A 1123298-nucleotide genomic window follows, 5' to 3' on the forward strand; every position below is an offset into this window, starting at 1 on the left:
GAGTTTTAACAAAGGTAAATTCTTACCATAAAACTCGTTTTCTGCTGCGGGGTACACTGGGCTCCACAAGGATAGTCATAGGGGATGTCCTAAAGCAGTTCCTTATGGGAGGGGACGCACTGTAGCGGGCACAAGAACCCTGCATCCAAAGGAAGCATCCTGGGAAGTGGCAGTATTGAAGGCATAGAACCTTATGAACGTGTTCACAGATGATCACATAGCCACCTTGCACAATTGTTCAAGGGTCGCACCACGGCGGGCCGCCCAAGAAGGCCCCACAGACTGAGTAGAATGGGCCGTAATGTGAGCAGGAGCCGAGAGGCCAGCCCTCACATAAGCATGTGCAATCACCATTCTAATCCATCTGGCCAAAGTTTGCTTGTGAGCAGGCCAGCCCCGTTTGTGAAATCCAAACAGCACAAAGAGAGAATCAGATTTCCTAATAGAAGCAGTTCTCTTCACATACATACGGAGAGCCCGTACCACATCCAAAGACCTCTCTTTGGAAGACAGATCAGGAGAAACAAGTGCCGGAACCTCAATCTCCTGGTTAAGTTGGAACAAAGAAACCACCTTAGGTAAGTATCCGGGACGAGTCCTAAGAACCACCCAGTCACAGTGAAATATCAGATATGGGGAACTACAGGACAAGGCACCCAAATCCGACACTCTTCTAGCTGAGGCAATAGCCAGCAGAAACACCACTTTAAGGGAAAGCCACTTAAGATCAGCTGAACCAAGAGGTTCAAACGGAGACTCTTGTAACGCCTCCAAAACCACCGACAAGTCTCAAGGAGCCACAGGTGGGACAAAGGGAGGCTGGATACGCAACACACCCTGAGTAAAGGTATGCACATCAGGTAAGGTCGCAATTTTTCTCTGAAACCACACCGACAAGGCAGATATTTGAACCTTGAGGGAGGCCAGACGCAGGGCTAAGTCCAGGTCCTGCTGAAGAAAAGCCAACAACTTGGCTATACTAAACTTGGAAGCGTCATAATCGTTAGATGCGCATCAAACAAAGTAAGAATCCCAGACCCTATAGTAAATCCGAGCTGAAGCCGGATTCCGGGCCCGCAACATAGTTTGAATGACCGCCTCAGAAAACCCTTTAGCCCTTAAGACGGAAGCTTCAAGAGCCACGCCATCAAAGACAGCTGGGCTAGGTCCTGGTAGACACAGGGGCCCTGAACGAGGAGGTCTGGGCATTGTGGAAGTAGAATTGGACGCTCTGACGATAGGCCTTTCAGGTCTGAGAACCAGTGCCGTCTGGGCCACACTGGAGCTATGAGAAGCAGAATTCCTTTTTCTTGCTTGAACTTCCGAATTACCCTGGGCAGGAGTGACACCGGAGGGAACACGTACGGCAGCCGAAACCTCCACGGCACCGCCAGCGCATCCACGAATGCTGCTTGAGGATCCCTTGTCATTGCTCCGAAGACCGCAACCTTGTGATTGTGTCGAGAGGCCATCAGATCTACGTCTGGAAGGCCCCACTTTTCCACTAGGAGTTGAAACATTTCAGGATGGACGCCCCACTCGCCGGCATGTATGTCCTGACGACTGAGAATGTCCACTTCCCAATTCAGGACTCCCAGAATGAATATTGCCGATATGGCCGGTAGATGGCGTTCCGCCCAATGTTGAATCCGTGAGACTTCCTTCATTGCCAAACGGCTTTGAGTGCCGCCTTGATGATTTATGTAAGCCACTGTGTTGGTGTTGTCCGACTGTACTTGAACAGGACGGTTCTGAATTAAATGCTGGGCCAGGTTCAATGCATTGAAGACCGCCCGCAATTCCAGAATGTTGATTGAGAGGAGGGACTCCTCCTTGGTCCACCGACCCTGAAGGGAGTGTTGCTCCAGCACCGTGCCCCAACCTCTTAGACTGGCATCCGTCGTCAACAAGACCCAGTTGGATATCCAGAAGGGACGGCCCCTGCACAATTGTTGGTCCTGGAGCCACCAGAGCAGCGACAGACGAACCTCCGGAGTCAATGAGATCATGTGAGACCTGATCCGGTGAGGCAGGCCGTCCCACTTGGCTAGAATTAGCCTCTGGAGGGGGCGAGAATGGAATTGAGCATACTCCACCATGTCGAATGCTGAGACCATTAGGCCCAGCACCTGCATCGTCGAATGTATTGACACTTGCGGACGAGAAAGGAAGCAACGAATCCTGTCCTGAAGCTTCAGGACTTTCTCCTGAGACAAGAACAACCTCTGGTTGTGGGTGTCCAATAGCGCTCCCAGGTGCACCATGCTCTGAGCAGGGACCAGGGAGGATTTCTTCCAGTTGATGAGCCACCCGTGGGCTTGTAGAAACCGGACCGTCATATCCAGGTGACGTAGGAGAATTTCTGGGGAATTTGCCAGGATTAACAAGTCGTCCAGATACGGCAGTCTCCTGACCCCATGACGGCGGAGTACCACCGTCATCACCGCCATGACTTTGGTGAAGACTCGCGGAGCCATAGTTAAACCAAAAGGTAACGCCCGAAACTGGTAATGGAGGTTGCCAATTGCAATCCTCAGGTATTGCTGATGTGACACTGCTATAGGAATATGCAGGTAAGCATCCTGTATATCCAGGAAGACCATGTAGTCCCCAGGTTCCAAGGCCAGAACTATAGAGCGAAGGGTTTCCATACGGAACTTGGAAACCTTCACAAACCTGTTCAATGCCTTGAGGTTGAGAATGGGCCGGGAGGACCCATTCGGTTTCGGGACTAGAAACAGCGGAGAATAGTACCCCCGGGCCCCTCTGCGCAAGAGGCACCTGTACTACGACTCCTGTATCCAGGAGGGTCTGTACCACCGAATGTAGTGTGTTTGCCTTTGTCTGGTCCAACGGGACGTCTGTCCAGCAAAATCGATGAGGGGGTCGGTTTATGAAGGCTATGGCGTAACCTCGAGTGCCGACTTCCCGTACCCAGGCATCTGAAGTGGTCTTCAACCATTCCTGGGTATACCCTAGAAGCCGGCCCTTCACCCTGGGATCCCCCAGGGGGAGGCCCGCCCCATCATGTGGCAGGCTCATCGGTCTTGGAAGCTGGCTGACGGGCTGCCCAGGCTCCTTTTGGGACGTTGGTTTACCAGGTTTGGAAGTGCGGGTCTGCTTGTTGTACGCCTGACCTTTTGTTTTACCTGAAGGACGAAAGGGGCGAAAGAAAGTACCTTTAGCCTTCGACACAGAAGGAGTGGTACTTGGCAGACAGGCAGTTTTGGCAGTAGCCAAGTCAGCCACTATCTTATTTAAGTCCTCCCCAAACAGAATATCTCCCTTGAAAGAGAGTACCTCCAGGGTTTTTTTAGAGTCCAGATCCACAGACCAGGATCTCAGCCACAACATCCGGCGAGCCAGGAATGATGTAGTAGAGGCCTTGGCTGCTAGGATACCGACATCAGAAGCCGCCTCTTTAATATAGCGAGAAGCTGTGACAATATATGACAAGCATTGTCTAGCATGGTCAGAAGAGATTTCAGCTTCTAACTCCAAGGCCCATGCTTCAATAGCCTCTGCAGCCCATGTTGCTGCAATAGTGGGCCTTTGTGCAGCACCGGTAATGGTGTAAATCGCTTTCAGACAACCCTCCACACGTTTATCCGTAGGCTCCTTTAGAGACATGACGGTAGTGACAGGTAGAGCTGAGGAAACCACCATCCTAGCCACATGTGAGTCTACTGGAGGAGGCGTTTCCCAGTTTTTAGACAGCTCTGGTGCGAGGGGATAGCGAGCCAGCATCTTCTTTTGAGGCACAAACTTCTTACCCGGGTTTTCCCAGGGTTCCTGACGTATATCCACTAGGTGGTCAGAGTGAGGTAAAACTTGTTTAACCACCTTCTGACGCTTGAACCTATCTGGTTTCTTAGGAGGGACGTATTGCTTGGGATCATCCGTAATCTGCAAAATCAACTTAATAGCCTCCAAAAGATCAGGAACATCCACATGTGAACTACCCTCCCGATCAGCAGTATCTGTGTCAGAATCTGTGGGGTCAGTGTAAGTGCCGTCTTCATCAGACGAGGTGTCAGTGACAGCAGTGGATTGTGAGGAGATAAGAGCTCGCTTAGAGGACCCCTTGGGCTTGGGCGAGCGAGGGTCAGACTTTTTAGTAGTGAGGGACTGGTTCAACTTCTTCAATTGAGCAGATAAATCGTCCGACCACAGCGGGTTAGCTGCAGGAACACATCCGGTTGTACCAGCATAGGGGGTCCCATAGGGGGTGTTAGTTTATTAACTAGCGTATGTAGAAGCGTGGAAAAAGCGGCCCACGGTGGGTCATTATGTACCTCCGTTGCCACAGTCCCACTGGGGGGCAAGGAGCCCCGAGAACCAGAGCCCACAGCTGCTATATTCTCCTCATAGGGATCTGTGGCTTCAGCAACATCGGCAGTGTGTTCAGCCCCAGAACCGTTACCCTCAGAAGCAGAGATGATATAACTTGCAGTATCAGGTAACACAGTACAATTGGCAGCAGCACAATACCTCTTACCCAAACCCCTGCGCAGTGTAGTCAGCACTAGCAGAGATAAAGGAGAGATATGGTGACTAAAATCACAGAGAAAAATACGTATTAAAGTATATCTTTGTGAAAATCCTATATAAATATAAAACCTGACGCACCAAGCCCCCTCAGGTTATAGAATATAGGGATAGTAAGTTGAGTGAAAGACACGAAATGGACACCACTCTGCTAGCTAATGCACACAGAGATAGTCACAGTTTGTACAATGCAGAGGTTATTACTAACAATAATACTGCACTGGACTAGCTTATATATATAGCTATGTAGTCAATAGATATAACACTGCACAGTAAGAACTGGATGTATATCACAGGGTAATTGTACTAGAAAACCCTGACTAAATGCACTCTTTCTTAACTAACACTGTCTAAAAGGCAGGTAGAATACTTAAGTGTCATGTAAAGTCACAGCACTGACAACCAGGCGGCTTTACACAGGAGGATTTGCCCAAGCAGTCCCAGGAACAGTGAAGCTGAGAGAAATGGCGCCCAGACCCTGATAGGGAGTGAGGGAGAGACAGATATGCAGCTTCAGGGCGGTAACATTTGCGGGAAATGGCGCCCTGGGGCTGGGGGAGGGGCTTCAGGTCTAAGCCTTATCCCCCTGCTGGCAAAACCAACGGGTACTGTGGGCTCTTATTAAACTGGTTTAGAGAGAAAACCTGACCTGCGCCCATGCCCTGGTGATCTAGTGGGATCGCCTGTACTGCCACAGTTTCCACTGCGCGCGGGCCTCCTCCCACTGACCGCGCCGGATCGCGATAAAGTACGGGTCCCTCAAGCGGGACCCACTCACCACCTTCTGAAGCACGGCCACGCGATCCCGGAGAGCCCCCGTCGTGTGTGCCTGACCATGAAGAAAACCGGAGCCTCCTGCTGTAGTTACCCGGCAACCAGGGCTCGGGAGTGTACAGCGCCACTGGGAAGAGCTGGAGCTGCAGCAGTGAATGTCTCTGACATTTACACACCGCTGCTGCCCTTGTAGTCTTCACTTTTTCTTCAAAAAAGCTCTTCTTAGGGCTGCCTGGAGCAGTGCCTCTGTTATGTGCCTGCTATCTGCGGCACCAACTACAAAACTGGGTTCCTGTGTAGGGAGGCGGGGTTATAGAGGAGGCGGCGCTGTGCATTCTGGGAACAGTCAAAGCTTTTCAGCCTGTTGGTGCCTCGGATCAAGATCCTACTCTACACCCCCATGTCTATCCTTGTGGAGCCCAGTGTACCCCGCAGCAGAAATCGGCATTTCTGCGCATGCGTATGAACCGCAATGCGCAGGCACGTCGTACGGGTACAATGAGCATCGTGGGTTTGCACAGAGTCTAACGAACATTCCAGTCGCACGGCCGAACACAGGAAGATTGACATGAAGTGGGCGTCTCTGGGTGTTAACTGTCCGTTTTCAGGGAGTGCTTAGAAAAACGCAGGCGTGGCAGAAAAAACACAGGCGTGGCTGGGCGTTCGCTGGGCGGGTGTGTGACGTCAAAAGCCGTCCCCCCATCGTTAGAATCAACACACACGAAGAGTAACTACAGGGCTGGTCTTGTTTTGCACAAAAATATTTTGCAGGCGCTCTGCTGCACAAGCGTTCGCACTTCTGCAAAGCAAAAATACACTCCCCAGTGGGCGGTGACAATGCGTTTGCACGGCTGCTAAACACTGCTAGCGAGCGATCAACTCGCAATGACCCCCTATGTGCAGGGAGGGGGGAGACTATGTACTGGGAAGGGAGATGACTATATGCAGGGAGGGGGGAGACTCTGTGCTGGGAGGGGAGAGGACTATATGAAGGGGGGGAGACTCTGCTGGGAGGTGAGACGACTGTATGCAGGGAGAGGGGAGACTATGTGCTGGGAGCGGAGATGACTATACGCAGGGAGGGAGGAGACTATGTGCTGGGAGCGGAGATGACTATATGCAGGGAGGGGAGAGACTATGTACTGGGAGGGGAGATGACTATATGCACTGAGGGGGAGACTATGTGCTGGGACGGGAGAGGACTATATGCAGGGGGGAGACTATGTACTGGGAGGGGAGCGGACTATATGCAGGGGGTGGACTTTGTGTTTAGAGGGGAGAAGACTATATTCAGTGGGGGGAGACTATGTACTGGGAGGGGAGAACACTATATGCGGGGGGGAACTGTGTGCTGGGAGGTGAGATGACTGTGTGCAGGGAGGGGGAGACTATGTGCTGAGAGCGGAGATTACTATATGCAGGGAGGGGGGAGACTATGTGCTGGGAGTGGAGATGACTATATGCAGGGAGGGGGGAGACTATGTACTGGGAGGGGAGATGACTATATGCAGCAAGGGGGGAGACTCTGCTGGGAGGGAAAGGACTGTATGCAGGGGGGAGACTATATACTGGGAGGGGAGAGGACTATATGCAGGGGGTGGACTTTGTGCTGGGAGGGGAGAGGACTATATTAAGTGGGGGAGACTATGTACTGGGAGGGGAGATGACTATATGCACTGAGGGGGAGACTATGTGCTGGGACGGGAGAGGACTATATGCAGGGGGGAGACTATGTACTGGGAGGGGAGAGGACTATATGCAGGGGGTGGACTTTGTGTTGGGAGGGGAGAAGACTATATTCAGTGGGGGGAGACTATGTACTGGGAGGGGAGAAGACTATATGTGGGGGGGAACTGTGTGCTGGGAGGTGAGATGACTGTGTGCAGGGAGGGGGAGACTATGTGCTGAGAGCGGAGATGACTATATGCAGGGAGGGGGGAGACTATGTGCTGGGAGTGGAGATGACTATATGCAGGGAGGGGGGAGACTATGTACTGGGAGGGGAGATGACTATATGCAGCAAGGGGGGAGACTCTGCTGGGAGGGAAAGGACTGTATGCAGGGGGGAGACTATATACTGGGAGGGGAGAGGACTATATGCAGGGGGTGGACTTTGTGCTGGGAGGGGAGAGGACTATATTAAGTGGGGGAGACTATGTACTGGGAGGGGAGAAGACTATATGCGGGGGGGATGACTGTGAGCTGGGAGGGGAGATGACTATGTGCAGGGAGGGGGTGACTCTGTGCTGGGAGGGGAGAGGAATATATGCAGGGAGGGGGAGACTCTGTGCTGGGAGCGGAGATGACTATATGCAGGGGGGAGACTATGTACTGGGAGGGGAGATTACTATATGCAGCGAGGGGGGAGACTCTGTGCTGGGAGGGGAGAGGACTATATGCAGGGGGGGAGACTATGTACTGGGAGGGGAGAGGACTATATGCAGGGGGTCGACTTTGTGCTGGGAGGGGAGAGGACTATATTCAGTGGGGGGAGACTATGTACTGGGAGGGGAGAAGACTATATGCGGGGGGGGACTGTGTGCTGGGAGGGGAGATGACTATGTGCAGGGAGGGGGGAGACTCTGTGCTGGGAAAGGAGAGGACTATATGCAGGGAGGGGGGAGACTCTGTGCTGGGAGGGGAGAGAAATATATGCAGGGAGGAGGGAGACTCTGTGCTGGGAGGGGAGAAGACTATATGCAGGGAGGGGGGAGACCATGGCTATGTGCTGGGAGTGGGGGAGACAACTCTATGTGCTGGGAGGGTGATGGGGGCCACGGCTATGTGCTGGGAGGGGAATGGAGATTACAGTTATGTGCTGAGAGGGGAATGGAGATTATGGCTATGTGCTAGGAGGGGGTGGGGACTACGGATATGTGCTGTGAGCTGGATGGAGGCTACGTCTATGTGCTGGGAGGAGGAGGGGGACTACAATTATGTGCTGGGAGCGGGATGGAGACTATGGCTGTGTGCTGGGGACAAGAGGTTATCTACCCATTGGCCAGGATGACACTCAGCAGGTGCATTGGCCGAGGAGGGGGCGCTGCCTGGTGCTGCCACCCTTGGCCGGGGAGTGGAATCACTTAGTAGTGGCAGTGCCTGGGCTGGTGGTTCGCACAGCAGCCAAGAGCTGGCACCGGTGTTCGGCACTGCAATGCACCACAGTGAAGAAACTCAAAATAAACTACTAGAATGCTATTCTTAATATATCACTATATCACCACTACTAGGTTGTGCAGAGATTCCTTTTCACTGCCATTAATACCAATAGGTAATAGATCGGGCGCTGAAGGTTGCCGCAACTCTAATGCTGCTGCTAATTGAAATGGGGTAGTCACACCCAATAAATAACAAAAACACAGATAGACAGTAGCAGCGCTAATAAAATTGCTAACACATAGGATTGAGTGAAATAATATTTCTATTTAATATAATGGCAAACTAAGCCTGTTAAAACAAATGTGCACAACTCATATACTGGAATATTGATAATAAAATGGGTCTCATTTATACATTGCCTCAAATAAGCAGTCCGTTCCTATTTGATGAACTGGATAAGCAGATGAACAATTGTAAGAAAAGACTGACTGCGCAGTCTAACCATCCAACTTTACCCGTGCCGCTAGAGGTGAAGTCCCTTGGGAATTGTTGATGTGATAACACGTCCAAACGGGTTTCCTCAGTATAATGCGGTGTCCTTTCACTTTAGGCGGTGAATTGTGGGATGTTGGGAAATTGGTTCCTCAATGTATCTGCAACAATGAATGTCCAGTTCTGGTCCGGATATAGGCAGTATGATGGCAAATGATGACCCAAGAAGTAGCTCCTGACGCGTTTCGCTGTACAACCTACAGCTTTTTCAGAGGATAATTTTGTGGCTGAACTGGTCTGATATTTATACCAGTATTGATGATCTAACTATCTGCACCTGTTCACTCAATCCTTTTAATATACAGATATAATGTTCAAAACGTATACATACTTTGACAATTATGCTCTATTTAAAATTCATGGACAGACTCACCTAATTTAAACATATTATTTCTATTATATCTAATATATTTTAAAAAATTCATAGTGTCATATGTTGATTACTTCCGGGTAAAAACGTCATGTGACATATATTTCATAATAATACACTGGTTATTTCTTCATTATTTTTATTATAATATATGAGGATCTTTATCTGTACATACCTATACGGACAGACATGCTCAGTTCAGAATATACCAAAACATCTTAAGTCATTAATCTAGTTGCGCTCATTATCTTGATGGTCACTTCCGTACATTAACATAATACACTTCCGCCTCGTGGAACGCATCAAGGCGATATAATTTCCCTATCCGCCCACCGAGGCGTCATGCAACTATCCACGGCTCTCTGCTCCCGGTCACCTGACTCATTGGGTCCGATCATGTGACCCGATTACGGAGTCCCGTGGGGAAATCTAAAAGCCTAGACAAGCTGGTTATTTCATCATTATTTTTATTTTAATATATGGAGATCTTTATCTGTACATACCTATACGGACAGAAATGCTCAATTCAGAATTTACTAAAACAACTTAAATCGTTAATCTAGTTGCGCTCATTGTCTTAATGATCACTTCCGTACATTACCATAATGCACTTCCGCCTCGTGGAACGCATCAAGACGATGTCATTTCCCTATCCGCCCACCGAGGCGTCATGTAACTATCCACGGCTCTCTGCTCACGGTCACCAGTTCATCAAATAGGAACGGACTGCTTATTTGAGGCAATGTATAAATGAGACCCATTTTATTATCAATATTCCAGTATATGAGTTGTGCACATTTGTTTTAACAGGCTTAGTTTGCCATTATATTAAATAGAAATATTATTTCACTCAATCCTATGTGTTAGCAATTTTATTAGCGCTGCTACTGTCTATCTGTGTTTTCACTGCCATTAATATTTGATTATACACCTTGACTGTGGGTGGTATCACTGGGCAGTGCCCCTCCTTGGCCACGCCAGGCACTGCTGATTTCTCCACAGTGTGACATGGATTACTGTGTGAGCATGATGTGTAAGGGGCACTAGTGTGTGACATAATGTGTATAAGGGATACTACTGTGTAACGTGATTTGAATTGAGAGTACTATTGTGTGGTCATGCCCCTTTCCCACAAGATCATGCCCCTTTTTTGCACATGCACCTTCCCTCAAATATGGAGCGGGGGCACCAGTCCCTTACTATGCCACTTTGCCAGGGGCACCCGGTCCCCTAGATACACCTCTAGTAGAGGGGTTTAAAACTCCCAAACACCCACTGATTCCTGCTAGAGGCCAGTTAGTAGACCGAAATCTCCATAGAAAACCTGACTACCGAGTCTTTGGGGGGGTAATTCAGACCTGATCGCTAGGCATCGATGTTTGCAATCCTGCGATCAGATAGTTGCTGCCCACTGTGGGAGTGTATTTTAGCTTTGCAAGTGTGCAAACGCATGTGTAGCAGAGCTGCACAAACTGATTTTGTGCAGTCTCTGCGCAGCCCAGGACTTACTTAGCCGCTGCGATCACTTCAGCCTGTCCAGGACAAGAACTGACGTCAGACACCCTCCCTTCCAACGCTTAGACACGCCTGCATTTTTACAGACACTCCCTGAAAATGGTTCAGTTTCCACCCACATCGATCCCTGTTGCTGCGCATTGCGGTGCATATGCATGTGCAGTTTGGACCTGATTGCAGGCTGTGAGAAAACACAGCCTAGCGATCAGGTCTGAATTACCCGCTATATTTCCAGTACCTGTTTTACATGGAACATAGGAACATAGTTTGTGAGGTTGAAAGGAGGCAAAATGCCCATCGGGTTCAACCTATATTCTGTATTAAGCTGAGCTCATTATCATGTCCCTGCTGAAGTAAAGTTTTTCGGATTAATTAACAACTATAATTCATATACCTCCTAGATTATAAATATCATTATTTTAAATGCTATAACCTTGGATATCTTTTTTTAGTTTGAAGTTTATCCAATCCGATTTTGAATGTATTTACCGAGTCCGCCATTACCATCATCTCTGGCAGTGAGTTCCAAATCTTTATTGCCCTAACTGTGAAGAACCCTTTCCTATGTTGTGTACATAATTTTCTCTCTCGCCTCAGTGAGTGCCCACGTGTTCTATACAGAGTTTTATTAATAAACAAATCCCAGGATATCTCCTTGTATTTTCCCTTTAAATATATGAAGATATTAATAATGTCTCCTCTTAGACGCCTCTTTTCTAGAGTATACATATTCAACCTAGTAAGCCATTCTTCGCAATCTAGTGCCACTAGCCCTTTAATCAATTTAGTAGCTCGTCTTTGAACTCTTTCAGTTTCCATTATATCTTTTTTATAATGTGGTGCTCAAAATTTAACACAATATTCCAGGTGCGGACGTACCAATGATTTGTACAGTGGCAGGAGTACGCTCTCGTCCCTTGTCTCAATTCCCTATTTTATGCACGCTAGAACCTTACTTCTTTGCTGCACTTTGACATTGTGTGCTGTTATTAAGCTTATTATCTATGAGTACCCCTAAATCTTTGTCCACTAATGTTACCCCCAGATTTTAATGTGTAGGATACAAGTTTGTTTTTTGTCCCAAAATGCATAACTTTGCATTTTTCTATAGTAAACCTCATTCTCCACTTTGATGCCCAGATTTCAAGTTTAAATAAATCATTCTGTAGAGATTCCACATCGATTTCCTAATTAATTACCCTACACAGTTTCGTATCATCAGCAAAGATTGACACTGTGCTTTCCAGGCCTGTTCCTAGGTCATTAATAAATTTATTGAACAATAGTGGCCCTAGTACAGACCCTTGTGGTGTTCCGCTGACTACTGGTGCCCAGCTGGAGAACATCCAATTGACCACTGCTAACTGTTCCCTGTTATCCAGCCAATTACTTATCCATGCACAAAAGGAGATTTATGGTAAGAACGTACCGTTGTTAAATCTCTTTCTGCGAGGCACGCTCGGTTCCACAGGAATAAAATCGGGGTGTAGAGTAGGATCTTAATCCGAGGCACCGACAGGCTAAAACTTTGACTGTTCCCAAGATGCTCAGCGCCGCCTCCTTTATAACCCCGCCTCCGTGCACAGGAGCTCAGTTTCGTTAACCGGTCCAATGCAGTAGCAGGCAAAAAAGAGGTGACAACCGTTAGTAGCCACGTATACCACATTCTCACGACAGGAGAAGGTATCAGTGGCTAATGCCATACAAACCCAAAGAAGCTAAGTGCGTCAGGGTGGGCGCCCTGTGGAACCCAGTGTACCTCGCAGAAAGAGATTTTAACAACGGTAAGTTCTTACCATAAATCTCCTTTTCTGCAGGGGTACACTGGGTTCCACAGGGATAACATTGGGGATGTCCTAAAGCAGTTCCTCATGGGAGGGGATGCACTGTAGTGGGAATAAGAACCCGGCGTCCAAAGGAAGCATCCTGGGATGCGGAAGTATCAAAGGCATAGAACCTTATAAACGTGTTAACTGAGGACCATGTAGCCGCCTTGCACAATTGTTCAAGGGTCGCACCACGGCGGGCTGCCCAAGAAGGTCCGAAAGACCAAGTAGAATGGGCTTTGAGTTGGAAGGCCAGCCTGTACATAAGCATGTGCAATCACCATTCTAATAGATCTGGCCAAGGTCTGCTTATTCGCAGGCCAGCCACGTTTGTGAAAACCAAAAAGGACAAAGAGAGAATCAGACTTCTGAATGGAAGCTGTCCTCTTCACATAGATACGGAGAGCCCGTACCACATCCAAAGATCGCTCTTTGGATGACAATTCAGGAGAGATAAAGGCCGGAACCACAATCTCCTGGTTAAGGTCGAAAGAAGACTCCACCTTAGGTAGATAACCAGGGCGTGTCCGAAGAACCGCCCGGTCACGGTGAAAAATCAGAAAGGGAGACCGACAGGATAAGGCACTCAGATCTGAAACCCGTCTAGCAGAGGCAATAGCCAGCAGAAATAAAACCTTAAGAGTAAGCCACTTAAGGTCCGCAGACTCAAGAGGTTCAAACGGAGACTCTTGCAAGGCCTCCAGAACCACCGACAAATCCCAAGGAGCCACAGGTGGGGACATAGGGAGGTTGAAACCGCAATACACCCTGAGTGAATGTATGAACATCAGGCAGAGCAGCAATTTTTCTTTGAAACCAAACTGACAAGGCAGAAATATGAACCTTGAGGGAGGCCAGATGAAGGCCCAAATCCAGGCCCTGTTGCAGGAAGGCCAAAAGTTTGGCCGTACTAAACTTGTAAGCGTCATGATTATTAGATGCGCACCAAGCAAAGTAAGACTTCCAGACCCTATGATAAATCCGAACAGAAGCCAGTTTCCAGGTTTTCAACATGGTTTGAATGACCGCCTCAGAAAATCCTTTGGCCCTCAGAACTGAAGCTTCAACAGCCACATCGTCAAAGCCAGCCGGGCCAAATCCTGGTATACACAAGGGCCCTGAACGAGGAGGTCTGGGGGTTGCGGAAGTAGAAGGGGACGCTCTATCAAGAGACCCTGCAGGTCTGAGAACCAATGCCTTCTGGGCCACGCTGGAGCGATGAGAAGTAGAATTCCTCATTCTTGCTTTAACTTCCTTATCACCATGGGAAGAAGTGACACCGGAGGGAACACGTGTGGCAGCCGAAAGTTTCATGGAATTGCCAGTGTGTCCTTGAACGCTGCTTGAGGATCCCTTGTCCTTGCTCTGAAGACCGGAACCTTGTGATTGTGTTGAGACGCCATCAGGTCCACGTCTGGTAGGCCCCACTTGTCCACTAGGAGTTGAAATACTTCTGGATGGAGGCTCCACTCTCCGGTGTGTACGTCCTGACGACTGAGGAAGTCTGCTTCCCAGTTTAGGACCCCCGGAATGAACACTGCTGATATGGCTGGCAGATGGTGTTCCGCCCACTGAAGAATCTTTGACACTTCCCTCATTGTCATGCGGCTTCGAATGCCGCCTTTATGATTTATGTACACCACTGTGGTGGCGTTGTCCGACTGTACCTGAACAGGCCTGTTCTGTATCAGATGCTGGACTAGGTTCAGAGCATTGAACACCGCCCGCAATTCCAGAATGTTTATTGGGAGGAGAGACTCCTCCTTGGTCCACCGACCCTGAAGGTAGTGTTGCTCCAACACCGCGCCCCAACCACTCAGACTGGCATCCGTCTTCAGAAGGACCCAGTTGGAGATCGAGAAGGGACGACCCCTGCTCAATCGTTGGTCCTGCAGCCACCAGGTCAGTGACAGACGGACCTCCGGAGACAAGGAGATCATTTGAGACCTGATATGGTGAGGCAGGCCGTCCCACTTGGCAAGAATCAGTTTCTGCAGAGGGCGGGAATGAAATTGAGCATACTCCACCATGTCGAAAGCCGACACCATGAGGCCTAGTACTTGATACGAGTGTATCGACACACGCGGACGAGTGAGGAAGCAACATATCTTGCCCTGAAGCTTCAGGACTTTCTCCTGTGACAAAAACAACCTCTGGTTGTGTGTGTCCAACAACACTCCCAGATGCACCACGCTCTGGGCAGGTCCAGGGATGATTTTTTCCAGTTGATGAGCCACCCGTGGGCTTGCAGAAATTACGGAGGAGAACTTCTGGGGAATTGGCCAGGATCAGCAGGTCGTCCAGATACGGCATGATCCTGATGACCCGACGGCTGAGTGAAGCCGTCATAACTGCCATGACCTTGGTGAAAATTCGCATAGCCGTGGTCAGACCAAACGGTAAGGCCCGGAATTGGTAATGGAGATTGCCAATAGCAAACCGCAGGTGTTGCTGATGTGACATGGCAATAAGGATATGCAGGTAAGCATCCTGTATATCCAGGGATACCATATAGTCCCCTGGTTCCAAAGCCAGGACAATAGATCGAAGGGTCTCCATACGAAACTTGGAGACCCTCACAAACTTGTTCAAAGATTTGAGGTTGAACATGGGCCGAAAGGAACCATTCTGTTTGGGGACTAGGAACAGCATTGAATAGTACCCCCCTGAGCCAGAGGCACCGGCACTACCACTCCGGTGTCCAGGAGGGATTGTACCACTAAACGGAGAGTTGTTGCCTTCACCTGATCCGAAGGGATGTCCGTCAGGCAACAGCGAGGAGTGGGACGTGTCTTGAAGGATATAGCGTATCCGTGAGTGACGACTTCTCGTACCCAAGCGTCTGAAGTGGTCTTCAACCATACCTGGGTGAACTGTAGAAATCGGCCTCCTACCCTGGGATCCCCCAGGGGAAAGCCCGCGCCGTCATGCCGCAGGCTTGTCAGATTTGGAAGCCGGCTGACGGGGAAGCCCAGGCACGTTTAGGCTTGGGCTTGGTGGTTTTGGAAGTGCTAGACTGTTTCGGGTATGCCTGACCCTTTGCTTTACCTGGAGGGTGAAAGGAATGAAAGGAAATACTCTTAGCCTTCGGGGCCGAAGGAGTAGTGCTAGGTAGACATGCAGTCTTAGCAGACGCCAAGTCAGCAACAATCTTGTTGAGATCCTCACCAAAGAGGATGTTTCCTTTAAACGGGAGCACCTCCAGGGTTTTCTTAGAGTCCAAGTCCAACGACCAGGACTGCAACCAGAGAATACGGCGAGCCAAAATGGATATCGTAGCAGCCTTGGCCGCCATAACACCTGCATCCGAAGCTGCTTCTTTAATGTAATGAGATGCCGTGACAATATAAGAGAGACATTGTCTGGCATGTTCAGAAAAATTGGACGGAAACTCAGCCTCTATTTCCTTAACCCACGCCTCAATAGCTTCTGCAGCCCAAGTAGCCGCAATTATGGGCCTATGTGCAACCCCTGCAAGGGTATAGATAGTGTTTAAGCAGCCCTCCACACGCTTATCCGTTGGCTCCTTGAGAGAAATTAAGGTAGTGACAGGCAGAGCAGATGACACCAGAAGACGAGCGATTTGTGAATCCACCGGCAGTGGCGTTTCCCAATTTTTACTCAATTCTGCCACAAGGGGATAGCGGGATAGCACCTTCTTCTGCGGGGTGAATTTCTTTCCTGGGTTCTCCCAGGATTCCTGACGTATGTCAACCAAGTGGTCAGAATGAGGTAAAACCAATTTAGTAACCTTCTGACGTTTGAACCTGTCCGGTTTCTTAGATGTAGTAGCAGGCTCAGGATCATCATCAATCTGAAGAATGAGCCTGATAGCCTCTAATAGATCAGGAACATCCACCTGTGAAACAGATTCCCCATCAGAAATGTCATGATCAGCGTCTGTGGGGTCAGTATACACGCGATCTTCATCGGCAGAGGTATCCGGAACATGCGTGGATTGAGATGAAGTAACAGACCGCTTAGAGAACTGCTTAGGTTTAGCCTTAGGCGGGCGAGGGTCAGGAATACGTTTATCCAAAGAGTTATTCAAGTGCTGTAACTGAGTGGACAGAGCCTCTGTCCATGGCGGATAACCAGCAGGGACCATATAAGGCTGATAATGCACAGGAGGTAAATTAGAAAAGGCAGACCAAGGCAGGCCCTGATGTGCCCTCGTTGTTACAAACTGACTGGGGGGTACAGAACACCCAAAACCTGAACCCTCCGCAGCCATGTTGTCCTGAAATGCATCTGGGACATCATAACCGCGCACAGCGAAATCAGCCCCAGACCCATCGCCCCCTGTAGCTGACATGCTAAGAAAGCGTAAACCACGGGTGACACAGTACAATGGCCCTCATTCCGAATTGTTGTTCGCTCGTTATTTTCCTTCGCATCGGTGCGATTTTCCGCTAACTGCACATGCGCAATGTTCGCACTGCGGCTGCGTCAAGTAAATTTGCTAAGAAGTTTGGTATTTTACTCACGGCATTACGAGGTTTTTTCTTCGTTCTGGTGATCGGAGTGTGATTGACAGGAAGTGGGTGTTTCTGGGCGGAAACTGGCCGTTTTATGGGTGTGTGTGTGAAAAAACGCTGCCGTTTCTGGGAAAAATGCGGGAGTGGCTGGAGAAACGGGGGAGTGGCTGGGTGAACGCTGGGTGTGTTTGTGACGTCAAACCAGGAACGAAACTGACTGAACTTATCGCAATGGCAGAGTAAGTCTCGAGCTACTCAGAAACTGCTAAGAAATTTCTATTCGCAATTTTGCGAATCTTTCGTTCGCAATTCTGCTAAGCTAAGATTCACTCCCAGAGGGCGGCGGCTTAGCGTGTGCACTGCTGCGAAAAGCGGCTAGCGAGCGAACAACTCGGAATGAGGGCCAATATCAGCAGATATAATACCCAACACAAACCCCCCTTGCAGTGTGACAGCACAAACAGAGGATTTCTGAGGTAAAATGTGACTGAAAAACACAGAGAAAAATACAAAATACGTATATCCTGCAAAATACCCATATTATCTAATAACCCTGACGCATGGAGCCCCCTCAGGTTACAGAATATAGGGATAGCAGTAGGAGTGAGATACAGCTATATGCACACACACACACACACAGTCACATGTACAATGCAGGAATTATGACAAACAATAAAACTGCACTGGACTAGCAATACTATTACTGAGTAAAGCTATGTATATAAACAGATATATCAATGCACAGTAAAAACTGGATGAATATAACAGGGTACTTGTACTAAATATCCCTGTAGTAATGCACTTGTTCTTAACTAACACTGTCTAAACGACATGTAGAATACTTACGTGTCCTGTAAATGCACAGCGCTGATTATGCAGGCGGCTTTACAGAGGAGGCATCACGCAGCAGTCCCAGAATCAGCACAGCTGTGTGTAATGGCGCCCAAACGCTGACAGGGATTGAGGGAGACAGAGAGATGCAGCTCCAGGGCGGGAACATTCATTCTAAATGGCGCCCAGGGGCTTGGGGAGGGGCTACAGGCTTGAGCCTTATCCCCTTGCTGAACTTCACCACCAGGTGCTGCGGGCTAAAAAAAAATGGATTATAGCCTAATCCAACCTGTACCCTTGCCCTGGTGGTCTATTGGGGTCCCTGTACTGCTACAGTGTCCACGCCAGCGCACGCGGCCTGTCTCCTAATGGCCACAGCAGATCGCGATTTCCAGTGGGGACCGCCTGGAGGACCCTCTTACCTTCTCCCTGAATGCGGCCACGTGATCCTGGAGAACTTCGGTTAGTGTGTGTGCCCTGGGTGAAGAAACGGAGCCTCTGCTGTAAGTACTTGGCAACCAGGGACACGGGAGTATACAGGGATGTGGGAGGTGATGGAGCTGCAGCAGGAGATATCAGAATGATATCTAGCGCTAGAGTGCCTCTGATGCAGCCCTTGAAGTCTTCTATCTTCTTTAAAATAGCTCTTCTTAGGGCTGCTGGAGCAGCCCTGCCTGTTAGCTGCCTGCACTTCTGGCATCAACTTCCAAACTGAGCTCCTGTGCACGGAGGCAGGGTTATAGAGGAGGTGGCGCTGAGCATCTTGGGAACAGTCAAAGCTTTAGCCTGTTGGTGCCTCGGATCAAGATCCTACTCTACACCCTGATGTTATCCCTGTGGAACCCAGTGTACCCCGCTGCAGAAATAGTTTTTCCTCGACCAAGTTTCATTAATTTGACAATTAATCTTCTGTGCAGCACTGTATCGAAGGCTTTTGCACAATTTAAATAGACCACATCGACAGCCTTCCCCTAGTCCAGATTGTTGCTCACCACCAGGGCCGGCGATGACCGCTCAGCAAGGTCCTGCAAAGCAGGGAGGCACTCTCTTCGCTCTGCGACCTTACTGATGTGCACTATTGCTGCCGGCTGCCAGCGCCTGTCACTCTGACAGGCAGTAGTGGCGCCGGCAGCAGGAAGAGCGGCTCCCCCTCCCTTCCTCCTCACTGACGAAGGGTCACTGTCCTCCCTGTTGCTGCCACTGCTGCCAGCACCTATCACACTTACAACAGGCAGCAGCGGCACCAGCAGCATGAAGAGATGTGCTGCGGAAACGTAATTAGCATGCGCCTGCCCGCCCAGAGAGACAACACTAGCACAGTGCGCCCCCCCACCCCCAGCCCCCGTCACTACCTTGTCACTTGGTCCTATCTGTTGGCCCCGCCTCCTTTTCCGCCTTCTCTATGTCATTATGTGCGCTGCGCCTGTCCTTCCCTGTCTCTTTGTGCCTCCGAGGAGCAGACAGAGTACAGAGGCAGGGCAAAAGAGTGAACAGGGCTCATTTCCTGGACGCTGAGGCAGGGGGGGAGCGCTGACTGCTGCAGATCTATGGGATCATGATGACCCTCTTCTCCCATCACACAGTGCAGCTGAGATGTGCTGGCAGAGGGAGTCCACCAGCCACAGCCAGCCTCTAAACACGACAGGAGCTAGGACCCAGCGACTGCAGCACAGGAGATTGGACCAATGCCCTCCGAAGTTCATTTCATAGTGGGGAAAACTGAAAACCATGGCTTCAGCAGGAGGAGGACCTCCATCCCTAACAGTAGGCTAACAGTAGCAACAAGAGGTAGGAATCCTGCTAGTATTAAAAGGGATCTGGGTGCTTAGAGGAATAAAGAACATTTTCCCTGGAGCTGTGTGAGGTGGTCAGCCTCACTAGTGAACAGCAAGTGTCTAAACACTGGTGTCTCCCTCCCTCACTCACTGCCCCTGGTCTCTGTGTCTCTCTGGTCTGTCTTTCTATTTCTCCCTGGTGTCTCCCTCTCTCTCTGTCCCTGAGATGTGTCTCTCTGTGCCCCAGGTGTTTCCCTGCAGCATCCTTACCCTCACTCTCCCTGTAACTACCCCCTCCGCATCCCAGCCCTAACCCTCCCTGTAACTCCCCCGTTAGTGTCCCAGCACTCCCCCTCCCTGTAACTCCCCTCTCAGTGCCCCTGTCCTCACCCTCCCTGTTAGTCCCCCCCTCAGTACCCCTGTCCTAACCCTCCCTGTAGCTCCCCCCTCAGTGCCCCTGCCCTCACCCCACCTGTAGCTCCCCCCTCAGTGTGCCCTCACCCTCCCCGTAGCTCCCCCCTCAGTGTCCTTATGCTCACCCTTCCTGTAACTCCCCCTTCACTGCCCCTGCCCTCTCCCTCCCACCTCAGTGTGCCCTCACCCTTCTGCTAACTCCCCCCTCGGCATCACTACCCTCACCCTCCCTGTAACTACCCCATCAGCGTCCCAGCCCTTACCCTCCATCTAACTCCCCCGTCAGTGTCCCTACCCTCACCCTCCCTGTAACTCTCCCCTCAGTACCCTTGCCCTCACCCTCCCTGTAACTTCCCCCTCAGTGCTCCTCACAGTTCACACTCCTTCTAACTCCCTGTCAGCATCCCTGCCCTCACCCTCCCTGTAACTCCCCCTCAGGGTCCCTGCCCTCGCACTCCCTGTATCTCCCAAGTTAGTGGGATTAGGAAGGGGAAAGAGGGGATGGAAAATAGATGGGGGAAAGGGGTTGCCAAGAGAGTGGAGGAAAACGTTAGAAGAAAAAAATAATAGCTTTAAAAAAAAACATAAGTATATGGGACACTACTATGTTGTGTAATATGAATCATCGGGACTATGTGCAGTATAAATCGAATAAGATTGTGCTACAGTGTGGCATAATTTGAATTGGAGGTACTATTGTGAGGTGCTATTGTGTGTCTGCACCCCTTCCATGTGAGACCACACCCCTCTTTTGTGACGCACACTGACCCTCTATGAGTTAAGGGAGGAAGGGAGCAATTTTATAGTTTGCAGGAGGGCGCCGAACACCCTAGCCCCGGCCCTGCTCACCACCTCATAGAAACTAATTAAATTAGTTTGACATGATCTGTCCCTCACAAATCCATGCTGGTTTATGCTAATAATCTTAGCAGCATGCAGATAATCATCTATGCTATCTCTTTCCAATATTTTCCCCACTATGGATGTCAAACTAACCGGTCTGAAGTTACCAGGGTGATTTTTAGTTCCCTTTTTAAATAATGGCACTACATCAGCTATACGCCAATCTTTTGGTACCATGCCTGACCTAATTGAACTATATAAGATCAAGTATAGGTGTCTTGCTAGTTGTCACTTAAGCTCCATAAGAACCCTCGGATGAAGTCCATCTGGACCAGGGTATTTATTAATCTTAATTTTGCTTAGTCTCTCCCTGACTACATCCTCACTTAAGCAAGTATCTAGCCATGTGTCATTATCGTCGCTGTCTTTATTAACTACTCCCATCGCCTGTTCTTCCCTGGTGAATACTGATGAAAAAAATGTATTCAGTATTTGTGCTTTTATTCTGTCATCATTAATCAAGACTCACAATTTATCTTTTATTGGACCTACGTTCTCTGTTTTTTAACCTTTTACTGTTTATGTATTTAAAAAACTTTTTATGATTGGTTTTACTCTCTATAGTGATTTACTTTTCGTTTTCTATTTTTGCTGCCCTTATTATTTCTTTGCATCTTTTATTGCATTCCTTGTAGTATTGGAAAGATTCCACCGTTCCATTTGATTTAAATGTTTTAAATGCATGCCTTTTTTAACCATTTCTTCCTTTACCTTCTTATTAAGCCACGTCGGTTTGAGTTTAGTACTCCTGCATTTACTGCTCATGGGAATGAATTTGCGAATGTTGAAAACGAGCAAACCTTTTAGAGCTTCCCACATTTCAGTAGTATTTTTACCATGAAACAAAACTTCCCAGTCACTGTCCTTTAGTGCACGTCTTAGCTTACTGAAGTTAAACTTTCTAAAATTAAATGTTTTGGTTGATCCCCTATAGCTATTTTTCTTTAAACTGATGTCAAACGTGATCATATAGTGATCACTGTTTCCCAAGGTCCCCCCAACTATAGTGTTAGACATAATGTCCACATTATTGGTAATTACTAGATCCAGAATAGTATTACCTCTAGTCAGGTCCTCGACTAATTGAGACAGATAGTGATCCTATAACATATTCAAGAACCTGTTACCCCTAGCTTTTACACATGAATCATTACTCCAATTTATATCTGGATAATTTAAATCCCCAATCACTAGGATGTCCCCTAATTCCGCAGCTTTTTCAATTTGCTGCAATAGTTGTTCTTCCTCTTGTATGCTAATGTCCGGTTGTTTGTAGCACGTGCCTATCACAAAATATGTTTTGCATCAGTACCTTCACTTGAGATTTCAACCCATGGTGACTCCACGTTATCTCCTCTCCCTTCATAAATCACCTCCTTTAAGTTACGGTAGGTTTTAGAGATGGTTTAGCATAGAGACAAACACCTCCTCCCCTTTTGTTACCTCTGTCCCTCCTGAAAAGTGAATATCCCTCCAAGTTTGCAACCCAGTCATGAGAGTCGTCCCACCATGTTTCGGTTATACCTATAATATCATACTGCTCATTTAATGCAAGTAATTCCAATTCCCCCATTTTACTAGTGTACTATTTCCCTTGTCCTTTTGCTTTTTTAATGAAATCCTATCATTATTTATAGATTCCTTCTCGTGCTTAGTCTTACCGACAGTTATTCCCCTTCCTCCCTCCCTCCCTCCCTCTTCAACACCATCATAATTAATACAACTCTTCCTCCTAATTTCACTGATTGATCCATTAAGTCCTACGGAACCCTCCCCCCCCAACATAAGTGTTTTCACTTGTGATATGGACATCATTTTCTTTATGCCTTAGTGCTGACCAGGGACGTGCAGTCAGGGGAGGCAGGGGAGGCAGAGCCTCACCTGTCATATTCAGATCTAATGTTTAGAATAATACAAAGTAGATATTTATAACACAGATTCTGTGTTATAATATCTTCCTTGCATACATCATTTTCATTGTAAAAACTTACTAATTCGATATGAGAGGCAGCGACGAGCTTTGCCTCTCCTTTGACAATCTGAGACTGTCTGGAGCACGGGGCGGGGCCACGGCGCCGGCTGCAATACTGCGCTGGGAAAAAGGATCAGTGGAGGCAGCTATCACATGTGCCTCACTGAGGGGGCCGTGCCTAGAGCTGATTGTGAGGGAGGTGTTGGGGAGGGGAGAGGTGTAACACACGGCTGCCTGCCCCTCCTGATTGGATGCCTGACTACGGCACATTGTGTATAGGAGTGGAAGTAACTTTGTCCACCTCTGCTGCCTGTATGACACAAGCGGCCTCCTGCTGCTGTGTACTGTATGCTGAGTTGGGCTCTGGTGACTGGGAGCCGGCGGTCATCCTCCATGGAGGATTCCGATGGCCGCTGGTCTCTCTGTGACTGTACCCATGTCTGCTGCTCAGTGGACCTGCGTGGCTGAGCGGCTCCGCTGCACCCTGCCTGCCGTAGCGGATCCCACAGAAAAGCATTAGGTAAGCAGGTGTTAATTATTGGAAATCCAAGGGGACCGAGAAAGCTGCCGAAGGGAACATTGTCCCTGTTTCCAGCACTGCAGCGCACATGTCATTTGCTATCGCTATCCGGGTGCTATGCAGGGACGTGCAGTCAGGGGAGGCAGGGGAGGCAGAGCCTCACCTGTCATATTCAGATCTAATGTTTAGAATAATACAAAGTAGATATTTATAACACAGATTCTGTGTTATAATATCTTCCTTGCATACATCATTTTCATTGTAAAAACTTACTAATTCGATATGAGAGGCAGCGACGAGCTTTGCCTCTCCTTTGACAATCGGAGACTGTCTGGAGCACGGGGCGGGGCCACGGCGCCGGCTGCAATACTGCGCTGGGAAAAAGGATCAGTGGAGGCAGCTATCACATGTGCCTCACTGAGGGGGCCGTGCCTAGAGCTGATTGTGAGGGAGGTGTTGGGGAGGGGAGAGGTGTAACACACGGCTGCCTGCCCCTCCTGATTGGATGCCTGACTACGTCACATTGTGTATAGGAGTGGAAGTAACTTTGTCCACCTCTGCTGCCTGTATGACACAAGCGGCCTCCTGCTGCTGTGTACTGTATGCTGAGTTGGGCTCTGGTGACTGGGAGCCGGCGGTCATCCTCCATGGAGGATTCCGATGGCCGCTGGTCTCTCTGTGACTGTACCCATGTCTGCTGCTCAGTGGACCTGCGTGGCTGAGCGGCTCCGCTGCACCCTGCCTGCCGTAGCGGATTCCACAGAAAAGCATTAGGTAAGCAGGTGTTAATTATTGGAAATCCAAGGGGACCGAGAAAGCTGCCGAAGGGAACATTGTCCCTGTTTCCAGCACTGCAGCGCACATGTCATTTGCTATCGCTATCCGGGTGCTATGCTACTCACCAGCAGGAGCAGTCTGGTGTCTCTCTCCTCTTCCCCCATTTCTTGCACAGAGCACTGCAGTCTTGTGCCCCCCCCCCCCCCACACACCACCACCCCCAAAGTCCCCTCTTCCTCTCCTATCTCTCCTGCTTGGCCACCACCGGTCTATCCCTTCCCCTGCGTTCACCTGAACTCCAAGAAGTCAGCCAGCCTCTACCTATATGGCAAAGGACTGACAGCAGCAGTACGGAGACTGGTTCCGGGGAAGGAAAGCCCACCTCGCCTGAGTCGCGTTCCACACTGCAATGCTGCAGGGAAAGGAAGGCCAACAGGTACAGGAAGATGCTGCCACTGCCAGGGACTGCAGTATATGCGTTATACCCTCGCTCCTGGGATCTGCTGTTGATCTCTGCATGGCAAGGTAAGGAGGACACTAATCTGTCCAGGATCTACTGTACTTTGTGTATTTGTATCACATGTGAATCACTCCAAACCCAGCTTTTAAAATTTACTGTGTGGGTCACCTGGAATCAGTACGAAATCCCGCTGGACGGGATCCTGGCGGTCGAAATACCGACACCGGAATCCCGACCAGCACAATCCCGACAGGGGTGGCGAGCGGAACGCAGCCCCTTGCAGACTCGCTGCGCTCACCACGCTACAGGCACAGTGCCTCGCTACGCTCGGCACACTAATTTATTCTTCCTCTATGGGTGTCGTGGACACCCACGGAGGGAGAATATGTCGGGATTGTGCCGGTCGGGATTCCGGTGTCGGTATTTTGACCGCCGGGATTCCGTCCGGCGGGATCTTGACCGCATCCCGGTCACCTGGCTGCCTCAGGACCCCCCCTTCCTTCTCTCTTGTGCACTCTCTCTCCTGTTCTCTCTCATTCTATCTTACACCTCTCTTCATGTTTCTCTCTCTATCCCCCTACTCTTTTCTCTTCTCTCTCTCTCTCTCTCTCTCTCTCTCTGAGTGAGATGCAGGATGCTTAAATATGGGGCCAAACCTCTGAAAACTAGTGTCCGGAGGTTTGGCCGCATACCACATATGCACCCGGGGCTTGGATGCGGTGGGCAACCCCATCTTCAGATAGTGTTGCCCAGTAGAAGCCTTTGAACTTCTATTCCACTGCTCCTTCTGAGAGGGATTCAACCGGATCCCTCCCAGCACCCCCCTGCGGCGTGCATCTCTCGAGGCATGAGCAGATTGGACTCCGGAAGTCCTATCATCGCAAAGGACAGCTCTTATAGCAACAGCTGTCCTTCATGATTTTCTACATGCTTACAGCATTGGTAAATGCAGATAAGCATGCAGAGAGTGGCAGGATGCATCACAAGCAAAATGCAATGCTTGCTGCACCCCGCCCTCTACCGCCCTTCTTTCTCTCTCTATCCCCTTTCTCTCTTCTGTTCTTTCTCTCTCCCCTTTCTCTCTTCTGTTCTCTCTCATTCTCTCACCCCTCTCTTCCTGTTCTCTCTCTCTCTGTTCTCTCAATTGGCGGAATTCAAATGTTTGAAAAGTCGGTTGGGTGTCTGTGTTTTCCTGTCTATTAGATAGGAAAAAAGACACCCAACTGACTTTTCAACCAATTGAATACCCCCCTATATATCTTCCTTCTCTCTTCTGTTCTCTCTCCTCCTCTCCCTCACCCACACCCCCTTTCTCTCTCTATCCCCATTCTCTCTCCTGTTTTCTCTCTCTCTTTTCTATTCTCTCTCTCTGAGCCAGTGGGTGGCCCTCAGTAGTGCAGGTAACCGTCTGTATGTCACAGTGGCGCAGCTTGGGGGGACAGATACATGTGAGTGGGATAGGCAGGGATAATATGATGGGGGCAACAATTCCTTACTTTGCCAGGGGCGTACGGACCCCTAGATATACCCCTGCTGCAGATACCAGCTGCCTTCAGTCTCTGGTCGCCCCTCCAGTATATGAAACACAATACCAGAAAGGTACTTCTGATTAGGTGTGGTGAGAAAACTGGGAAGACTATAAGTACTGTAGATTTTTTTTATTTTTTAAACAGAAGTTGTTATAGTTACTACAGCAAATATGTACAGTAGTTTAAACAATGGAGAAAAGTACTGGGATGATCCATATAGGGCACTTTTGGTAGTAAAGTTCTATAATATAGTAAATGGGTAGCATGATGGGCTGGGCAGACAGTGGAGGTCCACGATCATCCTTTGCCCCAAGGGCCCAGTAAGCCACCTCTTACACTACAAAATTACAGGATTTATTCATTTCTGCTTGTGTTTAGATATTTCAATGATTTTCAATGATTGCAATGTGCTGTGAGAACCATCTTCACTATCACCCATACTAGATACCATAACGTCACATTTATTTTAACATATCCAAGTATCTTGCAACTCTGACAGATGTATTAAGCCTTGAAAAGTGATAAAGTGGAGAGTGATAAACTACCAACCAACCAGCTTCTAACTGTCATTTTTCAAACACAGCCTGTAACATGACAGTCTTATCACTTTTCAAGGCTTAGTACATCTGTCCCTTTGTGTTACAATAAATCTGCATACTAGATGTAGGCCACAATTACAGCTCCAAGCCCTTGCCATAAGGACACACTCTGTTAAATATTTGTTAGGGTCTCCTGCCCTGTGCTGCCACGTCGTCATGGCAACCGGGAGACAAGTGCTAGTGGAGTAACCTGAGCGCAGCTGATACTCCGGTTCGGGTCTTTTGCTGTGCAGTGGTTATAGGCTCTGTGCACGGCAGGGGATCCGGTGCTGGTTTTTGTGCTCACAGTCTGTGAGGTCTGAGTGGGGCGTGGACAGCACCTGCTTTATAAGGCCTCTTTTCAGGGTAAGCAGATGCTGCTGAATCTCTGTTGGTTAGTCAGTTCATGAAAGTTAGCCAGTACTGTGTAGCTTTGTATTTGTTTGTTGCTTACTGCAAATAGGCCTGGGGATTTGGTATTACACTCTGCCAATCCAGACCTAGCAGTAAGACTGGAGTCAGTCGTTTAGCTTGCTGGGGTTCTGTTATTACTCTGTGAACTTAGCAAGTTTGCGGCTGTATTCTAACACTTGCCTGTCTAATCCTGTCTCACTGTGCTAGGTGTCAGGGGTCAGTTTAGTGGCAGTAAGCTTAAACCTGTGCACTGCAAGTGAGAATCAGGATTGTGGAGGCTCTCCTTGTGTCTATCATTCCATCTCTGACCAAGGAGTTTACTGCCACACCCATTGGTAACCCTTTAGGGTTTTGCTGTTGCCCTTAGCAACAGCATTTCGGGTTCTCTACGTATTAAAACACAACATCTTGCTTTTTACATCTGAGCAGTTCTAATACAAGGGAGATACCCAGTTCCTTAGCCTCTGGGCTTCTCTGTTCACTGTGTGTGTATTTTGTTACCCTATCACCTTCTGTGTACGTTATGTCATATTCCCCAGTTTGTCTGTGAGTCCATTTGTTTTGCATAACAGTTCAAACACCAGTACATTCCTGCAGGCACTGGTGTGCATAACATATTCAGCAGCCTAATACTCCTGTTGAAATTTTGTGGGAATATGGAGCATACCCCTCAAAATACGTTGCAACAGGTGGTCGATCAGGTGCAGGTCCTGACTCGACAATTTAATGATTTGTCCATTAAAATGCACACCTCCCAGGCTGCTGGCGGAGCTCCCGCAGCAGCAGCACCTGCAGGGGTTAAGGAGCCGAAAGTAAATCTCCCGGATCGTTTTTCTGGAGATCGCTCGCAGTTCTTTTGTTTCAAGGAGAGCTGCAAGCTATACTTCCGGCTTAGGCCTCAGTCTTCTGGGTCGGAGATTCAGCGGGTGGGCATAGTGATTTCCTTGCTACAAGGAGACCCACAGGTCTGGGCATATGGGTTGCAGCCTGACTGTCCGTCGCTTAAAAGTGTTGATGCTTTTTTTACGGCACTGGGCATGTTGTATGATGACCCTGACAAGACGGCCTCAGCCGAGGCTCAGATTTCGATCCTTAAGCAAGGGCGAAGGCCAGTTGAGGTTTACTGTACGGAGTTTCGGAGGTTGGCCCATGATACCCAGTGGAATGACCCAGCCCTGAGACACCAGTACCGAAGAGGTCTTTCTAACCAGATAAAGGACCAACTGGTACAATATCCCTTGCCTGATAGCTTGGATCAGCTCATGCAGTTATCCATCCGGGTGGATAGACGGCTGAGAGAGCGTAGGCTTGAAAGGGAGACTGAGATTTCCTTCCTTCCCAAGGAGCCTATGCAGATTGGGGCTACCCGCCTCTCCTCGCGTGAGAAGACGCGGAGGAGACAGCAGGGGTTGTGTTTGTACTGTGGGAATAAAGGTCATGTGGTAGTATCATGCCCAGAAAAGCCGGAAAACTTCAGGGCCTGAGGGTGATGGGAAATATCCTGTCAGGCCAGAAGTCAGAATTTCCCAAGAAGACTTTTATCATTCCGGTGACCTTGAAGATCCTCGGTCAAACTGTCAAGACTGAGGCCTTTGTGGACAGTGGGGCCGACGGGGTTTTTATGGACCGCCAATTCGCCCTACAACACTCTGTTCCCTTAGTACCCTTGGCATCGGAAATTGAGATTTGTGGGTTAAACGGGGAACCATTATCCCAAGGTAAAATTACCTCTTGCACTAGCCAGATTTCTTTGTTTATTGGAGCCACACACTCTGAAAAATTGTCCTTTTATGTGACTGTCTGTACTTTTGCCCCATTGGTGTTGGGGTTACCCTGGTTAAGGGCCCACAATCCTCAATTTGACTGGGTCTCTGGGGAGATTCTTAGTTGGGGTACTGATTGTTTCAGGAGTTGCTTGAGCCTTCCAGTCAGGCTCTCGCAGCTAAGTTTGCCAGGATTGCCAGGGTGTTATGCAGATTTTGCGGACGTGTTCTCCAAAAAAGTTGCAGAGGTACTACCTCCCCATCGCCCCTATGACTGTGCCATTGATTTGTTGCCAAATGCTAAGCTTCCCAAGAGCAGGTTGTACTCCCTGTCACGTCCTGAGACTCAGGCTATGGCAGAGTACATTCAGGAGAACTTGGCTAAGGGATTTATCAGACCTTCACAGTCTCCAGTTGGGTCGGGGTTCTTCTTCGTGGGTAAAAAGGACGGTTCGTTGCGACCCTGCATCGACTTCAGGGAATTGAACCGTATCACGATTAAAAACTCATACCCACTGCCTCTCATTTCGGTCTTGTTTGACCAGCTTCGTACTGCCACCATTTTTTCTAAGATTGACCTACGCGGTGCGTACAATCTAATCCGAATAAGAGAGGGGGATGAATGGAAGACTGCCTTTAATACCCACTCAGGGCATTATGAATATTTGGTGATGCCTTTTGGGCTCTGTAATGCCCCGGCAGTCTTCCAGGATTTCATGAATGATGTGCTCAGGGAATATTTGGATAGATTCTTAGTTGTATACTTAGATGACATCCTAATCTTCTCCCATTCCCTGGAGGAACATCGGAAGCATGTACGCTTAGTCCTCCAGAAACTCAGAGACCACCGGCTTGGGGCGAAGCTGGAGAAGTGCGAATTTGAAGTTCAGCAAATCGCATTTCTAGGATATATTATCTCCCCAGAAGGTTTCCAAATGGAGGGTTCCAAGGTACAGGCAGTCCTGGATTGGGTGCAGCCCACTAGTTTGAAGGCGCTTCAGCGTTTCCTGGGCTTTGCGAATTTTTATAGACGATTTATCGCTGGATTTTCGTCTATAGTGGCGCCCTTGGTGGCACTCACTAAGAAAGGGGCGGATGTTGCTCACTGGTCTTGTGAGGCTAAAGCGGCTTTTGCCCGTCTCAAAAGGGCATTTGTTTCGGCCAAGGTGCTGCGACACCCAGATCCAGAGCGTCCTTTTGTGGTGGAGGTGGATGCCTCTGAGATGGGTATTGGGGCAGTGCTTTCTCAGATGGGAGTGTCTGATAATCGCCTTCATCCCTGTGCTTACTTTTCCCGTAAATTTTCGCCTGCCGAGATGAATTATGACGTGGGTAACCGGGAATTGTTGGCTATTAAGGATGCACTCGAGGAGTGGAGACACTGGCTTGAGGGGGCTAAGTTTGTGGTCTCAATTCTCACTGACCATAAGAATCTGGCATATTTAGAGTCAGCGAAGCGTCTCAATGCCAGGCAGGCACGATGGGCTTTGTTTTTTGCTCGCTTTAATTTTTTGATAACATATCGCCCTGGGTCAAAAAACATCAAGGCTGATGCGCTCTCGCGGAGTTTTGCTCCAATCCAGGAGACCACCGAGGAGCCGTTGCCCATTGTTTCCCCATCATGTATTAAAGTGGGCATTACCCAGGACCTCTTATCATTAGTCCTTAGAGCACAGGAGCAGGCTCCTCCAGACCTTCCGGTAGGTCTTTTGTTTGTGCCTCCTAGGTTAAGACAGCGAGTGTTCCTGGAATTCCATGCCAAGAAGTCGGCAGGTCACCCGGGTATTGCCAGAACTCGGGAGTTGCTATCTAGGGCGGTGTGGTGGCCCTCGGTGGCTAAGGATGTGGATCAGTGGGTTCGGGCATGTGACATCTGTGCCCGAAATAAGACTCCTAGAGGGGTTCCTGTTGGCCCATTACATCCACTCTCTATCCCATCTAAGCCATGGACCCACATTTCAATGGATTTTGTGGTGGACTTGCCCAAATCCTCGGGGATGACAGCCATCTGGGTTGTCGTTGACAGGTTTTCGAAGATGGCGCACTTCGTTCCACTGGTTGGGCTGCCATCAGCCAGACGCCTGTCTGAATTATTTATGCTGCATGTTGTGCGTCTCCACGGGTTGCCACTTGATGTGGTCTCTGACCGCGGATCCCAGTTTGTGGCCAAATTCTGGAGGGCATTTTGTTCCGATCTCCAGATTTCTGTCAGCTTGTCGTCAGGCTACCATCCGCAGTCTAATGGGCAGACTGAAAGGGTGAACCAGTCCTTGGAGCAGTTCCTCAGGTGTTATGTCTCCAAGTGTCAGACTGACTGGGTTGCTCATCTGTCCATGGCGGAGTTTGCCTATAACAACGCGGCTCACTCTGCTACAGGGATCTCTCCCTTCCTTTGTGTGTATGGGCATCATCCTAAGGCCAATTCTTTTGACCCCCTGGACTCCACGCCTGGTGGTTCCTCTGTGGTTTCGGTCCTTAGAGGTATTTGGCGGAAAGTGAAGAAAGCCCTTGTGTCTGTGTCATTAGTGACCAAAAGGGTTTTTGATAAGCGGAAAAGACCCTGCAGCTTCAAATTAGGAGACTTCGTCTGGTTGTCTACCAAGAATTTGAAGTTGAGACAGCCATCTCATAAGTTAGGGCCCCGGTTCATCGGCCCTTATAAGATCACCAGGGTTATCAATCCGGTGGCATTTCAGTTAGATCTGCCCCGTTCTTTGGGTATCAATAAAACATTTCATTGTTCCCTTTTAAAACGGGCGATTAGTAATCCTTCTTCCAGTGGAAGACCTTCCCCTCTTCTGATACGTGGCCAGAGGGAGTTTGTTGTTGAAAGGATTCTTGACTCCAAGGTGGTTCGGGGTCGGCTGTCATTTTTGGTGCACTGGAAGGGGTATGGCCCGGAGGAGCGGTCGTGGGTGCGCAGTTGTGATCTTCATGCCCCCAGACTGATACGCTCTTTCTTCTCGCAGTTCCCCGATAAACCCGGTGGTAGGGGTTCTTTGACCCCTCGTCAGAGGGGGGGTACTGTTAGGGTCTCCTGCCCTGTGCTGCCACGTCGTCATGGCAACCGGGAGACAAGTGCTAGTGGAGTAACCTGAGCGCAGCTGATACTCCGGTTCGGGTCTTTTGCTGTGCAGTGGTTATAGGCTCTGTGCACGGCAGGGGATCCGGTGCTGGTTTTTGTGCTCACAGTCTGTGAGGTCTGAGTGGGGCGTGGACAGCACCTGCTTTATAAGGCCTCTTTTCAGGGTAAGCAGATGCTGCTGAATCTCTGTTGGTTAGTCAGTTCATGAAAGTTAGCCAGTACTGTGTAGCTTTGTATTTGTTTGTTGCTTACTGCAAATAGGCCTGGGGATTTGGTATTACACTCTGCCAATCCAGACCTAGCAGTAAGACTGGAGTCAGTCGTTTAGCTTGCTGGGGTTCTGTTATTACTCTGTGAACTTAGCAAGTTTGCGGCTGTATTCTAACACTTGCCTGTCTAATCCTGTCTCACTGTGCTAGGTGTCAGGGGTCAGTTTAGTGGCAGTAAGCTTAAACCTGTGCACTGCAAGTGAGAATCAGGATTGTGGAGGCTCTCCTTGTGTCTATCATTCCATCTCTGACCAAGGAGTTTACTGCCACACCCATTGGTAACCCTTTAGGGTTTTGCTGTTGCCCTTAGCAACAGCATTTCGGGTTCTCTACGTATTAAAACACAACATCTTGCTTTTTACATCTGAGCAGTTCTAATACAAGGGAGATACCCAGTTCCTTAGCCTCTGGGCTTCTCTGTTCACTGTGTGTGTATTTTGTTACCCTATCACCTTCTGTGTACGTTATGTCATATTCCCCAGTTTGTCTGTGAGTCCATTTGTTTTGCATAACAGTTCAAACACCAGTACATTCCTGCAGGCACTGGTGTGCATAACATATTCAGCAGCCTAATACTCCTGTTGAAATTTTGTGGGAATATGGAGCATACCCCTCAAAATACGTTGCAACAGGTGGTCGATCAGGTGCAGGTCCTGACTCGACAATTTAATGATTTGTCCATTAAAATGCACACCTCCCAGGCTGCTGGCGGAGCTCCCGCAGCAGCAGCACCTGCAGGGGTTAAGGAGCCGAAAGTAAATCTCCCGGATCGTTTTTCTGGAGATCGCTCGCAGTTCTTTTGTTTCAAGGAGAGCTGCAAGCTATACTTCCGGCTTAGGCCTCAGTCTTCTGGGTCGGAGATTCAGCGGGTGGGCATAGTGATTTCCTTGCTACAAGGAGACCCACAGGTCTGGGCATATGGGTTGCAGCCTGACTGTCCGTCGCTTAAAAGTGTTGATGCTTTTTTTACGGCACTGGGCATGTTGTATGATGACCCTGACAAGACGGCCTCAGCCGAGGCTCAGATTTCGATCCTTAAGCAAGGGCGAAGGCCAGTTGAGGTTTACTGTACGGAGTTTCGGAGGTTGGCCCATGATACCCAGTGGAATGACCCAGCCCTGAGACACCAGTACCGAAGAGGTCTTTCTAACCAGATAAAGGACCAACTGGTACAATATCCCTTGCCTGATAGCTTGGATCAGCTCATGCAGTTATCCATCCGGGTGGATAGACGGCTGAGAGAGCGTAGGCTTGAAAGGGAGACTGAGATTTCCTTCCTTCCCAAGGAGCCTATGCAGATTGGGGCTACCCGCCTCTCCTCGCGTGAGAAGACGCGGAGGAGACAGCAGGGGTTGTGTTTGTACTGTGGGAATAAAGGTCATGTGGTAGTATCATGCCCAGAAAAGCCGGAAAACTTCAGGGCCTGAGGGTGATGGGAAATATCCTGTCAGGCCAGAAGTCAGAATTTCCCAAGAAGACTTTTATCATTCCGGTGACCTTGAAGATCCTCGGTCAAACTGTCAAGACTGAGGCCTTTGTGGACAGTGGGGCCGACGGGGTTTTTATGGACCGCCAATTCGCCCTAAAACACTCTGTTCCCTTAGTACCCTTGGCATCGGAAATTGAGATTTGTGGGTTAAACGGGGAACCATTATCCCAAGGTAAAATTACCTCTTGCACTAGCCAGATTTCTTTGTTTATTGGAGCCACACACTCTGAAAAATTGTCCTTTTATGTGACTGTCTGTACTTTTGCCCCATTGGTGTTGGGGTTACCCTGGTTAAGGGCCCACAATCCTCAATTTGACTGGGTCTCTGGGGAGATTCTTAGTTGGGGTACTGATTGTTTCAGGAGTTGCTTGAGCCTTCCAGTCAGGCTCTCGCAGCTAAGTTTGCCAGGATTGCCAGGGTGTTATGCAGATTTTGCGGACGTGTTCTCCAAAAAAGTTGCAGAGGTACTACCTCCCCATCGCCCCTATGACTGTGCCATTGATTTGTTGCCAAATGCTAAGCTTCCCAAGAGCAGGTTGTACTCCCTGTCACGTCCTGAGACTCAGGCTATGGCAGAGTACATTCAGGAGAACTTGGCTAAGGGATTTATCAGACCTTCACAGTCTCCAGTTGGGTCGGGGTTCTTCTTCGTGGGTAAAAAGGACGGTTCGTTGCGACCCTGCATCGACTTCAGGGAATTGAACCGTATCACGATTAAAAACTCATACCCACTGCCTCTCATTTCGGTCTTGTTTGACCAGCTTCGTACTGCCACCATTTTTTCTAAGATTGACCTACGCGGTGCGTACAATCTAATCCGAATAAGAGAGGGGGATGAATGGAAGACTGCCTTTAATACCCACTCAGGGCATTATGAATATTTGGTGATGCCTTTTGGGCTCTGTAATGCCCCGGCAGTCTTCCAGGATTTCATGAATGATGTGCTCAGGGAATATTTGGATAGATTCTTAGTTGTATACTTAGATGACATCCTAATCTTCTCCCATTCCCTGGAGGAACATCGGAAGCATGTACGCTTAGTCCTCCAGAAACTCAGAGACCACCGGCTTGGGGCGAAGCTGGAGAAGTGCGAATTTGAAGTTCAGCAAATCGCATTTCTAGGATATATTATCTCCCCAGAAGGTTTCCAAATGGAGGGTTCCAAGGTACAGGCAGTCCTGGATTGGGTGCAGCCCACTAGTTTGAAGGCGCTTCAGCGTTTCCTGGGCTTTGCGAATTTTTATAGACGATTTATCGCTGGATTTTCGTCTATAGTGGCGCCCTTGGTGGCACTCACTAAGAAAGGGGCGGATGTTGCTCACTGGTCTTGTGAGGCTAAAGCGGCTTTTGCCCGTCTCAAAAGGGCATTTGTTTCGGCCAAGGTGCTGCGACACCCAGATCCAGAGCGTCCTTTTGTGGTGGAGGTGGATGCCTCTGAGATGGGTATTGGGGCAGTGCTTTCTCAGATGGGAGTGTCTGATAATCGCCTTCATCCCTGTGCTTACTTTTCCCGTAAATTTTCGCCTGCCGAGATGAATTATGACGTGGGTAACCGGGAATTGTTGGCTATTAAGGATGCACTCGAGGAGTGGAGACACTGGCTTGAGGGGGCTAAGTTTGTGGTCTCAATTCTCACTGACCATAAGAATCTGGCATATTTAGAGTCAGCGAAGCGTCTCAATGCCAGGCAGGCACGATGGGCTTTGTTTTTTGCTCGCTTTAATTTTTTGATAACATATCGCCCTGGGTCAAAAAACATCAAGGCTGATGCGCTCTCGCGGAGTTTTGCTCCAATCCAGGAGACCACCGAGGAGCCGTTGCCCATTGTTTCCCCATCATGTATTAAAGTGGGCATTACCCAGGACCTCTTATCATTAGTCCTTAGAGCACAGGAGCAGGCTCCTCCAGACCTTCCGGTAGGTCTTTTGTTTGTGCCTCCTAGGTTAAGACAGCGAGTGTTCCTGGAATTCCATGCCAAGAAGTCGGCAGGTCACCCGGGTATTGCCAGAACTCGGGAGTTGCTATCTAGGGCGGTGTGGTGGCCCTCGGTGGCTAAGGATGTGGATCAGTGGGTTCGGGCATGTGACATCTGTGCCCGAAATAAGACTCCTAGAGGGGTTCCTGTTGGCCCATTACATCCACTCTCTATCCCATCTAAGCCATGGACCCACATTTCAATGGATTTTGTGGTGGACTTGCCCAAATCCTCGGGGATGACAGCCATCTGGGTTGTCGTTGACAGGTTTTCGAAGATGGCGCACTTCGTTCCACTGGTTGGGCTGCCATCAGCCAGACGCCTGTCTGAATTATTTATGCTGCATGTTGTGCGTCTCCACGGGTTGCCACTTGATGTGGTCTCTGACCGCGGATCCCAGTTTGTGGCCAAATTCTGGAGGGCATTTTGTTCCGATCTCCAGATTTCTGTCAGCTTGTCGTCAGGCTACCATCCGCAGTCTAATGGGCAGACTGAAAGGGTGAACCAGTCCTTGGAGCAGTTCCTCAGGTGTTATGTCTCCAAGTGTCAGACTGACTGGGTTGCTCATCTGTCCATGGCGGAGTTTGCCTATAACAACGCGGCTCACTCTGCTACAGGGATCTCTCCCTTCCTTTGTGTGTATGGACATCATCCTAAGGCCAATTCTTTTGACCCCCTGGACTCCACGCCTGGTGGTTCCTCTGTGGTTTCGGTCCTTAGAGGTATTTGGCGGAAAGTGAAGAAAGCCCTTGTGTCTGTGTCATTAGTGACCAAAAGGGTTTTTGATAAGCGGAAAAGACCCTGCAGCTTCAAATTAGGAGACTTCGTCTGGTTGTCTACCAAGAATTTGAAGTTGAGACAGCCATCTCATAAGTTAGGGCCCCGGTTCATCGGCCCTTATAAGATCACCAGGGTTATCAATCCGGTGGCATTTCAGTTAGATCTGCCCCGTTCTTTGGGTATCAATAAAACATTTCATTGTTCCCTTTTAAAACGGGCGATTAGTAATCCTTCTTCCAGTGGAAGACCTTCCCCTCTTCTGATACGTGGCCAGAGGGAGTTTGTTGTTGAAAGGATTCTTGACTCCAAGGTGGTTCGGGGTCGGCTGTCATTTTTGGTGCACTGGAAGGGGTATGGCCCGGAGGAGCGGTCGTGGGTGCGCAGTTGTGATCTTCATGCCCCCAGACTGATACGCTCTTTCTTCTCGCAGTTCCCCGATAAACCCGGTGGTAGGGGTTCTTTGACCCCTCGTCAGAGGGGGGGTACTGTTAGGGTCTCCTGCCCTGTGCTGCCACGTCGTCATGGCAACCGGGAGACAAGTGCTAGTGGAGTAACCTGAGCGCAGCTGATACTCCGGTTCGGGTCTTTTGCTGTGCAGTGGTTATAGGCTCTGTGCACGGCAGGGGATCCGGTGCTGGTTTTTGTGCTCACAGTCTGTGAGGTCTGAGTGGGGCGTGGACAGCACCTGCTTTATAAGGCCTCTTTTCAGGGTAAGCAGATGCTGCTGAATCTCTGTTGGTTAGTCAGTTCATGAAAGTTAGCCAGTACTGTGTAGCTTTGTATTTGTTTGTTGCTTACTGCAAATAGGCCTGGGGATTTGGTATTACACTCTGCCAATCCAGACCTAGCAGTAAGACTGGAGTCAGTCGTTTAGCTTGCTGGGGTTCTGTTATTACTCTGTGAACTTAGCAAGTTTGCGGCTGTATTCTAACACTTGCCTGTCTAATCCTGTCTCACTGTGCTAGGTGTCAGGGGTCAGTTTAGTGGCAGTAAGCTTAAACCTGTGCACTGCAAGTGAGAATCAGGATTGTGGAGGCTCTCCTTGTGTCTATCATTCCATCTCTGACCAAGGAGTTTACTGCCACACCCGTTGGTAACCCTTTAGGGTTTTGCTGTTGCCCTTAGCAACAGCATTTCGGGTTCTCTACGTATTAAAACACAACATCTTGCTTTTTACATCTGAGCAGTTCTAATACAAGGGAGATACCCAGTTCCTTAGCCTCTGGGCTTCTCTGTTCACTGTGTGTGTATTTTGTTACCCTATCACCTTCTGTGTACGTTATGTCATATTCCCCAGTTTGTCTGTGAGTCCATTTGTTTTGCATAACAGTTCAAACACCAGTACATTCCTGCAGGCACTGGTGTGCATAACAATATTGCTCTTGTAAAGTGGTTTGTGTGCAACTGATTCAAGGTGGCCGCTGTAAGTCAAGCGTGGCTCACTGCATCATCTGACCCACCCCCTTGGGCGGGACAATACTAATCAGTGCCTCCCCAGGCACTGACCTCACTGCACGTCACTGGTGCTGACCCACATTTGTTGTCAGTTAAACATCATGGCAATACCTTTACCTTTGGTACTACCCTTGTTGGAACCCATGTTAATATCCTTACTGTCTGCTCTTTCCCTCCCCCCTTCTCCATCTCCATTTAGTTTGCTACCACCATCCTTACTATTCTCACTGCATGACCCATAGGTTCTAGCTAAACCCTCCCCCCAGGGAGCTTAGCGTAGCTCCATTATAACCAATGGTGAGAACTTTGCGGTCTGCGGTGTAAACATGGAACCCCTTTAGTAGCGTGGACCGGGTTTTTTTTTTTTTTTTTTTAAACAAGTATGTGGATTACAAACTTAAAGAAGAGGACAGAACGACGCTGGATTGTTTGTAAGTATAATTTTTATTTACAGGTACCCCGTGGATTCTACTGGACAAGGGGACCGAGGTGCTCCATGTCAACATAGGTAAGTGTGTGTGTGTGTGTGTGTGTGTGTGTGTGTGTGTGTGTGTGTGTGTGTGTGTGTAAATGTGCATGTATGTCAATTAAAGTTGTACTATCACGGTGTGTGTTGTGTATTTTTTGGGGTATTTTTTTTTGTAGTAGAACTACAGGTACCAGAGGGCCCGTTATTTTCCAGCATGCTGGTACTTGTGGTTCTCCAAGTACCCGCTTGCTGGGGAGGGTTGCTGGGACTTGTAGTTCTTCTACAAAAAACAATATTCCTTAATTTTAGACAATGGCTATCAGCCTCCCATCCACCGCCCATGGATGGGGGAAACAGCCTTGGGCTTCACCCCTGGCCCTTGGGTGGCTGAAGGGGGGGTACTCCTTGATTTAAGGGGTCCCCACTCCTCCAGGGTACCGCGGCCAGGGGTGACTAGTTGGGGGGGTAATGCCACGGCCGCAGGGACCAGTATAAAAGTGTCCCTTGGCTGTGGCATTATCTCTCTGGCTAGTAAAGCCCGGTGCTGGTTTAAAAAATACGGGGGACCCCTACGTGTTTTGTCCGCCGTATTTTTTGAACCAGGACCGGACGCAGAGCCCGGTGCTGGTTGTTTAAATAATAGGATTTTAATACCTACCGGTAAATCCTTTTTTCTTAGTCCGTAGAGGATGCTGGGGTCACATCAAGAACCATGGGGTATAGACGGGATCCGCAAGAGACATGGGCACTTTAAGACTTTGAATGGGTGTGAACTGGCTCCTCCCTCTATGCCCCTCCTCCAGACTCCAGTTATAGGAACTGTGCCCAGGGAGACGGACATTTCAAGGAAAGGATTTATTGTTAAACCACGGTGAGCATCTTACCAGCTCACACCTCAAGCACGCCGCTGAACGTGGTACTCCACAGAATACAAGCCAACGGCATGAACAATTGCAGCACCTGGCTGACAAGAAATGTAACACAACATGTGTGTAACCACAAATAATCACTGCAGATATAGTACGCACTGGGACGGGCGCCCAGCATCCTCTACAGACTAAGAGAAAAGGATTTACCAGTAGGTATTAAAGTCCTATTTTCTCATACTTCCTAGAGGATGCTGGGGTAACATCAAGAACCATAGGGTTATACCAAAGCTTTAGAATGGGCGGGAGAGTGCGGACGACTCCGCAGTACCGAATGACCAAACGTGAGGTCAACCTTGGCCAAGGTATTAAACTGTATTAATTAGCCAAATTGTTTGCTAAAGCTGCTCGGCAAAGTTGCAACATAAATTTTCAGAACTCTGACCACATGCAGAGACTTCGACTCAGCGAAGGCGTCGGTAGTCACAGGCACCACAAAAGGTTGGTACATGTGGAAAGAATAAACCTCCCTCGGTAGAAATTGTAGACGAGTTTCCAATTCTGCTCTATCTTCATGGAAGATCAAATAAGGTCTCCTGTGAGACCAGGCCACTAACTCAGACACTCGCCTTGCGTATTCCAAGGCCAACCTGACGACCACTTTCCAAGTGAGGAAATTCACTCCTCCTTACTTAAAGGTTCAAACCAAAGTGATTGAAGGAACTGCAACACCCCATTAAGATCTCATGGTGCCACTGGGCACAAATGGAGGTTGGATGTGCACCACACCCTTCACGACAGTTTGAACTTTTGGAAAGGAGTCCAATTTATTCTGAAAGAAACCCGCTAAGGCCGATTTTAATTGAGCCCAAGTTTAGGCCCGCATCCACACCTGCTTGTAGAAAATGGAGAAAACGTCCTAGCTGAAAACTCTGCCGTAGGAGTCTTCTTGGATTCACACCAAGAAACTTATTTTCTCTAAATACGGCAGTAATGTTTATACGTTACCCCTTTTCTAGCCCGAATAAGTGTGGAGAACTAATTCCGCAGGAATACCCTTATGGACTAAGATTTGGCGGTCAACCGCCATGTTGTCAAACGTAGCCGCGGTAAGTCCTAATACACGCACGGCCCCTGTCACAACAGGTCCTCGCGCAAAGGAAAAAGCCAGGGATCTCCTATGAGTAATTCCTGAGATCTGGATACCAAGCTCTCCTTGGCCAGTCTGGGACCATGAGGCTCGCTCGAATTTCCTTTTTTATGATCCCAGAACTTTTGGAACGAGAGAAAACGTAGGGAATACATATACCGACTGAAAACACCCACGGTGTCACCAGTGTATTCACTGTTCCTGTTTTAGGGTCCCTTGACCTGGAACTCTGAAGCTTTTTGTTGAGACGAGATGCCATCATTCCTACTTGAGGAAATCCCAAGGACATGTCACCTCTTCGAAGACCACTTGAAGGAGGTCTCCCCTCTCCTGGATGGAGATCGTGCCTGCTGAGGAAGTCTGCCTCTCAGTTGTCCACTCTTGGAACGAACATCGCCGACAGATCGTATGTATGTTTCTCCGCCCAGTGGAAAATCCTTGTGGTTTCTGCCATTGCTGTTCTGCTCTTCATTTGTAGAAAACCGTGCGCAGCCACCACAGGAGTGAGATTCTGGTCTTGGAAGACAGGATTATCCTCCGGTGTATGTGTCTGTGGGAACCGGACCACTTGTCCAGCAGGTCCCACTGGAACACCCTGGCATGGAACAAAGCCGCAGTACGGGATAATTGTGATTCCTTACTAGCGACGGAGAACCATCATTACCGCCATCACCCTGGTGAAAATCCTTAGAGCCGTGGACAGACCAAATGGCAACCTCTGAAATTGGTATTGACAACCCTGAATTGCAAACCGTGGTAAGCCTTATGAGGAGGAGAATGTAGTTAGGCCTCCGTTATGTCTACTGAGACCATGAAAAAAACTCCTTTTTCCAAATTGGAAATCACTGCCCTGAGAGATTCCATCTTGGATTTGAATTTCTTTAAGTAGAAATTGAGGGATTTCAGATTTAGGATTGGTCTGACTGAGCCGCCTGGCTTCGGGACCACGAAGAGGCTTGTATAAAAGCCTTCTCCCTGTTGTGACAGGGGAAACCAGGCCAATGACCTGATCCTGATACAACCCTTGTATTGCGTCGCATACTACCTCCCCGTCCGGTGGAGAATCGGTAATTTGAAAAATTGGTGAGGAGAAACGTCTGGAAAACTCCAGTATGAACCTTTGGGACACTATTCGTAAAAGCCCCCGGTCCAGGTCCGTTCCAGGACTGACTGAAGAGTTTTAGACGTGGTCCCACCAGTGTGGGCTCCCGCAAGAGAGTCCCAGCGTCATGCGATGGATGTGGCAGAAAACAGAGGATGATCTCTTCTCCTGTGATCTTGAAGAGGTTGCAGACCTGTTCCCTTTTCTCCTTCCTCTACCTGCAAAGAAAGAAGAATCTGTATCTATTGGGCCGAAATGACTGCATCCGACAATGGTGTGTCATCATCCCTAGTGAGGGAACATAGGGCAAGAAGGCGGACTTAGCAGCGGCAGCTGTCGAGATCAAATTAACTAGGCTGTCACCCAACCAGGCTTCACCTTCATAGGGAAGAGACCCCCCCCCCCCTTCTTTTCGGAGTCAGCATCAGCATTGCATTGGTGAATCCACAACGCCCTCCTAGCCGAGACCACCATGGAATTGGCTCGTGAACCCAAGAGTCCTATATCCCTTGCAGTCGCATGAAAGTATGCTGCCGTGTCCTTGATATGACCCAACATAAGGAGTATTCCCCAGGGTATCTACACTGGATGACAAGGTACCCGACCATATTTGAATACTACTACTCCCCCATACGCATGTAATGGCAGGAGTAACTAACGTAGTCGTGGTCACATATCTAGAATATAACGTAGCTTCCTGCATACAATCCGCTGGATTTGTGACAGGGCCCCGTGCAGAACAGGGGGCGACTCCCACTTTATTCTGTCGTCCGCGGCGGGAAAAGAAATAAACAATCAGAATCCTCATGAGGATTTGAAACCATCTTGTCAGGGCTGACCCAGACTTTCTCACACAGAGCTCTCAGCACATGAGAAGGAGGAACGATACCTCAGCTTTCATTATAACTTATATATATATATATATATATATATATATATATATACACACACATATCCACACATAGATCCCTCTGTCAGGAACAGCCAGAGTCCTCAGTGACGTCTCTAATGTGCACTACTCATGTACTGAATGCTCTCTTTTTTTGGGGGGGGATCTAATTAGGAAACATTATGGTCGACATAGAAAACAGTATCCGTGTCGATATCAGGGAGTAGTAACTGGGCAAAATAAAAATTTTGCGACCCCGAGGGGTCTGAAGGAAATGTAGCTATGAACAGACATCCTCCATAGATATTTCTACATCTGTGTTTGGGACACAGAGTTATGCAACCTGACTATATATATATATATACACATATATATACCCTTTCTGATATACAAATTTTTACCCAGTCAGATATTGGTGGTGCCTACATGGCCACCCACACACGTTTGTGTCCCTAATATCGTTTTCTCTTGGGAAAACATTCAGCCACACATGTCAACACACATGTACCAAATACCATCAGGAGCCGGCGGTGCCGACAGGGTCACCTCCTCAGCCGTTCGTGGGAGGAGCACTCAGCCTCAGACATGCCGACACATGTGTACCAAAACCCACAGACACACCGGGCATATAGGGGACAGACCCACAGTAAAGTCTGTCAGAGAGACACAGAGGAAGATTGCCAGCCCACAACCCAGCGCCTAATCACCAGTTCTGAAACACTAAGGAATGGATGTACAGTTATTTTCAGGTTGTTTCCCCATATATTTTACGTTGGTAAGAATTAAAAGCTACGTTTTAAAGTATATAAACCATATCTTTATCAAATTTCAAACAATATTTCACTAAAAGAGTGCTCCAAAAAGGAATTTCCTATGGGGTTAGTCCCCAAACAAAAGTATTCACACTAAGGAATGCCCCAGACCTGCAGCGCTTTTATATTAAATATATATATATATATATATATATATATATTGCACCAATATTTCTGTGCCCCCCCCCCCCCCATTTTGCACCCTGATATTTATTCAGAAGTGTGAGGAAGGACCAGCGTGTCTGCATAGAAAATGGCGCTGAGCTGTGTGAGCTGAGATAACGAAGCCCCGCCCCCTCTATGGCGCGCTTCAGTCCCGCTTTTCAACTAAATCTTTATACTGGCGGGGGTTAGGACAGTGCCTAGGCACCTATGGCCCCTCTTGCCAGTCTTATTTTTGAGCATATCATGAAGGTAGTGTCTTCTTCTGCTGTCTGAATGCATGTCATGAAGTGTGTGTGTCTCAGTAGGTGCTGTTCTGTTAGTGTGTGTTTCAGTAAGGGGGGTCTTGGTCAATAAGTGGTGTCTGTCAGTAAGTGGCACCTGTGTCAGTAGGTGTGTTTGTGTTGTGTGTGTCAGTAAGGGGTATCGGCATCAAGTAAGTTGTGTCTGTGTCAGTAAGGGATGTCTGTCAGCAAATATGTATGGTAATGTGCCAATAAGTGGTGTCAGTAAGTAGTATCTGTCAGTAAGTGAGTTAGTAAGGGATGTCTGTATCAGTAAGGGGTGTCTGTCAGTAAGTGTGTTGGTGTCATGTGTGTCAGTAACAGGTATTTGTGTCAGTAAGGGATGTCTGTCAGCAAGTATGTATTTGTGAATGTGCTGTCTGTGTTCATAAGGGCTTTGTGTCAGTAAGTGGTGTCTGTGTAGGCATTTGTGTCAGTAAGGGGTGTATGTCAGTGTTTGTGTCATTAAGAGGTGTCTGTGTCAGTAATGTGCATCAGTAAGTGTGTCTGTGTCAGTAAGATAGTGTCTGAGTCAGTAAGGGGAGTCTGTATCAGTAAGGCAGTGTGTGTTTATGTGTGCAGCTATGGGGGCAGTGTGTGTGCGTGCGTGTGCGTGTGTGTGTGTGTGTGTGTGTGTGTGTGTGTGTGTGTGTGTGTGTGTGTGTGTGTGTGAAATTGCATGCAGTTGAGGAAGGGGTCCCCAAACAGATTTCTTGCTTAAGATCCCAATGAGGTTTAAATCAAGCTCTGTATGTGGGTACAGGGAATTGCTGTTGCAGGAGGAGGAGTACACACACAGGGGCATAACCAGGAGGGCCCCCTGTCTTTAATGCCCCGGGCCCCTCAAAGGCTTAATCCGGCCCTGCGGACGGCTCTGGGAATGAGCCCCTAGGCGTACCTAGTGATCCAACCCTCAGGAGCTAATGGTGTCCTGTAGCCAAAGAAGCAGAGCCTTGAAACTCACAGAAGTCTGACTTCTCTCCCCTAAGTCCCACGAAGCAGGGTGACTGTTGCCAGCAGTTCTCCCTGAAAATAATAAACTTAACATAAGTCTTTTCAGAGAAACTCAGTAGAGCTCCTCAGAGTGCATCCAGTCTCCCTGGGCACAATTCTAAACTGGAGTCTGGAGGAGGGGCATAGAGGGAGGAGCCAGTTCACACCCATTCAAAGTCTTAAAGTGCCCATGTCTCCTGCGGATCCCGTCTATACCCCATGGTTCTTGATGTGACCCCAGTATCCTCTAGGACGCATGAGAAATGGGGGACCCCAGTCATTTTCCCCCCTGTATTTTTACAACCAGGACCAGCTCAAAGAGCCCGAGGCTAATTACACATAGGAGGGGGGCCCCAACCAATTTTTTTTCCGATTTTTAACACATTCACACCCCTTCCCACTGATAAGCATGCACGGATCTCACTGATCCGTGCATGCCTATCAGAATACGGATTAAAAAAAGCTGGTCTATTTGAAAACTGATAATTTTTTTTAACGAATTCTAACATTTCCCAGCAGTGTTTGGCTATTGCCAGCAGTGATTGTGAATAAGAATTCTTAGTAAATTACCGAGTTGTATAAAATAACAGGCGTGTTTGACCGATGGTGTATTTGTTCGTATTTGTGAACTCTGCCGTTAAGACAAATACAAATACCCTCATCACTGTCGAGATTTCTGCTTAGTAAATTCCCGAGATGACACTTTGAGAAAAACAACAAATCAAACAAAATCGGGAGCTTAGTAAATATGCCCCCTTGGGACCATCCTTCCACCCAGCACCGCAGCCCCCTCCTTATTTAGGTGCAATCCATCGTGACAAAAAAGAAGGCGCCTGACTGAGAAGTCTGCCCAATGTTCCAAGAACACAAACCCCTCTTTCCTACACAAGTCTCTAAGCACACATTTACCTCCCTAAGCTCACTCTGACTCCCTGGGCTAGCGCGTGGCACAGGTAATATTTCAGAGAATATTACTTTAGATGTCCTTGCCTTTAGTTTCTGGCCTAAATCCCTATAATCCTACTTAAGGACATCCCACCTACCACTAACTTTGTCGTTGGTGCCAATGTGCACTAAGACCGCCGGGTCTTTCCAATCCCCTCCCAACAATCTCTCTACCCGGTCCACGATGTGCCGTATCCGAGCACCTTGGAGACAACAGATTGTACGGCGATCGCGGTCCCGGTAGCAGATTGTCCTCTGTCTTCCTGATAATAGAATCCCCTACCATTACGATCTGACTAGGTATCTCGCTCACTTTTTTCCCATCTGAGCCGGAGGGACCACTCCTCTGGTTGCTAGAGGGAACGGTCTTCTCCATCACCGTCATTTCCTCACTATCACCCACCGAACACCAAATCTTCGTCCAGACGGGCAAACTTATTCGGGTTTTATAGTTCAGAGATGTCGTTCCTACCCCTCTCACCCATTTTTTTCTTCTTTCTAACTGTGACCCAGCAGGCTACCTGGTTGTCCTCATCTACCGGTGTGGCCCCCTGCAACTCCTCCACCGTTCTATCTAAGCTCTGCTTGAGATTGTTAGTATCTCTCAGTCTTGTAATGGGCTGCTCTAGATCAGTTAGCTAGGCTTCTAGGGCAGCCATTCGCACACATCCAGCACAGATGTATTCACACTGGGACTGTTGCTCAAGGTGCGCATACATCTTACACGACATGCACTGAGTGAAATCCTCAATCGCGGCCCCACCCATTTTGTTAGAACTCTAACTCCCTGTTTCTTACTGAAACACAATACAAAAACAATAAAAATTATGCAATATGGTAATATAGCCTAGCTGTGAAGAGAAGCAATAAACAGTAAAACAGTCAATATAGTAACGTTAATGATACTTGCGTGTCCGCTGGGAATCTGGCCCTTTTCTGTACCTTCAGCAACACGCTTTCACAGCAACACAGCCACCCACACACTTGTGAGGCTTAGTTGGTCTCCAGCCCACACACACACACACACACACACACACACACACACACACACTTACTCATGGGTCAGGTGTGTGATAGGCCCCCTGTGTGTGAGAGTGCAATCGTACCTGCTTTCTTCAATCGACGCCTGCGGTTCTGGGACTTCTCCCGTTTTCTTCTTTAGGAGCCTGTGGCAGAAGAATGATCACCCCAAGGAGGACCCCACCGATAAAAGGAAAAGCAAATGGGCGGTGACAACACGTTTATTTAACCAAGAAGGACAACCACCTTTTAATGACCTCGCGTGTCGTTTAGCGAGTCAATCATGCTTCAGAAGGCACACTGCGGTGCGTCACATAACATTTGCATCATAGCATACACGTGATCACACATCATTTGCATAATCAAGATAACCTTTATCGCATATCAGTTGCATAATTAGCATAAACGCTCTCTAAAGCTCAGAAGAAATCCCAAATGTCCTTTTAACTAGGAGGGTGCAGGAATGTCCAGACCGTATATTAACACACCACTAGATGGCGATAGAACCTTGAATAAAAGAAAGTCTTTAACTTGAAACACAATCCGGAGAGATCTATTAAGCGTCTCTGTTTAGGCGGACTACAAGAGTCTTGTGATGTGAATGACCCGACTGCAGGGGGACCAGCGTAGTGAGATTGTACCAGCCTTAAGATAACTTTAGTGTAGGTTTCCTCTCAGGGGGTGAGGCATGAGATATGAAGTGCCTCAGTAATAGTTAGGGCACTAATACTGGCTTTATCCTTGAGGGTAATACAAATAGGCCCTTCTGCATGGGCTACTATGGGGCAGGCCAGAAGTTTTCAGTCTTATCAGGGCCCATGGGTGAGGAATGAGGGCTTAGCTAGCTTGAGTGTCAGTAGGTGGGGTACTCCCCTGGCTTACCCCAAGTCTCAGGCAGGCAGGTGGCTCCACACTTATGGCTGCAGCGTCCGACCGGGCAGGGCTCTCCCTTCAGTGTAGCTCTCCCCCTTGGCGGGTCCCGGCCCGCGGGTAATGTCTGTGGCTGGTGAGCGGGCGACGGCTGACAAGCGGAGTTGATCCGCGGGTCTCAGCTGCGGCTGGCGGCTCTGCTTCCTCCTCCTCTCGGCTCCCGGCAGCGTGACCTCCCCAGCTCCCGGCGGCCACGTGACGTCGGCGGCTCTCTCCAGCAACAGAGAGGCTGGCGGCTGTAGTCGGGTCCCGGCTCTCTCTCTCCAGCCGCTGTCAGCGCGGCGGTGCGCAGCGTCAGGTCCTTCCTCCCCGCCAGCGGCTTTCCTCACTCACTGCTGCAGCGGTCAGCGGCGCTGGGCTCCTTCTCTTCCTGGCGGCTCCCTCCGATCCCCTCTGCACGCAGGTCAGTCCAGCCCTCCTGGCAGCGCGGCAACGCTGCTCTTTTTAAATGGGTCCTCCCCTCTCTGCTTCCGCGCCAAAAGCGGACAATCCTGCAGGATTCCAGGGTTTCCCGCTTTCTGGCATCCGGCGGCCGGCCCTGGGTCCTAATGTCCCATCTATTACAGGCACCAGGGAAGGGGTTTTAACCCTAAAAGTGCCTGCCACGTAAAAGTCCCTCAGGCAGTCCTGGCTGCCATTAGGGCTGCATGACATGCTGCAGGGATACCCCCACAGGGTATCACATGTTCCCCTAGTGGAAGGATGCGTGTCCTCACATATTTTCTTTAAGTAACTCAACAGTCCTGAGTAACAGTCCTTGACCAGAACTTCAACAATTAAAAGGTGAACAACGTAGTCATGAACATATTTACATGTAGTACATCACATACTCTATTCTCGGTAGCGCAAGGGCGGAACGCCTTTTGTGTTGCGTTCCGACCTCCTGACACCGATTACATTAGCTTCGCTTTCAGCGTCAGAAACACCCGAAGGAGAACATTGGGCGTTACTGGTGAGACCGTCATTAGACGACTCTGGAGCCGTGCTCCGGGCAATGGGGTAGGGGATGGCGCTCCCCATAAACATTAGCAACTTAATGGGGTCATCAAGTGGTATCCCTCCCTGAGGCTCCCATCCCTCCGCCACAGGACTCCTCTCCCTCTGCGGTACAGGGTCTTCGGAAGTGCACAACTTCAGGTCACGAGGAACAGTACTGAGTCGACCATCTTCTCCCTCGATCTGGTAAGTATACCTGTCATCAGTCAGGACTCTTGTGATGGTGTAAGGTGCAGCCTCCCACATGGTGTCGAGTTTACTGGTTCGGCGGTTCTTCTTTCTCCACACTCTGTCGCCTATCTGTAGAGGCACCGGCCGTGCGTTAGCATTAAAGTCTCTCTCTTGCCGTGCGTATACGACTTCCAGTCACTTTTCAACAACTTGTCTGGCGGTCTCGATGCGGTGTTGGTGCTCTTGCACCCAACCGTTTTGCGGAATACTGGATTCGTCCATCTCTGGAGTCAACTCCAGATCCTTGGGGAGTTTGCCTTGCCTTCCAAACATCAGATAAAATGGCGTGAATCCTGTTAAACAGTGTTCCGTGTTGTTGTATAGGTACGCCATTTCTGGTAGGAGAGTGGGCCACCGGGCCCTAGCTTCTGCTGAGAGGCTTCGGAGCATCTCTATGACGGTCTGGTTGGCTCTCTCGCAGAGACCGTTTCCCTGCGGGTGATAGGCTGTGGTCCTCAATTTTCGGCATCCATACATGGAGCATAGCTGATAGAACAATTGAGACTCAAAGGCAGGGCCCTGATCCGTCAGGACCCGATCAGGATATCCGTAAGGCCGGACTAAATGCTTCATGAAGAGTTCGGCCGTCGTCTTTGCAGTTAGATCGCGTGCTGGGACTACCACCAAGAAGCGGCTATAGTGATCCATGATCGTGAGGGCGTATTGGACACCGGTAGAGCTTGGTTCCAACTTTACATGGTCTAACACCACTAATTCAGCCGGACGGCTACTGGGAATTGGGTGAAGGGGGTCTTTCTGGGTGGCTTCGGTCGGGCGCTTCAGGTTGCAACTCGCACAGTCGTGGCACCATCTTTCTACATCAGCCCGCATTCCAATCCAGAAGTACTGCCTCCTCAGAGTTGCCTCAGTTTTCTGTGTCCCGAAGTGGCCGGACTGGTCGTGATAAGCGGTGAGCAAGGAGCGGACTTGTTCTCTTGGTACCACGATCTGATGGATGGGCTGATGGGTCCCAGGGTCAAGACTTGTTCGAATGACGAGTCCCCATCGAAGACTCAAGCGATCACAGTGTCTCAATAGTTTGACTAACTCTTGATCTGCATTAGTTCTCTGTAATCTGGTCAGCCGACCATTCCGGCGGAGAAGTGCTTTAAGGTTTCGAATCACCGAACTTTATTCCTGGATTGACTCCCAATCGAATCCTCTCTTGTCTTGTAGACTTGGTTCAGGCGAGGGGTCTGTGGTGACAACAACAGGGTCGGAGGTGACCAGGCGTCTCTGTGTTTTGGGAACCTTGAAGACCGGAGTCTCGACGTCCTCATCCCCATCTCATTCTTCCTCCTCAACATCCGCTGTGGGCAGACTGGACAGGGCGTCCGCATTTCCATTGGATTTCCCGCTGCGATATGTCACGGTGTAGCGGAAGTTGGCCAAGCATGACAACCATCTCTGCTCCATCGCGCCCAGCCGGGATGTGGATAGGTGGGCCAAGGGGTTATTGTCAGTGACAATCACGAAAGGGGTGGCAGCCAAGTAATTTTTGAACTTCTCCGTCACGGCTCAGATCAGGGCGAGCAGTTCCAGTTTAAAGGTGCTGTAGTTTTCGTTATTGCGTTCTGTCTTTCTGAGGCCCCAACTGGCGTAGGCAATTACTCTTTCCCGACCATTCTGTATTTGCGACAGCACAGCTGTGGCTGGCATCAGTATAGACCTGAAAGGGTTGCTCGTAGTCAGGGTAGGCTAGGAGGGGTGCTTCGACAAGTGACCGCTTTAGCTGTTCAAAAGATGCTTGGTGGTCTTCGGTCCATGTGACCACTGTTGTACTTCGCCTTTCCTGGCCCGATTTCCCACGCAGGAGCTCATGCAGAGGGGAGGCTACTTTAGCAAAATTTTCAATGAAGCGTCTGTAGTATCCAACGAACCCTAGAAAGCTGCGTACGTCTTTGACGGTCTTTGGTACTTGCCAGTCGCGCACCACGCAAATCTTTTCTGGGTCTGGCTTTACCCCTTTAGCACTCACAATGTGTCCGAGGTACTGCACTTTCGGTTTCAGGAGGTGGCATTTGGACGGCTTCAACTTCAGGCCACAGCGAGTCAGTTGTCCAAACACTTCCTCCAAGTGTTTCAGGTGGTCCTCGTACGTTTTCGAAAAGATGATCACGTCATCAAGATACAGGAGGACCATTTCGAAGTTGCGATGGCCCAAGCAGTGTTCCATGACCCTCTGGAAGGTGGCAGGGGCGTTGCAGAGTCCGAATGGCATTCTATCAAATTCGAAGAGGCCCATGGGGGTGGTGAAAGCCGTTTTCTCCCGTTCTTCTGGGGCCATCGGGATCTGCCAATACCCGCTGGTCAAATCCAAGGTCGAGAAATAGACAGCGGTCTTCAGGGCAGTCAGGGACTCCTCAATTCGTGGTAATGGGTATGCGTCCTTGTGGGTGATTGCATTCAACCTCCTGTAGTCGACGCAGAAACGAAGGCTGCCGTCCTTCTTCTTGACAATGACCAGCGGGGCGGCCCACGGACTGTGGCTCTCCTTAATCACGCTGGCCTCTTGCATCTCGCTGATCATGGTTCGTACTGGTTGGTACATGGCCGGTGGGAGCGGTCTGTGTCTCTCTTTGATTGGCGGACTCACTCCGGTGGGAATGTGGTGTTGCACCCCTTCTGCTCTACCGAAGTCAGCTGGGTGTTGGCTGAAAGCCCCGGCATTCCTGCACACGACTTGGATAACACCCTCTCGTTGGTCCTCTGGTGTATTCGCATCTCCGATTTGGATCTCGTTCCACCATGGGGTGTCCGCGGTGATTAGGCTGGATTGGCTGGTCACAGTCCTCTGTTGGGTTCCGGGCACGGTTTCTCCCAACACGTCTTGGAAGTCAACCCACATTACGCTGGCTACGGGGCAGTTTCGAAACAGTCGGATTGGATAATTGTGCGGATTGAGTACCCGGACTGGAACTCTTCCACATTCCACTCTCGCCAGCGTCCTGGCCACCACGAATGGCCGCTGCCCATCGGGGTCACAGGCGTCGATGACTGCTTCATAATCCCGCCCACCTGGGCCGATTCTGGCTTTACACCATATCACGTGTTCAGCATTGGGTTGAAGTATAATGGGTCGGCGGTCCGTGATTCTGGCTTTGCCCACCTCTCCTTTGGGGTTAGCGAACCGTTTGTGCCCTTTAAGCAGGCGCATCGTCTGCTGCATCGCCTTCCGTTCCCTCGGGGCTGCGGACTTCATCTCCATCCTGAGGGCCTCCACCAACTCGTCGGGACAATTTTTCAACACGTTCATCCCCAAAATGACAGGCGGTAGGTGGTCATTGCAGGAAGTCGTGATCAAACAGCCTTGATGTTCTAGCCGGGCTTCACCAATAGATACATCGGCCTCCCAGTAGCCACTAAACTGAATTGGTTGACTATTACTGGCCAGTAAACTGAGCCAGGTGGTAGGTGGTGCAACGATCTCACTCTCCTTCCAGTGTCTCCGGAACTCGGTGAGCTGAATGGTCGTTACTTGGGATCCGGTATCTAAGAGAGCTGCCATTTCTATTTCGTTGACTCTAATCTTCAAGTGGGGACACTTGCCCACGTATTGTGCCACCATTCTGGTGCCGATGGACCTATTTGCGAGGTTCTTCCCGAAGGTCGGTCCCTCGCCTCGGGGTCACGTCGTTTAAAGGCTCGACTTCACATTCGCGCTCAACATGTCCACTCAACTTGCAGCGCCGACAGATGGGTCTCCCCTGTGCATCGAACTGATCGGTGGGACGCCGTCCTGAGCCTCGCAGGACTTCCCATTGTCGTCTGCTTCGTCGACCCGAATCGCGCCGCCAGCCTCCGTGTTTATTCTCGGCCTGTTCCAAGCGTATGTCTCGGATTTCTTTCATCATCTCTGTGACGGCACTAGTGAGAGCTCCAATCGGATCTTGGCTGGCTTGGACTTGCTGAGTGGTGATACGTTTGGGCTTGCTGGGTTCGGGCATCGGATACAGTTGTGCCTCGTCGCCCTCTTCATCCACAGTGAGTTCCGAGGTCGCCTCATATTCTGCGTATGTGTTCTGATTCAACACCAGTATGTCCATGGAGGTTTCCTTAAATTCGGGGAATGGGCAATTGGGCTTCTGCTTTCTCCACAGTCTCAGCTGGGCCCTTGTTGTTTCACCCTGGGCTCCTTCAATAAACAGGTCCGTCAATGTTTCGTCGACATGTTCCACTTCCCTTGGAGCTCTAGCTTGGATCGCCCGCATCGCTTCTTGTAACCCCAGAGCAAAGTCTCGCAATGATTCTTGTGGTCGTTGTTTTCGGGCGTATAATCGCCCCTTCAGTTCTGCGATGGATTAGGAGTTATAGATGCTGGCCAGTTTCTTTAGGATTCCTTCGGCCGTCTTTCGGTCTGCGTCCGACCACGATTGTGCCTCCCGTAGCGCAGACCCTTTTAGCTGGCCGATGACGATCTCTGCTCGGTATTCCTCGCTCAGCATGTATAACCGGAACATGGAGTGTAACTTCTCCTTGAATTGCCTGAGAGAACTGGTCCCGCATACGCGGTTGTCGCCCAAGTACGTGGGAAGCCAGGGTGCCCCGAAGTAGTATGGCATGGTGATTGGTGCCGTCGGCACTGGTGCTGTCGTTATTTGTGCTGTCGGGATCTCTGCCACTAGAGGTGCTGGGTTGGGTGCATCAGGCGCTCTTCTGCGGCTCGGGGTAGAATCCGCCGACTGCGGTTGGTCTCCCATGTCTGGTGCGTCTTGCGACTGCGACATCTCGCCGTTCACAGGGGTATCTGTAATCCTGTTCGTAGACGCCAAGTTGTGATAGGCCCCCTGTGTGTGAGAGTGCAATCGTACCTGATTTCTTCAATCGACGCCTGCGGTTCTGGGACTTCTCCCGTATTCTTCTTTAGGAGCCTGTGGCAGAAAAATGATCACCCCAAGGAGGACCCCACCGATAAAAGGAAAAGCAAATGGGCGGTGACAACACGTTTATTTAACCAAGAAGGACAACCACCTATTAATGACCTCGCGTGTCGTTTAGCGAGTCAATCATGCTTCAGAAGGCACACTGCGGTGCGTCACATAACATTTGCATCATAGCATACACGTGATCACATATCATTTGCATAATCAAGATAACCTTTATCACATATCAGTTGCATAATTAGCATAAACGCTCTCTAAAGCTCAGAAGAAATCCCAAATGTCCTTTTAACTAGGAGGGTGCAGGAATGACCAGACCGTATATTAACACACCACTAGATGGCGATAGAACCTTGAATAAAATAAAGTCTTTAACTTGAAACACAGTCCGGAGAGATCTATTAAGCGTCTCTGTTTAGGCGGACTACAAGAGTCTTGTGATGTGAATGACCCGACTGCAGGGGGACCAGCGTGGTGAGATTGTACCAGCCTTAAGATAACTTTAGTGTAGGTTTCCTCTCAGGGGGTGAGGCATGAGATATGAAGTGCCTCAGTAATAGTTAGGGCACTAATACTGGCTTTATCCTTGAGGGTAATACAAATAGGCCCTTCTGCATGGGCTACTATGGGGCAGGCCAGAAGTTTTTAGTCTTATCAGGGCCCATGGGTGAGGAATGAGGGCTTAGCTAGCTTGAGTGTCAGTAGGTGGGGTACTCCCCTGGCTTACCCCAAGTCTCAGGCAGGCAGGTGGCTCCACACTTACGGCTGCAGCGTCCGACCGGGCAGGGCTCTCCCTTCAGTGTAGCTCTCCCCCTTGGCGGGTCCCGGCCCGCGGGTAATGTCTGCGGCTGGTGAGCGGGCGACGGCTGACAAGCGGAGTTGATCCGCGGGTCTCAGCTGCGCCTGGCGGCTCTGCTTCCTCCTCCTCTCGGCTCCCGGCAGCGTGACCTCCCCGGCTCCCGGCGGCCACGTGACGTCGGCGGCTCTCTCCAGCAACAGAGAGGCTGGCGGCTGTAGTCGGGTCCTGGCTCTCTCTCTCCAGCCGCTGTCAGCGCGGCGGTGCGCAGCTTCAGGTCCTGCCTCCCCGCCAGCGGCTCTCCTCACTCACTGCTGCAGCGGTCAGCGGCGCTGGGCTCCTTCTCTTCCTGGCGGCTCCCTCCGATCCCGTCCGCACGCAGGTCAGTCCAGCCCTCCTGGCAGCGCGGCAACACTGCTCTTTTTAAATGGGTGCTCCCCTCTCTGCTTCCGCGCCAAAAGCGGCCAATCCTGCAGGATTCCAGGGTTTCCCGCTTTCTGGCATCCGGCGGCCGGCCCTGGGTCCTAATGTCCCATCTATTACAGGCACCAGGGAAGGGGTTTTAACCCTAAAAGTGCCTGCCACGTAAAAGTCCCTCAGGCAGTCCTGGCTGCCATTAGGGCTGCATGACATGCTGCAGGGATACCCCCACAGGGTATCACAGATGCTTTTGGTGCTCACTCTTTCAGTTTTCAGTTCAGCTTGTCCAGTTTGTCACTCACACACTCCCAGTGCTTACTCCTTGCACCTCGTTATCTACACACTGCAACCTCAGAGCAGAACAGCAGTGGTAACAGCGCTCACTTGTTACCTGCTACTGCTTCTTTCAACGGCACCCACACACTCCCCTGCTGGTCACTGCTGCCACTTCACTCTGCACCTGCACCCGCTCTGGCACCCTGTCCATGGAATTATTTTAAATGTATCAATAAAACTTTGGTTTCTATAAAAAGTGTCTTTTATATAATTCCGTAAATTTTATACTATATTGTATATTGGTACAAGAGTCAATTACTGATAATTATTGTCTGTGTTCTACAAGCACTCTGGTTGCACATTATTTTGTTTCTTCTTTAGGAATACTAGTCCTCTCAATTTGGAGGGTCTGTTGAATCCAGTTAAATCTTATAATTACAATATAATAATCACATCCCAGCTTTGCATGATACATATGATATGACGGCAGACGGGATGCCGGCTGTCACTATACCAGCAGCGGCATTCCATCTGCTGTAATCCTGGCTGCGAGGCAGGGAGTCCCCTCGCTGGCTCACTGCGCTCGCCACACATCGGGCCCGGTGGCTCACTTTGCTCGCCACAAGTTCTATTCCCACTTAATTGGTGGTGTGGACCCACCAACCAAGTGGGAAAACTCTGCGTGTTGTTGGGATGCCAGGTATCGGGATTCTGGCGTCAGTCTCCTGAACGCCGGGATCCCGTCAGCCAGTATATTGACTGCATCACAGCTTTCCACCTGGTTCATTTGAAGTTTTTAGTTTTTTTTAGTGCCTCTTTCAGCACATCTTTCTGCAGTGCTCAGGCACCAACACAGCCAAAGACCGTTATGCCCCCTTGATCCTCAACCTGCTAGTAAGCCAACTGCTGATGGGACATCATATCAATTGGCTAAGTAAATTGGGATCCCCTGTTAATGCCATGGAGGTTTGAGTGGTACCAGGTATCCAGGTACCCACCATGTGTGTGATGGATATGGGTGTCTTGCGGAATTTGACCACTGGAAACTTTTGTGGAAGTACAGATGGAGCCGCACTCATCTAGTGCAGCTCCATCACAAAAGTGCACTCCCGGCAGGACTAGGCGATCTGGCGCCTAGCTCCGCTACGAGAGTGCACAGAGACGCTCCCATTGTAGTGGCACAGACGGAGCCACAATTAGCGTGGCTCCATATGTATGATGAAAAAATTTTGTCAGGAGAATACGCAAGCCTTTCACAGAACTTCATCTAGGGTCCTTGAAGTTGTCCCCGGTACAGCATGGACGGTGTAATCGTTAGCATTACTGACTCAGAGCACTGAGGTCATAGGTTCAAGTCCCACCACAGCTATAAATGGGTGGAGTTTGTATATTCTTCCCATGCTTGCGTGCGTTTCCTCTGAGTACTACGGTTTCCTCCCACATTCCAAAATTTACTGGTAGGTTAATTGACTCTCAACAAAAATCACCCTTAATGTCCGCATGTGTTTAGGGCAGAGTGGTTCTTATCTGCCGTCAAATTTCTATGATTCTATGACAGGGCCAGCAACACAAATCTCAGGTCTGGTACATTCACAGAAGTCTCTCCCCCCTCCTCCACCACCGATGGGGCGCATTTTCTGCAGGATGCTTGATAGGGTGACAGCTGAAGTCATATGTCCCCCCTACCAGTCCATTCATCCACCCTTGGGGTGGGGGCAGTGGCGAATTTCCCATTAGGCACTTGAGGCGCGTGCCTAGGGGTGGCACTTTATGCTTGTCTTACTGTCAGCCCAAAAAGTACCAGTAACTGCAAAATATTTCCACTGTACTGTACCATATGCCATCTTGAATGGAGTGTAAATGGTTGGACATGCACATACTGCATAAGCTGTCCTTATATATATATATTGTCCAATTTTCAAATTTATATATATATATATATATATATATATATAGAAAAAAATTGTATAGACTCGTGCGCTTCTTTAGGAATCGACAATACAAAGATATATTTATCAGAACAATATAATAAATTTTGCTAATGTAATAGCCACAACTGGCTGATATCACAGTTTTGTAAGCTTCAATAAGTCTTTGTCAGCACCTTCCACTCTTCAGGGCGGCAGCTCGGTTCCTCAGTGTACCAAAGGTATATGGCATAAATTCTGTAGCAAAAGAGGATGGGGAAGAACAAGCGCCTATGGTGCAGTAAGTTCTTTAAAGTGTTATAGTGACACTTGAGAGAATATAAATGCGTACCAGATGAAATCTTTAAACCACGTATAATAGTAAGATTCCAGTCAGGATGTTTCTCACCAACAACACCATCTATAAATCAGAGAAGACGGAATCGCCGCATAGCGTAATACTTCTGGATAAAGAATAATGTCCCCACAAACACCCAATTATGCGTACCAGATTTAAATGAAGAGTCAGCATAGACATCTAGTGGTCTCGTATCCAAAAATCTCTCATCACATCCAGTACACGGGATTGTTGTAGTATCAGACAAACGACTAGAAAATTTATTCAAAGTATAGGCTATAAAACATCATCCAAGTGAACAATAAGATAAGTTAAAAAATAATCAGTATAGCTTAGCTTAGCAGCCGGGTAAGATTCTGCTCAGGTCTCAACGCGTTTCGCCAATCAAGGCTTCCTCAGGAGATCAGAGTACAGTCCAAATCAAAGTCTATTTAAAGGTAGCTGAGTCAATTTGGCCCTCTACTTCCGGTTCACGGAACTTCCGGAACCGGAAGTGATGTAATAAGCATCAAAAACGAAAGTGAAACTTAATGTAGGTGAACATAGAAAACTGTCATATAATAGTGATAATAGGGCTATGGTAAGTCTTTAAATAATTTTAAATAATTTAAAAAGGACAAAGGCATTGAAACAATTATAAGCTCTACGTATATACAATGTTTATTAAAACCGGAAGTGACGTCACTTCCTGTCGACGTGTTTTTTTGTTAAGAACTTAGAATGTTTTTCTGAACATTTGGAGGCATCAATGGATGTCCAGGGAACAATTCATGTGGATTGTATAGACGGCTTATCATAAATACCGTCTGTGCAACAAACCCGGTATGAAACGTAGCTCCGAAACCGGAAGTGATGTCACTTCCGGTCTACGAGTATTTTTTTAAAATAATTAATTGAGAGTATTGTTGCAACATTGGTGGCATCGTGGATGCCATGGAAAACTCATTTGAGTATGTTGCACAGCCGGCTATCTAAAGCCGCCGTTTATGCACAAACGGCGGCTTTAGATAGCCGGCTGTGCAACATACTCAAATGAGTTTTCCATGGCATCCACGATGCCACCAATGTTGCAACAATACTCTCAATTAATTATTTTTAAAAAATACTCGTAGACCGGAAGTGACATCACTTCCGGTTTCGGAGCTACGTTTCATACCGGGTTTGTTGCACAGACGGTATTTATGATAAGCCGTCTATACAATCCACATGAATTGTTCCCTGGACATCCATTGATGCCTCCAAATGTTCAGAAAAACATTCTAAGTTCTTAACAAAAAAACACGTCGACAGGAAGTGACGTCACTTCCGGTTTTAATAAACATTGTATATACGTAGAGCTTATAATTGTTTCAATGCCTTTGTCCTTTTTAAATTATTTAAAATTATTTAAAGACTTACCATAGCCCTATTATCACTATTATATGACAGTTTTCTATGTTCACCTACATTAAGTTTCACTTTCGTTTTTGATGCTTATTACATCACTTCCGGTTCCGGAAGTTCCGTGAACCGGAAGTAGAGGGCCAAATTGACTCAGCTACCTTTAAATAGACTTTGATTTGGACTGTACTCTGATCTCCTGAGGAAGCCTTGATTGGCGAAACGCGTTGAGACCTGAGCAGAATCTTACCCGGCTGCTAAGCTAAGCTATACTGATTATTTTTTAACTTATCTTATTGTTCACTTGGATGATGTTTTATAGCCTATACTTTGAATAAATTTTGTAGTCGTTTGACTGATACTACAACAATCCCGTGTACTGGATGTGATGAGAGATTTTTGGATACGAGACCACTAGATGTCTATGCTGACTCTTCATTTAAATCTGGTACGCATAATTGGGTGTTTGTGGGGACATTATTCTTTATCCAGAAGTATTACGCTATGACGCGATTCCGTCTTCTCTGATTTATAGATGGTGTTGTTGGTGAGAAACATCCTGACTGGAATCTTACTATTATACGTGGTTTAAAGATTTCATCTGGTACGCATTTATATTCTCTCAAGCGTCACTATAACACTTTAAAGAACTTACTGCACCATAGGCGCTTGTTCTTCCCCATCCTCTTTTGCTATATATATATATATATATATATATATATATATATAGAAGCTGTGTAGTACGGCACTCAGACGCTGGTGAATGAATTAAGTCCAAGCCCTGGATAGCTGACGACAGCTATCCAGGGCTTGGACTTAATTCATTCACCAGCGTCTGAGTGCCGTACTACACAGCTTCTATTCACATCCCCCTGCATGCGGAGGAACAGTAAGGGCACCGGACCAAACAGCCAGCCATACCAGTGAGTGCCAGATCATCACATAGAATATATATATATATATATATATATATATTTATTTGAGATGAGCGGGTTCAGTTCCTCGGGATCCGAACGCCCTCGAACTTCACCCATTTTACATGGTTCTGAGGCAGACTCGAATCTTCCCGCCTTGCTCGGTTAACCAGAACGCACCCGAACGTCATCATCCCGCTGTCGGATTCTCGCGAGATTAGTATTCTATATAAGGAGCCGCGCGTCGCCACCATTTTCACTTGTGCATTGGAGATTGAACGGAGAGGACGTGGCAGCGTTCTCTCCCTGAAAAGCTCCGTAATCTGTGCTCAGTGTGCTGCAAATATCTGTGCTCAGTGTGCTGCAAATAATCTGTGCTCAGTGTGCTGAAAATATCTACGCTCTCTGCCTGAAAACGCTCCATATCTGTGCTCAGTGTGCTGCAAATATCTGATCAGTGTGCTGCATTGTGGTGACTGGGGACCACCAGTATAAGTATATACATGATGTAGCCATTCACTGGTACCTGGTGACAGAACGTATACTGGATTCCCTCACAATGTAACTTTATATCTGTCACCTATATACATGATGTGGTCATTCACTGGTTCCTGGTGACAGAACGTATACTGGATTCCCCCACAATGTAACTTTATATCTGTCACCTATATACATGATGTGGTCATTCACTGGTACCTGGTGACAGAACGTATACTAGATTCCCCCACAATGTAACTTTATATCTGTCACCTATATACATGATGTGGCCATTCACTGGTACCTGGTGACAGAACGTATACTGGATTCCCCCACAATGTAACTTTATATCTGTCATCTATATACATGATGTGGTCATTCACTGGTAACTGGTGACAAAACGTATACTGGATTCCCTCACAATGTAACTTTATATCTGTCACCTATATACATGATGTGGTCATTCACTGGTACCTGGTGACAGAACGTATACTGGATTCCCCCACAATGTAACTTTATATCTGTCACCTATATACATGATGTGGTCATTCACTGGTACCTGGTGACAGAACGTATTCTGGATTCCCCAACAATGTAACTTTATATCTGTCACCTATATACATGATGTGGTCATTCACTGGTACCTGGTGACAGAACGTATACTGGATTCCCTCACAATGTAACTTTATATCTGTCACCCATATACATGATGTGGTCATTCACTGGTACCTGGTGACAGAACGTATACTGGATTCCCCCACAATGTAACTTTATATCTGTCTCCTATATACATGATGTGGCCATTCACTGGTACCTGGTGACAGAACGTATACTGGATTCCCCCACAATGTAACTTTATATCTGTCATCTATATAATAATTATAGTAGTACAGTACAGTAGGCCATTGCTGTATCTTGCAGCTCTGTGTCACTGCAAGTATCCATTCCATATCTGTGCGGCATTTTTGTGAGCAGTATATATAGTATTACAGTGCAGCATTTTGGTGACTAACAGTATATAGTTGTACAGTAGGCCATTGCTGTATCTTGCAGCTCTGTGTCACTGCAAGTATCCATTCCATATCTGTGCGGCATTTTTGTGAGCAGTATATATAGTATTACAGTGCAGCATTTTGGTGATTAACAGTATATAGTTGTACAGTAGGCCATTGCTGTATCTTGCAGCTCTGTGTCACTGAAAGTATCCATTCCATATCTGTGCAGCATTTTTGTGAGCAGTATATATAGTATTACAGTGCAGCATTTTGGTGACTAACAGTATATAGTTGTACAGTAGGCCATTGCTGTATCTTGCAGCTCTGTGTCACTGCAAGTATCCATTCCATATCTGTGCGGGCATTTTTGTGAGCAGTATATATAGTATTACAGTGCAGCATTTTGGTGACCAACAGTATATAAGCACATGAATGAAGAGGGCCCTGCTCGTGAGAGCTTACAATCTAAAAGGGAGGGGTAGACAGACATGGGTGACACAGATGGGGTACAAAGAGAACGTATACTGGATTCCCCCACAATGTAACTTTATATCTGTCACCTATATACATGATGTGGTCATTCACTGGTACCTGGTGACAGAACGTATACTAGATTCCCCCACAATGTAACTTTATATCTGTCACCTATATACATGATGTGGCCATTCACTGGTACCTGGTGACAGAACGTATACTGGATTCCCCCACAATGTAACTTTATATCTGTCACCTATATACATGATGTGGTCATTCACTGGTACCTGGTGACAGAACGTATTCTGGATTCCCCCACAATGTAACTTTATATCTGTCACCTATATACATGATGTGGTCATTCACTGGTACCTGGTGACAGAACGTATACTGGATTCCCTCACAATGTAACTTTATATCTGTCACCTATATACATGATGTGGTCATTCACTGGTACCTGGTGACAGAACGTATACTGGATTCCCCCACAATGTAACTTTATATCTGTCTCCTATATACATGATGTGGCCATTCACTGGTACCTGGTGACAGAACGTATACTGGATTCCCCCACAATGTAACTTTATATCTGTCATCTATATAATAATTATAGTAGTACAGTACAGTAGGCCATTGCTGTATCTTGCAGCTCTGTGTCACTGCAAGTATCCATTCCATATCTGTGCGGCATTTTTGTGAGCAGTATATATAGTATTACAGTGCAGCATTTTGGTGACTAACAGTATATAGTTGTACAGTAGGCCATTGCTGTATCTTGCAGCTCTGTGTCACTGCAAGTATCCATTCCATATCTGTGCAGCATTTTTGTGAGCAGTATATATAGTATTACAGTGCAGCATTTTGGTGATTAACAGTATATAGTTGTACAGTAGGCCATTGCTGTATCTTGCAGCTCTGTGTCACTGAAAGTATCCATTCCATATTTGTGCGGCATTTTTGTGAGCAGTATATATAGTATTACAGTGCAGCATTTTGGTGACTAACAGTATATAGTTGTACAGTAGGCCATTGCTGTATCTTGCAGCTCTGTGTCACTGCAAGTATCCATTCCATATCTGTGCAGCATTTTTGTGAGCAGTATATATAGTATTACAGTGCAGCATTTTGGTGACTAACAGTATATAGTTGTACAGTAGGCCATTGCTGTATCTTGCAGCTCTGTGTCACTGCAAGTATCCATTCCATATCTGTGCGGGCATTTTTGTGAGCAGTATATATAGTATTACAGTGCAGCATTTTGGTGACCAACAGTATATAAGCACATGAATGAAGAGGGCCCTGCTCGTGAGAGCTTACAATCTAAAAGGGAGGGGTAGACAGACATGGGTGACACAGATGGGGTACAAAGAGAACGTGGAACAGAGGGTTAGAAATCAGGATGAGATTTGGCTGGGTTTGGTGAAGAAGTGGACCCCCAGAAGGCACAAATCAATACTTAACATTGCAAAATTTTACTGGGCTATGCAGGAGAAAATTAAAAATAGGGGAAAAAAAAAAAAAAAGAATCGATAACTTCTACCGCTTTCAAAAAGGTCAATGGAAGCTGAAATAATGGACAACTACCTCATGGAAGCCAGATACAGTATACCAAACAGTACTTAGCAGAGTTAGGAATGAGTGCTTATGAAATACAGTAACATTTTGTCATAATATTTCAGAAACTGCATGGCTGGTCTCTTGCACTCTTTTGCACCACCTGCTTTAGGATTTATATTCAAAAACATTATGTCTCCATAATCCCAAAAACGTCAGTCTTCTTGGAAAGTGGTTTGTTCCTTTGTAAGGGAAAGAGAACAAACGTTCTCAAACAACGGTTTCTCAATTTCTTTTTCCTCTGGGAAGGGATTGTGGATTCGCAGGAATATCTGAGCATTTCTGTAATCAGAAAGCAGCGACTTTCTACAAATGTTTACAAATAATTACAGTGATTTGGACCAATAATACCATTGATTAGAACGAATAATTCCAGTGATTTTGTAATTTTCTTCCAGTGATTTGGACCAATAATACCATTGAGTAGAACGAATAATTCCAGTGATTTTGTCATTTTCTTCCAGTGATTTTGACCAATAATACCATTGATTAGAACGAATAATTCCAGTGATTTTGTCATTTTCTTCCAGTGATTTGGACCAATAATACCATTGATTAGAATGAATAATTACAGTGATTTTGTCATTTTCTTCCAGTGATTTGGACCAATAATACCATTGATTAGAACGAATAATTCCAGTGATATTGAGGTGTTTGTGTCGCTTAGCTTAGCCGTCCAGCAACCACAGTGCACCTCTTTTTCTCTTTTCTTTGCATCATGTGCTGTTTGGGGCCAATTTTTTTAAGTGCCATCCTGTCTGACACTGCAGTGCCACTCCTAGATGGGCCAGGTGTTTGTGCCGCCCTCTTGGGTCGCTTTGCTTAGTCATCCAGCGACCTCGGTGCAAATTTTAGGACTAAAAATAGTATTGTGAGGTGTTCAGAATAGACTGGAAATGAGTGGAAATTGTGGTTATTAAGGTTAATAATACTATAGGATCAAAATTACCCCCAAATTCAAGATTTAAGCTGTTTTTTAGGGGTTTTTGAAAAAAACACCCGAATCCAAAACACACCCGAATCCACCCAAAAAATTTCAGGGAGGTTTTGCCAAAACGTGTCCGAATCCAAAACACGACCGCGGAACCGAATCCAAAACCAAAACACAAAACCCGAAAAATGTCCAGTGCACATCTCTAAATATATATATATATATATATTAGAAAATTGGACATTTTAATAATGTTGTCGCACTTGCAAGCCTGTGCAAGCGAGTGTAACCCAATGTGTATTGTCACAACTGAGGGCCTGAGCTGACGGGAGGCAGCCTCAGTTGTAGGGGCTGAGATGTAACGGAACCTGGGAGGTTGTATCAGACCCCTAGACATGTAAGTAACATGTAGAATAACTGCCCGAAGGCGTGACCACGACAACCAGGATAAAAGTCAATGATGTTTATTATGACAAACTCCGTAACACAGCAGCAGTAAAAGGAAACATAAAAGTCAACAGAGGATAAATACAATTCCTGGGTACTACAGGGTGGCAAGGGCCACAGGCACTGGTAGTGTGAGACAGTTCTTATAATCTTCTAGTTGGAAAGTCCTTACCAGGCCTGACTGTAGCAATGGAGAGAACCCAGGATCGTACCAGCTGATGTTCCAGGAAAGGCTGGGCTGCTGAAGGTAAAACGGCTGCTGTGGATGCTGGCTGGAACCAGACTGTTGTTGGTACGGAGTGGATACTGGCTGGAACCAGTTAAATAATAAACGAACTTGAGAGCGATGAAATAATAATGAAGTTTGGAGTTTGAGAGCGGTGAAATAATAATACCGGTGGAGAGTGGTAAACTGCAGAAAAGGACACCGGCCCATTAAGAGAAGCTATACACTGCTGGAAGCTGGGCTGGAAGCAGGTGATTGTTTGAGAGCGGTGAAATAATAATAAAGTTTGGAGTTTGAGAGCGGTGAAATAATAATACCGGTGGAGAGTGGTAAACTGCAGAAAGGACACCGGCCCTTTAAGAGAAGCTGTACACTGCTGGAAGCTGGGCTGGAAGCAGGTGATTGTTGTAGCTGGAAACAGGTGAGTCCAGAATGGATCGGAGAGTCAGGCTACACCGCAGATGGAATGCTGGTGCGGGTCTCTATAGCAGAAGTCTGGAGACAGGAGCTGGAACCTGGAAGACAACCACAGGAGAGAGACAAACTGGAACTAGGTTAGACAACCAAAGCACTGACGCCTTCCTTGCTCAGGCACAGCATACTTATACCTGCAGCAAGGAAGGGGTTGGCTAGGCAATTATGCAAATCAACAATACAGACAGCAGATTGGTGGAAATAATCAGATGACAAAATCCAAGATGGCTGCGCCCATGCAGACACTTGGAGGGAAGTTTGGTTTGTAATCCATGTGAGAATTGAAACAGTAATGGCGACGCCGGCCACAGGAGACAGGAGACGCCAGACTGACAAGCGCACATTTAACCACGCGGGCACAGCGGAGGCCGCGGCTGATGAAATCACCACTCTGACATTCTGCATGTGGAAACTCAGGAACAGCGGGATCCGGTCCTGGAACGCTGAGCCAGCCTTAGGAGGCATCTGAAGGGTAAGTAATGGCATCCAGATACCCGGATCGTGACAGCACCCCCCCCTTTAGGAGTGGCCCCAGGACACTTCTTAGGCTTTAAAGGAAACTTTGCGTGGAAATTTCGGACCAAGGCAGGAGCATGGACGTCTGAGGCATTGGTCCAAGAGCGTTCTTCAGGACCATAGCCCTTCCAGTCAATGAGGTATTGTAACTGACCGTAACGGAAACGTGAGTCCAAAATCTTGGCCACCTCGTACTCGACTCCCCGTTGAGTCTGAACTTTGGGAGCTGGAGGAAGTGCGGAATGAAACCGATTCAGGATCAGCGGTTTCAACAAAGAAACATGAAATGTCCTGGGTATTTTCAAGAAGGATGGTAACTGTAACCTGTAGGCAACAGGATTGATGACTTGTTCAATCTTGAAGGGTCCGATGTAGCGAGGTGCAAATTTCATGCTGGGAACTCTCAACCTCAAATTCTTCGTGGACAGCCACACACGATCACCCACCTTGAGAGCAGGAACCGCTCTACGCTTCCTATCGGCAAACTTCTTATACCTGAATGAGGCTTTAAGCAGGGCTGCGCAGACGTTCCTCCAGTTATTTGAAAACTGACGCAAGGTGACATCCACTGCTGGAACAGAAGTTGCGGGAAGCGGTTGGAATTCTGGGACTTTAGGGTGGAATCCATAATTAATGAAGAATGGTGTAGAAGAAGATGAGGAATGGTATTGATTGTTGTGGCTGAACTCGGCCCAAGGAAGGAGTTGAACCCAGTCATCTTGAGAGGAAGACACATATATACGGAGGAAGGCCTCCAAGTCCTGATTTACCCTCTCGGTTTGACCATTGGTCTGAGGATGGTAAGCCGTGGAAAACTTTAACTTGACTTGGAGGGCTTGACACAAACTTCGCCAAAATTTGGCTACAAATTGTACTCCACGATCTGAGATGATCTCTTCAGGAAGACCGTGAAGTCGGAAGATCTCTTGTATAAACACTTGAGCCAACTTGGAAGCTGACGGAAGACCGGTGAGAGGGATGAAATGTGCCATCTTGGTGAACCGGTCAACTACCACCCAGATGGTATTAAACTTGTTGCAGATAGGTAGATCGGAAACAAAGTCCATCGACAAATGGGTCCAAGGTCGACGGGGAACAGATAATGGAACCAGTTGCCCCGCAGGCGACTGGCGGGAGACTTTGTGTTGGGCACACTTTGGACAGGAGGCAATAAATTCCATAACGTCCTTCTTCAGAGTTGGCCACCAATAGGCCCTAGAAATAAATTCAAGGGTTTTCTGAATGCCTGTATGTCCAGCAAAACGGGAAGCATGGGCCCAATGCATGAGCTTCTTCCTTAGAACTGGCTTAACAAAACTTTTCCCTGGTGGAGGCGTAGAGTCCATCCCTACCGTGGAGAATGCCAACGGATTAATAATAGGATGCTTGTCTGCAGACTCGGACTCATTTTCTTGCTCCCATGAGCGGGAAAGGGCATCGGCCTTACGATTCTGAGAACCCGGACAGAACTGGAGTTTAAAGTCAAACCTAGAGAAGAAAAGTGCCCATCTGGCCTGACGAGGATTCAGACATTGTGCGCCTTTGAGATATAAAAGATTTTTGTGGTCGGTAAGTATGGTGATTGAGTGGGAAGCTCCCTCCAACAGGTATCTCCACTCCTCCAGAGCGAGCTTGATGGCTAGCAACTCCTGATCGCCAATGGCATAGTTGCGCTCAGCTGGGGAGAACTTCCGGGAGAAGAAACTGCAAGGATGTAGATGTCCATCTTTGGCCCTCTGGGATAACACTGCTCCTACTCCAACGGAGGAGGCATCTACCTCTAAGATAAAAGGAGAGTCGGTGTCGGGCTGTTTCAGAACTGGTGCAGAGATGAACCGTTGCTTCAGAAGGTGAAAGGCCTGTGTAGCTTCCTCGGACCACTTGGACGGATTAGCACCTTTCTTGGTTAATGCAGTGATAGGCGCCACGATGGTGGAAAAGTCTCGTATAAATTTTCTATAATAATTGGCGAACCCTAAGAACCTCTGGACCCCTTTGAGGCTTAAGGGTATAGGCCAATTCTGGATTGCTTGGAGTTTCTCAGGATCCATCTCTAGTCCGGAACCGGACACAATGTAACCTAGAAACGGAATGGTTTTAACTTCAAACACACACTTCTCCAATTTACAATAGAGGTGATTGACACGGAGACGGGAAAGAACCTCTTTTACCCAGAAACGATGATCTTCGAGATTATTAGCAAAGATGAGGATGTCGTCTAGATAAACCACGACATGGCGGTACAAGATGTCCCTGAAAATCTCATTCACGAAGTGCTGGAAGACTGCTGGAGCGTTGCTCAATCCGAAGGGCATGACGAGGTACTCATAATGTCCGTCACGGGTGTTAAAGGCGGTCTTCCACTCGTCACCCTCACGGATTCGGATGAGATTGTAGGCACCCCTCAAGTCCAGCTTTGTGAAAATAGTTGCACCACTAACTCTATCAAAGAGCTCGGTAATCAGGGGTAAAGGGTATCGGTTCTTGACGGTAATGTCGTTCAGACCTCTGTAGTCGATGCACGGACGCAGACCACCGTCTTTCTTCTTAACGAAGAAGAAGCCTGCGCCGGCTGGAGAAGAAGATGGTCGGATGAAACCCTTCGCCAGGTTCTCTTTGATGTACTCTTCCATGGAGTGTGTCTCAGGCAGAGACAACGGATAAGTTCGGCCTCGCGGTGGAACCTTCCCTGGAATGAGGTCGATTGGGCAGTCCCATTCTCTATGAGGAGGAAGGATATCAGCAGAGGCTTTACTGAACACGTCCGTGAAGTCTTGATATGGAGGAGGCGGAACATCAGATGACCTGGGGAAGGAAGAACAAACAGGAAGAACTTTGGCTAAACAAGTCTCAGCACAGGAGGGACCCCATGCCAGTATTTGCGTAGTCGTCCAGTCAATTGATGGGTTGTGGAGACGGAGCCATGGAAGGCCTAAAACCACTGGATGTGTGGCTCTTGGAATCACTAAAAAAGAAATATACTCAGAATGAAGAACTCCCACTCTCAGACGAACTGGAAGAGTCCTTAAGGAAATGACTGCGTCAAAAATCTTGCTGCCATCCACGGCAGTCAAAGAGATGGACGAGGACAGTCTCTCGGTGGGTAGGGACCACCGTTTAACATAAGCTTCGGTTATGAAATTCCCAGCTGCTCCGGAATCAAGGAGGGCAATGACGTTCCTGTAACGTTGAGCAATTTGGAGCGACACTGGGAGGTTACAGTCATGAGGAGATGGAGAGGAGATCATTACTCCTAGCCGGCCCTCTCCTTGGCGAGCTAGGATCTGGAGTTTCCCGGACGTTTGGGACAGGCATTGATAGTGTGCGACGGAGCTGCACAGTAGAGACAGAGAGACTCAGAGAGACGTCTTCGGCGCTCAGCGGGAGATAGACGGGAACGACTAATTTGCATAGGCTCATCCTTGGATGGAGATGGTTGACGAGGAGGAGGAGCAGAAGATTTAGGAGTAGATGATCTTCCTCGCTCGGTTGCTCTCTCTCTGAAACGTAGATCAACTTTCGTGCAAAGAGAAATTAGCTCATCCAACTTAGAGGGCAAGTCTCTGGTAGCTAACTCATCCTTGATGCGTTCTGATAAGCCATGCCAGAATGCAGCATACAGGGCCTCATCGTTCCATGCCAGTTCGGATGCCAGGATTTTAAACTGTATAAGATACTGTCCCACAGGACGTGTTCCCTGGCGTAAACGGAGAATCTCAGATGAAGCAGATGTTATCCGGCCTGGCTCGTCGAAGATGCGCCTGAATGTAGCTACAAAGTCAGTATAGGAGGATAGCAGGAAATCAGACTTCTCCCATAAAGGTGATGCCCAGTCAAGGGCTGAGCCACTGAGAAGGGAGATGATATAGGCAATTTTGGTACGGTCACGGAAGAAATTGCCAGGTAGAAGCTCAAAGTGGATTTCACATTGATTGAGAAATCCCCTGCAGAACCTTGGAGATCCATCAAATTTTGCTGGCGTTGGAAGATGAAGATGTGGACTGGAAATGGGTAAGGTGGGTGGGGTTACAGCTGGTGTTACTGTAGTGGACGCACCGGACGTGCCAGGTCCACGGAGGGTCGTTTGAATCCCATCCAGCCGTGTAGAGAGATCCTGGAGACAGCGGATGATGTGGCCCTGTGCAGCCTCCTGATGTTCAAGTCGGGCTGCCAGTTCTTGCATCGGCCTGGCCGCTTGATCCTGGTCTCCGGCTGGATTCATTAGGTCAGTGCTTACTGTCACAACTGAGGGCCTGAGCTGACGGGAGGCAGCCTCAGTTGTAGGGGCTGAGATGTAACGGAACCTGGGAGGTTGTATCAGACCCCTAGACATGTAAGTAACATGTAGAATAACTGCCCGAAGGCGTGACCACGACAACCAGGATAAAAGTCAATGATGTTTATTATGACAAACTCCGTAACACAGCAGCAGTAAAAGGAAACATAAAAGTCAACAGAGGATAAATACAATTCCTGGGTACTACAGGGTGGCAAGGGCCACAGGCACTGGTAGTGTGAGACAGTTCTTATAATCTTCTAGTTGGAAAGTCCTTACCAGGCCTGACTGTAGCAATGGAGAGAACCCAGGATCGTACCAGCTGATGTTCCAGGAAAGGCTGGGCTGCTGAAGGTAAAACGGCTGCTGTGGATGCTGGCTGGAACCAGACTGTTGTTGGTACGGAGTGGATACTGGCTGGAACCAGTTAAATAATAAACGAACTTGAGAGCGATGAAATAATAATGAAGTTTGGAGTTTGAGAGCGGTGAAATAATAATACCGGTGGAGAGTGGTAAACTGCAGAAAAGGACACCGGCCCTTTAAGAGAAGCTATACACTGCTGGAAGCTGGGCTGGAAGCAGGTGATTGTTTGAGAGCGGTGAAATAATAATAAAGTTTGGAGTTTGAGAGCGGTGAAATAATAATACCGGTGGAGAGTGGTAAACTGCAGAAAGGACACCGGCCCTTTAAGAGAAGCTGTACACTGCTGGAAGCTGGGCTGGAAGCAGGTGATTGTTGTAGCTGGAAACAGGTGAGTCCAGAATGGATCGGAGAGTCAGGCTACACCGCAGATGGAATGCTGGTGCGGGTCTCTATAGCAGAAGTCTGGAGACAGGAGCTGGAACCTGGAAGACAACCACAGGAGAGAGACAAACTGGAACTAGGTTAGACAACCAAAGCACTGACGCCTTCCTTGCTCAGGCACAGCATACTTATACCTGCAGCAAGGAAGGGGTTGGCTAGGCAATTATGCAAATCAACAATACAGACAGCAGATTGGTGGAAATAATCAGATGACAAAATCCAAGATGGCTGCGCCCATGCAGACACTTGGAGGGAAGTTTGGTTTGTAATCCATGTGAGAATTGAAACAGTAATGGCGACGCCGGCCACAGGAGACAGGAGACGCCAGACTGACAAGCGCACATTTAACCACGCGGGCACAGCGGAGGCCGCGGCTGATGAAATCACCACTCTGACATTCTGCATGTGGAAACTCAGGAACAGCGGGATCCGGTCCTGGAACGCTGAGCCAGCCTTAGGAGGCATCTGAAGGGTAAGTAATGGCGTCCAGATACCTGGATCGTGACATGTATGGTGCAAGCCTCAGATATCACAGCACCGGCACACACAGGCAGGACCGTCTTGACAGCAGTGTAGGCCCCTGGGCGGAGGTGCTATCAGCGGCAGCTTTGATGTCCCGCGGGCAGTATCTTCCACTCAGCACGTAGGACCTGGAGCAGTCATTTCTGCTAATGACTCCTTTACTGCGCAAATTGTGGAAGATGGCGCGACAGGGAGAACAGTAAACTGTAGAAAGGGGCACTGAGCTGAATGAAGGGGCCCTGGTGCATGAATACCAGGGTAATAGGGGGTGTTTAATACGTAGGGGAGGGTGTATAGTGGAGTGGGCTAAATACTCATCATTTTCAGGTGGGAGGACAGCTTGCTTGACTGCAGATATCTCAAGTTCTGGGAAATAGATTTCTTAGCATTCATAGGGAAAAAACTAGAGTGCTCCACCTTTCAGGAGGGTCTGGGGACTTGGGGATCAGAGCTCAGGAGCCAGAGCAATCCACTGCCGAAAATATCAAACTGCATACCAGGCATGTGGAGCTGGAGCAGGGACCAGCTGCTGGAAGGCTGATATCTCTGGTTCTTGTCATAGTAGAGACAGGCTGCCAGTGTCCACCGAAAGGGGAGAGTCCCAGCTTTTGAAATCAAGCATAAGAAAAACTCTAGGTGATATCTGGCTGGGACGAGCAATTGACAGGTTTGGAGGGGACCACTGCTTTGTAGTCTGATATCTCCGGTTCCCCAGGACTATCTTTTAAAAATCTGGTATCCCTGGAAAAAGAGGACCCTCAGCTATAAGCCTAGGACCCTTATACTTTTGGGGCTCTTGTATGAGGGTACAGTATAGATATATGAGGCAATCTTCCTTCTTCCCCCCCACACACACCAGCAGGCAGCACACTCTACACCCAGCCCCCCACAGGCCAGTCCCCCCTCCCCCATGCCTCCACCATACAGCAGCTGATGGTACGCTACATTCTCCCTGTCTCCCTTCCCCCCACCTCCAGTTCAGAGGCACAGGCGACTCACACTCCCCTTCCCTTCCAGCACACTGCAGCTGCGGGAGGAAGGAGCAGTGCAGAAGGACAGCAACCAGTTTTATCATTCACATTGAGTTTTATCACTCGTTGATACACAGACTAGAGATGAGCGGGTTCGGTTCCTCTGAATCCGAACCCGCCCGAACTTCAGGTTTTTTACACGGGTCCGAGCAGGCTCGGATCTTCCCGCCTTGCTCGGCTAACCCGAACGCGCCCGAACGTCATCATCACGCTGTCGGATTCTCGCGAGGCTCGGATTCTATCGCGAGACTCGGATTCTATATAAGGAGCCGCGCGTCGCCGCCATTTTCACACGTGCATTGAGAGTCATAGGGAGAGGACGTGGCTGGCGTCCTCTCCGTTTAGAGAAGAGAGAGACACAGTATTTTCGGGGAGCATTATTAGGAGGAGTACTACTGTATACTACTATACTACTTGCTGAAGTGATATTTATAGATTAGATAGTGTGACTGTAAGTGTATTATCTGACTTGTGGGGGAGACACTGACAGTGGGGAGCAGTTAGAGTCTGAGAGCAGGACTCAGGAGTACATATAACGTACAGTGCACACTTTTGCTGCCAGAGTCAGTGCCACACTGCCATTGTTGTGAACACACTGACCACCAGTATAATAATATATTTTGTGATTGTCTGCTTAGGCCTCGGAGTACTAGTTGCAAGTTGCAACGTGACCTGTCCTGAAGTGACCACCAGTTTAATAATCAATCACCACCAGTTTAATATATATATATATATATATAATTGTATATAATATATATATATATTAGAGATGAGCGGGTTCGGTTTCTCTGAATCCGAACCCGCCCGAACTTCATGTTTTTTTTCACGGGTCCGAGCGACTCGGATCTTCCCGCCTTGCTCGGTTAACCCGAGCGCGCCCGAACGTCATCATGACGCTGTCGGATTCTCGCGAGGCTCGGATTCTATCGCGAGACTCGGATTCTATATAAGGAGCCGCGCGTCGCCGCCATTTTCACACGTGCATTGAGATTGATAGGGAGAGGACGTGGCTGGCGTCCTCTCCATTTAGATTAGGGTTGAGAGAGAGAGAGAGAGATTGACCTGAGGCTGTGATACTGTAGAAGAGAGTGCAGAGTTTAGTGACTGACGACCACAGTGACCACCAGACAGTGCAGTTGTTTGTTTTATTTAATATATCCGTTCTCTGCCTGAAAAAAACGATACACACAGTGACTCAGTCACATACCATATCTGTGTGCACTGCTCAGCCCAGTGTGCTGCATCAATGTATATATATATCTGACTGTGCTCAGCTCACACAGCTTATAATTGTGGGGGAGACTGGGGAGCACTGCAGTGCCAGTTATAGGTTATAGCAGGAGCCAGGAGTACATAATATTATATTAAAATTAAACAGTGCACACTTTTGCTGCAGGAGTGCCACTGCCAGTGTGACTAGTGACCAGTGACCTGACCACCAGTATATATAATATTAGTAGTATACTATCTCTTTATCAACCAGTCTATATTAGCAGCAGACACAGTACAGTGCGGTAGTTCACGGCTGTGGCTACCTCTGTGTCGGCACTCGGCAGCCCGTCCATAATTGTATATACCACCTAACCGTGGTTTTTTTTTCTTTCTTTATAGTCATACTAGTTACGAGTATACTATCTCTTTATCAACCAGTCTATATTAGCAGCAGACACAGTACAGTGCGGTAGTTCACGGCTGTGGCTACCTCTGTGTCGGCACTCGGCAGCCCGTCCATAATTGTATATACCACCTAACCGTGGTTTTTTTTTCTTTCTTTATACATACATACTAGTTACGAGTATACTATCTCTTTATCAACCAGTCTATATTAGCAGCAGACACAGTACAGTGCGGTAGTTCACGGCTGTGGCTACCTCTGTGTCGGCACTCGGCAGCCCGTCCATAATTGTATATACCACCTAACCGTGGTTTTTTTTTCTTTCTTTATACATACATACTAGTTACGAGTATACTATCTCTTTATCAACCAGTCTATATGTTAGCAGCAGACACAGTACAGTGCGGTAGTTCACGGCTGTGGCTACCTCTGTGTCGGCACTCGGCAGCCCGTCCATAATTGTATATACCACCTAACCGTGGTTTTTTTTTCTTTCTTTATACATACATACTAGTTACGAGTATACTATCTCTTTATCAACCAGTCTATATATTAGCAGCAGACACAGTACAGTGCGGTAGTTCACGGCTGTGGCTACCTCTGTGTCGGCACTCGGCAGCCCGTCCATAATTGTATATACCACCTAACCGTGGTTTTTTTTTCTTTCTTTATACATACATACTAGTTACGAGTATACTATCTCTTTATCAACCAGTCTATATTAGCAGCAGACACAGTACAGTGCGGTAGTTCACGGCTGTGGCTACCTCTGTGTCGGCACTCGGCAGCCCGTCCATAATTGTATATACCACCTAACCGTGTTTTTTTTTTCTTTCTTTATACATACATACTAGTTACGAGTATACTATCTCTTTATCAACCAGTCTATATTAGCAGCAGACACAGTACAGTGCGGTAGTTCACGGCTGTGGCTACCTCTGTGTCGGCACTCGGCAGCCCGTCCATAATTGTATATACCACCTAACCGTGGTTTTTTTTTCTTTCTTTATACATACATACTAGTTACGAGTATACTATCTCTTTATCAACCAGTCTATATATTAGCAGCAGACACAGTACAGTGCGGTAGTTCACGGCTGTGGCTACCTCTGTGTCGGCACTCGGCAGCCCGTCCATAATTGTATATACCACCTAACCGTGGTTTTTTTTTCTTCTTTATACATACATACTACTACGACATCTCTTTATCAACCAGTCTATATTAGCAGCAGACACAGTACAGTACGGTAGTTCACGGCTGTGGCTACCTCTGTGTCTGCACTCGGCAGGCAGTCCATAATTGTATACTAGTATCCATCTCCATTGTTTACCTGAGGTGCCTTTTAGTTGTGCCTATTAAAATATGGAGAACAAAAATGTTGAGGTTCCAAAATTAGGGAAAGATCAAGATCCACTTCCACCTCGTGCTGAAGCTGCTGCCACTAGTCATGGCCGAGACGATGAAATGCCAGCAACGTCGTCTGCCAAGGCCGATGCCCAATGTCATAGTACAGAGCATGTCAAATCCAAAACACCAAATATCAGAAAAAAAAGGACTCCAAAACCTAAAATAAAATTGTCGGAGGAGAAGCGTAAACTTGCCAATATGCCATTTACGACACGGAGTGGCAAGGAACGGCTGAGGCTCTGGCCTATGTTCATGGCTAGTGGTTCAGCTTCACATGAGGATGGAAGCACTCAGCCTCTCGCTAGAAAAATGAAAAGACTCAAGCTGGCAAAAGCAGCACAGCAAAGAACTGTGCATTCTTCGAAATCCCAAATCCACAAGGAGAGTCCAATTGTGTCGGTTGCGATGCCTGACCTTCCCAACACTGGACGTGAAGAGCATGCGCCTTCCACCATTTGCACGCCCCCTGCAAGTGCTGGAAGGAGCACCCGCAGTCCAGTTCCTGATAGTCAGATTGAAGATGTCAGTGTTGAAGTACACCAGGATGAGGAGGATATGGGTGTTGCTGGCGCTGGGGAGGAAATTGACCAGGAGGATTCTGATGGTGAGGTGGTTTGTTTAAGTCAGGCACCCGGGGAGACACCTGTTGTCCGTGGGAGGAATATGGCCGTTGACATGCCAGGTGAAAATACCAAAAAAATCAGCTCTTCGGTGTGGAGGTATTTCACCAGAAATGCGGACAACAGGTGTCAAGCCGTGTGTTCCCTTTGTCAAGCTGTAATAAGTAGGGGTAAGGACGTTAACCACCTCGGAACATCCTCCCTTATACGTCACCTGCAGCGCATTCATAATAAGTCAGTGACAAGTTCAAAAACTTTGGGTGACAGCGGAAGCAGTCCACTGACCAGTAAATCCCTTCCTCTTGTAACCAAGCTCACGCAAACCACCCCACCAACTCCCTCAGTGTCAATTTCCTCCTTCCCCAGGAATGCCAATAGTCCTGCAGGCCATGTCACTGGCAATTCTGACGAGTCCTCTCCTGCCTGGGATTCCTCCGATGCATCCTTGCGTGTAACGCCTACTGCTGCTGGCGCTGCTGTTGTTGCCGCTGGGAGTCGATGGTCATCCCAGAGGGGAAGTCGTAAGCCCACTTGTACTACTTCCAGTAAGCAATTGACTGTTCAACAGTCCTTTGCGAGGAAGATGAAATATCACAGCAGTCATCCTACTGCAAAGCGGATAACTGAGGCCTTGGCATCCTGGGTGGTGAGAAATGTGGTTCCGGTATCCATCATTACTGCAGAGCCAACTAGAGACTTGTTGGAGGTACTGTGTCCCCGGTACCAAATACCATCTAGGTTCCATTTCTCTAGGCAGGCGATACCGAAAATGTACACAGACCTCAGAAAAAGAGTCACCAGTGTCCTAAAAAATGCAGCTGTACCCAATGTCCACTTAACCACGGACATGTGGACAAGTGGAGCAGGGCAGGGTCAGGACTATATGACTGTGACAGCCCACTGGGTAGATGTATGGACTCCCGCCGCAAGAACAGCAGCGGCGGCACCAGTAGCAGCATCTCGCAAACGCCAACTCTTTCCTAGGCAGGCTACGCTTTGTATCACCGGTTTCCAGAATACGCACACAGCTGAAAACCTCTTACGGCAACTGAGGAAGATCATCGCGGAATGGCTTACCCCAATTGGACTCTCCTGTGGATTTGTGGCATCGGACAACGCCAGCAATATTGTGTGTGCATTAAATATGGGCAAATTCCAGCACGTCCCATGTTTTGCACATACCTTGAATTTGGTGGTGCAGAATTTTTTAAAAAACGACAGGGGCGTGCAAGAGATGCTGTCGGTGGCCAGAAGAATTGCGGGACACTTTCGGCGTACAGGCACCACGTACAGAAGACTGGAGCACCACCAAAAACTACTGAACCTGCCCTGCCATCATCTGAAGCAAGAAGTGGTAACGAGGTGGAATTCAACCCTCTATATGCTTCAGAGGTTGGAGGAGCAGCAAAAGGCCATTCAAGCCTATACAATTGAGCACGATATAGTAGGTGGAATGCACCTGTCTCAGGCGCAGTGGAGAATGATTTCAACGTTGTGCAAGGTTCTGATGCCCTTTGAACTTGCCACACGTGAAGTCAGTTCAGACACTGCCAGCCTGAGTCAGGTCATTCCCCTCATCAGGCTTTTGCAGAAGAAGCTGGAGACATTGAAGGAGGAGCTAACACGGAGCGATTCCGCTAGGCATGTGGGACTTGTGGATGGAGCCCTTAATTCGCTTAACAAGGATTCACGGGTGGTCAATCTGTTGAAATCAGAGCACTACATTTTGGCCACCGTGCTCGATCCTAGATTTAAAGCCTACCTTGGATCTCTCTTTCCGGCAGACACAAGTCTGCTGGGGTTGAAAGACCTGCTGGTGACAAAATTGTCAAGTCAAGCGGAACGCGACCTGTCATCATCTCCTCCTTCACATTCTCCCGCAACTGGGGGTGCGAGGAAAAGGCTCAGAATTCCGAGCCCACCCGCTGGCGGTGATGCAGGGCAGTCTGGAGCGACTGCTGATGCTGACATCTGGTCCGGACTGAAGGACCTGACAACGATTACGGACATGTCGTCTACTGTCACTGCATATGATTCTCTCAACATTGATAGAATGGTGGAGGATTATATGAGTGACCGCATCCAAGTAGGCACGTCACACAGTCCGTACTTATACTGGCAGGAAAAAGAGGCAATTTGGAGGCCCTTGCACAAACTGGCTTTATTCTACCTAAGTTGCCCTCCCACAAGTGTGTACTCCGAAAGAGTGTTTAGTGCCGCCGCTCACCTTGTCAGCAATCGGCGTACGAGGTTACATCCAGAAAATGTGGAGAAGATGATGTTCATTAAAATGAATTATAATCAATTCCTCCGCGGAGACATTGACCAGCAGCAATTGCCTCCACAAAGTACACAGGGAGCTGAGATGGTGGATTCCAGTGGGGACGAATTGATAATCTGTGAGGAGGGGGATGTACACGGTGATATATCGGAGGGTGATGATGAGGTGGACATCTTGCCTCTGTAGAGCCAGTTTGTGCAAGGAGAGATTAATTGCTTCTTTTTTGGGGGGGGTCCAAACCAACCCGTCATATCAGTCACAGTCGTGTGGCAGACCCTGTCACTGAAATGATGGGTTGGTTAAAGTGTGCATGTCCTGTTTTGTTTATACAACATAAGGGTGGGTGGGAGGGCCCAAGGACAATTCCATCTTGCACCTCTTTTTTCTTTTCTTTTTCTTTGCATCATGTGCTGATTGGGGAGGGTTTTTTGGAAGGGACATCCTGCGTGACACTGCAGTGCCACTCCTAAATGGGCCCGGTGTTTGTGTCGGCCACTAGGGTCGCTAATCTTACTCACACAGTCAGCTACCTCATTGCGCCTCTTTTTTTCTTTGCGTCATGTGCTGTTTGGGGAGGGTTTTTTGGAAGGGACATCCTGCGTGACACTGCAGTGCCACTCCTAGATGGGCCCGGTGTTTGTGTCGGCCACTAGGGTCGCTAATCTTACTCACACAGCTACCTCATTGCGCCTCTTTTTTTCTTTGCGTCATGTGCTGTTTGGGGAGGGTTTTTTGGAAGGGACATCCTGCGTGACACTGCAGTGCCACTCCTAGATGGGCCCGGTGTTTGTGTCGGCCACTAGGGTCGCTAATCTTACTCACACAGCTACCTCATTGCGCCTCTTTTTTTCTTTGCGTCATGTGCTGTTTGGGGAGGGTTTTTTGGAAGGGACATCCTGCGTGACACTGCAGTGCCACTCCTAGATGGGCCCGGTGTTTGTGTCGGCCACTAGGGTCGCTTATCTTACTCACACAGCGACCTCGGTGCAAATTTTAGGACTAAAAATAATATTGTGAGGTGTGAGGTATTCAGAATAGACTGAAAATGAGTGTAAATTATGGTTTTTGAGGTTAATAATACTTTGGGATCAAAATGACCCCCAAATTCTATGATTTAAGCTGTTTTTTAGTGTTTTTTGAAAAAAACACCCGAATCCAAAACACACCCGAATCCGACAAAAAAAATTCGGTGAGGTTTTGCCAAAACGCGTTCGAACCCAAAACACGGCCGCGGAACCGAACCCAAAACCAAAACACAAAACCCGAAAAATTTCAGGCGCTCATCTCTAATATATATATAATATTGTATACCACCTACCCGTGGTTTTTTTTTTTTCATTCTTCTTTATACATACTACTATAGTAGCTTACTGTAGCAGTCTGCGGTGCTGTGCTGACCTGACAGTGTCCAGCAGGTCCGTCATCAGTCATTACATAATAAATATATATAGTACCTGTCCGGCTGCAGTACTAGTGATATTATATTGATTTCATCTCATTATCAATAATTTATCATCCAGTCTAGACTCTATATTAGCAGCAGACACAGTACGTTAGTCCACGGCTGTAGCTACCTCTGTGTCGGCACTCGGCAGTCCATCCATAATTGTATACCACCTACCCGTGGTTTTTTTTTTTTCTTTCTTCTTTGTACATACTACTATAGAGTATAGTAGCTTACTGTAGCAGTCTGCGGTGCTGCTGAGCTGACAGTGTCCAGCAGGTCCGTCATCAGTCATCATTACCTAATAAATATATTATCTACCTGTCCGGCTGCAGTACTAGTGATATTATATATACATACATATATATATTGATTTCATCTCATTATCAATCATCCAGTCTATATTAGCAGCAGACACAGTACGTTAGTCCACGGCTGTAGCTACCTCTGTGTCGGCACTCAGCAGTCCATCCATAATTGTATACCACCTACCCGTGGTTTTTTTTTTTCGTTCTTCTTTGTACATACTACTATAGTATAGTAGCTTACTGTAGCAGTCTGCGGTGCTGCTGAGCTGACAGTGTCCAGCAGGTCCGTCATCAGTCATCATTACCTAATAAATATATTATCTACCTGTCCGGCTGCAGTACTAGTGATATTATATATACATACATATATATATTGATTTCATCTCATTATCAATCATCCAGTCTATATTAGCAGCAGACACAGTACGTTAGTCCACGGCTGTAGCTACCTCTGTGTCGGCACTCGGCAGTCCATCCATAATTGTATACCACCTAACCGTGTTTTTTTTTTTTCTTTCTTCTGTGTACATACTACTATAGAGTATAGTAGCTTACTGTAGCAGTCTGCGGAGCTGCTGAGCTGACAGTGTCCAGCAGGTCCGTCATCAGTCATCATTACCTAATAAATATATTATCTACCTGTCCGGCTGCAGTACTAGTGATATTATATATACATACATATATATATTGATTTCATCTCATTATCAATCATCCAGTCTATATTAGCAGCAGACACAGTATGTTAGTCCACGGCTGTAGCTACCTCTGTGTCGGCACTCAGCAGTCCATCCATAATTGTATACCACCTACCCGTGTTTTTTTTTTTTTCTTTCTTCTTTGTACATACTACTATAGTATAGTAGCTTACTGTAGCAGTCTGCGGTGCTGCTGAGCTGACAGTGTCCAGCAGGTCCGTCATCAGTCATCATTACCTAATAAATATATTATCTACCTGTCCGGCTGCAGTACTAGTGATATTATATATACATACATATATATATTGATTTCATCTCATTATCAATCATCCAGTCTATATTAGCAGCAGACACAGTACGTTAGTCCACGGCTGTAGCTACCTCTGTGTCGGCACTCGGCAGTCCATCCATAATTGTATACCACCTACCCGTGTTTTTTTTTTCCTTTCTTCTTTGTACATACTACTATAGAGTATAGTAGCTTACTGTAGCAGTCTGCGGTGCTGCTGAGCTGACAGTGTCCAGCAGGTCCGTCATCAGTCATCATTACCTAATAAATATATTATCTACCTGTCCGGCTGCAGTACTAGTGATATTATATATACATACATATATATATATTGATTTCATCTCATTATCAATCATCCAGTCTATATTAGCAGCAGACACAGTACGTTAGTCCACGGCTGTAGCTACCTCTGTGTCGGCACTCGGCAGTCCATCCATAATTGTATACCACCTACCCGTGGTTTTTTTTTTTTCTTTCTTCTTTGTACATACTACTATAGTATAGTAGCTTACTGTAGCAGTCTGCGGTGCTGCTGAGCTGACAGTGTCCAGCAGGTCCGTCATCAGTCATCATTACCTAATAAATATATTATCTACCTGTCCGGCTGCAGTACTAGTGATATTATATATACATACATATATATATTGATTTCATCTCATTATCAATCATCCAGTCTATATTAGCAGCAGACACAGTACGTTAGTCCACGGCTGTAGCTACCTCTGTGTCGGCACTCGGCAGTCCATCCATAATTGTATACCACCTACCTGTGGTTTTTTTTTTTCTTTCTTCTTTGTACATACTACTATAGAGTATAGTAGCTTACTGTAGCAGTCTGCGGTGCTGCTGAGCTGACAGTGTCCAGCAGGTCCGTCATCAGTCATCATTACCTAATAAATATATTATCTACCTGTCCGGCTGCAGTACTAGTGATATTATATATACATACATATATATATTGATTTCATCTCATTATCAATCATCCAGTCTATATTAGCAGCAGACACAGTACGTTAGTCCACGGCTGTAGCTACCTCTGTGTCGGCACTCGGCAGTCCATCCATAAGTATACTAGTATCCATCCATCTCCATTGTTTACCTGAGGTGCCTTTTAGTTGTGCCTATTAAAATATGGAGAACAAAAATGTTGAGGTTCCAAAATTAGGGAAAGATCAAGATCCACTTCCACCTCGTGCTGAAGCTGCTGCCACTAGTCATGGCCGAGACGATGAAATGCCAGCAACGTCGTCTGCCAAGGCCGATGCCCAATGTCATAGTACAGAGCATGTCAAATCCAAAACACCAAATATCAGTAAAAAAAGGACTCCAAAACCTAAAATAAAATTGTCGGAGGAGAAGCGTAAACTTGCCAATATGCCATTTACCACACGGAGTGGCAAGGAACGGCTGAGGCCCTGGCCTATGTTCATGGCTAGTGGTTCAGCTTCACATGAGGATGGAAGCACTCAGCCTCTCGCTAGAAAACTGAAAAGACTCAAGCTGGCAAAAGCACTGCAAAGAACTGTGCGTTCTTCGAAATCCCAAATCCACAAGGAGAGTCCAATTGTGTCGGTTGCGATGCCTGACCTTCCCAACACTGGACGTGAAGAGCATGCGCCTTCCACCATTTGCACGCCCCCTGCAAGTGCTGGAAGGAGCACCCGCAGTCCAGTTCCTGATAGTCAGATTGAAGATGTCAGTGTTGAAGTACACCAGGATGAGGAGGATATGGGTGTTGCTGGCGCTGGGGAGGAAATTGACCAGGAGGATTCTGATGGTGAGGTGGTTTGTTTAAGTCAGGCACCCGGGGAGACACCTGTTGTCCGTGGGAGGAATATGGCCACTGACATGCCTGGTGAAAATACCAAAAAAATCAGCTCTTCGGTGTGGAAGTATTTCAACAGAAATGCGGACAACAGGTGTCAAGCCGTGTGTTGCCTTTGTCAAGCTGTAATAAGTAGGGGTAAGGACGTTAACCACCTCGGAACATCCTCCCTTATACGTCACCTGCAGCGCATTCATAATAAGTCAGTGACAAGTTCAAAAACTTTGGGTGACAGCGGAAGCAGTCCACTGACCAGTAAATCCCTTCCTCTTGTAACCAAGCTCACGCAAACCACCCCACCAACTCCCTCAGTGTCAATTTCCTCCTTCCCCAGGAATGCCAATAGTCCTGCAGGCCATGTCACTGGCAATTCTGACGATTCCTCTCCTGCCTGGGATTCCTCCGATGCATCCTTGCGTGTAACGCCTACTGCTGCTGGCGCTGCTGTTGTTGCTGCTGGGAGTCGATGGTCATCCCAGAGGGGAAGTCGTAAGACCACCTTTACTACTTCCACCAAGCAATTGACTGTCCAACAGTCCTTTGCGAGGAAGATGAAATATCACAGCAGTCATCCTACTGCAAAGCGGATAACTGAGGCCTTGGCATCCTGGGTGGTGAGAAACGTGGTTCCGGTATCCATCATTACTGCAGAGCCAACTAGAGACTTGTTGGAGGTACTGTGTCCCCGGTACCAAATACCATCTAGGTTCCATTTCTCTAGGCAGGCGATACCGAAAATGTACACAGACCTCAGAAAAAGAGTCACCAGTGTCCTAAAAAATGCAGCTGTACCCAATGTCCACTTAACCACGGACATGTGGACAAGTGGAGCAGGGCAGGGTCAGGACTATATGACTGTGACAGCCCACTGGGTAGATGTATGGACTCCCGCCGCAAGAACAGCAGCGGCGGCACCAGTAGCAGCATCTCGCAAACGCCAACTCTTTCCTAGGCAGGCTACGCTTTGTATCACCGGTTTCCAGAATACGCACACAGCTGAAAACCTCTTACGGCAACTGAGGAAGATCATCGCGGAATGGCTTACCCCAATTGGACTCTCCTGTGGATTTGTGGCATCGGACAACGCCAGCAATATTGTGTGTGCATTAAATATGGGCAAATTCCAGCACGTCCCATGTTTTGCACATACCTTGAATTTGGTGGTGCAGAATTATTTAAAAAACGACAGGGGCGTGCAAGAGATGCTGTCGGTGGCCAGAAGAATTGCGGGACACTTTCGGCGTACAGGCACCACGTACAGAAGACTGGAGCACCACCAAAAACTACTGAACCTGCCCTGCCATCATCTGAAGCAAGAAGTGGTAACGAGGTGGAATTCAACCCTCTATATGCTTCAGAGGTTGGAGGAGCAGCAAAAGGCCATTCAAGCCTATACAATTGAGCACGATATAGGAGGTGGAATGCACCTGTCTCAAGCGCAGTGGAGAATGATTTCAACGTTGTGCAAGGTTCTGATGCCCTTTGAACTTGCCACACGTGAAGTTAGTTCAGACACTGCCAGCCTAAGTCAGGTCATTCCCCTCATCAGGCTTTTGCAGAAGAAGCTGGAGACATTGAAGGAGGAGCTAACACGGAGCGATTCCGCTAGGCATGTGGGACTTGTGGATGGAGCCCTTAATTCGCTTAACAAGGATTCACGGGTGGTCAATCTGTTGAAATCAGAGCACTACATTTTGGCCACCGTGCTCGATCCTAGATTTAAAGCCTACCTTGGATCTCTCTTTCCGGCAGACACAAGTCTGCTGGGGTTGAAAGACCTGCTGGTGAGAAAATTGTCAAGTCAAGCGGAACGCGACCTGTCAACATCTCCTCCTTCACATTCTCCCGCAACTGGGGGTGCGAGGAAAAGGCTCAGAACTCCGAGCCCACCCGCTGGCGGTGATGCAGGGCAGTCTGGAGCGACTGCTGATGCTGACATCTGGTCCGGACTGAAGGACCTGACAACGATTACGGACATGTCGTCTACTGTCACTGCATATGATTCTCTCAACATTGAAAGAATGGTGGAGGATTATATGAGTGACCGCATCCAAGTAGGCACGTCACACAGTCCGTACTTATACTGGCAGGAAAAAGAGGCAATTTGGAGGCCCTTGCACAAACTGGCTTTATTCTACCTAAGTTGCCCTCCCACAAGTGTGTACTCCGAAAGAGTGTTTAGTGCCGCCGCTCACCTTGTCAGCAATCGGCGTACGAGGTTACATCCAGAAAATGTGGAGAAGATGATGTTCATTAAAATGAATTATAATCAATTCCTCCGTGGAGACATTGACCAGCAGCAATTGCCTCCACAAAGTACACAGGGAGCTGAGATGGTGGATTCCAGTGGGGACGAATTGATAATCTGTGAGGAGGGGGATGTACACGGTGATATATCGGAGGATGATGATGAGGTGGACATCTTGCCTCTGTAGAGCCAGTTTGTGCAAGGAGAGATTAATTGCTTCTTTTTTGGTGGGGGTCCAAACCAACCCGTCATTTCAGTCACAGTCGTGTGGCAGACCCTGTCACTGAAATGATGGGTTGGTTAAAGTGTGCATGTCCTGTTTATACAACATAAGGGTGGGTGGGAGGGCCCAAGGACAATTCCATCTTGCACCTCTTTTTTCTTTAATTTTTCTTTGCGTCATGTGCTGTTTGGGGAGGGTTTTTTGGAAGGGACATCCTGCGTGACACTGCAGTGCCACTCCTAGATGGGCCCGGTGTTTGTGTCGGCCACTAGGGTCGCTTATCTTACTCACACAGCTACCTCATTGCGCCTCTTTTTTTCTTTGCGTCATGTGCTGTTTGGGGAGGGTTTTTTGGAAGGGACATCCTGCGTGACACTGCAGTGCCACTCCTACATGGGCCCGGTGTTTGTGTCGGCCACTAGGGTCGCTTATCTTACTCACACAGCTACCTCATTGCGCCTCTTTTTTTCTTTGCGTCATGTGCTGTTTGGGGAGGGTTTTTTGGAAGGGACATCCTGCGTGACACTGCAGTGCCACTCCTAGATGGGCCCGGTGTTTGTGTCGGCCACTAGGGTCGCTTATCTTACTCACACAGCTACCTCATTGCGCCTCTTTTTTTCTTTGCGTCATGTGCTGTTTGGGGAGGGTTTTTTGGAAGGGACATCCTGCGTGACACTGCAGTGCCACTCCTAGATGGGCCCGGTGTTTGTGTCGGCCACTAGGGTCGCTTATCTTACTCACACAGCTACCTCATTGCGCCTCTTTTTTTCTTTGCGTCATGTGCTGTTTGGGGAGGGTTTTTTGGAAGGGACATCCTGCGTGACACTGCAGTGCCACTCCTAGATGGGCCCGGTGTTTGTGTCGGCCACTAGGGTCGCTTATCTTACTCACACAGCTACCTCATTGCGCCTCTTTTTTTCTTTGCGTCATGTGCTGTTTGGGGAGGGTTTTTTGGAAGGGACATCCTGCGTGACACTGCAGTGCCACTCCTAGATGGGCCCGGTGTTTGTGTCGGCCACTAGGGTCGCTTATCTTACTCACACAGCTACCTCATTGCGCCTCTTTTTTTCTTTGCGTCATGTGCTGTTTGGGGAGGGTTTTTTGGAAGGGACATCCTGCGTGACACTGCAGTGACACTCCTAGATGGGCCCGGTGTTTGTGTCGGCCACTAGGGTCGCTTATCTTACTCACACAGCTACCTCATTGCGCCTCTTTTTTTCTTTGCGTCATGTGCTGTTTGGGGAGGGTTTTTTGGAAGGGACATCCTGCGTGACACTGCAGTGACACTCCTAGATGGGCCCGGTGTTTGTGTCGGCCACTAGGGTCGCTTATCTTACTCACACAGCTACCTCATTGCGCCTCTTTTTTTCTTTGCGTCATGTGCTGTTTGGGGAGGGTTTTTTGGAAGGGACATCCTGCGTGACACTGCAGTGACACTCCTAGATGGGCCCGGTGTTTGTGTCGGCCACTAGGGTCGCTTATCTTACTCACACAGCTACCTCATTGCGCCTCTTTTTTTCTTTGCGTCATGTGCTGTTTGGGGAGGGTTTTTTGGAAGGGACATCCTGCGTGACACTTCAGTGACACTCCTAGATGGGCCCGGTGTTTGTGTCGGCCACTAGGGTCGCTTATCTTACTCACACAGCTACCTCATTGCGCCTCTTTTTTTCTTTGCGTCATGTGCTGTTTGGGGAGGGTTTTTTGGAAGGGACATCCTGCGTGACACTGCAGTGACACTCCTAGATGGGCCCGGTGTTTGTGTCGGCCACTAGGGTCGCTTATCTTACTCACACAGCTACCTCATTGCGCCTCTTTTTTTCTTTGCGTCATGTGCTGTTTGGGGAGGGTTTTTTGGAAGGGACATCCTGCGTGACACTGCAGTGACACTCCTAGATGGGCCCGGTGTTTGTGTCGGCCACTAGGGTCGCTTATCTTACTCACACAGCTACCTCATTGCGCCTCTTTTTTTCTTTGCGTCATGTGCTGTTTGGGGAGGGTTTTTTGGAAGGGACATCCTGCGTGACATTGCAGTGACACTCCTAGATGGGCCCGGTGTTTGTGTCGGCCACTAGGGTCGCTTATCTTACTCACACAGCTACCTCATTGCGCCTCTTTTTTTCTTTGCGTCATGTGCTGTTTGGGGAGGGTTTTTTGGAAGGGACATCCTGCGTGACACTGCAGTGACACTCCTAGATGGGCCCGGTGTTTGTGTCGGCCACTAGGGTCGCTTATCTTACTCACACAGCTACCTCATTGCGCCTCTTTTTTTCTTTGCGTCATGTGCTGTTTGGGGAGGGTTTTTTGGAAGGGACATCCTGCGTGACACTGCAGTGACACTCCTAGATGGGCCCGGTGTTTGTGTCGGCCACTAGGGTCGCTTATCTTACTCACACAGCTACCTCATTGCGCCTCTTTTTTTCTTTGCGTCATGTGCTGTTTGGGGAGGGTTTTTTGGAAGGGACATCCTGCGTGACACTGCAGTGACACTCCTAGATGGGCCCGGTGTTTGTGTCGGCCACTAGGGTCGCTTATCTTACTCACACAGCTACCTCATTGCGCCTCTTTTTTTCTTTGCGTCATGTGCTGTTTGGGGAGGGTTTTTTGGAAGGGACATCCTGCGTGACACTGCAGTGACACTCCTAGATGGGCCCGGTGTTTGTGTCGGCCACTAGGGTCGCTTATCTTACTCACACAGCTACCTCATTGCGCCTCTTTTTTTCTTTGCGTCATGTGCTGTTTGGGGAGGGTTTTTTGGAAGGGACATCCTGTGTGACACTGCAGTGACACTCCTAGATGGGCCCGGTGTTTGTGTCGGCCACTAGGGTCGCTTATCTTACTCACACAGCTACCTCATTGCGCCTCTTTTTTTCTTTGCGTCATGTGCTGTTTGGGGAGGGTTTTTTGGAAGGGACATCCTGCGTGACACTGCAGTGACACTCCTAGATGGGCCCGGTGTTTGTGTCGGCCACTAGGGTCGCTTAGCTTAGTCATCCAGCGACCTAGGTGCAAATTTTAGGACTAAAAATATTATTGTGAGGTGTGAGGTATTCAGAATAGACTGAAAATGAGTGTAAATTATGGTTTTTGAGGTTAATAATACTTTGGGATCAAAATGACCCCCAAATTCTATGATTTAAGCTGTTTTTTAGTGTTTTTTGAAAAAAACACCCGAATCCAAAACACACCCGAATCCGACAAAAAAAATTCGGTGAGGTTTTGCCAAAACGCGGTCGAACCCAAAACACGGCCGCGGAACCGAACCCAAAACCAAAACACAAAATCCGAAAAATTTCCGGCGCTCATCTCTAACACAGACTCCTAATTTCATTCACTTTACTGAATAGAACCCTAAGGATTAGTACAGAGACCCCATTATCTTAAAAAAACATGTTTTAAAGGTATAAAGCCAGCACTGTTAAAATGCTTAATTGCATTAACATGTCATAATGCTAGGATCGGCCTCACGGTGTCCCTGTTCTTAACATATAACGCTCTAATACCCCTTTCACACCGCAGCTATAACCCGGTAAATTGCAGTTTTTTAAGCCTTCCAAAACGGTTCTAGCTGCGGTGTGAAAGGGCCACTTTGAATTTACTGGTTACAGATTACTGGTATTTTAAAACGGTTAAAAAGCAGGGTCCTACACGGTTCAGACCAGTTTCATTGTGCAATGTGAAAGGCTCTGAAACGGTATTTCCAAACCACAGAAAGTGATAGGCTGTCTCCATGCGTGATGTCACCAAGCAGAAGCAGGAAATAAACTGGAGGAAACACATGAGAGTGAAGAAGCATTTTTTTTATACAGAATACAGTTTAAAATGGCAAATTGGAGTGATGAGGAGGTTAGGGAGCTGCTTAGGATCAGAGGGGATGAAGAAATTGCTAGACAAATCACTGGGACAGTGAAGGATGCAGTAATCTACAAAAACATGGTAAAGATGCTTGAAGCTGCTGGGTTCCATCGTACGACAAATTAGTAATAATTAATTAATAATTATTAATAATGTGTGAGCCAGAAAAGTCCATTTAAAATGACAACCACTGTTTTCTATGGGAGAAACGGGTTCTGTGTGAAAGGTACCAAAACGGTAATGAAACGGTAATATACCAGTTACAACATGCGATGTGAAGGGGGTTTAACTGCTCAGACTCGTTTTAAGAACCGTTTCAAGAACCGTTTCAAGAACCGTTTCAAGAACCGTTTCAAAAGCAGGTTTTGCGATGTGAAAGCAGCATAACTCACCAGTATATCGCCTTGAAAGTAGCAGAATAATATAAGGCGCCCATAATTTTATTCCGATTGACAAACACTTCTTTAAGCTAGCTTATCACTAAAATAACGACACACTAAAATAACGACACGGACACGGTTAGCTGTAGTTAAAGGTCAGATGATATTTATTGATCGCTGACCTGTTCTTTAAACTATAATTGTAATTGAATTGATTTTATATTGGAGGATGGCAAAGGACAAGTCGCTACCAGACACCAGCTCCAGTCTTTAGATTGAAACACAAAAACTGAGGAGGGGACTAAACCACAACTCCGCCTCCTCCCTGCATAACCCGCATTGTGCAGGACCACTCTTTTCTCTGGCAAACGTTCGGTTCCCGCAGGGGAACGTCTAAATGTCCAACCGCAAGGTAAGGAAACACCTGCCGTCCTTCTAAAGAGGGTGCCCCACAATGACCACTTATGCCCATCTGACCGCTGGTTGGTAGCGACTTCCCGCCAATCTGGCTGTCAAGAGCCCACCGAGAAAGTAAGATGCAGGAAAAAATATAATCAGGGCGGGCGGGACGGCATTCCAAAATGGCAAGAGGAAGTCTGAGGCACTTGACTATGGCTTATATATTATTCCAAGACCAACCCCTAAACCCTTGATGGACAGCCCTATAATCCTATAGGAAAAATACCCAAGAAAACACTGATCTGCCTAGCAACTGCTTAGTCATAAACAACCAATCACAAAAAATTGGGCTCTTATATGGCCTCAGGCTTATGCAGCCTTCAGCTTATCTAAGGCGCCCATAATTTTATTGCGATTGACATAAACACTTCTTTAAGCTAGCTTATCACTAAAATAACGACACACTAAAATAACGACACGGACACGGTTAGCTGTAGTTAAAGGTCAGGCGATATTTATTGATCGCTAACCTGTTCTTTAAACTATAATTGTAATTGAATTGATTTTATATTGGAGGATGGCAAAGGACAAGTCGCTACCAGACACCAGCTCCAGTCATTTAGATTGAAACACAAAAACTGAGGAGGGGACTAAACCACAACTCTGCCTCCTCCCTGCATAACCCGCATTGTGCAGGACTCACCACTCTTTTCTCTGGCAAACGTTCGGTTCCCGCAGGGGAACGTCTAAATGTCCAACCGCAAGGTAAGGACACACCTGCCGTCCTTCTAAAGAGGGTGCCCCACACAGGGCCGGCCCTAACCAATATGATGCCCTAGGCAAGATTTTGGCTGGTGCCCCCTAGCACCACCACTGGTTGCACCTCTTTCCCAGCACCATCACCCCTCACCCAAAGCAGTCCTTATTTTAGTGTTTGTACCCCCTATATTTTAAATAGGAACAGTTCGCACATTTGGCGCACAGCCCAAAAAGGGTGTGTTTTTGCTGGCAAGGGGCATGGCCACACAATAGTACCCCCAATTCCAATTACGCCTCACAGTAGTGCAACTTTTTTCACATTTGATCATGCAATAGTGTCCATAATTCATATTACATCCCACAGTAGTATTACTTTACCTTATAAACATTACTCCTCTCAGTAGAGCCCCTTATTCACATAACATCACATTGAATTGCTCCTTATTCACATTACACCACACCCTATTGCTCTTTATTCATATTAGATGACACAGTAGTGCCCTTTCTATACGCAACGCCACATAGTAGAGCACCCTATACACATAATGCCACACATTAGTAATGCATTTATACACATAATTCCACACAGTAATGCCCCTTACACATTATTAATGTCCTTATAAACATAATGTGCCTTACACATTATGACAACCTTTATTAATGCCCTTTTACCATAATGTCCCTTACATATATGCCGCACATTATTAATGCCCTTATACACATAATGACACATAGTGCCCCCTACACATTTGCTGCACATTATTAGTGCCCCTATACACATAATGACACACATACAGTAGTACCCTGTTACACATATGCCACACATTATTAATGCCCTTATACACATAATGACACACATAGTGCCCCTTACATAGTGCCCCTTACACATGTGTTGCACATTATTAATGCATTTTTACATGACACACATAATGCTCCTTACACATATTCTGAACACTACTGCACAACCAACCCACTCACATGCACACAGCACTCACACTTCCACTAACACTGTGACCTCTGCCTCTGCTTGGATACAGATGTGTCCTCATAAATCTTGCCTCAATGCTAACGTCGGGCACCTTTTTTTATGAAAATGCATCTTATTTGCATTGCTATGTGGCTAGGGTGCACAAGCAGATTCTGCTGATTAAAATGATATGCAGCATGTCTATATACTGTGTGAGAGTGTGGCTGTATCTGCATATGAAATGCTATACAGAATATAGGCATGCCGCATATCATTTTAATCAGCAGAAGCTGCAGATGCCCCTAGGCATATCAAATGCCCTAGGCAATTGCCTAGTTTGCCTATAGCTATGGCCGGCTCTGGCCCCACAATGACCACTTATGCCCTTCTGACCGCTGGTTGGTAGCGACTTCCCGCCACAAAGGTTTAACAAACCGCCCCGCCATCCGAACCAATAAAAACCAGGAAAAACCAGATAGCTAACTGAAAGGACCCAAACCCCAGCTAAGAAAAACCTGCAAACTCCAGCCGGAGAAAGACAAACCCCATCCTCCTTGTCGAACTGCTGCTGACGCAGTACAAGCAGAGGATGTCTACAACCATTCCCCTTAGAAGCTGTAACAAACAACGAAACAGCAGCATTACCATCTTGCGGGCTGTCTCAATAGCTGAGAAACGCACCACCCCCTTCCCATGAAAAAACGCTGGACTAATTGACCACCCAAAACGGATCTCCGGCCAGTGACAACGTGGCCCACGAAATAGCCTAACGAACAAATTGAGGTAGATGCCGTAGACGCGACCCCTATCAGCGCCGGCCAAATGCAGGACAATACTACCAGGACGATCCCCACTATGCTCACGGTGGCAAAGGAGCTGTATAAATACCCCTCAGTATCCCTTACCATGGACCCCAACCAACAAACCACCCTGGAACCAAAACATCAGCTGTCCTACTCACCAAGGGATGCCCCGCCGCCCAAAAATTGTAAGAGCGGCCAACCAGCCACGCTTGTTCAAACCATCGACGGCTGCAAAAGAAAACACCCTAACATCATCACACTAACATAAATCACATAGGAAAACCAAGTGACAGAGAACAGAAATAACCCAAGTGAAGGAGAAAACTCAAAAACCTCCCGTGGACCTTTGATGAGCCAATTGTAATTAGGCCCCCGCGGAGGAAAATTTAAAAATTCGCTTCACACCCTCGATTCCTGAACGCTACCCGTTCAAAAACCGACGGGTAAACCAAGTTTTTGGGTTAGCGCAACAGGCGCCACTAAACATTATCCACAAGCATACCTCCAACGGACCACCACCGGAATAGCTGCCGTGGAGGACCCTGCGGCTGCCACACGGTAGCCACCCCCGTCCGCAAGGAATAGGACCTAAGAAGTATACCTTCAACGGACCACCTCCTGCATAGTAGCCGTGGAGGACCCCGTGGCTGCCGCATGGTAGCCACCCCCATCCGCAAGGAATAGGACCTAAGAAATATACCTCCAAACGGACTACCTCCTGAATAGCTGCCGTGGAGGACCCTGTGGCTGCCGCCTGGCTGCCGCCTGGTAACCACCCCCATCCGCAAGGAATAGGATCTAAGAAGTATACCTCCAACGCCCAGCTCCCGAACAGCTGCCGTGGAGGACCCTGTGGCTGCCGCATGGCAGCCTCCCCAATCCGCAAGGAACAGGATCTACGAAGTATACCTCCAATGGACCCGCTCCCGAATAGCTGACATGGCGGACCCTGTAGCTGCTGCATGGCCAGCCGCCCCAGTCCGCAAGGAATAGGACCCATCAGAAGCATACCCCCAACAGCCCCGAGGAATAGGACCCATCAGAAGCATACCCCCAACAGCTGCCGAGGAGGACCCTGTGGCTGCCGCATGGCAGCCACCCCAATTCGCAAGGAATAGGCCCTAAGAAGTATACCGCCAACGGGCCAGCTCCTGAACAGCAGCCGTGGCGGACCCTGTGGCTGCCGCATGGTCAGCCGCCCCATTCCGCAAGGAATGTGTACCGAACCCAAACACCGCAGCAAAACTGTACATTAGTGAGAGGACCAGCGAGCGCCTGCATCAGCAACTGGTCGCCCCCCCGGAGGCCCATCCATACTCATGCGCCAGGCGCAGCGGGCAGACACCCACCACCTCCTGGGCCTCCAAGGACACCAAGCAACCCCCAGCTGCTTGATCCGATTTGGAGCACACCATCCTGCAGAGCCACCGACCATCCTGTAACCCGCGTCACAGAAAAAGGCCCCGGAATCCCGAAATGCCTGCTGCTCGCCCCTACTCGCTTACCCGCAAAACCCAGAAGAAAGCTAAAGCAAAGGCTAATCCAAAACAGGGGCCACCACCAACACCGACTCGGCGACAGGAGGCAGCCCACCCAGCAATTACGCCAAAAGTTGCCACGTAGCAGGCCTACGGGTATCCGCAGGCGCGGGCGCACCCTAGCCCAACCCTTAAGCGCTCATGAAAGGGGGCGAAAGACCAGGCGGGATCCACCAGCTCGCGCAGCCCAGAACAGTAGGAAATGCCCGCAAGGGCAGGATACCTGGCTGCCTTGGACCTACCTCCCAGAGAATGCTCGAACACAAAAACCATCAACCGTCTACCAGGGACACACCCGCTGTAGCCAACCTACTGACAAAACACCCGGACGCAGCCGACACCCCAAACGAGGAAGGAGCCACGCGTGCCTAGTCCGAGTAGCCACCCGTACAATCCGCCCGACAGAAGACGGGCATGAGAAAACCTATGTCGCCCCCCCGGAAACCACTCACGGCACTTATCAAACTGAAATGAGTTAAAGCATCCGCAAACCCATTCCGACTCCGGGCGCGCAATGGTAAAACTGTACCGCCATCAGACACACAGATGTCGCAACAGTCGCAAAGCCTGGGGGGACTGGAGGGAACAAGGAGGAGGAGGCCCGAAAAACCTCCCCGTAACAAGACTATAGGAATGAAGACCACAACCATGAAAACATCTCTGATCTCGCGGGAAGGGAAACTGCGTGAGGCTACCTGGCCAACCCCGCAGCGGCCTGCAGGTTTACAGCAAACTATGCCACCCATGGGTATAAACCTGCTCGCAAAAAGGGGAGGAGCTGAACGACTACCACAACCGCTAAAACCAAACTTTGCGTCGCCCCAAGCAGTGGTTAATAAAAACCAAAAAGCAACGGTAACCTGACAGCGGGGAGGCGACAGCAACCCCCATTGTGCCCAGTGCCAACCCCTGAAAACTCAGGCAACCGGTAGGGCCCTAGCGGCGCACCGGGGCAACGGGAACACCCAGGACCCTGAACCAGACCTGGCAACCTACCGAAGGATAGCTGCAAACCGAAATGCCTCCCCGACCCATGAAGAGAAAATAGTCCCGCTAGCGAGCAACACCAAGGGGGGGGGGGGGGGGGGGGGGGCGGAGACGGAAAGAATGCACCAACGCAAGAAAGTACCGCTCTTCTCAAAGAGGCCCATGAGACAGAAAACCCAGGGACACGCACCCGTCCGCAGAAGGAGAAAAACACGACCCCATGTAGAAGTTAGCCAAAAGGAGCTACCCTGCCCATATTCACGACACAAAACGCAGAGTCCCTAAAGAACTAATACTCGCCCCGTGCACGTCCTAGGAAACGGGGCATGAAAAGAAAACCCACGAGGATAAGACAAATGCAGGAAAAGGCGAAACTGGCCCAGGGTCCTCGGGCACCAACCCCACAGGGAAGACAAGTCGGGAAGAGAGGAAAAAACGGCATAAAGCCCAAATGAGCCCCAAGCCGGTCCTGCGTCCCCCTACCGCCGGACCTGATGCGGGACAGCGTGAGCTGACCTAAAACGCCGGCGCGCCACCACGGGCAGGTTACCCGCTCGTGGCTGGGGCACCGTCACTGGACGGGTGACCGGCCTCACCAATTTGCATGAGTGACGAAAAAACGGGCGTGGACGCCTGTGGCGTACTTGTCCCTGCCAAAAGCGAAAAAACCCCACCCCTACCAAGGAGCGCAAAACAGAAGCGCCAACTGCGAGGGGCCTGCGACCTGGGATCCTACTGTGCGGTCCGGGCTGCCGGGTGACCCCCAACCACAACCCAAGGAAAAAACGACGTTCCCACCCCGAACACGATGGACTCCACGTCGTAATTTCCGCAAGCGGAAACCTAGGATTAAAATTGCGAGCGCTGACACAAAACTGCACCAAGTGGGGATACGCGGCAGGTCGCGGCCCGGTGTAACAAGCCGTAAAATCCAAAAACCGTAACCACAGATGAAAAGTACGTAAAGCCGTCTCCCAATCCCCCCTACCGTCCGCCGTCTCCGCAAACCGCAGTGCGCGGAGGGAACCCTAGCCGCCGGTGCCCTGCCTTTCCGAGATGCCTAACGCCACGCGCCGCGCAATGAGCCTAGCCAACTAGCGCGGGCGCCCAGGAGAACTAGTAAAACACTACAAGAAGGTACAAGAACTGTAAAGAATGATAAACAACAGCATGCTCACCGGTGTCTGGAGGACGTGGAATACCATCCGCCGGCTCCACCGCCACTGACCTCACCGTTGCGCCATCCACTGTCGTCGCAGCCGCATCCCTACTCGGTCATTGATCCCTCCGCGATGAATCCACCGACTCCCCCGGACTTGCAGACACCTGCGCAGACGAAACAGAGGGGACAACAAGCGCAGGAAGCGCCCGCGCATAAACACAGAAACAGGAGGCACAAGCGGGGACACAACAAATGCCGCAACCCTGGGACAGCGGGTTGAGGCGAGGGAAACACCCGGATGGGAGGGAGGAACGCGCGGCAGGAGGGGAAGCACGGCTAAAAGGGATGACCCAATGGTGTAGGCCGGAAGCCAGGAGGGCCAAAAACCGGGCCAGCGGGGCCGCAGCCGCCGGGGAATTACCGAGATATGCACCCGACAAGGACGGGTGGGGGGGGGGGGGGAGATCCGAGGCCCCCTGAAGTAACACGCGGGAAAGGACCCCGGACGCAGAAACCGCTGCACATGGCGCAAATTGTGGGAAGGAGGCAACAGACAGACCCGGTTGCCGTGCCCCGGGGGACACCAGTGAACTGTACCACGTGGGGGACAATAAACTAAGCAGCCCCAGTGAGCAGGGGCCCGCAGGCGAGCCCCCGGCTTGAGACCCGCGGCAGGCGCCCCGAAGAGACGTCAACACCACGCGGCCCTGGAGGAAAAAACGTGGACCCCCGTCCACCAACCCCAGAGCGTCCGGCTCCCTGTACCCACCCTCAGCCCACGTGGGCACCGGAGCCGTTAGCGGTGAGGAGAGAGAGGCGCACTCGTAAACGCGGAGCGGGGAGAGGGGAATCCGCAGCGTCGCGGGTGCCGGGGAAACCACCCGCGCCAGCACCACGCAAGTGGCAGCCGCGACCGGGGCGCCCAACCCGCCTACAGACCGGCCACACGGAGAGGAGGCGCGGACCGCGGCATCGTGACCCCGCCGGGGACCCGCTGTCAAGGCGGGACACAGGGGCAGGGGAGACCACAGCCGAGAGCGCGGCCGCCGAAAGCGGCGGCTTCGGCCCTAACACTGGAGGAGGGGGGGAAGCAGGCCCGGAGGGACGCAGCATGGGCGAGGGGATCACAGCACTAAAGGGAAACCATGGGGAGACATGAAAAAACAGCACAGCATAAAATAAACACAGCACAGTATAAAATAAAAACAGCACAGTATAAAATAAAAACAACACCGTATAAAAGCCACATGAAAAACAGCACAGCATAAAATAAACACAGCACAGTATAAAATAAAAACAGCACAGTATAAAATAAAAACAGCACCGTATAAAAGCCACATGAAAAACAGCACAGTATTAACTACAGCATGTGTACTCAGCCTTCCATCATTCCAAAATGGCAAGAGGAAGTCTGAGGCACATGACTATGGCTTATATATTATTCCAAGACCAACCCCTAAACCCTTGATGGACAGCCCTATAATCCTATAGGAAAAATACCCAAGAAAACACTGATCTGCCTAGCAACTGCTTAGTCATAAACAACCAATCACAAAAAATTGGGCTCTTATATGGCCTCAGGCTTATGCAGCCTTCAGCTTATTTTATAATGTAGGGATGAGTGTTGTTACAATGATATTTAGCATACAGATATGTCCTCTGTCAGCTTGCGTGTGCATCGCGGCATTGAATACCTACAGCATGTCGCGACCTGCAAACACTCCATGCTTCCCTATGGAAGTGGGTGCATACGCACGTGCCCGTGGACATTCACGGCAAATCAGTCACATTTACCATCATTTGCAAGCTGACAGAGGACGCAACTGTAAATTATATTTTTTCAATAAGAACATATTTCGCGTAGATGCGAAGTGACACATCTTTCAGGGTTGGCCAATTTATAGTCGATGAATAGAATGAATAACAAATCCATCTGTAACATTTTCTCCATTGTGTGTCCAAGGGCCTGATTCCGACCCGTGCACACTGGCAATTCGATCATGATGTTGACAGCATAGGTTACTGAATAAGCCGAAGCAGTACGGATGGTGTTATGATTAGCATTACTGTCTCACAGCACTTAAGTCACGGGTTTGATTTCCAGCTCCGCCCACCCCCAAACACCAGCAGCCTGTCAATCAGGCTGCGACTTAAGGGGTATTGCATGCGAGGAAGCAGGACCCATGTGCGGACATGTGCGGAATGGGTTCTGTCAGGGCCATCTTAACAGCACTTTAGGCCCTGGGAAAATCAATGTACTGGGGTCCCTATCCACAAATTTATGGGAATAAAGAAAATATAAAAAAATTTTAATTACCCCTCCTGCAGACCCGCTCTGTCTCTCCACATGTTTCCATACAGTGAATGGATGTCAGCACTTTGATTTGTGAATAGCTCCAGCCAGTGGTGGCTCCAAAATGAAATAGGGGAGCCACACCAAACGCTGCCACACATCGCCAGCTGGGACTCACTGGCAGTTGATGTGACTCCCCCATTTGAATTTTGGACTGCACTGCAGCCCCGCCTCTGGAGCCGCCACTGACTCCAGTCATCCACCAGTCAACATTCTGACAGCCATTCACTGTCTGTCTGCAAGCCGGGAGGAAGGTAGAGAATGCTGACTGGCTGCTCTAATCACGTGTAATCAGTGGCCGAGAGAGAGAGGGGGGAGGGTACAAATTACTTGGGCCCAGGTCTGTTGAAGGGGCCCAGTGGGGGCCCAGGTCCACGCCTCCTGTGATTAGACCATGTCCCCTGAAAAGTACCTAGGTCCAGCAAGGCTCTTTACTGTCCTTGCTGGGTGGCATGCCATGTTCCTGTGAGTGGGTGCTTCTCATATGCAAAGAGGTGTGACCATGCCCACAGCATGCTGTGGTCACACCCCCTCCAGGGGGGGCAGGGGGGCCCAGGAAGTTGTTATACCGGGGCCGAGGATTTCTCTTTCTGCATGTAATTCACAATCAGAGCAGCTGGGCAGCATTCTCTACCTGCCTGCCAAGAAGCTCCGGAGGCACCAGTCCCGGAGGCGGATGCCCCTTGACCTGGCCTGCCCCTGCTTGAAAGCCCCTAGAATCGTGGGCCCTGAGCTGTTTCCCAGTGTGCTTATATGTTAAGATGGCCCTGGGTCCTGCGAATATATAGTCCACCCACCATCAGAGATACCCGAAAACCATTTCATTTGCATACATCTCTCAATCAAGCCCTTAGTCAATATCCATGGTGGAACTTTAGAAAATTAAAATATTAATATTAAATTAATATTAGAAAATTAATATATTTATTGGGCATGTTTGGAGAAAACACCTTGTGGCCTCTACAGTATAGGTCAGATGCAGCACCACACACTTCAGTCATCAGCAGGTGTAGATCTTGCAAATGAGTGTAAAGGTGTGTACACACGGTGCGATATGCATTTAACTTTCCTTACCATTTTGACTATATAGTCAAAATTGTAAGGAAAGTTAGTGCATATTGCACCGTTGCGATGCCGATGTGCGGTCCCGTGGGATCGTCATCGCAAGAAAAAATAGACTGCACAGGCAGCCCAGCATTGACTATATCAGCGGGAATAGTCAGTGTCGGGCAAACAGCTATGATTTCAAAAAATGTATGTGAGCATTTTATATCACCTGCTTGTTCTTTCCATGTGAAATGTTTGTGTTTATTGAAGTGAAATCAGTTAACAATACCACTGACTTTTTGTTTTTTGCCTGTTTACTTTTGTTTCAGGTATTTGTGGTTCTATTTAATTGAGGTCAGGGGTTTTTGAACTACAGGTAACGTTGGATTCTGGAAAGTTTGCCCAATGTTTTAAATTAGCAATCACTTGTTTCAGAACCCATGGGACACCCCCCTGAATGACTAATTAGGCACTTAGATGTTTTTTAAAAAAATTAATTGCCCAATAATGACATGTAATTTTTGGGGTAAAAAAATGCAAAGTGATAGAAATTGGGATACAAGGTATGGGACAGGTATATTTGAGTGCTTTAAGAGTGGGGCAATTGTTTTTAGACTTGCAGGTGGGAGTAATGTTTCCACTTTTTTAAAAGTCCCCTAAAATGATCCAAAAATATACTTATGCCCATTTTTATGCACCCCAAAGTTAATTAGAGCTTGAACAAGTTTATATATCTCCTTCCACTAACCATGTTGCACTAGCACATGTAGTATAACTTGAGATATAAGAAGCTTTCTAGCTCAGCAATCAAGAGCGTAGCTACCATAGGTGCAGGGAGTGCAGCTGCTATGGGTCCCAGAGCTGATGAGGGCCCACCTCCCCTGACACAGTTACATGTGTTATATACATTTTTCACCATTAGGTGGTACATAGGGGCCCTTACAAACTTTTGCCTTGGGGCCTACAATATATCTAGTTATGCCCCTGGACCTGCTTGTTGTAATGTGGTATAAAATTAACTGGGGTGCATTATAATGTTGCATAACATGAATTGGAGCACTGTAATGTGGCACAATATGAAGTGGAGGCCCTATAGTTTAGCATAATAGGGCCTGGGTAGACTATACTGTGGCATAATATAAACTGGGGGCACTGTAATTTGGCATAATATGAACTGGTGATTCACTATGTGAAAATGTGAATTGGGGGTACTGAGTTATAATATGATTTGGCAGCCCTACTATGTGACATATTATGAACTAGAGAACTACTACTAATGTTCATAAAATAAACTAGTACACTACTATAGGGAAAACATTATCTAAGGCACTACTATGGATTAGAAAATGAACAACTGTAGGTCATTATTATGGGGCATAACATTAACAACTGAGGTGTCTCTCTTGAACCATTTGGACAGGGGCCCCTTCAAAATGTTGCTATGGGGCCCACAAAGTTCTGGCTAGCCCCTGACTGATACAAAATAGGCAGGAAATCAACCTGTGGGTGAAACTGTCTTAGACACACAGAAAAGCATCACAGACTCTGATTACGCCACAGGACATACAGTGTCATTGCCTCCTTGCTAGGCACCAATAACATATAGTTACCTACTGCATTCAGTGAAGACAGTTTCTTTGCACCACTGAGCATGGTGCCTGCTATTGTCCGGCTTCCAAGACTCTCACCTTATAAGCAGTGAGCATATCAGTAGGCCCTGCACCTCCACTTCTACTGGATACACAGCTGCTGGCTGCAAACAGCCCCTACACCTCCAGAGCTCACCTGTTATTGGTCATTGCTGAGAGCGGCGGACCCTGTGAGAGGTTTGTGGGTGGTGAGCCCAGGTGTTTAAATATGCTTTGGGCCCCCCTACTCTGCCCAAAGTTTATAATATGCCACGTGACTGCCAAACAGTATAGAGAGCAATTAGATACCATATTTTCTGTAGGCAAGTAGAGGTTGTCATAGCCAGCGAAGTTGAGAAAGTAATAACATAAAATTCTGTTATTAGAGAGAAAATAAGATTTTACTTACCGGTAAATCTATTTCTCGTAGTCCGTAGAGGATGCTGGGGACTCCGTAAGGACCATGGGGAGAGACGGGCTCCGCAGGAGACATGGGCACTTTAAGAAAGAATTTAGTTCCTGGTGTGCACTGGCTCCTCCCTCTCTGCCCCTCCTCCAGACCTCAGTTAGAGAACTGTGCCCAGAGGAGATGGACAGTACGAGGAAAGGATTTTTGTTAATCCAAGGGCAAGATTCATACCAGCCACACCAATCACACCGTATAACTTGTGATAACAACCCAGTAAACAGTATGACAATAACATAGCATCAGTTCACGCCCGATGCAACAATAACGTAACCCTTATTGAAGCAATAACTATATACAAGTATTGCAGAAGAAGTCCGCACTTGGGACGGGCGCCCAGCATCCTCTACGGACTAGAGAAATAGATTTACCGGTAAGTAAAATCTTATTTTCTCTAACGTCCTAGAGGATGCTGGGGACTCCGTAAGGACCATGGGGATTATACCAAAGCTCCCAAACGGACGGGAGAGTGCGGATGACTCTGCAGCACCGATTGAGCAAACATGAGGTCCTCCTCAGCCAGGGTATCAAACTTATAGAATTTTGCAAAGGTGTTTGTACCCGACCAAGTAGCAGCTCGACACAGCTGTAGTGCCGAGACCCCTCGGGCAGCCACCCAAGAAGAGCCCACTTTCCTAGTGGAATGGGCCTTGACCGATTTTGGTAACGGCAAACCAGCCGTAGAATGCGCTTGCTGAATCGTGTTACAGATCCAGCGAGCCAGAGTCTGCTTTGAAGCAGGGCCGCCAAGCTTGTTGGCTGCATACAGAACAAACAGTGCTTCTGTTTTTCGGACTCTAGCCGTCCTGGCTACATAAATCTTCAAAGCCCTGACCACATCAAGGGACTCGGAATCCTCTAAGTCCCGTGTAGCCACAGGCACCACAATAGGTTGGTTCATATGAAAGGATGAAACCACTTTTGGCAGGAACTGAGGACGTGTCCGCAATTCCGCTCTATCCATATGGAAAACCAGATAGGGGCTTTTATGTGATAAAGCCGCTAATTCCGACACTCGCCTAGCCGAAGCTAGGGCTAATAACATGACCACCTTCCAAGTGAGATATTTCAACTCCACCGTTTTCAGTGGTTCAAACCAGTGTGACTTTAGGAAGTCCAAGACCACATTAAGGTCCCAAGGCGCCAACGGAGGCACAAATGGAGGCTGAATATGCAGTACTCCCTTAACAAAAGTCTGAACTTCTGGGAGAGAAGCCAATTCTTTTTGAAAGAAAATGGATAGGGCCGAAATCTGGACCTTAATGGAGCCTAATTTAAGGCCCAAATCCACTCCAGTTTGTAGGAAGTGAAGGAAACGGCCCAGATGGAATTCTTCCGTAGGAGCATCCCTGGCCTCACACCAAGAAACATATCTTCGCCATATACGGTGATAATGTTTTGCTGTTACTTCCTTCCTAGCCTTTATCAGCGTAGGGATAACCTCCACCGGAATACCTTTTTCCGCTAGGATCCGGCGTTCAACCGCCATGCCGTCAAACGCAGCCGCGGTAAGTCTTGGAACAGACAGGGTCCCTGTTGCAACAGGTCCTGCCTTAGAGGAAGAGGCCACGGATCTTCCGTGAGTATTTCCTGCAGATCTGGATACCAGGTCCGTCGTGGCCAATCTGGAGCAACGAGGATTGTTCTCACTCCTTTTCTTCTTACTATTCTCAACACCTTGGGTATGAGAGGAAGAGGAGGAAATACATAGACGGACCGGAACACCCACGGTGTCATAAGGGCGTCTACCGCTACTGCCTGAGGGTTTCTGGACCTGGCGCAATACCTCTGTAGCTTTTTGTTGAGGCGGGACGCCATCATGTCTATCTGTGGCAGTTCCCACCGACTCACAATCTGTGCGAAGACTTCTGGATGAAGTCCCCACTCTCCCGGGTGTAGGTCGTGTCTGCTGAGGAAGTCTGCTTCCCAGTTGTCCACTACCGGAATGAACACTGCTGACAGTGCGCTTACATGATTCTCCGCCCAGCGAAGAATCCTGGTAGCTTCCGCCATTGCCGCTCTGCTCCTTGTGCCACCTTGGCGGTTTACATGAGCCACTGCGGTGATGTTGTCTGACTGGATCAGAACTGGTTGGTCGCGAAGTAAGGCCTCCGCTTGACGTAGGGCGTTGTATATGGCCCTTACTTCCAGGATGTTGATGTGCAGACAAGTCTCTTGACTTGACCAAAGACCCTGGAAATTTCTTCCCTGTGTTACTGCTCCCCAACCTCGGAGGCTTGCGTCCGCGGTCACCAGGATCCAATCCTGAACGCCGAATCTGCGGCCCTCGAGAAGGTGAGCACTCTGCAGCCACCACAGGAGTGACGCCCTGGGGGACAGGGTGATCAACCGATGCATCTGTAGATGTGATCCGGACCACTTGTCCAACAGATCCCATTGGAAAGTCCTCGCATGGAACCTGCCAAAGGGAATGGCCTCGTATGAGGCCACCATCTTTCCCAGGACTCGAGTGCAATGATGCACGGACACCTGTCTTGATTTCAAAAGGTTCCTGACCAGAGTCATAAGTTCCTGGGCTTTTTCTATCGGAAGATAAAACACTTTTCTGGGTCGTGTCCAGAATCATGCCCAAGAAAGACAGACGAGTCGTAGGAACCAACTGCGACTTTGGGATATTGAGAATCCATCCGTGTTGTTGTAACACTTTCAGTGAAAGAGATACGCTGTTCAGCAACTACTCTCTTGATCTCACTTTTATGAGGAGATAGTCCAAGTACGGGATAATTGTGACACCCTGCTTGCGCAGGAGCACCATCATTTCCGCCATTACCTTGGTGAAAATCCTCGGAACCGTTGAGAGACCAAATGGCAACGTCTGAAATTGGTAATGACAGTCCTGTACCGCAAATCTTAGGTACGCCTGATGAGGTGGATAAATGGGGACATGAAGGTATGCATCCTTTATGTTCAGTGACACCATAAAATCCCCCCCTTCCAGGCTGGCGATGACCGCTCTTAGTGATTCCATCTTGAACTTGAACCTCTTCAAGTATAGGTTCAGAGATTTTAAATTCAATATGGGTCTGACCGAACCGTCCGGTTTCGGAACCACAAACATGTTCGAATAATAACCCCTTCCCTGTTGAAGGAGGGGAACCTCGACCACCACCTGCTGAAGATACAATTTTTGTATTGCATTTAACACTATCTCCCTCTCTAGGGGGGAAGACGGTAGGGCCGATTTGAAAAACCGGCGAGGAGGCACCTCTTCGAATTCCAGCTTGTAACCCTGAGACACAATTTCTATTGCCCAGGGATCCACCTGGGAGTGAACCCACATGTGGCTGAAATTCCGAAGACGCGCCCCCACTGGCCCCGACTCCGCCAGTGGAGCCCCAGCGTCATGCGGTGGATTTTGCAGAGGCCGGGGAGGACTTCTGTTCCTGGGAACTAGCTGTATTGTGCAGCTTCTTTCCTCTGCCCCTCCCTCTGGCAAGAAAGGATGCACCTCGGACTTTCTTGTTTCTTTGTGAACGAAAGGACTGCATTTGATAATGCGGTTCTCTCTTAGGCTGTGAGGGAACATAAGGCAAAAAATTTGACTTTCCAGCCGTAGCTGTGGAGACCAGGTCCGAGAGACCTTGACCGAACAATTCCTCACCCCTGTAAGGTAAAACCTCCATATGTCATTTAGAGTCGGCATCACCTGTCCATTGCCGAGTCCACAGGACCCTTCTGGCAGAAATCGACATAGCGTTTATTCTAGAACCCAGCAGACTAATGTCTCTTTGAGCATCTCTCATATAAAGGACAGCGTCTTTAATATGCCCCAGGGTCAATAAAACAGTATCCCTATCTAGGGTATCAAACTCCTCTGATAAGGTATCAGTCCATGCCGCTACTGCACTACACACCCAGGCCGACGCGATTGCCGGTCTGAGCAAGGTACCTGAATGTGTATAAATGGACTTCAGGGTACCCTTCTGTTTGCGATCAGCAGCATCCTTGAGGGTAGCCGTATCCTGGGACGGCAGGGCTACCTTTTTGGATAAGCGTGTTAAAGCTTTGTCCACACTAGGGGAGGATTCCCATCGTAACCTGTCCGTTGGCGGGAAAGGATACGCCATAAGAATCTAAAGATGAGCGGGTTCGGTTCCTCGGAATCCGAACCCGCCCGAACTTCATGTTTTTTTTCACGGGTCCGAGCGACTCGGATCTTCCCGCCTTGCTCGGTTAACCCGAGCGCGCCCGAACGTCATCATGACGCTGTCGGATTCTCGCGAGACTCGGATTCTATATAAGGAGCCGCGCGTCGCCGCCATTTTCACACGTGCATTGAGATTGATAGGGAGAGGACGTGGCTGGCGTCCTCTCCATTTAGATTAGAAGAGAGAGAGTGAGATTGATTTGAGACAGAGACACTTGATTTACTGGAGCTTAGGAGTACTGTAGAGAGTGCAGAGTTTAGTAGTGACTGACCACAGTGACCACCAGACAGTGCAGTTTTATTTAATATAATCCGTTCTCTGCCTGAAAAAAACGATACACAGTGACTCAGTCACATACCATATCTGTGTGCACTGCTCAGCCCAGTGTGCTGCATCATCTATGTATATATCTGACTGTGCTCACACAGCTTATAATTGTGGGGGAGACTGGGGAGCAGTGCCAGTTATAGGTTATAGCAGGAGCCAGGAGTACATATTATTAAAATTAAACAGTGCACACTTTTGCTGCAGGAGTGCCACTGCCAGTGTGACTGACCAGTGACCTGACCACACTGACCACCAGTATAGTTAGTAGTATACTATATTGTGATTGCCTGAAAAAGTTAAACACTCGTCGTGTGACTTGTGTGTTTTTTTTTTTCTTCTATAAAAAACTCATTCTGCTGACAGACAGTGTCCAGCAGGTCCGTCATTATATAATATATACCTGTCCGGCTGCAGTAGTGATATATATATATTTTTTATATCATTATTTATCATCCAGTCGCAGCAGACACAGTACGGTAGTTCACGGCTGTAGCTACCTCTGTGTCGGCACTCGGCAGTCCATCCATAATTGTATACCACCTACCCGTGGTTTTTTTTTTTTTCTTCTTTATACATACATACTACATCTCTTTATCAACCAGTCTATATTAGCAGCAGACACAGTACAGTAGTCCACGGCTGTAGCTACCTCTGTGTCGGCACTCGGCAGTCCATCCATAATTGTATACCACCTACCCGTGGTTTTTTTTTCTTTCTTCTTTATACATACATACTACATCTCTTTATCAACCAGTCTATATTAGCAGCAGACACAGTACAGTACGGTAGTCCACGGCTGTAGCTACCTCTGTGTCGGCACTCGGCAGTCCGTCCATAATTGTATACCACCTACCCGTGGTTTTTTTTTTCTTTCTTCTTTATACATACATACTACATCTCTTTATCAACCAGTCTATATTAGCAGCAGACACAGTACAGTAGTCCACGGCTGTAGCTACCTCTGTGTCGGCACTCGGCAGTCCATCCATAATTGTATACCACCTACCCGTGTTTTTTTTTTCTTTCTTCTTTATACATACATACTACATCTCTTTATCAACCAGTCTATATTAGCAGCAGACACAGTACAGTACAGTAGTCCACGGCTGTAGCTACCTCTGTGTCGGCACTCGGCAGTCCGTCCATAATTGTATACCACCTACCCGTGGTTTTTTTTTCTTTCTTCTTTATACATACATACTACATCTCTTTATCAACCAGTCTATATTAGCAGCAGACACAGTACAGTAGTCCACGGCTGTAGCTACCTCTGTGTCGGCACTCGGCAGTCCATCCATAATTGTATACCACCTACCCGTGGTTTTTTTTTCTTTCTTCTTTATACATACATACTACATCTCTTTATCAACCAGTCTATATTAGCAGCAGACACAGTACAGTACGGTAGTCCACGGCTGTAGCTACCTCTGTGTCGGCACTCGGCAGTCCGTCCATAATTGTATACCACCTACCCGTGGTTTTTTTTTTCTTTCTTATTTATACATACATATTACATCTCTTTATCAACCAGTCTATATTAGCAGCAGACACAGTACAGTAGTCCACGGCTGTAGCTACCTCTGTGTCGGCACTCGGCAGTCCATCCATAATTGTATACCACCTACCCGTGGTTTTTTTTTTTCTTTCTTCTTTATACATACTACATTTCATTATCAACCAGTCTATATTAGCAGCAGACACAGTACGGTAGTCCACGGCTGTAGCTACCTCTGTGTCGGCACTCGGCAGTCCGTCCATAATTGTATACCACCTACCCGTGGTTTTTTTTTCTTTCTTCTTTATATATACTACATCTCATTATCAACCAGTCTATATTAGCAGCAGACACAGTACGGTAGTCCACGGCTGTAGCTACCTCTGTGTCGGCACTCGGCAGTCCATCCATAATTGTATACCACCTACCCGTGGTTTTTTTTCTTTCTTCTTTATACATACTACATCTCATTATCATCCAGTCTATATTAGCAGCAGACACAGTACAGTACGGTAGTCCACGGCTGTAGCTACCTCTGTGTCGGCACTCGGCAGTCCGTCCATAATTGTATACCACCTACCCGTGGTTTTTTTTTTCTTTCTTCTTTATACATACTACATCTCATTATCAACCAGTCTATATTAGCAGCAGACACAGTACGGTAGTCCACGGCTGTAGCTACCTCTGTGTCGGCACTCGGCAGTCCATCCATAATTGTATACCACCTACCCGTGGTTTTTTTTTCTTTCTTCTTTATACATACATACTACATCTCTTTATCAACCAGTCTATATTAGCAGCAGACACAGTACAGTAGTCCACGGCTGTAGCTACCTCTGTGTCGGCACTCGGCAGTCCATCCATAATTGTATACCACCTACCCGTGGTTTTTTTTTCTTTCTTCTTTATACATACATACTACATCTCATTATCATCCAGTCTATATTAGCAGCAGACACAGTACAGTACAATAGTCCACGGCTGTAGCTACCTCTGTGTCGGCACTCGGCAGTCCATCCATAATTGTATACTAGTATCCATCCATCTCCATTGTTTACCTGAGGTGCCTTTTAGTTGTGCCTATTAAAATATGGAGAACAAAAATGTTGAGGTTCCAAAATTAGGGAAAGATCAAGATCCACTTCCACCTCGTGCTGAAGCTGCTGCCACTAGTCATGGCCGAGACGATGAAATGCCAGCAACGTCGTGTGCCAAGGCCGATGCCCAATGTCATAGTACAGAGCATGTCAAATCCAAAACACCAAATATCAGTAAAAAAAGGACTCCAAAACCTAAAATAAAATTGTCGGAGAAGCGTAAACTTGCCAATATGCCATTTACCACACGGAGTGGCAAGGAACGGCTGAGGCCCTGGCCTATGTTCATGGCTAGTGGTTCAGCTTCACATGAGGATGGAAGCACTCAGCCTCTCGCTAGAAAACTGAAAAGACTCAAGCTGGCAAAAGCACCGCAAAGAACTGTGCGTTCTTCGAAATCCCAAATCCACAAGGAGAGTCCAATTGTGTCGGTTGCGATGCCTGACCTTCCCAACACTGGACGTGAAGAGCATGCGCCTTCCACCATTTGCACGCCCCCTGCAAGTGCTGGAAGGAGCACCCGCAGTCCAGTTCCTGATAGTCAGATTGAAGATGTCAGTGTTGAAGTACACCAGGATGAGGAGGATATGGGTGTTGCTGGCGCTGGGGAGGAAATTGACCAGGAGGATTCTGATGGTGAGGTGGTTTGTTTAAGTCAGGCACCCGGGGAGACACCTGTTGTCCGTGGGAGGAATATGGCCGTTGACATGCCTGGTGAAAATACCAAAAAAATCAGCTCTTCGGTGTGGAAGTATTTCACCAGAAATGCGGACAACATTTGTCAAGCCGTGTGTTCCCTTTGTCAAGCTGTAATAAGTAGGGGTAAGGACGTTAACCACCTCGGAACATCCTCCCTTATACGTCACCTGCAGCGCATTCATAATAAGTCAGTGACAAGTTCAAAAACTTTGGGCGACAGCGGAAGCAGTCCACTGACCAGTAAATCCCTTCCTCTTGTAACCAAGCTCACGCAAACCACCCCACCAACTCCCTCAGTGTCAATTTCCTCCTTCCCCAGGAATGCCAATAGTCCTGCAGGCCATGTCACTGGCAATTCTGACGAGTCCTCTCCTGCCTGGGATTCCTCCGATGCATCCTTGCGTGTAACGCCTACTGCTGCTGGCGCTGCTGTTGTTGCTGCTGGGAGTCGATGGTCATCCCAGAGGGGAAGTCGTAAGCCCACTTGTACTACTTCCAGTAAGCAATTGACTGTCCAACAGTCCTTTGCGAGGAAGATGAAATATCACATCAGTCATCCTGCTGCAAAGCGGATAACTGAGGCCTTGACAACTATGTTGGTGTTAGACGTGCGTCCGGTATCCGCCGTTAGTTCACAGGGAACTAGACAATTTATTGAGGCAGTGTGCCCCCGTTACCAAATACCATCTAGGTTCCACTTCTGTAGGCAGGCGATACCGAGAATGTACACGGACGTCAGAAAAAGACTCACCAGTGTCCTAAAAAATGCAGTTGTACCCAATGTCCACTTAACCACGGACATGTGGACAAGTGGAGCAGGGCAGGGTCAGGACTATATGACTGTGACAGCCCACTGGGTAGATGTATGGACTTCCGCCGCAAGAACAGCAGCGGCGGCACCAGTAGCAGCATCTCGCAAACGCCAACTCTTTCCTAGGCAGGCTACGCTTTGTATCACCGCTTTCCAGAATACGCACACAGCTAAAAACCTCTTACGGCAACTGAGGAAGATCATCGCAGAATGGCTTACCCCAATTGGACTCTCCTGTGGATTTGTGGCATCGGACAACGCCAGCAATATTGTGTGTGCATTAAATATGGGCAAATTCCAGCACGTCCCATGTTTTGCACATACCTTGAATTTGGTGGTGCAGAATTTTTAAAAAAACGACAGGGGCGTGCAAGAGATGCTGTCGGTGGCCAGAAGAATTGCGGGACACTTTCGGCGTACAGGCACCACGTACAGAAGACTGGAGCACCACCAAAAACTACTGAACCTGCCCTGCCATCATCTGAAGCAAGAAGTGGTAACGAGGTGGAATTCAACCCTCTATATGCTTCAGAGGTTGGAGGAGCAGCAAAAGGCCATTCAAGCCTATACAATTGAGCACGATATAGGAGGTGGAATGCACCTGTCTCAAGTGCAGTGGAGAATGATTTCAACGTTGTGCAAGGTTCTGATGCCCTTTGAACTTGCCACACGTGAAGTCAGTTCAGACACTGCCAGCCTGAGTCAGGTCATTCCCCTCATCAGGCTTTTGCAGAAGAAGCTGGAGACATTGAAGGAGGAGCTAACACGGAGCGATTCCGCTAGGCATGTGGGACTTGTGGATGGAGCCCTTAATTCGCTTAACAAGGATTCACGGGTGGTCAATCTGTTGAAATCAGAGCACTACATTTTGGCCACCGTGCTCGATCCTAGATTTAAAACCTACCTTGGATCTCTCTTTCCGGCAGACACAAGTCTGCTGGGGTTGAAAGACCTGCTGGTGAGAAAATTGTCAAGTCAAGCGGAACGCGACCTGTCAACATCTCCTCCTTCACATTCTCCCGCAACTGGGGGTACGAGGAAAAGGCTCAGAATTCCGAGCCCACCCGCTGGCGGTGATGCAGGGCAGTCTGGAGCGACTGCTGATGCTGACATCTGGTCCGGACTGAAGGACCTGACAACGATTACGGACATGTCGTCTACTGTCACTGCATATGATTCTCTCAACATTGAAAGAATGGTGGAGGATTATATGAGTGACCGCATCCAAGTAGGCACGTCACACAGTCCGTACTTATACTGGCAGGAAAAAGAGGCAATTTGGAGGCCCTTGCACAAACTGGCTTTATTCTACCTAAGTTGCCCTCCCACAAGTGTGTACTCCGAAAGAGTGTTTAGTGCCGCCGCTCACCTTGTCAGCAATCGGCGTACGAGGTTACATCCAGAAAATGTGGAGAAGATGATGTTCATTAAAATGAATTATAATCAATTCCTCCGCGGAGACATTGACCAGCAGCAATTGCCTCCACAAAGTACACAGGGAGCTGAGATGGTGGATTCCAGTGGGGACGAATTGATAATCTGTGAGGAGGGGGATGTACACGGTGATATATCGGAGGATGATGATGAGGTGGACATCTTGCCTCTGTAGAGCCAGTTTGTGCAAGGAGAGATTAATTGCTTCTTTTTTGGGGGGGGGTCCAAACCAACCCGTCATATCAGTCACAGTCGTGTGGCAGACCCTGTCACTGAAATGATGGGTTGGTTAAAGTGTGCATGTCCTGTTTATACAACATAAGGGTGGGTGGGAGGGCCCAAGGACAATTCCATCTTGCACCTCTTTTTTCTTTTATTTTTCTTTGCGTCATGTGCTGTTTGGGGAGGGTTTTTTGGAAGGGCCATCCTGCGTGACACTGCAGTGCCACTCCTAGATGGGCCCGGTGTTTGTGTCGGCCACTAGGGTCGCTTATCTTACTCACACAGTCAGCTACCTCATTGCGCCTCTTTTTTTCTTTGCGTCATGTGCTGTTTGGGGAGGGTTTTTTGGAAGGGCCATCCTGCGTGACACTGCAGTGCCACTCCTAGATGGGCCCGGTGTTTGTGTCGGCCACTAGGGTCGCTTATCTTACTCACACAGTCAGCTACCTCATTGCGCCTCTTTTTTTCTTTGCGTCATGTGCTGTTTGGGGAGGGTTTTTTGGAAGGGCCATCCTGCGTGACACTGCAGTGCCACTCCTAGATGGGCCCGGTGTTTGTGTCGGCCACTAGGGTCGCTTATCTTACTCACACAGTCAGCTACCTCATTGCGCCTCTTTTTTTCTTTGCGTCATGTGCTGTTTGGGGAGGGTTTTTTGGAAGGGCCATCCTGCGTGACACTGCAGTGCCACTCCTAGATGGGCCCGGTGTTTGTGTCGGCCACTAGGGTCGCTTATCTTACTCACACAGTCAGCTACCTCATTGCGCCTCTTTTTTTCTTTGCGTCATGTGCTGTTTGGGGAGGGTTTTTTGGAAGGGACATCCTGCGTGACACTGCAGTGCCACTCCTAGATGGGCCCGGTGTTTGTGTCGGCCACTAGGGTCGCTTATCTTACTCACACAGCTACCTCATTGCGCCTCTTTTTTTCTTTGCGTCATGTGCTGTTTGGGGAGGGTTTTTTGGAAGGGACATCCTGCGTGACACTGCAGTGACACTCCTAGATGGGCCCGGTGTTTGTGTCGGCCACTAGGGTCGCTTATCTTACTCACACAGCGACCTCGGTGCAAATTTTAGGACTAAAAATAATATTGTGAGGTGTGAGGTATTCAGAATAGACTGAAAATGAGTGTAAATTATGGTTTTTGAGGTTAATAATACTTTGGGATCAAAATGACCCCCAAATTCTATGATTTAAGCTGTTTTTTAGGGTTTTTTGAAAAAAACACCCGAATCCAAAACACACCCGAATCCGACAAAAAAAATTCGGTGAGGTTTTGCCAAAACGCGGTCGAACCCAAAACACGGCCGCGGAACCGAACCCAAAACCAAAACACAAAACCCGAAAAATTTCCGGCGCTCATCTCTATAAGAATCCGTTTGGAAATCTGCAGTTTTTTATCTGGAGATTCCTAAGCTTTTTCACATAACTCATTCAGTTCGTGTGAGGGTGGAAAAGTTACCTCAGGTTTCTTTCCCTTATACATATAAACCCTTGTGTCAGGGACAGGGGTTTCCTCTGTGATGTGCAAAACTTCCTTAATTGCTATAATCATATATCGGAGTGATTTAGCCAACTTTGGCTGTAACTTTGCATCATCGTAATCGACACTGGAGTCAGAATCCATGTCGGTATCTGTGTCAACAATTTGGGATAGTGCACGCTTATGAGACCCCGACGGTCCCTGCGACATAGGATCAGGCAAGGGTTGAGACCCTGCCTGTCCCAATGCATCAGCCTTGTCTAATCTTTTATGCAAGGAATTTACATTATCATTTAAAACCTTCCACATATCCATCCAATCAGGTGTCGGTGCCGTCGGCGGAGACACCACATTCATTTGCTCCCGCTCCTCTCCCACATAGCCTTCCACATCAGACATGTCGACACAAGCGTACCGACACACCACACACACAGGGAATGTCCTTTCTGAAGACAGTTCCCCCACGAGGCCCTTTGGAGAGACAGAGAGAGAGTATGCCAGCACACACCCCAGCGCTATATAACCCAGGAATAACACAGTAACTTAATGTTAACCCAGTAGCTGCTGTTTATATACTTTTTTGCGTCTAATTATGTGCTCCCCCTCTCTTTTCAACCCTCTTCTACCGTGTATCAGCAGGGGAGAGCCTGGGGAGCTTCCTCTCAGCGTGCTGTGGAGAAAAAATGGCGCTGGTGAGTGCTGAGGGAGAAGCCCCGCCCCCTCGGCGGCGGGCTTCTGTCCCGCTTAAATTTTATTTCTTTGGCGGGGGCTCCTACATATATACAGTGCCCAGCTGTATATATGTGTTCATTTGCCAGAATGAGGTCCCAAATGCTGCCCAGGGCGCCCCCCCCCCCCCCCCCTGCGCCCTGCACCCTAACAGTGACCGGAGTATGTGTAGGTGTGTGGAGCAATGGCGCACACCTGAAGTGCTGTGCGTTACCTCCAGTGAAGATCATGAAGTCTTCTGCCGCCTGTGAAGTCTTCTTGCTTCTCATACTCACCCGGCTTCAGTCTTCCGGCTCTGCGAGGGGGGCGGCGGCGCGGCTCTGGGACGGACGGCGAGGGTGAGATCCTGCGTACCGATCCCTCTGGAGCTAATGGTGTCCAGTAGCCTAAGAAGCAGGACCTAGCTTCAGAGAGTAGGGCTGCTTCTCTCCCCTCAGTCCCACGATGCAGGGAGTCTGTTGCCAGCAGAGCTCCCTGAAAATAAAAAACCTGACAAAAAAACTTTCTATCAGCAAACTCAGGAGAGCTCACTGAAAAGCAACCAGCTCCTCTGGGCACAGAATCAAACTGAGGTCTGGAGGAGGGGCAGAGAGGGAGGAGCCAGTGCACACCAGGAACTAAATTCTTTCTTAAAGTGCCCATGTCTCCTGCGGAGCCAGTCTCTCCCCATGGTCCTTACGGAGTCCCCAGCATCCTCTAGGACGTTAGAGAAATGACTATGAAGGAGGAGTCTGGATTTGTAACCCCAAGCTGTGGCCCTGCAGTCTACAGACATCCTGTACAGGAAATGGCAGCCACCGAGAGGTCAGCAGCAAGTGCAGGTAAACTCACTGGTATCTGATGTTAGCAGTGATGTTTCCTAGGCTTCACATATGGGGCGAGGTAGAGGGTAACGGGAAGTGGTAGTGGGTGACAGGGTGAGGTTAGAGTTATCACTTTTCTCTTTCCGGACAGGGGACATGATAAGGGGCGTGGTCAAAACTACCGTAGGATGTCAACTATTTTATTTCTCAGTTTTCATGATCCAAACATGTCCCTTTATATGCTACAGTATCTGCTCCACATACCCCTCATATGCCTCAGAGCCCCCTCATGCCAGCTTATATGCCTTATAGCACCCACTTCATTCCTCTCCAGATTACATCACTGACCCTTCTATACACTACTCAATCACTACACTGCCTCCCCACACGACATCACTTCACTACATTCACAGGCATTTGCAGGAGCTGAGACAGGGGTCCCGTTATGGGACTTGCCCCCCTTCCCCTCCGCCGTGTAATGGACTACTCCACCCCCTTCAGAACGTAGACTACTCACTAGTTCAACAAAGGTGACTGCAATCATAAATTAAGAGGAAAGTCCAGGAACAGTGCACACAGTGTCTCTTCACGGCTACAGCAGCGAGTGACAGGAGCCTCCCAACTGCCCCCCCTTACGACGGGACACTGTGGCCCACGGTTGGGACAGTTCCAATAGAAACGGGACTGTCCCGCAAAAATTGGGACAGTTGGGAGGTAAGGATATAGCAATGTTTTGGGCTTTATTTGACTGTCTTCATGTGCTGCCTGAAGACAAGCAAATAAAGCCCAAAATGTTGCTATATCACTTTTTTTGTAACTAGCCTTTTTGGGTATTTCTATAGTGTACAACATGATTCATACTGCCTGCACCCAGAAATGAGTTATCCCCTGGCATCCCCCACAGACCATTTTGAGCAAAGTCGGATGAATGGCCCAGTACAGAGAGCAGGGTAGGCCCCACTGCCTCTCCCTGTCACCCTCTGCCTCCCTTTGCCTTCCGCTGTCACCTTCTGCTGTTATCCTCTGCCTTCCCCTGTCACCCATTGTCAGGAGGGGGGCCCAAATTATATTTTTGCACCTGGGCCCATCACTCACATGTTCCGCCACTGACAGTGAGGGTAGATATACAGTCAGTGCCATAACTAGACATTTTAGAGCTATGTGCAAGAAACAGCATTGCCCCCCCGCCCATACTTAAAATAGGGACTGGGCGCGCCGAAGCAGCACACAAATTTTTTATGGGTGTGGCTTCATGGGGAAGCGGCGTGTCCACATAATAGTACCAATTCACAATACACCACAAAGTAGTGCAACTTGTACACATTGTGCCAGGTAGAGCCCCTTATACACATTACGTCAGGTAGGGCCTCTTACACATATTACGCCAGATAAGGCCTCTTACACACATTACGCCAGGTAGAGCCTCTTACACACATTACGCCAGATAGAGCCCATTATACACATTACGCCAGGTAGAGCCCATTATACACATTACGCCAGGTAGAGCACATTATACACATTACACCAGGTAGAGCCCATTATACACATTATGTCAGGTAGAGCACATTATACACATTACGCCAGGTAGAGCACATTATGCACATTACGCCAGGTAGAGCAATTTGTACACATTACGCCAGGTAGATTCCATTATACACATTACTCCAGGTAGAGACCATAATACACATTATGCCAAGTAGAGCACCTTATACATATTACGCCAGGTAGAGCCCATTATACACATTACGCCAGGTAGAGCCTATTACACACATTACGCCAGGTAGAGCCCATCATACACATACCAGGTTGAGCCCATTATACACATTACGCCAGGTAGAGCTCATTATACACATTACGCCAGGTAGAGCCTATTATACATATTACGCCTGTTAGAGCCCATAATACACATTACTCCAGGTAGAGACCATAATACACATTACGCCAGGTAGAGCCCATTATGCACATTACACCAGGTAGAGCCCATTATACACATTACGCCAGGTATATCCAATATACACATTACACCAGTTAGAGCCTATAATACACATTACGCCAGGTAGAGCCCATAACACACATTATGCCAGGTAGAGCCCAAAATACACATTACGCTAGGTAGAGCCCATAATACACATTACCCCAGGTAGAGCCCCTTACATCCTCCCTCTTATGTTTCGGATGTAGTGTACTGTAGTGTAGTGTAGTGTACTGTAGTGTGTGTGTGTGTGTGTAGATACTTACATTATTTTCCCCTTCTGCACTGCAGCCAGCTCGTGACCTGGAACTCCCTCTGTACACTTTCTGCAGGACTAAGTATCTACACATTTACTGTATATAATAGCTTTTACCTCAACAAACTAGTACGGTGGCTATCTCTTTAACGGGTCACTATAAAGTACTGAAATACTGTATGTCATATGTGTACCTCATGTCCTCATATTCATATTCATAAGACAACATAGGATCTAGCAATCAACAAGCAAACCTGGGCACCATACATTCCATAGAAGTACAGGTTAAATGTAATACTATCGGGTCTATTCAATGCCTGTCGGAATTGCCGTCAAGTCGGAAATACAGCAGTTTACGACTTTTTTAGGTCGAATCAGGATTCGACTTATTCAAATGGTTTGCTGTTTTTCCGACTTGTCGTCAAACACGTGGATCGGCCAATTCCAACAGGTTTTTGGCCCGTTTTCGACAATGCTGATCAGACTTCAAAAAAAGTCGGATCAGCATTGTCAAAAACGGGCAAAACCTGTCGGAAATGCCCACTAATTGAATACTAACCTGTCGGAATCCTCTCTGTGGGAGAGGAGCCGACAGGCATTGAATAGGCCCCTATGAGTATGTTCATTTTCATAGAGCACAAAAATTAACAGTGAATACAGTAGCTAATATGGGGGAGAGATATTATAGCGGCACTTCCTGCTTCACTTCATTGCCGAGGCGAAGCAGGAAGGAACATTGACAAGATGTATTAACATCTTGTCTGCCAAAGCGGGGGAGTGAAAACTCCCCCTTCCGGCACTGCTGAGGGGCATTATTTGTGTATCTGGCACTACGCGGGGGGGGAGCATTACTTGTAGTTTTGAGGCCACACCCACTTTTGTAGGAACGCACGCTCATTGGGGGGAGGGGGTAGCTCCTTCAGAGGTTTTATTTTCCGAAAGTAGCTCACACCCCAATTAAGGTTGGATACCACTGTCCTAGAGTATCAGATTTTTTTCACGGCACCCCTAGGCCAAAGAATTCCTATTGAAAAAAGTCAGAAAAATATTAAATTAAGGTCAATTATGTTAATATGACATCCTTTGGGTCAGTTATGTGGTGAGGGACAGGATTTGCTTCTGTCTGCCTACATATTTTATAATTGCCAGCCACAAGCACTGGTTTTGTCTATTACACTGACCGTAAATAATTTGAATTCGTCCTAGACCACCAACCCAGGACACCCCTGCATGTGCCCCGAGGCACCCCAGGGAGCCACGGTGCAAAGTTGGAGAAACACTGGCATAGGCCATGCTGTGATAGATCAGCTATATGTTTTCTTGTTCTTATTTAGGGTGTGTTTAGAGAAAATTAGGTAAGATACAACACACAGACACCTGTTTAAATAAGTTGATATTTTATTGCCCCTTCCCAAAAATAAATTTTCTGACATTACCAAAACAGTGCATGTGAATCAGATAAGAGGTGAAACAGAAGACTCGAGTACAGTTAAAAAAGGTGTAAAAGTGACCCAGTTTTCTAAAATAGATACAGGACTACATACAGAGAGCACTGGATTCCAGACCATCTGTGAAGAATGAAGACTTTTAAATATAATTACAATCACATTAGAGAAAATGGAAATCATGCTTTACCATAGAAAGTACTGAAAAACTACTATTACAATCCGTGAAGAGACCATTCAGCAAACGTGTTGTTTCATACATGTATATATATGCATATAAATATAAATTATAATCTCTGTGCAATATATTCAATGTGATCCTATACACAACATACATTTCAAGATGCTGAGATAAACAGGATTTCATTTTAACTCTGTCCTCAGCTATTTTACGCATTTTCTTATTCCATAACCTAGTGTTAGACCACTTTTGTTACTGTCGGATAAAACATGACATGGCTTACTGTAAAATAAATTAATCAAAGAAGCGCAAACCGGATTTAATTTACAGTAAATGCAATAAAGTACATATAACAGGTGAAAAGCATTAACACTTCTAACGTGGATTTATGCAAATGTGATACCTCATTAGACAACAAATAATTTTTTTTTACCTGTCGCTACTTTATTATAAGAGTGCACGTCGGATTTATGGTGACTTTAGTTAAAAGTTCAGATTCTGCATTTTTCCATGATAAAAAAAATTGAATTACTTGGCAGCAGAACACAGTATTTTCTCAAAATAGGAAATCTGCAACATCTACAGTATTTATCTAACATCCCACTTCAACAGAAACTTTACTAAAGGTTTCCCAGGGATACCTTATATTCATGGTGTCCATCAATTAGCTTTACACATTTACTGTATATAATAGCTTTTACCTCAACAAACTAGTACGGTGGCTATCTCTTTAACGGGTCACTATAAAGTACTGAAATACTGTATGTCATATGTGTACCTCATGTCCTCATATTCATAAGACAACATAGGATCTAGCAATCAACAAGCAAACCTGGGCACCATACATTCCATAGAAGTACAGGTTAAATGTAATACTATCGGGTCTATTCAATGCCTGTCGGAATTGCCGTCAAGTCGGAAATACAGCAGTTTCCGACTTTTTTAGGTCGAATCAGGATTCGACTTATTCAAATGGTTTGCTGTTTTTCCGACTTGTCGGCAAACACGTGGATCGGCCAATTCCAACAGGTTTTTTGGCCCGTTTTCGACAATGCTGATCAGACTTCAAAAAAAGTCGGATCAGCATTGTCAAAAACGGGCAAAACCTGTTGGAAATGCCCACTAATTGAATACTAACCTGTCGGAATCCTCTCTGTGGGAGAGGAGCCGACAGGCATTGAATAGGCCCCTATGAGTATGTTCATTTTCATAGAGCACAAAAATTAACAGTGAATACAGTAGCTAATATGGGGGAGAGATATTATAGCGGCACTTCCTGCTTCACTTCATTGCCGAGGCGAAGCAGGAAGGAACATTGACAAGATGTATTAACATCTTGTCTGCCAAAGCGGGGGAGTGAAAACTCCCCCTTCCGGCGATGCCCTCCTGAGCACACAGCGCATCAGCTTACTGCTCCGCAGGCAGGGGTCAACCTCAGTTTGAGCTTTTTGCAATGCCACTGCAATTGAATTGCGATCGGACTGCGGCGCCATACATGCTGGGTGGCCCACAACATGTGATTTTAGTGGTTGCAGATTTTGCTAAAATAGCAAAATCTGCGACCAACTCTGAATATGTGTGCTTACATTACAAACTACTATTGTAAGAAACATAAAGGACACCTAGAAATGGACAATACCAGAACATCTTGTAACGAGAGCTATTTCATGAAATATTGTACTGTAGTTCCTGAATAGGTGCCTCTGAAAATGATGGGCTCTGAACATATCTTTTAACTTTTCTGGTAACTAGTCTTATACAGGTTGTAAGAAAATACAAAATGGGATGAAGCAAAATGTCCAACTATAGGAGTACTCACTATGGTAGATCTCCATTCAAACAAATATGCCAGTGAATGCATATAAATCAAATGGAACCTTATAGTTTCATAGAAGACATTGCATAAAAGCAATTTTTTTCAGAAGTGTTCTGTGGAATATTCTCTTCCTTCTGCAACTAGTTCTACTAATGTAATTTGATCTTAAGTGTCCTGACTAGAATAATTTTAGATCCCCCCAGAATTTTCAGAGCTATAGGAATTCAAGAATATCTCCATAAAAAAGCACTCACCTACACACTACAAACCAATGAAACCGAATATTCAAAACCGGGAGTCCCTGTGATTACGCTTTCACATGTTTGCCACTTGTGATTGGCTGCCGGTAAAAGGCTGTCCTTGGAACAATTAGGACTGCTCATTTTGCCTCGATCATTTGTAGGGCCTGATTCAAAGCCACATGGAATGACGATGCTCATGTACAATAGATGAGCAATATTTCTGCAGCGGGGTACACTGGTATTCCACAGGGAATAACATTGGGGTGTAGAGTTGGATCTTGATCCGAGGCTCCAACAGGCTAAAGCTTTGACTGTTCCCAAGATGCACTGCACTGCCTCCTCTATAGCCCCGCCTCCAGGCACTGGAGCTCAGTTTGTAAGTTGGTGTCTGCAGTGCAGGCAGCTAACAGGATGGGCTGCTCTAAGCAGCCCTAAAAAGAGCTTTTCTGAGAAGGAAGAAGACTTCAAGGCCGCAGCACAGGCACTAGTTGCTATATGTCATGCTGACATATCGTGCTGTGGCTCCCTCACCTCCCCCAGCGGCGCTGTATACGCCCGAGCCCTGGTTGCCAGGTACTTACAGCGGAGGAGCTTCGGTTTCATCAGGCACACATACCGCCGCTGCTCTCCTGGATCGCGTGGCCGCGCATCTAGGGAGGAGGTACGTGGGTCCCCCAGGCGGGACCCGCCGAAAAGGCGATCCGGACGCGGTCTCCGGAGACGGACCGCGCTGCTGGCGTGGACACTGTGACCATGCAGGGACCACACTAAATCCACCAGGGCTAGGAGCACAGGTCGGATTTACTAAAACCCGTTTCACATAGTACCTGGTGGTGAAGTCCAGCAGAGGGGATAAGGTTCTGACCTGTAGCCCCTCCCCCAACGCCAGGAACCATCTACAGCAGATGTTCCCGCTCTGGAACTGCATTTCTCTCTCTCCCTCACTCCATGTCAGCGTTTGGGCACCATTACACAGAGCTGCGCTGATTCTGGGACTGTTGGGCACTGTCTCCTCTGTAAAGCCGCCTGTCTCATCAGCGCTGTGCTTTTACAGGACACTTAAGTATTCTATATGTCGTTTAGACAGTGTTAGTTAAGAACAAGTGCATAACTACAGGAATATTTAGAACAAGTATTCTGTGATATACATCCAGTGTTTACTCTGCATTGTTATATCTGTATACATACATAGCTTTACGTAGTATTGATAGTCCAGTGCAGTTTTATTGTTGTATGTAATAATTTCTGCATTGTACATGTGACTGTGTGCCAATAGCTGCTGTGTGGTTTCCATTCAGTGTATCTCACACGTATTGCTATCCCTATATTCTGTACCCTGAGGGGGTCTACGTGCGTCAGGGTCATATATATAGTGTTTCACAGGATATACTATTTTGTATTTTTCTCTGTGTATTTTCAGTCACCCTATACCGCTTACATCCTCTGTTTTGTGCTCTGCATTTGCAGTCACATTACACAGGTTTTTTTTTGTCCGGTACTGTGTTTGTCTGGCTATATTGTACTACTACGCTCTAAGGCTACGTTTCCAAATAATGTCTGCTACACAGGGCGGGAATTCCATGGAAGCTCCTGCCTCATGCAGTGCTGATGCCACGGTTTTATCTGAGGAAAATATTTCAGCTGAGGGTCCATGTACTGGGTGGTCTGCACCCCCTAGTCAGCCTCCAGCAGCAGTGGCACACCACGACCCACCTTGGGCTGCTTTCTCTAATATGCTAACTACCAGGGCTGTTTCTAGCCAATTTGGCTCCCAGTGCGAGATTTTAAAAATGCGCCCCCCCATGACATAAAAAAATTCCCCCCACACACACCTAGATGAAAAAACAACAACTTGCGCGCGCACCTGGCAAGGGGGCGTGGTCTCATCTAAATGGGTGTGGCCTCATCTGAAAAGACTACCTCACAATCCAATTTTTGACCCTGTTCCAAGAGATCACGACCACCACAGGAAAAAAAAATTCTACCATATTAAGCCCCACACAGTAATGCCCCCTGCACCATATTATGCCACACACCGCAATGCCCTTGATACATTAAATCCCCACACTACGGCAGGCAAGAGTCCCCATTTCACACATTACGGCAGGTGTCCCCATTTTACACATTGAGAGAGAGAGAGAGAGAGAGAGAGAATACTTACAGAGGCGATTACCGCTCTTCGGCCCGCCTCACCAGTCGCTCCTCGCGCCGGCCTTTCCCTCTTCCTAACTTGGATCCCCCTCTGTACTCCGCTCGGGGGGGGGGTAGTTTCGCGGAGTGACGTGGATGAGTCGTGACGTAACGACGCAACTGCGTCATTCCGTGAAACTCCGCCCCCCGAGCGGGTTACTCGGGAAGAAATAGGAGGGGGAAGCAGGGAGCCACAGTTAGTGCAGCGACGGGCGCCCAGTGCGGTTGCACTGCTCGCCTGCCCCAAGAAACGGCCCTGCTAACTACGCTGGTAACAAGACTTACGCCCCCTGTGGGACCTCCTGTGCCATTGCAGCTACATATTGTCCCTGTAGTTAATCCGCCATGGGCGGATACTCTGTCAACTCAGATACAGCAATTAAATCAGTCCTTGGTTACACAAACACCTAACCCTTGCCTTCCTAGGACCAAAAGGTCATCTAAGCGGGCCATTTCTTCCTCACAATCCACTCATGTTTTGGAATCCGATGAAGATGGGGAATATACTGATACATCAGACACTGATACAGCTGCTTTTGATGGGGAAGCTACAACACAGGTTGATGTACCTGACCTAGTGGAGGCTATCCCACTGATTCTTCAGATTGATGATGAGTCTGACCCTCCAGATACGTCTAAGAAACCTGATAAGTTCAAATGTCAGAAGGTTACTAAATTAGTCTTACCACATTCTGACCATTGAATTGACATACTTCAGAAATCCTGGGAGTCTCCAGGAAAGAAAATGTCCCTGTCTAAAAAGATGCTAGCTCGTTATCCTATCGCTGCAGAGTTAAGTAACAAGTGGGAAACCCCACCATCAGTGGACTCACATGTAGCCCGTCTTGTGGTGTCATCTACTCTGCCTGTCACCACCGTCACCTCTCTGAAGGAACCGACAGATATGCGTGTGGAGGGCTGCTTGAAGTCTATTTACACTCTCGCAGGTGCTGCACATAGACCCACTATGGCAGCCTTTTGGGCTGCAAGAGGGATTGAAGCCTGGGTTCAAGCAGTTGAGGCAGAGCTACCTCTGAATTTTCCTGATAATGCCAGACAGTGTTTATCATATATTACCACAGCCTCCCATTACATTCAGGAGGCGGCCTCTGATGCTGGTGTTATGGAGGCCAAAGCATCTACAACGTCCATTCTGGCTCGCCGGATTCTGTAGTTGCGGTCCTGGTCGGTGGACCTGGACTATAAAAGACCTTGGAGGTGCTCCCTTGTAAGGGAGATATACTATTTGTGGAAGATCTGAACAAGATTGTGACTGACTTGGCGTCTGCCAACACTGCATGTCTCCCAAGTACTAATCCTTCGGCTCCGAAGGCTAAGAGTACCAGCTTTCGTTCCTTTCGACCTCCAGGTAAAGCAAAGGGTCAGGCATACTCGAGACAAGCTTGCACTTCCAAAACCTCTAAGCCCAAACCTAAACGTTCTTGGGCCACCCGTCAGCCTGCTTCCAAAGCAGACAAGCCTGCTGCATGACGGGGCGGGCCTCCCTCTGGGGGACCCCAGGGTAGGAGGCCGACTTCTGCAGTTCGCCAAGGTATGGTTATAGACCACTTCAGACGCCTGGGTGTGGATAGTCGTCTCTCAAGTTTACGCCATCTCTTTCAAGACACGTCCCCCTCGACAGTTGTGCTCGATGGTTATTTCTTCAGATCCGTTAAAAGCACAAAATCTACATTTGGTTGTACAATCCCTTCTGGACACAGGAGCGATAGTGCCGGTGCCTCAGTCTCAGAGAGGCAGGGGGCACTATTCAACGCTGTTCCTGGTTCCAAAAAGCCGAATGGATCCTCCCGGCCCATTCTCAACCTCAAATCTTTGAAAAAATTTGTGAAGGTATCCAAATTATGCATGGAAACTCTTCGCTCTATTGTTCTAGCTTTGGAGCCCAAGGACTATATGGTATCCCTGGACATAGAGGATGCTTACCTACGCATACCTCTTGCCATGTCGCATCAGCAATATCTGCGGTTTGCTATTGGAAACCTACACTATCAATTCCAAGCCTTGCCTTTTGGACTGACTACAGCTCCTCGGATCTTCACCAATGTCATGGCAGTCATGACCGCCATTCTCCGTCATCAAGATCCTGCTGTATCGGGACAACTTGCTGATCCTGGTGAATTCCCCAGAGGTTCTCATCTATCATCTGGAACTGACGGTCCAATTCCTACAAGCCCAAGGGTGGCTGATCAATTGGAAGAAATCCTCGCCGGTCCCTGCTCAGAGCATGGTACACCTGGGGGCATTACTGGACACACACAACCAACGTTTGTTCTGGTCTCCAGAGACGGTCCTAAAACTTTAGGACAGAATGCGATGCTTCCTCTCTCGCCAAAGAGTGTCGATACACTCGGCGATGCAAGTACTAGGACTCATGGTGTCAGCTTTTGACATGGTAGAGTAGGCTCAATTTCATTCCTGCCCTCTTCAGAGGTTAATCCTTTCCAAGTGGGATGGCCTTCCTCACCGGATCAGGACTCAACTGATCTCCTTGACTCCGGAGGTTCGTCTGTCACTAAGCTGGTGGCTACAGGACAAACAGTTGAGCAGGGGCTGTCCCTTCTGGATCTCCGATTGAGTCCTCCTGACAATGGACACCAGTCTGAGAGGTTGGGGTGCATTGTTGGAGCAACACTCTCTCCAGGGTCAGAGGACCAGGGAGGAATCTCTCCTCCCGATAAACATTCTGGAGTTGCGGGCAGTGTTCAATGCTCTGAAGCTTGCCCTGCCTCTGGTACAGAACAGGCCTGTTCAAGTACAGTCGGACAACGCCACCACAGTGGCGTACATAACTCATCAAGGCAGCACTCGAAGCCGCATGGCAATGTTGGAAGCATCAAAGATTCATCTGCAAGCCATATCGGAAGTGTTTATTCCGGGGGTCCTCAACTGGGAAGCGGACTTCCTCAATCGTCAGGATGTACATGTCGGACAGTGGAGCCTTCATCCAGAAGTCTTTCAACTCCTAGTGGACAAGTGCGGCCTACCAGATGTAGACCTGATGGAGTCTCGATACAATCACAAGATTCCGGTCTTCAGAGCAAGGACAAGGGATCATCAATCAGCGTTCGTGGACGCACTGGCAATTCCATGGAACTTTTGGCTGCCGTACGTGTTCCCTCCGGTTTCACTCCTGCCCAGGGTAATAAGGAAGTTTAAGCAAGAAGGAGGAATACTACTTCTAATCGCTCCAGCGTGGCCCAGACGGCATTGGTTCTCAGACCTACAGGGTCTCCCGATAGAGCGTCCTCTTCTACTTCTTCAACGCCCAGACCTCTTCGTTCAGGGCCCTTGTGTATACCAGGATCTGGCCCGACTGGCTTTGACGGCGTGGCTCTTGAAGCTTCACTCCTGAGGGCCAAAGGATTTTCTGAGGCGGTCATTCAAACTATGTTGAAAGCCCGTAAACCAGCTTCGGCTCGGATTTATTATAGGGTCTGGAATTCTTACTTCACATGGTGTGCGGCTAAGAATCATGATGCATACAAGTTCAGTACTGCCAAACCTTTGGCTTTTCTGCAACAGGGCCTGGACTTAGGCCTTCGTTTGGCCTTCCTCATGCTTCATATTTCAGCCTTGTCGGTGTGGTTTCAGAGAAAAATTGCGACTCTGCCTGACGTTCATACTTTCACTCAGGGTGTTTTACGGATTCAGCCTTCCTATGTCCCTCCTGTGGCTCCTTGGGATTTGTCCGTTGTTCTAAATGCCCTACAAGAGTCTCCATGTGAACCTCTTGAGTCTGTGGACGCTTAAGGTCTTGTTTTTGCTGGCTATTGCCTCTGCTCAATGGGTTTCAGGCTTGCCTTATCCTGTCGGTCACCCTTTCTGATTTTTCACCGTGACCAGGTGGTTCTTCGGACACGCCCTGGTTATCTACCTAAGGTGGTGTCTTCTTTCCCCCTTAACCAAGAGATTGTGGTTCCGGCCTTTATCTCTCCTGGGTTGTCTTCCAAAGAGCAGTCTTTGGATGTGGTACGGGCTCCCAGTAACTATGTGAAGAGAACCGCTACTCTTAGGACATCTGAGTCTCTCTTTGTCCTTTTTGGTTTTCACAAGCGTGGCTGGCCTGTGAATAAGCAAACTTTGGGCAGATGGATTAGAATGGTGATTGCACAAGCTTATGCGCAGGCTGGACTTCCAGCTCCTGCTGCTATCAAGGCCCATTCTACTCTGTCTGTTGGACCTTCTTGGGCAGCCTGCCGTGGCACGTCCCTAGAACAATTGTGCCAGGCACTATGTGGTCCTCAGTGAACACGTTCATTAGGTTCTATGGCTTTGATACTTCCACCTCCCAGGATGCTTCCTATGGACACCGGGTTCTTGTGCCCACTACAGTGCGTCTCCTCCCATGAGGAACTGCTTTAGGACATCCCCGATGTTATTCCTTATGAAATACCAGTGTACCCAGCTGCAGAAAAGGAGATTTATGGTAAGACTTACCATTGTTAAATCTCTTTCTGCGAGGTACACTGGATTCCACAGGGCGCCCACCCTGACGCACTTAGCTTCTTTGGGTTTGTATGATATTAGCTGCTGGTACCTTCTTCTGTGAGAATGTGGTTCTCTGTGGCTACTAACTACTATCGTCTCTTTTACCTGCTACTGCATTGGACTGGTTAAGAAACTGAGCTCCAGTGCCTGGAGGCGGGGCTATAGAGGAGGCGGTGCAGTGCATCTTGAGAACAGTCAAAGCTTTAGACTGTTGGTGCCTCGGATCAAGATCCAACTCTACACCCCGAGGTCCTTCCGGCTACAGGGAGGAGGAGCCCAGGACTGACTGCTGACATCACCTTCCGGGGATGGGAGGTGACATACACCCCCCACACACCTTCTCACAGCTGTCAACGCATATACTAACATATGCGATTAGCACCGCTGCGGTGGGCGGTGAGGGGCGGCGATTTATTTCAATACATCCCGCCCTCTAGGCACTAGGGCCACTAGGAGACCTTAGCGCTGTCCCATAGTCTAGTGCACATACATTGCATAGAGTATACATACAAAGGCTCTGTTGTGAGGACAGACAAAATAAGAAATTAAGTGGAAAAGTGATGGATGTTCCTGGGCTATGACTGGGAGCTAGCTAGAAATGCGCACAAAAATGTGCTATGGGTGTGCCATGGGCATGTCAGTGTAAGCTGTTGCGTTCCGAGACACACAGATGCAAGCATAGGAGGCCATAGACAGGCAACACATCCCATAGGGCTGGTGCAAGTCTTGATGATGCGACCTAGGGTGGCAAATAAGGACACTAAAAGTGGGCCCCTCAGTCCTTCCACACTCAGCCACAGGGATATGCACAAGGCTGAAGTTTGTAGCGGCAGATTGGCGACAGCACATAGACGCTGCTGCATGCCACTGAGGCCCAAAGTGTGCGAGTGAGTAATTTTTTTATTAAGATAGTCTTATTTTTTTTTATCCTTTGAGTACAATGGCAGAACACTAAAGATTAAAATATACAGTATATTTATATTTAAAAAAGTGTTTCGAGTATTATAGTCTGAAATTGTGTGTGTTCTTTTAGTATAATACAAAGAAATGCCAAGATGGGCATGCTATCTGGGTTACATTTTATTTTAGTGTGATTAGTACAGAGTGGAGACTGGAGAAGAAAAATATACCTCCTACATGTCCCGATATCGTCCTGATGCGAGGACAGTGGGATGGCATACTCTGCTCGCAGGTGCACCGTCAGTGCCACACTTACTGTACCAAAGGCCGATGCAGGAACGCAACACATGCCCCACTTGCCAAAATGGTACATCAAAGTTCCTGTACATAATTTCCCGGTACACTGAGAGTTCTGATATCATTACTTAACAATCCTTAAGTTCAGTTAGAAAACGTGTATTATAAAGGTACCGTATACTGTACCTCCCAACTATCTTGAATTAAGCAGAACAGCCCCAATTTGAAGGAACCATCCTGCCGCTCAGATTACAGGAGTTTGGGGTCTATTTACTAAGCCCTGGATGGAGATAAAGTCACTGGAGATAAAGTACCAGGCAATTGGCTCTTAACTGTAATTTTTCAAACACAGCCTGTGGCATAGCAGATAGGAGCCGATTGGCTGGTATTTTATCTCCAGCGACTTTATCTCCATCCAAGGCTTAGTAAATAGACCCCTTTGTCCTGATTTGGGTAATGAAGAAAGGTATGTCTGCCTGTGTGATTTCTTGGTGAAGAGGTGTTTTCAGGGGAGAGTACAGGAGGTTAGGACGGGTGGTATTCATGTGACCGACGGTCGGGAGACCGACGGTCACATGACCTCTTCCAGCATCCCGACCCCCACTATCCCGATGGTCGGCATGCCGACCAACAGGGACTATTTCCACTCGTGGGTGTCCATGACACCCATAGAGTGGGAATAGAACCCGTGGCGACCGTAGGTCGCAACTGAGCCCGCAGCATGGCGAGCGCAGCGAGCCCGCAAGGGGCTTGCTGCACTCGCCCTTCCCCGGCGTCGGTATGCTGCCGGGATCCCGGCGCCGGTCAGCCATACTACACCCGTTAGGACTGCTAGTCATACCCTGTGGGGGTTTGAAGACACCTACTGTGATGTCATTCTCCTCAAATGCGACATGACCGTGGCTCCTTTTACACTGTTGAGAGGTATGATAATGCACCACCTACTGTATGTTATTAGCGATATAAGAAATCACTATTATGGTTTTAAGAATGCCATGGTTTACAGTAGAGAAAGCACTGACTTATGAAGTTTCTAACTGCATAAAGAAGAGCAAAATATTAACTGCCGTTAAACTCTTGTTTGATACCCAGATAGTAATTTCAAAACACAAGATATGCAGAATACACATACACATATGCACAGATGTGTCCACATACATCTTTGCTATATTCCGCCATGTATGGCATGGTTTTGCATGCCATAGACTCAGAGATTGATTTAGCCATGCCTTGTGATTTTTCTTAAATCGCTTCTTTAATTTGTTGCTTTATACATATTCTACTATGGCAAACAAAAATTTTAAAATTCATCCACTCGCTACTCGTGAAAAACAGCTTAGCCGCGATTTGTATGTTGCGCCAAATTGAGTAAAATAGCAAAGATGTAATATATATATATATATATATATATATATATATACATACATACTGTACACACACACACACATACAGTGTATCTGGAAATTATGCACAGCACTTCACTTTTTCCACATTTTGTTATGTTACAGTCTTATTTCAAAATGGAATAAATTCATTTTTTCCCTCGACATTCTAAACACAATGGGGGTCATTCCGAGTTGGTCGCTCGCTGTCAGTTTTTAGCAGTCATGCAAACGCTAAGCCACCGCCCTCTGGGAGTGTATTTTAGATTAGCAAAAGTGCGAACGAAAGGATCGCAGAGCGGCTACAAAAAAAAATTGTGCAGTTTCAGAGTAGTTTCAGACCTACTCCTAGCTTGCGATCAATTCAGACCATTCCGGTTTTGACGTCACAAACTCGCCCTGCGTTCGCCCAGCCACGCCTGCGTTTTTCCTGGCATGCCTGCGTTTTTTCGAACACTCCCTGAAAACGGTCAGTTGACACCCAGAAACGCCCACTTCATGTCAATCACTCTGCGGCCAGCTGTGCGACTGACAAGCTTCGCAAGACCTTGTGTGAAACTGCATCGGCCGTTGTGAAAGTACGTCGTGTGTGCACATTGCGCCACATACGCATGCGCAGAAGTGACGTTTTTTTGCTTCATCACTGCGCAGCGAACATTTTCAGCTAGCGATCAACTCGGAATGACCCCCAATACTCCATAATGACAACGTGAAAAAAGTTTTTTTGAGATTTTTGCAAATGTATTAAAAATAAAAAACGAAGAAATCACATGTATATAAGTATTCACAGCCTTTGCCATGAAGCTTAAAATTGAGCTCAGGTGCATCCTGTTTCCACTGATCATCCTTGAGACGTTCCTACAGCTTAAATAGAGTTCACCTGTGCTAAATTCAATTCATTGGACATGATTTGGAAAGGCACACACCTGCCTATATAAGGTCCCACACTTCACAGTGCATGTCTGGACACAAACCAAGCATGAAGTCAAATAATTGTCTGTAGCCCTCTGAGACAGGATTGTCTCGTGGCACAAATCTGGGGAAGGGTACAGAAAAATGTCTGCTGCTTTGAAGGTCCCAATGAGCACAGTGGCCTCCATCATCCGTAAATGGAAAAAGTTCAGAACCACCAGGACTCTTCCTAGAGCTGGCTGGCCGTATAAACTGAGCGATCAGGGGAGAAGGTCCCTAGTCAGGGAGGTGACCAAGAACCCGATGGTCACTCTGTCAGAGCTACAGCATTCCTCTGTGGAGAGAGGAGAACCTTCCAGAAGGACAACCATCACTGCAGCAATCCACCAATCAGGCCTGTATAGTTCAGTGGCCAGACGGAAGCCCCTCCTTAGTAAAAAGCATATGACAGCCTGCCTGGAGTTTGCCAAAATGCACCTGAAGGACTCTCAGACCATGAGAAACAAAATTATCTGGTCTGATGAGACAAAGATTTAACTTTTTGGCGTGAAAGCCAGGCGTCATGTTTGTAGGAAACCAGGCACCGCTCATCACCAGGCCAATACCATCCCTGCAGTGAAGCATGGTGGTGGCCGCATCATGCTGTGGGGATGTTTTTCAGTGGCAGGAACTGGGAGATTAGTCAGGGTAGAGGGAAAGCTGTATGTACAGAGACATCCTGGATGAAAACCTGCTTCAGAGTGCTCTTGACCTCAGACTGGGGCGACGGTTCATCTTTCAGCAGGACAACGACCCTACGCACATAGCCAAGATAGCAAAGGAGTGGCTTCAGGACAACTCTGTGAATTTACTTGAGTGTCACAGCCAGAGCCCAGACTTGAATCCAATTGAACATCTCTGGAGAGATCTGAAAATGGCTGTGCACTGACGCTTCTGATGGAGCTTGAGAGATGTTGCATAGAGGAATGGGCGAAACTACCCAAAGATAGGTGTGCCAAGCTTGTGGCATCATATTCAAAATTACTTGAGGCTGTAATTGCTGCCAAAGGTGAATCAACAAAGTACTGAGCAAAGGCTGTAAACACTTATGTACGTGTGATTTCTTAGTATTTTAATTTTAATACATTTGCAAAAACTACAAAAAAACTTTTTTCACGTTGTCATTATAGGTGTATTGTGTGTAGAATTTGGAGGGAAAAAATGAATTTATTCCATTTTGGAATAAGGCTGTAGCATAACAAAATGTGGACAAAGAGAAGCGCTGTGAATACTTTCCGGATGCACTGCACATACGAATATCAACAGATATTAGATCTAACATTCGGGATGTTTGGACCACTATGTTTAAGACAGAGCCTTAGCCTTCAGCTGGGTACACTCTATAAACCAGGCCGTTTACAGACATATCAGATGTATATACCCGCTGAACGGTACCAAAATACCGTTCATCAATAAAAACTATATATCATTCTAGTGTGTACCAAGCCTAAGAGTCTATTTTCAAATATAACATTTATCAGATTTATAAAAGTTTCCCATACACACCCTCTCCTGTTATGAAGTGGCCAACTCCACCACATACCAATTAGAATTTATGACATAATCGCATTATACATGAGTAGCACAAACACATTTCTACACGTCTGTTCAGATCCAGTGATGTCAGCAAGATGATGATACAAAGTGGCCAGCTGTATAGAGCCCCCACCCCAAGTTTTGCAGAAACATCATACACATACAGTATATACATTCTACTAAAGAATGGTGATAGAAAGGGGTTGTATTTGTGTATGTTATTTTATATATAACTCCTTTGGATTGGCAGTGCACCTGACGGTGAGAGGTGTAGGAGAAGGTGCTTGGTATGCAGGTCTGTGTATGAGCACCAGCAGATTAGCAGTGCACCTGATGGTGAGAGGTGTAGGAGAAGGTGCTTGGTATGCAGGTCTGTGTATGAGCACCAGCAGATTAGCAGTGCACCTGATGGTGAGAGGTGTAGGAGAAGGTGCTTGGTATGCAGGTCTGTGTATGAGCACCAGCAGATTAACAGTGCACCTGATGGTGAGAGGTGTAGGAGAAGGTGCTTGGTATGCAGGTCTGTGTATGAGCACCAGCAGATTAACAGTGCACCTGATGGTGAGAGGTGTAGGAGAAGGTGCTTGGTGTGCAGGTCTGTATATGAGCACCAGCAGATTAACAGTGCACCTGATGGTGAGAGGTGTAGGAGGAGGTGCTTGGTATGCAGGTCTGTTTATGAGCACCAGCAGATTAACAGTGCACCTGATGGTGAGAGGTGTAGGAGAAGGTGCTTGGCGTGCAGGTCTGTGTATGAGCACCAGCAGATTAACAGTGCACCTGATGGTGAGAGGTGTAGGAGAAGGTGCTTGGTATGCAGGTCTGTGTATGAGCACCAGCAGATTAACAGTGCACCTGATGGTGAGAGGTGTAGGAGAAGGTGCTTGGTGTGCAGGTCTGTATATGAGCACCAGCAGATTAACAGTGCACCTGATGGTGAGAGGTGTAGGAGGAGGTGCTTGGTATGCAGGTCTGTATATGAGCACCAGCAGATTAACAGTGCACCTGATGGTGAGAGGTGTAGGAGAAGGTGCTTGGTATGCAGGTCTGTGTATGAGCACCAGCAGATTAGCAGTGCATCTGACAGTGAGAGATGTAGGAGGTGGCGCTTGGTGTGCAGGTCTGTGTATGAGCACCAGCAGATTAGCAGTGCATCTGACAGTGAGAGATGTAGGAGGAGGCGCTTGGTGTGCAGGTTTCTGTATGAGCACCAGCAGATTAGCAGTGCACCTGACAGCGAGAGGTGTAGGAGGAGGCGCTTGGTGTGCAGGTCTGTGTATGAGCACCAGCAGTTATTCTCTTTCTTATATTTCTGGTTCCTGGAACATTCTACATAATGGGCTGGTTACAAATTCTGTGCTGGTATATGTATTACACACCAACATGCATCCAAGGTGCTGACTCTCAGGATAACCGATAAGCTATGTCTTTTATTGAAATAAATTGTAGTTCTAATAATAATTTTCATGTATATGTGTGTGTATGTATGTGTATAGAAATCTATGCATAGAAATCTATACATGTATACAATATGCAAGGATGTATTTACTGTTCCTGTTGAACTGAGTAATCTGGAAATGAAAGTGTTAAAAGTTGAACCTAATCCTTGCTGTTTAGTGCAACCCTGCACGATTGATATCTGATACATTTTTTTACTCTAGAATTTCCTGAGTGCTCAGCTTAGGGAAATCAGTGGGTGTAGCCAAGTATCAGTGCGATAGAGAACTGTACAGCTATTTATAACATTAAATCATCCACTATAAAGACAAATTCAGTATAAAAGTTATATATTTATAAAAAGAAATACTTCTTGGTAACAGCTTTCCCTGAAGTTTTACCACATACTGTATGATGGATTCATAAATATGCTATTCACTGCAGCATGATGGCTAAAGTTTTTCTTGGCAGAGGGAATAGTATTGCTCCAGTCATTTCACGTAGCTTTAGTGGTTGCCTCAGGACACACTCTCCTGTGCTAGTCAGCCTGATAAAGGGATAAACATCAACAAGCCTCCGGAAAATCTGGAGAAGATTTTTTTTCTTCCACATATGGAAGATACAAGAGCAGAGCCAATTAGCTAGCGAATGTGTGTCAGGTGACTGGACCGGCACATGTAGCTCATTGATTTTTTTGGACCCAGTCCCAACTTTCTTCATATTCTTTACGATTCTTTTCTGCTTCAATGATCTCTTTGTACCTCCTGCGGAAAAATCCCATCTGTAAAAGTAAAAAAGTCAAAAGATTGTTATCAATAAAAGGCAAGCAGCAATAATTATATTATAATAAATCTATTGATTTATATACAAATACAAGTGTATATACTCCATACCAGTGGACTAGTAAAAAGACTCCATCACACAGGGCCTGTGTGATGGATTCTTTTTACTAGTTCGCTGGAGTGACGCAGTTGTTGTCGTCTGGTATCCTTTGGTGCGTACACCGCGGCCCGAGGACATTTAGTTATGTGACTGCCGGCTCTTTGGATTGAGATATATATAAATATAAAATGTTGCTGAATAGGTGTATAAATAACGTTATATAATGTCCATAGGAGGTATACTTACGTTTCCTGTGTCTCTTTATTATGTTCTGCTAGACTGCTCAAACTACACACTTGCCTTTTTCTCTCAAACTGATGGTAATTTTGGACCTACTGTACTACAAACCTCTGTACAAGTCCCCATGCTGCAGTGCTGGATACTAATCCAATGGTTTGGAGACAAAATTGCTATCAATCTGCAGCAGTTCTATTAAACATCAAATAATAATATAGCTTACAATATGATTGGCAATACAGAAAAACAGTGAAGTGTGATAGGTCACTGTCAGCTTTTAATGCGTTTCAGTTACTTTCCGACAGAAAAGTCAGAATAAAATTGAAAAGAGCAAATAGTAAGATGTGTAATACAACCACTTCTATTCACCCACTTATACGTGTAATACGTTTCTATTAGGACGACACTGCATAACTAATTTAAAGATACATTTTTTTCTTTATACTGCCTTTTACATTTATTCCCCGGAAGCAGCTCTGGCATGCTTATATATACTATGGACGTAATCTATTAAAATATCAGCCAGGCTTTCTGAGTAATCTGATGAAATGTGGAGCACGTTGGCATACAACCTATGATAAACCAAAGCATTGTATTCCCAAAGCCATATTTGCAAGTAGAACATGCCGCCAGATGAAATAAGTGTACCATTCACTTTTGGCAGCTGTAAAAAAAAAAAATCACTGGTAATAGGGCTTCCTTGTATTCCTTTAGCTGTTAATAGAGGCCCAAGTAACAAAATAATTGATATGAATAACTTAATGGAAATACAGATACGTCGACATTTATAAGGAAAACAGCAGTGTACAATTTCTTGTAGTATATATAAATGTATGGGCAGCACCATTTTGGTGGTGTTATTAGTATCCTACAAAAGCCTCTCAACACCTGCCAGTGGGATGCTTCTCAATAGTCTGACTTTGGTACATTCAAGTAAACCAAGAGTCTTATTATATGTTGTGTGGTATTTTCAATGTGTGCTATGTGCGCACATATATATGTGTGTATGTTTGTAACTATATATAGATATATATATATATATAATAGATATATATATATATATATATATACTGTATATGTGTATAATTCCACTATATAACTCTCAGTGTATGGGTTTGTGCTACCTCCATTCCCCTCCTCGCATCATGTCCAGAGCCGGATTAAGGGGGGGGCCCTGGGGGTAAGTACCCCAGGCCCCCCTTTCCAAAAGGGCCCCCCTGCGCCCGCACACAGCGTCTGATCTGCGGCGCCGCACTTCCGACGGCTCTCCATAGGTTGCCATGGCAACCTAACAGCCGCGGCGCCGGCGCCGCATAGAAGTGCAGGACAGCTGAGCGACGGCTCAGCTGTCCAATGGAGTGAAACTAAAGGTGCAGCCTGCGGCTCAGTCATTGGCTGGGCGCGCAGGCTGCAGTGCAAGGAAGAAGTGTGGACTGTGTGGAGCCGCCAGTGGAGGGTGCGTGAGTGAAAGAAGGAGCTCTCACTCTCCTGTCACATTCAGCCTGCCAGCAGCAGAGAAAACAGTAAGCTGGCTGTATTGGGGTTTTTTTCCATTTTTTTTTTTGTTAAATTGGAATGTATGGTTTGGTTTTGTGATGGTTTGGTGTGTATGTGTAATGTGTGTTTGTGTGCATGTTTATACATATATGTACACACACACACACACACACACACACACACACACACACACACAGTATGTACGTGTGTGTGTGTGTGTGTGTGTGTGTGTGTGTGTGTGTGTGTAGATGTAAACATATACTGTATATGATTAGGCATGTGTATGTTTGTGTATAAGATATATATATATATATATATATACTGGATGCGGGCAGCACATCCGTTAACTAGAAGTAAAGTCCCGATACCCTCTGGAGGATGAGCCCATATTACTACACCCATGGACGGCGGCACTTGGTAAAAAATCCACAAACTGCAGAATACTGCAACGTTTCGATGTCGTCAGGCACATGTGCCTGACGACGATGTATTTAATAGCGGCACTCAGAAACATAGTAAAAAAATCAACAGTGTGTTTAATACATCACTTCAATCAATACAACGTTTCGGGACCCGGCGGACCCTTTGTCAAGGTGATGTATTAAACACACTGTTGATTTTTTTGACTACATTTCCAAGGGGTGTAGTACGGTATGCCGGCGGCCGGGCTCCCGGCGAGCAGCATACCGGCGCCGGGAACCTGACCACCGGCATACTGACAGTGTGGCGAGCGCAAAGGAGCCCCTTGCGGGCTCGCTGCGGGCACGGTGGCGCGCTATGCGCGCCACGCTATTTATTCTCCCTCCAGGGGGGTCGTGGACCCCACGAGGGAGAATAGCTGTCGGTATGCCGGGTGTCGGGATCCCGGCGCCGGTATACTGTGCACCGGGATCCCGACATTCGGCATACTGAAGACCACCCTTTCCAAGTGCCGCTGCTTGTCTGATGTTTTGACTACAAATTCCACCTGATGGCACTGAAACAGATATACCTGCAGTAAGGGTGAGTACCGATTCAATCTGATATATATATATATATATATATATATATATATATATTCACCTGCTTCCTTGTTAGGTGTTAGGGCCATGCTGTTTGAAGTGCCCCGGGGCCCCCATAGCCTTAATCCGGCTCTGATCATGTCACTGTCCTTGTCACATGCAGCCCTGTCATCACTGATATATAATGCATGTCCTGATATAGTCTGTGCTGCTGGCCCACCCTTGGGGGTGCTAGTGGTGTGTTACCCTCACAGTGTTTGTTCCCAGAGTGTAAGTAATATGTGTGGCAAGTTTTATATAAATTGCTCCAGGCATTCCAGAGTTATGCTGTCTGATGTGCTGCCTCAACCCTAGGGGTGCTAGGGGTGTCTTACCCCCACAGTGTTTGTTCCCAGCTTGTAAGTCATACGTGTACCAAGTCTGTTGTAAATAGCTCCAGGCCTTCCACAGCTATGCTGTCTGCTGACATACTCTGTGCTGCTGTCGCACCCCCTAGGGGTGCTAGGGGTGTCTGACCCCCACAGTGTTTGTTTCCCGAGTGTAAATCATATGTGTACCAAGTTTGTTGTAAATTGGTCTGACTCTAGCCATTCAGGAGTTATGCTGTCTCCTGAAATACTCTGTGCCGCTGTCCCACCCCTAGGGGTGCTAGGTGTGTCTAAACCCCACAGAGTTTGTTCCCAGATAGTAAGTCAGATGTGTACCAAGTTTGTTGTAAATTGCTCCAGGCCTTCCACAGTTTTGCTGTCTCCTGAAATACTCTGTGCTGCTGTCCTTAAAAATGCATCTTATTCACATACCTATGCAAATAAGTCGCACATGTAGTTTATGCTGATTAATTAATGATATGTGGCATGCCTTTATTCTGTGTGGGCCTGCGGCTGTATCTGCATATGAAATGCTACGTTACAGTGTTTTCCTGGAAAAAAGATAAAGCTGCAATCTAGATGGACATTCGTAACAGTTATGCATGCCAGCCTCACCCTCCTTATACAATATATGCCTTTAAAGATGACTGAATATATGCCTTTAAAGATGACTGAATGTAAAATGCAAGTTATATATATGATGAATAATTTATACAGCTGTCAACGAGCAAAGATTTTTAAACTGTCCCTATGATTTTTCACCTCATTCTGCATTTGCTAGCATAATCTTTCTTGGTTAGCTCGTGGAATGTGATTTAAGGGCATACTGCTCCCAAACTGATTATTCCCAGGAGGTCGTGAAACGGGTGTAGGTCCACACAAACCACCAAACACGATAAGCTATATTGTATTATTTGCCTCCCTCTCATTACAAACTGTACACCACGGGAGAAAGTACATGACATCCCAGTCCTTTTATTTCACCTGCTATCATTTGAGAAAGACAATACTATAACAACAGATAAGCAATAATCTATTATATCTCTGGAATGCATATATATGACAATGTTATATATTAAAAAAAAAATCTAAAAACACTGTCCTTTCATTTCTTTCTTAGCAAGACATACCATCTGGCTTATTAAAGTACAGCTGATACCTAAATAGTATAGGGTAGTGTCGAAGTCGGAAAAAGAAGCCAATACAAACCACACACAGATTGGCGCTTCTCGGTGGTAGCGTAAAGACGCAATTGACGTATATGGATGCACCATGCTTCTTTACCGTACATCATGCATAGAGTCGCATGGCGTGCGTGTTGCAGCGTGGTGGGTGTGTATATGGTAAACGGCACAATCACTGAGAAACGCCATAAAGACGCACACAGACACATATTTCATACAACACATAAATTACACATAGACAAAACATGTCTAGCACCAGACTTGTATTATATGGTATTTATATAATAGAGTGTTACCAGATATATATGTATTATTGGGATGGAACAAGTGAATTATATCATGCTTAGTGTCAAAATGGTCAGGAGAATGTGTGGATTAATTTGATAGCTATGGGTAAATTGTAGCACATTGCAACGATTAGTTATGACCAAATGTATAAATATAAAGTCACATTCTAAGAGAACAAAGGATTTACTGAGAAACCAGTGGTTAATCCCTGTACCTGCATCTTCAAACTGGACATTGCTTACATATGAACTGACCAATAACACACAATGAATGAGAAACCTTCCTCTCCTGGGCCAATGGAAGGAGACCGAAACCAACAACCTGTTAATTCCCACTGTTTGATATATGCAGTTTTCTGGGGGATAGTTAGTCAGTTGCTGAGGGAAAGAGATGCAGAGTCTATCTAGAAAGGAGTGTCCTGTGGGATGGGGTGATGTATACTGGCTGCAACTGTTTCTTATGTAACTAATTCTGTACCACTTACCTAGGCTTATACATGTTATACTGTATGATATACTGTACATATGTTATTTTGTATGCATAACTTTTAATATCACATACATATATATATCTCTGAGCGTTGGACCTCAGTAAACCATGTGTGTGAGTACTTGCTTTCTCTTAAAGGACATAGTGCTGCAATGTTCAGTGCACTATTATCGTATATGGTAATAAGATGCACCTTGCGTCAGCAGTATATATTAACGCTGATATTTAAATTATAAAACAAAAGGTAACCCTTCTTTTTGCGCTGTACCACTTGTCTCTAACCAACAAGAAATACCCTCTGTCAGATAAGGTATCTAGAATAGGTATGGGATAGGAAAAAGATCTTGTGGGAGCCAATCAGCCTTCAGGATAACAATATTATAAAAATAATTTTTTATTTATACACAAACAAAAGGTATTTATAACCTAAAAGTTTGTCCTAGGTACAAATATCTAAAAATTCAATAAAACAATTAAACAATCTTATACATAGTTGTGAGGAATTTACAGTCAGGTGATCAGTCAGAACTTGTAGGAGACGGGCATCCAACCAGGTGCTTGTATTATAGCTTTGTTAGCTCAATAGTATAAAAGTTTATACTATTGAGCTAACAAAGCTATAATACAAGCACCTGGTTGGATGCCCGTCTCCTACAAGTTCTGACTGATCACCTGACTGTAAATTCCTCACAACTATGTATAAGATTGTTTAATTGTTTTATTGAATTTTTAGATATTTGTACCTAGGACAAACTTTTAGGTTATAAATACCTTTTGTTTGTGTATAAATAAAAAATTATTTTTATAATATTGTTATCCTGAAGGCTGATTGGCTGATATTTAAATGGTTATTTTAAATACTGGAAATTCACAGTAGTATAGGGAGTGCTAACAATATTCCTGCAGCGGAGTACACTGTATTCCACAGGGAATAACATCGGGGTGTAGAGTAGGATCTTGATCCGAGGCACAAACATGCTAAAAGCTTTAACTGTTCCCAAGATGCTCAGCGCCGCCTCCTCTATAACCCGGCCTCTGTGCACAGGAGCTCAGTTTGTAAGTTGGTGCCTGCAGTGCAGACAGCTAACAGGCAGGGCTGCTCCAGCAGCCCTAAGAAGAGCTATTTTAAAGAAGATAGAAGACTTCAAGGGCTGCAGCAGCGGCACTCTAGTGCTAGAAATCATTCTGATATCTCCTGCTGCAGCTCCATCACCTCCCCAAGCGGCACTATATACTCCCGCGTCCCTGGTTGCCGGGTACTTACAGCGGTTGCTCCAGTTCTTCACCCAGGGCACACACACTAACTGAAGTTCTCCAGGATCGCGTGGCCGCACTCAGGAAGGAGGTAAGAGGGTCCCTCAGGCGGGACCCGCTGGAAATCGCGATCTGCCGCGGCCATTAGGAGGTGGCAGCACGCACTGGCGTGGACACTGTGGCAGTCTAGGGACACCACTAGATCACCAGGGCAAGGTCACAGGTCGGACTATGCTATAATCCATTTTATTAAGACCCGCAGCACCCGGTGGTGAAATCCAGCAAGGTGCTAAGGCTCTGGCCTGTAGCCCCTCCCCCAGCCCCTGGGCGCCATTTAGAGTAAATGTTCCCGCCCTGGAGCTGCATCTCTCTGTCTCCCTCACTCCCTGTCAGTGTTTGGGCGCCATTACACAGTGCTGCGCTGATTCTGGGACTGCTGGGTGATGCCTCCTCTGTAAAGCCGTCTGCATTATCAGCGCTGTGCATTTACAGGACACTTGTATTCTACATGTCGTTTAGACAGTGTTAGTTAAGAACAAGTGCATACTTCAGGGTTATTTAGTACAAGTACCCTGTGATATTCCACCAGTTTTTACTGTGCATTGATATATCTGTTTATATACACATAGCTTTACTCAGTAATAGAGGAGAAAAAATGTGTATACAGGTGCGCTATCAACAGCTGCTGGTATTGGGGTGGTCAGGAATCCCCCGAGAAAATACAAATAAATAGAAAGGTATACCAGCGCTGACTGTTTAAGCTAATAAACGACAATTTAGGCTTGTATTAATATTGTTTAACATATAATAGAAACATTAAAAACAATAAAAATCACATATATGTTATGTAGTGCCAGTGATATTGATTAGGCCACTGATAGCAATTGTTCCACTTAGATTTATATTGAGGCCCACAATCTAGCAGAAATAAATAGGATCTGTATTCTTTTTACCAGAATAGTTGGTGGGAAAGGCAGTCCCTTGTTTTCATCAGCTGGGATGTCCTTTAAATGCTGAGCATAAGTCCAACTCCTGGAGAAAACAAGATCTTTGGGAGATAGCACTCTCCTGGTGAAATCAGCTGGGATGTCCTTCATATGCTGATGGAAATTTTTAAATGCTGCAGAAATATTGAAGGTGGGTCTCAAATAAAGTCCTGGTTCTCAGGATGGCTTGAAAGCGTGGATTCCAGACAATTGCTGCATCAGTGGCGTGCAAACTGAACGAGTTTCACTGGTGTATAATATATGTCCAGCTTTATCATCTGGTTGCGGTCCTAGTCGGTGGACTTGGACTCTAAGAAATCCTTGGAGATGCTCCCGTTTAAAGGAAACATCCTCTTTGGTGAGGATCTCAACAAGATTGTCGCTTGTCAGGCTGTCAGGATTCTGATCTAGTCTGTTCCCGGAGGGGGCACTAGTGGGTCAGTGTTGGAATGACGTATGAAACGTGGAGACTGAATAAAGTCCTGCGCATATGCGCTGATGTTTAATAAACACAAAAGTCACAGAACAATAATATAATAATAGATGATACGTAGCATTGGTAGTAGCAGAAATGAAATGAAAAACGGTAACTGAATCCAAGGTACTGATAATTATTGAAACAAAGCAAAACTCCGGTAACGTGGAATAACTTGAGAAATGTAAATGGTTTAGAAAACAGAACTCTGGTAATACTTGCAAAGCACATAGTCTCTGATAACTAAACGTGGAATGACTTGGTAAATAAATGTAAATGGTTTAGAAAACAGAACTCCGGTAATACTTGCAAAAGCACACAGTCTCTGTAACATAAAAGTTCTTTAGCCAAGCAAGGCCCAGGCAGGAGACAGTCCTAACTCAGCATGCTTGTTAAGTGCTGGATGCAATGCACAGAATGGAATGCTGGTAATAAGGTGCACAAGTTAGGCAATGAATAACACCTGAGGAGAGTCTCTTACTGGTGATGAACTGTGGCAGGCTGTGGCTGGAGTCTGGAACAAGCAGGAGAAATGCAGGATTATGAATGGAATGAAATGATGAGAGGAACCACGGGGAACCACTGGAGACAGGAACACGGGGAACCACTGGAGACTGGAACACGGGGAACCACTGGAGACTTGACACACCAAATGTGACTCGTTGTCCAAGGCGATGAGAATGAGCCAGGAACTGGAGTTTATACCCCTTGCTCTGTGATGATTGGATGAATCTCTGTGAGAACACACCCTCCAGGGTTGGGTGCCCAGATCAGCTGAGAGTTAACTGGAGCTGGTGATTAACCAGAAGAATAATTCTGTAGACAGTTAATGCAATGCACTGCTGGTTGCTGGCTGGGATCAGTAGTGCACCGGGAGTTAATGCTGTTTATCTAGAAGCACTGTGTACTCCAGGCTGCTGGCTGAAACCAGTGGTTACCAAAAGATAGAACTGGTTAGGTGGAGCACAGTGAGCTGTGGGCTGCAGGAGACTGAAGACTGGAACTGCTGGGACCTGTAGTTCCACAGGTCCAATTCACAGGGAATACTCTGAAAACAGAGGACTGAAGCCAGGAGACGCCTGTTCACTGGAAGTGATGCAATGGAGAATGCGGATTCCTGACATCGCTGACTTGGCGTCTGCTAAGACTGCATGTCTACCTAGTACTACTCCTTCGGCCCCGAAGGCTAAGAGTACTTCCTTTTGTTCCTTTTCGCCCTCTGGGTAAAGCAGAGGGTCAGGCGTACCCGAAACAGTCTCGCAATTCCAAAATCACCAAGCCCAAGCCTAAACGTGCCTGGGCTGCCCCGTCAGCCGGCTTCAAAATCTGACAAGCTTGTGGCATGACGGGGTGGGCCTCCCCCTGGGGGATCCCAGGGTGGGAGGCCGACTTCTACAGTTCACCCAGGTATGGTTGAAGACCACTTCAGACGCTTGGGTACGGGAAGTCGTCACTCACGGATACGCATTATCCTGCAAGACACGTCCCCCTCCTCGCTGTTGCCTGACCGACATCCCTTCGGATCAGGCGAAGGCAACAACTCTCCGTTTAGTGGTACAATCCCTCCTGGACACCGGAGTGGTAGTGCCGGTGCCTCTGGCTCAGAGGGGAAGAGGGTACTATTCAACGCTGTTCCTAGTCCCCAAACTGAATAGTTCCTCCCGGCCCATTCTCAACCTCAAATCTTTGAACAAGTTTGTGAGGGTCTACAAATTTCATATGGAGGCCCTTCGCTCTATTGTCCTGGCTTTGGAACCAGGGGACTATATAAGGTCTCAAATGATCTCCTTGTCTCCGGATGTCTGTCACTGACCTGGTGGCTGCAGGACCAACGATTGCGCAGGGGTCGTCCCTTCTGGATCTCCAACTGGGTCCTTCTGATGATGGATGCAAGTCTGAGGGGTATGGGCGCGGTGTTGGAGCAACACTCTCTTCAGGGTCGGTGGACCAGGGAGGAGTCTCTCCTCCCGATAAACATTCTGGAATTGCGGGCAGTGTTCAATGCTCTGAAACTGGCCCGGCATCTGGTACTGAACAGGCTTGTTCAAGTACAGTCAGACAACGCCACCACGGGGGCGTACATAAATCATCAAGGCAGCACTCGAAGCCGCATGGCAAAGATGGAAGTGTCAAAGATACTTCAATGGGCGGAACACCTTCTGCCAGCCATATTGGCAGTGTTCATTCCAGGGGTCCTCAACTGGGAAGTGGACTTCCTCAGTCGTCAGGACGTACATGCCGGAGAGTGGAGCCTTCATCCAGAAGTCTTTCAACTCCTAGTGGACAAGTGGGGCCTACCAGATGTAGACCTGATGGCGTTTCGACACAATCACAAGGTTCCGGTATTCGGAGCAAGAACAAGGGATCCTCAAGCGGCGTTCGTGGACGCACTGGCAATTCCATGGAACTTTCGGCTACCGTACGTGTTCCTTCCGATGTCACTCCTGCCTAGAGTAGTGAGGAAGTTCAACAAGAAGGAGAAATCCTTCTAATAGCTCCAGCGTGGCCCAGACGGCATTGGTTCTCAGACCTGCAGGGTCTCTCGCTAGAGCGTACTCTTCTGCTTCCGCAATGGCCAGACCTCCTCGTTCAGGGCCCTTGTGTTTACCAGGATTCTACCTGACTGGCTTTGATGGCGTGGCTCTTGAAGATTCCGTACTGAGGGCCTAAGGATATTCTGAGGTGATCATTCAAACTATGTTGAAGGCCCGTAAGCCGGCTTCTGTTCAGATTTACCATAGGGTCTGGAATTCTTACTTTGCTTGGTGTGCATCTAACAATCATGACGTTTACAAGTTTAGTACAGCCAAACTTTTGGCCTTCCTACAACAGGACCTGGACTTGGGCCTTGGGCTGGCCTCCCTCAATGTTCATATTTCTGCCTTGTTGGTATGACGGATGTTCATACAGTCACTCAGGGTGTTTTACGGATTCAACCTCCCTATGTCCCACCTGTGGCTCCTCGGGATTTGTCGGTGGTTCTGGAGGCTTTGCAAGAGTCTCCATTTGAACCTCTTGAATCTGCGGACCTTAAGTGGCTTTCCCTCAAGGTCTTGTTTCTGCTGGCTATTGCCTCTGCCAGACGTGTATCAGATTTGGGTGCCTTGTCTTGTAGGTCCCCTTGTCTGATTTCTCACCATGACCGGGCGGTTCTTTGAACGCGCCCTGGTTATCTACCTAAGGTGGTGTCTTCTTTCCACCTTAACCAGGAGATTGTGGTTCCGGCCTTTGTCTCTCCGGATTTATCCTCCAAAGAGCGGTCTTTGGATGTGGTACGGGCTCTCCGTATCTCTGTGAAGATGACAACCTCCGTTAGGAAGTCTGATTCTCTCTTTGTACTGTTTGGTTATCATAAACATGGCTGGTCTGCTAACAAGCAGACCTTGGCCAGATGGATTAAAATGGTGATTGCACATGCTTATGTACAGGCTGGCCTTCCAGCTCCTGCTACCATCAAAGCCCATTCTACTCGGTCAGTTGGACCTTCTTGGGTGGCCCGCCGTGGTGTGACCCTTGAACAATTGTGCAAGGCGGCTACGTGGTCCTCAGTGAACACATTCATAAGGTCCTATGCCTTCGATACTTCCGCCTCCCAGGATGCTTCCTTTGGACGCCGGGTTCTTGTGCCCGCTACAGTGCATCCCCTCCCATAAGGAACTGCTTTAGGACATCCCCGATGTTATTCCCTGTGGAATACCAGTGTACCCCGCTGCAGAAAAGGAGATTTATGGTAAGAACTTACCCTTGTTAATCTCTTTCTGCGAGGTACACTGGGTTTCACAGGGCGCCCACCCTGATGCACTTAGCTATTTTGGGTTGGTATGGCATTAGCCGCTGATACCTTCTCCTGTCGTGAGAATGTGGTGTCTGTGGCTACTAACTGCTGTCGTCTCTATCACCTGCTACTGCATTGGACTGGTTGAAAAAACTGAGCTCCTGTGCACGGAGGCGGGGTTATAGAGGAGGCGTCGCTGAGCATCTTGGGAACAGTCAAAGCTTTTACCCTGTTGGTGCCTCGGATCAAGATCCTACTCTACACCCCGATGTTATTCCGTGTGGAATCCAGTGTACCTTGCAGAAAGAGATTTAACAAGGGTAAGTTCTTACCATAAATCTCCTTTTTTGTTTCTTAAACATTTGTAAAAACCAATTTAATATTTTATAGGATGTTAATATATTATATCGCCATCACTAAAGACCTTCGCTGTAGTATTATTATATACTGGATTAGAGCAATGCCACTCCCATTCCTCATTACATAAATCCTTTCCTGTTCTATTTTACCTCTTCTTGCTCATTTTAATCATACTTGCCTAGATTTTGCACCTCTTGAGGGATAACTGAAGGGACATGATGATGATTTAATAGATGTAAAATTGTGATTAGTTGGCTATTTACAGCACAAAACTGCTTTTAATAATACAATCTTAGCTTGCAAAAACCAAAATATATTGATATATGTTAACTCTGAGACATGGTGATACATTTCATTTACAGTATTAGTCGAAAGGGAACCTTAATATGGAATAAGTAATGGTTATGGTATGCTCCAGCAATTCACTTTGAAAACCCCATCTGGCGTTCTGAGACCAGCAATGCCCGGGCGAGGAGCACATGCACAGTTAAACTGCTACATTGTGCATATTTTGACCCCCCCCCCCCCCCCCGCACACACACACCCTGGGCCCAGGGGCGGATTTAGGGGAGAGGACGCCCCTAGGCACAACGTCTGTGGGGGGGGCAAACATTTTTTTACTGTTCGCACTGGGAGCCAAATAGTCTAGAAACAGCCCTGGGTTCACCACTTGCTGGCCCCATTTCACAAGCAATCTCCTGACCAATTACCTTCCAATGAGTCACACCATCACCAGCGCTTACTACTACAACCTTCTGCAGATATTGCAAGATGCCGAGAAAGAAAAATACAGTAGTATGATCAGCAAAGGCATCCGTCTCCTAGCCGCCAATTCTGCCCAAGCATCTGCTGTGTTAGCTGACAGGTGTGGCTATGAAATTTTGTCCCATCCTCCCTATGCACCTGATGTTGCACCCAGCGACTTCTTTCTCTTCCCTAAGATGAAGAATCTAGTTCAGAGTAGGCAATTTGACGACACAAATTATGTCATTCAGGAAATGGAACAGTGTTTCTTTAGGCAATCACAGGACTTCTATAATGATGGATTGCAGAAGGTCAAGTAACACTGGCAGAAATGTGTGGCTCTGCAGTGTCTCTAGGTGGAGACTTGACTTAAGTTCAACATACCACATTAAGGAGTCTATTCATGAAGCAGTGAAAAGAGTGGAGAAGTGAGCGGGAGGAGAAATTGGCCATGGCAACCCATCAGTATTGAGGAAACAGTTATAAAATGTATTCTATTAAATTATACATAGCAGCTGATTGGCTGCCATGGGCAAATTCTCCACTTGCTCACTTCTCCACACTTTTCACTACTTCATGAATAGACCTCTTAACTTTCTATCTCATTTTGTTCATGGTGATAATTGAAACGTTATGATACCCCCTCATAATGTTACAAGACAATCCCAAATGACAGAAAACTCACCCCAATGCTGTTGGGGCTAGTATAATTAAATATCCAGTACGTTTCTCATTTTCCACTTACTGTATATCAATACAGGTTGAGTATCCCTTATCCAAATATTCCGAAATATGGAATATTCCGAAATATAGACTTTTTTGAGTGAGAGTGAGATAGTGAAACCTTTGTTTTTTGATGGCTCAATGTACACAAACTTTGTTTAATACACAAAGTTATTAAATATATTGTATTATATGATCTTCAGGCTGTGTGTATAAGGTGTATATGAAACATAAATGAATTGTGTGAATATACACACACTTTGTTTAATGTACAAAGTTATTAAAAATATTGGCTAAAATGACCTTCAAGCTGTGTATATAAGGTGTATATGAAACATAAATGCATTCTGTGCTTAGACTTGGGTCCTATCGCCATAATATCTCATTATGGTATGCAATTATTCCAAAATACAGAAAAAAATCCGATATCCAAAATACTTCTGGTCCCAAGCATTTTGGATAAGGGATACTCAACCTGTACATATTGTGGTAATAAACCAAGTCCTACTGTCCTATAAGCGATTACATTAGAGTAGAAACATATAAATGTAGTGTTGTTGAAAATGAGCAGTGGAAGAAGAAAAGTGTGGTCACCAATATATGAATATGGGAGCGAGTTATTAAACTTCTTAATATACAGCCTCCTTCATGCTTGCAGCTGAAAATTGCATTTATTAAAAATTGAACACAAACAATGAAAGTTCATCCATACCTTTAGAACAAAACAGACCAGAAGACCTATTACTAAAATTCTAGTTTTTCCTCTATTAAGTGCGTACACAAAATATGCATAAAATCCCTGGCTACCTCATTAAAGCAATCTGGCGGGGTTGTTATTCATTATTGCTAATAATTACTTCCAGGTACCAAATGGGGGAAATGAGTGTCACAATAAAATAAGCAAGCGGATATCCACAAAAGCTAAATAATGGAATGCATCTTGGAATTCTCTTCATGCAGAGAAATCAGCTAGTGGAATTCATGAGTATGCCAGAGGAAATAGCAGAAGCGACTGAGTTACGGGGTTCTTAGATCAGCTTGGATAAGTTCCTTGATGAAAAGCACATTGTAAATCTTTAGCCATATACACTATAAGACGTGTTCCCAGCACTGTAATGCTAAAATGTCCTATTTCCCTACTACAAGGATTCTATGCACTTTCATAAAATTAATCCTTAGCTTTTAACACCTAATCTCCGTGTTTGTATTCCAAGTATTTCCGCAATTTCCTACCACAGGCTTTAACCTAAAAGAATTTTCAGAGTTTCTGACCACCACTGAAACACGTAACACCCCCAATCCAGATTACTATCTCTTATGTACAATTATTATCGTCCCCTCCCTTCTTATGTGACTTCATACTTGGGGAGCTGCTACTACTGAACATTAAAACCAATTCCTAACACAAAAAAAGCAAAGAAAGTTATTTACGTAGTGCACTAACGGACCAGAATAATAGTATTAAATTAAAATTAGCAGCATTATTTTTTATAACTGCAACCAATAATCATCACGTCAAGAGGTCCATTTTAAAATCAGTAAAATATATTTAAAAGATAGTGTATAGAAAAGTGTATTAAAAACTCTCAGATGTGTACTTGTATTTTACATTCAGTATTCTTGAAAGTCATATATTGTTCTTCCCCACAAGGAGGGGAGGCTGACATGTATATTTGTATGTACTGTAGTTCCTCTATATGTATATGTATGTAATTGTATCATTAGTTCATCCGGCACTCCTATTACAAAAGTATCCAGTGACCTGGGTGCTTGTGCTATATTGACATAATCCCACTGTTGCTAAACTAGCAAACCGCACGTCACTCCAAAGTACTGAAGAAAAAGGAATTTAATTTGTAAAAATTTCCATAGTCACAACATGGTTATATGTGCAGCATGACATTGTATGTAATGATATCAGGTAGAGTATATTGAATTGTTGGGATTGATTCTTTCTTGCATTTGATAAATTCATATGTCACGCCTCATAGGACATTTATCAGTCTCATTCCTAACTTATACCTCTTTTACACCCCTGAATAACCCAGGTTATTGCCGACTCGGTGTAAAAGGTCCCCGAAAAATAACCTGGGTCCACTGACCAGGGAATCCAACACAGGTAGCGAGCAGGGTTGGACCCGGGCAGGGTAAATGGGTAACCCGGATTATCCAACCCTGGTCCCGTTACAAGCCTATAGAGAGCCAGGGTTTCAAACCGCTGTGACATGGCTTGAAACCCATATTCAGTGACATGGGCTGGAGCTGGGTTTTTGGTGTAAAAGGGATATTAGAGACTCTGATACTCTATGACTAATTTTTAGATGTTCAGAGTTGTGGCAAATTGTGTTTTTGGGAGGCGTACAGCAGAAACGATGTTACTGATTTTTAAACCCGATGGTCTGCGTACATCTACTATGGTTACTGATATGTGCATGCCAGGATCAGCACTGTACATGTGCAGATCAGTGGATGCTACAACAGTTGCAGTGCCACCCAAACTAAGCGTGATTAACATGTTGTGTCTGATCAGGGGCGGCAGCTGTGTTTTACAAGACGTGGGGGTGTCGTTTTGTAGGCATGCCGAGGACACGATCTCTGTCTTCCGATGCAGATTTCTTGGCCTCTGCTGCGTGATTACACTGTCTATCCTTCGTAACCTGAGTGTTACTCAGATGTCTGTTGTTCTCGCAGATGATCCAGAGATGTGGGCTTTAGATGCAGCAGCAGATCAGAGAAGCCTGCTGGAGGCGTCTTGTTACACAGGACGCCTCCCGCAGCATTAGCATCAAAAGACGAACTGCACTTATCTCTGAATCAGGCCTTACATACATTTGAATTATGCTCAGGGAAAATAACAATAAAATATTAATAAAAACAAGAATAACAATAAACTGAATACTGCTTCCATTTGTATCATTTACCTCTTGAAAGTGAGCTAAATTATATTAATCATACATGTAAGCAGTGTCTGTTATTCTCTTCCATGCATTGGTGACTGTGCAGAGCAATAGCTCTTGTTCTGTGGGAGGGAGGTGATTTGCAAATACTGTATACTGTAATTTAATGTGTCTAGGGAAGATGCACAACGTGTTTATTTTCTGCATCTGTTGATCATGTATACTCAGTTTTGCATTTTGGTATGTGTTGACCATATCTCATACTATATTTACATAGTAACATAGTAACATAGTATCTGAGGTTGAAAAAAGACAATTGTCCATCGAGTTCAACCTATTTGTGGTCTCCTATGCATGATGATTTGACAAAAATTTCTGACTGATGCTGCTGTCAGCCGTTGCATTTTATCCCTATTTATAGTAACTATAATGCATGACTATGCACCATACCCCTGGATATCCTTATCCATTAGGAATTTATCTAACCCATTCTTAAAGGTGTTGACAGATTCCGCCATTACAACTCCCTCGGGCAGGGAATTCCAAACACGTATTGTCCTTACCGTGAAAAAGCCTTTACGCCGTATTGTGCGGAATCTCCTCTCCTCTAACCTGAGCGAGTGTCCACGAGTCCTCTGTGTTGAACCAAAAACAGGTCCCGCGCAAGCTCTGTGTATTGTCCCCTTATATATTTGTAGATGTTGATCATATCCCCTCTTAGTCTCCGCTTTTCCAATGTAAACATGCCTAGTCTTTCAAGCCTTTCCTTGTATTCCATCGTCTCCATGCCCTTAATTAGTTTGGTCGCCCTCCTCTGTACCTTTTCAAGCTCCAGGATATCCTTTTTGTAGTACGGTGCCCAGAATTGTACACAGTATTCAAGGTGTGGCCTCACTAGTGATTTATATAACGGGAGTATAATACTCTCGTCCCTAGCATCAATACCCCGTTTTATGCATGCTAATATCTTATTAGCCTTCTTTGCTGCAGTCCTACTTTGGGTACTACTGCTTAGCTTGCTATCTATGAGGACACCTAAGTCCTTTTCCAGTACAGAATCCCCTAATTTTACCCTATTTAGTAGGTAGGTGTAATTTTTGTTCTTGTTACCACAGTGCATTACCTTACACTTGTCTGTGTTGAAGCGCATTCTCCATTTGGCTGCCCATGCTTCTAATTTAACTAAGTCGTTCTGAAGAGACTCGGCATCCTCCTCTGTATTTATAGCCTTACACAATTTGGTATCATCTGCAAAAATTGACACCATGCTCTCTAGACCTTCTGTTAGGTCGTTAATGAAAATATTGAACAATAGCGGTCCTAATACTGAGCCTTGCGGCACACCACTTAGCACTTCAGTCCAAGTTGAAAAAGATCCATTAACCACAACGCGCTGCTCCCTATTATCTAACCAGTTTTTGACCCAAGTGCATATTGTGCTTCCTAGCCCTGATTCTTGTAGCTTGTAGATAAGTCTCATGTGTGGTACAGTATCGAACGCTTTGGCAAAGTCTAAAAAGATTACATCCACGTCTTTACCCTGATCTAGGTTTGCGCTTACTGTTTCATAAAAGCCAAGTAAGTTGGTTTGACAGGATCTGTCCTTTTGTTCTTCCATTATGTTTTTCAAAATAAATATGGTGTTGCATAATGAAAAAATTGGACAGACTTGCTATGTTTACGTACAATAAATACGTCAACAGCAATTTCATATCTATGTTAAAATAACCTAAAATAAGAATGCCCAATATATTTGAATTAAGCATATAGGGGTATATTCAATTAGGGTCTGATCCATTCCGACATGCATTTGTCGGAACGGATCCGACAACCCCTATTCAATCTCATCTCAATTCGACTTTAAAAAAGTTGAATTGAGATGAGGGACCGGAGAGGGAGGAGACCAGCGGGGACAGCCGCGGACAGACGGAGGAGAGCTGCGCTGCAGAAGGATGTCTCACCGCCGCCAGACCTCACGGCAGTGTCCACCCGGCTCCAGCAAGCGTGACCTCACTTGCTGGAGCCGGGTGGACGCAGCCGTGAGCGGCGCGGCTGTGAGACATCCTGCTGCAGCGCTGTGCTGTAGCGCTGCTCGCCCCTGTATGCCCGCGGCTGTCCCCCGTCTCCCCGTGGTCCCCCCCCCTCTCTCCTCCTTTGGGTCCCACATCTCAGTTCGACATTTTTTTATGTCGGACTGAGATGGTCGGAAACGAGGCCAAGTCCTGTTGAATTTGGACCCGTTTTACTCAAAAGTACGTGAATCGGTAGCTATAGCGCCGATTCACGTACTATTCGACAAGTCGAATTCCACGACTTGTCGAATTAAAACTGCTGGGACTGAATAGGTCGAATCACGATTCGACCTTAAAAAGTCGAAAATTGCCGTCTTTTCGACAGATGGCAGTTTTCGACCCTAATAGAATATACCCCATAATCTCTATAATTAAAGTTCATCTATTCCACGCAGTCTACAGCACAAACTTTTTATCAGAATGTTGCCAAATATTCAGTACGTCTTAATGAGGCCATGGGAAGGAAATTCACGGCACAAAAAAAAAAGAGTTATTTCAATTACCTAAATCTCCGCAAAGCTTGTGGTGTTGAATTTGCTCTTTGGTAAAATAAATTCAACAGAAATGTATATTCTCGTAAATTTAATGTCATTTTGACTTTAAAACAAAATGAAAATGTAAAAGGTTGTGAGGATGTTGTTTACTGTTAATAGTGGTATTAGGGATAATGTGCTAAATTAATTTGCATATCTGATATCTTACGAGTGTAAAAACGCCCCCTGGTGGTGATTTATTTTTTATGAATTTTTTTTATTGCTGTGAATTTCCTTCCCATGGCTTCATTAAGACATACTGAAAATATGGTGAAATTATAATAAGTAATTTTTGCTGTACACTGCTTCCCCTACCTGTTCCCCTACCAGTGCATCTGTATTATCACTACCATTGTTGCCTGAGTGTCCCGCTGCAGATACCTTGATAAAGGTCCTGGATTGGGACCGAAACGTCTGTCTTTTTTGGACATGGTATGTGCTGTCAAAAATTATATTTTTTTTCTTCATTTCTTAATACATTTTTTCATTCTATTTGATCTTTAAAGATATCAGTCAGTGTGGTGAGTGCTATAATTTCATCTTTTGGGAAACTCTACATATATACATAGAGAGAGAGAGATAGACAGATATAGATAGATAGATAGATAGATAGATAGATAGATAGATAGATAGATAGATAGATATAGATAGTGATTGCTACCCTTAGGTTTACTTAATGTAGCTTACCTTCCATAGCAGCACAGCCAGCAACAAAAATATGAGCATCCCAACGAGTAAGCTGATGGCAATGATCCACCCGACCACATAACCACGTGGTTCTAGATTGTGCAAGGCTTCAAAGACCGCCTGGAGAGACATTACATCAAGAGCTTAAACACTATTACACCACACACATAAATTTCCACATTTAAAATAAGGAGAGAAGTATTTCATGTAATGAACAAATGCTGCCATTGAAGATACATGTGAAGAGCAGAGATTGCCTAAACAGTAGACTGAATCCATTTCCATGGAGCTGCAAAAGGACTAGCAGTATTACTATATAAATAAAAGGAACAGAGTGAATTGGTACAACTGGACAGGGAAAAAATATGTTGCTGACATTCTATAATCTGGTATGGTAATAAAGGAAATACTTGTTGTGAAAAATATGAATAGATAGCAAACTTTTATTAAAAGGCTCCCATAGGGCCTGTGCTTTTGCGGAACACAAAAAGGTGGACTGACATGTTATCAGTATTCAGACCGTGAGTCTTGAGAAAAACTGCTCTTAATTAGATATCATACGGAGTCCCCCTGTTTAAGTACCTCGGGACCACAATGTCTTAATCCAGCTCTGGTCAGCATTAGTATGGACACCTGCACCAGACCTATGCTAGGAGGAAGAGAGCCCTCCCTTTACTGTAAGCACAGCTCAGAAATGTGCAGAGCTTTAAATACACTCCCACAAGTCAGGGCGGTTCTGTGCCCTTGCATTGTCACCGCCTAATTGCCACCCAAAAACACCCAATTTCATGGAAAGACAGATCTGGTTAAATTCTGTCTGACTTGTGCAAAAATGTGTATGCCAAAACTGGCGCCCATGCACACAGACCTGTTTGACTTTAAATCAGCCCCTGTGACACCATATTGTGAAGGCATACTGCCGTGGTGCACCACAGCACAGACTCATGTCACACACACACGCAATGATAAAAATACGTCTGCCTCTCTTATATATCCGTTATTAGGAAGCCATCGGATCTCACTATAGTCTGTTAGGAAGTTGAACTCCTATTGGCCGAAATTGACTGAAGAAACTATAAGCTTTGTGCTCTAATCATCCACAATGTTACTATAGCTTCCTATTAGCAGCAGTGCCTACCAGGGATGTGGTTAATTTAATGGCTGTCAGGATCCCAGCGTTTAGGATACCGACACCGGGATCCTGACAGCTGGGGAAATGCCAGCGGTTGGAATCCCGAATCAAGCTCGGTGTTCCCACTTAGACGGTGGTCCACACCACCACCCATTGGGGAATATAATAGTGTGGAGAGCAAAGCTCGCCACCGGGCCCAATGCGTGGCGAGCGCAGCGAGCCCACAAGGGGACTCTCTGCGCTCGTTACCAGTATTTTGACTTTCGGACATCGGTCTTCTGACCGCCGGTTAATCATACCGAACCTGCCTATCAGTGTGATTTTGCTGTTCCATAGACAGTAGAAGGTCATTGTTACTGGGTGACTTTACAACGCAGTTACTAATTATGTGTTAATGTACAGTATATTAGCAGGTTTAACACAAATTAGTATGTTTTGCTCTTGCATAATTGAACATATGTACATACAGTACCCAAACACAAGGAAAGTCAAGTTTGTATAGAACACCCAGAGCAGACACTACTTTTATTTTCCACCCAGTAGCAAATTTATGTTGGCAATTTCAGGATCACTTTTACTAGTACATAATAAATTAAAAAATACTGGTATGAGACATGGGCACAAGCTTATAGGAAATAGCACATTAATTTAGAACTGGATACAGTCATAAAGAATTAGGTTTTAAAAAATAAAAGGATATTAGAGCAAATACAAGGATTGCAGCAACTGTCACCCATTTATGGTTATGCAAGAATAATTGTGGCTTATAATATATTTCCAACTACATTCCCCTAGAAGACACATTCAAAGATGAAAGTAGTGTAAAAAGAAAACTAACCAAACCACATATTGTTGTCTTCTCGGTGAACACAACCCATAGAGAAAGAAATACCATTTCAAGATTATTCAAGATCACATATGTTAAAGTGATAAAAAGAAGGTGGGGTTCCCTTAAGGGGACAATGTAGAGGACAAGTTGGATGTAACCAAATCTCTGCATTCCTATGAATAAAGGTTTCAGAATACTTGGTGCTTTTAGACCTGCAGGTACTGTACGCCAGCATATAGAATGACTTTTATAGCTCCAACAGGCTACCCAATTTCACTTTTCAATGTGTTAAAACATTCCGTTCATATAACCCAGCTTTCTGAACACAGTGTATAGTTTTATTGACATTCCTATGAATCTCAGTAGGTTAAATGGAAATGCACTTTGCAAGTGTATGCATACAAATATACTGTATGGTTATTATATACAAACCTCTACTTCCATACTGGATTATATATTATCTTTTAGGACAATGGAGATTTCTCTGTGTAGCACATAACAATGTATGCCTTTTTTATTGTCATTTTATAGGAAAAAAATGCACTTAACTTTGAATTTGCCTAATATTGTTAAGCCACCAGTACAAAATTTCATAATTATAAAATGAAAGATATCTGCATACATGTATATGTATCTGACATTTGGCCTTCCTATGTGAGACACAATATACAGTGGATATTGCAGATTTTTGTGCTGCAAAGTCTGAAATCAAGATAAATCACCTCAGATCTTTTTCCACCTTTAATATTATGTTGCAGTGAACAATATGATAGCGAAAAGCAAATAGAAAACATGTGAAAAAAGTTATGGAAGACTATTTTACTTTTATTATAGCAGTAAGACTTATTGAATAAGTATATGCACACCTTGACTTTGAAATTTTTTACCACTGTTCCCTGCAAACATGTTCAAGGTCCATGAAACTGAGGGGTTCTCATGAACACAGCCATGTTTAAGTCATTCCATAGGTTTTTAAGGGTATTGATGCCTGGGTTCTGATTGGACGGTTCCAAGTTTGGCTCTTCCGAATTGGATCTACCTTTTCTGAAGCCATTTCTTTGTGGACCTGGATGTGTGCTATGTCTCTGTATAATTTTGGAAGGTGAAATCCCTCTTTCTGATAGAGAACAGGTTATGTGCCAAAATATTTGTGATTTTTGAAATTATTCATTATGTCCCTGACTGCAGCCCCATAGAAGCTGAAGAGAAGCAGCCACAAAGCATGAACCTGCCACCACCATGCTTTATAGTATTGTAGGTATGGCAAACTCTGCGCCAAACATATCTTTTAGACCAAAAACCTTTGTCTCATAGGCAAAGGATTTTCTGAATTGTTTTGGGTGATTTAAAGTAATTATTTAGTAAAATTTAGGCTTGCATGTCTTTTTTGTTTGAAAACTGCCTTCTGTATTGCCACCCTACACAATAGCCTAGAAATAAACAGTATACATGATACTGACGGAGCAACCTGGTCCTCACAGAACTTGCCTTAGATCCTCTCTTTTGAATGCAAGCTCTCTTTAGACTGTAAGCTTGAGCAAGGCTCTCTTCTCTCAGGTGCTTTTTTTCCTTCCCTTACTTATATCATCTCCATCCCACTGCCAACAGCAGAACCAAACCTTTGGGTTCTGCGCCCCTGCTGCTTATTTCAGTCTTATGACTGTTGATGCAGCAATGTTAATAAGCCTTGTCCATGTTTATGTATTTATTTAATAACCGTTTCTTAGCGCAGCAAATGCCGTTGCGCTTTACAATTGGACACAATGATACAACAAAACTGGGTAATAAACAGTCAGAGGTAGGAAGGCCCTGCTCGCAAGCTTACAATCTATAGGGAAATAGGTATTGATACACAAGGAAAGGCATTATCTATTGCATATTTGTCCATCGGATTGCAATGATGAACCCTGGTCCATGTTTATGTATTTATTTAATAACAGTTTCTTAGCGCAGCAAATGCCGTTGCACTTTACAATTGGACACAATGATACAACAAAACTGGGTAATAAATAGTCAGAGGTAGGAAGGCCCTGCTCGCAAGCTTACAATCTATAGGGAAATAGGCATTGATACACAAGGAAAGGTATTATCTATTGCATATTTGTCCATCGGATTGCAATGATGAACCCTGGTCAGAAAGAAGGGAAAGTTAAGAAAGAGAAAATATGTGGAGGATATGTGCGGACTGTACAGTGGGGATATAATCGGATAGGAAAGCTTATAAAGGTTGAGTGAGCGGTTCTGGAATGTGATAAGCTAGCCTAAAGAGGTGAGTTTTCAGGGAACGATTGAAGGTTTGGAGACTAGGGGAGAGTCTTGCATGGTAGGGCATTCCACAGAGTGGGTGCAGTCCGAAGGAAGTTCTGCAATCGTGCATGGGAGCAAGTAATGAGTGTGGATGAGAGACGCAGATCTTATGAAGATCGGAGAGGTCGGGTTGGGAGATATTTTGAGATGAGCCAAGAGATGTACATTGGTATAGTATGATTAGTGGCCTTATGTGTGAATAAAAGTATCTTATATTGAATACAGTAGAATACAGGTAACCAATGGAGGGACTGACAGAGTGGATCTGCAGACGATGAACGTCTAGCAAGGAAGATTAGCCTCGCAGGTGCATTCAGAATGGATTGTAGTGGTGCGAGTCTCATTTTGGTAAGACTAGTAAAAATACTAATGCAATAATCAATGTGGGAGATAATGAGAGCATGGATTAGAGTTTTTGCAGTGTCTTGTGTAAGGTATGGTCGTATTTTGGATATGTTTTTTAGATGCATGTAACAAGATCTTGAGACAGATTGAATGTGGGGAGCAAAGGACAGTTCTGAGTCAAGTATGACACCTAGGCAGCGAGCTTGTGATGTAGGATTGATTGTTGAGTTCTCAACAGTGTTAGAGATATCAGGTTGGTACCTACTATTGGCCGGTGGAAATATAAGCAGCTCTGTTTTGGAAATATTAAGTTTGAGGTGGCGAGATGACATCCAAGATGTCCTGAATGTTATGTACTGTAAGACACTTTTTTCATGTTTTGTTCATGCTGTTTCTGTACTTTTTAAAGCGTTGTGGACCCCACGTGGTGCCATATAAATAAAGGATAATAATAATAATAATAATGATGATGTTGTCATATGCCTCTTAGTAACATGCCTGATCATCAACTTTTGAGGGAAGTCCAGATCTTGGCAACGTTAATGACATTTTTTTCTCCATGTATTTATGATACACGTAATGCACTTCAAATTCTTTTATAGCTTGTGATTGCTATAGTCAACAATGAGATCCTATAGAGGTTTTGAAATCTTATATACCATGGTTAGCCCAGTAGGATACAACCAATGAAGCAGCAAGGAAATCCTACAGGAACAGCTGTTCTATATTTGGGGTTGATCACTATCACTTTCTTTGAAAATGATTTTGATGTGTTTGGTCAACTCTGCACACAGCTACTGTACACACTACAAAATGGTGTGCAATTTTTGCAACCTGGCTATTGCAGGTTTTTGTATTTAACATTTTTCTTTAACAAATTATTTTGCACTTGTATTTTGCTGGTTGCACATTAATGGTGAAAAAGGTTCTGACAATTTACAGCACAAAAATCTGCAATATGGGTGTATTATATTGATTGTAGTTTTTAAATAATTTTAGCTCCATTGGAGGGAAAATTACATGTATTTTTTTACATTAGTATATTTTCCCAAGCATTAATACTAGAACTTAAAGTCTTTCAATTCACTTTAGGATATACATACAGCATGGTAGTGTTCTGATACTGTAAGTGTGGGCCAATCTTCCCACTTTGATTCCAACAATAAAAATGAAAGGGTATTTTTTTTCAGAACCCATATTATGCCGTTATGGCTTATTTTTGCAAATGCCCCCCAGACCCTATTTATTTTTTAACTTATACATTATTAGTAAAAAATAAAATAAAAAAAAATTAAGCACCAGCTACATACTGATTTATAGGCTTAAGCCGGGTACACAATAGAATGATGTTTGACCGAGTGACAGTATGGCGTGATGTAATGATACATTGTGCCTACATACACACTGCACAATCCGGTGTACGATGGCGCGACGAGTCGTTACAGCATGTTTGTTACTGCATGCCATCGTTCACTAAAATTTTCCATCTGACGTGCAGCACATTAGATAGGAAGATGAGATGAGCGACCGCCGTGAACGTGCAATTACACAAAAAAAAGAAGGATTGTTGATCCTGCACCGACCAAGATTCGAAACTACATGGTAATATATGAAGGCCAGAAATGGACAATAATACTAGATATTAGCAATAACTATGCGTCCGTGTGGTGGTGCGCCCAGAGTCAAAAAAACGGGGGGGATATACGTACAAAAAGAGAAAAGTATGACTCTTGTTTGGGCGCACTCTTGTAAAAAACTAGATGTTAATCAACAGATGATATGTCTGAGAATTAATGAAGTCTTTATTGTCTACTCTCTAAAATGCAAGGGGACTAAACGCAACAGATTAAACAAAACACATCCGTAGATATGTCAACTGGAGAAATAGGTCTCCCAAAATAAAGGAATGTCCAGATCTTAATTATACCTGGATAAGTGCATATTGGAAGGTAGCCACATATCAAGCTGCTTCCATCTGCCCAAGATCTGTGCAAACTGTGTTTGAATTGATGTGGCCCTGAATTGGGTTACACACGTGAGTGGGAGAACCCACACACTGGGTAACAATTCTAGCAATTCTAGCAATTAGCCACTGTAATTGATAAGAGGATTAACGATTAGAAGTAAATGGGTAAGAGGATGTAGTATAAGTGGTGATACTGCTGTTGGTGTGGTTTCCACGGGGAAGAGAGTCTCACTACTTCACTGGGTATTCCCTAGAGGTCACCCATCTAGGTACTGACCCAGCCCACCTCCGTTTAGCTTCCAAGATCGGACGAGATTGGGCGTGAACGTAGGGGTATGGTCGTAGGAAGGTTTGACCCTGTAGCACCAATGAGAGTGCACCGAAATGGGAGGATGAATTCCTCCACGGAAATGAAATGCTAAGATTGCGACAAGAAAAAAATAGTGGTAGATAAATGAGTGTGAATCTGCTGTCCACGTTAAACTGAAGAGACGTGTCTCCTAGGGGGACACGCTCCCCTGAATCGTGGATGAGAGTTCACAGAAGGAAGAACAGCAGGAGGAAAAATGAGAAAAAATATATATGGATAAAGGAAGGTGATGAGATTGGATGGTTGTAAAGAATTACAGTGGATCCCTTAAAATCTTCCCTTATTTGGATTCTATTAGAACCTGATTCAAAACATATATAAATATATCACTGTGACAGGTATCAAAAACAAATTCCAAAGTAAGTCATGATAATCATGATCAAATATGTATCGGTACTTGTGTATAACAGATTCCAATGGCATTTGATACTAAATTTATGCTGTGCACCAAACCTTAATGTCACTCGCGATATTAACAGTAAATACTTGATCAGAACAAATATTAGTGACTGACATAGAACAATATATGAGGAAAACAGGGAAGGGAAGGAAAATTGACACCCATACAGTTTTCTCTTAGGTGAATGCCCTCAGAGGGACAGAAACATAAAGTACACAGTTGTGGAGTACCTCAGGCAGAGTACATGTAGAGTCACACAGCATCTGTCCTTAATTATACTTGGACGTGAGGAAAAGAGTTTTTTATATTGCACAATATACTTAGGCAAAACAAGGATATACCATGCTCTTTCACTGAAAACACCAACAATAGTAACGACAGAGATTCTCTCTGTAAAAAGACAACAGGCTTAAGCGAATAGAGCAGATGAGTATTGAGTGTCACTCATTCAATTGGTAGGCAGACGGGGTACCTGCAAAAGATGCAGGGCCACCAATGCCTGCCCCTATCGCAAGGTTATGCAAAAAGGTACCTAAATGAGATAGTACACAAATATGTTATGCAAATAGGCTGGAAACTCCAGCAATATTAATGATTTTTACAAAGGCAAAAAAATGTGCTGCTTATGCATAGGTTCGGTGCATTAAAATAAATGAACTTGAATAAGTATCAAATATCACCACTCCAAGTTGTTCTGCTCAGAATGGAAGTGAAGAAGCCCGTGACCGGGTGAAACACGTTTTCCTTGCGGGCACCTCATCTGTCTGATACTTGGAGTGGTGATATTTGATACTTATTCAAGTTCATTTATTTTAATGCACCGAACTCATGCATAAGCATTAAATTTTTTTGCCTTTGTAAAAATCATTAATATTGCTGGAGTTTCCAGCCTATTTGCATAACATATTTGTGTACTATCTCATTTAGGTACCTTTTTGCATCACCTTGCGATAGGGGCAGGCATTGGTGGCCCTGCATCTTTTGCAGGTACCCCGTCTGCCTACCAATTGAATGAGTGACACTCAATACTCATCTGCTCTATTCGCTTAAGCCTGTTGTCTTTTTACAGAGAGAATCTCTGTCGTTACTATTGTTGGGTGTTTTCAGTGAAAGAGCATGGTATATCCTTGTTTTGCCTAAGTATATTGTGCAATATAAAAAACTCTTTTCCTCACGTCCAAGTATAATTAAGGACAGATGCTGTGTGACTCTACATGTACTCTGCCTGAGGTACTCCAAAACTCTGTACTTTATGTTTCTGTCCCTCTGAGGGCATTCACCTAAGAGAAAACTGTATGGGTGTCAATTTTCCTTCCCTTCCCTGTTTTCCTCATATATTGTTCTATGTCAGTCAATAATATTTGTTCTGATCAAGTATTTACTGTTAATATCGCGAGTGACATTAAGGTTTGGTGCACAGCATAAATTTAGTATCAAATGCCATTGGAATCTGTTATACACAAGTAGCGATACATATTTGATCATGATTATCATGACTTACTTTGGAATTTGTTTTTGATACCTGTCACAGTGATATATTTATATATGTTTTGAATCAGGTTCTAATAGAATCCAAATAAGGGAAGATTTTAAGGGATCCACTGTAATTCTTTACAACCATCCAATCTCATCACCTTCCTTTATCCATATATATTTTTTCTCATTTTTCCTCCTGCTGTTCTTCCTTCTGTGAACTCTCATCCACGATTCAGGGGAGCGTGTCCCCCTAGGAGACACGTCTCTTCAGTCTAACGTGGACAGCAGATTCACACTCATTTATCTACCACTATTCTTTTCTTGTCGCAATCTTAGCATTTCATTTCCGTGGAGGAATTCATCCTCCCATTTCGGTGCACTCTCATTGGTGCTACAGGGTCAAACCTTCCTACGACCATACCCCTACGTTCACGCCCAATCTCGTCCGATCTTGGAAGCTGAACGGAGGTGGACTGGGTCAGTACCTAGATGGGTGACCTCTAGGGAATACCCAGTGAAGTAGGGAGACTCTCTTCCCCGTGGAAACCACACCAACAGCAGTATCACCACTTATACTTCATCCTCTTACCCATTTACTTCTAATCGTTACTCCTCTTATCAATTACAGTGGCTAATTGCTAGAATTGCTAGAATTGTTACCCAGTGTGTGGGTTCTCCCACTCACGAGTGTAACCCAATTCAGGGCCACATCAATTCAAACACAGTTTGCACAGATCTTGGGCAGATGGAAGCAGCTTGATATGTGGCTACCTTCCAATATGCACTTATCCAGGTATAATTATGATCTGGACATTCCTTTATTTTGGGAGACCTATTTCTCCAGTTGACATATCTACGGATGTGTTTTGTTTAATCTGTTGCGTTTAGTCCCCTTGCATTTTAGAGAGTAGACAATAAAGACTTCATTAATTCTCAGACATATCACCTGTTGATTAACATCTAGTTTTTTACAAGAGTGCGCCCAAACAAGAGTCATACTTTTCTCTTTTTGTACGTATATCCCCCGTGAACGTGCAATTGCAGGCACATACTATGAGATGCATGCAATGTTTTGTTCTAATCTACGTCGGAAAGCTATAGTGTGCGATATATCACTTATTGTGTACCCAGATTTACAATCTGGTTCAGTCATGAAAAAGCTTTAGTAGAACCCCCTGTTCTAGTAGCTTGTATTACAAACAACCAGAAACTGCTCTTTCCATGTTACGGATAAACACATGTATATACAGTATCTAGGACTCGGAGGGAGGGGAATTTAAAATAGTATATTTTAAAGATCCCTTAGGGAAAACCATTTCAAATTTGAATTTCCCAAAGAGCTACAAATAAAGCATTGATTTTGCATCACATTTCATATTGAAGCTTATAGCTAATCTTCTTGATTTTTGTTAATGTTTTTCTTTTTAGTGAAAACATTTTAGCTGGCAAGAGTCAAAAGGCAAAGCACAATGCAGGCTAGTTGTTGCAAATATTTGGGGGGATAATTTCAGATACGCATTGGTTTTTGAACTTTAATCAAAATACAATCTCCTTGGTGCATTTGACAAAACAATGAGCTGCAGGTTTCCTAAGCTTTGCAGATTTGACCTGTGAGTGAAAAGAAAACTTCATTTACAGTAAAGTAGCTGTGTTGTGTGCTGTTTCAGTCTACCTGTGCCAAAAGAGTGGAATGAATATGCCAAACAGCAGTGTCAGGGGAAAACGTATAATATTGTTGACCTTTTCTTACAAAAACATATTTTAGTTTCTCAGTGCTGCGGGGGTGGTATGTAAAAAGAAGCCATTACAAGAATTCAACTGCTAGATCCTCTGCCAAGTGGAAAGGCAATCCAGAGTCGCATTTGTTTTTGCGGTTCTATTCAATAAGCTGCATTAATACGTGAGCGCTGCGTATTCAACATTTCCTATCAAACTTCAGATGTAATGTCATGTATAGTTGAGTACCAATGTTTGGGCACCTTTGGTTAAGTTGCATGATTCAATGAAACTCTAAGTCAAAACTTCTGAAGGGAAGAAACTAAAACATGCGCATTTTAATGCACAATTAAAATATATTTGTTGAATTTAACAGCTTAAAAAATGTATGTTGCATGTGAAAATGTTTGGTCACCATGTTTCTCAGTTTTACGAAATTAGAGTTTCTGAAAAGTTCATGTAGCCAATTTTTTCATCTTTCCAATGCAGTCATTTTCTAACTCAGAAATATACTTAGGAGTCTATTTAATAAACTAAAAAAACCTTTGCTCCAGCACTGTAGCTAAAGAAAGCCAAATCTTTGTTTTCTCTGTATATAATTACTTGAAAAGTTCATAGAATCATAGATTTCTGTCTTAATTTCTGCATTCTTATCCTGCAGCCCACATAGGCTTTAGAGCAGGAACGGAATTTATATAGAGGAAGCGAAACAATATGACACTTTTAGCTGGTGTTATGTCTATCCTGCTGAAATGGAGAAAAGCAGGGATTTTTTGCACAGGTTTTTTGCGCTTCCCCCGTATAACTCTCTGGACAGCGTGTGACTCTGAGGTCACCAATGCTGACCAGTGCATGCAGACATCTTTATCAGATGCGAAAGATGCAGCAGCCAAAGAAATTAAATACGGTAATAATTTGAAAGTGAAAAATTGCATTATTTTTTGCAATATTTTTATACCACTTTTGGCTTTCCTTTTTAAATAAACCCCTTACATCTTTTGCATGCACTACAGATTTCATACCACTCCATATATTTTCACATATATTCAAGTCTTGGGACCATAATGGTCATTAAAAAAATGAATGCTGGGCACACACGGTTTGACAAAATGCCTGTCAGACTGACAGGCATTTTATCTGACCCTGGCAATATCCAGGACATACATCATACACCTACATCTCTCACAGTGAATAATGAATATCCTAGCCATTACAGAAATCTGGGTTTCCACCTCTGACACCACTTCTCCTGCTGCTCTGTCTGCTGGGGGCCTCACAGTTACACACACAATGTGCTGGGTAGTGTTGGGATCCTTCTATCATTCAGTTACTCCTACCAAATCATACCCCCTGTAACCTACATTCTCTACATTTGATGTCCATGCTATATGCCTCTTCCAACCTGTTCACCTTCGAGTAGCTGTCATTTACCACTCCCCTGGCATTGCCATTAAATTCCTCCATCCCTTCGCTTCCCTGCTCTCTCACATTAACATCCCCAAAGAATCCTGTGCCTCTAAACTAAAGCGGACTTCCTCCGTTTCAAATTATGTTCTCATCCTACAGTGCTGCCCTTTCAATCTCTAAACAGTCATACTTCAAGAAAACTCCTTTGCCCACCCTACCTCGACTCCCTTCTGCACTCTCTGCCCTTGACTTTGCCACCTACTTCACATCCAAAATTTGCTCCAAACGTCAGGACATCATATTCCAACAGACCATCAACAACTTGCCCCTCCTTTCCCTGACCATTGATTGCCATCCATCTCACCAACTGTCACTTCTTTATCCCCTGTATCTGGAGATAAAGTAATGGCCCTCATCCGGTCCTCTTTATCACCACCTCCCCACGAGACCCCACTTCTTCCCACCTCCTTCTTTCTCTCTCTCTCGTTTTGTCTGTTCCCATCTTGCCCACCTCCTCATCAGGCACTGTCCGCTCTGCCTTCAAACTTGCGCTTGTCTACTCCATTCTTAAAAATCTGATCCTAACACTCTCTACAACTACTGACCCATCTCTCTCCCCACTTTTACCTCCAAACTCCTTGAGTGTATTGTCTACAGCCACCTTACTACCTTTCTTTCCTCCCACTCACTGCTTGACCCATTTCAGTCTGGCTTCCGTCCTCTCCACTCCACTGAAACTGCCCTCATGAAAGTCTGCAATGACCTCCATGCTGCCAAATCTAAGGACCGCTACTCTCTGCTTATTCTCCTTGGCCTCTCTGCTGCTTTTGACACTGTGGACCACCCTCTCCTCCTGCAAATCCTTCCATACACTGGTCTGTGTGATACTTCCTGGTTGTCCTCCTACCTCTCTTACCACTCCTTCTCTGTCTCCTCTCATGACTACACCTCTCCTCTACTTCCCCTAACAGTACAGTAGGTGTTCCCCAAGGTTGTTCTTGGTCCTCTCCTTTTTCTCACTCTATACATCCTCTTTAGTTGAGCTCATTCACTCTTTCGACTTCCAATATTAACTTTATGCTGATGACACTCAATATACCTTTCCTCCCCTGACCTCTCCCCCTCTCTCCTCAGTCGTTTCTCCAGCTGTCTCTCTGCTATCTCTTCTTCAATGTCCCAGGGCTGTCTTAAACTTAACATGTCTAAGACTGAGCTGATATTCCCATCCTCCCGCATAATCTGACGTCCCACAATTTCACTACTTATTGATGGCACAACTATCTCCTCTAGCCCCCAAGTACACTCTCTTGGAGTTATCCTTGATTACTCCCTCTTCTTCAAACCACACATTCCGTACCTTTCGCAGTACTGCCATTTCTAACTCAAAAATATTTCCAGGATTAGATCCTTTCTCACCCTAGATGCTACTAAAAGGCCTGCCACACTGGACGACATGAACGATGAACGATATCGTTCATTATTTTCCCTTGAACTTACCGAATTCCAAGATGAACAATAATGACGAGATAGAGCGGCCACACTGAGCGATTTCATGAACGACTGAATTATATGCCTTAATCGTTTGACTCTAGGGTTTTGGCGCCTTTATTTAAATGTTTGTTCTGCATTTACATGTCATCGCTCATCATTCATCATTCGCACCTGCCACACTGAGCGGTATTTTAAACAATATCGCTCAGAAGGGTGAAAATATGAGCAATATCGTTAAAAATATCATCCAGTGTGGCAGGCCCTTAAGACCCTCATCCACTCACTGGTCATCTCCAGATTGGACTACTGGAATCTCCTATCTGGCCTCCCTGACACATGCCTCTCTCCACTCCAATCTATCCTCAATGCTGCTGCCTGACTCATTTTTCTCTCCAAGCGTACTATGGTAAGGAGGTAATTCAGAGTTGATCACGGCAGCAAATTTGTTAGCAGCAGGGCAAAACCATGTGCACTGCAGGTGTAGCAGACATAACATTTGCAGAGAGAGCTTTTGCAGGTCGACCTTTTGAATGTGGACCATATGTGGTCAACTTATTGACTGTCTATCCTTTTACTTAAGATCTATTGATCCACACTCCTATGGTCTACCCTTATTTATTGGTGATGCAATGACAATGATTGCATGCAAACATTGAATACTACAAATAGAAAAAGAGGGTCCACTGGGCACTTGCTGAAAGCTTTCTTGTTGCTTCTGTAGTAGTATGGGTGTGCACGTCCCAGGTAAGTGTGTTTCTTCTGTGTACTTAGCATAACTGAATAAGGGCATGTATATGAGTTTGCATAATGAGTAGTTATTTCACTTACTCCAAGGCAGATCATCCCACTGTAACAAAACAATTGCATACTTTATCCAGCATGTGAATGTCATTAGAAAAAGTGAAAGGGTCAGATACTGTATCATTCCTAGACATCATGCGGAGTTTATGTCAGTTACACTAAATGCAGCAGTAAGGCTTGGAACTTGGCCAGGTTCTGGAGTAAATATTAAAAACCTTCACTTTGGTTACACAGACATTGAGAGAATTCACTGAATGCTAAGGAATTCATACTGCCAAGTCACAGAGGTTACACATACTGCCTAGTAACTATTCATCAGTTTTGGTGTTGAGCAGCAGCTAATTCTGCCGGTCTGTAATGTCCTTCTTGGCCTGTTTTGTTTGATTCTCCTGGGACTTCCTTCATGCTCTGGTCACTATAGTCATAGACTCCAAATCTTTCCTGGCATTATCATGAATTCATATATTGCATAATTTGAAACTCTGATGGTGCATTTTCTTGTTTTGATTTCTTACTGTGGGATCCGATGGGTGGGGCTTCCGATGCTAAATAGCACCCAGACGATAGCTGGGGCTGATGGGTTTAGCTAGTGTCAGGAAGCTGTGGAGTGTTTTCAGATGTTGTATCACCATGCATTTGTGACGGAATAAAGGAGCCATCTGACTAAGCAGACCGGAGTGGGGAGTCATTTGTAAGCAGGACTCTACAACTGTTAAAATTAACGATCTAGCCATTCATGGTAACAATGCTGACTAGCTCTTTAAATGGGATCAGTATGATATCTCTGCTGACAGGATCCCGGCGATCAGGAGACCGATGCCAGGATCCTGACAGTCGGGATACCAGCGGTGAGCGTAGTGTGTCCCCTTGCGTGCTTGCTGCGCTCGCCGCGCGGTTATGTTCCCCTCGGGTGGTGGCGTGGACCACCACCCAAGTGGGGATTCCGACTGCTGGTATTTCACCGGGTGTCGGGATTCCGGTGTCGGCATCCTGACAGCCAGTAAATTGACTGCCTCCCCTTTAAATCATAAGAATACTTTTTATAAAATGCTCTGTTTATATCTATCCATTAAAATATTAATTGGATGCAAATGGTTTAAGCATATTAAGTTACAGTATACTTACTGTTGCATCGTGGGAATTCCCATGTGGTACTTCTATTGCCCATAATTTTAAATCTACTGTCAAGTGGGCTCTGGTTACAAATTGGATTACTGACGAACTGTCCTGTGGAATACAGTATATAACACATTTAAACAGAGGCAGCATAGTCGAATCATCTTGGCAATATAGTCTTACATGTATAATAGAGATCCTTACTTAAAAAATAGTACTGAATAAAATCAACACATTTTTGTTTTGTTCTACCACTTACTATAAAATGCAAATTACATAAGATTTAATGTATATATATATATATATATATATATATATATAGAAACACACACACACACACACACACACACACACACACACACACACACACACGGTGATTCGAAAGTCACACTACACTCTTTTGTTTCAAAAACTGTGCAGGAAATGGGAAAACTGAGTACTCCAGTAAGGTATGGGTGCGGTGGGCTATCTTTTAGGGTATGTACCAAACATGTGCGCCATCTTCAATCTAAGTCAGTTTTCACATTTTCTGCACAGTTTTTGAAACAAAAGGGCGTACTGTGACTTTTGGAACACTATATATATATATATATATATATATATATATACACACACACACACACTATATATAATTTATGTTACAGATGGCAATAATGTAGCTTAAACAGAGTTGCATGCCAGTCTGTTTTCCGGATGGATTGGGCATATTTTTGCACTGTGTATGCGTTATAGACAAGCGCATATAACTAAGGGCAATTCAAAGTCGCTTGCAACTCAGTCACATGTTAACCTGCAGCTTAATTGGTGTAACTGGCTGGCTTTTGCACTAGTTGTGGTCATGTTGGGTTCTGCGTATGCAGAGATCCACCTGTTTGCAGGCAGATCCTTTGCACCAATGAAAGGTCTGTTACACATCTGTAGAGTGTAAAAATACTAGGTGAATAAAGATATATCCGTACAGGTACAGGTTGAGTATCCCATATCTAAATATTCCGAAATACGGACTTTTTTGAGCGAGAGTGAGATAGTGAAACCTTTGTTTTTTGATGGCTCAATGTACACAAACTTTGTTTAATACACAAATGTATTAAAATATTGTATTAAGTGACCTTCAGGCTGTGTGTATAAGGTGTATATGAAACATAAATGAATTGTGTGAATGTAGACACACTTTGTTTAATGCACAAAGTTATAAAAAATATTGGCTAAAATTACCTTCAGGCTGTGTGTATAAGGTGTATATGTAACATAAATGCATTCTGTGCTTAGACTTGGGTCCCATCACCATGATATCTCATTATGGTATGCAATTATTCCAAAATACGGAAAAATCCCATATCCAAAATACCTCTGGTCCCAAGCATTTTGGATAAGGGAGACTCAACCTGTATATCTAAAAGAGCTAATTATATAAAAAATAGCTATATATATTGCATATTATTACAATTAAATATAATATTTCTCTCCAGGCCTGTAAATAGTAATATTTAAAACAAAAAAACAACAAAAAAAGAATGCAAGCTATAAACTGGCTATAAACTAGCTCATCTGCTTAATGTGCATGTGCATTAAAATGCCATATTCATTAAGGACTTTGAGAAAATAATTTGAACTGTTTACTGCAGACACTGTGTACTGTATATCTTATTAGCATATTGCACACATAAATTATTATAAACAGCAATGCAGCTAGCTAATCACTGCTAAAGTAATAGTAATGTAAAGTGAACTTTGCAATGATGTTACCAAACCGTACTGCTGTGTAATTGTCACAGGCTTCTGTATCTACAGAACAGAAACCAGAAAAGGGTGCATAGATTGGCAAGTGAAATGGGAGAAGGGCTGATGGGAAATGGGTGGCAACTGGCAACATAGTGTATTGGGTGCCAGTGCCCAGGGGCTATTAACAACGTCATCTGTTCTTGGTCAGTCTTATAAACCCTTACTGTAAGCACACAATACAGGTTGAGTATCCCTTATCCAAAATGCTTGGGACCATAAATATTTTGGATATCGGATTTTTCTGTATTTTGGAATAATTGCATACCATAATGAGATATCATGGCTATGGGACCCAAGTCTAAGCACAGAATGCATTTATGTTTCATATACACCTTATACACACAGCCTGAAGGTCATTTTAGACAATATTTTTTATAACTTTGTGCATTAAACAAAGTTTGAGTACATGCACACAATTAATTTATGTTTCATATACACCTTATATACACAGCCTGAAGGTCATTTTAGCCAATATTTTTTTATAACTTTGTGCATTAAACAAAGTTTGAGTACATGCACACAATTCATTTATGTTTCATATACACCTTATACACACAGCCTGAACTTCATTTAATACAATATTTTTAATAACTTTGGCATGTTAACCAAAGTTTGTGTACATTGAGGCATCAGAAAACAAAGGTTTCAGTATTTCAGTCTCACTCAAAAAATCCCGTATTTCTGAATATTTGGATATGGGATACTCAACCTGTACTAATATATATATATATATATATATATATATATGCATATGTATATATAGACATGTATAGTCTTACCTTTTTCAATATTTCTGTATTTAGTAGCATAAAAACATCAATGTTTCGAGTCTCTTCTTTCGCTAATAATGTTAAATTACATTCCAGCTCTAAACAATTTGATCTGCTACAATCCTAAAAAACATTAAGGATTATATAATTAGTTTATGTTACCTATTCTAGCAGCAGTTGATTATGGAATCTATTAAAACAAATTCTTACAGTAGGTTTATTTTCAAATACTTGTTATTTGAATAATTAATGTGTCTTCCCTCATGACCTAATGCTTGCAATATATTCACCCCATTTTGTTTCATAATATTAAAGTGTAGATTTGGAGTAATCTACACTTTACACCAGTGCATCCAAAAGCGGTCCTCAAGGCACCCCAACAGTCCAGGTTTTAGGGATATCCCTACTTGTGCTCAGATAGTATAATCAAACTGACTGAGTACTAATTAAGTCACCTGTGCTAAGAATGGATGTCCTTAATAACTGGACTGTTGGGGTGCCTTGAGGACCGCATTTGGGAACCACTGCTTTACACCAAACACAAATTGACTACTATTGTTCTTTCATCTTTAAGACAAATTTCACTTTCTGTGTTCTGCTGATTTACTTCAGTAACATACAGTATGCCATCTGCAAATATGGGACTGAAGGAACAGACCACCTCATCAGTCCCTCAGTGTTGCTGATTATAATCAGTTCAACCACTTTGTGATAATGATTACATTTGTTGTTGTTTAGCTTGCAGTAGCACGCAGACATCTCTGGAAAAATCATCCATCATTGCTATCATATACGGTACTGGCTGCATGACAAATATATACATAACATAATGCAACAAACTACAACTATAATTATGAGGTACAAATATAACTATGCTGTACATTCATTTATGTATTTATAGATGAGTAACAGTTTTACAGTACAGCAATGTAAACATTTTAGCATTCAGTTATTCTTGTGTTAAGTAGCATTTTAGTATAGACCAGAGGTTCTTAAATGTGGTCCACAAGGCACCCCAACGGTTCTGGTTTTAGGTATATCAATGGCTTAGCACAGATGGTTAAATCAAATTGACTGAGGTGCTAATTAAGTCACCTGTTTTCAAGCATGGATATACTTAAAACTTGGACTGTTGGGGTGCCTTGAGGACCACATTTGAGAACCTCTGGTATAGACAATTGTTGTAGGTTTAAATACCTGTTTTCCTTTTTATGAGATCAGGTAAAGGTTTCAGCACTATGCACTGACAGGTGTCATCCCCACTTTCCCATCTCTGCCACTCCATCTATTTCTCATCTCTGTCCCTCCTTTCTCTCATACATCTGCTTGTCTCCCTCTTTCATCTCTGCCATCTTTCACCCCTCTCTCCTTCATCTCTGTCACCCCTCTCTTTTATCTCTGTCCCCTTAACCCCTTCTCTCTGTTTCAACTCTGAGAAGAGCAGGAGGAAAAATGAGGCTGTGACTGTGTCTAGCAGACAGCCAGTAAGAGCTTAGGCAGGGGGGGCTCTCTCTGGAATCTGTGCTAGACACATACTGTAGAGACAGAGGGCCAGATGCATCATCGCTTGGAAAGTGATAAAATGGAGAGTGAAAAGGTACCAGCCAGTCAGCTCCTAACTGCCATTTTTCAAACACGGCCTGTGACATGGCAGTTAGGACTTGATTGGCTGGTACTTTTTCACTCTCCATTTTATCACTTTTCAAGCGATGATGCATCCAGCCCAGACAATGTCAGGGAACCAGGCTCTGCCAACGCGCCAAGCTGAAAATCTCGAATAAACCACAACACAGTATATCACCGCTATTGTGTAAGGATATTGTTCATAACTACCTTTACCAAACTCTGTGCACTTGTGACTAGGGAGTTTACTGTGAAAAGACCCTTAGAATGCCAGGGGGGGTGCAGACCCCCTCCTGCAAGCCCGGGCCCAGGTAATTTAGTGCCCTCCTCCCTCTCGATGCCTCTAACCGGTCGAGTCACATTTGTATGACCACGTCCTACATTTAACGTCAGTAGCGTGTAGCCCATGAAGTATATCACGTGTCGTGTGCAGGCTTGGTGAGTATACAAGGGGGTAAATTTACTAAGGTGGGAGCTTTTTAGAACTGGTGATGTTGCCTATAGCAACCAATCAGATTCTACCTATTGTCTTCTAGAAGCAGCTAGATAAATGTTAAGCAGAATCTGATTGGTTGCTATGAGCAACATCACCAGTTCTAAAAAAAACTCCCACCTTTGTAAATTTACCCGAAGGTGTGCGATAGGCCGTCTGCACATACATGACTCGTATTTCTGAAACAGCGCAGTTTGTGAACTGTTCGCATGCTGCAGTGGTGAAGGTGTATCATGACTGGACAGATGGCACCATTAAGAATAACCGACGTGGAAACTGCAGAGCACCACGTGCCATTGATGTGAGAGGTGAATGGGACAGATGTATTAACCTGGAGAAGGCATAAGGAAGTGATAAACCAGTGATAAGTGCAAGGTGATAACCGCACCAGCCAATCAGCTCCTGTCAGTTTGCATGTTGGAGCTGATTGGCTGGTGCGTTTATCACCATGCACTTATTGCTGGCTTACAGAGCCGTAACTAGACATTTTGGTGCCCTGTGCCAGAAAGGTAAATGGTAACCCCCCCCCACACACACACATACCTAAAATAGGGCTGTGGGCTGAGCACACTTGGCACAAACCTAGTTACGGCCCTGCTGACACACACTGCTACCATCATGAACTAAATGATGCAGTGCAGCACCAAAACACTACAGTACATTTGCCACACATATAGTGCAGCTTGTTCCAGAAGCCTTACCGGGGGACTGAAGAAGATGCATTGCGGGACAGCTCTCAGAGCCCCAGGGGAAGTGGCCACACGCCAGGGGTGTTTCAACAGAGGAGGAGTCCGTAGGCCCCCTCCTCTGTACGGCGCTGGAGTCTACTGCGCATGTGCAGATCTCCATAAAGATGGCACCCGCCATGATCCGGAGACTAATTTGGCTACTGCGCATGCACAGTGGCCATTTTGCCGGTGATTTACGCTGTGACCGCATCTCCCGACACTGGACTCCGGAAAGGTAAGTATTACAGTGGGTGCGGTGTCTGTCTGTGAACAATTTTTGTTTAATAAACAGTTGTATTTTTTCAAATACATGTTATTAGTATGTCTTGTAGAAGCATAGATAAAATCATTATTAGTATGACAGAAATAGGTACTGTATGAAGTGATTAATTATCAGATATTAAATACATACTACTTAAAATGTAATGTTATAGGAATGCTATAGGAATGAAGGTTTACAGTAAATGAAGGAATACATATTTAAAGATTATTTTTAAGCATATTATGTAAAAAAATATTACATGTTTTGATAGAATACACGTTGTTAATTAACGGGAAAAGTTAAAAAAAATTTAACAAGATGGTGTTTACATGCAGTTCTCTAAGAGAAACATTGCAGATAGTAAATGCCCACAACTTCACTCCCCCCGTCACTGCCCCCCCCCGCCGCCGGGTCACCCGTCTGCCGTATCGGCGGTCAGACAGCTCGGCGGTGGATCGCTGTGTCTGTAGGGCCCTTAAGGTGGCACTCACGGGACCTTCACTTCAGTGAACTTCCCATGAGTGCCGCCTTACAGTTTCATATATGCTGGTATTGAATGTACCCAGGATGCCACCAGGACAGGATGTATTTGGAATATGTGGAGTGCCAGTGATCTATGTTCTACATACTGTATATAGTAAAAAATATTAAGCCACTCACCGGGCATTTTTCAGATAGTACAAGAATTATGTTATCAGTCAGGAAAACAAAACAAAAATAAATAAATACCTGTATATAAAGGCTTACCATACTATCCTTTTAAACTGGGATGCTCATGAATTACACAGGATCTGTGTCTGACTAAAACCAGGTGGAATGCCGGCTTGAAGTCAGTCAGCCACAGAACCTGTATAATTCATGAGTGCCCCGGTTTAATGTGATAGTATGGGATATAGATAGATAGATATATATATTTATATATATATATATATATATATATATATACACGCACACACACACAATCCGATATCAGCTGGCGCTCTATTAGAAAGTCAAAGTCAATGTACCTGTGTGTGCCCCTGCTGAACTAACAAGGCACGGTTGTGACAACTAAGCATGGCACTACAGGATTTGAAAAAAGATTTTATGTGCAAAAAAGAAAACAGGCAGAGTAATCCATTACACTGTGTGAGTCAATGCGGCATTTTGGAGCCACGCAGGGCTCCTTCTTCAGGACCTCTGTGTAACAAATGTGTTGCTGTATGTTACACTGAGGTCCTGAAGAAGGAGCCCTGTGTGGCTTCAAAATGCCGCATTGACTCACACAGTGTAATGGATTACTCTGCCTGTTTTTTTTTTTGCACATAAATTTTTTTTTTCAAATCCTGTAGTGCAATGCTTAGTTGTCACAACCGTGGATGTCAACTATATTGGATGCCATATATATATATATATATATATATCTCATACCTCCCAACTTTGATGAAGCATGAAGCGGGACTCCTGTGCGGCAAAGCCGTGACCCCTTGGAAAGGGGGCTTGGCTTCAGAGAAGAGGGGTGTGGATTCACGGTAATGCCGCAATCGTGAGCCACGCCCCTGTTTTCCGTCACTGTAGGGGAATGGCCAGCTCTCTGTGAGATGCTGGCATGACCCAGTCCCTCTGTCTCCGTGAATAGACGCTCAATGCGCATGAAAGGATCTTCCCAACTCCCCCCCCCCCCCCACCCCCACACATGTGGGACACTGTGGCTCGCGGGTGGGACAGTCCCCAAAAAACGGGGCTGCCCCGCAAAAATCGGGACAGTTGGGAGGTATGTGTATATATATATATGTATATATATTTATGAAAGATTAACCCGGCACTCCTGTATAGGGTCTGCGTGCCCCGGTGCCATCAGTGAAAACTGGATACTGGAAAAAAATGCTGCGGCACTCAGGGTCTTGTAAAGCAATCAAATATGTATTGGCATCACAAAATAAAACACCAACGTTTCGGGGTGTCTAACCCCGTTGTCAAGATGTGAGAGTGAAAATGAAAAAGAAACTACTTACCCTTGTAGAGACAGAACCCGCCAAACCGGAGAGGAAGCCGCCTACGGTCCCGTCGTGTGCGCTGCGTGTCGCTGAATGATGACGCGTGTACGCGTCATGGGGCGCATCTGTGTTGTCACGTTGCCAAGCAACGGGCTAAGCACGGAAGTCCTGGAACAGTGCGGCTGTGAAACCCGAGAAGCAGAGTGTAAGCACCACATAGTGAACTGTGCACATGCATACTACACTAGCGGGACAGACTGCTGTGACCACTGCAGGGCTGATAGGGACTGTGTGAGCCAGGGATGCCCCATGAAAATTACTGTATACATTATAGTGAATAAGGGGCCATTCGGCACGTAATGGATCAGCCTGCTGCACAATAAAACACTACATCGACATGGAAGAAGAGAGCGAGGAAGTAAAACAAGGGTGAGCAGAGGTGAAAAGTGCAGGCACCTAGTATAGTGCAGATACAGTAATTACATAAATGCAATGATTTGGTCTGGGATACCAGGTGGGTGTTCCCAATGTCACGTCCGCCATAGGGACCTGCACTCAATCTGTTACAAATACTGCATAGAAGCCTGTTGGCCACATATGCTGCAATGTGCCAGAGAGCGGGGTCCCGATTGCATATTGGGAACGGTATTATTTGAAATAGGTGAACATGATAGATTCCTCCATTGGGAACTACCCGAAGATGCTCCATGTTATCCTCTCATTAAGACCAGTCGGGTGTATGCTATTGAGTTTGAATATCCAGGACGCCTCCTTGCGTAGGAGCAGGCCCTCCCGGTCTCCTCCACGTAGGGATCTGGGTACATGGTCTATGATGATATGTTTGAGGTCAGAGAGCCGATGTCGGAATTCCTGGAAATGCCTGGCTACTGGCTGGTCAGAGGGGTTGCCAGAGATGGCCGCTTTGATTGCCGAGCGGTGCAGGGCACAGTTCACTATGTGGTGCTTACACTCTGCTTCTCGGGTTTCACAGCCGCACTGTTCCAGGACTTCCGTGCTTAGCCCGTTGCTTGGCAACGTGACAACACAGATGCGCCCCATGACGCGTACACGCGTCATCATTCAGCGACACGCAGCGCACACGACGGGACCGTAGGCGGCTTCCTCTCCGGTTTGGCGGGTTCTGTCTCTACAAGGGTAAGTAGTTTCTTTTTCATTTTCACTCTCACATCTTGACAACGGGGTTAGACACCCCGAAACGTTGGTGTTTTATTTTGTGATGCCAATACATATTTGATTGCTTTACAAGACCCTGAGTGCCGCAGCATTTTTTTCCAGTATCCAGTTTTCACTGATGGCACCGGGGCACGCAGACCCTATACAGGAGTGCCGGGTTAATCTTTCATAAATATCAATTCAGGAGTCATTAGTGTGGCTCACTGCCGGAACCAAGGCACCCCAGCATTTTTATCGACTATCATCATCTTCCCTGCAGCAGGATGACAGAGTAGCTGCCTCACGCAGTTGCGGAGGAGCCCTTCCCTACCAGTATCTTCACGGGTTGGTGCACTGGAAGCACTTAATTTTATGGCACAAGGCACTTTCATATTGCAATAGGCATTTTACAGCACGCTTTCTGCACTTTACTGGACACTGCTTGCTGCAGGCCTTGTGTCTGCAGCCCTGCATAAACTAACAGCACCTTAGAGCACACCATGGAGGATGTTCGTGGATTCAAACACCTGGATATCAAGAAAGGAGACGTCTATAGCTTCACGGACGAGGACGCAGACCGGCTACGTTTCAAGGAACAACTCTCTTCCACTGACCAACAGCAGGGCCCTGATGAACTGTACCAACAACTATTTAAATTAAAACGGAGAGAGATAGACTTCCTGCTGCACGGCATCTCTCTGTCCGATTACCACAGAGAATGTATGATCCCCAGGGGTTTTAGGGTTAGAAACTCACCCACCATTGGGAGATATAACCCCGACTTCTGCAAAAAGTGGATCGGTATCACCAACAAATGCAGCCTGGACCTTATGCTGTTGGTGATAGAGGAGGCCGGCAGGGAACTCAGGGTGGTCAAAGAAAAAATCACCGCCTTTGAAGTGGATCACTTGTCTACCCTGCAGCAAGACGAATCACACGACTGGCTCCTGAAATTACGTTCTCAATGCGACAACTATCGCAGAGACCTTGTCAAATTCAAGAAGAACAAGTTGAGCACGGTCCAAGACGACTATGAAAACAACAGAGTCTACAGGTGGCTGATGGGGAATGGCACCGATAATTCCCAAACATCTCGTCCCAGACCTAGACAGGGATGGCGTCGCCGTAGGGAGAATGTATCTAAACCAACAGCATCGTCAAACAGCGACAGCGAGTTCGCTGTAGCAGACTCAGACGGGTCGCAGGGAGCACAGGCTGCCCCTTTAGGTCAAGCAGTCGCAACAGGTTCCAAAACCAAAGGGCGCCCACCCGTCGGGGTGGGCAGAACACGAGACTCAATAGAACGAGCTGCAAAAAACAAAACTTAATTTTCAACCTTTCCAAACGTACCCTTACTCCTGTTGAAGTCGATGTGTTGAATTACGGTCTCTCGTTTGTCCCCACTAACCAGCATAAAGAACTTGACTGGAAAATTGATCTCTACCAATTTGCAAGGAGATTACGGAGACAGGAATATTTTGCTCTCCATCCGACACAAGCTTCTATACTCAACCCTGTTTTCCAACCTTTTCTAAACAAACGCAGTCAGTCTTCCTTCGACCCTCCATCCACCAACCCATCCATCAAATCTTACATCCGTTTGGTCGACGAAGCTGCAAGCAAATATACCAAAGCCAAACCACAAGTCCATCGTAACCTTTCCAAAAAAGAGTGGACAGCTCTCAAGAATTTAGGAGCATATACTGACATCGTTATCCGCCCCGCCGACAAAGGGGGTGGGGTAGTGGTTCTGGACATGGAATACTACCGATCAGAGACCCTATCCCAACTGGCAGATACCAACACGTACAGTCTTTTGGAAAATGACCCCACCTCAGCATACAAGCAGGAACTTGATGCTATTCTGACCACAGCTCTGTCACAAGATTTAATTTCTGACAAGCTACACAAGGCACTCACGCAGAAATTTCCACTGGTTCCCGTACTGTTCACAGTGCCCAAAATACATAAGAACTCACAAACACCTCCCGGACGCCCGATTATTTCAGCTTGCCAGTCACTATACCAACCAGTTTCCCAGTTTTTGGACTGTATATTACAACCCTTAGTGTTAAAACAGCGCACGTGCTTGAAGGATACTACCTCCTTTTTGAAGCTGTTGGATGGATTTGGCACGGTACCGGAAGGTGCGATCTTATGCACGGTTGATATATGTAGTCTCTACACCAGCATCCCGCATATGGGTGGTCTGGAGGCAATGAAGGCTTTCCTGACCAAAGAAAAGATGTCGGATGTGGATCTGGACCTCTTCTTAACCCTACTGGAGCTAACTTTAACAAGAAACTACTTCCTATTCGACGGCCGGTTCTATCAGCAGAGAACCGGATGTGCGATGGGAAGTAATGTAGCTCCTTCCTACGCCAATATTTATATGCTTCAAGAGGAGACACAGATGTTCTTCCAAGATCGCAATACGGCTAGGCATATAGCCCTTTTCACAAGATATATTGACGATCTGTTCATAATCTGGACCGGAGGAGAATCAACTCTACAAGCATTATTGGAGTCCATCAACTCCAGGTCCTCTCCAATTAAGATCACCTTCCAATGGTCCTCCACAACTATCCACTATCTGGATGTTCAAGTTACCATCTGCAATGGAAAACTGCAAACAGGAGTGTACAGTAAACCCACTGACAGAAATACCCTTTTACGGGCTAATAGTCATCATCCACGCTCATTGAAACTCGGACTTCCCAAGTCCCAGATGATTAGGGTTGCCAGGATCAATAGTCAGTCGGAATGCCTAGAGAGCGAATTAGACAAGATGGTGTCCAAGTTCACAGCTAGAGGATACGACTGCACCACTTTAAATACCATCAAGAACGAGGTGCTCCAGATGTCACGCAGTGATCTAATGCAGACAAAAGCAAGATCCACCGATAATAGAATTATTTGGAATACGACCTTCGATACCTCCAGTCCGGTACTCAGCAGGGCTAACAGGGCCCTTTGGCCCATTGTTTCTTCGGATATCCACCTTCCTTTTAAGCAAAAGACCCCGATGATGTGCTACAGGAGGGGACGTAACATCAAGGACATGGTTGTCCATGCAGATATAACCAACATTGCCAGGACACCTCTCCAAACGCAGTCCGATTCATTCTTAAGAAAAAACCTGGTTGCTACCGTTGTCTTGGTTGCACTACGTGCAGCCATATGATCACGGGAGCCGTATTTAATGTACCTCTAACCGGCAAGAAGATTAATATCCGCTACACACTAACCTGCACGTCCTCGTACATCATCTATGTCATCGTCTGTCCCTGTGGCTTATGCTACGTGGGAAAAACTATTCGAACGCTACGGGAGCGTATGGCCCTGCACCGCTCGGCAATCAAAGCGGCCATCTCTGGCAACCCCTCTGACCAGCCAGTAGCCAGGCATTTCCAGGAATTCCGACATCGGCTCTCTGACCTCAAACATATCATCATAGACCATGTACCCAGATCCCTACGTGGAGGAGACCGGGAGGGCCTGCTCCTACGCAAGGAGGCGTCCTGGATATTCAAACTCAATAGCATACACCCGACTGGTCTTAATGAGAGGATAACATGGAGCATCTTCGGGTAGTTCCCAATGGAGGAATCTATCATGTTCACCTATTTCAAATAATACCGTTCCCAATATGCAATCGGGACCCCGCTCTCTGGCACATTACAGCATATGTGGCCAACAGGCTTCTATGCAGTATTTGTAACAGATTGAGTGCAGGTCCCTATGGCGGACGTGACATTGGGAACACCCACCTGGTATCCCAGACCAAATCATTGCATTTATGTAATTACTGTATCTGCACTATACTAGGTGCCTGCACTTTTCACCTCTGCTCACCCTTGTTTTACTTCCTCGCTCTCTTCTTCCATGTCGATGTAGTGTTTTATTGTGCAGCAGGCTGATCCATTACGTGCCGAATGGCCCCTTATTCACTATAATGTATACAGTAATTTTCATGGGGCATCCCTGGCTCACACAGTCCCTATCTGCCCTGCAGTGGTCACAGCAGTCTGTCCCGCTAGTGTAGTATGCATGTGCACAGTTCACTATGTGGTGCTTACACTCTGCTTCTCGGGTTTCACAGCCGCACTGTTCCAGGACTTCCGTGCTTAGCCCGTTGCTTGGCAACGTGACAACACAGATGCGCCCCATGACGCGTACACGCGTCATCATTCAGCGACACGCAGCGCACACGACGGGACCGTAGGCGGCTTCCTCTCCGGTTTGGCGGGTTCTGTCTCTACAAGGGTAAGTAGTTTCTTTTTCATTTTCACTCTCACATCTTGACAACGGGGTTAGACACCCCGAAACGTTGGTGTTTTATTTTGTGATGCCAATACATATTTGATTGCTTTACAAGACCCTGAGTGCCGCAGCATTTTTTTCCAGTATATGTATATATATATATATATATATATATGACCCCCTGGAATTGGACCCCTGTTTTGGCCATCTGGGGAATCATATATACATGCAGGCACTATCATCCATTAATTGAGCCCCTTAATTAATCTGGATGGAGTCTCATTCCCTGGCTAGTTTGGTGACCCCAAGGAGGGTTGGTGGCTCACCTTGACTTGGACCCGGCGACGTCAGCAGCACCACGAACCGAACATGGGAGGCACTAGGACCCTGGAGCTTACCTGTCACGGAGAGGAGAGCGGGAAGGCTGACAGAACGTGGATTGGATTAGTGATGGGAAATAGACGTTATGGTAAGAACTTACCATTGATAACGTGATTTCTCATATGTCCACAGGTATCCACAGGATAACATTGGGATATGGTTGAGCGACAGCGGAAATGGCACCAACACGGTCACGAGCTTTCTGGCCTCCCAGGATGCATCGGGGCCTCCCCATATAGTCCCGCTCACTGACTCAGTCAAATCAGTTCTTTCCACAGTGATTTAGGCAGGAGCATCAGGTAGAGACCTATTTAGGCGAGAAGAACACACATGCACACCCTTCCATACAAGAGGGAAGAGGTTTAGTGATTGTCAAGATCCTCAAATCAGGTGCGTCAGGGTGGGATCCCTGTGGATACCTGTGGACATAAGAGAAATCACGTTATCAACGGTAAGTTCTTACCATAACGTCTATTTCTCTGGCTGGGTCCACAGGATTATCCACAGGATAACATTGGAATTCCCAAAGCTAATTTTAGTGGTGGGGACGCTCCTGATTACAAAGGAGGACCTTTCGCGCGAAGTCTGCGTCATGAGAGGCAAAAGTATCCAAGGCATAATGTCTAATGAATGTGTTTATTGAAGACCATGTGGCTGCCTTACAAATCTGTTCTGCTGAAGCACCCTGTTGTGCTGCCCATGAAGGACCTACCTTACGTGTAGAGTGAGCAGAGACATTAGCCGGAATAGGGAGATCTGCATGAGAATAAGCTTCTGATATTACCATTCGGAGCCATCTCGCCAGCGTCTGTTTACTAGCAGGCCATCCTCTTCTATGGAATCCATAGAGGATGAAGAGGGAATCTGTTTTCCTGATGGCACTAGTACGATCTATGTGGATTCTTAAAGCTCGGACTACGTCCAGCGATGCTTCTCCCGCAGATAGTCCCGATACCTGAAAAGCTGGGACTACAATCTCTTCATTCAGGTGAAACTTTGACACCACCTTTGGAAGATAACCAGATCTCGTTCTGAGAACTGCTCTGTCTGGAAAAAACTTAGGAAAGGAGACTTACACGATAACGCTCCTAAATCTGACACTCTTCTGACTGACGCCATTGCCAGTAGAAAAAGCACTTTAGCCATTAACCATTTAAGATCTGCTCTCTTAAGTGGTTCAAACGGAGAACCCTGGAGGAATTTAAGAACTAAATCCAAATCCCAGGGAGCTGCAGGAGGAACAAATGGAGGTTGAACATGTACAACTCCCTGAAAGAAAGTACGTACATCCTGTAAATCAGCAATCTTTTGCTGAAACCATACAGTTAATGCTGATACCTGAACTCTCAAGGAAGCAACTTTCAAACCTTTTTCCAATCCTGCTTGAAGGAAATCCAAAACCCTGGATACTTTGAAAGATCTTGAATTCAAACTTTTTTCAGTACACCAATGAATATAGGCTTGCCATATTCTATGATACACACGAGCTGAAGAAGGTTTTCTTGCTCTGAGCATAGTTTAGATTACTTGTTTTGAAAATCCCCTAGCTTCTAAGATAGAGGATTCAACAGCCACACTGTCAAAGACAGGCGATCCAGATGGCTGTGACAACAAGGACCCTGCATTGGCAGATCTGGACGTTGAGGGAGCAGTATCTGTGCTTCCACGGACATTCTTAGCAGATCTGTGTACCAATGCCTTCTTGGCCAAGCTGGAGCTATTAGAATTATTGCTCCCTTTGCTTGCTTTATTTTTTCTCACTACTCTGGGTAACAGAGATATTGGAGGGAACAGATATGCCAGATGAAATTTCCATTCTACTGACAGTGCGTCTACAAGGACTGCTCCTGGGTCCCTTGTTCTCGATCCGTACCTGGGAACTTTGTTGTTTAGATGAGACACCATGAGGTCTATCTCTGGTAGACCCCATCTGTTTACTAGTGTCTGAAACACTTCTGGGTGTAACGCCCATTCGGTTTCCTGAATGGTGTGTCGACTGAGAAAATCCGCTTCCCAGTTCAGAACACCTAGGACAAACACTGCTGACAATGCTGGGAGATGGAGCTCTGCCCATCTTAGAATGGGAGTTACCTCCTCCATCAATCTTTTGCTGTGAGTTCCTCCTTGATGATTGAGGTACGCTACTGCTGTCGCATTGTATGAGAGAATCTGGACCGGTCTCCCTTGCAGACTGTCCTTTGCCTGAACTAGAGCCAAGTAAATGGCCCTTATTTCCAACAGATTTATAGGCAGGAGACTTTCCCATGCGGTCCATTTTCCCTGGAACCAAAGGACTGTTGTCAGACTTGCCATTCTTTTATCCAAAAGGGTCTCCCCTTGTTTAAATGGTCTGTCTGTAGCCACCACGCTAGAAACCTTTTTACGTTTAATGGAAACTTTATCATCTGCTTTTTTATCGTCTGATGATTTCCGTTCCATTTGGTCAGAATAAGGTGCTGCAATGGTCTGGAGTGGGATTGCGCATATTCCACCATGTCGAAGGTTGATACCATCAGACCCAACAGTCGCATTGCTGCATGGACTGACATTGTCTGGGCGAGCAACGCTTCCTGAGCCATGACCTGCACCTTGACTATCTTATTCTCTGATAAGAGAACTTTCTGTAAGTCTGAATCCAATATGGCCCCCAAATGAACCATCTGCTGTGACGGATTCAGAGACGACTTTTCCCAATTTATGAGCCACCCGTGTCTCTGTAAACAAACTATTGTCTGTTGAAGATGGCTCAAAAGTAAATCTTGCGAATGTGCTAAGATTAACAGGTCGTCGAGGTATGGGAATATTCTTATCCCCTGTTTGCGCAGACAAGATGCCATAACCACCATAATTTCGGTAAACACCCTGGGTGCTGTTGCTAGCCCGAAGGGCAAAGCTTGGAACTGAAAATGTTCCTGGAGGATGGCAAACCTGAGGAAACACTGATGAGACAGTGCTGTAGGCACATGTAGGTAAGCATCCCGTACATCCAGAGATACCATGTAATCTCCCGGTTTACATAGCCAACCTTATGGAACGTAATGTCTCCATGTGGAACTTCGAGATCCAAATGTATTTGTTTAACATTTTCAGATTGAGAATTGGTCGATATGACCCATTTGGCTTCTGGATCAGAAATAGATTGGAGTAAAACCCCTGTCCCCTTTGTGATGGAGGTACTGGGACAATCACACCTGACTGCAGTAATTTTTGGACTGCTTCTTGCAGGGCATTGGCCTTCGACTCTATACGAGACGGGCTGGTGCAAAAAAATCTTTGAGGAGGCTGCCTCCTGAATGGGAACCCATACCCCTGAGATACCACCTTCTGCACCCAAGCATCTGTTGTTGACTGCTGCCATATGTGTGCAAAATGAAGGAGTCGGCCCCCAACCCTGGAATCCTCCAGGCGGAGGCCCGTCTCTTCAGGCTGATGGTTTCTGTTCAGGCTTGGAAGCTGGCTTTTTGCTAGCCCACTGCTTCCTACCCCTGGTTTTGAACTGGGGTTGCTTAGACTCCTCTTTAGCTTTCGCTTTACTTTGCCAACGAAATGAGCGAAACTTTGAACCCTTAGACTTAGGGTTATAAGTAGCCGGAAATCTGACATTCTTTGATTCAGCCTCTGATTCTAGAATATTAGATAATGATTTCCCAAACAATATATTAGCAATGAAAGGCAATGCTTCCAATTCTTTCTTGGATTCCGCATCTGCTTTCCAGGTACGTAGCCAAACTGCTCTGCGAGCAGCTACTCTCAAGGCTGAAGCTTTAGAAGCAACTGTACCCATATCAATTGCTGCTTCTTCCAAGTATTGGGCAGATTGTCTTAAACGGCTTAAATTATACTCTTGCTCTCTATTAGGAGAAGAGATGTCATTCTCAAGTTCCTCTATCCATTCGCTCATCGCCTTTGCTACCCAGGCCGAAGCCATAGCAGGTCTTACCACTGCTCCTAATAGAGAAAATACATTTTTCAAGAAGCTATCTACCCTTCTGTCTGTGACATCATTTAGCGAGGTAGATGACAGTGGTAAAGCAGATTTATGCACAAGTCGCAGTACATGTGCATCTACTTTTGGAGGAACTTCACTTTTCTAACAATCCGCAGCTGTAAATGGATAATAAGAATTCCATCTTTTCGGAATCTTATATTTTTTACTGGGCGTCGCCCAAGACTCATCCATCATTTCCGTCAGCTCATCTGACGCTGGGAATTCAGTTCTCACTGATTTTGTTCATTTAAACACAGGTGCTTTAGATTTTAACACTGTCTTGGCTGTCTCTTCCAAAGAGAGAACAGCCTTTACAGCATCAATAAGTTCAGCTACATCCTCTGAACTAAAATTCTGCGACTGATCATCATACGGAGTATTTGAATATACTGTATCATCATCTGTTGTATCATCTTGTGTAGTCTGCCACATAGACATATCCGTCTTAGTCTTACCTGTCCCTTGGTTGCTTGTAGAGGCTACTGGAACCAAGCCATAGGAAGGGAGCTGCATGTATGGGTTAATAGTGTAACCTAACCCTTGAGGTGGTGCTACCGGAGTTAACCTGTCCGCTATTGAAGATAGAGTCTTTGCGAACATATCCCATGGTGGCTCTGTTGGTGGTTGAACCAACTCCTGTTTTTTACTTTGCTGAAAAGCAAAACAGTTCGCACACAACCCCTCATAAGTGACCAATTGGTCCATACCAATTAACCCTGTCTTACAAGATAAGCATGTTAGGGATGTAGGAGTGCTCGATAAATTCTCCTCGTCACTTTTGCCGCTCACAGACATGGTAATAATCTGTTAATGACTATACAATTTTGTGACTGACAATCACCTATATATGAGTATATAGAAGTGAGATCAATCTGACCACAGCCGTGCACCTGAATTGAGGGTCAGAACAGGACTGACGTTACATAGAAAAGTCAGCACATATACTAGCAGTCAGTCAAATGTTAAGGCATTAGACATTGTCATATGAGAATACAACCCCCATAACAACTTACAAGTAAGTAGGAAAATTGTACTTCTGTTTTTACCTGGTTCTTTTTCCAACATAACATGCAGAAAACACAGTAATATACAGATCTCATATGCAATATGTACTAAAAATTAACAATTCATACTAACAAGTAGAGAGAATTTTTAGTACTGTATACCCTTCCTCTGTAGAGTGGGATACAGGGAGACTCACCACACTTCCATATCCAAGCAAATGCGCTCATAAGACGCTGAGTGGATTCAGACGCTACTGATGTACACTACCGCTCCTGATAACTGATAACGGACACAGTCGCTCACTGACGGACACGGACGCTCAGCGACTTCCACGTGTATGCAGACGCTAAGGCCTGCGACTCGGTCTAGGCGGGATCTCTAGTGTACACAACCGCAGCGTCTAAGCTGCGACCGAGTACCCTCGTGGTAGCGTCTGAGACGGAAGTGAGGTCATTTAGCTCATGGACGGGAGACGCACGGAAACTGGTCATGAACTCGGAGGAGGGGCGGCCAGGAGAGCATCTGAATCCCCCTGTTGACTTAAACTCTAAGGATCGCGGCCTCTACCTAGTCCTGGCGCCTATGATCGCTAGAGCGTAGCGCTGTCGCACTCGAGATGTTCGGCGCATCAACACACTGCTTGCAGTCTCCACCAATACAGTGTAGCTGTGTCCGGACCCCTCTAGTAAGAGGAAATCCATAGACTTACCGTTCCCCCATGCTCCGGCCACAGCCTGGTTACGTCTGCTGGACCTGCTAGAACATCCGACACAGACGCCTGTCGAGGCAGCACTATTACCGCGAAGGTAAGCGTTGTTGCGACCCGGTGGGGAGTTGTTGGAGCGACTCTTTTTAGTATGCGTTTAAGACGCTGTTAAGAAAAGTCGCTCAAAAAATATAGTAAGTCTATAAAAATAACATAATAAAAGCTTCAGGCTGCTTTATTCACAGCAGCCCTGTGACCATGCGGCTTCCTGCCGCACCAAGCAAAAAACTGATTTGACTGAGTCAGTGGGTGGGACTATATGGGCATCCTGGGAGGCCAGAAAGCTTGTGACCATTTTGGTGCCACTTCCGCTGTTGCTCAACCATATCCCAGTGTTATCCTGTGGATAATCCTGTGGACCCAGCCAGAGAAATCTAGTTCACTTTGGTGATTAGTTCATTATGATCTAGTCACTCGAAAGATTAGTTCAGAAGATTAGTTCATGTAGTTCATTTAGTTCATCATTTCACTCACTGACTGAGACTGAAAGGAGTGATTAGATTTAGAACTAGTCTAGACTATTACACATAGAGTAGGTATTTCTAATACTAGCTCATTGTAGGAGTTATAATCTTTTTCAAATGATCAGATATGTTTAAAATGTCAGATTTTTTTTATTTTTAAGAAAAGCAATAACTTATATAGCAACCTTATAGTGACATATGTATCTCTGCAATATTAATCCCATTGTTGGTACTCCTTTTTACTTCATAATATGCAAGTGAAAGACACAAATTCAGAGTAATGTCATGTCACTTTTTTCTGCTTTTAAAATACAATAATTAAAAGAAAAAAAGTCCCTTTGCCCCCAATGTAACAGACCTTAGAGAGAGATACAGTGGAGATGTTGCAAAGTAACCAATCAGCTTCTGTCATTTATCTTCAACAGTATATAAAGTGACAGAAGCTGATTGGTTGCTAGGGGCAACTGCTCTACTTTATGTCACTTGAAGGTTCATAGTACATATCCTCCTGTGTCTTGTGTGGAGTAATCAGACCCTACAGGATAGCATGCAGCACTCAGCACTGTGGGGGTAATTCCAAGTTGATCGCAGCAGGAATTTTTTTTAGCAGTTGGGCAAAACCATGTGCACTGCAGGGGAGGCAGATATAACATTTGCAGGGAGAGTTAGATTTGGGTGGGCTATTTTGTTTCTGTGCAGGGTAAATACTGGCTGCTTTATTTTTACACTGCAATTTAGATTGCAGAATGAACTCACCACACCCAAATCTAACTCTCTCTGCAAATGTTATATCTGCCCCCCCTGCAGTGCACATGGGCCCTCATTCCGAGTTGATCGTTCGCAAGGCGATTTTAGCAGAGTTGCTCACGCTAAGCCGCCGCCTACTGGGAGTGTATGTTAGCATCTTAAAATTGCGAACGATGTATTCGCAATATTGCGATTACAAACTACTTAGCAGTTTCAGAGTAGCTCCACACTTACTCGGCATCTGCGATCAGTTCAGTGCTTGTCGTTCCTGGTTTGACGTCACAAACACACCCAGCGTTCGCCCAGACACTCCTCCGTTTCCCCGGCCACTCCTGCGTTTTTTCCGGAAACGGTAGCGTTTTTTCCCGCACGCCCATAAAACGGCCTGTTTCCGCCCAGTAACACCCATTTCCTGTCAATCACACTACGATCGCCGGAGCGATGAAAAAGCAGTGAGTAAAAATACTATCTCCATTGTAAAATTACTTGGCGCAGTCGCAGTGCGAATATTGCGCATGCGTACTAAGCGGAATTTCACTGCGATGCGATGAAAAATACCGAGCGAACGACTCGGAATGAGGGCCATGGTTTTGCCCAACTGCTAAAAAAATTCCTGCTGCGATCAACTTGGAATTACCCCCAGTGTCTTTAGCTGATAGGGAGTGTAGCTTGTCACCTAATATACTGGGGGAATGAATCATGGCTATATGCAGTTCAGTATCAGCTCCATACAATGCATATGCCTGAGCACAGCAGTGCCACACATGGTAGCTTAGAGGTACTGTACTGACTGGTATGGCTGTATGAGTCATTAAGTCAGTGAGCTGATCAGTGATCTGTAATGAATCACTGAACTACTGAACTACTTGCAAGGAGAATGACTCATGAGTCGTCAGGACAATGCAGTTCAATCAGCTGCACAGAGTCCACTGACTTTATGAGCACAGCAGTGACCCCTGTGGCAACTGAAGTAAACTGATTTATGAGTATTCAGTATTCACTCTCACTCTCACTCTCTCTCTCTCTCACACACACACACACACACACACACACACACACACACACACACACACACACTGATTGGTTGCTATGGGCAACATCTCCACTTCTATAGAACTACCTAAGTATATGTACCATCATATTTTTAATTATTTCAAGACTGAAGGTTCATCAGACAGACATACATATCCCCTATGTCTTGTGTAGACCCTACAGGATAGCATGCAGCACTCAGAACTGTATCTTTGGCTGATTGGGAGTGACAGTGTACCTTGTGACCACCTAATATGCTAGGTGAATTAATGATGGCTATATGCAGTTCAGGATCAGCTCCATAGCATATGCCTGTGCACAGCAGTGCCACACATGGTAGCTTAGAGGTACTGTACTGACTCGTATGGCTGTATGAGTCATTGAGTCAGAGATCTGATCAGTGAACTGTAATGAATCACTGAACTACTTGCAAGGAGAATGACTCATAAGTCGTCAGGACAATGTAACTCAATCAGCTCCACAGAGTGAGTCCACTCCATGTCTGAGCACAGCAGTGGCCCCTGTGGCAGCAGAGATGTACTGGCTCATGAGTGTTGCTGAGTGAGAGTTGAATAACAACAGTGCTGCAACAGCACCTACACAACACCCAGCAGAAGATTAAGCACAGCAGAATGCTCAGGAGCCAGTAGTACCAGAAGCAGCAGCAGGTGTTTGGACATCTGGACTAATAGGACAGTGATTGTATCACAGAAAGGTGAGCAGCATGACCACACATGCTCACTCACAGACACACATAGACTTTGGCTAGGAAGTGCAGATGATATATTTTTTTTAATTACATCTGTATTGCTGGGCTGTGTTGTACTTTTAACTTTCATTTCACAGCATCAGATTCAGGAGGTAAAAATCCAGTGAATGAGACAGTGACTAGCCTAATGCTGGCTCTATTCTGTCTGAGTCTAACTCCTCCTTCCTGATGAACTAATCTTTTCCAGAGCTGTGAACTGAACGAACTAGTTCACTTTGAATATTAGTTCATTTTGAACTAATCATTCATGAACTACCCATCACTAGATTGGATGAAGTAGAGCGGGAATACAGGAGGCGGTGTGCGCATGGGGGTGAAGAGAAGAAGCCGCCGTTGAAGAGACTGTGGAGGAGAGCGCTCTTATATAGCAGTGGAGCCCTGGTGAGGGGATCGTGCACCGGCGAGCAGGAGACAGCGTGAATCACTACCGCCGGAGGTCCGTCCGAGAGCTGTGAGCTGCCCCCCGCTACGAGACTACGGCTGGAGATCCGGTACTACTGACGCGCAGTGGAAAGCTGGGCAGCACACTCAGAGGAGCTAGCCGCAGCCAGATCGCCGGTGGCAGGGAGAGGTGAGAGAGAGAGTGGGAGCAGAGTTATGCTGGTCCGCCCAAGTACAAGACAGCCATAGGAGAAATATGCTGCCAGGTACCTACATGCCCCAAACCTCCTTACCCTATCTGTTACACAGTCAGAGAACTGTCGCCTTAATCAGCCCCAGTCACTAAATAGCCTGTCGCATCTGGGACTGTCAGCCTCTAGAATGCCTCCACCACCTACGGCAAACCCTGTGCCACTTGCTAGAAAGAGAGAGAGAGAGACATTGGAGCTTTGTTTGCCAAATACCAGAAAGTGACAGAGAGAGGGAGTTATTGTCCCTGGTCAGGGGACTTGTTTAAAAGAGGCACAAGAACAATCATCAGGGACTTCGGCCAGTGTTAGGCATCACCTTAATGCAGTAGAGACAGGGGCGGAACTCTGGGAGGCAGTGGAGTCGGCTGCCGCCGGGCTCCTGGCCTCAAGGGGGCGCATCTCCTCCACTGTCCCCAGTGCCGCTCACCGCGCTGCTGCTGCTGTCTGTGAGGGGAGGGGATCGCAGCGTGCGCCTCCCCTGCCCCTCACTCTCCGGCGGCGGCGCGCTTCAATTCAGCGCCGGTTCGTGAGCCAATCAGAGCTCGCGGACCGGCAGCTCCACGAGCTTTGATTGGCTCATGGACCGGTGCATAATTGAAGAGGGACACAGCCGCCGGAGAGTGAGGGGCAGGAGAGGCGCACGCTGCACTCTCCTCCCCTCACAGACAGCAGCAGCAGCGCGGTGAGCAGCACAAGGGATGGGGGGGGAGGGTCATCTATATGTGGCACTGGGGGCATTGCTGGCACTGTGGGGACCTGTATACCTGGCACTGGGGGTCATATCTGGCACTGTGGGGACACTGGCATTGGGGGCATAGCTGGCACTGTGGGGACCTGTATACCTGGCACTGGGGGTCATATCTGGCACTGTGGGGACACTGGCATTGGGGGCATAGCTGACACTGTGGGGACCTGTATACCTGGCACTGGGGGTCATATCTGGCACTGTGGGGACACTGGCATTGGGGGCATAGCTGGCACTGTGGGGACCTGTATACCTGGCACTGGGGGTCATATCTGGCACTGTGGGGACACTGGCATTGGGGGCATAGCTGGCACTGTGGGGACCTGTATACCTGGCACTGGGGGTCATATCTGGCACTGTGGGGACACTGGCATTGGGGGCATAGCTGGCACTGTGGGGACCTGTATACCTGGCACTGGGGGTCATATCTGGCACTGTGGGGACACTGGCATTGGGGGCATAGCTGGCACTGTGGGGACCTGTATACCTGGCACTGGGGGTCATATCTGGCACTGTGGGGACACTGGCATTGGGGGCATAGCTGGCACTGTGGGGACCTGTATACCTGGCACTGGGGGTCATATCTGGCACTGTGGGGACACTGGCATTGGGGGCATAGCTGACACTGTGGGGACCTGTATACCTTGCACTGGGGGTCATATCTGGCACTGTGGGGACACTGGCATTGGGGGCATAGCTGGCACTGTGGGGACCTGTATACTTGGCACTGGGGATCATATCTGGCACTGTGGGGACACTGGCATTGGGGGCATAGCTGGCACTGTGGGGACATATATATCTGGCACTGGGGTCATATCTGGCACGGTGGGGACACTGGCAATAGGGGCATAGCTTGCACTGTGGGGACATATATATCTGGCACAGGGGGGCATATCTGACACTGGGAACACTGACATTGGGGGCAGAGCTGGCACTGGGGGGACACGTATATCTGGCACTGGGGGCAAAGCTGGCACTGTGTGGGGACATGTATATCTGGCACTGGGGCATATCTGGCACTGTGGGGACACTGGCATTAGGGGCATAGCTTGCACTGTGGGGACATATATATCTGGCACTGGGGCAGAGCTGGCACTGTGTGGGGACATGTATATCTGGCACTGGGGGGCATATATGGCACTGTGGGGACACTGCATTGGGGGCATAGCTGGCACTTTGGGGACATATATATCTGGTACTAGGGGCATAGCTGGCACCGGAGGCATATCTGGCACAGGAGCATAGCTGGCACTGGGGGGACACGTATATCTGACACTGGGTGCAGAGCTGGCACTATGTGGAGACGTATATCTGGCACTGTGGGGACACTGCATTGGGGGCATAGCTGGCACTTTGGGGACATATATATCTGGCACTAGGGGCATAGCTGGCACTTTTGGGACACTGGCATTGGGGGCATATCTGGCACTGGGGGGACAAGTATATCTGGCACTGGGGGTCATGTGTATCTGGCACTGTGAGGCATATATGTATCTGGCACTGTGGGGACATATGTTTCTGGCAGTGTGGAGGCACCCATTTTTTGACATTTTTATATGTATGTGGCACTGTACAGGGGCATTATAGGTGGTCTTCAGTTGCCAACTGTCGGGATCCCGGCGCACAGTATACCGTCGCCGGAATCCCGACAGCCGGCATACCGACAGTTTTTCTCCCTCGTGGGGGTCCACGACCCCCCCTGGAGGGAGAATAAATAGCGTGGCGCGCGTAGCGAGCCCGCAAGGGGCTCATTTGCGCTCACCACGCTGTCGTTATGCCGGCGATATGTAGGGGGGGCACCAACATTTATCATGCCTCCGGGCGACTGGGGCGAACTTACGCCACTGAGTAGAGAGCCTTTAGTTTGGGATATAATACCAAGTAACTTGACAGCCATCTCAGGAGAGAGTTGCATCAGTGACCGTAGGGGGTGAAGTGCAGTTTTAGGTGGGAATTACAAGAGTCCGTGTGCCAGTTAATAGAGCATCATTGGTACATGAAGAAAACGTTCCAACACTTATATCTGCTGGTTCTGCTTAAATCTTTCTGTTGCTTGAAACTACCTTTCTATCGCTGCTTCCGTAGTTTACCCTGCTGCCTGCATGACTCCAAGCTTGGTATAAAGGTGATTTTAGTTGCACATGTCAAACTAAGGAAACCCATTTCAGTGCTTCAATTACTCCGCTACTGTGCTTGCATGAACTGTGCTAAATTATACTATTGACTTTCGCTTGTCCTCCTTTCTGCTACCTTTAGACTGTGGATTATAACGGGTTGATAACCCTTGTAGTTAAATTGACTTCCTTGCTGCCCAGGTTTAGTTACTATGCTAGGCACATAACTCTACCACTAACAGCTTATAGCGACAACGGAGGTTGTACTGCCACCAGGAGGGCGCATTATAATATTGTAGGTTACTAATACGTTAATGCTTCTATAAATGGTATCCTGATTTGTGTGATTATATACAGTGATATCTTGTTATTATATGTAACAGTATTGTATCTTTTGATGTGCATTATTTCCCTTATATGTAAAATGTTATTTGCTCTTTAATCCAATCATCTTGCAGCAGTGACCGGTTTGTTACCGAAAAATAAATCTTTATATCACCGTCCTAACGTGTGGTGACTAGTTTCCTTTTGGGTCCTCTGGGGCTGGAGTTCTTTGTCCCTCTGCCTAGGGTTCCAGCAGTGATATCCGGTTGAAGCAGTGATCCCGGGTGAAGAATCCAGGTACGTCTGCCGACATCTACATATATATATATATATATATATATATATATATATACTAGGTGAATACCCGTGGTTCGCTAAGAATTTCAAGTATTTCTGTGCATGTAACTTTAATTTTGGAGGACTTCCTGGTAAACTAATTACACTTACAACAGGACATGCTCCGCCCACCACTGCCAATCTTTGTCAGGCCGCACCTCCGGGTGGATTGATGCTGTCAAAAGGCTGGTGCTGAAGATATTAATCCGCCTCCTTATCTGCCCCGTCCCGCCTCGGATGCTGCCCTGCTTAGTGCTGTAAATGCCGGGATGACAGGCTAAGCTCCGCCCGCTGTATGTTAAATATATAAGGTTTGCAGGTACAGGCTGACTCTATTCCAAAGGGCCCTATGTCTCCTTGCTTAGCTTCTCAATCACTGCCACTTGTCTCCCGCCTGCCTGAACTGCCGCCACTGAAGGGACTCTGAGCGCCGCAATCCCCCAGCACTGCCGCGATCTCAGGTCTCTGAGTCCCACCGGCGTCTGTCTCCCGCCACCGCCGCCTCTGCAGGGGACTCGGGAGCGCTGCCGTCAGCTCCCAGGCCTCTGCCTCTCTCTGCCTTGACACTCAGCTTGCCTGGAATCTGCCCTGGATGCCGGATCACTCCTCCCCCACACACACAATTCTGGAGACACGCGATGACGGCAGATGTCTCTCCCTATCCCGGCTTACTCGGTCTCCCACACTGCCCTGACCCCGCCCAGCGCTGCGAGGAGCTGCTAGCTTTGAGAGGAGGACACTTGGGCAGGCTGCACAGTTTTCCATCCCGTTTGACTTTGTGAGTAAGCAACACTGCAGTGCCACATATGTATATAGACATTTTATGTTTCACTCCTTCCCACCCCCCATGCTGATGGGGGCTGAACTTGGACTGAAATGGCATCGGTAGTGTCACTATGCATCTCGGTGACCCTGAAAACTATGGATTTTTACATGTCACCCCCTTCCCAGTGCTAGGGGTCTCTTACCCCCACAGTATTTTTTTTCCAGATTGTTAGTGATATGTGTACCAAGTTTGGTGTAAATTGCTCCAGGCATTCCAGAGTTACAGTATGCTGGAACATACACACATACATCCATTTATATAATTATATATATATATATATATATATATATACACACACACACACACACACAAAAGTGGTGATTTAGCCTAGAAATTCCTGTCAGTTATATTTTCCCTTTACTTAAATATTGAGGCACAACATTGCCTTTTAGTTAATATTTACACTAGTCTCATTTATTTTTTAAACTAGAAATTCATGTAAACCCAGTTATAGTTGATGTATAAAATGTATATGTAAGATAGCTGTAACTCGGTAGCTTTGCTGCTGGTTACTGTAACATCACACAACTAGCGTGTGACATCACTAGCCTTTGACATCACAATGCTTTACTCTGTAACATTCTATCTACAGCAGCTGACGTTTCCGGTTTCCATGCAGGAAGACAGGTAGGAGGAGGCGAGTCCTACATAGCAGGGTATGATGGAGAGGGGTAAGGAAGACAGAGTGCAGTATCGTCAGCTGAAAGGCAAGACAAGATAGACAGAAGAGGGAATATAGGTACAAGGACACATAATTAGTAGAAGCTCAGGAATGACATATTTAGGAATAAAAATGTAGCGTTACAGAAATAAAGAGGGCAGTATGGAGGATAAGCACACATACAGGGGATGCAGATAAGTCTCTATGAGGCAGGATCTTGCTTTGGGATGAAAAAGTAAATAAAATAGATACATGGCAAATTGATAAATTCTAAAGTGTGTTTGGTTTAAGGAAAATTAGAAAAGTGGTTGACTCATGGACATTTTATTGTACTTCAACTTCTATTGTACTTGAACTAGTACTATGCTTAAGGATAGTCTATTGTGTTTTTTCATCATCTGGCAAAGAGATTTGCAGAGTGTCGGGTGACCGGCAAAGAGATCTTCAAAGTGTCAGTTGAAGACAATGGGTGGGATCGCAGAGGCAGCAAGGACTGGAGGATAACATGCAGGAGGTAAGTTACCATACTTGTGTAATTGTGTATGTGGAGGGGGTATATAAAGCACACTACAAAACAGAGACTACAGAATGATGGGGGAGAGCGGACAATACAAAACATGCAGAAGGGGGCAGCTCAGCATAGGACATACAGATGGTGTGCGACGGGCAGGGGCGGTGCTAGGGTGTTCGGCGCCCCCTTGCAAACTATAAATTTGAGCCCTCCCATATTTTGTAAAGTGACAGCAAGCTACCTGAAAAATGAATGTGGTCTCACAAAGAAGGGGTATGGCCACACAATAGCACTCCCAATTCAAATGACACCACACAAAAGCACAATCTTATTACGCCGCACGTAGTGCCCCTGATTCATAGTACGCCACATAGTAGTGTCCCTTATTCACATTACGTCACACAGTAGCGCCCCCGTCACGTTATGCTACACAGTTATGCCCATTATACACATAATGCCCACAGTAGTAGTGGCTCTTATACACCTTATGCCACACACTAGTGCCCTTTATACATAATGCTTTATACATAATGCACATAGTAGTGCCCCTTGTACTGTACATAATGCCCACAGTAGTAGTGCCCCTTATACATATAATGCCCACAGTAGTAGTGCCCTTTACACATAATGCCCACAGTAGTAGTGCCCCTTACACATAATGCCCACAGTAGTATTGTCCCTTATATATAATGGCCACAGTAGTAGTGCCTCTTATACACATAATGCCCACAATAGTAGTGCCCTTAACACATAAGCCGATCGCAGTAGTGCCCCTTATACACATAATGCCCACAGTAGTAGTGCTCCTTTTACACATAATGTAATCTCTAATATAAAGTATAGTTACAGTAGCTCTATCATTATGACTGTAACCTGCACTCTGTGGGTATTGTATGATACTAACATGGTCCCAGCACTAGGGAAGATAAAACCAGGAGCAGGTAACTTGGGTCTCTATGAGGCAGGATCTTGGTTTTGGATGAAAAAGTAAATAAAATAGATAAATTGCAAATGAATAAAATTGGAAGTATGTAACAAAATGTAGTAGTACAATTATACACATAGTATATCTGACCAAGAAATTCTGGTTGTTTAGATCATCATCTGGCAAAGTTCTGGCAAAGAGATTTGTAGAGTGTAGGGTGACCGGCAAAGAGATTTGCAAAGTGTCAGTTGAAGACGACGGGAGGGGCCGCAGAGGCAACAAGGACAGGAGGATAACATGCAGGAGGTAAGTTACCATACTTGCGTAATTGTGTGTTTGGTTGGGGGTATTGAGAGCACAGTACAAAACAGAGACTACAGTATGGTGAGGGAGAGTGGACAATACAAAACATGCAGAAGGGGGCAGCTCAGCATAAGACATACAGATGGTGTGCGACGGGCAGGGGCGGTGCTAGGGTGTTCGGCGCCCCCTTACAAACTATAAATTTGAGCCCTCTCATACTTTGTAAAGTGACAGCAAGCTGCCGAAAAAGGAGTGTGGTCTCACAAAGAAGGGGCGTGGCCACACAATAGTACTCCCAATTCAAATTACGCCACACAAAAGCGTGTGTATTCACATTACACCACACGTAGTTACCCTGATTCATAGTACGCCACATAGTAGTGTTCCTTTTTCACATTACGTCACAAAGTAGTGCCCCCTAGTCATGTTACGCTACACAGTAGTGCCCATTATACACATAATGCCCACGGTAGCAATGCCCCTTACAAATAATGCCCATAGTAGTAGTGCTACTTATACACATTATGCCCACAGTAGTGCCCCTTATATGCATAATGTCAACAGTAGTAATGCACCTTATACACATGATGCGCACAGTAGTGGGGCCACTTATACAAATAATGCCCACAGTAGTAGTGGGGAGCCTATTTTTTCCTGTTCGTTTCCCCTAATGTCAAAACTGGATAAGCCGCTCCTCTGGAGATAGTGAAATGGCTGACCTTTCTTATCAATGAACTGGGGGCAGATATACTAAGCCTGGAAGAGTGATAAAGTGGAGAAAGAATAACTAACAAGCAATCAGTTACTATCTGTCATTTTTCAAACACCGCCTGTAACATCGCAGTTAGAAGCTGATTGGCTGGTACTTTATCTCTCTCCACTTTAGCACTCTGCAGGGCTTAATACATCTCCCCCATAGAAAAACCAAATAATAAAATGGAACAAAATGGTATAAATTATGTAAAATAGAGCTGTAACAAGTGACTATTTCCCTATCTATGCATATAATAAAGGCGACATAATCAATTTTCCTAGAGTTTTTTTCCTTACCGCTCAGGTGGCCTGATTCAGATGCGGATGCAAAGCTGCTGTTGCATGCAAGTGGATGAATGCTTTTACATTGCGCATGTGTGTAAGCTGCACTGAGCACAAGATGCGATCAAGCTGACATAGAGGATCCCATCGCAAAATGACTGACAGGAAGTCAGCATTTGGGTTGGTAACGGGGGTGGCTAACTGTACACAGGCGTGTCAGTTCTGTTCAAATACCTTTCCATGCACTCATTTAGGGTGGACTGCGATGCAATTGCGAATGGCAAAAGTTTGCAGCAATGATTGCTTTAACAAGCACAACTGAATCAGGCCCACAATAACACCATTATATTTCTCTAACGTCCTAGTGGATGCTGGGGACTCCGTAAGGACCATGGGGAATAGACGGGCTCCGCAGGAGACTGGGCACTCTAAGAAATATTTAGTACTACTGGTGTGCACTGGCTCCTCCCTCTATGCCCCTCCTCCAGACCTCAGTTAGAATCTGTGCCCGGACAGAGCTGGGTGCATTTTAGTGAGCTCTCCTGAGCTTGCTAATAAGAAAGTATTTTAGTTAGGTTTTTTATTTTCAGAGAGCTTCTCCTGGCAACAGACTCTCTGCTACGTGGGACTGAGGGGAGAGAAGCAAACCTACTAACTGCGGCTAGGTTGCGCTTCTTAGGCTACTGGGCACCATTAGCTCCAGAGGGATCAAACACAGGAACCTAACCTTGGTCGTCCGTTCCCGGAGCCGCGCCGCCGTCCCCCTCGCAGAGCCAGAAGACAGAAGCCGGCGGGTTGAAGCAAGAAGACGTCAAAATCGGCGGCAGAAGACTCCTGTCTTCATATGAGGTAGCGCACAGCACTGCAGCTGTGCGCCATTGCACCCACACTAACCCACACACTCCGGTCACTGTAGGGTGCAGGGCGCAGGGGGGGGGGCGCCCTGGGCAGCAATTGATTACCTCCTGGCAAAAAGCAGCACATATACAGCTGGGCACTGTAATATGCATGAGCCCCCGCCATTAATTTTACACAAAATCGCGGGACAGAAGCCCGCCGCTGAGGGGGCGGGGCCTTCTTCCTCAGCACTCACCAGCGCCATTTTCTCTCCACAGCTCCGCTGAGAGGAAGCTCCCCAGGCTCTCCCCTGCAGAAGCACGATAGAGAGGGTGAAAAAGAGAGGGGGGGCACATAAATTTGGCGTAAAAACAATATATACAGCAGCTACTGGGTTAACACTAAGTTACTGTGTGATTCCTGGGTCATATAGCGGTGGGGTATGTGCTGGCATACTCTCTCTCTGTCTCTCCAAAGGGCCTTGTGGGGGAACTGTCTTCAAATAGAGCATCCCCTGTGTGTGTGTGTGTGTGTGTGTGGTGTGTCGGTACGTGGGTGTCGACATGTCTGAGAAAAGGCTCCCCTAAGGAGGAGATAGAGCTAATATGTGTGTGAGAGGGTGTCTCCGTCGACAACGCCGACACCTGTTTGGATATGTGTAAGTGCTAAGGTGAATTTATTGCACAAAAGATTAGAGAACAGACAGGAAATCTACCCATGTTTTGTCCCTATGACGCAGAGACCTTCAGAGTCTCACAATGCTCACTATCCAAGATAATAAACACTGATATGGACACGGAGTTTGACTCCAGTGTCGACTACGATAATGCAAAGTTACAGCCAAAATGGCAGAAAAGTATTCAATATATGATTATTGTAATAAAAGATGATTTGCATATCACTGATGACTCATTTGTCCCTGACACAAGGGTACACATGTTTAAGGGGAAGAAAGCTGAGGTAAATTTCCCTCCTCTCATGAGGAAAAAGAGCGGGAATCTCCAGACAAGAGACTGCAGCTTCCCACAAAGAATTCTCAGGCAGTATCCTTTCCCCACTAGGGCCAGGATGTGATGGGAATCTTCCCCTAGGGTGTCACGTTTGCCCAGAAGGTAGCCCTAGCTATTCTCAGGGATCCTGCAGATAGCGTGCACATTCTGGTACACTACTCAGACCGGCGATTGTGTCGGCATGGGTTTATAGCGCTGGGGCGGCGTGGACAGGTACCTTAGCAGAAATTGAGACCCTAGTATGTATATATATATATATACAGATAGAGGGTCCGCACTCACGTTAGAGCAGTAATATGCTGGGGTGACATCCAATGAGGGAAAAGAATTCCAACTCCAATGTAATTCCAAATAAGGGGAGCACTCACCAGTCTTCAAGAAGGTATAAGTTTTATTCAGGTCATCAATGACAAGCAGGTTAGATCTAACCTGCTTGTCATTGATGACCTGAATAAAACTTATACCTTCTTGAAGACTGGTGAGTGCTCCCCTTATTTGGAATTATATATATATATATATATATATATATATATATGTATGTATATACAGGGTAACAAAAATAGGCGGCACTCCAAGTCACACTGTTCACCTTGACAAAGGGGCGCTTGGACCCCGAAACGTTGGAATAAGTTTTGTGTGTAATACACTTGAAATTTACTACAGACTTGGAGTGCCGCCTATTTTTGTTACCCTGTATCCTACTCGCTAGGAGGGCACCCAAGCATTGAACCTGGGAGGAGGAGTGCCGGTCCTTTCTTTTTGCTTATGTATGTATATATGTATATAGAGATATGTATATATATATTAAAGATGCAGTCTTAAGAGATATATATAATCAAACATGCCCAAAGAGACATGAGTATACTGGGTCCTAGAGTCAAAGCTATGTCGATTTCTGCTTGACGTGTCCTGTAGAATATGCAATGGACAGATGATGCCAACTTAAGTGGCATATGGAAGGCTGAGGATTGTGTGGAGAAGGGTTCTCGGACCTGGTCTCCACGGCTATAGCTGGTAATTCTGATCTTTTGCCTTATATTCCTGCACAGCCTAGGAAAGCATGACATTATCAAATGCAGCCTTTCAAATAAAGAAACAAGAAAGTCCGAGGTGCGTCCTTTCTTGCCAGAGGCATACCTTCATGTCCCCATTTATCCACCTCATCAGGCATACCTCAGATTTGCGGTACGGGATTGTCATTACCAATTTCAGAGGAAATGTTGGTGCTCCTGCGGAAGCAAGGTGTCACTATTATCACGTACTTGGACGATCTCCTCATAAAAGCGAGATCAAGAGAGCAGTGGCTGAACAGCGTATCACTTTCTCTGGAAGTGTAACGGCAACACGGCTGGATTCTATATATTCCAAAGTCGCAGTTGGTTCCTACAGCTCATCTGCCTCTCCTAGGCATGATCCTAGACACAGACCAGAAAAGAGTTTATCTCCCGATAGAGAGAGCTCAGGAGCTCGTGACACTGGTCAGGAATCTATTAAAACCAAAACAGGTGTCAGTGCATCACTGCACTCGAGTCCTGGGAAGGATGGTGCCATTCCTTTCGGCAGGTTCCATGAGAGGACCTTCTAATGGGACTTACTGGACAAAGTGGTCCGGATCACATCTTTAGATGCATCGGTTAATCACCCTATCCCCCGGGGCCAGGGTGTCTCTCCTGTGGTGGCTGCAGAGTACTGACCTTCTCGAGGGGCGCAGGTTCGGCATTTAGGACTGGGTCCTGGTGACCACGGATGCAAGCCTCCGAGGGTGGGGGGCAGTCACTCAGGGAAAAAGTTTCCAAGGGCTGTGGTCAAGTCAGGAGACTTGCCTTCACATCAATATCCTGGAACTAAGGGCCATATACAACGCCCTAAGTCAAGCGGAGACCCTGCTTCGCAACCAATCGGTGCTGATTCAATCACACAACATCACCGCAGTGGCTCATGTAAACCGCCAAGGCGGCACAAGGAGCAGGGTGGCGATGGCGGAAGCCACCAGAATTCTTCGATGGGCGGAGAATCACGTACGAGCACTGTCAGCAATGTTCATTCCGGGAGTGGACAACTGGGAAGCAGACTTCCTCAGCAGGCACGACCTCCACCCGCGAGAGGGGGGACTTCATCAAGAAGTCTTCGCGCAGATTGTAGGTCGGTGGGAACTGCCACAGGTGGACATGATAGCATCCCGCCTTAACAAAAAGCTACAGAGGTATTGCGCCAGGTCAAGAGACTTTCAGGCGATAGCTGTAGACGCACTGGTGACACCGTGGATGTTCCAGTCGGTTTATGTGTTTCCTCCTCTTCCTCTCTTACCCAAGGTGCTGAGAATCATAAGGAAAAGAGGAGTGAGAACAATACTCATTGTTCCGGATTGGCCAAGAAGGACTTGGTATCCAGAGCTGCAAGAAATGCTCACAGAGGACCCATGGCCTCTGCCTCTAGGGCAGGATCTGTTGCAGCAGGGACCTTGTCTGTTCCAAGACTAACCGCAGCTGCGTTTGACGGCATGGCGGTTGAATGCCGGATCCTAGTAAAAAAAAAAAGGGATTCCAGATGAGGTTATTCCTACGCTGATAAAGGCTAGGAAGGACGTGACGGCTAAACATTATCACCGTATACGGCAAAAATATGTTGCTTGGTGTGAGGCCAGGAATGCCTCTACAGAGGAATTCCAGCTGGGCCGTTTCCTTCACTTCCTACAGTCGGGAGTGACTTTGGGCCTAAAATTGGGGTCCATTAAGGTCCAGATTTCGGCCCTATCCATTTTCTTTCATAAAAAACTAGCTTCTCTACCTGAAGTTCAGACGTTTGTAAAGGGAGTGCTGCATATTCAGCCCCCTTTTGTGCCACCAGTGGCACCTTGGGATCTTAACGTGGTGTTAAGTTTCCTGAAATCTCACTGGTTTGAGCCACTTAAGACCGTGGAGTTAAAATATCTCGCGTGGAAAGTGGTCATGCTATTGGCCTTAGCTTCGGCTAGGCGTGTGTCAGAATTGGCGGCTTTGTCATGTAAAAGCCCCTATCTGGTTTTCCATATGGACAGGGCAGAATTACGGACTCGTCCGCAATTTCTGCCAAAGGTGGTGTCATCTTTTCATTTGAACCAACCTATTGTGGTGCCTGCGGCTACTCGTGACTTGGAGGATTCCAAGTTACTAGATGTAGTCGGGGCTTTGAAGATTTGTGTAGCCAGAACGGCTGGAGTCAGGAAAACTGACTCGCTGTTTATCCTGTATGCATCCAACAAGCTGGGTGCTCCTGCTTCAAAGCAGACTATTGCTCGCTGGATCTGTAACACGATTCAGCTGGCTCATTCTGCGGCTGGCTTGCCGCCTCCAAAATCAGTAAAAGCCCATTCCACAAGGAAGGTGGGCTCTTCTTGGGCGGCTGCCCGAGGGGTCTCGGCATTACAGCTTTGCCGAGCAGCTACTTGGTCGGGTTCAAACACTTTTGCAAAGTTCTACAAGTTTGATACCCTGGCTGAGGAGGACCTTGTGTTTGCTCATTCGGTGCTGCAGAGTCATCCGCACTCTCCCGCCCGTTTGGGAGCTTTGGTATAATCCCCATGGTCCTTACGGAGTCCCCAGCATCCACTAGGACGTTAGAGAAAATAAGATTTTACTCACCGGTAAATCTATTTCTCATAGTCCGTAGTGGATGCTGGGCGCCCGTCCCAAGTGCGGACTTCTTCTGCAATACTTGTATATAGTTATTGCTTAAATAAGGGTTATGTTATGGTTGCATCAGGTTTGTCTGATGCTCTGTTGTTGTTCATACTGTTGACTGGGTATGTTATCAAAAGTTATACGGTGTGATTGCTGTGGCTGGTATGAGTCTTACCCTGGATTCCAAAATCCTTTCCTTGTAATGTCAGCTTTTCCAGGCACAGTTTCCTTAGCTGAGGTCTGGAGGAGGGGCATAGAGGGAGGAGCCAGTGCACACCAGTAGTACTAAATCTTTCTTAGAGTGCCCAGTCTCCTGCGGAGCCCGTCTATTCCCCATGGTCCTTACGGAGTCCCCAGCATCCACTACGGACTACGAGAAATAGATTTACCGGTGAGTAAAATCTTATTTTTACTATTTTATCGCATTTAACAGCTAAGGGGTCCATTTAATTAGGTGCAAGTTTGGTTTACAACAGTCGCACTTTCCGGCAGACCAAACTCACTCAAAAGTGCCCGCAGCCCTATTTGGCCACAAAGGGTGCGAGTTTGGATGCCGTTGCAAGTGTTAAAACGTCGCAGCAATGGCAAATCGTACCTAATTGGATTGACCCCTAAATGTTATCAATTTATAGCTTTTATTATTGACTGGTGAATTTTCTTTTCTGAATGTACCCACTAATTACTATAAGAAAGAACTTATCCACCCAATGTTTGTATTGTATAAAAACAATAGGCCCTTTGAGTTAACTGTCCTTATTTTAGGCATTTTCCATGCCCTTAATAGTTACATAGAGAGATTTTTCTCTATACACAACCACACCACTGTTTGCAGTTGGTCTCTCTACCTGTTCATCCACTAACAATTTTTTTTTTTTACTTTTCCTCTTAGTCTGCACAGCAGTTGATTTTTGGCAAGTATAGGCAGGTATAGGTAAGTATTGTACCCCTCCCACTACCTATAGCTCCTGGGGGGGGGGGGGTTTAGATTTACGCTGTGGATGGGGAGAGGTTAGGGTTAGGCTGCAGAGGTAGGCACCCCGGGGGTCAGGATGCAGGGGAGTGAGAGTTAGGTTTTGGCAGCAGGGACGGAGGTTAGGATTAGGCACCTCTGCGGGATGGTTAGCGTTAGGCACAAAGGGGGGAAGTTAGTGTTAGGCTGCAGACAGGGAGGGATAAGGGTGTGGGGAGTAGGGAAAACACCCCTTTACTCACCCCTGTCGGGTTTTTTTTTAATCTGGATCCCGGCGTCAGTATTACGATCACCAGGATCCTGTGCGCCTGGATATCATGCTGATCCCCTATTTAGTACACCTCTTAATGCCCAGAGGGAAGGGTGATCCTGAGGCCATGGTTCCCCAGAGGTTTCCCCCCAAGGGGGTTTTTCCTCTCCTGAGTGCTGAAGGATGACTCTTCGTGAGTTTAGAGGTGTAACTTTTATGCCATTATGAGTACTAGTCTCATGCCCGTCCCTGCAATGTATAAGAAGTAAAATAATCGCTAATGCAATTACTATACTTCTGGGTTTAGACACCGGCTGCGCTACTTCACATGTGCATTCAGGGCCGGTGCTAGGGTGTTCGGCGCCCCCCTGCAAACTATAAATTTGTGCCCTCCCATATTCCTTTGGCGCACGCCGGGAAAAGGGGTGTGGTCTCACAAGTAAGCGGCATGGCCACACAATAGTACCCCCATTTAAAATTATGCCACAATGTAGCACAATCTTATTCATCTTATACGTAATGCCCCACCCGTAGTAGTAGCGTCCTTATATATAATGCACCCCAGTAGTAGTAGCATCCTTATACATAATGCACCCCAGTAGTAGTAGCATCCTTATACATAATGCCCCCCCAGTAGTAGTAGCATCCTTATACATAATGCCCCCCCAGTAGTAGTAGCATCCTTATACATAATGCACCCACAGTAGTAGTAGAGTCCTTATACATAGTGCACCCCCAGTAGTAGACACGTCCTTATAAGTAATGCCCCCCCAGTAGTAGTAGCATTCTTATATGTAATGCGCCCCCAGTAGTAGTCCCGTCCTTATACATAATGCCCCCCCAGTAGTAGTAGCTTCCTTATACGTAATGCCCCCCAGTAGTAGCATCCTTATACGTAATGCCCCCCCAGTAGTAGTAGCATTGTTATATGTAATGCCCCCCCAGTAATAGTAGCGTCCTTGTACATAATGCCCCCAGTAGTAGTAGCGTCCTTATATGTAATGCCCCCCCAGTAGTAGTAGCGTCCTTATACGTATTGCCCCCCCAGTAGTGGCGTCCTTATACGTAATGCCCCCACAGTAGCAGTAGCATCGTTATATGTAATGCCCCCCCAGTAATAGTAGCGTCCTTATACGTAATGCCCCCAGTAGTAGCATCCTTATACGTAATGCCCCCCCAGTAACAGTATCGTCCTTATACATAATGCCCCCCAGTATTAGTAGCGTCCTTATACGTAATGCCCCCTCCCCCCCCGTAGTAGTAGTGTCCTTACATGTAATGGCCCCCCAGTTGTAGCATCCATAAAGCGCGCGCACACAGACATACCTCACACACACACGCGCACACACACGCGCACATATATACACACACATACACACCCACCATATACACACATACACACCCCCACCATACACACACACCATACACACCCCTACCAACCACTAGAGATGAGCGGGTTCGGTTCCTCGGAATCCGAACCCCCCCGAACTTCAGCCTTTTTACACGGGTCCGAGGCAGACTCGGATCTTCCCGCCTTGCTCGGCTAACCCGAGCGCGCCCGAACGTCATCATCCCGCTGTCGGATTCTCGCGAGGCTCGTATTCTATCGCGAGACTCGGATTCTATATAAGGAGCCGCGCGTCGCCGCCATTTTCACACGTGCATTGAGATTGATAGGGAGAGGACGTGGCTAGCGTCCTCTCCGTTTAGATAGAGAGTGAGACACTTGATTTACTAGTAATTTAATTTTAGTAATTTTGGGGAGCAATAGGAGTACTCAGAGAGTGCAGAGTTTTGCTGATAGTTATACTAGTGACCACCAGTTTTATTTATTATTTAAAATCCGTTCTCTGCCTGAAAAAAAAACGATACACAGTCACATACCATATCTGTGCTCAGCCTCAGTGTGCTGCATGATAATATCATCTATGTATATCTGACTGTGCTGAGTGCTCACTGCTCACACAGCTTAATTGTGGGGGAGACTGGGGTGCAGTTACAGCAGGAGTACGTAACAGTGCACACTTTTGCTGCCAGTGTGACTGACCAGTGACCACCAGTATATTGTCTGCCTGAAAAAGTTAAACACTCGTGTGGTGTTTTTTTTTTTTATTCTATAAACGCATTCTGCTGACAGTGTCCAGCAGGTCCGTCATTCATTATATTATAATATATACCTGCAGTAGTGATATATATATATTTTTTATATCATTATCATCCAGTCTATACTAGCAGACGCAGTACGGTAGTCCACGGCTGTAGCTACCTCTGTGTCGGCAGTGCTCGTCCATAATTGTATACCTACCTGTGGTGGGTTTTTTTTTTTCTATCTTCTTCATACTAGTAGTTTAGGAGTCTGCTGCTGACAGTGTCCAGCAGGTCCGTCATTATATAATATATACCTGTCCTGCAGTAGTGATATATATATATTTTTTATATCATTATCATCCAGTCTATACTAGCAGACACAGTACGGTAGTCCACGGCTGTAGCTACCTCTGTGTCGGCAGTGCTCGTCCATAATTGTATACCTACCTGTGGTGGGTTTTTTTTTTTTCTATCTTCTTCATACTAGTAGTTTAGGAGTCTGCTGCTGACAGTGTCCAGCAGGTCCGTCATTATATAATATATACCTGTCCTGCAGTAGTGATATATATATATTTTTTATATCATTATCATCCAGTCTATACTAGCAGACGTAGTACGGTAGTCCACGGCTGTAGCTACCTCTGTGTCGGCAGTGCTCGTCCATAATTGTATACCTACCTGTGGTGGGTTTTTTTTTTCTATCTTCTTCATACTAGTAGTTTAGGAGTCTGCTGCTGACAGTGTCCAGCAGGTCCGTCATTATATAATATATACCTGTCCTGCAGTAGTGATATATATATATTTTTTATATCATTATCATCCAGTCTATACTAGCAGACGCAGTACGGTAGTCCACGGCTGTAGCTACCTCTGTGTCGGCAGTCACTCGTCATCCATAAGTATACTAGTATCCATCCATCTCCATTGTTTACCTGAGGTGCCTTTTAGTTGTGCCTATTAAAATATGGAGAACAAAAATGTTGAGGTTCCAAAAATAGGGAAAGATCAAGATCCACTTCCACCTCGTGCTGAAGCTGCTGCCACTAGTCATGGCCGAGACGATGAAATGCCATCAACGTCGTCTGCCAAGGCCGATGCCCAATGTCATAGTACAGAGCATGTAAAATCCAAAACACCAAATATCAGTAAAAAAAGGACTCAAAAATCTAAAATAAAATCGTCGGAGAAGCGTAAACTTGCCAATATGCCATTTACCACACGGAGTGGCAAGGAACGGCTGAGGCCCTGGCCTATGTTCATGGCTAGTGGTTCAGCTTCACATGAGGATGGAAGCACTCAGCCTCTCGCTAGAAAAATGAAAAGACTTAAGCTGGCAAAAGCACAGCAAAGAACTGTGCGTTCTTCGAAATCACAAATCCACAAGGAGAGTCCAATTGTGTCGGTTGCGATGCCTGACCTTCCCAACACTGGACGTGAAGAGCATGCGCCTTCCACCATTTGCACGCCCCCTGCAAGTGCTGGAAGGAGCACCCACAGTCCAGTTCCTGATAGTCAGATTGAAGATGTCAGTGTTGAAGTACACCAGGATGAGGAGGATATGGGTGTTGCTGGCACTGGGGAGGAAATTGACCAGGAGGATTCTGATGGTGAGGTGGTTTGTTTAAGTGAGGCACCCGGGGAGACACCTGTTGTCCGTGGGAGGAATAGGGCCATTGACATGCCTGGTGAAAATACCAAAAAAATCAGCTCTTCGGTGTGGAAGTATTTCAACAGAAATGCGGACAACATTTGTCAAGCCGTGTGTTGCCTTTGTCAAGCCCCCCGAACTTCACCCATTTTACACGGTTCCGAGGCAGCCTCGGATCTTCCCGCCTTGCTCGGTTAACCAGAACGCGCCCGAACGTCATCATCCTGCTGTCGTATTCTCGCAAAATTCGTATTCTATATAAGGAGCCGCGCGTCGCCGCCATTTTCACTTGTGCATTGGAGATGATAGCGAGAGGATACCTGTGCTGCATTGTAGTTGTGCGCAGTATATAGTAACAGGACAGTGCAGAATTTTGCTGATCACCAGTATATATATAGCAGTACGGTACAGTAGTCCATTGCTCTACCTCTGTGTCGTTAAGTATACTATCCATCCATACCTGTGCTGCATTGTAGTTGTGCGCAGTATATAGTAGGAGGACAGTGCAGAATTTTTCTGACCACCAGTATATATATAGCAATACGGTACAGTAGTCCATTGCTCTACCTCTGTGTCGTCAAGTATACTATCCATCCATACCTGTGCTGCATTGTAGTTGTGTGCAGTATATAGTAGGAGGACAGTGCAGAATTTTGCTGATCACCAGTATATATATAGCAGTACGGTACAGTAGTCCATTGCTCTACCTTTGTGTCGTCAAGTATACTAGCCATCCATATCTGTGCTGCATTGTAGTTGTGCGCAGTATATAGTAGGAGGACAGTGCAGAATTTTGCTGACCACCAGTACATATATACCAGTACGGTACAGTAGTCCATTGCTCTACCTCTGTGTCGTCAAGTATACTATCCATCCATACCAGTGCTGCATTGTAGTTGTGCGCAGTATATAGTAGGAGGACAGTGCAGAATTTTGCTGACCACCAGTATAAATATACAGCAGTACGGTACAGTAGTCCATTGCTCTACCTCTGTGTTGTCAAGTATACTATCCATCCATACCTGTGCTGCATTGTAGTTGTGCGCAGTATATAGGAGGACAGTGCAGAATTTTGCTGACCACCAGTATATATATAGCAGTACGGTACAGTAGTCCATTGCTCTACCTCTGTGTCGTCAAGTATACTATCCATCTATACCTGTGCTGCATAGTAGTTGTGCGCAGTATATAGTAGGAGGACAGTGCAGAATTTTGCTGACCACCAGTATATATATAGCAGTACGGTACAGTAGGCCATTGCTATTGATATATTACTGGCATATAATTCCACACATTAAAAAATGGAGAACAAAAATGTGGAGGGTAAAATAGAGAAAGATCAAGATCCTCTTCCACCTCATGCTGAAGCTGCTGCCACTAGTCATGGCCGAGACGATGAAATGCCATCAACGTCGTCTGCCAAGGCCGATGCCCAATGTCATAGTAGAGAGCATGTAAAATCCAAAAAACAAAAGTTCAGTAAAATGACCCAAAAATCAAAATTAAAAGCGTCCGATGAGAAGCGTAAACTTGCCAATATGCCATTTACGACACGGAGTGGCAAGGAACGGCTGAGGCCCTGGCCTATGTTCATGGCTAGTGGTTCAGCTTCACATGAGGATGGAAGCACTCATCTTCCCGCTAGAAAAATGAAAAGACTTAAGCTGGCAAAAGCACAGCAAAGAACTGTACGTTCTTCTAAATCACAAATCCCCAAGAAGAGTCCAATTGTGTCGGTTGCGATGCCTGACCTTCCCAACACTGGACGGGAATAGGTGGCGCCTTCCACCATTTGCACGCCCCCTGCAAGTGCTGGAAGGAGCACCCGCAGTCCAGTTCCTGATAGTCAAATTGAAGATGTCACTGTTGAAGTACACCAGGATGAGGATATGGGTGTTGCTGGCGCTGAGGAGGAAATTGACAAGGAGGATTCTGATGGTGAGGTGGTTTGTTTAAGTCAGGCACCCGGGGAGACACCTGTTGTCCGTGGGACGGATATGGCCATTGACATGACTGGTCAAATTAAAAAAAAAATCACCTCTTCGGTGTGGAATTATTTTAACAGAAATGCGGACAACAGGTGTCAAACCGAGTGTTGCCTTTGTCAAGCTGTAATAAGTAGGGGTAAGGACGTTAACCACCTAGGAACATCCTCGCTTATACGTCACCTGGAGTGCATTCATCAGAAGTCATTGACAAGTTCAAAAACTTTGGGTGACAGCGGAAGCAGTCCACTGACAACTAAATCCCTTCCTCTTGTAACCAAGCTCCTGCAAACCACACCACCAACTCCCTCAGTGTCAATTTCCTCCTTAGACAGGAACGCCAATAGTCCTGCAGGCCATGTCACTGGCAAGTCTGACGAGTCCTCTCCTGCCTGGGATTCCTCTGATGGATCCTTGAGTGTAACGCCTACTGCTGCTGGCGCTGCTGTTGTTGCTGCTGGGAGTCAATCGTCATCCCAGAGGGGAAGTTGGAAGACCACTTGTACTAATTCCAGTAAGCAATTGACTGTCCAACAGTCCTTTGCGAGGAAGACGAAATATCGCAGCAGTCATCTGCTGCAAAGCGGATTACTCAGGTCTTGGCAGCTGCGGTGGTGTTAAACGTGTGTCCGGTATCCACCGTTAATTCACAGGGAATTAGAGAATTGATTGAGGTACTGTGTCCCCGGTACCAAATACCATCTAGGTTCCATTTCTCTAGGCAGGCGATACTGAGAATGTACACAGACGTCAGAAAAAGAGTCACCAGTGTCCTAAAAAATGCAGTTGTACCAAATGTCCACTTAACCACGGACATGTGGACAAGTGGAGCAGGGCAGACTCAGGACTATATGACTGTGACAGCCCACTGGGTAGATGTATTGCTTCCCACAGCAAGAACAGCAGCAACGGCACCAGTAGCAGCATCTCGCAAACGCCAACTCGTTCCTAGGCAGGCTACGCTTTGTATCACCACTTTCCATAAGAGGCACACAGCTGACAACCTCTTACGGAAACGGAGGAACATCATCGCAGAATGGCTTACCCCAATTGGACTCTCCTGGGGATTTGTGATATCGGACAACGCCACCAATATTGTGCATGCATTACATGTGGGCAAATTCCAGCACGTCCCATGTTTTGCACATACATTGAATTTGGTGGTGCAGAATTTTTTTTTAAACGACAGGGGCGTGCAAGAGATGCTGTCGGTGGCCCGAAGAATTGCGGGCCACTTTCGGCATTCAGCCACCGCTTGCCGAAGTCTGGAGCACCAGCAAACACTCCTGAACCTGCCCCGCCATCATCTGAAGCAAGAGGTGGTAACGAGGTGGAATTCAACCCTCTATATGCTTCAGAGGATGGAGGAGCAGCAAAAGGCCATTCAAGCCTATACATCTGCCTACGATATAGGCAAAGGAAGGGGAATGCACCTGACTCAAGCGCAGTGGAGAATGATTTCAACGTTGTGCAAGGTTCTGCAACCCTTTGAACTTGCCACACGTGAAGTCAGTTCAGACACTGCCAGCCTGAGTCAGGTCATTCCCCTCATCAGGCTTTTGCAGAAGCAGCTGGAGAGATTGAAGGAGGAGCTAAAATGGAGCGATTCCGCCAGGCATGTGGGACTTGTGGTTGGAGCCCTTAATTCGCTTAACTAGGATTCACGGGTGGTCAATCTGTTGAAATCAGAGCACTACATTTTGACCACCGTGCTCGATCCTAGGTTTAAAGCCTACGTTGTATCTCTCTTTCCGGCAGACACAGAGGTGCAAAGACCTGCTGGTGAGACACTTGTCAAGTCAAGCGGAACGTGACCCGTCAACAGCTCCTCCTTCACATTCTCCAGCAACTGGGGCTGCGAGGAAAAGGCTAAGAATTCCGAGCCCACCCGCTGGCGGTGATGCAGGGCAGTCTGGAGCGAGTGCTGACATCTGGTCCGGACTGAAGGACCTGCCAATGATTACTGACATGTCGTCTACTGTCACTGCATATGATTCTGTCACCCTTGAAAGAATGGTGGAGGATTATATGAGTGACCGCATCCAAGTAGGCACATCAGACAGTCCATACGTATACTGGCAGGAAAAAGAGGCAATTTGGAGACCCTGCACAAACTGGTTTTATTTTACCTAAGTTGCCCCCCCCCTCCAGTGTATACTCCGAAAGAGTGTTTAGTGCAGCCGCTCACCTTGTCAGCAATCGAGGTTACTTCCAGAAAATGTGGAGAAGATGATGTTCATCAAAATGAATTATAATCAATTCCTCCGTGGAGACATTCACCAGCAATTGTCTCCAGAAAGTACACAGGGACCTGAGATGGTGGATTCCAGTGGGGACGAATTAATAATCTGTGAGGAGGGGGATGTACACAGTGAAAGGGGTGAGCAATCGGACGATGAGGAGGAGGTGGACATCTTGCCTCTGTAGAGCCAGTTTGTACAAGGAGAGATTGATTTCTTCTTTTTTTGGTGGGGGCCCAATCCAACCAGTCATTTCAGTCACAGTCATGTAGCAGACCCTGTTGCTGAAATGATGGGTTTGTTAAATTGTGCATGTCCTGTTTATACAACATAAGGGTGGGTGGGAGGGCTCAAAGACAATTCCATCTTGCACCTCTTTTTTCTTTAATTTATCTTTGCATCATGTGATGTTTGGGGCCAATTTTTTTTTTAAGTGCCATCCTGTCTAACACTGCAGTGCCATTCCTAGATGGGCCAGGTGTTTGTGTCGGCCACTTGGGTCGCTTAGCTTAGCCATCCAGCGACCTTGGTGCACCTCTTTATTTCTTTGCATCATGTGCTGTTTGGGGACTATTTTTTTAAGTGCCATCCTGTCTGACACTGCAGTGCCACTCCTAGATGGGCCAGGTGTTTGTGTTGGCCACTTGGGTCGCTTAGCTTAGCCATCCAGCGACGCTGGTGCACCTCTATTTTTCTTTGCATCATGTGCTGTTTGGAGACTTTTTTTGAAGTGCCATCCTGTCTGACACTGCAGTGCCACTCCTAGATGGGCCAGGTGTTTGTGCCGGCCACTTGGGTCGCTTAGCTTAGTCATCCAGCGACCTCGGTGCACCTCTTTTTTTCTTTGCATCATGTGCTGTCTTGGGACTATTTTTTTAAGTGCCATCCTGTCTGACACTGCAGTGCCACTCCTAGATGGGCCAGGTGTTTGTGCCGGCCACTTGGGTCGCTTAGCTTAGCCATCCAGCAAATTTAATCTTTCTATGTATAATGGAGAGAGATAAAAGCTTAGGCAAGTTTAATCTTTCTATGTATAATGGAGAGAGATAAAAGCTCCTCAGTAAGTACCTGGATGCCAAATCACCGTCCTTAGTATCTCTGTACAGTATGTTCTACTAGTGTACTAATTAGCATGAACAGCTTTTAACTGGATGCCAAATCACCGTACTTAGTATCTCTGCACACTATGTTCTACTAGTGTACTAATTAGCACGAACAGCTTGTAACGTACAGTGGCAAGTTTAATCTTTCTATATATAATATAGAGAGATAAAAGCTCCTCCCTAAGTTCCTGGTTGCCAAATCACCGTCCTTAGTATCTCTGTATAGTATTTTCTATTAGGGTACTAATTAGCACAAACAGCTAATTAGTACCCTAATAGAACATACTGTACAGAGATACTAAGTACGGTGATTTGGTATCCAGGAACTTACTGAGGAGCTTTTATCTCTCTCCATTATACATAGAAAGATTAAACTTGCCGCTGTATGTTACAAGCTGTTCGTGCTAATTAGTACCCTAATAGAACATACTGTACAGAGATACTAAGTACGGTGATTTGGCATCCAGTTAAAATATGTTCATGCTAATTAGTACACTAGTAGAACATACTGTACAGAGATACTAAGGATGGTGATTTAGCATCTAGGAACTTAGGGAGGAGCTTTTATCTCTCCATTATACATAGAAAGATTAAACTTGCCACTGTACATTACAAGCTGTTCGTGCTAATTAGTACACTAGCAGAACATACTGGGGACTCGGACTCATACAGTACTTGCATTTCAAAAGCACGGTATTTTCCACCGCCTGCCGCTAGCCCATCGCCCTTCCCCCCTGGGAGCCTGCACAGGTCATGCAGTAGACAGGGAGGGAGTTATTCACATAAACCAGGGCAAAGCTGCAGGAGCGGTTGTACTGTTAAGGTTCTATGCACCATACGGTACACATACAATTCTGTAGCAGGGCAGACTCAATTGAAATGGCTACCGCCTGTGACTCCTTGCCCCATGGAGGCCCTCGGCTATGGAGCAAGTAACAGCACAGATTTTGTAGGTCACGGGGCAATGCTGAAGGAGCGTCAGAATCCCCTAGCTAAAATACACAGGGTCGATAGGGATAAGCGAGGTCTATGCACTTAACGATACCCCAGACCCCATTGCATCACAAAGTGACAAAATGTCCAAGGCACATGAACATCCACTTTGTGTCAGCACTCAGCTATGGAGCGGGTGACGGCATAGGTTTTGCAGGCTTCGGGGCAGTGCTGAAGGAGCGTCGGAATCCCCTAGCTAAAATACACAGGGGCGATAGGGTTAAGCGAGGTCTATGCACATAATTCTACAAAACGGGGGTTCATGTGCCTCGGACATTTTGTCACTTTGTGATGCGATGGGGTCTGGTGTATCGTTATGTGCATAGACCTCGCTTATCCCTATCGACCCTGTGTATTTTAGCTAGGGGATTCTGACGCTCCTTCAGCATTGGCCCATTCTTTGAACACAGTATTTTCCACTGCCTGGCCTTCCCCCATCACACTTTCCCCTTTTCCCCTGGGAGCCTGCACAGTTCATGCAGTAGACAGGTAGGGAGTTACGATCAGGTTACAAGACAAGATTTATGTGAAACCTGTGTGCACCCTTCCATTGAATGTATAACAAAGAAAAAAAATTATAATAAAGTGAATGTCACAGGAACTCGGACGCTCATACTGTACATGTATTTCAAAAGCACGGTGTTTATGCATTGTACATACTTCCTTTTACACAATTACTTGCGTCTCCATACACAATCTTGCGTCTGCATACACAAGTGTTTTAACATGTTCGTTTGTGTCTGTATAAACTATTTATTTATGTTGAGAACTGTCACCGTCTGACCATTGGTCACCATCTATTAATATTATAGTCGTCCCTGACCATTTGCCAGAGCTGTAGATCAATCCGCCGCTATATGATCGAAAGTACTGGATTAGTGGAGCATTAGCCACCCAGTGGTGGAGATGTGTAATGCATGCTGAGTATCTAGAATCGCCTGCCTGTGATTAAACTCAGCAAGCTAAGCTATCGCCTTAGCGTGACTAAACGTCCGTCTAGGCGGAGAATCGGTCAAGATAAAGGTGGCTACATCTGTAACTCTGCTAAGTACTGTTTGGTATACTGTATCTGGCTTCCAAGAGGTAGTTGTCCATTATTTCAGCTTCCATTGACCTTTTTGAAAGCGGTAGAAGTTATCGATTCTTTTTTTTTATTTTTATTTTCCCCTATTTTTAATTTTCTCCTGCATAGCCCAGTAAAATGTTGCAATGTTAAGTATTGACTTGTGCCTTCTGGAGGTCCACTTCTTCACCAAACCCAGCCAAATCTCATTCTAACCCTCTGTTCCACATTCTCTATGTACCCCATCTGTGTCACCCATGTCTGTCTACCCCTCCCCTTTAGATTGTAAGCTCTCACGAGCATTTTGTCACTTTGTGATGCGATGGGGTCTGGTGTATCGTTATGTGCATAGACCTCGCTTATCCATAATAAATATTAATATATACTGTACTATTGAGCTTCTCAGTAACCAATCCTAATAGGATCCAAGAAAACCAATCAAGTATACTCTTAATTTCAGCCGTATCAATAAACATTTATCACAGGTTTTACATTTAGATTTCACTTGCGTGTGCATGGCTCATTTGAAGTAACCTATTTAAATCCATGGCAAGAAAACACATCCATGGCAAGAAAACACATGATTTAAACAAATCACGGTTTCTCTTTATAGTACGGTAACATGATAAGCTAAAGTATTCTCAACAGTTTTATTTGGCCCATTTCTCTGCAAATATGCCCAATTATGGCAAAGCTAATCTGCACTATAGATAAACTATATATAGCACACATGTAAGTCATATAATGTAGTTATCACTTTGTAATATCTATTACTGTACAGACATAACATTACTCCTACCAGACACAGCCGGCAGGCAAGTACTGAGACGTAATAAAGCAATGTACTGTTCAGTTAAGTGGACTATTAACACTCCGCACAGAGATAAGATAAGTAGCTGAGCATCCCCAGAGCTCTTACCTGTCCCTATATGAGCATAGAGGAAATATAATTCATTCAGCACAAATGATTAAAATAAAAATGTCTTCTGCTGACCACACACATTGTAACCGGATCATTTAATAGGATAGTTGTCAGCAATCTGGCTAGTCCTCAAATGAGAGGAACGCAATAAGAAACTGTCTGTACATGTACTAGTACCTTACTTGAGGGTCAAAACTGGCATTATTATTTCACAAGTATGCCCTGGTAAACTTTATGGCTATATCATTGGCTTAAGAGTATATTAATAGCTAAGTTTCTGTCCTGGCATCAAATGAATGAACAGATTTTTTGTCCGCCCACCGCTGTCCTAGGGAAATAAATGATCCTTTTTTAGAATGAGGAGAGTCTCCACTTTCCCTAAATATGTTTTTCTCTGTCTGGTACCATTCACTTAAGTAAACAAAGTACAGTCTACATTTGGGATACAGTTGCAAGACACCTCTTGGGTTTTGCAGTATAGGGGTCCGATAATATAGCCTTCACACTGGAGTCATAATGTAGGTATAAAATATGCAGTTCAGTTATCCATGCCAGATGAGTCACTCTCTATTATGCTTAAGGTATCGCCATGCTTTGTGATAATTTATATGGTAGCATACTAGGGTGTTACAGTAAGAGGCAAGAGTTTTTCCTCTATCGTAGAACAGGCAAACAAGAACGTTATTTTTACAGCTTTTGTTTCCGAAGTACTGTAGATGTTGTTGACGGATTTAAGATTTTTCTGATATGTTTCCCTTTTATGTGTGAAAAGTGCTAATTTAACAAAAAAAACTGGGCACAAGAACTTCAAAATAAGCACATATATTATCTTTAAAAGACATTTTTATAATCTCTCTCTGACTTGTTAGATCTGAACCCTAACCTCATAAAAAATAACTATAAAAGACTTGAATACATTGCACACCAATGATATAATTAAATACTTATTTAACATTTACAATTCCCAAAATAGTCATTTATAGCCTGTCCATTACTGAAATGTAAAACCACTGTTAGAATGGTGCACAATCCAGTAGGCAGATGTCAAATTCGGACTTCGGATCCCTGCATTTTTACAAAGAAACATGTTGTTCGGATGGGCTGTAGCACTACAGATTGGTCAATGTGAAACAATATAACACCTGTATCACATACTGTAGCTGAATGCCGCTTGTACCGTATTAATGCTGCATGCAGCATGAGTAATCCCCGACACATGCGGAGAACAATCATTTCCCTTTCTATAATACTGTATATAGCTTCTAAGATCCTTAGATTGCATTTCAGAAAGTGACATAAGACGGATAGCCTTCCTTTACACCTCACCTCGTTCCACACAATGTTACAGTAACATTAATACATACCAACCAATACAGTAGTTCTAATTTATGCTTAACTTCTGATGTTAGTATACACAATTTTGTGGTGGAGCATCATAATTTAGGGGCATGGTTTTGGTGTAATATGGCATGACGAAAATATCCTGATTTACACATGCGGAATGCTGAGGGATGATAACATATGTTCCATACAGATGCGTCCTCATACGCTAGCCTTAATACGCCATACAGCGGGAGATGCCCGGTGTGACTGAGCCGACAGGTCCCGTATAAGTCCGCTTGCGTCAGGCATCTTTTCTTTCCAAAAATGCACCTTAATCACAACGCAATGCGACTAGGACACGAGACAACTCTGCTGATTAATTTAATATACCACACTTGTATATTGGGTGTGAATGAGTCTGTATATGAAGCACAAAGGAACCTGACAAAGGAGCCATGGCACTTTATATGCCGATTCAGACTCGGAAGCACACAAGTGCAGCATATCAAATTGATCAGAAGAGTCTCCTCGTGTGTCCTAGCTACATCTCGTTGCGAAGCATTCTGGTAAAAAAGATGCATGCTAAGAGGGTCTGTTTGGCGAAACTGCAGCAAAGATTTATGAGTACATATCTGTACTTAACGGTGTAGTCGGGATTTGGTCTTTTGTAAACATATGCACAAACTGTTATGGGGGGGGGGGTAGATTTTCTATGCCACAGTTTTACAAAACCAGCGTCTTTGACTGTTGTATAAAACAAGACTGGTTTAGCACTTATTTCTGTTGTCGTTTTAAAATTATGGCCCAGATTTATCAAGCCTTGGAGAGTGATAAATTGCACGGTGATATAGTACCAGCCAATCAGCTCCTAACTATCATGTTACAAGCTGTGTTTGAAAAATGACAGAAGCTGATTGGTTGGTACTTTATCACTGTGCAATTTATCACTCTCCAAGGCTTGATAGAAATGGGCCTTTAAGTCAGACCTGCCACTCAGTCATATCATAGTAAATCATTGGGTTTAAGGGAAAAATAACAGGGCGATATACTTTATGTTTTCCAGTTCTAAGCAGCAGAAGGAACCTCTAAGTTGGTGATAGGCATACTTATTTACCAAAATGGAAATGCTCAATTCACCAAGGCGGCAATTTTTAAAATATTTGACACACTATTTTCTGATTAGATGAAAATATTGATCATTCTCTTACTTTGAATATTATATATTTAACCCTGGTTGCATACATTTGGAAGCCCTTTAATAGTGGGACTTTAGATATGTTCAGACCAATTGCATATAAAATCATGTTCAGACCAATTAAAAAAAATATATTTGGCACCAAAACAACGAAGCCTATCGCCCAAAGACCACTGTACAGGATGCGTTTAATTTACCGGCTGTCAGGGTCCACGACACCCATAGAGTGGGAACAGGTCCTGTGGCGAGCACAGCGAGCCACCGAGCCCGCAGAGTGGCGAGCGCAGGGGACTCTTAGCGCTCACTGCGCTGCCGGCATTCTGGTGGGCGGGAGGCCGCTGTCGGGAAATTGACAGCCAGCATCCTGTCCGCCGGTCATCCATACTGAGCCCCACTGCACCTACTGTGATGCAAGCTGGTGGCAGCATCATACTCATACTCCTCAGCTGGAAAAGGGCCTTTAATAAGGATAAGGGATACAATGAATAGATCCAAATTTCATAATACTTTGGCACAAAACCTGCTGGTCTGTGTTATAAAGCTGAAGAGAAATTTATCTGCCAAAATGGAAATAATCCAAAGCACACTTCTAAGTGAACCAATATCCAGGAAAGGATAGTGAAGTCTTGGAATGACCCAGTCAGATCCCAGACCACAATCCCATTGGAAATCTGTGGAATGACCTAAAGAGACCTACAGGCAGGAGATCCCCTTTCATGTGACCGGCATTGAACATGCTTGCAGGACAGAGTGATAGAATTGCAAAGTCCAGGTGTGCAAGGCTGTTGGGAGACTTATTCAAAAAGACAACCCGTGTAATAAGAACAAAATGTGCTTCCACAAAGTATTAGCTTTGGGGTGTGCACACTAACACAATAAGGGTATCGTACTTTTTGTATTTCACTTATTTTTCTTAAACATTATCTATTTATGCTTCACTTGCATTTTGTTTGTTGGAAGCTCACATTACTTACCAGGCATATTTCTCAAAATTATTTTACTAAAATAATGTGAAAACATGGTTTTCACACTCTTTTCACATTGTTTTAGTATCACCTGAATGTGTAGATTTGTGCTCATACATCTAGCCTCAATGGGGGTCATTCCGACCCGTTCGCTCGCTGCGTTTTATCGCAGCAGAGCGAACGGGTCCCTACTGCGCATGCGCCAGCGCCGTAATGCGCCTGCGCATGCCGGACGGCCGAAGGCCGTAGCAGGACAGCAGTCGCCTCTGCCTGATTGACAGGCAGAGGCGATGGATGGGTGGGAAGGGGCGAAACGGCGGCGTTTGGCCGCCGTTATGTAGGCGTGGTCCGGCCAATGCAGGCGTGGCCGGACCGAACGGGGGGCGGGCCGCAGCGGCTGCGTGACATCATACGCAGCCGCTGTGGGCTGGGAGCGAGGAGTAACTCCCAGCCAGCTTGCTAAAGCTGCGCTGGTCGGGAGCTACTCCTGAAGTGCAAAGGTATTGCCGCAGTGCGATGCTTTTGCACTTCTGCAAGGGGGGGCCGGACTGACATGCGGGGCGGGCTAGCCCTGTGCAGGGCGTCCCCCCGCATGTCAGGGAACATGATCGTAGCTGTGCTAAACTTAGCACAGCTACGATCAACTCAGAATGACCCCCAATATGCCATGCACAACGAGAAGCCTGGCGTTAGTGAGCCAGAATTTCCTGAGTATATCTGCTAACGCTGGACAGAGAAACACTAACATTGGGCCCGATTCAGACCTGATTGCTGTTGTGCGAAATCGCACAGCGGACGATTATCGAATGACTGCGCATGAGTATGCACCGCAATGCGCAGGCATGTCGCCAAACAGCGACAGGATGGTGCTAAAATTTCGATCGCATGGGCGTTCGCAAGGTGATTGACAGAAAGAGGTGTTTGTGGGTGGAAACTGGACGTTTTCTGGGAGTGTCAGGGATAATGCAGGCATTCCCAAGCGTTTTCAGGGTGTGTGTGTGACGTCAGCTCCGGACCCAAACAGCCTGTTTGTATCACACTGTAGGAGTAAGTCCTGGGCTACACACAGGATGGAAAAATCATTTGATGGTGAGTGAGTTGCGAACGGATTTGCAGATGTCCGCTGTCTGGCAGAATTTTTGCACGCCGTACACATGCATTCAGACAGTTGCACAGGGCGGGTTTTCACTCTCTATGGGCGGCGGCTATCTGATTGCAGGCTGCTGCAAAAACGCACAGCAGCGATCAGGTCTGAATTAGGACCATAGTATTTTGTATGCAGATATAGCCGCAGTCACACACATATAATTTTAATCAGCAATTTATTCCCAAAAAGATCTGTTAGTAAACGCACTCATGACTAGGCGCGGCAAGAAGGGCTATTTAACGTGACTGCAGCAACGATAAGACACATCCGTATTAATGGGCTTATGGAGCAGTTTTTGTGAAAAACTACTCCAAGGGCCTAATTCAGACCTGATTGCTAGCAAGCGTTTTTTGCACTGCTGCGATTAGATAGTCACTGCCTACAGAGGGAGTGTATTTTAGCTATGCAAGTGTGCGAACGCATGTGTAGCAGAGCTTTACATACAGCCTGTCCGGGTCCGGAATTGACATCAGGAGCCCTCCCTGCAAACGCATGGACACGCCTGCGTTCTTCCAGACACTCCCCGAAAATGATCCGTTGACACCCACAAACGCACTCTTCCTGTCAATCTCTTTGCGATCGCCTGTGCAAATGAACCCATCGCTGAGCGGCGATCCGCTTTGTACCCGTGCGATGCACCTGTGCATTGCTGTGCAGATGCATGCGCAGTTTGGACCTGATCGCCCGCTGTCCGAAAACGCACAGCAGCGATCAGGTCTGAAGTACCCCCAAGTCCTTTAATTAAGTAAGAAGAAATGCTATCTGGACGAATTTACTATGGGGAATTGTTTAAAAACAACAGGAGGGGGGAGACCTGCAATAACAACGCTATCTGGAGATGGCATTAACCACTTAACAGACAAAAAAAAATTTCAAAAACAGCACAGAAATTGTCAGGATTTTTATGAGTGAATTAGGTGAAGAACATGTATTTAATCTTATACAAAAATGATTTTATTTAAAAAGAAAAAATATACAATATATATTTTTTTACATTCGTTAAAAAAATAATAGTTTCCCCAAAAACATCGAAACATTGGATGGAACCATCAGGAACATCGGAAACATCGCGACTTTCGTTTTAACAACCGGGACAGCCGCGAGGTACACAGGGCGGGATTGGGGGGGTTAATTTACACTTTCCCAGCAGCTGCTATTGTCTGCAGCTGCTAGGAGGGGGGTCCTGCCAGGCTGACCAATCAGCAGTGATCAGCAGCACGGCATACACTGAGGGTGCATACGGAGAGGCAGAGGGACCTTCCGGTCCCTCTGAGAGCGGAAGCAGATGGAAATTTCTCTTTCCTGCAGCTTAACACGCTGTCTATCTCACTGGTCGATTCCTGTGCAAACAGGTCAGATAAAGCACTTGCTGGTGTGACTATGCCAGGCAAGTGATTAAGTAGGCTCCCCCTTCCTGTTTCCCCCTGCTCCTGCTGTGCTCTGAGCAGAGATGGGAGCCGGCACCTGTGATCAGCTTTGTTGTCTAAATAGACCACAAGCTGATCACTGTAACAAAAAAAAAAAGTTCCTGCAAAACTGATTGACCAAACAGAAGGTCCTCAGAGGTCAAAGTATCGAACTTGTAAAACTTTGCAAACGAGTTCGAACCCGACCAAGTAGCTGCTTGGCAGAGCTGTAAAGCCGAGACACCACGGGCAGCCGCCCAAAAAGAACCCACCGACCTAGCAGAGTGGGCCTGTACAGATTTTGGAACCGGCAATCCGGAATAGTGAGCCTGATCTAGCGTACAACAGACTGCTTTGAAGCAGGACACACAATTTTATTGGGATCATAGAGAACGAACAGCGAGTCGGATTTCCTGTGACGAGCTGTTCTCTTTACATGCACCTTCAAAGCCCTCACAACATCCAAAGACTTTGAAGTAGCAGAGGTGTCCGTAACAGCCGGAACCACAATAGGTTGGTTGATGTGAAACGCGGACACCACCTTAGGAAGAAATTGCTGACGAGTTCTGAGTTCAGCTCTGTCCTCATGGAAAATTAAGTAGGGACTCTTGTGAGACAATGCCCCTAGCTCCGACACACGCCTTTCTGAAGCCAAGGCCAACAGTGTGAGTCTTTCACGTAAGGTACTTTACGTCAACCTCCTGTAACGGTTAAAACCAGTCCGATTGGAGGATCTGCAGCACCAAATTGAGATCCCAAGGTGCTGTGAGAGGCACAAAGGGAGGCTGGATGTGCAGAACACCTTTCAAGAACGTCTGGACCTCAGGGAGAGAAGCCTATTGTTGCTGAAAGTAAATAGACAAGGCCGAAATCTAGACTTTAATGGAGCCTAGGCGTAGGCCCACATTCACTCCCAACTGCAGAAAAAGCAGGAAATGTCCCAGATGAAATTACACCGCAGAATATTGTCTGCTCTCACACCAAGAGACATACTTTTTCCATATACGGTGGTAATGTTTAGACGTTACCTTCATTCTGGCTTGGATCATAGTCGGGATAACCGTATCAGGAATCCCTCTTCTTGCTAGAATCAGCCATTCAACTTCCATGCCGTTAAATGTAGCCGTTCTAAGTCTTGATAGACGAACAGGCCCTGTTGCAGTAGATCCTCGCAAAGAGATAGAGGACACAGATCTTCGATCAGCATCTCAAGAAGATCCGCATACCAGGCCCTTTGAGGCCAGTCTGAACAATGAGGATTGCTTGAACCTTTTACCTTTTTATTCTCTTCAGAATTCTTGGGATCAGAGGAAGTGGAGGAAACACGTACGCCACCTGGTAGACCCACGGAGTTGTCAGAGCGTCTACTGCCACTGCTTGTGGGTCTCCCAACCTGGAACAATACCGCTTGAGCTTGTTGTTGAGTCGAGAAGCCATCATGTCGATCTGTGGACATCCCCACCGACGTGTCACCCACCGGAACACCTCCGGGTGGAAGCCCCACTCCACTGGGTGCAGGTCGTGTCTGCTGAGGAAGTCTGCTTCCCAGTTGTCTACTCTAAGAATGAAGACCGTCGACAACGCCATGGTGTGTTTTTCCACCAGGAGGAGAATTCTTGACACCTCTGACATTGCTGCTCTGCTTTTTGTTCAGCCCTGTCGGTTTATGTACGTTACTGCCGTTACTGTTATGATTCCAGTACTCCTGACCGGAGGAGATCTCATGGCAATGGTCAGAGTACTGGAAGGGAATGCTGGTTATGGGAGCGGGAATAGAAAATAGCCCCTGGCGCCCTAACTCCGTTGTCTCGCCCGTGCTGTCAGAAATCCCCTGCGAGACTATGGTTGCTTGAGCCCATGGCAGCCGCGTTTGAAGGGCGGATTAAGTCTGCCCAACTCCGATGCCCCCTCAGGTCTTAATGGGAGACAAAGGGAAATCCGAGACAGGGTGATAACAAGGGGCCCTCTGACTAAACAACCAGGCCAGGGGCTACAAGCTAACTGACAAAACCTAAAGTATGTGCGGAAACCCGCCAGGGAAAAGGACAACCAAAATCCACTTGTCCAATACTCCTACCCGGCACCGCCGGATACCAGAGTGGACCTGTGGAAGCGGAACCCTCCGCAAAATGCACCAAAACATAAATAATAAATAATAAAGCGGACAAGCCGCAACACACGGCAAGGCCGTGACTCACGAACACCACTGGATGTTATAAGGTGATTAGTCAGGACTCCAGGAATTAGATGACAAACTTCCGAGTTCAGAGCTTCCAATACTGGAATGACCGGATACAGCAAGACTGGAACAGACTCTCAGCAAACAAAGACAGCATGCAGGAAGCTATTACCGGCGTCTGTGAGAAGCCCTGGGAGTGTATTTAACAAGGAGTCCTCCAATCAGCTGCCAAAAGGCTGATTAGAATAAATGCCGTGCAGCTGCCTTGCTGCCCGGCCAGAGAGCAGGAGAAAACATTAACCCTTAAAGCCTAGCAACGGGGAACACAGTCCGCCAGTGGCGTCCCCGTTGCTAGGGTCCGTGCGGCTCAGCGCGCCCGGCGTCCAGCGTTGCCAGGGAGCCGGCGGCTGTTCGCGTACGGCGTCCCTGGTTGCTAGGCGCCGGGCCGCACCGACGAGCGGACCCCGGCGCCTAACAGTACCCCCCCCTTGAGGAGGGGTCAAGGAACCCCTAAAGCCAGGCTTCCAAGGAAACTCCCGAAAAAATGCCCTCTTGAGCCTTGGGGCATGAAGATCCTTATCCAGGACCCAGGACCTTTCCTCTGGACCATAACCTCTCCAGTGAACCAGAAAATAGAGCCGGCCCCTGGACAACTTGGAATCGAGAACCTTCTCCACCAGGAACTCCTGTTGCCCCTGTACATCCACTGGAGATCTTCCCTGAGAGATCTTCCGAGGAAATTTATTGGAAGAAATGTATGGCTTCAACAGGGAGCAATGAAACGTATTACCAATCCGAAGAGATTTTGGTAAACGTAACCGGAAAGCAACTGGGTTAACTTTTTTAATGATATGAAATGGTCCAATAAATTTGGGTCCCAACCTAGCTGAAGATTGTCGAAGTCTAATGTTACGAGTCGACAACCATACCCTATCTCCCACCTTAAAACTGCAAGGACGTCGGAGCCGGTCAGAAAAATTTTTCTCTCGAAAGGCCGCTTTTCTGAGAGCAAGGTGCACTTTTTTCCAAATGGCTCTGAGATGGGAGGTTAAGGTTAGCGAGGAAACTGAGGAATGTTGAAAAAAAGAATTAGCTCTGGGGTGAAAACCAAAAACTGAAAAGAATGGAGACACGTTGGTGGAGGAATGACAAGAATTATTGTAAGCAAACTCCGCCAATGGAAGAAACTCGGACCAATCATTCTGGAGTTTAGCTGAATACAAACGCAAATACTGTTTCAATGATTGGTTAACTCGCTCGGTTTGCCCGTTGGACTGTGGGTGGTAACCAGATGTTAATGATAATCTCATCTTTAATGAAGCACAGAAACACTTCCAGAATTGTGCAATGAATTGTGGACCCCGATCAGAAACAATATCAGTGGGCAACCCATGAAGTCTGAAAACATGGCGGAGAAACAACACTGCCAATCCTTGGGCAGATGGCAGTCGGGGAAGGGCAATGAAATGAGCCATCTTGCTAAAACGGTCTACTACCACCCAAATGACTCTGCACCCAGCTGAAAGGGGAAGGTCCACCACAAAATCCATGGAAATATGAGACCATGGCCTGAGAGGGACATTCAAGGGCATAAGTTGCCCGATAGGCAAGGAACGGGGAACCTTATGCTGTGCACAAACCTGCCATGAAGAAACAAACTCCTTAACGTCTTTAGAAAGACCAGGCCACCATACTGAGCGGGAGACTAACTCCAATGTCTTAGAGATCCCCGGATGCCCGGAAACTTTGTTATCATGGAACTCAGTCAAAACAGTAGCTCTCAAGAACTCAGGGACGTAAAGACGACCAGCAGGAGTATTTCCAGGAGCTTGGTGTTGAAGCTGTTTTAACTGGGTAAATAAATCTTGTGTGAGGCCTGCCCAAATGACTGAAGATGGAAGTATGGGAGTAACAGGACTGTTATCATGAACCGGAAGAAAACTGCGTGACAGAGCATCTGCCTTGGTATTCTTGGAACCTGGCCTGAAAGTTATAATAAATTTGAAACGAGTAAAGAACAAAGCCCAACGAGCCTGCCGGGCATTCAGCCGCTTAGCTGATTCGATGTATTGCAGATTCTTATGGTCAGTCAATACTGAAATGGTATGTGTTGCTCCCTCAAGCCAATGTCTCCACTCCTCGAAAGCCCATTTAATAGCCAGTAACTCCCGGTTACCAACATCGTAGTTGGATTCAGCGGATGAGAATTTCCTGGACATAAAGGCACAAGGATGTAGTTCCAGAGTGTCCGGATCCTTCTGAGATAGGATAGCCCCCACTCCAACCTCCGAGGCATCAACCTCAACAATGAAGGGCAATTCTGGGTTGGGATGTCTGAGGACTGGAGCTGAGACAAAAGCTTGTTTCAAGGCCTGAAAGGATATCGGCTTCATGTGACCAGTTGGTAGGATCCGCTCCCTTCTTAGTCAGTGCAACAATGGGAGCAACCAGGTCGGAAAAAGAATGAATAAATCTTCTATAATAATTCGCAAACCCTAAAAAGCGCTGAATTGCTTTTAAGTTGGTGGGTTGCGCCCAGCTAAGGATGGCTTGGAGCTTCTTAGGTTTCATGCTGAATCCCCGAGGGGAAATAATGTACCCTAAAAAGGATACCTTCGTGACATGAAACTCGCACTTCTCCAGCTTGGCATATAGATGATTTTCACGTAATTTTTGAAGAACCTGACGCACCTGGGTAACATGTTGTTCAATTGATTCAGAATAGATCAGGATGTCGTCTAAGTAAACGACCACGAATCTTCCTAGAAAATCACGGAGCACATCGTTAATGAGATCCTGGAATACTGCCGGAGCGTTAGACAAGCCGAACGGCATCACCAGATACTCGTAGTGACCCGACTGAGTACTGAAAGCCGTCTTCCACTCATCTCCCGACTTGATTCGGATGAGGTTATACGCTCCCCTCAGGTCAATTTTAGAAAAAATCACAGCCGAACGCAGCTGATCAAAGAGGACAGAAATCAGCGGCAGAGGGTAAGTATTTTTAACTGAGATCTTATTCAGGGCTCTAAAGTCAATGCAAGGTCTGAGTGATCCGTCTTTTTTCTCCACAAAGAAGAAGCCTGCACTTAAAGGGGATTTAGATGGCCTGATAAATCCTTTCCCTAGGCTCTCCTTAACATACTCATTCATGGCCGCAGTTTCTGGCCCGGATAATGCATATAACCTTCCCTTTGGCAATGTGGCACCAGGAATTAGCTCAATAGCACAATCATAAGGCCGATGGGGAGGCAGAATGTCTGCATTGCCCTTGGAAAACACATCAACAAAGTCCTGGTATTCCACGGGAATGAGTTCGGGAATGGCAGCAGCTATTCTGACGGGAAACGTAATACATTCCTTATTACAGATGGTACCCCATTGTGAAATCTCCCCCGACTGCCAATCAATGGTGGGATTATGAAAGGCCAGCCAAGGGTGACCCAGAACCACAGGAACTGCTGGGCAATGGGTAAGGAAAAACTCGATCTTTTCGGAATGAAGAGCTCCTACCGTAAGTAGTACAGGTGGTGTACAGAGGGAAATAACCCCATTGGACAAGGGACTCCCATCTAAACCATGCATGGTGATACACCTACCCAAGGCTAACTGAGGAATACCTAAGGCCTTGGCCCACGTTAAGTCCATAAAGTTCCCTGCAGCTCCACTGTCAACAAAAGCCGACACCGAGGAACAGAGGCTGCCAAAGGAAACTTTAGCTGGGACTAAAAGGGAGTTCTTTGAGGAGATAAGCTGCAGACCAAAGTGAACCCCCTCACAATTCACTTGGTCGAGGCGTTTTCCTGACTTGATCGGACAATTACGGGCAAAATGTCCCTTACCCCCACAGTACAAACAAAGACCAGAGTTTTGCCTTCTGGCTCTTTCTTCTGGAGACAGCCGGGAGAGACCCATCTGCATGGGCTTCTCTACGTCCTCAGGAATGGAAAATACACATGGAGTAGACCTGACAGGTGCTCCTTTTTCAGCCCTCCGCTCTCTGAGACGACGATCAATCTTAATAGAAAGCTCCATGAGTTTATCGAGAGTCTCAGGAGCGGGATACTGAAGGAGACTGTCTTTTATAGACTCTGATAAGCCGAGGCGAAACTGACTGCGCAGGGCTGGGTCATTCCAGCCACAGTCGTTCGACCAACGGCGAAACTCTGTACAAAAAACTTCTGCAGGATTTCTACCCTGTCTGAGAGTGCGTAACTGACTCTCAGCGGATGCCTCTCTATCAGGGTCATCATACAAAAGCCCTAAAGACCCAAAAAAGGCGTCTACTGATGACAACGCCGGATCCTCTACTTTTAAACCGAATGCCCAGGTCTGAGGATCTCGCTGGAGCAAAGAAATAATAATTCCGACCCGCTGAGATTCAGTACCTGAGGAGATCGGTCTTAAACGAAAAGTTTACAGGATTCTTTAAAATTAAAAAAACTCCTTCCTATCACCAGAAAAACGGTCAGGCAAGTGCATTTTTGGTTCAGGGACTACCCTCGGGGAAGTTCGTAAAAGATCTTCCTGCGACTTCACCCGAAGGGAAAGATCCTGAAACATCTGAGTAAGTTCTTGAATCTGGCTGACTAGGAGCTGACCAGGATTTGGCCCTAAACCTGTGGGATTCATGAGGCCGATAACTCTTACAAAACTGAATAAGGAAAAAATTAAACCCAGTTTAATTTTAGGTTTTGGTATGGCCGGTAATAATGTTATGATTCCAGTACTCCTGACCGGAGGAGATCTCATGGCAATGGTCAGAGTACTGGAAGGGAATGCTGGTTATGGGAGCGGGAATAGAAAATAGCCCCTGGCGCCCTAACTCCGTTGTCTCGCCCGTGCTGTTAGAAATCCCCTGCGAGACTATGGTTGCTTGAGCCCATGGCAGCCGCGTTTGAAGGGCGGATTAAGTCTGCCCAACTCCGATGCCCCCTCAGGTCTTAATGGGAGACAAAGGGAAATCCGAGACAGGGTGATAACAAGGGGCCCTCTGACTAAACAACCAGGCCAGGGGCTACAAGCTAACTGACAAAACCTAAAGTATGTGCGGAAACCCGCCAGGGAAAAGGACAACCAAAATCCACTTGTCCAATACTCCTACCCGGCACCGCCGGATACCAGAGTGGACCTGTGGAAGCGGAACCCTCCGCAAAATGCACCAAAACATAAATAATAAATAATAAAGCGGACAAGCCGCAACACACGGCAAGGCCGTGACTCACGAACACCACTGGATGTTATAAGGTGATTAGTCAGGACTCCAGGAATTAGATGACAAACTTCCGAGTTCAGAGCTTCCAATACTGGAATGACCGGATACAGCAAGACTGGAACAGACTCTCAGCAAACAAAGACAGCATGCAGGAAGCTATTACCGGCGTCTGTGAGAAGCCCTGGGAGTGTATTTAACAAGGAGTCCTCCAATCAGCTGCCAAAAGGCTGATTAGAATAAATGCCGTGCAGCTGCCTTGCTGCCCGGCCAGAGAGCAGGAGAAAACATTAACCCTTAAAGCCTAGCAACAGGGAACACGGTCCGCCAGTGGCGTCCCCGTTGCTAGGGTCCGTGCGGCTCAGCGCGCCCGGCGTCCAGCGTTGCCAGGGAGCCGGCGGCTGTTCGCGTACGGCGTCCCTGGTTGCTAGGCGCCGGGCCGCACCGACGAGCGGACCCCGGCGCCTAACAGTTACATTGTCCGACTGGATTTGAATGGCCTGATTCTGAAGTAGATATGAGGCCTGCAGAAGGGCATTGTAGACTGCCCTGAGTTCCAAGATTTTTATTGAAAGGACGACCTCACGACTTGACCATCTTCCTTGCGTCTTTGGTTAGCAGAATAACACTACTAACAAGTTGGAATAATACCCCTTGTTTTGCAGATGAGGTGGAACTGGAACAATGACCTGTGTCTGTACCAGTTTTTGAATGGTGTCCTGTAAAGTTATACTTGGCTCTTGTGAAACTGGTAAGCTTGATTTGAAGAATCTGTGAGGTGGGAGCTCCTGAAACTCCAGTCTGTAGCCCTGGGAAATAAGATCTATGATCCAGGGATCCTGGCATGAACCTGTCCAGATGTGACGGAAAAATTTTAGTCGGGGCTCCCACCCGCCAGTCTTCCAAGCTTCGTGGTCCACCGTCATGCTGAAGGCTTTGAGGAACCAGAGCCTGAGCTCTGTTCCTGAGAACCGGCAGTTGCTGGTTTGCGTGGTTTACCTCTAGCGCCTCTGGTGGCTGTAGAAGAACCTCTGGTTTTGCCCTTAAACTTGGCCATCCGAAAGGACTGTAAATTTGAACCTGAGTAAGTCTTCCTGGCTGGGGGAGCTGCAGAAGGAAGATATGTGGACTTACCAGCAGTAGCTTTGGAGATCCATTTGTCTAGTTCATCTCCAAATAAGGCCTCTCCTGTGAAGGGTAGGCCTTCCACGCCTTTCCTGGAGTCTGCATCAGCATTCCACTGGTGCAGCCATAAGCCTCTGCGTGCTGACACTGCCATAGCAGTGGTGTGTGCATTAAGCAAGCCTATTTATTTTATGGCTTCCACCATAAAGTTTGCAGAGTCCTGTATATGTTGCAGGAGTAAAATAATCTCCCCTTGAGGCAAGGTATCTAACCCCTCAATTAGGTTACCCGACCATTTGGAAATGGCCTTAGTAATACACCCACATGCTATAGTGGGTCTCTGAAGCACCCCCTGCAGCTGTATACAAGGATTTGAGTGTAGTCTCAATTCTACGATCAGCTGTGTCTTTTAGGTAGGCTGCACCCGGGACAGGCAATACAATTTTTCGTGACTGCATGGATACTGATGCATCCACTATCTGTGGATTTTCCCATTTTTTCCTATCCTCAGGAGGAAAACGAAAAGATGATAGCAACCTTTTAGGGATTTGACATTTCCTATCAGGATTAACTCACGGTTCTTCAAACAGGGTATTTAATTCCTTTGACACAGGAAAAGTGGCTGAGGATTTATTTTTTATATTAAAATTAGAATCCTCATTCTCCTCTGTCACCTTATCAGGGATATGCAGAACTTCTCTGATAGCCTCTATGTGAGCCTCTATTCCCTGTGACAGAGCAGCCTCCCCAACCTCTGAGTCCACCTCTCCCTCCCCCATGTCTGACCCTTCATCATCAGAGTTAGCGTGCATGATATGGGCCAAAGAACGTTTTTGCGGATGCTGGTTTGGGTACTGAGTCTCTTTTCATAAACTCAGTCATCGATTGTCTAAAGTATTGCATCTCTTTCTCATTGCGTCACAATTTAGTAGAAATATTGGAAATCATTCCCTTAATGGAGTCCAGTCATGCTAGCTCTGTCCCGCTAGCCTAGGAAGGTACACTACACTGAGTACACAGTAGTGAACCCCCTGGAGAAGAGGAACACTGTGCCTTACATGAAACACATTATTTGCCTGACATACTGTGACAGTGACAGCACACACACAGGAAAAGGTTAAATGCACAATTAACCCACAAAGAGCCCTTCCAGGGAGACACAGAGATAGTATGGAACCAGCACACAGCGCCCTTACCGCTAATGCCAATCTTAGCCGGGTCGCAGACTAAGTACCTAGATTAGGTACTCAGTACACTAATAATCGTTCCCCCACTGCTATGACCACCTGATACCGCTGAGGTAATCTAGAGTCTCTCCGGAGGAGCTACGCGTCCCTGTCAGTCAGCATCTGTGTCCACTGCATAGGGAAAATGGCGCTGGTGAGCTGCTGGATACACTCATAGTGAAGCCCCGCCCCTTCAATGGCACGCGATCTTCCTGCTCTTTTTTATACTGGCTGAGGTCATTTTGTGCCTAAAATGGAGTCAGCCCCCTTTTAAGTCTGTAATCCAAGTCTGGGTACTGTGTACACATATAGTGTACTGAGACTCAGTTTGCCCCCTCAGAAGCTGTGCGTCTGCACTGTGTACTGAGTCTGGAGACCTAGTCCCCCATGTAGAAACCATAATGGTTGGCGACCCGCTAATCTGGATGCCGGCTTAGTACTCACCACTCTTCTTTCTTTTGGCTCTGTTAGGGGTGGCGGCGTGCTGCGGGAATGCACGCTCGCCGTGGTGGGGCTTGCAAACAGTTCCCTCAGGAGCTAGAATCCTGTCAGCGGGGAACAGGACCATTAACCCTTCAAGAGGTTGGTCCGTTCCCCCCACGAAGCAGGCAGGCTGGTGCAAACCAGTCCTGCCTGAAAATAACAAACAGATAAAATAAATGCAGAAAACTCCTTAGGAGCTTCTAGCGACGTAACCGGCTCCTCCAGGCACATTTTCTAAACTGAGTCTGGCAGGAGGGGCATAGAGGGACGAGCCAGCGCACACTATCAAATTCTTAAAGTGCCCAAGGCTCCTAGTGTACCCGTCTAAACCCCATGGTACTAAATGGATTCCCAGTATCCACAAGGACGTAAGAGAAAAATAAATACTCCTCTGCACCCAGGAGTCAAGTGATCGATGATCGCTAAGTCTCTCCTCCGGTCAGCTGGTTGCGGGACTCCTGCTCTATGACCCCAGTCAGCTCTGCTGTAAGCCGGCATCTCACTTTACAGCAGGCATGTCCAAACTGCGGCCCTCCAGCTGTTGTGAAACTACATATCCCAGCATGCCCTGACACAGTTTTGCTGTCAGAGAATGCTAAAGCTGTGTCAGGGCATGCTGGGATGTGTAGTTTCTCAACAGCTGGAGGGCAGCAGTTTAGACATGCCTGCTTTACAGCATATGAGATGCTGGTTTACGGCACAGCTGACCAGGGTCACAGACCAGAAACCCGGTGACCAGCCGAACAGAGGACAAACTTACCGATCACCGACTGGCCTGGCATGAAAAATGCCCTGAGAATTGCAGACAGCGGATTTGCCGGAAACATCGCTTTCTCACAAGCTCTATTCCTGCATGCGATAAATGATACATACTGTACATGCGATGTATTAAATTACTGCATTGCAGATTTGGGCAAATTTATCACATCCCACCCGCAACTTGATTTTAGGATTTACATCACAAAAGTGTCTTAGTTCAGAAAGGATATTGTAGTCACTTACATCCTTCACGTACTGTATGTATGTATGTTATGTTATGATGAGGTTACATAATCATACAATATCAAACAGTGACTTTGAAAGTACTCTACTTACCAATACTTTTCGACCTGATTTTTTAAAGAATGAAAATATTGTGTGAAAAATATTTTCCTTATCCTGTGGGATCACACATGGAGCTGGATTCCTATGGAATGTACACTGAGCTTTGTCTTGACCAATCTAAAGAGACAAACATACGATACATTACTCAGGTTGTTTTGTAATTGAATTGACTGTTTCTAAAGTGTAAAGGATAATGGTTACAGTTACATCACATTTTATCTACAGCAAGAAATGATCGCTGTGACAGCAGAACTAATAGAACAAAGCATAACAAACAATATAAGTTTACATTTCCCTGGAAATCAAGGGGTGTGATTTTACAGTATATCGTAGGAGTAACATGTTAATCTCTAGAAAACACCATATAAAATGCATAGATATTAAAAATTTGTGTTCATATTGTTCATTCACTTTAAAAAGTTGATGTTGGGTTTGTTAAATTTTATGCTAAAATATGTTATGTGGACAAACCACTAATCCTCTGAACCTGGGAGCCTGGTTTTCCATGTTCGTTCACCCTTATGTCAATAACTCACTACGCCTCTGGCATCTCTGTATGAGAGCACCAGTTTGCTCCTGTAAGATTATACAGTACCCCCAGTATTTACACTGGTCATCAACAGAGCCTCCAAATGGAGAGCCTCCAAATGGGGTGTTGTATAGAAGAGCTGTAATGTCTAGGTTGACAGTCATTTGGTCGGCCCCATATAGTCAACACGCATTATGTCAATTTGGACAAAATGTCGGCCTATGAAAGGTCGGCACTGTAAAAGGTCAACATGGACAAAATGTTGACAGGGTGAAAAGTACAACATGGCAATGGCTGACGCAAAAATGTCCAACGCAGTTTTTTTTTTTGCATTGTTGGGGTTAGTGTGGATAGTTTTTCCATCTGGGGCCACCATATGTAGAAATGCGTCCCATCGCGGGCTCGCTTTGCTCACCACGCTTCGGGCACGGCCTCTCGCTCCACTCAACACAAGGTTACTATGGGTTATGATTTGTGACAAGTCAAGGATGGAAAAAGTCAAAAAATATACAGAAAAAATACATGTGTTTATCATACGTGCATCGACCATTGCCATGTCGACAATTTGAATCTGTCGGCCTTTTGTCCATGTCAACCTTTCACGGCTCTACCTTCTGTCAATGTCAACCTAATGCATGTCCACCATATGGTGTTGAGCTATTGACTGTTGACCTCCTAGACATTGCAGATCTATAGTCCTGATCCCCTCCAAATGAGTCTACCAGCTGTGCGAATACATACTGCATAATCAATCATACCAGAAAAGTACAAAAGCTTGAGAACACTAACTTCCCCACACAAGTATAATGGCATCATCTTACACACATATACCAGCCTGCTCCAGCAGTACATACACAGTTATACCAGAAAAGCCTGAGGGCAGAAATGTGTGCACACAAGGAGAACACCATCCTCACAAGTGTACCAGCTTGCCCCACCATGAGTAGTGCACTGCATACATTCTCAGTGAGCCCTATTGCTGGTGAAGATTGAATAATAAACTAACCCAAATACTGCAGCCAAAAAATATTAGTTATGCGAGTCTTGAACTTCAGCTTTCACTGACTTCCTTCAAAAACGAGTCTCATCTATGATAGTGTTTACACCCAGTAATGCCACAGAATGTGAAAATTGGTTAGGTCTGTTACTTTATAAATAGTTTTACTTCGGAATAAGGATAATTAAAGACATGAAACACCCATAGCTGCTTACAGAATACCCAAATTAGTGTCAGGCTTTCTCTGCATACCAGCACGCACACTTTTATTATGAGTAAAAGTAAAGCATAGATTTCTGGCTGAAGTGGAATAAACTGACTAAAGCCAAGAGAGGCTTAGAACTTGGAATTAGGAATCAATTCTACTAAAAACAATTTGCAGGTGGATATTTTTACACTCCACCTCCAATTCCAAATCTAGCAGAGGAAATTTCTCCTATGACTTTCACAGAACAGATTTATCAGACATTTGTGCAGAGGTATTTATGGCCAAATTTCCGGAACTCCTTAAATGTATTTAGAACCCTACACTTGCAGAATGTCACAGATGATGAAACATACGAAATGACACCCAAAAAAATGTATAAAAACGGGTGTCAACCTTTTTTGTGTCGACCATTTCCACGTTGACCTTTTGACCCTGTTGACCTTTTCTAATGTCTGCCTTTTCCATGCCAACCTTTTGACCCTGTTGACCTAATGCAGCTCAACCTAATGACTGTCAATTTAATTACTGTAGAACTTATATACCAGACCCAGCTGAGTGTTAGGAAAGATAATTGCCAGAAACTTGATCCCATAGGGGTCTATTCAATGCTTGTCGGACCCTTTCCAATGGAAAGGATCCGACAATGCAGTATTCAATTTGCAGCCAAATCTGTCAGGATTTGGTTCCCGACAATGTCAATCCGACTTTAAAAAAAGTCGGATTGACATTGTCGGGAACAACCAAATCCTGACAGATTTGGCTGCAAATTGAATATTGACATTGTTGAAAACGGGGCTAAAAGCTGTCGCATTTGGCCGCAAAGCCAACAAACACGTAGATCCGCGACTAATCCGCCAATCCACATGTTTTCTGACAAGTCGGAATTGCCGGCCTGTCGGAAAAACGGCAGCCCAATTGAATAGGTCGGAACACTAGTCGACCTAAAAAAGTCGAAAACTGACGTCTTTTCGACAAGACGACAGTTCCGACTTGAATTGAATACACCCCATAAAGTTAAAGCTTGAGATATGGAGGAGACATATTGGTCAGTTGTTACTCAATACAGTGTAGAATGGATGTTATTCTAGTAATTGGAAGTTAATGGGCAAATAGGTCAATTTATATCCCATAGTCTCAGTAATTTGGCCACCAGCCTACTAGGAAACATCCTACAAAAGTATATGGACAATCAGCCCCTGCCTATTCACTCAACCTAATTAAGCCAAGGGACATACAATAAGGACATATTTGTTATTGAGATACTTGGTCACAGTAATTATAATTTTTTATTGATGATTATCGTGGCAATAAGAAATTAAAGATAGCTGAAATATACCATAGGTTACATACATCGACAGGGGCTTTGATAGAGCCAATCCCTGCGATGTGTCAAAGTGAAATGATCATTAATGCTATCACTTTACCACCACATTCAGAACTGAATGGGCTACGGCACATGTGCGGTCTGCTGACTGCCCATGTGCAAGCAAAGAATGGCATGTAACTTTTGCAGAATGTAGATAGGCTACAATGACTAACAGGTCTTTGTAAAAATTTAGCAGCCCCCATAGGAATCTATGGGGGCTGCTTTTGCAATCCAAACTGGAGGATTGCAGCAGATACCGCTGATATCTAGAGCACTCCCCCATGCATACAACCAAAGAAAAAAAAAATAAATATATATATATATATATATATATATATATATATATATATATATAAATTACCCAGCGCCAGCTGATAATTTAAATACCTGCTGCTTCTTTAGTGGGTATACTCTTCCCACTTGACGTGACACTAGAAACAGAAATTCTCCACAAGTGAAGAAAAAAGAAGTGCTGGTATTTAAATACTATTAGTTTTAATAATTACAATGCATAATACATGAATATAAAAACAATCAATATTTTTATAATGCACTGAAGTAGATTACCGGCCAGTAAATAAAATTAACCCCACTTAGAAAAGCACATTTGGGGAGTTCACAATAGACCTAAAATATAAGTGTTACTTTTTAGAGCTTGGAGTGCCCAAATGCAGATGATTGGTGTCACCTAGATAGAATCCTTAATGCCCAAGCACAGTCTTATAAATATAAAAAGTCCTCCCGGCCGCTGGTAGCTAATCCTTTAAATGCGGACATATCCAGAGGAATAATAAGAATGCCTTGCTATAATTGGTATTAAAATTGCTGTGACTCACCGATGATATTCATTAGCATTTCGCTACTATTCAGCACATCACAGCAGGCATATAGAGTAGAGGACACTCTCCTCTCCACAGTCTCGGGCTTTTTACTGGCGGTCTTGTACACGGGAGCACGATTAGCTTAAAAACACTCCTGTGTGCAGACCAGCCTTATTATGTTCTGAGGAAGCCGCCGACTTGACCATAAGGCGGGGAAACGCGTTAACTACCCGTACAATATCAGCCGGCTTTTATTGATTCCCCCACACTAAGGAGCAGAACGGGACGATTGTGCCTTGCGCCTGTTGCGGTGCTCGAGGCGGGAGCGGTGTTTGTGGCGTGAACCGTGTGCGGCGTGCAGCCTGACACGGAGAGCAGGAGAGTGCTCACCGTTCTACTCGTTCTACACCTGTGACAGTGTTTAAAGCAGGAGCAACGCTCTTTCACACAAGACCGCCAGCAAACAGCCCGAGACTGTGGAGAGGAGAGTGTCCTTTATATATGCTGTGATGTGCTGAATAGTAGGGAAAAGTAACACTTATATTTTAGTTCTATTGTGAACTCCCCAAATGTGCTTTTCTAAGTGGGGTTAATTTTATTTACCGGCCAGTAATCTACTTAATTGCATTATAAAAATATTGATTGTTTTTATTTTCATGCATTATAATTATTAAAACTAATAGTATTTAAATGCCAGAGCTTCTTTTTCCTTCACTTGTGGAGAATTTCTCTTTCTAATACAACCAAAGAATCCTAAATATTTCCAGGTAGCCCCTAAAAATGAGGAGGGGGGATTATCCCCCAAATATTGCTCAGAAATAGATGTAGATCATTGCATCCACAGCAAGATCTGCGCCCATCTCCTCACATTCTGGGTACTGCTCAGCACAGGGCAAGGCCACCCAGCATGTGTGACGCCGCCTCACAATGTGTCCTCAATTTAATTGTGGATGCATCAATTTAGGGTCGACCCCTTCCTGCACAGCCTAGCTGTGTCTGCCGCCATTTCTTTTTATCGGATTGGCTGCGTGTGATGTCACGCAGTCTACCCCAAAAATGCTCCTAACACGCACCCAGTTTTGGCCACCATGCCCCCACAACACCGACCCCTGAATGCCCACTCTGTAAATCACTTTGCGACCACATCCACCACAAGTTGAAGGGTCGCACACGTGCACTGTGGCTGGTGCATCTGCACAGACCAGATGGATGTGGCCACTGCATACAGACGCGCGGCTGCGTTCATCTATGAATCTCCCTCTTATGCTGGTATCGCTATATGAAGATGGAGTAAAACACTTTCTCTGGCGCAGCATAACACCAATCCCATTTCATAAAATGGAAATAGTGTGATAATGAGTTGTCTAATTGGTGCCCAAAGTGAGCTAATGTCTGCAGTAATGGCAGCAACTTCGGTATGCTTCATATGTACCTGGCATTAAGATCAGAATCACTGTGAATATACCCAAATGCATTTGCATTACTTGAGACAAACGTATATTGCATTTAGCCCCAGGGTTGCAAGTAAGGCACAAATGGGCGTCTGTGAAGGAAGTACTTTGTACAGTTTTTTCTTCATTTGAATCGGGAGGGATACAATTGTTTTATAGCACCCTTTTTCATCAGATCTCCTGTCTGATGTGATGGGGCAATATTAAATTGTTTGTGCCAGCGGGTGCAAGTAACTGGGTGCCCATTACTTATCATGCATCTAAAGTACTGGGCGCACTACGATTGGCAGGCCACAAGCCCGTCTTTTGGCTGTTTTCTGCTCAACACCTCTGGAGGATGCAAGCAGAAATAATGGGTGCCCACGCCACTGTACATCGGCAGAAACAACTGAATAGCTCCTGTCAGGCTCTTGATAATCCGGGGACTTGTGGATGATTATACAAGTAGGTTATATACTGTGTCTGTCTGATTTACTAACAGAGCCATCTTCATAGTTTGTGGCAGTTAAATGAAGCCAAACACTCCCGGGCCCTATACTTTGTTTTCACGGCCGGTAACAGCTGCACCATCCTCCTCCCTGGTCTCCCGTTACTTGCATTACAATCCCAGCAAAAAAAGAACGTCCCATACTACAGCCGCAGCTCCGCCTCTACTAAGGCAGTAACTTGCCATGGAGCTTGGAGCTGATGGACTTCTCTTCACTCCAGACCTTATCAGTCCTGACTCCTCAAGGCTGCAGCCCACAGCAGATATTACACCGACTGCTCCCCCCCAAAGAACAACCACTGCTGTCTGCATGCGCCCCTCCCCCAAAAGAACAACTGCTGCTGTCGCCGGTTGTACATACAACCCCTCCGATGGCCAAACAGGGCCACCAAAAGCACACCTCCCCATGCCCACCCCACTCGGACAGAAGAGCCGCCACTGCTGACAGCACACACCCCACCCCCTCCTCAGACAGAATAGCCTCCAGGTGTAGGGGCCTCAGAGCATCACAGCATTGCTTAGCCCAGGGGCCTTCACTGATGTTAAGACAGCCCTATTTAATAAAGCTTATGAACGTCAATAATATTTATCAAATATATATCTCTGCTTCACTTAACTACTTAGTAGTCCAATTAGTTCAGCACAACCTCTTTACCCTATTGGGTTAAACAGACGTTTAACTGTGTTCTTCTAAACACTCCAAGCTGTTTTAATCAATACAGATACACTCAGATTCTTTTCATACATACAGTATAAGACATTGGCTTTTGTCCCATAGCTAATCCCTTGTTAAGAGATTTCCCAAGGCTTTTTATAATTCCTAAAAAAAAAGTGACCAATGATGCATAAGAGCTGTACCTGCTTCCAACATGAGAATATTTATTACTAATTTAAAGTTTTTTGTTTATTTGCAATACAACTGTCATATTTATCAGGAAAACATGCGTCAAGAAACTGCAGGTAAGTTACATACCGTACAGGGAGATGATGGTGTTGAAAGACATCGCTCACAGAGCACATGCTAGTTTAATAAAGAACATTATAAATAAGACAAGTCATAATATATTACTGTTTTTTTAAAGTGAAGATAGAACTCTAGTAGAGAAGGATTTGAAAAATCACTAGTAAGATTGCTATTTTTAGCGCTTTACATATCAATTTTTGAAATAGCTGAATATTAAAGCTGAGTATTAAAGGGATCTAATCAGTTTTTTTAAACCCTACCCCCAAAAAAATAATTAATTGGTTGCAGATATACAAAGTGACTTCAAAAACAGTGACAAAAGTGAAATGAAAAGAATTACTTTTTATGCTTATACAGATGTTATCCATTTCAATGGGATTTCTACATGCATGAAAAAAGCAGCAGTGAGAAAAAAACTCAAAATTATCACATAGACCTTGCCAACCACTATGATCAATTTACAGTTACAGTTTTCTTGATTCAGAAAGATAAACAGCTTTACTACATTAGAATGTTGGTCAATGAATTACCAATATGAATACAGTGAAGTATGGTGCTTATGAATGACTTTAACTGGTAAACAAATATATATATGCGAGTGTATATATATATATATATATATATATATATATATAATACCAGTCAAAAGTTTGGACACACCTTCTCATTCAATGCTTTTTATTTATTTTAATTATTTTCTATATTGTAGATTAATACTGAAGACATCAAAACTATTAAATAACACATAAGGAATTATGGGGGTCATTCCGAATTGTTCGCTCGTTGCCGATTTTCGCTATACTGCGATTAGTCGCTTACTGCGCATGCGCAAGGTTCGCAGAGCGCATGCGCTTAGTTATTTTACACAAATGTTAGGTATTTTACTCACGGCATAACAAAGCTTTTTCATCGCTGTGCTGATCGTAGTGTGATTGACAGGAAGTGGGTGTTTCTGGGCGGAAACTGGCTGTTTTATGGGAGTGTGCGGAAAAACGCAGGCGTTCAAATTGCAAAACGCAGGAGTGGCTGGAGAAACGGGGGAGTGGATGGGCGAACGCTGGGTGTGTTTGTGACGTCAAACCAGGAACGAAAAGGACTGAGCTGGTCGCAATGGCTGAGTAAGTCTGGAGTTACTCAGAAACTGCGGGGTAATCGTTACGAGAAAATTAGCGAAGCTTTCGTTAGCAATTCTGCTATGCTAAGATACACTCCCAGTAGGCGGCGGCTTAGCGTGTGCAATGCTGCTAAAAGCAGCTAGCAAGCGAACAACTCGGAATCACCCCCCATGTTGTAAACAAAAAAGTGTTAAACAAATCAAAATATGTTTTATATTTTAGATTCCTCAAAGTAGCCCCCTTTTGCTTTGGTGACAGCTTTGCACACTCTTGGCATTCTCTCAATCAGCTTCATGAGGTAGTATTCTGGAATGGTTTTCCAACAGTCTTGAAGGAGTTCCCAGAGGTGCTGAGCACTTGTTGGCTGCTTTTCCTTCACTCTGCGGTCCATCTCATCCCAAACCATCTCAATTGGGTTTAGGTCGGGTGATTGTGGAGGCCAGGTCATCTGACGCAGCACTCCAGCACTTTCCTTCTTAGTCAAGTAGCCCTTACATAGCCTGGAGGTGTGTTTGGAGTCATTGTCTTGTTGAAAAACAAATGATGGTCCCAGTAAGTGCAAACCAGTTGGGATGGCATGGCGCTGCAGAATGCTGTGGTAGCCATGCTGGTTAAGTGTGCCTTGAATTTTGAATAAATCACCAACAGTGTCACCAGCAAAGCATCCCCACACCATCACACCTCCTCCTCCATGCTTCACAGTGGGAACCACACATGCAGAAACCACCCGCTCACCTTCTCTGCATCTCACAAAGACACGGCGGTTGGAACCAAAAATCTCAAATTTGGACTCATCAGACCAAAGTACAGATTTCCACTGGTCTAATGTCCATTCCTTGTGTTTCTTGGCCCAAACAATTCTCTTCTTGTTGTTGTTCATCCTCAGTAGTGGCTTCTTCGCAGCAATTCTACCATGAAGGCCTGATTCACGCAGTCTCCTCTGAACAGTTGATGTTGAGATTTGTCTGCTACTTGAACTCTGTGAAGAATGTATGTGGGCTTTAATCTGAGGTGCTGTTAAGCAGCGGTTTCTGAGGCTGGTAACTCTAATAAACTTATCCTCTGCAGCAGAGGTTACTCTTGGTCTTTCTTTCTTGGGGCGGTCCTCATGAGAGCCAGTTTCATCATAGCGTTTGATGGTTTTTGCATCTGTACTTTTGACTAGTACTATATTCTGCAGTGCTTTACAGAGAATATTTGGCCATTCACATCAGAGATAGATGGATAGATAGATAGATAGATAGATAGATAGATAGATAGATATAGATAGATAAAAAGATAGATTGCAAATATTATATATATTTTGCCACTTTACTGTCCATTCAAACACCAGGCTTGGGTGTAACATACTGGCTACACTCTGGCATTATCTTGAAAGCTAAGCAGTTGTTGGTTTGGCTCCATTGTGGATGGGAGTCCCATTTAAAATTAGCAGCTTTTGCCAAACCTTGCTGAGTTCTATGCTTTTTCTTCCATTGTTTTCATTTATTGCCATTGTGTCTACAGGGTGTTATGATGACTATCGATCTGCATGTGTGCCAAACATATATTATATAGTACATGTTATATCCTGGTATGTCACATGATCATCGCCAGCGGTTGTGATGGTCACCATTAACAGTTTTTTTATGTTTGTGTCAACAGGTACTTTTCACCTTGTTAAAACTGATCTGACACCAATTCTGCCCTATGTTTATGCTCTCTAATGCATACTTACCCCATTCATTGTTCTATTTCTTATTGCGGTATATATACCCATATGTGTCCTTTTTGTCTTTTTTATTTTAGTTTATGACTGTTACATTGTTTAATTTACCCTTGTATGTATATACTGTACACTGTTATTTCATTTTGCTCACTGATGTCAGCACGGACGCTGTTCCGCAATGCTGGTTACATACAGCGCGGCTTGTAGTTACTACCAGAGCCGTCGGGATTTGGCAAGCCGGGTTTGTTTACATTTGATAACGGCGCCCACTCACGGAGGACACCAATGAGCATTCTGTAAGCCCACTATGCCACAACGTGGGTTTGGTTTTGTCACGATCCGGGTATCTGGACGCCATTACTTACCCTTCAGATGCCTCCTGAGGCTGGCTCAGCGTTCCAGGACCGGATCCCATCTGTTATACTGATGTCCACATTCCTGCCTCCTCTCCTGTCACTCTGAGACGTGGTCACCGCAACGCCTGTTACATCCGGAATGGCGTCTCCCGCGGCCTCCGCCGCTGTTCCTGAGTTTCTACATGCAGAATGTCAGAGTGGTGATTACATCAGCCGCGGCCTCCGCTGTGCACGCGTGGTTAAATGTGCGCTTGTCAGTCTGGCGTCTCCTGTCTCCTGTGGCCGGCGCCGCCATTACTGTTTTGATTCTCACATGGATTACAAACCAAACTTCCCTCCAAGAGTCTGCATGGGCGCAGCCATCTTGGATTCTGTCATCTGTTCATTTCCACCAATCTGCTGTCTGCATTGTTAATCTGCATAATTGCCTAGCCAATCCCTTCCTTGCTGCAGGTATAAGTAATCTGTGCCTGAGCAAGGAAGGCGTCAGTGCTTTGGTTGTCAAACCTAGTTCCAGTTTGTCTCTCTCCTGTGGTTGTTTTCCAGGTTCCAGCTCCTATCTCCACACTTCCACTAAAGAGACCCGCACCAGCATTTCCACCTGCGGTGTAGCCTGACTCTCCTATCCATTTGGATTCATCTGCTTCCAGCTACAGATCCACCTGCTTTCAGCATCCAGCTTCCAGCAGAGGTCAGCTCTTCTTAAAGTGCCGGTACCCTTTTCTGCAGATTATCATTTATCACCGGCATTATTATTTCACCGCTCTCAAGCTCCAAACATCACTTCATATTTCATCGCTCTCAAGCTACATTTATTATTTAACTGGTTCCAGCCAGTATCCACTCCGTGCCAACATCAGTCTGGTTTCAGCCAGAACCCACAGCAGCCGTTTTATCCACAGCAGCCCAGCTTTTCCTGGAACACCAGCTGGTACGATCCTGGGCTATCTCCATTGCTACAGTCGGGCCTGGTAAGGACTTTCCAACTAGAAGATTATAAGAACTATCTCACACTACCAGAGCCCTGTGGCCCTTGCCATCCTGTAGTACCCAGGAACTGTATTTATCCTCTGCTGATTTTTATGTTTTCTTTTTACTGCTGCTGTGTTACGGAGTATGTCATAATAAACATCACTGACTTTTATCCTGGTTGTCGTGGTCACGCCTTCGGGCAGTTATTCTACATGTTACTTACATGTCTAGGGGTCTGATACAACCTCCCAGGTTCCGTTACATCTCAGCCCCTACAACTGAGGCTGCCTCCCGTAAGCTCAGGCCCTCAGTTGTGACAGTAAGCACTGACCATATGAATCCAGCCGGAGACCAGGATCAAGCGGCCAGGCAGATGCAAGAACTGGCAGCCCGACTTGAACATCAGGAGGCTGCACAGGGCCACATCGTCCGCTGTCTCCAGGATCTCTCTACTCGGCTGGATGGGATTCAGACAACCCTCTGTGGATCAGGCGCGTCCAGTGCGTCAACCACAGTGACTCCAGCTATAACCCCACCCACCTTACCTATTTCTGCTCCCCGTCTTCATCTTCCAACGCCAGCAAAATTTGACGGATCTCCAAGATACTGCAGGGGATTTCTCAACCAGTGTGAAATTCATTTTGAGCTACAACCTGGCAATTTTCCCAGTGACCGTACTAAAATTGCCTACATTATCTCTCTTCTCAGTGGCTCAGCCCTTGATTGGGCATCACCGTTATGGGAGAGGTCCGACACCCTGCTATCCTCCTACACTGCATTCGTGTCAACATTCAGGCGTATCTTCGACGAGCCAGGCCGGGTAACTTCAGCTTCATCTGAGATTCTCCGTTTACGCCAGGGATCATGTACTGTAGGACAATATCTTATACAGTTCCAGATCCTGGCATCCGAACTGGCATGGAACGACGAGGCCCTGTATGCTGCATTTTGGCATGGCTTATCTGAGCGTATTAAAGATGAGTTAGCTAGCAGAGACTTACCTTCCAAGTTAGATGAGCTAATCTCACTCTGCACGAAAGTTGATTTACGTTTCAGAGAGAGAGCAACTGAGCGTGGAAGATCATCTGCTCCAAAATCTCCTGCTCCTCCTCCTCGCCAACTGTCACCATCTAAAGACGAGCCCATGCAAATTGGCCGTTCCCGTTTAACTCCTGCTGAGCGCCGAAGACGTCTCTCTGAGTCTCTTTGTCTTTATTGTGCAGCTCCGTCTCACACCATTAATGCCTGTCCCAAACGTCCGGGAAACTCCAAATCCTAGCTCGCCAAGGAGAGGGCCGGCTAGGAGTAATGATCTCCTCTCCATCTCCTCATGATTGTAATCTCCCAGTCTCGCTTCAAGTTGCTCAACATTATCGGAACGTCATTGCCCTCCTTGATTCCGGAGCAGCTGGGAACTTTATTACCGAAGCCTATGTTAAACGGTGGTCCCTACCCACCGAGAGACTTCCTTCGTCCATCTCCTTAACTGCCGTGGATGGCAGCAAGATTTTTGATGCAGTTATTTCCCTAAGGACTCTACCAGTTCGTCTGAGAGTGGGAGTTCTTCATTCCGAATTTATTTCTTTTTTAGTGATTCCAAGAGCCACACATCCTGTGGTCCTGGGCCTTCCATGGCTCCGTCTTCACAATCCATCTATTGATTGGACGACTACGCAGATTCTGGCATGGGGTCCCTCCTGTGCTGAGACATGTTTGTTTAAAGTATTGCCTGTCTGTTCTTCCTCCCCCAGGTCGTCTGATGTTCCACCTCCTCCATATCAAGATTTCACGGATGTGTTCAGTAAAGCTTCTACTGATATCCTTCCTCCTCATAGAGAATGGGACTGCCCGATTGATCTCGTTCCAGGGAAGGTTCCACCTCGAGGCCGAACTTACCCGTTGTCTCTGCCTGAGACGCATTCTATGGAGGAATACAGTAAAGAGAACCTAGCAAAGGGGTTCATTCGACCTTCCTCTTCTCCAGCCGGCGCAGGCTTCTTTTTCGTAAAGAAAAAAGATGGTGGTCTGCGGCCGTGCATCGACTACAGAGGTCTGAACGACATTACCATCAAGAACCGCTATCCATTACCACTGATTACTGAGCTCTTTGATAGAGTTAGCGGAGCTACCATCTTCACAAAGCTGGACTTGAGAGGTGCATACAATCTCATCCGGATCCGTGAGGGTGACGAGTGGAAGACCGCCTTTAACACCCGTGACGGACATTATGAGTACCTCGTCATGCCCTTCGGATTGAGCAATGCTCCAGCTGTCTTCCAGCATTTTGTCAATGAGATCTTCAGAGACATTTTATACCGTCATGTCGTGGTCTATCTAGATGATATCCTCATTTTTGCCAACAATTTAGAGGAACATCGTTTTTGGGTAAAAGAGGTTCTGTCCCGTCTCCGTGTCAATCATCTCTATTGCAAATTGGAGAAATGCGTCTTTGAAGTCAAGTCCATTCCGTTTCTAGGTTACATTGTGTCCGGTTCCGGACTAGAGATGGATCCTGAGAAACTACAAGCAATCCAGAATTGGCCGATACCCTTAACCCTCAAAGGGGTCCAGAGGTTCTTAGGGTTCGCCAATTATTACAGAAAGTTTATACGAGACTTTTCCACCATTGTGGCGCCCACTACTGCTTTAACTAAGAAGGGTGCTAACCCGTCCAAGTGGTCTGAAGAAGCTACGCAAGCTTTTCATCTCTTAAAACAACGGTTCATCTCTGCACCAGTTCTGAAACAGCCCGACATCGACTCTCCTTTCATCTTAGAGGTGGATGCCTCCTCCGTTGGAGTAGGAGCGGTGTTATCTCAGAGGGCTAAAGATGGCCACTTACATCCTTGCAGTTTCTTCTCCCGGAAGTTCTCCCCAGCGGAGCGCAACTATGCCATTGGCGATCAGGAGTTGCTAGCCATCAAGCTCGCTCTAGAGGAGTGGAGATATCTGTTGGAGGGAGCTTCTCATTCAATCACCATACTTACAGACCACAAGAACCTTTTATATCTGAAAGGCGCACAATGTCTCAACCCTCGTCAGGCCAGATGGGTACTTTTCTTTTCCAGGTTCGACTTTAAACTCCAGTTCTGTCCGGGCTCTCAGAATCGCAAGGCCGATGCCCTTTCCCGCTCATGGGAGCAAGAAAATGAGTCAGAGTCTTCAGACAAGCATCCTATTATCAATCCGTTGGCATTCTCCACGGTAGGGATGGACTCTACGCCCCCACTAGGGAAAAGTTTTGTGAAGCCGGTACTGAGGAAGAAGCTCATGCATTGGGCCCATGCTTCCCGTTTTGCCGGACATACAGGTATCCAAAAAACCCTGGAGTTTATCTCTAGGTCCTATTGGTGGCCAACTCTGAAAAAGGACGTCACTGAGTTTATTGCATCTTGCCCAAAGTGTGCCCAACATAAAGTATCCCGCCAGTCGCCTGCGGGGCAACTGGTTCCACTATCCGTTCCCCGTCGACCATGGACCCATCTGTCGATGGATTTCATTTCAGACTTACCCATGTGCAACAAGTTCAATACCATCTGGGTGGTAGTTGACCGGTTCACCAAGATGGCACACTTCAATCCTCTCACCGGTCTTCCGTCAGCTTCCAAGTTGGCTCAAGTGTTCATACAAGAGATCTTCCGACTCCACGGTCTGCCTGAAGAAATTATCTCAGATCGAGGAGTTCAATTCACAGCCAAATTCTGGCGAAGTTTATGTCAAGTCCTCCAAGTCAAACTAAAGTTTTCCACGGCTTACCATCCTCAGACCAATGGTCAAACTGAGAGGGTGAATCAGGACTTGGAGGCCTTCCTCCGCATCTATGTGTCTTCCTCTCAAGATGACTGGGTTCAATTACTTCCCTGGGCCGAGTTCTGTCATAACAACCAGTATCATTCCTCATCTTCTTCAACACCATTCTTCACTAACTTTGGATTCCACCCTAAAGTCCCTGAATTCCAACCGCTCCCAGCAACTTCTGTTCCAGCAGTGGATATCACCTTGCATCAGTTTGCAAACAACTGGAAGAGTGTACGAGCAGCTCTGCTCAAGGCATCGTTCAGGTATAAGAAGTTTGCGGACAAGAAGCGTAGAGCGGTTCCTGCTCTCAAGGTGGGTGATCGGGTATGGTTATCCACGAAGAATTTGAGGTTAAGAGTTCCCAGTATGAAGTTTGCACCTCGCTACATTGGTCCTTTCAAAATTGAGCAAGTCATCAATCCTGTTGCTTACAGACTTCAGTTACCTCCCTTCTTAAAAATACCCAGGACATTCCATGTTTCCCTGTTGAAACCGCTGATCCTGAATCGGTTTCATTCCTCACTTCCTCCAACTCCGAAAGTCCAAACTCAATGAGGCGTTGAGTATGAAGTGGCCAAGATCCTGGACTCACGTCACCGTTACGGTCAACTACAGTATCTTATTGACTGGAAGGGTTACGGCCCTGAGGAACGCTCATGGACCAATGCTTCTGATGTCCATGCTCCTGCCTTGGTCCGGAAATTCCATTCCAAGTTTCCTCAAAAGCCAAAGAAGTGTCCTGGGGCCACTCCTAAAGGGGGGGGGTGCTGTCACGATCCGGGTATCTGGACGCCATTACTTACCCTTCAGATGCCTCCTGAGGCTGGCTCAGCATTCCAGGACCGGATCCCATCTGTTATACTGATGTCCACATTCCTGCCTCCTCTCCTGTCACTCTGAGACGTGGTCACCGCAACGCCTGTTACATCCGGAATGGCGTCTCCCGCGGCCTCCGCCGCTGTTCCTGAGTTTCTACATGCAGAATGTCAGAGTGGTGATTACATCAGCCGCGGCCTCCGCTGTGCACGCGTGGTTAAATGTGCGCTTGTCAGTCTGGCGTCTCCTGTCTCCTGTGGCCGGCGCCGCCATTACTGTTTTGATTCTCACATGGATTACAAACCAAACTTCCCTCCAAGTGTCTGCATGGGCGCAGCCATCTTGGATTCTGTCATCTGTTCATTTCCACCAATCTGCTGTCTGAATTGTTAATCTGCATAATTGCCTAGCCAATCCCTTCCTTGCTGCAGGTATAAGTAATCTGTGCCTGAGCAAGGAAGGCGTCAGTGCTTTGGTTGTCAAACCTAGTTCCAGTTTGTCTCTCTCCTGTGGTTGTTTTCCAGGTTCCAGCTCCTATCTCCACACTTCCACTAAAGAGACCCGCACCAGCATTTCCACCTGCGGTGTAGCCTGACTCTCCTATCCATTTGGATTCATCTGCTTCCAGCTACAGATCCACCTGCTTTCAGCATCCAGCTTCCAGCAGAGGTCAGCTCTTCTTAAAGTGCCGGTACCCTTTTCTGCAGATTATCATTTATCACCGGCATTATTATTTCACCGCTCTCAAGCTCCAAACATCACTTCATATTTCATCGCTCTCAAGCTACATTTATTATTTAACTGGTTCCAGCCAGTATCCACTCCGTGCCAACATCAGTCTGGTTTCAGCCAGAACCCACAGCAGCCGTTTTATCCACAGCAGCCCAGCTTTTCCTGGAACACCAGCTGGTACGATCCTGGGCTATCTCCATTGCTACAGTCGGGCCTGGTAAGGACTTTCCAACTAGAAGATTATAAGAACTATCTCACACTACCAGAGCCCTGTGGCCCTTGCCATCCTGTAGTACCCAGGAACTGTATTTATCCTCTGCTGATTTTTATGTTTTCTTTTTACTGCTGCTGTGTTACGGAGTATGTCATAATAAACATCATTGACTTTTATCCTGGTTGTCGTGGTCACGCCTTCGGGCAGTTATTCTACATGTTACTTACATGTCTAGGGGTCTGATACAACCTCCCAGGTTCCGTTACATCTCAGCCCCTACAACTGAGGCTGCCTCCCGTCAGCTCAGGCCCTCAGTTGTGACAGGTTTGTCTCAATTTGGCGCAGTTTTTAACTATTTAACCGTTCCTGGATTAAGTGTCAGTATCCCCTGAGGAAAACCACACTTTGTTGAAACAGCTGTCAGGCTGTGGCTGTATTATTATCCAACATGTTATTCCTGTGAGGAATAAACCTTTAATTTTTTCTGCATATAAAACTTGAGTGCTGGTACTTTTCTTTTTCTATATCCTGGGAAAAGTGAGTGTGTTTATAAATATATATATAATATTGGGAAATTTATTTTAAATACACTACACTATGTCAGATACTTACTGTACATTACAGGTTCTAAAGCACAAGTAAAACTATCATCCGGAAACCTTGCTGTTCCCATCACTGACTACAATGTATCGGTTTCCACAATACCATACCATAGGGTGCTCCTATTTACAATGACAGAAGACTCGTGGATCCCAGGATTCGCATAGAGGAGGTATATGTGTTAACACATGCATTTCCTCACATCTGGCATGGAGCGGGTCTGGTGTTTCCTTTCTTTAACTACTTGGATGCCTGCTTGGAATGAAGAGGAACTGATCTATACCATGAATAGGTGAGTATGTATTTTTTTTTTTTTTACAGCAAACAGGGATGCCTACCTGGACAAGTGGACGGGAATGGCTACAGGAAGTGTAGTTAAGTTTGTGTAAGTGCATACCCTCCAACTGTACCTTTTTAATAGGTACAGTACCTTTTTTTTATGGTCTGTAACGATTTTTAGCTCTTCAAGCTCCCATTGAAAGTATAGGGAAAGAGGTGTGGCCACGCCCTTTTACCTGTGACCACGCCTCCTTTTTACTACTTTGTACTGATTTTTATGTGTAAAATGTTGGAGGGTATGTAAGTGTGTTTATTAAAGTTTTACTCCCATGGTGTGGGGGAGGACTGCTGGGACCTTTAGTCCCTCCTGTAAAAGACAATATTATTTTTAAACTTAAACTCACTGAATGGACTATCAACTCGGCACCCACAGCCCTGGCCTTGGGAGCCCTGGATGGGGAACCCCTTTATTGGTGTGTCCCTACCCCCCTAGGAAACCCTGGCCAGGGTTGACTAGTTAGAGCAGGTTAATATTACAGCCACAAGGACCAATATAAGCGTGGCCCCTGGCTGTGGCAATACCTCCCTGTTAGTGGAGCCCAGTGCTGGTTTCAAAAATACGGGGTACCCCCTACTTTTTTTCTTCTGTATTTTTTAAACCAAGATAGGTCCAAGAACCTGGTGCTCGTTCTTAAAATACAGGGGAACCCTACACAATTTTTCCTGTCTTTTTGGATCCAGGACTGTCTCAAAGAGCCCAGGGCTGGTTATGCTTGTGGTGAAGAAACACAGACCATTTGTTTTTGTGTTTTTTAACCATTTATTGACAATTACCCAAAGAAGCATTGCATAGATCTTACTAATCTGTGCAGGCTTTATGGTCGGGAGTGTTTGGCTGCCGGCAAACACGGCAGCCAAACATGAATGCATGTAACATCAGAAAACATGTTTGCCTAAAACACCTGTGTCCGATCAATCACACTTGTGTTTAACATCGGGCAAACACGTGTGAGACACGGGGGAATATTTATATTTACTAAGAGTTGACTTTTGGTCTATTTAAAATTGACCAGAATAGAACCAGCATCCCCACAAAGTAAACTATAGTGTTTCTATTCCAAATAGCTAATTTATTAAAAGTTACATGTTACATGTTAAAATAGCTGGGTAATGTGAGTTGTATTTGAAGTTGTAAATGTGTTCTATTCACAAATAATTTACCAAAAATCAATAAAAATCGACCCAAAATTATACAAAAGTATTCCTACTGGCTAAAACAGGACCTGTGCTAATTTACATATCCACGATTTTTTTTTAAATCATTGACATGGCTTTTAATGCCATGATTTATGCACCCAGAGTGCCCCACATGCTTCTCTCCCATGTGTTTTCCATCATATTGAGGATTCAGACAATTCCACATGACTATAAATCAAACAGAACTGTTTCTGATGGTTTTATTGAAAATTGTGATTTTGGGTAGATTTTTGGTTCTATTTTCAAATCGACTGTTAGTAAATGAGCTTTTCTACTGATGTCTATAGGGAAGTACCGATAGTCTATTTGAAGTTCTATTTGTGTGTGAAGTCGAATTTCTGGTGATTTTTAGTCAGTTTTGCCTTTAGTAAATACCTGATTGTCAAATACACTGCCAAATCACCTCAAAATTACCTCAAAATGGACTGAAACTGAAAATCGACCTTTACTAAATATACCCCACGGAGCTTAGTAAAGTTAACCCTATATGTATGAGGACACATCTGTATACATAGACTTACTTAAAAGTATCAGTTTTTTCAAAACAGTATAAAATGTTGATATTTAAAAAGAAAAAGAAAAAAAACTGCACGCATTCTTTGTGTATTAAGGATAATTACAATTTTATTTTAATAAAGACTATTTACGAACCGCAACAACTGTGCAAGTGAGGATGCACTTGCTCGACAAGAGGGAGCGCTGATATGTAACTATGCATGCTTCAATAAAAAATAAATTGTTTAAAAATAAGAATTTACTCACCGGTAATTCTATTTCTCGTAGTCCGTAGTGGATGCTGGGGACTCCGTAAGGACCATGGAGAATAGACGGGCTCCGCAAGAGACTGGGCACTCTAAAGAAAGATTCAGTACTATCTGGTGTGCACTGGCTCCTCCCTCTATGCCCCTCCTCCAGACCTCAGTTAAGGAAACTGTGCCCGGAAGAGCTGACATTACAAGGAAAGGATTTTGGAATCCAGGGTAAGACTCATACCAGCCACACCAATCACACTGTACAACTTGTGATAAACTTACCCAGTTAACAGTATGAACAACAACTGAGCATCACTCAACCGATACTACATAACCATAACCCTTTGTTAAGCAATAACTATATACACGTATTGCAGAAAGTCCGCACTTGGGACAGGCGCACAGCATCCACTACGGACTACGAGAAATAGAATTACCGGTGAGTAAATTCTTATTTTCTCTAACGTCCTAGTGGATGCTGGGGACTCCGTAAGGACCATGGGGATTATACCAAAGCTCCCAAACGGGCGGGAGAGTGTGGATGACTCTGCAGCACCAAATGGGCAAACACCAGGTCCTCCTCAGCCAGGGTATCAAACTTGTAGAATTTTGCAAATGTGTTTGAACCCGACCAAGTAGCAGCTCGGCAAAGCTGTAATGCCGAGACCCCTCGGGCAGCCGCCCAAGAAGAGCCCACCTTCCTTGTGGAATGGGCTTTCACTGATTTTGGATGCGGCAATCCAGCCGCAGAATGAGCCTGCTGAATCGTGTTACAGATCCAGCGAGCAATGGTTTGCTTTGAAGCAGGAGCACCCAGCTTGTTGGATGCATACAGGATAAACAGCGAGTCAGTTTTCCTGACTCCAGCCGTCCTGGCAACATAGATCTTCAAAGCCCTGACTACATCAAGCAACTTGGAATCCTCCAAGTCACGAGTAGCCGCAGGCACCACAATGGGTTGGTTCAAATGAAAAGATGACACCAACTTTGGCAGAAACTGCGGACGAGTCCGCAATTCTGCCCTATCCATATGGAAAACCAGATAGGGACTTTTACATGACAAAGCCGCCAATTCTGACACACGCCTAGCTGAGGCTAAGGCCAACAGCATGACCACTTTCCACGTGAGATACTTTAGCTCCACTGTCTTAAGTGGCTCAAACCAGAGGGATTTCAGGAAACCCAAGACCACGTTAAGATCCCAAGGTGCCACTGGTGGCACAAAAGGAGGCTGAATATGCAGCACTCCCTTAACAAACGTCTGAACCTCAGGCAGTGAAGCCAGTTCTTTTTGAAAGAAAATGGATAGGGCCGAAATCTGGACCTTTATGGACCCTAATTTTAGGCCCATAGTCACACCTGACTGTAGGAAGTGCAGGAATCGACCCAGCTGGAATTCCTCTGTAGGGGCCTTCCTGGCCTCACACCAAGCAACATATTTTCGCCATATACGGTGATAATGTTTTGCTGTCACGTCCTTCCTAGCCTTTATCAGCGTAGGAATAACTGCATCCGGAATGCCCTTTTCTGCTAGAATCCGGCGTTCAACCGCCATGCCGTCAAACGCAGCCGTGGTAAGTCTTGGAACAGACAGGGCCCCTGTTGCAACAGGTCCTGTCTGAGAGGCAGAGGCCATGGGTCCTCTGTGAGCATTTCTTGCAGTTCCGGGTACCAAGTCCTTCTTGGCCAATCCGGAACAATGAGTATTGTTCTCACTCCTCTTTTTCCTACGATTCTCAGTACCCTGGGTATGAGAGGAAGAAGAGGAAACACATAGACCGACTGGAATACCCACGGTGTCACCAGTGCGTCCACAGCTATCGCCTGAGGGTCCCTTGACCTGGCGCAATACCTCTTTATTTTTTTGTTGAGGCGGGACGCCATCATGTCCACCTGTGGCAGTTCCCATCGATTTACAATCTGCGTGAAGACTTCTTGATGAAGTCCCCACTCTGCCGGGTGGAGGTCGTGTCTGCTGAGGAAGTCTGCTTCCCAGTTGTCCACTCCCGGAATGAACACTGCTGACAGTGCTTGCACGTGATTCTCCGCCCAATGAAGAATCCTGGTCGCTTCCGCCATTGCCACCCTGCTTCTTGTGCCGCCCTGGCGGTTTACATGAGCGACTGCCGTGATGTTGTCTGACTGAATCAGCACTGGTTGGTCTCGAAGCAGAGGCTCCGCTTGACTCAGGGCGTTGTATATGGCCCGTAGCTCCAGGATATTTATGTGCAGACAAGTCTCCTGACTTGACCACAGCCCTTGGAAGTTTCTTCCTTGAGTGACTGCCCCCCACCCTCGGAGGCTTGCATCCGTGGTCACCAGGACCCAGTCCTGTATGCCGAATCTGCGGCCCTCGAGGAGGTGAGCACCTTGTAGCCACCACAGAAGAGACACCCTGGCCCTGGGGGACAGGGTGATCAACCGATGCATCTGAAGATGCGATCCGGACCACTTGTCCAGCAGATCCCACTGAAAGATCCTCGCATGGAACCTGCCGAAGGGAATGGCTTCGTATGACGCCACCATCTTTCCCAGGACTCGTGTGCAGTGATGCACCGACACCTGTTTTGGCTTTAGTAGGTCTCTGACCAGAGTCACGAGCTCCTGAGCCTTCTCCTCCGGGAGAAACACCTTCTTCTGGACTGTGTCCAGAATCATGCCCAGGAAGGGCAGACGCGTCGCAGGAATCAGCTGCGACTTTGGAATGTTCAGAATCCAGCCGTGCTGACGCAACACTTCCTGAGAGTGTGCTACGCTGATCAGCAACTGCTCCCTGGACCTCGCCTTTATGAGGAGATCGTCCAAGTATGGGATAATTGTAACCCCTTGCTTCCGAAGGAGCACCATCATTTCCGCCATTACCTTGGTAAAAACTCTCGGTGCCGTGGACAGGCCAAACGGCAACGTCTGGAATTGGTAATGACAGTCCCGTACCACAAACCTGAGGTACTCCTGATGAGGCGGATAAATGGGGACATGCAAGTAAGCATCCTTGATGTCCAGAGACACCATAAAATCCCCCTCTTCCAGGCTTGCAATGACCGCTCTGAGCGATTCCATTTTGAACTTGAATTTCTTCAGATAAATGTTCAGGGATTTTAAATTTTAAATGGGTCTGACCGAACCGTCCGGTTTCGGTACCACAAACATAGTGGAATAGTAGCCCCTTCCCCGTTGAAGGGGGGGAACCTCTACCACCACCTGCTGGAGAAAAAGTTTGTGAATTGCCGCCAACACTATCTCCCTTTCCATGGGGGAAGTTGGTAAGGCCGATTTTAGGTAACGGCGAGGGGGCGTCACCTCGAATTCCAGCTTGTAACCCTGAGACACAATTTGTATAGCCCAAGGATCCACCTGTGAGCGAACCCACTGGTGGCTGAAATGTCGGAGATGCGCCCCCACGGCTCCTGGCTCCGCCTGTGGAGCCCCAGCGTCATGCGGTGGATTTAGTGGAAGCCGGGGAAGACTTTTGTTCCTGGGAACTAGCTGCATGGTGCAGCTTTTTTCCTCTACCCCTGCCTCTGGCAAGAAAGGACGCACCTCTGACCTTCTTGCTCTTCTGAGAACGAAAGGACTGCATTTGGTAATACGGTGCTTTCTTAGGCTGTGGAGGGACATAAGGCAAGAAATTTGACTTCCCAGCCGTAGCTGTGGAAACAAGGTCCGAGAGACCCTCCCCAAACAATTCCTCACCCTTATAAGGTAAAACCTCCATGTGTTTTTTAGAGTCGGTATCCCCGTCCATTGCCGAGTCCATAAGACCCTTCTGGCAGAAATGGACATTGCGTTTACTCTAGAGCCCAGCAGGCAAATGTCCCTCTGGGCATCCCGCATATATAGGACCGCGTCCTTGATATGTGCCAGGGTCAGTAGAACAGTGTCCCTGTCCAGGGTATCTATCTCCTCAGACAGAGTATCCGTCCATGCAGCTACCGCACTACACATCCAGGCCGAAGCAATTGCTGGCCTCAGCAGTGTGCCAGAATGTGTATAAACAGACTTCAGGATAGCTTCCTGCTTTCTATCCGCAGGATCCTTTAGGGCGGCCGTATCCTGAGACGGCAGGGCCACCTTCTTAGACAGGTGTGTCAACGCCTTGTCTACCCTAGGGGAGGATTCCCAGCGTAACCTGTCCGTTGGCGGGAAAGGATACGCCATAAGTAATCTCTTGGAAATTATCACCTTCCTGTCAGGGGAATCCCACGCTTTTTCACATAATTCATTTAATTCATGTGAAGGGGGAAAAGTCACTTCATGCTTTTTCTCCCCATACATATAAATCCTCTTGTCAGGGACAGGATTTTCCTCAGAAATGTGTAATACATCCTTCATTGCTACAATCATGTAGCGGATGGCTTTAGTCATTTTAGGTTGCAACTTTGCCTCATCGTCATCGACACTGGAGTCAGATTCCGTGTCGACGTCTGTGTCAACTATCTGGGATAGTGTGCGCTTTTGAGACCCTGACGGCCTCTGCGCTGTAGGATCAGGCATGGGTTGAGACCCTGACTGTCCCAAGGTTACAGTTTTATCCAATCTGTTATGCAAGGAGTTTACATTATCATTTAACACCTTCCACATATCCATCCAATCAGGTGTCGGCACCGTCGGCGGCGACACCACACTCAGCTGCACTTGTTCTGCCTCCACGTATCCTTCCTCATCAAACATGTCGACACAGGCGTACCGACACACAGCACACACACAGGGAATGCTCTGACTGACAGGACAGGACTCCACAAAGGCTATTGGGGAGACAGAGAGAGAGTATGCCAGCACACACCCCAGCGCTATATAACCCAGGGATTACACTGTACCTTAGTGTTTACCCCGTAGCTGCTGTTAAATATATATCTGTGCCTAAATTTATGTGCCCCCCCTCTCTTTTTAACCCTCTATTGCACCTATATACTGCAGGGGAGAGCCTGGGGAGCGTCCTTCCAGCGGAGCTGTGAAGAGAAAATGGCGCTGGTGTGCTGAGGAAGAAGGCCCCGCCCCCTCAGCGGCGGGCTTCTGTCCCGCTCTAATGTGTAAAAAATGGCGGGGGCTCGGGCATATATACAGTCCCAGACTGTATATATGTCTATTTTTGCCAAAAAGGTAATTAATTGCTGCCCAGGGTGCCCCCCCCTGCGCCCTGCACCCTACAGTGACCGGAGTGTGTGGGTAGTGTGGGCGCAATGGCGCACAGCTGCAGTGCTGTGCGCTACCTTAAGTGAAGACAGGAGTCTTCAGCCGCCGATTTCGATGTCTTCATGCTTCTGCTGCTTCTGTACTTCTGGCTCTGCAAGGGGGACGGCGGCGCGGCTCCGGGAACGGACGATCAAGGTTAGGTACCTGTGTTCGATCCCTCTGGAGCTAATGGTGTCCAGTAGCCTAAGAAGCGCTACCTAGCTGCCGTGAGTAGGTTTGCTTCTCTCCCCTCAGTCCCTCGTAGCAGAGAGTCTGTTACCAGCAGAATCTCTCTGAAAATAAAAAACCTGACAAAATACTTTCTTTTCTAGCAAGCTCAGGAGAGCCCACTAGGAGCACTCAGCTCTGGCCGGGCACAGATTCTAACTGAGGTCTGGAGGAGGGGCATAGAGGGAGGAGCCAGTGCACACCAGATAGTACTGAATCTTTCTTTAGAGTGCCCAGTCTCCTGCGGAGACCGTCTATTCCCCATGGTCCTTACAGAGTGCCCAGCATCCACTAGGACAATAGGAAAAATAAAATAAAAAAATTCTAAATTGGTGACAGGGATGGTTCTACACCTTCTGGAGCGCAGGGCGAAAGTTTCTTTTGGGCACCCCCATGTTTAAAATAGGGACAGCTTGCGCAGCAGGTGCACAACAAAAATATAGGGGTGTGAGTTCATAGGGAAGGGGAGTGTCCGCAGAATAGTACCAATTCAGATTACATCGCACAGTACTGTCTGTTATTCCTGTTACACCACACAGTAGTGTCGATTATTCACATTACACCACACAGCAGTACCCCTTGTACACTTAACTCCACACAATAGAGCCCCTTATAGATGTTATGCCACACAGTTGAGACCCTTATACATGTTATACCACAGTAGAGCCGCTAATACATGTTACTCTGCAGCTTCTAATGCAGAGAGAGGTGCTGCAGCAGAGAGGTTCTGGGACAAAGAGAGGTGCTGCAGCATCAATGAAGAGAGAGGTGCTGTAGCAGCCGAGGCAGAGAGGGGTGCTTCAACAGCCGTGGCAGAGAGAAGTGCTGCAGCAGCCGAAGCAGAAAGAGGTGCTGCAGCAGCTGGGACAGAGAGAGGTGCTGCAGCGGCCAGGGCAGAAAGAGGTGCTGCAACAGCCGGGGAAGAGAGTGATGTAGCAAGTCAGAAGTAAACCTGCTGCACAGCTATAAAGCAGATAGTGAGTCAAATAAAGAGGGCGGGCAGAGCTCCGGCATGTGCTTTCTATCAGTGTCTCCTGCTGTCTCCTCTGGCCTGCCCTGTTCCATACATAGTCTCCAAGTCCAAGTCAGTGTGCATCCCTCTGCTTCTCCTCCTCCTGCTCTGTGGCTGCCTGTACAGTGATCTGCGGTATAGCAGGTGGAGGGAGTGTGGGGTCAGGCGGCGGTGCACCCTCTAACATTTCCAGCACCCGGAGCTCGTGTTCCATCGGCGCCACCCTCACTACACCCATGCCCCTATATCATTCCATAAAAGATTTTGATATGCTTTTCGAAAAAGGTCAGACACAAAGGGGGGTATTCAATTGTTTGAAAAGTCAGTTGGATGTCTGTTTTTTCCTATCTAATAGACAGGAAAAAACAGACTATAATACAAAGGTAAGCGATCTTTTTTCTCCGGCGCTCATAAAGACTTGGTTTCTATGATTTGAATAGTCTCTTTTAGTTTATTCAGCTCATGTCTATTTATTTACGCATGGTTTTATGAATCTTATAAATTGTATTGAATAAGTTTTATTTATGATGATACTTTATTTATTCTATGTCTATGATTGATGGATTTTATGTATGAATTGATTGCGCAATAACTCTACGTATAGTACAGCCAATTATGAAATATGGACATTGGGGCTTGATCATATGTGATCCTAATAATATTCGATCAATTATGGTTCCGGTATGAAAGATAGATAGTGTCTAGTTAGACAGTCAATAGACACCATATGTTAGACAGACATTAGGTCGACAGGGTCAAAAGGTCGACAGGGTCAAAAGGTCGACAGGGTCAAAAGGTCGACAGGGTCAAAAGGTCGACATGAAAAAGGTAGACACCATGTTTTTTGCATTTTTGTAGTTTGTGTGGAAAGTTTTGTCATCTGGGACCCCCAATTGTAGAAAGGCATACGCTCGCCACACTTCGGGCACGGTGGCTCGATGCGCTCGCCACAAGGTTTATAACCAACTCTATGCCGACATGGATAGAGAAAGTATGAAATAATCCAAAAACATGTTACATAAAAAAAAAAAATTGTCTATCTTTTATATGGCGACCATTTTCATGTCGACCTTTTGACCATGTCGACCTTCTGACCTGTCGACTTTTTGACCTGTCAACCTTTTCCATGTCGACCTTTTGACCCTGTCGACCCTTTGACCCTGTCGACCTAATGTCAGTCTAATATATGGTGTCTATCTATTGACTGTCTAACTAGACACTGTCTATCAAATGGATAGGGTTTTAGAACGCCGCACCCGGAAGTGCGGCTGGTGCGGGTTGTTATGCGTTGCTAGGAGACCAGCGTCACATGACCGCGTCGAGGTTCAGCTGGCCCTGACGCGGCGGTGACGTACTTTCAATGCGCACCCGGAAGAGCGGCCGGGATACTTGTATACGGCTAGCTAGGAGATGATAGTCACATGACCGCATCTTAGGTCAGCTGGCAGAGAGGCGGAGGCTATGATTGGCTGACTCATATGCTCAGCTGTAAGCAATCTTCCTTATTTAGATTCAGCTAGTGATTGAATGTAAGACGTTTTTAAGGACTAGGAGGCTTGCCAGACACTCAGGAACCTTGAGAAAGATCCTAGAAGGGATTGAAACTGGTCGGTATAGACAGGGGACACAGAGACTGTGGAGCGGGCAACTCCGGAAAGGAGCTGTAGACCAGGAGTCTAACCCGGGAGACCACCTGAGGATTCAACCTCTTATGCGCCAAAGGAACTGCATAAACACCAGTTCCATGCCAATCCGGTAATTGTCCTACCAACACACCCCCTACAACCCTGATCCAAATCTGAGTGTTGTTACATATTTTGTGTGTTATAATAATTTGTGTGTGTTACTAAAAGAACGTACTATGCCATGGTCCTTTCTCTCTTGCTTTTTTTCATATATACTGGAGGAAATTGCATGAGAACGGACCAACGTGTATGTTTACACACACACAGTCAAGCATAGACTGAATTCTGGAACTTTTGGTCCTAGTGAATATCCCATAAAGAACGAAAGGACATTCTATCTATAAAGGAGAAATAAGATTTGGTCTTTGTGAGCGCCGGAGAAAAAAGATAGCTTACCTTTGTATTATAATCTATACCCTTAGGGGTTTTTGAGGATCCCCTTTAAGTGCTTATTCTGGCTGCCACTCAGGTAGCGCTTTTTTAATTGCCTATTGTATTTTCACAGGAAAAAACAGACACCCATCCGAATTGAATTCCGCACAAAGACACCTTTACATATAGGAGACGCAGAGCAAAAGGTCACAATAGTAAAGAAGATTTTGCATAGCACAATGGAATGACTAGACAGATCATGGACAGGTCTCTTCTGTAAGATAGATACAATGACATGAAAATGCACAATACTTATAACTGTAATTTCATTTTGCATGATTAGAAACAGATGTAGCATGCGTTACAATTAGATCAGCATCCGGTGACTTTATTATTCTTTCTTTAAGAAAACACTTTGCCTCGTGTCAAATAAGTTTCTAGAAGTAAAACACTGAAATACCTGCCATACAGTACATTTCTCTGCCACCTGATGACACTTTGGGTCTTATTCAGAGTCAGACTGAAATACGATTTGAGACTTTTTTCAGTCACAAATTGGGATTCTTGTTTTTTGTCTCAAGTGAAACTTGGGCTCACTGCAACCAGGGGGCTGAGACTGAGCCTGGAATTGTGGCAACTGACTTTGAATGCAGCACAGGCATACAGTTACAACTAAATAATAATAATACATTTATTTATGAAGCGCTCTTTCTCCAATAGGACTCAAAGTACTTACCAGATAAAATGAACATAATACAGTACAGAAACACTGAACTACAGAAAAGCTTTTCATAACATACAGAGAGCATGGAGACACTAAATGGACATTAAGGAAACGCTGAGTAAGGGGTGTATTCAATAACGGTCGGAAGCTGCTGTCTTGTCGGAAAGACGGCAGCTTCCAACCGAAATAGGTCGGAAGGGGTTCCGGCCTATTCAATAGGGGCTGATTTTTTTCCGACAAGTTGGGAATTCCCGACTTGTCGGAAAACACGTGGATCGGTGGAATAGCCGCCGATCCACATGCTTCTGTCGGAAATGGGTCCAAATCCGACAGGTTTTGGCCCCCTTTCCGACAAACTCAATCCGACTTGAAAACAAGTCGGATTGAGGTGAGGAGACGAGCGGTGTTGTGGGCGGCTGGGGGAGCTGAGATAGACGGCCGGCGGGGGGAGCTGGCTGTGGGGGGACATGTCTGCGGTGGCGGGGGCTGCAGGGAGAGAGGTGCCTGGCCCCCCACAGCCAGCTCCCCCCGCCAATCTCTGCTCCCCCCATGATCCGCAGGCATCTCTTTCCCTGCAGTGCCTCCCCCCACCACCCCAGACATGTCCCCCCGCAGCCAGCTCCGGCCACCGATCACTGCTCCCCCTGCTGCCTATCTTACCCCCGCTGCCGTCCCGCTCACGGCCACCGCCATCTGCACACCTGGCCGCTGCTGTCAGCGCATACACAGCCGCTGAGAGCAGCAGCAGGACAGGACCCTGTGTACGGCCAAATCCGACAGTTGGATTTGGCCGTCCACTGAATAGGGGTTGTCGGATCCATTCCGACAACTGCATGTCGGAATGGATCCGACTCTTATTGAATATACCCCTAAATAGGAAAGTCTTGAGTCTATTTCTGAAAGAATCTAGAGTGTGGGCATCTCAAACTGAGCGGGTAAGCCGCATAGAGTTGGAGCCACATGGCTAAAAGTTCGACCCCAGATGAATCCCGGGAGATTCTAGGTTCTGCTAATAGTCCTTCATCTACAGATCACAGTAATCGAGCGGGGCAGTATGGAATCAGAAGCTGCTTCAGGTACCTTGGGCCCTGGTCATGTAAGGCTTTGAAAGTCAGTAAACCAATCTTGAAACAGATGTAGCATCTTACAGGCAGCCAGTGAAGGGAGTAGAGAATGGGGTTACAGTATGTTGCTGGAACAGGGCTGGATTTTGTACCAGCTGTAAGCGGGGCAATTATTATACTGGGAGACCAAGGAATGTCGCACTGTAACCTGCACTGTATCCGATCCATATTGCATGCTACCCACACTGTATCTGATCCACACTGTATCCGACCCACACTGTATCTGACCCTCACTGTAACCTGCACTGTATCTGACCCGCACTGTATCTGACCCACACAGTATCCCACACAGTATCTGTTGAGGATATTTTGGGTAGCTGCTGGGTGAGGGAGACACCGGTTCCCCAGCTGGGACAAGCAGCTGACACTGACCACCTGGCTATGGGGAGCATGATGCACAGGACACACTACACTTTCTATAGAACGGGGTGTAGAAAGTGTATTTTACACCTAGGGATCCCATGTTGGCATAACCTTAACAGATGACGTTATGAGCTATAAAGATATGACGATGTAGGATTAGGAAGGTGTATGCAAGAAAATGCAAGAGGGTGTATCATCTGTATACTGCAGAAAGCATAGAAGATAGTATAGAACCCTGTGGGACACCACGTGGCAGTGGCACTGGTGACAATAAATGTACTCCAGACAAAAATTATTTGAATCAGCTAAGGACTGTTCTATGCAGTCCACAGACATTTTTCAGGTGCTCAGAATCCCAAATGGTGTTCTCTGGCCATGTAGTCTCAAACTAAAGCAAACATTGTAGCTGAAAAGTCTCAATCGCAGCTTTGCGGAGGGGTCTGAGTTGCATCTGTTTCGATCCTGGTGTAAGTGTACTAAAAATGGATAGTGATGAGTGCAAAGCTACTAATGACACAGACCCATTTCTTCAAATTTAATCAAACAGGAGAAGCAGTTTTAAAAAGTCATTTACACAGCAAGCAACCTTTGTTCTCAGAAATAAATACTGATTCATACACAATTGGCTAAAGGGAAGCCTGCACATATATTTATAGGGATTGGAAAAAAATTATAATGGACCTTATTCAGTAAGGATCGCAAATTTTCATCAACCAGCAATAGCAGGAATCTCCAAATCCTTAACCAGTTCCAATGCCAGAACTGCCTAATTAGGGGGGGTGGTATCCTCCCGCTATAGTGAAAATAGTGAAACTTAGCCCAGGCTGATTAATGCAGGGCTATTGCCTTTATTGGAGAATGGGCATGTTTGGAAAATATAGCATTCCCCTCTTTCTCAGCAGCTGCCAGTCCTGTACAATAGCAAGGACTTTGGATTATTTTTAAATGTTGCATTTAATGTATTTATACGAGAGTAAGGGCAGGATTATATTTCCCAGAATCCATTATGCTAGCATTTCATAGTTTTTTCTTGTAAGTATGCACCAGAAAACACTGAAAAAAGTCCATCAGTTTAAATGCACCTACCATAATGTCCTGGATGAGAAACATTTCAGCTCCAGAAGCAGAGAGGTGATTCGGGAATAACATTTTGATAGATGATCCAGGCAGTGTACTCGGTCCAGCATTGTAAACCTGAAAATAATGAGCACACATCATTTTAAAGGATCTTTATCCATGCATTTATGTCAATAAAAACAGAAAGTATACGAGGATATTGAGGTTGGGTTTTTTTCTGGCCAGAAAGCATTAATACTTTAATACCATACTGTTATTACTGATGTCAGTAGGTGTGTAAAGCTTGAGGTAAGTGGGTAAAGCCTGGGCTACTACAGTACCGCTATTATGAATTGTTTCCCAAGTTAATGCATTTTTTACACCAAGTACATGATTTTTGTATGTGACGTTACTACTGAGGAAACATTAGTATCCTTTAAAAGTTATGTGGGAACCAGTGCTTGTGATTGATCTGTTTCATTTAAAAAAAAACACAAAAAATATTCAGTCAATTGTGATCTTCATGTTTACTGCCTGGAAAGGAGCATACTGCACATATGGTTTTCAATAAGATGATGTAAAACATATCAGAATGCTTGGCATACCAATCTAACATAACATCCCAGAGTCTGCAGTCAATCACACAAAACAGCTCTAATGAAATTGCTAATAATTCATCCAGCCCCCTTCCTATCAAACTATTTGTCATATGGCAATGGAAATGAATTTCACTGTTTTAATCAGAAAGGAGGGTCAAGTGAAAGGGTTAAACGTGTACTCCAATGGCTACATCCACGTTTTGGGCCTGACTTTTTTTTTGCAATATATGTTTATTGAGAACAAACAATGAACAAAACTGACAAGCTATCACAGTTACAGATACTATAAATATATAGATGACAGAAAATACAATAGGTTATCAAGACGTCATCAGCAGTTGTTTGGACTGTATTAGGTTTTGAACCAGACAGTATAGAAAACAAATAGAAACAGACAACAACATACAGGGAGTGGGAGGGATGGAAGGGGGAACATAAAACACATTTGTCAAGGGTGAGTTAGTGAAACAGACAATTAAAGGTAGGAAAAAACCTACAACTTAAGTCCTGTGACGCACTCATAGAGCCGAACATCAAAGGCCAGGATCACCCCATCACAACCCCCGCATGTTGGAGCAATTCTGACAACATGCCCACAACAATCCCGTGTCACTCCCATGTAATATGTAATGATAAATATCTGTCAAAGTGGACAACACCTTCTTAGCAAACAACCGCTCTACATATATCAAATAGGGGGCTCCATGTTGGTTCTCCGTAATGGTAGGCTAGTTAGAACACCCCCTATATTCTATATATAGGGGACAAGGATTTATTAGGAAATTGTTGCTTAGAAGTGAATGCTCTCCAGCTACTTTTATTATATTATTTTTATTTTAACTTTCTATATTCCTTCTACGTTTTTAAGACACAGCTTTTTTTTTTATATAAAGAGGAAGATTTGTTTCTTTAATGAAAATGAAATACTACAGAAAGTTGATGCACACAATTGTAGATAATTATGCTGTACCCTAGGGCAACACTGTCACTGTCTGGTGGTAGAATTACAAAGCACAGGAGGTAGCCAGAAACATAAAGCAAAGTCCAAATCACAGTCATTTGAAGCAGGACGATCCCGTTAAGATTTCTGCAATGGTTAGCAAGCAAATGAACCTTACATAATATAAGTACTGTGTCACGATTCGGGTATCTGGACGCCATTACCTGCCTTTCAGATGTCTCCTGAGGCTCGCTCAGCGTTCCAAGGCCGGATCTCATCTGTGTCCACATACTGCACATCCCTCCTGTCACGCTGAGATCCTGTCACAGCGGTGCCATGTTTGAATCCTGCATGGCGTCTCCCGTCCTCCGCCGCCGCTCCTGTGTTATAGGTGCAGGTTGTCAGTGTGGTGTTCCATGCCTGCCGCGGCCTCCGTTGTCTTCCACGAGTATCAGCATACATTTCTCAGTCTGGCGTCTCCTGTCCTCTGCGGCCGGCGCCGCCATTGCAGTTATGTTTCCACATGGTTTCCTAAGCCAGTTTTCCCTCCAAGTTCTGGCATGGGCGCAGCCATGTTGGATTCAATCACATGTTTCAGTTCCTCCAATCCACTGCCTGGAAATCTGCATAATTGCCCAGCCAATACCTGCATTGCTGCAGGTATAAGTATCCTGTGCCTGGGCCAGCAAATGGTCATTGCTTTGTTTGTCATACCTTGTTCCAGTCTCTCTCCTGTGGTTGTGTTTCCAGGTTCCAGCTCCTGTCTCCAGCATCCACTAAAGAGACCCACACCTGCCTACCATCCTGCGGTGCAGCCTGACTCTGCAGTCCTCCGTGGCTGATCCAGTTTTCAGCTTCCAGCTATTTCATCTGCTTCCAGCAGTATCCACTACCACCGGTAATCATCCTTCAACTCCTCTGTTTCCACGCTCCCTAGCATCTTACTATATTCACTCCGTGTTTCATCACCTGGCTGGTTCCACCCAGCATTCATTCAGTGACTTTATCATCTGGCTGATTCCATTCCACATCCACTCCGTGTCTTACCACCTGGCTGGTTCCATCCAGCAATTACAACAGCTGATTCAAGTTACCAGCTTCATCTGTTCCATCTACTGGCATGTTCCTTGGATATCTTCACTACTACAGCCAGGCCTGGTAAGGTTATTCCATCTAAGGACTTTAACAACCACTACCAGTGTCCTGTGAAACCATTTCATGGTCAGAGTGCTCCAGGAATCATATTATTTATCATTGCCATTTTTATTATTTGCTGTCTGTTGTTACACGGAGTTTGTCAATAAACTTTTAATTTACTTTTACCTGGTTGTCATGGTCACACCTTCGGGTTTCCTTTTAACACTTACATGTCCAGGGGTCTGATTAAACCTCCCCGGTTTAAGTTCCTCTCAGCCCCTACAACTGAGGCTTCCTCCTGTCAGCTAAAACCCTCAGTTGTGACAGTAAGCACTGACCATATGAATCCAACCGGAGACCAGGATCAAGCGGCCAGGCCGATGCAAGAACTGGCAGCCCGACTTGAACATCAGGAGGCTGCACAAGGCCACATCATCCGCTGTCTCCAGGATCTCTCTACGCGGCTGGACGGGATTCAAACGACCCTCCGTGGACCTGGCACGTCCGGTGCATCCACAACAGTGACACCAGCTGTAACCCCACCCACCTTACCCATTTCCATTCCACGTCTTCATCTCCCAACGCCAGCAAAATTTGACGGATCTCCAAGGTTCTGCAGGGGATTTCTTAACCAATGCGAAATCCACTTTGAGCTTCAGCCTGGCAATTTCCCCAGTGACCGTCCTAAAATTGCCTATATCATTTCCCTTCTCAGCGGCTCAGCCCTGGACTGGGCATCACCTTTATGGGAGAAGTCTGATCCCCTGCTGTCCTCCTATATGGACTTTGTGGCAACATTCAGGCGCATCTTCGACGAGCCAGGCCGGGTAACCTCTGCTTCATCTGAGATTCTCCGTTTACGCCAGGGAACACGTACTGTGGGACAGTATCTCATACAGTTCAAAATCCTGGCATCCGAACTGGCATGGAACGACGAGGCCCTGTATGCTGCATTCTGGCATGGCTTATCAGAACGCATCAAGGATGAGTTAGCTACCAGAGACTTGCCCTCTAAGTTGGATGAGCTAATTTCTCTTTGCACGAAGGTTGATCTACGTTTCAGAGAGAGAGCAACCGAGCGAGGAAGATCGTCTGCTCCAAAATCTTCTGCTCCTCCTCTTCGTCAACCGTCTCCATCCAAGGATGAGCCCATGCAAATTGGCCATTCCCGTCTATCTCCCGCTGAGCGCCGAAGACATCTCTCTGAGTCTCTCTGTCTCTATTGTGCAGCTCCGTCTCACATTATCAATGCCTGTCCCAAACGCCCGGGAAACTCCAAATCCTAGCTCGCCAAGGAGAGGGCCGGCTAGGAGTAATGATCTCCTCTCCATCTCCTCATGATTGTAATCTCCCAGTCTCGCTCCAAATTGCTCAACGTTACAGGAACGTCATTGCCCTCCTTGATTCCGGAGCAGCTGGGAATTTCATAACCGAAGCTTATGTTAAACAGTGGTCCCTACCCACCGAGAGACTTCCTTCGTCCATCTCCTTAACTGCAGTAGATGGCAGCAAGATTTTTGACGCAGTTATTTCTCTAAGGACTCTACCAGTTCGTCTGAGAGTGGGAGTTCTTCATGCAGAATTTATTTCCTTCCTAGTGATTCCAAGAGCCACACATCCAGTGGTTTTGGGCCTTCCATGGCTCCGTCTCCACAATCCGTCGATTGACTGGACGACTACGCAAATACTAGCATGGGGTCCCTCCTGTGCAAATACTTGTTTGTCCAAAGTGCTTCCTGTTTGTTCTTCTTTCCCCAGGTCGTCTGATGTTCCACCTCCTCCATATCAAGACTACACGGACGTGTTCAGTAAAGCTTCTGCTGATATCCTTCCTCCTCATAGAGAATGGGACTGCCCAATTGATCTCATTCCAGGGAAGGTTCCACCTCGAGGCCGAACTTACCCGTTGTCTCTGCCTGAGACGTACTCCATGGAGGAGTACATCAAAGAGAACCTGGCGAAAGGTTTTATCCGACCTTCTTCTTCTCCAGCTGGTGCAGGCTTCTTCTTCGTTAAGAAGAAAGACGGTGGTCTGCGACCGTGCATCGATTACAGAGGTCTGAACGACATTACCGTCAAGAACCGGTATCCTTTACCTTTGATTACAGAGCTCTTCGATAGAGTCAGCGGAGCAACCATCTTTACAAAGTTGGATTTGAGGGGTGCCTACAATCTCATCCGGATCCGTGAGGGTGACGAGTGGAAGACCGCCTTTAACACCCGTGATGGATATTATGAGTACCTCGTCATGCCCTTCGGATTGAGCAATGCTCCAGCTGTCTTCCATCATTTCGTGAATGAGATCTTCAGAGACATCTTATACCGCCATGTCGTGGTTTATTTAGATGATATCCTCATCTTTGCCAATAATCTAGAGGAACATCGTTTCTGGGTAAAGGAGGTTCTGTCCCATCTCCGTGTCAATCTTCTCTATTGCAAATTGGAGAAATGTGTCTTTGAAGTTAAATCCATTCCGTTTCTAGGTTACATTGTGTCCAGTTCCGGACTAGAGATGGATCCTGAGAAACTACAAGCAATCCAGAATTGGCCGATACCCTTAACCCTCAAAGGGGTCCAGAGGGTCTTAGGGTTCGCCAATTATTACAGAAAGTTCATACGAGACTTTTCCACCATTGTGGCGCCTATCACTGCATAAACCAAGAAGGGTGCTAACCCGTCCAAGTGGTCTGAAGAAGCTACGCAAGCTTTTCATCTTCTAAAACAAAGTTTCATCTCTGCACCAGTTCTGAAACAGCCCGACACCGACTCTCCTTTCATCTTAGAGGTGGATGCCTCCTCCGTTGGAGTAGGAGCGGTGTTATCCCAGAGGGCTAAAGATGGCCATCTACATCCTTGCAGTTTCTTCTCCCGGAAGTTCTCCCCAGCTGAGCGCAACTATGCCATTGGCGACCAGGAGTTGCTAGCCATCAAGCTCGCTCTAGTGGAGTGGAGATATCTGTTGGAGGGAGCTTCTCATTCAATCACGATACTTACCGACCACAAGAATCTTTTATATCTGAAAGGCACACAATGTCTTAACCCTCGTCAGGCCAGATGGGCACTTTTCTTTTCCAGGTTCGACTTTAAACTCCAGTTCTGTCCGGGCTCTCAGAATCGCAAGGCTGATGCCCTTTCCCGCTCTTGGGAGCAAGAAAACGAGTCAGAGTCTTCAGACAAGCATCCTATTATTAATCCGTTGGCATTCTCCACGGTAGGGATGGACTCTACGCCCCCACCAGGGAAAAGTTTTGTGAAGCCGGTGTTAAGGAAGAAGCTCATGCATTGGGCCCATGCTTCCCGTTTTGCCGGATATACAGGCGTTCAGAAAACCCTCAAGTTTATCTCTAGGTCCTACTGGTGGCCAACTCTGAAGAAGGACGTCAAGGAGTTTATTGCCTCTTGCCCAAAGTGTGCCCAACACAAAGTTCCCCGCCAGTCTCCTGCGGGGCAACTGGTTCCATTATCTGTTCCCAGTCGACCGTGGACCCATTTGTCGATGGACTTTGTTACAGATCTGCCTATATGCAACAAGTTTAATACCATCTGGGTGGTAGTTGACCGGTTCACCAAGATGGCACATTTCATACCCCTCACCGGTCTTCCGTCAGCTTCCAAGTTGGCTCAAGTGTTTATCCAAGAAATTTTCCAACTTCACTGTCTTCCTGAAGAGATCATCTCCGATCGTGGAGTACAATTTGTAGCCAAATTTTGGAGAAGTTTGTGTCAAGCCCTCCAAGTCAAGTTAAAGTTTTCTACGGCTTACCATCCTCAGACCAATGGTCAAACCGAGAGGGTGAATCAGGACTTGGAGGCCTTCCTCCGCATTTACGTGTCTTCCTCCCAAGATGACTGGGTTCAACTCCTTCCTTGGGCCGAGTTTAGCCACAACAATCAATACCATTCCTCATCCTCCTCAACACCATTCTTCATCAACTATGGATTTCACCCTAAGGTTCCAGAATTCCAACCGCTTCCAGCAACTTCTGTTCCAGCAGTGGATGTCACCTTGCGTCAGTTTTCAAACAACTGGAAGAATGTCCGCGCAGCCCTGCTTAAAGCCTCATTTAGGTACAAGAAGTTTGCCGATAGGAAGCGTAGAGCGGTTCCTGCTCTCAAGGTGGGTGATCGAGTATGGTTGTCCACGAAGAATTTGAGGTTGAGAGTTCCCAGCATGAAATTTGCTCCTCGTTACATCGGTCCTTTTAAAATTGAACAAGTCGTCAATCCTGTTGCTTACAGACTCCAGTTACCTCCCTTCTTGAAAATACCCAGGACATTCCATGTTTCCCTGTTCAAACCGCTGATCCTGAATCGGTTTCATTCTGCACTTCCTCCAACTCCTAAAGTTCAGACTCAACGGGGAATCGAGTATGAGGTGGCCAAGATTCTGGACTCACGTTTCCGTTACGGTCAATTGCAGTATCTTATTAACTGGAAGGGCTATGGTCCTGAAGAACGCTCTTGGACCAATGCGTCTGATGTCCATGCTCCTGCCTTGGTCCGGAATTTCCACTCGAAGTTTCCTCTAAAGCCTAAGAAGCGTCCTGGGGCCACTCCTAAAGGAAGGGGTGCTGTCACGATTCGGGTATCTGGACGCCATTACCTGCCTTTCAGATGTCTCCTGAGGCTCGCTCAGCGTTCCAAGGCCGGATCTCATCTGTGTCCACATACTGCACATCCCTCCTGTCACGCTGAGATGCTGTCACAACGGCGCCATGTTTGAATCCTGCATGGCGTCTCCCGTCCTCCGCTCCTGTGTTATAGGTGCAGGTTGTCAGTGTGGTGTTCCATGCCTGCCGCGGCCTCCGTTGTCTTCCACGAGTATCAGCATACATTTCTCAGTCTGGCGTCTCCTGTCCTCTGCGGCCGGCGCCGCCATTGCAGTTATGTTTCCACATGGTTTCCTAAGCCAGTTTTCCCTCCAAGTTCTGGCATGGGCGCAGCCATGTTGGATTCAATCACATGTTTCAGTTTCTCCAATCCACTGCCTGGAAATCTGCATAATTGCCCAGCCAATACCTGCATTGCTGCAGGTATAAGTATCCTGTGCCTGGGCCAGCAAATGGTCAGTGCTTTGTTTGTCATACCTTGTTCCAGTCTCTCTCCTGTGGTTGTGTTTCCAGGTTCCAGCTCCTGTCTCCAGCATCCACTAAAGAGACCCGCACCTGCCTACCATCCTGCGGTGCAGCCTGACTCTGCAGTCCTCCATGGCTGATCCAGTTTCCAGCTTCCAGCTATTTTATCTGCTTCCAGCAGTATCCACTACCACCGGTAATCATCCTTCAACTCCTCTGTTTCCACGCTCCCTAGCATCTTACTATATTCACTCCGTGTTTCATCACCTGGCTGGTTCCACCCAGCATTCATTCAGTGACTTTATCATCTGGCTGATTCCATTCCGCATCCACTCCGTGTCTTACCACCTGGCTGGTTCCATCCAGCAATTACAACAGCTGATTCAAGTTACCAGCTTCATCTGTTCCATCTACTGGCATGTTCCTTGGATATCTTCACTACTACACCCAGGCATGGTAATTTTATTCCATCTAAGGACTTTAACAACTGTTCTGAACCTACCAGTGTCCTGTGAAACCATTTCATGGTCAGAGTGCTCCAGGAATCATATTATTTATCATTGCCATTTTTATTATTTGCTGTCTGTTGTTACACGGAGTTTGTCAATAAACTTTTAATTTACTTTTACCTGGTTGTCATGGTCACACCTTCGGGTTTCCTTTTAACACTTACATGTCCAGGGGTCTGATTAAACCTCCCCGGTTTAAGTTCCTCTCAGCCCCTACAACTGAGGCTTCCTCCTGTCAGCTAAAACCCTCAGTTGTGATATACTGTATGAATGCCTACATGAAGGGGCGCCACAATCTTTCGGTTGGGGGGAGCAAGATATAATTTAATTTTAGCACCACCTAATCGTTGAATGGTGCCCCCCTCAGGGGCAGCTGGATTTACCCGCCATACCACCTATGCACACATTTATGTAAAAAAGAGCATAGAGGACACTATGGGGAATGCAGATAAGTGTATTAGAAGAAAACTACAACACTAAAGGGCCCATTTACCGTATATTGAGGTTTAGACTCGATAAATACAATTTCTTATTGCCACTATGCAGGCAATAAGAGATTGATTTCCATTCAGATGTATTAAAAATCACATCAAGGGACAGGTTCTCTGGTAGGAGCCCATCCAAGCAGTGTGTACAGTGATTGCATCAGGGATAACAGTACTTTATGCTGCGGACCTACAGTACTGCGCACCAGTGGCTGTTACCAGGGAGGGATCTGGACAATCCCTCTCCCACTAAAATTGTGCGATATGTAGCCCATAGACTACAATGGCTAACACCATAGTTACTGCGATGGGAAACAGGAAAGTGCAGCGGATATCTGCAGAATCCCTGGAATACTTTCAGGGGATGCTTACATTTTAAGGGTATCCGTATTTTTCGGTTGAATTCTCACAAAATGTATATAATAAATATGTCCCAAAAACATAAATGTAACATGTGAGTGATTTTATGTAGAAGACAAAAGAGACATGATCCACTCATAGCTTACATCCCACCTGAGGCTGTGCATGGAAAGTAATGAGACTTTACAAGGTATATTTTCAACTGATCCAGAATGGAAATGGGAGGGGGGGATGGAGTCTGGGGATGGAGGACAAAGGGGAGCTGAGGGGGAAGAGGTGAGGGACATATGAAATGGGGGGTGAGAAGGGCACAGGACTGGCTCCAGAGGAGGGGCCAGCCCACAGTAACTAGCCACATACTGTAGGGATTGGAGCTGGAGGCAGGGGTGAGTGGGGCCCTGGAGGAAATTGGAGATGGGCTGTGGGGAGGGAGGGGGTGGAGCAGCTGGAAAGAGGATTATCTCCATCCTGACACTGACCATATTAACTGTAGATGGCGGCCGCACTGCGCCCCACGAGCCAGTAGTTGGACTGGCACCTATCAATTTTTTGGGGAGGATAAGCCGCTTCATTGCCCCAGTTCCAGCACCCATGCCATGCCTACATTGTTTTTCATAGTTGTGCTGGCAATCTGTATGTCAACTTATCGCAGGGATACAAGGTAGTAATTGGGTCACACTCTAACATACCAGGGCTCCTATTGAGGTCCTTTGAAAATTCAGCTCCTCTGCAAAGGTTTTCTCTCCGTTGCCTGCAGCCTGCCAGCAAAACGTTATAAAATGTACAAGCACATTACCCAGCTTCGCTGGTCCCCCATTGCTGGTTATAGGTATATCCATTTGAAGACTCTGTACCAAGCAACGAAAAGCTAAGCTTGATACAGCATGTTTCGTAGTCCCCATACGGCATTGAAAATAGATGGCCCTCTTGTTGAACTGGGAGAAGAGTTGATTTTTCTGGCCAAGCTGTAGAAAGGGGTTATCACTGCTTGGTGACAATTCTTTTCTTTAAGGAAACAACTTTTATTCCCTTACTGTATTCATCATGGAAACGAGTCCTACACTGTTTGGGTTAGCTATATACAGTACTACCTTGCACATCAGCCATACTAAAACCAAAGTTCTGTGCTATGTCATTCCAACATCTCTTTCCAAGTTAAAATAACCCACCCACTCCACACCTAAATCTACTGGTTTATATATTCTATAGGACAACTATACCCAGCTGGTATTTCTTCATGTAAGCAGTAACTTCAGTAACTAGAGACTCGTAAACATGCGCTCTGCATCTCTCCAAGTCATCTCTCTGTGAGCAGGCCATCAAAGAATAGGATGATATTGGGAATGGAAAGGAAGGGAACTAATTCCATTATCCTAGTAGATTCTGAGTTCTGACGCATCTGTGGACGATTTTCTGTCCAGCCGCTGCATCCTGCTTACTACTGCATGCTAATGTGAGCACCCGCTTGTGTATGCCGAATATCCGTACATCTGCCTGTAAAAGCCAGGTCCACCCACTGTTTTTCCATCATTAGTACAGGGATGTGCACACAGTACATGCTAGTGCCAAAGATCCATCTACATGGGCGCCGCCTGGAAACGCGCATTCCACAGCAAGAGTGCTGCATTGATAAACAGAGTAATCCATGTGCACATGCATTATATGGAGCATCAAGACCATGCACGGAAGAAGAAGAAGAAACAACCTGAGTCTTTTTTTGTTACACAGATTTTGATAACATGTTTTGACACAAAATGCAGCCAACTCTACACCAGCTCCTTAGGGGTAAATTTACTAAAGCTTCAAAAAGTGACAAGTGGTGGTGTTTCTCATAGCAACCAATTAGATTCTACAGTACCTATCATTCCTCTATTGCATCCTAAAAAAATATACACAGAATCTGATTGGTTGCTATAGGCAACAGCACCATTCTTCGCTATTAGAAGCTTTAGTAAGGAAACCACTTAGTGTTCAATAGCACCTGGAAAACAACACTGCTCTATCATGGTGTGTGCCAATAGTGCCAGTAGACCAAATAGCTGTGCAAACCTGAAATGTGAAGTTGAGAGGCTGGAAGTGACATTCTTGATCCTGGAGCTGAATAAAGTTGGAGGCATCCACTGTATCCCCGTAGACAAAGGAGGAAGGAGACACAGTCCTGTAAGAATAAATGGCAAACATTCACTTCTACAGCACAATTTCAAACATGTTTTTCTAATACTCTTGATACAGACTGTGGTGGTCATCCCGAGTTGATCGCTAGCTGCATTTGTTCGCAGCGCAGCGATCAGGCTTAAAACCGGCAGTTCTTCGCATGCGTATGCGGCGCAATGTGCATGCGCAACGTACGGGCACAACGAACAATGCAGTTTTGCACAGGGTCTAGCGATGCATTTCAGTCGCACTGGTTGCCGCAGAGTGATTGACATGAAGTGGGCGTTTCTGGGTGGCAACTGACCGTTTTCAGGGAGTGTTCGGAAAGACGCAGGCATGCCAGGAAAAACGCAGGCGTGGCTGGGCGAACGCTGGGTGGGTGTGTGACGTCAAATCCAGAACTGAATAGTCTGAAGTGATCACAAGCGCTGAGTAGTTTTTGAGCTACTTTGAAATGACACCAAAAATTATTGCCGCCGCTCTGCGATAAAAATGTTTGCACTTCTGCTAAGCTAAAATACACACCCGGCATAGCGTTTGCACGGCTGCTAAAAACTGCTAGCGAGCGATCAAGTCGGAATGACCCCCAGTGTTATAAATATGATTAATATAGGCACAAAGGGTCATTTCCCAACTGGAGCCACAGTGTTTGTATCATGCAAATGAAGTTGTGATACTGTATATCAAAAGTCTATACATAGGATGTGCATCAACTTGTCAAAACTGAATATTAATGCTGAGAAATGCAGTGCAAATCCTTTTTTTTTTTTTTTCAGGACCAGGAACATGATTTAGTTACAGTATAGAATGGGTACAATGATCTGTGGTAAATTAGGCAAAAAACTGAAGGATTAGAGGAACGAACCACAATCTTTTTTTCTGACAGGTGAAACTATCCAGAGAACATCCGATTTCCTGCATATACACTACACCATTGTTATTCCTATATGAGCGATACTGTTCTTGAGGTGATATTTCTACATGCAGCTTGTCATATGATGTCTGTACACATTGCATTTGCTGCATGACATTGACTTGTCAGGCTCGACATATACATTATACAGCACTATTGATGCTGGGAGACGATCTGACAGGTTTGTAAACAACCATCGGCTGTGGCTGCTATGTACACACAGAGCCGGAATAAGAAGGGGCCCGAGGAGTACGTACCCCGGGCCCCCCTTTCCAAAAGGGCTCCCTGCCACACCACAGATCGGATCTCTCTTCCGATCCGATCGGTGGTGCTGTGGTCCCCGCCGGCTCCCGTCCCCACTGCAGTGGCGGCTGCACAGACAGTACAGCTGAGCTGAGCGATAGCTCAGCTGTCCAATAATGTATGAATGAAGCAGCCTGCGTGCCCAGCCAATGACTGAGCGGCAGGCTGCTTCATCCATACATTACTGGACAGCTGAGCCGTCGCTCACCTCAGCTGTACTGTCTGTGTGGCCGCTGCTGCAGTGCAGACCGGAGTGAAGGGCAGGAGCAGCGGTGCAAGTGGGTGGGTACTCACGGGTTAGGCGTACCCTGTACCCACTGCCGCCGGGCCGCCGCTCCCTCCCTCCGCTGCAGCTCACCTACTGCTCCTGTGGCTGTACTGTAGCGCTGCCGCCGCTGGGGGGTTGGATCAGTGCTGCTGGGCACCACTCCATAGATCACCTGCTGCTCTCGCGGCTGTACTTCTGTAGTGCGGTCACCGCGGGGGGAACAGTGACGGTTGGTTCTATATTGGAGTGGGAGAAGGAACATTCTGACGTATCTAGGGGAGGAGACCCATCACCAGGGGGGGGAGCAAGGTACACGAACAAGGTACCCGAAAAGTACCCTCGCGGGCTCGCTTCGCTCGTCACGCTTCGGGCACGGTGGCTCGCTTCGCTCGCCACCTAATTAATAAAGGTAATAGTTGGTGGTGTGGATACTAGACCAACTGTACCGCTGGCCTAGCTCCTCCCCCTTGTGTCGTGGCTCCTCCCCCTGACGGAAAAGGTCCCTTAGGCCACTTGGATCTAGCCTCTACCGAACAGTGACGCCGGCCTGCGTCCGCCACCACTCCGCAGACCCAGCCACCGCCAGTGTCTGCGATCAGCTACTACTGCTGCCGCCGCTTGCACAAACAGACAGCTATCCGGGAGGGGACTTCCTACGCAGCAGGACAGCACCGCGGTTCATGTAGGGGCAGTCAGCGGTGGAAGGGGATACCAACAACAATTGCCATGGTGTGCTCGTGGTTGTTCCTGTCTAGATAGGGGGCAACATAGGCTATTAAGCCTATATCACAGTATTGACTATTATATATGAGGACGTGTACCTGGACTGGGGGCATATCTGGCACTGCGGGGACATGTGTATCTGGCACTGGGGTCATTTCTGTATCTGGCACGGGGGCATCTCTGGCACTGCGGGGACATGTGTATCTGGCACTGGGGTCATTTCTGTATCTGGCACGGGGGCATCTCTATCTGGCACTGGGAGAATATCTGGCACTGTGGGGGCATATCTGTATCTATCAGTGTGGGCATTTCTGTATCTGGCACTGGGGGCATATCTAGCACTGGGGGCATATCTGGCACTGTGGGGACATGTGTATCTGGCACTGGGGGCATTTCTGTATCTGCCACTGGGGGCATTTCTGTATCTGGCACTGGGGGCATATCTGGCACTGTGGGGGCATTTCTGTATCTGGCACTGGGGGGCAGTGCCGTAACTAGGCATTTTAGCGCTGTGTGCAAGAAACGACATTGGCACCCCCCCCCCCCAATGTAAGATAGGGGCAGTGTGCGCCGTAGGCGCGTGAAAAATATATAGGGGCGTGGCTTCATGGGGAAGGGGCGTGGCCACAAAATAATAGCAATTCATACTACGGTGCACAGTAGTCTACATTATTCAAGTTACGCTGCACAGTAGCGCCACTACACCAGGTAGAGCCCCTTTTATACATAACAGCAGACAGCGTCCCCCTTTTTACACATTACAGCAGACAGTCTCCCTTTTAACACATTGCGGCAGCCAGTCCCCCTTTTTACACATTGCGGCAGACAGCGTCCCCTTTTTTACACATTACAGCAGACAGCGTCCCCTTTTTTAACATTACGGCAGACAGCGTCCCCTTTTTACACATTACAGCAGACAGCGTCCCCATTTTTACACATTACGGCAGACGGTGTCCCCCTTTATACACATTGCGGCAGCCAGTCCCCCTTTTTACACATTACGGCAGCCAGTCCTCCTTTTTACACATTGCGGCAGCCAGTCCCCCCTTTTACACATTATGGCAGACGGTGTCCCCCTGAGAGAGAGAGAGAAAGAGAGATACATACTTACCATCTCCCCGCTGGCAGTCAGGCTCCTCGTGCAGCTCCCTCGGTGCAGGCAGGTGAGAAGGAGGAGGAGGGATGGGGACTGGAGCCGCAGCAGCGCTATTTCATTGGTAGTAAGCGCCGCTGCAGCATCCCCCTCTCCTTCCGTATTGGCTGCCCGGCGCTGCTGTGGATGCTGGGATGCGGTTCCTCCATCCCAGCATCCACAGCAGCGCCGGGCAGTGGCGGATTTAGCGGGGGGCGATTAGGGCGAACGCCCCCCCTACACATACCGGCACCGGGATGGAGGCTGGGTCCCGCCGCGGTGTTGGGAACGAGGTGGAGAGCGGTGCAGCGCGGCGGGGGAAGGGTAGAGAGAGCGTCCTGACGCGCATACAGCGGCTGAGCGGCCTCTATTCTGACCACGCCCCCTCCTTCCTGTACGCGCGTCAGGACGCTCTCTCTCTCTCCCCGTCCCCCGCCGCGCTGCACCACTCTCCACCTCGTTCCCAATGCCGCGGCGGCACCCGGCCTCCATCCGACTCCTCATGCTGCTGGCTGCAGCAGGTGTCACTGTCAGTGTATGCCATGTCTCCTACCCTCCAAACTAAAGTAAGTGTGTGTGTGTGCCCCCTCTGTGTTCCATGTCTCCCCCCTCTTCTCCTAACTAAAGTGTATATGTCCCTGCATTATTTTGGCTCATTCAGTGTACTGTAATGTGAATTTCGGCTCATTCTACATGCTGTAATGTGAATTTCGGCTCATTCTACATGCTGTAATGTGAATTTCGGCTCATACATTGTGCTATGATGTGAATTTCGGCTCATTCTGTGTGCTATAACGTGAATTTTGGCGCATTCTGCGTGCTATAATGTGAATTTCGGCTCATTCTACATGCTGTAATGTGAATTTCGGCTCATACATTGTGCTATGATGTCAATTTCGGCTCATTCTGTGTGCTATAACGTGAATTTTGGCTCATTCTGCATGCTATAATGTGCATTTCGGCTCATTCTGCATGCTATGATGTGCATTTCGGCTCATTCAGTGTGCTATGATGTACATTTCGGCTCATTCTGCGTGCTATGATGTGCATTTCGGCTCATTCAGTGTGCTATAATGTGCATTTCGGCTCATTCTGCGTGCTATGATGTGCATTTCGGCTCATTCTGCGTGCTATGATGTGCATTTCGGCTCATTCAGTGTGCTATGATGTGCATTTCGGCTCATTCAGTGTGCTATGATGTGAATTTCGGCTCATTCTGCGTGCTATAACGTGAATTTTGGCTCATTCTGCGTGCTATAATGTGAATTTTGGCTCCTTCTGCGTGCTATAATGTGAATTTTGGCTCATACAGTGTGCTATAATGTGAATTTTGGCTCATACAGTGTGCTATAATGTGAATTTTGGATCATACTGTGTGCTACAATGTGAATTTCGGCTCATTCAGTGTGCTATAATGTGAATTTTGGATCATACTGTGTGCTACAATGTGAATTTCAGCTCATACAGTGTGCTATAATGTGAATTTCGGCTCATTCTGTGTGCTGTAGAAACAGAATTTGTCGGCAGATAAGAACCACTTGGCCCATCTAGTCTGCCCCTTTTTTTTTTTTACATTATTTTTTATCTCTAACCTTATCTGATCCTTATTTCTTTGTAAGAATATCCTTATGTCTATCCCATGCATGTTTAAATTGCCCTACTGTCTTAGCCTCTACCACCCCTGATGGAAGGAATGGCGATTCGCCAGTCTGTATCACCAGTGTGCAGGGTTCTCTCCACTAACTGGCAACATTTTATTAGTAATGGCAACAATAGGAAATTTAGAAGCGAACGGGAAGGGCATTACTAAGTGGGAGGGGCTATGATTAGGGGGAGGAGTCATAATTCTTAAACCGCCCCCCCTAAAAGAAGTCTAGATCCGCCACTGGCGCCGGGCAGCCAATACGGAAGGAGAGGGGGATGCTGCAGCGGCGCTTACTACCAATGAAATAGCGCTGCTGCGGCTCCCTGCTCCCCCTCCCTCCTTCTCACCTGCCCGGCGCTGTAGCTCTCCTCCACAGCGCGGCGGCGCACGGCGCAGACTTCAGAGGCATGTAATGAGTCAATTTGACTCATTACATGTCGCTGGCCGTGCGCCCTCAGGGCAACTGCGCTGTGTGCCAAGCCCACTTGGCACACACGTAGTTACGGCCCTGCTGGGGGGCAATGTATATCTGACAACGTGGGGGCATTTGTGTATCTGGCACTGTGGGGCAATGTGTATCTGGCACTGTGAGGCAATGTATATCTGGCACTCTGGGGGTATTTGTGTATCTGGCACTGTGGGGCAATGTGTATCTGGCACTGTGAGGCAATGTGTATCTGGCACTGTGAGGCAATGTGTATCTGGCACTCTGGGGGCATTTTTGTATCTAGTGTCAAAGTCAGAAAAATATCTCTATGCACACTACCATATTTGCACCTCACACAGGTCCGTGCTGCGCATGCGTACGCTCTCCCGTGCGTGCGCATACTCACAGTCGCGGGCACCCGCAGGCGCACGGTATGCGTATTTACGGTAGAGTTTATGTGATCGTAGCGTGCGACTCAATCGTTACATATTTTCAGTAATAATGTATTTTGTAGATCATGGTCCCTTTGATAGATTCGGAAAGTTTAGTTAACATAGCATGTTCCTGAACAGAGAGATCCCTCTTTGTATTGTACGAAGGGTCTAACAGGGGTCATACAGTGGTGTTTGGTACCCATCGGAAGAGTATTTAAATAGCAATATTCCGGTGTTGGTTTGGAGCAGATTAATCGCTCGTGCGAATAGTTATGGACATAAGGAGTTTATGTCCATTTACTATTATTTGTTCTTATTTAGTCATGCGGCGGGAAACTCAGTATCCCACCCACCTGAACAGTTGGAAACAGTCACAACCCACCTGTATGAATCAACCTATGACCTTTTGTTATAATGCGAAGCCGAATTCCTGTGTCCAATGAACAATGAGATTGTAGGGACCATTGAATTGCATTGTGTGTGGGGCATAAATAGGCAGGCCGACCATGTCCAGTTCACTCTCTTCAACGGTTCTCATTGCTGATAATCGGGAGCTGGATATCGAGGCGCATGCGATCGTTTCCCCTTGTGCGTAAGTGTTTCTCCGCAACTATATTGATCTTCTTGTTATTGTGGGCCAATCTCTCTCATTCTCTCTCTCTCTCCCTCCTTCCCTTTCTCTCTCATTTTCCTTTAAATTGTATTGTATTGTATTTCCTGTGTAGTTATCTGGTTAGGTAGTCTATGTTATATTGTAGTGTATGACTTGTATTGTGTTTAACTCTTTTGCAAGTATAGCATTCATAATATATATTTTAGGCGTTGGACCCTGAGTACGGTATCTGTGTGTTTCTTATAGTATTAAGTATTCTCAGAGCGTCGGTGACGCTCAAACAGCTTTTAAGGTAATAAGGTTATACTGTGTTGCATTTACTCTCTAACATTACACTAAGGTTTTACTGCACAATACACTGTTTATGGTTTAGATACAAAGGTTTAATATAGTGAGCGTCAGCGCCGCTGGTGATCTCCTCGTGGTCCCGAGCGTTCGCTACGCTATAGCGAATCATTACGTTAGTTAACAGCCAATAACGTGCCAGCCTGTGATCTCTTGGCCGTGAGTGAACGTGACGCTTGAGCGTCTCGATCACGGCAAAGCGATTGTTACGCAACTAGCGTACCCTTACGGTACTTCATACATAAATAGCGTACAGTGTTCTTAGACCTCATAAAGGGTATTATATACGATAAATATTTAGCTTTATCAATTGGCGGCTCGCCCGTCCTTCACATATCTACACTAGGTAATTTCAGCAGACATTATCCAGCAGCAAAGGGCGGGAGATCATATTCCTCGTAGTGCTGTTTGGATAAGCGTCTGCTTCTCTTAGTAAAGGGTGCTGAAGGAATCCGGGAACCGGAGGTAAGAACAAAACAATAGTGTCATTTTAAAACTGTTTATTTTTCTGTCTTGCGTACACACGCACGCACACATATATATCTGCATTTCCTTTTCATTGGTGTATTTTCGTATGTCACTCTCCTGTTTGCCAGTTCTATAGTTGATAAACGTATAAATTGTGTTACGGTGGATCTTTGCTTTGCGTACACGTGTCTCTAACAAAAGACTGAGACTTGCGTACGCAATCCAAGGGCCGACGCACGCAGCGTATATTACGCAACGGAGCGTACGGGTACGCCCACGTAACTCAAATCACAAGTTTTTTTTCTCTCCTCTCAACGCGATAAGTAGCGCCACGCGGTAAATAACGCCAGGCGATAAATCGCGCAAATTTTTTTTTAATTCCAAATTTAAATTAATAGACCCTTCTCCTAATTTGTAACACATCTGGTCTAAAGAGAAATTTCTGCGCAGAAATAGAAATAGAAACAAAAGTGTACATGTGGTGAGTGAGTGTGTTGTATACAATTTTACAGGTTGAACCACAAGAAAAGTCGAGTTCTCGTGAGGTACATGCGTGTAAGTGACGTACATGGTGGCTAGGGAGGCATCCCTGGTTAAATATACAATTTGAGCATTAGAGTGTAGCAGACCAGGAGGTCATACTGTAACAGACCAGGAGGTCATAGCAGACCAACAGGTTCAGGTACAGCAGACAACGAAGTCCGCTATACAGTCCACAGGCACAACACCAAGAAAGGGTTGGTGCAACACCCATATAGGCCATATAAGCTCTGGCTGAAGGAATTCGCAGCCGAAATTTTCGATTCTACTGGTCGCTCAGTACATAAGATTAGTTGCTTGTGTACTAAACGATTGTACCGCACGTAATTGTGTGCATTAGTAAACCTGACCGGTACTATTTGTGTATGAAGGTCATAAACGCTATTTGTACATTCTAACGTGATTTGTGTAACTTTTTTTTATTTTAAGGGAAGTTCGCTGCTCACTCAGGAACTATCCAGCAACCAATAGTTACTGGAAAGAGTAAGTGTTCTTCGGATCACCCTCACAGGTTCCAGTAAATAGAGGTTCAGGTCGCAGGGGCCCTAGGTCGAGTACGCCAGCACCATATCGGTGTGATCAGGTCGTATTGGTCGGCGAGGGCGAGTGAGTGGGGTACTCGGTAAACCGCCACCGTCAGCCTATTTTGGACATTTGGTTTGCGTAAGGGTTGGTTAAATAAAGCAACACCTTCGAACTATGGGGGCCACTTGTTCAGGTAGGGGGCGATCAACCTCGGTTCGGGTTGATTCAGTGAACCGACCAATTGGGTCGGCAAGGTATGTAATGTGTGAGAAATACGGAAGTCACACAGAAGCTTTATGTGATGAATGGGAGAGAATGACAGTACATGACGGGGAGAAATTCCCAAGAGTAGGTAGCTTCAGCACAGAAGTGTTAACGAATTTAAGGAGAAGGATATGTCTCATTAAATCAACAAAGAGACGAATCAAACATTACGATTATTTGCAGTTGTGGCAACAGGAAGGTGACATACAGAGAGGATTGGCTCAGGCGGCGGGATCTGGCTCAATCAGAAAACTGATAGCCACGGCCCCACCGCCACCATACATATCAGGAGAGAAATTGGTTGCGGAGAATGACGCACTAAGGTGTAACACACAAACACTTAGCAACTGTATAAATGTTAAAGATAATGTTAACCAATTAACCAACGCAAGTATTAACCCGTGCAAGTTGTACCCTGTTTTGAACTTTCCTCAGGAGTGTGATCAAGAAGACGAATCGGCAACAATTTCAGCGCTCTCTCTAGCAGCCACCATAGCAGAGACCACAGTAGGCACAGCTCCACCCACGAGATTAGTAACAAAGGCCCCTAGCGGAGGGATAGGTGAGGTCGTATCTACAGGTAAGTACGGCACCATACACTATGCTGAAGCCATTTCACCACAGGCTGTAGAACCCACACAGAGTGATGTTGTTAGAGTTACTCCTGTTAGGGTAATAGCTGTTCCAAATGGGAAAACTGACACATCAGGGGTCACCCCTGTGAGGAACATTGCCATGTATAGCCCATTTTCCAGAATGGAATTAAGGACCATAGTGTCTGAATTCCCTGACCCTAGAAAAGATTTAGTTGCCAGTCAAAAATACATCAGAGACTTAGGTAACACTGTAGAGCCCAACAATAAAGACTGGCAGATATTGCTGAGAGCATGTTTACCCTCCAATGTTGACGCAACTCAATTTTTAGCTGATTGCGGATTAGATCAGGATGTACCTCTTACAGATGTGTACAACAAAGACAATGTAAAAAGAATAAACTTACAGTTAAAAATAAGAATTTACTTACCGATAATTCTATTTCTCGGAGTCCGTAGTGGATGCTGGGGTTCCTGAAAGGACCATGGGGAATAGCGGCTCCGCAGGAGACAGGGCACAAAAGTAAAGCTTTCCGATCAGGTGGTGTGCACTGGCTCCTCCCCCTATGACCCTCCTCCAAGCCAGTTAGGTACTGTGCCCGGACGAGCGTACACAATAAGGGAGGAATTTTGAATCCCGGGTAAGACTCATACCAGCCACACCAATCACACCGTACAACTTGTGATCTAAACCCAGTTAACAGTATGATAACAGCGGAGCCTCTGAAAAGATGGCTCACAACAATAATAACCCGATTTTTGTAACTATGTACAAGTATTGCAGATAATCCGCACTTGGGATGGGCGCCCAGCATCCACTACGGACTCCGAGAAATAGAATTATCGGTAAGTAAATTCTTATTTTCTCTATCGTCCTAGTGGATGCTGGGGTTCCTGAAAGGACCATGGGGATTATACCAAAGCTCCCAAACGGGCGGGAGAGTGCGGATGACTCTGCAGCACCGAATGAGAGAACTCCAGGTCCTCCTTAGCCAGGGTATCAAATTTGTAGAATTTAGCAAACGTGTTTGCCCCTGACCAAGTAGCTGCTCGGCAAAGTTGTAAAGCCGAGACCCCTCGGGCAGCCGCCCAAGATGAGCCCACCTTCCTTGTGGAATGGGCATTTACATATTTTGGCTGTGGCAGGCCTGCCACAGAATGTGCAAGCTGAATTGTATTACACATCCAACTAGCAATAGTCTGCTTAGAAGCAAGAGCACCCAGTTTGTTGGGTGCATACAGGATAACAGCAAGTCAGTTTTCCTGACTCCAGCCGTCCTGGAACATATTTTCAGGGCCCTGACAACATCTAGCAACTTGGAGTCCTCCAAGTCCCTAGTAGGTGCAAGGCACCACAATAAGCTGGTTCAGGTGAAACACTGACACCACCTTAGGGAGAGAACTGGGGACGAGTCCGCAGCTCTGCCCTGTCCGAATGGACAAACAGATATGGGCTTTTTTTGAGAAAAAACCACCAATTTGACACTCGCCTGGTCCAGGCCAGGGCCAAGAGCATGGTCACTTTTCATGTGAGATGCTTCAAATCCACAGATTTGACTGGTTTTAAACCAATGTGATTTGAGGAATCCCAGAACTACGTTGAGATCCCACAGTGCCACTGGAGGCACAAAAGGGGGTTGTATATGCAATACTCCCTTGACAAACTTCTGGACTTCAGGAACTGAAGCCAATTCTTTCTGGAAGAAAATCGACAGGGCCGAAATTTGAACCTTAATGGACCCCAATTTGAGGCCCATAGACACTCCTGTTTGCAGGAAATGCAGGAAACGACCGAGTTGAAATTTCTTTGTGGGGCCTTCCTGGCCTCACACCACGCAACATATTTTCGCCACATGTGGTGATAATGTTGTGCGGTCACCTCCTTTCTGGCTTTGACCAGGGTAGGAATGACCTCTTCCGGAATGCCTTTTTCCCTTAGGATCCGGCTTTCCACCGCCATGCCGACAAACGCAGCTGCGGTAAGTCTTGGAACAGACATGGTACTTGCTGAAGCAAGTCCCTTCTTAGCGGCAGAGGCCATAAGACCTCTGTAAGCATCTCTTGAAGTTCCGGGTACCAAGTCCTTCTTGGCCAATCCGGAGCCATGAGTATAGTTCTTACTCCTCTACGTCTTATAATTCTCAGCACCTTAGGTATGAGAAGCAGAGGAGGGAACACATACACCGACTGGTACACCCACGGTGTTACCAGAACGTCCACAGCTATTGCCTGAGGGTCTCTTGACCTGGCGCAATACCTGTCCCGTTTTTTGTTCAGACGGGACGCCATCATGTCCACCTTTGGTATTTCCCAACGGTTTACAATCATGTGGAAAAAACTTCCCGATGAAGTTTCCACTCTCCCGGGTGGAGGTCGTGCCTGCTGAGGAAGTCTGCTTCCCAGTTTCCATTCCCGGGATGAAACACTGCTGACAGTGCTATCACATGATTTTCCGCCCAGCGAAAAGTCCTTGCAGTTTTTGCCATTGCCCTCCTGCTTCTTGTGTCGCCCTGTCTGTTTACGTGGGCGACTGCCGTGATGTTTTTCCCACTGGATCAATACCGGCTGACCTTGAAGCAGAGGTCTTGCTAAGCTTAGAGCATTATAAATTTACCCTTAGCTCCAGTATATTTATGTGGAGAAAAGTCTCCAGACTTGATCACACTCCCTGGAAATTTTTTCCTTGTGTGACTGCTCCCCAGCCTCTCGGGCTGGGCTCCGTGGTCACCAGCATCCAAACCTGAATGCCGAATCTGCGGCCCTCTAGAAGATGAGCACTCTATAACCACCACAGGAGAGACACCCTTGTCCTTGGATATAGGGTTATCCGCTGATGCATCTGAAGATGCGATCCGGACCATTTGTCCAGCAGATCCCACTGAAAAGTTCTTGCGTGAAATCTGCCGAATGGAATTGCTTCGTAGGAAGCCACCATTTTTACCAGGACCCTTGTGCAATGATGCACTGTTTTTAGGAGGTTCCTGACTAGCTCGGATAACTCCCTGGCTTTCTCTTCCGGGAGAAACACCTTTTTCTGGACTGTGTCCAGAATCATCCCTAGGCACAGCAGACGTGTCGTCGGGATCAGCTGCGATTTTGGAATATTTAGAATCCACCCGTGCTGTTGTAGCAGTATCCGAGATAGTGCTACTCCGACCTCCAACTGTTCCCTGGACTATGCCCTTATCAGGAGATCGTCCAAGTAAGGGATAATTAAGACGCCTTTTCTTCGAAGAAGAATCATCATTTCGGCCATTACCTTGGTAAAGACCCGGGGTGCCGTGGACAATCCAAACGGCAGCGTCTGAAACTGATAGTGACAGTTCTGCACCACGAACCTGAGGTACCCTTAGTGAGAAGGGCAAATTTGGGACATAGAGGTAAGCATCCCTGATGTCCCGGGACACTATATAGTCCCCTTCTTCCTGGTTCGTTATCACTGCTCTGAGTGACTCCATCTTGATTTGAACCTTTGTAAGTGTTCAAAAAATTTTTTAGAATAAGTCTCACCTAGCCTTCTGGCTTCAGTACCACAATATAGTGTGGAATAATACCCCTTTTCTTGTAGTAGGAGGGGTAATTTAATTATCACCTGCTGGGAATACAGCTTGTGAATTTTTTCCCATACTGCCTCCTTGTCGGAGGGAGACCTTGGTAAAGCAGACTTCAGGAGCCTGCGAAGGGGAAACGTCTCGACATTCCAATCTGTACCCCTGGGATACTACTTGTAGGATCCAGGGGTCCTGTACGGTCTCAGCGCCATGCTGAGAACTTGTCAGAAGCGGTGGAACGCTTCTGTTCCTGGGAATGGGCTGCCTGCTGCAGTCTTCTTCCCTTTCCTCTATCCCTGGGCAGATATGATCTTATAGGGACGAAAGGACTGAGGCTGAAAAGACGGTGTCTTTTTCTGCAGAGATGTGACTTAGGGTAAAAACGGCGGATTTTCCAGCAGTTGCCGTGGCCACCAGGTCCGATGGACCGACCCCAAATAACTCCTCTTCCTTTATACGGCAATACACCTTTGTGCCGTTTGGAATCTGCATCACCTGACCACTGTCGTGTCCATAACATCTTCTGGCAGATATGGACATCGCATTTACTCTTGATGCCAGAGTGCAAATATCCCTCTGTGCATCTCGCATATATAGAAATGCATCCTTTAAATGCTCTATAGTCAATAAAATACTGTCCCTGTCAAGGGTATCAATATTTTTAGTCAGGGAATCCGACCAAGCCACCCCAGCTCTGCACATCCAGGCTGAGGCGATCGCTGGTCGCAGTATAACACCAGTATGTGTGTATATACTTTTTATGATATTTTCCAGCCTCCTGTCAGCTGGTCCTTGAGGACGGCCCTATCTATAGACGGTACCGCCACTTGTTTTGATAAGCGTGTGAGCGCCTTATCCACCCTAAGGGGTGTTTCCCAACGCGCCCTAACTTCTGGCGGGAAAGGGTATACCGCCCATAATTTTCTATCGGGGGGAACCCACGCATCATCACACACTTTATTTAATTTATCTGATTCAGGAAAAACTACGGTAGTTTTTTCACATCCCACATAATACCCTCTTTTGTGGTACTTGTAGTATCAGAAATATGAAACACCTCCTTCATTGCCTTTAACGTGTGGCCCTAATAAGGAATACGTTTGTTTATTCACCGTCGACACTGGATTCAGTGTCCCTGTCTGTGTCTGTGTCGACCGACTAAAGTAAACGGGCGTTTTAAAACCCCTGACGGTGTTTTTGAGACGTCTGGACCGGTACTAATTGTTTGTCGGCCGTCTCATGTCGTCAACCGACCTTGCAGCGTGTTGACATTATCACGTAATTCCCTAAATAAGCCATCCATTCCGGTGTCGACTCCCTAGAGAGTGACATCACCATTACAGGCAATTGCTCCGCCTCCTCACCAACATCGTCCTCATACATGTCGACACACACGTACCGACACACAGCACACACACAGGGAATGCTCTGATAGAGGACAGGACCCACTAGCCCTTTGGAGAGACAGAGGGAGAGTTTACCAGCACACACCAAAAACGCTATAATTTTATATAGGGACAACCTTATATAAGTGTTTTCCCTTATAGCATCTTTTTTATATATTTCTAACGCCAATTTAGTGCCCCCCCTCTCTGTTTTAACCCTGTTTCTGTAGTGCAGTGCAGGGGAGAGCCTGGGAGCCTTCCCTCCAGCCTTTCTGTGAGGGAAAATGGCGCTGTGTGCTGAGGAGATAGGCCCCGCCCCTTTTTCGGCGGCCTCGTCTCCCGCTCTTAACGGATTCTGGCAGGGGTTAAATATCTCCATATAGCCTCCGGAGGCTATATGTGAGGTATTTTTAGCCAAAATAGGTATTCATTTGCCTCCCAGGGCGCCCCCCTCCCAGCGCCCTGCACCCTCAGTGACTGCCGTGTGAAGTGTGCTGAGAGGAAAATGGCGCACAGCTGCAGTGCTGTGCGCTACCTTTAGAAGACTGAGGAGTCTTCTGCCGCCGATTCTGGACCTCTTCTTACTTCAGCATCTGCAAGGGGGCCGGCGGCAAGGCTCCGGTGACCATCCAGGCTGTACCTGTGATCGTCCCTCTGGAGCTGATGTCCAGTAGCCAAGAAGCCAATCCATCCTGCACGCAGGTGAGTTCACTTCTTCTCCCCTAAGTCCCTCGTTGCAGTGATCCTGTTGCCAGCAGGACTCACTGTAAAATAAAAAACCTAAGCTAAACTTTTCTAAGCAGCTCTTTAGGAGAGCCACCTAGATTGCACCCTTCTCGGCCGGGCACAAAAATCTAACTGGCTTGGAGGAGGGTCATAGGGGGAGGAGCCAGTGCACACCACCTGATCGGAAAGCTTTACTTTTGTGCCCTGTCTCCTGCGGAGCCGCTATTCCCCATGGTCCTTTCAGGAACCCCAGCATCCACTAGGACGATAGAGAAAGAGTATTTCCCAGCGGTAGTCAGATGGAACAAGATATTCTCCATTAAACAGAAGGAGTCAGAGACAGCTGCAGAGTATTTTCACAGAGCATTATCAGAAATGGCAAAATACACAGGCATAGAGGACATTAAAACAAACATAAACCATCGAGAAGTAGCAGTATCGGTACTGATGGATGGTTTAAAAGAATCATTAAAGACTAGGGTACAGACCACACAACCATGTTGGCGAGGTCTGTCTGTGGCTACTTTGAGAGAGGCTGCTATTGATCACGATAGGAACATCACCAGACACAGGGAACAACAAAGTGATAAGTTAATGGCCGTAAGTATACAGGCCCTGACCACAAGGCAGCCTTTGTTTGTATCACCAAACCCTGTGGGTAAGTCAAGTGTGGTTACTTGTTATTCTTGTCATAAACAGGGACACATGGCACGAGATTGTAGAGTAAAGAATGTACGAAACTCATACCAACCCCCTAGACAACGACACGACACACGACATTGGGAGCAAGGTCCGCAGAAACGGAGTCATGAGCCACATGCAGGGGAAACAAAAAGATACCCCCCAAACAGAGAGTGGCAAACCTCTGGTAGTTCCCAGCTAACTCCCTCACAAGTAGTTGCTGCCAGCGGGATTCAGGGAGGTCACCATACCCAATAGGGGTGTGGCCATACCTGTAATCTGCAGCCAGTAAAATTGATTGCAAGTCTTGGAAATGAACCAGAAATTGCAATCAATGTAGCTGGTAAATCATTAAACTTTCTTGTAGACACAGGGGCGGCCAAATCAGTGATAAATTCGACAGTGGGCATGAGGACCACTGGTAGGACAATTCCAGCCGTGGGAGTAACAGGAGTAGTCCAGCATTACCCTGTTAGCAAACCAGCAGAGATTACAATAGGGCCTTTACATACCAAGCATTCCTTTTTGCTGGCTGCATCGGCACCGACCAATCTCCTGGGAAGAGACTTACTGTGTAAAATGGGGTGCGTCATTTATTGTACTCCTGAAGGTGTATTCTTGGACATACCTGAGAATCACGCTCAGGAAGTACGAGACATGTTAGACTCCCCGTCAAAATTAATGTCGCATACCACTATGACAAATAGGACTCCCTCCCAAGTAGAAGAAATGACATCTCAGATACCAGAGTCACTTTGGACTAAAGATGGACAGGACACTGGATTAATGGCAAACGTAGCTCCGGTAGTTGTACAAGTAAAAGATGGTAGGATAGCTCCAAAAATCCCACAGTACCCTCTGAAGCCAGAGGTGGAGTTAGGAGTTTACCCAGTAATAGAGCGCTTGCTACAACAGGGCATTCTGGTAAGAACGTCCAGCACTGCTAATAGTCCCATCTTCCCTGTGAAAAAGAGTGGGGGGAGGGGTTACCGGCTAGTGCAGGATCTAAGGGGGATTAACAAAATAGTTGAGAGTCAGTTCCCCGTAGTGCCAAATCCAGCTGTCATCCTAATGCAAATCCCTCCCACTGCGAAATTTTTCACTGTTATTGACCTCTGCTCCGCTTTCTTTTCGGTACCTCTGCACCCTGACAGTCAATATTTGTTTGCATTTACATACAGAGGAGTCCAATACACATGGACTCGATTACCACAAGGATTCATAGATAGCCCAAGTATATTTTCTCAGGCTTTGCATGATTGTTTACAGTCTTTCCAACCAGTGAGTGGATCAGTATTAATACAGTACGTGGATGATCTACTACTGTGTTCTGATTCATTGGAGGCATCCCTGAAGGATACGAAACAGCTCCTGTTTCATCTTTCAGACACAGGACACAAGGTTTCCAAAGACAAGTTGCAATTATGCCAAACTAAGGTAAAATATTTGGGACACTGTTTAACACAAGGACTGAGACACCTGACCGCTGATAGAATTCAAGCAATTAGAGACATGACTCTGCCACAAACCCAGCAACAGATCAGAACATTTTTAGGAATGTGTGGGTATTGCCGTAATTGGATCCCAGGGTTTTCCATTTTAGCGTTACCTTTGCAGGAAATGGTCTCCTCAAACAAACCTGATCGGATTTCGCATACAGACGAGTCTGAGGCAGCATTTGAGAGACTTAAACAGTGCCTAACGCAGGCACCAGCATTAGGTATGCCGGACTATGGGAAACCCTTTGAACTATACGGAACAGAAAGTGCTGGTTGCGCGGCAGGCGTACTAACCCAAAAGCACGGTGATGCCAGCAGGCCAGTAGCATATTACAGCGCTCAGCTAGACACGGTAGCGCGATCCCTTCCCACATGCTTGCGAAGCGTTGCTGCGATAGCATTGCTAGTAACGAAAAGCGAAGACGTCGTGCTAGGTCACAACCTCACAATTCATACACCACATGCAGTGTCAGCCTTGTTAAATTCTGCCCAAACCAGGCACGTCTCATCAGCGCGGTTTACAAGATGGGAATTGGCACTAATGGCCCCCGTAAACATCACCATAAGGAGATGCAGTGCATTAAATCCTGCAACATATCTCCCAAGTGTGTCTGAACAGACCCAAAGGGTGGAGGATGAGAGTACTGGGGAAGGAGGATTTAATACAAAGGAAGATACTCATGATTGTATGGAATATTTGACCCAAAATTTTACCGCAAGGCCTGACATCAGTGACAACCCACTGGAAGATGCAGAACTTACGTTCTACACGGACGGTAGTTGTCATAGACAGACAGACTCGGGAGACTTGTGTACTGGATACGCAGTCGTAGATGACCAAGGCACCATAGAAGCGGAACCGCTAGGCCCACCTCACTCAGCCCAGGTTGCTGAACTGGTCGCCCTAACCAGAGCATGTGAATTGGCTAAGGGCAAATCAGCCAATATCTACACCGATTCTAGATACGCATTCGGGGTAGTCCATGATTTCGGAGCCCTATGGCGCCTCAGAAATTTCATGACGGCAGCTGGTACACCGGTAGCGCATGCAGCTCACATAAAAAGGCTTCTAACAGCGATACAGGAACCCGACAGAGTGGCTGTTATCAAATGTAAAGCACATACATATAGCCAAGACCCAGTATCGCTTGGTAACAGCCGAGCAGACGAAGCAGCTAAGTTAGCAGCTGCTACCCCCAGACAGACAGACACCACACAACTGATGGTATTTAATACCATCAACACACAGAAGTTGTGTGAGATGCAAAATTTGTGTTCCACACAGGAAAAGGCAGTCTGGAAGGCAAAGGGATATGGCCAGGAGTCCTCAGGACTCTGGACGGATGGACATGGTAAACCAGTGGCCCCCAGAGCATATCTTCCATGTTTGGCTGAAGCAGCTCACGGGCTGACTCATCTAGGCAAGGAAGGGATGTGCAAGTTGGTAAGAGCATATTGGTGCGCCCCAGGATTCTCCTCTCATGCGAGTAAAAGAGCCATGTCATGCCTTACCTGTTTGAGAAAGAATATTGGAAAGGCAATACCTACAGAACCATCCCATATCCCACCTGCCGGCGGCCCTTTCCAGGTAATACAGATTGACTTCATTCAATTACCCCCTTGTCGAAATTTGAAATATGTACTTGTTTGTATAGATGTTTTCTCAAATTGGGTTGAAGCATTTCCGGCGGCCACAAATACCGCTATGTTTACTGCTAAGAAAATTGTGCAGGAATTTGTATGTAGATATGGTATCCCTAGAATTATCGAAAGTGATAGGGGTACCCATTTTACAGGTGATGTCTTTCAAGGAATGTGTAAATTGATGGGAATTGATAGCAAGCTGCATACTCCATACCGTCCACAGGCGAGTGCGAAAGTGGAAAGAGTGAACAGCACTATTAAAAATAAACTGAGTAAAGTGATGGCAGAGACAGGATTGACATGGCCAGAAGCTTTACCCATTGTACTGTACAGCATCAGAACCACTCCCAGGTCCCCTCTTAATCTGTCTCCCTTTGAAATCTTGTTTGGTCGACAACCGCATGTTATGATTAACCCTCAGGATGATTTGAAGTGTAACAATGAAGTGACTGTAAAATACTTGATTAACATGAGTAAACAGTTAAGGAATCAAAATGATAATCTGAAGTTAGTGATTCCTGATTTACCAGATAGTAATTGTCATGACATTGAACCTGGGGATTATGTAATGATACGGAATTTTCTACGCTCAGGTTGCCTTATTGACAGATGGGAAGGACCATACCAGGTCTTATTGACTAGCACTACAGCATTGAAGGTTGCTGAGAGAGAGACTTGGGTTCATTCGTCCCACTGTAAGAAGGTTGCTGATCCAGAGAGGTCCCGTGATAAGGAACAGACGGTAGAGGTTGTATCACTGGAGTGTCTGTTCCAGGAAGATTGAGGCGGCACCTGAGCATTGAAAATCACAAGACCAAAAGCAGTTGTCGATCCCCTGTTCCCTTTTATTGTTTTTCTCCAACTTCCCATCCCATCTCCCTCAATTATTTTTTTCCCCCTCTCATTCTTCTTCGTCTCCTCCTATAAGATGGACTTGCCCCAAGAGACTGTGATCCGGATTTTCCTGTTGACCATGATGTTGACCAGAGCAGTCTGTTCCGGCGAGAGTACCATGGAGGTCGAGAGAGGTTCTGGAATGGGTTCTGATGATAAAGATGGAGGCGTAGTTTTCCGAGAACAACATAATCAACAAGCAAAGGCGAGTATCAGAAAACGATCCGATAGCATTGACCATAGAAGGAATTGTGAAGGATTGTTAGCTGAAGAAAACTGTATCTGTAGGCTCTGTAACAATGTCATTGAGGATGGGTGCATTAAGAAATGCCAATCCAGTTTTAATATCCATATGGACCGGCATCCATTGAGTGACTATCACTCCTTAGTGGGTAATGTGTTAAACAAAACAGATTGTTGGGTATGCTCTCAAGTACCTCAGGGTCATAGCAAATCAGGGCTAGTACCATTTCCTTTAACGATAGAGGAGGTACTTGAGTTAAATGGTGGGAGACCGGTGGACCGGAGGTTTAATATCTCCAGCCCTCCTAGTTTGAAGCTCCACCAATACCATGTGGATAGGTCCCTATTATGTTTCAACATCTCCAATCCCCGAAAACCGGGAAATTGGGAAGTGTCATGGAGTAATCACACCATGACCTTTTCGCATAGAGCAGATAGAATGCCTACAGATACAGAGCTTGTACGCCACATAGCCAGTAGAGGAAAATCTTTCCGGTATAGGTACACCTTAGGAAATAGGATTACTAAAGTTGGAGAGGTATCACCAGGATACTGTGCACATATCGTACAACCTGATACGTGTACTAAGCAGATGGAAGAATTAGGGTTAGGAGAGTTCACATGGAAGGTGTGTAATATGGTTATGTCCTACTCCGTCCCATATGTTCTCCCCGATGATGCATATTTCATATGCGGGAGAAAGGCGTACAAGTGGCTTGCCCCAAACTCTGAAGGATTGTGTTATATTGGAAAAGTACTGCCTGAAGTAATGACTGTATCACATGACAAAATGAAAGACATACACCGTGGTGCCCAAGCTCCTTATACTCACACCCATTACGAGCACGTTGTTAAAAGGCACCTGATAGAGAAGACAGAGCATCCGGCCTCTGATCTGATAAGTGAATCCACCGGGATTCAATTCTTAATCGCGTTAGATTTCACCCGCACCGCTAGAGGAGTGCTGAATTATAAATACATTTCTGCGCTCGCCAATTTGTTAGATAATATCACTGAAATGTATGATGACACGTTTAGGTATACTGGAAGAGAACTTCAGGCTTACAAAACAGAACTGGTACAGCATAGAATGGTTCTCAATTACCTCACAGCAGTGACAGGCGGATATTGTGTCACACTGGCAACACAATACGGCGTGAAATGTTGCACATATATTACAAATAGCACCGAGGATCCGGTCGAGGTCATAGACCAAAAGATGGACGATATTCTCCAATTGAAGTGGGAATTTCGCAGGAGACACAATCTCACTCTTGCCGCTGTAGGTAATGAGCTGACTGGTTGGGTGTCATGGTTGAACCCGCGAAATTGGTTTTCTGGTTTAGGAGACTGGGCTCAAGGAGTCATAATGGATGTTGGGAAGTTTCTCCTATGTATCTTAGGTGTTGTCATATCGATTGGATTGATATTTAGATGCGGTCAGGCTTTAATGAAGTGCAATCATCGTACTAGGGTAATGAGTTTAAGGAGTGAGGAAACTATAATTAACCTGGACTTGATTTATGACCCAAATGTAGAAACAATGATGTGATGAAAATGCGATTTCTACGGTCCGTTTCTTTCACCTGTTTTTCCGTTTCCTCCAAGGTAACAAGACCCACTTGGACGAGGAATTTGATGAGCCGATATACAGACAACAGAGGGATTAAAGAAGAAGTTTGACAACCTGATACACAGATTTTTTGATGAACTATGCCATGGATCCCCAGTTTCCCTAGAAATTTTAAAATTACGCTAGCCCAACACTTTTGTAAATCTATGGACATTGACAGCTTTTGCTCGCACCTTATGGGCAAAAGCACAAAGAAGACTGCATTCAACAGACACCAAACAAGACCTCAATCGACGACTGTACATTTACCTGACATAGAATACCACCGCATTTACCGTAATTATGTCTTTTCTTCATTTCTACAACCCTCAGGTAATGACACACATGGTCGATAGGGAATACAGGCACAGATATCAGCAATCACATATCTCCCCCATTCATGTATCATCAACTAAAATTTGCTCCCCCATTTTGTTACAACCAAAGCCGAAAAGAGCTCGGTAAAGTTTGACAGCCCATCCACAGACCCGTACCACGGGATAAGAAGGAATTCACATGTATACTTCGCAATACCTCGAAGCTTGATTTAAAATACGTACGGCACGATGATACATGACCCCCAAGCACGGATTCATACACACATGCTTCTGCTATCTCACTAGGTCATACCCTTTTCCTACCATCTCCTCTCCTCCCTTACCCAACCATGTAAATGTATTAACCCCTAACATATATTTTTCTCTTTTTGAAAATGTTTTCAGGAAGTGGCAGTTATTATTGACTGCCAAAGGGTGGACTGTCAAAGTCAGAAAAATATCTCTATGCACACTACCATATTTGCACCTCACACAGGTCCGTGCTGCGCATGCGTACGCTCTCCCGTGCGTGCGCATACTCACAGTCGCGGGCACCCGCAGGCGCACGGTATGCGTATTTACGGTAGAGTTTATGTGATCGTAGCGTGCGACTCAATCGTTACATATTTTCAGTAATAATGTATTTTGTAGATCATGGTCCCTTTGATAGATTCGGAAAGTTTAGTTAACATAGCATGTTCCTGAACAGAGAGATCCCTCTTTGTATTGTACGAAGGGTCTAACAGGGGTCATACAGTGGTGTTTGGTACCCATCGGAAGAGTATTTAAATAGCAATATTCCGGTGTTGGTTTGGAGCAGATTAATCGCTCGTGCGAATAGTTATGGACATAAGGAGTTTATGTCCATTTACTATTATTTGTTCTTATTTAGTCATGCAGCGGGAAACTCAGTATCCCACCCACCTGAACAGTTGGAAACAGTCACAACCCACCTGTATGAATCAACCTATGACCTTTTGTTATAATGCGAAGCCGAATTCCTGTGTCCAATGAACAATGAGATTGTAGGGACCATTGAATTGCATTGTGTGTGGGGCATAAATAGGCAGGCCGACCATGTCCAGTTCACTCTCTTCAACGGTTCTCATTGCTGATAATCGGGAGCTGGATATCGAGGTGCATGCGATCGTTTCCCCTTGTGCGTAAGTGTTTCTCCGCAACTATATTGATCTTCTTGTTATTGTGGGCCAATCTCTCTCATTCTCTCTCTCTCTCCCTCCTTCCCTTTCTCTCTCATTTTCCTTTAAATTGTATTGTATTGTATTTCCTGTGTAGTTATCTGGTTAGGTAGTCTATGTTATATTGTAGTGTATGACTTGTATTGTGTTTAACTCTTTTGCAAGTATAGCATTCATAATATATATTTTAGGCGTTGGACCCCGAGTACGGTATCTGTGTGTTTCTTATAGTATTAAGTATTCTCAGAGCGTCGGTGACGCTCAAACAGCTTTTAAGGTAATAAGGTTATACTGTGTTGCATTTACTCTCTAACATTACACTAAGGTTTTACTGCACAATACACTGTTTATGGTTTAGATACAAAGGTTTAATATAGTGAGCGTCAGCGCCGCTGGTGATCTCCTCGTGGTCCCGAGCGTTCGCTACGCTATAGCGAATCATTACGTTAACAGCCAATAACGTGCCTGCCTGTGATCTCTTGGCCGTGAGTGAACGTGACGCTTGAGCGTCTCGATCACGGCAAAGCGATTGTTACGCAACTAGCGTACCCTTACGGTACTTCATACATAAATAGCGTACAGTGTTCTTAGACCTCATAAAGGGTATTATATACGATAAATATTTAGCTTTATCACTAGCACAGTGAGGCAATGTGTATCTGGCACTATTGGGGTCATATGTGTATCTACCATCCTCCCCCAATATGTGTATCACACCCCCATTTTCATTGGCGACGCCCCATGTGACATTTGGCCACACCCATTTACACAGTACCTATAAGACATTTTTTCTACTTGCACCACTGGGCAGGAGGTCAGCGTGTGCTGCTTGGGGAGGCAAGTTTTACTAAGCTGCCGCATACATATATAAATATATATATTCATCTGCCTTCTCTTTATTAGGGGCCCCACTGTCTTAAGTGCCCCGGGCCCCCCATGGTCTTAATCCGGCTCTGTGTACACACTGTGGGTCGATTAGATCCTGAAAGATCTGCAACATCATGTGCAAAGTGCCGATGTTCGGTACTTTTCACATGTGCAGGACCCGTTCTGCATGTGCACGTATGCTCCAGTTTGGATCAGTAATGCAGCAGAAGACGTGACCGAATTACCATATTAGTGCTATCGCTGCTGCTTTTATGTAAGCAGCACCGATAGCAACTCTAACCACATCTGAATAAGTCCCACTGTGCAATAATTAAACTACCAGCCAAGAATTGGGTGATTGCCCCGATAATTGCACAGTGCGTACCTAGCATTACTTGTGCAAAGTCTACAAAACAAGATTACAATATTTGGAATTATACATGCGAATAAACTAGAAGGAATGAGGGAGTCTCTGATTTTACATGGCACTGTATATAATGTACAATAGGCAAAGCACAATGACCAGTAAGATACACTTAGAAATGTATTTGAAAACAGGTCGGTATAGAGGAAATTGTGCTTTTATTCATGACATATAACCTAAATATGATAATACGTACTCACAAATGGAAACATAATGAAAGAACACACATAGATTGGGTAATATAAATGCACCCTTAGTGAGTCTCTGCACCCTTAGTGAGTCTCTGCAAACTGATGATGTGAAATCCCCCTTTAGAATCCAAATAGAGAAAACATCCCTTTAAAATCCAGATAGAGAGACCATCGCCAAGCAAATTCCCTATAGATATTGGCCCTCATTCCGAGTTGTTTGCTTGGTAATTTTCTTCGCATCGCAGCGATTTACTGCTAATTGCGCATGCGCAATGTTCGCACTGCGACTGCGCCAAGTAAATTTGCTATGCAGTTAGGTATTTTACTCACGGCATTACAAGGTTTTTTCTTCGTTCTGCTGATCGTAGTGTGATTGACAGGAAGTGGGTGTTTCTGGGCGGAAACTGGCCGTTTTATGGGTGTGTGTGAAAAAACGCTGCCGTTTCTGGGAAAAATGCGGGAGTGTCTGAAGAAACGGAGGAGTGTCTGGCCGAACGCTGGGTGTGTTTGTGACGTCAAACCAGGAACGAAACTGACTGAACTGATCGCAGTTGCCGAGTAAGTCTGGAGCTACTCAGAAACTGCTAAGAAGTGTCTATTCGCAATTCTGCTAATCTTTCTTTCGCAATTTTACTATGCTAAGATTCACTCCCAGTAGGCGGCGGCTTAGCGTGTGCAAAGCTGCTAAAAGCAGCTTGCGAGCGAACAACTCGGAATGACCACCATTATGCTTACAGAAAGTTTGTGTGTAATATGCTAAAAGCAGTTCCTTCTTAAGTAGTATTCCCTCTGTACCATAATAAATGGGGAGATAAAGGAATAAATAATGTATATCTGTGGATTCTATATAATATGCAGAATTTTAATTAAGATATGCTGGCAGATTGAAAACATAAGCATAGCATCAAGAATACAATATTCCACCACAGAATATTGTACCAGATGTCCACAATAACAGGCTTTCAATAAAGTAAAGGTGATAGTCACGGGCACCCCTCATTATTTTCCTGCAGATGTCACTTAAAACATTAGGTTCATGGAGCTGAATTCCTGCGCCCCCCCATACGACTTCAGCTCCAGGAACCTAATGTTCTAAGTGACTATCTATGGGAAAATAACAAGGAGTGCACGTGACTTTCACCATGGCCCTCATTCCGAGTTGTTCGCTCGTTCTTTTTCATCGCATCGCAGTGAAAATCCGCTTAGTACGCATGCGCAAAGTTCGCACTGCGACTGCGCCAAGTAACTTTACTATGAAGAAAGTATTTTTACTCACGGCTTTTTCTTCGCTCCGGCGAACGTAATGTGATTGACAGGAAATGGGTGTTACTGGGCGGAAACACGGCGTTTTAGGGGCGTGTGGCTGAAAACGCTACCGTTTCCGGAAAAAACGCAGGAGTGGCTGGAGAAACGGTGGGAGTGCCTGGGCGAACGCTGGGTGTGTTTGTGACGTCAACCAGGAACGACAAGCACTGAACTGATCGCACAGGCAGAGTAAGTCTGGAGCTACTCTGAAACTGCGAAGTAGTTTGTAATAGCAATATTGCGAATACATCGGTCGCAATTTTAAGAAGCTAAGATTCACTCCCAGTAGGCGGCGGCTTAGCGTGAGCAACTCTGCTAAATTCGCCTTGCGACCGACCAACTCGGAATGAGGGCCCATATACAAAGCGTTTTGAGACCACAGTCTTTTTAAAGTATGAATGAGACTGTGGTCTCGAAACGCACTGTCATATAATAGACATCTGGTAGGATGCTGGGATTTACACTCAGTGGTGGAATATTGTTTTCTTCATGCTACAGTATGTACATTTTTAATTTGTGAGTGCACCTTAATTAAAATTGTGTAGATCTACGGATATACACAATTTTCTCTAATGTCCTAGTGGATGCTGGGGACTCCGTAAGGACCATGGAGAATAGACGGGCTCCGCAAGAGACAGGGCACTTTAAGAAAGAATTTGGATACTGGTGTGCTCTGGCTCCTCCCTCTATGTCCCTCCTCCAGACCTCAGTTTGAATCTGTGCCCGGACGAGCTGGGTGCTACTTAGTGAGCTCTCCTGAGCTTGCTAAAAAGAAAGTATTTTGTTAGGTTTTTTATTTTCAGAGAGATCTGCTGGCAACAGGCTCTCTGCTACGTGGGACTGAGGGGAGAGAAGCAGCCCTACTCACTGAAGATAGGTCCTGCTTCTTAGGCTACTGGACACCATTAGCTCCAGATGGATCGTACACAGGATCGCACCCTTGGTCGTCCGATCCCGGAGCCGCGCCGCCGTCCCCCTCGCAGAGCCAGAAGACAGAAGCCGGTGACAGAAGCAAGAAGACTTCGAAATCGGCGGCAGAAGACTCCAGTGTTCATATGAGGTAGCGCACAGCACTGCAGCTGTGCGCCATTGCTCCCACACTAAACCCACATACTCCGGTCACTGTAGGGTGCAGGGCGCAGGGGAGGGGGGGGGGGGGCCCTGGGCAGCAATTAGAGACCTCTTTGGCAAAAGTTGCATAATATACAGTTGGGCACTGTATATATGTATGAGCCCCCGCCACAATTGTACATGAAAGCGGGACCGAATCCCACCGTCGAGGGGGCGGGGCTTCTTCCTCAGCACTCACCAGCGGCATGTTTTTTCTCCACAGTATCGCTGAGAGGAAGCTCCCCAGTCTCTCCCCTGCAGTTACACGGTAGAAGAGGGTAAAAAGAGAGGGGGGGCACATAATTAGGCGCAAAAATCAATATAAACAGCAGCTACTGGGTTAACATTAAGTTACTGTGTTATTCCTGGGTTAATAGCGCTGGGGTGTGTGCTGGCATACTCTCTCTCTGTCTCTCCAAAGGGCCTTATGGGGGAATTGTCTTCAGATGAGCATTCCCTGAGTGTGTGGTGTGTCGGTACGTGTGTGTCGACATGTCTGAGGTAAAAGGCTCCCCTAAGGAGGAGATGGAGCAAATGTGTGTGTGAGGGGTGTCTCCGTCGACAACGCCGACACCTGATTGGATATGTGAAATAAAGTGCTGAGGTAAATTTATTGCACAAAAGATTATAGAACAGACAGGGAATCTACCCATGTCTGTCCCTATGTCGCAGAGACCTTCAGAGTCTCTCAATGCTCACTATCCAAAATAATAGACACTGATAAAGACACGGAGGTTGACTCCAGTGTCGACTACGATAATGCAAAGTTACAGCCAAAATGGCAGAAAAGTATTCAATATATGATTATTGTAATAAAAGATGATTTGCATATCACTGATGACTCATCTGTCCCTGACACAAGGGTACACGTTTAAGGGGAAGAAAGCTGAGGTAAATTTCCCTCCTCTCATGAAAAAAAAAGAGCGGGAATCTCCAGACAAGAGACTGCAGTTTCCCACAAAAAATTCTCAGGCAGTATCCTTTCCCCACTAGGGCCAGGATATGATGGGAATCTTCCCCTAGGGTGTCACGTTTGCCCAAAAGGTAGCCCTGACGTAACAGCTATTCTCAGGGATCCTGCAGATAGCGTGCACATTCTGGTACACTACTCAGACCGGCGATTGTGTCGGCATGGGTTTATAGCGCTGTGGCAGCGTGGACAGGTACCTTATCAGCAGAGATTGAGACCCTAGTATGTATATAGATATACATATGTATATAGAGATATATATATATATATATATATATATATATATATAAAAGATGCTGTCTTAAGATATATGTATATATAAAACATGCCCAAAGAGGCATGAGTTTACTGGGTCCTAGAGTCAAAGCTATGTCGATTTCTGCTTGACGTGTCCTGTAAAATATGCAATGGACAGATGATGCCGACTTAAGAGGCATATGGAAGGCTGAGGATTGTGTGGAGAAGGGTTCTCGGACCTGGTCTCCACAGCTATAGCTGGTAATTCTGATATTTTGCCTTATATTCCTGCACAGCCTAGGAAAGCATGACATTATCAAATGCAGCCTTTCAAATAAAGAAACAAGAAAGTCCGAGGTGCGTCCTTTCTTGCCAGAGACGGGGGCAGAGGAAAGAAGCTGCACAACACAGCTAGCTCCCAGGAACAGAAGTCCTCCCCGGCCTCTACAAAAATCCACCGCATGTCGCTGGGGCTCCACAGGCGGAGCTAGGCCCGGTGGGGGCACGTCTTCGTAAGTTCAGCCACAAGTGGGTTCACTCCCTGTTAGATCCCTGGGCAATAGATATTGTGTCTCAGGTATACAAGCTGGATTTTGAGAAGATGCCCTCTCACCGACGGCCCTGCCGGCTTCCCCCCACGAAAGGGAAACAGTGTTAACTGCAATTCACAAATTGTATCTTCAACAGGTGGTGGTCAAGGTTCCCCCTCCTTCAACAAGGAGGGGGTTATTATTCGACCATGTTGTAGTCCCGAAACCAGACGGTTCGGTCAGACCCATATTGAATTTAAAATCCCTGAACATATACCTGAAAAGGTTCAAGTTCAAGATGGAATCGCTAAGAGCGGTCATTGCAAGCCTGAAAGGGGGAGATTTTATGGTGACTCGGGACATAAAGGATGCATACCTTCATGTCCCCATTTATCCACCTCATCAGGCGTACCTCAGAATTGCGGTACGGGATTGTCATTACCAATTTCAGACGTTGCCGTTTGGTCTCTCCACGGCTTTGAGAATATTCACCAAGGTAATGGCGGAAATGATGGTGCTCCTGCGAAAGCAAGGTGTCACTATTATCACGTACTTGGACTATCTCCTCATAAAAGCGAGATCAAGAGAGCAGTTGCTGAACAGCGTATCACTTTCTCTGGAAGTGTAACGGCAACACGGCTGGATTCTATATATTCCAAAGTCGCAGTTGGTTCCTACAGCTCATCTGCCTCTCCTAGGAATAATCCTAGACACAGACCAGAAAAGGGTTTATCTCCCGATAGAAAGAGCTCAGGAGCTCGTGACACTGGTCAGGAATCTATTAAAACCAAAACAGGTGTCAGTGCATCACTGCACTCGAGTCCTGGGAAGGAGGGTGGCATCATACGAGGCCATTCCCTTCGGCAGGTTCCATGCGAGGACCTTCCAATGGGACTTACTGGACAAGTGGTCCGGATCACATCTTCAGATTAATCACCCTATCCCCCAGGGCCAGGGTGTCTCTCCTGTGGTGGCTGCATAGTGCTCACCTTCTCGAAGGTCGCAGATTCAGCATTCAGGACTGGGTCCTGGTGACCACGGATGCAAGCCTCCGAGGGTGGGGGGCAGTCACACAGGGAAGAAATTTCCAAGGGCTGTGGTCAAGGCAGGAGACTTGCCTTCACATCAGTATCCTGGAACTAAGGGCCATATACAACGCCCTAAGTCAAGCGGAGACCCTGCTTCTCGACCAACCGGTTCTGATTCAGTCAGACAATATCACCGCAGTGGCTCATGTAAACCGCCAAGGCGGCACAAGGAGCAGGGTGGCGATGGTAAAAGCCACCAGAATTCTTCGCTGAGCGGAGAATCACGAAAGCGCACTGTCAGCAGTGTTCATTCCGGGAGTGGACGGACAACTGGGAAGCAGACTTCCTCAGTAGGCACGACCTCCACCCGGGAGAGTGGGGACTTCATCAAGAAGTCTTCATGCAGATTGCAAGTCGGTGGGAACTGCCACAGGTGGACATGATGGCATCCCGCCTCAAAAAAAAGCTGCAGAGATATTGCGTCAGGTCAAGAGACCCTCAGGCGATAGCTGTGGACTCACTGGTGACACCGTGGGTATTCCCGTCGGTCTATGTATTTCCTCCTCTTCCTCTCATACCCAAGGTGCTGAGAATCATAAGGAAAAGAGGAGTGAGAACAATACTCTTTGTTCCGGATTGGCCAAGAAGGACTTGGTATCCAGATCTGCAAGAAATGCTCACAGAGAACCCGTGGCCTCTGCCTCTAAGACAGGACTTGTGCAACAGGGGCCCTGTCTGTTCCTAGACTTACCGCGGCTGCGACGGCATGGCGGTTGAACGCCAGATCCTAGCAGAAAAAGGCATTCCGGATGAGGTCATTCCTACGCTGATAGAGGCTAGGAAGGATGTGAGGGCTCAACATTATCACCGTATATGGCGAAAATATGTTGCTTGGGGTGAGGCCAGGAATGCCCCTACGGAGGAATTCCAGCTGGGCCGTTTTCCTTCACTTCCTACAGTCGGGAGTGACTTTGGGCCTGAAATTGGGTTCCATTAAGGTCCAGATTTCGGCCCTATCCATTTTCTTTCAAAAAGAACTGGCTTCTCTTCCTGAAGTTCAGACGTTGTAAAGGGAGTGCTGCATATTCAGCCCCCTTTTGTGCCTCCAGTGGCAACTTGGGATTTTAACTTGGTGTTGAGTTTCCTGAAGTCACACTGGTTTGAGCCACTCAAAACCGTGGAGTTATAATTTCTCACGTGGAAGGTGGTCATGCTATTAGCCTTGGCTTCAGCTAGGCGTGTGTCAGAATTAGCGGCTTTGTCACATAAAAGCCCCTATCTGGTTTTCCATATGGACAGGGCAGAATTGCGGACCCGTCCACAATTTCTGCCAAAAGTGGTGTCATCTTTTCATATGAACCAACCTATTGTGGTGCCTGTGGCTACTCGTGACTTGGAGGATTCCGAGTTGCTGGATGTGGTCAGGGCTTTGAAGGTTTATGTAGCCAGAACGGCTAGAGTCAGGAAAACTGAGTCGCTGTTTTTCCTGTATGCATCCAACAAGCTGGGTGCTCCTGCTTCAAAGCAAACTATTGCTCGCTGGATCTGTAACACGATTCAGCAGGCTCATTCTGCGGCTGGTTTGTCGCTTCCAAAATCAGTAAAAGCCCACTCCACAAGGAAGGTGGGCTCTTCTTGGGCAGCTGCCCGAGGGGTCTCGGCATTACAGCTTTGCCGAGCAGCTACTTGGTCAGGTTCAAACACACTTGCAAAGTTTTACAAGTTTGATACCCTGGCTGAGGAGGACCTTGTGTTTGCTCATTCGGTGCTGCAGAGTCATCCGCACTCTCCCGCCCGTTTGGGAGCTTTGGTATAATCCCCATGGTCCTTACGGAGTCCCCAGCATCCACTAGGACGTTAGAGAAAATAAGATTTTACTTACCGGTAAATCTATTTCTCGTAGTCCGTAGTGGATGCTGGGCGCCCGTCCCAAGTGCGGACTTCTTCTGCAATACTTGTATATAGTTATTGCTTAAATAAGGGTTATGTTGTGGTTGCATCAGGGTTGATCTGATGCTCTGTTGTTGTTCATGCTGTTAACTGGGTAAGTTTATCACAAGTTATACGGTGTGATTGGTGTGACTGGTATGAGTCTTGCCCTGGATTCCAAAATCCTTTCCTTGTACTGTCAGCTCTTCCGGGCACAGTTTCTCTAACTGAGGTCTGGAGGAGGGACATAGAGGGAGGAGCCAGAGCACACCAGTATCCAAATTCTTTCTTAAAGTGCCCTGTCTCCTGCGGAGCCCGTCTATTCCCCATGGTCCTTACGGAGTCCCCAGCATCCACTACGGACTACGAGAAATAGATTTACCGGTAAGTAAAATCTTATTTTTTCCTTTATCTCCTTGGCTTTTATGGTAGAGGGAATACTACATACGAAGGGGATCCTCAGCTTAAAAAAACTGCTTTTAGTGTATTGTCTACAAGCATCCTGTAAGCATATAATCCAAAGGGAACCTACTGTGTTGTATACAGTGATGGTGTATTTAGTCTAAAGAATTTAATTCCAATGCCTTTACTATAGGCTTCCTGTAACCATAATATCTAAAGAGAATCTGCATCATGATGGTCTCTCTACTGTATCTGGAATTTAAAGGGATGTTTTCTGTACTTGGATTCTAACGGGAGATTTCACATCATCAGTGTGCAGTGACTCACTAAAGGGTGTATTCACATTACCCAAACAATATAATACTATGTGTTCTTTTATTGTTTCTGTTTGTAATATGACATTTAGGTGTGTATGACATACATTTATTGTGGCGTTAGATGAGGCTTCTTCTCTGGTTAGAGGAGTGCAGCATTTTTGTTCTCTTCTATTCCACAAGGTAAATCACCAATACATTTAAACCATTTATACCGTACAGTACACTTAGAAATGTTAACGTTATTGAACAAATAGACCCAGAAGATTTTCTAAAAAATCTTTTTCAAGCCTATTTAACAAAAAACTATTGCCACAACTGGATGTCTGGTCTTGGGCTCCAGTAGCAGATTCAACTGAAATAAATGAATAAATAAAAATAGAAAAATAATGCTTTAATTTAGTAATTATTTTCTTTTCCTTTTCCAGCTACCGCTGTCACCATGCTGATATTTAATTCTCATATAGGCAGGGGCGGATTGGGAACAAAAAGCGGCCCTGGAAAAATTTGTACTAGTGGCCCCACATGGGCAGCACCAGAGGTGTAAGGTCTAGCCATGGGCCATGGCAGCAGCACCCTCCCCCCAAAACTTTCCAGATAGTGGGCATGTCCAGCATCAAGGGGGAAGTTAAAAAGAAATAAAATTAAATATTATGAGCACATTGTATGATACACCTTCAGAATTTAGGAAACTATATCATTCTTTAGAAAGATATATTTTCTTGCTTATTACACCAACCGTATCCCAATCACTATTCACTCAATCTTATATGTCAGCCAAGCAGGCAGACAGCATACACTAGATCATCTGCAATCACAGGCTAAGTGGCAAAGTCATTTTCATATATGCAAATTATTTTGCATCTTATTCATTATGTCTATAAAAAGGACCACATGTCCTCAAACAAAACAGGCCCCACGGGTGCGTCGGCCCACCGGGAATCTTCCCTGTAAACCCTATGGCCAGTCCGCCTCTGCATATAGGTGATAGCTACTGTAGTTTCCAAATGCACAGTCCCTGCCAGAGTTGGCCTTTATTATACAGCAAGCAACCCTAAACACATACTACCCGACTCTACAGATCCAGGATTTGAAACACTTTGGGCCAAATGTAATAGAGTAAGAGTTTCAGAAAGTGAGAGATTTGGTAAGGTTTTGCAGGTTTTTTTTTACAGTGGCAATCATTTACACAGCAAGATCAACCTGGTTTTGCAGTGTAAATGATTGCCACTTTAAGAAAACCCTGAAAAACCTTATTACATTTGGCCCTTTGTGCATTCGAAAAAGGGGAAGAGCCTGGCAACAATGGGACAGAGCCTCGCACCTCCTTACTTACATCACTATGGGGGAGATGTTAGACTGCCCCCATGCTCTCCCTGCAGCACTGTGTATAAATGCCGTGCACATGCGCACGCGCCATCTATGCACCTGCTGCTGTGCTATGTGTGTAAGGTATATAAACAGCCAGATTCACTGGAGACTGAGGGCCCGATTCAGAGGTGGATGCAAATCCCATTGCCACTGAGAGCCTGGGCCAGATGTAAACCGTTCGAGTTCGTCCAACGTGCAGATTGCCGTCCAAACTTGGATGCTTTTTTAAAGGGGTTGTCATCTACAAGACATGCCTTGTAAATAGCTGCCCCTTTCAGGGCCGGTGCAAGGTTGCTAGGCACCCTAGGCAAAGCTACAGAATACTGCCCCTGCATAAATGTACTAATGCGGGATGAGAATGTGCCATGAGAGGTGCGAGATCCAGTGCCGCTGCCGGCATTTCAACGCCACTACAACAGCAACTTGCACCCTTCACCTTTAATTGGATTCCCCCTTAAAGTATACAACATTCTCGGGGGGAGGGGGTACATTACCTTAATACTTGCTGTCAAATCCTATCTTCACTGCTTTCTTCAGTCAGGTTAGCTCTGCTGGTTACTCACTGATCTGCCTGAGCTGTCACCTATAGGAGGAGCCATAGTGCAGCAGCATTCCACTAGGTGATGGACCTCTGCCATTTAGATAAAAAGCAGCGCCAGTGACCGGAATAATGGGGCCAAGTATACTGTTGTCTCCGAGGTCCCCTATCTCAACCCAGCACTCCCACCCATGCACGCCTTCCCCAGAGCACCTATAGATGATGTGCTGATGTGTGGCAGCTGGCAATCATCTGGCAGTGCAGCGGTGGTTGCTCAGCTACTTCTAGGCGGCCGCAGCTGGATCCCAAGAGGCAGGGACAGAGAAGCGCCAGAGCTGCACGTCAGCATGCCCTTTATACTGTATATTTGTGTCTATTTAATGGTGCATCAGGTGTCACTGCAGCTGTGAAACACGGTCCTGGCTGCAGTGCTCAGCTTGCTGTGTCTACTCAATGCTGCCTTCCCTGGTATCCCAGAGCTACTGGTTCCCATTATACAGCCCACATCCTCTGGACCCGACATTTCACAGTGCACCAAGCGCCAATTGGTGCAATTAAACTTTTTGCCACCGCACTGTATTGTAACAATGGTAGCTGGCTATACTGGTCTCAGCAGTATGTGGCGACTCAATTTCTCTCGTTCAGCGCACTGGGGTAAACCTGATTGTCTGCCTGCAGTGCTGTCGAATCGCTGCGTTGGGAGGCGGTGGTCCTGGGCCCCTTGCAGGCAGCTCTGCTCTCACACATAGCACTGCAGTTCAGGGGCTAAGTCCCGGCTGCAGCGGCCTCCTACAAACCGCCCGCTAGTGCAGCTTGCAAGGCGTTAACACATACATCACCACAGCCACCAGAGATGGTGTGGGGCTGTGGCACAGCGAAAAACATTTAAATAAACATTTTTACACACCTGGCGCTGGTAATACATGTTGACACTGGCACCTAGCGACCCCTAAGCATTTTGGAACTATCCAAGACTCAGGGTCCCTTGGTACCTTGTTGCCGGGGCTGACAAAGGGGAGGGGTGTGCAGAATGCAATATGGAGAGAAACATGGAGAGGGGAGGAAATAGGAAGGATGGACAAATGTATTATCTGCTGCATAGGGCTGCTGTCATGGGTCCCAACTCCTCAGGGAGTGGGGGACCTGCCACTATTAATTACAAAACAAAGGGTGCAGCACACAGCAATCATTACAAAATATAGGTCCCCCATTGGTGTACATTGTTGGTAGAGATAGCGACTGGACCCCTTTCTCCCTGTCTGTGAGGTTTCACTAATGCTGGGAGTGAGGGAGAGTCTGCAACTACTTGTCAATATACAAGTGTCTTTAAAAGTGTTTGAATACACTTATAAAGTGGCAAGTACTTTGCAGCCTGTCCCTCACTCCCAGCATGCGATCTGCAAACAGGGAGAGATCAGGTTACTCACTCACTGAAGCAGCCGACCCACCCGAAGGGCAGCAGTAGCTCCTGTCCTGATAAAATATATACAGTACAGCAGAGCCAGTCTCATGTCATGATCTCCATCCTGTAGTAGCCTCACCATGTCTCCGTACATGTGCTCCCCCCCTCCCCCTTGCACTGCCACTGAGGTCACTTGCCCAGCCTGACCCATCAACATTACGCCTCCGGCGGCAGGTACTCTACCCAGGGTGTGTGCAGCAGAGGCGACCCCTTGTGCAGGTGCCTCACAGTGATTGCCGTGTATACATGTTGCGACCATGAAGGGTGGAAAAGGCGGGGGGGGGGGGGGGATTTATGCGGATGCTATCGCAGGGAGAGAGGGGTGGAGGGGGGGATTGCAGAGAGAGGATCAGACAGTGGTGTAATTCAACTGTACAGAGAACTTGCTTATCACCACCATGCTGCTTACTTTATGTGCATAAAACCGATGGGTTACACTTACTGTGCTAGCTGGTTACAGTTAAACGGCCGTGACATCCCTGCTCCTCGTCTCTTAAGGAAGAGGAGCCGCTCAGCTAATGAAATAAAGGAAGCATTCATCGGTAGCGTGCAGCGACGCCCTCCAGTGGCAGCCGCCCATAGGCAGCTGCCTAAAGCAACCCGCACGTTGGGAGAACTCGGACGGCTTTACATCCGTCCCCAGGTATGCAGTGGTTTTGCAAAAATATGCTAATGCCGCAGCTGCTGGCATTTGTACAGAGATGCCCACTGGCTGCATCTCTAATTCGCCACTTTTGTATAAAAGACGCACCATCATCAAAATCGGTTGCCCTATGGCTGCTCCTAATGTCCGTCAGAACTAAAACATCGGGGCCAGTAGAATTGCGAACGTAGATGCAGTTGCTGGCTGAGGCACCACCAGAAGATGCTCGAGACAGTCCTACATCTGACAAGCCACCCTCGCTACCTACCATAAATTATCCCTGACTGTCAATCACTCTGTGTCCAAATCCTGTCTATGACCGCCATCAGTAATCAATCGCGATTATGGTGCATGCGGAGTAAAAGAAAAATGCTCAAATTTGCAAATTTCTCTAAATCAGTCCCTGAGCTTCATAAACAGGCTGCGTAACCTGATATATCTCTCTTTACCCACCAAACCTTTACAGTGTTGTGAAGGAACCTGTGAACTAGGCGCCAAATAAAAAATAATAATCAGCACAATGCATGATCTCTTTCAATAGGGCTTTGGGTCATGTCCATTCACTCAGCAAGTTACTGCAGAGATAAGCCTTCTTCACAGATTTCCCACTTGTAAGTTGATCTATTGATGTCACAGGAAGTGTCAGGAAGATAACTGTGCAATCTTATCTTGCTGTCTATTAACACCTAGAATTGTTTTAGAAATATATATTACCAAAGAACTATTAGACATTTTGCCTTCATCTTATGCTCACATGCACATACTAAGGTTCTGCGCTTATCTCCGACAGATGTGATGGTTCTTTCGACTTAACTCCCGTTCAGGATTCCCATACCACAGTGCCGATACGCACATACATATCTATATCATCATATCTGCTACCTTTGGTTCTTTGCAGCCGAAATACAGAGAAGAAAAAACAATTGCACAAGCATACACACAATTCCAGGAAGCAATCACAGCAAGTGCTCGTAAATTTCCATAATGGGTAGGGAGGGAAGAGGGCATGATTATGGTGACCAGCGGTAGCTTCTACTTGGATTGAGAAGGGAGGCTGCCGCTGGTCGTGCTGCCTGGTCCCTACCACCTGCTCCCGCCGCCAGACAGGTCCCGGCACCTGTACAATGTAGCTGACAGGTGCTGGGACCAGCGCAGTAATGGTACTGCGCATGCACAAAACCCTGGTTTCTATGGACTGCATTGGCTGAGCCCATAACAGCTGGCTAGGGCTGAAAGGCAGGGAGTGGCTTCCAATAGGAACCCAGTTTTCTGATAATCGCAGCCCGGTCTGGCAGTCCCAGAGGAAGGAAACACCTCACAATGGGGCTGCCTGTCCTGTGGGTTTACTGGCAGGTAGGACTTCCAAAAGGAAGTCACTGCCAGTCACAGTGTAGCCTGAGGTGGAGGATTTTACTAGGGGGGGGGGCTGCCGTCCTGCAGCCCATAGGTAAAATCTGCCACTAATGGTGAACAAAACAAGCTTCCCAGTTATGCCTCGCCATTTTCCTGTACAAGTGGTGAGAATTGAGTACGTTCGTTCATTTCAAGTTTGAGCATCAAAAAAAAGGAAAGCTCGTGCTTGCATTCTTGCTGCTTTAGTAAGAATGCTGCAAGATACTAGGAGGAAAAACGGTAAACAACATGCAGTTGCTGGAATAAGGATTGGCTGCTTATACGAGACCAATAGGGAAAGACTTGTATGGGCACAAGAAAATGTGCCAAACAAGCGAAAACAGGACGAAAGTTTACATGATGGAGCGCATGTCGTAGCTTGCTTCTCAAGCTGACTTTAATTATGCACGCCCACAAAGGCAGCACTGATTTCGCGCACACTCGTAGGAACAGTTGCAAGAATGGTTCGAATGTGCATTTGCACAGCACTATCGCTTCAACCGGACAAAGTCAAATGGGATGAAAATGAAACCGTTCATAGATGCTATCTTTGGATAGCTTCCATCAAAACACGATCGAAAGTGCATACACACTCAAACAATATTGAAAGAATGGGATGAAATCAAAAGATTATTGTATGCCTGTGTACCCCAAATAAGGAGGACCTTTAGGAACAATTCATCATAAAATCCAAATAAGAGTAGCACAACGCACATAAGCATAAATTAATACATAGGGAAGATGCTCTGATGGGTGTAACAATATAATTCTGGGCAAAAGTTTGTAAGATGGTCAACACATATACAGTCAGGGCTATCACAGGTATAAACTGGCCCACCCCCACCGCCAGCTGCGGGTCACTTACATCCTGGCTACTACCGTAGTTACACCTTCAGATGCTTCTATACATTAGGTATCAAACTGTATGCAAGATAATAAGAATTTACTTACCGATAATTCTATTTCTCGGAGTCCGTAGTGGATGCTGGGGTTCCTGAAAGGACCATGGGGAATAGCGGCTCCGCAGGAGACAGGGCACAAAAAGTAAAGCTTTAGGATCAGGTGGTGTGCACTGGCTCCTCCCCCTATGACCCTCCTCCAAGCCTCAGTTAGGTACTGTGCCCGGACGAGCGTACACAATAAGGAAGGATTTATGAATCCCGGGTAAGACTCATACCAGCCACACCAATCACACTGTACAACCTGTGATCTGAACCCAGTTAACAGTATGATAACAGCGGAGCCTCTGAAAAGATGGCTCACAACAATAATAACCCGATTTTTGTAACTATGTACAAGTAATGCAGATAATCCGCACTTGGGATGGGCGCCCAGCATCCACTACGGACTCCGAGAAATAGAATTATCGGTAAGTAAATTCTTATTTTCTCTATCGTCCTAGTGGATGCTGGGGTTCCTGAAAGGACCATGGGGATTATACCAAAGCTCCCAAACGGGCGGGAGAGTGCGGATGACTCTGCAGCACCGAATGAGAGAACTCCAGGTCCTCCTTAGCCAGGGTATCAAATTTGTAGGATTTTACAAACGTGTTTGCCCCTGACTAAATAACCGCTCGGCAAAGTTGTAAAGCCGAGACCCCTCGGGCAGCCGCCCAAGATGAGCCCACCTTCCTTGTGGAATGGGCATTTACATATTTTGGCTGTGGCAGGCCTGCCACAGAATGTGCAAGCTGAATTGTATTACACATCCAACTAGCAAAAGTCTGCTTAAAAGCAAGAGCACCCAGTTTGTTGGGTGCATACAGGATAACAGCAAGTCAGTTTTCCTGACTCCAGCCGTCCTGGAACCTATATTTTCAGGGCCCTGACCACATCTAGCAACTTGGAGTCCTCCAAGTCCCTAGTAGGCGCAAGACACCACAATAAGCTGGTTTAGGTGAAACACTGACACCACCTTAGGGAGAGAACTGGGGACGAGTCCGCAGCTCTGCCCTGTCCGAATGGACAAACAGATATGGGCTTTTTTTGAGAAAAAAAACCACCAATTTGACACTCGCCTGGTCCAGGCCAGGTCCAAGAGCATGTTCACTTTTCATGTGAGATGCTTCAAATCCACAGATTTGACTGGTTTTAAACCAATGTGTTTTGAGGAATCCCAGAACTACGTTGAGATTCCACAGTGCCACTGGAGGCACAAAAGGGGGTTGTATATGCAATACTCCCTTGACAAACTTCTGGACTTCAGGAACTGAAGCCACTTCTTTCTGGAAGAAAAATCGACAGGGCCGAAATTTGAACCTTAATGGACCCCAATTTGAGGCTCATAGACACTCCTGTTTGCAAGAAATGCAGGAATCGACCGAGTTGAAATTTCTTCGTGGGGCCTTCCTGGCCTCACACCACGCAACATATTTTCGCCACATGTGGTGATAATGTTGTGCGGTCACCTCCTTTCTGGCTTTGACCAGGGTAGGAATGACCTCTTCCTGAATGCCTTTTCCCTTAGGATCCGGCGTTCCACCGCCATGCCGTCAAACGCAGCTGCGGTAAGTCATGGAACAGACATGGTACTTGCTGAAACAAGTCCCTTCTTAGCGGCAGAGGCCATAAGTCCTCTGTGAGCATCTCTTGAAGTTCCGGGTACCAAGTCCTTCTTGGCCAATCCGGAGCCATGAGTATAGTTCTTACTCCTCTACGTCTTATAATTCTCAGTACCTTAGGTATGAAAAGCAGAGGATGGAACACATACACCGACTGGTACACCCACGGTGTTACCAGAACGTCCACAGCTATTGCCTGAGGGTCTCTTAACCTGGCGCAATACCTGTCCCGTTTTTTGTTCAGACGGGACGCCATCATGTCCACCTTTGGTAATTCCCAACGGTTTACAATTATGTGGAAAACTTCCCCATGAAGTTCCCACTCTGCCGGGTGGAGGTCGTGCCTACTGAGGAAGTCTGCTTCCCAGTTTCCATTCCCGGAATGAAACACTGCTGACAGTGCTATCACATGATTTTCCGCCCAGCGAAAAGTCCTTGCAGTTTTTGCCACTGCCCTCCTGCTTCTTGTGCCGCCCTGTCTATTTACGTGGGCGACTGCCGTGATGTTTTATCCCACTGGATCAATACCGGCTGACCTTGAAGCAGAGGTCTTGCTAAGCTTAGAGCATTATAAATTTACCCTTAGCTATATTTATGTGGAGAAAAATCTCCAGACTTGATCACACTCCCTGGAAATTTTTTCCTTGTGTGACTGCTCCCCAGCCTCTCGGGCTGGCCTCCGTGGTCACCAACATCCAAAACTGAATGCCGAATCTGCGGCCCTCTAGAAGATGAGCACTCTGTAACCACCACAGGAGAGACACCCTTGTCCTTGGATATAGGGTTATCCGCTGATGCATCTGAAGATGCGATCCGGACCATTTGTCCAGCAGATCCCACTGAAAAGTTCTTACATGAAATCTGCCGACTGGAATTGCTTCGAAGGAAGTCACCATTTTTTTACCATGGCCCTTGTGCAATGAAGCACTGATTTTAGGAGGTTCCTGACTAGCTCGGATAACTCCCTGGCTTTCTCTTCCGGGAGAAACACCTTTTTCTGGACTGTGTCCAGAATCAACCCTAAGCACAGGAGACTTGTTGTCGGGATCAGCTGCGATTTTGGAATCTTTAGAATCCACCCCTGCTGTTGTAACAGTATCCGAGATAGTGCTACTCCGACCTCCAACTGTTCCCTGGACTTTGCCCTTATCAGGAGATCGTCCAAGTAAGGGATAATTAAGACGCCTTTTCTTCGAAGAAGAACCATCATTTCGGCCATTACCTTGGTAAAGACCCGGGGTGCCGTAGACAATCCAAACGGCAGCGTCTGAAACTGATAGTGACAGTTCTGTACCACGAACCTGAGGTACCCTTAGTGATAAGGGCAAATTTGGGACATGGAGGTAAGCATCCCTGATGTCTCGGGACACCAGATAGTCCCCTTCTTCCCGGTTCGTTATCACTGCTCTGAGTGACTCCATCTTGATTTGAACCTTTGTAAGTGTTCAAATTTTTTTAGATTTAGAATAGGTCTCACCTAGCCTTCTGGCTTCAGTACCACAATATAGTGTGGAATAATACCCCTTTTCTTGTTGTAGGAGGGGTAATTTAATTATCACCTGCTGGGAATACAGCTCGTGAATTTTTTTTTTTTTTTCCATACTGCCTCCTTGTCGGAGGGAGACCTTGGTAAAGCAGCCTTCAGGAGCCTGCGCAGGGGAAACGTCTCGACATTCCAAACTGTACCCCTGGGATACTACTTGTAGGATCCAGGGGTCCTGTACGGTCTCAGCGTCATGCTGAGAGCTTGTCAGAAGGGTTGGAACGCTTCTGTTCCTGGGAATGGGCTGCCTGCTGCAGTCTTCTTCCCTTTCCTCTATCCCTGGGCAGATATGACTCTTATAGGGACGAAAGGACTGAAGCTGAAAAGACGGTGTCTTTTTCTGCAGAGATGTGACTTAGGGTAAAAACGGTGGATTTTCCAGCAGTTGCCGTGGCCACCAGGTCCGATGGACCGACCCCAAATAACTCCTCTTCCTTTATACGGCAATACACCTTTGTGCCGTTTGGAATCTGCATCACCTGACCACTGTCGTGTCCATAAACATCTTCTGGCAGATATGGACATCGCACTTACTCTTGATGCCAGAGTGCAAATATCCCTCTGTGCATCTCGCATATATAGAAATACATCCTTTAAATGCTCTATAGTCAATAAAATACTGTCCCTGTCAAGGGTATCAATATTTTTAGTCAGGGAATCCGACCAAGCCACCCCAGCTCTGCACATCCAGGCTGAGGCGATCGCTGGTCGCAGTATAACACCAGTATGTGTGTATATACTTTTTATGATATTTTTCCAGCCTCCTGTCAGCTGGCTCCTTGAGGACGGCCCTATCTATAGACGGTACCGCCACTTGTTCTGATAAGCGTGTGAGCGCCTTATCCACCCTAAGGGGTGTTTCCCAACGCGCCCTAACTTCTGGCGGGAAAGGGTATACCGCCCATATTTTCTATCGGGGGGAACCCACGCATCATCACACACTTCATTTAATTGATCTGATTCAGGAAAAACTACGGTAGTTTTTTCACATCCCACATAATACCCTCTTTTGTGGTACTTGTAGTATCAGAAATATGTAACACCTCCTTCATTGCCCTTAACGTGTGGCCCTAATAAGGAATACGTTTTTTAAAACCCCTGACGGTGTTTTTGAGACGTCTGGACCGGTACTAATTGTTTGTCGGCCGTCTCATGTCGTCAACCGACCTTGGCGCGTGTTGACATTATCACGTAATTCCCTAAATAAGCCATCCATTCCGGTGTCGACTCCCTAGAGAGTGACATCACCATTACAGGCAATTGCTCTGCCTCCTCACCAACATCGTCCTCATACATGTCGACACACACGTACCGACACACAGCACACACACAGGGAATGCTCTGATAGAGGACAGGACCTACTAGCCCTTTGGAGAGACAGAGGGAGAGTTTGCCAGCACACACCAAAAACGCTATAATTATATAGGGACAACCTTATATAAGTGTTTTCCCTTATAGCATCTTTTTTATATAATTCTAACGCCAAATTAGTGCCCCCCCTCTCTGTTTTAACCCTGTTTCTGTAGTGCAGTGCAGGGGAGAGCCTGGGAGCCTTCCCTCCAGCCTTTCTGTGAGGGAAAATGGCGCTGTGTGCTGAGGAGATAGGCCCCGCCCCTTTTTCGGCGGCCTCGTCTCCCGCTCTTAACGGATTCTGGCAGGGGTTAAATATCTCCATATAGCCCCCGGAGGCTATATGTGAGGTATTTTTAGCCAAAAAAGGTTTTCATTTGCCTCCCAGGGCGCCCCCCTCCCAGCGCCCTGCACCCTCAGTGACTGCCGTGTGAAGTGTGCTGAGAGGAAAATGGCGCACAGCTGCAGTGCTGTGCGCTACCTTAAGAAGACTGAGGAGTCTTCTGCCGCCGATTCTGGACCTCTTCTCGTTTCAGCATCTGCAAGGGGGCCGGCGGCGAGGCTCCGGTGACCATCCAGGCTGTACCTGTGATCGTCCCTCTGGAGCTAATGTCCAGTAGCCAAGAAGCCAATCCATCCTGCACGCAGGTGAGTTCACTTCTTCTCCCCTAAGTCCCTCGTTGCAGTGATCCTGTTGCCAGCAGGACTCACTGTAAAATAAAAAACCTAAGCTAAACTTTTCTAAGCAGCTCTTTAGGAGAGCCACCTAGATTGCACCCTTCTCGGCCGGGCACAAAAATCTAACTGAGGCTTGGAGGAGGGTCATAGGGGGAGGAGCCAGTGCACACCACCTGATCCTAAAGCTTTACTTTTTGTGCCCTGTCTCCTGCGGAGCCGCTATTCCCCATGGTCCTTTCAGGAACCCCAGCATCCACTAGGACGATAGAGAAAATGAAATACTTCATCATACTAATTTACAGAATACATTACATACAGTATAAAGCAGTGATCATTTGAAAGGAAATAAAGTAAAAAAAATAAAATAATCCAATCCAAAGGTGTGTGCGGGAAGGGAGGTGGTGGTGGGAAGGGAGTGCATCTGTATAAGAATACCTTGCACTCATCCTCCAAAAACAACCAACATGAAAAAGAAGCGGCTTAAAGTGGTGGCACACTTGTCAGCATGGTCAATGGAAAGCTATACATCAGGTCTTTCCTTTGTTACTAGTTGTGTTGAATTACAGCAGTACAAAAACAGAGGTTAACATCGATAGAAATTTTAAATACAACAAAATACTGTGGATGTCTTTTATTCTTGTAGGAAAAAGGAAACACAGCACTGGAGATAAAAGCAGTATATCCTGTTTTTATAGCCTGAGAACCAGAGACTAGATGAAAGCTTGTGCCGGAAAGGATCATATAAAAACATAAAAAGAATGTGATTTTCCATTGGGAGGAAAATGGTACAGTTCCTCCTATTTCTGTATGACAGCAATTGGTCGCTTACCCTGTTACTGATGAGTCCACTTCATGCTTTAGAGGCACAGCCAGAGTGAGGGTGTTGTCATGCAAAGACTCTGCCCGCTCAATGTTTCCGCTGTGGGGGAAAATATAATGAAAGAGCCATTAAATATCTTTCAGCAGCTTTTCCATATCAAGTACACCCACTAGAAGTATAAATAGAGCTGGAATACATTCAGAGCAAATGATTATCCTATGTAATAGGGACCTACACAATACTCAGACACATGTAAAAGACTGCACATACACAGGGCATGCTCTTTGGGGGTTATTCAGGTTTGTTAACAAACCGAAAAAATAATCCTAATGGGCAAAACCATGTGCACTGCAGGTGGGGCAGATGTAACATGTGCAGAGAGAGATTAGATTTGGGTGGGGTGTGTTCAAACTGAAATCTAAATAGCAGTTTAAAAATAAAGCAGCCAGCATTTACCCTGCATAGAAACAAAATAATCCACCCAAATCTAACTCTCTCTGCACATGTTACATCTGTCCCACCTGCAGTGCACATGGGCCCTCATTCCGAGTTGTTCGCTCGCTAGCTGCTTTTAGCAGCATTGCACACGCTAGGCCGCCGCCCTCTGGGAGTGTATCTTAGCTTAGCAGAATAGCGAACGCAAAATTAGAAAAACTGCTACTAAATAATTCTTAGCCGTTTCTGAGTAGCTCCGGACCTACTCACAGATTGCGATCAGCTCAATCCGTTTAGTTCCTGGTTTGACATCACAAACACACCCTGCGTTCGGCCAGCCACTCCCACGTTTCTCCAGACACTCCTGCGTTTTTCCCTGACACATCTGCATTTTTTTGCAAACGCCGGGAAAACGCTGAGTTGCCGCCCAGAAACGCCCCTTTCCTGTCAATCATTTACCGAACAGCAGTGCAACTGAAAAGTGCCGTAGGATCCACAGCAAAGTTTTGTGTTAAATAACTAAGCGCATGCGCCCTGCGTGCCTTGCACATGCGCAATTTGCAACAAATCGCAGCATAGCAAAAATTGGCAACGAGCGAACAACTCGGAATGACCCCCATGGTTTTGCCCAATTGCTAACTTTTATGGTTTGCTAACAACTCTGAATAACCCGCTAAGTCCACAGTTTCAGATCTCCATTTGCAAAGGTAACGTGACCTGCTCTCACAGCAAAACAGGGTTAGAAGTGTGACTAGTGTACATTTATGTATGTGCAGATACATTTTGCAAAACGCAATATTGCACAAACACCTATGGGTTAATTCAATTAGGAGTGAGTTTGTAAAAGGGAGTTTGCTTCATGAAACCCGCATACATCGCAGCAATGTGTGCACCTGAGAAATGCAAGATTAAATTAGAGATGCCAATTGCGTGACTTATCTCCAAAAATCAAACTGAGAAAAGTGAATGAAAAAGTGGGGAAACCATTCTGTACGCCAAAAAGGAACAACTGATATAACAGGACCATACAGAAGGGCTGTTAATGGGGTGAGGAAAGTACCGGAGGTTCTTAAAAGGTGACAAACGACTGATGTTTACACTTGTTTATATGGTGAAAAAATGATAGCAAGTGTTTTTCAACAAGTAAAAGTCTTTCCAGCAATTTGGAGTACAGAAAAATGTCTGTAAAGTGAGTTTTCAGTGTTTTAATACCTCTTTATAAAAAACTGGAATAAACACTTTTCATTTGCGAGTTCAAAAACCTGTCTCCCATCAACACAACACCTCCACGTACCTGTCCCACATCATTTAACCCATTATTAAGCTTTTTAGAGAAATTCACCTGGAAACTGACACATCTTTAGTGGTCAAATTGTGTTATTCCAAACCCTCCAATTGCATTCATTAGAAGCATAGATGCCGACTGGTGGTTTGTGGACGTGGCTTAATATAAGGGGCGATTGTGGGATAGTGGCATTGTAGCCTCTGCCATGCTGATATTACTGGCGTTGTAAAGTGGGGGCTGGGCTATGATGACCCAATTCAATGCGAATCGTGCCATTGGCTCCCCTGGACAGCCCACTTTTGCGGAGGCTAGAGGGGGGTACTGGGGTTGCAGGCGGTGGAGGCCAGATCCGGGAGACTTGCCCTCTCTTCCGGGGGGGCTGGGAGCGTCACCCAATTTTCGGGATTCTCTCTGCCTTTCCAGGAGTATAATTAAAAGGGACTAGAGGTTCTGAACTGTGTCCTAACATATTTACCTTATAATAAAGATTTTCCTCAACTTTTCGCCTGTTTACGGAGTTGTGAACAAAAAAAATGTTTCTTCTGAAAAGCAATGTGAGTTTGGAATTGAATTGCAAATTAAATTTGTGGTGCGAGTTGTTAGAACGGCTAGCAGGACCCAGCTCGCACCTACAGTAACTGATTTGACCCTCTAGATACAATTCTTAAGAGTATAGAATCCTCACAATAGTCCTTATAAATAAAAAATATATTATAAATGTTATTGCAAATGGATTGAAAATTATTTTGCACACAGAATATTCTAAGATACAACATACTTAAGCTCCTAGCATGACATAACTTACTACATTTCACAACTCAAAAGCTGTAATGGATTTTATTACCATACTAGACTAATACAAAAAGATAAATGGTTTATGAGTTACATTATTCATAGACAGGGTCATGTGCTATAAATATAAATATGCATTCAAGAGTAATGAAATTAAATATGTGAAGTACATGGCTGCAGAGGAAAGCTTCCAGGTTTATGACAAATGAATATATTCAGTCAGCACTATGTTTAGTACAATTATTATGGAAACTCAATAGCATGAGGGAATGGTAATTAGAAGGTGGACATCTCATTAAACTCTTCCTAGAATTCATACTGTACTTCAGATGTCTTTGTATTAGTCCCTGAAAGGTGGCAATAGATGGGAGTTTGAAACTGATATAAGGGCAGAGTCACACAATCACTTGGTTTGTGACTGTGGAACCCTTAGTTCAGGTGCAGTCACCATAGGTGGAGCGTAAAGGGGGGTACTCACGGAGCGATCGCTGCTTAAAATCTAAGCAATCTGACTAGACTGCTTAGATTATAAGCAGCGATCACTCTGTGTGTGTACCCCTCACAGCGGTAGCAATGCGCGGCCCCGTGCATCGCTATCGCTGGTGCTAGATTGGTCTTCACGGCACGATTTGGGGAGAGATGTGTGTTGATCGAACCGCTCAGCACACATCTCCCCCCCCCCCCCCCCTCTCAGCACAATGCGATGTGTGCTGAGTGTGCCGGGGGAGACGGGTGGCCGCTCGTTTCACCCAGCGGGAGGCCAATCTAGTACCAGCGACAGCGATGCGCGGGGCTGCGCATCGCTATCGCTGTGGGGGTACACACGGAGTGATCGCTGCTTAAAATCTAAGCAATCTAGTCAGAATGCTTCGATTTTAAGCAGCGGTCGCTCCGTGAATACCCCCCTTTACACTCCACCTATGGTGACACATTGCCATAGCTTGCTGCACCAACAACCCATCAATGTAGGTCATTTTCAGTATGTGCTGACCTTGTGTTTATTATAGATGAATAATGGCAATTTTTACAGCACTCAAGATGCAGTGATCTCAACTTGAACTGATCATAACATATCCACCAACAAGCTCTTTTGTGATTCTTTGCTCATGGCTAAAAGCCATGCTCCCCAGAAGCATGTTCCTTACAATGTAATACCGTGTCTAGTGTTGACTATATTTCTAACAATCACTTGGTGAGTATTTAAGACTTGAACTTAACCCCCCCCCCCTTGCTATTTTTAGTTAGTAGATTGACCTGAAGACAGCATTGCATCTCAATGAAAAGGAGCTATGACATACAGGAGCATATCTCTACGGCGAGATGTGGTCAATGCCCCTAATTCAGACCTGATCGTAGCAGCAACTTTGTTAGCAGGTGGGCAAAACCATGTGCACTGTAGTGGGGGTAGATATAACATGTGCAGAGAGAGTTACATTTGGGTGGGTTATATTGTTTCTGTCCAGGGTAAATAGTGGCAGCTTTATTTACACACTGCAATTTAGACTTCAGTTTGAACACCCCACACCCAAATGTGACTCTCTCTACACATGTTATATCACCCCCCCCCCCCCTTCCCCCTGCACTGCACATGATTTTGCCCATCTGCTAACAAAGTTGCTGCTACGATCAGATCTGAATTAGGCCCAATATACCTAGAAACAAATTCCCAACAGATTAAAATACCGACAACCATTGACCGACGGTCAAAATCCCGATATGGTCAAAATCCCAACATGGTCAAAATACAGACATTTATAATACCGACAAGGGCAAAATACAGACATTCAAAATGTCACCAGGTCAAAAAGTCGACATGAGTTTTTCGTGATTTTTTTCACTGAAACCGACTTGTTCATACCTTACCGTCCCAGTGGACCTGGATGGGGACTATAATAGTGTCCAGAGCGCAGCAAGCCACCGTGCCCGAAGCCGCAAGCCATGCAAGGGGACACGGTACACTTATACGGTGTCCATGTTGACCTATGTCAACATACACACACAAAAAAAGAAAAACGTGTGTCGACTATATGACCTGTCGACATTTTAAATGTCGGTATTTTGACCTTGTCTGTATTTTAAATGTCGGTATTTTCACCATATCTGGATTTTGACCCTGTCGGGATTTTGACCGTCAGTCAATTGTTGTCGGTATTTTGACCTTCGGGATTTTGATTGTAGGTATTTCATACTAAACCAGTCTACGGCTGTTGAAGTTAATATTACATAATGTCATATTTGGGATTACTCTGCTGCTGACTTCATTAAATATAATATTTTACCTCACTTCAAACTCATTTCATTAAGAATAATTAATTGTTACAAGAGTTATGTACAGTACCATTTATATATGATGCAATTAACAAATACAAACGGTTACTTAACAGCTAGTTTGATATGGTTATTATGATCATGGTGATTGATATTCCACTAATTTAAATTGAAAACAAAAAACACATCTTATGATTGATTCTGACCTGACTGGTCATTCGGTTTGTAAGCATTGTTACAAACTAATTTATCCACATCTATTTGGTTTTCTGAACAAAACAACTGCTTAGAACAGTCAAAATAATCCCAATAATGCTACTATATAATCCACATAATTCTATAATGCCATTATTTTAAGTACAAAGAGTTTTCAGTCAAACGTACAGTAAGTCATTTGTTCACCAAATGGAAAAAAAATAACTGGTTTCTTATTACATAGAAAATACTGTTTCATTTTCTTAGATAAGGGATAATACCAGTAATCACAAAGAGTAGAATGCAGCAAACGGGTAGTTTGTAATTAGAAAAGAACATGACAACCAGAGATGATGAGTAGATATGTATATACCTTTGTGCAGTGACCAAGAACTGGAGAACATCATCATCTCCGGACAAGTGGCTTGTATCAAAAATCACACTGAATTCATACTGTTGTGAGATAGAGAATAGATGGAGACCTAAAGATTAATTTCAGATTTTTACAGATGTGAATAGTAATAATTATGTTTAGTTCATTCATAGGATAAACAACTGCATGCAATACAGAGCCACTTTCCATCTCAAAAAGCTCTTTAACATATTTAAAACAATCTCCCCATTACACACCTACACATATGTTGTACATCATTTACCAACTCTTCGTCCTTGGAAAAAAGCAACATAGCTTCCGAAAAACTTACGAATGGCTCCAGACATTTTATGGTTTCATTTAGAGGCAGGGGATGTGTTACATATTATTGCCATTAAAACAGCCCAAGAAATCCTTTGCTGTTACATTCCGCTTTTATTTTTATGGGGAAAAAACACGTGTGTTTACATTCTTTTACCAAATTGGAAATGTTGACATGTTAAAGCTCCTGGGCTTAAGTTCACAGTAATAAGTCATTAAAAAGAACTTAAGTGCAATGCATATATCTACTGTCACAGGCATGTTTAATATACAGACCACAAAAAAGACACAGAGCACCACTACACTGTAGTAATAGTACAATAAAATCAGTCAGGACTCAAGTGCTGTCTGTGATCCCAAACCTAACTTACTGTAAGTAACTGCAAATTCCTAACATATAGTTCATGCAGCTGGCTTCCAGTGTATAGATAGTGTCTAGATAATCAATAAGTCGACACCATATGGTCGGCATGCATTAGGGCAACAGGGTCAAAAGGTCAACAGGTAAAAGGTCAACAGACACAGAGGTTGGCAGGTTCAAAGGGTCGACATGAAAATGGTCGACACACATATGGATGACACAAGGTTTTTTTTTTCTTCACATACTGTACTTTTAAACTTTTAGATGATGTACCATGCATGTGAACTACGAGTGGGAATAGTAACCTGTGCTGAGCACAGCAGTAGCAGAGTGAGGCACCTTGTTTGAAGGGTGGCGAGCAAAGCAAGGGTATACATTTGCAATAATTGTGGTCACATATGATGAAACAGGGAAAATTACATTCAAAAAGCTTTAAAAATTTGTGTAGACCTTTTTTTGTGTCGACAATTTCCATGTCAACCTTTTGTACCGGTCGACCTTTTCTTCTATCTACATTTCCCATGCCAACATTTAATCCTGTCGACCCTTTGACCGTGTGAGAGGGGTATATTCAATACCTGTTGGATCCTACAGGTCAGTATTCAATGTCCCGACAACGGTAATCCGACTTTTTTAAAGTCGGATTGACATTGTCGGAAACGGGGCTATAACCTGTTGGGTTTGGCTGCGCTTCAGACAATATATGTGGATTGGCGGCTTCAGCATTCCGACAGCTTTCAGACAAGAGTGGAATTCCCGATTTGTCGGGGAAAAAAGGCCCCCTATTGAATAGGTCGGAACCCCTTCTGACCTAAACCTGTCGGAAGCTGCCGTCTTTACTACAAGATGGCAGCTTCCGACAATTTTTGAATACACCCCAGTAATTATTGTAAATTTTCTATACAACATCACATGCAGCTGACCTCATGGAAAGCTTCAGCAGTGTTTGGATGAGTGATAGAGGTACAAGCTACAGCAGTATATATATATATATATATGTCATAGGTTTATTATCACACACATATATATATAGTATAGCGCTACAATGTTATGCAGCACTGTACATAGACTATTCACAGCAATCCCTGCTGTATTGTAGTTTCTAGTCTGAGCTCCCTACCTCATACACACATACAGTTACACTCACACTAGGGTCCATTTTTGACAAAGCCATTAAAGCTACAAGTATGTTACTGGAGTATGGGAGGAAAGCAGAGCACCCAGAGGAAGTCCCTGAAATGGGATGTGGTTATGTGTCCAGCGGTCTCACAATAATGACGCCGGGATCCCGCACAGTGAACAGCTCGACGGTTGGCATGCCGACCAACAGGGACTATTCCCACAAGGGGCTTGTTCCAGTCACCCCCTTGCTGGCCATCTCACAGCCCGTATCCCCGCATCCGTCACACAAACCCAACCCACTGAAACATACATCTGCACAGACAGAACACTAGCTGGAATCAAATCCATGTGTCCAGAGCAGTGACACATCATTGCTTACTACCTTTCCATGGTGTCATCTACATATATCAATATCCAAATTAAAATTCCCAGAAAGAATAGAAGTTTAGTACAAAATCAAATAATGTGGAAGTATGACAACAAAAGGGCTTTGCATCTCTAAAGCGCCATACACGCTAGGTCAGTGGTTCCCAAACTTTTTGAAATCACGGCGCCCTAGAGTATCAGAATTTTTTTTCACGGCACCCCAAGGCCAAGAGTTTGTTATTGAGAAATTCAGAAAATAATATTTAATTAAGTAAATTGTGTTTATATGTCATTGTTAACTTCAGTTAGGTGGTGAGGGACAGAATTTGGTTCTGTTTGTACATATATTTTATGGTTTTAAGCCTCAAGCACTGATTTTGTCTATCACATTGCCTGAAAATAATTTGAATTTGTCCTGGACCACCAACCCAGGGCACTCCTGCAAGTACCCCGAGGCACCCCACGCTGCCTTGACACACAGTTTGAGAACCACTGCACTAGGCGATTTAAAGATATTGCTCATTTTCATCCTTTTAGGCAACATAATTTATAATCTTGCCTAGTGTTGTACACACTATGGGGGTCATTCCGAGTTGATCGCTCGCTAGATAATTTTAGCAGCCATGCAAACACTATGCCGCCTCCCACTGGGAGTGTATTTTAGCTTAGCAGAAGTGCGAACGGTTGTATCGCAGAGCGCCAGCAAACATTTTTTGTGTAGTTTCAGAGTAGCTCAAAACCTACTCAGCGCTTGCGATCACTTCAGACTATTCAGTTCCGGATTTGACGTCACAAACCCGCCCAGCGTTCGACCAGCCATGCCTGCGTTTTTACGCACACTCCCTGAAAACGGTCAGTTGCCACCCAGAAACGCACACTTCATGTCAATCACTCTGCGGCAAGCAGTGCGACTGAAATGCATCGCTAGACCCTGTGCAAAACTACATCATTCGTTGTTCCCGTACGTCACACGTGCACACTGCGCCGCATGCGCAGCACTGCCGTTTCTTTGCCTGATCGCTGCTCTGCGAACAAATTCAGCTAGCGATCAACTCGGAATGACCCCCTATATCGTAAACGGGTCGTCAACAAGCATGTTCGGAGCTGGGCCGGGTAACGTCACTGGACAATATCGTTAGCGATATTATTTAGTGTGTATGAACTATATAATTTGTCCGGGAGCTGTCGAGGAGTTCAAGGGAAAAAGCGGATGATGTTGGTGTGTAAGTAAAGTAAGAAAGCCAAACCGGAGTATGTTTGACATAAAATATATTTTTTTTCTGTATGGGTATTGAATGTCTGCTCGTTACTGCTATTGTTCTATATTGTTCTGCTATTGTTTTAAGGGGGTTATTCAGAGTTGGTTGCAGATTTTGCTATCGCAGCAAAATCTGAGACCATGCTACTCACATGCAGGGGGCCACCCAACATATGCGGTTCCGCCCCACGATGCGATCACGCATTGATAAGAGGTAGACCACTGCCTATGCAGCATGGTTGTATATGCATTACACGCTTGCATTTCCTGCTCCCCCTCACCCAACACCGCGTCGCCTTCCCTGGACATCCATCGCCTGTCATTTACCATGCAATCTCATTCTTCCGGGATGTAATTGCATGGTAAAGGGTCACGCACTGTAGCTGCTGCGTGTGTGCAAGCACTATGAATGCAGACACTGCGTGCGGACGCAGCGGCTGTGTTCAGGTCTGAATAAGGTCTTAAATGTCTTTACAGCTAAATAAATGTTCTTAGCATCCACCTCAATTAAGAATAGATCTGAAGCGCCAATTATTCTGCATTCTTAATCACTTTCTACTTACACTGTGTATGGTTCCCCCAGCATACCAGTCACAGTATACAGAAAATATTTATAGAAAATCTTCAAATAACACATAGAAAATCTTCAAATAGTTTCAAAACAAGAAATATTATAACTTTTTTGGGGACCTCTTTATGAAGCCTTTCGGAAACTTCAATAAAATAATAATGAATGAACACCATGAGTTTCCATTTGTGTTGATTAATAGTGTGCCACTGTAAATAGAAAGGGCGCTCCAGATATGTGTTAGCACACTAGCAATTAAAAATAAGCATACTATAGCACATCATTAATTAAACCACTAGTGTTCTTACTTAAAAAGTGGTTGTTTGGGATAACAATTTACTGAGAATTATTTGTAATGTAAATGTACCAGCAAAGAAATGTATGCGAGTGAGGGTAGAATGAACCCAGGCAGAAGATTACCGGTAACTGGAATACAAAAAAGTCATTTTTGAAAAAATGATATGAACTGAGTTTATGATACTGCAATGTAGAGGACTTAGGTGGACATTTCTCACAGCTTGGAGAGAGATAAAGTACCACCAAACCAGCTCCTGACATTTTTCACAGCCTGTGAACCACCAGGAGCTGATTGGTTGGTACTTTATCTCACTCCAAGTTTGATAAATCTGGCACATAATGTTGAAATAAATTATTTAAAAACAAGCAAACATTTGGCTTTATTCAAAGCAAATAAATAGCTACCAATCCCAGTATAGCTGTCATTTCTCTACTGCAGCTTCAGATGTGTGGGATGGAGAATGTGGGCAGTATCCAATTACCAGAACTAATTTCCCGCATGGTAAAAATGGTCTTTTTAACCTGACAGTATTATCGGACTATTATAAGCCATTTTTACCATGCAGTAAATGACCCGTTTTCAGACAATAACAAATGGGATCTGGGATAAGTTCCTGGACCGATGTGTTATCACTGAAAAATAGGTCTCTGAGGGCTGCTAATTGGGTTTTCTGCTTTGCATACCTGAGGCTTGTGAATCCTAATCCCTGATAAGTTCCGGTTAGGACTAATTCCATAGCCCCCAGGGGATCCATTAGCTGTGGTAATTTACTGCAACTAATAGGATATCCCCTAAATCCGTGATTGGCTGTGATATGAGCAGTGTGCCTAAATGTGAGGCAAGTATTAAACAACTAATTATTTCTTGCTGGATAATCTAATTTTGCCGCTGACTTATTAGAAGACAATATTTTATGTTGGAAAGTCAAGATAAGATCACATGTATAAATAAAAGCAAATATGTTTGAACTAAGTATAAGGTTTTTCATTCAGAGAAATATTTGTTTCCTGAACTGAACACATGGGCCTGTTTTGGGAGGAAAGAGCAAAAGAATAAGTAACTGTGGAGCAGATGTATGAAGCCTGGAGAAGTGATAAAGCAGTGATAAGTGCAAGGTGATAACGCACCAGCCAATCAGCTCCTAACTGAAAATTTACATATTGGAGCTGATTGGCTGGTGCGTTATCACATTGCACTTATCACTGCTTTATCACTTCTCCAGGCTTCATACATCTACCCCTGTGTACCTGGACAAACCATACTGCAATGTATGGGGTGCAAACACAGTTATATTTTATTGCACGCAGGGTAAATACTGGCTGCTTTTGCATGTAGTCCACAAATGCTGTTTTAACACTGCAATGTACTGTACATTTGTGCTTGGACACATCCCTCTCACATCCAAATCTCTCTGCATTTACATCTGCCCACCTGTTGTGTGACATGGTTTTTACCAAGGTGCACAGTTACTTGCTCTTTCTTCCTTTACTCTCACCTCAGATTCAGGCCCTTTATTTTATGTGTAAATGTTCCATCTTAGACCAGTCTCTCTGGCTGCATAGATTAAAGTCTCCTTTCAGAACTCTGCTTCTGGTATTAAAAAATATTACTTGATAACACACCACAAGTATTATATGGTATTGGGAAAGTCTAGTGGTGGGATGTGATACAGTCCGAGATCGCCGGAGGTGCGGCTTGCAGGGCGATCTCGGGCATTTTTTTAAAAAGACAATCACTTGCAAGGCATGGTTTTGCCTTGTAAGTGATTGTCCCTTTAAAAAAAAGTCAGAGATCAGCCGGCAACTCGCACTTCCGGTGTTCTAGGACTAACTTACATCCTGCAGTAGAAGTCTTTTCATTGTGACATGCATTTCACTGGGGTTTCATATTCATTTTAGCTTTTTCTCTCTTGCGTGCCATGGGAAGAGACCAATCCAGTGGTTCCCAAACTGTTTTGAATCACCGCGCCCCAGAGTATCAGAATTCTTTTCACAGTACCTCTAGGCCAAAAGTTTCTTATTGAGAAATTTAGAAAGAAATATAAAATGAAGTAAATTGTGTTTATATGTCATCCTTAGGTTCAGTTATGTGGTGAGGGACAGGATTTGCTTCTGTTTGTCAATATATGCTATGATTGACAGCCACCAGCACTGGTTTTGCCTATTACATTGACCAGAAATAATTTGAAATGGCGCTGGATCCCCAACCAGAGGCCACCCTGTAAGTCCTGACGCACCCCAGGGTGCCACGGCACACAGTTTGAGAATTACTGGACCAATCTACTGCCCAAGGTAGGACATATCCTAGAAAGCAGGTAGGCAATGGCGCAGTGCAACAACTAAAACTTTCTTTTCAAAGCCATATTTAGTGACTGAAAGTAACATTACATGGCTACTATCCATAATCAATGCATAGACTACATTAACTGGTCAAATTATTATGACCACCAGGTTAATACATTGCAGGGACCTGTGGTGAGGTAAATGGCTCAGGAGGCACTGGCTAGTAACAGAGCCAAATTTAAACACAGTATATGACCTAAAGGGTTTATGTGGGCATTATACACAGGTGCAGCAGTACTGTATATGCTGTTGGAAATTTGGTGAGTTTGATCAGAGAAGTGCGGAAAAGATAGGCAGGGGAGACTTTTTACTCCAGAGTTTTGACTATAAAAAAAATTATTAGAATAATGCAAAGAAGATATTTTTAACATATTCTTTGTATTTTTCATATACTTTATATAGTCAAAACTCTGGCATATACGTTAGTATGACAGGAAAGGCTCTGCCTCACCGCACCGCACGTCACTGATGCATTGTTGAGCCAACTTTTACCTTTAATACGGCTTGAATTGTAGGCATGGATTCTACTACTGTAACTATCCACAGGAATCAAAGGACACAGACACTCCCATGAATCCATGGCCCATACCATAATGTTGCCTCTGCCAGCCTAAGGAGACGTGACGATGAAGAATGATCCATGCTTTGGTGTTGTTGTCTCTGTATCCACACCCTACCATCTGTATGGTAAAAACATAATTCCACACCACATGACCCATTTCCAATCATTCACTGTCCAATTCCTGTGTGCCTGAGCTAACTGGGGGCGTTTCAACCTATTGGAAGCAGATAGCAATGGTGTATGTACAGGCCTTCTGCTGCTGTAGCCCATACAATGAAATGCTCAGCATACTGTCCGGTGAGAGGACATCTGCATTGGTCCCGGATTCAGATTATCCGCATTTGATGCACTGTTGCCCGCCTGTAGGACTGAATAAAACTGTCCACTCTCTTGCTTGAGTATCCTGTAGCCATCTATGACCACAGGCCTTGCGCTCTGACCCAGTTTTTTGTCTGCTCGCCCGATCTTTGTACACTTTACCAACTGCGGCTCTTTAACAATTCAACAGTGTGTCCGTTTTGCTACTGCTTCAACGCCAACAATAATTCCACATTTAAAATCCTTCAGAACGAGCTGTTTACCAGTTATTTCCATTCTTATACAGATTCAGACATCCTACTGCAGCATTAACTGCAGAATAGCTACTTGCACTGGATGGTCATGATAAATTGGCCACCCAGTTTATATTAAAAATCACATGAACATATTATATGTGTGACACATGCCTCTATATGACACAAAGGGGCTGATTCAGACCCGATTGGTGATGTGCATTTTCGCACAGCAGCGTTCAGGTCTGTATTGCGCATATGCCGGTGCCGCAGTGTGCCGGCGCATGCCAGACAGCCGACAGTAGTCGTAGCCCAGCGATCGCCTCTGCTTGATTGACCGGCAGAGGCGGTCGCTGGGTGGGAGGGGGCGGGCTGTTGCCATTTAGCCGCAGTTTTGGGGGCGCGGTCCGGGCAATGCAGGCGTGCTCGGACCGTTGGGGGGGCGGGCCACGGTGGCTGCATGACAAAACACGCAGCCGCTGCTACTCGGGCAGCGATGAGTAGCTCACTGCTAGCACATGAGCTGCACTGGCTGAGAGCTACTCCTGAAGTACAAAAGCACCGCCGCTGTGCGATGCTTTTGTACTTGTGCGACGGGGCAGGGACTGACATGCGGGGCAGGCTGCCCCTGTGCTGGGCGTCCCCCCGCATGTCAGTGTGACTGATCGTAGATGTGCTAAATTTAGCACATCTACGATCAGGTCTGAATTACCCCCAAAGTCCATTTATACAAAGTATAAGGTATTAATGACTATTGAAACAAATATCTCACATCTCTGAAACCATACAAATGTCACCCTATTAATGTAACTATTACCATCTGGACTTCTGGAAATGATCTCATACAGTTACTAGACAGTATCAAATGTTTAAGAGCAATATCTTCCTATCTCCTACCATCTGATATATGCACCTTACCTTAGACTTGGACCTCATGAATGGGAAGCTCACACTACACTTGAGATAGTCATCCAGTAATTCACAGGAAATGCCTTGTTCTTCCTATAGAGGAAAATCAAATAATTAATTGAATAAACTATTTTTGCTGGTTTTGGCAAAATACATGAAAAACATTATTAGTGCTGTAAATCCCATATATATGTATGCAAAAATAGGAGCTATACATAGGCCCTCATTCCGAGTTGATCGGTCGCAAGGCGAATTTAGCAGAGTTACACACGCTAAGCCGCCGCCTACTGGGAGTGAATCTTAGCTTCTTAAAATTGCGACCGATGTATTCGCAATATTGCGATTACTAACTACTTAGCAGTTTCAGAGTAGCTCCAGACTTACTCTGCCTGTGCGATCAGTTCAGTGCTTGTCGTTCCTGGTTGACGTCACAAACACACCCAGCGTTCGCCCAGGCACTCCCACCGTTTCTCCAGCCACTCCTGCGTTTTTTCCGGAAACGGTAGCGTTTTCAGCCACACGCCCATAAAACGCCGTGTTTCCGCCCAGTAACACCCATTTCCTGTCAATCACATTACGTTCGCCGGAGCGATGAAAAAGCCGTGAGTAAAAATACTTTCTACATAGCAAAGTTACTTGGCGCAGTCGCAGTGCGAACATTGCGCATGCGTACTAAGCGGATTTTCATTGCGATGCGATGAAAAATACCGAGCGAACAACTCGGAATGAGGGCCATAGACATGAAGCTTTAACCACCTGGCTGGAGCTGCCAGATCTTTATCCAATGTTGCACCAAAAATGCGTGTTGGGAAATAGATGGAGCCTTCAGCTTACTAAGCCCATCTACACTGCCAGCCGAACACCGTACAGTGTTAGATTACAATAATGGTATAGCCTCATTTTCTTCAAATATGAATTAATAGTTGATAACTAATTAATATTAATTATACTGTGTGAGCACGGATAAAGCAAAATTTCGCATTTCACCTCTATGTGGTCTTTTATTTTTTGAGTTGAATTGTCCTGATATACAGTTTATTATAAAACAGTCGGTAACTTTAGTCACTACAATGCATACTGATCATACAGAGTCCAGAGAGCGTAGACCAGTCTTTTCTGATCTGCCCACTTTTCCAAAGAAGTGTGTGATCCAGGCACCATTTGTGGGTAATCACATCATTATGGATTGCCCTGGCCGGCCAAGGCAGTGGCATTCTACAGCAAGGACGAGGCAGAGATTACAAAAAAGACAGTATCACACCCTTCCACCTGGGCATCTACCCGTGTGGGAATATAAGTAATTTTGTGCAATACTTGACTAATTAATATATATATATATAGACACACACACATTCTTCCTTCATGCATGGTCGCCGAGGTGGGTGGGAGCAGGTAATGACTACTGAATACCAGGACCTTTTGAGGGAGACAAGTGTACCTTTGTTTTTCTAGAGGGGGCTTGGCCATGCTCCCATCTGTACCCCCATGGCTCAACAGGGTTGTTGGTCACAATAGCCCTGCCTCTATGCAAATACTTTAAATTATGACTTGTAGGATGGTGAGTTCATGTGGGAATTCTGAGAAAAAGTAAAAATGTCACTTCAAAGTCCAGCTTACTCTTGGGGTTATCGCCTTTAATTAACTGCAAAATTTTTATCCTAAAATATAGTTCCCTAGAGACTCTCATGCAGGGACGGATTGGGAACAAAAAGCAGCCCTGGAAAAATTTGTACTAGTGGCCCCACATGGGCAGCACCAGAGGTGTAAGGTCTAGACATGGGCCATGGCAGCAGCACCCTCCCCCCAAGACTTTCCAGATAGTGGGGATGTCCAGCATCAAGGGGGGGGAAGTTAAAAGGAAATAAAATTAAATGTTATAAGCCCATTATATGATACACCGTCAGAATTTAGGAAACTATATCATTCTTTAGAAAGATATATTTTCTTGCTTATTACACCAACCGTATCCCAATCACTATTCACTCAATCTTATATGTCAGCCAAGCAGGCAGACAGAGCATACACTAGATCATCTGCAATCACAGGCTAAGTGGCAAAGTAATTTTCATATATGCAAATTATTTTGCATCTTATTCATTATGTCTATAAAAAAAAGCACATGTCCTCAAACAAAACAGGCCCCACGGGTGCGCCCGGCCCACCGGGAATCTTCCCTGAAAACCCTATGGCCAACCCGCCTCTGCTCTCATGTTACATTATATGAGTAAAGCATGTCGGGTTGTTTCAGTTCATGCCATTGCTTTAGTACAAAAAACAAAACCCAACCAATGCATCTTCCCATATAAAGTGCCCAGAGACAAGTAGAAGAAATAATACGTCATGTTACCACTGCATGCAAACAATTCAAACAACATTTCTCGAATAGAATATATTTGACAGCACTGATATATAAGATCAGTTTACCTTAGTTGTTGGAAGCAAAGTAATTAGAACAGTCTTCATAATTAATTAATCAATCAATCAATCAATCAATCAAATAAAGCCAGTTCTTATTAAAGTCATTTGAGCTACTTCACATAATTGTTTTAAAAAGGAGCCTGCCTTCATGAATTGGCATTTTATTTATTCAGCAGAAAAACATCAATGCATCTATCATACTAATATTTGTTCCAGATATGCTGTATGTACTGTAATGTGCAAAGAGTAAGCCCAGATTGTGTTTAATATATGGGTACAGAGGGAAACATTCAGAGGGGAGAGCTACATAGGAATTGTTCCTAAACTATTAAATTTTTTCCATATCACAATTGCTAGGACCTGACCCATGGATACTTTTCAACACTATGCAATGTAAATTGCTGCATGGTGTTTTCCAATCAATACAGAGTATGCAGAGTGTACTTCGCGTATACTTAAATATATTCTGGAATCTGACTTCTGTCCCACATAGGGGTATATATTCAATAAGAGTCGGATCCATTTCGACATGAATTTGTCGGAATGGATCCGACAAGCCCTATTCATTAGGGTGGCCAAATCCGACTGTCGCATTTGAGCCAAATCCAACTGTCGGATTTGGCCATTCCCTCCCGTCTGTGCTGCTGCTGTCAGCAGTTCCCCATGTGTGAGATCACAGGGAGCTGCTGGAGACAGCCACACAGCCGCATTCAGTGACGGCCGGGGAGTGCTGCCGGGAGAGAGGTGCCTGGCCAGGGGGACGTCAGATAGGAGCCGCGTCTTCCAGCGTCTGCGGCTCCAGCTGCCCCCGCCGGTAAGCACTTTCTCTCCCTCCTTCGCCACGCTACCCCGTCTCCTCACCTCATTCCGACTTTTAAAAAGTCGGATTGAGGTTGTCGGAAACGGTGCCAAATCCTGTCGGATTTGGCCTTGTTTCCGACAAAAGCACGTGGATCCGCGCCTATTCCGCCAATCCACGTGTTTTCCGGCAAGTCGAGAATTTCCAACTTCTCGGAAAAAAGCCTCTAATGAGTAGGTCAGAACCCCTTCTGACCTAAATATGTCGGACGCTGCTGTCTTTCCGACAAGACGGCAGCTTCCGACACTTATTGAATATACTCCTTATGGTCAATGTATTTTTTTTTCAAGCATAATAAGGCATACCAGCCTAGAGCCATGACTTGCCAAGTACAACTAGAGGAAAGAAGCTTTTTGTTCAAATGTGTCTACGAAGCGGCTATTGTACACAAATCAGTCAATGTTTTCTTGCTGCACAAGCGTCTGAGCCGCAATGCGCACATACATCAATTGAATTGCAATGGCAGTTGCACCAAGTAATTGAGTGACAGGTAGACAGCATTTGGGGATGGGAATGAGGAGTGCTCAGATGAACGCAGGCGTGCCATGGTTTTCTGGGCGTACATAAATGAGCAGTTGCGATATTACTTTCTACAGGAGAGCCCTCTGCGTTCCAGGGGAGCAGTTCAGCCTGCACATATTCAGAGGTACTCAGACTCTGCGACATGACCCAATTTGCGACGATCGCACCAATGTATCAGCAGTTTGAAGCACAGAAATGAAGCCACAGAATTGGGCGTCCATATACTCAGGTTACCTTCTGCCCACATTAGCATATAGTCACATCTGAATTAGGCCCAACCTGGGGATATAATTCTGGGTTAGGCAATGTGTGGCACTCCAATTGCAGGGTAACTATACATCCCAAGATGCCCTGTGCCAATTTTGTAGTTATTGCATTCTGAAACTACAGTATGGTAGTGTATGCTGGGATTTGATGTTCCACAACAGCTGAAGGGCCGCATATTATGGCTAATTCAGATGTGGTTGATGTTGCTATCACTGCTGCTTCCTTGTATGGTGATGCAGCAGGAGGTGTCTATTACAAGCAGACACCTCCTGATGCAGTAGCGATCCGAGGTATCGGATCACTCACTCATCATTGGGCAGCTTGCGGCACCCATGGGGGCATGCAAGCGGGCCATCACAGAGACCAGGACATTTCCTTGCAACCACGGAGATCCCTGGCTCTCACCCCGTAAACGGTGGCGACACACCTCCATTTTGGGAAACAGAGGCTGTCTCTGCTCCCTCCCCGTCCCTCAAACTGCACCGGACCATTAATCACTGTCTGCTGACTTCCTGCTTCCTACATCACAGGACCCATTTGCGCATGCACAGAACAGGTCCTGCGCATGCACATAGTATCAAAGATCGGTATGCACATGATGTTACAGATCCTACGGGATCTGAATGACCCTCATTCCCTACTCCAGTTATATACCTAATAAGGTGACAATATCATCCCTCCCAACTGTCCCAATTCCAGCGGGACAGACCCGCTACTCAGACACTATCCCGCTGTCCCAACTGCAGGTAGCAGTGTCCTGCGGGTGGGGAGGCAGATGGCAGAGCCTTTGATCACCCGCTCCTCTGCAAAGCAACATGACTAAAATTAAAATGTGGATAGAGGAAAAAATGGCCAGGGATATAATACTTAATAGAGTATATCTGAAGGTATTTAAAAGCTAATATAAATCTTTTTGATATGCAAAACGTACTTTTGTCCTCCACTTTGTCACCAATTTTGTTACCTAGGTCTATGCCTGAAGCCTAATATTGCCTTAGGGGTCTATCTACCACTGCGTGTGACCCACATTGCGGTGCCAATTGTGCCTAGTTGGGAACATAAAGACAGGGAGCTTACTGGTGCAAGTGTGCATATGCGTACCTCCCAACTGTTCCGATTTTGGTGGGACAGTCCCGTTTTTCACGGTCTGTGTCCGGACCTCCCCCCGCCCTGCCCCTAAAACCCTGCCACGACGCCCTCTCCCGCCATGTGAATGCCTCTGTCTGTCAATCACATGTGCGGCTTCTGCGCAAATGCACACTGAAGAGGGCTTCAGCATACGAATGCTGTCGGATCTGCCAACCGCCGAACCACCGCCAGAATGGCAGATTTGGAAAGTATACACACTTACCAATCGGCCACTTGATATGTCTGGTCAGAAATCACAACTGGACGGGTATTTAAATTTGCCCGCCCAGTTAAGGTCATTGTCAGTGGCTCTTGCAGTCAGCATATGGGACAGTCAGCGGATCAGGTGTAAGGACAGCCAAACATGCTGATATATCTGCAAGGCATATCGGCATCGGCTGTGCTGCAGGGCAGACCTGGTATGTCTATGAACAATGTCGTTTACACAGACACATTCGGTGTACACACCGTCCGATGAACTACCAATATATCATTCATCAGTAGAATGAACAATATGTTTTTCAAGAGCAAAAAAAAGTAACAGATACAAATACACAAATGTCCGGTTTTATTACTGGAAACTTTAAAGCCTCAGTTTCTGGACAAACACAATAACCTCATGCTGGTTTTTTATTCCTCTTTTGTATTATATCTCAAGAAAATGGCAACTTCAATTACAGTATGTACCACAATCTCACCCTTTCATCTCTCTGAACATACCATACTATTTAGATTCAAAGAAACGTACCTATTGTCAATACTACAGTTCATATAGTAGCGCAGCGTCTTCATATCTGTCATGATGGCAAACTGATTCTGTAAATTAGGTTACAGTATGTGAGGTTCTGCAATCCAGATTCTGGTACAGTCACATTTTAAGCTCTGCCAAGGATAATTCTAAATCAAAATTATTTTGCTATCAATATTCTTAGTGCTTAAAGTGTGCACCTGCATTTCTTTTTACCTGCATGGTACTACAAGTCTCAGCATGGTCGCACCTCTTATGTTTAAAATTAGGGTGTGCAGTCTGAGCCCCTTACCACAAATAACACTAATATTGCAGGATTCCTTTAAAGCTTATAGTTTGAAATGCACAACAAGTTCCTAACACCATGCATTATTATAGCTAATACTGATGCTTGGTAAAGACATGCACCAATGATGGTTCAGTTTCTGACTACTGTTACTGACTTGCAGGGCTGTACTGGCCATTGTCCCTTCTGGAAAATGCCAGAAGGGCTAATGGCCAGATGGGCCGGTCTGGCCGTCTGCAGGCCTGCCCAAGCAGCACTGCCTCCCGACACTGGGGGTCATTCCGAGTTGTTCGCTCGTTGCCGATTTTCGCAACGGAGCGATTAAGGCAAAAATGTGCATGCGCATGGTATGCAGTGCGCATGCGCTAAGTATTTTAGCACAAAACTTAGTAGATTTACTCAAGTCCGAACGAAGAATTTTCATTGTTGAAGTGATCGGAGTGTGATTAACAGGAAGTGGGTGTTTCTGGGCGGAAACTGACCGTTTTCAGGGAGTGTGCGGAAAAACGCAGGCGTGCCAGGATAAAACGCGGGAGTGTCTGGAGAAACGGAGGAGTGGCTGGCCAAACGCAGGGCGTGTTTGTGACGTCAAACCAGGAACGAAACTGACTGAACTGATCGCAGTGTAGGAGTAAGTCTCGAGCTACTCAGAAACTGATAAGAATTTTCTATTCGCAATTCTGCTAATCTTTCGTTCGCAATTCTGCTAAACTAAGATACACTCCCAGAGGGCGGTGGCCTAGCGTGTGCAATGCTGCTAAAAGCAGCTAGCGAGCGAACAACTCGGAATGACCCCCTATGTTCAGTGCAGTAGCCAATGGTAAGTGCGGGATGGTGGCGGAGGAAGCCCTGTACTCCATTTCGTCCGGAGAGGCTAGTGGAGTGCCTACTGCAGCAATACAGGGGCTTGGCCGGGGGGGCACTCCAGAGGGACCCACTGCCGAGGGGCATAATATTGGGTATAAAGGGCACTACTACTTCATGGGGCATAATGGGGGTAATTCAGAGTTGATCGCAGCAGCAAATTTGTTAGCAGTTGGGCAAAACCATGTGCACTGCAGGGGAGGCAGATATAACGTGCAGAGAGAGTTAGATTTGGGTGGGTTATTTTGTTTCTGTGCAGAGTAAATACTGGCTGCTTTATTTTTACACTGCAATTTAGATTTCTCCTGCGTTTTCCCGGACACTCCTAACGTAAGGTGTAACATGAATTAGGGGCAGTGTAATGTGACTAAGGGGCACTACTGTTGAACTGGAGGTACTGTTGTGTGATCATGCCCCTATCCAGCAAGACCACACCCTTTTATTCAGCACGCGCTCTCCCTATTTGAGGTGTAGAAGGGGCACCATTGCTCTTTATGTACACAGGGCACCAACATGTGTAGTTACAGCTCTGCTTTGGTGTGCACAGATGTGTCCTCCCTTGTGCTCAGCACACCAAACTAAAAAATTCCTACAGTGAGCACTATCTAATCCTCAACAACTGCTAAGCCAGGGCTTGGTTAATTTGGGAAATGTCTTTTCCTTTTCTTTGTGTGTGACCTACACCAATGAAGTGCCAGCTTAACCTACGAACAGAGGCGTAGCTAGGGTTTTGGAGCCCAGGGCAAGATGGAAAATGGCGCCCCCCCCCCCCCACCACCAAAAAAAACACACACCAAAAGATGCAAATGGAAGTGGCCACACACCAGAAGGGGTGTGGCAACGCACCAGAAGGGGTGTGGCCACTGAAAATGGCCCACAGTGCCAGTTACATTGCCCCACAGTGCCGGATACAATGCCCCACAGTGTCGGATACATACCCCACAGTGTCAGATACATGCCCCACAGTGCCAGATACATTGCCCCACAGTGCCAGTTACATTGCCCCACAGTGCCAGTTACATTGCCCCACAGTGCCAGATACATTGCCCCACTGTGCCAGATACATTGCCCCACTGTGCCAGATACATGCCTCACTGTGCCAGATACATGCCCCACTGTGCCAGATACATGCCCCACAGTGCCAGTTACATTGCCCCACTGTGCCAGATACATTGCCCCACTGTGCCAGATACATTGCCCCACTGTGCCAGATACATGCCCCACTGTGCCAGATACATGCCCCACTGTGCCAGTTATATGCCCCACTGTGCCAGATACATGCCCCACTTATTATTATTATTATTTATTACCAGTTATTTATATAGCGCACACATATTCCGCAGCACTTTACAGAGAATAGTTGGCCATTCACATCAGTCCCTGCCCCAGTGGAGCTTACAATCTATATTCCCTATCACATGCACACACATACACACACACACATTCACGCCAGGGTTAATTTTTGTTGGTAGCCAATTAACCTACCAGTATATTTTTGGATTGTAGGAGGAAACCGGAGTACCCGGGGAAAACACACGCAAGTACGGGGATAATATACAAACTCCACACAGTTAGGGCCATGGTGGGAATCGAACCCATGACCTCTGTGCTGTGAGGCAGTAATGCTAACCATTAGACCATCCGTACTGCCCCTGCCACTGTGCCAGATACATGCCCCACTGTGCCAGATACATGCCCCACAGTGCCAGTTACATTGCCCACAGTGCCAGATACATTGCCCCACAGTGCCAGATACATTGCCCCACTGTGCCAGATACATTGACCCACAGTGCCAGTTACATTGCCCCACATTGCCAATTACATTGCCCCACATTGCCAATTACATTGCCCCACTGTGCCAAATACATGCCCCACAGTGCCAGATACATTGCCCCACAGTGCCAGATACATTGCCCCACTGTGCCAGATACATGCCCCACTGTGCCAGTTACATGCCCCACTGTGCCAGTTACATGCCCCACTGTGCCAGATACATGCCCCACTGTGCCAGATACATGCCCCACTGTGCCAGATACATGCCCCACTGTGCCAGATACATGCCCCACTGTCAGGGCCGGTGCAAGGTTTTTCAGCACCCTAGGCAAATCGTCAGCCCACCCCCCCACTCCCGCCAAAATATTGAGCCCCTTAGAAGAAAAAGTGCAGACATGGCATATTATATGTTCCACAGCCACCGCCTGATAAGGTTAGGCACTGGGGGGGAGGTTGAGGATAGGCTGTGGGAGGGGAGGCTAGGGTAAGGCTGTGGGAGGGGAGGTAAGGGTTAGGTACTGGGGGAGGAGGTTAGGGTTACGCTGCATGGAGGGGAGGTTAGGGTTAAGCTGCATGGAGGGGAGGTTAGGGTTACGCTGCATGGAGGGGAGGTTAGGGTTACGCTGCGTGGAGGGGAGGTTAGGGTTACGCTGCGTGGAGGGGAGGTTAGGGTTACGCTGTGTGGAGGGGAGGTTAAGGTTAAGCTGCGTGGAGGGGAGGTTAGGGTTAAGCTGCGTGGAGGGGAGGTTAGGGTTACGCTGCGGGGAGGTTAGGGTTACGCTGCGGGGAGGTTAGGGTTACGCTGCGGGGAGGGGAGGTTAGGGTTACGCTGCAGGGAGGGGAGGTTAGGGTTACGCTGTGGGAAGGGGAGGTTAGGGTTACGCTGCGTGTAGGGGAGGGTTACGCTGCGGGGAGGGGAGGTTAGGATTACGCTGCGGGGAGGTTAGGGTTACGCTGCGGGGAGGTTAGGGTTACGCTGTGGGGAGGGGAGGTTAGGATTAAGTTGGGGATAGGCTGTGGGAAGGGAGGTTAGGGTTAAGCTGCAGGAGTGGAGGGAAGGGCTAGGCTGGTGGTACCTATAATTATGGGACACACACAGTCACACACTGACTGGGGAGGTCTATGGACACCTTGCACAGGGCAGCATAAAGTTGCTGGGTGCATTCTGCACCCCACAGTTTTATCAAACAGCCACAGTGTGAGGAGCCAGTGCCAGGAGAACCATTGGTGACTGGGGAGCGCTCTCAAACCTGGACCTACGTCAAGACAGGGAGAGATCAGAGCTGGGCACAGGGGAAGACTCCTAGTGGAAGAGCCAGCCTCCCCCTCCCCTTCTGCTCTCCTGTCTCCCCGCTCACTCACCTCAGTCTGTTTCCTGGTGCCGGCGTCAGGGCTTGGTAAAGCAGGCAGAGGTGCTCTTGATCGGCCAACATGTCCGCAGCTACAAGCACCGCGCAGGGAGAGAGCAGCCTGCTGCGGGGAGGGGAGGTTTCACAGCCTAATCGGCCCACATTGCCTCCGCCCGTCCGCCGCCACCAGACATGACGCGCCGGGGATACGTCAGCCAGTGTGTTGGGGGAAGCGCCTTCTGCAGTACTGCCCGGAGTGTAAAGGTGCCGCTCCCGGTCATGGGGGGGGGAGCGAGCGACGCAGCAGGGGGGATGAGGGAATAGCTCCTGCGGGTGGATAGAGACTCAAGAGCAGGTGCCTCACTTTTTTTTTTGGTGCACGCAGAGCGGCCCTTCATGTGCCGACGCCCATAGACAGCTGCCTAAAGCTGCCTAATAGAAGCGCCGGCCTTGCCCACTGTGCTGGCAGCGGCGGTGAGGGGAGGGAGAGACGCTGCGCAATCCTCCCCTCACATTTCGGCGTGACGGGGGCGAGTGGGGCATGATGCCCTGGCCGCCGGCGGCACCCCCCTCTCCTGGGCCTGCCAAGGCGCCCAGGGCACGTGCCCCACTCGCCCTACCCTAGTTACGCCTCTACCTACGAAATACCAAATGTCTGACTATGGCACATGTTTAAATCCATTGCAGGATAGCTCTGTTGTGTGTATTTTAATACAGAGTATGATGCAAACTTGAATGGTGTTCTAATATTAATTATATTGTAACAGCATAGACTAAGAAGTAGGAGGAGTCAGCAATAGTAAGGGGAGGAGTCTATGCCAGGAGCCAGATGCTGACGCCGATGTGGGCCTGTGTGCTTTAAATGCCAGGGCCTATTTTTAGTCCCAGTTGGGCCCTGTTGTCTCGCCCACTAAAGGTGCTTTAAGCACAGGCACTAAGGACGGCTGTATACAGCACACTTGCTTTGTTCAGTCACAAGCAAGGAATAGGCAGATCATTTATGAAAGGCGGTTCAGCATCTCGATTGTTTAATTTGTCTGTGAGGATGTGCATGATTTACATTGCCTTTCATCTCATCTTCAGCATGAAAAGGAAGGGACAGCCTCCTGGGAGGAAAGAGATAACTTCTAGTGAAAGCCTCCTATTCTCTCATCTGGCATATCAAGAGCTATTATTTAGGTAATAATTACCAAGGCCAGAGTGATTAAGTCATTTATGTTCTTTCCTGTAACTGACTGATACAGACAAAGGATACACTATCCAAATATATGTCACGTGTTCACTACTAGAGATTATACTGTACACTGTGTTTAAAATAATGATCAGAAGGGTGTGCATTTGATTAATTATCATGTGACTGATTATCGCATAATGACAAAAATTTAAAATGGCAATGTCTACTAAGGAAAAACTAGATTGGTTTTGCCTATAACTGCTTTCAATTTATCTGAAAATTATAAAAAATATCAGGTCATTCACAATACCTACTACATTTGGCAAATAGCATTAGAGGATACTGTAAGTTTCCTAGAACAGGGGAATGCATATGTTATAAATAATGTTATCTTTCACTAGTATTACAAGCTTGGGAACGCGTTACAGGCTGCCGGTTTTTTGCCCGTTACCCCATTTTACATACGTGCTGTCATTGTGGCTCCAGCTGTTTAAAGCCGTAATTTGCTGTATTTTACAGTGGGGGCAGGGACATGATGACACCAATCAATGTGAATCACATCACCAAACCCTCAGACTATCCACCTCATGTGGGATACTAGCCCTCTCATTCAGCAGCCAGAGAGAGCACCCACATTGCATGCGTGGAAATAAACACCCACACTTAAACCCATAAACACTTACTCTACATGCGAATACCTAATTGCCACCCAGTCACGCCCACTCAGCCATTAGTGGAGATGCAAGTGAGATGTATGCGAATTGGCCACAGCTGCTCAATGTTGTGTATGCAGGCTCCAACACATAGGCTGATACTAAATACTGTGAGGTGCAACACTGACTCAGGACTAAAATTGTCATGTACATGGCTAGGCTATTGTGAGCTGTTCTGTAATAGGGTCAGATATGAACATTATATATATACAGTATGGTATCAACCTGGCACTGTAATACAGGTCTCACTAATTGAGCACAAGAATTTACCAAAATACAAAATCATACACACAAATGGATAAATCCGATACTTATTCTTATAGTATAAATACTTAAGTATAAGTACATCTGTTTCCACTTTTTACATATAATAGATGACTCCCAAATTTTACCATCTAACGTATTATCATTTTTTAAATGGTGACACACTTACAAAATCTAGGTAAATCTCAGCATCAAATAAAATGATAATAACAGCTTCAAGATAGTGGCACAATCAATAAATAAAGCCTCCTACCAGATGGATCTAAACAAAGCGCAAATCACAGTCTATAGAGGTGAGCTCTGGACAGCTGTGGTGATGTCAGAGATGGAACGTCCTCTTCTGTTTGTCGACTAGACCTCCTACCAGGTTCATCCCAGTCACCCGGAGGAAAGTTGGAGTTGTGGGTGACTACTGTGGGTGACCTCAATTAAGCTTGCGATCTACCGCAGACCACAAAGTTCCCATCATTGGCCCTCATTCCGAGATGTTCGCTCGCAAGCTGCTTTTAGCAGCATTGCACACGCTAAGCCGCCGTCTACTGGGAGGGAATCTTAGCTTAGCAGAATTGCGAACGAAGTATTCGCAATATTGCGAAAAGATTTTTCTGTGCAGTTTCTGAGTAGCTCAAGACTTACTCTTCCAGTGCGATCAGTTCAGTGCTTGTCGTTCCTGGTTTGACGTCACAAACACACCCAGCGTTCGCCCAGACACTCCCCCGTTTCTCCAGCCACTCCCGTGTTTTTCCCAGAAACGGCAGCGTTTTTTCACACACTCCCATAAAACGGCCAGTTTCCGCCCAGAAACACCCACTTCCTGTCAATCACACTACGATCAGCAGAACGAAGAAAAAACCTCGTAATGCCGTGAGTAAAATACCAAACTTCTTAGCAAATTTACTTGGCGCAGCCGCAGTGCGAACATTGCGCATGCGCAGTTAGCGGAAAATCGCACCGATGCGAAGGAAAAGAACGAGCGAACAACTCGGAATGAGGGCCATTGACTATAATGGAGGATCGTGATCCTCCATTATAGCCTATGCGCTCCGCCTGATTGACAGGCCAGGAGCGCACAGCCAATCAGGAGAGCGCTATGATGTGGCACTCCCTGATTGGCTGGTGGGTCCTCTAGTGACAGGAGTCACGAGGAGTCCTGGCAGTCGGGGAAAGGGGATCCATGTGTAAACATGAATCCCCTTTAGTTTCGTGGTTCGGGATTTTTCATATTAGTGCCGATATTCAAAAAGGGAAGTAAAGCTGAACCGGGTAGACCAGTTAGTCTTATATCTATAGTGGGGAAAGTACTAGAAGGTATTCTAAGGGATAGTATACAAAAGTTAATTGAAGCCAATAAGGTTATTAATAGGAACCAACATGGATTTGTGAAGAATAGATCATGTTAAACAAACTTACTAGGCTTTTATGAAACAGTTAGTGTGAACCTTGATCAAGGTAAGGAGGTGGATGTAATCTTTTTTAGACTTTGCTAAAGCGTTCAACACAGTACCGCACATGAGACTTATCTACAGTAAAAGTTAGAAGAACTAGGGCTAGAAAGCACAACATGCACTTGGGTCAGAAATTGGTTAGATAATAGGGAGCAGCGCATTGTGGTAAATCGGACTTTTTCAAATTGGACTGAAGTGCTAAGTGGTGTGCCACAAGGGTCTGTACTAGGACCACTATTGTCCACATTTTCATTAATGATCTAGCAGTAGATCTAGAGAGCATGGTGTCCATTTTTGTAGACAATACCAAATTGTATAAGGTTATAAATACGGAGGGGGATACTGAGTCTCTTCAGAACGACTTAGTTAAACTGGAAGCTTGGGCAGCAAAATGGAGAATGAGCTTCAATACAGACAAGTGTAATGTAATGCACTTTGGTATCAAGAACAAAAATAATCCAATCATACTAAATGGGGTAAAATTAGGGGATTCTGTACTAGAAAAAGACTTAGATGTCCACATACATAGCAAACTAAGCAGCAGTACCCAAAGTGGGATTGCAGCAAAGAAGGCTAACAAGGTAATAGCATGCATAAAGCTGGGAATTGATGCAAGGGATGAGAGTGTTATACTCCCGTTATATAAATCACTAGTGAGGCCACATCTTGAATACGGTGCACAATTTTGGGCACCATACTACAAAAAGGATACCTTGGAACTAGAAAAGGTTCAGAGGCGGGCGACCAAAGTAATTAAGGGGATGGAGACGCTGGAATATGAGGAAAGGCTTGCAAGGCTAGGCATGATTACACTGGAAAAGAGGAGTCTATGAGGGGACATGATCAACATTTACAAATATATAAGAGGACAACATACAGAGCTTGCGGGGGATCTGTATTTGTTAAGATCAACACAGAGGACACGTGGAAACCCGCTTAGGTTAGAGGAGAGGAGATTTCGCACACAGAGGCAAAACTTTTTTTCATGGTTAGGACACTACGTGTTTGGAATTCCCTGCCTGAGAGAGTAGTAATGGCGGACTCGGTCAACACTTGTGGTTCTCCAAGTGCCAGCATGCGGGGGAGGCTTGCAGGGACCTGTGGTTCCACAGCAAAATACAATATGTATTTATTCTTTTTTTTTACACTATTAGGGCTATCAGCTCACCATTCACAGCCCATGGGTGGGGGGGGGGGGGGGCAGCCTTGGGCTTCATCCCTGGTCCTTGGGTGCCTGGAAGGGGGGTGGTCCAGGGGAAGCAGGGTGGTCCAGCCTGGCTACCTGATCTTCAGCAATTGGACCTAATGAAGAACTGTGACTGCTTATTCATCTGACATCGACCTGTGGTAATACTTGGGAGCCAGAGCAGGGTGAAGTCTGGACCACCCTGCTTTTCATAAACACCTGCGGCTCCTAAATTGCCCTACCGGTACGTTTTCAGCCTTTTGACTAGCATTCTACAAGTATTATCATCTATCCGGGGACATTGATCCATAGATAAGCTTAGGGGCCAGAGCAGGGTGAAGATTTCGACCACCCTGCCCTATTATAACACCTGCGGCTCCTAGCTTACCGTATTGGTACGCTTTCAGTGTTTTATGTAATTGTGTATTAAACTATGTGTTAATTTTATTATTATCCTGTACATTATTCAGTTCTGCAAAATCGTACCCATACAAATATTTGCATAGTGAGGTGACCATTGCTTTGGTCCTGCTAGAAGTCCACCAAAAGGTTAGGCGCCCAAGGTACACCACCATTCTTAGAAAAAGAGATTACTCTGCGCCAAATAACACTTTGTGAAACCAGTGTGCAGTCTGTCATGTATAATGATTGACTCAGTACAACTTCAATTACAAATAACCACTTTTATATTTGGTCTGTTAAAATTAGCAACATGAAACACATATATACATAAACTTTATAGCAATGAATTGCTCTCTATGCAAACAGTGTAAACAATATACAATGTATTTAAAAGTAACTTATTGGCTCTGTTTGGTTAAGGTTAGATTACTAGACACTGGCGTCCCAGTATCAAAATAAATGAAAAAAAAAGTCCCGCAAATATGATAATGCAGTCTCTTAATGAGTAATTTGTAAGAATTGCAATGAATAGTTACCAATGTGCTGGTTCCTGAAATGATTAGATGCAGGGTCCGTTTTATAATAAATTGCACATGTGTAGGTAATTAGTATAGAATAGAGTTACCATTCCAATCGCCAAGAGCTCACCCTGATTAGTGACTTTGTCAGGAGGCTTCTATGATTGATTCCACACCACGGGCAATAGACCCCACTGCGGAGGACAATAGCAGGCACCCGGTATGAACAGGTGGAATATTGAGTATAATTGAAGCCGCTGCGGGCAGCCGTAAGCGGTAATTAGCTGGTACTCGCCGGTTTTGAAGACAATGGTGAGTCTTTGACAATGAATATTGCAGAGTACCGCCGGCTATGAACACCAGTCTGCAGCCTCTCGGGATGTAATCAGCGGCTAGTTGTCGGCTGGAGCGCCCGGCGTGCAGCGTGCAGAAAGATGCTGTGGCTGTGTGAAGCAGTAGGTCCGTACCACGGACAGATTAGGCCAAACAGAAACCAATGTGGAGTGGGCGTCAACGCGTTTCGTCTCCTAGGCAACCGGAGACTTCCTCATACCGGGTGCCTGCTATTGTCCTCCGCAGTGGGGTCTATTGCCCGTGGTGTGGAATCAATCATAGAAGCCTCCTGACAAAGTCACTAATCAGGGTGAGCTCTTGGCGATTGGAATGGTAACTCTATTCTATACTAATTACCTACACATGTGCAATTTATTATAAACGGACCCTGCATCTAATCATTTCAGGAACCAGCACATTGGTAACTATTCATTGCAATTCTTACAAATTACTCATTAAGAGACTGCATTATCATATTTGCAGGACTTTTTTTTCATTTATTTTGATACTGGGACTCCAGTGTCTAGTAATCTAACCTTAACCAAACAGAGCCAATAAGTTACTTTTAAATACATTGTATATTGTTTACACTGTTTGCATAGAGAGCAATTCATTGCTATAAAGTTTATGTATATATGTGTTTCATGTTGCTAATTTTAACAGACCAAATATAAAAGTGGTTATTTATAACTGAAGTTGTACTGAGTCAATCATTATACATGACAGACTGCACACTGGTTTCACAAAGTGTTATTTGGCGCAGAGTAATCTCTTTTTCTATTTAGTTGTCTAACATTCAGTCAAACAGAAAAATATTCACTTAATACAGTTAAAACAGAAAAGTGTAGTTGTACAGGGTATGCAGTTAAAATGCCGGCTGTCGGGATGCCGGCGTTCAGGAGACCAACGCCGGAGTACCTGGGGACGCCAGTTCTGCTCTAACTATATATGACCTCTATTTGGTATTGTAGCTGTCAGTCAAACAGTAAGTGGCAGGAAACAGGCTATGATTGACACTTCAACTAACACAAAAGATTTTAAAACTTATCAGATACATATGCAGCATATTTTAACAAATGTTACTGCATATAAAAATTGGGCAGACCATAGCTAAAATAAAAAACAACAAAAAAGCATAACTGCTGTGTCCCATTTCCCCTGATATAGTGCAGAGCTAAGACTTCTACTCTATTTGAAGTGAGATTGTTTTAATGGGAAGAAAAGGTGAGGAGGGCGCATTTTCAGGGGCACTGCTTGCAGAGGGGCACATGACATTTGCATTCCACAAAAAGCACTAATTTCAGAAACCAGATCCAGGCTGGTATACGTCAGGTCCATGCCTATATTTTTAATAAAACAAACAGCATTCTAGCTCCTCCCCCATGCATCATCAACCAAACCCTAAGCTTGCTCTCCCACTTACAGTGAAATTAAGAACCACTTCCTATAGGAAAAATAACAATTGTATAATAGTTTGCCTTTCTGCCAAAACATAAAACAGAATACATCTTAACTAGAAAATAGCGTTTGTTGTATTCAAGGCATGTTCTTATGCCATTGAGGATGTTATGTTATTTCTACCAATAGAAGTAGTTGATATAGATAGTCTGTCAACATACTCACCAGCTGTGTAGATTTTAGATGACCAAAAGTAGACAATCAATTTGGGGACATGGGTGGGTATACCATGATATGACACACGCAGACCGGAAGTATGGTAAGTCTTGTTGTAAAGTGTTTTCAGTTACTATGTAACTTGTCCGAAAAACACGTATGTTGGCAAAAACAAGGACTTTCCCATTCCATGTAATGAACCATACAGATAAGCAATTTCCACAGTCAAACATTTGAAGTAGATTGGGTCATATTGAACAGCTTAGTGACTGACAACATGGCACTATTATCTGTCATATTGGACGCCACCTTTTCAATAAGTCACTTTGTCAAATTAACTTCTAGGAGTGAAAACTGCTCAGAATGGGACCACCAGATGCTGAAGCACATCCTTGGTTGCAGCATAAACTACAAAGTTCATTCAAATTGCTTATAGTCCACACCTCTCTCCGTTTATTTGAACAGTTAGGCATAACTGGGTGCATCTCCGAGTTCTCCAGAGATCCATTCAGGGGGTGGTTTTGTACCCCTCATTTTAAACACTACTATCTCTCTGCGCAGTACACTCTGGGCATATTATGGAATAGCCCGGGTTCTTCTGGAGTATGGGTTCCTCTTGAGGCTGATGGTCTAGGACTGTTTTCTCCTGCTTCCCTCCTCTGGTTCCCACAGGCTCACCGCCCAAAAAAGGGTCTAGAAGATGTCAATATGGGACTCTGCTACATTCTGGCTTTTTCCACCTCCCTCCCCTATCATTCCGCTATTCAGTTCTCCACAATTCCCCCCTGGCCTGTCCCATCAGCTTTCTCCCCTTGGCTGAAAGGTGGTATTAAGTACCTTAATCGCAGACTCATGACTCCTCCTTTCTCCCATTCCCTGACATCCATTACACCGTTCATATTCCCACTAAACATTTCTACTAATACTTACAAAAACTACGTTTCCACAGCAGAGTTAAGAACCATTTTACTCTCCCCCTGACATCTGTTGAAATAAAATGTTTACATGAGTCTTCGACTGCTGGACTGATTTCTACATTATACACTGTACTTACCCTTGCTGCCGCTAGACCTGCACGATTTGGCCTGGGAGCGGGATTTAGCAGAGTTTCTCGATTCTGATGCTTGGGCCGAGATTTGAGAGGCTCCGGCTCCCATCTCAATTTGTGTGGGGATTAAAGAGAATGTGTACAAAAGCCTGAACAGGTGGTACTATGTCCCAACATCACTTAAAAAAGATGCTCACTGATGCCTCTGATAAAAGTTGGTCTGGTTGCTCATTAGAAGGAACGTCTCTAATTGGTGGAGCTGTCCTAAACTTACTGGTTTGGTTTCTGGATGAATATTAAGAATCTGATATTTTTGATTCTGCAACACATGATTCCATTAGAACCTACATTTTTTCGTTTACCCTTTGCCATCCCTGGAGCCATGCACCACCAAAATAAACGTATTAGACACATTCTCTCAGCAGCTACCTGTCAGATTGTGGCTGATTGGAAACAGCAGCCCCACCCACCCCCTCAACACTCTTCATTCACTAATCAGTAGGGTCTGGCAAGTACTGCAAATGGAATTTATGATCAGCATTCTTAAGAACTCCTCCAAGTCTTTTGAGGAGGTCTGGGACCCTTGACTTTCCTTTTTTAATGCTAGTTCCCCCTTCACTTAATTCTCTCTTCCTTTCTTTACCCCCTCTCTCAGACGCTTCTAGCCACACTACAGTATTTTCTTTCCCTTCCCTTTTCTCCTATCTTTTCCCTACAAAACCCCCAAAATCGGTATTATAGGATTACTTAAGTCACTGTCCACCTACACTTGTTATTTGTTTATTTGCTTTAGAGTCTCTGATGTATGCTTGCTTATTGTAATTTGGTTGTTGTATACTTTTCTGAAATGTAATAAATATTTACAAAAAAAAGAAAAAACTACAGAGTTCAAACTGTCTCTGAAAGCAATGTCAATACAAAAACTGTCTGTCGGGAGCTAGATGAATTATTGTCCATGACCCATATCACCATGCTCAATACTACAGGCAGGCTAGAGTGGTGAACAGCAGACTGCCATTAACTCTGAAGCAGTGTCAAGCCATTCTCTGGACTAACAAATCATGCTTCACCATCTGGAGGACTGTCGGATGTGTACTACTGACAATTGCAAAGTCTGGTAGAGGAGAAATAATGGCTTGGGGCTATGTTTCATGGTTTGGACTGGGCCATTTACTCCCAGTGAGCTAAAATCTTAATGCTTCAAAATACAATGATATTCTAAAGAACTGTGTGCATCAATCTTTGTGGTAACTGTTTCGGGAAGGCCCATTCGTTTTTCAGCATGACATTGTCTCCATGTAAAAAGCGAGGTCCATCAAAATAGTTTTCCGAGTTTGGTGTGCAAGAACTAGACTGGCTGCACAGGACCCTGACCTCAACCCAATCAAATACCTTTGGGATGAACTGGAATGCAGACCATGAGCCAGGCCTTATTACTCCCCATCAGTGCCTGACCTTACTACTGTTCATGATGAATGGATGCAAACTCCTGCAACCATGTTCCAAAATGTATTTAAAGCCTTTTCAGAAAAGTGGAGACTGTTATGGCAGCAAAGGAATGAGTGGCTCCTTTTCAGTGGCCCTGATTTTGGAATGAGACATATGGTTGCCCCCTTCCTGCTGTATGGTTACCCCTTCCCTGCGCAGAGTGGACCTCTGTCCTGTTGCTGTTGCAGTGGGAGCCGTTGGAGGGAGAACACGCGCTACTGCGCATGTTGGATAAGGGAAAGACCTTAGAGGAGTCTAATATATATTAATATATCTATAGATTGTAAGCTTGTGAGCAGGGCCTTCCTACCTCTGTCTGTCTGTTTTTGCCCAGTTTTGTTCTATTACTGTTGTTCTAATTGTATAGTGCAAAGGAATATGCTGCGCTATATAAGAAACTGAGTGAGTGAATTAATTAATAAATAAATATATATGTGTGTGTGCGTATAGCTGTTATGTATAGCTGTTAAACCTTTAAAGAACAAAGCACAACCCCCTGTAATTAAGAAACATATCCATCCTGTCCAGCAACGGTGGAGTTAAGTGAATTCTCACTACAGGGAATGGACAAACACATAGCAATGTCGTAATAAAGACCAGAATCTGGCCTTCTGCACTGCATTAACACATGGAATTTATTTCATAAGTATATTGTCTCTGGGGGATTCTCTATGATATCATAGTAATGCCTCTGTTTTGTGCTTCTTCCTCATAAAAGATGTCCTTTTGTAAAAAATGTTTTGCTCTGTAGTTAAGTATCCCTGTAGGGGGAGATCCATGTGAGAGTAAAACAAATCTGCCCCCAGCAAAGTTGTAGTGCTCATGCCATGCCAGACAATTTAGTTTATGGGAAGACAGCTCATGAGTCCAGGAAAAAGTATTCATGATCCAGGACACATGCTTTGTGATGGGGGTGTGTATATAATTCTGAGGCAACTAAACATAAAACCAGTCTAAGAAATGTATGCTCCATCAGTGATCAATGCATATAAGGGGAATTTTCCTACTAAAAAGAGGAATTTCATTTCACTCTAAATTCCATATTAATTGAGTAAAAGAATAAGAACCTTTTTTTCTGAACATTTGTATGTACTCAATGACAACTAAAGTGTTTATTAACAGTCTTCTCCCCCCAAAAAATAAGAATATACTCACCGGTAATTCTATTTCTCGTAGTCCGTAGTGGATGCTGGGGACTCCGTAAGGACCATGGGGAATAGACAGGCTCCGCAGGAGACTGGGCACTCTAAAGAAAGATTCAGTACTATCTGGTGTGCACTGGCTCCTCCCTCTATGCCCCTCCTCCAGACCTCAGTTAAGGAAACTGTGCCCGGAAGAGCTGACATTACAAGGAAAGGATTTTGGAATCCAGGGTAAGACTCATACCAGCCACACCAATCACACTGTACAACTTGTGATAAACATACCCAGTTAACAGTATGAACAACAACTGAGCATCACTCAACCGATGCCACATAAACATAACCCTTTGTTAAGCAATAACTACATACACGTATTGCAGAGAGTCCGCACTTGGGACGGGCGCCCAGCATCCACTACGGACTACGAGAAATAGAATTACCGGTGAGTAAATAAATAAATATAATCTCCCTATCACTAACAGTAGGTTGCTGTATAGGACTTTGCTAGGATTCCCAGCTGCAGTATCACTGTTCCCCTTTTCTGAGAAGCTGTCTCCTTGCACTAGTCACTAGTCAGGTGCATGTTAAGAGAAGAGAGGGTGGTGTGGCATGCTGGGGTGCCTCAGGCCATTGGCGTTTCTATAATGGGTGCAATGTGTGCTGGGTCCGGGAAGGGGGGGGGGGGGGGGCACTCCGCACCCATTTTTAAATACATACATTTCCAGAGTCCAACATCGGCACTGCAGCCACGACAAAAAGAGCAGCTACAAAGGCCGTCGCTCATGCACAGTAGTGAAATTAGTCTCCTGAACATGGCAGGGGACCATATTTCTAGAGACCCGACACAACGCCGGAGTCTACTGCACTGTGGAGAGGAGGGAGCCCACCAGAGTCTTCACATGGGCCCCCTGCTCTGTTGAACCGCCCTTGCTCAGGGCACTTGCAGGGGTGCACTGAGTTGGTGTCCCAGGACCAATTCAAATTATTTATGGTCATTGTAACTTTATGAATGTTCGAGGAGGGACATCTTCGCACGCCGGAGGTGTGCTCCCAAAATTAGGGGACATGAACAGCTCTCTGTGAGCTGCTGGCCATGCCATGCCTCCTGTCACTCTCTGCTAGTGAATAGATGCTGTGCGTATGTGCACAGCGTCTATTCATTGCTGCTCTGGCGTGAGAGAGGGTCTCCCAACTGCCCCCCCCCACCACCACCACCACAACCACCACCACAGGACACTAATATGCAAAACCAGAGCTGGTGGCTTCCAATCATAAAACATGTGGACAAACAGAAGCGAATCCAGATCATCACCATATAACTGAACCTAAGGATGACATAAAAACACAATTTACTTCCATTTCTGAACTTCTCAGTTTGGACTAGTGGTGCCATGAAAAAAATCTGATTCTCTAGGATGCTGTGATTCCAAAAAGTTTGTGAAACACCGGCCTACAGCATGAAAGTCGAATCAAAATAGTACAAAAATTGTGTGAAATTTATTGCAGGGCACGTGACAGAATAAATAACCACATATTCAAATGGGGTAGTGCTAAATTATAATTATTATTGGAGCATCAAATAAAAATGATAACGTTAATTACCAAATGAAATACAATACATATGAATTGAGATGGTAGGGTTTTGTAGCTAAACAAATGGTGTCCTCTTGCTACACTAAACTAAAGAGCAACAATTGGGTGTACACCTTAGTGCTGCTAGTATAATTGCTACTAGAAGCAATTAAAAAAGGAATACTGTACTGATAAGTCTGTTGTAGTAAGTGCTTTTAAGGCTTCTCTCCAGGGCATCTTCATTTCTTGGGTGGCACAGATCTTTTATAAGAAGTGGAAGTTGGAGCAGAGAAGCCGGGACCTGGACCGCCAACTGAATTGAATGGCTCATAGTTCCTAGAGACTGGACTCATTTTCCAGGCATTAGCTTAACTTTTCAGCCCATAATCATTATATACAGGCTCATACAACTAGTAATGTTTTGGCCTATATGGCTCGCGATGGGGTTACCTTTCCTACTGTGCACAGTGGTTTGAGTCTGAGGTAATGAGTCTCTGTAAAGCGCTGCAGAATATGTGTGCGCTATATAAATAACTGGTAATAAATAAATAATAATGGGTTTGTCACTGAGGGCGATATCCAATTAGCCGCAGTAATTTACAGTGGCTGACTCGCCCCGGCCTATCCTATTAGCCCGGATGCTGCAGCTTATCAGTGATTTAACCAAAACACAGATACGTGACCATTTTTTTTTAGAGACAGGTGCCTCTAAAGTACATAGGTCCACGGCTTTTCGTCTACCCTATGTGTTTTCGTGTGATACAGGGTAATTTGCCATACAAAACAAACAGGCTCTATCTAATTGGATAGACTGAATTGACCATTGGGTTTTTATTGCGTTAAAAGCCAGTTTGTTTTGGAAGCCACATTACCGCAGTTAATAGGATACCCCACTGACTCTTTTTCATTAAGCCGCAGTACTCATCAGGGCTGTCCCCATCCTTGTATGCTCTTAGCATAGAGCCACTGGTTTGTGTGATATGTATTTTACAACTATTTCTGGCCTTAAGGTTTTGGGCTCCAAGGAGAAAATTGCCTTGTATGCGGTCAACATGTTACTGCTCCCTTGGCAATAGTAGAAGTATTTAGTGTTCGTATATATGTAACAAAATCTGTCATTTTTCCTATACTTTCCACTTCAACCCAGCCAGTCGATTATAGTCTCCCCTTACCTTGGTACTTCAATTTAAATATTTGGGTGTCCTTAGTTCTCATTAATTAACTAAGTGTGTGCCTTTCAATATTCAAACCCAGATTGGAGTATGTTAAGCATAAAGCACATGTTTGGTAAAAGCTCCCATTAGGATCAGCTTTGTAAAAGAGTTTAATCAACCCAAACAATTCCAGCAATCTCTAGTTCCTTTATCTTTGTTTTCTACTGTAGTTAGATAATTACCTCTTCTGTTTGGAAGTAGAGTCTCCCCGCATTACTTAGAAAACTCTATGACGGGATAACTGTTATGTAGCTGCACAATTGATGCTAATTTGTGAGCATGTGGTTGTTCTGGAGTGTGGCACTTGGGCACTGCATCAGCAGGCTGGTCTGGCTTTTACACCTCTGCAGATTTACTGGCGGAGTTTTCTCTTGTGGAGTGTCCCCCCATTCTGGTGCAGGCATGCAAGGTTTGGATGGCTGCTTATAAGCTTACGGCTGCTGATGGATTGATTCCTTCTCCACTTTGCCACTTTTTCAGAATTTAGGGGGACATTTACTAAGCAGTGAGAAGAGCAGAGAAGTGAGCCAGTGGAAAAGTGCCCATGGCAACCAATCAACACTGAAGTAACATCTATAATTTGCATACTACAGGTTGAGTATCCCATATCCAAATATTCCGAAATACGGAATATTCCGAAATACGGACTTTTTTAAGTGAGAGTGAGATAGTGAAAACTTTGTTTTTTGATGGCTCAATGTACACAAACTTTGTTTAATACACAAAGTTATTAAAAAGATTGTATTAAATGACCTTCAGGCTGTGTGTATAAGGTGTATATGGAACATAAATGAATTGTGTGAATGTAGACACACTTTGTTTAATGCACAAACTTATAAAAAATAATGGCTAAAATGACCTTCAGGCTGTGTGTATAAGGTGTATATGTAACAAATGCATTCTGTGCTTAGACTAGGGTCCTATCGCCATGATATCTCATTATGGTATGCAATTATTCCAAAATACGGAAAAATCCCATATCCAAAATACCTCTGGTCCCAAGCATTTTGGATAAGGGATACTCAACCTGTATAAGATTATACAGGGCTGCTGATTGATGGGGAAACTTCTCCACTGGCTCACTTCTCCGCTCTTATCACTGCTTAGTAAATGTCCCCCTTAATTCTTTACCTTATGTGGTATCCACATTACGCCACCTACTGTATATAGGATGCGAGTCCTGTGCTCCTTTCCACAACATATCTGAGAGGTTGATCTCCCCAAGATTCTGAAGTTTTGGGAGAAAACTATGCGTTTTATTAAATCCATTTTGCAGCTCCGTTTGCACTGTAACCCACTGGTCATGTTGTGCACCAATTTTTCAGAATGGGACATGGGCACCGAATCCAAATCTTATTTCCCTCTGCTTGCTATTATAGTTGCAGTGGTGAAAAAAAATTATATTATGTAACTGGACGTCTCCAGACCCTCCCTTTTTGGAAGCTGTTAAAGCTATGCTGTTACAAATCGTATATTTTGATAGACAAGCTGTTCTTCCGGCTACAGGAGCTGGAGTTAAGCAATTTTACAACAAATCCGGCGTCTACATTGAGACTTTGGACCACAATGAATCCAAGATTCTACAGATTCGACACCACCTCTTGGTTTTTGTATCGTCAGGATACTTGAACTGTATTAAGCATTTCTATGCTGGATAGGGGTGCCTGTTCTTGGCTTCCTATATGGGCTTGTGTTTTTGGGTTGCTAAGAGGTTTCCTTGCTATTATTCCCACCCCCCCACCTCCTTTTTAACCCTTACTTCTTTTTTTACTTTCCTCTATTTTTTCTCTCTTTTCTATCTAATCAGATGATTTTGGGCATATTGTTGGCAATGTATCACTCTTTATTTTTATTATTATACACCCAAGCTGCTGTGTATCTGTGCCAGTGTTCTCTTTCAGATATGAATGTTTTTCTTCCTGGCTCATCATGTTTGGATATTCTATGCAGACTTTTTCATGTGTTTTGATGACGTTAATTTCTGTGTACAAGCAGCTTCGGTACTCTTTGCCCTGTATGCTTTTCTTATTTTTGCTATGTTTTTGTTTTTCCTTCTGTTGTTGTGAAAAAATAACAATACTTAATAAACAAATGTGAAAAAAAAAGAAAAAAAGTAGGAGCCGGAGGCCAGAAGGATGTAGGCATCCCGGTCACCTGGCAATGACTGGCCGCTGCCAGAGACACGGGCCGTGGCTCAAAACATCGCGGCCCGTGACAGAGGCTTTGCAAATGTTACGGGCTAAGTGGGAGGTTGAGCTGAGTCCCTTGTCTGACGAGGACTGGAGCATTGCTTTGGGTTCTCCTCCGGTGGTCATGGCATATACCTCACTTCAGCAAAGTCAGGTTTCTATTCACCACAGAGTTTACTGGATGCCAGTGCAATTGAGAAAACGTGGGAGGCTGGCTTCCACATCCTGTCCTAAATGTGGTGAATTACCAGACATTCCTAAGTGAAATTTGAAAGAGGCTGGTCTCTTTGATTTGGATTCCTCCTGGGCCTAATCCCTACTTTGTTCTCCTTTGTATGTAATTGCCACCTTGCTACTATACCCTTCTCTATGGTCATGAGGGAGGGTAGTGTTTTATAGCCAACCCTCACTGGAATTATGACATAATTATCTGGGTTTTTTATTTTTTTATTTGCTATTTTGATTTTATGTTGTTATTTATATAATTTTTATGGTACTACCATCACTATATTTATTTTGTGTGCTGATCATTTTCTTTTTTATAATTGTATGTTTGATTATTGCACATGTATAATTTTTTTTTTTTAAATAAATAAACTTGATGTTATTAAAAAAAAAAAAAAGGATTTACTGGGGCATGGAACTTAGCAAACAAGAATTAGTTTTTTTTTATTAACCTACGGTTCTAAAAGCCGGTGATTCTGGTCTAAAACGCTGTTACATCCTGCCCATAGTCTGTTGTGTATATAATACAGCAGTGCCTTGTTCCAATCAGCAATGTTTGCTGGGGTTACTAGCTCAACAGTTCCATATTTGTATTCAAGGACAGCACACACACATTTTCTTTAAGTTCACTTTTTAGCCTATTGCTCTGTGATGGCTTTTTTCTCTCATGTTATTATAAAAAATAAACCACAAACAACACTGAAATATGATGACCCTAGGGTGTGAGGATATTCAACTTTGTATAATTGCTAACATTAATACTCTGTATTAGATAAATAAATATGTAGGCTCTATGAACTTCATTTTGTGTAAATGTTATATACATCGGTTTGACAGTAGCCACAAATCACTATTCCGTGTTGCTAGGGAATCTGCAACTTCCACTTTGTCTTGGCCTGTGACTTCTCAATTGCCTCTGGTTTTCTTCTCATCAATGACACAGCACACGGCACATGCAGCCCTGACCTCACATTATTGACTGGCAAGTCACAGCCTTCCACAAGATGACCTCACTTATCTCCTGCTACTTTCAGCATCCTGAAGGTCCGATTGGCTACAGATTGTAATTTCCTCATCCATTTAAAAAAAAAATGAGGAAATCTTGGATGAACACCATACAAAAAGGAATATACAGTAGCTATTGCTAACCTAATAATTCCTGAAAAATATCTAATAAATATTTTTGGCAAAAATACATCAACTATGCAAAGCCTGTCATATAATAATAACACAATTTTTCAAACTGCAGTTGATGTTTTAGGTCCAATGTACTACACTAACTACAACAGTACTAATTTTACTATAAACCTAGCTAGTCAGAATCTCCCCTACAGTGCTAGAAGAAAGCAAATTACACAAATGACGTTTTCTCTGGCACGAGGCTGACTTTTCCTGTCATATTCCATGATCTCATTAGCAATATAACATACACACCCTGTTTTCACTAGACTTGGTGATACTTGCTACACACTCCCACTTAAGCTGCAGATTTTGACAGATTACTATATACATAAATATGCTATTTATGGACTGGGAACATCTCATATTCATTGACATAAAAGATGCAAACTTATGCAATAACATCACATGATTAGACCAAGAAAACGTAAAATACAATCCCGTCATACAAAGTGCATGGAAAGATCGGTTTTATTCCAGAAAGTCTGTAGAACATTTTCGATCATTGTACAAAACAAATGTCTATTCCAACCAAACTAGACTGACCCTGCTCCTAAAATAATACATCCCTTCTTTCCCCCTCCAGATAGATTGACTACACCCAGACTCTTTTAGTCAGGACGTGTGTGTCAGGCTGTACATATCCTATGTGCTCTCAACCCTGTCAGTGACACATGCCAAAATGCTTTTTTATTCTTCGCAAACAAATTACTCTCTCTCCATAAAATATACAAATGTGTTGATTTGCTGCACAGTATATAATCTATTGGGAATTGAAACACAATGAATTGCGTTTTGACTTCTCAACTCACTGCATCTGTATACACAGTACAGTATATATGCAGAAATATATCTAAATCCCTATCTCCCTAACAAAGATGGTTATTAATGGACATAGGGGGCTATCCTATTAGCCTCAATGCTTTTCCAGAAAAAACGGGCTGATAACGCGAAAAATTGACTGATACTGGGCTATCCAATTAATTACCCTTTTTTATTGTTCTGTTTTCAGAAACTATTTCATTTGGACACTGCTTGTCATGGTTATCTGTGTTGACTATTTTTGTGATGATAACATTTACATAATGACAAACTGCTTTAGAAGACATTGTGAAGAAACGCTGCACCATATTTGTATATATGCCCGTTTGGAAAGCTAACAAACTTTTGATTCTGCAAGGCTTGGACAAAAGAAGACTGCACACGCCCTTCACCAACACAGGGGAGCACTTTCTCACACAACATATACATACAATTGTAATGAGTATGTGACCTATATACAGGGCTGTCAAAAGGTGGGGAGTGGATAGATAACCCATGCATGTTGGTGGGGCACGGGTCAGCTGCTGGGGGGACAAATGTTCCCCAGATGGGGCATGGCCACACTTCATAGTACCTGGGCACTGCTCAGATCTCAGCGTCTCTGGGATACAATGTGTATAAAGTGTGTCCTGAGTCACCACTTGGGTTCACATGTAAACTTTTCACTACTTGTGTCCAATTTGTAAATATCATTGGTAGATGTGTTATGACTAAAGCACAGTTAGCCAAAATGTGCATCAATGAATAGCATTTAGATAACGTCATTTTCTCAAAAATAGGCCAGAAGATGTCTGTCCTAGATACTCTTATTCTTTGCACAGATCAAAAAACGTCCTTTTGATCTGTGTTTTTGTATTCTGCAGACAACCAGTGAATGTTACAGTGGGCTGCTATTAATAGGACATAAGTTTTTGGGTATGAGAGAAAGTGTTTGCTGATGTCCAAGCAATAGCTTTGGAGGGGGTGAGATCTGCTCTCTTTGCTTACGGTAACATGCAATTAATTGCTAGGAAACATGAAATATTATCAACAACTAAATGGCAACATACCAAACTCAAGCCAAATAAGGAAAAGTCTGAAATCCAAAGGAAGATTCAGGCATAGAGTTAACATTTCCTATGAGAAAATGAATGCTAGGACTTAGCGAGGGGAAAAAAGCATCCAACCACTGTGTGCATTATACAGAATATTTGCAAAGGTACTGGGGTCTAATTATGAAGCAGTGAAAAGTGTGGGGAAGTGTGCCAGCGGAGAAGTTGCCCATGGCAACAAATCAGCATTGAAGTAACATTTATAATTTGCATACTATACAATTGTATGGAGCAGCTGATTGGTTGACATGGGCAACTTCTCCCCTGGATCACTTCTCCAGTCGTTTCACTGCTTCATGAATAGACCCCAATGTATGCTCCGCATTATTATTATTATTATTATTATTATTATTATTAGCAGTAGTGGTGGTAGTATTACTATTATTTTTATCCTTTATTTATTATTTATCATTTATTTACTACCTGACCTGTCTGCCAATAACTGATTATAAGGACTTCTACACTGTTGCATGGGCAATTAATGCAAGTAAATAAATAAATTATAGTACTTAGGGGCCTATTTATCACAATTCACATTTTAAATGCAAGAAGAGAGTATTGACTGCATAGGAGAGAAAAGAGTTAAACATCTGGGGAGGGGTGGACCTAGCTGTGAGGAAAGTACAGCCTTCTTTAAGGGTAGGGCTTGATATATATAGGGAAGGTGAAGCCATCTTAAGTCTCTTGGTGATCTGGTTTTGGTGAGTGCTGCAGTGACAGCAAATCTTGTTATTGTGGTACGCTTGCTGTGTCACTAGGATATACTGCCCCCTCTCTTTGGTACTCTCCTCTCCAGTATCCCAGGGGTCCCTTACTATTTTAATTATAAATAAAGTATTTGTGGCTGCTGGTATGGCCGCTCGCCCCCAGCGCGTGCTAAGGGCCCCGGCTCGGTTCCGTGGGTCGGACGGCCGAGCGGGCCCTGAGGCGTCGGTGGGCGGTGTGGGGGACGGGGCTCCGTCCCCTAGGGCCTCATCAGATGCGCCCACAGGCAGCGCTGGCGGGGCCCGGGCGGACTCGCCGCCGGGTGCCGAGTCGGGCACTCCGGCCAGACGAGGGCGGCGTGGGGGACCAGGGGTCCCTGCAGGCCGCTCGAGTGTCGGCGGGCGGCGGCAGTCCCCGCCGGGAGCCGCCGAGCCCGGGTTCATGGCGGGCGCCCGCGGGCGCGCGCGTGCGCGCCGCGGGGGACGCCAGTGTGCAGCAGGCACAGTCTCTCCTTCCCCGCCGCGGTCGGCTGTTCGGGCCGGGCGGGGGGAGAGGATGTTGCAGGGAGCTGGCGGTCGCCGCGCGGGGACTATTCAGGAGCCTCGCGCGGCGGCCGAACAGGAGGAGCAGTCCGGGAGGCCGTTGGCGGGTGGACGTGGGGCGCGCGCTCGAGGTGCGCCCACGCTCGCTCCGGGCGCCGCTGGCCGCGCACGTGCGCGCGCAGCGGCGTCAGCATTGCAGGATCAACGGGGGCAGAGATCAACCTCTTCTTCCCCCCGGATGCCGGAGTTCGGCAGGGGGAGAGACAGGTTGAGGGGGGTGCAGCGTGTGCCTCAAGGAGGCAGCGCTGGGAGCATGGTCAGCAATATAAATGACGGGGGCACAGCAGGACCGGCAAGGGGTGGCAGCCAGCAGCATGCGGGTGCACCCTCCGCTGGTCAGGTGACACGCGGGGGAGCACGCGCGGGGGGGCAGCAGGTCCCTGGCACCGTCGCAGGACGCAGCGGGGCCCGCGGCAGGAGGGGTGACAGAGAATGGGTCAGCGGCCGCAGGGCCGCGGCCCGGGCCGATGCGCGCGTCAGCAGGTCCTCCCCAGGATCAGGGGATTCTTCTCCTTCCCTGGATAGGGAAGGGGAAGGATCGGAGAGGGAGAGCCACTGGGCTGGCCGGGGGGCTCTTGCCTTCGGGTTGGAGCATGAAGGGCGGGACCCCCGGGGCGCGTCGGGCGGTCAGGGGGCGCGGGCTCGCGCCCAACCAAGGACCGGTCGTCCTTTGGGCGGCGCTTCCGGGGGTCGTGCCGCATGGGATCCTCCTGGGGCCATAGCGTCGGCGCTGGCCACGGTGGTGCAGGCTCTTGGGCCATTGGCTGCAGTGGCCTCCCCCAGGGCAACGGCGGATTCCGGCCAAGCTGCGGGACGCAGGGGGTCAGGCAATGTCAGGGCATCAGCGGCGCAGCGAGTGGTACGAGCCTGCCGAGAGCTGGGGGCTGCCGCGGCGGAGCTGGAGCTAGGATCAGACCGTGAGCGGCAGGGAGGCTCGGCCACTGCGCATTCCACACGGGGTGCCCGGCGTGCGCCGCATGCGCGGGCCGGGCCCTCTTTTGTTTTGTCTTCCACAGAGGAACAAGGTGAAAGGGACTCGGCAGACTTCGCGGTGGACGATGATTGGAATGAAGACGACGAACAATCCGAGTCGGAGAGGTCGACGGCATCCGGTGAGTTGGTGCAGTCTTTATCAAATTCCACCGCGAGCTCGAGTTCGCGTAGCTCTTCGTCCTCCTCCTCATCCTCCTCTTTCGCGTCGCAAGCGTCCGACGCTGATAGTACTGCTAGGGCGAGGAAGGAGGCCGAGAAACTTGCCAAAAGGGCGGCAAAGCAGCAGAAGAGGCGTAAGCGGCGCAGGCGAATTAGTGAAGAGGAGCGTAGGGCTAAGAAGAGGCGAGATCTTCCGGGGGTAGTGCGCTGCGAGTACACCGCAGTGATGCGGGGCCTGCGAGATAGCTGCCGCAAAAAGATACGTAGGGGTGACTTTGTAGACTTATTTGGTTTGACTAAGGCCATGAAGAAGGATTACAAAGCGGCGGCCGCTACGAAGGGCATGGGGGCGGAAGCTTTCAGGTCTTTTGATAACTGGCTGGCCGGATTTTGGGTGTTTGCGGCTTGCTATTTGGAGGACAGGCCGGAAGAGCACATGAATATCATCCGGTACCTTCATCTCGTGCACGACATGCAGCGCACATCCTCGGGTTCGGAATGGCGGCGATATGACCAGGAGTTTCGGGAGAAGCAGGACGGGTTACGGGTCATGGACTTTGGGTTCAAAGACGTGGAGGTCTGGCTCAAAGTGACCCGGGCATCCCAGCGGGAGGATGAGACCCTGAAACAGGGAACGGGGGGGCGCCGCGGGGGGTCGTCAGCGCAGGGAACGGGCGCGGACGGGGGATTCGCCAAGACAGGCGGATTGGCCGTTCGCATGGGCGGGCGGTCTGCCCCTCGGGGGAAATGCTTCGCTTTTAACAGCGGAACATGTTCATTTGGCAAACAGTGCCGTTTTCGCCACTCTTGCCAGCAGTGCGGTGGAACCCACCCAGCCTCCTCTTGTTTCAAATGGGGACGACAAGGCAATCGGGGGAAACAACCCTACCCTAAGCAGGCCGCGAGCGGGACCGCTCAGCAGGGCACCAACGCCAGTTAAGTTGGAAACTATGGGTAAATGGTTGGGTCTTTATCCTAATAAAAGGGATGCAAAGTTTTTGTTAGACGGTTTTAAGTTCGGTTTCCGCTTGCCTGTTGCAAGCGAAGTGTCCGTGCGTGCGCACAAGAACCTTCAATCCGCCCGAGCCTTGCCGACTGTGTTACGGGAAAAAGTAGATAAGGAGGTCAGGTTGGGCAGGATGGAGGGGCCGTTTAAGTCACCCCCGGTGGATGACTTGGTCATCTCCCCGGTTGGGGTGGTACCAAAGAAGACTCCGGGCGCCTTCCGGCTCATTCAGCATCTTTCTTACCCGCCAGGGGCATCGGTCAACGACGCAATACCACCGGCTCATTGCTCGGTGGTGTATCAGTCATTTGACGAGGCGCTAGGGATGGTCCGCAGCTACGGGAGCGGGGCCCTCATGGCTAAGATTGATGTTGAGTCAGCTTTTAGATTACTGCCATTGCATCCGGACTCATTTCGTTTTATGGGTTTCCGGATTGGGGCGGAGTATTTCATCGACAAATGTCTGCCGATGGGATGTTCCGTTTCATGCTCGTTTTTCGAGCGCTTCAGCACTTTTCTTCATTGGTGCGTGGAGTCTGCGTCAGGCGGCCACGGGGTTGCGCATTACCTCGATGATTTCCTGTGCGCGGGGCCGGCTACTGGCACAAGATGCGGCGACTTGCTGTTTAGCACACGAGCCCTTTTTTACCACTTCGGTGTTCCGGTAGCCAGGGATAAAACGGAGGGTCCGGCCTCCTGTCTATCAATTTTGGGGATTGAAATTGACACCGTGGCGGGAGAGTGTCGCCTGCCCCAGGACAAAGTGTCAAAGCTCCGCGAAACTATTTGCCGTTTCAACGGCTCGCGTAAAGTCACGCTGCGGCAGGCTCAGTCCTTGCTGGGCATGCTGAACTTTGCTTGTCGGGTGATACCGATGGGCAGGGTTTTCTGCCGGAAGCTCGAAAGGGCAACAGCGGGGTGTGCCAGGCCGCATCATTTCGTTCGATTGTCCTCTGAGTTAAAAAGGGATTTGGCCGTCTGGGCTTCATTCCTGGAGGATTTCAACGGGGTGAGCATATGGCAAGCGCCAGCCGTTGACAGCGAGAGTTTGCAGCTTTTTACCGATGCTGCAGGTTCCTCTGGATTCGGCTGTTTTCTGGAGGGATCGTGGTGTGCGGCATCTTGGCCGGCGAGTTGGCATAGCGAGGGTCTTACAAGGGATCTGGTGCTGCTGGAGCTTTTTCCCATTATGGTAGCGCTGGAAGTTTGGGGCGATCGGTTGGCTAACCGCAGCATAGTGTTCAGGTGCGATAATCTGGGCGTGGTACATGCGATTAATAACCAAAGGGCGAAATCGCTGGTGGTACTACGGGTTCTTGGACAATTGCTTTTGACTTGCTTGCGTAGGAACCTATGGTTCCGGGCGCAGCACGTGCCCGGGTTGGAAAACGAAATCGCAGACGCGTTGTCGCGTGGACAGTGGGAGAGATTTTGGGGTTTGGCACCTGAGGCCGAAGAACAAGGTTTTCACTGTCCCGGTTATGTTTGGCAGGTGATCGGACCGGACTGGAGGGTTTAGCGTTGCGGTCAATCGCGCCGGCCACGCTCAAGGCGTACGGACAAGCTTGGAGTGAATGGGAGGAGTTTGTCCGGGGGCGTCGGCATCAAGGTAAGAGCAGGCATCGGCTGATGCTTTCTTTTATGTGGCAGCTTTACGTCTCCGGTAGGTCACGAGCAGTGGTTTCGCGGTATTTAGCAGGCATTTCGTTTTTCTGCAAGCTGCGAGGCGTCCCTGACGTAACAAAAAGCGATGTTCTGCGGAAAGCAATGAAAGGGTGGGCGCGAGTTGCGCCGTCGCCACCAGATAGGAGGCGGCCCATCGATGCGGCGTTGTTGCCGGCCGTCATCGAGGCAGTAGGGCGAGTCGCGTCGTCCAGGTTTGAGACGCTTTTGTTTAGTTTGGCGTTCTCAATGGCTTTCCACGGAGCCTTTCGGGTTTCTGAGTTGGTAGCGCCTTCCAAGAGAGCAGATTCGCGTATGCTGGTCGAGGACGTGGTAGTGGGTGAGAGGTCCTTGCTGTGCAGGTTACGACGCTCCAAAACGGATCAAGTGGGGAGAGGGCGCTGGGTTACAATGGTTACAGCGCTGGAGGAGAGCGTTTGCCCGGTGAGGCTGGCAATGCAATACATGGTGGTGCGACCCGTTAAGGAGGGGTCTTGGCTGTTGCATTATGATGGGCTGCCAGTCACGAAATACCAGTTTCGATGGATGCTGAGTCGCTGTTTGGCGGGCCTGGGCCTCCCACCCACTGCTTTCGGTACCCATTCCTTTCGCATAGGCGCAGCGACGTCGGCTGCTGCGGCGGGTTGCTCCAGAACTGAAATACAGGCGGTGGGGCGATGGAAATCAGCAAGTTATAGACGATATATTCGCCCTGTCACATGAGAGGTCGGTTTGCGCTTGGTGCTTTGTTTAGATTGCAATATATCATGTTGTTACAGTTCTGTGAATTTATGGTGTTGTGCGTCTGTTGGTGTTACCCCCTTTTTTCTCCTACTCAGGGATTAGCTACTCGCCGTTGCTGGCATGAGCCGGCAGCGGGGGTCTGGAGTTATTTGCGATTTTTTGCCTGACTTGACGGACTGAATTCTAATCCATAATTCGGCTAATTTGGTCTAATCAGAGTCCCTCAGCAGGTCTTTACGTTTCACCTCCAGCTGAGTTATTACATGTGTTTCCCATTTTATACCCCCCCCCCCCCCCCGTTTTTATTTCGTTTAATTTTATTTGATCTTCCCCCTTTGTGTCTTTAATTGCACTTCTAAATTGGCGACGAAACATGGTGCAGTCGGCTAGGCCGTGACTGCTGCAATAGCGAGTCCTAAAGTTTTCTTTTTTGGCAGATCCTTCAGTGTAAACAATTAATAAGCCTCTTAGTAATCAATTCTACCCCTCTTTTTCCCTTCAGGATGGTTTGAAGACAATTTGACCATTTGGGTGGTTGGCCACTCTTACATTTACTGGGCGGCCAGGTTTGTGGCCTCGGAAGGGTCTCAGGCATTGTTTGGAAAACAAGGTGTCAGATGGCTTGGCTGGCGCGGAATGATGTGGGGTGAGCTGAGGAGTAGGTTAGTGAGTCAGGCCAGCAAGCATGGAGTCCCTAAGGTTTTGGTTGTCCATCTAGGTGGCAACGACCTGGGGAAGAGGACATCCTTGGATCTGCGGTGGGCCATGATACAGGATCTGGCAAGTGTGACCGCGGCATGGACCGATTGTGTGTTGGTTTTTTCCATGATGGTGCCAAGATTGTGTTGGAGGGGTGTGGCGGATGGTCGCCAGATTGATGAGGCCCGGAAAAAGGTGAACGGAGCGGTGGCAAAGTGGGTGCTGTCCCACGGTGGGAGGGTGGTTCGCCACCCGAGGATACGGTTCAGAGACAGCCACCTTTTCCGGCGCGATGGAGTACATCTATCCGATGAGGGGATGATGTTTTTTCTGGAGGATCTAGGTTTCGCTTTGCAGGAGTTAGGGTAGGTTTATGGTGGCGGTGCGAAAGACTGTGAGGATGAGTCTTTCGCTGTTGGCGGAAAAGAACGGCAGTTTCGTATTGTAGAGAAAACTGTAGTGTTTTACAGTTTGTTGTGGTTTAGGTGCACTCACCTCCATCGACTTATGGCCGCTTGACCACCCGTCCGGGAAGGCAGCGGCAGGGCACCCAGGAGCGGTGGGTAGTCACTGTGGGGGTTGAGTTGTCACCTATTACCGGTTTATGGTAAGTTTTTAGTAAATTTATAGGGTTGAGTTATTTAAGTTTAATTTAGATTAAGTGAGCCGTTCTTTTGGGCCGCCACCATATGCCAGCTGGAGCGGCATATTAAATTAATCTCTTTATTACAGGTTTCCCAATGGTTAGGGACAAATAAATAGCTAGCAATTTTCTGCCAAAATTCAAGTCTCAGTGTCGTTATTTCTGGTTATGGTTATGAATGCTTTACTTTCAAAGAAAGGGGTCCACCAAATATCACTAAGATGTTTAGAAGAGAGTATTGACTGCATAGGAGAGAAAAGAGTTAAACATCTGGGGAGGGGTGGACCTAGCTGTGAGGAAAGTACAGCCTTCTTTAAGGGTAGGGCTTGATATATATAGGGAAGGTGAAGCCATCTTAAGTCTCTTGGTGATCTGGTTTCCCACCCTCCCGCCCTGGTAGTTGGAAATTGTGGCACGTGGTGCTTTGGCTCTAAATTGTTGGCTGTTTTCGTTGGCTATTTATTGGCGGAAAAGAACGGCAGTTTCGTATTGTAGAGAAAACTGTAGTGTTTTACAGTTTGTTGTGGTTTAGGTGCACTCACCTCCATCGACTTATGGCCGCTTGACCACCCGTCCGGGAAGGCAGCGGCAGGGCACCCAGGAGCGGTGGGTAGTCACTGTGGGGGTTGAGTTGTCACCTATTACCGGTTTATGGTAAGTTTTTAGTAAATTTATAGGGTTGAGTTATTTAAGTTTAATTTAGATTAAGTGAGCCGTTCTTTTGGGCCGCCACCATATGCCAGCTGGAGCGGCATATTAAATTAATCTCTTTATTACAGGTTTCCCAATGGTTAGGGACAAATAAATAGCTAGCAATTTTCTGCCAAAATTCAAGTCTCAGTGTCGTTATTTCTGGTTATGGTTATGAATGCTTTACTTTCAAAGAAAGGGGTCCACCAAATATCACTAAGATGTTTATAATTTTGATTAAGATCACATTGTGATATTCAATATTATCACAGGGATGTATCATCATTTGACGTGTTGGGACCGGATGTGTCCGCATCGGGCTTTCGCAATAATACAAGCCTTCCCTGCTGTCGCACGCTCTGCACATGCCCAGTAAGGCAGATGGAGCATGCAGCCTGTGTCTGACATGCCAAATGCAGAAAGAAAATGTTTATAACAGAAAATAAGTAGAGGAAACTTTGATCAATCGGCTGTGTCTGTAACCAGATCAGATGAGCAGAGTGGTCAGCTACAACTACTATACTAGTGAGCGCTTCTAAATGGCACCTGAAAAAAGCTGTCTTTGTGAGGTATGCTGCAAAACATGAAGATGAATATACAAACACCACTGCATTATCTGCCAACACTAAAGGGTTTGAAGACTACAAAGCGAATCGCTATTAAAGCTGTAGAAATGACACCTAGGGGTTTATTTACTAATATTCGTGTTTGTGCCGATTTGTAGGGAGTTTGATCTCGATTTTTATTGGACGTATTTTACTGCAACTTTTTTAATCCCTCTACGGTAATTTACTAAACTGCCGAGTTTTCTATTTTCGTATTTTCCAATGTCGATGTGATTCGTATTGTTGGGCAGTGTTTTACGGGAGTGATAACACAATGAAGTCCGGCCGGATCAGTGAGATCCGTGCAGGGCTTCAGTGTGTACATTATGAGAAGTGTTTAAATAGTTAAAAATCAAAGAAAAAAATAGCGTGGGATCCCCCCTCCTATGTATAACCAGCCTTGGGCTCTTTGAGCTGGTCCTGGTTGTGAAAATACAGGGGAAAAATTGCGTAGGGTCCCCCCATATTTATGCAACCAGCACCGGGCTCTGCGTCCAGTCCAGGTTAAAAAAATACGGGGGACAAAAGATGTAGGGGTCCCTCGTATTTTTTAGACCAGCACCGGGTTCCACTAGCCAGAGAGATAATGCCACAGCCGGGGGGACGCTTTTATATAGGTCCCTGCAACCGTGGCATTACCCCCCCCCCCCCCCAACTAGTCACCCCTGGCCGGGGTTCCCTGGAGGAGTGGGGACCTCTTAATTCTAGGGGTCAGGGATGAAACTCGAGGCTGGTTTCCCCCCATCCGTGGGCGGTGGATGAGAGACTGATAGCCTTTGTGTAAAAAAAAAGAATATCGTTTTTTGTGGTAGAACTACAAGTCCCCAGCAAGCCTCCCCTGCAAGCTGGTACTTGGAGAACCACAAGTACCAGCATGTGGGGAAATAACGGGCCCACTGGTACCTGTAGTTACCACAAAAAACATACCCCCAAAAAAACACTGCAGACACACCGTGAAAGTAAAGCTTTATATAAAAATACATGCAACTAATCTCATGTAATAGATGTTACCTGCTTTAGTCTGCCATGCCTTGTAGACATATGCTTGATTTTTCTGAATAAAAATTACTTTTGGCTAACCATTAGCATAGAAAATATCACGCCTGATGAGTACTATCCAGATGAACCCACCAGCATATGGAGTTACAAACACACTCACAAGCCGATTAGGTACAATTCTAAAACAGTTTAAACAATCTGAATCACATTAAATATTTAAAAATGTTTCTTTTTATTTTAAATGTACTTTTATTTTATTTAGTATGATATTTACTGTTATTACTTTTCTTAAACATTGGCAATTAAGGGTCTGATTCTCAGTTGGGAGCAAAACAATAAATGCAAGTACTGTAACTATATCTGGAACAAAACCACCTTGCAATGTAGGGGGGAATACATAAAAAACATTTTTTGGCATTAAGGATAAATAATGGCTGCTTTTGCATGGAGCCCACAAATGCTGGGCAGATTTTGTTTTTACACTGCAATGTACAGTAGTTGTGAGTATGGACACACCCCATTTCAAATCCAAATCTCTGCACATTCTAAATCTGCCCCACCTGCAGTGCAAAATGGTTGCAAAGTTGCTGTTTGCTGTGCTCCCAACATTTAATCAACTCCTTAAGGGCATATTCATTTACCCACAATGGTTACCTAGCGAGAAAAGCTGCAGGTTTAATGACCTTAGCTATTTAATTATTCTAATTTCCGCTGCAGTGTAATCATACTTGCCTACCCTGCTGGATTGGTCAGGAGGCTCCCAAAAATCATGTGGTGCTCCCGGCCCCCGGAAACGTAGGTAATTTCCCGGAGCCGGCCTTACCCCCTACAGCTTCCCGCACCTTTCTGCATCTATTGAAAGTGTGTGGTCCAGGGATGAATCGATTAGTGCTAAATCGTGTCATCGTAGCATGTACGATGCAAAGAAAATAACTTCAAGAAAACTTCTTTTTTTGGTTATGAGGGGTCATCACAAGAGACTATCCGTAGCAGGCAACTAGTTCCTATGCTTAAACCAACTTGGTGAGTAATCCTAATTCTAACAAGATAGCTCCCTGTTCTGTATTGTGGCCAGGTGAGGTAGGTTTACCACAGTATTGGCAGAAAATGTAGGCAGTGGGACAGATCCCATGTTATTACGCTCCTCTTGTCAAAGTGTTCATCCTGCCACAACATAAACACATTACTGTTCTGTACAGATGACTTGGATTACTACACAATTATCTAAATCAGCCACTCCCAGCTAGGACTAGGTCAGGTAGCAACCTCATTAATAAAGGGAATAGAAGGGTTAGATTCTAAGGCCTTAAGGGTGTCCTAATTACTATGAATAAATATATTTCGAGCCAATACAAAAATCTTATCAAGGACAATGGGTCATCAATCATTAAGAAAAATATTCTCATCAGCAGCATAGAAAATTTTTCCTTACAGTAAGCAAACAACAGGAGTCATTCCTTCTGGACCTATGAAAATGGTAACTGTTGGATATTTTAAGGATGTGTAAAGTTACTGTAAACTCCAGAACTTCAACGGGGTCTTTACTATACTTTTTATTTTACAGTAAAGGTACATCTGTCTTTCTAATAAATTGTTGGTTGTCGTCACACCTAACTGAAGCTATGCATTTCACCACACATCACTTACAGCAAATTATATGGATAGCGCCAAATGTAATGAATTAAATCACTGCACAAAATATAGGGATGAAAGTTAACAGTATGTGGATGTTTGTTTATATGTATATATAAAACAGCTGTATACTGGCAACTGTGAACCAGTAAGACAAAAGGGACAGGGTGTTCATTCCACAAGCTTTACATACTCAACACTGAATAAATGTGCAATTTCTTTTAAAAGACCATTCTGCGGCATCTAATTAACACAATTTTAAGAAAAACAATAAATATGACAAATAGTACAAAAAGTTCTGGCATGGTGCAACCTCTTTATCCCACTAATAACATGAGGTATATTGTATATAAATTGTCACGGATGTGTCCTTACTTACAGGGGATGTAGTTACGAGTCCGGTGGCTGGGATTCCGGCAGTCAGCATATCGACGCCAGGATCCCGACCACTAGAATACCTACAGGGGGCCGACGGCTATTCCCACTCGTGGGTGTTCACGACACACATGGAGTGGGAATGGAACCTGTGGCGAGCGCAGCCAGCCACCGAGCCCACAAGGTGCTTTGTTGCGCTCGCCCCCCTGTCGGCATTCTGGCGGTCGGGATCCCGGCATCGGCATGCTGATCACTGGGATCCCAACCGCCGATCACGCATACCCAACGAACTTACAGATGTGTGCTCATGCACCTGGCCTCAATACGCCATATGGTGTGAAACGCCTGGCATGACTGAGACACCCCAGGAGGTGTAGCATACTGTCTTTTTCTTGAAATTGTGCATCTTATTCACATCACAGATGCAGCCAAACACCACTCAAAGTGTCCTACAGATGCTGGAATTAGTCTTACGCATGTACAAAGTTGCAAATGAAGCACAACAGAACTTGAGTTGAGAAAAAGCCGCAGCTGCTGCATCATAGCACTTTGTACACAGATTCAGGCACAGTCGCACACAGATGTACAAATGTTGCACATCAACTTGAAAAGTGTAATCTAGCACACTAGTTGTGTCGCATTCCATTTTTTATATATAATTTTTTTTTGTTACTTATAAGCAAATATTGGCAGGGAAAAACTGTCCAGTTCATTTGCATGTTTCTCCCAAACTAAATACACTAGAAAGAAAATTTGAAAGCATTCTGTTAGGCCTTAATCTACAATGCATAGCCATTTTGAGCAAAAAAGACACTTGTCCGTCCAAGTAACCTGTAGCCTGGCTCGCCTAGAGGGGCTGTTCGGTGTGACTGAAGCCACAGTGTATGAGGACACATATGTAGCTTTATCACCAAAATATCTTCAGGCGCTGATGTAAATCATGTGGGGTACTTCTCAATGATCTACCTGACCATCAGTAAATTGACCCTCAAACAGAAAGAATAAAAAATACAATAGTGTAATACTGATATTAATATATGAATTGTCCTTCTCTATGTAGGTAGAATCCGTACCGTAGGGAAATGTCTAACTGGTAGACAATTTGCATGTGTGGGAGAGAGGATACGATCCTATTGAGATTCCAAGTATATCATCTGTCCGTCACTCCAGTTCCAGTGTATCTCACAAATAGATAAAAGCAAACATAGTGTAATACTGATACCAATAAATAGTATTTCTCTATGTAGGTAGAATCCGTACCTTAAGCTAGTGTCTAACTAATAGACAATATGCGTGTGTGGGGGAGAGGATACAATCCTGATGGGATTCCAAATGTATCGTCAGTCCGTCATTCCATATCCAATATATATCACAAAAAGATAAAAGCAAACATAGTGCAGTAATGCTTTTATTATTAGAACAAAAAGTTTAAGAAAGCCAATCAGAATGACTGGACTCTCACCATATGGAAGAAAATACAAGGCAGATGTAATTATGACCAGGCGTCCCCAGCTCCTCGCCCTTCTTCCCACGGGTAGATTCCAGATTCCAACAGACCACTGGCCAACGCGTTTCAATACTCTTCAGTATCTTTTTCAAGGCATATGTCCTCTGTTCCTCAGGATGTTATATTTATACCCCTCTTACTGATGACCTCATAGTTCAAAATCTTTATTGATGCCGTTTGGGGTTAATGTGTTATAATTATAAATAGTGCTCATTTCACATTTAGCTAATTTAGCTGCAATATCGCCCCCTCTGGCATCTGAACAGATCTTTTTAAGAACATATGCCATTGAATGCTTATGCGGAAAATTTTATATAGGTAGGACGAGTAGGGCTTTTAAGGTTAGAATGGGGGAACACATTAGGAATATCCGGAAGGGTTTAGACACACATGCACTTTCCAAACATTTCAAAGAAACCCACAATTCTGACATTAAATATTTGAAAAAAATTTATGTTCTTAAAAAGATCTGTTCAGATGCCAGAGGGGGCGATATTGCAGCTAAATTAGCTAAATGTGAAATGAGCACTATTTATAATTATAACACATTAACCCCAAACGGCATCAATAAAGATTTTGAACTGAAATGGTTTTTATAAGGTTCTTCATAATGTTTTTAAGGTATTTGGTGAATATGTTTTTATCACTGGTTATAACTTATATATTTATTTTTCATGTTATGGATCCTACAAAAATATCTGCTTGAGGAACATTTAAGAGAAAGGAGGACTTTATGAATATAAAACTCCAAACGAATGAATATGGTGAGAATAGAGAATTGGTGTAGGACTACAGTCATAATATATCCTGAAATAAACATATGGAACGCAAAATACTGCCATGACCGGAAGTGACGTTTATGTTTCTTATTACGGACTCCGTTCAAATATCTCCTAAAATATCTCCTTGAACAACGAATTTATAAAAAAGGAGGATTATATGGAGAAAATAAAGAACTTCTAAAGGACAAAGTTATGTTACACCTTGGGATAAACACGTGGAACGCAAAACACCGTCGCGACCGGAAGTGATGCGGATAGAGCGATGTCACTTCCGGCGAGTACTAGTGGAGCGCATGTGCGTTCCGCCACAACCGGAAGTGATGCGGATGGAGAAACGTCACTTCCGGCAAATGAAGGTGATCGTGACTGTGACTGCGGAACTCCAGGTGTCTTAAGGAAGAGAATAAGCGACACCTGTGGGGTTTCATGGAATAATAGAACTGGACAAACGGACGGGTTTTTATGGTGAATGTTACACATAGAACATAGAAGTTAGCTGATCCATGTCTGGAAATAGGTATTACACATAGGATATGAGGTCATCAGTAAGAGGGGTATAAATATAACATCCTGAGGAACAGAGGACATATGCCTTGAAAAAGATACTGAAGAGTATTGAAACGCGTTGGCCAGTGGTCTGTTGGAATCTGAAATCTACCCGTGGGAAGAAGGGCGAGGAGCTGGGGACGCCTGGTCATAATTACATCTGCCTTGTATTTTCTTCCATATGGTGAGAGTCCAGTCATTCTGATTGGCTTTTTTAAACTTTTTGTTCTAATAATAAAAGCATTACTGCACTATGTTTGCTTTTATCTTTTTGTGATATATATTGGATATGGAATGACGGACTGACGATACATTTGGAATCCCATCAGGATTGTATCCTCTCCCCCACACACGCATATTGTCTATTAGTTAGACACTAGCTTAAGGTACGGATTCTACCTACATAGAGAAATACTATTTATTGGTATCAGTATTACACTATGTTTGCTTTTATCTATTTGTGAGATACACTGGAACTGGAGTGACGGACAGATGATATACTTGGAATCTCAATAGGATCGTATCCTCTCTCCCACACATGCAAATTGTCTACCAGTTAGACATTTCCCTACGGTACGGATTCTACCTACATAGAGAAGGACAATTCATATATTAATATCAGTATTACACTATTGTATTTTTTATTCTTTCTGTTTGAGGGTCAATTTACTGATGGTCAGGTAGATCATTGAGAAGTACCCCACATGATTTACATCAGCGCCTGAAGATATTTTGGTGATATTTCTTTTTTACGTTTTGTATTGGGGTGTGCGGTGACACCTGGTTTCACTGAAAAGTCATTAGGCAGCTATAGCGCACCATAAAATCTTCATATTTTTGATAGTAGACATATGTAGCTTTGCTCTTAGCTTTGCTCTTAGCATGGCACATATTGTATACAATAGAGTTGTGCAAGATGGTGTGATCCATTATTGACACTACCTCACATTAAGGTTTCGTAAGTGTATTTTCACACCTCTGCTACTACAGCTCTATACTTAACCTAGCACTTTCAATTGCAAATAATTCACATAAAAGTAGCAATAATTAAAGTACATTAGCAAAAAAGTAGTAGAACAGTAGCAAAAAAGCAGCAAAGGACATAGGGGGTTAATTCAGACCTGATCGCTCGCTAGCGTTTTTTGCAGCGCTTCGATCAGGTCAGAACTGCGCATGCATATGCACCGCAATGCGCAAGTGCGTCGCACTGGTACAAAGCGGATCATTGCTGTGCAATGGATTTTACGAAGAATCCATTCGCACAGCCGATCGCAAGGAGATTGACAGGAAGAAGGCATTTGTGGGTGTCAACTGATCATTTTCAGGGAGTGGTTGGAATAACGCAGGCGTTCCCAAGCGTTTGCAGGGTGAGTGTCTGACGTCAATTCCGGCCCTGGACAGGCTAAAGTGATCGCTGCGGCTGAGTAAGTCCTGGGTAACTCAGAAACTGCACAAAGTTTTTTTGTACCGCTTGGCTGCACATGCGATCGCACACTTGCACAGATAAAATACACTCCATGGTGGGCGGCGACTATGCGAACGCAGGACTGCAAAAAACAGCTTGCGAGTGGTCAGGTCTGAATTAGCCCCATAGGGCAGAGGTTCTCAAATGCAGTCCTCAAGGCACCCCAATAGTCCAAATTTTAAATATATCCATGCTTGGCCACAGGTGACTTAATTAGTACCTTAATTAGTACCATCTGTGATGAGACTTGGATATACTTAAAAAACTAAAATACAAATTTGCACATGGCGCTGTCACTTACCCAAAGTGAAAAGCAGCTACCCTCTGTTTTACACACTGACGAAGCCGCTGAAACGGACCCGGAGGCGGAGAAACGCGTTTGTGGGCATACCAGAGGAGTTGTGAGTCAGGAGAGTACTCTCCATTACCTGCTACAATCATTTGTGTGGCTCATAAACCCTCATTACCGGCTGGTGAACTGTTTTCTCCCAACCCCAGTGCACAGGGGAAGGAGTGTATATATTTTTTTCTAATCAGGCTGGCATTTGTAACAGCCATCAAGGATAAAAGTTGCAAGTGAGTGCTTCTGCCAAATGCACTCTAGTCCTTGTGGAAACGGATCACAGCATAATGATTCACCTAATTATATGTGCCTCACCTAATTAATCAAACTAACTGTGTGAGAAGTGGATGGCGAGAGGTTGTGGCTCAATAGAGAGCATTTGCCTAATGTATTTCTTTCTGGACTGAATTTAACACTTCTGACTAACTCTGATTTATACCTCCCACAAAAAGGAAAGTGGTTGGAGGTTTTGGTTCCGTATGAAAAGAAGTAACTTTCTTGCACACTGCCTCTAACTAACAAATATATGCATAAGGGACTTACTGGGTACAAATTAACCCATTGTGCAGCTGGAACTGGAAACATACTAACCCATTCTTCAGTCTTTTTATGGAATGCATGCATGCCTAACCTACTAATTATTGATTAATCTATTGTGAAATCTATCTGGATTTTCTTATTTTTCTAATTGTCTGATGAGAGTTACAGACTAGGTCTTGTACATCAAGATAAAAGCATAATATCAATATATAAGAAAATATATCCAGTGTAAGCAATAATAGATTCATTAATTAAGGGTGATAAATAGAAATGTATTATTGTGTGATTTAGGAATCATGTATTAATTGTTTTATAAGTTTTATACTGGCCGGTATATGCTTGTATTTATAGCATTGTGTTTTTTATATTAGTAAAGAAAATATTTTACCAAAGTGAACAGCGCTTTCTCGTTTTTGTTTGTTATACTTAAAAAACGTTGACTGTTGGGGTGCCTTGAAAACCGCGTTTGAGAACCTCTGACAAAGGACCTACTTCATGTTTGTACGCAATGGCTGATGTTCAAGCAACTGAGTGGTTATAGGCAGACTGCGCATGTTCTGCAATCATAATGCACATGCACCAAGATCGGTTGTGATCCAGTTTGCAATGAGGTTTTCATGGAAAAGTGATGGACAGGAAATTACTGCTTGGAGGGAAATTACTGCTTGGGAGTGGTTGCAAAAACGAAGGCGAGTAATTTAAATTTTCGGGGAGAGTATCTGCTGTCAGTTGCGAGCTCGTACATGCAAAAACATGGAGCCTGCATCGCTATTACCGTGCCCAGTCTGCATAGCCGTAGGCCTACCCTTAGCCTCGATTTTCCTCGTTATTGCGTTTTAGCTGTGAATGTGTACACAATTGCGAATGGAGTTTGCGATGACTCCGGTGGGTGTCTCTTTTCATTTCTGGGCGGCAGCTTCACTTGCTAACATTAGCAGCTCCGTCGCCTAGAAAATCGCAATTACAAGTGAATTTCAATACAAACATGAATTGGGTCCATTATGGGATATGGGGGGTAACTCAGATCTGATCGCAGCAGCAAATGTGTTAGCTAATGGGCAAAACCATGGGGGTAAATCTGAGTTGATCGCAGCAGGAACTTTGTTAGCAGTTGGGAAAAACCATGTGCACTGCAGGGGAGGCAGATATAACGTGCAGAGAGAGTTAGATTTGGGTGGGTTATTTTGTTTCTGTGCAGGGTAAATACTGGCTGCTTTATTTTTACACTGCAATTTAGACTGCAGATTGAACACACCACACCCAAATCTAACTCTCTCTGCACATGTTATATTTGCCTCCCCTGCAGTGCACATGGTTTTGCCCAACTGCTAACAAAGTTCCTGCTGAGATAAACTCGGAATTACCCCCCATGTGCACTGCAGGTGGGGCAAATATAAAACTTTTCAGAGAGAGTTAGTTTTGGGTGGGTTATATTGTTTCTGTGCAGGGTAAATACTGGCTGCTTTATTTTTACACTGCAAATTAGATTGCAGATTGAACACACCCCACCCAAATCTAACTCTCTCTGCACATGTTATATCTGCCCCACCTGCAGTGCACATGGTTTTGCCCATTAGCTAACAAATTTTCTGCAGCGATCAGGTCTGACTTAGGCCCCGACAGTCAGAATACCGACAGGAAGATCACGACGGATCCCAGAGGTAAGTAGTGGCCATGCGTTTAGGGTTAGGCACTAGGGGGTTAAGGTTGGTCTGCAGAAGGGAATGATTCAAGTTAGGCTGCGGTAGGGAAACTTTATAGTTAGGTTGTGGGAGCGGTGGGTTAGGGGTAGGGCAAAAATACTTACCATGATCCATCAGGATCCTGCTGTCGGTATTCTGATTGTTGGGATCGTGACTGCGGAGATTTCGCACCCAACCCACAATTATGACTAACTAAAGACTGACAATGTGGCTAAAAGTGAAAATCATTTAGTCGTACACTCTTGTTCTTCCAAACAGCCCCTCACGGTGAGCCATACCCAGTGAGATTCTGCCAGCATCTGTCATCTTTTTTGCAGAAATAAGTCTTAGTTGCAATGCAATGTGACTAGGACGCACCAGGAGACTATGCTGATTAATTTGATATGCGTCACTTGTATATCTGTGTGCAATTGATTCACTGAATTTGTATACATAGTGCTATGATGCAGCGGCTGCAGCATTTATCACACCTTATAAGTAGAGATGAGCGGGTTCGGTTCGTCGAGATCCGAACCCCCCCCCCGAACTTCACGTGTTTTACACGGGTCCGAGGCAGCCTCGGATCTTCCCGCCTTGCTCGGTTAACCCGAACGAGGCCGTACAGTGCAGCATTTTGGTGACCACGAGTATAGTAGTACAGTACAGTAGGCCATTGCTGTATCTTGCAGCTCTGTCACTTCAAGTATCCATATCTGTGCTGCATTGTTGTGAGCAGTATATAGTAGTACAGTGCAGCATTTTGGTGACTACCAGTATATAGTTGTACAGTACAATAGGCCATTGCTGTATCTTGCAGCTCCGTGTCACTTCAAGTATCCATATCTGTGCTGCATTGTTGTGAGCAGTATATAGTAGTACAGTGCAGCATTTTGGTGACCACCAGTATATAGTAGTACAGTACAGTAGGCCATTGCTGTATCTTGCAGCTCCGTGTCAGACGCAGAAAACAGAAAATATAGGCAGCGCTACTGATGAAGTGATTGGAATGGAACAATATTAAATGATATAACAATTTATTATAATAAAACCAATAAAACTACTAAAATTAGCGATTACTCTCCTCACAATTGTATAAAATGAATTACATACACCACATTCAGTTGATAATTCTGTATAGAATGGGATCACTCGGTGTCTGTTCCTGTATAATGTGCCCAGATAAGTCCACTAATTCCATAGAGGTTTGGTTAGATTAGCACAGTTCGGTTATTTGGATATTTACCGGTCACCACTTTAGAGGTGGAAAGGCTTCCATACATGAGAGTCCATGTTAGACTAAGAATGTCCTCATTTGTCCTTTGTTCGCCAAAGCTGAGATGGTGTAAGACAGGGGGGTTTCGCTGCTCCCCAATAAATTTAGCAGCTTTATCAAACATCTCAGCTTTGGCGATCACCAGTGTGTGTCTGAAACAGTCCCGGATCCACTACCAGCTTGCCGTGCAGCAACAAGAGGATATCCCCAGCACTCACCAATACAAATGAGGACATTCTAAGTCTAACATGGACTCTCATGTATGGAAGCCTTTCCACCTCTAAAGTGGTGACCGGTAAATATCCAAATAACCGAACTGTGCTAATCTAACCAAACCTCTATGGAATTAGTGGACTTATCTGGGCACATTATACAGACACCGAGTGATCCCATTCTATACAGAAATATCAACTGAATGTGGTGTATGTAATTCATTTTATACAATTGTGAGGAGAGTAATCGCTAATTTTAGTAGTTTTATTGGTTTTATTATAATAAATTGTTATATCATTTAATATTGTTCCATTCCAATCACTTCATCAGTAGTGCTGCCTATATTTTCTGTTTTCTGTGTTTTCACGGGAGTGACTCTCCTGTTTATGTGGTAGCTGCTTGGTGCAGCAATCTCATAAGAAGCGCCTGTTCTTCTTACTAAGGAGCTCTTTACCGTGTCAGACTCAGTTATATTCTCCGGATCAGTGCTCAATATCTTTGCTGCATTGTGGGGACCAGTATAATACAGTACAATAGTCCAGTGCTGTTCTCGCTGCTCAGTGTCAGTTCTCCGTAGTATCATCAGTGATCAGTATAATCAGTTCTCAGTATAATCAGTGCGCTGTTAGACGTGCGCCAGTTTTCCAGCATTAGTGCATTGGGATTTAGACAATTGATGAGGTTATTGTGTCCCCGGTACAAAATCCCATCAAGATTCCACTTCACTAGGCAGGTGATAGCGAGATTTTACCAATTAATATCAGTGATTTATAATTATTAATTACAGTGATCTTGCCAAATAATTCCAGTGATTTTGTCATTTTCTTCCAGTGATTTGGACCAATAATACCATTGATTAGAACGAATAATTCCTATGAGTTTGTCATTTTCTTCCAGTGATTTGGATTAATAATACCATTGATTAGAACGAATAATTCCTGTGATTTTGTCATTTTCTTCCAGTGATTTGGACCAATAATACCATTGATTAGAACGAATAATTCCTGTGATTTTGTCATTTTCTTCCAGTGATTTGGACCAATAATACCATTGATTAGAACGAATAATTCCTATGATTTTGTCATTTTCTTCCAGTGATTTGGATCAATAATACCATTGATTAGAACGAATAATTCCTGTGATTTTGTCATTTTCTTCCAGTGATTTGGACCAATAATACCATTGATTAGAACAAATAATTCCTGTGATATTGAGGTGTTTGTGTCGCTTAGCTTAGCCATCCAGCGACCACAGTGCACCTCTTTTTCTCTTTTCTTTGCATCATGTGCTGTTTGGGGACTATTTGTTTAAGTGCCATCCTGTCCGACACTTCCGTATATGTCCAGTGGTACTGCCATTTGATATAATTCCCGACATTACTGCCATTTAATTCCAGTGATTTTGTCATTTTCTTCCAGTGATTTGGACCATTAATACCATTGATTAGAACGAATAATTCCTGTGATTTTGTCATTTTCTTCCAGTGATTTGGACCAATAATACCACCGATTAGAACGAATAATTCCTGTGATTTTGTCATTTTCTTCCAGTGATTTTGACCAATAATACCATTGATTAGAACGAATAATTCCAGTGATTTTGTCATTTTCTTCCAGTGATTTGGACCAATAATACCATTGATTAGAACAAATAATTCCTGTGATATTGAGGTGTTTGTGTCGCTTAGCTTAGCCATCCAGCCACCACAGTGCACCTCTTTTTCTCTTTTCTTTGCATCATGTGCTGTTTGGGGCCAATTTTTTTAAGTGCCATCCTGTCTGACACTGCAGTGCTACTCCTAGATGGGCCAGGTGTTTGTGTCGCCCTCTTGGGTCGCTTAGCTTAGTCATCCAGCGACCTTGGTGCAAATTTTAGTACTAAAAATAATATTGTGAGGTGTTCAGAATAGACTGGAAATGAGTGGAAATTATGGTTATTGAGGTTAATAATACTATAGGATCAAAATGACCCTCAAATTCTATGATTTAAGCTGTTTTTGAGGGGTTTTTGAAAAAAAACACCCGAATGCAAAACACACCCGAATCCGACAAAAAATTTTAAGGGAGGTTTTGCCAAAACGCGTCCGAATCCAAAACACGGCCTCGGAACCAAATCCAAAACCAAAACACAAAACCCGAAAAATTTCCGGTGCACATCTCTACTTATAAGTATTTCGGAGGACACCTGAAAGAATTATGTTCTTCTACTGTTTAAAGATGGACTTATAACCCCACAAAGGCCACTTAGGGGGATTTTCCAGAATGAAAGCATGCTGTGGGCATGTTCTTTGTAACATGTGAGGTAATATTAGGCACATACGCACATATACAGTAAGGATGAATTGCACACCCATATATTTTGCAATTATTAACTACATTCTCCATGGAATCAGCATCCCCAGGAATAAGTTTGTGAGAAAATTTGTAGTAAGTGACAAGTATCCTGTAACAAATAAGTCTACTGTTTGTGCAATACCGTCTCTGATAACTAATGGAAAATGTATTCTTAGGGTTATATTCAATTTTGGGTCGAAAACTGGCGTCTGTCGAAAAGACGGCAGTTTTTTCGACTTTTTAAGGTCGAATAGTGATACGACCTATTCAGTCCCATTAGTTTTTATTCGACAAGTCGCGGAATTCGACTTGCCGAATAGTACGTGAATCGGCGGTATAGCTGCCGATACACGTACTTTTGAATGAAACGGGGCCAAATTCGACAGGATTTAGCCCAGTTTCCGACCATCTCAGGCCGACATAGAAAAAATGTCTGACTGAGATGTGGGACCCAGAGGAGGAGGGGGGGGAGCCGTGGGGAGATGGGGGACAGCCGCGGGCATACACGGGCATACAGGGGAGAGAAGCGCTACAACACAGCGCTGTAGCAGGATGTCTCACAGCCGCGCCACTCACGGCAGCGTCCACCCGGCTCCAGCAAGTGAGGTCACGCTTACTGGAGCCGGGTGGACACTGCCGTGAGGTCTGGCGGCTGTGAGACATCCTTCTGCAGCGCTGCTGTAGAGCTTCTCTCCCCTGTATGCCCTGCGGCTGTCCCCGCTGGTCTCCCCGCGGCTCCCCCCCTCTCCTCCTCTGGGTCCCTCATCTCAATTTGACTTTTTAAAAGTCGAATTGAGATAAGATTGAATAGGGGATGTCGGATCCATTCCGACAAATGCATGTCGGAATGGATCCGACCCTAATTGAATATACCCCTTAAGCTCAAATGTATTATAAGGTCAGTATCGTTTTTTCTATAGAGTATATTATGCACACAATCACAGTCCAACTAACACACATCTAATATGATCCCAGAGCAACACAGAAGCAATATTTGTCAAAATAAATTTCCATAATTAATAAGAAGCAAATTAAACAAGCATGTACTTTAAGTCAAAGAAAAAAAATATATTAAATGCCTGCATACATTTGACACTAACATTCCTTTTCCAAGTTGTAATACAAATATACAGAACATACCAAGGAGGCCACAAATGAAAAGAGGGTAACTGTATTTTTAAGACATAAAACCTCAATAGTTGTGTCCAAAAATAACATGGTTCCTGTAGCTGTTGTTGAACTTTGCATACAGGCACACACTTTAATCAGAACATTTATTTGTGTTTGGAAAGGGAAACATGAGGCTTGTCTGAAGGTGTTGCTGTAAGCGCAAAGATCATGAACACATATAACACTAAGTATATAAATTCTCTTTACTGTGGAGCGGCAGAAGTCAGGGGAGAAAAATAATATACAGTGACTTGATTTAGCAAGCCTCAAATTGTCTTTTAACACTGCACAAGTGTACTGCAATCCAGTAGACCATGTAGTATGATTTCTCCGCGTGTAATGTAGACACTTAATGCCAAGGTAGGAATGTAATAGGTTGCGACTTTTCAGCAAGTTTAAATTCACCGTAAATCGCTGCAAAATTTTGGCGAATTTCCACTTTCAGAAAATGGTTCTGGCCAGAGAGATTGCTCAAATGACATGCAGTCTGAGCTATCTGTGCGTGCAGGACATAATAAAGAGCCATATTAAACATTTATATTACATCGACACTTCTTTTATACTCAATTAAGGACCCTAAAAAAAAAAAAAAAAATCTTGATGAGCCATATAAATATTTGAAGATTTTATTATTGGGGGCAATACTGTTTTTAAATAATAAAACATTTAAAATTGTGTAAACAATCATATTTGAATTATTATAAAGTAGTGGCGAAGTACTACATATGTTTAATGTGGCTCTTATTGGGTTCTGCCCGGGCTTATAGCATAAATATATGCAAATTGAGCATTTTCACCAGACGCACCTCTTTTAGTTTTTCTGGAGAGTCTCTGGCGGGTCGCAGGCTATTACATCTGTCGACTGTATGTTTGCCATTACAAAAATTGGGACGGCGTCTATACAGTGGAGAGATATTCTGGCAGATTTCTAGTGACTTCGCCTCTAGTCTCTATCACATATAGCACTTTGAAAATTTGCGGGTGTGGTATGGAAGGTAGAAAGTAGCTAGGTCGCCAGTGTCTAGGTCAACACTATTGGTCGACAGTAACTAGGTTGACAGGGATGCTAGGTCGACAGGGTCTCTAGGTCGACATGTTCTAGGTTGACAGGTCAAAAGGTCAACATGAGTTTATGTGTTTTTTGTGTCGTTTTCTTCGTAGAGTGACCGGGAACCCCAATTAGTGCACTGTGTCCCCTCGCATGCTTCATGCAAAGTGCCTCACTCCACTACCGCTGTGCTTGGCACAGGTTACTATTCCTAATCGTAGTCCGTGTGGATCGTTAAGTATGAAAAGGTTCAAAAAAAGAAAAAAATTGTGAAAAACTCATGTCGACCTTTTGACCTGTCAACCTAGAACTTGTCGACCTAGAAACCCTGTTGACCTAGTTACAGTCGACCAATAGTGGTCGACCTAGATAGTGTAGACCTAGTTACTGTCGACCTAGAGACTGGATCCCAAAATTTGCCCCAAAATTATTAAGAAGTTTTACTTGCAGTACTGTGGCTAGCCACATGGCTTGCTGTTACACCACTGTAGGTGAGTAGTCATGTGAACCTCAGTTTACAATAAATGAGAAATGATAACAATAATAAATAAATAAAAATGTAATTTCAACTTAAATTAATGAATGAACAGGCGCAGGATCTCCGTACATCGCCACAAATGGCCGCCAAGTCTGGACAGGCTGAGCCGTGTGGAATATCGGAATGCAAGCCCCTGATCCCCCGCTAACCACAGGCGGAAACCGCAATGGAACTGCCCCAATTATTAGCGGTATTCACCCAATTTTTGATGCCGGCTGGAGGGTAAGAGTACTGTGTATGTAACAGCTGTGTGCTAAATGCTCCCAGACAAACATTAAACCATCTGCCTAAAATATCTGGATCAATGGCACTAAATCATCTGCTGTGTGGAAACATTTTAATAATCAGTATTATGCCTAACTGGTGTAGTGAACAATATATAGGGGTATATGCAGTTACGGTCGAATTCCGCTGGGATTCGACCGTTTTTGGATTCGACACAATTCGACAGTCGAATCCCGGCTGCCGGGACCCGAATTCGACATATTCAATAAAAAACGGATTCGACAGTCCCGCTGTCGAAAAACGGACCAATTGACGATAGTGTGCGTCCTGGATTCGACTTCATGGACGGCACAAAAGTGTTCAAAAAATCGTGAAAAAAATTGCGTGGGGTCCCCCCCTCCTAAGCACAACCAGCCTCGGGCTCTTTGAGCCGGTCCTAGTTGTAAAAATACATATAGGTCAATGTGGACCTTGGCATTAAATCACTAACTAGTCACCCCTGGCCGGGGTACACTGGAGGAGTGGGGACCCCTTAAATCAAGGGCCCCCCCCTCCAGCCACCCAAGGGCAGGGGTGAAGCCCGAGGCTGTCCCCCGCATCCAAGGGCGGCGGATGGGAGGTTGATAGCCATGTGTCAGAAAAAAGAATATTGTTTTTTTGTAGCAGAACTCCAAGTCCCAGCAAGCCTCACCCGCAAGCTGGTACTTGGAGGACCACAAGTACCAGCATGCGGGGGGGGGGGGGGGGGGGAAACGGGCCCGCTGGTACCTGTAGTTCTACTACAAAATAAAATACCCAAATAAAAACAGTACACACACACCGTGACAGTATAACTTTATTACATACATGCACACCGACATACACACATACTTGCCTATGTTGACAAGAAGTGGTTTCTGTTTTTTTATTTTGCCAAGTACGTGGATTACAAACTAAGAAGAGGACCGATCTACCCCGGATTGTTGTGAGTATAATCTTATTTACAGGTACCCCGTGGATTCTACGTGGAAAAGGGGACGAACATTTCGTGTCAACATAGGTAAGTATGTGTGTATGTCAGTGTGCATGTATGTAATAAAGTTATACTGTCACGGTGTGTGTGTACTGTTTTTATTTGGGTATTTTTTTGTAGTAGAACTACAGGTACCAGCGGGCCCGGTTTCCCCCCGCATGCTGGTACTTGTGGTTCTCCAAGTACCAGCTTGCGGGGGAGGCATGCTGGGACTTGGAGTTCTGCTACAAAAAAACAATATTCTTGGCTATCAGCCCCCCATCCGCCGCCCTTGGGTCGGGGGGACAGCCTCGGGCTTCACCCCTGGCCCTTGGGTGGCTGGAGGGGGGAACCCCTTGATTTAAGGGGTCCCCACTCCTCCAGTGTACCCCGGCAAGGGGTGACTAGTTAGTGATTTCATGTCAGGGCCGCAAGGACCTATATAAAAGTGTCCTCTGGCTGTGGCATTATCTCTCTGACTAGTGGAGCCCGGTGCTGGTGTGAAATATACGGCGGACCCCTACATGTTTTGTCCCCCGTATTTTTGGCACCAGGACCGGACGCACAGCCCGGTGCTGGTTGTTAAAATACGGGAGATCCTATGTAATTCCCCCCCCCCCCCCCCCCGTATTTTTACAACCAGGACCGGCTCAAAGAGCCAGAGGCTGGTTATGCTTAGGAGGGGGGACCCCACGCATTTTTTTTCTGAAATTTTAACCCATTCCTACCCCTTCCCACTGAGAAATATGCTCTGATCTCTCCATATTATTTTAGTCAGTAAAAAAAAAAAATATTCTTTTAAAAAATATATTAAATAATACTTGTGGCTCCTAAATAGACAAACCAAGTAGATAATCCCTTCTAATATAAATAGATATGCTATTAGCAATCAAAATAACACAAAAAAAACATGTTTTAAATTTTTTTTATTAGATCACGACAGCAAAATGAGGCGGAATGAAATTGACGAAATGACTGTCGAAAAGCACTGTTGTCGAATCGACATTCTTCAATTGAATATACTTTTGTCGAAAAGCCGCATTTTTACCATTGCAGACATGTCGAATTTGACAAATGTCGTATTGCAAAAAGTAAAATCTGAAACGGCATTTTTTTGTCGAAAAGTACTGTATTGCATTGTCGAATCCAATTCGACAGGGTTTTTTTGTCGAAAATGCCCCGTTTTTCAACATTTGCAGCAATTCGATCGCAATTGCATATACCCCATAATATTGGAACTTTTTCAAACACAGCCTGTAACATAGCAGTTAGGAGCTGATTGGCTGGTACTTTCTCTCTCTTTGCTTTATCTCTCTAAGCGTTGATTCATACAGCTATGTGTTAGGGTCTCCTGCCCTGTGCTGCCACGTCGTCATGGCAACCGGGAGACAAGTGCTAGCGGAGTAACCTGAGCGCAGCTGATACTCCGGTTCGGGTCTTTTGCTGTGCAGTGGTTACAGGCTCTGTGCACGGCAGGGGATCCGGTGCTGGTTTTTGTGCCCACAGTCTGTGAGGTCTGAGTGGGGCGTGGACAGCACCTGCTTTATAAGGCCTCTTCTCAGGTTAAGCAGATGCTGCTGAATCTTTGTTGGTTAGTTAGTTCCTGAAAGTTAGCCAGTACTGTGTAGCTTTGTATTTGTTGTTGCTTACTGCAAATAGGCCTGGGGATTTGGTACTACACTCTGCCAATCCAGACCTAGCAGTAAGACTGGAGTCAGTCGTTTAGCTTGCTGGGGTTCTTTTACTACTCTGTGAACTTAGCAAGTTTGCGGCTGTATTCTAAGACTTGCCTGCCTAAATCCTGTCTCACTGTGCAAGGTGTCAGGTGTCAGTTTAGTGGCAGTAAGCTGAACCTGTGCACTGCAAGTGAGAATTAGGATTGTGGAGACTCTCCTTGTGTCTATCATTCCATCTCTGACCAAGGAGTTTACTGCCACACCCGTTGGTAACCCTTTAGGGTTTTGCTGTTGCCCTTAGCAACAGCATTTCGGGTTCTCTACGTATTAAAACACAACATCTTGCTTTTCCCATCTGAGCATTACTAATACTAGGGAGACACCCAGTTCCTTAGCCTCTGGGCTTCTCTGTTCACTTTGTGTGTATTTTGTTACCCTATCACCTTCTGTGTCTGTCTGTGAGTTCATTTGCTTTGCATACCTATCCGTTCAGACACCAGTACATTCCTGCAGGCACTGGTGTGCATAACAGTTCAAACACCAGTACATTCCTGCAGGCACTGGAGTGCATAACAGTTCTGACACCAGTACATTCCTGCAGGCACTGGTGTGCATAACATATTCAGCAGCCTAATACTCCTGTTGAAATTTTGTGGGAATATGGAGCATACCCCTCAAAATACGTTGCAACAGGTGGTCGATCAGGTGCAGGTCCTGACTCGACAATTTAATGATTTGTCCATTAAAATGCACACCTCCCAGGCCGCTGGCGGAGCTCCCGCAGCAGCAGCACCTTCAGGGGTTAAGGAGCCGAAAGTAAATCTCCCGGATCGTTTTTCTGGAGATCGCTCGCAGTTCTTTTGTTTCAAGGAGAGCTGCAAGCTATACTTCCGGCTTAGGCCTCAGTCTTCTAGGTCGGAGATTCAGCGGGTGGGCATAGTGATTTCCTTGCTACAAGGAGACCCACAGGTCTGGGCATATGGGTTGCAGACTGACTGTCCGTCGCTTAAAAGTGTTGATGCTTTTTTTACGGCACTGGGCATGTTGTATGATGACCCTGACAAGACGGCCTCAGCCGAGGCTCAGATTTCGATCCTTAAGCAAGGGCGAAGGCCAGTTGAGGTTTACTGTACAGAGTTTCGGAGGTTGGCCTATGATACCCAGTGGAATGACCCAGCCCTGAGACACCAGTACCGAAGAGGTCTTTCTAACCAGATAAAGGACCAACTGGTACAATATCCCTTGCCTGATAGCTTGGATCAGCTCATGCAGTTATCCATCCGGGTGGATAGACGGCTGAGAGAGCGTAGGCTTGAAAGGGAGACTGAGGTTTCCTTCTTTCCCAAGGGAACCTCAGACTCTGAGGAATTTTCCGAGGAGCCTATGCAGATTGGGGCTACCCGCCTCTCCTCGCGTGAGAAGACGCGGAGGAGACAGCAGGGGTTGTGTTTGTACTGTGGGAATAAAGGTCATGTGGTAGTATCATGCCCAGAAAAGCAGGAAAACTTCAGGGCCTGAGGGTGATGGGAAATATCCTGTCAGGCCAGAAGTCAGAATTTCCCAAGAAGACTTTTATCATTCCGGTGACCTTGAAGATCCACGGTCAAACTGTCAAGACTGAGGCCTTTGTGGACAGTGGGGCCGACGGGGTTTTTATGGACCGCCAATTCGCCCTGAAACACTCTGTTCCCTTAGTACCCTTGGCATCGGAAATTGAGATTTGTGGGTTAAACGGGGAACCATTATCCCAAGGTAAAATTACCTCTTGCACTAGCCAGATTTCTTTGTTTATTGGAGCCACACACTCTGAAAAATTGTCCTTTTATGTGACTGTCTGTATTTTTGCCCCATTGGTGTTGGGGTTACCCTGGTTAAGGGCCCACAATCCTCAATTTGACTGGGTCTCTGGGGAGAATCTTAGTTGGGGTACTGATTGTTTCAGGAGTTGCTTGAGCCTTCCAGTCAGGCTCTCGCAGCTAAGTTTGCCAGGATTGCCAGGGTGTTATGCAGATTTTGCGGACGTGTTCTCCAAAAAAGTTGCAGAGGTACTACCTCCCCATCGCCCCTATGACTGTGCCATTGATTTGTTGCCAAATGCTAAGCTGCAAGAGCAGGTTGTACTCCCTGTCACGTCCTGAGACTCAGGCTATGGCAGAGTACATTCAGGAGAACTTGGCTAAGGAATTTATCAGACCTTCACAGTCTCCAGTTGGGTCGGGGTTCTTCTTCGTGGGTAAAAAGGACGGTTCGTTGCGACCCTGCATCGACTTCAGGGAATTGAACCGTATCACGATTAAAAACTCATACCCACTGCCTCTCATTTCGGTCTTGTTTGATCAGCTTCGTACTGCCACCATTTTTTCTAAGATTGACCTACGCGGTGCGTACAATCTAATCCGAATAAGAGAGGGGGATGAATGGAAGACTGCCTTTAATACCCACTCAGGGCATTATGAATATTTGGTGATGCCTTTTGGGCACTGTAATGCCCCGGCAGTCTTCCAGGATTTCATGAATGATGTGCTCAGGGAATATTTGGATAGATTCTTAGTTGTATACTTAGATGACATCCTAATCTTCTCCCATTCCCTGGAGGAACATCGGAAGCATGTACGCTTAGTCCTCCAGAAACTCAGAGACCACCGGCTTGGGGCGAAGCTGGAGAAGTGCGAATTTGAAGTTCAGCAAATCGCATTTCTAGGATATATGATCTCCCCAGAAGGTTTCCAAATGGAGGGTTCCAAGGTACAGGCAGTCCTGGATTGGGTGCAGCCCACTAGTTTGAAGGCGCTTCAGCGTTTCCTGGGCTTTGCGAATTTTTATAGACGATTTATCGCTGGATTTTCGTCTATAGTGGCGCCTTTGGTGGCACTCACTAAGAAAGGGGCGGATGTTGCTCACTGGTCTTGTGAGGCTAAAGCGGCTTTTGCCCGTCTCAAAAGGGCATTTGTATCAGCCAAGGTGCTGCGACACCCAGATCCAGAGCGTCCTTTTGTGGTGGAGGTGGATGCCTCTGAGATGGGTATTGGGGCAGTGCTTTCTCAGATGGGAGTGTCTGATAATCGCCTTCATCCCTGTGCTTACTTTTCCCGTAAATTTTCGCCTGCCGAGATGAATTATGACGTGGGTAACCGGGAATTGTTGGCTATTAAGGATGCACTCGAGGAGTGGAGACACTGGCTTGAGGGGGCTAAGTTTGTGGTCTCAATTCTCACCGACCATAAGAATCTGGCATATTTAGAGTCAGCGAAGCGTCTCAATGCCAGGCAGGCACGATGGGCTTTGTTTTTTGCTCGCTTTAATTTTTTGATAACATATCGCCCTGCGTCAAAAAACATCAAGGCTGATGCGCTCTCGCAGAGTTTTGCTCCAATCCAGGAGACCACCGAGGAGCCGTTGCCCATTGTGTCCCCATCATGTATTAAAGTGGGCATTACCCAGGACCTCTTATCATTAGTCCTTAGAGCACAGGAGCAGGCTCCTCCAGACCTTCCGGTAGGTCTTTTGTTTGTGCCTCCTAGGTTAAGACAGCGAGTGTTCCTGGAATTCCATGCCAAGAAGTCGGCAGGTCACCCGGGTATTGCCAGAACTCGGGAGTTGCTATCTAGGGCGGTGTGGTGGCCCTCGGTGGCTAAGGATGTGGATCAGTGGGTTCGGTCATGTGACATCTGTGCCCGAAATAAGACTCCTAGAGGGGTTCCTGTTGGCCCATTACATCCACTCTCTATCCCATCTAAGCCATGGACCCACATTTCAATGGATTTTGTGGTGGACTTGCCCAAATCCTCGGGGATGACAGCCATCTGGGTTGTCGTTGACAGGTTTTCGAAGATGGCGCACTTCGTTCCACTGGTTGGGCTGCCATCGGCCAGACGCCTGTCTGAATTATTTATGCTGCATGTTGTGCGTCTCCACGGGTTGCCACTTGATGTGGTCTCTGACCGCGGATCCCAGTTTGTGGCCAAATTCTGGAGGGCATTTTGTTCCGATCTCCAGATTTCTGTCAGCTTGTCGTCAGGCTACCATCCGCAGTCTAATGGGCAGACTGAAAGGGTGAACCAGTCCTTGGAGCAGTTCCTCAGGTGTTATGTCTCCAAGTGTCAGACTGACTGGGTTGCTCATCTGTCCATGGCGGAGTTTGCCTATAACAACGCGGCTCACTCTGCTACAGGGATCTCTCCCTTCCTTTGTGTGTATGGGCATCATCCTAAGGCCAATTCTTTTGACCCCCTCGACTCCACGCCTGGTGGTTCCTCTGTGGTTTCGGTCCTTAGAGGTATTTGGCGGAAAGTGAAGAAAGCCCTTGTGTCTGTGTCATTAGTGACCAAAAGGGTTTTTGATAAGCGGAAAAGACCCTGCAGCTTCAAATTAGGAGACTTCGTCTGGTTGTCTACCAAGAATTTGAAGTTGAGACAGCCATCTCATAAGTTAGGCCCCCGGTTCATCGGCCCTTATAAGATCACCAGGGTTATCAATCCGGTGGCATTTCAGTTAGATCTGCCCCGTTCTTTGGGTATCAATAAAACATTTCATTGTTCCCTTTTAAAACGGGCGATTAGTAATCCTTCTTCCAGTGGAAGACCTTCCCCTCTTCTGATACGTGGCCAGAGGGAGTTTGTTGTTGAAAGGATTCTTGACTCCAAGATGGTTCGGGGTCGGCTGTCATTTTTGGTGCACTGGAAGGGGTATGGCCCGGAGGAGCGGTCGTGGGTGCGCAGTTATGATCTTCATGCCCCCAGACTGATACACTCTTTCTTCTCGCAGTTCCCCGATAAACCCGGTGGTAGGGGTTCTTTGACCCCTCGTCAGAGGGGGGGTACTGTTAGGGTCTCCTGCCCTGTGCTGCCACATCGTCATGGCAACCGGGAGACAAGTGCTAGCGGAGTAACCTGAGCGCAGCTGATACTCCGGTTCGGGTCTTTTGCTGTGCAGTGGTTACAGGCTCTGTGCACGGCAGGGGATCCGGTGCTGGTTTTTGTGCCCACAGTCTGTGAGGTCTGAGTGGGGCGTGGACAGCACCTGCTTTATAAGGCCTCTTCTCAGGTTAAGCAGATGCTGCTGAATCTTTGTTGGTTAGTCAGTTCCTGAAAGTTAGCCAGTACTGTGTAGCTTTGTATTTGTTGTTGCTTACTGCAAATAGGCCTGGGGATTTGGTACTACACTCTGCCAATCCAGACCTAGCAGTAAGACTGGAGTCAGTCGTTTAGCTTGCTGGGGTTCTTTTACTACTCTGTGAACTTAGCAAGTTTGCGGCTGTATTCTAAGACTTGCCTGCCTAAATCCTGTCTCACTGTGCAAGGTGTCAGGTGTCAGTTTAGTGGCAGTAAGCTGAACCATGTGCACTGCAAGTGAGAATTAGGATTGTGGAGACTCTCCTTGTGTCTATCATTCCATCTCTGACCAAGGAGTTTACTGCCACACCCGTTGGTAACCCTTTAGGGTTTTGCTGTTGCCCTTAGCAACAGCATTTCGGGTTCTCTACGTATTAAAACACAAATTCTTGCTTTTCCCATCTGAGCATTACTAATACAAGGGAGACACCCAGTTCCTTAGCCTCTGGGCTTCTCTGTTCACTTTGTGTGTATTTTGTTACCCTATCACCTTCTGTGTCTGTCTGTGAGTTCATTTGCTTTGCATACCTATCCGTTCAGACACCAGTACATTCCTGCAGGCACTGGTGTGCATAACAGTTCAAACACCAGTACATTCCTGCAGGCACTGGAGTGCATAACAGTTCTGACACCAGTACATTCCTGCAGGCACTGGTGTGCATAACACTATGTCCTCATACATCTTTGCTGCAGTCATGCGAAACAGCCCCTCTTGGAACGCCAGGTTACCTGAGAATCGTTTAGCATTGGGCATCTTTTATGCTTCTTTCTTTGCATAAAATGCGTCTTAGTTGCAACGGCTAAGACATACCAGGAGACTGCACTGATTAATTTGATGTATGACTGATTCATTTGATGTATGACACATCTGTGTGTGACTGAGGGGGACATTTACTAAGCAGTGATAAGAGCGGAGAAGTGAGCCAGCAGAGAAGTTGCCCATGGCAACCAATCAGCACTGAAGTAACATCTATAATTTGCATACTATAAAATGATACAGAGCTGCTGATTGGTTGATGCGGCAACTTCTCCACTGGCTCACTTCTCCGCTCTTATCACAGCTTAGTAAATGTCCCCCTGAGTCTCTGAATCTGTACATGAAGTGCTACAGTGTAGCAGCTGCTGCTTTTTTTCCCAATACAAGTCCCGTTGTGCTCCATATACAGGGCCCAATTCAGACCTAATCGCTGGGCTGCTAAATATGTTGTCCTGCGATCAGATAGTCGCCGCCCAAGGGGAGTGTATATCCGCCTGCGCAACTGTGCGATCGCATGTGTACGCCGTGCTACAAATGTCCCTCAGTCAGCGGACAGCTGCAAATCCGTTTGCACCTCCATCACCATAGAATGTTTTTTCCACTGTGCGCAGTCTGTGTGCAGCCCAGGACTTACTCCTACAGTGTGATGAGAACAGGCTGATCGGGGACGGAGCTGACGTCACACACCCTCCCTAAAAACGCTTTGGAACGCCTGCGTTTTCCCTGATACTCCCAGAAAACAGTCAGTCACCACCCACAAACGGCCTCTTCCTGTCAACAGCATGCAAATGTCCAGTGATGCCTGTTGTTGTTTGGCGACGCGCATGTGCATTGCGTTGCATACGCATGCGCAGTCTATCAATAAGCAGTGATCAAGTCTGAATCGGGCCCACAGTCTCCCCCACGCACAATATACAAGTGTTATATATCAAATTAAGCTTCCTCATGCGTCCTCTTTGTGTACATATCAAATGAAGTCTTCTCATGCGTCCACATTGTGATGCAAATAAGAAGCATTTTCGGTAAAATAGATGCCCGACGTTAGCACGAGTTGCATGGGACCTGGCGGATCACTCACACCAAGCATCTAGCTCTGCATGAGCTTAATAACAACACACTTCAGTGTAGAAAGAAATAACCAAGATTTTCTTAATGTACTTATCAGAGAACACCCTCTCACTTGCTTGGGGAAAGGGAATATGTTACACTTCCGAACGGAGGACTTTAACTAATGCAGCAAACTTCTTGCTTTATGTTACAAGATAAATAATCCTTTGGCTGCTACTTTGTGCTGTAAAGAATAAGCTATTGAGAGGCTGCAATAACTGGCTGCCGCTCAATGGTCTGTCTATGTAGGCAATGATGAATATTCAGCCTGTGTCTGTAATTCCAGTTGGAAACACTGTAAAGTATTGACTAGGTGTATATGTATAGCGTGTGTGTGTGTGTGTGTGTGTGTGTGTGTGTGTGTGTGTGTGTGTGTGTGTGTGTGTGTGTGTGTGTGTGTGTGTGCGTGCGTACACATAGTATATACTCCACAGGATAGACAGACAGACGGACTGATAGACTATTTCACACGGCTTTTTGTGGAGCTTTTCACATGATGGTAAATGCATGAATCAGCAAGAGACAACTGTGCCATTTCCAACACTGTAAAGGGTACATTCAAATATAAATAAAAAAAATTTAGGCCCTCATTCCGAGTCGTTCGCTCGGTAATTTTCATCGCATCGCAGTGAAATTCCGCTTAGTACGCATGCGCAATAATCGCACTGCGACTGCGCCAAGTAATTTTACAATGAAGATAGTATTTTTACTCACGGCTTTTTCTTCGCTCCGGCGATCGTAGTGTGATTGACAGGAAATGGGTGTTACTGGGCGGAAACACGGCGTTTTAGGGGCGTGTGGATAAAAACGCTACCGTTTCCGGAAAAAACGCAGGAGTGGCCGGAGAAAAGGGGGAGTGTCTGGGCGAACGCTGGGTGTGTTTATGACGTCAAACCAGGAACGACAAGCACTGAACTGATCGCAGATACCGAGTAAGTCTGAAGCTACTCTGAAACTGCTAAGTAGTTTGTAATCGCAATATTGCGAATACATCGGTAGCAAATTTAAGAAGCTAAGATACACTCCCAGTAGGCGTAGGCTTAGCGTGAGCAACTCTGCTAAATTCGCCTTGCGAGCGATCAACTCGGAATGAGGGCCTTAGTACGTATCACAGCCTATTTCTTGTGCATGCTTGTGAACATCCATTATAATAGATTGTAGGGATTAAAGTGTAACACCTGAAAAATGCATTCAATGCACCAGTATAAAGTGTCTAAAGAGAACATTAGTTTTCATATGATTTCAGACGTTCTTCCAAAGCAAATGAGAGAGAAAGCCTTTCTTATTTCTTCATTAATGGATGTCCAATAAAAAAAAGTCAAAAGAAAATAATTTATTGACATAATTTACTAAGAGGACACCAATAAAAAAAAAAGTAATCACAGTACGGCATGCAGCGGGAGATGACTGTTATGAGTGAGCTGACAGGTTGGGTGCAACTCTGCTAGTGTCAGGTGTCTATTTTTTTTTGCCTGAAAATGCATCTTAAGGTACAGTAGGTACACACTAGGTGATTTCTGCCTAGAAAATAAACGATAACAACATTTATGTCGTTATCGTTTATTTTTAGCCTGAAATCGTCCAGTGTGTATGGGGGTGATATTGATGAACGATGCACGCTCCTGCACGTCGTTCAGCATTCACCAATATTGAGCTGACATGCAGCTCAACCCGTCAATGTCAGGCTGAGCTGCATGTTCGGGAATGCCGGCAGTGACGTCACTGAACGTTACCGTTGAACGATGACGTTCAGTGTGTACGCACTCTATCGTTGAACGCAATATCGTTCAACGATATAGTCGTTCACTGCCAGCATTTAAACATTGGGTAGTGTGTACCCACCTTTAGACACAATGCGATGCAGTTAGCACGCACCAGGAGACTGTGCTGATTATGTGACACTTGGATATCTGTATGCAGCAAAGTCTGTATATGTAGCACAACAGAACTTGGTATATAATAAAGCTGCACCGTAGCACTTCGTATGCAGATTCGGGGACTCAGTCGCACACAGATATACAAGTGACACATATTGAATTCATCACCACAGTCTCCTGGTGCATCCTAGCCACATCGTGTTGCATCTAAGATACATTTTCAACAAAAAAGATGCCCGATGCAAGCAGTCTTGATGGATATGGCGTGCCAAGAGGGCCTGTTTGGCGTGACTGCAGCAAAGATGTGGACACATCTGTAGCTAAACCTGACTATAGTCTTCTGGCTGCAACATCCTTAGTGCATGAGACAGCAGTCCAATCCCACTGGTCTCCCACAGTACTAGCATGATGTTAGAATTAAAAATGAATGATTAGGTCAGAGTTTCCCAAACAGAACTACAGTCCAGGTTTTAAGAATATCCAGCTTCAGCAAAGGTGACTTAATCTTAATTAGTACCTTGGTCAATTTGGTTTAGCCAACTGGACTCAAGCATGGATATCCTTAAAACATGGACTGTAATGGTGGAGTGTAGGAAACTCTGGAATAGGTAATACCATTACTGCTTGAATTAAACATCAGTCAACAGCAGAATGTCATTCATTTACTTCTGGTGTTCACATTAGCATTGCAGCCTTTGTACCTAAAAAAAATAGGCATACTCCTATCTCTTACCTCTTGCCACATTTTAATGAAGTACAGCTCCTTTGAAAAGTTGAAGAACACATTTGTGTCAAAAGCATCATCACCTCTGTTGGAGATAGAGATGTTAAGTGAAATGTTCTTTACAGCTCCCAATGCCAGATACTCTGTTTTGGCGTCAAAGCTGCAAAATACAAATAGGAGAAACCTGTTAAAGTCCTGGTATCATTCAGTCAGAGAAAGCTGTATATCTGGCAACACATGCCTTATTTACTGCTGTGGATGTTTATAGTCAGGGCCTGACTGACAGAAGGGCCGATGATTTCATAGGCCGGTTTAGTCACACAGAGATACCCGGGATGGTCGAGCAGCACAGCCTCCCGGCGCTCTGGTCGCCCGCATACAGATACCCTTGATACAAATAAATCTAGGCTGGACGAGCAGTACGACAACCCGACGCTCTGCTCAGACGCCTACATACAAATACCCTGGACACAGAGAAATCTGGCCTGGACAAACAGCGCAGCCACCGAAAGCTCTGCTCAGCTGCCCGCATACAGAGAGACAAGGGGGAGTGCCGTGAGGCCAGGCTCCCTTGACTCAAGACACATACCTTGAAGACGTGAACCTGCAGCGTGCACGTGAAGTACACTGCCTGGGCTGATTAAGAGCTCCAGTCCATCCCTGTTTATAGCAATTTGCTATTATTACGTAAAGAGTGAGGAAAACCATTCTTTCACATTGTTTTATATCACACTAGCTGTTCTACCCGTTCTTCGGGCAGGAGTTTTGGATTTTCACGGTTGTAAATATAAAGGAGTGTTAAAAATTTGGCAAATCTATAGAGATGTAAATTTGAGACATCTAAATGTAATTAAATTTTAATCATTGGTTCTTGTCGTTACCGGAGGAGCACCCATAGCAGATACAGTAAACAGTGATGGGACCATTTTTGCAGTTTATTACATTCTACACACTGGAGGTACAACCCACAATTTGATCCGATTGTCCGTTTGGGTGTTATCGTTCACGCAATGCAAGCCACGCATCGGTGATGATGTCATTACGTCCACCCCCTGTTCATCTGCTTAAAGAAGGTTTATTCAAATTCTAATTCCTATTTCCCACCTGAAGAATACCTATGTTAAATTTCAGCTTCCTAACATCGGGAAATAAGAGACTTAGGGATGAGTCAGTGTGTTTCTGAGATCGAGTAATATACATTAAGTATATTTTGCTTCTCTTACAGAGCACAAATGAATGTCTGGATTGAACAGAAAAATGTAATGCACAAACCTCAAAGCTAGAGAGTGTAATACTGCATATTTATATTTATGTAAATGTATGATCCTAATTGGCTATGGGGGGGATACAATTAAGCACGATAATTATTCGGCCATGAAAAAATTTACTTTTCCACAAATATTTATTGTTATGCGATTCAATTAGTGCCTTTTTTGTGGAGGAAAAATGATCTATTTTTGGGCGAAAACACACAGAATCCGTGATAAGTTTGCAGCTAATTGAATTTCCCCCTACAGTATACAGTATCTCTTATAACAAGGAGCACTCACGGTGCAACTTTATTCCTTTTTATAAACCTATCTTTATAATAACCATGCATAATGTAAAATTGTAGTGAAAGGGTGTATACATTGTGGCATGAGATGGTTTAGGGTATGGTGCAAACAAGTAACTCTATCCGATAAACCTTTCATGACGGTGATGGGGACCAGCTGCATAATGTGCCAGTGAGGGATTTGGTAGCTTTCAAGCATAACAGGATTTGTATATAGGGGTAATTCCAAGTTGATCGCAGCAGGAGTTTTGTTAGCAATTGGGCAAAACCATGTGCACTGCAGGGGAGGCAGATATAACATGTGCAGAGAGAGTTAGATTTGGGTGGGGTGTGTTCAATCTGCAATCTAATTTGCAGTGTAAAAATAAAGCAGCCAGTATTTACCCTGCACAGAAATAAAATAACCCACCCAAATCTAACTCTTTCTGGACATGTTATATCTGCCTCCCCTGCAGTGCACATGGTTTTGCCCAATTGCTTTCAAAAATCCTGCTGCGATCAACTTGGAATTACCCCCTTAGTTCTGGCAGCTGTGTCAGATTGGTAGAACTGTAATTAGTATGTAGAAGTGTTGGGATTTTTGTCATGCAGTCGATTTTGGTTGATGGATATGTTTTTAAAGGCAAGTGTAAAGCTGAGAAGGTGGCCCCAGTAATTTCTAGTTATGTTAATAAGTAGGTGAATTTCTGTAATTCTATCAGGAAATGACTAATGTATTATGATTAGCTGCTAGTAAGCCTAAAGTTCTAGTCATGACCTTACACCTACACACATCACTTGCCTTTTCTATTTTTTTTTTTTTTAAACATGGCTGAAAGTTATTATATTTTGTTTCTTTTTTTGCCTTTTTAAATGATTTATATTTTTCAATGTGTTCTTTAGCTTGTATTGCAATTTTAGCAGTCCATTAGCATACCTCCCAACTGTCCCGATTTTCGCGGGACAGTCCCGTTTTTTGGGGACTGTCCCGCTGTTCCACCCGCGGGCCGCAGTGTCCCTCGGTGAGGGGGGCAGTTGGGAGTCTCTGTGTCTCGCTGCCCTGCTTAGCAGAGCAGCGGTGAATAGACGCTGTGCGCATGCGCACAGTTTCTATTCACTGGATTCAGAGGGAGAGGGGGCATGCCAGCGGCTCACAGAGCGCTGGGCATGCACCCTCAGTGACGAAAACGGGGCGTGGCTCACGATCGCGGGTTCTCCCGCGAAGCCACGCCCCCTTTTCTTAGGCCACGACCCTCTTTAGGGAACTGTCAAGTTGGGAGGTATGCATTAGTTACTGTCATGGTGCGTTGGTGTTTATAAACACTTAATTTTTGTATTCTACAACTATCTATGCGACATAAACGTAACACTTGCATATATTTGTTATTCATCTGCTTCCTGTTAGAAATTGATTATAATAGAGCAAAGTAAAATAAGAATTTACTCACCGGTAATTCTATTTCTCGTAGTCCGTAGTGGATGCTGGGACTCCGTAAGGACCATGGGGAATAGCGGCTCCGCAGGAGACTGGGCACAACTAAAAGAAAGCTTTAGACTACTGGTGTGCACTGGCTCCTCCCACTATGACCCTCCTCCAGACTTCAGTTAGGATACTGTGCCCGGAAGAGCTGACACAATAAGGAAGGATTTTGAATCCCGGGTAAGACTCATACCAGCCACACCAATCACACCGTATAACTCGTGATACAAATACCCAGTTAACAGTATGATAACAACTGAGCCTCTCAACAGATGGCTCAACAATAACCCTTTAGTTAAACAATAACTATATACAAGTATTGCAGACAATCCGCACTTGGGATGGGCGCCCAGCATCCACTACGGACTACGAGAAATAGAATTACCGGTGAGTAAATTCCTATTTTCTCTGACGTCCTAAGTGGAGGCTGGGACTCCGTAAGGACCATGGGGATTATACCAAAGCTCCCAAAGGGGCGGGAGAGTGCGGATGACTCTGCAGCACCGAATGGGCAAACTCAAGGTCCTCCTCAGCCAGGGTGTCAAACTTGTAGAATTTAGCAAATGTGTTTGACCCCGACCAAGTTGCTGCTCGGCAAAGTTGTAGAGCCGAGACCCCTCGGGCAGCCGCCCAAGAAGAGCCCACCTTCCTCGTGGAATGGGCTTTCACTGATTTAGGATGCGGCAGTCCCGCCGCAGAATGTGCAAGCTGAATCGTACTACAGATCCAGCAAGCAATAGTCTGCTTTGAAGCAGGTGCACCCAACTTGTTGGGCGCATAGAGGATAAATAGCGAGTCAGTCTTTCTGACTCCAGCTGTCCTGGAAACATAAATTTTCAGGGCCCTGACTACGTCCAACAACTTGGAAGCCTCCAAGTCTGTAGTAGCCGCAGGCACCATGATAGGTTGGTTCAGATGAAAGGCTGATACCACCTTAGGGAGAAATTGGGGACGAGTCCTCAATTCTGCCCTATCCATATGGAAAATCAGATAAGGGCTTTTACATGACAAAGCCGCCAATTCTGATACACGCCTGGCCGAAGCCAAGGCCAACAACATGACCACTTTCCACGTGAGATATATCAATTCCACGGTTTTAAGTGGCTCAAACCAATGTGACTTTAGGAAATCCAACACCACGTTGAGATCCCAAGGTGCCACTGGAGGCACAAAAGGGGGCTGAATATGCAGCACTCCCTTAATAAAAGTCTGAACTTCAGGCACTGAAGCCAGTTCTCTCTGGAAGAAAATCGATAGAGCCGAAATCTGGACCTTAACGGAACCCAATTTTAGGCCCATAGTCACCCCTGACTGTAGAAAGTGCAGGAAACGGCCCAGCTGAAATTCTTCCGTTGGGGCCTTCCTGGCCTCACACCACGCAACATATTTACGCCATATGCGGTGATAATGGTTTGCGGTTACTTCTTTCCTAGCTTTAATCAGCGTAGGAATGACTTCCTCCGGAATGCCCTTTTCATTCAGGATCCGGTGTTCAACCGCCATGCCGTCAAACGCAGCCGCGGTAAGTCTTGGAACAGACAGGGCCCCTGCTGCAGCAGGTCCTGTCTGAGTGGCAGAGGCCATGGGTCCTCTGATATCATTTCTTGAAGTTCCGGGTACCAAGCTCTTCTTGGCCAATCCGGAACAATGAGTATAGTTCTTACTCCTCTTCTCCTTATTATCCTCAGTACCTTTGGTATGAGAGGAAGAGGAGGGAACACATAAACCGACCGGTACACCCACGGTGTCACTAGAGCGTCCACAGCTATCGCCTGCAGGTCTCTTGACCTGGCGCAATACTTTTCTAGTTTTTTGTTGAGGCGGGACACCATCATGTCCACCTGTGGCCTTTCCCAACGGTTTACAATCATTTGGAAGACTTCTGGATGAAGTCCCCACTCTCCCGGGTGGAGGTCGTGCCTGCTGAGGAAGTCTGCTTCCCAGTTGTCCACTCCCGGAATGAACACTGCTGACAGTGCTAACACGTGATTTTCCGCCCATCGGAGAATCCTTGTGGCTTCTGCCATCGCCGTCCTGCTTCTCGTGCCGGCCTGTCGGTTTACATGGGCGACCGCCGTGATGTTGTCTGACTGGATCAGTACCGGCTGGTTTTGAAGCAGGGGTTTTGCCTGACTTAGGGCACTGTAAATGGCCCTTAGTTCCAGAATATTTATGTGCAGGGAAGTCTCCTGACTTGACCATAGTCCTTGGAAGTTTCTTCCCTGTGTGACTGCCCCCCAGCCTCGAAGGCTGGCATCCGTGGTCACCAGGACCCAGTCCTGTATGCCGAACCTGCGGCCCTCTTGAAGATGAGCACTCTGCAGCCACCACAGCAGAGACACCCTTGTCCTTGGAGACAGGGCTATCAGCCGATGCATCTGAAGATGCGATCCGGACCACTTGTCCAACAGGTCCCACTGAAAAGTTCTTGCATGGAACCTGCCGAATGGAATTGCTTCGTAGGAAGCTACCATCTTTCCCAGGACCTGCGTGCAGTGATGCACCGACACCTGTTTTGGTTTTAGGAGGCCTCTGACTAGAGATGACAGCTCCTTGGCCTTCTCCTCCGGGAGAAACACTTTTTTCTGTTCTGTGTCCAGAACCATTCCCAGGAACAGTAGACGTGTCGTAGGAACCAGCTGTGACTTTGGAATATTTAGAATCCAGCCGTGCTGTTGTAGCACCTCCCGAGATAGTGCTACCCCGACCAACAACTGCTCCCTGGACCTCGCCTTTATCAGGAGATCGTCCAAGTACGGGATAATTAAAACTCCCTTCTTTCGAAGGAGTATCATCATTTCGGCCATTACCTTGGTAAAGACCCTCGGAGCCATGGATAGACCGAACGGCAACGTCTGGAATTGGTAATGACAATCCTGTACCACAAATCTGAGGTACTCCTGGTGAGGATGGTAAATGGGGACATGCAGGTAAGCATCCGTGATGTCCAGTGATACCATGTAATTTCCCTTGTCCAGGCTTGCAATAACCGCCCTGAGCGATTCCATCTTGAACTTGAATTTCTTTATATACGTGTTCAAGGATTTCAAATTTAAAATAGGTCTCACCGAACCGTCCGGTTTCGGTACCACAAACATTGTGGAATAGTAACCCCGTCCTTGTTGAAGTAGGGGCACCTTTACTATCACCTGTTGTGAATACAGCTTGTGAATTGCCTGTAACACTGCCTCCCTGCCTGAGGGAGCGGTTGGTAAGGCAGATTTGAGGAAACGGCGGGGGGAGACGTCTCGAATTCCAGCTTGTACCCCTGAGATACTACTTGAAATATCCAGGGATCCACCCGTGAGCGAGCCCACTGATTGCTGAAATATTTGAGACGGGCCCCCACCGTACCTGGCTCCGCCTGTGGAGCCCCAGCGTCATGCTGTGCACTTAGAGGAAGCGGGGGAGGACTTTTGTTCCTGGGAACTGGCTGTATGCTGCAGCTTTTTCCCTCTACCTCTGCCTCTGGGCAGAAAGGACGCGCCCTTAACCCGCTTGACCCTATTGGGCCGAAAGGACTGTACCTGATAATACGGTGCTTTCTTTGGCTGTGAGGGAACATGGGGTAAAAATGTAGACTTCCCAGCTGTTGCTGTGGAAACGAGGTCCGAGAGACCATCCCCGAACAACTCCTCACCCTTATAAGGCAGAACTTCCATATGCCTTTTAGAATCTGCATCTCCTGTCCACTGCCGAGTCCATAACCCTCTCCTGGCAGAAATGGACATTGCACTAATTTTAGATGCCAGCCGGCAAATATCCCTCTGTGCATCCCTCATATATAAAAGTGCGTCTTTAATATGCTCTACGGTTAGCAATATAGTGTCCCTGTCTGGGGTATCAATATTTTCCGACAGGGAATCTGACCACGCAGCTGCAGCACTGCACATCCATGCTGAAGCAATAGCTGGTCTCAGTATAACACCTGTGTGTGTATATATAGACTTCAGGATAGCCTCCTGCTTTCTATCAGCAGATTCCTTCAGGGCGGCCGTATCCGGAGACGGTAGTGCCACCTTCTTTGACAAGCGTGTGAGCGCTTTATCCACCCTAGGGGATGTTTCCCAACGTGACCTATCCTCTGGCGGGAAAGGGTACGCCATTAGTAACCTCTTAGAAATTACCAGTTTCTTATCAGGGGAAGCCCACGCTTCTTTACACACTTCATTTAACTCCTCAGATGGAGGAAAAGCTACTGGTAGTTTTTTCTCTCCAAACATAATACCCTTTTTTGTGGTACCTGGGGTAACATCAGAAATGTGCAACACATTTTTCATTGCCTCAATCATGTAACGTGTGGCCCTACTGGAAGTTACATTAGTCTCATCGTCGTCGACACTGGAGTCAGTATCCGCGTCGACATCTGTGTCTGCCATCTGAGGTAGCGGGCGTTTTAGAGCCCCTGATGGCTTTTGAGACGCCTGGGCAGGCACAGGCTGAGAAGCCGGCTGTCCCACATTTGGTATGTCGTCAAACCTTTTATGCAAGGAGTCGATACTGTCGCGTAATTCCTTCCACAGCACCATCCACTCAGGTGTCGACCCCGCAGGGGGTGACATCACATTTATCGGCATCTGCTCCGCCTCCACATAAGCCTCCTCATCAAACATGTCGACACAGCCGTACCGACACACCGCATACACACAGGGAATGCTCTGACAGAGGACAGGACCCCACAAAGCCCTTTGGGGAGACAGAGAGAGAGTATGCCAGCACACACCAGAGCGCTATATAACACAGGGATCCCACTATAAATGAGTGTTTTCCCTTATAGCTGCTTATTTTATATATACTGCGCCTAAATTTTGTGCCCCCCCCTCTCTTTTTTACCCTTCTGTAGCTTGAGGACTGCAGGGGAGTGCCAGGGAGCTTCCTTGCAGCGGAGCTGTGAGGGAAAAATGGCGCCAGTGTGCTGAGGGAGATGGCCCCGCCCCTTTTCCGGCGGACTTCTCCTGCTTTTTCTGGAATTCTGGCAGGGGTATTTTTACACCTATATAGCCTCTGGGACTATATATGGTGTAGATTTGCCAGCCAAGGTGTCTTATATTGCCCTCAGGGCGCCCCCCCCCCCAGCGCCCTGCACCCATCAATGACCGGAGTGTGAGGTGTGCATGAGGAGCAATGGCGCACAGCTGCAGTGCTGTGCGCTACCTTGTTGAAGACAGAAGTCTTCTGCCGCCGATTTTCAGGAACACTTCTTGCTTCTGGCTCTGTAAGGGGGCCGGCGGCGCGGCTCCGGGACCGAACAGCGAGGTCGGGTCCTGTGGTCAATCCCTCTGGAGCTAATGGTGTCCAGTAGCCTAAGAAGCCCAAGCTACCACAAGTTAGGTAGGATCGCTTCTTCTCCCCTTAGTCCCTCGCTGCAGTGAGTCTGTTGCCAGCAGATCTCACTGTAAAATAAAAAACCTAAATATACTTTCTTTCTAGGAGCTCAGGAGAGCCCCTAGTGTGCATCCAGCTCAGCCGGGCACAAGATTCTAACTGAAGTCTGGAGGAGGGTCATAGTGGGAGGAGCCAGTGCACACCAGTAATCTAAAGCTTTCTTTTAGTTGTGCCCAGTCTCCTGCGGAGCCGCTATTCCCCATGGTCCTTACGGAGTCCCAGCATCCACTTAGGACGTCAGAGAAATATGAATTGCCAGCTCCTGCATGAATACACAAGGCAATATTGAGTGGCAGATGTATTAACCTGGAGAAGGCATAAGAAAGTGATAAACCAGTGATATGTGCAAGGTGATAAAGGCACCAGCCAATCAGCTCCTAACTGTTAATTTACATATTGGAGCTGATTGGCTGGTGCGTTTACCAACTTGCACTTATCACTGGTTTATCACTTCCTTATGCCTTCTCCAGGTTAATACATCTGCCCCTGAGTCTTTTGGAGCATAAAAAGCATTGCTTATGATTATGACATTTCCTATGTGTAACCTGACCTTGGAGGATCAGCAACTTCTGGGGGATGCGGTCAAGATCCTGCAAGACGGAATCCCGGAGGTCGGAATACCGACACCGGAATCCCGACCGGCACAATCCCGACATATTCTCCCTCCGTGGGTGTCCACGACACCCATAGAGGGAGAATAAATTAGTGTGCCGAGCGTAGCGAGGCACCGTGCCCGCAGCGCGGTGAGTGCAGCGAGCCCGCAAGGGTCTGCGTTCCGCTCGCCACCCCTGTCGGGATTGTGCTGGTCGGGATTCCGGTGTCGGTATTCCGACTGCCGGGATCCCGTCTAGCGGGATTTCGTACTGATCCCACTTCTGGGGCCCATTAAGAGTTACACTCAAGTATGGTGTCTGGGATCTCTGCACATGCACAAATAAGCATAGCCCTCAATTCCATCTAGAATTCATACCCTCACTCAACTTAGCAAGTCTGCTGCCTGAGTTTTTATGATGGCAATTTGCACATATTTCAGAATGTCATGAAGAGTGATCAGATGAATTGCAATTAATTGCAAAGTCATTCGTTGCCATGACAATGAGCTTAATCCCAAAAAACATCATTTCCATTGCATTTCAGCCCTGTTACAAAAGGAGCAGCTGACATCATGTCAGTGATTCTCTCGTTAACACAGGTGAGAGTGTTGACAAGGACAAGGCTGAAGATCACTCTGTCATGCTGATTAAGTTAGAATAACAGAATTGAAGCTTTAAAAGGAGGGTGGTGCTTGAAATCATTGTTCTTCCTCTGTTAACCATGGTTACCTGCAAGGAAATACGTGCGTGGTTCAATAGTTGTGAAGAAGACTTTTAGAACATCCAGCAAGCGCCAGGACCGTCTTCTAAATTTGATTCAGCTGCAGGATCGGGGCACCACCAGTCCAGAGCTTGCTCAGGAATGGCAGCAGGCAGGTGTGAGTGCATCTGCACGCACAGTGAGGGGAAGACTTTTGGAGAATGGCCTGGTTTCATGAAGGGCAGCAAAGAAGCCACTTCTCTTCAGGAAAAACATCAGGGACAGACTGATATTCTGCAACAGGTACAGGGATTGGACTGCTGAGGACTGCAGTAAAGTCATTTTCTGGAAAAACGCCTGTCCGGAGAAGGAAAGGTGAGCGCTACCATCAGTCCTGTGTCATGCCAACAGTAAAGCATCCTGAGACCATTTATGTGTAAGGTTGCTTCTCAGCCACTCACAATTTTGCCTAAGAACACAGGGGGGTCATTCCGAGTTGATCGCTAGCTGCCGTTGTTCGCAGCGCAGTGATCTGGCTAAAAATCGTCATTTCTGCGCATGCACCGCAATGCACAGGCGCGTCGTACGGGTACAATGAGCATTGTGGGTTTGCACAGAGTGTAACGAACATTCCAGTCGCACGGCCGAATGCAGGAAGATTGACATGAAGTGGGCATTTCTGGGTAACAAAGAAAAAAGAGTTTGAAACTCGCGCTGTAGCGGAACTTTATATGCAAGATCCTGAGTATAAAATAAAACATAGACACCACTGGAAGAGAGGAGTGTGTGCAATCTTCCTCAAAAGCTGTAGTGCTCGTGTTCTTTTCTCATTAGATTGGAACTTACATTCCGTTTCTTTCACGAGTGCGCATAAAGGTATCTTTCACACTGTCCTCTCTTCTAAGCTTGAAAATACAGCAGGCAAAATGACACACCAGATAAAACTTACATTAAGTTTCTGTCACGCATACACGTAAACAGTATCTTTTTGGGTCCTCTGGTCACAAAGACATGGATCTCCTTCAGTTTTTCCAATGATAAAAAGTGTGGAACTAATTATGTGGAACTTTTTATCATTAAAATCGTTTGGAAGCGTCACTGGTACAGGAGGCGTTACGTGTGTAAGCGTAACTGGTACGGGGGGTGTTGCGCGTGAAAGCGTCACTGGTACAGGGGGTGTTACGTGTGTAAGCGTCACTGGTACAGGGGGCATTACGAGTGTAAGCGTCACTGGTACAGGGGGCATTACGTGTGTAAGCGTCACTGGTACAGGGGGCATTACGAGTGTAAGCGTCACTGGTACAGGGGGCATTACGTGTGTAAGCGTAACTGGTACAGGGGGCATTACGAGTGTAAGCGTCACTGGTACAGGGGGCATTACGTGTGTAAGCATCACTGGTACAGGGGGCATCACGTGTGTAAGCATCACTATTGCAGGGGGCGTTACATGTGTAAGTGCCACTACTGCAGGGGGGCGTTACGTGTGTAAGTGTCACTACTACAGGGGGCGTTAAGTATAAGTGGCACTACCACAGGGGGCGTTACGTGTGTAAGCGGCACTACTGCAGGGAGCATTATGTGTATAAGCATTATGTGCGCTGTCCCTTTGTAAAGTATGGGAGGGCGCAAATTTATAGTTTGCAGGGGGGCGCCGAACACCCTAGCACCAGCCCTGATCGGGTGGTATAATATGTCATAGGGTCAACTGGGGGCACTGTGTTGCATAATGTGTACTGGCAACCCTACAATGTGACGTAATACTAACTATTTGCGCAAAATAAATAAGTTGACTTTGAAACTAAGTATAACTGATCAGGTAATGTGCCAGGTGTTAGCACCCCACTTGTATTGGAACAACATGATTGAAAACATGGGAGTATAGAAGTAAATTGTGTCCATTAGACTTCAGTGGCATTTCTCAGTATGAGATTGTATCACAGACACTCACAGAACAATGTATGGGAATACCCTGTAAAGTGCACTATAGATAAAAAGATAACATACATAGTAACATAGTAACTAAGGTTGAAAAAAGACAATTGTCCATCCAGTTCAACCTATTTGTGGTCTCCTATGCAGTCTTATAATAAGACAAGTTATTTTTATGTTAGGACTAGTTATATTAACTATAATGCGTGCCTACGCACCATGGGGGTCATTCCGAGTTGATCGTAGCTGTGCTAAGTTTAGCACAGCTACGATCATGTACCCTGACATGCGGGGGGACGCCCAGCACAAGGCTAGTCCGCCCCACATGTCAGTGCCGGCCCCCCCGCACAAATACAAAAGCATCGCACAGCGTCGATGCCTTTGTATTTGAGGAGTAACTCCCGGCCAGCGCAGCTCCTGCGGCTGGCCGGGAGTTAATTGTCGCTGTCGCTGGCCGCCGCGGCCCGCCCCCCCCAACGGTCCGGCCACGCCTGTGTTGGCCGGACCGCTCCCCCTAAACGGCGGCTTAACGCCGCCATTCAGCCCCCTCCCGCCCAGCGACCGCCTCTGTCTCAGAGGCGATCGCTAGGCAACGAAAGCTGCCATGCGCCGACGCACTGCGGCGCCGGCGCAGTTCCACCCTGATCGCTGCGCTGCGACAAACTGCAGCGAGCGATCGGGTCGGAATGACCACCAATAACCCTGAATATCTTTATCCAATAGGAATTTATCTAACCCATTCTTAAAGGTGTTGACTGAGTCCGCTGTTACTACTCTCTCAGGCAGGGAATTTCAAACACGTATTGTCCTTACTGTGAAAAAAACTTTTTCGCCTCAATGTGTGGAAACTCCTCTCCTCTAACCTAAGCGAGTGACCACGTGTTCTCTGTGCTGATCTTATAGAAAACAGGTCCCTCCCAAGCTCTGTGTATTGACCCCTTATATATTTGTAGATGTTGATTATATCCCCTCTTATTCTCCTCTTTTCCAATGTAAACATGCCTAGCCTTGCAAGCCTTTCCTCGTATTCCAGCGTCTCCATGCCCTTGATTAGTTTGGTCACCCGCCTCTGAACCTTTTCTAGCTCCAGGATATCCTTTTTTGTAATATGGTGCCCAAAATTGCACACAGTATTTAAGATGCGGCCTCACTAGTGATTTATATAATGGGAGTATAATACTCTCGTCCCTTGCATCAATTCCCCATTTTATGCATGCTAATATCTTATTAGCCTTCTTTGCTGCACTCCTACTTTGGGTACTGCTGCTTTTTGCAGCATGATAAACTCAGCTATGGTCAAACATTCAAATCCGATATTGGTTGCAATACATAAGAGGAATTGGTCCGCTGAGTGAGACAGAGGACACCTGGGAGCAGTCACTCATCCATACAATGGGAGGGAAAGGGCACTGGCACTGCTGTGAAGCATGCTGATATTCCTTTCCATTTTCAGGACTAACATTGAGGAAGACTGAAGTGTAGAAGAGGATAGCTGTTATGTATACTATAGGTCCTGCTGTAAATGCAGAACATGCCATACAGCTCTAGCATCTGCTATACATCTATCATGGTGACTGCTATGTAATAAAGTAGTCTTTGGTCAATGTAAAAAACATCCATTCTAAAATGGAATTGATTGCACACACATCTATAATACAAGACACATAAACATCTATGTTGTACTTGCTTACTCGTCTTGTTAAACTCCTTTTTTGGGGGAGCTGTCCTAGTAGCCCTAAGAGTAAGTTACAATAGGCTTCCAAGTCCTCTTCCTTCCCTAGTGAAGTGGATGGTCTGGGAGCATGATTCGGGGTGAAACTTGTCATCATGGCACCACCCCCGCCCTCAGATGATTGCACAGATCGCGGATTTGCGCAGCAGAGGAGGGGCTGTGATGATACCATCAACCACACTATGCATCTGACCTCTAGATGGCATTTGCAAAATGTTGACTGCTACAGTATGACTTATTTGTAGGTTAATAGCTTGCAATTGGCATGGTGCACTGGATTGGCAGGAAAATGGGGCAGGACATACTGCATTATAGAACAGATTATTATGTGTATCCAAATCCTATAGTGAACAGCTGCTGTATTAGCATAGGCATACTAGGGTTAGGGTACAGGCATACTGGAGTTCAGGTATAGCCATGCTAGGGTTAGGGCTTAGACCTACTAGGGTTAGGGTTTAGACATACTAGGGTTAGGGTACAGGCCTACTACAGATATGGTTTAGGCTTAAAACTGTATGTCAACAGTTTTCAAATTTCGACATGTTGTCTGTTTTTATTTTGTTCCCATCTACAGTACCTGCAAAACTCTTGCCAGTCTATTATAGAAATAGAAACACTTTGTAATGCAAGCAGAACAAAGCAGTGCACGGTAACTAGCAATGTGGAACGAGCAGCGGGATATAAACCAAACTTCTCTAGTCACAGAGCAAACAGAAGTGCACAGACTATAAAATGGCTGCTTGTTTATATATCCCCCCTATAGGCCAGCCCTCTATTTAAATTTTTCTTAATCTGGCAGATAAATCTGGTGTGCTTTTGGGCAGCATGAGATGCGCTGGAATTCGATCATCCGATACCACCGGATTTCCGGTCGTAAGGGACATGAGATAAATTGCAGGATTGTATGGCCATCGAATGCACTAAAAATGCACTTTCGATGCGATTTGTCTCAAGGTGATCTTCAAGGGAAATCGGGGCTGATATCGCGTCGAAGGCAATCGCACAAGTGTATAGGTACCATTAGACTGACAATTAGATAAATCTAGACAAGACTATGGCAAAAAAATCTTTCTTTAAGTTATTTATATGAAACTACAATTGCGTTCGGTAATAAAATGGTGTTTTCTGCATAATCACTACCCCATAATCACTACCCCATTATGATGCGGCCATGCCCCTAGAGTACTGCAGCCCTTGTTCCAATCCCAGCTCTACTAATGTTGGGTTATACATTTAATAACGCCTTTCATATAATTTTAGGGACTAGTGATGGCAGGACAATGATTAATAGAAAGAAACGATGGTTGTTTTATGTTTAAGCTTAGCGGGGGTCATTTAGATTTGTTATCAATGCTTCTTCCTTGGAAGCCCCAGCGATAGCGTTGTATGTAAATACAGCAGGAGGCGTCAATTACATGAAGACGCCTCCTGCTGCACTAGTGATATGAGCTGCATCCGAGGACGCAGCATCGGATCAAAGCACCCACCATCGAGTGGCATATGGCACCCATGGTGCCGCGCAAGCTGCCCGTCACAAAGCTAGGAAATCTCTGTCTTACTACAGAGATCCCTGTCCTTTTCCCACTCCCTAAATGGCGATGACACACCATTTTTCTAAATGGGGCCCATCATCGCCCCTTCCCTGCCCTCGAAACGGCATCAGACTGTAAATCAATGACGGTCTAATGCCGCCCCACGTCCTATGCCGCATGACCCATTCGCGCACGTGCAGAATGGGTCCTGCGTATGTACAAAGTATCGAAAATCAGTATTTTGGTCTCCCTGAATGACCCCCAGTGTGTCAGCAGTTGGACTACTTATCATTTGATTTGGGGAGTCATTCCTAGAAGTGGGAATTCAAATTTCCATTACTTCCAACATAATTGGGACAAAATAAGGCCTGCTCTGTATCTACTCACCCAATCCTGACCATCCAGAAATTATCAATGGGTGAAACTTTGTCACTTTTAATATTCACAAATCAGGGCTGTTGTGTCGTAATTACACACTTGAGCAAGCATAACTAATAACACACAGGCACTCCACACAATAAATTATACATTTTGTTAAAACTGAGCCCCTGAACCAGTGAAACGAACAGAAATAGAATTGGGAGAATTATTTAGCACTCTGCCGTAATCGGAGACTTAGAGTTCATGTGAACTTGATTTCCTACTTCCTGAGCCGTCAGGTCTCATGCCGCTCTGCTTGGGCCAAGCTCCTTTTTCGCCCAATAAGGTGTTTTAGTCGCTCTGTGATGCACAAAGAGACTGTGCTGATTAAACTGACACTTGTATATCTGAGGGCGACTGAGTCTGTATACATAGCACAACGGAACTTGTGTCGTATACAGATTCAGAGACTCAGTCGCACACAGATACACAAGTGTCACATATCAAATGAATCAGCGCAGTCCCCTGGTGCGTCCTTGTCGCATTGCATATTCAGAACATATTTAACGGACTTATTTTCGTTTAAGATTTAACGTGACACAGATATTAATATTCTTTGACTTATTGCTGCCTATTCACTCTGAGCTTACATCAAGTCCTTATTAACAAAGAAAATAATACATTTCAAATAGTGTTGATATTCACTGGGGAGATGATAAGCTTCAATCAATGACTCTTATATTTGTCTACTTCATCAAAAAACAAACAGCTTTCTACTGTATGCAGCACTCTATTACATCGTCATGTATAAATGATGTTCCTTTGTAATAGAGCTTAATGATAAATGCTTTTTGACAAACGTAGTGATTTATTTATTTATTTTGATAAGCAATCTGCTTTGTAATGACAATCTTAATGTTAAGTAGTACATTAAAATAAATACAAGTACTACAAGAGTAAAAATATTAAACATGATGGGGCTCATTTAGAGTTGGACACATGTCCTTTTTAAAAGTGTATAATACACTTTATGTTCTAGGTATGCGCACAAAAATGTGTATTCTTGCATTTTTGTGGTTCCCTGACTTGTAACTCCTTATATCTGGGGAGGCGGAATGGGGAAGTCGAGCTAGCCAGGTACAGTACAGATGCGTTCACATCATTTTCTCTCTACACAGACGTGGTCCATTTTCTCTGTGTAGAGAGAAAATGAATACCACCCGATCCACATACAGTATATGTCATTTAAGAGGTACAGTATAGCTTTATGGCTGCCCCTATTTAAACTTCATAATAAATAAAAAGAAATGTAAAAAAATGCAGGAAGATGACACCACATCAAGTTTAGAAGTTCTACTTACTACCACTTCAGTTCAGCACTGCATATCAAGTGCATGCAAAAATACGCACAATACGTTTTCACATGCAATTTGCACGTCTTTGATGAAATCACAACACCAGCAATTGGCATGGATGAATACGCTGGTATAGAAGACTTGTAAATATAACTTCTTTCCATGTTAAAATTAAAATGATTAAATATTGAAAGTTTTTTTCACATAAAAAATTGTATATGCTACTTAATGGTGTATATATTTTGTGTTTTGTATTATTTATAACCCCTTTTTCACTACTGTTTGCCTTTCCATCTGTTTTGCTTGCTCATTGTAGGCATGTGTATATATATAGCATAACAATGTCATCATCACTGAAACTGCTAGCTAATGCTTTGCTGGAGTGTCAAAAAACCCTACGCATTCCACCATGAAATACTACAGAACCCTATGCAATCACAAGGGGTTACATATAAGAAACTCGCGATCATGATACTACTTGGCTGATCCTACTTTTCTCATTCTGTACAGAGATCGGCAGCTTTCCCGACACAGTGGCACTTCAACGTATAACTTCAAAGCAGTCTAGAGGCCCGTTCCCCAATGATAATATATGATTTCTTCCTGTCATTATTTGGCTTATTGTGGAGGAAATTATATTTACACAATCAACTTACAAACAGGGCAAATAAAATTGCCACATCCTCTTTTAAATCAGTAATACTCCAATGACTATGTCTAACTTTTTCATAAATGTTGGGATTCTCTCCCCTGGGTTGGATGCACCTTGCCTAGCTCTGTGCCTTTTGCTCCATATCCTGTAGTATGACATAGTTGAGTCCTAACGGCACCTAGGCATTGTGCAGGGTAGACAAGGGAGTGGTTGCACTCAGGGGAATTTAGCAGGTGCCATGTTCACTCGTTTGATTCAAATAGAACATTATGAGAAGATTGAAAATAAGCACACACTCACCTTGATAGCAGCAGCTTTCCCTTTAGATGCAAGTCTGCAGGACAATCTTCAGAGCGGCAATTTCTTTCAAAGTAAGTCTAAAATAAATGTATAAAAATAAAATTATTTGAAATTGACATCATCAATAACATTACTGTTCTTGTTATAACAAGTTTGCTTAAGTGTAATGAGCACAATGTTTAGGAAAGCAAAGGTCATAGAAGCCAAGTAGTGCACAGACTAAAACTCGTCGGGATCCTGGCTGTCACAATACTAAAGCCAGGATCCCAACGGGGGCACCATACCGCCACCGGTATACCGGTGAGGTAGGTGATTCCACCTCTATGGATGCCCATGACAACCATAGCAGGAGAACAGAACCAGTGCCACCGAGCCCACAGCGTGGTGAGCGCAGCATGGTGAGTACAGCGAGCCCAAAAGGGGCTTCGTTGTGCTCGCCCCCCTGCCGGAATTCCACTGCTCGGGATGCCGATGTCGGTATACTGACAATCGGCATCCCGTGCGGCGGTATATCATACCAAACCCGTACTCAGAATACATAAGAACGTATCTTCCCTCCCTTCCCCACCTCTGCAGATGCATAAATAACAGGTCATACAAATCGGCGTGGCTATATGTGCCTATGATCTCTTTTCTGAGTATGCGCAGAGTGATTTTACGTATTTTATAATCTGCAAAACTGTAGGATATATCCACAAGTTCATTGCTAACCTCTAGTTTTCACTTCCAATTGATCTGAACTACTGCTAGTCTTCTTCTCTATCACATAAGATGATGAATGTTATAAAATGTTAGGGTCTCCTGCCCTGTGCTGCCACGTCGTCATGGCAACCGGGAGACAAGTGCTAGTGGTGTAACCTGAGCGCAGCTGATACTCCGGTTCGGGTCTTTTGCTGTGCAGTGGTTATAGGCTCTGTGCACGGCAGGGGATCCGGTGCTGGTTTTTGTGCTCACAGTCTGTGAGGTCTGAGTGGGGCGTGGACAGCACCTGCTTTATAAGGCCTCTTTTCAGGGTAAGCAGATGCTGCTGAATCTTTGTTGGTTAGTCAGTTCATGAAAGTTAGCCAGTACTGTGTAGCTTTGTATTTGTTTGTTGCTTACTGCAAATAGGCCTGGGGATTTGGTATTACACTCTGCCAATCCAGACCTAGCAGTAAGACTGGAGTCAGTCGTTTAGCTTGCTGGGGTTCTTAGCAAGTTTGCGGCTGTATTCTAAGACTTGCCTGTCTAATCCTGTCTCACTGTGCTAGGTGTCAGGGGTCAGTTTAGTGGCAGTAAGCTAAAACCTGTGCACTGCAAGTGAGAATTAGGATTGTGGAGATTCTCCTTGTGTCTATCATTCCATCTCTGACCAAGGAGTTTACTGCCACACCCGTTGGTAACCCTTTAGGGTTTTGCTGTTGCCCTTAGCAACAGCATTTCGGGTTCTCTACATATTAAAACACAACATCTTGCTTTTCCATCTGAGCAGTTCTAATACAAGGGAGATACCCAGTTCCTTAGCCTCTGGGCTTCTCTGTTCACTTTGTGTGTATTTTGTTACCCTATCACCTTCTGTGTACATTATGTCATATCCCCCAGTTTGTCTGTGAGTCCATCTGTTTTGCATAACAGTTCAAACACCAGTACATTCCTGCAGACACTGGAGTGCATAACAGTTCTGACACCAGTACTTTCCTGCAGGCACTGGTGTGCATAACATATTCAGCAGCCTAATACTCCTGTTGAAATTTTGTGGGAATATGGAGCATACCCCTCAAAATACGTTGCAACAGGTGGTCGATCAGGTGCAGGTCCTGACTCGACAATTTAATGATTTGTCCATTAAAATGCACACCTCCCAGGCTGCTGGCGGAGCTCCCGCAGCAGCAGCACCTGCAGGGGTTAAGGAGCCGAAAGTAAATCTCCCGGATCGTTTTTCTGGAGATCGCTCGCAGTTCTTTTGTTTCAAGGAGAGCTGCAAGCTATACTTCCGGCTTAGGCCTCAGTCTTCTGGGTCAGAGATTCAGCGGGTGGGCATAGTGATTTCCTTGCTACAAGGAGACCCACAGGTCTGGGCATATGGGTTGCAGCCTGACTGTCCGTCGCTTAAAAGTGTTGATGCTTTTTTTACGGCACTGGGCATGTTGTATGATGACCCTGACAAGACGGCCTCAGCCGAGGCTCAGATTTCGATCCTTAAGCAAGGGCGAAGGCCAGTTGAGGTTTACTGTACGGAGTTTCGGAGGTTGGCCCATGATACCCAGTGGAATGACCCAGCCCTGAGACACCAGTACCGAAGAGGTCTTTCTAACCAGATAAAGGACCAACTGGTACAATATCCCTTGCCTGATAGCTTGGATCAGCTCATGCAGTTATCCATCCGGGTGGATAGACGGCTGAGAGAGCGTAGGCTTGAAAGGGAGACTGAGATTTCCTTCCTTCCCAAGGGAACCTCAGACTCTGAGGAATTTTCTGAGGAGCCTATGCAGATTGGGGCTACCCGCCTCTCCTCGCGTGAGAAGACGCGGAGGAGACAGCAGGGGTTGTGTTTGTACTGTGGGAATAAAGGTCATGTGGTAGTATCATGCCCAGAAAAGCCGGAAAACTTCAGGGCCTGAGGGTGATGGGAAATATCCTGTCAGGCCAGAAGTCAGAATTTCCCAAGAAGACTTTTATCATTCCGGTGACCTTGAAGATCCTCGGTCAAACTGTCAAGACTGAGGCCTTTGTGGACAGTGGGGCTGACGGGGTTTTTATGGACCGCCAATTCGCCCTGAAACACTCTGTTCCCTTAGTACCCTTGGCATCGGAAATTGAGATTTGTGGGTTAAACGGGGAACCATTATCCCAAGGTAAAATTACCTCTTGCACTAGCCAGATTTCTTTGTTTATTGGAGCCACACACTCTGAAAAATTGTCCTTTTATGTGACTGTCTGTACTTTTGCCCCATTGGTGTTGGGGTTACCCTGGTTAAGGGCCCACAATCCTCAATTTGACTGGGTCTCTGGGGAGATTCTTAATTGGGGTACTGATTGTTTCAGGAGTTGCTTGAGCCTTCCAGTCAGGCTCTCGCAGCTAAGTTTGCCAGGATTGCCAGGGTGTTATGTAGATTTTGCGGACGTGTTCTCCAAAAAAGTTGCAGAGGTACTACCTCCCCATCGCCCCTATGACTGTGCCATTGATTTGTTGCCAAATGCTAAGCTTCCCAAGAGCAGGTTGTACTCCCTGTCACGTCCTGAGACTCAGGCTATGGCAGAGTACATTCAGGAGAACTTGGCTAAGGGATTTATCAGACCTTCACAGTCTCCAGTTGGGTCGGGGTTCTTCTTCGTGGGTAAAAAGGACGGTTCGTTGCGACCCTGCATCGACTTCAGGGAATTGAACCGTATCACGATTAAAAACTCATACCCACTGCCTCTCATTTCGGTCTTGTTTGACCAGCTTCGTACTGCCACCATTTTTTCTAAGATTGACCTACGCGGTGCGTACAATCTAATCCGAATAAGAGAGGGGGATGAATGGAAGACTGCCTTTAATACCCACTCAGGGCATTATGAATATTTGGTGATGCCTTTTGGGCTCTGTAATGCCCCGGCAGTCTTCCAGGATTTCATGAATGATGTGCTCAGGGAATATTTGGATAGATTCTTAGTTGTATACTTAGATGACATCCTAATCTTCTCCCATTCCCTGGAGGAACATCGGAAGCATGTACGCTTAGTCCTCCAGAAACTCAGAGACCACCGGCTTGGGGCGAAGCTGGAGAAGTGCGAATTTGAAGTTCAGCAAATCGCATTTCTAGGATATATTATCTCCCCAGAAGGTTTCCAAATGGAGGGTTCCAAGGTACAGGCAGTCCTGGATTGGGTGCAGCCCACTAGTTTGAAGGCGCTTCAGCGTTTCCTGGGCTTTGCGAATTTTTATAGACGATTTATCGCTGGATTTTCGTCTATAGTGGCGCCCTTGGTGGCACTCACTAAGAAAGGGGCGGATGTTGCTCACTGGTCTTGTGAGGCTAAAGCGGCTTTTGCCCGTCTCAAAAGGGCATTTGTTTCGGCCAAGGTGCTGCGACACCCAGATCCAGAGCGTCCTTTTGTGGTGGAGGTGGATGCCTCTGAGATGGGTATTGGGGCAGTGCTTTCTCAGATGGGAGTGTCTGATAATCGCCTTCATCCCTGTGCTTACTTTTCCCGTAAATTTTCGCCTGCCGAGATGAATTATGACGTGGGTAACCGGGAATTGTTGGCTATTAAGGATGCACTCGAGGAGTGGAGACACTGGCTTGAGGGGGCTAAGTTTGTGGTCTCAATTCTCACTGACCATAAGAATCTGGCATATTTAGAGTCAGCGAAGCGTCTCAATGCCAGGCAGGCACGATGGGCTTTGTTTTTTGCTCGCTTTAATTTTTTGATAACATATCGCCCTGGGTCAAAAAACATCAAGGCTGATGCGCTCTCGCGGAGTTTTGCTCCAATCCAGGAGACCACCGAGGAGCCGTTGCCCATTGTTTCCCCATCATGTATTAAAGTGGGCATTACCCAGGACCTCTTATCATTAGTCCTTAGAGCACAGGAGCAGGCTCCTCCAGACCTTCCGGTAGGTCTTTTGTTTGTGCCTCCTAGGTTAAGACAGCGAGTGTTCCTGGAATTCCATGCCAAGAAGTCGGCAGGTCACCCGGGTATTGCCAGAACTCGGGAGTTGCTATCTAGGGCGGTGTGGTGGCCCTCGGTGGCTAAGGATGTGGATCAGTGGGTTCGGGCATGTGACATCTGTGCCCGAAATAAGACTCCTAGAGGGGTTCCTGTTGGCCCATTACATCCACTCTCTATCCCATCTAAGCCATGGACCCACATTTCAATGGATTTTGTGGTGGACTTGCCCAAATCCTCGGGGATGACAGCCATCTGGGTTGTCGTTGACAGGTTTTCGAAGATGGCGCACTTCGTTCCACTGGTTGGGCTGCCATCAGCCAGACGCCTGTCTGAATTATTTATGCTGCATGTTGTGCGTCTCCACGGGTTGCCACTTGATGTGGTCTCTGACCGCGGATCCCAGTTTGTGGCCAAATTCTGGAGGGCATTTTGTTCCGATCTCCAGATTTCTGTCAGCTTGTCGTCAGGCTACCATCCGCAGTCTAATGGGCAGACTGAAAGGGTGAACCAGTCCTTGGAGCAGTTCCTCAGGTGTTATGTCTCCAAGTGTCAGACTGACTGGGTTGCTCATCTGTCCATGGCGGAGTTTGCCTATAACAACGCGGCTCACTCTGCTACAGGGATCTCTCCCTTCCTTTGTGTGTATGGGCATCATCCTAAGGCCAATTCTTTTGACCCCCTGGACTCCACGCCTGGTGGTTCCTCTGTGGTTTCGGTCCTTAGAGGTATTTGGCGGAAAGTGAAGAAAGCCCTTGTGTCTGTGTCATTAGTGACCAAAAGGGTTTTTGATAAGCGGAAAAGACCCTGCAGCTTCAAATTAGGAGACTTCGTCTGGTTGTCTACCAAGAATTTGAAGTTGAGACAGCCATCTCATAAGTTAGGGCCCCGGTTCATCGGCCCTTATAAGATCACCAGGGTTATCAATCCGGTGGCATTTCAGTTAGATCTGCCCCGTTCTTTGGGTATCAATAAAACATTTCATTGTTCCCTTTTAAAACGGGCGATTAGTAATCCTTCTTCCAGTGGAAGACCTTCCCCTCTTCTGATACGTGGCCAGAGGGAGTTTGTTGTTGAAAGGATTCTTGACTCCAAGGTGGTTCGGGGTCGGCTGTCATTTTTGGTGCACTGGAAGGGGTATGGCCCGGAGGAGCGGTCGTGGGTGCGCAGTTGTGATCTTCATGCCCCCAGACTGATACGCTCTTTCTTCTCGCAGTTCCCTGATAAACCCGGTGGTAGGGGTTCTTTGACCCCTCGTCAGAGGGGGGGTACTGTTAGGGTCTCCTGCCCTGTGCTGCCACGTCGTCATGGCAACCGGGAGACAAGTGCTAGTGGTGTAACGTGAGCGCAGCTGATACTCCGGTTCGGGTCTTTTGCTGTGCAGTGGTTATAGGCTCTGTGCACGGCAGGGGATCCGGTGCTGGTTTTTGTGCTCACAGTCTGTGAGGTCTGAGTGGGGCGTGGACAGCACCTGCTTTATAAGGCCTCTTTTCAGGGTAAGCAGATGCTGCTGAATCTTTGTTGGTTAGTCAGTTCATGAAAGTTAGCCAGTACTGTGTAGCTTTGTATTTGTTTGTTGCTTACTGCAAATAGGCCTGGGGATTTGGTATTACACTCTGCCAATCCAGACCTAGCAGTAAGACTGGAGTCAGTCGTTTAGCTTGCTGGGGTTCTGTTACTACTCTGTGAACTTAGCAAGTTTGCGGCTGTATTCTAAGACTTGCCTGTCTAATCCTGTCTCACTGTGCTAGGTGTCAGGGGTCAGTTTAGTGGCAGTAAGCTAAAACCTGTGCACTGCAAGTGAGAATTAGGATTGTGGAGATTCTCCTTGTGTCTATCATTCCATCTCTGACCAAGGAGTTTACTGCCACACCCGTTGGTAACCCTTTAGGGTTTTGCTGTTGCCCTTAGCAACAGCATTTCGGGTTCTCTACGTATTAAAACACAACATCTTGCTTTTCCATCTGAGCAGTTCTAATACAAGGGAGATACCCAGTTCCTTAGCCTCTGGGCTTCTCTGTTCACTTTGTGTGTATTTTGTTACCCTATCACCTTCTGTGTACATTATGTCATATCCCCCAGTTTGTCTGTGAGTCCATCTGTTTTGCATAACAGTTCAAACACCAGTACATTCCTGCAGACACTGGAGTGCATAGCAGTTCTGACACCAGTACTTTCCTGCAGGCACTGGAGTGCATAACAGTTCTGACACCAGTACTTTCCTGCAGGCACTAGTGTGCATAACATAAAATGATATAACCTGGACATGATGCAGCAAAACATGATTGATCAGTTTTGATGGCGAGTCCCCTTCTAGCTTTCTTGGGTATGTTAGAATGTTAGATTAGATTACATTGCTAGTAGTAGTAATAGTATTTTCACTATGGAATCAGAACGCTTCTTGTTTACTGTATTCAGATGTAATCATTTATCCATCTCATCTCTCTGGCAGCTACTTTTGCTGAGATAAGCTAATTTAGCAATCTGAAAGAATCTGCTGATTTGCTGAGCTGAGACACACAATTGTCTGGCTGCCAACTCCATCGTACATAGGACTGGCAGCTTTCCCTGAATGTCGCTCTGCTGCTTGCTGCATACAAAAGCATTTGCCTAAAAGTATCAAGAATAAGAGGCAATCTACACCCCAACTGTTTTTAGCTACTATACGTATATGCCCTAATTTATTGTAACATATTGTTATTATAGACTACAAAATCTATGACTTGTCTTTTATACAGTTACTTGTGTAGCATGTAACTGCTTGTGTTCAGGGACCTCTGCTCTGTGCTACTTGCACCTGTACGCATTGGCAAGTGCATGCAAAATTTTCTGCACACACTGTATCAACAGCAGGAACACAACACATGAGTGCAATATAAAAGTTAGGGTGTGTACACACGGTGAGATAAATCTGTAAAATTTTGACTATATAGTCAAAATCTTAAGGAAAGTTAGTGCATATCTCAAGGTGTTAGGCAGCTTGCGATACCGATTCGATCCCAATGCGCACTCCCACGGGGTCGGTATCACAAGGCTAGATAGACTGTGCAGGCAAGTCAATCTTGACTATCTAGTGTACTATCTAGTACAAAGTATAGTCAAGATTGGCACTTAGTCAAAATCGTACATAGACAAAATAGAAAGTACAGAAAATCTGTGCTATCTGGGCTCTGGGGGAGTTAAAGGGAAATCGCATAGTCAAAATCGGGCATAGCAAGGATCTCACCGTGTGTATGCACCAGTGTGAAGGAATAGTTGAGGGATAATTAGCGAGCAATGTATAGAAAATAAGTAAACACCACATACCAAATCTAATTGTAAAGTATATTTTATATCTCTGAGCCAAACTATAAAGCCTATACAGGGCCGGTATCCGGACTCCAGGTCGACAACAAAAAGGTCGACACACCTTAGGTCAACGCCAATTGGTCAACACACCTTAGGTCGACATGGACAAAGGGTCGACATGGACAAAAGGTCGACAGGAACAAGGTCGACATGAAAAGGTCGACATGAGTTTTTCACAATTTTTTTCTTTTTTGGAACCATTTCATACTGAACGATCCACGTGGACCACGATTGGAATGGTAATCTGTGCCGAGCGAAGCGGAGCGAAGGCACCATGCCCGAAGCATGGCGAGCGAAGCGAGCCATGCGAGGGGACGCGGTGCCCTAATTGGGGTTCCCGGTCACTCTACGAAGAAAACGACACCAATAAAATATAAAAAACTCATGTCGACCTTTTTCCATGTCGACCTTGTTCCTGTCGACCTTTTGTCCATGTCGACCTAAGGTGTGTCGACCAATTGGTGTCGACCTAAGGTGTGTCGACCTGGAGTCCCAGACCCACAGGGCCATAGCTACCTATCAGGGACGTGCAGTCAGGGGAGGCAGTGCCTCACCTGTCAATGTTTAATATAATACAAAGAAGATATTTACACATGTTCTGTGTCTTAAATATCTTCTCTGTATTTTTCCAATCCTACTTGATGTGAAAAAAAAGAGCCAAATGTGAGTGGGAGGCAGCGAGAACACCTGCCTCACAATGTCAATGGTAAAGTGTTTAAGTCTGGAGATGGACAGGGGGCGGGGCCAAGCTGCGGGCAGAAAAAGCCCATCCAAAAACTCATGAGAGGCGGCACCAGCACATCTGCCTCATTGACAGGGACGTGCCTTCAACCCACATGAAAGCACCTGACTGATTGGACAGCACTAATCTGTCTGTCAGTGCTGAGCACCAGCTAATTTCCTGCCCAGCTTCACTGATACCCGACTCCCCCTCCCGCAGGAGCCTGCAGCCGCCGGGTGCTGGTGTCTGATCCCCCCCCCTCCCCAATCACAATGGATATTGCAGCCGCGGGTACTGATACCCGACACCCCCTCCCGCAGGAGCTTGCAGCCGCCGGGTGCTGGTGCCTGATTCCCCCCTCCGCCCCATCACAATAGAGTTTACTACCGCGGGTACTGATACCCGCGCCCCCCTCCCGCAGGAGCTTGCAGCCGCCAGGTGCTGGTGCCTGATCCCCCCCCCATGGTGTTTGTAGCCGCGAGCAGCAGGGATCACTGATATTTCTTCCTCCTTCCCCGAAACTTACAGCCGCAGACTGGGAGTCAGTGCCGGAGGGATCATTGGGGTAAGTGAGTGCTAGAGGTGCTGCTGTGCTGTCAGTAAGTGCTGGAGGGGTTTGGAAGTGCAAGTGCATAACCCCCCCTCCTCCCCTTTACACCCCCAAGTGTGGCTCTCCAGCCACAGGCATCACCTCACGTCACTGCTACCTATACAGTTCCAAACAGTATAAGATCTGTGTAAAATATTATAATCTCATACCACCTGACAACCACAAGTCACCGTATGAGTTACAGAGACTTGGGATAAAGAAATGCTGATTTGAGATTGTGAGGAGCACCAATTCTCCTTAATCCAATCTGGCTGCAATCCACCTAAAATGTCATCTTGCTTTTGGGGGTTATTCAGAGTTGTCAGCAAACAAAAAAAGTTAGCAACTGGGCAAAACCATGTTGCACTGCAGGTGGGGCAGATGTAACATGTGCAGAGAGATTTAAATTTGGGTGGGTTACATTGTTTCTGTGACTAGTCAATACCGGCTGCTTTATTTTTACACTGCAATTTAACTCTCTGTGCAGGTTACATCTGCCCCACCTGCAGTGCAGCATGGTTTTGCCCACCTGCTGACTTTTTTTGGTTTGCTAACAATTGAATAACCCCCTTTAACAGGCAGAGTCAGTGGGATGTATATATGAGCACAGACTTTTAGTTCATGTTCCTAAGGTTCCATCTTTGCTAACAACATTTTAGTGGAAGCCAGTATTGTGAACGTCTCTTTACCAGGACCCCAGGGAAAATCATTTAAAAAACCACCAGTTCCCACAGACACCCTGCAAATATCCCCAGGGATATCGGAATGATAGGTTGAGTCAATAGGTCGACACCAAATGGTCGACATGCATATGGTTGACATGGTCAAAAGGTCAACAGGTTCAAATTGTCAATATGATAATGGTCGACAGAATAAGGTCGACATGCGGTTTGTTTTTATTATTATTATTATACCATAACCATCCCCAGGATCTGCTTATAATTTGAGGTGTGGTCAAAACCCTGTGCCATATGTGGCTACGCTATGTCCATTACAGCCATGTAATATAGAAAATGATACCAATAGAGACAGATATACAGAAGAAACTGTGCAATCTCTACAGTTGGTGATTTAATTGTTGAAGCATAGATGGATACCCAGAAACTTGCTGAACTGGTCAGAATGTGGACAAGTTTCTGAAGACAATGGGCCTCAGAGTTGCATGCAATGTCTTCCCTGAGGATGAATCTCTCAATTTTTTTTTAACAACTACATATGTGTTGGAGCCAGGGCCAGATTAAGGCTTGGGGATGGGGGGAGAGGGGGGGGGGGGAGGGGGGAACCCAGGGCACTTAAGACAGGGGGGCCCAGGGGAAGAGGGGGTGTATATTAGATTGTGCATACCTCCCAATTAGGGGGGCCAATCCCGGGATCTGTGGGGTTCCCAGGATTTTCACCTAAAACTGCTAGGATTTGAATCCCAGGACTGGGACCTCCAATCCAGGGACTTGCGGGATGCGGTTGCGCATGTGCAGTTTGTTTATTTTTTGCAAGGCAGAGCTGAGCAATAGCAGCACTTGGCTCAGACACCGCCCAGCTGTGCAGTGTGACTTTAGAGAGGTCACGCTGTACAGCCCCATGCCAGCCCACCCTTTCAGCCATGGCAGATGGCAGATGACTGCAGTGCCGAGCATCCGTGTGGTGTGAGTGTCAGTATCACACTTTGCAGCTCAGCCAGTGCCTGCCCTGCAGCCAGAGCAGAGAGGAGCTCAAGGGCTCATCATCACCGCTGGTAGGAGTCGGGACTAGCTGGGACTGGATTAACAGGACAGGAGTGCACCCACTGCTGCAGACCTGTGTGTACTGCTCTTTTTGGAGTGGAATCTCTGGACTGGAGGAGACTGAGTTACTGTGAGCCCTGGGCTGGGCTGGTTGGTGGAGAATGAAGTTATTTATTCCTTTGGGGGGGAGGATGGGGCATGAAATAATATACATATTTTTTTTACCAACTCAATCCCGGGAATCTCAGGATTGAGAGTTTTTCAATCCCGATTCTCGGGATTGGCCTACCTACTCACAACATGGTCCATTCCAGGAAGAACAAAATACTCTCTACCCGGACTTCCCACTTAATATATGATTGGCGTCACCTGTGTTGAACTATTTCATTTATAAGAAAGATATATCAACAGAGGTTATTGCAGACATAAATTAAGAGAGAATTCCAGGTAGAGAGCATTTTGTCCTTCCTGGAATGGGTCATGTAGGGAGGTATGGATTGTGTATATTAACCCAATGGTGTATATTATATTTAAACTAATATCTTAATAATGCCTTGGTACTGTTTATAGCGCCACCTAATTGAGAGACAATTATTTTATAACGTTTTCTTGTAGTGGAACAAAGACAACTAAAACAGCCTTAAAATACACATAGAAAAATAAAATGTATAATGTTGTCACATGCAAGAGCAGCAGCAGCCTCTGTATTACCTACACACTGGGACAGAACTCAGGAGGACTCTCTAGAACCGAACACTCTCATAAGAGAATAGGTTACACAGGATCCAGACACAAAGTCTGGGAGGAGAATCTGGAATCCTTGGGTCACTAACAGCTCCCCCCCCCTATCTCTCCTCTGGATGGGAAGCTACGTCGGTAGCTCATGAAACCTGATACTACTGTGTCTCTGCCTGCACTGCATATTGGGGAAGATGTATTAACCTGGAGAAGGCATAAGGAAGTGATAAACCAGTGATAAGTACAAGGTGATAAACGCACCAGCCAATTAGCTCCAATGTGTAAATTAACAGTTAGGAGCTGATTGGTTGGTGCATTTATCACCTTGCACTTATCACTGGTTTATCACTTCCTTATGCCATCTCCAGGCTTAATACATCGGCCCCATTGTCCTGTTCGCATTCTGGCTGCCTGGTTCTGCTGCTGCATAAGAGAGAGAACTAGTGATGTCATTGTGCTTCAGCCAGGATGCCCCTTGACAGCGGGGGGGCCTGGGTTTCAGTATCCCCTGTGCCTCCCCCCCATCCCCCCTTCATCTGGCTATGGTTGGAGCCTGCATACCCAACTTGTAAGAACTACGGGGTGATTCAGACACATAATCATCGCAGCCGTAGCTTAACTTGCAACTTATTGAGTATAACTTGCCAGCTTCTAATCATATACACCAAGGATTAGTGTGCCATAGGCATGTAGTGGGCATGTATGCAGAGGGCAGTTTCTGTATCATGGGCTTTATAGTGTAAAGCTTCACCAGAAAAACTGTGTAAACATGTGCTCTCCCTTTGATACATAACGCATTACAAGTTTCACTTCCAACCTACTACAGCTACTGTATCTTTGTTTATGGTTTTGTAAACAAAGTGTTTTTGTCAGTGTGCAAATAGTATAGTATGCACTGTCCCTCCAATGTTTTTTGTGGGGTATTTGGTAGTTTTCCTTTGATTACAGATCTTTTAGTGTATTATCTGAGATGGGTAGTGCCCTAGCTATACGACAATTACACAGCAATCTTTGCTTCATGCACGGATCAGTGGAATTCCCAACCAAATAAAATGTTATCATGTTTTATTTGGGATCTGCTAATTGGGACAATCATGACAAAATCACAACTATTGGGAGATATAAATGGTATTTATATGGTAGTGAGTAAGGTACATCTAGTCCTACAGTACGTTCAGTCCTGCGCACTGCTCTGCTCAATTTCCATGTTTTTTTTTTACTATTTGTTATATCTCCATTTTGTTAATTCTGTTATTTTTTGTTTCACTATTTGTGGTAAGAAATCTTCATTTTTGGCCTGATATACCATACATCCTCCCGCTCAGTCCCATCCTGCCCCCTCTGTCTGCTCCAACCATGCCCCTGCTGTTTATCCCTACACCCTCTCCAGCTGCTTTGCCCCATCCGACTACTCATTCTGCACCACTCCACTTCATTTCAACCCCTGCTCAGTCCCGTACTGCCCACTCTCTGATCGCTACTCAGACCTGCTCTATGACCGCTGTTGTCCCGCCCTTTCTCTCCTGCAGCTGCATACTTATCTGTTCCCAGTGGGTCCGCCTTCTCCTTTATGGCTAGGGTTTGTCCCATTGTTCTATACCTTAGAGGATTATTATATAGATGTCTAAATATTAAACCTTATTCCCTCAAGATTAGCTCATGTGAGCTGGGTTTAGGGTGAGTCTGGCCCACTAAGCCTATGGGCTCCATAGCAGCGACAACCCTTTATAGTTACGCCATTGATCAACTTTATTTATAAATCAAAGATTATTACAACCACAGATACAAAGACCAAACAGAAAGGATCATCCAGTATTGCTTGTTAACCACCTAAATTAGGTGAGGAAATTTAAAGTGCATGTAACTAATGTATTTGTAAATGTTTGTCTTATCCTCATCTTGCTGAAACGGACTTAGGGAGACCCGCTATTTCCATTCTGGCTACAACTTGATTTTGATTTGGGAAAGCTAGTAATTACCCTGAACACTACGCATGTCTACAGTGCACCACTCTGCCCCTTCCATTATCTTTCCTTCCTATCTGTTATTTTTCGCCTTCTGTTTCTAGTATGTTATCTTGTCTTAATAGTACTTTCCTAATTTTCTGAGCACAGATCCTTTAAGTTGAGGAGGGGACCTCCATGCAGGGCCGGCAACAGAAATCTTGGGGCCCCGTACAGTGATATCTCTGTGGCCCCCTCAGATGATATATATAATTATTAAAGCGCAACAGAATTTGCGCTACATAAGAAACTGTTAATATATATATTTATATTAATTTATACAAATAAATATGTATATCTCTCCTTCCTCCCCCACACACTAGTCTGCGTCTCCCTCTCTCCTTCCTCCCACACACCCCACAGTCTGTCTCTCCCCAATGACTCCATGCTGCATTCCCAGTTACTCCAGCCCATCCCAGAGCCCTGTATCCCCTCACCAATCCACTCTTACCCTGGGAGAGACTCACCAGTGCTGCACTCCTCAGACCCGAACACTGCACAGCAGACCCTACCAGAAGAGGCCAGTGCAGGGCACGGGAATTCTGGCCAGCGGAGCTCCTGCCATATCCCGTAACTGCCTGCAACAGAGCAGAACCGGAAGAGCAGATGCACACTCGCTCTGCACAGTCACTGTGAGAGGCTCCTGTCATTCTGAGGCTGTGACCACACTGCCTACAGCTCGCTGCCCTATTTGGACAAGACAGCTCACATCCCTGCCGGGTACTTATCAGCATATATTTGGGGCCCCTCTGATCCTTGGGGCCTGGGTACAGTTGTACCGTTTATACTAGAGATGTGAACTTGAAATTTTTCGGGTTTTGGTTTTGGGTTCGGTTCCGCGGCCGTGTTTTGGGTTCGACCGCGTTTTGGCAAAACCTCACCGATTTTTTTTTGTCGGATTCGGGTGTGTTTTGGATTCGGGTGTTTTTTTCAAAAAACCCTAAAAAACAGCTTAAATCATAGAATTTGGGGGTCATTTTGATCTCAAAGTATTATTAACCTCAAAAACCATAATTTCCACTCATTTTCAGTCTATTCTGAACACCTCACACCTCACAATATTATTTTTAGTCCTAAAATTTGCACCGAGGTCGCTGGATGACTAAGCTAAGCGACCCTAGTGGCCGACACAAACACCTGGCCCATCTAGGAGTGGCACTGCAGTGTCACGCAGGATGGCCCGTCCAAAAAACACTCCCCAAACAGCACATGACGCAAAGAAAAAAAGAGGCGCAATGAGGTAGCTGTGTGAGTAAGCTAAGCGACCCTAGTGGCCGACACAAACACCTGGCCCATCTAGGAGTGGCACTGCAGTGTCACGCAGGATGGCCCTTCCAAAAAACACTCCCCAAATAGCACATGACGCAAAGAAGAAAAAAAGAGGCGCAATGAGGTTGCTGTGTGAGTAAGCTAAGCGACCCTAGTGGCCGACACAAACACCTGGCCCATCTAGGAGTGGCACTGCAGTGTCACGCAGGATGGCCCTTCCAAAAAACACTCCCCAAACAGCACATGACGCAAAGAAAAAAAGAGGCGCAATGAGGTAGCTGTGTGAGTAAGCTAAGCGACCCTAGTGGCCGACACAAACACCTGGCCCATCTAGGAGTGGCACTGCAGTGTCACGCAGGATGGACCTTCCAAAAAATACTCCCCAAACAGCTCATGACGCAAAGAAGAAAAAAAAGAGGCGCAATGAGGTAGCTGTGTGAGTAAGCTAAGCGACCCTAGTGGCCGACACAAACACCTGGCCCATCTAGGAGTGGCACTGCAGTGTCACGCAGGATGGCCCTTCCAAAAAACACTCCCCAAACAGCACATGACGCAAAGAAGAAAAAAAAGAGGCGCACCGAGGTAGCTGTGTGAGTAAGCTAAGCGACCCTAGTGGCCGACACAAACACCTGGCCCATCTAGGAGTGGCACTGCAGTGTCACGCAGGATGGCCCTTCCAAAAAACACTCCCCAAACAGCACATGACGCAAAGAAGAAAAAAAAGAGGCGCACCGAGGTAGCTGTGTGAGTAAGCTAAGCGACCCTAGTGGCCGACACAAACACCTGGCCCATCTAGGAGTGGCACTGCAGTGTCACGCAGGATGGCCCTTCCAAAAAATACTCCCCAAACAGCACATGACGCAAAGAAGAAAAAAAAGAGGCGCACCGAGGTAGCTGTGTGAGTAAGCTAAGCGACCCTAGTGGCCGACACAAACACCTGGCCCATCTAGGAGTGGCACTGCAGTGTCACGCAGGATGGCCCTTCCAAAAAACACTCCCCAAACAGCACATGACGCAAAGAAAAAAAGAGGCGCAATGAGGTAGCTGTGTGAGTAAGATAAGCGACCCTAGTGGCCGATACAAACACCTGGCCCATCTAGGAGTGGCACTGCAGTGTCACGCAGGATGGCCCTTCCAAAAAACACTCCCCAAACAGCACATGACGCAAAGAAAAATTAAAGAAAAAAGAGGTGCAAGATGGAATTGTCCTTGGGCCCTCCCACCCACCCTTATGTTGTATAAACAGGACATGCACACTTTAACCAACCCATCATTTCAGTGACAGGGTCTGCCACACGACTGTGACTGAAATGACGGGTTGGTTTGGACCCCCACCAAAAAAGAAGCAATTAATCTCTCCTTGCACAAACTGGCTCTACAGAGGCAAGATGTCCACCTCATCATCATCCTCCGATATATCACCGTGTACATCCCCCTCCTCACAGATTATCAATTCGTCCCCACTGGAATCCACCATCTCAGCTCCCTGTGTACTTTGTGGAGGCAATTGCTGCTGGTCAATGTCTCCACGGAGGAATTGATTATAATTCATTTTAATGAACATCATCTTCTCCACATTTTCTGGAAGTAACCTCGTACGCCGATTGCTGACAAGGTGAGCGGCGGCACTAAACACTCTTTCGGAGTACACACTTGTGGGAGGGCAACTTAGGTAGAATAAAGCCAGTTTGTGCAAGGGCCTCCAAATTGCCTCTTTTTCCTGCCAGTATAAGTACGGACTGTCTGACGTGCCTACTTGGATGCGGTCACTCATATAATCCTCCACCATTCTTTCAATGGGGAGAGAATCATATGCAGTGACAGTAGACGACATGTCCGTAATCGTTGTCAGGTCCTTCAGTCCGGACCAGATGTCAGCATCAGCAGTCGCTCCAGACTGCCCTACATCACCGCCAGCGGGTGGGCTCGGAATTCTGAGCCTTTTCCTCGCACCCCCAGTTGCGGGAGAATGTGAAGGAGGAGATGTTGACAGGTCGCGTTCCGCTTGACTTGACAATTTTCTCACCAGCAGGTCTTTGAACCCCAGCAGACCTGTGTCTGCCGGAAAGAGAGATCCAAGGTAGGTTTTAAATCTAGGATCGAGCACGGTGGCCAAAATGTAGTGATCTGATTTCAACAGATTGACCACCCGTGAATCCTTGTTAAGCGAATTAAGGGCTCCATCCACAAGTCCCACATGCCTAGCGGAATCGCTCCGTGTTAGCTCCTCCTTCAATGTCTCCAGCTTCTTCTGCAAAAGCCTGATGAGGGGAATGACCTGACTCAGGCTGGCAGTGTCTGAACTGACTTCACGTGTGGCAAGTTCAAAGGGCAGCAGAACCTTGCACAACGTTGAAATCATTCTCCACTGCGCTTGAGACAGGTGCATTCCACCTCCTATATCGTGCTGAATTGTATAGGCTTGAATGGCCTTTTGCTGCTCCTCCAACCTCTGAAGCATATATAGGGTTGAATTCCACCTCGTTACCACTTCTTGCTTCAGATGATGGCAGGGCAGGTTCAGGCGTTTTTGGTGTTGCTCCAGTCTTCTGTACGTGGTGCCTGTACGCCGAAAGTGTCCCGCAATTCTTCTGGCCACCGACAGCATCTCTTGCACGCCCCTGTCGTTTTTTAAAAAATTCTGCACCACCAAATTCAAGGTATGTGCAAAACATGGGACGTGCTGGAATTTGCCCATATTTAATGCATACACAATATTGCTGGCGTTGTCTGATGCCACAAATCAACAGGAGAGTCCAATTGGGGTAAGCCATTCCGCGATGATCTTCCTCAGTTGCCGTAAGAGGTTTTCAGCTGTGTGCATATTCTGGAAACCGGTGATACAAAGCGTAGACTGCCTAGGAAAGAGTTGGCGTTTGCGAGATGCTGCTACTGGTGCCGCCGCTGCTGTTCTTGCGGCGGGAGTCCATACATCTACCCAGTGGGCTGTCACAGTCATATAGTCCTGACCCTGCCCTGCTCCACTTGTCCACATGTCCGTGGTTAAGTGGACATTGGGTACAACTGCATTTTTTAGGACACTGGTGAGTCTTTTTCTGACGTCCGTGTACATTCTCGGTATCGCCTGCCTAGAGAAGTGGAACCTAGATGGTATTTGGTAACGGGGGCACACTACCTCAAGAATTTGTCTAGATCCCTGTGAACTAACGGCGGATACCGGACGCACGTCTAACACCAACATAGTTGTCAAGGCCTCAGTTATCCGCTTTGCAACAGGATGACTGCTGTGATATTTCATCTTCCTCGCAAAGGACTGTTGGACAGTCAATTGCTTGGTGGAAGTAGTAAAAGTGGGCTTACGACTTCCCCTCTGGGATGACCATCGACTCCCAGCAGCAACAACAGCAGCGCCAGCAGCAGTAGGCGTTACACGCAAGGATGCATCGGAGGAATCCCAGGCAGGAGAGGACTCGTCAGAATTGCCAGTGACATGGCCTGCAGGACTATTGGCATTCCTGGGGAAGGAGGAAATTGACACTGAGGGAGTTGGTGGGGTGGTTTGCGTGAGCTTGGTTACAAGAGGAAGGGATTTACTGGTCAGTGGACTGCTTCCGCTGTCGCCCAAAGTTTTTGAACTTGTCACTGACTTATTATGAATGCGCTGCAGGTGACGTATAAGGGAGGATGTTCCGAGGTGGTTAACGTCCTTACCCCTACTTATTACAGCTTGACAAAGGCAACACACGGCTTGACAAATGTTGTCCGCATTTCTGTTGAAATACTTCCACACCGAAGAGCTGATTTTTTTGGTATTTTCACCAGGCATGTCAACGGCCATATTCCTCCCACGGACAACAGGTGTCTCCCCGGGTGCCTGACTTAAACAAACCACCTCACCATCAGAATCCTCCTTGTCAATTTCCTCCCCAGCGCCAGCAACACCCATATCCTCCTCATCCTGGTGTACTTCAACACTGACATCTTCAATCTGACTATCAGGAACTGGACTGCGGGTGCTCCTTCCAGCACTTGCAGGGGGCGTGCAAATGGTGGAAGGCGCATGCTCTTCACGTCCAGTGTTGGGAAGGTCAGGCATCGCAACCGACACAATTGGACTCTCCTTGTGGATTTGGGATTTCGAAGAACGCACAGTTCTTTGCGGTGCTTTTGCCAGCTTGAGTCTTTTCATTTTTCTAGCGAGAGGCTGAGTGCTTCCATCCTCATGTGAAGCTGAACCACTAGCCATGAACATAGGCCAGGGCCTCAGCCGTTCCTTGCCACTCCGTGTGGTAAATGGCATATTGGCAAGTTTACGCTTCTCCTCCGACAATTTTATTTTAGATTTTTGAGTCCTTTTTTTACTGATATTTGGTGTTTTGGATTTTACATGCTCTGTACTATGACATTGGGCATCGGCCTTGGCAGACGACGTTGCTGGCATTTCATCGTCTCGGCCATGACTAGTGGCAGCAGCTTCAGCACGAGGTGGAAGTCGATCTTGATCTTTCCCTAATTTTGGAACCTCAACATTTTTGTTCTCCATATTTTAATAAGCACAACTAAAAGGCACCTCAGGTAAACAATGGAGATGGATGGATACTAGTATACTTATGGATGGACGAGCAACTGCCGACACAGAGGTAGCTACAGCCGTGGACCTGCTGGACACTGTCTGTCAGCACTGCAGACTCCTAAAGTAAGCTACTAGTATCAAGAAGATAGAAAAAAAAAATAAACCACGGGTAGGTGGTATACAATTATGGATGGACGAGCGACTGCCGAGTCCCGACACAGAGGTAGCTACAGCCGTGGACTACCGTACTGTGTCTGCTGCTAATATAGACTGGATGATAATGAGATAAAATTAAAATATATATATATATATATATATATATATATATATATCACACTAGTACTGCAGCCGGACAGGTATATATTATGTAATGACGGACCTGCTGGACACTGTCTGTCAGCACTGCAGACTCCTAAAGTAAGCTACTAGTATCAAGAAGATAGAAAAAAATAAACCACGGGTAGGTGGTATACAATTATGGATGGACGAGCGACTGCCGAGTCCCGACACAGAGGTAGCTACAGCCGTGGACTACCGTACTGTGTCTGCTGCTAATATAGACTGGATGATAATGAGATAAAATTAAAATATATATATATATATATCACACTAGTACTGCAGCCGGACAGGTATATATTATGTAATGACGGACCTGCTGGACACTGTCTGTCAGCACTGCAGACTCCTAAAGTAAGCTACTAGTATCAAGAAGATAGAAAAAAAAATAAACCACGGGTAGGTGGTATACAATTATGGATGGACGAGCGACTGCCGACACAGAGGTAGCTACAGCCGTGGACTACCGTACTGTGTCTGCTGCTAATATAGACTGGATGATAATGAGATAAAATTAAAATATATATATATATATATATATATATATATCACACTAGTACTGCAGCCGGACAGGTATATATTATGTAATGACGGACCTGCTGGACACTGTCTGTCAGCACTGCAGATTCCTAAAGTAAGCTACTAGTATCAAGAAGATAGAAAAAAAAAATAAACCACGGGTAGGTGGTATACAATTATGGATGGACGAGCGACTGCCGACACAGAGGTAGCTACAGCCGTGGACTACCGTACTGTGTCTGCTGCTAATATAGACTGGATGATAATGAGATAAAATTAAAATATATATATATACAGGTTGAGTATCCCATATCCAAATATTCCGAAATACGGAATATTCCGAAATACGGACTTTTTTGAGTGAGAGTGAGATAGTGAAAACTTTGTTTTTTGATGGCTCAATGTACACAAACTTTGTTTAATACACAAAGTTATTAAAAATATTGTATTAAATGACCTTCAGGCTGTGTGTATAAGGTCTATATGAAACATAAATGAATTGTGTGAATGTACACACACTTTGTTTAGTGCACAAAGTTATAAAAAATATTGTATTAAATGACCTTCAGGCTGTGTGTATAAGGTGTATATGAAACATAAATGCATTCTGTGCTTAGATTTAGGTCCCATCACCATGATATCTCATTATGGTATGCAATTATTCCAAAATACGGAAAAATCCCATATCCAAAATACCTCTGGTCCCGAGCATTTTGGATAAGGGAGACTCAACCTGTATATATCACACTAGTACTGCAGCCGGACAGGTATATATTATGTAATGACGGACCTGCTGGACACTGTCTGTCAGCACTGCAGACTCCTAAAGTAAGCTACTAGTATCAAGAAGATAGAAAAAAATAAACCACGGGTAGGTGGTATACAATTATGGATGGACGAGCGACTGCCGAGTCCCGACACAGAGGTAGCTACAGCCGTGGACTACCGTACTGTGTCTGCTGCTAATATAGACTGGATGATAATGAGATAAAATATATATATATATATCACACTAGTACTGCAGCCGGACAGGTATATATTATGTAATGACGGACCTGCTGGACACTGTCTGTCAGCACTGCAGACTCCTAAAGTAAGCTACTAGTATCAAGAAGATAGAAAAAATAAATAAACCACGGGTAGGTGGTATACAATTATGGATGGACGAGCGACTGCTGACACAGAGGTAGCTACAGCCGTGGACTACCGTACTGTGTCTGCTGCTAATATAGACTGGATGATAATGAGATAAAATTAAAATATATATATATATATATATCACACTAGTACTGCAGCCGGACAGGTAAATATTATGTAATGACGGACCTGCTGGACACTGTCTGTCAGCACTGCAGACTCCTAAAGTAAGCTACTAGTATCAAGAAGATAGAAAAAAAAAAAAAACTACGGGTAGGTGGTATACAATTATGGATGGACGAGCGACTGCCGACACAGAGGTAGCTACAGCCGTGGACTACCGTACTGTGTCTGCTGCTAATATAGACTGGATGATAATGAGATAAAATTAAAATATATATATATATATATATATATCACACTAGTACTGCAGCCGGACAGGTATATATTATGTAATGACGGACCTGCTGGACACTGTCTGTCAGCACTGCAGACTCCTAAAGTAAGCTACTAGTATCAAGAAGATCGAAAAAAAAAATAAACCACGGGTAGGTGGTATACAATTATGGATGGACAAGCGACTGCCGACACAGAGGTAGCTACAGCCGTGGACTACCGTACTGTGTCTGCTGCTAATATAGACTGGATGATAATGAGATAAAATTAAAATATATATATATATATATCACACTAGTACTGCAGCCGGACAGGTATATATTATGTAATGACGGACCTGCTGGACACTGTCTGTCAGCACTGCAGACTCCTAAAGTAAGCTACTAGTATCAAGAAGATAGAAAAAATAAATAAACCACGGGTAGGTGGTATACAATTATGGATGGACGAGCGACTGCCGAGTCCCGACACAGAGGTAGCTACAGCCGTGGACTACCGTACTGTGTCTGCTGCTAATATAGACTGGATGATAATGAGATAAAATTAAAATATATATATATATATATCACACTAGTACTGCAGCCGGACAGGTATATATTATGTAATGACGGACCTGCTGGACACTGTCTGTCAGCACTGCAGACTCCTAAAGTAAGCTACTAGTATCAAGAAGATAGAAAAAAAAAATAAACCACGGGTAGGTGGTATACAATTATGGATGGACGAGCGACTGCCGACACAGAGGTAGCTACAGCCGTGGACTACCGTACTGTGTCTGCTGCTAATATAGACTGGATGATAATGAGATAAAATTAAAATATATATATATATATATATATCACACTAGTACTGCAGCCGGACAGGTATATATTATGTAATGACGGACCTGCTGGACACTGTCTGCAGAATGCGTTTATAAAAACACCACACGACGAGTGTTTAACTTTTTCAGGCAGACAATCACAATATACTGGTGGTCAGCAGACAATCACAATACTGGTGGTCAGTGGTCACTGGTCAGTCACACTGGCAGTGGCACTCTGGCAGCAAAAGTGTGCACTGTACTTAAAATATGTACTCCTGCTATAACTGCTCCCCAGTCTCCCCCACAATTAAGCTGTGTGAGCACTGCAGTGAGCACTCAGCAGTCAGATAATGATATACAGTATCTGATGCAGCACACTGGGCTGAGCACAGATATGGTATGTGTGACTGTGTCACACTGTGTATCGTTTTTTTTCAGGCAGAGAACGGATTCATTAAACTGGTGGCACTGGTCACTGCCACTGGTCACACTATCAGCAGCAAGTAGTACTCCTCCTATATTATGCTCCCCAAAATTTGTGTGTCTCTCTCTCTAGTACTATTAGTCACTCTAAACGGAGAGGACGCCAGCCACGTCCTCTCCCTATCAATCTCAATGCACGTGTGAAAAATGGCGGCGACGCGCGGCTCTTTATATAGAATCCGAGTCTCGCGATAGAATCCGAGCCTCGCGAGAATCCGACAGCGGGATGATGACGTTCGGGCGCGCTCGGGTTAACCGAGCAAGGCGGGAGGATCCGAGCCTGCTCGGCCCCGTGTAAAAAAAAGCTGAAGTTCGGCGGGTTCGGATTCAGAGAAACCGAACCCGCTCATCTCTAGTTTATACCCCCTATCGCCGGCCCTGCTTCTATGATGTCAGTTCAACTGGGACCCAGTGATCCACATTATCATTCTGTCCCCTTGCTGTGTGATGATGTGAAGCACAGAATCACACCATGGTGGCCACAGCATGTTGACACAAATTGCATTGTTATGCTATGTTTCGATCATCATCTCTCTATCTAATTAGATAGCTGGGTGATTGCCACTCTCAGGAGCCTTCCAGACATCCCTGTAAAGAGGGCAATTGTACCACTCTATTCACACCCAGACAGTCAGCACCCTTTTGAACATACTTCCCTACTGCTTCTCTCAGTGGCTGTCAGCTACTCAACTACATGAGAAGTACCAGCACACCATGACATAAAAGACCGCCTGCACATAAATAGTAGCTTCTTTTTCAGTAAACCATATTCAAGTAATGCTCTCCAACTTACACAAAAAATTCACCACATCAATATTTACTTAAAGTTTAAAAGATATCTTTAATAATATATTAAAATATTTAAAAAAAAAAGATGTTCTCTGTATGGTACAAATGTGTCATAGCCTCAATATGCCATGCAGTGCAAGAGGCCTGGCGCAAGTGAGCTGACAAGTCCCACGCAACTTTGCTAACTTTGGGTGTCTTTTTACCTGGAAATGCACCTTAGTCGCAACGCAATGTAACTAGGACGCACCAGGAGACTGTGCTGATTCATTTTATATGTGACACTTGTGTATCTGTGTGCGACTGAGTCTGTATACGAAGCACAAAGGAACTTGGCATGGAAATAAAACCACTGCATTTTAGCACTTTGTACTTATATATACACTGTAGATTCAGTCGCACGCAGATATATGTGTCGCATATCAAAATAATCAGCACAGTCTCCTGGTGCGTCCAAGTTGCATTGTGACTACGATGCATTTTGGGCAAAACAGATGCAAAAAAAAAAAAAGAACACCTGGTGCTAGCAGAGTCTCAATGGACCTGTCTGTTGGGAGCAACTGCAGCAATCATATATTAGGGCACATCTGTACGTCCAGTGCCTAAAAATATATATATGTCTAAAAGAAAAAAAGTGTCTCTTTAAATCTTGTGGCAAAACCGCCAATTGCTAAATAAAACATCATGTATATTTTACTGTAGAAAACACGCACTTTTACAGCCGGAATCTGGATTAATAGTTGTATTTGCTAGGTATATACATACTGTAAATTTGCAACCACCTCCTCCTCAAAGAAACATACAACCACCCCCTTCACTCCTTGTTTCCATACTGCATTGCCTTCTCTCAGCTTGTACAGATGGGATCAGTCTGGGATCCCGGCGTACGGGATGCCAGCTGTCACTATACCAACAGTAGCATCCCGTCCGCCAGAATGCAGACAGCAGGGCGAGCGCATCGAGGCCCCTTGCGGGCATGGTGGCTTGTTTCTCTCGACACAGGTTCTATTCTCCTTCTATGGGTGTCGTGGACACCCACAGGGGGAGTATCACCTACCTTGCCGGTATTTCAAATACATACCATACAGATCACAGGCTGCAGAGAGTTCTTAGCTAAGAAGCAAACAGCACTTTCAATGTAAAGACTTTGTGAATTTCCAGAACTGGAAATGATGAAGTGTAAAACCAAACATATGTCATGCTGTCAACAGGTAAACACTCCGTTTGGTAGATTTCTTCCTTTTACCGGAAGCAGACACACAAGTACTCCATTAGATATATGTCACCATTTCCCTGTATTATTCTTTTGAAGGAAGACTATAATTAGACGTGGGCTAACTTTTAAAGCCAAGTGAAAAAAAGCATATGACCAAATATATATTGTAATGTTATGTTCCTCTGTTCTTAATAGATTGAACATCTGTTTTTTTTTTGTAGATTATATGAAACACTACAGAGTACTCTGATGGACACAATCACCTGATAGACCAGAACAAATATACCAAATAAAGATACCTATTTAAAAAATACTATGGGGGTAATTCAGAACTGGTCGCACGCAGACTACTTTTAGCACTGCTGCAACCAGGTAATCGTTGCCCACAGGGGAGGGGGATTCGCTGTGCAGGGCTGCAAATGCTTGTGCAGAGAGCTGCACAAACTTCTCTGCACAGCTCAGGACTTACTCACCCGCTGCGATGATCCTTCCAGGAGCTGACGTCAGGATCCCTCCCTGGAAACGGCCGGGCACGGCTGTGTTTTCCTCGACACTCCCAGAAGATGGGATCTTCTTGCGTTCACCACTGCGAATGCTTTCTTAGTTGTTTTTGTCGCTGCCCGGCAACGGCAGCAGCAACGCGCCTGCGTATTGTGGCCCCCACGCATGTGCTGTTCAGACCTGATCGCACGGCTGCAAATATCTGCAGCGTGCGATCAGGTCTGAATGACCCCCTATGTGTCTAAGAATGTGAGCAAATAATTGTTGAAACTTGATTTATCAATTTTATAGATAAGGAAATGGATTTATTCAGTTCTGCAAAATAGGAATAAACACCTCAATCATTCCTGATATGTTACATGTTATACCCACCAACATTGTAAGTGGAATATAATGAGATATTAGGCAGAAAATCATGAGATATTAGGCCATACCCCTTCCACTAAAACTATTACCATTTCAGAGAAAGCCAAACCCATTGTTGGGTAAAGAAAATCCTGATGGGTTTGTAGACCAGTTTGGTGACAGAGTTCTGGTGCTCAAACATTTTTCAGGTACGACCCCATGTGTCAATTTGCCATTGTGTGTAGGCAATAAGATGGACTCAAAAACAGATTTTTTAACCCCCACCTTTGGGGTCCCACCATACAGCTTATACATAGGTGTTGTAGAGTAAGGTGAATTAGCTGTATGGTTCCTAGGATGTCTGAGCATCTCTAGTTACTAAGAATCTCGCATAGAAGTTGTTCAGTGGACAGTTTGAAAAGCCCAGGGTCGGACTGGCCCACAGGGGAAACCACCGGTGGGCCCCACTTCCTGTGGGCTCTCCTCTTCCTCTAGGGATCAGGTTCCAGACTTTATCCAGGTGCACTTGAATTATGCATTATACATATGTTACATTATACTTCACAAGAATATGGTTTATTATAGAGATGAGCTGGTTCGGATGTAACGCCAGAATTAACGCCAGTTCGGTTTTATCCAGATTTTTTCTATTGGCTATCCAAAACATGTGACATCCGTGAGCCAATAAGATGCCGTTTTGAGAACCGAGTAAAACCGAACCCGCTCATCTCTAGTTTATTATATATTTACCATTGGGCACAGCTAATGTACACTTTATGGTTAGCCAAACCTCTGTGGTGGCTGGCCACACCCCCACTTGAGCCTGGCCACAGCCTTAAACATGGGCCTCTACAACCGCATTCCCTTGGTGGGCCCTTCATGCCCCAGTCCGACACTGGAAAAGCCTGTGCTACATCTGTAGTCACTGACTTGGATCAATAACTAAACTACTGTCTTAACAGTAATATATGCAGAAACTGACTTGTTAACCTCCTTAACCTGTATGAAGCTTTAACCCATACGCTGCTGAGCTTTTTCTCACTCCCGTGTAAAGTCTCCACATTTCAGCATCAATATTAGTAATCTCACACAAATCATACTTCATTTTGCTTTTCTTTTTTTTCAGAATAAAATTCCATTAGTCTTTAAGCTCCTTCTTACACATCAAATAAAACGTACCCAAAATGATCTAAAAAGGGTTGTTATTGAAGAATTACTTTGTGGCTCTTGCTTTGTAATTAATCTTCCTTTCCAAAACACCAAAAAGCTAAATTCTATAGATTTACATAATAAAATCTGCTCTTGAAACTTAAAGGGGGAGAGATCCGTGCTTAAATTCTAAGCAATTTGACTAGATTGCTTAGAATTTAAGCACCGATCTCTCTGTGTGTATGCCCCACAGCGATAGCGATGCGCTGTCCCACGCGTCACTATTGCCGGTGCTAGACTGGCCTGGCCTGGCTCAATCTAGCACAATGCTCATATCACCGCTGGGTGAAATGAGCGCCCCCCCCCATCTCCCCCCCTCGCTCAGCATACATCACGCTGTGCTGAGGGGAGGGGGAATGTGTCCTGAGCGGTCTGTGCTAGATTGCTAAGCACACATCTACCCCATGTGTACGGCCCTGTATGATGTATTGTTTTTGCTAGTTTTCTCTGTCTTAATCTAAACATATTTAAAATGTGTAAAGGTGTGTACACATGGTGAGATTTGTACTTGCGATTTTGGCTTCGTTGCGCTCGCCCTTTCCCCCGTCAGCCATCTAACAGCCGGAATCCCGCCATCGGTATAGTGACCGGCGGTCTCCCAATTGCCGGTCACCCGAACCCAACCCAATAAATCGCATACAATCAAACAACACCCTAAATCTTTCCGTCACTTGAGGGAATGCACAGTTTGTACGCTCATTATCGTTATTTCTGGGATGACAGGAAATTGGAACGACCATTGCACCATTTTGGCATCGTTCTGATGTGTACCCAGACTTAGCTGACAAAAGTCAGGTTTTTTGGCAGGTACAGTATGTACCAGATATAATACCTGAGTCACAGTTGCCTGCAAGTCATCTGCATTGTATGCTTGGAAATAAATGCAGAACTTTGCTTGTATTGAGTTTCTGTACCTATCCATAACCTTGTGAAAGTAGCTGTCATAACTATTAGTACACATGTCCGCCAGCCCTATCCTTGGTGTAAGACATCCTTCTGAATTACACTATGTATATAAAAGTGATTGCCCACACCCCTCCCCCGTGTAAGCAGAATGGTGTGCTCCTGCAGCAGACACATGTTTGTCAAGGTATAAGACAGGTAGAGGGGCACTGATTAGAACATTTGCTAAGTAAATGGTTTGCTGCAAGGAGCTAGTCGAGTTTGAAAAGGAGATCATCATAGGCTGTGCAATGTCATGTTTCCAGGGCGACGCTGGACTGGTATACAGAAAATTTGATTACCTGATGGACTGGTCAGCTCCAGTCCAGAACTTAAACACATTGAGAACCTCTGGGACAAACTGGAGTGACAGGTGCGTTCTAGACTGACTTGATCTTCTTCAGTGTCACAGTTGGTCACTATATGTAAGGTGGAATGGCAAACCGCCTGCTGTTGTCAAAGAACTTGTGGACAGTTTGCCAAGAATGATGTCTGCAAAATTCACTGCACGTGGTGGACCTACAAAGTACTGACGTCAATAAAATCTTGTTGATCTATTTGCTGTTATTGTTCAATCAATTTTTTCTACATAGTGTAGATGGACCTCTACGTATGCTCTACTCTGTTTAGCTCACAAGTCCGCCTACAAGCTCACAACATACCCCTGGAACACTCAGACTATTTGTGAATGCCCAACTGGAGTCCAGGTATATCCATTCCTCTGCCAGTGGAGATGCTGCTGAGATGCGTATGTTTCCGAATTGCAGACATTGCTTACAATTGTGTAAGCCAGACTCCAACGCATGCACATTTGCTAAACATTGCAAGAGCCAAGCAGACATCCATACACTGTGAATAAATATGCATTCCATTATATGTAACCGTCACAATGAGATCAGTTGTGGCATGTGCTTTATGCTAGTGCTATAAAGTGTGAGCACTGTAGTTATTTTATATAGGACTACTTGCATTTTAGGTTTAAAGGTTCTGTAAACATAAAACATAGACAAAGATAATAGGAAAACTGGAAACATAAATTGTCTTTTATAATGACATAACTCAGCTTTGGTCTTTTCCTAGATGAATGATATCTTCCGTTTTGGAAACGAAGTATGAAAGAGGTCACTACCTGCTACATATATATTTTTTGACCCTTGACCTGAAGCGACATATGACACGGATACAATTTCCTATTTATTGTAAGTCTTATTTATATACTTTCCACATATTCAGGGACAGTTTTAGACTACATGGGTTCTATGGAAAAGTTTACGGATGGCGTCCACTACTTTTAGTAAATGCCCAGAATATATAGTCACACATACAGAAATGAATAGGTTTTGTCCATCCCCATGTAAATTACTACGCTATGGAGTGACTTCTGCTCAGTGTCAATCTGCGCCTGTTGCTGTCATTATCAGCTATTAGACAGCCCCAGGCACTCTAATTGATTAATTGTGCTAAGATGTTTATGCAGTGGATTTCTTTACAGGGCAGAATGCCTTCTGTCAGTTGATAAAGACTTGAATGAAATAAAACAATTGCATCAACTCATTTTAAGTTTATTTACCGATAGACTTGTTTTTTTTAGTCTAGTTTTCCCCATATCTGGCTGTTGATGCTGATTTGGATGTACACAAATTGCATAAAATACAAAATTGATTCTACGTGCGCCCAGAAAACAAGCATCACGCATGTGTGCATATATGCTCATTTGTCTGCTTGCAACTGGGGAGAGGACGGGAGTGTGAAGAGGGATCCCAATGTAGACAGAGTACGGTAAGGATGCACTTGTGTCACTGCGCACATATGCAGACCTGCATACTGTACGTAACATTTTACATCTCTTATTTTACACTCATTTAGTTCAAACGCTGCCCCTTAGTACAGTATCTGCATTTTTTTGTGGTTTCTTTTGCACATAAACAAGACATAAAATTTTGCCCTCCTTGTTATTCATTGCAAATTAGGTACATCCAACATTAGGCTGAATACCATAAACAGAAATCCACTTGTTTATTAACTATTGCTGTATAGTGTGTATGTTGTTTGAGTAACTGTGTACGTACACAGAGCCTAATTCAGAATTGTACATAAACCTGATGGTTTATATACAGTACAAATCTGATGTTTAGGGGTCTGCACATGTGCAGAACGGATCTCGCGATATCCCTCATATGGAGTCATTCCGAGTTGATCGCTCGCTAGCTACTTTTAGCAGCCGTGCAAACGCATAGTCGCCGCCCACGGGGGAGTGTATTTTCGCTTTGCAAGTGTGCGTACGCCTTTGCAGCCGAGCGCAGCAAAAACATTTTGTGCAGTTTCAGAGTAGTTCTGGATTTACTCAGCCCTTGCGATCACGTTAGTCTTTTTGGTGTCGGAATCGACGTCAGACACCCACCCTGCAAACGCCTGAACACGCCTGTGTTTTCCCAAACACTACTAGAAAATGGTCAATTGACACCCATAAACGCCCTCTTTCTGTCAATCACCTTGCGTTCGGCTGTGTAAATGGAAATCCATCGCCCAGCATCGATCCTCTTTGTACCCGTACGACGCGCCTGCGCATCGCGGTGCATTTGCATGCGCAGTTTTGCCGTTTTTTACATGATCGCTGTGCTGCGAAAATCGGCAGAGAGCGATCAACTCGGAATGACCCCCAAAGTCCCCTGTCAACCGTAGCATGATTGTTATGCTGCGGCGTTTGAGGGGAGGAGCGGAGGGTGGCAATCAACACCAATTGTCAACCGACTGTTGGCATGCTGTGGCATTTGGCGCATGATAGGTACTGCAACCTCCCCATTTCCTCAGCACACTGAGTCCAGGGTCTGCATTGTTGGATGCAGGCTTCCTGGACATGGGTGTCCGGATCCTATGGCCAGTGTGAGTACATTTCAGCTTACACAGACTAACCGCTGCCTGCAAAAATCGTGAAATATAGGACAGCTATTTGTTTACACTGCACTTTAGACGCAGCACTCAAATCTCACAAATGCATGCAGGAGGCACCTATCTCTGACAGACGCTTCTTGCTTGGGTCTTACTTGGGTCAAACCCTGCTGCATTGCAGGTGGGGCAGATGTACAGGAAGATTTAGATTTTGGAGGGGTTTGTCAAACTCAGATCTAAATTGCAGTGTATAAATAAGCTGTCCAGTATTTTTAAATTACATGCAGAAGCAGCCAGTTTATACCCTGCATGTAAAAAAATATATTTGCACCCCTTGCATCGCAACTCTGTTTGTTCCAGATGTAAAGTTAGCTACTGTACTTTTTTTGTTTTAATCAGCCACTGGAACAATTTCTTAGGTTTCTCAGTGTCTTTAATTCATAAGATAGTGGAAGTATCATAAAATGTCTGCAAATTACTCCGTCACAACCAAAATTGAATGTTATAATAATATACTGTATGGAATAATGTACTCCCTACTATAGATCATAAGAGTTATGCAGGTTGCCTATGTGCAGACTCTGGGTAGGACCCCTCCTCTCCACGGCGCAGTAGGCTCCGGCATTGTGATCTCCGTAAACGTGGCGTCCGCCATGTTCTGGAAACTAATTTCCCTACTGCACATGCGTTGCAGCTATTTTGTCTGTGATTTTCGCTGCTGCTGCAGTGCCTGATGCAGGACTTCAGAAAGATAAGTATTAAAACATGGGTGCAGTGTGTACAGTGGGGGCCTAGGGCCCTCTGTGTATCGCACACACTGCACCCATTATAGAACCACCAATACCCCTCTTCCACCAAGCCTTTATCATGGGTTATTACAGGGGCAACCCTGGTCGAGGTTTGGTGGTATAGAGTGTTAAAGTCGAAAAATATCGTAATGCATATGCCTTGTACTAACCCCATGCACATGCCCGCTGCGCGTGCACTCAGTCTGCCGTGCGTGCACATATCCGCAATTTGCGTAAAGTAGCTCCCCACGGTCATGCGCCTTAGCGCGTGGTATGCGCATTTACGGTAGAGTTTGTGAACGCATAGAGGGTTCTTAGAACATTACACATTTAACCCAAATAGTGCATTTTGTACCCATAACTCCCCTACACCACATCAGCGAGTATTAATAGTTTAAACAGTTCCTGGACTAAGAGATTCGCCTTTGCATGATAAGAAGGGTCAGATAAAGGTTGGAAGGTGATGTCTAGTATCCAGCTGTAGGGTATTTTGAGGGTAACATTCCGGTGTTGGTTAGAGAAAGATCGCATGTTATGACCTCTTCTGTAATGTAAAGACACATCCCTGTGTCCAATGGACAATGAGATTACAGTGACCATTGTATTGTGTATGCATGTTGTGTATAAAAAGCCCATTGTTGCCTGGCCGGTCAGAAGACTCTGAACGCTTTCTATCTGACTAGCGGAGGACCGGCCGGGTTGCGCTTGCGAACATTCTCACGTATGTACATTCTCTGTAGCCATTATTCTGTTTAGATTTATCTTGTTAGCCTGTAGTGTATGGTTTGTATTGTTTTACCTTTTGGAATTAATCCACTGTGGCCTTAGAACCCTGTGGTTGCAACTACAAATCGGTGTTGTGTCTTCACTTTCCTGCAAGGGCTTTACTGTGTATTTATCTGTATAAGGTGCATAAGCATTGATAAGGTGTACGCACTGCGGGTACTTTATACCGTCAGCGCTACTTAAGGTTTAAAGATATAACATCGTTGCAGTACTTTGTTGCTAAGGGTTTAAAGTGTAATCATATCATTGCATTGTATCATTAACAAGGTTTAAAGGTTATTAATTGTGTGTGCGCACGCTGTGTGTACTCTGTACACTCAGCGCGGCGTGTGTACGCCAAGTACGTACCACGTGCGGGACTCTGTACGCAAATAGCGTACAAAGTACGTAGCACATGTTTTCAGTCTAGCGGCCATAGCGGCTCCACGGTAAAAGTGTATTTAGAGGTATAGCTTTACGGTCTAAGATAATATCGACATTATCAATAGGGTCAAATGCGTTACCCGGAATCCGACTCTGGTCAAACCCAGCATCCGACTCTGACCCAGCATCCATAATCCAACTCTGTTCAAACCCAGCATCGACCCGAGTAACAATGCAGTGTAAACTAGAGATGAGCGCCTGAAATTTTTCGGGTTTTGTGTTTTGGTTTTGGGTTCGGTTCCGCGGCCGTGTTTTGGGTTCGAACGCGTTTTGGCAAAACCTCACCGAATTTTTTTTGTCGGATTCGGGTGTGTTTTGGATTCGGGTGTTTTTTTCAAAAAACACTAAAAAACAGCTTAAATCATAGAATTTGGGGGTCATTTTGATCCCAAAGTATTATTAACCTCAAAAACCATAATTTACACTCATTTTCAGTCTATTCTGAATACCTCACACCTCACAATATTATTTTTAGTCCTAAAATTTGCACCGAGGTCGCTGTGTGAGTAAGATAAGCGACCCTAGTGGCCGACACAAACACCGGGCCCATCTAGGAGTGGCACTGCAGTGTCACGCAGGATGTCCCTTCCAAAAAACCCTCCCCAAACAGCACATGACGCAAAGAAAAAAAGAGGCGCAATGAGGTAGCTGTGTGAGTAAGATTAGCGACCCTAGTGGCCGACACAAACACCTGGCCCATCTAGGAGTGGCACTGCAGTGTCACGCAGGATGGCCCTTCCAAAAAACCCTCCCCAAACAGCACATGACGCAAAGAAAAAAAGAGGCGCAATGAGGTAGCTGTGTGAGTAAGATTAGCGACCCTAGTGGCCGACACAAACACCGGGCCCATCTAGGAGTGGCACTGCAGTGTCACGCAGGATGTCCCTTCCAAAAAACCCTCCCCAAACAGCACATGACGCAAAGAAAAAAAGAGGCGCAATGAGGTAGCTGTGTGAGTAAGATTAGCGACCCTAGTGGCCGACACAAACACCGGGCCCATCTAGGAGTGGCACTGCAGTGTCACGCAGGATGTCCCTTCCAAAAAACCCTCCCCAATCAGCACATGATGCAAAGAAAAAGAAAAGAAAAAAGAGGTGCAAGATGGAATTGTCCTTGGGCCCTCCCACCCACCCTTATGTTGTATAAACAAAACAGGACATGCACACTTTAACCAACCCATCATTTCAGTGACAGGGTCTGCCACACGACTGTGACTGATATGACGGGTTGGTTTGGACCCCCCCCAAAAAAGAAGCAATTAATCTCTCCTTGCACAAACTGGCTCTACAGAGGCAAGATGTCCACCTCATCTTCACCCTCCGATATATCACCGTGTACATCCCCCTCCTCACAGATTATCAATTCGTCCCCACTGGAATCCACCATCTCAGCTCCCTGTGTACTTTGTGGAGGCAATTGCTGCTGGTCAATGTCTCCGCGGAGGAATTGATTATAATTCATTTTAATGAACATCATCTTCTCCACATTTTCTGGATGTAACCTCGTACGCCGATTGCTGACAAGGTGAGCGGCGGCACTAAACACTCTTTCGGAGTACACACTTGTGGGAGGGCAACTTAGGTAGAATAAAGCCAGTTTGTGCAAGGGCCTCCAAATTGCCTCTTTTTCCTGCCAGTATAAGTACGGACTGTGTGACGTGCCTACTTGGATGCGGTCACTCATATAATCCTCCACCATTCTATCAATGTTGAGAGAATCATATGCAGTGACAGTAGACGACATGTCCGTAATCGTTGTCAGGTCCTTCAGTCCGGACCAGATGTCAGCATCAGCAGTCGCTCCAGACTGCCCTGCATCACCGCCAGCGGGTGGGCTCGGAATTCTGAGCCTTTTCCTCGCACCCCCAGTTGCGGGAGAATGTGAAGGAGGAGATGTTGACAGGTCGCGTTCCGCTTGACTTGACAATTTTGTCACCAGCAGGTCTTTCAACCCCAGCAGACCTGTGTCTGCCGGAAAGAGAGATCCAAGGTAGGCTTTAAATCTAGGATCGAGCACGGTGGCCAAAATGTAGTGCTCTGATTTCAACAGATTGACCACCCGTGAATCCTTGTTAAGCGAATTAAGGGCTGCATCCACAAGTCCCACATGCCTAGCGGAATCGCTCCCTTTTAGCTCCTTCTTCAATGCCTCCAGCTTCTTCTGCAAAAGCCTGATGAGGGGAATGACCTGACTCAGGCTGGCAGTGTCTGAACTGACTTCACGTGTGGCAAGTTCAAAGGGCATCAGAACCTTGCACAACGTTGAAATCATTCTCCACTGCACTTGAGACAGGTGCATTCCACCTCCTATATCGTGCTCAATTGTATAGGCTTGAATGGCCTTTTGCTGCTCCTCCAACCTCTGAAGCATATAGAGGGTTGAATTCCACCTCGTTACCACTTCTTGCTTCAGATGATGGCAGGGCAGGTTCAGTAGTTTTTGGTGGTGCTCCAGTCTTCTGTACGTGGTGCCTGTACGCCGAAAGTGTCCCGCAATTTTTCTGGCCACCGACAGCATCTCTTGCACGCCCCTGTCGTTTTTTAAAAAATTCTGCACCACCAAATTCAAGGTATGTGCAAAACATGGGACGTGCTGGAATTTGCCCATATTTAATGCACACACAATATTGCTGGCGTTGTCCGATGCCACAAATCCACAGGAGAGTCCAATTGGGGTAAGCCATTCCGCGATGATCTTCCTCAGTTGCCGTAAGAGGTTTTCAGCTGTGTGCGTATTCTGGAAAGCGGTGATACAAAGCGTAGCCTGCCTAGGAAAGAGTTGGCGTTTGCGAGATGCTGCTACTGGTGCCGCCGCTGCTGTTCTTGCGGCGGGAGTCCATACATCTACCCAGTGGGCTGTCACAGTCATATAGTCCTGACCCTGGCCTGCTCCACTTGTCCGCATGTCCGTGGTTAAGTGGACATTGGGTACAACTGCATTTTTTAGGACACTGGTGAGTCCTTTTTCTGACGTCCGTGTACATTCTCGGTATCGCCTGCCTAGAGAAGTGGAACCTAGATGGTATTTGGTAACGGGGGCACACTGCCTCAATAAATTGTCTAGTTCCCTGTGAACTAACGGCGGATACCGGACGCACGTCTAACACCAACATAGTTGTCAAGGACTCAGTTATCCGCTTTGCAGTAGGATGACTGCTGTGATATTTCATCTTCCTCGCAAAGGACTGTTGAACAGTCAATTGCTTACTGGAAGTAGTACAAGTGGGCTTACGACTTCCCCTCTGGGATGACCATCGACTCCCAGCGGCAACAACAGCAGCGCCAGCAGCAGTAGGCGTTACACGCAAGGATGCATCGGAGGAATCCCAGGCAGGAGAGGACTCGTCAGAATTGCCAGTGACATGGCCTGCAGGACTATTGGCATTCCTGGGGAAGGAGGAAATTGACACTGAGGGAGTTGGTGGGGTGGTTTGCGTGAGCTTGGTTACAAGAGGAAGGGATTTACTGGTCAGTGGACTGCTTCCGCTGTCACCCAAAGTTTTTGAACTTGTCACTGACTTATTATGAATGCGCTGCAGGTGACGTATAAGGGAGGATGTTCCGAGGTGGTTAACGTCCTTACCCCTACTTATTACAGCTTGACAAAGGGAACACACGGCTTGACACCTGTTGTCCGCATTTCTGGTGAAATACCTCCACACCGAAGAGCTGATTTTTTTGGTATTTTCACCTGGCATGTCAACGGCCATATTCCTCCCACGGACAACAGGTGTCTCCCCGGGTGCCTGACTTAAACAAACCACCTCACCATCAGAATCCTCCTGGTCAATTTCCTCCCCAGCGCCAGCAACACCCATATCCTCCTCATCCTGGTGTACTTCAACACTGACATCTTCAATCTGACTATCAGGAACTGGACTGCGGGTGCTCCTTCCAGCACTTGCAGGGGGCGTGCAAATGGTGGAAGGCGCATGCTCTTCACGTCCAGTGTTGGGAAGGTCAGGCATCGCAACCGACACAATTGGACTCTCCTTGTGGATTTGGGATTTCGAAGAATGCACAGTTCTTTGCTGTGCTGCTTTTGCCAGCTTGAGTCTTTTCATTTTTCTAGCGAGAGGCTGAGTGCTTCCATCCTCATGTGAAGCTGAACCACTAGCCATGAACATAGGCCAGGGCCTCAGCCGTTCCTTGCCACTCCGTGTGGTAAATGGCATATTGGCAAGTTTACGCTTCTCCTCCGACAATTTTATTTTAGGTTTTGGAGTCCTTTTTTTACTGATATTTGGTGTTTTGGATTTGACATGCTCTGTACTATGACATTGGGCATCGGCCTTGGCAGACGACGTTGCTGGCATTTCATCGTCTCGGCCATGACTAGTGGCAGCAGCTTCAGCACGAGGTGGAAGTGGATCTTGATCTTTCCCTAATTTTGGAACCTCAACATTTTTGTTCTCCATATTTTAATAGGCACAACTAAAAGGCACCTCAGGTAAACAATGGAGATGGATGGATTGGATACTAGTATACAATTATGGACGGGCTGCCGAGTGCCGACACAGAGGTAGCCACAGCCGTGAACTACCGCACTGTACTGTGTCTGCTGCTAATATATAGACTGGTTGATAAAGAGATAGTATACTCGTAACTAGTATGTATGTATAAAGAAAGAAAAAAAAACCACGGTTAGGTGGTATATACAATTATGGACGGGCTGCCGAGTGCCGACACAGAGGTAGCCACAGCCGTGAACTACCGCACTGTACTGTGTCTGCTGCTAATATAGACTGGTTGATAAAGAGATAGTATACTCGTAACTAGTATGTATGTATAAAGAAAGAAAAAAAAACCACGGTTAGGTGGTATATACAATTATGGACGGGCTGCCGAGTGCCGACACAGAGGTAGCCACAGCCATGAACTACCGCACTGTACTGTGTCTGCTGCTAATATATAGACTGGTTGATAAAGAGATAGTATACTCGTAACTAGTATGTATGTATAAAGAAAGAAAAGAAAAACACGGTTAGGTGGTATATACAATTATGGACGGGCTGCCGAGTGCCGACACAGAGGTAGCCACAGCCGTGAACTACCGCACTGTACTGTGTCTGCTGCTAATATATAGACTGGTTGATAAAGAGATAGTATACTCGTAACTAGTATGTATGTATAAAGAAAGAAAAAAAAACCACGGTTAGGTGGTATATACAATTATGGACGGGCTGCCGAGTGCCGACACAGAGGTAGCCACAGCCGTGAACTACCGCACTGTACTGTGTCTGCTGCTAATATAGACTGGTTGATAAAGAGATAGTATACTCGTAACTAGTATGTATGTATAAAGAAAGAAAAAAAAACCACGGTTAGGTGGTATATACAATTATGGACGGGCTGCCGAGTGCCGACACAGAGGTAGCCACAGCCGTGAACTACCGCACTGTACTGTGTCTGCTGCTAATATATAGACTGGTTGATAAAGAGATAGTATACTCGTAACTAGTATGTATGTATAAAGAAAGAAAAAAAACCCACGGTTAGGTGGTATATACAATTATGGACGGGCTGCCGAGTGCCGACACAGAGGTAGCCACAGCCGTGAACTACCGCACTGTACTGTGTCTGCTGCTAATATATAGACTGGTTGATAAAGAGATAGTATACTCGTAACTAGTATGTATGTATAAAGAAAGAAAAAAAAACCACGGTTAGGTGGTATATACAATTATGGACGGGCTGCCGAGTGCCGACACAGAGGTAGCCACAGCCGTGAACTACCGCACTGTACTGTGTCTGCTGCTAATATAGACTGGTTGATAAAGAGATAGTATACTCGTAACTAGTATGTATGTATAAAGAAAGAAAAAAAAACCACGGTTAGGTGGTATATACAATTATGGACGGGCTGCCGAGTGCCGACACAGAGGTAGCCACAGCCGTGAACTACCGCACTGTACTGTGTCTGCTGCTAATATATAGACTGGTTGATAAAGAGATAGTATACTCGTAACTAGTATGTATGTATAAAGAAAGAAAAAAAAACCACGGTTAGGTGGTATATACAATTATGGACGGGCTGCCGAGTGCCGACACAGAGGTAGCCACAGCCGTGAACTACCGCACTGTACTGTGTCTGCTGCTAATATATAGACTGGTTGATAAAGAGATAGTATACTCGTAACTAGTATGTATGTATAAAGAAAGAAAAAAAAACCACGGTTAGGTGGTATATACAATTATGGACGGGCTGCCGAGTGCCGACACAGAGGTAGCCACAGCCGTGAACTACCGCACTGTACTGTGTCTGCTGCTAATATATAGACTGGTTGATAAAGAGATAGTATACTCGTAACTAGTATGTATGTATAAAGAAAGAAAAAAAAAACCACGGTTAGGTGGTATATACAATTATGGACGGGCTGCCGAGTGCCGACACAGAGGTAGCCACAGCCGTGAACTACCGCACTGTACTGTGTCTGCTGCTAATATATAGACTGGTTGATAAAGAGATAGTATACTCGTAACTAGTATGTATGTATAAAGAAAGAAAAAAAAACCACGGTTAGGTGGTATATACAATTATGGACTGGCTGCCGAGTGCCGACACAGAGGTAGCCACAGCCGTGAACTACCGCACTGTACTGTGTCTGCTGCTAATATAGACTGGTTGATAAAGAGATAGTATACTCGTAACTAGTATGTATGTATAAAGAAAGAAAAAAAAACCACGGTTAGGTGGTATATACAATTATGGACGGGCTGCCGAGTGCCGACACAGAGGTAGCCACAGCCGTGAACTACCGCACTGTACTGTGTCTGCTGCTAATATAGACTGGTTGTTGATAAAGAGATAGTATACTACTAATATTATATATACTGGTGGTCAGGTCACTGGTCACTAGTCACACTGGCAGTGGCACTCCTGCAGCAAAAGTGTGCACTGTTTAATTTTAATATAATATTATGTACTCCTGGCTCCTGCTATAACCTATAACTGGCACTGCAGTAGTGCTCCCCAGTCTCCCCCACAATTATAAGCTGTGTGAGCTGAGCAGTCAGACAGATATATAATATATATAGATGATGCAGCACACTGGCCTGAGCCTGAGCAGTGCACACAGATATGGTATGTGACTGACTGAGTCACTGTGTGTATCGCTTTTTTCAGGCAGAGAACGGATATATTAAATAAACTGCACTGTGTGTCTGGTGGTCACTCACTATATAATATATTATGTACTCCTGGCTCCTGCTATAACCTATAACTGGCACTGCAGTAGTGCTCCCCAGTCTCCCCCACAATTATAAGCTGTGTGAGCTGAGCAGTCAGACAGATATATATAATATTATATATAGATAATAGATGATGCAGCACACTGGCCTGAGCCTGAGCAGTGCACACAGATATGGTATGTGACTGAGTCACTGTGTGCTGTGTATCGCTTTTTTCAGGCAGAGAACGGATTATAAAGTAAACTGCACTGTCCTCACTAGTAAACTCTCTCCACTCAGTCTCTACACTTCTACAGTAACAGTACTCCTCCTAGTCAGCTCCAGTAAATCTCTCTCAGTCTCTTATAATCTAAATGGAGAGGACGCCAGCCACGTCCTCTCCCTATCAATCTCAATGCACGTGTGAAAATGGCGGCGACGCGCGGCTCCTTATATAGAATCCAAGTCTCGCGATAGAATCCGAGCCTCGCGAGAATCCGACAGCGTCATGATGACGTTCGGGCGCGCTCGGGTTAACCGAGCAAGGCGGGAAGATCCGAGTCGCTCGGACCCGTGAAAAAAAACATGAAGTTCTGGCGGGTTCGGATTCAGAGAAACCGAACCCGCTCATCTCTAGTGTAAACGGCACGATCTGGGTCACAGGCTAAAAATATACAGGAAGCCAGATCACTGGCACACTACTCACGGGTACAGTCTGAAAGGGGTCTCTCCGCGAATATGCCGGGTCCAGCCTGCAGTGTGAATAGGGCAAGACCCGGCTGTGACCCGTGTTGGAACAGTGTTTGAAAACCCAGGATGGACCTGGTATTTTGGTGGAAAAGGGGTATAAGTAAAACAATGGGTTTCAAATAAAAACCTCAACTACCCATGATATTAGGATGTCTGTGGAAACATGTGAGATAATCACTGGCACAGCATAATAGGGTAACTCACCTGTGCATTCAGAAAACTCAACCTATTGGGGATACTTAAGGATTGGACTTAATAACACTGAAGTAAACGCATGACGTTGTAAGAAGAGTGCTCTTATACAGATCATAGAAATATGAGGGGACTTCCAAATAACTTCCAATGGTGGTATTATTCCTTATACTGTAATAAAAAACATTTTCATAATGAATACTGAAGTAATGACACCAGAACTTGTGGCTAATAAAGACATTATTTATAGGAGTTTACTCATATATTAACATCATGTGCTTTATTATTATTATTATTATTATTATTATTATTATCATTCAGTAATTAAGAGTTGGGTTTGATTGGTTGACAGTTGTCATGTCGACATTCATTATGTCGATAAGAGAATGCTGACAAGGCCGAACTGATGAAACACTGCATGTCGGTAGTGACCATGTTGATATTCATGTCTACATGGATATGTCAACATGATGAACTGTAGACAAATGACCCTTGGTGGTCTATCAGTGTCTTAGCTTGTTCCAGTTGTTGCAGCAGCTCCAGCATCTTCTTCCGGCTCTGAGTGGTCACATGAGGATCAGTTTGTTGTCCAAGCAGTGATGTTCCGGTGATTATATTCCCCACTACCCCTAATCCTAATAGCTACCCCTCCCCCTAATAACCCTAATCCCCCCACTGCCACCGTGATATCCTCAGACTGTCAACATTTCACATGGTGACAGTTCATATGGACATTGTGAACATGCCTGTCGAAAGTCTGAACCATGGTGTCCACATTCAGTTACTGTCAACCTTCTGACTGGATACCATAATAATAATAATAATAATAATAATAATAATAATAATAATAATTCGCTCATTGATGGCACACTAGGACTGTGCCCTGACACTGGTGTGGCCACTTCTGGAGTGCTAGGCCTCCACTCCAACTACAAAAACTCCATCTTTCTGCAAACATATGAAGCATCTGTTTCCACTACATATGGCAGCAGAATATCTTACAACACTATTGATCATGGTATGATGAGAGAGTCCCCCTCAAATCAGGACAATCCCTCATAATCAAGACAGTTGGGAGGTATGGGCTATAGGTGGCAAGTATATTTATCAATAATAAGATTTTAGACCTGATAATTGTCACCGCTATTCACGACAATAGGAAATTATAATTTGCCCAATTTAACAATATACACAAGCAGGGACAGGGGCTTCTAAGGAGCCAGTCACTGCGATGTATAATAAGTGAAGTGATCCCACTAGGGTCCTCTGCAGCTGTCTGGTGGCCATTGCCTGATAGGGTTCCTACAAATCCCTCGCCTTGCAATTTGTGCGGCGTATAACCCATAGGCTACAGCAACTAACGCCATCTGAAAACAGCGTTGGCTGCTAGGGCCATGCTCCAGGACTGCTTCACTGTCCGGAGCTTGGTACATCTGACAGCTTAGCACCACCATATAAACCTATGGGAGCTGCTTGTGTTGTTGTAAAAGGAGGGACCGCGGGCCGCGGCAGATATTGGAGATACGTGCTGTGGTCCCTCCATGGTACATCCAGGCGATGCTTAATATTTTTGGGTACTCCCAGAAAATGGAGGTTTTCAAGCAAATACTATTTTAAAAATATGCTCCTTTGTTCTGCACATGCATTACTCCCTAGCATCGGGTGTTTCTAAATAATATTATCTGCAATTCCAAGCTCTTAAACAGATGAAAACAATATACGTTAGCTTTATGATGATAAAGTCAGTGAAGACATCTGAGTATTATTAATTAAGCATGTTAGTAAGAAGGTCCTTCAAGGCAATGCTGTTCCGAAAGACACTTGACTGATAACATCTGTGTCTGTTTCCAGCTGTGCCTGTATTTGTATGTCAGCATGCTAACGTCTGCATAAGAACACCTTTACCGAGTATCCCAGCAGTCAGCGAGAGGTTTAAACATGTATACTATTACAGGACTTAGATTTCCAAAACTGTGGGAAGGAGCTTATGCTGCTCAATTTTTCTTTTTAATAATGGTCATCATTCTTCTCTGCAATGTATTTTGTTACAGTATCCGTCTCGGAAAAAGCTGATTCAATTTTCTGTGGATTTGGTAATTGCATTTTACTCTCTTTGTATTCCAAATAAATTTGCACAGATACAATTCATCAAGTATGCACATGACTACTTGTAGAGAATATAAAACAGAAAGCAATCCACTATTGCCTGTAGGGATTCACTCCAATCACATTAAATGAAAGAAATAAAATTGCTTTATTCAAATGAAACCAGAGCACAAGTCCACAATAGACGGTCATAGGTTCCAGGTGATGTTCACCAATATAGACCACAGATGTACTGTCCCTAGCCTGCGCCCTGTCCTGAAAATAGGACTGTAAGCTTAACACATGTCTACAATAGTATTAAATGTAAAGTCAGGCACTTAGGCCTAGTAGTTGTGCCTTGTTTCTTTGCTGGCTTCGCTAACACTTGCAAAGTGTATACAAAGAATAATAATAAAAAATTACTATGGGCCTGATTCACATCCGCCTGAGGGTGATGGGCCTGATTTGTACCTGCCTGAGGACGAAAGACGTCCACTGCCAGCATTGCAGATCTGAGTTCTATAGCATCAGATCACCATCGCAACCATCATTTGCGGCATCGGCCATCTGTATGAGCATAAGGCTACTCAGAATGGCCGTCTCAGTGAGTCTGCATCGGAAGATGCAGACATTGGTTTCGCCACTTCCAGAAAACAGGGACGACCCCCCCTTTTTCATCAATGCTGGTCACTGCCGCCCATTACCCACCCCTAATGGCCGCAGTCTGTCATTCAGGCTGCAGATTAGAGGGAACTGTGTTTGTGATGATGCACGACCCAATCTGCACATGGCCATTACAGTACAGAAGTGTGTAGTAAATACAGTATTTCTGAGTCAGGCCCTATGTTTACTCTAAAGTGACAAGTCCCATGGTGATCACGGTTGGAAGTATAATTTGGTTCCCACATGAAAACTAATTCTGCAGCAGTGGACAATGGAAATCCTAAGAGTATTGGTAGTTATAAAGTAATATATTGTAAGATGTGCAATAAGGAGATTTATGGTAGACTTACCATAGTTAAATCTCTTTCTGCGAGGTACACTGGATTCCACAGGGAATACATCGGGGTGTAGAGTTGGATTTTGATCCGAGGCACCTACAGGCTTAAGATTTGACTGTTCCCAGGATGCACTGCACCGCCTCCTCTATAACCCCGCCTCCGGGCACTGGAGTTCAGTATCGTTAACCAGTCCAATGCAGTAGCAGGTAAAAGAGATGGCAGATGTTAGTCACATAGAACCACATTCTCACGACAGGAGAAGGGACCAGCGGCTAATGCCATACAAACCCAAGAAAGCTAAGTGCATCAGGGTGGGCGCCCTGTGTAATCCAGTGTACCTCGAAGAAAGAGATTTAACTATGGTAAATCTACCATAAATCTCCTTTTCTGCTGTGGGGTACAGTCGGATCCCACAGGAAATACATCGGGGATGTCCTAAAGCAGTTCCTCATGGGATGGGAAGTATCAAAGGCAAAGAACCTAATGAACGTGTTCATGGAGGAACACGTAGCTGCCTTGTACAATTGTTCAGCGGACGCGCCATGGCAGGCCGCCCAAGAAGGTCCAACAGACCGAGTAGATTGGCTTTGATAACAGCAGGAGCTGGAAGGCCAGCCTGCGCATAAACTTGTGCAATCATCATTCTAATCCATCTGGCTAAGGTTTGCTTATTCGCAGGCCAGCCACGTTTGTGAAAACCAAAAAGTACAAAAAGGGTATCCGACCTCCGGATAGAGGCAGTCCTCTCCACGTAGATACAGCGAGCCCGTACCACATCCAAAGACCGTTCTTTGGAAGACAAACCAGAAGATATAAAAGCCGGAACCACAATCTCTTGGTTAAGATGGAAAGAAGATACCACTTTAGGTAGATTACCAGGGCGAGTTCGAAGAACTGCCCGGTCACGGTGAACAATCTAAAAGGATAGACAACAGGACAAAGCGCCTAAGTCCGACACCCTCCTAGCAGAGGCAATAGCCAGCAGAAACACGACCTTAAGCGTAAGACATTTAAGGTCCACAGACTCAAGAAGTTCAAATGGAGACTCTTGCAGGGCACTTAAGACAACAGACAGATCCCACGGAGCCACAGGAGGGACATAGGGAGGCTGAATCCGTAAAACACCCTGAGTGAAAGTATGAACATCAGGAATAGACGCAATTTTTCTCTGAAACCACAACAACAAGGTAGCTATATGAACCTTGAGGGAGGCCAGACGAAGGCCTAAATCGAGGCCTTGTTGCAGAAAAGCCAAAAGCCTGGAAGTTCTGAACGAATAGGCATCATAATTCTTAGCAGCACACCATGTGAAGTAAGAGTTCCAGACTCTGCATTAAATCCGCGCAGAAGCCAGTTTGCGGGCCTTCAACATAGTTTGAATAACCGCCTCGGAGAATTGTTTGGCCCTCAGGAGTGAAGCTTCAAGAGCCACGCCGTCAAAGCCAGTCTGGCCAGGTCCGGATAGACACAAGGGCCCTGAACGAGGAGGTCTAAGCATTGAGGAAGTAGAAGTGGACAATCTAGCAATAGACCTTGCAGGTCTGAGAACCAATGCCATCTGGGCCACGCTGGAGTGACTAGAAGTAGTATTCCTCTTTCTTGCTTGAACTTCCATAGTACCCTGGACAGGAGTGGAACTGGAGGGAACACGTATGGCAGCCGAAAGTTCCATGGAAATACCAGTGCGTCCATGAACGCTGCTTGAGGATCCCTTGTCCTTGATCCGAAGACCGGAACCTTGTGATTGTGTCGAGACGCCATCAGGTCTACATCTGGTAGGCCCCACTTGTCCACTAGAAGTTGAAAGACTTCCAGATGAAGACTCTCCAGTGTGAATGTCCTGACAACTGAGGAAATCCGCTTCCCAGTTGAGGACTCCGGGAATGAACACTGCCGATATTGCTGGCAGATGGCATTCCGCCCAACGCAGGATTTTTGATACTTCGAACATTGCCATGCAGCTTTGAGTGCCGCCTTGATGATTTATGTATGCCACCATGGTGGCGTTGTCTGATTGTACTTGAACAGGCCTGTTCTGTACCAGAGGCAGGGCCAGCGTCAATGCCTTCAACACTGCCCGCAATTCCAGAATGTTTATCGGGAGGATAGATTCCTCCCTGGTCCACCGACCCTGGAGAGAGTGTTGCTCCAACACTGCGCCCCAACCCCGCAGACTGGCATCCGTTGTCAGGAGGACCCAGTTGGAGATCCAGAAGGGACGGCTCCTGCTCAACTGTTGGTCCTGTAGCCACCAGCTCAGTGTCAGACGAACCTCCGGAGTCAAGGAGATCATTTTAAACCTGATCCGATGGGGTAGGCCGTCCCACTTGGAAAGGATTAACCTCTGCAGAGGGCAAGAATGAAATTGGGCGTACACTACCATGTCGAAAGCCACCTCATGAGGCCTAGTACTTGCATCGCCGAGTGTATCAACACTCTTGGGCGAGAGAGGAAGTAACTGATCCTGTCCTGAAGCTTCAGGACTTTACCTGGAAACAGGAACAATCTCTGGCTGTGTGTATCCAGCAGTGCCCCCAGGTGCACCATGCTCCGAGCAGGGACCAGCGAGGACTTTTTCCAGTTGATGAGCCACCCGCAGGCCTGTAGGAATTGGACCGTCAGTTCCAGATGACTGAGGAGGACATCTTGGGAGTTCGTCAGGATCAGCAAGTCATCCAGATACGGCAGGATCCTGATTAACTGATGGCGGAGAAGGGCCGTCATCACGGCCATGTCCTTGGTGAAGATCCAAGGGGCCGTGGCCAGTCCAAATGGCAGAGCCTGGAACTGATAATGTAGGTTGCCAATAGCAAACTGCAGATATTGTTGATGCGAGACGGCAATAGGTAAATGCAGGTATATACCATATAGTCGTCGGGTTCCATGGCCATTACAATAGAGCACAGAGTTTCCATACGGAATTTGGACACTCTCACAAATTTGATCAATGCTTTGAGGTTGAGTATAGGCCGGAAGGACCCATTTGGCTTCGGAACTAGAAACAGGGTCGAATAGTATCCCCTGCCTCTTTGAGATAGAGGTACCGGCACTACCACTCCTGTGTCCAGGAGGGATTGCACAACCAAGTGTAGAGCTTGCGCTATCAATGGACACGAAGTAATAACTGTCGAGCAGAAATGGCGAGGGGGACGTCTCTTAAAAGAGATTGCGTACCTGTGAGAGACAACTTCCCGCACCCAGGCATCCGAAGTGGTCTTTAACCAGGCCTGGGCGAACTGCAGCAGTGGGCCTCCCACCCTGGGGTCCCCAAGGGGGAGGCCCACCCTGCATGCAGTAGGCTTGTCTTGTTTGGAAGCAGGCTGACGGGCGGCCCAGGATTGTTTAGGTTTGGGCTTGGTGGATTTGGAAGTACGAGCCTGTCTCGGGTACGCCTGGCCCTTTGACTTCCCTGGAGGTCGAAAGGAATGAAAAGTGGTACTCTTTGTCTTCAGTGCAGAAGGGTTAGTACTTGGGAGAAACGCAGTCTTAACAGTTGCCAAGTCAGTCACAATCTTATTCAGATCCTCCCCAAAAAGGATGTCTCCCCTAAAAGGACGCACCTCCAAGGTCTTTTTGGAGTCTAGGTCCACCTTCCAGGACCTCAACCACAGAATTCGGCGAGCCAGTATAGACGTAGTAGACGCCTTGGCTGCCATTACACCTGCCTCAGGGGCCGCCTCCTGAATACAGTGGGAGGCTGTGGTAATATGAGACAGATATTGTCTGGCAGTGTCAGAAATATCCTGAGGCAGCTCATCCGCAATTGCCTGAACACATGCTTCAATTCCTTTCGCGGCCCAGGAGGCTGCTATAGTGGGTCTATGTACAGCACTGGTAAGAGAGTAAATAGACTTCAGGCATCCCTCCACACGCTTATCCGTCATTTCCTTCAGTGAGGTGACAGTGGTAACAGGCAGAGTAGATGACACGACAAGACGGGCGACTTAAGAGTCCACCGGCGGTGGCGTTTCCCACTTGTTACTCAACTCCGCTGGGATAGGATAACAAGCTAGCATCTTTTTAGACAGGGAAAAGTTCTTTCCTGGAGACGACCAGGATTCCTGACGTATGTCAATTAAGTGGTCAGAATGTGGTAAGAGTACCTTAGCAACCTTCTGACATTTGAACTTATCAGGTTTCTAAGATGCAGTAGTAGGCTCAATGTCATCATCTATTTTAAGAATTAACGTAATAGCCTCCACCAGGTCAGGAACATCAACCAGGGTTGTAGATTCCTCATCAGAAGCGACTGTATCAGTGCGACCGATCAGTATATTCCCCATCCTCATCAGAAGAATTATCCGAAATATTAGTGGATTGTGAGGATGAAATGGCCTGCTTAGATGACCCTTTGATCCCAGAGGGGTGTGGGGTAAACTTTTGTTTAACCAAAGATTTAATTGTTGTAACTGGGTAGACAGAGTGTCCGCTCAGGGCGTATGAACTACAGGGACAATATGTGGCTGCAATGGCACAGGAGGTCCCACAGGGGGCTTAAGATGTGTCACAAGCGTATTCAGCATACTTGAGAATGCTGCCCAAGGTGGTTCCTGATGGCCACAGATGCCGCAAGCTGACTAGGAGATGTATGGCACCCAGTGCCTGATCCATCAGATAAAACTTCCCCCTCAGGTAAATCCGTGGTGCCAGCACTGCATGATGCAGAAGCATCTGTGGAATTCCCACCCTGTGTGGCAGACATTATAGGGAATGTAACCATAGAGCGTAATAGTACAATATACTGTAGCCAGACAAATACAATACCTGCAAATAACCCCCTGATTTATGTGACAGTTAATACAGGGCACAAACAGAGGATTAAAGTGATATGAGGTGACTGAAATACACAGTAAAAAAACCCAAACAGTATATACTGTGTAGCACTATATATATATATATATATATATATATATATATATATACTGCTCAAAAAAATAAAGGGAACACTAAAATAACACATCCTGGATCTGAATGAATTAAATATTCTTATTAAATACTTTGTTCTTTACATAGTTGAATGTGCTGACAACAAAATCACACAAAAATTATCAATGGAAATCAACTTTATTAACCCGTGGAGGTCTGGATTTGGAGTCACACTCAAAATTAAAGTGGAAAAACACACTACAGGCTGATCCAACTTTGATGTAATGTCCTTAAAACAAGTCAAAATGAGGCTCAGTAGTGTGTGTGGCCTCCACGTGCCTGTATGACCTCCCTACAATGCCTGGGCATGCTCCTGATGAGGTGGCGGATGGTCTCCTGAGGGATCTCCTTCCAGACCTGGACTAAAGCATCCGCCAACTCCTGGACAGTCTGTGGTGCAATGTGGCGTTGGTGGATGGAGCGAGACATGATGTCCCAGATGTGCTCAATTGGATTCAGGTCTGGGGAACGGGCGGGCCAGTCCATAGCATCAATGCCTTCATCTTGCAGACACACTCCAGCCACATGAGGTCTAGCATTGTCTTGCATTAGGAGGAACCCAGGGCCAACCGCACCAGCATATGGTCTCACAAGGGGTCTGAGGATCTCATCTTGGTACCTAATGGCAGTCAGGCTACCTCTGGCGAGCACATGGAGGGCTCTGCGGCCCCTCAAAGAAATGCCACCCCACACCATTACTGACCCACTGCCAAACCGGTCATGCAGGAGGATGTTGCAGGCAACAGAACGTTCTCCTTGGCGTCTCCAGACTCTGTCACGTCTGCGCAGTGAGAACCTGCTTTCATCTGTGAAGAGCACTGGGCGCCAGTGGCGAATTTGCCAATCTTGGTGTTCTCTGGCAAATGCCAAACATCCTGCACGGTGTTGGGCTGTAAGCACAACCCCCACCTGTGGACGTCGGGCCCTCATACCACCCTCATGGAGTCTGTTTCTGATCGTTTGAGTAGACCAGGGATGGGGAACCTTCGGCCTTCCAGCTGCTGTTGAACTACACATCCCAGCATGCCTTGCAACAGTTTTAGCATGGCCAAATAGCAAAACTGTAGCAAGGCATGCTGGTATGTGTAGTTCAACAACAGCTGGAGGACCGAAGGTTCCCCATCCCTGGAGTAGACACATGCACATTTGTGGCTTGCTGGAGGTAATTTTGCAGGGCTCTGGCAGTGCTCCTCCTGTTCCTCCTTGCACAAAGGCGGAGGTAGCGGTCCTGCTGCTGGGTTGTTGCCCTCCTACGGCCTCCTCCACGTCTCCTGATGTACTGGCCTGTCTCCTGGTAGCGCCTCCATGCTCTGGACACTACGCTGACAGACACAGCAAACCTTCTTGCCACAGCTCGCATTGATGTGCCATCCTGTATGGGCTGCACTACCTGAGCCACTTGTGTGGGTTATAGACTCCGTCTCATGCCACCACTAGAGTGAAAGCACCGCCAGCTTTCAAAAGTGACCAAAACATCAGCCAGAAAGCATAGGAGCTGAGAAGTGGTCTGTGGTCACCACCTGTAGAACAACTCCTTTATTGTTGGGGGTGTCTTGCTAATTGCCTATAATTCCCACCTGTTGTCTATTCCATTTGCACAACAGCATGTGAAATTGATTGTCAATCAGTGTTGCTTCCTAAGTGGACAATTTGATTTCACAGAAGTGTGATTGACTTGAAGCTACATTGTGTTGTTTAAGTGTTCCCTTTACTTTTTTGAGCAGTGTATATATATATATATATATATATATATATACATATACACACACACAAGACCCTGACGCACCTAGCCCCCCAGGGTACAGAATATAGTGATAGCAAGACATGTGATACACGAGAATGTAATCCACACAGCAGCTACAGGCACACTCAGTCACAGGTACAATGCAGAAGTTATTACAGATAAACAATAAAACTGCACTGGACTAGTAAAATTACATATAGATATATATGTATATAGATATAACAATGCACAGTAGATACTGGATGTATATCACAGAATACGTGTACTAAATATTCAGGTACCAGTACACTTGTTCTTAACTAACACTGTCTAAAATGACATGTAGAATACTTAAGTGCCTGTAAATGCACAGCACTGATGAGACAGGTGACTTTACAGACGAGACAGTGCCCTACAGTCCTGGAGATCAGCCCGGCTACTTGTGTAAAGATGGTGCCCAAATCTCTGTCAGGGAGTGAGGGAGAGTAAAATGCAGCTCCAGGGTGGGAACACCAGCAGTAGATGGCGCCCGGAGCTGGAGGAGGGGCTACAGGTCAGCGCCTTAGCCCTTATGCTGGTCCTCACCATCGGGTACTGTGGATCCTATGTAAAACGGATTTTAGTAAATCCGACCTGTGCTACCTGCTCTGGTGGATATAGTGGGGTCCCTGTGCAGTACAGTGTCCACGACAGTGGTGCGGTCCGTCTCCTGGGACCATGACCGGACCGTGATTTACCGGCAGGTCCCACCTGGGGGACCCTCTTACCTCCTCCCTGATGTGCAGCCATGCGATCCAGGAGAGCGTCAGCAGTGGTGTGCCTGAAGACCGGTGCGCCTCCGCTGCAAGTACCCAAGAACCCGGCCGTGGGAGTATGCAGCGCTGCTGGGGAGGTGATGCAGCCGCAGCACAAAATGTCAGAATGACAAACAGTTCTGCGGCCCTTGAATTTTCTTAAAAAGATCTTTTCAGGGCTGCCTAGCGCAGACCCCTGTGTAAGTGACCTGTTTTGCAGGTACCAACTTACAAACTGCGCTCCAGTGCCCGGAGGCGGGGTTATAGAGGAGGCGGTGCAGTGCATCCTGGGAACAGTCAAAGCTTTAGCTTGTTGGTGCCTCGGATCAAGATCCAACTCTACACCCCGATGTATTCCCTGTGGAATCCCAGTGTACCCTGCTGCAGAAATATAATTATATACAGTATGACCGTTAATATAGCAGGTGTAAAAAACATGATCATATATTTTTTAATTTGTGAAACGGGTATAAGATTTCATATTGGGAGGACAAGCCTTAGTTTTACTGCAGGAAATGTAAGCACCGCTGATCAAATTTCTTCACTTCCCACCTGCTATAATATTTATGCTGTAGTTTTACCCCAAAGCAAATACAACAATTCTCTATGCAGCTTAGACATGGCTTTCTTTTCCTGATCCCCGCACTATTGCGTACCAAGTCCGAGACATGATGTAGATCTATTGTCAATTCTTTTGTAAATATAACTACCCCTCTCTCTGCTACAGCATGGTAAAAAGGAAATTATTTCAAACAAGTTATAATTACTATTATAACTCATTATAATCTGAGTAACAATACAAGACCATTGCAAAGACATTGAACATCCATTAGATGTGCAGTCCATTGTACAAGGCTAAAATGTAATTTATTATCCTGATTGTTAGTATCATATGTTGGTGATACCCGCAAGCAGAAAGGACTAGCAATACTGTCACAATCCATGGGAAGATTAATGATTCACAATACATAGAGATACCAGATAAAAGCCTCTTAGGCTGCATACACACTATGAGATATTGCATAGAATATAGCTGATACTGTATGATTGCATACAATATCGCAACGATTTATCATATGATGCGCAGCCTTGCGGGAGGCATTTGACATCCAACATCTCACCTGCATGCAGTCTCGATGGTACAATGGGGGTCATTCCGAGTTGATCGCTAGTGAAAAATGTTTGCAGCGCAGCGATTAAGTGAAAAAGCGGCACTTCTGTGCATGCGTATGCGGCGCAGTAGCATGCACGACGTACTTTCACAACGGCTGATGTACTTTTACACAAGGTCTAGCAACGCTTTTCAGTCGCAATGCCAGCCGCAGAGTGATTGACAGGAAAGAGGCGTTTCTGGGTGTCAACTGACCGTTTTCAGGGAGTGTTCGAAAAAACGCAGGCGTGCCAGGAAAAACACAGGTGTGGCTGGCCGAACGCAGGGCGTGGTTGTGACGTCAAATCCGGAATTGAACAGTCTGAAGTGAACGCAAGCTAGGAGTAGGTCTGTAGCTACTCTGAAACTGCACAAATTATTTTTGTAGTCGCTCTGCGATCCTTTCGTTCGCACTTCTGCTAAGCTAAAATACACTCCCAGAGGGCGGTGGCATAGCGTTTGCACGGCTGCTAAAAACTGCTAGCGACCGATCAACTCGGAATGACCATCAATATCGTGAGCTTTTTTGTAGTGTGTACATACAACCATACGATTTTAGGGCATTGACGTCAGTCTGGACCCTCCTCCTCCTCCTTGTGCTCCCTTAAAAACAACTCCAACCCCATAAGATATCAATTCAGCTTGTCTTATTGTTTCATCGTATAGTGTGTATGCCCGATATCAAATGTAGGAAAATCATATACGATACTGCATGGGGCACACATCGTACTAGTGTGTACATACTGTAGCCTTAGGGTATGTAAGACCATTACCTCAAATATGTGACCTCAATCATACTGTTTACTGCTGCTCCCTAACAAGAATAACCCAGTTTTCAGTCATTTTGATTTGTAAGATGGGATAGGTAATCACTGTTCTATTCCAATATTCAAAGTTAATACCGACTTTCTGAAAGTGACTACTAGGTGTAATAGTGACAATAGGTAATTTAACTACATAATAACCAAGATGCAAGAATGCTTCTTAAATGATTATTGGTTCCATGTATCCACATCATAAACCAGCCAAGATGTACTGTAATGCCCAATTCTCCACATAAAACAGACAATTTCTCCATTGCATCTTGCTGCAGAATTTATCAATGGATTAATACATATAGCAGAGATTCCTCTTGTTTATCTTCTTTAATCTCGATTATCGCAGGCCTCAAAGACCTATATTAAACTTTTTTGCCCCCAGATTAAAACCATCACAGGTTAGCGATACCTAACCTCTAACATGGGATACATACAGCATTGCTGGAGAGGCTTCTAGATCCCCAAGAGTGCTAGAACTTCTTCCTTTCACTGTCAGTGTTTTTTTTTTACTGGGACTCGCATATTAGGTATTGCCGGGATATGCGCAGTATATTATGATGGGATGTAGTTATGTGACCGGTGGTCAGGAGACCACTGGACACAATACAGGCACCTACATCCCGCTCACCCACAATCCCAATAGTCGGCATGCCGACTAACAGGGACTATGTCCACACCATAGAGTGGGAAAAGAACCTTTGGCGAGCGCAGTGAGCCTGCAAGGGGCTTTGTTGCGCTCGCCCCCCCCCCCCCGGCCATCTCCTGGCATTGGTATAGTGACCGATCATGATAGTTACCACTGCCCACAAGCTACCCATGATAAATAGGTCAGTTTATTTTAGTTTTAGCAATTTATTGTCTATGATTTTTTTTGTGAACATTAATGCGAATAACATTTTTACTTTTTAACAGTAACAATAAAAATCCCAGATTTAAGCGCAAAAGGATTCTGGTTAAATATGTTTTCAATGCACTGTGATGTAGTTTACTTGCATATCTGGATTGTACTGTATGCTCTGAGACCAAGAGTGCAGACGATGGGACCTTTTACACTGGTGCCTGCTCATTCGAATATGACCCACCCAGCATATAATAACTGTTTAGTCATCTGAGGCTAAAATGTTTATGCTTAATATATGTCCAGACAAAAAGAAAACTTCAACAACATCTGGGCAACATATTTTAGCAGCCTGACTCAACTGGGGATCTAGTACAGCCTCACCATGAAAGCGTCCTTATGAAAGAGTCATTTTGTCCATATCAAATAACAGCCTTGAAAAGGGGACCTCTCTCGTGTATTTATCAGAGGAGAATTGATTGTTCTGTACACTTTTTACCCAATAGTCAGTTTTACTGGCTTCTCAAATGTGTTAAAGCAAAAATGTATTTAATAACATTTATTTACATAGCACCAACATCTGAAAATGTGCTTTACAATTGAGAAGTCTAGTAAAAGCTAATACTTTGTTTTTATACTTAATAGTGCAAATAACACCTACAGAAAAACAAAGCCACTGCTTCCAAACAGGACATTTCATCCAGATAACCTGAACCAGACCCCTATTTAAACTCAATGGAGACAATTCAGTTTGTGGGAATGCCCCTAAGGTTCCGAAGAAATAGTTAAACCGCTTTATGCCTATGCACTTCACAGATGGCATAAACCGCTTTATACCTATGCACTTCATAGATGGCATAAATCGCTTTATACCTATGGAAACTTACTTGCAGGAGAGGCCTTAAGCAAATATGAAAGTCTCCTCCAATTTGTCAGGGAAGGAACCTGGAGGGACATCGGTTACCGCTACCGACGATGTCACTGCAAGCTAAATTTAGTACATAGTGGGTATATTTTTATTCTAAATGAAAATATGTGTCTTTCTACAGACTTAATAACCGTGGCAGTGCTGCGATTATTAATACATAGGTAAATTATTATAGTGCTTTAACTTCATCTGTATAAAACTGCTTATTCCACTAAGAGGCACCAAAATTTATATTTGCTTACCAAGAAAATTGGGCTTGGGTCAGTCATGTTTAATTCATATGCATCCTATCTTTTTAATTGCTTTCTTTTTCTGATGTTTATGTCATGTAATAAAGGTTGTTTTATATCAAAATCATCTCATTGTCTATACACATGCTTTTATAATAGTAGAGACATTTTTATATGTATCAACCTATATGTTTTTACCCAAGATACCAACACAGTGGAACTTTTCTTTCTCTAACAACCTAGTGGATGCTGGGGACTCCGCAAGGACCATGGGGAATAGACGGGCTCCGCAGGAGACTGGGCACTCTAAGAAAGATTTAGTACTACTGGTGTGCACTGGCTCCTCCCTCTATGCCCCTCCTCCAGACCTCAGTTAGAATCTGTGCCCGGCCAGAGCTGGGTGCTTTTAGTGGGCTCTCCTGAGCTTGCTAATAAGAAAGTATTTTAGTTAGTTTTTTTATTTTCAGAGAGCTTCTGCTGGCAACAGACTCTCTGCTACGAGGGACTGAGGGGAGAGAAGCAAACCTACTAACTGTGGCTAGGTTGCGCTTCTTAGGCTACTGGACACCAATAGCTCCAGAGGGTTCGAACACAGGATCTTAACCTTGGTCGTCCGTTCCCGGAGCCGTGCCGCCGTCCCCCTCGCAGAGCCAGAAGACAGAAGCCGGCAGAAGCAAGAAGACATCGAAATCGGCGGCAGAAGACTCCTGTCTTCACATGAGGTAGCGCACAGCACTGCAGCTGTGCGCCATTGCTCCCGCATTACACCCACACACTCCGGTCACTGTAGGGTGCAGGGCGCAGGGGTGGGGCGCCCTGGGTAGCAATTAAGTACCTCCTGGCAAAAGCAGCATATATACAGTTGGACACTGTTATATGCATTAGCCCCCGCCATTAATTTTACACAAAATCGCGGGAGAAGCCCGCAGCTGAGGTGGCAGGGCCTTCTTCCTCAGCACTCACCAGCGCCATTTTCTCTCCACAGATCCGCTGAGAGGAAGCTCCCCAGGCTCTCCCCTGCACGATAGAGAGGGTGAAAAAGAGAGGGGGGGCACATAAATTTGGCGTAAAAATAATATATACAGCAGCTACTGGGTTAACACTAAGTTACTGTGTGATTCCTGGGTCATATAGCGCTGGGGTGTGTGCTGGCATACTCTCTCTCTGTCTCTCCAAAGGGCCTTGTGGGGGAACTGTCTTCAAATAGAGCATCCCGTGTGTGTGTGTCGACATGTCTGAGGTAAAAGGCTCCCCTAAGGAGGAGATAGAGCAAATGTGTGTGTGAGAGGGTGTCTCCGTCGACAACGCCGACACCTGTTTGGATATGTGTAAGAGCTGAGGTGAATTTATTGCACAAAAGATTAGAGAACAGACAGGAAATCTACCCTTGTCTGTCCCTATGTCACAGAGACCTTCAGAGTCTCACAATGCTCACTATCCAAAATAATAAACACTGATATCGACACGGAGTTTGACTCCAGTGTCGACTACGATAATGCAAAGTTACAGCCAAGATGGCTGAAAGGTATTCAATATATGATTATTGTAATAAAAGATGATTTGCATATCACTGATGACTCATTTGTCCCTGACACAAGGGTACACATGTTAAGGGGAAGAAAGCTGAGGTAAATTTCCCTCCTCTCATGAGGAAAAAGAGCGGGAATCTCCAGACAAGAGACTGCAGCTTCCCACAAAAAATTCTCAAGCAGTATCCTTTCCCCACTAGGGCCAAGATGTGATGGGAATCTTCCCCTAGGGTGTCCCGTTTGCACAGAAGGTAGCACTAGCTATTCTCAGGGATCCTGCAGATAGCGTGCACATTCTAGTATACTACTCAGACCGGCGATTGTGTCGGCATGCGTTTATAGCGCTGTGGCAGCGTGGAAAGGTACCTTATCAGCAGAGATTGAGACCCTAGTATGCATATAGATATATATATAGATATATATATATTTTAAAGATGCTGTCTTAAGTGATAGGTATATATATATATATATATATATATATATTAAACATGCCCAAAGAGACATGAGTATACTGGGTCCTAGAGTCAAAGCTATGTCGATTTCTGCTTGATGTGTCCTGTAGAATATGCAATGGACAGATGATGCCGACTTAAGAGGCATGTGGAAGGCTGAGGATTGTGTGGAGAAGGGTTCTCGGACCTGGTCTCCACAGCTATAGCTGGTAATTCTGATATTTTGCCTTATATTCCTGCACAGCCTAGGAAAGCACGACATTATCAAATGCAGCCTTTCGAATAAAGAAACAAGAAAGTCCGAGGTGCGTCCTTTCTTGCCAGAGGCGGGGGCAGAGGAAAGAAGCTGCACAACACAGCTAGTTCCCAGGAACAGAAGTCCTCCCTGGCCTCTACAAAAATCCACTGCATGTCGCTGGGGCTCCACAGGTGGAGCTAGGCCCGGTGGGGGCACGCCTTCGTAAGTTCAGCCACAAGTGGGTTCACTCCCTGTTAGATCCCTGGGCAATAGATATTGTGTCTCAGGGATACAAGCTGGACTTTAAGAAGATGCCCCCTCACCGACGGCCCTGCCGGCTTCCCCCCACGAGAGGGAAACAGTGTTAACTGCAATTCATAAATTGTATCTTCAACAGGTGGTGGTCAAGGTTCCCCTCCTTCAACAAGGAGGGGCTTATTATTCGACCATGTTGTAGTCCCGAAACCAGACGGTTCGGTCGGACCCATATTGAATTTAAAATCCCTGAACATATACCTGAAAGGGTTCAAGTTCAAGATGGAATCGCTAAGAGCGGTTATTGCAAGCCTGAAAGGGGGAGATTTTATGGTGACTCGGGACATAAAGGATGCATTCCGTCATGTCCCCATTTATCCACCTCATCAGGCGTACCTCAGAATTGTCTCTCCACGGCCTTGAGAATATTCACCAAGGTAATGGCGGAAATGATGGTGCTCCTGCGGAAGCAAGGTGTCACTATTATCACGTACTTGGACGATCTCCTGATAAAAGCGAGATCAAGAGAGCAGTTGCTGAACAGCGTATCGCTTTCTCTGGAAGTGAAATGGCAACACGGCTGGATTCTATATATTCCAAAGTCGCAGTTGGTTCTTACAGCTCATCTGCCTCTCCTAGGCATGATCCTAGACACAGACCAGAAAAAGGTTTATCTCCCGATAGAGAGAGCTCAGGAGCTCGTGACACTGGTCAGGAATCTATTAAAACTAAAACAGGTGTCAGTGCATCACTGCACTCGAGTCCTGGGAAGGAGGGTGGCATCATACGAGGCCATTCCCTTCGGCAGGTTCCATACCTTCCAATGGGACTTACTGGACAAGTGGTCTGGATCACATCTTCGGATGCATCGGTTAATCACCCTATCCCCCAGAGCAAGGGTGTCTCTCCTGTGGTGACTGCAGAGTGCTCACCTTCTCGAAGGTCGCAGATTCGGCATTCAGGACTGGGTCCTGGTGACCACGGATGCAAGCCTCCGAGGGTGGGGGGCAGTCACACAGGGAAGAAATTTCCAAGGGCTGTGGTCAAGGCAGGAGACTTGCCTTCACATCAATATCCTGGAACTAAGGGCCATATACAACGCCCTAAGTCAAGCGGAGACCCTGCTTCGCGACCAACCGGTTCTGATCCAGTCAGACAATATCACCGCAGTGGCTCATGTAACCGCCAAGGCAGCACAAGGAGCATGGTGGCGATGGTAGAAGCCACCAGAATTCTTCGCTGGGCGGAGAATCACGTAAGCACACTGTCAGCAGTGTTCATTCCGGGAGTGGACAACTGGGAAGCAGACTTCCTCAGCAGGCACGACCTCCACCCGGGAGAGTGGCGACTTCACCAAGAAGTCTTCACGCAGATTGCAAATCGACGGGAACTGCCACAGGTGGACATGATGGCGTCCCGCCTCAACAAAAAGCTAAAAAGGTATTGCGCCAGGTCAAGGGACCCTCAGGCGATAGCTGTGGACGCACTAGTAACACCGTGGGTGTTCCAGTCGGTCTATGTGTTTCCTCCTCTTCCTCTCATACCAAAGGTGCTGAGAATTGTAAGAAAAAGAGGAGTGAGAACAATACTCATTGTTCCGGATTGGCCAAGAAGGACTTGGTACCCGGAACTGCAAGAAATGCTCACAGAGGACCCATGGCCTCTGCCTCTCAGACAGGACCTGTTGCAACAAGGGCCCTGTCTGTTCCAAGACTTACCGCGGCTGCGTTTGACGGCATGGCGGTTGAACGCCGGTTCCTAGCGGAAAAAGGCATTCCGGATGAAGTTATTACTACGCTGATAAAGGCTAGGAAGGACGTGACAGCAAAGCATTATCACCGTATATGGCGAAAATATGTTGCTTGGTGTGAGGCCAGGAAGGCCCTACAGAAGAATTCCAGCTGTGTCGATTCCTGCACTTACTACATTCAGGAGTGACTATGGGCCTAAAATTAGGGTCCATAAAGGTCCAGATTTCGGCCCTATCCATTTGATTTAAAAAAGAACTGGCTTCACTGCCTGAGGTTCAGACGTTTGTTAAGGGAGTGCTGCATATTGAGCCCCCTTTTGTGCCACCAGTGGCACCTTGGGATCTTAACGTGGTGTTGGGTTTCCTAAAAATCCCACTGGTTTGAGCCACTTAAGACTGTGGAGCTAAAGTATCTCACGTGGAAAGTGGTCATGCCGTTGGCCTTAGCTTCGGCTAGGCGTGTGTCAGAATTGGCGGCTTTGTCATGTAAAAGCCCCTATCTGGTTTTCCAGATGGACAGGGCAGAATTGCGGACTCGTCCGCAATTTCAGCCAAAGGTGGTGTCATCTTTTCATTTGAACAACCTATTGTGGTGCCTGCGGCTACTTGTGACTTGGAGGATTCCAAGTTGCTTGACGTAGTCCGGGCTTTGAAGATTTATGTAACCAGAACGGCTGGAGTCACGAAGACTGACTCGCTGTTTATCCTGTATGCATCCAACAAACTGGGTGCTCCTGATTCAAAGCAAACTATTGCTCGCTGGATCTGTAACACGATTCAGCAGGCTCATTCTGCGGCTGGATTGCCGCATCCAAAATCTGTAAAAGCCCATTCCACAAGGAAGGTGGGCTCTTCTTGGGCGGCTGCTCGAGGGGTCTCGGCATTACAGCTTTGCCGAGCTGCTACTTGGTCGGGTTCAAACACATTTGCAAAATTCTACAAGTTTGATACCCTGGCTGAGGAGGACCTTGTGTTTGCCCATTCGGTGCTGCAGAGTCATCCGCACTCTCCCGCCCGTTTGGGAGCTTTGGTATAATCCCCATGGTCCTTGCGGAGTCCCCAGCATCCACTAGGACGTTAGAGAAAATAAGATTTTACTCACCGGTAAATCTATTTCTCGTAGTCGTAGTGGATGCTGGGCGCCCGTCCCAAGTGCGGACTTTCTGCAATACGTGTATATAGTTATTGCTTAATAAAGGGTTATGTTATGTTGGCATCCATTGGTTGATGCTCTGTTGTTTGTTCATACTGTTAACTGGGTAAGTTTATCACAAGTTATACGGTGTGATTGGTGTGGCTGGTATGAGTCTTACCCTGGATTCCAAAATCCTTTCCTTGTAATGTCAGCTCTCCGGGCACAGTTTCCTTAACTGAGGTCTGGAGGAGAGGCATAGAGGGATGAGCCAGTGCACACCAGTAGTACTAAATCTTTCTTAGAGTGCCCAGTCTCCTGCGGAGCCCGTCTATTCCCCATGGTCCTTGCGGAGTCCCCGGCATCCACTACGGACTACGAGAAATAGATTTACCGGTGAGTAAAATCTTATTTTTTTTCCTACACCATTCTAGTACTAACTAGGACAATACCTTGCCTCCAGAAATGACTGGATTTTCTGCGGTATGAGTCCAACAAGGAGCTAGAAACATTCACTAGAAAGTGCGGTCTATGCAGACATGATAATATCTTGCAGATGCTGCAGATTTGGCGGCTGCAAATCTCCTATTCCACCAAATGACAGAGGTATTCTTGCCGGGTCGACACGTGACGTTCTGCGGTGTGAAAGGGCCATGGTCGAAATCAAAGGTTCCCTGACCCGGTAATTCAACCCGGGAATAAAGCAGTGTCATCGAGTGAGTGGCAGCGTGACAGTGTGAACAGGCCCCCGGGTCGATGCGACCCGGGACCCATTCACTACAATAGGGAGAGGCGGCGCGGAGATGAGCTCATCTCCCAGCACCGCCTCCACTGCCGGCTCTGCCCCCCGCCGCTATGGCAACTGGCCCAGCATATCACTGGGTCGGGAAGCCAGCTATTACGGACAATGTCGGATCCCACCTGGGAAGGCGATCAGTGCAAATGTGTACACTTGGCGCTGTCACCTACAAAGTGAGGGCAGCTGATCTTAGGGAACTGATCCCAATATTCCCCAGATTATGAAAAAGAACTAACCAAACAATAAGACAGCGCTTCTCACTTTGTATCAAAACATTTTTACTTTTATGTATATATATATATATATAATTATCACAGTAGGGCACTGGCCAGTACCAATACTAAAACATACAGATAATATTATTAAAATAATTATCCACATACGAATCCTATATAGTGCACACTGGTCTCATGGATTTAACCCTAAATGCACTATATAGATATCACAACCCCAATGAGGCTCTAATTAAAAAGAAAATTAAGAATTTATAGTGTATAAAAGTAAAAATGTTTTGATACACAGTGAGAAGCGCTGTCTTATTGTTTGGTTGGTTCCACCTGGGAAGGAACCGTTTCCAATTCCCAGGTGGGATTCGGCACATTGCTCAAATGGTATTATGGAGTCAAGTGTGAGCCAGGAAAACATTACAGCATCAACACCAGTCTGAACGGTTGATAAAATGCAGGATTTATCCATTGGTTCATATTGCTTATGACAAATTATGACCCTACCATCTGCAGGATGAAGCAGAAATTGAGATTCCTCAGACCAGACAATGTTCTTCCATTGAACTGTCAAGGTTTGGTGAGCCTATGCTCACGGTAGCTTCAATATTCTGTCTTTAGCTAACAGGAGCACGACATGGTTTGGTCTCTGCTGCTATATCTTGTCCACTTCAAGGTTCGAAGTAGTGCAAGTTCAGAGATGCTCTTCTGCATATGGTTGTTATAATGCGTGGTCATTTGAGTCACTGTCACCTCCCTGTCATCTTGAACCGGTCTCCGCCAACCACTCTCATTAACAATGTGTTTCGTTCTAAGAAATGATGCTCACTGGTTTTCTGGGGGGTTTTCTGGATCCTTCTCTGTAAACTCTGTAGAATGTTCTGTGCAGAAATCCCAGCAGATCAGTTTCTGAGAGAATCTAACCAATCCATTGGGCACCAGCACTCATTTTATGGTCAAAGTCCTGACGACCAGAACTCTTGACCATGGTTGTATGCACTGAGTTGCTATCATGTGATTGGTTGTTATTTGTATTAACTCTTTATGACCTCGTGTCCGTTTAAATGGACAGTATTAAATGTTATTGTGTAGACTGTATTGTGATGACGGCTGCCATTCAAATCCCAATGTCCATTTAAATACTGTGAACATTTTCCAGCAGATGGCAGTTTGAAAGATGGGTTCACCCAGAAAGATCGCCACAAGGTGAGTATCCCACTTTACAAGTAAAACAACGTACTTTATCATTCGAATATTACCAAAATCACTATGCCAACAGTAACTGGAGTTGGTAGAGTATCTAATATTGAATTAGAAAGAATCGCAATATTTTGGTGTATGAGCTACAACACTAGGAAATCATTGTCCATTAGGGTGGACCTTGGGTCTAAGCGACCAAACCATTTTTTGTGGTTACTTAGGGCCTCATTCGTCTACTTTACCAGTGACATCACTGGGATACACCAGAAACATGCAATGGGTCATAAAGGGTTAACAATGTTGACAGTGAGTGTAAGTACCAATCATTGCATATGAGCATCCACAAAGAATGTATAATTGATTGTCTTTATTTGTTTTTCATAAAATGTAAAGTCCTCCTAAAGAGTTTCTATTAGTTAAGCAAATTAGTGTGAAAAATCTTAAATCTAAATCAGCTGACTTGCGGTTAATAAGTCATCCTTGATCATTTTGTGGAGGTCACTGAATGATAAAATAACTTTATTTCACTTATCACTTTAGGTTCAACATAAACCCAAGCATGGTGACAGGCTTTTGTCTGTTTCCTCTCAGGCTTCAGAGATGAATGATCACTTGCTCTTGTCTACAGTGGATGTAAGTGAGAAATGTGTGACCTGACTCTAATAAGCGGGGCTTGACCCCTTTTGGAAAGTAGAGGAGATAATTCTATTTGCGGCAATTGGGTTTGCCATCACACAAGGACAAGCAAATCAGGAAAATAAACTGAATGAAACTTTTGACTATTGTGAATGTAGTCACTTTATGTAACTATTATTATATTAAAACAAGTTATTGTCTTCTGTCAATGTATGCACATAATGGACATTAAACAAAACAAAATATACAATCTTTTTAGTTTGTTTTACTTATTTCAGAACGTATTTTATGTTGTAAGTCTGTATTGTTTTAGACGAACATAGGGGGCTATGTAAGAAAGATAGCAGAAAAAAACAAGTAGAAATAGGGAGCAGAGGAATCGCTCTTGTGATGACAAGTGCTTGAGAAGAAAACACAGGCTACTACCATTTAGAAAGTAAACCATGCCATTTTGAAGTGAGGTTACACTCAGTCAGCGTAACATTAAAGTGAATGGGGAATTCTGTTCCCCTGTCACAGCAGAGCAATCTCATCATCAAAGCACTGCATGCAGCATTTAACAGATGCGTTCTCAATCACCTATCTGACCCTGCACTTATCTTTATGTTGCTGGTCATTACACTGCTCTTAGCATTTACAAATCAAGAAATCTGCTTGTGTGAAAACATGTAGAGAAAATCCATTGATTTCAATAGGAAAGCATCGTCCAGTGGAAAAATCTCTAGTCTAACATCACTCTTCTGGCTCCATTTTCTATTTGTTTTGATGGGTTTCTTCGTTTATTTATTTATTTATTTATTTTGGGGGGGGGGGGGGGCGGGGTGAGAATTGAGCTAAAATTAAATGTCATCTACATTATTGAATACAAATACTATACTGTTATTGTTTTGTTAACATTTGCAGACTCAATCTGGATTAGTAGTCCAAAACAAGATCTGCTCCGTTGCCTGTGTCCTTTATATTTCAACAGATCCAGTTGAGTGAGACACCGCAGAACCACAGGTATCAGTAGTCCACGGACGATAAACTGTAACAATGTTCCAAACCACTTACCTGACAATCTACCCCCCCCCCCCCCCCCCCCCCACACACACACAAAACCTCTCAGAAATTGTCGGGTTTACTTATTACTTAGTAAAGTTTAAAAAGTACTTTTAATAAAATATTAAAATGTTTTACCACTTGTCCACAGGCCCCCAATCTAAGATAACTTCCCACTCCCTTTGGCAATAGACCCCCCCCCCCCTCCAGGTGATCTTAAATTCTAACAATAGCACCCCCCACAACCCCTGTAAAAAGCTCCTCTTTCTGCACCTCCTCCTGTGACCAGGATATGTTGTCATTATTATTGCACCCAGCTCTCCCCTCCAGCATAAATTCAATATTTACATTTATCTCTCCCCAGCCTGACTGATTATAGTGCCCACCTTCCCCATGCACAGTGGAGTATGTGTCAGGGGGGACTGATAGTAAGTTCCCCCTGCTGCTCTAATCTCTGAACACGCAGAGATCAACTAAAGTGTGCTGGGAGAGGACTGTCCCGCACAGAGCCCTGACCTCAACCCCATCGAGCACCTTTAGGATGAATTGAAGTGGAGATTGTGAGCCAGGCCTTCTCGTCCAACATCAGTGCCTGACCTCATACTCTTAAAGTGCGATTGATCAACTATAGGTTGACGTATACTACAAAATTTATTATCTACCTTATCACCTGTCCCTGCGGACTTAATTATGTCGGCAAAACCGACCACACTTTAAGAGAACGGATGGCTAATCACAGAGCCGTAACTACTTGTATGCCAGGTGTGCCTGGCACACAGCGCAGTCGCCCTGAGGGCGGAACGGCCAGCGGCTTGTAATGAGTGAAATTGACTCATTACAAGCCGCCTGTGCTGTGTGTGCCACAGCCGGAGGAGAAGGGGAGAGCAGCAGTGCCGGAGGCAGGGGAGGAGGAGGAGGGAGGGGGACTGGAGTCGCAGCAACGCTATGTAATTGGTTGTGGCGCCGCTACAGCTGTCCCTCTCTCTTTCCGCATTTGCTGCCCGGCGCTGCTGTGAATACTGGGATGCGCTTCCCTCATCCAGCATTCACAGCGGTGTCGGCCAGCCAATGCGGAAGGAGAGGGACTGCTGCAGCGGCGCCTCTACCAATTACATAGCGCTGCTGCGGCTCCAGTCCCCCTCCCTCCTCCTCCTTCTCCCCTGCCCGGGAGCTGCTGCGTGAAGCCTGCACTGAGGAGCCTGAGCCAGCGGGGAGAGATGGTAGGTATCTATCTGTCCGTCTGTCTATCTATCTATCTCTCTCTCTCTATCTATTCTGTCTGCCACAATGTGTAAAAAGGGGGACTGGCTGCCGTAATGTGTAAAAATGGGGACTGGCTGCCGTAATGTGTAAAAATGGGGACTGGCTGCCGTAATGTGTAAAAAGGGGATGCTGTCTGCCGTAATGTGTACAAAGGGGACGCTGTCTGCCTTAATGTGTAAAAACAAAAGGGGGACGCTGTCTGCCGTAATGTGTAAAAAGGGCACGCTGTCTGCCATAACGTGTAAAAAGGAGGTGCTGTCTGCCGTAATGTGTAAAAAGGAGGAGCTGTCTGCCGTAATGTGTAAAAAGGGGACGCTGTCTGCCGTAATGTGTAAAAAGGGGACGCTGTCTGCCGTAATGTGTAAAAAAGGGGACTGGCTGCCGTAATGTGTAAAAAGGGGGACTGTCTGCCATAATGTGTAATAGGGGGCTCTACCTGGTGTAGTGGCGCTACTGTGCTGCGTAATTTGAATAATGGAGACTATTGTGCACCGTAGTACAAATTGGTATTATTTTGTGGCCACACCCCTTCCCCATGAAGCCACGCTCCTATATATTTTTTGCGCGCCTATGCCACGCACTGACCCTATCTTGCGTAGGGGGGGGGGGCACCAATGACGTTTCTTGCACACAGCGCTAAAATGCCTAGTTACAGCACTGGCTAATCATAAACTTGCCATTAGAAAGGATCTTACGACTGGTACTAGCGACCAACCGGTCGCACGACACTTTGTACAAGTGCATCATAATGTTGCATGTCTTAAATACATGATTATTGATCATGAACTAGCAAGATTACGAGGTGGTGATAGGTCCTTGCGCCTATTGCAGAAAGAATCCAGATGGATTCATGAACTTCAAAACATTGCACCTAAGGGTCTTAACGAAACATTAGGTTTGCATTGTTTTATATAAGTTTTGAATTGACTTTTGTAATATTCTGCATTTACAATATATGCTGCTTCTTTAAACATTATTGTTAATGCTGGTCATGTGTTGACTGCTACGATGCTTGAACATGCTCTGTTTTTAATCATTGTGTGTTTTATGTGCGGGAAGACTCTGTGTATTATACAAAGTATTGGGTTGAAATTTATTTGTATTTTTATATTAATATTGTTATGTGTTTTGTGTTTGTTTATTTTGTTGCTATGGAGATGCGGTGAGGCATGATGACGTCATCAGTGGGCGCCTGCACGTCGGACGCGCGCCGGATCACACTGCACATGGTGGGGAGAGTACAAAAGGTATATGTTTGTATCTTTCACTTGTAACCTGAGGACGAAGTAATAGACTTTGAAACATTGTTGCAGACCTGCTTCTGACTTTGTTATTACCTGAGTGCCGCCTGCATCGTGATATATATATATATATATATATATATATATATATATATATATATATATAATAAGAATTTACTTACCGATAATTCTATTTCTCGTAGTCCGTAGTGGATGCTGGGAACTCCGTAAGGACCATGGGGAATAGCGGCTCCGCAGGAGACTGGGCACAAAAGTAAAGCTTTAGGACTACCTGGTGTGCACTGGCTCCTCCCCCTATGACCCTCCTCCAAGCCTCAGTTAGGATACTGTGCCCGGACGAGCGTACACAATAAGGAAGGATTTATGAATCCCGGGTAAGACTCATACCAGCCACACCGATCACACCGTACAACCTGTGATCTGAATCCAGTTAACAGCATGATAACAGAGGAGCCTCTGGAAAGATGGCTCACAACCACAATAACCCGATTTTTGTAACAATAACTATGTACAAGTATTGCAGACAATCCGCACTTGGGATGGGCGCCCAGCATCCACTACGGACTATGAGAAATAGAATTATCGGTAAGTAAATTCTTATTTTCTCTGACGTCCTAGTGGATGCTGGGAACTCCGTAAGGACCATGGGGATTATACCAAAGCTCCCAAACGGGCGGGAGAGTGCGGATGACTCTGCAGCACCGAATGAGAGAACTCCAGGTCCTCCTCATCCAGGGTATCAAATTTGTAGAATTTAGCAAACGTGTTTGCCCCTGACCAAGTAGCTGCTCGGCAAAGTTGTAAAGCCGAGACCCCTCGGGCAGTCGCCCAAGATGAGCCCACTTTCCGTGTGGAATGGGCTTTTACAGATTTTGGCTGTGGCAGGCCTGCCACAGAATGTGCAAGCTGAATTGTGCTACAAATCCAACGAGCAATAGTCTGCTTAGAAGCAGGAGCACCCAGCTTGTCCTGGAAATATATATTTTCAGGGCCCTGAATACGTCCAGCAACTTGGAGTCTTCCAAGTCCCTAGTAGCCGCAGGTACCACAATAGGCTGGTTCACGTGAAACGCTGAAAACACCTTAGGGAGAAATTGAGGATGAGTCCTCAATTCCGCCCTGTCTGGAAGATCAGATAAGGGCCTTTACAGGATAAAGCCCCCAATTCTGACACGCGCCTGGCCGAGGCCAGGGCCAACAACATGACCACTTTCCATGTGAGATATTTTAACTCCACAGATTCAAGTGGTTCAAACCAATGTGACTTTAGGAACCTCAAAACTACATTGAGATCCCAAGGTGCCACTGGAGGCACAAAAGGAGGCTGTATATGCAGTACCCCTTTTACAAAACGTCTGAACTTCAGGAACTGAAGTTAGTTCTTTCTGGAAGAAAATTGACAGGGCCGAAATTTGAACCTTAATGGACCCCAATTTTAGGCACATAGACACTCCTGTTTACAGGAAATGCAGGAATCGACCTAGTTGAAAATTCCTCCATCGGGGCCTTACTGGCCTCGCACCCCGCAACATATTTTCGCCAAATGCGGTGATAATGTTTGCGGTTACATCCTTCCTGGCTTGATCAGGGTAGGGATGACTTCATCCGGAATGCCTTTTTCCTTCAGGATCCGGCGTTCAACCGCCCTGCCGTTAAACGCAGCCGCGGTAAGTCTTGGAATAGACAGGGTCCTTGCTGGAGCAGGTCCCTTCTTAGAGGTAGATGCCACGGGTCCTCCGTGAGCATCTCTTGAAGTTCCGGGTACCAAGTCCTTCTTGGCCAATCCGGAGCCACGAGTATAGTTCTTACTCCCCTCCGTCTTATAATTCTCAGTACTTTTGGTATGAGAGGAAGCACATACACTGACTGGTACACCCACGGTGTTACCAGAGCGTCCACAGCTATTGCCTGAGGGTCCCTCGACCTGGCGCAATACCTGTCCAATTTTTTGTTTAGGCGGGACGCCATCACGTCCACCTTTGGTTTTTCCCAATGGTTTACAATCATGTGGAAGACTTCTGGGTGAAGTCCCCACTCTCCCGGGTGGAGGCCGTGCCTGCTGAGGAAGTCTGCTTCCCAGTTGTCCACTCCCGGAATGAATACTGCTGACAGTGCTATCCCATGATTTTCCGCCCAGCGAAGAATCCTTGCAGCTTCTGCCATTGACTGCTTCTTGTGCCACCCTGTCTGTTTACATGGGTGACTGCCGTGATGTTGTCCGACTGGATCAACACCGGCTGACCTTGAAGCAGAGGTCTTGCTAAGCTGAGAGCATTGTAAATGGCCCTTAGCTCCAGGTTATTTATGTGAAAAGATGTCTCCAGGCTTGACCATAAGCCCTGGAAATTTTTTCCCTGTGTGTGCTCCCCAGCCTCGCAGGCTGGCATCCGTGGTCACCAGGACCCAGTCCTGAATGCCGACTCTGCGGCCCTCTAGAAGATGAGCACTCTGCAACCACCACAGGAGGGACACCCTTGTCCTTGGTGACCGGGTTATCCGCTGATGCATCTTAAGATGCGACCAGGACCATTTGTCCAGCAGGTCCCACTGGAAAGTTCTTGCGTGGAATCTGCCGAATGGCTTTGCTTCGTAGGAAGCTACCATTTTTCCCAGAACCCTTGTGCATTGATGCACTGAGACTTGGCTCGGTTTTAGGAGGTTCCTGACTAGCTCGGATAACTCCCTGGCTCTCTCCTCCGGGAGAAACACCTTTTTCTGAACTGTGTCCAGAATCATCCCTAGGAACAGAAGACGAGTCGTCGGAACCAGCTGCGATTTTGGAATATTGAGAATCCAATCGTGCTGTCGCAACACTACCTGAGATAGTGCTATACCGACCTCCAACTGTTCCCAGGATCTTACCCTTATCAGGAGATCGTCCAAGTAAGGGATAACTAAAACTCCCTTCCTTCGAAGGAGTATCATCATTTCGGCCATTACCTTGGTAAAGACCCGGGGTGCCGTGGACCATCCAAACGGCAGCGTCTGAAACTGATAGTGACAGTTCTGTACCACAAACCTGAGGTACCCTTGGTGAGAAGGGTAAATTTGGACATGAAGGTAAGCATCCTTGATGTCCAGAGACACCATGTAGTCCCCTTCTCTTGAATTTGAACCTCTGTATGTAAGTGTTCAAAGATTTTAGATTTAAAATCGGTCTCACAACAGTGTGGAGTAATACCCCTTTCCCTGTTGCAGGAGGGGTACCTTAATTATCACATGCTGGGAATACAGCTTGTGAATGGCTTCCAACACTGCCTCCCTGTCTGCTTGTAAAGCCCCAGCGTCATGCTGAGGGCTTGGCAGAGGCGGGAGAGGGCTTCTGTTCCTGGGAACTGGCTGATTTCTGCAGCCGTTTCCCTCTCCCTCTGTCACGGGGCAGAAATGAGGAACCTTTTGCCCACGTGCCCTTATGGGAACGAAAAGACTGCGCCTGATAATACGGCGTCTTCTTATGTTGAGAGGCGACCTGGGGTAAAAACGTGGATTTCCCAGCTGTTGCCGTGGCCACCAGGTCTGAAAGACCGACCCCAAATAACTCCTCCCCTTTATAAGGCAATACTTCCATATGCCATTTGGAATCCGCATCACCTGACCACTGTCGTGTCCATAACCCTCTTCTGGCAGAAATGGACAGCGCACTTACTCTTGATGCCAGTCAGCAAATATCCCGCTGTGCATCACACATATATATAGAAATGCATCTTTTAAATGCTCTACAGGCAATAATATACTGTCCCTATCTAGGGTATCAATATTTTCAGTCAGGGAATCCGACCACGCCAACCCAGCACTGCACATCCAGGCTGAGGCGATTGCTGGTCGCAGTATAACACCAGTATGTGTGTAAATACATTTTAGGATACCCTCCTGCTTTCTATCAGCAGGATCCTTAAGGGCGGCCATCTCAGGAGAGGGTAGAGCCCTTGTTTTGACAAGCGTGTGAGCGCTTTATCCCCCCTAGGGGGTGTTTCCCAACGCACCCTAACCTCTGGCGGGAAAGGATATATGCCAATAACTTTTTAGAAATTATCAGTTTTTTTATCGGGGGAAACCCACGCTTCATCACACACCTCATTTAATTTCTCAGATTCAGGAAAACTACAGGTAGTTTTTCCTCACTGAACATAATACCCCTATTGGTGGTACTCGTATTATCAGAAATGTGTAAAACATTTTCCATTGCCTCAATCATGTAACGTGTGGCCCTACTGGAAGTCATATTTGTCTCTTCACCGTCGACACTGGAGTCAGTATCCGTGTCGGCGTCTGTATTTGCCATCTGAGGTAACGGGCGCTTTAGAGCCCCTGACGGCCTATGAGACGTCTGGACAGGCACAAGCTGAGTAGCCGGCTGTCTCATGTCAATCACTGTCTTTTGTAAAGAGCTGACACTGTCATGTAATTCCTTCCAGCAGTTCATCCACTCAGGTGTCGACCCCCTAGGGGGTGACATCCCAATTACAGGCAATTTGCTCCGCCTCCACATCATTTTCCTCCTCATACATGTCGACACAAACGTACCGACACACAGCACACACACAGGGAATGCTCTGATAGAGGACAGGACCCCACTAGCCCTTTGGGGAGACAGAGGAAGAGTTTGCCAGCACACACCAGAGCGCTATATATATATATATACAGGGATAACCTTATATAAGTGTTTTTCCCCTTATAGCTGCTGTATTGTTTATACTGCGCCTAATTAGTGCCCCCCTCTCTTTTTTAACCCTTTCTGTAGTGTAGTGACTGCAGGGGAGAGCAAGGGAGCTTCCCTCCAACGGAGCTGTGAGGGAAAATGGCGCCAGTGTGCTGAGGAGATAGGCTCCGCCCCTTTCTCGGCGGCCTTTTCTCCCGTTTTTCAGTGTAATCTGGCAGGGGTTAAAATTCATCCATATAGCCCTGGGGGCTATATGTGATGTATTTTCGCCAGCCAAGGTGTTTTTATTGCTGCTCAGGGCGCCCCCCCCTAGCGCCCTGCACCCTCAGTGACCGAAGTGTGAAGTGTGCTGAGGAGCAATGGCGCACAGCTGCAGTGCTGTGCGCTACCTTGGTGAAGACAGGATGTCTTCTGCCGCCGATTTTCCGGACCTCTTCTTGCTTCTGGCTCTGTAAGGGGGCCGGCGGCGCGGCTCTGGGACCGGACTCCATGGCTGGGCCTGTGTTCGATCCCTCTGGAGCTAATGGTGTCCAGTAGCCTAAGAAGCCCAATCCACTCTGCACGCAGGTGAGTTCGCTTCTTCTCCCCTTAGTCCCTCGATGCAGTGAGCCTGTTGCCAGCAGGTCTCACTGAAAATAAAAAACCTAAAACTAAACTTTTCACTAAGCAGCTCAGGAGAGCCCCTAGTGTGCACCCTTCTCGTTCGGGCACAAAAATCTAACTGAGGCTTGGAGGAGGGTCATAGGGGGAGGAGCCAGTGCACACCAGGTAGTCCTAAAGCTTTACTTTTGTGCCCAGTCTCCTGCGGAGCCGCTATTCCCCATGGTCCTTACGGAGTTCCCAGCATCCACTAGGACGTCAGAGAAATATAGATGTAGATTGGCACTCTGGGTTCAATGGTGCAACTGCCGGGGTGCCCTCCTGAAATTAATACATGTGTCCATGTCCGGAATTACAGACGAGGCGGCACTCCATCGGTCTTATTTGAAAGCATAAGCGTGGTTTATTGCTCCATAGGACAACGTTTCAAGGCTATGCAGCCTTTTCGTCAGGGCATGATATGCATATCATGCCCTGACGAAAAGGCTACATAGCCTTGAAACGTTGTCCTATGGAGCAATAAACCACGCTTATACTTTCAAATAAGACCGATGGAGTGCCGCCTCGTCTGTAATTCCGGACATGGACACACACATATACTGTTTTTGTACTGACTCTGATTTGTCATTATTGATACAAACATATATGTAATTGAAATGTAAGATAAGTTTGTCTCATCCTTCATTATAGCATACTTGTTGCATTTCTTATGACATTATAATTAGTATACACATTTATTTATGCACAATTATTTACGGGTTTACTCACACATGTTGGTGCTGTTTTTTCTTTGTAAATATTTCACTAAAAATTATATAAAATGGCATATAATGTACAGAAGCAGTGGGCAAGACGTGGACCTAGATCATAAGTGACAAGCTTTACCTCAGTCACTCTTACAGACTCACTAAATATCCTCCAACATTCCTTATTACAAGCGACTTTGAAAGTAGACCCATGATAGGGGTAATTCCAAGTTGATCACAGCAGGATTTTTGTTAGCAGTTGGGCAAAACCATGTGCACTGCAGGGGAGGCAGATATAACATGTGCAGAGAGAGTTAGATTTGGGTGGGGTGTGTTCAATCTGCAATCTAATTTGCAGTGTAAAAATAAAGCAGCCAGTATTTACCCTGCACAGAAATAAAATAACCCACCCAAATCTAACTCTCTCTGCACATGTTATATCTGCCTCCCCTGCAGTGCACATGGTTTTGCCCAACTGCTAACAAAATTCCTGCTGCGATCAACTTGGAATTACCCCCGATATATACAGAAACATAGGTAAGGTAAAGCACAAGGTAATCCAGATAGAGATTTCTTTTACACCCTGATAATATAGTTATCAAATAATGTACTCAGTAATGTTATATATGCTCAGTATCTAGGTTCTAAATGGTCTCTGTCAGCACAATACAGGTAATCTGGATTTTTAATATGCACAGAAAACAGCGTATTGTAATGAAGCTTAATAACACATCATATTTCCCTTTTGAAAGGTAGACACGTATACTGTATCAGTGGTGATGTAATGCGCATGTCTGATATCAAATGCCAAGGATCCAAGGAAAGATAGTTGGCTCATTGTGGCGCACAACCAATAATGGGTTTGGCTGTAGGTCTGTGTATGCAGACATCTGCTGACCATACTGACAGTGATAAACGGTCACTTGGAGGATCAGCTTACGGGTGACCAGTATAGGTCAGTGAGATCAGCAGATTTATCCTCTTGACAAATGAATGCAACATGTGTGCTACTGTGTATAACAACTAATATACATATACTATTTGCCACTAGTCATGCAAACAGCCACAGTACACAGATGGAGGCTACACTGCCAATCCTACCTGATTCCTCTGCGCTATTTTCTGCCCCTTCTTCCAGCGAAGGACAGGTTTGAGGCTAGGCAGGTCTCTGTTGTCTTTCCCAATTACATGCTCACCAAGGCTGTAAGACGCTTCAAAGACAATAGGCGAAACCACATCGTTCACTCTGCGCTGTAAAACAAAGAAAGAGCACATCCAATATTAGACCCATGATAACTTACACCTTGGACTAAACTTAGAAACAGAACAACTTGGCTGAAATTGGGACAATTACTGCATACCCAAATAATGGCAAAGAACAGACAGCAGGCCCAAATTTCTGTTACGTTCAATCACTTTATCTAAATATGTAAGACAGTGTACTGTAATACTTTTTACTATATGTGGACTTAAGAAAGGTACCACCCAAGAGCTTTACGTGTACCAAAAAAACAGCTACTGTATGGTGTCTAAGCCTTAACAATTACAATATGTTAGTTCCATGCATTCTTAAATTCCTTTACTGTAAGAGTCCCCACAACTGCTGAGAGACTATTTCATGGCTCTATCACCCTTTCCCTAAAAGGTCTCTCTTTCAGTCTTCCTCCAGCTTCCAAGTGTGTCTCCTAGTTCTAGGAATCCCATACTCTAATACGCTTTTAGAAATGTGAATGTAACATATTACCTCAGCACCTCTTCTCCTCTATACTGTACGCATTCAGCGGTTGAAACTACATTCAATAACATTTACCATCAGGCTTTATTTACCAACTGGTTTAGGGGAACTTTATCCACCTGCGGCTGCCGTACTATACTGCAAATACGTTTTACTTGTAAACCGTGTAAAATACAGAGTAATGAGCTAAGACCATTCTGTATGGTCTCAAGTCTGAGGCTGATGTGTACAGGATACTGCCAAATTCAGCGCAAATATGTGCAGATCTAATAACTTTTATGAATGTTGCAAGAAACCGTCTCCTATAAGCCTTGTTGAAGTTTAGGTTTTGTAGACCTTTAAAAACATGGGAATTAGCATACTTAATTGGAAAGTATTTTACTTAACCACAATGTAAAATGATTGCACGATCACTAACACTAGTCATGTGGGAAGTATGTCTGTGACGTGTAGGGAACAATGCCATCATGTTAGTTGACACAGAGCAAAATAAATCTCATGGAAAATGGTGTAATGGTTGATACAATGTTGTGCAAAAAAACATGCAGTGTTTATACATTCATGCACTGTATATACTATGTTTATTTTACAGAACAGATACTCATCTAGCCCAAATGAATAAATTAAATCAACATCACATTACAAAAGTAAAAAAAAAAAAAAATAAAGTACAGGCCCCGAAAAGCTGCAACATATTAACACACACACACACACACACACACACACACACGTTTATTGACCCAGTCACTGTTGAGCTCACTTTAGTGAATTTAGTACTGTGTTGCCAATCCACAGCTCTGAATATAAGCCTGTGCAATGATACCGCTAAACAGAGGGATCCAGCAAGCTTGCAAAGTGGTAAATGGGGATTTATTTAGGATAACAGAAGTAAAAACTGCAATTTAATGGCATTATTGAGGAGGAATGCTGTTACAGTATAGGACTAGTGTTCTACTTCTAAAGATAGTGTGAAAGATAGCAATCTTCATTATTGAGTGGGCCTATATTATATATGGCATCTGGAAGGAAGATAGACAGTAAATAGCCAGTCCAAATGTTGATACCACATGGTCGGCAGTCAACAGTTGACGTGAGCATATGTCAACAGGGACAAAAGGTCATCAGGTTCAAAAGGTCAACATGTGGTTTTTATCATGATTTTAAGGTCTAGGTTTAGGGTTAGAAACTTGGGGGAGGGTTAGGATGCGGAAGGGGACAGACAGATTTAGGCACTAGGAGGAAGGATAGGCACCGAGGGGAGGGTTAGATTTAGGGTTAGGATTAGGGTTGAAATAACAACAAAAAAAGTGTCAACCTTTTATGTGTCAACCATTTGCATGTCGACCTTTTGACCCTGTTGACCTAAGTCCATGTTAACCATTTAACTGTCAACCTTTTGATTTTGTCAACCCTTTTACATTGTCAGTCTACAGTATTTACTAATGACCTATTGACTGTTTATATACAGTATATACTGTCAATCTATTAATCCACACCCAGTAAGTGTAGAAGCCTAGATGGAGATAGAGAGTGGGAATAGTGATACAGTGAGAGGGCATGCTAAAAAGAGCACAATGTGATAGGAAAGGGAAACGTTGGAGAGCAGGAGAACCTGTGACAGGCATACTGAGCAGGTGCTCTGTGTGTGGCAGCAGTAACAGACAGCAGGCCGTGAGCAGCCATCCTGTTATGGAGACGGCCCACTGCAGACTAGAAGAGGTTATACCCTGCGCTAAGCACAGATTGTGGGAAAGGTTGTAGCCCAAAGACATTCTTAATACAAGGGAAACATATTGGACATTCCTGAATTAGCTTGGAAACCCAAAGAGTTAGACTTGTCAAAGTCAGAAAAATATCTCTATGCACACTACCATATTTGCACCTCACACAGGTCCGTGCTGCGCATGCGTACGCTCTCCCGTACGTGCGCATACTCACAGTCGCGGGCACCCGCAGGCGCATGGTATGCGTATTTACGGTAGAGTTTATGCGATCGTAGCGTGCGACTCAATCATTACATATTTCCACTATATAATGTATTTTGTAGATCATGGTCCCTTTGATAGATTCTGCAAGTTTGGTTAATATAGAATGTTCATGAACAGAGAAATCCCTCTTTGTTTGATACGAAGGGTCAGACAGGAGTAATACAGTGGTGTTTAGTATCCATCGGAAGAATATTTAATTAGAAATATTCCGGTGTTGGTTTAAAGCAGATCAATCGCTCGTGCGAATAGTTATGGACATAAGAAGTTTATGTCCATTTACTATTATTTGTTCTTACTTAGTCATGCGGCGGGAAACCCAGTATCCCACCCACCTGGACAGTTGGAAACAGTCACAGCCCACCTGTATGAATCAACCTATGACCTTTTATTATAATGCGAAGCCGAATTCCTGTGTCCAATGAACAATGAGATTGTAGGGACCATTGAATTGTATTGTGTGTGGGGCATAAATAGGCAGGCCGACCATATCCAGTTCTCTCTCTCTTCAACGGTTCTCATTGCTGATAATCGGGAGCTGGATATCGAGGCGCATGCAATCGTTTCCCCTTGTGCGTAAGTGTTTCTCCGCAATCATATTGTCTTGATGTTATTGTGAGCCATTTCTCTCTCTCTCTCTCTCATTTCTCTCTCTCTCTCTCTCTCTTCTATTTCTCCCGTATTTTTCCCTTAATTGTATTGTATTGTATTTCCTGTGTAGTTATCTGGTTAGTTAGTCTATGTTATATTGTAGTGTATGCTTTGTACTGTGATTCTTTTGCAAGTATAATAGTCATAATACATATAATAGGTTTTGGACCCTAAGCCCAGGTATCTGTGTATTTCTTATAGTGTTAAGTATTCCCTGAGCGTCGGTGACGCTCAAGCAGCTTTGTAGTTAATCAGGTTACACCAGGTTGCACTTACACTCTGTCACCACACTAAGGTTTACTGTATATTTCGTTGTTATAAAGGTTTAACGTTATAAGCGTCTGCACCGCTGGTGATCTCCTCGTGGTCCCGAGCGTCCGCTACGCTATAGCGAATCATTACGTTAGTCGGCGGCCAATAGCGTGCCTGCCTGTGATCTCTGGGCCGTAAGCGAACGTGACGCTTGAGCGTCTCGACTACGGTTGAGCGATCGTTACGCAACTTGCGTACCCTTACGGTACTTCTTACGTAGATAGCGTAGAGTGTTCTTAGACCTCTTAAAGTGTTTTATATACGATAAATATTTAGCTTTATCAATTGCGGGCTCGTCCAGTCCTTCACATATCTGCACTAGGTAGATCAGCAGACATTATCCCTCAGCAAAGGGCGGGAGGTTGTATCCCTCGTAGTGCTGACGGGATAAGCGTCTGCTTCGCTTAGGTAAAGGGTGCTGAAGGAATCCGGGAACCGGAGGTAAGAGCAAAACGCTAGTGTCTTTTAAAACTGTTTATTTTTCTATCTTGCGTACACACGCACACATATATATCTGCATTCCTTTTTCATTTGTGTATTTTCGTATATCACTCTCCTGTCTGCCAGTTTTATAGTTGATAAAAGTGCTAAAAGAGATTTGCTGTTATTTCATAATTTAAGAATAGAGGTAATAAAGTTAAAATATAGACAAACACACAGTTTTGCCTGGGAGATAAGGCGAAGTCAGTGTGGTGTGTGGTAGATGATCAAGGATCATCTACATTGATAAAAGTATAAATTGTGTTACGGTGGATCTTTGCTTTGCGTGCACGTGTCCCTAACAAAGACTTGCGTACGCAATCCAAAGGCCGACGCAGGCAGCGTATATTACGCAACGGAGCGTCCGGTTACGCCCACGTAGCTCAAGTCACGATAAGTTGATTTTTAACGCAAAGCGATAAATAACGCAAAGCGATAAATAACGCAAAGCGGTAAATAACGCGAGGCGAGAAATAACGCAAGTCTATTTTTGGGTGTCCGAAATTTAAATTAACAGATCCTGCTCCTAATTGGTAACACATCTGGTCTAAAGAAAAATTTCTGCGCAGAAATAGAAATAGAAACAAAACTGTACATGTGATGAGTGAGTGTTTTTGTATTACATAAGTTTATATAACTTGGAGGTTGAACCAAAAGAAATCACCGAGTACTCGTGAGGAACATACGTGTAAGTGACATGCACGGTGGCTAGGGAGGCATCCTTAGTTAAACATACAATTTGAGCATTAGAGTATAGCGGACCAGGAGGTCGTATAGAACAAGACCAGGAGGTCATAGTAGACCAGCAGGTCCAGGTACAGTAAACAAGGAAGTCCGCTATACAGTCCACAGGCACAACACCGAAAAGGGTTGGTGCAACACCCATATAGGCCATACAAGCTCTCGCTGAAGGAATTCGCAGCCGCAATTTTCGATTCCATTGGTCTTTCCGTACATAAGCTTAGTTGCTTGTGTGCTGAACGATTGGACCGCACGTAATTGTGTACAGTAGTTAGTAATCTGACCTAGTACCATTAGAGTAAAGGGGTCACAAACGCTATTTGTACATTCTAACGTGATTTGTGTAATTTTTTATTTTTTCAAAAAGGGAAGTTCGCTGGTCACTCAGGAACTATCTGACAACCCCACCTTTACTGGAAAGGGTAGTGCTCTTCAGATCACACTCGCATTTTTCAAGTAAACAAAGGTTAATAGGTGCCCTGGGTCGAGTGCGCCAGCACCATATCGGTGTGATCAGGTCGCATTGGTCGGCGTGGGCGAGCGAGTGGGGTGCTCGGTAAACTTCACCGTCTGCCTATCGTGAATACTTTGGTTTTCTGTAAGGGTTCGCTGAAGACCCTGATATAGAGATCAGAGGTAGAGCAAGCAACACCTGCAGATTATGGGGGCCAGTTGTTCAGGAAGGGGGCGATCAACCTCGGTTCGGGTTGACTCTGTAAACCGACCAGTAGGATCGGCCAGATACGTAATGTGTGAGAAATATGGAAGTCACACAGAGGTTTTATGTGATGAATGGGAGAGAATGACGGTACATGACGGGGAGAAATTCCCAAGAATAGGTAGCTTCAGCCCAGAAGTGTTACAAAATTTAAGGAGGAGGATATGTCTCATAAAATCAGCAAAGAGACGAATCAAGCATTATGATTATTTGCAGTTGTGGCAACAGGAAGGTGAGATACAGAGAGGTTTGGCTCAGGCGGCGGGATCTGGGTCGGTCAGGAAACTGATAGCCACGGCCCCACCGCCACCATATATAGCGGGAGAGAAGTTGATTGCGGAGAAAAACGCACTAAGGTGTAACACACAATCACTTAGTAACCATGTAAATGTTAAAGATAATGTTGAACCATTAACCCATGCAAGTATTAACCCGTGCAAGTTGTACCCTGTTTTGAACTTTCCTCAGGAGTGTGATCAAGAAGACGATTCGGCAACAATTTCAGCGCTCTCTCTAGCGGCCACCATATCGGAAACCACAGTAGGAACTGCTCCACCACCGAGATTAGTAACAAAGGCCCCTAGCGGAGGGATAGGTGAGGTCGTGTCAACGGGTAAGTACGGCACCATACATTATGCTGAAACAATTTCACCACAGGCTGTAGAATCTACACAGAATGAGGTTGTTAGAGTAAATCCTGTTAAGGTAATAGTAGTTCCCAATGGGAAAACAGACACGTCAGGAGCCACACCCGTTAGGAACATTGCCATGTATTGCCCGTTTACCCGAATGGAATTGAGGACCATAGTGTCTGAATTCCCTGACCCTAGAAAAGATTTAGTTGCTAGCCAAAAATACATCAGGGACCTAGGAAACACTTTAGAGCCCAATAATAAAGATTGGCAGATATTGCTAAGAGCTTGTTTACCCTCCAATGTCGACGCAGCTCAATTCTTAGTTGACTGTGGATTAGATCAGGATGTACCTCTTACAGATGTGTACAACAAAGATAACGTAAAAAGGATAAATTTACAGTTAAAGGAGTATTTCCCAGCCGTTGTTAAATGGAACAAAATATTCTCCATTAAACAAAAGGAGTCAGAAACGGCAGCAGAATATTTTCACCGGGCACTATTAGAAATGGCAAAGTACACTGGTATAGAGGACATTAAGACCAATGCAAACCATCAAGAAGTAGCAGTATCTGTACTAATGGATGGTTTAAAGGAAGCATTAAAGGCAAGGGTACAGACCACGCAACCATGTTGGCGAGGTCTGTCAGTGGCCACTTTGAGAGAGGCTGCTATTGATCACGACCGGAACATCACCAGACACAGGGAGTCACAAGTTAATGTCAGTAAGTATACAGTCAGTAAGTATACAGGCCCTGACCACAAAGCAGCCTGTGGTAATATCACCAAACCCTGTGGGTAAGTCAACTGTGGTAACATGTTATTTTTGTCACAAACAGGGACACTTTGCACGAGACTGTAGATCAAGAAATCGACAAAAGTCTTACCAACCCCCTAGACAACGACACGACACACGACATTGGGATCAGGGTCCACAGAGACGGAGTTATGAGCCACATACAGGGGAAACAAAAAGATATCCCCCGAACAGAGACTGGCATGCCTCTGGTAGTTCCCAGCTATCTCCCTCACAAGTAGTTGCTGCCAGCGGGATTCAGGGAGGTCACCATACCCAATAGGGGTGTGGCCATACCTGTAATCTGCAGCCAGTAAAATTGATTGCAAGCCTTGGAAGTGAACCCGAAATTGCAATTAATGTAGCTGGTAAATCATTAAACTTTCTTGTAGACACAGGGGCGGCCAAATCAGTGATAAATTCGACAGTTGGCATGAGGACCACTGGTAGGACAATTCCAGCCGTGGGAGTAACAGGAGTAGTCCAGCATTACCCTGTTAGCAAACCAGCAGAGATTACAATAGGGCCTTTACATACCAAGCATTCCTTTTTGCTGGCTGCATCGGCACCGACCAATCTCCTGGGAAGAGACTTACTGTGTAAAATGGGGTGCGTCATTTATTGTACTCCTGAAGGTGTATTCTTGGACATACCGGAGAATCACACTCAGGAAGTGCGAGACATGTTAGACTCCCCATCAAAATTAATGTCACATACCACTATGACAAATAGGACTCCCTCCCAAGTAGAAGAAATGACATCTCAGATACCAGAGTCACTTTGGACTAAAGATGGACAGGACACTGGATTAATGGCAAACGTAGCTCCGGTAGTTGTACAAGTAAAAGATGGTAGGATAGCTCCAAAAATCCCACAGTACCCTCTGAAGCCAGAGGTGGAGTTAGGAGTTTACCCAGTAATAGAGCGCTTGCTACAACAGGGCATTCTGGTAAGAACGTCCAGCACTGCCAATAGTCCCATCTTCCCTGTTAAAAAGAGTGGGGGGAGGGGTTACCGGCTAGTGCAGGATCTAAGGGGGATTAACAAAATAGTTGAGAGTCAGTTCCCCGTAGTGCCAAATCCAGCTGTCATCCTAATGCAAATCCCTCCCACTGCGAAATTTTTCACTGTTATTGACCTCTGCTCCGCTTTCTTTTCGGTACCTCTGCACCCTGACAGCCAATATTTATTCGCATTTACATACAGAGGAGTCCAATACACATGGACTCGATTACCACAAGGATTCATAGATAGCCCAAGTATATTTTCTCAGGCTTTGCATGATTGTTTACAGTCTTTCCAACCAGTGAGTGGATCAGTATTAATACAGTACGTGGATGATCTACTACTGTGTTCTGATTCATTGGAGGCATCCCTGAAGGATACGAAACAGCTCCTGTTTCATCTTTCAGACACAGGACACAAGGTTTCCAAAGACAAGTTGCAATTATGCCAAACTAAGGTAAAATATTTGGGACACTGTTTAACACAAGGACTGAGACACCTGACCGCTGATAGAATCCAAGCAATTAGAGACATGACTCTGCCACAAACCCAGCAACAGATCAGAACGTTTTTAGGAATGTGTGGGTATTGCCGTAATTGGATCCCAGGGTTTTCCATTTTAGCGTTACCTTTGCAGGAAATGGTCTCCTCAAACAAACCTGATAGGATTTCGCATACAGACGAGTCCGAAACAGCATTTGAGAGACTTAAACAGTGCCTAACGCAGGCACCAGCACTAGGTATGCCAGACTATGGGAAACCCTTTGAACTATACGGAACAGAAAGTGCTGGTTGCGCGGCAGGCGTACTAACCCAAAAGCACGGTGATGCCAGCAGGCCAGTAGCATATTACAGCGCTCAGCTAGACACGGTAGCGCGATCCCTCCCCACATGCTTGCGAAGCGTTGCTGCGATAGCATTGCTAGTAACGAAAAGCGAAGACGTCGTGCTAGGTCACAACCTCACAATTCATACACCGCATGCAGTGTCAGCCTTGTTAAATTCTGCCCAAACCAGGCACGTCTCATCAGCGCGGTTTACAAGATGGGAATTGGCACTAATGGCCCCCGTAAACATCACCATAAGGAGATGCAGTGCATTAAATCCTGCAACATATCTCCCAAGTGTGTCTGGACAGACCCAAAGGGTGGAGGATGAGAGTACTGGGGAAGGAGGATTTAATACAAAGGAAGACACTCATGATTGTATAGAATATTTGACCCAAAATTTTACCGCAAGGCCTGACATCAGTGACAACCCACTGGAAGATGCAGAACTTACGTTCTACACGGACGGTAGTTGTCATAGACAGTCAGACTCGGGAGACTTGTGTACTGGATACGCAGTCGTAGATGACCAAGGCACCATAGAAGCGGAACCGCTAGGCCCACCTCACTCAGCCCAGGTTGCTGAACTGGTCGCCCTAACCAGAGCATGTGAATTGGCTAAGGGCAAATCAGCCAATATCTACACCGATTCTAGATACGCCTTCGGGGTAGTCCATGATTTCGGAGCCCTATGGCGCCTCAGAAATTTCATGACGGCAGCTGGTACACCGGTAGCGCATGCAGCTCACATAAAAAGGCTTCTAACAGCGATACAGGAACCCGACAGAGTGGCTGTTATCAAATGTAAAGCACATACATATAGCCAAGACCCAGTATCGCTTGGTAACAGCCGAGCAGACGAAGCAGCTGCTACCCCCAGACAGACAGACACCACACAACTGATGGTATTTAATACCATCAACACACAGAAGTTGTGTGAGATGCAAAATTTGTGTTCCACACAGGAAAAGGCAGTCTGGAGGGCAAAGGGATATGGCCAGGAGTCCTCAGGACTCTGGACGGATGGACAAGGTAAACCGGTGGCCCCCAGAGCATACCTTCCATGTTTGGCTGAAGCAGCTCACGGGCTGACTCATCTAGGCAAGGAAGGGATGTGCAAGTTGGTAAGAGCATATTGGTGCGCCCCAGGATTCTCCTCTCATGCGAGTAAAAGAGCCATGTCGTGCCTTACCTGTTTGAGAAAGAATATTGGAAAGGCAATACCTACAGAACCATCCCATATCCCACCTGCCGGTGGCCCTTTCCAGGTAATACAGATTGACTTCATACAATTACCCCCTTGTCGGAATTTGAAATATGTACTTGTCTGTATAGATGTTTTCTCAAATTGGGTCGAAGCATTTCCTGCGGCTACAAATACCGCTATGTTTACTGCTAAGAAAATTGTGCAGGAATTTGTATGTAGATATGGTATCCCTAGAATTATCGAAAGTGATAGGGGTACCCATTTTACAGGTGATGTCTTTCAAGGAATGTGTAAATTGATGGGAATTGATAGCAAGCTGCATACTCCATACCGTCCACAGGCGAGTGCAAAAGTGGAAAGAGTGAACAGCACTATTAAAAATAAACTGAGTAAAGTGATGGCAGAGACAGGATTGACATGGCCAGAAGCTTTACCCATTGTACTGTACAGCATCAGAACCACTCCCAGGTCCCCTCTTAATCTGTCTCCCTTTGAAATCTTGTTTGGTCGACAACCGCATGTCATGATTAACCCTCAGGATGATTTGAAATGTAACAATGAAGTGACTGTAAAGTACTTGATTAACATGAGTAAACAGTTAAGGAATCAAAATGATAATCTGAAGTTGGTGATTCCTGATTTACCAGATAGTAATTGTCATGACATTGAACCTGGGGATTATGTGATGATACGGAATTTTCTACGCTCAGGTTGCCTTATTGACAGATGGGAAGGACCATACCAGGTCTTATTGACTAGCACTACAGCATTGAAGGTTGCTGAGAGAGAGACTTGGGTTCATTCATCCCACTGCAAGAAGGTTGCTGATCCAGAGAAGTCCCGTGATAAGGAACAGACGGTAGAGGTTGTATCACTGGAGTGTCTGTTCCAGGAGGACTGAGGCGGCACCTGAGCCGTGAAAATCTCAAGACCAAGAGCTGTTGTCGACTCCCCACTCCCTTTTATTGTTTTTCTCCACTTCCCATCCCCTCTCCCTAAAATTTATTTTTCCCCCTTCTCATTCTTCTCCGTTTCCTCCTATAAGATGGACTTGCCCCAAGAGACTGTGATCCGGATTTTCCTGTTAACCATGATGTTGACCAGAGCAGTCTGTTCCGGCGAGAGTACCATGGAGGTCGAGAGAGGTTCTGGAATGGGTTCTGATGATAAAGATGGAGGCGTAGTTTTCCGAGAACAACATAATCAACAAGCAAAGGCGAATATCAGAAAACGATCCGATAGCATTGACCATAGAAGGAATTGTGAAGGATTGTTAGCTGAAGAAAACTGTATCTGTAGGCTCTGTAACAATGTCATTGAGGATGGGTGCATTAAGAAATGCCAATCCAGTTTTAATATCCATATGGACCGGCATCCATTGAGTGACTATCACTCCTTAGTGGGTAATGTGTTAAACAAAACAGATTGTTGGGTATGCTCTCAAGTACCTCAGGGTCATAGCAAATCAGGGCTAGTACCTTTTCCTTTAACGATAGAGGAGGTACTTGAGTTAAATGGTGGGAGACCGGTGGACCAGGTTTAATATCTCCAGCCCTCCTAGTTTGAAGCTCCACCAATACCATGTGGATAGGTCCCTATTATGTTTCAACATCTCCAATCCCCGAAAACCGGGAAACTGGGAAGTGTCATGGAGTAACCACACCATGACCTTTTCACATAGAGCAGATAGAATGCCTACAGATACAGAGCTTGTACGCCACATAGCCAGTAGAGGAAAATCTTTCCGGTATAGGTATACCTTAGGAAATAGGATTACTAAAGTTGGAGAGGTATCACCAGGATACTGTGCACATATCGTACAACCTGATACGTGTACTAAACAGATGGAAGAATTAGGGTTAGGAGATTTCACATGGAAGGTGTGTAATATGGTTATGTCCTACTCCGTCCCATATGTTCTCCCCGATGATGCATATTTCATATGCGGGAGAAAGGCGTACAAGTGGCTTGCCCCAAACTCTGAAGGATTGTGTTATATTGGAAAAGTATTGCCTGAAGTAATGACTGTATCACATGACAAAATGAAAGACATACACCGTGGTGCCCAAGCTCCTTATACTCACACCCATTACGAGCACGTTGTTAAAAGGCACCTGATAGAGAAGACAGAGCATCCGGCCTCTGATCTGATAAGTGAATCCACCGGGATTCAATTCTTAATCGCGTTAGATTTCACCCGCACCGCTAGAGGAGTGCTGAATTATAAATACATATCGGCGCTCGCAAATTTGTTAGATAATATCACTGAAATGTATGATGACACGTTTAGATATACTGGAAGGGAACTTCAAGCTTATAAAACAGAACCTCACAGCAGTGACAGGCGGATATTGTGTTACATTGGCAACACAGTATGGCGTGAAGTGTTGCACGTATATCACGAATAGCACCGAGGATCCGGTCGAGGTCATAGACCAAAAGATGGACGATATTCTCCAATTGAAGTGGGAATTTCGCAGGAGACACAATCTCACTCTTGCTGCTGTAGGTAATGAGCTGACTGGTTGGGTGTCATGGTTGAACCCGCGAAATTGGTTTTCTGGTTTAGGAGACTGGGCTCAAGGAGTCATAATGGATGTTGGGAAGTTTCTCCTATGTATCTTAGGTGTTGTCATATCGATTGGATTGATATTTAGATGCGGTCAGGCTTTAATGAAGTGCAATCATCGTACTAGGGTAATGAGTTTAAGGAGTGAGGAAACTGTAATTAACCTGGACTTGATTTATGACCCAAATGTAGAAACAATGATGTGATGAAAATGCGATTTCTACGGTCCGTTTCTTTCACCTGTTTTTCCGTTTTCTCCAAGGTAACAAGACCCACTTGGACAAGGAAGTTGACGAGACGCTATACAGACAACGGATTGACCAAAGAAGAAGTTTTGACCACTGTAGATACGGACATTTGATGAACTTTGCCATGGATCCCCAGTTTCCCTAGAATTCTTAAACTTACGCTAGCCCAACATTTTTTTTGTAAATCTAATGGCATTGACAAAGCTTTTTGCTCGCACCTAATGGGCAAAACAGCGCAAAGAAGATGACTTTCAACTGATACCGAACAAAACTTCAACCGACAGATGTACATTAACCTGACATAGAATACCACTGCATTTTCCATAAGTGTTCTTTATCTTCATCTCTACAACCCTCAGGTAATGACACACATAGTCGATAGGGAATACAGGCACAGATATCAGCAATCACATATCTCCCCCATTCATGTATCATCAACTAAAATGTGCTCCCCCATTTTGTTACAACCAAAGCCAAAAAGAGCTCGGTAAAGTTTGACAGCCCATCCACAGACCCGTACCACGGGATAAGAAGGAATTCACATGTATACTTCGCAATACCTCGAAGCTTGATTTAAAACACGTACGGCACGATGATACATGACCCCCAAGCACGGACTCATACACACATGCTTCTGCTATCTCACTAGGTCATACCCTCCTCCCACCTACTCCTCTCTCCTCCCTTACCCAACCATGGAAATGAATTAACCCCTGACATATATTTTTCTCCTTTTGAAATATTTTAGAAGGTGGCAGTTATTATTGACTGCCAAAGGGTGGACTGTCAAAGTCAGAAAAATATCTCTATGCACACTACCATATTTGCACCTCACACAGGTCCGTGCTGCGCATGCGTACGCTCTCCCGTACGTGCGCATACTCACAGTCGCGGGCACCCGCAGGCGCATGGTATGCGTATTTACGGTAGAGTTTATGCGATCGTAGCGTGCGACTCAATCATTACATATTTTCACTATATAATGTATTTTGTAGATCATGGTCCCTTTGATAGATTCTGCAAGTTTGGTTAATATAGAATGTTCATGAACAGAGAAATCCCTCTTTGTTTGATACGAAGGGTCAGACAGGAGTAATACAGTGGTGTTTAGTATCCATCGGAAGAATATTTAATTAGAAATATTCCGGTGTTGGTTTAAAGCAGATCAATCGCTCGTGCGAATAGTTATGGACATAAGAAGTTTATGTCCATTTACTATTATTTGTTCTTACTTAGTCATGCGGCGGGAAACCCAGTATCCCACCCACCTGGACAGTTGGAACAGTCACAGCCCACCTGTATGAATCAACCTATGACCTTTTGTTATAATGCGAAGCCGAATTCCTGTGTCCAATGAACAATGAGATTGTAGGGACCATTGAATTGTATTGTGTGTGGGGCATAAATAGGCAGGCCGACCATATCCAGTTCTCTCTCTTCAACGGTTCTCATTGCTGATAATCGGGAGCTGGATATCGAGGCGCATGCGATCGTTTCCCCTTGTGCGTAAGTGTTTCTCCGCAATCATATTGTCTTGATGTTATTGTGAGCCATTTCTCTCTCTCTCTCTCTCTCTTCTATTTCTCCCGTATTTTTCCCTTAATTGTATTGTATTGTATTTCCTGTGTAGTTATCTGGTTAGTTAGTCTATGTTATATTGTAGTGTATGCTTTGTACTGTGATTCTTTTGCAAGTATAATAGTCATAATACATATAATAGGTTTTGGACCCTAAGCCCAGGTATCTGTGTATTTCTTATAGTGTTAAGTATTCCCTGAGCGTCGGTGACGCTCAAGCAGCTTTGTAGTTAATCAGGTTACACCAGGTTGCACTTACACTCTGTCACCACACTAAGGTTTACTGTATATTTCGTTGTTATAAAGGTTTAACGTTATAAGCGTCTGCACCGCTGGTGATCTCCTCGTGGTCCCGAGCGTCCGCTACGCTATAGCGAATCATTACGTTAGTCGGCGGCCAATAGCGTGCCTGCCTGTGATCTCTGGGCCGTAAGCGAACGTGACGTTTGAGCGTCTCGACTACGGTTGAGCGATCGTTACGCAACTTGCGTACCCTTACGGTACTTCTTACGTAGATAGCGTACAGTGTTCTTAGACCTCTTAAAGTGTTTTATATACGATAAATATTTAGCTTTATCAGACTCTTTAGGAGGAATGTAATAAGCTCTGATTTGCGAAAAGTGGAACAATTCCAGTGATTTTCTATGGATTTTCAAGTCACTGAATGCAATAGAATGTGAATGGCCTCAAATGAAACATGCGTGGACATAAGTCGCCGCCCAATTTTTCTAATAATAAACTTACTAGCTGCAAGATGTACAGATGTGTCCTCATACATACATACATCTAATTGTAAAGTGCAATAGAATATGCTGCGCTATATAAGAAACTGTTAATAAATAAATAAATACATCTTGGCTCAATACGCCATGCAGCATGAGATGCCTGGTATGAGTCAGCTGCAACTCCCAGGCATGTATGCTAATGCTGGGCGTCTGTTTTTGCCTCTTGCTTCTTATTCGCATCGCTATGTAACAAGTACGCACAAGCAGCTTGTGCAGATTAAAATGATATGCAGCATGCATAAATTCTGTGTGCGTCTGCAGCTGTATCTGCTTTCAAAATGCTTGATTTCCAGGAAAAAACACTGTAACGTAGCATTTTGTATGCAGATACAGCTGCAATCACACACAGAATATAGGCATACCACATATCATTTGAAGGTGCAGACACACGGTGAGATATTGACTATCTCCGATTTTGACTTTGCGATTTCCCCTGAACTCCCCAGAGCCCTGTAGCACCGATATGGACTATCTTTACGTGAGATTTTGACTAAGTGCCAATCTTGACTATACTATGTACTAGATTGTACACAATACAGTCAAGATTGCTTTGCCCGCACAGTCTATCTTTTCTTGTGATACCGACCCAGCGGGAGCGCACATTGGTATTGCATGCTGTGTACATACGGTTCGATTTGCACTAACTTTCCTTACAATTTTGACTATATAGTCAAAATCGTAAGGTTACATCGTACCGTATGTATGCACCTAGCATAAGCTTAGTGCATTCTATTCACATAGCAATGCGATTTAGATGGATTTAAATGGAAAAAGTAACATAAAGAAGCTCGGCGCTACCAAGTCATGCCACAGCACAATAATAATAATAATAATAATAATAATAATAATCACCCCCAGTTTGCGGGACAGCCTTAATTTATGCCAGCCCAATCACTTGTTTTGGGATTGAATCTCCTGTGAGCGGACTGCAGTGCTCTGGGGTGCACAACACATAGACAAAATACCGACATGAATATCCTCAAGTTCACTCTGCACAACAATCATCGTCTCTCATTGTCCACCATTTCCTACTTAATCCTACTGTGCTCTTATGAACCGTTACTATCACCTACTGTGCTCTTATGAACCGTTACTATCACCTACTGTGCTCTTATGAACCGTTACTATCACCTACTGTGCTCTTATGAACCGTTACGATCACCTACTGTGCTCTTATGAACCGTTACTATCACCTACTGTGCTCTTATGAACCGCTACTATCACCTACTGTGCTCTTATGAACCGTTACTATCACCTACTGTGCTCTTATGAACCGTTACTATCACCTACTGTGCTCTTATGAACCGTTACTATCACCTACTGTGCTCTTATGAACCGTTACTATCATGCGCAATGAAAGCATTTGTAAATCTTGGTTGGCTTCCTATAGATATCAGCAATGGTGACACAGTACATGTGAGCTGGGGCGTAAGTTCATGCCTGGTGCCCGGAGGCGAAATAGAAGGTGGTGCCCCCCCCCAGTGGCTCTGGCTTGCACATGTGCTGACATCCCAGCGACTTGCCAATGGTACATCTGGGAGAATAAAGATTCCTTATTGCAGCTGATTGTGGCGATAAGGAATCTTTATTTTTGGGTGCTGGCAGCAAATGATAATAAATAGAGCCCAGAGGAGTAGTTTTATTAAAGCTCGGAGAGAGATAAAATTGTGAGAGATAAAGTACCAGCCAATCTGCTTCTGCCTTACATTTTACAGGCTGTGTTTGAAAAATGACAGTTAGAAGCGAATTGGTTGGTGCTTTATTGCTAACAATTTTATCTTTCTCCAAGCTATGATATACACCCCAATTAAAAGCTTTATTAGTGCACTTTTTTCAAAACCAGCTTATGCACGCTTTCCTTTCAGCTAAGCAGTAGCTCATTGTACACACATTGATTTGTTATCAAACAAATTACAGACTCTTCAGCCGAAGGGGTCTTCAAAGGAGTTTACTGAGCATGGACAGCAGTCAGCAGTGGCTGCAGCAAATCACTATGAAATGAGTGGAGAGAGATCTTTTCTAGTTCAGACGCCCCCTCTGTCTTTCTTTCTTGGTGCCCCTCTGAAAGCTGGAGTCCTGGCGGCAAATGTCTCTATTGTCTCTGGGAGTTACGCCACTGCATGTGAGGGACACCTTTCTTATCAATTAACTAGCTCACCACAGGTGATGGCAATCATACATTACCAGGAAAGTCCAGGAACAGAGCATTTTCTCCCTCATGGAGATGGTCAGGTAGGCAAGTATGCTTTAAATTCCCTGCTATTATGGCACTATTCCCTCATGTTAGAGAAACACTGAAAATGAATGGCAGAAGGATTAAAGGAGAAAGGACAGGAAACAAAAAAATAATGTTTGACAGAGGCTGCTTTGTCACATGAATTTACAGATTTTATATGAGTAAAATCTGATGTTGACAAAATATTCAAATCCTTTTTATGCACTGTCTTTGATATATACTGTGGATATCACAGTTAAACTGGAATTATTGTACTAATAACCCAATTTATAAACTTCAGTGCATCATAACCACTAGATTAATTATCTTGTGTTTGACACTTTAAAACTAAATGACAAGTACAACAAAAAAGAAAAATGGGATGTTTTAGTTGCCAAGCAGTAATGACATGTTTTGAAGGAAAAATAAGGAGGGCAAGAGGTGGAGATGAGGGGTGTAACAATTTATTCAGCCTGCAAACATACTGTACATCAACTAACCCACAGGTTCTCAAATTCGATCCTCAGGACCCCAAACAGTCCACGTTTTCCAGGTCTCCTTGCAGAATAACAAGTGAAATAATCAGCTCCAGCTGTGGATCTTTTAAAATGTATAGTGAGTAATGAATACACCTGTGCACCTGCTAGGTGATCTGGAAAGCGTGAACTGTGTGAGGTCCTGAGGACCGAGTTTGAGAACCACTGAACTAACCCAAACATACTTGTTCCCACTTTGTTTAAATGAAGGGACAGTGCTTGAAAAAATGCCACCTTCAGAAAAATGATATCCATCTTTGAAGACAAGTCCCTAGCACATTACTGTGAACTGTGATCAAGCAACAGAAATGAGATGCTTTATTATGAAGTGAGTCTGCATAGAACTTGGATGTATGTACAAAGAATAAACCACAGACTAATGTACTGTGAAATGCACAATGATAGATCCACAAGGGACACTCATACAGTACTGCACACCATTTGTAGTGTTCTGTATAAGAAATTATTTTGTTCACTAACACTTTTTATTTACAATTAAGAATTACTTAATTACTGCTGAGATTTGGCCTAAAACTACTTTAGATTGTCACACCTAAAAGTAGATAAAAAGAACCAAATCAAACAAAAGAGACAAAAAAATTAAATGTGCTCATTTTTTTATTTAGGAAAATTATCCAATATCATGTGTGAGTGGCAAAAGTACTTAAATCTTTGCTTGAGCAAGGAGCTACCTAAGTACAAACAACAAGTCACGTGTCCCACTAGGGAAGGGTGCACCCTTGACCACTGCTACACTACCCTCAAGTCTGCCTTCCGGCCTATCCCGCGTGCTGCACTCGGCCTATCTGACCACTGCCTCGTCCACATACTCCCTACCTATACACAGAAGCTGAGAGCAGTCAAGACTGTTAAGAAATGGACCAACGAGGCTACGATGAAGCTCCAGGCCTGCTTCGACTGCACAGAATGGGGGGTCTTCGAAGCCTCGGCAACCGACCTGAATGACCTGACAGACACTGTCACATCCTACATCAGCTACTGTGAGGACATGTGTGTACCTACCAAGACTTACCACATTTACATCAACAACAAGCCCTGGTTCAACGCCCAGCTCAGGCAACTTCGTTGGGCCAAAGAGGAGGCCTATAGCAGCGGTGACAGAGCGCTATACAACCGAACTAGGAACTCTCTGACTAAAGAAATTAGGCTAGCAAAAAAGCGGTTCTTGGACAAGCTGACAAACGATCTCTCCACCAATGACCCCGTATCTGTATGGAAAGGAATGCAATCCATAACCAACTACAAGAAAACAGTGACGTCCACCACCATGCAACAAGACCTAGCAGACGAGCTGAACCAATTTTATTGCAGGTTCGCAAAAGAAGTCCCCTGCGACCCAAACAATCACCTCTACGATGCCCCGAACACCGACGGCCAACTCCAGGCATTGCAAGTCGCCCAAGAAGAGGTGGAGGCACTGTTCAAAAGGGCCAAACCCAGTAAAGCTCCTGTTCCTGACGGAGTGTCACCATCTGCCCTGAGAGCATGTGCGGGTCAGCTCGCCCCCATATTCACCAATATGTTCAACAAATCGCTGGAGCTACAGAAAGTCACTTTGTGCCTCAAAAGGTCCAGTATCGTCCCAGTCCCCAAGAAACCCTCTATTACGAACCTGAACGACTACAGGCCAATAGCACTGACGTCTGTGGTCATGAAAACATTCGAGCGTCTGGTTCTGAATCACCTGAAAACTGTGACTGGCCCCCAACTGGACCCCCTACAGTTCGCCTATCAATTGAATCGGTGTGTCGAGGATGCAGTCAACCTGAGCCTGCACTACGTTCTACAGCACCTAGACATTTCCGGTACCTACCCGAGGGTCTTGTTTGTCGATTTCAGCTCGGCCTTCAATAAAATTGTCCCCAGCATCCTCCACCCCAAATTACTTCGCCTAAGGGTCCCAGAAGCTACCTGTTCCTGGATAGTAGACTTCCTGACAGATAGGACACAGGTGGTGAAAGCGGGGGAATTCACCTCTCAAGCGTGGTCCATTAGTACAGGGACCCCTCAGGGCTGTGTCCTCTCACCCCTGCTCTTCTCCATGTACACAAATGATTGCACCTCAGAGGCGCTATCAGTAAAGATCATCAAATTTGCAGATGACATCGCAGTCATCAGCCTCATCAAGGATGGGGACAAATCGCCCTGTAGACGGGAAGTAGACCAGTTGGCCCAGTGGTGCAGCCACAACAACCTTGAGCTCAACCTCCTCCAAACTGTTGAGATGATAGTGAACTTCAGGAAGAAGTCAACTAGTGCACCTCCGCTAACGATTGCTGACAGTGTGGTATCGCTAGTGGACTCCTTCAAGTTCCTAGAGACCACAATCTCCCGGGACCTTAAATGGGGGTCCAACGCCGACACCACTGTTGGGAAAGCGCAGCAGAGGTTGTTCAACATCCCACAGAAGTTTCTGCTCCTCTTCTACTCTGCAATTGTTGAGTCAGTACTGTGCTCCCCGATACTGGTATTGTATGGCTCCGCCAGCGTGAGGGACAGATGTAGGTTCCAAAAGGTGGTCAGAACCGCAGAGAAGATCATCAGGGCCGACCTTCCCTCAGTCCAGGACCTGTACCTGTCCAGAGCTAAAAAGCTGGCAACGAAGATAGTAAAGGACCAGCCACACTCCGGCCACAGCATGTTTAACTTGCATCCTTCAGGCAGGCGTTACAGGGCCGTCTCCGCCAGGTCCACCAGAAGCCTCAAGTTTCTTTCCCCAAGCGGTCCACCTGCTGAACTCCTAAACATTGACTGACTAGACGCTCATGTAACTCACTAGTGTCCCTACGGTATTCTGTATGACTTTACATTTTCCCCCTCCCCCACTTGCTTATCTGTTACCTACTTGGCTTATCTGTTACCTACTTGGCAAACCAAAGACAAAATCCTGGCCAATAAAGCTGATTCTGACTCTTTCAGTATCTGGCATGACCACCTTGTGCAGCAATAACTGCATACAGAAGTTTCTGGTAATTGTTGATTAGTCCTGAACATCAGCTTGGAGGAATTTGACCTCATTCCTCCATATAAAACAGCTTCAAATCTGTAATGTTAGTGGGTTTCCTCACATGAACTGCTCACTTCAGGTCCTTCCACAACATTTCGATTGGATTAAGGTCAGGACTTTGACTTGGCCACTTTAAAACTTTACATTTATTCTTCTTTAGCCATTCTTTGGTCGAATGACTTGTGTGCTCTGGGTCATTGTCTTGCTGCATGACCCACGTTCTCTTGAGATGCCGCTCATGGACAGATGTCCTGACATTTTCTTTTAGAATATTCTGGTTTAATTCTGAATTCATTATCCCATCAATTATAGCAAGTCATCCTGGGCCAGATGCAGCAAACCAGGCCAAACCATGATACCACCACCCTCACCACCGTGTTTTACAAATGGTATGAGGTTTTTATGCTGGAAAGCAGTGTTCTCCTTTCTCCAAACTTAACACTTCTCATTTAATTTAAAAAGCTATATTTTGGTCTCATCTGTCCACAAACAATTGTTCCAATAGCATTCAACCTTCTCCAGGTGATCTTTAGCAAATTGCAGACAGGCAGAAATGTTCATTTTGGGGAGCAGCTGCTTTTTCCTTGTAATCCTGCCATAAACACCATTGTTGTTCAGTGGACTCATGAACATTAACATTAGCTAATGTGAGAAAGGCCTTCTATTGTTTAGAGGTTAGCTTGGGTTCCTTTGTGACCTTGCAAACTATTAGACGCCTTGCTCTTAGCGTGATTTTTGTTGGTCGACCACTCCTGGGAAGGGTAATAATGGTTTGGAATTTCCTCCATTTGTACACAATCTGTCTGATTGTTGATTGATGTAGTCTAAACTCTTTAGAGATGGTTTTGTAACCTTTTCCAGCCTGATGAGCATCAACAACATCTTCTTCTGAGGTCTTCAGAAATCTCATTTGTTCGTGGCATGATAAACTTCCACAAGCATGTGTTGTGAACATCAGACTTTGATAGATCCCTGTTCTTTTAAAAAGACAGGTTGTCCACTCAAACCTGATTGTCATCCCATAGATTGAAAATACCTGACTCTAATTTCACCTTCAATATCTGCTAAGCCTAAATGTTCACATACTTTTGACACTCACAGATACTGTATGTGATATTGAATCATTTTCCTCAATAAAAAAAATTAGGACGAATAATTTTTTGTCTCATTTGTTTGATTTAGCTATCTTTAACTACTTTGGGGACTTCTGAGGAATTTGACATAGTTTTAGGCCAAATTTCAGCAGAAATATTAAAAATTCTGAAGGGTTCACAAATTTTCAAGCACCACTGTAAATATAGACCAGTGGCAATATTAGATGTTTCCAAGGTCAATGGGTTACAGAAAAAAAATGACATCATCATCACATAACCAGGATCACCAAAGTAATATCATGTATGCTGGGGAGTCGCTATCTACTGTGGTGCTTCTAGCACAGTCTGGTCTGTATCTCAGTGCCGAGATACATACCAGACTGTGTTAAAAACACCAAAGCAGAGCGACAACCCAGGCAGGAAAGAAGAACTGCACAGGTTTTGAAAGGTGCAGGGTGCTAGAATAAACACTATACATGTGTACAAAATATGAATTATTGTAACATGTTTAACAGATTATACAGAGCTATGGACACTCGTTTTAGTATCTGCTGTCTAGAAACTTTGAGAGTATTAATCAAAGTGGTCATGATTAGGGCAGGAGTTCGCTGAATGACATTTGGTATATGAGCAGTTTTATGTGTGTGGGGGAGATTTATCAAAGCTTGTGGAGAAATTAAGTGGAGAGAGATAAAGTACCAACCACTAAGCTTCTGACATTCTTCAAATTAATGGGTCTATTTATTAAGCCCTCAATGGAGATAAAGTGGACGGAGATAAAGTACCAGCCAATCAGCTCCTGTCATTTTTCAATCCCAGTATGTAACATGCCAGTTATGAGCTGAATGGCTGGTACTTTATCTCCATCCACTTTATCTCCATTCAAGGCTTAGTAAATAGACCCCCTAGAACATTATTATCCTTGACTTGTATAGTGCATCCATATTATGCAGCACCACAGTCCATGCAAATTGGAAACGTTGCAGTGAACAAACAAGGGAAGACATGGCCAGAAGCTTTGTCCCTCGGCTGGAAAGTCCCTGCTAATTAATCATGGATTACAAGGATTAAATAAGGATAAGATAGAAACACCCAGCTACAGTATTATGACACTAGCATAGAAACATTGAAGAGGGATGTATTATGTATTATGTCACTAACATAGAAACACTGAAGAGGGATGTATTATGTATTATGACACTAGCATAGAAACACTGAAGAGGGATGTATTATGACACTAGCATAGAAACACTGAAGAGGGATGTATTATGTATTATGACACTAGCATAGAAACACTGAAGAGGGATGTATTATGTCACTAGCATAGAAACACTGAAGAGGGATGTATTATGTCACTAGCATAGAAACACTGAAGAGGGATGTATTATGTATTATGTCACTAGCATAGAAACACTGAAGAGGGATGTATTATGTATTATGTCACTAGCATAGAAACACTGAAGAGGGATGTATTATGTATTATGTCACTAGCATAGAAACACTGAAGAGGGATGTATTATGTATTATGACACTAGCATAGAAACACTGAAGAGGGATGTATTATGTATTATGTCACTAGCATAGAAACACTGAAGAGGGATGTATTATGTATTATGACACTAGCATAGAAACACTGAAGAGGGATGTATTATGTATTATGACACTAGCACAGAAACACTGAAGAGGGATGTATTATGTATTATGACACTAGCATAGAAACACTGAAGAGGGATGTATTATGTATTATGTCACTAGCATAGAAATACTGAAGAGGGATGTATTATGTATTATGTCACTAGCATATAAACACTGAAGAGGGATGTATTATGTATTATGTCACTAGCATAGAAACACTGAAGAGGGATGTATTATGTATTATGTCACTAGCATAGAAACACTGAAGAGGGTTGTATTATGTATTATGTCACTAGCATAGAAACACTGAAGAGGGTTGTATTATGTATTATGACACTAGCATAGAAACACTGAAGAGGGATGTATTATGTCACTAGCATAGAAACACTGAAGAGGGATGTATTATGTATTATGTCACTAGCATAGAAACACTGAAGAGGGATGTATTATGTATTATGACACTAGCATAGAAACACTGAAGAGGGATGTATTATGACACTAGCATAGAAACACTGAAGAGGGATGTATTATGTATTATGACACTAGCATAGAAACACTGAAGAGGGATGTATTATGTATTATGTCACTAGCATAGAAACACTGAAGAGGGATGTATTATGTATTATGTCACTAGCATAGAAACACTGAAGAGGGATGTATTATGTATTATGTCACTAGCATAGAAACACTGAAGAGGGATGTATTATGTATTATGACACTAGCATAGAAACACTGAAGAGGGATGTATTATGTCACTAGCATAGAAACACTGAAGAGGGATGTATTATGTATTATGACACTAGCATAGAAACACTGAAGAGGGATGTATTATGTATTATGACACTAGCACAGAAACACTGAAGAGGGATGTATTATGTATTATGACACTAGCATAGAAACACTGAAGAGGGATGTATTATGTATTATGTCACTAGCATAGAAATACTGAAGAGGGATGTATTATGTATTATGTCACTAGCATATAAACACTGAAGAGGGATGTATTATGTATTATGTCACTAGCATAGAAACACTGAAGAGGGATGTATTATGTATTATGTCACTAGCATAGAAACACTGAAGAGGGTTGTATTATGTATTATGTCACTAGCATAGAAACACTGAAGAGGGTTGTATTATGTATTATGACACTAGCATAGAAACACTGAAGAGGGATGTATTATGTCACTAGCATAGAAACACTGAAGAGGGATGTATTATGTATTATGTCACTAGCATAGAAACACTGAAGAGGGATGTATTATGTATTATGACACTAGCATAGAAACACTGAAGAGGGATGTATTATGTATTTTGACACTAGCATAGAAACACTGAAGAGGGATGTATTATGTATTATGTCACTAGCATAGAAACACTGAAGAGGGATGTATTATGTCACTAGCATAGAAACACTGAAGAGGGATGTATTATGTATTATGACACTAGCATAGTGATAGAAACACTGAAGAGGGATGTATTATGTATTATGTCACTAGCATAGAAACACTGAAGAGGGATGGAAGAAGAAATTAAACATGTCTAAAGAACGGGAAACAAACAGACTGCAATGTATAATGAATTTAGAATTTCAAGATTTTTGAGAATATTTAATCACTCATCTATTACCCATTTACACTCTACATTGTAATTCACATAATCACACTAGGATTATTCAGCAGAAGCTTAATAACCTACAACAAACTTTTTTGAATCATGGCGCCTTAGAGCATCAGAATTTTTTACACTGCACCCCTAGGCCAAAAGTTTCTTATTGAGAAATGTAGAAAGAAATGTTAAATAAAGTAAATTGTGTTTTATACTATATGTCATCCTTAGGTTCAATTGTGTGGTGAGGGATTTGCTTCTGATTGTCTACATGGGTGTGGTATGGAAGGTAGATAGTAACTAGGTCGACAGTGTCTAGGTCGACTACTATTGGTCGACAGTAACTAGGTCGATAGGGATGCTAGGTCGACAGGGTCTCTAGGTCGACATGTTTTAGGTCGACAGGTCAAAAGGTCGACATGAGTTATTTATGGGTTTTGTTGACATTTTCTTTGTAGAGTGACCGGAAACCCCAATTAGTGCACCGTGTCCCCTTGCATGGCTCGCTACGCTCGCCATGCTTCGAGCAAGGTGCCTCGCTCCGCTACCACTGCGCTCGGCACAGGTTACCATTCCCAATTGTAGTCCACGTGGGTCATTAAGTATGACAAGGTTTAAAATAAGAAAAAAATCGTGAAAAACTCATGTCGACCTTTTGACCTAGAACATGTCGACTTAGAAACCCTGTCGACCTAGTTACTGTCAACCAATAGTGGTCGACCTACATACTGTCGACCTAGTTGCTGTCGACCTAGAGACCGGATCCCGTCTACATAGTGTATGGTTAGCGGCCACCAGCACTGGTTTCGCCTATTACATTGACCATAGATAATCTGAATTGGTCCTGGACCACCAACCCGAGGCACCCATGCCAGTGCTCTGAGGGTGCCACGGCACACAGTTTGAGAAGCACTGACTTACAATAATGTTTTTAAATCTGTGAAGGTTTGGAAGGGGTGGTAACTGTATCATAACTACATTATCCCCATGTCTGTGTACAGTATGTTTGGTCCAGATACTTCATAAAAATTAGCCCTAGTATGTACAGTATATGTGAATATGTAGTAGGAAATACAGACTGTAAGCTTCACTGCAGCAGAGACTGATGTGAATGACTAAATATTCTTGTAAAACGCTGTGTAATAAGAGTGTATTATATACATAAATAACTTACATTATGCCTGGTGCAGGAGGAGGGAATAGCACAGGGCACTTATTGCAGGTATACAGTACAGACCCTATTTCACACGTTGTTTCCTGTCTCCCAGCATGAGTGTGTTGCCAAAGTAACTGTTCTGTAATGTTTTGTTTCTGATTACAGTATACACTCTTATTTGCATAAATATTTTTAAAAAGAGAATTAGAAGCTAATATGGGAAATAAAAAGTATCATTTGCCCTTAAAAGATGTAAGAAATATAAATACTGTGGCAGTTGTAATGTTTATTTATTTACTGGCCTGGGCTCCTGTTCGACTAGCCCTAAATCTGCACAGAAGTATGGCTAACGTCCAAAGAAAAGAACAATATCTGCTTAGCAACATCAACAAATACATTTTCATTTGAAAACAATAAAATAATACATACAGGATAGAACTTTACATTTATATTATTAGAGAAATGTTATTTGATTTTACTCTTTGAGTTCCACAGTATTGTTTTTCTTTATCCACTTTGACTTCAAAGAGATAATTTTTTGATTTAAGCTGAAGCAACACAGTGGTAATTTACAAGGTTTAAGTTGTTGGATTTTTTTCAACACACAACTATTATATTTCAATACATTGTAATAAAACTAGTATTACAAGTTTAATTAGATATATTTATTGTTTAAAATAAAACACATTTTTCACTATACAAGAAAAACAAGTATGTGTATATATTGTTCTATATCACCAAAATAACATTGCTTAAACTCTTGTGTTAAATGAGAGAAATGTTCTGCAAAAAGTTAAGGTGAAATAACAACTGCTCTGTAATCTATCTGCAAAATAACAAATGTAACCACAAACAATTTTACCAGTTGCATAACCCTTTGAAACAGTTTAAGCATAAAACAATAAACAATGGCAATTCTCAGTAGACCAAAATCCCACGGCCAGTGAGCAAATAAACATGCTGCCTTAATGGGATCTTTGAATGCTGAAAAATAAAAGAATAATTTTATTAGAAATCAAGCATTCTTTTTAATATAAGATATAGAGAAAAAATGAAAAAAGATAAATATATTGCTTTCATTACGGCAGGTAAACAAAAAAATCACCTGTAACTTGCATTCAAAGGTTTCTACTAGCATGTAAGGGGAGATTTATCAAAGCGTGCAGAGAGATAGAGTACCAACCAAACAGCATCTGTCATTTTCTGTGTTTGAAAAATGACTGGAGCTGATTGGTCGGTCGGTTCTTTATCTCTTTCCAAGCTTTGATAAATCTTCCCCATATTCTAGATTAGAAAAAAATCCAGTGCCATTGGACTGTGGCTCACTGCTAAAAAAAAAGTGCATGGGGTCTGATTCAGACTCATATGTGATCCTGATTCAGTTGCAATTGACAATTTTTTTTTTTTTTTTTCATGCACCGAAGCCACTGTGTGCATATGCCGCGTTGATGCTTAGGCACCAGTTGTGTGGAGTTAGATAACTGCAGGTGTTTGGGGATGGAGTTGAGGAGCAGCTTTGAAAACAGAGGCATTTTGCTTCCCTAGTGCTGTTCAGATGCCCAACAATCGCAATGTGGATCAGATGCTGCGTCTTTGGACACAGACATACGCTCTGAGAACCTAAATGTAGCTCTTTCAGCATTAGTATAAATTCTCAGATCTGCTGCTACTAAAGACATACAGTAGCAGCTGCCCGGACTGCCTCCTCCTCTGAATCAGGTTCACAGTGCAACCAGTGCCTGACCTGTACCTGTTAACGAAGGCACATTTTAATACTGTGTACATAATGTATTATTGTTGTATATTATTGTTGTATATCTTATACGGTACCAGCGGTGAAATGAGCAACCTGCTAGATTGTGCCTGCATGCAGGCCAATCTAGCAGCAGCAATAGCGATGTGCCCCCGGGTCCGTGCATCGCTATCGCTGAATAGTCAGTCAAATTGCTTAGAATTTAAGCATGGATTTCTCTGCATGTACCTCCCTTTAGATTGATGGACAAGTGAAAGCTTTATAGGTCTGAAGGTATTTAAATATCTAGATTGTTTTAGTATATCAGTGTTAGGGTTGGGAAACAGTTGTTACTAAGCACACTTTTCAATTGCAGAGACCATTGAGATAGAGGCAGGGTTTAGGTGAATTGGGAAGTTAAATATTTAGAGGAATGCAAAGTTATGGCTTCTTGACTTCATGAAGAATTTCCCACTCATCCAACATTTTTATGCATTTTGGTATGTTTTGTATAAGTCCATTGCTTGTTTTCATTTGAAGTGCAGTAATTTTTGTCCAGTATACAGAGATGCTATGAAAAAGAAAACAAAGATGACTGCAAGATGAGAATATTCTGGTCCCACTGCAGATGCGGACCTAGTGATCCATGTAGTCTGCTGCCAGTGTGGGACTGTAATATACTGCAAATGAGGCATAGCAGGTGGGGAAGAACACTAGTAAGTGACAACAGGTAGAATAAGGGACAGTAGGAGGGGACTCTGGTTAGTTATTGGGTGACACAGTACTAAGCCTAGAGATGGATTGGGTTTTCCACAACCTGGGAATGCCAGTTACATATGTATGTCTCCGCCTGGTTTATTATTGTTTGTAAGTGATGGCTGGAGCTGATAGTTGATAGTGCTTTCTCAGATATCATGTGAAATATAATTAGAGGTGTGATCTTTCACCAAACATATGTTTACTGTTTCTGTTTTTTCATCATTAGTACAGCGCTGTCCTCTCTGATCTTACAGCCAATGCGTACGCACATGCATACATATCGCGTATAAGATTAGCTGCACCGAGCTGCGACTAGTCGCAGTCGCAACTTAGCTGCTATATGCGAATGGGTCGCATGTAAGATCAGCAAGGACCCATCTGTATAAGAGATGAATTGACTGGTTTGTGCTTAGATTCTGTATGTGCAGAGGAGAACATCAACTGCTAGGTGACGTATTGAAAACCAGCTAAAAATTCTTTCAAACTGACTTTTGTATTTAGGTTCTTTTGTAATGCTCCAATCAGCTCTAAAACGTAGTTGCTGTTATTGTGGGTAACTGTAACTGACATGCTGTATTTTTCTTTTTACAGTAGACATGTGATATAGGCTTTGATGAATGATATAGTTTGATCAGTGACATGCAACCACAGTCATAATTAGATATCCAGCATATTAGGTTGAATTACATATACAATTTATCCTCACTATTTTGTAAATGATAACATTGCTTAGTAATCCACAGCAGTAAAGAGTTGGGGAGGTGGTATCATTGTGTTGGTGACCCCCACAAATAAGGCATTACGCTGTCTCGAAGAAGGTGTTGGGCAGGCATTTGGACCAGAAAGCTGTGCTTTCACCATGTACTAAGGATGCAAAGAACAGCTCTCTGGCGGATACTCAGGCTGCAAGGTGCTGTTCTAAGTACCCTGAAAGCCAAATACAGGTGTCATCCAGGCAGTGAGGTCCGATTGTGCTGACACCACTCAAACACCCCTAGTTATGGCCCTATTCCTATCTAACCCAACATGGCACTTAGAAACATGGAAGTACTCTTGTCTAAAAGAGGGGAGCACTCACATAGATTATTGACCTACACTGCAGAAAATAAAAGGTGGCCCTTTAGTTTTTATTCTCTGTGATCACCAGTGTAAAAAAATGCAAAAACAGACTCCGCATAGGGGTGAGAAAAGACTCAATAGTGAAGGGGTGAGGATATACATGAGTCAGCCATATCAACTGGATAAAAATGTCTCCTGCGGATCGAATTGGCAAAGTGACAACACAGAGTTAAGATTCAGATTCATTTTAAAGATGCAAATCTATTTTTTTTTACCTATTGGTGTTAAGTAATAATCTGAGTACCCCTTTCTAATAACTAGAGTTAAGAAAAGTTAAATATATCACTGGAGAAAGGCATGGAATGAATGGGCTTTGATGGCTATCTGAATCTTATTTAAGTGCTTATGTTATTGTTAGAGTTTGAAAGCTTACAAAAAATGTATACTGCTACCACTTATCACAGCTGAAATGTATGTTTACTAAAACATGTCATAATTAGTGATGGTCATATTGAAATGCACAGCTGTTTTTACAGCTGCAGTGCAGTACAGTGCATTGTCCAGCATACGGTGTTGCTATGGAAAAGAAAACAAAGATGACTGAGTGATGAGAATATTTTGGTCCCACTGCAGATGTGGACCCAGTGATCCATGAAGACTATTGCCAGTGTGACACCGTAATATACTGTAAATTACAGATGCTGTCATTTTGTTAACCATGTAGAACCTGTTCAATCACTGTGCGTTGTAACTCTGTTATTATAATGTCGTCATTTTTTTTCCACTCCATAAGTCAATCATTATTTTTTTTGTTTACATTATTTTCTTCTCTTTTTTTGTTGGTCTGGGATTGTTTATAATCCAAATGTATTGTAATATGTTTGATGCAATTTTAATTCACTTTTATCTAAAGGGTCCTACACACTTGCTGATTAAATTGAGCAATATAAACGATCTCGTTCATTACTGAACGCGATATCGTTCATATCGCTCAGTGTGTATGCACCAACGAGAACGATGCGCGGCCCTGCGCTCGTTAATCGTTGGTGCCGGCTCGTTTCTTCATGCAAGCCAATATGGACAATCTCGTCCATATTAGCATGCAGGGCTATGGGGCTGGGTGACGGCAGGGAGTGAAGAAACTTCACTCCACCCGTCACACTCCTCCACCCGCCCACCCCCGGGTTGTCCATCAGCCATATCATATACACTGGGTGTATGAGGCTGGAAAGAACTAGGGGAAGGGGCTGTACATGAATCACAACTGGCAGGTTTAGAAGAAAATATTATTATTATTATTATTATTACCAATTATTTATATACCGTATTACTGATACAATATACGTATTACTGATACAAATTGTATAACAAATTAGAAAATACAATTTAGTAATACTAAATTGCTTAATCAGAGAAATTCATATTTTGCCTTGCCCCAAAACTACTATTACTATGTATTTTCATGTTGAACCTTTGTTGTATGATGTTGACATTGGCTTTATTCCTATCTCAAAGGTGTTATCCATACCATGTTATTTCCTATATAAATAGTGACTCAAGAAGCTATCTGCTCAGAGAGGCTCAATTTCTTCAGAGGTTCCAGGTGGCACAGAAACCATAGGTAAGGTATCTTTTTATTACTCAAGGGAGAGGGGGACACCAAAGATCTTTTCACCATGGGCTCGACATGGCCAATTCAGTGTCCTCTTTTAATTAATTTCTGTTGGGGGTTTTTTTAGGTCTCTTTTTTAAAGACTTTGGTATAACATACAGTATGGAGTTAAATATAGTCTTGGTTTCCATAAATACTTTCACAGTGATATAATCCTTGTTCATTTTTACACTGAAATACAAAATCATTTTACAGCTCCACACAAGACCTGGATATATGGGCTTTACAATGGATGTATAATCTTTGTCAGGTGATGTCTCACTTCTTGCTTCTCAATATCTTTGCAATTCTCTCTTCATAGTCAGTGTTGTTCTGTTCTCAGCCTAAATACATTTCAGCACATGTTCTTTAATTCATGCTTTTAGGTATGAAACTTTCACACTAAAGAAACAAATCAGTCCTGATGCATTGGGAACCGATCTCCTACTAGACAGACCTGCAGAAGGCATTGTCATCCTGGAAAAGCTGGCATCAACTGTACTTCACTCTAGTACCAAACTTCATTTACAGTCCTTTAATGTAAAGGGATTTAATAACCTCCCTCAAAATGTTCCAGACACCTAGCTGTGCTGAAGAAAAGTCAGACATTGATTTCTTTGAAGAGACTCAATTTGCCTTTTCGACACTACTCCCTCCAGGGGAAACACTTTTTCCAAACCTTCTTCACCGGTGCTACATCCAAACACAGAGGTGTTGCATTTTAAGTCTGTAACAACATCGCACTCTCTGTTCAAAATGCCCATCATGGACCCGAATGAAGATTTCTCATGTTCATTGGCACACTCGTCCAACTACCTATCACTTTGGTCTGTAGTTATGCCCCCTATTCTGGTCATATTGCTTGTCTCCAATGCCTGTTTTTTTATAAATGAGAAACTCATATTAGAGATCCGAGTTCTTTTAGATGTGCCCAACAGTCTGGTCAGACCTTTCCTCATGATTATCCTCTTGTCCTCCAAAATTAGCATTTCACCACAAACTTACACATTCAATTCTGTAGGTTCAACAAGATCCCCATATACTGTACAACAGATCTCAAAGATGTTCATATACCATGCCTGTTTATAACCTCTTTCTGTTATGGCTCTACCTAGTTCCTTGTAATGTGATTCTGAGCCATAAGATTATGATAATTGGATTTTATTGTTCAATTAATACATTTCATAGTAATGGTTTTACACTATATTCCCACCTTTTTATGATTAAGTTCCATTTACACCCATTTTATTACCATCTTTAAAAGGGATTTTCACCCACTTTGTCAACTGTATTACACTATGCAATTTTTTCTGTTCGTATTCCATGAAAAAGAACTTCAGATCAAGGATTATTACTTATTCTGTACTATTCCCTTCTCATTTATTTTATTTAGTCAGTTCTCAAGCACTGGTACAGTCTCTACATTTCTCGTAATTAAATAAATAAAAAAAACAATGATATAAAATATCACAAGGGAGTGCTTGAGTGGAAATACATTTGTTAAAGACAATTTATTATATGTAGCATAAAATATGGATATAAAATATGGTCTGTAAAAATCAATTTTTAGCACTGATATATGACACCGCACTGTAGCACGTAATTACCAGCTCACGGAGCAATGTTTTAGTCCACAGAGGATGTATAGTTCACGTGGTGCTCCACTTAATGGTTAGCAACAGATATTTAGGATCCCAACAACAGTTCCAAAGAGTGTTTAACTGTAGACAGTTGTTGGTTTGAATGCTGTTCTGCTCAGCATAGCCCGCAGAACGTGCGCTATGCTACCACCTCCACAACTGCCTAAGATTTTAGCTCACCACTGGGTCCGTGAGGTCTCAGCAAGACTGGCAAACAACGTGCTGGGTCCGTGGCTTAGTGTGGGAGCAGAAGTATTTCAGAATACTCTTTTTTCCTCACTTCAAAAACTAGTGCTGAAATACATTTAGTCTGATAAGAAACCATGGATCCAAGCTAGCATCCTTCAATGATCCTCTGCAGCTGGCAGACGTGGCATTAATAAGGGTGTGGTATGCAAGGTAGACCACACTTAAGTCGACAGTGTCTAAGTTGATCACTAGTGGTCGACAGTAAGTAGGTCGACATGGTTTCTAGGTCGACAGGAACTCTATGTCGACATGTACTAGGTCTCTAAAGGTGATTAATGTAGACCACTAGTGGGTGCTTCATTAAACAAAGAGGCTTAGTGTGTGGCGCACTCTTTTATGTAATATTAGTTAATTTTAAAATATAACTTTTATTTCATTTGTTAAAATAAATCTCCCTGTCCAGGCATGTAAATGTATGTATAGCCTGAGAGTAGAACTATAAAAAATAATTGCCTATAATTTTTAAAAATCCAAATACTGGTAAGATTCCAGAATTAATATGGGCAATTAATTTCACTGATATTGTCAAGCCAAGTGATATATTTTTTTAAAAATTATTATTATGCACATATGCTAAATGTATGCCCAATTTCGTTGCCGTGCAAATAATCCAGAAACTGAGAGCCAAGCTCAGTACAGATAGTTATGATACTGCGGCAAATTTTCTCTTCATTATTGTAATCCACGACGTAATTAGATCTATTACGCAAACAGTGATATATAATAATTTTTTCCTGAAAAAAGCTTTTTTGTCAGGCTCATATTTAGGATCCAAGACTGAATAAATCATGCTAATAGGCATAACTGATAGCCTTTAGCATATGTGCATAATAATAATTAAAAAAAAAAAATATATATCACTTGGCTTGACAATATCAGTGAAATTAATTGCCCATATTAATTCTGGAATCTTACCAGTATTTGGATTTTTAAAAATTATAGGCAATTATTTTTTGTAGTTCTACTCTCAGGCTATACATACATTTACATGCCTGGACAGGGAGATTTATTTTAACAAATGAAATAAAAGTTATATTTTAAAATTAACTAATATTACATAAAAGAGTGCGCCACACACTAAGCCTCTTTGTTTAATGAAGCACCCACTAGTGGTCTACATTAATCACCTTTAGAAATATACTGCAATTTCAGCTTAGTGGCGCACCTCCAACCTATTGTTATTTTTGGGCCCCCTTTTTTTTCTTTGGGTCAAGTAATGTCTTTATTGGTTGGTTTTTTCAGCAATCTACCATTTATTGTTAATAAATGCCTGTGCATTATCCCTTTGGACCTTGGTGTCTCTCTCTAGAGGACATGTACTAGGTCGACATGAGAGAAGGTCGACATAAGTTTTTGCACTTCTTTTGGTGTCGTTTTCTATGTACAGTGACCGGGATCTCCAATTAGTGCACCATGTCCCCTCGCAGCTTCGGGCAAGCTTCCTCGCTGTGCTCGGCACAGGTTACTGTTCCCAGTTGTAGTCCACGTGGATCATAAAGTATGAAAAAGTTTAAAAATTATTTTTTTTTTAAACTCATGTCGACCTTTTGTCATTTCGACCTAGAACATGTCAACCTAGAAACCATGTCGACATACTTACTGTTGACCAATAGTGGTCGACCTAGACAGTGTAGACCTAAGTGTGGTCGACCTAGAGACCACTAATAATTCCCACAAATATGACTACTCGGCTGGCATAATACATGTAATGGCACTCCTCACATGGGTGAATAAGGAGACCACAGAGACATGCAGCTTCCCTGTCTGTTCTCTTTTATTGTTAGTACCATACTAAATGCCCTCAGTATCCCGACTGCACCTGTTAATTAACCATTTCCTGGCTACATGGTCATGTTTAAATTATAATGGCAAATTTGTCACTGTTTCCTCATCAATCATCCGTCTATGAGGTAAATTAGCTTTCCTTCAGGCCTTTCCCACCATACGTCTGTTGTTTGGTCCAATGTGGGCTTTCTACTCCTCTCCTGATAGCCTGGTTCATCCCTCCATATGGGGACCTTGGAGATACGGGCAGAAATCCATGTTGCACTATAATTTGGGTCATTGGGTACAAAGAGCATGCTGCCAAAAAGGAAGCCATCTTAGTACTTGAGATAAACTAGGATTACCGCTACTGAAATAACCCTGGAAATGATACAAGCACCAGCATCGGGACATACATCATTACAGTCCTGGGCAGTCTGGACAGACACAGTGTGCATGTTTTATCATTTACCGTTCAGAACATTTTGTTTTGGAATATCAGATACAGTAATAAGTAAAACAACACACCGTGTCACAGCACAGCACTTTCTGATTGATTTGTCAATATTCTCCTCCTTTTATTACAAATATGCTTTGTCTTCCTTATTCCTTCTGTGCATTTTAGCCATGTAATGACAGTTTATCCACAGACACTGCTATGTTTTGTTACTTTGGGATACAACTCAGCTCTCCTGTGCACTCTGCATTGTGGTTAATGTCTACTACTGTATTTCATAGCAACAAAACAAACATCTTTGTGCTTATAAAAAAATATGGTTTATCAGCAAGATAGAATGATCAATATTTTCAATAGAAATGCAGTATAGCACACCAATAAATTAAAGTTATCTAAATGTATGTCAAAAACTTTAAGCATTTGGGTTGACTTTTTCTTGTGCGGTAAATTTTAACTCTATTTGGTTCTTTATTTTTAGTGTTTCTTCATAACCATGAGCAAGCCAGAAAAGAAAGGTAAAACTCTATTTAAGAAAACCTGGCGCTTTCACTTATACTTATGCATTAGAGAATACAAACAAATCTGTTGCGTTATTTTGGAGCTGTAGGCTTTGGTCTTTTATAGCCCTACAAATATAGAGAAGCAATAAAAAGGTACATTTATCAATCACAGCTAAACACAATATAAAAACTAAAAAAGAAGCATCAAAGTGTTTGAGGACTGCAGTGCCGTAACTAGACATTTCAGAGCTGTATGCAAGAAACTGCATCGGTGCCCCCCCCCCCCCCCCACACACACACCCCACCCCATATAGTAAATAGGGCCAGTGTGCGCCGTAGGCACGCACCCAAAAATAGGGGAGCATGGCTTCATGGGGAAGGGGTGTGACCACTTAGCTACCTTTTACACATTCTGGCAGGCAGAGCTCCCCTTTCACACAGTACGTCCCCTTTTTACACATTATGGCAGCAGAGTCCCCCTGTTTACACATTACAGCAGGCAGAGTCCCCTTTTTACACATAACAGTAGGCAGAGTCCCCACGTTAGGCAGGCAGGGTCCTCCTTTTTTACACATTACTGCAACAGAGACCCCCATTTTACACATTATGTCAGGCAGAGTCCCCCTTTTTACACATAACGGCAGGCAGAGTCCCGGATTTTTACACATTAGGCAGGCACAATCCCCCTTTTTTACACATTACAGCAGCAGAGTCCCCCTTTTTACACATTATGGCAGCAGTCCCCCCATTTTCACACATTAGGCAGGCAGAGTCCGAGAGAGAGATAATTATACTTACCTGTGAGTCTCACATGCCTTGGGTGCTGACAGGAGTGGGGGGGGTCCACAGGCTGTGACACCTTCCCCTCCCCACCTGTCAGCACCTCAGCCATGTGAGAGACACACAGAGTTAGTGGAGACAGTTACTGGCCGGCCAGCTAAATTTATCTCGATCACCCCTCCATGGACCTGCCACCACAAGTATCCCCTCCTCCCAGGTCTGGCTGCCGCTGTAAACACCCCCTCCCCGCAGGACTTGCTTCAGAGCACTCACCCATCGACGGTCTGAGCTGCTCTTCTTTGGAAGTGCGGGCGGCCATGGCAGCGGCAGGGGAAGTCTCCGTGCAGGTGACGCACATCCTCTGCACGGCTCCTCGCCAGAAGGAGCCGAAGGTGTATCCTGGCTCTGTTTTCAGCGTGCTGCTGGAGTCAAGGAAGGATGGGGGAGCGCTGCTGCTTCCTGTAAGTATATCAGCAGCGCTGCGTCCAGCAGAGAAGGAGCTGGGCGCAATGCTGCTATGATATTAGGTAGTACACAGCGTTGCTGCTTGCGGTGGCCAAATGGGGTGGATGCTGATGGTGTGCCCACAGCGCAAATGAACTGTGTGCAACGCACCATCTGCCCACACCTCGTTACGGCTTTGGAGGATTGCAAGTACTGTTCAGCAAACATCCAAACGAATGTCACTGAAGGTAATTGGAATAGCTCCTTGTGGAGTGAGTGTCCCAGATATAATGGGGTAAATTTACTAAGATGTGAGTTCTATTTAAGATGGGATGTTGCTCATAGCAACCAATCAGATTCTACAGTACTTATCATTTATCTAGCACCTTCTAGAAGATAATACCTGGAATCTGATTGGTTGCTATGGGCAACTTCCCATCTTAATTAGAACTCCCATTTTAGTAAATTTATCCCAATGTGTATAGAATGATTCAGTCACCATCTGAGGCCAGTGAGAGCGTTAAAAGTAAACACCCATCAATTTGAGGAAAAGTGCCCCAAGTGATGCTAGTGCTTATAAACACAGAAGTGCCAGAATAGAATACTGTATTTGCTACATAAAGTGCAGATTAAACGCCCGTCCTCTGAAATATACTGTAAATTACTGCTCAGTGGGCGTAATTCAGATCTGATGGCAGCAGCAAATCTGTTAGCTAATGGAAATAACGTGCACTGCAGGTGGGGCAGATGTAACATGTGCAGAGATAGTTAAATTTGGGTGGGTTATATTGTTTCTGTGCAGTGTCAATACTGGCTGTTTTATTTTTACACTGCAATCTAGATTTCAGTTTGAACACACCCCACCCAAATCTAACTCTCTCTGCACGTTATAGCTGCCCCCTGCAGTGCACATAGGGGGTCATTCCGACCCGTTCGCATGCAGCGGTTCTTCGTTGCGGCGCGACTGGGTCGGGACTGCGGCTGCATGGCGCCCGCAATGTGCAGGCGTGTCGTTGCCTGGCAATGGTCGTCGCCGCCGGGCAGCGACGCGGCCAGCACTGAAAGTGATCACAGCGGCGATTGCTACAAGATTGACAGTGGGGAAGCGTTCCAGGGCGTCTACTCACCATTTTCCAGGCGTGGTGAGGTGAACGCAGACGTGTCCAAGCGTTTGGGGGGCGGATGTCTGACGTCAATCCCGGGACCTTTGTCGCTGGATCCGTCGCACAGGGTAAGTAGGTCTGACCTTGGTCTTGTTTTGCAGGAAACTTTTTTAGCATAGCCGGGCTGCACAAGCGATCGCAGCCCTGCTATGCTAAAATACACTCCCCCATAGGCGGCGTCAAGTTGATCGCACGAGCAGCAAAATGTTGCTATGTGCGATCAACTCGGAATGACTACCATGGTTTTGTCCATTAGCTAACAAATTTGATGCTGCAATTAGGTCTGTGAGTAGGCTTACAGGAATAATTCAACCCGCAGCACCGGCCTTAGTGACTGCTTACAGGTGAGCTTATTGCCCTCATGGGATTCTTGAAATATAGTCTGTGCCAAACTTGTTCCAAATGTCTGGGATTCAGATGTTATGTCAGTTTCTTTATGATGTGGATCACTCCAGTGAATCCTCAGTTAAGTTTTTTTATGTAAAAAAAAAAAAAAATTTCAATCAGATGTAAAGTTGTAAATGAATAAATGGTTAATAATGTCAGAAACAGGTATGTAACAGCCCGACCGGACTAATTTTAGGCACCCACAGACTGGTGTATAGAATAAGATGCTCACATTTATGCTTACATAAAAGGAATGCAGATGGAACGGGTTCAGTATGATTTACCGACGGACACTATACCGACAGTCATAATCCCGACAGCCACTGACCAACAGTCAAAATACAGACACGGTCAAAATACCAACATTCATTATGCCAACATATTCAAAATGCCGACAGTCAGAATGAGTTTTTAGGGGGGGTTGTGTCAATGTCAACGTAGGTAGACATGGACACCGTGTAAGTGTACCACGGTACCTCGCTGCTCTCCGCACACTATTATCTTCCCCCTCTGGGTCCACTGGGATGGTAAAGTATGAACAAGTCTGTTTATGGGCATAAATTCCTTAAAAACACACGTCAGCATTTTGACATGTCGGCATTTAAAATGTCGGTATTCTGACTATGTCGGCATTTTGAACATGTCGATATAATGCATGTCGGTATTTTGACCGTGTTGGTATATTGACTGTCGGTCAAGGGTTGTCGGGATTATGACCGTTGGTATTGTATCCGTCGGTAAAGCAACTGCTACCCAGATGGAACCCAGGTATGCACTGCCGTTGAGCTCCTCCTGTGTCAAGCTGGTGGGCCGCAAATCTCTCCCCTTTCATTCCAACATGTTTCAACACCTATAGGTTCACTTTATCAAGGTGGAGTGATGTGTGCACTAAAGGGTTTATATACTGTACCCTATAGCCCGGAAGTGATCCCCCGGAAGTTCCAGCTAGCAGGAATAACACTTTTCCCTGTATTCCTTTGAATAATGTTATAGCTGTGCCACAGCTTGCCTGCCGCACATACCGGGTTCCATCTGCAATCCTTGATTTCTTTGTGAACTGTCATCTAAAATCTGGTATGGAGGAATTTATTACCCCCTTATTTTATGAATGGTAATAAAATGTGTTTTTAAATACTATACCATGAGGAGCATTTTTCTTGTTTCATTCTATGGCCACATCTGAGAGGCTACGAAAGATACCTTGATGTGCTTTCAATTCATTATCTTAATGTAAGATTACATGTAAGCATCTATGTTATTCCACACATAAGGGTATGGTGTGTTTCAACGGTGGATCGCAAAGATACGTTTATAGGAATATATCCCACCCCTTTTATGTAAGCATAAATGCGAGCATCTTATTCTATACACCACTCTGTGGGTGCCCAAAAGTAGTCCGGTCGGACTGTCACATACCTGTTTCTGGCATTTTTTGTTCATTTACAACCATACGTATGATTGTATGATTTTACATAAAAAAAAATTAACTGAGGATTCGTTGGAGTGATCCACATCATAAAGAAACTGACATAACATCCCAGACATTTGGAACAAGTTGGGCGCAGAATACATATTATTATTATTATTATTACCATTTATTTATATAGCGCACACATATTCCACAGCGCTTTACAGAGAATACTTGCTCATTCACATCAGTCCCTGCCCCAGTGGAGTTTACAATCTATATTCCCTACCACATGTACACACACACACACACACACACACACACACACACACACACACACACACACACACACACACATTCACGCTAGGGTTAATTTTGAAGGGAGCCAATTAACCTACCAGTATATTTTTGGATTGTGGGAGGAAACCGGAGTACCCGGAGGAAACCCATGCAAAGTATATAACCTTCTTTTGTGAATATTTGCTATTTTCATCAAGTTGCTGGTGACTTGTGTGGGGTATATCTTGCTGCTTTACTGAATGTGCCTATAATTGGTTATATTGATGTATTTTATACTCATGTGAATCTTAATTAAAATGGACTCATCTTCACTGACAATGGAAACAGCCATGTTGTAGACTGAGCCAATATTCAGCTGTTCAGTGGGGTCTAGTGACACATCCCTTCCCAGGGCCGGCGCTACCATTAGGCAGCTTTAGGCAGCTGCCTATGGGCGCCGGCACTTGGAGGGCGGTGCTGAGTGGAGTGCAGTACAGTATGTCACAGGATGTGCGCTGTGGGGGATGCGAGGCGCCCGCTCCCTGTTCACCCGGTGTTGGATGTCCGGGTCCTGTCCCCCCCCACCTCCCCCTTCCCTGCTGCCGCGATGACCAGGAAGAAGATCCGCTCCCTAGCTACGCTGGCAAGTCGTGTAAGGAGAAGAGCTGCTAGAGGACGGGGCGGCACCTTCACCCGGGATGGCAAGATTTACAGCAGCGGCCAGTACTTCTCCAACCACCGGCTGATCGCTCAGCAAGGTCTGCAAAGCAGGGAGGCGCTCTCCCTGCTCTGCTACCTTGCTGATGTGCACTGTAGCCGCCGCAGCCTCTGCCCTTCACTGAATGTCAGGCAGTGAGTAGCGGCACCAGCAGCATGTAGAGCGCGTCCCGCCTCTCCCCCTCTCTCGGTGACCGTGCCCGGCGAAACTAAAGGGGGTCCAGGTGTGCACCGGGCCGGGACCACCCATTGGCCATATAACAGAAATTTTAAATATACTTCCGCTGTCGCCGCCCGCCCAGTCAAATCCAGGAGGAGACTAGCAGCTCTGAGTCCCGTCCCGAGCTCCGCCTCCCCATTGCGCTGGGTAGCACGGGTAGCTGCTTGGTGTGACATGATGATGTCACACCAAGAGCAAAGCCTGACCCGCCCCCTGCAAAGACTAACCGAGGAGGAGCGGCACGCAATAACCAGGAGGTGGAGACGAGACATCAGAAATAGAGACCCACGTGTGACAGCTGCCTGTCCCTTAAATGGAGAGGAGGCACTGCTTCAGCCTTTATCAGGTAAGTGACAGTCGGGGGCTCTCTGCATTGCATATAGACTACATATTAAGTTTAATTGACACATAGATTTAAAGCATTTGTTTATTTTAATAGAGCTATATTTTTTAATGTTACACATACATACAAACATATATTTATATACACATCATTTCAAATAAAATTCCACAGAAGGCATATGTCAGGAAAAGTATGTCTTAGGACGGTACACAGATTACTGCATCCTATGTACACATGCCCCCACCCTCCCATTAACTCCCAGTCTGCGTCCCGACCATCACAGTCCCTCTAACCCCATCAGCGTCCCTACCCTCACCCTCCCTCTAACTCCCTGTCATCACCCCTGCCCTCACCCTCCCTCTAACCCCCATCAGCGTCCCTACCCTCACCCTCCCTCTAACCCCCCCTCAGCGTCCCCGCCCTCACCTTCCCTCTAACTCCCCCTCAACGTCACTGCCCTCACACTCCCCCTAACCCACCTCAGTGTCCATACCCCCCCTCCCTCTAACCCCCCTCAGTGTTCCTACCCTCACCCTCCCTCTGTCCCCCCCTCAGCGTCCCTGCCCTCACCCTCCCTCTAACCCCCCTCAGCATCCCTGCCCACACCCACCCTCTAATCCCCCTCAGCATCCCTATCCTCACCCTCCCTCTAACCCCCGCTAGCGTCCTACCCTCAACCTCCTTCTAACTCCCCCTCAGCGTCCCTACCCTCACCCTCCCTCTAACCCCCCTCAGTGTCCCTACCCTCACCCTCCCTCTAACCCCCCTCAGTGACCCTACCCTCACCCTCCTTATGTCTCCCCCTCAGCGTCCCTGCCCTTACCCACCCTCTAACCCCCCTCAGTGTCCCTGTCCTCACCCTCCCTCTGTCTCCCCCTCAGCGTCCCCGCCCTCACCCTCCCTCTATCTCCCCCTCAGCGTCCCTGCCCTCACCCTCCCTCTAACCCCCCTGTGTCCCTACCCTCACCCTCCCTCTGTCTCCCCCTCAGCGTCCCCGCCCTCACTCTAACCCCCCTCAGCGTCCCTGCCCTCACCCTCCCTCTAACCCCCCTCAGTGTCCCTACCCTCACCCTCCCTCTGTTCCTTTATGAGTTAAAGGAGGGTGCAAAATTATAGTTTGCAGTGCTGCTTCTTTATCAGGCGGTGGCTGTGAAACCTATAAGATGGTGCCCCCACACTTTTTCACTTAAGGGACTGTGTATTTGGAATGGGGGGTGGGGGTTTGCCTAGGGAGCTGATAATCCTTGCACCGGCCCTGTCCCTTCCAGCTTCATGCAGCAGTGATGTCAGTTATCCCTAAAGAACTGAGATGCTGCGTTCTCAAATATGATGGATAGGACACAATTGGCTACCTCTCCTTTGTGTATGAAGAGTTCTCTTTAAAAAAAATAAGATTTTAAACCTACCGGTAAATCTTTTTCTCCTAGTCCGTAGAGGATGCTGGGAACTCCGTAAGGACCATGGGGTATAGACGGGTTCCGCAGGAGATATGGGCACTCTAAAGAACTTTTAGTATGGGTGTGCACTGGCTCCTCCCTCTATGCCCCTCCTCCAGACCTCAGTTAGAGAAACTGTGCCCAGAGGAGATGGACAATATGAGGAAAGGATTTTGTAAATCTAAGGGCAAGATTCATACCAGCCCACACCAATCATACCATATAACTTAGAATATACCCGACCAGTTAACAGTATGAACGAAAAAACAGTATCAGTCAAAGACCGATTCCAACTGTAACATAACCCTTATGTAAGCAACAACTATATACAAGTCTTGCAGATTTAGTCCGCACTGGGACAGGCGCCCAGCATCCTCTACGGACTAGGAGAAAAAGATTTACCGGTAGGTTTAAAATCTTATTTTCTCTTACGTCCTAGAGGATGCTGGGGACTCCGTAAGGACCATGGGGTTTATACCAAAGCTCCAAACCGGGCAGGAGAGTGCGGATGACTCTGCAGCACCGATTGAGCAAACGCGAGGTCCTCATCAGCCAGGGTATCAAATTTGTAGAATTTTGCAAAAGTGTTTGAACCCGACCAAGTAGCTGCTCGGCACAACTGTAATGCCGAGACGCCTCGGGCAGCCGCTCTTCTTGGGAGAGAAGAGCCCACCTTCCTAGTGGAATGGGCCTTTACCGAATTTGGTACCGGCAATCCAGCCGTAGAATGAGCCTGCTGAATCGTGTTACAGATCCAGCGAGCAATAGTCTGTTTAGAAGCAGGCGCGCCAATCTTGTTGGCTGCATACAGGACAAACAGAGCCTCTGTTTTTCTAACCCTAGCCGTCCTGGCTACGTAAATTTTTAAGGCCCTGACCACATACAGGGACTTGGAGTCCTCCAAGTCACCCGTAGCCACAGGCACCACAATAGGTTGGTTCATATGAAAAGAAGAGACCACCTTAGGCAGAAATTGAGGACGAGTCCTCAACTCTGCTCTATCCACATAGATCCGAATACCAGGCCCTTCAAGGCCAATCTGGAACCACGAGTATTGCTTGTACTCTGTTTCGTCTTATGATTTTCAACACTTTTGAGATGAGAGGTAGAGGAGGTAACACATAGAAACACCCATGGTGTCACTAGGGCATCTACCGCTACTGCCTGAGGGTCCCTTGACCTGGCACAATACCTCCGAAGCTTTTTGTTGAGGCGTGACGCTATCATGTCTATTTGAGGAAGTCCCCAAAGACTTGCTATCTCTGCAAAGACCTCTTGATGAAGTCCCCACTCTCCTGGATGGAGATCGTGTCTGCTGAGGAAGTCTGCTTCCCAGTTGTCCACTCCTGGTATGAAGACTGCTGACAGAACACTTACGTGATTTTCTGCCCAGCGCAGAATCCTGGTGGCTTCCGCCATTGCCACTCTGCTCCTTGTCCCGCCTTGGCGGTTTACATGAGCCACTGCTGTGACGTTGTCTGATTGAATCAGAACCGGCAGGTCGCGAAGAAGATACTCCGCTTGTCGTAGGCCGTTGTATATGGCCCTCAATTCCAGTACGTTGATGTGTAGACAAGCCTCCTGGCTTGACCATATCCCCTGAAAATTTCTTCCTTTTGTGACTGCTCCCCATCCTCGGAGGCTCGCGTCCGTGGTCACCAGAACCCAGTCTTGAATGCCGAACCTGCGACCCTCTAGAAGGTGAGCACTCTGCAGCCACCACAGGAGAGACGCCCTGGCCCTGGGGGACAGGCTTATCTTTTGATGAAGGTGTAGATGGGACCCCGACCATTTGTCGAGAAGGTCCCACTGAAACGTCCTCGCATGGAACCTGCCGAAGGGGATGGCCTCGTAGGCTGCCACCATTTTTCCCAGAACTCGAGTGCATTGATGAACAGACACTCTTTTTGGTTTTAGCAGGTCCCTGACCATGTTCTGGATGTCCTGGGCTTTTTCTATTGGTAGAAAAACCCTCTTCTGTTCCGTGTCCAGAATCATGCCTAGGAATGATAGTCGAGTCATTGGAAGCAACTGAGACTTTGGCAGATTGAGAATCCAACCGTGTTGATGTAACACTCTCGGGGAGAGTAACACACTTTTCAGCAATTGATCCCTGGATCTCGCCTTTATCAGGAGATCGTCCAAGTACGGGATAATTGTGACCCCCTGCTTGCGCAGGAGCACCATCATTTCCGCCATTACCTTGGTGAAAATCCTCGGGGCTGTGGAAAGCCCAAACGGCAACATCTGAAACTGGTAATGACAGTCCTGTACCGCGAAACGCAGGTATTCTTGATGAAGAGGAAATATGGGGACATGAAGGTAGGCATCCTTCACGTCCAGCGACACCATAAAATCCCCTGCTTCCAGACTGGATATCACAGTCCGGAGTGATTCCATCTTGAATTTAAACTTTTTCAAGTATAGGTTTAGGGATTTTAGATTCAAAATTGGTCTGACCGAACCATCCGGCTTCGGGACCACAAACAGTGTTGAATAGCACCCTTTTCCCTGTTGGCCTAGGGGAACCTTGACAATCACTTGCTGTTGATAAAGCTTTTGAATTGCATCTAATACCACTCCCCTCTCCGGGAAAGAGGCTGGCAAGGCCGACTTGAGAAATCGTCAAGGAGGCACTTCTTCGAACTCCAGTTTGTAACCTTGGGATACAATTTCCAATGCCCAAGGATCCACGCCTGATAGGACCCAGACCTGGCTGAAGAGTCGAAGACGTGCCCCCACACTGGTGCGGACTCCCTCCGTGGAGCCCCAGCGTCATGCGGTGGATTTAGCAGAAGCCGGGGAGGACTTCTGCTCCTGGAAACTAGCCGAAGCAGGTGTTCTCTTACCTCTACCCTTACCTCTGGCGAGGAAAGAGGAGCCCCGACCTCTTCTGGACTTATGCGACCGAAAGGACTGCATCTGATATTGTGGAGTTTTCTTTTGCTGTGGGGGAACAAAAGGCAAAAATGTAGATTTACCCACGGTAGCTGTGGAAACCAGGTCCGCGAGACCATCCCCAAACAAAACTTCACCCTTGTAAGGTAAAACCTCCATATGCTTTTTTGAGTCGGCATCACCCGACCATTGGCAGGTCCACAGAGCTCGTCTTGCCGACACTGCCATGGCGTTGGCTCTGGAACCAAGCAGCCCAACGTCTCTTTGAGCGTCTCTCATATACAAGACTGCGTCCTTAATGTGACCTAAAGTCAGGACAATGGTATCCTTGACCAGGGTATCCATGTCAGCCAACAAGATATCTGTCCATGCTGCAACAGCGCTACAGACCCATGCCGATGCTATTGCCGGTCTGAGTAAAGCCCCCGTATGTGCATAAATAGACTTTAAGGTAGTCTCCTGTCTATGATCCGCAGGATCCTTAAGGGCCGCGGTGTCTGGAGACGGTAGCGCCACCTTCTTGGACAGACGCGTTAATGTCTTGTCCACCCTGGGCGAGGATTCCCAACGTACCCTGTCCTTTGCTGGGAAAGGATACGCCATAAGGATCCTCTTTGGAATCTGCAGTTTTTTGTCTGGAGTTTCCCAAGCTTTTTCAAATTATTGTTCAGCTCATGAGATGAAGGAAACGTTATTTCAGGTGGGATCCGGTCTGAAGATCGACAGTGTCTAGGTCGACAATGTTTAGGTCGACCACTATAGGTCGACAGTCACTAGGTCGACATGGATGGAAGGTCGACAGGGTTTCTAGGTCGACAGGTCTAAAGGTCGACATGAGTTTTTCACATTTGAATTTTTTTTATTTTTTTCATACTTAACGTTCCACGTGGACTACGATTGGAACGGTAAAGTGTGCCGAGCGAAGCGGTAGCGGAGCGAAGGCACCATGCCCGAAGCATGGCGAGCGAAGCGAGCCATGCGAGGGGACGCGGTGCACTAATTTGGGATCCCGGTCACTCTACGAAGAAAACGGCACAAAAAAAAATTTTTTTCCTCATGTCGACCTTTAGACCTGTCGACCTAGCACATGTCGACCTAGAAACCCTGTCGACATTCCATCCATGTCGACCTAGTGACTGTCGACCTATAGTGGTCGACCTAAACATTGTCGACCTAGATACTGTCGATAAAACGAACCACACCCATTTCAGGTTTCTTCCCCTTAAACATGTGTACCCTCGTGTCAGGAACAGAGGGGTCATCTGTGATATGCAAAACATCTTTTACTGCCATAATCATATAATGAATACTTTTGGTCACCTTAGGGTGCAACCTTGCCTCATCATAGTCGACACTGGAGTCAGAATCTGTGTCGGTATCAGTGTCTACTATTTGTGATAAGGGACGCTTTTGAGACCCTGACGGGCCCTGTGATCCAGTCAGATCCGCGGATTGACTCCCTGCTGTTTCCTTGGACTCAGCTTTGTCCTTTCTCTTATGTAATAAGGTCACATTAGCATTTAAACTATTCCACATATGATACCAATCATGAGTCGCGTTGCTGACGGAGACACCACAATCATCTGCTCCACCTCCTCCTTGGATGAGCCTTCCGCTTCAGACATGTCGACACACGCGTACCGACACCCGTACACACAAACACAAGGATATATCTATAAGGGGACAGTTCCCCAACAAGGCCCTTTGGAGAGACATAGAGAGAGTATGCCAGCACACACCCAGCGCCAACTGACACTGGAAACAATTCCCAGATATAGCGCTTTTATATATATGTCAATCGTGTAATACACTCACTGTGCCAAAATTTGCCCCCCCCCCCCCCCCCCTCTTTTTCAGCCCTGTATCACCGTTCTGCAGGGGAGAGTCCGGGGAGACAGCTTCTCTTCAGCACACTGTGGAGAAAATGGCGCTGGTTAGTGCTGTGCGACCAAGCTCCGCCCCCTCTAGTGGTGGGCTTCGGTCCCGCTCAAATTCACAATTAATGGCGGGGGAATGAACATATCCACTGACTCCGCAGCCCATATGTGTCAAAACATGCCAAAACAGAAGTATATATTGCTGCCCAGGGCGCCCCCCCTGCGCCCTGCACCCATCAGTGTCTGTCCGTGTGTGTAACGTGTGGGAGCAATGGCGCACAACGCTTACCTCAGGGAAGATCTGAAGTCTTCTGCCGCCTTAGAAGTCTTCTTTCTTCTTATACTCACCCGGCTTCTATCTCTCGGCTCTGCGAGGAGGACGGCGGCACGGCTCTGAGACGAACGGCAGGGGGAGACCTGCGTTCCGATCCCTCTGGAGCTAATGGTGTCCAGTAGCCTAAGAAGCAGAGCCTGTCACTTAAGTAGGTCTGCTTCTCTCTCCTCAGTCCCACGATGCAGGGAGCCTGTTGCCAGCAGTGCTCCCTGAAAATAAAAAACCTAACAAAATTCTTTTATCAGAGAAAGTCAGTAGAGCTCCCCTGTAGTGCACCCATTCTCCTCTGGGCACAGAATCTAACTGAGGTCTGGAGGAGGGGCATAGAGGGAGGAGCCAGTGCACACCCATACTAAAAATAAGATTTTACTCACCGGTAAATCTATTTCTCGTAGTCCGTAGTGGATGCTGGGTACTCCGTAAGGACCATGGGGAATAGACGGGCTCCGCAGGAGACTGGGCACTCTAAAGAAAAGATTAGGTACTACATCTGGTGTGCACTGGCTCCTCCCTCTATGCCCCTCCTCCAGACCTCAGTTAGGGAAACTGTGCCTGGAAGAGCTGACATTACTAGGAAAGGATTTGGAATCCAGGGTAAGACTCATACCAGCCACACCAATCACACCGTACAACTTGTGATAATTATACCCAGTTAACAGTATGAACAACAACTGAGCCTTATTAAACTGATGGCTCAGAACAAAAAACCCTATAGTTAAGCAATAACTATATACAAGTATTGCAGAATTCCGCACTTGGTACGGGCTCCCAGCATCCACTACGGACTACGAGAAATAGATTTACCGGTGAGTAAAATCTTATTTTCTCTGACGTCCTAGTGGATGCTGGGTACTCCGTAAGGACCATGGGGATTATACCAAAGCTCCCAAACGGGCGGGAGAGTGCAGCACCAAATGAGCAAACTCAAGGTCCTCCTCAGCCAGGGTATCAAACTTGTAGAATTTTGCAAACGTGTTTGATCCCGACCAGGTAGCAGCTCGGCAAAGTTGTAAAGCCGAGACCCCTCGGGCAGCCGCCCAAGAAGAGCCCACCTTCCTCGTGGAATGGGCTTTCACTGATTTAGGATGCGGCAGTCCAGCCGCAGGATGTGCAAGTTGAATCGTGCAACAGATCCAGCGAGCAATAGTCTGCTTAGAAGCAGGAGCACCCAGCTTGTTGGGTGCATGCAGGATAAACAGGGAGTCAGTTTTTCTGACTCTAGCCGTCCTGGAGACATAGATTTTCAGGGCCCGGACTACGTCCAGCAACTTGGAAGCCTCCAAGTCCCGAGTAGCCGCAGGCACCACAATAGGTTGGTTCAAATGAAACGCTGATACCACCTTAGGGAGAAATTGGAGACGAGTCCTCAATTCTGCCCTGTCCATATGGAAGATCAGATAGGGGCTTTTGCAGGACAAAGCCGCCAATTCTGACACACGCCTAGCCGAAGCCAAGGCCAAAAGCATGACCACTTTCCACGTGAGATATTTCAACTCCACGGTCTGAAGTGGCTCAAACCAATGTGATTTTAGGAAATCCAACACAACGTTGAGATCCCAAGGTGCCACTGGGGGCACAAAAGGGGGCTGAATATGCAGCACTCCCTTAACAAACGTCTGAACTTCAGGCAGTGACGCCAGTTCTTTTTGAAAGAAAATAGACAGGGCCAAAATCTGGACTTTAATGGATCCCAATTTTAGGCCCATAGTCACTCCTGACTGTAGGAAGTGCAGAAATCGACCCAGCTGAAATTCTTCTGTTGGGGCCTTCATAGCCTCACACCAAGCAACATATTTTCACCATATGCGGTGATAATGTTTTGCTGTCACATCCTTCCTAGCTTTTATCAGCGTAGGAATGACTTCAACCGGAATGCCCTTTTCCATCAGGATCCGGCGTTCAACCGCCATGCCGTCAAACGCAGCCGCGGTAAGTCTTGGAACAGACAGGGCCCCTGTTGTAGCAGGTCCTGTCTGAGAGGCAGAGGCCAAAGGTCCTCTGAGATCATTTCTTGTAGTTCCGGGTACCAAGTCCTTCTTGGCCAATCCGGAACGATGAATATAGTTCTTACTCCTCTCTTTCTTATTATCCTTAGTACCTTTGGTATGAGAGGAAGAGGAGGGAACACATAAACCGACAGGTACACCCACGGTGTCACTAGAGTGTCCACAGCTATCGCCTGAGGGTCCCTTGACCTGGCGCAACATCTTTTTAGCTTTTTGTTGAGGCGGGACGCCATCATGTCCACCTGTGGCCTTTCCCAGCGATTTACAATCAGCTGGAAGACTTCTGGATGAAGTCCCCACTCTCCCGGGTGGAGGTCGTGCCTGCTGAGGAAGTCTGCTTCCCAGATGTCCACTCCTGGAATGAACACTGCTGACAGTGCTATCACGTGATTTTCCGCCCATCGGAGAATCCTTGTGGCTTCTGCCATCGCCGTCCTGCTTCTTGTGCCTCCCTGTCGGTTTACATGGGCGACCGCCGTGATGTTGTCTGACTGAATCAGCACCGGCTGGTTTTGAAGCAGGGGTTTTGCCTGGCTTAGGGCATTGTAAATGGCCCTTAGTTCCAGAATGTTTATGTGTAGGGAAGCTTCCTGACTCGACCATTGTCCTTGGAAGTTTCTTCCCTGAGTGACTGCCCCCCAACCTCGGAGGCTTGCATCCGTGGTCACCAGGACCCAGTCTTGTATGCCGAATCTGCGGCCCTCGAGTAGATGAGCACTCTGCAGCCACCACAGCAGAGACACCCTGGCCCTCGGGGACAGGGTGATCAGCCGATGCATCTGAAGATGCGATCCGGACCACTTGTCTAACAGATCCCACTGAAAGATCCATGCATGGAACCTGCCGAATGGAATTGCCTCGTAAGAAGCTACCATCTTTCCCAGGACTCGCGTGCAGTGATGCACCGACACCTGTATTGGTTTTAGGAGGTCTCTGACCAGAGATGACAACTCCTTGGCCTTCTCCTCCGGGAGAAACACCTTCTTCTGTTCTTTGTCCAGAATCATACCCAGGAACAGCAGACGCGTTGTAGGAACCAGCTGCGACTTCGGGATATACAGAATCCAGCCGTGCTGTTGTAGCACTTCCTGAGATAGTGCTACTCCGACCAACAACTGCTCCCTGGACCTCGCCTTTATAAGGAGATCGTCCAAGTACGGGATAATTATAACTCCCTTCTTTCGAAGGAGTATCATCATTTCGGCCATTACTTTGGTAAATACCCTCGGTGCCGTGGACAGACCAAACGGCAACGTCTGGAATTGGTAATGGCAGTCCTGTACCACAAAACGGAGGTACACCTGGTGAGGTGGGTAAATGGGGACATGTAGGTAAGCATCCTTGATGTCCAGTGATACCATGTAATCCCCCTCTTCCAGGCTTGCCCTGAGCGATTCCATTTTGAACTTGAACTTCCTTATATAAGTGTTCAAGGATTTCAAATTTAGAATGGGTCTCACCGAACCGTCTGGTTTCGGTACCACAAACATTGTGGAATAGTAACCCCGTCCCTGTTGAAGGAGGGGAACTTTTATTATCACCTGCTGGAGGTACAGCTTGTGAATTGCCGCCAGTACTACCTCCCTGTCCTGGGGAGTAGCTGGCAAGGCTGATTTGAGGTAACGGCGAGGAGGAGACGTCTCGAACTCCAGCTTGTATCCCTGAGATACCACTTGTAGAACCCAGAGATCCACCTGTGAGCTAACCCACTGGTCGCTGAAGTTCCGGAGACGGGCCCCCACCGCACCTGGCTCCACATGTGGAGCCCCAGCGTCATGCGGTGGACTTAGTGGAAGCAGGGGAGGATTTCTGTTCTTGGGAACTGGCTGTATGGTGCAGCTTTTTCCCTCTACCCCTGCCTCTGGGCAGAAAGGACGCGCCTCTAACCCGCTTGCCTTTCTGAGGCCGAAAGGACTGTACTTGATAATACGGTGCTTTCTTAGGCTGTGAGGGAACCTGAGGTAAAAAAGTCGACTTCCCAGCTGTTGCTGTGGATACGAGGTCCGAAAGACTGTCCCCAAACAATTCCTCACCCTTATAAGGCAAAATTTCCATGTGCCTTTTAGAATCAGCATCACCCGTCCACTGCCGAGTCCATAATACTCTCCTAGCAGAAATGGACATCGCATTAATTCTAGATGCCAGCCGGCAAATGTCCCTCTGTGCATCTCTCATATATAAGACTACGTCTTTAATATGCTCTATGGTTAGCAATATAGTGTCCCTGTCAAGGGAATCAATGTTATCAGACAGGGAATCAGACCACGCTGCTGCAGCACTGCACATCCATGCTGAAGCAATAGCACGTCTCAGTATAGTACCTGAGTGTGTATACACAGACTTCAGGATAGCCTCCTGCTTTCTATCTGCAGGCTCCTTTAAGGCGGCCGTATCCCGAGATGGCAGTGCCACCTTTTTTGATAAGCGTGTGAGCGCCTTGTCCACCTTAGGGGATGTCTCCCAGCGTAACCTATCCGTTGGCGGGAAAGGGTACGCCATTAGTAACCGCTTAGACATTACTAGTTTCTTATCTGGTGAACCCCACGCTTCTTCACACAATTCGTTTAACTCATCAGATGGGGGAAAAGTCACTGGCTGCTTTTTCTCCCCAAACATAATACCCTTTTTTGTGGTAACCGGGTTAATGTCAGAAATGTGCAACACATTTTTCATTGCCGTAATCATGCATCGGATGGCCCTAGTGGATTGTATATTTGTCTCATCCTCGTCGACACTGGAGTCAGACTCCATGTCGACATCTGTGTCTGCCATCTGAGGTAGCGGGCGTTTTTGAGCCCCTGACGGCCTCTGAGATGCCTGGGCAGGCGCGGGCTGAGATGCCGGCTGTCCCAAAGCTGCGTCATCGAACCTTTTATGTAAGGAGTTGACACTGTCGGTTAATACCTTCCACATATCCATCCACTCAGGTGTCGGCCCCGCAGGGGGCGACATCACACTTATCGGCACCTGCTCTGCCTCCACGTAAGCGTCCTCAAACATGTCGACACAGCCGTACCGACACACCGCACACACACACACACACAGGGAATGCTCTGACTGAGGACAGGACCCCACGAAGTCCTTTGGGGAGACAGAGAGAGAGTATGCCACCACACACCACAGCGCTATATAAACAGGGATTTACACTAACAAAAGTGAATTTTCCCTATAGCTGCTTAATATACTCAGTTAGCGCCTAAATTTAGTGCCCCCCCTTTCTTTTTTACCCTTTGAGCCTGGAAACTGCAGGGGAGAGCCTGGGGAGCTGTCTTCCAGCGGAGCTGTGAAGAGAAAATGGCGCCGGTGTGCTGAGGGAGATAGCCCCGCCCCCTTCTCGGCAGACTTCTCCCGCTTTTTTATATACTTTTATGGCGGGGGATTGTGCACATATACAGTTTATTAGACTGTATTATGTGCTTTTTGCCATGCAAGGTACTCTAATTGCTGCCCAGGGCGCCCCCCCCAGCCCCCTGCACCCATCAGTGACCGGAGTGTGTAGTGTGCATAGGGAGCAATGGCGCACAGCTGCAGTGCTGTGCGCTACCTTAATGAAGACCGAAGTCTTCAGCCGCCGGTTTCCTCCGGTTTCTTCCGTCTTCTGGCTCTGCAAGGGGGACGGCGGCGCGGCTCCGGGAACGGACAATCGAGGTCGGGCCCTGTGTTCGATCCCTCTGGAGCTAATGGTGTCCAGTAGCCTAGTAGCACAAGCTAGCTGCAAGCAGGTAGGTTTGCTTCTCTCCCCTAAGTCCCACGTAGCAGTGAGTCTGTTGCCAGCAGATCTCACTGAAAATAAAAAACCTAACAAATACTTTTCTTTCTAGGAAGCTCAGGAGAGCCCCTAGTGTGCAACCAGCTCTGGCCGGGCACAGATTCTAACTGAGGTCTGGAGGAGGGGCATAGAGGGAGGAGCCAGTGCACACCAGATGTAGTACCTAATCTTTTCTTTAAAGTGCCCAGTCTCCTGCGGAGCCCCTCTATTCCCCATGGTCCTTACGGAGTACCCAGCATCCACTAGGACGTCAGAGAAAGTTCTTTAGAGTGCCCATATCTCCTGCGGAGCCCGTCTATACCCCATGGTCCTTACGGAGTCCCCGGCATCCACTAGGACGTAAGAGAAAAAATTAAACTATTCCTTTCCTTTACATTGAGCAAGAAAACTGGGCAAATCCAATGAGAATGGGATTACTATTTTACAGTCACACAAGTCTTCCTTAATATTCTTAAATAAACATATTAAAAACTGCTAACGTTGTCTCTTGGGACACAGCATGCCGATAATCTGGTAGTCAGAGATCTGAACTCTTCCAAAAAACAGCAATAAAATACACCCCCAAAAAAAGGAAAGACAAACAGGATGGTGATTAGTAATACAGGAGTCACACACACATTGCCAGATGGTTTGATTTAAGCAACAAAACAGTGGGAATTTTAATTCAAGATTGTGTGGAATGTAACAGTCTACAAACGGGTGGCTTAGAATGAAATGTAAAGTTTTTAAATGGCACATAGGATGCATGAAAATGCCTGCCACCCAATATATGAACAATTGACAGGGCTTGGAGGTAGTAGGGCCAAGGGATGTTAACGCATACACACATGGGCATCAATTCTTCTATTCCAGCATTCCAGAGAGAAAAAAACACGCTACATACGCCCAAGACAAGTACTACACCAACGTTTCAGGTCTATTTAATCAGAAAGTTCCTCAGAGATACACGGATACGTTAGTCCAAACTAATTAGCATGTAAGTAATAAAAATAACAGTGCAGTGAAATGGGGCCAAAATTGTCAGGCAAAGAAAAGAAAGGAAGAACTTTGCTTAAGTAAGAGGTGCCTCATAATTTAAAAAATAAAAATACACATTAGACACTAAACATCCCATGTATAGTAGCAGAGGTAGTTAGTTCATTACGGTCAGCTAATATATAGTCAGATGATTTAGAACAGTATTTTCTTTCCCTGTTATATAGATTTATATTATTTGGATTTTTTTGACACTCATTAGACAAGCCATGAATTAAACTGTCAATATATTGATGTATTTGCAACTATGCAGTTTGTGCGCACACGCAATGATACTTCTTTCAGAAGGATCTTTTTCACCAAGCCTGTGTAAGTGTGCACTATAAATCATGGGCGGTATGAAACCAAGCATATGCTCCGATTGCAGAGGACATTCTGCCGTTATGTGGCATGCATGTAATGCAGGAGAAATGACTGCTGACTTGCGTTCAACTCTGCATCAGTGTGTATATAACTGTATATATAAGCTATCGTTATTCCTCCCAAGTTTTAGACTTGTGACAGTGTACTTGAGAAGGGTGTATATTCACACTACATGGAGGTGTACAGTTATTAACCTATATAATTACATTACATATTGTGAAGAGTGTTTTCCAACTATGACTGTACTATATATCGTCACTTATCAATAATAACACTTTGGTAGGTGTTCCGCGAATCAGTGCTAAAGGCGATAGGGAGCATTCTGGCTGTATGTAAATGCAGTGATGCTGCTTAATACAGTGACCATCACTAAAGCACTATTATTGGTTAGGAAAGGTACATGTATTTATAAAATTATTTTATTACATTTTATTACAGTGAAAAATCTCTTCACAAGTTAACTAATGCCCCTCATACATCTGCAGAAGCGATCCCCTGACACGCCGATACCGCCGATCCATATGCACGGATTGGTGGCCAGCGATGATCGGCAACCCGTCAGGGGATTTGGGAAATTAAGCTTTTTATTGATGCCTGATTTTAAATATGTTTAATATCCCCGATCCACTGACACGACCGTCAGGGGATCGGGGGGAAAGCAGCAATATTCTCTAGTGTATAGGGGGATTAAGACAAGAACTAGAATTTTAAAAAAGTACTGAAGTAGCATCTTCTGGTACAGAGTTTTGTATCACATAATGCCGATAGTTATGTTTTATTGTAATCTATCTTCTGTAAGTAATACAATATTAGTTTTTGGCACAGAACAATGTTTTGTTTTTAATTAATATGTACTTTTCACAGTCTGAGACCAAATGTTCTAAATATTTGGGTTGCCCAGTGGTTCCCAAACTATGTGCCGTGGCACCCTGGTGTGCCTCAGGACACTTGTAGGGGTGCCCTGGGTTAGTGGTCGAGGATCAATTAACACTTTTATGGTCAATGTACAGTAATAGGAAGAACCAGTGCTGGTGGCTGCTAATCATTAAAAATGTTGACAAACAGAAGCAAATCTTGTCCCTCACTGCACAATTGAAGCTAAGGATGACATATTTAATATTTCTTTCTAAATTTCTCAATAAGAAACTCTTGGCCTAGGGGTGCCGTGAATTTTTTTTCTGATGCTCTAGGGTGCTGTGATTCAAAAAAGTTTGAGACCCGTGGGGTAGCCACAAAACAGATATGTGCCCGTACTAGTTTCTTTTCACGGTAACATGGATTTCAGTTTGACCGTTCAGTAACCAACAGTTATTCAATAGATTAAGTTTGATTGGCATTAGCAAGAAGAATTCTCGTTGTCTGATATTATTTCAATGAATGAAACAGTTAATTTTACCTACAGAAATACATTTATGAAAAATTCTAATTAAAAATTACCTTTAAATCTGGAATTTTGTAAGTTTGCCCACTGCAGATTATAAACAGGTAATTTACCACAATTCTTAATACTACATATTTAACTTCACAAAATTGCTAAAATATGTTACTAGTGGAATACGAATAAGATATTATGTTTGAGATAAACATGAAAACCACAAAAGGCTATTTAATATATTTTACTATAACATTATAAAGTGCACACGCAACAAGAAACAAATACTTCATTAGTAATAAGTAAAGAACACATGAGACACAGAGGAGTGTACACAGAATTAAGCAGGGCACACGCATGTCCAGTCCATTGTGGATTCAACTCCCAACTAGACTGTTGGTAAAATCCTACTGGAGATCTATGTCGCATAAACAACACCCGATCTATGTGTCCACTTTTGCTGCAGATCTCTAATCTGTATCTGCTGAAACCTACTGCTGAAAGGATATATATATATATCATACACAGGAGCGAACACATGTCTATATTGGTTGAGTTATTGGCGATCAGGTTTCCTGATTTTTCAGGTTTTTACGATACAGCCAGACGACTATGTTTGCAGGAAACCAGAGGTTGTTTGAGCGTACACAGGGGGCGATTCAGCATGGATTGCTACTGAGACTGAAATTGCAATTGTATCAAAACTGCTACTGCAAAAAATCATATGCAAAGTGCCGCCCAGAAATGCTAAAAGATAATGCGATCCGTATGCAGAAATGGAGTACCATCGACAGTTGCGATTGACCCATGCCTACTCAGAATAAATCGTAAGTGATCGAGATGACGTCAGATACACACCCTGAAAACGGACATGACACGTCTGCATTTTCCCAACCACTCCCACGAATGGGCACTTCCTGTCAATCACTCTGCAATCGCATTTCACTGAGGCTGCGATCACAATGCAGTTTTTGCGTTATTGCATGTGCAGTCTTCCGATAATCAGACGATTTGCGCTTCTGGCATATAGCGATCCAAGCTGAATGAGGGCTATACTACCAATGTGTACTTTAAGAGCATAGCAAAATAAGGAGTAATTTGAATTCCAGTTGGGTTGCTGTGTCCTACAGTTGCTTAAATTGAAATTTCAGTGTAAAAGCAAAGCCGCCCAGAATTTACAGATTCATAAAGTATTTCCTGTGCATGCAAAATAAATAAATAAATGCATTTGCACCCCTTGCACTTTAATATGGTTTGTATCAGGATCAAATGTCTCCTCTTTTTGTTTGCCTCTAACTCCGCATAAGCCCCAGAGTGACTGGCAGTTTGGTTGGCATAAACTGCAGAAATGCACAGTATGGATTGGTCAATTAATTCACAGGGGCAGGATAACTGATGTCACAGAAACTATAACCTATATAAGAACCCATTAGGATCCGGAATTAAAGATAAGGCAGGAGCTTCATGTTTCTACAATGGACTGGAGAAGTAATGCAGAGGCCACTAGGGGACTCGCTGTCTCGCTGCCGGGATTTGGTATACTGACAGCCGGCATTTTGTCTCCCGAGATATCATATCTATCCCGTTAGTTTTATTAAATGAACTTCGTACAGCTGGAGCGCTCTATGTATTACTGCAGCATCTCCTGTAACCAGGAGACAGACGTCCAGCGTACCAGTTGCAAAGCACTTGCGGAGGTCGCTGGGTGAAAGTCCTGTGATGTCCTGGTCGCCTAGCAATAACTGCGACCCATAGGAAAGACGAGCCGCCGCAGGTAGATTGTCTAAAACCTTTAAAAAGGAAGAGGAGAGATGTTGCCTTTAGCAACCAATCAGATTCTAGCTATCCTTTTATAGAATGTTCTAGATAAATGTTAGCTAGACTATGACTGGTAGCTATGGCCAACACAAATCTACTAGATAAATGACAAATAGATTCTGATTGGTTGCGATGGGCAACATCCCATCTTAAATAGAACGCCCATCTTAGTAAATATACCACTAAGATGCAGATGAAGAAAACTGGACGCATCAGTAGTAACAGCCATAAGTGGTTGTATCAGAATCCTTTTTACACAGATTTGAGGCTCAGTCACACATAGATGTACAAGCACAGGCGTGCGCAGAGACTGACTGGCGGGTGCCGCTCCGGACTTCCCCCCCCTCCACGGCATTATAGTGTTCTCTCACCTCCCCTGTCCTGGATATAAACTGCTCACCTGGGCGGCCCAGGTGAGCGGACCAGGTGAGCAGTCGATATCCAGGACAGGGGAGGTGAGAGAACACTATAATGCCGTGGAGGGGGGGAAGTCCGGAGCGGCACCCGCCAGTCAGTCTCTGCGCACGCCTGTGTGTACAAGTACCGCAAACCCTAGCAATGTACTTTTGTCACTCTTGGTTGTTTTATCAGTGCGAATAATACACACATTTTGAGCTACAGTACAGTATATGAGGACACATCTTCATGACTTCCTCCATAGCTTCCATACAAAAGACATGATGTTCAGCCAAACAAGTCAAATTCTAGAAAAAACTGCAACAAAAAGGAACTCAAGAAAAAAGAAAAACATTTTGGAATGGTACAAAACAATAGAATGGAAAAAAAAAAGCTATCATAATAGAACTATGTGTGTGCACTGTAAGGCACACTTCCATTTATTAATAAAGTATAACCTGCTATGACAGTTTAACTAGGACCTAGAGGTTTTTAATGTTCTTTTACCATCTGTAAAATGTTTTGCTGAAATAATTGCACTTGGATATCTGGATACCTCATGTCCAGGGCACCCATCATTTTCATACAAAGAACTGGGGTATAGTGTGATATCTGCTCTATCCATAAAATATCTGTACATGTGTTCTGCTAGTCCACGTGAGTCTAGTCCGAATCTTATGAAAATCTATTTCTGCATACAAAGACAGAAACTGGCACCACCACGAAGGCATGCGGGAGGCCTACTTACAACTAAGAAAGCACAGAGTACAGGTTATAAGACGGTGCTTAAAGAGATAATAGCAGTTCCAGAAAATAATATATGTCTGCTGGTCAATAGGTATACAGCTGTGTGCTTAATACTTATAGCAAAGGACGATGGTGTCACATTCCGTTCCTGACAAAACTAAGATAATCTAGAACATTAAGATTTAGAAAGAGAGCAGAACACTACCTGCAGAACAATGTTATTGCCATAAAAGGAGAAGATATGCATAAGGTTGAATGAGGGAGCCTAAGAATTTGACAGCTGAAAAAAGGGTTAGAGATCCTGAGCAATATGGCTTTAATACAAAACTCTGCTACCACCTGCTGTTACTGATTACAAAGCTGGCTCACATCCAAGTCTGATAGAAATATACTATAGGTTTACAACTTATTCTTTTCAACACTGATTAACTTGAACTCCATGTTACATGATATTATGATATTATGGATCTTGAAAAAAAAATGAAAGGTTACATTGAATAAAAAAACAACTAGAAAAAAAAGTTGCAACAAAAAACAGACTCTAAGCTTTTTATTTGTAATAATAAAAACTTTACCACTCATTATCTTTGGGGTATTAATATATGCAGACACATGAAAACACAGCCAAGCTCATTCTGTTTCTCCAAAGGAAAACCTCTGAGATGCATCATCACCCCGTTTCTTTGCCAAGACAGCCTGAGATTTACCTCCTAGACCTAGACAATGCAATGCTCCAGCAGACCAAACATTAAAAATGCCACTTTAAATGTTCATTATAAAACATGGATTTAGCATAAATCTACAGTTATTGGGTGATTTTCAGAAGGGTCTTTGCTTTCATCATGAGGTAGTATTTGATGAGCAAGCGTGGGAAATAACACAATTATAACAGTTACAGAAGTGTTTGGAGATGTGTGTTATGCTGGAACTCGGCGGAAGTATCATAGCTGATACTGACGTTCATACCAATATATATATATATATATATATATATATATATATATACGCACTTATTAATAGAGGAATGCACTCACCAGTCTTGCTCAAAGTGAGAGAAAGGTTTTAAGTACAGGGTCAATGTTTCGGTCCTCGTCTGGACCTTTCTCAAGACCAGTTGTACAGCAAACAGTATCGCGCTGTACAACTGGTCTTGAGAAAGGTGCAGACAAGGTCCAAAACATTGACCCTGTACAATTTTCTGTTGCTGATGTGAGGTTGGATTAAAACTTTTTTTTTTACTTTGAGCAAGACTGGTAAGTGCATTCCTCTATTATGAAGTATAGTATTGGGATCCTGCTGGAGCAGGTAAAATCTCTGGACCTATGCACCCCAGCTGATGTGGATTTACTAATCTTGTGAGTGCAACTGTTCTACTATCTATCTATCTATCTATCTATCTATCTATCTATCTATCTATCTATCTATCTATCTATCTATCTATCTATCTATCTATCTACAGTATCTACACACGTTCTTTCTTGATAAAGAAGGCAATACCAAAAAGCTGAATAAAAGACTTGATAGTCCAGTTTTTATTCATATGGAAGACCCGAGAGTGCCGCCTTGTATACTATCTATCTATCTATCTTTATATACAGTATGTAATGAGTAAAGCAAAATATACAGTAACTAGCAAGTGGCAGTTTTGTGGGCAAAGTAACATGTTAATGATATAAGTCAGGGAAGAATTATTATTACCAGTTATATATATAGTGCACTCATATTCTGCAGCGCTTTACAGAGAATAATTGTCCATTCGCATCAGTCCCTGCCCCAGCGGAGCTTACAATCTATATTCCCTACCACATACACAGGCACACACATTCACACTAGGGTTAATTTTGTAGGGAGTCAATTAACCTACCAGTATATTTTTGGATTGTGGGAGGAAACCGGAGTACACGGAGGAAACCCACGCAAGTACTGGGAGAATATACAAACTCCACACAGTTAGGGCCATGATGGGAATTAAACCCATGACCTCAGTGCTGTGAGGCAGTAATACTAGCAATTACACCATCTAACTGCCCCATGACAGAGAATGACAGGAAGACGGCAAATAACCATGCCTTTAAACAGTACTATGCAGAAGAGCTTCTCTGAACGCAGAGCACGACAAACCTTACAGTGGATGGGCAACAATAGAAGACCAGACCAAAACTGGACAATTGAAAACAGAAAAATGTCACCTGATCTGATGGATCTCGATTTCTGCTGTGAATGCAGATGTTAGAGTCACAATTTTGAATAAACAACATAATTCAATTAATCCATCATACCTTCTGTGAACATTTCAAATTATTTTGCTATACCTGCTCTAATACAGTCACACAATTCCTATTAAAATGTCTAATAACCCACAAACCTTACTCCTAAAGCCCCGTTTCTGACAGCAGAAAAATGATTCCATTTTGTGAGGTTATGCATACATTTTTTCAGAGAAAGCAAATAGTTATTTAATTAAGTAAGTACATACTGCACTGCATACATTTAAAATACAGTGTTCTAATGTATTAGGGTAATGTAAGGCCTAATATAGGTAGGAGGAAGATTCTGGAAACTAGGAGGAAAATATGACCATCGTTTGAATTATAATGTACTTTCAGAGACACTACAAATTATATGTATTTGGGAAAGGATAAGTGATAATGAGGATATGTCATACTTACCTACTTTTGAAAATTAGTTTCAAGGAGATTCCTGGCGGCAACAGTATGCACCGCTGAGGGGTATATCATGCTCCGCCCAAATGGCTTGTTTAGCTCCACCTATGGGTGTATTTATTAGAGATGAGCGGGTTCGGTTTCTTTGAATCCGAACCCGCACGAACTTCACTTTTTTTTTCACGGGTCCGAGCGACTCGGATCTTCCCGCCTTGCTCGGTTAACCCGAGCGCGCCCGAACGTCATCATGACGCTGTCGGATTCTCGCGAGACTCGGATTCTATATAAGGAGCCGCGCGTCGCCGCCATTTTCACACGTGCATTGAGATTGATAGGGAGAGGACGTGGCTGGCGTCCTCTCCATTAGAATAGATTAGAAGAGAGAGAGAGAGAGAGAGATTGTGCAGACAGAGTTTACCACAGTGACCAGTGCAGTTGTTGTTAAGTTAACTTTTATTTAATATATCCGTTCTCTGCTATATCCGTTCTCTGCCTGAAAAAAACGATACACAGCAGTCACACAGTGTGACTCAGTCTGTGTGCACTCAGCTCAGCCCAGTGTGCTGCACATCAATGTATAAAAGCTTATAATAATTGTGGGGGAGACTGGGGAGCACTGCAGGTTGTTATAGCAGGAGCCAGGAGTACATAATATTATATTAATTTAAAATTAAACAGTGCACACTTTTGCTGCAGGAGTGCCACTGCCAGTGTGACTAGTGGTGACCAGTGCCTGACCACCAGTATAGTAGTATATTGTTGTATACTATCTCTTTATCAACCAGTCTATATTAGCAGCAGACACAGTACAGTGCGGTAGTTCACGGCTGTGGCTACCTCTGTGTCGGCAGTCGGCACTCGGCAGGCAGTCCGTCCATCCATAATTGTATAATTATATACCACCTAACCGTGGTATTTTTTTTTTCTTTCTTTATACCGTCGTCATAGTCATACTAGTTGTTACGAGTATACTACTATCTCTTTATCAACCAGTGTACAGTGCGGTAGTTCACGGCTGTGGCTACCTCTGTGTCGGCAGTCGGCAGGCAGTCCGTCCATCCATAATTGTATTATTATAATATATACCACCTAACCGTGGTTTTTTTTTCATTCTTTATACCGTCATAGTGTCATACTAGTTGTTACGAGTATACTACTATCTCTTTATCAACCAGTGTACAGTGCGGTAGTTCACGGCTGTGGCTACCTCTGTGTCGGCAGTCGGCAGGCAGTCCGTCCATCCATAATTGTATTATAATATATACCACCTAACCGTGGTTTTTTTTTCATTCTTTATACCGTCATAGTGTCATACTAGTTGTTACGAGTATACTACTATCTCTTTATCAACCAGTGTACAGTGCGGTAGTTCACGGCTGTGGCTACCTCTGTGTCGGCAGTCGGCAGGCAGTCCGTCCATCCATAATTGTATTATAATATATACCACCTAACCGTGGTTTTTTTTTCATTCTTTATACCGTCATAGTCAGTCATACTAGTTGTTACGAGTATACTACTATCTCTTTATCAACCAGTGTACAGTGCGGTAGTTCACGGCTGTGGCTACCTCTGTGTCGGCACTCGGCAGGCAGTCCGTCCATCCATAATTGTATTATAATATATACCACCTAACCGTGGTTTTTTTTTCATTCTTTATACCGTCATAGTGTCATACTAGTTGTTACGAGTATACTACTATCTCTTTATCAACCAGTGTACAGTGCGGTAGTTCACGGCTGTGGCTACCTCTGTGTCGGCAGTCGGCAGGCAGTCCGTCCATCCATAATTGTATTATAATATATACCACCTAACCGTGGTTTTTTTTTCATTCTTTATACCGTCATAGTGTCATACTAGTTGTTACGAGTATACTACTATCTCTTTATCAACCAGTGTACAGTGCGGTAGTTCACGGCTGTGGCTACCTCTGTGTCGGCAGTCGGCAGGCAGTCCGTCCATCCATAATTGTATTATAATATATACCACCTAACCGTGGTTTTTTTTTCATTCTTTATACCGTCATAGTCAGTCATACTAGTTGTTACGAGTATACTACTATCTCTTTATCAACCAGTGTACAGTGCGGTAGTTCACGGCTGTGGCTACCTCTGTGTCGGAACTCGGCAGGCAGTCCGTCCATCCATAATTGTATTACAATATATACCACCTAACCGTGGTTTTTTTTTCATTCTTTATACCGTCATAGTCAGTCATACTAGTTGTTACGAGTATACTACTATCTCTTTATCAACCAGTGTACAGTGCGGTAGTTCACGGCTGTGGCTACCTCTGTGTCGGAACTCGGCAGGCAGTCCGTCCATCCATAATTGTATTATTATAATATATACCACCTAACCGTGGTTTTTTTTTCATTCTTTATACCGTCATAGTGTCATACTAGTTGTTACGAGTATACTACTATCTCTTTATCAACCAGTGTACAGTGCGGTAGTTCACGGCTGTGGCTACCTCTGTGTCAGCAGTCGGCAGGCAGTCCGTCCATCCATAATTGTATTATAATATATACCACCTAACCGTGGTTTTTTTTTCATTCTTTATACCGTCATAGTCAGTCATACTAGTTGTTACGAGTATACTACTATCTCTTTATCAACCAGTGTACAGTGCGGTAGTTCACGGCTGTGGCTACCTCTGTGTCGGAACTCGGCAGGCAGTCCGTCCATCCATAATTGTATTACAATATATACCACCTAACCGTGGTTTTTTTTTCATTCTTTATACCGTCATAGTCAGTCATACTAGTTGTTACGAGTATACTACTATCTCTTTATCAACCAGTGTACAGTGCGGTAGTTCACGGCTGTGGCTACCTCTGTGTCGGAACTCGGCAGGCAGTCCGTCCATCCATAATTGTATTATTATAATATATACCACCTAACCGTGGTTTTTTTTTCATTCTTTATACCGTCATAGTGTCATACTAGTTGTTACGAGTATACTACTATCTCTTTATCAACCAGTGTACAGTGCGGTAGTTCACGGCTGTGGCTACCTCTGTGTCGGCAGTCGGCAGGCAGTCCGTCCATCCATAATTGTATTATAATATATACCACCTAACCGTGGTTTTTTTTTCATTCTTTATACCGTCATAGTCAGTCATACTAGTTGTTACGAGTATACTACTATCTCTTTATCAACCAGTGTACAGTGCGGTAGTTCACGGCTGTGGCTACCTCTGTGTCGGCACTCGGCAGGCAGTCCGTCCATCCATAATTGTATTACAATATATACCACCTAACCGTGGTTTTTTTATACCACCTAACCGTGGCAGTCCGTCCATAATTGTATACTAGTATCCAATCCATCCATCTCCATTGTTTACCTGAGGTGCCTTTTAGTTCTGCCTATAAAATATGGAGAACAAAAAAGTTGAGGTTCCAAAATTAGGGAAAGATCAAGATCCACTTCCACCTCGTGCTGAAGCTGCTGCCACTAGTCATGGCCGAGACGATGAAATGCCAGCAACGTCGTCTGCCAAGGCCGATGCCCAATGTCATAGTACAGAGCATGTCAAATCCAAAACACCAAATATCAGAAAAAAAAGGACTCCAAAACCTAAAATAAAATTGTCGGAGGAGAAGCGTAAACTTGCCAATATGCCATTTACCACACGGAGTGGCAAGGAACGGCTGAGGCCCTGGCCTATGTTCATGGCTAGTGGTTCAGCTTCACATGAGGATGGAAGCACTCAGCCTCTCGCTAGAAAACTGAAAAGACTCAAGCTGGCAAAAGCACCGCAAAGAACTGTGCGTTCTTTGAAATCCCAAATCCACAAGGAGAGTCCAATTGTGTCGTTTGCGATGCCTGACCTTCCCAACACTGGACGTGAAGAGCATGCGCCTTCCACTATTTGCATGCCCCCTGCAAGTGCTGGAAGGAGCACCCGCAGTCCAGTTCCTGATAGTCAGATTGAAGATGTCAGTGTTGAAGTACACCAGGATGAGGAGGATATGGGTGTTGCTGGCGCTGGGGAGGAAATTGACCAGAAGGATTCTGATGGTGAGGTGGTTTGTTTAAGTCAGGCACCCGGGGAGACACCTGTTGTCCGTGGGAGGAATATGGCCGTTGACATGCCAGGTGAAAATACCAAAAAAATCAGCTCTTCGGTGTGGAGGTATTTCACCAGAAATGCGGACAACAGGTGTCAAGCCGTGTGTTCCCTTTGTCAAGCTGTAATAAGTAGGGGTAAGGACGTTAACCACCTCGGAACATCCTCCCTTATACGTCACCTGCAGCGCATTCATAATAAGTCAGTGACAAGTTCAAAAACTTTGGGTGACAGCGGAAGCAGTCCACTGACCAGTAAATCCCTTCCTCTTGTAACCAAGCTCACGCAAACCACCCCACCAACTCCCTCAGTGTCAATTTCCTCCTTCCCCAGGAATGCCAATAGTCCTGCAGGCCATGTCACTGGCAAGTCTGACGAGTCCTCTCCTGCCTGGGATTCCTCCGATGCATCCTTGCGTGTAACGCCTACTGCTGCTGGCGCTGCTGTTGTTGCCGCTGGGAGTCGATGGTCATCCCAGAGGGGAAGTCGTAAGCCCACTTGTACTACTTCCAGTAAGCAATTGACTGTTCAACAGTCCTTTGCGAGGAAGATGAAATATCACAGCAGTCATCCTACTGCAAAGCGGATAACTGAGTCCTTGACAACTATGTTGGTGTTAGACGTGCGTCCGGTATCCGCCGTTAGTTCACAGGGAACTAGACAATTTATTGAGGCAGTGTGCCCCCGTTACCAAATACCATCTAGGTTCCACTTCTCTAGGCAGGCGATACCGAGAATGTACACGGACGTCAGAAAAAGACTCACCAGTGTCCTAAAAAATGCAGTTGTACCCAATGTCCACTTAACCACGGACATGTGGACAAGTGGAGCAGGGCAGGGTCAGGACTATATGACTGTGACAGCCCACTGGGTAGATGTATGGACTCCCGCCGCAAGAACAGCAGCGGCGGCACCAGTAGCAGCATCTCGCAAACGCCAACTCTTTCCTAGGCAGGCTACGCTTTGTATCACCGCTTTCCAGAATACGCACACAGCTGAAAACCTCTTACGGCAACTGAGGAAGATCATCGCGGAATGGCTTACCCCAATTGGACTCTCCTGTGGATTTGTGGCATCGGACAACGCCAGCAATATTGTGTGTGCATTAAATATGGGCAAATTCCAGCACGTCCCATGTTTTGCACATACCTTGAATTTGGTGGTGCAGAATTTTTTTAAAAACGACAGGGGTGTGCAAGAGATGCTGTCGGTGGCCAGAAGAATTGCGGGACACTTTCGGCGTACAGGCACCACGTACAGAAGACTGGAGCACCACCAAAAACTACTGAACCTGCCCTGCCATCATCTGAAGCAAGAAGTGGTAACGAGGTGGAATTCAACCCTCTATATGCTTCAGAGGTTGGAGGAGCAGCAAAAGGCCATTCAAGCCTATACAATTGAGCACGATATAGGAGATGGAATGCACCTGTCTCAAGTGCAGTGGAGAATGATTTCAACGTTGTGCAAGGTTCTGATGCCCTTTGAACTTGCCACACGTGAAGTCAGTTCAGACACTGCCAGCCTGAGTCAGGTCATTCCCCTCATCAGGCTTTTGCAGAAGAAGCTGGAGGCATTGAAGAAGGAGCTAACACGGAGCGATTCCGCTAGGCATGTGGGACTTGTGGATGCAGCCCTTAATTCGCTTAACAAGGATTCACGGGTGGTCAATCTGTTGAAATCAGAGCACTACATTTTGGCCACCGTGCTCGATCCTAGATTTAAAGCCTACCTTGGATCTCTCTTTCCGGCAGACACAGGTCTGCTGGGGTTGAAAGACCTGCTGGTGACAAAATTGTCAAGTCAAGCGGAACGCGACCTGTCAACATCTCCTCCTTCACATTCTCCCGCAACTGGGGGTGCGAGGAAAAGGCTCAGAATTCCGAGCCCACCCGCTGGCGGTGATGCAGGGCAGTCTGGAGCGACTGCTGATGCTGACATCTGGTCCGGACTGAAGGACCTGACAACGATTACGGACATGTCGTCTACTGTCACTGCATATGATTCTCTCAACATTGATAGAATGGTGGAGGATTATATGAGTGACCGCATCCAAGTAGGCACGTCACACAGTCCGTACTTATACTGGCAGGAAAAAGAGGCAATTTGGAGGCCCTTGCACAAACTGGCTTTATTCTACCTAAGTTGCCCTCCCACAAGTGTGTACTCCGAAAGAGTGTTTAGTGCCGCCGCTCACCTTGTCAGCAATCGGCGTACGAGGTTACATCCAGAAAATGTGGAGAAGATGATGTTCATTCAAATGAATTATAATCAATTCCTCCGCGGAGACATTGACCAGCAGCAATTGCCTCCACAAAGTACACAGGGAGCTGAGATGGTGGATTCCAGTGGGGACGAATTGATAATCTGTGAGGAGGGGGATGTACACGGTGATATATCGGAGGGTGAAGATGAGGTGGACATCTTGCCTCTGTAGAGCCAGTTTGTGCAAGGAGAGATTAATTGCTTCTTTTTTGGGGGGGGTCCAAACCAACCCGTCATATCAGTCACAGTCGTGTGGCAGACCCTGTCACTGAAATGATGGGTTGTGCATGTCCTGTTTTGTTTATACAACATAAGGGTGGGTGGGAGGGCCCAAGGATAATTCCATCTTGCACCTCTTTTTTCTTTTCTTTTTCTTTGCATCATGTGCTGATTGGGGAGGGTTTTTTGGAAGGGACATCCTGCGTGACACTGCAGTGCCACTCCTAGATGGGCCCGGTGTTTGTGTCGGCCACTAGGGTCGCTAATCTTACTCACACAGCTACCTCATTGCGCCTCTTTTTTTCTTTGCGTCATGTGCTGTTTGGGGAGGGTTTTTTGGAAGGGACATCCTGCGTGACACTGCAGTGCCACTCCTAGATGTGCCCGGTGTTTGTGTCGGCCACTAGGGTCGCTAATCTTACTCACACAGTCAGCTACCTCATTGCGCCTCTTTTTTTCTTTGCGTCATGTGCTGTTTGGGGAGGGTTTTTTGGAAGGGCCATCCTGCGTGACACTGCAGTGCCACTCCTAGATGGGCCCGGTGTTTGTGTCGGCCACTAGGGTCGCTAATCTTACTCACACAGCTACCTCATTGCGCCTCTTTTTTTCTTTGCGTCATGTGCTGTTTGGGGAGGGTTTTTTGGAAGGGACATCCTGCGTGACACTGCAGTGCCACTCCTAGATGGGCCCGGTGTTTGTGTCGGCCACTAGGGTCGCTTATCTTACTCACACAGCGACCTCGGTGCAAATTTTAGGACTAAAAATAATATTGTGAGGTGTGAGGTATTCAGAATAGACTGAAAATGAGTGTAAATTATGGTTTTTGAGGTTAATAATACTTTGGGATCAAAATGACCCCCAAATTCTATGATTTAAGCTGTTTTTTAGTGTTTTTGGAAAAAAACACCCGAATCCAAAACACACCCGAATCCGACAAAAATAATTCGGTGAGGTTTTGCCAAAACGCGTTCGAACCCAAAACACGGCCGCGGAACCGAACCCAAAACCAAAACACAAAACCCGAAAAATTTCAGGCGCTCATCTCTAGTATTTATTGCAATCAGGGGTTTGTCCTGCAATGGCAGGTAAAAACTATAGCACTAAAAGCAGCAAAAAAGAAAAGAAAAAAAAGGAGTAATAATATAGGTTGCACAATATATGAATATACCGTGTACATTTGTGAGAAGAGACGGAGAAAAACAAAACCTACATACACCGGTGTGGGATTGTATGTATGTATTTATATATATATATATATATATATATATATATATATATTTGTGGAAAACAATACGTTGGGAAAACAAAGAGACCACTTAATGAGGGTACAAGAACATGTCCGCAACATCAACAATAAAGTAGAGAGTCATGCAGTTTCTAAACATTTCAGTACAACACATACAGTAACTCTAACCCTGATGCACTAACCTTCAAAGCCATCGAACTGGTAAGATTGGTAGAAACAGGAGGCACCCTGGTCAATAAACTATCACGCCATAAAATGTTTTTGATCTTTCAGCTACAAACTATGCATCCTATGGGCTTCAATGAGAGTTACGAAAGCGCCCCGTTTTTGTGAGGTAGCATTCACCAAATGAATTCCGACCAGCTTCTATCTTCCTTTTATTATTTTCATTTTTAACTTCAGTTTTTATCTTATCTTCCTTGTTTTTTTGGGGATAATAATTCACTACAACTTACTGTTAGAAATTTACTTGTAAGCAAGGCAATATCCTATATGGCGTGCACACAGTAACAATACCTACAGTCAAAACACACTGGAAATGCCCAATCTCATCCGATCTTGGAAGCTAAGCAGTGTTGGGCCTGTGCAGTAACAGGTAGGGGGACCACCTGGGAATATCAAGTACTGTAATTTCAAAACGTAAGTGCTAACAATATTGTCCTTGATAACCCTTCACATAATAATATACTACATTAGTCAATAGGCTAATAATTCACAGTAATAATGCACTGCTATCATTTAATAGCACTGGCACACTTTATGTTTATAATTATTACATATGAAAATAGTGTATCGTACATCAGTACGGCTAATTGCACTGACAAACTTTATTTTTACTATAATTAACACATTTAAAAATAGTGTATTGAATATTTAATTGCACTGGCACACTTTATAACTATCAACTGATTTCAGCTGCATTACATGATGGTTCTAATTAATCACTAATATACTGAATATATTATTATTAAATTAAGGCACTAGCACTTCACACGGATAATGATGACATAATCTAATAGTCGTTTAAAAAGGGTTGATTGTCCCCTCCCCCCACTAATAAGCTAATATATATACATGAATGCATAAATGACATATGCATTATAATGATTATTTATATGTGTTGTTTTTTTTTCTATTTATATTTCTTCTTGTTTATGGGAATCGGGCTACTACTACGAATGAAACCATGTCCTGAAACCAGGTCTCCAATAAAATGGCTGCCACATTGAAAAGAATAGCAATACCTCAAGAAAATGGCCGCCGCAATGTAGAAAACAATAAGACTGATTACAACCCAAACTATAGCTCTATTGGCAGCGGTCTCTGGGAATCGCGGCGGGCGCATGTGCAGAAGGACTCCGGAAGCGGGGATGCACCCAGTCCCATTTTGTCTTTACCCACTGATGAAGTGAGAGACGAAACGCGTTGGACTACCCTTACTGACCTCTGGTCCAGATAAGATAAATATCTTACTTGTTTTTTGAAAAAAACATTTGCACTTTATCTTTTTTATATATATTTTATTTTTTATGCCTTCTTAAAATATAACTTTTTAACTCTTCTGATGTTACAAATAAATTGTTATACTTTTTTAACATTAGGTATCTGATCTTTTTAATTTGAAATATTATATAGCCCCATTCCCTTGTTCCAAATTAAATTTCCTCAGTGATCTACCATCTCTGTATACTTGGGGGGCAGCGGACGCCCCGTAATATTGGGGAGTGTCTTTTTCATTTTTTATTGGCTTTTTAAATTTTTTGGACATTCTGATTCTCATTGAATTAATATATTTTATTGTCTCAGATTATCAGTTTTTTTTGCATGTGGTACAGTACTTTCACATTGTCTATATATATATATATACACACAGTGGGGCAAAAAAGTAATTGGACAGCCACCGATTGTGCAAGTTGACCCACTTAAAAAGATGAGATAGGTCTGTAATTTCCATCATACTTCATACTTCAACTGTGAGAGACAGAATCTGGAAAAAAAAACTAGGAAATCACATTGTATGATTTTTAAACTATTTATTTGTATATTCTTGCCGAAAATAAATATTTGGACAATCAAAAAGTTTAACTCAATACTTTGAAATATAACCTCGTTGGCAATTACAGAGGTCAGACGTTTACTGTAGTTCTTGACCAGGTTTGCACACACTGTAGCAGGTATTTTGGCCCACTCTTCCATGCAGATCTTCTCTAGATCTGTCATGTTTTGGAGCTGTCGCCGGGCAACACAGACTTTCAACTCCCTCCACAGATTTTCTATTGGGTTGAGATCTGGAGACTGGCTAGGACACACCAGGACTTTGAAATGCTTCTTACGGAGCCTCTCCTTAGTTGCCCGGGCGGTGTGTTTGGGGTCATTGTCATGCTGGAAGACCCAGCCACGTTCCATCTTCAATGCTCTTACTGAGGGAAGGAGGTTTTTGCCCAAAATCTCACAATAGATGGCCCCATTCATCCTCTCCTTAATACGGATCAGTCGTCATGTCCCTTTTGCAGAAAAGCAGCCCCAAAGCATGATGTTTCCACCCCCATGCTTCACAGTGGGTATGGTGTTCTTGGGATGCCATTCATCATTCTTTTCCCTCCAAACACGGCGAGTGGAGTTTATACCAAAAATGTTCGATTTTGCTGTCATCTGACCACATTACATTCTCCCAATCCTCGTCTGGATCATCCAGATGGTCACTGGCAAACTTTAGATGGGCCTGGACATGTGCTGGCTTAAGCAGGGGAACCTTTCGGGCGCTGCAGGATTTCAATCCATGACAACGTAGTGTGTTACAAATGGTAACCTTTGTGACTGTGGTCCCAGCTCTCTTGAGGTCATTGATTAGGTCCCCCGTGTATTTCTGGGCTGATTCCTCACCGTTCTCAAGATCATTGATACCCCACGAGGTGAGATCTTGCATGGAGCCCCAGGTCGAGGGAGATTGTCAGTGATCCTGTATTTCTTCCATTTTTTTATAATTGCGCCAACAGTTGATCTCTTCTCACCAAGCTGCTTGCCTATTGTTGAGTAGCTAATCCCAGCCTTGTGCAGCTCTACAATTTTGTCCCTGGTGTCCTAAGACAGCTCTCTGGTCTTGGCCATGGTGGAGAGGTAGCAGTCTGACTGTTTGAGGGTGTGGACAGGTGTCTTTTATACAGATAACCAGTTCAAACAGGTACCATTAATACAGGTAACGAGTGGAGGATAGAAGAGCTTCTTAAAGAAGAAGTAACAGGTCTGTGAGAGCCAGAAATCTTGCTGCTTGGTAGGTGTCCAAATATTTATTTTTCACAAGAATATACAAGTAAATAATGTGGTTTCCTAGTCGGTCTATTGTGTCTATTGAGGATTCAGATTTCCGGAGCTGACCCTGAGGTGCTGGGCGGAGGCCAGATTGATTTCTTTTTTCCGGAGTTTTGCCTACCTGGGTGGACTCTCTTCGGATTAAATAGAAGAGCTGTATTTGAGAACTGTTAACTACCAGTTCTCCATCGTATCTGGTAATTGTTCAGTCCCCTAGGGACATCACCGTGGAACATCAGATTTCATGTTGTTTTTATTTGTGTGAATTGTTATTAAAATTTACTGTGCTACACATGAAAGTTTATGTTTTTTTCCCACATGTGGAGTTGATAATCTGCAATAACTCGATGTGGATGAAAATATTTATGGAACAACCTTAAGGAATGTATACATTTTTATTCATTTCTCTTGTGTGATGTTAGCACTGTATTCTGCTCAACTTGTTGAATTCTGCAGGAGAGACATCTGCGCGTCTAAAATTAGGGCCATGGCCTCATGGATAGGGGTGTGGTCTCACAGAAAGTGCCGCGATCACAAGCTATGCCCCTGTTTTGTAACTACGGGGGCATGAACAGCGCTCTTTGAGCTGCTGGACATGCCCTATGTCCTCTCTGCCGGTGAATAGACGCTGTGCACATGCACGCAGTGTCTATTCACCGCTGCTCTGCTAAGCAGAGCAGCATGAGAGAGGGTCTGCCAAGTGCCCCTCCCCCAACTGCGGGACACTGAGGCTCGCGGGTGGGAAAGTGGTACAGTCCGTGAAAAACTAGACTGTCCCGACAAAATTAGGACAGCTGGGAGGTATGATATAAACAACATACACATCGCCCCTCGCCCATATTACACCCAATACCACATTACACTATACACAGCCCCCCCATATTACACCCAGTACCACATTACACACAGCATACACATCGCCCCTCGCCCATATTACACCCAATACCACATTACACTATACACAGCCCCCCCATGTTACCCCCAGTACCACATTACACACAGCATACACAAGCCCCCCCATATTACACTCAGCACATTACAATATACACAGCCCCCCCATATTACACCCAGTACCACATTACACACAGCATACACAAGCCCCCCCAGATTACACTCAGCACATTACAATATACACAGCCCCCCCATATTACACCCAGTACCACATTACACACAGCATACACAACCCCCCCCATATTACACCCAGCACGTTACATTATACACAGCCCCCCCATGTTACACTCAGTACCACATTACACACAGCATACACAAGCCCCCCCATATTACACTCAGCACATTACAATATACACAGCCCCCCCATGTTACACTCAGCACATTACATTATACACAGCCCCCCATGTTACAGCCAGCACGTTACATTATACACAGCCCCCCCATGTTACACTCAGCACATTACATTATACACAGCCCCCCATGTTACAGCCAGCACGTTACATTATACACAGCCCCCCCATGTTACACTCAGCACATTACATTATACACAGCCCCCCATGTTACAGCCAGCACGTTACATTATACACAGCCCCCCCATGTTACACTCAGCACATTACATTATACACAGCCCCCCATGTTACAGCCAGCACGTTACATTATACACAGCCCCCCCATGTTACACTCAGCACATTACATTATACACAGCCCCCCCATGTTACACTCAGCACATTACATTATACACAGCCCCCCCATGTTACAGCCAGCACATTACATTATACACAGTATACATGCAAATGTAAAAATGTGTATAAGAAAATAAGAATTTACTTACCGATAATTCTATTTCTCGGAGTCCGTAGTGGATGCTGGGATTCCTGAAAGGACCATGGGGAATAGCGGCTCCGCAGGAGACAGGGCACAAAAAGTAAAGCTTTCCGATCAGGTGGTGTGCACTGGCTCCTCCCCCTATGACCCTCCTCCAAGCCTCAGTTAGGTACTGTGCCCGGACGAGCGTACACAATAAGGGAGGAATTTTGAATCCCGGGTAAGACTCATACCAGCCACACCAATCACACCGTACAACTTGTGATCTAAACCCAGTTAACAGTATGATAACAGAGGAGCCTCTGAAAGATGGCTCCCTACAACAATAACCCGAATTAGTTAACAATAACTATGTACAATTATTGCAGATAATCCGCACTTGGGATGGGCGCCCAGCATCCACTACGGACTCCGAGAAATAGAATTATCGGTAAGTAAATTCTTATTTTCTCTATCGTCCTAGTGGATGCTGGGGTTCCTGAAAGGACCATGGGGATTATACCAAAGCTCCCAAACGGGCGGGAGAGTGTGGATGACTCTGCAGCACCGAATGAGAGAACTCCAGGTCCTCCTTAGCCAGAGTATCAAATTTGTAAAATTTTACAAACGTGTTCTCCCCTGACCACGTAGCTGCTCGGCAAAGTTGTAATGCCGAGACCCCTCGGGCAGCCGCCCAAGATGAGCCCACCTTCCTTGTGGAGTGGGCCTTTACAGATTTAGGCTGTGGCAGGCCTGCCACAGAATGTGCAAGTTGGATTGTGCTACAGATCCAACGAGCAATCGTCTGCTTAGACGCAGGAGCACCCATCTTGTTGGGTGCATACAATATAAACAACGAGTCAGATTTTCTGACTCCAGCTGTCCTTGCAATATATATTTTCAATGCTCTGACAACGTCCAGTAACTTGGAGTCCTCCAAGTCACTTGTAGCCGCAGGCACTACAATAGGCTGGTTCAGATGAAATGCTGACACCACCTTAGGGAGAAAATGCGGACGAGTCCGCAGTTCCGCCCTGTCCGAATGGAAAATCAGATATGGGCTTTTGTAAGATAAAGCTGCCAGTTCTGACACTCTCCTGGCCGAAGCCAGGGCTAGTAGCATGGTCACTTTCCATGTGAGATATTTCAAATCCACATTTTTTAGTGGTTCAAACCAATGAGATTTTAGAAAGTCCAAAACCACATTGAGATCCCACGGTGCCACTGGAGGCACCACAGGAGGCTGTATATGCAGCACTCCCTTAACAAAAGTCTGGACTTCAGGGACTGAAGCCAATTCTTTCTGGAAGAAAATCGACAGGGCCGAAATTTGAACCTTAATAGATCCCAATTTGAGACCCATAGACAATCCTGATTGCAGGAAATGTAGGAATCGACCCAGTTGAAATTCCTCCGTCGGAGCACTCCGATCCTCGCACCACGCAACATATTTTCGCCAAATGCGGTGATAATGTTGCACGGTTACTTCCTTCCTTGCTTTAATCAAAGTAGGAATGACTTCTTCCGGCATGCCTTTTTCCTTTAGGATCCGGCGTTCAACCGCCATGCCGTCAAACGCAGCCGCGGTAAGTCTTGAAACAGACAGGGACCCTGCTGAAGCAAGTCCCTCCTTAGAGGTAGAGGCCACGGATCTTCCGTGATCATCTCTTGAAGTTCCGGGTACCAAGTCCTTCTTGGCCAATCCGGAACCACTAGTATCGTTCTTACGCCTCTTTGCCGTATAATTCTCAATACTTTTGGTATGAGAGGCAGAGGAGGAAACACATACACCGACTGGTACACCCAAGGCGTTACCAGCGCGTCCACAGCTATTGCCTGCGGATCTCTTGACCTGGCGCAATACCTGTCCAGTTTTTTGTTGAGGCGAGACGCCATCATGTCCACCATTGGTCTTTCCCAACGGGTTACCAGCATGTGGAAGACTTCTGGATGAAGTCCCCACTCTCCCGGGTGAAGGTCGTGTCTGCTGAGGAAGTCTTCTTCCCAGTTGTCCACTCCCGGGATGAACACTGCTGACAGTGCTATCACATGATTCTCTGCCCAGCGAAGAATCCTTGCAGCTTCTGCCATTGCACTCCTGCTTCTTGTGCCGCCCTGTCTGTTCACATGGGCGACTGCCGTGATGTTGTCCGACTGGATCAACACCGGTTTTCCCTGAAGCAGAGGTTCTGCCTGGCTTAGAGCATTGTAGATTGCTCTTAGTTCCAGAATGTTTATGTGAAGAGACGTTTCCAGGCTCGTCCACACTCCCTGGAAGTTTCTTCCTTGTGTGACTGCTCCCCAGCCTCTCAGGCTGGCGTCCGTGGTCACCAGGATCCAATCCTGTATGCCGAATCTGCGGCCCTCCAATAGATGAGCACTCTGCAACCACCACAGAAGAGATACCCTTGTCCTTGGAGACAGGGTTATCCGCTGGTGCATCTGAAGATGCGACCCTGACCATTTGTCCAGAATCATCCCTAGGAACAGCAGACGAGTTGTTGGCATTAACTGGGATTTTGGAATATTCAGAATCCACCCGTGCTGTTTTAGCACTTCTTGAGACAGTGCTAATCCCATCTCTAGCTGTTCTCTGGACCTTGCCCTTATCAGGAGATCGTCCAAGTATGGGATAATTAATACGCCTTTTCTTCGAAGAAGAATCATCATCTCGGCCATTACCTTTGTAAAGACCCGAGGTGCCGTGGACAATCCGAACGGCAGCGTCTGAAACTGATAGTGACAGTTTTGTACGACGAACCTGAGGTACCCCTGGTGTGAGGGGTAAATTGGAACGTGGAGGTACGCATCCTTGATGTCCAAGGATACCATAAAGTCCCCTTCTTCCAGGTTCGCTATCACTGCTCTGAGTGACTCCATCTTGAACTTGAACTTCTTTATGTACAGGTTCAAGGACTTCAGATTTAGAATAGGTCTTACCGAGCCATCCGGCTTCGGTACCACAAATAGAGTGGAATAATACCCCTTTCCTTGTTGTAGAAGAGGTACCTTGACTATCACCTGCTGAGAGTACAGCTTGTGAATGGCTTCCAAGACCGTCTCCCTTTCGGAGGGGGACGTTGGTAAAGCAGACTTCAGGAAACGGCGAGGTGGATCTGTCTCTAGTTCCAACCTGTATCCCTGAGATATTATCTGCAGGATCCAGGGATCTACCTGCGAGTGAGCCCACTGCGCGCTGAAATTCTTGAGACGACCGCCCACCGCCCCCGAGTCCGCTTGAGAAGCCCCAGCGTCATGCTGAGGCTTTTGTAGAAGCGGGGGAGGGCTTCTGTTCCTGGGAAGGAGCTGCCTGTTGCTGTCTCTTCCCCCTTCCTCTGCCTCGTGGCAGATATGAATATCCCTTTGCTCTCTTGTTTTTAAAGGAACGAAAGGGCTGCGGTTGAAAAGTCGGTGTCTTTTTCTGTTGGGGAGTAACTTGAGGTAAAAAGGTGGATTTCCCGGCTGTAGCCGTGGCCACCAAATCTGATAGACCGACTCCAAATAACTCCTCCCCTTTATACGGCAAAACTTCCATATGCCGTTTTGAGTCCGCATCGCCTGACCACTGTCGCGTCCATAAACTTCTTCTGGCCGAAATGGACATAGCACTTACCCGTGATGCCAGTGTGCAGATATCCCTCTGTGCATCACGCATATAAAGAAATGCATCCTTTATTTGCTCTAAAGACAGTAAAACATTGTCCCTATCCAGGGTATCAATATTTTCAATCAGGGACTCTGACCAAGCTACTCCAGCACTGCACATCCAGGCTGTCGCTATAGCTGGTCGTAGTATAACACCTGTATGTGTGTATATACTTTTTTGGATATTTTCCATCCTCCTATCTGCTGGATCTTTAAGTGCGGCCGTCTCAGGAGAGGGTAACGCCACTTGTTTAGATAAGCGTGTGAGCGCCTTGTCCACCCTAGGAGGTGTTTCCCAGCGCGCCCTAACCTCTGGCGGGAAAGGGTATAAAGCCAATAACTTCTTTGAAATTAGCATCTTTTTATCGGGGGCAACCCACGCTTCATCACACACCTCATTTAGTTCTTCTGATTCAGGAAAAACTATAGGTAGTTTTTTCACACCCCACATAATACCCTGTTTAGTGGTACCTGTAGTATCAGCTAAATGTAACGCCTCCTTCATTGCCAAAATCATATAACGTGTGGCCCTACTGGAAAATACGGTTGATTCGTCACCGTCGCCACTGGAATCAGTGCCTGTGTCTGGGTCTGTGTCGACCGACTGAGGCAAAGGGCGTTTTACAGCCCCTGACGGTGTTTGAGGCGCCTGGACAGGCACTAATTGATTGTCCGGCCGTCTCATGTCGTCAAACGACTGCTTTAGCGTGTTGACACTATCCCGTAATTCCAAAAATAAAGGCATCCATTCTGGTGTCGACCCCCTAGGAGGTGACATCCCCATATTTGGCAATTGCTCCGCCTCCACACCAATATCGTCCTCATACATGTCGACACACACGTACCGACACACAGCAGACACACAGGGAATGCTCTTAACGAAGACAGGACCCCACTAGCCCTTTGGGGAGACAGAGGGAGAGTTTGCCAGCACACACCAAAGCGCTATATATGACAGGGATAGCCTTATAATAAGTGCTCCCTGTATAGCTGCTTTTATAATATAATTTTTGCCACTATTTTGCCCCCCCTCTCTTGTTTTACCCTGTTTCTGTAGTGCAGTGCAGGGGAGAGACCTGGGAGCCGTCCTGACCAGCGGAGCTGTGTAAGGAAAATGGCGCTGTGTGCTGAGGAGATAGGCCCCGCCCCTTTTTCGGCGGGCTCGTCTCCCGCTCTTTAGTGGATTCTGGCAGGGGTTAAATATCTCCATATAGCCCCCGGAGGCTATATGTGAGGTATTTTTTAGCCAAATAGGTTTTCATTTGCCTCCCAGGGCGCTCCCCTCCCAGCGCCCTGCACCCTCAGTGACTGCCGTGTGAAGTGTGCTGAGAGGAAAATGGCGCACAGCTGCAGTGCTGTGCGCTACCTTTAGAAGTCTGAGGAGTCTTCTGCCGCCGATTCTGGACCTCTTCTTGTTTCAGCATCTGCAAGGGGGCCGGCGGCGAGGCTCCGGTGACCATCCAGGCTGTACCTGTGATCGTCCCTCTGGAGCTGATGTCCAGTAGCCAAGAAGCCAATCCATCCTGCACGCAGGTGAGTTCACTTCTTCTCCCCTAAGTCCCTCGTTGCAGTGATCCTGTTGCCAGCAGGACTCACTGTAAAATAAAAAACCTAAGCTAAACTTTTCTAAGCAGCTCTTTAGGAGAGCCACCTAGATTGCACCCTTCTCGGCCGGGCACAAAAATCTAACTGAGGCTTGGAGGAGGGTCATAGGGGGAGGAGCCAGTGCACACCACATGATCGGAAAGCTTTACTTTTTGTGCCCTGTCTCCTGCGGAGCCGCTATTCCCCATGGTCCTTTCAGGAACCCCAGCATCCACTAGGACGATAGAGAAATGTAAGGTATAAGTTATTTTGTACTGCAGCATGGCTGTCGTTAACGAGGACCTTCCTTGTCCGCACATCGTTGACGACACTGAGTGTACACACTAGACGAGATGTAATAAATCTTGCTCAGAATGGACCTTCTGAGCGATATCTTTTATTTTCTCGTCTAGTGTGTATGGGGCTTTATTCTCCATACTCTTGGCAGTAGCCACAACTCGCTGGCTTTTATACTAGGTCCTGAGTGTATTTTCTCTAGCTAAGTCTGCAATTCTTATCCTGGAATCATAAGCTGAACATTTGCACTGACACAAAACATGCTGCCACGGCACGAGAAACTATTAGCACTTCCCCTTGTGTACATCTTTACTCTGCATAGCCAAATGAAATGAATATGTGTTTATACAGAAATATGTCATAAGAAGAGAGAAACCCCTGAGTCCAGAAGTATGCCGGTAAAAAAAGCATATTCTTACATATACAGTCATGCACACATCCAGGCTGTTATAGTAATTCACCCATCCTCCTGCAAACTACAAGAGCACATTGAGAAAATAATTCAAAGCGTCTGGAAGCCTATCCGCTCCCTAGAAACAATTAAAAGACTGTTCAAGCTTTCCAGGGAATATGGGAAAGCAAGTTATGAGTAATTGTGCTTGCATGAATAAAGAGCGATTGGAATCTTTGCACATAATGCGTTTATGTGTGTATGTGGAAATACAACAAAATCCATCCAACGTTTCATTTTGTAAAGTAAGACAATTACATGTGCCAGAAGGGGTCATGGTTACATGTCACAACGCATGTCCAACGCTTACAATACACCGGACTGCTCCCCACTTCCATCATGTTCCCCTCCCCTAAAAGCTCAGTTGCAATGACGCATACACCCTGGCAGCTGTAAGCAGCACACATTCATTGCCGCTATGGGACAGATGGGTGTTACAGTATGTTAAGTATACTGTTGGTTACCTGTATGTCCATATGATGACTAAATTACATTTTGCATTTATACCATTCTTTTTAAAACTTCACAGACAGACAGACAGACAGATAGATAGACAGACTGACTGACTGACTGACTGACTGACTGACTGACTGACTGACTGACTTAAATTCCAGCCAGACGCAGTTAACCAATACAGTAATGTTTATAAAAAAATAAAAAAATAAAAATGGAGATGATGACTCTTGTATCCAAATAAGCTGCAGGAAAATGGAATTGATATAAAGGAATAGGCTTGTGTGCACATAGCAAGTTACGTAAAGGGTCACTGGAAATGAAATTAATGGGTGGCTAGCAAGGGGATGTGAACAGGTATGCCTGATCAACCGGATTCTACAGTAATCCTGCAGACCACCGGCTAACTAGCTTTCTGCATTCCTGCATGCTCTGCTTAGCCTGGTAATGGGAAAATTGAATCGCCCAAAGCAAAGTGACACCCAGATCGCTGCTCTAATGGTCATCAGTGCATTGGAGGACTGTGGTACCCAGCCAGGTCAGTTCTCCAGTGCTTCAGTTATAACTGGGTGTCAGGTGCAGCCCACTGCTAAAATAGAGGAAGTGACTGCAGATCTCTCACTAATGAGAGGAAAACTATAGGCAGTAAATGTACTGTAGGCTGTGGAACTACTGTTTAGAATAGAGGCAGGACCTAAATCAGACTTGTACGGAAACCTGATGGTTTACATACAAATACGCGCCAGACCCAGAATAGATCTTGCAACATTGTTCGCAGCCCCGTGTCAGTCTCACCCGCATGATTGACATGCTGCAGTGTTTGGGGGATAGGGTGGATGTTGCCCTCATTTCGAAGGTGTGATGTGCCCAGGGTCCGTATCTTCGGACACAGACTTACTAGACACAGATCTGGGTCCAACAACCAGCATGTGTAAGATTCAGCTTACGCAGGCTGACTGGTGCATAAATGCATTGCGATGGTTGCGGCGGTGATCCGAGGCTGCATCCTCAGATGCAGCATTCAGATCTCGCAAATGCATGCAGGAAGTGTCTATCTCCTACAGGAGGCCAGCTGCATTTGATCTTTAATGACATGGAATTATATAGCTGCTCCCTTGCGGCAGTGTAATTCCATACAAACATGAATTAGGCCCTCAGTGACAGTACTTCTCTTACATGATCCCAGAAATCTTGAAAGTTGGATAACCACTTCAGATATAAAACATAGGCCTGTTTGGGCTTCCTCTTAAAAAACTGGTTGTGTACAAAATTTCTGACTTCACTTGATGGTCGAAAGAGCTCATAGAGGGACTGATGCAGAGTTGAACGTATTCCCATTTGCTGAGAGTATATCTAGCAAATTTGCAATACAGAACTGTACGTATGCTCCGTAAATGTGCACAAGTACAGGCAATGCAAAGTCATACGCATTTTCATTGCGTCGACTATTAAGAGGAAAATGCCGGGATGTAATGAAGTCCGAGTTCAGCAGCCATGTGGGCCGAACTTGGACTTTTTTTTAAAGGGGCAATCACGTACAAGGCATGGTTTAGCCTTGTAAATGATTGTCCCTTTTAAAAAAAAAAGTTTGAGTTCATCTGGCATCCCGCACATCTGCCGAAAATCGGACTCATTACATCCTGCCTAAAAGGTGGTATCGGACTGTAACATGAGAGTTCTTATGTAGGCAATGTTCACTGTTGGTCTGTTAATGCAGCTACAGCACATACTGTAAGTTAATATATACATTTTAGGAAGCATATGTTTTACTCCTAGTAAAGGTACAGTAGGTGCAGGTGCCAACTGATGTTGATAACTAGTAGGAAACCATCAGCATTTGTTTCACACACAGATACGGCCACATCACAAGAGGCACGTGCCAGGATAACAGTAAGATGCTTCAAATGCAAATAACTCATTTATTTGCTGCTAAATGCCACTGTAGAGATAACAATATCCCCTCTGCTATGTTATATTCAGCTCATCTGCAAGTCTTTGACGGAGATGGACAAGGTAGTTCACTATGCCAGAGGAAAAAACTGGTTACTCTAGAAAGAAAGGGCCCTCCATAATTCTTACTCTGTACAAATAAACAGTCATTCAATTGCCTTAAGTAGGAATTTAATCCAACCTGCTTGAGTCTCTTCTGAGTTCAGAACTCATCCTGGAGTCAGAATTTAAACTGAAGTTGAGCATTCTATGGCTATTTAGGCATATTACTATATAGAACATAGCCCATTCCATAGAATTGAGACACAAATTCTCAGTCAGCATCATCAGCCAAATGCTAAGAAGCCTTCAAGGTTAGAGGGGTATCATCATCTGTCTTTACATCTCAAAGCCTTAAATGCAGATATTGACAAGATAACAGACACTTAACACTGCCGAGACCCTACATGCCACTGACCCCTCTGAGGTGGATAGGCTAATTATTCTAATCAAATTAGCCACTCTTTAGTAGTAAACAATAAATAAATTGTAAAATGTTATACCTCACAGAGAATTCCTGAGTGTGAAGCAAAAATGGTAACCTAACTCTTCTTGCCAAGAACAAGCTAGGGACAAGGTAGTAGGCCTGGTGCTACATTCAATGAAAGTGTCTTTCTGGTTGGGTGTCAGTATATTAACACGGCTTTTTAGGTCTTTTTTGTTAATTTGTATTCCACAAAGTTATAATGAAATACTGTAACTGACTTTCTTGATTTGCACAAGACGCTCAGGTAACATTTACAGAGACAGCCATCTTGGACCAGCTCCGAAATTCAAACATGAGCAACAAATTTTCAAACTTTAAATAAAGTTAAAATATTGCCAAAATTTGGACAAAGACACACTGAAGTTAGTTTAAACATGAATGACTTCATGAAGGGGTGGGGTGTTTGCTAAGCTACTGTCCCATAAGTGCTGAGACCGTGACCTTTATGTAATAAGCTGTGATTTGATGTTTCTGGCTTAATTTCAGCAAGAAAGTTTCTACATTTAAAGAATCAATTAGTTTTACAGCAAAAACAACCTGGATTTTGTCACTTTAAATCTAGCAGCTATCACAATGAACTCACACCAAGAGCAGCAAACCACAGCTTATTACATATGGGTCTATGGGCCTAATGCAGACCCCGTCGCTGATGAGCGTAAATCGCTATGAAGCAATTTTTGCTCCTCTGCACATACGCGTATGCCGGTACATGCATGTGCAAAGTCCTAAACTGCGTTCTCTGCAGAACGCAGTTTAAGACCTAGAGAGGGGCGGGAATGGGATGTTGATGCTCCGTTTAAGGGGCATGGTCCGGACAACGTAGGCATGTCCAGACCACTGCTGTGGTGGGTTGCGATGGCTGCGTGACGAGACACGCAGCCTCTGCGACCCAATACATGGCATGTAGCTGTCTGCCTTCGCAGCTATGTGTATGCAGACAGCTACTTGAACCATGTGAAAGCATCGCTGCCGTGCAATGCTTTTGTATGTCAGCGAGGGGGGGCAGGACCCGGCATGCGGGGCGGACTTGACCTGTACTGGGCATCCCCCCAGAAGTCAGAGAAAATGATCGTAGATGTGCGGGTTTTTTCGCACGTGTACGATCAGGTCTGAATTACCCCTATATTTCTTTGTTGATGCTAATCTTCTGATAACCTGGAAAGAGTATTTCCCATAAACTCTTTGAACAGTAAAAAAAGAGTATATTCAGTCTGTAACTGAAATGCACATGTAAAGGTGTGTACATACGGTGAGATAAATCTGTAAGATTAAGACTATATAGTCAAAATCTTAAGGAAAGTTAGTGCATATCTCAAGGTGTTAGGCAGCTTGCTATACCGATCCAATCCCAATGCGTGGTCCCGTGGGGTCGGTATCATAAGGCTAGATAGACTGTGCTGGCAAGTCAATATGGACTATCTAGTGTACTATCTGGTACAAAGTATAGACAAACTTGGCACACTGCCAAAATATACATAGATAAAATCGAAAGTACAGATAGTCAAAATCTGTGCTTCTGGGCTCTGGGGGAGTTCAGGGGAAATCGCATAGTCAAAATCGGAGATAGTCAATATCTCACCGTGTATATGCACCTTAACACAGTCAATGCAGTATAAAAAATGCCAACTTACCTTTATTTGCATTGTAATACTTTACTTGGACATGTTGGGCCCTATTGGCAATGTCTATTTCTATGCACAATGCCTTGTTGTGTTTCTAGTATCACTCATTGCTACAGTAAAAATATTTATTAAAAAAATGCCAATTACTATACATTTATGACAGTAAAACATAGAAAGATGCTAAGAATACAAAATGTATTCATACACTGTATGACTAAAATACATGCCGTGCAGGGAACATCTGTTCTGCAAGAAAGATCACCTACATAGCTCATATAACACTAAATCATATCATACCGTCTCTGAACTACATTATGCATTGAGCCCCTTGAGTCCTCTTAGAATTCTGGTTTATGACTAAACTTCACTGATCAATATGTTAAGAAATACTCTGGTATCCTAAACATGTAAAATAGTCCCATGGTAGTTTAAGGGTGAAAATGTCTAATCTAAACCGTAGAGATACAAGTAAAAATAATCTAGGCAAAAGCTTCCAGAAAAGCAAACACTATCAAAAGAAAAACAGCAGGCGATCACAAATATTAATGCTGGTTCTAAAAAAGGTCTAAATATAGCTCTGGCAGTCACCCAGTTGCATTTAAAGAGACAAATAGCAAATGGCAGTCTTTTCTTGCTATTTACGACAACATTATCACATAGGACTTTTTCCTATGAGCCTTCTGTAATGAGATTTGTTCTGCTTGGTTTTGGCAGAGACAGTGAGTGTCAGAAAAAGGACAACCTTACAGACGGGTCTGCAGGATAGTACAGCTGTGTTTATGTCCAGACTGACCATATGTGTACAGTCTGCCAGATGCACCAATCTATGTAATACCAGTGTCTTATTCCCTGGTGGCTACATTTATCACCCTAAGGAACCAGATTGGATGTAATGTGGCAGGCAGCTCATAATTTAACAGTAGAAAAATAGGCAATTCTTGTACAAACCTTGCCTATAGCAACCAATCAGATTCGGTCTATCATTCCTCGATTGCATCCTAGAAAATAATAGACAGAATCTGATTGGTTGCTATAGGCAACATCACCACTTTTCAACTTTAGTAAATTTACCCCTTTGTCTCAATAAGAAATCTCTAATAATATATATATATATATATATATATATATATATATATATATATATATATATATTCTCTAACTCCTCTAATTTATTTTTGTCATCCAGGTGAATTAGAAGCACAAATTACATAGCTTGCAGGTTAAGAGTATGTACACACCAGAGCGATGTGCATACGATTCAACAGCTTAAACAATTTCCCTTGAACCCCTGGACAGACGATATTGCGCGTACACACTGAACAATATCGCTAACGATATCGTTCAGTGACATCATCCTGCCAGGTCCCCAAACATTCAGTTTATGACGATATCTTCAGATTGATCTGTATGTTCGGACGATAGGCGATATCGTTTACAACCCGCAGGAGCATGTACTGTATGCTATATCGTACACGATATCGCCTAGTGTGTATGCAGCATTACCCAAAACTCTGAATCTTTTATCCACTGTGCAGCTAAATGAAATTATTGTGTATTAGCTATTTGTTTTAACTTATTTAAGTTCCAGGCTTAAAAATATAATTTTCTCCTTTGAATCATGTTAAAATGTGTTGTCATGGCATTCACACGTATAGCACTGGATCAGTGAACAAAAGGGATAACTAGTTGATTAAATTACACTGATTCACTCGTTGAGTCTCCAGGGACAAGTTTGCAGTGTTTTGCATGCAGAATGTACAGTATATGCAGGGGCAGGTTTAAGGGTGTGGGTGCCCATAGGCACAACAGTAACGGCCGCAAATTGCCTAATTTCACTATTTTCATTGATTGGTTATAAGCTCTCATTTGATGATAGACAATTTTATAGATTAACTAGCTGTTCTACTCGTTCTTCGCACAGGAGTTTCTGATTTTCACGATTGTAAATATAAATGAGTGTTAAAAATTTGGTAAATCTATAGAGATGTAAATTTGAGATGTCTTAATCTATGTAAATATTAATACAGGTTGAGTATCCCATATCCAAATATTCCGAAATACGGAATTTTTTGAGTGAGAGTGATATAGTGAAACCTTTGTTTCTGATGGCTCAATGTACACAAACTTTGTTTAATACACAAAGTTATTAAAATATTGTATTAAATGACCTTCAGGCTGTGTGTATAAGGTGTATATGAAACATAAATGAATTGTGTGAATGTACACACACTTTGTTTAATGCACAAAATTATAAGAAATATTGGCTAAAATTACCTTCAGGCTGTGTGTATAAGGTGTATATGAAACATAAATGCATTCTGGGCTTAGACTTGGGTCCCATCACCATGATATCTCATTATGGTATGCAATTATTCCAAAATACGGAAAAATCCGATATCCAAATTACTTCTGGTCCCAAGCATTTTGGATAAGGGATACTCAACCTGTACATGTTTCCTGATGTTACCCGAGGAGCACCCATAGCAGAAACGGTAAAAAGTGACAGGACCATTTTTGTAGATTATTAAATTCTACACACTGGAGGTACAATCCAAATTTTGATCTGATTGTCCATTTGGGCGTTATCGTTCACGCAACTCAAGCCACGCATCAGTAACGACGTCATTATAAGAACTTCCTTTTCATCCCCGTAGGGGAGGTTTTGAAAATTCTAATTACATAGTTTTCCTATTTCCCACCTACAGAATACCTATGTTAAATTTCAGCTTCCTAACTTATCAGGAAGTAAGAAAATTAGTGTTGAGTCAGTGATTGAGTGAGGGCTTTCGCATTTATATATACAGGTTGAGTCTCCCTTATCCAAAATGCTTGGGACCAGAGGTATTTTGGATATGGGATTTTTCCGTATTTTGGAATAATTGCATACCATAATGAGATATCATGGTGATGGGACCTAAATCTAAGCACAGAATGCATTTATGTTACATATACACCTTATACACACAGCCTGAAGGTAATTTCAACCAATATTTTTTATAACTTTGTGCATTAAACAAAGTGTGTCTACATTCACACAATTCATTTATGTTTCATATACACCTTATACACACAGCCTGAAGGTCATTTAATACAATATTTCTAATAATTCTGTGTATTAAACAAAGTTTGTGTACATTGAGCCATCAGAAAACAAAGGTTTCACTATCTCACTCTCACTCAAAAAAGTCCGTATTTCGGAATATTCCGTATTTCGGAATATTTGGATATGGGATACTCAACCTGTATATAGATAAATAAGCCACTATGATTTATTTTTAATTTTTAATTACTGTATTCATGCATATGGTACAATACAGCGGAAATATTCTATTACTGGTACATTTCGGGCTGACAGTACCGACACAAGCATCCAAGTGCCGCCCCCCCCCCCCCCCCCCTCCAACAAGTGCTGCCCCTAGGCATATGCCCCATGTGCCTAATGGAAAATAGGCCACTGAGTATATGTACACTACGTGGCTGAGCAGAGGACCCCTACACGCTTCACAAAGGTTTATCAGTCTGTTGTTTTTATCACTTGTTTCTGTTCAGATGTGCCAAGTGTGGTACATATACAGTAGGTGTTGCAGCCTGGGCCACTATGGACCTAGGGACAGTAGCAACATACTTTAAGGCAGTGTGCAGAGAATTACCTAGAAATATGTTCTGAGTAAACAGTCCTATTTCTCATATTAGACTAGATGGGCCAAGTGGTTCTTATCTGCCGTCAAATTCTATATTCAGAGAAAGGCAAAATACTACGGGTGGAATTAAAATCTTTGTCCGCTGGCAGCTACTAGATGGTGCTCCAAAATGAAGCTATTCAATTGTAGCTCCATTCGGGCGAGATGGCTGCCGGTGTCTGCATGTCAGCTCGCACCCACTGGCTTTACACGACTAAACCCGTCCTTTATGGGTGCGTTCAGTGCGAAAAAAACACACAACTGAATTGAACACTGCGACCTCCCATCACTTTAGATGGGCGATTGGGGGTGAGAAACATTTCAAAACCACCTTATATACTGCATATTGCTACAATATGGGTAACATTTCTAAAAATTGATGCACAGAAATAATGTGTATAAAAATTAAATTAGCTGCGGTACATTATCTCAGCTACTTGAGCCCCGGGGAAGAATTCAATTACCCCCGATAGCCAACACTATCGGGGACGCTTCACCTGCCGGAGGCAGGAGGAGTCAAATCCCTGATAACTGCAGTTTTTTCACAGGTGCAATTACGATAAGCACATGGATCTGGGATAAGTGCCCGGATCCCTGTGTTTTCACACAAAAATGTCTGCAAAAAAAGGGGTAATTGAATTGCCCCCCAAACAAATGTGGTAAATCTGGCATTTACCATGATTTTTTTTACAGCGAAAACGGGTTACGGGTAATTTAATTCACCCCATAATATGATGCAATGATAAATACTATTAATAGTACAAACATAGAAATAGAATATGATACCATAAGCATAGTATATAAGAATCACAGCATAAAATGCTCTACATGAATAAAAGGACAGTTTTATAAATATCCCTCAAACAGTATAGGACAAGCAACCATCTTTTTTAGTTTGTTTTTCTATTACATTTTTGTTCTGTATATTAACACAAGGATATAATTTTGCAAATAGGTTCATTGTCTATCTTGTGCAGTTGATTATATACAATTTATAGCAGAGTATACTATACCTAAAAGTAGAGATGAGCGCCTGAAATTTTTCGGGTTTTGGTTTTGGGTTCGGTTCCGCGGCCGTGTTTTGGGTTCGACCGCGTTTTGGCAAAACCTCACCGAATTTTTTTTGTCGGATTCGGGTGTGTTTTGGATTCGGGTGTTTTTTTCAAAAAACCCTAAAAAACAGCTTAAATCATAGAATTTGGGGGTCATTTTGATCCCATATTATTATTAACCTCAAAAACCATAATTTCCACTCATTTTCAGTCTATTCTGAATACCTCACACCTCACAATATTATTTTTAGTCCTAAAATTTGCACAGGTGTTTGTGTCGGCCACTAAGCTAAGCGACCCTAGTGGCCGACACAAACACCTGGCCCATCTAGGAGTGGCACTGCAGTGTCACGCAGGATGTCCCTTCCAAAAAACCCTCCCCAAACAGCACATGACGCAAAGAAAAAAAGAGGCGCAATGAGGTAGCTGACTGTGTGAGTAAGATAAGCGACCCTAGTGGCCGACACAAACACCGGGCCCATCTAGGAGTGGCACTGCAGTGTCACGCAGGATGGCCCTTCCAAAAAACCCTCCCCAAACAGCACATGACGCAAAGAAAAAAAGAGGCGCAATGAGGTAGCTGACTGTGTGAGTAAGATAAGCGACCCTAGTGGCCGACACAAACACCGGGCCCATTTAGGAGTGTCACTGCAGTGTCACGCAGGATGTCCCTTCCAAAAAACCCTCCCCAAACAGCACATGACGCAAAGAAAATAAGAGGCGCAATGAGGTAGCTGTGTGAGTAAGATTAGCGACCCTAGTGGCCGACACAAACACCGGGCCCATCTAGGAGTGGCACTGCAGTGTCACGCAGGATGGCCCTTCCAAAAAACCCTCCCCAAACAGCACATGACGCAAAGAAAAAAAGAGGCGCAATGAGGTAGCTGACTGTGTGAGTAAGATAAGCGACCCTAGTGGCCGACACAAACACCGGGCCCATTTAGGAGTGTCACTGCAGTGTCACGCAGGATGTCCCTTCCAAAAAACCCTCCCCAAACAGCACATGACGCAAAGAAAATAAGAGGCGCAATGAGGTAGCTGTGTGAGTAAGATTAGCGACCCTAGTGGCCGACACAAACACCGGGCCCATCTAGGAGTGGCACTGCAGTGTCACGCAGGATGTCCCTTCCAAAAAACCCTCCCCAAACAGCACATGACGCAAAGAAAAAAAGAGGCGCAATGAGGTAGCTGTGTGAGTAAGATTAGCGACCCTAGTGGCCGACACAAACACCGGGCCCATTTAGGAGTGTCACTGCAGTGTCACGCAGGATGTCCCTTCCAAAAAACCCTCCCCAAACAGCACATGACGCAAAGAAAATAAGAGGCGCAATGAGGTAGCTGTGTGAGTAAGATTAGCGACCCTAGTGGCCGACACAAACACCGGGCCCATTTAGGAGTGTCACTGCAGTGTCACGCAGGATGTCCCTTCCAAAAAACCCTCCCCAAACAGCACATGACGCAAAAAAAATAAGAGGCGCAATGAGGTAGCTGTGTGAGTAAGATTAGCGACCCTAGTGGCCGACACAAACACCGGGCCCATTTAGGAGTGGCACTGCAGTGTCACGCAGGATGTCCCTTCCAAAAAACCCTCCCCAAACAGCACATGACGCAAAGAAAAAAAGAGGCGCAATGAGGTAGCTGACTGTGTGAGTAAGATAAGCGACCCTAGTGGCCGACACAAACACCGGGCCCATCTAGGAGTGGCACTGCAGTGTCACGTAGGATGGCCCTTCCAAAAAACCCTCCCCAAACAGCACATGACGCAAAGAAAAAGAAAAGAAAAAAGAGGTGCAAGATGGAATTGTCCTTGGGCCCTCCCACCCACCCTTATGTTGTATAAACAAAACAGGACATGCACACTTTAACCAACCCATCATTTCAGTGACAGGGTCTGCCACACGACTGTGACTGATATGACGGGTTGGTTTGGACCCCCCCCAAAAAAGAAGCAATTAATCTCTCCTTGCACAAACTGGCTCTACAGAGGCAAGATGTCCACCTCATCATCATCCTCCGATATATCACCGTGTACATCCCCCTCCTCACAGATTATCAATTCGTCCCCACTGGAATCCACCATCTCAGCTCCCTGTGTACTTTGTGGAGGCAATTGCTGCTGGTCAATGTCTCCGCGGAGGAATTGATTATAATTCATTTTAATGAACATCATCTTCTCCACATTTTCTGGATGTAACCTCGTACGCCGATTGCTGACAAGGTGAGCGGCGGCACTAAACACTCTTTCGGAGTACACACTTGTGGGAGGGCAACTTAGGTAGAATAAAGCCAGTTTGTGCAAGGGCCTCCAAATTGCCTCTTTTTCCTGCCAGTATAAGTACGGACTGTGTGACGTGCCTACTTGGATGCGGTCACTCATATAATCCTCCACCATTCTTTCAATGGGGAGAGAATCATATGCAGTGACAGTAGACGACATGTCCGTAATCGTTGTCAGGTCCTTCAGTCCGGACCAGATGTCAGCATCAGCAGTCGCTCCAGACTGCCCTGCATCACCGCCAGCGGGTGGGCTCGGAATTCTGAGCCTTTTCCTCGCACCCCCAGTTGCGGGAGAATGTGAAGGAGGAGATGTTGACAGGTCGCGTTCCGCTTGACTTGACAATTTTCTCACCAGCAGGTCTTTCAACCCCAGCAGACTTGTGTCTGCCGGAAAGAGAGATCCAAGGTAGGCTTTAAATCTAGGATCGAGCATGGTGGCCAAAATGTAGTGCTCTGATTTCAACAGATTGACCACCCGTGAATCCTTGTTAAGCGAATTAAGGGCTCCATCCACAAGTCCCACCTGCCTAGCGGAATCGCTGCGTGTTAGCTCCTCCTTCAATGTCTCCAGCTTCTTCTGCAAAAGCCTGATGAGGGGAATGACCTGACTCAGGCTGGCAGTGTCTGAACTGACTTCACGTGTGGCAAGTTCAAAGGGCATCAGAACCTTGCACAACGTTGAAATCATTCTCCACTGCGCTTGAGACAGGTGCATTCCACCTCCTATATCGTGCTCAATTGTATAGGCTTGAATGGCCTTTTGCTGCTCCTCCAACCTCTGAAGCATATAGAGGGTTGAATTCCACCTCGTTACCACTTCTTGCTTCAGATGATGGCAGGGCAGGTTCAGTAGTTTTTGGTGGTGCTCCAGTCTTCTGTACGTGGTGCCTGTACGCCGAAAGTGTCCCGCAATTCTTCTGGCCACCGACAGCATCTCTTGCACGCCCCTGTCGTTTTTTAAATAATTCTGCACCACCAAATTCAAGGTATGTGCAAAACATGGGACGTGCTGGAATTTGCCCATATTTAATGCACACACAATGTTGCTGGCGTTGTCCGATGCCACAAATCCACAGGAGAGTCCAATTGGGGTAAGCCATTCCGCGATGATCTTCCTCAGTTGCCGTAAGAGGTTTTCAGCTGTGTGCGTATTCTGGAAACTGGTGATACAAAGCGTAGCCTGCCTAGGAAAGAGTTGGCGTTTGCGAGATGCTGCTACTGGTGCCGCCGCTGCTGTTCTTGCGGCGGGAGTCCATACATCTACCCAGTGGGCTGTCACAGTCATATAGTCCTGACCCTGCCCTGCTCCACTTGTCCACATGTCCGTGGTTAAGTGGACATTGGGTACAGCTGCATTTTTTAGGACACTGGTGACTCTTTTTCTGAGGTCTGTGTACATTTTCGGTATCGCCTGCCTAGAGAAATGGAACCTAGATGGTATTTGGTACCGGGGACACAGTACCTCCAACAAGTCTCTAGTTGGCTCTGCAGTAATGATGGATACCGGAACCACGTTTCTCACCACCCAGGATGCCAAGGCCTCAGTTATCCGCTTTGCAGTAGGACGACTGCTGTGATATTTCATCTTCCTCGCAAAGGACTGTTGGACAGTCAATTGCTTGGTGGAAGTAGTAAAAGTGGTCTTACGACTTCCCCTCTGGGATGACCATCGACTCCCAGCAGCAACAACAGCAGCGCCAGCAGCAGTAGGCGTTACATGCAAGGATGCATCGGAGGAATCCCAGGCAGGAGAGGAATCGTCAGAATTGCCAGTGACATGGCCTGCAGGACTATTGGCATTCCTGGGGAAGGAGGAAATTGACACTGAGGGAGTTGGTGGGGTGGTTTGCGTGAGCTTGGTTACAAGAGGAAGGGATTTACTGGTCAGTGGACTGCTTCCGCTGTCACCCAAAGTTTTTGAACTTGTCACTGACTTATTATGAATGTGCTGCAGGTGACGTATAAGGGAGGATGTTCCGAGGTGGTTAACGTCCTTACCCCTACTTATTACAGCTTGACAAAGGGAACACACGGCTTGACACCTGTTGTCCGCATTTCTGTTGAAATAGTTCCACACCGAAGAGCTGATTTTTTTGGTATTTTCACCAGGCATGTCAACGGCCATATTCCTCCCACGGACAACAGGTGTCTCCCCGGGTGCCTGACTTAAACAAACCACCTCACCATCAGAATCCTCCTGGTCAATTTCCTCCCCAGCGCCAGCAACACCCATATCCTCCTCATCCTGGTGTACTTCAACACTGACATCTTCAATCTGACTATCAGGAACTGGACTGCGGGTGCTCCTTCCAGCACTTGCAGGGGGCGTGCAAATGGTGGAAGGCGCATGCTCTTCACGTCCAGTGTTGGGAAGGTCAGGCATCGCAACCGACACAATTGGACTCTCCTTGTGGATTTGGGATTTCGAAGAACGCACAGTTCTTTGCGGTGCTACTGCTTTTGCCAGCTTGAGTCTTTTCATTTTTCTAGCGAGAGGCTGAGTGCCTCCATCCTCATGTGAAGCTGAACCACTAGCCATGAACATAGGCCAGGGCCTCAGCCGTTCCTTGCCACTCCGTGTGGTAAATGGCATATTGGCAAGTTTACGCTTCTCCTCCGACAATTTTATTTTAGGTTTTGGAGTCCTTTTTTTACTGATATTTGGTGTTTTGGATTTTACATGCTCTGTACTATGACATTGGGCATCGGCCTTGGCAGACGACGTTGCTGGCATTTCATCGTCTCGGCCATGACTAGTGGCAGCAGCTTCAGCACGAGGTGGAAGTGGATCTTGATCTTTCCCTAATTTTGGAACCTCAACATTTTTGTTCTCCATATTTTAATAGGCACAACTAAAAGGCACCTCAGGTAAACAATGGAGATGGATGGATACTAGTATACAATTATGGACGGACTGCCGAGTGCCGACACAGAGGTAGCTACAGCCGTGAACTACCGTACTGTACTGTGTCTGCTGCTAATATAGACTGGTTGATAAAGAGATGTAGTAGTATGTATGTATAAAGAAGAAAAAAAAAAAAACCACGGGTAGGTGGTATACAATTATGGACGGACTGCCGAGTGCCGACACAGAGGTAGCTACAGCCGTGAACTACCGTACTGTACTGTGTCTGCTGCTAATATAGACTGGTTGATAAAGAGATGTAGTAGCATGTATGTATAAAGAAGAAAGAAAAAAAAACCTCGGGTAGGTGGTATACAATTATGGACGGACTGCCGAGTGCCGACACAGAGGTAGCTACAGCCGTGGACTACCGTACTGTACTGTGTCTGCTGCTAATATAGACTGGTTGATAAAGAGATGTAGTAGTATGTATGTATAAAGAAGAAAGAAAAAAAAAACCACGGGTAGGTGGTATACAATTATGGACGGACTGCCGAGTGCCGACACAGAGGTAGCTACAGCCGTGAACTACCGTACTGTGTCTGCTGCTAATATAGACTGGTTGATAAAGAGATGTAGTAGTATGTATGTATAAAGAAGAAAGAAAAAAAAACCACGGGTAGGTGGTATACAATTATGGATGGACTGCCGAGTGCCGACACAGAGGTAGCTACAGCCGTGAACTACCGTACTGTGTCTGCTGCTAATATAGACTGGTTGATAAAGAGATGTAGTAGTATGTATGTATAAAGAAGAAAGAAAAAAAACCCACGGGTAGGTGGTATACAATTATGGACGGACTGCCGAGTGCCGACACAGAGGTAGCTACAGCCGTGAACTACCGTACTGTACTGTGTCTGCTGCTAATATAGACTGGTTGATAAAGAGATGTAGTAGTATGTATGTATAAAGAAGAAAGAAAAAAAAACCACGGGTAGGTGGTATACAATTATGGACGGACTGCCGAGTGCCGACACAGAGGTAGCTACAGCCATGAACTACCGTACTGTACTGTGTCTGCTGCTAATATAGACTGGTTGATAAAGAGATGTAGTAGTATGTATGTATAAAGAAGAAAGAAAAAAAAACCACGGGTAGGTGGTATACAATTATGGACGGACTGCCGAGTGCCGACACAGAGGTAGCTACAGCCGTGAACTACCGTACTGTGTCTGCTGCTAATATAGACTGGTTGATAAAGAGATGTAGTAGTATGTATGTATAAAGAAGAAAGAAAAAAAAACCACGGGTAGGTGGTATACAATTATGGACGGACTGCCGAGTGCCGACACAGAGGTAGCTACAGCCGTGAACTACCGTACTGTGTCTGCTGCTAATATAGACTGGTTGATAAAGAGATGTAGTAGTATGTATGTATAAAGAAGAAAGAAAACAAAACCTCGGGTAGGTGGTATACAATTATGGACGGACTGCCGAGTGCCGACACAGAGGTAGCTACAGCCGTGAACTACCGTACTGTGTCTGCTGCGACTGGATGATAAATAATGATATAAAAAATATATATATATCACTACTGCAGCCGGACAGGTATATATTATATAATGACGGACCTGCTGGACACTGTCTGTCAGCAGAATGAGTTTTTTATAGAATAAAAAAAAAAACACCACACAAGTGAAGTCACACGACGAGTGTTTAACTTTTTCAGGCAATCACACAATATAGTATACTACTAACTAACTATACTGGTGGTCAGTGTGGTCAGGTCACTGGTCAGTCACACTGGCAGTGGCACTCCTGCAGCAAAAGTGTGCACTGTTTAATTTTAATATAATATGTACTCCTGGCTCCTGCTATAACCTATAACTATTAACTGGCACTGCAGTGCTCCCCAGTCTCCCCCACAATTATAAGCTGTGTGAGCTGAGCACAGTCAGATATATATACATAGATGATGCAGCACACTGGGCTGAGCAGTGCACACAGATATGGTATGTGACTGAGTCACTGTGTGTATCGTTTTTTTCAGGCAGAGAACGGATATATTAAATAAAACTGCACTGTCTGGTGGTCACTGTGGTCAGTCACTAGTAAACTCTGCACTCTCTACACTTCTACAGTACTCCTAAGCTCCAGTAAATCAGGTCAATCTCTCTCTCTCTCTCTCTCTCTCTCTCTCTTCTAATCTAAATGGAGAGGACGCCAGCCACGTCCTCTCCCTATCAATCTCAATGCACGTGTGAAAATGGCGGCGACGCGCGGCTCCTTATATAGAATCCGAGTCTCGCGAGAATCCGACAGCGTCATGATGACGTTCGGGCGCGCTCGGGTTAACCGAGCAAGGCGGGAAGATCCGAGTCGCTCGGACCCGTGAAAAAAAACATGAAGTTCGTGCGGGTTCGGATTCAGAGAAACCGAACACGCTCATCTCTACCTAAAAGTACCAAAAGGAAAGGAATCAGGGATTGTTTGCATGTATCTGCCCAACTTTGGTGGTGTACAGTATATTGCTGAGGACTACAAATGCTCCATCACACTAAAGACAAAAGATTAGGGATGCCAGTGGATGATTTGCCAGAGATGGTCAATGTTTTTGACATGGATGGTGGCGGTATGATGTTTCTCCATCATCAATGGCAGAAATGTGGCGTGTGTCCACTTTATGGCACATGGAGAAAAGCCCAATCCTGATCACAGTGCCTACTTTCCTGACCCAAAGTAGTGATGGACATTGATGGTTCAAAACACTGATGGTTTTTTATGATGATGGTTTACTACCATCAGTGTAAATTACTGATTGCATCATCGATGGAAACCATTTGACGGCCATCCGTACAGTAGATTCTAAGGGCCAGATTCAATTATCCATGGTAATTTACAGTGCAGGGAAAAGGGTGGTAGTCTTGGGCTTTTACGCTCCAGGGCTATTCAATTATAGCCCCTTTTCCTCCCGCAGTAAATTACCCACTGACCCACGTTACGCATAGAATCTGGGATAAATACCTGGAGCTATGAGTTAATGTGTATGAGGCACCCACGCTAAGAGCACTTACTGAATTTCTGTACAAGTCTCCCTCTGTCTGGAACAGAAATGTGCGTTAAGTGCAGCCTGCAGGCTGATTGCGGGCTGCCGTGGGCTCTAATTAATTATCCCTGGCAGATCAATTAGCCCACAGTAATTAACTGCAGCTGAGTTTGGCCCTTAGTCTGTAGTTGTCATTCGGTACATTCTCCTAGAGTCTCACCAAATAAACATGTTGGGGATGATGTAAGTTTGAATTAAGTCATCTTTGCAGATCATGCGTGCTTTCGCAGGGGCCATGCTTCGTACCCGAGTGAAAATATCTACTGTACGAGCAACTCAGAGTCGTACATTACCATTCAGTCGCAAGAGGTGACTAAAGGAGAATAAATGGGAGGTAATGTGGCATTCACACGTAGGCAAGGTTTAGCAAGGGTGTGTTAATGCATCTGCGGTTCAGTGGTAACTGATATGGATAAAGGCTATTAAACCAAGTATTTAATAGGGGAGCTGCAGTCCCTTAATTGTACAAAACTCAGCATATAAGCAAATATATCCATTTTTCATTCTGCATGCAACGTGTGTGCAACTGTTGTCAACTAATATTTCAGATATGAGCACCACTCCAGATACCATAAACCTCCAAAACCCTGAGGAAGTCCACCAAAAAGGACAAAACGCATCAGGTCCACTTTGGACTACATGCTGCACAGGAGGCGGAACAGATTTAAATTTGAGAGGGGTGTGTCCAAGCTCAAATTAAATAGCAGTGTAAAAATAAAGCTGTCTAGCATTGTTTGCTACATGCAAAATCAGACAATATTTACCCTATATGCAAATAAATGTATTTGCAGCCTTTGCATTGCAACATGGTTTGTCCGGGTGCATAATTACTCTTTTTTTTGCTTTACTACCACCTCAGAATATACACATTTCACATCACATCAGTAAAAAAAGCAGAGCAGAGGATAAAACGCATGGACACAGCAGGGCCCATTCAGCCTACACATAAGACTAGTTGTTTGGTATGCACATGAAAAGATCCTTGTGTCACTTTAACAGACATTTTCCATATTACTGCAAATTACTTTTTGACTCTGCAGTCACAAGAAATCTAGGTTATTTATCAAGCTAAACAGTATGTTTTTGTCTTGCTGGGCCCCACCCCATCTCTACATCCTTTGTTGTCTGCTCTGCTTCAGGATGGAATTGTTTTCCAAAATCAACTCTGAGGAAATATGTAGTGATTTCTAATAAATGAAGGCAGTTTTACCAGGGGGAGCTGCAGGTGGGCATGGGATTAAATGCTAAAAAAGTCTTAGCGGAAATCTAAATATTCTCATGCCAAAGTAATCAATGTTTAGTGGTTTCAGTGGTTAAGTGAACAGAGCATTACTGTGTAGGGGGAACTATATTATCCAGGTTTATAAATAATCAGCTTCTGCTACTGGAAACGTCAAATGTTTGTCAAAAAACATGATTTGCATAACTGTTTTAATTGCTGCACATGGTAGATGTAATAACTGTACAGTAAGAGTATTCTTGCTTTCATGGCCATGATAAAAGGGATTCTACTTTGTCATTTTTATGTCTGTTGTAATTCTGACTCTGTTTTGCTTGAAAATTGTATAGGGTCAGTCAACTTCTTTCTACACATTTAAAATGTGAATAGAAATGAATGAGAAAAAAACAAATACTGTCTGGCTTTACTAAAGTTGACACCCCCTACCTTTATATAATGCCCCATCATGTAACATCCTGCAAAGTATGATGCTGTCAGCATTCCCACATTCACAAATAGGGGGAAATTCAATTAGACGTGGTCATTTACAGCTGGGGATAAAACGGTGGTAGCCTCTGGCTTTAATGCCCCGTGGCTATTCAATTACAGCCCCTTTTCCTTACCCAATAACTTACCCCATTAACGCGCATTAACCCATAGAATCCTGGATAAGTTCCCGGACCAATGGGTTAACACATTCACGGCACCCGTGATCAGGTCATTTAACGCAGATTTCTTTTCGAGCCTGCTCAGGCTCTAAAAGAAACCTTGTTGACTGCAGCCTGCCACTGGCTCTAAATCGATAGTCCCACTGCTTCAAGTAGTCCGAGGGAAATGATTGCATTTCATTGAATTTCCCACTATATGTGAACATGAGAATTTCCCTTAGTTAGTCTACAATGTTCTGATTTTCCAAAAGCAGAGTTGCATGTATCTTATGATGCACCCACCCCTATATCAGTGCACTTAGGGCCTAATTCAGTAAGGACTGCAATTGCAAAGCTGCTTGCAACAGCTTTGCAATTGCAATACCTTGCAATGTAAATGCAGGAGGTACATACCACCTCATAGAAACATAGAATTTGACGGCAGATAAGAACCACTTGGCCCATCTAGTCTGCCCCTTTTTAATTTTATCCTTTAGGCAATCTCAACCCTTTTTTAACCTTAATTCTTTGTAAGGATATTCATATGGGGATCCGGTCTGAAGATCGACAGTGTCTAGGTCGACAATGTTTAGGTCGACCACTATAGGTCGACAGTCACTAGGTCGACATGGATGGAAGGACGACAGGGTTTCTAGGTCGACATGTGCTAGGTCGACATGAGTTTAAAAAAAAATTGGGGGGGATTTTTTCATACGGTAAAGTGTGCCGAGCGAATCGGTAGCGGAGCGAAGGCACCATGCCCGAAGCATGGCGAGCGAAGCGAGCCATGCGAGGGGACGCGGTGCACTAATTTGGGATCCCAGTCACTCTACGAAGAAAACGACACCAAAAATAAATAAATTCCTCATGTCGACCTTTAGACCTGTCGACCTAGCACATGTCGACCTAGAAACCCTGTCGACCTTCCATCCATGTCGACCTAGTGACTGTCGACCTATAGTGGTCGACCTAAACATTGTCGACCTAGACACTGTCGATAAAACGAACCACACCCATTCATATGCCTGTCCCAAGCATGTTTAAATTGCCCTACAGTCTTAGCCTCTACCACCTCTGATGGGAGGCTATTCCACTTATCCACTACCCTTTCTGTGAAGAATGTTTCCTTAAATTTCCCCTGAACCTCCCCCCCTCCAGTCTCAGTGTATGCCCCCGAGTTCTAATACTTATTTTCCTTTGAAGAATGTTTCCCTCCTGAACTATGTTAAGACCCTTGATATATTTGAAAGTTTCTATCATGTCCCCCCTTTCCCTTCTCTCCTCCATACTTTACATGTTAAGATCTTTTAGCCTTTCCGGGTAAGTTTTGTGATGTAGGCCATGCACCATTTTAGTTGCCCTTCTTTGTACACTCTCTAATGTATTTATATCCTTCTGGAGATATGGTCTCCAGAACTGGACACAGTATTCCAGATGAGGCCGCACCAATGACCTATACAGTGGCATTATCACTTCTTTTTTCCTGCTACTGATTCCTCTCCCTATGCAACCAACATCTGACTTGTCTTTCTCATTGCTTTGTTGCATTGCTTTCCTGCCTTCAAGTCACTTGAAATAGTGACTCCTAAATCTCTTTCCTCCTCAGTAGTTTCCATTATAGTACCCTTGATACTATACTTAGCCTTTGGGTTTTTGAGACCCAAGTGCATGACCTCCTTCCTGCATTTGCGATCTCATCGCATCTGTGATGAACATCGCAACCATAGGCCACGATGTTCATCTGTGACGGCAGGCTTTGTAAGCCTGAGCATACTCAGGCTTGCTGTCGCAGGTGGCCTTGCGAGGCCAAGGAAATTGCATCCATGACGCAGTCCTTCGCCTTGCGACTCCTGGAAAATGGGGGCAACAAGCCTCTGATTCCGCCAACGCAGGCGGGGCAGCCCCTCCCTCCGAATACCTCTGCCTGTCAGTTAGTATAAAAATGGTAAAAAGATCTATCTTCCAAATTCCCTTCTTCCTCCCTATATGTACATTTCCCTCAAACCCAATCTCTCTCTCTCCGCACCCCAACTTTTCTGTTGTATTGTTGTGCAGGTTCCTTTTTTGGTACAGTATATATTTATTTTAATGCCAAAGTGTGTCAGATCCAGTGGAAGTGTTCAGACAGCATTCCAAGAACTTTGGTTCTTCTATAGTTTTGCATCTCATTATATACGGCATTAAAATATAGCTGTATAACTTTTCTCTGGATTCTAAAAATGTGGTATAATTTTTTTTAAAATACAGTATCTAATAGGACAGCCTGTAAAAAAAAATTGGTGAAACATCGTGAAAAACTGCGTAAGATGGAAGTTTTTTGCACCCTATGTTTTACCGCGGCGAATAGGATAACACCGAGGACCAAATGTATTAAGCCTTAACAAGAGATAAAGAAAATACGGATAAAGAGTGATAAATGATCAGCCAACCAGCTCCTGTCATGTTTCAAACACAGACTGTGAAATGGCAGTTAGGAAGCTGATTGGCTGGTCATTTATCACTCATTATCCTTCTCCACTTTATCTCTTGTTAAGGCTTAATTCATTTGGGCCTGGCTGAGTCTGAGTCACACACAAAGTGGCTATAGTTGTGGGCAGCCTTGGAAGCAGAGCCGGCCCTAGGCATAGGCAAACTAGGCAATTGCCTAGGGCATCTGGCATGCCTAGGGGCACAAGCAGCTTCTGCTGATTAAAATGATATGCGGCATGCCTATATTATGTGTGTAGCATTTCATATGCAGATACAGCCACAGTCGCACACAGTATATAGGCATGCCGCATATCATTTTAAATAAGAATTTACTCACCGGTAATTATATTTCTCGTAGTCCGTAGTGGATGCTGGGAACTCCGTAAGGACCATGGGGAATAGCGGGCTCCGAAGGAGGCTGGGCACTCTAGAAAGATTTCAGACTACCTGGTGTGCACTGGCTCCTCCCACTATGACCCTCCTCCAAGCCTCAGTTAGGATACTGTGCCCGGACGAGCGTACACAATAAGGAAGGATTTTGAATCCCGGGTAAGACTCATACCAGCCACACCAATCACACCGTACAACTCGTGATATGAAACCCAGTTAACAGTATGAAACAACTGAGCCTCTCAACAGATGGCTCAACAATAACCCGATTTAGTTAACCATAGCTATGTACAAGTATTGCAGATAAACCGCACTTGGGATGGGCGCCCAGCATCCACTACGGACTACGAGAAATAGAATTACCGGTGAGTAAATTCTTATTTTCTCTGACGTCCTAGTGGATGCTGGGAACTCCGTAAGGACCATGGGGATTATACCAAAGCTCCCAAACGGGCGGGAGAGTGCGGATGACTCTGCAACACCGAATGAGAGAACTCCAGGTCCTCCTCAGCCAGGGTATCAAATTTATAGAATTTTGCAAACGTGTTTGCCCCTGACCAAGTAGCAGCTCGGCAAAGTTGTAAAGCCGAGACCCCTCGGGCAGCCGCCCAAGATGAGCCCACCTTCCTTGTGGAATGGGCATTGACAGATTTTGGCTGTGGCAGGCCTGCCACAGAATGTGCAAGTTGAATTGTACTACAAATCCAACGAGCAATAGTCTGCTTAGAAGCAGGAGCACCCAGCTTGTTGGGTGCATATAGGATAAACAGCGAGTCAGATTTTCTCACTCCAGCCGTCCTGGAAACATATATTTTCAGGGCCCTGACCACGTCTAACAACTTGGAGTCCTCCAAGTCCCTAGTGGCCGCAGGCACCACAATAGGCTGGTTCAAATGAAACGCTGACACCACCTTAGGGAGAAACTGGGGACGAGTCCTCAATTCTGCCCTATCCATATGGAAAATCAGATAAGGGCTTTTATAAGACAAAGCCGCCAATTCTGATACTCGCCTGGCAGAAGCCAAGGCCAATAACATGACCACCTTCCACGTGAGATATTTCAGATCCACGGTTTTTAGTGGTTCAAACCAATGTGATTTTAAGAAACTCAACACCACGTTGAGATCCCAAGGTGCCACAGGAGGCACATATGGGGGCTGAATATGCAGCACTCCCTTTACAAATGTCTGAACTTCAGGTACTGAAGCTAGTTCTTTCTGAAAGAAAATCGATAGAGCCGAGATCTGTACCTTAATGGAACCCAGTTTTAGGCCCATATTCACTCCTGCTTGCAGGAAATGCAGAAATCGACCTAGTTGAAATTCCTCAGTTGGGGCCTTTTCGGCCTCACACCATGCAACATATTTCCGCCATATGCGGTGATAATGATTTGCTGTAACCTCTTTCCTGGCTTTAATAAGCGTAGGAATGACTTCCTCCGGAATGCCCTTTTCTTTCAGGATCCGGCGTTCAACCACCATGCCGTCAAACGCAGCCGCGGTAAGTATTGGAACAGACAGGGCCCCTGCTGTAGCAGGTCTTGTCTTAGCGGCAGAGGCCACGGGTCCTCTGAGATCATCTCTTGAAGTTCCGGGTACCATGTTCTTCTTGGCCAATCCGGAACCACGAGAATTGTGTTTACTCCTCGCTTTCTTATTATTCTCAATACCTTTGGTATGAGAGGCAGCGGAGGGAACACATAAACTGACTGGTACACCCACGGTGTCACCAGAGCGTCCACAGCTATCGCTTGAGGGTCTCTTGACCTGGCGCAATACCTCTCTAGTTTTTTGTTTAGGCGGGACGCCATCATGTCCACCTGTGGACGATCCCACTGATGTACAATCATTTGGAAGACTTCTGGATGAAGTCCCCACTCTCCCGGGTGGAGGTCGTGTCTGCTGAGGAAGTCTGCTTCCCAGTTGTCCACTCCCGGAATGAACACTGCTGACAGTGCTAGTACATGATTTTCCGCCCATCGGAGAATTCTTGTGGCTTCTGTCATTGCCATCCTGCTTCTTGTGCCGCCCTGTCGATTCACATGGGCGACTGCCGTGATGTTGTCTGACTGGATCAGCACCGGCTGGTGTAGGAGCAGGGATTTTGCTTGACTTAGGGCATTGTAGATGGCCCTTAGTTCCAGAATATTTATGTGAAGGGAAGTCTCCTGACTTCCATAGTCCTTGGAAGTTTCTTCCCTTTGTGACTGCCCCCCAGCCTCGCAGGCTGGCATCCATGGTCACCAGGACCCAGTCCTGAATGCCGAATCTGCGACCCTCCAGAAGATGAGCACTCTGCAGCCACCATAGAAGAGACACCCTGGTTCTTGCAGACAGGGTTATCAAGCGATGCATCTGAAGATGCGATCCGGACCACTTGTCCAACAGGTCCCACTGAAAGATTCTGGCATGGAACCTGCCGAATGGAATTGCTTCGTAAGAAGCTACCATCTTTCCCAAGACCCGCGTGCAGTGATGCACCGATACCTGTTTTGGTTTCAGGAGGTCTCTGACTAGAGAAGACAACTCCCTGGCTTTCTCCTCCGGGAGAAACACTTTTTTCTGGACTGTGTCCAGAATCATCCCCAGGAACAGTAGACGTGTCGTCGGGACCAGCTGTGACTTTGGGATATTCAGAATCCAGCCGTGCTGGTTCAGCACTTCCTGAGATAGTGCTACTCCCACCAACAACTGTTCTTTGGACCGTGCCTTTATTAGGAGATCGTCCAAGTACGGGATAATTAAAACTCCCTTTCTTCGAAGGAGTATCATCATTTCCGCCATAACCTTGGTAAATACCCTTGGTGCCGTGGAGAGTCCAAACGGCAGCGTCTGGAATTGGTAATGGCAATCCTGTACCACAAATCTGAGGTACTCCTGGTGAGGATGGTAAATGGGGACATGCAGGTAAGCATCCTTGATGTCCAGGGAAACCATGTAATCCCCCTCGTCCAGGCTTGCAATAACCGCCCTGAGCGATTCCATCTTGAACTTGAATTTTTTTATGTACATGTTCAAGGATTTCAAATTTAAAATGGGTCTCACCGAACCGTCCGGCTTCGGTACCACAAATAGTGTGGAATAGTAACCCCGGCCTTGTTGAAGTAGGGGTACCTTGATTATCACCTGCTGGGAATACAGCTTGTGAATTGCCGCTAGCACCGCCTCCCTGTCTGAGGGAGCAATCGGCAAGGCAGATTTTAGGAACCGGTGGGGTGGAGCAGCCTCGAATTCCAGCATGTATCCCTGAGATACTACTTGAAGGATCCAGGGATCCACCTGTGAGCGAGCCCACTGATCGCTGAAATTTCTGAGGCGGGCCCCCACCGTACCTGGCTCCACCTGTGGAGCCCCACCGTCATGCGGCGGACTTGGAAGAGGAAGCGGGGGAGGACTTTTGTTCCTGGGAACCTGCTGTCTGTTGCAGCCTTTTTCCCCTACCTCTGCCTCTAGACAGAAAAGACCCTCCTTTTCCACGCTTGCTTTTCTGGGTCCGAAAGGACTGAACCTGATAAAATGGCGCCTTCTTAGGCTGTGAGGGAACATGGGGTAAAAATGCTGACTTCCCAGACGTTGCTGTGGAAACTAGGTCGGAGAGACCATCCCCAAATAATTCCTCCCCTTTATAAGGCAAAACTTCCATGTGCCTCTTGGAATCTGCATCTCCCGTCCACTGACGAGTCCATAAGCATCTCCTAGCAGAGATAGACAATGCACTTACTTTAGATGCCAGCCGGCAAATTTCCCTCTGTGCATCTCTCATATATAAGACTGAATCTTTTATATGGTCAATCGTTAGCAGAATAGTGTCTCTGTCTAGTGTGTCAATATTTTCTGACAGTTTTTCTGACCATGCAGCGGCAGCACTGCACATCCAAGCTGACGCAATAGCTGGTCTAAGTATAATGCCTGAGTGTGTGTATACAGACTTCAGGATTGCCTCCTGCTTTCTATCAGCAGGCTCCTTAAGGGCGGCCGTATCCTGAGAGGGTAGTGCCACCTTTTTTGACAAACGTGTGAGCGCTTTATCCACCCTAGGTGGCGTTTCCCAACGTGACCTATCCTCTGGCGGGAAAGGGAACGCCATTAGTACCTTCTTAGGAATTACAAATTTTTTATCAGGGAAAAGCCACGCTTCTTCACACACTTCATTTAGTTCATCTGATGGGGGAAAAACTACGGGTAGTTTTTTTTCCCCAAACATAATACCCTTTTTTGTGGTACCTGGATGTAAATCAGAAATGTTTAACACCTCTTTAATTGCCTCAATCATGCAGTGAATGGCCCTGACAGGCATTAGGTTTGACTCATCGTCGTCGACACTGTTATCAGTATCCGTGTCAACATCCGGGTCTGCAAACTGAGGTAGCGGGCGTTTTAGAGCCCCTGACGACCCCTGAGGCACCTGGACAGGCACGAGCTGAGATCCCGGCTGCCCCACATTTGGCATGTCGTCAAATTTCTTATGTAAAGAATCTATACGTGCACTCATTTCTTTCCATAAGTTCATCCACTCGGGTGTCTGCCCCGCAGGGGGTGACGTCCCTTCAAAATGCATCTGCTCCGCCTCCACCTCATTATCCTCATCAAACATGTCGACACAGCCGTACCGACACACCCCACACACACAGGGAATGCTCAACAGAGGACAGGACCCACAAAAAGCCCTTTGGGGGGACAGAGTGAGAGTATGCCAGTACACACCAGAGCGCTATATATATACAGGGACTAACTGAGTTATGTCCCTAATAGCTGCTTTTCATATAATATATGTATATATACTGCCAAATTTAATGCCCCCCCTCTCTTTTCCCTCTTACTGTTACTGTATATTGCAGGGAAGAGCCAGGGAGCTTCCTTTCAGCCGAGCTGTGAGGGAAAAATGGCGCCAGTGTGCTGAGGAGATAGGCTACGCCCCTTTTTCGCGGCCTATTCTCCCGCTTTTTATGGAATTCTGGCAGGGGTATTTACCTCATATATAGCCTCTGGGGTTATATATTGAGGTATTTTAGCTAGCCAAGGTGTTATTATTGCTGCCTCAGGGCGCCCCCCCCCCAGCGCCCTGCACCCTCAGTGACCGGAGTGTGAAGTGTGAGAGGAGCAATGGCGCACAGCTGCAGTGCTGTGCGCTACCTTGGTGAAGACAGAGTCTTCATGCCGCCAATTTTCCGGACCATCTTCTTGCTTCTGGCTTTGTAAGGGGGACGGCGGCGCGGCTCCGGGACCGAACACCAAGGACTGGGCCTGCGGTCGATCCCTCTGGAGCTAATGGTGTCCAGTAGCCTAAGAAGCCCAATCCGGCTGCAAGCAGGCGAGTTCGCTTCTTCTCCCCTTAGTCCCTCGCTGCAGTGAGCCTGTTGCCAGCAGGTCTCACTGAAAATAAAAAACCTAAGTCTATTCTTTCTAAGAGCTCAGGAGAGCCCCTAGTGTGCATCCAACCTCGGCCGGGCACGAATTCGAACTGAGGCTTGGAGGAGGGTCATAGTGGGAGGAGCCAGTGCACACCAGGTAGTCTGAAATCTTTCTAGAGTGCCCAGCCTCCTTCGGAGCCCGCTATTCCCCATGGTCCTTACGGAGTTCCCAGCATCCACTAGGACGTCAGAGAAAACAGCAGAAGCTGCTTGTGCATCCTAGCCACATAGCAATGCAAATACGATGCATTTTCATAAAAAAATAGGCACCCGACATTAGCAGAGCTGCCAGTTGACTCACGCCAGGAACTACATGTGTCATTATGTGTATAAGGGCATTAATAATGTGTAACATATGTGTAAGGGGCACTAGAGGGTAAATTTACTAAGATGGGAGTTCTATTTAAGATGGGATGCTGCCCATAGCAACCAATCAGATTCCAGCTATTATCTTCTAGAAGGTGCTAGATAAATGAGAAGTAGAATCTGATTGGTTGCTATGGCCAACATCCCATTTTAAATAGAACTCCCATCTAAGTAAATTTACCCCAATGTGTGTCATTATGTGTATAAGGGCACTAATAATGTGCGGCATATGTGTAAGGGACATTATGTGTTTTCATTATGTGTATAAGGGCATTAACAATGTGCGGCATATGTGTAAGGGAAATTATGTGTATAACGGCATTAATAAGGGTTGGCATAATGTGTAAGGCGCATTATGTTTATAAGGACATTAATAATGTGTGTCATACGTGTAAGGGGCATTACTGTGTGGTATTATGTGTATAAATGTATTACCAATGTGTGGCTTTATGTGTATAAGGTGCTCTACTGTGGAGCAATTCTGAATGATGTTATGTGAATGAGGGGCACTATCATATGATAAATTGTGAATAAAGTTGCACTACTGTGAGGCATCATTTGAATTGGGTGTACTATTGTGTGGCCATGCCCCTTGCCAGCAAAAACACATACCTTTTTGGGCTGTACGCCGAATGTGCACACTATTCTTATTTAAATTCCAGGGGGTAGAAAAAAAAAAAAAGGACTGCTATGGGTGGGGGGTGATGGTGCAGGGAAAGGGGTGCAGGGTCAGAGGCGTAACTAGCGGTGGTGCTAGGGGTAACCAGCCAAAATCTTGCCTAGGGCATCATATTGGTTAGGGCCGGCTCTGCTTGGAAGCCTGCTTTACTACCGAAAGCTAATGCAAGAATCCAGTGGGCTAATGCAGGGGTTCATGCATCTGCAAGCGGAAACCCGTGCCTCTCATTTATTTTGTGTTACCTGCAGCAACCACCATGACTAGTGTCACCCCTTGCACCAGCCCTATACAAAGTGCTAGCGATCTGTCAGAAACAGACTTCCTTGTACTGTATGCACAACTCCGTATCACACATCCATGATGTTCCCACATGACAGGGCGGTTCCATGCGCTCGCAGTGTTGCTGTTCATTTGCCACCCCAAAACACTGAACTTCAAAACAATTACTTTCATTGTCTAACCTTAAGTAAGTTGGTCAAAACTGCATTTCTCTAACGTCCTAGTGGATGCTGGGAACTCCGTAAGGACCATGGGGAATAGACGGGCTCCGCAGGAGACTGGGCACTCTAAAGAAAGATTCAGTACTATCTGGTGTGCACTGGCTCCTCCCTCTATGCCCCTCCTCCAGACCTCAGTTAGAATCTGTGCCCGGACAGAGCTGGGTGCATTTTAGTGAGCTCTCCTGAGCTTGCTAGAAAAGAAAGTATTTTGTCAGGTTTATTATTTTCAGAGAGCTTCTGCTGGCAACAGACTCTCTGCTACGTGGGACTGAGGGGAGAGAAGCAAACCTACTCACTGCAGCTAAGTTGCGCTTCTTAGGCTACTGGACACCATTAGCTCCAGAGGGATCGAACACAGGTACCTAACCTTGATCGTCCGTTCCCGGAGCCGCGCCGCCGTCCCCCTCGCAGAGCCAGAAGTACAGAAGCAGCAGAAGCAAGAAGACATCGAAATCGGCGGCAGAAGACTCCTGTCTTCACTTAAGGTAGCGCACAGCACTGCAGCTGTGCGCCATTGCTCCCGCAGCACACCACACACTCCGGTCAATGTAGGGTGCAGGGCGCAGGGGGGGGGGGGGCCCTGGGCAACAATTAAGATACCTGATGGCAAAAGTATACATATATACAGTCAGGCACTGTATATATGTGCGAGCCCCCGCCATTTTTACACATGAGAAGCGGGTCAGAAGCCCGCCACTGAGGGGGCGGGGCCTTCTTCCTCAGCACACCAGCGCCATTTTCTCTTCACAGCTCCGCTGGAAGGACGCTCCCCAAGCTCTCCCCTGCAGTATACAGGTACAATAGAGGTAAAAAAGAGAGGGGGGGCACATAAATTTAGGCGCAGAGATATATATATATATATATATATATATATAAAAACATCAGCTACTGGGTAAACACTAAGGTACAGTGTAATCCCTGGGTTATATAGCGCTGGGGTGTGTGCTGGCATACTCTCTCTCTGTCTCCCCAAAAGCCTTTGTGGGGTCCTGTCCTCAGTCAGAGCGTTCCCTGTATGTGTGCGGTGTGTCGGTACGCCTGTGTCGACATGTTTGATGAGGAAGGATACGTGGAGGCAGAACAAGTGCAAATAGATGTGGTGTCGCCCCCGACGGGGCCGACACCTGATTGGATGGATATGTGGAAGGTGTTAAATGATAATGTAAGCTCCTTACATAACAGATTGGATAAAGCTGTAGCCTTGGGACAGTCGGGGTCTCAACCCATGCCTGCTCCCACAGCGCAGAGGCCGTCAGGGTCTCAAAAGCGCCCAATATCCCAGTTAGTTGACACAGATGTCGACACGGAATCTGATTCCAGTGTCGATGACGATGATGCAAAGTTGCAGCCTAAAATGACTAAAGCCATCCGCTACATGATTGTGGCAATGAAGGATGTGTTACACATTTCTGAGGAAAATCCTGTCCCTGACAAGAGGATTTATATGTATGGGGAGAAAAAGCAAGAAGTGGCTTTTCCCCTGTCACATGTATTGAATGAATTATGTGAAAAAGCATGGGATTCCCCTGATAGGAAGGTGGTAATTTCCAAGAGATTGCTGATGGCGTATCCTTTCCCGCCAACGGACAGGTTACGCTGGGAATCCTCCCCCAGGGTAGACAAGGCGTTGACACGCTTATCTAAGAAGGTGGCCCTGCCGTCTCAGGATACGGCCGCCCTAAAGGATCCTGCAGATAGGAAGCAGGAAGCTATCCTGAAGTCTGTTTACACACATTCTGGTACGCTGCTGAGGCCAGCAATTGCTTCGGCCTGGATGTGTAGTGCGGTAGCAGCATGGACTGATACTCTGTCTGAGGAGTTAGATACCCTGGACAGGGACTCTGTTCTAATGACCCTGGCACATATCAAGGACGCGGTCCTATATATGCAGGATGCCCAGAGGGACATTTGCCTGCTGGGCTCTAGAGTAAACGCAATGTCCATTTCTGCCAAAAGGGTCTTATGGACTCGGCAATGGACAGGGGATACCGACTCTAAAAAACACATGGAGGTTTTACCTTATAAGGGTGAGGAATTGTTTGGGGACGGTCTCTCAGACCTAGTTTCCACAGCTACGGCTGGGAAGTCAAATTTCTTGCCTTATGTCCCGCCACAGCCTAAGAAAGCACCGTATTACCAAATGCAGTCCTTTCGTTCGCAAAAGAGCAAGAAAGTCAGAGGTGCATCCTTTCTTGCCAGAGGCAGGGGTAGAGGAAAGAGGCTGCACCACGCAGCTAGTTCCCAGGAGCAAAAGTCCTCCCCGGCTTCCACTAAATCCACCGCATGACGCTGGGGCTCCACAGGCGGAGCCAGGAGCCGTGGGGGCGCGTCTCCGACATTTCAGCCACCAGTGGGTTCGCTCACAGGTGGATCCTTGGGCTATACAAGTTGTGTCTCAGGGATACAAACTGGAATTCGAGGTGACGCCCCCTCACCGTTACCTAAAATCGGCCTTGCCAGCTTCCCCCATGGAAAGGGAGGTAGTGCTGGCAGCAATTCACAAGTTATACCTCCAGCAGGTGGTTGTAAAGGTTCCTCTCCTTCAACAGGGAAGGGGTTACTATTCCACTATGTTTGTAGTACCGAAACCGGACGGTGCGGTCAGACCCATCTTGAATTTAAAATCCCTGAACATTTATCTGAAGAAATTCAAGTTCAAAATGGAATCGCTCAGAGCGGTCATTGCAAGCCTGGAAGAGGGGGATTTTATGGTGTCTCTGGACATCAAGGATGCTTACTTGCATGTCCCCATTTATCCACCTCATCAGGAGTACCTCAGATTTGTGGTACAGGACTGTCATTACCAATTCCAGACGTTGCCGTTTGGGCTCTCCACGGCACCGAGAATATTTACCAAGGTAATGGCGGAAATGATGGTGCTCCAGGGAAAGCAAGGAGTCACAATTATCCCATACTTGGACGATCTCCTCATAAAGGCGAGGTCCAGAGAGCAGTTGCTGATCAGCGTAGCACACTCTCAGGAAGTGTTGCAACAGCACGGCTGGATTCTGAATATCCCAAAATCGCAGCTGATTCCTACGACGCATCTGCCCTTTCTGGGCATGATTCTGGACACAGACCATAAGAAGGTGTTTCTCCCGACGGAGAAGGCTTAGGAGCTCGTGACTCTAGTCAGAGACCTCTTAAAACCAAAACAGGTGTCGGTGCATCACTGCACGTAAGTCCTGGGAAAGATGGTGGCATCATACGAAGCCATTCCCTTCGGCAGGTTCCATGCGAGGATCTTTCAGTGGGATCTGTTGGACAAGTGGTCCGGATCGCATCTTCAGATGCATCGGCTGATCACCCTGTCCCCCAGGGCCAGGGTGTCTCTTCTGTGGTGGCTGCAGAGTGCTCACCTTCTCGAGGGCCGCAGGTTCGGCATACAGGACTGGGTCCTGGTGACCACGGATGCGAGCCTCAGAGGATGGGGGGCAGTCACTCAGGGAAGAAACTTCCAAGGGTTGTGGTCAAGTCAGGAGGCTTGTCTGCACATAAATATCCTGTAACTAAGGGCCATATACAACGCCCTGAGTCAAGCGGAGCCTCTGCTTCACAACCAACCAGTGCTGATTCAGTCAGACAACATCACCGCAGTGGCTCATGTAAACCGCCAGGGCGGCACAAGAAGCAGAGTGGCGATGGCGCAAGCCACCAGGATTCTTCGTTGGGCGGAGAATCACGTGCATGCACTGTCAGCAGTGTTCATTCCGGGAGTGGACAACTGGGAATTAGACTTCCTCAGCAGGCACGACCTCCACCCGGGAGAGTGGGGACTTCATCAAGAAGTCTTCACGCAGATTGCAAGTCAGTGGGAACTGCCACAGGTGGACATGATGGCGTCCCGCCTCAACAAAAAGCTAAAAAGGTATTGCGCCAGGTCAAGGGACCCTCAGGCGATAGCTGTGGACGCACTGGTAACACCGTGGGTGTTCCAGTCGGTCTATGTGTTTCCTCCTCTTCCTCTCATACCCAAGGTACTGAGAATCGTAAGGAAAAGAAGAGTGAAAACAATACTCATTGTTCCGGACTGGCCAAGAAGGACTTGGTACCCGGAACTGCAAGAAATGCTCACAGAGGAACCATGGCCTCTGCCTCTCAGACAGGACCTGTTGCAACAGGGGCCCTGTCTGTTCCAAGACTTACCGCGGCTGCGTTTGACGGCATGGCGGTTGAACGCCGAATCCTAACAGAAAAGGGCATTCCGGATGAAGTTATTCCTACGCTGATAAAGGCTAGGAAGGACGTGACGGCAAAGCATTATCACCGTATATGGCGAAAATATGTTGCTTGGTGTGAGGCCAGGAAGGCCCCTACAGAGGAATTCCAGCTGGGTCGATTCCTGCACTTCCTACAGTCAGGTGTGACTATGGGCCTAAAATTAGGGTCCATAAAGGTCCAGATTTCGTCCCTATCCATCTTCTTTCAAAAAGAACTGGCTTCACTGCCTTAGGTTCAGACGATTGTTAAGGGAGTGCTGCATATTCAGCCCCCTTTTGTGCCACCAGTGGCACCTTGGGATCTTAACGTGGTGTTGGATTTCCTGAAATCCCACTGGTTTGAGCCACTTAAGACCGTGGAACTAAAGTATCTCACATGGAAAGTGGTCATGCTGTTGGCTTTAGCTTCAGCTAGGCGTGTGTCAGAATTGGCGGCTTTGCCATGTAAAAGCCCCTATCTGGTTTTCCATATGGACAGGGCAGAATTGCGGACTCGTCCGCAGTTTCTGCCAAAGGTGGTGTCATCTTTTCATTTGAACCAACCTATTGTGGTGCCTGCGGCTACTCGTGACTTGGAGGACTCCAAGTTGCTGGACGTAGTCCGGGCTTTGAAGATTTATGTAACCAGAACGGCTGGAGTCAGGAAGACTGACTCGCTGTTTATCCTGTATGCATCCAACAAGCTGGGTGCTCCTGCTTCAAAGCAAACTATTGCTCGCTGGATCTGTAACACGATTCAGCAGGCTCATTCTGCGGCGGGATTGCCGCAGCCGAAATCAGTGAAAGCCCATTCCACAAGGAAAGTGGGCTCTTCTTGGGCGGCTGCCCGAGGGGTCTCGGCATTACAGCTTTGCCGAGCTGCTACTTGGTCGGGTTCAAACACTTTTGCAAAATTCTACAGGTTTGATACCCTGGCTGAGGAGGACCTTGTGTTTGCCCATTCGGTGCTGCAGAGTCATCCGCACTCTCCTGCCCGTTTGGGAGCTTTGGTATAATCCCCATGGTCCTTACGGAGTCCCCAGCATCCACTAGGACGTTAGAGAAAATAAGAATTTACTCACCGGTAATTCTATTTCTCGTAGTCCGTAGTGGATGCTGGGCGCCCGTCCCAAGTGCGGACTTTCTGCAATACGTGTATATAGTTATTGCTTAACAAAGGGTTATGGTTATGTAGCATCGGTTGAGTGATGCTCAGTTGTTGTTCATACTGTTAACTGGGTAAGTTTATCACAAGTTGTTCAGTGTGATTGGTGTGGCTGGTATTAGTCTTACCCTGGATTCCAAAATCCTTTCCTTGTAATGTCAGCTCTTCCGGGCACAGTTTCTTTAACTGAGTTCTGGAGGAGGGGCATAGAGGGAGGAGCCAGTGCACACCAGATAGTACTGAATCTTTCTTTAGAGTGCCCAGTCTCCTGTGGAGCCCGTCTATTCCCCATGGTCCTTACGGAGTCCCCAGCATCCACTACGGACTACGAGAAATAGAATTACCGGTGAGTAATTTCTTATTTTTGTGCTGCTCATTGCTGATGATTGGATAGTCTATAGTTTCCTTCTATCTGAAGGCCCCTACACATTTGGCGATCCGCCACCGAGCTGCCCGACGGCAGTGAAGGGGGGCAGTGAAGTTTCTTCACTTCCCCCGTCACCCGGCTCCATAGCAGTGCATGCTTATATGGACAATCTCGTCCATATTGGCCGGCGTGCATAAGCAACTGGGCACCAACTATGAACGAGCGCGGGGCAGCGCATCGTTCATCGTTGGTTCCTACACACTAAACGATATGAACGTGTTCTCGTTCATTAATGAACGAGAACGTGGCAGCGCATCGTTCATCGTTGGTTCCTACACACTAAACGATATGAACGTGTTCTCGTTCATTAATGAACGAGAACGTTCATATTGTTTATTAAAATCTATTAGTGTGTAGGGCCCTTGAGATTTGGATTTAATAGTGACAACTAAACTAAAAGTGTAAAAAAGATAAAGACTGTTACATAAATGAGCATTTGTTAATGTAGGATAGCCTTCTATAAATGTGCATATATTACACTATTATGTGCATTTTTCTGAGGTCATAACTATTTTTGTATACTATGAAAATAAGGCCTTGTGTAACGTTTAGACTGGATCATCTGCTCACATACAGTTCTCATGTACCTAGATTTACGTCAATTCGAAAAGAGGCACTGCTTCATTTGCAAGTCTGAGAATGTGCAGACATCCCAAGTTCTGTTTGGGTGCACACAGCCAGCACAGACATCAAACAGGTGGTGCTTGTTGTCTGCTAAATTCTTCTTCTGCATTGTTTTAAAATCTGTATAGTCTCAGGGATCACAAATATCATTTCCAGTGTTTGGGTTAAGAAATTATTATTTATATGGAATAAGATGCAGTGATTAATGAGCTACATCTTATTTCTGAGAAAGTTAGTCAAAATGAAAAATCCCACGGAACATGCCAAGAAAAAGTTATCTTTAATAAAACATGTAGTTGGTGTCCATAAACAAAGAGGAGAAGTCTATGTCCTATTTGAAATGACAAAGAGAAATGGTTGTTACCCAGTTCACTAGAATTCATTCTCAGTTTATACTTTCCTGAATGTTGTTAAAGAAGGTGTATCATGCGGTATCTGGACTCCAGGTCGACAGCACAAAGGTCGACACACCTTAGGTCGACGCCAATTGATCGACACACCTTAGGTCGACATGGACAAAAGGTCGACATGGACAAAAGGTCGACATGAACAAGGTCGACATGGAAAAAGGTCAACATGAGTTTTTCACAATTTTTTTCTTTTTTTGAACCTTTTCATACTTAACGATCCACGTGGACTACGATTGGAACGGTAAAGTGTGCCGAGCGAAGCGAAGGGACCATGCCCGAAGCATGGCGAGCGAACGCGGTGCACTAATTGGGGTTCCTGGTCACTCTACGAAGAAAACGACACCAAAAAAAACATTAAAAAACGCATGTCGACCTTTTTCCATGTCGACCTTGTTCCTGTCGACCTTTTGTCCATGTCGACATTTTGTCCATGTCAACTTAAGGTGTGTCGACCAATTGGTGTCGACCTAAGGTGTGTCGACCTTTGGGCTGTCGACCCTCAGACCCAGACCCGTATCATGCTTCCCTGTATTCTTCGTCTTCTTTAACATATCAAACCATAAGGAACTTATTACATTTGCTTACTACAAGTTGAGTCTCCCATATCCAAAATGCTTGTGAATAGAAGTATTTGGATTTCAGATTTTTCCATATTTTGGAATATTTACACACCATGATGAAATATCTTGATGATGGGACCCTGGTCAAAATCCAAAATGCATTTATGTTTCATATATACCCTATGCATATAGCCTCATGGTCATATTTTTAATAATTTCGTACATGAAACAAAGTTTGTTCACAATGAACCATCAGAAGCAAAGGGTCACTATTTCAGTAACGCTCACAAAATTTTGGATTTATGGCTATGGGATATTCAGCCTGACTGATGTGAATGGCCAAATATTCTTTGTAAAGTGCTGCGGAATATGTGTGCGCTATATAAATAACTGGTAATAAATAATAAATAAATATTATTAATTCTAAATCTGGCATCTGTCTTGTCAGATGGATTACCTGATAATACAATCAAGTTAATACTAATAAGACAGACCTCATCCACTGCACAGTTCTAAATAACTAAAATTATGTCCATCTGCACCTTAGGAAATGGTGAGCGACACCTGGAAGTTTGGAGTGGGACTTTCCAAACATCCAGACCTTTATGTCAAAAGGGATCCGAATGTAAATAAATTATTAAATCTCACGGTAATTCACTAAATCTGTATAAGAACTACAGGTATATGTTTACGAGACAGAAACTATTATAACTTGGATGTATCTTTAAGGTCAGTATTACAGACCCAGAGACATAGGGGTATATGCAATAGCGGGCGAATTCGCGGCAATTATCGCCGTTTTTTCAATTCGACCAAATTCGCCAGGTGAATTCCGGAAGGTGGCTTCCGGAATTCACCATATGCAATGAAAAACGGATTCGCCAGAGTCGCGGGCGAAAATCGGCCGATTTGGCGGATTTTGCCGCGATTTTAAAAAACGGGGAAAAACGGGGAAAAACCCGAAAAAAAAATGGCGTGGGGTCCCCCCTCCAAAGCATAACCAGCCTCGGGCTCATCGAGCTGGTCCTGGTTCTAAAAATGCAGGGGAAAAATCGGCCAGGGATCCCCCGTATTTTTAAAACCAGCACCGGGCTCCACTAGCTGGACAGATAATGCCACAGCCGGGGGTCACTTTTATGCCGTGCCCTGCGGCCGTGGCATCAAATATCCAACTAGTCACCCCTGGCCGGGGTACCCTGGGGGAGTGGGGACCCCTTCAATCAAGGGGTCCCCCCCCCCAGCCACCCAAGGGCCAGGGGTGAAGCCCGAGGCTGTCCCCCCCCATCCAATGGGCTGCGGATGGGGGGGCTGATAGCCTTTGTGTTAAAAAAAAAGATATTGTTTTTTCCATTAGTACTACAAGTCCCAGCAAGCCTCCCCCGCAAGCTGGTACTTGGAGAACCACAAGTACCAGCATGCAGGAGAAAAACGGGCCCGCTGGTACCTGTAGTACTACTGGAAAAAAAATACCCAAATAAAAACAGGACACACACACCGTCGACAGTAAAACTTTATTTCACACTACCGACACACACATACTTACCTATGTTCACACGCCGACATCGGTCCTCTTCTCCCTGTAGAATCCACGGATACCTGAAAAGCAAAGTTCAATATACTCACCTTAACCAGGGTCCAGAGATAAATCCACGTACTTGGCAAAAAAATAAAACGCATTTATCCGCACCAAAAACGGACTGAAAGGGGTCCCATGCTGACACATGGGACACCTTTCCACGAATAAGACCTGTCAGTGACAGCTGTCACTGACAGGTCTCTAAGCCAATCAGGAAGCGCAACTTCGTTGCGCTCACCTGATTGGCTGATCGCTGTGACAGCGCATCGCACAGCTCCCTCCATTATATTCAATGGTGGGAACTTAGCGGCTAGCGGTGAGGTCACCCGCCGGTCAGCCGCTGACCGGCGGGTGACCTCACCGCTAGCCGCTAAGTTCCCACCATTGAAAGTAATGGAGCGGCTTTGCGAGGCGCTGTCAGAGTACAGACGGCGTCCAGCCAATCAGGTGAGCGCCACGGCAGTAGCGCTTCCTGATTGGCTGAAGGGACATCAGTGACAGGAGTCACGTGATGTCCCGGCATTCGGGAGAAAGGAGTCTAATGTGAAAACATTGGACCCCTTTCTAGTCCGGTATGGCTCGGTGATCGTTTTTTTTTTTTACAAAGTACGTGGATTTACCTCTGGACCTGGACCTCTGGACGCTGGAAGGTGAGTATAATTTTTTGACAGGTACCCTCGGATCGTCGGAGATCGTTGCAGTCGGCGTGTCAACACAGGTAAGTATGTGTGTGTCGGTGTATGAAATAAAGTTTTACTGTCGACGGTGTGTGTCTCCTGTTTTTATTTGGGTATTTTTTTTCCAGTAGTACTACAGGTACCAGCGGGCCCGTTTTTCTCCCGCATGCTGGTACTTGTGGTTCTCCAAGTACCAGCTTGCGGGGGAGGCTTGCTGGGACTTGTAGTACTAATGGAAAAAACAATATCTTTTTTTATCACAAAGGCTATCAGCCCCCCCATCCGCAGCCCATTGGATGGGGGGGACAGCCTCGGGCTTCACCCCTGGCCCTTGGGTGGCTGGGGGGGGGGGACCCCTTGATTGAAGGGGTCCCCACTCCCCCAGGGTACCCCGGCCAGGGGTGACTAGTTGGATATTTGATGCCACGGCCGCAGGGCACGGCATAAAAGTGACCCCCGGCTGTGGCATTATCTGTCCAGCTAGTGGAGCCCGATGCTGGTGTTAAAAATACGGGGGACCCCTACTCGTTTTGTCCCCCGTATTTTTGGCACCAGCATCAGGCGCAGAGCCCGGTGCTGGTTTTAAAAATACGGGGGATCCCCTGTCAATTTTTCCCCCGCATTTTTAGAACCAGGACCAGCTCAATGAGCCCGAGGCTGGTTATGCTTTGGAGGGGGGACCCCACGCCATTTTTTTTCCTGATTTTACCGTTCCAGCAATAAAAAAAAAAAAAAAAAATTATTTTAAAAAATATATAAATAATATTTGTGCCTCCCCCCAAAAAAAAAAAAGTACCTAATCCCTTCTAATATAAATAGATCTGCTATTCCAAAAAAAAAAAACACAAAAAAAAACATGTTTAAAATTTTTTTATTTGTTTTCACCCTCCAAAGTGTGGCGGATTGAAAATCGCGAATTTGCTGTCTAAAAGCACTGCAGGCGAATTTCCAAACTTGAATTGAATATGCTGGAGGCGAATTGCAGCATCTGTACCATTGCAGAAAAGGCGAATGCGGAAAAAGGCGAATTGAGTAAAGGCGAATTTTGACGGTCCGTTTTTTTGCGAAAAAGTACTGCACTGCATAGGCGAATTGATTTTTTGAGGCGAAAACGTTCCGGAATTCGCCTTTTTTTGAAATTCGCCCGCTATTGCATATACCCCATAGACGGTTCTGTTTTGCATTTCATATTTACACCAAATCCTCTAGTAAACTTTATTTAAAAAAATAATAATAATTCCAATGCAATCAAATTGTTTTGCAATACATTTTTTAGTGCTTCTACCCATGATACAGCTATATTGTTGATGCTACAGAAGTGTCACATGTATTGTTTTAGAATAAGAAATGTATTAACCTTAATTTGTAATGGCCTACATATTACGCAGTGCTTTACATTGAATATTTAATCATTCACATATGTCCCGATGGATCTTACAATTTACACTTCCTACTGCGTGATCACACACACCCAGAGGTGAGTCCATTTTATCAGCTGCCAGGTAACATACCAAGTAACATACTATTATGTTTTTGTAGGGTGGGAGGAAATCAGGGCACCCAAATAAAACCCATGCACAGGAGAACATAAAATCTCTACACAGATAGTGCCCTGGTTGGAAACGAACCCCTGGCCCCACTTCTAAATAGGGCTTATTCTACTGCTCTCCTTACAGAAATATATTACTGATTAATTCATAATTTATATAAGTATTCTGTGTTGGTATTTATTGTTAACTAAATTGTAACATTTAAATAATAACATATATAGCATACAAGAGACACGATAAAACAGGACAGCGTCATTGAAAACCCAGTATCATTCCTTCTCCTCACTGAACTGGAACCTCAAAAAGCACAGATGGCCTAAATGTAATGTCTCTAAAACAAAGCTGCTTTTCTTTGTTATGATGTGTGACATATGGAACCCACCCGTTAGCGACTGCAGACAGGAAATAACTAACTACGCAGCTCCATCAAACTCTTTATCAATGTCCTAGAGTCCTCCCTAAAGCATTCCTGTCCAGCCATATATTCTACTATGCCTTACAGTGTGCACACAGGCACATAGCGGGAGACTGCAGCACCTATTGAGGCGTAGCAGCAAGCAATTATTCTGAGATGTACTGTATTAACATCTCGATTGCAGGAATGTGGGGAGAGAAAATTCCCCCCTCTGGCCATCCCTGCAATTCCCGTAGCTCATCAACCTTTGGATCAGCTTGCCATGAGCAATTCAAAACCTGAGCATATTGTTAGATTTTACAGGAGTGGTCTCAAAAATAGAAACACCAACCTAGAGTCAATTCATTGAGCGTTGACTTTGCCTTCAAATGGTAACACTACACTAATAGCAATTGGGGAAATATGCCCGCAACATTACAGAACCACCTTCACTGATACAAGCAAGCACTCAAGCTGTACAGCTGCTTAGCTGTGCGTCACAGGTGCACTCTTCCATTTGTCAAGAATATGGTGATTGATGATTCATCTGATCATAACTTCATCCACTGTTAATCCACTGCCTGTGCTCTTTGCCCCACTGACCTCACAAAAATGCACTGCCTTGTGCGAAGATGGTATATGCAACTCACGGTACCTGGGACTTGCCCATATCACATACACCATTCAATCTTTCTTGTGGGTCCCACTGGTAGCGCCCATCTCTTGCATAGTCACTAGACCTATTGGGGTATCAAGGGTAGCCCCTGTGCCAGAGTAGGTCTGCTTACTTTGTATGTACAAGTTTCTACAAGTGATATATATATATATATATATATATATATGTCCCACCCCATGTCTCCATAATGATTATGTCCCATCCTACATTTACCCAGCTAAGATACCTACCCCTGAAGAAGTCCTCAGTATGAAATGCATAGATTTAATCAGTTTAAATTCTATCCAATCCAGTGCAGACTCTTCCTTGAGCTCACACCTGAATGAGGTGGAGGAGGAGGAAGGTTATAACAACATCTCACCTGGATTGGTTGTGGCCCACTGATTTTATGTACAGTATGTAAATCATTGTTTCTAAAAATAAACTAAAAATACTGAATTATGTTTTAATATTGTGAATAAACATTTGGTATCTTTTACTGATTGGCCATTTGGCCTTTTTTGGGTGTTTCTTTCTGGTGAGAGGGAATTTCCACAGGATTGCCTTCCTACCAAATACAGGATTAGATCGGCTGTATTAGAACTGGGATATATCTGCCTTCAAGAAAAACACTCTTTTAATGGAAATGTATGTGTAAATTTTGATTTAATTCCATTTTATTATATATAAGCGCACTCTGGAATTGTGTTGGTGTGTGTGTATATATATATATATATATATATATATATATATACATCCTTGACAAAATGTCGTAAATAGACATGAAACGTTGGAAAACTACCCTGGCTGTCTGACTCTTTGTCCTCGCAGGGGATTTATTCATTTTATAAGTCTGTGAGTGCAGCTCAATCTTCTGGTGTATGCAAACTTTACAGAGCCGCACCACAGCAGTTGTGAGATATTCTGGAGTGCCGGACATTCCTTTGGGCTATATATATATATATATATATATATATATATATATATGTGTATATATAGAGAGAGAGAGAGAGAGAGAGTTTGTGAACCCTTCAGAATTTTCAATATTTCTTCTGAAATAAGGCCTAAAACTACCTAAGATTTTTACACAAGTCCTAACAGAAAATTATCCAATATCACTTATCTGTGAGTGTCAAAAGTAAGTGAACCTTTGCTTCCAGTATCTGGTATTACCCCCTTGTACAGCAATAACTGCATGTAAGTGTTTCTGGTAATTGTTGATTAGTCCTGAACATCGGCTTGGAGGATTTCACCCCCTTCCTCCGTACACAACAGCTTAAACTTTGTTACAGTATGTTGGTGAATTTCCTCCCATGAACTGCTTGCTTTAGGTCCTTCAACAACATTTAGATTGAATTAAGGTCAGGACTTTGACTTTGAAATTCCAAAACTTTAAATTAATTCTTCTTTAACCATTGTTTGGTCGAATGACTTGTGTGCTGTGGGTTCGTTGTCTTGCTGCATGACCCACGTTCTCTTGAGATGCAGCTCACGGACAGATGTCCTAACATTTTCCTGTAGAATATTCTGGTATAATTCAGAATTCATTGTCCTATCAATGACGGTAAGTTGTCCTAGGCCAGATAGAGAAAAACAGGCCCAAACCATGATACCACCACCACCCTGTTGCACAGTTGGTATGAGTTTTTTTATGCTGGAATGCAGTGCTCTCCTTTCTCTTGACATAACGCCTTGCACATGGGAAGCAATGTTCTTTTTGGAGAGCAGTGTCTTTTTCCTTACAATCCCACATGCACAACATTGTTGTTTAGTGGCATCCTGATGGTGAACTCATGAACATTAGCATAAGCTAATGTGAGAAAGGCCTTTGTGACCTTGCAAACTATTAGACGCCTTGCTCTTGGCGTGATCTTTGTTGTTTGTTGGTCGATCACTTCTGGGGGGGTGGGGGGTGTAATAATGGTCAAGAATTTCCTCAATTTGTATACAATCTGTCTGACTGTTGATTGGTGAAGTCCAAACTCTTTAGAGATGGTTTTGTAACCTTTTCCAGCCTGATGAGTATCAACAACATCTTCTCCTGAGGTCCTCAGAAATCTAATTTGTTCATGGCATGATACAGTTCCACAAACGTGTTGTCAACATCAGACTTTGATATATCCTTGCTGTTCTTTTTAAAAGTCAGGTTGTCCAATCACACCTGATTGTCATGCCATGGATTGAAAATACCTAATTTCACCTTCAAACTATCTGTTAAACCTAAAAGGGTCACATACCTTTGCCACTCACAGATATGTGATACAGTATTGGATCATTTTCACGTCTAATTTTTTTGTTTCATTTGTTTGATTTGGTTCTCTTTATCTACTTTTAGGACTTGTGAGAAAATCTGTGGTAGTTTCAGGCTACATTTCAGTAGAAACATAGAAAATTCTGAAGGGTTTACAAACTTTCAAGCACCACTGTATCTATCTATCTATCTATCTATCTATCTATCTATCTATCTATCTATCTGTGATGATCCTCGTATGGCATGCACCAGGATCATCAGAGGGTAGTCACCCCTAAGCCAAGAAGGCCCGTAACCAAGGAAACGTGTATTCTTAAATGTAGCCCAGTGACTAAAAGACCTATGTGTACAGGAAGTACAGGGCTGACACAACCCCCTCTCAACCCCCCCCCCCCCTCCCCCCTTTACAGGAAACCACAATCAGCTGAAGAGGCTGTGACATCACAAATGACAATAAAGGGTTAACAGTGACTCGTTTTATTATCCTCTTATGGTCCACCTCCTTATCAGCATAATTACCTGGCTTTGTTCTACCAGGGCTCTTTCCAGACTCCCAGGCACCAGCCCAGCAGGGAGCCAGGCTGCTCAAGGGACGTTTTACATTTCTAGAATTCAAGAGCTAGCCAATCCCTGCACAGAACTGAGGGATAAAAGGAGGGGTAAAGCAGAAGCTCTGAGTTCTTCGACTTGGATCTGTTCATGGTCACTGCCCTTGTGAGGCAGGACCAGAGTGGGGGAGGCTGAGGAGGCTTACTTACATCAGCCAGACCAACAGCATACCCCAGCATCGTGTCCCAGCTCATAAATTGCCTGAGGTGACTATTGACTGCTTAGGGGGTGAAGGTTTCTTTTGTGTGTGTGTTTTTTTTATAGTAGTTTAGTCTGTGTTTGTTACGTAGTAGTGCTACCTGTATAGTGTGTTTTTAAAAAGGTGGTTATGGTTTTCATATGTAATGTTAAATATGAAATAAAGGTGCATTTTGTACCTTGCTATTGTGTCCTTACTGTGTGATTCCCGACCCATACCAGGCACTGGGGTGACCGCACTGAGCTGTAAAGGGCAGCCTTTCTGAAGGCTGCTCCCATAATAAGTGCACATAAACCCAGTATCCTTACACTATCTATCTATCTATCTATCTATATATATATAGTATATATGGGATGCAGTCAGCTTCCCGATGGATGGGATCCCGGTACTCGAAATACTGACGCCGGAATCCCGTCCGCAGCCGGAACACTGGCATCTAAATCCTGACAGGACTCAGGATCCCGGCCTGGAATCCCAATCCTTCTTTCCGCGGCACGCGTTCGCATCCAGATGCGTGTGGGGGTGTCATTAGAAGGGGGGTTAGGATTATGGTTCAGGGATGGAAAGGTTAGGGTTAGGCACATAGCAGGGGAGGTTAGGGTTAGGCATCAAGCGGGGAGGGTTAGGTATAGGCAGCGAGGATGCAGGTTTAGGGTTAGGCACCAAGCGGGGAGGGTTAGGGTAAGGCACCACCAGGGAGGGTTAGGGTAAGGCAGCAAGCGGGGAGGATTAGGGTTAGGCACCATCGAGGAAGGTTAGGGTAGGGAACAGGTGAAGGTTAGGGCTTAATGGGGAGCTGTCGAGATTCTGATGGACAGGATGCCGCTGTCTGTATTATGACCACCGGCATCCCGTCCTTCAGTCAATCATACTGAACCCATATATATTTATATAAAGCGATAGATAGATAGATAGATAGATAGATAGATAGATAGATAGATAGATAGATACAGATGTAGCCACCTTTATCTTGACCGATTCTCCGCCTAGACGGGCGTTTAGTCACGCTAAGGCGATAGCTTAGTTTGCTGAGTTTAATCACAGGCAGGCGCGTTGAGGCGATTCTAGATACTCAACATGCATTACACATCTCCACCACTGGGTGGCTAATGCTCCACTAATCCAGTACTTTCGATCGTGTAGCGGCGGATTGATCTACAGTTCTGGCCAGAGGCGGATTGGCCATAGGGTCTACAGGGAAGTTTCCCGGTGGGCCGACGCCCCTGTGGGGCCTGTTTTGTTTGAGGACATGTGGTCCTTTTTATAGACATAATGAATAAGATGCAAAATAATTTGCATATATGAAAATGACTTTGCCACTTAGCCTGTGATTGCAGATGATCTAGTGTATGCTCTGTCTGCCTGCTTGGCTGACATATAAGATTGAGTGAATAGTGATTGGGATACGGTTGGTGTAATAAGCAAGAAAATATATCTTTCTAAAGAATTATATCGTTTTCTAAATTCTGAAGGTGTATCATATAATGTGCTCATAATATTTAATTTTATTTCTTTTTAACTTCCCCCTTGATGCTGGACATGGCCACTATCTGGAAAGTCTTGGGGGGAGGGTACTGCTGCCATGGCCCATGGCTAGACCTTACACCTCTGGTGCTGCCCATGTGGGGCCACTAGTACAAATTTTTCCAGGGCCGCTTTTTGTTCCCAATCCGCCCCTGGCTCTGGCAAATGGTCAGTGACGACTGTAATGTTAATAGATGGTGACCAATGGTCAGACGGCGAGAGTTCTCATTATTAATAAAAAGTTTATACAGACACAAACGAACATGTTAAAACACTTGTGTATGCAGACGCAAGATTGTGTATGGAGACGCAACTAATTGTGTAAAAGAAAGTATGTACAATGCATAAACACCGTGCTTTTGAAATACATGTACAGTATGAGCGTCCGAGTTCCCGTGACATTCACTTTATTATAATATTTTTCTTTGTTATACCTTCAATGGAAGGGTGCACACAGGTTTCACATAAATCTTGCCTTGTAACCTGATCGGAACTCCCTACCTGTCTACTGCATGAACTGTGCAGGCTCCCAGGGGGGAAGGGGAAAGTGGGATGGGGATAGGGCGAGACAGTGGAAAATACTGTGTTCAAAGAACGCGCCAATGCTGAAGGAGTGTCAGAATCCCCTAGCTAAAATACACAGGGTCAATAGGGATAAGCGAGGTCTATGCACATAACGATACACCAGACCCCATCGCATCACAAAGTGACAAAATGTCCGAGGCACATGAACCCCCGCCTTGTAGCATTATGTGCATAGACCTTGCTTAACCCTATCGCCCCTGTGTATTTTAGCTAGGGGATTCCAACGCTCCTTCAGCACTGCCCCGTAGCCTGCAAAACCTATGCCGTCTCTCGCTCCATAGCCGAGTGCTGACACAAGGCGGATGTTCATGTGCCTTGGACATTTTGTCACTTTGTGATACAATGGGGTCTGGGGTATCGTTAAGTGCATAGACCTCGCTTATCCCTATCGACCCTGTGTATTTTAGCTAGGGGATTCTGACGCTCCTTCAGAATTGCCCCATGACCTACAAAATCTGTGCTGTTACTTGCTCCATAGCCGAGGGCCTACATGGGGCAAGGAGTCACAGGCGGTGGCCATTTCAATTCAGTCTGCCCTGCTACAGAATTGTATGTATACCATATGATGCATAGAACCTTAACAGTACAACCGCTCCTGCAGCTTTGCCCTGGTTTATGTGAATAACTCCCTCCATGTCTACTGCGTGACCTGTGCAGGCTCCCAGGGGGGAAGGGCGATGGGCTGGTGGTAGCAAGTGTAAAATACCGTGCTTTTGAAATGCAAGTACTGTATGAGTGCGAGTCAGCAGTATGTTCTTCTAGTGTACTAATTAGCACGAACAGCTTGTAACGAACAGCGGCAAGTTTAATCTTTCTATGTATAATGGAGAGATAGAAGCTCCTCCCTAAGCTCCTAGATGCCAAATCACCGTCCTTAGTATCTCTGTACAGTATGTTCTACTAGTGTACTAATTAGCACGAACAGCTTTTAACTGGATGCCAAATCACCGTACTTAGTATCCCTGTACAGTATGTTCTATTAGGGTACTAATTAGCACGAACAGCTTGTAACGTACAGCGGCAAGTTTAATCTTTCTATGTATAATGGAGAGAGATAAAAGCTCCTTAGTAAGTTCCTGGATGCCAAATCACCGTACTTAGTATCTCTGTGCAGTATTTTCTATTAGGGTACTTATTAGCACGAACAGCTAATTAGTACCCTAATAGAACATACTGTACAGAGATACTAAGTACGGTGATTTGGCATCCGGTAAAAAAGCTGTTCGTGCTAATTAGTACACTAGTAGAACATACTGTACAGAGATACTAAGGATGGTGATTTGGCATCTAGGAACTTCCAGAGGAGCTTTTATCTCTCTCCATTATACATAGAAAGATTAAACTTGCAACTGTACGTTACAAGCTGTTCATGCTAATTAATACACTAGTAGAACATACTGTACAGAGATACCAAGGACAGTGATTTGGCATCTAGGAACTTACAGAGGAGCTTTTATCTCTCTCCATTATACATAGAAAGAATAAACTTGCCACTGTACGTTACAAGCTGTTCGTGCTAATTAGTACACTAGTAGAACATAGAGTACAGAGATACTAAGGACGGTAATTTGGCATCCAGGAACTTAGGGAGGAGCTTTTATCTCTCTCCATTATACTTAGAAAGATTACAATGGAGAGAGATTAAAGCTCCTCCCTAAGTTCGTGGATGCCAAATCACTGTCCTTAGTATCTCTGTACAGTATGTTATACTAGTGTACTAATTAGCACGAACAGCTTGTAACGTACAGTGGCAAGTTTAATCTTTCTATGTATAATGGAGAGATAAAAGCTCCTCTGTAAGTTCCTGGTTGCCAAATCACCATCCTTAGTATCTCTGCATAGTATTTTCTATTAGGGTACTAATTAGCACAAACAGCTAATTAGTACCCTAATAGAACATACTGTACAGAGATACTAAGTACAGTGATTTGGCATCCAGGAACTTACTGAGGAGCTTTTATCTCTCTCCATTATACATAGAAAGATTAAACTTGCCGCTGTACGTTACAAGCTGTTCATGCTAATTAGTACCCTAATAGAACATACTGTATAGAGATACTAAGTACGGTGATTTGGCATCCAGTTAAAAGCTGTTCGTGCTAATTAGTACACTAGTAGAACATACTGTATAGAGATACTAAGGATGGTGATTTGGCATCTAGGAACTTCCATATGAGCTTTTATCTCTCTCCATTTTACATAGAAAGATTAAACTTGCCGCTGTACGTTACAAGCTGTCCGTGCTAATTAGTACCCTATTAGAACTTACTGTACAGAGATACTAAGTACGGTGATTTGGCATTCAGTTAAAAGCTGTTTGTGCTAATTAGTACCCTTATAGAAAATACTATACAGAGATACTAAGGACGGTGATTGGCAACCAGGAACTTAGGGAGGAGCTTTTATATCTCTATATTATACATAGAAAGGTTAAACTTGCCACTGTACGTTACAAGCTGTTCGTGCTAATTAGTACACTAGTAGAACATACTGTACAGAGATACTAAGTACAGTCATTTGGCATCCAGGAACTTAGGGAGGAGCTTTTATCTCTCTCCTTTGTAATCTTTCTAAGTATAATGGAGAGAGATAAAAGCTCCTCCCTAAGTTCGTGGATGCCAAATCACTGTCCGTAGTATCTCTGTACAGCATGTTCTTCTAGTGTACTAATTAGCACGAGCAGCTTGTAACGTACAGTGGCAGGTTTGATCTTTCTATGTATAATGGAGAGATAAAAGCTCCTCCGTAAGTTCCTGGTTGCCAAATCACCGTCTTTAGGATCTCTGTATAGTATTTTCTATTAGGGTTCTAATTAGCACGAACAGCTAATTAGTACCCTAATAGAACATACTGTACAGAGATACTAAGTACGGTGATTTGGCATCCAGGAACTTACTGAGGAGCTTTTATCTCTCTCCATTATACATAGAAAGATTAATCATGCCATGTACGTTACAAGCTGTTCGTGCTAATTAGTACCCTAATAGGACATACTGTACAGAGATACTAAGTACGGTGATTTGGCATTCAAGAGATACCAAGGACGGTGATTTGGCATCTAGGAACTTACAGAGGAGCTTTTATCTCTCTCCATTATACATAGAAATATTAAACTTGCCGCTGTACGTTACAAGATGTTCGTGCTAATTAGTACACTAGTAGAACATAGAGTACAAAGATACTAAAGACGGTAATTTGGCACCCAGGAACTTAGGGAGGAGCTTTTATCTCTCTCCATTATACTTAGAAAGATTACAATGGAGAGAGATTAAAGCTCCTCCCTAAGTTCGTGGATGCCAAATCACTGTCCTTAGTATCTCTGTACAGTATGTTCTACTAGTGTACTAATTAGCACGAACAGCTTGTAACGTACAGTGGCAAGTGTAATTTTTCTAAGTATAATGGAGATAGATAAAAACTCCTCCCTATGTTCCTGGATGTCAAATTACCATTCTTAGCATTTCTGTACAGTATTTCCTATCTAGCCAGAAACCCTGCATCATGTGCAAGCTAGGCGGACAACTGGAGGGGACCCAAAACACGGTTGCTTCCCGTTTCTCTTTCCAGTGTCACATAAACTAGTGGTTGCTCTGCCCCGAAAGCCAAGAGTCTCCTCTTTTGTATGGTACCAGTCCTGAGTCTCTGGGACACCCAGAACCAGAGATATCAGTACGCAAAGTGGAACCTTTTTCCCATAGACTATAATGGGACCGTTAATTCAGACCCACCATGGGTTCCGACGCTTGCCATGAGCCTTGTGGGGGTCACAGAAACTTGGGGTTGGTACCATCCGGTAGCTAATTGTCTCCCCTTCCATACCAACCTAGCGATGAAGGCTCCCACCTCCCACGCTGAGAGTCCCAAAGTGCCAACCTTTTTTTTTATCTGTTCCCGTAACATTCACTTTATTTTTATTTTTATTTGTTATACATTCAATGAAAGGGTGCACACAGGTTTCACATAAATCAAAGTAAATCTGCAGCAGCGATTCATTCCGCTATATACAAATACACAGCGGTAATGAGTATAAATTAGTGTATTCTGACGCAACTAACTGAGCAACACAGTACTGTAGATCATCTGCATTTGTGTATTGTACCTGACCTGAACTCCCTCCCTGTCCACTGCATGACCTGTGCAGGCTCCCAGGGGGGAAGGGCGATGGGGGTAGGGAGAGGCAGTGGAAAATACCGTGCTCTTGAAATACAAGTATTAGCGTCCGAGTCCGCTAAGGCATAAACCAACACCAATGGGAAGGAAGTGCCAACCTTTTTTTTAATGTGTTCCTGTAACATTCACTTTATTATTATTTTTTTTCTTTGTTAATCATTCAATGGAAGGGTGCACACAGGTTTCCCATAAATCAGAGTGGGCTGGGGATTTTCCTACATACAGTAGTATACTGTTGCACATGTCTTGTAACCTGATCGGAACTCCCTCCCTGTCTACTGCATGTACTTTGCAGGCTCCCAGGGGGGAAGGGGAAAGTGGGATGGGGGTAGGGCGAGGCAGTGGAAAATACCGTGTTCAAAGAAAAGGCATAATCAAAACCATGGGGAACTTTGCGGTGTATCGTTATGTGCATTGACCTCGCTTATCCCTATCACCCCTGTGTATTTTAGCTAGGGGATTGTGACGCTCCTTCAGCACTGCCCAATAGCCTGCAAAATCTGGACTGTTACTTGCTCTGTAGCCTAGGGCCTCCATGGGACAAGGAGTCATAGGTGGTAGCCATTTCTATTGAGTCTACCCTGCTACATAATTGTATGTGTACTGTACGGTGCATAGAACCTTAACAGTAGAACCGCTCCTGCAGCTTTGCCCTGGTTTATGTCAATAAAAAAAGAAATAAAGTGTCTGGAAAAAACTAACATGCATTCATACTTTAGGAATCGAACCCGGGACTCTGAGTATAGGAAGCCGAACACTTCACCACAGACAGATGAATAAATCCATTGGTTTTGATTATGCTGTAATGGCTACCGGATTAGGACGCTAACATACTGTACAAAATTCCTAATCTCAAGAGGCAATAGTAAACTTCTAACACGTCCATTTGCGACAGTGTACACTACTGGTTTTATGTTGTTTTGTCTGCGGGACTTGGATGCTCACATATTCATAAAGTACTGTAGATGGATCATATACTGTATGCTGTACTATTTGCATCTGTACCGTATATACTGTATTAAATAATGCAGCGTAATGAGTATTTACTGTATTAAATAATGCAGCGTAATGTGTATTTACTGTATGCAGCGTAATGAGACGCCTCAGTAAAGTAGTCCTTATTATATATATCAGTATTGTATTTTACGGGAGACCACACGCATGCGCAGTGGTGATTGTAAAAAGCGACATCTGGTGGATGATCACAGGTATTACATGTAAAGGTAACGCCAAACGCTCTCCGTGCGATTAGGTACGCCTCTCTGTGACTAGGCGCGCCTCCCTACCCCCCGGGACGCTGCGTATGTTCGATCGGGACAAACGCCTCAGCCAGTCAAAGGCAAGATAAAGGTGGCTACATCTGTAGATAGATAGATAGATAGATAGATAGATAGATAGATAGACAGATAGATATACAAATGCAAAAATATCCGACACTCCAGGCAATATTAAGGCAGCAGCGTGCTCAGGCGCCTTTCCTATTATAAATATACAATACATATGCAGAATGGACGACTCTCTAAGTCAATCATCACAGTGAAATAAACCCCAACGCTGTCAGTGATGTGCAGTGAGGTGAGGTAGAGCCTTTCTTGCCATACCCTAGTATAAGTCAGAGTTTTTACTATATAAAGTATATAAAAAAAAAAATAATATACTATAAATATCTTTTTTCGATAATGAACACTTGGGGGTATATTTACTAAGGTGTGGGTTTATAGAAGGGGAGATGTTGCCCATAGCAACAAATCAGATTCTAGCTATTATCTTGCAGAAGATGCTAGATACATGATACGTACCTTGGTAAATACTGTATACCCCTTTGGCTCATATATTGTATGTAAATCTGGCTCTGGCATTATATAATCTTGACCCACTTACTTTGGCATGCTACTGATGCCAATAATATTGTTTGCTTAAATAACATTTCATGCATTGTCCATGTACTACTTCCATATTTTGCTGCTACTAGGAATTCCTTGTATTTAATGTGAATGTTTTGTGTTAGAATCTTCGCTGCTCAGATGTGTGACAGAGTATTTGCCTTTGTTGCTTTCATCCAGTTGTGTTACAGAGCACAATGAATAAATGCTATTACAGTTTTTACAATCACCCAGTTGATGAAAGAAGGGAGCCTCAACTCTCAGCTTTCTAGCCGCAACGTCTGTATGATTCCCGCCAAATCTGATAAAAGTCTTCTACAACTAAGAAAAAACAAATATTACATCCCAGTTGTCTAAATAAGCTGAGAAGAATCAATGGGACCTATTTATTATTTAAAGCCCTTTTGTGGTGATAACTTGGTGGTGATAAGTTAGTTTTTTTTATGCGAGAAATCACAAAATATTGCCAAGGCAGATAAGCGATACTCATCTGCCCTGACTATAATAGCCTATCTCTGTAGTTGTGCCCTTGCTGGATTGTGCTTGTACAAATTCCAGATTTCATTTCCAATTTGCTTACATATAAATAAACATATATTTTAAAAATAAAAATAAATAATTTTACAAATGCAGTAAAATAAAAATCTTTAGACAGTGGAAATGACGCGTTATAATAAAAGGGATAATGCATTTTTAATTGCTTTTGATTTGGAAGCCTTAGGGGTATATGCAATTCACGGCGAATCGCGGCAATTTTTCGCCGTTTTTTAATTCGACTTAATTCGACAGGTGAATTCCGGAAGGTGGCTGCCGGAATTCACCATATTCAATGAAAAACGGATTCGCCAGAACCGCGGGCGAAAATCGGCCGATTTGGCGGATTTTGCCGCGATTTTAAAAAACGGGAAAAACCCGGAAAAAAAAATGGCGTGGGGTCCCTCCTCCAAAGCATAACCAGCCTCGGGCTCTTCGAGCTGGTCCTGGTTCTAAAAATGCGGGGAAAAATTGGGCAGGGATCCCCCGTATTTTTAAAACCAGCACCGGGCTCTGCGCCTGGTGCTGGTGCCAAAAATACGGGGGACAAAAAGAGTAGGGGTCCCTCGTATTTTTAACACCAGCATCGGGCTCCACTAGCTGGACAGATAATGCCACAGGCGGGGGTCACTTTTATGCCGTGCCCTGCGGCCGTGGCATTAAATATCCAACTAGTCACCCCTGGCCGGGGTACCCTGGGGGAGTGGGGACCCCTTCAATCAAGGGGTCCCCCCCCCAGCCACCCAAGGGCCAGGGGTGAAGCCCGAGGCTGTCCCCCCCATCCAATGGGCTGCGGATGGGGGGGCTGATAGCCTTTTGTGATAATGAAAAGAATATTGTTTTTTCCAGCAGTACTACAAGTCCCAGCAAGCCTCCCCCGCAAGCTGGTACTTGGAGAACCACAAGTACCAGCATGCGGGAGAAAAACGGGACCGCTGGTACCTGTAGTACTACTGGGAAAAAAATACCCAAATAAAAACAGTACACAGACACCTTGATAGTAAAACTTTATTACACACTACCGACACACACATACTTACCTATGTTGACACGCCGACTGCCACGGTCTCCGACGATCCGAGGGTACCTGTGAAAAAATTATACTCGCCTTCCAGCGTCCAGAGGTACATCCACGTCCAGAGTATAATCCACGTACTTGTTAAAAAAACAAACCGCAAATACCCGCTCCATACCGGACTGAAAGGGGTCCCATGCTGACACATCAGACCCCTTTCTCCCGAATGCCGGGACATCACGTGACTCCTGTCACTGAAGTCCCTTCAGCCAATCAGGAAGCGCTACTTCCGTGGCGCTCACCTGATTGGCTGTGCGCTGTCTGTGCTGTGACAGCGCATCGCAAAGCCGCTCCATTAGTTTCAATGGTGGGAACTTAGCGGCTAGCCGGGGGGTTACCCGCGGTCAGCCGCTGACCGGCGGGTGACCTCACCGCTAGCCGCTAAGTTCCCACCATTGAATATAATGGACGGGGCTGTGCGATGCGCTGTCTGAGTTCAGACAGCGCACAGCCAATCAGGTGAGCGCAACGAAGTTGCGCTTCCTGATTGGCTTTAGAGACCTTTGTGTGACAGCTGTCACTGACAGGTCTCATTCGTGGAAAGGGGTCTCATGTGTCAGCATGGGACCCCTTTCAGTCCGGTGGCCCGTGTGTTCGTTTTCTTTTTTTGCCAAGTACGTGGATGTATCTCTGGACCATGGCTGAGGTGAGTATATTGATCTTTTATTTTCAGGTATCCGTGGATTCTACATGGAGAAGAGGACCGATGTCGGCGTGTCAACATAGGTAAGTATGTGTGTGTCGACGTATGAAATAAAGTTTTACTGTCACGGTGTGTGTGTCCTGTTTTTATTTGGGTATTTTTTTCCCAGTAGTACTACAGGTACCAGCGGGCCCGTTTTTCTCCCGCATGCTGGTACTTGTGGTTCTCCAAGTACCAGCTTGCGGGGGAGGCTTGCTGGGACTTGTAGTACTGCTGGAAAAAACAATATTCTTTTCATTATCACAAAAGGCTATCAGCCCCCCCATCCGCAGCCCATTGGATGGGGGGGGACAGCCTCGGGCTTCACCCCTGGCCCTTGGGTGGCTGGGGGGGGGGACCCCTTGATTGAAGGGGTCCCCACTCCCCCAGGGTACCCCGGCCAGGGGTGATTAGTTGGATATTTAATGCCACGGCCGCAGGGCACGGCATAAAAGTGACCCCCGGCTGTGGCATTATCTGTCCAGCTAGTGGAGCCCGATGCTGGTGTGAAAAATACGGGGGACCCCTGCTCGTTTTGTCCCCCGTATTTTTTGCACCAGCACCAGGCGCAGAGCCCGGTGCTGGTTTTAAAAATACGGGGGATCCCCTGTCAATTTTTTCCCCGCATTTTTAGAACCAGGACCAGCTCGAAGAGCCCGAGGCTGGTTATGCTTTGGAGGGGGGACCCCACGCCATTTTTTTAAAGGATTTTACCGTTCCAGCAATAAAATAAAAATAAAAAAAAATAATATTTTAAAAAATATATAAATAATATTTGTGCCTCCAAAAAAAAAAAAAAGTACCTAATCCCTTCTAATATAAATAGATATGCTATTCCTAAAAAAAAAACACCAAAAAAAACATGTTAAAAATTTTTTTTATTGTTTTCACCCTCCAAAGTGTGGCGGATTGAAAATGACGAATTTGCTGTCTAAAAGCACTGCTGTCGAATTTCCAAACTTGAATTGAATATGCTTTGGTCGAATTGCAGCACTTGTATCATTGCAGAAAAGTCGAATTTGCAAAAATTCGAATTTCAAAAAGTCGAATTTTGAAAGTCCGTTTTTTGGTCGGAAAGCACTGAATTGCATAGGCGAATTTTTTTTTTGGGCGAAAATGACCCGAAATTCGACAATTTCGGGAATTCGACCGCAATTGCATATACCCCTTAGATGGCAAAACCAGCAAGTGTATCCATTGTACAATGTATTGCTTGAGGCAATCCCTTTATACTGTATATTAGGTGACAAAACAAGCCCTAACCCTAATCATCCATTGATAAATATGCACGAAAGCCGTGGTTACCAAACTTTCTTGAATAGCGGCGCCCTAGAGTATCAGCATTTTTTTTTTCAGCACCCGTAGTCTAAAAGTTTCCTGAGATATTCAGCAAAAATTATTAAAGTAAATTAGGCTTATATGTTACCCTTAGGTTCAGTTATGCGATGGTGTACAGGGACTGCGCTTGTCCACATATTTCATGTTTGACAGTCACCACAGCACTGGTTTTGCCTATTACATACACCATGAAATAAATTGACATGGTCCATGGTACCCCTGCATGTGCACTGCAGCAACCCAGCTGGGGAACCACTGCTCTAATGCATAGCAAGTTCTATGCTGTGCCTTGTAATGCCATGAAACTTACAAGCACTATGAACACTATTGTTTAATGGGGATCTGGACAGAATCCCAGCAGTCAAAATACAGACGCTGGAATCTTCACACTAAGACATTTATTGTTTGGGATCTCGAACAATTCTTTTATGAGCTGCCAGAGAAGTAAGCTGTCGGGTGGGGTGGTAGAGGGAGTTAGGTGTAGGCTGCAGGGGGAGGGCTAGGGTTAGGCTGCGGAGAAGGGTGGTTAGGGTTAGGCACCACAGAGGAGGGTTAGGGTTAGGCTTTGGGGGAGGGGGTGTTAGGTTTAGGCTGCGGGGATGGGAGGTTAGAGTTAGGCACCACAGGGAGGGTTAGAGGGTTAGGTCCAGGCTACGGGCTAAGGGGGGGGGGGGGGGGGGGGATTAGGAATCAGGGTTACATTTCTAAATTAGCCGCTGTCTGTATTTTTATCATCGGGATACCGCTATCGGTATTTTGGCAGCCGACATCCCAACTAACATGTTTAATGTACCTGACAATAACATATCTCAAATCTTCTTCCCACTTTACACAAAAGAAAATGTAAACTTTAAAAGTTACTACTGCCTACTTGGCCATGTGTTCACCTGATTGTTTATTTGCTAACGTATACTTGTGTGGCCCTGCACCCTGTGTAGGCTTCTAGTATACATGGTTATCTATAGCCCTGTTATTGTGTCACATCAATGTGCGCAGTTTGATTGCTTGATGTGCTGTACCATTTTTATCTCTATAGGAATGTTCATTTATTATTCCATGTACCATTTGTGTACCCTATTCCCAATCCCAACTGTTTAACTCAATAAAAAAAACTCAATAAAAATCTAATAAAAAAAAGTTACTGTTAATAGCTTAACGAGTTAATGCCACAATAATATCAGCCTGACATGACCCTGTACTGTATAAAGACAATGAGCTGCAAACAGAGCACAAAGTGAAATCATAACATTCTTTGAATAGCCTCTATGAGTTGTGAGCTTCATTAATAAAAATAATAATAATAATATTATTTATATAGTGCTATAGTGCTTTTCTCCTAATAATAATAAAAATAATACACACGGAGTTATGTGATTTTGGAGTTAAAATCTGTTAAACCTTTTGTCGTACAGGTTGAGTATCCCTTATCCAAAATGCTTGGAAACAGAAGTATTTTGGATATCGGATTTTTCCGTATTTTTGAATAATTGCATACCATAATGAGATATCATGGTGATGGGACCTAAGTCTAATCACAGAATGCATTTACGTTTCATATACACCTTATACACACAGCCTGAAGGTCATTTTAGCAATATTTTTAATAACTTTTTAATAAATTTGTGTATTAAACAAAGTGTGTGTACATTCACACAATTCATTTATGTTTCATATACACCTTATACACACAGCCTGAAGGTCATTTAATACAATGTTTTTAATAACTTTGTGTAAAAAAAAAAAAACCATCAGAAAACAAAGATTTCACTATCTCACTCTCACTCAAAAAAATCTGTATTTTGGAATATTTGGATATGGGATACTCAACCTGTACTAACAAAAAAAAAGCACACACTGATACATATACATGCTCACAAAACATCCTTTTCCCCTGTAAAATGAAGCAAGGATCCATCTCGGATGCCCTCTAGTATAAACCACAGGAATAACTCTGAAGTCTATCTTATTTAGTGGTTTCTGAGTTCATGCCTGCTGGGGAATTGAGGGCAGAGGTATGGGCTGTGGTTTGTCTGTTAAAATCAAAGTATTACATGAAGCTTAGTGGTTCTGTCTTTAGGAGGAAAAAAAATGCAAGTTTCTTATACAGTATATGAAGTAGGCTTTCTAAATGAATATCAAGTAAGTGGTACACTGTGACTCCGGCGATATTAATAATATTATCGCTGCAAATTAACAAAAATATTTTATCTGCGCAATTTGTCTTTTAGTTCCACTAATGTAATGCATAGCACTCTTTCATTATTAAACCTCAAAGAGCATTAGCGCATGCACCCATGTAATTATACTCACCTCTCCGGAGTCCAGCGTCAGTGCTGCAGTTACAGCAGAAATCACTGCCACCGTGCAATTTTCCTGGAGAGCTGTGCATGTGCAGTAGAGATGTTACTGGAAACATGGCGCTGACTCCATGTTACCGGAGACCTGCACATGCGCAGTAGACTCTGGGAGGGGGCCCACCAGGAGCCTTCACATGGGCTCTTTTTTCTCTTAAACCTCCCCTGCCAATAAGTATTTTTATAGCTAGAGCTATAAACTACACTTCCAAGGCTAGATTTATTCCAATACAAGGGTGGATTCTATGGTATTAAAATTATACATTTTGTTAACTATATTTTGTTAAGGAATCAATTTTCTACATACTGTACATGTTCAAATGGATTTTTCACCTGCTGACAGATTTTCTATTAAATGTGATGATATCTATAAAATAATAACTGCAATAATTATATTGGCCATATAAAGAGAAACAAGTCTGTCTAATCATAATTATTCTTGAAACCCTCTATATAGCACCGGTACAGTGTCTGTGAATATTCCATGACCTCATACTGTGCAAACTGTGGTTTGTTGTGGTTGATTAAATGAGGCTCTTGCTCATACCATCCTGATTGCATTCAATTACGTTCCAGCAAGTGGTCTGTCCTCAGCGTTACCTCATATCCCAATCAATAATCTACAGAAACTTTAAGGCCTTAAAGTGCTACAGCTAATTTGACAGCTTCAATGATATATCCTTTCTTAATAATCCCAAGAATTGTGAATAGAACATTAATATCTGTCCCGCTATCATGTAAATCAGAGTAGGCAGATTAAGATGTCAGAACCAGCAGTGGGTTACAAATGACAATATCAAATATATTTTTCAGTATCACTGTTGAACTTACAGTAGCAATTGTTGAGTGAAAATGGCCATGCATGGCAAGGAATGCCACTGTAAATACTCCATATACACCCCTTTATTTTATTGCATTCATTTCACTTCATAAAATGAAACTTGAACAAAACAGGTCTGCATTAAAATGGAGGGTCCATAGCAACTTAATTGCGGGGGCTCCCGCCAATAAGATTACATTATACCAAACAATGAAGTAATTACCACTTCGCACTATGACAGACAGTAGTACAAACCAGTGTGCATTATGCCAAACTGTAATAACTACCAGTTCGGACTGTGTCATACTGCAGTGCCCTCAGTTCACATTATGCCACCCTGTAGGACACCCAATACGCATTACGCAACCCTGTAGTGCTCCAAGTTTGTATTATTCCACCCAGCAGTGCCCCCAGTTTGCATTTTGCAACACTGCAAAACCCTAAATTGGTTATATGTCTCCATGCAGTTCCTCCAGTTCACATTCTCACCACAGAATTCACCTCAATGTGTCCTGACTTTGTGTTCCTCCTGAGTCCTGCTGGTGTGGTGGTATGCAGACATGACAGAGAAGGTTTCAGATCCCTTAAGCAACAAGGACATGACGTGATGCTTAAGGGACTCTGCAGCTGGAAGCTGCTCTGAATGTTGAGTCCAGGAACATACTGCTGGATTTGAGAAACACAATCTGGAGGTGCTACAAAATGAGGTGTAGACGTATGTCTACTTGGCCCTTTGCTAGGAACAAATGTACTGTTACAGCTATTCCCTACTGGCTGTGCAAACTGCTGCTACAAATACTGTATGGCCATCTTGTTCTGCAAACCCATGTACTTTGGACGGATGTTGACACACTTACACAAAATGAGTCGCATAGACGTTCCAATACTGCATTTGCACTGTACAGCTGCCATGTTGTGCTTTTAAAATGACCCCCAACGCTGATAAATATATATTAAGCTAAAGTGAAGGTTTGTTTTGTCGCAGCGTAGATTTGCTCTGGGGATGAAGGAATGTGTAAAGGTGCTACAGCAGATACAGTGGTTGACTTTGTAAAGGTAATGAGGTGATAAAAGCTTTTCTTCTACAGCAAAGAGGTGATGCTGGAGGCCTCAGTGGAAATTTTGTAAAAATACTTCAAATTTGTAGATAGACTTTCAAGAGCACATTATTGAATTAATACCTAGCTTTTTTAACTTGAAATTTTGGACATCCTTTCACTTTTCACTCATATCTCTCCAATATTAGGATAAATACCGCTGCATTTTTTAGGATAAAAGATGATCTTTCCTTTAGATGACAGGAAAAATGTGTGGAAGAATGTTAAACCTATTTTGAAATCACATCCCAAGTAGCTAGGCCACTGTCAAAAGTCAGTTTCAAGATTTACAAGAGATTTAAGCACATTAACTGTTTATCCATATATGACAAAATGAAAATTTTAACAACACTTGATATTGTTGCATTTATAGATTTGCCAGCAAGAATAAACTAGATGGCAAAAATGCTCAAAACTGGTTGGTTAAGTATTTGTCTCAGTCCACAATTCACTAGACAGTGTCTTATACAGTACTTGGCCATCTATATTCACAAAGCATGAATGTCACAAATACTGGGTCATCTGACAGGATGGGGAGGTAAAAGCAAACTGGAAGTCTGTATTACCAAAGCGTCATCTCCAAGATTATCATTTATAAAGAAAAAAATTACCTTAGATTTATAACATTTAAAAAAAACGTATCTTTAAATCTATACAGGTTCCATTGTTTGTTATTGCCCTAAACAAACACTGCATCTCAGGATGTCTGTACTTGTGGTATGTAAACCCTCAGCCATTAAGACATCATTTGTCTTGCTGATAAAAATAAAAGCCTGAGACCTTTCAACACCTAAATATCTAACCTTGATCAAGAGGCCACATCATTCTACCACACTTCAGCATGTTTCCAACAAGAAACTGTTAAACAAAATTTGCCAAAACATTAATTCTTTTTTGGCATGTGAACATTATAAAGATTATAAACTGATACACAAAAAACTTGCTAACATTGGTATTTTTTTAAACAAATGATAATATCAATGGGCCTTATACAGTCAGACAGCAAATTGTTTTGTTTTTTTAAGCTCATGTGTAAAGTTCAGCAACCTGTGTCCTTTTTCACTCACAAACGTGCACTAACAACTAATGGTCTGGGACTGTAGCTTGTAGTCACAGGCAGTGTACATGCAGTGGGAGTAAAGTCTCAGGAACAGTACAGTACATTAATGGAATGGTGTGGAAACTGAAGTGACGAACTTAAACCACAGTCTAGTGGAAGGGTTGAAGTTTCATGTGCTCTGACTCTGGTGTAAGTTTAATACCCCTTCCAGACTGGCAGAGCCAGGTCGCACCCGGGAATTTGTACACGAGTACTTCCCGGGTGCGACCTGGCTTGATACCCCTTTCAGACTTGAGGGCTGACCTGGCATGTTGCCGGTTGGCGATGTCATCGCCGAAGCTAATGGAGGCGGCGCTTGGAGTTAATTATCTCCAAGCGTCGCCTCCTCCTATGCAGAGAACGGCTGCTGGGTCACCTTGACCCGACTTACCGCTAACACTGCACCCGCATCCCAGGTCAGACTAAGCAAAATCCCAAGTTGATGCGTGTTCACGTGCAATAACCTGGGAAATTTTTGCTAGTGTGAAAGGGGTATAACACTGATAAAAATGCTGCACTGCTTTAAGGTTTTACAATGCATATTAACTTGGGGAAGGATGAGCCTGCATATACATTTGTAAGTGTTGTCAATAAAAAATAAAAAAATTACATTTACTATTTGCGTGTCTTACTTTCATTCACTTGGGTACTTAGGGGTAAATTTACTAAGATGGGAGTTCTATTTAAGATGGAATGTTGCCCATAGCAACCAATCAGATTCTACTTCTCATTTAGCTAGCACCTTCTAGAAGATAATACCTGGAATCTGATTGGTTGCTATGGGCAACATCCAATCTTTAATAGAACTCCCATCTTAATAAATTTACCCCATATTATCTTCATTATTCAGCCATTAACTGTAATGTTTCTATTGTGTACTGCAATATTTAGAATTTACAAAAGTCAGTCACAGTGAAGACATGCCCCCTGTAAAATTCTAGCCACATCAGTCCCACACACAACAAGGGGAAGGAGTCACAGCCGAGTGTAGGGAGTTGCAGCTAGAGATTTGCATGCATAATTGACTCTGAATATGTTACAAAGCTACTAAATCTTAATACTGTCCAGAGTATACAACTTGCATCATTTATTATACAATTTGCATAATTTATTATATATAAGTATCAATTGAAGAATATTTTATTAGTGTGGAAAAATGTAAGTTTATGGCTCTCAGCACTGCTGAATGTTCTATCCTGCACTGATGAGACAAACACAGCATGAAACAGATTGCCTGCATGTGGCTGTTCTGTCAGAAAAAAGTCTTGTTCTAAGGAATCTGGTAGGTGAAACAATGATGCAGAGGGCTATGATATAGCATTTTCCAAAACCTCATTCTCCTTTTAATAGGGCGATTTCAGGGGGGCAAAATAGATAAATATGTAAAACATAAGGGTATATATTTGCATTAGATTATTTAACATGAAATTGGGAATACAGATGTAGCCATGCTCATCATCCACAATTAATGGAGCGACCGCCAGCTACAAATAGTCGCAGCACAGAACGCCACGCAGCATGCCGCGCTCAGCAAAGATAAGCATGGCTACATCTGTACTACCATTACTTGCAAGAAAATCAACTTCTATTGTTGGCTATTGGTTAACATCAAATATGGATCTGTCTGAAGTCATGTGGTATTAAAGCGAGCACTTGGAGGTGAGGCAGCATCAGATCATCTGGCCAAAAGGCTGATGTGCTGGAACCTGAAAGTGTTACAATACAATTTCCTAACATGTGGAACGTCCTATGTCGCAGAAGGTTAGTTGCCTGGTCACATGATGCACATGCACCACAGACAGGGAGGTCTAAATAACTTACCCTATAGTAAGTGGCCTTAAGGCACTGGGTGAAGGAGAACAATGGGGCATTTACTGAATGAATAGAGCCCAGAGGACTGAGAACCCATGAGCACTTACTCTGAGCACATGGAATACAGAAAACATTTCATACTGAAGTAAAAAGAAAATAGAAAAAGAAACACAAGTAATATTGCACTATAATTAAAAAGTGAGTTAAAAATGTTTAAACCACACACACAGCTATAAAACCTAACATGTGCTTACTTTGGAAGTAAATTTGGCAAAAGAACATCTCTTCATCATATAAACTATGGAACAGTGTTATTTCATAAGTTAAGCATATACCAGTACCGCACTTACAGGCACAATGATAATTTATTGCTGCAAATGTAGAGCATTTTCTACAGAAAACGTGGATGAATAACATTAATACAAATCTATAACATTTAAATAAATATGAAGAAAGCCGATGTACAAGCCGTAGCGACAAACACTAAATTTGAAGTACAGACAGGAGAGCACTTTGAAGAGCAATAGATATATAAAGAACAATCATCATAGGTATATAAAGAACAATCAGCATTCAAACAATAGTCATATCAATTAAAACAAGTATCCTTGTAACATCCATAACACACTAAAATCCACAACAGTACACACTGAATAGTTCATACTAGTCTCCTCTAACAGATATTTGAATATGCCTTGATAGCTGTGACACGTGACTACAAGGTAGAGTACATGAGATAAAAGTGAGTGACATACCTTCACGTGTGCTAGATAACGGTCACATTTCTCTTTCATGTGGATGAGGTCAATCTTCTCACTGATATGAGCCACAGTTTCCCCAGATAAAACCAAAAACACTCTGGGCTGTTGACCTTTTTCTCTTTTCACAATATCAGCTGTCAAGTTGTACAACAGACCTGCAATATATGTCCTATTATGAGAAACTTGCAACCAGCCACTACCAAAAAAGAGCTGAGCTACAAGATGCCCAATGTAGAGATTTGTCTGCAGCTCACATGCCCAGGAGAAATTGTCCTGCTTTTGCTCTTTTCCTATTCGTAATTAGAGTTAATGTACATATACAAAAATACAAGTGCACTGCACTAAGGGGGTAATTCCAAGTTGATCGCAGCAGGAATTTGGTTAGCAGTTGGGCAAAACCATGTGCACTGCAGGGGAGGCAGATATAACATGTGCAGAGAGTTAGATTTGGGTGGGGTGTGTTCAATCTGCAATCTAAATTGCAGTGTAAATATAAAGCAGCCAGTATTTATTACCCTGCACAGAAACAAAATAACCCACCCAAATCTAACTCTCTCTGCACATGTTATATCTGCCTCCCCTGCAGTGCACATGGTTTTACCCAATTGCTAACAAAGATCCTGCTGCGATCAACTCAGAATTACCCCCTAAGGGGGATATTCAGAGTTGTTGGCAAACCAAAAAAGTTAGCAATTGGGCAAAACCATGTTGCACTGCAGGTGGGGCAGATGCAACGTGCACAGAGAGTAAAGCCCTGTACACACTGGGTGCCAACACTGGCCGATACGTTTTTGTTTGTTTTTTAAGATCTATCGTTCTTATTGGGGGTAATTCTGAGTTGATCGCAGCAGCAAGTTTGTTAGCAATTGGGCAAAACCATGTGCACTGCAGGGAAGGCAGATATAACATGTGCAGAGAGAGTTAGATTTGGGTGGGTTATTATGTTTCTGTGCAGGGTAAATACTGGCTGCTTTATTTTTACACTGCAATTTAGATTTCAGTTTGAATACACCACACCCAAATCTAACTCTCTCTGCAAATGTTATATCTGCCTCCCCTGCAGTGCACATGGTTTTGCCCAACTGCTAACAAAGATCCTGCTAAGATCAACTTGGAATTACCCCCATTGTCCAGTGTGTGTGCCTGAACAATGAAAGATGCGCGCACCTACGGGTCATTCATGTTCATCTATGGTCTATCGAACAGAACATGCACATCAATTTTGACTATATCATTGAGTTGCATGTTCGTTGAATGTGGGGGATGACGTCACTGAACAATATAGTTCATTGATATCATTCAGTGTGTATGTGCTATATCGTTGAACAATATATCGTTCAGCGATATAGCGCTCATCGCACATTAGGCATAGTCATCCAGTATGTACAGGGCTTTAGATTTGGATGGGGTGTGTTCAAACTGAAATCTAAATTGCAGTGTAAAAATAAAGCAGCCAGTATTTACCCTGCACAGAAACAATACAACCCCCCCAAATCAAAAGCCCCGTACACACTGGGTCACCTCCCCTAATTAGCAATCAGCCCTATATTGCTGATTGCTAATTAGGGGCGATTGCCAGTGCAAACACACTGAACGAAATCAATGAATTATATCATTCAGTGACGTCATCCCCCGCACTCCCCAAACAAGCAGCTCAACAACATAGTCGAAACTGAGCTGCATGCAGGGGCGTATCTAGCCATTGGCCAGGATGGCACTCGCCAGGGGCGCCAGCTGAGGAGGGGCGCCGCCTGGTTGTGCCACCCGTGGCCAAGGGGCAGATTCACTATGCCCCTGTGTCCCCCACCTGCAGGGATGCCCGGCAAAGACCATAGAAGGCAGCAGCGGCAGACACTGTTCTTCTCGCCAGGGTCCGGCACCGCTCCGCAGTCTGCACTACAATCAAGTAACTCTTTAAAACTACAGCTCCCAGCAGCCATTGCTGCTGTGAGCTTCCGGCAGCAATGGCTGCTGGGAGCTGTAGTTTTGCAGAGTTACTTGATTGTAGCATGGACAGCGGAGTGGTGCCGGACTCTGGCGAGAAGAACAGTGTCTGCCGCTGCTGCCTTCTGTGATTTTTGTCGGGCATCAGACGACGACAACACAGGTCAGCAGCGGCGGATTGGGATGCCCCCCTCCCCTCCCGATGACTTCAGTGGCCGTACTCCGACCCACTTTGGCCGATTCCTATATCCACGGCTGCGGCGATATGAGCTTCTGCGCATGCGCAGAACAGAAGCTCATTCAAACTGGAGCCGCGGCAAGTGAAGCTAGTGTGTGCTGAGGCAAGTGACCAGGGACAGCGAGCGCACAGAGGGGCCAGGCAAACGGTGTAATAGCAGGGGGTGCCTTGGAGCCATACAAGACTTGGTCCCTAGGACCCAGCAGCCTGCAGCAACTGGAATCGAGACCTTGTCCTCAGACGGAAGCATGTGCAGGTTAGTGATGCCCCCCAAACTCCCACCTGGCGGCTGTGGCTTGCACTGTATCCTCCCCCTCCCACTTGGCAGCTGCATGCGGGGAGGCAAGGGACACACATCATGGGAAGCTGAAATAGCTTGTGTGTCAGCATCTGTTTGTGTGTCAGCGTCTGTCAGTGTCAGTTTCTGTATGTCAGTAAGTCAGGGTCTGTGTTAACATCTGTCAGTGTGTCAGCATCTATCAGTGTATCAGCATCTGTCTGTGTCAGCATCAGTGTGTCAGTATGTTTCTGTGTGTCAGTGTCAGCATCTGTCTGTGTGTCAGAGTCTGTGTGTCTGTGTTAGCATAAGTGTGCCAGCATCTGTCTGTGTGTCAGTGTGTCATTGTCTGTTTGCATGTCAGGGTCTGTGTGTCAACATCTGTGTCAGTGTGTAAGCCTCAGCGTGTCAGCATCTTTCTGTGTGTCTCTGTCAGCATCAGTGTGTCAGCATCTGTTTGTGTCTCAGTGTGTCAGCTGTGTGTGTCAGCCCCCTAGACAGAGTACCCCCCCTACCCCCCCACGAATGCAAGAACATACACAGTCCACCCCATTTTTTATTTATTTTTGTAGGCCAATGTGTTTTAATATTTTAAATGTGGAAGCCAATTTTTTTTTTTTTCCTGTGGGGGATAATTTTATTTATTTTTCCTGTTTGGGGTCATTGTGTTTTTTACCTGTGGGGGCCAATGTGTTTGATTGTTTTTTGTAGAGGCCAATGTGTGTGTTTGTTTTCTGTGGGTGCCAATATATGGTTTTTTTTATGTGGGGGCCAATGTGTTTATTTTTTTCTGTGGATGCCAATGTTTTTTTTATGTTGGGGCCAATGTGTTTTTTTTATTTCCTACGGGGGTCAGTACAGTATGTTCATTTTTTTTCATGTCGGTGGTCAATTTGTTTGTTTGTTTTCTTGTGAAAGCCAGTTTGTTTTTATTTTATTTTTTCTGTGTTGTTTAATATGTTTTCTTTTCTGTAGGGCCAATGGTGTGTGTGTGTTTTTTTTTCTTTGGAGGCATAGCATAATGTGAATAACGGACATTATTGTGCATTGTAATGTGAGTAAGGGACACTACTGTGTGGTGTAATATGAAATAAGGGTACAATTGTGTGGCCATGCCCCTTTTTGGCACACGCGACTTCCATATTTTAACTATGAGGGAGGGGGGGGGGGGGGGCGCCAGTCCCTTACTTTGCCAGGGGTGCTCGGACCCCTAGATACACCCCTGGCTGCATGTACGCTAGCTAATGCCTGAACGAGAACGACCGATGGGCATACACAATAGATGATTTGAACAATAGATCTTTTAAAAAAGATTGTTATATTTCATATCGTCTAGTGCACAGGTTCTCAAACTTATTCCTCAGGACCCCACACGGTGCATGTTTTGCAGGTCTCCTCACAGACTCGCAAGTGAAATAATTAGTTCCACCTGTGGACCTTTTAAAATGTGTCAGTGAGTAATTGATATACCGGTGCACTTGCTGGGTTACCTGCAAAACATGCACTGTGTGGGGTCCTGAGGACCGAGTTTGAGAACCACTGGTCTAGTGTATTGCCCAGTGTGTACGGGACTTAAATCTCTCTGCACATGTTACAGAAGCCCTACCTGCAGTGCTGAGCCCCACCTGCAGTGCTGGTTTGTTAACAATTCTGAATAACCCCCCTAAATCCACTATTTCTGCAACACAAAATGCAACTGTTGTTCCATACTAGTAGCAGGCTAATGCAGCACAATAGGAATTATAATTTAAATAAGTCAAACATATGCTAATTAGACTTTAGGAAGTTAGTGGGGAAGCAACACTACAAAGTACAGTAATATACTCTTTCTTCTGTCTAACTACTTTTTTACAAAAAAAGATACTGTAGTTGTAATAAAAATGTGTACACAAAACTGAGTTCAGTATGACATTCAGCCAGGATGTCTGGCTGTATTGTTACTGGAGTTAAATAAGAGCAGAAACACCAAACATGACAGCCGCAGCACCTCAACCATTAACAGGACAGTTACTATCAATAAAAAAGCTTTCAAAGGTCACAGCCAGGCTATCGTACTGTAAGCCTCTAAAAGAAACAGTTCATAAACTCTAACTTGTGGACAAAATATTTACATTCACAACTGACCCATCCTTGTGCCTTGCATAAATGGAATAAACTCAATAAACAAGCACATGAAGTCAGCTTATGAAAAGTACATGATTCTGAGAAGATGAAAGAACAATGCAGATAACAATACATGCACACAACTGTTTCACTTCACTAAGTAAACAAAAACAGATCAAATCAAACAGACATGAAACCATATAAATATTATTGAACCTGCATACATAACGTAAGTGAGGAAAAAGAGTGAGAGAAAACCAAATATTATTTGGCGCTTTTAATATTCCGTTTAACATTGAAAAGATCAGAGATATAAAATAACATGATAACATGTAGAATGTGTAATTACTTTTGTTTTTGGGGATGTATTAAGTTATTTTGTGTAAGATGTATTATATTATGCAGAATATTACAGGTGTGGGTTTCCTCTAGCTATTATTATTCCTCTCACAGTACAAAACGTATTCTAATGTGTGACTGCTATAAAGGTCAAATCAACACTTTTATTTTGCTTGGAACTATATTATTGCCATAGAACATACACATTTACCAACACCGTACTTTTCCCTGCACTCCTGCAGTTCTACTTTTCTGTCTGTATCCTACAGTCTCCATCCTATTTCCAATTTTCCACCACCCGTTTATCTCATCAATACTATGTCCAGGATTTCATCAACTCCCCCATCACTCTTTGTCTATCTAATCCTTTATTTTGCCCACTCCTCTATCCTTCCCCCCTAGTCTCCTACATCTCCTCACTTCTTCCTTCCTATGTCTCCCTTCCACCCCTCTGCTTCCCTTCCCCTCCTCTACTGTTACCCTTCTTTTAATCGCCTCTTCCCCACCATGGGCCTACTACCCTACCACTCAGCCCTGCTTCCTCCCTCCTTTCCGTCATTACACCTCATCCCCATCCACATCACACTGTACTCCCTTCCTGCCCTCCTCTAGCAGTTTCCTCTCCTAGCACAAGAGCCTACACCAACACTACACCCGCTTTATCCCTGCCATCCAGATGAGTAAAACCTCAAAGCTACAGAAAACCTGATAATATCATTCACCTCTCTCTCCCTCTTTTCTGTGTCATCTGGAATACCAGATCTGTCTGTAACAAACTGGTCCCCACCCATGACCTTTTCATCTCCAACTCCTTGAACCATGGTTGTGGTGTTGGGATCCTTCTATCCTCCAGCTACTCCTACCAACTCATACCCCCAGGACCGTCCCTTACATTTTCTACATTTGAGGTCCATGCTATACGCCTCTTCCAAACTGTTTACCTTCGAGAAGCTGTCATTTACTATACTCTTGGCATTTCCACCAAATTCCTTGACAATTTTGTTTCCTTGCTTCCTCACTTCTTCTCTTCAGATATTCCCTCCATTTTCTCAGGTGATTTCAATATCCCAATCGACATCCCCATAAAACCCTCTGCCGTTAAACTCCTTAACATCACATCATTGCTTGGTCTCTCCCAGTGGACCTCCTCACCCTCCCATGTGAGTGGGCACTCACTTGATCTGGTCTTCACTCACCGTTGTGATATTTCTAACTACTCCAACTCCCTGACCATCACCTGTTCTATTTTAGCTTATCCCTCTCTGCTTCTTAACTCCTGCCTTTAAGGCTACCATCACTATGCATCACATTGAGACTTTAAACACCATTTCCTTATCCTCCCTGTTTGATTTACTTCTCTCTCTTATTCTCACTAAATCCTGTCCTGAACAAGCCACTTCCTTATACAATGCTTCCCTTATGTCTGCTCTTGACTAAACACATCAACCCTGGCATTCCAAACTCACCAGCTATCTGCAAAAATGTTTACATACTTCCGAGGGACAGTGGCGGAAATCACGCTCTAAGGTGGACATCCTCCATTAAAATTTATGTTCACATCCCACAGTGCTGCCGTTTTCCTTCTCTAAACAGTTGTATTTCAAGAACCTCATCTCCACCCAGTCTTCAAACCCCCGGTATCTCTTCACCACTGTCAGCACCTTGCACTGCCTACCCTTACCTCAACTACCCTCCTCACTCTCTGCCCTTAACTTTGCCACCCACTTCAAATTTAAAATTGACTCCATACATCAGGACATCGCATCCCAACAGACTTTCAACAACCTGCCCCCTCTTTTCTCTGACTAACCCTTCGTATCATTTCTACCAACAATGACTTCCTTTTCTCCCTATATCTGGAAATGAAGTCATAGCCTTCATCCGGTACTCCCCCAACCACGTCCCCACTTGACCCTATCCCCTCCCACCACCTCTGCTACCTCTCGCCTTCTGTTTGTTCCCATCTTGCCCACATCCTCAATCTCTCCCTCTCATCAGGCACGGTCTCCTCTGCATTCAAGCATGCCCTTGTCTCCCTTATTCAAAACAAACTTCCCCTCAATCCTAACATTCTCTCCAACTACCTGCCTATCTCTCTCCTCCCTTTTGACTCCAAACTCCTCAAGCGTATTGTCTACAACCGCCTTACTGCCTTTCTTTCCTCCTATTACCTCCTTGACCCACTTCAATCTGGCCTCCACCCTCTCCGCTCCACTAAAAAAGGCCCTCATGAAAGTCTTGCTGCTAAATCCAAGTTCCACTAGTCTTTGCTTATTCTCCTAGACCTCTTATGACACTGTGGACCATGCTCTCCTCCTACAAATCCTTCACTCCCTTGGTCTGTGTGATACTGCCCTCACATGGCTGTCCTCCTACCTCTCTGACTGCTTCTTCTGTCTCCTGCAATGACTCCACCTCCCCCCCACATCCACTAACAGAAGGTGTCCCCCAAGGTTCTGTTCTTGGATCTCTCCTGTTCTTTCTCTATTCATCCTCTTTAGGTGAGCTTATTAGCTCATTTGACTTTGATTATCATCTCTATGTTGATTATACTCAAATCTACCTTACCTCTCCTGACCTCTTCCCCTCTCTCCTCACTCGTATATTCAAATGTCTCTGACCCAGCACGTTCTAAAACTTAACATGTTGAAAACTGAGCTGATCATCTTTCCACCCTGCCACATAACCTCACTTCCCACAATTTAATTAACTTTTAATAGCACAACTATCTCCTCTAGCCCTCAAGTACGCTGCATTGAAGTTATCCTTGACTTCTCCCTCTCCTTTAAGCCACACATTCAGTATCTCTTGCAGCCCTACGGTTTCAATCTCAAAATATTGCCAGGATCAGACCCTTTCTCACCATGGATGCAAATAAGACCCTCGTACTGAAACCTGTCAATCTCCAGGTCGGACTACTATAATCTCCTCTGATCTGTCCTCCACAACAAACGCCTCTCTCCACTCCACTCTATCCTCAATGCTGCTGCTGCCCAGCTCATCTTCCTTTCCAAATGTACTACTTCTGCCTCCCCACTCTTGCAAGCTCTACACTTCAGAATTCAATTCAAGCTGGTTACTCACTTATTAGGCTCTCACCCATTCCCCTCCCATTTATATCTTTGACCTTATCTCCCTTTACAATACCACCTGTCCTCTTCGCTTCACAAATGCCTCTTCTCTCAACTGATTACCTGCCCTCAAAATTTTGCACTTACTGCTCCCTATCTCTGGAATTCTCTACCTCTCCCCATCAGACTTTCCAACATCAAACAGGCTCTCAAGACCAACTTCTTCATCAAACCCAGCCATCTCTATTTACTATGTATCTATTTACAATGTATCTCTAGTTATTTATATAAGCCTCTATTTACTGTTTACCCCATCTGTGTCACCCTTGTCTGTCTGCCCCTTCCCTTTAGAATGTAAGCAGGGCCTCTTCCATCATGTGCTTTTCCTTCTCTTACTTATACTTTCACACCAGCAGCTTTGAACACGGGTTATTGGCACATGAGCGCGCATAACCCGTGTTCCTGTGCAGTGTGAAAGGTACCAGGGGCAATATACTGGGTTGAGTGACCCGGTATTTCAACCCTGCTAGCGAGCAGGGTTGAACTCGTGTTCAACCCGGCTCGCTGTGCGGTGTGAACAGAAGCCAGGTCAGTGCGACCTGTTTCCCTTTCAAAGTGTGTGGACAGGCAGCGCTTGGAGATCACGTGATCTCCCAGCACCGCCCATGCCGCATCACTGCCGATGTCACCAACCCGACAATATGCCGAGTTGCAGTTTGCGGCGTGAAAGGGGTATTGAGGCGGGTGGCACACTTGGAGCTCCCGTGTCAGGCTCCCGTGTGCGACCCGCCTTCAGACGGTGTGAAAGTGGTATTAGTCTATCTTCTACACCATACTCCTTAAAACGGCACCTAGGCCTCACCGTTAATCTTATGTCAGTATCATGTCCGCTAACGCAGAAATGTTTTTATACCATGTACTTGTTCTACATTGTCTTGTACTGTAAGTCACTGTTTTTCTTGTTTTGTTTATTTGCTTATGTACTTTGATAGGCGCTGCGGAACCTCTCCAGGTGCACAGGCTGCAAGTCTAAGAGACACAAATCTAAATATATGCATTTTGGTGCACAGGCTGTAAGTCTAGGAGACACAAATCTAAATATATGCATTCTGGTGCACATACGCAGTGTGCAAATGTGCACATTTAGCCACAAAAAATGATATTCTGTATACCCAACTTTTATTAGGGCCATAGGGTACGCACTACTAGTTCTAAAATCAACCATGTAAATATGCCATTTTTTTTACAGAATACAAACAAAATCAGTTAAAAAACATATGAAAGCCACATTCCTTACCTATATTCCCATGAATGTGTTTGCCATGAAACCGGAAACAGACGCTAACATTGATGCAGTTCACATGCTGTGTTCCATCATGGCACTGTGGTGCAGTGATATTAATGGAGGCTGGCAGAAGTATTGAGACATCCATGGTGATAACTGGTCTCGTTCTATTAAAAAGTAAGAAAGAAAGTAGGTACATGGTTATATAATTCTGAGCAACTTAATAATAAAACTTAATAAACAGCAGCTAACATCATAATACAGCATTACCTCTTTTTATTACCTACCTGTTATTAAGCAAGTTTACATTCAAGCAGATTGTAGACAAACTAGCATATTATCAGATACTGTAATTTCTCTGTCACCCTCTACAGTACTGTACTGTATGTCAGTGCTGTTCATGTGTGTTCAGGGTAACAGCTACATAAATGTTACAGTTCATGCTACAGAGATTGCCAGGGCTGATGGGGGTCACAGCAAAAGCATAAATCTGTGTCATCCCTGTCTGTCTACCCCTCCCCTTAGAATGTAAGCTCTCACGAGTAGGGCCCTCTTCCCTCATGTGCTTATACTTTTCTTACTTTAATAATCCTCAACTGCCCAGATCCCACAGTTTTTTGACCACCTGGAACTTATCTCTATGTTTACTGGTGTAGTTATGCTTAGTTGCCCTGTACTTGTCCTATATTGTATTCAACTGTAAGTCACTGTTTTCCTATTTTTATGTGCATTTGTACTCTGTAATTGGGCGCTGCGGAACCCTTGTGGCGCCATATAAATAAAGGATAATAATAATAATAATAATAATAAATAATAATGTACATTATACCCTACACACTATTTCCAGAAAATACTGCTAAATATATAAATACATTTTATTTACAGTGTGGTCAGGGAATACATTCTACTCATCATTTAGCAGTATCATGTAAATGTTTTTGAGACGAAAAAAAAGTGATATAAAATTTTGGCATCATAATAATATTAATAGAAATGTATTGCGTAAATGGGTATACATTGTCAAACAAATCTATAATACTAAATGTAAGCTGGACGTAATATATTCAATTAGCTTTGTAACTACTCATTATTGACCTGACAGAAAAGCAATTCATACACTGACCTATTACACACTGAAGACGTGTCAGAGTGATGGCCATACATAAACAATGTACAGAGGCATTACTAAATCGTGTGCAGATATGCAACCACGTGCAATTTGTATTCTACAGCAATGCAAATTTGACAAAGAATTATGTTGCTATCTGCTTATCCAATACAGTAGACACCGTCATTCATTCATCCATTTCAGGTCACAGATAACACAATGGACCTGATTTAGAAGGAGTAAATCCAGACAAAAGATGCAGGTTTTCTCTGCATGGAGGAAACTTGAATCCATACTTGCCAGTCTCACAGAGTGTCAGGGTTACTGTGAGACACATGGCAGAATGGGCCACCTTCCTTTCTTGTCAAATGGGAGGCGTACTGACGACACAATTTGTGATTTCATTATACAGGTTGAGTATCCCTTATCCAAAATGCTTGGGACCAGAGGTATTTTGGATATCGGATTTTTCCGTATTTTGGAATAGATACCATAATGAGATCTTATGATGATGGGACCTAAATCTAAGCACAGAATACATTTATGTTACATATACACCCTAAACACACAGCCTGAAGGTAATTTTAGCCAATATTTGTTATAACTTTGTGCATTAAACAAAGTGTGTGTACATTCACACATTTCATTTATGTTTCATATACACCTTATATACACAGCCTGAAGGTCATTTAATACAATATTATTAATAACTTTGTGTATTAAACAAAGTTTGTGTACATTGAGCCATCAAAAAACAAAGGTTTCACTATCTCACTCTCACTCAAAAAAGTCCGTATTTCGGAATATTCCGTATTTCGGAATATTTGGATATGGGATACTCAACCTGTATAGTATTAAAAGGGACTGATAATGCTAACTGCATCACCATGGCCTTATCCCCACTACACAATGCAAACTGCATTGTCACTTCCTTCACTCCTGTCCCTTGGACCATACTGTTGCAATGTGACAATATGATTACCCTGTATTTGTGTCCTACATGCAGTAGCAGCCATTATTTTCCCTGCATGCATTTACACCCCTTTTCTTTCAATTCTGGAAGTTACATTGTACATATTGAGAAACCAATAATTATGTGTCGCTAAGACTCATTGGGGTATATTCAATTTGGGTCGAAAGCTGGCGTCTGTCGAAAAGACGGCAGTTTTCGACTTTTTAAGGTCGAATCGTGATTTGACCAATTCAATCCCAGCTATTTTTATTTGACAAGTCGGGGAATTCGACTTGTCGAATAGTACCTGAATCGGAGGTATAGCTGCCGATTCACGTACTATTGAGGGAAACGGGGCCAAATTTTGACAGGATTTGGCCCCGTTTCCGACCATCTCAGTCCGACATTTTTTTATGTCGGACTGAGATGGTCGGAAACGGGGCCAAATTCTGTTGAGGGACCATACTGGAGGAGAGGGGGAGAGCCGCGGGGAGACGGGGGAGAGCCGCGGGCATACAGGGAAGAGCAGCGCTACAGCACAGCGCGGCAGGAGGATGTGTCACAGCTGTGCCGCTCACGGCAGCATCCACCCGGCTCCAGCAAGTGAGGTCACGCTTGCTGGAGCCGGGTGGACACTGCCGTGAGGTCTGGTGGCTGTGAGACATCCTTCTGCAGCGCTGCTCTCCTACGTCTGCCCGCAGCTGTCCCCGCTGGTCTCCCCCCTCTCCTCCGCTCACAGGTCGAATTGAGATGGGATTGAATAGGGGTTGTCAGATCCATTCCGACAATTGCATGTCGGAATGGATCCGACCCTAATTGAATATACCCCATTATCCGTAATAAAATTAAATACAAGGATTAAAAGCAGAGATAAAACAACTCATAGCAAAATTGCTCACCTTCCCTCCCCCTTTACTGCGCAGCTCTGCGTATAGACAAAGGAAAATGTTATAGATCAAATGGGGGTCGTTATGCGCCATACGGTTCATGTACCATGCTAGTGTTTGAAAGGGACCTATGAATTTGGGGTTTAATGGCAATAGATATCATTGGCAATATTTACAAAAAATGTAAAAGTGGACAATCTACAAAAAAACATGTTTAAACCACCAACAATCGTTCAAGAGCCACTGTAATTCTCTACGCAGCCTCGATCCTGCTACCTTCTTGGTTGTTATGATCTTTGTTTTCCCTAAACCTGTCAAAATCCCACCCTCTGCTGAAAATACTGCCAATATCTTTACTGAATGTGTATTTCAGAATCTGTGCAAACAACTTCGCAAACAGATAAAATCCTATACTTCCTTCCCATATTCTTCCAGACATGGCCTATTTTTTTTTTCCTTAGGCAGACAGGTCCCATATAGTAATATCAGATGAGATACTGACTTTATTGACTCTATAATGTTCACAAGCGATCTTTGCTGAACGTTAGTCAGGAAACCACCGGTCACAATACCTCCCCCCTACATCCCACCCCCTTAGAATCCAGACAGTCGGCATGCTAGCAGGGGCTATTCCCACTCCTGGGTGTCCACAACATCCATAAAGTGGGAATAGAACCTGTGGCAAGCACAGCGAGACACAGAGCACGCAAGGGGCTTGTTGTGCTCGCCCCCGCCGGCCATCTCGATGCCGGGATCCTGGCGTCGGTACGGTCAAGCATACCCAACCCATTTAATAGTACCATTCGGGTTACAGGATAAATAAAAAGGAGAGAAAGGCCTCATTAGGACAGAAGTTCTCTTTCAAATGGCACCACCAAACCAAGATGTACAGTTCAGCAAACATCAATTACTCCAGGCAAATTTTTCTCACGTCTTTTCTCATCTGAAAAAGCATCTGGAAGTCTGGAGCAATGACAGCACAGCCTCCAGTTCTGTGTCATAATGAAAGAACACGGATCTAAACTTCTGTATTACTAGCGTTATGTGCCCTCAAGACTAGATGTTTCAGGTGCCGCTAGAGGGATGCTCTGCAGAGGGCTTTCTCGTCCACATTTACATCCTAATTCTGCTCTTTATCAGAATCTGCAATCCTTGCAATCGCATGCTGGGGTCGCCCATCACAGGGCAAGGCCGCCCAGCACAGCCTGGCTGCAACAGCAGGAGTCCCGCTGCCATTTTTTAGATTGGAGAGGTTGTGCGCGGCGATACGTAGCCACCCCGAAAACACAGGCGACATGCCCGTTTCCCCGACGCCGCTCCTTAAATGCTCGGTCGCCATCTCCGCCTGCCCCCCACGAACACCTCTGCCTGTCAATATGCAGATACTGTGGGCCAACTACATTAACTTGCAGGCACATGTGCAGGAAGGGACCTGCACACGGGGGTTCTGTCACCTAAACTGCTGTCGCATCGCTTTTGCGATGCAACTTGAATCCCTCAGTTCCTCTGCCCAAAATGTCAGGACTTTTGGATCGAAATTAAAAGCCTGTTAAAATCTTTTGTGAATGTAGACATCCATCTCTCTCCCAAATTCTTCCTCTTACTACTGGGGATTCCTTCAGCTACAGGTCATCAGAATAAAACTAATATGGCATGGCGTTTCTGAGGCAATCTGCCATTCTTCACCCAATCTGCCATTCTTCACCCCCCTCTCTTAAACCAGTCCTAACACTTACAGTATCAAATGGCGATGATGCCCTTACAGTATCAAATGGCGATGATGCCCTTACAGTATCAAATGGCGATGATGCCCTTACAGTATCAAATGGCCATGATGCCCTTACAGTATCAAATGGCAATGATGCTCTTACAGTATCAAATGGCGATGATGCTCTTACAGTATCAAATGGCGATGATGCTCTTACAGTATCAAATGGCGATGATGCTCTTACAGTATCAAATGGCGATGATGCTCTTACAGTATCAAATGGCAATGATGCTCTTACAGTATCAAATGGCGATGATGCCCTTACAGTATCAAATGGCGATGATGCTCTTCGTAACATCTCAAAATCTTCCTCTAAAGCTTGGGAGTCCTGGAATTCTTTGTTTTCCTAGAGTTTATAGGTTGTAAGCTTGCGAGCAGGGCATTCCTACCTCTATGTCTGTCTGCATTTACCCAGTTTTGTTCTATTACTGTTGTTCTAATTGCAAAGCGCAATGGAATATACTGCGCTATGTAAGAAACAGCTAATAAATAAATAAATAAATAGAGTAATAGGAATCTAATAACAAGTCACCTGGATCCTTCCTTTTGCCTTCCTATGATTGCATTGCTGCAGGCCGCCGCTCAATTTCACCTATTCTCATACTTTCGCCTGTGTTACCAATTCTCCAAAGTAGAAAAACTGATCTAACATGTGTTGCGATTAGGCTTATCACTACTAGTTGAAGGGTTACTATTCATCTATTTATACGTTTTGTGTAATGCTTTGAAACCTGAATCACATAACATATAAAGTGAATTAAAAATAAATAAATCATAATCTTGGTAACTTCCTGAACAGAAATTAAGTTATGTACATAATACATGGCTTCACAGTGTGATGTAATGGAAGATAATTATTAACGTGTATTTGAATATATCCTATCAGCTTGTTGTGAAATAAAGTAGAACAACAATTTTACAACATTGTTGTCAACATCACTATGCATCATCCATATCACAAGTAAGGGTAAAGGTCAGCCAGCCAATGACAAAGAGCCTGGCTGCTTTCCAAGTGCTCGCACCCCAGAGAATATAATTGCTTAATGAAGCTCAATTTCCGTAATAGTTTGCTTGTATCGGATAGACAGAAAAATTGCACAAATTAGAAAAGTCAGATTCACTATAGTAATCTCAAGGGTAGGGCTAATGCAATTCATGGCCTCTCTACAAACATTTAACTCCCTTGGACCGAAATGTAAGGTAAATCAAATTTAGCATGTCTGATGGACAAAGCTCACAGGACAGATCAAAGACAGATCTAACAGATTACTCTGAGACATTAATTTTTCAGCAAAAGGGTTTTCTATAAACAAAGATGTGCTGTAAGCGCATGTTGTTATAAGATACTCTAGACATTGGGACATACTGTACTGTAGCTGCAAAGTTAGTATATGAAGCAAAGACTGTAGTAGCGTTATGATTTGGAAAGATCAGCTAATGATAATCTTCACAAAATTCATTATCAACTACACTCACGGGGGGGAATTCATTGTCACCAACACTCACAGGGGGGAAATTAATTGCCACCAACACTCACAGACGGAAGCACTCCCACAGGGGAAATTCATTGCCACCAACACTCACAGAGGGGAAAATCATTGCCGCCAACACTCACAGAGGGGAAGTTCATTGCCACAAACACTCACAGAAGGGAAATTCATTGCAACCAACATTTACAAAGGGGAAATTTATTGCCACCAACACTCACAGAGTGGAAAATTCATTGCCACCAACATTTACTGGGGGGAAGTCATTGCAACCAACATTCACAGAGGGGAAATTCATTGCCACCAAAATTCACAAAGAGGAAATTCATTGCCACCAACACTCACAGAGGGGAAATTCATTGCCACCAACATTCACAGAGGGCAAATTAATTGCCACCAACACTCACAGAGGGGAAATTCATTGCCACCAACACTCACAAAGGGGAAGTTCATTGCCACCAACACTCACAGAAGGGAAATTCATTGCAACCAACATTTACAAAGGGGAAATTTATTGCCACCAACACTCACAGAGTGGAAAATTAATTGCCACCAACATTTACTGGGGGGAATTCATTGCCACCAACAGTCACAGAGGGTAAATTCTTTGCCACCAACACTCACAGAGGGGAAATTCATTGCCATCAACACTCACAGAGGGGAAAATTCATTGCCACCAACATTTACTGGGGGAAATTCATTGCCACCAAAATTCACAAAGAGGAAATTCAATGCCACCAACACTCACAGAGGGGAAATTCATTGCCACTAACACTCACAGATGGGGGAAAAATAAAACATAAACGAACGTATATATAACTAGCACTTGCACAACCATATTTGAATTGAATTGCGTGCCCTGTGTTAGCTCTCCACTGGCTGTCCAACATAGATTATAACAATCAAACTGTACACTGCAATTATTTATGTGAATCTGTTAAAAAGTATACACTAGCCTGTACTTATGTGACCCTTGTGACCTTATAAATAGTCAATAATAAAATTGTTTATTGGAACAGTCATGGAACTGACATGAACTGAGATGATAATCTAAATTAATATGTGTAAGCGTGTACATGCAAAGTTAGGAGAAGCTTATATTGTGTTGTATACTAGTGAAGGCAATAGTGACTTCTCTTCCCTGCTATAATGGCCATACACCTTCATCCTCTATGTCTTGTGTGACTGTTAGAATAAAGTACCATGTATCCTGTCCTAGACAGGTGTGGTATTGAAGGTCGACCACACTTAGGTTGACAGTGTCTAGGTCAACCACTAATGGTTGACAGTAACTAGGTCTACAGGGATTCTAGGTCGACATTGTCTCTAGATCGACATGGTCTAGGTTGACAGGTCAAAAGGTTGACATGAGTTTTTCTTTTTTCTTTTTTGGTGTCATTTTCACCATACAGTGACCGGGAACCCCAATTAGTGCACCACGTCCCCTCGCATGGCTCGCTTTGCTCGCCATGCTTCGGGAAAGGTGCCTCGTTACCGTTCCCAATCGTAGTCCACGTGGACCGTAAAGTATGAAAAAGTAAAAAAAAATTGTGAAAAACTCATGGCATCCTTTTGACTTGTCGACCTAGAAACCCTGTCGACCTAGAAACCCTGTCAACCAATAGTGGTCGACCTAGACACTGTCGACCTAAGTCTTGTCAACCTAGAGACCGGATACCATCCTAGACAGTACTTGCAGTTATAGCATTCATAGACAAGTAGTGAACAGCAGTGTCCAAGTGACGCCTTGCAGGCTACCGTGCCAAGTATAAACCAGTCATCCCAGTCTTTACAAAAACTAGTTTTGCATTTTCAAATTAACATATTAAAACCCATGATATAGACTGTAGGCATCATAAAATACACATGCATTTTTGAACCACATTCCATGCATTGATAAGGACTTGATTGAATGTAACTCATTCTCTGCTGTCAGCACGAAGACGCAGAATCTAGAAAACAGATGTAAGCTCTTTAACTGCTAAAACTTGCCAGGCATGGATAGTCATAAAATAATGGAAGACAGACTAGCCAACATTGTTACCTAGTACAAAGTGTCCTTATCATTCACATTCAGCCCAATGGTGACAGAACCTACTCTTCTTTCTGCAACATTACATTTAGCGCGTTATACAGTAGCATTTTGTCCTTGTGCAAGTTTTTATGTGGACCCCTCCCCTGGGCAACTTGCGCTAGTGCATGCGTCAGAGTCCTTGTCATCCTACTGTGTCATATTTCTGCTGATTTCTTCAGCAATATGGTGCTAGCAACATATTTATGAAAAATTCAATTAAAAAAATGTCCCCAGCATCAGTCAGATGACCTTGTGCACCCTAGTCTCATCATAGATCCTGACATTGTGAGTAGGAGACGAAAATGGGTTCTGTATGTTGTCTTCCGTTTCACAGTGTTTTGACCATACTATGATCAAACACAACTCAGTTACTGACATGTAGCTAAGCTTTTATTACAAGTGTTGGATTATTTCAGACAAATAAGAAGGAATAATAGAATGAAGGATAGAGAATATAAAGATAGTGAATGAACAAATGTTAAGTATATGATATATATTCTCTATAAAGTACTGGGTTATATGGTGTGTAATAAGAATCAATGAAAAAAAAACCCCAATAATAATATTAATAATAATCCCTGGTCTCCCCCTGTTTAATTCCCAAAATTGTTGATATCCAGTATGCAACTAGAGGTATCTCTGACCACTCACCAGTACTGTTGAATCTGGATACTGGGGGTACCCGGGGACAGTTGTTTTGGAAATTTAACTAATTCTGGCTTTCACAGATGGGCACTGGAGCGGAGCTTGAGCTTGCTTGGCGGGAGTTCTTGGAGCTAAACGGGGGTACTGCTGGACCAGCAATCCTCTGGGACGCATTTAAAGCATTTATACGTGGTTCCCTAATTAGACGGGTTGCTACTTTAAAAAATGGCTATAAACACCAAGAAATGGAACTTGAAGCGTCCTGTAGGTCCCTAGAAATACAATATTTGCAAGATGGATTGGTTGCCTCCAAGGACGCATGGTTGCTTGCGCAGTCCAAATGGAGGAACTGTCTGTCTGATAAAGCCAAATACCGTTTACTGTATGCCCAACACTCTTATTATGCTACAGGCGATAGACCTGGTACTTATCTAGCACATTTAGCGGCGGCAGATAAATTCTCTAATACTGTCCTTGCGATAGGCGGGGATGATGGTGTAACTTATGTAAAAACCCCGGAAATAGCGGACCAATTTGTTGCTTATTATAAAAGTCTGTATAGTACGAGACTATCGGCTGATTTAACGGAAATAAGTGATTATCTTGCTGGTATACCATTGCCCTCGCTCTCTAGTGTGGCGGTTGAATTCCTGGACTCCCCTTTGTCATTGACGGAGATTGAAACAGCCATCAAATCATTTCCTGGAGGCAAGGCACCAGGGCTAGATGGAATTCCTATTGAGCTATATAAGAAGCATATTGACTTTTATGGCCCTAGATTACTTACTCTGTTCAATGACTTGTTGGAGTTGGGGTCGCTGCCAGATTCCATGACTGAGGCTTTGATAATAGTGCTATTGAAACCGGATAAGAACCCAGAGCGGGTAGATTCATATAGACCTATCTCGCTACTTACAACTGATGTCAAGGTGTTAGCAAAGATCCTGGCACTTAGACTCAACACCGTTATTAACCAAATTATACACACAGATCAGACTGGTTTCGTGCCGGGGCGGTCCACTCTAACTAACCTTAGGCGCTTGTTCACGCACTTACAGGGCCCTCGCGGGGACGCCGACACTTCTGTTGTAGTGTCTCTCGACGCTGCTAAAGCTTTTGATTCAGTGGAGTGGGCGTTCTTGTGGGGGTCTATGGCCCGCTTCGGTATTGGACCACGCTTTATACGGTGGGTCAAGTTACTTTACTCCGCCCCATCAGCCAGGGTCTCGATAAATTGATTCATTTCCTCTGCATTCCCTCTAGCCAGGGGTACAAGGCAGGGCTGCCCGCTATCCCCTATCCTTTTTGCTCTAGCAGTGGAGCCCTTGGCGTGCTTGGTGCGTTCTGACTTGCGGGTTCGGGGGGTTCCGGGTGGGCCCCACCACGGACAAGATTGCTCTATACGCGGATGATATTCTGCTGTTTATATCAGACTACTGCAATACCATGCCACATGTGTTGCGTATTATTGACACCTATGGCGGGTATTCTGGCTTGTCCATAAATTGGGATAAGTCCTGCATACTGCCCTTTCGGGGTGCTTGTCCTGGGGTCCCGACCGTGGCCCTCCCTCTTCGCTGGGTGGACTCATTCAAGTACTTAGGAATCTGGGTCACAAATAATCCTTCTCAATACTTTTCCCTAAACATAAAACCTCATATAGATTATTTGCATTCCCGTATTGCGGTGTGGGGGACTCTACCTCTAACTATAACGGGTAGAATTAATTTAGTGAAAATGGTGGCCCTGCCTAAGTTGCTGTATGCGCTACAGCACTCCCCTGTCTATCTCCCATTAAAAACCTTTCGGAGAATAGATAGTCTTCTGTCCTCTGTCGTATGGTCTAAACGCCGGGTCAGAATAAAATTAGACACCCTCACGCGCCCACGTGACTCTGGGCCTCCCTAAATTCAGATTATATTATCTAGCGGCACAAATGGTACATATTAGTAAGTGGTTACATGATCCTGGTAGAGATGAATTGATCTCCCGAATTCTCTATATAACCGATCGGAATTGCACCCCATTACAACTACTGTTGAGTGACAATGTATCGCTACTTAACCTTCCCGTTGTCAAACAAGCAATTATGGTATGGAGACAGACGCATAGATTGCTCCAGGGAGAGGGTTGGGATCCGGAAACGCCTCTAGCCTACGCACATTCTCTTAACGAGCTTACATCGTTGCAGATGAGGGAGGTCTGGAGCAGCCTGGGAGTGCAGTCTCTTGGGCAATTGTATTATATGGGTGTATTTAAGTCTTTCCAACAATTGCAGGAGGATTATAATATTCCTACCTTCTATTTTTATCGATATCTACAACTCCGCCATGCTTGTCAAACTCAATTTGCAAACGCTCCCCTGATGCTCCGGGACACGCCAGTTAGGGAACTATTTGTTAAGCTTCAAAATTGTACTATTTCCATATTTTATTCGGCTCTACTACGTGCTTATCATTGTGAGACCCTTCTTTCTCTTAAATCTAGATGGGAAAATGATCTGGGGCCCATATCTAATGATGCCTGGGAGGATGCACTGGGTGCCTCTAGACTGGCGACCACAGCGGTCCGTTACCAACAGGTGCATCTTTTTGTTTTACATAGAGTCTATATTACTCCTGAAAGGTTGATGAGATTCGGAGGAAGAATGGATTCTAAATGTCCCAAGTGTACTCTAGATGGAGGCACCTTTTGGCACATGATTTGGTCCTGTAGGATAGTTAATGCCTTCTGGCAGGATGTACTCAAGATTATGGTTTCCACTGGGGTACCTGCTGATGTGCTGACCCCCCCTGTGTGTGTGCTGGCGGTGGTGGATGAGGAGTTGCTGGATGCCCCCTCCAGACGTTACGTTATCAACCTGTGTGCTCTTGCACAGGTTTCTATAGCCCGGGCGTGGATGGCACCTGATGGCCCAGATATTGACTCATGGATTACTTTAGTGATTACTACAGTGGCGCATGAAAGATTTGTCTATGTATCCAGGAAAGCCATTACTAAATACTATGCGATATGGGATAGATGGTTGTCATCACCATATGTTGGGGGTGCCTGCATTACAATATCTGCGGATGCGAGCTTAGCTTAAACATAATCACCCCAAAGCTACCTGATGAGGCTAGGAAATTGTACTGCTTGCACAATATTGTTATTTACTATGCAGCCCACCCGAGGCACTACTTCCTGTATTTGATATGGTTGTATACAGCGGTTCTGGAAAGCTGACTGTTATATATTTTTGTGTATGTATGTGCATGTATATGTATATATGTATATGTATATAGGTGTATGAGTGTGTATAGATATATATATGGGTGAAGTAGCGTGTCTGCCGGGTTTAATATCAGATGTCAACCGATTATAACTATATGTCTGTGTGCGATATGCTATATGTTGCTTGATACTATTGCCGACAGCAATGCTAAAGGTTTATGTTGTATTTGTGTTTTGTAATCTCAACAGAAAAAAAAAATCTCAATAAAAATTGTTGAATTAAAAAAAAAATAATAATATTAATAATAATAATAATAATAAGCTATATCTGTCACTGACTGATACAGTTGGGGAATGTCCTTAAATGGCTACTATAGTGGAAGAAAATATTATTGTTAATGACCAATGATGTTAGAAGTTGCGTTGTCAAAGAGAAGGATCTTTTTCACAGCTGTTTATGCAAGGATATAGAAACAAATTATGGGGATTGTAGAAAGGCATGGCTTAGTTAAGACTCTTGTCCATAGACATTAACAGAAATGGTCTATGAAATTAAAAGGTCCACATTAATAAGTATACACAGAATTTTTTTTAAATATTATACATATATATATATATATACTGTGTATATATATATATATATATGTATATATATATGTATGTATGTATGTATATATACAGGTTGAGTATCCCTTATCCAAAATGCTTGGGACCAGAGGTATTTTGGATATCGGATTTTTCCGTATTTTGGAATAATTGCATACCATAATGAGATATCATGGTGATGGGACCTAAGTCTAAGCACAGAATGCATTTATGTTTTATATACACCTTATACACACAGCCTGAAGGTCATTTTAGCCAATATTTTTTATAACTTTGTGCATTAAACAAAGTGTATCTACATTCACACAATTCATTTATGTTTCATATACACCTTATACACACATCCTGAATGTCATTTAATACAATATTTTTAATAACTTTGTGTATTAAACAAAGTTTGTGTACATTGAGCCATCAAAAAACAAAAGTTTCACTATCTCACTCTCACTCCAAAAGTCCGTATTTCGGAATATTCAGTATTTCGGATATTTGGATATGGGATACTCAACCTGTATGTGTATATATATATATATATATATATATATATATACACACACACACACATGTATTTGTGTATGCATTTTAATGTGTATATTTTGATGTACAGTATAACATATGGACATAAGATAACAAATAACATTATTTCAATATCTAGATGTATTTGTATGAATGGGATCTAGCACTTTGCCTGCTATACTTACAGTAGCTAGAGTGGAATATTTAGCACCATCACAAACAAAATCTGCAAATTATGTCTTGCTTATGTGTGTACCTTGTATATATAGTACACAGGGCTACTTGTAGTACACAAAGTACAATGGTGGTCATTCCGAGTTGTTCGTTCGCAAGCTGCTTTTAGCAGCTTTGCACACGCTAAGCCGCCGCCTACTGGGAGTGAATCTTAGCTTCTTAAAATTGCGAACGAAAGATTCGCAATATTGCGATAAGACTTCTCTGTGCAGTTTGTGAGTAGCTCCAGACTTACTCGGCATCTGCGATCAGTTCAGTGCTTGTCGTTCCTGGGTTGACGTCACAAACACACCCAGCGTTCGGCCAGACACTCCTCCGTTTCTCCAGCCACTCCCGCGTTTTTCCCAGAAACTGTAGCGTTTTTTTCGCACACACCCATAAAACGGCCAGTTTCCGCCCAGAAACACCCACTTCCTGTCAATCACATTACGATCACCAGAACGAAGAAAAAACCGTGAGTAAAATTCCTAACTGCATAGCAAATTTACTTGGCGCAGTCGCAGTGCGAACATTGCACATGCGCACTAAGCGGAAAATCGCTGCGATGCGAAGAAATTTACAGAGCGAACAACTCGGAATGACCCCCAATATATGATGTATATAATATATTATTTTGACATCCAAATGGATTCCATATGTCCCATTTTATCCATGACGGCTCTAAAAATTGACATTGAAAATATTTAACAATGCATTTTTCCTAGAATTCAGGCTCCTGAGATTCTAGGGATATGACCTAGATTATTCCATATGACAAATGAAGTAAGGCAAAGGCATTACTCCAAGAATTGTTCCAAACTTTATTTATTTTTTTAACACAAAGGTACCTTAACAATGAATCATTCTACCAGTACTTACTCATTATTGTAACATTTCTTTTTTTAATTTACCTGTAACATTTGTATGGTCTTTACGGACATATAAATAATTACGTGCTGCAAAATTTAAATGTGACATTGGAATTTGTGAAAGCACATGTATAATCATAACATGCAGCATGGGGAAGAGTTTTTAAGGTCAAGCCTTATCTTTAATCACTGTCAAAGACAATACCAAAGCACAACACACCTTACTACAATGACACAAAACAGCATTTAGGGAAGCAGACTACTGTAGTTCTTCAACATGTAAGGAAGGAATAGTAGAAAATATGAAACACTGTAAAAACATATTGATAGTTTGGCTTCTGACAAAACCTAACACTGGTGTGTATTTGTGATAGGTAATTTAGATTGTAAGCTCCGCTGGCAGGGGCAAACGCAGGATTTCTATAGTATGTGCTCACACACACGTATGCATTTATGAATATACATACACTCACACGCATGCATGCATACACACGCATGCATATATATGTTTTGGGACGGCGCTTGGGATGCCGGAGGACAGAATCCCGGCAGAGGCATCTCAGCCTGACCCCAACCCTCCCCCATCTGCAGCTTAACCCAACCCTCCCCGGTGGATCCTAAACCTAACCCTCCCTCCCTGCAGCCTAACACTAACCCTCCCCAGTGATGCCTAACACTAGCCTCCCCCTCCTCACAGCCTAACCCACCCCAGTGGAGCCTAACCCTAAACTCCCCCTCCCCGCAGCCTAACCCAAACCCTCCCCAGTGGTGCCTAACCCTAAACTCCCCCTCCCCGCAGCCTAACCCAAACCCTCCCCAGTGGTGCCTAACTCTAATTCCCCCTCCCCGCAGCCTAACCCAAACCCTCCCCAGTGGTGCCTAACTCTAATTCCCCCTCCCCACAGCCTAACCCAAACCCTCCCCCTGCAGCCTAAACCTAACCTCCTTGTAGTAGTGAATCATAAATGGTGCTCTAAATACAGGGGAGAACCAGCACACCATTCAAACTTATCATTAATTTAATAGCTGCAGAATAATGTAATAAAATGGCAGCTTTGATAATGCCAATGAATTATTGAATTGCATAACAGGAAGATAAATCTTAATGTATCTTAGAAATTCAAGTCATTATATCCGGCTGCACACAGTATAATGTGTGTGTGTGTGTGTGTGTGTGTGTGTGTGTGTGTGTGTGTGTGTGTGTGTGTGTGTGTGTGTGTGTGTGTGTGTGTGTGTGTGCGCAGTCCGGCACTCCCTAACGTAGGAAACAAATGGCCCTCCGTAAGGCGTAAGGCGGCACTCCAGGACTTGTTTTGTCAAAGCTTGTGTATTAAAGCATCACAGATACAACTATGATCATTGGGGGTCATTCCGAGTTGTTCGCTCATTGCCGATTTTCGCTATACTACGATTAGTCGCTTACTGCGCATGCGCAAGGTTCGCAGAGCGCATGCGCTTAGTTATTTTACACAAAAGTTAGGTATTTTACTCACGGCATAACAAGGTTTTTTCATCGTTCTGGTGATCGTACTGTGATAGACAGGAAGTGGGTGTTTCTGGGCGGAAACTTGCCGTTTTCTGGGCGTGTGCGAAAAAACGCTGGGGTTTCTGGGAAAAACGCGGGAGTGTCTGAAGAAACGGGGGAGTGTCTGGGCGAACGCTGGGTGTGTTTGTGACGTCAAACCAGGAACGAAACTGACTGAACTGATCGCAATGTAGGAGTAAGTCTCGAGCTACTCAGAAACTGCTAAGAAATTTCTATTCGCAATTCTGCTAATCTTTCGTTCGCAATTCTGCTATGCTAAGATACACTCCCAGAGGGCGGCGGCTTAGCATGTGCAATGCTGCTAAAAGCAGCTAGCGAGCGAACAACTCGGAATGAGGGCCATAGTTGTATCTGTGATGCTTTAATACACAAGCTTTGACACCACAAGTCCTGGAGTGCCGCCGTCTTTTTTCATCGTTATATATATATATATATATACACACACACACACATATATATACACACACACACACACGTGTATGTATATATATATATATATATATATATATATATTTCTAATATCTAAAAATTTAAATTTGTCCTTCTGTCTTTCTATACAAATCCACAGTTTACAAGCAAAGATCGTGAAATTTTACAAACAAGTGTATTAAAACACGGCGGAGGCAACTAAAACAATTAGAAATCCCTAGCACCCCTAGGGGGACAGACAGCAGCACAGATTATATCAGGAGAAAGCATAACTCTGGAATTGCTGGAGCAATGTACTCAAAAAATTGTACACATATGCCTTACAATCTGCCAACAAACACTGTGGGGGTCAGACACCTCTAGCACCCCTAGGGGTGGGACAGCAGCACAGAGAGTATGTCAGCAGACCGCAAAACTGTGGAAGGCCTGGAGCAATTTACACCAAACTTGGCACACATCTAACTTACAATCTGGTAACAAAGACTGTGGGGGTAACACACCACTAGCACCCCTAGGGGTTGACCAGCAGCACAGAGTATGTCAGGACATGCATGATATGTCAGTGATGACAGGACTGCATGTGACAGGGCCAGTGACATGATGTGAGGAGGGGAATGGAGGTAGCACAAACCCACACACTGAGAGTTATATAGTGGAAGTAGCACGGTCCCCCAGCACATAGGCAAACGCAGGGGGAGTTTCCGGTTGCACGGAAACCCCCCTCCTCTTGGCAAGTGGCTCACATTATGACAACAACAGCAATGGTATATAATATGATTATTACTAGAACTGCTGGCAAATCATGCAGTTTAAGGGACAGAGCAGGTCTGCTGCACATGCCCAGTGGTAGCGGCTTCTTCTACCAAGTTTGCTGTGTGTGGATCGGAGTCCTCAAACACTGCACTGGGCCAGACAGTAGCTTTTAGGAAAAAGAGACAGGAACCTTACCATGAAGTGGGAGAATGTGTGCAGTACTGGCTCTATTTTATTTGTGTATTAATTAATTAATTCATTCATTTATTTATTTCTTTATTTATTATGGTACAGTATGTTTATGCTTTTCCTGACCATTTTGTTTGACACAGCCTATACTAGAGACCATCTATAGTGATACATATTAATACTGTACTCCATGCAGTATCCAGAGTATAAAAACTAGACCAATGTTTATATTAATGTCCAGGGTCAGTACTAGGTTCTTCTTCCGCTCCCCCAGACTCCCGCAGTTGCTCAAACGTTCTGCAGAGTGGGAGACTGACATTTGGAAACCCCCCTCTAGAAATCCTGCGTTTGCCGCTGCAGCAGCACAGAGTATATCAGGAGATACATAATGTGCTGCACTATATAAGAAACTTTAAAAAAAATCGAGAATTTCACAGGGGCACTGACATGATGTGAGGAGGGGAATGGAGGCAGCAGGAAGCCACAGACTGAAAGTTGTATAGTGGGAAGAGCAGGGTCCCTTGGGGGACTAAAAAGGGGTCCGGCTAATGCACAAAGTGCGTCAGGGAAGCAAGATATGCCTATATACTAGATCTCCAACCAACGTAAATTAACGAACAACTATCATTCTAATTTACCATCCTCATCCCGTAGCGAAGCACGGGTATTCAGCTATCAACAATGTTATTTATACTGTGTGTTTAATATTTACATTTATTTTTGGAAACAGACATTCATAAAATCATATATGAAGCTATTGGCACTTTGTAAATAAATTAATCAGTTGAGCAGATCTATGTAGTGGGCAGCCACACATCCAGTCCCTTGTAGCCACACGCTACATAAATCTGCTCAACCACAATGCTGATCATCTTTTCACGAAGTACAAGGTATGCTTCAAATAGTTAGAATTCTCTTGCTTTCTATGAAAGGGCAGATAGCTCAATGAATAGATTGTCTAACTGCAATGGGTTTGAATCCCGGGTATGTCAGCATCTTGAAATGTAATAAAGGACAGTGTGACTGAATAACAAACAAATCTCAATTTGAGTTCATGAATGCTGTATAGGTATTAGCAACAGAAGGGGTCAGGGTAGAAGACAGCGGTGGTCAGGAGATGTAGGGCTTCAAAAGGGGGGAAGCTGCTAGTGAAAGTAATTAAAACAGATAATTGACAAGTGCCGCCAACAGTGCCCCAGCGCTATGTGCGGTACCCCCTCTGTACACACCTAGTTATGGCTCTGATGTAATGTACATTAGAAATCTGGTCGCACATTTTAGGGCTGCTGCTGTGTTGAATAGATGGCAATTTGCAAAGTATAAAACACACAAATTGGTTCTGCGGATGCCAAGAACTTATATGCAAATTTGCTGGAATCTGATCCTTGCATAGCCTTGTGATAATGAGAGGTGAAACATGGGAGTGATGGTGGTAGTCTAACATTGGCTGAGGTCAGTTAGACCATTTTGGCAAAACAGATACAGACCCAAACAAGCACATATATAAGTTTGTCAGTATCTGCATCATTTGCGTTGTCTGAGGACTGGTGTATATACTGTATACACTGATGATGATTACGACAGTCACAAGCAATGGCTAGCCACTTCGGATTTTCTGGCTGCGAATTCACCTCTGAAGTCACTTCCTTCATTGCTCAGGCCCATATCAGTGTGCCGGGTATTCACACAAGTTTAACAACAGAGGGGTATATGCAATAGCGGGCGAAATCGCGGCAATTATCGCCGTTTTTTCAATTCGACCAAATTCGCCAGGTGAATTCCGGAAGGTGGCTTCCGGAATTCACCATATGCAATGAAAAACGGATTCGCCAGGGTCGCGGGCGAAAATCGGCCGATTTGGCGGATTTTGCCGCGATTTTTAAAAACGGGAAAAAACGGGGAAAAACCCGAAAAAAAAATGGCGTGGGGTCCCCCCTCCAAAGCATAACCAGCCTCGGGCTCATCGAGCTGGTCCTGGTTCTAAAAATGCAGGGGAAAAATCGGGCAGGGATCCCCCGTATTTTTAAAACCAGCACCGGGCTCTGCGCCTGATGCTGGTGCCAAAAATAAGGGGGACAAAACGAGTAGGGGTCCCCCGTATTTTTAACACCAGCATCGGGCTCCACTAGCTGGACAGATAATGCCACAGCCGGGGGTCACTTTTATGCCGTGCCCTGCGGCCGTGGCATCAAATATCCAACTAGTCACCCCTGGCCGGGGTACCCTGGGGGAGTGGGGACCCCTTCAATCAAGGGGTCCCGTCCCCCCCAGCCACCCAAGGGCCAGGGGTGAAGCCCGAGGCTGTCCCCCCCCATCCAATGGGCTGCGGATGGGGGGGCTGATAGCCTTTGTGATAATAAAAAGATATTGTTTTTTCCATTAGTACTACAAGTCCCAGCAAGCCTCCCCCGCAAGCTGGTACTTGGAGAACCACAAGTACCAGCATGCGGGAGAAAAACGGGCCCGCTGGTACCTGTAGTACTACTGGGAAAAAAATACCCAAATAAAAACAGGACACACACACCTTGATAGTAAAACTTTATTTCATACGCCGACACACACATACTTACATGTGTTGACACGCCGACTGCAACGATCTCCGACGATCCGAGGGTACCTGTCAAAAAATTATACTCACCTTCCAGCGTCCAGAGGTCCAGGTCCAGAGGTAAATCCACGTACTTTGTAAAAAAACAAACCGAACACCGAGCCATACCGGACTAATGAAAGGGGTCCAATGTTTTCACATCAAACCCCTTCCCCCGAATGCCGGGACATCACGTGACTCCTGTCACTGATGTCCCTTCAGCCAATCAGGAAGCGCTACTGCCGTGGCGCTCACCTGATTGGCTGGACGCCGTCTGTACTCTGACAGCGCCTCGCAAAGCCGCTCCATTACTTTCAATGGTGGGAACTTAGTGACCTCACCGCTAGCCGCTAAGTTCCCACCATTGAATATAATGGAGGGAGCTGTGCGAGGCGCTGTCACAGCGATCAGCCAATCAGGTGAGCGCAACGAAGTTGCGCTTCCTGATTGGCTTAGAGACCTGTCAGTGACAGCTGTCACTGACAGATCTTAATCGTGGAAAGGTGTCCCATGTGTCAGCATGGGACCCCTTTCAGTCCGTTTTTGGTGCGGGTAAATGCGTTTTCTTTTTTTGCCAAGTACGTGGATTTATCTCTGGACCCTGGTTAAGGTGAGTATATTGAACTTTGCTTTTCAGGTATCCGTGGATTCTACATGGAGAAGAGGACCGATGTCGGCGTGTGAACATAGGTAAGTATGTGTGTGTCGGTAGTGTGAAATAAAGTTTTACTGTCGACGGTGTGTGTGTCCTGTTTTTATTTGGGTATTTTTTTTCCAGTAGTACTACAGGTACCAGCGGGCCCGTTTTTCTCCCGCATGCTGGTACTTGTGGTTCTCCAAGTACCAGCTTGCGGGGGAGGCTTGCTGGGACTTGTAGTACTAATGGAAAAAACAATATCTTTTTATTATCACAAAGGCTATCAGCCCCCCCATCCGCAGCCCATTGGATGGGGGGGGACAGCCTCGGGCTTCACCCCTGGCCCTTGGGTGGCTGGGGGGGGGGGACCCCTTGATTGAAGGGGTCCCCACTCCCCCAGGGTACCCCGGCCAGGGGTGACTAGTTGGATATTTGATGCCACGGCCGCAGGGCACGGCATAAAAGTGACCCCCGGCTGTGGCATTATCTGTCCAGCTAGTGGAGCCCGATGCTGGTGTTAAAAATACGGGGGACCCCTACTCTTTTTGTCCCCCGTATTTTTGGCACCAGCACCAGGCGCAGAGCCCGGTGCTGGTTTTAAAAATACGGGGGATCCCGTGTCAATTTTTTCCCCGCATTTTTAGAACCAGGACCAGCTCAATGAGCCCGAGGCTGGTTATGCTTTGGAGGGGGGACCCCACGCCATTTTTTTTTCCTGATTTTACCGTTCCAGCAATAAAAAAAAAAAAAAAAAAAAAAAGAATATTTTAAAAAATATATAAATAATATTTGTGCCTCCCCCAAAAAAAAAAAAAAACCCTAATCCCTTCTAATATAAATAGATCTGCTATTCCCAAAAAAAAAAACACCAAAAAAAACATGTTTAAAATTTTTTTATTTGTTTTCACCCTCCAAAGTGTGGCGGATTGAAAATGACGAATTTGCTGTCTAAAAGCACTGCTGTCGAATTTCCAAACTTGAATTGAATATGCTTTGGTCGAATTGCAGCACTTGTATCATTGCAGAAAAGTCGAATTTGCAAAAAGTCGAATTTCAAAAAGTCGAATTTTGAAAGTCCGTTTTTTGGTCGGAAAGCACTGCATTGCATAGGCGAATTTTTTTTTTTGGTCGAAAATGACCCGAAATTCGCCAATTTCGGGAATTCGACCACAATTGCATATACCCCAGAAAGTGACAAACCACTTTGATAGACTGCACTGATCAATTTGATATGTGACATTTGTACATTTCTGTGCGAATGAGTCTGTGGGGGGTATTCAATGCTTGTTGGATCCTTTCCGACAGAAAGGATCCAACAATGCAGTATTCAATGAGCGGCAAAATACGACAGGATTTGGCCGTTCCCGACAATACCAATCCGACTTTTTTTAAAGTCAGATTAACATTGTCGGAAACGTGGCCAAAAACCTGTCCGATTTGGCTGCGGAATCCGACAAAACACGTGGATCCGTGGCTAATCCACCTATCTACGTGTTTTACGACAAGTCGGAATTACCGACTTGTTGGAAAAAAAGCAGGGGCATTGAATAGGTTGGAACAGTTTTCGACTTAAAAAAGTCGGAAATTTCCGTCTTTCCGACAAGACGGCAGTTTCCGACTACAATTGAATACACCCCTGAATCTGTATAAGAAGTGTTACCATGCAGCGGGTGTGGATTTTTCTCACACCAAGATCCATTATGCTTATCTGCTTCTTTGTACGTCGTTAAAGTCACTAATCCAGTGTCTCTAGTACACTATTGGTTGAATGTAATAGCCTGCGAGGGGTGGTCTTCAGGTTGCCGACTGTCGGGATCCCGGCGCACAGTATACCGATGCCGGAATCCCGACAGCCGGCATACCGACACTTTTTCTCTCTCTTGGGGCTCATTTGCCCTCGCCACGCTGTCGGTATGCGGGCAGTCGGGCTTCCGGCGCCGGTATGCCATACCACACCCCCTGCGAGTTGCTTGAGGTACGGGACATTGTGTGTGTCTGCCCATTTTTTTAAAGCAGCAATCACTTGCAAGGCAAAACCAACATGGCTTTGCCTTGTAAATGATTGGTGCTTTTAAAAAACAGGCACTCGCTCAAAGTCGCTTAAAGTACCGCACCTCCGGCAACTCGGAGATTATTACATTGAGCCATGTGAGTGGTGTTTTGCGGAGCCTGCAATGTGTACAAGTTGCAAAATTGAATGAAAAAGATGGTACACTAACCTCCCAGAACAGCTCAGTTTCACCATATGAAATCACATGTGCATCCGATGTATGGCTGACATAAACCTAGTGCAATTTGTCTGCAATATTTTATATAGTATGCTATGCACACAATTGCATTTGCATTTTTCAGTGCACAATTAGAACATGAATACAGTCTAACAGAGAATCAGCCCACAATTGGTTGTTTACAGTAAATGGCATTATTATTCACCATACTGTATTTGGTAAAAAATGACATAGGAATGTGTCTCACCTTAGTAGCACCACACTGTCTGACATAAAAGCCCCGATAGTCAGATCTGAAAAACAAACGATCAGCCATAAAATATGGGAAACGATATGATATAGGAGAAAAGTGACCTAATAAGTAGCTCATTAGTCTCCCAACCAACTCCTGTTCATTTTAATGGTGTCACTGGTTGATAAGGAAAGCAAGTCACAGTCTTCTTTAAAGATTAAAGCAGTTACATTATTTTAAACCAAGAGTGTTGCTATATATATATATATATATATACTGTATATATACACATACATACATACATACATACATACATACACACACACACACACACACACACACACACACACACACACACACAGAAGGAATACCAAATTCCTATCGTTAATGCGTTTTCTATATACATGTACAGTATACTGAAGTTTTCATTGTATTCTTAACTGCATTATGCACCATACTATACATATCCTTGAACTAAAACATACAAAGGGAATACATTGTAGTGCATGAGCTAAATAAATGTAAAATTTAGGACCACACAGTCTTTTGAGCAAAAAATGTATACTGTATAATACTAACATTAATACGACTCATTTTCTTGTCATCTTTATTTTAAAGCTGCGTTGCAACCAAGAAGAAAAGATTTTACTAGCATGCCCCGCCCACTAGTTGGGGCTGCCACATTTTCCCAGAGATCCCCTGTCATGGTTGAAAGGGGGAAACTATGGCTTGTGATTGGTCCTCAGACTCCCATGACCTCTCTGCTGCCATGGAAACTAGGTGAACTTAATTGATTAGTTCATTAAACTGAAATAAATTGAATTGCTAGTTCTGTATTTCAAAACCGACAGAGTCCTAAAGCACCCACCGATTTGGGGGTGGAGTACTTTGAAAAATCTTTTACATAGTCGGCAGTACAGTCTTAAAGACAATGGCAAGATATTAATTAGTAACTGAAAGTAACAAATCAGACATTTACGTTTGCTGTCTAGCTTGTATTATGACAATGACAGGGAAAAGCAGGTTGGTTACCCCAGTTCTTAAATGATCTTGGTTTTTATTTTATAGCTGCTAAGTAATCCATTGTTCTCCATTCATGTCAGTGATTTAAACAGAAACATTCTTGTGTGGCACAGCTTATAAATAACAGAGAGTAATGGAAAGTTTCCAGGCTCTTCTAATAGCTGAGTGTAGATGCCTCTGTGACATCTGTATACAGTGCATTACACTAGGTCATACTAATGGAACATTAAACAGCTTTACAAAACAGGTATATGAAATATAGATGAAGGTAATAGGTATGTGTTATACCAAATCAAAACTTGGCTATTATACATTCCAGTCGCACACTGAAATAATACCCTTACTGGTCCATGGCAAATCTTTTATTCCATCCACATTAATATATCATAATGAAGTAGCTATCAGTGAGGGGTAAATAAGGACAGAAGGCTGTCATTTGCATAAGACATATTAGATTGCTGGACAAGACTGCCTGTCTAAGCTGTTCCACTGCATGCAGTATCTCGCCATAAATGGTCTTTGTTAATGTTCTGTGCTCCTAATTTTTTGCCACCCAAATAAACTTTTGCAAAGTGAAGAATAGTACGTTCATCATGTTCAAGTTATCTGTCTGCAGATGAAGCAATCAAATTGATGTGTGTTTTAATATTGTCAAATGAAAAATGCCTTCAAACACAACAGACAAACAACATGACTGCTAGGAATTTAGCGAATTAATCATTTGCGTGGCCTGGTTTGTAATTATAGGAATACAAACCCTTAAACTGCTAATGAGGGTTTGGAACCCAAGCCACAATTTTGTCACAAAGCACCCTGATATATAAAGTCACATTTCAATATACTAGTTTCTATTTGGACAGCTCTTCTACGCTGGCGTCATAAGGTACTTTTCATGTTTTACTTTTCATATTGTGACAATCTGTAGTAACTCAATGCTTGTGTAGTTGGTATGGATTCTTTAGGAAATACTATCTAATAATAACAATAATACTATTTAATAAATACTATTTAATATATATGTATACAGTCTTAAATAACTGTTGCAGTCTTCTTAACGTACCTGAATAGCCATTTTTGTCCATATCAACACCTCCAGAAATTGACTGTCCAAACATTCTCAAAGCCGGGTTAATTTTTCTTCCAGACAGCCTCTGAATTAAAATGGTAAAGAAAGTCAGTAAATATTATGATATCGGAAAAACCTACAACACCACTGTATCACCCTGTATTCATTGCAGATTATTTTAAAATTACATTAAATCAACGTTGTACAAAACAGCAATAAAATATTGTTGGTGAAATAGTACAGCCTTGCTTTTATACTCAGAACTTACATCATCTACTGTACGTAACGCAGGATGGTTATGGTCTGTCCCATCTCTGTATTAGCGTGCATGCGTCGCCCCCTTCCCCACAATGGCTTTTTTGGGGCAGTACGGATGGTGTAATGGTTAGCATTACTGCCTCACAGCACTGAGGTCATGGTTTTCATTCCCACCATGGCCCTGTGTGGAGTTTGTATATTCTCCCAGTACTTACGTGGGTTTCCTCCGGGTACTCCGGTTTCCTCCCACAATCCAAAGATATACTGGTGGGTTAATTGGCTCCCGACAAAACTTAACCCATGTGTGTGTGTGTGTGTGTGTGTGTGTGTGTGTGTGTTTACAAATGGGCATATCAGATGGGCCGAGTGGTTCTTATCTGCCATCAAATTCTATACATTACTATTACAAATGCGCAGTTAGGGGTGAGCGTAGAAAAAAGGGGACCCTGGAGCGCCAACGACACAGAATAACAGTCCATAGGCAAGATCAAGCTAGGGTGGTCCCCAGTGTACGACAGGTCCAAATGACTATTCATACTTTATAACAGTGACGGATCCAGAGGACATGGAGCAGTGATTAAGGCACAGCCCTGCCCCTTTTGCATTCTGACTGGTAGATGAGCACTGCAGACCACCTATTAGTGTGCTACTGCAGAATTTAATACGTAGTCAGAGGAGCTTGGATCCTTTGTAGTGTGCTGCAGAAGGCTAGGGGGTCACTTGTCCCAATCACCCATCGGTTACTGATTGGTAGTAACAGATACTGAAAAGTTTCCAGGAATGAAAATCTAGGACTGTTTTAGGAAATTAAAGCGTTATGCATTCATTAAAATAAAATATTATATATTCTGTTTTCATATATTCTATTTTTAGAGTGAATTAAAATATTACATATTAATAATAGATAACAGATACATATACAGATATATAACAGGCAACAATGCTATTCAGTAGTACTCAATTTAGAAGATGAAATAACACACCAACCATTGAATACTGAGGAACAATGCCATCTGCATCCCCATGATATATGTAAACCGCTCCCACGTAATCATCTTCTTTTGGGGCTCCAATTGCAACATCTGATGCAAAAAAAAAATTTTTAACGTTAATTTTGATTACAGTATTATTTTCTAAGGCAGGGATGGGGAACCTTCGGCTCTCCAGCTGCTGTTGAACTACACATACCAGCATGCCTTGCTACAATTTTGCTATTTGGCCATGCTAAAACTGTCGCAGGGCATGCTGGGATGGTTAGTTCAACAACAGCTGGAGGGCCGAAGGTTCCCCATCCCTGTTCTAAGGACATAACTATACACAGACTAGCTAGCATAAGTATGCATGTTATAATCTTTTTCATCATATTCTTTGGGATTGCTAACCCGGCCAGAATGTTTTACAGGTAGATGAGAACAGCACTGATTACCTAATAGATTCACAGACTGAAGCTAGCTTCCATTACATTTCACAGTTACAGAAAAAGATACATGTCATTTATGATGATAGCTGCAACCGGTTACAAGTTTTTAATGTTTAATCCATTTTGTATTCATGCATTCAGCTGCAATTGAAACATGATACTGACCTATGTTGGTAGCACAACGACACTGGATCTGATTCAAATGTGGTCGCAACCCTGACGCAGCAGCAATCTTTTTTTAGTGACGGAACTGCGAGGCGTTGCAAGTGTAGCAACAGACCATAAATGAAAAGAGATGCCAACTGAAGCAACATGCTCAGCAACTGAGAGCACCGTCGCAATCTCAATGCAGATGCGAGGAACACTGACTCCATGAGCGCCATCATGGCTGTACATAGCAACGGGAGCTGCAACGCTGGCGCCATCTTTTATGTGTACAAGATCACAGTTGTATACTGAGACACACCCCAAAAACGGACACAACAGAACTATGTATTTGCAGACACTCCCCGTTACCTGCGGCCGCCGGGATTATTGGTAGCGTATGTAGGGGGGCTACCAGTAATCCCAGGGGGCCGCAATGCCTGCGTTGCGATCGCATTATTTGTAGCAGATTTTGCTATTTAGCAGAATCTGCTACTGAAACTAAATGAGGACCATTATCTGTAGTGATGGTAGAGAGAATATCATATACAAAGCTTTGCTATGGAGCTGTGCCTTTTAAGATACTGTGGGGTGATATTCAATTAGTCCCGGGTGCAAAAAAATTGGGGCTAATTGAATAGTAAAAAAAAAAATTGTGGGAGATTTTCAGGTCTAATTGAATATCCACCTTTATGTTTATTTTGAGATTCTCCCTCATTTGGGTAATGCTGGTACAAGCCATAAAGTTAATCAGTTTATATCTGCTTAAGATATTAAAGCATGGTTATTGAAAGGCCTATCGAGCTGGAATGGAAGTGTTATATTGATACGATGAGATCAACACCCTCTTTACACAAGTATATCTGTATTTGAAATTGTGTTTGTGTGTTCATGAAAGAAGCCGGCAGCACTGATAAGCAAGCAACTGGCTGAGGGCCAGATGCATCATCGCCTGGAAAGTGATAAAATGGAGAGTAAAAAAGTACCAGCCAATCAGTTCTTAACTGACATTTTTCAAACACAGCCTGTGACATGGCAGCTAAGAGCTGATTGGCTGGTACTTTTTCACTCTCAATTTTATCACTTTCCAAGTGATAATGCATCTAGCCCTTTGTGTTGAATTGTCACTAACGTTCTCAGGAAAATACACCAAAACCTTCAATCATTTTTACTAGTGCAAACATTTACTCGTTCAAACCTCATCTGTGCTGCAGATAGGCTGCGAAGTGCGTTAAGGCTGTGTGATTGTGGGCGGGATTGTACTAAGCGGAAAATGCGGTAAACTCCCTGTTTACCGCATTTTCGTGATGTACTAACCCCCGGCCGGCAGGACAGCGCCGCGGCGGGGTACGCCAGCTTTAGCTGGCGTACGTCCATAGAAGCCTATGGGCTTCTCTCCGCGGCGCTGTGTGAGGGATCTGATTGGATCCCTCCCGGCATGCCCTGCGGCCGCCCCCGTCACCCCGCGCATGCGCAGACTGACTCCTGGGGCCGAATCCCAGAAGTCAGGCTGCCTCTGCGCATCGCGGAGGACAGCTCTTATCGGAAAAGCTGTCCTCCGCAATGCTGATCGCATATGTTAGTACATATGCGATCAGCATCGTGGCGATGGGCGGCGATGTACATTAGTACATCCATCAGATACATCTGTGACAATGGACACATCTCACTATTTTGAACTAAATGCTTATGTGTTTCAAAACATGGTGTGTGCATGCACTGCATGTTCTGTCCAAAGTCACAAACAGGTGAGTGCGCAATTAGGCATTTCTGGGTAGCGGGCGGCAAGATGGGCTATTTCTGAAGGAATGTTATGGGAGTGTATCTAGAGCTCCATACAATTGCGTATGGGGAAGGGAACCCGGTCTGACAAATGCAGACACTAATAATGACATTTGTGTCTGTAGAACAGTGGTCAGGATAGACCATCAAAGGCACGGATTGTCACAGTAGCATATGAAAGCAATTACAATGCCACAGCAGTAGGGAAAGCCACAGCAGAAGCATCTGACACAGAATAACCCCTAACTTAGGGTTAGGCTGCTGAAAAAGAATACAAGGCTTTTCAAGCTATTGCTTATTATGCAGTTGTCTGCGATCTTATAACTGCAAAAATGACTCAAATATATATATACTGTATATGCAATAATAAAAAAACTAATTGAACTTGAAGTACACTTCTGCCCCATTCCAATGCAACGTTTGCTGTTTACCTGAGTAGCCATCGTCATCAATATCGCCAAGGTTGGCCATGCTTTCGCCAAAGTGTGCATTGTATGCATTGTCTCCGTTCAGCACAATCTGTTCATCCATTACACCCTAGAAAACAGGATGCATAAAAAACAGAGAAACAGAGAGTCAGTTAATAGTTGGACATCCCGCTGGATGATTGCTTGGTTCACACACTGTTCAGGAAACACCTGAGAACAGAATAAGCTTCCTACCTAACACTATTGTGAATGTATAGACAAGTTTATCTCAACATGGCAATGACAAACTTTGAGACTGATTACACTAAGAGACAATGATAAATGTGACATTCATATTGTGTACAAAGGGAAATGCTATTGTTTTCATACATCATGAAAGGACATAGGCAAAGTCAGGATAGAGCTACTGTAGTAAAACATGCGGTTACATGACTATTATTAAGGACTATGACGGGCAATTCCTAGCACTCAAGATAACTACGTTTCTCGTGATTCTCTGCCTATGGAACATAAACGTGTGTAGAGTGGCTAGTGCAGAGTTGCATTTAAGTCCATTTTGAGGACAGATCCTGCGTGATTTGCACTGTGTAAGCTGCGTAGATGATAGAGCATATCTACAGCAGATTCTGAGTAACTGGGAGGTAACTGGGCAGTCCTGTATAGGCTAAGATTAACAAGGAGATGCCAAAGGAATTGCAGGCTATGCTATAAACAGTTGTGTGTACATAGAGGTGCAAAAGTGGAGAGTTTTTCACACTGCGCTCACCCCCGGTTTTGGATTTGCATGTATCTACACTGGTGTAATAAATGGTGAGATACTTAAATAAGTTTCAAAGTGATGTTTATTTAAATACAATAAATGATAGTCCCGAATTCATATGATTGCACTATATTTGGCTGTGTAAAGCCTTCTTGCTAGTTGTGCAGGAGCCCGTTTAATTCTAAATATAATTTTGATGAAGTCCATATACAGGATGATCAGTGAATTTGTGAAAAAATGAATAAAGAAAAGAAAAATGGAAAAATGAGAGTGGTCGCAGTGCGTGCATCTCCCCCTCCAAGACAGGCACCGAACCCGGGCTGACAAGCCTCCGACCTGTGACAGAGCACAGTCACAGTGACGGCGGCAGAAGCAGGGGGAGGCAGACCAGTCCGGAGTCCTTTTCTTTCTCACGCACTCTCCGCTGCTGCTTGATTGTCAGTAACAGAATGTCATTTTAAACAAGTGCACTCAGTTCATACCAGCGGGACGCCGCGGCCTGAAATATAACAAATAGACATTTTTTCCATTTTCATTTTTTCTTCTTTTTTTCATTCATTCATTTTTTTCATTTTTTTTCATTTTTCCATTTTTCTTTTCTTTATTCATTTTTTCACAAATTCACTGATCATCCTGTATATGGACTTCATCAAAATTATATTTAGAATTAAACGGGCTCCTGCACAACTAGCAAGAAGGCTTTACACAGCCAAATATAGTGCAATCATATGAATTCGGGACTATCATTTATTGTATTTAAATAAACATCACTTTGAAACTTATTTAAGTATCTCACCATTTATTACACCAGTGTAGATACATGCAAATCCAAAACCGAGGGTGAGCGCAGTGTGAAAAACTCTCCACTTTTGCACCATTATTCTAACAAGTAGGACCAACTTGTTAAACACCAGCAGCACTCCCCGTAACGTAGCACATTTCTGTGCGCAGTCCACCCAAATCCTATATCTGTGTGTACATAGAGACCTGTCTGCTTTCAGATGGATCTTTTACACTGGGTATGAATAGGGGTGGTACATTCGCATATATACGTGCAGTTCTGCAAAAGGAAAATATCCACATTTTTCTCCATGCACACAATGTCTGTTTGACTTGTATACTTAAAGCTTATCAAGAAAACAGTAAATTAATGTTACTTGCTACATTTTTACAGAGTTACAGGTATGGGATCTTTTTTCCTAAAGACCCACCAGGGGCCTCATGGGATGGTCTGGCCTTGCCGAGCAGATCCACTTTGCGCTCTGCTGCCTAGCACAGTGATACGAGGGCGGGCCGAGAGGCCATGCCCCATGAATTGTGAACATGCCCTCTTGTCATGCGCAGCCAATGGAATGGCAGGGCTCTTTTAGTGCCTCAGTCTCTCCCTGAGACCCATTATTCAGAAATCCAAAAAAACTTAAAGGAAGAAAGTAACTGCTCATGCCAAGTGCTCATGTCATACACACAGACATGATCAGCAAGTATCTTGGAAGATGTCTCCACAGACTACTGTAGAAGTCGGCTTAAGAATCTGAAAAAATACACTGGGCCAGATTCTGAGGTGGGAATACAGCAAAAAAGAGCAAGTAACTACATCTGGACAAACCATGCTGTAATGCAAGGCGAGCAAATACAGACATTTGTTTGCATGCAGAGTAAATACTGGTTGATTCTGCATGTAGCCCACCATTGCTTGACAGCTTTATTTTTATACTGAAATTTATATTTAAGCTGGGCACAATCCTCTCACAACCAATTAAATGACATTAAATAATACATGTGTTACACACATATTCACAGTAAACAGTCAGTGTCAAGCAGGGGTTAACATACAGAGACAATAAACATATCGCAACCTTAGTCCACTTTATCGTTATCTCCCCCATATTCCTGACTGATTTCCCCACACACTATCAATCAATAAGCAACAATATACAGCTTTAAGTATTTAGATTGTCAAACACAACCATCTTATTTGTTCCACCCATGATCAGATTGAAGGACATAGATCATGTTCACCCAAAACAGCTGATAAACACCGGACAAAGCCACATGATTGACAGCCTCACCAACCAATGGGTGGACTGATTGGGAAGAGCAACAGACTAATCAGGAGAGATGAGGAAGTATGTAACAGGAAGCATGACACAAGCGGGGGAATTCAAATGTTTGAAAAGTCAGTTGGGTGTCTGTTTTTCTCCTGTTTGTTAAATAGGAAAAAAACAGACACCCAACTCACTTTTCAAACAATTGAATATCCTCAAGGTGTGTAATCCTTGACAAAGGCACCGAGTGCTGAAACGAGTTGGAGGACACTACTACCGCCTGGAGAGGGACCATATCACACAGATACCGCTGACACGGAGCTGCGGGTAACGTGACCAGGACACGGAAGACGGAAATAAACATCCAAGCTGAACGGAGCGAGCAGGCTCTCTACACCATAGACTGCCTTGAAGCTGGCCACCGTGTCCTGAGAGAAGGGAGCCCACCAGTCACAGGAGCAGGAGCAGAAGCTGAGCCGGGACAGGCACCTTGGGTGTGCCACCTGCGGTAAGTAACATACAAGCACGCAACCCTGTCACTGCATATCACATCAAGTTACATCTTTTCTTTGGGGGGAACTGACACAGCGAGACGCCGCTGTAAGTCACAAAGAGACCCCATATTATTTACAAGGATACATACAAAGGGGACATAGGTTCTGGGATCAGATCCTATGGTAAAGGTGTGCCCTAAAAGTACACATGACATAACCCAACATAAATGGGGGACCTTTAAACAATGGTATACAGCAAAAGGGTAGTCTGCATGACAAACCTGATGTTTTTTCAAACTTTTTCCCATATTCCTTCATTTACCGTTTGAATGATAATTGTGAATTTAATTCTTCTGACCAATTGATTTTTCCTATTTTGACTTCTTTTGGGCATTGTGACTCAATAAACACCCATGAAATTGTAACCAATGACTCATAATAATCTGTATAACACATAGACATACAAGACAGTACACTAGATATCAAGACACTTACCAACACATACGCAAACTCACTCATCCCTTTCCTAGGCTGACCCTCTCCCCCCCTCTTTACCTCCCCCCCCCCGCACCGCCACCCCCAAGTTCATCCTACCCTGAGTTGTGTTTATCACCCCAGAATCTACTCTCACAACCAATGGCACGATTTTACGGCCGATGTGGTGTAGTAACATGTAACAATACATTATGCCTTCGTACAGCAGATGGTTTAGTATGTACGGCAGATGCAAAGTATCGTTACATTGCATTGCTGGGTCGCAGTATCAGAAGGAGTGTACCCAGCTTTATCCAGTCATAAGATTTCCTATTTTGTAAACACCTTCATTCAAATACATACAGGTACAACAACAGGTGTGGTTCCAGGATATTGAATCCACATGTCATCTGTGATACAGTCAGAAAATGGTCCTAAAATTGCATGTTTTCACTCAAAGGGGACGATTCAAATTCTTCCTCCGATCAGACGCACATCCCTCCAATGCACATTATTTCTGATTTTAGATTTAGATTTAAGTCCAGCTTTTCACACATTTTTCTTGTCACGCCCAACAAGTGCAAAAAAATGATGGGCCTCCGGCATCGAAACAAACATTTGCATAGTGCCCGGTCTAAAGTTTCAGGTGATATACAAATTTATGGAGCCCAAAAAAACATTTGAATCGCCCCCAGAAAATTACCCCAACAGGCATGCTTACAGAGTATAGATATATAGTCTGTATACAAGAAAAAGAATGTTTCACCATAAAATCACATTATACATTCCCACGTATGCTAACAGTGATATATAGTACTTGAATGAAAGCAAAGAGCAAAAAGAAGCCAGTAGATGCTTGCTATACACACATAGTTCTACTGCTGTAAAACCACAGCTCAAATATGTGGTACAATTTTGGGAACGTGTCAACAAGGATTGCTGCTATAATTATTAGAATGCAGATTTAGGGTGGTTGACCAAGGTCATTTATCCAATTGAAAACCAATTATGGTGTCAGTTTGGAATCTTTTTCCACTGCAAAGATACATTTTCCTTACTGGGATTTAGTATTTTAGTAATTTGCATATTTCATGCTATGCAAACTGGCATATGTCCAACTCAGCAGATCCTCTAAATCCCAAGCAGAGAAGAACTGAGAGAATAAAAATAAGCACTTACCAAGTTTAAATCATAACATTATCAGATGTAAAAAAAAATCATAGTATTTTACACTTGCACAGGTATCAGTCTGCCATACATGGTTCAGTTTAAGCTCATTGGACCAGTGTGAGAGGAGCTAAATAAGAAAAACAGTAAACTTTTCTGCTATACCGTAATTGGATAATATATTATACAGGCAATTCTACTTTATATTATATCTCATAACAATCCTCAGAGTCCAATTAATCATTGCATGGTTCCCTCATGGGACGGTAAGTGTTGAGTCAAGTTTTATTTTGGAATATTAGAAAGTATTGCAATCATTTGGATACTGTGACCTACCTATAGACTTGCCCTGCAGTTATCTTTTGAAATACACGACATAACAATATTGCAATAAACAAGGCCACAAATATGAGAATATGAATAACCACATTTTATTGAAATATTGTACAGCTAAAGTAGCAATCCCACATAGATTTGTTATTTTTCTTTGATTAGCAAGTTAATTACCATTTAAGTATGTACCATTTTTCTTGCAGTTCTTCTACAAATTATTATATCCTTTTCAAAATCTCTATATAGGTCAGACGGGATGCAATCAATTTGCCGGCTGTCGGGATCCTGGCGGTCAGGATAGTCAGGATACCGATGCGGGAATCCCGACAGTCGACAATGCCGACAGTCAGAATCCCGGCGCGCAAGGACTATTCTCACTCGTAGGTGTCCACGACACCCATACAGTGAGAATAGAGCCTGTGGCGAGTGAGGCAAGCCACCGAGCCCACAGCGTGGTGAGCACAGCAAGCCCGCAAGGGGACTTGTACCACTTGCCCTCCCGCCGGCATCCTGCCCGCCGATAAATAGTACTTATTCAGGTCGGACAAGGATAGCTGACAGACACAGACACAATCTGACACACAGACACAGGCACATAGCTTTCAGCATATCCTGAGGATTTTATATGACATAGAGTAGAGAGTTCAGCAGGGTGTTCCACAGCTTACTACATCATGTGACTGTGGTTGCCTTGGCAATTAATGACATTGTACAGAATTATAAATAATTAGCAGAAGCCTAAAAAAATAGGTTAAAAACCAACGTTCTTCTTTCTGCCAACCACATTGATTAATATATTTTTTTTTAAATTATAAAAAAAAGCTCACTTTATTATGAGGTTGCTTCTCTAATATATCATGTTCCTTTTGCATTAGCTTTACTTTTTGTATGTAACACATCCAGGATGTTAGACTGACAAACAAATGTGTGCCAGAACACTGATTGGGGATCACTGCCAAACTGTTTTATATAGTTATAATAGAAGAATTTGTTATACCCAAAGTACAGGATCAGCAAAACAAACATTAAAAAAAAACAATTTTGTTAATAGTTTGCAATTTCTAAATATTTACATTTATGTTTATAGTACGCTACTAAGAACTTATATAGTACTTAAATATCTTGAATGGTTATTATACCATTTTTATATATTTCATGGAGCTAGTATCATTTTAGTATCTTACAATTTCATTGAATACTAAGAAAATTGGAAAACAATGCAGTCTACAAAATGCATTGGATGTAGCATTTACCCTATATACAATTTTACTGAGAGATACTAGAAACTTAATTAGCTTAATTGGTTTACTGGAGAAGCAGTTAACTAAATATCTTCTATTTCCAGCTGGAACAGAGGTCCAGAATACTTCCATGATTTGTCCTTTTACTCAAGTTCTAAGGAATACACATATGAAATAAAGACCCACAATTGCTGAAACACTGCCAAATGTAATGCTGGATTACAAAGCCTGTAAATTCTACGAAACGACTATACGTCTGCAAGTAAAATAGATTTATGTCAAAGGGAAATAACTGTGAGGAGGTCATAGAGGAGGAGATTCAATCCCCTTAAATGTATTCCTGGAGAAAGAAGAGACGCGCCAATGTGCTGCTAAAGTGTCCGTAAAATAATCAACATATTTTCTCTTACTCCTACACCAGCTCTTATCTGGAAGCATACACGTTCGTCCTATTTACTGTTCCTTTGAACACTACAACTATTTATGTGACAAAAATGAATGACCAAAGCAAACATCGAATGATAACTAAAAAAAGTAATAAATAAAAAAAAACACCACATTAAAACACTTAAGTTTAGTCCTTTTAATGGTAATTGCTCTTAACCTGACAATTATTTGCATTGCACTGGAAGTAACGTTATTTTCAGTGTAAGTCTCAGGAGTCTCCATCTCCACTCTTTAGTACTGTGCTCAAAGGCTTATTATTATTGTAAAAGTAAATAGTTAGCGAGATCATACTACTAATTATAATTGTTAAATGATTACTATGAATGCTAATTCCCTGGCTGGATTTACTGGGGAAGAAATTGAATAGGAAAGTTTATGAAGTGAATGCTTGAAGGTTTGGAGACTAGAGGAGAGTCTTATTGTGCGTGGGAGGGCATTCCACAGAGTGGGTGCAGGCGGGGAAAGTCTTACAGTTGTGAATGGGAGAGAGTAATGAGTGTAGATGAGAGACATAGATCTTGTGAAGAGCGAAGAGATCCGGTTAAGAGATACTTTGAGATAAGCAACAAGATGCATGTTGGTTAATATGGTTAATGTGGGAGTAAAAGTATTTTATATTGAATACAGTAAAATACAGGTAATCAATGGAGGGACTGACAGAGTGGATCCGCAGACAATGAACGTCTAGCAAGGAAGATTAGCCTCGCAGCAGCATTAAGAATGGATTGTAGTGGTGTGAATCTCTTTTTGGTAAGACCAGTAAGAAGACTATTTGCAATAATCAATGCGGGAGATAATGAGAGCATGGATTAGAGTTTTTGCAGTGTCTTATATAAGATATGGTCGTATTTTGGATATGTTTTTTAGATGCATGTAGCAAGATTTAGAGACAGATTGAATGTGGGAAACAAAGGACAGTTCTGAGTCGAGGCTGACACCTAGGCAGCGAGCTTGTGTGGTAGGATTGATTGTGGAGTTCTCAACAGTGATCAAGATATCAGTTTAGTAACTACTATTGGTCAGTGGAAATACAATTATTTCTGTTTTGGAAATATTAAGTTTGAGGTGGCGACATCCAAGAGAAAACGGCAGAGAGGCAATCAGTGACACAGACCAATACAGATGGTGACAAATCTGCGCAGGATAGGTAGATTTGTGTATCATCCGAATACAGGAAATACTGAAGTCCAAAACAGCTGATTAGTTTGACAAGAGATGTGGTATAGATTGAGAAAAGCCGAGGACCTAAGACTGAGCCTCGCGGTACTCCGATAAAGGTAGCGAAAAAGAGGTGGATTCAGAGAAGCGGTCACTGAAAGAGCGATTATATAGGTAGGATTAAAACCAAGAAAGGGCTGTGTCCTGAGTACCTAGGGATTGTAGTGTTTGTATGAGAAGAGAGTGGTCAACAGTGTCAAAAGCAGCAGAGAGATCTAGAAGAATTAGAAGTGAGTAATGGCCTCTGGACTTAGCAGTGACCAGATCATTCACTACTTTAGTCAGTGCTGTCTCTATGGAATGTTGGGAACAAAAGCCTGATTGCAGTGGGTCTAATAAATTGTATGAGTTAAGAAGCGTGTGAGGTTAGTTTCTGTGATAGGGTCATGGATTTGTTATATATAACTTCCTCATAATTGTCCACAAGTCTAGCCAATAGTGTGGCCTCTGTATAGAAACTCTATAGACTTTCCAATGTACTGTATTGATTATTATAATTCAATAACACACACACATTCTGGAAGGTATATCACTTTTTTTTTAATCACAAAACATACTTACATTTCCCCTGTTGATGTAAACGGTGACTTGTCCTTCATCCCTCACCTCTGAGAACATGGGTGCCCCTACCAGGAGGTCTGACAGGCCGTCATTGTTCAGATCAACTGCACATAAGGAGGAGCCAAAGTAAGAGCCCATCTGTAATCAAGTCGAGTCATAACACAGCATTCAGTATTTCTGCCCACACAAAGGTTTTCTGCATTTAGCTTAGATTACAGTAAGTAGACTCATTGGAGTATTATATAGATGATATTATATATACTTGTTTTGCAATTTAGCAAACTTGACATCTTCACACCAGAATTTTACAATACAGTATGTGGGGCAAGGATAATAGACAACAGAGCCATTACATCGTTCACCTTTGTTACTTACCAGACAGCATAGGTTCTCTTGGCTAATAGTGAAAGAAGGCCTCACAGATACTATATGTAATCTGCCACCACTTGAGGCCAGAACAGCTAAAGCAAAACAATTATTTGGGAGGGTTGGGGGTGGCAGGCCACGAGAAAAGGTGGCACTCTTCCTTCTGACATTATTGGGTACCCATAATGTGCCATAACAAAGAATACATAGAAGGAAGATTAAGGGTCAGAGGTAGGCAATTTTAACAATCCAGTAATAAATAAACTGCATTCCAATTCTAACAGTGCTTCTATCTCTTATACAGAAAGCAGGAATGCACTACTACTCTACAGCATGTGTACTGGTATACACAATGGGGGTAATTCCAAGTTGATCGCAGCAGGATTTTTGATAGCAATTGGGCAAAACCATGTGCACTGCAGGGGAGGCAGATATAACATGTGCAGAGAGAGATAGATTTGGGTGGGTTAATTTATTTCTGTGCAGGGTAAATACTGGCTGCTTTATTTTTACACTGCAAATTAGATTGCAGATTGAACAGACCCCACCCAAATCTAACTCTCTCTGCACATGTTATATCTGCCTCCTCTGCAGTGCACATGGTTTTGCCCAATTGCTAACAAAATTGCTGCTGCAATCAACTCGGAATGACCACCAATATCTTTAGTAGATTCAATGCTTATCATCGTAAAACCATATCCAGACCATTTGACTGATATTTCTAAAACAGCAATAGGAATGAATGCTAAACCACGCTTGTTCAACATTCATTCCTATTGCCATTTTAATATTATGATCGGTACATGCAAAATCCAAGTGTCAGTAGAAGAAAGACTTAATGTCATTGTCCTTATACCTCTCTGTAATGAGTTAACAGGACTTTATGACACTACTATTAATCCGACAGACATCGGGATTATAAATGAATGTCCAAGATGAATAACACAGCTATAAGGGTGAGTACGATCTAGGATTTATTTTGTGCCATTCTCCATATGCAACACTAGACACTATGGGGTTCGGTATGATATGCTGGAAGGCTGGGATCCCGGCAGTCAGCATACAGATGCCGGAATCCCAGCCGCCAGAATGCCGGCGGAGGGGCCAGCACAACGAAGCCCCTTGCGGGCTCGCTGCGCTCACCAGGCTGTAGGCTTGGTGACTCGCTGCGCTTGCCGCAGGATCTATTCCCACTGTATGGGTGTCGTGAACACCCATGAGTGGGAATAGCCCCTGTAAGTCAGAATTCTGGCTGTCAGTATTTCTAGCGGTCGGGATTCTGGCGCCGGTATCCTGACCGCCGAGATCCCATTCACCGGCAAGGTGACTACATCCCACACTATGTTGTTATTTCTGTAACCCTATTTGAGTATCCTGAGGAACACCTACCAGAAAGTTGTAACGCTACCACTGCAATCTGCAATCACTGGTGGGTAACGGTGCAATATGGGATCTGGTTAGAATCCCGGCGTTCAGGATCACGGCTGTCAAAATACCAATATCGGAAACTTGACAGTTCAGAATGCCAGCATCAGCATCAAGGTTAGATCACAATGCCGGCTCCAATCAAGGGACTGCCAGACTGCCAGGCAGGTAAGCATCGGGGGGTGTTTGTGTGTGGGCAGTGTTTAGGTGTAGGCTGCAGGAAGTGAGGGTTATTTAGCATTGTTTCCTGACCCATGTCGGGATTCTAACAATCGGGATGCCGCAGTCGTATTTTGTCCAGCATTTCAGCCCCAACCCGTGCAATATTACCCAAGGTTCATTTACATTCCAGATCTGGTGAGTATATACAATTTAGAGTGAATGCCTTTGAACTCATACAGTGTACAGTATAATTGCTTTCCTTTTTTGTAAAAAAAATCCACACATTTTGAGACTAAATGCTGGAAGAGTGCTACCCCCCCCCCCCCCCCCTTTCATGTTAACCATATCATATTACCCGTGTCATGTACTGTAGCATGTCCTAAAGCTGAGGCAACCAATTACTAGCATTGTACACAAGTGCAGCTGGTCATTAAGTCACAGTAACTGATCAAACATTTGCTTTCACTTCTCAAATGTTTACAAGAAAGACGAAAGCTTATTGTGGAGTGGTTGCTATGGGTTACTATGTGGTCGCAGCAGCAAATTTGTAAGCAGTGGGGCAAAACCTTGTGCACTGCAGGGGAGGTAGATATAACATGTGCAGAAAGAGATAGATTTGGGTGTGGTGAGTTTAATCTGCAATCTAAATTGCAGTGTAAAAATAAAGCAGCCAGTATTTACCCTGCACAGAAACAAAATAACCCACCCAAATCTAACTCTCTCTGCAAATGTTATATCTGCCCCCCCCCCTGCAGTGCACATGGTTTTGCCCAACTGCTAAAAAATTTCCTGCTGCGATCAACTTGGAATTACCCCCTCTGCACGTTATATCTACCTCCCCTGCAGTGCACATGGTTTTGCCCAACTGCTAACAAATTTGCTGCTGCAATCAACTCTGAATTACCCCCTTTATATAATTAAATCAGTATTTTTTTGATGCTGCACTACAGAACCCCTAAAAAGTAGGGATGGGTTTTTCACGTTTTTTAGTTTTTTTTTTACTATAAAACTACATTTCAAACCTTTAAGATGAATAAGATGTTTTACTCACACATACACATTTATGCCATTGCCTATATGCTTTAGGTCTATAAAACTCCGCATATAGGCCCTCATTCCGAGTTGATCGGTCGGTATTTTTCATCGCATCGCAATGAAAATCCGCTTAGTACGCATGCGCAATATTCGCACTGCGACTGCGCCAAGTAATTTAACAATGAAGATAGTATTTTTACTCACGGCTTTTTCATCGCTCCGGCGATCGTAATGTGATTGACAGGAAATGGGTGTTACTGGGCGGAAACACGGCGTTTTATGGGCGTGTGGATGAAAACGCTACTGTTTCCGGAAAAAACGCAGGAGTGGCTGGAGAAACGGGGGAGTGTCTGAGCGAACGCTGGGTGTGTTTGTGACGTCAAACCAGGAACGACAAGCACTGAACTGATCGCACAGGCAGAGTAAGGTTGAAGTTACTCAGAAACTGCTAAGTAGTTTGTAATCGCAATATTGCGAATACATCGGTCGCAATTTTAAGAAGCTAAGATACACTCCCAGTAGGCGTAGGCTTAGCGTGTGTAACTCTGCTAAATTCGCCTTGCGACCGATCAACTCGGAATGAGGGCCATAGGTGGGTATAAGCTAGTTTGTTGCATGCAAATTTTAAAAATGTGGGTTTTTGTTTTTTGTTTTTTCAAAATTTTCTAATTTTACGGCCAACAGTCCCCCTGTTGTTATAAATGACATTACATATGGATAATAAGAATTTACTTACCGATAATTCTATTTCTCATAGTCCGTAGTGGATGCTGGGGACTCCGAAAGGACCATGGGGGATAGCGGCTCCGCAGGAGACTGGGCACAAAGTAAAAGCTTTAGGACTAGCTGGTGTGCACTGGCTCCTCCCCCTATGACCCTCCTCCAAGCCTCAGTTAGGATACTGTGCCCGGACGAGCGTACACAATAAGGAAGGATTTTGAATCCCGGGTAAGACTCATACCAGCCACACCAATCACACCGTACAACTTGTGATCTGAACCCAGTTAACAGCATGATAACAGAAGGAGCCTCTGAAAAGATGGCTCACAACAACAATAACCCGATTTTTGTAACAATAACTATGTACAAGTAATGCAGACAATCCGCACTTGGGATGGGCGCCCAGCATCCACTACGGACTATGAGAAATAGAATTATCGGTAAGTAAATTCTTATTTTCTCTAACGTCCTAGTGGATGCTGGGGACTCCGAAAGGACCATGGGGATTATACCAAAGCTCCCAAACGGGCGGGAGAGTGCGGATGACTCTGCAGCACCGAATGAGAGAACTCCAGGTCCTCCTCAGCCAGGGTATCAAATTTGTAGAATTTAGCAAACGCGTTTGCCCCTGACCAAGTAGCTGCTCGGCAAAGTTGTAAAGCCGAGACCCCTCGGGCAGCCGCCCAAGATGAGCCCACTTTCCGTGTGGAATGGGCTTTTACAGATTTTGGCTGTGGCAGGCCTGCCACAGAATGTGCAAGCTGAATTGTACTACAAATCCAACGAGCAATCGTCTGCTTAGAAGCAGGAGCACCCAGCTTGCTGGGTGCATACAGGATAAACAGCGAATCAGATTTTCTGACTCCAGCCGTCCTGGAAACATATATTTTCAGGGCCCTGACTACGTCCAGCAACTTGGAATCCTCCAAGTCCCTAGTAGCTGCAGGCACCACAATAGGCTGGTTTAAGTGAAATGCTGAAACCACCTTAGGAAGAAATTGAGGACGAGTCCTCAATTCTGCCCTGTCCGTATGAAAAATTAGGTAAGGGCTTTTATAGGATAAAGCCGCCAATTCTGAGACACGCCTGGCTGAAGCCAGGGCTAACAGCATTACCACTTTCCATGTGAGATATTTTAAGTCCACAGTGGTGAGTGGTTCAAACCAATGTGATTTTAGGAATCCCAAAACTACATTGAGATCCCAAGGTGCCACTGGAGGCACAAAAGGAGGCTGTATATGCAGTACTCCCTTGACAAACGTCTGAACTTCAGGAACAGAAGCCAGTTCTTTTTGGAAGAATATTGACAGGGCCGAAATTTGAACCTTAATGGACCCTAATTTGAGGCCCATAGATAGTCCTGTTTGCAGGAAATGCAGGAAACGACCCAGTTGAAATTCCTCTGTAGGGGCCTTCCTGGCCTCGCACCACGCAACATATTTACGCCAAATACGGTGATAATGTTGTATGGTTACATCCTTCCTGGCTTTGATCAGGGTAGGGATGACTTCATCCGGAATGCCTTTTTCCTTCAGGATCCGGCGTTCAACCGCCATGCCGTCAAACGCAGCCGCGGTAAGTCTTGGAACAGACAAGGTCCCTGCTGGAGCAGGTCCTTTCTTAGAGGTAGAGGCCACGGGTCTTCCGTGAGCATCTCTTGAATTTCCGGGTACCAAGTCCTTCTTGGCCAATCCGGAGCCACGAGTATAGTCTTTACTCCTCTCCTTCTTATGATTCTCAGTACTTTTGGTATGAGAGGAAGAGGAGGGAACACATACACTGACTGGTACACCCACGGTGTTACAAGAGCGTCCACAGCTATTGCCTGAGGGTCCCTTGACCTGGCGCAATATCTGTCCAGTTTTTTGTTGAGGCGGGACGCCATCATGTCCACCTTTGGTTTTTCCCAACGGTTCACAATCATGTGGAAAACTTCTGGGTGAAGTCCCCACTCCCCCGGGTGAAGATCGTGTCTGCTGAGGAAGTCTGCTTCCCAGTTGTCCACTCCCGGAATGAACACTGCTGACAGTGCTATCACATGATTCTCCGCCCAGCGAAGAATCCTTGCCACTTCCATCATTGCCCTCCTGCTTCTTGTGCCGCCCTGTCTGTTTACGTGGGCGACTGCCGTGATGTTGTCCGACTGGATCAACACCGGCTGACCCTGAAGCAGAGGTCTTGCCTGACTTAGGGCATTGTAAATGGCCCTTAGTTCCAGGATATTTATGTGAAGTGACGTTTCCATGCTTGACCACAAGCCCTGGAAATTTCTTCCCTGTGTGACTGCTCCCCAGCCTCTCAGGCTGGCATCCGTGGTCACCAGGACCCAATCCTGAATGCCGAATCTGCGGCCCTCTAGGAGATGAGCACTCTGTAACCACCACAGGAGAGACACCCTTGTCCTTGGAGACAGGGTTATCCGCTGATGCATTTGAAGATGCGATCCGGACCATTTGTCCAGCAGATCCCACTGAAAAGTTCTTGCGTGGAATCTGCCGAATGGAATCGCTTCGTAAGAAGCCACCATCTTTCCCAGGACCCTTGTGCATTGATGTACTGACACTTGGCCTGGTCTTAGGAGGTTCCTGACTAGGTCGGATAACTCCTTGGCTTTCTCTTCCGGGAGAAACACCTTTTTCTGTACTGTGTCCAGAATCATCCCTAGGAACAGCAGACGTGTCGTCGGAATCAGCTGTGATTTTGGAATATTTAGAATCCATCCGTGCTGTCGTAGTACTACTTGAGATAGTGCTACACCGACCTCTAACTGTTCTCTGGACCTTGCCCTTATCAGGAGATCGTCCAAGTAAGGGATAATTAAGACGCCTTTTCTTCGAAGAAGAATCATCATTTCGGCCATTACCTTGGTAAAGACCCGGGGTGCCGTGGACAATCCAAACGGCAGCGTCTGAAACTGATAGTGACAGTTCTGTACCACAAACCTGAGGTACCCTTGGTGAGAAGGGCAAATTGGGACATGGAGGTAAGCATCCTTGATGTCCAGAGACACCATATAGTCCCCTTCTTCCAGGTTCGCTATCACTGCTCTGAGTGACTCCATCTTGAACTTGAACCTTTTTATGTAAGTGTTCAAGGATTTCAGATTTAAAATGGGTTTCACCGAGCCGTCCGGCTTCGGTACCACAAACAGCGTGGAATAATACCCCTTTCCCTGTTGTAGGAGGGGTACCTTGATTATCACCTGCTGGAAATACAGCTTGTGAATGGCTTCCAATACCGCCTCCCTGTCGGGGGGAGACGTTGGTAAAGCAGACTTCAGGAACCGGCGAGGGGGAGACGTCTCAAATTCCAATTTGTACCCCTGAGATACTACCTGCAGGATCCAGGGGTCCACTTGCGAGTGTGCCCACTGCGCGCTGAAATTCTTGAGACGGGCCCCCACCGTGCCTGAGTCCGCTTGTAAGGCCCCAGCGTCATGCTGAGGACTTGGCAGAAGCGGGGGAGGGCTTCTGTTCGTGGGAAGAGGCTGTTTGCTGCAGTCTTTTTCCCCTTCCTCTGCCCCGGGGCAGATATGAGTGGCCTTTTGCCCGCTTGCCCTTATGGGGACGAAAGGACTGAGCCTGAAAAGACGGTATCTTTTTCTGCTGCGAGGTGACTTGGGGTAAAAAGGTGGATTTTCCAGCCGTTGCCGTGGCCACCAGGTCCGATAGACCGACCCCAAATAACTCCTCCCCTTTATACGGCAATACTTCCATATGCCGTTTGGAATCCGCATCCCCTGACCACTGTCGCGTCCATAATCCTCTTCTGGCAGAAATGGACATCGCACTTACTCTTGATGCCAGAGTGCAAATATCCCTCTGTGCATCTCGCATATATAGAAATGCATCCTTTAAATGCTCTATAGTCAATAATATATTGTCCCTGTCCAGGGTATCAATATTTTCAGTCAGGGAATCCGACCAAGCCACCCCAGCACTGCACATCCAGGCTGAGGCGATTGCTGGTCGCAGTATAATACCAGTATGTGTGTATATACTTTTTAGGATATTTTCCAGCTTCCTATCAGCTGGTTCCTTGAGGGCGGCCGTATCAGGGGACGGTAACGCCACTTGTTTTGATAAGCGTGTGAGCGCCTTATCTACACTAGGGGGTGTTTCCCAACGCGCCCTAACCTCTGGTGGGAAAGGGTATAATGCCAATAATTTTTTAGAAATTAGCAGTTTTTTATCGGGGGAAACCCACGCTTCATCACACACCTCATTTAATTCATCTGATTCAGGAAAAACATTGGGTAGTTTTTTCACACCCCACATAATACCCTTTTTTGTGGTACTTGTAGTATCAGAAATGTTCAAAACCTCCTTCATTGCCGTGATCATGTAACGTGTGGCCCTACTGGAAAATACGTTTGTTTCCTCACCGTCGACACTGGAGTCAGTGTTCGTGTCAGTGTCTGTATCGACCTGAGGTAACGGGCGTTTTATAGCCCCTGACGGAGTTTGAGACGCCTGTACAGGTATTAACTGATTTGCCGGCTGTCTCATGTCGTCAACAGTCTTTTGTAAAGTGCCGACACTATCACGTAATTCTTTCCATAAGACCATCCAGTCAGGTGTCGACTCCCTAGGGGGTGACATCACTAACACAGGCAATTGCTCCGCCTCCACACCATTTTCCTCCTCATACATGTCGACACAGCGTACCGACACACAGCACACACACAGGGAATGCTCTGATAGAGGACAGGACCCCACTAGCCCTTTAGGGAGACAGAGGGAGAGTTTGCCAGCACACACCAGAGCGCTATATATATACAGGGATAACCTTATATAAGTGTTTTTCCCTAATATAGCTGCTGTATATATTAATATGCCAATTTAGTGCCCCCCCTCTCTTGTTTTACCCTGTTTCTGTTGTGCAGGACTGCAGGGGAGAGTCAGGGAGCCTTCCACCAACGGAGCTGTGAGGAAAAAATGGCGCTTGTGTGCTGAGGAGATAGGCTCCGCCCCTTTTTCGGCGGCCTTTCTCCCGCTTTTTTGTGGAAAACTGGCAGGGGTTAAATACATCCATATAGCCCAGGAGCTATATGTGATGTATTTTTAGCCATTTAAGGTATTTTCATTGCGTCCCAGGGCGCCCCCCCCCAGCGCCCTGCACCCTCAGTGACCGGAGTGTGAAGTGTGCTGAGAGCAATGGCGCACAGCTGCGGTGCTGTGCGCTACCTTATTGAAGACAGGACGTCTTCTGCCGCCGATTTTCCGGACCTCTTCACTCTTCTGGCTCTGTAAGGGGGCCGGCGGCGCGGCTCCGGGACCCATCCATGGCTGGGCCTGTGATCGTCCCTCTGGAGCTAATGTCCAGTAGCCTAAGAAGCCCAATCCACTCTGCACGCAGGTGAGTTCGCTTCTTCTCCCCTTAGTCCCTCGATGCAGTGAGCCTGTTGCCAGCAGGTCTCACTGAAAATAAAAAAACCTATTTAAACTTTTACTCTAAGCAGCTCAGGAGAGCCACCTAGATTGCACCCTTCTCGTTCGGGCACAAAATCTTAACTGAGGCTTGGAGGAGGGTCATAGGGGGAGGAGCCAGTGCACACCAGCTAGTCCTAAAGCTTTTACTTTGTGCCCAGTCTCCTGCGGAGCCGCTATCCCCCATGGTCCTTTCGGAGTCCCCAGCTTCCACTAGGACGTTAGAGAAAAAATAATATATACCTTGAAGTACAGTAACAAGTCACATATGAACATTTATCATGAGGTAGTAATACTAATTCTGTGAACATTTAGCAGTTAAAAAAAATATTGCTAAAAAAACTGTATTGCTTTTATGGTTTCTATACTATGGTTTCTAACATGTATTGTCAGGACACAGCTTTATACACCACCACAGTCTACCACAGTCTGAAAAGTAAAGTATGATTTATGCTAATGGACAAAAGATATCGTCTGCTGGTCCATTAAAGGATGTATGTAAAAAATATCATTTCCATGTGGGTAACACTACAAGCCACACATATACACATCAGTAATCATTATATACATACATCTTGCATACATTTGTACAATGCAATATTGTAATTCAACTATTGCACTAATATATCTTCCAAAGTAAAGTGGCAGAAGCAAGCTCAGAAGGTCTTACTCAAGTAACTTGAATTAACCTTCAGTTATTTGGAAGATATTAACTATAACCAGCTTCATTTATTCAGGTCCAGCACATTTACAGTTTTGAAGATGTTAACCAGACAGCATGTCGTAGATGCAGACATACTGGCATAACCAGAAAACGTGCACTGACTGTCTATCTTACTGTATGTAGCCCATCGCTATCCTACTGTAGGCGAGCTATATACTAAAAGCACAATGTGGCCAGCATTCCAAAAACTAGTTAGTTTTCAGAGCTTTGATCACATTTCACCTTATGTATAAAGGTCCGCAAAGGTTGTACCCAATAGGCAACGCCATCTACAGATGGCGCTGTCCAATCAAAGCCTATGGGATTCTTTCCACATTATTCCCTGAGAAGTATGCAGTAGGATCCCTCCCCGTGTCCCCTGTGGCTCGCACATGAACTGGTTGGCAGATGCGCCTGCGCAGAAGTACTTCAGGTTATAAACTCAGAAAGCCTCACACTACAAAGGACAGCTCTATGCAATTTTAAGCACAATTGTACATTCTCACGGTGTTACTAAGCGCCACTATGCATGAAATCATTGGCGGAAAGTATCACATTCCAAAGGCGATGATTGATATATCCCACCCTGTATGTAAAAATAGTTAAAAGCAATGTAACATTTACAAGAAATAGCTTGTAACAATAGATACGTTTTTATAAAATGCTGCTATATCCAAATGCTAAGGTGGTAAAGTAGCTGAGATCAGGATCAGAAATTAACCAGACCTAAGAGAAGACTCACCTTTCTGCCTGAAGCCTGAAAAATCCTAATAAGTGATCCAGATCTTTTATCTGTTCTAAAGATATACACCTGAAAAGAATGATAATGAAGAAATTATCCAAATATAATAGTAAATTGTTTTCCATGACAGATTCCCTGACAACGTAGAGTGTATGCTTAGTTGATACACCTTAATCAGGCAGTGCAAGAACAAGAACTGAGATTAAAATACTGCTCTGAAGATTGTTAATGTTTTCCATTGCTTTTATTGCTACTGCGCCATGGTTTGTTACGTGACTTACGTCATTACGATAATAATAATAATAATAAATAAAATAAGATGGATTGTTACACACCTGCTTGCAGATGCGCTTCATTGCAGGTTCAGGGTCTGATTCACAGTATGGGAACACCCCCAAAAATACACCCTCTATAATCCGTTATTCATTATCTCATGATAACAATCTCAGTGCGCAAAATGAGATCAAGCATATCTGTGCTCCACTAGTAATGTCTTCCCTCAACTGTTCTCTTTTGATCCTCCACAAAATGCGGCCAAATGCTGGCTAAATAGACCTATGAATTTTGGCAGACTTGCTCAAATCAAGCTGCAGTGGGTCTAATCTGTATTTGTGCTGTGGAACAGTTGTTTAGCACTCAACCTTCGTTATCCAATTTGCACTAGATAGGTAAAAACAAATTGCTGATTGGTTTCTGTGGTTTGGTGCAGATGTTCCAGATAGATAAGTTAGTAAACAGACTGGGCACTGATTTTGAGGTAGCCAGACCTACAATTTATTAATGGATACTGCTTAAGAGCCTGATTCACTGTATGGGGCCATTTGAAACCCGTGGAATTAGTTGTGGATGCAAACAGCTAAAAGCACAGCAGTATTCCTAGCACAGGAGTATACCAGGCATACAGATGCTTATGCTAAAACCCAATATTGGCGTAGAAATACATCTTGTCACTGACATACTGTATACAGTACATAAAAGAGTGTTATTAAGAAATCTGTCCTTAAATCTTTATACAGGAGAGAGAAATTCTGCACAATATTTACATTTTCACAACTTTAATTGCGGAGGTGAATGGGTCATGCTTACAGTATAACAAGATTTGTCGGATGCCTGTGCAGTCATGAAAGACACAAAGATTTAAAAATGACATATTGACTACAATGATAAAATGATACAGACTGCACAGTTTCCTCTTTATTTCATGTACTTCATTTTATTCATAAATTATGCATTTAACGATCCACAGCCAGCTGCTTTATCTGCACACGCTCTGTATGGTTTCCCAAGCTTTATTTTTATGGGATATGGTTTATTAAATTTAAGGAAGAGCAGTGAGTGATGTGGAGTGGATCAGTCAGCTGCCCATGATTTCTGGCAAACGTGCTCTACATATGCTCACATTCATTACATTTTTTTAATGCATATTGTGTTGGTTTATGTTCCCTTGGTTCATTACAATGTATGTCATCTGCTGATTGGACACATTTCCTATACTAATCAGGAGAAATCTGCTGCAGCTAAAAAGTCCCTTAAAATGTACAGTATGAAACTATTTGCTTGACCTAATGAGGTTAACAGAAAATTTGTTTAATGGAAGTAGCAACTGAATGGGATCCGGTCTCTAAAGGTGGGTACACACTAGTAGATATATCTGCAGATCAATTGATCTGCAGATATATCTATGTACGGATCGGGCAGTGTGCTATGCATACACACTGCCCGATCCGTCGGGGGACTGACGTCATGAAAAGGGCGGGCGGGCGTGCGCCCGCCCAGTTCAACTGTAAATCACCGCCGGCCGCCGCAGCATGTGTACGGGCGGTCGAACAACCGCCCCATACACACAAAGCGACACGCCAATATATCGTTAGATATATTGGCCGTCGGCTGTGCTGCGCGGCCGACGCGATACGTCTGTGAACGACGGAGTTCACAGACGTATCGGCCGTACACACTGGCCGACGGTCCCGCGATATATCGGCCGTTCAAGAGAACGGTCGATATATATCGACCAGTGTGTACGGGCCTTAAGTCGACAGTAACTAGGTCGACAATGTCTAGGTCAACCACTATTAGTCGACAGGGTGTCTAGGTCGACAGGGTCTTTAGGTCGACATGCTCTGGGTCGACAGGTCAAAAGGTCGACATGAGTTTTTCACAATTTTTTTCTTTTTTTGAACCTTTTTATACTTAACGGTCCATGTGGACTACGATTGGAACGGTAATCTGTGCCGAGCGAAGCGGTAGCGGAGCGAAGTCACCATATACTTAACGGTCCACGTGGACTATGATTGGAACGGTAATCTGTGCCGAGCGAAGCGGTAGTAGAGCGAAGGCACCATGCCCGAAGCATGGCAGTCACTCTACGAAGAAAACTACACCAAAATAACATAAAAAACTCATGTCGACTTTTTGACCTGTCGACCTAGAATATGTCGACCTAAAGACCCTGTCGACCTAGACACCCTGTCGACCTAGTTACTGTCGACCAATAGTGGTCGACCTAGACATTGTCGACCTAGTTACTATCGACCTTCAATACCACCACCCCCCCATGGCAACCAGTCAGATTCTGTCAATCATTTCTCTATTGCATCCTAGAATCTGACTGGTTGCTATGGGCAACATCACCACTTTAAAATTTTAGGAGCTTTAGCAAATGTACCCTAAATTGGGAAACATAGTTCTAAAATCTGATCATTGGGTTTTATAGGTTATCCAGCTCTATTAGATCTAACAAAGCGAGACCTTTTATTGACCCACCTAAAGCAAATCTTTATTTGCAAACGCATCCCTTCCTCAACTAGGAGAACTGCAAGGAAGGGACCCATAGGGACAATGGCAGCACAATCCAAGCGGTGCTCTTATCAAGTGATATGTTGAAGCACTGACACTTTAAATACTCTTGAAGCAGGAGAACAGATTGTTCCAGGCTAGGCAGAGGGTTTGGCGGAGGTGTAAGTACCATGAATTGTGGGGTAGGTTGTACTATAAATACTTACTTTGCGTGGACATCTCCTTTAATAAAGAAAGCCTACAGATTTAGGGTCAAATGTAATAGCCTCCGGCTTCAAAGATGTTTCACTGATTTAGAGGATTTAAAGAGGCAATTTTTTTATAAGCACAGCCAGCAGAAACCTGGAGTCTATTACATTTGGTACTTAAAGTACCGGACTCTAGAATCTACATGTAATCTCTGCTAGTCACCATGTCTGCCGGAGTCACATGGGCGGTCATTCCGACCCGTTCGCACGCAGCGTTTCTTTGCTGCGGTGCGAACGGGCCGGTACTGCGGCTTTGCGGCACCCGCAATGCGCACACGCGTCGTTGCCCGCCAATGGTCGTCGCCGGGCAGCACCGCCGCCAGTGCAGAAAGTGATCGCAGCAGCGATCGCATGAAGCCTGACAGGTGGGAGGCATTCCGGGGCGGCAACTGGCCGTTTTCAAGGCGTGGTGAGGCGAACGCAGGTGGATCCATGCGTTTGGAGGGCGGATGTCTGACGTCAGTCCCGGGACCTTCGTCTTTGGATCCGTCGCACAGGGTAAGTAACTTTTACCTTGGTCTTGTTTTGCAGGAAACTTTTTTAGCATAGCAGGGCTGCACAAGCGATCGCATCCCTGCTATGCTAAACTACACTCCCCCATAGGCGGCGTCAAGTTGATCGCACGAGCAGCAAAAAGTTGCTACGTGCGATCAACTCAGAATGAGGGCCATAGTGCTTCTGTTGCCGTGTTGGGAACTGGTAGTGACGGCTGATAATTTTAATTCTATTATTGTTGTTATCAGACTGAAGTTTATAGTTATGAATAAACGCTTTTCAGCTTTACTATGACTCTAATTTTTACATTTTAGGTTTTGGAATAAGCAATTTCTTTTAGCAATTTCTGTTATCTAGACATTTTTGATAACTTTCAAAAAAGCATCTGAAATTAATTGGAGCACCTGCTTTTACTTAGCAAATGTAGACCTAACACAAATAACTTCTCATAAATACACAGTATAAACCCTTTAAAGAAAAAGACTGCAAGATACACTGAGGTGGCAGAAATGTATAAGGCTTAGGAGTACCATAAACACATCTAATTACAATCAAATTATTGTCATAGCAAAAATATAAGCTGTTACTAAGAGGTTGGAAGCCAATGTACTCTCTCATTCCATCAGCAAAAGCTGGAGCCCATTCACCTCACAAACAATGTGCTAATTATAACTGTCAGAAAGGAAACTCAAGATCTTTGTTCGTCACTTTTGTGGAAATGAGACAACCAGTTCTGAGCATGTCACATGTTACATAGTGACGGAAGCCTCACCTTTCCGATGCCACTATCTTGTGGAGCTCCACCTACTACGTCCATGGTGTTGGGTTGTGAAAAGTGACCAGCAGTGACCGCATATCCTGCAGTATGGAAAATAGAGAACATCAAATTATGAAGTAAAGCAGTCTGGGGGAATAAACTAAAACAAAAAAATCGCAAGAGAAAATTCAAGCAGTGTTTTTACTACATATTAATTAAATATTGCTGATAATAATTAAAAATATAAACAGGAAATCGTTAAACCGTTAACTACTATACATCTAGAGTATATCTGTTTTTGTAATGAATAAATTCTTTCAAACAGACAGCCTGGATGGATGGTTTTGTACAACACTTCTTTGGACGCAGCTGCTGTGTAAAAATATGCTAATGCCTGCAGGAGGTGTCTGAAGGAAAAAGACACCTACTGCCAGCATCAGATCAGAAGGCTGCATCCGAAGACGCAGACTCGAATCACCATTGTGACCATCCATTGCAATGTTTGCAAAATAGGCCATTCAAATAAGCCTAAGCTTACTCACAGGTGCCACCTCCGTGTGCAAGGCCAGTAAATCTGCAAAGGAAGACGCAGATGCCGGCATTGCCACTCAAAGAAAATGGAGGCGAGGCAGCCTGTTAATCAGCCCTGGCTCAGGGGGCAGTGCACTGTGTGCGTTCTCACATGTGCAGTATCTAAAGGTAATAATACTGTAGGAAAACTTCTGTGTATCTTTTTTTAACACCCAATAGAGCTAATATTAACGTGATAATAAAAATAGCCACTCTCCATTGGGTACTGTAGAGAACAGACCATAATAATCACTTTGTACATTATTTATTAGGCTGGAATTACTGGACAGCTCATGACAGTATATACTGTACATCACACCTTCCAGCAAACAGCTGCAATTTCCTAATCTCAAGTACAGTAGGTGAGGTATGTGTAATATGGCTATACCTATTTTGGTGTATGTAGTAGTAAAATAGGTGGGAAGCCTGAGCTAACTCTTTTGCAAGGTGCCCTTACACACTACTGTGACCTCCAATGCCAATGTATGACTGGATATGTGCTATGACAGAAATCTGGATTTATTTGAAAAAGTTGGAAGAAATGCTATAATGCGTGCTGTATAAAATATCTGATATTGCATTCCTAGAAAAATGTTCCCTTGCTGCTAAATACTTATGGAAGTCCCGATCAGACTCTCCAACAACCTTCAAATCTTTAAATATTTTCTGAAAACGGAGCTCTTTATTAGAGCTCACCCCCAGTGGCTTAAGTAGGGGTCCGCAGCCACTGCGATCGCTTGGAGGCATGCAGGGCTGCGGGGCGCCCTAGCCGCCACTGATTTCTGCTGGGAAGGACACGGAGGGCACAGCGCGCGCCTCTCCTGTGTGTCCCCCCTGGGTCTCCGGCGGCGTGTCTGTTTAATGAAGTGCCCATTCGTGAGCTCCGATTGGCTCATGAACCGGCATTTCATTTGACAGACAAGCCGCTGCCACCAGAGACGCAGGAGGGACACACAGGAGAGGCACGCGCTGTGTCCTCCATATCCTCCTTCCCAATATATAAAACTCATAGCACAGCAGTGAGGGAGCCCAGAGTGAGAGGGGTGTACCTGGCACTGGGGAAGCATATTTGACACTGGGGGGGGGGAGAAGCATACTTGGCACTGGGGGGGGCATATTTGGCACTGGAGGGGGCATATTTGGCACTTGGGGGGCATATTTGGCACTGGGGGAGCATATTTGGCCCTGGGGGAGCATATTTGGCCCTGGGGGGCATATTTGGCACTGGGGGGTATATGTGTACCTGGCACTGGGGGGTTATATTTGGCACTGGGGGTATATGTGTACTTGGCACTGGGGCAGGGGGCATATTTGGCACTGGGGGGTATATGTGTACCTGGCACTGGGGGGGGCATATTTGGCACTGGGGGTATGTGTGTAGCTGGCACTGGGGGGCATATTTGGCACTGGGGGCATATGTGTACCTGGCACTGTGGGGGAATATCTGGCACTGGGGGCATATGTGGCACTAGGAGTACAGCCCTAGCAACAAGCATTACCCCTGGTTACAAGCACAACACCCAGCTCATGAAATCCCTGGCAACAAGCATTACCCCCTAGCAACGAGCATGACACCCAGTGCATGAAACCCCTGGCAACGAATATTACCACCTGGCAACAAGCTTGGACCCCAGCACATGATACCTCTGGCAACAAGCATAACACCTAGTGCATGAAACCCCTGACAACAAGCATAACACCTACCGCATGAAACCCCTGGCAACGAGCATGACACCCTGAGCATGAAAACCCCTGGCACCGTGCATGGAACCAAGAGCATGAAACCCCTGGCAACGAGAAGGTAATGGGCATTGCGGTGTGTGGCATAATGTATCACGGACATTGCGGTGTGTGTCATAATGTGTCACAGGCATTACGGTGTGTGGTATAATGTCTCAGGGGCATTGCAGAGTATGGCATTATGTATAACGGGCATTGCGGTGTGTGGCATAGGGTATAACGGGCATTGCGGTATGTGTCACAGGCATTATGGTGTGTGTCATACTATATCACGGACATTGTGGTATGTGGTATAATATCTCAGGGGCATTGCAGTGTGTGGCATTATGTATAACGGGCATTGCGGTGTGTGGCATAGGGTATAACGGGTATTGCGGTATGTGTCACAGGCATTACGGTGTGTGGCATAATGTATCACAGACATTGCGGTGTGTGTCATAATGTGTCACAGGCATTATATGTGCTATAATGTATCAGGGGCATTACAGTGTGTAGCATAATGTATAACGGGCATTGCGATGCCTGTCATAATGTGTCACAGGCATTACGGTGTGTGGCATAATGTATAATGGACATTGCGGTGTGTGTCATAATGTGTCACAGGCATTGTATGTGCTATAATGTATCAGGGGCATTGCAGTGTGTAGCATAATGTATAACGGGCATTGCGATGCCTGTCATAATGTGTCACAGGCATTACGGTGTGTGGCATAATGTATCACGGACATTGCGGTGTGTGTCATAATGTATCACAGGCATTGTATGTGCTATAATGTATCAGGGGCATTGCAGTGTGTAGCATAATGTATAACGGGCATTGCGATGCCTGTCATAATGTGTCACAGGCATTACGGTGTGTGGCATAATGTTTCGGGGGCATTATGGTGTGTGGCATATTGTGTCATGGGCATTATTGTGTGTGGCATAATGTCTAAGGGCCATTGCAGTATGTGGCATAATGTATACTGGGCATTACTATATGGAGGAAAAATTACAAATAATGTAAAGGGCATAAATCAGGATTTTTTTTTTTTCTGTGGTGGCCAACGTCTGGGCGTGCAGATTGCAAAACTGGGGTATAAGGTCGTCTCTTCCTGCAATACCACGCCCCTTTATGCAAAACCATGCCCATTTCAGCAAAGCCACGCCCATTTTGTAATGCACGCCCCTTTGGCACGTGCAGAGTCACCGCTTTACTAGTGCCAATTATGGGGGGGGGGGGGGGGGGGTTTGGCGCCAGAGAATTTTTTGGCTTGAGGGAGAAAAATTTCTAGTTACGCCACTGCTCACTCCACTCCCACTTATACTACCAACACTAATTCACCGTCATAACTGCCCCGATCTTCACTCTATGCCAAAACTCACTCCTCTTGTTTCAGCTCTGTCCTCTTCCAATTCCAGTCATCTCATATGCAGGGCCCTCCTTTCCCTTTCTTTTATGTCTGCATTTATTTTGGCCACTTTGTATATCCCTGTTTCATGATGTTTGCCTACTGACTGTCCAGCACTTAGGAGCAATATGGATAACAATAAAAAAAAAATATTAACATCAGTGGCACAAGAAACTGGCACAATATGGCTTTAAGTCTTGCTTTTCCTAATTGTAATCAAGGGTCAGAAAAGCCATGGAGTAGCTTGGGGAGACTTTTCGAGAACCCTGGCTTGGAATCACCCCAGTTTTGCTAGGTGAGGTGTAATGATAATTAAAGATATGTTTTAGTTTGAGTTTAATTATTTCTTTCAGCCCAGTTTACTGAAGTGGTTTATTGTATGGAATAGATTTGCTCCAGATCATTTTTCTCTGTTTACAATAGACTGGCCAGCTGCACAGTTTGTCATATAGGGAAATTTAAATCAAACCTTCTAAAGGGGACAGGTGATGCAACCAATCAGGTTCCAGATAAATTTAATAGACTACTAGATAAATGGTAGCTAGAACCTTATTGGCTGCCTTGGGCAATGCCTCTACTTGTACTCTTTTAAAGGATTGTTAAAACTATTGTTTATTGCCTGCTTAATACAAAGAGTATTTCATTCATACATGCTGACTAGCCCAGATTTCTGCCATTTTCACAGGCAAATTGCAGAGGCTATCTTATTATTAAAAAGTACCATTGTTCTGTTGTAAATGGCAGCTTACTACACATCACATTATCATGCCGCACCATTTTTGCACGAGTACATGCTGTCATGTAATTCCAAAAAAAGTGCTGTAAAAAGTATACACAAATTGCTTTCACGAGTGTGGCCATTTAGTAGGCTCCAACAGGGGCAAGAGCTATGGGGGAAGGAACACTTTATATTGGGATCTGCAAAGCCTCAATCAGGGATCCGAGAGGTCAGAGAAGTGGGAGTCTCAGGGCTGCACAACCAGCCCTAGATCTGGGAGATGGAGACGATAAGGTTCCCACTTCCCACACAAATGAGGTGAAAAACAACACATAAATAACTGCAAGCACAAATACAGAGAAAATAAATAAGTAGATAACAGCAATTAAGTCCCCAGCTTGAAGGGGTCTACAGAAATAAAAAAACATTTGTAAGAGACATTTTAGTTATGGTGAGGTGATCTAAAAGAAACCTAAAAGAGCTGTTTCATACAGAGATGACAGATCCACTTTAGCAGAGCAGGAACTAAGAAGAAGGCACTTGCCTAGATAAGTATAGCGTCTAGCAATGACAGCTTGATCATTCAGTTTGAAGTATGTGTTGTCAGTAAGGTTCAATACTTTAACTGTTCCAGTCCAGTAATATGATCCCGGTGCTCCCATTACAACCAGCTCCTAAAAAAGAAAGTATAAATATACTTTAGTATTTATAACAACAAAAACTTGACATTCTTCAAAATAATACAGGCCATGCATATTTAAAGCTGTTAGGGTCATGTCAGGGGGACACAGAATATGGGCCCAGTTACAACTCTATAAAAATAGCAAACTACAAATCTGGCGCAGAATACTTTGTAAATATTTCTGTAGCATGATCAATGGAAATAAGCATTTGTAGTTTCAACACAGTTCATTTGATTGAGCTCACCAACAGTTTACGCTAGAAATATTTAATAATATTATGAAAGAAATAATTGAATTGCACTAAAATCATAAATCCTAGTCATGCCGAAACTGAACCATACTTGTCTACTTTTGAAAAAGCTTTTCAGGGAGATAAAATGGATGTATACTGCTTCGCCTGAGAGGTGACCTACATACAAAGGAAAACAGTTATAGCATACCTCCCAACTTTTTGGAGGTAGGAAGCGGGACTCCAGCGTGGGGTAGTCGCCCCCGCCCAGGTAAAGGGGGTGCAGCCTCAACAAATGGGGCGTGGCTTCGCGGTAATGCCTATATCGTGAGCCACGCCCCCACTTTCCGTCACTATGGGGTCATGGCCAGCGCTCTGTGAGCTAGTACTTTGTCACCGCGCAATTTATTACTCTCCAAGGCTTGATAAATCTGGGCCTATATGATTTATATATCATGGCTATTTACCAAAAGTGAATACCGATTTTTTCTCCTGGGAGATTTAGGGGTATATTCAATTAAAGTCGGATCCATTCCGACATGTATTTGTCGGCATAGATACGACAAGCCCAATGAGCAGCCAAATCTGACTCTCGGATTTGGCCATTCCCGTTATCCCCTCCCACTGTTGCTGTCAGCAGCTGCCTGGTGTGCTGTCAGTGGCGGATGGGGGGAGCTGTCAGCGGCATGGGGGGAGCTGCCAGTGGCACAGGGGGAGCTGTCAGCGGCGCTGGGGGGAGCTGTCAGCGGCGCAGGGGGAGCTTTCAGCGGCGCTGGGGGAGCTGTCAACAGCGGCCGGGGGGAGCTGTCAACGGCGGCTGGGGGGCGCTGCCGGGATCGAGGATCCTGGCCCAGGGGGACTCCCTGCCCAATCTGACATTTTTTTAAAGTCGTATTGAGATTGTCAGAAACGGGACCAAAACCTGTTGAATTTGGTCCCGTTTCCAACAGAAGCACACGGATCGCGGCTATTCTGCCGATCTACATGCTTTCCGATGAGTTGATTTCCCTGACTTGTTGGAACAAAAACCCTTTCCGACCTCGAAAAGTCGAAAACTGCCGTCTTTCTGGCAAGACGGCAGTTTCGACAGCAATTGAATATACCACTTACATTGTCTAGGAGGACGTAACACTTATGCAAATCGTAACTGAGAACAGTCCGTAATACCACAATGGAATTTGGTGTCTCTCCTTCTCACAGCACCACACTCAATGTCTGCTATCATTAAAGATAATGATTTAATATCATTTACTTGCACAGCATGGCGAGCAGTACACTCCAAATTAAAAACATCACGATTTGCCTCCCTATTTTTACCTTTATGGGGTAACCCTAACTTTACACCTCATACTACTTCTCTTATATTATTTAGATGACATGAAGGGGGACTGCGATATGTTTAGCATTTCTTACGTGCAGAAATCTTGGTTTTTCTCACACATTCACAAATACAACAGAAATTATCGTCACTGGTAATTCCCCTATTTCCTTTCCTACAAGCGTGTAGCTATGTGTGTAGCTATGTACAAAAAATTAGATGGTGCTTTTGGACAGGGGTCCTTTCTCTACCTCTTTTATTTATACTCTTTCCCGATCACTGCTTAACTTAAGAGTCAGGAAATGTGAGATTGATGCGATGGGGGGCGGAATTCCCTGACCTCACTCTGAAATCCAATTTGGACACCAATATAAAGTTCAATAAACAACTGGCCTCGGCCTATTACACTGAGATGCACCAAAAAATCCTACATAGGTCTTATTTTACATCCAAATTGAAGTTTCTTATTAGGGATGCACCACATTCCAGATTGTTACAAATGTGGATCCCCAGATGAAGATATAGTCCATTGCCTATGGTCCTGCCAGAAATTACAAGCTTTATGGCAAGAACTTCAAAAGTATATTGTTACTGATCTGCACATTCAATTTACTGTTGATAAATCTTGGAGTTTTTGGGGCATTTACCCTAAATTTCCTTCCAGTACCATATCTAAAGGGAATCACATTCTACTTAATAAATTGGCCGCAGCCAAAAAAAATAAAAAATCGTTCTTAATGGGTATCCCCTGATCCTGTCCCTATTTCACCATTGCAACCTCGAATCTCATATCTGTACTCTATGGCCCTCATTCCGAGTCGTTCGCTCGGTAATTTTCTTCGCATCGCAGCGTTTTTCTGCTTAGTACGCATGCGCAATGTTCGCACTGCGACTGCGCCAAGTAATTTTGCTATGAAGATAGTTTTTTTACTCACGGCTTTTTCTTCGCTCCGGCGATCGTAGTGTGATTGACAGGAAATGGGTGTTACTGGGCGGAAACACGGCGTTTTATGGGCGTGTGGATAAAAACGCTACCGTTTCCGGAAAAAATGCGGGAGTGGCTGGAGAAACGGAGGAGTGTCTGGGCGAACGCTGGGTGTGTTTATGACGTCAAACCAGGAACGACAAGCAGTGAACTGATCGCAGATGCCGAGTAAGTCTGAAGCTACTCTGAAACTGCTAAGTAGTTTGTAATCGCAATATTGCGAATACATCGTTCGCAATTTTAAGAAGCTAAGATTCACTCCCAGTAGGCGGCGGCTTAGCGTGTGTAACTCTGCTAAAATCGCCTTGCGAGCGAACAACTCGGAATGAGGGCCCATGTACTGGAAAAATACCACACTCCAGAAGGAGAAATTAATAGAGCAAAACCTTGATATATGGCTTCCATATGTCCGTACATTGGGGGTAATTCTGAGTTGATCGCAGCAGGAACTTTGTTAGCAGTTGGGCAAAACCATGTGCACTGCAGGGGAGGCAGATATAACATGTGCAGAGAGAGTTAGATTTGGCTGGGGTGTGTTCAATCTGAAATCTAAATTGCAGTGTAAAAATAAAGCAGCCAGTATTTACTTTGCACAAAAACAAAATAACCCACCCAAATCTAACTCTCTGCAAATGTTTTATCTGCCTCCCCTGCAGTGCACATGGTTTTATTATGTATTTACCACTGCAACATTCGGTATTATGTCTTTGCCTTTGCACATTTATGTCTAGTCTTGTCTGATGCTGTGTTCTCTTCCTCATTTTGTTCTTATATATTGTTTCTTTATATATTCTTTATATGTTTTAGACATGTATCTTTTATTTGTTGCCAAAACCTGTTATTAAAAACTTTTGAAAAAACACAAACAAACAAAACAGAATGGGAACTGCAGCTTTCTTTATTTTATCAAACTAGACCTCGAATAGCTACTACCATTAGTCACTGCTGCCTACAGGCTACTTCTACAAAGATTTACACAGGAGAGAGATCTTCAGATCCCCCTCCCCCCCCCAGTAGCGTAAACTGGCACATCCACTGTTTGACGGAGCCAAAAAGTCTTAACAAGTGAAGATTGATGAATAACCCTAAAAGTTCATACCTTATTGCTGCGATATGCAGCAATAAGAAATGATGCTTTTTGGGATCCCAACTGTCACCATTGATAAATAAGCTCCTTATTACCAAAAGTTTCTATTGCGGTCTGTATTATAAGGCTTTTATAAAGGATAATCCATCTGAACCACATACATCTAAGAGATACCCCAGGGGTCATAGCAAAATTTCCCCTCTATGGAGGATGGATTACCATTACTCATCCAAGAGTCAGCATCCTTTTGTTAGACTCCTTCTAGAATTGCTCTAAAACTTTGCTATGAGCAGGAAACAGGGTTATGGAAGTGTAGACATTCTGAGCGATTTGGTGATCTCTGCACCTTCCTGATATATGGTGATATACGTACTGTAACTTTAGAACCTTTCTGCATTTCAAATATTTTTCCCTAAAATCTTATATCCAGTTTTTTGGAAGAATGAAGCATAATAATAAATGCAGTATAAGTAAGGTTGTGGCTGAGGAAGGTTAGACTGTATCTTACATGAATGACATCCCTACTCTCTAAATATAAGTGCAGACGAGTTCGGTATGTGTGACCGCCGCTGGGTATCCCGGTGGTCAGCATACTGACCGCGGGATCCATGCGGTGGAATTATAGTGGGGGCAGCAAGAGCGCAACAAGCCCTTTGCTCACAATGCTGCAGGCTCGGTAGGTTCTATTCCCACTCTATGGGTGTCTTGGACACCCATGAGTGGGAATAGTCCCTGCTAATCGGCATGTCGACTGCCGAGCTTTAGAGGGGGGCGGGATGTAGCTGTCGGTTATGTGACTGGCAGTCTCCTGACCGTCGGTCACATAACTACATCCAGTGCAGACATGCTGTATGCATATTTAGCAAAGTGATATCATTAAAAGACTCACCCTTCACAATGCAATGTTTTTGTGCTAGCACAATGTACTGACAATGATAACACTGAAGTTATCTCTTTGTCATGGCCTTTTCAGTGACCAGGTCAGAGCATTTATGGGTTATTCTGAAACAATCACTGCAAAGGTGTTTTTCACCACCATCACCCAGACATCTTGTAGAAGAACAGTGCTGCATCCCTTAGGAACAATTCCAAACACTGCTAGTCACTGCCACACTGTATAAAGGTCACATATGGTGAACCAAACTCCATATTAAATGACTTTATGTTGGTGATTCCGTTAGCTTGTACACAAGCTTTGCTTCTATTAGTCTTAGTGCTGTAGCCAACCCAACAGGTGATAACCCTCCTCAGTCTTACAGGGCCCAACCCCAAAGATTGCTAAGAAAGAAGTTCTGAGTATGCTATTCATTTCAGTGCTGTATTGCTTTCCCCATATGCTTAGCTAGAAAGAGCTGGACCGTGCTGAAATAAAAAACAGATACTTGGTTTATGGAAAACATTTTAACACTCAAAAAAAACTTGTTTTACACATTACATTAATAAAAAACACACCCGTTGTAGTAAATCACATTGTTGCTGACAAGTGCCACACAAATCATATATGTATAGAACATGTCCCAATGTACAAGGCCTATGCCCAGCAAATGTGCCACTGAAGAGTTCAGCATGGGTGGTGAGGAAGCTAAGCTGTTTGGAGAGGTCAAGAACATTTGGATGCAATACATAGACACACTAGGAAGCATCTGTTGCTGATAGAGCTTTTTAATGTTTTTAATCAAACACACAAGTCATTTTCACTGATGGTAACAGACTGCTCCCCATTATGCCACCTGTTTCCTTTCTATCCTTTACGTCCAAAAGCTCAAAATAAAATTGTTGCAGAATAAACATGCACTAAGTATGGATAACAACTGCCAAACTGCATTTAGTTTACTGTATAGACGTGAAGGTGTGCTTATTTACATGTGACACACCACTGACTCTGCAAGGCTTGCGTACAATACAACAAATGATGGAAACAAATCGTCTACCGACCCTGGAGAGAGTGTTGCTCCAACACCGCGCCCCAACCTCGCAGACTGGCATCCGTTGTCAAGGACCCAGTTGGAGATCCAGAAGGGACCAGCTCAGTGACAGATGAACCTCCAGAGTCAGGGAGATCATTTGAGACCTGATCCGATGAAGCAGGCCATCCCACTTGGAAAGGATTAACCTCTGCAGAGGGCGAGAGTGAAATTGAGCGTACTCTACCATGTCGAAAGCAGACACCATGAGGCCTAGTACTTGCATCGCAGAGTGTATCAACACTCTTTTGGAGCGAGAGATATCTGATCCTGTCCTGAAGTTTCAGGACTTTCTCTGCAGACAAAAGCAATCGTTGGTTGTGTGTGTCCAGTAGTGCCCCCAGGTGCACCATGCTCCGAGCAAGGACCAGCGAGGACTTTTTCCAGTTGATGGGCCACCCGTGTGCTTGTAGGAATTGGACCGTCAGTTCAGATGACTGAGGAGAATCTCTTGGGAGTTTGCCAGGATCAGCAAGTTGTTTAGATACGGCAGGATCCTGATTCCCCGACGGCGGAGAAGAAACATCATCACGGCCATGACCTTGGTGAAGATCCGAGGGGCCATGGCCAATCCCAAAGGCAGTGCCTGGAATTGCTACTGTAGGTTGCCAATAGCAAACCACAGATATTACTGATGCGACATGGCAATATGTATGTGCAGGTAAGCATCCTGTATGTCCAGGGATACCATATAGTCTTTGGGTTCCATTGCCAGCACTATAGAGTGCAGAGTTTCCATACAGAATTTGGATACTTTCACAAACTTGTTCAATGATTTGAGGTTGAGTATAGGCCGGAAGGACACATTTGGCTTTGGAACTAGAAACAGGGTCGAATAGTATCCCCTGCCACTCTGAGACAGAGGCACCGGCACTACCACTCCTGTATCCAGGAAGGATTGTACAACCAAGTGACTGTACAACCCAGGAATGTTTAGATTTAGGTTTAGTGGTTTTGGAAGCACGAACCTGTCTCGGATACGCCTGACCCTTTGCTTTTCCTAGAGGCCGAAAGGAACGAAAGGTGGTACTCTTAGCCTCTGGCACAGGAGGATTAGTATTTGGGAGACATGCAGTCTTGGCAGTAGCCAAGTCAGTTACAATCTTGTTCAGATCTTCCCCAAATAGGATATCGCCCTTAAATGGGAGCACCTCCAAAGTCTTTTTGGAGTCCAGGTCCAACTTCCAGGACCTCAACCACATAATACGATGAGCCAGGATGGACGTAGTAGACGCCTTGGCTGCCATTACACCTGCATCAGAAGCCGTCTCCTGAATATAGTGGGAGGCTATGGTAATATAAGACAGATATTGTCTGTCAGTGTCAGAAAAATCCTGAGGCAGCTCATCCTCAGTTGCCTGAACCCATGCTTCAAAACCTTTCGCAGTCCAGGAGGCTGCCATAGTGGGTCTATGTACAGCACCAGTAAGGTAGTAAACAGACTTCAGGCATCCCTCCACACGCTTATCCGTCGGTTCCTTCAGTGAGGTGACAGTGGTGACAGGCAGAGTAGATGACACCACAAGACGGGCGACATGAAAGTCCACCGGCGGTGGAGTTTCCCACTTGTTACTCAACTCCGCAGGGATAGGATAACAAGCTAGCATCTTTTTAGACAGGGAAAAGTTCTTTCCTGGAGACGACCAGGATTCCTGACGTATGTCAACTAAGTGGTCAGAATGTGGTAAGAGTACCTTAGCAACCTTCTGACATTTGAACTTATCAGGTTTCTAAGATGCAGTAGTAGGCTCAATGTCATCATCTAATTTAAGAATTAACGTAATAGCCTCCACCAGGTCAGGAACATCAACCTGGGTTGTAGATTCCTCATCAGAAGCAACTGTATCAGTGTCTGACGAATCAGTATATTCCCCATCCTCATAGGAAGAATTATCTGAAATATTAGTGGATTGTGAGGAAGAAATGGCCTTTTTAGATGATCCCTTGACCCCGAGGGGCGTGGGGAAGATTTTTGTCTAACCAAGGATTGATTTAATTGATGTCATTGGGTAGACAGAGTATCCGCCCAGGATGGATTAACTACAGGGACAATATGTGGCTGCAATGGCACATGAGGTCCCACAGGGGGCGCAAGATGTGTCACAAGTGTACTCAGCATACTTGAGAACACTGCCCAAGGTGGGTCCTGGTTGGCCACAGGTACGGCAGGTAGACTGGGTGTATGGCACTCAGCGCCTGCACCAGCAGCTAAAACTTCCCCTCAGGTAAATCCGTGGTGCCAGTACTGCAGGATGCAAAAGCATCCGTGGATTTCCCGCCCTGTGTGAGAGATATTATGAAGGTGCCCTTTTTTTAAGCCAATAGCCTTCTACATGCGTTCCACACACAGGAAATTATGCGTTCCGCACACAGGAAATCAATGGATGCGGTCATGTGACCGATAGATATAAACAGGAAATGCTTATCTCTTCTTTAATATGTTTTTAATAAATAAATATCAAAATCATTTTTTATGTATATACACATTTGTCTCCTCTTATTATAAGTAATTTAAACTGGATATGGTTTTGTTTTTGGATGTATTATGTAGATTGAAATGAATTTCAGCTGTCATCAATGGGCAATTAACATAACCTTTAAAAAGGGCACCTTCACAGTGGGCACACATACCTTGACAAAGCTGTTGATACAGCGAAACGAGTTGGTATAGAGGAGCCGAGCACCACAGATTTCCCGTCTAAACCTGGAATACGCCTAGAAGTCCAATGAATTACTGCAAGTGGGGAACCAGCAGATGTCCATAAAGATATACAAGACCCAGCTTTCAGTAGGACTAAGCTCTGTCCGGAATCAAGCAATAAAGGTCTGTCTTCAAACATCCATGTGGACTGTTACCTGCTATTCATGAACATACCCCCAGGACTGTGGCACATTTCCATGGATGGTATATAGCGGATTATGTCCGGCTTCCAGTTTTGGTAATATACCAAAGTAATTGCTGTGCTTGCCCTAATTGATGCAATATTTATTTTTAAATTCTTAACCTGTATTGATTGTTGCAACAACCTTTTATGTAATAAAATACAATTTGTTTTACATATCCAGTTTAAAGTCCTGTATATATTCCCTTTCTATTGCCATTCCTAGGGACTAACTAGCCCTTCAAACAGCTGCTTTGGGTCAAGCATCTCATCTTACTAGCGCCAAGCCTATTACCTCTGTAATTTTTTCTCTCACATCCACACACAGTCACAAGTACAATGCAGAAATTATTACATATAAACATTAAGACTGCACTGGACTAGTAATACTACATAGAGATATGTATGTATACAGATATAACAATGCACAGTAAACACTGGATGTAATCACAGAATACTTGTACTAAATATCCCTGTAGTAATGCACCTGTTCTTAACTAACACTGTCTAAACGAAAATGTAGAATACTTAAGTGTCCTGTAAATGCACAGCGCTGAGGAGACAGGCGGCTTTACAGAGGAGACAGTGTCCAGCAGTCCCAGGATCAGCGCAGCACTGTGTAATGGCGCCCAAACGCTGACAGGGAGTGAGGGAGGGAGAGAGAGATGCAGCTCCAGGGCGGGAACACCTGCCGTAGAGGGGCTACAGGTCAGCTCCTTATCCCCTCTGCTGGACTTCACCACCGGGTACTATGGAGCCTATAATAAACGGATTTTAGTAAATCCGAGCTGTGCTCCCTGACCTGGTGGATATAGTGGGGTCCCTGCACGGCCACAGTGTCCACGCCAGCGACGCGGTCCATCTCCAGGGACTGCGACCGGATCCTCTTACCCCCTTACCTGCCCCCTGAAGTGCGGTCACGCGATCCAGGAGAGCAGCAGCGGTGATGTGTGCCTGATGACCGGAGCGCCTCTGCTGCAAGTACCTGGCAAACAGGGCGTGGGAGTATGCAGCGCCGCTGGGGGAGGTGATGGAGCCGCAGCACAGAATGTCAGCATGACACGCCTGTGCTGCGGCCTTGAAGTCTTATTTCTTCTTAAAAAGCTCTTATTAGGGCTGCCTAGCGCAGCCCCACCTGTTAGCAGCCTGCACTGCAGGCACCAACTTACAAATTGAGCTCCAGTGCCTGGAAGCGGGGCTATAGAGGAGGCAGTGCAGTGCATCCTGGGAACAGTCAAAGCTTTAGCCTGTTGGTGCCTCGGATCAAGATCCAACTCTACACCCCAATGTTATTCCCTGTGGAATACCTGTGTACCCCACTGCAGAAATACAGTTATTATTTTCATGGGGTCTGTTCTCAGAAAAAGTTCTCACAAAAGTTGATGTTCTACTTATTTCCAGTTACACTTAAAATGCTGAAAGAGAAAATATAACATATGTTAATAATGAACAATTGTAAAACTACCTTAAACATTTAGCAAGTTGGTCTTTAGTAATAATTCTTAAAAAGTACCTACTGTAAATAAAAGTTTATTTTGTGCATCATGCTGACTTACCATGAAGATATAACACACACTAGGGGAGTGTTAGGGGTATGGAGTGCACTGGGTGTCACCATTTGAAGGTGTTACACCAAAACACCAGTTCTTCCTCAGTGATCAGGAGCTGCACTGTGTCGTTATTGTGCAGGCCCGGCTCCCAATCACTGAGGAGGGCCAAGTGTGAGGAGAGGCTCTGGGGAAGCCGGGGCTACGGCCCCTCCCAGCGATGCACAATGTATATTTGGCACTCTGGGTGCACCAAATAAATAGAGTAAGAGAGCCTATGTCGGGTCACCTCAGTCCTCCACCTCACTGCTCGGCTCCACCCCCTCTCTGACCAGACCTGCCTTCCACTCTTCTGTCCCGCCACCCCCCCCCCCCCACCTTCTCTGTTGCAAAACTCCATCCCAGACACTCTTTGTTCCACCCGGCCCCCACTCTTCACACAGTCCTGACCCCCCTCAACCTTCCCCCACTTCCATACTTACCCCAGAATAAAATTCAGTATACCGTTATGGTATCACACTATGGGGAGAATTCAATCAGCTAAGGTAATTTACAGCAGGCTAACTGAAGCAGTTAGGCCCTAAGGCAGCCTGCACGCTGCAGTTAACACTCAAAAATAAATCTCCGATAAATAGCCTGTTTGCAAGTGCCACTAGGGCTGGGAATTTATCCCATTTTTTATGGATTAACTCCTGTTAATACAGTAATTTACTGGGCTATAAAAAAGTGTTTCGAGGCTACCACCCTGTATCACACACTGTAAATAACTGCACTGTAAATGACTGCATCTAACTGAATCTCCATAGAACTGAATTGTTCTATGTTTATGTTTTATCACACAACACCACACAATAATAATGAGAAGTCTTGGAAAAAAAAAAAAAAGGCATTTCCTGCTCGCGAATGCGAAGGGTATACGTTTAATTTGATGGTTGTCGGGATCCCGGCGTTCAGGATACTGATGCCGGAATCCTGACAGCTGGCAATGCCGGCAGCCGGAATACTGGCGCAACAGGACTATTCCCACTAGTCGGTGTCCACGACACCCATAGATTGGGAATATAACCTGTGGCGAGCACAGGGAGCCACTGAGCCCGCAAGGGGACTCTTAGTGCTCGCCACGCTGCCGGCATACTGGCGACTGGCATGCCAATGTCGGTATATTGACGGCCGGCATTCTGGCCGCAGGTAAATCATACTGGGGCAGATGTATTAAGCCTGGGGAAGCGATAAAGCAGTGGTAAGTGGAAGGTGATACCGCACCAGCCAATCAGCTCCTAACTGTCATTTTTTAAATCCGTAATGATTGGTTAGTGCGTTATCACCTTGTGCTTATCACTGCTTTATCACTTGTTTATCCCTCCTCCAGGTTAATACATCTGCCCCACTGAACACATGTAGAGTAATGCATGAATAACTATTTGATTTATGTCAATATAAAATATAAAGATGTTAGGGTCTGTGGAGTTTTCTTCTTTTTTTTTTTGGAGGGAGAATCCAATTTCCTATTAACATTTTTGTTCTGACACAAAATATGAAGGTTGCCCTGACACATACTTACAGTGAGAACTTTTATCCATGCTACAGTATTAAAGCATTTAGCAGAAGAAAGCAGAGCCGTAACTAGGTGTGTGCGGAGCAGGCACCGCACACAGCGCTGCAGGGATAAGGGGGCACTGTTGGCAGCACTTGTCAATTATCTGTTTTAATTACTTTCACTTGCAGCTTTCCCCCTTTTTGAATAAGCATCTCCTGACCACCACTGTCTCCTACCCTGACCCCTTCTGACGCCAATACCTACACAGTATTTATGAACTCAACTGGAGATTTCTTTGTTATTCAGTCACACTGTCCTTTATTACATTTCAAAATGCTGACATACCTGGTATTCAAACCCATCGCCTGTGGCATTGCAGTAAGACAATTTATTCATTGAGCTATCTGCCCTTTTCATAGAAAGCTAGAAAATTCTAAGTTAGATAATTCTAACTATTTGAAGCTTACCTTGTAGTTTGTGAAAATGATCAGCATTGCGGCTGAGTAGATTTATGTAGGGTGTGGTCGCAAGGGATTGGATGTGTGGTTGCACACGACATAGATCTGCTCAATTGCAATGCTGATTGTTGTTTTTTTCCCCAAAGTACCAGTAGCTTCATATAGTGTTCATAGTTTTTATATAGGATCAAATAGCTCAATGAGTAGGGTGTTTGTTTAGAATTCAACAAGTTATATGGGCATGGCAGTATATTGAAATGTAATTTAATAAAGGGTATTGTAACTGAATAACAACGAGCTCTCAAGTTAAGTGCATGAATGTGGTATAAAGAACATTTGTGTAAAAATCCATTTTGTTGCAGTGGTCTATAAATGTGCATGCGCCTTATGTCCCTATTGAAAACATTAGGTGGAGGGGGGGGGGAGGAGGAGGAGGAGGAGGAATGGGTGGGACGCCAATAATCTCTCTGGCACAGAGCACCAAAAAGTCTAGTTACGGCTCTGGAAGAAAGTAATGGGAAATCATACCAAAATTTCCTAGCTCCACAAGAGCGATATAAATTGTAACACAATGGAATTTCCTCTCAAAATTCAAATAGAAAGTAGATCTGCTGTCTGCTGTTTCTAAAGGTGCATACTAGAGATGTGCACTTGAACTTTTTCGGGTTTTGTGTTTTGGTTTTGGGTTCGGTTCCGCGGCCGTGTTTTGGGTTCGACCGCGTTTTGGCAAAACCTCACCGAATTTTTTTTGTCGGATTCGGATGTGTTTTGGATTCGGGTGTTTTTTTCAAAAAACACTAAAAAACAGCTTAAATCATAGAATTTGGGGGTCATTTTGATCCCAAAGTATTATTAACCTCAAAAACCATAATTTCCACTCATTTTCAGTCTATTCTGAATACCTCACACCTCACAATATTATTTTTAGTCCTAAAATTTGCACCGAGGTCGCTGGATGACTAAGCTAAGCGACCCTAGTGGCCGACACAAACACCTGGCCCATCTAGGAGTGGCACTGCAGTGTCACGCAGGATGGCCCTTCCAAACAGCACATGACGCAAAGAAAAAAAGAGGCGCAATGAGGTAGCTGTGTGAGTAAGATAAGCGACCCTAGTGGCCGACACAAACACCTGGCCCATCTAGGAGTGGCACTGCAGTGTCACGCAGGATGGCCCTTCCAAAAAACCCTCCCCAAACAGCACATGACGCAAAGAAAAAAAGAGGCGCAATGAGGTAGCTGTGTGAGTAAGATAAGCGACCCTAGTGGCCGACACAAACACCGGGCCCATCTAGGAGTGGCACTGCAGTGTCACGCAGGATGTCCCTTCCAAAAAACCCTCCCCAAACAGCACATGACGCAAAGAAAAAAAGAGGCGCAATGAGGTAGCTGTGTGAGTAAGATAAGCGACCCTAGTGGCCGACACAAACACCGGGCCCATCTAGGAGTGGCACTGCAGTGTCACGCAGGATGTCCCTTCCAAAAAACCCTCCCCAAACAGCACATGACGCAAAGAAAAAAAGAGGCGCAATGAGGTAGCTGTGTGAGTAAGATAAGCGACCCTAGTGGCCGACACAAACACCGGGCCCATCTAGGAGTGGCACTGCAGTGTCACGCAGGATGTCCCTTCCAAAAAACCCTCCCCAAACAGCACATGACGCAAAGAAAAAAAGAGGCGCAATGAGGTAGCTGTGTGAGTAAGATAAGCGACCCTAGTGGCCGACACAAACACCGGGCCCATCTAGGAGTGGCACTGCAGTGTCACGCAGGATGTCCCTTCCAAAAAACCCTCCCCAAACAGCACATGACGCAAAGAAAAAAAGAGGCGCAATGAGGTAGCTGTGTGAGTAAGATAAGCGACCCTAGTGGCCGACACAAACACCGGGCCCATCTAGGAGTGGCACTGCAGTGTCACGCAGGATGTCCCTTCCAAAAAACCCTCCCCAAACAGCACATGACGCAAAGAAAAAAAAGAGGCGCAATGAGGTAGCTGTGTGAGTAAGATAAGCGACCCTAGTGGCCGACACAAACACCGGGCCCATCTAGGAGTGGCACTGCAGTGTCACGCAGGATGTCCCTTCCAAAAAACCCTCCCCAAACAGCACATGACGCAAAGAAAAAAAGAGGCGCAATGAGGTAGCTGTGTGAGTAAGATAAGCGACCCTAGTGGCCGACACAAACACCGGGCCCATCTAGGAGTGGCACTGCAGTGACACGCAGGATGTCCCTTCCAAAAAACCCTCCCCAAACAGCACATGACGCAAAGAAAAAAAGAGGCGCAATGAGGTAGCTGTGTGAGTAAGATAAGCGACCCTAGTGGCCGACACAAACACCGGGCCCATCTAGGAGTGGCACTGCAGTGTCACGCAGGATGGCCCTTCCAAAAAATACTCCCCAAACAGCACATGACGCAAAGAAAAATTAAAGAAAAAAGAGGTGCAAGATGGAATTGTCCTTGGGCCCTCCCACCCACCCTTATGTTGTATAAACAGGACATGCACACTTTAACCAACCCATCATTTCAGTGACAGGGTCTGCCACACGACTGTGACTGAAATGACGGGTTGGTTTGGACCCCCACCAAAAAAGAAGCAATTAATCTCTCCTTGCACAAACTGGCTCTACAGAGGCAAGATGTCCACCTCATCATCATCCTCCGATATATCACCGTGTACATCCCCCTCCTCACAGATTATCAATTCGTACCCACTGGAATCCACCATCTCAGCTCCCTGTGTACTTTGTGGAGGCAATTGCTGCTGGTCAATGTCTCCACGGAGGAATTGATTATAATTCATTTTAATGAACATCATCTTCTCCACATTTTCTGGATGTAACCTCGTACGCCGATTGCTGACAAGGTGAGCGGCGGCACTAAACACTCTTTCGGAGTACACACTTGTGGGAGGGCAACTTAGGTAGAATAAAGCCAGTTTGTGCAAGGGCCTCCAAATTGCCTCTTTTTCCTGCCAGTATAAGTACGGACTGTGTGACGTGCCTACTTGGATGCGGTCACTCATATAATCCTCCACCATTCTTTCAATGGTGAGAGAATCATATGCAGTGACAGTAGACGACATGTCCGTAATCGTTGTCAGGTCCTTCAGTCCGGACCAGATGTCAGCATCAGCAGTCGCTCCAGACTGCCCTGCATCACCGCCAGCGGGTGGGCTCGGAATTCTGAGCCTTTTCCTCGCACCCCCAGTTGCGGGAGAATGTGAAGGAGGAGATGTTGACAGGTCGCGTTCCGCTTGACTTGACAATTTTGTCACCAGCAGGTCTTTGAACCCCAGCAGACTTGTGTCTGCCGGAAAGAGAGATCCAAGGTAGGCTTTAAATCTAGGATCGAGCATGGTGGCCAAAATGTAGTGCTCTGATTTCAACAGATTGACCACCCGTGAATCCTTGTTAAGCGAATTAAGGGCTCCATCCACAAGTCCCACATGCCTAGCGGAATCGCTCTGTGTTAGCTCCTCCTTCAATGTCTCCAACTTCTTCTGCAAAAGCCTGATGAGGGGAATGACCTGACTCAGGCTGGCAGTGTCTGAACTGACTTCACGTGTGGCAAGTTCAAAGGGCATCAGAACCTTGCACAATGTTGAAATCATTCTCCACTGCGCTTGAGACAGGTGCATTCCACCTCCTATATCGTGCTGAATTGTATAGGCTTGAATGGCCTTTTGCTGCTCCTCCAACCTCTGAAGCATATAGAGGGTTGAATTCCACCTCGTTACCACTTCTTGCTTCAGATGATGGCAGGGCAGGTTCAGTTGTTTTTGGTGGTGCTCCAGTCTTCTGTACGTGGTGCCTGTACGCCGAAAGTGTCCCGCAATTCTTCTGGCCACCGACAGCATCTCTTGCACACCCCTGTCGTTTTTTAAAAAATTCTGCACCACCAAATTCAAGGTATGTGCAAAACATGGGACGTGCTGGAATTTGCCCAGATTTAATGCACACACAATATTGCTGGCGTTGTCCGATGCCACAAATCCACAGGAGAGTCCAATTGGGGTAAGCCATTCCGCGATGATCTTCCTCAGTTGCCGTAAGAGGTTTTCAGCTGTGTGCGTATTCTGGAAAGCGGTGATACAAAGCGTAGCCTGCCTAGGAAAGAGTTGGCGTTTGCGAGATGCTGCTACTGGTGCCGCCGCTGCTGTTCTTGCGGCGGGAGTCCATACATCTACCCAGTGGGCTGTCACAGTCATATAGTCCTGACCCTGCCCTGCTCCACTTGTCCACATGTCCGTGGTTAAGTGGACATTGGGTACAACTGCATTTTTTAGGACACTGGTGAGTCTTTTTCTGACGTCCGTGTACATTCTCGGTATCGCCTGCCTAGAGAAGTGGAACCTAGATGGTATTTGGTAACGGGGGCACACTACCTCAGGAAATTGTCTAGTTCCCTGTGAACTAACGGCGGATACCGGACGCACGTCTAACACCAACATAGTTGTCAAGGCCTCAGTTATCCGCTTTGCAGCAGGATGACTGCTGTGATATTTCATCTTCCTCGCAAAGGACTGTTGGACAGTCAATTGCTTACTGGAAGTAGTACAAGTGGGCTTACGACTTCCCCTCTGGGATGACGATCGACTCCCAGCAGCAACAACAGCAGCGCCAGCAGCAGTAGGCATTACACTCAAGGATGCATCGGAGGAATCCCAGGCAGGAGAGGACTCGTCAGAATTGCCAGTGACATGGCCTGCAGGACTATTGGCATTCCTGGGTAAGGAGGAAATTGACACTGAGGGAGTTGGTGGGGTGGTTTGCGTGAGCTTGGTTACAAGAGGAAGGGATTTACTGGTCAGTGGACTGCTTCCGCTGTCACCCAAAGTTTTTGAACTTGTCACTGACTTATTATGAATGCGCTGCAGGTGACGTATAAGGGAGGATGTTCCGAGGTGGTTAACGTCCTTACCCCTACTTATTACAGCTTGACAAAGGCAACACACGGCTTGACACCTGTTGTCCGCATTTCTGTTGAAATACTTCCACACCGAAGAGCTGATTTTTTTGGTATTTTCACCAGGCATGTCAATGGCCATATTCCTCCCACGGACAACAGGTGTCTCCCCGGGTGCCTGACTTAAAAAAACCACCTCACCATCAGAATCCTCCTGGTCAATTTCCTCCCCAGCGCCAGCAACACCCATATCCTCCTCATCCTGGTGTACTTCAACACTGACATCTTCAATCTGACTATCAGGAACTGGACTGCGGGTGCTCCTTCCAGCACTTGCAGGGGGCGTGCAAATGGTGGAAGGCGCATGCTCTTCACGTCCAGTGTTGGGAAGGTCAGGCATCGCAACCGACACAATTGGACTCTCCTTGTGGATTTGGGATTTCGAAGAACGCACAGTTCTTTGCGGAGCTTTTGCCAGCTTGAGTCTTTTCATTTTTCTAGCGAGAGGCTGAGTGCTTCCATCCTCATGTGAAGCTGAACCACTAGCCATGAACATAGGCCAGGGCCTCAGCCGTTCCTTGCCACTCCGTGTGGTAAATGGCATATTGGCAAGTTTACGCTTCTCCTCCGACAATTTTATTTTAGGTTTTGGAGTCCTTTTTTTACTGATATTTGGTGTTTTGGATTTTACATGCCCTGTACTATGACATTGGGCATCGGCCTTGGCAGACGACGTTGCTGGCATTTCATCGTCTCGGCCATGACTAGTGGCAGCAGCTTCAGCACGAGGTGGAAGTGGATCTTGAACTTTCCCTAATTTTGGAACCTCAACATTTTTGTTCTCCATATTTTAATAGGCACAACTAAAAGGCACCTCAGGTAAACAATGGAGATGGATGGATACTAGTATACTTATGGATGGACTGCCGAGTGCCGACACAGAGGTAGCTACAGCCGTGGACTACCGTACTGTGTCTGCTGATAATATAGACTGGATGATAATGAGATGAAATCAATGTATATGTATATATAATATCACTAGTACTGCAGCCGGACAGGTATATATATTTATTATGTAATGACTGATGACGGACCTGCTGGACACTGTCAGCTCAGCAGCACCGCAGACTGCTACAGTAAGCTACTATAGTAGTATATATAAAGAAGAAAGAAAAAAAAAAACCACGGGTAGGTGGTATACAATTATGGATGGACTGCCGAGTGCCGACACAGAGGTAGCTACAGCCGTGGACTACCGTACTGTGTCTGCTGATAATATAGACTGGATGATAATGAGATGAAATCAATATATATGTATATATAATATCACTAGTACTGCAGCCGGACAGGTATATATATTTATTATGTAATGACTGATGACGGACCTGCTGGACACTGTCAGCTCAGCAGCACCACAGACTGCTACAGTAAGCTACTATAGTAGTATGTATAAAGAAGAAAGAAAAAAAAAAACCACGGGTAGGTGGTATACAATTATGGATGGACTGCCGAGTGCCGACACAGAGGTAGCTACAGCCGTGGACTACCGTACTGTGTCTGCTGATAATATAGACTGGATGATAATGAGATGAAATCAATATATATGTATATATAATATCACTAGTACTGCAGCCGGACAGGTATATATATTTATTATGTAATGACTGATGACGGACCTGCTGGACACTGTCAGCTCAGCAGCACCGCAGACTGCTACAGTAAGCTACTATAGTAGTATGTATAAAGAAGAAAGAAAAAAAAAACCACGGGTAGGTGGTATACAATTATGGATGGACTGCCGAGTGCCGACACAGAGGTAGCTACAGCCGTGGACTAACGTACTGTGTCTGCTGATAATATAGACTGGATGATAATGAGATGAAATCAATATATATGTATATATAATATCACTAGTACTGCAGCCAGACAGGTATATATTATATATTTATTATGTAATGACTGATGACGGACCTGCTGGACACTGTCAGCTCAGCAGCACTGCAGACTGCTACAGTAAGCTACTATAGTAGTATGTATAAAGAAGAAAGAAAAAAAAAACAACCACGGATAGGTGGTATACAATTATGGATGGACTGCCGAGTGCCGACACAGAGGTAGCTACAGCCGTGGACTAACGTACTGTGTCTGCTGATAATATAGACTGGATGATAATGAGATGAAATCAATATATATGTATATATAATATCACTAGTACTGCAGCCGGACAGGTATATATATTTATTATGTAATGACTGATGACGGACCTGCTGGACACTGTCAGCTCAGCAGCACCGCAGACTGCTACAGTAAGCTACTATAGTAGTATGTATAAAGAAGAAAGAAAAAAAAAAACCACGGGTAGGTGGTATACAATTATGGATGGACTGCCGAGTGCCGACACAGAGGTAGCTACAGCCGTGGACTACCGTACTGTGTCTGCTGATAATATAGACTGGATGATAATGAGATGAAATCAATATATATGTATATATAATATCACTAGTACTGCAGCCGGACAGGTATATATATTTATTATGTAATGACTGATGACGGACCTGCTGGACACTGTCAGCTCAGCAGCACCGCAGACTGCTACAGTAAGCTACTATAGTAGTATGTATAAAGAAGAAAGAAAAAAAAAAAACCACGGGTAGGTGGTATACAATTATGGATGGACTGCCGAGTGCAGACACAGAGGTAGCTACAGCCGTGGACTACCGTACTGTGTCTGCTGATAATATAGACTGGATGATAATGAGATGAAATCAATATATATGTATATATAATATCACTAGTACTGCAGCCGGACAGGTATATATATTTATTATGTAATGACTGATGACGGACCTGCTGGACACTGTCAGCTCAGCAGCACCGCAGACTGCTACAGTAAGCTACTATAGTAGTATGTATAAAGAAGAAAGAAAAAAAAAAAACCACGGGTAGGTGGTATACAATTATGGATGGACTGCCGAGTGCCGACACAGAGGTAGCTACAGCCGTGGACTACCGTACTGTGTCTGCTGATAATATAGACTGGATGATAATGAGATGAAATCAATATATATGTATATTTAATATCACTAGTACTGCAGCCGGACAGGTATATATATTTATTATGTAATGACTGATGACGGACCTGCTGGACACTGTCAGCTCAGCAGCACCGCAGACTGCTACAGTAAGCTACTATAGTAGTATGTATAAAGAAGAAAGAAAAAAAAAACCACGGGTAGGTGGTATACAATTATGGATGGACTGCCGAGTGCCGACACAGAGGTAGCTACAGCCGTGGACTACCGTACTGTGTCTGCTGATAATATAGACTGGATGATAATGAGATGAAATCAATATATATGTATATATAATATCACTAGTACTGCAGCCAGACAGGTATATATTATATATTTATTATGTAATGACTGATGACGGACCTGCTGGACACTGTCAGCTCAGCAGCACCGCAGACTGCTACAGTAAGCTACTATAGTAGTATGTATAAAGAAGAAAGAAAAAAACAACAACCACGGGTAGGTGGTATACAATTATGGATGGACTGCCGAGTGCCGACACAGAGGTAGCTACAGCCGTGGACTAACGTACTGTGTCTGCTGATAATATAGACTGGATGATAATGAGATGAAATCAATATATATGTATATATAATATCACTAGTACTGCAGCCGGACAGGTAAATATATTTATTATGTAATGACTGATGACGGACCTGCTGGACACTGTCAGCTCAGCAGCACCGCAGACTGCTACAGTAAGCTACTATAGTAGTATGTATAAAGAAGAAAGAAAAAAAAACCACGGGTAGGTGGTATACAATTATGGATGGACTGCCGAGTGCCGACACAGAGGTAGCTACAGCCGTGGACTACCGTACTGTGTCTGCTGATAATATAGACTGGATGATAATGAGATGAAATCAATATATATGTATATATAATATCACTAGTACTGCAGCCGGACAGGTATATATATTTATTATGTAATGACTGATGACGGACCTGCTGGACACTGTCAGCTCAGCAGCACCGCAGACTGCTACAGTAAGCTACTATAGTAGTATGTATAAAGAAGAAAGAAAAAAAAAAACCACGGGTAGGTGGTATACAATTATGGATGGACTGCCGAGTGCCGACACAGAGGTAGCTACAGCCGTGGACTACCGTACTGTGTCTGCTGATAATATAGACTGGATGATAATGAGATGAAATCAATATATATGTATATATAATATCACTAGTACTGCAGCCGGACAGGTATATATATTTATTATGTAATGACTGATGACGGACCTGCTGGACACTGTCAGCTCAGCAGCACTGCAGACTGCTACAGTAAGCTACTATAGTAGTATGTATAAAGAAGAAAGAAAAAAAAAAAACCACGGGTAGGTGGTATACAATTATGGATGGACTGCCGAGTGCCGACACAGAGGTAGCTACAGCCGTGGACTAACGTACTGTGTCTGCTGATAATATAGACTGGATGATAATGAGATGAAATCAATATATATGTATATATAATATCACTAGTACTGCAGCCGGACAGGTATATATATTTATTATGTAATGACTGATGACGGACCTGCTGGACACTGTCAGCTCAGCAGCACCGCAGACTGCTACAGTAAGCTACTATAGTAGTATGTATAAAGAAGAAAGAAAAAAAAAACCACGGGTAGGTGGTATACAATTATGGATGGACTGCCGAGTGCCGACACAGAGGTAGCTACAGCCGTGGACTACCGTACTGTGTCTGCTGATAATATAGACTGGATGATAATGAGATGAAATCAATATATATGTATATATAATATCACTAGTACTGCAGCCGGACAGGTATATATTATATATTTATTATGTAATGACTGATGACGGACCTGCTGGACACTGTCAGCTCAGCAGCACCGCAGACTGCTACAGTAAGCTACTATAGTAGTATGTATAAAGAAGAAAGAAAAAAAAACAACCACGGGTAGGTGGTATACAATTATGGATGGACTGCCGAGTGCAGACACAGAGGTAGCTACAGCCGTGGACTACCGTACTGTGTCTGCTGATAATATAGACTGGATGATAATGAGATGAAATCAATATATATGTATATATAATATCACTAGTACTGCAGCCGGACAGGTATATATATTTATTATGTAATGACTGATGACGGACCTGCTGGACACTGTCAGCTCAGCAGCACCGCAGACTGCTACAGTAAGCTACTATAGTAGTATGTATAAAGAAGAAAGAAAAAAAAAAAACCACGGGTAGGTGGTATACAATTATGGATGGACTGCCGAGTGCCGACACAGAGGTAGCTACAGCCGTGGACTACCGTACTGTGTCTGCTGATAATATAGACTGGATGATAATGAGATGAAATCAATATATATGTATATTTAATATCACTAGTACTGCAGCCGGACAGGTATATATATTTATTATGTAATGACTGATGACGGACCTGCTGGACACTGTCAGCTCAGCAGCACCGCAGACTGCTACAGTAAGCTACTATAGTAGTATGTATAAAGCAGAAAGAAAAAAAAAAACCACGGGTAGGTGGTATACAATTATGGATGGACTGCCGAGTGCCGACACAGAGGTAGCTACAGCCGTGGACTACCGTACTGTGTCTGCTGATAATATAGACTGGATGATAATGAGATGAAATCAATATATATGTATATATAATATCACTAGTACTGCAGCCAGACAGGTATATATTATATATTTATTATGTAATGACTGATGACGGACCTGCTGGACACTGTCAGCTCAGCAGCACCGCAGACTGCTACAGTAAGCTACTATAGTAGTATGTATAAAGAAGAAAGAAAAAAACAACAACCACGGGTAGGTGGTATACAATTATGGATGGACTGCCGAGTGCCGACACAGAGGTAGCTACAGCCGTGGACTAACGTACTGTGTCTGCTGATAATATAGACTGGATGATAATGAGATGAAATCAATATATATGTATATATAATATCACTAGTACTGCAGCCGGACAGGTATATATATTTATTATGTAATGACTGATGACGGACCTGCTGGACACTGTCAGCTCAGCAGCACCGCAGACTGCTACAGTAAGCTACTATAGTAGTATGTATAAAGAAGAAAGAAAAAAAAACCACGGGTAGGTGGTATACAATTATGGATGGACTGCCGAGTGCCGACACAGAGGTAGCTACAGCCGTGGACTAACGTACTGTGTCTGCTGATAATATAGACTGGATGATAATGAGATGAAATCAATATATATGTATATATAATATCACTAGTACTGCAGCCGGACAGGTATATATATTTATTATGTAATGACTGATGACGGACCTGCTGGACACTGTCAGCTCAGCAGCACCGCAGACTGCTACAGTAAGCTACTATAGTAGTATGTATAAAGAAGAAAGAAAAAAAAAACCACGGGTAGGTGGTATACAATTATGGATGGACTGCCGAGTGCCGACACAGAGGTAGCTACAGCCGTGGACTACCGTACTGTGTCTGCTGATAATATAGACTGGATGATAATGAGATGAAATCAATATATATGTATATATAATATCACTAGTACTGCAGCCGGACAGGTATATATATTTATTATGTAATGACTGATGACGGACCTGCTGGACACTGTCAGCTCAGCAGCACCGCAGACTGCTACAGTAAGCTACTATAGTAGTATGTATAAAGAAGAAAGAAAAAAAAAACCACGGGTAGGTGGTATACAATTATGGATGGACTGCCGAGTGCCGACACAGAGGTAGCTACAGCCGTGGACTACCGTACTGTGTCTGCTGATAATATAGACTGGATGATAATGAGATGAAATCAATATATATGTATATATAATATCACTAGTACTGCAGCCGGACAGGTATATATATTTATTATGTAATGACTGATGACGGACCTACTGGACACTGTCAGCTCAGCAGCACCGCAGACTGCTACAGTAAGCTACTATAGTAGTATGTATAAAGAAGAAAGAAAAAAAAACCCACGGGTAGGTGGTATACAATTATGGATGGACTGCCGAGTGCCGACACAGAGGTAGCTACAGCCGTGGACTACCGTACTGTGTCTGCTGATAATATAGACTGGATGATAATGAGATGAAATCAATATATATGTATATATAATATCACTAGTACTGCAGCCGGACAGGTATATATATTTATTATGTAATGACTGATGACGGACCTGCTGGACACTGTCAGCTCAGCAGCACCGCAGACTGCTACAGTAAGCTACTATAGTAGTATGTATAAAGAAGAAAGAAAAAGAAAAAACCACGGGTAGGTGGTATACAATTATGGATGGACTGCCGAGTGCCGACACAGAGGTAGCTACAGCCGTGGACTACCGTACTGTGTCTGCTGATAATATAGACTGGATGATAATGAGATGAAATCAATATATATGTATATATAATATCACTAGTACTGCAGCCGGACAGGTATATATTATATATTTATTATGTAATGACTGATGACGGACCTGCTGGACACTGTCAGCTCAGCAGCACCGCAGACTGCTACAGTAAGCTACTATAGTAGTATGTATAAAGAAGAAAGAAAAAAAAAACAACCACGGGTAGGTGGTGTACAATTATGGATGGACTGCCGAGTGCCGACACAGAGGTAGCTACAGCCGTGGACTAACGTACTGTGTCTGCTGATAATATAGACTGGATGATAATGAGATGAAATCAATATATATGTATATATAATATCACTAGTACTGCAGCCGGACAGGTATATATATTTATTATGTAATGACTGATGACGGACCTGCTGGACACTGTCAGCTCAGCAGCACCGCAGACTGCTACAGTAAGCTACTATAGTAGTATGTATAAAGAAGAAAGAAAAAAAAAAACCACGGGTAGGTGGTATACAATTATGGATGGACTGCCGAGTGCCGACACAGAGGTAGCTACAGCCGTGGACTACCGTACTGTGTCTGCTGATAATATAGACTGGATGATAATGAGATGAAATCAATATATATGTATATATAATATCACTAGTACTGCAGCCGGACAGGTATATATATTTATTATGTAATGACTGATGACGGAGCTACTGGACACTGTCAGCTCAGCAGCACCGCAGACTGCTACAGTAAGATACTATAGTAGTATGTATAAAGAAGAAAGAAAAAAAAAAACCACGGGTAGGTGGTATACAATTATGGATGGACTGCCGAGTGCCGACACAGAGGTAGCTACAGCCGTGGACTACCGTACTGTGTCTGCTGATAATATAGACTGGATGATAATGAGATGAAATCAATGTATATGTATATATAATATCACTAGTACTGCAGCCGGACAGGTATATATATTTATTATGTAATGACTGATGACGGACCTGCTGGACACTGTCAGCTCAGCAGCACCGCAGACTGCTACAGTAAGTTACTATAGTAGTATGTATAAAGAAGAAAGAAAAAAAAAAACCACGGGTAGGTGGTATACAATTATGGATGGACTGCCGAGTGCCGACACAGAGGTAGCTACAGCCGTGGACTACCGTACTGTGTCTGCTGATAATATAGACTGGATGATAATGAGATGAAATCAATATATATGTATATATAATATCACTAGTACTGCAGCCGGACAGGTATATATTATATATTTATTATGTAATGACTGATGACGGACCTGCTGGACACTGTCAGCTCAGCAGCACCGCAGACTGCTACAGTAAGCTACTATAGTAGTATGTATAAAGAAGAAAGAAAAAAAAAACAACCACGGGTAGGTGGTGTACAATTATGGATGGACTGCCGAGTGCCGACACAGAGGTAGCTACAGCCGTGGACTAACGTACTGTGTCTGCTGATAATATAGACTGGATGATAATGAGATGAAATCAATATATATGTATATATAATATCACTAGTACTGCAGCCAGACAGGTATATATATTTATTATGTAATGACTGATGACGGACCTGCTGGACACTGTCAGCTCAGCAGCACCGCAGACTGCTACAGTAAGCTACTATAGTAGTATGTATAAAGAAGAAAGAAAAAAAAAAAAAAACACGGGTAGGTGCTAGGTGGTATACAATATTATATATATATATTATATACAATTATATATATATATATATATATATTAAACTCATAAACTGGTGGTGATTATTAAACTGGTGGTCAGGTCACTGGTCACACTATCAGCAACTTGCAAGTAGTACTCCTGAGTCCTAAGCAGACAATCACAATATATATTATACTGGTGGTCAGTGTGGTCACAAACAATGGCAGTGTGGCTGGCACTCTGGCAGCAAAAGTGTGCACTGTACGTTATATGTACTCCTGAGTCCTGAGTCCTGCTCTCAGACTCTAACTGCTCCCCACTGTCAGTGTCTCCCCCACAAGTCAGATAATACAGTCACACTATCTCTATCACTTTAGCAAGTACTAGTAGTAGTAGTACTCCTCCTAATGCTCCCCAAAATTACTACTGTGTCTCTCTCTGTCTCACTCTCTTCTCGAATCTCTATAAACGGAGAGGACGCCAGCCACGTCCTCTCCCTATGAATCTCAATGCACGTGTGAAAATGGCGGCGACGCGCGGCTCCTTATATAGAATCCGAGTCTCGCGATAGAATCCGAGCCTCGCGAGAATCCGACAGCGTGATGATGACGTTCGGGCGCGCTCGGGTTAACCGAGCAAGGCGGGAAGATCCGAGTCGCTCGGACCCGTGTAAAAAAAACTGAAGTTCGGGCGGGTTCGGATTCCGAGGAACCGAACCCGCTCATCTCTAGTGCATACTATATTGCTAATTTTCCCCCTCCTGAGCGATATCGTTTACTATATCGCTCAGTGTATATGCAGCTGACGATGGCCGATGCACTGCTCCACGGGTCGTTAACAACCCTCAGTGTCGGTCGTACATACTCATCATCCAAATCTGCATGTATGGGTCTGCCGAGGCATGACGTCAATGTGCGATATCGCTAGCCCACGTCGGACGGCCTGGCCCGGGAGGGGGACAGACCAAGCGATGCCACTCACGGAGCACATCGCCTAGTGTGTACCCACCATAAGACTCTAGCCAGATGTCAATAAATAAAAATGATACAATTACCTCCTTAATCTGCCAGTGAGACATTATAGTCTTGTCATTAGCTGCATGTGCACAGCTTTATGAATGTACTTGTTTAAGGGCAACATGAGACAGTACAGTACCTTGAGTTTCCATACACAATTCAATAAATATGCATCAGAAATACATCATTATTTTAAACAATGCAATGACATCACTAAGTTGCATGTGGGGAAGAAACCTCTACTTACTAATCTAAAGTCAACATTCATCAAAGTTCTCCATAATTAGTTCAGAGAATATTCCCCATTTAGAATGATGGCTTTTTAAAACCAGCATGATGGCTGAGCCAAAAATGCTTGAGCCACTTTTCCTTTTTAATCTGATTGAATTCTTCACAAATGCAAGAGGGCGAGGAGTGAAACGGACGATTGAAAGAGCTAAGATTTCACTGCAACATATAAGCTCTAGCTATATTAGTAGAAATACTATACCTGACATGACAGCTGCTGTGACTACAGGCTTCTGGTTTAGGCCTGTGTTACACTAAACTGAGATCTTACTTCTCTGCGACAGTACAACTGTAACATTGTCCACCTAAAGATTAGATCTTAGTGCTCCCATTAACAAATTCCCAAAGATGTTTCTCAACACAGGATAATTAGAGTAGGCATATGGGGTTACTGTAACCTGGTTGCGCAGTCAGGCCAAAACTAAACAGAGAACTCTTGTTATTTAAACCTGTTTTGTGTATTTGTGCCCACTCGTCAGCCTCATTTAGCTGTGCGCATGTGTGACAACCCTGAGCATCAAATATCAAATGCTCCCTAATGCTATAAATATATTACAAGACAGAGCATTAACAATTTACAGCTGTATAACAATGATCTCAGTATTAGGTCTGGGTATAACTCAATGAAAAGAAATGACGTTGTTTAACTATGGCGCATTTTATGAAAAAGACATTACTGACCTCCATAAACGATCCTGCAATCCCAGCTTGGCAAGAGCCATGTTCCTCACCATATTTCTTCTTATATTCTGGAAAGAATAAAGATAACAATGTAGTTATGGCATTTTCTCTCTAGTTAGCTGTGTGAGGCCTATAGTTGTAACAACACACACTCTCTGTATTACCACATGTACCACCCAGCCACAAAGGTCTAATCTTCAGCCAGCTTGGGAGTTTATCGAGCCACAAATATGCATGTCTGAAAATGACAGCATTCCAGATTAGTCACATATTTCAGAGCTGCATTTTCTTATGAACTACTGTGTGAGAAGCGTCTTCAGATTTATCGGATTTATTGCGTTGGAACTGAAGTATATGAATGTAGAATTCTGGCACAAAGCTCATTTCTAATTAAATATATTAGGGCGTATTTAGTGGTGGAAGCATACGAGCCTTTGGTGCATAAAAAAAAAGCAACAAGACTTGAGTTTGTACAATATGTAGGGATGGAAACATCTTGCGATGCAAACAACTCAAAAATAGTACTGCATATGCCAGGTATTCGCTAGACGTACCAATGTGGTTACTGCATGTACAAATGTATTAAACAAAGGCTATGCACATGTTAGTTGTAAGAGCTAGAAATTGTAACACACTGAGCACAGGGTTTTTTTTTAATTGTTTTTTTAGAATAGATCCTTTTATCTGGTTGCCGTGTCTCCCACAGTCTGCTTCTCCGTCCTATTACATTCCATGTGTCCTGTCATCACTACCATGTCCTGCAACCCCCTTTCTGAAATGCCTCCCTGCTTCATGAAACCGTATACCTCTATACATAACCCCCCTTTTTATGATTCTGGATCCCGCCCGTCAGAATAACGACGCTGGAATCCCGACACTATTCAGAATGCCGACACCGGCATCCCAAATAGGCTCTCAAGCCCGTCGCCAGGATCCATGACACCCAAGATCCCGAACGCTCATTCACCGCTTTGTTGGAAAAGAAAAGCTGCCTTTGGGGGTGGTTTAGGCTGAGGGCGAGTGGTTAGGCTGTGCCCTGGGGGGGTTAGGTTTAGGCTGCGGGGAGGAGGGTTAGGCACCCCCCCCAGGAGGGGTTAGGGTTAGGCTGCGGGGGGAAAGGTTAGGGCTAGGCTGCTGTATTGGGGGGTTAGGTTTAGGCGCCACCAGGGAAGGGTTAGGGTTAGGCTGCAGGGGGAGGGTTAGGTTTAATCTATGGATAGGGAGGGTTAGGGGGCCAGGGGGTACATTTACTTACCTTCCCCTGCCGGGATTCTAACTATTGGGATGCGATGGACAGTATTCTGACCACCAGCATCCCGACTGCTAGCAAATAAAATCAATCCCAACCCTATGATTGATATATGATGAGCACTAGTGTGACACTCCTTTTTGCAGAGAGCTGCAACATTACTGAAAAAAAGTGCATCGCTGCCTACCAGGGTCTATTATATAGAACATAGGAGATTTTCAAACAAAGGTGATAAATGTTTGCTTAAATCTATAGCTTAAATGCAGACCCAGATTGGTGGAATAGCCATATAGGAGTTAGATGTACAGAGGCAGCATTCTGCTTTTCACATTATGCCTAGTACTAGTTACTAGCCGGTAGGGAAGCCAATCCCGGGCCATTTTTTTCAATCCTGGGTATCAGGATTGAAAAATGGCCAATCCCGGGATTGTCTTTTAGCTAGGTGGCCGCCCCCTCGCCCCACCCCGCCCATCCCGCACATATAACTCACCATATACCGGGGGCGGGCAGGAGGAGAACATCCTCTGAACGCTGCTGGCGGCTCCCAGCAGCGGCTGACAGCGCAGCGTGACCTCTCACGCTGCGCTGGGGACCCGGAAGGAGGAAGCCGGGCAGCGTTTCCCTCAATCCCCGGGATTGGAGCTTCCAATCCCGGGATTGAATCCCGGGCATTTTTGGCCCTAAATCCCGGGATCCCGCCGATCCCGATCCCGGGATTGGCCACCATACTAGCCGGTCAAAATGACAGAACAACATAACAGTAATGTCAGCGCCGGCGGCTGTGTGCGCCCGAATGCAACAATTGAATTGCTCCAGTTGGTGCTATCTAGTGGGCACCGGTGTGCAAAATACTTTGATTCCACCCACAGAGGTGAGGAGCAGCGTTAGCCTTTTATTATATAGGATTGTGTTGCTATGCATGTTATATCCTAGTAGGATACCTGCAGAATCTGCTCCAATCGCAGAGTGAGGGGAACCTCCACTTTGCTTGAGGCACAGATACTGTATATGAATAAATAAGGCTATTATAAATGCAATGTTTGTTTCACTTTCAATTGCTTTTTATTCACTTTTTATGCTAATGGATTTATTCAATGTGATATGCAGTTTGGAGCTTAAGTATGTACATTAGCTTTTGATGATTTATTATTGAAGATTTGTAAAGCATCACCATCTACTGCAGCATACTGCAATAATGCAATGACCATATATAACAATTGCAAGACAGGAGAAAACAAGGGAATATGGACCTTGCTTACAACTGGAGAATTAAAAAAATATAACAAAAACATTAGTGTTTGATCACAATAAGGAATTTGATAGAAGAGTTTTTCCTTTTGTTGCAGAACAACAAATAGAAGTAACGGGAAACTTCAAATTTCATGGAGAAGTCAATTATGTCTATAAAGAATTATTGCTTAATAAAATAAAAAACACAGAATATTCATGTCTTACACAAACAGTGTCCAAAACTGGAGAGGAAAGTAGGCCCAACTTTGCAAAGGAAACAGAGCCAGTAATAAACATATCTGAATTTGCCAACTTTCCACTGGCAATATATCTTACTCAGTAAAGTTTTGGAATACCAGAGAGACTGGAAAACACCATTTATACTGTGACTTATTCTTTCATATCTTGTGTATGAAAATATTTTTCTTTTATGGTAGAGAGCTACTACAGCATTGCCAACGCAAGTCTCTTAAGGGGAGATTTATTAAAGCCTCTAAAAGAGACAAGTGATGATGTTGATCATATCAACCAATCAGATTCTAGCTATCATTTCCCTATGTCAGCCTAGAAAGTTAATCTGATTGGTTGCTGTGACCAATACCACCACTTGTCTCTCGTAGAAGCTTTTGTTATTCTACCACTTGGATTTGTAATGGTGAAGCATGACATTTGCACATGAAGGTAGAAAAAGAACACAAGATATATTTGTAATGCAAACACTTTTATTACATGATCATACAATGATATATAAGACACCAAGCAGTGATTAATAATGACCTTTAATTTCACATCAGAAATTTGAACCTATTGCCCATGAGATAATATATACTATGTTGGATAATTCACGGTCCTAAGATCACGCTAACCTGACGCCTCCTATCCTGGTGACAAATCTAACAGCTAGGTAACATAACACTAATCATGGGCAGAGGATGCCTCAATGACAGCCAGCACTGCTAATGCAAAGGCTCCCTCCAAACAACATCATCATAATAATCACGTATTTGTGTTATGAGCCACAGCTTGTTTCTGTTTCTTGTCTTTGTCTGTTTGTTCCAGTGTCAGGTTTATTAATGTATACCTTGTTTTGGAAAACCTGACTTTTGGGGTCCTTTGACCCCTCCTTAAGGGGGGGGGGGTACTGTTATGAGCCACGGCTGTGGCTCATTCCTGTTTTGCATTTTGGTTATGTATTTTATGTTATACTTCTGTTTATGTTCCCCGTGGGTGTCATGGGGTGTTCGGAGCTCACCCTTAAGGAGGGGGTACTGTTATGAACCACAGGTAGTGGTTCATTACTGTTTTCCGTATTTTATGTTTATAGTTGTCTTGCAGGCCAGGATTTCCCGTTGCTCTGGTTTAAGAAGACTCTTGTTTGCTGCCGGTGGTGAGTCTGTGTAATTGAAGCTTGTTCCCATGTGTTCAGCCTCACCTGTCTGTTAATTGCACCTCTCAGTTGTGCAGCAGGGCAGCTGCACAACATAATTAATTAGGACTCTCTGTTATATTCTGGCTCAGTGCAATGCACAGACGCTGGTGATAGTTCCAGAGTTCTTGAGTTCTGAGCTAGTCCCTGCCAGTTCCTAAGCTCCTGTCTAGCAGTGTCTGTCTAGCTGGTTCCAGTGTCGGTTCCAGTGTCTGATCCCGTGTTCTGCCGTGAAGCATTCCTGTCCAGAAGTCCTGTGGCTTTGTCTGTGCCTGGTCGAGTATCTGGCTTCTTGGTGTCCACCGGTCTGTCGTTTGGGATTCTGCCTGTCCTCCGGTTCTGAGAGTCTGTGTCGGCTACATTGGGGGTTCCTGTCCGTTTGCCAGTATTTGTACCAGTTCCGTGAGTAGCGGCTTTGCCGCGTCCGTCGGCCTAGGCCGCTGTATTCTTTGGTTTTATTTGTTACTGGTGTTTTGCAGAGGGTTCTGCATATGCTGTCACCGCCGGTACACAACAGTATTGTGTCGGCATGTGGACAGCATTTCCTTTGTTGTTCTTTTCCTTTGGCGGCGTGCCGCACATATACTTAGTTTAAGGGTTGTTAGTAGCCCCTAGCCTTCTGTTTGCTTTAGTTAGAGGTCCCCTTGTTATTATCCTGTCTCGGTTCACGCCTTGTCTCACTCTAAGACCTGGGGGCATCGGAGTTGGGCAGACCTAATCCGCCCTTCAAACGCGACTGCCGTGGGCCCAAGAAACCATAGTCACTCAGGCGTGAACTGACCACACGGTTGAAACAATGGAGGTAGGGTGCTAGGGGCTATTTCCACACCACACCTTATTTCAGCGTCACGTTCTGGTGCTCTGGACTCACTACGCAACATCTCCCTTGTTCTGAGCACCAGGAACCTAACATTATCACCAGCCATACAACAAAAAAGAAACAAAGCTAAATAGTAGTTTTTTCTTTTTTGGTCCAGTGTCTTGTCTAGAATTCAGTGTTTAGAATCCAGTCCGGTGTTTAGAATCCAGTCCTGTCTAGAATTCAGTGTGCAAAATCCAGTCCTGTCTAGAATTCAGTGTGCAGAATCCAGTCCGGTGTTTAGAATCCAGTCCTGTCTAGAATTCAGTGTGCAGAATCCAGTCCGGTGTGCAGAATCCAGTCCGGTGTGCAGAAACCAGTCTTGTCTTGTCTAGTTTAAAAAAAAAAATCCAGTCTTGTCTTGTCTAGTCTAGTTTAGTCTTGTCTAGTTTAAAATCCTCCTATGCAAGCCCTGCAGGCGTCTCTCTCAGCCCTGAACTCTGCTTTCAGTGCTTTGAAACCTGAGCGACTGGAAGTTTTGCAGCAATCCTTAAAGCAACTGCAAAACCTTCTGACTAAAATTTTGCTTATCTTGCCAGTAGTCGTTGAGAGTTCATCTACCTCTAAAGAGACTCTTGCTCACAATATGGTGACAAGAGCATCCTCAGGTTCAGTTGGAGAGAAAAAGTTTAAAAGTTTTCTGCGGCCCAGGTTCTCAGAAAAGGAGTGTCTGCGTCGCAGAAACTTAAATTTATGCCTATATTGTGGGGGTTTAGGCCACTATCTGCAGACCTGTGAGTTGCGCAAGCCAAAGTGTGGCGACAAGTCCTGCCCTCTGGCCAAGTTGAGTCAGGATACAAGACCTACTCCTGTCTCTACTGTGGCAGAGGTACTTGTCACACAACCCACACTAAAAAGCACTCTGTCCTATAATTGGGGTCCTTGGGCTAGGGAGCCCCATTATAGATTCAGGAACCAAAGGAGAATGTTTCTCTCCTCTCTTGATTTTCCTGTTGAAGCAGAGTTGCAAACCCCTGGAGTGGTGCCCGATGCCCGGGGTCCTGGAGTGGTGCCCGATGCCGGGGTCCTGGAGTGATGCCCGGGGTCCTAGAGCGGTACCCGATGCCCAGAGTCCTGGAGCGGTACCCGATGCCCAGAGTCCTGGAGCGGTATCCGATGCCCTGGGTCATAGAGGGACATCGAATATTATAGCTCAGGTGTCAATACCAGAAGGGGTCTCAGAAGCTGTTACCCCAGGTAGGGACTTGAAAAGCGCAACTCCAGAGAAGGTGTTTAAAACCATAGTTCTAGAAGGGAACTCGAGAAGCAAAACCCCAGAAGGGATCTTTGAAGTAATATCCCCAAGTGGGGTCTCGAGAGACACAGCCCCAGAGAAGGGTCTAGAAGTCGCTTCCCCAGGAAAGGACTCAAGAGGCATAGCGTTAGTGGAGGTTTTGAAGGTTATAGCTTCAGCAAAAGTCCCGGAAGTCACTGCCCCGGGTGGGGTTCAGAAAGTCACTGCCCCGGGTGGGGTTCAGAAAGTCACTGCCCCGGGTGGGGTTCAGAAAGTCACTACCCCGGGTGGGGTTCCGAGGGCCACTGCCCCAGGTGGGGTTTAGAAAGTCACTGCCCCAGGTGGGGTTCAGAAAGTCTCAGCCTCGAGTAAGGTCAATAGTGACCAGGTCCTAGCAAAGCACTCTAGTCAGTCAGATGGGAAGGAAGCAGATCCTGACTCTGTTGATATCTCAACATCTATAATCTTTGATGGGGACTTAGTCCAATTTCTGGCGCTTTACAAACACTATTACATCATTATGTTGTCTAGACCATTTCTGGGCATCACTTCAGAGAACCTTGTGCTCTATCTGATACATTCCTTTAGAGGGGAGCCTTTTGAGTGGGCATCCAATTTAATGAAAACTGAAGATCCCATTCTTCAGGATCCCCCAGCATTCAGTGATGCAGTTATTAAAAGATATGGTTCCAAAGAAATTGGTTCAGGTTCCTCTAGGTCACCCGTCTTATCTGCTGAGAGTTCACCGTATACTGTAAACTCGGCACAAGAGTCTCAGCCCGTTGTTTTGACTGCAGGATGTGCTTTTCTGTCTTCTTCTAATAGTAGTACTTTGCCTGAAAGTTCAGCTCCCAAGGTTAAGAAACCAATCTCTGATTTGAACCCAGCCTTGCTGGGAGGTACCATCAGTTTAGACAATGTTTGGGGAATTACCTTGGTCAGACCTCAATAACTTTGTAAAAATAAGAAGAAAAAGAAATAATTATTGACTCTTGCCTTGATATATAAAAAAAAAATATTTTTTTCCTTGTCTTGTGTCCAGTGGCCACCGTCAAGAGGGGGGCACTGTTACAAGCTGTTGCCACAGCTTGTTTCTGTTTCTTGTCTTTGTCTGTTTGTTCCAGTGTCAGGTTTATTAATGTATACCTTGTTTTGGAAAACCTGACTTTTGGGGTCCTTTGACCCCTCCTTAAGGGGGGGGGGTACTGTTATGAGCCACGGCTGTGGCTCATTCCTGTTTTGCATTTTGGTTATGTATTTTATGTTATACTTCTGTTTATGTTCCCCGTGGGTGTCATGGGGTGTTCGGAGCTCACCCTTAAGGAGGGGGTACTGTTATGAACCACAGGTAGTGGTTCATTACTGTTTTCCGTATTTTATGTTTATAGTTGTCTTGCAGGCCAGGATTTCCTGTTGCTCTGGTTTAAGAAGACTCTTGTTTGCTGCCGGTGGTGAGTCTGTGTAATTGCAGCTTGTTCCCATGTGTTCAGCCTCACCTGTCTGTTAATTGCACCTCTCAGTTGTGCAGCAGGGCAGCTGCATGACATAATTCATTAGGACTCTCTGTTATATTCTGGCTCAGTGCAATGCACAGACGCTGGTGATAGTTCCAGAGTTCTTGAGTTCTGAGCTAGTCCCTGCCAGTTCCTGAGCTCCTGTCTAGCAGTGTCTGTCTAGCTGTTTCCAGTGTCGGTTCCAGTGTCTGATCCCGTGTTCTGCCGTGAAGCATTCCTGTCCAGAAGTCCTGTGGCTTTGTCTGTGCCTGGTCGAGTATCTGGCTTCTTGGTGTCCACCGGTCTGTCGTTTGGGATTCTGCCTGTCCTCCGGTTCTGAGAGTCTGTGTCGGCTACATTGGGGGTTCCTGTCCGTTTGCCAGTATTTGTACCAGTTCCGTGAGTAGCGGCTTTGCCGCGTCCGTCGGCCTAGGCCGCTGTATTCTTTGGTTTTATTTGTTACTGGTGTTTTGCAGAGGGTTCTGCATATGCTGTCACCGCCGGTACACAACAGTATTGTGTCGGCGTGTGGACAGCATTTCCTTTGTTGTTCTTTTCCTTTGGCGGCGTGCCGCACATATACTTAGTTTTAGGGTTGTTAGTAGCCCCTAGCCTTCTGTTTGCTTTAGTTAGAGGTCCCCTTGTTATTATCCTGTCTCGGTTCATGCCTTGTCTCACTCTAAGACCTGGGGGCATCGGAGTTGGGCAGACCTAATCCGCCCTTCAAATGCGGCTGCCGTGGGCCCAAGAAACCATAGTCACTCAGGCGTGAACTGACCACACGGGTGAAACAATGGAGGTAGGGTGCTAGGGGCTATTTCCACACCACACCTTATTTCAGCGTCACGTTCTGGTGCTCTGGACTCACTACGCAACATCTCCCTTGTTCTGAGCACCAGGAACCTAACAATTTGTAAGGTAGTTGTAAGATGATCCAGATTCCATAGCACCAGACACTCAGTATGCAGCAGCAGATATGACTTACACAACTAATACATGAAAACAATAAAAAAAAATGACTAATTAATAATAAAGCCTTTACCAAATTTATTTGAGCAAATAAACGTCCTTGTATCGCGCTATTCAAATGTAAACAACCGACTTCGCTGGGAGGTATAAATTTGCCCTGTCTGGAAGACTACTCTCAGGCAGCCAATTACAGATATGCCATCGATTGGATTGGGGGCGGTGATAACTATGTTAATCGGGCATTGGAACAAGCCATGTTACCGCATTGTGATTTGGTGATTATTTTACGTTTCCCTGATTCCTCCACATGGAATACCTTACGTTTGAATCCATTGCTTTATACCCCTCATAAGGCTTGGAAACGTATGGGCCTTACGCTGGCAAACTCAACCTCTATTGTCAAATCCTGCCTTCCAAGGTGGGGAAACCACCACTATAGTTAAGAATTTGTATCTCCAAGGCCTCAGATTGTTGTTTCAAATCTTGAATGATGACTGCTCAGCAGTACTTACATCGTCTCCACTAAAAGAGAGATTTCCATCTCTTTGTTTTCCTTTTTTCGCCTCCAAGTGCGCAGTTTCGCTATGCACATAATTTCACGTTTACATTCAGTTGAACTCACCTTTCCCTAAGATGATCAGTTACGTCAACAACTCAATTCCCCCTATTCTACGTCCTTAATTTATACACATACTAGACTGAGGTTGGATCTGTCCAGACTTGCTACTGGCCTGGCGAAATGGAAAGATACCTTTCCTGGAATTGATCTTCAGCCTATGATTCGATGGTGTAACATGCTTAATAAACATTTAGTCTCTTCCGCTTATGCAGAGATGCATCTGAAACTTTTGCACAGAGCATACTACACTCCTCGCTCTCAGTTTCTTACGGTGATATCTGACAACTGTCTTTGTTTTAAATGTACTTCCTCGGACACAGACATTATACATTGCCTTTGGTCTTGCCCGGTGGTTCAGTCGTTTTGGAAAGCAGTCCAAGGTTATATTAATGTAGATTTGGGTATCCCCTTTACAATTACAAAGGCTTGGGCCTTCTGAAATCATTTTGACTCACAGACCACGCATATGTCCAAAGGAACAAAATTATTTCTGGTACGTATAGCCGTGGTTATCTTTCCTCTATCAAATGGACTGGGTCGATTGTTCTTTAGATGTAGACTCTCGCTCCTCCAAGTTCTTTACTGTAACCTTATGTTGTTACACTACCACTCTCCACTAAAGAGTATGTTCGTAAAGTGGTCAGACTAACTACGTGGTACAATATGGAAACTCTTTCTAATGGATCCCCACCTTTCCAGGTTGATTTCTGTGCGCATTTACACTATTTGCATTACTAATAATAGTTTATTCACATGTTTGCGATTTCTATATGCTGTATTTTCCTCTATTTTATTTCTGTGATTGCAGAGATTTCTGCGACCACTTTTCTGTAGTTATACATGTTTTATTTTGATTGTCTTCTGTACTATGTGTGTAGTTATTCAATAAACACATTTGAAAAAAAAAATACTATATGGATACAGTTAAGTATAATAAAAACATTAGGTAAAAAATAAGATTTTACTCACCGGTAAATCTATTTCTCGTAGTCCGTAGTGGATGCTGGGTACTCCGTAAGGACCATGGGGAATAGACGGGCTCCGCAGGAGACTGGGCACTTCTTTAAAGAAAAGATTAGGTACTACATCTGGTGTGCACTGGCTCCTCCCTCTATGCCCCTCCTCCAGACCTCAGTTAGGGAAACTGTGCCCGGAAGAGCTAACATTACAAGGAAAGGATTTGGAATCCAGGGTAAGACTCATACCAGCCACACCAATCACACCGTACAACTCGTGATAACTATACCCAGTTAACAGTATGAACAACAACTGAGCCTCATTAAACTGATGGCTCGAACAAAAACCCTATAGTTAAGCAATAACTATATACAAGTATTGCAGAATTCCGCACTTGGGACGGGCTCCCAGCATCCACTACGGACTACGAGAAATAGATTTACCGGTGAGTAAAATCTTATTTTCTCTGACGTCCTAGTGGATGCTGGGTACTCCGTAAGGACCATGGGGATTATACCAAAGCTCCCAAACAGGCGGGAGAGTGCGGATGACTCTGCAGCACCGAATGAGCAAACTCAAGGTTCTCGCCAGGGTATCAAACTTGTAGAATTTTGCAAACATGTTTGATCCCGACCAGGTAGCAGCTCGGCAAAGTTGTAAAGCCTGAGACCCCTCGGGCAGCCGCCCAAGAAGAGCCCACCTTCCTCGTGGAATGGGCTTTTACTGATTTAGGATGCGGCAGTCCAGCCGCAGAATGTGCAAGTTGAATCGTGCAACAGATCCAGCGAGCAATAGTCTGCTTAGAAGCAGGAGCACCCAGCTTGTTGGGTGCATGCAGGATAAACAGCGAGTCAGTTTTTCTGACTCTAGCCGTCCTGGAAACATAGATTTTCAGGGCCCGGACTACATCCAGCAGCTTGGAAGCCTCCAAGTCCCGAGTAGCCGCAGGCACCACAATAGGTTGGTTCAAATGAAACGCTGACATCACCTTAGGGAGAAATTGGGGACGATTACTCAATTCTGCCCTGTCCATATGGAAGATCAGATAGGGGCTCTTACAGGACAAAGCCGCCAATTCTGACACACGCCTAGCCGAAGCCAAGGCCAAAAGCATGACCACTTTCCACGTGAGATATTTCAACTCCACGGTCTGAAGTGGCTCAAACCAATGTGATTTTAGGAAATCCAACACAACGTTGAGATCCCAAGGTGCCACTGGAGGCACAAAAGGGGGCTGAATATGCAGCACTCCCTTAACAAACGTCTGAACTTCAGGCAGTGAAGCCAGTTCTTTTTGAAAGAAAATAGACAGGGCCGAAATCTGGACTTTAATGGATCCCAATTTTAGGCCCATAGTCACTCCTGACTGTAGGAAGTGCAGAAATCGACCCAGCTGAAATTCTTCTGTTGGGGCCTTCATAGCCTCACACCAAGCAACATATTTTCGCCATATGCGGTGATAATGTTTAGTTGTCACATCCTTCCTAGCTTTTATCAGCGTAGGAATGACTTCAACCGGAATGCCCTTTTCCATCAGGATCCGGCGTTCAACCGCCATGCCGTCAAACGCAGCCGCGGTAAGTCTTGGAACAGACAGGGCCCCTGCTGTAGCAGGTCCTGTCGGAGCGGCAGAGGCCAAGGGTCCTCTGAGATAATTTCTTGTAGTTCCGGGTACCAAGTCCTTCTTGGCCAATCCGGAACGATGACTATAGTTCTTACTCCTCTCTTTCTTATTATCCTCAGTACCTTTGGTATGAGAGGAAGAGGAGGGAACACATAAACCGACTTGTACACCCACGGTGTCACTAGAGCGTCCACAGCTATCGCCTGAGGGTCCCTTGACCTGGCGCAATATCTTTTTAGCTTTTTGTTGAGGTGGGACGCCATCATGTCCACCTGTGGCCTTTCCCAACGATTTACAAAAAGCTGGAAGACTTCTGGATGAAGTCCCCACTCTCCCGGGTGGAGGTCGTGCCTGCTGAGGAAGTCTGCTTCCCAGTTGTCCACTCCCGGAATGAACACTGCTGACAGTGCTATCACGTGATTTTCCGCCCATCGGAGAATCCTTGTGGCTTCTGCCATCGCCATCCTGCTTTTGTGCCGCCCTGTCGGTTTACATGGGCGACCGCCGTGATGTTGTCTGACTGAATCAGCACCGGCTGGTTTTGAAGCAGGGGTCTTGCCTGACTTAGGGCATTGTAAATGGCCCTTAGTTCCAGAATATTTATGTGTAGGGAAGCTTCTTGACTCGACCATTGTCCTTGGAAGTTTCTTCCCTGAGTGACTGCCCCCCAACCTCGGAGGCTTGCATCCGTGGTCACCAGGATCCAATCCTGTATGCCGAATCTGCGGCCCTCGAGAAGATGAGCACTCTGCAGCCACCACAGCAGAGACACCCTGGCCCTCGGGGACAGGGTGATCAGCCGATGCATCTGAAGATGCGATCCGGACCACTTGTCTAACAGATCCCACTGAAAGATCCGTGCATGGAACCTGCCGAATGGAATTGCCTCGTAAGAAGCTACCATCTTTCCCAGGACTCGCGTGCAGTGATGCACCGACACCTGTTTTGGTTTTAGGAGGTCTCTGACCAGAGATGACAACTCCTTGGCCTTCTCCTCCGGGAGAAACACCTTCTTCTGTTCTGTGTCCAGAATCATACCCAGGAACAGCAGACGCGTCGTAGGAACCAGCTGCGACTTCGGGATATTCAGAATCCAGCCGTGCTGTTGTAGCACTTCCTGAGATAGTGCTACTCCGACCAACATCTGCTCCCTGGACCTCGCCTTTATAAGGAGATCGTCCAAGTACGGGATAATTATAACTCCCTTCTTTCGAAGGAGTATCATCATTTCGGCCATTACTTTGGTAAATACCCTCGGTGCCGTGGACAGACCAAACGGCAACGTCTGGAATTGGTAATGGCAGTCCTGTACCACAAAACGGAGGTACACCTGGTGAGGTGGGTAAATGGGGACATGGAGGTAAGCATCCTTGATGTCCAGTGATACCATGTAATCCCCCTCTTCCAGGCTTGCAATAACCGCCCTGAGCGATTCCATTTTGAACTTGAACTTCCTTATATAAGTGTTCAAGGATTTCAAATTTAGAATGGGTCTCACCGAACCGTCTGGTTTCGGTACCACAAACATTGTGGAATAGTAACCCCGTCCCTGTTGAAGGAGGGGAACTTTGATTATCACCTGCTGGAGGTACAGCTTGTGAATTGCCGCCAGTACTACCTCCCTGTCCTGGGGAGTAGCTGGCAAGGCTGATCTGAGGTAACGGCGAGGGGGAGACGTCTCGAATTCCAGCTTGTATCCCTGAGATACTACTTGTAGAACCCAGAGATCCACCTGTGAGCGAACCCACTGGTCGCTGAAGTTCCGGAGACGGGCCCCCACCGCACCTGGCTCCACATGTGGAGCCCAAGCGTCATGCGGTGGACTTAGTGGAAGCAGGGGAGGATTTTTGTTCTTGGGAACTGGCTGTATGGTGCAGCTTTTTCCCTCTACCCCTGCCTCTGGGCAGAAAGGACGCGCCTCTAACCCACTTGCCTTTCTGAGGCCGAAAGGACTGTACTTGATAATACGGTGCTTTCTTAGGCTGTGAGGGAACCTGAGGTAAAAAAGTCGACTTCCCAGCTGTTGCTGTGGATACGAGGTCCGAAAGACCGTCCCCAAACAATTCCTCACCCTTATAAGGCAAAATTTCCATGTGCCTTTTAGAATCAGCATCACCTGTCCACTGCCGAGTCCATAATACTCTCCTGGCAGAAATGGACATCGCATTAATTCTAGATGCCAGCCGGCAAATGTCCCTCTGTGCATCTCTCATATATAAGACTACGTCTTTAATATGCTCTATGGTTAGCAATATAGTGTCCCTGTCAAGGGAATCAATGTTATCAGACAGAGAATCAGACCACGCTGCTGCAGCACTGCACATCCATGCTAAAGCAATAGCAGGTCTCAGTATAGTACCTGAGTGTGTATACACAGACTTCAGGATAGCCTCCTGCTTTCTATCTGCAGGCTCCTTTAAGGCGGCCGTATCCTGAGACGGCAGTGCCACCTTTTTTGATAAGCGTGTGAGCGCCTTGTCCACCTTAGGGGATGTCTCCCAGCGTAACCTATCCGTTGGCGGGAAAGGGTACGCCATTAGTAACGCTTAGAAATTACTAGTTTCTTATCTGGGGAACCCCACGCTTCTTCACACAATTCGTTTCACTCATCAGATGGGGAAAAGTCACTGGCTGCTTTTTCTCCCCAAACATAATACCCTTTTTTGTGGTAACCGGGTTAATGTCAGAAATGTGCAACACATTTTTCATTGCCGTAATCATGCATCGGATGGCCCTAGTGGATTGTATATTTGTCTCATCCTCGTCGACACTGGAGTCAGACTCCGTGTCGACATCTGTGTCTGCCACCTGAGGTAGCGGGCGTTTTTGAGCCCCTGACGGCCTCTGAGATGCCTGGGCAGGCGCGGGCTGAGATGCCGGCTGTCCCAAAGCTGCGTCATCGAACCTTTTATGCAAGGAGTTGACACTGTCGGTTAATACCTTCCACATATCCATCCACTCAGGTGTCGGCCCCGCAGGGGGCGACATCACACTTATCGGCACCTGCTCCGCCTCCACGTAAGCGTCCTCATCAAACATGTCGACACAGCCGTACCGACACACCGCACACACACACAGGGAATGCTCTGACTGAGGACAGGACCCCACAAAGTCCTTTGGGGAGACAGAGAGAGAATGCCAGCACACACCAGAGCGCTATATAACAGAGGGATAGACACTATACACAAAGTGAATTTTCCCCCTATAGCTGCTTATATCACAATTTGCGCCTAAATTTATGTGCCCCCCCTCTCTTTTTTACCCTTTCTGTAGTGTATACTGCAGGGGAGAGCCTGGGGAGCGTCCTTCCAGCAGAGCTGTGAAGAGAAAATGGCGCTGGCTGTGCTGAGGGAGATAGCCCCGCCCCTTCAACGGCGGGCTTCTCCCGCTTTTTATATAGTTAATGGCGGGGGTTTCTGCACATATACAGTGTTATACACTGTATTATGTGCTTTTTAATGCCAAAAGGTATCTTAATTGCAGCCCAGGGCGCCCCCCCAGCGCCCTGCACCCACCAGTGACCGGAGCGTGTGGTGTGCTGTGGGAGCAATGGCGCACAGCTGCAGTGCTGTGCGCTACCTTATTGAAGACCGAAGTCTTCAGCCGCCGATTTCCTCCGGTTTCTTCCGTCTTCTGGCTCTGCAAGGGGGACGGCGGCGCGGCTCCGGGAACGGACGATCGAGGTCGGGCCCTGTGTTCGATCCCTCTGGAGCTAATGGTGTCCAGTAACCTAGAAGCACAAGCTAGCTGCAAGCAGGTAGGTTTGCTTCTCTCCCCTAAGTCCCACGTAGCAGTGAGTCTGTTGCCAGCAGATCTCACTGAAAATAAAAAACCTAACAAATACTTTTATTTCTAGGAAGCTCAGGAGAGCCCCTAGAGTGCATCCAGCTTTGGCCGGGCACAGATTCTAACTGAGGTCTGGAGGAGGGGCATAGAGGGAGGAGCCAGTGCACACCAGATGTAGTACCTAATCTTTTCTTTAAAGAAGTGCCCAGTCTCCTGCGGAGCCCGTCTATTCCCCATGGTCCTTACGGAGTACCCAGCATCCACTAGGACGTCAGAGAAATATAGTTGTGTGAGAACAATTATAGATAGCACAGATACAGATACAAATTGTATGCGTGTGAATAAACAAACAGAATATCTGACACAAGATTCAGTAGGAGACATGGCAAGGTCAAGCTGGGAAGAAGGAAAGCGCACATACAAAGACAATGTCTAGACGAATAGAAGTGCAGCCCTGTTCACCACCACATAACTGAACCTAAGCATAACAGGCAGTGGTGAATCTAGGGGTCCAAGCACCCAAAGCAAAGCAAGGAACTGGCATGCCCCTTATATATGAAATTGGGAGGGCGCGTGTGCTGAAAGAGGGGTTTAGTCTTGTGGGCAAGTGACACACAATAGTACTCCCCCCCAATTCAATTTACGCCACACAGTAGTGCCCCTTATTAACAATACACTACACAGTAGTACCCCTTGTAAACATTATACCACCAATGGTTCCTACCCAACTGTCCTTCATACTTCCTGCCTCTTCAGATCAATTGTGGCCAACATGGAGCCGCTGCAGCCGGGAGTCCTATCCCAGGCTGCAGCACTATATGCTGACTGCTGGGATCCGGGAGATCTGCTTCTGGCGCCAAGTATTGATGCACATTAATCCCCGGGCAGGAAGGGGGGGACAAGGGAGGTGGCAATACTGGGCTGCGTAACATGCCGCAGCCCTGATCACCACCGGGGACTGCATCAAGGCAGCATAGTCAAACCCAGGGCTGCAAGGCTGAGCGTTGAACGCTGGGGGTCGGAAACCCAGCTCCTGGCACCCCAGCCCTATGAGGCAGATCTGTGCCACCTACGGGGGGACCGGGCAAGCCAGCACCCAGTGTGGCAAGGGCTGTGTGCGCACATGGGGGCTTGGAGATCCAGCTTCACATAGAGTGCAGCAATGCAGGGCTATGCAATGGGCTGCAGGGGGGAGCTGTGCACCAGGAGTCAACCACTGGAGTGCTAAATGTGTGCCGCAGCTCAGATCCCCCTTCAGCAGCGATGGCATAGGCTGAAGACCTGGTGCTGAGAGAAGTCAACAAGGCGCCGGAACAAGTAGAAGCTAACCCCTGCTGCTCAACGCTGCACTTTGGGAGAGCCCAGCAGTCTGATTTGGCAAGGTTTCGTGCAACCCAATCCCAATCTGTGATCGCTTGGCGCATGCAGCGAAGGTGCATCCAGTCACAGCTACCATCCATGCAATCTGGTTAGTTTACTGCATGGAACGCATCACAGCTAGTCTTCATGACAGGATGCAGTTAAAATGCCGGTTGTCAGGATCTCAACGCCGGAATTCTGACAGATGACATTATACCACCAACCGTAATCCCGACACCCGCCTGGATTTCCTGCTCAGTTAGTGGGTCGTGGGTCCACATCACCAACTGAGTGGGAATAGAACGAGTCTGCCAGTATATCATACCGGACCCTTCATGACTCATCTGACAAAGCTATTATAGACAAACCAATCCCACCCAATTGAAAGGAATTTCTGAGAGGCTTTATGCAAGTAAATGGATATTCTCTCCACGGATGCAAGATGCCAGATTTTACTCAGGAGCTGCTGGCGGGAAGGAGGATCTGGACATCACATTCTTTTGCAGTCTTGACTGTGTTACTCTGCATTGCACAGCATTCTTTGTTCAACAATCTCCTTCCATGCTACCCTGCAAACCCCACCCCATAGCAGTCACCTCTCACTCCTGTTTCCTCCCACACACATATTGTTCATTCCCTCACTCCACTGGACATCTCCTCTTTCATCACCCTCACTATTGCTTTCTGTATCCTTACCTTAACCCCTTCCTCATTCTACTACCCCTCCCTTTACCTTACTATTTTTCTGCTCCCACTTCATTTCCGCCTTTCTTATAGCCTTTTCAGAGTAGTCTGGCTGCAGATTCAGTATCCAGCACTATTAGTAGGTGGCGGTGCCAGTAAAATGATGGAGATGATGTACTGGAGAATAAGGCAAGAGAATGTTACTCATAAGTGTGGAACATGGGGCCAAGGGGTTTGATCTTTGTACTCATTCATCGGATAGGGTTTTCACCAAGCTGGAGTATTAGTAGAGTTTGCTCCTTGGATTATAAATTGCTCAAATTGTGCAGGCTACGTAAGGCCCTTTAATTGTTCCAGTCCACCTTAATTTACACTCTTTATGGGCAAGCCTAACCTCTTTCTCTGAGCATGGGTTAAATTAACCCTCCACTCATTTGCACTCTTCACAGCTTACTGCATGTGAATATTAAATATGCAAATATCTTATAAATGCGCTCCATCTGCCATATAATGTATAACACAGGAGTTTTATCCTCCAATTCACAATATTTTAAGCAAATGACACCATCATACTCAGAAAGCCTTTTATGGCTTTTATCGTTCACTTATTTTTTAAATATTTTTTTTAAAGTATATTTATTACCGGTGAAAACCGTATACAATAACAAAGAGATAGTGCACATCATAAATCAGTAGTTATAAATCAAGCAACTGAAGTACAGGGTGAAATGAACAGTGACAAAGGTACTCAAAATACCCATTTGGAGAATAAGTAAAGAAGAGAAGACAAGGGAGAAAGGGAAGGAAGGAAAGAAGATGTGGCTAGAATTATCAGAGAGAGAGAGAGAGAGAGATAACCCACGGATAATTGAATACATAATGTGTGTGTGTGTGTGTGTGTGTGTGTGTGTGTGTGTGTGTGTGTGTGTGTGTGTGTGTGTGTGGGCAGTTTCCAATCAGCAGAAATCTGACATGTGAGCACAGAGAAAATGTGTCTGATAAGAGTATCTTGGTGGTGTGTGGTTGCGGGAATAGCCAGATGTAAAAGAAAAAATGTAGGTTCCGAAGGAATCAGGGTCTGACGGAATCAGGTTCTAGATATCAGACTAGAAACCAGTGACTTTTGGACAGCTCCACCAAATACAGAGAAACGTTTCTTCTAATGAGCAGTAATGCCACCATCTATCAGAAGCATCAGGCTGCATCTTTTTGAGCTGTGAGGGGACATATTACCATCTGTATAAGGTTTTGTATACTGTACAGTCTCTTTTATCCTCACAAAAATTGAGATGTAAGCAGCACCTTCCCAAATCTCAATAAAGGTTGTCTATTTACTAAGCCTTGGATGGAGATAAGTGGATGGAGATAAAGTACAGTACCAGCCAATCAGCTCATAACTGTCCCAGCCTGTGACATGGCAGTTAGGAGCTGATTGGCTGGTACTTTATCTCCGTCCACTTTATCTCCATTCAAGGCTTAGCAAATAGACCCCAATGCCTCTAGATAATCACCCAATGCTCAGGCCAATTCATGTGGGTCTTGCTTAGTTGTGGCAGAAAGAGTAAGCTCAGAGTATTATGCAGAAATCGGGGGATGTAGTTGTGTGACAGGCGGTCAGGAGACCGCCGGTCACAATACGGAAGCCGGGATCCCGCCCCCTAACAATCCCGATAATTGGCATGTCAACTAACAAGTTCCTCTTCCCACTTGTGGGTGTCCACGACACCTCATAGAGTGTGAACAGAACCTGTGGCGAGCTCAGCACACCACCGAGCCCACAGCGCAGCGAGTCCACAAGGGGCTTCATTGTGCTCTCAGCCCCCCCATCACCAGGCATCTCAAAGCCGGGATCCCCGCATCGGTATGGTCACACGTACCCAACCCAAAATCAGTCCAGGAGTGGAAGTCTGACACAAACAAATCAGTTCAGTAGAAGTCAGGGGGCGAAGTGTAAGATGGTCCTAAACTTTCTTTTAAAATTTTGTGACTACAGTATAAATATTGGTCAAAAATTTTAGTTAGGGATATGAAACATGGAAAAGGAAGAGTCACGAGTCTAATCATTTAGGTAACCAATACCACTTTTCAACCTAGAAAGAATGCAGCTGGGACCAGGCCAGGGGGGAATTCCGGAGAATTAAACAGCAGAATGATGGGGGATGGAGGTGGAGCAAAGTCAAATGTTCGGGCAACATACTGACTGGGAGTGGGAGACTATGAGATGATCGTGAGCCTTTTTTGTGTGTCAAGCCCGTGGGAACAGGTGGAGGGAGGAGGGAAGCAGGAGAAAGCAACCCCAGACCTCAGCCTCAAGATGCATTGAGCAAGCTGCGCAGAGAGATAATAGTATTTAAAATTAGGGATACCTAGACCACCTCCTTGAGCGGATCTCTGGAGAATTTGGAGACGCACCCTGGTCCTACTCCCTTACCATCATCTAACAACATGCTCTTTTCACTCCCAAAAGGTACATTAACCACCTCTGGATTAACTATAACTCATAACATTGCTATTACACTACCAGGCTCAGATTGACACACATGCTGCTTGCAATCCACATCATATGTTTAAATGTATGTGAAATCATTGCTATTACACTACCAGGCTCAGATTGACACACATGCTGCTTGCAATCCACATCATATGTTTAAATGTATGTGATGTTTTTATTGCCATTTCCTATGTATGTGATTGAATTTATTGTGGATAGCTAGAGTAGTTTTTGTCTGATTACCCACCCTGTACAATTTGTTCTTTGATCAATTAGCATTTCAATCACGTGACCAAATGTTCAGAGGTAGGCCTATTCTTAATCAGAGACAGTATTTCTTTAGATTTAGTTAAGGGGTCAGCTTGCTGGGGGTAGCTTGCGTGGATTTTAATAAGTGTGGATTTAAGAAGTGTGTTATCCGAACAGTTAAAAAAAACAGTTGAAAAAACATTGAACAACATCAAGGAAAGGTAACCTACTTTTACAACTTACTCCTACTCCACTTTAACCCAAGAAAACACAAACAACCACAGCATGTTCATCAAACTAGTGTTTCTTATTTCTATTCATGGAATTCTCACCAAATTTCACACATTTTACACTCACCCTGAAACTCACCACTCTGTGCACATTACAGCTTCTATTCTCCACTCCCCTCTTCTAACCACTCATGAGCTTTATACTTACTTCTCTGCAAGTACTTGGACAACCACAACTGGCCACCAGAATAAACACTCACAAACATCCACCAATATTTATCTCACTCTTCTGCTTTTATTAGCTGGTGACATATCACCAAATCCAGGCCCCAACCACCTTTCCCTCTCACACTCAGCTGTCTCAAAACAACATAGAAATCCATCTAACCTCATAAATATCATGTGTCTCCCATCCCCCTCCAAGTCACTAAAATGTGCCTTATTGAATGCACGCTCTGTTTGCAACAAATTAACATCCATCCATGACCTCTTCATATCTCACAACTTTAATCTGCTGGCTATAACAGAAACATGGCTCACACAATCAGACACGGCCTCCCCTGCAGCACTGTCACACGGTGGTTTCCACTTCACACACACATCTAGGCCTAATAATAGTAAAGGTGGTGGGGTTGGAATCTTACTGTCACAGTTTTTCACATACACTGTTCTACCTCAGGTTCCATCACTCGCATTCACATCATTTGAAGTTCACTCTATCAGGATTTTCACCCCCTTCTCTCTGCGTGTTGAAGCTATCTATCGCCCTCCTGGGCAACCTAAACAACAATTTCTAGAAGATTTTTCTACCTGGCTCCCACACTTCTTATCCTCTGACATCTCCACCATCATTATGGGCGATTTCAATATAGCTCTAGACAGTCCACAATCTGTTCATGCATCCAAACTCCTCTCTCTAACCTCCTCTCTTGGCCTAACTCAATGGTCCGACTCCTCTACTCACCAGGAGGGCCACTGCCTTGATCTTGTGTTCACCAGGCTCTGCTCAGTTTCCCAACTCATTAACACTCCTTTCCCTCTCTCTGATCACAACCTGATCACCTTCACAATCTCTTCTATTACTTTAAATTCTAGGACACTAAAACCAAGCAAGCCTCCTCTAACACGCAGAAATACTAACAATATAAATTTTCAACAACTTTCCACTTCTCTGCAACAACGTCTCTCACCAATCTCTACATTCACCACACCTGACACTGCTGTATCCCACCTGCATCAGACCCAAGAGAGTGCCCTTGATGAAGTTGCTCCAGCTACCCATCACACTCCACGTAGGCTTATATGCCAACCATGGCACTCTAAATCAACAAGACACCTACAAAAACTGTCACGTAAGGTAGAACGTCAGTGGCGGAAATCTCAGAATCCAAGTGACTTTCTCACATATAAGACTACCTACCACTCCTATCGTCAGGCCCTGGACACTGCCAAGCAAACATATTTCCAATCTCTCATCTCTTATCATGCCACCAACCCCAAACGACTTTTTAATACATTTAAATCACTTCTTTACCCTCCCTCAACTCCCCCAATAGCTACTATCAGTGCACAAGAACTTGCTTCCTACTTCAAGGATAAGATTGATAAAATCCGAGATGAAATGGTATGCTTTAACTCAGCCAGTGACCTGCTCAAATCCCTATCTGAACCCTCTGGCACTTTCTCTTCATTTGATTCCACAAGTGAAGATGAAGTATCAACACTCTTTTCATCCTCCTACTCCACTACCTCTCCTCTTGATCCTATACCCTCACAGGTCAGCAAAAGTTTGTCTCCTGTGCTTATCCCAACCTTAACTAAAATCTGTAATCTCTCTCTCTCTACTGGCATCTTTCCATCTCTGTTTAAACATTCAGTGATTACTCCCATTCTGAAAAAACACAACTCTGACCCAAACACACTCTCTAACTACCGTCCCATTTCTCAGCTACCCAGTCCCTCCAAGCTACTTGAGAGACTTGCCTACACTCGCCTTACACACTTTCTTAACTCCCACAACTTACTGGACCCACTTCAGTCAGGCTGTCGTGCCCAACACTCCACGGAAACGGCACTGACCAAAGTAGTGAATGATCTGGTCACTGCTAGATCAAAAGGCCATTACACACTACTTATTGTTCTAGATCTCTCTGCTGCTTTTGACACTGTTGACCACTCTCTTCTCATACAAACACTAGAGTCCCTAGGTCTTCAGGACACAGCCCTTACTTGGTTCTCATCCTACCTATCTAATCGATCTTTCAGTGTTCACTTCTCTGATTCTACCTCCTCTTCTCTACCTCTATCAGTTGGAGTACCGCAAGGCTCAGTCTTAGGTCCTCTGCTTTTCTCAATCTATACCTCCTCTCTTGGTAAACTAATCAGCTCCTTCGGATTTCAGTATCATTTGTACGCTGATGATACTCAAATCTACCTATCCTCCCCAGATTTATCACCATCTGTATTGGCTCGTGTCACTGGATGCCTGTCTGCCATTTCATCTTGGATGACATCTCGCCATCTCAAACTCAACATTTCCAAAACAGAATTAATTATTTTCCCACCAGCTAAGGGTAGTTACCAACCTTATATTGCCATAACTGTTGACAATGCAACTATCCACCCTACCCCACAAGCTCGCTGCCTAGGTGTCATCCTTGACTCTGAACTGTCGTTTGTTCCACACATTCAATCTGTCTCTAAATCATGTTACATGCACCTTAAAAACATATCCAAAATACGCCCTTATCTTACACAAGACACTGCAAAAACTCTGATCCATGCACTCATCATCTACCGCATTGATTATTGTAATAGTCTCCTTACTGGTCTTCCCAAACATAGGCTCTCACCATTTCAATCCATTTTAAATGCAGCTGCGAGGCTAATCTTCCTCACCAGACGTTCTTCGTCTGCTGATCCGCTCTGTCAGTCCCTCCATTGGTTACCGGTATTCTACCGTGTCAAATATAAAATACTTTTACTTACATACAAGGCTATTACCCAAACTGCACCATCATACATCTCCTCACTCATCTCAAAATATCTCCCTACCAGACCCCTCCGCTCTGCACAAGATCTGCGTCTCTCATCCAGATGTATTACCTTTTCCCACTCAAAATTACAGGACTTTACCCGGGCTTCACCCACTCTGTGGAATGCCCTCCCACACACAATAAGACTCTCCACTAGTCTCCAAACCTTTAAACGTTCCCTGAAAACTCATCTGTTCAGACAAGCCTACCAAATTCCTAACCCACACACATAACCTTCAATGCTTCCCTATCCAGTTACATTCCCTCTGCACAGTCCCCATAACCTCACATTTTGTCTTCCAACATTGCTGGGTGATCATATCATACAACCTGTTAGGCGCCGGGGTCCGCTCGTCTGCGCGGCCCGGCGCCTAGCAACTAGAGACGCCGTGCGCGTACAGCCGCCGGCTCCCTAGCAACGCTAGACGCCGGGCACGCTGAGCCGCACGGACCCTAGCAACGGGGACGCCACTGGCGGACCGCGTTCCCCGTTGCTAGGCTGAAGGGGTTAAGTTATTCACCTGTTCAGACAAGCCTACCAAATTCCTAACCCACACACATAACCTTCAATGCTTCCCTATCCAGTTACATTCCCTCTGCACAGTCCCCATAACCTCACATTTTGTCTTCCAACATTGCTGGGTGATCATATCATACAACCTGTTAGGCGCCGGGGTCCGCTCGTCTGCGCGGCCCGGCGCCTAGCAACTAGAGACGCCGTGCGCGTACAGCCGCCGGCTCCCTAGCAACGCTAGACGCCGGGCACGCTGAGCCGCACGGACCCTAGCAACGGGGACGCCACTGGCGGACCGCGTTCCCCGTTGCTAGGCTGAAGGGGTTAAGTTATTCACCTGCTCTCTGGCCGTGCAGCAAGGCAGCTGCACGGCATTTACCCCAATCAGCCTTTTAGCAGCTGATTGGAGGACTTCTTGTTAAATACATTCCCAGGGCTTCTCACAGACGCCGGTAATAGCTTCCTGCATGCTGCCTTTGTTTGCTGAGAGTCTGTTTCCAGTCCTGCTGTATCCGGTCATTCCAGTCCTCTGAAGTCCTGTACTCGGGAGTTATCATCTCGTCCCTGCAGTCCTGACTGATCACCGTTTAACATCCAGTGGTGTTCGTGAGTCGCGGCTCTGCCGTGTGTAGCGGCTCGGCCGCTTTACCCTTTATGTTTTGTGTTTTGGAGCATTTGCGGAGGGTTCCGCTTCCACAGGTCCACTCTGGTATTCGGCGGTGCCGGGTAGGAGTATTGGACAAGTGGATTTTGGTTGTCCTTTTCCCTGGCGGTTTCTCCGCACATACTTTAGGTTTTGTAGTTAGCTCATAGCCCCTGGCCTGTTTGTTTAGTTAGAGGGCCTCTTGTCATCATCCTGTCTCGGATTTCCCTTTGTCTCTCACTAAGACCGGGGGGCATCGGAGTTGGGCAGACATAATCCGCCCTTCAAACGCGGCTGCCAAGGGCTCAAGAAACCATAGTCTCGCAGGGGATTTCTGACAGCACGGGTGAGACAACGGAGTTAGGGCGCCAGGGGCTATTGTTCTTTCCTGCTCCCTTCCCCAGCATTCCGTTCCAGCGCTCCGGTCCTTGCCATAGGATCTCCTCTGACCAGGAGTGCTGGAATCATAACATTATTACCGGCCATACCAAAACTTAAAATTAAACGGGGTTTAATTTTTTCTCATTCAGTTTTGTGAGAGTTTATCGGCCTCATGAATCCGACAGGTTTAGGGCCAAATCCCGGTCAGTTCTTAGTCAGCTAGATGCAAGAACTTACTCAGATGTTTCAGGATCTTTCTCTTCGGGTGAGATCGCAGGAAGATCTTTTGCAAGCCTCCCCGAAGGTAGTCCCTGAACCAAAGATGCTTTTGCCAGACCGTTTTTCTGGCGACAGAAAATAATTTTTTAATTTCAAGGAATCCTGTAAACTATATTTCCGTTTAAGACCTACTTCCTCTGGTACTGAATCTCAGCGGGTTGGGATAATTATTTCTTTACTCCAGGGGGATCCTCAGACCTGGGCATTCGGTTTAAGGGCAGAGGATCTTGCGTTGTTGTCAGTAGATGCTTTTTTTGAGTCTTTAGGGCTTTTGTATGATGACCCTGATAGAGAGGCGTCCGCTGAAAGTCAGCTGCGCGCTCTCAAACAAGGTAGAAATCCTGCAGAGGTTTATTGTACGGAGTTTCGCCGCTGGTCGAACGACTGTGGCTGGAATGACCCAGCCCTGCGCAGCCAGTTTTGCCTCGGCTTATCAGAGTCTATAAAAGACAGTCTCCTCCAGTACCCCGCTCCTGAGACTCTCGATAGACTCATGGAGCTTTCTATTAAGATTGATCGTCGTCTCAGAGAGCGGAGGACTGAAAGAGGAGCACCTATAAGGTCAAGTCCGTGTGTATATTCCATTCCTGAAGACATAGAGGAGCCCATGCAGATGGGTCTCTCCCGGCTGTCCCCTGAGGAAAGAGCCAGAAGGCAAAAATCCGGTCTTTGTCTGTACTGTGGGGGTAAGGGACATTTTGCTCGAAACTGTCCGAACAAGTCGAGAAACGCTTTTGACCAGGTGAATTGTGAGGGGGTTCACCTAGGTCTGCAGCTTATCTCCTCGAATAACTCCCTTTTAGTCCCAGTTAAGGTTTCCTCTGGCAGCCTCAGTTCTTTGGTGTCGGCTTTTGTCGACAGTGGAGCTGCAGGAAACTTTATGGATTTAACTTGGGCTAAGGCCTTAGGCATTCCTCAGTTACCTTTGGGTAGGTGTGTCACCATGCATGGCTTAGATGGGAGTCCGCTGTCCAATGGGGTTATTTCTCTCCGTACACCCCCTGTACTACTTACAGTAGGAGCTCTACATTCCGAAAAGATCGAGTTCTATCTTACACATTGCCCAGCAGTTCCAGTTGTTCTGGGTCACCCTTGGCTGGCCTTTCATAATCCCACCATTGATTGGCGGTCAGGGGAGATTTCACAATGGGGTACTTTTTGTGCTAAGGAATGTATTACGTTTCCCATTAGAGTAGCAGCTATCATTCCAGAACTCATCCCTGTGGAATACCGGGAGTTTGCTGATGTTTTCTCCAAAGGCAATGCGGACATTCTACCTCCCCATCGGCCTTATGATTGTGCTATTGAGCTAATTCCTGGTGCCGCTTTGCCAAAGGGAAGATTATATGCATTATCCGGGCCAGAAACTGCGGCTATGAATGATTATGTTAAGGAGAGCCTAGAGAAAGGATTTATTAGACCATCAAAATCTCCTTTAAGTGCAGGCTTCTTCTTTGTGGAGAAAAAGGATGGCTCGCTTAGACCTTGCATTGACTTTAGAGCCCTGAATAAGATCTCAGTTAAAAACACTTATCCTTTGCCGCTGATTTCTGTACTCTTTGACCAGTTACGTTCGGCTGTGATTTTTTCTAAAATTGACCTTAGAGGAGCGTACAACCTCATCCGAATTAAATCTGGAGATGAGTGGAAGACGGCCTTCAGTACTCAGTCGGGTCACTACGAGTACCTGGTGATGCCGTTCGGCTTGTCTAATGCTCCAGCAGTTTTTCAAGACCTCATTAACGATGTGCTCCGTGACTTCCTAGGGAGATTCGTGGTCGTTTACTTAGACGACATCCTGATTTATTCTGAATCAATGGAACAACATGTTACCCAGGTGCGTCTGGTTCTTCAAAAGTTACGTGAAAATCATCTATATGCCAAGCTGGAGAAGTGTGAGTTCCATGTCACGGAAGTATCTTTTTTAGGGTACATTATTTCCCCTCGGGGATTTTCCATGGAACCAAAGAAGCTCCAGGCCATCCTTAGTTGGGCGCAACCCACCAATTTAAAAGCAATTCAGCGCTTTTTAGGGTTTGCGAATTATTATAGGAGGTTCATTAATTCTTTTTCTGACCTGGTTGCTCCCATTGTAGCTCTGACAAAGAAAGGAGCGGATCCTACCAACTGGTCGCGTGAAGCTGAGTTGTCCTTCCGGGCCTTGAAACAAGCCTTTGTCTCGGCTCCAGTCCTCAAACATCCCAATCCGGAATTGCCCTTTGTTGTGGAGGTTGATGCCTCGGAGGTTGGAGTGGGGGCTATCCTTTCTCAAAAGGATCCGGAGTCTCTGGAGCTACACCCTTGTGCCTTTATGTCCAGGAAATTCTCCTCCGCTGAATCCAACTATGACGTTGGTAATCGGGAGTTACTGGCGGTAAAGTGGGCTTTCGAGGAGTGGAGGCATTGGCTGGAGGGAGCAAAACATACTATTTCAGTATTGACTGACCATAAGAACCTGCAATACATCGAATCGGCTAAGCGGCTTAATGCCCGGCAGGCACGTTGGGATTTATTTTTTACTCGTTTCAAATTTATAATCACTTTCAGGCCTGGTTCCAAGAATACTGATGCCCTGTCACGCAGCTTTCTTCCGGTTCACAATAACAGTCCTGTTACTCCCATACTTCCATCTTCGGTCATCTGGGCAGGCCTCACACAAGATTTATTTACCCAGTTAAAACAGCTTCAACATCAAGCTCCTGGAAATACTCCTGCTGGTCGTCTTTACGTCCCTGAGTTTTTGAGAGCTACTGTTTTAACGGAATTCCATGATAACAAAGTTTCCGGGCATCCGGGAATCTCTAAGACTTTGGAGTTAGTCTCTCGCTCAGTATGGTGGTCTGGTCTTTCTAAAGACGTTAAGGAGTTTGTTTATTCATGTCAGGCTTGTGCACAGCATAAGGTTCCACGTTCCTTGCCTATCGGGCAACTTATGCCCTTAAATGTTCCTCTCAGGCCATGGTCTCATATCTCCATGGATTTTGTGGTTGACCTTCCCCTTTCAGCCGGATTCCGAGTCATATGGGTGGTAGTGGACCGTTTTAGCAAGATGGCTCATTTTATTGCTCTTCCCCGATTGCCTTCTGCCCAAGGGTTGGCAGTTTTGTTTCTCCGCCATGTTTTCAGACTTCATGGGTTGCCTACTGACATTGTTTCTGATCGGGGTCCACAATTCATCGCACAATTCTGGAAATGTTTTTGTGCCTCGTTAAAGATGAAGTTGTCGTTAACATCCGGTTACCACCCACAATCCAACGGGCAAACCGAACGAGTTAACCAATCATTGAAACAGTATTTGCGTTTGTATTCAGCCAAACTCCAGAATGATTGGTCCGAGTTTCTTCCGTTGGCGGAGTTTGCTTACAACAATTCTTGTCATTCCTCCACGAAAGAGTCTCCATTCTTTTCAGTTTTTGGTTTCCACCCCAGAGCTAATTCTTTTTTTCATCATTCCTCAGTCTCCTCGCTAACCTTAACCTCCCATCTCAGAGCCATTTGGAAAAAGGTGCACCTTGCTCTCAGAAAAGCGGCCTTTCGTGAGAAGAAATTTTCTGACAGGCTCCGACGTCCTTGCACTTTTAAGGTGGGAGATAGGGTGTGGTTGTCGACTCGCAACATCAGGCTTCGACAATCCTCGGCTAGACTGGGACCCAAATTTATTGGGCCATTTCTTATTATTAAAAGAGTCAACCCAGTTGCCTTTCGGTTACGTTTACCAAGATCTCTCAGGATTGGAAATACGTTTCATTGTTCCCTGTTGAAACAATACGTTTCTTCCAGTAGATTTCCTCGGAAGATCTCTCAGGGTAGATCTCCAGTGGATGTACAGGGACAACAGGAGTTCTTGGTAGAGAAGGTTCTCGATTCCAAATTGTCCCGGGGTCGGCTGTAATTTCTAGTTCACTGGAAAGGCTAAGGTCTTGGGTCCTGGATAAGGATCTTCATGCTCCGAGGCTCAAGAGGGCATTTTTTTCGGGAGTTTCCTAAGAAACCTGGCTTTAGGGGTTCCTTGACCCCTCCTCAAGGGGGGGGGTACTGTTAGGCGCCGGGGTCCGCTCGTCTGCGCGGCCCGGCGCCTAGAAACTAGAGACGCCGTGCGCGTACAGCCGCTGGCTCCCTAGCAACGCTAGACGCCGGGCGCGCTGAGCCGCACGGACCCTAGCAACGGGGACGCCACTGGCGGACCGCGTTCCCCGTTGCTAGGCTGAAGGGGTTAAGTTATTCACCTGCTCTCTGGCCGTGCAGCAAGGCAGCTGCACGGCATTTACCCCAATCAGCCTTTTAGCAGCTGATTGGAGGACTTCTTGTTAAATACATTCCCAGGGCTTCTCACAGACGCCGGTAATAGCTTCCTGCATGCTGCCTTTGTTTGCTGAGAGTCTGTTTCCAGTCCTGCTGTATCCGGTCATTCCAGTCCTCTGAAGTCCTGTACTCGGGAGTTATCATCTCGTCCCTGGAGTCCTGACTGATCACCGTTTAACATCCAGTGGTGTTCGTGAGTCACGGCTCTGCCGTGTGTAGCGGCTCGGCCGCTTTACCCTTTATGTTTTGTGTTTTGGAGCATTTGCGGAGGGTTCCGCTTCCACAGGTCCACTCTGGTATTCGGCGGTGCCGGGTAGGAGTATTGGACAAGTGGATTTTGGTTGTCCTTTTCCCTGGCGGTTTCTCCGCACATACTTTAGGTATTGTAGTTAGCTCATAGCCCCTGGCCTGTTTGTTTAGTTAGAGGGCCTCTTGTCATCATCCTGTCTCGGATTTCCCTTTGTCTCTCACTAAGACCGGGGGGCATTGGAGTTGGGCAGACATAATCCGCCCTTCAAACGCGGCTGCCAAGGGCTCAAGAAACCATAGTCTCGCAGGGGATTTCTGACAGCACGGGTGAGACAACGGAGTTAGGGCGCCAGGGGCTATTGTTCTTTCCTGCTCCCTTCCCCAGCATTCCGTTCCAGCGCTCCGGTCCTTGCCATAGGATCTCCTCTGACCAGGAGTGCTGGAATCATAACACAACCCACTAAGAACCTAGCAATCTGGGGAAACATTATTTAACAGGTTGCATCTATCCTTGTGTATCAATACCTATTTCCCTATAGATTGTAAGCTTGCGAGCAGGGCCTTCCTACCGCTATGTCTGTCTTTGCCCTGTTTTGTTCTATAACTGTTGTTCTAATTGTAAAGCGCAACGGAATATGCTGCGCTATATAAGAAACTGCTAATAAATAAATAAATAAATAACGTCAATGGCTGTAAAGAGAAAAGACAGCCAACAACATGCACATTCAGATATCAACTTATCTTCCATCTCCAATTCCCTTTATGGGCACCCACAATTACTATTCTCAGACTCCTCTATGAAAGTATAGGCCATACAGGGCTCTGTCATGATGGCAGCCTAACTGTCCTGGCCTGTCAGTTCCTGAAACACTTTCTACACCCTAAAGACTTTAGCTTCTTTGTTCACCATCTGTATTCTAAGGCCGTGTACACACGGTAAGATCTTTTCTTCCGATTCTGACTATATAGTCAGAATCGGAAGAAAAGATAGTGCAGATCGCAAGGTGACAGTCACCTTGCGATCCCGATCCGATGCGATGCGCGGCCCCGCGGGGTCGGCATCGACCGAAAAAATAGGCTGTGCAGGCAGGTCAATCCTGACTATCTCTATAGAAGAGATAGTCAGGATTGACACTTAGCCAAAATCGCACAGAACCAGGATCGCAAGCACACTCATTATGTGCTTGCGATACTGGCTAAGTGCCGACCCGGCCCCCCGTCGCACAGTGAGAATCGGATAAGTCCGAATCTCACCGTGTGTACACACCCTAAGCCTACTTTCGATCTGTATCCTATTTATCGGATAGTTGAAGTGGGCCTACTAACTTCTTCTAAATTACATATTTATTAATCAATGTTTGTGGGATATCCCCCATAATCAGAAGATTCAATAGAGAGACAGAAAATATAAAGGATCCCCCAGATGTACCGTGGAGGGCTCACAGCAGATATCACCAATATCTGCCCCAGTCCCTCCATTCCTGAATGCTAAGGTAGCCTCTGTAGCAGTCTATAGGTTCCTAGAGGAGCTGTTATGCAATCCTAAGGCAGCCCCCATAGGAGTCTCTAGGTTCCTATAGGAGCTGTTATGCAATCAGATTTACCAATCTGCTTGGCACTGATAGCTTACATCATCTGTAGATGGCGTTAGTAGCCTATGGCTACTTTATTTTCAAATTTTAACAGGCTTGGATTCTCACGATCCTTCCTTGTCTGTGTTATGAGCCACGGCTGTGGCTCATTCCTGTTTTGCAGTTTTGTTCTGTATTTCATGTTATACTTCTGTTTATGTTCCCCGTGGGTGTCATGGGGTGCTCGGAGCTCACCCTTAAGGAGGGGATACTGTTATGAACCACAGGTAGTGATTCATTCCTATTTTTTATGTTTATAAAGTTGTCTTGCATGCCAGGATTTCCTGTTGCTCTGTTTTAGAATACTCTTGTCTGCTGCCGCTGGTGAGTCTGTGTAATTGCAGCTTGTTCCCATGTGTTCAGCCTCACCTGGCTGCTAATTGCATCTTGTCAGTTTGGAATCATGCAACAGGGCAGCTGCATGGGATTATTAATTAGGCCTCTCTGTTATATGCTGGCTGACTGCAATTCACAGACGCTGGTGATATTCCTTGGTTTGCAGTCTGCTTGAAGTGTGAGCTGGTTCCTGTCAGTCCCTGTGTTGATTCCTGTGTCAGTCCCTGTGTTGATTCCTGTGTCAGTCCCTGTGTCGATTCCTGTGTCTGATCCCGTGTCCTGCTGTGAGGCGTTCCTGCCCTGAGTTCCAGTGGCTTTGCCTGTCCCTGGTCAAGTCTTCTGGCTTCCTGGTGTCCACCGGTCTGTCGTTTGGGATTCTGCCTGTCCTCCAGTTCTGAGAGTCGGTGTCGGCAGCATTAGAAGTTCCTGTCCGTTTGCCAGTATTCGTACCGGTTCCGTGAGTAGCGGCTCTCCCGCGTCCGTTGGCCTAGGCCGCTGTATTCCATTATTGTTTCTGTCCCTGGTGTTTTGCAGAGGGTTCTGCTTATGCTGTCACCGCCGGTACACAAAGGTATTGTGTCGGCGTGTGATCAGCATTTCCTTTGTTGTTCTTTTCCTTTGGCGGTTTCTCCGCACATACTTTAGGTTTTTAGTTAGCTTGTAGCCCCTGGCCTGTTTGCTTAGTTAGAGGTCCTCTTGTTATCATTCTGCCTCGGATTTCCCTTTGTCTCTCATTAAGACCGGGGGGCACCGGACTTGGGCAGACATAATCCGCCCTTCAAACGTGGCTGCCAAGGGCTCAAGAAACCATAGTCTCGCAAGGGATTTCCGATAGCACGGGTGAGACAACAGAGTTAGGGCGCCAGGGGCTATTCCCTTTCCATTCCCCTTTCCCAGCGTTACATCCTGGTGCTCTGGACTCACTTCATGAACATCTCCCTTGTTCTGAGCACCAGGAACCTAACATTATCACCAGCCATACCACAAAAAAGAAATAAAACTTTTTTTTTCTTTTTTGGCCCAGTCCAGTGTCTAGTCTAGAATCCAGTCCTGTCTAGAATTCAGTGTGCAGAATCCAATCCGGTGTTTAGAATCCAGTCTTGTCTAGAATTCAGTGTGCAGAATCCAATCCGGTGTTTAGAATCCAGTCCTGTCTAGAATTCAGTGTTTAGAATCCAGTCCGGTGTTTAGAATCCAGTCCGGTGTTTAGAATCCAGTCCGGTTTAAAAAAAAAAAAAAAGTCTAGTTTTGTTTAGTTAAAATTTAGTCTTGCCTTGTCTTGCCTTGTCTTGTCTTGTCTAGTTTTAAATCCTCCTATGTCTACTATGCAAGCCCTGCAGGCATCTCTCGCAGCCCTGAACTCTGTATTCAGTGCTTTGAGACCAGAGCGACTAGAAGTTTTGCAGCAATCCCTAAAGCAACTGCAAAACCTTCTGACTAAAATCTTGCTCATTTTGCCAGAAGTCGTTGAGAGTACATCTATCTCTAAAGAGACTCTTGTTCACAGTATGGTGACAAGAGAATCCTCTGGTTTAATTGAAGAGAAAAGGTTTAAAAGTTTTCTGCGGCCCAGGCTCTCAGAAGAGGAGCGTCTGCGTCGCAGAAACTTAAACTTATGCCTATATTGTGGGGGTTTAGGCCATTATCTGCAGACCTGTGAGTTGCGCAAGCCAAAGTGTGGTGACGAGTCTTGCCCTCTGGCCAAGTTGAGTCATGATACAAGACCTACTCCTGTCTCTACTGTGGCAGAGGTACTTGTCACACAACCCACACAAAAAAGCTCTCTGTCCTATAATTGGGGTCCTTGGGCAAGAGAGCCCCATTATAGATTCAGGAATCAAAAGAGAATGTTTCTCTCCTCTCTTGAGGTTCCTGTGGAAGCGGAGTTGCAAGTCCCTGGAGTGGTGCCCGATGCCCAGGTTCCTGGAGTGGTGCCCGATGCCCAGGTTCCTGGAGTGGTGCCCGATGCCCAGGGTCCTGGAGTGGTGCCCGTAGCCCAGGGTCCTGGAGTGGTGCCCGTAGCCCAGGGTCCTGGAGTGGTGCCCGTAGCCCAGGGTCCTGGAGTGGTGCCCATAGCCCAGGGTCCTGGAGTGGTGCCCGTAGCCCAGGGTCCTGGAGTGGTGCCCGTAGCCCAGGGTCCTGGAGTGGTGCCCGTAGCCCAGGGTCCTGGAGTGGTGCCCGTAGCCCAGGGTCCTGGAGTGGTGCCCGTAGCCCAGGGTCCTGGAGTGGTGCCCGTAGCCCAGGTTCTTGGTGCGGTGCCCGATGCCCAGAGTGCTGGAGCGGTGCCCGATGCCCAGAGTGCTGGAGCGGTGCCCGATGCCCAGAGTGCTGGAGCGGTACCCGATGCCCAGAGTGCTGGAGCGGTACCCGATGCCCAGAGTGCTGGAGCGGTACCCGATGCCCAGAGTGCTGGAGCGGTACCCGATGCCCAGAGTGCTGGAGCGGTACCCGATGCCCAGAGTGCTGGAGCGGTACCCGATGCCCAGAGTGCTGGAGCGGTACCCGATGCCCTAGCTTATAGAGGGACATTAAATATTATAGTTCAGGTGTCCATACCGGAAGGGGTCTCAGAAGCTGTTACCCCAGGTAGGGACTTGAAAAGCGCAACCCTAGAAAGGGTCTCTAAAACCATAGTTTTTGAGGGGAACTCGAGAAGCAAAACCCCAGAAGGGATCTTTGAAGTAATATCCCCAAGTGGGGTCTCGAGAGACACAGCCCCAAAGAAGGGTCTAGAAGTCGCTTCCCCAGGAAAGAACTTAAGAAGCATAGCATTAGTGGAGGATCTGAACGTTATTGCTTTAGCAAAAGTCCCGGAAGTCATAGTCCCGGGAGAACTTTCGATAATTATCGACTCAGAGAGGGAGGCCGATGGCCCGATCCCAGTCAGGGAGGCCAACGGCCCGGTCCCAGTAAAAGAATCCGAGGTGCTGGCCCCAGCGGGGACTTCGCCCAATTTCTGGCGCTTTTCAAACACTATTACACTATTATGTTGTCTAGACCATTTCTGGGCGTCACTTCAGAAAACCTTGGGCTCTATCTGATTTATTCTTTTAGAGGAGAGAGGGACATCAAATATTATAGTTCAGGTGTGTCAAAGTCAGAAAAATATCTCTATGCACACTACCATATTTGCACCTCACACAGGTCCGTGCTGCGCATGCGTGCGCTCTCCCGTACGTGTGCATACTCACAGTCGCGGGCACCCGCAGGCGCACGGTATGCGTATTTACGGTAGAGTTTATGTGATCGTAGCGTGCGACTCAATCGTTACATATTTTCACTATATAATGTATTTTGTAGATCATGGTCCCTTTGATAGATTCTGAAAGTTTAGTTAACATAGCATGTTCCTGAACAGAGGGATCCCTCTTTGTATTGTACGAAGGGTCTAACAGGGGTCATACAGTGGTGTTTGGTACCCATCGGAAGAGTATTTAAATAGCAATATTCCGGTGTTGGTTTGGAGCGGATTAATCGCTCGTGCGAATAGTTATGGACATAAGAAGTTTATGTCCATTTACTATTATTTGTTCTTATTTAGTCATGCGGCGGGAAACCCAGTATCCCACCCACCTGAACAGTTGGAAGCAGTCACAGCCCACCTGTATGAATCAACATATGACCTTTTGTTATAATGCGAAGCCGAATTCCTGTGTCCAATGAACAATGAGATTGTAGGGACCATTGAATTGTATTGTGTGTGGGGCATAAATAGGCAGGCCGACCATATCCAGTTCACTCTCTTCAACGGTTCTCATTGCTGATAATCGGGAGCTGGATATCGAGGCGCATGCGATCGTTTCCCCTTGTGCGTAAGTGTTTCTCCGCAACTATATTGATCTTCTTGTTATTGTGGGCCAATTTCTCTCTCTCTCTCCCTTCTCCTCTTTCTCTCTTATTTTCCTTTAAATAGTAATTGTATTGTATTTCCTGTGTAGTTATCTGGTTAGGTAGTCTATGTTATATTGTAGTGTATGATTTGTATTTGTATTAATTCTTTTGCAAGTATATCATTCAAAATATATATATTAGGCGTTGGACCCTAAGCCCAGGTATCTGTGTATTTCTTATAGTGTCTAGTATTCTCAGAGCGTCGGTGACGCTCAAACAGCTTTTAAGTTAATAAGGTTACACTAGGTTGCATCTACACCCTATCTATACACAAAGGTTTTACAGCATATTACATTGTTTATGGTTTAGATACAAAGGTTTAACATTGTGAGCGTCAGCGCAGCTGGTGATCTCCTCGTGGTCCAGAGCGTCCGCTACGCTATAGCGAATCCTTACGTTAGTCAGCAGCCAACAGCGTGCCTGCCTGTGATCTCTTGGCCGTGAGCGAACATGACGCTTGAGCGTCTCGACTACGGCTAAGCGATTGTTACGCAACGTGCGTACCCTTACGGTACTTCATACGTAGATAGCGTACAGTGTTCTTAGACCTCATAAAGGGTATTATATAAGATAAATATTTAGCTTTATCAATTGCGGGCTCGTTCTGTCCTTCACATATCTGCACTAGGTAATTTCAGCAGACATTATCCAGCAGCAAAGGGCGGGAGATCATATTCCTCGTAGTGCTGTTTGGATAAGCGTCTGCTTCTCTTAGTAAAGGGTGCTGAAGGAATCCGGGAACCGGAGGTAAGAACAACACGCTAGTCTCTTTTAAAACTGTTTATTTTTCTGCCTTGCGTACACACGCACGCATATCTGCATTTCTTTTTTTTCATTTGTGTATTTTCGTATATCACTCTCCTGTTTGCCAGTTTTATAGTTGATAAACGTGCTAAGAGAGATTTGCCGCTATTTCATAGTTTAAGAGTAAAGGTAATATAGTTAAAGTATAGACAAACACACAGCTGTGCCTGAGAGACAAGGCGAAGTCAGTGTGGTGCGTGGTAGATGATAAAGGATCATCTACATTGATAAACGTATAAATTGTGTTACGGTGGATCTTTGCTTTGCGTACACGTGTCTCTAACAAAGGACTGAGACTTGTGTACGCAACCCAAGGGCCGACGCACGCAGCGTATATTACGCAACGGAGCGTACGGGTACGCCCACGTAACTCAAATCACAAGTGTTAAAAAAAAAATTTTTTCAACGCGATAAATAGCGCAACGCGGTAAATAACGCAAGGCGATAAATCGCGCAAATCTATTTTAACATTCAAATTTTAAATTAACAGATCCTTCTCCTAATTTGTAACACATCTGGTCTAAAGAGAAATTTCTGCGCAGAAATTGAAATAGAAACAAAAGTGTATATGTGGTGAGTGAGTGTTTGTTTTTACAATTTTTGAGGTTGAACCACAAGAAAAGTCGAGTTCTCGTGAGGTACATGCGTGTAAGTGACATACATGGTGGCTAGGGAGGCATCCCTGGTTAAAACATACAATTTGAGCATTAGAGTGTAGCAGACCAGGAGGTCATACTGTAACAGACCAGGAGGTCATAGCAGACCAGCAGGTTCAGGTACAGCAGACAAGGAAGTCCGCTATACAGTCCACAGGCACAACACCAAGAAAGGGTTGGTGCAACACCCATATAGGCCATACAAGCTCTGGCTGAAGGAATTCGCAGCCGCAATTTTCGATTCCACTGGTCGCTCCGTACATAAGATTAGTTGCTTATGTGCTGAACGATTGTACCGCACGTAATTGTGTGCATTAGTAAACCTGACCGGTACTATTTGTGTACGAAGGTCATAAACGCTATTTGTACATTCTAACGTGATTTGTGAAATTTTTTTTATTTTAAGGGAGGTTCGCTGCTCACTCAGGAACTATCCAACAACCAATAGTTACTGGAAAGAGTAAGTGTTCTTCGGATCACCCTCACAGGTTCCAGTAAATAGAGGTTCAGGTCGCAGGGGCCCTAGGTCGAGTACGCCAGCACCATATCGGTGTGATCAGGTCGTATTGGTCGGCGTGGGCGAGTGAGTGGGGTACTCGGTAAACCGCCACCGTCAGCCTATTTTGAACATTTTGGTTTGCGTAAGGGTTGGTTGAATAAAGCAACACCTTCGAACTATGGGGGCCACTTGTTCAGGTAGGGGGCGATCAACCTCGGTTCGGGTTGATTCAGTGAACCGACCAGTCGGGTCGGCAAGATACGTAATGTGTGAGAAATACGGAAGTCACACAGAAGCTTTATGTGATGAATGGGAGAGAATGACGGTACATGACGGGGAGAAATTCCCAAGAGTAGGTAGCTTCAGTACAGAGGTGTTAACGAATTTAAGGAGAAGGATATGTCTCATTAAATCAGCCAAGAGACGAATCAAACATTATGATTATTTACAGTTGTGGCAACAGGAGGGTGACATACAGAGAGGATTGGCTCAGGCGGCGGGATCTGGCTCGATCAGAAAACTGATAGCCACGGCCCCACCGCCACCATATATATCGGGAGAAAAATTGGTTGCGGAGAATGACGCACTAAGGTGTAACACACAAACACTTAGCAACTGTGTAAATGTTAAAGATAATGTTAACCAATTAACCAATGCAAGTATTAACCCGTGCAAGTTGTACCCTGTTTTGAACTTTCCTCAGGAGTGTGATCAAGAGGACGAATCGGCAACAATTTCAGCGCTCTCTCTAGCAGCCACCATAGCAGAGACCACAGTAGGCACAGCTCAACCCCCGAGATTAGTAACAAAGGCCCCTAGCGGAGGGATAGGTGAGGTCGTATCAACGGGTAAGTACGGCACCATACACTATGCTGAAACTATTTCACCACAGCCTGTAGAATCTACACAGGATGAGGTTGTTAGAGTTAATCCTGTTAAGGTAATAGTAGTTCCAAATGGGAAAACAGACACTTCAGGAGTCACTCCTGTTAGGAACATTGCCATGTACAGCCCATTTTCCCGAATGGAATTAAGGACCATAGTGTCTGAATTCCCTGACCCTAGAAAAGACTTAGTTGCCAGCCAAAAATACATCAGAGACCTAGGTAACACTGTAGAGCCCAACAATAAAGACTGGCAGATATTGCTGAGAGCATGTTTACCCTCCAATGTCGACGCAGCTCAATTTTTAGCTGACTGTGGATTAGATCAGGATGTACCTCTTACAGATGTGTACAACAAAGACAATGTAAAAAGAATAAGCTTACAGTTAAAAGAGTATTTCCCAGCCGTAGTTAGATGGAACAAAATATTCTCCATTAAACAGAAGGAGTCAGAAACAGCTGCAGAGTATTTTCACAGAGCATTATCAGAAATGGCAAAATACACAGGCATAGAGGACATTAAAACAAACATAAACCATCGAGAAGTAGCAGTATCGGTACTGATGGATGGTTTAAAAGAGTCATTGAAGACTAGGGTACAGACCACACAACCATGTTGGCGAGGTCTGTCTGTGGCTACTTTGAGAGAGGCTGCTATTGATCACGATAGGAACATCACCAGACACAGGGAACAACAAGGTGATAAGTTAATGGCAGTAAGTATACAGGCACCCACCTCCAAAACATCCCAAAATAAAATAAAGAAATAAATACAAATCTAAACTTTATTTATCCTTAAAGTATCTGGAGTCCATCCACCTACCCCATATTGTAAACAATTTTCTTTCCACCTTCCTAGCCAGGAACACAAATTTTTTGTGTGCAATAGTTTAGTTGACCAGAGACATCCAAGCCCTAAGTGGCGGGGCCTCACCAGCCAGCCACAGCCGGGCTATGCAGACCCTAGCCAGGGCACATAAATTGATGACATATCGCCTGCTGGGCGGGTCTAAAGCTTCCTCGTCCACAATCAGCAGTGTACACAGCACAGGCGTGAATATGGAAGAGGGGATTCCTGTATCAATTATGGTACGTATAACAGCCTTCCAGAATGAAGATATGCTAGGGCACGACCAAAGCAGATGCCAGAAATCGGCATCCATGGCTCCACACTTAGGGCACTGTGAGCTATGAGACCCCCCAATATGTGCTAACCTCACCGGGGTCATATACACCCTATGCAGTATGTATAATTGTATTTGCTGGTATCTAACAGAGGAAGTGGAGATCCGATGGGATCCCATAGCAGTGTTCCATGCATCATCTGACAATAGACCCACATCCGACTCCCACCTACCCCGAAGAGAAGCTAAAGGGTCAATATGGTGCATCTGGAGAATGCGGCCATATATCTTAGAAACCAGGTGTCCCGAGTCCAGCGTCCGTAGCATTAATTTGACCGGGGAATCAATGAGGACCGGAGGGCCATTCGGAAACTGGGCAGCTAAAGCGTGCCTCAGCTGAAGGAATCGAAAGAAGAACCCTGAGGGGACATTGTGCGCTTGTTAAAGTTGTTGGAATGAGATAAGGGTCCCACCACTATATAAATGGCCCAAAGAATACACACCCCAGCTTCCCCAGACCCCCCGAACCTGAAGTTGACACAGTTCCGGCAACCCGTAAGCATTATCTAGTGGGGTATCAGGATCAACACCGTGACCATGCATCACAGAGTGCACCAATTTCCATATTAGGATGGACTGTTTAATCAGTGGTAGTGTGGACATTTTGACGCTACTGCAAAGGAGTAGCTGTAGTGGGGAGCTACCAGGATAGTCATGGTGCATCATCAGTGAGTGCAAAGCCAGGGCATCGAGGTCGTTAACCCACTCCCATACATGTGTCAGTTGCGCCGCATAGTAATAAAAACGGAAGTTGGGGAGAGCCAGACCCCCCAATTCCCGCGATCTGGTCAGAGTATCCAGTTTCAAACGTGCCCGCTTACTAGCCCACACCAGGGAGGAAAGCAACCCATTTATTTGTTTAAAAATCTTCTGCGGAATATAAACGGGAGAGTGCTGCAAAACATACAGAAGTTTGGGCTGGAAAACCATTTTTACCATGTTAACCCTCCCCGTGACCGTTAAAGGCAGCTTCCCCCATGCCTTCACCCGGCCACGAAGATACGCTATCTGTGGAGTAATATTTAGGGAGGAAAATTTCTGAGGATCATTAGACGCCCAAATGCCCAGATATTTGAAAGAGTCCACCCACCGCAGTGGAAGAGCTACTAACGGGGAAGTAGGAACTTCGCTCCTAAGTGGGGTAATAAAGGATTTCTCCCAATTAATCAGGAGCCCAGAGTATCGCCCGAACTCAGTAATAATTTCCAAAATCCTAGGCATAGACTCAGCATAGCGATCCACAAACAACAAAACGTCATCGGCATATAAGGCCACTCTGTCCTTGCGGGCACCCACCTTAAAGCCAGAGATCCCCACGTCCGCCCTCAGGAGGCATGCAAGGGGTTCAATGGCCATAGCAAACAGAGTAGGGGACAGTGGGCATCCCTGTCGTGTGCCCCTAGATAGGGGAAAGGAGTGAGATACGAAACCATTTACCGCCACCCTCGCTGAAGGAGAGGAATACATCAATCAAACATATTTAAGAAAGTTTGGGCCTATACCAAATCTACGCATAACTTCCCACAAATAATCCCACTCCACAGAATCAAAAGCCTTAGCGGCATCCAACGAAACGACTATGGAGGAGGAGGGGTCCTCGCGGGGGATTTGTAGGTGAGTGAACAGACGTCTAAGGTTAATTGAAGTCGATTTATTGGCCATAAATCCCGTCTGATCCGGGTGTATTATGTGGGAAATAACTGCATTTAATCTACCAGCCAACACCTTAGCCAAAATTTTTATATCAGTGGGTAATAGGGATATAGGGCGATAGGGAGAACCACAATCACTGCCTCCGCCATAGACGGGGGGAGAGACTCCTGAGCAAAGATTTGGCCATACAACTCAAGCAGGCGAGGGACAAAGAAATCCAAGTGATGCTTATAGACCTCAGAAGGTATACCATCCAAACCCGAGGCTTTACCACCAGGGGAGGCCTTAACAGCGGCCATAATTTCATCAGATGAGATAGGTGCCTCCAAAAGGTCACAAGCCTCACTGGATAAGGTGGGGAAACAAACACTGTCTAAATAATCGTTCAGTTGCGACAGAGTACAGTCCAATTGAGAATCGTACAGGGGTCTGTAGTAGGATACAAATTCAGACGCAATTTGGGGAGTCTGTGTCAGGGGAACACCATCAGGGGTCACAATCTCAACCACAACATTAGTAGTTCTATCACCCCACTCCAGTAGCGTAAAAAGTATGGGAGGAGAAAAGGAGTCTATGCTGAGTCTTTTCCATTAGGTAATCTTTCCATTCTCTCTGAGCCGATAACCAGGCTAGCTTAGAACTATTCAAAGAATCTTGTAATTATTGTAATTCTGCAGCGACACTCTGGGCCTCCAGCTTAGCCTCCCGTCGCTTATAAAAGGACTTCAAATTAGACACCCGTTTAATCAAACTTCCCCTCAGAAAGGCCTTGAATGTGTCCCATAAATTAGAGATAGCTTTTTCGGCACTGTTCAGTACAAAGAATTCCCGCCATGCAGCCACCAAATCAGAGCCGTCCCCCATGTGTACGAGCCAAAACGGGTTAAATTTCCATACGGCTTGGCCCCTAGAGTAGTTAAAGTCTAAAGTAAAGGTCAAGGGGGAGTGATCTGATATACCCCTAGTCTCATATCCTATATTACCAACCCGGGGAACCATATCACTCGAGAGGAGGGCCAGGTCAATCCTGGAGAACGAAGAATGAGAGTGAGAGAAACAGGAGTATTGTTTAAGAGACGGATGTCTCAATTTCCAAGGATCGACCAGGCCCAACCCCGACACCATATTTGCAAAAGTGGAATTCCCAGGACACACAGCAGATGGGAGACATAGAGAGCCTGTCCTTCGCCGCATCTAGCACATTGTTGAAGTCCCCAAGGCAAATAACAGATATCCCGGGGAATGAGGCCATGAACCAAGCAGCTTTCTTAAGGACTTCAGGAGAGTATGGAGGGGGCACATAAACAGCTAGAAGGAGGACAGGGACATAAAATAATCTACATTTCAAAAACACATATCTCCCCCAAGGATCCGTTTGTACAGACTCCACCACGAAGGGGACAGTCCTCTTAATAAGGACCGAAACTCCACGAGAGGCAGAGGTGTGCATGGAGTGGTACGCCCATCCCACCCAGGGTCTTTTCAGGGAGAGAATCCTACCACCCACCAAGTGAGTTTCCATAAGGCAGACAATATCAGTGGCATAATGTCTAATCTGTCGGAGTACCAGGGACCTCTTAACTTTATCATTGAGCCCTCTCACATTCCACGATAACACTTTAAGCCCAGCCATAGGACATCAGAGATACAATAAGCACAACCCCCCGCGGCCAGCCAAGTCCGCCATGCCTAAGTTCAGTTACCAGACACCATTGCTTAAGTAGTACAGCAGCAAACCACAAACATTCAAAACATAAACTTCCACACAAAAAATAAGTACAACCCAAAACCTTCCCTCGCCCCCCACCCTGTATACCACCCCCAACATGCAGCATACTTGGATCCCAAAACTAAGTGCAAATACCTAGAAATAAAAATAAACAAAACTTCGTTGCACCATTAATTAGTGCAAACACACCTTAATCGGGGGCCAAGAATATAATGACTCTCGGGAGAAAAAAGAGGTAGCTTCCAGCCACCAACCACCGCCCCCCCCCCCCCAAAAAAAAAAAAAATTGAGGGGAAATCATAGAGATCCACCCCCTAGGTCCAATCAATACACAAAGTGAAACATGCACGGATATCATGGAACCAAACATACCAAGCCATAGATATAGTCCCCCCCCAACCCCCCCCCCCCAAAAAAAAAAAAACATAACAGAAATATCAGAGCAGTCAAGCGCATAACCATATAACCTGTCTAAACCGCGGGAGCAGAATAGCAGGAGATGAAATAGATATCAATATTAATCAAACACTCCCGCATCCCGTCGCCACGCAGCAAATAACTTATATAACCACAGCAGACAGAATGAATAACAAGTAAAATAAAAACAAAACAAAGTCTGCCTCCAGAGCTATACTGGAAAGTCAAGGATCCGCAAGGGCACGCCTCGCCGGGAATCGTCTGTCCAGCCATACGATGGCCTCACGAGGAGTTGCGAAAAACTTTGTTTCCCCATCAGCCACCACCCGCAGTCTAGATGGGAAGAGCATGGCAAATGGCAGGTTGAGTTCACGGAGTCTCCTCTTGACAGGTAGGAATTGAGCCCTATCTTTTTGTACATCCACCGCGAAATCCGGGAAAACCGATATGGACGACCCATTCCATTTTAAAGGACCTTTGGTACGAGCCAGCCTCAAAACAGTGTCACGGTCACGGAAGTGGAGGAACTTAGCAGTAAAGGTGCGGGGTGGAGCCCCTGGAGGTAGCGGGCGCATCGGAACTCTATGAGCCCATTCAACGGTGAAGTATGTTGAAAATTCCTCAGATCCAAAGGCTTCCCGGAGCCATTTTACGAGAAACTCTTCAGGAGCTGAGCCCTCTTCCTTCTCGGGCAGGCCAATGAAGCGGACGTTATTGCGCCGTAGACGTCCCTCCATGTCCGTCAGCTTTTTGCGCACATCTGTCATTTGAGATTCCAAAGCATCAGAGCAACGACCCAGCGGGCCGACAGAGTCTTCAACATTGGATATACGGGTCTCAGCCTCTCCCACTCTCTCTCTCACCCGCTGAAGGTCCTGATGAATAATGGAGAGATCAGACTGCACTTCCCCGATTTTATCAGCCAGACGCGCCTCGCTGGCAGTCACCGCATCCAATACTCTCTGCAGTGCAGCGTCCGGAGTGTCAGAGGAGGCGGAACTATACGCAGGAGATAGGGGCGATGCCTCAGATCTTACAGTCTTACCCCTCTGCTGCTGAGGACCAGGGTTACGGACAAACTTATCCATCGCTCCCGCCGCCGCTCTATTTTGGCGGCCTCTCACCATTTTGGACAACACGGTGTCGCTCCTTCCAGCCAGCAGGATATATCAAAGCAAATACAGGCAAGAGGGGGGCGCCCGCACCAACACCCTACGGAGAGGCCAGCGGGTGCGAGAGGGTATATAGATATGTAGAGAAAGACAACAGGGCCAGAGTTTCCAGTTATAATGCAAAGTGTCCACCTAACGGAGCAGGGGAGCAGGGAGTGTCACCCTAAATCAAGGCCGTGGGATACAGAGGATCAGTCCCCCAGCACTAACCTCCAGGCACAGCAGGGAAACTCACGCCACATATGGGGAGGGCAAGGTCAGCGAGCCAGGGGAGTGAAGCAGGAGGAGGGGGGAAAGGGTATATGCAGCTCAATGGCCACTCAGCCAGCTCAAATGAGACCCCAAATATAAATTCTCCCCGCAGCAGTGAACCTGCACTCCGTGCGCCTGGGTCCCAATCAGGATAGGGGCATACAGCAGCAGGGGGGGTCCGGAAAATGTCCGCTAAGGCAGGCAGTGGACAGTGTTTAGGGCGGCCACGTTTTGATCCCTCCAGATTTGACTCCCAGCTAGAGGGTCGGGTGATGTAATTCCCCCGTCTGGCAGTGACCCGGCAGGCTGCAGCGGGCGGCGGCGAACAGCGGGAGCCGCACTTCCGGTTTCCCGGGCAGCGCGAGTCCGCTGCAATCAGAGCGGCCCAGGCATCCCCACACAGCACACGACGCCCTCCAGACACTCCAACAGGCTGACGGGGCAGCAGATGCGAGTCCCGCACTCCCGTCCACCAGGTACACGGCTGGCCGAAACGGGCGGCGGCGGGTAGCAGGAGCCGGACTTCCGGTAAGAGGAGAGCTCGAGGTAACGGCCTCACACGCCGGCCCAGCATAGGTCAAGGCCCGCCAGGCATATAGGGCTCCAGGACTACAGGAAACCGCGGCAGCCGGCTCAAACACGCTCCAGGGGGGGGCAGGAGATGTTTATGGAGCGATGGCCCCAGTATTAGACCCAGGGGGGGGGAAGGACAGGATATTAAAAATAAGATTTTACTTACCGATAAATCTATTTCTCGTAGTCCGTAGTGGATGCTGGGGACTCCGTCAGGACCATGGGGATTAGCGGCTCCGCAGGAGACAGGGCACAAAAATAAAGCTTTAGGATCAGATGGTGTGCACTGGCTCCTCCCCCTATGACCCTCCTCCAAGCCTCAGTTAGGATACTGTGCCCGGACGAGCGTACGCAATAAGGAAGGATTTTGAATCCCGGGTAAGACTCATACCAGCCACACCAATCACACCGTACAACTTGTGATCTGAACCCAGTTAACAGTATGACAAACGTAGGAGCCTCTGAACAGACGGCTCACAACAATAACAACCCGATTTTTTTGTAACAATAACTATGTACAAGTATTGCAGACAATCCGCACTTGGGATGGGCGCCCAGCATCCACTACGGACTACGAGAAATAGATTTATCGGTAAGTAAAATCTTATTTTCTCTGACGTCCTAGTGGATGCTGGGGACTCCGTCAGGACCATGGGGATTATACCAAAGCTCCCAAACGGGCGGGAGAGTGCGGATGACTCTGCAGCACCGAATGAGAGAACTCCAGGTCCTCTTTAGCCAGGGTATCAAATTTGTAGAATTTTACAAACGTGTTCTCCCCCGACCACGTAGCTGCTCGGCAGAGTTGTAATGCCGAGACCCCTCGGGCAGCCGCCCAGGATGAGCCCACCTTCCTTGTGGAATGGGCCTTGACAGATTTAGGCTGTGGCAGGCCTGCCACAGAATATGCAAGTTGAAATGTGCTACAAATCCAACGAGCAATCGTCTGCTTAGAAGCAAGAGCACCCAGTTTGTTGGGTGCATACAGGATAACAGCAAGTCAGTTTTCCTGACTCCAGCCGTCCTGGAAACCAATATTTTCAGGGCCCTGACAACATCTAGCAACCTGGAGTCCTCCAAGTCCCTAGTAGCCGCAGGTACCACAATAAGCTGGTTCAGGTGAAACGCTGACACCACCTTAGGAAGAAACTGGGGACGAGTCCGCAGCTCTGCCCTGTCCGAATGGACAATCAGATATGGCTTTTGTGAGACAAAGCCGCCAATTCTGACACTCGCCTGGCCGAGGCCAGGGCCAACAGCATGGTCACTTTTCATGTGAGATATTTCAAATCCACAGATTTGAGCGGTTTAAAATGTGATTTGAGGAATCCCAGAACTACGTTGAGATCCCACAGTGCCACTGGAGGCACAAAAAGGGGGTTGTATATGCAATACTCCCTTGACAAACTTCAGGAACTGAAGCCAATTCTTTCTGGAAGAAAATTGACAGGGCCGAAATTTGAACCTTAATGGACCCCAATTTGAGGCCCATAGACACTCCTGTTTGCAGGAAATGCAGGAATCGACCGAGTTGAAATTTCTTCGTGGGGCCTTCCTGGCCTCACACCACGCAACATATTTTCGCCACATGTGGTGATAATGTTGTGCGGTCACCTCCTTCCTGGTTTTGACCAGGGTAGGAATGACCTCTTCCGGAATGCCTTTTTCCCTTAGGATCCGGCGTTCCACCGCCATGCCGTCAAACGCAGCCGCGGTAAGTCTTGGAACAGACCTGGTACTTGCTGAAGCAAGTCCCTTCTTAGCGGCAGAGGCCATGAGTCCTCTGTGAGCATTTCTTGAAGTTCCGGGTGCCACGTCCTTCTTGGCCAATCCGGAGCCACGAGTATAGTTCTTACTCCTCTACGTCTTATAATTCTCAGTACCTTGGGTATGAGAAGCAGAGGAGGGAACACATACACCGACTGGTACACCCACGGTGTTACCAGAACGTCCACAGCTATTGCTTGAGGGTCTCTTGACCTGGCGCAATACCTGTCCAGTTTTTTGTTCAGGCGGGACGCCATCATGTCCACCTTTGGTCTTTCCCAACGGTTCACAATCATGTGGAATACTTCCCGATGAAGTCCCCACTCTCCCGGGTGGAGGTCGTGCCTGCTGAGGAAGTCTGCTTCCCAGTTGTCCACTCCCGGAATGAACACTGCTGACAGTGCTATCACATGATTTTTCGCCCAGCGAAGAATCCTTGCAGTTTCTGCCATTGCCCTCCTGCTTCTTGTGCCGCCCTGTCTGTTTACGTGGGCGACTGCCGTGATGTTGTCCCACTGGATCAATACCGGCTGACCTTGAAGCAGAGGTCTTGCTAAGCTTAGAACATTGTAAATTGCCCTTAGCTCCAGTATATTTATGTGGAGAGAAGTCTCCAGACTTGATCACACTCCCTGGAAATTTTTTCCCTGTGTGACTGCTCCCCAGCCTCTCAGGCTGGCATCCGTGGTCACCAGGACCCAGTCCTGAATGCCGAATCTGCGGCCCTTTAGTAGATGAGCACTCTGCAGCCACCGCAGAAGAAACACCCTTGTCCTTGGAGACAGGGTTATCCGCCGATGCATCTGAAGATGCGATCCGGACCATTTTTCCAGCAGATCCCACTGAAAAGTTCTTGCGTGAAATCTGCCGAATGGAATCGCTTCGTAAGAAGCCACCATTTTTCCCAGGACCCTTGTGCAATGATGCACTGACACTTTTCCTGGTTTTAGGAGGTTCCTGACTAGCTCGGATAACTCCCTGGCTTTCTTCTCCGGGAGAAACACCTTTTTCTGGACTGTGTCCAGAATCATCCCTAGGAACAGCAGACGTGTCGTCGGAAACAGCTGCGGTTTTGGAATATTTAGAATCCACCCGTGCTGTCGTAGAACTACTTGAGATAGTGCTACTCCGACCTCCAACTGTTCTCTGGACCTTGCCCTTATCAGGAGATCGTCCATTTTCTTTGAAGAAGAATCATCATTTCGGCCATTACCTTGGTAAGGACCCGGGGTGCCGTGGACAATCCAACCGGCAGCGTCTGAAACTGATAGTGACAGTTCTGTACCACGAACCTGAGGTACCCTTGGTGAGAAGGGCAAATTGGGACATGGAGGTAAGCATCCCTGATGTCCCGGGACACCATATAGTCCCCTTCTTCCTGGTTCGCTATCACTGCTCTGAGTGACTCCATCTTGATTTGAACCTTTGTATGTAAGTGTTCAAATATTTCAGATTTAGAGTAGGTCTCACCGAGCCGTCTGGCTTCAGTACCACAATATAGTGTGGAATAATACCCCTTTCCTTGTTGTAGGAGGGGTACTTTGATTATCACCTGCTGGGAATACAGCTTGTGAATTGTTTCCACTACTGCCTCCCTGTCGGAGGGAGACGTTGGTAAAGCAGACTTCAGGAACCTGCGAGGGGGAGACGTCTCGAATTTCCAATCTGTACCCCTGGGATACTACTTGTAGGATCCAGGGGTCCACTTGCGAGTGAGCCCACTGCGTGCTGAAACTCTTGAGACGACCCCCCACCGCACCCGAGTCCGCTTGTACGGCCCCAGCGTCATGCTGTGGACTTGGCAGAAGCGGTGGAGGGCTTCTGTTCCTGGGAATGGGCTGCCTGCTGCAGTCTTCTTCCCTTTCCTCTATCCCATGGCAGATATGACTGGCCTTTTGCCCGCTTGCCCTTATGGGGACGAAAGGACTGAGGCTGAAAAGACGTTGTCTTTTTCTCCTTTATACGGCAATACTTCCATGTGCCGTTTGGAATCTGCATCACCTGACCACTGTCGTGTCCATAAACAACTTCTGGCAGATATGGACATCGCACTTACTCTTGATGCCAGAGTGCAAATATCCCTCTGTGCATCTCGCATATATAGAAATGCATCCTTTAAATGCTCTATAGTCAATAAAATACTGTCCCTGTCAAGGGTATCAATATTTTCAGTCAGGGAATCCGACCAAGCCACCCCAGCGCTGCACATCCAGGCTGAGGCGATCGCTGGTCGCAGTATAACACCAGTATGTGTGTATATACTTTTTAGGATATTTTCCAGCCTCCTATCAGCTGGCTCCTTGAGGGCGGCCCTATCTGGAGACGGTACCGCCACTTGTTTTGATAAGCGTGTGAGCGCCTTATCCACCCTAAGGGGTGTTTCCCAACGCGCCCTAACTTCTGGCGGGAAAGAGTATACCGCCAATAATTTTCTATCGGGGGAAACCCACGCATCATCACACACTTCATTTAATTTATCTGATTCAGGAAAAACTACAGGTAGTTTTTTTCACACTCCACATAATACCCTTTTTTGTGGTACTTGTAGTATCAGAAATATGTAACACCTCCTTCATTGCCCTTAACAAGTAACGTGTGGCCCTAAAGGAAAATACGTTTGTTTCTTCACCGTCGACACTGGAGTCAGTGTCCGTGTCTGTGTCGACCGACTGAGGTAAAAGGACGTTTTAACGCCCCTGACGGTGTTTGAGACGCCTGGACAGGTACTAATTGGTTTGCCGGCCGTCTCATGTCGTCAACCGACCTTGCAGCGTGTTGACATTATCACGTAATTCCTTAAATAAGCCATCCATTCCGGTGTCGACTCCCTAGAGAGTGACATCACCATTACAGGCAATTGCTCCGCCTCCTCTAACATCGTCCTCATACATGTCGACACACACGTACCGACACACAGCACACACACAGGGAATGCTCTGATAGAGGACAGGACCCCACTAGCCCTTTGGAGAGACAGAGGGAGAGTTTGCCAGCACACACCAAAACGCTATAATTATACAGGGACAACCTTTATATAAGTGTTTTTCCCTTATAGCATTTTAATATATATAATCATATCGCCAAATAAGTGCCCCCCCTCTCTGTTTTAACCTTGTTTCTGTAGTGCAGTGCAGGGGAGAGCCTGGGAGCCTTCCCACCAGCATTTCTGTGAGGGAAAATGGCGCTGTGTGCTGAGGAGAATAGGCCCCGCCCCCTTTTCGGCGGGCTTCTTCTCCCGTTTTTCTGAGACCTGGCAGGGGTTAAATACATCCATATAGCCCCAGGGGCTATATGTGATGTATTTTTTAGCCAGAACAAGGTATTCTCATTGCTGCCCAGGGCGCCCCCTGCAGCGCCCTGCACCCTCCGTGACCGCTGGTGTGAAGTGTGTGACAACAATGGCGCACAGCTGCAGTGCTGTGCGCTACCTCATGAAGACTGAAAAGTCTTCTGCCGCCGGTTTCTGGACCTCTTCACTTTTCGGCATCTGCAAGGGGGTCGGCGGCGCGGCTCCGGGACCGGACTCCATGGCTGGGCCTGTGTTCGATCCCTCTGGAGCTAATGGTGTCCAGTAGCCTAAGAAGCCAATCCATCCTGCACGCAGGTGAGTTCACTTCTTCTCCCCTAAGTCCCTCGTTGCAGTGAGCCTGTTGCCAGCAGGACTCACTGTAAAATAAAAAACCTAATAACTTTTTCTAAGCAGCTCTTTAGGAGAGCCACCTAGATTGCACCCTGCTCGGACGGGCACAAAAACCTAACTAAGGCTTGGAGGAGGGTCATAGGGGGAGGAGCCAGTGCACACCACCTGATCCTAAAGCTTTATTTTTGTACCCTGTCTCCTGCGGAGCCGCTAATCCCCATGGTCCTGACGGAGTCCCCAGCATCCACTAGGATGTCAGAGAAACAGGATTAAGTGGCTGGAGAGCTGCACAGTGCAAGTGCTACTCCATGCCCGTCCAGGCCACGCCCCAAGTAGGTAGCTTATTATGAAGAAAATATTTCCATACAGTAATAAAGTGTGCTGTGTTTTATCTTGGTGGTCTCAGGCCAAGTAAACTAATAGCACCAAACTGAGTGGCAAGTGGGATAGGAAGAACACTGAAGATAATATTTGCTGTCATCTTTGGGGTTAAGAATCCTTAACCCTCTACATCACTGGTGGATCTAAGGTGAGCCTAGTTCTCGATCATCTAGTCCCACTGTTCTACCTGACTACAGACCTTGGTGTGACGCTATTTATTATAAGCATTGACCTCACAATAGTGCTGAAGACAGCTCCTGCAGTTTGTCTTAAATCAGCATATACAAAATATTAGTATTTAAAAAAAACAAATGCTCCAACATTTTATACAAACAGGTTGCTACAGTACTCTGTAACCCGCATACCCTCCACCTCACCAAAAGCTGGAATGTGTCGCTGTCACAAATCCAGGAAAAATGTCTCCATTTCAAGCCTAAGTATGTCACACCTAGCATGCAATTGTTTTGCCTTAAATCACCAATGCTTTTCCTGTACTGGTTTCTAAAATGTTTACGATGAACTATAAAAATCTTTCTTCCACCTACTGTTTGCATTCACTTTGTTTGACACCTTTTTTTTTCTAATTGATATACAGTACCTGTAGTAACAAGTTTGTATATAAAAATAATAATTACCCAGCTACAAATAGTAGTTTATAATCTGAAAGATGTCTTATCATTATGCTGTAGTCCTTATACCCTTGGCATACAAGCACAAAAGTCCAGAGTGTCTGCACGTGAATGCACATCAACCCGGGATTTTTGGGTGTGTGAATGCAAAATACCAGGGACTAACTACCAGGTTCCCGAACCTCCTCTTTACCAGGGTCGGGGCTGAGACCTGGGAATTTGCTGGCTGCTAGACCTGGCAAATTCCCGGCTCCAATGCCTGAAAGGGGTATAATTTGTCTTTTACCTTGACTGAAACAATGCATTCTCTCTGCTTCACCTTACTAACTTCCCACCCCCCTGCTTCAGTGTATTAACTCCCCAACTCACGCCTTCAGTTTATTAATGGCCCGAATAACCGATTATGGGGGGTAATTCCAAGTTGAACGCAGCAGGACATTTTTTAGCAATTGGGCAAAACCATGGGGGTAATTCCAAGTAGATCACAGCAGGAATTTTCTTAGCAGTTGGGCAAAACCATGTGCACTGCAGGGGAGGCAGATTTAACATGTGCAGAGAGAGTTAGATTTGAGTGGGTTATTTTGTTTCTGTGCAGGGTAAATACTGGCTGCTTTATTTTTACACTGCAAATTAGATTGCAGATTGAACACACCCCACCCAAATCTATCTCTCTGCACGTGTTAAATCTGCCTGCCCTGCAGTGCACATGGGCCCTCATTCCGAGTTGATCGGTCGCAAGGCGAATTTAGCAGAGTTACACACGCTAAGCCACCGCCTACTGGGAGTGAATCTTAGCTTCTTAAAATTGCGACCGATGTATTCGCAATATTGCGATTACTAACTACTTAGCAGTTTCAGAGTAGCTTCAGACTTACTCTGCCTGTGCGATCAGTTCAGTGCTTGTCGTTCCTGTTTGACGTCACAAACACACCCAGCGTTCGCCCAGGCACTCCCACCGTTTCTCCAGCCACTCCTGCGTTTTTTCCGGAAACGGTAGCGTTTTCAGCCACACGCCCCTGAAATGCCGTGTTTCCGCCCAGTAACACCCATTTCCTGTCAATCACATTACGATCGCCGGAGCGAAGAAAAAGCCGTGAGTAAAAATACTTTCTTCATAGTAAAGTTACTTGGCGCAGTCGCAGTGCGAACATTGCGCATGCGTACTAAGCGGATTTTCACTGCGATGCGATGAAAAATACCGAGCGAACAACTCGGAATGAGGGCCATGGTTTTGCCCAACTGCTAAAAAAAATTCCTGCTGCGATCAACTTGGAATTACCTGTTATGCACACCAGTGCCTGCAGGAATGTACTGGTGTTTGAACTGTTATACACACCAGTGCCTGCAGGAATGTACTGGTGTCTGAACAGAGAGGGATGCAAAACAAATGAACTCACAGACAGACTGGGAAATATGACATAACGTACACAGAAGGTGATAGGGTAACAAAACCAACACAGAGTGAACAGGGAAGCCCAGAGGCTAAGAAACTGGGTGTCTCCCTAGTATTAGAAATGCTCAGATGGAAAAAGCAAGATGTTGTGTTTTAATACGTAGAGAACCCGAAATGCTGTTGCTAAGGGCAACAGCAAAACCCTAAAGGGTTACCAACGGGTGTGGCAGTAAACTCCTTGGTCAGAGATGGAATAATAGACACAAGGAGAGTCTCCACAATCCTAATTCTCACTTGCAGGGCCCAGGTTCAGCTTACTGCCACTAAACTGACACATGGACGCCCTGCACAGTGAGAGAGGATTATGCAGGCAGGTCTGAAAGTACAGCCACAAACCTGCTGGGTTCACAGAATAGCAAAAGAACCTCAGCAGGCTAAACGACTGACTCCAGTCTTACTGCTAGGTCTGGATTGGCAGAGTGTAGTACCAAATGCCCAGGCCTATTTGCAGTAAGCAACAACAAAATACAAAGCTACACAGTACTGGCTAACTTTCAGGAACTGACTAACCAACAAAGATTCAGCAGCATCTGCTTAACCTGAGAAGAGGCCTTATAAAGCAGGTGCTGTCCACGCCCCCCTCAGACCTCACAGACTGTGAGCACAAAAACCAGCACCGGATCCCATGCCTGTAACCACTGCACAGCAAAAGACCCGAACCGGAGTATCAGCTGCGCTCAGGTTACTCCGCTAGCACTTGTCTCCCGGTTGTCATGACGACGTGGCAGCACAGGGCAGGAGACCCTAACAGTACCCCCCCTCTGACGAGGGGTCAAAGAACCCCTACCACCGGGTTTATCGGGGAACTGCGAGAAGAAAGAGTGTATCAGTCTGGGGGCATGAAGATCACAACTGCGCACCCACGACCGCTCCTCCGGGCCATACCCCTTCCAGTACACCAAAAATGACAGCCGACCCCGAACCATCTTGGAGTCAAGAATCCTTTCAACAACAAACTCCCTCTGGCCACGTATCAGAAGAGGGGAAGGTCTTCCTCTGGAAGAAGGATTACTAATCGCCCGTTTTAAAAGGGAACAATGAAATGTTTTATTGATACCCAAAGAACGGGGCAGATCTAACTGAAATGCCACCGGATTGATAACCCTGGTGATCTTATAAGGGCCGATGAACCGGGGGCCTAACTTATGAGATGGCTGTTTCAACTTCAAATTCTTGGTAGACAACCAGACAAAGTCTCCTAATTTGAAGCTGCAGGGTCTTTTCCGCTTATCAAAAACCCTTTTGGTCAGTAATGACACAGACACAAGGGCTTTCTTCACTTTCCTCCAAATACCTCTAAGGACCGAAACGACAGAGGAACCACCAGGCGTGGATTCCAGGGGGTCAAAAGAATTGGCCTTAGGATGATGCCCATACACACAAAGGAAGGGAGAGATCCCTGTAGCAGAGTGAGCCGCGTTGTTATAGGCAAACTCCGCCATTGACAGATGAGCAACCCAGTCAGTCTGACACTTGGAGACATAACACCTGAGGAACTGCTCCAAGGTCTGGTTCACCCTTTCAGTCTGCCCATTAGACTGCGGATGGTAGCCTGACGACAAGCTGACAGAAATCTGGAGATCGGAACAAAATGCCCTCCAGAATTTGGCCACAAACTGGGATCCGCGGTCAGAGACCACATCAAGTGGCAACCCGTGGAGGCGCACAACATGCAGCATAAATAATTCAGACAGGCGTCTGGCCGATGGCAGCCCAACCAGTGGAACGAAGTGCGCCATCTTCGAAAACCTGTCAACGACAACCCAGATGGCTGTCATCCCAGAGGATTTGGGCAAGTCCACAACAAAATCCATTGAAATGTGGGTCCATGGCTTAGATGGAATAGAGAGTGGATGTAATGGGCCAACAGGAACCCCTCTAGGAGTCTTATTTCGGGCACAGATGTCACATGCCCGAACCCACTGATCCACATCCTTAGCCACCGAGGGCCACCACACCGCCCTAGATAGCAACTCCCGAGTTCTGGCAATACCCGGGTGACCTGCCGACTTCTTGGCATGGAATTCCAGGAACACTCGCTGTCTTAACCTAGGAGGCACAAACAAAAGACCTACCGGAAGGTCTGGAGGAGCCTGCTCCTGTGCTCTAAGGACTAATGACAAGAGGTCCTGGGTAATGCCCACTTTAATACATGATGGGGACACAATGGGCAACGGCTCCTCGGTGGTCTCCTGGATTGGAGCAAAACTCCGCGAGAGCGCATCAGCCTTGATGTTTTTTGACCCAGGGCGATATGTTATCAAAAAATTAAAGCGAGCAAAAAACAAAGCCCATCGTGCCTGCCTGGCATTGAGACGCTTCGCTGACTCTAAATATGCCAAATTCTTATGGTCGGTGAGAATTGAGACCACAAACTTAGCCCCCTCAAGCCAGTGTCTCCACTCCTCGAGTGCATCCTTAATAGCCAACAATTCCCGGTTACCCACGTCATAATTCATCTCGGCAGGCGAAAATTTACGGGAAAAGTAAGCACAGGGATGAAGGCGATTATCAGACACTCCCATCTGAGAGAGCACTGCCCCAATACCCATCTCAGAGGCATCCACCTCCACCACAAAAGGACGCTCTGGATCTGGGTGTCGCAGCACCTTGGCCGAGACAAATGCCCTTTTGAGACGGGCAAAAGCCGCTTTGGCCTCACGAGACCAGTGAGCAACATCCGCCCCTTTCTTAGTGAGTGCCACCAAGGGCGCCACTATAGACGAAAATCCAGCGATAAATCGTCTATAAAAATTCGCAAAGCCCAGGAAACGCTGAAGCGCCTTCAAACTAGTGGGCTGCACCCAATCCAGGACTGCCTGTACCTTGGAACCCTCCATTTGGAAACCTTCTGGGGAGATAATATATCCTAGAAATGCGATTTGCTGAACTTCAAATTCGCACTTCTCCAGCTTCGCCCCAAGCCGGTGGTCTCTGAGTTTCTGGAGGACTAAGCGTACATGCTTCCGATGTTCCTCCAGGGAATGGGAGAAGAATAGGATGTCATCTAAGTATACAACTAAGAATCTATCCAAATATTCCCTGAGCACATTGTTCATGAAATCCTGGAAGACTGCCGGGGCATTACAGAGCCCAAAAGGCATCACCAAATATTCATAATGCCCTGAGTGGGTATTAAAGGCAGTCTTCCATTCATCCCCCTCTCTTATTCGGATTAGATTGTATGCACCGCGTAGGTCAATCTTAGAAAAAATGGTGGCAGTACGAAGCTGGTCAAACAAGACCGAAATGAGAGGCAGTGGGTATGAGTTTATAATCGTGATACGGTTCAATTCCCTGAAGTTGATGCAGGGTCGCAATGAACCGTCCTTTTTACCCACGAAGAAGAACCCCGACCCAACTGGAGACTGTGAAGGTCTGATAAATCCTTTAGCCAAGTTCTCCTGAATGTACTCTGCCATAGCCTGAGTCTCAGGACGTGACAGGGAGTACAACCTGCTCTTGGGAAGCTTAGCATTCGGCAACAAATCAATGGCACAGTCATAGGGGCGATGGGGAGGTAGTACCTCTGCAACTTTTTTGGAGAACACGTCCGCAAAATCTGCATAACACCCTGGCAATCCTGGCAAACTTAGCTGCGAGAGCCTGACTGGAAGGCTCAAGCAACTCCTGAAACAATCAGTACCCCAACTAAGAATCTCCCCAGAGACCCAGTCAAATTGAGGATTGTGGGCCCTTAACCAGGGTAACCCCAACACCAATGGGGCAAAAGTACAGACAGTCACATAAAAGGACAATTTTTCAGAGTGTGTGGCTCCAATAAACAAAGAAATCTGGCTAGTGCAAGAGGTAATTTTACCCTGGGATAATGGTTCCCCGTTTAACCCACAAATCTCAATTTCCGACGCCAAGGGTACTAAGGAAACAGAGTGTTTCAGGGCGAATTGGCGGTCCATAAAAACCCCGTCGGCCCCACTGTCCACAAAGGCCTCAGTCTTGACAGTTTGACCGAGGATCTTCAAGGTCACCGGAATGATAAAAGTCTTCTTGGGAAATTCTGACTTCTGGCCTGACAGGATATTTCCCATCACCCTCAGGCCCTGAAGTTTTCCGGCTTTTCTGGGCATGATACTACCACATGACCCTTATTCCCACAGTACAAACACAACCCCTGCTGTCTCCTCCGCGTCTTCTCACGCGAGGAGAGGCGGGTAGCCCCAATCTGCATAGGCTCCTCGGAAAATTCCTCAGAGTCTGAGGTTCCCTTGGGAAACCTCGGTCTCCCTTTCAAGCCTATGCTCTCTCAGCCGTCTATCCACCCGGATGGATAACTGCATGAGCTGATCCAAGCTATCAGGCAAGGGATATTGTACCAGTTGGTCCTTTATCTGGTTAGAAAGACCTCTTCGGTACTGGTGTCTCAGGGCTGGGTCATTCCACTGGGTATCATGGGCCAACCTCCGAAACTCCGTACAGTAAACCTCAACTGGCCTTCGCCCTTGCTTAAGGATCGAAATCTGAGCCTCGGCTGAGGCCGTCTTGTCAGGGTCATCATACAACATGCCCAGTGCCGTAAAAAAAGCATCAACACTTTTAAGCGACGGACAGTCAGGCTGCAACCCATATGCCCAGACCTGTGGGTCTCCTTGTAGCAAGGAAATCACTATGCCCACCCGCTGAATCTCTGACCCAGAAGACTGAGGCCTAAGCTGGAAATATAACTTGCAGCTCTCCTTGAAACAAAAGAACTGTGAGCGATCTCCAGAAAAACGATCCGGAAGATTTACTTTCGGCTCCTTAACCCCTGAAGGTGCTGCTGCTGCGGGAGCTCCGCCAGCGGCCTGGGAGGTGTGCATTTTAATGGACAAATCATTAAATTGACGAGTCAGGACCTGCACCTGATCGACCACCTGTTGCAACGTATTTTGAGGGGTATGCTCCATATTCCCACAAAATTTCAACAGGAGTATTGGGCTGCTGAATATGTTATGCACACCAGTGCCTGCAGGAATGTACTGGTGTTTGAACTGTTATACACACCAGTGCCTGCAGGAATGTACTGGTGTCTGAACAGAGAGGGATGCAAAACAAATGAACTCACAGACAGACTGGGAAATATGACATAACGTACACAGAAGGTGATAGGGTAACAAAACCAACACAGAGTGAACAGAGAAGCCCAGAGGCTAAGAAACTGGGTGTCTCCCTAGTATTAGAAATGCTCAGATGGAAAAAGCAAGATGTTGTGTTTTAATACGTAGAGAACCCGAAATGCTGTTGCTAAGGGTTACCAACGGGTGTGGCAGTAAACTCCTTGGTCAGAGATGGAATAATAGACACAAGGAGAGTCTCCACAATCCTAATTCTCACTTGCAGGGCCCAGGTTCAGCTTACTGCCACTAAACTGACACATGGACGCCCTGCACAGTGAGAGAGGATTATGCAGGCAGGTCTGAAAGTACAGCCACAAACCTGCTGGGTTCACAGAATAGCAAAAGAACCTCAGCAGGCTAAACGACTGACTCCAGTCTTACTGCTAGGTCTGGATTGGCAGAGTGTAGTACCAAATGCCCAGGCCTATTTGCAGTAAGCAACAACAAAATACAAAGCTACACAGTACTGGCTAACTTTCAGGAACTGACTAACCAACAAAGATTCAGCAGCATCTGCTTAACCTGAGAAGAGGCCTTATAAAGCAGGTGCTGTCCACGCCCCCCTCAGACCTCACAGACTGTGAGCACAAAAACCAGCACCGGATCCCATGCCTGTAACCACTGCACAGCAAAAGACCCGAACCGGAGTATCAGCTGCGCTCAGGTTACTCCGCTAGCACTTGTCTCCCGGTTGCCATGACGACGTGGCAGCACAGGGCAGGAGACCCTAACATTACCCCCCATGTGCACTGCAGGGGGGGCAGATATAACATGTGCAGAGAGAGTTAGATTTGGGTGGGTTATTTTGTTTCTGTGCAGGGTATATACTGGCTGCTTTATTTTTACACTGCAATTTAGATTGCAGACTGAACTCACCACACCCAAATCTAACTCTCTCTGCAAATGTTATATCTGCCTCCCCTGCAGTGCACATGGTTTTGCCCAATTGCTAACAAAGTTCCTGCTGCGATCAACTCAGCATTACCCCCATGGTGCTGACAACTTTTCATGTCTACTCTTCAGAAAACAGCATTTCATTCTAAATAACAACACTTATAAAGTGCATTTTTAAAAGAATCACAGTACAGATTGTGGGACTAATCTAAAGTCTTTGCAAAATGGGCATAAGTTACTTTAATTAAACAAACAAACAAACAAACAAACAAACAAGAAGTAGGGTATTTCTGGCCATAGGGCCTAATTCAGAGTTGATCGCAGAAGCAACTTTGTTAGCAGTTGGGCAAAACCATTTGCACTGCAGGTGTGGCAGATATAACATGTGCAGAGAGAGTTAGATTTGGGTGGGGTGTGTTCAAACTAAAATCTAAATTGCAGTGTAAAAATAAAGCAGCCAGTATTTACCCTGCACAGAAACAAAATAACCCACCCAAATCTAACTCTCTCTGCAAATGTTATATCTGCCTCCCCTGCAGTGCACATGGTTTTGCCCAAGTGCTAACAAATTTGCTGCTGCGATCAACTCTGAATTACCCCCATAGACAGAGCCGTACACAAATTCACATGTGTCCATCTCTGCATCGCAGCAATCACCTATCAGTCCTAACATTAAAACCACGACAGGTGAAGTGAATAACATGGATTATCTTGTTACAATGGCTCTGTTAGGGGGTGGGATATACTGTATTAGGCATCAAATGAACAGTCAGTCCATGAAGTTGATGTATTGGAAGTAGGAAAAATGAGCAAGCATAAGGATCTCAGTGACTTTAACAAGGGCCAAATTGTGCTAGATGACTGGATCAGAGCATCTCCAAACGGTCAGGACTTGTGGGGTGTTCCCGGTATGCAGTGGCTAATAAATATTGAAAGTGGTCCAAGGACTGAAATCCGTTGAACTGGCGACAGGGACATGGGGGTCCAAGGCTCACTGATGCAAAGGCTAGACCGTCTGGTCCTATACCACAGTATTCAGCAGGTTTGCATGAGCTGCATTTGCCCAAACGCACCTTTATTGGACTCAGCCTATTTTAGATGGCCCCGTTTCTCACCTGTTCAGTCTCTCAGGGAACAGGCAGAATCTGTCAAGTCTGCAAAGGCGCATGCTCCCACTTCTAGGCAACTGCAGAATGATCTCACGCAAGTTACGTTATGAAAACTGGTGTAGTCAGATCCTACAGTATGTGTGGTATTTTCTTATCATGCTGATCTCTTTTCAATATACTGTGCAATCGTATTATTAAAATCTCTGTAGGAACAGCAACATATAAACATTTTTTAAGAGAAAAATTGTGTATTTTTCCCTGATGAAACACATCTGTCAGTTCAATCATATATAATTCTACACATTTTAAAAATCATATTTTGTTTATAGGTATCTTTCAATATGTTGCCTACGGGAATTAAAATTGTCCATTGTTTGGGATAAGAGCCATTGCTTTATTTAATCTAACTCATTAATAAATAATCTATTTTGAAGTTAGGAATTTAATGGAGTGGAAATCCTTCTAAATCCATTGTGTCCTGTGGGTACTGAAGTTAATCAGGGGTAGATTTCATTTTAAAGGGCCAGGAAGCTATGAAGCAATAAACTGTAGAGCCAGTAAACGAGGTTGCATAGAAAAAGGAAACAGGAAAAGAGTGATGCAATGTTATAAATATGGGAAAACCTCTTCTAAAGAACTGTGTTCAAATCTGGAAGCCATATCCCGAGTTACAGCAGTTGTATGACTAATATGTCAACTTTATTATTACAAACAAAATGAGTTTACAGTTCTGTGTACTCATTACTAACTGACACATTTCAAAAGATCCACAGGTGGAGCTGTCTGTATGTCACTTGTGATTCTGTGAGGAGAACCTGTGCTTTTGCCTGGGTGTAGTATGGTATGCCGGTGGCCGGGCTCCCGACATACCGACAGCGGCATACCGACAGTGTGGCGAGCGCAAATGAGCCCCTTGCGGGCTCGCTGCGCTCACCACGCTGCGGGCACCACACTGCGGGCACCACACTGCGGGCACGGTGGCACGCTATTTATTCTCCCTCCAGGGGGGTCGTGGACACCCAAGCGGGAGAAAAAGTGTCGGTATGCCGGCTGTCGGGATTCCGCCGCCGGTATACTGTGCGCCGGGATCCCGACAGCCGCCAACCTGAAGACCACCCCTTTTGCCTAAGTGAATTTACAGAGGCTGTGTGCAGCATTTGGCTTAAATACTATGAAGTCTTTTCAAGTTTATAGCATACAGAGCACACTGCATACAAGAACAAAAGCAAGGAGATTAAATAAGTTAGTTGATTAATATTAAGAACTAAGAACATTGTCACAGATATCATATATATAGGCTTGCCATAATATTCCTTTAATCCAGGACACCTATGATTTATACTGGTTCTGTAGTTGGTTTTATTCAAGACTGCATTTCACCTGGTTTTAATCAGCCAAAGCACCTGTGTAAATCATAGGTGTCCCGGAGTAAAGGGATATTATGGCAACATACCTCCCAACATGACCCTCTCCAGGAGGGAAAGAATGCTTTGCTTCTGGACTTCCCTCTTAGGGAGGAATTCAATTCTTTTAAAAATCAGTTGGGGGTCTGTTTTTACCTGTCTATTAGACAGGAAAAAACAGACACCAACTGACTTTTCAAACAATTGAATACCCCCCTCTATGTATGATTGTCATCACCTGTGCTGAAACACCTTTCTTATGCATTAACCTGTTCAAAACAGGTGCCAGCAATCATAAAGTAAGAGAAAAGTCCAGAAGCAGAGCATTGCGTCCCTCCTGGCAAGGGTCATGTTGGAAGGCATGTGGCAAGCCAACATATTGACAAACTATTCAGGATGATTCTGAATTAACAGTATTTTGCCTATTTTGTGTCAAGTTTAAAATGGAATTTTTACCATCCTGTACAGCATTATGCATATATATCACCTGAACAAATGTACCCTACAACCTACTGTTTTACTCTCACTTACTTAAGTGACTCCTCTGTTTCAAACAGGAGTAAAATATTTTATAGTCAGTTTGTCAAAAATAGCACTCTTGGCCTAAAATAGCACTTTGTCCCAAGAAACCAAACCTTGGCAGTTTCACACATCTCTATTTATGAACGACTTCTAGGGACACATCTTAAAATTCTGCAAATGTTCCTGGAAATCAGGGAGAGCTGGAATCTATGGACAGGACACATGCTAAATCATATTATTCCATTGATAGCTTCAAACAAATATTAAACTTACACAGGATAATAACAGACTTTGGAAATTGCAACAAGCACACTAACCAAGAGAAACTGGAACCTCAGCCATGAAACTCAATCTGTCTATAGCATTATTTCTCAAACTCAGGCGTCACTGAACCCTTAATAGTGTGTTAATTGACTAACCCAAATAGACCTATAGGTGGTACTAATTATTCCTGTGGATACCTTGAAAATATACACTGTTAGGCTAGGGCCACACATAGCATTTTCGCAGGACACGGGTCCGGCAAAAACGCTATGTGGATTCACACATAGCCTTTCTGCCGGATGCCGCAGAATGTCATCCAGCTAGTGCCACTGCTATAGTGTGAATCGAAAAAGGCTCTTTTCTGCCGAGCAGGTTGCGAAAATGTGATGTGTGGCCCCAGCCTTAAGGTTTGAGAAGCAGTGGTCTACAGCAGTGGTTACCAAACTAGGTGCGTTGAAGTAGTTGCAGAGGTGCCTCGGATTGGTGGTCCAGGACCTATTAAAATTATTTATGTCAATGTAATAGGCACATATATCTATACACACACGCATGTTGACAGAAACAATTATGGATATGAATGTGGTAATAAAAGAATAGATATTGAAAATAGAAAAATATAGACATGAGATAAGATATCTCATTAAGATTTAGAAAGTACGTAAAACAGCTCCTAGAAGCTTATGGAGTTATAAAATGGCCGCCAAGCAGGTCATGTAGGTTAAGTAGGGGAAAGGTGACGTTAAAAAGTTAGAAAAGTAAAATGGTTTTTGAACACTGAATAAGTAAAATTGAAGGACCAAGCTGAGTTGGATATAAGCCAAGGCCATGAATGGTAAGACACGTGCACAGGTCTTCACGTTCATTGTCAAGGTTATTTTCTATTGGATGTACAGATGAGTCTTAATGACATCATCTGATGAGTATAAATATTAGAGCTAAATGAAGTTCAGGGGATTGGAAGACTCAAGAGTAAAGATTTAACATGGCACGAATCAGAGACATGTTTTCTTGTTAATGAATTATCATTTATAAGTAAAAGATGTTATCATTGCTTAACTTTTGACTCGACATTTAAATATTTTACGGTATTTACAATATTTATTTTTTCTGTTTATTTAAAGTTTTAATATAACTGTTTTACTTTGGACAAGGAAAAGTTCTGAGAGAGAAAATAAGGACTTTATCACAGTAACTCAGTCTGATTCAGAGTTGCACAGAAGTATGTATTGCAAATGATTCTTAGCATAGTGCATGCTCTGAAGCGGAGCATACACAACTATGAGCAAATACAGGCGGCTCAGAGACTTGCGCAGCTCACCTGCTTCTACACTTGTGGCTGCAGGGGTGTAACTGGGGGGTAATAAGCCTTCACATGCAGGCTAAGCTGAGTGAGGGTGTGTTGTGGGTGTGTAGTCGGAATTGCAGACTATCCTGAGCTGTGTGTACACAGACCTACATCTGATTTCAGATGGATCTCATTGCACCATGTATAGGGCTGGTGTAAGTGCAAACTCATAATGATGATGATGGCTATTGGATCATGTAGGTGCTTTTTTTTTGTGTGGTCCTTTATTATATCCAGAATATGCAGCTCTTCACAGTAGGTCTTCCTTTTACTATACTTACAATGTGGGCAGATGTAGACATAGAACAATGTAGACATATATAAAATAAGACATATAATAATATTATTATCAAGGCAAATACACAGGGCTCATGAATAGATCCTAAATTTATAATGACATAATGGTCCAAAATCTCTCCTATTCAACAGCAACAGCAGAGCGGGATTATGGCTTTAAAGTCCCTGGGGACTTAATGCAAAAGGCCCCAATGATCTAAAATGCAGTCACACATGCAAAGGGCCACAGAGTCACACATGCAGCGGATCACAGATGCAGAGCAGAGACTGATTAAGGGGGGGCAAAGGGAGTATAGGGATACATAGGACCTCCCTCTAACATTAGTAACAGCTGCACCCTGGTGCTCCATCTGGACTGCCCCAGTCTGGCCTGTAACTATGGGGGTAATTCTGAGTTGATCGCAGCAAGAATTTTGTTAGCAGTTGGGCAAAACCATGTGCAGTGCAGGGGGGGGGGGGGGGGCAGATATAACATGTGCAGAGAGAGTTAGATTTGGGTGTGGTGAGTTCAATCTGCAATCTAAATTGCAGTATAAAAATAAAGCAGCCAGTATTTATCCTGCACAGAAACAAAATAACTCACCCAAATTTTACTCTCTCTGCACATGTTATATCTGCCTCCCCTGCACTGCACATGGTTTTGCCCAACTGCTAACAAAGTTCCTGCTGCGATCAACTTGGAATTACCCCCTATAAGCAGAGGAGAATAGATTGAGGGCATGATTCGAGGAGGGGCGGGACTAGACGGCAGAGGACACAGTTTTCCCAACTCCTAGGACACATATAGTCACACTTGCAGAGTCACACATGCAAAGGATCATGCATGCACACAGAGTCTGAGGTACACACACACACACACACACACACACACACACACACACACACACACACTTACAGTTACACTCCTTTTCTCATTACAGGTCAGGAAGTTCCAGTTGTCACTCTGGGGAATTAGGACTGCAGCAGTAGCTCCACTCCTAGTATATTCCAATGTAGATGTATCAAACCTTCCAGAGAGATAGCAACCAAACAGCTTCTAGCTATCATTTAACTATGACAGTCTATAAAATGACAGTTAAAGTGATTAGTTGCTATGGGTAACTTTTATCTCTCTCGAAGGTTTGCTACATCTCCCCCATGGTGCCTGTCCTGCTTACACTTACATGCCAGGGCAGTCCAGATGCAGCATCACAGCACAGCTGTAACTATTGTTCATGGGGGGCCCCCTGAGTAAGGGAGGTCCGAGGCATGCTCCCCTTTTCCCCTCCCCCTTTAATGCAGCTCTGTAACATTTTGGTTTTAATAATGGAGCTGCTAAAAAAAAAAGAAAAAAACACAAAAACAAGTAGTATAAAAAAAAGAAATAAAACAAATTGACAAAGCAACAAGTAAATCTGCATAAAAGCATTTAATGCAGCCACCAGAACAATGGTACCATCACACAAGTGACCAGTCTGGTAGTCACTTCCGTACATGTACAGTATACAGGGCCTTATTCAGGTTGGATTGCAAAATTTGAGATTCGCAATCCATCCGATTATCGAACGTCTGCGCATGCATAGCGTTCGCACTGCGCAGACGCAAGGGGAAATAGCATCAGACATTGCACACAGATAATAATCACAATGCAGCCACTGTTTGACTGACAGTAAGATGGCATTTCCAGGTGGAAACCTGCCGTTTTCTGGGTGTGTCAGAAAAAATGCAGACGTACCCAGGCGTTTTTAAGGTGGGTCTCTGACGTCGGGGATGACTACTTCCTGCCTCTGGCATTGCCAGGATTGTGGACGACTTTGCCTGGCGCAGATGGGAAAAATATTCGATGTTCCGGTAATTGCATATGGTTTTGCAATCAAACCGCACATTGCAATGCATTCGCAGTTTCTGCAATGGGCGTTTTTTTCTCTATATCTGGCCGGTAACTATTTGATTGCAGCAACTGCTTTTTAGCAGAAACTGCAATCCTTGCTGAATGAGGTCCATAGTCACATTTTTAAAAAAAATCTTTAACAGCTATGGCAGTATGGCAGGGATGGGGATGGTTTCAGAGCTGGGGGTCTTCATACCTGTCCCCGGCTGTGCCATCTCTCTAGTGATATATTCTCCTATGCAAAGCCATCCTTCCAAATATATATCCGGAAAGATGGCTCCACTACATTGGCCTATGCGCATGGTACACCTTTCACTCAGAAAAGATACGCCACTGCAGCATGGGATAAATATATATATATATATATATATATATGATTAAGTGTTATCACATGCATGAGAACTTACCCTCATAACAAGGCATTAGCTTCCTCCCATTGGCCTGAAGGTTTGGTGGAAGGATGACACAGAACCCATATGGTAGTATAAGCTCGCTTTCATAGTAGATATTCTTCCATCGATGAGCACATGCCTAAACAAATATCACAGGTATGGTTATTATAGTATACACGATGACAGTCCATGTAAAACAAACATAGTTTTATGCACACTGACAATAGTTCATTTCTACATCTAAATAAATGTATGTGAATCTAAACTATGAGCAGCTGTCATTCTACAGCAGATTTAGCTTCTGAATGACAGAATAATAAAAGTCTAGTCATTAAAAGGAATTATGCCTCTGTGCATCTAATCAGGGGTGTTTCTAGAGAGGAGGAGGCCCGTGTGCAAGCTATGTCAGGGCCTCCTCCTCTCTAGCCGGCGGCAGCGCTGTGACTGTGGGAACTATTGCCCTAGTGCTGACCCAGAGTCTAGAGTGCATGTGCAAATCCCCGGGAAAATGGCGCAGCTGCCATTTTCACAGTAATTTTCCTACTGCAAATGCACAAAGCACCAGGAAAATGGCGCTGCGCCATTTTCCCAGTGATTTCTTAAGCGCTGCTGATTCACCGTGGGACTCCGGAGGGTAAGTATTACAAATAATGGGTGCAGGATGTGCACCACACACACTGCACCCATTATAAATATGCCAGTACATCTAGTAATAACAGAATAAGTAATACTAATTACTGTAATATAGAGCGCTTTTAATTTATTACAAATTGATAAAAGTTATCCATTCAAAATTCATAATAGAAAAACTGAAATAAGTAGTAACAGGCAAACAGTATTAGTTTTCTAAGCGCACTGCACCCCACGACACTGACTGGCACTCCCCTCCTCTCCCCTTTCCAGCACGTGCCTTTGCATATTGTGTTTGTTGCACTTGAATAAAAGAAAGTTTCTTACATTTTCCTATGTGCATCATTACCTATGTATGCCACTGCCCCCACTCCCATTACTCATTTAATACTGTGGAATGGTGAAGGAAAAAGTAGAACCTAAAGATTGTATCAGCAGAAATTTACAGCTTAGCGAAAGAGGCACAAAACTAAATCACGTTATATTTTTCTGTAGCCTCATACATCTTTAAGATTATTTAAAATTCTTGCAGCAGCTAAGAATTTGCCCTGTACTCCCATACACATGATAAGAGACAGTGCTGGTGATTATAAAAAAAATTGTGCATGTTTGGTGGCTACAAAAGTGGTACAAAATTAAAACAATCCTGAATCATGATTAACAAATGGCTGCAGCGCAAACACAGGTTTTCCAGAGGGGTTCTACAAATGCTTAAATGTGCAGCAAACCAACAAAAAAATAAAAACTTTTGACAACAAAATAGAATTGGAAAAGAACAATGTACAGTATATAACACTTATGAAACAAAAGAAATGAGGAATAAAGCAAAAAAAAATAAGAATTTACTCACCGGTAATTCTATTTCTCGTAGTCCGTAGTGGATGCTGGGGACTCCGTAAGGACCATGGGGAATAGACGGGCTCCGCAGGAGACTGGGCACTCTAAGAAAGATTTAGGACTACCTGGTGTGCACTGGCTCCTCCCCCTATGACCCTCCTCCAAGCCTCAGTTAGGACACTGTGCCCGGAAGAGCTGACACAATAAGGAAGGATTTTGAATCCCGGGTAAGACTCATACCAGCCACACCAATCACTCCATGTAACTCGTGATAGGAACCCCGGTTAACAGTATGATAACAATGGAGCCTCTGAACAGATGGCTCGCCATAACAACCCGATTTTTGTAACAATAACTATGTACAAGTATTGCAGACAATCCGCACTTGGGATGGGCGCCCAGCATCCACTACGGACTACGAGAAATAGAATTACCGGTGAGTAAATTCTTTTTTTCTCTAACGTCCTAGTGGATGCTGGGGACTCCGTAAGGACCATGGGGATTATACCAAAGCTCCCAAACGGGCGGGAGAGTGCGGATGACTCTGCAGCACCGAATGAGAGAACTCCAGGTCCTCCTCAGCCAGGGTATCAAATTTATAGAATTTTGCAAACGTGTTTGCCCCTGACCAAGTAGCAGCTTGGCAAAGTTGTAAAGCCGAGACCCCTCGGCAGCCGCCCAAGATGAGCCCACCTTCCTTGTGGAATGGGCTTTTACATTTTTAGGCTGCGGTAGTCCCACCGCAGAATGCGCCAGCTGAATAGTGCTACAAATCCAGCGCGCGATAGACTGCTTAGAAGCAGGTGCACCCAGCTTGTTGGGTGCATATAGAACAAACAGCGAGTCAGTTTTCCTGACTCCAGCCGTCCTGGAAACATAAATTTTCAGTGCCCTGACTACGTCCAGAAACTTGGAATCCTCCAAGTCCCTAGTAGCCGCAGGCACCACAATAGGCTGGTTCAAGTGAAAAGCTGATACCACCTTCGGGAGAAACTGAGGACGAGTCCTCAACTCCGCCCTATCCATATGGAAAATCAGATAGGGGCTTTTACAAGACAAAGCCGCCAATTCTGACACCCGTCTGGCTGAAGCCAGAGCCAACAACATAACCACTTTCCACGTGAGATATTTCAAATCCATAGTCTTAAGTGGCTCAAACCAATGTGAGTTTAGAAATTCCAAGATCACATTGAGATCCCAAGGTGCCACTGGGGGCACAAAAGGAGGCTGAATATGCAGGACTCCCTTGACAAAAGTCTGAACTTCAGGCAGTGAAGCCAGTTCTTTCTGGAAGAAAATCGACAGGGCCGAGATCTGGACCTTAATGGACCCCAATTTGAGGCCCAAAGTCACACCTGCTTGCAGGAAGTGTAAGAAACGAACCAGTTGAAATTCCTCCGTTGGGGCCTTCTTGGCCTCACACCAAGCAACATATTTCCGCCAAATGCGGTGATAATGCTTTGCGGTGACATCCTTCCTGGCTTTGATCAGGGTAGGGATGACTTCCTCCGGAATACCTTTTTCCTTTAGGATCCGGCGTTCAACCGCCATGCCGTCAAACGCAGCCGCGGTAAGTCTTGGAACAGACAGGGTCCCTGCTGCAGCAGGTCTTGTCTGAGCGGCAGAGGCCAAGGGTCCTCTGCAAGCATCTCTTGAAGTTCCGGGTACCAAGTCCTTCTTGGCCAATCCGGAGCCACGAGAATAGTTCTCACTCCTCGCCTTCTTATTATTCTCAGTACCTTGGGTATGAGAGGTAGAGGAGGAAACACATAACCCGACTGGTACACCCACGGTGTCACTAGAGCGTCCACAGCGATCGCTTGAGGGTCCCTTGACCTGGCGCAATACCTTTTTAGCTTTTTGTTTAGGCGGGACGCCATCATGTCCACCTGTGGTTTTTCCCAACGGTTGACCAGCAGTCGGAAAACTTCTGGATGAAGTCCCCATTCTCCCAGGTGGAGGTCGTGCCTGCTGAGGAAGTCTGCTTCCCAGTTGTCCACTCTCGGAATGAATACTGCTGTCAGTGCTCACACATGATTCTCTGCCCATCGGAGAATCCTTGTGGCTTCTGCCATTGCTCTCCTGCTTCTTGTGCCGCCCTGTCTGTTTACATGGGCGACCGCCGTGATGTTGTCTGACTGGATCAGCACCGGCCGGTTCTGAAGCAGGGGTCTTGCTAGACTTAGGGCATTGTAAATGGCCCTTAGCTCCAGAATATTAATGTGAAGTGAAATCTCCTGATTTGACCACAGTCCTTGGAAATTTCTTCCCTGTGTGACTGCCCCCCAGCCCCGAAGGCTGGCGTCCGTGGTCACCAGGACCCAGTCCTGTATTTCGAATCTGCGGCCCTCTAGCAGATGAGCCTTCTGCAGCCACCACAGCAGCGACACCCTGGTTCTTGCCGATAGGGTTATCCGCTGTTTTATCTGGAGATGGGACCCGGACCATTTGTCCAACAGGTCCCACTGGAAAGTCCTTGCGTGGAACCTTCCGAATGGAATTGCCTCGTACGAAGCTACCATCTTTACCAGGACTCGTGTGCATTGATGTACCGACACCTGTCCTGGTTTTAGGATGTCTCTGACTAGAGATGACAACTCCTCTTTTCCACTGGAAGAAACACTCTTTTCTGGTCTGTGTCCAGAATCATTCCCAGGAACAGAAGACGTGTCGTCGGGACCAGCTGTGACTTTGGAATATTGAGAATCCAGCCGTGCTGTTGTTGTTATGCACACCAGTGCCTGCAGGAAAGTACTGGTGTCAGGACTGTTATGCACTCCAGTGCCTGCAGGAATGTACTGGTGTTTGAACTGTTATGCAAAACAAATGGACTTACAGACAGACTGGGGAATATGACATAATGTACACAGAAGGTGATAGGTTAACAAAATACACACAAAGTGAACAGAGAAGCCCAGAGGCTAAGGAACTGGGTATCTCCCTTGTATTAGAACTGCTCAGATGGGAAAAGCAAGATGTTGTGTTTTAATACGTAGAGAACCCGAAATGCTGTTGCTAAGGGCCACAGCAAAACCCTAAAGGGTTACCAACGGGTGTGGCAGTAAACTCCTTGGTCAGAGATGGAATGATAGACACAAGAAGAGTCTTCACAATCCTAATTCTCACTTGCAGTGCACAGGTTCAGCTTACTGCCACTAAACTGACCCCTGACACCTAGCACAGTGAGACAGGATTAGACAGGCAAGTCTTAGAATACAGCCGCAAACTTGCTAAGTTCACAGAGTAGTAACAGAACCCCAGCAAGCTAAACGACTGACTCCAGTCTTACTGCTAGGTCTGGATTGGCAGAGTGTAATACCAAATCCCCAGGCCTATTTGCAGTAAGCAACAAACAAACACAAAGCTACACAGTACTGGCTAACTTTCAGAAACTGACTAACCAACAAAGATTCAGCAGCATCTGCTTACCCTGAGAAGAGGCCTTATAAAGCAGGTGCTGTCCACGCCCCACTCAGACCTCACAGACTGTGAGCACAAAAACCAGCACCGGATCCCCTGCCATGCACAGAGCCTATAACCACTGCACAGCAAAAGACCCGAACCGGAGTATCAGCTGCGCTCAGGTCACTCCGCTAGCACTTGTCTCCCGGTTGCCATGACGACGTGGCAGCACAGGGCAGGAGACCCTAACAGTACCCCCCCCTCTGACGAGGGGTCAAAGAACCCCTACCACCGGGTTTATCGGGGAACTGCGAGAAGAAAGAGCGTATCAGTCTGGGGGCATGAAGATCACAACTGCGCACCCACGACCGCTCTTCCGGGCCATACCCCTTCCAGTGCACCAAAAATGACAGCCGACCCCGAACCACCTTGGAGTCAAGAATCCTTTCAACAACAAACTCCCTCTGGCCACGTATCAGAAGAGGGGAAGGTCTTCCACTGGAAGAAGGATTACTAATCGCCCGTTTTAAAAGGGAACAATGAAAGGTTTTATTGATACCCAAAGAACGGGGCAGATCTAACTGAAATGCCACCGGATTGATAACCCTGGTGATCTTATAAGGGCCGATGAACCGGGGGCCTAACTTATGAGATGGCTGTCTCAACTTCAAATTCTTGGTAGACAACCAGACGAAGTCTCCTAATTTGAAGCTGCAGGGTCTTTTCCGCTTATCAAAAACCCTTTTGGTCACTAATGACACAGACACAAGGGCTTTCTTCACTTTCCGCCAAATACCTCTAAGGACCGAAACCACAGAGGAACCACCAGGCGTGGAGTCCAGGGGGTCAAAAGAATTGGCCTTAGGATGATGCCCATACACACAAAGGAATGGAGAGATCCCTGTAGCAGAGTGAGCCGCGTTGTTATAGGCAAACTCCGCCATGGACAGATGAGCAACCCAGTCAGTCTGACACTTGGAGACATAACACCTGAGGAACTGCTCCAAGGACTGGTTCACCCTTTCAGTCTGCCCATTAGACTGCGGATGGTAGCCCGACGACAAGCTGACAGAAATCTGGAGATCGGAACAAAATGCCCTCCAGAATTTGGCCACAAACTGGGATCCGCGGTCAGAGACCACATCAAGTGGCAACCCGTGGAGACGCACAACATGCAGCATAAATAATTCAGACAGGCGTCTGGCCGATGGCAGCCCAACCAGTGGAACGAAGTGCGCCATCTTCGAAAACCTGTCAACGACAACCCAGATGGCTGTCATCCCCGAGGATTTGGGCAAGTCCACCACAAAATCCATTGAAATGTGGGTCCACGGCTTAGATGGGATAGAGAGTGGATGTAATGGGCCAACCGGAACCCCTCTAGGAGTCTTATTTCGGGCACAGATGTCACATGCCCGAACCCACTGATCCACATCCTTAGCCACCGAGGGCCACCACACCGCCCTAGATAGCAACTCCCGAGTTCTGGCAATACCCGGGTGACCTGCAGACTTCTTGGCATGGAATTCCAGGAACACTCGCTGTCTTAACCTAGGAGGCACAAACAAAAGACCTACCGGAAGGTCTGGAGGAGCCTGCTCCTGTGCTCTAAGGACTAATGATAAGAGGTCCTGGGTAATGCCCACTTTAATACATGATGGGGAAACAATGGGCAACGGCTCCTCGGTGGTCTCCTGGATTGGAGCAAAACTCCGCGAGAGCGCATCAGCCTTGATGTTTTTTGACCCAGGGCGATATGTTATCAAAAAATTAAAGCGAGCAAAAAACAAAGCCCATCGTGCCTGCCTGGCATTGAGACGCTTCGCTGACTCTAAATATGCCAGATTCTTATGGTCAGTGAGAATTGAGACCACAAACTTAGCCCCCTCAAGCCAGTGTCTCCACTCCTCGAGTGCATCCTTAATAGCCAACAATTCCCGGTTACCCACGTCATAATTCATCTCGGCAGGCGAAAATTTACGGGAAAAGTAAGCACAGGGATGAAGGCGATTATCAGACACTCCCATCTGAGAAAGCACTGCCCCCATACCCATCTCAGAGGCATCCACCTCCACCACAAAAGGACGCTCTGGATCTGGGTGTCGCAGCACCTTGGCTGAAACAAATGCCCTTTTGAGACGGGCAAAAGCCGCTTTAGCCTCACAAGACCAGTGAGCAACATCCGCCCCTTTCTTAGTGAGTGCCACCAAGGGCGCCACTATAGACGAAAATCCAGCGATAAATCGTCTATAAAAATTCGCAAAGCCCAGGAAACGCTGAAGCGCCTTCAAACTAGTGGGCTGCACCCAATCCAGGACTGCCTGTACCTTGGAACCCTCCATTTGGAAACCTTCTGGGGAGATAATATATCCTAGAAATGCGATTTGCTGAACTTCAAATTCGCACTTCTCCAGCTTCGCCCCAAGCCGGTGGTCTCTGAGTTTCTGGAGGACTAAGCGTACATGCTTCCGATGTTCCTCCAGGGAATGGGAGAAGATTAGGATGTCATCTAAGTATACAACTAAGAATCTATCCAAATATTCCCTGAGCACATCATTCATGAAATCCTGGAAGACTGCCGGGGCATTACAGAGCCCAAAAGGCATCACCAAATATTCATAATGCCCTGAGTGGGTATTAAAGGCAGTCTTCCATTCATCCCCCTCTCTTATTCGGATTAGATTGTACGCACCGCGTAGGTCAATCTTAGAAAAAATGGTGGCAGTACGAAGCTGGTCAAACAAGACCGAAATGAGAGGCAGTGGGTATGAGTTTTTAATCGTGATACGGTTCAATTCCCTGAAGTCGATGCAGGGTCGCAACGAACCATCCTTTTTACCCACGAAGAAGAACCCCGACCCAACTGGAGACTGTGAAGGTCTGATAAATCCCTTAGCCAAGTTCTCCTGAATGTACTCTGCCATAGCCTGAGTCTCAGGACGTGACAGGGAGTACAACCTGCTCTTGGGAAGCTTAGCATTTGGCAACAAATCAATGGCACAGTCATAGGGGCGATGGGGAGGTAGTACCTCTGCAACTTTTTTGGAGAACACGTCCGCAAAATCTGCATAACACCCTGGCAATCCTGGCAAACTTAGCTGCGAGAGCCTGACTGGAAGGCTCAAGCAACTCCTGAAACAATCAGTACCCCAACTAAGAATCTCCCCAGAGACCCAGTCAAATTGAGGATTGTGGGCCCTTAACCAGGGTAACCCCAACACCAATGGGGCAAAAGTACAGACAGTCACATAAAAGGACAATTTTTCAGAGTGTGTGGCTCCAATAAACAAAGAAATCTGGCTAGTGCAAGAGGTAATTTTACCTTGGGATAATGGTTCCCCGTTTAACCCACAAATCTCAATTTCCGATGCCAAGGGTACTAAGGGAACAGAGTGTTTCAGGGCGAATTGGCAGTCCATAAAAACCCCGTCGGCCCCACTGTCCACAAAGGCCTCAGTCTTGACAGTTTGACCGAGGATCTTCAAGGTCACCGGAATGATAAAAGTCTTCTTGGGAAATTCTGACTTCTGGCCTGACAGGATATTTCCCATCACCCTCAGGCCCTGAAGTTTTCCGGCTTTTCTGGGCATGATACTACCACATGACCTTTATTCCCACAGTACAAACACAACCCCTGCTGTCTCCTCCGCGTCTTCTCACGCGAGGAGAGGCGGGTAGCCCCAATCTGCATAGGCTCCTCTGAAAATTCCTCAGAGTCTGAGGTTCCCTTGGGAAGGAAGGAAATCTCAGTCTCCCTTTCAAGCCTACGCTCTCTCAGCCGTCTATCCACCCGGATGGATAACTGCATGAGCTGATCCAAGCTATCAGGCAAGGGATATTGTACCAGTTGGTCCTTTATCTGGTTAGAAAGACCTCTTCGGTACTGGTGTCTCAGGGCTGGGTCATTCCACTGGGTATCATGGGCCAACCTCCGAAACTCCGTACAGTAAACCTCAACTGGCCTTCGCCCTTGCTTAAGGATCGAAATCTGAGCCTCGGCTGAGGCCGTCTTGTCAGGGTCATCATACAACATGCCCAGTGCCGTAAAAAAAGCATCAACACTTTTAAGCGACGGACAGTCAGGCTGCAACCCATATGCCCAGACCTGTGGGTCTCCTTGTAGCAAGGAAATCACTATGCCCACCCGCTGAATCTCCGACCCAGAAGACTGAGGCCTAATCCGGAAGTATAGCTTGCAGCTCTCCTTGAAACAAAAGAACTGCGAGCGATCTCCAGAAAAACGATCCGGGAGATTTACTTTCGGCTCCTTAACCCCTGCAGGTGCTGCTGCTGCGGGAGCTCCGCCAGCAGCCTGGGAGGTGTGCATTTTAATGGACAAATCATTAAATTGTCGAGTCAGGACCTGCACCTGATCGACCACCTGTTGCAACGTATTTTGAGGGGTATGCTCCATATTCCCACAAAATTTCAACAGGAGTATTAGGCTGCTGAATATGTTATGCACACCAGTGCCTGCAGGAAAGTACTGGTGTCAGGACTGTTATGCACTCCAGTGCCTGCAGGAATGTACTGGTGTTTGAACTGTTATGCAAAACAAATGGACTTACAGACAGACTGGGGAATATGACATAATGTACACAGAAGGTGATAGGTTAACAAAATACACACAAAGTGAACAGAGAAGCCCAGAGGCTAAGGAACTGGGTATCTCCCTTGTATTAGAACTGCTCAGATGGGAAAAGCAAGATGTTGTGTTTTAATACGTAGAGAACCCGAAATGCTGTTGCTAAGGGCAACAGCAAAACCCTAAAGGGTTACCAACGGGTGTGGCAGTAAACTCCTTGGTCAGAGATGGAATGATAGACACAAGAAGAGTCTTCACAATCCTAATTCTCACTTGCAGTGCACAGGTTCAGCTTACTGCCACTAAACTGACCCCTGACACCTAGCACAGTGAGACAGGATTAGACAGGCAAGTCTTAGAATACAGCCGCAAACTTGCTAAGTTCACAGAGTAGTAACAGAACCCCAGCAAGCTAAACGACTGACTCCAGTCTTACTGCTAGGTCTGGATTGGCAGAGTGTAATACCAAATCCCCAGGCCTATTTGCAGTAAGCAACAAACAAATACAAAGCTACACAGTACTGGCTAACTTTCAGAAACTGACTAACCAACAAAGATTCAGCAGCATCTGCTTACCCTGAGAAGAGGCCTTATAAAGCAGGTGCTGTCCACGCCCCACTCAGACCTCACAGACTGTGAGCACAAAAACCAGCACCGGATCCCCTGCCATGCACAGAGCCTATAACCACTGCACAGCAAAAGACCCGAACCGGAGTATCAGCTGCGCTCAGGTCACTCCGCTAGCACTTGTCTCCCGGTTGCCATGACGACGTGGCAGCACAGGGCAGGAGACCCTAACAGTTGTAGCACTTCCCGAGCAAGTGCTACCCCTACTATCAACTGTTCCTTGGACCTCGCCTTTATCAGGAGATCGTCCAAGTACGGGATAATTGAAACTCCTTTCTTGCGAAGGAGTATCATCATTTCGGCCATTACCTTGGTAAAGACCCTCGGTGCCGTGGATAACCCAAACGGCAGCGTCTGGAACTGATAGTGACAGTCCTGTACCACAAATCTGAGGTACTCCTGGTGAGGAGGGTAAATGGGGACATGTAGGTACGCATCTTTGATGTCCAGGGAGACCATGTAGTCCCCCCTCCTCCAGGCTCGCAATAACCGCCCTGAGCGATTCCATCTTGAACTTGAACCTTTTGATATAAGTGGTCAAGGATTTTAAATTTAAGATGGGTCTCACCGAGGGGGCGTGGCCTGGAGGCTGAAGTGGAAGGAAGCTCACACAGAGAGCTCCGCTATAAAAGAGTTTTAAAAACCCTAATATTTCCTCCTCAGACCAGTAAAACCTCTCTGAAACTAAACCCCCCTGTCTGTGGAACATACTGCTGCAGTGGAATAGAGCCGCGGAATCGGGGAGCCGGTATACTGGCTCCCGCGGATTGCGGCCTACCCACCACCATAAAGCCGGGGACTAAATTTTGGAAGCTGACACGGAGGACCGGGCCGAATATCAGGCCGGAAGGCACCCTTGGAGCGCACCCGCTAGCCAACACCAGAGACCGCTCCTCGATCCACCAGGGCACCCGGAGTCACGAGGCACAGGAGAGGAGAGAAGAAGCAGCTGGAGTGTGGACGCCGGGAGCCCTGAACACTGAAGACGGCAGCCATCTTGGATCCCACGGAGCGGAGCACAGCGACTCGGACGTGCAGTCCGGCGGCTCCGTGCAGCGGAGAAGGTAAGCCGCTCCCCTAAAGCACCCCCCCCGCTGCTGACACCCGGGGACCTGGAGCGGGACGTGAGAGCGCTCGCAGCGGCGCTACACACCCGACGACCCCATACAGCAGAGAGGGTGAACCGCTCCTGTGAGGCACCCCTCCCGCTGCTGACACCTACCTGGCTCCCTGGCAGACAGACACCGCCAAAGGCCCGGGGCGAGACGCGAAAACGTTCGCAGCAGCACCACGCACCCGGCGACTCCATACAGCAGAGAAGGTGAACCACCACCGTGAAGCGCCCCTCCCGCTACTGGCGCCCACCTGGCTCCCTGGCAGATAGACACCGCCAAAGGCCCGGGGCGGGACGCGAGAACGCTCGCAGCGGCACGGCACACCCGGCAACTCCATACAGCAGAAAAGGTGAGCCACTCCCGTGAAACACCCCTCCCGCTGCTGACACCTACCCAACTCCCTAACAGACGGACACCGCCGGAGGCCTGGGGCGAGACGCGCGAACGAAAGCAGCGGCACCACACACCCTGCCCAGCGGAATAGTAAAGCGGCAACAAGCCTCTAAAAGCACCACTTATCTTTCCCTCCCCACTAATACTTAAAGGTGGAAGGTGAACCCCACCAACACAAATACAGAGTGCCCGCTACTGGAAACCTGACGCTGAGCAATACTACACTGGCGACCACAGGCAAGCACTATACCGCACCTGTCACTCACCTTCCTAACATCAAAAGGCTGATTTCACACATATCAACCCCCAGACAGGGGCGAGACCTGCTAACAGATCACTCTCATCTGATCTACCCACGCTGAGTCAAATTATAACTCATCCATCTATCCCTTACCACTTCCTCCACCAAAACGCACACAAACAAGTGTGCAACAAATGACGGCGGCTATTTTGGGTCTTAAAGAAAGAGTGAACCCGACTGCCTGAGGGATCCCTGGCATCCTACAGCAAAGTGCTGTTATCACCTGCCAGCCCCCTGGATCCAACACTACCCCTTTACCTCAACCCGACCTAATACAACACGAACGCAACAAAAACATATCCCGCCGCCACGGAAACAACAGCTCCTTGCTTCACAAGTCGTGAACCTAAAACGTCAAGAATCTTTTACCACGTTGAAAGATACATCCCTCACCATGGAAAAATACGTGGCCAAAACCCTACGCGCGAATAAAAATTCTCAAAATAAAAACAAAACAACAACCAAAGAAAGGGAACCCAGCTTTATACATCAAGGATCTCCCTGTTCACCAAACAGACACACCGCTGACGACACAATATCCACCGACGTCCAAGCTAGCCCATCTTCAATACAGAGGGCCAAAGAAATATCGGACATCATATCTCCTCTACTGGACGCAAAATTGGCACCCCTAATGGAAGCTATCACGTCAGCAGCGGCACAACTAACCCAACACACCCAACGCCTGGCTGAAGCCGAAGACCGAATATCTACCCTGGAAGACGATTACCAAGCCATCCAATCCCAACAACAAACACATGATAGCACCCTAGTAGCCATGACCGATAAGATCGAGGATTTAGAAAATCGAAATCGTCGGAATAACTTACGCATGATTGGCCTCCCAGAAACCATCAGACAAACAGATCTAATGGACTTGGTAACGCAATGGCTACCCACAGCTCTTAATTTACCCTCATCCCCCACCTCTTATCTGGTGGAGCGAGTCCATCGCATCGGTCCTGACAAACAATCCTCACAATCCTCTTCATCCCGTCCCAGACCAGTCATATTCAGGCTACTAAACTATCTCGACAAAGTCAAGATCATGGAAGCCTACCGCAAATGCTCTGATCTACGGTACAAAGAATCCAAACTCCTTTTGTTTCAGGACTTTTCTTTTCAAGTCTCAACACAACGACGGGAGTTCTCCCCAATCTGCAAGGAACTCTACGCCAAAAACATCAAATTTGCCCTTTTGTACCCGGCAAAACTGAGAATCTTCCATGACGGCAAACCTTACTTCTTCGATAATACAGATTCAGCTCGAAATTTTCTCAAGTCCCTATCATCACCACATTCTAATCCTCGAATGGACGATGCGGACTAACTACCTTAGTCCCAAGTATCCCCCTTTGTGGTTACATCTTTTTCCCTTACCTAATGGATAACACATGGTTAATAGTTGTTATATGGTTCTTATTTTCTTCCCCACCTCCCCTCCCCTCTGCTAACCAACCTAAAGCTTCTGTTACAGATGGACGGTTATTACTTCTGTCCTCCTTGGTTCGAAAATTTAAAAAATGTTATGACTGGTGGCCTATACTATATCGGCTACTATTTTTTTTTTGCATTGCATTGTTTAATGATCACATATATACTCCAACTCCGTTAGTCTGCCCGACACATCATTCTAGTCCTCCCCAAGCGAGCTGGGACGGGGGGAAGGACTATCGTTTACGGCTTCTCCTTTTAAGTTCCACTAGAATGGGAGTTGGATAATGACAACCCCTAGGGACACTGCGGCCTCTAAAGATGGCGCAAAGACATCCCTTAAGTTAGTGTCATGGAATGTAGAAGGCCTAAACACACCAATCAAAAGGAAAAAGGTACTAACACACCTTAAAAAATTCCATCCTGATATAGTGTTCCTACAGGAAACACACTGGCGTCCCAATGATCCCAATACACTTAGAGACACCTGGGTTGGAGATTTCAAAAGTGCTTCCTATGTTACTAAAACAAGGGGAGTACTACTCCTATTCCGCAGATCACTGAACTACAAGATCAAAAATGACTGGGTAGACCCCGAGGGCAGGTTTTTGTTCCTAAAGATAGAGGTTGAAGGTGAACTTTTCACCCTAGCATGCATTTACGCCCCCACGGGACCGAACGCCTCCTTCTTCTCAGACATCTATGTTAAATTACAGGACTGGGCGGAGGGAGTTTTGATCATAGGGGGAGACCTTAATACCATATTAGACCCATTATTAGATGTATCCGGTGGCCCCAGACAACTGAATTACAGTAGATCCACACCACCATCCCTGTCACTGCTACAAGACTCCTTGCAACTACTAGACCCATGGAGATTCCTCCACCCTGACTCTAGAGAATACACCTTCTTCTCACACCCTCATAACATATTCTCCAGATTAGACTATTGGTTAGTACCGACTTCCGCAATACATAGAATCCTGGACTCCACCATAGCCAACATACTCATATCAGACCATGCCCCTATCACCCTAACAATTAAACTAACCACACCCCGACAATACTCATATACCTGGCGGTTCCCTGAATATCTTGCCAACTCAGAAGACTTCAAACTCTTCTTGACACAAACATACCTTAACTATACACAGGATAACGCAGCACATGTTAACGACACAAACCTCTTCTGGCAGGCTTCCAAACCCGTCCTTAGAGGACAGATCATCTCCTATGTTGCCACCAGGAAAAGGCAACTCAGGGAGAGGATGGCAGAAGCGTCCCTTCAGGTAGCCTCAACCTATTCCCAATTACTAGCCGACCCATCTGAAACCAACAGAAAACTATACAAAGACACCAAATCAATCTATGACACTCTCTGTGCCGAACAGGCCAAATTATTCCTATCCTTCCAATCTAATAAATACTTTCGCTGGGGTAATCGCCCAGGGAAACTATTAGCAAACATGGTAAAAACCCATGCAACACCTAAGTACATCTCCTCAATTAGAGACATAGACAGACCCCCCTCAACAACACAGGAACAGATTAGCGACACCTTCTTAACTTTCTTTGAGAAATTATACACTGCACCACATGACAACCCCACGGCAGGAATAGATTTCCTGACACAGGCGAATCTCCCCACACTCTCTGAAAGCGATAGAGACCTACTTACCAGTCCCGTAACTGCAGCAGAATTGGAACTAACCATTAAATCTCTCCCAAATGGGAAATCCCCAGGACCCGACGGTATGTCAGCATCTTATTACAAATTACTTCTCCCACACCTAAACGAACACCTCAGGCGGTTATACAATTCCCTCTTGGAGGGACATCCCGCCCCAACAGATTTTAACACTGCCCGAATCATAGTCCTCCCCAAACCCAACAAGGATCACACATTAGTATCATCCTACCGCCCAATTTCACTGTTGAACCAAGACTTTAAAATATTTACAAAGATCCTTGCCACCCGCCTACAAGCAGTCCTACCAAAATTACTACATCCTGCCCAGACAGGCTTCATGCGTAATAAACACTCAGTACACAATATTCGCTCACTACTAGCAGCTATGTATAAAACCCATGATTCACAGGAATTAGACAATATGGTACTGAGCTGTGACGCAGATAAAGCCTTTGACCGAGTGTCCTGGGCCCACATAGATAGATTACTTAGACTTCAAAACTTTGGTACTGCTTTTGTCAAGGTATTTCACATCATCTATCAAACACCACAAGCCTTCCTGACGGTGAACGGTCACAATTCAAGACCATTCTCCTTACATCGCGGCACCAGACAGGGTTGCCCCCTATCCCCTCTATTATTTAACTTAGCCTTAGATCCCCTCCTTCGCCATTTCTGCAGAGAAAATAGATGGAGCGGCATAAAACTAGCCAATCACGAAATCAAATTCTCAGCATTTGCTGATGACATTCTACTTTATTTTAGCAATCCCCGACAAGCCATGCCATACCTACTTGACATCCTGGACTCATTCGAACTAGTCTCTGGCTTCAAAATTAATCCATCCAAAACGGAAGCATTAGCCTTCTTTCCTTCTATGAGGACAGGCTGGGGAGAAACTTTCCCATTCCACTGGGCCACAAACAATTGCATTACCTACCTAGGGATTAAATTCCCTGACCACCCCTCTAAACTATACTCACTTAATTTCCCCCCAATATTGGCCAAGACATATGCAGACTTCGCCAAATGGTCTCACCTCCCCCTTACATACACAGGCAGGAGCCACTTGTACAAAATGATAAGTTTTCCCCGCCTACTTTATGTACTACAGATGCTCCCATTGATCCCACCCAAACACATACTAGCTCAACTAGACAAAGCACTGTCCAAATTTATTTGGGCGGATAAACACCCTAGATTCTCGTTATTCAAACTACGCCAACCTCGCTCCCTCGGAGGCCTTAATTTACCATGCCTTTATTCCTATGCCTTGGCAGCTAACTACAGAATCGCTTTGGACTGGATTGGCGGATGTGATGTATACGCCAACACACAGTTGGAGCAGTCTTTTGCCCCATCCCAGGCCCTGGTATCCTTATTACACACCACACCCGCCTCCATACCACACTGCGTGTCAGATAACATACTCATCTCCTCCACCTGCGCTGCATGGAGACAAACCCGAGCTCGACTGAAGATATCACGATACACATCATTATTTTTACCTCTTTGGAACAACCCTGACTTCAAGCCTCACACCACCTCCCCCATATTTCAGACTTGGTACAATGGTGGACTAAAATACATTCATCATTTCTTACATGCCGAAACTCTAACCTTACTTACACAATCTCAACTCATAACACGCTTTCCATCCTTACCAATCCCAATTTTTCCATTCCTTCAAGCATGTAGTTACGTACAAAAGGTTACATCCTCACTAATTGCACAGGATAACTCCCACACCTTGGACAACACATTACGACGCACCCAAGATGGTAGATTTCCCACAGCACTCATATATACACATTCCCGCACCCTATTGGATGTAGAAACTGGCTCAACAGGCCTCCTAAAGTGGAAGCTAGAATTCCCAGACCTCACAATGAAACTAATTCTGGAAGCCAACGCATACTTGGACAAAACACTAGGCTCAGTCACATACTCAGAAATGCACCAAAAAATTTTACATAGAGCATATATCACTCCCAAACTGCGACACCTGATTGGAGCAGCTCCATCATCTCACTGCTTCAAATGCACTGCTCCAGAAGCAGATCTTGTACACTGCCTATGGTCGTGTCCTAAGATACACACACTCTGGCAGACACTCCAGTCATATATTACAACAGAATTACAGCTACAATTTATCATCACAAAGACATGGGCATTCTGGGGCATATTCCCAAAACAACACCCCCCCGGGCTAGCCAAAGGACAACGCATTCTCTTAATTAAACTGGCAGCAGCCACAAAAAAAACAATCCTATCACAATGGATATCCACCGACTCAATCCCCATCGCATTACTACATCCTAGGATCTCTCACCTATTCCACCTAGACTGGACCAATACCGCCCTACAGAAAGACAAATTGACTGAGAAATTTTTTCACATTTGGCTACCCTATATCCAGACCCTCCCCCAGGTTACAAAGGAAGCTTTACGGAAATGCTTCAAAGACACCAAATGGTATTTGCAGGAGACATTGGACTCTACACCTCCCCCCTTTTGAACCACCGACTCTATACCACACATGTATATCGCTTAACTTCCCAACACTCCAAAGGCTACTACACACCCTCTACAGTTACCATACTATTACTACCTAGGGCTTACTCGGAGTAGAATTGTATTTCTTGTACTATCTGTTCATAATGTAATGTATTATACTGTTCATATAATGCACACTGTTAAACCTGTTTCACTGGTAATTCACCGGTCAATAAAAACACTTTGGAAAAAAAAAAAAGATGGGTCTCACCGAACCGTCCGGTTTCGGTACCACAAACATTGTGGAATAGTAACCCTTTCCTTGCTGAAGGAGGGGTACCTTGACAATCACTTGCTGTGAATACAGTTTTTGAATAGCCACCAACACTGCTTCCCTGGCAGAGGGAGTTGCCGGTAAGGCAGATTTTAGGAAACGGCGGGGGGGAGACGTCTCGAATTCCAGTCTGTACCCCTGAAGTACTACTTGAAGGACCCAGGGATCCACCTGTGAGAGAGCCCACTGTGCGCTGAAATTTTTGAGACGGGCCCCCACCGTACCCTGGTCCGCCTGAGCAGCCCCAGCGTCATGCTGTGGACTTACCGGACGCAGGGGAGGACTTCTGCTCTTGGGAACTAGCTGTGTGCTGCAGCTTTTTCCCCCTACCTCTGCCCCTCGGCAGAAAGGATGAGCCTCTAGCCCTCTTGCTTTTCTGGGGCCGAAAGGACTGTACTTGATAATACGGTGCTTTCTTTTGCTGTGGGGTAGCCTGTGGCAAAAAGGTCGATTTCCCAGCAGTAGCTGTGGACACGAGGTCCGAAAGACCATCCCCAAACAGTTCCACCCCTTTATAGGGCAAAACCTCCATGTGCCGCTTTGAGTCGGCATCGCCAGCCCATTGCCGAGTCCATAACCCCCTTCTGGCGGCAATGGACATAGCGCTTATTCTTGATGCCAGCCGGCAATTATCCCTCTGTGCATCACGCATGTATAAGACTGCATCTTTTATATGCTCAATTGTCAGCAAAATATTGTCCCTATCCATGGTATCGATATTATCTGACAGGGAATCTGACCACGCAGCAGCAGCACTGCACATCCAAGCTGATGCAATCGCTGGTCGTAATATAATGCCCGTGTGTGTGTAAATAGCTTTTAGGGTAGCCTCCTGCTTTCTATCAGCAGGTTCCTTCAGGGTGGCCGTATCCGGAGACGGTAGTGCCACCTTCTTTGATAAGCGTGTCAGCGCCTTATCTACCCTAGGGGGTGTTTCCCAACGTGACCTATCCTCTAACGGGAAAGGGTACGCTGCCACTAATCGTTTTGAAATTATCAATTTCTTATCAGGGGAAGTCCAGGCTTCCTCACACACCTCATTTAATTCCTCAGATGCAGGAAAAACTACTGGTAGTTTTTTCTCACCAAACATAATACCCTTTTTTGTGGTACCAGGGGTATTATCAGAAATGTGTAAAACATTTTTCATTGCCTCAATCATGTAACGGGTGGACCTATTGGAGGGTACACTAGTCTCATCATCGTCGACACTGGAGTCGGTATCCGTGTCGACGTCTGTATCTGTCACCTGAGTAAGCGGGCGTTTTAAAGCCCCTGATGATATTTGAGACGCTGGAACAGGCACAAGCTGTGTAGCCGGCTGTCCTATGTCGTCAAACCTTTTGTGTAAGGAGTTGACACTTTCACGCAATTCCTTCCATAAGTCCAGCCACACAGGTGTCGACCCCGCAGGGGGTGACATCACATTCACAGGCATTTGCTCCGCCTCCACATCATTTTCCTCCTCATACATGTCGACACAGCAGTACCGACACACAGCAGACACACAGGGAATGCTCTTACAGAGGACAGGACCCCACAAAGCCCTTTGGGGAGACAGAGGGAGAGTATGCCAGCACACACCAGAGCGCTATATATCACAGGGATATCACCTATAGAAGTGTGTTTTCCCTTTATAGCTGCATAATATAGTTATACTGCGCCTAATTTGTGCCCCCCCCCCCCCCCCTCTCTTTTTTACCCTTTTCTGTAGTGCAGGACTGCAGGGGAGAGCCAGGGAGCTTCCTTCCAGCGGGGCTGTGAGGGAAAAATGGCGCCAGTGTGCTGAGGGAGATGGCCCCGCCCCTTTTTCGGCGGGCTTTCTCCCGCTAATGTAAAAGTTCTGGCAGGGGTTAAAAAGCACCTATATAGCCCCTGGGGCTATATATGGTGCCAGTTTGCCAGCCAAGGTGTTAGTATTGCTGCTCAGGGCGCCCCCCCCCCAGCGCCCTGCACCCATCAGTGACCGCAGTATGTGGTGTGCATGAGGAGCAATGGCGCACAGCTGCAGTGCTGTGCGCTACCTTGGAGAAGACAGAAGTCTTCAGCCGCAGATTTTCTGGACCACCTTCTTGCTTCTGGCTCTGTAAGGGGGACGGCGGCGCGGCTCCGGGAACGGACGACGAGGTCGGGTCCTGTGTTCGATCCCTCTGGAGGTAATGGTGTCCAGTAGCCTAAGAAGCCCAAGCTACCACCACTTAGGTAGGTTCGCTTCTTCTCCCCTTAGTCCCTCGATGCAGTGAGCCTGTTGCCAGCAGGTCTCACTGAAAATAAAAAACCTAAACTATACTTTCTTTCTAGGAGCTCAGGAGAGCCCCTAGTGTGCATCCAGCTCGGCCGGGCACAGAAATCTAACTGGGGCTTGGAGGAGGGTCATAGGGGGAGGAGCCAGTGCACACCAGGTAGTCCTAAATCTTTCTTAGAGTGCCCAGTCTCCTGCGGAGCCCGTCTATTCCCCATGGTCCTTACGGAGTCCCCAGCATCCACTAGGACGTTAGAGAAATTATAATAATAATAATACTCTCCATTAAATTAATACATCTTGACCATCTTACCACATTTATATAATACTTTATAAACCAACACAACTCCACAAAGGGAATACCAATCTTCTCTCACATCCAATTAAAATAAAGAAATATAACTCGCTACAACAGGCCTGGCCAACCTGTGTCTCTCCAGCTGTTGTAAAACTACAAGTCCCATCATGCCTTGCCACAGTTTTGCTATTAGGAAATGGCATGCTGGGTTGTGTAGTTTCACAACGTCTGAAGAGCCATAGGTGGGCTAGGCCTGCCTAGAAACTGCTCTTTCTAGGAGAAATCTTGTGTTGGAGAATTCTGGGTAACGGGTGATGTAGTCATAGGGCGGTATTCAAATGATATATCACACCCAATCTCCTTTCTAAAGTGTTCACCGTTATCGTGCATATTGTGCCCATAGTACTAAGGTTTAGCTGCGTAAAGGGTTGGGTGCCCTCGCTACCCTGGGGGTAGCGAGCCGAAAATATTATACCACGCCTGTCAGCAGAAACAAAGCAGGTGTGGAAGGGGGTGAAGAGAATTGAATACCGCAAATAATGTCAGTATTTACAATGACAGAAGACATCTTATTTTTTTTTTGTTGCCTCGGCAGGTATTCAATTAGCACGATAATTTTTCTCCCGAAAAAAACAAACAAGCAAACAGACTGATATCAAGATTTTTGACGGATGGTCACTATCGGACTATTCAATTAAAGCTTGTTTTTTTTTTTTTTAGGACAAAACTGTACTATTTTCGTGTGATAACACATGGGATCCAGGATAAGTATGCTGACCCATGTGTTATAGCCGGCACTGAGGGCTGCTTATCAGGGATTATGCTTAGTGTGCCTAAGGCACCAAAAGCATAAATCCCGATAAGTGCCGGGTTTCGGGGCCAATTGAATGGGCCCCATAGTGTCACTGACACCCAGGTTACAGTATTTGAATTTTGATCACTTTATAATTGCTACAAATAGTGACCAGTTATAAGCACCAAACAGAACTTCAGCCCCAACATAACATTGCCATAAGCATGCAACCTCTGTTGCTTGTAAGATACCAACATCTCGGCACATCAAAAACAATCCATTCTATTGTCGGGATCAGTACAAAATCCCGCTGGACGGGATCCCGGCGGTCAGAATCCCGACCCGCACAATCCCGACAGGGGGGCGAGCACAACGCAGCCCCTTGCGGGCACGGTGCCTCTCTACGCTCGGCACACTAATTTATTCTCTCTCTATGGGTGTCGTAGACACCCACGGAGGGAGAATATGTCGGAATTGTGCCGGTCGGTATTTCCGACCGCTGGGATTCCGTCCCGCGGGATGTTGACCGCATCCCCTATTGTCAGTGCTGCCACAACAACCTGAATATTCCTGTTGCAGGCAACAATGTGTAGGTTACAGCTGACTGGGTTGCTGAATCAGCAGTTTGATAAGCTGGCATCAACAGAGAGAAGAAAGTACTGCTTGGATTCAAGGGTCTTCTGAGTGGAACTCACAAAAGGTGACTTACCATTCTTAAATCTCTTTCTGCGAGGTACACTGGATTCCACAGGGAATACCATCGGGGTGTAGAGTTGGATCTTGATCCGAGGCACCAACAGGCTAAAGCTTTGACTGTTCCCAGGATGCACTGCACCGCCTCCTCCAGGCACTGGAGCTCAGTTTTGTTAACCAGTCCAATGCAGTAGCAGGCAAGAGAGATGGTAGATGTAAGTCACATAGAACCACATTCTCACGACAGGAGAAGGGACTAGCGGCTAATGCCTTACAAACCCAAAGAAGCTTAGTGCGTCAGGGTGGGCGTCCTGTGGAATCCAGTGTACCTCGCAGAAAGAGATTTAACTACGGTAAGTCTACCATAAATCTCCTTTTCTGCAGTAGGGTACGTAATTTTCCTATTTTTCACCTGCAGAATACCTATGTTAAATTTCATCTTCTTAACATATTTTAGTAGTTTATTAAATTCTACACACTGGAGGTGCAATCCAAATTTTGATCCGATTGTCCGTTTGGGCGTTATCGTTCCCGCAACGCAAGCCACACATTGGTAATGATGTCATTATGTCAACGCCCTTTTCATCCCCTTAGGGGAGGGTTTTTTTAAAATTCTAATTACGAAGTTTTCCTATTTCACACCTGCAGAATACCTACAGGTACTGTATGTTAAATTTAATCTTCCTAACATATCAGGAAGTAAGAGAATTAGTGATGAGTCAGTGAAGGATTTCCCACTTTTGTAGTTTATTACATGCTACACACAGTAGGTGCAATATGAATTTTGATCCCATTGTTCGTTTGGGCATTATCATTCACGCAACACAAGCCAAGAATCGGTAATTATGTCATTATGTCAACTCCCTTTTCATCCCCTTAGCAGAGGGTTATTAAAATTCTAATTACGCAGATTTCCTATTTCCCACCTGAAGAATACCTACGTTAAATTTCAGCTCACTAACATATCGAAACGTAAGAAAATTAGTGATGAGTCAGTGAATGAGTGAGTGAGGGCTTTCGCATATATATATATATATATATATATAGAAATACAACTCCCAGAGGGGATGAGATGGCACTCACCAGGCTCCAAACCGGATAGTTTCCTATAATTTTTATTCAGAGATCATGCCAGCCAATGTTTCGGTCCATACAGGGACCTTTGTGAAGGCTCAAGTAGGTACAAATAAGTCAAAACAGGGGGAAACAGGAACATGAGGTAATGCCTCCCAAATACCAAAAACGGCGCCAAACTGCACAGGTTGCGTTCCAGCTGTGGAACACTTGACGTCGGATGGTTGGATAAAGCCATGTTACATTATCTCACAGTCTCCCAACCTGTATGTCCGATAATTTACACCTTCCCCAAGATACACAAGTGCCTCTCTCACCCACCAGGTAGACCAATTATCTTGGCTCGCAGGTCCCTACTTCAACCCTTAGCCATCTTTGTCGACAGCTTCCTACAACCCATTGTCCAACTAAGTCGAAGTTATATCAGAGATACAATTGATTTCCTCACTAAATTGAAGATGATTGACATATCATGGGATGACGTCATATTAGCAACGATGTACGTTGGATCGCTTTATACAGTTATTCCTCATGCTGAGGGACTACAGACCTTGAGGAATGCATTGACACAACATAAACGACAGAATTTCTGGTGACACTAGCCGAACTAGTCCATAAAATGAAACCATTTCTCCTATCTAGACAACTACTACCTTCAACGTTAAGGAACAGCAATGGGTTCCAACTTGGCACATTCATACACCAATCTCAACATGACGGACTATGAACAGACAAATATTTTTCCATCATATGGTTCCCAGATTATATTCTATAAAAGATTAATCGATGACGTCTTTCTTTTGTGGCATGGCTCAACTGAATAATTTGAGAGAATGGTATCTGATCTAAACTGTATGAGACATCCGATAAAATTCACGCACGAAATCAGATGATATATCGATAAACTCTTTGGATATCACTATCACAGTAAAAGATGGCAAGGTCAGCACGAAACTGTTCCACAAAGAAACCGATAGGAACACCCTACTTTTCTCTTCCAGTCAACATCCACCGGCCCTCAAAGAAAATCTTCCGGTATCACAACTCATGAGGGTGATGCGCAACAACACAGATGGTGATACTAGAGAGGCTCAGCTTAAGGAGATGTCGGACAGGTTTCGTGACTGAGGATATGGACAGAGAACCATCACAAAGTGTTTAAAAAAAGCTAGACTGAAACACAGCCTGATCAAATCCATTGCTCATACTACGCCTCGCATCGACCGCCTGGTCTATACCACTACCTTTGATAGTATGTCTGGTTCAATTAAAAAATCTTTAACAAATCATTGGCATGTGATAAAATCAGACCCGATCCTCAAGATGAGTCAATATGGACCTTCAATGATGGCCTATAGGAGGGCACCTAATCTTAAACAGATCTTACTTTGACCAACTGGCCATGCAGAAACTAAGCAGAGTACCACCTGGCTCCTCGAAAGGAAACCCGGCTGCTTCAAATGTACCGGCTGCACCACCTGCAGGAGCATGCTGATGGACCCCACATTTCCACATCCCCATACTGGCCGACAAATTCGTAATAAACACAGACTACATTGCCTCATGGATCAAATTATCTAGTTCCTTATGTGCCCATGTGGCCTTTACTATGTGGGGATGACCACTAGGGGATTTCGGGACAGGATGGCTAATCATAGATTGACGATTCGACAAGCGATCGAGACCAGAACAACCTGTCACTAAACACTTCCTTATGGCCGGACACCTCGTTTCAGATTTATGATGCAAACTGATTGACTGGGTCCCTCCAAGTCCAAGAGAGGGAGATAGGGCTCTACAGTTACGGAAGATTTAAAGTCGATGGATCCACACATTGGATAGTATCTCTCCGAGAGGAATGAATGAAAATAATCCTCTCTCAATCTTCTTGAGATAATCCACTGGGGACGGTCTATGGACTATCAAAATATAATTTAAACACAAGGACATGCTCTTTTTCGAATGACGACATGGCCATTGGGCCTCCAATGTGAAACATCATTCCCTGGATTACAAGGATCAACTTCTCTAACCCGGATGTGACTTTTTCAATTTTCATTTTTCAATCTTATTTTTATTTTTTTCATTTTTTTTCTATTATATATTTTTCTATTAAAAAATTTCATTTTAGTTTTCACATTTTTTCCGTCGGTCTATCGATTCCCTGTACATTAGTTATAGTATGTTTATTATTTTTCGGTAATTGTCCGAGACAATATTTTGTCTATTCCCTTACGTTTTCATCCAATTTTGATTATGTAGGCTCACAATCAATTTTTGCTGATTCCGGTCACATAGAATTTTTGTAACATAGAAACTTTTTTGTCCTGTATTATGCTCCGCATATAGTGATACACAGTATTAAGTCTATCGCTGATACACATTGGTATAAACGTTGTGATACATATGTATATAGATGTACATTACATATGTGTGTATATATATATATATATATATATATATATATAAAAGCCCAATTTTTATTATTTTTTTATATATATTCTTTATTTTTATATTTTTTTGTTTTTTTTGTGTTTGTGAATTTTTATGTTAATCTTCTTAATACCCTTATGTATCTGACCCCTAGTTGATTACTCCCAGGTCTCTGTTTAATTACAGTGGAGGGGTCCCCACGACAACATAGTTTGGTTCTAGTGTGCTGCTCTCCGGCTACAAAGAGCGCAACTGTTGCATGTTTTCAAAGTGTTAATGCGCATGTGCGGGCAGCTCGTACGCCACTGGCAGGTATGGTCATGTGGGGGCACAAAACCGTGGTATACAGTTAATGGGTTCCCATGGCAACTTAGTTCGTTTCCATTACGCTGCTCTCCGGCTATCCAGAGCGCCACCGCTGCTTGTCTATGTGATACCGCGTATGTGTGGGCGGCTCGTGCGTCCCTGACAGATTTGGTCATGTGGCGGTGCGAGGCCACGGGCACATTGCGCCTGCGCATCCCAAGAATGCACTCTGGAAGCTTGGCGCACACCCGATCGTACAGTAGATAAGATTGCAAACCCAGGGCACCCTACCCATTTATTTAATCGATTATGTTCCTTTTATTATTTGGTATATTTTGTTTACTATAGCGCACACGCACTTCCAGTAATACCGGAAGTGAGGTAATGCGTTCCACAGCTGGAACGCAACCTGTGCAGTTTGGCGCCGGTTTTGGAATTTAAACAGGGGCCTGGGAGGCATTACCTCATGTTCCTGTTTCTCCGTTTTTACTTATTTGCACCTACTTGAGCCTTGACAAAGGTCCCTGTACGGACCGAAGCGTTGGCTGGCATGATCTCTGAATAAAAATTATAGGAAACTATCCGGTTTGAAGTCTGGTGAGTGCCATCTCATCCCCTCTGGGGGTTGTATTTCTTTATATAATTTGGATATATTTTTATATATTCATTTGTATTCTGGCACCCCAGCAGTTGTCTCCTGTTGGGTGAGAGTGCAGGACTTGTGTTCTCTCTCTCTCTCTCTCTATATATATATATATATATATATATTTACCGTGTCACCTCAGTCTCAGCCTCCAACCCCTGTTCGGTCCGGCACCGGTCTCCTGTGGCCCCCAGCCTCACAACTCTGTCCAGACTCCCTCTCCCACACCCATACTTACCACAGCAGCCAGTCCTCCTCATCTCTCTCTCTAGCAGTGGGAGCAATTGGGGCACGCGCCCAGGGTTCCACTGTGCGCGCATTGTGGAGACAGGACAGCTAATCTTGAAATTAATTATATATCAATTCTCCAGTTATGTTTAGTCAACTTAGTCCTAATGCAAGAGGTTCAGTGTTGCCAAAGTACTTTTTTTTTTTTTTTACAGCATTGTATACATTGTATGTATAAAGTATACACAGGACACAAGATCATGATTTCCAGACAGGAAACTGGATATGAAGATTGACCAGGAAGGAAGTTTATTAGAAACAAAGATAATGCGTGCATATAAATGTCAAGCAACAGAAGGGTCCATACGAAAATGGAAAAAGAGACACGTACAGTATAGTATATGGCAGGCTCTATGGCTGAATCCTATGAACCTCCTAAACTGCTGCTTATGCTTAACAAGAACATATATGTATGATATATATTTACATTCATGTGCCATTTGTTATTCGTTAAGGCAGATCTGCTATGTATTGCCATGCTCTGTTTCATAGTAGAAGAAAATTGTGCATACATTATGAAAGTATTTGTCCTACTGTACATGTAGTTATTTATTTAATCATTTTTGTATGTTTTAACCTTGCCGGACACCTCTTACTTGTGTAGCGGCATTCTAAAGCCGGGTACACATTGGGCGACATCTCTTAATTAGCAATCAGCTGATTCTTATTAGAGGAGATCACCAATGCATACACACTGAATGCTATCGATGAACGATATTGTTCAGTGATGTCATACCCCGCACTCCCCGAACATGCAGCTCAACGATATAGAAGTTGAGCTGGATGTTCAGTAGATAATACCTGAACGAGAGCAACCCACGGCTACGTGCATCGTTCAGGCATAAACACTAGACAATATGAATAATAGATCTTTTAAAAAAAGATAATTATCATTCATATCATCTAGTGTGTTGCCAGTGTGCACGGGGCTTAAGAGACAAGAGCGACAGATCTGGGATTATAGTAATGAAAAAAGACAAATTACTGTAGTAATAAAACTGGGATACGAGTCACTGTCGTTTTTGAGCACAGGTGTATAGTAATAATAATTAGTAAAATCCATTTTTGTTTTCAAAATAGATCCTTTTTTAATCAGTTTAAAGACATAAAACTTAGGGGTACATTTACTAAGCAGTGATAAGAGCGGAGAAGTGAGCCAGTGGAGAAGTTGCCCGTGGCAAGCAATCAGCACTGAAATAACACCTATAATTTGCATACTATAAAATGATACAGAGCTGCTGTTTGGTTGATGGGGCAACTTCTCCACTGGCTCACTTCTCTGCTCTTATCACTGCTTAGTAAATGTCCCCCTAAGTATGGGGATAGCATGTCCACCTGAAATTGAGATCCACTTCTACTGTGCTAAACAATCACTACCCTAACTGACATTAATGTAATGTGAACTGAAGAAGGCCAGTTAGTCCACGCATATTTACGACGGGATGTAATGCCGCCCGAGTCCGGCGGCCATGCAGGATGGTGGCCGAACGCGGACATTTTTTTAAAGGGCCAATCACTTACAAGGCAAAACCATGTCTTGTAAGTGAATGCCCCTTTAAAAAAACGTATGAGTTCAGCCGCTATCCCGCACGGCCACCGTACTCGAGCGGCATTACACCCAGCTGATGGTGTCTGTAGGTGTATGACCCGCAGGTGCTAGTACACTGCTGATGACAGGCGCCGTCGCTAGCTTGCCATTTCTGATTGGCTGATTGCAGACTGACCTCTGGAACACATAGTGCTTTCTTCATTGCTCGTGTCTACATGATATGATTTTGTGGATGTGTATAAGAATTCATTATTTTGCTTTCATTCATACACAATAAAAATGATACTTACTACTGTGTATTGCAGAATCAAGGGGGTCATTCCGACCTGATCGCACGCTAGGATTTTTCACTGCGGTAAGGTCCGAACTGCGCATGCATATGCACCGCAATGCGCAGGTGCGTCGTACGGGTGCAAAGCGGATCGTTGCTGAGCGATGGATTTAACGAAGTATCTATTCGCACAGCCGATCGCAAGGAAATTGACAGGAAGAGGGCGTTTGTTGGTGTCAACTGACCGTTTTCTGGGAGTGTTTGGAAAAATGCAGGCGCGTCCAAGCGTTTGCAGGGAGGGTGTTTGACGTAATTTCCATCAAAACAGGCAGAAGTGATCGCAGCGGCTGAGTAAGTTCTGAGCTACACAGAAACTGCACAAAACTTTTTTGTAGTGTTCGGCTGCACATGCGATCACACACTTGCAAAGCAAAAATACACTCCCCTACAGGCGGAGACTATCTGATCACAGTGCTGCAAAAAATAGCTTGCGAGCGATCAGGTTTGAATGACCCCCCCCCCCCCCCAAAGCCACAGTAATAGTTAATGAATTTCTCACACATGCTACTGATGCAGAACTGGATATGCTATTATTATAAACATTTGATTTCAACATGTTATTTAAACTTGAAAGCGTCCAAAACAACATCAAGCCATAATCTTTATTTTATAGTCAGCCTGGTGTCAGAACATCTTGTTTAGATTGCTACATTTGCCTTCTATTACTGTAGTGACAAACTCTGTTCTGAATTTGGAGATCATTTAGCATAACATTAGGCACTAATGTATGATTGGTGTCAGATTCTTAGCACATGATTTTCTGTAGGTCAGTGACTCAAAGTCTGTACTTTAGATAAAGAAACAAACTTTGTTTTTCCATGTGCATGTTTCATCACTGTTGGTTGATGCCATTTAAACAATGCTTAATTTATATACAGTATTTTGATTTGCAGTATATCCTTTGGTCTTCAGTGTAGTGTTAATATATTACTACCACCTTAACTTTACTGTCTAGATCAGCTCATCTAAAACTGTGTGTTGCGACAAATTAGTGTGCCACTAATGTGCTCAATGGGGGGAATTCAACTGTTTCTCCCCATGGCCGTCACTATATGGTATCCAATGGAGGAATTCAATTGTTACTCCATTCCGGTGCGATAAGCAATAGGGAGACACATTTGAGTTTGCAGCACCCCGCTCTGGCGAGCTGAAATGTGCGAAAAGTGACCTGTGCTCAAACTGCACTTTTTGGGTTGTGTCCAGCACTTTGGTCGGGTTTAGCCATTTTACAGCTAATATTCAATATTCAAGGCTGTTTACCCGGCCTTGAATATTGGCCCCTTCCCGAATACTCATCAGTTTAGATGGGAAACTGGGCACGATAAACAACTGAATCGCCCCCAATGACAGTGGGGTGACAAAAAAAGCCAGGTCCCTCAGGGCCAATAAGCAAAGCAAAGGGAGGAGTGTGTGCTTTTGCTGCTGGGTTGTCTTGAAGTCGTTTTAGAAACTGCTCCAATTGCCTTTGTAATTGTCAGCCATCATGCGCAGAACTGATGTCATTGACTTAGAGGTCTATTTAGTAAAAAAAAGGGGTAATAGTTTGAAATATATCACATGAATATTTCAAACATATTACTACGCTATTTAAATAGATCTTTATATTAGGAAAGACATTGTGATTATGGTTTTCCTTATATGCCCTATCACCTCCATAATGACAGCTGCGATTGAGTGGGCACCTCATTTTTTATAGTGGGGAGTCCACACATTCAAATTATGTTGCCCAACAGTAGCCTTTTGTCTGGTGATCACTAGACAATATTACCCTACGCTACAGAAAATAGACATTTTCCGTATATAGAAACACAGAATGTGACTGCAGATAAGAACCACTTGGCCCATCTAGTCTGCCCCATTTTTCAACCCTATTTGATCATTAGTTCTTTGCAAGAATATCCTTTTTTCACAGTCCCCCACTACCACAAATTCTGCAAGTTAATGTGTTGGTGAAGTCCTTATGAAATATCACAGAGCTCATATCACCTCCTGATGCACTCCACATAGCCCTACCCTCCTTTTCTGATTGGTACCCTGAGCCACGCCTCCCACTCAGTTAGAGCTGGCTATCAAAAGTCTAAACCATCAATGGTTTTCCACAGATGGTTTCCTGCCATCAAGACCTGTCAATGGCCATTTCTAGTACGGCTACAGTATGTTTATTGTGTGCTTCATTGCTATGAGAAACGGTAACATCAGAACATAACAGTAGACTTACTTTAGATTACTGCATGTTATAACAAAAAATAAAGAGCAAGAAAGTAGTGGTTCTTATGGAAGGTACAGAACCATTCTGATATCTCTATTACTGTGGAGAGCTCAACAATCAATCCTACCCCACAAGCTTGCTGCCTTGCCTAGTTGTCATTCTTGACTCTGAACTGTCCTTTGTTCCCCACCTTCATGTTACATCCATCTAAAAAACATATCCAAAATACAACCATACTTTACACAAGACACCGCAAAAACTCTAATCCATGCTCTCATTATCTCCCACATTGATTATTGCAATAGTCTTCTTACTAGTCTTACCAAAAAGAGACTCTCACCACTACAATCCATTCTGAATGCTGCTACGAGGCTAATCTTCCTCGCTAGATGTTCATCGGCTGCAGATCCACTCTGTTAGTCCTTCCATTGGTTACCTGTATTCTACTGTATTCAATATAAAATGCTCACACACAAGGCCATTAGCCAAACTAAACCAATGTACATCTCTTTGCTTATCTCAAAATATCTCCCAACCCGACCTCTCTGCTTTTCACAAGATCTACGTCTCTTATCCACACTCATTACTCGCTCCCACTCACGATGGAAATGCCCTCCTACGCACAATAAAACTCTACCCTAGTCTCCAGACCTTCAAACGTTCCCTGAAACACTCAACCTTCATAAGTTTTTATATCCAGTTACATCCCCTGTGTACGGAATACATACTATTTACCGGCGCCCGGACAACCACAGAGAGCATATAGCACTGGAATTCCGGTGGCGGCATTTCACTGCCTGTCGGGATTCCAGCATTGGCATGTGACTGCCGGGATCCCGAGTCTCGTGATTGCCTCCCCAATGTACAGTCCACACATATCCTCACATATTTTCTCTTTCCTCACTTTCCCATCCTCCTGACCCCAGCCCTACATCACTGTGTAACCTTATGATACAGCACACCAAGAACCTTTGCAATCTGGTTGAACATTTTGCAATAGATAGCCCTATCCTTGTGTAACAATGTCTATTTCCAAACAGATTGTAAGCCTGTGAGCAAGGCCTTCCTATCTCTATGACTGTTTGTTATTACCTCGTTTAGTTTTATCATTGCAGTTTCCAATTGTAAAGCGCAACGGAATATGCTACGCTATATAAGAAACTGTTAATAAAATAAATAGAAGTCAGTCAAGATTAAAATGCCATGTGTCTGTACATATGTGTTTCTCTGCCACCAAAACTTTATAGCTCACTGGCTCACGCTATCATAGACATTGTGACGCATGCACATCAGGGACCGGTTTCCTTCCTGTAGAAAGATGGGTTAATCAGCACTTAAACTACAAACGAACTTTTGATAGCAAACCCAGCTTGTAAATAATGGGAAAACTGTGACCTGATCTGCTCTCTGCTTTGAAAACCAGTCTGTAGTATTGAGGCTGTAGGTGTTTAAGGTTACTCTACACTGCTGTTACTATTATTCTAGTATACTTCCTCATTCACTAGGGAATCCTTAAACATGAAATGCATACAAAAGCACTACACTACATAGGACACGGCTATTTAATGTATTTGTTTATATGGATATTTTCCAGGGGTCATTCTGAAGTATCAACAACATTATCTTCAGTGTTAAATAAACAAGAAAATAAAAACAAGAAACACAAAATAGAAGCATTATTACATGCAAAAGAACAAAGATTGCTGTCCCAAATATGTAAACAGGGTAACTACTGTACCCTAAAGAATATAAACAAATAAGCACCAATCAGATTTTGAAACTATTCAAAGCCAAAAAACACATAACTTTGCACCTTGGCAAAACCATGCTGCACTGCAGGCGGTATCTGGTTGATAGCTAGACAGTGTCTAGTTAGACAGCCAATTGATAGCCCCCATAGGCTAAAAGTAATAGGGTGCGATTTCGTAAAACTTGCAATTTTTACCGCAAATTTGAACGTCTTCCAAAAATCGCAGAATGTAATAGCGTGTGATTTTGTTAATACTTTGCTGGTACTTGTAGTTCCACACCAAAAGGCAATATTCTTTATTTTTACACAATTTTGGCTATCAGACCCCCCTCCACTGCCCAGGGATGGGGGGGACAGCCTCAGGCTTCATCCCTGGCCCTTGGGTGTCTGGAGGTAGGGGCCTTGATTTAAGGGGCCCCCACTCCCCCAGGAAACCCAGCCAGGGGTGACTAGTTGGGGGAGTGATGCTTTTGCCACAGGGACCTACATAAAAGTGTCCCCGGGCTGCAGCATCACCTCCCTGGCTAGTGGTGCTCGGTGCTGGTTTCAAAAATACGGTGTACCACTATTTCTTTTGTCCCCCGTATTTTTGGAACCAGGACCGGTCCAAGAGTCCGGTGCTGGTTGTTTAAATACGGGGAACCCCCAATCAATTTTTTCCATGTATTTTTGCAACCAGGCCCGGCTCAAAGAGCCTGAGGCTGGTTATGCTTTTGGGTGGGGACTTGCACGTCGTTTTTTTTTTTTCCATATTTGAACACTTTCTTTACTTTTACAGAAAGTAGCATGCATGGATCTCACTGATGTGTGCATGCTTCTCACTAACTAATAAAAACATGGCCTAAAATCTGCATGTTTTTATTACTAAAAATCACGTTTCCTTTACTAAAAACTTCAAATAATCGCATGTGACTTCCGTTTTAACCTTAAAATTCACACCCTAGTACATTTGCGATTTTTAGTACTTATCATGCATGCAAATAAAGAAATGTATTGCCACCCTTTACATTGCAACATGGTTTGTCCCAGTGCAAAGTTACTGCTTTTATTTGCCATGCCTGAATCAGTTGTCAAGTTTGGATGAATACAGGTCTGAGTCACACTGCGCGTGTGCGCCAATGGTTACCGCTGGGGAAGCAGAATGAATGTGGACATAGGGCCGGATTCAGACCTGATCGCTTTCCTCCTAATTTTGTTGTCCTATGATCAGATAGTCGCCATCCAAGGGGAAGGTAAATTCACCCAGTGCAAGTGTGCGATCGCATATGTACGCCATGCGAAAAGTCCCTCAGTCAGCAGACAGCTGCAAATCCGTTCACAACTCCCTCACCACCAAATGGTTTTTCCAGTGTGTGCAGTCTGTGCGCAGCCAGAAGTTACTCCTACAGTGCGAAAAAAACAGGCTGATCGGGGCCGGAGCTGACGTCACACACTCCCAGAAAACGCTTTGGCATGCCTGCATTTTTCCTGACACTCCCAGCCACTTCCTGTCAATCAGCTTGCGAATGGCTGTGCGATCAAAATTTTCGCACCACCTTGTCGCTGTTTGGCGATATGTGTGCGCATTGTGGTGCATACGCATATGCAGTCAATCGATAATCGCCCGCTGTGATAAAACGCACAGCAGCGATCAGGTCTAAATCGGGCCCTTAGACAGAGACAATTGCAGTGGGTAGTAACAGGGGTGTTGATATCCAGATGTGGGTGTGTCTAAAAAAAGGTACCATGGGCAGCGACTTCATCCAAAGACACAGTTGCACTGGCACCGGCGGACATGTTCTGACGGATACTCTGCACCACTACAGGGTTGCTATATTGTATGTGGATGTGCAACATTTTACGCAAGGCAGCCGGCAGACAACTCTGTATGAATTTCATGAACTGCAGCTGCGTAAGCGCCCATCTCTCACCCAATATAGGCACCTTTCCACCATTGAAGCAAGTCTCAAAAACTTATAAATGCAAGTTCAGCAACATAGAGATGTGTCCACATTCTCCTATCCCTATCCCTATATCACGCCAAATAGACCCTTTTAGTGCGTCACAGATTTTGCGACTTAGACCGAAGCATTGCTAGCACACAAGTACCCAGATTTAGCAATTCTGCCAGAGTGATAAATTGCACGGTGATAAAGTATCAGCCAATCAGCTCCTAACTGCCATGTTGCAAGCTGGGTTTGAAAAATGACAGTTAGGAGCTGATTGGTTGATACTTTATCACTCTCCTAAACTTGATAAATCTGGACCTAGGGGCCCAAATCAGATGTGGTTGGATTTAACATCGCTGACACTTGCTTGGAATGTATCAAAATGAGCTTGTTGCCCATGTGTAAATGGCACAGTTAGGTGTGACTGTGCCATGGCTCAATCATGTGCATAGTGGTTAGAACTTGATTGAACCAACTCAAATATGGTCAAACTAGCTCAAAACATACGTACAAAGAACAGTACAGGAAGACAAAACTTAACATTATAGTAAATAAATAACAAAAATAGAGTACAGGTAACAAAGAGTACCACATTTTTGAAAACATAATACAGCTTAGATGTAAGTATCGAGTGAGTGATCAGCGTACTACTAGGAGCTGGTGGCCATAGATAGAGATGAGCCTTTACCAGCAGGAGAAAAAGTGGGTAAAGATGGTCACTGAGTAGTAGAGGGTTTTGACAACAAGAGGAAAGAGGGACCTGCTCTGAGGAGCTAACAATCTAGTAGGAAGGGGTGACAGACAGATGACATGAGGTGCAAGCAAGCGGGAGGTAGTCTGATGGCAGGATGTAAGCAAAGCAGAGATGGTCAAGGCATGAGGCGGGGGATAGAGGAACAGCCTCAGGACTAGTTTATGCATCGGAAGGGCATGCTTTGATGAATAGGTGGGGTTTCAGTGCCCGTTTGAAGCTTTGCAAGATCGGGGAGAGTTTAATGGAGTGGGGGAGCGCGCTCCACTGAAGGGGTGCAGCACAGGCAAAATCTTGAACTCGAGCATGGGAAGCAGTGACCAGGTTAAAGGAGAGGTGATGGTCATTGGCAGACCATAGGGGGCGGGAGGGAGTATGAAGGAAGTGGAGGTTGGAGATGTAGGGAGCAGTGGAATTAGAGATGGCCTTGTATGTAAGGGTGAGAAGTTTGAAGAGGATTCTGTAGAGCAGTGATTTTCAACCTTTTTTTACTCGTGGCACACTGAACAATATTTTAAAATTGCCAAGGCACACCATCAGTTCCCCACAGAAAAAAAACAAAAAACACACATTGGCCCTCACAGTAAAAATAAGAATCCACACATACATTGCTCCCCACATAAATCAATCACATTGCTCCCCACATAAATCCTATTGCTCCCCTCATGAATTATTCACATCGTTCCCCCCATAAATCCATAAATCCTATTGCTCCCCACAGGAGAAATAAAATAAATATTAGCCACTACCGGTCAGCTGTCCTCCTTCCTGTCCCTCAGTGGCGGGGATTGTTCATAGTGGAGTTCTGCGAATACTGAGCAGCGGGCGGTCGGGCAGGTGTGGATGTGGGTGGGCAAGGAAAGCTGTGGATGCGGGCGGGAACTGGAATATGTGTATAAAGGCGGGTGGGCTGGCTGGTGAGACGCGGCGGCCGTGACCTATGATATCACACTACCGCGTCATCAAGGCATAGGTCACGGCCGGAGCAAGACTGATCCTCTAAGAAGAGGCTGGGCCAACAGTTCACTCTGAAGGTGCAGGAAGCTGCTCTGGCTCCGCGGCACACCTTGCATTTGGTCGCGGCACACTAGTGTGCCACGGCACACTGGTTGAAAAAGCCTGCTGTAGAGGAATGGAAGCCAGTGAGATGTTGTCGAAGGGGAGTGGCAGATGTGGAGTAGCGAGAGAGGAAGATAAGCCTAGTGCGGAGTTGTGGACAGATTGGAGATTGGAGGGGAGCAAGTGAGGCCAGTGAGAACATTGCAGTAGTCGAGGCGCGAGATAACCAGTGAGTGGATGATAAGTTTAGTTGCACTCTGGGAGAGAAATGGCCTGATGCGAGCAATGTTGCGTAGCTGGAACCGTCAGGATTGCGCTAGAACTTGGATGTGGGGTGCAAAGGAGAGGCAGGAGTCAAGAGTGACGCCAAAGCAGCAGAGTTGGGGGACGGGGGAGATGATGCTGGTGTTAACAGTGATAGAGATATTGGTAAGGGGTGTTACTCTGGCTGGGGGAAAGATTATGAGTTCAGTTTTGTCCATGATGAGCTTCAGAGAGTGCTCAGTCATCCAGGAGGAGATGGTGGAGCGCAAGCTGGAAACCAGAGACAGGACAGAGGACAGATCAGGAGAGGAGAGGAAGAGTTGTGTGTCAATAGCATAGAAGTGGTATTTAAGGCCAAAGGAGTTAATGAGCGCACCCAGGGAAGAGGTGTACAGGGAGAACAGAAGGGGGCCGAGGACAGAACCCTGAGGGACACCAACAGGAAGGGTGGAAGCAGTGGAAGCAAGTGAGTACATATGCTGAACACCCTGTAATGTTAGATTTTTGGATGATTAAATGTTAATGAGATTGCTGAGGAAACTGTAGGCAAGCATCAGAGGTTATAACTGTTCATTAGATGTAATGTGTGACACGCCAAGAGGTCTGGCATCAGTCAGTTACTTCAAAGAAGTGTCTCTGTGTTAAATAAGTGGGTCATAAACCTATGCACAATATTACCTTTGCTTTAACCTGTCCCTGTCCACTGTCTGCACACAAACATCATTGATGGGTAGGATTTAGAATAATGTGATGCTAATAAACATTGTCTTGTTATGGCGTTGCAAGCTCCTGCATGCTGGCTAATATCTGTAACTTAGAGGGACATGTATAAAGCAGTGATAAAAGTGGAGAACACAGGGAGCCTACAGGCGACGGAGAGCAAGATGACCGCAGCGTGCACACGATTCTGCGCAAAAGGACACGCATGTCCATTCACAAAAAAGGGTAAAGTATTGGACCTGGGGGCTCGGGTTGCCGGCCCTCCAGCACAAGACCTCCGCTGCATATCAATAACTCTGCCATACGGACTACCGGTAAACAGACAATTAAGACTGAATTCACCACCATTGTGTAGACAAATAAGGAAACTGATCTGCAGCCATAAATTGTGGACTATCTCTGCCATTTCTGATATTCACTACTGTATGTGCTGTGCAGTATTCTTGCTATCACTATGGGGCCTATTTATCACCATCAGCATCCAGGAAGCGGATGACAGGTGATAAAATCGCCCCAACTCGCACTGCAATAATTTATTACATCGCAGGGATGTATCAATTATCGCGTGCAGGGACAGAGCTTGCGGTCAAGCTCTGTCCCTGCAATGACACTCCATAGCATCATCGGGGTAATTTTCGGAAAAAAAATACCCCGATGTTCTGTTGCGCATGCGCCGCCCCTACCGACATCGCCGCTACCGCCGCCAACCTCCCCCTCTCAACTACCCCCGCACACCGCGGGCCCCCCCAAGAAGATCAATATACTCACCAGTCCAGGGAGCCGGTCCGCGCTGCTTCTGCTGGGCTGCCCGGCGCCAGATTCTGTGCGCTGTGGTGACCCCCAGTGCTGTAACGTGTGCTGTCGCTTTGCAGTGTCACTTTACTGCACCGGGATCACTTTGCAGCACATGGGGGACCCGGCGCCCGGCAGTGCTCACCGAAACAGTGGACACCAGCTCCCTCGACAGGTGAGTATGGTTTTGTTTTTTTTGTTTTTTTTTTACTTTTTTACACTGTGATCAGCTTGTGTGTCCATCGGACACACATAGCTGATCGCTCTGCCGGGTCCCCGCTCAGCATTCTCTGCCAGGAGCAGAGAAAGCTGGGAAAATGCCACATTATCGCAGTGCTGCCCTGTGAACTCACCAGCCTGGGCTGGTGAGATTATCACAGGGCACACAGCTGTATTTTTTCACTTTTTTTTTAAACTAAATTTGGCCACATCACATTTCCCATTATAAGTATGGGGAATGCGATGTGGGTTACTAAAAAAAAGTGAAAACTGCTCCAAATGCCCTTTAATACATTCAGGTGATACTAAAATATTGAAAAAAGGGTGTGAAAACACCCTTTTTCACATTATTTTAGTAAAAATAATGTTAATAAATAGACCCCTATAACTGTAAACAATTGCATCTGTGTACAACATAGCTACAACCTTAAAATAAAGTGTGTTAGTAGCATCAGAAACAACACTCCTCACTTATTCAAACCGCTCATCACTAATTCAAACGCAAGTTATAACATAAGATACTGCTTTGTTCACTCCACGCACATTGGCCCTCATTCCGAGTTGTTCGCTCGCTAGCTGCTTTTAGCAGCATTGCACACGCTAAGCCGCCGCCCTCTGGGAGTGAATCTTAGCATAGAAGAATTGCGAACAAAAGATTCGCAAAATTGCGAATAGAAATTTCTTAGCAGTTTCTGAGTAGCTCCAGACTTACTCTGCCACTGCGATCAGTTCAGTCAGTTTCGTTCCTGGTTTGACGTCACAAACACACCCAGCGTTCGCCCAGGCACTCCCCCGTTTCTCCAGCCACTCCCGCGTTTTTCCCAGAAACGGCTGGGTTTTTTCACACACACCCATAAAACGGCCAGTTTCCGCCCAGAAACACCCACTTCTTGTCAATCACACTACGATCACCAGAACGAAGAAAAATCCTCGTAATGCCGTGAGTAAAATACCTAACTTTTGAGTAAAATAACTAAGCGCATGCGCTCTGCGAACATTGCGCATGTGCAGTAAGCGACTAATCGCAATATAGCGAAATTCGGCAACGAGCGAACAACTCGGAATGAGGGCCATAGACTTAGAGCTACATACTCCCACCTGTTAATCAACAAAGAAGCGAGGCCTGGTATCCTCGTTCATGTAAGCAGCACAGTCAACACTCAAAACACATAAGGACTTGGTGCGCAAGGTAAACCCATCCTGTAGTTTATTTAGAGTCTGATCACTAGTGTGGTGAGACAACAGCACTGGCAGTAACAGTTACTCAGTTGGTACAGTACTGCAACTACTATTTGATTGTACTCCCTTGCCGTGGATGGCACAGCTAGTCTGTACCCCCTCTTTGCCAGCGAGTGCCATCCTGGCCAATGGGTACATATACCCCTGGACAGAACTATCCCCTAGTGAGTGGCAGTGGACAGATGACCACATCATGGTGGTAGGTACTATCTGGCCTTCCCCGTCTCCCACTTCTCTCCACTCTAATATGTCCTCACTGCTGCTCTCCAGCTCATCTTCTTCTCCAAGTGCACTACATCTACATCTACCTCCCCTCTCCTACAAGCCCTACACTGGCTCCTCTTCCCCTTAAGGATAAAAATAGGATTTTAATACCTACCGGTAAATCCTTTTCTCTTAGTCCGTAGAGGATGCTGGGGACTCCAAAAGGACCATGGGGTATAGACGGGATCCGCAGGAGACATGGGCACTTTAAGACTTTAAATGGGTGTGAATTGGCTCCTCCCTCTATGCCCCTCCTCCAGACCTCAGTTATAGGAACTGTGCCCAGAGGAGACGGACATTTCGAGGAAAAGGATTTTGTTAAACTAAGGGTGAGATACATACCAGCTCACACCACAACACACCGTACAGGGCCGTTTCTAGACAATTTGGCTCCCAGTGCGAGATTTAAAAATGCGCCCCCCCCCCCCCCCCATTGCTATAAAAAAAAAAAATGCGCCTCCCCCCATATAGCTATAAAAAGAAAAAGCATGCGCGCGCGCTCCCGACAAGGGTATGTGGCCTGATTAAAATGGGTGTGGTCTCATTAAAGTGGGCGTGGCCTCATCTGATATCATCACGCCCACCACAGGCGGGGGAAATAAAAAAAGTCCCCATTTTACACATTACAGCAGGCAAGTGTCCCCATTTTACACAGCGCGGCAGGCTGGTGTCCCCATTTTACAGAGCGCGGCAGGCAGGTATCCCCATTTTACACAGCGCGGCAGGCAGATATCCCCATTTTACACAGTGCGGCAGGCAGATATCCCCATTTTACACAGTACGCAGGCAGGTGCCCCCATTTTACACAGTGCGGCAGGCAGGTATCCCCATTTTACACAGTGCGGCAGGCAGGTGCCCCCATTTTACACAGTGCGGCAGGCAGGTGTCCCCATTTTACACAGTGCAGCAGGCAGGTGTCCCCATTTTACACAGCGCGGCAGGCAGGTGCCCCCATTTTACACAGCGCGGCAGGCAGGTGCCCCCATTTTACACAGCGCGGCAGGCAGGTGCCCCCATTTTACACAGCGCGGCAGGCAGGTGCCCCCATTTTACACAGCGCAGCAGGCAGGTGTCCCCATTTTACACAGTGCAGCAGGCAGGTGCCCCCATATTACACAGTACGCAGGCAGGTATCCCCAGTGTGGCAGGCAGGTGTCAAGTGGTGGGGGGGAAGGAAGGGGGAGAGAAAGAGATAGATATACTTACATGTTCCCGTCCCTCGCGCCGGCCGCCGCCGCCTCCTTCCAGGCTTCTCTCCTCCCTCTCCCCGAGCGCTCCTGCTCGGGGGGCGGGGCTTCGCGGAATGACGCGTTTGCGTCATGACGTCACGACGCAAACGCGTCATTCCGCGAAGCCCCGCCCCCCGGAGCAGGAGCGCTCGGGGAGAGGGAGGAGAGAGGGGAAACAACACACAAAGTGCCGCGGCGGGCGCCCCGTGCGGTTGCACGGCTCGCCCGCCGCTAGAAACGGCACTGACACCGTACAACATGGCATTTAACTAAAACCAGTTTTACAGCATGAACCAAAGAGATCAGCAACAGGCTGACCCTTACCAAAACACAGCCTTTGTGTAACCAAGCAATAACTATTTACAATTACTGCAGATAGAGTCCGCACTGGGACGGGCGCCCAGCATCCTCTACGGACTAAGAGAAAAGGATTTACCGGTAGGTATTAAAATCCTATTTTCTCCTTCGTCCTAGAGGATGCTGGGGACTCCAAAAGGACCATGGGGTTTATACCAAAGCTCCAGACCGGGCGGGAGAGTGTGGATGACTCTGCAGCACCGATTGAGCAAACATGAGGTCCTCCTCAGCCAGGGTATCAAATTTTGCAAAAGTGTTTGAACCCGACCAAGTAGCTGCTCTGCAAAGCTGTAAGGCCGAGACGCCTCGGGCAGCCGCCCAAGATGAGCCCACCTTCCTAGTGGAATGAGCTTTCACCGATTTCGGTAACGGCAATCCAGCCGTAGAATGAGCCTGCTGAATCGTATTACAGATCCAGCGTGCAATAGTCTGATTAGAAGCAGGAGCGCCAAGCTTGTTGGCCGCATACAGGACAAACAGCGCCTCTGTTTTCCTAACACGAGCCGTTCTGGCTACATAAATTTTCAAAGCTCTGACCACATCAATAGACTTGGAATCCGCCAAGGCTTCAGTAGCCACAGGCACCACAATAGGTTGGTTCATGTGAAACAACGAAACCACCTTAGGCAGAAATTGTTGATGAGTTCTCAATTCCGCTCTATCCACATGGAAAACTAAATAGGGGCTTTTGTGAGACAAAGCCGCCAATTCGGACACCCGCCTTGCGGACGCCAAAGCCAATAGCATGACCACTTTCCAAGTGAGAAATTTCAACTCAACCTTTTGTAAAGGTTCAAACCAATGTGATGTAAGGAACTGTAACACCACGTTAAGGTCCCGTGGTGCCACTGGGGGCATAAAGGGAGGTTGGATGTGCAGCACACCCTTCACAAAAGTCTGTACTTCTGGAAGTGAGGCCAATTCCCTTTGAAAGAAAATTGATAAGGCCGAAACCTGCACTTTAATGGAGCCTAACTTCAGGCCCGCATCCACACCTGCTTGCAAAAAGTGGAGAAAACAACCAGCTGAAATTCTTCCGTAGGAGCCTTCTTGGATTCTCACCAAGACACATATTTTCTCCAAATACGGTGATAATGCTTCGCCGTTACCTCCTTTCTAGCTTTAAGTAGTGTGGGGATGACTTCCCCGGGAATACCCTTTCTGCCATCAAACGCAACTGCGGTAAGTCCTGGAACACGCACGGCCCCTGCTGTAACAGGTCCTCTCTTAGAGGAAGAGGCCAGGTATCTCCTGTGAATAATTCCTGAAGATCTGGATACCAGGCCCTCCGTGGCCAATCTGGAACAACGAGTATCGCCTGAACCCTTGTTCTTCTTATGATCCTTATCACCCTTGAGATGAGTGGAAGTGGAGGGAACACATAGACCGACTGAAACACCCACGGTGTCACCAGTGCGTCCACTGCTATTGCTTGAGGGTCCCTCGACCTGGAACAATATGTCTGAAGCTTCTTGTTGAGGCGAGACGCCATCATGTCTATTTGAGGAAGCCCCCAACGACGATTTGTCACTTCTGCAAAGACCTCTTGATGAAGACCCCACTCTCCTGGATGGAGATCGTGTCTGCTGAGGAAGTCTGCTTCCCAGTTGTCCACTCCTGGAATGAAGACCGCTGACAGAGCGCTTGCATTGTTTTTCCGCCCAGCGAAGAATCTTGGTGGCCTCCGCCATCGCCGCTCTGCTCTTTGTTCCGCCCTGGCGGTTTACGTGCGCCACGGCTGTAATGTTGTCCGACTGAATCAGGACGGGCAGGTCGCGAAGAAGATGTTCTGCTTGTCGAAGGCCGTTGTAGATGGCCCTTAACTCCAGCACGTTTATGTGCAGACAAGCTTCCTGGCTTGACCATTTTCCCTGGAAATTTTGTCCCTGTGTGACTGCTCCCCAACCTCGGAGACTCGCGTCCGTGGTCACCAGAACCCAATCCTGAATCTCGAACCTGCGACCCTCTAGAAGGTGACAACTTTGGAGCCACCACAGGAGAGAAACCCTGGCCCTGGGGGACAGGCTTATCTTCAGATGCATGTGCAGATGGGACCCGGACCACTTGTCCAGCAGGTCCCACTGAAAAGTTCTTGCATGGAATCTGCCAAACGGAATGGCCTCGTAGGCCGCCACCATTTTCCCCAGCACTCGAGTGCAGTGATGAATCGACACTCTGGCCGGTTTCAGAAGTTCCTTGACCATGTTCTGGAGTTCCTGAGCCTTTTTCAACGGGAGGAAGATCCTCTGCCGTTCCGTGTCCAGAATCATGCCCAAAAACGACAGCCGAGTTGTCAGAATCAATTGCGACTTTGGTAAATTTAGGAGCCAGCCATGTTGTTGCAGCACCTTCAGGGAGAGCGCAACGCTTTTTAGTAACTGCTCCCTTGGTCTCGCCTTTATCAGGAGATCGTCCAAGTATGGGATAATTGTGACCCCTTGCTTGCGCAGGAGCACCATCATTTCCGCCATTACTTTGGTCTTTCCACGGCCCGAGGATTTTCACCAAACGGCAACGTCTGAAATTGGTAGTGACAATCCTGAACAGCGTACCTCAGGAACGCCTGATGAGGAGGATATATGAGGACATGTAGGTATGCATCCTTTATGTCGACTGACACCATAAAATCCCCCCCCCCCCCCTCCAGACTGGAGATCACAGTTCGGAGAGATTCCATCTTGAATTTGAATCTTTTTAAATACAGGTTGAGGGATTTTAAGTTTAGAATAGGTCTGACTGAGCCATCCGGCTTCGGGACCACGAACAGGGTTGAATAAAACCCCTTCCCCTGTTGTAACGGAGGAACCGTGACAATGACTTGCTGTTGACACAGCTTTTGTATTGCCGCACACACTATCTCTCTCTCTGGGTGAGAAACTGGTAAGGCCGGTTTGAAAAATCGGTGTGGAGGCACGTCTTGGAACTCCAGCTTGTATCCTTGGGTCACAATTTCCAGTATCCAAAGATCCAGGCCCGAGCGAACCCAGGCCTGACCGAAGAGCTGAAGACGTGCCCCCACCGGAGCGGACTCCGCAGAGGAGCCCCAGCTTCATGCGGTGGATTTGGCAGAAGCCGGGGAGGACTTCTGCTCCTGGGAGCTTGCCACAGCCGGCGATCTTTTTCCTCTTCCCTTACCTCTGGCCGCGAGGAAGGAAGATCCACGCCCTATCCTGAATTTATGAGATCGAAAGGACTGCATCTGGTATTGAGGCGCTTTCTTTTGCTGCGGAGAGACAAAGGGCAAAAAGGAAGACTTACCCGCGGTAGCCGTAGACACCAGGTCCGCAAGGCCTTCACCAAACAATACTTCACCTTTGAAGGGCAGGACCTCCATACCCTTTTTAGAGTCAGCATCACCATTCCACTGATGAGTCCACAACGCCCTCCTAGACGAGACTGCCATTGCATTGGCCCTTGTTCCCAAGAGGCCAATATCTCTCGCCGCTTCCCTTAGATATATCGTTGCGTCCCTGATATGACCCAGCGTTAAAAGCACGTTATCCCTATCCAGGGTGTCTATGTCAGATGATAAGTTATCTGCCCACCTTTCAATAGCGCTACTCACCCATGCCGACGCCACGGCCGGCCTGAGCAGCGTACCCGTAGTAACATAAATAGATTTTAAGGTAGTTTCCTGCTTACGATCCGCAGGATCCTTTAGGGCTGCCGTGTCAGGGGATGGTAGCGCCACCTTCTTGGACAAACGCGCCAGAGCCTTGTCCACCATGGGTGAGGATTCCCACCGAAACCTATCCTGCGAGGGAAAAGGATACGCCATAGCAATCCTCCTGGGAATCTGCAGTCTCTTGTCAGGGGATTCCCAAGCTTTTTCAAAAAGAGCGTTCAGTTCATGAGAGGGAGGAAACAATACCTCCGGTTTCTTTCCCTTAAACATACAGACCCTTGTGTCAGGGACAGTGGGGTCTTCTGTGATATGTAACACCTCTTTAATTGCCACAATCATGTACTGAATACTCTTGGCCACCTTAGGATGTAACTTAGCATCATCATAATCAACACTGGAGTCGGAATCCGTGTCGGTATCAGTGTCTGCTATTTGGGTAAATGAACGTTTCTGCGACCCTGAGGGGGCCGTAGATTGTGACAAAACATCTCCCATGGATTGTCTCCATGCCTGGTTCTGAGACTCAGATTTGTCTAACCTCTTATGCAATAAAGCCACACTTGCATCCACATATCCACCCAATCAGCAGTTGGCGGTGCCGACGGAGTCACTCCCACATTCTGTTCAGTCTCCACACCAGCCTCCTCCTGGGAAAAGCCTTCAACCTCAGACATGCCGACACACGCGTACCGACACCCCCAAACACACTGGGCTAAAGGAGACAGACCCACAATAAGGACCTTCAGAGAGACAGACAGGGAGTTTGCCAGCTCACACCCAGCGCCTCACCGGTCTAAAGGAATTAAACAATGCCCCAGACCTGTCAGCGCTTTTATATCAATAATCAACACCAACATTTTGTGCCCCCCCTTCTTTTTGTGCACCCTGTTACTTGTGTACAGCAGTGAAGGGCCAGGAGCAGCGTCTCTGCAGCAAGCTGTGGAGAAAATGGCGTTGGTTAGAGCTGAGGGAGGAATTCCCGCCCCCTACCCGGCGCGCTTCGTTCCCGCTTTTATTTATACTGGCGGGGGTCTGTATACATTGCCTATGCAATGTATACCTTCATGTCAGTCCCAAAAAGAGGATTTATTGCTGCCCAGGGCGCCCCCCCTGCGCCCTGCACCCATATAGAGCCGCTTGGTACCTCAGGAAGATCAACCAGGGTTGTATTCCCGGTTCACTCAACCCGGGCTATTTTTCAAGGACCCTTTTACACCAAGCCACTCCCTGGGTAGACCCGGCAATAACCCAGGCTAGGGATATAATAACCCAGTTGAAAAGCCTCTACCAAATCTCTCATATTAGTGTTTCCGAACACATCTTCCTTCACACTCTCGCCCACCCACTTCGCTCCATCAATGAATGACGACTTTCCTCCCTCCTAGCTGATCACGTCCTCCCATTCCAGCTTTCAAGATTTTGCCCATGCTGCTTCTATCTCTGGAACTCTCTTCCTCTCCCTATCAGACTCTACACCTCTCTAAAAAACTTCAAATGGACTCTTAAAAATAATTATTTATCAAAGCATTCCAGCTCGTCTTATACTAACCCAATGCTCCATGCTCCTTGCTCAGTCACCACTGTCTCTCTCTCCCCCTTAGAGCAGTGCTTCCCTCATGTGCTTTTCCTTCCCTCACTTATACCATCACCTCCACCCCACTGCCTACAACAACACCTAACCCTTGGGTTCTGCAGCCCTGTTGCATCTTTTGGTATTATGACTGCTAATGTAGGAATGCTTATAAACCTTGTCCATGTCCTGCAATGTTCTGTACTGTAAGTCACTTTTTCTAGTTTTGTTTATACTGTTTCTGTTTCTGTACTTTGTAAGGTGCTGTGAACCCCGTGTGGCACCATATAAAAAAAGGACAAAAATAATAATAATAATATTAATAAAAATTAATATTTGATGTTGATGGCAGTGGCGTAAGTTCGTCCCAGTTGCCCGAAGGCAAGATAAATATTGGTGCCCCCTATTTACTATATTAAGATAAATATATGTATGTAGATGTGCATGTATATATATATATATATATATATATACACACACACACACACACACACACACACACACACACACACACACACACGTGTGTGTGTGTGTGTGTGTGTGTGTGTGTGTGTGTGTGTGTGTGTGTGTGTGTGTGTGTGTGTAGTGTTCTGAAAAAAAATGTGTATACTGTATTTATACATTTAATTGTCTCTTATTTTAAATCACACATTTCTTAGCAGTCACACCCAGGATTAGAACCCATGACCTGTTACACTAACAGCAGACACTTTACTGATGGAGTTATTTGCTCCTGTAGAGGAAGCATGAGAATTCTAACTATATGAAGTTACGTGTAATTGTCAGAGAAGTATCTTCATATAGTTACATTCTCATATTTAATATACAGGAGCAAACAGATTCATCAGTATGGTGTCTGCTTCCAGTGTAATAGCTTGTGGTTTCTATTCTAATACTGGGTGTGACACTTGTAAAATGTGTATATTCAGTATAATAAAGAGGGTGTGATTTGTAAGGTGCAGGGACCAGTGAGTAAGTCGGCCACTGAAAAGACAGTGGCAGCTATCAATTAACTTAATTCAATGGTGTCACAGAATGGGAGGAGAGGTGCCCCCCTTCAGAGCAGGAGCCCAGCGGCAGATGACTCCGTTGCCTCCCAGAGTTCTGCCTCTGGTTGATGGACAACTTTAAGCAACTAATCTAGAGGTCACAAATTTAATTTCTGCTTCACATTTGACTTCAAACTGTAAAAAGGCTGTAACAGCAGACGCAAGGTAAAAGAGAAGCCCCAATGAGAGCAGGACCAGTTCTACACTGGGAACTGCAGAATGGAAGGGGAGCTGCTGGGAGCAGCAAAAATCAAGCTGAACGCTGTGATTCGCGGACAGGGTGAATAAAAGGCACAGGAAGCAGGACAATCACCAGTTCTTATCAGTAAGATTGAACAGAAGCAGTGCATCACACACTATTACATTTTACTTGGAGTCTATATTATTGCAACATTGCAAGGTCCTTGCATACATGATTCATTTGTGATTTTGATAAATAAACGTATAAACGTATTGGCTTTAAAACACGCATCAGATTTTATCTCTTTTCTGGAAATAGGTATTGGTGATTCATCTATCACATACTCCTACATACAGTATTACAGTAGTGAGTAATTGTAGGGGCGACCCTCTATTTGGAGGAATGGGCAGTGCAGTTAGAATTAGTGATGAGCGGATTCGGTTTTACTCGGTTTTACTCGGTTTTACTCGGTTCTCAAAACGGCATCTTATTGGCTCACGGATGTCACGTGTTTTGGATAGCCAATAAGATGCCGTTTTGAGAACCGAGTAAAACCGAGTAAAACCGAGTAAAACCGAACCTCGCTCATCACTAGTTAGAATCAGTCCTACAACTACGACGTTTTTAGAAAGTTAAAAGTAATGGCTATAATGGATATATTTTGTATTAAAGCAAAGCTTCTTGAACACTTTAGTTGTCCAAATGAGATTAAATACTTTTAAACTTTTACAGATCGCAAGGCCTGTTTCTGTTACTAGGCACTAATGGGGAATTTAGCAAGCTGCAATGAAATCCACACCAAGTCCTTGGAGAATAGGAACGTCAGTGACCTAATGAATGAGTTACATATGGATGACATCTTTTTCTTTCAGTGATCACTATTACTTTAGAGGTCAGCCTCATCTGAACTAGCTGACATGGGCTGTTGAAATCACTGTTTATGTTACTGAACTGAACAGCGTCTAACAGTGCAAAGGAATGTGCGAAAATCACCCCTAACATATACAGCTTTTTATTTTCTCATTGACACACTTTAGTTTTCGATCTCTTTGATTATAGACATACAACAACATCATTATTAATTTTGGAAGAGCAACTATATACAGCAATAATAAGAATAGAAATCAAATCATTTAAAAACCATCCCCAGTACAAAGTGCGCATTCACTGTTCATCACCAGCAACATTCATCTCCCTTTATTGTCTGTATGTATAGCATAGGGATTGATGATTTTTATTGCAGGCTCCATTTCAGACCCATTCACATTGGGACCACTCGAGTTAAAAATGAAAAAAAAAAAGTGAAATAACATTAACTAAATTGTAATTCTAAAAAATTGTAGAAGTTGAGACAGTTTTCTGTAGCACGGAACAGCTGAGAGCATCGCCAGACATGAAACCCAGTAAAGCCCAAAAATGTTTCCTTTTCTGTAGTTATTGGCCAGTGTTTGCAAGGCATTCTTACTTATTTTAAACCCCTCTATTATAAACACACTATGAAAACAAGAGATGACTTTCTTCAATGACCTGGCCTCTGCAACCTTAATGCAGATGGCAGCCAAGTATGAATGGCAGCTGGGCCTTAAGACTGTTTATAAAGTCACATCCTGTGATATGAAAGGCTGCAAATTCTTAATCGTTCATTCTTGACTAATAAACAACATATAAAAGCACCTGCTGTTACTTGTGGTGTTGTTGTTATTATCCTTTTCATTACATGGCAAACATATATGGTATTCTGTAGCAATATTTCATTAAAGAAATGTACATATGGTGATTCAGATATAATGTGATATATTATTTGAGGATATGAAAGAGTATCTAAAAATACACAAACATAAAACTAAGTAAATTGGAGCACATGGGGTACATACAGTAAAAGACCTTTTTTTTTTTTTTGAAAACATACACGCTGAACAGCAAATTTGTGATTAGTGGCCATGGGGTTTCTTCAGATTATATTTTTTCATTAAAAGCAGATATGTCTCTTATGAAAAACCCCAAATGATGAGTCCATAGCATATTTTTTTTATTAAAAGCAGATACTGTAGGTCCCTTATGAAAAACTCCAAATAATGAGTCCATAGCACATGTTTAGTCATGCCAAAGATTGCAACTCTTCTGCTGCTGCAGCGTCCAATAGTTCTCCTGGAAGAAATGGTGTCAGCAGTGCTGAAATTCAGAATTCTGACTACTGCAGCAGGTAATAGCAGTGGGTATATTCCGAATAAATGGGGTTCTGGATATGGGCCACCTGCCATTCTGCTAATTATGGTGAGGTCGCCAACCGATACTGTAGTGTGTGGGCTGCTGAGACCGGAGAAGGCACCCGATCTCTGGTTCCGGCAGCCCACCGCACTATGAACGCGGCTGCTTGGGGTGGGAACGTGAGGGATCCCGTCACCGTCCATCGCTGCTGCGGGACACAGCCGAGGGTATGGCAGCAGGGAGCAAAGCAGCGGGACAGGATACTTTACCTTTACAGAGTTCAGCAGCAGGTGGCATACATAATAGCAGTGGGCACGGCTTACAATTTAAAAAATGGTGCAGCGGAGCCATTTTTGAAAATCCAAAATAGCCGCGGCAAGCCACGTCATTGCCCCGCCCGCTTGTTCCGTCTAATATTAGCCAGCGCAAGGAGGAGGTAGGCAGCCGCAGACCCGCAGCAGGGGAGGAGAGATGAAGAGCAGGGGAGGCTTGCTGGGACCTGTAGTCCTCAGGTAAAGGACAATATTCCTTCACTAATGTACTATCAACTTGGCATCCACCACGCAGGGGTGCTGGGGATAGTCCCAGGCTTCATCCCTGGCCTTAAGGGCTCTATTGGAGTGGTCCCAACTTCTCCAGGAATCCAGGCCTGGGCTGACTAGTTAGGGCACCTGAATGCTAAAGCCTGTGGGAACCCCGTTAAGTGTGTACCCTGGCTGTGGCATTACACCCCTGCTAGTGGAGCCTGGTGCTGGTTCTAAAAATATGGGGGACCCCTACACAGGGGCGTCACTTACCTTGAGAACACCTGATGCGGCGCCGTCAAAAAAAGGAGGGGGGTGGCTTCCCAGAAGTGGGCGTTGCTTCACGGGAGGGGCTTCACGTTTCGACCCCGATTTTCGTCACTTGGGGGGTTCGGGAGGTGCGGTCTGCCACCCGCAGAGTGCTGTTTTGGCAGTGGCGACTCCTACATAGTGACAGGAGCCGAGTGTTGCACATAATGTAACAGTGCAGCACTCGGCTCCTGACACTGAGCAGGAGCCGGCATTTTGGTGTCACCCCTCGGCGGGTGACACCTGCTTGCGGCCCGCACCCCCTGTACCCCCCTTGTCACGCCACTGCCTCTACACATTTTGTTCCCCATATTATTTGAACCAGGGCCAGATCAAAGAGCCCGGGACTGGTTATTAGAGATGAGCGGGTTCGGTTCCTCGGAATCCGAACCCGCCCGAACTTCATTTTTTTTTACACGGGGCCGAGCGACTCGGATCTTCCCGCCTTGCTCGGTTAACCCGAGCGCGCCCGAACGTCATCATCCCGCTGTCGGATTCTCGCGAGGCTCGGATTCTATCGCGAGACTCGGATTCTATATAAGGAGCCGCGCGTCGCCGCCATTTTCACACGTGCATTGAGATTCATATGGCTGGCGTCCTCTCCGTTTATAGAGAAGAGAGTGAGACTAGAGTAGAGAGAGACACAGTAGTAATTTTGGGGAGCATTAGGAGGAGTACTACTACTTGCTGAAGTGATAGATAGATAGATAGATAGATAGTGTGACTGTATAATGTATATCTGACTTGTGGGGGAGACACTGACAGTGGGGAGCAGTTAGAGTCTGAGAGCAGGACTCAGGAGTACATATAACGTACAGTGCACACTTTTGCTGCCAGAGTGCCACACTGCCATTGTGACCACACTGACCACCAGTATAATATATATTGTGATTGTCTGCTTAGGAGTACTACTTGCAAGTTGCTGATAGTGTGACCAGTGACCTGACCACCAGTTTAATAATCACCACCAGTTTAATATATATATATATATATATATATATATATATAATTGTATATAATATATATATATAATATTGTATACCACCTACCCGTGGTTTTTTTCTTTTTCTTTCTTCTTTATACATACTACTATAGTAGCTTACTGTAGCAGTCTGCGGTGCTGCTGAGCTGACAGTGTCCAGCAGGTCCGTCATCAGTCATTACATAATAAATATATATACCTGTCCGGCTGCAGTACTAGTGATATTATATATATATATATATATATATTGATTTCATCTCATTATCATCCAGTCTATATTAGCAGCAGACACAGTACGGTAGTCCACGGCTGTAGCTACCTCTGTGTCGGCAGTCGCTCGTCCATCCATAATTGTATACCACCTACCCGTGGTTTTTTTTTTTTTCTTTCTTCTTTATACATACTACTATAGTAGCTTACTGTAGCAGTCTGTGGTGTTGCTGAGCTGACAGTGTCCAGCAGGTCCGTCATCAGTCATTACATAATAAATATATCTACCTGTCCGGCTGCAGTACTAGTGTGATATTATATATATATATATATTGATTTCATCTCATTATCATCCAGTCTATATTAGCAGCAGACACAGTACGGTAGTCCACGGCTGTAGCTACCTCTGTGTCGGCAGTCGCTCGTCCATCCATAATTGTATACCACCTACCCGTGGTTTTTTTTTTTCTTTCTTCTTTATACATACTACTATAGTAGCTTACTGTAGCAGTCTGCGGTGCTGCTGAGCTGACAGGGTCCAGCAGGTCCGTCATCAGTCATTACATAATAAATATATCTACCTGTCCGGCTGCAGTACTAGTGTGATATTATATATATATATATTGATTTCATCTCATTATCATCCAGTCTATATTAGCAGCAGACACAGTACGGTAGTCCACGGCTGTAGCTACCTCTGTGTCGGCAGTCGCTCGTCCATCCATAATTGTATACCACCTACCCGTGGTTTTCTTTTTTTTCTTTCTTCTTTATACATACTACTATAGTAGCTTACTGTAGCAGTCTGCGGTGCTGCTGAGCTGACAGTGTCCAGCAGGTCCGTCATCAGTCATTACATAATAAATATATCTACCTGTCCGGCTGCAGTACTAGTGTGATATTATATATATATATATTGATTTCATCTCATTATCATCCAGTCTATATTAGCAGCAGACACAGTACGGTAGTCCACGGCTGTAGCTACCTCTGTGTCAGCAGTCGCTCGTCCATCCATAATTGTATACCACCTACCCGTGGTTTTTTTTCTTTTCTTTCTTCTTTATACATACTACTATAGTAGCTTACTGTAGCAGTCTGCGGTGCTGCTGAGCTGACAGTGTCCAGCAGGTCCGTCATCAGTCATTACATAATAAATATATATACCTGTCTGGCTGCAGTACTAGTGATATTATATATATATATATTGATTTCATCTCATTATCATCCAGTCTATATTAGCAGCAGACACAGTACGGTAGTCCACGGCTGTAGCTACCTCTGTGTCGGCAGTCGCTCGTCCATCCATAAGTATACTAGTATCCATCCATCTCCATTGTTTACCTGAGGTGCCTTTTAGTTGTGCCTATTAAAATATAGAGAACAAAAATGTTGAGGTTCCAAAATTAGGGAAAGATCAAGATCCACTTCCACCTCGTGCTGAAGCTGCTGCCACTAGTCATGGCCGAGACGATGAAATGCCAGCAACGTCGTCTGCCAAGGCCGATGCCCAATGTCATAGTACAGAGCATGTAAAATCCAAAACACCAAATATCAGTAAAAAAAGGACTCCAAAATCTAAAATAAAATTGTCGTCGGAGAAGCGTAAACTTGCCAATATGCCATTTACCACACGGAGTGGCAAGGAACGGCTGAGGCCCTGGCCTATGTTCATGGCTAGTGGTTCAGCTTCACATGAGGATGGAAGCACTCAGCCTCTCGCTAGAAAAATGAAAAGACTCAAGCTGGCAAAAGCACCGCAAAGAACTGTGCGTTCTTCGAAATCCCAAATCCACAAGGAGAGTCCAATTGTGTCGGTTGCGATGCCTGACCTTCCCAACACTGGACGTGAAGAGCATGCGCCTTCCACCATTTGCACGCCCCCTGCAAGTGCTGGAAGGAGCACCCGCAGTCCAGTTCCTGATAGTCAGATTGAAGATGTCAGTGTTGAAGTACACCAGGATGAGGAGGATATGGGTGTTGCTGGCGCTGGGGAGGAAATTGACAAGGAGGATTCTGATGGTGAGGTGGTTTGTTTAAGTCAGGCACCCGGGGAGACACCTGTTGTCCGTGGGAGGAATATGGCCGTTGACATGCCTGGTGAAAATACCAAAAAAATCAGCTCTTCGGTGTGGAAGTATTTCAACAGAAATGCGGACAACATTTGTCAAGCCGTGTGTTGCCTTTGTCAAGCTGTAATAAGTAGGGGTAAGGACGTTAACCACCTCGGAACATCCTCCCTTATACGTCACCTGCAGCGCATTCATAATAAGTCAGTGACAAGTTCAAAAACTTTGGGCGACAGCGGAAGCAGTCCACTGACCAGTAAATCCCTTCCTCTTGTAACCAAGCTCACGCAAACCACCCCACCAACTCCCTCAGTGTCAATTTCCTCCTTCCCCAGGAATGCCAATAGTCCTGCAGGCCATGTCACTGGCAATTCTGACGATTCCTCTCCTGCCTGGGATTCCTCCGATGCATCCTTGCGTGTAACGCCTACTGCTGCTGGCGCTGCTGTTGTTGCTGCTGGGAGTCGATGGTCATCCCAGAGGGGAAATCGTAAGACCACTTTTACTACTTCCACCAAGCAATTGACTGTCCAACAGTCCTTTGCGAGGAAGATGAAATATCACAGCAGTCATCCTGCTGCAAAGCGGATAACTGAGGCCTTGGCATCCTGGGTGGTGAGAAACGTGGTTCCGGTATCCATCATTACTGCAGAGCCAACTAGAGACTTGTTGGAGGTACTGTGTCCCCGGTACCAAATACCATCTAGGTTCCATTTCTCTAGGCAGGCGATACCGAAAATGTACACAGACCTCAGAAAAAGAGTCACCAGTGTCCTAAAAAAATGCAGCTGTACCCAATGTCCACTTAACCACGGACATGTGGACAAGTGGAGCAGGGCAGGGTCAGGACTATATGACTGTGACAGCCCACTGGGTAGATGTATGGACTCCCGCCGCAAGAACAGCAGCGGCGGCACCAGTAGCAGCATCTCGCAAACGCCAACTCTTTCCTAGGCAGGCTACGCTTTGTATCACCGGTTTCCAGAATACGCACACAGCTGAAAACCTCTTACGGCAACTGAGGAAGATCATCGCGGAATGGCTTACCCCAATTGGACTCTCCTGTGGATTTGTGGCATCGGACAACGCCAGCAATATTGTGTGTGCATTAAATATGGGGAAATTCCAGCACGTCCCATGTTTTGCACATACCTTGAATTTGGTGGTGCAGAATTTTTTAAAAAACGACAGGGGCGTGCAAGAGATGCTGTCGGTGGCCAGAAGAATTGCGGGACACTTTCGGCATACAGGCACCACGTACAGAAGACTGGAGCAACACCAAAAACGCCTGAACCTGCCCTGCCATCATCTGAAGCAAGAAGTGGTAACGAGGTGGAATTCAACCCTATATATGCTTCAGAGGTTGGAGGAGCAGCAAAAGGCCATTCAAGCCTATACAATTCAGCACGATATAGGAGGTGGAATGCACCTGTCTCAAGCGCAGTGGAGAATGATTTCAACGTTGTGCAAGGTTCTGCTGCCTTTGAACTTGCCACACGTGAAGTCAGTTCAGACACTGCCAGCCTGAGTCAGGTCATTCCCCTCATCAGGCTTTTGCAGAAGAAGCTGGAGACATTGAAGGAGGAGCTAACACGGAGCGATTCCGCTAGGCATGTGGGACTTGTGGATGGAGCCCTTAATTCGCTTAACAAGGATTCACGGGTGGTCAATCTGTTGAAATCAGAGCACTACATTTTGGCCACCGTGCTCGATCCTAGATTTAAAACCTACCTTGGATCTCTCTTTCCGGCAGACACAAGTCTGCTGGGGTTCAAAGACCTGCTGGTGAGAAAATTGTCAAGTCAAGCGGAACGCGACCTGTCAACATCTCCTCCTTCACATTCTCCCGCAACTGGGGGTGCGAGGAAAAGGCTCAGAATTCCGAGCCCACCCGCTAGCGGTGATGCAGGGCAGTCTGGAGCGACTGCTGATGCTGACATCTGGTCCGGACTGAAGGACCTGTCAACGATTACGGACATGTCGTCTACTGTCACTGCATATGATTCTCTCCCCATTGAAAGAATGGTGGAGGATTATATGAGTGACCGCATCCAAGTAGGCACGTCACACAGTCCGTACTTATACTGGCAGGAAAAAGAGGCAATTTGGAGGCCCTTGCACAAACTGGCTTTATTCTACCTAAGTTGCCCTCCCACAAGTGTGTACTCCGAAAGAGTGTTTAGTGCCGCCGCTCACCTTGTCAGCAATCGGCGTACGAGGTTACTTCCAGAAAATGTGGAGAAGATGATGTTCATTAAAATGAATTATAATCAATTCCTCCGTGGAGACATTGACCAGCAGCAATTGCCTCCACAAAGTACACAGGGAGCTGAGATGGTGGATTCCAGTGGGGACGAATTGATAATCTGTGAGGAGGGGGATGTACACGGTGATATATCGGAGGATGATGATGAGGTGGACATCTTGCCTCTGTAGAGCCAGTTTGTGCAAGGAGAGATTAATTGCTTCTTTTTTGGTGGGGGTCCAAACCAACCCGTCATTTCAGTCACAGTCGTGTGGCAGACCCTGTCACTGAAATGATGGGTTGGTTAAAGTGTGCATGTCCTGTTTATACAACATAAGGGTGGGTGGGAGGGCCCAAGGACAATTCCATCTTGCACCTCTTTTTTCTTTAATTTTTCTTTGCGTCATGTGCTGTTTGGGGAGTGTTTTTTGGAAGGGCCATCCTGCGTGACACTGCAGTGCCACTCCTAGATGGGCCCGGTGTTTGTGTCGGCCACTAGGGTCGCTTATCTTACTCACACAGCTACCTCATTGCGCCTCTTTTTTTCTTTGCGTCATGTGCTGTTTGGGGAGTGTTTTTTGGAAGGGCCATCCTGCGTGACACTGCAGTGCCACTCCTAGATGGGCCCGGTGTTTGTGTCGGCCACTAGGGTCGCTTATCTTACTCACACAGCTACCTCATTGCGCCTCTTTTTTTCTTTGCGTCATGTGCTGTTTGGGGAGGGTTTTTTGGAAGGGACATCCTGCGTGACACTGCAGTGCCACTCCTAGATGGGCCCGGTGTTTGTGTCGGCCACTAGGGTCGCTTATCTTACTCACACAGCTACCTCATTGCGCCTCTTTTTTTCTTTGCGTCATGTGCTGTTTGGGGAGTGTTTTTTGGAAGGGCCATCCTGCGTGACACTGCAGTGCCACTCCTAGATGGGCCAGGTGTTTGTGTCGGCCACTAGGGTCGCTTATCTTACTCACACAGCTACCTCATAGCGCCTCTTTTTTTCTTTGCATCATGTGCTGTTTGAGGAGTGTTTTTTGGAAGGGCCATCTTGCGTGACACTGCAGTGCCACTCCTAGATGGGCCCGGTGTTTGTGTCGGCCACTAGGGTCGCTTATCTTACTCACACAGCTACCTCATTGCGCCTCTTTTTTTCTTTGCGTCATGTGCTGTTTGGGGAGTGTTTTTTGGAAGGGCCATCCTGCGTGACACTGCAGTGCCACTCCTAGATGGGCCCGGTGTTTGCGTCGGCCACTAGGGTCGCTTAGCTTAGTCATCCAGCGACCTCGGTGCAAATTTTAGGACTAAAAATAATATTGTGAGGTGTGAGGTATTCAGAATAGACTGAAAATGAGTGGAAATTATGGTTTTTGAGGTTAATAATACTTTGGGATCAAAATGACCCCCAAATTCTATGATTTAAGCTGTTTTTTAGTGTTTTTTGAAAAAAACACCCGAATCCAAAACACACCCGAATCCGACAAAAAAAATTCGGTGAGGTTTTGCCAAAACGCGGTCGAACCCAAAACACGGCCGCGGAACCGAACCCAAAACCAAAACACAAAACCCGAAAAATTTCAAGTGCACATCTCTACTGGTTATGCCTTTGTGGGGGGAAAATGGGAAATGCGGCCAAATTCTAAAAGCAGCATTTTCTTTTTAGTACAGTGCGCCCTATTTAATTAATCGACCATTCATATATAACCCTTTATTAAAAAGATACTTCTCCCAAATCCATATTATATTTTTGTGTTCTAGAAATCTTTTAAATATGCTGTCTTTCTGAACTGAAAGAATACCCACATGGCTGGCCTGTATATACTATAAGATCATTGTTCTCCTAGCCCTGGGCTTACTTATCTTATACACAGTAGTACAGGAGAAGTACAGCAAACAGATGTCAGGCCGCTGGAGGGAGTACAGCAGACATGAGGCAAGTTGTAGGTGAGAGTATAGCAGACAGGAAACAGGATGCGTGAGGGAACACAACAGACAGGATGCGGGCCAGAGGTGTGAGCACAGCAGACAAGAGGCAGGCTGCAGGCAGGAGGGAGCACAGCAGGCAGGATGCGAGCCGGTGTGAGCCCAGCAGACAGGAGGCAAGCTGCAGGAGGAGGCACAGCAGACAAAAGGTAGGCTGCAGCTGTGAGCATAGCAGACAGGAAACGGCCTGCAGGGGGGAGCACAGGAGGCAGGCTGCAGGAGAGAGCACAGCAGACAGAAGGTAGGCCGCAGGTATGAGCACAGCAGACAGGAAGCAACCTGCAGATTGGAGCACAGCAGGCAGGAAGCAGGCTGCAGGAGGGAGCACAGCAAACAGGAAGCGGGCTGCAGGAGGGAGCTCAGCAAACAGGAAGCAGGGTTGCAGGAGGGAGCATGACAGGCTGCAGGAGGGAGTACAGCAGGCAGGAAGCGGGCTGCAGGATGGAGCACAGCAGGCAGGAAGCAGGATGCAGGAGGGAGCACAGCAGGCAGGAGGCAAGCTGCAGGAGGGTCCACAGAAGACAGGAGGTAGACCGCAGGTGTGAGCACAGCAGATCGGAAGAGGACTGCAGGACTGAGCACAGCAAGCAGGAGGCAGCTACAGGAGGGAGCACAGTAGACAGGATTAAGCCTTTTGGGGTGACACTTAAGACATGGTCTGGCCGCAACCTTATGGATAAATTAGTGGATGCTGACCCGCACTTTAAGATTGACTGGGACCCAGAACAGTGGTGCAGAGTCTAATGTGCTGGATGTTTTCACCAGGGGATTTGGGCTTCGCAGCGCCTGATGCAAAGGCAGGTCATGGCCCTCTTTCTGGATTCCTAAGTTAGGGACTGGTATACACTGGTACAAGAGCTGAGAATTCGCCGTGAGGCGTGCAGTAACGTAGTCATCAGACTGGGATGGCATCGGATGGAACATGGGTACAGGAACAGGCAGGAACCAGCCATGATACAGGCATGAAACAGAACACAGGGCAATGAGGAATCAGTAGCATCATTCACTAGGGAATGTACAAGGAAGCAGAAGGCTAGAGTGCTGGAGTATAGTATGTGAGTCTATACTCTGGCACAGTGTAGTGCAAAAATACTTCCTCTATAATGAGGAACTTGAAATCGGCACCAAACAGTGTTATACACGTGTCCCTATGGAACCCCCGGCTGCTGACCGTCACTGCCGGAAGCAGGGGCATAGTAAGCTGCCTTCCAGAAGTTACTGCAGCGGGCTCCGGATACCAGCGCTGCAGGACATGGCAAGCGAATGCTGTGATGCCTCTTATGTGAAACATACTCTTTCACACTAAATTACAGCATTACTTATACTACGACTTGAAAGGTTTCAGGTTAGCAATAACTAAAAAAAATATTTGTAACTATTCTAAACATACTTCAAAACACAATGGGGGTGATTCAGACCTGATCGCTCGCTAGCATTTTTTTGCAGCGCTGCGATCAGATAGTCGCTGCCTACAGGGGAGTGCATGTGCAGCCGAACGGTACAACTAAACTTTGTGCAGTTTCTGAGTTGCCCAGAACTTACTCAGCCGCTGCGATCACTTCAGCCTGTCCGGGGCCGGAAATTGACGTCAGACACCCGCCCTGCAAACGCTTGGACACGCCTGCTTTTTTTCAACTACTCCCAGAAAATGGTCAGTTGCCACCCACAAACGCCTTCTTCCTGTCAATCTCCTTGCGATCGGCTGTGCAAATGGATTCTTCGTAAAACCCATCGCACAGCAACGATCCGCTTTGTACCCGTGCGACATGCCTGTGTTTTGCGGTGCATACGCATGTGCAATTCTAACGTTATCGCAGCGCTGCAAAAAACGCTAGCGAGCGTTCAGGTCTGAATTACCCCCTATATTCCAATTATGAACATATAAATAAAAAAAGTAATTTTAGATCCTCATATCATTCTGCTATAATTATTTGCTTTATTTCTTGCCTATTTTATTCTCAAAACTAATTATCTTAGACTGTACAAGTGATAATTAGCATGAATATTATTACTGTAGTAACATTTATTTATATAGCGCCAGCATATTCTGCAGCACTTTACAGGTTGGAAATTTATTGTATTTTTGAGGTCAAATAAGTGTCATTCTTTATCTTAGTAGTTCTCTGGTGTATTATTAACTCAGTGTAAGCGAATCATCATTATTCATTATTAGGATACATGTGGTTCTCATTGCAAGCCCCTGCTTATGGAACATTTGCCATACATAATATTATACAAAAGATGCAGGTTTTGCGGTTCACATTCATAACATATTTAGATGAAAGAGAACACTCAGATTTTAGGGCATGAGCAGATGATAGGAATATAATAATATGCAATAGCCTACTTGCCTACTCTTCCCAGAATGCCCAGTTGAGTTCCGAATTTATGGGACAACCTACTGGATCCCTCTCAAGGTGCAAACACACCTAGCGATATATAGTAAACTATATTGTTAATTTTCCCCCTCGTGAGTGATATAGTTTACTCTATCTCTCAGTGTGTATGCAGCTGATGACGAGCGATGCGCAGAACCGCGGGTCATTAACAACCCTCAGTCTCGGCCGTGCACGCAGCTCAATTTGGACTCATCGTCCAAAGCTGCATGCTCCGGCCGGCCGCGGCATGACGTCACTGTGCGATATCACTACCGATATCGCACAGTGGGGGTAATTCCAAGTTGATCGCAGCAGGATTTTGTTAGCAGTTGGGCAAAGCCATGTGCACTGCAGGGGGGGGGGGGGTGCAGATATAACATTTTCAGAGAGAGTTAGATTTGGCTGGGTTATTTCATTTCTGTGCAGGGTAAATACTGGCTGGTTTATTTTTACACTGCAATTTAGATTTCAGTTTGAACACACCACACCCAAATCTAACTCTCTCTGCACATGTTATATCTGTCCCCCCTGCAGTGCACATGGTTTTGCCCAACTGCTAAAATATTTGCTGCTGCGATCAACTCAGAATTAGGCCCTGTGGGGGTCATTCCGAGTTGTTCGCTCGCAAGCTGCTTTTAGCAGCTTTGCACACGCTAAGCTGCCGCCTACTGGGAGTGAATCTTAGCTTATCAAAATTGCGAACCAAAGATTAGCAGAATTGCGAATAGACACTTCTTAGCAGTTTCTGAGTAGCTCCAGACTTACTCGGCATCTGCGATCAGTTCAGTCAGTTTCGCTCCTGGTTTGACGTCACAAACACACCCAGCGTTCGCCCAGGCACTCCTCCGTTTCTCCAGCCACTCCCGCGTTTTTCCCAGAAGCGGTAGCGGTTTTTCGCACACACCCATAAAACGGCCAGTTTCCGCCCAGAAACACCCACTTCCTGTCAATCACATTACGATCACCAGAACGAAGAAAAAACCTCGTAATGCCGTGAGTAAAATACATAACTGCATAGCAAATTTACTTGGCGCAGTCGCACTGCGGACATTGCGCATGCGCATTAGCGACTAATCGTTCCGTTGCGAGAAAAAAATAACGAGCGAACAACTCGGAATGACCCCCTGTGTGTAGACAACTATGTAATATGCCTAAAGTGGGCTGGATGTATTAAGCATCATATTTTCCATGCGATACTCCCAGCCACTCACCGCATGCATAGCAGCATTTATTGATCACTTTACTAACATTTTTCCCCCCAAAAAAACGCTTAGAAATTGTCGGGGGGTTTTTATGAGTGAATTAGGTGAAGAACATGAACAGAGGCGTATCTAGCACGGGGCGAGCAGGGCACGTGCCCTGGGCGCCATGGCAGCCCCAACAGAGGGGGCGCCACCGGCACCTGCACGGCCCACTCGCCCCATGCTTCAGGGATTCCGCCGGTGCTACCCGCGGCGCTTTCCCTGTCTCCCCGGCTGCTGTGCCTGTCACAATAGACAGGCAGCGGCAGCCAGGAGCCTCCCCCTACTCCCCCCTGCAAAAGTGTCTGTGTGTACGCGATCGCGATCGCGACCGCGGAGGTGCGCGCATGCGAGTGCGCGACCTCGGGGGGGCGTGCGGCCCCTGCCCTGAACAGCAGTAAGTGCAGGTGAGCGGGAAGGGGGTGCGGGACATTTTGTGTGTGTGTGTGTGTGTGTTAAGTGTGTGTGTGTGTGTGTGTCGGACAGTGTGCGTGTGACATTGTGTGTGGGACAGTGTGAGTGTGTTAATTGTGTGTGTGGGACAGTTTGAGTGTGTGTAAATTGTGTGTGTGTGTGACTGTGTGTGTGTGTGGGACAGTGTGCGTGTGTTAATTGTGTGTGTGTGGGACAGTGTGTGTGTGTTAATTGTGTGTGTGTGAGTGTGTTAATTGTGTGTGTGGGACAGTGCGTGTTTGTTAATTGTGTGTGGGACAGTGTGCGTGTGTGATATTTGTGTGTGTGGGACAGTGTGCGTGCGTGTGTGTTAATTGTGTGTGGGACAGTGTGCGTGGGTTAATTGTGTGTGTGTGTGTGTGTTAATTGTCCCGGCGGTTATTGGCGTCTGTAGTGTGCGCCCCATCCTCCTCCGCTGCCGCTGACAGGAGCGGCGGTGTGCGGCTCTCCCCCTCCTCCGCCGGCTCCGTCCTCCCGTCGTGGCCCTGCAGTGTGTGCCGGTCTCCCCGGCAGCAGCAGCAGGTTAGTCTCTTCCCCCCCCCCCCCCCTCTCTCTCTCTCTCTCTCTCTCTCTCTCTCCTCCTGTGGATTGCAGTTTGTAAGTATCATTATAATTTTTACAGGTACCCCTATTGAATTCTACTGGACAAGTGGACGTGACCGGCGTGGGATGTAGGTAAGTAATCTGTCTCTCATTTTTACAGGTACCCCTATTGGATTCTACTGGACAAGTGGACGTGACCGGCGTGGGATGTAGGTAAGTAATCTGTCTCTCATTTTTACAGGTACCCCTATTGGATTCTACTGGACAAGTGGACGTGATCGGCGTGGGATGTAGGTAAGTAATCTCTCTCTCATTTTCACAGGTACCCCTATTGGATTCTACTGGACAAGTGGACGTGACCGGCGTGGGATGTAGGTAAGTAATCTGTCTCTCATTTTTACAGATTCCCCTATTGGATTCTACTGGACAAGTGGACGTGACCAGCGTGGGATGTAGGTAAGTAATCTGTCTCTCATTTTTACAGGTAACGCTATTGGATTCTACTGGACAAGTGGACGTGACCGGCGTGGGATGTAGGTAAGTAATCTGTCTCTCATTTTACAGATTCCCCTATTGCACAGGTTCTCAAACTCGGTCCTCAGGACCCCACACAGTGCATGTTTTGCAGGTCTCCTCACAGAATCACAAGTTAAATAATTAGCTCCACCTGTGGACCTTTTAAAATGTGTCAGTGAGTAATTAATACACCTGTGCACCTGCTGGGTTACCTGCAAAACATGCACTGTGTGGGGTCCTGAGGACCGAGTTTGAGAACCCCTGCCCTATTGGATTCTACTGGACAAGTGGACGTGATCGGCGTGGGATGTAGGTAAGTAATCTGTCTCTCATTTTTACAGGTAACGCTATTGGATTCTACTGGACAAGTGGACGTGATCGGCGTGGGATGTAGGTAAGTAATCTCTCTCTCATTTTTACAGATTCCCCTACTGGGTTCTACTGGACAAGTGGACGTGACCAGCGTGGGATGTAGGTAAGTAATCTGTCTCTCATTTTTACAGGTACCCCTATTGGATTCTACTGGACAAGTGGACGTGATCGGCGTGGGATGTAGGTAAGTAATCTCTCTCTCATTTTCACAGGTACCCCTATTGGATTCTACTGGACAAGTGGACGTGACCGGCGTGGGATGTAGGTAAGTAATCTGTCTCTCATTTTTACAGATTCCCCTACTGGATTCTACTGGACAAGTGGACGTGACCAGCGTGGGATGTAGGTAAGTAATCTGTCTCTCATTTTTACAGATTCCCCTACTGGATTCTACTGGACAAGTGGACGTGACCAGCGTGGGATGTAGGTAAGTAATCTGTCTCTCATTTTTACAGGTACCCCTATTGAATTCTACTGGACAAGTGGACGTGACCAGCGTGGGATGTAGGTAAGTAATCTGTCTCTCATTTTTACAGGTACCCCTATTGAATTCTACTGGACAAGTGGACGTGACCAGCGTGGGATGTAGGTAAGTAATCTGTCTCTCATTTTTACAGGTACCCCTATTGGATTCTACTGGACAAGTGGACGTGATCGGCGTGGGATGTAGGTAAGTAATCTGTCTCTCATTTTTACAGGTACCCCTATTGGATTCTACTGGACAAGTGGACGTGACCGGCGTGGGATGTAGGTAAGTAATCTGTCTCTCATTTTTACAGATTCCCCTACTGGATTCTACTGGACAAGTGGACGTGACCAGCGTGGGATGTAGGTAAGTAATCTGTCTCTCATTTTTACAGGTACCCCTATTGGATTCTACTGGACAAGTGGACGTGATCGGCGTGGGATGTAGGTAAGTAATCTCTCTCTCATTTTCACAGGTACCCCTATTGGATTCTACTGGACAAGTGGACGTGACCGGCGTGGGATGTAGGTAAGTAATCTGTCTCTCATTTTTACAGGTACCCCTATTGAATTCTACTGGACAAGTGGACGTGACCGGCGTGGGATGTAGGTAAGTAATCTGTCTCTCATTTTTACAGGTACCCCTATTGGATTCTACTGGACAAGTGGACGTGACTGGCGTGGGATGTAGGTAAGTAATCTGTCTCTCATTTTTACAGATTCCCCTACTGGATTCTACTGGACAAGTGGACGTGACCGGCGTGGGATGTAGGTAAGTAATGTGTCTCTCATTTTTACAGCTACCCCTATTGGATTCTACTGGACAAGTGGACGTGACCGGCGTGGGATATAGGTAAGTATGTGTGAGTGTGTCAGTGTGCTTTAATAAATTTTTACTGTCACGGTGTGTGAGTTGTGTTTTTATTTGGGTATTTTTTCTGTTGTAGAACTACAGGTACCGGCGGGCCCGTTATTTCCCTGCATGTTGGTACTTGAGGTTCTCCAAGTACCAGCAAGCGGGGGAGGCTTTCTGGGCCTTGTAGTTCCACAACAAAAAACAATATTCTTTTTTTACTTACATGGCTATCAGCCTCCCATCCACAGCCCACGGATGGGGGGGACAGCCTCGGGCTTCACCCCTGGCCCTTGGGTGCCTGGAGGGGGGGTGACCCCTTGATTTAAGGGGTCCCCACTCCTCCAGGGAACCCCGGCCAGTGGTGACTAGTTGGGGGGGTAATGCCACGGCCGCAGGGACCTACATAAATGTGTCCCCCGGCTGTGGCATTATGTCCCTGGCTAGTGGAGCCCGGTGCTGGTTTTAAAAATACGGGGGGACCCCTACATCTTTTGTCCCCCGTATTTTTGGAACCAGGACCGGACTAAGAGCCCGATGCTGGTTGTCTAAATACGGGGAACCCCTGTCCAATTTTTTCCCAGTATTTAAACAACCAGGACCGGCTCAAAGAGCCCGAGGCTGGTTATACTTAGGAGGGGGACCTCACGCAGTTTTTTTTTACATTTTTAACCCATTCAGACCCTTCTCCATTAAGTTAATGGAAACCCTGGACAACAAAATTGCATTCATGTCCTCCTCCCACTCCCTTCCCAGTCCCAAACACTGATTATTATTTTTTTCTATAAAAATGTACAATACAACATCACAAGTATGATGAGCAGGCATGCAGCGGGCATTGGCAACTTTGGACTGAGTTGCAAATTAGTGGCGGAGGGCTGGGTCAGTTGATGGTGGGCGAGTTTGTAAGCCATTGGTGGTGGCATCGGCTCAGAGGCAGTGGTGGGCATTGGCTTGGTGGCGGTAGGGTTCATCGACAGGATTCGGCGGACATTATGGCTGTAGTGCCTCACCGCACGGCACTGACCTCACCGCACGCCACTGGTGTGTGGGACAGTGTGCGTGTGTGTTAATTGTGTGTGTGGGACAGTGTGAGTGTGTGTTAATTGTGTGTGTGTGGAACAGTGTCAGTGTGTGTAAATTTTTGCAGTCCAGTGTGTGTGTGGGGGAGAGGAAAGTATGAGAATGTGTGTGTGTGTGTGTGTGTGTGTGTGTGTGTGTGTGTGTGTGTGTGTGTGTGTGTGTGTGTGTGTGTGTGTGTAGTCTGAGTGGGTGTGTGTAGGATTTGGGGGTGGCCAGTCTGTGTGTGTGTAATCAGTGTGTGTGGGATGTACTAATGGCCATTTACCGAAGAGAGATATGTATTAAACCACGGGCACTGAGATGCCCTTCTTACTCACCATCCAGCTGGGTGGGCGAGCCGGGCGGGTGGAAAGCCAGCAGCAGGGGCAGCATGCCAGATATCAGCAGCCGAGGGTGGGGGCTGTAATGCACATGCGGAGCCCAAAGCCGGAGATCAGCAGCATGCTGACCGGCAATAAGCAGCTTCTGCTTCCGCGTTCAACATGCTGCTGATCTCCGGCTTTGGGATACGCAGGGTTCGGGGGATGGGTGTCCTCTGCCGGTGTACTGCAGCTCCGGGGGTGCGGGCTCCGGAGGCTTTCAGCACTGTTGAATATCCAGCTACCCCAAGTATGTACAGCCCGCACCCTCTGCAGCTGATATCCGGCATGCTGCTGCTGGCTGTCCCCCCGCCCGGCTCGGCCACACAGCTGTATGGTGAGAAGGGCATCTCAGTTCCTGAGGTTTAACACATATGCCTCAGAAAATGGCCTCTGCGGTAAACGATACTAATGCTTACCGTGACAGTAACAGCGGGGAGGAAGGCGCACATCGGGATCCTGCAGCATGAAACAAGAACCCCTTCGGAGCGCAGCAGGCCACACTGAAAAGGGTGCATACCCGGTGCGGTGCTCTGCATCCCGGGTGGTGCCGAAGATGTGGAGTGTTGGAGGTGGCAGAAGCGCCGCAGCTTGGGGTGAGAAACCGCTGCAGCCCTTCCGCTGCTAAACTCTGCAATTAGTCTATTAAGGGGGTGGGCTCCCCTCATCATAGTGCCCCACAGGCCATGTTAATTCTGGGGGTAGGATCCCCTAACTCTATAATGGGAATTTTGGCTCATATCATGTGCTGTAACGTGAATTTTGGCTAATACCGTGTGCTATAATGTGAATTTCGGCTCATACTATGTGGGGTAATGTGAATTTTGGCTCATTCCGTGTGCTGTAATGTGAATTTCGGCTCATACCGTGTGCTGTAATGTGAATTTCTGCTCATACCATGTGGGGAAATGTGAATTTCTGCTCATACCATGTGGGGAAATGTGAATTTTGGCTCATACCATGTGGAGTAATGTGAATTTTGGCTCATACCGTGTGCTATAATGTGAATTTCGGCTCATACCGTGTGCTATAATGTGAATTTTGGCTCATACCATGTGGGGTAATGTGAATTTCGGCTCATACTGTGTGCTATAATGTGAATTTCGGCTCATGCCGTGTGGGGCAATGTGAATTTCGGCTCATACTGTGTGCTATAATGTGAATTTCGGCTCATACCGTGTGCTATAATGTGAAAGGGGCACCAGTACTAGATAGTATAAGGGGTCCTACTATACTGAAGGACACGCCCCTTTTGAGTGACCACGCCCCTTTTCCGGATTGCTATCTGCACTCTTTCATTCCACCTTCAAAAATTCAACTTCGACCACTGCACCTACATACACATACATACACACCCTGACATCTTTATATGCAGTGACACCGGTGGCGTCTGCACATACTTTCCTTTTGTATTTTTTTTTTTCATTATCATTTTATTAATTTATTTTATTAAGAAAAAATTATTTATTTATTTATTTATTTATTTTTTTTTTTTTGGGGGGGGGGGGGCGCCATTATTGATCTTGCCCTGGGCTCCAAAAACCCTAGTTACGCCTCTGAACATGAATTTAACCTAAAAAAATTTTTTAGTTAAAAAAAAAAGTAATTTTAACATCGTGACCATCGGAACATCGAGGATTTTCGTTTATAGATGCCGGACAGCTGCCAGGTACACAGGTGGAGGCGTCTGGGGGTGGCTTGGGGGCGATGATTTACACTTACCAGCGGCTGCTATTGTCTGCAGCCGCTGGGGGTGGGGGATCCTGCCGTGCTGACCGATCAGCAATGATCGGCAGCACGACAACCCTGGGGGCTGGGTGCTGGAAGGCAGAGGGACCTTCTGGTCCCTCTGACCGCTGCTAACACAGTTTATCTGACTGGTCGCATCCTGTGCAACCAGGTCAGATAAATCATTTGCAGGCATGGTCGCATCTGATGCAACCATGCCAGGCAAGTGGTTAATGCTGTATACATGAAGATTTGTGATTAAAGCATAAAAGGACAGCTCTTCCTATAAGAGCAGTCCTTTGCGATGTGAGGACCAACGGCTTTATGACCCATTCACAAGCGGAAGCGGACACTGGGAGGTATCCTATTGGATCCCACTCGGGGAAATATGCATAAAGAAGCCCATAGGCTTCTACAGGCAACACCATCAATAGACAGTGTTGCCTATCGGGTAGAAGCTCTGGAAAGTTTTGTTTTCCAGAGCTTGATGAGGTATGTGGTCAAACCTCGAAAACCAGCAGTTTTCAGAGTTTTTACTGCATTTTTCCATTGACGCATCCCACCCTGTAACTGTAAAACACAATACAAATGGAAACTGATATATAGTATTCTGTCTTAATACATCATTACCAGTGGCGTAACTAGAAATTTTTCTCCCCCAAGCCAAAAAATTCTTCGGCGCCCCCCGCCCCCCCCATTATTGGCACTAGTAAAGGGATAAACATGTGCGTGCGCCACAAAAAGGGGTGTGGTTTCATTTTAATGGGCGTGGCTTCGTATAAAGGGGCGTGGCATTGCAGGAAAAGACTACCTTATACCCCAGTTTTGCAACCTGCACGCCCAGACGTTAGCCACCACAGAAAAGAAAAATAATCCTAATTCATGCCCCTTACATTATTTGTCATTTTTCCTCCTTATAGTAATGCCCAGTATACATTATGTCACATACTGCAATGGCCCTTAGACATTATGCCACACACAATAATGCACATGACACAATATGCACACACCGTAATGCCCCCGACACATTATGCCACACACCGTAATGCCTGTGACACATTATGACAGGAATCGCAATGCCGTTATACATTATGCTACACACTGCAATGCCCCTGATACATTATAGCACATACAATGTCTGTGACACATTATGCCACACACTGCAATGACCCTGAGACATTATACCACATATCACAATGCCTGTGATATAGTATACCATACACCGTAATGCCTGTGACACATACCGCAATGCCCGTTATACCCTATGCCACACACCGTAATGCCCGTTATACATTATGCCACACTGCAATGCCCCTGAGACATTATACCACATACCACAATGCCCGTGATATAGTATGCCACACACCGTAATGCCTGTGACACATTATGACACACACCGCAATGTCCGTGATACATTATGCCACACACCGTAATGCCCATTACACATTAAGTCCTACAGTAAGGCTTCTAATTACTTTTACATTACCTGCTCGTTGCCAGGGGTTTCATGCTCTTGGTTCCATAAACGTTGTGCCAGGGGTTTTCATGCTCAGGGTGTAATGCTCGTTGCCAGGGGTTTTATGCACTGGGTGTCATGCTCGTTGCCAGGGGTTTCATGCACTGGGTGTCATGCTCGTTGCTAGGGGGTAGTGCTTGTTGCTAGGGCTGTGCTCCCAGTGCCACATATGCCCCCAGTGCCAGATATTCCCCCACAGTGTCAGGTACTCACATGCCCCCAGTGCCAAATATAGCCCCCCCTCCATGTGCCAGGTACACATATATCCCCCCAGTGCCACATATGCCCCCAGTGCCAGATATTCCCCCACAGTGCCAGGTATTCACATGCCCCCAGTGCCAAATATAGCCCCCCCCCCCATGTGCCAAGTACACATATACCCCCCCCCCCCCCAGTGCCACATATGCCCCCAGTGCCAGATATTCCCCCACAATGCCAGGTACTCACATGCCCCCAGTGCCAAATATAGCCCCCCCATGTGCCAGGTACACATATACCCCCCCAGTGCCACATATGCCCCCCTAAGTGCACCCCCTCCCCCTGTGCCGAATATGCTCCCCCAGTGCCAGTTAAATTCCCCCCTCCCCCGTTGTTTTGTCATGGAGGGACACGGAGGGCACAGCGCGCGCCTCTCCTGTGTCCCTCCTGGGTCTCCGGCGGGTCTGTTAAAGGAAGTGCCGGTTCGTGAGCCAATCAGAGCTCACGAATGGCACTTCATTTATTAGACCCGCCAGAGACCCAGGAGGGACACAGGAGAGGCGCGCGCTGTGCCCTCCGTGTCCCTCCATCACAGCAGCGGAGGGAAGGAGGGAGAGGAGACAGCAGATTGACATGCAGACGATCGTCCGCATGTCAATCTGCGCTAAATCAGTGGCGGCGCCCCCGCAGCCCTGCGCCCCCAAGCCACAGCGAGGGCTGCGGGGGCAGTAGTTACGCCACTGGTGCCAGGTACACATATACCCCCCCAGTGCCACATATGCCCCCAGTGCCAGATATTCCCCCACAGTGCCAGGTACTCACGTGCCTACAGTGCCAAATATAGCCCCCCCCATGTGCCAGGTACACATATACCCCCCCCCAGTGCCACATATGCCCCCTCAGTGCCACATATGCCCCCCGAAGTGCTTCCCCTCCCCCTGTGCCGAATATGCTCCCCCCAGTGCCAGTTAAATCCCCCCCCCCCCCCGCGCGCTCCCCCACTGTTTTGTGATGGAGGGACACGGAGGGCACAGCGCGCGCCTCTCCTGTGTTCCTCCTGCGTCTCCGGCGGGTCTGTTAAAGGGAGTGCCGGTTCGTGAGCCGATCAGAGCTCACGAACGGCACTTCATTTATTAGACCCGCCGGAGACCCAGAGACCCAGGAGGGACACAGGAGAGGCACGCGCTGTGCCCTCCGTGTCCCTCCATCACAGCAGCGGAGGGAAGGAGGGAGAGGAGACAGCAGATTGACATGCAGACGATTGTCCGCATGTCAATCTGCACTAAATCAGTGGCGGCGCCCCCGCAGCCCTGCGCCCCCAAGCCACCGCGCGGGCTGCGGGGGCAGTAGTTACGCCACTGATCATTACCACCTAAAGTGGTGAAGATTTTCAGTAGTTTAAAAAGGCTGTAACAAGGGTGAGAGCAGAAAAACCAAACTGATCGTTGCTGTGCATTTTTGCACAGCAGGCGATCAGGTCTGAACTGAGCGTGCGCATGCACCGCAATGCGCCAGTGTGTCGGACGTCTGAACCGGGCATTGGTGCATAGCGTCAGGATGGTGCGAAAAAAACGATTGCATGGCTGATCACAAGGTGATTGACAGGAAGAGGCAGTTTGTGGGTGGCAACTGACCATTTTAAAGGAGTGTCTGGATGAACGCAGGTGGACTCAGGCGTTTGGGAGGGAGGGTGTCTGATGTCAGCTCCGGCCCCGATCACCAGCAATCCATCGCAGCAGCAGAGTAAGTCCCTGAGCTGAGCAGATACTGCACAAACTGATGTTTGTGCAGCTCTGCTAAAAATGCGATCGCACCCCTGCACAGAACATTTCGCCTCCCCCTGTAGGCGGCGACTAGTGATCGCAGGGCTTCAAAAAACGCACCCTAACGATCAGGTCTGAATTACCCCCTGAATCCAGAACATTTACAACTATGGCTTCTAACTGGTTTTCTTACATGCTCCACCCACTTCACGCATGCAGTGCCGTTTCTAGCGGCGGGCGAGCCGTGCAACCGCACGGGGCGCCCGCCGCGGCACTTTGTTACTCCTTCTCGCCTCTCCCGAGCGCTCCTGCTCGGGGGGCGGAGTTTCGTGGAATGACGCGTTGCGTCGTGACGTCACAACGCAAACGCGTCATTCCACGAAACTCCGCCCCCCGAGCAGGAGCGCTCGGGAGAGGCGAGAAGGAAATAAGCATGAAGGAGGAGGCGGCCGGCGCGAGGGACGTGAGGCGGCGGGACCGAAGAGCGGGAAGACGTAAGTATTCTCTCTCTCACCCCCCCCCCCTCTCCCCCTTCCTTCCCCTCTACTTGAAACCTGCCTGCCGCTGCCGCACTGTGTAAAATGGGGACACCTGCCTATGGGGATACCTGCCTGCCGCACTGTGTAAAATGGGGGCACCTGCCTGCGTACTGTGTAATATGGGGGCACCTGCCTGCGTACTGTGTAATATGGGGGCATCTGCCTGCGTACTGTGTAATATGGGGGCATCTGCCTGCGTACTGTGTAATATGGGGGCATCTGCCTGCGTACTGTGTAATATGGGGGCATCTGCCTGCGTACTGTGTAATATGGGCGCATCTGCCTGCGTACTGTGTAATATGGGGGCACCTGCCTGCGTACTGTGTAATATGGGGGCACCTGCCTGCGTACTGTGTAATATGGGGGCATCTGCCTGCGTACTGTGTAATATGGGGGCATCTGCCTGCGTACTGTGTAATATGGGGGCACCTGCCTGCCGCACTGTGTAATATGGGGGCATCTGCCTGCGTACTGTGTAATATGGGGGCACCTGCCTGCGTACTGTGTAATATGGGGGCATCTGCCTGCGTACTGTGTAATATGGGGGCATCTGCCTGCGTACTGTGTAATATGGGGGCATCTGCCTGCGTACTGTGTAATATGGGGGCATCTGCCTGCGTACTGTGTAATATGGGGGCATCTGCCTGCGTACTGTGTAATATGGGGGCACCTGCCTGCGTACTGTGTAATATGGGGGCATCTGCCTGCGTACTGTGTAATATGGGGGCATCTGCCTGCGTACTGTGTAATATGGGGGCACCTGCCTGCGTACTGTGTAATATGGGGGCACCTGCCTGCGTACTGTGTAATATGGGGGCACCTGCCTGCGTACTGTGTAAGATGGGGATATCTGCCTGCCGTGCTGTGTAAAATGGGGATATCTGCCTGCCGTGCTGTGTAAAATGGGGATATCTGCCTGCCGTGCTGTGTAAAATGGGGATATCTGCCTGCCGTGCTGTGTAAAATGGGGATATCTGCCTGCCGTGCTGTGTAAAATGGGGATATCTGCCTGCCGTGCTGTGTAAAATGGGGATACCTGCCTGCCGCACTGTGTAAAATGGGGATACCTGCCTGCTGCACTTTGTAAAATGGGGGCACCTGCCTGCGTACTGTGTAAAATGGGGATACCTGCCTACCGTACTGTGTAAAATGGGGATACCTGCCTTCCGTACTGTGTAAAATGGGGACACCTGCCTGCAGCGCTGTGTAAAATGGGGACACCTGCCTGCCGCGCTGTGTAAAATGGGGACACCTGCCTGCCGCGCTGTGTAATATGGGGGCATCTGCCTGCGTACTGTGTAATATGGGGGCATCTGCCTGCGTACTGTGTAATATGGGGGCACCTGCCTGCGTACTGTGTAATATGGGGGCATCTGCCTGCATACTGTGTAATATGGGGGCATCTGCCTGCGTACTGTGTAATATGGGGGCACCTGCCTGCGTACTGTGTAATATGGGGGCACCTGCCTGCGTACTGTGTAATATGGGGGCACCTGCCTGCGTACTGTGTAAGATGGGGATATCTGCCTGCCGTGCTGTGTAAAATGGGGATATCTGCCTGCCGTGCTGTGTAAAATGGGGATATCTGCCTGCCGTGCTGTGTAAAATGGGGATATCTGCCTGCCGTTCTGTGTAAAATGGGGATATCTGCCTGCCGTGCTGTGTAAAATGGGGATATCTGCCTGCCGTGCTGTGTAAAATGGGGATATCTGCCTGCCGTGCTGTGTAAAATGGGGATACCTGCCTGCCGCACTGTGTAAAATGGGGATACCTGCCTGCTGCACTTTGTAAAATGGGGGCACCTGCCTGCGTACTGTGTAAAATGGGGATACCTGCCTACCGTACTGTGTAAAATGGGGATACCTGCCTTCCGTACTGTGTAAAATGGGGACACCTGCCTGCCGCGCTGTGTAAAATGGGGACACCTGCCTGCCGCGCTGTGTAAAATGGGGACACCTGCCTGCCGCGCTGTGTAATATGGGGACACTTGCCTGCTGTAATGTGTAAAAAGGGGACTGTTTTATTTTTATTTTTTCCCCCCTGTGGTGGGTGTGATGATATCAGATGAGGCCATGCCCACTTTAATGAGACCACGCCCATTTTAATCAGGCCACACACCCTTGTCGGGAGCGCGCGCACCTAAGGCGCGCGCATGCTTTTTCTTTTTATGGCTATATGGGTGGGGGGGGGGGGGGGGGCACACATTTTTTTTTTTTTTTTAGAGCAATGGGGGGGGGGGGGGGGGAATTTTGAAATCTCGCACTGGGAGCCAAATTGTCTAGAAACGGCCCTGCACGCATGGTACAGATGGAGCCCTAGTAGGAGGGGACGCTAATTAGATCCAGGTGGCAAAGGAGCTTTAATGTCAGAAATCGTTAATGGTTTTAATTTTAACTTTAAACATTTGATAATTATAATACTGTTATCGAAACAGCATGAAAACAAATCGGGGAGAATTTTTTGCTTGTATTCAGAGGCTTCTTTTGCCTATTTCTGTACCATTATCTGCGTTGCTAGCCTCATTATTCCCAGCATATCACCATACACTACATAGGCTAGAGCAGGAAACGTTCAACAGTTAACACGGAATTCTTGGGCCATATTGCCTTCATTGGCTGTTATTAATTTCATCATGGAAAATTGTCAAATTGGGTCACATGTTTAAAGTGACTACTTAAAGATGTAGCAGCTTCTCCGATTACTGATTACTGCGCGCTGAAGAGTTTTCCAAAGTAATTCCTGTAAAACACTATTTGTGTTACTGATGTTTTTTGTCATACACATAATTGTTGAGACAGAACAGCCATACTTAGAAACACAACCTCTACATGTACATACGCTGGCCCGGAAGAATCACTGTATCCACAAACTTGTGAAATGTGATTTCCCATCAGAGACCCTGATGAAAGGTCAAGCTGGAAAAAATGAAGTTGCTTTTCTTCTTTTACGACCTGTAATTACCATCTCATGGGTCAAATGACTGACAAAGCCAGTTCATCTTGAGACCTTGTTCAGTCCGTATTTCGCTGTGACCTAACACTGGTATATTATTTCTGTTCAGTAACATACACTGCGCTTACAATGAGAGCATTCACACACAGCAGCAGCATTCCTTCTCCACAGCTCTCTCCTTAAGGAATTGAGGACAACATAAGGACATGACTATTTTTTTCTATCATGTGAACTGTAGGTAACTGAAGATCTGGTCTTGCTCAATAAAGTTTTAGCCTGAGGCACAGCTGTACTCTTGGCCTTTGTGACACTCATCAGGCAGTGGTGCTGCATGTGCTTAAGTTAATCTTGTGCAGTCATTACAATGCAATGATAGTTAGGATACAGTGACATGTTGTCACATGGTTTTGGCAGTACACGACCTTACTTATTTACTTAGCGCTGACACAAGAGTGCAGACAATGCAGAAAGATTAAATAACTGTTTTGAATTAAGCTTATCTGTATCATGTCTGTTTAATGAAGTAGATGTGCCTGAATTATCAGTAAGCTTCATAAATATATGGTAGGAGAGATAACTATAGATTGTAAGCTTGCGAGCAGGGCCTTCCTACTAGAGATGAGCGCCGGAAATTTTTCGGGTTTTGTGTTTTGGTTTTGGGTTCGGTTCCGCGGCCGTGTTTTGGGTTCGACCGCGTTTTGGCAAAACCTAACCGAATTTTTTTTGTCGGATTCGGGTGTGTTTTGGATTCGGGTGTTTTTTTCCAAAAAACCTAAAAAACAGCTTAAATCATAGAATTTGGGGGTCATTTTGATCCCAAAGTATTATTAACCTCAAAAACCATAATTTCCACTCATTTTCAGTCTATTCTGAATACCTCACACCTCACAATATTATTTTTAGTCCTAAAATTTGCACCGAGGTCGCTGGATGACTAAGCTAAGCGACCCTAGTGGCCGACACAAACACCTGGCCCATCTAGGAGTGGCACTGCAGTGTCACGCAGGATGTCCCTTCCAAAAAAAACTCCCCAAAAAGCACATGACGCAAAGAAAAAAAGAGGCGCAATGAGGTAGCTGTGTGAGTAAGATAAGCGACCCTAGTGGCCGACACAAACACCGGGCCCATCTAGGAGTGGCACTGCAGTGTCACGCAGGATGTCCCTTCCAAAAAACCCTCCCCAAACAGCACATGACGCAAAGAAAAAAAGAGGCGCAATGAGGTAGCTGTGTGAGTAAGATAAGCGACCCTAGTGGCCGACACAAACACCGGGCCCATCTAGGAGTGGCACTGCAGTGTCACGCAGGATGTCCCTTCCAAAAAACCCTCCCCAAACAGCACATGACGCAAAGAAAAAAAGAGGCGCAATGAGGTAGCTGTGTGAGTAAGATAAGCGACCCTAGTGGCCGACACAAACACCGGGCCCATCTAGGAGTGGCACTGCAGTGTCACGCAGGATGTCCCTTCCAAAAAACCCTCCCCAAACAGCACATGACGCAAAGAAAAAAAGAGGCGCAATGAGGTAGCTGTGTGAGTAAGATAAGCGACCCTAGTGGCCGACACAAACACCGGGCCCATCTAGGAGTGGCACTGCAGTGTCACGCAGGATGTCCCTTCCAAAAAACCCTCCCCAAACAGCACATGACGCAAAGAAAAAAAGAGGCGCAATGAGGTAGCTGTGTGAGTAAGATAAGCGACCCTAGTGGCCGACACAAACACCGGGCCCATCTAGGAGTGGCACTGCAGTGTCACGCAGGATGTCCCTTCCAAAAAACCCTCCCCAAACAGCACATGACGCAAAGAAAAAAAGAGGCGCAATGAGGTAGCTGTGTGAGTAAGATAAGCGACCCTAGTGGCCGACACAAACACCGGGCCCATCTAGGAGTGGCACTGCAGTGTCACGCAGGATGTCCCTTCCAAAAAACCCTCCCCAAACAGCACATGACGCAAAGAAAAAAAGAGGCGCAATGAGGTAGCTGTGTGAGTAAGATAAGCGACCCTAGTGGCCGACACAAACACCGGGCCCATCTAGGAGTGGCACTGCAGTGTCACGCAGGATGGCCCTTCCAAAAAACACTCCCCAAACAGCACATGACGCAAAGAAAAATTAAAGAAAAAAGAGGTGCAAGATGGAATTGTCCTTGGGCCCTCCCACCCACCCTTATGTTGTATAAACAGGACATGCACACTTTAACCAACCCATCATTTCAGTGACAGGGTCTGCCACACGACTGTGACTGATATGACGGGTTGGTTTGGACCCCCACCAAAAAAGAAGCAATTAATCTCTCCTTGCACAAACTGGCTCTACAGAGGCAAGATGTCCACCTCATTATCATCCTCCGATATATCACCGTGTACATCCCCCTCCTCACAGATTATCAATTCGTCCCCACTGGAATCCACCATCTCAGCTCCCTGTGTACTTTGTGGAGGCAATTGCTGCTGGTCAATGTCTCCGCGGAGGAATTGATTATAATTAATTTTAATGAACATCATCTTCTCCACATTTTCTGGATGTAACCTCGTACGCCGATTGCTGACAAGGTGAGCGGCGGCACTAAACACTCTTTCGGAGTATACACTTGTGGGAGGGCAACTTAGGTAGAATAAAGCCAGTTTGTGCAAGGGCCTCCAAATTGCCTCTTTTTCCTGCCAGTATAAGTACGGACTGTGTGACGTGCCTACTTGGATGCGGTCACTCATATAATCCTCCACCATTCTTTCAATGTTGAGAGAATCATATGCAGTGACAGTAGACGACATGTCGGTAATCGTTGTCAGGTCCTTCAGTCCGGACCAGATGTCAGCATCAGCAGTCGCTCCAGACTGCCCTGCATCACCGCCAGCGGGTGGGCTCGGAATTCTGAGCCTTTTCCTCGCACCCCCAGTTGCGGGAGAATGTGAAGGAGGAGATGTTGACAGGTCGCGTTCCGCTTGACTTGACAATTTTGTCACCAGCAGGTCTTTCAACCCCAGCAGACTTGTGTCTGCCGGAAAGAGAGATCCAAGGTAGGCTTTAAATCTAGGATCGAGCACGGTGGCCAAAATGTAGTGCTCTGATTTCAACAGATTGACCACCCGTGAATCCTTGTTAAGCGAATTAAGGGCTCCATCCACAAGTCCCACATGCCTAGCGGAATCGCTCCGTGTTAGCTCCTCCTTCAATGTCTCCAGCTTCTTCTGCAAAAGCCTGATGAGGGGAATGACCTGACTCAGGCTGGCAGTGTCTGAACTGACTTCACGTGTGGCAAGTTCAAAGGGCATCAGAACCTTGCACAACGTTGAAATCATTCTCCACTGCGCTTGAGACAGGTGCATTCCACCTCCTATATCGTGCTCAATTGTATAGGCTTTAATGGCCTTTTGCTGCTCCTCCAACCTCTGAAGCATATAGAGGGTTGAATTCCACCTCGTTACCACTTCTTGCTTCAGATGATGGCAGGGCAGGTTCAGTAGCTTTTGGTGGTGCTCCAGTCTTCTGTACGTGGTGCCTGTACGCCGAAAGTGTCCCGCAATTCTTCTGGCCACCGACAGCATCTCTTGCACGCCCCTGTCGTTTTTTAAAAAATTCTGCACCACCAAATTCAAGGTATGTGCAAAACATGGGACGTGCTGGAATTTGCCCATATTTAATGCACACACAATATTGCTGGCGTTGTCCGATGCCACAAATCCACAGGAGAGTCCAATTGGGGTAAGCCATTCCGCGATGATCTTCCTCAGTTGCCGTAAGAGGTTTTCAGCTGTGTGCGTATTCTGGAAACCGGTGATACAAAGCGTAGCCTGCCTAGGAAAGAGTTGGCGTTTGCGAGATGCTGCTACTGGTGCCGCCGCTGCTGTTCTTGCGGCGGGAGTCCATACATCTACCCAGTGGGCTGTCACAGTCATATAGTCCTGACCCTGCCCTGCTCCACTTGTCCACATGTCCGTGGTTAAGTGGACATTGGGTACAGCTGCATTTTTTAGGACACTGGTGACTCTTTTTCTGAGGTCTGTGTACATTTTCGGTATCGCCTGCCTAGAGAAATGGAACCTAGATGGTATTTGGTACCGGGGACACAGTACCTCCAACAAGTCTCTAGTTGGCTCTGCAGTAATGATGGATACCGGAACCACGTTTCTCACCACCCAGGATGCCAAGGCCTCAGTTATCCGCTTTGCAGTAGGATGACTGCTGTGATATTTCATCTTCCTCGCAAAGGACTGTTGGACAGTCAATTGCTTGGTGGAAGTAGTAAAAGTGGTCTTACGACTTCCCCTCTGGGATGACCATCGACTCCCAGCAGCAACAACAGCAGCGCCAGCAGCAGTAGGCGTTACATGCAAGGATGCATCGGAGGAATCCCAGGCAGGAGAGGAATCGTCAGAATTGCCAGTGACATGGCCTGCAGGACTATTGGCATTCCTGGGGAAGGAGGAAATTGACACTGAGGGAGTTGGTGGGGTGGTTTGCGTGAGCTTGGTTACAAGAGGAAGGGATTTACTGGTCAGTGGACTGCTTCCGCTGTCGCCCAAAGTTTTTGAACTAGTCACTGACTTATTATGAATGCGCTGCAGGTGACGTATAAGGGAGGATGTTCCGAGGTGGTTAACGTCCTTACCCCTACTTATTACAGCTTGACAAAGGCAACACACGGCTTGACACCTGTTGTCCGCATTTCTGTTGAAATACTTCCACACCGAAGAGCTGATTTTTTTGGTATTTTCACCAGGCATGTCAACGGCCATATTCCTCCCACGGACAACAGGTGTCTCCCCGGGTGCCTGACTTAAACAAACCACCTCACCATCAGAATCCTCCTGGTCAATTTCCTCCCCAGCGCCAGCAACACCCATATCCTCCTCATCCTGGTGTACTTCAACACTGACATCTTCAATCTGACTATCAGGAACTGGACTGCGGGTGCTCCTTCCAGCACTTGCAGGGGGCGTGCAAATGGTGGAAGGCGCATGCTCTTCACGTCCAGTGTTGGGAAGGTCAGGCATCGCAACCGACACAATTGGACTCTCCTTGTGGATTTGGGATTTCGAAGAACGCACAGTTCTTTGCGGTGCTACTGCTTTTGCCAGCTTGAGTCTTTTCATTTTTCTAGCGAGAGGCTGAGTGCTTCCATCCTCATGTGAAGCTGAACCACTAGCCATGAACATAGGCCAGGGCCTCAGCCGTTCCTTGCCACTCCGTGTGGTAAATGGCATATTGGCAAGTTTACGCTTCTCCTCCGACAATTTTATTTTAGGTTTTGGAGTCCTTTTTTTACTGATATTTGGTGTTTTGGATTTGACATGCTCTGTACTATGACATTGGGCATCGGCCTTGGCAGACGACGTTGCTGGCATTTCATCGTCTCGGCCATGACTAGTGGCAGCAGCTTCAGCACGAGGTGGAAGTGGATCTTGATCTTTCCCTAATTTTGGAACCTCAACATTTTTGTTCTCCATATTTTAATAGGCACAACTAAAAGGCACCTCAGGTAAACAATGGAGATGGATGGATACTAGTATACAATTATGGATGGACTGCCGAGTGCCGACACAGAGGTAGCTACAGCCGTGGACTACCGTACTGTGTCTGCTGCTAATATAGACTGGATGATAATGAGATGTAGTATGTATAAAGAAGAAAGAAAAAAAAAACCACGGGTAGGTGGTATACAATTATGGATGGACTGCCGAGTGCCGACACAGAGGTAGCTACAGCCGTGGACTACCGTACTGTGTCTGCTGCTAATATAGACTGGTTGATAATGAGATGTAGTATGTATAAAGAAGAAAGAAAAAAAAAACCACGGGTAGGTGGTATACAATTATGGATGGACTGCCGAGTGCCGACACAGAGGTAGCTACAGCCGTGGACTACCGTACTGTGTCTGCTGCTAATATAGACTGGTTGATAATGAGATGTAGTATGTATAAAGAAGAAAGAAAAAAAAAAACACGGGTAGGTGGTATACAATTATGGATGGACTGCCGAGTGCCGACACAGAGGTAGCTACAGCCGTGGACTACCGTACTGTGTCTGCTGCTAATATAGACTGGTTGATAATGAGATGTAGTATGTATAAAGAAGAAAGAAAAAAAAAACACGGGTAGGTGGTATACAATTATGGATGGACTTCCGAGTGCCGACACAGAGGTAGCTACAGCCGTGGACTACCGTACTGTGTCTGCTGCTAATATAGACTGGTTGATAATGAGATGTAGTATGTATAAAGAAGAAAGAAAAAAAAAACCACGGGTAGGTGGTATACAATTATGGATGGACTGCCGAGTGCCGACACAGAGGTAGCTACAGCCGTGGACTACCGTACTGTGTCTGCTGCTAATATAGACTGGATGATAATGAGATGTAGTATGTATAAAGAAGAAAGAAAAAAAAACCACGGGTAGGTGGTATACAATTATGGATGGACTGCCGAGTGCCGACACAGAGGTAGCTACAGCCGTGGACTACCGTACTGTGTCTGCTGCTAATATAGACTGGATGATAATGAGATGTAGTATGTATAAAGAAGAAAGAAAAAAAAACCACGGGTAGGTGGTATACAATTATGGATGGACTGCCGAGTGCCGACACAGAGGTAGCTACAGCCATGGACTACCGTACTGTGTCTGCTGCTAATATAGACTGGTTGATAATGAGATGTAGTATGTATAAAGAAGAAAGAAAAAAAAAACCACGGGTAGGTGGTATACAATTATGGATGGACTGCCGAGTGCCGACACAGAGGTAGCTACAGCCGTGGACTACCGTACTGTGTCTGCTGCTAATATAGACTGGATGATAATGAGATGTAGTATGTATAAAGAAGAAAGAAAAAAAAAACCACGGGTAGGTGGTGGTATACAATTATGGATGGACTGCCGAGTGCCGACACAGAGATAGCTACAGCCGTGGACTACCGTACTGTACTGTGTCTGCTGCTAATATAGACTGGATGATAATGAGATGTAGTATGTATAAAGAAGAAAGAAAAAAAAAAAACCACGGGTAGGTGGTGGTATACAATTATGGATGGACTGCCGAGTGCCGACACAGAGATAGCTACAGCCGTGGACTACCGTACTGTGTCTGCTGCTAATATAGACTGGATGATAATGAGATGTAGTATGTATAAAGAAGAAAGAAAAAAAAAACCACAGGTAGGTGGTATACAATTATGGATGGACTGCCGAGTGCCGACACAGAGGTAGCTACAGCCGTGGACTACCGTACTGTGTCTGCTGCTAATATAGACTGGATGATAATGAGATGTAGTATGTATAAAGAAGAAAGAAAAAAAAAAACCACGGGTAGGTGGTGGTATACAATTATGGATGGACTGCCGAGTGCCGACACAGAGATAGCTACAGCCGTGGACTACCGTACTGTACTGTGTCTGCTGCTAATATAGACTGGATGATAATGAGATGTAGTATGTATAAAGAAGAAAGAAAAAAAAAACCACGGGTAGGTGGTATACAATTATGGATGGACTGCCGAGTGCCGACACAGAGGTAGCTACAGCCGTGAACTACCGTACTGTGTCTGCTGCTAGTATAGACTGGATGATAAATAATGATATAAAAAATATATATATATCACTACTGCAGCCGGACAGGTATATATTATATCATGACGGACCTGCTGGACACTGTCTGTCAGCAGAATGAGTTTTTTATAGAATAAAAAAACACCACACAAGTCACACGACGAGTGTTTAACTTTTTCAGGCAGACAATCACAATATACTGGTGGTCAGTGTGGTCAGGTCACTGGTCAGTCACACTGGCAGTGGCACTCTGGCAGCAAAAGTGTGCACTGTTTAATATGTACTCCTGGCTCCTGCTATAACCTATAACTGCTCCCCAGTCTCCCCCACAATTAAGCTGTGTGAGCACAGTCAGATATTATACATAGATGATGCAGCACACTGGGCTGAGCACAGATATGGTATGTGACTGAGTCACTGTGTATCGTTTTTTTCAGGCAGAGAACGGATTATATTAAATAATAATAAAACTGCACTGGTGGTCTCACTGGTCAGTCACTAGTATAACTAACTAACTACTATCAGCAAAATTCTGCACTCTCTGAGTACTCCTCCTAAGCTCCAGTAAATGAAGTGTCTCACTCTCACTCTCCTATCTATTTCTAAACGGAGAGGACGCCAGCCACGTCCTCTCCCTATCAATCTCAATGCACGTGTGAAAATGGCGGCGACGCGCGGCTCCTTATATAGAATCCGAGTCTCGCGATAGAATCCGAGCCTCGCGAGAATCCGACAGCGTGATGATGACGTTCGGGCGCGCTCGGGTTAACCGAGCAAGGCGGGAAGATCCGAGTCGCTCGGACCCGTGTAAAAAAACATGAAGTTCGGGCGGGTTCGGATTCAGAGGAACCGAACCCGCTCATCTCTACTTCCTACCTCTATGACTGTTTGTTATCACTCAGTTTGTTATATCATTGTTATTTCCAATTGTAAAGCACAACAGAATTTGCTGCGCTATATAAGAAACTGTTAATAAATAAATAATAAACTGTGTATGCTAAAATGCTATAAGCAGTGTATTTGTGATACTTTTAGTGCCCGGAAAGTATAGAAATGAAGCTTAGATGAGATTTATTGGTTAAATTGTCTTACAACAGGTCCTCAGTGTCCTAAGTCTTCAATGTTAGATATTTCAAACACTGGGGGTGCGGTGTTAGGCCTTGATTGCAATTATTAGACACACATGGTTACTTACTATTCATAAGGAAAGATGCTAGGCTGAACAGGGTTGTCTTAAAAGGGTTAAGAAAATATTACAATATAGACTTACCCAGGACTTAAACAGACGGAAACATCCCACCAACGTTGCAACAAAAGAACCACCCTTCCTATCATCCTCCATCAAAATCATCTGTGCATTTAAGCGTATGTATATATCTTTCCAACTATAATCCTCATGACCTCTAAGAACAGAATGCAACCAAATTTGTATAAAACCAGTTGCATTGTGATTTGCATGTGACTGTACATACCTGTTTGTCATTTTGCTCTGTCATGCTCAGTTAACATACAGCGGAACAACACCAGTAAATAGGTGTCAGGAATCTGCATTTGCTTCATGTCACTTACCGGTGCTCTGATGTGCTGGGTCTCTGGAGGTCATATCCACAGCCTGGCAACATGTTCCATGATTGCCTGCAATGTGCAGAGACTCTCTCCAGTGTGTACCCTGCTTGCCATACAGCGTGTACCCCAATGTATTCCCAGACCCTCCAACGTGACCCGCCCCACTAGGTACAAAATTCTCTGTTTCTGGACTTCCCTCTTAATTTATGATTTCCATCACCTGTGTTGAACTAGTTAAATGATAAGAAAGCTGTTTCTTCACAGGTGATGGCAATAATAAATTTAGAGGGAAGTCCAGAAACAGAGCATTTTGTACCTAGTGGGGCGGGTCATGTTGGAGGGTATGTATTCCCACCATCTCCAGAGTATACCTGCAGTCAGCTGACTTGGTACTATCCACTCCTGAGCACTGGAGCACTCACATGACTTGATTCTCCAATCCCTGCTGACCAGGGGGTATATAATCAGAGTTCCTGCTCAGTATCATTGCCTTGAACAACGTGTCACATCCTGTGAACAAGTGTTTCCTGGCTCCAGTGTCCTGTCTCCCTCGTGTTAATCCTTCCGTGGAACTACAGGCACCAGCCATCCAGTTCAGTTGCAGCTGCATCTGCATTCTGCTCCAGCATTCACTAGGAGTCTCCTGAGACTCTCCTGTGTTAGTGCTCCGTGGAACTACAGGCACCAGCCTTCCAGTTTGTCTTCAGCTTCAGCTACACTCTGCTCCAACAATCATTTGCAGTAAGAGACTCTCTCCAGGTGCTACATATCATTCTATCATCATTTGTTATTACTCTGCATCAGCACTGTGCTATTCAACCTGCACTAAAGCATCCAGCTTAAAGTTCAGCTGTCTCCTGCAATAACCTAACCTGGTTATATTGTTGTATGCAAGCATTGCCTATTGACTGTAGCTCTGTGGCAAGTTCCTATCGGTTTCCAGGCCGATCATCTACATTATCAAATGCCTGTATAATCCTGTTGCAAGTTACTATCAGTTTTCAGGCCGATCATCTGCATTATCAATTGCCTATACAATTCCTGTTTCAAGTTACAATCGGTTTCCAGGCCGATCATCGAAATTGCCAAGTATCTGTGTAAAGCTCCGTTTCAAGTCATCACCGGCTTCCAAGCCGACCATCGTTTATTCCAAGTTGCCACCATCGGTTCCCAGGCCGATAGTCATCTGTTCCTGTTCACCATCGGTTCCCAGGCCGATAGTCATCTGTTCCTGTTCACCATCGGCTCCTAGGCTGATCGTCATCTACTCCAAGTCTCCATCGGTTCCCAGACCGATCATCCGTTGTGCCCAGTTATCATCGGTACCCAGACCGAACTATCTCTAAGTGACTGTTCATTTCAGAGACTCTATCAGCTTCCATGCTGAATCATACGTTTAAATTTACATTGCTCCAGTTACTTATATTTCCTGTGTGTACTCAATAAATACCATTTGCACACATGCGCAGGAACTTACTTTAGCCTCCTCGTTTCCTCCATCGCACCACCACTGACCCACTAGTGACCCTTCCGTGAACCAACACAGACGTAGACCTGACAATAGGCACCTGAACTTTTAACTCTAACAAGTGAAACCTTACACTCTCAGCCTAGATAACTTTGGTTTAATCTCAAACGAATCTCTTTCTGCGAGGTACACTGGATTCCACAGGGAATAACATCGGGGTGTAGAGTTGGATCTTGATCCGAGGCACCAACAGGCTAAAAACTTTGACTGTTCCCAGGACGCACTGCACCGCCTCCTCTATATAACCCCTCCTCCGTGCACAGGAGCTCAGTTTTAAAGTTGGTGCCTGCAGTGCAGGTCACTAACAGAGGAGGCTGCCTTAGGCAGTCCTGAAGACTTTGAAGAAATGAAGAAAACTTTTACTATGCTACTGAGCCGCAGCACTTCTATGACTGGTAGACATACCGTGCCGCGGCTCCATCACCTCCCCTTTGCGGCGCTGTATACTCCCGCAGCCTGGTAGCTGGGTACTTACAGCGGAGACGCACCAGTATTTTGGCACACCGCCGCTGCTCACCTCCAGGATCGCGTGGCTACAGGACTTGGGAGGAGGTAAGAGGGTCCCCTCGGGTACAAATCGCGATTCACACGCAACCCATGGGAGACGTACCGCGCGGCTGGCTTGGACACTGTACTGCTCAGGGACCCCACTATATACACCCGGGCAGTAAATGGAGCACAGGCATTTCTTTTTGGCTCACACAATCAGACACAGCCTCCCCTGCAGCACTGGCACATGGTGGTCTCCACTTTACACACACCTCCAGGCCTGGTAACTATAAAGGAGGAGGAGTTGTACTATTACTTTCCCAATCTTTCGCATACACTGTTCTACCACAGGTTCCATCACTCACATTTACATAATTTGAAGTACATTACTATCCTTTCTCTCTGCGTGTTGCAACTATCTGTCACCCACCTGGACATCCCAAACAATTTCTGGAAGATTTTTCTTCTCCACCATCATCATGGGTGATTTCAATATTGCTATTGATTGTCTCAGCCTCTCCCAATGGACTGACTCCTCTACTCATCAGGAGGGCCACTCTCTTGATCTAGTATTCACGAGACTATGCTCCATTTCTGAACTCACTAACACTCCTTTCCCCCTCTCAGATCACAACCTTATCACCTGCATGCTCTCCTCCGTAATCGCTGTCGCCGGCACCCTATATACGAAGAAATCCATGCTTAATTTCTAAGCGATCTAGTCAGATTTCTTAGAATTTAAGCACGGATTTCTCCATGTGTACCCCCCTTATCAGTTTGATAAAATAACAAGGGGGTGACTATCCCTAGCAGATTATACCTGGTTTCAGTGTATAGTAAAAGGGAAAAAGTCCACAATATGTTGTTAATCCAGCTGTAGAATTCCAAATGGTTGTCTTTGTTAATTCTATCTTGCTCTCACCTTAATTAGGTAAAAGACATTCCCTGATAGGTTTCTGTTTTCTCGTCCAGCCAGGGTACCACTTCACCATATAATTGGAATCACCCAAGCAGTGGCTAGCTTCAGGTGTTCATAATCTTTTACTACCTCCAAGAAATCATAGAGAGCGCTCCTCATAGTGTAAAATACATAACAATTTATTTTCTCACAAAGGATACACATCTAAAACACATGGAAGAGAGGGGGTCTGCTGCACCTGGAGGTCTTTAGGAGGGAGACTGATGACCCTGGAGGGAGGTGAGGTGAAGTACCTGGGAACTGTGATTTGTTATACATTCATGCCTGAACATTGCTTTCTCTAAGGCCCTTTTTGGTATGCAGTAACATATGTTGGTTTCTTTTTTTGTTTGTATGAGAAAATAAATGATCTATTTTACACTATGAGGAGCGCTCCCTTTTAGGATTTATCTGAGGTATTAAAAGAATGGATGAATACCTGAAGCTAGCCACTGGTTGGGTGATTCCAATTATACGTCCAGTGAAGTGTTTTCCTGGCTGGGTAAGAAAACAAAGAAACCTTTCAGGGAACAGGGAATTCCACAGCTGGATTAACAACATAATGTGAACTTTTTCCCTTTTTAAATGATCTACATACGTAATATACAGATATAGCGCATGGTGGCCACCCCCTTGTTATTTGATGTTTGTTGGAGGCTTAGTGACCTTGGGGGTTGGACCATTGCGGCTGAATCATAATGCGCAGGTTACAACATATTGTCATTTCTGTAGTTTGATAAATCAGCTTCTGTATTATTTCCAGAAATGTACCATTGGCTTGTTATGGCAAACTGCAAATTATGCCAACTAAACCACATGTGGGTCAAATACTTCTTCTGCTTTGAATGTACAGTATTACAGATTAATTACAACACTACAGCTACTGTATGCTCTCACAAGCAGGGCCCTCCATCCACTTTGTACTATGGGGGTCATTCCGAGTTGATCGTAGCTGTGCTAAATTTAGCACAGCTATGATCATCTTCCCAGACATGCGGGGGAACGTCCAGCACAAGGCTAGTCTGCCCCGCATGTCAGTCCGCCCCCCCCCCTTCACAAGTACAAAAGCACCGCACAGCGGCGATGCTTTTGTACTTGAAGAGTAACTCCCGGCCAGCGCAAAACGGCGCCGTGCCGGCCCCTCTCGCCCAACGACCGCCTCTGCCTGTCAATCAGGCAGAGGCGATCGCTAGGTAACGACGGCCTTCGGACGCCTGGCATGCGCTGGCACACTGCGGTGCCGGCACATGCGCAGTTCCGACCCGATCGCTGCGCTGCGAACTGCAGCGTGTGATCGGGTCGGAATGACCCCCTCAATCTCTTCTATCCTAGTGACTCTGATCCTCAATAATAATAATAATAATACTTGTCATATGCAACTACAAAAACTAATAACTAAAAAGTACAATACACTTATGCGGGAATGTAGTTGTTTTCCCCAACTGCTGTCACAATTGTTGCTCTGTTTGGGTGAGATTAGCTGCTGGGGGACACATTTTAGCTCACAGCCCCTGTAGGTGGCGAGCTGAAATCTAGTAAAAGGCGGCTTTTTGAGTGCCTAAACAGCACTTTTTACCTTTGCATCTATTACTTTAGATGGGTTTAGTTGCTTTATGTGGCTAAACCAAGTCTGTTTGGACATGATACGCACGATTAAAAAAACATTTGATTACACCCCCTGATCTCCCGTCACTTTAAAAGGGAGATTGGCATGCATAAGCAGCTGAATTGCTCCCATACAGTGTTGGGTATCATTATATTATACATATAAACCAGAATAGACTTACCTATACGGAGCGATATTAGAATTGAAAAATATGGAGAAGAATAAAAGCTGTACAGACAGATGTTGTATCAAATACAGGAAAAGTCTGAATTATGGTACCGGTATAAATGGGCGATCATGTTATGGTCGACAGTCATTAGGTCGATCACTATTGGTCGACTTTGGCATGGTCGACATGGACAAATGGTCGACACATGAACATGGGCAACACATGAAGGGTCGACACATGAAAAGGTCGACATGAGTTTTTTTACTTTTTTGGGTGTCGTTTTCTGCGTAAAGTGACGGGGAACCCCAATTAGTGCTCCGCGTCCCCTCTCATGGCTCGCTTCGCTCGCCATGCTTCGGGCAAGGTGCTTCGCTCCACTACCGCTGCGCTCGGCACAGATTACCGTTCCCAATTGTAGTCCACGTGGATCGTAAAGTATGGAAAAGTTCCCCAAAATAATTTTTTTTTTAAAAACTGATGTCGGCCTTTTCATGGGTCGACCTTTCATGTGTCGACCATGTCAATGTCGACCAATAGTGGTCGACCTAATGACTGTCGACCATAATATGGTCGACCATCCAAACGGATACCCTGAATTATGGTGTGTAGACACAGTGAGATATTTTCTTACGATTTTGACTATATAGTCAAAATCGTAAGAAAAGTTAGTGCAGATCGCAAGGTGAAAGTCACCTTGCGATCCCTATTTGATACCGATGCGCGGTCCCGCAAGACTAGATAGACTGTGCAGGCAAGTCAATTTTGACTATCTCTATAGAAGAGATAGTTAAAATTGACACTTAGCCAAAATAGGGGGTCATTCCGAGTTGATCGCTAGCTGCATTTGTTTGCAGCGTAACGATCAGGCTAAAAAACGGCAGTTCTGCACATGCATATGCGGTGCAATGCGCACGCGTGACGTACAACGAACGATGCAGTTTTGCACAGGGTCTAGCGATGCATTTCAGTGGCACTGGTTGCTGCAGAGTGATTGACATGAAGTGGGCGTTTCTGGGTGGCAACTGACTGTTTTCAGGGAGTGTTCAGACAAACGCAAGCATGCCAGGGAAAACGCAGGCGTGGCTGGGCGAACGCTGGGCAGGTGTGTGATGTCAAATCCAGAACTGAATAGTCTGAAGTGATCGCAAGCGCTGAGTAGGTTTTGAGCTACTCTGAAACTACACAAAAATTTTTTGCAGGCGCTCTGCGATACAACTGTTCGCACTTCTGCTAAGCTAAAATACACTCCCAGTGGGCGGCGGCATAGCGTTTGCACGGCTGCTAAAAACTGCTAGCGAGCAATCAACTCGGAATGACCCCCTTAGTCAGTATCGCAAGCACATAATGAGTGTGCTTGCGATACTGACTATGTGCCGACCTAGCCCTTGTCGCATAGTGAGAATCGGGCATAGCCCGAATCTCACCGTGTGTATGGGCCTTAAGATCTATTCCCCTATGTAGGTAGAAGCAGCACTGACTCCATTACATCAACATGATCACTCAGTTTACGTCTTACAAATAGACAAAACATTTATTTTTACATATTATGTATTGATTGATTTTATGCAAATATGTATACCATAAAAAGGAGTATTCAATTACTCGCAATCACGATTTCGCTGTAAATACCTTAATTACTGTAATTTTTTTCGGGGTAATCTAATTTTCACACAAAAACACAGGGATCTGTAAGCTTATCCTGGATCCATTTGTTTATTGCGATCACGGCTACTAAAACGTCAGTTATCGGGGCTGGCTATTGGGATAATTGAATTACCACACCTGGGGATCAATTAGCCACGGTCATTTTGTTATTTTCTCAATGGCACACATGTAGGAACTTTTATATAGCCAATCACATGATAAAACCTTGACAGAGAAAGTACTGGATGGGACATACAACAAATAATTGCTAGTGACATGTTTTAAATTATTATTTCCATGACGAGTGAACACACTATTAGATAGATGGAAGGCAAACATAATCTTACCAGGACACTGCCATCAACTTTAGTCTGTCTTGCCAGGCTAACCCCCATCCACTCATCATCCCTGTTCTCCTTACATGTCTTTCCACAGGGAGCACCGGGACTGTTTCCTGGGAGGAGGAGGTGAGAGATGTCAGCACATGGTACAGGATGGTACAGATTCATTAAAAGCAAACACTATTCAAAGAAGACCTTTGTGTTAATGACCTAAATGTGGACATAATCTCAATAGACTGTTTAATGACTTGAGCTTTACAAATTTGAATATTAAATGAATATATTGTATACAATATGTCCATATAATACAAAGAATTGAATATTCCTTTGTAAAGAAATATTTTTCCTAGTGATATTCCTAAAAAATATTCAACTAGATACTGAGCCAAATACCATGTGCTAAAAAACTTAAACGGACTTGTAAAAAAGAAAGTATAAAGAATAAGATTTTCTAACTTGTTTAAAATAACGTGACTGCGCAGTACAGTATTAATACTGTGGTGTGCTTCATTATAGAAATGAAAGAATCACTGGTGAGCTTACAGTAAGTTTTTAATTTGTTTACTTAATCTAATATATGCTTTATATATAATGTTTGGATTGGATTTCCAGAACTCCCTGTAAGACCTGGAAGGATTTAGTACACAGGGTCAGGAGGCTCTTTGCTGAAAATGAAAACCACATGGCAGACATTCTGGACACATAAAAAATGGGCTGCAAATAGTAACATTTTAGTAACACAAAATCTCCTTTTACCTTTTATATCACAAAATACAAAACGTAAATCTAAACGTTTCTGGCTTAATATAAAGATTGTGACTGATTGGATGTGGACTATGTAGAATATGTGTATTACATTTTTATAATAATGTCGTTTCTTGTATACTGATCTGGAAGAAGAAAAACATTTTATTTTTGTGATGCATCATTTTAAATGTAACATTATTAAAGACACCAAAAAAACATGAACAAATATGTCAATACTTGTATAAACAAACAATTTCTGGGTGATTATTTGCTCTAATTTGGTACAGAATGAGAACTACACTTATGCCCAGACTGTAGACTTAAAAGCTCAGAGCTCAGTAACTATTTTATGACTATGGGGCTAATTCAGGGTGGATCGCAAATCAACCAGAATTATTATGATCACCCCGGGGGCACATGCGCAGCACCCGTCCTGCGCATGCACCCACAATTTCTGAGGGGGGGCCACAGAAAATGAGATCGCCTCTGCCTGTCAATCAGCGGCGGGGGCGGCAACGATCCGTTTCCAGGGCGGAGATCGAGCGTTGCGGGGGCCGTGCTGCGCGAACAGGGGGTTGATGTGGCCAAATGGGGGCGTGTCGGGGGCGTGATCAAACGCAGCCGTCGCGATTGAGAACATGGCGGCAGGCCTCCTGCGGACGCAGCTAAGCTGCACCGACAGGAGCCATCCTCAGTTTCTGCAGAAATTGTGATGCATTCACAATTTCTGCTTGTTGAACTGGGGGAGGCTGCATGGGGAGGGTTACGTTTAGGCTGGAAGGGAGGGTTAGGGGGCCATTGAGAGAGGGTAAGTATACTTACCTTTTATCTGTTGGGATTCTCAACATCGGGATGCCATGATCGTTACTGAAAGTAAGCAAGACTGACTGGAAATGGCTTGTTGCCATCTGCTGCTGCCCACTACCTAAATGAACTCGACAGTTCAGGCAGCATGTTCGTGTTATCATCCCCCCTCCCCCTCTTTACAATGCCGGGAATCATGTCTTTGTATATTGGTGGGAGCAGAGCCACAACGGCACTATTGTTGTTGCCCTAAGCTCCTGCATCACCCACCATGCCATTGACGAATCCAGGAGTGATGGAGCTGTCGGCCGCAAGTGCAGCTGGATGCCTGCCAGCGGCACTTGAGGCTAATGGCTCTATCACTCCTGTCACAACCTCCGAGGTGTGCGGCACGCGCCTCACTACTCAGCAGTAAAAGGGGTGTGTGTTATAGGGGGTGACTGACCCCCTGGATTTGCCACTGCACCCCCAAACCCACACCTACCACCTGGCTATGTCTAGAGGTGGCAGCTTCAATATCGGCAAGTATGCTTATAGGCTTTTAAATATGGGCCATGGTCTTAGAACTTGGTGACTTTTTCTTGACTGTACTCCCAAGATGAGTATTATTTCATCATTTATCTGAATGCAAAGTGTAATATACCTAAGTCGGGGTTCTTTTCTAAGGTAGAAAAACATCAATCTATCCGACTATCCTTATCCTCCTGTGAACTAATCAAATGTATACAGTATTTCTGACTCAATAACTATTTTGACTTGGTTTCAAAATGACATCTACGCTACATGAAAGTATAAAGCTCATGTTTTTATTAATTACTGATCACATTAGGGGCGGGATGTATTACCATACATTGCCGCCCCTCGCAACGATGCATCGCAATGCAGTGACGGAGGCCCCAGCGATACCTGTGAGGTGGTGTGCGGGGGTCTCCGTCACCTCCCTGGCATCTCCCTCTCCTCCCTGGACGGCATGCAGGCAGCAGGCTGTCCTGGGTGCCTCCTCCTCCCTGCAGCCGAAAGGACCTCCGGCTGTGTTGCTAGGGAGAGGAAGAGTTTAACTTCTGGGGCCAGGGCTACCTTAATGGAGGTATGCCGGGGGGGAGGGAGGGAGGCGTCAGCGGCGCGGGGTGGCAGCGGACAGCGGTAAGAAGCCCATAGGCTTTTATAGGGCATCGCCATCTTTTCATGGCGATACCCTCAGGGGCGAAAACACGGCGGCCGGGGGTTAGTACATATGAAAATGCTGTAAAGCGGGGGTTTTACCACATTTTCCCTTTATTACATCCCACCCTATATGTGATTCATCCTAGTAAAATTAAAATCATTTCTGAAAAATGTTCAAGTCACTCACCTCTTCCCATGTCCAGCTCAGTACATTTCTTGTCAGGATTGCTGTGGACTCTGCATTTAAATATCGCTCCAGGTGTCTTTATGGATGAGCTAAATTTAGAGTCTGCTTTTGGAGCACCCACCAGAATCCTAAAATGTAAAATAAAGTTGGTTGATAAACGTTGTACTTTCCTCTCCACAAATGGAGGAGATTCATATATCTGCAAACCTACAAGCAGCTTGTGCTAGAGGATAGCTAGGGGGAATAGATGACTGTACTGGGGGATAATGAGAAGTGGGTAGTCCGGTGCAGAATTTCTGCTAGTCAAGAAACAAAAAGGGCAGCACGGCTCGTGTAATGGTTAGTATTACTGTCTCACAGTACTGAGGTCCTGGGTTCAATTCCCACCACAGCCCTAACTGTGTGGAGTTTGTATATTCTCCCCATTCTTTTATTTTATTTTATTTATTAACAGTTTCTTATATAGCACAGCAAATTTCGTTGCGCTTTACAATTGGAAATAACAATGATATGACAAAACAATGATATAACAAAACTGGGTAATAACAAACAGTCATAGTGGTCGGAAGGCCCTGCTCGCAAGCTTACAATCTATAATTCATGCGTGGCTTTCCTCTGGGTACTCTGGTTTCCTCCCACAATCTAAAAATATACTGGTAGGTTAATTGGCTCCTGACAAAAAAAAAAAACATTTAACCCAAATATGTAATTCTCATAAACGTGAAGAAATTTTCTCATTGAACATCTTTACAAATTTTTAATGATAACATTTATGATAAGCAATTACGACTTTTAATATACTTAGTAATAAGGACTAGTTTTCTATGTTGACCCATGGGCACCGACTGAGATTCTGCTCCTTCCTCTGCTTCTTTCCCTACATTATTGTTTCTTTTTGCTTTTGGTGGTTATTGTGTATTCACTCTTTAATTGTTGTTATATGCTTGTTCCCCCCCCCCCCCCTTCGCCATACCCTCAAAATTGTCCCCTCCCATTCCTCAATCACTTGACTTTCCTTTCTGTCAATCATTCTGCATTAAAAATCTCGCTGTGAGCAGCATTGCAAAGCTACCTTGACGCAGTGCATTTGCAGCGCGCACACAGTTTGCCGATAATCGCTCAGTTGCACGAACATTGATATTATTTATAAATATGAATTAGGCCCATAGAGCCTGATTCAGATGTGGAAAGAGTGAGCACTGCTGCTGCTTACTTGATATGGTAATGCAGCAGGAGGTGTCTGCTATAAGTAGAAGCCTCCTGCATGTGTGTGTGATCCAGTGCTGTGTCCTAGGATACAGCAGTGGATCACTTGCGACACGATCGGGTCACACAAGCCAGCCTACGCAGCTCCTTCGAAGAGACCCTGGCCTTGGCATTCCCACAAAACCGAGATGAAGACACACCTATTTACGGGTGACAGAGAGACTGGGAGCATGAGCAGCAGCTCAAAGAACGCTTGGAATGCCCCCACAGTGACATAAACCGGAGGCGTGGCTCACAAATGCAGCATTTCAACTTAGCCACGCCCTCTTCTGCCGAGGCCGTGCCCCTTTTCCGGGCTGGCCGGGCAAAGCCATGCACAGGAGTCCCTACTTCACCATGGAGAATATTGCGAGGTATGCTAAGGGGCTATGGGAGTCATTCTGACCCGATCGCTCGCTGGAGTTTGTCACAGTTCAGCGATCGGGTCGGAACTGCACATGCGCCAGCGCCGCAGTGCGCCGGCGCATGGCAGCCGTCGTTGCCTAGCGATCACCTCTGTTTAGGGGGCGCGGTCTGGCCAACGCAGGCATGGCCGGACCATTGGGGGAGCGACGAGTAGCTCCCGGCCAGCACGCTAAGGCTGCGCTGGTCGGGAGCTACTCTTGAAGTGCAAAGGCATTGCCGCTGTGCGATTACTTTGCACTTCTGCGGGGGGCGGCACTGACATGCGGGGCGGACTAGCCCTGTGCTGGGCGTCCCCCCATATGTCAGTGTGACCCCTATGATGGTGCTGCAAAGGGTAATGTGTTGCTAAATGGGATGGCCACACCCTGATGTTGACGCATACTGCTTTACACACACTTCTGTCTCCATTAATAATGCTACTAGGCCTTTTGCAAAGGGTAAATTGTGTGTATTGTACATTTTTAAGCAAGTAAAGTTTTATTGTGGCCCGTCAATGAGTGTGATCTGCCAATACGGCCCTCGTGTATACTTCTGTTTTAGATTAAGATACTTTCCATGACCTTGGAATCAACTGACCTACAGCCCAAATGGCACAGTAAACAGTCAAAGTAAAAGATAAGAGGAATACCAAAATTAAAGATTATTATTAATCAACTGAGGTAGATTATGCTTGACCTGTATATTCTTAACATCTCTTGTCTTAAAACAAACCATTCAAAACAATTCCCATGTCAAAGCTCTATAAATCCAAAGTGCCAAAGTTATGCTATGTTATTGCTGTCCATAAAAAGTGACTTCAAAGAAGTTCTAGAAATTCCAAAGGCCTGAAGGAAAACTGTATATCCCACTAATCCCAGGGCATTGGTATAGAGACAATACAACAGAGAATATTAGAAAAGGCAAAAAAGAAACAAATTAACAAAAAACAACTTTGGAATTACGTGTTGTCTATTCCACCTCTCTGAGGATGAAGACTGTATTTGTAATAATATTTATATGTTGTAATGTTAAAGTTGTATGCAGATCAAATTACCTACATATCATTACTCTATAATCTCTAGAGTACAAAACACTTCTCTGAAGTTAATGATACAACTAAGGTTTCTATATTCAAATTAAAAAAATAAAAGATCCAAAGACTATTTGAAACTCTGAATGGCCTTTGATGCAAATATGGGGAATTGTATACCTTTAGAATGTAAGCTCTTACAAGCAGAGCCCTCTTCCCTCATGTGCCTATCCTTCTCTTATGGTGCGTACACACTGGGGGTAATTCCAAGTTGATCGCAGCAGGAAATTTTTTTAGCAGTTGGGCAAAACCATGTGCACAGCAGGGGGGCAGATATAACATGTGCAGAGAGAGATAGATTTGGGTGTGGTGAGTTCAATCTGCAATCTAAATTGCAGTGTAAAAATAAAGCAGCCAGTATTTACCCTGCACAGAAACAAAATAACCCACCCAAATCTAACTCTCTCTGCACATGTTATATCTGTCTCCCCTGCAGTGCACATGGTTTTGCCCAATTGCTAACAGAATTCCTGCTGCGATCAACTTGGAATTACCCCCACTGGCCGATATATCGGCCGTTCTACTGAGCGGACGATATATCGCAGGTCTGACGGCCAGTGTGCACAAGCGATATGTCTGTGAATGCGGTCGTTCACAGACATATCGCGTCGGCCCTGCAGCACAGCCGACAGCCAATATATCTAACAATATATTGGTGCATCATGCTGTGTGTATGGGCCAGATGTAAATGCCCGCCTAGTTTGTGACGTCAGTCACGACGGATCGGGCAGTGTGTATGAATAACAAACTGCCCGGTCCGTCTGTATATATAGCTGCAAATCAATTGATCTGCAGATATAGCTACAAGTGTGTACCCAGCATTATTTGAACCATCTTATATTTCACACTCCCTTCGACGGCACCAAATCGCTTGTTTTTTTTGCTACCCTAATACTTACAGTATTTCAGTGTTGTCTGCTGATGCAACTATGTTTATATACCCTGTACTTGTCCTAAATTTATATTGCCTTGAACTGTAATAGGCCCTACACACTGAGGGATAATACTCAAAGATATGAACGATCATATCAGATATGAACGTTCATATCTTTGATTGTGGAGGCACCAGCGATGAACGATGCGCGTCCCCGCGCTCGTTCATCGCTGGTGCCCCATCGCCTGTGCATGCAGGCCAATATGGACGATCTCATCCATATTTGCCTGCACTTCTATGGAGCCGGGTGATGGGGGGAGTGAAGAAACTTCACTCCCTACGTCACTTCCCCCCGCCGCCGGGTCACCCGTCGGCCGTATCCGCCGTCGGGCAGCTCGGCGGCGGATCGCTCAATGTGTAGGGCCCTTGAGTCACTGTTTTCTTGTTTTGCTTATTTGTTTATGTACTCTGTAGCTGGGCGCTGCAGATACCTTGTGTCGTTATATAATTAAAGGATAATAATAATAATAATAATAATAATAATATACAGTACTGTGCAAAAGTTTTAGACAGGTGTGGAAAAAAATCTGCAAAGTAAGAATGCTTTAAAAACTAGACATTAACAAAATGCAAAGTGAATAAACAGAAGAGAAATCTAAATCAAATCAATATTTGGTGTGACCACCATTTGCCTAAAAAACAGCATCAGTTCTTTTAGGTACACTTGCACAAAGTCAGGAATTTTGTAAGATTATAGTTAGGTGTATAATTAACCAATCATACCAAACAGGTGATAAAGATCATCATTTTTATATGTAGGTCGAAACACAGTCATTAACAGAAACAGCTGTGTGGGAGGCTTAAAACTGGGCGAGGAACAGCCAAATTCTGCTACAAAAGTGAGGTTGTGGAAGACAGTTTCATGTCACAGGTCATACATGGCAAGACTGAGCACAGCAACAAGACACAAGGTAGTTATACTGCATCATCAAGGTCTCTCCCAGGCAAAGAATTTAAAACAGACTGGAGTTTCAAGATATGCTGTTCAAGCTCTTTACAAGAAGCACAAAGAAACGGGTAATGTTGAGGACCCTAGTATACGCATCCGCTCATAACTGTCAGAAACCAGTGGACCCCAGGTACACCTACTTACTGTTCTGAGAAGCCTGGCCAAAAGTGGTCTTTATGGAAGAGTTGCAGCCAAAAAGCCAAAGTTTCGACATGGAAACAAGGCCAAGCGACTCAACCATGCACAAAAACTTAGGAACTGGGGTGCATAAAAATGGCAGCAGGTGTTTTGGACTGATGAGTCAAAATGTAAAATATTTGGCTGTAACTGAAGGCAGTTTGTTTGCCGATGGGCTAGAGAGCGGCACAATAATGAGTGTCTGCAGGGAACAGTGAAGCATGGTGGAGGTTCCTTGCAAATTTGGTGCTGCATTGCAGCAAATAGAGTTAGGGATTTGGTAAGGATTTAATGGCGTTCTCAATGTTGAGAAATACAGGCAGGTACTTATCCATCATGAAATACCATCAGGGAGGCATCTGATTGGCTCCAAATTTATTCTGCAGCAGGGCCACAACCCCAACATACAGCTAAGGTCATTAAGAACTATCTTCAGCGTAAAAAAGAACAAGAAGTTCTGGAAGTGATGATATGGCCCCTACAGAGCCCTGATCTCAGCATCATCGAGTCTGTCTGGGATTACATGAAGAGACAGAAGGATTTGAGCAAGCCTACATCCACAGAAGATCTGTGATTAGTTCTCCAAGATGTCTGGAACATCCCCTCCGCCAAGTTTCTTCAAAAACTGTGTGCAAGTGTACCTAGAAGAATGTATGCTGCTTTGAAGGTAAAGGGTGGTCACACCAAATACCGATTTGATCTATATTTCTCTTCTAGTCATTCACTTTGCATTTTGTGGAATGCCCTCCCACGCATAGTAAGACTCGCCTCTAGTCTCCAAACCTTTAAACGTTCCCTGAAAACTCACCTCTTCAGACAAGCCTATCAAATTCCAGACCCACCCACATAACCTTCAGTGCTTCCCTATCTAATTACATCCTCTATACAGTATTCATAACATCACATATCTTGTCTTTCTTTAGTCTCACACCCTCCTGACACTTGGCCAACTTTGCGGGGTATCATCATACAACCCATTAAGAACCTAGCAATCTGGTGGACCATTATGCAATAGATAGCATCTATCCTTGTGTATATATGCCTATTTCCCTATAGATTGTAAGCTTGCGAGCAGGGCCTTCCTACCTCTATCTGTCTGTTTTTACCTAGTTTTGTTCTATTACTATTGTTCTAATTGTAAAGCGCAACGGAATATGCTGCGCTATATAAGAAACTGTTAATAAATAAATAATAGATAATTAATGTATTTTTTTTAAAGCAATCTTACTTTGCAGCATTTTTTACGCACCTGCCTAAAACTTTTGCACAGTACTGTATGTACATACAGGTCTGTCTTAACAGCAATGTATGCCCTGGGCAAAGCAATACAATGGGGCCCCTACCCTCCTACATAAAAAATAAATAAAAACAATAATAATAATTTACCTCTCCTACAATACCACGCAGTCTCTCTAATTGCTTCCATAGAGCGAATGGCTACCAGCACTCTCATTGGTGGATTGCTCCAGACATTCACCAGTAGCTCCAGCCATCCACCAATTCACTGTCTTGCTGCAGGATGGGAGGCAGATAGAGAATATTGTTTGGCTGCTCTGATTGTGTGTAATTCGCAGTCAGAGCATTTGGCCAGCATTCTCTACCTGCCTCCGAAGAAGCTCCGGAAACGCCAGCCTGATCCTGCTCAAAGGCAATATACTCTAAAAAGTACAAACATACAGTACCGTATTGAAGGGTTAAACATGCTATATGAATTGTTATGTGTTTGAATAGACACGTACGCACTCTCTACAAGATGCCCTTGTCTGTTCATATAATATAAGGCTTGTGTGTGTCTTATCTTCAAGGACAATTACATACCAGATCAAAACTGTTACTTCTGTGTGTTACTAATTATCCTGCATGTAATGTCGTATGCTACTTCTATTTATCCAATCATATGCTTGCACATATTATATACACCCATGCACGTTGTCTTTATAAACCTTTGTTAACCATATAATAAAGCAGAGTGAATCTTAACTACTGGGTGTCAGACTCATTACATTGTATGTTAAGGATTGCTCTCACTGACGTCAGATAGACCATCACATCGAGGGGAACAAAGAGAGGCAGGGATCCTTTCAAGTGGGGGCTCCGTCCGCGATTCAGTGATCGTCCCCGAATGGTAAGATAGAGAATTTATTGTCTGTCTTTGCTATACGGGATTGCGGTCATACACTGAAGCTGAATCCGTGTCAGTGTTCTGGGAACACGTGACCAAACATCTTTAATGTCTGGGACTTAAAGATACGTCTGAGAAGGGACCAGGGGTCCAAGCGCAATTCCCCAAAGACGTTAGTATCTGGGATACTTAAAATAGACCTGGGAGTCTATACATAACGAGACGTGAGTATCTGGGATACTTAAAATAGACCTGGGGTCTATACATAACGTAGATTATACCTCGATTTGATCGTCTATATATTCTTGTATGTTTGTAGTGAGATAAGTTCTTATATTTGATCAGACGGCTGGTAAGTTTTCGTCTGCCAGATATCTTTACTCAAACACTTTTCCTGCTTCCTGTTTAAAACGCTGTATTTTTCTGACATCTTGTACGAATGGTAAGTATCGTACACGTCAAAAGATTTCATGTTCTCACTATACAGATAATATTGTGATATTGTCAATGACTAATTAACTGGTTAGCTGATGCATGCATAGAAAGTTGTTGTAAATTGCATTTTTTATTGTAAAATCGCATAGAAAGTTGGTGCAAATTGCATTTTTTACTATGGGAGGGGGTCAGAGTAAGACAGTCATTTACCCCCCACCTTTACCAGGGGAAACATGTAAGGAGTATGTTGCCCGTAACTCCACCACAGATTATTATTTAGTTAACCCTTGGGTAGATAACTTAGCGGGGTGGACCGATAAAGTTGGCAGCCCCAGCCCATTCCCCCGTGATGGTATTAATTATCCATTTTATATGGACATGATCAAAGGGCTTTGTCTGGAAGACAAGGAAGCCTGGCCGTGGTATGATCATGACCCACAATGGGACATGACATATATGCGCGCTGGAGGAGAGCAATGGCTCACGATAGCACCTCATTGGTATGACAAAAATATCAAGCAGAAACAGCGTAGAATAAAATCTGTAACTTCCCGACTACACAAAGCTGAGGAATTTAGAAGCAACAAGTTTCTGAAAAACTCTTCTCCTCCGCCCTACAGTCCCCTATACCCCTCCTTAAAAGACACAGATCTTTTAGCTGCAGTTGCTTTGTCACGAATGCCGATGCAAAGGGGAGGGGGAGGAGGGGAAGGAGAAGGAGGCTCAGGAGGCTCAGGAGGAATAGCCCCCGCTGACAGTACCCTCCACATAGACGTAACCACCCCCGCCCCTAGTGCCCCTGACGTAGCTATTGTAGATGGCGATTCTAACATTCCTCTTGAGGGTGGTGACCACCCTGGCCATGATCAATTAAGTATAACCCAGCTTAAAACTACAATCCCGACTCCTAACAGACAAACCGCCTCCCGCCGCAACGCTGACTCAACTATTGCTACTGACAACCCTCTCACCCCCTCCACAACGCGATCCGGCACTGGTTTCCTCGGTGTCGCCACCCACCTGCCCTTCATGACAGTAGGGGATCAATTGTTAAAGAAACCCATTGAGATAGAGGATTTAGACAGAATTGTTAAGAACTGTCCCAAACCCACTGTTGCACCCGATGGTTGCATAGCCTACTTGAAAAAGGCTTGCACGGGGCGCAGCTATACTCAAGAGGATATGAGGTTAATTGTAGACGGGGTTATAGACCACTACAACGGGTGGGATTGGAAAAAGATTCCCTCTATCAACACTCCTGCAGTCCTAAACAATGCCACTGAGTACCCCCTCAATACCGAGAAAGGTGTAAAGCAAATGTGGAAGGAAATTGGAGAACACATGAAAGAAATCTTTAAGACCCGTGCCTCCCTTCCCATTGCTGTAGCATGCAAGCAAAAACCTACTGAAACTGTCACTGAGTTTTGGAAGAGGTTTAAAAAATGCTGGTCTGAAAATGCAGGTCTCACCCTTGTAGAAACAGACCATTTACTTATTTCCACCTTTGTAAATAACTTGTTGCAGTCTATCATGGTCCCTGTCAAACAGAGTGTCTCATCTTGGACCTCTGACGACATTAAGGAGTTTGAAAAACATTTATATGAAAAAGAAGCTGCAGGATGCTTCGATGTAAAGAAACCCTCACAAAATGTCCCAACCCATAGTTTCCAAAATCAGAGAGGTCGGGGAGATAGACGCCAGCAGCACTCCACTGGCCCACCCCGTAATCCAGCCCGATATCAAAACCCACAAGCCAGGCCACCCCATCCCCCTGACTCTGCCGGCAGGAAACAAACCTCCTGCTTTAACTGTGGAAAGGACGATCATTGGGCAAGGGATTGCCCTTATCCCTCACAACAGCCCCAAGCTCCGGCCCCTTCCCGGGATCATCCCCGACAATCACACAACAACCCCTTTCGGGATCATGTCCGATTCCGGGTTGATTGGCAGGACCCCTCCCACTGACGGGGCCCGGAGGAGGGTATCCCAGCCTTTGCCGAACTCACCAGACACTGGAAGGACCCACCGCTACTAACCTTGATTATAGGAAAGAGAGCAATCCCTTTCCTGGTGGATAGCGGGGCAACTACTAGTGTTTTGTGTGCTGACCTGTACGACGGTCACTTGGAAAAGACTGCTCCTTCAATGGGAATCAATGGGATACCCACAGATGCTTACCTGACAGATGCCCTTAGTGTCAGAACCACGGGAGGCACATATATGGGTAAACACAATTTCACTGTAATACCTGAATGTCCAATTAATCTTCTGGGAAGGGATCTTCTTAGCAGGCTCGAAATCTCCATTCTCCCTTCACCCACTGGCAGTGGCCTGGAGGTTGAGTCCCCACACCTACCGGTGTGGGAAGCAACAGACATTACACCTGATTTTGACAAAGTAAACCCTGCTCTATGGTCAGAGGGTCCCTATGACACTGGCCTCATTCCTTGTACACCATATAGAGCAACCCTGAAACCTGACACACAACCTGTCTATCAAAAACAATACCCCTTGTCACAAGAAAAGATTGAAGGTCTTAGACCAATGATACAACAGTTTCTCCAACAAGGCATTCTCAGACATGTAATCTCACCTTACTGCACACCAGTCAACCCAGTTGCCAAGTCAGATGGCAGTGTAAGGTTTGTACAGGACCTTAGGGCAATTAACCAACTCATTGTGCCCATAGCACCCATTGTACCTGACATTAACTCACTCATTTCAGCTATCCCTGCAGATGCTGCATTCTTTTCTGTAATTGATTTAAAGAATGCATTTTTTAGCATACCTGTGGATGCACAGACACAGCTACTTTTTGCCTTTTCTTTTGAGGGCAAGCAACTCACCTGGTGTCGTTTACCCCAGGGCTATATTGACGCACCCGTTGTGTATAGCATTGTACTCCAGGCCACATTGGGGCCCTGGCAACCTCACCATGGTTCAGTCCTGCTACAGTATGCAGATGATCTGCTGCTCTGTAGTCAAACTGAGGAGGCCTGCCGAGAGGATGGTATATCACTGTTAAACTGGCTCTGTGAATGTGGACACAAGGTGTCCAAAACAAAAATGCAATGGTGTAAGAAGCATGTGGATTACTTAGGTTTTGTGCTCACTCAGGGGGAAAGGAAAATCAGTCCACAGCGCATTCAGTCTGTGTTGGGCCTGGTCACCCCAACTACCCAGAAAGAACTGCTGTCTTTTTTGGGTATGGTAAATTACTGCAGACAGTGGATATCTGATTGTTCCTACTATGATAACATTTTGAGACAAGCCACACTGAAAGACAAACCTAATACTGTACAATGGTCACAAGAAATGTTAACCGCTTATGAAAGCTTAAAATGTATGTTAATGAAAAGTCCGGCACTTGGCCTCCCCAATTATGTACTATCTTTTCACTTGTTTGCAAGGGACAATTGTAAAACCATGGCGGGGGTGCTCACACAGTTTCATGGAGGAAAGTTGCGCCCAGTGGCATTTTTTTTCCAAAGTAATGCCTGTCACAGTGCAAGGTATGCCTGCTTGCCTCAGGGCACTTGCAGCCTGTGCAATGGTAACTGAAATGGCCACCACACTCACCCTAGGCCACACAACAGTACTTCACACCACTCATGATGTTCTAACCATTTTAAAAGGGTTACACACACAACACATGTCAGCTCAGCGCCTCAGTGGATATGAGGTTCTCCTTTTAAACAACCCCTCACTTACCATTCAGTATGCCACCAACTCTTCAGGTCCTGCACCCATTCTCAACGCTCTACTGGGGCTCAAAGGTCCTGAGGACCACCCTCCAGAACCCCATGACTGCTCAGCCTCCATTGAGTCAGAAACATCTCCCAGACTGGACATGTCTCCTGTTCCTATCCCTAAGGCAGATGTTGTTTTTGTAGATGGCTCCTGCAACAGACCCAACGATACCACTTACCAAGCAGGCTATGCTATCGTCACCCTCCCTGACATTGTTCTGGAAGCACAGCCCATTCCTTACCAGTCGGCACAAGCTGCAGAACTCATTGCTCTCACAAGGGCTTGTCACCTATACCAGAATAAACCAGTCACCATCTACACTGACTCCAAATACGCTTACGGCGTCGTCCATGACCATGGGGTCATTTGGCAACGCCGTGGGTTCCTTGGAGCTGATGGAAAGGGCATATCACACGCCCAACTCATCTCTGACCTTTTGCATGCCATAACTCTACCCTCTGACATTGCAATTCTCCACTGCAGGGCACACACGGGGGGGAAGGACGAAGTCTCTCTAGGAAATGCCCTTGCTGACTCTGCTGCTAAATATGCTGCTCTACAGCCCATTACTCATGCCCCTATGACCATCATGACTCCACCAGCCCTTGACAACCTGTACCTAATCACTCAGTTGCAAGCAGCTGCTTCCAACATTGACCTAGCTGACTGGATTTACCCAGTTTTGCAGAAAAATCCTAAAACAGGATTGATCTGCAAAGAGGGGAAACCCTGTATACCCCAGTCCAGTGCACCCCTGTTTATTGCCCACTACCATGGCATAGGTCACCACAGCAAGGCAACAACCACTTTGCTCCTACGCAATGACTTTTATGTCACTAACATCAAGTCATTAGTAGACCAGTATGTCAGTAGATGCATTACTTGTCTGCGGAACAACCCCAACAACCCTGATAAGGCAAAACATCAGCATCTTGAATACCCCACCACACCCTTTACACATTTGCAAATTGACTTCACCCATATCCCAGGTACTGGTAAGCAGGAGTATGCCCTGGTCATTGTAGACATGTTCTCTCGATGGCCAGAGGTATTCCCCACTAAATCTGAAGATGCAAAGACAGTTGCTAGGATCCTGACTCAGGAAATCATCCCCAGATGGGGGTGCCCATTGCAAATCAATAGTGATAAAGGCTCCGCCTTTACAGCAAAAATTACACAGGCTCTGGTAAAGACCCTACAGGTGGAATGGAAGTTCCACATCCCGTACCATCCGCAGAGTTCAGGGGTCGTAGAACGCATGAATAGGACCCTCAAAGACAAGCTTAGGAAGGCCACAGGGGGTACCTTCCATAAATGGAAGAAGGTCCTTCCTATTATCCTAGCAGAGATCAGAATGACCCCACAAAAGACTCTGGGTTACTCCCCATTTGAAATACTAATGGGTAGGCCTTTTCCTACACCCTGGGCTAAGAAACCACTAGTAATACAGGAAGGAGATCTAGAACTCATCAGAGAAGAGTATGTCAGGTCCCTGATAACAAAACTGAATGAAATTGAACATGAGGTTGTTTGTAAAAACCCTTTGAATCCACAGGAACCTACACACCCCTTTAAAGTCGGAGACAGAGTCGTGGTGAAGGTGCTCCCCAGGAACAAGAGCCCAGGAGACTTCACCTATGGTCCAGAGACAGAGGTCGTAGCAGCTACCCGAACAGCAGTCCTGACAGAGGAAAGTCCTACCTGGATCCATGCATCCCGAGTAAAAAAGGTTCCTAGACCAGACCTAGAGAGGGAAGCAAGTGATTCCAGTGAGGTACGAACCGGGGCAGACAGCCCTGACCTCCCACCTAGCGAAGACAGAAGAACAGAAAACGATGAAGAACCTGCCCCCTATCTCTATCCTGGGGACTATCTCGATAGCCCTACTGGCCCTCATTCACCTCACAATATGTGAAGTCGGCATCACACAAACAGATGGGGTCCCCACCTTGTGGTACAATTCCTCCAATACACACGTAGCCACATACATCCTTGATTATTTCATGTTCCCTAAACTTGCTGACAACAAACATTTCATACAGCAGAAAAGGAAATCAGGGATGTCTGAGACAATGTACATTTGTGTCACTGATGAATGGTGGATGGAAATATCCTATCATGGATCCAACTGTGATTACTGGGAATCTGTGGGATGGAATACAGGAGCAGATTGGAAATATGGCCCATCATTTGCAAAAAATAGATGGAGCAAATATGGAGTACCCCTACTTTCTAGACTATCCATTCATAAGATGGATGAAGGCCCAAATTCATACAGGTTTAGACTAAACATAGTGAACCCTAGCAGAAGCGACAATGAGACTTATGTACTTGGTATATGGTGGCAAGCAGGGTACTATAGTGCAAGGCAAATGTTTTATTTGTGGGACATGTACAAAAACCCAAAATACCAGCCTAAAATTGCTCCCCAAAACAAACCTTTAAAGCCCCATATTGCCACTTCTAAAGATATGGTGGCTATTACTAACCCTACCTTTGAAGACACCCTAGCTATTGAAACTGGTTTCTCTGACATTAATTTTTGGTTGGAATGGATAAAGTATAGTGCTAACAAACACAATAAAAGCAACTGTTATGTCTGTGGCAAATCTAGGCCACACCTAGGTACAGTGCCCCTTAATATACCCCTAGAACAGGAAAACTGTTTTTTCAGCCTTTTTAATGACACCAAAACAAATGACAGTCAGTGCGAAATGTGGAAAAGGGAATATCCCATATTGTCAAAAAATCCCAACCCAGGAAGCACCATAACCATATATCCTGGAAACTATACCTGTTATACATCTAACACCACCACAGGGAGAAATTTAAAAACCTTCCCACCAGGGTATTGTGCAAATAAAAGAACAACTGTTTTAGTCAACCAAACTAGATCATTAGGCGACATTTATTACATATGTGGGGATATGAAGCTTAGAATTAAATTAGACACACCATGGTATGGTGAGTGTGCCCTGGCCAAAGTCATAATGCCACTCCTAATGATCACCGATGACCCCACTCCTCCCTCTAATACTCCTGCTAATCGAAAGAAAAGAGCACTCCCAGGAGGTAGCTTTGACCCCCACGTATACATTGATGCTATAGGGGTCCCAAGAGGTGTTCCAAATGAGTTCAAAGCTAGAGATGAGGTGGCTGCGGGTTTTGAGTCATTGTTTCCTATAGTAACTGTAAATAAAAACGTAGCCTGGATTAATTATATATATTATAATCAACAAAGATTTGTTAATGATACCAAAGATGCTCTTAAAGGTATAGCTGAACAGCTAGAAGCCACTTCCCAAATGACATTCCAAAATAGAATGGCCCTTGACATGATTCTAGCAGAAAAAGGCGGTACATGTGTTTACATTAGTAAGGTGGGAGGCTGTTGTACATATATTCCTGACAACACTGGCCCCAATGGTAAGGTTACTTTAGCCATAAACAAGTTAGAAACCTTATCCATAGAACTTAAGAAAAATTCAGGTATTGATAACCCATGGAGCCAATATTTTGGGTGGGTTGAAAATTGGAAACAGGCTCTTGTGCAAATAAGCATATTCATACTTGTAACTTTAATTCTTGTAGGCATTATAGTTTATTGTGTAATTCCCTGTGGAAAGAAACTTACCTCCAAAGGCATTGATAAGGCCCTGATGTACTATGATATAACCACCAGTCCTGTCACCTCCTCTGATAGTAAGGGACCCGACGATTATGTCCAATATCTCAAAAACTGGAGGAACAAGAAAGGAGCCTCACTCAAGAATCATGTTATATAACAATCATGATTCTAAGAGGGGATTGAAGGGTTAAACATGCTATATGAATTGTTATGTGTTTGAATAGACACGTACGCACTCTCTACAAGATGCCCTTGTCTGTTCATATAATATAAGGCTTGTGTGTGTCTTATCTTCAAGGACAATTACATACCAGATCAAAACTGTTACTTCTGTGTGTTACTAATTATCCTGCATGTAATGTCGTATGCTACTTCTATTTATCCAATCATATGCTTGCACATATTATATACACCCATGCACGTTGTCTTTATAAACCTTTGTTAACCATATAATAAAGCAGAGTGAATCTTAACTACTGGGTGTCAGACTCATTACATTGTATGTTAAGGATTGCTCTCACTGACGTCAGATAGACCATCACATCGAGGGGAACAAAGAGAGGCAGGGATCCTTTCACGTATAAGGTGAAAAATCAAACAGTTAACTATTAACTAAGTGACTGACAGTTATAACCAGTAGCACTCAATGACCCACTGCCCTGGGGAGATTAGAAATAAATAATATATGAATATATAAAATACTGTATATTGTAAGTCTAGGGTGCTATATGTATATAACAAACGTAAGTGTACATTGGGGTGAACCAATCATAACAGCTTGTTTTCTCAAAAATGTATGCAGCGAAAACCTCTTATGAAAAGTGGAACAGAAATAAGTCTGGACTACAGCATATTACAAAGTTTGGAAGCAAAGTATATGTACTTGTTCCAGTATACAAACGTACAAGTGGGAAGCTCATGAGAAGGAAGGAATTGTGCTAGACTATAGTGAAAGCCAAACAGGATACAGAACACTGGAACAAGACACCAACAAGATAACAAATTCCAAAGATTAATACTCTTATTCAATTCTCCCAAAATTGTGTTTGAGCAGGAAAACAAGCAACAGTGAAACTGAGCTAGGTGAAATCAGCAATCCGAGAGCACACGGCACCAGCTCTACCTCTGGCTAGAGGATTCAAAAGAAGATCATCCAATCAAACATCAGATCTGGTTTCAGTAGCACCGCAACAAAGGTTTGCTGAACTTGTAACTAAGGGGCTAATTCAGCATGCTCACAGGCAGCTTTTCAAATGCGATCCTTACAAATGCAAATGCAGTAGAAGGTGTTACACACTTCCTTGCTGGATTTGCAATCCCAGTGCTGCAACCATGTCACCAGGGCCGGTTCTTGCCCTTGTGGCGGCCCGGGCAAAAGATAGGGGCGTGGCTTAATATGGGGACTTGATCAGTCACGCCCCCATTTGTAGCGCCGCTGAAAGGAAATAAAAAAAAAGTATACTTACTATACCCCGCTCCTGATTCCAGACCTGCAGACCTCCGCCGGTGCCGTTCTTCTCCTCGGATCTATGGGAGAGTCGTCAGTCATGACGTCTCTCCCATAGCACAGCATAGGCACTAGAGGTCAATTATGACCCCTAGCGTCTGTGCCGCAATGCTGCGCATCGCGCACCGCACAGCAAAGGTCCTCTCCATGAAGGGAAACTAGACGCTTAGCGTCTGATTCCCTTCACAGCGGAGGGAAGGGGGGACCGGCGCCACGAAGGGAAACCAGATGTGTAGCGTCTGGTTCCCTTCTCACAGCGGGGGGGGGGGGCACTGCTGGGGGACACACTGCAGTGGCGGATCTTGCCATGGTGCGGCGCCCTCTGGATGGCGCCGGCGCCCTCCGGAAGGCGGCGCCCCGGGCAAAAGTCCTGCTTGCCTGTGACAAGATCCGCCACTGCATGTCACTGCCTGGTATCAACATCGCGACCGATGCTCAGCTTACTCAGGCTAGCCGTCGCAGGGCCGCTTGCGAGGTAAAGGAAACTTTGCCTCGCATCGCAATCCTTGACCTTGCTAAACCCGGAAAAAGGGGGCAACAGTCCCCATTTCTGGCAATGATAGACTCCCCCTGCCCCCAGTCCCTCCCCCCCTATCAATCAGGCAGAGGTGTTCGCAATACTGCAATGCGATCGCAAGCCCGTTCTGCACATGCGCAGTTGCTCGATAATCGGGAAACTGTACTGAGGATCACTTGTGCAATCCACGGTGAATTAGCACCTAAGATGGGATTCATATAATTAGTCATTTTTGAGTCAACTTGCTAAAATATTTTAGAATATGTTTACTGTGATAAACTGTGCATTGTATGTTTTATAGTGTGCTAAGTTGTTGATAAAGTACCTCATGTGCTTTTACTTCTCTCCAAACTTTTGGGTTCTGCACCCCCGCTGCTGCTGCTGCTTTGGGCAGTATAACTGCTCATACAGCAATGTTTACAAACCTTGTCCATGTCCTGCAATGTTCTGTACTGTAAATCACTTTTATTGTTCATACTGTTTCTAAGGCACTGCAGACCCCTTGTGGCGTCCAATAAAATAAGATTTTACTCACCGGTAAATCTATTTCTCGTAGTCCGTAGTGGATGCTGGGAACTCCGTAAGGACCATGGGGAAAAGACGGGCTCCGCAGGAGACTGGGCACTCTAAAAGAAAGATTAGGTACTACCTGGTGTGCACTGGCTCCTCCCTCTATGCTCCTCCTCCAGACCTCAGTTAGGATACTGTGCCCGGAAGAGCTGACACAATAAGGAAGGATTTTGAATCCCGGGTAAGACTCATACCAGTCACACCAATCACACCGTATAACTCGTGATACTATACCCAGTTAACAGTATGAAATATAACTGAGCCTCTCACAGATGGCTCAACAATAACCCTTTAGTTAAGCAATAACTACATACATGTATTGCAGACAATCCGCACTTGGGATGGGCGCCCAGCATCCACTACGGACTACGAGAAATAGATTTACCGGTGAGTAAAATCTTATTTTCTCTGACGTCCTAGTGGATGCTGGGAACTTGGGGATTATACCAAAGCTCCCAAACGGGCGGGAGAGTGCGGATGACTCTGCAGCACCGAATGAGAGAACTCCAGGTCCTCCTCAGCCAGGGTATCAAATTTGTAGAATTTAGCAAACGTGTTTGCCCCTGACCAAGTTGCAGCTCGGCAAAGTTGTAAAGCCGAGACCCCTCGGGCAGCCGCCCAAGATGAGCCCACCTTCCTTGTGGAATGGGCTTTTACTGATTTAGGATGCGGCAATCCAGCCGCAGAATGCGCCAGCTGAATTGTGCTACAAATTCAGCGAGCAATAGTCTGCTTAGAAGCAGGAGCACCCAGCTTGTTGGGTGCATACAGGATAAAAAGCGAGTCAGTTTTCCTGACTCCAGCCGTCCTGGAAACATAAATTTTCAAGGCCCTGACTACGTCCAGTAACTTGGAATCTTCCAAGTCCCTAGTAGCCGCAGGCACTACAATAGGTTGGTTCAAGTGAAAAGCTGATACCACCTTAGGGAGAAACTGGGGACGAGTCCTCAATTCTGCCCTATCCATATGGAAAATCAGATAAGGGCTTTTACATGACAAAGCCGCCAATTCTGACACCCGCCTGGCCGAAGCCAAGGCCAATAACATGACCACTTTCCACGTGAGATATTTCAGATCCACAGTTTTAAGTGGCTCAAACCAATGTGATTTCAGGAAACTCAACACCACATTGAGATCCCAAGGTGCCACAGGAGGCACAAAAGGGGGCTGAATATGTAGCACTCCCTTTACAAAAGTCTGAACTTCAGGCAGTGAAGCCAGTTCTTTCTGGAAGAAAATCGACAGAGCCGAAATCTGGACCTTAATGGAACCCAATTTTAGGCCCATAGTCACTCCCGACTGTAGGAAGTGCAGAAAACGACCCAGCTGAAATTCCTCTGTAGGGGCCATCACACCACGCAACATATTTTCGCCAAATACGGTGATAATGGTTTGCGGTTACTTCTTTCCTGGCTTTTATCAGCGTAGGAATGACTTCCTCCGGAATGCCCTTTTCCTTTAGGATCCGGAATTCAACCGCCATGCCGTCAAACGCAGCCGCGGTAAGTCTTGGAACAGACAGGGCCCCTGCTGTAGCAGATTCTGTCTGAGCGGTAGAGGCCATGGGTCCTCTGATATCATTTCTTGAAGTTCTGGGTACCAAGCTCTTCTTGGCCAATCCGGAACCACGAGTATCGTTCTTACTCCTCGCCTTCTTATTATTCTCAGTACCTTTGGTATGAGAGGCAGAGGAGGGAACACATAAACCGACTGGTACACACACGGTGTCACTAGAGCGTCCACAGCTATCGCCTGAGGGTCCCTTGACCTGGCGCAATATCTCTTTAGCTTTTTGTTGAGGCGGGACGCCATCATGTCCACCTGTGGCCTTTCCCAACGGTTTACCAACAGTTGGAAGACTTCTGGATGAAGCCCCCACTCTCCCGGGTGTAGGTCGTGTCTGCTGAGGAAGTCTGCTTCCCAATTGTCTACTCCCGGAATGAACACTGCTGACAGTGCTATGACGTGATTTTCCGCCCATCGGAGAATCCTTGTGGCTTCTGCCATCGCCATCCTGCTTCTTGTGCCGCCCTGTCGGTTTACATGGGCGACTGCCGTGATGTTGTCTGATTGGATCAGTACCGGCTGGTTTTGAAGCAGGGGCCTTGCCTGACTTAGGGCATTGTAAATGGCCCTCAGTTCCAGAATATTTATGTGTAGGGACGACTCCTGACTTGACCAAAGTCCCTGGAAATTTCTTCCCTGTGTGACTGCCCCCCAGCCTCGAAGGCTGGCATCCGTGGTCACCAGGACCCAGTCCTGTATGCCGAATCTGCGGCCCTCTAGAAGATGAGCACTCTGCAGCCACCACAGTAGAGACACCCTGGTCCTTGGAGACAGGGTTATCAGTCGATGCATCTGAAGATGCGATCCCGACCACTTGTCCAAGAGGTCCCACTGGAAGGTCCTTGCATGGAACCTGCCGAATGGAATTGCTTCGTATGAAGCCACCATTTTTCCCAGTACTCGTGTGCAGTGATGCACCGATACCTGTTTTGGTTTCAGGAGGTCTCTGACTAGAGATGACAGCTCCTTGGCTTTCTCCTGCGGGAGAAACACTTTTTTCTGTTCTGTGTCCAGAACCATCCCCAGGAACAGTAGGCGTGTGGAAGGAACCAGCTGTGACTTTGGAATGTTTAGAATCCAGCCGTGCTGTTGTAGCACTTCCCGAGATAGTGCTACTCCGACCAACAACTGCTCCTCGGACCTCGCCTTTATAAGGAGATCGTCCAAGTACGGGATAATTAAAACTCCCTTTTTTCGAAGGAGTATCATCATTTCTGCCATTACCTTGGTAAACACCCTCGGTGCCGTGGACAGTCCAAACGGCAGTGTCTGGAATTGGTAATGGCAATCCTGTACCACAAATCTGAGGTACTCCTGGTGAGGAAGGTAAATGGGGACATGCAGGTAAGCATCCTTGATGTCCAGGGATACCATGTAATCCCCCTCGTCCAGGCTTGCAATAACCGCCCTGAGCGATTCCATCTTGAACTTGAATCTTTTTATGTATGTGTTCAAGGATTTCAAATTTAAAATGGGTCTCACCGAACCGTCCGGTTTCGGTTCCACAAACAGTGTGGAATAGTAACCCCGTCCTTGTTGAAGTAGGGGCACCTTGACTATCACCTGCTGGGAATACAGCTTGTGAATTGCCTCTAGCACAGCCTCCCTCCGAGTTGTCGGCAAGGCAGATTTGAGGAAACGGCGGGGGGGAGACGCCTCGAATTCCAGCTTGTACCCCTGAGATACTACTTGAAGGATCCAGGGATCCACCCGTGAGCGAACCCACTGATCGCTGAAATTTTTGAGGCGGCCCCCCACCGTACCTGGCTCCGCCTGTGGAGCCCCACCGTCATGCGGCGGATTTGGAAGAAGCGGGGGAGGACTTTTGTTCCTGGGAACCTGCTGTTTGTTGCAGCTTTTTTCCCCTACCTCTGCCTCTAGACAGAAAGGACCCGCCTTTTCCCCGCCTGTTTTTCTGGGGTCGAAAGGACTGTACCTGATAATACGGCGCTTTCTTAGGCTGTGAGGGGACATGGGGCAAAAATGCTGACTTCCCAGCTGTTGCTGTGGAAACTAGGTCTGAGAGACCATCCCCGAATAACTCCTCACCCTTATAAGGCAAAACTTCCATGTGCCTTTTTGAATCTGCATCCCCTGTCCACTGCCGAGTCCATAAGCCTCTCCTAGCAGAAATGGACAATGCACTTATTCTAGATGCCAGCCGGCAGATCTCCCTCTGTGCATCTCTCATGTATAAGACTGAGTCTTTTATATGCTCTACGGTTAGCAATATAGTGTCCCTGTCTAGGGTGTCAATATTTTCCGACAGGGAATCTGACCATGCAGCAGCAGCACTGCACATCCACGCTGAAGCAATAGCTGGTCTCAGTATAACACCAGTGTGTGTATATATAGACTTCAGGATAGCCTCCTGCTTTCTATCAGCAGGTTCCTTTAGGGCGGCCGTATCCGGAGACGGTAGTGCCACCTTTTTTGACAAACGTGTGAGCGCTTTATCCACCCTAGGGGGAGTTTCCCAACGTGACCTATCCTCTGGCGAGAAAAGGAACGCCATTAGTAATTTTTTTGAAATTACCAATTTTTTATCGGGGAAAGCCCACGCTTCTTCACACACTTCATTTAATTCTTCAGATGGGGGATAAACTATTGGTAGTTTCTTCTCCCCAAACATAATACCCTTTTTTGAGGTACCTGGGTTTATATCAGAAATGTGTAATACCTCTTTCATTGCCTCAATCATGCAACGAATGGCCCTAGTGGACATTAAATTTGACTCTTCGTCGTCGACACTGGTGTAAGTATCCGTGTCGACATCTGTGTCTGCCATCTGAGGTAGTGGGCGCTTTAGAGCCCCTGATGGCCTTTGAGTCGTCTGGGCAGGCACGAGCTGAGAAGCCGGCTGTCCCGCATTTGGCATGTCGTCAATTTTTTTATGTAAGGAGTCGACACTTGCACGTAATTCCTTCCATAAGTCCATCCACTCAGGTGTCTGCCCCGCAGGGGGTGACATCACATTTATAGGCATCTGCTCTGCCTCCACATAAGCCTCCTCATCAAACATGTCGACACAGTCGTACCGACACACCGCACACACACAGGGAATGCTCTTAAAGGAGACAGGACCCCACAAAAGCCCTTTGGGGAGACAGAGAGAGAGTATGCCAGCACACACCAGAGCGCTATATAATGCAGGGACTAACTGAATTATGTCCCCTTATAGCTGCTATAAGTTATACTGCGCCTAAATTTAGTGCCCCCCCTCTCTTTTTTACCCTTTCTGTAGTGCAGACTGCAGGGGAGAGCCAGGGAGCTTCCTTCCAGCGGAACTGTGAGGGAGAAATGGCGCCAGTGTGCTGAGGGAGATGGCTCCGCCCCTTTTTCGGCGGACTTTTCTCCCGCTTTTTTATGGATTCTGGCAGGGGTAATTACCACATATATAGCCTCTGGGGCTATATATTGTGATTATTTTGCCAGCCAAGGTGTTTTTATTGCTGCTCAGGGCGCCCCCCCCCCAGCGCCCTGCACCCTCAGTGACCGGAGTGTGAAGTGTGTATGAGGAGCAATGGCGCACAGCTGCAGTGCTGTGCGCTACCTTGGTGAAGACTGAAGTCTTCTGCCGCCGATTTTCCGGACCATCTTCATGCTTCTGGCTCTGTAAGGGGGACGGCGGCGCGGCTCCGGGAACGAACACCAAGGACGGGTCCTGCGGTCGATCCCTCTGGAGCTAATGGTGTCCAGTAGCCTAAGAAGCCCAAGCTAGCTGCAAGCAGGTAGGTTCGCTTCTTCTCCCCTTAGTCCCTCGTTGCAGTGAGCCTGTTGCCAGCAGGTCTCATTGTAAAATAAAAAACCTAACATATACTTTCTTTCTAGGAGCTCAGGAGAGCCCCTAGTGTGCATCCAGCTCGGCCGGGCACAGAAATCTAACTGAGGTCTGGAGGAGGGGCATAGAGGGAGGAGCCAGTGCACACCAGATAGTACCTAATCTTTCTTTTAGAGTGCCCAGTCTCCTGCGGAGCCCGTCTATTCCCCATGGTCCTTACGGAGTTCCCAGCATCCACTAGGACGTCAGAGAAATAAAGGAAAATAATAATAATCTGGACAATTTCCTGAATTATCTGATGCTAACAATTTGTTCATGTTCACCTTAGACATCTTTATGGTTCTGTTTACTAATATTACAGTACTGTTACCTTTAGGCGGGTGTGTATCGCTTTACCGGCGGTCAGCATCCCGACGCTGGGATCCTGGCCGCAGAATGCTGTCCAGGGTGGCGAGTGCAACAAGCCCCTTGCAGGCTTGGTGACGACCTGCGGTCGCCACAGGTTTTATTCCCACTCTATGGGTGTCGTGGAATAGTCACTGTTGGTCGGCATGCCGACATCGTCATTGTGAGGGGGCGGGATGTAGGGGGAGGTAATGTGACCAGTGGTCTCCTGACCGCCGATCACGTAACTACATCCCCTTTAGGCATGTGCATGGGGTGTGAAGGGTGTGTAGGTACACACCACTAATGAAGCCGCAAACTGTACCTAAAGTGTATCTTCTCCGCATTTGAGCCAGAACCCAGGGATAAGGTAACCTCTTTTTTAATCCAAGATGGACAATATGAAATTGCTCTATCCGGATAAAGCAGTTTCACATAGGGCATCCTGCATTTAATATGAGACTGCCTCTTCAGTTGGGTCCTCCTAAGATGTAGGGAAGAGACAATTGCAGGGACTGTCGCAAAGCCGCCAGTGTGAGTATTCTATGTCCAGGGGTTGGGGGCAGCAGTCTATGTGCTGGCTCAAGGTTTTCATTGAACAACCCTTTGTATGTCATATTACAGTAACTGCTTTCCAAGGTTGATGTAGTTGCCATCCTGACGTATGACGTATGGCAGGGGTGGCCAAACAGTCGATCGAGATCGACTGGTGGATCGCGGACATGCGACCAGTCGATCGCGATCCGCTGCCCAGCCACCCGAAGCTGCGCCTCTCCTTCCTGCCGCTCTGCCTCCTCAGTGACGGCGGAGTATATAGCTCAAATCAGGTGCCGGTTCGTTAGCCAATGAGAGCTCGCGGACCGGCGCCTGATTTGAGCTATACACGCTGCCGTCACAGCCGGAGATTAGACTGAGAAGCAGGGCGGAAGACAGGAGAAGCGCGCGCTGCGCTGCGCTCTCCACTCCGGTGAGCTCTACTATGGGGGCATATCTGGCATTGTGGGCACATGGCTCAGTGGGGGCATATCTGGCAATGTGGGGCATATCTGGCACTGTGGGGTCATATGTGGCACTGGGGGCATATCTGGCTCTGCGGGCACATGGCACTGTGGGGGAATATCTGGCACTGTGGGCACATGGCACTGTGGGGGCATATCTGTAATCTGGCGCTGTGGGGGCATATCTGGCACTGTGGGAACATGGCACTGTGGGGGCATATCTGTATCTGGCACTGTTGGGGCATATCTGGCACTGTGGGCACATGGCACTGTGGGGGCATATCTGTATCTGGCACTGTGGGGGCATATCTGTCACTGTGGGCACATGGCACTGTGAGGGCATATCTGGCACTGTGGGCACATGGCACTGTGGGGGCATATCTGGCACTGTGGGCACATAGCACTGTGAGGGCATATCTGGCACTGTGGGGGCATATCTGGCACTGTGGGGGCATAGCTGTAATCTGGCACTGTGGGGGCATATCTGGCACTGTGGGCACATGGCACTGTGGGGGCATATCTGTATCTGGCACTGTGGGGGCATATCTGGCACTGTGGGCACATGGCACTGTGGGGGCATGTGTATCTGGCACTGTGGGGGCATATGTGTTTGAGGTTTTTACCTGTGGGGTCCAATGTGTTATTTCGTGTGAGGCAGTCATTACACTCTGTGCAGCAAGGCTACGTCCCTTTTTTTGTTATACCACGCCCACTTTTTGTTATGCCACGCACCTTTTATTGCGCGCGCGCCTTAGGCGCCCGCTATTATTCCTCCTAGGTAGATCACAAAAGCTTTTTAGCTTTCAAAGTAGATCACCAACTCCAAAAGTCTGGCCGCCCCTGACGTATGGGATCCTGGTGATCAGAAGACCGGCGCCAGAATCCCGACAACTGTCCGAATGCCAACACCGGAATCCTGACAGTCGACATCCTGAACATAAGTATCAGGGGCTGAGGAGGGGAGGGGGGTGGTAGTGGTTAGGCTTCAGTTAGGGTTAGGTTGCGAGAAGGGAGGGTTAGAGTTAGGCTGTGGGAAGGGAGGGTTAGGTTGCGGGGGGGGGGGGGAGGGAGGGTTAGTGTTAGGGGGAGGGAAGGGGGATGGTTAGAATACTTAAAAGTGTCAGGATACTGACCAAGGGATAAGTTGTGAAATGTGCACCTTTGGGTCCTTGGTATTTTGAACCAGATGGGTGCAAGAAATTTGTTTAATATACAGAGACGACACCATAAGTTTAGTATGAACTTTACATCACTATCTCTTAGTCTATAACTTCTAACTTAACTGAATTCCACTTCTCAACCCATGTTACATTCAGCCCTAACCCATAATGCCAGCTCTTCCTGAATGTCAGGGAGACTCCCTGAAATAGCAGCAATCTCCCTGATTACACCTTACCCCCATTATGTAGCTGTTATATTCTTGGGAGAAAAGGAAATCAGAGATATATAGATTCATATGGGACCAGTTCCCTGCATTGTTTATAAGGAACCATGATCCCTATGGTCACTTGTATGGAATCACTTGTAAAACACATTACACAAGCAAGCCCTGAAAAGTACCAGTGTTTAAATAACATTAGCATAGAGGCAAGAGGGTCCTGCTCACAAGCTTACTATCTGTAGGTGTATACAAAATGATAAATGCTACATATTGCACATTGGTCCAGACAGATTACAGAGGTTCTTGGTGGGATGTATGATTCAGATTTAGTATGATTTACCGGCGCGCAGCATGCTGGCTGTCCATATCCCGACAGTGGCATTCCGCCCGCCAGCAGCGTGGCGAGCACAAAGAGTTTTCTAGCGGGCTCGCTGCGCTCGCCACAGGATCTGTGCCCGCTCTATGGGTGTCGTGAACATCCACAGCTGGGTATAGTCCTATTTTTCCAGGATTCTGGCTGGCGGCATTGTTAGATGTCGGGATTCCGGCGTCGGTATCCTATCCGACAGGACCCCGACAGCCAACAAATTGAACGAATCCCTATAATTTAGTCACACAGAAATGTGAATGTTGCATCTCCACTGGGTATAATACCCTGATATAAATAAGATTTTCATATTCTCAGCTGATGCCTGCCCACCCCTGCTTGGCCTCTCCTGGCCGAGAAGCCATAGAGAAGCAATGGTTCACGTGTGAGGTGCAGAAATGCTTACTGTATATTCACATCATGAAAACTGAACAACCGAATGAACTATTGGTACATTTCCCCAATGTTTATTTCTTGTCTTTCCTTTGCAACACCTTCATTAAATGGTACATTTTTTTAAACAAGTGTAATAGAAGAATAAGGTCTATTGTAGAGAACTACCTATCTAGGGCAAACCACTGGTTACCCTGGCTGAGTCAAGTGTATTTTATAGTGACTGATATGTGATAAAATCAGAGCCTTACGTTTGTCACTAGGCAGACGTAGCCAGCAGTCCTACCATACACCTGATTGTCTTCTGCCTGGTGCCAGTAGGTTTTTGCTGTATAGTGCAAAACATTTAAAAAAATTGGGGTGGGGCAAAAATGGCAGGATTCTTATAGGACTCTCACAATATCTTATGTATCCTAAATAATAAAAGGCTAACGTTGCTCCTCACCTCTATGGCAGAAATTCAAGTGTTTTGCGCACTGGCGGCCACTAAATGGCACCTAACAGAGCAATTCAAGTGTTGCTGGCACTGACATTACTGTTATGCTGTTCCGTCATATTGTCGGGTTGGTGACTAGCCTTATAATACATTTTATACATACTTGATCGCTCTCCTGGAATATGTGTAAAACTCTCAAATTTCTGGAGCTCTCCCGGACTTCTAAAAGAGTAAACCAATATTCCAGATTCGCCAGGGGCTCAATGACACATTCATATACAGCAGGTGTCCTGATGACACAATGTACAGCACCACAACCCCTCACCTCACACTTGTGAATCTGGCAACTCCCAGGTTTAAAGTCAGCAAGTTATGTTTCACACTTGAATTTGTAAAATGTTCTGGTCATGCCATCTGTCTGGTTTTACAGTATACTGTAGTAATATCTGACAGTGCAGCTTTTTAATTTGAAGTTAGACTTACAAAGACCGTACTGGAAGGATTTGCTAGAATGGATTCCTGTAAATGTTTTAATGCATTTAGACAGGAAAACAAATTATATGATGGCCCTGAAATGGGTCAAGGATATGTCAAAAGCACAATCCAACTTTTCCTTTCCCAAAATTGGGAAACCTAAATGTCAGGGGAAATCTAAAGTATGCATAGCCACAGAGAATGAGAGGGTTACCAATGCAGAATAGTGCCTAACTGCAATTTGGTCACCAACAGAGGAAAGCATTGCTGACATGTCTATTTGGGATAAAAATACTTTTAAAGTGTATCAGAGTAGGCAGCACTTTGCAAAGTAATACCAGGATAAGATACATTGATTGCGCACAACAATAACTGAACTTCCCCTTTATGATGTATATGCACAAATATCTAATAACAAATCAATTATGTTCTGTAAACACGGAAGACACAAAATGCAGACTCGCAGTTTTTACAAAAATCAATGCAACTGTAAGCTTTTTTATTTCTTGGTTAAAGATTCATTTTCTATTACTCAGCAATATATTAGTGGTTTTACTTTACAAACCTAAACATTATTCTGTGTCAATGTTTTGTATCTCTTGGGCAGTTATTAAACTCCATCCATTTTCCATTTTATTGTAGGGCATTCGTTTAAGTTCACATGCACTATTAATAAACACACTTGGCTATTCTGTTACATTAAACACAATGTTTAGTAAATGGATATTGCGTAAATGTCTATATAAAATGGAAAATGTACGTACAATGGGGGTCATTCCGAGTTGTTTGCTCGTTGCCGATTTTCGCTATGCTGCGATTTGTTGCAAATTGCGCATGCGCAAGGCACGCAGGGCGCATGCGCTTAGTTATTTAACACAAAACTTAGCTAGCGAGCGAACAACTCGGAATGAGGGCCAATATACAAGAGAAGTTATAGATTAGGTAGCAGTGCCTGCCTGTTGTTGCTGAGTGATTGTTAATTTTATTCAATTATAAATTTTTTCTTTCCCATTTTTTCAGTTCACTCGTTTGTCTTAATATATTCTATAGTAAAAGTTAATTTTTATTTTCTTATTGTTTACAAATTCCTTCAGTCTGCAAATTCCTTGTTGTAAACCACATTATGTGTCTTATTACTGTCATCAGTTATAAATATGATTTGATTGGTGGCTTTACCGACAGGGGAGAGACCCTCGTATAACTGACTATGGGAGAAGACCACACTGATGACATTAAAAGGATTGACCTTGTGCTTTACTTATTGTCATTCCAAAATATATCCTAATGGGAAATTGTAAGCACTTACATTCAAACGGAAATAGGTGGTTTCAAGGCCGGGGGGTGTTGCACCAAGGCACGATCCTCCTCCGTCATTTAGGAACATTTTTATTTTATTCAAATGCAGCAACACAACGGGCAAAGACGTGTGCTGTCATGGGGGAGGGGGGTAAGGGGTGCCAGTCAGTGCTGTGGGGTGGAGTGCACTGAGAAAACAAATACCATTTGGCCATCGCATGCATGTCCCTAACTGCAGTGCTACTGACTCGGGCAGGGGCGGCGGCCATCTTGCGGCTTCTGGCTAGCTGCTCATAGTTCTGAGAAGAGTCGAATCCTGTCAGGACCATGAGCAGGCAGTCAGAAGCTGCAAGATCGCTGTCAACCGCACTGCAGTCAGAGACATGCAGATGATGGCCAAATGGCACTGCACCCCACAACACTGTCTGGCACCCCATTGCCTCCTCCCTCCGTTACCCATGTGTGGCTCTGACCTCCACATTACCTGCTCTCTGGCATGACAACAGAGACAAATCGATGCCTTGAAGATTTTGTTTGCTAATGAGACAATTAACATGATAGCGAGATTATTTGTAGCCTATGTTACTCGGAGGATATCAGGGAACATATTAGTGAATACCCAATCAAAATTGGTTCAGTAGTTCTCTAGTTTATCACAACCATACATACAAACGAACGATTCTAATAATAGTATCAATACGTACATCATGGTACCAGCATTTGAAAGTAGCTTCCATGGAGAGTTTCCTTCTCAGATGCTGCATCTAAGAGCATCGTAAGTAATTATGTCTCGTGGGATATAACGCGCTACAACCCCTGCTCCATAAAGTTACGTTTTACGGCACTCGCTGCATATGGGCAGCGCAAAAGCCCTAATATGCATGTATGACCACTGACCAGAACATGGTCGAGCCGTGGGGCCTAGATGGGAGTTATTGCGGTAAGAAGAAAATAGAATTCCATATGTATGGGATTGATATGTATTGCGGTGATGCCTCCTGAAGCAACCTCCGTCTTCAATGACGATACGCCTACCGTACAGTGTGGCCACACCCCTTCGTATCAGTGTTCGGAATTTTTCATAGTGACCATGATCATATTAATTTAGTGACTGAAGCAAGAAATATCAACAAGAAAAGTCTTTCTGGAGCTACTGTTTCCTTATGGATCTTTTACACATGTTCCATCCCCGTCTTAAATACATAAAAACACATTTAAAAGAAAATGCTCCTAAATAAGCCCATATATGTTGCAGTATATAATAAATATAGATGTTAATGTATATTCTGGGCAGTATGGATGGTGTAATGGTCAGCATTATTGCCTCACAGCAGTGAGGTCATGGGTTCAATTCCCAACATAACTGTAACTGTGTGGAGTTTGTATATTCTCCCCGTACTTGTGTGGGTTTTCTCCGTGTACTCACACAATTCAAAAATATACTGGTAGGTTAATTGGATCCCAACAAAATTAACCCTAGCGTGAATGTGTCTACATGTGATAGGGAACATAGATTGTAAGCTCCATTGGGGCAGGGACTGATGTGAATGGGCAAATGTTCTCTGCACAGCACTGCGGAATATGTGTGCGCTACATAAACAATTGGTAATAAAATAAGATTTTACTTACAGATAAATCTATTTCTCGTAGTCCGTAGTGGATGCTGGGGACTCCGTCAGGACCATGGGGATTAGCGGCTCCGCAGGAGACAGGGCACAAAAATAAAGCTTTAGGATCAGGTGGTGTGCACTGGCTCCTCCCCCTATGACCCTCCTCCAAGCCTCAGTTAGGATACTGTGCCCGGACGAGCGTACACAATAAGGAAGGATTTTGAATCCCGGGTAAGACTCATACCAGCCACACCAATCACACCGTACAACTTGTGATCTGAACCCAGTTAACAGTATGACAACGTAGGAGCCTCTGAACAGACGGCTCACAACAATAACAACCCGATTTTTTTGTAACAATAACTATGTACAAGTATTGCAGACAATCCGCACTTGGGATGGGCGCCCAGCATCCACTACGGACTACGAGAAATAGATTTATCGGTAAGTAAAATCTTATTTTCTCTAACGTCCTAGTGGATGCTGGGGACTCCGTCAGGACCATGGGGATTATACCAAAGCTCCCAAACGGGCGGGAGAGTGCGGATGACTCTGCAGCACCGAATGAGAGAACTCCAGGTCCTCTTTAGCCAGGGTATCAAATTTGTAGAATTTTACAAACGTGTTCTCCCCCCCGACCACGTAGTTGCTCGGCAGAGTTGTAATGCCGAGACCCCTCGGGCAGCCGCCCAGGATGAGCCCACCTTCCTTGTGGAATGGGCATTTACATATTTTGGCTGTGGCAGGCCTGCCACATAATGTGCAAGCTGAATTGTACTACACATCCAACTAGCAATCGTCTGCTTAGAAGCAAGAGCACCCAGTTTGTTGGGTGCATACAGGATAACAGCAAGTCAGTTTTCCTGACTCCAGCCGTCCTGGAAACCGATATTTTCAGGGCCCTGACAACATCTAGCAACTTGGAGTCCTCCAAGTCCCTAGTAGCCGCAGGTACCACAATAAGCTGGTTCAGGTGAAACGCTGACACCACCTTAGGGAGAAACTGGGGACGAGTCCGCAGCTCTGCCCTGTCCGAATGGACAATCAGATATGGGCTTTTGTGAGACAAAGCCGCCAATTCTGACACTCGCCTGGCCGAGGCCAGGGCCAACATCATGGTCACTTTCCATGTGAGATATTTCAAATCCACAGATTTGAGCGGTTTAAACCAATGTGATTTGAGGAATCCCAGCACTACGTTGAGATCCCACAGTGCCACTGGAGGCACAAAAGGGGGTTGTATATGCAGTACTCCCTTGACAAACTTCTGGACTTCAGGAACTGAAGCCAATTCTTTCTGGAAGAAAATCGACAGGGCCGAAATTTGAACCTTAATGGACCCCAATCTGAGGCCCATAGACACTCCTGTTTTCAGGAAATGCAGGAATCGACCGAGTTGAAATTTCTTTGTGGAGCCTTCCTGGCCTCACACCACGCAACATATTTTCGCCACATGTGGTGATAATGTTGTGCGGTCACATCCTTCCTGGCTTTGACCATGGTAGGAAAGACCTCTTCCGGAATGCCTTTTTCCCTTAGGATCCGGCGTTCAACCGCCATGCCGTCAAACGCAGCCGCGGTAAGTCTTGGAACAGACATGGTACGTGCTGAAGCAAGTCCCTTCTTAGCGGCAGAGGTCATGAGTCCTCTGTGAGTATCTCTTGAAGTTCCGGGTACCAAGTCCTTCTTGGCCAATCCGGAGCCACGAGTACAGTTCTTACTCCTCTACGTCTTATAATTCTCAATACCTTGGGTATGAGAAGCAGAGGAGGAAACACATACACCGACTGGTACGCCCACGGTGTTACCAGAACGTCCACAGCTATTGCCTGAAAGTCTCTTGACCTGGCGCAATACCTGTCCAGTTTTTTGTTCAGGCTGGACGCCATCATGTACACCTTTGGTCTTTCCCAACGGTTCACAATCATGTGGAAAACTTCCCGATGAAGTCCCCACTCTCCCGGGTGGAGGTCGTGCCTGCTGAGGAAGTCTGCTTCCCAGTTGTCCACTCCCGGAATGAACACTGCTGACAGTGCTATCACATGATTTTCCGCCCAGCGAAAAATCCTTGCAGTTTTTGCCATTGCCCTCCTGCTTCTTGTGCCGCCCTGTCTGTTTACGTGGGCGACTGCCGTGATGTTGTCCCACTGGATCAATACCGGCTGACCTTGAAGCAGAGGTCTTGCTAAGCTTAGAGCATCATAAATTGCCCTTAGCTCCAGTATATTTATGTGGAGAAAAGTCTCCAGACTTGATCACACTCCCTGGAAATTTTTTCCCTGTGTGACTGCTCCCCAGCCTCTCAGGCTGGCCTCCGTGGTCACCAGCATCCAATCCTGAATGCCGAATCTGCGGCCCTCTAGAAGATGAGCACTCTGTAACCACCACAGGAGAGACACCCTTGTCCTTGGAGATAGGGTTATCCGCCGATGCATCTGAAGATGCGATCCGGACCATTTGTCCAGCAGATACCACTGAAAAGTTCTTGCGTGGAATCTGCCGAATGGAATCGCTTCGTAATAAGCCACCATTTTTCCCAGGACTCTTGTGCAATGATGCACTGACACTTTTCCTGGTTTTAGGAGGTTCCTGACTAGCTCGGATAACTCCCTGGCTTTCTCCTCCGGGAGAAACACCTTTTTCTGGACTGTGTCCAGAATCATCCCTAGGAACAGCAGACGTGTCGTCGGAAACAACTGCGGTTTTGGAATATTTAGAATCCACCCGTGCTGTCGTAGAACTACTTGAGATAGTGCTACTCCGACCTCCAACTGTTCTCTGGACCTTGCTCTTATCAGGAGGTCGTCCATTTTCTTCGAAGAAGAATCATCATTTCGGGCATTACCTTGGTAAAGACCCGGAGTGCCGTGGACAATCCAAACGGCAGCGTCTGAAACTGATAGTGACAGTTCTGTACCACGAACCTGAGATACCCTTGGTGAGAAGGGCAAATTGGGACATGGAGGTAAGCATCCCTGATGTCCCGGGACACCATATAGTCCCCTTCTTCCTGGTTCGCTATCACTGCTCTGAGTGACTCCATCTTGATTTGAACCTTTGTAAGTGTTCAAATATTTCAGATTTAGAATAGGTCTCACCGAGCCTTCTGGTTTCAGTACCACAATATAGTGTGGAATAATACCCCTTTCCTTGTTGTAGGAGGGGTACTTTGATTATCACCTGCTGGGAATACAGCTTGTGAATTGTTTGCAATACTGGCTCCCTGTCGGAGGGAGACGTTGGTAAAGCAGACTTCAGGAACCTGCGAGGGGAAACGTCTCGACTTTCCAATCTGTACCCCTGGGATACTACTTGTAGGATCCAGGGGTCCTGTACGGCTCCAGCGTCATGCTGAGAACTTGGCAGAAGCGGTGGAAGGCTTCTGTTCCTGGGAATGGGCTGCCTGCTGCAGTCTTCTTCCCTTTCCTCTATCCCTGGGCAGATATGCTTATGGGGACGAAAGGACTGAGGCTGAAAAGACGGTGTCTTTTTCTGCATAGATGTGACTTAGGGTAAAAACGGTGGATTTCCCAGCAGTTGCCGTGGCCACCAGGTCCGATGGACCGACCCCAAATAACTCCTCCCCTTTATACGGCAATACATCTTTGTGCCGTTTGGAATCTGCATCACCTGACCACTGTCGTGTCCATAAACATCTTTTGGCAGATATGGACATCGCACTTACTCTTGATGCCAGAGTGCAAATATCCCTCTGTGCATCTCGCATATATAGAAATGCATTTTTTAAATGCTCTATAGTAAATAAAATACTGTCCCTGTCAAGGGTATCAATATTTTCAGTCAGGGAATCCGACCAAGCCACCCCCGCGCTGCACATCCAGGCTGAGGCGATCGCTGGTCGCAGTATAACACCAGTATGTGTGTATATACTTTTTAGGATATTTTCCAGCCTCCTATCAGCTGGCTCCTTGAGGGCGGCCGTATCTGGAGACGGTACCGCCACTTGTTTTGATAAGCGTGTGAGCGCCTTATCCACCCTAAGGGGTGTTTCCCAACGCGCCCTAACTTCTGGCGGGAAAGGGTATACCGCCAATAATTTTCTATCACACACTTCATTTAATTTATCTGATTCAGGAAAAACTATAGGTAGTTTTTCCACACCCCACATAATACCCTTTTTTGTGGTACTTGTAGTATCAGAAATATGTAACACCTCCTTCATTGCCCTTAACAAGTAACGTGTGGCCCTAAAGGAAAATACGTTTGTTTCTTCACCGTCGACACTGGAGTCAGTGTCCGTGTCTGTGTCTGTGTCGACCGACTGAGGTAAAATGGGCATTATAACGTCCCTGACGGTGTTTTAGACGCCTGGACAGATACTAATATGTTTGCCGGCCGTCTCATGTCGTCAATCGACTTGCAGCGTGTTGACATTATCACGTAATTCCTTAAATAAGCCATCTATTCCGGTGTCGACTCCCTAGAGAGTGACATCACCATTACAGGCAATTTGCTCCGCCTCCCAACATCGTCCTCATACATGTCGACACACACGTACCGACACACAGCACACACACAGGGAATGCTCTGATAGAGGACAGGACCCACTAGCCCTTTGGGGAGACAGAGGGAGAGTTTGCCAGCACACACCAAAAACGCTATAATTATACAGGGACAACCTTTATATAAGTGCTTTTCCCTTATAGCATTTTAATATATGTAGTCATATCGCCAAATCAGTGCCCCCCCTCTCTGTTTTAACCCTGTTTCTGTAGTGCAGTGCAGGGGAGAGCCTGGGAGCCTTCCCACCAGCATTTCTGTGAGGGAAAATGGCGCTGTGTGCTGAGGAGAATAGGCCCCGCCCCCTTTTCGGCGGGCTTCTTCTCCCGTTTTTCTGAGACCTGGCAGGGGTTAAATACATTCATATAGCCCCCAGGGGCTATATGTGATGTATTTTTAGCCATAAAAAAGGTATTATACATTGCTGCCCAGGGCGCCCCCCCCAGCGCCCTGCACCCTCCGTGACCGCTGTGTGAAGTGTGCTGACAACAATGGCGTACAGCTGCAGTGCTGTGCGCTACCTCAGGAAGACTAAAAAGTCTTCTGCCGCCTGCTTCTGGACCTCTTCCATCTTCGGCATCTGCAAGGGGGGTCGGCGGCGCGGCTCCGGGACGAACCCCAGGGTGAGACCTGTGTTCCGACTCCCTCTGGAGCTAATGGTGTCCAGTAGCCTAAGAAGCCAATCCATCCTGCACGCAGGTGAGTTCACTTCTCTCCCCTAAGTCCCTCGATGCAGTGAGCCTGTTGCCAGCAGGACTCACTGAAAATAAAAAACCTAAAAACTTTTTCTAAGCAGCTCTTTAGGAGAGCCACCTAGATTGCACCCTGCTCGGACGGGCACAAAAACCTAACTGAGGCTTGGAGGAGGGTCATAGGGGGAGGAGCCAGTGCACACCACCTGATCCTAAAGCTTTATTTTTGTGCCCTGTCTCCTGCGGAGCCGCTAATCCCCATGGTCCTGACGGAGTCCCCAGCATCCACTAGGACGTTAGAGAAATAAATAATATACTGCACAGTGACATGCACTGGAAAGTGAGCATGGGGGATATTGAATTCTTCTACACAAAAACAGCTTCATAAGCACCGCAAGAGATGTAAAAACAAGAGATGAGTGATACAGATGGTGTGATAACAAACTGAGAATTGTTCTTAATAGTAAATATCCGTAGGATGTTATCTAAATATGTGTATAGCTGACAAGCTACTGTAGATATCATATAATCTAAACTTCAGGTTTGCCAACAAAAAAGACTTTCCTCACTGCATTTTTGTTATAGCATTAAGTGGTACCTATACCTAGAATTGTTGTGAGAGTATAAAAGTGTGAGCATGAGTCCCCTTTAACGCTGTGCTGTCACCTAGGAAAGATATGTTACTAAAATGCCTCACCTACGTGACAAATGAAGCTAACAAAATCTGAATGACAGCAAGGAAACGATGGTATGAGCAAGAGAACCAATCACAAACCGCAATCTCTTCATTGTGCCCCTCCCCTTTAGAATGTAAGCTTTCATGAGCAGGGCCCTCTTCCCTCATGTGCCTTTACGTTTCACCTATCTTCTTTTCAATAGTCCTTTTATGGCACCAAAACCCTCGGTTTTCTGCCGCCCTGATACTTATTTCAGTGCTGTTTACTGACGCAGCTATGTCTATATACCCTGTACTTGTCCTATATTGTATTGAACTGTAAGTCACTGTCTTCATGTTTTGCTTATTTGGTTACTCTGTAATTGGGCGCTGCGGATCCCATGTGGCGCCATATAAATAAAGGATGATAATAAAAATAATAATAATAATAATAATAATAATATTAATTGTCTCCTTTACTTGCCCCAGGAAATTGACCAGGGCTGTAATAGGTGTGCTACCCAGTAGATTAGATCATTTATATGCACATACTGACATTACTAATTACTATCATATTTTCAAAGACTTTAATAAAAAAAAATTGGTAGGCGATAGTGTAGCTTTAAACACAATAAATGTAATTTATTTACACAGTTTCTTCCCTGGTGCTGCATGTCATGTATAACCTCCAATGTATGAGTAGATGGGTAAAATGTGTTGTGGCCAGGGACCCTAACCACACAGCTAACCAGGTGTTACAGAAGCGTGACCACACATACTAAGAAATATATGGCTCCAGCAAGGTGATGGTGGTAGGATACTGGGAGAAAGAAGTTACAGTTGTCGATGCAGGAGCATGTTAACAACAATGGTTCCAGGTGCCCGTGTAGGAGACTGGTGGTGGAAATTAGTTAACTGCCCACAACATAATGGGTGGGATGTACTAAATGACATCGCCGCCCATCATACTGATACCAAACACATATGCACTAACATATGCAATTGGTATTGCGAAGGACAGCTGTCCTTCGCTAACTCCGGTGGGTTCCTGACTTCCGGGTTTCATCCTTGGGAGTCATTCTGCGCATGTGCAGAATGATGGGGGTGGCTGCAGGGGATTCTGGGAGGGATCCGATTGGATCTCTCACACTAGCGCTACGGAGAGAAGCCCATAGGCTTCTATGGGGTATCTCCAGCAAAAGCTTGCATTCCCCTCCGTGGTACTGTCCCAGCGGCGGGGGTTTAGTGCATTTGGAAAATGCAGTAAACGGGAGTTTACTGCATTTTCCATTTTGTACATCCCAACCAATGGGAGAAGACTATAACAGGCGGTTACTGATAGTGAGAGGGAATCCCTATACCGTAGGAGTGGTGAAGTAAGCCCACCCAGGTTAAGGAAGAGCAACCTCCAGCTCAAAATCATGACTGCCTGGAGGAGTGATATCATCATATCACAGGTAGAAAGGTCTGTACATTGATACTGAACTTGACTAAATGGCAGCAGTTTAGCATTAAAGTTGGGTACACACTGGAGCGATATAGGCCCGATTTGTAGTTTCCTGTCGTATCAGAATGAGATATTGGCCAGATCGTACAGTGTATATGACCAATCTGCACGGTCCTGTGGTCACATGAGATATCGTCTGGTCGTCTGTGCTGCACGGCCAACCAGACGATATCACATGCAGCACTGTGCGAGGTAATGAAAGATGGAGCCAGGGATCGTTCCGTCCTTCATTACATCGCTCTGATGTGTACCGCGGTAACTATACTGTATGCCAGCACGTCAACTGCCATATCCTACAGGTACACATTGCTCCAGTATGTACTCAGCTTAAGGGTTACAACTGTCATACCATTGTGTCTGGGATTCAACTGCTATCATGGGCTATAATATGTGCTGCCAATCCTGGGCCTTATCATATGCTGTGTATCATATTCTAGTCATTAGGGCTGTTTGTGGATATTCTTAGGAGAGGGAACTTAGGAAAATGTGAGGGAGGAGTAAGTTGGGCTTATCTGTTGTACCAGGGTTGACTCCTTTAGTTGTATCACTGAATATGGAACTATTCCAATGTTACTATGGGGCCTAATGCTTACAATAGCCCCATTACACGTTTTTTTGAAATAGGCTCATCCAACACTAATATTCAGTGAACACCAAAAACGTAAAGTTTTTGGAGTTTACCTGTGAGAACAAACACCATCTTCAGATAGCTTTTATCCCAGAACCCCGATCCTTCATATGGGAAGGCAGTCAGAGTTGCTAAGAGGGATCTTTACACCACCTCCTCACTGCGTGACCTCAGGTTAGAAATGCGCAAAAAGTGACACGGCACAGCAGTGGTAAGTATCACTGCTACGACTGATTGTTGGCAGAGCTTGTTTTCTATTAGCTGTCTAATTAAGTAAACCCCGCCACAACTAGGACGAGTTGGATACTTAATCATTGGTGAATAGGCCAAGGATGTGCGGGTGAGGTAAATGGCTCAGTAGGCACTGGCTAGTAAAAAAAGCAAGATTTAAACACAATATGAGCCAAGGGGTTCATGTGGGCATTATATACAGGTGCAGCAGGATATACTGCTGGAAATTAGCTGAGTTTTCTTTATATAATCTAAACTCTGGCGTATACGTTAGTATGACGATAGGAAAGGCTCTGCCTCGCCTGCCTCACCCCACCGCACATCACTGGAATAGAAGAACCAAAATCAAAATGTAAATGACTTGAAAAGTGAGACTTGATGGATAAATTTTGTTGTTTTTGTTTTTAAATTCTGAATGACTAGGGGAATGACTTGCCTTAGGCTCTTACTCATTAAGATATACACAACTGTAAGACAAACTGTAACACATGTAATTGGTACATGCAAGTTCACATTCTGAAACTTATCAAAATAATGATGTCATACAAAGGCGAAAATGAGCCACACAAAACATTTTCTTCCGATTACCACATCGATCCAGCCGGCTTTCCTCTGAACAGTGGTGTCTGGAGCAATTGTGTAACTTTTATACTTCACATAATATAAATATCTAAAAATAAATAAATAAAATTCAACAAGTTTCTCACATGAAAATTTCTCATTTCCTGTACTGAACGATTATAAAATACAGTGGTAGGCTGAAATATGTTTTAATTGCAAGGTCAGACTAATGTATCCTTATAATTTGTAAATAAGATTTTGGATGCAGCACTTTTACAAAAGGTCATTGAAATGTTCAGGTCCTTTTATGGACACACTCGCAGCATTGAAGGCAAACAATGTATCCATACAGAGAGCACATATACAAGTACTTCTAAAATAAAAGCAGACTAAAGTAATTCATTGTCCAGATCTGGCAGCGAGCCTGAATACACGTATCTATAACTCACTAAGCTGCAGATACGAGACTTCAGGCTGAGCAAACGATACTTATCTGCTAAATAAGTGATGCAAGCTCGTGTTGATTCCTCCTGACAATGACATTTCCGGATTAAAAGGTTAGCAGCTTCTAACAGTTCAGAAATTCAGCTATATCCACATAAGCAAAATAATATTATAGAGACAACAGACTTCTTTGGAGGGTTGCACAAACTGTAAGCAGAGAGAGTTTTGTAGATTTGTATAAATTCTACTAAAGCTAAGGGATATAGGGCCTAATTCAGACCTGATTGCTGCAACGGCATCGATCGCAAACAGGAAGCCCTTTGTGTAGGAACTACATAAAGCTAGGCTGCATAGGCAGGGAGCTACTTGCCGTGTGCGAAAGCATCGCCGCCGTGCGATGCTTTCATACCTCTGCGGAGGGGGGGGGGGCATGCAGGGCACATCTACGATCAGCTCTGAATCGGGCCCATAGGGAGGGAACTACTAAAAGGAAAATGCGGGCAAAAATCTGAAAACTTCCATTTTCAGAATTTGGCTGCATTTCCCATATGTACTAAGCTCCGAAATGTGCTTGGACCCAGTGGGTAACTTCATCTTTATGTGGCGTCACCCAATAGATGCCTATGGGTTTCACTCTGCATTTCCCATAAGAGGGATCCAATCAGCACCCTCGGCGGCGGCTGCGTCACACTGCACATTCGCAGAAGGACTCTCAGGTCCTAATCCCGCACATCCTTTTATCACAAAGGACAGCTTTTATTGGGAAGGCTGTCTTTCGCGCAATTCTAAGTACATACCTGCTTAATTAATGCCAGTATGTACCTGATAAGAGGCAGGATGTGCTGCATAGCGGATACGATGCTTAGTACATAAGGTTCTATTTATCAAATAATCCAAAAAAGTACTATTTTCTATTGTTGCTCATAGTGGTGATTGAAATCATTTGTCTGGGCTATTTACCAAAAAGCAGACCAGTAGCAGTAAATAACATTGCCGGCCAGTCACGTCACCAATGCTCATTCATAGCCAGAGGAGCACTACACTTGGAAGTCCAGACTCAGGCTCTCAGGTAAAGATTCATTTAAAAATATAAATTCAATATATAAATGTAAAAAAATAATTGTTTTGTTTGAATTCGAAAGCACTTTTTCTTTTTACTGAATCTTAATAGCTTCCCTGAGACTATGTGATAGCCCTCACTAGTGATAATTGGCAATGGCTATCTCATCCTGCAGGGTTTTATGAAAAGGGTCATTTCTAAATCCATTGGAAAATGCAATTTTTTTATGCATTTAGTGATTATCTCGATCTAATCAATTGTCCCTTAAGAAGCATATACTTTACCTTAAATTGATTCCAGTAAAGTTTCTAGAGTTAAGGCCCCCATACATCAGCGGCAGATTGTAGCAATATCCCGACCCCCCTACGGCTGGATTGTGAAATCCGGAATATTAAACATCTTTAAAAATCTCGATTCCCCAATCAGGAATCAGGGATTTTTAAACTGAAGAACTTCCCCGATTCCACACTCATACTTGGCCCCCGATCGGTGCGTTGGATCAAGGAAATGGGTTCCTGATGTATGAGGGCCTTTAGTTAACTAAACAAGTCTTTAAAAGGAAATAGGCTACAGCATGTCACTAAAATAAGAATTTACTTACCGATAATTCTATTTCTCGTAGTCCGTAGTAGATGCTGGGAACTCCGTAAGGACCATGGGGAATAGCGGCTCCGCAGGAGACTGGGCACAAAAAGTAAAAGCTTTAGACTATCTGGTGTGCACTGGCTCCTCCCCCTATGACCCTCCTCCAAGCCTCAGTTAAGATACTGTGCCCGGACGAGCGTACATAATAAGGAAGGATCTTGAATCCCGGGTAAGACTCATACCAGCCACACCAATCACACCGTACAACTCGTGATCTGAACCCAGTTAACAGTATGATAACCGTAGGAGCCTCTGAAAAGATGGCTTCCAACAATAAACAACCCGATTTGTTTGTAACAATAACTATATACAAGTATTGCTGACAATCCGCACTTGGGATGGGCGCCCAGCATCCACTACGGACTACGAGAAATAGAATTATCGGTAAGTAAATTCTTATTTTCTCTGACGTCCTAGTGGATGCTGGGAACTCCGTAAGGACCATGGGGATTATACCAAAGCTCCCAAACGGCCGGGAGAGTGCGGATGACTCTGCAGCACCGAATGAGAGAACTCCAGGTCCTCCTCAGCCAGGGTATCAAATTTGTAGAATTTTGCAAACGTGTTTGCCCCTGACCAAGTAGCTGCTCGGCAAAGTTGTAAAGCCGAGACCCCTCGGGCAGCCGCCCAAGATGAGCCCACCTTCCTTGTGGAATGGGCTTTTACAGATTTTGGCTGTGGCAGGCCTGCCACAGAATGTGCAAGTTGAATTGTACTACAAATCCAACGAGCAATCGTCTGCTTAGAAGCAGGAGCACCCAGCTTGTTGGGTGCATACAGTATAAACAGCGAGTCAGATTTTCTGACTCCAGCCGTCCTGGAAACATATATTTTCAGGGCCCTGACTACGTCCAGCAACTTGGAGTCCTCCAAGTCCCTAGTAGCCACAGGTACCACAATAGGTTGATTCATGTGAAACGCTGAAACCACCTTAGGGAGAAATTGAGGACGAGTCCTCAATTCCGCCCTATCCGAATGAAATATCAGGTAAGGGCTTTTATAGGATAAAGCCGCCAATTCTGATACGCGCCTGGCTGAAGCCAGGGCCAACAGCATTACCACTTTCCATGTGAGATATTTCAAATCCACTGTGGCAAGTGGTTCAAACCAATGTGATTTTAGGAACCCTAAAACTACATTGAGATCCCAAGGTGCCACTGGGGGCACAAAAGGAGGCTGTATATGCAGTACCCCTTTGACAAACGTCTGAACTTCAGGCAGTGAAGCCAGTTCTTTCTGGAAGAAGATCGACAGGGCCAAAATTTGAACCTTAATGGATCCTAATTTTAGGCCCATAGACAATCCTGCTTGCAGGAAATGTAGGAAACGACCCAGTTGAAATTCCTCCGTAGGGGCCTTCTTGGCCTCACACCACGCAACATATTTTCGCCAAATGCGATGATAATGTTTTGCAGTTACATCCTTCCTGGCCTTGATCAGGGTAGGGATGACTTCATCTGGAATGCCTTTTTCCTTCAGGATCCGGCGTTCAACCGCCATGCCGTCAAACGCAGCCGCGGTAAGTCTTGGAACAGACAAGGTCCCTGCTGGAGCAGGTCCTTCCTTAGAGGTAGAGGCCACGGGTCCTCCGTGAGCATCTCTTGCAGTTCCGGGTACCAAGTTCTTCTTGGCCAATCCGGAGCCACGAGTATCGTTCTTACTCCTCTCATTCTTATGATTCTCAGTACTTTTGGTATGAGAGGAAGAGGAGGGAACACATATACCGACTGGAACACCCACGGAGTTACCAGAGCGTCCACCGCTATTGCCTGAGGGTCCCTTGACCTGGCGCAATATCTGTCCAGTTTCTTGTTGAGACGGGACGCCATCATGTCCACCTTTGGTTTTTCCCAACGGTTTACAATCACTTGGAAGACTTCTGGATGAAGTCCCCACTCCCCCGGGTGGAGGTCGTGTCTGCTGAGGAAGTCTGCTTCCCAGTTGTCCACCCCCGGAATGAACACTGCTGACAGTGCTATCACATGATTTTCCGCCCAGCGGAGAATCCTTGCAGCTTCTGCCATTGCCCTCCTGCTTCTTGTGCCGCCCTGTCTGTTTACGTGGGCGACAGCCGTTATGTTGTCCGACTGGATCAATACCGGTTGACCCTGAAGCAGAGGCCTTGCTTGACTTAGGGCATTGTAAATGGCCCTTAGCTCTAGTATATTTATGTGAAGAGACGTTTCCATGCTTGACCACAAGCCCTGGAAATTTCTTCCCTGTGTGACTGCTCCCCAGCCTCTCAGGCTGGCATCCGTGGTTACCAGCATCCAATCCTGAATGCCGAATCTGCGGCCCTCGAGAAGATGAGCCTTCTGTAACCACCACAGGAGAGATACCCTTGTCCTTGGAGATAGGGTTATCCGCTGATGCATCTGAAGATGCGATCCGGACCATTTGTCCAGCAGATCCCACTGAAAAGTTCTTGCATGGAATCTTCCGAATGGAATCGCTTCGTAAGAAGCCACCATTTTTCCCAGGACTCTCGTGCACTGATGCACTGACACTTGTCCTGGTTTTAGGAGGTTCCTGACTAGCTCGGATAACTCCCTGGCTTTCTCCTCCGGGAGAAACACCTTTTTCTGGACTGTGTCCAGAATCATCCCTAGGAACAGTAGACGTGTTGTTGGAATCAGCTGTGATTTTGGGATATTTAGAATCCACCCGTGCTGACGTAGCACTACCTGAGATAGTGCTACTCCGACCTCTAACTGTTCCCTGGACCTTGCCCTTATCAGGAGATCGTCCAAGTAAGGGATAATTAATACGCCTTTTCTTCGAAGAAGAATCATCATTTCGGCCATTACCTTGGTAAAGACCCGTGGTGCCGTGGACAATCCAAACGGCAGCGTCTGAAACTGATAATGACAGTTTTGTATCACAAAGCTGAGGTACCCTTGGTGAGAAGGGTAGATTGGGACATGGAGATAAGCATCCTTGATGTCTAGAGATACCATATAGTCCCCTTCTTCCAGGTTCGCTATCACTGCTCTGATTGACTCCATCTTGAATTTGAACCTTTTTATGTAAGTGTTCAAAGATTTTAGATTTAAAATTGGTCTCACCGAGCCGTCCGGTTTCGGTACCACAAACAGCGTGGAATAATACCCCTTTCCCTGTTGTAGGAGGGGTACCTTGATTATCACCTGCTGGGAATACAGCTTGTGAATAGCTTCCAATACTGCCTCCCTGTCGGAGGGAGACGTTGGTAGAGCAGACTTCAGGAACCGGCGAGGGGGAGACGTCTCGAATTCCAATTTGTACCCCTGTGATACTACCTGCAGGATCCAGGGGTCCACTTGCGAGTGAGCCCACTGCGCGCTGAAATTCTTGAGACGGCCCCCCACCGTGCCCGAGTCTGCTTGCAGAGCCCCAGCGTCATGCTGTGGACTTGGCAGAAGCGGGGGAGGGCTTCTGCTCTTGGGAAGAGGCTGCATGGTGCAGTCTTTTTCCCCTTCCTCTGCCCCGGGGCAGGAATGAGCGGCCTTTTTCCCTCTTGCCCTTATAGGGACGAAAGGACTGGGTTTGAAAAGACGGTGTCTTTTTCTGCTGAGAGGTGACCTGGGGTAAAAAGGTGGATTTTCCAGCCGTTGCCGTGGCCACCAGGTCTGATAGACCGACCCCAAATAACTCCTCCCCTTTATACGGCAATACTTCCATATGTCGTTTGGAATCCGCATCACCTGACCACTGTCGCGTCCATAACGTTCTTCTGGCAGAAATGGACATCGCACTTACTCTAGATGCCAGGGTGCAAATATCCCTCTGTGCATCTCGCATATATAGTAATGCATCCTTTAAATGCTCTATAGTTAATAATATACTGTCCCTATCCAGGGTATCAATATTTTCAGTCAGGGAATCCGACCAAGCCACTCCAGCGCTGCACATCCAGGCTGAGGCGATCGCTGGTCGCAGTATAACACCGGTATGTGTGTATATACCTTTTAAGATATTTTCCAGCCTTCTATCAGCTGGTTCCTTGAGAGCGGCCGTATCAGGAGACGGTAACGCCACTTGTTTTGATAAGCGTGTGAGCGCCTTATCTACCCTAGGGGGTGTTTCCCAACGTGCCCTAACCTCTGGCGGGAAAGGGTATAGTGCCAATAATTTATTAGAAATCAGCAGTTTTTTATCGGGGGAAACCCACGCTTTATCACACACCTCATTTAATTCATCTGACTCGGGAAAAACCACTGGTAGTTTTTTCACACCCCACATAATACCCTTTTTTGTGGTACTTGTAGTGTCAGAAATGTTCAATGCCTCCTTCATTGCCGTGATCATGTAACATGTGGCCCTACTGGACATTACGTTTGTCTCGTCACCGTCGACACTGGATTCAGTATCCGTGTCAGGGTCTGTGTCGACCATCTGAGGTAACGGGCGTTTTAGCGCCCCTGACGGTGTCTGAGACGCCTGAACAGGCACTAATTGATTTGTCGGCTGTCTCATGTCGTCAACAGTTTTTTGCAAAGTGCTGACATTGTCACGTAATTTTTTAATTACTACCATCCAGTCAGGTGTCGACTCCCTAGGGGGTGACATCACTAACACAGGCAATTGCTCTGCTTCCACATCATTTTCCTCCTCATACATGTCGACACAATCGTACCGACACCCAGCACACACACAGGGAATGCTCTGATAGAGGACAGGACCCCACTAGCCCTTTGGGGAGACAGAGGGAGAGTTTTCCAGCACACACCAGAGCGCTATATATATACAGGGATAACCTTATATAAGTGTTACTCCCTGTTATAGCTGCTGTATTTATATATTAGCTGCCAATAGTGCCCCCCTCTCTGTTTTACCCTGTTTCTGTAGTGCAGGACTGCAGGGGAGAGTCAGGGAGCCGTCCTTCCAGCGGAGCTGTGAAAGAAAATGGCGCTTGTGTGCTGAGGAGAAAGGCTCCGCCCCCTTCACGGCGGCCTTTTCTCCCGCTTTTTTCAGGAAACTGGCAGGGGATAAATGCATCCATATAGCCCAGGAGCTATATGTGATGCATTTTTTTAGCCATATAAGGTTTTTATATCGTTTTTATTGCGTCTCAGGGCGCTCCCCCCCAGCGCCCTGCACCCTCAGTGACCGGAGTGTGAAGTGTGCTGAGAGCAATGGCGCACAGCTGCAGTGCTGTGCGCTACCTTATTTGAAGACAGGAACGTCTTCTGCCGCCGCTTTCTCCGGACCTCTTCGCTCTTCTGGCTCTGTAAGGGGGCCGGCGGCGCGGCTCCGGGACCCATCCAGGCTGAACCTGTGATCGTCCCTCTGGAGCTAATGTCCAGTAGCCAAGAAGCCCAATCCACTCTGCAGTCAGGTGAGTTCTCTTCTTCTCCCCTTAGTCCCACGATGCAGTGAACCTGTTGCCAGCAGGACTCACTGAAAATAAAAAACCTATTTAAACTTTTACTTCTAAGCAGCTCAGGAGAGCCACCTAGCTTGCACCCTTCTCGTTCGGGCACAAAAATCTAACTGAGGCTTGGAGGAGGGTCATAGGGGGAGGAGCCAGTGCACACCAGATAGTCTAAAGCTTTTACTTTTTGTGCCCAGTCTCCTGCGGAGCCGCTATTCCCCATGGTCCTTACGGAGTTCCCAGCATCCACTAGGACGTCAGAGAAATATAAATGACACGTTACTTGAGTCTTATCTCATGCAGAGACATAAACCTGACCTATACAAGCGAAGAGGTAAAGTTACTCAGTGTTGGTCTGGCGCATGTAGTGGTAGGGATCCAAGATAAAAGGTGTTGCCAGCTACCAGATGGGGTTTGTCCTGCCACCAAAGAGGGACTTGGCCAACCAATAGAGAGGACATGCAAAGAACAGGGCAACTTTACAAAGGAGGGGAAAGAGGTGTGCCAGGATCAACCACTTTGATTGGTAGTAGGGATAATCTTAGTATAGTTTCCATAGAAACAAACCAAGTACCCAAATTCATCCATGACCTTTGTCCACCAGCTGCTGACCCCATGAGGAGGGGGAGGGTCCCTCAGGCAGTTATATCCCTTCTACTCTTGTGGGCCAGTCCAACCCTGAATCTACTATTTGTCCTGATCTCTTGATTGTGTTAACTGTGGTTCATTTAATAATCTGGTTTATAACATAAATTCAGTCAGCTCTAAATTCAGAATGAGACCAAAAATCTCCCAGATAAAATGGATATACAGGTTGAGTATCCCTTATCCAAAATGCTTGGGACCAGAGGTATTTTGGATATGGGATTTTTCCGTATTTTGGAATAATTGCATACCATAATGAGATATCATGGTGTTGGGACCTAAATCTAAGCACAGAATGCATTTATGTTACATATACACCTTATACACAAAGCCTGAAGGTCATTGTAGCCAATATTTTTTGTAACTTTGTGCATTAAACAAAGTGTGTGTACATTCACACAATTCATGTATGTTTCAAATACACCTTATACACACAGCCTGAAGGTCATTTAATACAATATTATTAATAACTTTGTGTATTAAACAAAGTTTGTATACATTGAGCAATCAAAAAACAAAGGTTTCACTGTCTCACTCCCACTAAAAAATGTCCGTATTTCGGAATATTCCGTATTTCGGAATATTTGGATATGGGATACTCAACCTGTATTAAACTACTGCATATTATATAACTTCACTGCCCTAATGCCTGTATATCTATATCTAGGAGTTGTGCTAGTTTCACCAAGAATAACTTTTTTGTCTACACTGGGGAATTATGTATTTTTTGAGGGGGAGAGATTGCAAACCCTCAAACATGACCCTTCAAAATCATAAATGATTCTCTATTCCTAAGTGTAATAGTATATTTTCCCCATAAACTCCATTGTTTCTCTGCCCCTTCCCTTCCCCCATATTCTATCTTGGAGAGATCAGATTAAAATACCAATTTACCTAAGCACCGTGCCCAAAGTTGGGAGAAGAGGTAGGGGTAGGGGTAGGTTGAGGAAACAGTGGCAATGACAGCACACGGAAGGCAGGCTGTTGAGAGAAGGAGGCTTGCGGAGAAAGATCGCCCTGGGCTATAACTGTACAGATTTCTGAGTCACTGTGAACATGCTGCACTGCTATTATTCCGTCTATGGTGCTAACATGTCTAGTTACAGCTCTGAGCCCACATAGTTAGGTCCAAGCCTTCTATCTGGAGCTCCACTTCTGTATGAGCAAAACAGTGAAAGACATACTGTACAGGACTGTCCTCTGTCATATGGAAGAACTTATAGACACCACCACAGCCACACTTATCCACAATAGGTTGTGACAGGGCTATAACTTTCTATAGCTATATAACTACTTAACCCTCAGCTAGAGGTATATAAACAGGTAATATAATGTCAACATACTTGAATTATTTGTTTTCGAGTAGGCTAGAAAAGAAATCCCCAATAATGGTCCATTTTCGGGTGCCACAACCATGTTAACACATAGGTGTTAACACATAAGGAACTTATACCAAAGTCATTAAGAGTTTGAAAAATGAAAGCTGACTGGCTGGTGCGTTATCACCTTGCACTTATCACTTCTCCAGGCTTAATACATCTGCCCCTCTATGTGTAAATGGCCGTTAACAGTGAGAGAAAAGGGGGCTTTAATTGAATAGCCCCGGGTAATAAAGCCAGAGTTTACCATCCTTTTTCACCCAGGAAAATTACTGGGGCTAAATGAATTCCCCCTTATACTTTTTCCCTTACAGTTCTAGTTTCCATAGCAGCCCGAGTTCCCTTACTGATTCAAATTCCCTTCAGTTTCACAGTTCTATATATTCGTCATTGTAACTTTCTGATATTTTTAACATGTTCCTTCACCAGGGCCATGCTAAAATCAATGAGCCAATAGGGGCCAATTGATCAGCCTAAATCTCACTCCATGCACTAGAAACTTTTCAGGGGAGTGCAAAAGGCAACAAAGGGGTCTATTTACTAAGCCTTGGATGGAGATTAAGGAGACAGAGATAAAGTAACAGCTAATCAGCTCCTTTCATTTTTCAAACCAGCCTGTAACATGTCAGTTAGGAGCTGGATGTCTGGTACTTTATCTCTGTCTAAGGCTTAGTAAATAGACCCCAAAATGATGTGTACCCCATGGGTACCTTGCCATAGCATGGATCATGTACCTTCTTGTGTCTTACTGGCAGGAAATTTCATATGGAAGTTAACTAAAGCTGCCCATACGCCTAAAGATTTATTGTCAGATCTGGCTGGTTGGAATGAAAACCTGGTAATGGACGAGAACAAATGACAATTGACTATTTGCTCCCAAACACTGGAAAACAGACAAAAATGGTCAATTAGACAAATTGGTTAGATCCATTTGATTTAATTTGTCTGAAAGACCATTTTTGTCAGTTTTACGACATTTAGGAGTAAATGGTCAATTGTCATTTGCTCTCATCCATTACCAGGTTTTCATTCCAACCAGCCAGATCTGACAAATCTTTAGCTGTATGGGCAGCATTAATATGTTGACAAGAACAGTATGTAGAATTTAAAAAGGTTTTAATGAAACTGAGTGGCGTGTGGATGTCTCAGGTTATTGTATGTGGGGTGATTAAGGTAGTTATGGAGGGTCTTGACGCCTTTCTTTCCCTCACTGCTAAGCTTATCAGGGTTCGCAGCGTGATGTCCACTGAAGGGGTAATAATGAAAGTATGGGGGTAAAAAGTTTGTTTTATGAACTTAATTCTATATACGGGTGCACTTGACACCACAATCCTCTTGTACCCTCTTCACAGCGCTGTCCAACAGGTGCAGTCTTCCCACTTCTACACAATTGTAGGAGTGCACAGGTTAGTGCTCCCATAAGATCAACAGACTCATCTCCAAAAATACTGTGAACACTCCAATGATCAACAGGTTCTTCTAAACCCACTGTAGATACACAGACGAGAATGAAATGAAAAACCTAAAAACTAAAAATAGCTACCTGTATATTGCCAGTTGAAAGCAACCTCAATTATTTTACATACAAAATGTGTAGGGTTAATGGTGCCCCCCAGCCTCTGTCACTAATAGGCACTAATTCTAAAACACTCTGCACATGTTACATCTGCCCTACCTGCAGTGCAACGTGATTTTGACAATTGCTTACTTTTTTGGGTTGCTAACAACCCTGAATAAGCTCCATAATACGTCTTTCTTAGACATAAATGTGTCTGGGTTCTGGTCTGATGCTGCTTGCAATTGAGGGAACACACATTTACACTCCTCGATCTAAGCATTAACACCCCTTTCCTCCGCAGTTTGCTAGGCATGCGAAGCGTAATGTAACGTAAGTTATGCTAACTGCTTTCACACAGTACTCACGCTGCATCTGCGCAAAGCACAGAGCTTGGACCGAAGTTACTGTACTTGCTGAAAGACACTGGCTAAATCTAAATATAAACTGCACAGTGCACATCAATATGTAATAGTTCTACCTTTGCATTAAGGACCCCTACAATAAAGGTTACTGTGGGATTCCAGTAGTAACAATAATAGTTACAGGCAGGAAGGCCTCATCCCTTATAAGGGGCCCCACCCCAGAAGTAGCATATAAACTGTAGCCAGTGTATATAAACATCTGGTGGGTGGGTGTATAATCGCTGAGTTTGGGAATCATTGAAATCTCAAGTCATCCAGTGACCAGTCATTCTTATTCATTGTATTTTGCAGCAGCTCTTCTAGCAGGCGGTTATGGAAAGGAAATGAATGAGTGTTACTTTATGTACACTGTGAAGCTGCATGCTGCGTGCCTGGACGTATAGTATGGAACAGCCAGTATTGCTCCGCTTTATTTCCTACACTAAGTGCATTATTATTTCCAGGTGGCAGTGTAGGTTACGGGAATATTTCATACAGTTGCAAATTACAGTTTTTACCTGTTTGTGTGATCTGATGTAATTTACTGCATTGCAACAATTCTAGGGTTCAATACATGTTAGGCGCCGGGGTCCGCTCGGCCGTGCGGCCCGGCGCCTAGCAACCAGGGACGCCGTGCGCGTTCAGCCGCCGGCTCCCTGGCAACGCTAAGACGCCGGGCGCACGGAGCCGCTCTGACCTTAGCAACGGGGACGCCACGTTCAGCCGCGTTCCCCGTTGCTGGGTCTATTCTCATTACCCTGATTATGTGCTGGCCGTGCAGCATGCAAGCTGCACGGCATTTCTATTTGATTGTCCTGTCTGGATCTTGATTGGAGGGTGCCTGAATAAAGGCACCCTCAGGACTTCTTACAGACGCCGGTGATAGCTTCCTGTTTGCCTGTGTCTGCTGCAGAGAGTTCCCAGTCCCGGTCTTTTCGGTTGTTCCTGTCCTCAGAGATCCTGTACTCGGAAGTTACCATCTGTTCCTGGAGTCTGACCGAGCACCTTTAACATCTGGTGGTGTTCGTGAGTCGCGGCGCAGCCGTGTGTTGCGGCTTGTCCGCTTCTGTTTATTATTTTGTTTTATTGTGTTCTGGAGCTTTGCGGAGGATTCCGCTTCCACAGATCCACTCTGGTGTCCAGCGGTGCCGGATAGGAGTGTCGGATCAGTGGATCCTTGGTTGTCCTTTTTCCTGGCGGCTAGTCCGCACATACCTTTTGATTTAGTTAGTTAGCTTGTAACCCCTGGCCTGGTTGCTTAGTCAGAGGGCCCCTTGTTATCACCCTGTCTCGGACTTCCCCTTGTCTCCCATTAAGACCTGCGGGGGCATCGGGGTTGGGCAGACATAATCCGCCCTTCGAACGCGGCTGCCATGGGCTCAAGCAACCATAGTCTCGCAGGGGATTTCTGATAACACGGGCGAGACAACGGAGTTAGGGCGCCAGGGGTTACTAGGCTATCCAGCTCCCACAACCAGCTTATTTTCCTGTACTCAGATCCCTGCCATAAGATCTCCTCCGGTCTGGAGTACAGGAATCATAACATTATCACCGGCCAAAAAGAAAAGATTTAACTTACAGTAAATTTTTTCACTTTTTAGTTGGGAGATTTTTGTCGGCCTTATGAATCCCACCGGTGTTGGGCCAAACCCTGGCCAGCTTCTTGTTAGTCAGATTCAGGAACTTACTCAGATGGTTCAGGATCTGTCCCTCCGGGTGAGGTCACAGGAAGATCTGTTACGGACTTCCCCGAGGGTCATCCCTGAACCAAAAATGCATCTGCCTGACCGTTTTTCTGGGGATAGAAAACAGTTTTTTAATTTTAAAGAATCTTGCAAACTGTATTTTCGTTTAAGACCAGTTACCTCAGGTACAGAGGCTCAGCGGGTTGGGATTATTATTTCTCTACTTCAGGGGGATCCTCAGACCTGGGCTTTTGGTTTAAAGACAGACGATCCGGCCTTATCGTCTGTAGACGCCTTTTTAAAATCTTTAGGGCTATTGTATGACGATCCTGATAGAGAGGCGTCCGCAGAAAGTCAGTTGCGTGCTCTTAGACAGGGTAGGAATCCCGCAGAGAATTATTGTACGGAGTTTCGCCGTTGGTCGAACGACTGTGGCTGGAATGACCCAGCCCTGCGCAGTCAGTTTCGCCTCGGCTTATCTGAATCTATAAAAGACAGTCTCCTCCAGTATCCCGCTCCTGAGACCCTCGATAACCTCATGGAGCTATCTATTAAAATAGATCGTCGGCTCAGAGAGCGGAGGGCTGAAAAAGGGGCCTCTGCCGGGTCCTCTCCCTGGGTTCCTTCCATTCCTGTAGACATAGAGGAGCCTATGCAGATTGGTCTCTCCAAATTGTCTCCGGAAGAAAGAACCAGGAGGCAAAATTATGGTCTGTGTTTATACTGCGGAGGTAAGGGACATTTTGCCCGTAGTTGTCCAAACAAGTTGGGAAACTTCCTGACCAAGTGAATTGTGAGGGGGTTCACTTTGGTCTGCAGCTCATCTCCTCAAATAATTCACTGTTGGTTCCTGCTAAAGTTTCCTATGGCAGCCTCTGTTCCTCGGTCTCTGCTTTTGTGGACAGTGGAGCTGCAGGAAACTTTATGGATTTAACATGGGCCAAGGCCTTAGGTATTCCTCAGCTAACCTTGGGTAGGTGTATCACCATGCATGGTTTAGATGGGAGTCCTTTATCCAATGGGGTTATTTCTCTATGTACGCCTCCTGTTTTGCTCTCGGTGGGAGCTCTACATTCTGAAAAGATTGAGTTTTTCCTTACCCATTGTCCAGCAGTTCCTGTGGTTCTGGGTCACCCTTGGCTGGCCTTTCATAATCCCATCATAGATTGGCAGTCTGGGGAGATCCTACAATGGGGTACCATCTGTGATAAAGAATGTATTACGCTTCCTATCCGAGTAGCTGCCGCCAGTTCTGCACATATTCCTGGGGAATACCAAGATTTTGTTGATGTGTTTTCCAAGGGCAATGCGGATATTTTGCCTCCCCATAGGCCTTATGATTGTGCCATTGAGTTAATTCCTGGTGCCACGTTGCCTAAAGGAAGGTTATATGCATTGTCTGGTCCTGAAACTGTGGCCATGAATGAGTATGTGAAAGAAAGCCTTGGAAAAGGGTTTATCAGGCCATCTAAATCCCCTTTAAGTGCAGGTTTTTTCTTCGTAGAGAAGAAGGATGGTTCACTCAGACCCTGTATTGACTTTAGAGCTTTGAATAAAATCTCAGTAAAGAATACTTACCCTCTGCCGCTGATCTCTGTCCTCTTTGATCAGCTACGTTCGGCTGTTATTTTTTCTAAGATTGATCTGAGAGGAGCATATAACCTCATCAGAATCAAGTCAGGGGATGAGTGGAAAACGGCATTTAGTACTCAGTCAGGCCACTATGAGTATCTGGTCATGCCATTCGGCCTATCTAATGCTCCGGCAGTTTTCCAGGATCTCATTAATGATGTGCTCCGTGAGTTTCTGGGAAGATTCGTCGTGGTCTATTTAGACGATATTTTGATATATTCTGACTCCGTAGAACAACATGTCACCCAGGTGCGTCAGGTGCTAAAGAAATTACGTGAAAATCACCTATATGCCAAGCTGGAGAAGTGTGAATTTCATGTCACGGAGGTATCCTTTTTAGGGTACATTATTTCCCCTCGGGGATTCCGAATGGAACCAAAAAAGCTCCAAGCCATCCTTAGTTGGGCGCAACCCACCAATTTAAAAGCAATTCAGCGCTTTTTAGGGTTTGCAAACTACTATAGAAGATTTATTCACTCTTTCTCTGACCTAGTTGCTCCCATTGTGGCACTCACTAAGAAGGGAGCGGATCCTACCAATTGGTCATGTGAAGCTGAGTTATCTTTTCAGGCCTTAAAACAAGCCTTTGTCTCAGCCCCTGTCCTTAGACATCCCAACCCAGAATTACCTTTCATTGTTGAGGTGGATGCCTCGGAGGTTGGAGTAGGGGCTATCCTTTCTCAGAAGGATCCAGATTCCCTTGAGTTACATCCTTGTGCCTTTATGTCCAGGAAATTCTCATCTGCAGAATCCAACTACGATGTTGGTAACCGGGAATTGCTGGCTATTAAATGGGCTTTCGAGGAGTGGAGACATTGGCTTGAAGGAGCAACCCATACCATTTCAGTTTTGACTGATCACAAAAATCTTCAATACATTGAATCGGCTAAACGACTGAATGCCCGACAGGCTCGTTGGGCTTTATTTTTTACTCGTTTCAAATTCATTATCACCTTCAGACCAGGTTCCAAGAATACCAAGGCAGATGCCCTGTCACGCAGTTTCCTTCCGGTTCAAGACAACAGTCCTGTTACTCCCATACTTCCGCCTTCAGTCATTCAGGCAGGTCTCACACAGGATGTTTTTTCCCAATTAAAGCTGCTTCAACATCAAGCTCCGGGAAATACTCCTGCTGGTCGTCTTTTTGTTCCTGAGTTTTTGAGAGCAACTGTTTTGGCGGAATTTCATGATAGCAAAGTTGCAGGGCATCCGGGAATTGCTAAGACTTTGGAATTAGTATCCCGCTCAGTATGGTGGCCTGGTCTTTCCAAAGACATTAAAGAGTTTGTTTTTTCGTGTCAGGTCTGTGCACAGCATAAAGTTCCCCGTTCTTTGCCTATTGGTCAACTTATGCCCTTGAAGGTTCCTCTTAGGCCATGGTCGCATATCTCCATGGATTTTGTGGTGGATCTCCCTCTGTCGGCCGGATGCCGAGTCATATGGGTGGTAGTGGACCGTTTTAGCAAGATGGCCCATTTTATTGCTCTCCCCCGATTGCCATCTGCCCAGGGATTGGCAGTCTTGTTCCTCCGTCATGTTTTCAGACTCCATGGGTTACCCACTGATATTGTTTCTGACAGGGGTCCACAATTCATTGCACAATTTTGGAAGTCTTTTTGTACTTCGTTAAAGATGAAATTATCATTAACCTCCGGCTATCATCCACAATCCAATGGACAGACTGAGCGAGTTAACCAATCTCTAAAACAATATTTGCGTTTGTACTCGGCCAAACTCCAAAATGACTGGTCTGAGTTTCTTCCATTGGCGGAGTTTGCTTATAACAATGCCTGTCATTCTTCCACCAATGTGTCTCCATTTTTTGCAGTTTTTGGTTTCCACCCCAGAGCTAATTCATTTTTTCAACATTCCTCTGTCTCCTCTCTGGCCCTGACCTCTCATCTTAAACTTATTTGGAAAAAAGTGCACCTGGCTCTCAGAAAAGCAGCTTTCCGGGAAAAAAAAATTTCTGACAGGCTCCGGTGGCCGTGCACTTTTAAAGTAGGAGACAGGGTGTGGTTGTCGACTCGCAACATCAAACTTCGACAAACCTCAGCCAGATTGGGTCCTAGATTTATTGGACCATTTCTCATTATCAAAAAAGTCAATCCAGTTGCTTTCCGGTTACGTTTACCAAAAACTTTACGGATCGGAAATACCTTCCATTGCTCATTGCTTAAACCATATGTTTCGTCCAGCAGATTTCCTCGTAAAAAATCTCAGGGGAGATCACCAGTTAATGTACAGGGTCAGCAAGAGCTCTTAGTTGAGAAGGTTCTCGATTCCAAGTTGTCCCGGGGTCGGATTTATTTTTTGGTGCATTGGAGAGGTTATGGGCCAGAGGAAAGGTCGTGGGTCCTGGATGAAGACCTTCATGCCCCAAAGCTCAAAAGGGCATTTTTTCGTGAATTTCCTCGGAAACCTGGCTTTAGGGGTTCCTTGACCCCTCCTCAAGGGGGGGGTACTGTTAGGCGCCGGGGTCCGCTCGGCCGTGCGGCCCGGCGCCTAGCAACCAGGGACGCCGTGCGCGTTCAGCCGCCGGCTCCCTGGCAACGCTAAGACGCCGGGCGCACGGAGCCGCTCTGACCTTAGCAACGGGGACGCCACGTTCAGCCGCGTTCCCCGTTGCTGGGTCTATTCTCATTACCCTGATTATGTGCTGGCCGTGCAGCATGCAAGCTGCACGGCATTTCTATTTGATTGTCCTGTCTGGATCTTGATTGGAGGGTGCCTGAATAAAGGCACCCTCAGGACTTCTTACAGACGCCGGTGATAGCTTCCTGTTTGCCTGTGTCTGCTGCAGAGAGTTCCCAGTCCCGGTCTTTTCGGTTGTTCCTGTCCTCAGAGATCCTGTACTCGGAAGTTACCATCTGTTCCTGGAGTCTGACCGAGCACCTTTAACATCTGGTGGTGTTCGTGAGTCGCGGCGCAGCCGTGTGTTGCGGCTTGTCCGCTTCTGTTTATTATTTTGTTTTATTGTGTTCTGGAGCTTTGCGGAGGATTCCGCTTCCACAGATCCACTCTGGTGTCCAGCGGTGCCGGATAGGAGTGTCGGATCAGTGGATCCTTGGTTGTCCTTTTTCCTGGCGGCTAGTCCGCACATACCTTTTGATTTAGTTAGTTAGCTTGTAACCCCTGGCCTGGTTGCTTAGTCAGAGGGCCCCTTGTTATCACCCTGTCTCGGACTTCCCCTTGTCTCCCATTAAGACCTGCGGGGGCATCGGGGTTGGGCAGACATAATCCGCCCTTCGAACGCGGCTGCCATGGGCTCAAGCAACCATAGTCTCGCAGGGGATTTCTGATAACACGGGCGAGACAACGGAGTTAGGGCGCCAGGGGTTACTAGGCTATCCAGCTCCCACAACCAGCTTATTTTCCTGTACTCAGATCCCTGCCATAAGATCTCCTCCGGTCTGGAGTACAGGAATCATAACATACATTTTGTTAACATTCACCTTGTTGACATGCCAACAAAACAGTGTGTGCTGGTGCAGCAGCTTTAGTTCCCTCGTAGTAGCTCCGGCTGTGTTTTCTGGGTCCGTCAGTCAGGTGATCATGATTTCCAGGTGTCAGATAGCAACTCCAGCACTAAGGAACGAAACCCCCTCCGCTCCCGTAGTCTAACAATAATCCTCCCTCCAGTACTTAACCAGGGGCGGCTCAAACGGTGGACTGGCAGGGCTATTTCCCAGGGTGCTGCAACCAGGTGTGTGTGTGTGTGTGTGCTAGAGGTGCACTCCACGCTGCGTCTGTTTACTGCTGGAAACCACCACCAAGCACTTGGACCCAGCACGGCTCTCCACGGAGATGTGACCTGCATGGCTCCTAGTCATGTCTTTCCTTTTTATCCGCAACATTGGACATGCCCGAGTATCTCCCAGCGTGAGGAGCCCCAAGAGACCTAATATTAACCTATGGCACCATTAACTATACATATTACAGCAAGGAAATTTTTCACCCTGGGTTCCACATGGTCTAGAAGTTGAACTGACTCTGTACCCAAACCGTTACTCCCCCCCCCCCCCCCCCATCCACCCTCTAGTGCCTAGCCCTAAGCCTCGGCGGCAGCAACCTATCCCTAACCCTCAACTCCCTGCAGAATGGTGAAATTTCACATGTTGGCATTGTAACTATGTCAACATTAGACTGTCGATATTTTGAATGCCAACATAGTGACTGTATCCCACAATTTAATACTATCAAAAAGCTGTATTTTACCTTGTCACAGTAACCTTATGTAACAGGAAAAAGTGTGATTAACTGTTGTAAAACTACTCTTAATTAAAATAGCCAACTCAGTCACCCTTATTCTGAGTAAGTCAATTCTTGCAAATGCCAATTACACAGTAACAAGTTGCAGTGCCAAGGCAGAATCCCACTTACTGTTAGAATGGTAAGTACTGTACTTTTTTGGCTCATCGGTGGGAATACATTCTAATGTTTACTGATTGAATACAACAGTTTTGAATAAATATGAATCTGCATTAACCACTTAACTGAAGATTCCCCCCTCCCCCCACAAAACCACTCAGAAATTGACGTTTTTTTTATTACTTAAAAAAGTTTAAAAAGTATTTTTAAATAAAATATTTTATTTCAAAAAATATATCATGGGGCGTTTTGCATCCCCCCATCCCCTCCCCCCATATCCAAAGGCCCCATTATAAAATAAGTTCCACCCCCCCCCCCCTTATTAGCAATAGACCCCCACAATGGTCTGAAACTCTAATAATAGCCCCCCCAATCCTTTGTTGTAAAAAAAAAAAAATGTTATAACCCCCCCATTAAAAGCCACCCCCTAATACCCTGTGACTAGGGTGTTTTTTATTATTATTTTACCTCTCACCCCCCCCAGCATAATTTAAATGTTTATCTTTGTGATACCCCTAAAATGGGGCATCACTTAACTGAATCAGAGGGGGGGGGGGGCGGGGGGGATCTGGGAACTCAGCCCAGCTGTATATAAAAATGGATCTCTGATGCTCAGCAGCAGCAGTTGAAATGCAGGATTGAAGTGCAGTGTGTCAGAGGCGGGGCCTGTGAGAGGGGGCAGAGACTATGACCCCCAAATTCTATGATTTAAGCTGTTTTTGAGGGTTTTTTGTAAAAAAAAACACCCGAATCCAAAACACACCCGAATTCGACAAAAAATTTTCAGGGAGGTTTTGCCAAAACGCGTCCGAATCCAAAACACGGCAGCGGAACCGAATCCAAAACACAAAACCCGAAAAATTTCCGGTGCACATCACTAACTATCACACAATATACTATGATCTTGTAGTGGCATAAATATACTATAATGTTAGCAGTTATGTGAAACTTCATTTTCATGTATTGTGTCCTATATTTCACGGAATGACCAGGTAGCTGCTAGACAGTGGACACTGCCAAGGACAGAAACTTCCAGTGCTAAGTCCAATAAGCATATATTTGTTCTCAGAAATTAAAGATAGCAAACTCCTAAGTACTGGAAGTCGATCTTCCCTAACCCACAAACTTGGCCGTTTTTTTTCTGTTTGGACATTTTGTAGAAGTGGTCTTAAAATTTGTCAGAGAGGAGAAATTATTATCATCTCATATGCACTTCTGCTATGCAGAAATTATAATTAGTATTTCTCTAAACCAAACTTCTCCATTCAGTATATGTGTCCGAGAATTTGCAGAACTTTCCCCCAAAAAATGTACATACTGTAGATGAATGCAGTGATGGATTGTTGCCTCTGCTATACTGCCAAGTCATATAAATAACTGTATAAATATAGGAGAGACATATGAGGAAAAATAAGAATTTACTCACCGGTAATTCTATTTCTCGTAGTCCGTAGTGGATGCTGGGGACTCCGTAAGGACCATGGGGAATAGACGGGCTCCGCAGGAGACTGGGCACTCTATAGAAAGATTTAGGACTATCTGGTGTGCACTGGCTCCTCCCCCTATGACCCTCCTCCAAGCCTCAGTTAGGAACTGTGCCCGGAAGAGCTGACACAATAAGGAAGGATTTTGAATCTCGGGTAAGACTCATACCAGCCACACCAATCACACCGTATAACTCGTGATAGGAACCCCGGTTAACAGTATGATAACAACGGAGCCTCTGAACAGATGGCTCGCAATAACAACCCGATTTGTGTAACAATAACTATTTACAAGTATTGCAGACAATCCGCACTTGGGATGGGCGCCCAGCATCCACTACGGACTACGAGAAATAGAATTACCGGTGAGTAAATTCTTATTTTCTCTGACGTCCTAGTGGATGCTGGGGACTCCGTAAGGACCATGGGGATTATACCAAAGCTCCCAAACGGGCGGGAGAGTGCGGATGACTCTGCAACACCGAATGAGAGAACTCCAGGTCCTCCTCAGCCAGGGTATCAAATTTGTAGAATTTTGCAAACGTGTTTGCCCCTGACCAAGTAGCAGCTCGGCAAAGTTGTAAAGCCGAGACACCTCGGGCAGCCGCCCAAGATGAGCCCACCTTCCTTGTGGAATGGGCTTTTACAGATTTAGGCTGCGGTAGTCCCACCGCAGAATGCGCCAGCTGAATAGTGCTACAAATCCAGCGCGCAATAGACTGCTTAGAAGCAGGAGCACCCAGCTTGGTGGGTGCATACAGGATAAACAGCGAGTCAGTCTTTCTGACTCCAGCCGTCCTGGAAATATAAATTTTTAGGGCCCTGACTACGTCCAGCAACTTGGAATCCTCCAAGTCCAAGTAGCCGCAGGCACCACAATAGGTTGGTTCAAGTGAAAAGCTGAGACCACCTTTGGGAGAAACTGAGGACGAGTCCTCAATTCTGCCCTATCCATATGGAAAATCAGATAAGGGCTTTTACAAGACAAAGCCGCCAATTCTGAAACCCGCCTGGCCGACGCCAGGGCCAACAGCATGACCACTTTCCACGTGAGATATTTTAAATCCACAGTCTTAAGTGGTTCGAACCAATGTGATTTCAGGAATGCCAAAACCACATTGAGATCCCAAGGTGCCACTGGGGGCACAAAAGGAGGTTGAATATGCAGTACTCCTTTGACAAAAGTCTGAACTTCAGGCAGTGAAGCCAGTTCTTTTTGGAAGAAAATCGTCAGAGCCGAAATTGCGGTGATAATGTCTTGCGGTGACATCCTTCCTGGCTTTGATCAGGGTAGGGATGACTTCCTCCGGAATACCCTTTTCCTTCAGGATCCGGTGTTCAACCGCCATGCCGTCAAACGCAGCCGCGGTAAGTCTTGGAACAGACAGGGTCCCTGCTGCAGCAGGTCTTGTCTGAGCGGCAGAGGCCAAGGGTCCTCTGTAAGCATCTCTTGAAGTTCCGGGTACCAAGCTCTTCTTGGCCAATCCGGAACCACGAGTATGGTTTTCACTCCTCGCCTTCTTATTATTCTTAGTACCTTGGGTATGAGAGGTAGAGGAGGAAACACATAAACCGACTGGTACACCCATGGTGTCACTAGAGCGTCCACCGCTATCGCCTGAGGGTCTCTTGACCGGGCGCAATATCTTTTCAACTTCTTGTTGAGGCGGGACGCCATCATGTCTACCTGTGGTTTTTCCCACCAGTTGACCAACATTTGGAAGACTTCTGGATGAAGTCCCCATTCTCCCGGGTGGAGGTCGTGCCTGCTGAGGAAGTCTGCTTCCCAGTTGTCCACTCCCGGAATGAACACTGCCGTCAGTGCTAACACATGATTCTCTGCCCATCTGAGAATCCTTGTGGCTTCTGCCATCGCCATCCTGCTTCTCGTGCCGCCCTGTCTGTTTACATGGGCGACCGCCGTGATGTTGTCTGACTGGATCAGTACCGGCTGGTTTTGAAGCAGGGGTCTTGCCTGGCTTAGGGCATTGTAAATGGCCCTTAGCTCCAGGATATTTATGTGAAGAGAAATCTCCTGATTTGACCACAGTCCTTGGAAATTTCTTCCCTTTGTGACTGCCCCCCAGCCCCGAAGGCTGGCATCCGTGGTCACCAGGACCCAGTCCTGTATTCCGAATCTGCGGCCCTCTAGTAGATGAGCCCTCTGCAGCCACCACAGCAGCGACACCCTGGTTCTGGCCGATAGGGTTATCCGCTGTTGCATCTGGAGATGGGACCCGGACCATTTGTCCAACAGGTCCCACTGGAACGTCCTTGCGTGGAACCTTCCGAATGGAATTGCTTCGTACGAAGCTACCATTTTTCCCAGGACTCGTGTGCATTGATGTACCGACACTTTTCCATGTGCCGTTTGGAGTCGGCATCACCTGACCATTGTCTAGTCCATAACCCCCGTCTGGCGGCAATGGACATAGCGCTTATTTTTGATGCCAGCCGGCAAATATCCCTCTGTGCATCACGCATGTATAAGACCGCGTCTTTTATATGGTCAATCGTTAGCAAAATATTGTCCCTATCCATGGTATCAATGTTTTCCGACAGGGAGTCTGACCACGCAGCAGCAGCACTGCACATCCAAGCTGATGCAATAGCGGGTCTCAATATAATGCCAGTGTGTGTGTATATAGCTTTTAGGGTACTTTCCTGCTTTCTATCAGCAGATTCTTTTAGGGCGGCCGTATCCGGAGACGGTAGTGCCACCTTCTTTGATAAGCGTGTCAGCGCTTTATCTACCCTAGGGGGTGTTTCCCAGCGTGACCTATCCTCTGGCGGGAAAGGGTACGCAGCCATTAACCGTTTAGAAATGATCAATTTCTTATCTGGGGAAGTCCATGCTTCCTCACACACCTCATTTAATTCGTCAGATGCAGGAAAAACTACTGGTAGTTTTTTCTCACCAAACATAATACCCTTTTTTGTGGTACCTGGGGTATCATCAGAAATGTGTAATACATTTTTCATAGCCTCAATCATATAACGGGTGGATCTATTGGAGGGTACACTCGTCTCATCATCGTCGACACTGGAGTCGGTATCCGTGTCGACATCTGTATCTGTCATCTGAGGTAGCGGGCGTTTTATAGCCCCTGATGACATTTGAGACGCTTGGACAGGCACAAGCTGAGTAGCCGGCTGTCCTATGTCGTCAAACCTTTTATGTAAGGAGCTGACACTGTCACGTAATTCCTTCCATAAGTCCATCCACACTGGTGTCGACCCCGCAGGGGGTGACATCACATTCACAGGCATTTGCTCCGCCTCCACATCATTATCCTCATCATACATGTCGACACAGCAGTACCGACACACAGCAGACACACAGGGAATGCTCTTACAGAGGACAGGACCCCACAAAGCCCTTTGGGGAGACAGAGGGAGAGTATGCCAGCACATACCAGGGCGCTATATAACACAGGGATATCACTATACAGAGTGTTTTCCCCTATAGCTGCCAATAATATATATATATACTGCGCCTAAATTGTGCCCCCCCTCTCTTTTTTACCCTTTCTGTAGTGCAGGACTGCAGGGGAGAGCCAGGGAGCTTCCTTCCAGCGAAGCTGTGAGGGAAAAATGGCGCCAGTGTGCTGAGGGAGTTGGCTCCGCCCCTTTTTCGGCGGGCTTTCTCCCGCTATTTTATCGTTTCTGGCAGGGGTTAATATACACCTATATAGCCTCTGGGGCTATATATGGTGTTAGTTTTGCCAGCCAAGGTGTTACTATTGCTGCTCAGGGCGCCCCCCCCCCCAGCGCCCTGCACCCATCAGTGACCGCAGTGTGTGGTGTGCATGAGGAGCAATGGCGCACAGCTGCAGTGCTGTGCGCTACCTTGGAGAAGACAGAAGTCTTCAGCCGCCGATTTTCCGGACCACCTTCTTGTTTCTGGCTCTGTAAGGGGGACGGCGGCGCGGCTCCGGGAACGGACGACGAGGTCGGGTCCTGTGTTCGATCCCTCTGGAGCTAATGGTGTCCAGTAGCCTAAGAAGCCCAAGCTACCACCACTTAGGTAGGTTCGCTTCTTCTCCCCTTAGTCCCTCGTTGCAGTGAGCCTGTTGCCAGCAGGTCTCACTGAAAATAAAAAACCTAAACTATACTTTCTTCTAGGAGCTCAGGAGAGCCCCTAGTGTGCATCCAGCTCAGCCGGGCACAGAAATCTAACTGAGGCTTGGAGGAGGGTCATAGAGGGAGGAGCCAGTGCACACCAGATAGTCCTAAATCTTTCTATAGAGTGCCCAGTCTCCTGCGGAGCCCGTCTATTCCCCATGGTCCTTACGGAGTCCCCAGCATCCACTAGGACGTCAGAGAAATAAAGTGTTTGCAGTTGTCCAATAAACACGTTATCATCCACTTATTGGACATGCAGTGTTATAAAATATTTCATCACTACATTAAACCCTACAGCTCTGTTTCACGGTTTCATCCTCCCCCACAACCAAACTGTATCCAAATCCTGTTACATACATCTAAAGGCCCGTACACACTGGTCGATATATCGGCCGTTCTCTTGAACGGCCGATATATCTCGGGACCGTCGGCCAGTGTGTACGGCCGATACGTCTGTAAACTCCGTCGTTCACAGACGTATCGCGTCGGCCGCGCAGCACAGCCGACGGCCAATATATCTACCGATATATTGGCGCATCGCTGTGTGTGTGCGGGGCGGTCGGCCGACCGCCCGTACACATGCTGCGGCGGCCGGCGGTGATTGACAGCTGAACTGGGCGGGCGTGTGTACACGCCCGCCCAGTTCATGACGTCAGTCCCCGACGGTTAGAGCAGTGTGTATGCTGAACACACCTGCTCGATCCATCCATAGACATATCTGCAGATCAAGTGATCTGCAGATATATCTATTAGTGTGTACCCACCTTAAGAAACCTTTACAGAATACATACATACTGTAATAACTGCCAATGGGGTAATCCAATCTCCAATTGCAAATTAAAGTGGTGGCTTTGTACCACTATGGTTCCACAGCTCTTTTGTGAACCTTTTAAAGGAAGCAATGACATTGCCCTTTCAAGACCCCAAATTCCAGGGAAAGTCACAAGTAGAGAAGCCAATCCCGGGCCATTTTTTCAATCCCGGGTATCGGGATTGAAAAATGGGCAATCCCGGGATTCCTGGGATAGGCTTTTAGCTAGATGGCCGCCTCCTCGCCCCGCCCGCCCCGCACATATAACTCACCATATACCGGGGTCGGGCGGGTGGGAAACAACGTCTGATCACTGCTGGCGGCTCCCAGAAGCGGCTGACAGCGCAGCGTGACCTCTCACGCTGCGCTGGGGAGCCAGAAGGAGGAAGCCGGGCAGCGTCTGAGCGTCCAGTGGACGCTCAACGCTGATCCCTCAATCCCCGGAATTGGAGCTTCCAATCCCGGGATTGAATCCCGCCAATTTTTGGCCCTAAATCCCGGGATCCTGCCGATCCTGATCCCGGGATTGGCCACCATAGTCACAAGTTTTAGAGATCAGTTGACAGAAATGTCCATACTTTTTAAATATTGACCAACTGCAAAATACAATTTAAATCATGGCTTTATAAGTTGATATGTACTAAACAGAAGTATGTGAAAAAGCAAAAAAGTATGATATACTGTAGACCAATCAATCTCAGGAAACAGGACAAAGTAAGTATTGTAATTCCCCACAATCCACCAAGAAAGTATTGCTCATGATGTGCTCTATTGCTCCGACTCACCAGGAAATATCCCTGGAGATTACTGGAAAATAAGCTGCTGACCCCATAGGAAAATGTAGGTAGGGTCTCATCAATGCTGCACTAGCTTCCTGGGACTCCTGCTCCCCTCTCAAAAGAGCATGTGTAGTAGAGGGCATGCAGTGGCTTAGCAGGTAACTCTGCTGTCAGGGAAGGGGGGCAGGGGCCCCAGAGTCGGGATAACCTGACACTGCTGAGCTTCATTCAGCGCAATGCACATTTCCATATTGGCAGCACCCCCTGGAATTCCACCACTGCCAACAAGACTATATTCTGGTCAGAGCTACAAAATGCAGTTATTAGTATCATGGTTTATGTATAAGGTACCACATAACTGTACAATTGCACGGTAGAGCACATAACAAAGAACAGGCAAACATAAGGACATACAGGCAACATAACAACATAACACAGCATAAAGCTGAAAGAACAACGCATAATACAGAGGGTAATCTGTAATAGACGACAGAGGGACGAGGATGCACAGATAGACATGGTGAAACAGTGGAAGAGCTTACAATCTGAAAAGGGAGCTGGCATAAGACAGAGAGTCACGGAGAGGATCCGGATATGGGGAGGGTGGACCAGTGGGGATGGAGTTAGGAGGAGGACTGGCAGGCTTTAATGACAAAGGGGGAGAACAACTGTGGGCAATGTGTTTACCCTGCTGCACTTTACAGCAGCTTGGATTTGCACAATTTCGTCTGCAGCCCGGTAGGGTGAGAGTGGGTTCAGTGGGGTGTGATATGTAGTGCCGCTGCTGCTGCTTCAATGCTGCTGCAAGGGCATCTCACACCCTTCAACCACAATTGGATTCCCCTCACAGAGGAGTAGATGTACTAAGCAGTGAGGTACTAAGAGTGGGTAAGTGAGCCAGTGGAGAAGTTTCCCATGGCAACCAATTAGCATTAAAGTAACATTTATAATTTGCATACTATAAAATTATACAGAGCACCTCATTGGTTGCCATGGGCAACACTGGCTCACTTCTTCAGTCTTTTCACTGCTTAGTACATCTCCCCCAGAGTCTGGTTGGATATGGAAGTGATATCCAAAGGTTTGGCGCAGCATGGGAAAAGTCTTGGAGGTGGGAGTGTGGTGGTTATCAGTGCTGGTTATTAGCAGAGCAGAGAGGATGGAAGGGTGTGTGGAGTGAGATGAGGTTGGGAAGGGAAGGAGGGGGGATGAGGGCTTTGTAGGTGATGAGGAGGAGATTGAATTGGATTCCCTAGGGGATAAGGAGCCAGTGTAGGGATTTGCAGAAATTGTCGGCAAAGTCATGTTGGAGAGAGTAACATCACAGACTTGGGGGCTGATTCAGAGATGGACGCAGCTGCGCGACCCTACACAGCAGCCGTTTCCATCTGATCTGCACACATGCACTGGCCAAAGTGCGCATGCACAACCTTACACATTGCGCCTTTATCCAGGAAAGTTGCGGCCGCAGTGTGATTGACAGCGGCGATGGTTTGCGGGGCGGCGACAAGGCATTAGGGGGGCTGGCCGAACTGGGGCATGCCGTGACCATTTTCGGGGCGCCACACGCAGCCGTTCCGATTAAAAAAATGGCAGCCGACCGCCTGACAGTGCAGCCAGGTTGCGCTGTCAGGGGTCAACCTTAGTTTGATGCATCTGCAATCTAATTGCAGATGCATCAGGAGGCGGCGCATCACACTTGCTGGGCGGCCTTGCCCTGTGCTGGGCGGCCCCCAGCATGTGAGGAGATGGACGCAGATCTGGCTGCATATTCAGCGATCTGTGTCCATCTCTGAATTAGGTCCATAGTCATTGTTGATTATGCGATGTGTGCATTTTGCTGTACAAATTCTGTGTCCAGTACAAGCAGTCAGGATACTGTATGCTATAGCTGTGAATTGCAGTCATGATGAGGACACACTTGTATGCTGGAATGAAAATTCAACCTCACAGTCTGACTCTTACTTTCCTTTCTCATTCCCATTCACTGGCCACGAGCCATAATATCAAGAGTAATTCTGTCACTCTACCATAGTATTTCCTACCCACAGTAATGCTGTGATTATTGCAGCTGCTGCATGTATCCTGGGACTAAGGGGCTGATTCAGAATTGGATGCAGATTGCTGCATACGCAACCAGATCTGTGTCCATCCCCCTCACATGCTGGGGGCCGCCCAGGACAGGGCAAGGTCGCCCAGCATGTGTGACGGGCTGCCTCCTGATGCGTCCACAATATATATATTGCGGACGCATCGAATTAAGGTTGACCCCTGGCAGTGTGTGGCCTGCCGCCATTTTTTTAATTGGAGCGGCTGCGTGACACCTGCCGCTGTCAATCATCTTGCATCCTTCCTAGATGCGGCCGCAAGGAGAAGGGTCGGGGCACACGCACTGTGGCCAGTCTGCGTGTGCAGACTAGATGGACATGACCGCTGCGTCCATCTCTGAATCAGCCCATAAATTGTTACTGTACATTGTTATTTACAAAGTGATATTTTATAATAATAAAGAGTAAAACTATGTATCGTGGGAAGACAATGTTATGAAGCCATGAAAAAAAGACATGGAAGGGATGTAATGAATTCCGAGTTTGGCGGCCGTGTGGGATGCCGGCCAAATTCGGACATTTCATTTAAGGGACAATCATTTACAAGGCAAAACCTTGCCTTGTAAATGATTGCTTTTTTAAAAAAAAAGTCCCGCACACACCGGCCATAATTTTATTTGTATAAAGAACATAACACATTTGCAATTAGCACATATTGAGCCTTATTCTGATTGGCACACAATCCGAACACAAACCAAATGATCACAGTAGAAAAAAAATTTGTAACTGCGCATACGCGCAAATTTTTGAAAACTCCTACGACGCATGCGTTACACAGAGTGTATACACAAAGGTGCAGCTGCCATCATGTCAAACGTTATCAGAGATATGGCACAAAAGTGATGGGTGGTGACTTGGAGGTGCCTAATAGTGCAGCAAACATGGTCCATTCAGTGGGTGTTATGGGAGTATTTTTATGACTTTTGGTATGAGCCTTTATCATGAGGCCTTACTGTAGACAAATCACATGACACTATGTGGGCACTGCCATTATGTAGTGTTAGGACTGCTGATACCAGAGAAGCCTTGACGTGGCCAGCAGCTAAACATGTCCTTGCAAACGCATGTGACCAATTTCTCTGAAATTCTATTACCAGATAGGTTCAGGTATTGTCACAGGTAATTTTTAGTGTGCTGGGGGATACCAAAGGGGGAAAAAGCAACCCCCCCCACCCCTCTGTCTGCCGTTTGTTTGTGACCCATCCCCCTTTCTAGCACCTGATATATAATTATCTCCTGGAATGATTGAGCAACTACCACTGTTTGTCTGCATGTGTGAGAATGCATTGAATGGGAGCAGCATTTGGAAGGCATGCTGTTCCTTGTAGTGCTAATGGGAGATCCTGGGGGTGGCTCCCAGGTAAGTTAGCCCTTTGTCTGGATGTGTTTTAGCACGAGCCTTTATCATGAGGCCTTACTGTAGACAAATCACATGGCACTATGTGGGCACTGCCATTATGTAGTGTTAGGACTGCTGATATCGGAGAAGCCTTGACGCGGCCAGCAGCTAAACATGTCTTTGCAAACGCATGTGACTAATTTCTCAGAAATTCTATTAGCAGATAGGTTCAGGTATTGTCACAGGTAAGTTTTTGTGTGCAGGGGGGGAGGGGGGGGGGCAACCCCAGCAACCCCCCTCTCTGTCTGCTGTTTGTTTGTGACCCCCTCCCCCTTTCTAGCACCTGATATATAGTTATCTCCAAGAATGATTGAGCAACTACCACTGTTTGTCTGTTATGGGAGTATCACAGGCCACTGTATGCGGCTGCGTCTCCAGACACACTGCCGCAAGCACAGATGGTCATGGTCAGCTGGAGAAACTGCACCTACCATGGTGCTAGTGCAAGTTTTGATCGTGCGACTGATGGTGGTGCCTACGGATGCACAGCTTGCACAGATACTAAATATATCACAGCTTGCATGGATATTAAAAGTTGGCCGCCTCAGTCTGTGGAGTTTGTAGCGGCATATGCAAAAGTCTGGGTATAAGCATGGTATAAGTATAAGCATAAGCATACTTATGGTATATATACATATGGTATAAGCATGGGTATAAGTGCGTGACATATTCCTGACCCAGGCACATATGCTTCTGGTACTAACAGGACACATCTTGTGATAGTTGCAGCTTTGTATATGGTAATCAAATGCCTCTTTTTTTAATAAACACAAAATGCAGCCTCATAATGTATTCACAGGTGATTGTGGACATTCTGTGGGGGTGAGTGAATTGTTTTGGGCACCTGTAGCTTCTTGTGCCCTACTTTAGACAGATTTCTGCTCATGTCTCAGGAGGGTGCGAGCAGATATCCGCAATAGGGCCTCCCTTATTCAGCTTCAGTAGCAGTTTTGCTTTAAAAAAAAAAAACCTGCACAGGGCAAGGCTGCCCAGCATGTTAAGCGCCGCCCAACTTTGCGATTGCAATTCAATTGCGATTGCATTGCCAAAATTGACAATTAGTGGTATCCCCCTGCATACGAAGCCCATCTGCATATGCAGGCGCACCACTACGTTTCCTATCACAGGAAACGCAGGCAACGTCGTCCGGCCGCCCCAAAAATGGCCATGACACACCTGCGTTTCCTGGTGCCCTTTCCCCGAATGCCGGTTTGCTGACCCCTGAATGCCTGCAGCCTGTCACCCACTTTGCTGCGATCGCAAAGTGAAAGTACATGCATGTACGCTGCACATGCGCAGACTGCCTATGTGCAGCCTCGGAGCTGGCACCCAAAACAACTGAACAGCTCCCAGTCACTTTAGATGGGGGCTACAGGCGCGCAAAACATTGAATTGTGTTGTCACTATGGCACATGCTGTACCTACATACAGACTGCAATTTTTACAAGCACCACACAGACCAAACACAACAAGTGCTAACACTGCATTCACCTTCTGGTGACAGCCACACACTGTGATCCTTCAATTAGATATTAAACCCAGTAGCGGATCTTGCCACGGAAAAGCAGGGCTTTTGCCCGGGGTGCCGCCTTCCGGAGGGCGCAGGGCGCCGCCTTCCGGAGGGCGCAGGGCGCCATCCGGAGGGCGCAGGGCGCCATCCAGAGGGCGCCGCACCAGGGCAAGATCTGCTGCTGCTGTGCCCCCCGCTGCCCGCTGCCCCCCGCTGCGAAGGGAAACTAGACGCGTATGCGTCTAGTTTCCCTTCGTGGAGAGGTCCTTTACTGTGCGGTGCGCGATGACGTCATCGCGCACCGTACAGCAAAGGTCCTCTCCACGAAGGGAACTAGACGCTATGCGCGTCTAGTTCCCTTCGTGGAGAGGACCTTTGATGACATCATCGCGCACCGCACATCATTTCAGTCTGTACAGGGGGCGTATATGACCACGCTTCCTGTACGAAGCCATGCCCCCTATTGTCGCCCGGGGCCCACAGCGCCCAAGAACCGGCCCTGATTAAACCATCAATGATTATATATTCTGGAATGGCATTTCAGGCCTTTCCCTCAGAAACTCTTGGTATATTATACATGAACAATTGGAAGGACATTATTGGTCCTTATTCTTAGGAGGTGATAATAAAGTTTGACCTTACAGTTTTGCTTCTGTGTCTGAGCTTCATAGCCTGTGGGATATCACCCTTCTGATAAGCCGCAAAGATCCTGAGGCTTGAAACCTAATGCACCCTATCAATTAACAAAATATTGCTACTCCAATTTAATTTTACAAGTATTGTTCTAGAAGTTATAAATAAAGTATACGGATGGTGTAATGGTGAGCGTTACTGCCTCACATCACATGGGTTTGATTCCCACCATGGCCCTAACTGTGTGGAGTTTCTATGGTCTCCCCATACTTGCGTGGGTTTCCTCCGGGTACTCCTGTTTCCTCCCACAATCCAGAAATATACTGGTAGGTTTATTGGCGCCAAACAAAATGTAACCCTAGTGTGAATGTGTGTGTGTGTACATGTGGTATGGAATATATTGTAAGCTCCAAAGGGTCAGGGGAAGATGTGAATGGCCAAATATTCTCTGTAAAGCGCTACGGAATATGTGTGCGCTATATAAATAACTGGTAATAAATAAAGCAGCACAGATATTTTGTTTACAGACTAGTGTAAATATTTAAAGGGAAATGATCCATTTTAAAACAGACCCTACAGTCGAAGCCTATTTCCCAGACCAAAGTGGCCATGGATTATATAGTGTTATAAATCTCTGTTCTGCTTGAACCATAAGTATATGAGATCTGAGCAAGGTTTCTTCTCATGCTGTAAAAGAAATGCCACCACCAGAGTGTGACACAAAGTTTTAGTAAAGTCACAATCAAACCGTGATCTATTCATGTATTTCAACTTCGCAGACACTAGGTCATGTATCTTTATTGTGGTCATAAAGTCCATCTGATACACTTAGGCCGATGCATAGCTGAAAGCAAGTCGGCCATAACTGGTCCTGCACTGCGCACACAGAGCGTAACGCAGAATCATACGCATCTATCACTATGCTTCATAGCCGGTGTCATTGTAAGTATGCACTTGCGCCAGATCTATGCCCAGTGCAAAAGATGCATCTGACAACAGGTATAATTACTGTATGTGTACGCACAACTGTGTATCCCACACTGCCTGCTTGGGAACGCTGCGTTACTACTCAGTTTCGCCCTTGCAGTCACAAGTGGAGATGCCACTGATATGCGTACAGCTCTGCATCAATCATACATGTGTGCGCACAATTCCACAGCATCCGAAGTGCGACAAGATACGTTCCACCAAACCAACTTGCAATCAGTTCTGCATCAGTTCCAGAGCAGTTACCCATTGTTACCTTATAATAAGATGCATTTTCTACACCCAGCAGGAATACATACCACTATCTAAAAAATAAAGGGCCTGACTCAGAGGTGGAAGTTATTACAGCCGCAACGTCTTTGTGCGCAGAGAGACTGCAACTTTATGCTAATGCCGCAGTCCTACTGAGACTCCGCCATTGTGCGCAAAAAGATGCACCATCAGTCGCAAACTGGGCATTGCACCAGCCCTATGGAGGCACAGAATGTCCATCTGAACATGGCTGCCAGTGCGACAAAAGACACGGTGACACGCCCACATCTGATAAGCCACCACCCCGTGTAACCTCCCAGGAATGCCCCCTGAAAATGCCTCTCTCATTGTTCTGTTACTCTCCTGCGGTAATCAGGACGCATGTGCTTTGCATTTCGGACGCACGTGCAGACTGAAAACATTGGCCCTCATTCCGAGTTGATCGGTCGGTATTTTTCATCGCATCGCAATGAAAATCCGCTTAGTACGCATGCGCAATATTCGCACTGCGACTGCGCCAAGTAATTTAACAATGAAGATAGTATTTTTACTCACGGCTTTTTCATCGCTCCGGCGATCGTAATGTGATTGACAGGAAATGGGTGTTACTGGGCGGAAACACGGCGTTTTATGGACGTGTGGATGAAAACGCTACCGTTTCCGGAAAAAACGCAGGAGTGGCTGGAGAAACGGAGGAGTGGCTGGGCGAACGCTGGGTGTGTTTGTGACGTCAAACCAGGAACGACAAGCACTGAACTGATCGCACAGGCAGAGTAAGGTTGAAGTTACTCAGAAACTGCAAAGTAGTTTGTAATCGCAATATTGCGAATACATCGGTCGCAATTTTAAGAAGCTAAGATACACTCCCAGTAGGCGTAGGCTTAGCGTGTGTAACTCTGCTAAATTCGCCTTGCGACCGATCAACTCGGAATGAGGGCCATTGTCCACTTGCGTCCAACATGGACACTGCGTCCAACTCTGAATCAGGGCCAAAGTCATTGGTTAGAGTAAACTCCCACAACTTTAGATGCAGTGACAAAGCCTAGGAAGGCAGATAAATGATAGACCACTCTCAGCACAGAGACATCAGCATGAATGCATTCATAAACTCACACTGTGCAGCCTGGAATATGTGTACTACTATTACACATACAGAGACTGGATTAATGAACTATACTAACGTTTAGAAAGTAATCATCAGTGCTACAGTATATGTCTCATTTGCCAGCTTGCACATACAATGCCCAGTTCTGGGGGCACGTGTATACAGTTGACTTGGGTTTCTGCCCACTACTGTACATCATAGGAGAGGGGACAGGGTAGTATAGAAATGTGAAGCTTTATGTCTCTGTGACCTTAACATTGTAACTAACAGCACGGCTTACCATCTTGTATCATCATGATAATGCTCCAGAACAGAATATCCAAAAAACGAGCCATTAGGACCCTGATAGGAAATAGGGTGATCCAGATCTATATTGTAAGCATAGACCAAATTTAGTGAAATGACACCAAGTAGTACTTTAAAGGGAGATCCTGCAGCCATCCTGTGTCAAACTCAAATCCAAAGAAAAGCAGAGATCCAACCAACTCCTCGCTCCACAGTTCTGCTCCAGGCGCTGTTTGCAGAGGTGCCAGAATGATGATCACTGAGATGTAGCAGATTCCATGAGTAGCAGATCACAGAGGTGTGGCAAGGGGGAGAGTTGTGACCAGGATCTGACCAAATAGTAGAGAAGTGTTATTTTCTGTACTCTCTGGAATCAGGACCGATCCGTTTTACGAGGGAGTGGATTTTAGAACTCCGTTAACTACTGTATGCACTGTGACATTACTATAGAATCAGAGCAGAGGCGACATCTAGTGTATGCAGGGGGTATTGCAGAGCATTGCTGATGAAAGTGTGGGCAGAGATCGTTTCATGCTCATTTCTACTTGCAATATTTGTAATTGTTTAAAAAGTTTAAAAACATCTACTTTTCATATTTTAACCTTACCTGTTATGTCACAGAAGTGATAAGGAATTTACCGTGATGCGGAGCTGTGATACTTTTGACAGCATTTGGGGCCATATATCAGGTCTTGTTTAACTTGAAAATAATGAGAGAAACCACAGTATTAGGAATCGGGAATGTTAAAGTAAAGCCTAACGCAGGAGTTTTTCAGATAAAAAAATAAAAATGGAGACTGCAGACTCCATTATTCTCAGTATGGACTGTGGCATGGTTCTATTCACCAATCTTTGAAAAGGTTAGATTTTCGGAGCTTTGCCCTCATAATTTATTGCCATCTTAGCCACTGAAGCATTACACGAGGCCTGCTCCAATCTTGCACATATCTTCAATCTTTCTTTCTCATCAGACACTGTATTTAAACATGCCTTTGTCTCCCCCATACCTAAGAAACCCACCCTCCACCCTGACACTCTAACTAGGCCCAATCTCCCTCCTCCCATTGTCTATAACCACCTCACCACTTTTCTTTCTTCCCACTCCCTGCTTGAACCATTTCAGTCTGGCTTTTGTCCTCTCCACTCCACAGAAATCGCCCTCTCTAAAGTCAGCAATCCTTGACCTATCTGCTATGCACTATGTCGGCAGCCATGACAGGTAGGGGAAAACTATGCGATATCGCTCATAGAGCACATCGCATAGTGTGTATCCACCATAAGACTGAGCTGATAATCATCCCACCCTCCCTCATAACCTCACCTCCATCATCCACTGGTTATCTCCAAACTGAATTACTGTAGCCTCCTCCTATCTGGTCTCCCTGTCTCCCACCTCTCTCCACTCCAATCTGTCCACAATGCAGCTGCCTGGCTCCTTTTCGTCTCCAAACGCACTACATCTGCCTCCTCTTCCCCTTCAGAACCAAACTCAAAGTCCTCTCACTCACTTACAAAGCGCTCACCCAGTCCTTTCCTATTTACAGGCCTAATTCAGCTTGAGTTATAGTTTTTGCAATAAACCGCAAAACTACAACTCGCTTCTCTAACATGCGGGGCCCACCCAGCACATGGCAAGGCCACCCCGCATGCCGGGTCCTGCCCCCCTATACAGCGATGAGCTCACATGATTAAGGTTGCTCCCTGCCTATGCATACGTACATAGCCTAGCTGCTAAGGCAGTTGGTGGGCAGCCATCTTTTTGATCACTGTGGCTGTGTGTGATGTCACAAAGCCGCAGCGACCCACCCAGCAATGGTACGGACACGTCTCCGTTGTCCGGACAGCGCCCCTGAAACAAAACAACAACGCCTTCAAAATACGGCGTCAACACCCTGTCACCCTCTCCAGGACTTAGACTGCGTTCTGAAGAATACATTCCTACTCTACAACCAGCAAGCACAATTGGTTTGGTTATATACACCCTGAAAATACCCTATTAAATTCTCCTCAGGGATACTAATTTTGATAGAGGAAGCTAGAGCAAGCAATAAGAAATTGAGACAGAATGAAAGACACTCGAGAAAGTACACAGCTGAGATCTTTAATTCACCTTATTTTCAGTCTTTTCACATATCTCAATATTTAAACTTATTTTTCACTGTTGATTCTTTTATTTATTTCTTGAATATATTCATAATTTTAATACGAGTCAATAAAAGGTAAATTTTAAAGAATTCTGTCCCTGTTTGTGCACCAGATTCAAACACTTTTTGCTTTTGCTTCAATATGAATTATACCATGTACATGCTCACCTCAACTTGACCCCCAAAACAATAGTATATAATATGATTACTAGAGTTGCCGCAACGACATGCAGTTAAGGGACAGAGTGGAGCTGCTGCACGTGCCCAGTGGTAGCAACTTTTTCTACCAAGTTTGGGGTGTGTGTGTGTGTGTGTGTGTGTGTGTGTGTGTGTGTGTGTGTGTGGATTTAAGCACTTAAGGTGGGTACACACTAGAAGAGATATCTGCAGATCAATGGATTTACATGCGTCCGCCCAGTCGAGGCGTCAATAACCGCCGGCTGCTGCAGGAAGTATACGGGCAGTGGGCTTACCACCCATACACAACAATGCACCAATACATGTGTACATATATTGGTCATCGTGTGTGCTGCAGGGTTGGCACAATGGGGGTCATTCCGACCCAATTGCATGCTGCACTTCTTTGCAGCAGTGCGATCGGGTCAGAACTGCACATTGCAAACGCGTGTCGTTGCCAAGCGATTTTGAGGGCGGATGTCTGACATCAAATCCGGGACCTGCATCGCTGGATCCATCGCAAATGGTAATTAGGTCTAGGGCTGGTCTTGTTTTACGTGAAACGTTTTTAGCATAGCAGGGCTGCACAAGCGTTCGCAGCTCTGCTATGCTAAAATACACTCCTCCATAGGCAGCGTCAGGTTGATCGCACTAACAGCAAAAGCTGCTACGTGCGATCAACTTGGAATGACCCCCAATATGTCTGTAAACGACAGTGTTCACAGACATATCGGTACATACTGGCCATGGGCCCACAATATATTGTCTGTTCAATAGAACGGCCAATATATCGTCAGTATGTATGCACCTTTAATCAGTGCACGAGACCAGATAGACCAGAGAGCAGTTGTCAGCTAGATAACACAGGCATCTTACCATGAGGTGGGAGAATGTTTGCTTAGAAAACTCAGTATGTATGCACCTTTAATCAGTGCACGAGACCAGATAGACCAGAGAGCAGTTGTCAGCTAGATAACACAGGCATCTTACCATGAGGTGGGAGAATGTTTGCTTAGAAAACTCAGTTCTGCTCCTGCTGGTTATGAATAAATATTTATTATGGGATGTTTAATCTTTCCTGGGCCCTTAAGTTATCTATATGAAATAAATATGTTTTATACAGCCTATGCTGTAGACCATCTGTAGTGTCAATATTGTATTCCATACACTATCCAGCCTCGGGAGTTTATGTACTAAGCTTCCCAGCTGTGTAAGACCACAATCTGAAGCTGCAGTACTTTTGATAGGAAAACAGAGGGTGTTGTGGTGGGGACTGTGTGTTTATGGAAAATAATATGGGCGTGGCTTCAAAGGAAGGGGTGTGTCCGAAGGTTATGCCCCCTGTAGTTTTGACAGTTTTCTCTGTTTGTTGGCAGAGAAAGCTGTGCAGAAGTACAGGATCCGCAGTGTTCTCTGTGATTATGCCAGCTGAAGCTGGCATTGTTATAACAGGGCTCACTGCGATATTTTAGGAAATTTGGTCAGATCGCATTCCCATTGTAAGTATGGGAAATGCAATGTGGTTACTAAAAATTGTAGATGTGTATCCTGCTAGGACCCTGCAGCATGGACTCTACCTAGGGCTATGCATGATTGGAGGGAGTTTCCTATTTGTTTGTTTGTTTGTTTGTTTGTTTGTTAGTCAGTTCAGTTCCTAAAACCAAGTAAACATGTTTTCCACAGGGAATAACATCGGGGGTGTAGAGTAGGATCTTGATCCGAGGCACCAACAGGCTAAAAGCTTTGACTGTTTCCAAGATGCTCAGCGCCGCCTCCTCTATAACCCCGCCTCTGTGCACAGGAGCTGAGTTTGTAAGTTGGTGCCTGCAGTGCAGGCAGCTATCAGGCAGGGCTGCTCCAGCAGCCCTAAGAAGAGCTATTTTAAAGAAGATAGAAGACTTCAAGGGCTGCAGCAGAGGCACTCTAGTGCTAGATATCATTCTGATATCTCCTGCTGCAGCTCCATCACCTCCCACAGCGGCGCTGTATACTTCCGCATCCCTGGTTGCCGGGTACTTACAGCGGAGGCTCCGGTTCTTCACCCAGGGCACACACACTAACCGAAGTTCTCCGGGATCGCGTGGCCGCACCCAGGGAGGAGGTAAGAGGGTCCCCCAGGTGGGACCTGCTGGAAATCGCGATCCGCCGCAGCCATAAGGAGGCGGGCCGCGCGCGCTGGCGTGGACACTGTGGCAGTACATGGACCCCACTAGACCACCAGGGCAAGGGCACAGGTCGTATTAGGCTATAATCCATTTTATTAAGGCCCGCAGCACCCGCTGGTGAAGTACAGCAAGGGGATAAGGCTCTGGCCTGTAGCCCCTCCCCCAGCCCCTGGGCGCCATTTAGAGTAAATGTTCCCGCCCTGGAGCTGCTTCTCTCTGTCTCCCTCACTCCATGTCAGCGTTTGGGCGCCATTACACACAGCTGCGCTGATTCGGGGACTGCTGGGTGATGCCTCCTCTGTAAAGTCACCTGCATCATCAGTGCTGTGCATTTACAGGACACTTAAGCATACTTGTGGACTTTTTGGCTGCTCTCTCTGGGATAGAGCAGCCAGGTCGGCTCAGCAGGGTGGCGGGCTGCGACGTGCCGTGCAGAGGGGGGCGGACCAGAGGTGGGATGGGCGTGGCTGAGGTGGGATGGGGCGTGGCTGCGAGATAGCGTCATGTGAGCCACGCCCCCACTGTGTAATGCCGCTATTACTGGCATTATACAGCAGGGGGCGTGGCTATGATGGCACGATTCAACAAGAATCGCGTCATCGCCTGCCCGGACCACCCACTTTACTCGCTAAGTGGGCGGCTGGGCAGGGGGGGACCCCTGAAATTGGGAGGCTTGCCTGCTCTTCCGGGGGGCTGGGAGGGTCACCCGATTTTTGGGAGCATCCCTGCCATTCCGGGAGAGTAGGCAAGTATGCACTTAAGTATTCTACATGTCATTTAGACAGTGTTAGTTAAGAACAAGTGCATTACTACAGAGATATTTTGTACAAGTACCCTGTGATATTCATCCAGTTTTTACTGTGCATTGATATATCTGTCTATGGTGGTCATTCCGAGTTGATCGGTCACTAGCAGTTTTTAGCAGCCGTGCAAACGCTATGCCGCCTCCCACTGGGGAGTGTATTTTAGCTTAGTAGAAGTGCGAACGAAAGGATCGCAGAGCGGCTGCAAAGTTTTTTTGTGCAGTTTTAGAGTAGCTCAATACCTACTGTTCAGTTCCTGTTTTGACGTCACAAAATGCCTTGCATTCGCCCAGCCACGCCTGCGTTTTTCCTGGCATGCATGTGTTTTTTCGAACACTCCCTGAAAACGGCCAGTTGATACCCAGAAACGCCCACTTCATGTCAATCACTCTGCGGCCAGCAGTGCGACTGAAAAGCTTCGCTAGACCCTGTGTGAAACTATATTGTTCGTTGTAATAGTACGTCGCGCATGCGCATTGCGCCGCATACGCATACGCAGGAGTGGCGGTTCTTTGCCTCATCGCTGCACAGCGAACGAATGCAGCTAGCGATCAACTCGGAATTAGAGATGAGCGCCTGAAATTTTTCGGGTTTTGTGTTTTGGTTTTGGGTTCGGTTCCGCGGCCGTGTTTTGGGTTCGAACGCGTTTTGGCAAAACCTCACCGAATTTTTTTTGTCGGATTCGGGTGTGTTTTGGATTCGGGTGTTTTTTTCAAAAAACACTAAAAAACAGCTTAAATCATAGAATTTGGGGGTCATTTTGATCCCAAAGTATTATTAACCTCAAAAACCATAATTTACACTCATTTTCAGTCTATTCTGAATACCTCACACCTCACAATATTATTTTTAGTCCTAAAATTTGCACCGAGGTCGCTGTGTGAGTAAGATAAGCGACCCTAGTGGCCGACACAAACACCGGGCCCATCTAGGAGTGGCACTGCAGTGTCACGCAGGATGTCCCTTCCAAAAAACCCTCCCCAAACAGCACATGACGCAAAGAAAAAAAGAGGCGCAATGAGGTAGCTGTGTGAGTAAGATTAGCGACCCTAGTGGCCGACACAAACACCGGGCCCATCTAGGAGTGGCACTGCAGTGTCACGCAGGATGGCCCTTCCAAAAAACCCTCCCCAAACAGCACATGACGCAAAGAAAAAAAGAGGCGCAATGAGGTAGCTGTGTGAGTAAGATTAGTGACCCTAGTGGCCGACACAAACACCGGGCCCATCTAGGAGTGGCACTGCAGTGTCACGCAGGATGTCCCTTCCAAAAAACCCTCCCCAAACAGCACATGACGCAAAGAAAAAAAGAGGCGCAATGAGGTAGCTGTGTGAGTAAGATTAGCGACCCTAGTGGCCGACACAAACACCGGGCCCATCTATGAGTGGCACTGCAGTGTCACGCAGGATGTCCCTTCCAAAAAACCCTCCCCAAACAGCACATGACGCAAAGAAAAAAAGAGGCGCAATGAGGTAGCTGACTGTGTGAGTAAGATTAGCGACCCTAGTGGCCGACACAAACACCGGGCCCATTTAGGAGTGGCACTGCAGTGTCACGCAGGATGTCCCTTCCAAAAAACCCTCCCCAATCAGCACATGATGCAAAGAAAAAGAAAAGAAAAAAGAGGTGCAAGATGGAATTGTCCTTGGGCCCTCCCACCCACCCTTATGTTGTATAAACAAAACAGGACATGCACACTTTAACCAACCCATCATTTCAGTGACAGGGTCTGCCACACGACTGTGACTGATATGACGGGTTGGTTTGGACCCCGCCCAAAAAAGAAGCAATTAATCTCTCCTTGCACAAACTGGCTCTACAGAGGCAAGATGTCCACCTCATCATCACCCTCCGATATATCACCGTGTACATCCCCCTCCTCACAGATTATCAATTCGTCCCCACTGGAATCCACCATCTCAGCTCCCTGTGTACTTTGTGGAGGCAATTGCTGCTGGTCAATGTCTCCGCGGAGGAATTGATTATAATTCATTTTAATGAACATCATCTTCTCCACATTTTCTGGATGTAACCTCGTACGCCGATTGCTGACAAGGTGAGCGGCGGCACTAAACACTCTTTCGGAGTACACACTTGTGGGAGGGCAACTTAGGTAGAATAAAGCCAGTTTGTGCAAGGGCCTCCAAATTGCCTCTTTTTCCTGCCAGTATAAGTACGGACTGTGTGACGTGCCTACTTGGATGCGGTCACTCATATAATCCTCCACCATTCTATCAATGTTGAGAGAATCATATGCAGTGACAGTAGACGACATGTCCGTAATCGTTGTCAGGTCCTTCAGTCCGGACCAGATGTCAGCATCAGCAGTCGCTCCAGACTGCCCTGCATCACCGCCAGCGGGTGGGCTCGGAATTCTGAGCCTTTTCCTCGCACCCCCAGTTGCGGGAGAATGTGAAGGAGGAGATGTTGACAGGTCGCGTTCCGCTTGACTTGACAATTTTGTCACCAGCAGGTCTTTCAACCCCAGCAGACTTGTGTCTGCCGGAAAGAGAGATCCAAGGTAGGCTTTAAATCTAGGATCGAGCACGGTGGCCAAAATGTAGTGCTCTGATTTCAACAGATTGACCACCCGTGAATCCTTGTTAAGCGAATTAAGGGCTCCATCCACAAGTCCCACATGCCTAGCGGAATCGCTCCGTGTTAGCTCCTCCTTCAATGTCTCCAGCTTCTTCTGCAAAAGCCTGATGAGGGGAATGACCTGACTCAGGCTGGCAGTGTCTGAACTGACTTCACGTGTGGCAAGTTCAAAGGGCATCAGAACCTTGCACAACGTTGAAATCATTCTCCACTGCGCTTGAGACAGGTGCATTCCACCTACTATATCGTGCTCAATTGTATAGGCTTGAATGGCCTTTTGCTGCTCCTCCAACCTCTGAAGCATATAGAGGGTTGAATTCCACCTCGTTACCACTTCTTGCTTCAGATGATGGCAGGGCAGGTTCAGTAGTTTTTGGTGGTGCTCCAGTCTTCTGTACGTGGTGCCTGTACGCCGAAAGTGTCCCGCAATTCTTCTGGCCACCGACAGCATCTCTTGCACGCCCCTGTCGTTTTTTAAAAAATTCTGCACCACCAAATTCAAGGTATGTGCAAAACATGGGACGTGCTGGAATTTGCCCATATTTAATGCACACACAATATTGCTGGCGTTGTCCGATGCCACAAATCCACAGGAGAGTCCAATTGGGGTAAGCCATTCCGCGATGATCTTCCTCAGTTGCCGTAAGAGGTTTTCAGCTGTGTGCGTATTCTGGAAAGCGGTGATACAAAGCGTAGCCTGCCTAGGAAAGAGTTGGCGTTTGCGAGATGCTGCTACTGGTGCCGCCGCTGCTGTTCTTGCGGCGGGAGTCCATACATCTACCCAGTGGGCTGTCACAGTCATATAGTCCTGACCCTGCCCTGCTCCACTTGTCCACATGTCCGTGGTTAAGTGGACATTGGGTACAACTGCATTTTTTAGGACACTGGTGAGTCTTTTTCTGACGTCCGTGTACATTCTCGGTATCGCCTGCCTAGAGAAGTGGAACCTAGATGGTATTTGGTAACGGGGGCACACTGCCTCAATAAATTGTCTAGTTCCCTGTGAACTAACGGCGGATACCGGACGCACGTCTAACACCAACATAGTTGTCAAGGCCTCAGTTATCCGCTTTGCAGCAGGATGACTGCTGTGATATTTCATCTTCCTCGCAAAGGACTGTTGAACAGTCAATTGCTTACTGGAAGTAGTACAAGTGGGCTTACGACTTCCCCTCTGGGATGACCATCGACTCCCAGCAGCAACAACAGCAGCGCCAGCAGCAGTAGGCGTTACACGCAAGGATGCATCGGAGGAATCCCAGGCAGGAGAGGAATCGTCAGAATTGCCAGTGACATGGCCTGCAGGACTATTGGCATTCCTGGGGAAGGAGGAAATTGACACTGAGGGAGTTGGTGGGGTGGTTTGCGTGAGCTTGGTTACAAGAGGAAGGGATTTACTGGTCAGTGGACTGCTTCCGCTGTCACCCAAAGTTTTTGAACTTGTCACTGACTTATTATGAATGCGCTGCAGGTGACGTATAAGGGAGGATGTTCCGAGGTGGTTAACGTCCTTACCCCTACTTATTACAGCTTGACAAAGGGAACACACGGCTTGACACCTGTTGTCCGCATTTCTGTTGAAATACCTCCACACCGAAGAGCTGATTTTTTTTGGTATTTTCACCTGGCATGTCAACGGCCATATTCCTCCCACGGACAACAGGTGTCTCCCCGGGTGCCTGACTTAAACAAACCACCTCACCATCAGAATCCTCCTGGTCAATTTCCTCCCCAGCGCCAGCAACACCCATATCCTCCTCATCCTGGTGTACTTCAACACTGACATCTTCAATCTGACTATCAGGAACTGGACTGCGGGTGCTCCTTCCAGCACTTGCAGGGGGCGTGCAAATGGTGGAAGGCGCATGCTCTTTACGTCCAGTGTTGGGAAGGTCAGGCATCGCAACCGACACAATTGGACTCTCCTTGTGGATTTGGGATTTCGAAGAATGCACAGTTCTTTGCTGTGCTGCTTTTGCCAGCTTGAGTCTTTTCATTTTTCTAGCGAGAGGCTGAGTGCTTCCATCCTCATGTGAAGCTGAACCACTAGCCATGAACATAGGCCAGGGCCTCAGCCATTCCTTGCCACTCCGTGTCGTAAATGGCATATTGGCAAGTTTACGCTTCTCCTCCGACAATTTTATTTTAGGTTTTGGAGTCCTTTTTTTTCTGATATTTGGTGTTTTGGATTTGACATGCTCTGTACTATGACATTGGGCATCGGCCTTGGCAGACGACGTTGCTGGCATTTCATCGTCTCGGCCATGACTAGTGGCAGCAGCTTCAGCACGAGGTGGAAGTGGATCTTGATCTTTCCCTAATTTTGGAACCTCAACATTTTTGTTCTCCATATTTTAATAGGCACAACTAAAAGGCACCTCAGGTAAACAATGGAGATGGATACTAGTATACAATTATGGACTGCCTGCCGAGTGCAGACACAGAGGTAGCCACAGCCGTGAACTACCGTACTGTACTGTGTCTGCTGCTAATAATATAGACTGGTTGATAAAGAGATGTCGTAGTAGTATGTATGTATAAAGAAGAAAGAAAAAAAAACCACGGTTAGGTGGTATACAATTATGGACGGACTGCCTGCCGAGTGCAGACACAGAGGTAGCCACAGCCGTGAACTACCGTACTGTACTGTGCCTGCTGCTAATATAGACTGGTTGATAAAGAGATGTCTATGTAACTATGTATGTATAAAGAAGAAAGAAAAAAAACCACGGTTAGGTGGTATACAATTATGGACGGACTGCCTGCCGAGTGCAGACACAGAGGTAGCCACAGCCGTGAACTACCGTACTGTACTGTGTCTGCTGCTAATATAGACTGGTTGATAAAGAGATGTCTATGTAACTATGTATGTATAAAGAAGAAAGAAAAAAAACCACGGTTAGGTGGTATACAATTATAGACGGACTGCCTGCCGAGTGCAGACACAGAGGTAGCCACAGCCGTGAACTACCGTACTGTACTGTGTCTGCTGCTAATATAGACTGGTTGATAAAGAGATGTCTATGTAACTATGTATGTATAAAGAAGAAAGAAAAAAAAACCACGGTTAGGTGGTATACAATTATGGACGGACTGCCTGCCGAGTGCAGACACAGAGGTAGCCACAGCCGTGAACTACCGTACTGTACTGTGTCTGCTGCTAATATAGACTGGTTGATAAAGAGATGTCGTAGTAGTATGTATGTATAAAGAAGAAAAAAAAACCACGGTTAGGTGGTATACAATTATGGACGGACTGCCTGCCGAGTGCAGACACAGAGGTAGCCACAGCCGTGAACTACCGTACTGTGTCTGCTGCGACTGGATGATAAATGATATAAAAAATATATATATATCACTACTGCAGCCGGACAGGTATATATTATATATTATATAATGACGGACCTGCTGGACACTGTCTGTCAGCAGAATGAGTTTTATTTTTATAGAATAAAAAAAACAACACACAAGTGAAGTCACACGACGAGTGTTTAACTTTTTCAGGCAATCACAATATAAGTATACTACTAACTATACTGGTGGTCAGTGTGGTCAGGTCACTGGTCAGTCACACTGGCAGTGGCACTCCTGCAGCAAAAGTGTGCACTGTTTAATTTTAATATAATATTATGTACTCCTGGCTCCTGCTATAACCTATAACTGGCACTGCAGTGCTCCCCAGTCTCCCCCACAATTATAAGCTGTGTGAGCTGAGCAGTCAGACAGATATATAATATATATAGATGATGCAGCACACTGGGCTGAGCCTGAGCAGTGCACACAGATATGGTATGTGACTGAGTCACTGTGTGTATCGCTTTTTTCAGGCAGAGAACGGATATATTAAATAAACTGCACTGTCTGGTGGTCACTCACTAGTAAACTCTCTGCACTCTCTACACTTCTACAGTACTCCTCCTAGTCCTAAACTCCAGTAAATCTCTCTCTCTTATAATCTAAATGGAGAGGACGCCAGCCACGTCCTCTCCCTATCAATCTCAATGCACGTGTGAAAATGGCGGCGACGCGCGGCTCCTTATATAGAATCCGAGTCTCGCGAGAATCCGACAGCGTCATGATGACGTTCGGGCGCGCTCGGGTTAACCGAGCAAGGCGGGAGGATCCGAGTCTGCTCGGACCCGTGAAAAAAACCATGAAGTTCGGGCGGGTTCGGATTCAGAGAAACCGAACCCGCTCATCTCTACTCGGAATGACCACCTATATACATAGCTGTACTCAGTAATAGTATTGCTAGTCCAGTGCAGTTTTATTGTTTTGTCATAATTCCTGCATTGTACATGTGACTGTGTGTGTGTGTGTGTGTGTGTGTATGTGTGTGTGTGTGTGTGTGTGTGTGTGTGTGTGTGTGTGTGTGTGTGTGTATATATATAGCTGCACGGGTGATCTCTACTCCGTGTATCTCACTCCTACTGCTATCCCTATATTCTGTAACCTGAGGGGGCTCAGTGCGTCAGGGTTATTAGATAATATAAGTATTTCACAGGATATACGTATTTTGCATTTTTCTCTGTGTTTTTCAGTCACATTTTACCTCAGAAATCCTCTGTTTGCGCTGTCACACTGCACGGAGGGTTTGTGTTAGGTATTATATCTGCTGATATTGTACTGTGTCGCCCGTGGTTTACACTTTCATATCATGTCAGCTACAGGGGGCGATGGGTCTGGGGCTGATTCCGCCGTGCGCGGTTATGATGTCCCAGATGCATTTGAGGATAACATGGCTGCGGAGGGTTCAGGTTTTATGGGTTCTGTACCCCCCAGTCAGTTAGTAATAATGAGGGCACATCAGGGCCCGCCTTGGGCTGCCTTTTCTAATTTACTGACTACGCTGGTAACTAGACTTGCGCCCCCTATGGGGCCTCCTATGCTTTATCAGCCTTATATGGTCCCTGCGGTTAATCCGCCATGGACAGATGCTCTGTCCACTCAGCAATTGAATAACTCTTTGGAAAAACGTATTCCTGACCCTCGCCTGCCTAAGATTAAACCTAAAAAGTTCTCTAAGCAGGCTGTTACTTCCTCTCAATCCACGCATGTTCCGGATACCTCTTCCAATGAAGATGGCGTGTATACTGACCCCACAGACTCTGATCATGACATTTCTGATGGGGAATCTGTTTCACAGGTGGATGTTCCTGATCTATTAGAGCAGGCATGTCCAAACTGCGGTCCTCCAGCTTTTGAGAAACTAAACATCCCAGCATGCCCTGACACAGCTTTAGCATTCTCTGACAGAAAAACTGTGTCAGGGCATGCTGGGATATGTAGCTTCACAACAGCTGGAGGGCCGCAGTTTGGACATGCCTGTATTAGAGGCTATCAGGCTCATTCTTCAGATTGATGATGATCCTGAGCCTGCTACTACATCTAAGAAACCGGACAGGTTCAAACATCAGAAGGTTACTAAATTGGTTTTACCTCATTCTGACCACGTGGTTGACATATGCCAGGAACCTGCGAGAACACAGGAAAGAAATTCACCCCGCACAAGAAGATGCTAGCTCGCTATCCCCTTGCGGCAGAATTGAGTAAAAATTGTGAAACGCCACCGCCGGTGGATTCGCACATCGCTCGGCTGGTGGTGTCATCTGCTCTGCCTGTTACTACCATCACTTTTCTCAAGGAGCCGATGGATAAGCGTGTGGAGGGCTGCTTAAAAGCTATTTATACCCTTACAGGGGCTGCGCATATGCCCACCATTGTGGCTAATTGGGCTGCAGAAGCTATTGAGGCGTGGGCTCAGGAAATAGAGGCTGAGTTTCCGTTCAATTTTTCTGAACATGCCAGACAATGTCTCTCTTATATTGTCACGGCATCTCATTACATTAAAGAAGCAGTTTCAGATGCAGGTGTTCTGGCGGCCAAGGCTGCTACGACATCCACTTTGGCTCGTCGTATTCTCTGGTTGCGGTCCTGGTCGGCGGACTTGGACTCTAAGAAAACCCTGGCGGTGCTCCCATTTAAAGGAAACCTCCTCTTTGGTGAGGATCTCAACAAGATTGTCGCTGACTTGGCGTCTGCTAAGACGGCAAGTCTACCTAGTACCACTCCTTCGGCCCCGAAGGCTAAGAGTACTTCCTTCCGTTCCTTTCGCCCTCCGGCCAAAGCAAAGGGTCAGGCGTACCCAAAACAGTCTCGCACTTCCAAAACCACCAAGCCCAAGCCTAAACGTGCCTGGGCTGCCCGTCAGCCGGCTTCCAAATCTGCAGCATGACAGGCTGACTTCTACAATTCACCCAGGTATGGTTGAAGACCACTTTAGATGCTTGGGTATGGGAAGTCGTCACTCACGGATACGCTATATCCTTCAAGACACGTCCCCCTCCTTGCTGTTGCCCGACGGACATCCCTTTGGATCAGGTGAAGGCAACAACTCTCCGTTTAATGGCACAATCCCTCCTGGACACAGGAGTGGTAGTGCCGGTGCCTCTGGCTCAGAGGGGCAGGGGGTACTATTCAATGCTGTTCCTAGTCTCCAAACCGAATGGTTCCTCCCGGCCCATTCTCAACCTCAAATCTTTGAACAAGTTTGTGAGGGTCTCAAGTTTCGTATAGGAGACCCTTCGCTCTATTGTCCTGGCTTTGGAACCAGGGGACTATATGGTACTGTATCCTGGATATACAGGATGCTTACCTACATATCCCTATTGCCATGTCACATCAGCAATACCTGCGGTTTCCTATTGGCAATCTCCATGACAAATTCCGGGCCTTACCGTTTTGTCTGACCACGGCTCCGCAAATTTTCACCAAGGTCATGGCAGTTATGACGGCTTTACTCCGCTGTCGGTGCATCCGGATCCTGCCGTATCTGGACGACCTGCTGATCCTGGCAAATTCCTCAGAAGTTCTCCCCCGCCATTTGGATCTGACGGTCCAGTTTCTGTAAGCCCACGGGTGGCTCATCAACTGGAAGAAATCATCCCTGATCCCTGCCCAGAGCATGGTGCATCTGGGAACGATGTTGGACACACACAATCAGAGGTTGTTTTTGTCACGGGAGAAAGTCCTGAAGCTTCAGGACAAGATACGGTGCTTCCTCTCTCTCATCCGCGTGTGTTGATACACTCTGTGATGCAAGCACTAGGCCTCATGGTGTCGGCTTTCGACATGGTGGAGTATGCACAATTTCACTCCCGCCCTCTGCAGAAACTGATTCTTGCCAAATGGGACGGCCTGCCTCATCGGATCAGGTCTAAAATGATCTCCTTGTCTCCAGAGGTCCGTCTGTCACTGACCTGGTGGCTACAGGACCAACGATTGAGCAGGGGTCGTCCCTTCTCGATCTCCAACTGGGTCCTTCTGATGACAGATGCCAGTCTGAGGGGTTGGGGCGCTGTGTTGGAGTAACACTCTCAGTGGACCAGGGAGGAGTCTCTTCTCCCGATAAACTTTCTGGAATTGGGGACGTCCAAAGGGGCTGGTCTGAGCTTCCTGTCCACTGTCCTAATAAGAGTGATTTTTAGCTTTCATACATGTAATCATAATTATCCGCTGCAATGTCCCACAACTTCACAACAAGCATCAAATGAATCTACACATCAATCTGGTTGCTTCAATAGTAAACATGACCGGTCTATCTGGTTTCGTTCAAATAATACACATACATGACACCACTCCATCATATACAATTCTAAATCATCATGATGTCTGGCGCTTGATATTATTATAATTATGTACTGTATGAAATAAGTGTCGAATCCATCTCTGTGGCATGTCCGTGTAAATGCGTGTGTTACCATATATTGCTGTGCTCGCTGCGCGTATTTGCAAGTATAGCGACTTATATGTGTGTAGTTTGTATGTTCTCTTTATGTAATATTTTTGACGCTTACATATGTAACATAAAGCCCCCTGTACCAGTGACGCTTACACGCGTAATGCCCCCTGTACCAGTGACGCTTACACGTAATGCCCCCTGTAGCAGTGACACTTATACATGTAACACCCTCTGTAGCAGTGACGCTTACATGTAACGCCCCCTGTACCAGTGACGCTTACATATGTAACATAAAACCCCCTGTACTAGTGACGCTTACACGCAGAGGCGGATTGGCCATAGGGTCCAAAGGGAAGATTCCCGGTGGGCCGACGCACCCACGGGGCCTGTTTTGTTTGAGGACATGTGGTCCTATTTATAGAAATAATGAATAAGATGCCAAACAATTTGCATATATGAAAATTACTTTGCCACTTAGCCTGTGATTGCAGATGATCTAGTGTATGCTCTGTCTGCCTGCTTGGATGACATATAAGATTCAGTGAATAGTGATTGGGATACGGTTGGTGTAATAAGCAAGAAAATATATCTTTCTAAAGAATTATATAGTTTCCTAAATTCTAAAGGTGTATCATATAATGTGCTCATAACATTTAATTTTATTTCCTTTTAACTTCCCCCTTGATGCTGGACATGCCCACTATCTGGAAAGACTTGGATGGAGGGTGCTGCTGCCATGGCCCATGGCTAGACCTTACACCTCTGGTGCTGCCCATGTGGAGCCACTAGTACAAATTTTTCCAGGGCCGCTTTTTGTTCCCAATCCGCCCTTGCTTACACGTGTAATGCCCCCTGTACCAGTGACGCTTACACATAATGCCCCCTGTAGCAGTGACACTTATACACGTAACGCCCTCTGTAGCAGTGACGCTTACACGTAATGCCCCCTGTACTAGTTACACTTACATGCGTAACACCCCCTGTAGCAGTGACACTTACACACATAACGCTTACACATAACACCCCCTGTACTAGTTATGCTTACAAGCGTAACGCTAACATGTAATGCTAACATGTAATGCTAACATGTAATGTACCAGTTATGTTTACACGCATAATGCCCCCTTTAGCAGTGACGCTTACACACGTAACGCCCCTGTACTAGTGACGCTTACACGTAATGTCCCCTGTACCAGTGGCGCTTACACGTAATGCCCCTGTAGCAGTGACGCGTACACACATTATGCCGCAGTCATACATACACACATACAGTACATACTGTACATACATTACACACATACACAGTCACACATACATATACAGTACACAGATACTGTACATACACACACACACACACACACACACACACACACACACACACACACACACAGTTTCACTCACTCAATCTCCATCCACTTACCTAAGGAAATCTGGCAGGCGAGAGCTGCAGCATGTCATCCTCCTGTGTTGCAGGCTGCAGTCTAGTCCTGTGTAGCTCCGCCCATTTTCCAATGTAGCTCTGCCCCCTTTTAGGCCCACGGCACACTGCACTGTGACAGGGGAGGGGGAGGGGGAGAGGAGGCTTCATGCTGCCGAGCCGGCGCCGCTGCCGCTGCCAGACGCCCTCTGAAGTTTCCAGCGCCTGGAACTTGCGCTCCACCAGAACCGCCCTCCCTACACCCCTGGGTACAAGCCTACACACTGCTCAACTTAGCAGGGGCAGAAGCAGATATTAAAGCAGACACATTTACATATGCAGAGGGGAAAGACCAGGAAGACCCAGATATATTGAAAATAAAGTTTGAAGAGATATGTATGCCTGTTAAAAATGTAATAATGGGCAGACACACATTTAATTCTATGAATCAGAAAACTGGGGAAAATATACAATCATACAGTATGTCTCCACTCTGAGACTATTAGCAAAAAAATTCAATTTTGGAGCCATAACCGATGAGCTGACCAGAGACCGCATTGTATGTGGCACCCATAGTGACACAGTCCATGCATGCTTACTATGGGAAAAGGATCTGACCTTAGACTGCTATTCACACATGCATGCTGTACGATCAATCAGAACAGGGCACAAAGGAGTTATGGAGGGAAGCTGAAATATGCAGTCTACAGCGCACACAAACGCAACACAGGCCATGTTATAACTGTGAGGGACGCCATGCATTTGCACGGGAGATCTGCCCTGCTTTTAACAAATGCAATGTGTTGCAGATCCAGGCATACCATGACACACAATGAGCCACATGTCACGCAGGGAGAAAGACAAATGCATAAATTCAATCACGTGGGTACGGGGTCCACACCACAAACTGCTGAGACCATATATTGTGAAAGCATAGATCTAATTGCAAAACAAGTAGAGATTTTCACTGACCTGTGTGATAAAAATAGTGGCAATACCTTGAAGATTAAAATTGATACCGGTGCCAAATGCAACGTAATGTCCAGGACCCTGCTGCATCAAACTAGCCTCAGGCAACAATAGACCACACAGACACTGTAAACTTAGTGGCATATGGAGGTCAAATGATCAAAACCGTAGGCACCGCCACTATCGAATGCACGTATACACCGTTGCTTTTCCACATAGTAGATAGTTATGTTAGACCACTGCTCGGACTGCCTGACAGTGTTTGTCTTGTGTTGATACATCTGGGGCCGGAAGTACACCTGATACAGCAAGATACTCCAGAGTTCCATGACTTTAAGGACTTATTCACTTGTGACACCAATGGCAAGCTACATGTCATCTACCACATGCGTTTGGATGAATCTGTTATCCCTACAGTGTGTGCACCTCGGCTGGTTCCAATCACTATGAAAGACAAAATCCTAGCTTAGCTGGAGCACATGACCACACTTGGCATCATAAACCCTATTGAAAATGCAACCCAGTGGGTATCTGTAATGGTAGCTGCTGTAAAAAAAAGACAGGTCTGTAAGGATCTGCAGAGACCCTGTGCAACTCAATAAAGCATTACTAAGACCCCGTCACCCATTGAGAACTGTAGAACAAGTCATTGCTGACATCCTGGGAGCCAAGATCTTCAGCACATTAGATGTCAAATGTGGATTTTGGCAAATTCCATTGGACAAAGAATCGTCACTTCTCACTGCTTTTATGACACCAGCTGGGAGACATGCCTTCTTATGCATGCCTTATGGCCTGACTACTGGCAGTGAGGTGTTTCAAAGGTGTATGGAACAATTGTTTGCAGGATACCCCTCATCTGAGTCTGTAATATGCAAGAGTATGATGAGCGTCTCTGCCAGGTATTGGAAAGAATACGAGCAATCAACTTAAAGCTCAACCCAGATAAGTGCAGATTCAGAGTGGCTGAAGTTCCGTACTGTCACGATCCAGGTAATCAGTCACACGTTTTTACCTTCTAAGTGCCTTCTAAGACTGTCCCTGTGCTCCAAGCCTGGATTCCACCTGCGCAGTCTGCGTGCAGCGCGCTGTACAGCATCGCTTCAGTCTCCCCTCATCGATTCAGGCAGCGCTGTCATGGTGGCTTCACAGCATGTTCCACCTGTTTCCAGAGATGGCGTCTCCTGTCCTCCGCGGCCTCCGACGCTATTACTGCAGGTTTCCACATGCCAAGTACAAACAGACTTTCCCTCCAGAACCAAACATGGGCGCAGCTATGTTTGGTCTCATCACATGACTCTCCATAGCCTATCCGCCGTGCTCTGGACTCTGCCTGATTGCTCAGCCAATACCTGCTTCCCAGCTGGTATAAATATCCTGCATCAAGGCTGCATAATCGTCAGTGCTTTGGTTGTCTATCCCAGTGTGAGATGACGCTCCTGACAGTGCAATTTCCTGCTTGCAGTTTCCAGGTATTTCAGCTCCTGTAACCTCGCTCTACTTAAAGAGACCTGCACCAGTTTCCACCATGCGGTGCTGCCTGAATCCAGTGGTGTTCCTACATGATCTGCAATGATTCATCACCGGCTTTCAGCGATGTTCCAGTATCGCTTCCAGCGGTGTTCCAGTATCACTCCCAGCTCTCGTTGGTATACCAACATCGCTCTCAGTGATCTGTAGTGATTCCTCACGGGCTTCCAGCTTCCATCGGTGTTCCAGTATCGCTTCCAGCGGTGTTCCAGTATCACTTTCAGCTCTCAGCGGTGTTCTGTATTACCTTCAGCTCTCTGCAGTGTTCCAGCATCGCTCCCAACCACCATCTGGGTTCCTACATTGATCCACAGTTCACCATCGGGGCTCTCACCATCGGACTCTCTCAACATCGGTGAGTTACACTGCACCTTACACCATGAGCCAGTTCCGTCCGGCATTTCCGGCAGTTCTTCTGTGTTCATCTCAACTCCTGTGCATCATTACCAACTCCAGCTTCCAGAGTGTCATCTGCTGGTCAGTACCTGCTCGTTCCCTACTACAGTGGTTAGCTGTGGCTAACAGACTTATTATCTCTGGGTCTTACAGAGACTTTGCTTATCCTATCTGCATTGCTACAGTATATTACCACCATTGTGCCTAAGGAACTGTACTGCCATCTGTGTCTGCACATTCTACTGTTGAACTTACCATTCTGCTGAACTGCCAAGTTGTTTATGAACTGTGTGTTTAATAAACAAACTTTATCTTTTACTCCATTGTCGTGGTCACGCCTTCGGGCATCGGTGCTAAGGTTCCTTGCATGTCCAAGAATCCTATATTACCTCCCCGGTTCAAGTACACATCAGCCCCTACGCCTGAGGCTTCCCCAGGTCAGCCTCAGTCCTCAGGTGTGACACGTACATGGGTCACCTCCTCACAGACCAAGGTGTTAAACCTAACCCTGACAAAATGGGGGCCATCCAGCACATGCCTTTGCTGGTGGATAAACTCAGTCTCCAACATTTTTTTTAGGGATGACTAATTACCTATCCAAATTCATCCCCTATTATATTGAGATCATTGCACCCCTACGACAACTTCTACACCAAGATATAGAGTGGTGTTGGTTGGAACCACACCATGCTGCGGTGTCAAGTTTGAAGAGCATGCTCACCAGTCCTCCTGTACTGCAGTACTTCAATGTACATTTGCCGATGGTAATCTCAGCTGACGCCTCACAGCATGGATTGGGTGCAGTCTGCCTGCAAAAGAATAGACCAGTTGCTTTTCATTCTAGGGCACTGACTGAAACAGAAACCCGCTATGTGCAGATCGAAAAAGAGCTGCTGGCATTGGTTTTTGCTTGCCACAAATTCCATGACTTCATCTACGGCCGGCCAGTCACTGTCAAAACTGACCACCATCCGCTCATCACCATTATGAGTAAGCCTCTGCACAATGCATCTGCCTGTATCCAGAGGATGATGCTCAGATTACAGGGGTACTGTACCAACTAGACATCGTCTACAAGCGTGGCAAAGAAATTTTGTGGCTGATGCCCTCTCCAGAGCATTTCTCCCCCATTCTGCACCACTACAGGTTGACGATGACTATGATGTGATGTCTGTGCAATTCCTGTCCTCAGCCCGCTTGTATTAGCTCTGAAGAGAATCTCTGGCGGATGATTTGTGTCAACGTCTATCTCAGGTTGTCCTGCAAGACTGGCCTCAGTCTTCCAAGGAACTTCCCCAAGACTTACGCCCATTCTTTGCCATGCGAGATGAGCTATCTCTGTCAGACGGGATTATTTTGAGAGGTCAGAGATTTGTTATACCCTGCACCTTACAAAGTACTACACCAAGCAATTGCACCAAGGACACCCCGGCCTGGAGACCACCAAGCGCAGGGCCAGGGAACTGCTCTATTGGTTCACCATGTTCAATGACCTTGGGAGGAAGGTCTCTGTTTGTGGCCCATGTGCGGCTCTTCATGTACATCAACTACACAAGCATCTGCATCCACATGACATCCCAGATCTTCCGTGGTCCATCATTGCAGCTGATGTTTTTGTATGGAGGGATAAGGAGTACCTGGTTCTTGTAGACTCTTACTCAGGGTGGCTCAAGATTGATCATTTGCCCACTCTTACAAACACCACCATTATTACCAAGCTCAAAGGACACTTTGCTACACATGGAATACCTCAGAAACTTATCACAGACAATGCCGCATATTTCACTAGCAATGATTTTAAGATGTTTGCTTGCACTTGGGATTTCACACACATCACCAGCAGTCCACTGTATCCACAATCCAATGAACTTGCAGAGAGCTGTCCGCTCAGCCAAACCTCTATTGGAGAAATGCACACGAGACCAGATTGACATCTTTGTAGCGCTCTTAAACCTACGCAACACACCACGGACGGAATACCAACCCCTGCCCAACGGTTATTATCACGTCACACCAGAATCCAAATTCCAATTATTAAACATCAATTACAACCTCAATTACAGATGCAAGTGCAGATGGCACTTGCCTCTTAGCACATGTCTAATAAAATAAGTTATGATTGTACAGCGCACGCCCTCCCTCAGCTGCTTCCAGGACAAGCTGTTCAAATACAGACCACTCGAGGATATGATAAGCCTGCCACCGTCTTAAAAAAAAAACAGCCAGCACAACAGTTATGTTGTTTAGGCAGATGGAACTGTGTATGAGCATAATTGTCGCCACCTGTTGAGTCTACCTGAGGAGACTATTACTGCACCCAATGTAACTGGATGTCACAGACCCTCCTCACACCACATCACACTCTGGGTTGACATCTATGTCTTCCTCAGTCGATAGTGAAACACCGTCTGACTCAATGGCACCTCCAGCCATTACTCTCAATGAACAGCAACCCATGACGTACCTATATACCACCAAGTCAGGACAAACCTAATTCCCGATTCCAGGACTATGTTACATAAATTCCCCTCACCCATACTCTTCCTTTTCATTATTCTGCTTACACTTTGTTACCCTTTTACTATGTTCTTGAAGGGAGGGACGTAGATGTGTATCCTGCTGGACCCTGCAGCATGGGACTCTACCTGGGGCTATGCATGATGGGAGGGAGTTTCCTGTTTGTTAGTCAGTTCAGAAACCAAGTAAACGTGCTACTCTGCACTCCAGAGTCCATGGGTCTTACCTGATTTACAGCACAAAATAAAGTGAATTAGAGGGTTTGGGACCTAATTCAGCATGAGTTGTAGTTTTGTGAAAAATCGCAAAACTACAACTCCTCTCTCTAGCATGTGGGGGGCCGCCCATCAAAGGGCAAGGCCACACCATATACCGGGTCCTACACCCCCCCCCCCCACTGACATGCGAGAACACTGCTAAACAGCGATGCACTCGCATCTTTAGGGTAGCACCCTGAGGCCTTGGCCTGCCCCACAAACGGTCCAGACACGCCTGTGTTGTCCAGACCGTGCCCCCCCAATGCCATGTCACCAGCTCCAAAATGTTGTGACGCTGCCAAAACGCTGTGACGCTGCCCCACCAGTATCTCCTGCCAGCATACACGCATTTGGAAATTGACGAATAGCGTTTTCCGCACTTCAGCGTACACTGCTGAATTAGAATTCACGAAAACTGCTCCAAAAAGCATTTAATAGGTAATGCTAAAATAATATGAAAAAGGTGTGAAAACATACTTTTTGCACATCATTTTTGTGAAAAAAAGGTTTAACATATCTGCCCCTTAGTGAATAATAAAAGTTATAAAAAAAAGTAAAATAATAAATACAGAGTGAAAAAGGAGAAATAAATAGTAATTAAAATTGCTTTAGATAACTGAACGTTAGTCCACTGTGTAGGGGAGCACTCCATAAATTCCTGCACGTGGTGCTAGTAGTCGTGGGGTCGGCCCTGCACCATTTAAGCATCTGGACAACTTATTTATGCTTAATTATTTCCATGTATCTCAACTATATATTGTTGATGAAAAAGGTACTACCATTACTACTACTACTACTACTACAGTACTACAGGTTGAGTTTCCCTTATCCAAAATGCTTGGGACCAGAGGTATTTTGGATATCGGATTTTTCCGTATTTTGGAATAATTAGATACCATAATGAGATCTTATGATGATGGGACCTAAATCTAAGCACAGAATACATTTATGTTACATATACACCCTAAACACACAGCCTGAAGGTAATTTTAGCCAATATTTTTTATAACTTTGTGCATTAAACAAAGTGTGTCTACATTCACACAATTTATTTATGTTTCATATACACCTTATACACACAGCCTGAAGGTCATTTAATACAATATTATTAATAACTTTGTATATTAAACAAAGTTTGTGTACATTGAGCCATCAAAAAACAAAGGTTTCACTATCTCACTCTCACTCAGAAAAGTCTGTATATCGGAATATTCCGTATTTCGGAATATTTGGATATGGGATACTCAACCTGTATTACTACTACTACTACTACTACTACTACTACTACTAATAATAATAATAATAATAATAAATATACTGCTTTTACTACTATTAATAACAACAATAATAATAATAATACTTGCATTATATAACATGAATTACTCTGTATAGCTAATAATAATAATAATAATAATACTTGCATTATATAATGGGAATTACACTGTATAGCTAATAATAATAATAATAATAATAATACTTGCATTATATAACATGAATTACTCTGTATAGCTAATAATAATAATAATAATAATAATAATAATAATAATAATACTTGCATTATATAATGGGAATTACACTGTATAGCTAATAATAATAATAATAATAATAATACTTGCATTATATAACATGAATTACTCTGTATAGCTAATAATAATAATAATAATAATAATAATAATACTTGCATTATATAATGGGAATTACACTGTATAGCTAATAATAATAATAATAATACTTGCATTATATAATGTGAGTTACTCTGTATAGCTACTACTACTACTACTACTACTACTACTACTACTACTACTACTACTACTAATAATAATAATAATAATACTCGCATTATATAAATAAATTACTCTGTTTAGCTAAAAATAATAATAATAATAATAATACTTGCATTATATAACATGAATTACTCTGCATATCTACTACTACTACTACTACTACTACTACTACTACTACTAATAATAATAATAATAATAATAATAAAACTTGCTTTATATAATGTGAATTACTCTGTATAGCTAATACTTATAATACTACTACTACTACTACTACTACTACTACTACTACTACTACTACTACTACTAATAATAATAATAATAATAATAATTCCATTATATAACATGAATTACTCTACATGACTGATAATAATAATAATAATAATACTTGAATTATATTACATGAATTACTCTGTATGACAACTACTACTACTACTACTACTACTACTAATAATAATAATAATAATAATAATAATACTTGCATGATATAACGTGATTAATGCTGTATGACTCTTGAAATAATTGTACTGAGCTGAAGTACAAATCATGAGCTGTCAAACGTGACTAATGTGATAGAGTTAGAAGTTAATAATCATATTGAAGGCTTTCCAATTCATTATGTTCTAGTGGAGATACAATTTGATGCATTTAGGGACACTTTTGTACAGTCTCTAGAGGACAGTTACATCTGCTTCGTCACTTTACGATCTCTACATGACAGCAATTGGTAAATGCATAGCTCCACTACATCTAAACACAGGAAACAATTCAGAGAACTGGAGAAGGATGTAAGGATTTTATGCAGCTGGTGTTTGTTGGCTTGAAACAGCCAAATATTCACAGTGGGCCAATGGCTCATGGGCAGATTGTTCTGGATAATGCACAGATTTAGGCCATCGCTGCTGGTTTATTAGTAGCCAGTCCCAACAGAAGCTGGTTCCTGGTGGCTGGCCCCGCCCTCCTCAGGGATCAGTTATGCCCACAATCTTATAACACCATAGTGGGGAGTGTAGATCAGTCCAGGGACTTTTTACCAACCACATTCCAGTAAAAAGTGCCAAATCCAATATCACGGAGCTTGTGACAGTATCTATTATTGTTGTTATTATTATTATTATTATTATTATTATTAATAACAGTTTCTTATATAGCGCAGCATATTCCATTGCGCTTTACCTATGTGATCTATCAGTTGATATGCCCTTGTGGGCTATCATATGTGGGAAAAACACAACAGAAATTAAAAGAGTGGATGACGGCCAACAGGTAAATCTGCTCATTTAGGATTATTCCAGTAACATTTTGTAGAGGCCAAGCACTTTTTACCAGTTTACCAAGTTTAAAATACTGGATGATTGACCATGTCCCACCACCTCATAGAGGAGGTGATAGAGGCTCATTACTGCTCAAAAGATAAGCTCAGTGGATCCAGAGACTCAATGTCATTAGCCCTCGGGGGTTTAATAATATGATCTCTTTTTTAGTTTTGTATAATTATTATTCATTCATTCATGTATTAGGGTACTTTTTCATCAGTTTAGATACCTGACGATTTTTTATGATTTATCATTACTGCTTTTGATACTTTTTATTGGTAATTATATCTGCTTTTTATGGTTCTAATAGGACCAATATGCTATGCTTATTTATTAGCTAATCTGTACACTAATTTCCCTCATGTAATTTTTCACTAGTGCTGTTGCGTTGACATGACACTGTACATACACTGTGTGAAACGTGCTCCGCGTCAATATGCAATTACATCATTTTCCTGCATCAGTGTTCAGGTCAGCGTTTCCATGCCCGTCTGAGTAGGCATTTCAAGTATAGGTTTTTAACACAGATTAAAATATTGAAAGACTTCTTTGTGTGACTGTATGTTTATTTTAAAAGTGTTCTGAGTGCCGCACCTTCTATCTACTACAAAACTTTTGCTGTGAGGGCACAGGACAGAGTTGATGGTTATGAGTGGGAGTGCTGGGTATACTAATTTAGATATTTTATTTTATTTTATGCAATGTAACATTGCTACAGGTTGAGTATCCCTTATCCAAAATGCTTGGGATCAGAAGTATTTTGGATATCGGATTTTTCCATATTTTGGAATAATTGCATACCATAATGAGATATCCTGATGATGGGACCCAAGTCTAAAAACAGAATGTATTTATGTATCATATACACCTTATACACATAGCCTGAAGGTAATTTTAGGCAATATTTTAAATAACTTTGTGCATTAAACAAAGTGTGTGTACATTCACACAATTCATTTATGTTTCATATACACACAGCCTGAAGGTCATTTAATACAATATTTTTAATAACTTTGTGCATTAAACAAAGTTTGTGTACATTGAGCCAACAGAAAACAAAGGTTTCACTATCTCAGTCTCACTCAAAAATTCTGTATTTCTGAATATTCCGTATTTTGGAATATTTGGACATGGGATACTCAACCTGTATTATCTGAATATATTTGACTATTTCAGGACATTATGTAATTATTATATATACACTAGTGATGACATAACTTGATGTTGTTTCTAATTTTTTCCCTATACCCTAGTTTGTAATATAGTCTTTGGGACTCACAAAACACAATTTTTAATTATACTGCTCAGTATTTTATTTTGAGTAATTAAAGTTAAGTCTTAGTAGAGTATACTATTTAGGGTATACACTTTTCTTTACTATTTACTATATATTTCTATATTATCTGGCATCATACAAAAATCTTTTGTTGCCCTCTTGCAGCAGCCCCATTAGATGATGTCTCCAGGTGTAATAATGTACTAATCCCGCCTACTTTGGTGTCAGTTTCCGACTAAAATTGATTTGGTGATGCCCACATGAGGCCATTTCCAGGAATTTTTCACGCCAGTTTTTACTTCCCAATATGTATTTGGCGTGCCAGTAGTGAAGGATTGGGCTTAATGGTTTCAATTCCATTAAATGTCTTTATTTATGAAATGCAGGAGGAAATTGTTGACTGTGAACGTAACAATGTTCAGCAAACTATCCAGCATGAATCTATTAATAATCCAAATAATCTGTTGCAATGGAAATGATGATGATGATGATGATGATGATGATGATGATGGCAGTCACATGCAGCACTTAGTTTGCCCTATAGTACTTCCCATCTGATTCTGATTTGCTGGAATAGTCATTTCTGGGTGGTTGTACTGTTATATTTATGTTTACTGGACTATTTGCAGTCTTCTGACAGACAACATTCCCTTATATAATTTCTGTGATTTTCTAAATTTGAACCAAATGTAGTGTTTCCTTAATATATTTCTGCATTCTAAGTTTGATCATTGTTGCATTCAGGACACAGCACCTATCCTGGACTGTGGGATTTTGGATTTTTTTCATTATGTTTAGTGGTAACTAAAACATGCTGGAAACAGTGGTGGAACTTGTGAGTAGTGGGGTCAGGTGCCAAAATATAATTTGCCGCCCCCCCCCCCCTCCTTTACCCCAACCCAAGTTCATAATATGTCACACAGCAGAAGGTGACAGGGAGAGGCAGAAGGTGACAATGGAAGGCAAGGGGAGGCAGAGGGTGACAGCAGAAGGTGGGGTGAGGGAGAGTGTTAAAGGGAGAGACAATGGGTGACAGGGGTACAAGCACAGTATCTTGCATGGTGCGTAGAATAGGGGGCATGTACCTTGGTGGAGGCAGGATATGGGCGGCATCTCTTTAAAGATGCTTAGTTCACCCTTTCAGTGTAGGTCTGTCATGAGATTTTATAGAAGAACTCAATATATATTCTGTTTGGTAAGAGGAGATGTGTTGTAAAATATTTACAGAGGATGGAGATGTCATTTGTGGTTTGTTTGTGATTTGGAAGAATATTATTATTATTATTATTTTATTATTACTACCAGTTATTTATATAGTGCACACATATTTTGCAGCCCTTTACAGAGATATGAGAGTATAATAATGTTGAAAATAGACACGGGTCCATTAACTTCAGCCTTTAACATAGTCTAATGGGCCCTACACATTGGCCGAGGTGCATGACGGCTGATACGGCCGATGGCCAACCCGGCGAGGGTGCTGGGGGGGGGGAGTGACAGGGAGAGTGTGTTGAGAAACTGCAATAGAGTGAGAATTTGATGTATAATTGCACAGGAGGGACAGCACGTGGAGCTGTCGTATATGTGTTATGTGTTTTACAGTCTGTGATGTATGTCTTACAATTGTTTGTTCCTGTGTTCTGAAGGTGACATGAAGGAGAGAGATGGAGCATGCAGTGATTGCTGCTCACATATCTTGTTCTGATTACCAGTTTGTATTATGATTGTTTCCAGTTTCATTATATAAACAAGTTTTACCACAAAGAGCTTTCCGGTGTGTGCCTACTGATTCGAATATAGCTCAGACGTGATCCTCACTGCGTGGGTAAAAGCACTCTAATGCCAACAGGTTATGGGCCCAGACATAGACAAGAGGATCCCAGTTACCAGAAGTAAAGATTATGAGGATCAAGGTACAAAGAACATCTCTAAGAGATCTGCACAGAAACTGTAAGTAAACCCAGTATTATAACTAAAGGAATAGCAGACAAACAGAAAGTGATGGCAAGCAGCGCAGATCTTAGACTGGCAGTAACCAAGCTGTCTAATGATAACTACCAACTGTGGAAATTTAAAGTTGAAATGCTGCTGACTAAAGATGATTTGTGGGAAGTTATAACTATAGACAGACCAAATGACAATAACCAGGAATGGGACAAGAAGAACAGACAGGCACGTGTAACTATAGATTTATTAGTTGAAGATGATCAGTTAGTCCATATCAATCAAGAAGACACTGCAAAGGGCATGTGGGATACACTGCAATGGCTACATGAAAGAACCAGCTTAAACAGCAAATTATTCCTGCTAAGAAAACTGTACCAAATGAGACTTAGCAAAGGACAGACTATGCAAGAGCATATAAGTAAATTGCTTGAGATGGTAGCACAGCTCAGATTTATAGGAGAAGAGCTAAAGGGGGTCATTCTGACTCATTTGCGCGCTGTTTTTTGTCACAGCCGAGCGAACGGGTCCCTACTGCGCATGCCAAACGGCCGAAGGCCATAGCAGGGCTGTGATCGCCTCTGCCTGATTGACAGGCAGAGGCGATCACTGGGCGGGAGGGGGCGGAATGTCGGCGCTTGGCTGATGTTTCGTGGGAGCGGTCCGTCACGCAGCTGCTGCGGGCAGGGGAGCGATGAGTACTGCGGGCAGGGGAGCGATGAGTAGCTCCTGGCCAGCACGCTAAAGCTGCGCTGGTCAGGAGCTACTCTTGAAGTGCAAAGGCATCGCCGCTATGCAATGCCTTTGCACTTCTGCAGGGGGGCCGGCACGGACATGCGGGGCGGACTAGACCTGTGCTGGGCGTCCCCCTGCATGTCAGTGTGAATGATCGTAGCTGTGCCAAATTTAGCACAGTTACGATCAACTCGGAATGACCCCCAAAGTGCAGCCACACAAGGGGAGTTATTCAGAGTTGATCGCAGCAGCAAATTTGTTAGCAGTTGGCCAAAACCATGGCCCTCATTCCGAGTTGTTCGCTCGCTAGCTGCCTTTAGCAGCATTGCAAACGCTAGGCCGCCGCCCTCTGGGAGTGTATCTTAGTTTAGCAGAATAGCGAACGAAAGATTAGCAGAATTGCTACTAAATATTTTCTTGCAGTTTCTGAGTAGCTCCAGACCTACTCCTAGATTGCGATCAGCTCGGTCCGTTTAGTTCCTGGTTTGACGTCACAAACATGCCCTGCCTTTGCACTTCTGCAGGGGGGCCGGCACTGACATGCGGGGCGGACTAGACCTGTGCTGGGCGTCCCCCTGCATGTCAGTGTGAATGATCGTAGCTGTGCCAAATTTAGCACAGTTACGATCAACTCGGAATGACCCCCAAAGTGCAGCCACACAAGGGGAGTTATTCAGAGTTGATCGCAGCAGCAAATTTGTTAGCAGTTGGCCAAAACCATGGCCCTCATTCCGAGTTGTTCGCTCGCTAGCTGCCTTTAGCAGCATTGCAAACGCTAGGCCGCCGCCCTCTGGGAGTGTATCTTAGCTTAGCAGAATAGCGAACGAAAGATTAGCAGAATTGCTACTAAATATTTTCTTGCAGTTTCTGAGTAGCTCCAGACCTACTCCTAGATTGCGATCAGCTCGGTCCGTTTAGTTCCTGGTTTGACGTCACAAACACGCCCTGCGTTCTGCCAGCCACTCCCCCATTTCTCCAGACACTCCCGCGTTTTTCCCTGACACGCCTGTGTTTTTTAGCACACTCCCGGAAAACGCTCAGTTACCACCCAGAAACGCCCCTTTCCTGTCAATCACTCACCGATCAGCAGTGCGACTGAAAAGCGCTTCATGAACACCAGCAAATCTACTAAGTTTTGTGTAAAATAACTTAGCGCATGCGCCCTGCGTACCATGCACATGCGCATTTAGCAACAAATCGCAGCATGGCAACGAGCAAACAACTCGGAATGATCACCCATGTGCACTGCAGGTGTGGCAGATATAACATTTTCAGAGAGAGTTAGATTTGGGTGGGTTATTTTGTTTCTGTGCAGGGTAAATACTGGATGCTTTATTTTTACACTGCAATTTAGGTTTCAGTTTGAACACACCCCACCCAAATCTAACTCTGTCTGCACATGTTATATCTGCCCCCCTTGCAGTGCACATGGGCCCTCATTCCGAGTTGTTCGCTCGCAAGCTGCTTTTAGCAGCTTTGCACACGCTAAGCCGCCGCCTACTGGGAGTGTATCTTAGCTTATCAAAATTGCGAACGAAAGATTCGCAATATTGCGAAAAGACTTCTCTGTGCAGTTTCTGAGTAGCTAGAGCAGTGTTTCCCAACCACGGTCCTCATGGCACACTAACAGTCCTGGTTTTAGTGATATCCAGGCTTGAACACAGGTGACTTAATTAGTACCTCAGTTATTTTGATTTAACCATCTGTGCTGAAGCCTGGATATCACTAAAACCTGTACTGTTGGTGTGCCTTGAGGACCGCGGTTGGGAATGCCTGAGCTAGAGACTTACTCTTCCAGTGCGATCAGTTCAGTGCTTGTCGTTCCTGGTTTGACGTCACAAACACACCCAGCGTTCGCCCAGACACTCCTCCGTTTCTCCAGCCACTCCCGCGTTTTTCCCAGAAACGGTAGCGTTTTATCACACACTCCCATAAAACGGCCTGTTTCCGCCCAGAAACACCCACTTCCTGTCAATCAAATTACGATCACCAGAACGAAGAAAAAACCTTGTAATGCCGTGAGTAAAATTCCTAACTGCATAGCAAATTTACTTGGCGCAGTCGCACTGCGGACATTGCGCATGCGCATTAGCGACTAATCGCTCCATTGCGAGAAAAAAATAACGAGCGAACAACTCGGAATGACCCCCATGGTTTTGCCCAACTGCTAACAAATTTGCTGCTGCGATCAACTCAGAATTAGGCCCAATAGCCATACTTCTGTGCAGTCTACCAGACACATAGGGGTAAATTTACTAAAATTCGTATTTTTCCGAATGAGGTTAAAGTTCAAACACGAATGACATCGAAAGTGTAAAATTGCAACTTTAATTTATTACGACTAATTTACTAAGCTGTCGTATTCTGCATTTTCGTATTTTCCGATGTCGATGTCATTCGTATTTTTTGGCAGTGTTTTACGGGAGTGAATTGTAAAACACTGCCGACATTAACACAATAAATCTCGGCCGGATCTGTGAGATCCGTGCTGGGCTTCATTGTGCACCTTTCGTAAAAAAAAGAACATTGTTAAAAAAAATTTAAAAAAATGCGTGGGGTCCCCCCTCCTAAGCAAAACCAGCCTCGGGCTCTTTGAGCTGGTCCTGGTTCACAAAATATGTGGAACAAAATGACCGGGATTCCCCCATATTTCATAAACCAGCACTGGGCTCTGCGCCTGGTCCTGGTTCCAAAAATACGGGGGACAAAAAGCGTAGGGGTCCCCCGTATTTTTGAAACCAGCACCGGGCTCCACTAGCCAGGTACATAATGCCACAGCCGGGGGACACTTTTATATTGGTCCCTGCGGCCCTGGCATTACATACCCAACTAGTCATCCCTGGCCGGGGTACCCTGGAGGAGTGAGGACCCCTTAAATCAAGAGGCCCCCCCCCTCCAGCCACCCAAGGGCCAGGAATGAAGCCCGAGGCTGTCCCCCCCATCCAAGGGCGGCGGATGGGGGGCTGATAGCCTTTTTGTAAAAATGTGAATATTGTTTTTAGTAGCAGTACTACAAGTCCCAGCAAGCCTTCCCCGCAAGCTGGTACTTGGAGAACCACAAGTACCAGCATGCGGTGGAAAACCGGGCCCGCTGGTACCTGTAGTACTACTACTAAAAAAATACCCCAATAAAAACAGGACACACACACCTTGAAAGTATAAGTTTATTACATACATGCACACCTACATACATACATACATACTTACCTATGTTCACACGAGGGTCGGTCCTCTTCTCCATGTAGAATCCATGGGGTACCTGTGGAAAAAATTATACTCACATAATCCAGTGTAGATCGGTCCTCTTCTGTTCTTTTTATAATCCACGTACTTTGCAAAATAAAAAAACGGACACCCGACCACGCACTGAAAGGGGCCCCATGTTTTCACATGGGACCCCTTTCCCCGAATGCCAGGACCCCCCCTGACTCCTGTCTAAAGGGGTTCCTTCAGCCAATCAGGGAGCACCACGTCGTGGCACCCTCCTGATTGGCTGTGTGCTCCTGTAGTGTATGTCAGGCAGCACACGGCACTGATACAATGTAGCACCTATGCGCTCCATTGTTACCAATGGTGGGAACTTGGCGGTCAGCGGTTGACCGAAAGTAACCTCACCGCTGACCGCCAAGTTCTTATGCAAGGTTCTCCAACCCTTCGAACTTGCCACACGTGAAGTCAGTTCAGACACTGCCAGCTTGAATCAGGTCATTCCCCTCACCAGGCTTTTGCAGAAGCAGCGGGAGAAATGGAAGGAGGAGCTAAGACGGAGCGATTCCACAAAGTATGTGGGACTTGTGGATGGAGCCCTTCATTCGCTTTGCCAGGATTCAAGGACGGTCAATCTGTTGAAATCAGAGCACTACATTTTGGCCACCATGCTCGATCCTAGGTTTAAAGCCTACGTTGTATCTCTCTTTCCAGCAGACGCAAGTCTGCAGAGGTGCAAAGACCTGCTGGTGAGTAAATTGTCAACTCAAGCGGAACGTGACCCGTCAGCAGCTCGTCCTTCAATTTCTCCCGCCACTGGAGCTTTAAGGAAAAGGATAAGATTTCCTAGCCCACCCGCTGGCGGTGATGCAAGGCAGTCAGGAGCGAAAGCTGACATCTGGTCCGGACTGAAGGACCTGCCATGTCTACTGTCACTGCATATGATTCTGTCACCATTGAAAGAATGGTGGAGGATTATATGAGTGACAGCATCCAAGTAGGCATGTCAGACAGTCCGTATGTATACTGGCAGGAAAAAAGAGGCTATTTGGAAGCCCTTGCACAAACTGGCTTTGTTTTACCCAGTGGCATAACTAGGCATTTTAGCACTGTGTGCAAGAAACGACATTGGCGCCCCCCATGTAAGATAGGGGTAGTGCGCGGAGCAGGCGCGTGAAAAATACATAGGGGCGTGACTTCATGGGAAAGGGGCGTGGCCACAAAATAATAGCAATTCATACTATGGTGCACAGTAGTCTCCATTATTCAAATTACGCTGCACAGTAGCGCCACTACACCAGGTAGAGCCCCTTTTACCTAGAGCCTCCCCTGTATACCTAGAGCCCCTTTTATACATTACAGCAGACAGCGTCCCCCTTTTTACACATTACAGCAGACAGTCCCCCTTTTTACACATTACGGCAGACAGCGTCCCCTTTTTACACATAACGTCAGACAGTCCCCCTTTTTCACACATTACGGCAGACAGCGTCCCCTTTTTTACACATTACGGCAGACAGCATCCCCCTTTTTACACATTACGGCAGACAGCGTCCCCCTTTTTTACACATTACAGCAGACAGCGTCCCCGTTTTTACACATTACGGCAGACGGTGTTCCCCTTTATACACATTGCAGCAGCCAGCATCCCCCTTTTTACACATTGCCGCAGCCAGTCCCCCTTTTTACACATTATGGCAGCCAGTCCCCCTTTTTACACATTGCGGCAGCCTGGCCCCCTTTTTACATATTACGGCAGACGGTGTACCCCTTTTTACACATTGCAGCAGCCAGTCCCCCTTTTTTACACATTACGGCAGCCAGTCCCCCTTTTTACACATTATGGCAGCCAGGCCCCCTTTTTACATATTACGGCAGACGGTGTATCCCTTTTTACATATTGCGGCAGCCAGTCCCCCTTTTTACACATTATGACAGACGGTGTCCCCTTGAGAGAGAGAGAGAAAGAGAGAGAGATATATACTTACCAGTGGCGGAACAAGCGAGCGGTGGGCCCAGGTGTGACAAAATGCTTTGGGCCCCCCATCCCATCCAAGTCCACCCCCTCACCCCTGGAGAGGACCTGGTGAGGGGGACCTGCTCAGGGCCAGAGAAATGGATACCTAGCAACAGTGCCGTAACTAGACATTTTAGCACTGTGGGCAAGAAACGGCATCGGAGCCCCACCCCTGCATGCAAAACAGGCGCGCGCAAAAATACATAGTGGCGTGGCTTCGTGGGGAAGGGGTGTGGCCACAAAATAATACCAATTCATAAAACGGTGCACAGTAGTCTCCATTATTCAAATTACGCCGCACAGTAGCACCACTACACCAGGTAGAGACCCTTTTACACCTTACGGCAGACAGATTCCTCTTTTTACACATTACAACAGACAGTGTCCCCTTTTTACACATTACGGCAGACAGCGTCCCCCTTTTTACACATAACGGCAGACAGCGTGCCCTTTTTACACATAGCGGCAGACAGCATGCACTTTTTACACATAACGGCAGACAGCGTCCCCTTTTTACACATAACGGCAGACAGCGTGCCCTTGTTACACATAGCGGCAGACAGCGTACACTTTTTACACATAACGGCAGACAGCGTGCCCTTGTTAAACATAGCGGCAGACAGCGTACACTTTTTACACATAACGGCAGACAGCGTGCCCTTGTTAAACATAGCGGCAGACAGCGTACACTTTTTACACATAACGGCAGACTGTGTGCCCTTGTTACACATTACGGCAGACAGCATCCCCCTTTTTACACATTACGGCAGGTAGATTCCCCCTTTTTACACATTGCGGCAGACAGCATCCCCTTTTTACACATAACGGCAGACAGCGTGCACTTGTTAAACATAGCAGCAGACAGCGTACACTTTTTACACATAACGGCAGACAGCATGCCCTTTTTACACATAACGGCAGACAGCATGCCCTTTTTACACATTACGGCAGACAGTGTGCCCTTGTTGCACATCACGGCAGACAGATTCCCCCTTTTTACACATTGCGTCAGGCAGATTCCCCCTTTTTACACATTGCGTCAGGCAGATTCCCCTTTTTTACACATTACGTCAGGCAGATTCCCCCTTTTTACACATTGCGGCAGGCAGATTCCCCCTTTTTACACATTGCGGCAAGCAGATTCCCCCTTTTTACACATTGCAGCAGGCAGATTCCCCCTTTTTACACATTGCGGCAAGCAGATTCCCCCTTTTTACACATTGCGGCAGGCAGATTCCCCCTTTTTACACATTCCGGCAAGCAGATTCCTCCTTTTTACACATTGCGGCAAGCAGTCCCCCTTTTTGTACATGGAAAGAAAGAAAGACAGCAAGAGAAAGAAAGAAGAATTATACTTACCCTCTCCGCTGGCTCAGGCTCCTCGGTGCAGCTTCTGGTCACGATTCCCGGGCAGGAGAGAAGGAGGAGGAGGGAGGTGGAGGAGGGAGACGCAGCAGCGCTGTGTTATTGGTGGAGGCGCTGCTGCTGCTGCCCCTCTGCTTCACTATAGGCTGTTCTCGGAAGACAGCCTATAGTGAAGCAGAGGGACAGCAGCAGCAGCGCCTCAACCAGTAGTAAAGCGCTGCTGCGGCTCCCTCCTCCACCTCCCTCCTCCTTCTCCCCCGTACCGCTGCGCTCCTCTCTGTCTGGGTGGCTGTGTGCTGCGGGCAGCGGTTGCCCGCAGCACACAGCGGCATGTAATGAGTCAATTTGATTCATTACATGCTTTGGGCCCCTGGACAGTGGCGGGCCCCAGTGCAACGCACTGGTTGCACTGGCGGTAGTTCCGCCTCTGATACTTACCATCTCCCCGCTGACAGGCTCCTTGTGCTGGCAGCTCCCTCGGTGCAGGCATCGAACATGGAGGAACCACATCCCAGCATCCACAGCAGCGCCGGGCAGCCAATACGGAAGGAGAGGGGACAGCTGCAGCGGCGCTTACTACCAATGAAATAGCGCTGCTGCGGCTCCAGTCCCCCTCCCTCCTCCTCCTTCTCTGCTGCCCGGCGCTGCTCTCTCCTCCCTTCACAGCGCGGCGGCGCACGGCGCACACAGCAGAGGCGGCATGTAATGAGTCAGTTTGACTCATTACATGCCGCTGGCTGTGCGCCCTCAGGGCAACTGCGCTGTGTGCCAAGCCCACTTGGCACACACGTAGTTACGGCCCTGGTTTTACCTAAGTTGCCCCCCCTCCAGTGTGTACTCCGAAAGAGTGTTTAGTGCAGCCGGTAACCTTGTCAGCGATCGGCCTAGGAGGTTACTTCCACTAAATGTGGAGAATATGACGTTCATCAAAATGAATTATTAATTCCTCCGAGAAGACCTTTACCAGCAATTGCCTCCAGAAAGTACACAGGGACCTGTGATGGTGTATTCCAGTGGGGATGAATTAATACTCTGTGAGGAGGAGAATGTACACAGTGAAAGGGGTGAGGAATCGGAGGATGAGGATGAGGTCGACATCTTGCCTCTGTAGAGCCAGTTTGTGCAAGGAGAGATTGATTGCTTCTTTTTTGGTGGGGGCCCAAACAAACCAGTCATTTCAGCCACAGTCGTGTGGCAGACCCTGTCGCTGAAATGATTTGTTTGTTAAAGTGTGCATGTCCTGTTTATACAACATAAGGGTGGGTGGGAGGGCCCAAGGACAATTCTATCTTGCACCTTTTTTTCTTCTTATCATCATGTGCTGTTTGGGGACTATTCTTCCGTATATGTCCAGTGGTACTGTCATTTAATTCCAGTGCTTTGGACGTATAATTCCAGTGATTTGGACGTATAATTCCAGTGGAAATTGTTTGTGCCGCTTAGCTTAGTCATACAGCTACCTCATTGCACCTCTTCGACATCTTTGCATGAAGTGCTGTTTGTGTTTGGGGCCTAGTTTTTGAAAAGTGCCATCCTGTCTGACACTGCCGTATGAGTCCAGAGGTACTACTGTATTAGTACACCAATTGCAGAATTTAAAAAAAATGACAGGGGCGTGCAGGAGATGCTGTCAGTGGACCGAACAATTGCGTCCCACTCTCGACATTCAGCCACTGCGTGACACTACTAGATGGGCCAGGTGGTTGTGTCGCTTAGCTTAGTAATACAGCAACCTCGGTGCACCTTTTTTTCTTCTTTGCATCATGTGCTGTTTGGGGCCTTTTTTTGATATCTGCCCTCCTGTCTGCCACTGAAGTGCCACTCCTAGATGGGCGAATTGTTTGTGTCGCTTGGCTTAGTCATACAGCTACCTCATTGCACTTTTTCTACATCTTTGCATGAGGTGCTGTTTGGGGCCTAGTTTTCGAAAAGTGTTATCCTGTCCGACACTGCAGTGCCACTCCTAGATGGGCCAGGTGTTTGTGCCGCACACTTGTGTCGCTTAGCTTAGTCATACAGCCACCTCGGTGCAACTTTTAGGCCTAAAAACAATATTGTGAGGTGTGAGGTGTTCAGAATAGACTGGAAATGAGCGAAAATTAATGTTATTGAGGTTAATAATACCGTAGGAGCAAAATTACCCCCAAATTCTGTGATTTTAGCTGTTTTTATGTTCTTTTCAAAAACAGTGATCCTCTGGAAATGCTTTGAAAAGGCACAGTAACAAAGCTCAGTGCCAGTATTAGTGATACTAATACTGGTCTGAGCCCTGTTACTGAGCCTCTGAAAAACATTTACAGGTGGAACCACGCTAGTCGTGGCTCTGTCTGTGACTAAGCGCGCTGTGAGCGTCTCTGTCTGGACGGGCGCTCGAGCCCGGACTGGAGATGCGCCCCATTTACTTGAATGGAGAGCGTCTCCATTTGGGCGCGCGCACGCGCCCAGACAGAGACGCTTACAATCGGAAGCGGCTCTGTGCACTCTTGGCGTGACTAGGCGGACGGATCACCTAGTCACGCTGGGAGTGCACGCCTGGGATCACGCCTGTAGCTAGAAGCCAACCTTAGTGATGGATCATGGATGGTCCGAATTTAGTGGGCCCAGCTAAGGGCCTCTTGGGTCCCGTTGAGCACTAGGCAGGTGTCTAGATTGCCTTGTGGGAAATCTGTCCCTGCTACCAACATCCATTTTTTACCTTTGATAACTATAAAGCCCCCAGCCTCCCTGTCTCCCATGTATAAATGCTGAGTGCATGTGCACAGCATCTATTCACTGCAGAGCAGCAAGTGACAGGGATCCTCCCAACTGCTGCCCCCGCCACTCCACAGGACACTGTGGCCTGCCAGTCAGACAGCAAGACAGTCCCAGAAAAATGGGACTGTCCCAAGAAAAATCAGGACAGTTGGGAGGTATGGGTTGGTACTAAATGATGCAATTTTCCATGATTAAGTCTCATCCCCTCCATACACACTTGGTAATCATGGCATTATCTTCCCATTCTGCCCACTTCATTAACAGGGTGTAAACGTTGGTTTACGTACAGGACTAAAGCAACACTTTAAAAAGACATTTCATACACTTTAAATTAAGCCGCTGCGGCCGCTATACTTAATCCACAACCTACGTACCTATTACACCATTAGCGTACAGAGTCCCGTACCGTGTACGGACTTTGTGTACAAACGCAGCGCTGACTGTACAAAGTACACGCATCGCGTACACACCCAAAGATACACCGTGAACCCTTAACAGCTATGCATGCGATAGTAATACACTTTAAACCTTAGCAGGGAAAGGAAAACACGACACCAGATTGTATTTAAACTGCTGGGTTCCGACACCACAACATATTATTACTGAAAGGGGGTTACAATCACAAAGCAATACAATACAAAAGAATAATGGCTACAGTCAATGGTACATACTTGTTTGGATTTCGCCGCGCTACCCAGTCTGGTCCTCGGTCATCTAGATAGATAACTTTTAGAGTCTTGTGTGACCAGGACTGCAGCTGGCTCCTTTTATACAATCTTCCAAAACTTAACACAATGGATACTGTAATCTCTTTGTCCATTGGACACAGGGATGGTCATGTACAGTACAGGAGAGGTCATAGGTCGGTTTGAATAGGTGGGCGATGTCTGTTCAAGATGCACTTGTGGGTGGTCTCCTCTGGGTTCCCGCCGCATACCTAATGTACAGTAAATACAGTTTATATCTATATTCTGCTCCTGCACATAACTATTCACAGGATCGTGCGATCTTCTGCAAACCAACACTGGAATATTACCCTTAAAATACCCTACAGCTGGATATCAAACACCACCTCATAACCTTGTTCTGTCCCCTCCTGTCCTGTAAAGGTGAATCCCTTTGTTCTGTTACCATTTAAACTGTTGTAACTTGCTGATGTGGTGCAGGGAGACTGTGTACATTGTGCACTATTTGGATTAAATATGTAATGTGTTTTGATGGCTTTTCCATGCGTTCACAAACTCTACCGTAAATACTCATACCACGTGCTAATGCGCAGGACCGCGGGAGCGACCATACGCAAATTGCAGATATGCGCATGCACGACAGAACAAGTGCACGCAGGGAGGCCATTTGTGTGTAGTTTGTACGTGATGTGTGTACTGCAATATTTTTCAACTTTGACAGTCCACCCTTTGTCAGTCACCAATAAATGCCATTACCTACTCAATAAACAGAAAAATATCTATACAATATCTACAGAAGTTTGGATGGTTGGGGGAGAGTTGTAGGTGGGAAATATATGACCTAGTGGGATAGTAAAAAGCATGTATGTATGAATCCATGTCTGGGGCCATGTATCATTGTGCCGTATATGTTATACATAAGCTTTGAGGTATTGCGAAGTATACATTAAATCCTTCTCATCCCGTATTAAGGGTCTGTAAACGGGCCAACAAACACTACCGAGCTCTTTTCGGCTTCTTGTTCCAACAAATGGGGTGCACATTTAGTTGATGATACATGGGGGTGGAAACATATGTGAGTGCTAGTATATGTGGATATCACCTGTCGACTATGTGTGCCATTAGCTGGAGGTTGCAGAGATTAAAATAAGACACATATATAAAAATACATTCACATAAACATTTTTGGGTAGGGCTGATGTCTTTTCCGGATGGCTGTATCTGGGCAGAGGGGGAGACAAAAGAAAAACGGGTGAAGAAAGAGGCCATGAAATTAATTTGCAATCCTTATCATAACACTGTCTCTATGGATGGGTCGTAAATTAAATCTGCTGCTATAACAGCGCCCTCGCTCCTTAGACTCATCAAATTTGTGCCGTGCTTGCGCCGCATTATAATTTGAACACACCTAAATATCGAACCAATAATTATGACGACTCCCAGGATACAAAGGAGAAACTTCCCCACACTCATAATGACATTCTGAGCCCACTCTCCTAAACCTGAGAACCATTTGCGTGGGTTCAACCATGAGACCCAGCCGGTCAGTTCATTACTCACAGTCGCTAAGGTAAGGTTGTGCTTCCTCCTGAATTCCCACTTCAACTGCAAGATATCGTCCATCTTTTGATCGATAATCTCCGTTGGGTCGTCAGTGCTGTTTGTAATATAAGTACAGCACTTCACACCATATTGAGTTGCCAGAGTAACACAGTACCCACCTGTCACGGCTGTGACATAATTAAGGACCATCCTGTGCTGAATCAGTTCCTTCTTGTAAGCTCTTGTAACTCCCTTCCCGTATACCTGAAGGTGTTGTCATACATCTCAGTGATATTATCTATCAAGTTCGCTAGCGCATGGATATACCTATAATTTATAGTTCCTCTGGCAGTACGGGTGATGTCTAATGCGAGAAGGAACTGAATCCCGGTGGATTCGTGGAACAAATCAGAGGCTGCGTGCTCTGCCCTATCTATGAGGTGTCTCTTGATGATGTGTTCATAGTGAGTATGAGTATAAGGAGCCTGAGCACTGCGGTGAACGTCTTTCATTTTATCATGGGTTATGGTCATGGCCTCTGGTAGTACTCTCCCAATATAACACAATCCCTCTGAGCTCGGGGCAAGCCACTTGTACGCCTTCCTCCCACATATGAAATAGGCATCATCTGGGAGAACATAGGGGACAAAATATAATATCACCATATTACAAATTTTCCAATTAAAGAAACCAATCCCTAATTCTCCCATCTGCTCAGTACAAGTATCGGGCTGGATGATATGAGCACAATACCCTGACAATACTTTTCCAACCCACATGGTCTTGCTTCCACGAGTATACCTATACCGAAAATACCTCCCACTGTTGGTTATTTGGCGTACAAGTTCAGAGTCTATGGGTATCCTATCAGCTCTGTATGAAAAGGTTATTCCACGTCACTTCCTAATTTCCCGGTTTTCGGTAATTGGAAATATTAAAACACAATAAGGACCTGTCTACATGATACTGGTGGAGCTTCAAACTAGGGGGCCTAGAGATATTGAATTTTTTTGTCCACCGGTCTCCCACCCCACAATTCGAGTACCTCATCTATTGCTAAAGGGTATGGTACTAATCCTGACTTACTCTGACCTTGAGGTACTTGTGAGCACACCCAGCATTCTGTCTGGTTTAAGACCTTACCCACTAGTGAGTGGTAATCAAATTCTGTGATTTTAGCTGTTTTTATGTTCTTTTCAAAAACAGTGATCCTCTGGAAATGCTTTGAAAAGGCACAGTAACAAAGCTCAGTGCCAGTATTAGTGATACTAATACTGGTCTGAGCCCTGTTACTGAGCCTCTGAAAAACATTTACAGGTGGAACCACGCTAGTCGTGGCTCTGTCTGTGACTAAGCGCGCTGTGAGCGTCTCTGTCTGGACGGGCGCTCGAGCCCGGACTGGAGATGCGCCCCATTTACTTGAATGGAGAGCGTCTCCATTTGGGCGCGCGCACGCGCCCAGACAGAGACGCTTACAATCGGAAGCGGCTCTGTGCACTCTTGGCGTGACTAGGCGGACGGATCACCTAGTCACGCTGGGAGTGCACGCCTGGGATCACGCCTGTAGCTAGAAGCCAACCTTAGTGATGGATCATGGATGGTCCGAATTTAGTGGGCCCAGCTAAGGGCCTCTTGGGTCCCGTTGAGCACTAGGCAGGTGTCTAGATTGCCTTGTGGGAAATCTGTCCCTGCTACCAACATCCATTTTTTACCTTTGATAACTATAAAGCCCCCAGCCTCCCTGTCTCCCATGTATAAATGCTGAGTGCATGTGCACAGCATCTATTCACTGCAGAGCAGCAAGTGACAGGGATCCTCCCAACTGCTGCCCCCGCCACTCCACAGGACACTGTGGCCTGCCAGTCAGACAGCAAGACAGTCCCAGAAAAATGGGACTGTCCCAAGAAAAATCAGGACAGTTGGGAGGTATGGGTTGGTACTAAATGATGCAATTTTCCATGATTAAGTCTCATCCCCTCCATACACACTTGGTAATCATGGCATTATCTTCCCATTCTGCCCACTTCATTAACAGGGTGTAAACGTTGGTTTACGTACAGGACTAAAGCAACACTTTAAAAAGACATTTCATACACTTTAAATTAAGCCGCTGCGGCCGCTATACTTAATCCACAACCTACGTACCTATTACACCATTAGCGTACAGAGTCCCGTACCGTGTACGGACTTTGTGTACAAACGCAGCGCTGACTGTACAAAGTACACGCATCGCGTACACACCCAAAGATACACCGTGAACCCTTAACAGCTATGCATGCGATAGTAATACACTTTAAACCTTAGCAGGGAAAGGAAAACACGACACCAGATTGTATTTAAACTGCTGGGTTCCGACACCACAACATATTATTACTGAAAGGGGGTTACAATCACAAAGCAATACAATACAAAAGAATAATGGCTACAGTCAATGGTACATACTTGTTTGGATTTCGCCGCGCTACCCAGTCTGGTCCTCGGTCATCTAGATAGATAACTTTTAGAGTCTTGTGTGACCAGGCCTGCAGCTGGCTCCTTTTATACAATCTTCCAAAACTTAACACAATGGATACTGTAATCTCTTTGTCCATTGGACACAGGGATGGTCATGTACAGTACAGGAGAGGTCATAGGTCGGTTTGAATAGGTGGGCGATGTCTGTTCAAGATGCACTTGTGGGTGGTCTCCTCTGGGTTCCCGCCGCATACCTAATGTACAGTAAATACAGTTTATATCTATATTCTGCTCCTGCACATAACTATTCACAGGATCGTGCGATCTTCTGCAAACCAACACTGGAATATTACCCTTAAAATACCCTACAGCTGGATATCAAACACCACCTCATAACCTTGTTCTGTCCCCTCCTGTCCTGTAAAGGTGAATCCCTTTGTTCTGTTACCATTTAAACTGTTGTAACTTGCTGATGTGGTGCAGGGAGACTGTGTACATTGTGCACTATTTGGATTAAATATGTAATGTGTTTTGATGGCTTTTCCATGCGTTCACAAACTCTACCGTAAATACTCATACCACGTGCTAATGCGCAGGACCGCGGGAGCGACCATACGCAAATTGCAGATATGCGCATGCACGACAGAACAAGTGCACGCAGGGAGGCCATTTGTGTGTAGTTTGTACGTGATGTGTGTACTGCAATATTTTTCAACTTTGACAGTCCACCCTTTGTCAGTCACCAATAAATGCCATTACCTACTCAATAAACAGAAAAATATCTATACAATATCTACAGAAGTTTGGATGGTTGGGGGAGAGTTGTAGGTGGGAAATATATGACCTAGTGGGATAGTAAAAAGCATGTATGTATGAATCCATGTCTGGGGCCATGTATCATTGTGCCGTATATGTTATACATAAGCTTTGAGGTATTGCGAAGTATACATTAAATCCTTCTCATCCCGTATTAAGGGTCTGTAAACGGGCCAACAAACACTACCGAGCTCTTTTCGGCTTCTTGTTCCAACAAATGGGGTGCACATTTAGTTGATGATACATGGGGGTGGAAACATATGTGAGTGCTAGTATATGTGGATATCACCTGTCGACTATGTGTGCCATTAGCTGGAGGTTGCAGAGATTAAAATAAGACACATATATAAAAATACATTCACATAAACATTTTTGGGTAGGGCTGATGTCTTTTCCGGATGGCTGTATCTGGGCAGAGGGGGAGACAAAAGAAAAACGGGTGAAGAAAGAGGCCATGAAATTAATTTGCAATCCTTATCATAACACTGTCTCTATGGATGGGTCGTAAATTAAATCTGCTGCTATAACAGCGCCCTCGCTCCTTAGACTCATCAAATTTGTGCCGTGCTTGCGCCGCATTATAATTTGAACACACCTAAATATCGAACCAATAATTATGACGACTCCCAGGATACAAAGGAGAAACTTCCCCACACTCATAATGACATTCTGAGCCCACTCTCCTAAACCTGAGAACCATTTGCGTGGGTTCAACCATGAGACCCAGCCGGTCAGTTCATTACTCACAGTCGCTAAGGTAAGGTTGTGCTTCCTCCTGAATTCCCACTTCAACTGCAAGATATCGTCCATCTTTTGATCGATAATCTCCGTTGGGTCGTCAGTGCTGTTTGTAATATAAGTACAGCACCTCACACCATGTTGAGTTGCCAGAGTAACACAGTACCCACCTGTCACGGCTGTGACATAATTAAGGACCATCCTGTGCTGAATCAGTTCCTTCTTGTAAGCTCTTGTAACTCCCTTCCCGTATACCTGAAGGTGTTGTCATACATCTCAGTGATATTATCTATCAAGTTCGCTAGCGCATGGATATACCTATAATTTATAGTTCCTCTGGCAGTACGGGTGATGTCTAATGCGAGAAGGAACTGAATCCCGGTGGATTCATGGATCAAATCAGAGGCTGCGTGCTCTGCCCTATCTATGAGGTGTCTCTTGATGATGTGTTCATAGTGAGTATGAGTATAAGGAGCCTGAGCACTGCGGTGAACGTCTTTCATTTTATCATGGGTTATGGTCATGGCCTCTGGTAGTACTCTCCCAATATAACACAATCCCTCTGAGCTCGGGGCAAGCCACTTGTACGCCTTCCTCCCACATATGAAATAGGCATCATCTGGGAGAACATAGGGGACAAAATATAATATCACCATATTACAAATTTTCCAATTAAAGAAACCAATCCCTAATTCTCCCATCTGCTCAGTACAAGTATCGGGCTGGATGATATGAGCACAATACCCTGACAATACTTTTCCAACCCACATGGTCTTGCTTCCACGAGTATACCTATACCGAAAATACCTCCCACTGTTGGTTATTTGGCGTACAAGTTCAGAGTCTATGGGTATCCTATCAGCTCTGTATGAAAAGGTTATTCCACGTCACTTCCTAATTTCCCGGTTTTCGGTAATTGGAAATATTAAAACACAATAAGGACCTGTCTACATGATACTGGTGGAGCTTCAAACTAGGGGGCCTAGAGATATTGAATTTTTTTGTCCACCGGTCTCCCACCCCGCAATTCGAGTACCTCATCTATTGCTAAAGGGTATGGTACTAATCCTGACTTACTCTGACCTTGAGGTACTTGTGAGCACACCCAGCATTCTGTCTGGTTTAAGACCTTACCCACTAGTGAGTGGTAATCACTTAACGGATGGCGGTCCATGTCGATATTAAGGTTGGACTGGCATCTCTGGATACACCTATCCTCTACTATATTCTCACAATTCCTACAAATACAATATTCATCAGACAATAACCCCTCACAGTGCCTTCGAGCTCCCTGACTACCAGAGCGCTTACTGATGCCAGCCTTTACTAAAGTGACGTGCTGCTCCTGAGATCCTATAAATTCATACTTGCCATCAGAACCCATTCCAGATCCCTGCTCGACCTCTCTGGGACCCTCACCAAAACAAACTGTCCTGATCAAAACCAGAATTACTAACAGAACCCGAAACGCAGTCTCTTGTGATCGTTCCATTTCGTTGGGGGAAAGGAGGAAAATAAGAAGGAGAAAAGAAAAGAAAATGCAGGGGGAGGTGAAAAAAGAAAAATGGTACGACAACCGTTCTAGATCTTGTTACTCTCTGTGCTCAGATGCCCTTCAACAGTCCTGCCTCTCAACTTTCCCGGAACAGACACTCCAGTGATACGAGATTCTCTACACTCTGCTCTTTGTCACGAATTCTCTCCTGGTCAACGACCTTCTTGCAGTGGGACGAGTGGACCCAAGTCTCTCTTTCGGCGACCTTCAATGCTGTTGTGCTGGTTAACAAGACTTGGTATGGTCCTTCCCACCTGTCTATGAGGCAACCTGAGCGTAAGAAATTTCGAATCATCACATAATCCCCAGGCTCAATGTCATGACAATTACTGTTCGGTAGGTCAGGGATCACCAGTTTTACATTTCTTTGTTGATTTCTCAGCTGCTGGCTCATCCCAACCAAATATTTCACAGTCACTTCATTATTACATTTCAAATCATCCTGGGGGTCTATCATTACATGAGGTTGTCGACCAAATAGAATTTCAAAGGGTGATAAGTTAAGGGGAGACCTGGGAGTGGTTCTGATGCTGTACAACACTAGTGGCAAAGCTTCTGGCCACGACAATCCAGTTTCAGCCATTAATTTGCTCAGCTTGTTCTTAATAGTGCTGTTCACTCTCTCTACCTTTGCACTTGCCTGTGGACGGTACGGAGTATGGAGCTTGCTATTAATTCCCATCAGTTTGCACATGACCTGAAAGACTTCACCTGTGAAATGGGTACCCCTGTCACTTTCAATTATTCTAGGGATACCATATCTACACACAAATTTCTGCACAATTTTCTTTGCAGTGAATGTAGCAGTATTTGTGGCAGCAGGGAACGCTTCTACCCAGTTGGAAAATACATCAATACAAACTAACACATATTTCAAATTTCTACAGGGTGGTAACTGTATGAAGTCGATTTGTATTACCTGAAAAGGTCCGTCTGTAGGAGGGATATGGGATGGCTCTGTTGGTATTGTCTTTCCAATATTCTTCCTCAAGCAAGTAAAGCATGTCATTGCTCTCTTACCTGCATGAGAAGAGAATCCTGGTGCACACCAGTAGGCTCTTACCAGCTTGCACATACCCTCTTTGCCCAGATGAGTCAGACCGTGTGCCGCCTCAGCTAGGCTTGGAAGATATGCTCTGGGGGCCACCGGCTTACCGTGTCCACCTGTCCACAGTCCTGAGGATTCCTGGCCATACCCCTTTGCCCTCCAGACTGCCTTTTCCTGTAGGGAACACAAATTTTGCATTTCGATTAATTGTTGTGTGTTGATCATGTTAAATGTCATCAGTGATGTGATGTTCGTTTGTATAGGGGTGCTTGCTGCTGATTTAGCAGCTTCATCTGCCCGGCTGTTACCAAGTGAAATTGGGTCTTGGTTGTAAGTGTGTGCTTTGCACTTGATAACAGCTACTCTGTCTGGTTCTTGTATTGCTGTCAAAAGCCTTTTGATGTGGGACGCATGTACTACAGGTGTGTCAGCTGCCGTCATGAAATTTCTGAGGTGCCATAGGGCCCCAAAATCATGCACTACTCCAAAGGCGTACCTAGAATCTGTGTATATATAAGCTGACTTACCCTTGGCCAATTCACACGCTCTGGTTAGGGCGACCAACTCAGCAACTTGTACTGAGTGCGGTGGGCCCAGGGGTTCAGCTTCTATGATACCTTCGTCATCTACAACTGCATATCCAGTGCACAAGTCTCCCGATTCTGTCTGTCTGTGGCAACTACCGTCAGTGTAGAAGGTAGTCTACTCCTTCCAGTGGGTTGTCACTGATGTCAGGTCTCGCTGTGAAAGTCTGATTCAGGTATTCCATACAATCATGCGTATCAGTATCTGCACTGAATCCTCCTTTACCAACATTCTCATCCTCCACCCTTTGTGCCTGTCCAGGCACACTTGGCAAGTAAGTTGCAGGATTTAGTGAGCTGCATCTCTTAATGGTGATGTTTACCGGGGCCATCAGTGATAATTCCCACTTTGTAAACCGAGCAGATGAGACATGTCTGGTTTGGGCTGAGTTTAGTAAGGTTGATACTGTATGAGGTGTATGAATGGTCAGGTCATGTCCTAACACTACGTCCTTGCTTTTACTTACCAGCAAAGCTATTGCTGCAACACTTCGCAAGCAAGTGGGGAGAGACCGCGCTACGGTGTCCAACTGGGCACTGTAGTAAGCTACCGGTCTGCTGGCATCACCATGTCTCTGAGCTAAAACCCCTGCTGCGCACCCTGCGCTTTCTGTACCGTACAATTTAAAGGGCTTCTCATAATCTGGCATACCTAATGCAGGTGCCTGTGATAGGCACTGTTTGAGTCTCTCAAATGCAAGTTCGGACTCATCTGTGCGAAATCCGTTCTGGTTTGTTCAAAGAGACCATTTCTTGCAAAGGTAAAGCCAGTATAGAAAACCCTGGAATCCAGTTTCGACAGTACCCACACATTCCAAGGAAAGTGCGGATCTGTTGCTGCGTTTGTGGCAAAGTCATGTCGCGGATCGCCTGTATTCTATCAGCAGTGAGGTGTCTAAGTCCTTGAGTCAAGCAATGTCCCAAGTATTTGACCCTGGTCTGGCACAACTGCAACTTATCCTTTGAAACTTTGTGTCCCATTTGGGAAAGATGAAACAGAAGCTGTTTCGTGTCTTTCAAGGACGATTCGAGTGAGTCAGAACATAACAATAAGTCATTGACATACTGTATTAGTACTGATCCACTCTCAGGTTGAAAGGATTGTAAACAGTCATGCAAAGCCTGGGAGAAATACTTGGGCTGTCAATGAAACCTTGGGGAAGACGTGTCCAGGTGTACCGTACTCCCCTGTATGTAAAGGCAAAAAGGTACTGGCTGTCAGGGTGAAGAGGGACAGAAAAGAAAGCAGAACAGAGGTCAATGACAGTGAAGAATTTTGCAGTAGAGGGAATTTGCATGAGGATGACAGCTGGATTGGGCACTACGGGGAATTGGCTCTCAACTATCTTGTTTATCCCCCTTAGATCCTGCACTAGCCTGTAACCCCTCCCCCCACTCTTTTTCACAGGGAAAATGGGACTATTGGCGGTGCTGGACGTCCTGACTAGGATGCCCTGCTGTAGCAGCCGCTCTATGACAGGGTACACTCCTAACTCTACCTCTGGCTTCAGAGGATACTGAGGGATTTTTGGAGCTATCTTACCATCTTTTACTTGTACTACTACTGGAGCTACATTCACCATCAATCCAGTGTCTTGTCCATCTTTGGTCCAAAGGGAACCCGGTATTTGTGAGATCATTTCCTCTACCTTTGATGGACACTTGTCTATAACAGTAGAATGCGACATTAGCCTTTGAGGGGTGTCTAATATATCTTGTACTTCTTGAGCGTGGTTCTCAGCAGTAGTGGATCTTGCCACGGGCAAGCAGGACTTTTGCCTGGGGCGCTGCCTTCCGGAGGGCGCCGGCGTCATCTGGAGGGCGCCGGCGTCATCTGGAGGACGCTGCACCATGGCAAGATCCGCCACTGTGCCCCCCGCAGTGCCCCCCGCTTTGAAGGGAACCAGACGCGTAGCGTCTAGTTTCCCTTCATGGAGAGGACCTTTGTTGTGCGGTGCGCGATGATGTTATTGCGCACCGCACAGCAAAGGTCCTCTCCATGAAGGGAAACTAGACGCTATGGTCTAGTTTCCCTTCATGGAGAGGACATTTGCTGTGCGTTGCGCGATGACGTCATCGCGCAACGCACAGCATAGTGGCACAGACACTAGGGGTCATAATCGACCTCTAGTGTCTATGCTGTTCTATGGGAGAGACGTAATACTGTCTCTCCCATAGATCGAGGAGAGGAGAAGAGCTGCGTCGGCGGAGGAGGAGGTCTGCAGTGGTCTGCATCAGGAACGGGGATAGTAAGTATACTTTTTTTCTTTCAGTGGCGCTACAGGGGGCACAAATGGGGGCGTAACTGACCACACCCCCATTTGAAGCCATGCCCCTATACTTTGCCCGGGGCGCCACAAGGGCAAGAATCGGCCCTGGTTCTCAGGTATATCCAAGAAGACACCCTCAGGAGTACAGTATATGACACACCGCATTTTACACAATAAATCTCTGCTGAGTAGATTAGTCGGAGCCGATGCAGCCAACAGAAAAGAATGTTTGGTTTGCAAGGGCCCTATCGTAATCTCTGCAGGTCTACTCAAAGGGTATTGTTGCACCGTTCCTGTTACTCCCATTGCCGAAATCATTTTTCCCGTAGTCTTTATACCTGATGTGGAATACAACAATGACCTGGCCGCCCCTGTATCTACCAGAAATGGTAATGGTACACCAGCTACATCAACCGTGACCTCAGGTTCACTACCAAGGCTAGCAATCAATTTCACTGGCTGCAGACTACAGGTGTGGCCCAACCCCTATTGTGTATGGGTATCCTCTCGCAGCACATTGGCAGCTACAATTTGTGAGGGGGGTAGCTGTGGTTTTTCGGAGGCCTGCCAATCTCTCCTTGGTGGGTACCTCCTTGTTTCCCCTCTATGTGGCTCATAATCTCTTCTATATGGTCCCTGATCCCAATTATGTGAGTTGTAGTGTGGTTCGTATTCTGGTCTAGGGGGTCGGTATATGTTATGTGTACCTTTATTCCTACAGTCCCTTGCAAAATGTCCTTCCTTTTTACAATAGAAGCATATTATTGACCGTGACTTACCATCAGGGGTCTGGAGTTTTGGCTGATGTGGTTTTGTTGTAAGAGCATTTATACTTACTGTCATCAGCTTATCCCCCTGAGACTCCCTGTGTTTACTGATGTTCCGGTAGTGCTCGATAGCGGACTCTCTCAATGCAGCCACCGAGATACCTCTCCAGTTAGGTAGAGAGGTTTGTACCCTTGTTCTTAATGCCTCCTTCAACCCGTCCATTAATACGGTAACAGCTACCTCCCTCTGATGTGCATTATCTTTAATGTCCTCGATCCCAGTGTATCTAGCCATTTCCTGCAGTGCTCGATGGAAATATTCGGATGCCATTTCACCTTCCTTTTGTCTTATGGAGAAAATTTTATTCCATTTGACAACAATAGGGAAATACACTCCTAGTTGCAGATTGATTTGCTTTACGTTCTCCTGATTGTATTCATCAGTGAGAGGTACGTGTGCATCTAACTTACTGTCTGCTATGAATTTCGTGGTGTCAATATTTGAGGGTAAACACACTCGTAGCACTGTTCGCCAATCTTTATTTGTAGGCTCATGGGCGTTACCTAACTCTTTAATCAATCTCTGGCATCCGACTAGATCTTTCCTGGGATCAGGAAATTCAGACATAATTGACCTTAACTCTGCCCGGGACCAGGGACAATGCATGGCAATGTTCCTGATGGGAGTTACTCCCTGATTGTCAGTTTTCCCGTTGGGGACTGCAATTACCCTGATAGGATTTAATTCAATTACATCCCTCTGGTTTGATTCTACAATGTGGGGAGCTATAGTTTCTGCATAATGTATGGTACCATACTTACCTGTGGACACGACCTCACTTATCCCTCTGCTAGTGGGCCTTGCTACAACTCTTGATGGTTGGGCCGTGCCCACTTGAGTATCTTGTATGGTGGCTGCTAGAGAGAGTGCCGATATCGTGCTGGGATCATCTTCCTGCTCACAATCCTGAGGAAAATTTTAAATGGGATACAGCTGGCAACGGTTAGCGTAAGAACGACAAAGGACAGAAAAAGGATTGTCTCTTCGTTGGCGCACTTAGAAAGAGGAAAACTTATGTATTTTATTAAAATATAACTTTTATTCTTATTTAATAAAAATTTGCCTAGCAATTGGGAAACATATTGGTGAAAAAATAAATAAATTGTGCTCTATAGGTGATTAAATATATGTGCTCAAAAAATTAAAAGCTGATTCACTGTGCTCTAACGATTGCTTCACTCAATTTATTGTTCTAAGTAAATATCACTGGAATTATACTTATTTTGTTTTATTATTATTATTATTATTTTTCTTGGTACTTGTTATGCATTAAATATGAATCGAGACCGCATATATTGCGCAATTATGAAAAGGTAAGTAACCATAGTACAACACAGACCTCAGAGGTAAATACTAAATTCAAATACTCCTGGGACAAAATCAATCCCTTTGTGTGTGTCCAAATATTGATTCCATAGGATAGGATTATCTGCAGGCAAAAACGTGTCACTAGTTCTTTTAAAAGGACTCCATTGACAAAAGACCCTGGTATATACACTGTTAATTAATCCTCCATATATAGCAAGATCATGTCTATTGTATGGGTCTAAGCGCGGCATGCATCATGACTCCATTGACAATGATCTTTAAATAATAAATGATTTCAAGCTGTAATACACCAATTAGACCAGGTCTATTGTACACAAAGCCCTTTATAATAATTAAATGTCAAATAGGAATATTGATGAGTTAGGGCTGGTATGATGAGTGTTCGCGGCTGCTTGCCGCACTCGCTTCACCTTCAATGGTTTGTGATGTTAATACACACTATGGGGTATATTTACTAAGGTCCCGATTTTGACCGAGATGGTGTTTTTACTTCAAAGTGTCATCTCGGGAATTTACTAAACTCAAATCATGGCAGTGATGAGGGCATTCGTATTTTTTGGGAAGTCCAAGGGAAAAATTACGATTGAATACACCTTCGGTCAAACGCGGCTGTTTAGGTATGGTTCTCGGTCATTTACTAACCATTCGTATTTGTAATCTGTACCGTGAAAATGCATTTGCGGCCGTAAAAAAATACAAATCGTAAAAAAGTCCTACAAAAAAGTAGACCTGCTTTTGATAAGCGTGTTTACATGTGTATTCAATTATCCATTAGTCACACCTGAATTTTTGGCCCTTTAAAAGGGTCCCAAGCACATTTTGACCAGCTCTCACTCTGAAATGGCTGCTGCCGTGTGTAGTACAGATTTATTGTTTGCTGGGGGATACCTGAGACTGCTCCATGAGGCGACAATAAATCAGGGCCAGGTAAGTCAACATGGTCAGCAGGTTGTACAGGTGCCGCGGAGGCTGCGCAGGCCTCGTTTTTTTAGGGGTCGTTTAAACTTAAACGCATTGTCCGATGATAGGGTCATACAGATGTTTCGGCTAAATAGAAGCAACATTTTCCGTCTGTATGACCTTGTCAAACTGGACCTAGACCCTGAGACAGCACGCTCTCGCTCTGTCTCAGGCCTGCACAAACTTTTGGCTGTGTTGCACTTTATGGCTACTGGGAGCTTCCAGGCTGTGACAGGCGATGTAATTGGTATCTCCCAGCCCACCTTTTCCAAATATTTAAATCAGGTGAGTTGAATCATACATACACGTCTATGTCTAAGTGTTGCTTCTGTTATGTGTTATAACACAGTATTGTATTGATTACAGATCATGACACTCACCTTATATTTTGTAATGTCCACTCAGGTTTTGGATGTGTTGGAACCCAATATAGATGCCTCTATCTGCTTCCCTACCCAGGAGTCGCAGTGGAATGCAGTCAGGGTAGCTTTCTATGAGCTTGCTGGCATGCCCAATGTGCTGGGTGCCATAGATTGCACACACGTTGAGCTGAGACCACCTAGGGGCAGGCAATATGTTTTCACAAACAGACATTTTCGCCAATCCACTAATGTGCAGGTGGTTTGTGATGCAAATCTCAAAATTATGAGTGTGGTTGCAGGTTACCCTGGCGGCTGCCATGACTCCTTCATCCTCAGTCAGTCATCACTGTTCGATAAGTTTGAGGACGGACAAATGCCTGATGGCTGGCTGCTGGGTATGTTCCAAGTGTGTTGTGTGTATGTGTGGTAACTTCAAACTCCTGATTTTTGTATGTGTTTTACCATAATCCACATGTCCTAATGTTGGCTATATCTGTATTTCAGGTGATGGTGGTTATGGCTGCTACTCTTGGCTCCTTACTCCATTGTCCCAACCTGATTCTCCTGCTGAACACAATTTTAATAATGCACATAAGTCTACGCGGAATGTGATAGAAAGATGTTTTGGGGTGCTGAAATCTAGGTTTCGGTGTCTTGATAAGTCTGCTGGGCTTTTGTTGTATAGTCCCTCAAAGGTGACTAGGATTGTGTTCTGCTGCTGTTTTCTTCATAATCTGTGTTTGAGTCAACTTCTGCCACATGTTGGTGATGAAGAAAACAGCCAGCAAGTAGGTGAGTTAGAAACATCTGGTGACAGTGTGAGTACAGATGTAGGGAGGCAGGTAAGGTAAGAAGTGATTTGGCATTATTTTAACGGTAAGTATTATTGAGTTATAAATAACCTTGCCTAACCACTTTTTAAAAATGTATTGTATGTGTGAATGTTGTTTGTGTAGCGTTAGTGTTTGTTAATTATACTGTTCTTTACAGTTATACTGTTATATGAATAACTTACACTGTCACTCATTAGCACATTAAACCATACACATATTGCGTGTTAAATAATGTTTTGCTTGGACACAGGCATTTTTTGTGTAACAATTCCAAAAAATTTATTTTGTAACAACCATTTCATGCATCCTTCAAATTTTTTTTGTGTGTGCTGGGTGCAGAGGATTGACCTGGTTCGTTGGTCTGTGTTTTGCTGGAGCGTCTAACAGGGTAGGTAACTGGGGTCTGGCTTGGTGTTGTAGTTCCGGAGCTTGAGCTGATTTGTTGGGATGCCAACACATTAATGCTTTGGCTGAGGTTGTGTATGCTTGCAGTCAGTTGGGTATTTGTGGCAGTGTTGCTGGCAATAATTCTGTAGAGGTTTTCGTTCACCAGTTGGTTGTGTTGTATTATTTGTATGAGGGCTTGTTGCTGCTGCTGTTGTTCATCCATGATTCTGACTAAATTGGCTTGCCCTCATCCATGATTTTGACTGTTGTCTGCCCTCATCTGCTCCATTGAATTGGCAATTCTGCCAACCTGAACTATCAGTCTGCCTGAGTTCCGACTGAGGCGAGGAAGATGATGGGGCAGACTGGCAAGGTATTGGGTGTGGGTGTTCAGGCAGGCATAGTGTTGTGCCTGTTGTGTGGCCCAACTGCTCCAAAACTCAGGGGCCATTTGTTGCTGGGGTGGTGTTGGCCTCAATTGGGGGCTATGGGATGTTTGGGGTGATTGTGTTATGTTTTGCTGCGTGGTTGGCTGGGAAGGATCGATGGGCTGCAGGTGTAGTGTGTAGGTAGGCTGCTGGTCACTTTCCTGCTGTGCGTCCTCGTCCATGATGGGTGGTTCTGTATGGGGTTGATAACAGCCACTATTTAGTTTTGAAAATATTTATTTGCTTGACGTAAACATGCCTTACTTAATAATATTCATGTTGAAAATAAAACAGAGATTGTGGGCTAAAATTACCTAGGAATCTTACCTTTTTTTACACATATGTGGCTTCTAACTTTCCATACTCAATTGAAAAATTAATTAGGGTATTGTCGGACTCTGTGCCATAATGAATGTGCAAACACGAAAAAATGTCGCCATTTTAAATTAATGCATTTACAGATTATGTATGACCCTTCCTTTTGTTAAACACACACAATACATTAAATGTGTTTTGGAACACACTCACAAATTGATCAAGGCAGTCAGTGTTGTGTGGGCAAATTACACCAAAGAAATAAAGCACACATTTCTCTGAAAAAAACCATGTAAATGTCTTAAGGTGGCCTATGTTTAGAAATGTTGATGTTGTCCATGGCAAACAATTGGATTCTAGATTTATATTTTGTTGCTGTTTATTGTTTAATTTTTTGGAATATTACATGGTTGCTATGGGCAACATCACATCTGAAAATGTTACTGCAAAAATGACCAAAAAACCATGTGCTTGTTGTTTGTGATTATTGCCTGTAATAAGAATTAACCCAAATTTTATATTTTTGCCAGTACACAAACAGTGGTGCAGATGAATTAACCAGGAGAAGACCTAAGGATTTGTTAAACCAGTGATATGTGCAAGGTGATAAAGGCACAAGCCAAACAGGGACGTTCAGGTTTTTTACAGTTAGGATCTGTTTTGCTTCTGCCTTGATCACCTTGCACATATCAGTGGTTTATCAATTCATTATGCCTTATCCAGGTTAATTCATAGACCACACTGTTTTAAATTTTTGTTACAATTAACTTATTTGTTTACTCACCAGACAGCTGAGGTGATTGTGGATCCTCGCTTTGTGGACTCGCCAAAATTGCTTGTGGTGGCAGGGACAACACTGCGGAGATGCGCCGTTGGGGTGGTGATGATGGAGCAGCAGATTCAGCCTAAAGACGACGTCTCTTGGTTGGCCTCCTAGGCACAGTCACCGAGCCCTGTGATGGGCGCCTTAGTGGAGGGGGGTTTGCAGAAGAAGAACCTATGTGATAAAATAAACATTAACATTTTGTGCTTCAATGTGTTTGCTGAATATGTGAATACAGTGAATTCTTACCTGCATTCCCACCATCTGCATCACTTGGCAGTGTTGGCTGTGGCCTGGCTGTGCTGCTTCTCTGGCGTACTGTAAAAATAAGAAGAATTACCTTATGGACATACTTTTATTTAACAATGTTTTCTGAAAATCCTTCTTGTGATGAAAACATCTGGAACCTGATGATAAGTAAACTAAACGATGCTTAAGCTTTTCTGGCTGACTTCATTGGGTGTGTATACTTTAAATAAGAATAAAATTCTCTAATTAATCCATGCACAAAGCCAAAAAATGCACAATATTCTAATGAATAAAAATCAAATCACATAGCTTGACACAACCACAAGGTACCAATTTCAATTCTACAAATACAACACTAGGATCAAATATCTGCTCTAAAATGTATCTAATATTTCACAAAAACCCCAAAAAACAAAACAAAACCACAAAGGACAACCCACAACAACACACAATAAACAAAAATCCAAATAAATCTATTTGTTTTCTAAATATACTAACAACATATTCAACACACTTCTTTTAAATACACCTAGAAAGATTTAGTACTGATATAAAATGGAAGGAAAAGGGCAAGGCAACCAGATTACAAAACCAAAAATAAAAATAAAAACAAATTAATATTAACACTACATCAGTCATGGACAACCTGGGGCTCTCAAGATGTAGTAAAACTACACATACCAGCATGCACTGCAACAGATGTAGCATTCACTAATAACAAAACTGAGGCAATGCATGATGGTACTTGTAGTTTGCCAACACCTGTAGAGCCACAGGTTGGCCAGGCCTGCACGACATCACCAACACATTGTAACAATTAACAAACTGACAATCACAATTAGCTTGATTAAATTACAAACAACAAAGGACAACACACAGATGTTTATACTTTTATAAAAAAAAAAAAAAACTCACCATCCTGCCTTGGCCGGTCAGAATCCCGGACATGAGTCGCACCAACCACTTCTGGCGGAATAAGTGAACGCACAGGCTCCTCCCAATCGCGGTAAGATGCATGGAAGGGGTGTCCACCCCCGGTTTGGCGGGCTGATTTGGCCTCCTTGGCCATCTTTGCCTTGACACGGCGCTTTATGTCATAAAAGTGCTTGCGACACGTGTCCTCGGTCCGCCTCACCACACCCTCACTATTCACAGCCGCAATGACCTTCCCCCACAGAACAGACTTCCTACGTGTGGACACCTTGGCAGCATCATGGCCAAACAACTGCCGATGATGCCTCATCAGCTCCCGCACCAAAGCCATATTTTCTGAATAGCTGAATTTCACATTGCGGCCAGTCTTTGTAGTGGTGCGTGGCTGCGGAGCCACAACACCATCACTATCACTGGAGGCCGCAGCAGCAGCCACCCCCTCCTCCTCACTAACCTCCTCCACCTCACTCACCTCCTCCCTCTCACTAACCTCCTCCACCTCACTCACCTCCTCCCTCTCACTCACCTCCTCCACCCCACTCACCTCCTCCACCACACTGACCTCTGACTGGGACATAATCCGGACAAACTACAAATAACACTGAAAAAGAAAAACACAAAACACACTCCTCCACTACCACTACACACCACACACCCAACACACACACACACACTCACTCACTCACAAACAATGACAATAGACTTGGAAAAAAAAACAACGACAAAAAAGAAGACAAACTTTAAAATAACTACACAACAAGTATGACAAGACTACTTACACACACAGTACAGCACTCAACAATCGCAAAAAAACCCAAAAAATCCACCAAATTCTCCACAAAACTCACCAACTCCTAACACACCTTCCTCTCACCTCTCCACTAGCTAAACCCACGAGGTGCGGACGGTTTGGGGCGTTTTTATAGTAATGTGCACAGACACTCCTCCATCACGAATCAAACCAATCACGGACGAGTGACAAAAACGAAACTTAGGAAAAAAACGCGTCCGGGAACGGAGAAACACTGCCGTAACCGAAATGTGACGCAGTCGTAACAAAAACCGCAGAACACGGCCGACAAACATCTAAATCGGCCGCATTATACCTTACAAAACCACGAATGACATCGACATCGTAAAACACGAAAAATACAAATACGACAGCTTAGTAAATGAGGCGTAACAAATTCAAAAAGTTGCACAAATACACTTTCGATGACATTCGTGATGATTCTCACTCTAAATCGGTACTAATACGAATCTTAGTAAATATACCCCTATGCGCGGTTAAAAGCTTCTCAGGCTTTATTCATTTATTACCACACACAATAATATGCCTGCTGTGTCCTACCAGAGTATTCCGTTATACTTAGTACCAGCGATTGTCTCCCCTAATGGTCTGGTTATATTGATATTATTATACGTTACTAAACCCGCGCTATTTACAAATCTATAATACACCAGTCCGCTAGATGCTAAAAGGACTTATGTATAGGTGCACATTCCATTCCTTATCCCTTCAGATCAATGTCTTTATTATATTCCATGCTGTTTCTAATGGATATCATTAGTGGGCATTGACATACTTCCACAATTATGATAATAGTATATATAATGTGGGTACCGCCCGTTAACCCAGGTGTATCTGTTCTATACTGAGAAATCTCTTACCACCTATGGCTGTGCTAGGATTGCACACATTAATCAAAATAGGTGGATATATTAACAGCACGTGCATGATCTTGCTATATATGGAGGATTAATTAATAGTGTATATACCAGGGTCTTTTGTCAATGGAGTCCTTTTAAAAGAACTAGTGACACGTTTTTGCCTGCAGATAATCCTATCCTATGGAATCAATAGTTTATACTATGATATTTGGACACACACAAAGGGACTGATTTTGTCCCAGGAGTATTTGAATTTAGTATTTACCTCTGGGGTCTGTGTTGTACTATGGTTACTTACCTTTTCATAATTGCGCAATATATGCGGTCTCGATTCATATTTAATGCATAACAAGTACCAAGAATAATAATTTTATTTATCATTATTTATTATTTTATCAGACATATCCTTATCCTTAAGTTCTGCAATACCTCTGGTTCAAAGCTGCCCACCTTAGGGAATGGTACCCTATCTTTGTCAGTCATACGTAACCATTCATTGCAAAAAGCCTCCGTGTGTGAACCATACTTTTCACACATAATAAACCTTGCTGACCCTCTCGTTCGCAATTCTGACCTTTTCGGTCCCACTTCTTCAGCCTGAACCCTAGCTACTAAATGCCCACTGCTTGTGCAATTGGATCCCATCGCGGACTTTTTGCCAATAAACGCAATCCCCAATGCAGAGCGCAGATAGACGTGAAAGACACCTAGCGCTTTCACTCGCTCCTTCTCCGCTGAGTACCACGACTCACTCCAATAGTGAACACCGCGTACCCAGTGAGGCCCTATCGGTTTCTATTTACTGGAAGTGTTAGGAGTGACTTACCTTTTCCAGTAAATATCTGCCGCTGGAGATTTTCCTGAGAGAGACCAGCGTAAACTCCCTATACACTTATACACAAATCATGCTTGCGTATGCTCTATACAGCGCGAATGATACCGCGATTCTACGCAAAAAGCTCGTAAAAAGGGTATCAAGTTGCACTATCTATCGCACCCACAAATGCACGGTCCAATCGCACAGCGTATAGGTACTTGTTACCTATCTGCCGTACAACCATGGGTCAATGTACAAACTGTGAACCTCAGCTCGGAGCGTAACAAAAAAACCTTTATACTTCAATACTACACAATGCACAATTCCCTATTACGCTCCTCTGCAAATCTCCTCACGATTTGTGTATTTCAATCTATATTAACGTGAGTCAGCTGCCTCACGCCACCAAGCCTCCACTTACTTGGTGTACCACGGGACCCGATTTCCGGGGTTCAAATCCACTCACTCCTACGTTCGCTCACTCAAATACACTTTGGTTTTTCTGTGCAGAAAATTTTAATTCATTCAGATAGGCAGCTTTACCCCAGAGGCAACACAGCTTAAACAAAAGTTTTAGTCTTATGGCAACAATGTGAGAGGGTATGCAAAGTATGGGTGTCTTTTGTGTACGCTTTTTTGCGACAAAAAAATTTTCCACCGATTTTTAAATAGCTTTTTTCCTGTTGTTTTACGGGTTCTACCAGCACCTCTGCAAACCATACAGAGCAGACGTCATCTAATCAGCACACAAGTAGGGTTTTCAGTGTATCCATCGACCATGAAAAGGTTACGTAGGATACTTTCTGTCCACCCTTTTGCTGATAGATTGTCTGCTATGACCTGTTAGGCTGTGAGTATGTGGAAATCGGATGAGCCCCCAATTGTAAACGCTGGTTTACGTACAGGACTAAAGCAACACTTTAAAAAGACATTTCATACACTTTAAATGAAGCCGCTGCGGCCGCTATACTTAATCCACAACCTACGTACCTATTACACCATTAACGTACAGAGTCCCGTACCGTGTACGGACTTTGCGTACAAACGCAGCGCTGACTGTACAAAGTACACGCAGCGCGTACACACCCAAAGATACACCGTGAACCCTTAACAGCTATGCATGCGATAATAATACACTTTAAACCTTAGCAGGGAAAGGAAAACATGACACCAGATTGTATTTAAACTGCTGGGTTCCGACACCACAATCTATTATTACTGAAAGGGGGTTACAATCACAAAGCAATACAATACAAAAGAATAATGGCTACAGTCAATGATACATACTTGTTTGGATTTCGCCGCGCTACCCAGTCTGGTCCTCGGTCCTCTAGATAGATAACTTTTAGAGTCTTGTGTGACCAGGCCTGCAGCTGGCTCCTTTTATACAATCTTCCAAAACTTAACACAATGGATACTGTAATCTCTTTGTCCATTGGACGCAGGGATGGTCATTTACAGTACAGGAGAGGTCATAGGTCGGTTTGAATAGGTGGGCGATGTCTGTTCAAGATGCACTTGTGGGTGGTCTCCTCTGGGTTCCCGCCGCATACCTAATGTACAGTAAATACAGTTTATATCTATATTCTGCTCCTGCACATAACTATTCGCAGGAACGTGCGATCTTCTGTAAACCAACACCAGAATATTACCCTTAAAATACCCTACAGCTGGATATCAAACACCACCTTATAACCTTGTTCTGTCCCCTCCTATCCTGTAAAGGTGAATCCCTTTGTTCTGTTACCATTTAAACTGTTATAACTTGCTGATGTGGTGCAGGGAGACTATGTGTACATTGTGCACTATTTGGATTAAATATGTAATGTGTTTTGATGGCTTTTCCATGCGTTCACAAACTCTACCGTTAATACTCATACCACGCGCTAATGCGCAGGACCGCGGGAGCGACCATACGCAAATTGCGGATATGCGCACGCACGACAGAACAAGTGCACGCAGGGAGGCCATCTGTGTGTAGTTTGTACATGATGTGTGTACTGCAATATTTTTCGACTTTGACAAGGGGTAATACTAACTTGACCATAAAACTTTCTCATGAGATCTAGGACAGTAAAGTTGGTAGGTATGGGGTGTTAGATATGCAGGGTCCAGGGACAGATGTAATAATCCCATCAGTGGGGATGGGATATTTTCTGCTTATAAAAAAAAAAAGTCAAAATGAAAATAATAATACATCAAGCTATGTGCTCTACAAAATGCTATGTGTAGTTATATGTGTCCTCCAATTCTGTGATGACTAGTATTATAAGCAGTTTATTCAGTAGTCTGTCAGTTTAGACATAAAGATGCTCCCTGTGATTCTAGCTTTCTGTAGAGGGATGAATTAGTTATTGCAGTAACTGATGAAAAAAGGAGAAACTCACCATAGTGTAACTATCAGTTCTCCATTGGCTGGATGTGTTTTGTTAACTGTATGTGGGAACAGGATATCCAGCTTAACTGTCTGATTCTGGAAAAGCCTGCCACTGTTCCTTACAATAAGACCCCACTGTGAGACACACCAGTTTTAAGACAGTCTGAGATTTTAGTATTTGTAAAGTTAAAAATGTACATACTGACATTTGACAATGGATTGTAATTTTGGAACTGTTTCCATCTTAATAACTGAGAGTGTACGTTCAAGGCGGCTTTTAAATGCTTTAAAAAAAAGAACTGTGATTTCTAAGAATGCTTTAGGTCCTCAGTCAAATCAACCTAAATGCAAACCAGTTTCTCCTACTGAATAGAGCTCTCCTCTCAGAATCCTGATAAATAGGTTATTGTTCTCCTCGGGTTTTTCACACAAGTATTGCATGATAGTTATCACGTGAAATAATAAACACAGAAAAGCTGACAAATAAAAAGCAGATGTTTTATGAATCTACTCTGAGTATTCAAAAGCAGCAGTGGAATTTGGACTTTTGGACAACTGGCCCAACGTAATTGCACCATGCTATATTTTTAGATTGATGTTTTTTTAATAGAACAGAATACTAGGCAATTCCCTTTATGTAATGGAAATCTAAGTTGTTACATATACAGTACAGTAGTGGAGTGCTGCCATTGATGTCTGTAGAAATAAAACATCTTTTTATAAAAAAAAAAAATATTATGTACCCCGTTTAATAGTTAATGGAATCTATCTATCTATCTATCTATCTATCTATCTATCTATCTATCTATCTATCTATCTATCTTTCTATCTATCGATCTGATTAAAAGGTGGATTCAGTGTCAGTAGCGTCCAATGTTTTAAGTCTGCACATGCATCTGAATGGCACTGGGCATGCATCCTGAAGATTACCACCAGGGGACGTAGTGAGGATTTGGACACAGAAGTGGCATTTCAATGGGTATTTCTATGTGGTAACTGGGGTTGGCTATTAAGACACGGGAATGTCACTTTCAGCAATTGTGACTTTTTTTCCTAGTTGCAGTGATTTCGGGTGACCAAGGGGCAGATGTATTAACCTGGAGAAGGCATAAGGAAGTGATAAACCAGTGATATATGCAAGGTGATAAAGGCAGCAGCCAATCAGATCCTAACTGTTAATTTACATATTGGAGCTGATTGGCTGGTGCCTTTATCACCTTGCACATATCACTGGCTTATCACTTCCTTATGCCTTCTCCAGGTTAATACATCTGCCCCCAAGTTCAGAGTGACATTCCGAGCAATCATAGGGCTGCTCTTATGTTCAATGGTGTGACGGATGGGCAGCAAATGGTGTGATTTTTTTTTAATGCAGAGTTTTGGAATACAGATGCAGCTGGTGGGAATTCCATCTGCTGCAGTTTTAGCAGAAACTCACAGGTACACTGCGTAGAATAGACACAGTCATGGCTGCATCTGCATCCCCATTGGAAACAAAAATAAGGAGCTCCCAACGGTACAGTTTTCACCACCAAAATTTGTACAACCAATAATGTTGTGTCATAAACAATCTCATACCAAATTAAAATATAATTGTGGCTTTTCTTGGAGTCTTTGAGTCACTGTCCACGCTTTCATCTACCAAGAAAATTCCATCAGACCAAGTGTTCATGGATAACTTCAAAAAGCGATGTATCGTATAGCATTATACTGCTTCAGAAAGGTTTATTTTATTTAAAGGTAAACATGTCTGGTTCCTAATCACAATTTGGAAGCAGTATATGTACCACTGCAATTCGCGTATCACTATTGCAGCATGGCGGTAACAGGGACAGAGAAAAAAAATGCCCTACAGTATATAATTAACAATTACAGTTGAATTTCTTTTGTTTTTTAAACTTTTTTTCTTAACTTTTTTCTTTTTTGCACTCGAGAGGTGTCTAGTCTACTGCTCATCCGACAGCCCCTAAGCTGGGCATGCATGCTCATTTTCCACTGGTATGGTGAAGCCATAGTTGCCTACCCTCCCTCATTCTGCAGGAGACTCCCTGAAATAGTAGCAATCTCCCTGACTCCCTGAACAGACCAGCAATCTCCCTGATTGCACTTTACCCCCATTATGTAGCAGTTACATTCTTGGGGAAAAAAGAAATCAGAGATACTGTATATACATTCAAATGGGATCATCATTGTAATTTCCCTGCACTAGTTATAAGGCACAATGATCTCTATGGCTACTTGCATTTTAAATAAGGTTTTGCGTGGCCACTTACAGTATATGGAACCTCTAGTAAAACACAATACACAAACAAATCCTGCACAATATCAGTGTCTTTTCTTCAACAAGAAGATCTTATTAACTTTGGGGCTTATTTACATTTGGATGTAAGTCATTTTCATAACACGCCTCTCAGATGTAGCAGTACATGCAGTGCTGGATCTAGACCTTGTGGCGCCCAGGGCGAAAAATAGGGATGTGGCTTCATGGAGAAGGGGCGTGGTCAGTTATGCCCCTGTAACTGTGTCTTCAATAGTTGTGCCCCTTGTAGTTATGCCCAAAGTAGTATTGCCCCCAGTACTGTGCCCCCTGTAGAGTAGTGCCCCCAGTAGTATCGCCCCAGTACTGTGCCCCCTGTAGAGTTCTGCCCCTTAGTTGCGCTGCTTCCAAAAAAAAAAAAATACTCACAATCCCCGCTCCTGCTTCCCGACCGCTGCTGCCCTCCATCTCCGGCCGCCGCTGCCCTCCATCTCCGGCTGCCGACACTACTCCACGGATCTATGGTACCGCATAGACACTAGAGGTCAGTTATGACTTCTAGTGTCTATGTGCCGCTCCCACAATGCAGTGAGGTGCATGATGACTTTGCGCACCGCACAGCATCGGGCATCTCACAGCATCGGGAGGCACCAGTAGCGGATCTTGCCACGGTGGTAGCGCCCTCCGGAAGGCGGTGCTTGCCCGTAGCAAGATCCGCTACTGTGTACATGTCCGCATTGACAGGTGCTACTTTCACAATCTCCCTGAAATGCTTTTTCAAAAGTAGGCAAGTATGGACCATGAAGCAGGTCCATACTTGCCTGAACCCCCCCCCCCCCCCAAAAAAAAAAAAAAAAAAGAGTAATAGAAAACCTTTACTGTTGCTGCATATTGTTAAATAGACAAGTACGTTTGTTCTATTCATATGGTATTCTAAAATAAAATCAATCACTAAACTAACATTGTCTGTACAAGGAATAATGTGTGTGGATTGAAAAACCATAAAAGGATTTATTTTGTATCTGGATTCTTTTCTATTTGTCTGCACTGTTTCATAATGTCCCTGATCTGTTCCAAAATGTACAATGTTTAGCAATGTTCCACTTCATACTGCCGAGTGTATGATTTGTAAAAAGTCCCTCATAACCCTAATTGCTTTTTCTAAGGTCTGTTTAGAAAACGCTGCTATAACATGATGTCATTTAGATGTCTGGGAAATGAAAGTTTGATATCAGTAGTTAAATTTAGCCACGCCATAATTAATCCTCAGATAAGAAGAGAGATACTGTAAGTGACTGGACTCCCCATAAAGGGAAATAATATTTAAACATTACTTTGTTTAAAAAAACAACACATCAATGCGGTTTTAGAGGACTTTGTAAGTGAATAATAATAAAAACTAGGTTCTCAATTACGCGTTTTTATTTGGTAAGGACAAGCAAGTACTGTACAGTTTGTCATCTTATCTACTCAATAGGGCACTGTCCCCTTAAATTCTTCTGGCCTGTGAATCGTGCTTCATTTTAGGCAGAATTCCGTTTCACTCAGATTTATTAAAACTGTAAAGCAGCTTTGTGAGCAGCAGTTCTTTTTTGGATCTTGCCTGCCACTGTAAATGTGAAAGGAAGGGGGTGGTCTGTGCACAGGTATTTCCGCAATTTAATCTACGTAACTAGATATTATTTTATTTATTTATTTATTTATTAACAGTTTCTTATATAGCGCAGCAAATTTCGTTGCGCTTTACAAAACAGTCATAGAGGTAGGAAGGCCCTGCTCGCAAGCTTACAATCTATATATATATTATAACGAGCAAGAAAACCTAGACTCTTCTGTGGGGGCACTCGTTGTTACATTAAACTTAACTTTTAACTTAGATTTATATAAGAAACTGTCACACAACAGAGAAATAACCAAAAAAATACACAATGAGTATTAATAGTGAATAAAACAATTATGACAATTGAATCAACCCGAGATTGACAGAGGTCGGGGTATTGCAATTCCCTGTAGCTTGAAGTGGTGAAACGGAGGGGAGTTACAGGGAGGTGAAGGTGACCTTGCACTCACTGCACCTGTACCCAGCATATGGGCAAATACACAGCATCAGAGTCTGCAATGGGGAACATGGAGACAAGGAGCACTGTGGAATGGATACTAAAAGGAGGAGGAGGAGAACAAAAGTGAATAGGGTCCTGTCTGTGAGAGCAAACTAAGGGGTAGATTTATCAAAGCTTAGAGAGAAAGATAAAGTGGAGAGAAAAAGAAAGTACCAACCAATCAGCTCCTAACTGTAATTTTACAGACTGTTAGAAAAACAGAAGCTGATTCAATGGTGCTTGATCTGTCTCCTCCATAATCTCTCTTCAATATTTCTTTACTCTCCCCTAAAGGCTTAACAGTTGGAGGGTGAACTGGGAAGGAGAGTACCATGTAAACAGAGGGGCGAAGAGTCTAAAACCGGGTATTAGAAATTGATACATGCTTTTGCCGACATCTATCTGCAGGCAGATCCCTTAGCTTGGCATCACCAGTAGATTTTGGATATGAAGCATTGTGGAAGGAATTTAACTAGAAAATTGCCTCCCAACTGTCTTAATGTTTATGGGACATTCCCAATTTGATGCTACAATCCCATCATTTGTGCCTCTGGTGCTCGCAGCAAATAAAGGATGTGTTTTCTAGAATCGCATTGAGCACAAAATATACGATTTTCAGTCACATAACAGTAAAAATAAACCTCATCAAAAAGGAGAAGAAACTGTGACTATGTACTTATGAGTCCAAAGTAGGCCAAGACAGATCTGTCTGGCCGTTGTCCTGCTATACAGTAAAATCACAATTAGGGAGGCCAATCTTGGGATTGGTAGGATCCTGGGATTTAGGCCCCAAAACGGCTGGGATTTAATCCCGGGATTGGAACCTCCAGTCCCAGGGATTGAGGGATCAGACGGCCCTTAGTTTTTTTTAAGCCGGGCAGCATTGAGCGTCCTCAGGACACTCAGACACTGCTCGGCTCCCTCCTCCCAACTTCCCCGTCTGCAGTCACAGGTCATTCTGCGTCGCCCGCCATCACCTGCCGCCGAGAGAGACACGGATGTTTTACACCCTCCCACCCCCATTGTATGGTGAGTTGTGTGTGCTGGGCGGGCGGGGCGAGGGGGGCGGACACATAGGGAAAAGCCAATCCCGAGTATCCCGGGATTGACCATTTTTCCCGGGATTGAAAAAATGGCCCGGGATTGGCCTTCCTAATCACAATAGGTCTGATTCAGAGTTGTACAGAAAGATACATATGACCCTGAATTGCCCATAATTGCTGTAATTTGCTAAAGCATACGCCAATACACAAGTGACAATGTGTGCAGCGTGGAGTCCCAGTGACTGTAGCTTTTACTTATAGGATTGTCATGCAAAAATATAGAAGTTTTACTTATCCGTGTTTTTTAAATTCATTACAGAGTAAGCTATAGGTGAATTGCATACTATTCGCAAAATGCCAGCATTCACAGGGGAAGCCCATGCAAACACAGGAACATAAAAACCCCACACAGATGCAGTCCATGATCTCAGTGCTATAAGACAGCAAGTACTACCGTGCTGACCCAAAAATGCACATGTGACTACTGTTGCAATAATAAGAATTTACTTACCGATAATTCTATTTCTCGGAGTCCGTAGTGGATGCTGGGGTTCCTGAAAGGACCATGGGGAATCGCGGCTCCGCAGGAGACAGGGCACAAAAAGTAAAGCTTTACGATCAGGTGGTGTGTACTGGCTCCTCCCCCTATGACCCTCCTCCAAGCCTCAGTTAGGTACTGTGCCCGGACGAGCGTACACAATAAGGAAGGATTTTGAATCCCGGGTAAGACTCATACCAGCCACACCAATCACACTGTACAACCTGTGATCTGAACCCAGTTAACAGTATGATAACAGCGGAGCCTCTGAAAAGATGGCTCACAACAATAATAACCCGATTTTTGTAACTATGTACAAGTATTGCAGACAATCCGCACTTGGGATGGGCGCCCAGCATCCACTACGGACTCCGAGAAATAGAATTATCGGTAAGTAAATTCTTATTTTCTCTATCGTCCTAGTGGATGCTGGGGTTCCTGAAAGGACCATGGGGATAATACCAAAGCTCCCAAACGGGCGGGAGAGTGCGGATGACTCTGCAGCACCGAATGAGAGAACTCCAGGTCCTCCTTAGCCAGGGTATCAAATTTGTAGGATTTTACAAACGTGTTTGCCCCTGACTAAATAACCGCTCGGCAAAGTTGTAAAGCCGAGACCCCTCGGGCAGCCGCCCAAGATGAGCCCACCTTCCTTGTGGAATGGGCATTTACATATTTTGGCTGTGGCAGGCCTGCCACAGAATGTGCAAGCTGAATTGTATTACACATCCAACTAGCAATAGTCTGCTTAGAAGCAAGAGCACCCAGTTTGTTGGGTGCATACAGGATAACAGCAAGTCAGTTTTCCTGACTCCAGCCGTCCTGGAACATATTTTCAGGGCCCTGACAACATCTAGCAACTTGGAGTCCTCCAAGTCCCTAGTAGGTGCAAGGCACCACAATAAGCTGGTTCAGGTGAAACACTGACACCACCTTAGGGAGAGAACTGGGGACGAGTCCGCAGCTCTGCCCTGTCCGAATGGACAAACAGATATGGGCTTTTTTGAGAAAAAACCACCAATTTGACACTCGCCTGGTCCAGGCCAGGGCCAAGAGCATGGTCACTTTTCATGTGAGATGCTTCAAATCCACAGATTTGACTGGTTTTAAACCAATGTGATTTGAGGAATCCCAGAACTACGTTGAGATCCCACAGTGCCACTGGAGGCACAAAAGGGGGTTGTATATGCAATACTCCCTTGACAAACTTCTGGACTTCAGGAACTGAAGCCAATTCTTTCTGGAAGAAAATCGACAGGGCCGAAATTTGAACCTTAATGGACCCCAATTTGAGGCCCATAGACACTCCTGTTTGCAGGAAATGCAGGAAACGACCGAGTTGAAATTTCTTTGTGGGGCCTTCCTGGCCTCACACCACGCAACATATTTTCGCCACATGTGGTGATAATGTTGTGCGGTCACCTCCTTTCTGGCTTTGACCAGGGTAGGAATGACCTCTTCCGGAATGCCTTTTTCCCTTAGGATCCGGCGTTCCACCGCCATGCCGACAAACGCAGCTGCGGTAAGTCTTGGAACAGACATGGTACTTGCTGAAGCAAGTCCCTTCTTAGCGGCAGAGGCCATAAGACCTCTGTAAGCATCTCTTGAAGTTCCGGGTACCAAGTCCTTCTTGGCCAATCCGGAGCCATGAGTATAGTTCTTACTCCTCTACGTCTTATAATTCTCAGCACCTTAGGTATGAGAAGCAGAGGAGGGAACACATACACCGACTGGTACACCCACGGTGTTACCAGAACGTCCACAGCTATTGCCTGAGGGTCTCTTGACCTGGCGCAATACCTGTCCCGTTTTTTGTTCAGACGGGACGCCATCATGTCCACCTTTGGTATTTCCCAACGGTTTACAATCATGTGGAAAAAACTTCCCGATGAAGTTTCCACTCTCCCGGGTGGAGGTCGTGCCTGCTGAGGAAGTCTGCTTCCCAGTTTCCATTCCCGGGATGAAACACTGCTGACAGTGCTATCACATGATTTTCCGCCCAGCGAAAAGTCCTTGCAGTTTTTGCCATTGCCCTCCTGCTTCTTGTGTCGCCCTGTCTGTTTACGTGGGCGACTGCCGTGATGTTTTTCCCACTGGATCAATACCGGCTGACCTTGAAGCAGAGGTCTTGCTAAGCTTAGAGCATTATAAATTTACCCTTAGCTCCAGTATATTTATGTGGAGAAAAGTCTCCAGACTTGATCACACTCCCTGGAAATTTTTTCCTTGTGTGACTGCTCCCCAGCCTCTCGGGCTGGGCTCCGTGGTCACCAGCATCCAATCCTGAATGCCGAATCTGCGGCCCTCTAGAAGATGAGCACTCTATAACCACCACAGGAGAGACACCCTTGTCCTTGGATATAGGGTTATCCGCTGATGCATCTGAAGATGCGATCCGGACCATTTGTCCAGCAGATCCCACTGAAAAGTTCTTGCGTGAAATCTGCCGAATGGAATTGCTTCGTAGGAAGCCACCATTTTTACCAGGACCCTTGTGCAATGATGCACTGTTTTTAGGAGGTTCCTGACTAGCTCGGATAACTCCCTGGCTTTCTCTTCCGGGAGAAACACCTTTTTCTGGACTGTGTCCAGAATCATCCCTAGGCACAGCAGACGTGTCGTCGGGATCAGCTGCGATTTTGGAATATTTAGAATCCACCCGTGCTCTTGTAGCAGTATCCGAGATAGTGCTACTCCGACCTCCAACTGTTCCCTGGACTATGCCCTTATCAGGAGATCGTCCAAGTAAGGGATAATTAAGACGCCTTTTCTTCGAAGAAGAATCATCATTTCGGCCATTACCTTGGTAAAGACCCGGGGTGCCGTGGACAATCCAAACGGCAGCGTCTGAAACTGATAGTGACAGTTCTGCACCACGAACCTGAGGTACCCTTAGTGAGAAGGGCAAATTTGGGACATAGAGGTAAGCATCCCTGATGTCCCGGGACACTATATAGTCCCCTTCTTCCTGGTTCGTTATCACTGCTCTGAGTGACTCCATCTTGATTTGAACCTTTGTAAGTGTTTTTTTTTTTTTTAGAATAAGTCTCACCTAGCCTTCTGGCTTCAGTACCACAATATAGTGTGGAATAATACCCCTTTTCTTGTAGTAGGAGGGGTAATTTAATTATCACCTGCTGGGAATACAGCTTGTGAATTTTTTCCCATACTGCCTCCTTGTCGGAGGGAGACCTTGGTAAAGCAGACTTCAGGAGCCTGCGAAGGGGAAACGTCTCGACATTCCAATCTGTACCCCTGGGATACTACTTGTAGGATCCAGGGGTCCTGTACAGTCTCAGCGCCATGCTGAGAACTTGTCAGAAGCGGTGGAACGCTTCTGTTCCTGGGAATGGGCTGCCTGCTGCAGTCTTCTTCCCTTTCCTCTATCCCTGGGCAGATATGATCTTATAGGGACGAAAGGACTGAGGCTGAAAAGACGGTGTCTTTTTCTGCAGAGATGTGACTTAGGGTAAAAACGGTGGATTTTCCAGCAGTTGCCGTGGCCACCAGGTCCGATGGACCGACCCCAAATAACTCCTTTTCCTTTATACGGCAATACACCTTTGTGCCGTTTGGAATCTGCATCACCTGACCACTGTCGTGTCCATAACATCTTCTGGCAGATATGGACATCGCATTTACTCTTGATGCCAGAGTGCAAATATCCCTCTGTGCATCTCGCATATATAGAAATGCATCCTTTAAATGCTCTATAGTCAATAAAATACTGTCCCTGTCAAGGGTATCAATATTTTTAGTCAGGGAATCCGACCAAGCCACCCCAGCTCTGCACATCCAGGCTGAGGCGATCGCTGGTCGCAGTATAACACCAGTATGTGTGTATATACTTTTTATGATATTTTCCAGCCTCCTGTCAGCTGGTCCTTGAGGACGGCCCTATCTATAGACGGTACCGCCACTTGTTTTGATAAGCGTGTGAGCGCCTTATCCACCCTAAGGGGTGTTTCCCAACGCGCCCTAACTTCTGGCGGGAAAGGGTATACCGCCCATAATTTTCTATCGGGGGGAACCCACGCATCATCACACACTTTATTTAATTTATCTGATTCAGGAAAAACTACGGTAGTTTTTTCACATCCCACATAATACCCTCTTTTGTGGTACTTGTAGTATCAGAAATATGTAACACCTCCTTCATTGCCTTTAACGTGTGGCCCTAATAAGGAATACGTTTGTTTATTCACCGTCGACACTGGATTCAGTGTCCCTGTCTGTGTCTGTGTCGACCGACTAAAGTAAACGGGCGTTTTAAAACCCCTGACGGTGTTTTTGAGACGTCTGGACCGGTACTAATTGTTTGTCGGCCGTCTCATGTCGTCAACCGACCTTGCAGCGTGTTGACATTATCACGTAATTCCCTAAATAAGCCATCCATTCCGGTGTCGACTCCCTAGAGAGTGACATCACCATTACAGGCAATTGCTCCGCCTCCTCACCAACATCGTCCTCATACATGTCGACACACACGTACCGACACACAGCACACACACAGGGAATGCTCTGATAGAGGACAGGACCCACTAGCCCTTTGGAGAGACAGAGGGAGAGTTTGCCAGCACACACCAAAAACGCTATAATTATATAGGGACAACCTTATATAAGTGTTTTCCCTTATAGCATCTTTTTTATATATTTCTAACGCCAAATTAGTGCCCCCCCTCTCTGTTTTAACCCTGTTTCTGTAGTGCAGTGCAGGGGAGAGCCTGGGAGCCTTCCCTCCAGCCTTTCTGTGAGGGAAAATGGCGCTGTGTGCTGAGGAGATAGGCCCCGCCCCTTTTTCGGCGGCCTCGTCTCCCGCTCTTAACGGATTCTGGCAGGGGTTAAATATCTCCATATAGCCTCCGGAGGCTATATGTGAGGTATTTTTAGCCAAAATAGGTTTTCATTTGCCTCCCAGGGCGCCCCCCTCCCAGCGCCCTGCACCCTCAGTGACTGCCGTGTGAAGTGTGCTGAGAGGAAAATGGCGCACAGCTGCAGTGCTGTGCGCTACCTTTAGAAGACTGAGGAGTCTTCTGCCGCCGATTCTGGACCTCTTCTTACTTCAGCATCTGCAAGGGGGCCGGCGGCAAGGCTCCGGTGACCATCCAGGCTGTACCTGTGATCGTCCCTCTGGAGCTGATGTCCAGTAGCCAAGAAGCCAATCCATCCTGCACGCAGGTGAGTTCACTTCTTCTCCCCTAAGTCCCTCGTTGCAGTGATCCTGTTGCCAGCAGGACTCACTGTAAAATAAAAAACCTAAGCTAAACTTTTCTAAGCAGCTCTTTAGGAGAGCCACCTAGATTGCACCCTTCTCGGCCGGGCACAAAAATCTAACAGAGGCTTGGAGGAGGGTCATAGGGGGAGGAGCCAGTACACACCACCTGATCGTAAAGCTTTACTTTTTGTGCCCTGTCTCCTGCGGAGCCGCGATTCCCCATGGTCCTTTCAGGAACCCCAGCATCCACTAGGACGATAGAGAAAAAGTAAATCTTAATTCTATGCTGGGCAAATAAGGGCAGATAGAATGCCTGTCAGACCGACAGGCAATTTTTCTGCCACTGCTGATATCCGGGACATACACTCTGAGATCTCTCACAGTGGGCCGTATGTAATGCCGTCAGAGTTCGGCGTCCATTCGGGCTGAACTTGGACATTTTTTTTAAAGGAGCATGGCATGCTCCTTTAAAAAAACAAGGCATGGTTTTGTCTTGTAAAAGATTGCCCCTTTAAAAAAATGGTCGAGTTTGGCTGACATCCCACACGACTGCCGAACTCGGCCGCATTACATCTGGCCCAGTATGTCACTTGATATTGGCGCTCCGCTACTGGGAAGGAGGCATTTCCTTGTCCCTTTCCATGTGAAGAAACAGGGAAATGTCAGTCAGTTGGCTGCGGTAGGGCATACACTGCCGATGTAGCCGACCAAATGGGGGGCAGTCGCCAGTTACAATGTCGACACTAAAATCCCGCCCCCGTACAGTCCCAACAGTCGGAATGCCAACTATCAGGGACTAAGGGGGTCATTCCGAGTCGATCGCTCGCTATTTTTTGTAGCGCTGCGAACAGTTAGTCGCCGCCTATGGGGGAGTGTATTTTCGCTTTGCAAGTGTGCGAACACTTGTGCAGCCGAGCACTCCAAAAAAGTTTTGTGCAGTTTCTGAGTAGGTCTGAACATACTCCGCCGCTGCGATCACTTCAGCCTGTCCGGTCCCGGAATTGACGTCAGCACCCGCCCTGCAAACGCTTGAACATGCCTGCGTTTTCCCAACCACTCCCTGAAAATGGTCAGTTGCCACCCATAAACGCCCTCTTCCTGTCAATTGCGATCGGCTGTGCGAATGGATTCTTCGTTAAATACATCGCCTAGCACCAATCAGCTTTGTACCCATATGACGCGCCTGCGCATTGTGGTGCATGCGCAGTTTTGCAGAGTTTTGACCTGATCGCTGCTCTGCAAAAAATAGCTAGCATGCGATCAGGTCAGAATGACCCCCTATGTCCACAACACCCATAGAGTGGGAATATAACCGGTGGTGAGCGAAGCTCACCACCGAGCCTGCAGCATGACGAGCGCAGCCCGGTCACGCATACCCAACCCGCCCAAACAGTAGTTCTCACCAATTTAGGAATGGTCAGCCCCAGAGAAATTACGCCGACTCTCCTGTCTTCTGATTACTTCCTCCCACTCCTATCTCCAAGATTTTTAAAGCGCTGCTCCCTTTCTCTGGAATTCTTTACCTCTCCCCCTCAGACTCTCCACCTCTCTACAAAACTTCAAACGGGCTCTTAAGACCCACTTCTTTACCAAACCCAGCCAAATCTCATCCTAACCCTCTGTTCCAGGCTCTCTATGTACCCCATCTGTGTCACCCCTGTCTGTCCACCCCTCCCCTTAGAATGTAAGCTCTCACAAGTAGAGCCCTCTTCCCTCATGTGCTTATCCTTTTCCTACTTTAATAATCCTCAACTGCCCAAATCCCGCCGTTTTGTGGCCACCTTGGAACTTATCTCTATGTCGTTTACTACTGTAGTTATGCTTAGTTACCCTGTACTTGTCCTATATTGTCTTCAACTGTAAGTCACTGTTTTTTTCCTGTTTTGATTATGTGCATATGTACTCTGTAATTGGGCACTGCGGAACCCTTGTGGCGCCATATAAATAAAGGATAATAATAATAATAATAATAATAATAATTTATTTAGGGTATCTAAAGGGAATCTATAAATTTACAGTATTGGTAAAAAAGAATATAAAAAAATCTAAATGTTTATTCTGTCTACATGAGACATAAGGACAGCTACCCATTTTTTTATTTTTTTTTAGGTAAACAACAATAGGATGGATATTCAGGGGTATATTATGCTAAAATATGCATTCCATCATAACAATAAGAATAGATTTTTTTTTCTTCAAAAATTCCCATATTCCCAGACAATAATGCAGGGGTTTCAAATCCGACCCTCATAGTTGGGGCAAGAACTACAGTACGATAAAAAGAGAGTGCAGATTTGTTTGAGATTCATCCAGTTACCACGAGTTATTCTCCTACTCTGCCTTAACCAGATTTTTCTATCATCCATCTGGAGGATGCTGCGCACTTACACTTGGGTTGCACAGGTTCTCAAACTCGGTTCTCAGGACCCCACATGGTTCATGTTTTGCAGGTCACTTGTAGATTTTTAAAATGTGACAGTTGGTGTTACACAGTGCAGCTGCTGGGTGACATGGAAAATGAGGACCGAGTTTGAGAGACACTGGGTTATAGTTTGTGAGTATGGAGTTTGGCACAAGCTATGAAAAGAACTAACTCCTCCCCCTCTAACCCCTCCCATCAACCCCCCTGTTCACAGGAAGTACTCCTCAGTTTTAGTTTTGTGCCTTGGAGTGAAGGCACACTTTTCTTTTGCTCCTAGCTTTTAGTTAGGTTTTATTTATAATTGTTTTTTTATGTTGGCGACAAACACAACCAGAGTGAGAATAGTTAGGACAGAAGAGCTTCTGTGAGCTTATTTCTCACTCTGTGTTGCCTCTGGGGAGTCACTACAGCGCTGAGGTCCTTGGGTCTCTCCCTTCCGGCTCACAGAATCCGAGGAGGCACTGGGTCAGGTAGAAACAGCCTCAGCCTACTAAGGTAGTGCTGGGCTGTGACTCTTCTCATACTTGGACATGACAGTCCCTCAGAGTGAGATTCCTCCATGCTGTGATTCTGCTGGCTGTATATCTCCTGTGCCCTGCTGGGTCACTGTAAGGACTGTATGATGGCTGAGGGGTGGCTGCGCTGACTCCTGGGGCCAGTGGTGACCAGGGGACACTGAGGGAAGTGCCTCAGGTCCCAATGTTTGCACACTAAGCCCCCCCCCCAAACGGGAAGGAGCCATTTTGTGCAGCTTCTTGCTGCATACTAAGTCCCACTCCCTGTATTTCTGCAACCGGGAGTTGCTGGGTGTTTTGGCATCCTCAAACCAATCTAAACTGCCTCACCTGATTAGGCCCTGCCCCCAGCAGCACTGCAGGAAGCTCCTGCTCACACGTCAGCAGCTCAGCATGAGGGGGAGGGGGTACACTGTCATTCTTTACACTGAGTTAGTGGGACTATTGCTGTGATCAGAAACTAGCCCACAAAGTGGTAACTTTACAAGTGATCTGCCTATTGTATAATATACGCTATAGCAAGTATTCTGGGACTATTGAAGGTTTCTCTACTTAGCCCAGCAACTATGCCAAATATACACGATATTTGCTTGTTATAAAATACTACCTGTGTTGTCATGCACAAACAATGCCCTCTCCTCATAAATTGCTGGCACTACAGTAAATATGGTGGCTATTACTGTGTTCAGCATTTAGTCCACCAAATTGGCATCTTTTTGGTGATATAGCTTTATTCAATAGCTGGTATGGTGGGACTTTTACTGCCTCCAGTCAGGGCCGGTGCAAGGCTTCTCGGCGCCCTAGGCAAAACTTCTGCCTACTGCCCCCCTGCCCCCCCCCCCCCCCCTCACACTACCCACACCCACCCGCCCCTCAGGTAAATGTGTGGCAGTGGCTTCTTAGAAGTTCCACAGCTGTCAAAAAGAAACCGTCCCCTAAAAAAAAAAAACTATGTAAAAAAACAACGCACGCTTACTGACACAGATTCTACTGACACAAACACACTACCACTACTTACTGACACAGACATCACTTGTTGGCACATACATACTTACTGACAGACACCCCCTAACTGATATAGACACTAGTTACTGGCAGATACCTCTTACTGACACAGATGCCCCTTACTGACAAATACCCCTGACATAGACACCAGTTATTGGCACATACATACCCATACATACCTTACTGACACAAATTTACTGACACAGATACTTACTGACATATACCCTTTACTGACACACACACTACTTACAGATAAATAGTACACCCCTTACTGACGCCACTTACTGGCATGTACATAGACACCCCTTGCTGACAAAGATACAACTTACTGACACACACTAAACAGACACCACTTACCGACACGAACGCTTACTGACACACACATACACACTACTTACTCACACACTACTTACTGACACACGCACAACACACTACTTACAGACACACACACAGCACTTACTGACACAAACACACACACACACACACACCACTTACTGACACAAATGCACATACTACACAGAAACCACTTACTGACACACACACACAAACACCACTTACTGACATAAATGCACACAGACACCACTTACTGACACACACACACACACACACACACACACACACACACACACACACACACACACACACACACACACCAATTACTGACACATTTACCACATAGGTGAGACTAAGTGCTGTGTTAGTGTATGTCTGGCACAGTGATGAATAAATAAATGAAAAAATTATGATATAATATAAATGAAAAGAATGAACAAAATAGAAAAAATATGGTGGTAAATAATAATGATAAAAAATAATAATAATACATACACAATTTTTTTTCATCATTTTTTTTTATTATTAGTTTTTATTATTATTATTATTATTATTATTATTATTACTATTATTTTTTTTAATCATTATTATTTACCACCATATTTTTTCTATTTTGTTCTTTCTTTTCATTTATATTATATCATCATTTTTTCATTTATTTATTCATCACTGTGCCAGACATACACTAACACAGCGCTTAATCTCACCTCCAAAAACTGATTCCCTGATCTACAAACTGTGCAGCTCACATTAAGCACAGCAAACTATTATCATTTCCCCCAAACATTTACCACATACTGGTAATAAGAATAGAGGCAGCAGCAGAGGGGGGGCAGGGGGGGGGGGGGGGGGGGAGAAATGAACCTAGCAAGATGCCGGAGGGGGGGAGGGGAGGTGCAGCGGGAGCCTAATAGCTGTGGAGGCAGCAGCAGGTACTGATAAGGCGCGGATAACAATTTGCTCGATTGTAGGGAGAGGCGGCGCCCGATGCGGCAGCGGAGCGGACCAGGCCAGCGGGTGACTCCTTCATGTGCCCTGTCAGTCACTGTGCCCAAATGCAGGGGTGATGGGGGAAGGGACGCCCGCGGGAGACCATCGCGTGGGGGAGCGGCGGGTAGTCAGCTCATAATGTGGGACCGTCACCCGGGAACCCGGACTCAGGAGCGCAGGCGGCAGCAGGCTGCACATTATAACACATTCGTTCCACTATGTCTGTGGCTGTGGGCTATGATCGCAGAGGTGGGGGGGGGGGGGGGGGGGGCGGCGGCGGCATGGCAGGGTTGAAGAAGAACTGAAGTAGGCACACAGTCAACTCACGTTTGAAGGCAGACAGTCAGACGTGGTGGGCCAGGCGCCAACGAGCTGCTCCTCTTAAAGAATAGGAGGAGTGTGTTCTCTTTCACTTTCGTTCAAGCGGTGCCGCCCTCCAGTGGTCGCCGCCCATAGGCAGCTGCCTAAAGCTGCCTAGTGGTAGCGCCGGCCCTGCCTCCAGTACTTAGCCCACCAACTGCAACCTATATGCAAGTGATATCTGCTTATTATACATCACTTCTCTGCCTTTTAGCAAAATTCATGTGTAAGATCTGTTTTAGCAGTATAATATCTGATAAGCTACGTTCAACGCTCAGTTTCCAGGGAGGAGACGGATCGTTGGAGGGGTGGGGCGACCTTAACGGTGGGTGGTACGGAGCAAATGGGAGCGTGTCGGAGGCATGATCGTGGCGGCCGCGACATGGCTGCCGCAACAGGTAAGATGGCGCTGGGACTCCTGCGGCTGCAGCTAAGCTGCCCTGGCAGGAGTCATCGTTGGTTTCTGCCGACAAGCAGAAATTGCGAAGCGATCACAATTTATGCTTGTTGAAGGGGGGGGGGGCGCCGGTCAATATGGTGGGCGGCCTTGCCCTGCGCTGGGCGGCCCCCAGCATGCGACCGAAAGGATATAAAATGATGCTAATTAGCAGAATTTGCTATCCTTACTGAATTAGCCCCTATGTACATTACTTATAAATTGGCAAATGGCTGCACAGATCTAAACGCTCCTTACTCAGCTTATACTTGCAGTGAGCCGGGTCCTTAACAGACACTGTAGCTTAGTTACTTTAAAGGACAATCATTGTCCTAGTGGTTATGATTCTCTAGTTATGGTCGCTTCTGAGGCAGGTCTTAGTTTTATACTTCCTGGTGTCTATCTGAAATGACTACCTTAAGCAGGATGATTGCGTCCTCAGGCTGTCCCGCCAATTGGTGGAGTCCTGCGCCTCCCTCTATTTCGTTCCAGTTTCTGATCCACATTTTGAGGCTTCATCTCAGTAAAATAATGCAATAAATCCTGTCGGGTAAAATGCTTCAGGACAGGAATAAGAAATAGACTACTGAGTTGATTGGTTTCCTCTATTTGCCTATCACCAATAGGGTATTTGTGGAGGTTCCTTTTTCCTGCTTTTGGAAAGATGGAAAGATGGATGGATGGATAGAGAGATAGATAGATGTATTGTTTATTTTCTCAGTATCAATATATACCAGGAACATATTTTCTCTTGCAGGGTCCACAGGTTATCCACAGGATAACAATGGGATATGATGAAGCGACAGTGGATTTGCACCAATCGGTCAAAGCTTTCTGGACTCCCAGCATGCAATGGGCCCGTCCATATATTCCCGCCTCCTGGCTCAGGCAAATCAGTTTTTTGTTTGGTGCGGCAGGAGCCGGACCATGGTCAGAGGGTCACTGGTTTTTAGCAGCCCTAAGCGTTCTTATTTTATTTTTATAGTCTTACTATTTTTCTGAGCAATCTTTCTAAACAGCATCTTGTACGTACGTTAGAAAGAGTTGCTCCATCAACTCTCTTCCGGGTCGCGACAATGCTTACCCAAGAGTACAGTGCTGTTTCAGCGGGCGTCTGTGTCGGATATACTAGCAGGTCCAGCAGATGTTACCAGGCTGTGGCCGGAGCACGGGGAGAAGGTAAGGCATCAATTCCGCTTAGAAGGGGAATACGGACACAGCCGCACTGTTTTGAGAGGAGACTACCAAACAGTCGCTGATGCGGCTACCACCTCGGGTGCACCAGCGCTAGGCCTTAGGGATCATAGGCTCCAGGAATAGTATGAGGCCGCGATCCCTAGGGTTGATGTCAGCAGTGGGGAGTCAGACGCTCTCCTGGTCGCCCCTCCCCCTGGTTTATGACCAATTTCCTCAGAGTCTCCTACCATGAACTATTTTCCCGCTGCCATCTGAGACACTGTATACGAAGGGGACCCAGTCTCAGCATAGGCGGCTGTGTGACTGGTGCATCTGTGTTCACTGAGCGTCTGTGTTCACAATAGGTTCATGGAGTGGCAGTGTACATTAGTAGCGTCTGGATCCACTCAACGTTCGCTAACGTATTGATCGGTCCTGGAAGCGAGGTGAGTCTCCCTGTATCCCACTACTGAGTACGGCTGATACAGCACTAAGTCTCTATCTACCTTTTTGAGTATGAATAGCTAGATAAGTGCCTATTGCATATGAGTCTATATACATTTACTGTTGTTTCTTTCGCAATGCGTCTGAATACGGTAGCTCTGTTTAAACATGATTCAGTAATATGTTCTCCTACATACTTGAAATGTAGTTGATGATGTGCTCATATGGCTTATTATACTAATGTATAACATGTGACTGACTGCTAGTGTGATTGTTGAATTTACTATGGGGGTCATTCCGAGTTGTTCGCTCGGTAAATTTCTTCGCATCGCAGCGATTTTCCGCTTAGTGCGCATGCGCAATGTTCGCACTGCGACTGCGCCAAGTAAATTTGCTATGAAGTTAGGAGTTTTACTCACGGCTTTTTCATCGTTCAGGCGATCGTAATGTGATTGACAGGAAGTGGGTGTTTCTGGGCGGAAACTGGCCGTTTTATGGGTGTGTGTGAAAAAACGCTACAGTTTCTGGGAAAAACACGGGAGTGGCTGGAGAAACGGAGGAGTGTCTGGGCGAACGCTGGGTGTGTTTGTGACGTCAAACCAGGAACGACAAGCACTGAACTGATCGCAGATGCCGAGTAAGTCTGGAGCTACTCAGAAACTGCTAAGAGAGGTGTAATCGCAATATTGCGAATACGTCGTTCGCAATTTTAAGATGCTAAGATTCACTCCCAGTAGGCGGCGGCTTAGCGTGAGTAAATCTGCTAAAAACAGCTTGCAACCGAACAACTCGGAATGAGGGCCTATATTCTGTCAGTTTTGTTCTATTCCGATCATCAATGCTGGTGCATGGTAGGGTCGGATTGTATGTCACTTTAAAAAGCTTAAAGTGATTACAGTCACAAATTGTGTGGTACACTGTGGAAGTGTTGATTATTTATCATGTCTAAGAGCGGCAAAGGTGAGGAAGATACACTCACAGCAACACCAATACTCATATCATCTTTGTCTTGCAAAGCTGTGTTATCCTCTCAGGATCTGGTTCAGGATGGTTTGTGTGCAAATTGTTTGAGCTTTCACCAGGGGTTCTTGAAAAATACAAGGCAGATTCAGTTGCAAGTTGATCCACCTTGGGTTATGTTTGCACAGACTTTATCCAGTATAGCTGAAAGGATAATTTCTCCAACTCCTGTACCGGGGATAGGTTACACAATTAACCCTTACATGCAGCTTCCCACCTTTGGTGTATCACTTTCAGCAGCTGCCTCTCAAAAGAAACAGGCTGATAAGCCGGTGGTAAGTAAATCTTCATCCTCACAGGCTACACATGGTTCAGATGAGGATTCATTGGAGGATGAAAGCTCAATTAATTCTACTTTGGCAAACGAAGAGGAGGAGGAAGGTCTCAGCTCAGTGGATATAGCTGAGTTAATTAAAGCAATGAAAGCCATTCTATCCTTAGAGGATTCAGCGGAGCCTGTGTTAAAACCAAGGCACCTGTGTTTAAACGTCCCAAAGCAGTTAAACTGAGTTTACAGGGTCAGATCAGCTGACGAAAATCATAGAAGAGGCTTGAGCTACGCCTAATAAGTTTAGAATTCCTAAGAAATAGACTTCCAATTATTCTCTTCCATTCGGGGATTATTCAAAAAGGGAGGTGGCTCCTAAAGTAGATACGCATGTGATTCGATTAGTGCGAAAATCTACATTACCTTTGCCTTCAACATCATTAAATTATGTCATGGATAGGAGAGTGGATGGTTTTCTAAAAATTATTTTTTCCTTGTCTAGGCCGGTCATAAGGCCAGCCATGGCTTTAGCTTGGATGGCAAAGGCAAAGGCTGCCTGGGCTTATGCATTTGAGGGGAATTCTAGAGAGCAAAAATCCCATATAGCACATATAAAACAGGCTGCAATGTTCTTGGAAGAAGCAGCATTGGATATGGATACTATTGCCTCCAGGGCATCAGCTTCAACAATAGCTGCTCGTAGAGCAGTTTTGCTACGTATGTGGAAAGCCGATTCAGAATCGAAGAAAGTTTTGGAATCTTTGCCCTTTTCTGGAGATATTCTTTTTGGTAAAGAATTGACAAAAATGTTGGAGGCAAAAACAGACTCCAAGAAATATACCATTATGGTAAAAACTTACCGTTGATAACGGAATTTCTCCTATGTCCACAGGTATCCACAGGATAATATTGGATATGCCGGAGCGACAGCGGAAATGGCACCAAATAGTCACGAGCTTTCTAGCCTCCCAGGATGCATCGGGCTCATCCATATAATCCCGCCCACCGACTCAGTCAAATCAGTTGTTTTCACAGCAATTAGGCAGGAGCATCATGTAGAACCCTATTCAGGCGATAAGAACACACATGCACACCCTTCCATACAAGAGGGAAGAGGTTTAGTGATTGTAAAGATCCTCAAATCAGGTGCATCAGGGTGGGATCCCTGTGGACATAGGAGAAATTCCGTTATCAACGGTAAGTTCTTACCATAACGGTATATTTCTCCGGCTGGGTCCACAGGGGTATCCGGACTCCAGGTCGACAGCACAAAGGTCGACACACCTTAGGTCGACACACCTTAGGTCGACATGGACAAAATGTCGACGTGGACAAAAGGTCGACAGGGACAAGGTCGACATGGAAAAAGGTCGACATAAGTTTTTCACGATTTTTTTCTTTTTTTGAACCTTTTCATACTTAACGATCCACGTGGACTACGATTGGAACGGTAAAGTGTGCCGAGCGAAGCGAAGGCACCATGCCCGAAGCATGGCGAGCGAAGCGAGCCATGCGAGGGGACGCGGTGCACTAATTGGGGTTCCCGGTCACTCTACGAAGAAAACGACACCAAAAAAACATAAAAAACTCATGTCGACCTTTTTCCATGTCGACCTAAGGTGTGTAGACCAATTGGCGTCGACCTAAGGTGTGTCGACCTTTGTGCTGTCGACCCTCAGTCCCAGACCCGTCCAAAGGTTATCCACAGGATAACATTGGGATTCCCAAAGCCATTATTAGTGGTGGGGACGCTCCTGATTAGCCAGGAAATCCTTTTGCCCGAATTCCGCGTCATGAGAGGCAAAAGTATCCAAGGCATAATGTCTAATGAATGTGTTAATGGAAGACCATGTGGCTGCCTTACAAATCTGTTTTGCTGAAGCACCATGTTGTGCTGCCCATGAAGGACCTACCCAACGTGTAGAGTGCGCAGAGACATTAGCCGGAGCAGGAAGATCAGCACGAGAATATGCTTCTGAAATCGTCATTCGAAGCCATCTTGCTAGCCTCTGTTTATTAGCAGGCCATCCTCTTTTGTGAAATCCGTAGAGAATGAAGAGAGAATCTGTCTTTCTGATTGCACTAGTACAATCTACGTAAATTCTTAATGCACAGACTACGGTCCAGCGACGCTTCTCCCACAGAAAGTCCCGATACCTGAAAAGCCGGGACTACAATTTCTTCGTTCAGGTGAAACTTTGAGACCACCTTTGGAAGATAACCAGATTTAGGGGGTAATTCCAAGTTGATCGCAGCAGGAAATTTTTTAGCAGTTGGGCAAAACCATGTGCACTGCAGGGGGGAGGGGGCAGATATAACATTTGCAGAGAGAGTTAGATTTGGGTGGGTTATTTTGTTTCTGTGCAGGGTAAATACTGGCTGCTTTATTTTTACACTGCAATTTAGATTGCAGATTGAACTCACCACACCCAAATCTATCTCTCTCTGCACATGTTATATCTGCCTCCCCTGCAGTGCACATGGTTTTGCCCAACTGCTAAAAAATTTCCTGCTGCGATCAACTTGGAATTACCCCCTTAGTTCTGAGAACTGCTTTATTTGGATAAAAGATCAGAAAAGTAGACTTACATGACAGTGCTCCTAAATCTGACACTCTTCTAGCTGACGCCATCGACAGTAGAAAGAGAACTTTAGCCGTCAACCATTTAAGATCTGCTCTCTTAAGTGGTTCAAACGTAGCCCCCTGAAGGATTTAAAGAACCAGATTTAAATCCCAGGGTACTGCAGGAGGAACAAACGGTGGTTGAATGTGCAACATTCCCTGAAAAAAAGTACGCACATCCTGTAGGTTAGCAATCTTTTTCTGAAACCATACAGTTAATGCTGATACTTGAACTCTCAAGGAAGCCACCTTTAAACCCTTATCCATTCCTGCTTGGAGGAAATCCAAAATCCTGGACACTTTAAAAGATCTTGGATTCATACCTCTTTCGCTACACCAATGAATATAGGCCAGCCATATTCTATGATAAATACGAGCTGAAGAAGGCTTTCTTGCTCTAAGCATGGTTTGAATTACCTGTTGTGAAAATCCTCTTGATTTTAGGATTGAGGTTTCAACAGCCACGCCGTCAAAGACAGCCATTCCAGGTGGCTGTGATAACAAGGCCCCTGCATTAGTAGATCAGGACGTTGAGGATGCAGAATTGGAGCTTCCACAGACATCCTTAGTAGATCTATGTACCAATGCCTTCTGGGCCAGGCTGGAGCTATTAGAATTATGGCTCCCTTTGCTTGCTTTATTTTCCTTGCCACCCTGGGTAACAGGGAGATTGGAGGAAACATATGCCAGATGAAATTCCCATTTCACTGACAATGCATCTACAAGGATCGCCCCGGGATACTTTGTTCTTGACCCGTATGCCGGAACTTTGTTGTTCAAACGGGACGCCATGAGATCTATCTGTTTACTAGAGTTTGAAATACTTCCGGTTGTAACGTCCATTCGGTTTCCTGAATAGTGTGTCGACTGAGAAAGCCCGCTTCCCAGTTCAGCACTGCTGGCACAAACACTGCGGACAATGCCGGAAGGTGGAGTTCTGCCCAACTTAGTATGTGAGTTACTTCCTCCATCAATCTTTTGCTGTGAGTTCCTCCCTGATGGTTGAGGTACGCTACTGCTGTTGCATTGTCTGAACGGATCTGGACTGGTCTTCCTTGCAGAATGTCCTTTGCCTGAACCAGAGCCATATATATGGCCCTTATTTCCAACAGATTTATTGGCAGGCAACTTTCCCTTGTTGTCCATTTTCCCTGGAACCAGAAATTTTCGAACACTGCTCCCCAGCCCTGAAGACTGGCATCCATTGTCAGTACTTGCCAATCTGCTATCCAAAAGGGTCTCCCCTTGTCTAGATGGTCCGTCTGTAGCCACCAGGCTAGTGACCTTTACTGGAAGCTTTATCATCTGTCTTTTTATTGTCTGATGTTTTCCATTCTATCTGGTTAGAATGAGGTGCTGTAGGGGTCTGGAGTGGAATTGTGCATATTCCACCATGTCGAATGTTGACACCATCAGACCCATCACTCGCATCGCTGCATGGACTGATACTGTCTGACTGTGCAACAATTCCTGAATCATTGCCTGCACCTTGGATATCTTTTTCCCAGGTAAGATTATCCTCTGTAAACTTGAATCCAATATGGCCCTCAAGTGAACCATCCGCTGTGATGGACTCAGAGACGACTCTTCCCAATTTATGAGCCATCCGTGTCTTTGTAGACAAGCTATTGTCTGTTGGAGATGGCTCAAGAGTAACTCCTGGGATTGTGCCAGGATTAAAAGATCATCTAGGTATGGAAAAATTCTTATCCCCTGCTTGCGGAGATAAGCTGCCATAACCACCATAATTTTGGTAAATACCCTGGGGCTGTTGGTAGCCCAAAGGGCAAAGCCCGGAACTGAAAATGTTGCTGGAGAATGGCAAACCTGAGGTAACACTGATGGGACCGTGCTATGGGCACATGCAGGTAAGCATCCTGTATATCCAGAGATACCATGTGATCTCCTGGTTCCATGGCCAAAACTATGGAGCGTAATGTCTCCATGTGAAACTTTGGAAGCCAAACGTATTTGTTTAACTTCTTGAGATTGAGAATTGGTCGGAATGATCCATTTGGCTTCTGAATCAAAAATAGGTTGGAGTAAAACCCCTGTCCCCTTTGTGTCAGGGGTACTGGGATAATTACCCCAGACTGAAGCAATTTCTGAACTGCTCCTTGCAGAGCTCTGGCCTTCGACTCTATACGAGACGGGCTGGTGCAAAAAAACCTTTGAAGGAGGCTGCTTCTCGAAAGGGAAACCATAACCGAGAGATACCACCTTCTGCACCCAAGCATCCGTCATCGACTGCTGCCATATGTGTGCAAAGTGAAGGAGTCAGCCCCCAACCCTGAAATCCTCCAGGCGGAGGCCCGCACCCTCAAACTGATGGCTTCTGTTCTGGTTTGGAAGCTGGCATTCTATTGGCCCATTGCTTCCTACCCCTAGCTGATTTATTGTACTGGGGTTGGTTAGAATCATCCTTTCCTTTTGCTCTACCTTGCCATAGAAATGGACGAAATTTTTAACCTCTCGGTTTAGGATTATAACTAGCAGGAAACTTGACCTTTTTGGTTCAGCTTCCGATTCCAGAATATCTGTCAATTGCTTTCCGAACAGAATATTACCCCCGAAAGGCAACGCTTCCAGGGCTTTCTTGGATTCTGCATCCGCTTTCCAAGTACATAGCCAAATTGCTCTACAAGCGGCTACTGTTAAGGCTGATGCTTTAGAAGCAATCGTACCCATATCAATTGCTGCTTCTTCCAAATATTGCGCAGCTTGATTTATATGGCCTAGATGAGACTCCTGCTCCTTCGTAGGTGCGGAGAGGCCACTCTCTAGTTCCTCCGCCCATTCTACCACTGCTTTTGCCATCCAGGCCGAAGCCATAGCTAGCCTAACAACAGCCCCTGACAGAGAAAAAATGTTTTTCAAAAAACCATCTACTCTTCTATCTGTGACATCATTCAATGAGGTAGAGGGTAACGGTAAAATAGATTTTCGCACAAGTTGCATGACATGTGCATCTACTTTAGGAGGAACTTCTCTTTTAGAACAGTAGAAAAGGATAGTAAGAATCTCACTTTTTCTGAATTCTATATTTTTTTATTGGGTGTAGCCCAAGGTTCTTCCATAATCTCCATCAGATCTTCTGACCCTGGAAACTCAATCCTAACTGCTTTTGGACGTTTAAACACAGGTGCTTTAGATTTTGTTATTGCTTTGGCTGATTATTCCAGAGACAGAACAGCCTTCATGGCATCAATAAGCTCAGCTATATCCTCTGAGCTGAAACCCTCCGACTGGTCGTCATATGGGGAATTTGAATACACAGTATCCTCATCTGTTGTATCGTCTTGTGTAGTCTGTAACATAGACGTATCTACCCTGGCTTCACTAGCCTGCTTACTTGTTGAAGCTGCTGGAATTAACCCACAAGAAGGGAGCTGCATGTAAGGGTTAATAGTGTATCCTACTCCTGGGTGTGGCACCACAGGTGCTAATCTGTCAGCTATTGTAGAAAAAGTCTGTGCAAACACACCCCATGGTGGGTCTACTGGTTGCTGAACCTGTCTTTTATTTTGCTGATACGCACAACAGTTTGCACATAACCCATCATAAGTTAGATACTGGGCTAACACCCCTACTTTACAAGATAGACATGTTTAGGGTGTAGGAGTCCCTGATAAAGTATTCTCGTCACTTTTGCCGCTCATAAACATGGTAAATAATCTGTTTATACAATACACTACACTCTCTGTGACTGAGATCACTTATATAAATATAAAAGTGATATCAATCTGACCACAACCCGAGCACCCGAATTGAGGTTCAGAAACAATACCGACAAATATATAAAAGTCAGCAATCACACTAACAGTCAGTCACATGTTAAATATTAGCAATTGTCATATGAGTATATAATCAACCACAACATTACTTGTCCAGTATGTAGGAGCAGGGCCGGCGCTTCCATTAGGCAGCTTTAGGCAGCTGCCTATGGGCGCCGGCACCTGAAGGGCGGCCCGCTGAGGTTGCCTGGGGAAACATGAAGCAAACGATTGGCAGGCATCCGGTGATGGCAGTAACTGATCTCTGAGATCGGTTCATCCTTTAACACTCGCATGCTGCAGTCTGTGCGCCCGCCCATCCCTTTTCTAATTTGCCAGACGGGACATCAGCGTGCATAGGTCAGGTGGTCCCCCCATGTGCTTCATACACCGTGACCTGATGCCGCCCCCACTTCCCCAGTACCTGGTGCTCCTTCGCCCCTGTTTTGAAGGCAGGCTGGACAGCCACTTCCGCCGGGACCCCCCTGCATGATGACCGCGCTGATGGATCCTGGGCAGCACTGAGCAGGGGCACCAACTGGAGGACATATGGTGAGTGTAACTATGGCAGCGCTGGGGACACCGGGCATTTCTTCTGCTGGAGCCTGGCCTGGTGACGGCACTGCTGAGGCTCTGTAGTGCCGGCGTGTTTTGTATGTGTGCAGGGCCGGATTGTAGGACAGACGGGCGGTCATCCAGGGGCCTCCAGAACACAACGAATATTGCTCAGCCAGCGGAACCATTCTACCAGGCCGGCTCCTGGCAGCAGAGGAATCCATTGCCGCGATTCGCGGGTGGAAAGGGGGCGGGGCCTAATGCCGTGAAGTGCCCGCCCCCATCAGAGACCTGTGCTGAAGTCTAGCAAGGCAGGGACAGGTACTGTGTCTCTCCCCAATCCCCATCCCTCCCTATCTCTCCCCCACTCTCCCTATCTCTCCCTCACTCTCCCTCACTCTCTCTCTCTCTCCCTAGCTCTCTTTCCCTCTCTCCCCCTCTCCATCTCTTCTCTCTCTCTCTCTCTCTCTCTTTCCCCCTCTCTATCTCTCCCTCTCTCTCTCTGTCTCTCTCTCTCTCTCTCTCTCTAGCTCTTTCCCTCTCTCCCCCTCTCCATCTCTTCTCTCTCTCTTTCCCCCTCTCTATCCATCTCTCTATCTCCTCTCTCTCTCTCTCTCCCTAGCTCTCTCTCCCCTCTCCATCTCTTTCTCCTCCCTCTCTCCCCCTCCCCCTCCCTCTCTCTCTCCCTAGCTCTTTCCCTCTCTCCCCCCTCTCCATCTCTTCTCTCTCTCTCTCTCTCTTTCCCCCTCTCTATCCATCTCTCTCTCTCTCTCTCTCTCTCTCTCTCTCTCCCTAGCTCTCTCTCCCCTCTCCATCTCTTTCTCCTCCCTCTCTATCTCTCCCCCTCGCTATCCATCTCTCTCTCTCCCTCTCTCCCCTCTCCCTCTATCTCTCCCCTTTCTATATCTTTCTCTCCTCTCTCTCTCTCTCCCTCTATATCTCTCCCCTCCCTCTTTCTCCCACCCCTCTCTTTCCCTGATGCGCTCTCTCGCACTCACTACCCCTCCCTCTCCCTGTGTCTCTCCTCTCTCTTTCGCTCTTGCTCCCTTCAATCTGTCCCTCTCTATCCCCCACTTTCTCTCCCCAACACTCTCTTTCCCTCTCTTTTGCTTCCCCCTCTCTGCCTCTCTCCCTCCCTGACACCCTCGCTCTCTCCCACTTGCTATCCCTCCCTCTCTGTCTCTCCCCCTCTCTCTCTCCCTCTTTCTCTCGCTGACACGACCTCTCTGTCCTTGACACCCTCTGTCTCTCACTCTAGTTCACTCCCTCTCACTGGCTCTCACCTCTCTCTCTCCCTGACACTCTCTCTCTCTTGCTTCCCCCTCTCTCTATCTCCCTGACACCCTTTGTGTCTCTCCCACTAGCTTTCCCTCTCTCCCTCCTTTCTGCCTCCTCACTCTCTCTCCCCTCTCATTCCTCTCTTTCTCCATCTCTCTCTCTCTCTCTCTCTCTCTCTCTCCCCTTTCTTTCCTTCTCTCTCTACCTAGCACCCTCTCTCTCTCTCGCTCTGCTCTCTTTCTCTCATTCCCTCTCTTTCCTTGACACCCTCTCTCTCTGGACAGAAAAAAGAAAGAAAGAAACTCTCCTGTTGGGGCAATCTTGTCTATGAAAAAATAGAATTACTTAAAACTTAAACTTTATAGCCTCTGAGATAAATTTCACATGGGGCATAACTCTATAAAGAAATTTCTAGAGTTGGCGAAAATATAAGGAATAATGTTAAGAAATTTGAATTCAGTGATTCAATTCAAAACAGGGCACTGCAACAGGGTATGCTGCTGACTCGACCGCTCTCCACAGCCGCCCACTCTTTCTTCCTTCTATCAGGTCACAGCTGCGGCAGGATGCGCTCACCGCTGTCCACCGTGACTATACTGTACATCACATATAGCAGGCAGCAGCGGCTCTCCACAACCTCACTGGAACTTTGTTCTACCTCTCTCCAGCTCTATTCCTCTCCTCTGCCCACACCTCATCTCTCTACCTCTCCTCTCCAGAGTGCTGTCATTGGATCATGTGTCAGCAGTGTCCCTGCACTGAATTTAATTAATTAATTGAATTCATCAGTGACAATCTGACTCCATTTTTCCAATAGCAGACATTCTATATACCCCCCATCTCCTCTCTAGAGTGCCGGCTCTGCGGACACGGTCACTCTGTCATCACTGCGGCCGTTTGCATATGACAGAGCAGCAGCTGCCCTACAGAGCTCATACATTGTGAGACCTTCTTTTCTATCACCCCTGAGTGTGCCCAGTATCTGGTCTTTAAGTGGACATGGACAAGGTCGACATGGAAATAGGTCAACATGAGTTTTTCAAAAGATTTTTGTATTTTTTTTGAACTTTTTCATACATTACGATCCACGTGGACTACAATTGGGAACGGAAACCTGTGCTGAGCGCAGCGGTAGCGGAGTGAGGGACCTTGCCTCGCTCACCATGCAAGGGGACACGGTGCACTAATTGGGGTTCCCCGTCACTTTACGGAGAAAACCCCATAAAAAACTCATGTCGACCTTTTTCCATGCCGACCATGTCCTTGTCGACCTATATCAGGTGTCGACCTAGTCACTGTCGACCAATAGTGGTTGACATAATGACTGTTGTCCTAGTTACTGTCGACTCCATGATCCACACCCAGTGTGCCCATGCATGGTTTTATTGTGGTAGATACATCATTGAATCTAAACTAATCAGTAATATTTTCACTGCTAGCTATCTTATACATTGTATCCACCTATGCGGCAGACTTATACATTGTATCCACCTATGCGGCAGACTTATTTTGAACTGCACTTTAATGATTCTGATTTGTTTCTTTCATTACCATCACCCCTACACAGCAGTATTGTATCACATTAAGTTTTACATTGACACATTGTTAGCCAGTTCAGCAACACACTATTGTTTGTTACCATACAGAAGGGACTCTGTTAACCATTAATGACAGGTTATTGAGATGGACTGCATATGCCACTCATGTATTTTGTGACTGCGTGTGTTACTAATTTATTGTGTGTGTGTGTGTGTGTGTGTGTGTGTGTGTGTGTGTCTGTCTGTGTAAATTGCTTCGGCCTGATATTGGGGGTCATTCCGAGTTGATCGCTAGCTGCCGTTGTTCGCTGCGTAGCGATCAGTGAAAAAAACGGCTAATCTGCACATGCGTATGCACTGCAATGCGGACGCCCGACGTACGGGTACAAAGACCATCGTGGTTTTGCACAGGTACTAGCGAAGCTTTCAGTCGATCGCAAGGAGATTGACAGGAAGTGGGAGTTTCTGGGTGTCAACTGACCGTTTTCTGGGAGTGTTTGGAAAATCGCAGTCGTGGCCGGGCGTTTGCTGGGCCGGTATCTGACGTCATTACCGTGTCACTCGTCGCAGCAATCATCGCACAGGATAAGTAACTACAGGGCTGGTCTTGTTTTGCACAAAATGTGTTTGCAGCCGCTCTGCTGCACAGGCGTTCGCATTCCTGCAAAGCGAAAATACACTCCTCCCGTGGGGCGGCGACTATGCGTTTGCACGGCTGCTAAAAACTGCTAGTGAGCGATTAACTCGGAATGACCCCCATAGAGTCAGTCTGACCTATAACTGATGAAACTCCTTATATCGAAGCATCCTGCTTTTTATTATCTATATTTCAGGTTCCGGGCAATTTTATAACCGTATTAGACTGTCAATATATTTATATAGGACTGCCTATGTGTTTTGAATTGAGTAATTGAACTCAAATTTCTTAATATTATTCCTGATATTTTCACCAACCCTAGAAATTTCTTTCTAGTGTTATGCCCCATGTGAAATTTTTCTCACAGGCTATCGTATATCTATTCTAATTATTACTAATAAAAGTTAAATTTGAACTAATTCAATTTTTTCATAGACAAGAGTGCCCCAACAAGAGAGTTTCTTTCTCTCATTTTTTCTGTCAATACTATATTTACTCTCTGGGTGCACCTCCACCTGCTATATTAAATATACGCTAGCTATTTGATGTGGACTGTTCTATGACCCCTCTCTAACAACTTTGACTTAAATTGCTGTGCTCATTGACTGTTTCCCAAAACCTCCCCTCTCCTTGGTTGACACCCCCTCTCTCTCGTATCGACACCCTCTCTCTCCCCCTGACCCACTGTTTTCTGACACCCTCTCTCTCTCTTCGTCGCTTCTCGCTCCCCTCTCTCTCCCTCCCTGACACCCTTTTTCACTATGCCACTCCTCTCTATCTCCCTGATACAGTCTCTCGCTCATTCTCCCCTCTCTCTCTCTCTCTCCCTCTCTCTCCCTTGCTCCCCCCTCTTTCTCTCTCTCTCTCTCTCTCTCTCTCTCTCCCCCTGCTGCCTTACCTTATATCCACCCCTCACACACTATGATTCACAACTCACCCCTCTCCTCTTTCCTTGGTGGAAAGAGGTAATTGGGAGGGGAGGCGGGGGGGGGGGGGGGGAGGGCAGTATGCAGAATTTTTGCCTAGGGTGCTGAGAAACCTTGCACCGGCCCTGTGTAGGAGTACAATTTACTGTTTCTGTTTTTAAACAGCTATTTCAATAAGTTTTTCAGTCAAATAATGCAGAAAACCACAGTACTGTACAGGCCTCATATGCATTGTGTACCAAAATTAACTATTCATACTACACAGACAGTAGATAGAATTTTAGTACTGTATAACCCTTACTCAGTAGAGTGGGATACAGGGAGACTCACCCAACTTCCAGGATCGATCAATACGCTCAAAAGACGCTGAGTGGATTCAGACGCTACTAGTGTACACTGCCGCTCTGGTAACTGATCAGAGACACAGACGCTCAATAACGGACACAGACGCTCAATGAACGATGAGTGTATGCAGACGCTCCCGCCTGCGACTCAGTCTCAGCGGCAACTCTAATGTACACAACCGCAGCGGCCTAAGCTGCGACGAGTACCCTTGTGGTAACGTCTGAGACGGAAGTGAGGTCATCAGTTCATGGACGGAAGACGCATGGAAACTGGTCATGAACTGGGGGGAGGGGCGACCAGGAGAGCGTCTGACTCCTCCTGCTGACATAAATTCCAGGGAACGCAGCCTCAACCTAGTCCTGACACCTATGACATCCGACACAGACGCCCGTCGAGACAGCACTAATACCCGGAGGTAAGCGTTGTTGCGACCCGGTGGAGAGTTGTTGGAGCGACTCTTTCTAGCATGCGTTTAAGACGCTGTTAAGAAAGATCACTCAAAACATAGTAAGACTATAAAAATAAAATAATAAAAGCTTAGGGCTGCCTTAACAGCAGCCCTGTGACCATGGTCCGGCTCCTGCCGCACCAAACAAAAAACTGAATTGACTGAGTCGGTGGGCGGGATTATATTGATGAGCCCAATGCATCCTGGTAGGCCAGAAAGCTCGTGACTATTTGGTGCCATTTCCGCTGTCGCTCCGGCATATCAAATGTTATCCTGTGGAACACCTGTGGAACCAGCCGGAGAAAGTAAAGTTTCCTTCCACATACAATTTCAAACCTAAAGTTCCGGCTTTTCAGCCCTCTCAGTCTAAAGGAAAAGCTAAAGGTAAAAGTGATAGCAGGCAGTCCCAATAGAACAAGTCTGGTAAGACTAAAAAGCATTGGGCTACCAGGGGACTGGTTGGTAAGACAGATAAGCCATCAGCCTGATGGTGCTGGCCTCCACCTGGGGATCCCAGGGTGGGGGGACGACTTCTTCAGTTGCACAGATCTGGCAGCAGTCTACCACAGATGCCTGGGTGCAGGAAGTGGTATCACTAGGTTATGCTTTTGTCTTCAAGAAGCACCTTCCTCGAAGGTTTTTTTTGTACCAGCCCGTCTCGGGTAGAGACGAAGGCCAGGGCTTTGCAAGAGGCAGTTCAGAGATTGCTTCAGTCAGGAGTAGTCATTCCAGTTCCTCATGAACAACGAGGACAGGGGTTTTACTCCAACCTGTTTTTGTTCAGAAGCCAAATGGGTCATTTCGGCCCATTCTCAATCTCAAAGTGCTGAACAAATACATTTGGGTACCTCGGTTTCACATGGAGACTTTACGTTCCATCATTTTGGCCATGGAGCCAGGGGATTATATGGTATCCCTGGATATACAGGATGCTTACCTACATGTTCCTATAGCACTGTCCCATCAGTGCTATCTCAGGTTTGCTATCTTCGAACAGCATGTTCAGTTCCAGCTCTACCTTTTGGGTTAGCCACGGCACCCAGACTATTTATCTAGATTATGGTGATAATTTCATTTTATCTCTGCCAGCAGGGGATAAGAATGTTTCCATACCTCGAAGATCTTTTAATCCTGGCACAGTCGCAGGAATTGCTCCTATGTCATCTGCAACAGACAATAACATGTCTGCAGAAGCACGGGTGGCTCATAAATTGGGCAAAACCGTCTCTGGTTCCGTAACAGTGGATGACTCACTTGGGGGCTGTACTGGATTCAAGTCTTCAGAGAGTAATGTTACCTCTGAACAAGAAATCCAAGTTTCAGTCAAGGATTTAGGACTTGCTACACAGTCAAAAGGTATCCATTCACGCAGCAATGCGTGTGATGGGTTTGATGGTGTCAACATTCGACATGGTGGAGTATGCACAATTCCACTTGAGGCCTCTGCAGTGTCTGATTCTTGACAAATGGAATGGGTTGAATCAGACGATAAAAACACAGACTATGGTTCTTACGATAGAAGTAAGAAGGTCATTAGCCTGGTGGCTACAGACATCCCATCTGGACAAGGAGAGACCCTTTTGGATATCAGATTGAGAAATTCTGACGACAGATGCCAGTCTCCAGGGCTGGGGAGCAGTGTCAGGAAGGTTGTGTTTCCAGGGGCAATGGACCAAGGAAGAAAGTTGCCTGCCAATAAATATATTGTAACTTCGGGCCATATACATGGCACTGATTCAGGCAAAGGACATTCTTCGGGGAAAACCAGTCCAGATCCGCTCGGACAATGCAACGGCAGTAGTGTGCCTCAACCATCAGGGAGGAACTCGCAGCTGAAAAGCAATGAAGGAGGTAAGTCACGTACTAAAGTGGGCAGAACTTCATCATCTAGCCTTGTCCGCAGTGTTTGTTCCGGGAGTCCTAAACTGGGAAGCAGACTTTCTCAGTCGACACGCCATTCAGGCAAGCGAATGGGTTCTACACCCAGAGGTCTTCCACACTCTAGTAGACAAGTGGGGGTTGCCAGAGATAGATCTCATGGCGTCCCATCTGAACAACAAAGTTCTCGCATACGGGTCAAGAACAAAGGATCCCAGAACGATCTTTGTGGATGCCCTGTCGGTGAGATAGGACTTTCATCTGGCTTATGTGTTACCTCCAATCACCCTATTACCCAGGGTGGTGAGAAAGATAAAGCAAGGTAAAGGTGCCGTGATACTGATAGCTCCGGTTTGACCCAGAAGGCATTGGTACACAGATCTGCAGAGAATGTCGATGGATGCTCCACTTCTGCTCCCTCAACGTCCAGATCTACTGATGCAGGGTCCTTGTTATCACACACATCTGGATCGACTGTCTTTGACGACGTGGCTCTTGAAACCTTTATCCTGAAGTCAAGAGGATTCTCACAACAGGTAATTCAAACTATGCTCAGAGCAAGGAAACCTTCCTCAGCTCGCATTTATCACCGAATATGGCAAACCTATATTCATTGGTGCAGTGAACGGAAAATGGACCCTAAGTCTTTCAGAGCTTCCAGGGTCTTAACATTCCTTTAGGCAGGAATGGATAAATGTTTGAAGGTGGCTTCCTTGAGAGTGCAAGTGTCAGTATTGACTGTATGGTTCCAAAAGAAAATTGCCAACTTACAGGATGTGTGAACTTTTTTCCAGGGAATGCTGTGCATTCAACCTCCTTTTGTTCCTCCTACAGTGCCTTGGGACTTAAGTCTAGTCCTGAAAGCCCTTCTAGTTGCCCATTTGAACCACTTAATAAAGTGGATCTTAAATGGTTGACAGCTAAAGTTCTCTTTCTACTGGCTATGGCGTCAGCTAGAAGAGTATCAGATTTAGGGGCATTATCATGTTGTTCCCCATTTCTGATTTTTTATCCAGATAAAGCAGTTCTCAGAACTAGGTCTGGGTATCTTCCGAAGGTGGTGTCTAAATTCCACCTTAATGTAGAAATTGTAGTCCCGGCTTTCCAGGTACCGGGCCTTTCTGCGGGAGATGCATCACTGGACGTGGTCCATGCATTAAGGATCTACATGGATCGTACCAGTGCCATCAGAAAGACAGATTCTCTTCTCATTCTCTACTGATTTCACAAGAGAGGATGGGCTGCTGGCAAGCAGACACTGGCGAGGTGGCTTCAGATGACGATTTCAGAAGCATATTCTCAAGCTGATCTCCCTGTTCCGGCTAATGTCTCTGCTCACTATACTCATAAGGTAGGTCCATCATGGGCAGCACAACGTGGTGCTTCAGCAGAACAGGTTTGTAAGGCAGCCACATGGTCTTCCATTAACACATTCATTAGACATTATGCCATGGATACCTTTGCCTCTCATGGGGGGTAATTCCAAGTTGATCGCAGCAGGAAATTTTTTAGCAGTTGGGCAAAACCATGTGCACTGCAGGGGAGGCAGATATAACATGTGCAGAGAGAGTTAGATTTGGGTGTGGTGAGTTCAATCTGCAATCTAAATTGCAGTGTAAAAATAAAGCAGCCAGTATTTACCCTGCACAGAAACAAAATAACCCACCCAAATCTAACTCTCTCTGCAAATGTTATATCTGCCCCCCTTGCAGTGCACATGGTTTTGCCCAACTGCTAAAAAATTTCCTGCTGCGATTAACTTGGAATTACCCCCTTGACTCTGAATGGGCGAAGGATTCTCCTGTCCAATCAGGAGCATCCCCACCACTAAATTGCTTTGGGAAATCCCATTGTTATCCTGTGGATAACCTGTGGACCCTGCCGGAGAAATATACATTATGGTAGAACTTACCGTTGGTATTTCTCCTAAGTCCACAGGATCCACAGGGATCCCACCCTGATGCACCTGATTTGAGGTACCTTTTACTCACTAACCTCTTCCTTATTGTATGGAAGGATGTGCATGTGTGTTCTTATCGCCTGATTAGGGCTATTTATGATGCTCCTGCCTTGAGCTTTGGTATACAACTGATTTGCCTGAGCCAGGAGGCGGGGCTATATGGACGGGCCTGTTGCATGCTGGGAGGCCAGAAAGCTTTGACCGATTGGTGCAAATACGCTGTTGCTTCATCATATCCCATTGTTATCCTGTGGATCCTTTGGGCTTAGGAGAAATACCGTTATCAACGGTAAGTTCTTACCATAACGTATATATCATGCTTCTATCTTATTCCAGGTGGGCATTATCCATAACACAACACGTGAGGGGAACATCATGCAAACTACATCGCTGCCTATTGCGAGGCCACATTGACTCCAAACTTCTCATGGTAACAATCAAAGGTGAACCAGAGCAGAAGACGACTCAGGACAGGTAATTCATTAGTATTAATTACTGATAATATTTCACTGGTATACATTGATACTTAAAAAATATGGGGGTAGGGAGGGGGCAAGGACAGACAGCAAATAGGCCATACTGGGGGGCAAGGAGGGGGTTAGGGGTATGTAGTGCTGTGGGTAAGGGTAGATAACAGCTGCGGCAGTACTGAGGGCAAGGAAGGGAGTAGGGGCAGGCAGTGCTAGGGGTAGGGAGGGAGTAAGGGTACATAGCATCTAGTAATTGTAGATGATACAGCCAGCCCATCTCCCCCTCCCTGCCACCTGCCACAACTTTTGCATTATTTTTTTTTGTGGTAGTAGTAGTAGCAGCAGCAGCCTGCCCATCTTCCTCCCCCCTTTCCCCATGCCACACTATTTGAATTGTTCACCAGCCAACCACACTTATTCTTACACCGTTAGCAGCTGCGTCACCTGTAGTCCCAACACAGTATTAATAGTAGCACCCCAACCCGCCACAGCACCAGTCATCTGCTCACCTCTGCAACACCGAGCATGATAACGATGATTAGATAGATGGTTAGATAGATCAGATAGATTGTAAATAAATAAGATTAGAGTTAAGATACGATAGATATATAGATAAGATAACAGATTGTACTTAGATAAGATTAAAGTAAAGATGATAATATATATTTCTCTGACGTCCTAGTGGATGCTGGGGACTCCGTCAGGACCATGGGGAATAGCGGCTCCGCAGGAGACAGGGCACAAAAGTAAAAGCTTTAGGATCAGGTGGTGTGCACTGGCTCCTCCCCCTATGACCCTCCTCCAAGCCTCAGTTAGATTTTTGTGCCCGGCCGAGAAGGGTGCAATCTAGGTGGCTCTCCTAAAGAGCTGCTTAGAGTAAAAGTTTTGTTAGGTTTTTTATTTTCAGTGAGTCCTGCTGGCAACAGGCTCACTGCATCGAGGGACTTAGGGGAGAGAAGTGAACTCACCTGCGTGCAGGATGGATTGGCTTCTTAGGCTACTGGACACCATTAGCTCCAGAGGGAGTCGGAACACAGGTCTCACCCTGGGGTTCGTCCCGGAGCCGCGCCGCCGACCCCCTTGCAGATGCCGAAAAGTGAAGAGGTCCAGAAACCGGCGGCAGAAGACTTTTCAGTCTTCATAAGGTAGCGCACAGCACTGCAGCTGTGCGCCATTGTTGTCAGCACACTTCATAGCAGCGGTCACTGAGGGTGCAGGGCGCTGGGGGGGGGGCGCCCTGGGCAGCAATGATAGTACCTTATTCTGGCTAAAAATACATCACATATAGCCCCTGGGGGCTATATGGATGTATTTAACCCCTGCCAGGTCTCAGAAAAACGGGAGAAGAAGCCCGCCGAAAAGGGGGCGGGGCCTATTCTCCTCAGCACACAGCGCCATTTTCCCTCACAGAAATGCTGGTGGGAAGGCTCCCAGGCTCTCCCCTGCACTGCACTACAGAAACAGGGTTAAAACAGAGAGGGGGGGCACTTATTTGGCGATATGACTATATATATTAAAATGCTATAAGGGAAAAACACTTATATAAAGGTTGTCCCTGTATAATTATAGCGTTTTTGGTGTGTGCTGGCAAACTCTCCCTCTGTCTCCCCAAAGGGCTAGTGGGGTCCTGTCCTCTATCAGAGCATTCCCTGTGTGTGTGCTGTGTGTCGGTACGTGTGTGTCGACATGTATGAGGACGATGTTGGTGAGGAGGCGGAGCAATTGCCTGTAATGGTGATGTCACTCTCTAGGGAGTCGACACCGGAATGGATGGCTTATTTAAGGAATTACGTGATAATGTCAACACGCTGCAAGGTCGGTTGACGACATGAGACGGCCGGCAAACCAATTAGTACCTGTCCAGGCGTCTCAAACACCGTCAGGGCCATTAAAACGTCCTTTTACCTCAGTCGGTCGACACAGACACAGACACGGACACTGACTCCAGTGTCGACGGTGAAGAAACAAACGTATTTTCCTTTAGGGCCACACGTTACATGTTAAGGGCAATGAAGGAGGTGTTACATATTTCTGATACTACAAGTACCACAAAAAAGGGTATTATGTGGAGTGTGAAAAAACTACCTGTAGTTTTTCCTGAATCAGATAAATTAAATGAAGTGTGTGATGATGCGTGGGTTTCCCCCGATAGAAAATTATTGGCGGTATACCCTTTCCCGCCAGAAGTTAGTGCGCGTTGGGAAACACCCCTTAGGGTGGATAAGGCGCTCACACGCTTATCAAAACAAGTGGCGGTACCGTCTCCAGATAGGGCCGCTCTCAAGGAGCCAGCTGATAGGAGGCTGGAAAATATCCTAAAAAGTATATACACACATACTGGTGTTATACTGCGACAAGCGATCGCCTCAGCCTGGATGTGCAGCGCTGGGGTGGCTTGGTCGGATTCCCTGACTGAAAATATTGATACCCTTGACAGGGACAGTATTTTATTGACTATAGAGCATTTAAAGGATGCATTTCTATATATGCGAGATGCACAGAGGGATATTTGCACTCTGGCATCAAGAGTAAGTGCGATGTCCATATCTGCCAGAAGTTGTTTATGGACACGACAGTGGTCAGGTGATGCAGATTCCAAACGGCACATGGAAGTATTGCCGTATAAAGGAGAAAAAGACAACGTCTTTTCAGCCTCAGTCCTTTCGTCCCCATAAGGGCAAGCGGGCAAAAGGCCAGTCATATCTGCCATGGGATAGAGGAAAGGGAAGAAGACTGCAGCAGGCAGCCCATTCCCAGAAACAGAAGCCCTCCACCGCTTCTGCCAAGTCCTCAGCATGACGCTGGGGCCGTACAAGCGGACTCAGGTGCGGTGGGGGGGGTCGTCTCAAGAGTTTCAGCACGCAGTGGGCTCACTCGCAAGTGGACCCCTGGATCCTACAAGTAGTATCCCAGGGGTACAGATTGGAAATTCGAGACGTCTCCCCCTCGCCGGTTCCTGAAGTCTGCTTTACCAACGTCTCCCTCCGACAGGGAGGCAGTAGTGGAAACAATTCACAAGCTGTATTCCCAGCAGGTGATAATCAAAGTACCCCTCCTACAACAAGGAAAGGGGTATTATTCCACACTATATTGTGGTACTGAAGCCAGACGGCTCGGTGAGACCTATTCTAAATCTGAAATAGTTGAACACTTACATACAAAGGTTCAAATCAAGATGGAGTCACTCAGAGCAGTGATAGCGAACCAGGAAGAAGGGGACTATATGGTGTCCCGGGACATCAGGGATGCTTACCTCCATGTCCCAATTTGCCCTTCTCACCAAGGGTACCTCAGGTTCGTGGTACAGAACTGTCACTATCAGTTTCAGACGCTGCCGGTTGGATTGTCCACGGCACCCCGGGTCCTTACCAAGGTAATGGCCGAAATGATGATTCTTCTTCAAAGAAAATGGACGATCTCCTGATAGGGGCAAGGTCCAGAGAACAGTTGGAGGTCGGAGTAGCACTATCTCAAGTAGTTCTACGACAGCACGGGTGGATTCTAAATATTCCAAAACCGCAGCTGTTTCCGACGACACGTCTGCTGTTCCTAGGGATGATTCTGGACACAGTCCAGAAAAAGGTGTTTCTCCCGGAGAAGAAAGCCAGGGAGTTATCCGAGCTAGTCAGGAACCTCCTAAAACCAGGAAAAGTGTCAGTGCATCATTGCACAAGGGTCCTGGGAAAAATGGTGGCTTCTTACGAAGCGATTCCATTCGGTAGATTTCACGCAAGAACTTTTCAGTGGGATCTGCTGGAAAAATGGTCCGGATCGCATCTTCAGATGCATCAGCGGATAACCCTGTCTCCAAGGACAAGGGTGTTTCTTCTGCGGTGGCTGCAGAGTGCTCATCTACTAAAGGGCCGCAGACTCGGCATTCAGGACTGGGTCCTGGTGACCACGGATGCCAGCCTGAGAGGCTGGGGAGCAGTCACACAGGGAAAAAATTTCCAGGGAGTGTGATCAAGTCTGGAGACTTCTCTCCACATAAATATACTGGAGCTAAGGGCAATTTACAATGTTCTAAGCTTAGCAAGACCTCTGCTTCAAGGTCAGCCGGTATTGATCCAGTGGGACAACATCACGGCAGTCGCCCACGTAAACAGACAGGGCGGCACAAGAAGCAGGAGGGCAATGGCAGAAACTGCAAGGATTCTTCGCTGGGCGAAAAATCATGTGATAGCACTGTCAGCAGTGTTCATTCCGGGAGTGGACAACTGGGAAGCAGACTTCCTCAGCAGGCACGACCTCCACCCGGGAGAGTGGGGACTTCATCGGGAAGTATTCCACATGATTGTGAACCGTTGGGAAAGACCAAAGGTGGACATGATGGCGTCCCGCCTGAACAAAAAACTGGACAGGTATTGCGCAAGGTCAAGAGACCCTCAAGCAATATCTGTGGACGTTCTGGTAACACCGTGGGTGTACCAGTCGGTGTATGTGTTCCCTCCTCTGCTTCTTATAACCAAGGTACTGAGAATTATAAGACGTAGAGGAGTAAGAACTATACTCGTGGCTCCGGATTGGCCAAGAAGGACGTGGCACCCGGAACTTCAAGAAATGCTCACAGAGGACTCATGGCCTCTGCCGCTAAGAAGGGACTTGCTTCAGCAAGTACCAGGTCTGTTCCAAGACTTACCGCGGCTGCGTTTGACGGCATGGCGGTGGAACGCCAGATCCTAAGGGAAAAAGGCATTCCGGAAGAGGTCATTCCTACCCTGGTCAAAGCCAGGAAGGAGGTGACCGCAAAACATTATCACCACATGTGGCGAAAATATGTTGCGTGGTGTGAGGCCAGGAAGGCCCCACGAAGAAATTTCAACTCGGTCGATTCCTGCATTTCCTGCAAACAGGAGTGTCTATGGGCCTCAAATTGGGGTCCATTAAGGTTCAAATTTCGGCCCTGTCAATTTTCTTCCAGAAAGAATTGGCTTCAGTTCCTGAAGTCCAGAAGTTTGTCAAGGGAGTATTGCATATACAACCCCCTTTTTGTGCCTCCAGTGGCACTGTGGGATCTCAACGTAGTTCTGGGATTCCTCAAATCACATTTTAAACCCCTCAAATCTGTGGATTTGAAATATCTCACATGAAAAGTGACCATGCTGTTGGCCCTGGCCTCGGCCAGGCGAGTGTCAGAATTGGCGGCTTTGTCTCACAAAAGCCATATCTGATTGTCCATTCGGACAGGGCAGAGCTGCGGACTCGTCCCCAGTTTCTTCCTAAGGTGGTGTCAGCGTTTCACCTGAACCAGCTTATTGTGGTACCTGCGGCTACTAGGGACTTGGAGGACTCCAAGTTGCTAGATGTTGTCAGGGCCCTGAAAATATAGGTTTCCAGGACGGCTGGAGTCAGGAAAACTGACTCGCTGTTATCCTGTATGCACCCAACAAACTGGGTGCTCTTGCTTCTAAGCAGACGATTGCTCGTTGGATTTGTAGCACATTTCAACTTGCACATTCTGTGGCAGGCCTGCCACAGCCTAAATCTGTCAAGGCCCATTCCACAAGGAAGGTGGGCTCATCCTGGGCGGCTGCCCGAGGGGTCTCGGCATTACAACTCTGCCGAGCAGCTACGTGGTCGGGGGAGAACACGTTTGTAAAATTCTACAAATTTGATACCCTGGCTAAAGAGGACCTGGAGTTCTCTCATTCGGTGCTGCAGAGTCATCCGCACTCTCCCGCCCGTTTGGGAGCTTTGGTATAATCCCCATGGTCCTGACGGAGTCCCCAGCATCCACTAGGACGTCAGAGAAAATAAGATTTTACTTACCGATAAATCTATTTCTCGTAGTCCGTAGTGGATGCTGGGCGCCCATCCCAAGTGCGGATTGTCTGCAATACTTGTACATAGTTATTGTTACAAAAATCGGGTTATTATTGTTGTGAGCCATCTTTTCAGAGGCTCCGCTGTTATCATGCTGTTAACTGGGTTCAGATCACAGGTTGTACAGTGTGATTGGTGTGGCTGGTATGAGTCTTACCCGGGATTCAAAATCCTTCCTTATTGTGTACGCTCGTCCGGGCACAGTATCCTAACTGAGGCTTGGAGGAGGGTCATAGGGGGAGGAGCCAGTGCACACCACCTGATCCTAAAGCTTTTACTTTTGTGCCCTGTCTCCTGCGGAGCCGCTATTCCCCATGGTCCTGACGGAGTCCCCAGCATCCACTACGGACTACGAGAAATAGATTTATCGGTAAGTAAAATCTTATTATATATATATATATATATATATATGTGTAGATAAGATATAAGATAGATTGTAAATAGACTATATTAGAGTTAAGATAAGATAGTTATCATGCCCGACATTGCACCTTTGTCTTTTCTCTGTAATACTCACCGCCCATTTTCCTGTCTTGCTTTTATATCCCTCTATTTGCGTATCACCAACAGGGTATTTGTGGAGGTCCCTTCTACCTGCTTTTGGAAAGATAGATAGATAGATAGATAGATAGATAGATAGATAGATAGATAGATAGATAGAATAAACAATACCTCTATCTATCTAAGTTACTTGGAACATATTATCATGCATCTATCTTTTTCCAGGTGGGCCTTCTCCATGACACAACATGTGAGGGGAACATCGAGCAAACTACATCGCTGTCTATTGCGTGGCCACCTTGACTCCAAACTTTTCATGTCAACGATCAAAGGTGAACCACAGCAGAAGAAGACCAAGGACAGGTAATTAATGATTAAAGGTTCTAGACCTGTAGAGGCGTGATATTTTACTGGTAAACATTGATACCTCAAAAATATGGGAGTAGGGAGGGAGCAAGGGTAGATAGTAGAGGGGTCGTTCTGTGGGTCAAGGAGGGGGTTAGGGGCATGTAGTGCTGTGGGTAAGGGTAGATAACAGCTGTGGCAGTACTGGGGCAAGGAGGGGATTAGGGGCAGGCAGTGCTGGGGGTAGGGAGAGGGTGAAGGTACATAGCAGCTGGCCACCTTGACTCCAAACCTTTCATGGCAACAATCAAAGGTGAATCCACAGTTAGAAGCCGCGGCACCCCTAGCCCCCACACAGTATTAATAGTGGCACCCCAACTCGCCACAGCACCAGTCACCTGCTCACCCCTGCAATACCGAATATGATAACGATGATTAGATAGATGGTTATAGATAGATAAGATAGATTACAGTTAAGATAGATATATAGATAAAATAGATTGTAAATAGATAAGATTACAGTTAAGATTAGATAGATATATAGAAGACAGATTGTAAATAGACTATATTAGAGTTAAGATACAGTAAGATAATTATCATGCCCAATGTTGCACCTTTGTCTTTTCTCTGTAGTACTCACCGCCCATTTTCCTGTCTTGCTTTAATATCCCTCTATTTGCCCATAGGGTATTTGTGGTGGTCCCTTTTCCTGCTTTTGGAAAGATAGATAGACAGATAGATAGATAGATAGATAGATAGATAGATAGATAGATAGATAGATTATTTTCTAATTATCAATACACACCAGAAACATATTATCACACTTCTATCTTTTGCCAGGTGGACATTCTCTATGACACAACATGTGAGGGGAACATTAAGCAAACTACATTGCTGCCTATTGCGAGGCCACCTTGACTCCGAACTTCTCATGGCAACAATCAAAGGTGAACCACAGCAGAAGAAGACCCAGGACAGCTAATTAATGGTTATTAATTACTGATAATTCTCAGGCTAAACAAAAGTTCTAGACCAGTAGAGGCGTGATAATAATTTACTGGTATACACTGATACCTTAAAAATATGGGAGTAAGGAGGGGAAAGGGTAAATAGTATATGGGCCGTATTGCGGGGCAAGGAGGGGGTTAGGGGCATGTAGTGCTGTGGGTAAGGGTAGATAACAGCTGTGGCAGTACTGGGGGCAAGGAGAGTATTCGGGGCAGGCAGTGCTAGGGGTAGGGAGAGGGTAAGGATAGATAGCAGCTGGGGCAGTTCTTGGAGCATGAATTAGGTTAGGGGCCAGCGGTAGGGAAGGGGGTAAGGGTAGATCGCATCTAGTAATAGTAGTAGTAGATGATGAAGCCACAATGTTTACATTGTGTTTGTTGTGGTAGTAGTTACAGCAGCTGGGGTATCCGGATGATAGATAGATAGACAGTGTCTAGTTAGATAGTTAATAGAAAGACACCATATGTTAAGGCCCATACACACTGGGCGATATATCGCGGGTCCATCAGCCAGTGTGTACGGCCGATATGTCTGTGAACTCCATCGTTCACAGACATATTGCGCCGGCCCTGCAGCACAGCTGACGGCCAATATATCTACCAATATATTGGCGCATTGCTGTGTGTGTACGGGCGGTCGGCCGACCACTTGTACATATGCTGCGGCAGCCGGCGGTGATTGATAGCTGAACTGGGCCCGCCGAGTTCATGACGTCAGTCCCTAAACGGATCAGGCAGTGTGTATGCACAGCACACTGCCCGATCCGTCCATAGATACAACTGCTGATCAATTGATCGGCAGATATATCTATCAGTCCGTACCCACCATTAGACAGACATTAGGTCGCACAGGGTCAAAAGGTCGACATGAAAAAGGCAGACAGTACAAAAGGTCGACAGGGTCAAAAGGTCGACATGAAAATGGTCGACATAAAAAAGGTAGACAGAGGTTTTTTTTATTTGACATGTTTTTGGACTATTTCATACCTTCTCTTTCCATGTCGGCATAGAGATGGTTATAAACAGCGCCCTAAGCGTGTTGAGCGAAGCGTGCCCCGCAAGGGGATACCTTTCTACAATTGGGGGTCCCATATGACAAAACAATCCACACAAATCACATAAATGATTTTGTCTACATTTTTTGCGTCGTCCATTTTCACGTCGACCTTTTGACACTGTCGACATTTTGTATTGTCTACTTTTTCATGTCGACCTTTTGACCCTATCGACCTAATGTCTGTCTAACATGTGGTGTCTATCTATTGACTGTCTAACTAGACACTGTCTATCTATCTTCCCACACCCAGCAGCTGGCTCATCTTCCTCCCCCTCCCTATTCCTCACCATTTGAATTGTTTGCCATCGCCTTATCCCCTTTTGCCCACTAGTCAGCCACACTTATTCTTACACTGTTAGTATCTGCTGAACCCCTAGCCCCCACACAGTATTAATAGTTGAACACCAACCTGCCACACCTGCTCACTCCTGCAAAACCGAGCATGATAGCGATGGTTCGGTAGATAAGATACATAGGTATGGTAAGATAGATAGATAAAATTAGAGTTAAGATAGATAGACTGTCAATAGATAATATTAGAGTTAAGATAAGATAGGTAGATCGTAAATGGATGGCAGTTATATAGACACTAGGGGATAAATTTACTAAGATGGGAGTTCTATTTAAGATGGGATGTTGCCCATAGAAACCAATCAGATTATACCTCTCAGTTATCTAGCACCTTCTAGAAGACAATACTTGGAATCTGATTGGTTGGTATAAGCAACATCTCATCTTAAATAGAACTACCATCGTAAATTCACCCCTAGTACTTCATCTGTGGACCCATCTTTAGCTGGGTTAATAGTTATCATGCCTGATGTTGCACCTCTATCTTTTCTCTGTTCTACTCACCCCTCATCTTCCTGTCTTGCTTTTATATCCCTCTATCTCCCTATCACCAATAGGGTATATGTGGAGGTCCCTTTTGCTGCTTTTGGATAGATAGATAGATAGATATCACACATATGTTTCTTCTTCGGGGTCAATGCTGATTCACAGGGACATCGGGGGTATAGGGTTGTGGAGTGGATCCAGGCACCAGACATTTAAAGCTTTTAAGCTCCCAGGATGCCCTGGTACTTCTTCCCTATACCCCGCTTTGCTAGCTCTGCTGTTTGTTTATTCTGTTCCTCTGTACAGACTATTGCTATCCCTTTTGTCTTTTTCTTCATAACCCTACGATACAGGTGTTTAAGGGTTATTATAGTACTTCATATATTCAAATATAGGCAGTCACATTGCATTTTTAAGCCATACACTGAGGTGTGCTTTACAGTATTGCTACAGCATGTCTTCTAGAAAGGCTCATAAGGAGCAGGCTGCTCCGGTACCGGTTACATGCAGGACCTGTTCAGCAGGTTTTACACTACAGGATACTGTTCACGATGGTCAATGCATAAATTGTTATAACCCTCCTAACCAGTGTACCTCAGCGGAACAGCCTCTGCCACAGGAACCCCCATGGGCTTCCTTTTCACATCTCACTCAAATTGCAGATCGCTTATCAGCCACTGCTCAGCCCCCTAGCATGGGATTTCACCAGCAGCTACAGCCTGCAATGTTAAATCCCCCTTTACTTCCCATACAGCCTCCCTGGGTAGATGTACTGTCTAGTTCAGTACAAAACTTGGCTCAGGTCTCTGCTGCATTCCAGCAAATGTTACAAACTAATAAAACTCCAGAGGTGAGGCCCACGAGAAGGTCTTTCCAATCCTCTCAATCTACTCACGGGCCTGATTCAGAGGAATCTTCTGGGAAACCTGATCAGACAGACACGTCCTTAGTGGAATCCCTCTCCCCTGAGGAGGAACGTCATTCCACTATAGATGTACCAGTTTTAGTCAGAGCGGTAAAGTTCATCCTGGAAATTGACAGTGACAAACAGCCGGCCCCTACATTCAAATCCAAGACGCCGGTATTTAAGCGTCCAAAAACAGTTATTGATTAATTTCCTCAGTCCGAACAAATGACGGAATTTATGCAGGAAGCCTGGGCTACGCCTTGTAAAAAATTGCAGATAGCTAGGCATCTAGGGACATTTTACCGCCTTCCAGCAAAGGACTGCACACAATGGGAAACATCTCTCTTTGTGAATTCCCATGTTGCACGCCTGGTGTGCACATGTACACTGCCTATCCCATTTGTTTTGTCCCTAAAGGATGCCACAGACAGAAATATAGAAACTTGCCTCACTTCTATATACTCCCTCTCAGAGGCAGTCACTAGACCAGCCATGGCCTTGGCATGGGTAGCTAAGGCCATTGAAAGTTAGGCAGATGCTTTAGAGGAAAGAATGCCGGCAGACAGGGGCAGATCCAGAAGAAAATGAAAGGGGGGGCACCATGATAGGGGAACGGTAATAGTTATATTTACATGCACCTAAGGCACACGTGCTCCCAGATAAGGAGTGTGGTATCACAGGGGGTGTTGCCTCACAGAATACGCCATCAGGTAATGATTGGCTGTAGGAGCGCACCCTGGTTTATTGCCAATGTTTCACCCTGATGAAAAGGCTGATTGGGCCTTGAAATGTTGGTCACCTGGTCCATTAGTTATGGGAGCCTGGAATGCACCCCAGCACAATATAATTATTATAGTTTTTAGTTGGTAATGGCAGGCGCAGCATACCTTGTTTTGGGCATTGCACTGAGACTCAGACTGCAGGACATGAACTGCCCATCTGTGATTAGCAGATACAGCCAGCTGGATCTTCAACAAACAGCATAAGACATCTGCAGGACAGCCCTGTCACAATCACACGGGCTGCCTTCTCAAAGCTGAGGCTGAGTTTGACTGCACCTAGCATGGTGGTAAAGGAAGTGGAGGAGGAATGCTGGGAAACTGCGGTGCAGTTAGGGCTAATGAAGCTTTCTGTGCCGTCATAAGTAACAGTCTTACTCGATGCTGGCATTTGCACCCCGCGCCTGGAATGGACTCTGGCCAGCTGGCAGTGGGGGAGGTAGGTTGCGGTGTGAGCAGGGGGAGGCAGAAGCAGCACCAGCCTCCCCATTGATTACCACACGGTCCTAGTGACTGCCGGCTCTTTTATCAAATCTGACTGATGGAAATAGCAGTAGTGCTGCTGCTGTTCTCCTTTTGAAAAAAAAAAGTCAGAAATGACAGGGGGGGGGGGGGGGGGGGCACGGGCACAAGTGCCCTCCCCCTGGATCCGCCTATGCCAGCAGATGCAAACAGGGTCCAGATGTCCCCTCAGGAAGGCAGCGTCATAGCTGGGAGAAGCGGCTTTAGACACAGGATTATTGACCTCTAAAGTGTCTGCTACTTCTATTGCAGGTAGACGCATGATTTGTCAACGTACATGGAAAGCGAATAGTAATTCTATACAGGCCTTGGAGGCCCTACAATTCACTGGGGACATCTTGTTTGGTAAAAAACTAGATGAGATTGTGGCTATTATTGCTGCTTCTGCCTTCCGCAACTACACACAAATACAGAGGTAATGTGCCCCGGTCCTTTCGTCCCCACGGTGAAGCTAAAGGACAACCATTTCCATGCCAGATAGCCAATAATAGATCCACCAAACCCCATAAACAGGCCTGGGCCACTAGACAGCCAGTCGCCAAATCCACTGACAAACCCACAGCCTGACGGGACGGGCCGCCTCCTGGGGGCACCTGGCCTCATACCACCACGGATGCCTTAGTCCGGTAAGTAGTCTTCCATGGGTACGCTATACGATTTCTCAAGCACCCCCCCAGCAGTTCTTTTGCACAGGCCCCCTAAAGGATCCAGCTAAAGCTGCGGCCCTGCAAAAGCAATACACACCTTGCAAGAAGCAGGAGTAATTATCCCCATACCTCCAGAACACAGGGGTTCTACTCCACCCTGTTTCTAGTTCAGAAACCCAATGGGTCACATCGACCTGTTTTAAACCTCAGGTCTTTGAACAAATACATTCGGGTTCCCAGATTTCATATGGAAACTCTCCACACTATAGTTCTAGCATTGAAACCAGGGGATTTAATGGCATCACTGGATATCAAGGATGTGTACCTTCATGTGCCTATTTTACCAGCTCATCAGTGATATCTCCAGTTTGCTATTCTCAAACAACATTTGCAGTTTTAGGCGCTGCCTTTTGGCTTGTCTACAGCTCCCGGAGTCTTCACCAAAATGATGGTGGTCATGGCACTTCAGGAGTCCCCTTATGAACATCTGGACTCGGTAGACCTTAAATGGCTTACCGCAGAGACGATTTTTCTTCTAGCAATTACTTAGGCGCACTTTCGAGTAAATCCCCATTCCTGATCTTTCACCTGGATAGGGCTGTCCTCAGAACCAGACCTGGCTACCTCCCAAAGGTAGTCTCAAATCTTCATGTAAATGAAGAAATTGTGGTTCCGGCTTTCAGCTCTTCGGGCCTTTCCTCCAGTGAGGCCTTACTGGATGTTGGTCAAGCTTTACAGCTTTATGTACAGAGAACGGTCTCTGTCAGGAAAATGGACTCACTCTTCGCCCTTTCCAGATTTCATAAAAGAGACTGGCCAGCTAGTAAACAAACTCTTGCCCGATGGATCAGCTCAACCATATCTCATGCTTACCAACAGGCTGACCTCCCTGTGCCGAACACAATCTCGGCTCATCCCACGAGGTCCATTGGTTCTTCGTGAGCAGCCCGCTGTGGAGCATCTGCAGAACAGCTCTGCAAGGCGGCCACATGGTCCTGTGTCCACACCTTCCTAAGGTTTTACACCTTCGACACATTTGCATCTCAGGATACCTCATTTGGATGTCGGGTACTCCTCTCAGCTCAGGAGCGTCCCCACCCTGTAGTTTAACTGCATTAAGACATTGTCAATGTCCCTGTGAATAACCATGGACCTCGAAGAAGAAAATAAGTTACGGTAAACCTAACTCTTTTTCTTCAAAGTCCATGGCAGGGCGCTAACCCTGACGCACCTGACTTTAATGGGTTCTTTCTCCTGGTCACTAGTTCCCTTCTCTTACACCTGAGAGTGTGTTTCTTGAGTGTACCGTTCTTCTTTCTTTCTCGTTCAACCTGCTCCTGTCTTGGGCTTGTTGTTAACAAAACTGAAGTCCCTTGGCCAGGGGGCGGGGTATAGGGAGGAAGGACCAGAGCATCTTGGGAGCTTAAAAGATTTAGATATCTGGTGCCTGGATCCACTCCACAGCCCTAAACCTCCTGATGTCCCTGTGAATCCCATGGACCTCAAAGAAAAATAGTTAACGAAAGTAAGGTTTACCATAACTCTTATTTTTCCAGGTGGGCCTTCTCCATGACACAACATGTGAGGGGAACACCAAGCAAACTACATTGCTGCCTACTGTAAGGCCACCTTGACTCCAAACTTCTCATGTCAACGATCAAAGGTGAACCACAGCAGAAGAAGACCAAGGACAGGTAATTAATGATTAAAAGTTCTAGACCTGGGGGCGTGGCCTGGACGCTGAGCTAGCTGGACGCGCGGCTCCGGAGCTCCTGCACAGGGGACCTACAGGCCGATTCCCCGCAGCTTTGCCGGCGCCTGTTATCGCCCGGGAGCACCATCACCTGGTGTGTCAGCCGCGCAGGACGATCCAGCGCGGCCGGGCGGCTCTACGTGCTCCTATACCGCTGCGGCCTTCTCTTCGGTCCGGCGCCGGGGGCTTGAGTTTGGAGTGGGCCCGCTCGGGAGCTCCGTGCCCGGCGCGGCTGCAACGGGACCTCTCGGGGCGCTCCGCAGCCCTCGGACCTCCTCTACTATGCCCTGCTGGGTGGCCCCTGACCCGCGGACCTCATCTGGACGACCGCGCTCTCCTTCCACGGCCCCTGGAAGATAAGGTACCCCCTGCAGGCCCTGGCGGCGGCCATCTTGCCTTTCTCAAGTGCTGGCAGCTTCTCTCCTCCCCCTGCCTCTGTGACTGCTCCATTAAGCTGTGCTCATTGGGGCGCCCCCATCTCTCCCTACAGGGGCTCTAGCTGCTCAGACCCCCCCTCTCCTCAGTATTGTACTATAATTTAGGTTGCTGGGGCTCCCTGATTTTTCACTACTACTCTGGGCTCTCCTGTATTACAATCTACAACCCAGGGGCGCCATCTCCTGGCCATCACCTACGACTACACCTGTATTATGCCCCAGTTTTCTATGATACTTTGGAGCAGTGGAATGCGCTGCTGATTGCCTATGGGCGCAACCCTGGGGGTCTCGTGCTTATGTTTATTCTCATTACACGTCCTGTGATGGATCAATGACTATTTACGCTATTGCTCAGTTTTGACCTTTGACCTTTTCTATTTCCGGGACTGTCACACATCATGCCTAAGTCCAAGAAAGCTACACCTTCTGCGGAAATGTCTTCTTTTATTTCTAAGATGAAGACTGGTGCACCTAAATTACCTGCCGCCCCCCCTCCTGCCCCTATCTCGGAATCTGAGGAAGACTCGTCTGTTCCAGATCCCTCCATGAAAGATTACATTTCCTCTATCCTTACTGAGATGAAATCGTTGAAACAGGCTTTCCACTCGGAGATCCATAAAGCCATCTCCGGACTTAAGGCTGAGATATCTGATCTTGGGGCCCGCACTAATGATGTCGAACAGAAAATTGATGAAGTCATTAACTTCCAGCAGGAGCTGGAACATTCGGTCCACGTTATGCAGGAAGATATATACCTACTCCAAGACCAACAGGAGGATGCAGATAATCGCGCACGACGTAATAATCTACGTATTAAATGCATTCCGGAGTCGGTGGAACCAGCACAACTGGAAGATTTCCTCCTCCGCTTCTTTCAACATCTCCTGCCGGACACGCCGCATGAGCAGTTCCTCCTAGATAGGGCTCATCGCTCCCTGCGCCAAAAGCCTTCACCATCGTCCCCTCCGAGAGACGTGGTCTTACGCTGTCACTACTTCAAAACTAAGGACAGAATACTGACTGCTTCTCGGAACAAGGACATCTGTTTGAAACGCATAGGCTGCTGGTATTTCAGGACTTATCCCCTACTACTCTTAAGAGACGATTCGACCTGAGGGAATACACCCAAATCCTCAGAGAGAATCAAATCCGCTATAGATGGGGCTATCCCTTTGCCCTGATTGTGCAGCTTGATGGGAAAAGGCTGCTAGCACGATCCAAGGAGGATACCCATCGGCTTCTTTTGAGACTCAACCTGCCTCCTCCGGAGCCTGACAAACCTCCCCCCCCCACAGGTTACACCGGGTCTCCAACGCACCCCAAACTCACCTCTCCCACAGCGAGCACCTCGACGCCTCTGGTCGACAGTCCCGGCGAAAACCTCTACTAGGCGTGACCCTGCGTGAACTTTCCTTTACAACTGCCTTAATGGGTTAATGCATGTCATTTCACACTGTTGTGCTAACTAGTTTAGAGGTTTAAAGTTTCTACTCATACTGAGCTTATATAACTGAGCATATGTTTTTTCTGTTCACTGGATTCTACTGTGGTTCATTACGGTTATTTGTTGCTACGACCCCCATGGTCGCCCTCTTGGTTAGTCAGAGGGCCCCCTGGTGTTCGGCGCCGTGCCCTCCACTGAGCCATTCTAGTCGGTTTTGAGCATAAGGGAGACTTCCTCTCCCTTAATACCCCATACGGGAGCTCACACATGCAGACCCTTACGAAGTGTACAATGGGTCTTTGGCTCGGTCGGTTATACTTGTTTACTTTGCATTGTTCTCGATGTTTTTTTTTTTCTCCTCTTTTTCTGCTTTCTATTCCCCCTCTTTCCCTCGCCCCCCCGGGAGACCAACCATGGGTCCTTAGGGCCGTTCTTGTTCTGCTTCTATTCATACTGCTATGTCTGTCAACGTAATATCCTATAATGTGAAGGGTCTCAATAGTCCCCAAAAGAGGACCAAATTATTTATTTTTCTGAAACAGGTTGGGGGAGATCTGGTGTTCCTCCAGGAGACGCACTTTAGAGGTACTTCCCACCCTGAACTGCGTTCTAGACGCCACCCAGTCGTCATACACGCATGTGATCACGCCCAGAAGAAACGAGGGGTTGCCATATTGATTCCTGCCCATTTACACTTAGAACCAGAAAAAATCATTAGGGACAAACGGGGTAGATTCCTTATCATAGTGGGCAAGCTTAACAACGTTCCCATCACTCTGGTCAACGTCTACGCCCCCAATGTTAATCAGGCCTCGTTTTTCGCCTCATTAGACTCTAAAATCGCCCAATGTAGGAAAGGCGATATCTTAATGGCAGGGGATTTCAACACTATACTCCATCATAGTCTCGACCGCTCCCACCCCCTCCCATTGTCCCAGTCCCGAACAAGCACTCGCAATTCCAGAGCCTTGCTGTCACTACTCAAAAACCACTTGCTATTTGATTCCTGGAGGGTTATCGACCCTTTAGTTAAAGATTATACGTTTTTCTCCCCAGTCCACAATCTATATACAAGAATTGATATGATTATGGTTGGGAGGGACATGACCTCTAGGATCCAGAAATGCTGTATTCATCCAATTACGTGGTCTGACCACGCCCCAATATCTTTGACTCTTTCTGGTTTGGCCCGCACTCTTTCCCCCCCTCCTGGTCCCTTAATGATGCCCTCCTCCAACACTCTGATGTTCCACCGCAGACTACTCAGGTACTAACTGATTATTTTAATTTGAACCAGACGCCTGGTATATCTGACATGACCCTGTGGGAGGCGCATAAAGCGGTCCTCCGGGGCCACTTCATACAGATAGCGGCCAGGCTCACTAAACAGCGCTCCCAAAAGATCATGGAGTTAACTGACCAACTCTACCGTCTGGAGGAAGTTCATAAGTCTTCTCTGAACCCAGCTGACTTAGATAGGCTACTTAAAGTTAGGGGTGAACTTAATATGCTATTATCTCACAAGACTGAACAATGCCTTAGACGCCTTAACCAGATTTACTATGAAAAAGGGGATAAGGCAGATAAACTCCTGGCCAGGAAGCTGAGGGCCCAGATTTCTTCCAAAAATATCTTATCTATTCGTACTAAACAGGGGGTATTGACTCATGACCCTGACCACATTCTGGGTGAATTTGAGGAATTTTATAAATCATTATATAATACGGAAGCGACTCCCTCATCATCACTGAGATTCAATGAGGGGATTGAATCCCTTTTAGATAAATGTAACCTACCATCACTGAGTGGCTCGACAGTGTCTCAGTTGGGTTCAGAGATAACTTTTGAGGAAATAGATAATGCACTTAAAACTCAGAAATCGGGTAAGGCCCCTGGACCTGATGGGATGTCAATCATGTATTATAAGAAATTCAAGGGGATTCTCTTGCCCCACCTCTGTAGGCTCTTTAATGGATTCCTTGGAGGTAACCCTTTGTCGCCCCGTACATTGGAGGCACGAATTGTCTTAATCCACAAACCCGGGAAAGATCCCAACTCCTGTGCTAGCTACCGCCCCATCTCTTTACTAAATAACGATATTAAACTCTTTGCCAAAATTCTAGCCTTGAGGTTAAACTCAGTTCTCCCGCATTTGATACATGCTGACCAGGTGGGCTTCATCCCAGGCCGACAAGCTAGAGACAACACCCGCAGAACTATTAACTTAGTTCATCTCATTAACAAAGCTAGATTGCCCTCTATCCTTCTCTCGCTCGATGCGGAGAAAGCTTTTGATAAAATATTGTGGCGCTTCATGTTCGCCACCCTACGTAGGTTCGGCCTGGGAGGAAGCCTACTTCAGGGTATTCAGGCACTCTATTCCAACCCCTCCGCTAGAGTTCGGGTTAATGGCAAGGACTCTCGCCTTTTCCACATCAACAATGGTACGCGTCAGGGGTGTCCCCTGTCACCATTAATTTTTGCTATGACTATCGAACCTCTGGCGTGTATGGTTAGGGCCAACCCCGATATTAAGGGTATCTCTGCTGGTGATGAGGAGTTCAAAATGTCATTATTTGCAGATGATGTTTTGTTAACTCTCTCCTCTCCCCATATATCTATCCCTAACCTATTTAAAACTCTCTCATCATACTCTTATTACTCAGGCTATCGCATTAATTATTCCAAATCGGAAGCCCTCCCTTTGCATCTTAGTGAGGATACCAGATCTCTCCTAGCTGCTAACTTTAATTTCTCCTGGCGCTCCAAGAAAATTAGGTACTTAGGGGTGTTCATCACAAATTCCTATGATTCTCTATATTCTGAAAATTTTCCAACCCTTTTTAAGTGTATAGAGTCTGACCTACGAGCCTGGGACAAACAGATTATAGCCTGGTTCGGACGGATAGTCTCAGTAAAGATGAACATCCTACCCAGGCTTTTGTATCTGATTCAAACAATCCCTGTACGTATCCCCGCTGAGGCTTTGTGTCGAATGCAGAAACTCTTCCTAAAATTTGTATGGTCTGGTAAACCTCCTAGAATTAGGACCTCCACTCTGGTGCGTGACCCACTAGCTGGAGGCAGAGGTTTACCGGATATCCGTAAATACTATCATGCAACCCACCTGAGCCAGGCTCTCGCGTGGTTTTCTCCAGCGCCCCATCTACCCTGGATACGAATCGAGTGCTTGTCGGCTGGGGTCTCCACTTTGGTCTCCCTACTTACACCGGTCAAGCCACATCGGACGATACAAACGTGTGCCCCCTCCACAAAATTCACCTGCTCCCTGTGGTTTTTCTGCATTCGGCATTATGGTCTATCTACTTTTCCATCTCCCATTACTTTTATTTGGGATAATCAGGATTTCCCCCCTGGCTCCACCTTACGGTCCCATTCGTGGCTTCACCTGAACCCACGTCCGGGACTGGTGTTTGATTTTATAGAAGGTTCCACCTGGCACTCCCTAAAATCTCTATGTGATAAATATGGCATTTCCCAGCCTGTACTTTACGAATATTTACAACTTCGCTCCTTCTTAAGTTCCCTTCCTAAACCCCAGGTTATTCGCCAACTCACCCCTTTGGAACGTCTCTGTATTTATTCTCCTATGCATCAGGGTATTATTTCTATACTTTATGGTTTACTACGCTCTCTGAAGGCAACGAACATACTCCCCCATGAACGTAAATGGGAGCAGGACCTGGGCCCTCCCCCTGAAGAAGATTCATGGGAGATCATTAGACAAAATGTAGCCCAGTCCTCAATTTCCTCCCTAGTGAAGGAAAACTCCTATAAGGTCTATACTAGATGGTATCGGGTCCCAGCGACACTGCATAGGATTTTCCCCGGGTCCTCCCCATTGTGCTGGCGTGAGTGTGGTCAAATTGGAGATTTCAAACACATTTGGTGGTCCTGCCCCAAAATCCGCCCGTTCTGGGCCCTGGTGGAAACTCTTATTGGATCTATCTTCTGTTCTCAGATAACATTGGGTCCCTGGTCGGCTTTACTGGGCCTACCTTTGCCTAATCTTGGCAGCCATGCGGGCAACCTGGTACTCCAAATCCTTCATGCCGCCAGATGTGTGATAGCTAAAAGTTGGAAAAAGACCACTGCCCCCCCCAGGAGCATGTTACTATCTAAAATATGGCATATCTCCATGATGGAGAAAATCACTGCTTCCTTACATGACAGGTCAGAGAAATATAGGAGGACTTGGGAACCTTGGTTCACTTATGCATATCCTCTACTGCCCGGATATGATATACTGTGTCAAACGGGTCCCAATAGGCAAAAGTGGTGATGTACTGTTCAATGTCTTAACGTTTGAAGATAGTGTGGGCTACCCCCCACGATATGACTTTACCTTGTATGCTCCCTTAGTGGTCCCCCACTCTCCCATCCCCCTTCCCCTCTCTTTCTTACTCTCTTCATCTCTGATCTTTTCTTCTTGTATCTCTCTTTACTTTTCGTTCCAACATAGAAAAACTGTTGTCGACATATATATTGTATTGATGATGTTCTCCCCCGCTCTCGCTATGTTTGGTAATGTCCCGCGGGATATCATGTATGTTATTTTGAACTTATCTGGAGTCATCATCTCCTGTTTGATTTGTATCAGCTTATTCGACTTCTCTTCAATAAAAATATTGCATTAAAAAAAAAAAGTTCTAGACCTGTAGAGGCGTGATATTTTACTGGTAAACATTGATACCTCAAAAATATGGGAGTAGGGAGGGGGCAAGGGTAGATAGTAGAGGGGCCATTCTGTGGGTGAAGGAGGGGGTTAGGGGCATGTAGTGCTGTGGATAAGGGTAGATAACAGCTGTGGCAGTACTGGGGCAAGGAGGGGATTAGGGGCGGGCAGTGCTGGGGGTAGGAAGAGGGTGAGGGTACATAGCAGCTGGGGCAGTACTGGGAGCAAAAAGGAGGTTAGGGGCCAGCAGTGCTCGGGGTAGGGAAGGGGAGTAAGGGTAGATATAATCTAGTAGTAGTAGATGATGCAAACAGCCTATTTACCCATCCAAATCACCTGCCACACTGTTTGCATTGTGCTTGTTGTGGTAGTCGAAGACCCAGATCCAGACCCTCCTGTAGAAAGGCTAGTAAGCGGGACAGACGGAAGGTCTGCGGGTTGAACTCTCTGATACAGAACCAGGCAAAGTAAGCTTTCCAAGTTCATAAGTAAATTCTGGACGAGGAAGGTTTACTGGTCTTGAGTTCGTTCAAATGACCCTGTTGGAGAAACCCTTCGTCTTCAGGACCTTTCACCTGCCTTACACCTTACCTTTGGTGTCACTTCTGCCTTGGGTTCTTAGGAAGTTCAAACAAGAAGGAGGAAAACTCATTCCAGTAGCTCCAGTGCGGCCCAGATGTCACTGGTTCTCAGATCTCCAGGGCCTCTCTGCAGAGCGACCCCTTCTACTTCCTCAGCAATGGGACCTTCTACATCAGGGCCCAGGTCTTCATCCGGACCTTTGACGGCATGGCTCTTGAATCATCGCTCATAAGGACCAAAGGTTTTTCTGAGGCTGTCATGCAGACTATGCTGAAGGCCCGCAAACCAGACTCTGCCTGTACTGTATCTACTATAGAGTGTGGTACACTTACTTCACCTGGTGCACTGCTAAGTGTTATGATGCCACTAAGTTTAGAACTTCCAGGAATGTAGGCCTTCGTTTTGCCTCTCTCAAGGCACACATTTCTGCCTCCATTCCTGATGTGCACACGTTTTTCAGGGTGTTATTCACATTCAACCTCCCTATGTCCCTCCGGTGGCTTCATGGGATCTGTCTATTGTATTGGAGGCTCTTCAAGAAGCACTGTTCGAGCCTCTTGACTCTTTGTACCTCAAATGGCTGATGGCCAAGGCTCTTTTTTTTTACTGGCTATTGCCTCTGCTAGAAGGGTTTCGGACTTAAGTGCATTGACCTGTCGTCGTCCCTTTTTGATTTTCCACCATGATAGGGCGGTTCTCCAAACTAGACCTGGTTTCCTCCCTAAGGTGATTTCCTCTTTTCACCTTAACCAAGAGATTGTGGTCCCGGCCTTTATCTCTTCAGACTTGTCGGCAAGAGATCGTTCCTTGGATGTGGTTCAGGCTCTACGTATCTATGTGGAGTGCACTGCCTCTATTAGACGCTCTGATGCCCTTTTTGTTCTTTTTGGATTTCACAAGCGTGGCTGTCCTGCTAATAAGCAGATGCTGGCCAGATGGATTAGAATGGTGATTGCACAAGCTTACACTCGAGCTGATCTTCCAGTTCTAGCTTCGATTTCTTCCCATTCTACTCGGTCTATGGGACCTTCTTGGGTGGGGCATCTGCCGAACAATTGTACAAGGTGACTACGTGGTCTTCGGTACACACGTTTCTTAGGTTTTATGCCTTTGATACATTCGCCTGTCAGGATCCTTCCTTTGGATCCATGATTCTCTTATCCACCCAGGCACGTCCCCAACCATGATGTACTGCTTTGGGACATCCCCGATGTTCGCTGTGGAAACCCTATGTACCCTGCTGCAGTAAAGGGGAGTTATGGTAGACTAACCTTTGTTAACTCTCTTTCTGCGAAGTACATAGGGTCCACAGAGCGCTCACCCTGACGCACTAGGCCTTTGTGGGTTTGTATGGCATTGGCCACTGGTTCCTTCTCCTGTCTCGTTCTCTCCTTTCTGCATTGGACTTGTTATAGAGGAGGGAAGCCGTGCATCTTGGGATACGCTGAAAGCTATAAATGTTTGGTGCTCGGATTCCTGATCCACCACTACACCCCCGATGTTTCCCTGTGGACCCTATGTACTTCACAGAAAGAGAGTTAACAAAGGTAAGTCTACCATAACTCTCCTTTTCTGACAATTTATCTTCCAGCTGTGAGATTATAGAAGATTGACTGTAACACGAATGTGGTCTTGTAACATCTATGGAGTCTAGGACTAATAGAAGAAGATCGGATTAGCAATATCCTTACTCCTCTGCGATGCAGTGTGGTGCCATGTACACCATAAATCTTTTCAAACACCCTAGGGGCTGTAGACAGACCGAACGGCAGTGTCTGAAATTGGGAGTGATCTTCCAGGATTGCAAATTGTAGGAAGTGCTGCTGGTCGGGCCGAATGGGAATATGCAGGTATGCATCCTGAATATCCAGAGATGCCACACAGTCTTCTGGTTCCAGAGTTAGGATACTGGATTGCAGGGACCCCATATGAAACTTTGTAATTCAAAGATACTTCTTCAGTTTCCTGAGGATGAGAATAGGATGATAGCCATCTGGCTTTTGAACTAGGAAAAAATTTGTATAAAAACCTTGACCTCTCTAGTCAGATAAATGACATTGGAGGCTAGAAGAGACTGTATGAAATGCTGAAGAGCTGCTACTTCTGTTGAATCCTGCAGAAGCCCGATACAAAAGAAACCTCTGACCGATGCATCTGTTGTGGTGCTAATCTACTTTGGCGTAAAAGACAGAAGTCGGCCTCCCACCCTGGGGTCTCTTAGGAGGATGCCTTCCCCGTCAAACTGTGGGCTTTTTGGGCTACTTGGTAGAAAGGCGTCTGGTAGCCCAGGGTTGCTTAGTGTGGGGCTTAGAGACTCTAGACAGAGGCTGGTATTTAGGGGACGACTACCCCTGACTCTGCCTTGTGGTTGACTCTGCCTTGTGGTTGAAAGAAACAAAAGGTAGTCTTGGCTCAAAGTGGTACAGCTTAAGGTAAGAAGGCTGTCTTGGATGCCGCTAGTGTAGAAACTACAGGGAGTGCACCAGAGCATAAGGGAGTACTTCAAGAGCCTTTTTGGAGTTGGCTTCTGTGTACAAAGAGTGCAGCCAAAGGGTTTGCCTAGCCGCGATCGTAGAAGCTGAAACCTTAGATGCTAGGACTCTCCCGTATCTATGACCGCCTTGCCAAAGTAGATATTTACCTTTTGAATATTTAAGATATGCGCAAGAGCAGAGTGAACTTAGTGAAAATGATTCTATTTCCTAGACTTCTATACCCATTGCAATCCCTCCCTATTTTATTGTCTAGGAGTGCTACGGCAGAAATTAATAAAATAATACGTACATTCATCTGGAACGGTAGGCGGGCACGAATCAGTTTAGTAAGATTGCAGCAGCGTAGACACAATTGAGGTGTGAATCTTCCCAATATATATCGGAATATAGTTACGCCTCCCATTTACGCTATTTGAGAGATTGGTTACACGGTGGACATATGTACTCCAATACGTCCTTGGAGGCTGCCTTTTTAGGATGTGGTAGTATTATCTCCTTCCTGCATTTACATGAGGAGGAGTTGCCCTCTTCGGTCCGCTCGAATCCACTGCTGATGTCCACTCGAAGAGTTTGGCATATCTTACGACGTAAATGTTCCTTGAATCCACATGTGTCCCTTTTTCTCCCTCTAGCCCGCAATGCCCATTTTCAGGACGGAAATGCGAGTCATCCTTTTACTCTCTGGGAAAGACACGGCATTACTTCCATACGACAAATTGTAAGTGGTGACTCGCGAAAACCGCTTACGCTTGCACAAGCGGTGGTACTCTTCCCAATATTGAATAGATTTCCCTTAGCATACCTACAAGCTCAACACTACATGGCTGTTGTTTCCAGGTTACTGTCCCCACAGGATTATGACAACCCATTAGACAAATTATTGATGATTGGGAACCCCTCTTCCAAGGCAATCTCTACCCATTATTCATTTTTGCACACGCCTTTACAATATGACGACATGACGACGGGAATGGCACAATGGAAAAATTATTTTCCATCTCTTACTATGACAAAATTGTTGAGGTCCTTTGAGCTATTCACTAAATTAATACCTGCTGCGTCCTATACCAAACTCTTTTTGAATATCTGGCATAGAACGTACCTGTCGCCATACCGTAGACACCTAATGGGTTTATTAGAAGACTCTTCATGTCCTAGATGTGGTGCACAAAGAGCTGAGCTATTCCACTGTCTATGGGGGTGCCCTATAATTCGGAGATTCTGGGTCCAAATATGGAGATATGTTACCCAACACTTAGTTAACTACTTACCACTTACCCCTGAATGGGCAATATTTGGCGTAATGCCGGAAGGTACTAGGGTGGCACAGGGTGTTAAAAAATTGTTGATGATAATTTCTGCAGCAGCTTAAAAATTTATTTTACAGATGTGGATACAGCCCTCGGCCCCGCCAATATCACTTTTCCTAGGGAAGATCTTTCATATTTTCAGAATGGAATGGCTGGAAGCCTCTCTGCAAAAGGAAAGGTTTACCATAAAATTCTTCGAGACATGGGAAATCTATATAGAAACCCTGTCCCGCCCACTAAAGGAACAGGTGTGGAAATGTTTTAATAACACTTTATGGTACGAAACTAGGGTTTATGAACAGGACCCCCTAATTTCATTTGACGCTGCTTAGATTCTTCTTTCCTAAATTTAATTCAGGGGGGCGTACAAGATGGATGTGGGTGTGGGCATGGATTCGGGCTCACTTTGTTTGTCTTCAATGTCTGTATGAACCTTCGTTGTGACTCTACTATATACATTGAACCTCATATTGGTTCTCGCTGTTAACTTTTCTTATTGATAGACAAACGCTTATGCTATAACTTTTAATGATTGTGTACTTTGATATACTTTATTGTGAATAATTGTTATGCTTCAATTGAAATAAAAAGAAAATTAAAAAAAATAAGAATTTACTTACCGATAATTCTATTTCTCATAGTCCGTAGTGGATGCTGGGGACTCCGAAAGGACCATGGGGAATAGCGGCTCCGCAGGAGACTGGGCACCAAAGTAAAGCTTTAGAACTACCTGGTGTGCACTGGCTCCTCCCCCTATGACCCTCCTCCAAGCCTCAGTTAGGATACTGTGCCCGGACGAGCGTACACAATAAGGAAGGATTTTGAATCCCGGGTAAGACTCATACCAGCCACACCAATCACACCGTACAACCTGTGATCTGAACCCAGTTAACAGCATGATAACAGAGGAGCCTCTGAAAAGATGGCTCACAACAATAATAACCCGATTTTTTGTAACAATAACTATGTACAAGTATTGCAGACAATCCGCACTTGGGATGGGCGCCCAGCATCCACTACGGACTATGAGAAATAGAATTATCGGTAAGTAAATTCTTATTTTCTCTGACGTCCTAGTGGATGCTGGGGACTCCGAAAGGACCATGGGGATTATACCAAAGCTCCCAAACGGGCGGGAGAGTGCGGATGACTCTGCAGCACCGAATGAGAGAACTCCAAGTCCTCCTCAGCCAGGGTATCAAATTTGTAGAATTTAGCAAACGTGTTTGCCCCTGACCAAGTAGCTGCTCGGCAAAGTTGTAAAGCCGAGACCCCTCGGGCAGCCGCCCAAGATGAGCCCACTTTCCGTGTGGAATGGGCTTTTACAGATTTTGGCTGTGGCAGGCCTGCCACAGAATGTGCAAGCTGAATTGTACTACAAATCCAACGAGCAATAGTCTGCTTAGAAGCAGGAGCACCCAGCTTGTTGGGTGCATACAGGATAAACAGCGAGTCAGATTTTCTGACTCCAGCCATCCTGGAAACATATATTTTCAGGGCCCTGACTACGTCCAGCAACTTGGAATCCTCCAAGTCCCTAGTAGCCGCAGGCACCACAATAGGCTGGTTTAAGTGAAATGCTGAAACCACCTTAGGGAGAAATTGAGGACGAGTCCTCAATTCTGCCCTGTCCGTATGAAAAATTAGGTAAGGGCTTTTATAGGATAAAGCCGCCAATTCTGAGACACGCCTGGCTGAGGCCAGGGCTAACAGCATTACCACTTTCCATGTGAGATATTTTAAGTCCACAGTGGTGAGTGGTTCAAACCAATGTGATTTCAGGAACCCCAAAACTACATTGAGATCCCAAGGTGCCACTGGAGGCACAAAAGGAGGCTGTATATGCAGTACCCCCTTGACAAACGTCTGAACTTCAGGAACTGAAGCTAGTTCTTTTTGGAAGAACATTGACAGGGCCGAAATTTGAACCTTAATGGACCCTAATTTTAAGCCCATAGACAGTCCTGTTTGCAGGAAATGCAGGAAACGACCCAGTTGAAATTCCTCTGTAGGGGCCTTCCTGGCCTCACACCACGCAACATATTTACGCCAAATACGGTGATAATGTTGCACAGTTACATCCTTCCTGGCTTTGATCAGGGTAGGGATGACTTCATCCGGAATGCCTTTTTCCTTCAGGATCCGGCGTTCAACCGCCATGCCGTCAAACGCAGCCGCTGTAAGTCTTGGAACAGACATGGTCCCTGCTGGAGCAGGTCCTTTCTTAGAGGTAGAGGCCACGGGTCTTCCGTGAGCATCTCTTGAAGTTCCGGGTACCAAGTCCTTCTTGGCCAATCCGGAGCCACGAGTATAGTCCTTACTCCTCTCCTTCTTATGATTCTCAGTACCTTGGGTATGAGAGGCAGAGGAGGGAACACATACACTGACTGGTACACCCACGGTGTTACCAGAGCGTCCACAGCTATTGCCTGAGGGTCCCTTGACCTGGCGCAATATCTGTCCAGTTTTTTGTTGAGGCGGGACGCCATCATGTCCACCTTTGGTTTTTCCAAACGGTTCACAATCATGTGGAAGACTTCTGGGTGAAGTCCCCACTCCCCCGGGTGGAGATCGTGTCTGCTGAGGAAGTCTGCTTCCCAGTTGTCCACTCCCGGAATGAACACTGCTGACAGTGCTATCACATGATTTTCCGCCCAGCGAAGAATCCTTGCAACTTCCGTCATTGCCCTCCTGCTTCTTGTGCCGCCCTGTCTGTTTACGTGGGCGACTGCCGTGATGTTGTCCGACTGGATCAGCACCGGCTGACCCTGAAGCAGAGGCCTTGCCTGACTTAGGGCATTGTAAATGGCCCTTAGTTCCAGGATATTTACGTGAAGTGACGTTTCCATGCTTGACCACAAGCCCTGGAAATGTTTTCCCTGTGTGACTGCTCCCCAGCCTCTCAGGCTGGCATCCGTGGTCACCAGGACCCAGTCCTGAATGCCGAATCTGCGGCCCTCTAGAAGATGAGCACTCTGCAACCACCACAGGAGAGACACCCTTGTCCTTGGAGACAGGGTTATCCGCTGATGCATTTGAAGATGCGATCCGGACCATTTGTCCAGCAGATCCCACTGAAAAGTTCTTGCGTGGAATCTGCCGAATGGAATCGCTTCGCAAGAAGCCACCATTTTTCCCAGGACCCTTGTGCATTGATGCACTGACACTTGGCCTGGTTTTAGGAGGTTCCTGACTAGGTCGGATAACTCCCTGGCTTTCTCTTCCGGGAGAAACACCTTTTTCTGTACTGTGTCCAGAATCATTCCTAGGAACAGCAGACGTGTCGTCGGAATCAGCTGCGATTTTGGAATATTTAGAATCCATCCGTGCTGTCGTAGTACTACTTGAGATAGTGCTACTCCGACCTCTAACTGTTCTCTGGACCTTGCCCTTATCAGGAGATCGTCCAAGTAAGGGATAATTAAGACGCCTTTTCTTCGAAGAAGAATCATCATTTCGGCCATTACCTTGGTAAAGACCCGGGGTGCCGTGGACAATCCAAACGGCAGCGTCTGAAACTGATAGTGACAGTTCTGTACCACAAACCTGAGGTACCCTTGGTGAGAAGGGCAAATTGGGACATGGAGGTAAGCATCCTTGATGTCCAGAGACACCATATAGTCCCCTTCTTCCAGGTTCGCTATCACTGCTCTGAGTGAATCCATCTTGAATTTGAACCTTTGTATGTAAGTGTTCAAGGATTTCAGATTTAAAATAGGTCTCACCGAGCCGTCCGGCTTCGGTACCACAAACAGCGTGGAATAATACCCCTTTCCCTGTTGTAGGAGGGGTACCTTGATTATCACCTGCTGGGAATACAGCTTGTGAATGGCTTCCAATACCGCCTCCCTGTCGGGGGGAGACGTTGGTAAAGCAGACTTCAGGAACCGGCGAGGGGGAGACGTCTCGAATTCCAATTTGTACCCCTGAGATACTACCTGCAGGATCCAGGGGTCCACTTGCGAGTGAGCCCACTGCGCGCTGAAATTCTTGAGACGGGCCCCCACCGTGCCTGAGTCCGCTTGTAAGGCCCCAGCGTCATGCTGAGGACTTGGCAGAAGCGGGGGAGGGCTTCTGTTCCTGGGAAGAGGCTGTCTGCTGCAGTCTTTTTCCCCTTCCTCTGCCCCGGGGCAGATACGAGTGGCCTTTTGCCCGCTTGCCCTTATGGGGACGAAAGGACTGAGCCTGAAAAGACGGTGTCTTTTTCTGCTGAGAGGTGACCTGGGGTAAAAAGGTGGATTTCCCAGCCGTTGCCGTGGCCACCAGGTCCGATAGACCGACCCCAAATAACTCCTCCCCTTTATGCGGCAATACTTCCATATGCCGTTTGGAATCCGCATCACCTGACCACTGTCGCGTCCATAACCCTCTTCTGGCAGAAATGGACAGCGCACTTACTCTTGATGCCAGAGTGCAAATATCCCTCTGTGCATCTCTCATATATAGAAATGCATCCTTTAAATGCTCTATAGTCAATAATATATTGTCCCTGTCCAGGGTATCAATATTTTCAGTCAGGGAATCCGACCAAGCCACCCCAGCACTGCACATCCAGGCTGAGACGATTGCTGGTCGCAGTATAATACCAGTATGTGTGTATATACTTTTTAGGATATTTTCCAGCTTCCTATCAGCTGGTTCCTTGAGGGCGGCCGTATCAGGAGACGGTAACGCCCCTTGTTTTGATAAGCGTGTGAGCGCCTTATCTACCCTAGGGGGTGTTTCCCAACGCGCCCTAACCTCTGGCGGGAAAGGGTATAATGCCAATAATTTTTTAGAAATTAGCAGTTTTTTATCGGGGGAAACCCACGCTTCATCACACACCTCATTTAATTCATCTGATTCAGGAAAAACTACGGGTAGTTTTTTCACACCCCACATAATACCCTTTTTTGTGGTACTTGTAGTATCAGAAATGTTCAAAACCTCCTTCATTGCCGTGATCATGTAACGTGTGGCCCTACTGGAAAATACGTTTGTTTCCTCACCGTCGACACTGGAGTCAGTGTCCGTGTCTGGGTCTGTGTCGACCACCTGAGGTAACGGGCGCTTTAGAGCCCCTGACGGTGTTTGAGACGCCTGTACAGGTATTAACTGATTTTTCGGCTGTCTCATGTCGTCAACAGTCTTTTGTAAAGTGCTGACACTATCACGTAATTCCTTCCATAAGACCATCCAGTCAGGTGTCGACTCCCTAGGGGGTGACATCACTAATACAGGCAATTGCTCCGCCTCCATACCATTTTCCTCCTCATACATGTCGACACAACGTACCGACACACAGCACACACACAGGGAATGCTCTGATAGAGGACAGGACCCCACTAGCCCTTTGGGGAGACAGAGGGAGAGTTTGCCAGCACACACCAGAGCGCTATATATATACAGGGATAACCTTATATAAGTGTTTTTCCCTTATATAGCTGCTGTATAGATTTATCTGCCAAATTAGTGCCCCCCCTCTCTTGTTTTACCCTGTTTCTGTAGTGCAGGACTGCAGGGGAGAGTCAGGGAGCTTCCCTCCAACGGAGCTGTGCGGAAAAATGGCGCCAGTGTGCTGAGGAGATAGGCTCCGCCCCCTTCTCGGCGGCCGTTCTCCCGCTTTTTTATGGAAAAACAGGCATGAGTTAAATGCATCCATATAGCCCAGGAGCTATATGTGATGCATTTTTTGCCCCCTAAGGTGTTTATATTGCGTCTCAGGGCGCCCCCACCCAGCGCCCTGCACCCTCAGTGACCGGAGTGTGAAGTGTGCTGAGAGCAATGGCGCACAGCTGCGGTGCTGTGCGCTACCTTATTGAAGACAGGACGTCTTCTGCCGCCGATTTTTCCGGACCTCTTCTGCTCTTCTGGCTCTGTAAGGGGGATGGCGGCGCGGCTCTGGGACCCATCCATGGCTGGGCCTGTGATCGTCCCTCTGGAGCTAATGTCCAGTAGCCTAAGAAGCCCAATCCACTCTGCACGCAGGTGAGTTCGCTTCTTCTCCCCTTAGTCCCTCGATGCAGTGAGCCTGTTGCCAGCAGGTCTCACTGAAAATAAAAAACCTAAAACTAAACTTTTTTCTAAGCAGCTCAGGAGAGCCACCTAGACTGCACCCTTCTCGTTCGGGCACAAAAATCTAACTGAGGCTTGGAGGAGGGTCATAGGGGGAGGAGCCAGTGCACACCAGGTAGTTCTAAAGCTTTACTTTGGTGCCCAGTCTCCTGCGGAGCCGCTATTCCCCATGGTCCTTTCGGAGTCCCCAGCATCCACTAGGACGTCAGAGAAAAAAAGATATGCGCAAGAAATCCTCTCCTACTCTTGCCTTCTATTAGACCATGTTCTAGTTTCTCCACCCAACCACCAATAGCTTTAGCTATCCATGTGGACACCAGGGATGGATGAGTTATGGCTCCCACGTGAGAATAAGCTTATTTGAGGACGTTTTCCAGTTTCCTATCCGTGGGATCATTGAGGGAAGAGGTATCTGGGATAGGTAAAATTGAGTACCTTAGCAAGTGTGCCACTTGCACATCTACTGGAATGGGAGCTTCCCACTTGGTTCTTTCTTTAGGAGGTAGCAGATAAAAAGAAGCTATCCGCTTGGGTACCTGCAAACATCTGGCTGGCTGAGACCAGGCTACCTCCAGAAGGTCCTCTAGTTTAGCAGATGCGAAAAACAGAGTGGATGATTCCTTTTTTCGCTGTAAAGGCGTAGCCTTATTTCTAGGAGACGGATCAATATCTTAGATCTGTAGCACCGTTCTATCTGCCCTAACAAGTACCTCTATGTCAGTGAGGGACATAGAATCTGCAGGAACTGAAGAGGACTCCACATCTGAAGCAGACGATTCCTGGTCTAAAAGGGATTCCGGCTTGGAAGACTCCTCTGACAAGGGAGTAGTACTCTCCTGAGTGACTGGCCTGCGTCGAGATCCCTGATCTCCATCCAGTAGTTTCTTGACAGAGGTTGAGATGTCTGTTAGGCCCTGCACTGACTGCGCAAATGATTGCATCCATGGTGGCTCAGTCGTGTAAGCTTGGGTAGGCTGCGCTGGCCCTGCACTAACTATAGGTGCACAAGGAGTTGTAGCAAGCAACGCAGGCGAAGGAGTAGACAAGCGGTCTACCAACTGTGAAACTACCAGTGTCAACGTGGCTGGCCAAGCTGGTTCCTGCAGGACCTGCGAAAAGGGCGACTGCCTCTCAGGAGCCGTAAAGCAATGTCATCAGGATCCTGTGGGGAGAGAATGTTGACACAGAGTCTGCATGTACGAGGCATCGGTGCAGTGACATCCTTATCAGCTCTGACTTTGGGAAGCATGTTTACCAGTATAAATGTCAAACACTGATAGAAAAACAGTGAATTTCAGCTGGCGTGCAAGAAAGTAAAGCTGATTACAACTCTATGAAGTGCTTCAGCTAAAACTGACAAATATAAATGAGTGTTATACACTATTAATATCAGCTATTGCACCAAGCACAGGCTTCCTCCTGGTAGGAAAGCAGGCAGGAGTGGAGCTTAGGACCAGGCTACTAGGAGCAAGGTACAGGGGAGAGCCCGAGCCTACCACTCTGTGCCCAAGCTGGAGCAGCCATTTGCTTAAAATGGCTGCCCAGCATCTTGAAGGAGGAGAGAGAGAGGGAGGAGTTGTGATCCTGAGACCGGTAGCAAGCCATTGGCTATTTGGCAAGTCCTAGGGACCGGGGAGGCTACAGGCTTGCCTACCTCACCCTCAGGTGCTATCAACCCCAGGGACCTAGCCTTGCCTGTGGCCCTTGCCCTGGTGGTCTAGTGATGCAGCACAGAGAACTGTGCCCCCACTGCACCTGCCCCCTGCTGTCTCCACCAGCTGGGAGGATCGCCACATGGTTGTGGCTCCCCGCAAGCAGGGAGACGGTCTCCTTACCGTCACAGCATCCGGATGCGGCTGCGGGGCTTCCCCCGAGGACTATGCTGCTTGTGTGTCCCCGTGGCGTAAGTTACACAGTTGCCGGTACTGCTGTCGCCATGTGGTGGAGTGACGGTATGGGCGCCCAATGGATGCCTATACCACCGCTCAAAAAGTGTAAAAAAACAGATAAAACTAACCCGGGAGGAAGACTCCCCCTCTAAAGTGGTGCCTGCTCCTGTTGGCACCAAGTAAAATCTGACGGGCCTTGGCCGAGGGGAGGAGTATAGCGGAAATGGATGCCTAGCACGCTGGGATTTTAAAAGTTAACCCTTTGGTGCCTGCTCGCACCCTCACAACTTACTGTATATAACCCAGCGTAGCTCCTGTGCCCCCTAGAGGACATAAAAGAAACATCAGATAAGTTAGCTACTGCAGAGGGGATGGGAAGCAAGAGTATAAAACACAAAATACACAGCTGCGGGACCACAATAATAGGTATAGATAATAGAGGGGGGAACAATAATATTTGAGGGTGGTTCAATAAATAAGGTAACAAGACCTCTCACGTGTGTATTGTTCTCTATTTCATTCTAATGTCCCATCAGTCCAGAGCAGGTAGACCACTGCTTCCTCTTATGACCATTAGACTGTGCCTCATACAAGTCATACTGGGTTAACATCAGCTGTAAGATGGCAGGGTTGGCGGAAACCAGATTTTTGTGTTTTAACGGCACATCAGCAGCTGAAATTCATCACCAACTTTTCGAGGTGTTAGGTAATACCATAATGTCATGGAAACCGGTTTAGGCACTGCCTTTGATAACACCAGGACAGACGTTCAAAATGATCAGCAATCAAGCATGTCCACCACAGGCAGTGCACCAAACCTATTTCCTTGACATCACTTTTCCTTGCAATATATATCTATGTTACAGATGTATCCTCATATCATTGCTGCAGTCACGCTAAGCAGCCCCTCCCGGCGTGCCAGATACAGTGAGACTCTGCTAGCGTCAGGTGTTCTTTTGCTGAAAATGCATCTTAGTCACAATGCGAAGCTAACAGGATGCACCCTGAGATTGAACTGCTTAATAGGATATGTGTGCAACTGAGTCTCTGAATCTGTATACAAAGTGCTACGATGCAGTGGCTGCAGCTATTTTCATGCCAAGTTCCATTATTTTACTTATAGACGACTAAGCCGTACACAGATACACAAGTGTCGTATACAGTATCAAATTAATCAGCACAGTCTGCTTGTGCATCCTTTTTTCCTTCATCCACTAATTGGCACTGGAGTATGTACATTGGGTAAAGTCGGATTGACATTGTCGGAACCGGGGCCAAAACCTGACGGATTTGGCCATGGAATCCTACAAAACATGTGGATCTGCAGCTAATCCGCTGATCCACGTGGCAATTCCGACTTGTCGGAAAGTATTGAATAGGTCGGAACAGATTCCATCCTAAAAAAGTCGGACACTGCCGTCTTTCCGACAAGACGGCAGTTTCCGACTACAATTGAATACCCCCCTATAAATACAGTGCATCCAGACAGTATTCACAGCGCTTCACTTTTTCCACATTTTGTTACGTTACAGCATTATCTAAAATTTTATAAATTTATTTTTTCCTCAAAATTCTACACACAATACCCCATAATGACAACGTGAAAAAAAGGAGATTTATGGTAAGAACTTACCTTTGTTAAATTTCTTTCTGCTTAGTACACTGGGTTCCACAGGGATAACATCGGGGTGTAGAGTTGGATCTTGATCCGAGGCACCAACAGTCTAAAAGCTTTAACTGTTCCCAAGAAGCACAGCGCCGCCTCCTCTATAACCCCGCCTCCGTGCACAGGAGCTCAGTTTTGTTAACCAGTCCAATGCAGTAGCAGGTAAAAGAGACAACATATACCACAGTCTCGCGACAGGAGAAGGTACCAGCAGCTTATGCCATATAAACCCAAAGAAGCTAAGTGCGTCAGGGTGGGCGATCTGTGGAAACCAGTGTACCTCGCAGAAAGAGATTTAACAAAAGTAAGTTCTTACCATAAATCTCCTTTTCTGCAGCGGGGTACACTGGGGTTCCACAGTGATAACCTCGAGGATGTCCTAAAGCAGTTCCTCATGGGAGGGGACGCACTGTAGCGGGCACAAGAACCCGGCGTCCAAAGGAGGCATCTTGGGAGGCGGAAGTATCAAAGACATAGAACCTTATGAACGTGTTCACCGAGGACCACATAGCCGCCTTGCACAATTGTTCAAGGGTCGCACCACGGCGGTCCGCCCAAGAAGGTCCAACAGACCGAGTAGAATGGGCTTTGATGATAGCAGGAGCTGGACGGACAGCCTGTACATAAGCATGTACAATCACCATTTTAAACCATCTGGCCAAGGTCTGCTTGTTGCCACATTTGTGAAAACCAAAAAGGACAAAGAGAATCAAATCTCCGAAGAGAAGCTGTCCTCTTCACATAAATACGGAGAGCCCGTACCACATCCAAAGACCGCTCTTTGGAGGATAAACCTGGAGAAGTAAAGGCCGGAACCACAATCTCTAGGTTAAGGTGGAAAGATGACACCACCTTAGGGAGATAACCAGGGCGAGTTCTAAGAACCACATGGTCACGGTGAAAAATCAAAAAGGGTGACTGACAGGACAAGGCACCCAAGTCTGAAACCCATCTAGCAGAGGCAATAGCCAGCAAAATCAAGAACTTAAGAGTAAGCAATTTAAGGTCTACAGACTCAAGAGGCTCAAACGGAAACTCTTGTAAGGCATCCAGAACAACCGACAAATCCCAAGGAGCCACAGGCGGGACATAGGTTGAATCCGTAAAACACCCTGAGTGAAGGTATGAACATCAGGCAGAGTCGCAATTTTTCTCTGAAACCATATCGACAAGGCAGAAATATAAACCTTGAGGGAGGCCAGACAAAGGCCTAAGTCCAGGCCCTGTTGCAGAAAAGCCAAGAGTTTGGTGGTACTGAACTTGTATGCATCATAATTGCTAGTTGCACACCAAGCAAAATAAGAATTGCAGACCCTAGGATATATCCGAGCAAAAGCCGGCTTACGGGCCTTTAACATAGTTTGAATGACCGCCTCAGAAAAACCTTTGTCCCTTAGTATGGAAGCTTCAAGAGCCACGCCGTCAAAGCCAGCCGGGCCAAATCCTGGTAGACACAAGGGCCCTGAACAAGGAGGTCTGGGCGCTGCGGAAGCAGAAGAGGACGCTTTATCAATAGACCCTGCAGGTTTGAGAACCAATGCCGTCTGGGCCACGCCGGAGCGAATAGAAGCAGTATTCCTCCTTCCTGCTCGAACTTCCTTATCACCCTGGGCACAAGTGACACCGGAGGGAACACGTACAGCAGCCGAAAGTTCCATGAAATTGCCAGTGTGTCCACGAACGCTGCTTGAGGATCCCTTGTCCTTGCTCCGAAGACCGGAACCTTGTGATTGTGTGGAGACGCTATCAGGTCTACATCTGGTAGACACCCCAGTTTAGGATTCCCGGAATGAACGCTGCCGATATGGCTGGCAGCTGGCGTTCCGCCCAACGAAGGAGTTTTGATACTTCCTTCATTGCCATGCGGCTTCAAGTGCTGCCTTGATGATTTATGTATGCCACCATGGTGGCGTTGTCTGAATGTACTTGAACAGACCGGTTCTGTACTAGAGACAGGGCTAGTGTCAACGCACTGAACACTGCCTGCAATTCCAGAATGTTTATCGGGAGGAGAGATTCCTCCCTGGTCCACCGACCCTGAAGAGAGTGTTGCTCTAACACCGCGCCCCAGCTCCGCAGACTGGCATCTTTTGTCAGAAGTACTCAGTTGGAGATCCAGAAGGGACGACCCCTGCTCAGCCACCAGCTCAGTGACAAGCGGACCTCCGGAGTCAAGGAGATCATGTGGGTCCTGATCCGGTGAGGCAGGCCATCCCACTTGGAGAGTATCAACCTCTACAGGGGGCGGGAATGAAATTGAGCGTACTTCACTCTGACGAAAGCCGACACCATGAGGCCTAGTACTTGCATTGCCGAATGTATCGACACACTTGGGCGAGAGAGGAATCATCATATCTTGTCCTGAAGTTTCAGGATCTTTTCCGGGGAGAAAAACAACCGCTGGTTGTGGGTGTCCAATAGTGCTCCCAGGTGCACCATGCTCTGAGCAGGGACCAGGGAAGATTTCTTCCAATTGATGAGCCACCCGTGGGCTTATAGGAATTGGACCGTTAGTTCCAGATGACAGAGGAGAACCTCTGGAGCAGGGGTGGCCAACCAGTCAGAAACAAAGAGCCTAAAAATCTTGTTAGGCACGTCAAAGAGCCAACATAAAGACACAGGCGCACATGCAAAAATGGGGTGTCGCCTTGTGTCTGCTAGGCCAAAACTCTGGTATAAAATACATTTAAAAAGCCAGATCCACATAAAATAAATTTTTAAAGCCAGATCCAACATAAAATACATTTAAAAAGCCACTTCCACATACCCTACTGTGTCACTTCAGCCAGCTACCTCATGTGTCACTCCTGCTAGCACACTCCTACAGTATGTCACTACAGCCAGCTACCCCATGAGTCACTCCTGCCAGCACTCTCCTGTGTCACTCCTGCCAGGACCCTCATGTGTCACTACAGCCCCCCCGAAAATACACCTCGTGCCATTGCAGCAGCCCCTTATGTGTCCTCTGTTTGCCAGTAGGTTTCTCACCTCTAGTATCTGGCTCTCTCAGTTCTCAGTTTCTGTAGTGCTGCTGCTGCCTGTCTGGCTGGAGTGCAGCAGTTTCTGGATCTGTTGTGGTCACGTGACTTCGAGTGTCGGGAGCCACATTTGAATAAAGAAAGAGCCGTATGAGGCTGAAGAGCCACAGGTTGGCCACCGCTGCTTTGGAGAGTTCACCAGGATCAACAAGTCGTCCAGATACGACAGGATCCTGATACCCTGATTGCGAAGTAGAGTCGTCATGACCGCCATGACCTTGGTGAAAATTCTTGAAGCCGTAGTCAGACCGAAAGGTAAGACCTGGAATTGAAAATGTAGGTTGCCAATAGCAAACTGCAGGTATTGCTGATGCGATACTGCAATAGGAATATGCAGGTAAGTATCCTGTATGTCCAAGTATACCATATAGTCCTTGGGCTCCAAAGCTAAAACAATAGAGCAAAGCGTTTCCATACGGAATTTGGAAACTTTCACATATTTGTTCAAAGACTTGAGATTGAGAATAGGCCGAAAGGACCCATTCGGTTTTGGAACTAGGAACAGCGTGGAATAGTGCCCCCTGTCTCTCTGAGCCAGAGGCACTGGTACTATCACTCCTGTATCCACGAGAGATTGCACCACCAAATGGAGAGTTTTCGCTTTTACCTGATCCAAAGGGATGTTTGTTGAGCAAAACTGGCGAGAGGGATGTTTCCTGAAAGAGATGGCGTATCCGTGAGCGACGACTTCCCTTACCCAGGCGTCCAAAGTGGTCTGTAACCACGCCTGAGCAAACCATATAAGTCGGCCTCCCACCCTGGGAACCCCCAGGGGAAGGCCTGTCCCGTCACGCAGCAGGCTTGGAAGCAGGCTGACGGGCAGCCCAGGCACACTTAGGTTTGGGCTTAGAGGTTTTGGAAGTGCGCGCCTGTTTCGGGTACGCCAGACCCTTTGCTTTACCTGGAGGTCGAAAGGAATGAAAGGAAGTACTCTTAGTCTTCGGAGCCGAAGGAGAAGTACTAGGCAGACATGCAGTCTTAGATGAAGCTAAGTCAGTAACAATCTTTTTGAGATCTTCCCCAAAAAGAATGTTTCCCTTAAAAGGAATCATCTCCATGGTCTTTTTAGAGTCCAGATCTATGGACCAGGACCGCAACCAGAGGATTCAGTGAGCCAGAATAGACATAGTAGACGCTTTGGCCGCCAGCATACCTGCATCAGATGCCACCTCCTGAATATAATGAGAGGCTGTAATAATGAATGAAAGACATTGTCTAGCATTATCAGGAAAATCAGACGGTAGTTCTGTCTCCACTTCCTGAACCCAGGCCTCTATAGCCTTAGCAGCCCAAGAGGCCGCAATAGTGGGCCTATGTACAGCTCAAGCAAGAGTGTAAATGGACTTCAAGCAACCCTCCACAAGCTTATCCGTCGGTTCCTTCAGCGAGGTGACGATAGTGACAGACAGAGCAGAGGACTCCACCAGACGTGCGACTTGTGAATCCACCGGCGGAGGTGTTTCCCAATTTTTACTTAACTCTGCGAAAGGGATAACGGGCTAGCATCTTTTTAGACAGAGCAAATTTCTTTCCTGGATTCCTGACGAATGTCAACCAAGCGGTAAGGTAAACCAAGGTAAAACTAATTTAGTAACCTTCTGACGTTTAAACTTATCTCGTTTCTTAGAGGTAGCTGGAGGCTCTTCGTCTTTGAAGAATCAGCCTGATTGCCTCCAAGAGGTCAGGAACATCCACTTGTGTCAGAGATTTCCCATCAGAAGCATCTGCATCAGTGTCTGAAGGGTGAGTGTAAGCGCCATCCTCATCAGATGAAGTATCCGAAACGTGTGGATTGTGAGGAAGTAAAGGCCCGTTTAGATGACCCCTTGGTATTAAATGGGCGAGAGTCAGGATTTTGCTTAGCCAGAGACTGATTTAATTGCTGTAACTGAGAAGACAGAGTATCTGCCCATGGCGGATTAACTGCAGGGACCATATGTATCTGTAATGGCACAGGAGGTCCCATAGGGGGCGCAAGTCTAGTTACTAGCATAGTCAGTACATTAGAAAAAGCAGCCCAAGGTGGGTCTTGATTTGCCCCGTTGCCGCAGACTCACTAGGGGGTATAGAACCCCCAGTACCTGAACCCTCAGCTGCTATGATTTCCTCAGAGAAATCCGTGGCATCAGCACTGCATGGTGCAGGATCAGCCATAGATCGACCACCCTGTTTAGCTGACATTATATGTAAGCGTAACCTTGGGTGTAACAGTACAATATAAGCAGACAAATTACCTGACAAAGGTGGTCATTCCGAGTTGGTCGCTCGTTGCCGATTTTCTCTATATTGCGATTAGTCGCTTACTGCGCATGCGCAAGGTTCGCAGAGCGCATGCGCTTAGTTATTTTACACAAAAGTAAGGTATTTTACTCACGGCATAATGAGGATTTTTCATCGTTCTGGTGATCGTATTGTGATTGACAGGAAGTGGGTGTTTCTGGGCGGAAACTGGCCGTTTTCTGGGAGTGTGCGAAAAAACGCTGGCGTTTCTGGGAAAAACGCGGGAGTGTCTGGAAAAACGGGGGAGTGTCTGGGCGAACGCTGGGTGTGTTTGTGACGTCAAACCAGGAACGAAACTGACTGAACTGATCGCAATGGCTGAGTAAGTCTGGAGCTACTCAGAAACTGCTAAGAATTTTCTATTCGCAATTCTGCTAATCTTTCGTTCGCAATTCTGCTAAGCTAAGATACACTCCCAGAGGGCGGCGGCTTAGCATGTGCAATGCTGCTAAAAGCAGCTAGCGAGCAAACAACTCGGAATGAGGGCCAAAAACCCCCTATATAGTGTGACTACAAGCAGAGCACAAACAGAGGATTTAAGAGGTATATGGTAACTGAAACACACAGAGAATACCAAAGTAGTATATCCTGTGAAACACTATATTTATGAGGACCCTGACGCACTTAGCCCCCTCAGGGTACAGAATATAAGGATAGCAATATGTGTGTAATACACGAAATAGAGATCACACAGCAGCTATTGGCACACACTCAGTCACATATACAATGCAGAAATTATTACCAACAATAAAATGGCACTGGACTAGCAATACTAAGTACAACTGTACCACTAAGTAAAGCTATATAGGTATATAGATATACATCCAGTCTTTACTGTGCATTGTTATATCACAGGGTACTTGTACTAAATATCCCTGTAGTAATGCACTTGTTCTTAACTAACACTGTCTAAATGACATGTAGAATACTTAAGTGTCCTGTAAATGCACAGCGCTGATGATGCAGGCGGCTTTACAGAGGAGACATTGTCCAGCAGTCCCAGAATCAGCTCAGCATGTTGTGATGGCACCAAAAGCTGACAGGGAGTGAGGGAGACAGAGAGATGCAGCTCCAGGGCGGGAGCATTTACTCAGTAGCGGATCTTTCCACGGGCAAGCAGGACTTTTGCCCGGGGTGCCGCCTTCCGGAGGGCGCCGCACTGTGGCAAGATCCGCCACTGTGCCCCCCGCTTTGAAGGGAACCAGACGTGTAGCGTCTAGTTTCCCTTCATGGAGAGGACCTTTGTTGTGTGGTGCGCAATGACGTCATTGCGCACCGCACAGCAAAGGTCCTCTCCATGAAGGGAAACTAGACGCTACGGTCTAGTTTCCCTTAATGGAGAGGACTTTTGCTGTGCGGTGCACGATGACGTCATCGCACACCGCACAGCATAGTGGCACAGACACTAGGGGTCATAATTGACCTGTAGTGTCTATGCTGTTCTATGGGAGAGACGTAATAACGTCTCTCCCATAGATCGAGGAGAGGAGAGGAGAAGAGCGGCGCCGGCGGAGGAGGTCTGCAGCGGTCTGGATCAGGAACGGGGATAGTAAGTATACTTTTTTTTATTATTTTTTTTCTTTCAGCGGCGCTACAGGGGGCACAAATGGGGGCGTAACTGACCACACCCCCATCTGAAGCCACGCCCCTATACTTTGCCCGGGACGCCACCAGGGCAAGAATCGGCCCTGCATTTATTGTAAATGGTGCCCAGGGGCTGGGGGAGGGGCTACAGGTCAGAGCCTTATCCCCTTGCTGGACTTCACCACCTGGTACAGCGGGCCTCAATGAAACGGATTATAGGAGAATGCGACCTGTGCCCCTGCCCTGGTGGTCTAGTGGGGTCCCTGTACCAACACAGTGCCCACACCAGCGCGCGCGGCCTGTCTCCTAATGGCCACTCCGGATTGCGATTTGCAGCGGGGGGGACCCTTTTACCTCCTACCTTGATGCGGCCACGCGATCCCGGAGAGCTGCGGTGAGTGTGTGTGCCTGAGGAGAAAAAACGGAGCCCTCCGCTGTAAGTACCCGGCAACCAGGGCGTGGGAGTATACAGTGCCGCTGGGGGAGGTGATGGAGCTGCAGCATGAGATGTCAAAATGACATAAGCACTAGGAGTGCCTATGCTGCAGCCCTTGAAGTCTTCTATCTTCTTATAAAAGCTATTTTCAGGGCTGCTGCCTGTTAGTGTCCTGCCTGCAGGGCACCAACTTACAAACTGAGCTCCTGTACACGGAGGCGGGGTTATAAAGGAGGCTGCGCTGTGCATCTTGGGAACAGTCAAAGCTTTTAGCCTGTTGGTGCCTCGGATCAAGATCCAACTCTACATCCCGATGTTATCCCTGTGGAACCCCAGTGTACCCCGCTGCAGAAAGTTTTATTGTGATGTTTGCAAATTTATTAAAAATAAAAAACTAAGAAATCACATATACATAAGTATTTACAGCCTTTACCATGAAGCTCAAAATTTAGCTCAGGTGCATCCTGTTTCCACTGATCATCCTTGAGATGTTCCTACAGCTTAATTGGAGTCCATCTGTGGTAAATTCAGTTGATTGGACATGATTTGGAAAGTCACACACCTGTCTATATAAGGTCCCACACTTGACAGTGCATGCATAAACCAAGCATGAAGTCAAAGGAATTGCTGCTTTGAAGGTCCCAATGAGCACAGTGGCCTCCATCATCCATAAATGGAAAAAGTTCGGAACCACCAGGACTCTTCCTAGAGCTGGCCGGCCGTCTAAACTGAGCGACCGGGGGAGAAGGGCTCTAGTCAGGGAGGTGACCAAGAACGCGATGGTCACTCTGTAAGAGCTACAGCAGTCCTCTGTGGAGAGAGGAGAACCTTTCAGAAGTACAACCATCTCTGCAGCAATCCACCAATCAGACCTGTATGGTAGAGTGGCCAGATGGAAGCCACTCCTTAGTAAAAAGCATATGGCAGCCTGCCTGGAGTTTGCCAAAATGTGCCTGAAGGACTCTCAGACCATGAGAAACAAATTTCTCTGGTCTGATGAGACAAAGACAAAGATTGAACTCTTTGGCATGAATGTCAGGCATCATGTTTGGAGGAAACCAGGCACTGCTTATCACCAGGCCAATACCATCCCTACAGTGAAGCATGGTGGTGGCAGCATCATACTGTGGGGATGTTTTCAGCATCAGGAACTGGGAGACTAGTAAGGATAGAGGGAAAGATGAATGCAGCAATATACAGAGACATCCTGGATGAAAACCTGCTCCAGAGCGCTCAACATCAGACTGGGCCGACGGTTCATCTTTCAGCAGGACAACAACCTTAAGCACACAGCCAAGATATCAAAGGTGTGGCTTCAGGACAACTCTGTGAATGTCCTTGAGTGGCCCAGCTAGAGCCCAGACTTGAATCTGATTGAACATCTCTGGAGAGATCAGAAAATGGCTGTGCACCGACGCTTCCAATCCAACCTGATGGAGCTTGAGAGGTACTGCAAAGAGGAATTGGTGAAACTGCCCAAAGATAGGTGTGCCAAGCTTGTAGCATCATATTCAATAAGACTTGAGGCTGTAATTGCTGCCAAAGGTGCATCAACAAAGTATTGGGCAAAGGCCGTAAAAACTTATGTACATGTGATTTCTTAGTTTTTTATTTTTAATAAATTAGCAAAAATCTCAAAAAAACTTTTTTCAAATGGTCATTATGGGGTATTGTGTGTAGAATTTTGAGGGAAAAATTAATTTATTCCATTTTGGAATAAGGCTGTAACATAACAAAATGTGGAAAAAGTGAAGCGCTGTAAATACTTTCCGGATGCACTGTACAGTATTTAAATAACATTAAATGAGAGGGTTTCGGGCTGGGTGTGGTGTTGACATGTCCCGCTCAGGTAGCTGCTCCGGGGTACCCTGATGTCCTCTCAGGAGCCCCCTTTTAGCATGACTATCCTGCAGCTGAGGAGGCAAACTATTTCCTCCTAGATCGGTGTGCGCTGTACTCAGGACGCCCGTCACTCTCGGCAATGCCACCATGGTTTTCAACATAACATTAGCACTGGCCTCAGAAGCGGTGTTAACAGGGGACATACCGATGTCTGTAGATAACAGAATGCAGACTACTAGGCTTACCACGCTCTATATTAATGGATACAATTTTAAGGTTTAAAAAAATGCGGGAATGCTGTGACAAGGGGTTTAGTGACAAATTCCGTCACTTGTGTTGAGAGGCTGCATGGGGAACCGGTTACCTCCCATTGTTCCCAGTCTATCTGAGCGAAGCCCAAAGGAAAATACAGCATGCTTTTTCTCTGCACTGCTACTTCACCTATAGAGGGCATATGCAGGGAAGATAGTGAGACTCCTTTTTTTTTTCTTCATATAAAGAAGCTCTGTAAAATGTGTGACAGCTGCATTACTACAAGCATAAAATATCTGCTGTAACACATCAATAGCACCTCTCATTGCAAAGAGATCTTATGTATTTTGCTGCATATTATTCTGTGTAGTTTGTGCTATGTCATATAATTACACCACAGTTAGTGACAGCAGTGAGTACGTACTATTGTCTTCTAACACAACATAGGCTGTCTATACTAAACCCTTCCTACGAGGACAGCTATTACTTATTGTGTACACACAATGGGCGGTATTCAATTGCTTGAAAAGTCAGTTGGGAGTCTGTTTTCTAATAGACAGGAAAAAAACAGACACCCCACCGTCTCTAAGGGGTCTATTCATGAAGCAGTGAAAAGTGTGGAGAAATGAGCCAGTGGAGAAGTTGCCCATGCCAACCAATCATCGTTGAAGTAACAATTATAATTTGCATACTATACAATTGTACAGAGCAGCTGATTGGTTGGGCAACTTCTCCACTCTTTTCACTGCTTCATGAATAGACCCCTCAGTGCAGTTTGACTGTCGTAATGGTTAGCGTTACTGCCCCCTGGCAAGGAGTTTTACGGATTTGGTTCCCTCTGTGGCCTTAACAGTGTGGACCTTTCTCCTCCTTGTTCTTTCAGGGGTTCCTCTGAGTGCTCAGGTTCATCCCATCTTTATGTGTGTGTGTATATATATATATATATATATATATACACACACAGAGAGAGAGAGAGATCTTCTTGAGATATCATGAGCAAATAACTTTATTGTAATGTGGCAGGTTAAATATTTGAATCCTGGGTAAGACTGTATTTAGCTATTGCTTATCAGTCTCTTCACTAAAATCAAGTGTAGTATATGTTCTTATCAGTGTAATCATACGCCCCTATCTGGGGGCCATATATTACGTTGTTGTTGTTTTTTAACAGGAAGATAAAAGTAGATCTTGTTCTGTCCACTCCACGCATTGCCCTGGTATTGCAGTACCTCCAAGACCGGTGCACCTACAAAAAAGGGGACCCGGGTTTTGTTCCCAAGCTAATTCGGGACAGGTTCTATTTAGTAATCATTCCACTTTTCTACCTGCAGAGATCCACCGCCGCTACCTGTGGCTGGTGTCTGGGCCATTGGCCACAGTCATCATATGCATGGCAGTATGGGTAAAGTGAGCACCTTTATAGCAGGCCCCTTGGGTTCCAGGCCCGACCAGGGACAATGTCACTGTGTAAATCGGTTATACTCTGTTCCCGCCAAAACTACTTGCAGTTGTATCCAGGTCCACGTGAACACCAACCGTGCACTGGGGTTAGCTACATGATCACTAGGTCTGTGAGTCTTAAAATAAGATAGTAAATAAATAGATTAAAGGAGTCCCTAGACCATAACACCAGCAAAGGTACATGCGGACCTTTGCTCTGATCATGCTTTCATGTCACCAGGTGCAACAGACTAAAATTAGCAGGTGTAGCATATGGGTAGAGCTTGTGCTTCACATGTATGTGGGCAGAGTTCAATACCCAGCATATAGAGGTATGGTACCGTGTACAAAGTTATAGACAATCTGAATCTATCATAGATTCTTGCTAGCACACCTCTAAAGGTGTGTACAACACTGCACTGACTACCTATGAGAAGTGTCCACTGCTCTACCTGTGACTCATAGCAGTAGTCAAAGTAAATATATATATAAATATATATATTTATGTATATACTGTATGTATATATTTCTAGTGTATTCATTTACATGTACTCTCCTCTCCGTGATCTGGGAATTGTCTCTAACCTAAACATATCAACCGGTTTACGTTAACACTGCCAATTATTCTAGATCAATGTCACAAAATGTCTCTGTTCTCTGGTAGGGAATATATACGTTATAGTAAGAACTTACCGTTGATAACGGTATTTCTCCTATGTCCACAGGTTCCACAGGATAACAATGGGATATGATGGAGCTATAGCGGACTGGCACCAAACGATCACAAGCTTTCTAGCCTCCCAGGATGCAACAGGCCCGTCCATATATCCCCGCCCACTGGCTCAGGCAAATCAGTTGGATTCCAAAGCAATTAGGCAGGAGCATCATGTAGAGCCTTATTCAGTCGAGAAGAACACACATGCACACCCTTCCGTACAAGAAGGAAGAGGTTTAGTGAGTAGAAAGATCCCTAAATCAGGTGCGTCAGGGTGGGATCCCTGTGGAACCTGTGGACATAGGAGAAATACCATATGCAATTTAGTGGTGGGGACGCTCCTGATTGGACAGGAGAACCTTACGCCCGAATTCAGAGTCATGAGGCGCAAAAGTATCCAAAGCATAATGTCTAATGAATGTGTTAATGGAAGACCATGTGGCTGCCTTACATATCTGTTCTGCTGAAGCACCATGTTGTGCTGCCCATGAAGGACCTACCTAACATGTAGAGTGAGCAGAGACATTAGCCGGAACAGGGAGATCAGCTCGAGAATATGCTTCTGAAATCGTCATTCGAAGCCATCTTGCTAGCGTCTGTTTAGTAGCAGGCCATCCTCTCTTGTGAAATCCGTAGAGAATGAAGAGAGAATCTGTTTTTCTGATGGCACTGGTACGATCCACGTAGATCCTTAATGCCCGGACTATGTCCAGTGACGCTTCACCCGCAGAAAGTCCCGATACCTGAAAAGCCGGGACTAAAATTTCTTCATTAAGGTGGAATTTAGATGCCACCTTCGAAAGATACCCAGACCTAGTTCTGAGAACTGCTTTATCTTGATAAAAAATCAGAAAAAGAGAACGACAAGACAGCGCTCCTAAATCTGCCACTCTTCTAGTTGATGCCATAGTCAGTAGAAAGAGAACTTTAGCTGTCAACCATTTAAGATCCACTTTGTTAAGTGGTTCAAACGGAGCAACTTGAAGAGCTTTGAAAACTAAACTTAAGTCCCAAGGCACTGTAGGAGCAACAAAAGGCGGTTGAATGCGCAGCATTCCCTGGAAAAAAACGTATGCACATCCTGTAAATTGGCAATTTTCTTTTGGAACCATACAGTTAATGCCGATACTTGCACTCTCAAGGAAGCCACCTTCAAACCCTTATCCATTCCTGCTTGAAGGAATTCTAAGACCCTGGAAACTTGGAAAGATTTTGGGTCTATATTTCTTTCACTGCACCAATGAATATAGGCATGCCATATTCGGTGATAAATGCGAGCTGAGGAGGGTTTCCTTGCTCTGAGCATAGTTTGAATTACCTGTTGTGAGAATCCTATTGATTTCAGGATAGAGGTTTCACGAGCCACACTGTCAGTGACCGTCGATCCAGATGCCTGTGATAACAAGGACCCTGCATCAGTAGATCTGGACGTTGAGGGAGCAGAATTGGCGCATACATCGACATCCTCTGCAGATCTATGTACCAATGCCTTCTGGGCCAAGCCGGAGCTATTAGAATCACGGCACCCTTTGCTTGTTTTATTTTCCTCACCACCCTGGGTAGCAGGATGATCGGAGGAAACAAATATGCCAGATGAAAGTCCAATTTCACTGACAAGGCATCCACAAAGATCGCTCCGGGATCCTTTGTTCTTGACCTGTATGCTGCCACTTTGTTGTTCAGACGGGACGCCATGAGATCTCTCTCTGGCAAACCCCACTTGTCTACTAGAGTCTGAAATACTTCTGGGTGTAGTGCCCACTCGCTTGCTTGAATGGTGTGTCGACTGAGAAAATCCGCTTCCCAGTTTAGGACTCCTGGAACGAACACTGCGGACAATGCTGGAAGATGGAGTTCTGCCCACTTTAGTATGTGACTTACCTCCTTCATTGCTTTTTGGCTGCAAGTTCCTCCCTGATGGTTGAGGTACGCTACTGCCGTTGCATTGTCCGAGCAGATCTGGACTGATTTTCCTTGCAGAGTGTCCTTTGCCTGAATCAGTGCCATGTATATGGCCCGAAGTTCCAAAAGGTTTATTGGCAAGCAACTTTCTTCTTTGGTCCATTGTCCCTGGAACCATAATATTCCGGACACTGCTCCCCAGCCCTGAAGACTGGCATCTATTGTCAGGATCTCCCAATCTGATATCCAAAAGGGTCTCCCCTTGTTTAGATGGGATGTCTGTAGCCACCAGGCTAATGACTTTCTTACCTTTTCTGAAAGTACTATGGTCTGTTTCTTTATTGTCTGATGTACTCCATTCCATCTGGCCAGAATCAGACGCTGCAGTGGTCTTGAGTGGAATTGTGCATACTCCACCATGTCGAATGTTGACACCATCAAACCCATAATTCGCATTGCTGCATGAATTGATATTGTTTGACTGTGTGAAAACTCCTGAGTCCTTAACTGCACCTTGGATATCTTGTTCCGAGGTAAAAATATTATCTGCAGACTTGAATCCAATACAGCCCCCAAGTGAATCATCCGTTGTGACGGAATCAGAGATGACTTTGCCCAATTTATGAGCCACCCGTGCTCCTGTAGACAAGCTATTGTCTGTTGGAGATGGCCCAGGAGCAATTCCTGGGATTGTGCCAGGATTAAAAGGTCATTGAGGTATGGAAAAATTCTTATGTCCTGCTTGCGGAGATAAGCTGCCATAACCACCATAATTTTGGTAAATACTCTGGGGGCTGTGGCTAAAACAAAGGGTAAAGCCTAGAACTGAAAATGCTGCTGGAGGATGGTGAACCTGAGATAACACTGATGAGACAGTGCTATAGGAACATGTAGGTAAGCATCCTGTATATCCAGGGATACCATATCATCCCCTGGTTCCATGGCCAAAGCTATGGAGCATAACATCTCCATGTGGAACCGCGGTACCCAAATGTATTTGTTTAGCATTTTGAGATTGAGAATGGGCCAAAACGACCCATTTGGCTTTTGAACCAAAAACAGGTTGGAGTAAAAACCCTGTCCCCGTTGTGCAGGGGGTACTGGAATAATTACTCACGACTGAAGCAAGTTCAGAACTGCTTCTTGCAGGGCTCTGGCCTTCGCCTCTACCCGAGATGGGCTGGTGCAGAAGAACCTTCGAGGAGGCTGCTTCTTGAAAGGGAAAACATAACCCAGAGATACAGCTTCTTGCACCCAGGCATCTGTTGTAGACTGCTGCCTTATCTGTGCAAAATGAAGAAGTCGTCCCCCAGGCGGAGGCCCGCACCATCAGGCTGATGGCTTATCTTCTGGTTTGGAAGCTGGCCCAATGCTTCTTTGCCTTACCAAACCTATTGTATTGGGGCTGCTTACGTTCACTTTTTTGATTTTGCTTTTCCTTGCGACCGAAATGGCCGAAAAACCGGACCCTTAGACCTGGGATTACATGTGGCAGGAAACCTGACTTTCTTGGATTCTGCTTCTGATTCCAGAATATCTGTCAATTCCTCACCAAACAGAATAATTCCAGCAAAAGACAAAGATTCTAGAACCTTTTTTGATTCTGAATCAGCTTTCCATGTACGTAACCAAACTGCTCTACGAGCAGCTACTGTTAAGGCGGATGCTTTAGAAGCAATAGTACCCATATCTATTGCTGCTTTTTCAAGAATACTGCAGCCTGTTTCATGTGAGCTATATGGGATTTTTGCTCCCTAGAAGGTGCTGAAAGCCCATCTTCCAGTACCTCAGCCCATTCAGCTACTGCTTTTGCCATCCAAGCTGAAGCCATAGCTGGCCTTATGACTGCTTCCAACAGAGAAAATATGGTTTTCAAAAACCCATCCACTCTCCTGTCTGTGACATCATCTAATGACGTTGACGGCAAAGGCAATATAGATTTTCGCACTAATCGAATGACATGCGTATCTACTTTAGGAGTAACTTCCCTTTTTAAACAGTCCCCAGTTGGAAAAGGATCATTTGAATCCCATTTTCTGGGAATTCTGTATTTTTTATTGGGTGTAGCCCAAGCTTCTTCCATGATTTCCGTCAGCTGATCTGATCCTGGAAACTCCATCCTAACTGTTTTGGGATGTTTAAACACAGGTGCCTTCGTTTTTAACACCGGCTCTGCTGAATCCTCTAAGGACAGAATAGCCTTCATTGCTCAAATTAATTCAGCTACATCCACTGAGCCGATACCCTCTACCTGTTCTTTGTATGCTGAAGCAGAGTAGATAGAGCTATCATCATCTGATGTATCATCCTGTGTAGCCTGTAAATTTGATGATTTATTTACACTTGGTTTATCAGCTTGTTTCATTGGAGAAGCTGTTGGGGATATACCGTAGGAAGGGAGCTGCATGTATGGGTTAATAGTGTACCCTACTCCTGGTATTGAAGCTGTAGGAATTACTCGTTCAGCTATACTGGACAAGGTCTGTGCAAACATTGCCCAAGGTGGATCTACCTGACGCTGAACAGGGATCTGCCTTGTAATCTGCTGAAAAGCAAAACAATTTGCACATAAACCCTCCTGTACCAGATCCTGAGAGGATAATACAGTTTTGCAGGACAAACATGATATGAGTGTTGGTGTTGCTGTCAGTGTAACCTCGTCACTTTTGCCGCTCTTAGACATGATAAATAATCAGCACTTCCACAGTATACTACATAATTTGTGACTGTAATCACTTTACCCTTTAAAGTGATATCAATCTGACCCTACCCATGCACCAGCATTGAGGCTCAGAAGAAACCACTGACGTATATAAAGTCAGCAATCACACTAGCAGTCAGTCACATGTTATATATTAGTCATATGAGCATATTATCTACTACAAACACATTTCAAAGTATGTAGGAGTACATATTACTGCATTCTGTTCTATACAGATCTTAATGTATTCAGACGCAATGCGAAGAAAACCACAGTAATGTACACAGACTCATATGCAGTGGGCACTAAACTTAACTATTCATACTAACAAAAGTAGATAGAAATTTAGTGCTGTATAACCCATACCCAGTAGAGTGGGATACAGGGAGACTCACCTCACTTCCAAGATCGATCAATACGTTAGCGAACGCTGAGTGGATCCAGACGCAGTACACTGTCGCTCCGGGAACTTTAGGTGAACACAGACGCACTGTGCACACAGAC

At 45.7% G+C, this 1123298-nt stretch overlaps 1 protein-coding gene, 2 long non-coding RNA genes, 1 other non-coding gene and 3 pseudogenes across 4 annotated transcripts; 4 read left to right on the top strand and 3 right to left on the bottom strand.

Moving 5' to 3' along the window:
* Positions 1-134041: 134041 nt before the first annotated feature.
* ITGA9 (integrin subunit alpha 9) lies at positions 134042-972597 on the bottom strand. Its single transcript, XM_063922573.1, has 28 exons — positions 972183-972597; positions 898727-898854; positions 895831-895937; positions 804827-804950; positions 738189-738256; positions 710081-710210; positions 705133-705218; positions 700822-700890; positions 690240-690377; positions 681503-681608; positions 678713-678807; positions 677462-677552; positions 675394-675439; positions 652452-652606; positions 643177-643337; positions 497420-497569; positions 422812-422888; positions 405269-405419; positions 338014-338097; positions 329347-329426; positions 324008-324097; positions 279286-279394; positions 268162-268269; positions 236965-237090; positions 172768-172881; positions 170216-170317; positions 154851-154970; positions 134042-135179 (listed from the first exon to the last, which is right to left on the bottom strand). Exons 1-28 carry the CDS (start codon positions 972341-972343, stop codon positions 135081-135083), a joined length of 3075 nt encoding a protein of 1024 aa, XP_063778643.1. The 5' UTR covers positions 972344-972597; the 3' UTR covers positions 134042-135080.
* On the bottom strand, positions 161658-161776 carry LOC134929776 (5S ribosomal RNA; annotated as a pseudogene).
* Positions 164083-164201, top strand: LOC134930240 (5S ribosomal RNA; annotated as a pseudogene).
* On the top strand, positions 452126-486968 carry LOC134929047 (uncharacterized). Its single transcript, XR_010178234.1, has 3 exons — positions 452126-452240; positions 486070-486116; positions 486651-486968. It is a non-coding gene; the product is annotated as an uncharacterized LOC134929047 (long non-coding RNA).
* Positions 568435-568553, top strand: LOC134929930 (5S ribosomal RNA; annotated as a pseudogene).
* Positions 972598-1027606: 55009 nt separating the features above from the next.
* LOC134929048 (uncharacterized) lies at positions 1027607-1029573 on the bottom strand. Its single transcript, XR_010178235.1, has 3 exons — positions 1029504-1029573; positions 1029216-1029428; positions 1027607-1028309 (listed from the first exon to the last, which is right to left on the bottom strand). It is a non-coding gene; the product is annotated as an uncharacterized LOC134929048 (long non-coding RNA).
* Positions 1029574-1117097: 87524 nt separating this feature from the next.
* LOC134931190 (U2 spliceosomal RNA) lies at positions 1117098-1117287 on the top strand. Its single transcript, XR_010179028.1, has one exon. It is a non-coding gene; the product is annotated as a U2 spliceosomal RNA (small nuclear RNA).
* The last annotated feature ends 6011 nt before the right edge of the window (positions 1117288-1123298 follow it).

This window comes from Pseudophryne corroboree, chromosome 5 (genome assembly GCF_028390025.1).
Source record: "Pseudophryne corroboree isolate aPseCor3 chromosome 5, aPseCor3.hap2, whole genome shotgun sequence".
In the NCBI taxonomy this organism is placed as follows: Eukaryota; Metazoa; Chordata; class Amphibia; order Anura; family Myobatrachidae; genus Pseudophryne; species Pseudophryne corroboree.

Coding starts and splice junctions, on each gene's coding strand:
- ITGA9 (XM_063922573.1), bottom strand. CDS start 972,343: ATGGCTGCAGGATCTCCCTTTAAAGTACTACTTGGTGTCATTTCACTA. Junction 652,607..675,393: donor GACAGTGTGGTGCTACTAAG/GTGAGACACATT, acceptor ACTTTTTAATAG/AACGAGACCAGTTATCACCA. Junction 135,180..154,850: donor TGGCTGTGCTGCTATGGAAG/GTAAGCTACATT, acceptor TTACTTTTACAG/ATGGGATTTTTCCGCAGGAG.